Raw genomic sequence first — 1,091,945 nt, forward strand, 5'->3', positions numbered from 1 at the left:
CCGCACCGGGCCCCCGCACCGGGGCAGCCCCGCGCCCGCAGAGTCGCCCCCGCCACCGGGCCCCCGGTTCCCCGTCGGGCGGCGCGGAACTACCGCGGGCGCGGACGGGTGCGGCGCCGCTTTCTGCTGCGTTTCAGGTGGAAGGCAGAGCGCTGGGGGAGCGCTCCCGAGGGACGGGGGAAGCCGGGAGAGGCGCGGACACCCGAGAAAAGGGGGGAGAGGAAGGAAAAAAAAAAAAAACCAACCCCGAACGACCCACCACCAACCCAGCCCAGGCAGCCCCAACCCCACCCCACGGAGCGGTGCCGGCGAGCCCCCAGGACCTGCCCGTCACCCCCGGGAGCGAAGGTAGAGAGAGCCCAGGCAGAGCCGCTTTGAAGAAAGGAGCGAAGTGTAAATAGCCCGATGATTGATGTGCTGTCTTTGACTGCGGAGAAAGCACTATTTTAATTCAAGTGGCCAGGTCAGATGGTCACGGAAGAAGGTTGAAAGGTAGGATTTAATGAGATTAATATGGGGGGGTGGCGGTGGGGGGAGGGAGAGCGAAAGCGCGCGCCTTCATAAACATTCAATAAAATAATCGGGTTAGGGAGAGCGCGCTGCTTTGCGCCCGAGGTGCTAACCCAGAGCGGGGCTCCGCCAGCAGCACAAGCAGGAGCCCCGCTCACCGAAGGGCACTGCAAAAACAAAGCAAAACTTCTGTGGGTGCGTCAGGTCTCTGCTGGAAGCCATTCTGCCAGCTGCACTTTTGCCCTGCAGGTGGAACTGGGGAGGAGGGGGGGAATATTCTTGCTAATTACCGGTTTTCCCCTCCTCAATAAACTCTTTAATTGCAAATGGGAGCAGGGCCCTTTCAGACGCTACCTAGGAGCCAGCGTTAAAGGGAAAGGTGGTGGAGCAGGAGTCCAAATAAAATAAATACGTTTGAAGGGAACTTGAAGCCACGTGTCGCCTAAAATGTTGAAATGGTGCCTGTGAATTCCTTCCTCGAGGACGCGGCAGCGCACAGGTACCGCTTCACGGCACGGCCGGCACCCCGAGGGTGGAAAAACAAGCTCGCCTGAGCTTCACCGGTGAAACAGGAGCTCCAATGTTTCCAATCCATTGAAATATTCCTTCCAACGGCCTCGGACGCTAGCTGTCTCCCGCATCCCCCCCCACCGGGTGCTCCCGGGACAGACAGATTTCGGTTTCAAAACGCCGTCCAGGGTTGTTTCTCCCTGTTATTCCAGCCGTCCTGGGGCACAAGGCGCTGGCAGCGCCCGGGACGCGCTCAGCCCCCGACCCGGAGCGGAGCCCTGGAACCGGCGGGGGGTGCCCCGGCGGCCGCGGCCGCCCTGCCCGGGAGCACAAAGGGCACGGGGGGCCGGGGCGGTGGGCACGGCTACCCGGCGCTTCCCCCGCCGCCCCGCTCCGGCACAAGCCCGCCTGTTGTTTTCTTGCCAAAATCTCCTGCTTCCCCAGCATTCAGAATAGCTCCTACGGTAAACAAGCACGTACTAGCGGACCCGCTCGCAGACATGTGGGAGACGCAAAACGCTTTCGGGGGGCATACGGGGAAAAGGGGGGAAGTTTCCTCCACGCTTCAGCTGATGCTTCTGCAAACGAAGCCACGGAGAAGCGATCGAAAAGTCGCCGTGCGAGCCGAGGGCTGTGGGTGCCCTCCGTTCGCCTCGGCGATCAGTTTTGTTTTCCTGCTTTTTCTCGCTCGCTCCGGCCGCTCCGCTCCCGGGCCGAGGCGAAGGGCGAGCGGGCTGGAGCCGGGCTCTCTTCGCGGCCGCGGGACGGCGGCACCCGGGCTGCGCTGCGCCTTCGTCGGGCCGGGAGCAGCGCGGGGAAGCGGGGGAGAAAGAAGAAGAAGAAAAAGAGAATCAAAAAGGAAACAAATTTAAGAACGAGTTTTTAACCGAGAGTGCCGGGCTGTGCTGGCGGCGACCCGCTGCCATCCCCGCCACGAGCGGGGCCGCTTCCAGCAGCGGGCACGGGCAGGCGGCTACGGTTCGGCAGCCCCCCGCCCCCGGGAACGGGCCCCGCTTTAAGCCCCCCAAATGTTGTAGAGGCGACAGGCGGCTGGCATCGCGGGCAGGAGGGGCTGCGGGGGCACAGCGTGTCCCCCCGGGGCACGCTCGTCCCTCCGGCTGAGATCTACATCGCAGCCGGACCCCCGGGGGAAAGAGCGGGGCGCCTGGGGGCTGAGGGCAGGCAAAGCTTCAGAGCAAAGTGCGCGGTTCGGGGCCGGGAACAGACCCGCAGCCGCCCCCGGGCTCCGCCGGCCGGGCGAGCATCCTGCGGCCGCCGGCTGCTCCTCCGGCTTGCACCTGTCTGAGTGCGTGTCGCTTCCACGGAGAGCGGCAAATTAATTAGCGTGGCTGAAAGGAGAGGGGCCAAGAAGCTTCTCGGCTCCCCCCCGGGTCAGCCCAGGTGGCGGCCAAGGACCTGGCAGGGGGAGCGGGCGGCCGCGGTACCCACGCACCCCGAGACACGAGCCTGCAGGGACCTCGGCCCCAGGGCCGGCTCGGGGGCCCTCGGAGGGGGCTGAAGGGGGACACGACCCCCGGGAAGGCGGCCGCTTTTCCACCAGAGGCTTAATGACCGTCACCTCCAGGGCAAGGAGGCGCCTGTCCCCTTCCCAGCACAGCCGTGCCAGCCGAGGGGGACCGGCCGAGCCAGGGAGCACGGGCAAGCCGGGGAGAGCGAAATGCGCCTGTTTCGGAGTTTATATCATCCGCCCTTGCTCCTGTTTGCACCTTCATCTCTGCTTCCTCGCCCAGCTAATATACATTTCAACACACCGGCTCCGCGGCGTGCCACATGCGCTGCAATGGAGATGCACGGCAGCTCCTGGAGGGGGGCGCGGGAGCGGCTGTAATTTACGGGTGGGTTGCCCGGCATTTTCACTACAAAGCCCTTGCTTCCCCAGGTATTTGATGAAGCCAGCTTTGAAACTACGCTCCAGGTGAAACTCTGTGTGCGAGCCTCCCCGAGCGATTTTGTTCCAAACCAGATGGCACCCCGTCTCCCCCCGACATCGTCCCGGGCTGAACGCTCGGTGCTGGCACCCGTTCGAGGGTCGGAGGAGGGCAAAGACGCTCGGCGAGTTGTTATGCACAAGTATTTTTAAGCGGTAAAGAAGATTAAAATGGTTGAGATAGTCTGGCTTGTCCGGGAGCTGCCGCACATAGGAGTAACCCCTTTCCCTTCCCAAGGATTTTCGCATAAATTACTTATTGTTTCTGCGCAACGTCGCGGGGAGATTAGACCAAGAATTAATATTCTAAACTACGCAAGATCCCCGTGGCATACGGCGGGGCTGCTCTCCGTCGGGGTCAGCGAGCCCCGGACAGATTAGGCAGTAAAAATGTCACACGCTTCCCTAGAGATTTTTCCTTTCTAATCTGCCATTAATAAGCGGAGGAAGCACACACACAACCGCCACATTGTAATTAGGCTCTGCCTTAAATCCACGCAATCAAAGAGCAGCTTGCCTTTCATCCCCGCCGGTGCCAAGGAATTTCAACACCTTTCGGACGCGGTTTCAAGCCCCGCTTCCCTGCGTGCTGCGGGCGCAAGGGGGCAGTTAAGGACAGCCGGGAGCCCGGGACGCGGCCCCGGTGGCGGCAGGGTCAGCGGCGCCGGGACCCCCGCCGGGGCGGGTGGGCTGCACCCCTGCCGCCGAGCCCTCGGCCCCGCGCCGGGCCGGCCTTGCTCTGCTCTCCCGGCGGTAGCTCCGCCGCCTTCCCCGGCGAGGGGGGATCCAAAATAATAATAATAAAAATACAGCTCCAAGGCTGGCTGCAGCCTCCCCGCGGTTCCGAGGCCAGGCAGCCCCCGAGAGCGACCCGAGCCGGGCTCACCCCCCGCCGGGCCGGGGCTCGCGGTGTCCCCTAGCAGGTGAGCGCGGGTCGGGCGAGGGCATCGGCCGCCCGCAGACCCCAGCCGCTCCGGTCCCGAAGGAAATCATTTGCATGCTCATTGATTTAAAACCATTTTTTACCCGAAAACCTTCGAGAAGCTCTAGAACAAGCATCAGTGAGAACGACAGAAATACCTGCATTCTGTACAGAAAAAAAACCTAAGAAATTAGTCACTGTTGCTGGTCCTCTTAGCAGTGAAATACACGGGGGGGATGTTAATGTCACCGCAAAACCTGTGTATGCACGGTACTGTCCTGCAGCTCACTTTCCCGATACTTAAGCTGCACTGAAATCAGTCTTTGCATCAAAATGCATTTATCAGACTTCCCCCCCCTCCTCCTTATTTCTAGAAGAAAACACTGGCTTCTCTGGCCATGAAAAAATACCGTGTAAATTGCCATTTAAGATTTTTCAAAAAACATGTTCAGCTATAAGAATTCCTTCGAATTCGTTACACTCTACTACGCAAGGCTACGCCTTGCTGGTCCAGGGTAAGGTAAAAATGCATGTCCTAAAATAAGAAGTCGTAAAAAGAAAAGCAACATTTACATTTGAATATCTAACTTGAACAGTATTATAATTACAATCGTAAAAGATCGTGCACTGCTGCCTTTAAAACGCCAGCCTATGAACAAACAGTTTTCGGAGGATGTAAACACAGCAGTTTTAATCATGACGGTCTCTTGGAATGAAGGGAAATTAAAGAGTTATAGCAATTTTTTTAGACGTTGGATCAAAATATTTTTGCCCGGAGAATGCTTGCCAAATGAAAGCAAAATGGAAATGATGGGCGCTGTAATTCGGCAAGCAGTTCTGTAATGGAAGGAGCCCAAGTCCCCAGTCGCTCAGGGCAGAGGGCTCTCCTGCCCCCGGGATTTTTGGAAGGGTCCTCTCCTGCGGAGATGGCATCGGCAAATAGCTATCGGGCAAGTCATTTTCGATCCAACGTTTTTTTCCACGGAAACACGGTGTTTTGAAGACACTAAAACGATCTCTATCGCCTTTCTGCTGGGATTCCGCAGACCTGCCCCTGCTTAAGGACGCGGAGGTGCGGCGGGTGCTGCGGGCTGGCGGCGGCCCCTCAGCATCGCCCCGCACCCGGGAGGAAGGAGCGTGCTCTTTCTCCGCCGGCCCTGGGGCACGGCCCGAGGAGAGAGTTAACGTACTTAAGTTTTACAGGGGGAAAAAAAAAGGCGAACGAACAGAAAACCGCCCGCATTTCATTTGCCGGCCCTTCCCTGCCCCGCAGCAGTCACCAGCGCCGGGGGCGACCCTGCGAGCCCCGACGTGCCCCCCTGCTCCCCGTCCCGCCGCTGCCGGGGCTGCTGGGGGGGAGGGGGCAGGCCCCCAAGCGCAGCGCGATGCCGCCGGGACGACGACACAGGGCGGCCCCACTGCTCCCCCCGCACGGCCGCGCTGCGGGGCCCCGCACGCTCCGCGCCCACTTCGCTTGCGCTTCCCCCGCTAACGACGGCTGCAGCGGAGCTGGCTGTATAATTATTAGCTATTAATTGAGTTCAAGACCTTTTATGGCTATGGGAAATGAGGAGTCCGACCACTAATCCCAAGGAGGGTCTGCGCACAGCCAAGAGCTATGAAAGCCATCCAGGGCTGGCTGGGCCCGGCCTGACACAATGCCCCCGGGGGCGGGGAAAGCAGTAACGAAAAAAATTCATTAGGTGAAAATTATAGAAACTTTAAACCGATGGATTTATTTACGAGAGCCCTTCGGGGGCTGCCACTCGGCAGCGGGGGGAAGAAGGGGGCAGAGGTGCGAGGGGCCCGCGGCGATGCCCGGCTCGGGGGCTGCCCCCGGGGCTTCTCTCCGCTGGCTCCGCCCGTACCAGCAAAGGTGAGGAGCGGGGTGGGGGCTGCTCCGGGGTCCCCCCTGGCCGACTCTGCAGCCCGCCCCCCCCCCCCCCCCCCCGAGCCCGGCGAGCAGCGGGGCTCCTCTCACCGATTCGCTTCCCATATAGCCTTATCTTTACACGCTTCCACCTTCCAATTAAACTTCCCCAAATTGCCAAAAGCCTTATTTGCATGCAAGGAACTCTGTTCAAAGATGCTAACTTATTGTCTCCTCGCAGAACTTAACATTTCTCTCTTCAGTTCCCACTTGAAAGAAGTTTTAGAACAGTATTCAAAGACTGTCCAAACGAACAAAACCTTCCCCTTCGCTAGGGAGAGAAATCCGGTGTATTCAATAAGAGGGCATATTCTCAGAAGTTTGCAGATTTGGTTTTAAAAGCTGTATTGTTCGTGCCTTTTTCCTGAAAGTTTTTTTTTCAGAGAACGGCTCACATGCCTGCAAAGGATTATTAAAATAAAACATCATAGAAGGGGGGGGGAAGCTCTTTTTTTCCGCTGTTTAGAATTACTTTTCTGGAAGAGCTTTCTAAGCATCCTCCTCACTCCCCAAGTCATAATTAAGAACACTTTTTTCCTCCTAGCAAGCAGGAAAAGTGAAGAATCGAACCTTTTCCCAAATGCCCCTTTTTCTTTAAAGACGGGCAGAGTTCCACACTTTGAACATATTTATCCGTTACAATACACCTGAAAATATTCTGGGTGCTAAATAGACGGCGTTCATCTGCAGCACACCAAATTAAAGCCGTTAGACTTTCACACCGGGCAGAGCCAGCAGCATCCCTACAAGGGATAAACACAAGCTACAATTCTTACTGGGGTTTCAAAAGCTGGTTAGGAGATGCCAGGATCCCTGCTTCCAAACCCCAGCCCCCCCGCCCCGCATTTTTCTTTTGAAGATTAAAAGAAGATGATCCAATGAGCTGAGGATATAGAACCACTTTTGGGAATGTGATAAACTGCAAAAACCCAGTGGCAACTCATTTATGATTAACTCCTTTTTATAAAGGTGCATAATGGAAGCAAACAGGGATCCGACGGGACAGGAACATATTTTATTCATTTAATACAAAGCAGCTTTAAAAAAAGCCTTTAAAAAAAACGCAGTTCAGAGCATAACTCAAGGGCCGGGGGGAGAGAAAAAAAAATCCACAACAACTTATGGGGTGTGATGTGATTTCGCCGTGATGCCTCGCTCTCCAGCAAGGGTGCGCAATGCACCGCGGAGAGCGGGAGGGGGGCGCACCCTCCGCAGGGGGGGCGCCCCCGGCCCACCTGCCCGCTGCGGTCAGCGCCCCCCCCCAGCCCCTCGGGGGGACACCAGCACGGCGAGCCTTTTCCCCGCTAACCGGGACAGCGGTAGGAACGCTCCCATGGAATAATGGAAGCGTGCACGGAGCACAAAGAGCTCCTGTCCTCGGGGCTGGAGATCATACCCAGGGATGGGAAAGTATTTAACAGCACCCTTTAAGTGACCGGTGCTGCCTCCGTACATCCCAGCCCAAGGGAGAGCCATCAGTACTACAAATTTTTGAGCCATAGGGAAACCAAGAGTTCATTTAGATTTACAAATTAATGAAGACTTACTGTAGAAAGTAACTGTAATAGATGTGTTCAAAAGCAACAGCAAGAATGTCATCGATTTCCATGAGAGGTGGATTGTATCCAGGAAGAATGAGTCAACTTCATTCCTTGAGTAAAACTCACTGAGCTGAACTCAGTGAATTCCAGGCGTGAATCTGGATCATCTCATTGTGTGTGGCTCCCCCCCAGGTATTGCTCTCCAGCACATTATCTCTTCAGTGTTGTTACAGGTTACAGCTAGGTGGGAATTTGTAGAAAATGCTTTTCATCACCAGAAAACAATGATTTGACAAATTCGCCCCGCCCCATATCACATCAGTTGCAAGTAATTACTCAGCCAAACAGTCACACACACAAGACAGCACGATCCAGTGCAGGAAAGAACAGCTTTGCTGTTAGGGCACAGAGAGGGAGAAATTAGGTCTTCTATGTATCACCAAAACACCTGCATTCCTGGCTGGGTGTCCTGCTGCTAATTCTTGTTTCTCCTTCACCCACATTTAGCCTTAAACTTTGCAAGGTTTTGGTTTTATTTCCATGGAGGAGATGAAAACTCTTGAAGCCACCAAAATGTTTCCTAACCAGCTCTATTCTCATGCTACAGAGGGATGCTTTTCACTTCAGAAGAAAAAGCACCATGTCTAAGTAATTGATAGAGAAATCTTTCTCCAATCACATGCACATCCACTGCTGCAACAGTCTTATTCACAGGTGGAAGAATAAATGACTTAGATTTGGGTTGAAATCTCAGAATACAGTGAGGGGAGCAACAGTGACATTCATGGTAACGTACTGTCAGAGTCTGGGTCTTTGAAACTCTGGGTTTCTGAATGCACACAGACCCTTCCACACCTCTATTAACACACGAAGAGCATATCAAACATCTAGAAGCAAGGTCATTAGGCTTTTCAACCTTACTGTCAGGTTTTAGCTCAAACACCGGCTACAGGACAACCTGTGGCAATCTCTCAGGAGGTTCAGCAGTTTTGCTGTTAGAAAAACAAGGCACAGCTAGTGATAAGCTAATTGATAAATAGCAAAAAGCCAAGCTCTTTTTTAAAAGTTAGAAAATGAAATGCAAATATATACAAAATATCCAATGGTTTCTATGAATATAAGTGTCTGTCTACCTTGTGACTGGTGTTTTCCAGCCAGCTTTCCAACCAGTGCAGCCTTTGCACTTCAGTATCTACAATTGTACCATTTATAAGCCAGGAGCCCACCTTTCCCATATGCTTGTTCCCAGAGTGACTCATATTCCATTGGGTTTATTCCTGTGAAGAATTGCGTTAAAACAGAGGAAAGAGCAGAAGCTTTGGGAAGGAACATTGCATTTTGGAAAGCACAAGATGTACTCACTATTCCCTGTCAAAAAATGAAAGTGCTGATTTATATCTTGCATAGGAGAAAGGCTTACAATTGGTGTAGCATTAAAAGTAAAACATTAATTTGATACCCGTTTCAAGCAAAAGTCTTGCTGAATAATAGCATTTACTCAACACCTTAAAAATAGTCTTCCTGGAGGAATACACCCAGGGAGGAAAAACCTCAAATTATCCAGCCAAGGCACAGCAAATGAAGAAACCTTACTTTCATATTATCAATCTATTGAAGCCCCTCCAATCAAACTTCCCCCAAAAATGCTTACCACCACTGCTTTCTGGTAGCATTTGCTGAATTCAAGAAGGAAATAAGTACCCAAGACTATCTCCCAGTCTTAGCTCCCAAGTAACAAACTGCAAGCCAATCTGTATACCTAGGCTGGCTGCTACCAGTCCCCAAGTTCTGCAGGGGAATTTCTTTCTGACCTTCACAATTAAAAAGCAACAGCTGCCCAAGAGCTCAATCTGCCACAGCTCCCCACACCAGCTGTGCAATTTGGGATGTGCAAGGGAGGCACAGTCAAGCCTCTTGCTTTGCTGATTCCATCTGTCTGATGGCACATATCATTTAACAGCCACAAAATGCCTGTATTGGCAGAGTCCTGCAAGTACAACTCCACCCAAATTGTAAAGACAGTCAGAAATCAAGGTTAGAATTTAGTTGCTCTTAATATTAAGCAGAAAAAACAAGGAGAAGGAGGTTTCTTGGGTATTAGCCGGTCTGACAAGTTGCAACTCCAGGATCCAAAAGTTCACAGGGCTAGCTCCAACTCATGATTTCTATACAACAAATTGTGACACCTCCCATTAAAGGTGAGCAAGATACCTTCCAGCCAGAGCATGTATTTCTAAACAATTGACCAGAGCAACTGCCTCGTAAGGCATCATCCATCCTGACTGCTGTCCTTCTCTGCTTTGTCATGTCACCTGCCCTATCAGGCATTTCACAGGGGACAAACCCAAAACTCCGCTGCTGCCAGAAAGGTAAGTTGCTCCTGAGACCACCTGTTGGTGGGATGCTCCACGGGACAAGTGCTGCAAAACCAAACCAAAGACCTGAACATGGCATTTAAAGGTTCCCAAGACAGAAAAGATGCTGTCCATTCTCATTTTCTTGTGGAATTAAGGCCCATTGCCTTGATCTGCCTGATAAGGGAGTCTCATTTCCTACTTTTCCCTAGCAGGTTGGCAGATGAAGCTTTTGAGTGAAGGCAGAGGTCTCATGAAATTGCTACCAGTAAAGAAAAAAAGTGTCACAAAAAGTTCCCCAAAAGGGATGAAGTAACCTGTTTGATAGAAAGCCCCATCTCATTTTTGCAGACCTTTTTTTGTTAGAATCTTGTTTTATTCATTTACTCTACTGAAGTTGTCCACTCTACTGCTGTAAGAGTTGCTTCCAGACTCACCAGTGAAAGAATATAGGAGCAAAACTGTGTTATGGTAAGATACTTAAGTCCTCTAGGCAATAACAAAGCCATGCAGGACACTCAAAGAGCTCCCAAAACAAACAGTTTTTGAAGTTGCCGTGTAAACAACAGCAAAGAGCCAAAGCAGCAGGCAAGCACACTGCACCAAAAAAATTCAGCAGCAAATATTCTGGCTCAGAGTCCTGCGGTCAGGCTGCACTGTCTGATGTTACACAGGGTATTCTCAAAGACTGGAGTTCCTGCAGAGAAGCTTTGCACAACACCATTGTACACTGCTTTTTGGCTTGAAAAAACCAAGCTTATTTCTTAGCTACAACCTCACAACAGCACCAGCAGTGCCCTTTCCTGACATACACCTGAAGACTTCTCATTTTCACTCCAGATTCTTCCAGTACCCTGGAAACAGATCCATCACAAGTTGTCTGACTACCATTCAGCTGCAGTTTTGTTCCTTCAGTATAAATGAGTTGGGGAAATAGTTTTATTTCTCTGAAGTATAAAGTTAAATAGAGTGAACTGAGAAGGTTCTTCAAAAATAATGGAGTGAGATCACCCATACAGTGATTTTAAATGGCTCAAATAAGAGCAGTCCTTGCATTTAGCAAGTACATCCTGAGGAGCAGGAGGCTTTCTCAGTTTCAGCCACTTGGGTGCATTACAAGGGGGACAGTTCTCTTTCATAATGGGAACATTTTCTATAAAATTATTACTAACAGCTTTCTAACCCCACTCTTAAGCACCCCTGCACGTGATCACAAAAAGACTTGACGTTTCCAAGGGAATTTGAGTCTTAATACATTTTGTCACACAGCTCAGCTGGATGAGCCAGCTAGGCAGTGAAATGCTTTATTCCCAAGTATACCGGCTGCTAAGCCTGGGCTGGAAGAGCACAGCAAGGGGGTAAAGAATGACTGTGACATAGTAAAACCCAGTGAAGCTGCAGCAGGAGAAGTAGTGACCAGTGTCTCCCAACTTCTTTTCAAAAGAATTAAAAGCTGCTGCTTTTTTTTTTTTTGAGACCAACACTCAGCTTTGCAAAAGCTCTGCCAGCAGAGCAGGTCAGCATTTCTGCATTGCAGTCACATCAGCCTTTAATTTTTACAGCTGGACCTGTTTATTACAGCCTAACTTTCACTAGAAGAGAAAAAACAGTCACTTTGAACAAAGCCATTCAAAACGCAGCATCTTACTATAAATAAATCACAGAAAAAAGATTTATGTCCCCAATGTTGTCATTCACCTAGACACTGCTGGTTTTCTGAGCAAACCACATTTAGTATTACACACCCCCCCCCCTTAAACACCATGAACTAACACTAAGATTGTTTGCTTAGTCATGCACGTTGCTGGAAAGTAATTTCTGAGTGTTTCACCATTTAGCCATTTTCTCACAATATATGCTCATAAAAGCATATATTTCACAATGAAATTTTGGATGCTTCTATATTAACAACACCTCAAAATTTATCATACACATGGTACAGACCTGGAAGATACTCCGACACCTTTAGGCATATAAGCTGTCACAAACTCACAGGAGTAAGACACTGTTAACGAATAATCAACCCCCAGAATACATCATCCAAGAACAGAACCACAATTTTCAGGACTGCCTAGTTGGTGGGTAAATGCAACATTTTTGTCACTCAAGTGGCTGCATCTTCGCAAAAAAATCACAACAAACAGATTTTATTCTGGAAGGATGAGGAAAAAATGTTAAACATTTTTTTATGGGAGAAACAGAGATACAGAGCTAGCTTGAAAACTGAAAATCTCTCATGCCCTGATCTATAAATAAAACTAGCTGGGCTTTTCTTTTGTACTAAATTTAAAGGAAAGCCTTTTCCATGGAGAGTTTTCTTTAAAACACATATGCCCCAGAAGGACTTTAAATGATGGGGTTTCCAACAAGCAGCATGAATGAACTAAACAATAAATGCAGTAAGAAAGCAGCTGCATTTTTCTTTACTAGAAGCAGATGAACACACAGTTCAGACGTGGCTGTGCTCTCAGAGGGAAGACGACAACTCCCGACAGTTCTCATCCAGATTGCAACAACAGTTTTCCTTCACCACATACTCCAGACCTTGGCTCAGGTGCCATTTGCCCTCTAGCATCATGAAAACCTCCAAGGTTAGCTCTGGTGACCATCAAGCAGAAATCCCAAGCTCCATTGCATACACAGTACCAAATCATTCAGCTCTCCTGTATGTTATCCACAGGCTAGGCAGGGGAAGGGGGAGAAAAGATACTTGGGTCTCCTTGATAGAGTCAGGTCAGGTCTATTACCACCCTGTAGCAATCAGAGCCTAACTGCTCATCTTTACTATTTCTTCCCTTTGGAGATAAACTCCAAGGTCTCCTGTAATTCCTCGGCCCAGAAGTCACCAAGGTCTTCCTCTTCTATTCACAAAAAAACCCTCACAGTATCCTACTAGGAGCCAGAAGTTTCAAAATAACCGATTCAGAGAGACACCAGAGCAGTCTCCAGCAATTTACCTGAACATAGATGAAACACCACAACCAATGCGAGCACAGGAGCCATGCTGGCACCGTAGGAGACCCTGCTATACTTTTCAAGAGCAACAGTGTTTGCTTGCTAGCCTAGCAACAGCCACTAATTATTTTCATTTGATGTTTCAAATAGACACCATCACCTTCACTTCCTGACCAAAGCTGTTACTCAGAATTGCTGGATGTGCACCACATTCCACCCCAGAAACACTTCAGTCAGAGCAGAGGCCCCTGCAGTAATGCAGGATCCCCACATCACTTTCTCTTAGCTCTTAATTTCCACTTTTCCTTTTATTTGCTTCAGCCTTGATGCTTCCTATGCTTCAGGTTTTCTAGAAAGGAAGTTTTTTCTCCTACTTACAAGGTCTGCATCTGCTGTTTTCTTCTTCCTCTGCAGTGAGGAGATTGCTCTTGATACATAGGAACTGGACATCCATACCAGTAACATCAGAACCCACCAAATCTGTAGTTAACGTCACACTGTTATGTTGAAGCAAACAGCTTATTTCCTTCAGCAGAGCTGCTTCCCCAAGGTCCCACTGCAGCCCAACCTGGGCCATAGCAGGGTAGGGACCCTAAAACCCACAAGGCAGCAGAGTTTGCTCTTTACACCACAAGGAGGCTACAAACATTGCAAAGGCTCCTGCTAGAACCACAGGTTGCCCAACCCCTTGCTGATGCACATCACCCATAGGCAACTTTTCAGCCTAGAGTTTACAGATACATACACCATACAGATGCACCAAAGAATATAAAGCAGCTTGCATTTTGCTGTTACAGGTCTTTCCTGAATCTTTTCTGATCCTCTTTCCTACAGCTGCAAACCAGCCTTCGATTCACTACCCCAAACCAGCTGAAGAACATACCTGGAAAAGGTTGCAGAGCCTCTTGTCTCACAAGTTAGGACAGAGAGGGCTCCAACACAGCAAGCCTCCCTCCAACAGAATACTGACCCTTCTGGCCTCAGAGATGCTTATATAGAGTTAATCACCTTGCTGAAGGAGCCTGGTTAAGGTGGTGGAGCCAGGTGAATTCAGTTCAGCTCATCAGGCCGTGGGCTGGGTCTTGTTAGGGTCCGGAGCACAGCTGGTGATGGAGAGCGGGGTGCAGAGCTGCAAGTGCTGGCGCAACCCTATTGCTCCTAGCTGCTCCCAGGGCAGCAACGATCACGGTGTCTGTTACACCCGAGATGGCACCTTTGCACATGCAGTGCATTTCTGCATGGATGTGTCAGTGGTTCAGCATGAGCTAAAATTGTTGCTGTGGATGCGTTCTCCAAGCATCCTGACCACCCGGCTAGGTTCCCATAGCGCATTCTAAGAGATGGAGATTTATTATGTTACAAAGAGAGAGAAAACACACATGCTGAAGCAGCTCATCAAGTCTGAAGATGGGCACTTAACGAGTTTTAGGTGGGCTGTCAATAAGTCCCAGTGGTATGTAAAGCTTATCTTGTGTTGCTCAAGTAACAGTCCCCCCCTCCCGCCCCGCCCCGCCCTGCCCCTCACATGCTTATAGCTGCAGCACCGGCAAATGTGGGGCAGATTTTATCTCACAGATGAGTCAGCTGTTGGGCATCCCAAAGGGTCTGCATTTAATAGCCATCACATTTCCAATGCTTAGACTCTTTTATTTATACTGACTGTATGTTTCATAAGTATAAAGACCGAACTTCCTCATACATGCCGTGGAAACATGTAAAACACAACTCAGTGTCATTTGACCCACTGATATTTCTATTTCCAGAGGAGAGCAGGAACACTGAAAGAAAAAACCCAAGTCTTCCCCAACAAATTCTGATGTATAGGAGGTGACATAATGGTGCAAAAACTTCTGGCAAACCCAGGGATTTTAAATTGCTTTGCTCTGTTGTGCTGTGGTGGGAGGTTTTTTTTTTTTTTGCATTTTTTTTTTTTTTTTGCCTAGCGCTGACACAAGAGAGCAGACAGTCACCTCGAGTGCGTAATGGGGAAGAACCCGAAACCATTTTGCAGACAAAAATATATTGAGTTCAGCACACTAGTTATAGGTTACAGCAAACAGAAGCGTTTGATTTAATGGATGCTTTCTGGCTACACGGGAACCTTTTGAGGGCCCGCATGCAGGAGGGGGGTGGCGGTGATGGGGTGGCAGGTACATGCTATGGGGGGGTGAAAGGGGACAGAACTGTGTTTCGCTTTTTACAAAATAATTTGCTGAGCCCCCTGTGTTTCATGGGGTGTTGGCAGAATGGGGCAGATAACGGCACGCTGCAACACGAGCACGTCAGTCCACCTGTCCGCGGCTCTGTGAGGTGCTGAGCTCAGGTCCCAGCACCCTGCCCTCACAGATGGTGTTTTGGAAGGGTTTGCTCCTCTGACAGCAGCTGAATGGCCACGTGCAGGCTGTGGGCTGGGAAGGGGCCAGTGTGAAGACGATGCCCTCTTGCCATCCCTGTAAATAAAGCAGTGTCTTCTGGGGGGCGGCTCCACCTGCTCCCAGGCTGGGGCAGAAGGTGTTTCTCCATCAGAACAAATGACTTTCTCGGACGGCCCCTGTACAGCAATGTAACTTTCTTTGCTTTATTCCCCATGTGTCGACACAAAGAGGAGCTGCTCGTGTGATGGTTTGTATTTAAAGCGTCTCACCTGCGCGCCTTCATCCCTGCGTAGCCCCCGGCAGCCTGGCCTCCGCAGAGCCGTTCCAAAAGCCACGTGCCGTATGTCGCGGCTCTTGGGCTTTATTAGCTTACTCAGAGGTGTAGTTTGGAATGCAGTGGCTGTTGCCCATAATGGCAGAAGTGCACTGCAAAAGCCCTGTCCGTAAGTGTGAGCAGTGAGGGCATCCCGTGCATGCTGATGCTAACACTGCCCCTTGTACATTCTTTCTTTTTCTCTTCCCTCTCTTTCTATGAAATCTTTCCATATTATTGAATGGCTAGGGTGGATCTATAGCATGTGTTCCTTCCAGCATTTTCTTGTTTGCTGTAGTCTTCAAATTTTCCAGTTAATTTCCTATTTTCCCACTCTAAAACCCTTGCCACACACCCCCCCCCCCCCCGCCCCCGCAGCACACTTGGGTACTTGAACAGAAACCCCCCAGCATTTGAGAACAGACGTTTGATCCAGACTCTTGTAAATCAGTAGCAATTTTCCCCTCAAATGAGAGTCATTTTCATCAGTAGCTAACAGTTCCTCAAGGTGAGTTTTTATCTAATTAACTATGCAGACGCATTTCAATCACTAAAATGGGGAATGCTGTGTCATATAATTTATGTGAAATTAGTAGTCCAAGAGCATTCAGCCAAAATATAAAGGCTGGCCTTATGATAGGCTATTTAATCAGGTTCCTTTAGGAATTAAATGATTAGGAATGAAATAAATGAAATGGATTTATGCCTAGATTTTCTAAATGACACTAGCTCTCATAGCCAAAGAAGAAACAGGTACCCAAGAAAAAGTTCCTCGCTCGTGGACTGGAATATTAGAAACAAAAGTGGCTATGTAATCCCCCATGGAAGGAATTATTTTGGTTTCATATGTAATCCCTCACCAGAAAAACTGGAACATTACAAACTCCACTGATATTAAAGCTCAATGCATGATGGTGCCAATTGGAACAGGTTAGGAGTTAGGGAATTCCTTAGGACACTCAAGGAGAAAAAAATTCTGGAGTAATTTCATGGGTTATTGTTGTTTTTAATCTCTTCTGTGGCTTCTGAAAGAAAAGCCTCACCCATCTAGCTGCTCCTGACACAGACGCTTCCCGCTAAACATAAACTGGAAATAAAAGCAGTTGGACATCAGTCAGACTGGTGGAACTACTATTAAATGACTCAGGCAGCCTGACATGTGAGACCAGTTATGTCAGCATATAACACTGGTAATTTGGGGCTGAGCTAATTCTGTTCATGGGTGTGATCCACTGTTCCGTGCTTTAGGATAAAATGGCAGGTGGTTCTAATGGACCTTTTGCTCTGAACACCCCCCACCCTCCATTTGCTCTGCAGGGACAGGCTCCCTCAGCCGCAGGAACCCCCCATGCAGGCTGGAAAGCCACATCCCATGCTGCGGCAGCTCACAGCATCCCTTCCCTAGGGACTGTGTGGGATTCAAGCCAAAACAGAGGAGAACAATATAAGCCGGCACTCTGGCCAGGATTTTTTCCTTTGAATGCACCTGGGCACATCCGTGATTTTTCAGTCTTTCCCACCGTCTCTGATGGTGACACCGCCCCTGAGTGTTTGACCAGATGAAGCGGAGTGCCTGGGCGTTAGCAGATATTGCACAGCAGGAGAAGCTGCCTGAGGCAGGGCACAGCCCAGTCCTGACAGCAGCACCTCAAACAGAACTACTCTGGCTTCATCTATTTTTGCTTTTAAATAGCCTAGGTAATAATTTTGTTCATTCGTTTCTTCCAGCCTTCAGGTACAACTTTCTAATAACAAAAATAATCTCTCTCTGACCACATGTGCTCTAAATGTCTTTAATCTTCCCCACAGTATTTAAGTACCACACAACTCCAACTGATGCTCAGGAAGACAGCGGCCCAGATCCAGTTTCATTGATATGCATAAAGAAGACAATTACATGAGGAACCCAGTCCCAAAAGATTTTCTCTTCAGTAAATGGAGAGTGATAAAAGCCCAGCAGCTTGTAGGTAGTTGAAGTCTCTCCCTCTCTCTCTCTCTCTCATCTGTTTATCTTAACTGGAGTTTATATTTGCTTTAGTTGTAAAAAGTTAGATGGGACAAAGATCTTGGTGACTTGCCCTAGAAAATCTGTGACGGATCTGGAAAGAAAACCTCCAAGAGGGCAAGCTGCAAGTTATCCAGGCACACTGGGTATGCCGGGATCCATTCCTTCCCTTGTTACAGAATAATGATCTCACATCAGTTAAAAACCCCACAGTTTCAAAGTAAGTCCACTAAATACTGTGGGTTTAAAGCTGTGTAGCTGAAATCAGCATCTGGACTTTCGTCTTGGATACCTTAAAAATCCATGATTTCTTCCTCTAGGGGCATGTGCTTCTGGGAAATACATATTATTTTGGCTGAAAGGCAGTATGAATGTCTTCAGAGAATGTCATCAGACCACCAGCACCGTCTAATAGTTCTGTTGGGCTGTTCTGAGAAACGCTGCTTTCCGTAGGAATTTGGGAATGACCCATAGTAACAACTTTGGCAGCGCGTGTGTTTCCCTTTGGCTGTGTCAGGGCAGCAAAAAGGATCTGAAGAGCTGAGTCTGTCCAAATCTTCTCAGCTCATCTGCATTACAGGGACCAAGTGGCTCACCCGTGGTCCCTCGGCTGGTCCCGGCTCTGATGTGAGCAGGGTTACATTTGATCCAAGATATCCTGAGACCTGCACGGAGAGTAGTCTTCTACCATCCCCAAATTCCCCTCTCTCTTCTCAGGGAGAGAGATTCATTGCAAAACCAAGCAGTCAATTCTCCAAGGCTGCAAGAGCACGCGGCGCTGAGGGCCAGACAAATTAAGACAGATGCTGTGAATGAGATGGCCAGGCTGTGGTTTTGTGCGGCTGGCTGTGTGAAGGCTCTCAGAGCATCCTCCCTTCTCAGAGAGAAGAATGAAGCAGATAGCACCATGAGACATAATAAATCGAATCCCAGATGACTGTGGTGGGTGGGGTTGCAAACCTGCAGCCGTTCCTGGGGCTTGCAAAGAGAGTCCACTGCTCGGCTGACTTTCCCAGCTAGATTCATGCTGCTCAGCACATTCCCATTGCGCCACCTGGACAAATAGAAAGGCGGAAAGTACAGGCAAGTGTTTGAGAGACAGAAAGACGATTTGTCAGGAAGTCTTGCAAAAGAGGGAGATGTCTTATCATGTTACTCTTTGTCCCTGCACAGCCACAAAGAATACAGAAGGAACAAAGGGAGGAGCTCTCTGGAGGGAAGCCGAGCTCCCCAGAATGCCCAGTGAGCTGTGCCAGGCCAGCCCAGCAGTCAGCATCCTCAGGCAACCCTGTTGCTCCTCGCGCTGAAGCCTGCTTGCCTGGCTGCTGGGGATGGCTTGCAGAAGCTCTCAGCCACCCTTGCAAAGGTTCAGTCTCCATGCAGCCGTTCAGCAGTGGCCTCTCCTTCCCAGCTCCGTGCGCTCCCATAGCCCTTCGTGCCAGAGACACCTCCCGGCCATCCCCTGCCCTCCGGAGCTGCCTGGGAAGCCTCTCCCTGTAGCCCACCCATCCTCACCCCATGCTGACCACTGAGGCACCTTGCAAAGCTGAGGACTAGGGGGTCTGAGGTGTAGAACGGAGGAGGAAGAGGAGGAGGAGGAGAAGATCACCTTCCTGCGTAGCACAGCCCACAGCACTTCTGCCTTCCTGCCAGCATGTCCCAGCAGCAGGAGTCAGGACTGGGGTCTGGGCTTTTTTTCAAATTGCATGATATATCTCTTACATCCACGGTGAGTTAGTTTTATTTTCTTGATGTGAACAACATAGAAGCACAATTCTAGAGGAAGAATGACTTTTATCCAAAGCCTTTGGAAAACTAACAGGCAAAGGCAAATGAGAGTGATGCTCAAAGTCAGCAAAGATACTTAATTCTGCCCGTTCCCTTTTAGGGAACCCCGGTGCTGTGGCTCAGATTTGACACCCATTAAAAGTATATCTGGAGTGTGCAGTGAGAAAGAACTGTTTATATCACTTTTTTTCCACCAAGCAGAAAAATCTCAAACATGACTGACAGCTGTCACATCACAGCACATTTCATTACTTCCATACTGTCAGTCGTGGTCACAATTTTTCCAACATCAGATTTTTTGAGGTGTTTTTTTTTGTTTTGTTTTGTTTTGGTTTGGTTTTTTCCCCCCTGTTCTTCCATTTCCTCATATATAAATATCAGACTGTGGACACAGAACAAATCACCTTGGTGGGAACGGTCATTAAAGAGACGGGTAATATACATGCTTGTTGTCCCACATGCTTTTCCATTTAAAATATTTGGCCTGAGAACGTGGGAGGTAAAGAACTTACATTTTGAGGTCTTTATAACACATAGCTTACATCCCCTGATTTACACTCCTTGGGACTTGTTCTATGTAAAACATTTAACTAGCTGTACTTTAGATAAAGGAAACATCTGAAGCATTAGCTGTTTCAGAGTTTCTCATTCTTTTCTTCCATATATCTTCATAAAACATAAGTGCCAGGCACAATATTGTAAATCCAGAACCTTTCCTCTTGCTCCTGAGTTTTCTTTTCTTTAGCAACATGTATAACATCACTTTCACATTCTCCCCACTGCTGGGCTCTCAGGACCCACATAGCCCCTAGTTACTGTACCTACCAAAGCAGGGGATTGGTGTTTCAGTCCCAGTTTTGCCACTAAGGACACGAGACAACATGTGCCAGATGCCATTCGTGCAAAAGGAATGCCTGAAATAGCAGCTTCTGCTGGCCCCAGTGTCCGGGGCGGCGCAGTGGCAGAGCCCGGTGTGAGACCCTCGGCACACTGGTGCTTCAGCATCACCCTTCGCCAGGTGGCACAGCACGGCGTGGGGAAGATCTAACCCCAGGGTGATGTCAGGATGACACCCGTGCAGTCGTGCATCCTGTCGGCGCAGCATCGCAGGCTCCTTTGTGCGGTCCTTGCACCTTCCCCGCCATCTGCTGCACATGCACACGCTGGGGCAGTTGGGCCTGGCAGCTATAACACTAGATGGGGATGCTGAAAAATCTACATTTAATTCCTGGCTCCGCTACATGCCTCAGTCAGGGGCTGAGCCAGGTTATTTCCACCTGTCTCTGCTTCCCTTTGGTGAACCAGTGACCAGATGATTTCTTTTCTTCTGCCGTGCATGCAGATCTTCGCAGGCGGCTCTGCAGGGTGCAGAGCAGTGTGGTATGGGGACAGGGATGCCTCGGCTTGTTCAGAACTTGCTCCCTCTTCCACGGAGAGCTGCTCGGCCACCTTAACCATTGGCTGATTTGCTCATTTAAGAAATAGGAGTACCGAGGTGGTCCAAGCACCGTGCTAAAAGAGCTGTCCTGCTTGTTCAGAGCTGGCTTGTGTGTTCGTGCCCAGCGCGGCATTTCGGTGTACGGGTGCGCCGTCGGGAGCGGGACAGCCTTGCCATGCAGGCTGTGGGGTCTACGTGTTGGATGCTTTGAACAGCCACAGCTTCTACCAGCTATTACTGTAGCCCTAGATACGCTGCCCTTAGAGAAATCAGAATCAATTTAGGCACCTAATACTGGGATGTCTGTGAGTGAATTGGTTTTGAATTAATTGAGTAAAACATGGCAGTGGAAACCCATGTAACATGTTGGTCTGGAAACTGCTGCAGCCCTGGGGATGGAACAACAATGCATATTTTACCTCGTGAATTTTTTATTAAGGGCTGGTTTTTTTATTTTTTATTATTGAATATGAATATTTTACACGTCCGAGTTCAGAACAATGCTTTTTTTGGCTGCCTCTGCACTTTTCATGGTTGTGTACCCTTGCATTGCATAACTGAGAGAGATCCATTTACACACAGGGGGAAAGGGGACTAATGAATCTCAGCAAAGCTAACTTTACTGTGTGTGAAAAAAAGCACTCTGAAGTTTTCCAAATAAATATATATATATATATATACATACATAAAATACTTGCATGGAATGGCTTAATAAAATCAGTGTGTGTGTGTGTGCGCGCGTGCGTGTAGTTGTGGCTGCACGTGTTTGTGCATGTGCTCCTGGGGGTCCGTGTGTAATGACTACAGAGCCTCCCTCCCCCAGGCCTTCACCTGACTCCATGTAGCGACATCTCCACTGGGAAAAGCTCTGGAATGTTCTTACCTCCTTCACATCAAATCCCTCATATTCGGGTACTCACCTGGATGTTTCCAAATTGGAGAAATGGAGGTGGGCCTACCAGTTGCTCGGTAAGTGAACTGACGGAGCTGCCCACGCTGGATGGGTATTTACCTGCTGTTGGCAATGCCGTTACCCTCTCTGGCCTCTTGTGAATGCCCGCAGAGCTCGTTTGAACGCCCGCCTCTGCAGGATAGCCCTGCAGAGCCTGCCCGCTGCAGAGCCTGCCCGCTGCACCTCGCAGCTTTCCTGCCTGCACCAGATCTCCGCTGCCCTCAGAGATGGCTACTGCTCAGCACAGCCACGTTGCCCAGCATCTTTGATGACTGCCATGCTCCTGCAAGCAGCTGTCATGCCTGTCAGCGGCAGGCTGCATGCGCTGGCCTGCTGGCGTTGCTTCATTCTGACCACGGATGGGCAAGAAACACCTGATTGACCCGGATGATTTGGATGTGACCTTGCTTGCTAAGCCTGGCTGCCAATCCTGGTGTGGCAAGGCTGTGAGCACAGCGTTCCTGGGCTCTGGTAAGGTCAGGTCCCTCTGCACTGTGCCCTCAGCATCGCCCTGTCTGGGGTAACGAAGGGACTCGCTTCCCTGCTGTCCTCCATGCCCCGCTGCAGAGGCGTGCTCGGCACCTGCTACCCAGCCGCTCTCAGAACAACCCCCACACCCATCCCCATGCCCATGCCCATGCCCATGCCCATGCCCATGCCCATCCTCCTCGAGACCTGCAAGCTGCAAGGCAGGGGCGAGGGCACCTTCTCCAGCAGCGTGCTTACCCAGCACAGCATGGAGCAGGGCAGGGGACAGGAGCCTGGAAGAATAAAGATAATAATTATTTGGCTAGCGTATATTCAAAGCTAGCCTTTTTTATTGTGCATGTGATAAGAGGGAGGTGAGGGAGAAAGCAAGAGCTCTTGTACAGCTTTCTGAGAGCTCACAGCCAAAAGTGGGCAGGGTGACAAGAACCACATTGTTTGGGGTAATCAGTGTGCATTGTCCCAGGCTGACATTACTGCCTACCAATAAAACCTTTACATTCACAGGGAATGGGGAAAGTGCAAAATGATGACTTGTTTGACATTTAAAAGAAAATAAAGATCTGCTGAATTGAAACTTAAATGAGACTCAGGGAGGGAGCGCAGAAAATACCAAGCTGTGCTGGTTTTGGCTGGGATAGAGTTAATTTTCTTCACGGTAGCTGGTATGGGGCTATGGTTTGGATTTGTGCTGATAGTGCAGGGATGGTTTTGTCACTGCTGAGAGGTGTTTGCACAGAGCCAAAGCCTCTTCTGCCTCATGGACCACCCCATGGTGAGCAGGCTGGGGGCACAGGGAACTGGGAGTGGACAGCTGACCCCCACCGACCCAAGCGATATCCCAGACCATGGGATGGCACGCTCAGCATGTAAAGCTGGGGGAAGAAGAAGGAAGGGGGAGATGTTGGGAGCGATGGTGTTTGTCTCCCCAAGTCCCCGTCACATGTGCTGGAGCCCGGCTGGCCTGGGGATGGCTGAGCACCCACTGCCCGTGGGAAGCGGTGAAGGAATTCCTCGTTTGGCTTTGCTGGCACACGTAGCTTTTGCTTTACCTGTTAAACTGTCTTTATCTCAACCTACCAGTTTTCTCTCTTTTACTCTTCCCATTCTTTCCCCCATCCCACTGGGGGGGAGCGAGCAAGCGGCTGTGCGAGGCTGAGCTGCCAGCCGGGGTTAAACCCCGACACAGGAGCAGGTAGGGATTTTTATGTAATGCCAGTGCAGCCTGCACAAATAATTTTGGTGTTTGTGATCTTGTGACCCCGAAGTACCAGCTCTTTGCATTTTGCTCTTAAAGCAAGAGACAGCACTTACCCCAAACAGCTTGCAGGACAACTACAGGATGGAGCAAAAGAAGTGTGTTTGTAAGTAAGTGGGAACTGATGCCTGATGTGCCCAAGATGAAACAGTTCATTCCACAACTAATTGCTGGTAAATCTAGGAATTTAATCCTCCTCTTTAATCCCTGCAGCCAGTCCTGTATTCACCACACTAGCATTGCTTTCCTGAGGCCAGAAAGGTCCCAGGATTTTACAATTCCAATCCTCTATGTATCCGCAGGACAGGTAGAACATAGGTGGAAATACAGCAGAGGCAGGATTCCCGTGATCCATTTGCTATGGCACGAGGGCCAGGGGAATAAGGTCCCAAATGATTAAGACCTCAGACTTCTTCAAAGAAAAAACGAAATATAAATGAAGGAAGGAATTCCCAGTGCCCTGAGCAGTGATGAAAAAACAAAGTGACCAAGAGCCTGAAGAGGCTGAAATGAGGTCTAGTGTCACGGAACATGTGTCAGCTTCTGCTGTCCTGTTGTGTGCCCTTGAGTAAAGTCATGCCTACGAGGTAAATGGAAACAGCCAGGCCAAACCAGTACCGTGGGTGTCACATATCTGTAATAATGGTTTGTTGAATGATCTTCAGCTGGGCGGAGCTGAACCAGGTCCCTTGATGTAAAACAAGTTTGGCGTCAATGAATCCATCCGGGATTACATCAGGCAGTATCTTGTTCTGCAAGGGTGAAACCTCATTAAAAGCACACACAGAGCTCTGCTAGGTGTCACCCTCCAAATACGCTTTGTGTCTGCACCTGGCTTTGCAGAGTGACCAGGCTCTCTGCTTTTCTTTTCTCCGTCCTGACAATAACCTTGGGTTGCACTGTTCGCTTAGGTTCCCTCTGCTTTCCACCACACTCTTTTTTTGCATTTTTATTTGCATTAGATTATCGGAGCAGGAGCCTAAACACTTAAGTTACTGCAAATCCCTCCTCATATGGAAGTCAGTGAGCTGTAAAACATTTAAACTGTCTGCAGTTGTACCTCGTTTGTGTACACACTTCCAGTGGGCTGCTAAAAGGTAACATACCGTAATAGAAGAAAGATCCAAGATTGCTGATTCTGATTTCTTAACAGCTCTAAAAGTGCTCTGAGTACTTGCATTAACTTGATGGAGTAATAGATAGCTCCACTTTCTGAAGCCTTTGGGACCAAGTGGAGCAGGAGAGCTACCCGCTTTCCTCCAGACCCTTTGCTTCATGCTTTCACTCTGATCGTTGAGGAAAACGAGGTTAGGGGGCTTTTGCTGTAGTCACCCCCAAATCGTCCTCCCCTCCCCTGCTCATGCCCTTCGATGCTGGGTCTTTCTACAAACGTCTTGTAGAAAAGGAAAAGAGCCTTGTGCTTCTTCAAAGGGCAGCGAGAGGAGGTGATAGATGGCTGATCAGTCCCAAGGCAGCAGAGGGCATCAATGAGTTTGAAGATTCATCTCCGGAGCTGAATGAAAATAGCCAGACACTGTACTGAATAATTCACAAGACAGATTTCAGCTCTTTTCCTATTTTCGTGTTAGTCTTGAATGAATTCAAGAAGTTCTCAGGTATATCTTGAGGGTTTTTTTTCCAAATAATTTTTGAACAATGTATAAATCATAGTGCGAATCAGTTACACAAATTACAATGAGATTTCTATTACCTGGCTGGATGCCACGCATATATATGCAGGTGTGGATAAAGATGATCTCTATAAACACCTAATTTTCAAGTTGCTTATTTGAACACGAATTTCACTGCTGAAAATTCACACCTTTGTTATGAATTTTGTAGTTCACTCTGGAAATCCAATCAGTTGGCTGTTATATTTATGCTAGTTAAGCTTATGTGGTGGAATTATTTATAAAAGTTGAGCTTGGCAAAGCAGATTTGCTTAGTAATTCAAGCAAATATTTGCAGGATTATTTTGCCGTTTTCCCTGGCTCTTGGTGTGAGATGGATGAATAAGACTTTTCCTAACATATTCAGCTTTTCCCAAAAGAGAATCAGTGTCAGCTAGGGAGCAACGCGTGCACCTTCTCTTAGATGCCTGACATCAAAACATTTGTTCAGGAGCCAGCTAAGAATGAACCAAAACTAGATACCTTCCACCCTCTGCTTTCTGCTTAATTTACTAATTTTAATTAACGGACATGTAGCCCCACATAGTCCTAATGCTAGAATGTTAGTGAACTCCCGCAGCTGGGCAAATGGAGGCAATGTTTCACGTGATGTGACATAGCAAACCCCATGGCAAAGCCGCGAGTAGCGCAGCAATGTTCTAGGTCCAAGAGCTCTGCGCTAACGGCCAGCCCAATGCGTTTTCATTTTGGAAGCAAAACCAAATGTAGAAGCTCCGTCCCCGAGATCTCAGCTCCTCCACAGCTGCTACAGGAGATTTCCAGCGCTATGGCGAAGGGTCAGCAATACCCCTGAGCCCTCTATTTCTCCATCAGAGGTCTCTTTCCACTCTTTGGAAGTTTACGGGGAATGGCAAGGAGCCAGCCCCCACGGGCATGGGATGGAGGTGGCTTGTTCTCAAGTGTTTAAAAGTCTGACAAACTGTTTGCAGTTCTAGCAGGGATCAACACATTTCAAGAATTAAAACCAACATCTTGGAGAGGAAAAATGCTCTGAACAAGGACTCTTTCTTCAACCCAATGCACAAGGGACCTTTCTTTAGTAAGCTATAAAATCACTTACTATAAATCAATTATTTTTGTACTGATTTATTAACTGCTCTCCAGCTGTTCAGACTGGCACTTAAAACGAATTCCTGGATGGTCCTACTGAAACTTTCAAAAGTACTTTCTCTGGGCTACTGTTGGCCCAACCTCGGTACAGTCTGCCCTGGTAACCCACAGATTTCTAAACGTCCTTAAGCTGGCAGGGCTGGAAGAACCAACCCCTGCAGAGTACATCCGATCTTGTGGCGAAAAGGTCTTGCCATAAGTTGTGTCAGGAATTCCTGCCTGGAGCTCCTTCAGAAGCCTCTCCTTGAAACCTCAGAAAAGAGTCGATCTGCCTGATAACAGCATGTTCCTTAGGATGTTGGACTGGATATGCTCATGACGCTTGGCGATGCTCTGGAGGACCACCCTTCCAACCCCTGGCCCTGGGATTTCTGACTCTGTGGGCACAAAAAGGGTTTCAGGAGCTCAGAATAGCTGGGCTCCTGCCTCAGCAGCCCTTCCATCAGGGAGAATGGGCTCACATGTAAGTTCTTCAGGCTTTTCCTGCATATTTTGGCTAGGATCTAAGGCAACACAGCACAGCTTCTCCTTCATATCCCTGATAAGTTCCCTTTCTGCTGTGCTTACAAAGGAGCGCCTGGTTTTCCAGAGGAGCCTAGCAAGGTGTTTGGTTCCACCTCTGCCTGCAAAATTCAGCCTGGCAATGCCACATAGTGGCCTTTGTAGACAGGGATCATGGTGGTGACACCATGGCCACTGTCCAGCACTGGTCCAGTTGTGTGGGCACAGGCACACAGGGCCGGCACCTGGAAGTTTTTGAGCATCATCTCAGCCAGTTTTTCTCGATAGGACAAAGGATTGAGAAGGGTTTTGGTCAGCAGTGCTGGCCTCTCCCTCGGTTTCATTTTGAGTTCTTGTTCATAAAGGTATCTCCAGATCTTCTCCACGTTGCCCCAGGATGTAACTACCCCATTTTCCATTGGGTAAGTAAAAGATAAAATGCCCTTTTTGGACTGGGCTTCCTTCCTGATGTGGCAGTCCTTATGACTCGTCCCAAACATGACAAGTTTTAATTTGGGGTACCCCAGAGCAGTAGGAACAACCGAACAGGGTGCCTGTAGCCCTGACAGACCAGCCTTACGCTGTCCAGAGCCGATGTCAAAAATCCATGCGCAGGTCCCTGCCGTCACCGTGCCATCAGACACCCTGTGCAGGATGGTGCTGCCCCGGCAGTGGCTGCTGGCACAGATCATCGGTGAAATGTCCTGGATCCCCCGGTCACAAAGAGGCACCGCTCCGCCAAGCTCTCCATCCTCTGCAGCTGTGCCGGCAGCACCGCTCCCTCTGGGGAGCCGCTGGTCTGGAGCATTTTGATTCAGGGTTAGTACTTGGAAGTGAAACTGGGTGTTCTTACTTCCCAGATAAATTACAGCAGAGAATCAATGGATTTTTTCAGACCCTCAGGCACAGAGGAGGGTCAGTTACAGTAATTGCATTTGCATTGATTTATATTTGGATTCTGTTTGGGGTTTTGCTGGGTTTCTAAAGGAAATGTTTTTAATGAGGTCAAAAATAATGTGAGAGCTCATTTTAGAATACAAACCCCAGATATCTCAGAGACCTTAGAGGGAAGAATCTCCCAGCAGAGGAGGTATGCTACTCCCTGTATGACTCCAAGGCAGACTGCGAGTCAGTTAAGGAGTTACTGCATCCCTGTGATATGCGCACACCTGTAAACTCTGCAGGGGCAGGGAGATGATCAACAGTAAGATCCTCATTACCAACATTTTTAATGTTTTAGTTTCATCCAGGTTCTGCCAGCCAATAAATGCACAAACAGCTGTAGCACCTTTTAGGTCAGCCAGCTCCCAGCAGGGTTTCTCGCTCATGCGTTACAGCAAGCCACTCACTTGGTCTGATGTTCTCCTTAAAAGCATTTCTGATGAATGACAGCTGCCCCCAAACCCTTGTCACTGCTGGCGGTGACCCACGTTTGTTTGAAAGATGTCAGGCAGCTGAGGATGGAGGCTCCAGTCCACACACAGTATTTTCTCTCTGGAGGTGCAATGTTCCTCACAAACATGTCAGCAGCACTTGCAGCTTCATCTCCTTCAGCATCTGCTCCTCCAGGCCAGGGAAGAGTGTGGACCCACCTGGGAGCAGGATGTTGCCATAAAGATTCCTGTGCACATTGATGTCACTTCATGATGTTGTTGAAGATCATTTTGTGCACACCAGGAGCTCCAGTGTTTGCAGGCACACAAAGGTCTCTGGTGCACAAAAGAGCTGGTTGCCTGTCCGGGTGATATTGTTGTCAGGCAGTCTGTATTCTTTCATGATTTCTTCTGGCTTTGCTTTAGGTTCTTGGATGGGATCTAAAGTCTACGTAGCACAACTTCTCTTTGATAGCTCTCACGATTTCCCTTTCAGCAGTGCTAAAATATGTGTGCCCACTCTCCTAAAGAAGGAGATACAATCATAAAAAGATAAATATTCATAAAAGGAGACATATTCATAAAATATTTGATGAGATCCTGGCCAGCAATACCCAGCCTGCAGATGGCCTGGGGTAAGCAGATCCTTCAGATGTGGGGACAGTGTGGGTAGCACCATCCCCACTGCCCATCACTCTCCCAGTGGCACGGGCCGATGCACAGGGTGCCAGGGCTGTCTGACCTGCAACGTACGTAGCCGGCACCGTGAAGCCTTCGAACGTGATCACTGACATTGTGTCCCAGTTCTGCAGAGGACTGGGGGGGCTTCAGTCAGCAGCACTGGCCTTTCACTGGCTTTGATTCTTGGCTCATACTCATAGACATGCCTCCAGCTCCTTCCCGTATCATCCCAGCATGTAACTATGCCTAAGTGGCAAAACTGAAATTATGCCTAAGTTCTAACTGAATTACCAGTTTGCTTTTCTGAATACCATCTGCGTTGGGAGCAGAATTTTTTTCAACTGAATCCTTTCTGATTCTTTAGAACAAACTCCTAAAAACATTTTAAAACAGGTAGAACTATGTTTGATTATGCCATTCTGGAGTCTTTTTTTTCCTGTCATTACTTAAAGTTTATTTTTTTTGGTAAAATCACAAAAGTGAAATAATAATTTCTGCCTCTTGCTGCTTTAAAAAACCCTGACAACTTTAAACAATGTTTGTAATACCTTCAAGTGCAAAGAAACTCCATCCCCTAATGAATCTATATCCTCGGCTGCTGACAAGCTGACCTGCCTGCAAATAAACAGACATGCAGATGTCTTCCTTCCACACTTCCCTTTTCCGTTCAGCACTTTGCTGAGAACAACAAAGTAGTCTTTGGAAGTTTGTTCAGAAGCATTAAAAATACCCTAGATCTTCACAACTGACCCCCATTTCATATCTAATTGTTTTTTTTTAAAAAACCTTTAGCTTCAATAGAAGATTTCCCAGAGAAGGAAATTTCTGTAGCTTTGGATCTGATCAGCTCTGACAATCCAAATCTGTTTACAGAGAAAATTCCCTTAAAAAATAATAATAATAAAAAAATCACTATACAACTTCAGTTTGAATCCTTGGCTGCCAAAGTTTAATTGCTTCTCCTTGTGGCTCTAAATCTAGGCCAGCTTCAAAGCAAGGGTGGCTTCTATTAAATTTAATTACTTTTTCCTGCAGCTCGCATGGCAAAGGTGCTAGCTGCTAAATGAAGGTGGTTATGAATTAAGAGGCAGGTTCCAAACAAAGATATATATTAAACAGAAATTCTAAGTGTAAGCAAATGACCTCCTTGTACAGACACATTTATACCCCAGATGAACTACTAAAATAAATAAATAAATAAATAAAGCCACCTAACAAGGGATCAGCTCCGTGTATGTTATTTCCATTCTGCTCAGATTCCAGACATGTTTGTGTTAAATGCCACTCTATCCATTTTAGCAATTTCTCTAATCCTCTTAATATTTGTGTACATATATTTCAGTGTGTGGCACACTTGTTTTCATGCATGCTTCTATATTAATGTCAACAGGTGTCTGGATCGTTTAAGGGGTTGTTATATGCATCACACTAGAAGCCCCATTTAATCCCGCGTGGTCTGCATGCAGCTGACAGCGAGGCGCTCTGTTTTGAACGTGATGTTGAGTATTAAAACAAGGGAATATTGACTGTGATTATTAAATGGCAGTTGAACCTAGACGCAGGAATGCTCATCTGTTCCCTCACATCAGTTCTGTCATAAATCACCTTAAAAAGGGCATGTGTGAATTAGCTTTGTTACTTGTAATAGGCGAAACTGCTGTTTGTGTTGGGCTGAAGTACGGTAAATTGAACTCACGGAAGGATCATATGAGACATTGGAAATTTCTTGTGCTCACCTGGAGGTAAGCTTGCACCGATATCACCAGACCTCGTTCAGGAACGAAGAGACAGCTCATGACCTGAGAGCCGGTCCCTCTTTGGCCTTTGATGTTTTCCAGGGGCTGCCAGCTGCGGAGAGACACATCAGGACCTGGACTGAGACCAGCAAATCCATTCCAGCCGAGCTGCTAACTTCTTGACTAGACGGTACCCGCTGTTTGTCACCTCTGAGTGGGATGGAACGTGAACTGGAAGCTGAGAGGCACATTGGAAACAGAGTAATAACGTAATTGCCACAACGTACCAAACATAAATGAGCTCTGCCCCACAGACACTGCATTGTAAAAATTCACAGATAATTAAGCACATTGTTTATAGGCCGGTCTCACTTGCTTTATATAACGTCAGTGCTGCACACACATTTTTACTTACTGGCTTATACATGGTTTTTTGCTTTACTGACCGTGTCGCCTGCACAGCGATCCCTCCAGGCAAGCCAGGGCTGGTCCTTTCTCCATCGCCATCCTCTGTCCAGGTACTACTGGGGACAAAGACGCCACTCAGGGCAGATTCTGAGCGGGTCGGGCCAGGCTGGAAAGCACCTAGACAAGGGTGATGAGCTGTGGAAGGTCTGAGTTCACCTGGGGTAAAGCCAGAGGGAAAATGGTTGGCTAACTCAGTCTGTATGCCCACGTAAACCACAAGGTCCTGACTAACACGCAAGATCTGCAGCAGCAGGGATAAATGTCTCTCCACATCTAGAAAGTGTTACTGAAGAGAGAGGCAAGTGGGACCAGAGACTGAAGGAGAGATGCTTCTCTCTGTGCCTTTCTACAACAGAACATTTTGATACCTTCCCTGCTTTTCCTTTGCATTTCTGTGGGTCTTGCTGTCCTCAGCAGACTCTTTTCCAGATGTACCCTCATTCCCAGCAGGCACAGTGCAGGGCAGCAGCTGAGGCGATGTGATACACCACGTACAGGTGATACCCCAGAGATAATAATGCTTCATCTGAGAATCCCTTAAGGCAATCCATGGAATCATGATTTTTTCCTGTTTCACAGAGAAAGGGGAGGATCACAAAGAATTTGTTCATTTCCCAAACTCATTCCACTGCGAGTCTGTCTCAGTTTCCTACAGGCAACTGATGCTGCTGGCTAACACAGTCATTCAGAGGTCTCAGGCATATGGCTCCAAGGAAGACCTGCCTTATCCTTCATAAACCTGTCAGGCCCTTGATGAATTGGCATTAATTTCTCCATAAAAGAACTTAGCATTGGGGCACATCTCCTCTGGTCTACCCTAGTTCACCACACACCCCACCCCAAAATGCTGGTCACCTTCTTGGCTTAGTTTCCTCACCACTGCCTTTGGATGGGTTGGGCAGATGTCCCAGGAGAAAGCTCCATGACAGTGGCTCTGCCAGCAGGATGGCCAATGCAGCTTTCCATGTGGATTTTAATTAGGAACCTTTGATTGCTGTTAAATACATCAAGAAGAGGAAAATAAGGAAAATACAAGAGGCTGGCACATGGTGAACACAAGTCTGAAGGCAGTGAGTTGTGTGTACTGCCTTTTTACGTACAGTAGTAATTTAGCACTTTCTGGGATATCCCCAAAACAAACCAAAGGATTTATTAAAGTGTTAAAGCTTAAGTGTTAGAAGTCTGTGCTTTTACAGCTGAAAGATCGCAGTTATGGAACCATCTCCCTGGAGCATGCATATGATTTGTGTAACAAATAGGAGCGCATTCATGGAGTGAATCCAAGTGCATCAGGAATAAATACTACAAAAGAAAAAGCGAGGAAAAGAGGGTATATCAACCCTGTGGAAGTGTGAATGAGGAGGGACAAAAATCTTCTGTTCAGAACACCACCACTGCAACCCTATGTGGTGAAGACAGAACGGAGGCTGCTCAGCCTTCTCCATGTCCCAAAAACCTGGAGCGGCAGCTCACAGTGCATGGAAGAATCAAGGGCATCACATGCCGCGGCCAACGATAGTTGCCTTTACCAAGTCAGCCCAATAGCACTTGAGGACAACACTTGTTCTGTGCCATGGGTCATTTTGGTACAGATACAAACCAGATTTGCTGTTTATATAGAGACAGTGCCTGGAAATCAGTTGGGCTTTCCTCAGGACCGCAGAAACAAACAGCAAAGGGCAGGACTAGCGCAAAAAAATTTAGCCCAGGAAGTGGGACCTAACAGGTGGGTGAGATCAACAAGCCGGGCAGGGTGGAAGGCAAGGGAGATGGTGTGAAAGGAACTGGGGGCTGAGAGCAGCTCTTAGCCAGTAAGAAGCAATAATCACCATCACAGATGCTTAGCTCAAACAACTCGACAAGGTCCCTTTCTTCACATAGGAGCTCTCCTTGATTGCTCCCATACTTGTTTCCATCTAAACTCCCCGTTTTGCAACATCTTTGTGACACTCCAAACATCCACAAAGCTCTTTGAAGTTGAATTTTAATGTGTTTATTGACACCAGTTATGATATTTCAAAACACATGGGCTACAAATTGTTACCATGCACTCCTGGTGTTTACAGTAATCCCCATATTAAAACAAACTCAGCCTTTCCTGATGATTTTATATCTTCTTGCTGACTCACTTGCCTGTGTTTATTTAAACTCCTGTTGAGGGTTTTTTTAAAATATTCAACACTTTTGAAACATTTTGCAGATTTCATATACTTTTGAAACGTTTTGCATTCATTTTTTATGGGCACCACATGGCCCGAATCCTCCTTTCCAGCGTTCCTTGCCGTCTGCCTGGCCACACGGGCTTCCCACGCTCGAGCCCCACAGTTAACCCGACACACGTGGCTGGCCTTGGTGTTAGTACTGGTGCCACCACCCAGCCCGGCGATGGGTGGCTCAAGGAGCTCAGCCTGATGCAGCTGCTTGGCCCCAGGAGGTTTCCCTCGCATCTCCACGTGCTAGAGCTGGGCTAGGGAAGATGTCCAGAGGCAGCACCGTTGTCCGTTAGCAACGATTGGGATAGCCCTTCCTTCCCTTGGCCAGGGCCAGACTGCTGAGCTTGGGAGGCCTGTCCCACGCTATGAGGACACCTTGGCCGTGTGGTCCTGAGGAACGTGGAGCTGCCTGGTGGTTCAAGTTCAGGGCTGCAACAGGGCTTTGCCACCCTCAGGGGTCACGCTTAGTCAAGCAGGGCCAAATGGGCCACCTGTCTGGCTACCGAATGCAGCAGGCTAGCAGGCACGTGGAGGTGGATGCTGTCAAGGACCGTGTGTCCCGTCAACATCTGCGGCTCTGGGCCAGTTTCAGTGAGCAACTGGGAGCCAGGAAGGTTGGGCCCTCCACCACGCGGCGTGAAACAAAAACATTGTAAACCTCTATGTTTTAGCGTCTACCGTTGCAAGTGAACAGACTTATAAAAGCCCCTATAAAGCACGAGACGTGTCTGGAGTTCTCACCTAGGCTCCAAGACCCTTTCGACACCAAACCTCCTCGGTGGTGTCATGGGCAGCGGCGGCCACCACTGCCAGGGAGGGAGGAGCAGGACCCGCTCCTGTTAACGTCCCCAGACGGACCCTCAGGGAAGCAAAGCCAAAAAGACATGTTCACTTTGGCAGCTAACAAAAGCACTGGGGAAGGGAGTAAAATCAATGTTTGCTAAATAGAAAAAAAGGATCAAGACTGGATGGAAATACATTTATGTTGTAATTCCTAAAAGGTATTGGAGTGAGGGGAACTGAAATTGTAAACAAATTAGAAAATATAAAAAAACCCTTACAATGCATTGTCCTTTTAAAGGAAACTTAAATTACTGCATTGCTAAATTGGAACAGCTCTGGGGACTCGTTCATGGTCTTCTACTCTTTAGACTCACAAAGTCTAACCAGTTTCTCCAGGGGTGGCTGGATTTAATAGTATCATCTGAAATGTAATAAACCCTGCAAGTGATGAAAACCAGGAAGGTGCAGAACCCACTGGGATTCAGATTTAATTCAGATGATTTGAAATTCAGCATCTGAGAACTACTGAGAGTTCATGTTATTTTCTGTGTTGGAGGAAAGAAAATAACGTCTATACCTAGGAGATAATATAAATTGTGCATAAAGAAACAACTTGGTTGAAAATTCATATATTTAACATAACAGTCTTGATATTTGAAAACGAAGACAAGTCCAGGAAGACTTATTTATTGTCTGAACACTCTGAATTGGGGAAAACAATTTTACCAAGCTGAGCTCCGATCACTCATCCACAAACTAAACTTTCCTGGGGAAACGGCAGAACCGAGGCCTCACGGCTCCACACTCTCCAATAACTCCATCTCCCACCAGTTGCCCCAGAATACTAATAGGAAGAAGGCCAGTTGGGGGCTGAAGACACCAGAGCCTCCCAGCTCCTGCCTGGCGGCAGGCATGGCTCCCCAGGTCCGTGCTGCAGCCACCGGCTGAGCATCCTCCCGCATCCCAAGAGACAGGCAATTCCACCCTGCGCCTGGCGCCTTCCAGCGTAAGAGCAGCACAAAGACTAACACCTGACATGAAAACAAAAGTAAAGTGACACTTTTTATAATCCCGCAAGAGCATTCCCTGCTCAGGGCACTTCAGGGGGAGGGTACGATATGAAGCCCCACCACCGCTGGCCCCTGGCATCTGCAGCTCTCGGCTCCACGCCTGCTCAGGTAAGAGCCTTCGTAACAGAAATCAGAGTTGTGGGGGGTTCTGAGGCTGTACAATGGAAAAAAAAAAAGGAAAGCAGGGCTCTCTTACCCACGGAAAACTGTTAATTCAGCATTAAATACATAGTGAGCTGCTCTGGATTCTCATTGTTACTTTATATAGCCAAGTACCATTACCTCCAACTATTCCAATGGCTGTTGGACTTGGGTTTATGAACAAATTGTTAAAAGCTGTGTCTGAGGTATGAAAGCGACAAGTGGAAAGCATTCCCATGAAGTATGCAGGATCACTGGAAGCGGGCCAGCGGTTTAGGTCAAAATGCAGTCACATGTCCTGCTAGCTGGTCCGGAACATCCTTCAAATCCAGCTAAGCAAACAGCTCGGGGAGCCCTGTGCCAAGTGCCAGCTCCAGCTGGCATCCCAGTACATTTTATTCTACAGTTGGTGCAGTTTTGGAGGTTATGAAAAGTTTACTAATGAGAAACATTCCAGGACACTGTGCCAACAATTTAGGCTGAAGGAAGAGCTGTAATGACATGAGCATATATAACTTTGGTGGAAAGTCTGAAACATCGGTTCCACACCCTGAGAACTGCCTCTTTGTTTATAAATCCCAACAATTCTGTACTTCAAGAGAAATCTGTCTGCTTGCTCTTAAGATGTTTACATTGTGCTTTCTAAATATTTAAAACCATTGATGAAATTAAAGACAACTTTCATGTTGTTGTGGTCCTCAGTTGTTTTGTTCATTTTGGTTTGCAGGGCCAGTTCTTATTTTGTAAACAGGAATTTGATATAGCAAAAGGGGCGTGAGAGCACTGGGCAGCCAGGGATTCTCAGCAAACAATTTTGATGACCAAGAAAACCCTCTTCAAGTGATCTTACCAGATTTCTGCTGGGAAATAATACATTGTTTGGATTTCTAAGGAGGAAGCAGTTGCAAGCAACATGTTTTTGTCACTGGCACAGATGGGCAATCAGGCTTTCTAGTGATTAGTTCAACTCCAAGCATCCACTTTGATGCAGAAGCCCACCACCAAATCTTATTTGACAGAAGATAAAGCGGCAAATCCCAAGACAAGCTTCCTCTCCTTGTGGTTCGGATGAGAGCAATCCCAGCTAGCGCTGCCAGAAGTGCACACGCTTGAGCAGCGTGCTGTATGCCCACAGACGTTGCTTGCTTAGTCCGTTTTTTATGGCTGCAGATGCTCAGGTGCTCTGACATGCGGGAGATGGATTTTCAGCAGCTGATCTGGTAGTACCTATATAGTACCTATAAAGGCAAAATACTGCAAATGTGTTTCTCCTGGAATCCAGGCTTGGGGAAAACAAAAAGTCCCATATTAGAAGTGGATATCAGCAACTCAAATGGAAGAAAAAACAGACATACGAGATGCAGAAGACAGATGGGATGGGATGGGATGGGATGGGATGGGATGGGATGGGATGGGATGGGATGGGATGGGATGGGATGGGATGGAGAAGGTGCCTCTCAGGATTCTGGTATCAACTATAGGTGCAGAGCCCATGTAAGTGTTGTTCAGTGTCAGAGAAAAGGGACAGCAAGGAATCATTGCACTGGATTCTCACAACAAAACAATTTAAAGAACTTTCTCAGCTGCTGTGTTTCTCTCTTTCGTTTTCACAGTCCTCCTTTGGCTGGTGCTCCAGCTGGCATTCAACAGACAGAAAAAAAAATAAACCCATGGTTCCCAGAGGATTCCTAGCAGAGTATTCAACACACTAGAAGTGAAAGAAGAAATGCTGGAAGTGCAAGCAAAACCTATGTTCCCATCTTCTCTCAAAGACAGCGTTTGGGTGCAGTAGGAGTGCAGAGTGATGTTTGTCCATCTACCAGTGCTATTCATCACTAGGTTTACCATATTTTCCTTTTCTTTCCATAACTCCTGGCCTCGCTCATGTCTGGGTGTTTTCTAACCAGCCTTACGGCGATTAATCAAAGTTGTCAGCATTGGAAGAAAATTAATGTGAGAAGCTGTTCCAAAGGCCACCAGCGCTTTCCCTACTCCGTGTGCTGTGTTAATCCAGGATTCCTCAACATCTTTCAATGTTTTGTGATATTCACAAGGTTTTGAGGCTACAGATGCATTTTTTTGAAGGGTGGCTTTGCATTGTATCCCATGAGATACCAAATTCCTGGAGTTTCTTTAGATTTCCAAGAGAAGAGAGGGTGCTCAGCATGGGCCCCAGCCTGACCCCAGGCCATCTCCAGCCAAGTCACAAGCAAAACCCAGCTCCAGAGTTGGAACGCATCAGGCTTTGAATCTGGGTTGAACTTTTTGTGAAGAAAAAGGCCAAATGATTAAAACCCAATCCTGTTCCTATGCCCTGTGGTGATGATGCTGGTTGAATTATTCATTGCAAGTTATTTATCCAAAGAATGTGGCTGGCATTTATGCTGAATACATTACTTGCAAGTTTTGATTTCTTGTTTCATTACTCACTCGGTGCTGTACCACTCAGAAACTCCAACCTCTTAGTTTCTGAAAGTCTCTTTCCCGAGTCTGAGAAAAAGAACACTTGGGAAACAACCTTCGGCTGGTGCTGATCCGATACAGCAACAACCTCCCTGGGAAAGGACAGCCTGGCATTAAGGCATTTTCCTGGAACTCAGGCAAGCCATGTTCTTACCCTATTCAGCTGCAGATGAATCCTGTAACCCCGGGCAAATCGCTTGGTTCCCTACACCTCTGGCTGCACATTTATAAAACAGACACGGTATTTCTCTCTGTAAGATACTGTAAGGCTAGATGCGTTAAAAATGATGAATTGCCTAGTTACTATGGAAACTGGGAAAGCACCTAATGCAGATGGATGAGTTTAGAAACAGGTCCACCTGACTGAAAAATCATGAGCAATTGGGAACTTCGTTAGGTAAAACTCATCATGTTGTAATCAGAAGGATCATGGGAGCCACTCAAAGCTTCCTTTAATGGAAAGTACTGCTTATTAGGTTTGCCCCTGGATAGGCACCGAAGGTTTTCCCTTGCATATTTTCAAACTCTTGTGTTTAACGTGTTTGTTTAGATTTGTTTTTCTCCAATGGCTTGGGATGTTGAGGTAGCAACTAAAATTCTTGTCCTACCAAACAGAGATCATTAAAACCAGAACAGTGATTGCAAAAATCAGCCCAGAAGCCTGAAGACATACGGAGTAAGAAGTTTAATTTTAAAACTAAAATCCACTTAAAGAGAAAGCACCAAGCAACTGCTGAATGCAACTGTGGCGGTTTTTCCTCCACCAGGAGACTGCTGTTTTAATTTTAGCCTCACCAAACGCTGCCACGCTCTGCTCTTGGAGCAGACTTCACCTGCCAGCTGCTCAACCAGACATGGAGAGGTAGCTCAGCTGGAGTTTTGTCCAAGTACAAACTAAGCAAGGACTTCAAAACCCAGGCCAGTGTTTGTGCGTTAATCCCTGTTGCAGAGCCAACGGAGAGAACCCACTCGTTGTTCCTTCTGCCCGGGTCCTAAATAAGCACGGTATTTGCTTTCTTCGTTCCCAGAATCTGGCTGATGAATTGGTTTCTTAGAATGGTATTTAAAAATATGCAGGTTCCCCCCTCCTGCCACACATCCAATTACAATAATTTTGAGTTATTTCAAAACTTTAGACCTCAAACTCCTCCTCATTGTCCTACCAAATTATCCAGGTCTTTGACGTGAAAAGTCATTATTTGCAAAGCCTCCTGGCAGCAGCACTTACTGAAGTGAGGCTGTTCAGGTTTGGGAGTTTAAAAATGGGTTTGCCATTGCAAATGGCTCTTCGAGTTACAGTTGTGTCTCGGTAGGGTAAAGCACTCAAGGCTTTCAATTGCAGCAGGCCCTGCTGACTCAGGGAATGAAAGCTATGGAACCGCTGGCAAAGGAAATGCTAATAATTAAAGCAGTAATCGTGACTCTGGGGCAAGAAATAAATGCCTACAGGGTGACGAGAGATTGAATAAACAAAGCAAATAAGAGCCTCAGGCTGCACAATGGCACAGAGCAGTGATTACAGCTGGCAGCGTAGTCCCCCAGCCCCCTGCGCCAGCGCAGCGGGTATCGCTTGGTGAGGCTGGGGGACTGGAGTGCCCCCCCGCAGTGGGGCTGTGGGCAGCCTGCTGGGTGTGCCAGGCTGCTCAGCACGCAGCCCCACACCCAATGCTCGCCCATTGTTCCAGGCAGAGGAAAGGTTCCCACCTTGGAAAACCACCACCACACTCCGAGGGCTCGTGCTGGGCACCCCAAAGGGTCGTGTTCTTCCCGTGATGGGGAGCTCTCCTGTGTTCAGCTCAGTGGAGGATGCTCCCCCACCATAGCGGGCACAGCAGGTCCATGCTGATGTTAAAATTAAGCCCACTACTGACTTTTGTAGTTTCACGGCTAGAGATGGCCTCACTTGTGCCCTAAATTATTCTGGAGGTTTATTATTGAAACAGATACATGGATCATGAAATGTCGATGGCAGCCGCAGAAAGCAATAATGATAACCCCGACCTTGCATGCAGCATGTTACAACCTAGATCCTCAAAACACTTTCCAAACAACTACCTCCGCCTCTCAGTCCTCTTCTGAGAGGATTGTCAGCTGCTTAATTACAGTGGAAGGCAATGAATAATACAAATACTTTACCGATAATAATTTTCTACACAAGTCACTGGTGTCCCCACGGCACTAGCACATCATACACTTAAATAAAATGCTGTGCGCAACGGTGAACAAGAACACATCCAATTTGGCACGGTTTACCTGTTTAATTTCAAACTAGGCTAAGATCCCTGGAAACACCTGATTTCTAGAAGCAGTTTGCAGAGAGAAATCCTGCACCACCCATGGCAGGTGGAGCGCTCAGCGCCTTCAGGGAAGTGCAAGCATGAGGGCGAGCAGTGGCTGGTGTGGCTCTGCCCTGAAGGACGACATTAGGACGTGCCTCGGAGTAAAGTCCGGCGCATGTGTAACCTGGCGGCTGGGGAGTAACTCAATTGACTGTCATTCAGGTGTCAGGTTCCACTTCCTTGTTTATGAATGTAATAATATCTGCAGTATCTGGCTTGCACAAGGGACTAAGTGGAGTAATTTGACAGCAAAAACAAACAAATGAAAGGAGCCTTTAAATACATCAAAGGGAAAGTGTGCTACTATCTGCGGGACCATCATCACAAGTTGTACCGCTGGATCCTAGCTCTGAAGCAGAGATGAACTTCATGTTCCTGCCTCTCCAAGGCTGCAGGGGAAGAAACACTTTGCTCCTGCCTGTCCTGCTTGCTATATACTTGCTGTTTGTTATACTATATTTGCAATATTTAAAATTCATATGAGTTGCCTTTTCCCAGTCCAGAGATTGTCCTTCCCAAGGAATACATTCTAACCTTTATCCTAAGGCTTCAGATAGGTGGCTACTAAATTTGACCCAGGAAATCCTTGTCTGGAGGCACTTAATTTCCCGAATAAAGACAACTGGGGAGGAAACCTGCTCTGGGGGTGGAAAATAAAAATCTGCTGTTACACTGTCAGTAAAATACAGTGTTGCAAAGGAGACTTCTTACAGAAAGGACTAGGAATCCTTCATTAAATGCAGCTAAGAAAAAACTCAGTTGGTTATTTGGTTTTTTTCCCCACTTGTGGGTGTTTTTTTCTCTCTAACAAAACTGGCTTAATGATGGGAGTAATTAAATTATAATGCCTACACTATTGTTTGAATAAGGCAAACTCCCTCATATGCCATTACTGTACCACTGCCAACAGCAGCCAGGGAACAGCCTCAACAATAGAGAGGATTTTCCAGCTCACTGTGCGATTTGATCTCTATAAACCTCCCATAACATATACTGTACAGCAGTAAATAATTTATAACATTATTATCCGCCCATCTGGGATCAGAGTGCAACCACTAAGACAACGCAAGAAATCTGGGCTGCTTTCAGCGCTCTACGAAATGAACCTCGTTGGTAAGATTTCATTAATTCAGCAATTCAACAACTAGATCACGCTCCCTACAGGAGGGACTGTACTTTCCATTGGCTACCTTCCTAGCTTTTCCCATGGCTCTGGTATTTTTCTTCTCCAGGATTGTTGATACTTTCACTTGGATTTTGAAATGATTATTGCTCAAGTGTGGCTGGCTGGTGGCAGGCTGGTTCCTAGGGAAAGGGGGAAGTGGTTATGGAGAAAAAAAGGCCATGTTTTCCAAGTTAGTATCAGACTTTGTTCCCAGCTTAACTTTGGTGAAAAGCCTTCTGAAGCCCTTCTGACTTTGCTAGCTCAGAATTGGAGTAGGAAAAAAAACCCAATAAGAGTCAAAGGTCCCTCCAGCCTCTTCACTGTGAGGGTGTTGAGGTGCTGGCACCATTTGCCCAGAGAAGTTGTGGGTGCCCCATCCCTGGAAGTGCTCAAGGCCAGGTTGGACGGGACTTGGAGCAACCTGGTCTAGTGGATGGTGTCCCTGCCCATGGCAGGGGAGTTGGAACTGGATGATCTTGAAGGTCCCTTCCAACCCAAACCATTCCATCGTTCTATATGTGTGTGGAGGAAGCTGCAAGCATCTTGGTGCTCTTCTGAGGCACCTGCTCTGTCCTCTCCCTGCCCTCGTGTTGGCAGAGCTTTGCACGGGCTGGTGTGGAGCCAGCAGATACACCTCCTCTATCCCAGCCTCTCACATACTACAGACACCAGCAAAAAAGGGTTAAAATTCTTTCCCTTGGAGCTTTGCTGGACCTGCCATGGGCTGTATCTCACACAAATATCCCTGCTGCATGAATGTAAGCCCAACCGAAAACTCAGGGGTGGCACAAGACTGTGCGTCTCCCTTGCAGAATATCCACACATTTGCATCGAAGCCTGTAAAACACGCCAGCTGCCAGTTTTGCCGCACGGACAGAATTCCGAGCCGAAACCTCAAAGTGAATCTCAAGCCATAGGATGCTGCCTACAGGAAATCTTTGCATGACTTTCTGGGAACAACCTCAGCCAAATTCCACACCGATCAAATGCATGCATGTCCGAACATTAAGAAGTAATTAAACCAAAAGAGCACCACTTTGCTTGTTACCTACAGCCTGGAGCAAAGCCTGCTGCCCCCTGGTCTCACCAGCCCCTCCAGCAGCGCGTTTGCAGGTAGGGAGAGATGGTTGGTCTGTCCTGGGCTCACCCTGAGGGCAGCATGCCTTCGGGAAAGGGGAACGGATTGCAGGCGGTAGGGAAACCCTCCTGTCGCTGGCCATGGTATGAAGAACTCGTGAACGGGGTAGGACACAACTTTCCGTATGACTTCTCAGCATAAAGATCAGTAAATGGAAAGCTAAGGCGGTGACAGTGCCACCGTCAGCAAGCTGCTTATAATCAGATTCATACGAGCACTGAACCTGCAGCCTTTCCTGTGCACACCTCCAACAATATTAGCATTAAATAAAAATAACAGAGCTCACCAAATCTATTCAAAGCATCATTTACTTCAGAGCCTCTGAATAATTTTAGGTAGGCTTAATCGATTTTCATACGTATACCTTAATTTATCTAAACCAGTGACCTAAACCCAAGCCAGTTCTTTGGCTACAAGCTTGTAGTTTTTCACACGTGCTTCGGAATAAAAGGAGAAATTCACTGCTTTTGTATTGAGCTGCTTGTAATCCAAAAGAAGTGTGGCAAAAAAGAGACCGACTATCAAACAGCTACCCACTGCCCCTTAGTTATTTGCTGCAATTAATGTTTTTGTACCAGCTCCTTTAGTGAAGTTTCTTTTTTAATGTATCAAGCCCCAGGGCCGAATTTTCTTTGGGTAAACTTTAAAAGATAATATTAGAAAAAGCCCTCCCACAAAACCTACAGTCCTCTGGCTGTTGAGTAACAACAGCTAATACAAACCGTGCCATCCATGGGTTTGGGGGAATAAAACCCACCAGTCTGAGTAGAGAGGGAGAGAACTGTCCAGCCCACAGTGACGGCTGTTTAGATTGGAAACGCTGCTGCAGTACGAGGCGCGGTGTCCCTGCACCTTTGGCTGGCCCAGCACAATGCCCTTCATTCCTTTACAAAGCTGGGGATGACTGACAGGTCCTCCTTTTCCCAGTCCAGCTCCCTTTTGGGACGTCCCTCTTGAAACCCGGCCAAATCTTGTCCCTCCAGCCCTGCTCTGACCTGTCCTGCTGCGGTAGGTAGTGAGCAAAGCCTTTTTTTCATCAAGTCAATCCCCAGCCCTCCTCAAATGTCGTATCTTTTCAGCATGCCCGACGGGGCAAAACATGCCTTGGCTCCATCTGTGCCGAGGCTGAGCGATGAAATGGCTTTGCTGGAAGCTCCACAATAGCCGAGCGAGGCTGCAGGTGTGTTCTCTGGGGGACCTCAAGCCATGCCTGGATGGGTGGCTTTCCCTCTGCTTGTCACATCGGCAGCTCGGGCTCACTGGGGGTCTGTGCATCATCGATGTGATTCTGGCAGATGAATGGAGCAGCCTCCTCGCAGGTCAGCCAGCGCGGCCCTCGGTCCCAGCGCCTGAAACCCTAGTGTCCCAGCCCACCGGCGGCTCCCCCAGCCCAGCCTTGCCAGTGGTCCCCCCCTGCCTGCACCAAGCTGGCTGCGCACCGGTGCCACTGCTTGCGACACGCACGGGAGCATGGCTGTGCCGAGCACATGCGCTGGCCTAAGGGGTGTTGGTGGCAGTGGTGAGGGGAGAACGGTAAGATTGGAAGCGTTTAGTTACATCAGCTGCTTTGCTAGTTGTGCTCTGAATTGGCTGCGACTGTGGATGTCCCAGAGCATCCTAGTCCCCTTTCCAAGCTTGTTCTCTCCTATCATACCCGTGCCCTCAGCTGTACCTCACTAAGGCATCAGAGAACGGGCACCTGTGTCTAAAAAGTGACACATTCACTTGCAAAGCTAAATGATGCAAAGTTCTCAAAATAAAAAAAAGCAATACAAAAATACTAATTTGAAATGACGGGCCAGAACCATCTTCTATTCTTTTCTTGCTTGCAGCCTTTTTCCATTTTGACTGAAACAGCATCTTACCCTTGCAGCCAGTTTCAAATATCTATGTGTATACACACACCTATAAATATAAATATATACCAATTCTAAGCAGCACCTACTGAGGTAACCAAAAATGTTTGCAATAACAAACAGACAATAAACCACTCATAAGTGCCAGGTGTACCATAATAAATTTCTCCCTACTCTGAGTGGCTTTTGATATCCTTGCTACTATCAAATAGCTGACACATCCTACAGACAAAGCCAATTTGTTTCAGAGGGTCACAGAACATTTTAAAATTTAAATATTTAATATTTAAATATTTAAATATTTAAATAATCATATTCAGTTCAGAGCTTCCCCAGACCAAACGCTGCCATGAGAAAAAGTCCAGGCACCAGGAAGGCATGCTGGTCCCACTAAAGCCCATACCAAAAGCAAGTGGATCACGATCTAACAGACACGTACTTATCAGGCTTGTGGATTTATTTAGCCCAATCTAACCTGAATGCCAGCTTGTAATGTAAGTGAATACCTAAAGAGCCAGCTTGTAATGTAAGTGAATATCTCAAGAGATTATTAAATGTAACAGCAACAGCAATACAATATGAAAATCACTGGGATAATTTGAATTCTGGAAGAGAAGAAAGTGGAGAAGAGTGTTTCGGTAACGTGATCTGCCAAAATAGGACGGAAACTCTTTAACAGCACCTTGCCAGAAACAATGCATGGCAGAGTCTGTTTTAAACAAGATGATTTTTCAGAATATTGTTACTGACTTTTTGCATAGTGTTAGTGAGGTTTGTGTACACTAATAAAAAATGAAAGCTGCTATTAAAAACAAATCAATGGACTGTACCTGGTTTTGATCACACAAGGGCTGCCCATTTGCATCGGTATTTGCAGCATCTGTTCCAATTAAGACTTGTTTTCTAGTTTAAAGATATTAGTCCAATCACTAGTGTTCTGTTGAAAACATGAATAGAGCATTGTTCTGGCAGAATGTAGTTAAACAGACTCCACAGACTCTATTAAACAGCTTTGCTGCCCAATTAGAATGGGAAAGAGTCAGGCAGACATGACTGTACTGTGTACCCTCTGTTCCACATGTATTTTTATGGATTCATAGTCAATGAAAACAGTTAACGTGGAACATGTGTTAGGAAAACACAGACTGCGTGCTGTCTCAGAGCACGGCAACCGGCGCATCAAGCAATTTATCAGGGCTTAATGGACACCAAATTTAATTATTATAACGACTACGTGTAAAACAATGCACGGGGATGGTGAACCACGCTACTTCCACGTGACGAAAATAATTGTTTGAAGCTTGGCAGCAATCCTCAAAGTCTTAAAGCAGACAAGGACCACGTTGACCTTTGTTTGGGTGTTGCGTTGGGTAGCTTTAGACCTCGGGCTGAGGACCATGGTATGTGGTGGGGCTTTTCCAGGGTGTTCTGTGCTTATATATAAGGATATATATTGCAGGCAGCTTGAAGGCTGATGTGGGTGTGCAACAACCCTCAGCAGAGATGACGCGGTGTCAAACGGACCATATTGTGAGAGTGGAGATTAATAAGCAGTACATATTTAACCTCATTTAAGTGACTAGGGATAGAAAAAGGCTGCAAGAGTGAGATTTGTAAGACATTCTGCTAAGAAATAACTGTTGAGAGCGTGATATTTACTGATGGGCAGCATGAGAACAAGGTTTGTGTGTCTTAAGAGCTGCCCTGTTTTTGGAACATGTTTCCAACACCTGAGACACTGCTAATGTGGTAGTTCTCATTTTTATCAGGGGAAAAAATTGACATATCTGGTCCATCCTGGCACCAGGAGAAGACACATACAGGTTTCTTTGTTCCCTGCTTTTGGATCGTCACAAAAGTGCCTCATTCACTTCATCCACGTCACCTCTACAAATCCATCAGTTTTGCATATCTGGCAGTTTCTGCTGAGTCAGCTATCCTATGTTTTTGCCTTGCTGTCCGCTGCTGGATAATAAACCCAGAAAGCTCGCATACAGTCACTACTGTGGAACACCCAAGGGGAACAGTTCTACTCGCGCACAGACTGTTCTTCTGTGCTACTCAGCCTTGTGCCTCTGTGCCTCCAGAGGTATTTTTTTTTTGTAGTTGCCTATCATCTAGAGCTGGTTAAAGACGGGTTACTACAGTAGCAGCATGGTGGGCACCAAGGGCAGAAATCACACCACAGGCTTTGCATAAAAGAAGCCCCAATCCCACAAAACGAGCCATACTTCAAACAACGCAGCACTCCTGATATTCCTTCTTACCCCAGTGCCAGGCAGCAGCCCAAGCCAGGTAGGGGTAATGCTCCAGGGACTGCCCACAACATTTTGGGGGCTCAATCCCCAAGCCCTCAAGCTATCCTTCCATCAAAAGTCTTCATCCACCCTGGCCTCCACCCAATGTGTTTGCGCTCTGCCAGCGGGGAGTGGGACCTGTGTGGGGTCCCTGTGGGCTCCGTGGAGTGGCTGCCTGGGATTGCAGCTCTCTGCTGGCTGGACTCCAGGCGGGACCAGTGCCCGGGGAGGAGGCTACTGGGAGAAGGTCCTTGAGTGACTGTGTGAGTCAGGCCTCTAGCCCAAGGCAGTGCTGGCGAGCGCGGCGGGGACTGGACGCCTGGGCCTCCTGGGTAGCTTTAAGGCATATGCAGGGAAATGTACCTTGTATCCCCTGCTGCAATTTTATAAGGTATTACATACCCTACTGTGTATCAGAGCTGTTGCCGCTTTGACTCCAGCTAATTAGCTTTTGTAGCTTTGATGGATGGATTGATTCAGCAGTTAAACAGAGATAAATTAACTGTCTATCTAAACAGAGTTTCAGTGAGGAGGGAATTCCGATTAGAATGTTATTTCATGCAGTACTGCTCTTCTCTCCCAGCAAATGCTGAAAACCGCTCACCTCCCTTTCAGAGGAAGCCCCCGGAGCCAACTCCAGCCCAGACCTGCAGATCCCTCTGGGAATCCAGCCAGCCCACCAGCCCGGGAGGACGTATTTGGGTCGGGCTCTGCACTTGGTACAAACCAGTGATGCCGCAACGATTTCTACAGGTTGAAGAATTGGTCTATGGAATTTCATTTCCTAAGACTTTCAGGAACATCTGAGACGTCTTTTATTCCCAAATGCATTAGAATGCCCAAAATCCAGGAAACCCCCCTGACTTTTCTATTCACTCTAAAGGACTGCTATATTAAAATGCTTTTTTTGTCCTGAAGTGAGAAATACCTATAAATGTTTTTAAAAGGTGTAATTAGAGATTTAATATAAACATCTTTAGCATCCGTGATAAGCATTTAGAGAAAGATAGGTCTTGTTACAATCGCACACATCATTGCAGTACCTTAACATGAGAGTAGTTTACAAAAATAAATACAGCCACCACCTAAGTATGTTAAATAAACATGCATCAAGCTAGATGAATTTTAGATCATTTCAGGTAAATATTAACTTCTAAAGCTTTCCAACTGACAAAATTAAGGCAACAGAGAATGCCACTTTACTTGCATCCTCATACACTCAGCAGTCCTGGAATGGAACCAAGGGGGGGGGAAAGAAACAAAAACAAGCAAATGCAATGTGAAAAATAGTGCTTAATGTTTCTGTAGACATGGCCAACGAAAGCTGGCACGAGGATGAACTTCCCTGGATGCCTCACCTCTTCAGCAAGAGTAATGTGCTAGCACTGGAAAGGCTGGCCAACTCCTAACCCTGCCCTCAGCCAGCTTTGGTATCTCTTCACTCGGGCGCTAGAACATGCGTGCCCAATATTCAGGTCACCGAGCATGAAAAAGTGCCTTGTTTTACATCAAAAATGTAAAAAAGACTGATGAAGAAAGTAATCAAGCAGCCTCTAGGAAGAATAAAATAGAAGTTTTTCTGGTCCTTTCTGAAAATACTCTATTTTGAGCCAACCCATCTGAAAAATCTTCTTCCTCGACCTTTCTTGGCTTGAGTTGTCCCATTTCGCTCGTTCGCTGTTCTGTGGTGGTGGAGGAGTAAGATCTTCCCGCGGTCAGAAATGTGATTCACACCCTATAGGGCAGATGAAGGCGTCTCACACAGGCGGCGTTGAAGCATCACTTGCTGTGCTCCTGTCTTCAACCTGGCACCAAAGCCGCTTGCTCCAAGGGCCAGAGCGTGCCAAGCTGCCTGGCTTAGCCCGGCGAGTACGGGGTGCTCCTCTCCCCATAAATGCTGAAATGCACCGGGTGTAACGCATCACCCCATAAATCAGCCCGGCTTTGATGCACTTCACCGGTGTTCTGAGGGGAGGGCACGTGGGGGGACAAACGCCCCCCCTAAAGGGACAAGCAGGTAAAACGGAAAGGGACAGCTCTCTTTCGTACAAAGCACATTTCTTTTTATATGTGTTTTTGAAATTCAAGAACCTTAATGAGGCTTAGTCGCACCAAGGAGAGCCAAGGGTATGAGATTTTTCTTTTCTGTTGAAGAGGCTGTAGATACATTAAAACTAATTACTCCTCGTTTTATGCTCCAATAGGATGAGAAATTCTGTTTAAGTCCGGGTAGGAATTAACGCCAGCGCACCACTTCTTTTACTGTGTGAAAAGAACAAAGCAGGCAGCACTGGGGGCAGAGCTCCCGGGAGCGAGCCCCTCACTCCAACTTCAGCGTTGCTTCAACACGTCATCGCGTGCGGCCAGGGGTCCTGTCCCACCACAGGGAACATGTCCTCACTGCCAACGTGAGGGACGTGTCCTCGCTGCCACCGCAGCACCTGCCAGGCTCCTGAGAGCGAGCCAGGGGCGCGGGCAGCTTGCTGGCTGCCCCCCAGCCCACGCTTGGGAGGCCACGGTGGATGACAGCGTCTCCAGACCATTTTGTGCATCACCCGGCTGGACCAGCACCACACCTAAAAATGCAAATCCAAGCGGTTTGTAATAATCCACCCAATTCTTTCTCCACAGGAGCGGAGCTACCGGTGTCAGCCTTTGTTACAGAAACGGAGTATTCCATAAATATGCTGAAGCAGGTGAAATTCCGGCAAGTACATCTTCACCCTGGACACAATTTGTGTCCCCAGTGTAGCCCTGTGGGTTTATATCCTGGAAAACCCAAGAGCTGTGGGTGCGTCCTGCGCCCCCCTCCCCGCACAGGGTGGCCAGCCCGGCTGCGGGGAAACAGAGGCAGCACAGGGTCAGCCTGAGCTCCACGTGGGACCTGAGAGAGTCATCGTGAACCCACAGGCGCGTGGGGTGGGAGCCGGGCTGAGCTGAGCCAAGCTGGGCTGAGCTGAGCCAAACAGCTGCGCTGAGCTGAGTTGAGCTGAGCTGGACTGAACTGGGCTGAGCTGAGCCGAGCCGGGCTGAATCAGGCTGAGCTGAGCTGAGCCAGGCTGAGCTGGGCTGAGCTGAGCCATTCCAAGCCAGGCTGAACCCTGCTGATATGGGCTGAGCAGAGCAAGCCAAGCCAAGCCAAGCCAATCTGAGCCAGGCTGAGCTGAGCTCAGCTGGGCTGAATCAGGATGAGCTGAGTGGAGCCAGGCTGAGCCATGCTGGACTGAACCAGGCTGAACTGGGCTGAGCTGAGCAAGCCAAGCCAAGCCAGGCTGAGTCAGGGTGAGCTGAGCCCAGCCAAGCCAAACTGGGCTGAGCCGGGCCAAGCTGAAACGGGTTGAGCTAGGCCAAGTCAAGCTGAGCTAAGCTGAACGGGGCTGAGCTAAGCTGGGTTGAACCAGGCTAAGCTGAGCTGAGCCAAACCAAACTGGGCTGAGCTGAGCCGAGCCGAACCAGGCTGAGCTGAGCTGGGCTGCAGGAGCAGTGCCCCCTGCTGGCCGCCGGGCAGCACAGCCTCTGGGCGGGCAGAGCCAGCTCCAACCCGTCGAGGGTCCCTGGTGACAGTCCCTGGCACTTGGGGGCTTTCGGGGCACCCGGAGCTGTCAGTGTCTCAGTTCCCAGCAGCGCGCCCTTGGGTTGGCCATGGCTTGGGCAGAGCCTCGAAGAGGCGCGGTGCTGGCTTTGGTGTTATCTGCTCCCACAAGAGAAACCAGCACGGCGTTAATCATTCTGGCAGCGTCCTCGGCTGCGGCCCTTGGACAAAGACTGTCTGTTCCTCGCTGACTGGGGTTCAGGTGGAATTCCAGAGAGAGCTGGGTTAGCTCCGCCACACGGCCGGGCAGGTGGCCATGCAGCGCCCGCTGACCACAGCCACCACAGCGCCGGCGGGGCTCTATGGCGTGGCTAGCCCTGCCAAATGGAATCGCTTTCATTTGCAGGGAGGTTTGAAAGAGGCGTTTTGAGTTTGCAAAGTGCTTCCAAGTTCCGAGTGCAAATTATTATTATTAATAGGATATTTTAGCCCATCTGGGTAAACTGTGCAAACAGCAGCAATATTACCCAGGGCTTCTCATGTTTATGCACTTCAAGCGGATCACCTTACTCTCTGTAAGCAAGTAAGTATGTCTTCAGATCACATTTGACTTTTTTTGTCTTTCCAAAGCTGTTTAGCCTTTTGTTATTACTTTAACTGTTTATTTCTTTAACAGCTCATTATTTTCAGTGGGCTCCTGTGTCTCATTACACACATTTCAGTTTTAAGAGGAAATTTGTCCTTTATACAGGTTTATTTTGCCTAAAAACATAATCATAAGAATTTCCTACTTTGCTGATAGCCGTCTATATAAAGACTATTCTGTGCTTCGTGTTATAATCCTTTTATAGGAAACGTTTTACTTCCTTGAAGCGAACCAGAGAAAGTAACAAATATCTACAGAAAATATTCTTGATCTGCTCTAATTTAACCTACATGCAAGAATTTTCATTCAATCAGACTAGCTTGGGGACAAAAATTCTTTCATCGCTTATGTGGCTAGTGTTATTCCTACAGAACAGAAGAACTCTATCTGCATCACAAAATTTAATCACCTTCCCAGGTCTCAGGAGGCTCTGAGAGAAATGGCCATGGAATAAAAAGCAGAGCAGGTTAGTACAGATGGACAGCACGCAGCCAGAAGAGATCTGAAATTTCAGCTGCACATGGGCACCGCAGAAATCTTCTGGCATTTGCAAAATGATGCAAAAATGCTTGTGAAATCAGGCTTTTCTTGTGGCAGCTTCATTACTGCAGCATCCAGTCTGTCCCGAAATTCAGCAGGAACATACGTTATTTGGGTTCTTTCTCCTTTTTCTTTGGCCTAGACTAGAGACAGGCATTGCAAAGGTGCTCTCAGTGACTCCAGGGCCTTTTGATTCAGGAAGGCAAGTTTGGGGGGATCAGTTTTTCAGAACGTCTTCATCTCCTGCTGGTTCCTGCACTTCCCAAGGACTTACATCAGAGGTGCCCTTTGGTTACGTGTGGCATGAGATATCTGAATCATCTCTGTGCCCAGCCACAGGCAGTGTGCGACGGTACAAAGCCCCTCAGATCTAAGTCTCAGTGCAGTCCATGGGTATGTCCTGTGATCCATCTCTGCCTCAGTTTCTCTGTAAAACGGTGACGGAAGCTGCAAAGACAGCTGTACTCAAGGCACAGCCTCATGGAATGCACTCAGATGAAGGGATGCGATCTCACCGGTTCGGTAAATGCAGGCGATGTAGCACACAGTGAACCTATGCTGACACAGCGCCTCAGCCACCCCACAGTCAATAAAACTGTGAGAGAGGATCCTCACTTGTGCCGTGTGCCTGACGCTCTGCTTTCCTTCTAGGTGCCAGAAGATTGATGTCCCACCTGCACAGCCCCGGGAGGCACCTTTCCCGTGTGCCATCCCAAGGGCAGCACAGCTAGCATGGCAGCTCCACTCCTCGCACGCTCCACCAGCCCAGACCAAAGTCCTGGTGCAGAATTCAAATAACCTCCTGGCCTGAAGGTGACCGTGATGCCCACAGAGCCAAGGCAACGCCACACCAAACTGTACATCTCTTCAGACATCAATCATCCACGCGGTACGTCAGAGGAGAGATGCCAGGGCGCAGCGGGTGAGGCTAATATCGACCTACACAGCCACATGCAGAAGAATCCATCACCCTGCCTGTCTCTTGCACGTAAAGGTGTCACACTCATCCTCACCTTCCGTAGCTTGATGACTTCACTACACGCAGAGCTGCTCACAAGCACGAGCATTACACGTACTCATCTGTTTTAAGTTAGGAATATGCATAAAGACACTCACCTAAAGTGGAAGCGTCTGACAAATTTATGTATTGCATCACGGGGGTTTCTTTTTAGAACAAGTTATTAAAAAGCTAAAATTCACGGGCCGTTATTTCGTTGGCTCACTGTAACAAACCCCAAAGCTCTGAGGGTTCGTTTGCTACTGGAGTCGCTGGAACCAGGCTGCTGGTACAGGGCCTCGGTGCCTGGGATCGGCAGGTCAGTGTGCAGCAGCCTGTACCTTTCTCAGGGACCGCTAAGCGTGCAATAACCAGGGCACTGCTGGGAAGCTGGGGATCTGAGGGACTGAGAGGAGAAGCTAACCCCGTGCAGCGCTCCTGCTTGCAGAAACCACCAGTTGGTGGGAACTGGGTCTCTTCTGTTGAGCCCCTTTGACCCAGGGAAAGCAGAAGGATGGTTCCAGTTTTAGGGTATGTCTGAGTTTAAAAGCCCCATCAAATCCAGCAGTTTTTTGGAGGGAAGGGTGGCATTTGCTTCACAGAATAATGGGTTCTATTATTTTAGCTACCGGAGAGCCTGAGTAGACCATAGCGACCCTCAGACACCATCAGTGCTGGCTCATGGGCACCGGAGGACAGGATTTTCCCAACCTGTGCCTGTCCCCCAGCAGAGGAGGCAGTGTCTCTGAAAATCACCAGCTAGAGGTACCTCTTTTTTCTACAGCTGTGCCACCAAAGCCACGCTCAGCATCACATGGCGCTATCAGCAATGCGCCCTTTGCTTTCACCCATCTCTCCTCTTTCAGAGCAGTTCCCGCAGGTGCAGGCTGCTCTGTGCGCTACCGATGAAAAGAACAGCTCAACCAACACGCTCTTGCAAAAGAAAACCGGTTAAAAAAGAAAAATAGTACTCAAGGAATTTGGGAAGCTTATTTTCAGCCCAAACGAATTAGAAAGAGAAAGAGGGGCTGGGGAGGGCAAGAGGGAGGGAAGAAAAGCCGAGCTGTGGAACCACTGAATTACCCTTAATTCTAGGAGCCTGGCCAACACAGCATACGAATGATTGCACAGACAGTTCCAAAAATGACACATAGGCTCTCTCCCTGGCTCACCAGTGGCAAACCCACAGCAATGAGTTCTTTTTTTTTTTTTTTTTTTCTTCTTAAATGCCCTGGAATTCCCATGAAAGCAGCAAAAGGAGCCAAAGCCAGAGGAGCTAAGATGGTCAAACATTGCAGTAGCGCCCTATATTTAAACACTTCTACAAGCCCTTCAGTTACCAAATGTGATTCCAGCCAGAGGCAGCCCTTTGCCCAATACCTTCTTTCAAAATAGAAGCCCAGAAAAGGCAATGACCTGTCAGTCCCACTAACCCTTTTTTTTTTTTTTTTTTTTTTTAAATTTAACATACCTTTTCAGATATTCAGCCTCTTACAAAGGAGGTAAGTCTCTCTCTGGTGTTTTTTTGGAAGGAAAATGTGGCATGCACCTATTTTGTTTCATTCTGTGCCAGGACCTATAAAGTTACTGTGGGTTGCAACTCCTGCCAAGTTCTAAAGGTGACAGGGCAATGGGCACCCAAAGGACGCTTCTATCAATGCCCTTTTATTTCCCTCTCTTTCCCCTTCCACCAAACTTTTTTTTTCTAATAGAATTACTCTTATCTGCAAGTGATTTAAACTCTAAGGTTTACAGAAGATTTAAAGAGTGCGAACACAGTTGGAATGTTTTAAACTAACAGTACAAGTTGCATTTTAAGAAAATAATTAACTCCCAGGGGAGGTGCGGTTCTTGGAGTAATGACAGATTCAGGGCTGGCTTTCCCTATATGGAGTTTCCAAATAATAAAATATCTTCGGTTCCCTACTGGTGTCAGATGAGAACCTGTTAGTGTGCTAGTTGCTAGTGGACTGTCATGGGTTTGGGTTTTTTAGGGCTTTTTTTGGTTTGCTTTTTTTTTTTTTTTTCCAGTGGGCCCATTGGCGTCTTAAAGACACAGTACACAGTAGGTAATCTGGCATGCAAAGCCTTAGAACAAAACATTGTAAATGCACCGAGTTTATGTGTTCACAGCCTTTCCTCATCCCTTCTTGCTGGAAAAAAGAAAACGCTTTCCTCTTGCTTTGCAGTCCTGGCTTCTCGGGGTCTCTGTTCTGGCTGAGGGCTGATGACTGCAGCCCAGCCATCAGGAGATGGACGTGGGGCACCCAGCTCAGCCTGACCCCCCACCGCTCTCACGCTCAGCACTAGTGGTAACACAGCGCAGCCACCTGACAAGGTGCAAGGACCAATGCAAACCCGCCAGCTAAGCGTTTAGCTGCCAGCATTAGGAGTTTGGGCAAAGGAAGAGAGTTGCTTGACCAGTCACTAGATGTCTTTTTGTCCAAACCCCAAGGCTTTTGCCTTGGCATCATGGAAAACCCCCAAACCTTTGACTATTAAGGCAAAATAGAAGCATTGCTCCATGAATACCTAATAATGTCCTTTACCAAAACCTAATAATGTGCTTTACTCCTTTGACCATGCAAACCCCGGCATTTTGAATGGATAACGGTTGACTCAAGCTCTGGGGGCTTGATGAAGGGGAAGAACCTGCCAGTTCATGGGACCAGAACATATTGGAGGGCTGTGACCCACCCAGCAGGTATGGGGAAAAGAGGAATGGTTTCAGCACGTGTTGTATCTTTACTTGGTAGCTGTGGTACAGGTATCTTTCAAGCAGCTTGTTTAAAGGTGGGTCAGAAGAGGAATCTGAATGATGAACCCTGTGATGCAAAACACATTCAGCAAGATACACTCAGAAAAAGGGGCAAAATGGAAAGGCAGGCAGCGCTGCTGCTCTTGTTCTGTATGAGGTCCAGTACTGTGCATTAAAACTCTTTTATTTTTAAAGGTGACAGCTCATTATTGGAGGAAAACAGTAGTCAAGCTGATCATACTGTCTTTTGCTGATGTGGACAACAGAAATCACATCGATCTCAAATTCTCTTCCATCCAGGAGACAGAGCTGTCACCTCTTTCACCACTTGGGAATTATTCACATAACACAGAGCAGCTTCCCAGGCCTGATCCCATGCCAAAGCTATCTGAATCCCTGTACACATTTCCAGTGAGGCTGCGTGCTTGATGTACTACAGACCTTCACAGCCGGCGTAGGGGACACGTAGCACCCCTGCAACCAGGAAAGTGGAGACCTTCTTGTAGACTCAAATGATAACACAGTGTGCACCATCCCTGCCCTCCGAGCTGCCTTGGGGCCACTCTCTGGCTCTACTTTCTCTCCCAATATATCACCATGGACTTTCCAAGAGATGCCACATTCCCCCTCTGCCCTGAGATACCTGGTTCACAGCTCTCTGGGGATGAGCCACACTTGGCCAACACAGGCCACCAGCACCAGGTGAAGTCCCGATAAGACGCAAGATTGAGCAAAGAGTAACTCCTGGTTGAAGAAGCACTCAGCTACTTCAGTAGTGCCTCAACCAGCAGAGATCCTCTGTAGGACACTTCGCTGCCGCGGAGGGAAGACGTTGAATTGAAATGTTCAGGGCAACGGTAAAAAATTAAGAACATAACTGAGATTCCGTTAGCACAAACAGCTTTACCCAGGAGTTAGGGTCAGGCACTTTTGCCAGGTTAAACTGGATCACTGGAGTTTCCTCTGTCTTCAGTCACATGCTCAAACATCCCATCACAGGCAACTCTTTACACCCCTCCCCAGTCACCTCCAGCCCCTTTGCTACAGTCACCTCCCAGGACCCTTCCTATGGAACACCCTGTGCAACATAAGGGCTCAGCAGCACTAATCAGACCCCACCTAAGTGCCTCTCTGATTCATTAGAAATGTTACCAACCAAACAATTAACCAATAAGACCTGGGCTGCTGCTTGGCTTGTTCAGTACCCCCCCCTTTGTGGCACCTCTGTCGATTTTTTGGCCCCCTCTTTCTAATTCGTGCCTAATTAACCTCATGTAAGGCAGCATTTCAGAGTGGGCACCACAGATTTCATCACACATAGAAGAGGTGGTTCTGCATCAGTCAGAAACAGATGAATAATGCATAACCTTAGTAAAAGCAGCCCCCGACATAAAATAAAGTAAATAACTCTGATCTTCCAGGGTGTGAAAAACTGGGTTTGAGCCATTGGAAGAACTAGCTCTCTGGTGAGATTTCCACGGTCTTACCCTTTTACCAGGCACAAATGTCACAAATATCTTTACTGCAACCGGGATGCTCGCTCAAGGGTGGAAATGAAATTTTATGTATATTTAGTCTACTGACTTCTTTGTTTCATACTCCTAACAAAGCTGTGATCTGAGATGTTGGGTAAAACTGGAGGTTGCTTCTTATTTTATCTATGACACATCACCTATTCATTTGTGAAATGTGGTCATACAGGCACAATATTTTAATTGAAATACAACAGCCTATCAGATTACTGGCACAAAGGCTTAGATGAAGATGACAGTGACTTTATAAAAACTGGAATGGTTGAAAGTTAACAAGAATATTCACTATGACTTGTGCATGAATCCTAAAATTTTCTAAAAAATTACAAAGCTACATTTTAGGAATGCACTATAGCATATGCAGCGGTCCCTACCTTCTCTTTGCTGAGTGTGTGATATATGTACGCATACTTAATATCTAATATACACATAAGATTCTCAACGGGAATATATTAAACCTTTTTCTATGATGTATACAAATGATATCTCACATCACATATACTCACGCCATTCATTTTGCCCAACAAAAAAAAATCAGATGGCCATATTCTACGATTTAAACATGCATGCCATAGTTTCACAATATTTTGTTACTAAGTTCATAAAACACAACAGGAGTAGTATGAGTAACTCAAGAGTTAGGTTAAAAGAGCCGCCCAGACTGATGAGTATCAGCTCCGTTCACCTTGCGCGCAGCTAGCCTACTACAGTTTAAGACTCCTGCAACACACAGACACATGCCTGTTCTGAAATACGCTCTTCAGCCTCTCAGGGATAGCGCTTTCCGCAAATTTAATTACTTGCAAAACCTTTAGTCATTAACACCCAACCTAAATTCTATTACAGGTCACAGGCTATTAAAAAAATAAAGCATCCATGCTCCCTAAATAATGATTTGCTTAACCATAGCTTTGACTAAACCGGCAGCCGCAACACCATGGGAATCCTGCTGGTAACGTACCCACCCCGTTACTCTATCTGCTAGAAGCAGTTAATTGCCAGGTTTTTGTGTGACACTTCATGATGCTGTTAGCCATCCCTCAGGCCACTGAACCGCTCTGTGTGTGTATGTATGGGCCAAAACATCTCGTCACCAGGATGAAACACATCATCCCCCTGATGTGCTAAGGCCATGTGAAGCCCTAAGTGCACTGAGGATTGCCTTATTACTTTAAGAGAAGGTCCCCTACAGGTCTGCTGTATGAGGTGGGACTTCAGCCAGCCAGCACTAACCCCACTGAACACCAAGGCATTGAACAACATGAGCCACCTGACCGTTATTAATGATCAGCATCGCAGACCTTAGAAGGCACTGGTGCGCTCTGCCAGCCTGGCTGGAAGTTTGTGCACCAGCTGGTTACGAGAGTCCCTGTTGGAAAGGCTGGGGGTGCACAGCACAAGCCCCGGGGATGGAAGTAGATGTTCATTACCTCCTTTTACCCTGGTCTGGAACGGGCTCCATTAGGGACTCAGCACAGCTGCTGCTCCTATATATTTTCTACAGCTTCTTTGCATCATCTAGCTCAGGGCAACATAAGAGCAAGGTCTGGCTCTCCCGGCACGAAGCTGGCTGGAGAATGACACACAGCTAAATCTGAATGCACGTGCTCACAAAGGGAGAGCCCTCTCGGGCTGCCTGCAGTAGGGATATTTTATTGCTTTCATAATATTTTCTGGGTTTGGGAAATACAAACCACATGCTTAATATTTTTTCAAAATTTACACATTGCACTTGCTGGCTAGTGTTCATTCCAGCACCCATAGCCCCAGACCTTTCTCAAAAACAAAGAGAGAGAAGAGAAAGAAACACACCCGAACCTGCTGTCATTGCTCTTGGGCAGCCCTGCTACTGAGGTCCAGAATCACGGGGTGCACTCCTCACCTACTTGGATGTTACAGAGCGATAAAAAGTTAATTTGACTTATCTTGTCATCAAGGAAATCATTAACATCCAAACAAAGGATAGAAGCCTGACAGCTTGCTGAAGGTGGAAGGGGAGAAAGTATGAAGGTAGAAATGCTCTAAGCCAAGTGCACCTGGGGTGTAAACCCCTTAAAATTCATTCAGTTCCACCACAGAGGAGTTTGGCCCATGCAGGATAAACTGTGAACCTCCCGGAGCTCAGTTGTACCCGCTTGCCACAAAGCAAGAGTCCTTCTCTTGTATTCAGAAGAAGGGATTCAGAGTCAATAAGTAATTATTCGTTTCTGCTGGGGTAGCAAGAACTCATCTTCTCCCCTGTTGACATCCTATAGAATTCATATTACATCCTTACTATGTAAGGGCATTGGGGCTGACCTGCAGGTGGATCGCTATAGTATTCGACTCCAGCCCACCTTTAACTTCTTAAAGCTAATAACAAGTTAGCTCACTTGCTTTTTTGTGCTCAGCTTTCCTCGATCTCTGGGCCAGTCACTCCATTTCTTTTAAGCTGTAATTACTACGTCCCCTTCAGGACTTTCAGTTCGCCGGCGCATCCTATTTCATCACAGCACTCCCCTGCGAATCATCCCATCATTTGTATTTGGGAGACAGAAGAAAAGGTTATTTGGGGTTGATATTTTTTTTTTTTACCCATATCCAGGGTGAATAGTTAAGGTCTTACCTGCTTTGTTCCAGTTACTAAGCTGTTAATTATTCTGTGATGTAATGGTTTTAAGTTTCTGATCAGATTAGCCTAGGTGAGAGAGCTGGATACTCTTCAGATTCATTGCTAGCTCTTGCACGTGCAGCATTTATTACTTTGGGGAAAGAGACCACGTTCTAGCTAGCAGTGAGGGGCAAGGGCAGCTGTGCCCCCCGAGCAGACACCTCTCTTGCTTTCCCCTGTGAAGATATCCAAGCTGCTGGAATGCAAACCGGGGAATTTACAAAGCAGTTGGTGAATTCCTAGCTGCCATGACCACACAAAGCTGCTCTTGGCAGGCAGCTTACCCCATAAAAATCTTTAAAAGGGACATTTTCACAAAAGGTGAAATAATCATGAAGGTGGGTTATTTTCAGTTAATACAGCATTTCAGAGACACACCATAAGCGCTAAGCTCCTGGCCACCTAAGTGGCGTGGGGAGCACCGAACAGGCCAGGGCTCGGTGGACACGAAGATGCTGAGCAGAGCATTCAACACTGTCTGCCGCGTCTGGTGCTCCATGTCTTTGTCAGAGACCCTCTAGCAGATACCTGAGAAGTTATGGTCACACTCGTGCACTTATCCCACAAACTCGAGCTATCGATCACTTCAAAATAAAGCAGAGGCTAGAGGTAAGTGGGCAAACCATGCATCAGCACGGGAAGGTTTCTGTCCTGCTTTTCAGGGCTGTGGATGAGCTGGGATCTGCAATTGCTGTGCATGCAAAGCGTCAGTTTAATCACAGTGAGGACGCTCGCTGAAATACCACTACTCGTCTTTTGCAAAGAATTAACTTTTAACTAGAAATTTGAAAGTCGATGACAAAATACCTATTTTACTTATTTACAAGTTTAAGTGGCATTGGTATTTTTAGCAGCAGATAGAATCTGGGAGATAATAGACAAATCCTCTGTTTTCTACTCCTCAAAGGAAAGATTTCTCCAAAACCGAATCTTCTTCTACATTGCTACCAGCTCCTCTTAATGACTGAGGAGTTGAGGCAAGCCTTTAAACCTTTGAGCACTGCTTCAGAAAATAATGGGAAGATTCTCCAATTTTTAAAGCTATATCTAAAAACAAATGCAAGGGTTTTCAAAACCAGCCAGAAGCCTAGCTCTCCTTGGAGCCCCTTGTAGCATCCCTTCAGGAAAACTGCATTTACTGGATGTTACGGGTGTTGTAAAAACAGAGGAATTATTCCGTGCCTTGGGGACAATCACAGCCAATTGTGCTCATATTCACATCCAATTTGCTGCCAAGCAATTTACACATCAGTGGGATCTACACATGGAAGAACCTCTGTTTGTAAATCATGTCCCCATAAGCGAAGGCCAATTCCCTCATGTGAAATCAATGGGAATTAGACACCCAAGTGCTTTTGAAAATCCCGTTAAGTAGCTATCGCGTCTGTAGGTTCCCTTTAAAATCTATCACTCTCCACTTGAGTCTAATGGGTGTTGAATCAAGCCCTTGGTGCTTTCTGACTTCTCCCTCCCTTCTTCCATCTTGTGGGTACCTACATGTATCAGGATCCATGCTTCACACTCCAAAGAAAATAAAGACCCTTGCCATAGCAGTTGCGGTGCTTCCATGCGGAGCCACGGTGGGAATGCACCCAGAGCCTTGCACGCAGTGCGAGGAGCGCAGCGGGTACCCGAGCCCCTCCCTGCTGCCTTTTTGCTGGTGCTGAACACATCCATAAAGGATGCCGTATGTCCATTATAGAAAATGCTGATATTAGACTTTTAATCATCATACAAAGTATTGGGGAATTATGTCCATCATTACACGTTTTAATGAGCATGTTCTCGGCGAAGGAGCTCTGTGTCTGCCAGGCAAGATACGGCCCACACTGCGCTGTGTGCTGCTTTAACTAGGACTCATTTTAATGGAATAGCAGGTTAAAAATGCACGTAAAACTCACATAAAGGGCCTGCATTTGCGTCTCAGGGCTACTCTAACATGGCGCTTTCGCAGCTGCCTCTCTTCACTCTCATTCCCTTATGAGACAGAGGAGCTGGCACAGTTGTTCCAGCTCCTGCCACGTTGCAGTGTGGCCAGAACACTCCAGTTGCTGTCAGAGGCAAACTTAGGTCTCTGCAGGGTGAGAACTTTCCCTGACAGATGAACAGCATCATCTAGGGGCTGGAGATCAGCGCTAGGCATCACGTGCATGGCCAAGGGAACTCGTGGGGATCTGTAAAAAGATTTGCTCTTTGAGCATGACAGTCGGTCACACGAGAGGCCCGCTGCTTTATTCACACTTGAAGCAACACGCTGTGCAATGTCTTACAGCAAGAAAACAAAACGCAGTTGAGCCAGTTCGCTGTCACAAGTCGTCTTTCCTTCGGTGATTTTCCAGCGGGGTGCAATTAGCCCAGACCAAGGAGAGCAGCCCAGGGTGCCTTTGCCCCCTGAGCGGGAGGGATGCACAACAGCCTTGCTCAGAGGTTGCACAGTCACGATAACATCGTGACAGAACTGGCTTAAAAAGCCTCCAGAGATCTGGCTAACATGACTACAAGACACCCAAACAGGAGCTGGCTTAGGCCCTGCCCGCACAGCCCATCTAAACTGCCAAGCGAGGCACAGCCTAGGAGGAAAGGTACTTATGGTAGTAAATATAAACACACACCCTCCACACACACAGATGGAAATCAGTAGAAAAATTGCCCCCCCCCCCCCCCCGATGTCAGTAGTGTCAAATCTGGCTCAGCACACGAGGCAGAGCACATCATGGCCACCAGCCCTCGCAGCAGTGCAGCTACTACAAGCTTTCCCACTTAAATGGCTGTCTCCTGCAAGCTGTAGTTTGACTCTTAGATCAACAGATTCCTGTAAGGATGTAAAACATCTTTATAACAATGATGATTCTAAAACCACATTATGTCCAGAGGGAAGCGATATTCACTGGGTTAATGAAATTGTAAAAACAAATAAATAAATGATCCCATCCCCAGGGGACAATTACAGTCAATTGCTCTTGTACTCGCATCCAATCTGCTGCCAAGAAATTCAGACTATCAGGATTTACACATGGAAGAATCCCCGTCAGGCAAGAATGTCCTAAATGAAAGCCAATTTTCTTGTACGAAATTATGATTTGTAACTGAAATTCTCCGACTCGGGCTGTGCAGCAGGTATTGGTCACAAACCAAGACCTTTACGCAGACTCCTGATTCCAAACATCCCACTGTCATGGCTGTGGGACAACGTGAGCTGTTTGTTTGCTGTCATCAATTTAAGATGCGATATTAGTAAGTGCTTTTATCACAGTAATATAATGAAAAATGGGATTTCCTTGTCTGGCACCAGTAGGGACAAAGGAGCTATTCGCATTTCGCTGGGTAGATGAATGTTCACACTTTTGGAGAACAAAAGCCTAAAAAGGAACTTGGCACTCATTACGTCGGATACAGCTTTAAGTGCCAGGGGTAAAGACTAGAGCATGTTTAACATTTAACAGATGAAGTAGATGCGTATCCCACGTGGGTGCAGGACTCAAACAAGCCTGGTTAATTGATGTGTCATGTAATGTGGCTTCCAAAAAATACATAAACAGAGCTCCAAGCCAAACAAGGCTATTTCAATAGTTACTTCTAGGGACTTAAAAATAAGCACATTCCGCAAACTGTTGTCAGCTAGAAGCAAAAAGGCAAGAAACCACACAAAGAAGGGACCTGCACTGAAAGCCCAGCCTAAGTGTAAAGGCTGAACGGGAGTGAAGAGAAGCTGCTAGAACACGATGGCCACTGACAAGGGTCACTCTTGGCTACAGGTTTCCAACTTGCTTTGACTTGGCCGCTGCCTGGCTGAGGCGGGCACTTCAGCTGCTCCAGGAGGGCAACCCCAGACTAAAAAGACATACTGGCCCAAAGGCAAATGAGAGAGAAGGGCGTTTAACATCCATAAAGCCACCCCAGTAGAAACCAAATGACTGATGAAATAACGGAGGTCCCGACAGCCCACGTTCTGAAACGCGGAGTTTGGGGCAATCCCTGGCTATTATTTTCACAATACCTTGCATTCATTACTTTATTTAAAAATGGTGTACTGTGTCTGGAAAACAGGAAGTAAGCCATAAATCTCTAGTTTAAAAGCCATCTGAAGCCTGTGGACCAGATATGTTCTCAATCAGTAGTCAGGCAGTAAATAAACATTTATATACAGCAACTGCTCTCAACCAGCCTGACCTCCGGCTATTACAGGGCACATAAAGAGGAAATTTGTTTAGTCCCGTAAAAGCCCAGGCAATACATCAATATATTATTAAAAATGGAAACAATGTAGGCTAATGGATTATATTGATTTTAATAAACATAAGTATATGGGATTCAAAGATAAGAGTCAGATATGACATCCTTCCAAGCTCACCTTCAGGGATATCTCCTAAAATTAGCAAAACTACATCTGTCAAGAATATCAGTGGCTGCTATTTTTTTTCCTTTGCAAATTGACATATTTTTGGCTGAAGGACTTAAATTGGAGGGTTTGCATTTTTATTTCTGCTTGTGAACCATGAACACAGTCAAAAAATAAAACTTGGACATCTTTTAATGTCATTGCTGTACAGAAAAATAAATTCAAGCAATTGCAGGCTCTCCTCAGGCGTGCTGGCTGAAAGCACACAGATGCTGCTGGGTTTGGGGTTTTTTAGCAGGATTGCTTGCTCTTGCTGCAGCCACTATCAGTGGCAGGCACCGAAGCCTGAATCTCTTACATTTTGGAAGCCCCAGTGCAGTCCAACGACTTTCAAGCCTGAAACCAGCTCAGTACCTTTGTCCTTGCAGCAGTTCTGACAGTGCCAACAATCCTGCAAATCAGTCTGACTCTTCTAACACGTCATTATCTTTGAAACGGTTGGCGTGTGCCCTGAATATGTGGCTGGTTGTCAGAATCCTTGGGTACGTGTCCACTGCTAGAGTGTCCCTTTGCTCTGCTATTCTGCTGAGCCTCAGGCTTCCTTTGAAGAGATCTCTTCAATTTGCCCACCACAACTGCTCCCCTTTGATTTCACCTGGGAGTCCTGCAGACAGTCAGCATCATCTGGAAAAAACACTTTTGGTTTTAACTTTAGGAGAAGGTTTGTGGAAGAATGAAGTGTGTCAGTCAGGCATTCCCAGAGATGAGGGAAGAGAGAGGCTTCCCCAAAAAATAGGCAAAGGCAGCCCTGTACATCAAATTGCATGAGTAAGTGACTGCTGGTCCTGGGATGAAGGCAGCTAGGAAGTCTGTTAACGTACTCTAAAGGTCAGGGTAGGGAAACAGGGTGCTCTGTGTAATAATTGGGTCGATGTGATTACAAGTTTAATCTACCTCAGCGATTATAACCAGACTAAATTGAAGCAACCGTTGCTTGCTTTAATGGACAAAACCCTAAGCTGTTTTTCCACTTGGAGGAAAGGTTTTCCATCATCAGCAGCAAGGTGTAAGTGCACACGCCCTGAGTATTTAACAGTTCAGAAGACCTAAATTCACACTTCCCTTAAAGATCATACAAAGCAAACACAAGCCCCTAATTACAAACATCCTTAAAACTTGGAGTAACTCAGCTCTAACCCTTGTGGAAGGTTAGGACACCTTCCTAATTTATAGTGAGGATGTGTCATGTGTTTTATTGTATCAATCAAATGCTACTTGAAAGCAAATGAATGCAGGGCTAACCTCGACACTTTGGAGTTTGGATGTATACCCAGAAGTTGGATCCTTATGAGATAGCCATTTGAACCACCCAAGTTTGTAGACACCACAAAGTATAGTTATAAGAAATTATTTCTCTTGCTGCCTACTATAAAAAGATGGAAAATAAAGGAACAAGCCAAAACAGGTTCCTTTTGTTAAATTGATAGAGACGATCAGAAAGTTGTCCAAAGGACAGACACCAACCGCTGTCCTCCTCTGTGCATCACTTACTTTCCATTTCTTTCCATGCAAAAGGAGGGATTAAAAGCAGGAAAGCATCCATTTACTTGAAAGGTGTGGGTTCCCCTCACAAACAAAATTTAGTGTGATACTTGTTGAGTTGTGGGGTTTTTTGTTGTTTTTTGGAGTTTGGTTTTTTATTTTTCTGATCACAAATCAAAGGCTGAAGTCCTCATTTAGTGACAACAGTTTTCTAAAGAAGGATACAAGACTAAACTTACAGTAAATTTCAATCACTGTTCATTAGCTCCCAACGGTAGAAATAACACCCTTGCGAAATCCTGAATACCTCACAAATTACAGTAATCTGCAATTATAAACTACAGTGTTAATGAGGTTTGATTGCCTGTTATTTGTGATGCCACCTATAAATGCCACTTAGATTTTACAGCATATTGAAGTTAACAATCTGTTTTGAGAAGATCACTAATAGTCAAATGGACTTTTATGAACACCTTTTGTGATTTCAATTTGTTACCTAGAAACCCAACGTGGCCACAAAGCATTTATCTTCACCGCAGAGCTGCACCCGTTCGACTCCCCGCGCCACTACCATTCCCTTCCGTACTGATACTGGTCTTTATGCAAGAGGGCTGCTTTTCTTAATTAAGGAGAGTAGCATCTGAATTTTTATGCTTGACCTTTAATCAACAGTATTTTGGGAAGTCTCTAAGAGAACTAATTGTGTCATTCATATACTTAAAGGATAATGCGCCTTGCAGAGTGGTACAGAAGGCAATAAACAGCTTTTACAAGAGATTAAATGCCCAAGCACAGCTAAAGCATTTAGATAACTGCAAAAGCCATTTATTAACACTGCTCTGATGCCAAACCCCACTTGTCTTATACAGTTCTACTCATAAAAAAAAGCAGCAAAAAGCCCTCACAGCCATTGATTTTCTACCTAAGAGTTCTCTGTGGCTTTGTCCCAGGCGTATTTCTTAAAAAAGTCTAAGTGACTTTTGGGGTGGTTTGCTTAAGAAAGAAAACAAAAGAAAAGCTCTAAGGATTACCGAGGTGTGTTATTTTCAGACGGTGGACTCCATTTCCATAACCGTGGAAATCTTGGCCTGATTGACTTGAATCAAAGCTGGATTTGTGCTTCTTTCCTCAGTTGTAGCAGTGACACGACCCATCGGAAGGGACCTGGAATGTACATGCTAACAGGGGAAAGCAATATTTGGGGTGCTTGGGGAGCCAATAAACCAAGCTGTACAGGGATTTTTGGAGATGTAGTATTAAAGAAAATAGTTGGCAAAATATGAGGACAAGCTGTTGTAGAAAGGAGGAAATGAAAGACTAGAAAAATTGAAAGTCTAACTCAACTTCTATATTTCATCGTGCTTGACTCTCAGCAATTAAAATCCGATGGCTAAATGCAGCTCACTGCATCTAACAGCACGGGGGTCACAAATAACAGCCTAAATGTTGTAAGAAGCAGCTTCACAGCTGTGAATCCCTCAAACACTGTGCTTCCCCAGGCACCACCCAGCACTGCTGAGGCTGCAGAGAAGGTCAGTGCAGTCATTCAAACAGCTTGAGCATCTGTAGTATCACACAGGTGTGGAGGTGGGTACCTAAGACAACTAGTTCCTTTAGGGTGTCATGAACTAAGTCTAAAACAGACAGAGAAACCAAATTTTCTCCCTCTCCCAAGAGCTCTGAGCAAAAAATTCATTGTCTTTCCGCCCCCCCCCCCCCCATGTTTTTTCAATGCTTCTGAATTTCCAGTCAACAGACTTTAAAACTGACAATTAAACAATCTTTGGACAGCCCCAACAGCTCAGTATAAAATGTTACCGATGTCATTAAACTTCTGAAGTTATTTTCTAAATCAAAGGGAACTTTTCCTAGTTGGAAGTAGGAGAGCTAAGGCAGGAAAGGATGTTTGAAGCTAAGAGTGGAGAAATAAAAATAAACCCTTCATGCCAGTGTGTTACTGTCTCTCTCATTACAGACAACTCCCAGCAAACACTCAAAAAACACAAGCCCAAACCAAGCACTGCTTCTAGGTACCTTCAGCACTGGGGTGATTGCCAGAGATGTTCCAAACAGACTGTTTTGAGAAACTGGAGAAAAAATCAGGAACCAGTTTGTCCAGGTTTTAACCCCTTAATTCAGCCTGGTCTCTGCTTTCCCTGAGCCTGTTGCAAGCGTGATAGCAGCACACATGCGTGCCATGCTCTCACACCACCGCACGCCCCTCTGGCTCGATGAACACAGAGGGAGAAACACCATCATATTGCTGGTTCCTATAGAAGCAGTATCTCCTACAGCTCAGGGACAAGTTGCTGTTTTGTGATAACAAAGACAGTTTAGTGTTTGCTGGTGGCCCATGCAGGAGGTCACTTACAGAGTGCAAAAGACTAAGCAAGGGATACAATTTAGGGCCTCAGGTTAGTAGTAAAACACCTTGCCACAGCAGAGCTACAAAAGAAAAAGCATCTCTGGGCACTGCCAGCTGGCCAATGATGAGGAAGGAGGGTGTGCAAGCCTGTGGAGGTGGTACCTGCAGATGTGGTACCCATGGATGTGGTATCCCGTGGTCATGGTACCCCATGGATGTAGTACCCCATGGATGTGGTACCCTGTGTACGTGGTACCCCATGAACATGGTAACCTGTGGATGTGTTACCCCGTGGATGTGGTACCCCACAGACAAACCTAAGCTCATTCTGCTTCGCCTTCCAGACGGGTAGGTGCAAATGGGTCCTAGAGCTATACACTCAGGCCAGCTTGTGGCTGAGCGAAGACACTCCACCTTTTGGCATGGTGGAGGGCCCAGGACAGTGGCACACAGAGCAAAGATGCCCAAGACATGCCAGATCATGAATGTGCCCCGATACTAGGCACTTAACTCCCTACTACTCTACAGCATGCTCTGCATCATCCAGAACGCAGGCTGCACCTTGTCAGACAGACGAAGAAGCATGTTTGCTTCGTGAAGCAATTTCTCTTTTCTTAATTCAGTGCTTCCCAGGGGAACAAGTCAGTCCTGCACCGATGCTGCTGGTGTAAGGCTGCAGAAGGTGCAGGACTGTGCGTCTCCACCTGCTCTGCAGAGCCGCAGGCTCGTGCTTCCTGTGCCCTCGTCCCCTGCAGCATTCTCAGGCCCACACTGCTCGCCTCCGCTCCTACACATGGCCAAGGGAATATCTGAGAGGTGCTCACCTAAATGGCTTTCTTCATTTTTCTTCCACAAAGCATACCCACGTTCACCTTTCAGACCTCTGGGAAATCTGTACAGGTTCCTGCTAGCATGCCACATGCAGGAGAAGAGAATTAATGCATCCCCGGCACAAGTTAAGTACATAAACTGCCAGAAAATATTAACACAGATATGAAGCTATTAGAACAAACCCCACTCCATAAACAGACTTTAAATACGCGTAGCCAAGATAACAGTAAAATAAAAGGACACATTAAAGTTATATCCCTTTAAAAAATTAAACAAATCAGGTTTAGAGCGATAGGCACTTCAGAAAGTCTAAGGCCAGTCAATAAAGCATAGGTAATTGGAGAACAAATTGACATTCATAAGCTGGCATTTAAGACGACTATGGTAAACAAGGTAATAGACAGTTAATGCAGCGGACAAGGGCGGTGAACAGAAGCAATCCAGGTTGAATAATGGAAAAGGACCAATTGAGCAAATTCGAAGCGCAAACATTCTGACTCCAGCCTGCTTAGCAGGGACCGCTGACAAGCTTGCAGCTGTAATAGGCTTGTTTGGGTTGTTGTCTTTAAAGAATGAATGTGTCAACCAAAAAAAGAAAAGAAATCTACATAATGGCAGATGAATCCAGGTTACTAAGTGCACATAGTGATAAGGTTCAGGTGGGTAAACACTAATGGGTGCTTAGCACTGATAGATGTCTGAAATAACAGTAAGCAATCAGCGTGCAACTGGCCGCTTAATGGTGCATGACCTTAATATAAAAATTACAAGGAGTCAAAACCCAAAGGAGCCACTGGAGTTAAGCTCTTCCTTACACAGAGGCCTCTTGCTCTTAAAAGGTGTGCTGCTTTCTGTGGTATGAAGGCAAAGTAAATCCGGGAGGATCTGAGACCTCTTTCTCACATAGCCACAGGTATTAACACTGAAAGGCTCGTTAGGATCGTACCGTTTAATATTTTGCCAAATGCACATTCTGAACTCCTCTAATGCTTCCTGCATGCATCATTCCATTGGGATGAAGCAATGCGTAAGCCTCAGCATTGCATCCACACGGATGGGAAGATCTGTCATAGACCATGGGCTCACCGCAGCCCTTAGGTTATCCTCAACACCGCTATCGCACGGGCTAAACGGGCACAGCCTGGCCATGCCAAGTTCTTTAGGGCCTTCTCTTTAAAACTGATGGGAAGATTTGAGAACGTTGGATGGAACAAGCAGAGAAGTGGTATTTTCTTGCCTTTCACCTGATTGGTAGCACAGCTTTGGGTCTAGGAGGGGAGGAGCAAGGAGAACAAGAGATAGAAGTGAGGGAGAACCAAGGCTGGAGCTGTGGAGATGTGTTTAATTCTCTCACCCCAGGCCTTCAGATATAGAGGCTATGTTCATTCTAAGCAGTTATGAGTAAAACCAAAATTTTGGGAACCAGGAAGGTTTTGACTTCTCAGCCAGAGTCATCTCTACCACGTTTCACCAGAAACCACTCAGAAAGTCAAGGTCTGATTTCAGACGCAGAAGTGAAATTGTTTTTGTTACAATTTCAATCAAGTTTGATGTTTAAGAATATTTGACCAGCTTTTTGAGTTTGTGCTTTCTTTCCCAGCACAGTCCTACAAGGGGCTCTCTACCTACTTGTAAAGGTAATACTACCTGTACAGCCCGTCTCGTGCACCTTCCGTTCCAACCGCATCCAACAGCTTGCTTTCCAGCAGTATTCGGATAACAGCCAGGAGCTTCCCCCACCCCCAGAGGTGCTAGGATGTGTCGAAGGTCTTCACACAGCCCAGCCCAGCTGGAAGACCCAACAGCAGACCCCCGCCATGCAGGATGTGCATGATTTTTATCGTCTAGCATCTAATATCAGGTTACGACTTAGCCAGACTTCCTTATCCTATGCCCTTAAGTTAAGCAACCACCACTGCAACAGTTAATACTAACAATTTACATGGCGTCTCAGGCTTTTTGTCTAAAATTAATGAAGTCCAGCCATTACCAATTAAGATCATGCTCTTTGCTCCGCTCCTCTGAAATCGATTAATGTTACCCCAGCGCTTAAAGGCTTCCAGTCGCCTGCGCTGAGCCCCTTTGCCAGCCTACGGTTGGGATCAAAAAGACAGCGAATGCTTGCTGTAGAGCTTCAGACTTCTTTCTGGGCTGAGTGTGTGCCAGCAGAGAGAAGACCACTCTATGGAGGGTTGTTAATGGTCCCCATATGCCACCTGACAAAACCACGATCTCTGCTTCCATCCCCTCGATCTACCAGGTCCTCTCAATGCCCTTGGCCAAGAGGCTCTTGGAGCACTCAAGGAGCGATTTCTTTTGTTAGAGTCCCTGGCTTCGTTTCATTTATTGATTAATCTAGAGCTCAGTTTAGGGCTGCCCCCGATTTTCTGCAGACAGTTATCTGCTGTTGCCTTGTCCCACAGAGACATCTTTTGGAGCCCTTCTTGATCAACACGTTTCCTCTCAACTCTGAATTGTAGACCTATATATAACACAGATGACAAGCAACTTCGCTGTTAGATGTAAACCTTAGTATCTTTCTATATTTCAGATGTTAAGCCTGTTTTTGAATCCCATTACTCTGATTTCAATTACTTTACCATCTTCAGCAGTTTTCTCAGTTTCTCCCAGAATTGTTTTGTTTTGTTGCTTTTTAAAACCTGTCAAATAGCCTCGTTGCCCTCCCTGCTACAGCTTGTATAAAACTGTCTTCCCCCCAATGCCTTTGATTTTCAGAAACTTGGATCCCATCCAGTCCCAATTTAGCTCTTGAAGTTACTTAAATATACCAACCAACAAGATGCTTTTTTTTGTGTCAAAGAAATATTTTTGTGTTCAGACAGTCCTCAAAATAGATCTGGGAAGATTTTTAGATATGTCTATATTAGGGGTAACCAAACCGGAATGGATATAATAAGCAGCAGCTTTCTGCAACTGAATAAGCAGCATTTTCCCCGCTCCAAGCTATTGATAGCTGGATTTGGGACACACGATGAGCGGTGTGGAAGCTGCATCGCTGACAAGAAGAAAGGCTTTTGCAGAGCTGGGGACTGTTAGATGCGTTTTATCCGTGTCTACACATGAAAGAGCACGTGCAAGGAGGGATCTCCAGTACGGCATGCTTTCTAACAGACTCCACTGTAGGTTAATGATAACCTCATTTATTTTTGCCAGTATACAATATGCTTGTAAGGCTAATATTGATAGCTGTCTGAGTCTCTTAAAGCCTGCAAATAAATTGACTACACATAACTAAATTATGGAAACACAGTTGTGAAGGATGCTTTCTCTAAAGCATTGATTCGTGTAATTGATGACAATAGTTTCCTTTTTAACTGGTTGCTGCTACGTATAGTGGGAGGCAGCACGAATTACATATCCTCTATTGCTAAGTGATGGCTAAGATTAAGCAGATGCTCACTAGGGTATTATCCCTTATGCAAACAAATAATAATTTCCTTCATAAGCGACCTGACTCATAAGGAATTGTGTGGGCTGTGCCATCTATTCTGAATTTCTTCCCCACCGGACAGGACACCCAGGGACTCTCGTTCACCTTGATACAACTCAAGAAGGACCTGGCTGAAGTTAAGGAGATGGTACCCGGCTAGAGGCCATAAGGGGAACAAGGGATGCAGTGCTGTCATGGGAAAAGCTGGAGACTTGCAATTAGAATATCTTGCTGGAAAGTCACAATCTTGTGAAAGGATGGCAGCGCCCACATGGCTTTTGCACGCTGAATACGCCATTCTTTGTCCACTAAGGGGAGGCAAGCTGGCCTGGAATAAGGACATAACAAGGACATGACAGGACGCCACCGCAAGCATAAACTTGCCTTGGTGAAGGTCACAGTCCTGCCCTGTTCCCACACCACAGCCTTCTTCAGCAGTGTGCGGCAAATTCCTCAGCCTGACTGTCGCATGCGCTGGAGCTGACGGCACACGTGCACGCCGCAGCTCGCGGCAGATTTCTCTTCTGTTTGCTTCCACTGCTATGGCTCTTACTGAGCTAAACCCTTCTGAGGGTTCAGACCTCAGCTGTAGCTGGCAAAGCGGAGCCCAAGAGCGCTCCTCTGTTCAACAGCTTGTGCCAGGTGTCAGGGCCTGCAGGATTTTCACGTGCTGATGCACCTCTGAAATCAGGTTGTGGTGTATTTTAGCTGGGAAGAGGACTGGCCCCAGTGTGGCAGCAGCATCTTTGAGAATTTTGGCATGTCAGCGTCCCAGAAGGCACCCGAAAACTACACAAATAACTTCGGAAAAGTTTCAGGAGGACCAGCACAGGCCACGTGGGAGCCCTCAGAACAATTAGGCTCATTAAAAATTGATATCAGAAACATTTGGTGAGACAGAGAACAGCACATCCATTAAGCCGCTGTTTACGTGGGTTTTATACGAGTCACTCCACCACCACAGCATTTTCCTAATGAGCAGCAAATATTTAAAGCTGAATAAAATACCCAGATCACAGAGTGCAGTTACAGGCTAAGTGGTATTTAGATGAGTTCATCTTTGAGGTGTAACACGTGGGTGTGAATAAACTTAAATCCAGGAAAATTTAGGTTTAATGATTTGAAGTTATAGAGAGTCTTCCTCGTAGGCAGTGCATTTCCAGAAGGTGAGATTATTTCTGTCTCTGCCCATTTGAATCCTGGTTTTGAGGACGACCTGCCAGGGTTGGGCCAGCCCCCCCTGCAAAGTGAGTTCAGGGTGCCCCAAAAGCTGGCACGACCGGCTTCTGGTGGCTCCCCTACCTGTTGGCTCAGCACCCCGCGGGAAGGAGATGCACCCTTGCAACGAAAGCTGTTTCCATTAGAATCAGTGGCTACAACCAGCCTACACTCTGTGGCAGAGCACCAGTGGAAGAGCAGCTTGATCCTGGAGGTTAATGGTGCTTTCCCAGTGGTGCCTGTCACCCACCACCTCAGCATCCCTCAGCCACACAGAGGAAAACATCGCGCTGAGGCCACGATGGCACCAACGCAGCTATGAAACCTTCCTTGCCTATGCATGGTTCCTTCATTGGCACCTTGGGCTGGGGGAAAAAATACTAAGACCCCAGCCTTATCAGCATGGGCAGGGAGCTTCTCGCTTCGGAGCCCGGCTGGCGCAGTGGCTCTGCTCCAGAACATGCATGTTGCTCCCAGCGCACGGTCTGCCCTGCTGCTCCCCCTGCTCCCCCAGCACACTGCAGCCACGTGGCACTGGCCGGGCAGGGGCAGCAGCCATGCCTCCCCGGGGGGCTCTCGTTGCCGCTGCCCCGCGGTGAACCGCGGTGATGGACCCGAGGGTGCCGTCCTTCGCCCGCTGTGCCGAACTGGGACGGGGTTCCCTGGCTGTGCTGCTGCCCCCGTGCCAAGGGATGGGCACCCCCCCAGCAGCACCGGCTGGGACAAAAGGCCTTTCCCCCAGTAATTTCCAATTTAGAAACACTCCAGACGGGCTCCTGCCTCCGCGCAGACACGCTGCCCCTGCTTTAGGCATTAACAAGTTTATAAAGACAGTCGCAGCACAACAGACATCGCACTTAATGAGAGACTGTTTGCTTAGGGGGCAAGCAGCAGAAAAGCAACTGTTAGTAAAGAAGTAAGTGTACGGGGATATAAAAGATCTTGAAGTTTATTTTACCCCGAGTTAAAGTAAGGACTGCATAGGGGTAGTTCATTGTTCTGTTTTCATAAAGTCATTTAAGTAGCAAATGGCCCCTGAAACTGATACTATGATTTGAGTCATGTTGGAAGACATATTGAATTAATGATGCAGGTGTGGGTTGTTGTTCCAAAAAACTTTTTTATAGCAACAGTGGGAGAGGAGAAGGGGAGGGGGGGTGGGGGGGGGAAGTTAAATGAAAAGATTTGGTCTATGTTATGTTTTTCTAATATTTGAATTTTAGCTAAGATTACTCTTTCTCCTCTCTTTAATATATTGTTTTAAATAAAAATTGCTAATAAATCTTGAGAGAAATATGTCATAGTGGAGTTTAAAAACTGTAGTGCAATATATAACAGTTCATAAAATATTCTATTCAAATAGCCAAAATTGTAGTGCATTTGGACCAGAAGTAGTTAACTGCAGGAACAGCATTTTATTAGCTACTAAAATTAAGAAAGAGAACTGCTGTTTCACAGCCAGATAATTAAGTACCGTTTTCTCTTTTTTAATACTATAAAATTAAACTTCCTGTTTAAATGGCCTGGTGGGGACTGTAGGCAAAGGGTCGTCTGATGAGCCCTCCGGGCAAATCCAGAAACACAACATAGCACTTATTCACACAAGACTTTAACAGGGTGGAAAACACTGATTGAGGAAAAAAAAAATGCTGCAGTAAGCGAAAAATTGCAGGTAATAAATCAGAGATCCATTTTTTCACATCATTTTGGCTAATCCATTAAATCTCAGTGCAAAGGAATCTATCAGAAACAGAAGCCACTACCCTCACTTCTCCGTCTCCAAATGTTATTAAAACTGTATAAGCAGTGAAAGAACTCAATTAAACCCAGCGCCCTGATGAGATGTTCCAGTCACGCCTGGCCCACCAGCTTCTCCTGGCTTCTCTTCTGGCAGGGACAGTTGCGCTAGTTCTGTTCTTTAGAAGGGATCCCACCCCAGAGCTTTGCCAGGGTGATCAGTTTGTTCGTCAGGGTGATCATACACTACAGAGCACGCTACTTCATGATGTGTTTTTTCCCCGCTCAGTCTCTCTCTCTCAACGTCTACCCACAATTAATTGTTAGTAGTGAAATGACGCCTATGTTAACAAACCTATGGTCACTGCGCCGCTTTTGCTCATAGCTCTTACCCCGCTGAGAAGCTCCGTGCTGTGAAAGCTGTTTCTCTTTTGACCGAGAAGCACAAACACTACAAAGCCAATTATCCCAACCTGGCAAATATGATCACAAATTCTGACGGTCTGTAATTAAACAGTGGACTTACACTACGTAGCACACCACTAAATGAAAGATTCCCATACAGAGCAGGCAGGAGGCTCACCACGAACTACCCAGCCTCTCTTTCTGTGAGTTATAGGGTTGGGTTTATTCACCTCTAACATGCAGCCCACAGATGCAGCGATGCCTCTTGCCGCCCGTGTACGGCTGAGCAGCATCTCCCCAGGCACAGACCCCTCCCCCACCAAGAAGGTCTCCACCAGCAGGTATTCCATCCCTCCAACCGGGAAGCTGATGCATCCATGCACAATGCAAGAGCCAACCTACTGTCAAGTTTACCCTTCAAGCTGCTGTTAAATACATATTATTTATATATTTATTTATATATATATAAAGCAAGAGGTTAAAATCACCCATGAAGGCTTACTAAGTAATAAAATACTGTCTTCAGCTTTACCAAACACTACAAGTGCAACTACTGTTGGGTCTGCTCAAGTATTTTATGTTTTTTCCAAACCCACATACTAATAAAATGCTTCCATATACCACAAAATTACCAAAAGAAATAACAATGTTATGGTTAAGGCACTTTAATAGGATCTGAGAGATCCAAGACTGTTCCTTCCTTTGCAGATGATGTCCTTTGGATCCTACACAAACCACTTCGTGGGAATTCATCCCCACCACACGTTAACTCCAGATAACCGAGTGGCTGGTCTAAACTACTTAAATCACTCCCCAGCCTATGGGAAAGTAGACAGGACAATTCACCGAAGCTTAAAAAAAAACACAAACCAAAGCAAACTCAAAATTCACGGTTGATCGCCCCTCAGTACGTGTCTACTTACGTGCATATTAATGCCATTATTTTTGCTCTAGAGCACACAGACCCTTGGAGCCATGACTCCGGGCACAGGCTGCTCAGGACCCCGTTCCACAAGAAGCCCACAAGTATGAGCTTGTGGTGGATTTGTATGAACCACAGATTCCCCCCAGGAGGAGAGCTGCTGCACCACAGCACCGGAGGGGAGATCGGGTCTGCGCAGGAGAGGGAGATCCGATTCATAAAGAATTCTGGGATTTTAAAATTCATGGGGTTTTAGCTGAAAGCAAAACTCCAAAACACCAAAATCAATTAAGTAGTTTAAAGCCTGAATTGACTGAAATATTTTATTACATCAAAACATTACTTCAGTTTCAAATTTCTAGCAGTACATGTTCGTTCTACAGAAAAAAAATTAGAAAAACTCACTGAAAATCCACAGTGACACTTGATAACAGTATGAACACGGTCTGCTTTCTTCTGCTACAGCTTTTTACTTACATTTTCCTTCTGAAACAAAAATTCAGGAAAATTTGACTCAGCTTTATGAAGCATTTGGCTGTAATGTGGTTTTGGCAACATTTCTGTCTAGCACCAAAGCATCACATCTTGTTTGCAAAAATCCCAGCAGAACTTGGGGTTTGCTTTGCTCAGCTTTCACCAGTGATTGGAAGTTCCCACTGGTTCCCTGGAAGTTCAACGCTGAAGAAGCCTTCAGAGCCTAAAGGAGTGGCTCGGGTGGCTTTGGGTTTTTCTCCCAGGAATATGGACAAAAAAGAACAGGAGATGGTTTGTGCCAATCTTTTTTGTTATGTTTCCTCATGGCTTCCTGAAAAATTGGTAACGCTCACCTGGCCTAGCATCACTTAATTCCCTCGTGAGATCCAACAGACAATTTTTACATCACCTCACTTGAGAGAAAGGGAAAATGACAAAAGCCACCCAGCATTCCGTCAGTTCTGCCGCAAGCACACCGGTTTGCTCCGCCAAACAGCCACATTTCAAACGCACGGAACCTCTCCTGCTGGCAAAGAGCTGTTCCTACCAGAAGGAATCCATCTGCAGCTTCACAAACAAACAAAGAAGGGATAACCGTTTTTCTGCTGCACCACCCACACCCTGAAAACAGCAGCGTTACACCCATGGTGAGGATGCTTCTCCGGGCTGGCCTGGAAAGAGCTAGCTAGCTCTCTCAAGTGTCATTGTCAGGGAACCTCTAGCAGAATTCCAATTTATTTTCCTGGTTTAACTGTAGATGTATGTTTTTAGCTGTTTGTGAGCATCCCACTTTGCCAGCCCCTACTGTCCATAGGATACAGTAGCTGTGAAACTTGATGGAAGGCTTTGCCTGCAAAATCCTTCTGTGCATTATGGTAACGTAACACCGCATTTTCATAGTGAAATACATGTCAAACCTTAAAAGAGAAAATAAAGTCTTTTATGTTGCTATTAAGTCTGAGTAAAGCCTGGTTATCAGATTTCATCCCTCTGTTCTTCTGGGGCCGCTGCATCAGATTGCTCTGCAGATAAGTCACTGGGGCTGCGGGATCCCCGGCATGCACCCCGTGCACGGCACGAAGGGAGCTCCCTGGGAGAGACTAAACACTTGAGCCACGCCGCAGCGAAGAAGTGCTTTGCATTATAGCAATAATAAACTACTTCGAGAACTGAAATCACACTGTGTAATGTTTAGTCTCATTTAATCTAATATTGGTTGCTAATGGGCTCTGATCTTGCTTGTATACGTAAGGAATTCATTCCATTGGGCCAAGTGGTGAGATTAGCCTTTGCATTTCATTTGGAGCACTCAGCATTTGATACCTGAGTAGGTCTGTACAAGCTACTTTTAAAATCAAATCTCCAAAGCTGAAAATACAAGTTATAAACGCATCCTCTAATATTTTTCCTGTTTATTTCCTAGTGAGTTTAATAGTGATAGCAAGCATACAAACAGATGGACAAGGACTCAGTATAAGGGGTAAATGCATGCAAAAAGGCATGCTTGAGTTCTTCTGGAATTTGTATTTATTGATTTGTTTTTAGGAAGTGTCAGAACACAGTGTAAGTATTAGCCCTACGTTAAGAAGGTCTGTGAGAGAAAGCCAGTAGCAGAATACCTTTCAGATTTTGTTTTGCTGAATTGCCAAGTTTTAGACAAGATTAAAAACGACTGCATTAGGGAAAAACAGATTATTTAGGTTTCTTGCTTGGGCTGCATGGAACACAATTGCTTTTATCCAGAGGAGCATCCTACCACCTCAGGTGCTAATGATATTGGTGAAGAAACCCGTCCCAGGCTTTACTCTTCCACAATTTTTTCATGCATTTGTTGCTCTCTACATTCAGATATTTTTTTTTCCCAATTTGCTTCTCGTGGTTCTCACCTGTATTTAACTTTGTCAAACTGCAATTGCAATGCTGCACACAGCATTGAAAATACAAGTCTGCAATATTCATCATGTGCATATATATATATAAAACAGCTTTTTGATACAGCGGGTCATGCAGCAATACGTTATGGCACCGGGAATGTAGTATTACGGAATTATAATTGAAATCGCCACAATAGATCACAGGCCAAAAATGTAATAGAAGTAGAATAAAGGGATTAAAAGGGATCATGGTTTATATCAGACTAATTTTGAATTAGATGATCTAGAACTGTGACCAGTCTGATTTAAACAACGGATTAACAGCAGAAGAAAATATCTATCTTGAGACTTAAGGTACACGACAAGTATTTTCGGTATCACATCTCTTCCTTTTCTCCTGTTTCTCATAGTGGTAAGTGATGCTATTTGCATGGGAGGGCTCCCCGAGACCCGTGTTCTCTCACCATTACCATGCAGAGCAGGTAGCACAGCAGAACGGCTTTCGAAGCGAAGACCCCAGCCCTCGGGGCCGCTCCCCCGCCGCCAGGTGGAGGTGAGGTTTGCTTAGCTGTTGAAAGCTCAGGCCAGCTGGACTGGAAGTTTCTTTTAAATACAGTGAGGGTTCAGACAGACTTTCAGTGAACCCAAGATGAATTTCAAGCCCCCAAACCACACAGGCACGCACGGGCTGGGTGCGTTTCAGCGTGGAATTTTAGGGTTCATTAGCACGGTGGAGGACCTGACAAATGGCAACTCACATGAAATCTGGCCCATCAAACCCTTTACCATCAAACGCTGCTCTGGCCGCTACCTGCCCAGGTGAAACCTATTTTTCATCTTTCTAAAATTCACGTTTATTGCACAGACACCCCACCCCTGGCCCCCCTTCAGCCACGTTCTTCCCCGAATGCCAGGCAAACGGAACCGTAATCACTGCATGAGACTCCCTAATTGGCAGCAGAGCACCGGCCCAGCCAACATCTGCAGCTGGTTTCGGTGATAATAAATCAGGGGTGGGGGGTTTCGGCATGGCAAGCTGCCAAGGAGCTTTCCTTCTCCCCCATTTCACCAAGCAACGGGAAGACAACAGGGAGGAGTGGGGCAGCTCGGGTGTGCAGAGGTGGTTAGAGCTGGGGGTGTGTGTGTGTGAAACCCAGCTGGGTGTATCTGCAGCCACCCACCCCGGCTTTGCTGCTTTCCAAGCAAGGAGCTGCACCGTGCCAGGCAGCCGACACCTCTCTTCCACCTCTTAGTAACTTGTCCCCTCAAAAATATCAAACGCTCCAACAAGAGCACAAATGCAGGAGCAATTGCTTCCCTGGAAGGAAGGGCTCCCAGCCCAGCCCTGCGAGGGCTGCCCGAGTCTGCGGTTGCTCTGTGATCACCGAACACTCACTGCAAACACTCCTGCAGGTACGTTTGCAATCATCAGATGGGATGTCCGGACCCAAACGCTGGATTTCTCCCCATGCCTCTAGGACCGACAGCTCGATGCGGTCCTTTGCTCAAAAGCCAGCGAAAAAAGCATGAACGTGAGGTCATCCTAACTCTATGTGGGGAAATGCGGGGAGGGAATAAAAAAAAAAACAAAACAAACAAAACCAAAATAAAAGTCGAAGTCTGAAAGAGTTGTCTGAAACAACTAAGAAACTGAAATTTATACCCAACAACAAACTGTTAATTGAAATCTGCGGAACCTTCCCTGCTGACCCTGCAGCGTGGTTTTGTACCAGGTTTGGGGCAGCGTTTTGAAATTGCATTACTTGGTGCCGAGCAGCGTGGAAGGAGCGGGCTGCAAAGGGCACCCAGCCCCGTTCCCTGCGCGTCCACGGCCACCCCCTGAGATATTCTTGTGGGGAGAAAAAAAACACTTTGGAGAGCACATTTTTAATTAAAACAATTTGGTCTCAGAGAGGCTGGATAACAAGCTACAGGTTCCATTTATTACAAGTGTGTAAGTACCCAGGCTGGTTCTTTCCTTTGTGCAGCACCCCCTGCCCTCCCCATACCGGGGGCTTCAGGAAGGAGCCCGGCACGGGCACGGCAGCACGTGTGACACAGTCCTGCTGTCCCCACCACAGTTTGTCACTCGTCCCCTCAGCCTGCCGGCAGGGGAAGAGAAACTGGAAAAGCAGCAGCGAGTGCTCTGCGCCCCCCCAGAGCGGCGTGAGCCTGGCAGCACAGGTCTGCATCTGGGTGACACCAGCTGATCTCCACCAAGTCCACCTGAAGCCCAGTGAGAGAGGGTTGTGCCACACTAGAGAAGAGCGGTTTGAGCTGCAGGTGACAGATCTCTAGATCACCATGTGGGGAAAACCACCCTCCCGTTTCTGAAGCCCTCTCCATTCAGAGCGCATACATTGCCGACGGCCTTTCAAGGTGCCTGGTGCTGTATCAGCTCGTTTTGCCAGGTGATTTCTACTGACACTCTTCCTGCTAACGTTTCCATCCCCAGCGCAAGCCAGACCCCCGACTCACAGGCTGCCCTCCCACCAGCCCCGACCTGCACTGGAACACCTGCTGCAGCCTTGGGTGCTCCAGGCACTTTGTCATCTTCATCCACAGTCCCACCCAGCACGTCTAGTTCACCCCAGCCCTTCCCTCAGCCTTAGTCCCTTGCCACCTCACACAGCTGTCCCCTGCTGCCCAAGGTCCCCTCCCAGCCGCCCCCCACCCAGCCCTGCACTGCTGCTGTATGTGTTGCTTTCCCTAGTAGACATCATCCACCTCATTGACGTCACCGTCGTTGTTAGTCCGAATGGAATTACACAAGCAACCCCCTGCCCCTCTGCAGTGCAAAACCACTGAAGAACACTGAAGACCACCTCGGTTATGCTGTAAGACCAGCAATAATCGTTAGCATGATTAAGAATGCATCTGCCGCTTACTGCAGTGCTACCTCTGACAACTGTAAACAGTCAGGTATCCCACTGCTTGGAAGCAGTGATTCACATTTGCAGAAATAATATCTGGCAGGAAGTATTTCTTGAGCTTATCTAAGCTTTATAAACCTATGGAAGGAGCTGTGCATGATATCCTGTTTGAAGGCATTTCTAATTGAAATTAATGGCCTGCAGGATATCTCAAGGCAATAATGATCTTATTGTACTAAATCCTGCAATAGCTGAAATGAATTATAAATTCCTCTAACTGATTTAGCGGTTAACATTCTGAATCACAGCAAACCCATGCAATGCTTTCTGAGTTCCAGCATCAGATTAGATGAAACTACAGAGGCTGTCTTCAACCCCGCTGGCTGGTTTGGAACAGTCAGTGAAAAATGTTCTCCTTCTGAGGCAGCGGAAAGCGGAGCAGCCCCGGAGGTGATAAACCTGGACTTCTGGGAAGGCAACCACATTTCAGCCAGGCACCTCATTTCCAACACCCAGCCCCACAGAAATGCTGGAGCATCCAAGAAGCTGAGGCATGGACCAGCGGACGCCAAGTAGGCACCAAGCTCCCCCATGAGAGGAGACCAGCTCCCCGTGGAGACAACTGGAGACTCGTCACTGACTGTACAAGACCCATGATGTGCCTAAACAAGAAACTCTTGAAAAATGACGCTGCACACACCATTTGCTAATAGTAAGGGTCGTTCTTGCTCTGGTGATGACTTGCACATTTGTAAGTCCATACGTCACATGTATACAGAGCACAGTAAAAAATAAGATGGATAAAGTTTCCCTTTGAAAGGGCAAAGAACCAAATTGCCCCTGAAAAAGTGTGCTTTCAGCACCTGGGAAAAGCAGCCTGCTATTTCACTTGTGAGCCAAACAGCACACGAAGCAATTGTATCCTTTTTTTTTTTTTCTTGACTTGCATTTTGCACTTCTTTGATAGACATCATTATGAGTATGCAGGTCTTCCTCACTCTATAATCCAAGGGATTTATGTATAGCTCAGAACAGCCTATTTTATACATCATCTGCATTTTCTCAAACTTTGCAATTTCTTATTCCATTCAAGCTGCCGTAAACAAAACGTTTACTGCAAACAAGGCTCTGCTTTAAGCCTTAAAAATATTCTTAGCATTAGGCTTTGTGCTCTGTTATGAACTCAAACGACATACCAAGCTGTACAATGTGACTTACTAAAAGTATTAGGAAATCCGTAATCCATTTCCAAGTGAAATCCCAACAGGTTTGTTGTTGCGGTACCTGACTGGGCAGAAGTCAGTGTTTTCACCTCTGTTTCCCTCTGAGCCGAGCAGGTTGGTTTGAACCCCTAATTCAAAACGCAGCTTTAACCTCCCTAGCCCACATGGCAAAACCCCCCCAAACCCACTGGTGTAAGTAAATCACCAGTATTTAATAATTAATTATGCACAACAACTTTGGAGAAGTGGAACTCCTGAGCTGCATGTATATCTGTATCTATATCTATATATCTGGCTACGGTCATCCTTGTGAGACATTTCAGCAGTGAGTAAGGAGCTCTCGGCACACCCCCGCATCCCAGCGCTGGCAGCGAGCGCGGGCACAGCGGCTACAACTGTTGCTGTTCTTCCACTGCTTTCCCTACTCGTGCCTAACAGCATACCTCAACATGGAATGACGGCAAGACTTAGGGACACCAGGATGCCACGTAGCAGCCGCACAACATAAAAATCCTCCCGCCTTGTAAACGGCTAATTTATTTCGCTTGTTCCTCTCCTTCCCAGTGTATACTTTATTATTTTAAGGCTCTTTTCTCAGGGACAAACGTTGCCTCCCATTATTTCTAACTTGTACCCAGTGTTGAAAGCCTGAAAAAAAATGATAAATTAAATGAGAAGGAAATGTTTAAGGGTTCCTATTCATAACAAAAATACTTAAGGCAGCTTGGGCCATGAATCTTCCACCAGCAAGTCGAGATACACATAAAGAACCTGATTCAGAAAAAGGAGTGTGGAGGACTTTCATGGATGCCTGCTGTTCCCTGGATTTATGGGGGTAGAAGTAGGTATGTGGGTAGAGTCCAGGCAAGTAATTAGTTCCTTGCAGAACTCCAATACAGACTTAGATTTTTCCAATTGTTCAAAGGCTTTCCCCCCAAATAGTGGGTTAGCAATAAGCAGGTCTGCTCTCGCATCGCCCGGTGCCTGCCTGTTCCGTGGCTCAGCACCGCACTGAACTAGTTGCCTCCTGTGTGTGAAGATTAATGAATGATCAAGTCCTGGTTTTTTGTCAGCAGGGACACGTGCATCTAATTAAAGGATTCAGAAATCTGGCAGAAAAGTCCCGTGGTGTTTTTCAAAGCCGCCCAAAGTTTTTGTTTGGTTTAATTTTCCAGTTATGCCCAGTTAATAGGGATTAACTTACAAACTTCATTTACCTTTTTCTATGTATGTCAGCTCTTGAGTTAACATAGTGGGGAAACTGCTAGATCCATAAATCCTGTGGATTTAAATCACGTGGTTACCCATGGATCAGGAACGGGCCTGGACTGTGGCAGAGAGGTGCCCCTGTCATCATGTCTCGCCCTGACACCGAGGACCACGTTTTGGGTCAGCGCCCCATCATCTCCTCCCAACTCTGAAGGTTTTCAATAAATGTCAATTCCTGCCAACAAACCAAGGCGCTGGGGTGCTTTTCCTTGAGTCCTGGCACCCACAAAGTGGACCAGGACCACCCACTCTGCATAAACAAAACCAAGCAGGAACTCTACAAGAGCCTGGCGGACACAAGCAGAGATGTTTAAGCTTCTCTTTGCAGGCCGGTGAGGATCTTGGCAGCTTCTTCCTCCAATGGAAGAGGAAGGTCCTTGCTCACAGCCCATCCCAAGACAAGCCCTGCCACGAAGGGAAGCCCCCTTCCCTTGGCACAAGGTGTCCTTCCACAATAAGGGAATAATAAGTGATTGTGTTAATAGTTTGCTCTGAGGCATTGCAAAGCCAAGCCTGAGAAGTCATCCTGCTGTCGGTGAGACAGCGGAGGGCAGGTGCTTGGCTCTGACAGCCTGGCTTTGCCAGATAACCAGACCTGGAAATAAAGCGAGCACATGTTAATCAGCCCACTCCTGGGTGGGGGAGGGGGGTTACAACAGTCGTTAAGCCTGCATAAAATGGTGAAACATATTCATCCTTAATCTGAACCACCTCAACGTTCAGCCATGCTGAGCACCAAGACCTTCATGTGTAATATCTCCTAACGTCCAAATTTGCCTGGACTTTCAATTATCCAGACAATAATGAAAACATGTTGGTGAGGCAAGCGTCAGGTTACAATCACAAATTCTTACTTCAATAACAGCCATAAAACAGAGACCTAAAGCATGGTTTTTTGCTTTTTTTCCAAACATTAGCAACTCATCTGATACTTAGTCCAAGGATCCAGTTTCCTGCAAGCTGATGACATGTGAGACCACAACCCTGAGGCTGATATTAAATTATACATATATACATATATATATATACAGAAAGAAAACCTGTGAAATTACAGACACAGATGTGTTATTGGTGTCATAATTTTTTTCCATTAAACACCGTATTAGGTTTATCCCCTTTCTATACTTGAAAATCTTCACATATAAAAGATGAATAGCAACTTCTCCAGGGGATCCTTGTGGTTTAACCTTGTTACAGGAGGTCAAATGCAACATACAAACTATATTGGTACAAAGATGACTGTAAAATGGAATTAGCCTTTTGCTCTCTGTTCAAATGGAAAGGAAGCAAACTTTCACATTTCTGAAGCACTCCTGCTTCAGAACCCCAAAAGGGGCTTGTGCACACTGGTCTCCGGGAAGCTCAAAGAGCACATTTTGCAGAGAACGAGCTAAATGTGACACCCAGACCCTGAGTGGCATGAAGTTGCACTTTTGAAATACCAAGCCATGACAATTTAGGTTTGAAGGAGTCCAGATTCCCCCACCCTCTCACTGCTGATCCCCAACTTTAGTAACCCGCTTCTCCTCCCACAGGTACATGACTAACCTGCTCGGCTAATGCGGGTGCAAGCTCCTCTGACAGTACTTTGGTCTTCTGTGTGGCAGGCAGATGGGACCCCTTTAAATTAGAAAAAAAATTAAAAAAATTTAAAAAAATTACCATAGTAAACAGAGGTGGCGAGAAGGGGTGTTGGAAAGGGAATTCAACTTTCTGTCCTTCCTTGGGCACTCTCTAGCCCCGCGTTCTCCCCACCCACGCTCCAGGAAGACAAATCTTTACTCATACCCATTGCAGTTGCTAAAACAAGCTCGCGCCCAGAGCCTGCATTCCAGCACCACCAGCTCATACAGACCTGTGATGGTCCTGTGATTTCATAAAAGGGGGCTTGAAGAACACAACAGAATAGAATTATCATTATTGTTACCCAGCAGCCAGGGTACTCTTTGCTTAACCCATACCCTCTTGACACTGTGGGGATTTGCTCCCATGTACCTGGCCAGAAGGGTTAGTTGCCACCCGCTTCTGGAGAGAAGCCTGTGCCCCAGAAGCGCCCATTTCCCAGCATAAGAACCATCTCATTTTCAAGCTTTCTTCTTGAAATAGCTGGGCTAAGGGCTTGGGAAGAGCAACAGCAGCTATACTACTGAAATAACGGTGAGACGGCGCAGCAACACCAGCGTCGGTCTGCGAGACAGGCAGGGTGCTAGCTCCTCACACGCTGTGTTTCACAGGGCTCTTGCACCCAGTCTAGAAGGGCACAGCCCAAGGTTCCCTCTCCTTTCCTACAGCTGCTTCACACTTCACACAGGCACCGCTTCTCCCACCTTCCTGTGACTCCCTGTGCAAAGGGCCGAGAGCCCATTGCATCGCAAAGCCGAGGTGTCCGCTTCCCAGCCCAACCCGCGGCTCCAGCTCACAAAGGTTCCTCCCCACACAAACCACCAGACACAGAAGCAAATCTCTGGCAATACCTCTTGCTACGGGGGACGACGACAGGGAGCCAAGTCCCAGAAGGTCGCTGGGTTCTCAGGGGCAGAGCCCAGCCATCCCAGTGCAGCAGCAGCAGCAGTGGAAGCATGGGCAACTTTCGTAGGTCTTACAGCACACTGCTCCCCCACAGCTGCCTCCCCAGCCAGCAAACAACCTGCAGCTCACCTGGGCCTCCTCCTGCTTAATTAGTAGAGAAGCTTAATTCTTCATCTGCTAGCTTAAATAACAATGCATAGTGCAGAACAGCAAGGCTCATGTTAAACCAACAGATCCCTTTCTCAGCTCTATTAAAACAACATTGGTAATACCCTAACTGGGAAGGAAGCATCGTTATTTAATTTGGGATATTACTGATACTCCAAAAACCTGGGGCCTCTTAGCCAAGCACACTTCAGGGCTTCTGTGCAATTAGGGCTGAGAGCCTGTGCCCTGGGTTTTAATTAGCTCTTCCCGGTAGTTTGTTGGCTGCTGTGAGATGCTGCACATAAGGGTGTTCCCTATAGAGCCAGAACATCTCACAGGTAGCCCAGCACAGAAATTAATCCCCATCACCCTAATTAATACCTCCAGAGAATTATGATGGAGACCCTACCAAGTGGCATCCAAAGAGAAACGTTGAATCATTGTTTCCTCATAGTGCCCTTGGCAGGTACCCATTGGGATTTCATAAGGAAAAGCTTCCTTCTCCTCCAGATGCTGAGCAGGCAAGACATCTGCAAGCCTTATGAATTTTACAGTCATAGGAACAGAAACACAAAGCATAAGAACTTCCAAAGGAAGACACCAGCAGCAACACAATAAAGATCTTCATTATTTCTCCTTGACATTTTCATGACAGAATTCATGTAGAACATAAAAAAAAAAGCATAAGGCATGTTTACTGGATGTTTTATAGTTCAATAAAACATAAATAAACAGCTTTTTAGATCAAAGCTACATAAATAAGGAAGCACTGTGGATTCTGAGACCAAACTAATATATCACATAATCTGAAGTTGAAAGAAGTATTCCTGGCACTCCAGCTTTACTCCGGAGGAATCCCATCATAAAGGGATGGTGCCTTTACATCCCACTTCTTCTTTTGTAACTGTTTTAACAAACAAGTGCAGCTGAGGCGTGTTGGGTTTTAGAGCACCACCATCTGTCTTGCAAAGCCTTTTGAGACTTTAGGTTCTATAAATACACGAACAAGAAAGGGAGCAAACAGTAGCATTTTCCACCATTCAAGCATTTCTAGAGCTCCGGGCTGATTTTCGGTGGGGATGAGGCACCTGAACACCCAGCGCATCACGGGGGGGGCAGTACCAGTGGGGGAGACCCAGCTTCTCTCCAAGGTGAGTGGAAGGGCTGCTAGTGGCACCGGCCGGCCTTGGATCAAGTCCTGGTCTTCCTGAGCAGCATCAGCCACTCTGAACACACACGTGAAGAAGAGTTCTCTCTACACTCTCCCCCTCCCCATGGATATTATGCCTTCCTACTCACCCTTTTCTTTCTGCTGGATGCAAACCTGAGCCTAGACCCAGGAGGATGACTGGACTCACAAGGTAGCCAGCTCACTGGTTTTACTCACACTGGTCTTGTTACATACACCTGAGTGTTTGCAGGGCTGCGATTGCAACGTGATCAACGTGATCAACTGCTGCAAATCTGACGTATGCAGACCAATGCCTGGCTCAGCTACGGATCCAAAGCCTAACGGGGTTTGGTCACCATCCTGGTAGAACCTTTTCTATGTCAGTTCAAAAGAACAGCACGTGATGTCAGACGTGGACTTTTTATTAGGGCCACGGTCTGGTTTGCGCCAGACCAAACTCAGTGCATACCTGCACACATATTCCAGAATCTTGTGTGGTTTGCTTTTCCATTCCTGCCAGAAACTGTGTGAATTATGACTTTTAAGCATTATTGATGATCATGCCTCGGTCTGTTTCCTGGTCTGCGTTTTATATTGTGTTCTTTGCATGGCCATAGGCTTTTGCAGTTACTTTGGTTCCATGTCTCCTAATATGGGGTAGTAAGAACTGGAAATACTACACGGAGTTCATCTTGCTATGCATTTGTTAATCTAATGCCAGGGTGCTGCTGGCCACTCCTAAAACTGGCCATATGCCCATTGCAACTAGGGCACCCCTTAAACAGAAAAAACCCGAAGCAAAACATTCCACGTAGGCACCTTCCCACAGGCATGTGCACACATACACGCACCTGCTGGCACCCACAAATAAAATATGTGGGTCCCTGCCTGCAGCGATGCCAGCGTCCCACTGGCAGCAGAAGCAAAGCCTCCTGCATGCCCAGGAGCTGTTGCAGGGCTGCATGTACCCGGGGGTGTGGGGGGCATGGGAGAGGCTTAGGGGACGGCTGCTGACCCTTTTGAGAACCCTTTTGCTCGTCCTTGCTGTGGAAAGGCATGGCCAGAGGAAAGCCATCCTCCAGCGGGGGTCTGCTGCGGGAAACCTGTCCTGGCCCTGGCGCCCTCCCCACCAAGGGAAGCAGCATGTGCCGGGGCAGTGGACCACAGAGCAGAAGCCTGGTCAATGCCGATATCTCGGCTTAATGGCATCAAGGAAGCCCCTCTGCTGAGCTGGGGGTTGGGGGGTGACCCTGGGTATGCTGGCAAACCTCCCAAGTGCTGTCAGAGACCCAGCGCCGTTTTACCAGGCTGGAAAACGTCACCTCTCTTTGCTCAGGATTCTCACCTGGGCTTGAAGTGCCACCGTGGGGTCAGCACAGCCTGTGGGGACACGAACCCCCTCCCCTGGCAGCTTCTCCGTGGTGCAAAGGCACCTACAGCCGTGCAGCGAAGCCCGCCAGGGGCCGGGGTCTGCTCCAGCCACCAGGATTCCCAGGTCACACTCGCTCAAGTCTACAGATGGAAACAGCGTTTTCCTGACCGCCTTTGTGGGGACTGTGCCCAGCACCTGAAGGCCAGGCTGGGCTTTTTCTGCCTCACACATCATCACCCGCCGCCTGAATGAACTGGCAAGACTGGTGATGATGCGTGAGGCCAAACAGAATCCAGCAAGAGCTGCCAGGGATGCCTTGGCTCTGCAGTGCTGACAGGGCTGGAAAAAACCTACCAGCAGATCTTAGAAAGTTGGAGCCTGAATCGGCCGAACGAGTGTGAGCTGCAGGGCCGTGCCCCTGCTATGCCCAGCGCCGTGGGCCGGGAGGCACAGGGTGGGCGATGCCGGCACCCCAGGGTGAGCTGAGGGGGCCTGAGGCGGCAGCACCCCTGGGTGCGAGGGGACAGCAGGTTCCCCACCTCTGCCAGCCCGCCCGCTGTGCTCTAGCAGAAAAAGCATGGCAGCCCTGAGCCCAGCCAGGGGACCCCCTCTGCATCGCTGTCCCACCACGCTGCCGACAGGCCAGGTTGTCCCTGCGCACGCTGGAGTGGGTAATTTTATACCAAATGTGCTTGTCTAAAAATATCTCACTCCTGTGTTTTTTGACCATATGCCCAGGATCATGAAAATTTTTCCGTAGGAAAAAAAGCTGAAAAAAACCCTTAAACCCATAACATCTTGGAATGATTTGACCACTTTCGTCTTAGGACATTCTCTCCTTTTTATAACATGATGGGGTTTCTCCTGAATTTAAAACATCAATTTGGCCCAACATGAGGAGAGCGTTCATTCTTCCAAACCATAAAGATCAGAGACTATAAACTGTTGTTTCTTAAATGTTTCATGGCAAAAGGCATTCAAAGCATAACATTAACACAAAGTTTTTCTGTAAAACAATCTGGGAAGTGTAATCTCTGTAAGAGGTTTTTTATGCACCGTGGCTAATTGTTCCTGACAGTATGATTTTACATCAGGAATTTTTTGTAAATTCAACACCATTCAAACTTTATGGCAGGTAATATTCCTTACAACTACTAAAATCTTGACCATGTCAGAATTACTGTTGCACAATGATTATTTTTTTTGGGGGGGTGGGGGGATCTTTTTGTTTTTTTAACTACAAAATATTGGGAGTACGTTCTCTCCTGTCTTGCAGCTCGTACGGCTGGAGATGACTTTGAGGTCCTTCTATAGCAGAGCTCCACACGGAGCTGGAAGGAGCTTTTCCCACCTTTCGTACACATCGAAGAACAAAGTGCATTGCGGTGGGTCAACAGCTCATGCTCTGCCGGGTGCTGCTGGAGTCACACGGTCACAAGAGGCTTGTGGTCACCTTTGCAGCAGAAAGGATGGAGGAGGACGGAGACATTTCCAGCCTCTGTGGCTGACTGTATGACTCCTTAAAATTCAAATTCCAAAACTTTTAAATGGCTATGTTTGAAATGTCACGGTTTTACAGAGCCTGATTCAGGATTACTTCATGCTTGCATTCACCTACACTAAGCTGAGGGCATCAATGGGAATCAGATGGTGGTTCTTCCCAGTGGTTCCCAGCACGCATTTGTCCTACAAAAAAAATGTGTATTTTATACAAGAACCTGAACCATGGAGTGGGGAGCTGAGAATGTGTGCACAGACTGATGAGTTTCTGCAGAGCTTTGCTCAAGCTCAGATTGTGCTACCAGCATCACGTGGTTCAATCTCTTGTCCCCAGATATAACTTCTAACTGCACAGCCTGCTGCGCTCTGGAGGAATTTCCCTCCCTTACTGCCCACAGAGGAGGATTCACCTCCCGAGCTAGGTGCCATGAACCAGGCAGGGTGACGTGCACCCTCAGCCTCCCACTCGGGAGTTCCTGAGCTTTGCCCTCATGTGTGCCTTGCGGCTGGAACTAATGCCCAGGTCTCAGAGGCCAAAAGCAATTAAAACAAGAGAATTGCATCCCTGCCCATGCTTTAAATCAGCACCACAAGTACCAGGTGGGCTGCTCTGAACAGTAAATTCAAGGTTCGTTTCTCTACTTGCAGTTTGCAGGCATTTCTAATCTGCATATTTGATTAAAAAAAAAAAAGTTAACCATCCAAATTACACATTGTGGAGCACATGAGATAAAATGATGCTTGAATGTTCTGTGCGCTCAGCATTCAATACAGGGACTTCAACATTCAGAGGCACGCCAAGTTGCAAAAGCTCTGAGTTTGTACTGCAGAAAATGTTCATTTGGAGGAAAAAAAGAGAAGCAAACCCTCCGCTGTTCTCTTTCATACCTCCCCAGCAGGGGCACATCGATATACCTACACCATACTTCATCATTACAGTAAGGTTTAAAAGCCTGGTACATAAGGAACAGTCTTTCTGAGTTATTTCTTACAAGAAATTCTTCAAACCCACAGAATGTGACCTGGAGAAGGCTGGTCCTTCGCCAGCAAAACCCTACTGCATCACTCGGGGACACGGTGGGTGTAACAGGGAGAGTTCCCTGAAAACGACAGGGGGTTTATGATGTCTCTCTACCCATTGCTGTAGTATTCCCCATAGACTTTCATCCACATCCAAGGGGTCAACTTGGGCAGAATTTGGGACTGTGGTGCAGCCTCCTCCGCCAGGCTGAATGACTTGTGTATTAGCTCTGATTCATCTGCGCTCACATACACATGAAAAAACTCCTTTCGTCCAACTCACTATACCTTATAAAATATGGGTTATAAAAACTTTATGGAGCCTGTTCCTCCGAGGGGCTCATTCCAAAGCACAGTACGCAAAACCCAGCTCTTTTATAGCATGGCAGAAAAAGGGCTCAGTCTATGCGGAGCGCCTCGTATGAATCAGAAACGGGATCGGGCTTCCAAATGGACCACACAGCCTTGACCGGGTTGCTTCAAGGGCAGCAAATGAATTTGTGTCTGCAGTAAATTGACAAGTCAGAAAACACTGGTCCTTTCTACTAGAAATTCCTCCTTGCCCCACCTACGCGCAGTTACACCACAGAGGTCAAAGAGAAGGTGCTGGGTAAAGCCTGGAGCTGGTGCAGTGAGCACCACCGGGGCATGGCGATTCCAGAAAATCATGGGCAGCCTCAAGCAGCCTTTGCCAGAGACAAAGACAAAGGTCTTCACCTGCAGCGACTGTGCTCTGATCTGATTCACCCGCAGCTGAGAAGAAAGGTCCCGAGCATCACCAGGAGTGAAGGGCCTGATCCCCTCCTCGAAGGCAGAATGAGGCTCCTGGCAAGTTGCACACCTGAGCATAGAAAGAGCAATAATAAATGTCCAGAGTGTGATATTTATGAAAATTAGTATGTAAATCAGGCTCAATACTGTGAACATATAAACATTTTATGTGGAGGCTCAGACCAAATCAAAACAGTTTCCACATTCTCTCTCCATCCATCCCCTACACACTTCTGGGGTTTCACCTTCTGCTGTACTGTCTGTACCTCCTCCTTGTGCTACCTGAAACCCACCTGCCGTGGCCCCTTCTAGCACCTTCCGAGGATGACCTTCATCAGTTGGGGAGATCAGGCTGCCCTCCCTGCTGTCCCGTTTGGGTACCAGCTTTGCTCTGGGCACTGAACCACCCTGCTCTTCTGAAGACAGAACGAACAGGACACAGCAGGTGTTTCTGCAGATGCAGCTGCTTCTCAAATGCCACCAATTGACTCTGAGATTCTTTTAAAATCCATAGTATTATTTGTACACTCTATTAGAGACCCATTACTGCTTACGTCTCAGGGTTATTCTGGGATAACCGAGGCATTTATTTCTTAAGAGGACAAACTTTGGTGTTATTTTGGAGGCAAACAAGCTCTAACTAGCAAAGCTCGCCTAGCATGTGATTTAATCTCACCATTTTCATGGGACTTCAGCTTATGCTTGACTTTGCTGAGGAAGGTTGCATGTAGGCACCCAGTATTTAAAACCGTGAACTGTGACAAAAATAAGAGGATGCCATCGACCTTCTTGAAGACCACCTTTCTATGGTGTCTATACGCACTAAGCGATCCCACGGTAAACTCTTCAGGCTAATAGTATGGACAAGTTACACAGAGTCACAAATGTTGCTGAATTCATGTGCTGTTCTAGTGACTTTTGCTCAATGTTTCTTTTTCTTGCACTGGAAGCCAATTTAAACCTAGCGTTTAAACCTCACCAACCCCACGGCTAGTGCTTTCCTCCGCTGGGTTTCTACAGGACCACTCACAATAGCAACATACTCAGGGTTCTTTGGCACTACTCTGTGGAGTAAGATTAATGATAACACAGAACACTACCAATCACAGCATTAGAGACTCTCCTGCTATACCTAGCTTTACTCTCATCAGTCCCAAACCAATTCTTAATTTAGGTGATCTGGGGTAGTTCACCCTCAGATTTATTTTACACTTGTTCAGCAAATCAGTTTCCTTGGTGCATAGTTGAATTATTCATTATACTTTTTTTTTTTTTCCTAGGTTCGAGAAGTTCCTAAAAGGTTTCTTTCTTGTATAAAGCATTTTCATGTTTGAGTATTAATTTTTAAAATCTCCTATAACTCCAGAGTACTTCAAAGTTGTTTGCCTAGCCGCTTTCAAATTTATCATTAAAGCTTGCGAGTGTGCGTGCACACGCATATATATATACACACACACACACACACAAACTTACACAAATAGATGCTTACATATTTAGTCCTTATCTTTGTATTCTGATTCTTGGTCCCCAGGCATAGTGTGTCAGCCTTCCAACAGATGTTTAGATCTGCCCTTGTTGAGAAAGACAACTGCAGGTCTGCTAAGCTGAGGGTGGACAAGAAGTCTCCATAATTTAAGCACTGAGCTCACGGTCAATGGAAGAAGTGGTGCTTTACAAGTCCAGAGGTCCCTCCTTCATCATTATCATCATCATCATCACTGGATGAACGCTCTTACACATCTCTGGGTCATCCCACACAGACACGAGTGTGTGGCGTGCCGAAAGAGGAAAGCTGGCAATGCCCACGCTGATGGGCACAAGCGCAGTGCACCCATTTATCTCGCCGGGCCGGTTTCCCTGGCACCTCATCAGTAAAGTGGCTAGCATCATTTCTGGCGGTGTAATAATAAGTACCATAAAATATAACATGACCATTGTGTGCGATACGAAGCCAATACTGGCTTCTTGGTCAGGGATCAGACAGGCTGTACAGCAGCCTGCAGATGTCCTATTTCTTCTATCTGCTCATTCTGCTTTGTGTGCCCACCTCTGCTGGGAAATGGAGTATTTTAAAAGTTTCAGCAGCTCCATGAGGTCACTGTAGCTACAGAAAGCTGTAAAAACTGCCTGGGTTGATGGTTCAAGCAGCCACAGTTCTTTTTCATTACAGAACAGATATAACCCTATGAAATTATTATAATAATAACATCATTTATTTCAACAGGGCTGAAGCAAAAAAGCTTTATGATGGTGTTTTATATGCAACATGTGCACTATAAATATTTCCATAAAAACATGCATTAAAATATAAAGTTGGCAAAAAGAAATCAAAAGTCAGGAGGAAAAAAAAGAATCCAGTTAAACAAGCATTAAACCATAAGCTATGGAATAGTGAATAATGAGCCCCTGCCAGTCATGGCAACAGGCCTTTCTTTCTCTGGTTTCAGCTACTTCCAAACACAAAGGTAGGAGCCAAGCTAGCCGCGGAGAAAGTCCCGATAAACTCACACGCCACACTTCCCTGGGCTGTCACCCTCCTTATGCCTGTGAAAATACTCTTTTCTTCCCGCAGCTGTCAGCACAGGCATCCCCCCCGTGCCCATCGGAAGGTCGCCAGCCCACATCAAGGCTTCTCCGCAGCCGGCACGGCGAACACCCACCCAAGGAACGGCTCTTGGCAAACGGGACCATGTTCCGAGGCTCCAGCCGCTCCCGGGAGCGGGGACAGGGCACCACGGCTGCCACCCGCCCGAAGGCGAAGGCAGAGCTCTGAGATCCACCACGGAGCCTGGGTGAGTCCGTTGGGGCTGCCCATCGCCTCTGGTCCTGCCACCAGGTTTGGGAGCCCAGTGAAGCGGGCGCTGCAGCACGGCAGCTGGGGGGATGCTGGAGGAAGGGCTTTGCCTCTACGGGCTGCTGCGGGCATGAATGCCTGCTGCCCAAGGCGCTCTCCTCTCAAAGCCAGTTTAAGGACTCACAGTTCCTGGTCCCTTCTGGCTCCAACTAGAATAAAGGTACGAAAAGCAGCCGCGTCCTCTTTCTCTGGCTGCACACAACGAGGCGCCCTCAGGTACCCAGCCCCCGGTCTGAGCAGTGCCACAGTAGCTGGCAGACTGGGCAGTCCGGCTGCCAAAGAGCAGCAGGCATTGTTTACACCAGCGAACACCCTCACAACACAATTCTGCTTCCCAGGCCAATTCTGTTGTAATACATCATCCCCCAGCTAACTTGTCAGATTGGTTTGTCTACAAATATGTTCACACTTGGAAATACCTCCCTTCTGTGAACGGCGACCCATTAAACATGCATCTCTCTCTTTTCCCCATCTTGCTTTCTGTACGTAAAATCAGTTCTCTTCTTTTGTCCTCAATAAATGCCTATTCCACATTTTTGCATGTTTTAAATATTCACGCATACGAAAGAAGCTGTAAAAACATTGCACGGCTTATTTATTATTTAGCGTAAACACTCTTTCCTGCAGAATACCAAAATAAAAAACATTTTAGTCATTTTTTTTTTCCATTTCCTTTGTATTTTACTTCCATTACTCCGCTCGTTAAAGTTTAAAAACTGCTTTGTTTCTTGACAGTTGGGATTTATATGTCTTTCTGTCAGGGAATATGTTTGTACCTGCCGATGTGATGGCAGAGGTGGGGGTGAGGTGGGAGCTTGTGGCTTGTCGTGCGAGGGGCCGGCATGCCCCTAGGAAGCTCAAGACATGCTAGCCTGGCTGCTCCAGGTGCTCGAGAATCCAGCTAAGAGCACGAACACATACTAACCCGAGACTTCAACAGAGCTCCAAGTTCAGGCACGAAGCCTACAGCTACGGAAGGATAAAGAGACATTTTCCTGCTGACAATAAAATCTCTGGAGCGAGTATTGCCACATGTCAATCCTTCCACAAGAGTCACCTGATCCATAGGTTTCGAGGGCAGCTCACAAAGATGACTCAGGACGACCTCTCAAACCAAGGGACGTCACGCAGTAATTTCTCCATCAAACCCTTCACAGCTGCTCGGGTTGTGGCAGGAGCCATCCATCTTGATGCAAAGTCTGCAAGAGATGGAGAGCTCAGCACGTCCCTCAGGACAGCAGCCCACTGCTAAATTCCCTCCACCCTCAGACAGGCACACCCGAGACTGTTGGTTTTGCACTGCCGCAACCCTCCACAAATCCCTCCCTCACTCCAGGAATTCCTTGGGCAGAAGAGCCCCGCGGGGTTGGAGCAGAACCCAGCACCCAACGGTGGACTTCACCTTTTCCAGTGTCCGCTCTCCAGCAGCAACCCCGCCACCCCCCGGCACTCCAAGCCGGAGCAGCGGCACTGCAGCGCTGCCGAAGGCATTTGGCACGTATGTGGCTGGCAGACAAAGCCACGCAGGCCACCTGGCACTACCGTCACTAGCCTGGACCTGAGAAGCCCACCCGTGGGAGTGCGGCATGGGCTCATGGCACGCTGACAGCTTGCCCGGTGGCTAACGGCCAGGTGGTCCGGGGCACCTTTCCAGCAGGAACTGGACTGAAACCAAGGGCTCTGTTCGTACAGGTCACTCCACAGACAGAACTACCAACCTGGTCTGGATTCAAACGACTGGCCCAGTATGAAACGAGCTGGGTCTTGTAACTGGAGCCATAAAAAAGGGACTAGATTTTTTTTTAAAAAAAGTTCATTGCTCCTGGCATCAGATGGTTGCGTGCATGTTCCATGTGACAAGCTTTAGTACTCCAATGATACATAGTGAGAGGCATTTCGGAAAGAGATAGGCAACCCAGCTAGTTTTTCAAGTATTTATATGCTATTTTATAGCACAGAAGTTAAACAGCACATTGTAAAGCACCTAGTACCTCATACGTGCTATGCAGCCACATTATTAGGTATTTGTAGAATACAAACTTGTCTTGCCAGGAAGCTGGACTGGGTAACTTAAATTAGACTTTATGTCATTTTATTCCAGGGTTTTTGCACCATCCACAGGATTTGAATACCCTTTCTGTGCCCGACTTCGAGGTGTGTGCACATGTAGCTGGCAACTGAAAATACTAAAACCCTGCCTACTCTCCCAGAAAGAAGCAAATTATTTTCACTCACCTTCCTGAAATAAGGGAATATTGTCATGTCAGTTGTAATGATATGGGACCGATCTGACTCAACCTCCCTAAGCTTACAGTGGGCCAAATCAGGACTTGACTGACTTGAGGAATGCCATTATTAAATCCATCGAGCTGAGCCTGAAATGAGGGAGAATTTTTCTTACGACCATGTCCTGTGTTCAAAGAACAGCAGGCATTTTCAGGGAGATATTCCTCACTTCTGACTTTCTAATTTACCTTGAGCTATTGGCTAGAGAAATTTTCAGGAGCCTTCACACTAACACATCATTCCCAAAGAGTGGCAGAATGCTTTACACTGTTAAATGTTAATGGTAACCATGTCACTGACGACCTATAATTATACATTGAATTGATGCATAGGGTTATTGGGAAGGTGGGATGTCAGGAGCTCTGGGCACTGTTGCCGCTGCCACCAGCGACCTCCGGTGTGTCCTTCAGGGAGCCGGACACCATTCCTGCTCCTCCACGCTCCCAGCCCCGGGTGGAAAGATGACGCTTCTTCCAGCAACCTTGGAACTGAAGTATTACACTGAAGCTGCACAGATCAAAGCACGTGTAAGTGACTGTGGCCCTCATCTAGAAGCTTCCCTTCAGCCCAAGGGTTATCAGTGAAGCAGCACAAATAAGCCTGCCACCCTGCTGCCTGCTATTTGGACCATAAAGTCAGGGACTGGGAGGCAGGGGTTGTTTTCTAATCATGAATTTGCAGTGGTCAAGTCAGTAAGTGTAAGGATAACTAAGTGCTTCCTAGTTCTCACTGCAAAAAGTGCTGAAATGCTGTTCTGTGCGTGCCTGGGTGTGCACGAGTGTGTGCACGTGAGTGTGCTTTGAGCATTAAATACTACCAAGGGAAAGAAGGCTAGGGTAATAGTGGAAGACAGAAAGAATAGAAAAACACAAAGAACAGGATTCTGGAACATTTCAGTATCCTGTTGACTTGTAAGATTGGAGCAGACAGGTACAGCCCAAAGACAGCATGATCTAAATGTGGGCCAAGCTCTAACACACAGCAGGAATGTCTAATTTTAGTCTGTCCAGTTTTGGCAATGTCACCTTTAATTGCATGGCTCATTTGAATTGTAAAACACCTTTAAAAGCTAACTAGTAAAAGGAAATAGGCCATATTTTCTAGACTAACAGTCATATTCAATTTTAACTGCAACAAAATTGGTTTTAAACAGTTAATGCACATCAGGACTTGAGTTACCGAAGAGAAAACATGGCCTGCAAACATACATGCCGATGTTTCAGCCCTCTAATTGAGACTGCATTCAGATCCCTTTGTGGCAATGCTTCTGCAAACTTTTTTTGTGACCCACGATTTACCAGGATGGATTTTTCCCAGCTAACAAGTTGCAGACTCCTACACTGTGTGCATTGCAGTGAGCTGCATTTCAGACTTGCTTTCACACACAGGACTTCGTGATGCTCTAATCAATTTGAGAAGCATGAGTGCCAGACCAGTTCCACCCGCTCCAGTGCCCAGCGAGTGAGGCTGGGTTTCCGAGGCATAAGATACATGAAATGGCTGCGTTGCAGCAAGTAGTGTCCTTTACTTTTGAAAATTGTCCCATTTTCAAAAAAGCACAGGCCTCAATAGGTACGCAAATACATTGTGCTGTCAAAAATCTGGATGCTAAGTAAAATCTATTTAGCGACCAGGTGGTTGTGCCAGTCTAGGATTTGAAAAGCAAAAGCCCCAAAACTTCCAGCAGAAGAGATTTTCTGAACGCCTGGGCTGAAGCTAACAAGCCGTTCTTCATCAGCTTCAGCGAAGCAGGATTTTCTCTCACATTGAGTACACGGTGCAATTTTCAAAATTTGTGATTTTGTGAATGAAGCCCAAGGAAGCACCCGGTGGAATCACTGAATACACATGAGGAGACATTCGTAGCCAACTGCTCGTGGTCAGCAGAGGAAGGGAAAATATTGGGAAGTGCATTTAAATAATACTCACATTTGTGAAATAATTAGCCACCATCCTGGAAGCACAGATGGGAGTACTGGACTACTTTGTTATGACTTGATGAGACAGAACCCAATTCAGAGCTGGTTTCCTCAAAGCACCCTCTGGTTCTGCACTAGAAGGGCTACAATCGGAGATCTGCAATTGCAGGAAAAGTGCTATGCGGCTTTTGCCAGAGCAAAATCCTGCTGAGCCAGTGATGGAGGTGAATATTTAAGGACTTTGCCACTAGCATAACCTGTGCTGCCACCTGAAACATACTTGACAAAGAGTGCTTTTTTGTTGCTGCTGATTGTGCTCTACACATAAACTATCGAATCTTCCTACAGGAATAGCTCTCTGCCTCCCTCTAGAGAGATTTGCCCGGTATTCACGAGTGTAAAACTTCGCTTTCTGCTTTTGTTAGCACGTAGTCAATGCTTTTAACTTCCTTTTTAGGTCTTCCTAAAATATTTCTGAGCCACCACCACTAACGGGGCTGCTAATGCGGCAGCGGAGCTCTGCCATCTCGTTCAGTGCCACCTACCCACACAGGTCATGAGAAGAGCCTCTTCTCACGGCACCATGGACAGACTTTGTGTGCTCACAGAGGGCCCAGCACCGCCAAGTCCCTGTTGCAAACCTGAAACGAATAATGATTGTCTGGTTAATATTAAGGATTTTAACTCCAGGGCTGCCTGTTATGAGACATCCCACTCTCTTAAATATATTTTGCTCTTCAGCACTATATTCTTGTTTTTCTCAGGTTTTGCTATTCATTGCTTTGCCACCTGAAACATGCTGTTCCTCCATCACCCCACACCCACGTCACCTTGTGCTCAGTGGGATGACCAGGACCAACGGATGAGCTGTCCCTCCCCACTGCTGAGGAACCACGTGAATAGCTTGAACATTAATATAAGTGCAAAAATCCTTTCCAAGTTGGACAGTGGAATGAAGAATCAAATTCCCTGCAAGGCCCTCCTGCAACGCTGAAAAAGTTTTCAATGGGAAAGCCTGTGGCAGCACTGTTACACGGGGAAAACGTGAAAGTCAGACATCTCCCCTCGGAATCATCCAAGACAAACAATAACAAGAAGTATTCCGCAGGCTGGGCTGAGGCTTGGCAAAGCCCTGGCCATAAACAAGCCGAGGAGGACGATGAGGCAATTGGAAAGGGGCTCGTCCCAACTTCCTAAACCCTCTTCTTGCTTTGACAGCACAGCCGTGCCAACTCAGTAAACACGGTGGAGAGGCTTGCTGAGCCTGCAGGACGAGGGCTTCGCTCTGCCTGCCACAGGCTTGTCAACAACTTTGTGCCAAAACTGAAATGCCCTAAAAAAAAAAAAAAAAAAAAAACAAAAATATGTCAATGATGGCCCATAGAAATCTGTGACCAATTTAAGAACTCTGTCAAACTAAAGCCAGAGAAAAAAATTCCCAGGTCAACACCCTGCCAAGATTTAAGCAGAAGCTTGTGCAATGATTTGGTATATGGGTGTTGTGGGGGTGCATGCAGGAGGGTGAATTGGCCACACGCTGCAAGCCAGGAAAAGCACCATGGCAGACACAATACATGTAGAAGAAAAGATTTCTAGGAGCACCTAGAAGAAACTGCTTTATACAGCTTGAATGTGTGGCTAGTACTTTACTCGGGGCTCGCATCTCTCCAGCAGCTAAAATAAAGGCAAGGATGTACCCCTGTGTGCCAGACGTAGGCATTTACACATTCAGAATGGAAAACCAATCCTGCAGTTACATCTGAAAAGGCATTTTTATGGGCCTCGTTTGCTTACACCGGTATCTTGGAGCCCGTTTCTGATAGCATGTGGCAGTGCTGGGATGGGCAGTGGATTCAGCACACTCAAAATGGCAAGTGTTGCCTTTCATCCCAGACCACAGACCCAGCAGGTGCCCTGTGAGGTGGCTGCCTGCCTACCCTCACATGCACTCAGTCAACACCTCGCTTTTGCAGGCACCAGACAGCAATGCCTGAAGCTCACAAAAAAATCTGCAACCAAAAATGTCACCTCTTGTTCTCTTTGGTCTTCGTTTCACAAGGTTTTTAGGGACATGTCTAAATTAAATCTTCAGAATTCTGAAATTATCCCAGTAGACCTATTTACACAGTAAAGGTTATGCGCATATCTGTATCTTACAAAAATTGTGTACATCTTGAATGTGTTTCTTATTAGAAATAATTGTTCAAATAATTTTAATACACAATGCCTGCTCTGGGGCTTTCTTACAAATTTTTATTTTGTTTTGCTTTGAATATCCTTAATACTTGAAATCTGAAGTCTTCTCTTGAGACATGCAAGTCACATTTTTCCTTCCTGTAATGTATCACTTCCCTTCTGAGGTGTCCAAAACTTGATGCAAGATCTTAGGTGGACTAAATTCTATTCTTTCCCCTTAAGCCTAACAAGTCATTAAAAAAGGCAAGTGGGAAATAGCATGGCAATTAAAAACAGAATATGGAGGAAAAAATTAAAGTAATGCATCCTTGGACTGTAATTTAGAGAATTTATTAGTCATAAAACCTTGATGAGTTATTCTTATGACAAAACCTGTAATAAGAAGGAAAAAAATGATAAAAATAATGAACACAATTATATGACAGCAATTGTAACAAGTATAGGGAATGACAGAACCCTCCTTCGGAAGGATTTAGCTTCGTAAGTACAATCATACAGATATCTTTTAATGCCATTGTTTCACTAATGTATCGTCAATTTTGTCTTGGAAGCTTTTCCACTGAAACTACTTGCATTTTATCTTTCAAAAATAAACATGTCTTTTGTCTTCTGTGAAGCAAACTTCTGGGAGTTGCACAAAAAAAGTTCCATAAGAAAACCAGAGAGTGATGAAATGAGTCTGCCAGTGGGTTTTGGAGCAATCCCTGCCTGTGGGTGGGGTCTGCAGCGGTCTACAAATGTGATTTATATGTTTGGGTGGGACTGCAAAATGAAGCAGTTTCATATATGCGGGAAGGACACTATAAGGGTGTCTAAACAAAAGCAGGCAGATGGCTGATATAAGTCACTATGAAAATAAATAATGGGGGTTCATCCAGCAAATGAAAACTCTCCTGTTCAATTACAGTCCCATGGGGAGCAGCAGGGGCTGCAGGATCAGACCTTTAAGTGCTGAAGACAGATTTACACATCAGCAACAAAGTCAGGCCTTCGGTCCGCCAATGCTATCTTGGTCCCCCAGTGCAAGCGTTAGCTGTCGGCACTGCGGGCGGGCTGCTGGAGCTGGGGCTCAAACACCCACCCCCTGTTTGCAGCAACGCAGCTGGCCACACTCCCAGCTTTGTTTCAGTTTCTTGGTGGTGGTACCCACCTAGGCTTAGGGCATTGTGGTTCAAGCCTGCACGAGAGAGGAGCGGGGACTGCCCCTCAGAAGGACTCGCCTTTCCCTTTGTACATTATCTGGGGTTACTTCATTTGAAATACTGCAGGAAGCAGGAAAAGAAAGATTTGAATTAGACCATGCAGATTGAATTTCAGAATTAGAAACTAGAGCCTCCTGAAATCCCACCTGCAAACAAACCCTAAGCACAGCCAGTTCTGGGACTAAGATTTAACGTACGGCTTCTACCTAACCCACTGTCCCTCCTGCGCTTCCTCCCCATTACATTTCTTTATGCATCTCCCCAGGAGATGGACTCGGTGTCTGATCCATGTTTCAACAGCGAACAGTCTGCGAGCAAACAAAATATAACACGCAATCAAGAGAGGGACCTGCAGCAGCATGTAGTCAATAATACATGCTGCTGCTTCCCCCAGCTAAGTGACAGTCTTTCTCCATTGCATGTGTCAAGGCTCATTTAATTTCCCAAGCAGCTAGTGTCCTGACAGGCGGGTGAGTAACACCTATGTGGTACTTGATGTATTTAATGGGTGTCTATGAGCTGGTGGGAAGCTGGGGTCCTCCTAGAACTGTATGATCTCTTCCAGAAATAAACATCAGTGGGAATGGAAGGGCTCTGATAGGCACAATCTGTTAGCAGCAAATTGAACTGTCACCCTTGTATGTCATGTTCATTTGGCTGATTAAGGAGATATTAATCTACTGTCATTGTTACAGTATCTGTCATCCTGGGGAAAAAAAAAACCCACAAGGATATGCTGACAGTTTTTCCGGATATATATATATACAGAGAGAGAGGAAAGCAGAGGTGTGCAGAATACAAATGAAACTCTAATCTGCTACAAATATTGAACCAACTACAATTGATTACAGATGCACGTGTAGAGCAAACAATGGGTCCTGCTTCAGGCAATGCTGAGGCTGGGTTTGGGCTAGTTTTGACCACCCCTCAAAGGCAGGAAGATGAATTCTGTGCAGTCATGCTTTGCCTCCTCAGAATACAAACACGTTTAACAATCTGTATAATGGGTAGAGTAAGGCATTACGATAAGGGATTTGTGACACCATGTTTCATTATTTCAGGAGGCAACGCCAAGTATCTTCATTGCTACCTTTGGTAAAGGAGTGTAGAGACACCAATAATTTTTGCTGAGTGGCTTCAAGGCAGGAAGCTCTTGAAATAGTGAACCAGCCTTGCATTAAAGTCTTTTTTGTTCCTCAGATACCAGGCCCTGTTTCTGAAATATGTGGCGCTGAACGCACATAAAACATAACCAGAGCAAACTTACCAGTTGTTCAGCAAAATTGCAAAATACAATCTCGGATCATCTGCCAGATGGTCTCTTCCTTTCTTCTACTTCTTTGTGCCTTTCTGGCTGGATTGTCTGTATTTCCCCTGCTGAAGTAACTCCTACATCCTCTTCTCAGCACCATCCTTTCCACCATTTTGTCTGAAAAGTGATCAACACCGAGCTAGGTTATTATTTTGAAAGTAAAGGCTAGACTGTACAAAATTTGAAGATGCCACATCTGCTACAGAATAAGTGTACTGAATGTGGTCTGAGGATTAAGCACAAAATGCCTCCAATTTAGGGTAATTAAGAAGACTGTTGACTTACAGCAGCACATAGTTAGTAAGAGTGAACACTGACTACAGATCTCAGAGAAAATGATAAAGGAACAAATTCAGTTCTAGGGCACATAGATATGACTCTTGGTGTCTGTCACTTGAAAACTCTGCTAAATAAATTTAAACTTCTGGGCAGTTTCAGACGGAGATAGTTCAGGATATCAAAGTCAGTGCTGGTTAGCAGAATTCATTAATGAGAGTCAGGCTGCCAGAATTTTATTTAAGAGCACAGCTGCCATTTAAACAGGATTTTAATGAATATGCACGCACAAAATCTTGTCTGCATAGGTTCTTACTCATTTTTTGTAGTAGGAACATTAATACAACCTGAAAAGCTCAAGAATACATCATTAAAAATAAGCTGCTAGTTTCACAGTTTCTTGGATGAGAAAACCTATGCCAAACCCCTCCAACCCCCCTTAGTTCCGCAACAGTCTTCATAGTTTATGTTTGAATCAATAACTATTTTAATATGGGGAGTTTAGAAAAGTTTGATTCAAATTCCTTTGACACAGTTCCATCAACATCCAGTTATAGAGCCATTCTGCATATGACTCATTAAATATTTAAAAGATTCCTATTATTGAATTAACTATTTATTGATTTATAATTTAAAAGATTTATGCTTGGCCATTAAAAAAATTCCAAGCTGACTTTCACTTAAAGAGATGTCAGGTGCCATTTGCTGCTAGTGAATGTCTAATGTACCCTTTTCACCCCTAGAGTGAAGAAAGGACAATTACTCAAGGACCTCTGGTTCAATATTCATACTGTTCAGATGCTGAGCTCTGTAGTTGCTTTTTTTTTCCTGCGGCATTAGGTCATGCTCAGCAGCGTCTATCCATCCCACAAAATCTCAGCCTCCATGGAAATGCACAGCTTGTAGTTTCTCTCCTGTTACATTTATTGATTTGCATCCCGGATGATTTTTGCACACCTTACGAGACTTCCTGATCATATTCTTGTGACAACGATATTTCTTGCTAAAGTCATAAATGCAAAAGGATAAACACACATAGATACATACAGGCAAGTTGATCCTTATCAATGCTCTTAAGGGGCCCGATTCAAAAAGCTTTTGGGACCCTTACCTGTGGAAAACAATGGGTCTTTCTAAGCATGGCTTTAAGAGCTCTGCTGAATTGGGACAACAGAAATTAAAATATACTCTGAGTACTGTAATGTCAACACCCAACTTTAAATCCAGCACTCATCAGGCTATTGCTTTGCTCATTCTGTAAGGAGCTGGATTAAAAAATATTAATATATTGCCTTTATTTAGCACCTTTAATCTGAGGCTCACAAACTGCTTTACCAACATTAATTATTTAAATCTGGAAGGGCCCCTGAGGGGTGTCTATTATTATAATACTCCTTTTACAAATGAGTAAACTGATGCACAGGAAGGTTAAGTGACTTGCTGAAGGCCACACAGAGTCCACGCCAGAGCCAGCTACAGCCATTCCAGAAGAAGAAAAAGGGGATAGAGCAGAATAAATGCACTGTCTGCCCTAACTGTACAAACTCAAGATATTCCCAAATACAGACAGAAATATTACTTGGATCTAAAGGAAAGAAAGAAACACAAAACATGGGAATGACTTTTCTCTGTACACAGCTAGTAAGGGTCTGCTTCAGATAATGATCTCTCACTGTTTGTTTTACTTTTGACTTTGGGGACCTAAGTTTTAGCGATACACATTTTTCTACAACCCATTCCTGGCTGTATATCAAAACCACACAGAGTAATTAGCACAGGTCGGTCAGACAAAACTATAGCAGAGCAATGCATTATACTGTAGAAATTGTCGCTCTAGTTTCTCCAATCCGTGAATTACAAATAAAAGATCTCTGTGACTTGAAAAGGCTGCTTGCTCTAAGTAGTAACTATTTCAACTCTGCCACACAGCTTTCCCAATGGTATTGCTGGGGGTTAGGGATTAACCCTAGAAAAATAATTTTTGGAATATCAGACACAAAACTGTAATAAACTGAGGTACAATTGATATAATAAGGAAAAAAGAGGGTATTACGGAGCCAGAGAAAATGAAGCTTACTTCAGTGTGAGATGGGACAATACTCAAATATATATATACACACACACGTGTATATATATGCTTGTCTTGTCTTTATTCCTCATGAACAAACATTGGAAAATAACACTTGAACTCTGCCAAAGATATAGAAAGTCAGCACAAATTAGAAAGAGAAAAGGAGAGGCTCAGACCAGTGAACAGCATACTTATTCATGATCCATGAAATCTAGATACGTTATTTCAGCTATAGTTGTTCCGATCAGCACTCCGGGATGCAAGCCCCCATACTCTATCTCCGCTCTGCTGCGGTATCCCTGCTGGCCACAGACAAGTCACTGGTGGAACAGACTGAGCCACCCAGATCCCCTTGGATTAGCCTTCAAGGTCCTCGCTGAATGCAGAAAAAGTCTGTGCAGATCTATCCTTGTCTTTCTCTGCTGCAATACGGGAATAGCAATTCCCACAGAGAAGTGCTGGATGACCTTGATCAGCTTAGAGACGTGCACGTTCTGTAAACGGAAAGAGCTATCTATGTCCAATATGCATCTGCATAAAATAGTTCACGACTGGCCACAACCGTCAGATTTTTGCTTCCATTTTTCTTTCATGGGCGATGGATGCAGAGCAATGCTGTCTGCTGTGGCATTTCTTTCCCAAGCAGTGGGTTAGAGCTGTTCACAACCAAGGTTTACAAGTCTTCTTCTGACCCACTGAGAAAATGATAGGCAGTGATTTATTTTAAGCACCGACACCCCCGCTTGCGAAGAGGTTTGTTCTAGAGCTGCTGTTGCCAGTGAAGTGCTAGGAAGGGTATGTGGGACAGGGCTGGGAAGCTGTGATCCAGTGCCCAGCATAGTTCCTCCTCACCTGCTGCCAAGCATGATCTGAAAAAGCATGAGCAGAGTGTTCTGGTACAAGTACTAGGAGGGATGAAGATTCGCCCCTCCAGGGACAAGGCTGACAGACAGGCTCTGTATTGGCTGTGTCACTTGTAATGGGCTGGAAACTGAAAAGCCCACGACAAGGAGTCAAAACGAGCATCTGCCTCTCCCTGCAACGCGGGGGCTCTCAGGCAGTCAAAGATAACCCTCCTGCCCTGCCAGCATGGATTAGCAGCTGCATGCTCGCTACTTGTTGGTTGTTTGAGGCAGAAGAACACGCAGCAAACTGATTCCCACTGGAATTTCCATAAACCCTTGGCCATTCAGTCCATACCACGGGCTGTTGCGGTACCTTGTCCTCCAGAGCTATACATCAAGCTGCCTGGCCAACAAATCCACCAACATGAGAGGTTTTTAGATGTGAATGATCCATATTCCAGAGCCAGTCCAGACCTATGTGCAGTTTAAATGTCCATACAAATTTCAGATCCTGCTCAGAACTTCCCTGACAAATCTGATCCGATCGGGAAATAGGCTCCTTCCCATCCTTTTCAGATGAACCTGTTCAAGCGTTCCTGAGCTGCAGGCATCTTATCAATGATGCTCAGGCAACTTCATTGCTGTCCATAACCCTCATGGAATGCCATCTCTGAAGGCAAGTGCCTCCTCCTGCTTGCAGGCTTTGCTTGACCTAGGATCCAGAAGTCACTGCCAAGGTAAAGGTAAGGTAAAATTGTAAGTAATCTGATCTCTGGCAAGATAGGTCATCGCAGAAAACTCACATCTGAACAACAAATAACCCAAAACACTTGTTCTGTAATTTATAGCCAGGCCAAAATGATTTGCCCTTATTTGCAAGTTTTTTTAATATTAATCCTAAATAGCCACCACAGCAGCAAATACAATGAGTCATGTTTCATCTTAAAATCAAATCCTGAATTTTATGGTACAGTATACAATGCTTACTTATACATATGCAGTCACACAGAACAGTCAGGAACATACGCAGGGAGTAGTAGCTATATTGCTTTGATATTTAAGTACCTGCGAATTACAACATTGCTATGTAAATACATGCATGCACAGAGACAGGCAGACTGGAAAGGATACATACATGAATAGGCTAATTCAAAATGAGTGGAGGCAAAATGAATTATTCACTCAAGGTTTTTTTTTTATCTGCATTATTCACAGGATGCATTGGAACACAATTATCTACTTGGTCAGTAGACCTCTGCCCAAAGTTTACTATGTTGGACTCGCTGAAGAGACAAAAAAGGTTATTTCACAAATTGAGGTTCAACCCAGCTCTGCATTTAACAGTAATCACTGCACACCAAGATTAATAGAACATCATTCACTGACTGAGAAAGCAAGTTATGATGAAGAAGCTGTTGAAACAGGAAACAGTTGATTTCCCAGGAGTCCCGTAAATCCACCTCTGATGTCCTTTCAAATTCTCCGTTATTGCTGCAAAAATTTTAAACACCAGTAAGAGGGTGAAACAGCTGACATACTCATTTACCACTAGAAGAATTGTGTTCTGGGCCTGCCTTTGCAAACTGGTTCAATGTGCTTAGCAGATACACCAAAAAAAGAGAGACCTCCTCAGCGGGGTTTTGGAATGTGTGATGGTACCCTGGGATCAGCTGCAGTTCAGCGTCTACCTGCCTTTGTTTGCCTCACCCTTACCACCTAGCACCCTCTTGCTCTCCCACCCCATTCTTCCCCTTCAGCACCTTGGTTTGCAGTCTCCAAACTTTCACGTGCCCATAACGTCGTGAGCCGGGAGGACCCAGGTAAAGGGCTCGCAGGGTACTTCGGTGCTGTACATTCCTTCCAACGTTCCAGCAACAGCATGCCATAAATCTTTGCTAGGCATGCAGCAATCCAGCCAAGAGAACTCTAATACCATAGGATTTATTTTATTTTATTCTGTTTATTTTAAGTCGACTAATTTTATACTAAATTAGGTCTGATGCTGTTCTGGGTATTTTGCCAACTTTTAAATTGAGCCACCCAAGAAGAGAAGGCCAGGTACCATCTCACAGTGAGATGCCAGCTTCATTTAGCTGCAAATCAGTTAAAGGCAGATCCAGAAACAGGAGATAATACTATGTAGAGGTATTTTTTTGTTTAAAAAAAAAATAATCTACTGATTCTCCACACGTTTTGCGATCCATAATTAAAAGCTGCTGCTGTCATCAGCACAGTAGCCCATCAAAACACTCCAGAAAATATGATTCTCACCACTCAGACCCTACGTTCCCTCAGTGTAGGGTATATGGGTTCAATTTTCAGCTCTGTTACAGATGCACCACCTTTCTGTAGACAGTCACTCTGTCTGTGCCTTAGCTCACCACTCGCCAGCAAGGTGGGCACAGCTTGCTTTGCCGGCCACGTAACCTAGTTAGACTGCCAGGTAACAACATGGCAGCTATTTTCCACAATAAGAATCCCTTGACATAAATGCCTCACCATGACATAAAAAATGACAGTGTTGAGAAACTGATAACCAGCATGTGATTCTTGAAGAGTCACAGAAAGCGGAGGTTACAGTGTCCACACATGGACTTTGTTTGCTATTGTGCTGAGAAATTAATTTTTCCATATCAAAACCTGCCTTTTCTTCATGTGTGTTGAAGCATTATTAATTTTTAACTGCATGCTCTATTTTTCACTAAACAAGGAAGAACAAAATACAGAATTAAATCCACAGTTGTCTCAACATTTTTGTTCACAGGCTTTCCTCCCTATACATCACTCCTATTGAAATATTTCTGTGCATGAAAAAAAGCGCAGTGTTCTGCTTTCCCTAACAGTATCAGCAAGTCAAAAGCCCTACTCATGGAGGAATGAACTCCCTTTCCACACATCAGACTAATATTCTTCCTCAGAGGACGACAAGCATCTACTGTATTACTGTGCTTGGGAAAGAGACACTTTTAAAACCGGTTTTCACAGCCAATGCTTTAGATTCAGTATATCTGAGTGAGCAAAAAAAATATTTTTTGCCCTTTCCATTTTATTGCCATTTGACAGAGATGCCATCAGTTCTCTGTATTCAGTGGTCCTTGAGTGCAGCATGAATTCTGTTCCTGGAGCCAGCTGCTTCTGCTGTTAAACACAGACAGTCTCCATCCTCATTGCTGGAGTTTAAGAACACAAAACACATTTTAACCAACAGGTCACATTTACCAAATCCTAGCCATGCATGACTTTACTATGTGAACAGCAGATTCTTATGTTTCTTCATCAAGGAGTTTTTCTTCCTGCTTTCTCAGCTGTACAGTGTCTCTGATTTTTTATTTTTTTTTTGGCTTGAGGTCTCTGCCTAATTATCTGTAACCTTCTGTTCGAAGATCGCTGTCCTGGCCTGATAAAAACCAGTAACTTTGAAAACAAACTGGGTCTTAATTTTCCTTGACAGCCCTTCTTTAAACATGTGGGCAAAGCCCTGGCTTAATTAAATGCACATTCGTATTCCAAACAAATTAAGTACAATTAAGGACTCTGAGTTATGGGTATCTATCACTCGGCGATGTTTTTGTAAAAATTACCACATTTAGATCAAACACAGAGGACCCTTTGCTTAATTGCTTCATTAGGGCCCGATGCAATAGGCTTCATAAATACAGGGTCTGATGTCTCTTTGGGAATTGCCCAAAAGACGGCTCTTAAAGTAATTGCTTCCACATTTCTCCCCGTGCAATGTTCATGTGCTCGCTGATGAAAATGGGATGGCTCTCAGACATGTAAGTGAACATGGGTCCCGTCTTGTCTTCCAGCATCGTGACTCCCACACAGCTCAGAGGCCGATGGATTTGGACCCCTGGCTGTTACCTGTCCAGTTTCTGTGAGGAGCCTGACAGATCAGACAGACAAGGGCTGTCTGCAGGATGCTGGTAGCACAGTGTTTTTCTCCTAGATCACCTATAGATCCCACAGCCTGCAGTAAACAGGATGCCTTGGGATTTATTTTTCCAGAAGTTGCTTTGAAACAATAACGAACTCGCAGAAAATGTTAGATAGATGTGTCTTCAGGTCTTTTACTAGTTTTTATCCCTTCAGTTCTTTCAAATGCAGTTATTATGACTCTCTAAAAAGAAAATCTGTTTACAATGATTTAGCTTTAGCCAAACACAGCCTACTTTTGATTAAATTAAACCTTCCTTCAAACACACCTAGAGTGAGGAATTCAGTTAGAGGGAGCCCAGATTCATGCCGTTCAGTGCATATGTATAATGTGGATGCAGAAACGGACCAGGGCACGGTTTTTTCTCATGAGATTTAGAAAGAGCAGCAAAAGAAGATACACCATTCTTCCCCTTTTTGCATTTGTTTCCTGGCTTACCTGACAAACTCAGGAATTCTGCATTTCACTGTGGAAGCCAAAATGACCAGTGTGAACCCAGAAGCAACGATAATGATTGCAGCAGAACCAAGAGGTAGCAGGAACTACCTTGACAGAACAATGAGAAACAGAGTGTCACTCTCAAATGAAATGTTTGCAGAATTTATGTATTTTTGTTCAAATATTCCTGTTCTTTACCAAGAAAAAAGTGTAAAAGGTTTTCGTCTCCAATTCTTTCTCTTCCAGCTCCCTTTGTAGTCATCCTCCTTTTTTCCCTCTTTTTTTATTTGCTCTTGAAAAGAGACAGGGAACAGAAAAATGGAAAGATATAAAAGGGAAAAGGAAATCCATCTTTCCCAAAGCAAATGCTTCCAAGTTTTTATCTCATGCTAAAAATACACAGAAAGACATTGTTTCTTTGATGAAATATTGTAGTTTCCAGAAAAGTGCATTCTTTTCATTGAGATCACCACTAGTTTCACAGAACTGCTAGCAATTTAAATCCATGCTAGTGAAAATGGTTGTACAGTGGTTGAGCAGTTTCATTTATGAATAAAATTTTAGCATGTTAATATAATTTCACCGTGGCCACACTGACAAGATCAGTGTTGACAAAACTGGAGACAGATGCAGCAGAGGTAGTAGAACAGAGGCAACAAAAATATTAGCCCTGCTGCTTGACGATAGGAGTTCCCCAAACATCAAGCCAAGATAAGGTACATCTCCTGCCCTGCTGAAAGTAATTTTAAATCATACAGAACAGTTTTCCATGGCCCATTCCCTCCAGCTGTCTCAACCAGCTGATGAACTTTTGGGCTGGAGCTTCCCCCCTCCCACAAAGAGGGCAGAGAGACCCTTCCCCCCAATGTTTCACTAAGCATCCTGAGGCTGGTAGCTCAGCTCTCTAACACCGCTGCCCCACTATCACTGACCAAACCGTCACGCAGTGTCTGACCATCAATCTGGTCTGAGCCACCTACGCCTCTATCAGCAGATTTGCAGATTTATCCTGCAGATAACGGCAGGATAAAGAACTTAGCAGTTGCAAAGAATGCGCTAACAGCTCTTCTGTAAAACAGAAGTCAGCCCTATTTCCACAAGTTATAAAAGTCCATCAACCTCCAGCGGCCAAGAAAACATAGCTGCTTATTTCCTGACTGCTTTATTCTCCAGACCAATTTCCCTCAATGCTCAGGCAAAAAAATGAACGGCAGATTGTCCAGTTCATGACTGGATGGCTGGCAACAGAAATCCTATTTCCAAACTGACCCCTGCTTTCCTGCATGGCATTCATTAATTCCACAGTCTCACATTTCTAGGAAGATGTCAGTCATGTATGTGATTTTTCTATCAGCTATTAATGCCAGATCACAAGGTGAGAAAGCAGGGTTTTAATCTCAAGACCCTCAGGAGATGGAGCTGCATACATTTGGTGTGAGCCATGTGTCTGGAAATGTCAAGGACAAATACTTTTAAAGTAAGGACTGTTCATATCCATGTGTAATCTGAAGTACTACAGAAGTGATCCAAAACATAGGCCTTTTCTCCTTGTTACAATTGTTTGGCTGTATCAAGCACACAGCTACTTCCCAGGAATGAAGTTTAGACCATCTAAGTAGGCATCTACACATTTAAAAATTTGCATATTTATACTGAGTGACATTTTAAGGCTCTCCTAAAGGCTTTCCCATGGCAGTGTTTAGTTTTCTATTTGCAGAAAGGAAAAGTTTTACTGTAGGAACACTAAAAGTTCCCTACCTGTCTCCAAAAATTGTTTATCCTTTCATTCTAAAGATGAGATTAGTTCCTGTATTTTTTGTCATTCCCCAATAACTTATTTTACTGTGGTCTGCAAAATCAGGTACTGAATTTATTACAATGCCCCTGATTTTATACTTAATTGCAGATTCCACCTTCTTAAGAAATGCACAAAATCCTCTTTTCTTTCTATCCTTAGCTCAATTAAAGATAACTTTGAGTCCCATTCTAGTCCAGGTGTGAGACAGCATACAAATATGCTACTACTGTGGAACAGAAGTAATTAATGAGAAATATACAGAAACCCTGTTAAGATCTCATTTGTGGACATATATTTCTAACATAACATACAAAGAACTAGCACTGTGCTTTACCTTTTCTCCTACAAGTTCCACTGAAAAATCTAACACTGTGAAATGTTCCCTCAAAACTGTGATGCCAGAAAAGTAGAAAAAAAGACCAAATTTCTCCAATTTTTTTGTAAATTACAAACTTGCTGGTTACCATTTCAAGAAATGCCACTGTCAAGGGTGGGAACAGAACAGAACCTTACCCTAGCAGATGAACTCTTGCCGGTTGGGTGTACTGATGCCCTCCCACTGATACCCTACTGATCCTGCCACAGGATGGCTATGAAGGTAGGCTGCAGTGTCACCACCCCTGTAAATCTTAGTGGGAACAGAAGTGAACTGGGAGAAACAACACTTATGTCCAACAACAGAAACCCCTCTGCCTCAACAGCCCATGGCATCATCAACAGTTGAAGAAAACATGCGCATGACACCTATTTCACATGCCATTGCCCATTGCTGCAACCAAGGAACGTTATTTAACTAACAAAGAGCATTGCAAATAGTTACTGATTTGCCCTTCGCATGCTGTCACCAATTTTCTTTCCACAGGCCTACTTAGAATCATTCAAGTTCAAGACTAAAGGGTGTAAAAATTGTCAGCCTTCCTATTGATGTTAACCAGGTGCATGCATTTGTGTGTTACCATGTAAGAAGTGAGAAAGGAAATCTCTGAAGAAACACTGATGGTGTGCACCCTTCTGAAATCTTTTCCTAGATAGCTGCTCTATTGCTTGAAATACAGACCTGAGTCTGCTTTTAGCTGCTAACTGCCATATAACATATTATCGTACTTACTGCATACAGTTACAAACATCTTGTATCTGGAAGCAACAAGGGAGAAGGCTCCTTTATCAAGTCAATCTCAAATCCCATTATGTTCCTCTACAACAGTTTCCGTAAACATTCAGCAATTTTCAGTGTCTGAGTTGCGTAGCTGAAGAGGTGCATAAACAGGCTCCACTGAAATGTGAAGATGACTGATAATGTACTAACATTGAGACCCCTTGCTGTGATTATTACCCCCTGAGTGCTCCTTACAGAATGTGCCTCTTATCTCACACTGACAACGCTAATAGAATATGCATAGCCCTATTAGCATACAAGATAATAGCACCCTGGAGGGGACAGAGCCATAAAACTTTAAGTAGAAATCAAAACAGAAGGAGGAAGAAAAAGGGAACATTGTCACAAGCCAAAAAGAAAAAAAAAAAAAGAAGGGAGCCTGAGGGCAAATTTTGCTGCAGAAAACACACATAGTCATAATTCTTGTGCTAGTCACCATGCAAATGGTAATAGTCTTTAGTCCCATGAATACTATCAGTGCCATGTTTGCTGTGAAACATTAATTGAGATAATGTGCCCCTTTCGGATGCAGCAGGGAGTCGTACGTCAAATTGTACCACAACAAAATTATGGCAACATCTGCAAGAAATATACAACAGCAGTTGGGGTACCTTGAACTGGGTAAGTCCAACTGGGTCTTCGCTTTTGCAGATGGAGCCCGTAGAAGAGCTAGAGCCTGCAAGGGGAGGCAAACAGCTGTTACTTCAGACGACATGTGCGTATACCTGTAGCTTACTACTTTTCAGCTGCTGCCCAGTTAAAAGCTTTGCAGGTTAGACATGTTATCTCTTGACCCTACTTCAGTCACTGGATTAAACCTCAAGCAGCTCTTTGAATGCCAGAGCCTTTCTTCAGTCACGTCTGCCCACTGCATTCACATTTGTTCCATGTAACCGTCCATTGTACCAGACCTTTCACTGCTCACCCATAGCTGGCAGCCAGCCATGCATTCATATGCTTTCCATCTTACAGCAATAGCCAAAGTAAATCTTTCAGTGCTTGGCACAAGAGTGTGAATTCAATAAAAAAAGGCTTCAAACAAGTTTGAGATGGCTTGTCTCTAAACAAACGAAGAACAGTGAGCTTTTTTAATGCTCATTGTGGTTCAGTTCCTGCCTACAGCTAAATCCAGATAACCCCCAGCAGCACTGACAACCCCGTCTGGTAAAATAGTCACCTGTCAAGTGGGCAAGAAAATATCCACACATCTAGGCTCAGAGGGGTTGGAGGGAAGTGACCTGCTTCTTACCAGGAGCTTCAACAGGGGCAATCAAAGGTCCTTGTTGTCTTCTTTGTGAGATCTGAAACTTTCCAATATTAGTGCTGAATGCAGAGGACCCCAGGGTAATCGCTCCACAGAGCGCTGTATGCTTTTTCCTTTACAGAAAGATGGTGTCAGGAGGTAACAAGCACGGGATCCCTGTGGTGTTTTGAAGCATCATGCAAAGTTTTCTGGGATTCCTCCTAGCATTCACTGTGGTTTCTATAGAGCTAAACTTTTTGTAAAGTGGCTTTGTGTTGCAAAGTTTTGCAGCTTGTGCGAGTCTGCCTCACTTCATTTTGGTTGATGGTACTTTATGCTGATGGTTTCACCAATTAGAACACAGTTGGAAAAGACTCTGGTAAAGAAAAAACAGCCATTTTGGAAAAGGAAAGTAGAGCGAAGATTAGAGGAATGATTCCTGAATGTACCTTCGTATGTGTCCATGTGTGCATGTATGTTTATGCATGCATACATCCTCTGCATCTATGTTACCACAGGCAAAACAGCTCATCTCAAAAACATAGATTTAGAGACTGCTGAAGTATTTTGTTTAATGTTCTGTGGTCAATACAAACTCTGGAATAACTTCTCTTTTGTTCCTGGGAAGATAACAAAACACCGGTGTATGTAATGTAGGAACTTAATGTCACCTCATGTGAGTCATTGATGTACAATTTCCATGGGTTATATCTCCACCTTAATTTTTCAGACTCTGACTACTCTTATCATCAGGAATAAACAAGGAAATGTTACTTCCACAAATAGGCATCCCAGCATTGGCTAAAGCTAATGAAATGAAACAGTGCTTTGTAAAACAGCTTCTAAATCTGGGTCCAAATGGAATCTCTGAGGCACGTCTCCAGGACGCTGGTGCCTATCACTCAAGCACAGCTAGGAAATCTCACTGAAAGTTGGTCAGTGCTTGGTGCATGTGGCAGGGATATTTTGTACATTGTGTGATTAGCAATTACCTGGTTTAAATAGCCTTCTGTACACACACACAAAAAATAATTAAAGATGCTAAAAAATTGGCAAAAAAACCCTTCAGAAGAGTTGAACTATGACAATGAGAACAGAGAAAATGTAGTGCACTTTAGACGAAAGCGAGTTACCTTTGCTGCAGGTTCTGCCTGTAACTTTTCACTACATAGCCCTTCATCTTTCTTTAGCGAGGCCCAGCCCCTGTACTTGCATCTTGCTGTGCTCACTTACTGAATCACGCCTCAGATCAGCAGGGCACCTAAACACAGACTTCCTTCTAAAAGTTTAGCTTACAAATATCAAGGTTTTGCTTGTGGACATTTCCCGGCTAGAACAGTAGACAACCTCCTAGTAGAAAAATTATCAGATGTGTATTACTTACACATTCATCCAGAGAAGTATAGGTGCTTCAACACAGCAAGGGTCTGGGCATGACAGAGAAAGGCAGAACATGTATGCACTGCAGGAAGACAAACAGGGAGAGACAGGATTATCACCCAGCTCATTTCAGCAGCAGCAACAGCAGTCATTTAATGCACAAGTAATTATTCCAGAATAAATAACTATCTATTTTCCCTATACTAAGGCATAACTTTTATTTAGCAGGCATTATCTCCGAGGTTCCTTAGCAGCCCAGGACACAGCAAAGTAATACAGTGCAGTCTGGATGTTGTTATGTATTTATTAAGTTGTATCAGGGCCCATTTAGCAGCAGCACTGCAGTTTATCACGTAAATATCGAATGCCAAATACAAAAGAGAAGAAAATAGCAACATAAAAAATTTATCTTTGGGGGGAGGAGAGGGAGAAAGGGAGAGAGAATGGTGCTGATAATGTGATTGTGCCTTCAGCAATAGTGGCTAATATCCTTTTGCAAGGGGCGCGGTGCAAAAATATTCCAGAGCTGGGGGAGGAGGAGTGAGGAGAGGGGAGCCTAGCTGTTGTTTGTTTGTTTTAAAGTATATTCTGGTTGCAGGCTAGGTCAGCGGGTGGCCAGACTGAGAAAATGAGTCCCCCGGGCTGTAATAATTGTAACTGTCAGGGAAAAAAAGTCAAGGTCTTAGATAGCAGTGGTCTGCTCTGACTTCTGACCATGGAGAAATATATATGAAAACTATTGCCTGGGGCACTATGGGAAGAAACCAAGAGGTTTTAACTCGTGGTGCCTTGTGCTTATGAATTGGAAAACTCATTTTGCACCTTGGTGGCTTGTATCTTTATGATTATTTTCATTTGCAGTACAAATGAAGCTAAAGGTATTCCTTTTCCTTATGCCCAAATTTGTGATGCAAGGAACACCTATTACTAGACTAGCTTTGCACTTCTGAGTCCCAAACAGCATGGAGGCTTATAACTGATCTTTTAACAGTGGATATTCACAAGGAAAGCCTGAATTTGATTATCTCTTGCAGTGCACTCATTTATCTAAGTGGTCCATAGCTGCCTTCAATGGATTAATCCAGAATTACACACAGGTGACTCCTCTGACTTTCTGACTTCAGAAATATTCCTAGTACAAAAGCAGTGCAAAAGAGAGGTAAAAGGTTGAAGGATGTAAACCACACAAGATTAAACCTTGCACATGAGGGTGTACGGGGGGGTGTGGGGGGGGGTAACAACACCAAAAAAAAGAAACCGTAATCCTGGTTGCTTTTTTTTCCTTTTTTTTTCATTATACAGCCATGGACTAGCTAGCTAGCTAACTGGTCAGGCTTTTTATGAATCATCAGTTTGCCCTTTTATTTAAGGAAGTATGTGAGCTCTAATGAAAAGTTTGCTAACAAACCTGAGCCCAAAGTGTAACATTTTGGTTGTCTGCTATGCAATATCAGGCTGGGAGTCTGGGTGCATCCTTCCTCTCTCATCTTGCATCTTTGCAACCCAAACCAAAAGGAGGAGACACAAAGCTTTGGGTGCAGATCTGCTGGTGAAAAAAACCCCGACATGCATTTCTTTGAATATTCCCTCTCTGCTTTGCTCTCAGCTTCCCATGCACCTTTGCTCCATTGGCCCTGACTTCCTATCATCCATGGGGACTAAGCAGGAAAGACATAGTCAAAAGCAAATGCTGGACAGGCAACCAGCTCATTTGGCAGGTATATGTACACAGCAGAGAGACATTTCTGAAAAGCATCTTTGTCTGCACATCTCATCATTCCTGAATGTGTTTGTTACATAACAAAGGAAAGACAACTGTCCACCGTGGAAATAAGTTATGCAGAATCAATTGTATTTGCTAATTAAACTGTAAGGTAGGTAAGAATGCAGCCCAGACACGTTCCTTCTTTTGGCAGGGGTCATCTGAGCACAAGAACATCTGGAAACCAATACTGTGACACAGCATTGCAGGTTTCGAGATCTTGGACTTTGTTTCTATTTGGATGGGGTGAAAACAAAACTATCTGAATAGCTGCAAAATTCGGTTGTGTCAGGTCATCTGTTCTGGAGCTTTCAGTGTCTCCCTTGGTCTTTGCCTGTTGAATACACTGATGCAGAGAAGCTTGCTCCTCAAAATCCATGTCCCTCTGCAAAAATGTTCTGGCTTCAATTTATTGTAATTTTTTTTTACTGTAAAATGTTCAAACACTTGAGCTTCTCTGACAGCCTTCTAATATGAATTAATTAGTAAATATATTTCCTTTAATATGAATTAATAAGGGGAATTGAAAACATTTATATATAGTTTATCTGGGTCTAACTAGGTATAAACAGCAAATAGCAATTAATCCCAGTTTGAGGGTGACAACAGCATGTAAGGTTTTGCTGGTAAAAGAGAGTAATTATTGCAGGAATGTGATTTACTTGTTGAAAGTCACTGTAATGGTGAGCTGGATAATATTTATGGGCCCCATCTGTACTTTACTCACCTTCCTTACAGCCTGTCTGTGTCTTGTGAAGAAAGTACAGCATGTGTAATGGAGAAAGAGAGAGCAGTAATATTACTAGTAAGGAATGAAGTCCAGTGGAGCAGATAGGCACACGTATGAAGAAAGAATATAATGAGAGTACTCGTGTTTCAGCGTTATATAAATAGCTCCCCTGCTTTGTCTCCCAGTAGCCCCAAATCTCAGTAATTCGCATTTCATTGTTCATCGCATTTTACAGAGAGGCAGCAGAAATACGAAACATGGCTTGTGGAAAAGAGGGACACTAATTCCGAACCCTCTTGTAAGTTCCCTTTCCTCTGTAACAAGGCAGTGCTGAGAAGTGTGGCAGAAGAGAGACTCAAATACCAAAAAGAAATGCCAGCTCCTCTGGCTTGACCAGAATAACAGAGGCCAGACACTTTCCTCCTCTTACCCTGCACTAAACCTAGTAAGTTACACTTGGAAAAAAAAAAAAGTATTTTCTACAGTGGCATCCAGTCTCCATTTGAAGGTTTCAGGCACAGAAAACCTACCACTCTCCATTCGATTGCTGTTCCAGCAGCTAAGGACTTCCAGTGATAAAAACAATTTACATTACCTGAATCGATCTTAGCAGTGATCTTGTTTTCTGCTAATGTGAAGGCCTCTTCAGGCCTTTGTCTTCTCTACCAGTGAAGATAGAGATACATGGTAACTGTACCGCTGCTGGATCTCCATTTTAGTGATAAAGATGGGTTTATATGAGCCCATCCCAAATCCTGGAATGAGGAATGAGGTCACTAAGCAAGCAAAATGCACTAGTGCAACTGAGCCTGCAGCACCTAAAGCTTCCGAGCAGGAAGCCAGAGTGGAAATCTCGGCTCCTGAGGGACTTCCATGGTTTTGAATCTTGTTTGCTTACTGAAGAGCTCACCCTGAGGACAGGTACAGGTGGGGCTCCCTTCTTCTGAGCTTTTCAGAAATGCTGGCTGGCTGCACTGCTACGTCTGCACGAAGGAGACAAAGGTCCGGCTGTCCTGCCCGTGCAGTGGGCTTTCCATGCCTGGGCCAGGGGCAGCGGCAGAGCTCACAGGGGCCCTACCTGTAGCTCACTAATGCAGCTTGTGCCCAGACAAGCAAATGATTGTTCAAGCTATTTTCTATTTTAAGGTGAAGGTGGTACATGCGGAAGATCTCAATGTCACTACAAAGCAGGGAGGGAGGCTGCAAGGAGGAGGAAGGCAGAAACCTTCACAACTAATGTCAATTTTCTGCATCAAATATTTTGATAATTAAACAAAGCTGATCAAGAGAGGAAAACAGCATGTCTCCAGAGCTCCGGAAGCAGAGGCCCATTAAATAGAAGAGTCAGAAAGTGCCAGAGGCGGCAGCCTCAGATTAATGGCACTCCAGTAATAGATTTTCCCAGGCACAGTCACACAGGAGACAACTACTGTGTAGCCAGAGCAGCGATGAGGCTGTTAAAGCAACAGTAACATTAAATCACCTGGTACCACGGGGTGAGGGGATGGATGGGAGCGCATCGGCTTCGGCACTGCAGAAGGTGTAAAGCTCAATATGCTTTCAGGCAAAGGGACTGGATCCCAGAGGTCATTTACAGCAGGGAAAACAGGCAGCTCAGATGTAAGACGCATATAAAACCAGATAAACAGTAGTTCCAGAAGGATGGCAAGCTGAGCACAAATATCTTTTCCTGAAATGGAGAAGCAGGCATTAAACATCATAGCATTTGGTTTTGCTCAGGCTGACCATGTCTGTTCATGTCTGACCGTGGTTCCGTTGCTGCTTTTAACCAAATTATCAAGTACTGGGTTTATGTCTAGTGTTTCTCCACTGACTTCCAGGATGTTAAAACATTATTTTGAATTTGTTTAAATGCAGCTAAGCTTCAGGAAAGGAATGGGAGGGATGGCAGCAGGGTGAGGAAGCAGCCCTGCTTTATTATTATCAAGTCAGTTTTATCTCAGCAGTGTTTGAGCTGATCCTCCTTGAAACATCCATCTTGTCTAAAGCATTTCTATCCATTTTTATAATACAATAACAACAGAAATGAGGGCTTCTTCCAAGCCAGGCTGGCATGGATTAGAGTCCACCACAAGAGTACTTCACTCCCAGCTGGGATGTATGGAAACCAGATGAAGCAGCTGAAAATCGGAAACAACTTTTAGACGTACTTGAATCCTGATACGATCACATCACAGGGATGGGTTAAATTTATGATCTTATCTAGGACTTTTGTCTATAATCAATCCCAGACCTACTGGCTATCACTCACTATAAGCTTATGATTTCCCGGTGCTAACAAGGAAAAGTTGGGACATCAAACTATGACAGAGCGAAGCCAAGCTATGATATTAGCAGATAGGATCAGAACTGGAATGCAACAACAACAAAACCAAACCAAACCCCAAAACTACAAAACAAAAGGAAAATGATAGCCTCCTGCAGCCTGTACATTTCAGCCTTTGTCTCTTTTGACCCATGCTCCATATATAAACTACTGTGTGTATGTAAACCCCCAGTTTCCAGGCAGAAAGATTTGGGGATAAAAGCTAACAAAACAGAAATTAAAACAGAATACCCTGAGATCAAAGTACAGCTTCAGCATGGAGTACAGTTGCTATCTTTAATTGTGCACATGCAGTGGGAAATACAGCAAAACGCACCAGTTTCCGAGGCTTCTCTCTCTGAGGTTACACTAATCTCATCATACAGTGCTACTTATTTTGCTGGATTGCCTACCACAGTTATCACGGCAAAGCTTGTACCTTCTGCAGGTGATGCAGACAGCTAGGGGTATCTATTGAGCAGATTTGACCCTGGTAGCTCTCTTTGCTTACTTGAATGCAATTAAAGAGAACTGCAAAGCAGAGGTGGAGCCCATGGCACAAGGATACAGCCAATTCTAGACAGCATGAGGCAGTTTTCACAATTCCAGCACCAGCATATGAATAGGGAAATTGAATATATTTGTGCATGATATTTCTTTGCATCTTCTCCTACTCCGATTCAAACAGAGGCTTGTTTTGATACAATATTGGAGCCAGTCTAAGTCAGGGCAGAAGAACTACTCTTTCATGATTACCACTCTATTTTTCAGGTTGAACACTGTGGACCAACATACTACAAAGCACTGGGTCTCTTGCATATTTGCCCACAGCAGATCAAACTTGCATTGTTTTGGGGGTTCCCTCATATTCAGTTGTGACAAAGACACACTGGAATTTGGACAATGTTTCAGTCTAATTATGTCATCAAAACTTGTTTGAATATGACCATTCAGATGGTAGGAAGGGCAGGGCACCAGGAGTAAATACCCAAGTGCATGTGTATTATTTAAACTTTCTCAGGTTTCCAGATCCATTAAGAGTTCTTTGCACATCTTTTCCTGGGGATCCTGGCACCAGTGGCACGTTCTGGTACTCCATTTATCTGTGATGGGTTGAAGAGAAACAAACTTAAAGGCCAGATACCTCTCAGAGGTTACATGTAGAAGTTAGAGTACATGCTCTACAACAGTTGTCTTGTGTAGATGCAGCAAATTTCCCTAACAGGTGACTTTTGAGCTGCAAGTAAACATCTCAAACAGTTAGAAGGCATCAGGAACATCCCTGCTCAGCATTCTGAACAGCCCTTCACACCCAAATCCACACCAAATTGCTTTCTTCTCAACTTTGCATGGATTAGCTAACAGTGCGACAAATCTGTTAATGTTTCAACAGGCAGGTCTTAATTTTATACATACCCTTCAGTCATTTTCCATATGGAGATGGAAACTTCCTTTTTTTTTCCCCACAGTCTGTCAATATTTTCAATATAGGCATAAAAATATTGCTCAGAATGAGAAAGTTACAACTGGAGGCAGACACTTTCAAAAAATCAGAATTCTTGAGCAGTACCTATGGGTTTTGTAAAAACACATATCTACTGTATAAATGGAATAGACAGGCATAGAGCAGAAGAGGTTTAGCAGCTTGCCTATGATCACTCCAAGATCAAATGTAACCTATGAATCCCAAGCTCCAAACCCAATCCAAAGGGGCTTCCTCATAACTACTAGAGCATATTCAACTCTGCATTTGATGATGAGCATCATCAAATGCAATGATGCTCATTTCATGAGCTCACAGTCAACCCTATGCAAGCAGCAGCCTACAGTATAATTAGTCCTCCAAAGCAAACAAAACTAACAGGGAAATAGGGCCAGGCTCTTTCATTGTGTATAAATCAAATCTATAAATCAGGAGCGACTCAGCTGAAGTTACGGGCGTTGCTCTCCTTTGGAATGAATGGAGCAGAATCTGGTCCACACATTTCACACATTTCTGAGAATCAACATTTGTAACTGTATCAGTAGCCTGGAATGTCTCCTAATTGGCACCAAATGTGAAACAGCTCATTACCTGGGTAAAGCAAATAGCAGGAGAGAGATGTCAGAAACCAAATGTAAAGTACAAGGAGAAACATAAAGGGCAAAGAAATTCCATGCACAGATAGGAATTGAGGTGTAATAAGCATTAAATAATAGCTATAAAATTTTATGAATGTACATGAATTACAATATTATTTCTCCCAAACTGATGCTCATGGTAAAGGTGTGTGATGTTTTCCTTTCTCTGTGATGTAAAAATGACTCCTAAAATTAGTATGTAACAGTATTTGTGTTGTGTAACTATCTTGCAAATTTGTACTAGTGTATATTGGTGACACTGAGATTTATGTGCATATAGAATCTTTTGAACCTACTTGACCGCAAATGGCTTACAAACCAGCTGTAGAAATATTGCAACTCCTGAGCTTAGTAACTCACTAATACAGGTGTACACTTCAGGGTCCATGTCCCTTGTGCTACCTAAGAAAAGATACAGGTTGGGATCTGTAAAGGAACTTGAGGAGTAGGACACCCACCACATGCTGAAATCGCAGAGTCAAGCAATCAGGTAGCTTGTTAATCTTCAAAAAAGAAAGTGCTTGAGGATCCTGATGTTTATTCAGGCAAACAAACTTAATAAATCCTGTTAAAGTGTTACTAGGAGTTTTGCTGCTCTATTTGAGATTTGTACCCTCAAGTCTGAATGCTGACTGAGGAAAGGAAGTACTATTAACTAATGCAGAAAATAAATCCTGCTTTATTTGCAACAAATGTTAACTCCTTGACATTCCTGACAACAGCAAACTCTAAGTTTGAATGATGCCATAACAACAAGGCCAGCACATAGATGGTCACTTTCTACAGGCAGAAGGCTCATTATTAAAAGCAGCAATTAAATGGTAAAAACTACCTGTCTACATCTTCCTTTCTGAATTAACCTAATCCCTAGAGGCATTTTGAAAAGCACATCCTGAGATTAATTACACGCCCAATAGCTGGTCTTTGCCTGATGCTCAAATTGTGGCGCTTCCTCTGCTGGATGTCCCGGATTCCACCGTTTTCTTCAACATCTCCTGTTTTCTCGCTCCTACCTTTTCTAAACTCAGGAATGGAAGCTGCCACTCTTCCTGGAAAGCGAAGGCACCCTCGTCTCAGAAATGGATCACGTGGAGGCAGCAAGAGCTGCAGTGCAGTCACAGACCTGAACAGCTCCCCCCCCACCCCAACCTTTAAGCCTAATTCCATGGGACGGGGGCAGGGGTGAAGTCGGTCACGGCAAAGAAAGATGTGATCAGGGGGTTTGTTTGCTGCCAGGAGGTAACCCCGGCAGCGTGCAATACAACAAGATCTACTTAAAACACAGGCAAGGTCAAAAGCTGACCTTTCCAAGCTGGTCAGCCATGCTGCCTCGCAATGGGCATTAGTACCACATCATTATGTCCTGATAAAACTCAGTTACTCTTCAGCAAAAACCCATAAATCACCAGGCTTCACCCAATCAGGGGTCTGTCACTGTAACTAAACAGTGACTCGGAAAACACTCTATTTCTATTGGCTGTGACAGGGGGATATAAATCTGCCCCTGGCCAATCCACTGCAGGCATCAGGGCATGTCAGGAAGGGTGACAGCCAATCGAGGGCTCGGCACAGGGGAGGTCGGGATCAGCCCTTCCACTTGATAAGGGGGAAACTCACAACACTTGTAGTAGTTGCTGAAGTGTCTCTAATTTTACAATATGGTGAACGGTTATTCTGGTTATCACTACTGAGAAAGGTCAATTTGCGCTTTGAAAGGTCGTGCATCACAGCGAACACATGCTGCGGGATGGATTTCCTCCCTGCCAGCCTCACAGGTACTGAAATCCTATGGATTTATTGGGAAATCTTAAAATGGGCATCGTTCTTTGTGCAGCGGCCCCTGCGTGTGGTCCTGCTGGATGGTTTAGGAGCAGCTGCACACTGGACCCCCTCGTCACCCCCTGCCCTGGGGTGTGTGAGCTGGCAGCCTCCCGAGCCTGGCTGCAGCGGCTCCCATCAGCTCGGCATGGGCACACCTGGACCCTGCCCAGGGGCACACACCGACGAGCTGTGGCTATGGCACGAGGCTGGCAACAAGGCCAGCTGAGGTCAAGTTCCCATGAGAGAAAGAGGCACTCAGGGCTGGATAAAGCTTTTCAAGCATAAGGTGTAACCTGGATTATGCTTTTCCCCCCGGTTTCAGCAGTGTGCGAGAAACTCATTCCTTGAGATAACCCCTAGTACACCGTCAAAATCGTGACATAACCTGAGCTTGGAAGTGACCACTGCTGAAAGATAATGGTTTGCCATGTGCTGCACAGAGCAATCCTCCGTAACGCACAAACACGTGCTTTCACTCTCGTCTAACACCACTGCAATTGCCAGGGATTTATACCATGCCAGTGGCTTGCTGTGCACTGTGAAAATAGCCACTGTGCCTCAAAGGGTCATGCTCTTGTTTGCTCACCTGTCTGTCAGATTTGAACCTGACAGAACATCAAGTCTTCTCAGCACACTGGTTCTCACCCCACTGCCTCCAGTGAGCTCTACCCAGAGAGAAGGGCGCTGCCTGGCCCCAGCTGCCCCCAGCCTCTCCCATTCCCCATGCCCTTGAAGGAATTTGAACTGCCACACAAAATCAAAGATTTTCTCTTCCCCTTTCACACTTTTTTTGAGCCTCCGTTTCCACCTCAGTGGAAAGGACCTGCCTTTCCCTCCCAGTGCATGGCAGCAGCTATGTGCAGCTCCCACCTGGGCAATTCAAGTCACCTCCCCTTCTTCTTAGGAAGGCAACTACTGGAACTCCAGATACTTAGGTTACCTCTCCTCCTCCCCAGCTTGTCATCCTTAACCCAGCTTTGTACCTCCACCACAGCTTACAGGAATTAGTTAGGAACGCCAGACTTCCCATTGCTAAGACAGCACTCGATCTCCTGAGCTTTTGTAGACAGGCAAACTGAAGCACAAAGAGAGGAGAACGATCCTTTCCCCTAAGGTAGTTCAAAAAGAGTGCAGAGAGTGGGCTCCCGAGATCGCATTCCCAACATCCCGTTTCTTCCTCTCAGGAAAACAGCTGGCTCAGGGTTTCTCTCCTGAAAGCTCTCGTGGAGAGATGATGCCTGAGAGGGAGTCTCCAAGATGAATAAGCTGCGCCCATCGAGAATCACTACTTACAAAGAGAGGGAAATGCTCTAACTAGGCATTTTGCCTCTGGAGATGGGCAGCTCTGCTACAAGGCGAAAACTACTCTGCGAATTGGCCCTAAAATTTAATTTGCTCTTTAAAAAAATCCCTGTGTTGGCATTTGAAGCAGGACCTTAGTGATTTACAACACAGAGTGACATTTCTAAAAAAGATAATGTGGGTGATGAATTATTTGCTGATCCATACAAACAATTGGACATACCTACTTTTCGTGGATTTAATCTTTGCCGAGGCGTTAGCTAGCAAGCATGAAATATCCCTTTTCGGAGGCATTCTGTTGCATTTATGCAGCATACAATTACATTAGGCAGCTTTATGACACATTGACTCGGTCGAGTGTGATGCAATGTAATACAACCAAAGTAATACGAGCTTTTAAATGCAACATGATGGCAAAAATCCATCTCAGATCTGATCTTTGTTTCATTTCAGATGCCAACTGTCATAATTCACAGAGAGTCAAATCCTTCTGGTTTTGCTCACGTGAGCAGGTCTATCAAAGCCAGTGGGATGTACCCATATCAGCGAGGAAGCAGCATTCGACCAAACAGGGGTTGAGAGCATGTGAATAAATCAGTTGCATTAGCTCGTACACATCCTTTAAACTGGAACCCAAAGAGCTATAGATTAGCTGCAATTCACACAGGGTTAGAAACTGGCACATTCAAAACTAGCGCAAATGGGTACAGTATTTCTGAATTCTACTCCATGAGCCGACAGTTTGCTCCTGTCACTGTCTTTTGCCTACATTGAGGCGGCAGTTGTGAATACAATGGCTTTTGCAAGGAACCCCATTGTCATTCCCTCAACTATTGATGTTCAAGAAGCTCCTAAGAGATGATTCTATCCAAATCTTGATAACAAGCAACATGTGATAATACATTTCAGTGATTTCCTCCAAGCAATGCCCTGTACTTGAATAAAAATACTCAAAGCAAACACAGACATTGGGCTAGGATATCAGCTTCTTTCTTTATCCTGTCTCTCTGCATTTGTTTTTCCCCTCGTGAGGCATTTCAGCTCTGCACTTCTGCATGACTGGACCACGCTGTCAGGATCGGACAGTAGACAGAAATGTGTCCATTTCAATTTTGATTCTGATCCTGGGATATTTCTAACTCTCTCCATATCCTTGATAGATAATGGTTTAATAAGCGATCTGTTTTTTATTTAAAGGGTCGGTAGTAAAACCCAGATCACATTTCTCACTTGGTGGGTTAAAAAACCGCTTACGCTCATTTCTGCAATGTAAAACGACACTATATCAAATCAAACATTTCCAGATGTGGCCAGCTTGTGTATGTAAGTGTAAGAGGAGTGCGCATTTATAGACAAGGTTTCCCAGTTGTTTTTTTTTTAACAGGATTGGAACCCCACCTACTGGCAAAGACTGTTATAGTAATGTCAACACAAGAACACACACAGTTCATTCCTTGACTAGAAACTACATGCCTACACTGAAGTTCCTAAACATGTACTCTGATTTCCATACAGGCTGAATATCACCGAAGCCAATATGGGCACCTCAGTGCTTGGCACTTATAAAAACATATCCTTAAGTATCCTAAATGTCAGATGCACTGACAGGCACAAGGAAAAGCACAAATATCACTTAAGAGCAAACCTGGGTTTCCAACACATATGGTACTTCAGGAAATTTCGGCTTTTATAAAGTGTATATTGGGTCCTAATTTTGAAAATGCAGGTCAAATCAGCCTTATGCAGCTCTTTTTTAGTTAATGATCCCAAAAGTTTGAAGTATCTTATTCTAGTAAGGCACAATGATGAAATAAGTGATATCCTTCATGTCATGCCACTTATGGCAGATGAAAAATTAAGACAGTTAAAATTAGACAGGATGGAAGACTATCATTCTAAATGCCCACACCCAAATTTGACAACTTTGAAAGGAAGAGTTCTTGTATTTCACTCAGAATTCACTAAAAAGCACCCTATGACTTCCTGGGTTACAGCTTTCCCATTAAAAAAAAATATAAATTAAGAAACCCATCTCAGAGACCATTTATGCAATCTTAGGTCTTGTTAAAATAATCCAATTAGCAATATAAAAATCTGAATTTGAACATGTTTCAAAGTCAGGTAAGTTCAAAAAAAAGACGACATTCACAGAAAGCAATTATCTAGCACTGGAAAACAATGCTTTAATATTCCCAAATGAGATACTTTCCACTTGCAGCCAGAACAACAGAGACCATTCCGAAGACAGAAAGCCTACACTTCGCACTGCTCCATCACTGCTATTTTATTAGCCTCAATGTCCCAGGTTTGAACTGACCGCAGAACAAAGAGCTGCAACATGTTCTCTCCGGGAATCACAGGCAAAGACTGAGGAGACAGCAAGAAGAGGGTGCTACAGAAAAACTTTCAGCCCATTTCCAAAGGGCCCCACAGCTTCAGGAAAAGCACACTGACTCTCCAGCAGCCACTGGACTAATCGGACTATTCCATTTTTTTTTTGAGCACAGCACAGCAGAAAGCTTTTAAGAGCTACAGGCATCCTTGGAGATGTGCACAGATCTGTGCAGAGACCAATACAATTTGCAACAATGGAGTGACAATGCCCTGAAGAAACGTCCTGGCGACAGAAGCAACTGGAGGTGGAGGCATGTCTGACGTGAATCTATTCAGAAATGTAAGCCCTTGGGGAGGAACTGTGCTGGTCCAATATGGGAATCTGCTGTTAGGGGGAAAAATCTGCTCTCCTGAAAAATACCACCTCCTCTACCACTGACATCCTTGCTATGGGCTTAAGCCTTGAAAAAGTTTCTGTAATGTTTGCCCTTAAATCCCCACTGCAAAACACAGAAGGTATCCCGTTCTGTAACAAGCTATGAAGCAGGACCAGCTCCCTGACAGTTTGTTCCTTTGCTCTTAACCCTTACACAGCAGAGAATCCCGGTCAAAGTCTACCACTGTAATGACACAGAAGCAAAAAGGCCAGATGCTGCATAATGGAGAAGAGAGACTGGGCTATTTGTGGTATCTGGCATATGCACCAGGCATGTCCAAATATGAAGGCGAAAAAAAACTCCCTATCCCGGGCAAAAGTATTAAAAAAAAAGTTTCCAGGATGCGAGTTAAAGCCCTGGAAGGATTTTTCTTGATGAACGCATGATAACAGAAGGGTAAGTTAAAGCATCAAGCTAGCTGTTTAGATAAGGCTGAGGTAGACATACGCTTCCCATCTATGAGAAAAGAAACAAGGCATGGAAACTCAGAGCGAAGCATTTTAACTTCCAAGAGCTTCTTCTGCACATGGAGAAAATAACCTTTTTTAAAGTTGCATTTCTAGCACACTTGGGCACTGGCACAAAACGCCAGAGGAACTGGCCAGAAAGAACTCAGAGGGTACCAGCTGCCACAGGGATACTGTATGTGTGGCTTTCCAGCCCTCCCCTGGCCCTTGCCCCCTATCCCTGCCACCTTCTGGGAGTCCAAGCAGCTGTACCGAGCTTATACAGAGGGGTTTTTTTGAGCAAAAAAGAAGTTTGCATCAGCATTGGGTTTGCTTGTTCTGCTATCTTCGGTGATCAAAGAATTGAAACAGCTGCATGTCTCAGCTCACTGGCAATAAAACCTACAGTTGATCAGCTTTGTCCTAACCCCACAGCTACAGGGAAAGTGTAACCACAGATTTAAAGAGGAAAAAAAACCCACCCTCGAACACCCAAGCTGTATTTAGCTACACTCTGCATCCTCCTAACCTGCAATCTCTTAAGTGCCACTTACTCAATTAATCCAAGCTCTTCCACTTTAAAAGCAAAGCTGTAACATATTTAAACAGCTTAGAAACTCTACCTAACAAGCCATGCTCCCTATCTTATTCATCAGCTGCAGTAGTGACTGTGCATTAACTAAGAAAGCACACGATTTGATTAACACTTCAGCTGCCACTTTTCTGCCGCTGTTAATTTCGTCTGAATTTCTACTAAGGCTGAAATTTCTCAGCTTTTTTTAGTAGGGTGGATCTCATCTCAGTAGGGACTGTCTTTTGGACCAGCTCCTAGAACATCCTTGCAGCAGCTATAGTAACTATTTTTATAGGCAAGTTTTATTAGGAAAGTATTTTAAATGGCCTTTGAATGCAATTTAGCAGCTGGAAATAAGGCAGTATGCCAGCATCATGTGATCAGACAATCTGTGGAGCACCAACAAGTGCTACCAGCGATCATCAGTACTCTATAGACTACGCATGAAAACTCACGATAGAATACGCCAGGGACATTCAACAAGCCAGAAGGTGCCCTTAAACAGCAAATGCCTGGAAGGCTGAGCTATGCTATTCCTGGATCCCTTGCTAGAAAAGGGCCCTACTTTCACAGACCTCAAGGACATGTTTAGAGCTAAAATAGGTATGGAAATGGCGTTTTTTATTACACGGTGGATGTCAGCTTATCATAAATACGTGTAAGGACATAAGTAGTACAGCTTGCATTCCTGTGGCGACTAGTGAGTGTGTAAAAGGAGTGCGAGTTAGATGCTTAAGGGGCTGGTCCTGTACAAACGGTCTAAGGTATAAAATTAAGTAGCCCAAACACACAGGAGCCAACACATTAATCTTCTGCCACATATCCAAATGAAGCAGGAACAGATCCGCTTGCTTCTCCATTTTGACTGGGGCTGAGTCTGATTCTGGACAAAGGCCTTTTTATCCTCCACCTCCATTCAACTATTCCTCTGAGCATGCACAGGACTATGTTGTCAGACCTAGTGAGATCTCCCTTTCCAAATGCTTTTCATGCTTTCTGTACAGCCAACATCTCCCCCAAGAACTAACACAGCACTCTGCAGTGATGCTTAGTGTAAGTAATGAAAGCTTGATGGACAGATTGGGAACCTGTCCCAGGAAGAAAGGGGATGACAGCCGAGAGTGCTCCCTGGTACAGCAGGCAGGCTTCAGCCCTGTGACATGGGAGAAGCAATTCCCCACTGCCTCTGTATGGAAGATACAGCTTCATTATCTGAGGAACTGAGGCAGATACCTCTACTAGATGGTTAGAAAACCCCTGACACATCAAGTTACCCATAGCCAAGAGTTGTCACAAGCTTCTTGCACTGCGGCACTTACTGTTTTTTTTAAGGATGTATATATCTCCCATTCCCACCACAGCACAGTATGCAACATTCAGTAACACAGATCTGGATTTTGAGAAGTGCTGAGCACGCACCAGATCCCGTTGCGCTGCAGCCAGATTCTTCCGCGTGGCTACAGCAAGTAACCTGATTGGCATCACTATAATCAATCAGATGACTAAGAAAGTAAAAACAAAGCTTGAAATAGCTGAAGACCCAATTCTAATCTCAAGCCATACTGGCAGAGTCACATCTGGAGTTGCTGTGGTTTAAACTCATGCAAATGAGAGTGGAAACTGGCCTCCAGTACAAGTGCATGCTGAGGGAAAAGACAGCTTTCCTTTTAGACATGACTCCAATTGTACAGTCTGAGATTCAATTAAATTTTGCTTTCCTGACATCTCCTTCCAAATAAAGGCTCAGTCTTTGTGCTAGGCATTTTTAAAAATAAAATAAAACAAAATCATACGTTTGGCAAAACCTGGGCATTCCTGCTACTAAATTGTTCTGTACTTTATGCAAAATTTCAATGTATTAAATAGAAGGGGAGTAGCCTCTTTGACCAGTGTCCAACTGTTTAGAACTGTTAAATATGAGTTTTTGCCCATGTTTACATGTGGAATGGAACACAGCCATTCAACCACAAAATGTTCCCAAAGCAAACATCCAAAACCTGGTTGCTGGCAAGGTCCGTTGACAGAATCGCCTGAAACCAGTCATTCACAGAATGCCAAAACAACAGATTACCATTGGTAAAAAGTACGCAAGGTTATTTTCTTACCTCCTGGGAAGAGGCCACTGCAAGTGACAGGAAACAGCGACTGGCAAAACAGAACGTGGGCTCAGGGTTTTTTTTCACTTGGAGGAAGAAAGAAGGTTGATGTTATTTCAGATGTGCAGAAACACATGCCATTAATACAATAAAGCTAGCACTGGTTGCCAACAGCATGTATGAACCACCTGAATGAAGGTATACATATCCTGCTAAGTCAAGACTACCTAAGCAATACAGAAAATAAAGCAGCAGAGGTAAAGGAAAACAGAGACAAAGTAACAGAAGCAGGACACAGCAGCTCCAGACATTTGTCAGAGGGTAAGGTGAGATCAGGAGGTGACCTGTGTTCCTTCAAACAGAGGCCTACTTTTTTTGTGACAGTCCATATTTTTCTAATCCTGGATTGTGTCACTGTAGTTCTATGCTTATTCATCAGATAAATGAAAATACATACTTGAAGCTGGTGTGCAACAGAAAGAACATAACAACATGCTGATATCACCCCTTGGGATGTTGCGAGAAGGGAGAAATATATGAAACAGGGCAAGAATTTACATCCCTGCAAAAAAATATAAGTAATAGCTCAGGCCACAGCTGGGAAGGATCCCTCCTAAGAAGCGTAAGTTTAGAGTGACTTCTAGAGAGTCCACTCCATTTTGCACAGTGCTAAGAGTATCTACTTCTCTCACATTTTCAAAGCTTTTTCCAGAGGCGACTATTCCTTGTCCTTCTGTCCTTTGGCAAGCAGACATGCCCATTATGCCCATTCACATCTCCTCCTCTGTCATGTCCTGTGAAAGCCAAGCTAGTGTCCATAGAATGGATCTGTTCTCCAGCATTTGCTTGCAACATTATTTGTACTCAGCAAAACACCATGTCCCAGAGGAGCCAGGGTCCCTGGCACATCTCCCATGGCAGCCACGTGTTGGCTCTGGCAGGGGAATTTGGGCATAGGGGTGAAAAGCTGGGCATTAGGCATTGCCCACCCCTGGTCGGTATGGGAGAGGCAGGCTTAGTTCCCAGGGAAAGCCTCCGCAAGGGAATGCACTTGGAAGGGAAGCTTCTGCTTCCTAGCTCTGCTCTGGCACAGCAAAGCACCCTCATGTTCAAAGCAGAGTCCATGGAACGCTATTAGCCAGCCGTGGTATGTTCCTGCAGGCTGGGCAGCAGTCCCCCCAAGCTTTTCAAGGAGAAGGAGCCTGGGACTCCAGTCCTCTCACCCACCTTGGGTCGGGTCTTGCAATTGTAACACCCTTTTAAAGAGCGCTTGCATTTAAACCTGGGTAACCTATGTGCAATGGCAGCCCTCTCCTGTTTCACTAAAGGAGGTCACGGCCACTTTCTGCCACCACCAACTTTACACCGCACCCATGCTATGCACCTCTGAGCTCTCCAAGTAGCAGCAGGAGCCGTAGGTGTACCATAACTTACCCACCTTGCCACGTTTAATTTCTGGCTCTGCTTCTCTCACATCTCTAAGAATTATGCAATTGCTAACTAACCAACAAATAACAATGTTTCACCATAATGTTTTCTTTTCTCCCACATGTTAACACCTCCCCACCAGCTGAGTGATCCCTGTACACACCAAATTCTTGTTATTATTCTGCCTGTGCATTGACACCTTGTTGTACGAGCAGTGTTGATCGATTGCAGGTGCCCCTCACTATGAAACTGGCCAACAACCCACTCACAAATTTGCTCCACTTGTTAATATTAAAATCATATGGCCAATGCCTTCCTAAATTGGTTCAGGCTTGAGGTACTGCTGCTTCACAGTAGGAAGGGCGTTGCAACAGACTTTCTGCAGGCCCTGCTATTTATGGTAAACACTCCACTTTGTTGAAATAACATAAAATTTTGAGATAAACCTATTCTAGCAAAGGAAATGTTAAAGTGCTACCACCTCTGCTTTATAGCATTAAAAAGTTGCATTGCAGCTGCCTTGCACGGTACATAGTTAAATGCACAGGGCTGTTGAAGACCGAGGACCACATTTGCTGCTTTGATGAAAATGGTAAGGAAAAGATTTGAAGTGCTACTGCCAGTTTGATTATCTTTGCTTTATGAGTACATAGTTCAGTTAAAATACAAGAACTTTTTTTTTTCCCCCCTCTTCCCTTTATCTGGTTACAAAGCTGTCTAGACAGTGTCAGGCCAGGGTTCTGCCTCTGACATCTGTGGCAATGTGAACTCTGCCAATCCAAGACTGCAAAGAGTGAAAATTTTACAAGGTAAAGACCTCGTAGGTTCTCAAAATTCACTGCTTACCAAACCTTAAAGGGTGCGTGAGAATATTTGCTGGTGCTCCTTCAATAACTAAGCAGAAGAGAGAGGGAAACCCTCAGTCACAAAACTTTGGGCTGATTTTTTTTTAGTATGGATTGGTTGAACAAAAAGTGAAGCTGGTTTTCACCTTCACGCACAACTTCTTTCATTCTGCAGCATTTGTTTGCAGGTCCTAATATGATCTCTTGGGAGTTCAGCCACCACCAAAATAAAATTAAAGCACTCGAAAAGCCTTCAAACATAACACATTATCCCAAATATTTATGATGTGCATGTACTCCTTTCATACTTTGTTGTCTGCAAAATATTTTAACAGGTGGATTGGCAATTGATGTCAAACAGCGATTTGAACCCATAACTTTATTGATATTTTGAGAGATAAGCACCAAGCTGCATTTCATTTGCCTGCAGTGACGCAGAGCACTGGAGCTGTTACAGAAACTAACACACTTGCCAGAGAACCAGGCAGGAAACATGGTTACCGCATGGTGCCAGAGCATCCAGCCAGACCTGAGGAATTTGCCTATTTTCTGCCAAATCCTCTCATCGAACAGAAAAACAAAGTAGCAGGAAACATGTCCCTCCGTGCTGGCACAGTCCTAGCATGAATCCCTTGCCAGCCAAGGCTCTTTCCTTTAAAAAAGGTGACCACCTTATTTGTTATCATTAAAACACATAGCTCTATTATATAGACTGATTAGCAGATTAGTTATTCCAGTTCTGCTCAGATGATGCAGGGACAAAGGTATTAAAGGACCATACAGAATGAGACCATTTTCTCCTGACATTTGTAATACATCGCCAAGCACAGTAGATTGGCTATCATAAATGATCCCATCTTGCTCTGACATTAAGCTTTTGAGTTAAACTGCTTAATGTAAGAAAGTTTGAGGTTGGACTGCAAGTAGAAATGGTGGAAATACCATTCCACCTAGCAATTCAAATGACCAAAGATCTACACAAATAACCTATGGAAGAGTGTTCAGCTGGCCAGCGAACACCATTTATGATCTGCCATGGCTACTGCAAATCCAGTTTGAGTAATTTAATGGCTGTGAATGCTAGTGAAAGACATCAGAAATCTATGAGATTTTCCTGGAAATCCTATTTACATGTCAAAAATAAGAGAAATTAGGAAAAGTGTGTGATTCTGCAACAGCTACTTTAAAAAGAGAAGTTTACACGCTACCACTATACTAGAAAAATTCCAGGGAATGGGTTTCAAAGAATGAGTGATACTGCAAGCTCCAAGATACCCTGTTAATCCTTCACAGAAAAAACTGTATCTTCCCTCCACAGATACATACTTCAAAGCTTTGATTGAGACTCCTTCCATCCACTTTGAAGGTATTCAGGTTACGAGCATATACTTTTAAGGGTTCTGAATTTACTCCTTGCAGGAACCAGAGTTAGGTACCTCAGGACAAATTCAGACCTGGATTCAGACAGCTATTTGAACTCTAGATGCCAGACAGAAAAGTAAAGGGAGAATTTGAGGAGGCATGCAGACACAGAATCATTATCAGAACAAATCAGTTGAATGCTGAGAACTGCTAACAACATCGTAAAACAAATCTATGCATCTTCCAGGGGGATTTTCCCAGAATAATTGCATGCTCTTGCCTAGTATTGCTCAAGAAGGCCACCCCAGAAGTTGATGGTTTACGGTAGTTGAAGTGGGATTAGCCTTCATGAAAGACTCAGGAATACTTTTTCTCAGTGAAAGTTTACAATAATATTTTAAAGACTCTCAACCAACACCCATACTTAAGCTTTGAAAACAGATAATGCATTTTTAATGGGATCGCACATCTGACAAGGAATTTGACTAAGTCCTCTGATAGCAGACAGCTTCCTCCCCATAATTCATCTCAAAAGGATCAAAAATCAAAACACTCCCTACCATCTTTGGAATGGCCCCCTCCGCCCCCAACCGCCTGGAAAGAATCAGATCAATTCCAGCAATTGAATGGCAAGAGAACAGAGTGACAGATACCTGACCTCCCCACAGTCTGTCCTACCAAAATAAGGGCTTGAGTCAAGAAGCGAAACAGGCAAAAGCCTTCGGGACAAGGGTCCATTGGGCTGCTGACACTGAGTCCATTGTTTCACAGATACATTTGACAACCAGTGTTTTAGCTATCTGAGCGTTAAGCACAGCAACCAAAATCTTCAAAGTTGTTGAGTCAGATAATGTCTTTGCTCTGGTGAACTAACAGTTGTGAAGCATTGGGAGGTGTCTTAAAAGGAAAAGCACAAGAGTTTTCATTAGCTTTTTAAATATTTGCCCTATGAGGATTTCCTACTCAATCGTATGTTTTGCCATACACTAAAGCCCTTCTCCAAAGGAGGAGGCAAGTCGGTACCCTCCAGAATCACATGGCTATGCCTTTAACACCACTAGCAGCATAATCCTTTGTAGATGATCCACAGCACAAAACCTAGCAAGGTCTGTCAAGGCATTTTTAGCATTTGTTCTGTTAAAAAACAAGAAAAAAACCCTGAGGTATTAGGGTGCACTAATCTTTAGAAAGGTTAATTTATTCATAGAGATTTTGACAGAGATGTATGGCTAGGCTAGAGTCCCAGGCACTTCTTCCCAAGGGGAACTGCTAGTGCAGAGACTGCTTTCCTGACATGAGAGGCTTCAGAAACAGACCCAAACTGCATTAACTTGGGGGCTGCCATCCATCTAGAGCACTTCTACTTTCTGTGACCAACAGCTGAAGCTTCCCCCGCTCCAACCAAACTTTAGCTGCCTGTTGATAAAGCAGGGAGGAGCCCTGTCATCCTAGTGACCACATCCCAGACAAACTGCAAACAGCAAAAGCATTGCTCTCTTACAAAAATAATAGGTAATGAACCTCTTGCCTCTTTCACACCAGGCACCCACCCTGTAAGCAACTTCAGAGCATGCTGCAAAACCATTTCAGAGTGGTTTAAGCTGATGTTGGCATAGGACGGACAGCACACGATGCTGTTTTGATGAAAAAGAGATCTGTTCTTTCAGATACATCTATTCAGGCAGACCATGCTTCTGTGATTCTTCAGAATAATGTTTTGGGTTTCAAGAAAACATCTTGGATACTTATTCTCAGCCAAAAGTTTAGTGAAACTAGATGAAATTTATTTTTCAGGATGTTTTGGAATCTCTTTTTCAAAATGCCAGAAGATAAACCAGTGGATGCTCCAACAGAAGACATCTGCTAAAATAAACCATATCTTTGAAATAAAGCACATTGGAAAGAAAGGGGGACACAATTTGAAGACATCTGATCATGTTCTATTTTTTCCACTGGGAACAGTGTCTACTGCATAACCACACAAAGATTGCTTACAGATTAGAATGTGGTTTACCTTTTTAAACTTAGGCAGAGAGGACGTGGCAGAAACCAGCTAAATCTTGTCTCTGCAGAGGCCCCTGGGACCTGTCAGGACACCATAGGAAGCCAGCCTGATAACTGATTTGGTTGCTTCTTTTTAATTTGCTTGGGGTCTGTGCAATTAAAACTAAAGTTTCCACCTGCTATAGAAGGATAGAGCTAATTTGTGACTGCCCTCCAATTTCTGCAGCAATTCTTCAATGTCAGGAATACCTGCACTGTTTCTTTCAAGCTCTTGACCCACAAAGCAACTTAATCCTGCTGGTAGTTAGGTGCACTATATCCCAAGGCTGTACTAGTAAAAATGCAGTCAGCAGGTCCAGGAAAACAATCCTTTCCCTCTACTCCTACTGCTCTGGAGCACTGTGACCAGTTTTAAGGCTCACCAGTTTAAGAAACACACTTGACAGCCTGGAGCAAGGCCAGCCACAAGCCACCAAAATCATAGGGGTGGGAGCCCATGACTTACAGGGAGAACCTGAGAGAGGAGAGTCTGTTCAGCATAAAGAAAAAGCAAAGGGGAGACCTCACTGCTGATTACAACTGCCTGGTCAGAGTGTCACAGCACTGGCAAACTAGTAGGCTGCAACAAGGCTTTTACCATCATATCCCAAGTTAACTTCGATAAGTAGTTAGCACACCCTGCTCTGGCACAGCCACTGATCCCCCACAAGGTTTCAACAGTCCATCTACCATTTGTGCTGTTTCTTCATCCTCTTCAGGCCAGTCCACCCTGTTTCTTGCCTCTGTTGCATCCTTCTCCTTGTCTCTCCTACATCCAGGACTCTCTCTCTCTCCCCTCCCTCTGCTTCCTCTAGGCCTCTCTCCATCCAGAACTCCTCTTCTATGCCCCTCAGAGCTATTTAACTATTTAGCAGGAACCAGCCACAGCTGCACCTTATCCACATCAGCCAACCCACCGCCCCTGAAGCCAGCCCACAGCTGTATATTATCAATGTTATTTAACCTGCCTTCATTCCTCTACAATTTCTCTACAGTCAGAGGCCATAAAAATAGGCCCAAGCTCTCCTTGGAGCTACATGGAAATAAGATGGGGGTAATAAACACAAGTTGAAAAATGGAAATTTCCAAATATATATATAAGAAAACCTTTCTTTACCATGAGGTTAGTCAAATACTAGAACAGGTTGCCCAGAGAGGTTCTGGAATCTCTGTCCTTGGAGGTGTTCAAGACTTAACTCCCTACGGCCCTGAGCAACCTCACCTAACTAGACCTGCCTTGAACAGCAAGTTGGAATGTCTACCTCTGGAGATCCATTCCAACCAGTGTTCTATGATTCTATAATTTCTTTCAGTGGCTGTCCAGACAAGAGAACGTCTGATGTGCTGGACACATGCTGCAAGAAATGACTCCTCACATAGCATTACGAGTTACAGCTGGGAGCTCTCCATATTTTCCTCATGCTGCAGAGAAGCAACAATTTGTTCCCGCAAAGAAAGAGGGTTTTGACTGAGCTGTCTGTCCACTGCTCTTGGCTGGACAAGGATCTCACACTACCGGAGCACAAACTACACCTGAATGAAGAGCTCACCTACTCTTAAAGAGTCCACCCGCCTCCTCTCGCAGCTGTACATGTGCAGACTAGTTTTTCCATCAGTATCTTACTTCCACTCGTAGCATTTCCTAACATCTCCCCCAGGGCTCAAATGAGAAATGGCTCATCTGCAGCCAGCCTTGTTTGGTCTCCTTGTTTTCACCCGCATCTCCAGCCCTGCAAAGGGACAAGGGACCAGCTTAGCTAGCACGAGCCAAAAGCAATAAGGCTCTGCTGACCATAGCTAGTTAACTGCTAGTTTAGATTATTAACCTCTTGCACTTAATGAGAGTCCTGAGGCTGCTCAAGCCACAAGACTAAATTTCTCCTAACCACAGACATGGAATCCTCATTAATATGAATCTGAGACACTTTCCCAGGAAGAAATAATTTGTAGAACGTAGAATCTACCCAGAAGCAAATGATGCTGGATTTAGAAGTATATTTGAAACTTCTGCAGTTCAGTTTAATTTGTCCCCAAGGAGAGGGAGGAAGGTCTGGATCAAGAAATGGATTTTTATTTTTAATTGCCAGGTGTCACCAGACCTTAACAAGAAAGTTTTCTGATGTTTTCCCCAACACCCCAAATACTTGTAATTATTTTCTGGGGAATTTTACTTGAAAAATGATCTATTTCTAACTGAATTTAAGCCTGTGTTATGCAAACAGTAAACCAGCTTGTTTGAAAGTAATCTGTACCCAAGGGCTAGCAGAGGAATAAAAATAAATAAAGTAGGAGAGGTTTTACAAAACCACAGACACCACCAGGTTTTCCAAGTCTGAAGGAAGAAAACCTCATTCTGCAGACTCTCTTTTATAGTTTTGTAAGTTAAATATTTTAAGATGCGTTACAATTGATATATGGATCAGGTTTCCCAACAATCAGCACCTGCTACCTCTGAAGGGGAATGTGGCAGTGTCTAGCAGCATATAGCAAACTAGTTGAGGACAGGAAGCAAAATTTATTGCATTTCTTTGAAACTGAAGAAGGTAAGGGTTTAGCAACACAACTACTCATTTTCAGCTCAGTTGTTGATCTTACCACTACCCCGCCCAAAGCCAATGTTCCAGAATTTCCTTAATGGCCACGAATGATCAAGACCCTTATGTTTACACTGGATCCCCAAAATGACACAGGTTATAATGCAGCTCCGGGTATGCTCTCTCATCTCGGGATCATCAGCCCCATTTATCTGGCACCTGAGCAGTGTTTTCCTTGCCAAACCCTGGCCAGACCCCTGTGAAGCAGTGTAGGACCCCAGCAGAGATTGACAGGTGGCACATCTCCTCTGTGAGGTGCTTTATTCTCAGCAGGGTGTTCTAACATGCAAGGGCTTTGAAGTAACAAGGGAGTCTTTCTCCCAGGTGGGATTATGCTGTAACAGAAAGAGGGGGTTGCTTTCCCAATTGTTCTGTCCGTTGTCTGAAATACAAATCCCCTGCCTCTAACCTCAAAGTGCAGCAGTGCTAGGTGAAACCTGAAGACTACAGGAAGGTGGAGGCATTTCTCTGAAGTAAGACTGGATCTTAACCTTGTACTGCCAAGATAACACGCTCTGGGAAGCTGTGGTTCAGAAACCTCACATCCTCTGATAGAAACAACCCACCACAACTGTATTAGAAGCAACATCCTGGAAAGCATCAGTGTGTAATGCATTATCCCCTGGTGTCTGAGCTACTGTGCTGGCAAAAGCTTTTCATAATGACAATCACATACCACCACCCACCCCCACACACACACTGGTTTGCATTACCGAAAACATGGTACAACAGAAGGCAAATTTCTCTGTGCTGCAATTGGGTTTGGACTAATTCCAAGCAGTCACTATCTAACAATCTCCTTCCAGGAGCTCCCACTCACTTCTTCTGTATCAATCTACTTTTATGTTGGTATCTTGTTTTAATCTTTTCTTTCACATGGATGCAAGTGCAATACCAAGAGCAGATGTGGCTTATTTATGTGTATAGCAAGTCTCAGTCATAATACATTTAAAAGAGCTTTCTCAGGTATGTTTGTTTGGCTTCTGTAACATGCACACAGTGTTTTTCATTAGACTTTTTTCTGGCAGGTTTGGCTGAAATTTGAAGGATCAGTGGGGCAATTTTTCCTCTCTAATTTAACATCCTTTTTTGCAGTTTTAGTAGCAAAGGGATATCTGTCAGGTATTCAACAGCCACGTGAAAACATATTTTTTCTGCAAGAAATGACTTTTTGACCAAAACAGGTTTTTTAATTTTGATTTTCAAAACAATTATTTCATTTTTGCTTGGCTTGGGGATGTGCTGAATTCCCCAAAATATAGGAAGACAACATTTCTGCCAGCTCTACCCACAGGGTCTGTCCTCTTCTCAGGTACAGCAGAGATGACCCCGCCAGGTCAGATCTGAGCCAAGGAAGGCACCAGGGCAGCATGTGCAACTGCCATCCACACTGCACTACCTGTTCTGCGCACATGCACAAAATGTTATTCTGCAGCGTGACAATAATAATAATGAGTATTCCACCAGCACAAAGTTCAATTCAAACCACACACCGTGCATCAGTGAATTTACACAAGAACCCATGACACAATGGCAAGTAATAATGGACTATGCAGGTTTCATTCCTGATGGTCATCACTAGCTCAAGTGACAAATAAATTCCACAGGCTTCCACCTCTTCCTGAAATACAAGAGCTTTCAGGGATCAGCAAGGATCAAGACGAGCCATCGAGCGCTGCCAAGGCATCTCAGCAATGGGAGCTGCTCAGCTTTCCTCCACTTCTGTGGACCACAAAGTGTCGTCACCCTTACAGCCAGTTCTCATTTAAACTGCTGCTGTATTTTCAAATGTCCTGCGGCAATTGTCATTTTAGCATAAGTTAACTTCTTATTGTGGAACTATATCAGACTTTCCCTCATTTATCAGATGGCAAAAGCTGCTTCATATGGTTCATTAAAATAAGTAGTTTTCACTAGCAAGGCATAAAACCCCCTTAGTGCAGCTCAGAATCTATGAATAGCTTAATATGCAAATAATCACAAGTACGGCACAAACTCCTTTCTGACCATTCATATATTAGAGGGCCCAAAGACTGATTTTTGCAACATTTTAACTTCCTTTTAACCTTCTCTTGCTGATGTATCTGATCGGTTACATCAGGAAAAGACTGTCTCCTATGGCCTCACAAACAGTTCCCTTTTATGAGCAGGAAACAACCGTTTCTTCCACAGGTTCCTTCTACCTGTGCATAGTATTGATTTTGGAGTTACCTGTTAAAGAGGCCCACATTGTGTAGAAGACAGATCAATGATACTTTTATTACTTTTAAAAATGTACACTAAACCTACAAAGAAACATCAGAGAAAGACCAAAGAGACAGCCTGCTGCACTATGCTCAGCAACTCCACATCTCACCGTCAGTCACCACTTCCTGCCGCAGATTACGGGGTATAAACAACCGCTACTCACAGCATTTAACAAATTCCACCCAACACCCTGTGGCCTGCCTCCCAGCGACATGGGCTCTCACACCACGGCTCTGATACCTTCTTCTGACCTTTTTTCTTCTCTGAATAGCACAATGATGGTGGAGGCTCATTTTGGCATACATGTCTGAATAACAATTCTGATACCTCTATGATTTTTGCTAGGTTCTCTTCTTTTTTTTTTCTTTTTTTTTTTTTTGACATTTTACACAGGACAGATGTTGTCACCAATGCCGCTTTTGTAAACAAGATATGGAGATGGTCTGGATTGGGTTACCTTGGTGAAATAGGTTAAAATAAATAAAAGGATGGTTGGTCTCTCTCGGACGAATTAGCTTGATTGGAACTGTCAGATTAAAAAGGCCTAAATAAACAGAGTTGTGCATCTACCCTTAATGGAGTTAAGGGCCCAGGACAAGTAGTAAAGATACACAAAATGAAAGCCTAGATGACAGGATTCATCCCTGCACAGACACAGCTGATATGTATGTAAGCATCTCCTAAACTCCAGTGTAAAGAGGATCTTGGATTACACGGACCGTGGATTTAGTTCACAATACTCACTAAAAGCTGTGCTGATTCTTTTTCCCTGCTAATAAATAATTTCACAGAAACATAAAAACATGAGTCAAGGCCATCTAGAGATCAGGAAGACCATCACCTCTTCCTGTAATTTTAGAGCTCCTGGCCCAAGGTAAGATGGGATGTTGCTCCGCAAACGGTGCTTTTTGGATCAGTTAATTTAAGTCCTTAAAAATCAAAGCTATTACACTACTCTATCTCCTTCCACAGGATTACCTACATTCTAGTGTATTTACAGTGCTCTTGCGCAGGCTCTCCCTTCCACTTCTGTGCCATAACGAATTCTTCACTGGCTGCTGTGAACTTCTCATCCAGTTTTGGTATCGTATAGCAGAGCAGCGCTGCCATGGAGGCGTATGAATGTCAGTGATGGATAAGTCCTCCTGTATAATAAAACTTTCTCATGATGTTGCATAGTCATTTCAGGATGACAGATATGTAAGTATAGATGTTTACAGCTTTTTGGAAGGAAATGTAGAATTCAAGAGCATTATCCTCCAACTCCTACTGGTACATTTAAAAGACCCATAGTAACTGTGTTATTGTGCCATAATAGCAAAACATTGATAACTAAAGGCTCCGATTCTTTTTACAGTAGTGCCCTTTTTTACATTTACCACCTTGAGCTGTTCAGACTGAAATTTTCAAAGTCTGTCTCAGACCCAGTTTTCCCTCCCCCAAAATAATCTAAAATAGCTCATCTGTGGGTTGGTTTGTTTGTACGCAAATAAAATGTAAAGAAAAGCATATTGTTTTTCCATGCTAAATATCATCTATAAATAGCATGGTCAAAAACATCTAGGAGGTTTAGATTTCAAGTTATTAGAAATTACTGGATACTGTGACTCTCTACCAGTTAACAGCTATGAATACAGCACAGAAACAGAGGTACCTACACAAAGAATTTGGCCCATAGCAAACATATATTATTGTAAAGTTGTCTAGAAAATAGATGCTGTTCAGACCAGAAATTACCTTAAATGACTGTTGAGTTGACTGGGTTACAATATTTTAAGGATCATAAAAATAAATATAGTTGTCCAAACAGTGAGATGCAGTGTATTGCCAAGTAAAACACCACTGCATGAAGGGGTGCTTACCCTGTGTAGCACTGGGCTGCCTGTAAACTACAAGAACCAGGATGAAGTGACTCTTTGTTCGGTCTGTGTGTTTAAAAATTGACGAGTGCTCCGTGGTATCAATCATGCCTGTCAGACAGCACAAGTGCAGATCTGTTACACTTAAAGGGTTGTCAAACGAGACATGATTTAATTTGTCATTTTTTTCTCTCTCTCTTAGTGCGGCATGCACGTGCTCTTCATTACTCTTCATCATCACGAAAATGAATACATTTTTTGTATAATTTTTTTTCTCTGAGAGGGTGGAGGGATGGTTGTTTACCAATGACCCAGCACTTGCGAAGAGATCATAAGCAGCTGTTCCGTACATGCCCTCACGATCCGAGAATTTAACTGAAGCCGTGGGAGGAGTGGGATAGGAGAAGGGGCTATTTGGTCCATTTTTTCAATAGACAAAGGCCCCAGTCCCACACAGCTCTGCAAAGAGCCTGCAGAAACAGACTGTGGAGCTTGTCCTGCATTCTAGTTTTTCATTGAATTTTCCTCTTCAAACTTCTCTAAAAATTTTAACGTGATATCTTCAACATCATATTTTTGGGAGCACAATTGTCAGGGACTTTTGCCCACTTCAGGACTGCAGGATTTAATTTAAAAACTTTCTGATTTCTGTAACTTTGTAAGCATGGTTTATTTTATTCTTGGGAGAAGCTGTCGTCATAAGCCAGGAAGTAAAGCAGATATACAAAATATCAATGTTGTGGAAAAAGATTAAATAATTTCTTTCAGAGTTCATGTGGGATTTTTTTTCCATTTACGATAAAGAATGAATGATAAAGGAGAAAAGAAAGAACATAAGGAGAAATATAATACAATAGGAGAAAGAGAAATATTACCTATTGATAAGTATACCTTTCAAATTGGTGGGGAAACTGAAGCTACATCCCCAAAAGAGCTTTTAGATACCTGTGAGTGCAGTTACACTTTCCCCCTTCAAAAACAAGTCTAAACTAATAAAAATGTTCTTAACTCTGGGCAGAATTCCAAATACTTCTTGAACCAGGTAAATCCCTGCTGCTCCCAGTGGAGCTGATGTCCCAGAATTGTCGAAGGATGCCACAGTTTGGCCTAATACATAATAATCCTTTCACAGCATAAAGCTTTATTTTATCCAAGTTGAGAACCTTCTAAAAAGCACTCAGCAGAACCAAGGCTGTGCAGCACTTGTCATCAGGCACTTCACAGAGATAGGTGTTTCCTCTGAGAGAAAACTAGAACATCTCTGGAATAAGTGAATATCACAGGTCATTTCTCCAACCTGTAAAATGGACTAAAACTGGAACAACAGCACCAAACAGAGTAAATAAATTTACTACAAGCGAGACTGGCTCATGCTGATCCCAGGTCATAAGCCATTGCCCAAGCTTGGGACTGCAGGAATCCAGGTGAGATCCAGCTGCACCTTTCAATTAACATTTCATTCATTGTGAGAAGCTGGATAGGAAAGTCTAAGAAACAGGTCTTTTTGCTTTTAATGACACCTCTCCTTGCCATAAACAATCTGTCTGCCTTCTGCAAACACGTTTCTCATACAGCCAGAACTAGGCCAGCTCAAAAGTAGATGTCATGAGAAACTCCTTCCAAACACAACAATGACAGTCCTGTCTTACACGAAGGAAAGTCCAAACTGAAGTTTTACTTATTCTAGCATTTCCTATGGAAAGATTTTACAGGTCCCCAGTGAAAGTGAGCTTGAATTAAGTACAGTGCTAAACTGGTAAATCTCTGCCATGTTCCATCATGGTATATCAGCAAGGTCATTTTCTGAAATGCTTCTAACATATGAACCTAGCGACACAACATTGGAAATTATAAAGCAGCAACTGTCAACATATTTTACCTGGTGCTCCTTAGGTAGCACTTAGGTCCACAAAGCAGTAGATGCCACCTGTAATTTAATTCAGGACTAGGGGACAGAAATTGCATAGGATCAGAGTGAGTCACCTAAACTTTACAGAATGCCCACGCACTGGTGTCTACTTTGAGTACCTGGAAGTTTTGAAGGACAGTCTTGGTTCAATGCCAGCCTTAGCGGCCATGAATGCTGTTAGGACAGAAACACTTGCAAGGATCAGGGTCAAAATCAGAGCTTTCAAGGTGGAAAGGTACCTTTTTGAATCCTGAGAAACAGTATCCAAATGCAGGGGCCTGGGCAGAATATGGTAAGTAGTTTGGCTAAAGCAAAAGAGGTAGAAGGAGGTAAAACATCAGCTGAACTAAAAGCATATGTACCATGTCAGAAGGGAACACTGCAAATACTGAGCTTCACTCTAATTTTCAAACCCAGAACTAAAAAACAGAATTCAAAATCCAGCGTCTTGAAACATGTTTTCAATTTCTTAAGAGCACAATTAAAAAATGAAGAAAATAGAAAATTTCAGGAACACTTTTTTTTTTTACATGAGAACATTTTCCCCATAGAAAATAAATGTAAGATTTTACCAAAAAAAAAACCCCAACACAAAACCACACCCAACCAAAAAAAAAAGGAATTTGAAAGTTTCAAGAAGGATGCTTTCAAGACTTCTTTGAAGGCCTCTGATCATTTTTGTCCTAATAACTGAAATGCAAAAGAAAAACCATTCTTAAAAAATAGTAGGAAGCACCTAAAAATATTAAAGGCTTTCTCTCCCAGTTCATTTGAAGAAAACAGCAAGGTCTGACAGATTTCCCATTCTGGCACAAGATGGGCTATTGGTCCTTTAAATATATTTAAGTTACTCCTTACTTCTCCTGAATGTATCACAAGGTGAACGCAAAGCTTTTAAAGACAGATGCCTAAATAACTACAATGAAACATAAGTTACTCATCCTCCTATGATTCTGAGTGATCTGAAGTGATGATTGTGCACAGTGAAAGAGGAATCCTTTCTGCAGAGCAAACAATTAACTTGTACATTTCTTTCCCTCTCCAAATAACTTTCATGTCAGAGACATCAGTAGATTTATTCAAGGATTAGGCATGTTCTGTAAGTCTTACATAGTTAGATTGTATTTCTGTTAGCAGTGCATTAAGGGTCTCAGATTCCTAATATCCAAGAAAGCCAGAGAGAGAGAAGATATTTTAATACCTGCATGATTTTGATATGATCCAAGGACTATTTAATACTGTAAGATAGCCAAAGTGTTTTCATACAAATATCCCACTTGGAAACCCGGTCAGAATCCTGGACCTTGAAGGATGGCAATAGGAGCAAGAGGTGAAGAGCTGCCTTACTGGATAGTAACATTGCTTTTCTTTCATTCTGTCTTAGTTGAGGCATAGATATTTCTCCACTACAGACCTTTGAGCATCTACCACAATGCTGTCTCAGACAGTTTTTCTGGACTGTATTTCAATATTGAAAACAAAATCTAACCAGGATGTGAGAGAACCAACTAAGACAATAATATCCCTCACTGAAATAAAACCTACATAACATACATTAAGCTCATGCAAGTCAAATAATAGCAATCCCAAGTCTTTTTCTATGCCACAAGCCACAGAGCAGTCCCCAGTGTCCAAAAACTTCCTTTAGAAGGACTAGTACTAGAAGAGAGAGCAGGAAAACCCAAGTAGACTGCTAACATCTGCAAACCCTACAAATAGCAGGGAATTCGTGGGATGACTGTTAGAAATGAGGTATCACCAGTCCATAGAGGAAGACAAAAACTAAATACAAGGGCAAGTCACTCAGCTGCAGCCTTAAATTTGGCCTGAGGACCCTTTCCAAGCATCCCATCTGCAGGAGACCAGATAGGCGACTCCACTAACTAACAACCTAATAAAGCATTTCAAGAATTGATATTCCTAAAGTAGCCAAGAGCAGCAGTGGGGAACCAAAAGGACAGTAGACCTTAGTGCATACTTGATGGTTTTTCTGAACAGAGTCCCAAATGCTGCTTTACCTATTAAAGTGAATAGCCCTATTGAATTCAATTGGACTGCTTATGGGAATATGGACAGAAAACTTTGGCTCTACTTTGGTAAACTAAACTTCACGAACAGTCTGAGTATACCATAACAAAGACCCTAAAGCCAGCAGGCATCATGAAAGGAGCTTATTTCATTACTAAATCAATTTGTAAGTATAAACATAAAGTTATCCGACTAAAATATGGATATTGCCTATTTGAAATACTGCACCTCAAACTTACTAAAAGTCACCAATAGGCATCCCTTAAGGAAGCAGGCAGCATGCTGCCTTTGGATGCCCCAACTATAAATCAAGACATTTCCTGAAGTCTGCCTGGAATAGTGGAGAGCAGCCAAAATTACATGAAGTGCTATTTGTGTGCTATTAGTTGTGGGGTGGGAGCAGGAGGAGTGTGGGAAGGAAAAAGGGGAAGAAGGAAAACCACTTTCTTAATAGTTCCTACAATGTTTGGAAAACATTCATTCATAGCATCCATTTATCAGGCTTCCATGTAGTAACTCCAGGCCAAAAAAAAAAAAAAAAAAAAAAAAGAAAAAAAAGCCGAAGGGAGGTAAGTGGGGAGAGGAAATCAGGGATACTAGGTTTTAACAGGGCAAAACTGGAATGTTGTCAATGTTTCCATTTAAAAGAAACATCGTAATTACAAAGTAATGTTTGTGTCTAGGTGCCATTCAGAGGTAGCAGATGATGTCAATTTGTTCTGCTCAGCGGTTTTATATCTGAACAATAGTCCAGTCTTAGACAGAACTTTTAAGATTTTACATTCAGTCAACTGCAGCCTCCCACACCCCAGATACATTCGTATTCACTTAAAAAGTGTCCACAGCATCCTTTCAATAGCTGGAAAAACCTGGCAGACACCAAGGGCTGGTCCTGTGGCAGCTGGGGCACAGCACAGCCCAGGACCCCCAGAGACACCTCCAAGCCACAGCTGCAGCATTGCAGGTTCTGTGCTAAGCAGTGCCCTTCTGAGAAAGGTATGCCATGCCATGTTGAGACACATAGTAAACAAGGGATGTTTATGAAAGAAAACAGTCACCACTGCAAACACCGTGTTCTACACAGTCTGAGTTCAAGCTTTTTAGGTTGTTCTGGCTAGTGCCTGAAACATTGCATAGTCATCTAGGGGCTGGAGGAGATCCTACAGTGGAGAGTTTCCATTTTCTAGCATGAAAAATGGAAAGGTACTGAGCAATTAGCCCCCGGTATCTAATTTCATTGTGAATTTGAAAAATGTAGCAGGAACCAAGAAATCGAAATGAAACAACGTGCATATGTGAAGCCAAAGACAGAGGATGGTAGCAAGCCATTATTAGAGCATTAGAGCTGTCATGAGTGACCTCCCCTGCTGAGTATTGATATTAGCTTAAATGCAAAAACTTTGCGTCAACTGCCATCTGCAAGAAAGACAGATCTCAATGCAGCTACAGCAGAAATTCTTTTTATCATATTTTAGCGGATCATGTTCATGGTTGTCTTTTGATGTTTCTAGCTGAGAGAACATTTTCATAAAACAAAACAAAACAAAAAAACCCTCTTTGGGAATCCCTGTTGGTGCGATGTTTTTGATTAGTGCTAATGTTTTTCTGGCCGGCTGTGAAAATGCATTTAACCATAATTGACTAGGCATTGTAATTCCAAAGTTTTATGAAACAAAAATCCACAGAGTGACAATCTGATACAGAAATCTGGCAAAAGATGATGTATCTTGCCCCTTGGAGACAGGTTTAATGGAATAAAAATATTGATCTAATATAGAAAGATTGGATATACATTTTCCTATAGCTTTCAGTATTATCAAGGGGGCAGGGGAGAAAATTCTTAACATGGAAGCCTGTTCATATTTGGAATAGTTTCCTCTTAAAGGAAATGGTGTAATTGTAATTTCAGCACTAACTACACTGAAAACCAGACAAAGCACTGAAGACTATACCACAGAGAGGAACTCTGCACTGGCTTACGACATGAGCCCACCTTCCCAAATTCTAATTTCTATGATTCCATTATTTCCTTTTTTACTGGGACTGGAAGCAGGGGAGAGAGAGGCGGGAGGAGAAAAGCAACAGAATTTCCTCACTAGGATCACAATTATACTAATGCTGTATTCAGCCAGAGATGGACTAAAATACCATTTGCCGTTTCCTGAAGAACACCTTTTTATGGTAGCCATAAGGAAACCATGTGTTTTCTCTACTTAACCTCAGAACTGGAAAATGCAAGCCTGGTTGATTCTCATACTGTACATTTCAGAAAGTACTTTTAAATAATGCTCTAAATTGGATCTTCTTGTGGGAAAAACAAATCTGTCAAGAGAACAGACCTTTTAATTTGTGAAACAAGGAGCTCAGCTGTACAGCAGTAACAATGACACCATCAATTTGTTTCTAATAGTTGATACTAAACTGGAAGGCGATCACAGAGATGGAACATAGCACTGACTACATGGCACCAGGTGACCATCTTCTGCTCTCCCTTCTGCTTCATTTTAACCACAGCAAAAATTGTGGATGATTTCTCCCTCTTCAGTTTCGAAAGTGGGGGGGAGTGAGGGGAAGACTGAAAAAAAGAACAACCCAAAAGAACACTGCGGATAAAGAAAAAAATCGCAGCATCGAATCAATTAATGCGAGTTCTTCCTAACTTCCATGCAAGCTTTGCCTTCAATTAGCATGATCTCACTGAACCCTCTTGTGTAGGCCTGGAGCAAAAGCAATGGAAACTTTCTCCCTTCTTGTTTTAATCTTTCACCAAGTCCTGACTTTCGCCTCCAGCCCGTCTAATTGAAACTAATCTTCGCGGGCGAGGCCTGTCTCTTTCCCTTAATCCCTCTCTAAGGAAGCTCACATGGTCCCAATTACAGCCACACCGGCCCCTTTTATTCCCCTCCTCGTCTCCTTCTGCCAGTTTCATTTTTTGAAAGTTTGCATTATTAACTCCATGCTTGCGAGTTCCTGTCTGTCACGGGGGCCTAGAGATGTTATCACTGGTTGCCGATGTATAAGGTTACCATGAAAGCATTTTATGGATTACATTTTGCAAAAAGGCGATAGAGGGCATGATAGCTAGCACAGTGGCGAGCTTTATAGGAGTTTATATCTGCAATAAATGAGAGGCCAAGGAAGTGTTTATCTTGGACTTAAGTGTATACCTGCTTAGTTATCTGGAGGCAGAGACAATAACAGCTAAGAAAGGATCGCTAACATTTACTACAAGGGTTTCACAGAGATGCTTATGAGATGGGCTGCTACCCTGGGAGGAAAGCAGGCCACAGAGACACAACCAAGGAGCCCAGCTGAAGAATGTGTTTAACATTACAGAGTTAATGAGGTTATATGAAGGCAAAGATAGCACTCGCTGGTTCCCAAGCTGGCTCCTAATCCCAAGTCAAAGCCTAGCCCACTAATACTGAAGCTCAAACAATTTATTAAAAATAGACAATTTTCTTTTTCTTCCTCTTTTATTTTTTTTATACTTCCTTCTCATAACTTGCTGAGTCCCAGGCAATAGCTTCTGTGTTCTTCCAGTGCCATGATTTATTGCTTGCTTATACAGTTTCTGGTTCAAAGCTTGGTGCATAAATCAATCACGGTGGTTGCTCCCCTGAATACATTCATTTGAACTCCTCTGCTGTAGCTCTGAGAATGGCTGCTCAGCACCACCACAGTGACCTCCCTCCTTTCCATCCCCAAAGCTCGCTCTGGATTTCTTTGAGCACTAGCACACGCATCCCAGAGTGACACTCCCAACTTCATTTTCCTTTTTAAGCAGCACAGCAGCACAAAAGTCTTCCTCCACTGCACTGGCGGTGCAGATGGCATCAGTACTGAGCTAGCTCATGACTGGCAAATGAAGGGAAGACAGGTGTGATCACATTAAACAGTAGCTATGGTCTTAATAATCATCAGTGGTTCTACAATTTAGGCTATAAGCAACCAAAACAACCAACTGCTGCCAGTAATCAGAAGCTGGAGAAGATACATCACCAAAACATAGCTCAACTCTGGAACCACAAACCTGCCCATTTCTCATTCAATGTGGATGGCAGTTGAAGTCTCACCTTTCTGTAGCGGAAGAACGCAGCACTGCATCTCAGATAATTCAGTTGCCTAAATAAATTAGTATTTTCTCAAAATGTTTCCTTTCCCTTTAGAGAGGAAGAAAAAGCAAGGGGAAGAATCACATGTGGCAGATGCAAATGACATCTCTTCACAGGAAGGCTATACCACAGCTTTAGGTACGCAGCTCACCTGTTTTAGCCCATACATCCCCCTGGGATTCTTCTACAGCTCACAGAAAAGAAAAAGTCCTTTTCCTTGATCTCAGCCATCTGAGTTAGGGCACATAAATTACAAAGTACTTTATATGGTCCTGGAAAGGGTGAATGCTGCAAGCTTTCTAGATTTTAGCTCCCCAATCCCCTGGCAAGAAAATATAAAAACACGGAAAACACTGATCCAACTAACTGTGCTAAAAACCAGAAATCTAGAAATTCCTGAAGTAAACACTTGAAAAATCCCTACTCTTCTGTCAAACAAAACGCCTTTTCTATATTTCAAGGCATTTCATTTTCGAACATTTTGAACATTTTTAAAAGTATCTTTACTTCAGTTCACTGAAGTTTGAAAGCAAAAAGACATTTAAATCAGAAAGATGACAATTGCATTTTTTAAAATGTCAAAATAACATATTTTGACAAACTCAAAGCATTTTTTGCATAACAATCCAAGTCAAGAATTTGTTGGAAACTTTTCCCACAAGGAAAACTGGCATTTTTAGGAAGAAATAATAACTAGCACATCTGGATAACGAATTCCTGGCCAACACTAACTCATGCACTGTGGTCTAGTTAGCAGCAATTCCACCTGTAGAACTGTAGCAGACTCATAGTTCGATCCTCAAGGAATCAGCCACAGAGTAGACACTATAGCTATTTCAGTTACTCTTGCGTGAATTCTGCTCACACTTTGGCTTTAAGTGCTCCTAATCTTTCTTTGTAATGAAAGTACAATATGTGCTTTTCTCCAGTGTTTTTTTCATGGAAATCTTCATGACTCATTTGTCATTACTTCAGTGTCTTTCACAAGACATTTCAATAAATGCCTAAAAATCTCACCCTTCATTAACAAAAATGTTTCTTCCTTCTACAGTTCAGAGTCAGGCTTGAAAATCCCTCCCCCTGTCCAAGTTTAGAATGATAAATTGATAAAATAATGAAATAATTGAGCTTGTTTTCAGTCTAGCTGCTAGAAATGCTGAGGTAGAAAAGTCTGGTGTGGTATTTTTAAAGTTTTTACTACTAATAGAGATTTTATAAAGAGAAAATATATCAATACACACTTACATATGTCTGCATGCATGTGATCCTTGCTGTCTCTCTACTTTCTCCTAGGAGATTATATGGTCTTTGAATATCATTTATGTCCACCTCCTTTTTGGCCTAGAAAGCATAGTCAGCAAGAAACTTCACATTGCAACCTCTGGTTTGCTGCTGAATTTTTCACATGTGAGCTGAGAAGTAAAAACTCATAGCACAACATCATACATTTTATGGCACAGCAAGAATAGGTCATTCTTTTCCTTTGCCTGTGATATTTATGAGGACTTAGAGAATGATTAACTGAAGGGGATGGTGGAAATGAATCCTTCTAAACAGTGAAGCTTTGGATTCTCCAACCAAATGAATGGCTTTTATTCCAGATTTATGATCTTCTCACAGGCTGGCTGTGATGAGTAATGACCTATCTTCACACTATTAAAGAATTTATTATGACTATTTATCACCAAAGTAACGTAACAAGATTTGAAGAGGTACAGAATAATGCTAGGAGAGCAGCCAACATTGTCTTGGCTGTTAACTTGCCCATACACCATATAGCTAAAGTGGGACTAGCAAAGGAGGGTATCTGCTTCTGAGCAGACGCTCAGAGGGGAAGTATTATGGGGTAGTGTGCGGCTGGGTAGGAGAAAGTCCAGAGTTCAAAGAGGTATGCATGCAAGGGGAATATCTCCAAGGGAAGGAGCGACAGAGAATATAATTGTGTGCGCATACACATCTGTTTTTCCCTCTGGTTTTTTTTTTCCAGGCTTAATGATGGGGAGGTAAATAGATCTACAAGATGATATCTAAGTATGTAGGCTAACGAAGCTGTTTCCAATGGAGAATGAACCCCTCCAATGGCTGAGTAAACAAGACCCTAGAGAGGTTGTCCAGAGCTGTAAGAACTTTCAGAAAACAAAAACAGTGATGCTGAGTGAATAGGGAGTACTCTGGGTCTGAGGATGTCCTAGGAGCCATGCAACCGTCTTCATACCACTAACTTTGAATTCTCCAGTTTTCAGTTGTAAAACTATCAGAATTACAGCTGCCTTCAAGAATTTGCAGGTTGGTAGTGTAGCTTGAGCTCAGCACAGAAGATAAAAATCCACAGCATTTCTGCCCCTTTGCTAGCTTTGAGCTAAGTGCTAACACCCTCACTGACCTCAGTGCCAGCTACCAGAGTCTCACAGAGAAGTTTCAAAATTCACTCCATCATATGAGCTAACTGCTGAAAACATCACTCCTGAAAGAAACACAGTCCAGCAGAACAAGTCATCTACCTACAAGAGACTACAGCCCCTCCTGTTAGATGAGTTTTCCTCTTTGCAGTGGGTTACATTCTGATGGCAACACTACCCACGGAATCAGGAGCAATAATGGATTGCCTCCAGAGTCTCAGCATGTAAGCGAGATCAGGCCGTTCCACTTTCGAAGCAGGCTGTCAGTACATGTCATATTTTATTTTGCTTCCAAAAGACAAATATGGCAACACACACTTTGTTAGCAGGCCAAAAGAATTATAACTGTATTTTGCTGAAAGCAATGTTGATTTGAATTTACCCTAACAGTGCTTGTAAAACCGAATTACATTGAATTTGTTCTAAACAGCTGTGACGTTAGGATTTTACACACACACTTACTCTGCTGGCTATAGTAAAACTGCAATTGATGCTCAGGGGAAAGGCAGCTCCCCTCAAAAGCACAGGAAATCTCTATCCACTCTATCCAGGCCCCAGGAGCCAGTGAAGTAAGCGAGAAGAGAGAATTCATAGGAGAGTCTGGCTTCCAGATCGCCATAGATGATCCAATACCAGGTCAATCACAGAGACAGGGAGTAGAACCTACATGGGTCCCTGGAATCTCATTCAGACTCTGGCCAACAGACCCCCAGGCCCCAGAACCAAAACATAACATTGAGTTTCCTAACACCTCCATTCCCCTGACACAAAAACTTAGTACTAACGGCCAACGGCCCACAGGCTTAGAGCACCTGACAAATTCTAGGCAATAAGTCTGTCTGAGGGTGCAAAGCCCAAAGACAGTGGGCACCACTGAAGCACATACAGTAGTTGGAATTTAAAGAGGAAATCAGCAGGGTTGGGCTAGACTCAAACATTGGTACCACTGGAGAGGCATCCACTTGCTAGAGGCTTACACATTTTCCTAATGAAGTGTTACTGAGCAGAATGGCAAAAGGCAGGTGCAAAATGTTTGCAAGATGCAAGACAATGCAGAAATGTTTGCATTGCACCCTTCTGCAATGGTATCACCGCAGTGCACCAGGGACAAAATTATACAGACAATTCTGGATTTACTGACTGGTAGTGAACTTCCTCCTGAGGCATCTCTTGTATGGATGCTCAGGTGTTTCTAACAACACAAAAGACTTTTTACATAGTTACTTTATATATATATATATATAAAAAAAATAGTAATTTATATAATTAGGACAAACAAAATAGCCACAGAAGAGGAAAAGATGTGTGCATGGCTATGCCTGTCCTCCAAAAAGTAAAGACCTCATAATGCTCACCACTTTTTGCTATACATACCAATATCACTGTTTTATCCTGTTTTCTTCAATTAAAATATAGAGCAATATGTGTATATACCTAACAAAACAGTTCCAAAATCATAACACTATTTCATACATTTTCTTTCCTAGAAAAAAAAATAAATTACAAACACCTGAAAGATGTTATTGCTGCTTCCTAAATGGACTACAAGAAAGCCCCCAGATTCCAGGGAGACAAGCAGATAAGCCCACAGAGCAGAGCAGAGCAGTGCCCTACCTACTTGAAATTCTACAGAGTGATGCCTGATTGCTGTACTATGGCACCCATGGCAGAAGCCACCTGACACATTCTGCTGTGCCTGGGTTTTCTGATGATCTGCAGAGACTGGACAGCTGGTGGAAAAGGAATGGGAGGCTTCCTCAACCAAAGGGGAAGGCTGCTCCCTTCCTCACTGGCAGGAAAGCTATGAGAAAGAGACCCTTGTCTTTCCCAGTGCTCCAAGTTATGATGTTTACTTCCTCTCTCCATAGAGAGCTGACGCAAAGGCAAGGAGTTTATACTTTAAGGGCTCAGTTCAAAGACTGTTGATAGCTCATGACATTCTGATGGAGTTTAGATCAGGTCTAACATCTCCGAAGCAGTGGTCCTCTCTTTCCACAATGTATTTTTGTTCCATAATACAGAGATCCAGGAAGCTTCGCAGGGTCAAGCCCTGGTCTGAGCCAGAGTCTACTTTCAGGCTAGGATCCTAACTCTGCCAGCTCTGGGCTTCCTTAGTCACAGTGTCTCAGCTGTTCTCACTAAGCTGCTGCATGGACCTCCAATACCTATTTTGTTAGGAAAATAAGCCTACTTACTAGGCAGAGCCTAGTTGTGGCAGCTAGTTCTAGTTTAAGCATGTAGGTGGATGACAGGGGTCACCAATAAAACAATGATGGCTTCTGTGTTCCCAGAACACAATCGCAAACCAAATATACCAATGCAAGGCTCCAAGTTCCCAAACCCCATCTGCAGCAATCATTAAATAAACTCTTAACGGTGTCTTCTGTAGCTTTTAATAGACTAGAGTACTTATACTGTCAGCTTTTACTGGGCAAGATGTAATTTTCCAATAAACACGACCTCTTCCAAAAAGCAGTACTTTCTGAACTTTTTCCAGAATCCAAACGTTTTGGCTGCAGCTGCAGCAATGGGAATCAAATTATAAAAACAAAATCCCTCCTTTCACTCCATGCTTTCAAATGTTTTTCCAGGGCTGAAATGAGAGGCGCACTCACTATTTGTTTCTGCTTCTGTTGGCTTTTAAAAGCACAAGAGGGTAAAGGAGCTGGATGGCTGTAACTTTCACAGCTTGCTTATGTACACAGTGCCATAACCTTTGTGTCTTGCTGTGAGCAGCTGCACTGCAATTGTATTAGTCTGACTGACTGTAAACTGTGTAGTAATATGTAAAACATATTGTGAGTGATGATGACTAATTGGAGAACATCTTGCGAGACACTCTAAACGTGTGTAAAATGTCATCCAGCTGTAAGCTGCATTTTGTCCTGATCGGCTATGTATTACTTATCAGGGCTTCAGGGCTCACCAGCAACTTTACAGATGAACAGCGTAAGAAGTACCCCTTGTTTCAACCTCCTCCACCTTTAGTGAATGATAATTAATCAGTGAAACTGCAGTATCAAGTTCTGGTTTCCTAGTAGTCATTTAGAGCACATTGGCTAGAGGAGCCTGTTTGTCAGTGGGGAACTTGGCTAAATCAGCCACCCTCTAAACAAAAATAAAGCAAACCCACAACCCCCCCCCTGCATCACGTTCTAAAATATTCTCCCTGTTTCTAGTGCTCTCATAGAGGGACTGATCTCTACAAGCAAACTGTCATACTCCTGGCATTGGCACTACTGCAAATGTGAGGGATAGAGGGTAATAACATCTGGTTCAAAAAGCTAGCAGATCCTACATTTAAAAGAGAGAAGTTACCTATTGGAAGGAGTATGTAAGATACCTATTACAGGAACCAAATTTGCAGTGGATGAAATATTACGTTTTCTCTGTTGTCAGACGATTAGCTAGTCATGCTGCTCTACCTAAAACATTCTCTCCCAGCTCACGTGGTGGGGAAGGTATTTCCCATCTCAGAAAGCAATTCAGTATGTATCTGTAGGAGCCTTTCCCTGCAGGTGAAGCCAATGAGATTTTGCAGGGGATTTCAAATGAAATCTTTAAAATTTCTTTAAAATTACAGATCTCATGCATACAGGACTAAATTGTATACAGCAGTGAAATGTATATTTTAATGGACATAGGAAGTGGATCAGCTCTTTTCTAAAAGACCATTACGCAATGTACTTAGGAAACAAGGAAGATCTTATAAAAGATTAACTAGACCAGCCCAGAACAACTTTGCCAGTTTTAGTAAGAAGTCTGTTTTCTAAAAGCATAGCTGTCCTACTGTGCTGTTACTGCTTGCCTATGGGATAGGTGAACAGCAATTGCCATGCTACATATCCATGGTTGGAGTACACAGTAGGTAAAGTATAACAGATTATGATCATTAAAGTGTTACAGCTTTTATCTAGTGAAGCCCCTAAAGCTAAAATCATGTAGGACTTATAGGAAATGGCAAGTCCTCATTAAAACAGAGCAATTTGTGTGTAAAGGAGACTCCGCAGGACTGTACAGTAATGTCTCCAGACAGTTACACTACAGATGCCCTATGCCTTCACAGCATAACATGCATTTAAAAGCCTTCAGCAACAGATCCCCAACAATGTCTCCCATTGTTCACTGCAGCTCACAGTGGACCAAAACAATAGGTTGGTTGTAGTCCCAATAAGCTGGAACATATCTGCTATCTGGTGTGCTAGCTACAGGGAGGTTAGCTAAGGGTAAAAATAATTCTGTCCTCCTTGGTGCTGAAAACCCTTTCATTTGTACTGATATTCAAGGCCCTAATTTAAACAGGGACCATCTCTTTCTGAACACATCTGACTGGCAGTGCAGGATAGAATTTCAGCTGCATGGTCTAGCTTGTCCATTATGCATTTAAACACTGTCAAGACGATGCTAACAAACCTTACCATGACCACTGCTCCCGAGGGACCAGAACTAGCTCCTCTGAAAGCCACAGAGTTTTTGGAGATGACCAATAATTAGCAGTGGAATTTGGTTTCCTGTACCAGACCATGGGCACAGGCAGGACCCAAGGGAGCCTTTGCAAGAGTTCCATGGGTTGCTGGCTCGCCCCTCGGCACGCACAGTGTGCCTCAGGTGGAGCACACAGACACTGAACACAGCAGCCTGCCAGTGACCTGGTATTCACCTCCACCACTGGTGCTTTAACAGAGCGGTTTTGTTCCTCCCTGTAGTGGAGGGCGTCCAAACAGCAAATGTTCAGTGAGGGCAGGAAGAGCGTTTGAAGCAAATTCTTGCAGAAATAAATGTGAATTTACTTAACTTACCATGTCTCCTGCTTTTCCCCTCAGCCCCCCTTTTCCTTCCTACTGCTGTTCCTCAATAGCATCCCTCTACTTTCCAAGTCATCCTTCACACTCACCACTGTGGACCTCTCTCCCTTTTGCCACCCACTGCCTGTTTCTTTATTTTCTTTTTCTAATTTCTTTCCCCTCCCTCCATCTCAGCACAGACTTCTTTCCAGGTGAGAATATTTTACTCAGTGATTCGATTAAAAAACATTATAAAAGAACTAACTTTCAGTGCTTTTAGCTCCTGAGAACACACTCACGTAAACCAGTCAAGCAAAAAGGCTGGGGCACCCGCAGAATCAAACCTGCACGGAAATATTTGTTTCCTGTGTTCTTTCCTCTAAGTGGATCTGAGGTTTTATGGCTTTGTCAGCCACACAGATTTTTTCATGAGTTTCAGCATTCTGCAGTAAGCTGGAGCTTTTGCACGCCTGTGTTTACATGTTAATTGAGTTTTCCTTTACAGCAGGTTTCTACCTCTCATGTTATGGACCACAGCTCGAACACCAGAATTATAAAGCTTCAAAATCCAAAATTTAAAACAATTACTTTCTACAATATTCTTGTGGTTTTAGGCCAACCTCATCATTTGTAAGGCTCCTTCTGGGTAATTATACTAATGTTTGACACTCCAATAGAACAGAATACTAAACTTTAAAAGCCAGATACCCGTATTTCCTAGACACAGTGAGTGAAACTCGATGGGTCAGTTCCTGCTTTAAAGGCTTAGGACAGAAAGGGGAAAAGTCAGTCAGGAACCAGCCCAGTGAAGGAAACGCTCTGGCCCTTGTGTTGAACACAGCTGAGGGCAGGCACTTTCTGTGCTAGGGGCTGTACAGTCTCCAGGAAGAACAAAGCACAAGACCATGAATATATACTCTCTGGAGAAGGGCAGGGAGATGCAGCACACAAGAAAGCTGGCAAAGTGCTTTTCTGTACTTCACAGAGCCCTGCATAGAGCATCCACGCTCCCACATATGCAGAGACACAACCCAGGTGGCAGTCAGGCTAAAAAGACCATTAACAACCATGCTCCTGCATGGGCCAAGAAAACAAACTTTCTTTCCTGTTTCTCCACTTATTTCTTTTTTGGAATGGTCTAACCTTCTTCACTCGTTCATCCTCCACCCTGCCCTGATTTAAACACATACACCTAAGTAACAGGCTTCCCTTCATAATGGTTTCACCCGCTCCACCTTGCTGGTCTAAATTTCCCCACTAGAATGGGTTCAGAAGAAACGTTTTCTAAAACAGAAGTGATCCCAGCAGACAAAGGAAGACAGCCTATTCCTTGCTTGCAACCTGCCAACACAACAAAAATGAAGTTTGCTCTATGTGGTAGCAATTAACACCAAATGCCTTTACTACCCACTGAGTGTCTGGGAAGAGTTAAATACTCTCCTGTTCAAGCTCACAGAGCTCTTCTGCAGGGCAGCTACGTTCAGAATAATATGCAGGCTGCCATTAAGTATGTTATATTAATACTTGGTATTAAATTTTAATATAGTGATTATAGAGGAGAAAAATTGTACTTCAGATTAGGAAGGTATTAAAGAGTTTGGGAAAAAAAATCTTTATTTTGAAAGAAGCATTTATCAAATAGTTCCTAGGACACGGTTTATTCTTCATAGCCCTTCAGCAGGATGTTTAGGATAGAGGTTGCCTCCCCATTAACAGGAATAGGAGATTCGGCAACATCCCCTCTTCACTTTTGTTCACCTCAACAATATGGACTGGAAGTATGTTTCCAAACCTAAAAAGGCACCTAATTTAAAGGGCCCGGTCATCCAGTCCTCCCAGTGTATTAACTATCAGTAAAGTACAGCAAATCTGTTGACTAGGGATTCTCTTTAACTAAACCCATCGATTCAGATACTGAAGAAAAATGAACAAACAAGCCAAAAAAAAAAAAATATCCCAGCAACATTCTTTTGGGAAACCCTTTTCAAACCCAACACAAGCCAGGGTTCAACTGGATCCCAGAGTTACAGCTCACTTGCCTCAATGGGGATTTTTATGGTGTCCAGTTCTCCTCCAGACTACCTGGAAGGCTTCATATTTTCCAAAGGGAGGAAAATGGTTGCGCTGGGACAGCATTGGAACTATTGATCCCAGAGGCCCAGATTCTCCAGCAGCAGAAGGAAACAAAGACGCTAGTGTTTTGTGGGAATGAGATGGAAGAAAAATAATTTTGGCTGAACCAGCACTTTCCAGTGAAAACCCTTTTTGTCAGAAAACTCCCAACTAAGTCTACTGATGGGAAAAATATAAATATCTTGTCCCATTGCTCTGAATCATCTTGACTGACTGCCCTGTCCTGACCCAAGACACAGCTGATCAAGGATTCTTACAGGGAAGTTCTTTCCCTTGAATGCCTCATGGCATCAGCAGCAGAACAATTTGTAAGAAGCAGCTCTTTTCAAGTAAAGTTAGTTACAGAAACATTTCTGAGAAACATTTCAATAGAAGCAGAAGAGAAGATTCCAATTTTCTTTTGAAATTACTTCTTTAGTTTTTTTATTACACAGTGTGAAAAAATAAAGATGAAACTGGAATGAAACAGATTTTTAGTTAACAGGATCACCAAAGACAGACATCTACAGATGGACTCAGAATAGGTTTTGTTTCATGGAAAGTTTTCACTGCCTTTTTCTTTACTCTGTTTTCAAATGAAAAGACTAAGCATTTCGTGAAGTGACAAGTCCAAGCCCTCCTCTGGCTTTCTTATATACACAGGCACTTATAAAAGGCAGAAAATAATGTTTAGTGTTAATTGCCAATAGCTGCCTTGCTGCCTTAACTTCTTGTTTCCTTCAGGTGCACATTGAAGACATATCAAACATAGAGCCAGCAGAGAGCCTGAATAAGCTAGTGTCTCTGGACTTTCATTAGCAGAAAAGCCACAGTTAATTTCCTAAAGAAAAAAAGGAAATTGAAGGGTTGGTTTTAATCTTGTCCCGGACTGAGTGAATCCAAGAGTTGGAGCAAATGGTATCCCCGTAAATCTAACGGCAGCCACAGTGAAACATTATCCCGTGCCTTTTTTAGGAAGTACTTAGTGTAAGAAGTAGCAGAAATGGTTAGTGGAAACAGACCCTTGCCTCAGTGCTGCAGCCATTCCTTGATGCTGTGACCCTACCAGATGTGTCCAGCACCAGGGCCAGATAAGCACCCTCGCCATGGAATTAATCAGTTCCCATTTTCTTAACCCCTCGTGTGCCTGCACAGGGGGACTGTGCAGGGCCTAAAGGTTTCTGGAGCCATTCAGGGATGAGAGACACAGCAAACCTTACTTATGTGCTGCATCCCTAGTAAGGAAGTAGAAATCCAACCAGCCCATGAGATGTTTGCAACTCTGTAAGGTGCCCTTGGAGCCTGGGCCCAGAAAAGTGCAGCCATGCACTTAAGGCTTGCATGTAGAACTGAAGGGCTTCATAATGACAGCAAAAGGAGAGCTCACTGCCCTGGCCGGCACTTTTCACCAGAGCAACAGATTTGCAAAGCACCAGCTGGAGCCCAGAGTCCCTGGCCCCTACTCTGACTGTGACTTCACACCCTCTGTCTGGGTACATGTCCTTAGACATACTTTAACTCCCACACTGCATCAAGAATAATTCCTGGAGTAGCTCTACATGTACGCCTCCAAGTTGAGTTTTATATCTGGCTTCTCTCAAACTCACATACAGTGACTTCTGGACTTTGGCAACAGACTCTAGCATCGTCCTAGGCAGGGTTAGTGCTCCAGTCAGTTCTCCATGCAACCTGCTCGCCTCCCACCTGTTCCTGCTGATCCTGGTAATCCAAATACCTGAACTAGCCAGGAATCATTTGGGATACAGGTGAGCACTGATATCTGACTGCTGTCATCCATGGAGGGAGAGGGGAAGTCTAACCCTGCAGGAAGTCACGCTTACATGGTTAATGTGGTGGATGACAAAACCGGGAAAACAAAGGTATGCCCTTGAAGTGGAAGGGAGGAAGCTGAAATGAAAGCTTGGGAAGGGCCCCAAGAGAGAAGAAATGCACCTTTTGGGGAGTAAAAGGAAGCACTAGTATCTGAACTCACTAATAACTAGCAGGAAAACTACTGTGCTCTTTCTGCCCACCTGTGCCTGAGCAACATTATTTCAAGCTTCCTCATGTTGTGTTTTTTATTTAATTTTCCAGCGAACACACTCTTTTATCATCCAGAACCGTGAAAGTAAATTAAGAAGAAATGGTTTTCTTTCAATTAGACTCACAGTTGCTTTGAGTAACTGCCTATAATTCTATTTAATGAAAAAATAAAATCATTATTCCAGTTCTCCCTGTGCCCTGTGACAAGCACACAGACGGGCCCCATTAGCAAGCACTGTAGATTTACTTAATTAGAAAAATATTTTGTTTTCTCCAATTTTTAAAAAAGGAGAGAGAGAAAAAAAGAAGCAAAGAGAAACCTCCAGGCACAATATTAATCTAACCTGTTACCTGGTGCTTAATAACTTATAAACTAAAGGCATCTATCAATCCATAATTTAGTTTTCCCTTTGATCTGTTACAGCATTTGGTTCACAGTCTACTCAGCAGGCTGGTGCTGTCTTACCCTTTCTGATTCGCTTCTAAGTACAAGGTCCTATATCCCTGCCTAAAGCATTAATGGTCTTTTTGGAGACGAGGCCCTGAGGCCGGTGGGTGTAGTAGAGCAGAGCTTACGCTTTGAGCTATGGGAAGCAGCAGATCAACAGAAGGAGCCAACTAGCAACCCCGGACCCCAGGTCAAGGCTGTCAGTGCCGAGCTTGAGGCCCGGCCTGCCTGCAGAAGCAAAGGCTGCTCAGCGTATGTGGCTCCAGCCACTTGTCTCAGACACCACCGCCAGTGCAAGCAGGTTAATGTCTGTGTTCAGACAGGTCCCAGTGAAGGGCCAGTTCACCTCAGGGAAATCATTGACAGACTCTACCAATTCCTATCCATTTCACCTCTGGCCCTAAGCATCCCACCCTCTGTCTCCTTCCTTTAGCTCCACGTGATGCTCTCCTATCCTATTCTTGGCTAGTATACAGGAGGCTAAGGACATGATCGGCAGTTGTGACTGCCTTGACAGTGAGTGTTTTCAGGATCCAGACTTAACAGTTTGACAATAGTTATCCTGCTCTTCAGTTTTTATGTTGACATCAGCAGTATCTCCATAGCAGAAGAGCAGAATGAAAAAGGGGCCATTAAATAGCATTGACCAGAAACGATCGCCTCATTGTGCCAAGCACTGTGTACTCTTCGCACAGTGACAGTTCAAATGAGGACACTCTCTGGCAAAGGAGACGAAACACCACATTTCTGACAATGACAGATCTTCTTATGGAGCTGCTACTGGACTGCTAGCAAAAGCAAGGAGAAAGTCCAGTGGAGATCCTTCAGCACAGCTACATGCTTGGCACTAGGTGTCAGAGTTTTCCTGGCATTTTTGGGTTACTTGAAACAATGTACTTTCATTTTATCTGCATCTTGCTTTTTTATGATGATTATTATTCTGCTGTAGCATGAATGCCTCCGAGAAGAGGAAGTTTCAATTAGGATGCCGAAACCCTAAGCTGTAGTTTTATGGCTTTCAATTAACATATAGAGATTCGCTCCAGGTACCGTAACAAAATCAACATCCAGCCATGCTATCTGATTACAGGAGCTGATAAAGAATTTATGGAACGTAGCACAGGAAGCTTTCTCTTTACTGGCTGCCATTCCGCAGGGCAGTGCCCCTTGCAAGGAAATGATGGGGGCCAGTGGCAGAGGAGATAAAACACACTAGGCTGGATCCTCAGCTGGTGTAAATCAGCCATGTTTCACTGACTGGGCCATTGCTTGAGCCATGCTGGGCTGTGGAGCTGGCTGGAGCACCCTAGACTTGTCTGCCACTCTTGATTCATGCAACAATTCAATCCTCTTTCGGATTTACTGCCTTTTCTTTGGTAAAATTACACAATGACCTACAAGGACTGTAGTTTCTCAGCTGTACCTTTCTACTACCATCATCATCTCAGCTGGTAAACTACCTGAACAGATGTCCTGTGTGTGCATTCATAAAGTATGTGACAAGTCTTCTCAAGGTATCTGAAGAAAAGGGACAAATTGCCAGCATCTGATCTCATCTGTCTATTAGATAAATCAACACACACTTAATGGAAGCTTCCCCCCTTTTCAGGTGAACACTGAACTGTATGGACTACTTCTAGTGGTAAGCCGCTAGCTCAGTCTCCAAATGCACTCAGCTCTGGGCTTTTGCAGACTGAAAGATGCAACAGGACTGACAAAGTGAGACTTGGATTATCTTTTTAGTTTATCAGGCAACTACTTCACAAGGTGAACAGTGTCTTTGGACTGCCATTCATCCAGGAACTGAACACCGTGACTTATTAAGGCATGGCCACAGTAGACTGTGGTTAGTGCTGGGACTACCACTTGCTAGGCAGAGCTCACTTTGGCTGGGTGCAAAGCTAGACAAACAAACTTTCGGAACCAAAAAGATGGTTATACCATAGTTAGTGGTCAAACTGACTTGAACAGGGTTGGAATACAGTGTTCAGCTCAGTTTCAGGGCTCAGCTTCATTTTTAGGAGGTAGGACAGTTGAAGACACAAAGCCTGAAGCATTCTGGAGGGCATTTCTCAGAGACATTATCCATTATTATAAATTACACAGGCTCTGAAGAAGAAAAAATGTTTGGCTGACTTCCTAGTCCTAGTTTGAAAGGAAGCTGCTCCCGCAGTGTAAGATCTCCCTCAACTATCATCCAGAGCCAGAAACACAACTTTCCTTAGCTCCACATAGTTCACCGAACTTCCTAACTTTCCAACATGGTAACTCAAAGCCTGCCTGTGCTGGGAACTTTCAGATTTTCACCCATCTTTATAAACTATCTTGAATTAATAAGGGACAGTGATGTGTCAGCAGATAAATTCAAAAGTCCAAAATCACAATCTTTCTGTCTGGTGGTGGGAGAAAAAGAAAAAAAGACGTTTGAGCCCCTCACCATCAACTCCTTTGTTCTGTAACAGTCAGAACTGTTATAGAACAGTTGTAACCATCAGGACTTTGCAGGCAGCCACTTGGGGCAAATTCTGTATGCTGAACTCGCATACACAAGGTAGCAGCTTCCTGCTTTTGTTAGCCCCAGTTAATCATACAAAATAAAAATAAATTTAAAAAAAAATTTTAAAAATTCCAATGACAATTTCTATCCTTACAAACAGTGCACTGGTACCCTCTACTGGTAATTGTTTGTCATGGCAGAAGGATGGGAATTGTATTACCGATGATGAGAGTTGCACTAAGGTTGTGACACCTTTTAAGTTTAATTTTGTGCAAGCATATATTTCTTTACACATGATAACAAAAAGCATCTTTACTATGATGGAGATAATCCCTAGATTCCTGTGGAATAAGGAAGCCAGCCTGAATTTGGATCAAACCCGCAGTGAAATGAGTTTTGTCAGATTCCAAATCTCCCAATCAAGCACCACGGATGTTCTGCAGCCACATCACAGAAAACTGTCTGGTTTCAGACTTTAGGTCTACCCTGCTATCCTGGAGCAGGATCAACAATACCCAAACCATCCCTTACAGATGTTTATCTAACCCATTCCTAAAATCTCTGGTGACAGACATTCCACAACCTCCTCGGACAATGCGTTCTCATGTTATGACAAAATTCCTATTGCCTTTCATCAAATGATTGATTCTTGATCAAATGAGAAGTGCTCTTGGCAAACTAATGTGGAATAATTCCCAGACTGATATTTTATCCATTGTATAAGCAACAGGGTGACCCTCATCTGGATAGCTTACCCATCAAGGATCTCAGTACATGCACAGAAATCCAAACCCCACACAGATCAGTGCCTGTTCACACTGCATGCCTGCCATCAGACATACTGGGCAATACCAGCTATAAACCACAGTTTGCATTTCTCCTTATTAAGATTTTCCTTCCTTTAATTGTTATGTTCTTTGTAGTAATAAGATGAGATTCCAGCTCTCCATTTAACTTCTGAAAGCAATAAAAAAGTCTTAAAAAAACAAAACACCGCCAAACACCTTCAAAATGCATGTGCACTACCTATTATTTACTGTAATGTATGTCACGCCATGGAATACCCTGCCAAAAAAACCCCACGAAAAAACCCCCGCCTCAAATTGTACCTAAAATTTTCCATTCAATCATCTGAAAGTTTCTGTCAAAAAGGAAACAAAAAGAAAAAGGGGGGGGGGGGGAAGCAAATTATTCTTTCTTATAAATTTCAGAAGTGTTCAAGACATTTACAATTAATGCTATTCTGAAAGACAAGCTCAGCCCTCGACTGTGAGCCTAGTCTAAAATGCAAAAGCCCTAAGTGGAGTAACAGCACCATCAGTGAGCCTGAATGCTTGTTCTTGAACACACACACGTGTAGTTGAAGCAGCACTGTCCACTAAGGCCACAGCGGTGACATCCACAGAGCCCAGGCGAGGGGGGCACTGTAATCAGGGTAACCCTGGTGTTTGAAATAGTGCCAACACAGCTTCGCTTGAAGCAGGGACTGGCTGACATGGCAGGGACAAGTGGAATCGAATCACAGCAAAAAGGGCCTAGAAACACCAGGATTAAATGAGGGTTGTTATCAAAACTAGCCTCATGGAGTTTTGGTTGATGATGCTGGAATTTTGGCTTTCCTAGTGTCAATTTAACATAACTATCCGGTACCAGACACAGAAAAGAAGGGCAGTTCCTCTCAGAACACTGACAGAGCCTTCTGCAGAAACAATGCCTGCTTGTAAAATGAAGCACAACCACCTGAAGCATGGGTGTATGCGTGTGTGTGTGCACACCTCTGGTATCCGCACTGCCCGAGTACAAGCACAGTGCTGCAGCAGGGAATAGTGCTGAAAAAACACGCTCATCTGACTTCATTAATCTAACTCTTGCTCATGTATCAAAGTGCAGCACGTTTTCTTGTAAAAATGATTAAGCTGCTAATTAAGCTGTTTATAACTTGTTTCCCTGGTTGCTAATGATAATTAACATGCAAATTAGCTGAGGGAAGAGAGGCACAGGGGTCCTCAGTTCATTACCAAGTTAATTACTGTTTGCATACTTAAACATAACAGTTATAAATGGTGGCATTTAATGTAATGGCCAAGATGATAATTACACCAACAACATTTTGAAAAGTCATTTCACTGTGTGCTATTTTTCTGGGTGATTAATGTTTCCATGGCTGGTTGCTAAACTTAGTTCAAACCAATATGAGTTGGAATCAGTGTAACCAAATAAGTTATCAACAACATTACCTTATCCTTGTTTGTTTGTAAAGTAAGGAAGGAATGAGAGGAAATAAAAGCAGTAAGTTTTAATATTAACAAGAGGAATAAAGTGGGCTGGTTAACACTGTCTGTTTAATTTGAGTTGGCAGTGAATCTGCTGAGATGATGTAACACTTTCCTTTTTTATACCTCATGGTTTGTTGTTCTTCATGTTACAGCAGTGCTAGGAGATCCCTTCTGAGATTCAGCCCATTGTGTTCACCATACCCAGCACTATCCTCGGCCTCAAAACCTTACATCCTAAACAGACATGGCAAATAACATATCAGAAAGAAGAAAATTGATAATGGCCATCTTGCACAGGGAAGAATGGAAGCAGCACATTTATTTCATTGGACTGCCACTTGCTTGTCATATTGAGGATTTTGTTCAAGCAAGCCTGTTCCATTGACTTCCTCACTGGACACAAAGGTGCTGAACTAGTTGAAAAATCATCCTGGCTCGCTAACTATCAGGGTGCAAGATATGTGAAATCTAGAATGTTGAAATGTTTTGCTATTCAGAGGCTAGTCTTGCTCCCCGATTATATGTGGCACAACTGCTATTGATTTCAGCAGTCTCCACATAGAAAATCTTATACTTGCAAAACTAGGCTACGAAATACTAGTGAAGTAACTCAAAGCAGAAATTTCTACCTGAAATTTCTACCTTTGAGCCTCTGTATCAGAGGATGTGGCATCAGAGGGGAAGACAGGTATTGACTCATGAATGTCAGAGAAACACGGATGGTATTTTGTTAAGGTGTACACTTGGTAAATGCAGTTTGGAAGCAGACCACTGGGCACAGTTGAACTGCTTTAAGGGAATTTTTCTTTCTTAGGTCTCAAACAATGCAATGTTTGGTTTGTACTCTTCAGTTAAGACAACTGTTTTTCAACAGAACACAAGCTTATTAAAAGGTAGTTACTGCTGAGGGTCATACACATCATACCTATGGGAGTAAACAAGGAAAACAGAAACCTCGCAGAAGGCTGAACCCCTCATAGATATTCAAGAGCTACATGCAGTTTCAGCAGCTAGGAAAGGCCATTACTTTAAAGTTACTTGGAAACACTTCATTCACACCACAGACCTTTTGTTCAAAATCAAACACACCCATCTGTCTGCAGCGTAAGCAGATCCACTTTACTACCTCATTCAGAGAGCTGCTTCAGGACTCCCAGCACAAGGACAACTGATTAAATTATGCAACTGCGCTGCTGAATCCCAAAGTTAAATCATAGACAGTAACTGAGACAGCAAAGTATGAGTGTGGTGACCTCTGGGTGTTTTCTGCTGTTGCTGCTTTAATCTCTGTAATATAAACAAAGGAATTATTTCTTTCTCTAATGGAGCAACAATGTTTTTCTTGTAATCTTGCTCAAGTGCATATTAATCCCACTCTTTATCAAGGATCCCTGCAATTCTTTGCATTATCATTCTCACTGGGGTGAACATAGATAAAAATAGTCCAGTGCATAAAGAGAACACTTTGGCTTTCTGTGCCTTTATACCTTTATGTACTCAGAGAGTACTAGGATGTTTAATGTATTAACACATTTATTTTCAAGACCGGCAAAGCCAAGTAAAAAGTTAAGATTGGCACTCAAGGCTTTACTGAGAAGCTTGAGCAAAGGGATACATTTTGTAATACTCAACCAGATCCAGAGTAATTGGGTTGGACTATAAAATGACAAGGCTACAACTTCTTCTCTGGCCTATGCCACTTTTCACCCACACATTTCAGAGCTCTTTACAAACACTGACTTAATCATCTTATACTTTTCCTAGGATGTGTTTGACCCAACAGCAGTCTATCATATTGTATAAAGAACAGCACATAAAAGGCTGAGAATTTGAACATTATGAAAACAAATGTTTCCTGTGTGCTTTCCAACCAGACAAGTAACCAGACAACGTTAGGAAGTAGATCTGTCAATAACAAAGCTTAGAGGTCTCCATTTGAAATCTGCTGTTCTAACCCAAAGAAATAGCAGCAGCTGTGGTCACGGGGATACAGCGCCAGGGGTGTAAATTTCCTTCACAGGAGAAGAATATCCTAACTCAGTTTGACAACAGAGTTACCAGCAGCCTAACTCTCCTGGCAGACTGTGGGCGGGGAACTAAATATGCCTAGGGATGAAATTTCATCATGTGGCTTAGCACATCACCAGAGCTTCTCGACTTCAGTGTTGTGGGCATTCAGTCACCCAGCCTGTATAATTTAGTACAAGCCATCTTCGTTCCCTAGCCCCCATGCTGACACCAGCCTAAGTGAGAGCAGAATTTGGTGTCTGCTCTCCAACTCAGGTACAGCTCAGAGCAAAGAATTTTAGTCAAATAAATCAAAAATATATTTAAGTTATTAACACCCCACCCCATTACACTCTTTTCTATCACATAAAAGTCTTTTTTTTTAAAAAAAAAAGTTTTCCTGTATTAAATGAACACGACTGGTTTTCCACCCTCAGTCGTAGCTACACCTAGCATTTAAAAGCCCCGCGGGCGGGGGGTGGGGGCCGGACACTTGTTACATGAACTGCAGGCACTGAGAGCTTTCAAAAGAATTAGGTCCAAGATTTCCCAGCCATGCCTCTTTGAAAAGGGTTATTACAGACGTCAGTGCATCTCCTGCTTTGCAAAGCCCTCTACTTGTTGCAATGTGTTTACTTCCCTCCCCACCCACCTCCCTTTAAAAATTTATCAGTAATCAGAGACATCATGAGGAGCTATTGTAGTATACTTAATATTTAATGAGTGTGTAGCATACTTAATATTAAATGTTACACACCTCCACACTTCCCACACACACCCCTTGAGTTTTTATGATCCTAGAAACAGGACTTGCCGTATCTACCCCACAGGACACACAGCAAATAGGCTGGTGGCTTGAGAAAAGTATTAGGAGCCTCCAAGTTACACTGCTGACTCCGCCACTTGTAACAATAGGGTTTCGCACTGGGCTGTAGTCATATACCTCAAGTATCATACCAGGCCACAGTCTTTTCCATCAGAAAAATATTTTAATTTTCCATCAGCATTGATTAGACACTGTTCCTCTTATTCCTTTAAGACCAAAGTTATTACTTTGTATATGTATATGTATAATATATATAATATATATTATATATATACATGTGTGTATATATAAAATGTACATAAATATACATTAATATAAGCTTAAGTTTGATTTACAACTTAAAATTGGCTATATTCATACCACCTGCTATAAAACCCTAAACCAACAAAATAATTTCTTCACATTGCTCCTGCCTTTCTGGCCAACCATACAGGTTGTAACAACATCTTCTAAACCATCCATTTACAGCAGTGAGCACACCGGATTCTTAACTAAACCAGGACTCTTTATGCTAGAAATGATGAATAGAGGATACTGGCATCCTCCATGTTCTTTGTATCTACAAGGCAAAATGTAGCTGGAAGCAACTTTCACACCACTCAGTCATGCAGCAAAGTCAAATGATGGGTAATGATTTTTGCAGCCTGGACCACAATCCGTTGAAGGCACCAGTCTCGGTTTTATTCCCACAAGCCGCATGAACCTCAGCGGAGGGGCAAAGAGGTACACACGTTTGATCAACCCGGCTCCTTTTAATGTGATTTCTATTTCAGAACTGTTTCTTTTTATCCCCTCCAGTCTTTCTTGGTAATATCACCTGTGGCCTAATGTGACAGCAATGCTAAATTATATCTTGATGGCTAATTAGGGTAATTAAAGTGAAAGTAATCAAATCAAAGTAATGGGCAAACTCTTAATGTCAAAAAATCACTATTCATCACAGGGTTTTTTTTCTCTTGTGAATGTCAAAGAATATGGATAAGGAAAAAGCCTGACTTCAGAAGTGACCGTGGCTTAAAGGAACATCATCCCTCTGAACACTCCGACAAACATCACTGTTTACAGCTAAAACCAGGTTTTATTATTAAAAAAACAAGGTTAAACAAGTAGGCTGCACCAAAGACAGTTTGTTGTTGCTTTGGCTGACTAACTCGCTTTACCTTAGTCCCACCAAGGGGTCAAGGGACCTGGCTGACTTTTCCTGAGGTAACAGTCTCTTCCCCGGCCCTCGCCCTCGCCGCCAGCGCCGTTCCCTCACGACCACCGCGAGCTGGGAAGCGCCAAGCCAGCCCAGCGCAGCGCGGCCCGCCAGCGCGACGCGAGGGGCTGCAGCGGGGCCGGGGCCTGCGGCCGGCAGCGGCCACCCCGGGGCCCAGAGGCGCGCTACGGGCGGCCGCAGGCCCGGCCGCCTCACTGTGCCGCCCCCGGCACGGCTCCCCGCCGCCTCACAGGGCCGCCCCCGGCACGGCTCCTCACAGGGCTGCCCCCCGGCCCGGCCGCCTCACCGGGCCGCCCCCGGCCCGGTTCCTCACCAGGCCGCCCCCGGCACGGCTCCCCGCCGCCGCCAGGGCCGCCCGCCCGGCCCCGCAGCCGGGGCAGTGTTTGCGGTCTCCAAGCAACAGGGCTCCTGGCTCCGGCCCCGCGCTGACGTCCCGCCGGCTGCCCGGCCGCGCCTCACCTCGCCTCAGCGCGCCCCGCCGCAGGAGCCCGGCGGGAACGGGCCGCGCGGGGCCCATCGCGGACGCCCGCGCTCAGGTATTTGCGCTCCCCAGGTTCCCTCACGGCCAGGGCCGGGCCCCGAGGCCGGCGGCGCAGCTCGGGGCCTTCCACTGGACCGCGCCGTTCCCGCCGCCCCCGGCAGGCAGGTGCCACTTTTCCGCCTCTCCAGGGCAAATGGGGGAAGGCGAGTGGTGGGCAAAGCGTCGAGGTGCTGCTGTGTCTCCTCATTGCCAGCCACCAGCACTGACATACTGTCCTGCGGATTAAAAATCCTTCAAATTATCAAATGGACATCTCGGCCAGGGAGGACGAAGCCCAGTAGGCCCCCCAGCCTGGCCAGGCAGTAGGGCAGGGAGCACTGCAAGGTTGTGTGGCAGTGGCCTGGCTCCGTGCCTTATGGGCTGAGAACCTCTGCAGTGTTTCTTCTCTTGGCTTTGCTTCCCAGTAAACCCAGTCAGTCAGTGACAAAACCCTGGCTTTTAACAGCATCTGGGCTTGCTTATGTCTGTCAGTTGGAAAGCTACCCCTCCACCAAGCAAAAAATTGTGTGTTCCACAGCCCCTCATGTTGCTGATTTTCTGTTTTACAGGTACTAGCCACGTTACGTGTGTGACACCGCTTGGTGAAGATACCAGCAGTAAAAATGTCACCTCAGGAGCTTGCTGCACTGGTCTGCAAAGAAGGGGACCACCATCTCGCCCAGCAGGAATTACCAACAGCCACTGCTTTCTACATGGCTGCCTTCAGCTGCAGTGCCCACACAGCAGTACAGAAAGTGAAGTCCTTAGACAAAGGGCTCTGGGAGAATGTGATAGCCACTCTGGAGATGTGGTGCAAAGGCAAGAATCAGATTCCCAAGATCCAGAGCAAGAACCTGGCCGTTGTTTCCCTCAGTGTGGGAATAGCTGCCATCTTTCTCTCTACTCTGAGTCCCAACAATGTGGTATCCTCGGTATATAAACTGGAGACCCTGCTTAGGCAAGGATGCCCAGAGGAGGTGCTGTGTAAATGCAATAGCCTGCTGAAGGCTAACCCAAAGTATTCAATGGAACTGCTGCTGCTGAGGGCATTGGCATGGGTGCTGTCAGGGACACAAGTTAGGAAGGCAGTTGCAGACTATATCCAAGCCTTTGTGAGACATCAGGCTGAGGCAGTGGCCTATGTGTGTACCAGGCAAAGGGAACACCTGCCACAGGTCATCCAGGCCTTCTCTAATTATCTCTCGACATATCAGAAAGAAAGCCCAGACTGCAGTTCCTTAGACCAGTGGCTGGGCAACTGCTACTACTTCCTGTCTGCTGTGGCACCAGATGATCTCTGGGTTTGCAGGGTGCATGCAGCTTATCTCTTTAAGAAAAGCCAATTTGAGGAGTGTGTGGCAGTTTGTAGCAAGGCCCTCAAGGGCTTCTCAGCTGATAATAATCTCAGAAATGAGAAAGCTTCAGGTCTGCTCTTAGAACGGGCTGCTGCATATTACTTCTTGGGTGGACGGATGGAGGAAATGACGCAGGATTTAGCAGAAGCCTTTGCAGCCACCCCTGCCCAGGCAATGAAACACTTTGAAGAGCTTTTCTTACCACATGACACTGAGAGGATAGAAGAGCAGGCTAGAACTGTCCTGGAGGTGAAGTTTGCAGCATACAGGGAAGCTGTGCGTACTCGGACCGAACTGAGAGGCAGTCATGGTACTGAACTGCTGCCTTCTGTCATCCAGACAGTCCAATTCCTTCTTCAGATCTCCCCACGGTCGAAACGTGAGCTCAGTGTTCGACTAGCAGACTGCCATCTCCTGCATGGACACATCAGAACTGCCCTGGATATCTGTGAACACCTCTTGGCAGCAGAGCAGAAAACTTACTATAATACTCTCTTAGCATTGCGAGGGTTCTGCTCCCTCCATGCTCATGACCATCTGCAAGCCCTGCAGGACTTCCAAAAGGTCATTGAGCATGATTCTCCACATCCTAACAGCTGTATTAAAGCCTTATGTGGGCGAGGACTTATCCGGATTTCTGGTGGCAGCCATTACTTGACAGCCCTGGATTATATCACAGCTTGCCAGTTAAAGCTGGAAGAAACCATCTTCACAATCAAGGCCTATGTGCCGTGGAACCAAAGAGGGCTGCTTCTAAAAGTTCTCCAAGAAGAAGGACAGAAGATGCTCCAGAAGAAGAGGTACCCAGGAGGCAGTTCTGCCTGTGGGCAGACAAATAAACAGGGCTGTGTGGATTCCTAACAAAAAGAGAGCAGCTTGAGTAGTAGAGTGATTACTTGCTTCAGATATATAAGAATAGAATATAGATCCGTTTAAAGTTCCTAATTAACATAATGGGTTGAAATAAAACTGCAGTGTGATTATTCCAGCAAAATGCTGTTCACTGGTATGTCACAATACAATAGGCTCCACATAGGCAAATCAGCTCAATCCTTCTATGGAAGTTAATCCATTATAAACCAATTGGCCTAAGCTAGGAGCGTGCACAACGCTAAAGGGAACATGACAGAGATTTCTCCTCTAAAGGAGTAGATACATCCATAATGGAACAGATTTGTTGGTGCTAGCTGGCACCTTGCAGCTCTGAACTGAAGGGTTTGTTGGGCCGTGAAGTACTAAGCCCCTAGAAAGTGTTCTTCCAAGACAGAGCTGAAGTGCTGCTGTCCATGTATTTGGTGCTGGCAATCCAAATTCTTTTTTCTGTGCTAACTGTATTAATGTCATATTTAAGGTGGCGAGATCTGAGACAGGAATGCCAAGCTATTCCAGCTAAATCCATTAAAAACTGAGTTTGAAGGTAGAACTAGGTTTAACAGAGGGACTCTGAGGTTTAATACTTAAACTCATCTTTCTAAAGATCAGAAATAATTGCTTATCAGAATAGTATCTTTATTAGGTTTTTGATTTCTTCCAACACAAAACAAGCTAGTATTTAAATCTAAAAGTTTCAGTGGTTCATTTTCAAAGTTTTTTCCAATACCACCCCAAGAAAAGTCTTCCATTTTCTCCAAAACTGAAGTTTTATATTACTTTCTCAGATTTCCCTTATGTGAAATACTAATATTTCAGGAGAAAAATTGAAAATTGAAGTGGGAAATAGCATGTGAAAGTTCATCTCAGGTGGCTGCTCTTTACGACTGATACCCACATTTATTTAGTCTCTTAATAATTGTTGTGCTATTATGGCCTTTTTCTGCAGTTGCATGATGCGCATTCCATATCCAGTACTTGGGGTCTGCACTCCGGTATCACTGAAGGACGGGACTAACTCATTCAGTGTTGCGCTGGCAGATCAGGACACAAACACAAGCCCCCTTAGACACAGGTCACTGTTTCTGGAACAAGAAGCTACCTATTAACACAGTTCTTCTGAGTCTGTACAAATTTTAACACACAGCTCTTCGTTAGAAATGGTGATTCATTTATTTTTTCACTGTTACTTTTTCCTTTTCTGATTGTGGTATGAACTGCAGGCACAGGTATGAATCATTACTTGTTAACCTTTCTTTAGAGCCTTAACTCCTTAAGAACATGTTGTTATAAAGAGGGATCATGACTATGGAATCAAGCAGCAGACATATCTATGCTGCTGGGTATAGTAAAATGTATTATCCATTTTGATACTGGACTGATAACCTGCTTTTAGCTTTCAGGTGAGACAAAGGTTGTGTTACTCTCATTAGCATTTTTTCCTTGAAGGTGGTCTTCCCCTTTTTTCTTCATTTTTTTTCTCCTCCAGAGATGCCCCTGGGGTTTACCAGCTAGCTTCTCTCTTGGTGGAGCTGGATGCTTCTGATGAAGCATCACGGATCCTTTGCGCTGATTCCCTGTACCAGATGGGCTGTGTAGAAGAAGCTCACAAGCTGCTCTTACTAGCACTCTCCAGAAATCCACAAAGGTCTCCCATCCTGGCTAGACTTGCGCTTCTGCAATTGAAGAAGGGTTTCATGTATGATGGCAACCAGGTAAGGAGCACCTGGCTGGCCAAAATGGGACAGTGATCAGTGATGGTATGGTGCAGAGGGTTGACAACCCTTTTGGCTGATACAGAAGATGCACAGTAGAACTTAAGAGGGACCACTTTAGAGACACAGGCTAGCCAGAGGGTGTACCAAGGGCTTTCAGTTTCCCAACACAGTGCTCTGCTTGTCTTCTGCTCCTCAGTGTTAGTGTGACAACTGTAAGGCTCCGGGTACAAGCTGCACTGTGAGGCCACCTCATTACATGGTGCAAAGGTGGAACCCTCCCCCGTCACACAACCTGTGATGGGTTTTCCAGTGGGGCTGCACCAACCCCAACCTATGCTTCAAGGCATTTCTCAAGAATGTTGGTAAACTGGACAAAGGTCTTTAAAAAAGACAGGAAATGCTAAGAAAATTTGGTGGCTTTCATAAAAAAATTAACCTCCCTGCTTGCAAGGTAATTTTAAAATTCAAACAAAAAATTGAATTTCAAATTCAGAGCACTGCAAAGTTTGATCGTCAAAGGGAACAGCCCTTTGACCTGACTTGATACTGCTTTTCCCCAGACTGCAATGAAATTACATTGTCATGCTCAGTGGTTTGTATGCTTTTCCATTTCACAAATAAACAGTTTGCTGTTAGAAGCTCCATGAATAGCAACAGTGAGTACTGTTGACACAGCAAAACTTGGAGCCTACATGAGGTTTAGGTAGTTCAACTGCTAACAGAACTTTTAAGATCCATAAGTAGGACTTTCTGTCTGTAGCACAGGCCACAGGACTCCTAGCTAAATACATCCCATTAATCACATGCTATTTAATGGCACTTTTAATCAGAGGCTTTAACTAGGCAGAGCATGACTGAGCATCCCGCCCCTGGTGACAATATTGATGGGACTGGTAATTTTCCCCTAGAGAAAAGAAGGCAGAACTACTACCTAACTGATTATCCTAATGAAGCATTGTAGAGGGGGGCGGGGAAAAAAACAAACCCAGAAGCTCAAATATCAGTCTGCAGTTTGCTTTCTTTAGTGGCTAATGACTTGTGCTTGAAACCATGAAAAGGGATTCCAACATGTTGATTCTCCTACCGAGGATTACGAAGCTGAATTACCAGGTTTTGCCGTCAGAGGGAACTATTGCATTTTTTAAATTCCCGTATAAATTGTTAGCCGTAAAGAGAAAGGTTTTATTGTCGCCACTTCACTACTCCCTATGAAGAATAAAAGTGTTGTATAATTTGCGGCTTTTGGGAAGGCTATTAATGAATGACATGACTTTATTACAATCCATATGTTGCCCTGGAAGTCGAATTCCTATCTGTAACTTCTGCTACAAGTTCTAGTTGGAACATACATGTCACCAAAAATTTCTCTTTGAAATGTTTTTGTCCCACCTGCCTGTCAGCACCCAGATATTTGTATCTATTAGTAAAAACAGAGAAAGTAATAAGTTCAATGGATATGTCTGGTACAAGATAACTTTGTTCTTGTCCTGGCTTCTCTGGCTCAGATTTAAATATTGAGTACTTGCTAAGCACATCTGCTTTGCTGGAGGAAACACCTTTTGATTCTTTTCCTTAGGAAATGTAGTAAAAAAGTGCTTGGTGATTTTCATTCTAGTGAATAGAGGCAAAGATACCGTATGTCAGGCAAGATTCTTATCCAGGAGGACAGTAGTTCGTGACTTCTATTTTTCCCAGATTCCCAATAGCAATACTAAAGGAAGGACACAGCACTTCACTGATTTTCCATTAATTCACTGGTTTCAGTTTTACAGTCAAAAGAGGTCACTGGAATGCTTCTGTTCCACAGAAACTTTCTTTATTTGGGGCAATCATCCTGTGGTTCAGCTGTGTTTATAAAAACAGTTAACTGCCAGTCTGAAATAGATGTACCCAAAGTAAGCAAGGCAGCATTATATATTTCTCCAGAATTGTTACCACAGCTGCAGTGGTGGTGAGAAAAGATAAGAATTAATGTTTTCTCCAACATGTATTTACACTGGGGCCAACTGAGGAGTTAAGTAAAATAGATTTGTGGTCCTTGGCTGGACCATGGCTGACTTAAGCCCTAGTGAAAAGTGGGGAAGCACTGGGTAAAAGCATACTTGTCTCACCAGACAGTAGTATTTCCAGCTTTAGCATGACTTCATTTATCTTTTCATGGTGATCTTTTCTCCTGCCTGTTTCTCTCACATTGTTAAGCTGCTAAAGAAAGTGATCAGAATTGGAGATACCTCCTGCCTCCTGCCCATCATGGACATTTTCAAAGATGAAGACCGGAAGCTGATGCAAACTCACTGCCATTTCAGAGCGCTGACCATCTTGAAGAACAAACAGGAGGATGCTGACATCAAAGAAGCCATTGCCTACCTTTCCTTTGCCATCATCGCTTCAGGTATGGTTATCAAGATGCTGATAAGAGATTTACTTCTGTGAGAAATCAGATCAGTGGGTAGGCAAGTCTCATCTGTCATTTCCCCAACAAGAAGACTGAAACAGTAGACTTCCAAAAACAGGTGAAGAGCAGGAAAAAAGTTGTTTAAAGTAGCAACACATCTGGACCATGAAAAAGTGCACTTAAACAGTGACTGCGGTTCTTACTGTCCCATAAGTAGCTTGTGAAGTCCTTGAAATGGGTTGCAAGTGTTCAGTTTAGTTCAGTTCTACAGGGACATCAGCTTTTAAATTGCACTGTTCATGTGCTAAAAGTTAAGTTCAGGCATAAACCACCCTAACTGGGTCATATCAACACAAAGAACCCCAAATTCCTTCATTATTTGGAAAAGACCTTTACCATTCTGAACCCATCTATTTCCAGCTGGTGGTTTGAAATTTCTGATCTAATCATTTCCCCATTTTTTCTGCTCCAGAAATACAATGTGCAGAGTGTACAGGAAACACAACGTATGTCTTCCTTACACTTTAGCCTTTTGTTGTGGTAGACCTGCTACTGAACATCAGGATGCAATTAGTGTTTAGTTGCTGTAGGTTGCTTCTGAGTAATTGGTCTGGAGAAACTGATTTGTAACCATGCTTATTTTCGTACATATGATCACAGATTTTCTCACAATTATAGCCGTGCTGTTGAACAAACCACATGTTTTAATGTTAGCAGTGCTACCTTCTCAGAGCCATTAGATTATTTTCTTTTTTGTGCCATGCTTTCCATCTTTACTGTGGTTTAAAAAAAGACCCTTTTAATATAAGCAGTGTAATTCTGTTCTTGCATTGGTAAAGGAAAAGCAGAATGGCAGGGGGATTCTTCTGTACTTAATGTAGGGAGGCTGTTATATTGCAGCAACAGATACATGCTCAAAATGTATCTGACAAGGAAAAGTCTCAAGGAAATCTTACAGAATTATCTGTCCTTCTATAAAACTTGATTTTTCAGTAACTGGTGACTGAGGTAAGCCTGGAGTCTGGTAATGTTGAGGGAAGCCAGGGCTTTTTGATCCTGTTGTCCAGCTGCTAGTTTACACAACTATATTTTTGGTAATGTTTCCCCAGAAAATTAAACTTGATCAGATGAATGAGAGAGATGAGAGCTGCTATGAAAATACAATATAATTGTTTCTTAAAGAGATCAAAGCCAAACTTGTGATAAATGAGAGGGAATCTGGTCCCTGTGAGCAGTTAGTGCTTGAATGAGAGGACACTTCACAGAATCATCGAGATGAAGGAAATCCCCCTTTCAGGAGAAAAAAACAGCATTCACCCTATTTGTTTTGCATAACTTTTAGAGGAGATGCTAGCTGATACATAATTTGGAAAAGCTACTGAAACTGAGACAGCTTCAGCCTGTTTTAGACAAGCAGTGCAGAAGTAGAAGGCTCCCCTATTTCAGCCTTGGTTTGTTACATTAGTTAATCCCCTGAAAACCTTCGCACCAATGATATTTACTTGGTACCTGTTTCATCAGAATGAACACATTGTAAATACAGTCATTGCAGCAAACAACCTGCCTTCTTGTTCCAACACACCAAAGAATGTGTAGTTCCAGTGCAAAAGAGTGAAAGCATCCACTTACATGCATCATTATCCTAGCTTTTCCTGAGGAGAGAGATCAGGCTAACGTGGAAGTGCTTCTGGCATGTTCCAAGTAAAACCATGTTTGTATGGAAATCTGCCTTTCACTCTGAGCAAATGTTATGACAGCATCATTGAGAAGAAGAGAGATCGGTTTATGAAAATGGAAAAAAACCCTGTTAATTGCTTTGAGATGGTTCCATTTCACAGCCCGTGCATTCCAGCTTATCAACTCCCCACCTGCTAGAACAGATGCTTGTTAAGAAATAGATATTGTCTTCATAGGAGCCAATTGGTAGAGCTTCAGAGCGATAACAACCTTTGGTACAGAAGTTCTGGAGCATATCAGGAGGCAGAAAAAGCCTCATTACTGTAAAAGAATTGCTTGGAGCCTGTCTGCTGGCTCATCTCTGCAGGCAGCTGTGCAAGACCCTGTGTTTGCTGACCTCCTTATGAAAAAATATTTACAGTGGCACCGATGATTTATCATCCCATATTGGGATGCCACAGTTACTGATTGCAAGCCTGAGCGTGTTAAGATCCTTATTGAAACTGACTTGAAAGGAAGAGGCATGTGGATGGCAGAAAGATACATGCTCTGCAACTAGTGAATGGATGGACCGTGATTTTCATTGTCACTATATGTGTTTATTTGGGCGGCACTTATGTGAAAGCAGAGAAAAAAGAACCTTAGTATCACAAATCTCAGTGCATATTAAGAGTGGCAGTAAATTAGTCAGTCCCTTCTGGATTACTGTTACCACTATATTAAAACAGCCAAATGGCCTTGTACCTCCATCCTCACGTATCTTCCTCTTAGACGTTTCTTCTCTCATTTCTGCTGCTCCTATTCCATTGTACTAAAATCTCCAAAGGTTCCTCCTAATGGACTGGATCCTAACGCAGCTCAGATCACATCATTGGTAGGTTGCCTCCATTTGTTGCATGTTAATGACGTCTTTGGAGAAAGGTGTGGTAAAGGGACAGGTATGGTGATATGAAGACATTCCTGTTTACAATAGCCTCGACCTCCTTTTTCTGCTTTTCAGAGCAGCATCACAGTGCTGTCTTTTGGATTTCCCCATGAAAATGCGTGGAAGACCTTAGGACAGAATAACTGCAAATAAGGGCAAAGCTTTCTAGACCTCAAAAATTTATAGAATTAGCTTCATGACAACTGGCAAACATGGAATTTCTCTATACTGTCAGCTGGCTGAATCTAGGTATCCCAGAGAAGGTAGGGGGAAAAAATTGCCTGCATGGGAAGGTTGAGTGCTTAGTAATTGCAGACCACTCCTTTTGCTTCCTTTGGCTGTTCCTGAGGAGACACACTTTTGCTGAGACCTTGAGGCAATCAGAAAAGCAGTCATGGATATTTGAGGAAAGACTGTTGATCGACATGTATATTTGTTTTTGGAAACCAGGAAGCTTTTGAACTAGTTGAGCAATGTGATTTTATGATTTTAATTCTGTTACCTTTTCCACTCATTCAATTTTTTATTACAATGTTCTTTTGGCATGTTTAACCAGACTGAAGAGTCTTTGAAGTGGGACCTGTGTTTTTGGCATGCCTGGCACAGTATGGTTCCTGTTCCTGTCTGGAAAGTTAGAGTTGAGTCACAGTAGGACTGTTACAGTTATAAATCAAATTGCAGCCATGCAACTATGCTCAGCAAAGTGCCCTTTCTTTCTGTATATCTAAAGCTATTAGAATTATTTTTTTTCTTCCCGTAAATATATACATACACCTTTTTAGCTATTTCCAGAACTGGTTCTTCTGCTTATAACATGCAGAATCTTTCTTTTTTGAAAAAGTCATCTTAGTAGCAAAATACATGCCCTGAAAAGGGATTTTTGCACATACTGCAGCCCAGACTTCTTTATTGGTCCAGGCTTGCCTGTCCTTTGATGGCCTACAGAGCAAGTAGAAAGATACAATGATTTCTGCTGTCAGCTATCCATAAGTGAGAAACATGGCTACTTTTATGTCACAGAGTGGAAGACCAGGTTCACATTCACATTTGTGGATAGGCTTGCTGGTTGTGTAGGAAAGCTTTTGGTATTAGACTAGCATAACACCCAAACTGCTCTGTCTCTATGTCCCATTAATGTTTCGCTGGCTTGCATCAAATATATAGACATTATCCCAACCAGCCATGAAAGATGCGTTTCCCAAGTTCAATGATGACATATGAAGAAACTGAGTGCTTTTTCTGATGTTAGATAGGAATTTTGAAGCAAAGCTAAACAATGAACTCCGGTCCTGAGCAGCAACACTGAATCACAACTCATCATTTCCCTGCAGAATGACATTGACATGTGCATCACAAGACCTAGAACATCACAATAGCCTTGTCTTTGTAATACATACCAGAAAACACTTTCAAGACTTCACCAGTGAAAATTCATTCTTTGAACAGAATTCTGCTAGCCTCAGCAGGACACTTAACTGATTCAGTGCTGTGTTTTGAAAACAAAGTGACAGATTCTTTTTTTTTTCCTTTCAAATCAGACCTGATAGCACACAATAGGAATTCCACTAGCAACAAAAATAAAGGAAGCTATGACTTAAGTACTGTCACTGTACTTCATCAGGTATGCTCAGGCAGCACTCTCCTATTCTTCTTCCAGTCACAACTGTGGATTGCAGTTCCTTATCATAACGCATTTACCTCTGTCCAGCACACCCCTCTTATTCCACCCTTGCCACAGCTCTGAATAAAGTGGTACGTACTTTTCATTCCTGCAGTCACTGTAACGCAACATGTAGGTCTACTGCATCATTTTCCCTTAGCTGCTTTGAAGCCCCTTGGTGGGGCTTAGTGGTTTGCACATACTGGGATTTACTGTACCTGCTTTAGAGCAGTAGACTTGAGACCTTTCAGCTAACAATGGCTGCATTTCTCTCCACCAGGTGGTTATGCTGAAGATTGCCTTCTCATCAGAGCTCAGTGTTATGGGCGCCTTGGTCAGAAGAAAACCGCTATTTTTGATTTTAATGCCATCCTAAAGGAGGACCCTAGGAATGTGCAAGCATTGAGTGGACGAGGACTCATTTACCTTGCTCTGAAGCAGCAGAAGGTATCACTGTATTGATTTGCTGATGATTTTTCTGACGGTATTAATCAATATTAGTGTAAGATACCACAGGTTTTGTCATGGATTCACTTAAAAGTTTTTCACAGAATTTGGGCAGTGAAAGGCTCTTGTTTTGGCTTGGTGTATAAGTAGTCGGCTTGATGTTACATGTTTGCTTTCCCAAGGCTAGAGAGAGAAAGTCTAAACCTTAATCACAGATCTTCTTCACTGTTGCTACCATGCATTGATTTGCAGTGCTGCAAACTCCCCTGCATTTGATCTCACATTTCCATGACAAGATTTTGTGTTAGATGAAATGTGGCAACAACAAGAGGAAAAAGAAAGAACAGTTTCAAGGTTTAGCGAGTCCCTCTCCATCATCTGTGAAAAGCTCATGTATGCAATTAGTGTTAGGGGGGACTTTTGAGATTGCAGTATATCATTGCCTGGAAGTCATGTCAGATGTTCACATGGTTTATATGCTTCTAATATGGGCAATAGCCTTACACTTTCCCTGCACATCATAGCAATCCTGCAGTGCATTTGAAATGGTGCATCCCTAATTGGGTGTGTGGTTTTGTGCTGGTTTGTCCTGACTGAGCCAAATCCTGCTTGCACTTACTTATTCACAGCATCTCTTTCTTGTTGCTGTAAGAATCTTGTTCAGTGATAATCTGGAGAGTTCAAAACAGTTTGCAAATAGTCATTCAAGCCTGTCTTTATGCTCTTATATCAGCTTTGCAACAGAAAAAGATGCAGCACAAGGACAGGAAAGAGCTTCCAAAGGTGTGCATGTGATCTGTGGGAAAGCAGAGAACTGAAGGCACCTGGAAGAACAAATTATCAATACATAATTACTACTACCATTTCATCATTTGGTCTTGTTTTTACATAGGAAGCAGTGCAAGATTTGATCTCAGCACTGAAGGTGGAGGCAGGAGTAGTGGTCCCAGCGATCCTGTCTTTAAAGCATGAAGCCCAAGGACTGATCACTCAATGGCTCCTTCAGCATGGCAGGACTGCATTAACTGAGGTCGTTGCTACTAAAGACCTTTCAAAAGAAGAAACCCTCAAGGATCTTCTCATGATTGCAAAAGCACTAGTCCAGATTTGCAAGGATGCGCAATATCACATCTTCTACACAGATGTTTTGGTTGCAAGTGGTAAGTTCCCATTCGTTTACATAGCTGATCAGACTAAGTGAATGAGCAGTAAATTAAAAGAAAGTGAATGTTAAATGGCAAGCATATTGTTGTGTTTTACTTCTCAAGACAAGCTTGCAAATGTTTTGGGAAAGGGTATGAACTAATTAATACCCTTAGATTTGGGCTATGGACAGGCTACCTAAATCCTGCTTTGGTAAGTTTTCTTAACGTCTCTTTCTCTACATGGAATGGGTTATATAGCTTATATTGGTGTTAACCAACAGGAAGGTATGAAGAGGCCCTTGATCACCTTCATGAAGCATTTGGCCACTCTCCTGATGACTTTGCTAATGCAAGACTAGCTGTGCTGCAGCTGAAGAAGAGGAGTGTGGCAGCAGCAGCTCACTTATTCAGCATCCTAGCTGAGAAAGATGAAAGGGAGTTGGAGTTTCTGCTGAACTTCGTAGACACTAAGCAACAGCAGAATCTCTCTCAGGTACAATCCTTTTTTTAATGCCGCATCCATTAATTCAGTGGGGAAAGAAATGGGAAACAAAATTAGGTTGCAGAGATTTTTTCTGCCTTGTCTTGAACAGCAATGTGCAGGAAGACCATTTATCAGATGAACAAGGAACAAATTAGCTTCTTCCTCCAGCCTTCCCTTCAGCCAGATTAGGGATCGAATCCAAACTTCTTTCATTGCAATGACCTTGCTTCAGTCTCTAATAATTCATCATTACCGCTTCTTACCACTTGAGGGAATTTTTTTGTTGGTCTCCCTAGCATGAGACCTGTTTAATGCCAATACTAAAATGAGGGGATGTGAGGGTCAGCAGCTAGAGATTTAATAAGATCAATGCTAGTATCACACTCTGTATGAGTTACATGGTGCTCTTGGGGGGGGGGGGAGGAATTAATGATTTGTTCGTTTTCTTGATGAAACGACACTGAAGGTTCTGATTCAGTCACATTAAATGCTTCAATCCTTTTTGTGTAACATTCAGGAATTTAAATATATTGATATTTTTATAAAATTACTAGCCTTTGAGGTTGGTATTGGTTTTCTTAGCTAAAACTGACACAGAAATAGCACGTTGCTCTAGTCTACCCAAGTACATATTTTTCAGTATTTTTTTAGAGTTTCTCCCCCAGGTACATGCAGCTCTGAGAAAGCATCTCCAATAGTAAGACAGGACAAGGTCAGATTGATGGTGAGGAGTTTTAACATTCACTCAAGCATCTGCAATTCTGATTACCCAGAAGCTCTGTGTTCTGAGAATCAGTTTGCTTCCTTTTATTCAATTTGTAGATTGTGTGCGCCCTGGTGAGAAGCTATATTGTTATGCTTTCTCCCAGGTTATAAAGCAAACAACATGCTGATGTACTTAATGCATCTTGAGAGGAGTACTTTGTATGTATTTTAGCAAAACAGCAGGAGGATATAAGTAAACAAGTATTAATTTACCAGTCCCTAGATATACCCCATTACAGAGAAAAGAGCCCCTTTCTTCTGAATAATGTAGAAAGTTCTGTCTTATGGGGAAGAGTTTGAAGATACTAGAGCCAATTTGCAGTCTTTCACCATATAAAGTTGACAAAAGTACAATCAAGTATGTGTCTATGGGGGGCTTAAGGAAGTGTCTATAAATGAAGATGTTTTACAGCTGAATTTCCCTTGCTGCCACATTACTTGTTCTGTGTGGAAGTCTCACAGCTAAGTCCATCCATGCTGCTTTGTGTCAATAAGAAAAACCAAACTTAATTCTTGTACAGTTTAAACTGCACTGTATTACGAAATTGCTGGTGCCACAGATTAGTGAAACCTTTAAAATGGGAGAGGCACTTCATGTCTGTGTTTTGGCAGCTGTGGAACAGGGTCTGGAATAAAACCCCTTACTGGTGGCTTGTTTATCATGAAAGATTTCTCTGCCACTTGGGAGAATAGGGGTGGCTGGACTGATTTCAAGACTGGAACTCAATACCAGTGCTGGAAGTAAAAGAGAGAAAAATTACAATTTTTTAAAATCATTAATCTATGGCTTTTTGTTCAACTGAGTAAACATTTGGACTCAAGCACCTGGGAGTCTTTGTATTTTCTAATCTTCAAAGATTACTGAGTGTGATTACTTTTTTTACTGATTAGCCCAGAATCACGAAACTTTTTATATGTATTTTGTGACAAGGGGATAAGTGAGGAAGGAATTGGTTAATTCACCTGCCTGGTGTCCCAAAGGATTTTCCAGTAGCACTTCCTTTTGCCTGCAAGGTTATTCCAGGTTGTGTGTGAAAGGAAGATCTCAGCTTACAGGCAAAATTAGTGCCAACCCCCCAAGTGATGGCCTTACTTTGTCATGGCTCCTAACTACGCTCGAGGTAGTACTCTTTCTGTTACCTCTATTTCACAAATGAGATGACTGAAGCAGAGAAGAGTTTAGTGGTTTATGCTCAGCCCTTAGTCTCAGCAGTCCACGCCACATTGTTTTAGAGCGTTTGGAGATTACAAGCATTATAGAAATGTGTCATCATTATCCTGGAGTCTGGTCTGAAAAGCTAAAAATAATTCTGCATAAGCTGAATAGGAAAGGGTGGAGGAAGGAGAGCTCCTTGATGTACTGCTTTTTTTCATGAAAAACAAAGCAATAAAATTCTTCCATTATTTATAGTCTAAGGGATCCCATGCTAAGAAATTTGTAAACAACTGGGAGAGCCCCAGGGGAATAGGAATCTGAAAGATTTATTAAACTGCAAAAGGTCAGAGGAAGGGAGTTTGCTTGCCGCTAGTGCAGCTTCAACCCTTCAGTTTCCTATGTCAAAGGTTAAATGCATGACTGATTGCTAGCTCCTTGTCCAGCTCTTCACAGCTGCACTTTCTGTTGGCTCTTGAAATGCCATAGGATATCCAGAGCTGACTCCTACAAAAATGGTCTCAAAAGCTATATGGTCTGTGTCAGAATTAGGCCCTCAGCCCAAGGTAGAAGAGCAAATGGGGACTGCAGGTAAAGAAGGAAAGGCTTCCTCCAAACTGCTCTGAAAACATCCAACCTTCTTCCAAAGATCAGCGCTTACCAGTCCATCTCCTAGTATTTTCTGCTCAGAGACTAACCCTTGACCATAATTCCACGTCCATTAAACTCCTCACTCATTTTCTTTCTAAGGAATTGAACCTTGGTCAATGTCAACATAAGATCAGTCACTAGGGACTGGAACCAAAAATGCAACAACAATACATATATTTTCAGTCCTTTATCACACAGTGAGGTAACTAGACGGTAGAAAGGGACGCAGAGACCTAATTCAGGAAGCAGTCCAATCACCAGTTACTTTTGGCCTGCCAAGCCCTTTCCAAGTGGCATCAGAATTATTTCAGTCTGGAAGCCATAATCAAATCTTTAGTGGTAGGTTTGAAGGTGGACTACATAGCCTGCTCTTGGCCTTCCAAAGGCACCTGTAATCAGGCTGATGGCAAGAGTGCTTCTCAAAAGCTACGTGCAGAGAGCAGCTGAACTCAGTTGTGCAATATCCTTCTGGCTTTCTACGCACTTCCTGTATCTTCTTTCCCTAAGTCTTCTTTTCATATTTATCTTGGATCAGAAGATGGTGTGCAAGTAAGCTGCTAATTAATCCATCTGTGTTACACACCAAGAATGGGTCCCAGCTCAGTTCCTTTAAGTCAGGCAGAGCCAAAAGAGAATCCAGCTGCCTAACACCCATGTTTACTCCATCAGTGAAGATAAGAGAGAATCATTTATTCGCAATGCACCTTTTTCCTCCACGTGTGGCAGGAAATGCAGAATCTTGCGGCTTGCTTACTTCAGGGACTGTCAGTGAAATGTGAAGAAGTCAAAGCAGTGGCTCAGCTAATAAGTGGCAATATTGTCTGTGGTGCAGAAAACCAAAATGATCCTGGTTAGCACACTAGTAGGTTCAGCATTAGATTAGTCATTCAGCAGAACAACAAAAATTACAGTTTTCTTCTGCCATTGAGACAACAAATGCACTTTAAAGGCTGAAAATTACAATTCAACTATACGAACGCAAGGTATTTTGAAGGACCACACTGTGCTCTTTAGAACAATGTGATCTAGAACTTTAGAATTTCGGGGGGGAACAACTTCTTTTGTCAGGATGTGCCTTACATGCAGATGCAATTCTGGCTTGATGCTCTGCTAAAATCATGCCACTGAGAAAACACTTGCATTAACTAGTTGACTTAAGAACACTTGAAAGGACAAACTAAATTTGCTACTTTTAAAATGTATACAAAACAATAATCTGAGATGGTTTTGGACAAGCTGCCTTACAATTTATGGCCAGAATTATTAAAGTCAGCAATTGACACCATTTGGGGAGAGGTCCTATCTCTATTTCTATGTAAGGAAGCTGAGAGCCTCTAATGAATACAACTGCATAAAGGATTTTACATTCCTTTACAACAAAATAACTGGGATAGAATTCTTTATAAACTGCTAGGAATGGCTAAACTATTTCATGCCACTGGTCTCAGATGAGGTGCTTGGACTTGGCCTGCAATATTGGTCCATTTCTGTTAAACAGCAAACAATTCTAATCCAAGTCACCAAAATAAAAGACCAAGACACACAAAGAGACAGGGAGACCTCAGCTGGCTGTCAGATGTGGCTACTGAGACAGCGGCTGGGCTAACTGAATTTTGGGGAGCCACAAGCATCCAAAGGCAACGTGTGATATCCCATGGAATGAGACAGATGAAAACATTTACCTTGTGTTTGGAGTCACAGCTTGTTTGGCTCAGCGTTCTGTAAGAGCTAAGCTGTTGGTGGCAGCCTTGTTTATAACTTAAATATTCACTCTGCTGCAGCATGTTAAAAGCTTTGTTTATTACCAATAAAGGGAAATAATGAGAAATCCATTTGAGGCAAATAGTTCTAATGGAGTTTTCTTTCTTGACCTTGATGAACCTAAACGCTATGTAGCTCTTTCTGCCTTCTCTATTTTCTTATTGTTTTTCCCTTCAGATAAGGGCAGATAGTCCACTGGCACTTGAGACTGATTTTTCCTGTAGCTTAGATAAACTTCAGTACAGACGAACCTTCATTATTAGCACATGCAAATATTTTTGGGACAGGACATGGGGCTAACTATCTATTGACCAGGAAATACAATTTCCATATACTCTCCTGTTGGAGTAGACCATGGCAGAAATTTAGTTTCATGAAGAGAACACTGCCTACTATTAGAGTTTGGTCCATTCAGTTTTCAGTTCACATATCATTTTTAAGGAATGTAAACTTTAGAAGAAATGAGAGACTTTTAGCAAAATATACAGAAACAAAGAAGAGTGGTTCAGAAATTCTTGAGATAAGAGCAAATGCCTAGTGATTCAAGATTTTTGTATCTGCATGCACAAAATATGCCAATTATATGTTTTCCAACCAGATGCAATTTCAACAGCTGAAAAAGTATTCAAAATTTCTTATGTCTCTATCTACCTGTGGCTGGTCCAGACTAGATACTTTACTCCTTTTGTTTTGTGTTTTGTTTTTTTTCCACACACACACTTTCTGTCCACAGGTAGCAGCCCACGAAGGAAATGTGCTGATTAAAGAATATTGCTATGAGAAGGCTCTTGGTTATTATACCCTGGCTGTCATGACAAGCAAGGATAATCCAAGGTACCTCCGGCAGAGGGCTGCCTGCCTTACACACCTGAAAAAATACGACAAAGCTTTAAAAGATATAGAGAAAGTCATCCAGAAGCATGGCTGTAACAGTCTTAAAACACGTGTTGAGGACCACTGCTCAAAAGGACACCTGCTATTGTCAATGGCTGAGGAAGAAGCAGCAGTTAAGCAGTATATTGAGGCACTGCAGTTAGATGAATCTATGGCATTGTGCAGCATCACGAATGGCCCTGGCAGTGAAATTGTAACGAAAACATTTCATAAGATTGCACAATGTAATTTTGAAATGCAGCATTATGAAGAGGCCTGGAAAATCACAGACTACGGTCTTAAAATTGATAAAAATACTGAACTTAAAAAGCTGAAAACAAGACTTAAGCGAGAGGCATCAAGCTGTAGCATACATTAATCTATCTGTTTCAGAATTTTCCAGTGTCTGCTTTCTAGTTTGTGAGGCTGCAAGAATAACAGAAAGATTAGAAGCTCATGATAAATATGCAGCAGACATGGCACTGAACAAGATCAGAAGTAGAAAGTTTCAGGTAGTGAAACAAAACTGACCAAGAGAGCTGTGAGAAAGGTAAATGGCAGTACTCTGTATTCTTTAAAAGTATTGTGGATGTATGTAAACTCCCCTTGTGAAGAAAGTGTTTTGTCTGGCTAAACTGAACTAATTCTAATGCATGGGTTCCAATCATAGTGAAGCAAAACATTCAAATAGCTAGCAGTTTATGAATAATAACCCTGTATTCCCTAGCTATTTATTTGATTAGCTTTAACACATACTGTTAAATTAAGTACCATTATTTTTATGGGCCAGTGAGAAGTAACTTTTGTAATGTATTTGTGAAGGACCAGATGTATTACACCACTTGGATGACCCGCTCCTGAACGGAAGGAACTGCCCTTGGCATAATCTGGTTGATTTGCAATGATCAGCACCAACATAGAGGAGTAGAGCCGTACAAATGCCAAGTAAACTGTTTTCCTGTTACAGGGGACATAGATAATATAAAGGGTGAGACTCAACAGAGATGAAACATCCAGTCTAGTGACTAATATGCTGTGATCTGGGACACACAGGCAGCTGTACTCCAGACTTCACCTTGGACTTCCAGATCCCTCTGTCTCAGTTTGCCAGTGCAGATAATGGAGATAATCTCTCAGTAGGGGTGTCTGCAAGAGCCTGCTGAATATCATCTTTCACACCCCTGGATATTCGTGCACAAAAGACAGCCCTGGAGCATGAACTAATCAAGAAGCGATCAATGTGCAAGTAGGAGGTCTGGGTTGGAGGCAACGGCCAAGATGGTAATGTGATTGCTCTGCAGCGATTCAGCACTCATTCTTCATCATCCATGCTGGACAGCATGGGAATCAACAACTCACATGCTCTGAAGGGTTTTGCTTGCTGTCATATATATAGCTCCACCACCTGTTAGGGACAGCTAGGCTTAGGGGGCAGCACAGAGATGGTGCCAACATACCCATGGTGTTTCATTTGTGCAATGGGAGTCTACAGATTCGTTTGGAAGCAGCATGCCTATGCTGTGCAGAAAGGAAACAATGAGGAGGGGCCCAAAACAACAGACTCATACGTTTGTTTTGACTGCTCCAAGTGAATTCTCCCAATATTTTTGGAGTGTGATAATACGACCATGGAGAAAAATAGAAACTACTATTGAAAACAAAGATGAAAGCAATACTAAGAACAGCTCTCCTGCTTTGATTAGGGTGGAAGGGGAAGGGAACATTTTCTTTTTTGTTACATTGTTTTCTGAAAGGCAACATTCCAGAGTGAAACTTCATTGAGCAGCCATGCAATCAACCCAATAGGCAATGATAACCATCTGTGCCCTTGCATCTTTTTAAATTCTCTGCATGCTCCTTTTTTTCTTCCCTAAGAGCACAGGTAAGACTGGGCTTCTTTCCTTTCAAATTCAAGAAAAGTTACTCGGATTTTAATCCTAGTGACACTGATGAATTCTTTTTGCTCCTAGTTGCCATCAAGATGCAACAGAATGGTTTGCAAGTTGAAAGAAATAACTTTGCTCATTTTTCTTCAAATAATAACCAATCGATAGGAATTTTCTGTGTGTCACGCTGAAATTTTTAAGCAGTTGTTCAGGGGGTTGGATTTTTGATTTTTTTTTCTTGATTTTTGTTTTGGGTTTTTGATTGAGTGGAATAATAAATCTCTTTACAGCTCCATGTTGCTATTCTGTTAGCATTGCTTCTTTTAGCTGCAGGTTTGGTTCAGTGTCAGTCAGCCAATAGCTTCTCTCTTTAGTAGTTTGATCCTTCTTTGGGTTTTAAAATAGAATAGTTCTGGCTGGAAGGGACCTCTGATGATTATCTAGTTGAGCTGCCTCACCACTTCAGGGATGACCAAAAGTTAAAGCGTATTATTAAGGGCATCATCCAGCTGCCTCTTAAACACTGACAGGCTTGGGGCATCAACCACCTCTAGGAAGCCTCTTCCAGTGTTTGACCACCCTCTTGGTAAAGAAACTTTCCTAATATATAGTCTGAGATGTCTGTGTCTATACAATGTGTTCATGTTGTACACAATTGAGACAGTGTATAGTCTCCTTTGCCATAATTAATATTGCTGAAGATGTTATATAAGCATTGAAATCTAGACACGCAAAGAACAGACACACATGCTCATCTGCACTCAAGTGAAATAACTTCATTACAGAGAGACCATGAATCCAGTTCTACTCCCACTTATCAATGCTGACAGGACTAATATCAGTACAAAAACTGTATGAAGAAAGAATCAGGGTTTAAATCAAAAAAAGAAGAAAACAGTCCATGTAGCCTACTGGATTAGTAGCCTCTCTGCTGAGAGCAGCAGTACCAACTTTCTGAATTTTGCTAAGTCATTTTTAGTGAACTGAGATTTTCCTAAAGCCCCACAGTCTTTCCATTATGTAAAAGTTGAGTATCCTGTTTTTCTCAGACTGCCTGATAGTCATTGAAAGTACTGGGAAGACAATCTAGTTGTCCTGTCTCCCAGGCTAATATTAATTCCACCCGTTGGCCTGGGCTGCCTCTTAGGAAGTTCGGGCATGTTTTGTTTTGTTGAGCAATCTATTATTCTTTGTTGCTCTGAATAGAGTGCATTTATTCCTCCTAAATAAATTTCCCTTTATAAATAGGGACTACATGCATCCCTGCAAGACTGCTATAGAGTTATGCTGAGGAAAACTTTGTTTTCAGTGCCTACAGCTGCCGTTCCTTTAAGCACCAGGAAGGCACATAACTTCTTATCTATTCCTCATGGTCTAGATTAATGGCTGCTTCTCTCAGCAGATCCTAACTGTTCTCATCAGCATTTTTGTTTATCTTCTCTGTCTTCTTTCTGTGCCCACTAAACTACTGTGATCAAAGTCCTTATCTTTGCCTGTGCCTAAGCTTCTGATTCGTTCTTTATTTTTCCATTATGTGCTTGCTCTTCCAACTAATTTCTTAGAATATCAAATAGATCTTCCTGATTAGTCACAGTGAGAGGGGTTTGATTAGCAGCGTCCCTGCATTATGCATGCCTAGGACAATTTCACACTCACCACAACCCATTCTGACACTCATTTCCTGGAGTCCTGGGGAGCAGACAGCATTAAATGTGACCCGTCTATTTCAACTACCGCCCAGCGCATGCACCTAATGGCCAAAATCATTGCTACACCTGCACACTCCCCTGCCTCCACCACTCTATTACACTATGCTTTGCCAGAAGATTGTGTCTTCCAAAAAAACAACATGCTGCATTTTGCAGGGAAGGAGTCCTTTCTGAGTACCTGGCATTTTTAATAGACAGTTACCATCACTGGCTTTGGTTAGAATTCAGGCTAATTGTGATCTTTCATTCAATGCTAGTTAAGGCCCTGAAGACCATTTAAGATGCCTTAGTAGGATGGCTGCACCTGAGCGTGGCTCCAGCCAGACTGCTGCTATGTTAAGCAAGCTATCACAGCTATCAGCAGAGAGGGCATTGTTCTCCCTAGGGAGCTACCTTTTGCTGCTTTCCTTTCAGCCTGGTCTCCCCCGCCAACAGAAGTTATGCACCAGAAATCTATCAGTATTTATCAACAAACATCTCCCTCCCTTCCAGGCTGATAAATCTCATTCCTACCTGCGGCCATACCCATATCAAGGTCAGGGACCACTCAGCTGAATCACCTACTTCATTATATACATGCCATTTTCTAACAGGATATTGTTTCCACTTCTTCCAGATTGAAGAATCTGGATAGAAAAAAACCCGCAGTGGTCATTTCTGTACGTTTCTTTAATGTTGAGCTGCAATTCATCAAGATGGTGGAGCTGTTTCCAACTGCTTTGAGACGCAGCCCTCATTCTGCGCGTGCAGCTGATGGTTGAAGTTACTAAGAAAAGCAACTCTGTTGTAACACCTGCTCCTTGAAAGCCTCTTGTGCAGTGTGCTTTAGGACACATTCCTATGGCATGCTGCTGTAAACGTTAGGTAACTGAAGAATTCAAGTATATTTATATGAATCAACACTAATGTAATCAAGAAGAGAATACGGTTTGATAACCTATGTGAACAGTGGAACTGGGTACCTGTTTATTTATAATCCAGCTTGAAGTTACATTCATCCCAAGGAAAGATTAAATATCTCTAGTTTATTCAACTCTGAGCTGTATATAGACATTACCAAATAGTTCCTTGCTTCCTATGAATTTTGTTCCTTTAAAGCACTCTGCAACCTTTAGTAACACACCAGTCACGCTGTAATAACTGCAAAAAACCCTACTTTGTTGCACATTGTCACCAGGTAGTGAATAATGAAAGAAAACTTTGAAATCATGATTGAGAACATTTCTAACACAAACCATTGCCTGCCAGTCTTGCCTCTATGAAGTATTCAACATTCCACACAAGAATATAAAAGGAAAATCAGAAGTGAGAATATTTGCATCACAAATACAGTTACACAAGTGAAGTTTCCTGACCTTACGCTCTGCAGTCCAGCAGATAAAGAACAGAAACAGCAGAAATGATGACAAATTGTTTGGAATTAAATAGTCAACTGAAAGTTTTTCCTGAGAGTTCAGACAGAGCTAAACTTCAAACTTTTGTGATCTTAAAAGGTCTTATTCCTTTCAAAATCATATCACTCCCATTTATTTTTCCTATTTTTTAGGTATGTGCTCCCAGGTACTAAAAATCTAAATACATGAGCTAACTTCAGCAACTGATCAAATGCATTTTTGAAGCTGACATATTGCCTGGGAAGTCATCTTCATGAATTTCAGTCTAATTCGTTGTGCTTCCCAGATGTAGATCATGGTGGAAATTTGGGTCTAGCTTACAAACCCAGTAACTTTAATGAGTTCCCGTGTGCATAGATGAGGACATTCCCCTTGACTTGCAGAGGCAGATGTTTTACTCTAATGACAGCTAATCTAAAAGCCATTTCTTTTACTATCATTTCCCTGCAGATTAACTGTGTTATCATTGTATTGCTTGTGCATCGAGCAATTTCTAATTTGCAAGGGCTCCAAGGAGTTGCTGTCACCATTAATTTAATGTGTTACATGAAATTATCACTGGCATTATAGTCTGCCTTTGGAGTCTTGGCTATTTCAATCGCATTTCACCCTAACTGGTCTGTGTTGAAATCTGTTGGTTCAGTCAGCCATTACTCAATGACAACTTATGAAAAGTGACTGATTACTTACAAGGCGCAGCACTCCAAAGCTGTGGGATTTGGAAGGCTCTTTCTCCTCCTACTCCTGCTCTGGGTTCCAGGAATGACTTTTTCATATTCATTTGTTCTGTAGGATGCCAAAGAACACTGCAGACCTGCACCTGTGTCACAGATGTGTATAACTCTGACATTCCAAGCACAGGACCTGTGATTTATTTGGTCACAAAAGTGCTCAGAGGGTAGAAGGCAAATCCAGGATGATACTGCTGTTTGTAGCATTCAGCAGTTGAGAACATATGAGGACAGGTGGGGAAGAAAATGCCATTCCAGATGGCAAGGTTAGAGAACACAAGCCAGTCCCAAAGATATGTCAGCAGAGAGTAGAAAAGAATCACGATCACAGTGATATCATTTTCAGTTTCTCACCAACAGGCTGGCAACAGGTGTGCAAGCAAAATACCATGGCTTCTGTTCTGGCCTGCTGCCATTGCTCAGTCCTGGCCTTCCCTTTTGTCATAGCCTGGTGCCACTCACCTCAATACAAATGTATAACCTGACATCTAAGACACATGCAACTATTTGATTTTCAATTGACTTATTTCCAAAGTTTATTTTGGGCATATGAAGCATAGCCAAAACCTCCTTGAGACCTTGACAAGTCTTCTCTGTGTCCCTGAGAACCACTGAGTACTTGTTCTGCACGTAATGCAAGACAGTTTAACCCGCCAGATTAGCTGTGGCTTTAGGTGTTTTACCATCCAACCTGATCGTTTTTGTATTTGTGCATGTCCTACACTATTCCAAAAAGTCAAGAGTTACAGAAAATAAACTAGCATAAGGATTTCCCCACAGACTGTAAAGGAAATTAAGAACAGTATCTGATAATAAGTCTGCATGTCTCATTCCTGAACTGCGTCACAGTAAATGAGAAAATTTAGCTGTAAAGCCAGAGGGGGAGTGTAGGAGGGAGCAGGAAACACAGGAGGATGTTAATGATTCCATTCCATTCCTGTTTTGCATTTTGTTACGCCCCTCAGTTGTACTTTCATCTCCAGGTCAGTGCTGCATACACCTAATGCAACCTAGCAAATACACTGCATGGGCATCACACAGCATGATGTGTAGGGATCAGAAGTCACAAGGGAGCCACAGTTTTAGATCCAGATCAGTAGCGGATGAAATGAAAAAATGACAGTGATTAGAATTTTCCCACTTAAAATGACCACTGCATGGAGCATCTTGATTGCTTAGAAACCTCAGGTGTCATATTAGAAGACATTCAAACACTGGTAATATGCTCAATATGTTCCTCAAAAGTCACATTAAAATCTTACAATATTAGGAACATCTCTGAGTGCTGGTAACAGTGTAGGATTTATTCTTTATACTTTGTATAGAGTTTTAACAATAGAAACATTTATACCTTGCCATTTTCTTTCTTTTTTTTTTTTGTAACCTCGCCACGAGTATTTTTTCAGTGCTGATTCCTTTCTTCTCATGCATCATTTGTCCATTCTTGGGCAATAAAATCTACTTACTGGAGAAAACAGGTAATTAGCCATCTACATAAATTGCCCTGTGTCTACATCATTAATGTGTTTGGATGTTTTAATTGATTGCATTCTCAACTGTTTTGGATGGCTTAAATGCCAGCTAATGCAATCCAATTAAGTCTCCTAATAAACCTGACTGATGAACTGCAATATAATCACACATCAAGTAGAGATGTAGAGGGAAATGCCACAGAACTGACAGTTTAGAATAGACTGTGTCATTTTGAAAGACCCAAATCACTTCTCAACAGGGAAACTTCTAATTGATCGTAACTGGTGGTGGATTTGGTATCCCAGACCTGATTCGACACACCTTTTAAGCACACACTTAAGCCAATTCCTAGCCACAAAACATTTTTCACAGAATCATAAAACAGCCCAGGTTGGAAGAGACCTCAAAAGATCATCTGAGCCAGCCTCTCACGGGGAAGGGAGGCAGACCAGATCAGCTAGCACCCTGTCCAGTCACACCTTGAAAACCTCTAGTGCTGGGGACTCTGTTGTGTCCCTGGGGAGGCTGTTCCACTGACTGGTTGTTCCCACTGTAAAAACAAACCAAAAAAAATTCTTTCTTACATGAAGATTAAACCTTTCCCAGTGCAACTTGCTACTGTTGCACCTTGTCTTCTCCACACAGCTCCTAGTAAGGAGAGAGCCTCCGTCCTTTTTGCAGCTGCCCTTTAAGTACTGGAGTACTGTGATGAGGTGCCCCCTGAGCTTTCCCTTCTACAGGGAGAAGGGACCTAACTCCTTCAGTCTTTCCTCATAGGGCAGGTTCTCCAGCCCTTCAATAATCATGGCCCTCCTCCAGACCTTTTCTAGTCTGTCTGCATAAATCTGACCGAGTTTCCTCCCAAGAGCTTCCCCTGTAACTGTCCTCTCCATTCCATAACATTTCCTAATAGTTAGTGCCGTTTCTGAAATTATTTATATTCTAGAATTTCCAAACTCATAGGGACATCAATTTACTCAATTCATAGGCATCTAATATTCAACAAATATGTGAAGTGATAAAAGTCCTAGAGGCAAGATTAGGAGGTTTACTTTAAGCTAAGCTGAACTAAGTTGTAATTTTACCACAAAACTGCCTTTCAGTAGTCTGTGATCAGTCACCTGATACCAACTGTAGAGTTAAGGTTTCTCAAGTTGATTGTATTGCTATTATTTTTGTTATATTACACACAAATAGTAATGCATGTAAGACATAATTAACGAAGGCTCTAGTTCTACAAACACTGGACCACACATATTTCCAAAGATTCTCATACTATAGATATTGCAATAGGGCCAAATTATTTTTTTGCATGCAGCAGAGAAATGAAACAGACAAAGTGGGAGAGAAGAAATTAACAGTAAATACTATACTTTCTAAAAATGATCTATTGTTCTTTTTAATTTTGAAAAGCCTAAGTCCTGTTATGTAAAAGAAAGAGTTAATAACATCTGTAGACTAAAGGAATAAAGAAATGCAGTGTTGTCAGTTTAGTAGCAACTTGATACTTATCTCTAGGTAGCAGAAATGCAAAGGAGATTTAGGCAATGTGGAGGCCTCTTAAATTACTCAAACAAAACTAGATGAGGCAGCTAGAAGTTAAATAAACTCATACTGGAATATGATGCGAACTTCCAACAGTGCCCTGCAAGCAACTTAAAATGGTGTAGTGTCCTTATGTCAGCTCTGAAGGCCTTTTCCTAAGTCCAAACAGAGGTTATAAATTTACTGGAGTAATCTGTATGAAATTTTCTGCTCTGTTCTGCCAGATGCAAGACAATACATAATAGATCCTCTGGCACTAATATCTGTTAATCTAATCTTGACTTTGATTCTCTGTGTGACTTTTTTTCATCTGTAAAATGGGGATAATGCTCTATTTCAGATGCTTGTCAGTATCTCAGTTCTAGCTGCAAAGTGCTTTGAAGATCACATTATTTTTACATTTTACATTATTGATAAAGAGCTACAGATTGTCATCAAACCCTTTCCCCAGTCAGCGATGCTGGTAAAGGTCACCCCTCTGTTCTGTGTCTGATAGCCACTTGTTTATTTGTACAACTGTCTCTGCACAAGTAAAGGCAGAGCCTCAGCCCTCAGTGGGAACAAGAAAGCATCCTGGGCATCCCACAGCATGCAGCCTGCCGGTACAGATTTTGTATTTACTTTGTTGACAATTGCAAGGGTTAAGAAACAATAAAAGCATTTAAATACCTTCCTATAGGCATGACACTGCCTAAGTTTTAGCCCCAGATTCTTTGTTGTACATTAGAATCCACATGCCACTTAGGCACCCTGTACTGCACGCAGAGTTGGCTGCTACTGGGAGCAAACCATATGCCAGCCAACTGGTACCTAATGGGAAACTCCAGCCAGAGATGCATCTTAGAATCCAAATCCTTTTCTAGTGATCAGTCACATACCTCTGCACCTCCAGAGCCAGGCTTCATTCCTAATGTAAGCCACCTCCAGCCGTTACTACCTGAAAGAACTCACCAGACCTCTCTACCTTCTTTTATCCTGCAGCTCCTTGTACCGCCACAAGTACTTTCCACACAACCACCAACTCTGCTCGTTCAGGATGCAAGTTCAATACATCTTTGGGCTGAATGATGCAAACCTAGCTTCCACAACAGTGTCCTAATTGTCAGGGGCAGGTGACAAAGAGGTAAGGTGGGGATGAAAAGGGGAAGTTTGCCAAAAGTTAAGCAGATTTTATAAACATTTTAGTAATTCGGGACTTCAGACCATGGACAGACTTGCTGAAACCAATAACAATTTATTGAAGAGGATCTTATGGTTTGGGCCTCTTATGTTCAATTAAATCATATATGCATGGTGTTTAAATGCATATGACTACTGGTCTGAATATCGTTTTTTGGAAAGTAGAACTATCTTCTGTCATTTGTAAGATATAAACAGTGCATTTAATGAATATTATAGCTGAATTTTATGTGCTCTGTAGCTGAAAATAATTTCAAGTAAAATATATTAAATTCATTTTATTTGTAATCCATCTTCCCATACAGCAATATAATGCAAGAATATACCTTTTGAGTCATACACATATAATTTTAAAATGTTGTGTCATTAAAAATGTAATTGCAATATTCATCACTGTACTGAAATTAAGTACATGGAAAATAAGACACTGGCTTCCAGAAGAAGGTTTCCTACCGTAGATACCTGAAAAATCTCTTGGGAAAGTAGTAAAGCTTATCATGTAAAATGAGAACTTTACTAAGAATTAATTACTGTAGCAGGAGAGACTTTTCTAAATGCTAACAAGCTAGGAAATCACCTTGTCCACTTAAGGACAGCATTGTTTGTGCCTACTGCACAATCTGTTTTCCAGTCTAGATATAAAATCAACTGATTTCAAATATGGTGGAAAGGGTTAATTCTCCCTGAGAAGTCTCTGAGCAGAGCATTTAATTCATTGGGCGTTCTAAGCCACCTGTGTGCGAAAGTGAACGTACAAGGGAAAGAGAAAGGGAGATTTAGGCACAGTATTTTGCAAGACCATTATCGGGGAGAGCCTGTTAAAGAGATCAGTGCTGAAAATACAAATAGGCATTTGTTTCTGACTGCCAGGGAACACAAACATTCCAATTACATCTCAGAAACTACACAAGCCACCTGACCTCTGCAGCTGAAAAACATTCTCCACAAGACAGAGGTAAGACAACTTCACATTTTTACTACTTCTCTGTGTAAAGTGCATGATGCATTTAGAAATTCGTTGCAGAAATCATTGCACACCTTTTATACATAATACCACTAATATCTGACATCTTTTTCTGATGATGATGTTCAAAAGATCACTATCTCTAAAGGGAGGGTTAGAGAAGAGTTTTGAAATATCATCTAAACTTCAGCGTTTTCCCAATTCTAATCTGTTTTGGGTGTGCATCTACTAGGACTTATTTATGCTACACACATCTGGTAACCAACCAGCTATAAGAAGATATTTGAGTACTGGGAGGGAGTTGATTAGTTTTTTCTTTTAATGCTTGTTGGCAGATGACAGGGTACACTGGCTCTCAAAGACAAACCCATTATTTTTGAGCACAATGAGTTACCCTCTGTAGTAGGCTACAATGAATCAAAGGGTAGCATCCAGCCATTGTCCTGGAGTCATTCATTGTGCTGATTTACTGTGGGCTAGGCTATTAGGCTATTTGATTGGTCGTTTTTTTTTAAAGTCACCCTATAGCTTCAGATTTTCTTCTGTATCTAAGGTAAACGTGTAAACTAGACTCATTTCTATCACATTTTCTTCAATACTGCTTTAACTCTTCAGAAAGCAACTGCTTAGACTGAAGAGACTGAGATTAATGAAGATATTTACTAACATTCGACAGTACTGGAATAGTGCATACTGTTGTGGTTACTACAACTAGTGATGTTGATAGTAAACAGGACAGTTTTAGACATGCATTATAACTCTTGGTTTAGGTGAGTTTTCCTATTTGGATTAATTCATATACACAGAAGAAAGTACATCTTTGTACCTCTGTAACCTGAACATTGAAACCGGGGTCACAACAGAGGTTAGCTATCTTTCCAGTCTCGTGGTTCTTTATTGTACTAGAGACAAAGAGGTAAGCCACAAAAGAGTTTTTAAGCAGTTTCTTCAAAGAGTTTGCAAGCAGCTCTCCATACCCATGCCTCACACACACACACACACAAATTTGTAATCCGCGTTAAAGAAGAAATGAGAAATATTTCACATGCAAGTGATTTCAGATCTGGTGTTGCACTTATACCGGGATATAGGGATAGATACAGTTGCCAAATTGTACATGGTGAATAAATCTGACTGAAAGGAAAAAAAATATGAAGATTTCACGTTTGAAAAAATCCACTCTTAAATGACCCATCTGTTCCGAGTGTGAAATCTTTGTTATCCATCAGTAGCAGAATCCAAAGCAATAGAATCAAAACGAAATGCAGAGCTACAATGCAAGATAGCATAAGCATGGGCTTTGCCTATTAACACATTCATTTACATTACTTACTGTGCCCCAGCTAGAATTAAGGTGTCCCCCAGTCCTAAAACTCTTACAAGTTAAAGAGAACACAATTATCTCGTGTTGCTGTATTTTACCCTATTGAAAGAGGAGAGGGCTCAGAAAGAAATCAGAAAGGAAAAAAGAAGACATGTGGGACAAAAACGTATGCAATTAATTGGTAAACTACTCATCTTTGGTTTGTCACCTATGGATGACTTTTCAAAACAAGCTGCTTTTGCTGTTTGTATCAGAGGCAAGGAATATTCCACAGAGCAATTCTTGTTGAATTACTATTGGAAGAAGACTGTCCATCCAATACACATTAGAGAGTTTTTGCTTGCTAGATTTTGCAGTGCCCTTCTTTTTGCATGAGAGAGTCAAAAATCCCTGTCTATGTATGGTGTTTGTATGTGTGCAAACATTATAGGATTGGGACATGAAACAGGGAAATTTTCCAGCTAATCAGTTCTAATGTCTAAAGCCAGAGTCAAAGCGTATGATCAACATATACTAAAGCAACACCCTTTCTGCAAGATTTGTGCTGATTTTTCAGAGACATTACTGCACAGTGAAGTGCAGGCAAGGTCCTTTCCAGTCCTTGCTTGGAAGCTGAATCTGCACTGTGTTGGTTTGACAATAGTGCTGCTGCATCAGAACAGAGATAGCTCTTCATACTTTGATGTGCCAGCAATAGCCAGAACAGAAGGTATTGGCCATTCCAGAGGAATAAATTCATAGAAAAGTTAGGCAACATACCACATCACACTCCACTAGGAGTTGCACTGATTCTCGTGGACCGTCGCCTTGCAAGTAGTTGCCAAGGCCAGCCCATCAGAGCCCTTCAAAAGCCTCGGTGTTAATCACCTTGTATGGAAGTGATGTCATGACAGATGTTGCATGCCCACATCACTCAAAAGGCTTTGGATGACTGCCTAAAATCAAGATTTATATGTGACTTTTTGCACAGGCAGAGTATTCATGGCAAAGTGCAAAACCCTGGCATCCATAGATATGTGATTTTCTCTCACATCTTAGTATGGATCAGTTTATAAGGACATTAAAAGTGTACAGGTAGAGATGGATACCTTGTTTCCATGGTAACAATACTTAAGACACACCATACCAAAGATTATGTCAGCATCATGTCCTGTTTGCTTTTGATTGCTTTAGAACACAGAGTTGTTTATACATTTGATGCAGATGTTTAATACCTGCAGGAGAACCCAGGGCACTGGCTGGGAAATAACTACCCTATTGTTCATGCAGCCCCTGATTTTCCTGGTGTATACAGAGAGCAGCAACCTTTAGAACATCTATTCAGATGACCCAGCACATTCAATTACATCAATACTAAACACAATAAACTTAGTGCAACCTGAATAAATTGTTGGAGAAGGTCATAGCACCGAGGAAAGACTGCAAAACCTCAGGATGGCAGGGAACTAAATTGGGTAATATATTCTCATATAATCCTAGCAGGCACAGGGGTTTTGAGGTACAACGATGGTAAAGCAAACATATGCAGAGAAAGGAAAAGTACAACCCTTCACAGTTTTTATCTTTAGAATCAATTCCATCTAAATGGAGAGTTGAAGGTTAATCTGACATTGTAGGCAACTAAGACATAGCAACTAAACTTCTGAGAAAGACAGTAGTATCCTTGAATACTATCTTCTCCCAGCGCAGTGCCCCAGGTATACCCATGGTTATTCCAGATTCTCCAAGGGAAATATGAAAGCAAAAATATTCACAGCCCTGATTCAAGTACGGTCTCCCAGGCAAGCGAGGCACCAGCTCAACTATTCGCTGTTCAGGGCAGGAGCTCTCTGACCATAAATTCCTCCCAGACTTGAGAAATTTTCCCAAGGAGAAAAGCGTATGCAAACTCCAGACCAGCTCCCCCTCTGTGCTGGAACTGCAGTACTTCTGTGCGGTTTGGGGTGCCTCATGCCTGAGGAGGCACCTCTTCAGTCATGCATGGGGTCTTAACGCTCACAGTAAGAACAGCCTAAAAGGAGGCAGTCAGCCAGATTGGCTACTCAAGCCCCACCTCTCCATGATCCAGGTGTAAAAATGTATGATTTGAGGCTTTTTTTCAACTTTAACCCTGCCTTCGCAAGCTCTTTACAAGTCCAGATTCCAGTAACAGAACTTCCTTTAGTTACAAAGCAAGCAAAAAGGAAAAAATCCTTCCAAAGTAGCCCAGTACATGCAGCAGATGCCTCGTTGCTTCATATGTTGGGCATCTACATTGCTCTGGGGAAAGAGCATGTTTTCTGGCAGCCCCTAGTGTTTGTTTCTGGGAGAAGAAACCCCCAGATCAGTGTTCACCTTCACGTTATCGAAAAAAGAGATTACACTTTTAAAGCTAATTTATAAAATCAGGGTCTAATGGATTATGAACTAGACCAGCGGATGAAAGGCCCATACGTGAAAATTTCTGCAGGCAGTAACTTCGACAAGCCACAACACTTTCCTGTGCCTCAGCTTCTGCATTAGGGTATAAAGGAACTGAACGTCCTCTAGCAATTTCTGGTTGAAATGCACTGCAGAAAACAAATTTTATAAACAATTCAGTTGAATGTGAGATTTAGGAAAAGAAAAAAAAAAAAAAAAAACCAAACCCAAAACAACTTCAACTTTGCATCATCAGATCTCCTTTGCCATAAAGGCTACAGGGTGATACTGGCTGTGTCAGAAACCAAAATAGGTCCTTCCCCTTCAGAGCAACAAACAGCACAGGGACCTCACCACACTAGTGGAGAACTGTCAAAATGACAGATTACTCTATTTCAGTGACCACACAAAGTTGCTCAAGACAATCAAAATTGATGATTCTGCAAATATGTCCTTTACAGTTGCTGGTGCTTCCCCTCATACAGAAGAGGGGCAGTTTGTTTTGTTTTTTTTTTAAACTCTCTGACAGCACAGCAATTTAAATACATCTTACCAGATTTCCCATCATAAAGAGAAATATCTAGTGAAAACAAGATAGAACATACTTAAATCAAAATCATGCTGTCTAGTGTTGCTATCTCTGTGTCTAACAATGTGTATTTTATAGCTCATGTCACCCCTCACAAGCTTCATCACAAACCAGAAATGTATCATGTCACCAGATCCTCTCACACCCATAAAAGTCCTTTGCAAAATATTTAAGTCTTCCCACCTTCAGCGTGCCTATACTGAGGTACTGAGGGCATAATTCTGCCCTCGCATGCATTATTACAGCTCCCTTGGCTGCCTTTAATATAAGCTCTGCTTGCCCCTCCTTAAGAGGGGAATTTGCTGATAGATGCATCAAGTAGAAAAAAAAAAATATATTTCCTTCAGAGTTAAAAGGTACAAAAGGATTCTTTTCAGGAACGTCTACATCCGTTTTCCCCAGTGTATTTTGTCAGCAAAAATACTCAGTTTATTTCACCAGTATCTTAAGAACAATGACCAATTCCAGCTTCTTTAGGTCCAGCACATGGGATATGATTATCTGCTGTCTGTATACTCTGTATAATTTAATCACTTGAAAGCACACACTTATAGGATGTTGCAACAGATGCTCCTAAGCCTACGGACTGTTGGGACTGTGTTCTGGGATTGTATTCGGAGCCTGTACTGGCTATGCCTTGCCGTCAAGCACATCCTGGTGGCTTTCAATTGACTTGGTTGTACTTGCCTGGAAAAGAAAATGTGTATCTACCCAAGACACTTAAATTATACGCTGTGTTTGCCAATCAATCCAAATTTGAATCTTAAGAGGATAAAACTAACTTTTCCCAACAGAAAATGGTATTAATAATCAGGGATTTCCTTTGCTTCTCTGCAGCTGCAGGCTTCTAGGTGACTGCTTTGGGTTATGCACTGCTATTGTTCACCCAGATGCTGACTTAGTGTAGAAGAACAGGTAAAAAAATAATTTAAAATAGGACCTGAAGGAACATGATAAACTTACTAATCCGTCTTCTGCCTTTTCTGACATTCTCTAATCCAAAACAGGCTCAGTAGTACCTACACCCTTTGTCACTAAAACCTGCCTGAGACCTGACAATGGAAGTATTTTCATTACAAATACTAAGCAGTTTATTTCAAAGTTGAACTGCAAAGGCAAAAGAAATACAAAATATTTGTCACTACTGATTTTCCAGGCTCACATTCAGATTGGTCTAACATAACCTTTAGAAAAGCAAGCCAATGCCATTGCTACACCCAAAAGTTCCTTGCACTTCCTAGTGGAAACAGTACACCTTTTCCTCAGCTCTACACGGAAGCAAAGCCATTAGAGATACAGGAAGAGATTCTTGATATAGTTCCCACTTCCTCCCAAAATTAAAACAAAACAAAAAAAGGAGGAAAAAAGTATTTTCTTTATGATTAGGTCAATTCTTTTTGAGGGAATCTATGAATTTTCTGGGGACGTAAGAGAGATGTACGTTCTTGGTGCTCATGTATAACCTCAAGTCACTTTGGGCCATTTTCAAAATATTTATTACAGATGTTATTTAGGATTTTGCAAGTCCTCTTATCCCTTGATTACATGGGGGGCTAGGGTCTGCACCCTGAGTAGCCAGCAGCGTGAATCACTCATAGCATTCCTAGCCTCAAAGACCACCTTAGTCACAATGGCTACAACTGGCACACACAGAAAGCAGTAGGAATAAATACTAGATTCTTGGCATCTTGATTCTCCACCTGTGAAATGGGAAAATAATGCCCTTCAGGATCTTATAGCCACATTACAGGAATAACTACATTAAATCCTGTGTAGTTGCTTGTCTGTTGCAGTATTGTGCACCTGAACTAGGTAGACCTTCCTCAGAGCCACCTACATCGTAAGGTAACAATAAAACTGTTCAGCAATAAGGAAATTAATACATACAAAGGAAACTAGTCTTTTGTTAGCTGTAGAGCTTCATACAAACAGAAATAAGAGATCGCTTAGCTCGTCATTAAATGTACAGCTTTGTCCTTAAAAGCAACCTTCCCTTCTGTAGCTAGTTTTCACATATGGACAGCCAGGATCTGCAAAGTGTATGCATTTCTTTCAGATCTTTGTGTTCTTATACTTCTCTTCAGATGGTGGGATGAGAATAGCAGCCTTCACACTTGACAGAAGCCTAAGATAACATGACTGAAGAAAAAAAAAAAAAAAAAAGGCAAATTCTCACAGGGGTTTTGAGGCAGAATACTGACTAGAAGAGGAGACTTAGACTCCTGGCAGAAGAAACTGGCATTCATTGTTTCCTACCCCATTCACGGAAACAGGTCTGCATTCACATTCTTGGAACACTCCGCGCGCGCGTTCCCGGTAAACAGGACTGCCACAAAGAAATCCCTGCTCTGCCCTCAGCACTTCATCCTGAACATGCACAAAAACTTGGGAGTGCTGCTGAAGCACTCAGGTCCAGAGAGGTACCGACCTTAAAATTTATAGAGTGTGAACTTTGGCAGTGAGTTACGCTAGTTCAATAAACCAGCCTGCAGGGAAGAAAGAAAACCCAACCTGCTTCTCTTTCATTCCAAAGTCAGTTCTGCAAAAGAATAAAATAAAACCCAAGGGAAATCACATGCCTATCCTGCCCTTTTACTGTGTTTCCCAGTTGTTACTGGACAGATTTCCAAGCAGTAGTGTAAAAGGATTCTGTGCATTGCCTGCAATGATCTATAAATCGGGTGTTTTCAAGCAAGAAGCTGTTCCATTGCACCCAAAAGCTGCCAGCACTCTCAGAGCCAGTGGGATTCAGCAGGTTTGCACCTCCCTGACTTCACACTCCTCCTGTGAGCACAGCGGCCAAATAACCCGGTGGGAGATTTCGGGAAAGCTGGAGGAAACTTGTGAGGAGCTGCAGCTTGTGCTGCTAGCAGGCTGAGAGTGCCCAGCCCTGCCTGCTGCTGCGATGCAACCCCTCCTCCCCCTGCTGCTCAGGAGCATTTGCCTGGAGCTGGGAACTGCAGACGGCTGAGCTCCCAAGTTTGAGCATGGCTCCGAGAAGACTGAGAAGCTGGAGGTCACACACTCCTGCGGACCTGGGAGCTGACACACGGTCTAGGCGCCTTCGACTTGCCAAACCCTTCATCTGCGCGAAGGACAGAGTGGACACAGCCCGAAGGCACTCGCACCTGGAAGGATCTCTTTTTGGATTCTGCTGCTGCTAACAGAGCTCTACAGACCTACTTGTATCCACAGAGGAAAAAAAGTGGAAATTTCTTTGAAACAGCAAGATACTTTTCAAAGTGGGGAGTGGAAGCAGGCAGTTTCTCCCCTCCTTCCCTGTTTGGGAGAAAGGAGTTGCCCAACCTGGTCATGAGACTTTTCCATACTTCCCAAAGCAGGCTCCTCAAGTTATGACGCTGCACCACTGAGAGCCCAGGGTAGTGTAGTCCAGAACAGCCCCCCAGCAGCGCACCCTGGGCACAGGCAGCCTGGTAGGCACAGGAGATGGAGCATGAGGGTGGCAAATCTGTGGACAATCAAATGGACAAATACATGTAATAATTTGGAAGTTTTCTTTATCAGTCTTTGCTTTTATTCTGCCTCCTTTTTCCTCTCTGATTTGTTATGCATTTGTATGGATTTATCTGTGCTGTTAATTCTTTCTTACTCTCCTCTCCTCAATCTAGAGTTACCATAATGGGGAAATCAGAAAGTCAAATGGATATTGTGGAAAAATCAACAAAATCTGGGAAGAAATCCTGGAGCTTTGTGGCAATCAGTCTGGCTGTCTTGCTGCTCCTCATGACTTGTGCAGTGGTCGCCCTGGTGATCCTGTATGCCAGCAGCAGAGGTAAGGAACCTGTGAATAATTCTCCTCTTCCCTCTGCAAACATACAAGTCTTTTTGCAGAGCTGAACAAAAACAAAAATACAGGGATTGCGCTCACCTCTGTGAGGGACTCTGCTATCTCTGCTTTGTTGCAAGCTCATGCACAGAGAGGATTATGTTGGATTTTATTTCTTTTTTAAATTATGTGATGTAAGATTCTATGTTTTTAATTAATTCTACGCGTTTTACTGAACTCTGCATTGTTTTGACAAAGGTAAAAAAAATGTTGCAGTATTTTAGAGGGGAAGGTATGTCTCTCTGCATCTGTATCTAAAGCTTGACAGTTCCTTATTTTATAGAAGCCTGAGTCAGGATTCATTATTGCCAGGAGTTATAAAGCAACAGCTGCTTAGAAGATCTAAAGAGCAGATTGCTTATGACAATATGAAACCTTTAAAAAAAACCACAACAAACAAAACAAACAACAACCCAGTGTGCTGCTGCAGAAAGGGAGACTATTTTCTTGTATTACATCAGGCAATGTTGATCTCTAGGTGAGATTTAGTCCAGTGACTTTCATGCAATGGCTTGCCAGGAACCTGACAATGAAGCGTATTACTTTGAGTTGCTTTACCTAAATATGTTTTCTGCAGAGCATGCTTACTCTCAAAACTAAGTTTTCCCACTGACACACCAAATGCAAAGTCCTATTTAAAAATTCTGTGAAGCAATTAACATGATTGGTAGCAGCACTGCCTCACGTTTGTCATTTCCATGAATGCCTCTTAGATTCAGAGTTTTGCTAAAACACTAGAGAATAAAACTAAGAAGTATAAATAGCAAAACTAAAGCAAGGCATTGCTTTGCTCCTTAACATTGTCTCTGCATCCCCTGCTTGCAGTGAACTGCTTGCTTCAGCACTTGTAAGTAAAACACTGCAGAATTCTGAGTAATAATTAATGAGAAAAGCCTTTTCATTGTTTACTTCTTTTGCTACCAGCAATTGAATGTTACCAGCATTTGTTCCAGTGTTAGATGAAATCTCTTGAGTGTTTTGTATTCATAATACTCATCAGAAAGTTTTTTCCATTAGCTCAGTTGACAGGATGAAAGAAAATCCCCAGAGCTAGGTGCAAGGGTAGGAGTTTCTGTATCAAAATATTGAGCTATGCAGAACTGCATTGCTTGCATGCATAAAGAATTTGAGAAATTTCTACATCTTGCTTCTTGGGTTCAAGCAAATCAGAATTCAGTTATTAATGACATTTGCTCGAATGTTGGTGTCTCATCCAAATCTATGGGAAGCATCTGTGTATGTAAAGCAAGTGGTAACTATTACATGTCTTTGATGGAAGGCTTATCGGTGAGAAAGCAGTTCCAAAATCTAAATATTTTGCAGTTTCATATCAGCAATTAAACTTTCATTGGAAATGTTTCCCGCATTCAGACATTCTTGAGCAAAATGTGAGTACAAGGTGATTGCTCGTCCTGTACAGCGTGCAGCTCCTCCCGGCTGTTTTCTTGTGCCTTAGAGGAGTTTTTTCAGCACTGCCCTGGAGTTAGTTTTCTGCCTTGCTGTTTCATTTGAGCATACATGGTTGAACTAGGGCAATAGGAGGCACTGATATATAGTTATACCCTAGAGCAGCCACGAGCTTTAGGTAATCTGCGGGTAGGAACTGAGCAGCAGGAACTTATGGCAACACCGTCTTTTCTTTAGATGCGTGTCTATATGCACTCTTCGGGTCTAAAACTGAGAAAGCAAGAGCTCTTCAGCGCAATCAGTGAGCGTTCCCACAGAACAGCTACATTTCTTGTCTTGAAAGGTTTTGTTCAAGTACCCCACTTGGTTCTGTTCTGATGTTAAATCCAAAGGCCCATACCCAATGCTCAATCAAAAGTCTGAAGTCTCTCTTAGACTTACCGAGTGAAAAGCACATATTGGTCAAAGCTGTGTAACAAACGCAAATCCTACACAGCAACAGGATAAAAATGTAGCTGAGCAGCATTCTTATGCTAGAACCAAGAATGTTATCCTTAGGATTCTTTTATTTCTAATTTCACTCAAATGTTAATTTTGAAATGTGTGTGTGGGATGCTGGATTGTTTACTCTGAGCAGATACATTATTTGCCACTTCATCTTTGTACATCCTTTATCAGAATGACACTACCCAGACAGGCTTCAAAAAAGTAATTCTGTTCAGCTAATGGAAAATTAAAAGGATTACCTGTCCTGCCTTATGTTCTCTCTTCTTTTAATATATGAATGTATATCTAGACTTCGTGGTTCAGGGAGTATATTTTTGTTCTGCTTTGTATAGCTTGCAGAAGAGCATGCACCACAGGTGTGTGAAACGGGCCTGTGGTTATAGCAGTAATGCCTCTAATACGTGTTAATACTGACTGTGATTTATATACCCAGCCAACAAAAACACTGAAGCTCTCACAGTGATGCAGTTAGATCATTTTAGAAGCAGTTGGGGCATTTTTGACATCCAAAGAAGTTTTCATACCCATAAAACCTCCTCTAAATAAGCTAAAAGAAAACATAGTAAGGACAGCAGAGTAATATTTGGGTAATCATAGAAAGGGAAGCAGACAGTAACTGAAGTAATTCGTTATTGAATCTGAATACACCATGCTCTCAATCTTTCCATCACACCCACACATATATCTTTGCAGCCTTTTCACAGCTCTTTCTCAGTTATGTTCTACAAATATTTACTAAACTCCAAATCTCATCACTTGTTGGAAACAGTCTGAAGAACATTTCAACACTTATTGTAGCTGACACATCAAGTCATAGCCAGTGACTTCTCCAGACAACTTAGTTACACATAACTTCCATTTTCACCTAATTGCTGGTCCTGAGGTTATTAATTGAATTGATATTTTATTCACTTTCTGACATCCAAGTTTGTAGGGTTTCTCAGAAATAAGATTTGCAGGTTTTATTTTTTTTGGTGTCTGCATCCTGCCAGGTTGTCATTATTCACAGCTGTTACACAGGCTGTTAGAAAGCGAGAAGGCGTGCTTACGGACCTATCCTCTGTCCTGTTACGCAGGCTACAAACAAAGATAAATACAACACTTGAACTAAGAACCTCCTTGTTCTAGGAGTGGATTTCAAAAAGCCATGTTACGCTCCTGCATTTCCTACGCTGTGAACGTGGTTAATGTGCACTTGAATAAGATAATTGCAAGAACCTGCTGACTAGGGGCAATATCTAAACTGGTCACTGGCACACTAAGAAAAGGTTGTGGCTGAGATCTGGCTTGTCTCCTAGACTGATGCCCAGTCATTCTTTGACTTCGTGAATGTTCATTAATGAGGCATCTATTCAAAGGAGATAGAGAACTTAAACAAGTGGCAGCTAACACAGAAGTCATGATGAAATGACATTTGGCTGGCAAGGCTCTTCTCAGTTGTAGTCAGGTGGAGCTACATGAACGTAAAGTGTGAGTGTGGAGTGACAGGCTGTACAGGGCTGCAAAAGTGGGCAAATACTCAGTTTACCAATTCTCACATGAAAATCTGTCTCCGCCATGCTTATAGATAGACTGTAGGTAAGAAATCTTAAGAAAGATGGAATAAAACCAAAAACACTTGTATTATGGAGCCCATTTGAAGACACTGACATGTGGTATAGACAGCCCTCAGAGGAAGAAAAGCTAAATTTGGCATTTACATTGTTGTAAACAATTCACTCTTATAGTAGCAACAAGTGCAGTCTGCAGCGCTGACAGCATTTCTGCAGCTGAGATCTGTATGTGGAATAAATAAGGTGCTGGAAGGTAAAGCTCACACTTGACTGCTTGATGACAACTGTGGATCTAATTGTTCAATGTGTACCATCCCCAGCCATCTGTGGTCGTCAAAACGCACAGTGGGAAAACACGAAACACAAACTGTGTGCTTCAGAGACTGTACAGAATTACTTGCTTCCTTTTGTTGTCTAGAAAGGAACTTCAGTAAGGCTGCGTAAAGCAACTTGTATGTTAAGAGCCTGTCATTCAAAAGATGAACTGCTGAAGAGGACCACAGGACACCAGACAACTCAGAAGTTATTCTTCTATCCTGCTGCTGACCAGTAATCTAATACTGTTTGGTGGCTTCTTGTAAAGTCAAATTAAGACAATAGAATTCTCTACAGTGAATCCAGTGGGGTCTGAGGCATGTCCCAGCTCTGCCATTTTTCAGTTGACCTCTGAAGGAGTGTCTGGAAGTGCTTATTTTCCCTCATTTTTTTCCATCTGGCATAGTGCCACAGCTGAGGTCATTTTATTTAGCCTCATTAAAGCTTACCTTCCCTTATCAATTCTCTGATGGTGCTCTGTCAGACAGAAATGAGGAAGGCCTTCAGTCTGCAGAGGGTTCAATGGCTGTTTTCAACTTACAAGACTATTGAAAGAGCAAGAGTACAACTTTTTTAATGAAGTAAATGCAGGGGTAACACTGCAGAGGTCCTGAAGTTTGAGAGCCATGAAGGAACTTACTACTGTACAGAGTAGTTCCAGTGATGAAGTCTTTCTGGCCCATTTCTGTTCTTTTGGCATCCTGCTCTGATAGTTTTAAAAGGTATACCCGAGGAAGGGTATCAGAAGAAAGAGGTGGGGAAACAGAGTGATTAATTTTAAAAGAGAAAAAACTGTAAGCAGCTAGATCCCAGGTGAACTTGACTGTAGGAGAAGTGGGAGTTAAGGTTTGATAGGAGAAGAGACAAGTATTGATTTCCCACAACCCCCTCCACTGATGAGTTCACATTTTATGCAGCAGGGGAACATGAGCTGAACAATCTGTACCAATTTCCTTCTGCTACAAATCACTATCTTCATGCCTTACTGTTAAACACGAACCCATGTCCCACTTAGGTTGCATTCAGAAATTTCCCCATCACATCCATCTAAATCCTGCTAGACACTTGTTTTCTTTCAGTTTTTAGGCTTAGTAGAACATTAACCCAAGTTGCCCCTCCCACATCTGTACTCTTTGTCCGTGGACATTGAAGCAGGAGTCTCGTAAGTCGGTGTAGCACAGCATGTCAGCAGTATTTAACCAGGGAGGAAAAATACAAAGAAATACCTATATTTATACTGAAAACCCCGGCAGTTTTTAGCAAAGTAGTTTGAGAAAGTGAACTGCATGGAGTCTAGCAGAGAGTTAGAAAGTGCATCTGATGTTTGTCCCTGGTTATGTGAAGTTCAAGAGGTGCCATAGACAGCAGCTCAGTCAAGTGAGCAAAGACTGCACAAACATATTTTGGTAGAACAGGCAGTGTTGGTCGTATCTCACACAGTCAGGTTGGCTCAGTTCTTTGTCAGGATTGGTACCGAGGCATAAAAGAGATAATTGACAGAAAAACAAAGGAGCCACTTTTAGAAGTAAACTGAGAGCCCCTCACCAGCCATTTTTAATCATCTGGTTTTGTGACAGTTTCAGAGCCCTGAGTGTGCGACCAAGGTTTCCAAACAGGTTTGGCATCCTTGCTTATACAGCTCAATTACACTTTCAGGATCACAAGCGCTTTTTGAATGTGGGGAGTTAGAATCTTGTTGAAAGCAGTTGGGTTCCAGGCACTGGAGTTAAACATTGTCAAGTTACATTAAATAGAAGCTTTGTTTGGGCTGGAAAAAAAAAAAAAAGTTAAAAAAAAGCTTCATTTAAGTCCAGTCCAGTCCCTGAGAAACAATGAGAAAAATACAGCATGCCTGTAGTACAGTTACCCCGTTCACACCTGGCCCATAGCTATTGCTCCTTTATGAAAAGTTTCCATATGCCTTTGAGCTACTAGCTTCATTTCCCCAAAAGGATTTTTTTGTCTTAGCAATATGCAGGCTTTTAGATGGGGTTTTGGTTGTTGGTGGGGTTTTTTTGGGTTTTTGGGTTTTTTTTTTAATTTTTATTGGAGAATTTAGGAAATGCCAGAAATTGGGCTTGCCTCCTCTGGTACAAGAAAAAGCTGAACCCCTCTGTGTGAAGCTTCACATTGTTCCACATTTTGCTCATCCCATGTTCAGATTGCTAGACACTAAGCTATAATAAGGCATGCCGTTATTCTAATGCAGATCTGCTCCCACGCAGCACGACGGCAGTCAGCTGAACCCTGAATGGTACATTCTCAATCACAGTGGGGGCTTTTTATGTTGCTTCCACGGATGAACTTCAAAGAAATAAAACAGTAGGGAAGAAAACAGGGCTATCTGAATTACTATAATCTTGTTTTCTCTCATGTAAAACACTTGCATTGGAAGGAATTTTTTTAGGAACTCTTCTGCAAACATCCTAGTGCAAGGATCAAAGAAAGTTTAAAAACATGGCTAATCTTATTGAAAAGTGAGGGTATCAAGTTTTTGTTCTCCAGTGTGGAACAAAGTAGTGGTGTATTTAACATAAGTAGATACTAAGACTGTCCAGTTTCACAAATGGGAAATTAAAACAACAAAATTAATTTTCTTTTGCCCAAAGCCACTCAGTCAGGCTGAGGTGCTTGGATACTTCCCATTCCAGTTGTGTAGCAAACAGCACACATGACTGACATGACCAGCATCACAAACATGTTCACTTTAGTACTCAGCATTAAAAAAAAGAAATAATAAAAAAAATGTTTTCATGTACAAAGGCTTCAGTGAAAGTCTGCAGCAGAACTTATGGCTGTGAATTCACATCAAGACCCTTGGTAGTCACTGCCATCAAACTCCTAGTACTTCTAGTGTAGAGCACCAAGCAATAAGGGCTGGGTACTGTTCCAGCTTCTGCTCACCACTGATGCATAAGAAGCATATAGGCTTTTTGTGGATCTTCTTCACAGGAAGAAGTTCACAAACCAAGACTAAGTGGTCAAAAAATAGAAAATTCATAATGAAGTTTAACACTTTGCAGCTTTTGCTGGAGTGAGCATGCAGACCCATTTCCCCGTGCATATTCTTCTGTTCAAGAAGTCATAGCAAAACGCTTCAGCTAAGGTTTCCTTGCCTGTGCTCCCTCTCAAATTCCTTGTCGCATCACTCCTTCACTGCAGGCTGGAGTCATGAAGGTCCCAGAATTTCTACATTTTGTTGCTTTCTGACTACTGAGGAAAGCAATCAACAGGACTGAGATAAGCTCTTAATGAAACAAGTCATATTTTATCAGAGAGGTGTGCTCATGTCACAACTGAAACAGCCGATACTAGTACACCCACTAGCTCTTTCGTTTGTATTGCTCTTGGATCTGCTCCTTGGAGTACCAAGATGCATTGAGATCACTGACAGTGACTTCACTGGACTTTTCCAGGCTCATCTCAAAAGCCAGAACACAGATTTGAACACAGGTCCCCAGTCTCCTTCATTATATGCCATGTCGTCAGCCCACAGCATTACTAATTAGGGAGCAACCGCTCTGCTGAACAGCCAGAAGTAGCTTTGAAGGGCATATCTGAAACTTCGACTGAACACAGGTCTGTTACCTGCTCACCACCACCACACATACACTTAGAGAAGTAAGAGTAACTTCTTTTTCTAAATTTGATCTTTGCATTTCAAAACAGCGTGAAAGCAGTAATCCAGCTATGAGCTTTTTACCCCATTTATACCTCTCAGTCACAGTGACTCTGAAGATCATGAAAGAGCTCAGATGCTCAAAGCATCATAGTAGATCATTTAGAAAGGGATCTCATAGTTTTAGTATGTGTCAGAAGGACTGTGAAGGCAGTTAGAAAGTAAAAAATCCTGGTCTTACTCTGCTCCCAGGAGAGTTAACTTACTGTCAAGACTGTTGTAATACCACTTCCAGTAAATTTTCCTCATAAATCTGCAGATTAGATTTCTTCACAGTCATCATTTGTTATCTTTTACTGGCACTAATATTCATTTGCTTGCTCTAAAACTAAACAGAGCTGTCGCTGAGGTTGCACTGCCGGTGAGTGACATCGGTAGCAATTTCTTTCCAAAACAACTAATTCCATCTGCTTTCTTATCCCTCTCCCTGCAGGCACTCACTACGGCAGCAATTCAGGCAACGTATGTACCACACCTGGATGTGTTACAGCAGGTAAGGATTGTTACCATGAATGATCATTGCAGAGGTGATGTTTTGCATGTTGTTAGTTCTGCTGAACCTGCATAAACAATAGTTCAGGCTTTAAGACTGAAGACGTTGGGAAGGAATGACATTTCCCCTTGGGCCAAATACACATTGCTAATACTGCCAAAGGCAGCAAGTAGAGTTCCATGTGTAAACACTGAGCAAAAAATCCTATTCTTACTTTGCCATGTTGTACTTTCTTTGTCACCAGGAATATCATTCATCAGGAATTAGTACAGGAAAATTGCCAGTGTGGTCAACAGTTCTCTGGCTCTGGCCTGAGCCACGAGGATGTGTGTTGACCAGCACAGTCTGTGTCTATGAAGTATAATAAGAATCCCCTTAGACCAAATTCTCTCTCAAGAGAGAATGCATTCTACACATGGTGCTATCCACCTTCTTATTGTTGGCATCTCTTTGTACACCTCAAGAGAGGTAAGACTCCAGCACAGATGTTCCCAATTTTCCCCTGGAAACCTGACTTTATAGGTGGGTACCTAAGCTGGGCGCCAGGTAGAGCACTGGGCAGAAGAGCAGAATGCTCCTGCTCAGGCACTGTGCTGTGGGAGAGCTACTCTGCCACTCAGAGGCTCCCTCTAACATGATACAATTACAGTGCAAAGGAAGCATCTGACAACATTTTAAGCAAAAAATTAGGATCCTTTGAGTGATAATACATGACAGTGAGTCTTATCAACTATAAGCAGCATAAGCAGGGTGCCTTCTTGCCAAGCAGCTGCTTGATAGTCTTTGGTAGTCCCAGAGATTACTGGGCAGTCTATGGAATTCACCTCTCCAATTTTGATACCTAGCTGCTAGAATAATTCAGAATATGGACCCAGCAGCTGATCCTTGCAAGGATTTCTACCAGTATGCCTGTGGGGGCTGGCTGAACCGGCATGTTATCCCAGAAACTAGCTCCAGGTACAGCATTTTCGACATTCTGAGAGATGAGCTGGAGATCATCCTAAAAGGTAGGAATGAGGCTACTCCATCCTTGGTTATGCACTTGTGTTTAGTTTCAAATGTTATTTACTACGCATTATACAGAGAAGTAAACTTCCAGAGAAGTGTTGATTGTAATTTTTTTTTTCCCTCTGGTCCTTTAATCTCTGCATCTCTTACTACACCCATTTTTGTGGTAACATCTTGCTCCCACTAAAAATTAGCCATAGGTGTTTTGGTACTAACTTCAAAAGGAGAAGGACAAGCTGCGTGCATGTCCTTCTTCCTGACACTTTTTCCCATTAATAGCTCCTTTAAAGAGCACTCTAGCTTCACAGTAATTGAAGCCTACAATAACAAGTATTTATCATAGCCCTGGATTGTCAGTGATTTCTATGAAAAGATCAAAGCTCTCCAGGGCAGAAATCTCACTGCAATGGTTCCTTCCCCAGGTGTGCTGGAGACTTCAGATCAAGGGGACAGAGAGGCATTTCAGAAAGCTAAAATACTTTACAAATCATGCATGAATGAAAGTGAGTCTTTTCTTGTTCCATTGTTTTTCTTCTTCAATACCAAATGCACAAAAGTACCAATGTACTGTTAAGCAAGAGTCCCAGCAATATCTATCTAATCTGCATGGCCTTGCCTGGAAAGCTAATCTTTAGATGAATGAAGGTGCCTTGGTACATCATTAAGGCACATTCTGGGATGTAGAAGGGATGGATACCTCTGGTATCAAAGCAAAGCCTTCCCTTCTGAACGCAGAAAGATGTCCCATGAATCAGTACTTACCAAACTGATTCAGTAAGAAAAAAAAAAATATCAGTACTGAAGTCAACAGAAGTGTTTTCATTCCTTTTCTGGACTACTGTAGGAGATACCGTTTCATGGTTATCTCCTTTTCTGCTATGACAAATGTAGTTCCAGATTTAAACCACTAGGCCTGTTACCTATTTTTCTTTTTCCTCTATGAAAACAATATAGTATTTGTTTTTCCTCTTTCAGGTCTCATAGAGCAACGAGATTCATTGCCTCTGCTAGAGGCCTTAACGATGGTTGGAGATTGGCCAGTGGCTTCTGCAGACTGGAATAAGACCAAAGGTAATGCTGTGCCTGAGAGAGTTCAGTGGTGTTAAGTCACAATTATTTACTGCACTAAGGAGACTACTGTTATTGAATTAGACGCTCCATTTTAACTTTTCCTTCGTGAAGAGAAGTCAGTGTATCATGCATACTTAGCACAGAGTGATCTGTGTAAATAAGATGGTATAAGTTTAATACCCATATCGTAAGATCTTATTCGTGAACAGGGTGCGTTAAGACAGTTAGGAAATGTAAAGAACCAACATAAGTAACACAACCAAAAGCAACATAACTAATACAGCTGTGTTCTAATGCTTGCATATTAATTAGGGCTTAGACCATAACTGCCTAACTAGGCAAGGTCATGATGATTTATACTATGCATAAGCAATTGCATATATATAAATAAATCATTTACTGATTACTTTGTATCACCAAGACAGATAAGGCCAGTAAGAACAGCCTAGCAATTTCTAGCTACTGTGAGAATGTGCTATACAAGTATTCTCACATCATGTCCAGCCTGGTTCTCAACAATTTGAGCAACAAGCTTGCAAACTATACAGCTTAATCAGTCCCGATACATACTGATAAGTTATGTATATATTCCCTTTTATCTCCCAGAGCCAAACTGGAGCATGGAAGAAAAACTCTCCATAATGAACTCCAGATTTAACAAACGTGTTCTCATTGACATGTTTGTATGGAATGATGACCGGGATTCCAGCAGACACATCATTTATGTAAGAAAAAAATTGCAGGGAATTATTTATATGCCAGAATCATAATGGATAGCTATTTACACTGTCTAGATTAGCTTGCCATAAGTCAGTGGGTATGCACAATACTGGCAAAATGTATGCAACAGTTCTGTACCCCAAGTGACAGAACTGTCTCAAAGTCATGCTGGGAGAAGTTTTATGGTAGCATAATTTATATGTCAGTTAAAGAAATAAAAATCAGTGGACCTTTGCTCATTTACAGCATTTAAGGGTTATAAATCCTTGTGACTTGCAAAATGATGGTGAGGTTTAATATGTAGCAGGAAAGCATGTTTCTAAAACATGCAAATAATTGTTCAGATTTTGTTCATATATGCTTACACGCAAAGCCTCACCCTCAAGTCAAGCAACTTCGTTTCTAAGTTGCTTAAATTTACTCTTAGAAGTCAGTGGTTACCGAAAGATTTTGCTTAATAACACACACCGAGTACCCATCCTGTTCTTATCTAGAAATCCAGAGACAAGAATTGTACCTTTCATCTCACCCCAGTTCCTAGACAGCTAAAGTTCGTTAACTGTTTGGTAGCAGTGTACTAATGTCATTCCAACACTGAAAGGATGGCATGTGCATCATTTCATGTTGCCTTTCAAGGATATGCTTGGACAACACCAGTTCCTGTTCATCACTAACTAAAGAAATGTACGATTTCCTTCAGATTGACCAGCCAAGTTTAGGAATGCCATCCAGGGATTACTACTTTAACGGGGGCAACTATCAAAGGGTAAGTGTTCCTTGTAATTGATTTACTGTGTGCTACTAAACAACTTTATTACTTATCTCTGTGTTTTGGAAGACTCAAATACATGAATCTTCATGTCCTGTAGCAACCAGAATTAAACTGTAACATTCATTGCTACCCTATTTTTTCCTAATTATGCCAAAATTTTGTAGAGTCTACAAAAGGACTGAACAACTGCATAAATAACAAGCCTCTCCAAAACTCGGCAGTTCATACAGATTGAGAAGGTTATGGGAAAATAAAAATCATAATGTTTTATAGCTTAAAACAGTCTCTAATTTTGAAGGATAGGTTCACGTTTTCAGTCCAGGTTATCTTGGATTCACTTATACCTTCTTCTACAGCCACTGGTTCTGGCTACTATTTTGCAAGGTACTGGAAAGATAGATTATAGATATGGGAGAAGAGTTGTCATACCGGATCGTATTTGAACATACAATGCCCCAAAATGTTTTGTTGAACACCAGAATACTCCAAATTTTTCATGTGTTCATTCAGGTGGAAAAAAAAAGTTTTAAACCCCATGTTTCAGGTGGAGCAGCAAAAGCTGTATTAATGGAACAGATACTCAGCTAGTAAGAATCTGCTGCCACTTACTCCCCGCCTTGACCCAAAGTTACATGAAAATTGTGAGAGATTTTTATTTTTATCTGCTTTTCTCTGGCAATGCTCAGAGCAAAAGTGTGACGGTTTCTGCAAATACATGGAAAGCTTTTGCAAATATAGCCAGATAATTGAGGAAATTAAGATGTACTAAAGCAGTAGTTTCATCCGGGAAACTGATAAATTATGTCATACTAACAAGGACTATTTGCAGCCTGACATCAAACTAATTTTCCTAACACGAATGGAAGGGAATACAGAGCGACAGCAATCAGCATTTTAGACTCTTTTGTCTAGTGGCTGTAAAGGCAGATGAAAACATCAGCGAGACTAGTTTTTGTCTTCCTCCAATGTATCTGACTATTCTCATTTATTATACAGTCTAAAATATGGTCCTGTGAAGGTTTTAGGAGATTGTTTCCACGCCTTCTGGACACCTTTATAAACTGCCAACTTCTGTTAATCTGTCTCATGATACAAAACAAGCCCCATGTAGTTGTGTTGGGAACTGCAGATAGCTGCTGGAACTAGGGTTCTATTCTGCAAGTTTCACCTATATAGTGGCAGTTACAATAGAAAGGAGGGATATTTATGCATCGTTGCATGAAAGTCAGACTTTGATTGACTTGTAGGAGGTAGAAAATGAGGTACAGTACATAGACAATCCTAAATTAGCAAAAGACAACCAGTACTGCTCAATACAGTTTTAATTTGAGGCTATAAAGAAGAAGGGCTAAGTCTGTGTTTTTAACCTTAATGAATAAGGAGGAGACACAACCCCTTTTTATTTGCTATTTAACAGCTCACTTCCCACAGACAATGAACCAAATTCTGATGACCCAAACTCCCCCTGTGCTTAGTCCAGCATCTTTTGGCAAAACTCCTACTGAGGTCTGTGGGAGTCTGGCCTGATTAAGGCCTCAGCATTCAGCCTAAAAAACACAAATCATCATCGTGTAAATGCCCAGACTCAATTTCACAACAGTTAGTGTATTTATCTGGTTTCCAAGGTCAGTGGAGGAAGAAAAGTATGCAAGAAGAGTCGGTAGTATTAAGCTTTCCTGTATTAGACATCAGTACTCCCTCAGCAGCCAAATACCTTTTCAATGTCTGTTCGGAGGCATAAATCAAAGCCGTAGCCTCCTATTAGAAATAAAGCAAAGGTATCACTGGGAACCATCTGAGACACAGCTTTTCTTTCAGACAGTAAAAACAGAGCTTAGAAGATTTATGGTATTACTTTCAGAGAACTTAAACCTTCTATGTTCACCCTGGTATTTTAGCTAGTAGGGATCACTATTCCCATAGTGTAACTCCAAGCACAGAGCTTTCTCTTTGCTCCAGTAGCAATTCTAACTTGGAATACCAGTAAGTTGGATTGCACAGGGAAGCAGGAATTGTTGCTTTCACTATGTGTTTTGAGACTGGCAACCATATCATAAGGTATTCCAGGATGAATGGAGGTCCTAGGTATTGCAGCAGTATCTATTATAGAAGGGAAGAAAAACCCCACAAAAAAAAACCCCAAACAAAAGGCAACAGGGTGAGGAGGGTTGCATTGGAGACAAGAGCAGACACTGGGAGCCCTGGACTCAACTTTTTCACAGTACACTGTGAAGTTAAAATAACAGAATGAATGATTTGCTGAATGAGAGATGATAGGCAGCAAATGTGCTCCGTCTCTTGTCTGCAGGTGAGAGAAGCTTACCTGCAGTTCATGATCACCATTGCCAAAATGATCCGAGAAGACAAGAACGTGTCTAAAGATGATTCCTTTGTCCAAGAGGAAATGGCAAAAGTTATGGAGCTTGAAACAGAGATTGCAAATGTGAGTACAGAAATGAGAACTTCCCAGGATGGGGCGCAGTGCAAGGGGCGAGAGGGAGAGTCTCTCGCTAGTTTGTGCGGCAGTTTTCAACACAGCAGAAAACCCATGGCCTAGAAGAAAGCAGGAGGAAGGAGACTTGTTGTGCTGTGAGCAGGTCAGAAATCAGAGCCTCTGCGTGTATAATTACATCTACTGCACACACTGCTACTGTGTGCACTCTAGTCCTAGCCATATATATTTTTTGAAGTCTCAAAGCAAGGTAATTATCTTCTGCGAAACACACACAATGGTAACACCAGGGCTAGCTCACACGCATTCTTAGAAGTCTACAGCACTCTAAAAATCTAAGGACTTAGTCTTCCATTCTAATGAAGACAGAGGAAACTGCTTGCCTCACCATTACTGAGGCGTTACTGAATAGGGAAGACCCAAGTTCCTGAGGTTTAGAAAGCAGCACTGGACACTGTCAAGTGAACTTTTCCAAATTAAACTTCTATTCATGTATTATTTAAGTGTATATATGTGCATTCATGTAATTACAGCCTTCGACACTTGTGTCAGTTGTTTCTAGTAATAACCTTGTGAATGTCTTCAGGCAACTACCCCAGCAGAAGAAAGGCACGATGTAACCTTGTTGTACAACAAAATGACCTTAAAGGAGCTACAGGAAAAGTTTGCATTGAACGTAAGTGTTTAATTAGCAGTCTAATACTTTCAGCCTCCTCTTATTACAGTGCCAGTTGGAAATGGCTTTGTGAATTTCAGGGGTGCAACAAAGAGACAGAAGTCATTCCCATTGTTAACCTTGTCTTCAGAGTCTCTTAAAAAGCATTTTTCTACTGAAAAACACTACAACTCCATACAATCCCATAGACTGTAGAAAATCCAGATGGTTACTCAGGTACTTAAACACCTGGCATTGGTATATGTCTTTCTGTTTGCTTAGGAATTTAACTGGACCTTCTTCATCCAAGGTGTCATGTCTTCAGTAAGTGTTCAGGTCGACCCAGAAGAGGAGGTTGTTGTATATGGCATGCCCTATCTGCAAGAGCTGAAAGCAATTATCTCAAAGTACTCAGCAAGGTAAAGAAACTGGAGAGTATCCAAGACAAAAAGTCACAGAAGTATTGTGGAAATGTAAATTATTGGGCCCACTTGCTAGTTCTGTCAGAGCTTCTGAGAAAAATTACACCAGTTCACTGTAAAATATGGGTAGTATCTTCTAAGGCCCTGGGGTCCCAAAGCACTGTGGTACTAGGTGTCTCACCTGCTCAGAAAAGGTTAAATGGGAAGAGAAAAATACTTCACAGGCTTAGCTCTCGTTACACTCTAGAAGGAAGAAAAAAAAAAATAAAAAGAGAAACTAATCCCTGAACAAACATGGTAGTACAGTCCTCAGTCTGGATGCCTCTACAGTTAGCCAACCTGTTAAATAAGAACAGTCACCTGTAGATGCTATGAAACTGATGACTGGCAGCAATCAGGCTTCTTATCTCCAATTGGTATTAAGATCCCCCTCCTGACTGTCTGCACCAGCGTTCCTTTTTACAAGGGATCAAACCTAGCTCTGCTTCCCCACACAGCACCATCCAGAACTACCTCATTTGGCGACTGGTGATTGATCGAGTCAGCAGCTTGAGTCGGCGTTTCAAGGATGCTCGGGCCAGCTACAGGAAGGTATTTTTTCTCTTCCTAAGGAGACTACAGAGCATAGCACTAGAAGAGAGTCCCGCCGCCACCACATCAAGCCCTTGTCAACACAGCAACATTATTATGTCATGTCATCAGCAAACAAATCTAAGTACAGCAATCACGACAACAGAAACCTTTGTCTTGGAGGGCAACCTCTTCCTTAGGCAATGATTTAGAAAGAGATGCAGAAGCAGAATTAATCCTGGGGTGGTTTATGTTGCAGGCACTATATGGGACAACACTGGAAGAAGCCCGCTGGAGGGAGTGTGTCAGTTACGTCAACAACAACATGGAGAACGCAGTAGGAGCAATGTATGTCAGGGAGGCATTTGCTGGTGAGAGCAAGCGGATGGTATGTAGCTTACCCTTCATACTACTGTACATCCACAGTGTCTACAGTGCCCACTCTCCTCCCTCTGATCTCCCAGCCTCTTTTGCCTGTTAAAGATATCAATCAGCCAGGAGTCAGAAGGCATAAGAACTCATTTATGACACTTTTAAATGCAGAGTACCACTGTTTAGAGCATAGAATCTGGGGACATCATCTTTCCATAGGAAGCTTTTCACCCCTCCTTAGCTGTGCCTATGAAAGCCAGCATGTTAATGATTAATTTCTTACTGCCTCTCTTTTAGGTCCGAGATTTAATAGAGAAGATTCGTGAAGTGTTCATCGAGACTTTAGATGAGTTACAGTGGATGGATGAGGCATCTAAAGAGAAGGCTCGTGAGAAGGTCAGAGACAGCGAGGAACTTCAGTATTCTGTCATGAATGTGAAATCTTTGGAATTCTGTAACATCACTATTCCCAGTTCCTCTACTAATGAGAAGAAAAAACATCTTTGATGTTCACTATCCTATTATCCATTATCCTATTAAATTGTCCTTTTATTTTTAGTTCACGTACATTTTTATTTGCTACGAGTCTTAATAAGTGTTATAAATAGCAAGATGGCAGCAAATGCATCAACTAGAATGACAACTGAATACAATGCAATCCCCCAAGAAAACTTTCCAAACTTTTCATTGACGTTAGGACCATCAGCACTGTTCCAATAGCAAGGGGGGGAAGGGGGGAGGCACTAAACGAGTGTTAAGCCCAATCCCTGCCAGGTAGTGCTGCAGGATCTGCAGTCTACCATGGTGGCTAGACATCCGGAGATGAGATGAAGACTGTATGCTCTGTACTGGTTAAAAAAAAATTTAAAAAAGTCTCACTAGGTAATAGGGTCCATTTGAACAAGGTCTTTAAATATTTGCATCCAGTTTCTCACAAACAGGTGGACAATAGCAATAAAAAATTTGAACTACGCTGTGTATTGAAATTTTTAAAAAACAAAACACACCAACAAAACCCACAACTAAGAGGAAACATTAAACCCTTCTCTTCTAGGCAATGGCAATTAAAGAACAAATTGGCTATCCAGATTATATTTTGGAAGATCAGAATGAAAAACTAGATCAGGAATATGCCAATGTAAGTATGCTGCACGTATCTCTGCATAAAAGCCTACACTTATTTTCTTGCCACTTGAAATACTTATACCTGTACAAGTGTAACTTCCAAGTGACTGGTCAGCATACAAGGTTAATTGTGTTGAACATGTTAATAAATAAATGCATGCAAAGAGCTAACTGCCAAGTGATACCTTGCAGTCAAAACTTTTTTTTTAGAAGATACATTCAGTGGTATGAGGAATTCTTCTTTCCACACAGCTTACTAATATACTTGCTTATCTGTTTCTTTAGTTAAGCTTCAGTGAAAACAGTTACTTTGAAAACATTCTGGAAAACCTGAGAGCTGGAGCCCAAAAGAGCTTGAAAAAACTTCGAGAGAGAGTTGACCAAGATATGTAAGTTTCCAGACTGCATGCTACAGACACCATCTAAATTCTGAAATAATAGTTCTTATATTTTAAGTCATATGCTGTGGGTAGCTGAGAAAACTGACAAGATCCCAGACATAAGCAATTTTCTGGAATTTAACAAGTAGTTCATTGCCTCTTGTGGTAGGAATTAATCCAGTTCTGTTAGAATCTCTCTAATCCTTCATCAAGCTGCTTTGCTTCCAGATATTACTTTGAAACTGCTTAACACAAAAGCAGCGACAGATCTTTCCAGCAAGTCAGCAAGGAGGAGATGGGATAAACAGTATCATTGAACTTCTGAAAATATATATTCAGGGTAAAAAAAGCTTAAAATATTCTAGCCAGAATTCAGTTGGAAATATGCCCAATCTTGGGGAAGTTGAGCACCAGATCTAGTTTATGTCCTTTTTCAGCCGATTACTTCACACTGCACCTACTAAAGTATAAATGTATTTTTCAGGAATTTCCTGTCTACGTGCAGGTTTGGCTGCTTCATGATCCCTTCTTTGACTCCATGAATGCATCCTCGGTCTTGGATCCCAGTCCCAGGTCTTAGCCTGTATTGCCCTAGCTGGTACCTCACAGTTCTCCTCTCTTAGGCACAGCCTCAGCTAGTGCTAGTCTTAAAACAACCAAATAAAAGTGGCACGTTCATAAATTGTTACTAAGTGCTCCAAGGCGAGCGGTTGGCATAGTTACCCAGTAAGCATTACTACACAACATCACCTGGACAACCCCTCCAGTCCTGAGTTCCTGCCAAATCCATGACATGGAGATGTCCCAGGAGTCCTGGGTTGCATGTTCAGCAACAAACGCCTTGGAATAGGACCCGATTTCCAGAGCTATGAGCTAGCCAATCTGAACTTTTAATAGTCCAGTCAGCTTCCTGAGTCGGGTGCTTCCGACGCAGCTATCTGGCAAAGCTGCTGCTCATACTTGGTCACAGACACGTGGGATGGAAGGCAAAAGCGAGGAAGCTGATGCCAGCCTGATGTGTTCTTCACTAGCAGGCTTCCAGCCAGAGCGATGCTGGAAGAGAATGTCTTGAGACAAAGTGAAATAGATACCAATAAGAATTTCAAACACCTCTCCACAGAAGATGAAAGAACACAGAGTTATTGAAAAGCGAGCAAACAAAAACTTCTCCGAAGGGAAGCGTTAGTCAAGTTAATTGTTGCAAAGCTGATTCATTTTATCTCTCCCTTTGCCTGTGAAGTGGTTTTAACTCAAGATGTGAGCACACACACAATGCAGGCACTTGGAAACCTCCAGCGAATTAGTGATGAATAATTCACCAAGAGAGTTTTCTGATCAGTCAGCTAAATAACAGCATTTTTTCCTCTTTCTTCATTTCTCAAGGAATCAGTCATGGTGCTCTTCATAGCAAAAAATTCTTGCACAACATTGGTGCTCTTAATCTACAAACTGTTAATGAATCACTGCTGCCTTTTTATAGCCTACAGAGGCAGACAGCAGCCATCAGGCCAAAGTTCCAGTGCCTCTGCTCATTCTAGGTGTGGTTTAAAGCACGTTTGTGGGAACCTTTTGATGGGTTCATGAATTAAGCTGCTTTTTCCTCGTAGTTTGACAGTATATGATTTCCCCCCCCACACTTTTTCCATGTAATGGAATACGTCTTTCTAGTGATGTCTCTCCAGTGGCTTGAAGGGTTTCCCCAAGGAGACGTAAGCCACTTATCACTCCAGATCACCATTTAATTAAACTGAAGGAGAGTATACAGCTAACATTGCTGATATTATTAGCTAATAATTGCAATTAAGAAAATTAACCACTATTCATAATCATAGCTTTCTTTGTGGAGGTGGTGTTTGTTACAAGCTACCTGGCCAGCTACAAATGTTTATGTCAGGCACCCAAGGAGAAATTTACGGACCAAGAACATGTTTTCAAAACAGACAGGCTTTCAGAGCAAATCTGTTTTGACAAATTCTCAAGTACCCCCATGAATTCAGGAAGAGATTCCTACTGCCTCTCTATGCACATGTTACACGCAGGTTAGTGGCAATATTGGCATAACTCACTTCTATCCCGTACGCCTGTTCGCAGGCTGTGGTGAGCAGTCCCCTCTATTCTGTTAGTCCAGACTAACCAGCTTGTCAAAAACCCTGAAAGCTGTGGACACATGCTCGATTTCTTAAGCAGGAAATTTGATTCCGTTCCACAGCAGCCCACAAGCAGTTATGTCAAAACGACAGCAGACACAGCACCTAGGGCATCACAAGGTACTATAAAGACAAGAGATGTGGGGGAGAAGAATCTTAGGCTGATGCTGCTGAATGCTTACCATGAGTTCATGGCTTCAGACCGTTACTGCATGGTTCACTAGAGCAGGCCGACTAGATGTGTATGTCCAGAGGTAGAAGAGAAAGGGAGGAGAAAGAAAAATACAAAGAATAAACAGTTATTGAAGTATTGGAGAGAGCTTCCAAAAGCAGCGTACTTAAAAATTACTCCTGAAAGTTAACACTTACCTGTGAAGTACTGCACTCCAAATGCAGACATTTAAAAATGAATAATCAGTCAGATACATAAGTTTTCAATAGACAAGTTTGGTCTTAACTTCTAGTTTCAGTAGCTGCCTTCTGCTGCTCAAAGTGTCCTCTAAATGCTGATTTTGTTTTAGATGTAACCCACTCATTTCTTCTCAAGCCCAGACAGCGTTAAGATGCGCTAGTAAACAGTTACCACATTCCACCTCAACGTGGCCATTCAACATTCAAGAACAAAAGCATTTCTCACTTTAACTCAGCGCTGTTTTGGATGAAAGGTGCCCATAAACAAGACACCAGTTATTTCCTGGTATTAGTATTTCTTTACAGCTGGGTTCAGTGGCACCCTTCTTCCCTACCTTGATCCCTTCCTTATATGCAGCCTGCATTTTTTAACAATAATAATTCAATAAAAAGACTGTCTAAAAAACCCCCCATCGTGACTAACTTTGTGTGCAACATTTATTTTTAGATGGATAATTGGAGCTGCAGTGGTCAACGCATTCTATTCCCCCAATCGGAACCAGATAGGTAGGTTTACAACAGTTTTAAACAGCTGCATGGATCTAACGAAATAATTTTTTGCCCCACAAGGATGCAAGTCCGCTCTCCAGAGGCAAACCTGCCTGTACCCTTATGGAAATTCTGGGCACCATGTTGTTCCCTTCAAGCAGTTGCTTTGTTGATGAATATTTAGCAACCCCCACCCCTCCTCGGCAGGCGCAGTTTCTATACTGTAACTGGAACAGCCTTATGTTTGAAAGCCTGAGACAGTAACTGCTACTACAGGAGTGCCAGCTTCGAGACCAGAGAACGTTCACAGTGTATCCTGGGCTGTTCGTACTCATGTTTCCACATTCCTGATAAACACATGGGCAACTCTCCAGTTTGCTGTCTGCACAGACAGTACTGGAACGGTAGTGATAAGAGGTGTACCAGACTAAAGAAACCAGCCTCTGCTTGCAGACTGTCAGATCTGCGAGTTTTTGCAGAGTTGCTAGGCTGACCTTTCTTGTTCTTGGCAGGGAAAAAGATTTTAAGATACAGTGAACCTGCCCGGTTCCCCATGCTCCCTGACCTCTGGTGCAGGCAGCCACAAGCTCAGGTTGAGCCTGCAGATGCTGTAGAGTCTTTGCTGAATTCTGAATGCCCCAAACAGGAGACAAACCAAATAATTTCTGCCAAGAAGTGCTTATTCAAATTCCCCAGACTGCCAGGAAGATCTGCTACCCAAGTACTGCCAAATACCGTAAGAGGAAAAAAACCTGTGTCTGTTTTTGGACCAGACAGCAACCATATCCTGCTTACAGGGCAAGAGCCAGAAACAGAAAACAACCCAACCAAGCATCACAAGGGAAAACTTCGGTAATTGCTAAAAGCAGAAACATCCAGAGGGCTCATAATTTAGCCCTCTGGCCTCATCACAAAGAGCTGATTTGCATTTGGGTAGCTCCCACTTTCCTCCACGTGTGGGTGCAGCGAGCACCGTGACCAGCCACAGCAGGGTACCCCCACTCACCAGCCCACCTTGTCCTGGGGCTGTACTGGTGGTCAGGCTCAGGCTCCCTGTTTATCCAGGTGGTTTATGCTGATGGTAATCAGCTGTGAGCTGCCTTTCCAGGCAGGGAACCCAAGTCTTAAAGGAGACTGGTTCCTCTGCAACTTTGCTTTTGTAAGTAATATTGAAGTAACTGGTTTAAGTAACTTTTGAAGATGAATATGCAAGCCCCAAACCCAAGCACAGCTACCCACAACAGTGATGCCAGTTAAATCCTGGTTCTTCCTGTCTCTAGTTTGAGGAAGATATTTTTCCATGCTCCTTTCAGTTTCCTGCTTCTGTCTTACTGCAGTCTGCCTCGTATATTTCTCCCCAGAATTATATGGATAAAACCTTCTACGTAATCAAAAAGGTTTTTGCCTCTAAATGAAAATTTGCTATAAGTTTCAGTATCTTAATTTAATAAGAAAGTATCTTATTAGAATGAACTGCTTGCAGTCTTAATGCCTCCAGAAGCATATATGCTTTTCGTCTCACATAGATGGGATGAAGGCTAAACCCCATTGATTCCGTACGAGGTTTTTGCCAGAGGACTGAAGGACAGACCTGCTGCACCCCCACGCCCCAGACTGGCACCCAGGTGCACTCGGTGGTCTGTAGGAATTACTGCTGCGCATGCTTTACGCACCGAGTTTTGTTGGCAATCAGTATATGATTACTAACCTCGGTTTAACAAAAATAAAGCAATAAAACTTCCATTACTTCCCCTATTAAGCGGCTCTAAACCACAAACTGTACCTGTCTCCAAAAGACAGTTACTAAATATTTTGTTCTTGACTTACTGCAGCATACGTTATGGACCTGCTGAGGCTAAAGGTGAAACGTAAATGGTGCTTAGTTCTCAAACAAGGAGATACTGTGGTGCAGATGTGCTAAAGTAAACCTTTATTAATTTGTCATTTTCCATTTTTCAAGACAGAAACAATTTCCCATGAGGAGACACGATGTTGTTTCTAATCATTTTATATTTTATGTTCCTTCCTAATCCTTAAACCAAGCAAACAATCTGTCTGCGAAGTATGCAAAAATACAGCTGCCTTAGAGGATCTCCCTCTCTCTTCCCCTCTTTGCAGTTTTTCCTGCTGGGATTCTACAGCCCCCCTTCTTCAGCAAACACCAACCGCAAGCCCTGAACTTTGGAGGGATTGGGATGGTTATTGGGCATGAAATTACTCATGGGTTTGATGACAATGGTGAGAAGATAACAGAAAGTATTAATTCTTTCAGTTGCACTCATTACTCCGTAAGAAATTAAAGCCACACGCTGCTGTGACTGACGTATCCACGCAGGCATGGTCAGGTACCCACTCACGCCGGGAGCAGTACAGGCACGCTGTTAACAGGCTGTTGAGCATTTTGCAGTGAGTGTTTTCATGAACTGAGCAGGTCGCACAAGAAGTAAGCAGCTGCTAAAAATAGGGTCAATGACAATTCTCAGGAAAAGCTGTTACTTTCACGGCATCCTCAGATGGGGAGTACGATGAGAGCAGAGATACTGGCTTCTAAAGTAAAATGAAATCGGAACTGCATTCTTGGGTAGAAGAGCTGCCAGTCGCATCTTAAATCACATGAGACTTTTTTTTCCACATGAACGTTTGAAATAAATTGACTTTCTTTCTAGAATGCTATGTAAAATAGTTCTGGGCAAAAATGCACTTCTGATACTGTAAGCCAGTAATACATGGGCTTTCTTCAATGCATTTTTTTTAATGTTAATTAACTTGTGCAGTTTACACATAAGCACACAATACAGCCTCAAAAACTTAGATCTGGAGCACAGAGAAAGCGTGTTGTAGCCAGAGAGCTGGGAAAGCAGCTCCAGCTTTCTCCTGCTGTGGCAACGCAAGTAATTCTCTGTGAATGGACACGCAGAATAAGCACCTTAGACATCTCAAAGTAGTGAAAAGTTTTGTTACGTGATGCCTGTATGATCCAATTTGAAATAAAACTGGGTCTCAGCGCTGTAACTGGAGTCAGGGATGCTGGCTGAACAGGAAATCCCGGAATAATAGAGAACTGAGATGAAAGAACCATGATTGATCTTGTCCATTCCCTTGTGCCAAAGCAGAATCAACTGTGCCAAAAGTATACAGATAAATATCATATAGATAATATGATAATTATATGATAATATATGAAATATGACCATATGATGGTTATAGATAAACAACATCTAGTTAAATCTCTGTAGCACAGACCATCTAAATCAAGGAGGAAAGAGGGCGGGAAGTGCAGCTGTAACATTAAAAAGAAAGAGGTGCTGGTGCTGCACTGGGAGACCAGTTGCTCTAACATATGTGCGCAACTTGCCTTGTTTCTTGGCTTTTCATGTAGGTAGGAATTTTGATAAAGATGGAAATATGTTTGACTGGTGGAGCAATTTCTCAGCGATGCATTTCAAGGAGCAGTCTCGTTGCATGGTGTACCAGTATGGGAACTACACGTGGGAGCTTGCTGGAGGACAAAATGTAAGTAAACCCGACCATTTCCACACCACTGGTTTTTAATACAGAAAAATTACTGTAAATGGAGAATCTCTGCAGATGATAAGCATAAAACCTCACATACTACAGCCTAATTGTTTTGGAATTAAGATCCAAGGGTTATTTCTTACGAACTGGGGATACTAGTTAGCCTAGAAAACCAGCAGTATCCGGGCGCAGTTGGGTTAATGGTGTGCGCTTTTGCTGCCAGGCCTTATGAGTGTTTTTGGAAAGGGGCATGTGTGGAAATCTGGTGTTTGCTTCTGTATTTTGCCAGTCCTGCTAGTATGTGTTCTGCCCAGCAGCCCATATTCTATTCATCTTATATTCATACACATTTTCTCTATTCTAATCTACAGCTTTTACCCTATGAGGTTTTTTTAGTATTTTAATTCTCTCCTTTATTTGCCCTAGCACAGTCACTGCTTCCTTCTGTTCCAGACGTGCCAGTCTATCTGTGATGTATGACTGTGCTTTAGCTGGTGGTTCTTAGGGTTCCTCGTGTTACTGACTACAGAGTAAATGAATGATGATTCTTTTACAGGTCAGTGGAATAAGCACATTAGGAGAAAATATTGCAGATAATGGAGGAGTCCGACAGGCTTATAAGGTAACTGAATTTCAAATACCCTGTGAGTTCGTTTTACCCCTGGGATTCAGCAATGGGGTTATCCATTCCGTTGTAAAAAGATTAACATGTTATTAGCATATCAAAAACTTAAAGCCCCACTTATAGATCTAGAAGCTTATGTCCCCGTAGATCCAGTCACAGTGTAGGACCGCTGGCGTTCCTGCACCCAGGAGAAGACCACCTAATTCTCCTCGCTGTACTTTGAGGTACTACAGCACTTGATGCTGCAGCTTTGGTAAACAAGGGCAGTGCCCACAGAGGCACAGTATTAGGTAGGAAAAAGGTAAACCACCCTCCATTTTCTAAAGCCCTTAGTCCTGAAAATGGCAGTTACAACTTCAAACAGCTTGTCCCATGGCAACAGAGCACTAATTTCTTGGCAACACGGTTTGGTGATAGGAAGCTGAGCAACTGTTTTTTCCAAGTTTATTTCACTCATGCTTTTCATCTTTGATCTCAAAAGTGACACGTCAGGTAGGACATGAAAAGAATGGATGGAAATGCCATCTCTTTCCCAAGAGGGCTACAGACCACATCTACCAAAACACCCGACTCTAAAAGCCTAGCTCCTTTTGTTGCTTGCTTGATGTGTTTTATAAGCTTTAGGAAAATAATACAACAAAGTCCCTTCTACCCAGCTGCTGTTTATGTTCCGTGCAGCTAGAAAGCAGGATAAAAATGCAAGGATTGGTAACCTCAGAACTGTGTGCCTCTTTCCAAGGCAAAAGCTCACTTCAGCCAGTCAGTTATTTTCCAAACAGGATAAATGCCACTGGTATTTCAGAGCACTACCTCCATGCTGTGGTTGAAAAGCTGTTCTGTTCAGCATGATTTTACCTGTTGTAAACACTACTGCATCTCACCTTATTTCTCCTGCTCTGCCAGGGGAAGGCAGCTTCCAGACCCAGGGAAGTCCACTATCTTTAATCCTCCAGGTTTACGAAGCATCGTTATGAATAGGAACAGTTATTAAGGAATAGTTATCAGCACAGAGGCTCTTTCCATGCGGACCTCAGGTGTGAGCATCGAATGTTCTTTTCCATGAATAATCCTAACATGTCACAGTACAGCTTCTTCCCTCTGGTGTTTTGAATACGGCAGCAGTTAGGGGTGTTTGTAGAAAAACCTCCTGAATTTCCAGAAAGCTAAACCGATGATTCTGACTCTGAGGGACGCTGTTCAGATTCATTGCTTCGTTAAAGTGAATATGTACTTGGTTCTAAAAGCTATTACGAACGTGGAAGAGGAGTGTGGGCTGACAGGAACTGCCTGCTTAGAGAATTCTCTGCGTTCTGTGGTGCTGGAGGTATTTTTACCCTCAGGTCTACCTTTTGTGTTTTGTGTTCTTTGGGATTATCTCAGCAACTAAGAGAATAAGGTAATAGAACGTTTGAAATTAACCAGCGTGAGGACACATTAACTTGTCTCCATTATATCAATATACCTAAAAAAAGAAAATTGGCCAATTAGTGTGTAACAATAACAGGTAATGGATTTAACATTGAACAAGGTTATTATCTGCTATTTTATGAGCAGTTACCTGAAGAGATCAAAATCATCACCATAGAACTGTGGAGAAGACTTAACACTTTATTTCCTACAGATTCCTGTAGAAAAAATCAGTGGAAGCTGATGATCTTACTTCCAGCTGCAGCCATGGGCATTCAGTCTCCATAGCAGTATTGATTTTATATATATATGTCATCAGCTGTGCTTAAACAGGGTATTAGCAGTTACACTTTGTCATGCTTCCTTGCTGGGACACAACAGCAAATGAACCCTCCGTGGGGACAGTGGCATTCCTTCCGCTAGAACGGTGTGTGCCACCTGGCCGAAGCGATTCACAACAGATCTCCAGGTGACTCCGTAAAGAACACGCATAGCTTCCTGCAGCGAGGGTCAACTGCCCAGCAATAACTACTACTCCAATACTCCACTTCCACATAAGAGTTTGGTACTTTTTCCTGTTTTATAGCAGTTTTCAGTTCAGAGATTACCATACTTAAGAAGCTGAATGCAAATTATCTTTGCATTTTGGGTTTTTTTTGCTAGAAAGGTCAACACAGGACTTATGACGATGGCTTTTTCATAGAATTAGCTGTACTATTTGTATTAGAAAGATAAACTACAAAAATACAGAAGGGAAGACATGTTGGGCTCACGTACGTTGTGATTAAAATCTCTCACCCCAAAATAACACGTGAAATGATTGTGTCTGAATAAGCCATCCTGCCGGTTCTCTCAAGTGAATCTGTGCTCACTTCTAGGCCTACTTAAAATGGCTGGAACGGGAAGGGAAGGAGCCAAAGCTGCCTGGCCTGAATCTGTCCCACAAACAGCTTTTCTTCCTCAACTTTGCCCAGGTAAGAACCCTCCAATGCAGCCACTACATCCTGCATCAAAGTATAAATTCGGTTACCTTAAAGGTTAGAGACACCAGTCCCAAGCTCCCCTGGGCCAGCGAGTCACCACCGCGCCCCTCAAAAGGTCCTCAAGGCAGACCTGAAAAAGATGGTTTAGTGATTAGCGGAAAGAATTTTCAGTAACTTCTCTGAGGGCACTACTGAAACCTCCTGGGGCGAGGATACAGAGAAACAGGGCATCTACCCACAAAAAGCCGTCAGACAACAACTGGTGGGGACAACGCCTTTCCAGAGCTTGCCATTTCAGGTCAGTATTGGTTCCACTAACATCTATGAGAAAACTGCTTTTGCTTTAGACACAGGCAGGGTTTCATCCGTTTTTAACATGTGCTGGAGAAAACAATGCCTCGGAAATACCAGGCCAGCAGCCCTGAAATAGGGATACGTATTCAGATCACAGATGTTGCCCCAGATTCCACTGATTTTCCTCTATACCACTTTATCACAATGCAGAAACAGTAAATTTGATGAACTGAATTTCACCCTTCAGCCTGGATGAAGGAACTGTGCCTCAGACTCTCGGAGTTTAGCTCATCTGTTTTAGGAAATACATGGAATCAAGCATCAGATCTTGATCCAAGAACTTGATAAAACAAAAACTAATGAGTAAATAATTGTATCTATTCAGTCTCCTCTACAAAACATACTCCAACTGTATTGTAACAAACTGGGATGGCTTTTAGGAAAAACTTTGAAAAAAACTGAGAAGCTCCCCAAACTGAATTCCCTTTAATACTCACACACTAATTATTAATCCCCCTTGTCTAGGTTTGGTGTGGTTCCTACAGACCAGAATACGCTAGCCAGTCAATTAAGACAGATGTTCACAGTCCTCTGAAATACAGGTGGGTTTTACTAACGGATTTACGAATTGGTAACTTACTTGGTTCGACCCATTGCACAAAAGGAGAGAGTGGTGCGTTGCTGGCAGATGCGTTCTAGGAGACGGGATGAACCCAGGCCAACCTTCGGCGGGTCTCCCATGGCTTGCAGGACACTGCTGAGGAGCGCGTGCCATTACCTGGTCTGGTGAATTTGCCCATCGGTAGAGGACGGACCAGAACCCAGACCCACTCTGTTTGTTCTGGCATTTCATTAGTCATATGAGCCATGTTTTTCTTGCATAAAGTATCCTGTGTTTTGAGACTGTATTTGAGTTACGCGACTCTAAATCACTTTATGGACATGGCTTTCTGTTTTCCAGAGCAAGACCCTCCAAGCAGTGTATCCATGTAAATAAGTTCCTTCTCTTTGTTTAGGGTGATGGGATCTTTGCAGAACTTTGAAGCATTCTCAGAGGTATTCCACTGTAAAAAAGGCACAGCCATGCATCCTGCAGAGAAGTGCAGAGTGTGGTAACCAAAAAGAACACCAGCGAGAATGACACAGACTGGTGACACAACAAACAGTTCTTGCCAGCGATGTGCCTGCTGTTCTCCCACTCAGTCACAGCCAAGGCTAACGGTGCAGCTACTGTAGTAACGATCAAGGGAGCTCCAGCACTCCAGCTCTTACAGTTCTGCTGGGAAGTACCCAGGTATCTCAGTGACTGACTGTGTCACTGTGCTGAAAGCCACCGTGCGCTCCACAACAGAAACGACTGTTTCAAATGACATCCTGACTGTTATTAAGACACTGCATCAGGGTTACAAAGACTTAATTCTTAAATAATAATAAAAAAAAACCAAAACAAAACCAACAACAACCATATCTCTATTTTTCAGAAAAGAACAATAATTTTAATATGTCTTACAACTACATCTTCTGAGACTCAGTGAACCTGTTGGAGCTGTTCTCAGTGAACTGTTTTCCAGTGTTCTGATTCAGTTTCTGGTGCATTCTTCCCCAATTCAGGTTAGAGCTAGCTTAAACTCTCATGCTGTCCGTATACTTGCACTTCGATTACTGCTTTTGTTGTAAGGAATTGCTATTTGTCTTGCTACGTTACCGAGTGAGCTGTACGTTAAGATGCCTGCCGGCTGCTAACTTCATGCCAAGCTGCGCTCTCCTATTGCACTCAAGTTCCTCCGCTCCAAAGAACAACTGTAACATGACCTTAAAGTGATGTATGACTAGATAGAAAGATCCCATATTTAGGACTACAAATTCTGTTGTTATGGTTAAAATTACAGCCCACCCGCACCACCCCACCCCACCCCTTCAGAGATATATTTAAAATTATGCTTATTCTTGTAGAAAGTGTATAAAATACTTTTTGTCAAAGAGCAAACATGTATCTATGGAAACAATTATGCTGTTTTTAATCCTGTGCCTTTTCATTTTGCCATAGGCTATTTTTCAGTATTTACACTTGAAAATGTAACAAGTATTAATTTTTAATTAAAAAAAGAAACAAAAACAAAACCCAACCAAACAAACCCAAAAACACGGTAGCCAATTCAGCACACATTTTACTATAGAGAGTTTTGGGTGGCTTCCCTCAGTAAGTATTCTAATACAGTGATAATATTTTAAACTGCCAACACTTAATAGTGAATTTTAAATACTCTTCCATCAAATGCTCCTCTTTCTAGCACAGAAATCACTGGAAAGCAAGACAGTAACGCCTAGTGCTTAGCTTACCAAGTGCCAAATCACACTATTCATTTGATTCACAGATTTCAGCACGCCACTAGCAAAAGGTTTGATTATCTAGAGAACGGGGAAGGAAATGAAAATCACTTGACAGAAGCAGCTTTGCCAGAAGAGATGACCCACGGAATTGCTCTGGCCATTTGACAGTAAGAGCTGGCTAAATCACGGAATGAAACCCTCCTGATTTTTGCATGAATTTTACCTGCTAAAGTGAAATCAGCCTGCAGGTGAATTGCCACTTTTACTGCAGCTGAGAATATATAGTTCAATTACATGTTATTTCCATCCTAAAAGTCATTTTGGAAGCTAACTTGCTCAGAGAATCGGTGCTGCCTCAGGGATCTACCACTCTTCTCTGCCCTTCAGAGTTTTGAGAGTTGAGTACAGAAGGGAAAGTACTAAGAGGGTTTAGTTGCAAGTTTATTTATTTAACATCTTTTCAAAAGACTAAGAACACTCTTCAGCACCTACCAGGAAGGTTGCTGTGCCTTAAAGTGAATACCATACTTATATACAAAAATAAAGTGAATAAACAAATATTACAGGAAGCACAGAATGTGGCTTTCAACACAGTTCATAGAAAAGGTGTTTCCCATCAGATTGTTTTCTGGGCAGTATCTCAGACGCCTGTGTATCCAGACCTCTGCCAGGGAATGCAGCCCCAGTTACGTTTTGGTTTTGTCTTTATTTCAGCTCTGTCTGTTACCTGCAGAGAATGGCACTCAACAACATTTAATTCTAACAAAGATCCTGATTTAAGGCAGATTAATTAGGAGAAAAGGATATTTTTTTTTCAGATGGGAATTGTTGGATTCACATATGCCTGAAAAACTTAGGATTGACCCACACTAAAAAAACAACAAAACCCGGTGAATAGGAGAGTGCACTACCAAGCTCCAAAAGCCCTTTAAAAAAAAAAAAAAAAGTTACAATATTCTACACTAGGATCAAGGTCCCGTTTAAGTGACTTAAAAGCTCTTAAAGGAAAACATGGAGGTAGGGAACCAGGCACATACGTGTCACGCTCATGCCTCCGCACAATTTGAAGTGCTTCAGCTGTTAAAACTTTTGGTTCTACGGAGACGTGTAAAGAGATGCTTATTCCCTGCTGGAGCGCGGGCTGAGGTGCTGTGTGTGCCTGCACATCACCCCAGAGCTGCGGTAGTTTAGAACACCCCCCACACACACACACAGAGCAGTATTGCTGCACTGGACACTTGTCTGTCTCGGGAAGTTCCGTTCTGATGCTGAACACCAACACCTTTTGAGTCAGGCTTAATAACGCTACTAAAACACAACAGAAGCAATTTCATCTGATATTGCAGTAAATTATCGATGCGACTTTAACAAGGAGGATTCAAGTTAAAGCTAGTTAGGAGGTAACATAGACTCTGTATAAAACACAGATGGACAGGAACTAATTTAGATGTTAATGAAGGTTCCACTCAAACTATGACTAACCATGAGCTTTTGGCTCCATCCAGGACTAGAACCATGTAGTTAGATTACAGATGTAGCAGCAGATCGGTGAGATTCGGATGTCCTGAAAGGCTTCATGCCTACTGTACTGCCTTCTGCCTACCATCATTAGAGGTAAAGGCCAACAGATCAGATCAAATGAGAATTACGAAGCCCAGGTTCTGCGTAGGAACAGTGCTTTAAGGTGTCTGCAACTGGATGTTGAAGCCAAGTCTAATTACATTTGCTTCTGGTTTTTATTCACTTGTAAGAGAGTTTTTGCTCTTGAATTAACCAAATGCTCATGTCCCATGCCTTGTTAAAACCGACTGTCATACCGACTAGGTTTGTATTTGCTCCTGGATCAGATCATACGTGTAATAGACCAGGGACTTTTAATTATCTAAATTGCTCTTTATAAAAAGTGACGTGATCTAGAACCTCCTTAGTACGAAATGCTGTGCAAGCTTTGTTGCAGCCATTAAGTTAGGTTCACCTTTCTCATCACATCTAAAACGGGTGTTCATAGAAAGACCATTTGACTACTGCTCCCTATTGGAAGGATTTTCATTTGTTTTAACATTGAATGACTGGCTACAAGACAGTCAAGTGCTCTGATAAATCAGCTTTTGTGATTTAATTATTCATGTATGGTGGCAGGCAAAATAAACTGTATTTAACTGCATTTTGTCCATCTTCACTTGCTCAGGTTTTCCATGCCAGATTACATGCGTACAGTAAAGCTAAATTCCATAGTCAGGTAATAAAAACTTTTTCCCCTGTGTGACCAATACTTTGATGTAGCACTTCCAGTCAGCAAAGGTGGCCAAAGCGCCTTTCTTTCCTCTGTCTTCACATGCCTTTACAAGCCAGGTGTTTACAGTGCCACAGACCCTCCAAGGAAAGCGTCCTGGCCTGACTTGTCTTTAATATTTGCCCCCTACATATCACAGTACCAGACACCTATTTTCTCAACTTGTTCTGAGAACAAGGAGTTACTCTAGGACTCCTCAGGGGAGTGAACATACAATTCCTTTTGCCAGCTTCTGCTCAGAGCCTCACCCTCACAGTTAGGTCTCGATTAGCCTGACGATCACAGATTTCACACATTCAGGCAGGTTTGTCTGCCATCGTGAAAATGTTTTTATGCTAGGGTCAATTAAGAAGAGAGTGACATTTTAAATACCTCACTGTTCAATAGTTTAACTTGTCTATTAAGCCAGCAGTAACAGTACCTCAGGGTAAATTCACCTGGAATTCTTCTTTAGGGACAGAAAAATTAGGTAGCCTACATCTTTCAGCATCAGAATATCAGAAAAAAGAAGCAAATTTGAGGAGGAACTTTTAAATGTAAAATCCAAGAGGCGATATATGAAGGGGAAAAAAAAGAAATACCACAAACTATTGATTGCTAATATGAACAGTATCACAAACCCAAGGCTAGAATCTGGCACGGTATCTTTTACACATAACACTTACTCAAAATTGCAGTGGTCCAGCTGTCACACAAGCCTACTAATGCAAAAAGGCGAGTTTACTGCAAATAGGGAGTAACAGAACAAAGACAGTCCTTGCCAGCTTCATTTGTGCTTAGATGTTTCACGCTCCTGTTGTTTGCTCTCCCATGTGGACCTCTTCATTGCACTGTAAGAAACACAGAGGTAATTACGGCTGGGGAGAGGGTACGGAGCCCAGCACGTTTCCAGCATGCTGGAAAGGTCCCTTGCTCGGGAGACAGGTCAGAGTTATGCACAAGAACAAAAGCAGGAGATTACAGAAGAGTCAACCAAAGCTGTGACCAGTAATACAGCGCGATTAACTGTTTTAATTGGTCTGTAACTACTACAGGTGTACTACAAATATTATGATAATATTAACTTAGCGTGTACGCTACAGATAACAGATCTGCGTATAATCCTTCTCTAAAAGTGCAAGTTATTGTTCTCGGTTACCATGCTCATAGGACAGTTTTGGCCTTGCGAATTGCATTCTTTTATATTTATTCACAGAAGTCTTAGTAAAGGGACTGTGAAGCTGTCTGATCCTAGATTGCCAGGCAGTCACTGCCTACCGTGAGGGTACTCAGCAAGGTGACAACAGCATATATATGCCAAGGGAAACAGCACACAACCATGCAGAGGTCAGGTGGAGGAGGTTCACATGGCTGACAGTTTAATAACTCTGCAAAATCATTAAGCTCTGGAGATGTGCCATTAGAAGTTCTGGCACATGCAACTGCTAAAGGGATAATTAAAATGTGCCTGGGAGGTTTTATTCCAAGTTATTATTACAGCACATGGAAGTTACTTCGTTTTTTCATGTAAGTTTATTACGCCTCCCACCTGCAGAAGACTCTTTCCATCTGTCGCTTTGCGTCTGTGCCAGCACAACGCAAGTGCATAAGCTGCAACCTCCCTTACGGTCCCACACATCCCATTTTACCCCTACTGCATTCACATCTCCCCTCGCCAGTTACAGCCCCCTACATCACACCGGCTACCAATGACCTTGACGGAGCAAGGACAGAGATCGGGGAGAGGCTCAGAACAACCAGGACGTGGCACTCCCTGTTAACCACCACGGTACTTTTCCATAATCGTACGCACAAGGGTCACAGCAGAAGCAATGCACTACCACAAGTAAGAAACAACTCAAGTTGAGGACAGAGGCAGCAGTGGAGTGTCACTGACCTTAGCCTATCAGTGAGTGAACACCTACAAAGAGATAAATGCAGAGGACTTTAAAATTAAGATCGTGGCTTTACAAGCAGGGTCTGTTACTGTGCGCTTGGCTTCTGTCTGTGCCACCTGTAAGCTCCCCTTCCATCCAGGTCTAACGCAACTGCCAATTCAAAGCTCAGAGCAGAGATGACAATACCTTTCCAGGAAGATCCAGGTCCTGACCAGACTGAGCTTCAAAAACCTTCAGCCTGTCAAGTAACATTTTCCAGCACAGCTTGTTAGCGTCGCGTGGTACAACCAGTCAGCCCACTGCCCGGCTGTTCTGCTGGGCTGCCCGGCAGCTGGCGTTACGCTGCCGGTGGCATCAGCCACACACTCAGTTTGTGAACACCGGTGGCAGTGACAGAACACAGCTTTACAAGCGTTCTCTGTTTGAGACCCAGTGTCTGTAGCAGGGGGACCATTTGCTGTGCTCCCAAGACACTGATTTTCATTTATCCCATGACCAGGTGAAGTTTAAACTACAACTGGTTGCCCCATTCCAAATCAGGATGGGAACTGCAGCTACAAGCAACCCCTGCCCCTACCTGAGGTTTTGTACTTTCTTCAGCACTTGTGATGACTTTTCAGCTATTTTCAAAGGAACAGAGTCACCTCGGGAGCCTGTACAAGCCCATCTTTTTCTCTACCTGCACAAGTGAGTGACGTATTTAGTGTTAGGTCAGAATGAAACCCTTTGTCCTCAAAGCAAGGTCAGTAAAAATTTTTTACAGGCATTCCCAATAATCCAGAGCTTTCACTACTGAAACAGGACACGCACTCCAAGAAGGAACAAGATGCATATTCATAATCTGCAGAGCTTTCAGACCTGACATATTCTCCACACACATACCGTCCTACTCGAAACAACACAGCTGTCAGACGGTGAGTCCTTTGCAGTTGCTTCCAGGCTAAGTTCTGTACCAGATGTTCACCTGTGTCAGTCAGAGACTCTGGCCAACAGCCTCCCTTTTAACCCCCTGCAACACCCCTCACCCCCAACCACAACAGAGCACCTTAATTGGTAACTAAGATAGTGGACAAATCCATGTAACGGGACAGAAGTCAGCAAGTCCTACAGAAAATACTTTAGCCTAGTGGAAAATTCTGTACCCAGAGATGTTTTGCTGCAGATCTGATTCCAGACTCGTAAGTAATTATGCATCAGAGCAGCTTTATTACGTACTTGGCAAAAGAAGGATTCAGATGTTTCCCAGAATGAGGAAAATGAAGTCTTTCCTTCTCCCATGCTGCCACCTGGTGACACATCAGTCTCCAACTTCAAAAACAGAGCAAAAGCCACATCTACACACTCACAGCTCCCTCTGCACCTTGTGCGAAACAGGCCTCTCACCCCGACACTGATGCTTTCACAGTACATCTCGGTATCTGCTCACTCCAGCAGCCCCAGCACCCCCTCCCAGCTGTCCCACTGCAAGCACCACATGCTTTCTCCATGCCTCTCTCCATCTTCTTCCACATCTCATTTTTTATACAGTTCTTCACCTCATTACTACCCTCACCAAATCCCTCCTCAAAAATCTACGTCCACCATGATGCTCTTTAAGAATAACACTTTTCGTCCAGATAATGCCAACAGCCAAGTAACTCAGTGTTTTCCCTTCCTCAGGCAAAGAAACTCCTTTTACAGAGAGAATGTATTTTCATTATTTTATTTCTAGACATAATGTCCCTGTAGGACCAGAACTTTCTTTGTTGTAACACATGATCAGAGATTAGAGCAGAGCAAAAGACGTGTGTGTGTGTCATTCACTAAATGCTACATGTTTCTTGCTGCACAAGATTCCCTTCCCTTCATTATTTTCTTTACTTATAAAAAGGAAAAATCTGTACAAAATGCATTTAGAAAATGTGTTATATATTAGTTATGCGGAATTTTTAAATTCATTTTTAAAATGAAACAAAGCTGTTTCTTTCCACCAACAAATATATCTTGGAAGAATGACATGCATACCAAGTGATAACTGTCCAAGCTGCTAAGAAAGAAACTCCAGGCATACCATACAGGCCACCACTCCATGAAGTGGGAATGTAAAAGGAAAGAGCTTTGCAGCCTTTGACGATACTGACCAACACCTCGATGACTCAGCTATTTTCAAACTTTGATGCTTCAGAAGATCCTCCTTTGCAGATCCTCCTTTTCATTTTCAAGCTGTCTTCTCCGTGAATACTTGGAAAAAATGTTGGGTTTTGTTTGTTAGGGTGGTTTGGGTTTGGGGTTTTTTTTTGTGGTTGGTTTTAGGAGCGGATATCCATTGTTTACAATAGTTCAAATAAAAACGGCTATTCAATACTGGTTTCTTCAGGCCCAGCACCAGTTTCCTGCACAGGAACAGTTGTTTGATCCGTATGCTCCACAGTTAGTATCAAAGCCTGACTCTGCTGTTCACTCTTTAAAACATGTCAAAGGAAAACAGAGAGTATGAAGAGTCAGTGTTTATTAGCAAATGCCTGCGATTTTCACTGCTAACAGCCAGACTTTGGCTTCTTCCTTAAGAGCAAGAGCTGCTGTAGGTCCCCTCTCCAATCAGAAGCACAAATTATACAGTCCATTCAATGTTTTTCCTATGAAATGCATCGCTGCCTGCACAGATACCAGATCTTGCACATCACTAACAGCAACTTTCAGGGGATACATAATACTGTAGGATGGAGAGATAAACACAGTTCCATAAGATGGACTCGTATTTTTTAGTGTAAGTCCATCTCCTAAAACCCCTTCAATATTCATTCTTAGACAATTTCAGGAGATAACAACAGCCCTGTGACTAGCTTCAAAGTCTCCTAATGAGAACTGCATAAAATGAGTTTACACTGCACAATCTTGGGGATTCTGGAACTCAGAGACACTCCCGCTATCGATGAGCTGCTCCAGTACGCACTCAGCCCATCAAACACACAGCATGTACAAACACCAAACAAAAAAACTTACTTCAGATTTCAACATATTACCAAAAAAAACCCCCAAAAACAAAAAACCCAAAACAAGAGAGAGAAAGAGACTCACCCTTGATTCCTGCACCGCTGCAAAGAAAAGGAAACAGTCCCATCAAAATGCAGTAAGGTGAACTTTATACTCACACATTTTTCTAACCACGTTACCATGTTCTTACACGTATGTAGGAGCGGTTCAGCAGTGAGCCTGCATAAGCACATCCCCTAAGGGAGGCACCATCACAACAGGTTAACTGTGGCATGCAAAAATGTAGACATTTCTGTGTGCCACAGTTAACCTGTTGTGATGATGATACAGTTCACATATCTAATTGGCTGTTAAGGTTTCAGCTCAACATCTAGTGAATCAAAGACCATTCTTCAGAATACTGTTACAAAACCACCCCTTTATACACATGCTACTTGTACTTACGTGGCACATAATTTTTCCTTTTCCTCCATTTCCAGATAGATGTAAGACCAACTGCAATAACTAGCACGGCAACGACAACAGAACAAACAATTACTGTAACGGAGGAAGCTGAGGAAGAATTCCCGTTCTCTCCTTGTACCCAGCCGTTCTTCTTAAGTCTGATGTGAGAAAAGAAATAATTGTGTTCTTAGAACCTGTCAGCAGACCTTGCAGGGGAACTGCTGTACTGTTTTTAACACCCCACCTCCGCACCCAGGGGCATTCACAAAGGTCTTTCTGACTCGGTGGGTAACCCAAGAAGGACCTGGACTTTCACCTCTTTTTTTTTTTAATGCTTGTAAATGCAAACTGATTCTCCTCAGAAGCAAACTCTCACCCATTCCACTATAGCTAAGGGATGTGTCAGCTGAAACCCTGGTACCCAGAGGAGCGCACTGCTCTTCATGGGTCTAGATCCAGCTCTGTTAGAGCTGTCTGAGAGTCTCCTGTGCAGTGGCAAGCTCGAACAAGAGGCTGAAGGCTAAATCTGTCATGTTAACGAGTTTATAAAGAAAGAAGTTATGCTGTTCCCAAGAAAGAGTGGGATGTAGGAACAGGATTCCATGCTCAGTGCCTTACTGGAAGCAGAAAACTGCTGCAAAATGCAGACCCAACAGTTAAAGAAAGCAGCCCCATGCCCAGTAAGAGCTGCTTACTTGGACCATGGTATACAACTGTGAGACATGTTGGCTGTTGAGGAGGTTCCAGGAGGACAGGCTTCACACACATTGTCAGTGGTCTTTGTGCCTGTAAGGGAGAAGACAACAGGATTTCTATCTGCACCTAAGGCTAAGGTTCAGTTCAATGTGTTCTTTGCAAATGACCAAGCGATTACTGCAGAGACTTCAATACAGACAACAGCTCACACACTTCTCTTTGCACACAGGAAAAAGGCTTCTTGGCTAATCAGCTACCTCAGCATCTAGGTCTTGAAGGATCCTGCAAGCTTTCAGCTGTGTCACAGTCAGTACAGCGGGCAAGTATACACCATACCTAGTATGTGCTGGCCCTATCCATTCACATTGTTCCTTCACTGATTTTTTTCTGGATGAACTGATAGCCAGACTCCTCAAAATCGAGCTCCAAAGGCATTTCCCATAAGAAAACTTTCCTCTTGGTGTTACCGATGCTGTGTTGGCTTACCCCTTTCTTTTACCATACTGCCAGGAAAGCAGACAGTGTAGCGCTGACAAAGTTCACAGTCTTCACTCCCCAAATAACTGCAGAAATACTCAGGCGGACAGCCACACACAGTATTCTTCGTATAGGTACATGCTACTTCTGGCACTAGGTTGGCTCCTAAGAGAAATTCACATGCGCAGCCACAGTATTTACATGGGTACAATCAACAGATACAAAACCAAAAGCAAACATTTAGCCTTGCCTCGATGCACTGGTGAAGAGCACCAGAACTAACAGGGTTAGTGAAGACGACTCCTTTTGTGATATATAAAGAGCCCAAATCCTTACAGACACAGCATCTTTACATCTGTCCTCAGCGTTGCATGGCAAAAGCAAAATACTCTCAACTCAGATGTTTTTAAATTAGCTCCACCAGGAGCTCATTCAGGTCTACCTTACCCCGATAGTCCAAGACAACTCTTTAGACATCATGCTGCGATCTAAAGGACCCTTTAAACATTAAGCGAGAGGCTGCAGACCAAACCTCTGGTGGTGCCAGCTGAAGATTGATCCAAGTTTCTCCCTTCCATCACCCAGGAGGTAGCATTCTGAGGTCTGCACAGTGACATAAGCCTCTCTGTTCATCCTCTTAACCAACTCATCAAGCAAATGAGGCAAGAAAGAAGGGGAGAATGTATCCACAAAAGGCATGAAAAATCCATTTAACCTGGTTCTTCAGCATCCTCCTTACCTTTATCACACAGTTTACATTTCCTGCAGTGTTCTAAACCATTGGGATGATCTGTGTACGTATCCTCAACACAAGGTACGCACATGGTGCTGGAATTTGCAGTGCAGTGCTTGAAAACCCGAAGTCCTAAAAACCAGAAACAACCCCCCAGAGAAGTGGCTCCGTTAGCAAAGCTTACGTGGCCGGGGCCTGACACTGGCATTAAACCAACAGTAACTACTAAACTACAAGGACCTCAGAAATATGCTAATAGCGGCTGCAGAGAGAACCCCGAAACAGAAACCGGGACCCAAAATGAAAGACCTTGGAAACTGTGACCCAAAATGAAAGACCTTGGAAACCGTGACCCAAAATGAAAGACCTTGGAAACCGTGAAGTTAGTGACTACCAGGGCAGAGAGATTCTGGTGGTTTTGGCTTCTACTCTGGAGGGTCCAAAGAAAGGGATGGGGCCCTGTGCTGCTGCAAGGGGGGTGTGGGGCTTGAGCCAGGGCCGCAAGAGGCCATTCAGGCATGATGCTCACAACTTGGTTAGTTGCAAGGCTGGTGTCAGGGTGCAGCGGGCTGCAGGAGGGAAGGCGGGTCACCCTCATGACCCGCTGCAGGAGGGAAGGAGCTTTCCTCTGCAGCTGACATGGAGAGCAAGCAGTCCAGTTACCTACCAGCAGCACACATGAGGCAGCACTCTGCACCTATGGGATATTCTCCCAGCCCACATTCTAAGGCTTCCACACAGTCCAGCTGCATGACGAGCACAACGGCAAAAACCTTGGGGCAATACAAGAAGGGATTTCTGCTGCACAGCCTGTTTACAGGACGCCGGCCGCTCGACACACCGCCGTCTCGCACAGGGGCTTCCGACGAGCGGCCCTCCCCGCAGGGCCGGGGCGGGGGGCGCTCCCCGGCCAGCCCGGCCCCGCCAGGCCGCCCCGGGCGGAGAAGCAGCGGGGAGCGGCCCGCACTCACCAGGCGCATGGTCCGCCGGGCAGGCTCCCGCAGCTGCGGGGCTCCGCGGCGCCTCAGCGGCCGCCCCGCGTTCGGCGCAGCCCGGGGCCGCTGCCCCATGCAGGGGGCCGGCCCGGGCCCACAGCGGCTGCCGGACCCGCGGCCGCGCCCGCCGCCGACACGAAAATGAAAGCGAAAGCCGCGCTGAGCGGGATCACCTCTGCCCCGGCAGGGAAGGGCGAGGAGGGGAAGCCGCGGCGGCAGCCCAGCGCTGGGCCTGCGCCCGACACAACGGCAGCGGCGGGGACGGAGGCCGAGCGCGGCCGGGGAGCCCGGCTGTGGGCCCTTGCTCAACAGAATGGCGGCGGGGGGCGAGGGCGAGCAGGGCTGGGGCTGCCCAGCCCCGCGCCGCTGCCCCACAAGTGGCGAGGGGGAAGAGAGGGCAAGCAGGGCCGGGGCAGCCCGGCGCAGGGCCCCTGCCCCACAACATGGCAGCCCGGGAGGCTGAGGGGGCCGGGAGCTCAGTGATCACCCCAGCCCCTGCCTGAGGGCCACCTTCCTTTCGCGAAAACGTGTCCGTAAGCACACGCAAAAGCAACCAGAAACAGCCAACTATTAAAAAAAAAAGATGCCGAGGCTGCCCAGCAGAGAAATTACTTGCCCAGGCAGGGAAGGGCGAGGAAGGGGAACCACCGCTGCGGCAGCCCGGCTCTGGGCCCCTGCCCCACAGAATGGCGGCGGGGGCAGAGGCTGGGTAGGGCTGGGGGCTGCCCGCCCTGCCCCACAAGATGGCGGCGGGGGGGGAGAGAGGCCGAGCAGGTTCAGGGCGGCCCGGCGCAGGGCCCCTGCCCCACAAGATGGCAGCCGAGGGGGCCTGGGGCTCAGTGATCACCCCAGCCCCTGCCTGGGGGCCACCCTTCCTTCATGAAAACGTGTCCGTAGGCACACACAAGAGCAAACAGAACAACCAACCGTTGGAGAAAGAAAAAAAAAAAGAGGCTGAGGATGCCCAGCAGAGAAATTATTTGACCAAAAAGCAAAATGCCCAAGTCCGCTGTTAGACTTAGCTCAGATTCCCCCTGTGCCAGCGGTATGGCTTTCCGCCACTGCGGCAGTTCTGGGTCTGGCTTTGAGTCGGCACCAGCCCCCAGCAGATGTTGGGATTAGCCAAAGCATTGGCAGTTTTAAAAAACAGCTGTTGTCACAAATACGTAACATGTTGAAATGGGTCATTGTTCCTCGAATACCACAGGGAAGCAGTTTACATAAATGCAGGTTTCCCCCTTTCTGTTTTTGAAGAAAAAAAGCTGGCAATGCTTTACTAGTTTCTGAAATGGGCAGGCAGCGTTTCTTGCAGCAGGGTGAGACGGTGCAGAGAGGAGCTGTTTGTTAAGGCCTTCACTGAGCTCAGAACCGCGATGAACCTTTGGCAAGTGGAAAGCAGACCAGCGAGACACGGGAGCCGCACGCCTGCTCCTCTGCCAGGATGCCCACCAGCTAGGGACAGCTCAACTGGAACGCGTCAGGGATCCTGTGTTCAGCCCACATCCGTTAAAAGTCAGTTTACATGCCTACGTAGCAAAGGCAGCTAAAGAGGGGTCCAGCTCTTGTTATTAGCGTTTCATAATTCTGCTGACAGCTAAACTTTTCAGGGCAAGCACACTGGGAGTCCCCAGCCGGTTTAACAGGCGCTGACGTGCAGCGCTGCTGGAAGAAGAGCTCCGTCTCCTTTCGGTCCCATTCCCCCCAACCCCACTACGAGCACCCATGAAGAAATGGCAGTTGGGAAGCGGCTGAGGCCAGAATTCATTCTGATGAGCAGGTGGAAGTCATGGATGGCGCTAGTTCCAGTTCTCCATGCCCCAGATTCTTGCAGGGAGGTGTTGGGGTTGGCGCTGCCACTGCTGCCCTGTGTCAGCGTGTGTATGCTGGCGTACAGCGACGGAGGGGGGTGGCTTGCCAAAGGCTGCGGCAGTGAGTCAGACAGAGGTAATGCCAGCGCTGACTTTGGAGATGCTGGGGATGGCTGGCTCTGGCACGCACACAGAGCGTGTGTGACAATCTGGGACACTAAGCACAAGCCTAGTGACACTGTGGCCCTGTCAGTCCTGCCTGTAACCTGCGTTGATGGTGCACCACGCCTGTAGTTCACTCAACATTTCCTCTTATTTTCAGGTGATAATGCTAACTTCTATAGCTATTTGGGATAGACAAGCTGAAAGTGAAAGCTCCCTCAGACACAAAAATAGGGAAGTATACTTGTGAAATATGGATGTCAAGCTTCCTTTTTCCATAGTGACAGAGATTGAGGGTTTCTAGACAGAGTTACTTTTCTCCCCTGGGAAGTGATCGCAGGTAGTCCCTTGACATGAACTGATTGTACCGTATGGCAGCTGCCTCAGTTTCCTACACATCACCGCTTCTTTTCCACTGCTCCAGGTTTCACTTGACACGGCAGATCACGCTTCTCTGGCAAAGGACAGCTGCTGTGCATGTGACAGGAAGGTCTGAGCTTGCCTCGCCTTGCCTCGGAATGCGTTTGACAAGTCGAAATTCATTGGTATTATCACATTTGCAATGGATTTTCCCTGTGAGAAACCTCTCGGGCTGTGGCCGGCATTCAGCACTAATACAGCACTAATTTTTCAGCCAAGAAATCAGTAGTGCTGGCTACCACTGTGACCTAGCAGTTGGGAAAACCAAGCAGCCATCCTACTTAAAAGTGTAGTTCATAGCTGGATGGGAAATATGTATTTAGCTCAGCAGTATTGCTGTAATCAGGTCATTCCTGACTTGCCTCCCTAACTGCAGGCCAAGGTTTGGGTTGGTTTTTTTTCCCCCCACGTCCCTATCACCATTTCAGAATACAAAAACCCTAAGCCAGGTGTAGATTCATACCAGCTTCCATCGGTCTCCCAACAGCCACAGATTGATTGTACCTCGTTCTTCACAAGCAAAGGGACTTTCCTGGTTGTTGAAGTACAGAAACTCCGCTCTGGACAGCTGAAGGACAGTAGCTATTGTCTTCAACTGATTTACTACTGATTTACAGGATGCAAGAAAGAGTAAGTCCTGAGAGAAGCCTTTTAGGACTATGAGGAGGGCAAAGACCTTCTCCCTGTCCTTCACACCACTATCCCGTCCTTCACACAGGTGCACACACTAGTGCATGAACCAGCATCCTTAGTCCAGAATTTATCTTTGCAGGTGCCTTGTATACAGGTAATGCTCAAAGGTATCCCACAGCTGTACGCCCTTCTGATTCCTTAGTTTTGTTATCTGTGGTAGAAGATCTAGGGAGCCTGGAAGTTAAGATAGAAGCAGTCTTCTCAGGTTTTCAGGTGGTTGTTGTTTTATTTTTTTAACTGCTTATAATTTTATCAGTCTGTTTGCTTTTTTGGACTGAAATATAGCAGCTGTGCTGTTTAAGTGCAAATATCTCTCTGGGGGGGGGGAAATCAATAGATGTAATGCAGCCCGTCTGAGAATGAAAAGAGGTATCTTTCCTATTGTGATCAAATATGCTTGTGAGCAGTGGAACTTCTAAGGACAAGTTTCCTGTAGCTTTATGTCTCGCGGACAAAATATTTTGTGCCTGGTAGGGTACAAGCTCTGATCAAAGCTTATCTGGTGGTGGGAAGACTTGTAACATTTCTGTCATCTCTGAATTCTTCAGTATACAGCCAGTACAGCAGCACAGAAAGAGCAGCGATGCCCTGGCCAGCTGCCAGCCCAGGTGCATTGCCACTGCTGTTATCAGAATGTGCCCAGGCACAGCAGAGTACGATGATAAGCAGTGCAGCGGTACAGCAAGCAGCAAAAGCAAAAAGCAGCCCCTAACGAGCACAAGATTTAATTTGCAGTAAGGAAAGCAAACCCCATGGCAAGCACAGGAGCCTGCCAATTAATAGCTGAACAGCAACGACAGCTATAAATTTGACCTAGCAAGTCCAGTCAAATCTGTCGTTATCTCGAACCCTTTGAGCTGCTTGCTCGCTCCCCCTTGGCAGGATGGGGGAGACAATCAGAAAGATAAAAGTGAGAAAACTCGTGGGTCGAGATAAAGACAGTTTAATAGGTAAAACAAAAGCTGCGTGTGCAAGCAGAGAAAAACAAGGAATTCATTCACCAGCTATAGAGACATTAACACAGACAACATCAAATTCTACCCCTTTTAAAAAAAACAAACCCCAAACCAAACAGCATTATAACATTATATAAATCCAACAGCATACTGGTTTATGGTCCAGTCATCCTGCACATTTTTCAAGCTCCATTCCCTATTTGTTTTGGTGGGGTTTTTGCCAGGGCTTTTTTTCTGCTGCAGTGTCTTGACAGACCCAAATAAGCCGCCTGGAACTTGTGGGCAGAATTAAAATTAATATTCCTTAGTACATGCAGTGAAATGAAATTACTCTGATTTAAGTGATATTGAAGGCATTGGCCAGAGAAAACTCGTTGTTCCTTCTAACTTTATTTCTAAAGCTTTAGCTTTAGGAAACATCAATAAAAAGAATATATAAGTGTGTGTCCGTAGTAAGTGGTGTCTTTTTAAAAGGACTATAGCTTGAAAATTTTAAGTAACATTTTGTGTGGGCAGAAGCATTCAGTGTAAATGGAAGCAACAGACCTGCAAGTCCCAAGTTTTACAGCTTTAAGGAATTGCTTAAATTATCCTTTATAGACACAGTTCATATAATACTAGTGAGAGAAGTGATAGAAAGCAGCTTTTGCACCAGATTCCACAACTAAATTTTAAAAAGAATTCTACTCCAGTACTGCTGGAAAAAACCCAAACCTCTCTACATCAATTTAACGCTTCATCAAGTTACCCTATTCATCTGTCCACATATAAACAATTACAATGTCATACACAGAAACTGAGAGGTGGAAAAGATTTATTAAGTCTCCAGCACTGACTGACATCTGATACCTGGCCATTAAAATGAAGCAAACAAAATCACATGAAGCATACACATGAAAAACCCTAAAATTCTGCTCAAACTGACGTTTTAGTCATCCAAGGGGACAGTGTTTTTACAGTAACTGTGACCCCTGGTGGCTAAAAAAAAAAAAAAAAAAAAAAAAAAAGAAAGTTTACAATGTCATTTGTAAACTTTGCAAGGGCTTTTCCTACTGCAATATTAAAAAAAGTTGTGTATCTAAAGATTTTTTTTCAGTAAGAACTTTTTAGTGTTCTAAATAGTTTGACAATCGTTTTGCATAATTCTAGAAGTTTATATGGCAAGTTCTCTGTATCGCAAGCCAATTCACTTGCTGGATAACAGTAGCAACATCATGTCATTACTAGTGTTACTATTTACATTATAGTAACATCTCAAATCCTCAAATGAAATTAAGGTATCGCTTTACAAAGTTACTGCCAAGAACTCCAGAGTAAAAGAGCATATAGGGACTCTGCCACTTAATGGCATCTCCTACCACAGACGCCACATTCCTTATTGCAGTAAAATGCGTATGTATGACAAATCGGTGATAAAATGTGGCAGAACAAATCATTCCTTGTCAAAACAAGAGACAAACAAAAACCTGCATAAGCAAGCAATGTGTGATCTCTGGCTAACAACATGGATTATGTCTCTAGCCAAAACATCCCGTAACTTTGTATGTAAGCCACAGAACTATCGTATTTTTTTCATCAGAGGATAACGTTTTTCACCCAAGGTTTATGCCTGCACAAACTTACGTTTATTATCACGATTGGTTTATTGTCATAGGAAGGGAAGCTCCCCCAGTCAGGGGCACACGTGGATGTTCCTGTTGTGATGGAGTACAGATGTTTGTTGTTTGGGTTTTTAAATCCCATATTGCTCTTTCGTAAGTGCTTATGTTCCACATGAAAGAAAGCAAGCTGTCCATGTGAGACATGCAGCCAAGAGGACCTTGGCTATTCCTGCTGACCAGTCTGAAGTTCCTGAAGAAATCATGCTTGAAATAACAGTTAAGAGACTTTTTAATATTAGGAACATAGAGTTTAGCAATTCAGTAATTACTATGAGGAAAGGCGGCTTTCCAGGAATCCTTTTTCTACTCTACAACTCTTTATTGCTGAGGGGAGAGATCAGCTCCCCCAGCTTGAGTCAAGGGCCTGGCTTTCAGGAGGGCCCAAACCAGCACGAAGCGTTACCGACGGCCACGCTGCTACCCAAGGCAGCAACGTAACAGCAAAACAAGCTGAGGGAAGCCAAGGCAGCCTAAGCGAGAGAGATTTCCTCCTTCTCCTCAAACTGCCTTTCTGATCTCAGGCCAGGTAAATATAGGAAGTGCAGCTCATTGCTCTACCTGCGCATCTGCTCCTTCTACACTGATACCCAAAGCAGTTTTAAACCAGCCACCTTTGGTAGGGAGCAAAAAGCTGAGCACAAACCAGCTGCCTCCGACCTGTTTTCCACCCATCCTTGCACGGACAAATACATGCTATACATATATGTACATATATAACTTACTGGGCTATAACTGGTGCAGACATGCCTCCCACAAACCCTGATGGGGGATGCTCACAGAATCCTCATTCAGGTAGGTGTAACAGCAGCAAAAGGCCTCACCCTGGTTTGTGTGTCCCTACCAGGGCAGCTCTGACCCACCCGACCTCCACAGCTCTCCCGCTGCTGCTCCACACCGCTGCAGTGCAGCTCTTCCCCGAGGCTTTGCAGGGCAGGACAGTTCATTTGCCCCTCTGAGCTCCCAGAGAAGAAACTGTGGCAAGGCATTAGAGGATGCACAGCACTGCAGTGATTCGGTTTGCTTCCTCTCAGTGTGAGGTGAAAAAATCACGTGAAAGGAAGACTACAGATTCCAGGTGCTGCCTGTTAGGGAGACCAGATGGCCAGGTTGGAGGCTTTACTACCCAGGTGAGAAGGTTTTGTGTGGATAGGAGGGGCAGTGACCAAGGAAAAGCTCACTACAATTCAGCTGAGAGAATCTGTGTGATGGTAGCACTTGCTTGCTTCTTGGGGTTAAGTGTGCAAGGTACTCACGTGATGGGAGCCATGAGACTATACAGAGTAGATGAGAACATGAGCTCCTTTTGCTTTACAAAAAATCCCACTTCTAACTTTCAAAGACTAACATATTGGTCTTTCTCAGGGGCGCGAGTGGCTGCCTATCGCTCAGAGGGAGAGAACCCAGACAGAAGTTGCACACAAATGCATTTTATTGCTCTCTACAAACACAGAGACGCATACACAGTATGCATGTAAGCCACAGGCCTGTCCCAGTAGTGGGAGAAACACTATCCATCATGAATTAAACCACTCAATGCAGACAAAAATCATTATTATAATGAAAATGCTAGAAAAAGCATAGCTTACACCCAAAATGTATAACATTGACAAATCAAGCCTTACACGTACTACCTTTTCTTTAACATAAAGCAGTAACATACTCTTTTTCTAAATTGAAAAAAGCAGCAAAATAGTAGAAATATTCCACATAGTTTCCTAGCTTCTGTTCATCCATCATGCTTTATATACTAGGACTATGAAAGGGCCATTGGGGAAAAATCCAAAACAAAACGAAAACCATCTCTGATGCTGTACAAGTTATAAGAAAACCAAGGGAAATTGATTCTAATCAAGTGTGCATGAACCAAAGGGTAGTAAATTTATCCTCTGGAGTGACTGAGCAACCAAGTGTTGCTAGTCAAGCCAGAGCAAAGCTGATGGCTCTTACAAGCAATATTAGAGAAATCTCTCCTACAGCAATTCTCGTCCATCACAACTGTAACATCTACAAAAACACCCTCCTTCATTTTGAAGACATTCGCCCCCTGACTGGGCAGCGTGCTGTGGACTGTTACCAGCAGTGTCTACACAGCTTCAGTACCACTCAGCAGAACGCCTGAACTTTTGCCAAAGGATCCCATAAAAGTCAAAAGTATGCCATTCTTTTCACTCATAAATAAAATATAGGGGAAACAAAATTCCCTACGGAAGAGAGGATCAGAGCTGGGCTATCAGGTGCACTCAGATCCTTCCTCTGGACCGTAAAAGGCAGAGGTCCATGAAGTAAGGACTCCCCTGACTACCACGGCCTCCAGAGAGTACTGGTGTCTTTTGGCGATGCTTGCTTCAGGGTGCTGGGGTTCCCAGGGGAATAGGCGACCTCTGCAGCAGCTGACTGGCTCTTCTGGAAGTGGCTTAAAAGTTTGGTCTGTGTTTCAGTTCGGACTTTATGAAGAGAGAGGAAATGAAAAGCTTCTTGCAAACATCTCGAATAGCCCTCTCTGAAGTCAAACTGAGAGTTTTTATGGAAGGATCCTGCAGCTAGAGAAGGGAAGAAAAGAGGTAGGGGAAAGAAAGAATAGTTTAGAGCAATTGCTCATGGCCAGAGATTCATAAAAGTGTCACAGATTTGCAATAAGCTAGAGAGTGACACAACATTCAGTACTCACCCTTCATCTGCAGCTGGCTCTGCTGCTTCAGGTAGCTGACAGTCATCTCCAGGATGTCGGCTTTCTCCAGCTTGGAGTTGGGCTGGTGCCTCTGAAACTCCTTCTCCAGGAGCAGTTTCAGCTGCTCGATGCTGCTGTTAATCCGGTCACGGCGCATTTTCTCCACCACCGGCTTCCTCAGCTGTAAAAAGCAAAGGAAAAGAGACCTACGTTAGAAGGATCTTCTCCCTGCCATCTCACAGGACTGCTTGCTGCCCATCACTGTTCCTAAACAATGTGGACCTGTTTCTCAGCTGGTGTAAGCTGTTATGAGAACAGCTGAGAGCGCGGCTCGAAGCTGCCTTGCTCTGCCTGGACTTACTTTGTTTTTCTCCTTTGGTGTCAGTAGGTTGTCGGGCTCCATGAAAACAGTGCTGGGAGCCATCTGTCCTGGGAAAGCAAGGAAGGTCTCAGAGTGGAAGTCCAGGAGAAACGTGTTGCTGGAAGCTGCCTCTGCGCGGTATTTATACTGTACAACCTCACTGAGAGTCTGTGGGTCTCCGGCTTGGTGGCGTTTCCCACACTCTACAGCCAATCAGGGAGATAGGCAGCACAATAGGAGAAGCATCTATTCTTGCATGCTCCATTGCCAGTGAATAGCCTGGGGATAATGACCTTCTCCCAGATGAGCAGGTGGGGAGTGTATGGTACGTGAAAGGCTGGGATCAGAGTTACGTGTCAGAAGCTGGGAAAGAGCGGGCCTTCAATGGGAAAAGGCTGCTGACTAATGCCGCGGATCAATAGCATTCCAGACGCAGCCTTGGGTTCACATGCGTGGAGGAAGGAGGAGGTCAGCTGCCGATGGCGGGAAGTAACTCCTGCGTGGGGCTGCGCTCCTCTCTGGGGACGCTTGGAGGCACACGCTTAAGCATGCACAAATGCACATGCACACACGAGCGGTTTCTGGCTTACTGAGATAAAGAGCAGAACTGCTTTAAAGCCACTCACCTTGTTTTCTCAGGAAGCCAGAGCCAGTTGTTCTCCCTCAGGTGACCGTGACGCCAGTTTTGCCCATGTGAAACAGAAAACAGCTTTTCCAGCTTGTCTTACTGCAAATAAGTACTTCTAATTGTAAGCACACAGTTATTGAAAACGTTTTCAGTTTTGATCTTTGTTCTCTTCCCTTGATATCTTATGTGCCTCTTTAGAATACTCTCAAGCCGTGCCACAAGCACTTCATGTTTCTGTTTGCAAATACCTGCAACGTAAATCCATGGGGAGAAGGATCTTGGAGTGTTTTGAGAGCAGTTTGTCTCACATAATGCTTTTTCACTTCCTCCGCAAAATGCATTTTAATAATAATTCTGGTTATTTTTATTTCATCTATGCACAAACGAAAATGGAGTGCAGAAGAAATTTATATAGCCCATACACTTATCAGAAATCAAATTCCTGATTCCTCATTATTCTCCACTGGGGCAGTTTCTGCATTGAGAGGCACAGCCTTTGCTCAATAGGTGCCTGCAGCTGGAAGAGTTAACCGTCTTCCTATTTGTATCCTATAAGCACACAGCCAGAGATTCATGACACAACACTTGAACCAGATCTGCCTGCATTTACCCTGCCTTCTGCCCGTGCAAGCACCGCTTCCTTTTACGAGCTCTAATGAAGAGCTGAAGAAGGACATGGCAGCTGGGTATCTTCTGCATCCTCTGGACATGCACCCTGGCCTGTGTGGAGCACGGCTGACAGCAATGTTGTCCTGTTACAAGACATGAAGGGCAAAGCAGGCAGGCAGCAGCATTAACTGCGTATCTAGAACCATGCGTTTTGGTCCCAGATTTACTCCAAATGTGCTGTGTGACCTCATCAGTTCGATATGCTTCTCTGTGAGCATCAGCATCTCCCTCTCCAAGACTCAATACAGGAATAATAATAATAATAATCAGATAAATTACTGCCAAGTAACGTTAGGGCTTATGGTGGGGGATCTCTTACTGTAGTAAGTAAATCCTGTTTGTGTTAACATTAATATATGTGTATGCGTGTTCATGTATATATTAATATATATATGTGTGGTCACGCATGACTTTTAATGTGAATCACATACACATGTACACATTTCTCTCTCACTCTGAAACTCATTATTTGTAAGACCAGGTAAGGTTTAAATGACCTCTTCCAGGATCTGCTTTTCCATCCCTATTGTACTGCTCCTGAATAGGCTCCTTCTTTTCGTACAGAGCAGCAGCTGTTGAGCTCTGAGCCTTTTATGTCAAGTTGTGGGAAAGCTTTTGTGACACCATTTCACATGTTCTCCTCAAAGCTTGTGGATTATCTTTGAGCCCATGTAACGCCACCTCTGAAACCAATCTTACGCTCTGTGCATCCCTCTTGGGGAGATTCTCTGAAACAGAAACTCCTGAGTAGTAACTCGTTTCTTGAGCTCATTAATCAAGCCGCGTGAAGAAGAAATGTGCCGATCCCGTGATCAGCAGAGTCAACTAGCAGTTCTGCTGGAGACGGTTTCTGTTCTCCCAATTAACTCACTAATAAACAGCTCTAGGAACAGCAATAATTCCCCCTTCCAGTACAAGTCACATAAACAGGCACTCCAGTTGGAGCCCAACAAGGCTGTTTAAAGTGTCAGACGCCTTCCCTGCAATTATCCACAGTACAGGACAAGAAACTAAGCCTGCTTCTCAGCAGCCTCTGCATTCCTGCATTCCTGCATCACAGGACTGTTACTCTGGGGGAGCACAAATTAACTTTCCGTGATAAAACTAGTCGAGCAGACGCAGACGTGTGATTGAGTGACTTGGGTCTTCCTTTGACTTGCTTCTCTCACCTGTGCAGGCTCTGGCCATTTCTGGGTTTGCCCAGCGGTTCTGAAGACGTGAAGGAGAGGGGCAGGAGCCTGGAACAGGTGCTGGTGCCTGCGCTGGGGCAGCTGGCTGCAGCCCCTCACCGACCCACATCAGGCTGAAGGTGTTGCCACCCACGTCTGCCACTGCTGACTCCACCTGGGATCTCTACAGCAGGATTTCACACATGAACCTCTATTTCTCCACTCAGTAGCCAGGGGATTATGAAGTTAACTCTGTGGGAACAGTCATGCACGCCTGAACCACCTTACCCTCCTTGGTCTTGGTAGAAATTTTGCGTAATTCATTATTACAAAATTTAGCTCAAGTTAAAAGAGAATGAAAAACTCTATCTCCTTTCTTTTTCCAAGAAAGTAACTTCCATGTACCTTCTTGAAGGAATGAATTGTATGGGATAAAAAATCCTGGATTTTCTTCCAGGATCCCAAGCATCATGTCCCATTTCGTATCTGTTTACTGTGTGCGCCTGAGATGTGGTGGACCTTTTTTTCTCCTGCTGTTTAGTAATTACATGGTTAGGCATTGTCACTGTAACCCACACCTTCAGAATTCTTGCCTTGAATCTGCCACTGACTCAGTGGAGCGTGAGAGCAGGTGAAGGCTCACCATGCTCCATGATCCAAGCCGCGTGGATGCGGCTAGCCCCTCAATGCCTGGACCCTCAGTTTAGCACCTGCATGCTGGGTTCAGAGCAATGTGAGCTCCAATCCCTCACAAAAAAACCATAGCCCAGCAAAGGCAGGATCAGCTTTCCTAGCAGGGATTCCAGAAGAGCTCCATTGCCTCACGTCTGGCCAGTCCACAGCCAAAGGGAAAGGTGTCAGAGACGGCTGTGCCAACACTGTGCCTGATGGTGCTGCGATAGCCGTGGTGTGGTTGGCACAATCAAGGGGTCAAGGCTCAATACTTCTCCATTAGGATCCAAACTGACCCAAAGACTGCTACAGAGCAGGCTGAACGCTAATAATCTCCTGTGGCCTCGAGAAATTCACTTAACTATAGGGGCTGGAGGCCCTACATACATACTCAGAACATGTGTGGTAAGAAAAATGATGCTATTCAATGTATTAATGTGAGGTGAATGTAGCAAAATCTCCCTGAGATGCTAAATCTACTGAGGTTCTTAATTCCTCATTTTGTGTAACACATTAATTTTAAAGCATCTAAAAAAGCCATATATTAAAAATAGCTTTTTATTTTCGTTGGTTTCACAGTCTATGAGGGGAAAAATTGGCCAATTACTGACCATCTTGGAAGTGTTACTCAAATTAAATGCTCGATTATGCAAAATAGATGCTCTGCTTCTGCTTTAGTTGGAAAACCTAAAGAAAAGTGATAAAGAAAATTCCTCCCTATTATAAAGTTAGCAGAGTCAGTGGACTTTGAGGATAATGAATTCTGAATTATATACCTTCTATGATGGTTCCAAACATACACATACGTATTGCATAGAAAACTTACGAGGATCCCAAGATACTGGACCTGGTTAACATGTTTGAAATACGGCATTAGCAAGAGCCTTCCCCCAGAATCTCTGCCAGATGTTAGCTCTTTAGGAAGACTCAAAGATGCTGCTCCTTTCTCAAGTCTTGCGAGATGCTCATTGCTCCCATTGCTTCTCTCCTGATACGTGTTGCCCAGATGGCCTTTTGGGAGCAGGGTTTCCCACTGAACACAATGCAGAGGCAAGCACCGTTGCTAATGTGGTTTGTAGTCAGGCACGCTTCCTTTGTGACAGGAATGAATATAGTTAAGAAATGGTGTGGGAAACTCAGAAGTACACAAACTTCCATAGCCTTATGTTAGCAAGTCATTTAGAAAGGTAAAACGCTTGGGAGCAGGGACAGAGCAGTGTTTCTGAATAGTGAACGGGTAAGACAGCAAAATGTAGGACACAATTAGCGCCAAGTCTTACAGACCATCCTGAGGTGAAAAATAAAAAGGGTCCGAACCTAAGAGCCTTACTTGGATCCTCACTGAAGTCAACAGAAACTTCAGACTCCATGAAGAGTGAAGCAGACCGCTAGATTTAGCCTGCAGCTTCTGTACCTCCAGAGCTATTTCCTGATCTCCGGTAAACTGGTGGAAATACAGATTACCTCTACACGTACAGTGGAATTTATCAAAATCCTAATCTGAAAAATTTGAGCCTGAATTTCCATCTGCCAAATACCAGTACCAGCATCCGGTCTATTGTTTCTCATTTCTTTTATCCAAGCAACACAGAATAGTTTAGAAGTATTAATGAAGAGAAAAGCTTCCCTGTAGCATTACTGGTATAAAATCCGATCTAATAATTACGATACCCTCATGGTCCACAGGAATCACCTTTCCCCTTTAGCACCGTGCAGCAAAGAGGCACAAAAATCCCATTGCAAAACTACAGTGATGGCTTCCCGAATGGGACCTGCACTGGCTGGGTTTCAGAGCTCGGCATCTCCCAGATTGCTCAAGGAAAGCACACCCACCAACACACGGAGCTAAGGAATCGATGCCCTGCTGTACCACTGGGGGGGATGTGCTGCAATGCTTGCCATCATATCTGGGCAGCCTTTGGTAAAGAGAATAGCAAGACAAAGGTACTGAGCAATCTGGAGCAGGGGCACCCTGACTGTCAAGTGACACCTGGTAGCTGAGTCTCTCGCTTTCTGTCAGTGACTCCATGGAGAGTCCTAGCAAAAAACCACGTTATTCGGGCAAAGCTGAACTGAGGCAATGCCTCGCCTACTGCAGACGATCTCCAAGCTGTGAGGAGGAAATCAGTCCTGTATTTAAATTACAGCAAACTGTAATTCAGATTAACATGCCAGGGCAATTCAGGATTGGAGTAGCTTCTGTATCTGTTTGCAACAGCTTGCAAAAGCTTACGAGCATCTTGACTAATACCAAGGCTCTGTGCTTCCTGGGACACACTAAAAAAATCTGGGGGCGTAAAGAGGCAAACAGAGTATGTGGCTCAGAAGTCTTAGCGTGGGCAAAACCCACCTCTGCCACCTTCAGCGGGACCATTTTCTTTGGCCTTACCAGTGGCTGAGCAAGATTCTGCTCCTGCAGCTCCTTTCCCTGTCATTTCCTTCCACTTTTCCTTGCTGTGCTGCTTGGCAGTCCCTTGTTTGAGTCTGGTGCAATTTCTGTTTCTCTGCATAGCTTCCTTCACTTTTTTTTCCCCCTTTTACTCAGGGTTTCTTTTCCCTTCATGCAGTTTTCATAATCTGATTTTTCGTTCTGTCACTCTTTTCCCCTCTGTCTGTCACAGGCAGATGTGGTTTGAGGACAGGAGTGTCTTACGGACCCGCGGACTGTGTGAGTTTGGAGTTCCTTCCAGTTTCCCACACTGCTCTCCTATTCACTGCATTCAGGCAGAGGATAAAGGAAGTGTGCCATGCTACAAGCTGAATTAGAAATGGTGTTTGACTTCCCTTTGTACTTCACAGAAACCTTGCTCTGGGCAGACCATCTGCATAGCACTCACTGTGGAGAAAACCATTGATCAAGGCCTGTCAGCCCAGCTGGGGGAACTTGGGAAAGTAATTCCCTGTGCCACTTCAGTTCTTTAGGGCTTAACATCTGGCTGGAGGGGGAGGCGACAGTTGATGGTTTAACAGTCGTGCTTCCTTTCAAGTTTGGGATGCTGTTTTGATCCCCGATAAGCCTTTCTGAAATCCTGATTTTAATAACATGGAAAGCATCCAGAAGACTAGGAATAATGCACTGGCTTTGCATTTTCAAAGTGCTTTACAAATACCAGCTAATGAATTCTCAGCAACCTTCTCTGTGAGATAAGGATGTATTATTAGTGATGTTTTACAAAGGAAGAAAAATGAGGCAGACAGGAGAAACCCAAAATTTCAATATTTCAAATAGCCAACTGGTTGCAGTGCTTCTATTGCCAAGTGGCTATTTGAGACATCTGGTTTACAAAGATGCTCAGCGCCCACTTCTGTTTCAATCAGCTTTGGCATCTCTGAAAAGGAGCAAACTTGAGAATTTGTATTCCCAGCCTGGACCACACTTGCACTTGCACCACCTAGATAAGTAGATGCAAGAGTTCTCCTTTCTACTCAAGTTCAGCAGTGGTTTCTGAAAATGTTATTCAGTATGATTTGTTGAAGGCCATGAAATGGCTGAAAAGGAAGATGCACTCAAATCCTTGGTCAGGAAATACTTAATGATCTATTCAACAGAAAGTAACTTGATCTCTCTAGAAAGTAAACGAAGTTTTAATTTGTTTATTCATGCTCCTGAAGAGCTACCAAAACCGCAGTCTTAAGATGCAGCTGTCCTTAGTCCTTGTGCAAATCTGTCTGTCAGCACCATTTCATTTTGACCAGCTGCCTCCCAGCGGTTGCGGTTATTCTGGGCTCGGAGCTCCCTGGAGGACAGGATGCAGTGTGCCCCAAATTACATGAACTCCCTGAGTTTATAAGGGAAGTTCAGGCCCTAGACTCGTGGCCTGGATAAAACCGGTGACTTAGAAATGAGAAAGGAGCTGTACTGCTTTAGTAAACAAGATCAGTGCTAGCTACAGCATTATGTGCTGATTGTTGGCCGCACGCAAAAGGTGCCTGCCCAGTCTGACGATGGCAGCTCTTGGGGACTTTGTGCCAGATGCCCAGTACCACACCACCGCAGGTGACTGTAGGGCCCAGTTTATACTACCAGCTACACTGAAGATGTTCTGGGGTCCTGGTCCTATTCTTAATGCCCTCTAGGCTGTTTCTGTAGAGTTTGGCTCTAGATTGCAATAGATCCCCCTGATCCTGACATGTGACAGCCTGCCTTGCCCTGTGGCATGGTGATGAGAGCCTCCAACTCTGCCTCGTACGTCTTGTGAGGACCACGGTCTGTCAGTCCTTGCATATGCCCCTCTGCTAGTCCTTTGCCTGGCTCAGAACTAGGTTATCTAGCTTTTGAAAAACCATTCTTGCCTGCAAGGTTGGCACCTGCTTTTATCTGACACGATCTCTTCTCGCTGCTGCCAGCTGAACATGGCAGAGATGTTCCTCAGTCCTCCAAAATCTACCTGCCTGGTGGGGCAGGACCTGACACTGAGCCCCAAGACGCTTTCACCAGACACCTGTCCATTGTGTTCCACAGTGTGGTGACTGACAGCCGCCAAACATGAGAACGTGGGTTCTGGTGGGAGCTTCCATCCCAAACCCAGGCTGAACTCAAGGGAAGGGAGAAATTCACTGGGGCATTCAGCTGCAGGTTACCAACTTGGTCCCAAGGTAGGGAACAATCAGATGAGGCTCAGGGGATGCCAGGGAAGTCTGTGACTATTATCTCCCCTCTCCACCGCTGCTCTAGCTAGAGATGAGGGATTAAATATTTGACAAGAGCAGATAGGATTAATTGCTGCTCTTATAAGGGGAGAGGTGACTGCCCTCCTGTCTCGCACAAACACACCACTCCTGTCTCGTCAATGACAGCAAGTGGTTGTTGGGGCCAGACCTCAGGAACTACACCCCCAATTCTCAACCTGGTCCTCTGAAATATTCTCTGCTTGCCAAAATGCTTGGCAGCACTACTTGGTAAGTCTTGCGATTTTTATAATGGGACTCATAATACTTATGGCCTTCACTAATATTTCACATCCGAGCCTTGTGCTTATATAAAGAGAGAAAATCAATGACATCAATCCAAAGTCCAAATGCTTAATAAAAAAAAAAGTTTTTTTAAAAATCCATCAGAATTATTTTAATTTTATTAGAAACATCAACATGTTTTTGTTGAATCCCTATGACTTTCAGCCCATTTCTTGGTTTCTTGAAGCCCAAATTTTGACATTCGAAATGTTGGCGGTAATGCCAGATCCTCAGAGATGCTCAGCCCATTGCAAGAACTGAATAGTCCCATCTTCCAAAAAACCCACCCAAAACAATGAAGGAAGTGCATGAACTCAGCAGCTTCTGTATTTGCTCCCTCCACTCTATTGTTAGTGACAGGCTTTTCTCCTTCCTTGGCCAGAGCTGGGACGTGACTGACTGGTGGGGTCTGTGTATTTCAGCGGACTTTTGGGGAGCACGCGCTCCCGCTGAAGTCAGCAGTATCGGGGGGGGCTTTAGAGCAAAACCCAAAACCATCTGGGGTGCTTTAGAGCAAAGCTCAAAACCATCTGGTAGCGTGTGTGAGAGAACTGCCGGGTCTCCGCGCTGTTGCTGAGCTGGGGAACACTTACATTACTGAGATCATAACTAACTTAGCACCGACCGGCGTTAATTGTAGAGCAAGGTGTAGCTGAGTCCCCTGGTAAAAGCAGAAGGACAGGATGTATTCTGTGGTTGGTTTATATGGGTTTTTGAAGGAGGAGGGTGGTAAACACATAACATGGTGGCTCCCGCAAAGCCTGCTCCCAGGGCAATGTGTTCCTTTGAGACATAATTGATTCCTGCCATCAGGCACCAGCCTGCTCTCCCCCAGGGTCAGCGCTTTCCCACATCCAACCCCATTATCCCACAGACCATGCCTTTTGTACAACACACTCCAGCTATTCATGTGCAAAGCAGCTGTAATCCCCAGACCTTTCAGAGTCAATATACCAGGAAATAATAAATCCCTCTTGTGCACTCTTGAATATGCTGAGAGGTGACTTGTGGGAATTTCAGCTGGGCAGAAAAATAATAAATTCTCCTTAATTTTTAATTATTTGTAATACTCACTGTAGAAAGACTATGTTATTGGTGCATGACTATTTCAGGGTCAACCACACAAGCAACTATAGAAATTGCTTTTGCCTCCAACAGCCCTGAAAATGCATATCAAATTGTCTTATATGTTTCTTAATGATCAAAGTCCACTTTCCTTCACTTACACACCTGGGAATGGCTGCATATTAAGCGTTCTGGATCTAAAGGAAAACTAATTAAAAAAGGTTAACCTGTGAAGAATGTACTTTACAGTAATAAAAGACCGCTTTTTGCCAGGGTTCTAATGTCTAATATCTAAAGGAGGCAAGATAATGCCATGCTAATGACATTTAATGGAATATTTTTTTACAATAGGTCTAATACAACATAACCTTTTCCCCTGAAAGAGGCAGATTGCACTACACTTCCACTCCATCAGTTCACATGGCAGAATTACGCTTGGCTTGTGAGAGCGAAAGAAGCCAATCCTGAATGGCAAGTTCTGCAGGACAGTATCTTTACATATTGCCTCCCATGACAAAGGTTTTTTTAAGCTATTTACTGTGTAGAATGTACTATCACTGAAATACCCTGAGCAGAATGTGGTAGACAGGGTTAGGTGTACCTAGAGGGCTGGGAGAAGTGATCTTTATCTGTGACACCAAAGCAAGCAGTGGCCCCTAAGTTAAAAACTGTAGAGGATCATTAGGGTTCACCTCAAATAGGCAGTACCCTGTCTTTTCAATCCTTACCCAGAAAACCTCCACAGAGCAAGTCGTACGGGTATGAGGATGATGAAGGGATGTGGTAATACTGCAGGGATCTGTAGTACTAAACCCCAGGAATCTTACACAGTAGGAGACATCCCTAATACCCAGTGGTAGTAAGGTATGAGTGTGGCACAACATACAGACCCAATAGTTTCATCAAACATTCAAAGGTAGTAATTTCCACACAGGTGTGTCAGCACAGGTCAGCTTGGGACCCTGGTAGGTGTTCTCATTGCTAGTCTTTCTCTGTGATGCTGCCACTAGCACATGGCCTGTGCAAGTGAGGTCAGAGCCAGCCTGGACCTAAAAAGCCTTCCATTTTAGCTGGGTAAGCAAGCCTTTCAGCAACACTAACCGCGGGCTGGCCCGAGGAAGAGAAAAGCCGACTAGAGATGGGACTGCACGCAGCACAGACCCCGCAGAGCCCTGCTCTCCAGGCAGCTGTGGTGACAAAGGGGTGTCCCAGGGAAGGAGCATCTCTACCAGGCTCCCAACAGATGGGGAGAGAAGAAACTCCTCTGTAAAACAGCAAGAAGAGGCCACCCTTAGCACTCCTGCAGAGGAGCAGAGCTGTGCCCACCGTCGCTCCTTCTCCGCTTGGCTCTCACAGGTGTTTGGCAGTACCCTGAAGTGGTGCCCAAAAACCGCAGGGGCCAAGTCAGCCCTGTCCCTATCTCCCACCACAGACACGGGCTCAGCTCCTGACGCCACGAGGGCTCTGTGAAGAGCTCGGCAGCACCACTCCCATTTCCCAGAAGGGCAAACTGAAGCACGGTGAAGCAAACTGTCGGCCCCCGGGACAGCCAGTGCTGCGGCTGAGCTGGGCATCCCTGCTGGCCACCCCCGTGTGTGCACCACTGCCTCTGCCCCCTTGCCCCATGTTGCCCCCTTCTCCTGGAAAACCCAGATCGCTGAGAAGCCCCTGCCTGCATGGCGGAACACGTGCTTTTCAGCCTTACTTGGTGAAAAAGGCGTGTGAGTTCATCGTGCCCTGACAGCAGCGCAGGCTCCACAAAGGAGTTACTGGCACCAGGCTGTGTGGGTTTGAATTTCTCGGCGTTTCCCATACTTTTCCCCTATTGATAACATTTCTTGTTGGGACAATAGAAGTGTGCCTTGCAGCTACTCATGACATTAGTGACGGTGCTTGAGTCTGAATGATTTAAAGGGGAAGAATCCAACTCCCAAAAGACCATCTGGCTATCAGTTATAATACAGCAATAAAGGTCAGAGCTGCTGCTCAGGAGTTGGGAAAAAGATGTTTTTTGACACTGAAGAGCCTCTTCAACCAGCTTGGTACATGCCTACCTGCCAGCTTCTAGCTTCTAGGCCTGCCACCATCGCTCTTTTGCTAGGAAAGGGATAACACAGGACACCAACTTCTGGAGGAAGGCCAGCCAAACAACACAGGAAAAAGGGCAACACCTTACTCTAGCCGGCAAGAGCTAGGGCATGGTCTCTGAGCTGTATCTTACTTTGTATCACAACCCTTTGACTACTTCAAACTGTTCATGAGATGTCTTGTCTCCTGGCTTTCCCACAACGCAGGGAATAAAGGGCTCCAAGGACAACATCTGCCCTTCACAAAGAGCTAAGCCCATTCAGGCCCATACAATGAAACCCACCAAGCTGGCCATTTCAGTGACGCCTCCCTCCTTCCTGACAACTGCCCATTAAACTCAGGCTTCACTTCAGGATTGCCAAGTACGAAATTGCCTTTGGCTTTCTTACTTCACCGCACACTTCCCTCCACCATCTCCAGATTCTCAGCCACGCTCCCGTGCACAAGCAGTGCACTGGGAGAAGATGAGCACACTTCTGCCTCGGGCACTCCAGGCTAGACCCCTCAGATGACAGGATGCAGCACAGCTTTTCTCAGGTAGGTTCTGGGTTATTTTCGGCGTTGCCTCAAGGACTGTATCCAGGCAGGGATTTTTCTCATAAGACAAAAACAGAACTAACCTAAAGTTCCACACATCTTCAATCTTTTTCTTGCCTTTAACACAAAAGAAATGTTTGCTTAATTTTTATTGAAATTTTCATGCAAATCCAAGCAAGCAGCACCACCCTCATTTTCCAGAAAAGAAAATGGAGCAGGGATGTCATGCTAAAGGTTATGCAGGGAAGCAAATACATGGTCTCTGAGATTTCATGTCCAGCAAACTGCAGCAGGTCCAGCCTGCAGTGGAGCAGTGTGATGCTTCTTGGTCAGACGAGAACAAACCACATCAGAAATCCCAGGCCAGAAGCAGAACTGACCTCCTTGCTGGGGTCCAAAGGTGGGCCTCAGCTACTAAATCCCATTCACAACTCACCTCTGACTTCCCAAGGCCTAGGGCTTCTGGGTTGAATCTGATGCTATTCTTTAGCCCAACATCCCATCATACCGACTGTCAGTTCTCCACTTAGAAAAGTCATGCAAACAAACCTGTTGTTTCACACTGGTAATGCTTTGGCTCACCCATTAGAAGTGTAATGACTGCACAGACGAGTGCAAATACACCCTCACTCTGGCAAATGGCACCTGGGATGCTGGCTGTGAAGTGCCCTCTCTAGAAAGAGTGGAGAGATGTCCTTGGTGCTTTTGATTTTAACCCTAACAGTGCTCCCCTTCTTCTCTTCCCCCCTTCCCCCAAAAGTGTGCCTCCTCCACGCTCACAAATGTGACTGGCACATGTAGGGACTCAGGAATGCAACTGATCCCAGACAACCAGCTGGAGGGTCAGTGTTTTCCCAGATCCCTGGGCAGCCCTGAAGAGCCACGCTGCACACTCCACCAGTCAGCGTGGGCAGAAGGTTATTCTCTCCAGGGCATTTGCAATCAACGTACCATGCGCTAATAGATGCTTCCTCTATTGTTCAGCTGTGTGCCTGGATTGGCTGAATGGCTGTGGGAAACACCAGCAATCCTGAGACTCACGTATCTGCTGAAGCTCCCTGATGTATAAATAGAGGCAGCCGGTAACTGCCAAAGCATAAGTCTTACGCTCAACACAGCAGCCCGGTGCGGGGGTCTGTGCCCAGGACTGAGAGCACTAAGAATGGCTCCCAGTAACACCCTCATGATCCACATGGAGGAGAAACTGCTGCCAAAAGAAAAGAATAAAGTAAGTAGAGCCCTTGACAGGACTGGGAAGGCTGGCCTGTGCTCTGTGCAACAGGCCACCTCTAACAAATAAAGACCACCTGGGAAAAGATAAGGGGGGAGAAAGTGGTCTGCGGGAAGGCAAATAGGTTGAAGAGAGAGAAGGGAGACTATTATATAGAGTTTTTAAAATTAAATTGAGTGGGGAACAGGCAGGCAGCATCGCAAAGCTCTCCTGCCAAAAGAGAGGGTCTTTGAACGCATGTGTATCAGGGCATCAGAAGGGGAAATCAGGCCAGGTCTTGGAAAATCCTTAACGATCTGCTCCATCTCTCTTACAGCTGAGGAAGCCGGTGGTGGAGAAAATGCGCCGTGACCGGATTAACAGCAGCATCGAGCAGCTGAAACTGCTCCTGGAGAAGGAGTTTCAGAGGCACCAGCCCAACTCCAAGCTGGAGAAAGCCGACATCCTGGAAGTGGCTGTCAGCTACCTGAAGCAGCAGAGCCAGCTGCAGGACCAAAGTGAGTGCAGAGCACGTATTGCACACGCGCGCAGCCCACTCCCACAGGCCTTTGCCCTCCCCTGCAGCCCCGGCCCCCAGAGCATGCAGGGTGTAACACACCAGCTCTAGCCACGTGAGCAGGGCTTGTGGACTCAGGCTCTTGAAAGAAACTTAATCCATGAATGGCAACTGTCCCATGTTTTGGTCATGATCTTAACCCACTGCATTTGCTTCTTTCTTTCTTTTCTAGCTTTCATTAACAAGAATCTAGAGCAGGACTTTAACAGTGGATACCTGCGGTGCCTCAAGGAAGCGATGCATTTTCTGTCCTACTACGAACCCAAGAAGGAAACTCAGGTGCAGCTAATCAAGCATTTCTGCAAAGCTCAGATGGGTGCAGATGTCATGTACTCGCCTGCTCTGCGGAGTTCCCCTCTGTCACCCTGCCTGTTTGCCAGAAAGCAACCTGCCCAGAAGACTGTGGCTGCTGCTCCTACCATCTGGAGACCCTGGTAGACCTGCAGAACGTTGCTTTATTCCTATGTTTTGCTACAAAAACTAGAGGGGCCTGTGATTTAACAGTTCCTCTTTAAAGTAGGAAACATTGCTTTCCAAAGGTGGGAGGGGGGCGGTTATTGTTTTTCTGTCACAAGAAATGAGGGTCGCTAAGTAGTTTCCCTTCATAGTGAAGGACTGTGTTTGTATCTTGCAGCAAATTTGCTGCTTTTATCAGTGGCTCGTAGCCAAAGAGAGGACGAAGTTCTGTGGTGATTTAGAGAGCCAAATGCCCTTCTGTTTTCATCACACCTTTGCTTCGCAAGGCTGTTGAGTCTGTGGCTGTCAGGGGAAATCTTTCTGCTAACTCCCTGGGTCACTGGTTCAAGTGCTCCATTGTCTCTAGATAATGTATTGACCTTCCTAAAGAAGGAGCACTTTCAAGAATGTATTTTGTATCGTAAAGAGGGCATTGAGGCTTTACTTTTTGAGTGAAAGACGTTAATAAGAAATGCTGATTCTTCTGAAGTTCCTACGCTATTTTTAGTATAACTTCTTACAGAAAGTTATGAGGATAACAGAAAGCTCTAGGGAAAATTCTCTTAATGTCAGTATGCCTACTCTCAGTTGAGGGACAATTGATGCCTTTTGTAAAGGAAATGCCTGGGATATACCTTAAGGAAAAGGGGGAGGAAGGGAGGCAATGACTACTTTATAATCATTCATTCTACATGCTAAAGAGCCTAAAGAGCTTTTATAAAGTTGCGATGTATTCATCCTGTGTGATGTTCAAGTTTGGTGTCTTCACTGTACAATACAATAAAAATGGTTTTAGTCATTAATTCTTTGGTTTGAAATTATTAAAATGGCTAATACTCCTGGACTAAGGGTTGCATGTCGACTCCTCCTGCAGTGGGGAAGCTATCAGGACACATCATATTTCTAAGCCCTTCATTCTAGCATGTAATTTATATTTGTGAAATTCATTTGGCAGAACAGGATTTCACACCGTGCAGAGAAACAACCCCTGGCAAAGTTATCAGAAATTAAAATGGAGATGAAATTGAAGTGAGATACTGAGAGGTGTAGACCCAGATAGTTAATAGCAACCTATTCAGACTTCAACAAATCACTAATTTCACAGCCAGTTTATTTCCTCCCATTCCCCACTAATTTGCCCACCAACCTCAGTTCAGTCTTACGCTTTCTGTCTGTTTAGGAGGTAGCAACATGCAAAACTCCTAATAACTTCCGAAGAGTTTGGCACCTGACTCTGCTTGGGGATCTTATTCTCCTCTTTGAAACTACCTGCAATGAGGTGAACTACTTTTTGTTGTCTTTCGATTTCAGCACCTTCTGTTACCTAAACACGAAGTCTGATAGGCAAAACCAGAATTGCGTGAAATATGCCTGTATATGGCTAAAAGTATACATAATTTGGTATCAGAGATTGGAAAAGCATTTCCTCTCCTAAATTACTTCCCATACTTTTCTTCAAACATTTTATTCTCTTTCTCTGACATCTACCTAAGGGTCCAAACCATGCCATGAATAGGGCCTGTGCCTCAGAGTTCAGAAACTGCCACGCTCCAGCAGGTTTCTGAGTTTTTTCTATTCAGCCTGCTGTAGGCATGGTGTCTCTGCCAAGTATCTTTCAAATGATCCTCCCTTGATTTTTTTCACCCCAATTCAGAAAACAAACCTAGCATATCCTCTTACACGGAGATTTACAACAACCTGCCTACCTGGCCTGCACCAGCTGAGTGACCCAAACTAAGCAGCCGGGTTTCCCACGAGTTGCAGAGAGCCACTGTAGCATCCACGTGCAGTCTCAGCTCAAGCCCCGTTAGACTGTTCTGCAATTCTCTATGCACAGGCCACGCGATTCCTGTCTCCTGAGGATTAAGTCAGCTGCACTCTGGGGATGTGGAAAAGATTAGCACCTGTTGTAAAGGATGTGCTTGTCCTTCTCCCGCACAGCTACACAGAGGGAATGGATGCAGTGAACAAGCAAAAAGGGGTTCAGAAGCCATTTGGGGAAGCAGAAAGGAAAGCACAAGAAAGGGGATCTTGAAGCCACTTCTGAGCACCTTCAGTATCAACAGTCTCTCCAAAACACAGCACCTTTCCCAATAACATTCACTCACTTTTCCTTAAATTTAAGTTCCCATTCATTGCTCAGTGGGGACTATTCACCTTTTATTTTCCCTTTTCTTCAAAGCAAAATAAATCTGCACAAATAGTCGGTTCACAATACTACTAGCTGACCACAGTAACACACTGATTTGGATGTATGACAGGGAACCCGTGCATTCTTCCAGAGGTATGGAAACAGCATGAAACACCACGGGTCAACAATTTCAACTCTCCTCAGGTTCTCTGGGAGAGATGCTTTTTTCCTTAAACGAAAGGAAACTTAGAATATCAGATCTTGTCAAATAGCTGCTTTGCTAAGCACAAAGCAAACTGAAGATCTGCTAAGCTGACAAGACTGAACTGCATTCAAACACTGCTAGCTGTTACCTGGCCGGGCCTCGCTTGATCCACAATTAAACCCTCTGTTATATGTATGGAAAGGACCAAAAAGCCAGCTAGCCAGGTCAAGAACATTCTACCTCATTACTGCTGGATGGATCATTTTGGTTATTATTTCACCCTGAATGCATGAGCTGGTTGAGTGCTCTTCATCTATCTGCCAGCGTAATACAAGGTGGGGGTTTGGTACAGTTCTGCAATTCATCAGGGGCTGATACTGATGCTGCAGTTAGATTTTTCTTCCCAATGAGCTACTAAATAATTCAGAAGAAATATTTTTAGATTTGGTGGTTGCTTAGCGATCTTGAAAAGTCACTTCACCTTGCTGTGCCCAACTCGTCTTTGTCAATTAGTACAAGCTTCTGAATCCCAGCAAAATTCAAGCTGTTCATCCATGTCTGTGCATTTTTAAATCAGGCCTAATTAAGGCAGTTTGCAGATAGGAAGTTTGGGGGAGTTCAGACTCAGCCAAAATGCAATGTGCCCCAAAGCATGCCACAACCCGACTGACTACGTACCGCAGGGACTGGGACTAGAGCCACGTGCGTGGCACGACGAAGCCTGCTGCTATGAGGTGGACAGGTATCTTCTGCAGCTAGTGTGTTACCACCCAAGTCAACCGCGCCGTGAATGTCACAGTTGGCAGCATTGCTGCAGTTTGTTTAAAACTGACAGCATAAACGGAGAGGAGAAAAGGAAACCAAAGAAGAGCTGCACAAACTGAAGACTGTTGGATTTGAACCCAGTCCCTCTAGTTCTAGGCTGACACAGGAACAGGCCGTAGAAATGACAACTGTGCAAAAACTCATGTGAGATCACAGCCAGACTTCTAAGCCCAGAACTCCTGCCACCCATACTGGCATAAATCTGGAGAGACATGGCTACTGTCATTCAAACCACAAGGTCTGACTCTCAAATTTACCCTGAGGTGGTATTACATTCCTCTGGCTCTGGTGGGGGAGTCGGTCACGCTGAGCTGAGATTCAGACCTACTGTTTGCAGAGCAGTGTAAGGGAGAGAAACAGTTCTGGGCAGGGGAAGAAACCGAACCCCACCAGAAAGCCTCCGCTTGCTCCAGGGAGTCAGATCCACAGCTGGTACGAGCGCATCGCTTCTGTTTGTCACCAGCCAAAGACCTGCCCCTTGGGACTTTAGTTTACCAGTTCCTTGAGAGCTAAAAGCCAGACCTCCAGTTTCACCAGGCTTAGCGCAGCGAAGGTTATGTTTACAATTTATTAATTATTATCACTTATAATAATTGAACGCAAAGCTTCTTATTGCTTCCCTATCCCCTGGGGTGACTCTCCCCTGCTCCAACACATTCCCACCCTCAGGGAAGATGTTGTTTATTATGCTGATCCCACAGCCCAGGAATACTCTCCTGACAAAGCCCCTATTAACCTCAGAGTGTGGGCCTGAGTTTCTCGGAGTTTCCCACACTTTCTTCCCCATTTATGACATTCAAAGGGACCACAAAGGAAGCGTGCCTCACAACAGCCCACATTAGTGACGCTTTTTGGCTCTGTATTGTGATGACCAGCAATTCCTGTCCCGATAGACCATCTGGAGAGCTATTTTCCCAAGGAGCACATTGATCGATCAGTATTATGCGAGAGTCCTTTTAAAACTTGGGAACATTATGCTCTTTGACACTAAATAGGTGTCTCGAGAGGGGTTGTCAGAAAGATTTTAAACCATTTAAGGAAGGCACAGAAAAAATAAAAATTGTAATTATTTCTTTATAAACGCCATCAATAGCATTTGTGAGACAGGCTGACATGAATGTAGGAAATGGTCTAAAATAAAAATGTTCTAAAAGTGATACAGAAAGGAATGCTTTAAGCCACCAAGTTGCATGCTCTAAGTACAGGCACAGATGTACAGGAGCACTGCTATTTAAATCTGCGTAACGTAGGCAATGAAATTCTGGTTTTCTGTACTCTTTTCTCATAGTCCACCTACCTCCAGACCTGTTGCTACCGTGCAATACACTGGGTTCCCCTCCACGGGGAGCGAAGTATCAGACGGGCTACGAAAGCTGCCAATTGGTATTACTAGTAGCAGCATCTTTTGTAAAAATAGTGTGTGTAGTAGCTCTGTGCCTGGGCTGAAATCACCACCTACAAACCAGAAGCAGAAAGCTCCATGGCCCAGTACCAATCTCCTAGGCTAGCGGTCCTCCAGCTGTTTTGATTTATGGACTGCAATAAACACAAGTCTACTGATGATGGTATTGGGCTGGCTTGGTTGGTTACCTTTCCTGGATCCTCTGCGGTTGTTCCTCAACTCAAAGCATCTATGGCGCACAGGTTGCACACCACCATTGCTCAGGGTCAAGTGGTGACCAACTACAGCTGGAGACAATTCACGTGGTGGGCCTTGCCTTAGGAAAAGCTAGGAGTCTTGCCCGACATGCAAGGTCTGTAAGTACAGCCAATGACAACTGCTTGCAGATTTCTGTTTCCCCTTACGCTCTTCAATATCTGTAACAAGTGAGAGTGGAGACACCTCCCTGTTTTCATGATGCAACTCATGACTGTGATGTGATATCCAGAGAAACAAGGCCACTAAGAAAGCAAGCCTCTTTGTCCACAGCATAGCTGGCAGCTCTCAAGAGCAGGTCCAGATTTCACATCATCCTCCAAAGAAGGGAGTTATTGTGTCACATTGTTTAGTCAGCTCCACATGTTTGGCAATTTTGGGGATTTGTTTTCTTTTAATCCTTCGTTCCAAAAACAGGGAAACCCCTGCTTCTGAGCCTCAGACAACCGATCTTTCATTCTGATGCTGCAGTGACAGTCAGAGAGGCACAAACTCCTCCCACAGATACGAAGCACAGTGACAAGGACTTGGATCACAAGTGTGTTTCAGTGGGACAGACTATTGCACCAACAGCTAAATATTTAAAAAGCCTAAACTGAGCAGGCTAGTTACAAACTTTTTAACAAAGAGCAACTGGACTGCCTACAGCACAAGATTTTTCTTTCCTTACCATAACCCTTGCAGAAAGTGCATACTGCACCCAGTTTCATAACCAATATGCCTAGGGACAGCCTTAGTCTAGACAATTTATTATTCTGAAGCATCATCTAGGAAATACCGTTGCCATCAAGTTTTCAGGCCTTAATAATTGAACCAAACAAGGTGGGGGTGGGGGATATTTGTTTCTCTTTTATCCATCAACAGTACACAGAAAGTTAGGTGAAGCAGGCAAGGGGGACACTGAAGATTTGCTGGTTTTTCAACTGACAGAGAGAGGGGGAGAAGCCAGGAGCTCGCGAGCCCAGAGGGCTGTTGTTCTGCATGCTCACTGCAAGGCAGCATGCCTGGTTCACCATTCACATCAGATGGTGCGAGTCCACAGTTCCAAGGATTTCCCACATTGCCCCATTCAGTGTGTTAAACTGTCAACAAAAGAAGTGTGCCTCTGTGGGTCCTGAGAAGAAAGCTAACGCCTGCTGCACCATCTGCCCAGCACTTAAAGGAAGGGATAATGCTTTAATCAGTGGGAGTTGGTTTAGCCCTTCGGAGTCCAGGGGCATTGTGCTGGGGATAGGATGGCATTATTTAAAACCACTCATTTCATATTTCTGGAACTGAAAATTGGGTCAAAGCTTCCCTCCTTTCTCACTGTGCCCGCTGCTGCTGCAAACATATTTCTTCCCATACGGTGCGTGGCAGGACCTGCTGTCCATTCCCTCTCCTGTGGTCCCCGAGAGAGATCCACAAAGCCCTGCGCTTCACTTCAGGCTCCACTAACGGCACAAGTACATGCAGCCAGAGACTGCCCTGGCTGCAAGTACTACTGCTGATTACAAGCTGAAAAAATAATTCAGGGAACTGGTTTTGAATAGGACTTATACTCCCTGTTCAATTACAGTTTTTTTCACAGCCATTTACAATTAAAATTGTTACACTCTAAGTGATCCATCCACATGTACAGTATCTTTGGGCTGGGAAGGGAGGACGGGCAGAATGGCTGATGTATGAAACTCACTGCCATGAGAAGCCAGGACGTTAGAAGGGGCTTTGTAAGCTTCAGGTTAACAACGAGTTACAGAATCATCCTTTGCAGGACCATGTCCTTTTATACAACACTATGTATGTTGGAACACGCTGCTATCTATGTACCCACAGACACAGGTTGTGGCCCCAGCTTATCGAGAACGATGCTGAGGGCAGGTGCGACAGGCTGACTGCAGCCAATAGCGAAATGAAAGGTTTCCTTTGTGGTTTTGAAAGGCAGACACAGGAAACAGGTAGGGTTTTCATTAATACTGTTGTAGTAAGAAACAGGTATTCAAAAACTAACATCCCCAACCTGGCTAGCCTATTAGTGACAATCTAGGTTTACTCCCTGTTCTGGCCTCTGACCACAGAACAGGCATTAAGGAAAATTATGCCCATGCACAACTTCCCTTAAATCCATAGAGCTCCACAAACTACAGCTGAAACACACACAGCATAAAGCATAACTGGGAATTTGTCAGTGAGGCCCCATGTGCCTCACTGACAGATCTGAAATGTGACCAGCTTTGTACAGGATTGTGCTTGGGGAGGCAATCCCCAACAGCCTGAAAAAAATAACTCAAAAAGGCAGCTATAATCCTGGATCCTATCTGGTCCTTTCCACTTCATTACCTGTGTTCAGTGTCATACCCGTGGCACATACACTGAGAAAGCGCAAGACTGAACATTCACAGGATATCCTGGCACCTGTATTTACATTCTACAAGTGGGGTAACACCAACAAAGCAATAGACAAGAAATTACTTTTCACTGCATCTCAGTTGTCTGCAAAGGGAAAATATATTTAGTTGCTTTATGTGGAGATTCAGGCCCAAGGGAACAGTGAGGCATTTACAAAGTGGCATGAAATTAAATAGGACATGTTTGGGAAAGGCACCATAATCATTACATGTCACGGGCAGCCGTAGGAAAGCCCAGATTACCCAAACAAAAGCAAGGAAGAGCTCTGAAAATAACTTATAGAGGGACTTGTAGTATCTAAACAATGGAGTTGAAAATATTTCAAGCTAACTGCTTAACACAAATTGTTTTAAAGGTTCTTCCCTTGATTTTAGTCTCTAGTTGCCTGAAAATTATCTGGTACTGTATTCATCTAAGCACGGTTTAATGTCAATGAAAGGGTTTAGTCCCTCTAATTCTGCATTTTTTCCTTTTCAACCTCTCTTTCGGTCATGGGCACAGAGCATTATCTCTTACTGGGATCAGTCTTCTGTGCTTAATTTCTCCACAGCCTGGGAAAAGGCAGCACATTGAGATGCTGACGTTCCCAACATCAGGCAGAAGTTTGATTATAATGACGGCAAACGCTTTCCCACGTTCCTACCCCAGCGCTGTAATGCCAAGCCCTTTTGTGTCACACACTCCCCAGCCCACCTGCTCCTTTGGGAGCAGGGTATTATACCCAGGCGATTCACAGTCAATTTGCCATGCTGTAATAGATGCTTTCTCTATTGTCCCAGGGTACGCATGGATTGGCTATCGACTGTGGGAAACTCAAAGTCGCTTAGGACCCATGCATTTGTATTCAGCCACTGCGTATAAATAGAGGAACGCCAAGCTCCCTTCTCCACCCGCTAACCAGCACGCCCTGAGCTGAAACCAGCACTTGGGATAATGGCACCCAGTGCTCTCTCCCTGGAAATCCTAACACCCAAAGAGAAGAGCAGAGTAAGTATCCACTGCCTCTGTGACCACAAGGGCAAAGAGCTGAGAAGGGCTGAACCCCTTTAGCAGCAGGTTATATAGAGATGGAAGGGGAACGTCTCGCTGCTAACTGTCCTCTCCCCATCGTGTGTTACAGCTCAGGAAACCCACTGTAGAGAAACTGTGTCGCGATCGGATTAACAGCAGCATCGAGCAGCTGAAACTGCTCCTGGAGAAGGAGTTTTGGAGACACCAGCCCAACTCCAAGGTGGAGAAAGCCAGCATCCAGGAGATGACTGACAGCTACCTGAAATACAGCCAAGGTGAGTACAACCCCCAGCCGTGCTTGCTGCCCTTGCTTTTAGGCAAAACTCAGCCCGAGTCTCGCTGTGTAACACTTCTCTCCCCTTCTGTCCTTCAGCTTTTGCAGCATCTGCCAAAAGCTGACAGCAGTATTATTGTGAAGGGTATGCCTGGTGCCTCAAAGCAGCTCTGCAATTCCTGTCTCTCCATTCAGCAAACACAGAAACCTGGATGAAGCTGATCTGCCATTTCCAGAGCTCACAAGCAGTGCCTAAGGACTCTGGTTCTTCTTCTACACCCACTTCCACCCACCAGCCCCCTGCAAAACAAGCTGCACTGAAACCCTCCTGCAGCCTGTGGAGGCCTTGGTAGGCCAAGAGCATGCTTATGTGTTTCCTGGACATTTTCCTGTATTCCAGAGGAGATCGTGACTTGCTATACAAGTCCCCCCACTCCTCTCATGAGTAGGGAAGAATGTTTTCCTTTTTCAGAGCATTACTATGCTTGGATGTCTGCTTCCCTTCTTCTAGAAGGACTAAAATGATCCCACCACGTGGAAAGTTATTCTTAAAGAATGTGAGATGTAATCCTCCTGCTAGGAGGACCAAGAGGAGTTGTTCAGAGAGGAACACCGACTGTTCTTAACCTCAGTGAGGCTGTATGTGTACATCTGTTGGGAAAGCTGTAATTTCTAAGACATTCAAGCTAGCATTTTCAAAAGTGTCCGTTCAGGAGGAGCCCTCTCTGCCTTGCCCTCCTTGAGACTCCTACGTCTCCTCGGCTATCCACACCTGCACTGCCCGGCTGCAGCTGTAGCCGCGGTGGCCCAAGGCATCCCAAGCAGAGCAGCTAGCCTAAGTGGACACATTTGAAAAAACTAGCTTTCCTACAGGTGCCATAATGGGTTCTACAATATTTGTAGACTGTACTGAGCATGCTCTGAAAATGGTTAAACCATAACTCAAACTACGTAGAGGAAATTCCTCAGGATGTCTTGCTCACAAAATCAGAGCTCTGTTTGTGAGGTTCAGGATATGTATGCCTTGTATAAAGGCAAAAGCTCATTTTTATATCCTTATAGGAAAGTAAGTTACGGCTGTGTTGTCGATTTTACAAGAAGTATTTATCAAAGTCTTTCATGAAAGGCAGATGTATAAATTATATTTATTCTTTGGTACCCCACCACCAGGGGAGAACATGAATTCATTACTGTCCTTGTAGGATGCTATGACGTGTTATGTGTGAGCTGCACCAATTGTATAACCTGTGCCAGAAATTATCTTCAACTCCAGAAGTTGCAGAAACTTTTAACAGTACAAAAATAAATAAAAATCTAGTTAATAAATCCAACAAGTTATTTTTTCTTGAGTAGTTTTCATAGCTGATTTCCCTGCGGTCCCTGGGGTTAAGGGGCATGAGAGAAAGATTTGAGTAAAAGCAAAGATATTCAGAATTGGCATTTAATTGCCTCACCAGCTTTGTGTCCGCTGGGAACCCCTGCAATGCTGTTTTGCACAGCAAAGAACAAAGCTCCAAAATAGCAAACCCTACCGTTCTCAGCATGAGACAAAAATAGAGGCATGCCTAACCAACAAATTCTTGGGGAATTTAGAGCCGAGAGACTTGTCAAGAAAGGTCACGGCAAGGGTGAGCTCAGGAAAATTTATGCCAGACTCCCAAAGGTAGAAAGTACTTTCAATTAATAGATAGTTTGACAAGGCGCTTCGTGTCCTTGTGGCATGTGGCCAAAGCAGCCTGAAATGTAGGGAATTAAAACCTACTTTTGTTTGTCTGCTTGTTTGAAGGGGAGACATGTACAGCTGCGCAGTGTATGTGTGTGCATGTATGTATGTATGTGGGAGGGGCGGGTCTACACGGCTGATGTCAAAGGCAGCGGCGCCCTTACCAGTTGCACGGGTGAGAGAAAGGGGATCTGCCAGGGGATCTGCCAGAGGATCTGGGACCTTGAACTCTCTGGTGGGCCGCGACGGGCTGACCGAGCACCAAAGCACCGAGCTGGGCCGCGGCTCTCGGCTGGCTCCACGAGCTCCCGCGTACCTCCGCGATGCCCTCACCCCGCGACCCGCCGGAGCTGCCCCGCTGACGCGCGCCGCCCGGGGCCACGGGGCCCGCCCCTCCCGCGCTTTCCGGCCCGCCCCCGGCCGCGCTTTGCGGCCCGCCCCCGGCCGCGCTTTGCGGCGCGCTCTGACACGCGCCCGCGCGTGCGAGCGGGAGGGGCGGTGGCTTTGTGCGCGCGCCAGCGCCTGCCTCATTCGCATAATCTATGCGCCGACCTCGTTAGCATGTAGATGTATGCGCATACATTTGCATACCGATGAGGCCAGGCGAGGAGTGGGTCGCGTTCAAAATGGCGGAGCGGGGCGGGCGAGGGAGCGGCGGTCACGGCAGTTTGGACAAGAGCATCACCCTCCCGCCCGATGAGATCTTCCGCAACCTGGAGAACGCCAAGCGCTTCGCAATAGACATCGGTAACCGGGCGGGCGCGGCGGGGGGCGGCGGGGAGGGGGCGCCGGGCCAGGACCGGGCGGCGGCTCCGGCCCGCTGAGGGGAGGCGCGGGGCCGGGCCGCCGGCGCGGGGCATGCCGGGAAGCGCAGTCCTGCGGGGCGGCCGGGCCGCCTTGGGGCGCGCGGGGCGCACTGCAGCTCCCGGCAGGCAGCGCGGCGGCGGGAGTGGCGCGGGGCACGCCGGGAGCGCGAGTCCCGGTCCGCGGCCCGGGCGAGGCGGCGGCGGCGGGCGGCACTACAAGCCCCGGCATGCCGGGCGCGGGGGGAGCGCCGGCGGAACGGCCCGGGCCGCCCTTGGCTCTGGGCGGCAGCCCCGGCGGGGGCAGCGGCCTGTCCTTCTCCAAGGGGAGCGCGGCCCGCGACCCCGGGCGAGAAGACGGTGGCCCGGGACCGGCCGCCCTGGGCCCGGCTGCTCTCGGCCCGGCTGGGGATCCCCCCCGCGACCGCCCCTCCGTGCCTCTGCAGCGGGCCTTGGAGGAGAAGGCGCGGCGGAAAGCTGCTGCTCCGCCCGCCCTGGCACAGCGGGTGGCTGCGGAGCTGAGGGGGCTCTTGGCAGGGTCTGGGGGCCTGCAGCAGCGGCTGGCCACGCTGGCTTCCACAGTCACCCAGAAACACCCCCGGCCCGCGCACAAGCCTGAGAACGTGACATTGCTGGGTGTTACACAAGGGCCGGACAGAGCAATGCACATCGAAGTGACACCGGAGCAGCCCGGCAGGGAGCTGTGCTGGCGTGGGCGGCTGTGCTGGGACACGGCACAGCTAGCCTGGGAGCAGTGGTTTCACCTGTACAGGTGTTCGCTGCTGTTCTGTGGAGATCTGCAAAGCCAAAAATGCTAGTTCACGCGTTTTGCTTCCGTTTTGCAGTTACTAGCTCAGCAGAACTATTTAGTAGGAAAGCCAGAAGAGTGTTCTTCAGCCACAGTACTGTGCAGTACTGCTGTGAGCCTCCATTAGTCCTCTGGTTAACCCTACTCTGGGTGGCATAGACTTCCTGTAGTGGGAAGAATATATGCACCATATTACACAATCTTGTCATATCACAAGTCTGCTTCACTCCTCCAGAAGCTACTTGTTTCATGCATGTTAAAATAACAGCTGGAATTGGTCCTTTCTGTGGGTCAGAGTGGAATTAGAGTTGTGGGATTAGTTATAAAGCCTAGTTACATGGCTCAGCTGGTGTTCTGAATGGATTTAAGCCTTTAAAAACGGGGAGAGGAAGGGGAGAATGTATAAAGCATAACGTTGCATACCATTTATCTGGTGATAAATTATTTGATGAAGCACCTATGTCATTATCAGTGTTGAACACACAGTATGATATTCCACCACAAGCTTCGTGATTCCTCTACTTAGAGATTTGAAAGGAAGCTTTTCCTCATAGCACAGAGCTACTGAGCTGTTTACAAAAAAAAAAAAAAAAGAGCTAAGAAAACCTCACCTTTAAGGAACGAACTAGCAGAACATTGTTTGGATTTTGTTTACCAGAAATGTTAAAGCATTGGCTGGTACACTGAAGATCTGAGGTCAGGAAAGCTTTGTTGCTTTTGTTGCTCTAAGTGTCTGTCAGTGATCACTAAGTTAAACTCACTTATGTTTTGCTGCAGAAAGCTGTCTTTCTCCTATAGCTTGCAAAAAATTTCCCTGCTTATTTGAGCACTATGGAGGACATAGAGTACTGTTATGAAGGCAAAGCTATAAGCACTCGCTGATTCTTTTTCACTTGCCCATGCTGCGTTTCTTGATTACACTTGTTTATAAGTTATTAGGGTATGGGGCCACTGAATTTAGCCATTATGTTATGATCTAACACTGCCAGGTTTTTATTTGCTGTTGAGACTAATTTTAACCCAGTAGTAAGTCTAATTCCTGTCTCATATCATATGCAGTATGTTATAAGAGATGAATGGTAAACTTGCTGAAAGGGGGAACACACCAAACCTTCGGCAAGAGGCGAGTAGTGCATGCAGATTAACATCAGCTAAACATTAGGCCTGTAGCACTGATGTGAACCTGTGCCCCGCGTTCCTGATCCGAGGGCATGGATGCAAAGTTAGAACTGACTTTCTGTACAAATGAGGGTGGTTATGGTCTGCAGTCCAGGGTACTTTTTATGCTGAGTTAAAATTAAGGGGTTTTCTCCAACAGCCAAAGCAGCTTAGAGGTTTATGAAGCAAACTGATACCTTAATCAGATCCTGATACTCGGGACTGGTTGAAGAGGCATTTCTCTTTTTGAAGGGGAAAAAAATTAAAGCTTCTTTTAACAAAAATAAACAGGCTTTGACAGCCTCCTACTTACAGGCTCAAATACCTTCTCGATTAAGATACCAGAGGTATCAGAAGCACCAGCAGGTACTGTTTTGTCCTAAGGAAAAATAGTTAGTGAAGTTATTCAGTCTAACTTCATAAATTCACTTTTGCAGGTCAGATGCAAAGACAGCACAGATAGGGCAAGTGATTAAGCTCTGTTTCAAGACGGGAGTTGGAAGTTTTATTGTCTTGATGTAAGCAGACTCAAGGCCTGAAGAGAAGAGGGTGGTCTGCTCAGGCTTGCATGTTGGTAGTATCACTAACTGGTATGCTTGAGGAACATCATTCTCAGTGTTCTTTACCCCAAAGCCAAGAATAATCTTGCAGAATCATTTATTGAGTAATCTTCTAACCAGCTATGAATTTGAAGCTTGCCCTTGGAAGCAGGTTAAGAATATTTACTGAAGTGTTCCTGATAAAACACTTTTTGATTGTGCATATGGCATGCATTGCTGAACTGTGACAAACCTGCTTACAAAAATAGTGTTTTAAGCAGCAGATCTGGGGGTTTCTGTAAAGTTTCCAAACAAGATAAACGATACATGTGCTAGCCCAGTGAATTAAGGACTTCCACTTATTTTTGCTCATGTTCAATCATTCCCACATCAGCTGGGTATAAGTTCAACTTGTGGAGCTCCCTCGCCCCACCCCATAAGTAGTTCATTTGGAGTTAACCATGCCAAATCAGTTTCTAGACAAGGGTTCTTTGGCATGCTGCATTATGCACTTAGCTTAACTATATCTGGTTTTAGCCAAGGAAGTCTTAAAACCCAAGAACTCAAAGGTACAGCATACATAAACATAAGTTAACATTGTTTGCTCTAAGGTGAGGCATTAATCATAACTTGCCATCTTTTTATTAACAGGTGGTTCATTAACCAAGTTGGCTTACTACTCAACCGTGCAGCATAAAGTGGCAAGAGTGAGATCCTTTGATCATTCTGGAAAGGTAAGACTTGTATCATTGATCAGTTGCATGCAGTTGACTCAGCGAAGCACTGGGCTGGCTTCTCATAGTAGAATAGAGATTTCATCTGAAAGCCATCTAGTAACTTGCTCTATAGAAACTATAGGAAAGTTCTAAATAAAGTTTTAAGTATGACCTTCTGTCATGTCTGTCTCTCTGAAGTAAGTAGTCACAACTTAAATTTTTTTTAACACACATTCTAGTGTGTGCTGACACTTAGAGCCATCCCTAAGTGTGTGTACTGCAGCTCAGATGAGTGTGTGGCTTCTGTTAATAACCCTTCACTATATTCCAGGGGAAGTTAGACATTAGCATGGGTCTGGCAATTATTTTTGCTTTACAAGCTTAATATAGCTCTAGATCTAAATTCATGTGATGATACATCATACTTGTTCTCTTTACTGAAAGACTGATTGCAGGGCTTCAGAGTTGTGCAGCCCATGCACTGACAAATTCAGTTAGATCCCTTGCCTTCTTGACAGCACTTGTATTGCCAGCTGGCGTTCAAAATAGTTATTTTCTAGACAGGTAAATGTGGTACTTCTGTAAAAAGCCCAGGCTCCCATATAAACATAACTTTTATCATACAGAGGTATTTCATGCATGTCTAACACATGGGAGAATTGACAATGTTCCCAGTTTAAGGAGAAATCAGATCTGTTGAAACTATATTCTTCTTTTAAAGTAGCTTGGGGCGTTATGTTTAGTAGCATTAACAGTTTCAAGGCAAAGGAAGCACAGGTATTGGTGTTCAATGGTTTAGCATATAACCTTGTTTCTCGAGGAAGGATTTTGAATGATCTGTAAGAAATTCTTTTCTCTTTTAAAGGACATAGAAAATGAACCTTTGTATGAAATATCAGTTCAGGAGGAGATTACAGCTCGACTTCACTTCATTAAATTTGAGAACACTTATATTGAAACCTGCCTAGATTTCATCAAAGACCATCTTGTCAATACAGAGACAAAAGTCATCAAAGCTACAGGTGGTGGTGCCTATAAATTCAAAGATCTTATTGAGAAGAAATTGGGGTTGAAGTAAGTGGAACTGTTTAAATTCAACTATAGGAGTGAACTTCTTTGATGAGATTTTTAATAGGCTAACTTTCCACTTTGCCCATCTGCCCTCAAAAGCCACCCATGCCACAAGAGTGAAGCAGTATAACATGTGTGTGCATCTTGATCAGACCAGGCTGAATTGACTCATTAGTCAACACAAGCTGCAAAAAGATAACTGTATCACTAATTGGCACAGTGGAGGTGCAGCAATCGAGCACAGGGCTCAGGAATAAGAGTAAAAAGAAGAAAGCAAGGCATGATCGCAGCTTTTTTTATATATATATATAAAGGATCTCATTTGCACCTACTCCACTTTTAAGTTAAACTAGTCTCATGATTATAAGAATGGTTTTTGCTTTTGACCCCTCAGCTAGCAGGATTTCAGTGATGGTATCCTAGCTATCAGTAGTATGCTTTGGACATACCATTGAACTCTACTGGAGTAGAGATCTGAATACACAAAACCCACAGTGATACATAATATGAAGTAATATTTGAAATAGAGTAGTTAGTACATTTATTAGTAACAGGAATTTTAATTAGGAACATTTGATGAGGTACTGTGATGAGGTGTGTTTAAGTGTCAGTCTTTCTATTTAAGGATGAAATCCACAAGGCAACTTTATTATTACAAGCCCAAATATTGCTGCCAAACACTTTTTTTCTTGGATGTACCTAATCTCTGTAGTTGCTTAGGCACTCAAGTTAGAGTTCCAAAAGCTTCTAACACTTTTCTGAGCATGCTTAGAAATTAATAATTAATATAATGTACTAACTTACTGTATAGCTCCTACCTAACACACATAGGCCTGCAGGAGACTAAAGGGCAGTTTCATGAGTTTACAGCCTCCTAAGTTTCAAACAACCTTATCAAACACTGTACAGTAAAATGCTTCCGTAAGTAGAGATAAAAATACCATTAATTTACACCAATATAAAACATTACCTGATGTTACTGGGGAGACCCTCAGGGCACCTCTCCCACTGCAGTTCTACACAATAAATTCTTCCCTTTCTGAGGGACTGTGTTCATCTCCTTTTATACTGCTTTTTCAGATTACTTTCTTCTTCTGATAGGTAGGATGCTGTTAACCTTTTTTTCAAACCAGCCTGCATCAGTACCTTATTGGCTGTAACCAGGCATCAATTAATCAAGACAAGGAGGCGGTTCCCCCCACTTTTCTCATGTGGTGCACCTGGATTTTGTTTCTTTGGTCATGACATACTTAATTGGTCAACAGGCTCAAAAAGCAGCACCTTCTCCATCCTGACAAACAGAAAGCATAACTGAGATGTGTATTTGTGCATGTGTTTCAACAAGGCTTATGATATTTCATCTAAGAAATTCAGTGTATTCCATCTAAGACATCTACCGTAAATCAGTAACAATACAAAAGATACAGAAGTTTGCAAAAGTCAGTAAGTGTTAGCTGACTTACAGAATTTAGATAAGATGACTGATGTAATTATCGTGTTCCCAGACTCCGTACTCAGGATACGTACTGTTTTGAATCCAATGTTCTCATGAGAAGCCTTTTTGTCCTGTCTTCAGTAATCCCGGTGGTAGGCTCCTCGCTGCCACTTTCATCTGTCACAAACAAGTGTTGAAATGTTCAGGGGGACCTTTTCCTTTATTGAGAAGGAAGGAGAAAATTACTCTGTGTTAGGAAATTGTTTTGTTAGGTTAATTTCCTGTTAAGTTTCCTGACCTACTTTATTGCATGGGTGCACATATGCTTGCGTTAGCCCCAGGGTGCTAAAGAGGCAGTGTAAACAGGCAAATAGGGGAGCAGGATTATTTGTAATGACAGCATGGTTAATATAAGATTAAAGTTACTGTAACTACAGCCTAACTTCAGATTGTGTGTTCTGGCATGGCAGATGAACATCAGAATGTACGCAGATGTAGGTCTCATAAGATGTCTGGACTTTTGCCATGTGGTGTGGGTTACTATCTCCTGTTTGTAAAGTCTTAAAAACAACTGTTCTAAAAGCGTACTTGCTTATCTGTGACATTTATGTAAGGATGTTTTTTTCTCCCCTTTCCCCTCAGAGTAGATAAAGAAGATGTAATGACCTGTCTAATTAAAGGATGCAACTTTGTGCTAAGGAACATACCCCATGAAGTGTTTGCATACCAGAAAGATTCAGATACAGAATTCCGATTTCAGATGAACCACCCAAATATTTTCCCTTATTTACTGGTGAATATTGGCTCTGGGGTTTCTATAGTGAAGGTGAGTAAAATGTGTTATTGTAGGATTTGATAAAGGTGATCTGGTTTAGACTTGTAGTTGTTTCTTCTTGGGTAATACAAAGTTTAGAAAGAAAATAAGGACTTTTTTTTATTTATTTCCATTTCTTACAGAGTTATGAATGCTTTTCCATTCACTAGCATAGTTTCTTTTTAATGACATTTGGTGTTTAGAGAAGTTGTTACATTAACTGATGAGGACAAAGACTGTCAGATCAAAGTGAATTTTAATATTTGTTGTTTGTTTTGGTGTGCTGTTGAGGGGACCAAATTTTATGTCTGTATTTAGGATTATTGGCCAAGAATTAAGTACAAACATTCCACAAACTGCTTGTGGTATAAGCCTGTGGAACATGCACTTCTCACCTGCTATGTAGACAGTTAAATAGTTCTGCCTACACTAATTCCACTGTTCAGAAAACCCCCACATGCTCTCATATCTGAGTCTTTATAGTTATAATAGGACTTTCTAGACAAATCTGCTGTGTTTTATTGACAGGTAGAAACAGAAGACAAATTTGAATGGATTGGAGGGAGCTCAATTGGAGGTGGAACCTTCTGGGGTCTTGGAGCACTGCTCACAAAAACAAAGGTATTGACGTGTCCTTTAATTCCGTTACACATTACGGTTTCAGGGGTTCCTCACTTAAATGTCAAGTTGGCCATCTGCCAGAATAAGGCTGGATTTAGTTCTGCTCTGCCTAACGCAGCTCTTAAATCGTGCTGGTTTTTGCTGTCTTGAAGATCCATGTGACATAAATAGGTGTCCCTAAATGTCAGCGGTGTAGAAAAAGCTAGAGTTACATATGCACCAAGTAAGAAAATGTCAAAGGGAAGACCCATACTGGCAATGTTTGTTTGATGCTTTAAAAAGAGAAATCTTAGAACATGAAAATGTCTGCTCTTAATTGTCTCTGATTTTGTAGAAGAAGTAGTCAGGGAAGAAATTAGGGTTAACAGACAAAATTGTATTGGGGTAATGCAGATTGCACACAAGTTTCATTTCAGGAACAGTAATGCATTTCTGCAACAGTAAAGGCAGTTTTTGGGGTTTTAAACATCTTTTTCTTACGCTTCAAGAAGGTCTAAGGGTGTTTGCTCTTAGTTACTGTGTTTCTGACTTTCCCAAGATAAGAGATGCATGAGGCTTCTGTTTTATATGTGCTGATCCATCTCTAGCTTTCAGGGGAAATTGAACAAATTATTTGCAGATAACTGAAGAGGATGGCTGTGCTTTTCATCATTAAAGGAGCTCCACTTAAGATCAGTCTGTTGGATGAGATACAGACTCTGGATAAGTCCTTGTAATTAGGAATAGTGTAGTTTTTGCTGGCAGGGTGGATTCGTAAGACAAGCCACCCCACCCTGTTTTGATTAGTAAAGCTGCTGCAGAGCTCCGGGTTTATGGGGAAGGTTCTCTGGCTGTCCAGGAAAGCTAAAGTAACTCTGCTTCTCATCCTCAGAAATTTGATGAATTGCTTCAACTTGCTTCAAAGGGCCAGCACACAAATGTAGACATGCTGGTGAAAGATGTGTATGGAGGCGCCTACCAGACCCTGGGGCTAAGTGGAAATCTGATAGCTAGCAGCTTCGGGAAATCTACTACCGCAGACAAAGGTATTGGTATATAAAAGATCTACCCAAGATTTGCTTTACCCAAGATAAGCTTTACCAAGTTAATGCTTTACATTGCCTGTCAGCGTGATTGGCTGCTTGTGCAGCTTCCTGTGAACACTTCAAGGGATGGAAAAATAGTTGCCAGCTTCATCAGCATAAACATATCTTGCCTTAGCCATTTCCCTGTGTCATGGGGGAGGGGGGACTTGGAGCACTGCTTGAGTTGCTCCAGTTATTTGGAGTTGTTGGCTGCATTTCTTCTCCTCATTCGTTTCAAACCTCTCTTCTGGCCCTTGGGAATCTAAGGTCTATAATGATCTTACAAGTAGAGCTGGAAAATAACCATCAGTTCTTTTCATGATCTTGCCTACATGTGTTTTGCCTGCATAATATTTTATTGATTAAAAATGTGACATAGTACTGCCTTACAAGCAGACATTCAGATTTTCAGTTTGGGATTGCAGAAGTCTAGGCAAACGACAAAAATAGCTGTCCAGGTAGTTAATATATTCCTGTGGGAAGTGTATGTGGCTTTCGTGGTCCAGAAAAGAACCTATGGCAGTGATTTACTGTAATTTGCAATTTGATTTGCAGTATTATAATAAAATGCTTGCAGTGCCTCTCGGGTCAAGATGGACAGATGAACCATCATCCGTGTTTCCTAGAGAGAAGAAATTGAGTTCTTGCCATTTGCTGTTGACCTTTCAAGCAGGTTTCTTTCAAGCAGTATTTCAGAGGCTTAGTGTGTTTTTCGTATCTTTAGTCAAATACACACTCCTTGCTATTTGAAGGACTTTCTTTATAAGAGATTTTTGGCGAAGGGGGGTGGAACACCTTTCTTCTACACACATAAAGAAACTGGTCAAACTCCGTAATTATTTCCCTCCAGCTGTAAGCTATCTGTTAGAAGAGTACAGTCCATTTGAGTATTCTTCAGCTGTGTTTAATTTTGTTTACTGTTTCTTTCCTTTAAGAATTTTCCAAAGAAGATATGGCAAAAAGTTTACTACATATGATCAGCAATGACATTGGTCAACTCGCCTGCCTCTATGCCAAACTCCATAACTTAGATAAAATATATTTTGGAGGATTCTTTATTCGGGGTCACCCTGTTACCATGCGCACAATAACCTACAGTATCAACTTCTTCTCCAAGGTAATGAAAACAGAAATTTTCCTAATAGCAAAGTCACGTGTTTAGTTAACTTTCTAGGTTGTTGGGAGATTTTAATAAATGAATTTGCCCATGAAATAAGCTCAGAGGGCGGCTGTTTAGGTAGGTAAGGCAGGGCTATAAAGATCTGTTGTGGGAGGGGTAAAATCACTGTGAAATGCCTGGGAGTCCTGCCTGGCCTCCCTTTCTCTCCCTCTCTCTCTCTTTATTATTATTTTTTGGTTGACAGTCTGTCTTGTAGCTGCCAAGTTATGAGTTTTCACTGTTTTCTTAGATAGCTTAGATATTGTTATTCAATTCCTCTTGCTGATTTGCGTCTATTTCTTTTCACATCCTAGGCTGTGCAAGGCGGGATTGTTCTGCCAAGATAGTTAGCAGTTAGTATCAGTGGGGGTTTTTTTGGGTTTTATATGTTGTTCAAAAAAAACAAACCAAAAAACCCACCCAAAAAACAACCAAGCTGTAGTTCTTTGCAGGTTTTGAGGCTGTGGAAAATAGTGAAGATTTCTCACTAGGAAACCAAAAGTCAAATCCAAAAGCTCACTTAATGGTTGTCACAGGTATATCAGTTCCTGCATTTTTGCAATTTTATAGAATAGGTGACACAAATATTTTTCTCATTTTGGTGCTTCAAGCAAGGGGCTCCCGTGTGCTGCTGTTTCCCCCCCTTTTATTTCACCGTTGCATTCCCTTTCTGTAAAACTTTGTTTGGTTTCAAGAAAACTATTGCAAAACTGCAGCTTTAGGTTCATGTAAGAATAGCTTTATCAGTGATTCAAATCCAAATTCGCTGTGAATTGCAGCTCATCTTTTACTGTAGCTTGTCAGTGTGAACTGTTCTTACAGTCGCGGCTGCAGACGTAGCTGATTTGCCTTTAGAGAAGGCAGCGTCTCACTGGGATGGAGGGTGTCCTTACCCTCTCTAGCATTCGTCTACTGCACTGACAAACTAATTTGATGGCGGAAATGCTTGCCTATGGATAGTATACAGTGTCTGTATGCTGTTGAGTGTTGAATAGCAGTGTAATGAAATAAAGATAATGAGCAATGTCTGGAATGTGTTGGATGCAGTGGCAAACACTTACGTTAGTGACCTAGAAATCAGATGACCTTACATTTCCAGCCCGTTCAAGCAAGAGGAGTTGAATATTCATGGAGTGATGCAATTGTCTTTTCTAGTGAAGGCACTGGCTTCCCTCTGCTTCTGTGGTTGTGCAGGCTTAGAATACACACCACTGTGCATGCCTTTCCCCCCCTCCCCCCCCAGCTGTTTAATAATTGTGGAATGATGTATGTAAGCAGTTCCTCCTGAAGCTGTGTTTCAGAAGCAGGATGAAAGTTACTGAATGTGTTAGAAAGTAGCACAAATGAATATTACCATCTTCTAGTTGTTTCTATTAAATATAAGTGTAAAACTAGTGACAAAGAAGTACATGTTAGCCATCAGGGACCATCCAATTGCAATGTTTCATATTGTGGCAGGGAGAGGTTCAGGCATTGTTCCTGAGACATGAAGGCTACCTGGGAGCCATTGGGGCATTTTTAAAAGGAGCTGAACAAGACAGTAAGTACAGCACTGCTATGTTCTGTATATGCTGTGTTCTGAAATGTCAGTGTAATGTCCAAGTGTCTCTTAAGAGGCTGCATGTAAAGCTGTTGCCTAAATAAATACATTTGGCACTAATAAACACAGATGCTGGGCTTTGGTTTTATATATTCTGGCAAGGACATCTTGATTTCTCATGGTTTTCCTGCTCACCTTTGAGAAGCCGGCAGGATTTGGCTCTTCTCTGCGTTTCTGCAAAGAGCAGTCGTAACTCTAAATCAAATTGGGGAAGTGTGGTCTCTGAGAGCTTTCCCCTTCTTTAAGAGGCCAGCTTTTGAATTCAGTTAATGTACTGAAGAAGACCAGCATCTCAGAAATGTGCTCATTTGAGAGTGAAAAGCCTCACAGACATATAAGAAGGATGAGACACTTCCGTCCAGCATTCTTTGGGTACAGGGTGCTTTGGTTGAATTCTGCCACTTTTCTTTCTTGTTGATGTGCTGGTAAGCTAGTCAGTATATTAGTTACAGTGGAGCAGATAGCGAGGTTGTTAACAGTACTTAAAAAATATTAAATGTACCGCAGAATAATGGATGTGGGATTCTTTTCATACCCGTTTTATAGATATGGCCAAGGAACCAGCTACTGAGGAATTAAAAGATGTTGCTTCTGCAGCATGTACTCTACATCTGAACTTGATTAAACTTTTCCTCAAAAACAAAAAGAAATTGAGAAGTAACTTTAGTGTTTATATGAAACTTACATTACACTTTGAAAATTTTGTAATTAGATTTTGTTAATAATGGATCTAGTTTAGAAATAAGTTATCTCTGTGTTCTATGATAGTGCTTTGAAGGCATGCTGGTTACAGCCCCTGATGACGAGGAAAGGGGATTAAAAAAAAAGGAATGATTTTAGAACTTTAATTCTTATGTCTCATTCAGGTTGAAGCTCTTTAGAGCGAGGTAATTCACTGAGTGGTTGAAACATTTCTTTTAGGGGTTAGAGGGAAAAATTGTGTTTACTGATAAAAACAAGGGAAGATGGCTTTTGTAGGGAAGCAGCTTCTCTGAGGGGGTGCTACTCTAGGCTCACTCACGGGAGTATTTTCAGTTTTATTTTCAGATTATGTGTGTCTCTGTCTTTCTCTTTTCTAGATCCAAATCAGTATAGCTGGGGAGAAAATTATGCTGGGAGTTCTGGTCTTATGAGCACATCACCTGATGTTTACCCCATGCAGAGAACAAGGAGTGGTACAGTATGTGGTTGTCTTTTCTAGAACTAAGTGCCTTCTCATAGTAATGGTGATTTGAAAATAGACGGTTATTCTGAAGCCCCTGGGACTCCCGCTTACCAAAAGAAGTGACTAATATGGTGTCTTGTCTGACGGTTTGATGTGATGTCTCCTAAAATCAGATTGCGGCTGCTACTTTGTCTTGTTCTCCTTCACCAAAGCAGGGGAGGGGAGCATTCATCTTTTACCCTTTCTCTGAAGTAGCTGGATTTTGCTACAGCTGAAATACTGTGCTTCAGAATGTTGAATCTGAAGTTCCACTGTCTTTAAGCAGCATTTACTTACTTCCTATGAGCAGAGAAATGTATAATTGGACAGAAGAGCATGAGCCCAGTCATCTCTTAAATACCCTGACAATACAGTAATTCCGATTTCACAGTGAAACTGGCATACAGTAAGCAATCAGGAAATACATTCAGGTTTTTAAAGTATCTAATGCTGCATCTACTGAAATGCTTTTGAAAAGAAGCTAGAATAGTGGAGCTCGTTGTGTTTTGCTGTCTCTTACCAGTCTGCAGGTCAGGGTTTTTTCATGTCAGGTTTTTTAAAATTTCTTCCATCGTTGATTTATCTCCTCCTGGTTTTCAGGACTTAGCTCCCGGTACTTGCTGTAGGGGCAGGGAGCAGAGGAGCTGGCTTTGGTTAGTGGCTTGGTCTTTTTAGGCCTGAAGATGAGGGGGAGAACTTTTACTGAATAGTAAGACCTTAATAGAAGTCCACTTTGATGGATTTTGTGGCTTGTGCCTAGATGTAAAAAATATATCTAATTTTAAGCCCTGCCATAACTGAATTTATTCTAGTGAAATTGTGGATTACAAGTATGACCAAAAAAAATAACATCGTGATTCTTCTTAATCATAAAATACATGACAGAATATTTAAAAGTATTTATGCAGATATAAATATCTCCTCTTTTTTTTCAACCCTTTAATCTGTGAAAAAATCTTTTTTTCTTTGTTTGTTTTGTTTTTTCATGCTGGCAGTGGTACAGGAGGGTCAAACCAGCTGTAATGCACTGTCCACAGCTGCTCCATTTTGAATTGTTCTATTGCTTGGCACTCACTTTGTTCACGTAAACTGAAATCTCTTTGCAACAATCACAGCTCAGAAATGTCCACTTCTCAGCAGTGAAATGAAAAGACAATTGTTCTATAGCAACCACTCCAGTTTACATACACAAAGTCTTACTACATTGTGGGCTTTAATCTTTACGTATCCTGAACATTTCTAGCCCATGCAGCGTTTGCATATGCAATGCTGTTTTGATAGTTGTATAAAATAAATGTGCACAGTTTTTTTTAGATGCAAGAAGCGAGGCACACTTTTTGTACAAAGCTGTGTAACTTTTTGGTTTGTATTTCGAAACTTCTGTAACATAAATACAACTTTGTGTGACATATTTCACATGAATTTAATCTCTATCCTTAGAAATTTGATCCCAAGCATTGTTTTCACAAGGCATAAGGAAAAGATTTGGAGATTTGATCAGAATTGTAAAATGAAGTTGTGACACAGCATAGCAGCATTCCTTTGCAAATAAGCCTACGCTGAGCTCTCTGTGCTTCTGTCTTTGGGCCTGATAACCCCACAGATTTGACAGTACTGGGGAGTAAGGGAAGGAGAATAAAATAGAGGGCCTATAGTAAGTTTTCAACATGAAACTTGATGATCTCTATCGATAGGGTGGGCATGGATAAATAGTTCATGCAGCGAAGTGGATCATTTATGATGATGTATGCTCTAATGTGGTTGTAAAGCTGTCGGTCTTAACCGTGGATGGACTTCTTTAGCCCTTGTGCTAGTTTAATTTGTAATGAATACATTTCTGGGTAAATCCTAATAAATTTTTCGTTTTTCACCTAGTTTGACATGCTTGAAATGGATAGGTTGGAGAGACCGCTTGTTAACCTACCACTGCTGAAAGACCCATCAACGTATATTCCAGACACCGTTGACCTCACAGACGATGCCATGGCCAGAAAATACTGGCTCACCTGCTTTGAGGAGGCACTGGATGGGGTAAATGTCACAAACAGTCATGTCTATGAATGACACAAATATTTAGCAAATAAATCTGTGGACCAACACATTTACCCTGCAAAATATACCTGCTGTGTGTAAGTACAGTTCCTCTTTCCCCTGATAACAGAGGCTCCTGACTTTGTCCCAGTCTCCTAAAGGAAGTGCTTGGTACCTTCACGGGCAGAAATATTGTTCTTCTGTGGTGCTTTTTCTTTTATTTTTTTAAGGCGTTTTCTTCCTTTAAAAGGCACCACCTCTTTATACAGAGCTGGCAAGCAGGATGGTTATACAGTCAAAGGTCAAAAAGGCAAAGGCTAAAGATAATTACTCGCATTGTGATTACTCATGGGAGCAGCCCTGCTGACTTACCGCCACTTCTGCATTCAAGGGCATGATTTAATCAAACAGGAGTTAATTTTTCTGCACTGCGAAACTGATTCAGTTAGTGCATGCTAGTACTTAAGAGCTATGTATACTTAGTAAGTAAATCCAAATCCAAGACTTCACGAGTGTGTGTCAGGAGGGAAAGGGCTGGGAAGAGCACAGGGGTAACACATTGACTTGACCTTACTGCAGTAAAGAAAAAAAGAACACAAGGGGTTGATGTGAACTGTTAAATTTCTGCCTGTTTCTCCTGTTGTGTGTGCACTTTTTTTATCTTTTTTCCCCTCCTGTAAGAAGTTAGAACTTGGGTTTCATTTCTGAAGGTACAGTCTTGGAAACAAACTTTACCTCCTTTCTTCTGCAAAGATTTATTTAAAATAATTCTTCAGTGGTTGGAGTAAGAGAAAGCTGGGAAGTGCTGTGTGGGAGGGACTGGATAGTACACAGGCAGTGAACCGTGTAGCAGGTGGAGGGGTTATTTTTCAGACTGAACTTCAGATCAGTTACATGGAGGAAGAGCTCATTTGGGAACTTCAGTCTTGCCTCATTCCTCTACCAGGTGGCAAAGCGTGCTGCAGCCAGCCAACCGGACTCTATTGATGCACTGGAGAGAGCTGAAAAGTTCCGACAGAAATACTGGAATAAGCTCCAGACACTCAGGCAGCAGCCTTTGTAAGTGTTTTTATCTTCCCTTTTCCGTCACGTGTTAGTTCTGTTGAGCAGAGCAAATTAAAAGCTAACTAAAAGCTAATTAGGTTATGAAGCAGGGCAAACTGAAAGCTAAGTAGGCTGAAGGCTATAGCAAGTTGATGTGCCAGATGTCAGGTCCTCTCACAGAACATTTGGCTCTCATGTATTGGAATTTAATGGGAAAATGATACATAGGCAGAATTTTTTTTTTATAAAAAAATGTTACATGATTATTAAAAATGACAGCATGTTAATTCAAGTATCTGGCTTTGCTCTGAACATTTTCCCTCTCCGTATTTAAATAAACCTTGTAGTAATTTAACCATTGAAAGACAGTGTTTAGCACATGTAGCATGTAAAGACAAGTGCTTGTGTGATGTGCTGTGACTTATGGGGGAAACAGAGGAGGAGAATGACTTTTTTCTGCTTGAAGTAGTTGATCTCTTTTCCCCCTCCCCGCCTCTTTTCCCTTTTTAAAGTGCATATGGTACCTTAACAGTTAGAAGTCTTTTGGATACAAGGGAACACTGTTTAAACGAGTTCAATTTTCCGGATCCCTATTCAAAGGTAAGTCGTTCTTGCTTTACAGGGTGGACAACATGTAAGTTCAAGACGCTTTTTCTATACTCTGAAACTTCATATAAGTAATGACTTACAGGGGAGCGATTAGTAACTGGCTGCCTTGCGGCAGTTTTAAGCAGGTGGTGGTTGTCACTGGGGAGAAACGCAGTGGGGCGTGGGGTATAAAGCCTTGGACCTCCGGCGTGCTCACGATGAGGCCACTGCTAACCAAAAATATGACCAGCTTCAGTTGTCTGATACTTCTGAGAACCAAACTGGTGGTGTCAGTCCTGTTCCTGATGAGCGCCTGGTGTCTGTCATCAGACGCTACGGTAACGTCCTACTTCCACGGGGAGGTGTCTCCCTCTGTTTGGAGCCGAGGAAGCTGCATGGAGAAGCCTGCACTTCTGATGGTGGAGTACCTCACGAGTCACCTGAGAATTTCAATTTTGAGGATAGTCAGTTTATTTGCCTTTATACTGAGGCTACTCCTGCAGTCTGGCAGGCTTCAGGGACTTTTCTATTTTTTCTCCTTATTCTCATAATTCTCTTCATGGTGTGGAAACCATTTTCAAAATTTAAGCTATCTGTAGCCGTATAAGGACTTTCCAATAAATGTGTAAATTGCCAAGTGGTAAAAGACACTTGACATCGTTGTGGTTTAGAGCAGTTAACGATCTCAGCAGCTCCATGCAAATGTCCCCTGTGCTACGAACTCACTGTGTTCCTTTCGCTGCCTTCAAATGCTCTTGCTTGTCTTTCCTCCCTCCACCACCTCCAAGGAAAGGAAAGGAAGGGGGGTGTTCATGAACCGATAGCCACCCTCCCCCACTGCCTCAGGGCCAAGAAAGGCCCAAGAACCCCCAGCTTCACACATTTCCTTACTTGCTGAGGCAACCTGCCCTTAACCACTGTGCTGCTTCCCCACATACTGCTGTACAAGGGTTCTGGATCACTCTTGTCATTTTTGAGATACTCAGTAGAGCTGGGCTGGAGGGTGGCCGAAGGCATAACCTCGAGCTCTTGCAAATCTTCGTTGCCATTGTGCAGCTGTTTACCCTTTGTATTTTACTCTGCAACATAATGTGGTTGGGGAGAGGACGTGAAGTCAGTATTTCTCAAAAGTCACTTTCTGTAGCTCTGATCCTCACCGCTTGTCTGTGCGGACGTAGAAATGACACAGTGCCAGTGTCTGGTTAGAGAGTTTTTTCTGACTATTGATGTATTTCTACAAAATACATAGAAGGTCCTCCCTGGCTGTATTGTCAGGTGTTAACTTCCACTCTAAGAAGGAAGTAAAAAAAAGTGAGGCGGCTTTTACTTATGTTTGATTTTTGGTAATTCAGACAAGATATTGCCAAGAAAAGATCTCGATGTGAGGATGGCACCCAGTATCACTTTCAAGTTTTTTAAGGTGACAGGCTATGTAACACTGATCTCACTGGAGACAGAAGCAGAGAAAAAAATTCAAGAGCTTCTAAGCATCTGGGATGATGAAACTCCTGATGCAAAACTAAAAAGTTTTTGTAAAACTGCTAGTGGTAACCCTTCTCATGGTAGTTACCTGGGTTTGACGGATCATGTTACTACTGAAAGGTTTTTTGGTGTGTCCGCTCTCTGTCCCTCCACCTGCTCAAGATCTATTGCACCTCTAACTTAGAAAAGTAATTCTGGGGCTACAGATCGTATCCTACACTAATGAAGCTTTTCTTAGAATCCCAGGAAACTTTTTTCTTGTTGATACTAAGCATGCCGATAACAGTAACTTGTCGGTCCATTAGAGGCCATGAACGTAGAGGAGAATGCTTGAACGTGGTCTTGGGACCGAGACAACCAATGATGGGTAAGAAATTTTTGTCTATAAATCCAATGTTTCATGTCTTTCTTACAGGTAAAGCAGAAAGAAAATGGCATAGCCTTAAAATGTTTTCAAAGCGTAATCGAATCTTTGGATTCATTAGGCTGGGAGGAGAGGCAGTTTGCTCTGGTGAAAGGACTTCTTGCGGGGAATGTCTTTGACTGGGGAGCAAAAGCAGTCTCAGAGTAGGTGTTAAATATTTTAAAAGCACCCTTTTAAGATACAGAATATCCAATTGTTCTTTTTTTTTTAAAAAAAAAAAGTGCAGCAATCTAACTTTAATTGCAGTTTGTATTTCACCTTAAGCAAATGTTCGTTGTTTATTACATTGCCAGGCTTTAAATCTGGCAGACGTGTCACTGTGAGTGCTTGTGTTTGAATTAAGTGATAAAGCGTTTAATGTTCCAGTCTGGCTGCTTTGCTTGTAGCACTGTTATTAGCACTGCTTTTGGATATGTGTTGTACTACATCCCTAGCACAGAAAATACACTATTTTTCTCCAACTTCCAGTTGTCCCGACAGCACAGTATATATTCAGCAGGCTGCAAGTTTAGGTTGGGTAGTCTCTTTTGACAGCCAAATACTAATTATTTTTGACCAACATGCGCTTCTGTTACCATTTGGAGAGCTTTTTTCCTTCTATCATGTCAGCAGCCATCAATTCATTTGAGGCTATTAATGCCAACAGTCTTGAAATATTTTTGATTTTTCCAATTCTAGAACTTTTTGTGGGGCTGATAATACAGATCTGAGAGCGTGGGAGGGGGATACTCTTTTACAGCTGACATTCAGCACTTCCTTCCCCTTCCTGCATCTTTGAGGAGTTCTCCCTCTGATTAAATCAAGTCCATTAAAAACAAGGTGATTCAAGGCTACGTGGGCATTCCTAGTCTTCTGGTACTTCTGGTGTTTCCCACAACCAGAAACTTGAGCTGACAGCAGTCAGAGCAGTTGGGCTACTTGCCACTCGTGTTAGCGTAGCTCTCATTCCCTTTAAGGAAGGAACTAAAATGTACAGACTGAGTTAAATATCACCTCGTACTAGATTCAAGGAACTCAGGAGACTGGACTGGCAAGCACTGCCCACATGGTGTCATATTTTAACTGACAGCTTAGAGTCTAGCCATCTCATTACATAAATCCTCACACGTACATGTTTGGGGCTACTTCACCATACATATAGCCAATAGCAGTAGCTTTTAAAACTTGTATCTGGTTATTTTAATTCCCTCTTTTCCCATGCAGGTACAATTTTAAAAAACTTTTGTAGACCAGTCTTCAAATTAGACTTTGTAAAGCACCGTTTTACCATGCAGATATTTTAAATCATGACTACATTTTGTGGTAGCCTACAAACTAAAAGATATCTTTTTTTTTTTTGCCTGTAGTCTAGTGCCTGCAAGCATTTGTATATTGCTGAAGCTTTTTTCTTTGAGCATAAGAACTCTTAACATACATCTGAACCTTTTGCTCTTAACATAAGCACAAAGTATCTGTTTCTCGATCATTGGACCTATCCACCCTGCCCACTACAACCCGTGCAGTAAAACTGCTGACCACCTGCTAAAGAAATGCTTGAATTGCATTTATGTGAGGTGAAGTTGCTTAACTGTACTCTTTATTTCTCTTCTGATACAGTGTTCTGGAATCTGAGCCACAATTTGGATTTGAAGAAGCCAAGTCAAAACTACAAGGTATAGGGAGCTCGGTGGTGGTGGTTGGAACTGGATATTGTGTTAATACGAGAGCAGAGGAGAGTGTGAACGTGTTTATGGTGGCCGTTCTGCTGCCCAGATGACAAGAAATCATAAGCGCTTGCTAGGGTTATCTGAAATCCAGGCTACAGAGTTTCGGTGGAATGTTCCTGTTTGTGTTCCAAGGAACTGAAATCTGAAAGCCTCTCTCCTTGAACAGAAGTCTCAGCTGCACAGATATTCAGAATGTCTTGCCCATGCTATTTTTTGTAACTGTTCAACCCTGTCAAGGAGACACATAGTGTCCTGGGAGGCACTACACCATCCCTGCTTGGATGGGTCCTTACGATAGCTGACTTGCATGACTTCATTGCTCTATTATGAAAATTCCATTTCAAAACTGCTGTAATTGAGCTGTTCCCATCATTAAGAGCTTAGGAGCTCTTTGAATCTATACATTTAACATTCAGAGCCTGAGCTCAAATGCTTTACTGCTTCAGCATCTGTAAAGAGACACCTCCTGCTTTTCATAGCATACAGAATTACCGTTTGCCAAAAAGAAATGCTAACGTGATTTTGTCTGTGACACAGAGCGTCCCTGGTTAGAAGATTCCTACAGTCAGTGGCTAGAGCGACTGAAGGTATGACTGTGATTGTTACTAACCATTGAGTAATCAAATGTGTTAATCATAAACCCCCTTATTAATCTTGGGTTTTAAACAGATTTAATGGAACTCTGTACAAACAACTCAAATTTGGTAACACAGTGCCAGTAATTCAGCAGCCTTACTGTAAAGGAAGGAATAGAAGGAATTAGCCAGACACGTCATTACTCACCAAGCTTCTTAGCTGAATTCCTTTGGAAGCCGCAGCGTTTGGCACCCGGCTGCTTTCAGAGCTGCCCCAGTAGCCATATCGTGTCCCTGCGTTCTAAGGGCACTTACTTCTATATAACCAGACCCATAATTTTGAAAACATGGGTCCAATTGTAACGTTTGGGTTGTTCCTCCATCTGAGTAGCCGGCCTAAACATTACATTCATTCAGGAGCTTGCTGAAAGTAAGCAAGCTGAAAGTGATTAACTTATCAGCAAAGCTTTCTTTGCCCTGTGTGATCTCTATTACTGTTTAATTAAGGTTAATTGAAAAAGTTTTGGTTGTTGCTTTGTGTAAATCTCTATGTGGGAAATGAGAGCCAAAAGGTTTGATACGACTACTGCAAATCATTACTTACTACAACTTAAACCAAAAGTAACAGCTAGTCTCGTGTAACAGTGATAACTGAGGAACTTCAAGCAGTGTCCTGACAACATAGTTATTAGGAATTAAGCATTGTTCACTGTCAGAAGTCTTCTGCTGGTATGAACTGGAGTGAACCAAGTTTCATAACGTCAGATTTAGAAGAAATTAAAAGGTTAATGGAGAATAGGAAATATCTTTTCCTTTTAGGATGTCACTGCCCCCAGCAGTCCATCCTGCCCTTTCCTGGCAGAAGGGAATCCTGTTCACCCTACACCATGCTAGCTTAAAACAGCCACCAAGGTAGGTTTACCCTGATAACCAACGCGTTCAGTAGGCAGCCGCTCCTGGTATTCTCCAGCCGCATGGCACGAGGCGCCGCTGGCCATGGCCCAGCCTCAGCAGCAGGGTTTCAGGCCCGGCTGCCCGCTGTCTGGAAGGCTCTGAAGCACGTTCCTGCGCAGAGCTGTGGCAGTCCGGCGTGCCTCTCGCTGGCAGAGGGTAGGTCTTACTGGTGCAGTTTGAAAGACCTCTCTCAAAGAAAGCAAAGTAACTAAAGGCTGTTTCAAATAACCGTGCCAAGACAACATGAGGGAAACCGATTTCTCCTAAGACCAAGGGTAGGTGTTGGTCTGATGAGTTATGCTGCTACTAGATAACCAAAATTGCCAGTCATTTAAAGGTATAAAATGTGGGCTCTTAAAGTGAGTAGTTGTAAAGAACACAAACTCTTCACTGAAATGAACTGTGAACTCAACCCTGAATACACCGGTTTTCTCTTACAGGAGGGTCCCCCTCATAAATGTGCCTTAATTTTCGCAGATAACAGTGGAATAGACATAATTTTAGGAGTCTTTCCTTTTGTCAGAGAGCTCCTGTCTAGAGGGACAGAGGTAAGTGGTTGTCGTGAATTCACTGTGTAACGGAGCTTTGGTAACTGGGGAGAGGTTTGTCACCCACCTGCCAGCAGTATGCATTACCAGGCTGGCTCCTAACATCTACAGTGGGAATAACCCAAATCCCTGGAACTCCAGCGTCCAACTTGGTAGGTTGTGGAAGGTCGCAAAGCAAAGCGAGCCTCTGTCCGAGCTAAGTCCGCTGAACAAGGGTCTGTAACGTCAAAAGACCTGAAATAATGTCTAATTAACCGAGGGAAAATGAGGACTGGGCCTCCAGCCTTTCTCTTCGCATTCCCTCTTTTGTAAAATAGGTCAGGCAAGGGTGATCTTAAACAAACGAGCAGCTCTGATGCCGTACGTGGACTGCATTAATCAGTGAACTCTTCTGCCACCCTTACCGCAGGTTATATTGGCTTGTAACTCTGGCCCTGCCCTGAATGATGTTACCTACAGCGAGTCCCTGATCGTCACTGAGCGGATAGCGGCGATGGATCCAGTTATTCAGTAAGCATCTAACCGGTCTGCGCTACATGCTGTACAGTACAGAGGAGGAAAAAGCAGGTTCCTTGTTACATACTTAGTTCATATTTATTTGTGTTTATTAGTGTCTGAAATCTGCAACCTGGAAGTAAGCTAAGGCAGATCATTTTCTTTCCTTAAGGTGAAAAACTGAGAAATCAGATCTTTCTTGAACATCTATAATTATATTTCTCGTCTGTGTCTTCCCTGATAAGCACTCAAGCTACTAAACCCATCTTCTTCCTACATTAAAATGAATAGAGGAAAAACAGGTGTTCCACATACGGAGCATCCCTGGTAGAGGATACGTGGCTGAAAATAATCCTTTTGCTCAAGGAAACATTATGTTTCTTGGTAAAATCCTGGCACGAGAAGAAGCCTTTGCACAGCAGACTTAAGATACTCATTGTCTGGCAGTTAGTGGATTCGCATGGCCCTGCTGAGGTAGCTGTTTAATGGTTTTGTCTTTTTTTTTTTTTTTTTTTGATAAAGATCTGCACTGAGGGAAGAGAAGCTGCTGTTGGTTCAGACAGGCTCGAGCTCGCCGTGTCTAGATCTCAGGTATATTGGCGAAGTCCCGGTTTGTTACTTGTCTCCATCAGCCACCGGCTGTTCAGAGGCTGCGCTCTGGAGACCTCAGCCACCTTCCCGACAGGAATCCCCTTCGCATGGCCTGTAATTGTTGCATAGTTTGGCTTCACAGACTCATACTCCTACTGCTGATCGAGCCTTACTGTAAGTTGTTGGACACCTTAGTGACTGGGTTTGCGTTCAGCAGTGACACGTGGCCAGTGTCACGAGCAGCTCTGTTACGGAGGATGTAAAATCCTGCCCGTGACCAAGAAATCCGCTTGACTGCAAGAAGCGTTTCAAGTTGTTAACCTGTTTACTTTTAATGAGTTTCTCTATTGGAGACAGAACTTAGCTGTGTCTTCTGGGAAACCCCAATTCTGCATGCAGTTAATGAAGCTTTCAAAACTCGGTTTTAATCTCATTTCCTTTGATTTAAAGTGCTCCTGTTTATGGACATCAGTAATTCCATCCAAAACGTTACATAAATGATAAAGCCCTTAGAATAGCCTGTCTCGTTCGTAGCACGTGTAAGGGCGACTGTTTCTAAACCAGACCTCTCGTTTCAGCCGTCTGGATAAAGGTTTGGCTGTGCTGGTCCGAGAGCGGAAGACAGACTTGGTTATCATTGAAGGCATGGGTCGTGCCATCCACACAAATTACTACGCGGCTTTGAAGTGCGAGAGCCTCAAGCTTGCCGTTATCAAAAACTCCTGGCTCGCTGATCGTCTCGGAGGGAAAATTTTCAGTGTCATTTTTAAGTATGAAGTGCCATGTAAATGATACGGCTCTGGTCAGCTGGGTGAACAGGAGCAGCGGAATGGACTTGCACTAGTTTTACTTTAACTGTAAAGAATGTATTTTTATTACAACAGGGAAAAGAGGTCACAGGAAATTCCGTATTTATATTGTGCTTTTGTGACTTAAAAAGCAACAATATGATTCACTCTATAGTATGCACACTCAAATATATATATGTATATCACTCATTGTTTATTTTGGTAAGTGTTTATTTTAATGCTGCAGTATTTGTGATGAAAAGACTTTATTTTTTTGTTCTGTGGGACATTCATATAGAAATATATTTAAATGTCAATGAAACCTTTTTTTATACATCTCTGCCTACTCTGCCAGCAATGACGTGGCACATACCAAACGGTTTTTCAAGTGCTAAGTGAATCCGACATTGCATTTTCCACATTGGCTTTTAAACTTACCTAAAATGTTTCATGCTCTTTGCAGTGAATTTGACTGAAGGACTGATCCACCTTCTAACCTCACAGACATCGCTTAAGCTGTATTTAAAATCCAAGTGTCGTGATCTGAGAGTGCGTAGCAGATAACCGAACAGCACTAGTTTACCAGCAGCGGGAAGAACTCGTAATTCCTCTTGCCCTCACTGTTTGTTCTTGCTAACAGCTGAGTGGGAGGGGGATTCTGCAACTATACTGAACTACTTAGCAGTAGTTGGAAGCTGAGTTTCACTAAGTTACCCTCAAAGCGAATGCATATTGCTTTATTTGGGAACACACAGCTGTTTTCCTGTGGCAGGCATGTTAGTTACTGTTGCCTTTGATTGTTTAATGCTGGGACTGGTAAGAATTAGTCTATTTGTTCATACAGTGCAGTTAAAGCCATTTCCAAGTAACTGAATTTGCTTTCCCCACTCCCCCTTCATCAAGCTGTGCAGTACATAAATGGTGTAGTTTAACCATGAGTTTGCAAACCACCATGTGCATGCCTCAGTCATTCCAGCTCTGACATGAAAAACAGCTTAATTAGAAAACTATTTAATACGCAGCTGAGAACTGTTCCCCATGAATTTCAAAGATTCTTCTCTGAGAGCAAGAGAACGATGCAAAATACCAATTGCTCACTGCCTCACCCTTGGCCTGGTGAACTCGTACTTTGCTCTAATTGACCGATTACCAAACTTCATGCTCTAGTACTGCTGGATTACAACTTCTTCCTAAATACTGCTCGATCCCGTTAACTAGGTCAAAACACCCTCTGTAGCTGAACAGCGGAACTTCTCCTGTGATGGGAAGCTGACAAAGGCCAAGTCCATGTCTTGCATTTCTGAAGTCTGGTAGTTCCTTAGTTGCACCGTCTCCTTTCTCGGATTCTAGGCCACCGCAGAGATGCAGTTCAGTCCTGCGTTTTTGGGGTTCCTGCAACGCCACCATTGTTTCTGATTCAGAAATGACCTTCACAGTGACCAGCGTCTTCTGCTTCAAAGAGGGGAGAGGACAGTCTATTTATAATTGAAATGTTTAAGAAGCAGTTGTTCTTGATTAGAACAGTCAGATGAGAGCTTTAATTTTTCAAGATTGTACCTCATAATGTAATTAGTAAGCAGAGGCTTCACGTTATCCTATCCCAAGTCACTTACTCCTACAGGTGTTCATGTACTTACATAGTAAACTTCTAAACTAAATATGGATCCACCATCTTAGCCATCTCAACTTCATTTTACCAAGTCGTTAACCTCCCTTATTTTCAACAGTTACACTACATCCCTTATCGATTTCAGTTCATCCAAGCCACTTGATTCTCTTCTGCATCCAGCTCCACCACCAATCCAGAAGTGCTCTCTGTGTGTGTTTGTGTTTAGAAAACTAACACTCTAGGCTTGCAGAAAAACATCTTTCTACATTGATGTAGTTCCTATAAAATATATATGGTATAAACCTAATACATGCCCATTCCTTAAGCAAAAAATTCTTAAGCATTAGCCCTCCCTGAAGTCTCCTGGCTTTGTCTTGTATTTTCTTTTATACGTAGACGAGCGCACATTTCTTCTGTGAAAACGGAGCAACAAGATTTCTGAAAAACAAAAGGGGAGGAAACAAGGGGTGAGTTGTTCTGTGTCATGGAATCCACCTTGTAAGTGTGCACACGCCATCCGTTGGAATGGATGGAGAACAGTGAGGTGCACATTCGGATACTAGTGCAGTTTCATTTACATGTGTTTTCCTGCTTGTCAAATGACTTAAGAACAGCCATACTTGAAAATAAACTTGTTATTGATGATCTCCTGGCCTCTGTCCACACTCAGCATATTGGAATGTGGTTTGGCTGTCTAGGAATTGCAGTTTCTACTTAGTACTGGGGGGTGGGGGTGGTGTGTTTTGTTATTGTTACCCCTCTTCAGGCTACAAAACTATCACGCAGTCCATGCTATGAAATTTCAGCATTTTAAGGAGTAAATGTGTAGCATGCCTTCCTCCCTTGCCACACCACATTGCTGTCCTTGGAAAAAGCAAGATCAGGGTGAAAATCCAGCCGTGTGCGGTGGAGCACTGGTGCCTGGCTTATCCACGCTGAACGGAAGGGATACAAGGAAGTAGGACAGGAGATAATAACCGTCACCTACCTTTGCATGTCCGGCAGCGTGTCGGCTCTTATTGGAGAGCTCCACCACCGCTGCGATCACCCCCAGCGCCAGGCCGATGGCGAGCGTCAGGAAGAGCCCACCCAGAGCCTGGGGCTGCAGCGGGCTCCATCTCTCTCTGCTCTTGTGAAGGCAGCTGCTCTCCCACCACTTGTTACGCAAGTAGTCGAGGTCGCCCAATTCACGCAGTTTGAGGACAGCAACGGAGAGCTTCTTAGTCCACTGGGATGCTGGCGGCAGTAGAATGGGAGAGAGAGAAGAGTATGGGAGATACCACAGCCACTAGTCACATTTTTAAGCAACCCGCTGCTACAGCACCAAGCGGGATTAGTTGGGGGCTGCTCCCCGGCTTTCGGCAGGTCATTCTGCAAACAGAAAGCACCACGCTGCGCCACAGGCTTTCCTTCGGTAGCACCTGCTCCTGCCCTGCCCATTGAGATACAATAGTACCTGCAGAGTAACGACTGAGTGAATAATACTGAGCGAAGGTACTTTGAGAAATAGAAGCAGACATGCTCCACGAGAGAGCAAACTGTCTACCCCAGCAGCTACATTAGGAGCTCTGTGTCACTGGGACCAAGGCAAAACCAAAAAAAACCCCACAGGAACCAGCGACACCCCTGAGATTTGGGATTTTTTGCATATTAGAGTTCAGAGTCAGCGAGCGTTAGTGATAAGTCATGGACAGAATGCAGTCACTGCAGAGCAGGGTTACTGAGTGGTTCACAGCAGGTAATGGCACTAATGCAGAAAACATGCAAGTGTCAGGACCTGGCCGTGCCAGGCTCCCTGTCAATCTGCTGCTTCAGAGCCATGAAATCAGAGTGGGGAAGCGGGACGGGAGCGGTGGGCGCACAGTGACTAACCCTGGGTAGTGGCAATGCCAAATCCTCTGGCTCCGATAACTTCAGGGGCCCTGATCAAGTTGCAGTGCCTGGCTGCTGCCAGGTCTTGCGAGATGGATTCACCGATGAAGGCGTAGTTCGAGTCCATCACACGTTGAATTGCTTCCTGGTAGGTTTTGACCAAAACGTGTTCTCGTCTTTTGTCCATATATTCATAGATCATCTGATGGATGGGATTCTTGGAGTTCTGCAGCCCAAAAATCCAAGTGTTAAACAAGCATAAAACAATCATAAAAAAAAATTATCTGCATATATGTGCAAGGCTTGCAAAACAGTTTGGAGGATAAGACACTTAAACCATTGCCCTTTGAGTTCTGCAAACTAACATAGAGCTAGCTCAGGATCCCTCTAGTGCGGGGGGGTGTTGCAGGGGTACGTGTCACAGGTGACCCCCAGCTGGGGGAGCGCTGCTGTGCCAGGGGCAGGGGGCTCTGCAGGGGGGCTGGGCAGGCCAGGCCGAGGGGCTGAGGCCACTGGTGTGAGGGTCACCCCGGCTCAGTGCTGGGCCCTGCCCGCGGGTCACAGCAGCCCCAGGAGCTGCGGGCTGGGGGCAGGGCCCTGGGGGGGTCGGCTGGCAGCCAGCTGAACATGAGCCCCCCGTGTGCCTGGGGTGGCCAGGGAGGCCATCCTGGCTTGTGTCCAACCTGGTGTGGCCAGCAGCACCAGGGCAGTGATTGTCCCCTGTGCTGGGCACTGGTGCAGCCGCCCCTGGAGCCCTGGGCTCAGGGCTGGGCCCCTTGGGGCAGGGGGGACGCAGAGGGGCTGGAGCGTGTCCAGAGCCGGGCAGGGGGCTGGGGCAGGGGCTGGGGCACAGGGATGATGAGGGGCAGCTGGGGGGGTCAGCCTGGAGAGGAGGGGGCTCAGGGGGGACCTGATAGCTCCCTACAGCTGCCTGACAGGGGCTGTAGTGAGGTGGGGTGGGTCTCCCAGATAAAAAAACGACAGGACAAGAGGGAACAGGCTCAAGTTGCACCAGGGGGGCTCAGATGGGATATGAGGGAAAATGTCTTCACCAAAAGGGTGGTGAAGCCCTGGCACAGGCTGCCCAGGGAGGTGGTGGAGTCACCATCCCTGGAAGCATTTAAGAAATGCAGAGATGTGGCACTTGGGGACATGGTTTGGTGGTGGATTTGGCAGTCCTGGGTTAATGGTTGGATTTGATCTTAAAGGTCTTTTCCAACCTAAACAATTCTATGGTTCTGTGCTTACATATTTCCCACCCACCCCGCAAAAAAACCCAAAACCTTTGCAGACATTCAGTTAACGCATCCAGAAATGACCTCCACCAGCCCTCACTTCCAAAGTACACAAGGAAAACCCCCGAAGACTAGCCCGGCTTTCTTAAAAGAGAACAAACTATAAAAACGGAGTCCTCTGCATGCTTTTCCCTCTGAGAAAAGGCGGAAGAAGAGATGAACAAACCAACAGATGCCAATCCACATTATTTGAAGTAATACAGGAGAAGTGATGGAGGCTACAGTGGTAGGTGCTACAGGACACAAGCTGGGTAGTTGGACAACTTGGGCCCGGCTTAGCAGTTGCACAGCAGGTGTGTATGTGCACAGTGAGACTCTCTGCACCTTGAAGAAGTAGAAAGTAGAGGAGCCGTCCAGTGTCCCAAACTCAAGCTTTCTTTGCTTCACAAGATCTTCAAAAGTCTGGATTGGGAGCTGCTCGCTGCCAGAGCTCAGCAGAGCGGTGAAGTTGGCGATGTAGGCGGCCAGCAAGGCGATGGTGAACAGCCACCAGACAGCAGCGATGACCCGCACAGAGAGCGCTTTGGGCCGAGGGGTGACACCTGCGTGACCAGAGGAGCCGGTAAAGTGTATGGGAGGTGATGTATGGTGAGAGAGAGAGCCAAAGGACCTCAGACCCCCAAGACTGAGTTAAAGACTTCCCTCCAAATAAAGGCCAAACTGCAAAACTTGCCCTGCAGCTGTGTAATGCATGAGCCTGAAAAGACCTACTGTGGTTGGTCTCAACCGCATCAATGCTGCCTGCAACGCAGTCGGAGCAATGCCAGCGGCCAAAAGCAACAGCAAAACCTCCACTCTACAAAGCACCAGTGCGACAGTTGGCGTGGCATTCCCTAGAGCAACTGCTACAGCAGAAACACATTCCTCAGTCGGAGCCAGCCATCTGTACAGTTCCAAGGAGTCTGTAATCAAAACGCCCCAAACTAGGAGTTCTAGTGCTGCCAGGCGTCCCTACTGGAACGCCTTTCCCCAGCCGGACACCACACCAGTGTCACAGACAGGCGAGGGCTGGATATACAACCAGCTCAGAACACCCTGTCCTGCGCCCAGAGCTTCTGTGCTGCAGCCCTCCCAGCTCACCTTGCAGGGCGAGCGCTCCTGCTCCAAACCAGAGGCTATTTAAGAAGGTAAAGTGGTTCTCTTCATTCTTTGGCTCGTTCCATTCACAGGGGCTCAGTCTGTGGGGAAAATGACAGGATAAAACCAGATGTTCAGGGAGAAAAAAAATGTAAATAACTCTGCAGTGTGACTGTAGCAGTGCAGATAGCCAGGAATGCCCTTTCCTTCCAGGGTAGCTCCTCCTTCACTGAAGTTTAACCAGTGAGAGGAATGGCTCAAGTGGTTTGCAGCAGTGATGGCTCAGGGGGTCCTGCCACAGGTTTGCCAGTCACTTTCTTCCCCAGCTATGGCACTGCCCGGTCTCCCTGGCACACCTGAGTGGCAATACTGGCTCTGTCCTGTAACAGCAGACTGGAGGCTGCTCGATGGAGCAAATCCTTACCTACAAAGATTGTGCATAAAACTAGAAAAGCAGCAATAGAGCTTCTGTTCTAGACTGCAGCTGCAGAGGGCACTAGTACAGCCTAATCAGGAAAGGGGGAGAAAGCTGAATCTGCTGGGAAGGGGGCGGAGCGGTGGCAGAGAGAATCTCTTCCACAAGTCAGTGCAGGATACAGTGCATAAAAATACACATACAAAACCGCCAAACCAACACCAAAACACGATAGACCTGCATGTAGGAACATGGTCATAGTTCAAAACAACGTCTGACAAAAGTGAGAAAGCAGAGCTGAAGCGCAAAGACACACACAGCCTTTTTAGCAGCCCTAGGTAATCCACATCAAGACCTACAGTGCTCTTCGCAGGGAGATCCTACCACTTAATACGCAGCCTGATGTGATGTAAGCTTTATTAGCCCTGGTTCTGGACCTCTACAGAAGGTTCCTCAAAGCAAAATGTACCCTGGTACTTTCTTTAAACTGAGATCTTTCCATAGCTGAGAAAGCATTTGACTTGAACAAAATCTGTGAAAGAAATTAATTTATACCTGGCAACAAGAAAGAGGCAGAAGCACGTCAGGACATAAGCGAATAAAAGGCCAGTCCAGGTCTCCTTACTGAAAGGAGCCAGGAAGTGGAAGAAGGACATCTCCTGAGAGGCCGTGTCTTTTCGAAGCAAGATTCCGATCCCAGTCTGCAGGAATGGTGTGGTGAAGGAGACCACCTCTTCCCTTGCTGACGTGACTGTCAACGGAGCCACTGCAATGTCTGCTTCCTGGAAGATGGAGATAAAAAATGATCAACCAGCCAACCCACCTGAAGATTTCTGCCACTCAAGCAGAATGCTTGCTGGGCTGAGTGGGCAGATATCTACACGGCAAATCACTTCTGTGTCAACAGACAGCTATCGTCCTAGGCTGCGAGCTCCAGGAAATAGGACAGTATTCCAGTTTGCATTGGTCATAGTGGGGTGCTGGTTGGTATCTGGTGGTTCTGCTTTCCTACTACAGCATCAGGCACGCAAGCTGAGGCTGTGCACCATGAACCACATCGGGTTTGTTTACCAAAACCAGAAGGCACGTTCCTTTCTGTTTCTGGCTGCGGATTCTACGTGACTGACAGCTGGACACAGTACTGACTTCAGAGGAGCAAAGAAGGTTTAATTCAAATGTTACCAACAGATGACAGAACGCTAGCCACAGGGCATGGCACATGATGGGGTAAGATGTGCATTCAAGCATCTCCTTGAAGAGTCTAAGGGATTACCATTCTGAAAGAGACAAGTTTCACCTAGTGGTTAAGTTCAAAGTAAGTTTTCCTCAAAGCCATTATCTTTGTGCTGTTAGTGAGCTAAGATGTCTGTACAGTCTCTCAGATTAAAGAAGCACTGGGTAACCTCTGAGACAAGACAAGCACTGTGCCAGGAGCGCCTTCGAACAACGATTTCCTGCTACGGCCATTGTCTCCTTGCTCCTTAGTTTCCATATTTGTAGCCCAAACCCAACTACAAGTCTTACTATTCATTAGATCTGCACCACAGGCAGGATGACTCCAAGTTGCTCAGTCCCTGAGCAAATTCTAATGAGGTCCAGGAGCTGCTAGCACTGTTCTTTCCTTCTAGAGCTGCAGTTTGTCGAAAATACAAATTGAAAATTACCTGTCTTAGAATTTCGCCAATCATTCCTGTCCAGTTCCCACTGGAAGAGATGGCACCATACTGCCCGTCGCCCACCACCTTCACCTTGTAGCTGAAGTGAAGCATTGCAGCAAGTGCTTTCAGCAAATCAATGCAGTATCCCTCCAGTTCTGCACTTCTCACCATGACGTAAGGATCTTCCTGCATATTGAGGGAAAAATACCCAGTTACACGCTCCCACAGTCTGCAATGCAACTGACTGTGAATTAAACCACTTTTTTGGCAATCCCCCCCCCCAAACCATGCCACCACCCCACCCCCACCCCCACCCCCCAAGACCTCTATCCACATTATCAAGGACAACATTTCCAAACTCGAAAGATATTCACTGGAGTCATGTGCCACCACTGGTCACAGACTACAGCTCCAGCAGGGCAGACACATTCAGCAAGCCACACGGACCACAGAAGTGACAATCTCTAAAAGCCCAAATACATTTCACTTGGCCCATCAAAGCATCAGACGAGGGGCACATGCTGGTGCAGGACCTGACACCAGAATCAGAAAATTTACTGCTGCAGCTTCTTATGAATAGTGCTGCTTGTCTGCTGCATGTGGTAATGCATCTTCTCTTTTTTTTTTAATGCCCTGTTTCTAATCCTCACACGTGTGATCTTCACATATTTCCACTGCAGGACAGAAACAACGTATAGGTAACATTGCAACTCTTAGATGTAGCTAAGTGTATGCCCTGTGCATTTTGTGGGTTGATTTTGATGGCCCTCCAATCCACCCACTGCAAACTACAGAGAGCTTCCACCTCTGCACCACCAAGCCAGCACTCCAAAACCCAGTCTGTGATGAACAGGGGTATCAGTGTCAAAGACAGCCCGAAAAACCACCTGCAAATATATGGGTGGGGAAAAAACAGAAAAAGGCAAAGTGTAATTCTAGCCATCTCCCAGCCACCACCAGCTCTGTGTCACTGCCTTACCAGGATTGTTGTGACAGTCAAAACTGGAAGACCCTCTCCAGGCCCCCTTGAGTCAGTGCCCTGCAAATCAAAAAATGAAGAAGGAAATAATTGGATTTTAAAGTCCCAGACATGGCCCCACTTCGCTAAGGTTTATACTATACCTCAGGAGGTGTGTGTGCATGTGTTAAACCAGCTATAGATCTGCCCCTGTAAGCTGCAGCAATTTCACCACCGTTGTTCCCTAACAGTAATTAATAAACCACAAGCATTTAACTTCATTGCATGTTGTCAGCACACTTTGTCAGAATAAAAATCCTTTTGAATATTGTCACAGTTCTTCAGCTACACAGGGCATACGGTCTTCCAAAGAGATCCGTTCCTGTTGCAGACAAAACAGTTATCGGCCAGTTATGGTCTCATCAGAGAGCAATTCCAGGAGACTCAGCACAGTAAGAAAGCTGAGAGGAGGAGGAAAGAAAACCTGGATTCACTTCTGCATGGAATGCTGAATTCAAGAGTACCTCTTCCCAGCTCACAGAGTCACACAGCCCCAGACGGTTTCTGATCAGTACTGCTGTGGAACAATTCAAGCTTTCGCCATTTGTAAAGCAGTCTTAATTCCATAAGATTTGTCGGTCTTCAATTTATCCCTTTATTCTAAGCTCACACAGTGATGTTTCTAGACAGAAGGAGAGAGCATATCTGTGCGTGTACACACACATGTGCAGTACGAGATCTGCAAAAGAAGCTCCAGCTCTTCCAGTTGTTGTTTCAATTGTCTCTTTGCAATGGAGGGATTCGAGGGATGAGCTTTGTCTTTGAAGCTGTGATCAGAAGTGACCTAATGCAGGGTGTTCTGGAAGCAATGCTATTGCCAGATAAGCTACAATTTGCTTTTAGGCAAAAGCAAAAAAGTCACATAGAAATGTGACTCTCAGGTCTGTTTAAAACATTTATGCCTACTGAACAAGAGAGCAAATAAAACAAATGACCAAAAAATCCTGGCCTATCCCTCTTCACTCAGCTTCACCCACTAGTTACGGAAGGTTTCAATGTGGTTCTTAAAAAAAAATATCTCAAGAGCATACTACCACTTGTGTAAATACACCAGAAGAGTATTTTACTGGGCAAGATTTGCGGGGTGTCGGTAGCAGCACGGGGGGAGGGGTGGCACAGGGGTGACTTCTGCAGGGGGTCAGGAATGGCCCAGTGCTGGACACAGCCATTTCAAGGTGTCTTAGATGTGAACAAAACAGAGCCACAGTGCACCAAAACTGAACGAATCAGACAAGTTTATGGTGCTGTGCAAAAAGGCCTTTAAAAAAGGGTGGTAAGTGCTGTTGTCCAGCAATGCTGGAGCAGGAGGGGACGCTAAAGACAATGCCAGGTCAGGAGAGTTGCCCAAGCAGGGGCAAAGGAGAAATAAGAAAGCTTATTTTGGGGGGGGAGCAGGAGGGACAGCAGGGTGGGAGAAAGGCCAGTGAAGAAGAGCTGCCCGAAGAGCAGAAGTGCAAGAGCTGCCCGAGGAGGGACAGAGGGGAGCTGCAGGAGGAGGCACAGCTCTAGCGGGGCTGCAGCCAGGGGAGGAACCTGCCCAGGAGCAAGCAGGAACCACAAAACACTGACCCCAATCTCCTGTGCCACCTTGTTGCCTCCCCAGAGGGACTGAGCGTAAAATGTGTGCAACAAGGGGACTGGAAGCCAGGGAGACAGGGCAAGAGAGGGGCTGAGATGTGTTCCTCTGGGTGTTTTTGTTTGCTTGTGCTTATTTCTCAATATGGAATCAACAACTAGAGGTCTATGCTAACTGAACCTGATTGAAATTCCATGACTTTCCCCAAAACTCTCTTTTTGACAGGCATCCAGCATCCTTCAAGCTTGAGAAATGAGCTGAGAGTCAAGTGATGCAAGTTCTGTCTCTGCCTATGCCATTTGGACAAATAATTGAATTTCCCAATGCTACCATAACCAACTCCCCCATCATTTTTGATTGGAAAGTCCTCAGGACAAATGCTGTCCTGCATTACATGAATATATACATGTTCTAGCTGGTTAGATTTCCAGTGGCCTTTGCCATCTTCCTTCTAAAGCCCGAGGAACTGCATCCCACACAGACCCTTTTTACGTAAAGGGCAAATGTTTGGAAGTAAACCACACACCTTAAAAACTAATAAAGGCATCTCTGCACGTTTATATGTGCCTGAATTTCCTTTGATGTTTAGAAATCTATAAAGATCATAAATGATGCAATAAAATTGAGGTTTAAATTCTACGGAGCAGGAAGACAGGGCTATAGGCAGATTCTTCCCTGGGGTATGACTGAGTTTTGAATCCTGGACAAAAGATTGAGTTAAAAAAAGAAGAGAAAAAAAAAGCATAGGCACACAGACAGACTTAGATATGGCCATCACTAGCCACGCAAAGTATATTTACAATAAAAACTCTTCCCAGATTAAAAGCATCGTACACTATAACCACATCTATCTCTGAATTTAAAATGCAAACTCTTTAGCACATATGCCTTCACTGGTAGCTGTGCACCGATGAACGCAAACATACCTTACTCACAGCATCATCACGCCTTGCAGTTCCTGAAAAAAATACAACAACAAAATCAAACTTCTTGCAGGGCTTATATTTACAGCTCCTTAAAAGGGACGTTTCCTACCCTCATTTCATATTGCACTTAAAGAAACAGAGTGACTACCCTTGACTCAGGCTCACAGTGCAGTTGGCCTGCAGCGATTTTGCCAAGTGTGTTTCCTCGTGCACAGCACAGCGTTAGTGTGAAACAAACAGAAGCAAAAATAGACACAGCCAGATTCAGGCTGGAGAAGCTTCTAATTGTAACTTAATGATTATGGCTGTCACTCACACCCTGAGGAACGGATTCTGCAGAATTAATTGCCTTATTTCCTTATTGCTCTCCCTGACAAGGTGAAAAGGCTGCTCTCCTGCTACTTCACGCAGCTAATATTTCCCGCTAACTCCTGCAAAACCTTGTTGATACCCCTAAGGAGAAGCCCTGTAAACAACCAAAAGTTCATCACCATGAGGTTCCAGGACAGAAGGCTTTCTTATTCTTCCCTTCCCCTCCTACTAATGTTAGGTCCCTACGGTCAAAGCAGCCCAGGGGGCTGCAGCCACTGGGTTTAGACATCTTGCTCCACCATGTCCTCCTCCACTTCCCCTTCACGTTATAAGCACCCTGACTTTTCATCCCTGTGAAAATTAAAACCTCCAAAGGGGCCATGACTAAAATCAGGAACCAACAGTGACAACGCTGAGGAAAGAGGGACTTGGAAGCCTGTCTTGTGCTGCCTGTTCCAGCAAGGAAAGGGAGGAAGGGAAGTACATACACCTGACAAAGAGTGCCAGTGCAATGAGAGCCGGTGCAACCCTGCAGACAGCATCGAGCGGATGTCAAATGTCAAATTGCCACATCTGCTACTGAGCTTTCCTGTATTACTTCTCCTTCCATTCCTCAGTTTCCCATTTGTAAAACCAAGGCAGTGATACTCCTCCCTCTTTGGTAAAATCACCAAGATCCACCCATAAAATTACCACCGCTGAGTTTTGCCATGCTTCTGGGTTCTACTCCCTGCTCTGCTGGGTGACTTTTAACAAGTCCTAATCATTTGATTAAATCATTTGATCCACAGCTTCCCTCTTTGTAATACTCGGGAGAATACGTCAAGCCCACCCCAGCTGCAAGAAAGCTAAACTACAATGATCGAGATGCCGAATTAAAACCACAATTTTGTCAATATATGACTCGTTAACTGCCCAGGATGTTTTTTCTGGAATATGCACAGCAGTGCTCCTTGGAAAAGCCAAAAATCCCTCAAGAGAAAATAAAAAAATTAGGGTGTTTTCACTCTTTCAGGCAAAAGCTGTGAGTTTTTCATTAAATATAACAACATATTCATTCATTATGTATTATTCATTCTTTGGTTTTGCATTTTCTGGCCTCGTGCTGAACTCCACATTATCGTAAAACAAAACCTGTTTTTTCCCTCTCCACTACAGTTCTCCATGGGAGCTGGAAATCCTCACAAAGGAGGTCTCTTGTCTCCCTTTAGAAACTCATTAAAGCCAGTAAAAGCTTTTGGAGGCTCCTTTTTGAAGACCTGCTAGGGTTTCTTGGAAGAAAACAGTCTGTACTGAGGGCTTCAGCTCCCCCACAGCGGCACTGGATGCAGCTGTTCAAAGCCCCATTCTAAGGGGTCCTGAAAGGACCATAAGTAATCAAGTTGCAGCACTAACTCAAAGTTCATTGCCGTGACACTTCGCAGAAGCCAAGTCCTCATTGTAAGGATCTTTTGTGAGAGTCTACAAAAACAGAAGACAAAGAAAGCAGCTCATCCCTCTGCTCTTGTTCCCGCCAGGCTGGTGGCTGCAGGGAATGATGGGGATTGCAAAAATCACCCTTCTCCTTGCCCCCTCTACTGAGCACACCCACCCTTCTGATGGGAGATGGCTCCTGCTTAACTTCTTGTGAAAAACCTTGTAGCACTGTTAAGAACTGGCCACCTCACCCCGGTTTTCTACCCTATCCTCCCTCTCTAAGCTAGCACCCTTGCTGTTGCATCCTTTACCAGCATTTCTCCTTTTGCAGCAGTGACCAGGAGACAGAGCTGACCTAAAAGAAGCGTGCTGGATGAGCTGGATAAGACTTTTGGAGTATGCTGGGACACCCAGGATGAGAAAATTCTCAGTGGGAGAGAATTTGACTATCGTCACAGAAGCAAAGGGCTGAATTATCTGTAATAGCTATGCAACTACCGACTCGGGGTGGCTAGGAGGTGGGTGTGCGAGGTGGACAGAGGAGACAGCAGAGCGAGTGAAGTTGCTCTCCCAACCCTCAAAATGGAGAACCAGTTTTGATGTCCCAGCAATTTTGTGAGGCCAAGCTGCTCCTTAGCCTGTGTCTGGACTGCGGCAGAGAACACCAAAAAGCCACAATAAGAGCGTAACAAGAGCACTTGCTGTTCAGTTGCAAAAGCAAGGTCCCTGGCTCCTCACACAGAGCAAGGTGTGATCTTATGGCTGGTGGCAGCACACAAGTCCCCGGCAGGGTCCCCTCACTATCCCTTAGGAACTTCAGGAGGAATGCAGTGTTACCCTTTTCCTACAGAAAGTCTGGGCACTCACAGAGCTGACAAGTTCTGTGCACTAAATCCCCTCTTCTTCCCCAAACAAGCCACGAGCAGAGGGGTAAACAAGTAACGTGGAACACACTACTCACAGCACAAGTTAATCAGCGCATCTTGCCACAATTCAGGGGACCAGAGATTAAAAAGAGTGCACAAGCACACTTTTAACCACAATCATGGTGTTCAAGGACACCTAACCACCCTTTCTCCAGCTTTTTCACCCTCCCTGATCTCTGTCATATGATTTACAGCTACAGCAGCAAAGACACTCAGTAACAGCAGACATAACGCGATCAGGTCGCAATCACGAGCTGTGACAAGGCAGACCCTGGCGATACCATGATAACCAACTGGAAAGCAAATTCTCAGATTATGACAAAAACCCCTAAACAAGAGCTGTTCAAGACTGAAAGAGCTAACACTGTGCAAAGAAGAACAAAACCAGATTTGGATGCAGCCAACATTTTTGGATCATCTCTCTCACCTGCCTGGCTTGATTCTCCCAGGAGCAGCAGTGCTGGAGTCACACAGAGCACGAAGTGAAGAGCTTTGTCCATTGGAGCAGAAATATCTACTGTCTAAAGGAAACTTCCTGCTAGAGATGAAAGGGAAGTGGTTAAAGCTGGTTTGACAGTTCCTCGTTGCTGGCTTAAAATCAGCGTGTCCTGGATTTACTGCACCTCATCCTGGAGAGCCCCCGATTCAAACAAACCTCTCCAGGTGTGAAAAGACAGTCGCTTCTGAGAGCAGCCAGAACAAACACTAAAAAAAAAAGTTTCTGGTGAACACTCCCCTGCAGCAAAAAGGCTGTGACCAACCTGTGAAGTGGGTTTACCCACCGGCTGTTGCACTGCACCTCTCCCAGCTGGCTCTGCACAAGGGGGAGGCGTGCGGACCAGGGGCGCACGCCCAGGGGTCGCAGGGCAAGGCCAGGGAGCCGCTGGAGCCTGCTGCTCCTGAGCACTGGGCCCTTACGCTCTGAGAAATGGGAAAGTGCTATTAAAAGACATCTTAGATTCGTTTTATAAAGTAATAATTAAAATCAGTTGCACTAATAGAGCAGCCTCCTCTAGGAGGTTCTCATTTGCAGGGGGCTTAAAAGCAAAACCTTAATTTCACTTTCCATTTGGGTTGCAGAAAACAAAGGTGTTTCTTTCACTGGGCACCAAAATGACCTGAAACAAAGCTGTTTCACCTGCATCAGGAGACACCAGACATTGTTTCTGAAGCCTCTTTTGGCTCAGCCTCCTGCTCTTAACTGACCAAGGAAGGAAAACGGGCTAGGGGTGAAAACCAGCATATTTTATTAACGATTTTCATTTCAAACTCTGCAACCTAATTTCTGCATGGCTTGAAATAATCGTACATTTGTCAGTAAAACAGCACCAGACCTATGAAAAACAATCAATGCCAGGTTATGTTCAGTCTCCAGCTGCTGCAATATTTTTGGTAGTATTTGTTGTCATAGCATCAAACAAGGCTCAGGGCACCGCTACCCCAGAAAGTATAAAAATTATTAAAAATGCCCAAGAAAACTTACAATTTAGGAGGCTATGTAGGCAAAAAAATCCTATGTATGGTAGTACTCGCTTCTGACTGATGCTCAGAAAACACTGGCTTCAGTTAATCTTACCTCATCAACTTTTATGAATTCTTTCCCAAAACTGCACTCCTGTGAAAACTCTTGACATTACAGCTCAGCAGCTTCCCTCACTCACTTTTTCTACATTTTTCACATAATAAGAGAGGTGAATAAAATTTACAGAGAAGATTCTTTCTGTGTGAAATTTAAATGGTGTCTTTTTTTTTTTTTTTTTTTGGTTTGTTTTGTAAAAAAGACTTCAAAACAGGACTATTTTGAACCTTGTGAAAGGATCAAAGGAGAGGACTGACATTTGAGTTATGGATCAGCCTACATTTTCTAAAAAGTAATTGCAGAATACAAAGTGGTAGTAGCTACTGGGAGCTGTTGCCAGAGCAGCACATGAACAGCTGAACCAGCCGCCAGGGCACACGAAGGGAAAGCAGCAGTAGTCTTCAGGTTGAGCCAGTGAGGCACTGCATTTATCCTGGTAGATTTAACCTGTCAATCAATGCTGCTTTTTCCTTACAATTTGGTACATGCTACAAAATGATCTTTATTTCAAGTGTCCTCCTTCAAAATAAACTAACCAGAGCTGGTAATATATTGTGTACATCTTGGAAAGAAAGAGCTGTTAACACACTGGCTGCTGACTGTCTAAAAGAACAAATAGTGTAAATATCTGAAAAAAAAAAAAAGAAATTTTGCAAAGGCTAATACACTTCCCTAGCTCTAATTCAGCACTCAAGTCATTTAAAGACAAAGAGAATCAGTCAGAGAGAGAATAAAGGGAGGGCAGAGGGGTTTAGTGCCTTCCAGTGTGCAGAGAGCTCCTTAGGTACTGCTCAAACTAACCATTGCAATACCCATCCATCATCTACCTGAGGAACTACTACAGTTTTCTCCTGCTGGCTTTACAGCAAAGCAAACCAAGGATTTAAAAAAGTTACTTTGCTAGAATTAGCTCTCGCTCCTTAGCAGGTTTTCAGTCTTTTCAAAACGCAAACTAAAAAGACATCATCACTCCTCAACCAGTCTTCTGCATGCAGAGCTGAAGGCAGGCATCGGCATTAAACCAGCAGCTGAAAAGATGAACAACCAGCAGCTAGGAAGGAGACAGCCTGTTGCACACAGGCTTTGATCCTTGTCATCTAGAACAAGAAGAGCAGTGACTGAAAGGCAGTATCTCACCTACAGCAATTCCTTTTGCCTCTCCTAGTCCGTTTGGCTGGCTGGGTACTAGCAGGAGCAACGCAAGGAACAGGCACAATGACACTGCTGGAGCACTGAAGGCTCGCAGGCTTCAATGCTGTTATAAAGGGGAGGGAGGGGCCAGGCTGAGGGGCTTCTGCAGAACGTGCCAGCTCCTACCACAGGCTCTGGGGGCACTTGGGTTTGGGGAAAGGGAGGAGCAGACGACACCCAGCAAAAAGACAGTGTTTGGAAGCAGTTAGTCCAGCAGCTGAACACTACATTGAGGCTCAGAAAATTACCAGCCTGCTGTGCGGTCTATACGAGTCCTCGCCATCCAGAACAGCGTCCGATCAAGATGTGCCCATCGCTCCTGTCTGGTGACAGGCGAAGCTGCTCAAGACTTTCTCCGCTCTGTGACTGTCTTGGGAGATCAGTCTTGGGGGACTCATGTACAACAGCAAAAAACCCCAACCCCCAAACTGTTACATCCATCTAGTATTGCCTTGCAATGCCTAGACAGCTGAAGGAAGGTCTGAGCTTCAAGGTAAACTATTAAATTCCCCTCTGGATTATACAGTTCTGTTTAATACATAGGCACAACAGTGAAATTCCTGTCCTCTTCACCCTTCCATTTACTAGTTTCACTTCAAAAGTGAGCTCAAGTACAACGCTGCCAAGTGGCTGATTCTGTTGGGCCAGGTCATTTATAAATACACACATCAGGGCACTGTAATAACAAAGAAGCGCCTTCACAGGCATTCAGCAGAGTAAACCAGTACAACTCATCTTGCAGGGGAGTTGGAACACATCCACGCTTAAGTAAGAAATGAAAATTTATGCCCTGCTTGACTTTAAAGCACTGTTCAAGATGGAAAACTCTCCAGCAGCTTGCAGGACTTGGCCTTCTTCCCTAAGCTGCTTCTATACATGCCACTGTGTAAATTAATTATTAAATGTCAACACAACTTGCCTTCTGCAGAGTCAACAACTGCTTACGTTTCAATAAAAAATGCTTAGAATACTGCATTTGGTGATGCTTGCCCTAACAGAGTTCAAGGGCTTGACTCAGCTCACTGCAATTAAGGGGAGCCCTTACATCCCTTCCAGTGCACTTCAGATCCCAGATGGTGTAAATCATTCCTGCAATATAAATCACGGCAAGGTGCTAAGATACGTTATAAATGATAATTACATCCCCACTATAGGACAAAACAGAAAAAGAATCCAGAAAGATCTACGCACCTTGGATTTCTCTCAGAGGCTTTGGCCTCTTTACAGGTTCATTTCCAGGTGCTGTCTTTGGCAGTTTGAATGTGATTTGTTGCTCACATTCTCACCTGATAGCCCTAGAGATTCTGGCAACAGGCTGCAGGTTGGGGGAAGTTAGCAAAAATCAGATAAGCTGAGGTTTCCAGCTGCTTTTCATGAATATTTTCTAGGCTTTAAAAAGATGCACATCATGGTGTGTGATTTTTCGCAGCTGACAGCTAATAAGGGCTGATAAGGTCAACTACAACCAGCTGAAAGCATCTCAGCACAGAGGAGTTTTCAAAGATACAATCAAATGTTCATCAGCAGTGCTGTTAAACACTGAATTGGAGGAATACAGACCATAAATCCCCAAGTCCAGCCATGTATAATACACTGCTTGTAATTTGGAAACTGGACTGCTGATCTTGCAATTTAATGAACTGAAAACCACATATGACCAGTTCGACGCCTCACAGGAAAAGCTCTGGACAAGAGAAGATACTTGTTGTCTCTACAAGCCAGCAGGAGTAGCTACAAAATGGGCTTTGTCCCGTTGTCCATGTGATTGATGGGTGAGGTATAGCAAGGATGTGCTCTCACAGAGCAGCAGAACCCCCTCCCCACGCTACCTTTCCCTCTCCATCCCTGTTCAGCAGCTCCACTGTCAGGTATCAGACAGCAGCTTTCCTGTCAGTCACTGACGTTCTAGAATGATTCCAGCTGCCTTTCTGCATTCCTTCAACCTGCAGCCAGGCGCTCGTCCCGTTGCACGCCACCCTGAACAGGGCGCACAAACGATCGTTGTGCTGCATTCGCAAGTGTCTCTGGCCTGGGTTTGGATGGCTCCTATGGATTCCCAAGTCTGTGGTACTACAGGCATGCAATTCCAGTAAAAACTTGCAGCTGCTATATGGCAAGCAGTGAAGTCATTACAACTGCAGAGTCATTAACGACGTTAGCAGAAGGCGTGCACTGACCACTGTGGTTTCATGCTCAACCTGCCTCTACGCTGCATCTGCCCACAATTTCACATGGCGGAGGAAGAATCTGCTCTTTCATCTTGATTATCATACGAATGGTAGAGCAGATCCTCTAGATACTAAGAGCAGTGAGGCATTCGTAAAATAATAATCAGCGCTGCTTGGAACCTCAGCTCCTGGCTCCCTCCACTATTACCAGATCTTCATTGCTCTCCTTACCATTTCTGACAGCACCCTGCCAGCTGAGAAGATCTGAATAAGCAATTTTCCTCTTCCCCGATGAAGGCTGGATGAATGAAGAGTAAAACTGCTCAGTAAGCTTCTGCCACTCAGCAGTGTAGGTACCATGAAATAAATACCTTTCAGAGGAATAAACGAACACATCATTAATGGTCTTACGTAGTGTAATAAAACAAGCTGCAAAGGTAGTTATTTGGAAGCAGAAGGGCAAAATTCATACGTACTCTCGTAAGTTAAATCCAGGCACTGTGTTTTTAAAAATATGAACAAAGATGAATGTTTTGAAGCCCTACATGATACAGCCTTCTGTGAGGTGCATTAATTTAAGAAGTATTGCTTAATCAATTAAAGAGAAAAGTAATTTGATTGTGAAACTTGGTCTTTGAAAAGACACAAACAGGCCTTTTAAACATTAACTTTCTAAAACTGAAGTTGCATGTACTTTCTTGCTTTAAAGATAAAAAAGCAGCAACTCCCTGCAGCTTTTCAGCCCCAAACTAAAGTATTACAGAGTGACTTTTCGTCTAGAGAATGTTAATGAAATTTGCTTTGTGTTAAAACACAATATGAGACTAATCTTGGTAGATCACATATTCTGCTGCTGATTTACCTTTTTTTCCTTCAGAGACTGCAATGACATTGTAGGGTCACTTCAGTGCATGTTCCAAACCTTTGTTGCACAAACCTCAAGGGCCTCTCATCCAAATTATGAAGACAAGCAATGAAGATCTGAGCCAGGATGGAAAACCAAGAGTATTTTTAGACAAAACATATTGAAGACCACTAGAAAAAGATTGATTCAGAGAATTTAACCCCCCCCAGCCCCTATCTCCATGTCACGATGATATAATTAGCTACAGTTAGCCTTACATTTTGGTATCTCAGAGTTTAAATGATACAAACGTTAGAAACCAAGAACACCTTTCTTGCCCTGCAATCCATGAGTTGATGACCGTTACCCAAGACAGTATAAACTGAGTTCACGCACTTTCACTGTGCACTTTACTGGGACAGGAAGAGAAGAGATTTTTGAATGGACAGGTAAAAAGCAAATTTTTGCTGTAGTATTTTGAGCCAGACCTTCAAGCACCTCAGTGACAAAACAGGACTATCTTACTTAGAGAGCTGTAACAGAATAGGTTAGGTCCTTGCATTACATCTGGCTACTAATTACATGAGTTCCCCTAGAGTCTTCATCTACACAGCCATCACTGGCTGCCAAACAAAGACATCGCTTTGAAACAAATGCCAGTCTCTACCAATACTTGGCATGTGTTTTCGTGGACCTGAGATAAATTGAGCTGGATCTGAAACAGCTACCACTCTGAAAAAAGAGTAAAATTAAATGTTATCCACTAAGGAATTTTTAAAACAAGGCAGACAGCATTATCCATTTTGTATCCCACAAACTTCTAGACAGCATGTGTTACAGCTGAAGAGTCAACAGCTGGAAGGTTAAATATGTTTATTTTAGTAGTGTAAGGTGGTTTTACAAACAAATATTTAGATTTTGCAATATACACAAAAGAGTCGTTACAAACAAAAGCAAAATATCTTCTCAATAATAGGGACTCTATGCAGCCTGAAATAAAATTAAACCTCTGCTTCTCTTTAAAATGCATCTCAGTAAACATTCTTCTCCATCACTGATAAAATGTACATCTATAATAAATGACATAACTGGGGGGGGGGGGGGGGCACAACGTCATTAAAAATAAAAAGTTTAAAAAAAGGGGAGGAAAAATTATTATTCTGCTTAGGTTGGTATTTAATTCTAAATATGTCTATCTAAAAAATTAAATATCTCTTTTGTTTTAAAACATATAATTGAAAATTTTGCATGGCAGTGCAATACAGAAATAGTAAAATTCATCCAAAAAGTGCTATGTACAGCAGCATTGTTAAAATACCAAGAAGAAGGGATGATGCTGTTTTCAAGAAAAGACTAGCATGCTTTTTAGCCATTTCTGAATTAAAATCAGAAGATATTTCCTGTCTATTTTTAGTAATTCCCTTCTCTCTCCTGTCTCATTCCCACAGATGATGTTTTGAGACAAGGAACAGTCACAGTTCAGTGTAAGTGTGTGCATGTGTACATATATGTGCAGACATATATTTGCGTACACACAGACATGTATATATATATATTTATATTTATAAACAAGCTTGGTTTAAAAAAGCATTGCTTTGGAACATAGTGAGAGCTCTTCTTCAAAGAGTGAGACAACATGGATCTTCACTGGAATAATCAGGTCCACGATGGAAGATGGACTTTATCTACTACATTATTAATTCATGAAACAATTACACTACAATTTTGAATATTTCCCACCCTCAGAGGCTTCAGACTCTTCCAACAAATAAAACGAAACAGAGATCATGACTTTAACTCCACCCTCTTTTCATGGATCCACAACCTGTAAGAGCAAAATGTACCTTAGCTGTCATTAACATCACACAGATGTTTACCTATTATAAAAAGGAATTACTGAAAGTAGTGAAGAACATGAGATTTGCAGAAAGCAAACTGCAAACGCAAGAAGTGGTCACACACAAAGAGGCCAAATTTGAGGCTGGGAAAAGTGTCATTTTAAAAAAAAAAAAAAAAAAAAAAAAGAGGTCAGATCCAGGACTGTAAAAATACAAGTCTGCAATTTCACTTGATTGTTCTATTTCCATAACTGCTGACAAATTTAGCACAGCTTTTCTGCTGGAGTCATGACATTAAGTACCCTTACAATCAAGGGAAGGCCAGGAAGCACTGAGCCACATGAGGACATGTGCCTCTCAGGTCACTACGTTTTGTTTTGACAGGAATGTAAACATTGCCTTATTCAGCGCTCCCCAGAATTACAGTTTCAGCATAAAGAAGACTTCTGTGTCAGTGTTATAATCAGTTTGGTTCTTAGGCTGGGATGTAAACACGGCAGGAGAAGCCATATCCATACAAACTGCTTTTGCAACGCTGCAGGCTCCCTCTGGATTTCCCCTCTCCTCAATGGGACTCCCATTGAGCTGGCCCAGGCTCTGCAGCCGCTGCCTCTCCTGAGCTTGCTTCGCCCTGTTGGCAATGTACCGCACCCTGCTCTGGCTGCGGGATGAAGACCTGCGAAGGAGTCCCAGGCTCTCCCCTTCCTCTTCAGATTCAGTTGGATCAAGACTGATGGGAGAAGTGATATCATTTTCCTGCTGAAAGGCTGTCAGCTTCTTCAGCTGCTCGGTCAGTTCATCCTGGGATTTGACTGAGGATCTCAGGCCTGGAGAGCGGCGCTGCTCCCGCATCGATCGAGTGACAAAACTCCTGCTGATGCTACGGTATTTGCTTTCAAAAGTGCACACAATATCATCAGAGGTAAGGTCTCCAAGACTCTTGGATTTTGCCTGGTTATTCCCAACCATATCATGTGCTTTGGATTTGTTAGAAGACTGTCTGAGACTTTCTATATACAGCCTGCTCCAGGTATGCCTTCTAGGAATGGATGAGAATGCATCTTGAGGGCTCCTGGCAAGAGGACGGGGGCACAACTCATCTGCTGGCAGCTGGCCAGACCTCAGGTTAGGATTGGATTTGCTCTTGCTCACCATTGGCATCTCATTACTGGACGTTGTAGCAGACCGTGGACGCATACCCTTTCTTATGGCAAGGGGCTCAAAATTTTCATGACGGATGCCAAGATCTGGGAGGCTTTTGCGAGCTAGGTTGGGTAGAGAGAGGTCTATCACAGTGTCGTTGGAGGACATGCTGGAAGAGGAAGACATGCTGTCACGATGATTGCTGCAATCTAGCTTGCTCCAGATCCGGTCATTAACAGTGGCATCAAAGTATATTTCTGCTGCTGGAGACAGGCTACTTGGAATTTTTATTAAGGCTGAGGAGTCTGACACCTTCAGTCCTTCACTCTTGGACCTTCTTACCAACATGTAAGAGCTGGTCTGGGAAACAGAAACAGGTACAGCCTGTGCAGCCTGGGCTTTCTGGAAAGTATCTGGAGGCGAAGTTGTCTGTGTGCTGTTAATCCCACTGTTTTGCTGCAGCAGAACACCTGCTGTGCCAGGTTTTGGCCCTTTGGATTCAATGGTGCTTTTCGTGTCTGGTAATACCTGACCTGGTCGGTCACTTCGCTTCTGGCAGTTTTCAACAGGTTGGCCAGCAGTCTTATCTGCTGCCACTTCCAGCCAGGCTCTTTGCGGATGCCCTGCCAATCCATACTCATCTCCAGCTTTCCCGCGTGCCTGTGTCCAACCATTTTCTTCTTCAAGACATCCTGCCATGCTCGTCCTCTCATCTTCTTGGACTACTAAGCTGGTGTCATCTGCTCTCGCGACTGCCTGCACTTGGTCTTCTGCAGCCAGATTTGTTCTTTGTTCTCTACTGAGTAGAGATTCTTGAGGTTGGTTGGATGTGCTGCTTGCTTCTGATCGAGATTCGGTGGAATGATCAGACACAGACCCTTCTTCAGAATCACTGTAAGGAGTAACGGGTAGAGGGAAGAAAAGGCTGGCATGATGGTTTTCATTGGCAATAACAGGCTCTTCAGTGATAGTTTCTAGGCTGCATAAAGAAGTGACTGACCTCTGTATTGAGAAATGGCAGACATCTACTTGGGAGACATGAAAAGACAGGAAAAACAAACAAGAAAAACAGAGATACAGGGTTAATTAGGTATTACAAATGGCAGTTTAGCTGAAGATTTATTCTTTATGTGTTATATTGTTTTTAAGGTAGTAGTTGCATATATTAATCACAATTTTTAAAATAACTTCAGATTTCAAATGTCTGGCTAAAGGCAGTAAAACTTTCTGCTTGTTCTGTTTTAGCTGCCCAAAAGCCCCGTCACTTTCAAAAAATCTCAGTTAATGCATAATAGCACTTTTTTGATTATCTTATTCAAACAACTATACCCATGAATTTCTTTGTGTCCCCTCTCATAAACTAACTTTTGTTCCTCCACCATCCAGCACCACTTGAACTGCTCTTTTCCTTCCTTCCAGCATTCAAACACGTCAGTAATGATCATAATCGGATCATGTACAACAATCAGAACCACCACTGCCCAACCAACAGGTATGATCCCAATGATCAATTACTCAGAACAGAAGCAGCATAGGACTTTTGGAGCAGATTACAAATCAAATTATCTGTATGCATACAACGGAATGTAGTCAATGTGCCTTTTAAAATCAGAACAAAAACTTTAAACAGACTCTGTTTTCCTAAAAAACTTTGTTATTTCTTTTCCAAAACACTATACAGACACATGGTTCACAAACATCAGGCTGACAGTACAATCCTGAAGAATCACTGCGGCCAACTACCTGCAGAAAATGCTCCGTCCATCTGCAATGTTTATAACCTGTACCCTAAGAGCAATGCATTCATGCCACAAACACATCTCCAAAACACAAGGCAAACATGCATTTGAGAACGAGCAAAGCACCTCTGAGCCAGACAACAACCTTAAGAATACAGGAGCAGGGAATTATAAGGCAGGAAACAACAAAAACCAGGGCTACAGGCAACAAGGTGCTTGAATCAGTGACACTCAGTAGACAGTTACCTTTGACTTGCTTGTCCTTTCAGTTCTTAACTAGAGAGAGAGAGTGTGCATGTAGAATAGGACAGAACAGAGGAAAAATCTAGTTAATGTAGGGAAGGCAGGTGCAGATAACAGGACAAATTAGTGCTGAGGGAGGGAAGGGAAACAGACAGAAATATTCACACATTTTTGTAGGATCCTAAGAATTTCTGACCAACCAGAGCACTCAATGGAATCCATAAAAGGACAGATAATATGTCCATTATTTTTTCATAGAAGAATGGAAAGCAATTTTTGCTACTGTTCAAGAAATGCACTCCATCGGTCCAGGGAATGGAAGCTAGCCTCCTCTCCTCCAAAGGCCTCTCCTAATGCTATGGGAAAAATCATCTGCATGACCAAAAAACGCCAAGGCAATACCGGGCCTCTCCTGCCAGCACCGGTACTGCCAACCCCACGTAGTGACACAGAGCTTAGCAACGGGGACAGCTGTTCAATGGCCTGTAGTACATTAGCTGGGAGTGATAAAAGGGAAGAAGGCACCTGTGCCCGTAAGCAAAATGCACCGTTTGCCACACAGCAGGCTCTTCGGTATCCGGAGGAGTATCGGAAGGAGTCCAGAGCTGATCAGACTAACGAGCTCTCCTTCCCCCCATCAGGCCAGGCCACCAGCATAGATTAAGGCACGCTTTCAAGGCAAAATACTGGAAACTGTAATGCTGTTGCCATAAAGGGGACAACTACAGACTATAGTTTCCTGTCTCATCCTTGTGGCACTTCCCATTAACAGAATGTTAATTATGAAATGCAGCCATATTAGGCTAACGTTATTGGTTTCCTTGGTTTCTTGGCCCAAGGCTCTAAAATAGCAGGCGGATGGGGGGAAAGCATGCTGTTTGTGCAAACATAGCGTTTGTCACTGGATCATCAGCATCCAGTCCAAGTGACTGTTTCACCATTTTAAAGGTTTGCTGATTCCATGCTTGAGAAGTCAGATGGATTTAATCAAATTTCAAGCATACCACAATATTTATTTAGCGACATGGGGGGCTGGTGGGGAAGCTGGCACTGATAATGGGAAATGGTTTCATATGTCACTCTACTCAGAGCTTATGAAAAGCCTAATGCCAATAATTTAGGCATAGAAAGAATTCTGCTGCTCTGGATTAATTTCAAGTCATGGGAACCGGCAAACTTCTCCCCTCCCCCTGCCATTGTCCTGGTATTTTCCTAAAAGCTCAAAGCAGATATTGGAAAAAATATGTTAAAAAAAAAAAAAAGAAAAAAAAAAGAAGAGAAATAAAGAAAAAATACATGTAGGCACCCAACCAGATTAAACTGATCAAATAAACAGAATATTTTAAATTTATGTATGAGGCTTTCAAAGAAGTCCACTATAGGGGGGCAGTTCAGAATCTATTACTAAAAAAATTATATCTGAATATATTTATTATATATCATATATATTATATATCCCAGATATAGGGATTATATCTGAAGAAGGACCAAAGTCACTTAACTGTTCCTGAAAATGAATGTAACCAGCAATGTCCAAATTCCTTGGACAATTAAAAGGGGAAGTGGGGGGATTTGAGGAGAAGCTCTTGTAGTCATAGACAAAAGCTGTATTTCCTTAATTCCTCTTCACAATTGAATGAAACAGAGAAAATCTCGTCAAAATCTCTTTCCTCCCATCCCTGCCAAATCAGGAGGGGAAAAAAAAGGCACTTTCCTTATTAATATGTATACCTTGATTGCCTCTATATTTCTATTTTCCATCTTTACAAACAAAAGTTCATGAGTAAAGATATGGTCACATGATCCCCGTGACCACACGCATATTTCTGGCCTGAAACGACTATAAAATGCTGCAGCTTAAGCAGCCTTCCTTTAAAAGGACCATTTTACTTTGCAGTTGGGAAATGCTAACAGTCCACCTAGCTTTGATGTCAGCTAACATCAGATCACATACCTTGCTTCTCTACATTATGCAACTGCACCCTCGGGTCACAGTCAAATCACTTACATAACATTAAGTACACCTATAAATGTTTGCATGCCGAGGATTTATACATTTAGGACCAGAATGGTCTGCTCTGTTCATAAAATGTGATCTCCTGAATAACCCAGACCAGAGAATTCCAGTAATCCCTGAACTAACGGCAGTGATTTTGCAAGTTCTTTGAGGAAGGAACTGGCTTTATTGTTAGCGGAGTGCACATTAGACATCATTTCTGTTGTAGTTATCCCTCAGTGAAACACAAATACCAATAATGGAAATATTGTTTGTTAATATGGGTTTCCCATATTCAATCTCTACTTGATGCTCTGGTTTGGATCTTAAAATTTACTTAGTATACCACACCACACTCACTAAAAAAAACAAAACCAAAACCAAGGAAACGAAAAGCCCTGAACAAACAATCCAAACATTCATGGACTACTGACAGTTTTACTACTGCAGATGGTTAGCTAGGCATGGAAAGGACTAATCTAAACCAGACACATCTAGTTAAAAAATAAAATAAAAATATTTATGCAGACTTTTTTTCTGTCATTGCCAAAAGTAAAGAAAACGAGCTCTTGGTAGCAAACAACATACAGGAGCTTCTAAGTAAAGATGCTATGCAGAAGCTGAGACAATGATGTGATCTAAGGTGCAGAAGGGTGAAGAAAATCTGGTCTTACCAGTAAAGAATATAGGGGATTTACTTCGAATTTCCTCCATTTTTTGAACGAACAAGGCATTCATTTCCCTCTGTAGGGTGCCCACTTGCCTTCGAGAAGTTTCAGACCAGCGACTGGGGAATTCTGGGCTTCCAAGGCTTTCTAGACTGCTGGAGTTGGAGGATATAGAGCCATTGCTGGCTGCAACCAAGTTGACAGTGCTTCCATACTTGCCACCTGATTGGCACTGCCACCGCTGCCGGGAATGAGCCTTTAGTCCGTGACATTTAGATTCAAGACTTTTCTTCCCTGGGGTCACAAAAGACTGAGTGCTCCTTGTTAGATCATCGGCAGTTCCAGGGCTGCTGCAAGACTGCAAATCTGCTTGCTGCCTGGGCTGACCTTTAACAGCCCAGGTTTTTAGCTCTAATCTCTCTTCTCCAGTTATACTGCTATACTGATCGTGGTGAAATATATCTTTAGCAATAGGCCTGGTAGGCTGGTCACTCCACTTGCATTCTAGATCTGGGCTTTCTTTGGAACCAATCATGCATTTCATGCAATTGGTGGCCACTCCAATCCTACCAGAACTGTTGATGGCACAGCGTGCAAAGACACTTTGCTTCTCACTCTGGTGCTCCTGAAGCCGGACCCTGTTAGACCTCTGTATGGGTTCACTGAAAGCAGCACCCCCTTGAGCACAACTCTGGCTTTTGGCTTTACGAGAACCATGGGCCTTACCTTTCAACCCCTTGCCGTGCACCTCCCCAGTGGCACCATCTCGGGGAGCTGGTGACAGACCAGCACTTTCTGGCTCTTGCTCAAAGCGAGGCTGTGAGGCATCTTCCACTTCACAGGCTTCACCGACACCTTCGCAGCTGTTGTCTTTTGTGTCAAAAGCGATTTCAGGAAAGCCCTTCTTGTTCTTCTTCTGGCTTTTGGTGGGTGCACTGGCTGTCCGTCTCAAGATGTGGCTGCTAAAGGAATGTTTGCGATGGAGCTGACCAGCAGCATGACTGTCCAGAGAGGCCTGCTTTGGATTTCTGAGAAACAGGCCTTTGAGACCTAGAGCTTGTTTGGCCTGGAAGATTAAAAAACAAAAACATAAGTCCTTAACAGAAAATGCCAATCTCTTCCCCTGGGCACAGGAACTCCTGTACAAATGATCAGTTCGCATATGCACGCACATACAGAGTCTCCCACCATGTTCCTACCGTCTCATGAGAACTAAACCAGAAATAGATTAAGAATAATAAAAAAAATCAGTAATGGCAACTTTGAAAAATTTCACATCTTTTTTTGCTCTACTACAGTTTTAGATGAAATTTTCCAAATAGGTTTATCCCCATATTTGTCATAATTTCCTTACTAGCTTATAGCTACTTACAACATGAGCGTGAGGATTAGAGATATTGAAAAGAAAAAGTAAAAAAAAGGAAATGCTTCAGTCTACAAGGATCTAATTCTGAAAGCTGAAGAGTTCTCAATGTGTGTTAAAGCCACAAAGCTTGAGGTATTCATAATGCCACACATTTCAGACTCTAAGACTAAAGTTAGATGCTTCCTTTTGAGCAATACAGCTTTCTGGGGGTTTGTTGTTTGTTTTTGTTCTCTTAGACACAAAGCTCTGAGAGGCACGGGCTGTTTTCCAACATAATGCACACGTTTAAAACAATTCTGTCCTGACGGTTTAATGACACAGCTATACTGCAGAACCTGGATGACGCATAGGAAATCAATTCACTGCAGGAATCCAAGCGTAAGTGGAGACTTACAAAACTTAAACCAGCCCCCAGCCTCCCCCTTAAGTAAAGATGCAAGTCTCCTAGATTCCCAAAGTCATCAGCCAGAACAGCAGTACTCCTCCCAGGGCAACACGGAGCAGGTAAAACAGATTCTGGCTCTGAACCACCTCTGAAAGGACCACCACTGGTACAGAGCGAGAGTACAGAGACCAGCTTTCTAACCCCGGCACCCAAAGCATACATATTTAATGTCTGTGGTGTAAATGCTTCCTCTGAATGGCCACAGAGGAATTAGTACAACAGCTTCTGCACTGTGAATTCACGTTTTAGCAGACCGTGCTCTAATAGGAAACCCTGAGCCAGGCTTCAGCATCACACCATAATAAAAAATTAAGCAACAAATGCCACAAGCTTATGTTATCTTAAAGGGTCGTAACTAGCTTTGTGGCCTTGCTCAAATGAAGTCCAGCTAGACTGCACTAGTTTAAAAAAAAAAACAAACAATCACCTGCAATTTTGTAGACTGGAACATGTTAGGACCGGCCCAATTAGAACTGCTGGTGATTTCCATTAAATTGGAAACATAGAGCTGAATTATCTGCCTTGTGCAGAACATTACACTTGGGCAGAACTGGACATCAAACGCTGTCAAACCTGATTTTTCTTGTCTCAAACAGGAGATAGTGACAAGTACTCATACATTAGACAAGAAATCTGTGGCATGGAACAGAGGTCCCAGCTCCAGAACAAAACTGAATGCTCTGAGTAAATGAGAAGAAGAAACTGGAAAAAAGCACCCAACAAAACAAGCTATAGAAATAGCAGTAATTTTTAAAAGTTACATCAAAATAATTCTAATTTTACTTGTCACGCACCATGAAGTGGTTACAGAATTTAGCTGATAGTGACCTCTTAAGCTAAAGAGCATTCTTGACTTAAAACAGGTAATAATAAATAGAATGTTTGAATGAAGATTTACATTCTTTAGGAACTGCTGGGAAAAAAACAGTGGATGTAAGAATATCGTATTTTTTCAGTATAAAGGGCATCTACACTTCAAGTTAATTGAGCACTGTCATGAATAGCAGTTGAACCATGTGCATAACAGATGATCATCAAAATTTTCAAAATTTCACTTTCTACCTGTGTGATTACATTTTGATAATTTCCTACCATACAACAGTTCTCCAAAGACACTCATGTATGTTTTCATCACTGAAGAAACACACTATAAACAAGTGAAGTTAGTCAGGGTGATAATACAGTACTTGATATACTTCAGTACTTATTTAAGCATTAAACATATATATTCACCATCATAAATCTCCCACCATCATACAACTGATTCACATTTCAACGAAACAGAGTTTCAGCATTCCTGTAAACATTCCAGGTGTACTTGCCAACTTTTAAAGCAATAGGCTGATGCCTGATAAATTGGGTTTGCTCTGTAGGTACAGTCTCATGCACATAAATGACTTAAAGCAGAGAAAGAGGCGTTTCCCTTCTAATCTACCCCTCCTTTGTTCCCTTTATTTCCCAGTTAGATCAGACTCTCTTTAGTAGCTGTAGCATAAAGAAAGAATGAATAGAAAGAGAGTACAGAAGCCTGTGATTGAAATGCATTGTAAGAAACCCACGATAAAATTTGATTTGCCTCCATGCTTGCTGGCACTCGCTGTCAGTTCAGTTTTTACCCTGTGATGTCATGTGAGGTCACATCTCTGCAGTGCCAAACAATAGCACAGAAATGTCTCATTTACATTACAATGGTCTATCTTTCACCCCAAAATATTTGAGTGCATGCTCATGCATTTCAAATTTTGCTTTGTAGGACTTTTGGATAGATATTACTGTACAGTAAGCCAGGGTTAAAAGCTGCTTTCATTCCTGAGCGTCCTGCACAATCTGGCATATGGGATCAAGGTTTATTTGTCTGACACAAAGCCCCGTGAAAGCATTCAGAATATTATTTTTATAATTGGCTCAAGTTCAGTTACCAATGCCAAGACCTAGTGTGAGGAGGAGATGCTTGAAAAGAGACCAAAAATGGCCTTTAAAAGTATATACAGGATGAGATGAAGAAGGTAGGGATTGATTTTTCCCATACAAGGCAAAGAAATATCATTTAAATAATAATAAACCTTCTGTGCTGGACTATTGAAAAATCTGCTTGGATCATTGTGGATTCACTTTCACTAGAAAGTTTCAAACCGACATTATGCATTTGGAAAAAGCATTCTTCTCCAATGGAGACAAGTTGGCAAGTACACTAATTTATTGCGATAAAAAATTCAGACAACACAAATATTTGCAACCCCCAGAAAAAAATCATCACACACACACACATACACACAAATAATACCCAACAAAAACAAAAGACTGATGGAATGGGTGACACGCAGTGCAGGGCCCCAGGTATCATTCTAGCTTCGGTGCATCTTTGTTAAGCTAGCCACTATTGCTTGAATCCATGGAGTGATTCAAGAACCCAAAGACAAATTTGGTTAACTTAGGTGGTAAAAAAAACTTTAAAAAAGGAAAAATAGAAGAGAGCCATTTTGACGGAGATCCAGAACATGTGCTTTCAGCTTCTAATCCAGTGTTTACAGGGCTGTTTCATTCCTTAAAGCAGACTTGGAAAACAGCATAAAAAGCTTTCCCACAATTTAGCAAACAATTCACTGTTAATGTTCTTTTCCATGTGAAAGAAGTGGTTTGAATTATAGCACACCAGAGAAAAGACGGCAGAGGTAGAGACTCACAAAAAGAGAGAAAAGGAGGGCACAGAAGAAGGACTTTTATCCTGGATCTGCTTCATATATGGAAGGCTCTCTGGCTGATCAATGACACAACAGAACTGACCAAGTCAAATGTTGCAATTCATGTTACATGAGTTGAAGAGCTTCAAAATGCTAATAAGGAAACATTGATGCTAACGAAGCAACTAGTTAGAGGCATGCAGGTGTGTGGTGGTGGTCACTACACCTCCCAGAGACAGGAGGGGGTACCTTCAAGGCGTCTAAAAATGCTCTGCTTCTAAAAGTAGACTTTTTTGACATAGAGAAGCCCACTGAAATCACAAACAGACAGAGTAAAAGCAAAATAACAGTGAGGGAGGATCTCAGAGATATGCACATCTAGAAAACCACAACAAATTCTGCAATACATGAATAGACTACAGAAGAGACAGAGACAAAGAAAAGTGTCTCCAGGAAACAGCACAACCTAAAAGAGATTTCAGTTAAACACAAATTAAAGTGGGAAAAAAAATAAATCTAAGACTATGCTTTAGTAATATCAAGCTACTGAGCAGGTGGAATATCTACATTTAGAAAAAAGCCCCAAAAGGTTAATGCTTGCATTTATCTGGATTAATAAAGGATGGGGAAAACCAGGCTGATAACTGTGCTGATTTTTCTGCCCATAATTAAGAGATGGGAAACAGAGAAATAATTCTAGTTTTAACATAACTCTATTAACTGAAGAATCAAAGCAGAACATGATTCAGAGAGACCAAACCAGAAAGGGCTGTGTAGTATTTGTTCCATATTTTCAGTGGTTTTTATTTAGAATCATATATAAATAAAAACCAACACATTCAAGCTTTCCTTCCAAACCCTTGTACTTTAATCACATCAGTGCACAGCACCAGCATCTTAACACCAGCAAATCCAAAGAAACTGTAATGATAATGAGAACCAACAAGGGACGTCCAATAGACTTACAACATGAAAAGGCAATGAAGCACTCAAAAAACAAATCAGTGCAGTAGATTGAAAGCTAGTGGATTAAGGACAGGGAGGAGAATCTGTGATACACAAGGGTCTTTCAGTTGTTGAAAAAACTTACCAAGAAAATCTAATGTCCTCAAAATAGCTGTCAAAGTTTAAATGGGCATGCCTAAATGACTCTGTATTGCCCTACGGCAAATTATAACTATCACCAGCTGGTTACTCATGAAGAAGCCAATAAGAACAAATAAATATGAAGGGCTAGGGGAAAAAATGGTTAAAAGACAGATAATGGCTTGCAATATTGACCAAGGTTTGAGGTGAAAACTCTGAAAACACTCACAAAGACTACGAACACTGGCTCTTTCATGAAACACTGCAATCTAGAGCAATGACTTCAAAGCTGATGAAGTTAACTAATCAGTGATTAAGGCAGGCAGACCCAGTTTGTCTTTTATTTAAAAATCCCATTTGCCAGCTGATACACTAAGCTACAGAAATTGACTTCCAGTGAAGGATGCTGAAATACGTGCTATCCTTGTAAAAGCAGGGAGACAGCAGCATAGAGGACATCACCTGAAAGTCACAAACAACTGCAGCATTGTGAAGCACACAACACTGGGAAAAGGAGCAGAATCTGCCTATTCTCCACCATTTTGATGGAGAACAGAACAGAAAAAAAATTACAAATAGGATGAGCAGGGCTGGCCAGGACAGTCACCTTCTCAGCTGGATGCGTACAGCAGACAGACACCTGTTTTTGTTAAATGACCTAGGTGAGGGACACAGTCACTAACCAGATCAATTCAGCCCCCACTGGCCTCACACCCAAGGCTGAGCTATCTAACTTTCTTGTCACAACCATGGAGAGTTTGATAGAACTAATCAATAAAAAGCAATAGATCTGAACACAGTAACTCCAAAGAAGTTCATGACAAAGTTTAAAGCTGTTCGAATCAGAGCCAACGCATGCATCCAGCAAGTGCCTCTAAGGTTACTGAGACAGCTGCATCCCTACCCACAGTCAAAACAGGCATGACTTAGTCCTACACGGTTCCTTTGAACCCCAAAAACATAGTCAGGTAAGATCTTAGCATTGAAATGTTCAGTATGCCATCAGTTTTCCCTGAATCCTGGGACTAAATGACCTTTTTACCACACCCTGGGTGCTAGCCTTTTATCTGTGACAGGCTTTACAGTCCAAAATTAAACACTGCTCACCTGTTCTGTCCTGCTCAGACCAACACCAGCCACCTCTCTTTCACATAAATATTCTAAAGTCTCTTGTTCAATGGAGCTAAACTCAAACAGGTTCATAATGCCATCACAGGGGATTTCAGGCAAGACTCCTAGCCCTGTCAGGATGAAGCCTTACCTGCCTAAAGGTTGTGTATTAGACATTAAGTAAAAAAAGCAGGAACAATGTGTATTAGACGTTAAGTAAAAAAAGCAGTAAAATGCCTAAAGAGACATTCTTTCCAGAAACAGCCCTTTTTCCTATAAATACAAAACCAAGATTTTCTGGGATTTATCTCTGTTTCATCTCACCAAAAAAAGGGATTAAAATTTAGCAGCTTAAAAAGCTGTTTTGGTTTTCAAGGATTGTTCCCATTCCTTCCAGGAACAGCCCCACAAAAGGCACTCCGGATTCCCAGCCTGTTCAATGCCTCCTCCTTCTGACACGATGCTGATATCACAGCTGCAGAAATCAGAGCCTATCGCTGCCAGTGGATATAAACTGGTTTTGAGATTCTCAGGGCACTGTAAGATACTCGGCTGCCTGAATTTCATTGAAATTAATACCATGGAAGGAACTAAATCCAGTGTACTCTGAGGACAGAAGCTATCTCATTTTCAGCTGACCTAGGAAAATTTTGAAATTAGGGCTTTCCTTTCAGCTTGGAGTTATCATGTGAATTTAGATATAGCACCCAGCTAGTTGTATTTTTCCTGCTATGGGAAGCAAACACAGTCTTAGTAACAGATAAGCAGTGAAAATAAGCCCAACAACTATTACAAGGATAATCTTTCCTCTGCATTTTAAGTGTTATTATGGAAAAAAATCCCAAAGGAAATAACGCTTAAGAATTTAATTAAATTTAAAATGCAAAAGCATCAGGTAGACAGAGCCTTTATAGAATAAGACAAGCACTCATGGTTCAGGAGTACAACCGTTTGTTCACCAAGGTGCACTCACTGTATTGGACACAACCATGCTTGCTGATATAAGTGTGTGCATGCTGCAATGAAATAACCTTCCCCTTGTAGCTCCCTCGAAAAGGCACTGCAACAATCTCTTTTTATAACTTTCCCAATGATTTGCCTTTATCTCCATGTATATTCAGAAAGATCTCAGGCTACTGTGACAATCACAGAGATAAAGTTTACTCCAGTTGAACAGATATCTTAGCTTGGACCTTCACCCAGGGGGGTCCCTAGCACGATACTAAATCCTGTCAGCTCATTTACATATGCAAGCTGTATGATACTACACCGAAGGCACTCACCTTACCACAGATATCATTAATAGCCACATGAACGAAGATGGATGCCTCTTCTATACCCTCCAGGTACACGTGTCGGTAACCTGAAACAGAGTGAACAAAGCTGACAAGGAGTGGAAACAGATGATGTGAAGAGTATCTAGAGACTTTCCTTTTGTAAACAGCAAAAGAAGTAGATCAATTTTTTCCCAGCTCCTCCCTGCAATAAGACCCCAGGCTTGTGCATCACCTAGCCATGCTCAGTTATCTAAGAGTCACACCACTTACAAATTTAACTGCCCCTTCTTCTTGTCTGTTTTATTTTATAGAAATGTCATGTCCTCTTGTTAGGGTTTTTTTCCCCAGTGTCTGTTATTGCTGCTGTCAGCAATATCCATGACTTAAATCCATGACTTAAACTTGACTACATTCTCTCTTGGGGACTTACAGTCCATTATTAACACTGCAAATATTTCAACCAAGTTCATTTTATTGGGAATGGATGTTTGTTTTCAATCTTAAACACACATTTCATTATTTATGGTAGTTTTCCAAGTCCACAATATTTAGCCATCCTGCTTAACAATCTTATCCATTTTTTGAAAATCTAGTCTCCTTAGAGTTAATTGATTTAGTCTTCATCATCAAGTTAGTAGTGGACCAAGGTAGAGAACTCAGGGTCCAGACTCCCAGTCTCTTGTTCTAACTAGAAACTTCTGTAGCAGTCACATGCACACACATTAATCCAGCACTTGCAGCTTCAGTTATCACAAAAAAACGTCCTAGCCAACTGAACCGGGATTTCACCATCTCTGTCTTACCTGGCATCATACTGCTGAAAGCTATTGTTCTCTGTCCAATAAAATCACGCCCAATTGGATCATGATCCCAAACAAGAAACCGAATCAGTGCGATCTCCGGCATGTGTACAGTGAACACCAACGTTTCCTCCCACATTGGGTTAAAACCTTGGAATGAAGGAATCGTCTTTTAGATATTTCATTCACAAAATGCAAGAATAAAGACGACTGCCCACATAAGGAAAGCATAAACAGCAATGTCATTCTAGTTTTCCTAATAGTTTAATCACTGTTCTTCAAAAATCCAGTACTTCATTCACTCCAGCAGGAGACACAACAGCACAAGAATTTGCAATAAACAGTTGGATCTTAACTTCTGCCCTGATTTCAGCAGGTGTTTGGACAATCTGACTTTCCTTTGACCACAGCAAGCTCAAAATACCCTTCTCTCATACACAATGAGAAGTCAGACAAACAATTTGTTTTACACAAAGATCTTCACAACGTTATACCAACTCAGTTGAACAATTTAAGACCCAAGTCTAATTAACATCAGGAATGCTTAAATCACTTTTTCAGTGCTTTGCCATAATAGGTATCAAATTTCATCTACTCATACCTTTATGAACACAAGTTGCTTGAAAGAGGAGGTTTCAGCCATAAAAAAAACCCTAAACCCCATATAATCTTACCATTATCATCAACTACTCTAGTTTGTTCTTTGAAGCAATCAACAGGTAAGCCTATAACTTCTACTTCAACAAATGGATCTATGATCTGGAAAACAAAAAGTAACATATTGAAAAGAAAGAGTGAAAAAGATGAAATTCAAGTGCATGGCTTTTACAGTGCAGGCATTGTACATTATTGTCTTTATTGGTTTTGGTTCTGAGATTTTCTGTAGTGGATTATTATGCTGATAAGAGATCTCTGGCTAAATCATCTAAAAGCGTAATTTAGAATAATCATGTTGTATGCATTTGTGATTCTTTGTCTTCATCTTTCTATTCTATTTCTCCATTGTAAAATGAACTTTAAACACCGGTCTGCATATGAATGTTTTCTAATTTAGTGTATATTTGAGTAAAAGCTTTAAAATACATTCAAAACAGACATTATGATAAATATGTTCTAAAGCAGCAACATTAAAAAAATCCCAACCAGAATCACCTGTCAAAAGCCTCAGTGTCATCACGGCACAATGGACAAGGCAATGGTCAAAAAAAAAGTGAGATATGAGTTCTACCTCTGGCCAGTTGGCAAACATCTGTTACTACCTTCCATTTCTGGAGGAAAGTCTGCTTAGAACGTAAGCTTCAAAACACCAGAGCAGCTAATGCAGAAGGTTGCTGTAATTACCTAAGACTAGGCAGCCTTTGACTCTCTTGAGACCTCTTTTAATTAAATGTGAGCCTTAACTGAATCACCTGAATTACAAGTTCCCTGAAGGCAACAGTGGGAAGGACATTCCGGGGATCACAGAGGACCACCATCCTGGCACAGGGTCTTTATATTCTACAGCCACAGAGATGTTCCTGTAACCAGCCTGAACCTCTACAGTTTTTAATTAGTGTATAAGTTTATTTTGTGTTGTCTGAAAGGATGACAGGTTTGATTGAGTTGAGTCTCAGGGTGACACCTCTGTCCCTATTGACAAGGAGTGGGAAAAAGCAGGTAGCTTTAAAAGGTTACTCTGTGTTCCATGCTGTGATGTGGCTCTCATAGAATTCTGTGCTGTCACTGAATTCAAATGACATTCAATTATATGTCATTTGAAACAGCAATCTGATACTCAAGTCCACCATCCATCGCCCAGGAAGTAATACTGAAGACAAGAGCACCTATAATCAACTCCTACATTTTTGGAAAGCTTGTTTCTGCTTTCAGGTAACAGGAATGTAACTAGTCAGTGTAATCTCAGAAAGAATGAAGAATCTTTTTGATGCTTAGAACACAAATGTTCCTGGTGCCAATGTCCCTATAGAATACTTTACCACTAAAGGAAAATCGGATGTGTTACATCTGTTTTTTGTTACTCTTTGAAAGACATCTCATTGACAGCAGGAAGACTACAGAATGTATTTCTCAAACATCTTTCTTTGTTTGCCTAGCTCTATCCTACAAAATCTTTTTCATAACACAGAGCGGTCACCACATTAAAGGTCTGATTTTCTCTGGTGCAATTATACGCAAAGGAAACATGGGATTTAAACACCGCCTAAGTTACTGTAGCTTTCAACAGGTCTTTTATTTCTGAGGGTAGGCTTACTTAGTGTAGATAACTGGCTTAGCTCAGGCACTGACAGCAATCACATCAGGGAGCACAGAAAATTGGGCAGGATGAGCCAGCCCACAAGTGCTTGGCAGGAGGTTAAACTCTTACTCAAGGTTAAACTAACTGCCAGTTTGCTATCTGGACAGACTGAGTGCAGATTGATTATTTGGGCATTTTATCTCAACAGTGTTAACTTTCCTATGTATTGTTGGCTCCTGACACAGGGAGTAAGTTCATACGTTTTGCAGGCACTTCTAGAGTAATCACTCAAAACTTGACTGCTAACAGTTGTAGGGAACTGGATTCATGGGCTCAGGTAGTTCTCTTCCAAGATTATGTTCTGCATGAGCTAATTCCCCTACTGTTCAGGGCAAAATGCAATTCCAACAGGTTATTCTTCATGTTCTGAAATATGAGTGCAATCTGAATTAGGACAAAATCCATGCTGTTGCATATGCAATATTAATAAAAATAGAAATAAAGAGAGAAATGTAAATTAATTAAAAAACAGGTAGGTTCTCTAAACCTTCAGTCTGACCCTACTGTGTTTGTTTTATAGGGAGTTTTACCTGGTTTGATGTAATCACCTAAAAACTTCTGTGGAGAAAGAGCACTTAGAAGCCAACCCCAACATTCATATAAAATTCAAGCATGTAAGAACTTGTTTGAGAGGTTTGATACTAATTGCAGGTGGCTAAAAGGAAATTTTAATTCTAACCAAACATCCTAGCATTCATTAAAGACCAATATTTAATAAAGTCAAGTGGATGATTGTGACACCAACAAACAGCATCAAGAAGAAAACCTCTTTTTAAAGTTGCTAAGAGGTTACAAATATGGTTCCTTTTAGTCTGATATTTCGTTAAGTGAAGCTGCCAGGAGTTTTGGGGAGCACCCCAAAAAATAAAAATTACACAACAGAAGCCAAAATGAAGGACAGAAAGAAAACATGTAATAATGCTGCTGCTAAATGGAGGATGGGAGCAGATTCAGGCGAGCAGAGGGAAGGGCTCCCAAGTAACTCTGCTTGCCTCGCCTGACTAGCTCAGCAGTTTTCTACATTTATTTTTTAAGAGACAGACAGACTTAGTTATACCTGCATGGCTGTTTTGGGGGAATGAGGACGTTTAGAGGACTATGGTGAGTAGAAACTCATCATGATGAGTTTATTGGCCCCTTTTTGCTTCTCCTGAAGGCACTGTATTGACAATTGGAGGAAAAACATCAAACCACCTCTGCGATGCTTAGAAGTGAAGGAAACTACCTTAAGATCTAGGATGCTAATGATCACATTTATTCATGTTCTATGTCTCCTGACAGATAACTGCAGGAAGTTAAATCCTCATCCTTAGCCCAGGCAAGATGGCAATAAACCTTGTGGAACACACAAGAACAATCACCGATTGTCCCATACCTCTCCTCTGTCTCCCAACATGGAATCACGTGGTTTTGGGAGTTGTTGGCCACTAATAATTCTTAGAACCAGCTGTTTCTTCAATTGACCAGGCAGTGGGTCTTCAGAATTTGGATTAAAGACACCTGTAAGAATGAGAAGTCACATAATGTGAAATAAGTCCAATTTTGGGGATTACTTTAGTTACAGATACCTCCTTGCTCATTTGTTTTTAGTATCAGAAAAGCATTTTAAATAAACTATAATAAGGATCCACACCCACTCTCCTCATGCAGTAAGCGATCCACTTATTTTGGTCCTTTTTCTTACCTTGACACATACAGTTTGGTTTGAGGACATAGCCACAATTCCCATTGGCACTAAATTTGGCCCGGTTCAGTTGCAGCATTCTCCCCTCTGACTGGTAGTTTAGTGCAACTATTTAAAAAAAAAAAAGTGCTATTACTTACTGAATACTTTAACAACATTCTTGTTTGTAGAACCAAGTTACAGGAAGGACAACTAAATACATTTTCACATTTGACTTCTTGGATGCAAAAACTCAAAATGTTTTACGAAAAAGAATTTTCTTGTATAACGCACATCACAGCTTCAGAAAGAGAAGCTCTCCAAAAAAGTCTGAACTCTGAAGTCCTCTTGCATTTGAGAAGTTCATTTATTTCCACTTATCAGACAATTACTTGCATGTAAGAAGCATGTTTGAGGCAAGGCACACATTTCAATTAATCTGTCTAGGTAACACATAGACAGCAACAATGAGGACTCAACTGTCAGTAAAGTTGGACGAGCAGAGAACTTAAGAGTATTTTAAGGGATGATTCCAGAGCTTCAGTTAAAACATCCCTCCCAAAATAAAACAAAAATAAACAAGTTTCTTTCTGCTCACCAAGTTGGCAGCCAGCATTCCAGAATGGCTGAGGATTGTAGTTGCTAGAGTCCACACGGTAAGATGATGGGTAGATGCGGGATAACTGGTGCTGGTTGAAACGTAGATACTGTGCTGGCTTTTGCTGCAGTATCTGGTGGGCTTTTGTTTCACTGAATGATGAAACCTGCCAGCTGGAAGAGACTACAACAAAGAAGACAGGAGATTAGAGGTAATCTCCTTATTTATTTATTAATAATCTAGATAAAGCATTTGAAACTGCATTGCACTAGTTCCTTATAACTATCAAGCATCATTTGCGTACAACCCACTCAGAGGGAACTATGCTTTTCTTACATTACAGCAAAATCATGCCGCTTATTGGAGAAGTTATGGTTGGGAAGATGAAGCACAATATAATGAATGACCTGAATCTTCATTAAGCTTAAAAAAAATTCTCTAAGATTTTTTTAATTTGGTCGAGGAAAGTATGTATCCTGGCAAGTAATTCACTCTTTCTGACACTCAACTAAAACTTGATTGTCAAAGTAAGATGTAGAAAACTTAGAAAGGGGACTGAAATATTCCAGAAATTTAATGCTGATATTTCATCAGATTTGACTTAAAAATCTAAACTTTAAGTTTTAAATGCTCTTCAGACCACTCTGCCCAAAAGCATTACCTAAGTCCTCTGTTACTTCCCAGGACGCAAGTGTTGTGTAGCAGCTTTTATACAAACTAGTGGAGACTACATGTGTACCACTTACTACCTGTAATGACTTTTTCTCCTTTACGGAAGCTGTCACACAACTCTAGACTCACTTTGTGGATTCAGAATGGCAAGTGATTAACTACTACAAAATAGTACAGCTTTATTGTGTGCAGCTCTTCTGTTAAAATCTTTGCACGGTGTGGGAGAACCAAATAGAAAACCAGCTTTTAATAAGAAGATGTGCCAGAACATAAACTTTTTGATTTCTTTGTATAGCAATTATTTTCAGCAGACTTAGTTCAACCTACTTTCAGTTTCAACATCGTGAATGCCAACAGACTTCGTGTATTTCACCAGGTCAGAGAGTGCTCTGGACAGCTTCATTGTTTTCTTCTGTCTGTTTATCCTGGAAAGATTAAACAAAATCATTTCCTATTAAGGGGTAAAGTTTATCTTTCATATTTTAAATAAATAAGAATGAATAAATGTAAGGTTTTCTTCTACCAAGGAGGTACTTAATAGTTTTATACCACAAAGAGTTTCATTGCCAAAGCACAGAGGTTGTGGAACCAACGGCATGAAAGTGTACAGGACAAGAAAGTCCTGTTCTTACATATTAACGGCAGTCGTAAGTATTCGCCTACTAAGATCTGGTGGGGAAGACTCTAAATTGCTTTGACTAAAGAGTGGAATATCTGTTCACATATATATTTACTTCTCAAGTCAAGTGCTAACAAAAAAACTTTAAATCCCAAAGAAATACTAAAAAATTAATTCTCTGATCCTCCTAATTTGTTTCAGGTTATGACTAACAGCACATCTACTAACTTCCCAAAGCAAGCTCCGAATTGTCCTAGAGAACAGCTTGATCTGATTTCTTACTTTTGAAGCTTGAAGCTTAAGCAACCATTCTGCAAAGGATCTTTGATGTCAGGATTTTTGAAGAGAAAATTTCAAAAGAAAAATCAAACTCATCACCTGAATGTTGACACAACTTCATTTGAAAAATTATGAAACAATACACAGAATCAGCTGGAGACTGGATACACTGCAAATCCACCTGAATGGATTCACTGGGCCACCACTCAAATGGCCTGTATGTCAGCTGGATGAGATGGTAAGAACTAAAAACACATACAAGGTCCACTGTACTTTGCTAATGAGTCTGAATGGCACCAAGAGCTCATTCTGATGATCCCATAGCAAACATCAGATCTACCCTTATCTGATTCCTGTCACGTGCCTGCAGCCTTCACAAATCGGCTTCCAGACCTGAAGAATATCTGTTTATTGGGTACATTTATGTATGAATCTTTTTAGAAACAAAATTGCCAAATCACTTGTTAACAAACCTGCTGCAATGTACAGAGCTCCTGGCTAAATTTCCTTGAGAATCCAAATCATCTTCACCCTCTTCCAGACTTGTTGCCTTTTTCAATTTGCTTCCTTTTTTCTGTGCCACAAGGAAATAAAACAATAATATCATGACTATCTGATCAACATTTGAGCAGCTGGATACAATTCTGCTTTTTTATGCCAATGGGTATGTTACTTACAGAAAATGGGAAATGACAGCTCTTGTAATAGTGCTGCAGAAGGATACTGCATGCACATGGGGAAGACTCAGCCCAATGTCAGAGCCTTTTTATAAAGGAATCACAAAGCCTCAGATAAAAGGTACAAATGACATTTTATGTTTTTCAGATTAGATCTTGGACACTTTCAGACACTGATGTAAATTGAAACTCTTATGCACAGTTCTAACCAGTTATCTAGCTTATCTGTTCAGCGAACAGTCTGATAGCAAGCCTCTGCCAGATAATGTAATTATGATATCCCCCTCCACCACTGTGTGCAAAGAAAAAAAACTATCCAAGAATACAATATCTAGTGCAGACCTCATCTATCGAGTGGCTCACCTTGCGTTTAGAAAAGCTGCCCATCAATGACCGGCCGTGCCTTTTACTGGTACTGAAGTCTTCCCCAGATTCCATGTCATCCTCAAGTTTATTCTAAAGCAACCAAACAAAATATAATGTATAAACAAAAAATATAATGTATAAACAAAAAATAATGTAGCAGACCAAACAGAGTGCTACAGACAGCATATTTAAACATCATCAGAAATAGTTTGGGAAGCAATTCTCCCTAAAGTGTCAACAGAACTGGACCAGACCAGTGCAGACTTTGGGGTTTTTTTATACACAAGCTGAATACAAAACATCTTGTATCCTGGCAGTAACTGCCATAATTTTTGTCCATGGGACCTTTCAGAGCAGACAAAAATCACACAAATACCTAACCTCAATTTTGTTTTCATCCAGGCAAAGTTTGAATGCCCTCATACCACATACATTCCTTGACACCAGACCAGTTTGCAGCTTAATATTTGAAATGCATAGTTTAACAGGACTTATTTCTGCCAATTACACAGTTTTACTAGGCTACTCTATGGTAAGAAAGAAAACTCTCATAATCCCTAAAAATCTATATACTTCATTGGTACCCCTGGTTTTTAATATGACCTTACAGTTTCATTGCTTCCTAGACTAATAAAACAAAGGTTAACACCTATGCAAAAGGATTCTTGAAGTGTTGGCCTTGTAGTTGATCTTACAAGAATAACTGATATATCATGTAAATCATTAGATTTAAAAGTACATACAAAACTCATAGCACAGAAAGTTTTGGGAAGCTGATTTTTAGCTCTCCTCTAGCTTTAATCCTTAGTTAGTGTACCTGTTTATTACTGGCAGATCTCCAATGCTTTTAATTTGCAGGCAACAATCTTTCTAAGCTTATTGTGTCTTATTACAAATTCTAAAATGTAAATGGCTCAACTTCACGAAGTGTAGTCTGTGGGCTGAGTACATTTTTACAAATAAGAATTATTACAAAATTAAAATACAAATGTAAATGCATAGAACATAGAGAACTGAGGGAAAAAATCCCAACTTTGATATGCACTTTTTATAATGGAAAAGAAAAATCTTTCTGTTGAAGTCGTTTCATGTGTACATTTCATGCTCCAATTGCTGTGTGGGCAAGAAAAAGAACCTTTGCATATCTGACTGTGATGTTCACCTGGCATCATCATTAAGTGAATGAATTCAGCTGTGAATCTGAAGTCGATAGTGTAGGATTTATTCAGTAAGCTAATAAAACACAATAAATGGAAAAGCTAAACACCTCTTTCTCTGAAGTCACTAGAGAAAGTCATTAGACCTTGGAGAAAGAGGTGGCTAGCATTTCAGTTTATATTTTGAAGGGCTGCCATACTTCATTATTCATCTGCAATAGCAGGCTATGCCTCTGCATCAAGCATAAAACTAGCTAAAATTAAAATCTAATTATCAGCAAAATAAAAAGAAGCTTCTACTAAATAGACACAAATGCAAAAAGTACTCTTCCTTATAATACAGCTTTTATATAAGCAACATGAGATATTAATAAGATGTCATGACAAAATGTTACAGAAAACATTACAGAAGAAGGGAATGTGGTTGCTTATATGTTGAATTAGCCAAATAAGTGGTCGGGGCAGTCATCCAAGAATGGAAAACATAGCTTCAAAATCTCAGTTCCACCTAAGTCTGACTGGGGACATGAACCTGGATCTGCGACCTCCCGGGTGAGTATTCTGGTATCTGGCTTTTCTTGAGTTGTGTTATCCTGGTTAACCTGGACAGGAGACGGGGCAAATAAACTCCACAAAATTCATTGTGTGTCTCGCTACTTGTTTTAAGGGAAGTGCTGAGTATTCTTTAGCTTCATTAGTACTATGATGGCTGCAGACACCTCAGGCAAATTGAGCTATATTTATACAGGAGTCTCAAAACAGATTTAAAAGCCCAACTTTAGACATTCACCTTTGAAAGAACAAGCATTATTGCTATGAAATGCTAGTATTATTTAGCTACAGAGACAAACAAAACAACAACCAGGTTGGGACTGGGGTGGGGGAATGTGTGTGTGTGTAAGTGAAGTACAATCAAACACGCTCACCTTCTTACTATCTGATTTTAGACCAGCCTTTCCTGATGATGGTAGAGCAGTAACTGCAAAATTGTTTGGATCTTCACAGTCACGGATTTTGGATTCTTTTATCAGCGAGTCAAGTTTCTTCTTTGCTATATTCTCCACTCTTTTCCTATTAGCAGATGCCTAGCAAAACAGAATCATTAAACTAGGTAGTGATGAAAAAGTCTTTGTAATTCCAGCCAGGATTATTGGAAATTAAAATGTTATATGCAGGAAGAAGTAGTAAAAAATAATAATAATAAAAAAGGTTGTTCATTTGCATAATGTGAAGTAGCTACCTGCAGCTCGGTTTCAGACTTTAAGATATGGAAGCATATGAGGCCCTGAAGTAGCTGAGCTGTTAGATCTACAGTGTAAACAGATTGTCTGAAGTGATGGGAGAGTCAAACTAATTACAGCAGTTCTAATTAAACCAAGACTGACCGTTAGCAGAGCTATTCAGATGCAGTATCTTTCACAAGCCAAGGATGTGCTAACATAGTTATTGCTGATGACTCCTCATACTGAACTGGATTAGCATATGCTATGTTTTGCAGTACATATTTAGTAAAAAATCAGATCTACTCCATTGTGCTGTCCAATAAGCCATTCTACACAAAAATTTAATAGTAATAGGTACATATCTGGAAACTGAGTATACAGCATCTCTCTCACACATTGGGGCTGATGGGCAGCATTCCCATGCTATGTCAAGGTTGACTCTGCAGCTACCATAGATGCAAGATTCTACTGGGTGGAATGGGAGAAGCTTGGGAATCTTGATTTCAGCAGTTCAAGGGCAAAATGTAAAACAGCTCCTGTTCCTTCCTTCCATGTACATCATAGCCCATGTGGGGGAAACAAAAAGAGAAATCCAGAGTTTTGTTTTTCATCCATGAGGCATAAACCCATAATCCCAGGTCTTTTAAGAGGTGACAGATTGTATTTTCTCAGTAGGCCTTAAGAATTCCCAGTTAAATTTGTCGTGAAACAAGCTATGATCTTCTGAGCTCTTCAAAATTTGGCTTAGAGAGCAAGCAAAATGTAGCAAATCTGGATTTAAAGCATCCGTAAACCTCACAGCAAAGTGAACTGTTTGTAACAAAGACAACAAGGTCAGCAAAGTAATGTCTACTGAGCCTTTAGTGAGAATGTTACACCCAGCCATAACATGTTATTACCTAATTTTGTTATGAAAGATGACACTTTTCTTATTAGCATTAATTTCTTGATCTATTTAATGGAAGAAAAACATTATTTGACATCTCTTTATAAATAGCATATGTGTGGGCTAAGTTGAAAAGAATCATGGCAAAGTAATTTCTAGCAATGAGACCTGCTAACATTTCTGCTTGTTCAAGTATCTGGACTAGGATCCTCTCAAAACAAACCATCTTTAAGTCTAGAAATTTTCTGGAAAACTTGGAAAATCAGGATCTTAAGTAACACAGTGCCTCTGATTTCAGCAGAGTGGTCAAATCACCTGTCTTTTTCCCTTTGGATATTGGAAACAGTCTGCCATACCTGGGACACAGGCAAAAGAACTTGAAAACACGGGAAAACAAGCCGAGTGACCTTCATTGATCACAGTGTCGTTTCAACAAATGTCCAATTCTCATTTTATTCAGTTTGCGTAGTTGTACTTTCCCTGTATGGTCACCTTCATAGGTAGCCCCTAAGTGGGTTGTAAAAGCTTTCGGTTTGGCTTTCAACTCATTTTCTCCCTGTTGAAAAGGGTTATGCCTTGATACCAGGTCTGACCTTACACAGGTGGAGAGCCTGCTGGACTCAACTGTATGAACACTGGCTTTGAACAGCTGCATAATTTAACAAGAAAGTGTCTAAAAACCATGAAGTATTAAAACATCACAGATCTCAGCTTTAAAATACTGAAAAGTGATAAGCTATAACACAATAATTTAAAAAACCCAAAGGAATTCTTTTTCCCTTTGGTAGACTTATTCATAAAGAAGTGTCTCTTTTGGTCTTAGATGAAAAGGATCAAATCCATAACACAAAATGAGGAAATAGCCTGAGGGAGACAGGATTGAAAATGCAATCTCTCTCCAAGGCAAGCTAGTTTATGTTATTAAATAGTTTTGCTGTGTATTTTACAGTGTTTCTATAAGATGCAATGTCAGTTGCCAGAAGATTAAAGTGACAAAAAAAATTAGCTTTTAGAAAGGATAAAGAAATAAGGGATTTTCAGACTGAAGCAAGTGGAGATTAAAATATTCTCCCTTTTTTTAATATCACCTTACAGTAAAAATCAACTAAACCCAGCATTCAGCAATCCAAAGGGAAGCTCCATAACAATGACCACAATTTGACATAAGCAGATTTTTTCTTTTCTTTTTTTGCATTTGAGGGGAAGAACACTACAATGCAATAAAGAATCATGAGATACCACTATTTAAAATATTAAAAGACACAAACCTCCAAACTTGAAACACAACCACTAGAACTGGTGCTGCTTAGCATGCACTTTTGTCAAATCTATCCCCATGAAGGTTTAGAACCTAGAAGACTTGTGACAAACCGCAAAGATTTGACCACATTCACAATCCGGAGAATTCATATAAGGTTTTTTCTCACTGGGATGGGAAAACTTAACATATATTTACATTCAAACGGACACATAACTTACATCTCCGTTCATCAGTTTACAGTCATCATCAATCTCATCAGCACTGTCCTCATCAGAAACTTCACCTTCCTCTGCATCGTCACTGATGTTGGCTGGAAGTTTCTTCCCCTAGAAGATAAAATGATTACACAGGCAGCTTACCATGCAGCTATTGCTATTACACATCTGAAAAAAAATAAAAGAAAAATTAATCAAACTGTGCAACAGGTTCTTGTTGATTGAGAAGGCAATCATCCTTGTTTAGGTTCTTAAAGACTTTCTGTAAAATTATTTAAGTTAGGGTAGAAGCAATAACCATGCAGAAATCATCATCATTACAAACAAAAAGACGGACAGAACAGATGAAGCAGATTTTACCTTAACCAGTATCTTTCCTTTAAGACTTGCTGGTGAAGGGAGCTTGGTAGAATCATCATTGTGCACAGAAGACAGATCCAGTTTGTCTCCCAGGATTTCTGTAAGGTACTGAGCCATCTTCTTCTGCTGAATGACACTGCAATGGTTCTCAATTGACAAGATGACAGGGTACCTGGCAGAGACATAAGCAAGTATCATCAACTGCAAATTTAGCTTTTATAGCATTAAAAGAATAAGGGTTATTACTGTCTCAGCCATTCCTGTAACAGACATCGCCACCAATGAAATCCACAGGGGTTAGATAAATCAGTGTGGGCACAGGATTGATGTCCCACTACTTACTCCAGACTGAATGGTCGATTTTTTGACTGCAACAGAATAATTAAAATTCTGCAATCTGATTTATGCATTTTCTTCCAGAGCACACTTTCCGCCTTCCTATACTACCCAGTCCTGGCCTCCACTTCCTAACACAGAGATCCTAGCAAGCCATCCATAAGGAAAACCTAAAACTTCCTTTCCCTTCTGTGCTTCAGCCCTTTTATACTCTGAGAGGGAAAGTAATGAAGGTACCAAGAGCCAAAAAGATCCCCAAAGGGGCTTTGTCTTTACCTTCCCAATTCCAACAGCCAAGTGATAAACTTGTGTTAGCTATTCCAGGAAAACTTTTCTAGCTAGTAACAGAGCAGTATCAAACTAACAAGCCTGCAGATAAAGTCTCTTCTACAAAGACAGTAAGTATTATTTTTAGATTTAGTTTTATTGTTGTCATTTATTGTTGATTCTCCAGGCCGAGGCCAAGAAATCACAATGCCTGGTGGCTTGAAAGGCATCAAGGTAAGATTTGTGAAACATCGATTCCAGTATGGTCTGTGCCATATAAAAGCACACTGAGGATGGATTTCTGTTTCGAGATGATGCACTTTTAGGATAAGCACAAAAGCCAGTATACAGTGCAGTTTTGTACAGCTGAAATATAAGGGATTCATTAATTAACACCCAGTTATGAATAAAAAGATGTTGATCCTGACATCTGGCCCTCATTGGCTCCTCATTAGGAAAAATGAGGCTTTCAGCCAGACAATGCCTGCAGGACAAAGCTTTCCAAGCTGATGACTACAGTTAAATTCCTGGCTTTGCCTGAAGCTAGCTCCTTAGCTGAATTTGCAGCCTACCGACAGCTATGCCTCAGCCTATCCTGGGAAAGAAAGCCCCTGCAAATCTAAAATATGCTTTGTTCAGTACTGAACTCTGACTGAGCATCGACACCTAGCAGGAAAAAAACCCACCCCAAATAAGTTGTAACATGTTCCCAGTTAACCTTTCTGTGAAGCTTTTAAGAACTGCAACAGTTTCATAAGCATTGCCATATATTCTGCTGGCCAGATTTCCTTTAATTTTTTTACCACGTCTTCAGGTAAATTCAAAAAATTTCAGGCTCACAGTAAGCTTACCTGGGCTGAAATTTCAGTGCAAGTTTAGCTCTATTAATGAAGGCAGATGACTGCTTTGGAGAAGCTACTGGAAAATTTTTACAGAGATATATTAATTTATCTTAAAAAAATAATAGGCTCACACATACATTTTGACTCTCAGGAGGAGGAATGTACTGCCAAGGTATATGAAACTTCCCATTGTATAATTCTCTGGTTTCCTGAGCAATGTACAGGTAGGGAAAATAAACTCTTTCTCCTGAACAGCCTGCTTTCTCCACAATTGAGCTACTGTCTCTGTGTATTCTTTTGCTGCCTGACTTGCTTCCTGACCCTGGAGCAACCAAGTGTAACTTTGGCATCACTGGAGTACACAGACATCCAGAGGGAGCGGGACACGTGGTGAAACTGCTAGCCATTCACTAAAAACAGTCACTGTCAAAACATGTTGATCCTCTGATCTTCTACAAATGGGATAGAGACAGCCCCACAACTGTGTGCAGAGTGCCCCTGCTCAGTCAGTTCGGCCTTGTTTTTTCTTTCTGAAGGCTTTGTCCCCACAGAAAACAACTCCAAATTCGTCTGGCATATGCAGGAACAGGTTAGATTTTCACTTAAGTGCCTTCATGAGGATGGCAGGGAACACCCCAGTTTATAGCCTGGAGACTCAAAAGTTGGCAGACTGTATACGTACTCATTCTTGATAAAGGCATATTTGTTGATAGTTTCAATCACATCTTTGAAGAGAATTTTGGAAGTCAAAGTGTATCCATGGTGGACAATTGGTTCACCGTCTGGCCCATCCCAGCAGTCAACTGTAGAACAGAAACAATGACACCCATCAGACAAGTACCACCTGGGGCCACCATCTGTGGAAGACTATGAAGCCCTGCAACTCCCTCAGCAACCCAGCCAGCCATGACCCAGCAAAGCAGGTACAAGTTCATTCCCACCCTTCATCTCTACCTCCCTCCTCACAGTGCTGAACATCCTTCCTCTGCAGAAACATCCTGGCCTTGACATCCCACTGTGTACAGATGACTGTTCCCACTGTTTGAGAAAGCCCCAACCAAAAAAGATGTCCTTTTAACGAGTGCTGAGGAGTATCGTGACAGGAGCATGGTACTGCTTTCATTATGCTACTGCTGAACTTGAAAGCAGAGAACCTCAGCTTTCTCACACTACAAGCAAAGCCAAGACCTAGACAGCTCTAGACCTTGGAATTTGCCTAACCTTATAATTGAACGTACATGAACGTTCACATACATGAAATGCATTATTCTTCTGAAGGATCCATTGGCATGTCCACAATCTAACCTGAGCAAACTAATATTGACCTTCTGGAAAATCGTGAAAACATGTTGATAGTCAGGATATTAAGGATGATTACAAAACAGGTAGTGTCTCAGAAAGACACTACAAACATCAGAAGGGACTTCACATAAGGACTTCCTGGTCACTGCAGAGACAGTCAACATTTCACATAACAGAACCCTACTTCCCCTATCAGAAATATCAGCTTTCCTCTTACGTGTAGCACATTTGCCAGTTTGGTTGCCATACACTTGGCTAGAAAGTAGATACACCATTCATTCTACTGAATGTTAGTATCCTCTCTACAAAAATAGTTTTACAATTTTTTTCCTCAGTACCAACAACACTGCTCTTCAAATGCCTGCCTTACTTCCATGCTCAAGAAAATTTGTCCATTATACAGCAACATTATTTTGTTGTTCTTTATGAAGGGAAGACACTGTTTTACTAGGCTTTTTCCTCTACCCAATTACCATGTCTTTTGCATTAGTCATGAGTCTTCCTTTACAGAGGAGAAACAAAACTACGGAGCCTACTGACGGTTCCTGTTTGATCTTTACCTTCTACGCACCGACAGCCAGATTGTAGCACCCATGCATACATGTCCACCCTAGACTGGGACATCAGCTGATCTCCCATGAGGTAGGTATTATGTGAAGAGGTAATGAAATAGTGACTCAAAGGATAACTCATGTCCTGATTCACTTGGTAGTGTTCTGGGTTGAATATGTCCCCTGATGGACTCCGCATGTAATTGGTGAAACCTGTAAACAAACAATACTATAAATAATTCAGTTCTGTCCTTTTTGTTGCTGTAGCCTTCCTAAAATCAGCCTAAAAATGCATCCCTACATTCACTAACACATTCATGAACATGTAAGAAAGATAAATAAATAAACAGCACCACTGCATCCCAACTGTCTCAATGACCAATTGTGATTATGGCTTTCAAGAAATTTCTTGCTGCTTTGTATGTCTTCCTGCTCTGTCTTTCCTAAAAAAAAAAAATCTGTTTAAATCAAACCTGACATTTTAAGCTTATAATCTCTCTCAAAAGACTTTGTTGGTCGCATGGCACACAAAAGCCTCCAGAGATCTGCGGTAATATCCTGGCATTGCTCCTCAGTGAAATGAGTTGAAAGATATACAGTATTGTACTGCCTAGAGACAGTTCCTAGTGACCCAACAGTTTGAAGCAAGGGAGATACTCTCCTCTATTTCTCCTGAAAATACCAGAAGAACATCAACACGCATTAGCTTGTACAAGCAACAGTCTCTAATTTTGATATGACCTCGCATGTGCAAGCATACTTGTGGATGGGAGAGACCTGCAGTACTGCATTACTGTCACTTTATGTGACTGAAGTTCACTCCAGGTTTGACACCAAAAAAATCAATTATCTGTAGTACTTTCAGTGATGCTACCAGAAGAATACATTTTCCAAAGTAATGGGATGCTTTCAAATCATGCAGACAGTTTCTGTATTGCAATCATCACTCTTGCTCAGAAGCAAAGTTTTAGCAAGTTGTATCTTTTATCTGTGTATGAACTTTCTGCTCTCAGATCACCAGTATACGTTTGTGCACATATACAGACACATTCACAAGGCAGACTAACATTAAAAACTGTAACTTCCATCTCGTCCCCTCAAAATTCTTTTCATTCAGCATGGATGAAAGACTAAGATTTCCATCCACATCCTGGCTTTAACAGCTGCTGACAGCAATGATGCCTTTATTCAAAAGGTCTCTACTTCAAGACTTTTAATTCTGCCATTTCACTCATTATTCCATAAATAAAACAGTGCCTGTATAAAAATACTGCCAAACTTCTAAAGGTCTTAATGCACTTTCTGTGACTGTTGCTGGTCTTTGTTTCTGGTGCTTTGTTTCACTAAAGCTACACAAAGCAAAATAACTCCAGTTCTCAAAATCAGTCTCAGAATATTGGTCTACAGAACACAGAAAAATTGAGCTTGAATAGAATTTAAGATAAATTGTCACCATTATGATGGTTCTTATAGGCTTTACATTTTGTGTTGATGGAAGTTTTATTAAAGGAAAAGAGATGATAAATACAAATAGCAGCCAAGACTTTCCAAACAATACACTAGGAAACAGTGCTAGGGAACATCAGTCTAGCCTAATATTTGAGTCTCTTGAAGCATATATCATGATCAACTAGCAAACAAGTAATACAGCTGAAGTTAAAAAAAAATAAAAAAAATTACTAACCAAGTCAGAGCAGATACCATGAAAAACTGATAGGGCACAGTATTTGACAGCAAACATGGAGCTAATCATTCCTGACAAGTTAATAATTTCTTCTTACTACAAACCAATCAGCTGCTACAACATTAATCCCACGCACCACTGTTAGGGCAGCCTCTGAAACAACGCTACTGTTTGCTTAAGCAACTTTAAGCAATTGTTAAAATATATTATCAAAATTGTTATAAGGACTTCACACTAACTGGATCAATCAGCCCTAGGATGAAGAAATACAACATAATCAAGATACTGTTGGCAGTGTGTACGGTAGATCTCCAGTATTTACACACTGGGGAAAAATGTACTGACACTGCGTTTTATTTTGATCAACAGAGGAAGGTAAGAGGGCAAGACTATGTTGGATGAGCTAAACATCAAGGGCCAGTCCAAGGTGCTTCATGAGAAAAGCCATCACAGCTGAGGACGTGAGGCAAGACAGACACATGAACAAATATGAGTGGGCAGAAAACATTGTACTACTATTTTACTACCACTGAAGGGCTTCGTAAGTGTGGGCAGGATGCTCTTGTCTGGGCTGTATCAATTTGACGAATAAACATACAGCTTCAGTTTCCATAGCTGTTGAACTTCAGTCTCTCTAGGCAACACTCCATTTATTTTCTGGAAGACAAGAGGGATCTAAAGTCTGAACTACACATAAAGACATTAAACGAGTAACTTCTCTGTGTGTGCATGTGCACAGAGATGTGCATACATGTATACGTATGCAGATAGACATCTATGTTTTCTAAGGAGGTCTTTTTTCTTTGTCAGTAGCCAAATCCAGCAGTGTGCCCCTTGTCAGCGCCTCAGTCACCTCTGCTCAGATGTTGTCATCAACATGCTCCAGGAATCTCCTGCATTAGTGAAGCTCTAGATTAGATATGTTCTGTTCGGCTGCACTTCTAGCAAGATACCAGAGAGGCTAAAGTCTCCCATAAGGAGCAGAGCCTGCTGACATGAAGATTTTTCCAGTTGTCTCAAAACAACCTCATCTCCTACTTCCTCCTGATCAGGAGATGTTGGACTGCACTCTAATCCTAACCCATAAACTCTCAACAGTTTTGTCATCCATTCTTAGGCAAAGCAATTCTATAGGTCAGGCTAGTTTTTTAAAAGTTTTTCTTTCCAGTATGGAAAACTACAGTTTGAAAAGCCTACTTACTTTTCTAGCTATGAGGAAAGCATGATAATGAACCTGATTATTCATTATTTATGTGACTGCCACTGACTATAAAGCACCAGAAAATAAAACCATGAATATGTCAACTGCTACATTCACTTGGCATCAGTATAAGCTTTAAAATTAATGGAAAATTTAGTCTGAAATTAGAACAGACCTGAATCCATCCTAAGAAACCATCATTTCTTGAAAAAAATAAAAAAAGAAACATATCCACCTTACACAATATATGAGAAACTACCTACTTCTCATGCAGTAAACCAAACTGAACTTATATTTTGCCACTTTTCACTATGACAACAAACCCACAGAAATGGACAAGACTGATTTTCAAAGGGTCCTGGATCTTTTGCACAGAATCTAATTCCTGAGGAATGTACTCTGTCCTTGGAGTCAATAAGATCTGGCAGAAGATTTACTGTTTAGGGGAAAGGATTTAGAATCAGTCCTCCCTCAAAGTAACAGCTGCCCTCATGATGGTACAAGCATCATTATATTCAGAGCGAAAGCTTTAGCAGCAGAGGTCAGGAAAGCATGCTTCTAGACAAATTTCATCTGTCATCCCACTTCACACATTTACTTCGGATGAGATCGCTCCTTTTATTAAAACTTAAAGGATTTCCAAAAATACCTGCAGGAATGATGCCACTAAATTCTACTGTATTTTCCAAAAGCACAAATAAAGATACATCCAGCTCCAGCTGACCTTCAATGACCACTGCTTCATCATGACATACACCTTTTAAAAAAAAAAATTTCCAAAGAGTAGCAATTTCCCTTTAGGTCCCTCAGCAAATAACAGATAATAAAATAACAATAATAAAAAAAAACAACAACAAAAGCAAACCCTACTGAACAGCATAATCCATACAACAAGACAATTCTATGACTATATACTGTGCAAACAAATGCAATATTCTCATAAACATTTAAACATTTGCCTCTTTCCTACATAAGCTACACCAGCCAGCTCACCATCAATCCCCAGAGCTCCCTCCTTCTTGTTCTCCAGGCATGGTTCAAACTTGCTGATGATTTCCAGGCAGTGTTCTTTAGTCACATTCGTCATCTGTAAAAGTAGCAAAAATGAAGTGTTACCTAGTAATCGCAGCCTCTCTTAGCTCTTTTCCCTGTGTACAGTTTAACAACTGGCCAGATTACCCATAATGGTACTAACGATTTCCAGTTACCCAACGAGATGATCACTCCTGTCAATCAGTGTCAGGTCTGATAAGAACTCAGTGCTTTGTGAAAAGTTTGCCCTATTGGCAGCTGCCGGATCACAGCCGATAGACCGAGCTCCGCTTTGTAGGTCAAATCTGGTTAGGGCGTTATTAGGCACACAGAGCATCCAAACAGAACAAGCTTTGTCACAAACCAATGAGATTTCTTCTCTTGTAGGATTAAAGGATTAGTTTGCATTATCAAAGGGTTTTTACTTTAAAATAAAACAAGAAAATGGCTCATCTTTATGCAGCAGACAGCAAAACCAATTAGTGGCAGGGTAACAGAGAATTAGGACATAATGCTCTCAGAACGTTCTTTAGGGAGTACAATGGGAAATACATGTTTGTAAAAGTTGTTGTTTATAAAAAAAGGGTCATTTATGACAAGCTGTAGCTTTTTTGACCTTGCAGTGTTTTCATAATTCAGTTTTAACACTATTATTTAATATTCCTGATGTTTACTGTTGATTTACCCTCTAATTATTATCCCTGCTATTATTTAATATTCCTGTCCTGTGTGGTCCTGGAAATCCTTTCCATTAGATGCTGCACACGACAGACGAAAATACAGCCCTTGTCACCACCACTGGGGACTGCCAGTAAAGCAAACCATGCTGACGACTGTTTTGGCAACATGGAATCTTTGCTCTGGAGGGAAATGAAACCACCAGCATATCTGCTACCAGATCAATGCCTTTTCTGGGTGTAATTTAAAACCTAATACATAAAAGTAAAATAGAAGGAAAGAAAAAAACCCTATCCCTTTATTTTCCCATACATTATAGGTTTGCTAGGTTCAAAAGATAAAGCTCTGGAGCAACAGAAGGTTTTTCTGGTACAGCTTCAAATGCACAGAACGAACATTTGTTTTCCCTGCATACTGTATGAGAAAGGGCAGCACTAGGCAAGGGAGAGAAGCCCCACAGGCATGAGTTGTCCATGTCAGTGATTAGCTGAGCTCATTTGTGTCCTGTGGCAAGTGTTCATTTTCCTCTCACCATCTGGAGGATCAATTGACCAATGAAATGGAAACATACCCCACTAAAAAGACAACTGCCAGAGAGGTGGCTTTTTGTGTTCATTCATTTCTTAGACAACATTTGAAACTGATGAAGAGGTATGACTTACAGGCATGGAGCTTCAAAAGAGATCATGAGAGGAAAAAGGCAAAGATGAGTCAACGCATTTGTTCCTGCATTGACTGCATCTTGCTATCCAACTATTTTCCCTCACTTCAGAATCTTCCACAAGTCTCTAAATGAAAGATCATAGGATCACTCAGGGACCTCGGGAAGTCATCCAGCCCAAAATCCTACTCATACAAGGTCACGTCAGTTAGCTTAGGGTGTTATCTACTCTGGTCCTTGAAATCTCCAAGGATGGAGGCTGCACCACCTCTCCAGGCAACTGTCCTCATAGTACAGATACTCGATGCCTTGCTGTTTTCTGGCCTGCCAAATTACCGTGTACCAGAAACACCCAAACTTGTTCTGAGCAAGAGCTATTTGGGATACGAGTAAAAGTGTTAGGCTTCCAGGCAGCTCGGTTACAAAGAGTCCTAATGCCATAAAGGTTCAAGTCAGTGACAGAGGAGGCAGAGCAGTGGGCATGTACATGGTGCATCATACACGCAGAGATAAAAAAGCTTTTCTCCTTCACCATTAGACAATAAGAATATATCAACACTAGTTTCCTTTTTTCATGAAAACGCATACGAACTGTCAGAAAGTGGACTTCTGTAACTTCAGTGTGCACAAGTGACTGATGGACAAAATTTCTAATGTGACTGATGTAGGCTAGCCCCGTTGTTAAATCCAGTAACACAAGTGGATAGCATGTACCGCAACTCAGCACATAGTTCGCTGGTATTTTGCTGAATGGGTCTAAACAACTATAAGCACAAGGTATAGGTGCACTTCAATACCTGTATGACAAAGCTTATAAAGCTATAAATTAACCTCTCTGAAGAGCTGTTTGTCTCAGATTCATAAGCAACATTAAGTATCATGCTCATCATTATCTTCTGACTCCTGCCACCACCACCCCTGCCCCATATTATTATACAGTGCATATAAACATTACCTGGCTTGACAGACAAAAATACTTCACCTGTTTCAGGTCAGCAAAATGGGAAAATAATCTTTTAACACCCACTTCAGCAACAGAGTTAAAGCACTAAGAAGCAACTTAATAAATATTTCTATACATCCTCACAATACTTTCTCAGACATTAATAATCCTCTCAACAGCTTTTCAGACATAATATTCCACTTTACAAACTGAGATAGTGTGACCAAGTAATTCAGTGTCTCATCAGGGACTATGGACTATGTGCTAAGTCAAAAGCAGAGACAGAAACACCACCTTTTTCACCAGCGTACTGAATACTGGGAAAATACAGATACTGATGGAATTGCCCTAAGACAGCACATAAAAAAGAAAGAAACTAGAGAGACTATATTTAGGGGCATAACAAAAGAGCCCACAGAAAAAAAGATGTAGTGAAAGCAAGAAGATTCCACAAATAGTCATGCCAGCCTACAATATGAAATTCACGTGGCATCTAATCATCTATTTTTCATACATATGACAACAAATTTCCCACCCCTTTCAAAAGGCAATGCATCCCCAGTGGCAAACAAAGGCATGCAGACTGGAAGTCTTTTCCTGGCTTGGACCTACCTTCTGTTCAATCTCCAGAAAGCGTCTCAGGTCATCTGTATCTAGGTAGTCTTTGTGGTTGCTGTACGTGAGCATTAGCAGGTACAAATCACGCCGTGTTGACATCATCTTATAGAATGCGCAGAACTCATCAAAGCCCAATGTGCCCTGGTTATCATCCGTGTCAGCCTCCTGCATTACACAGCAATAAAGCAATGAGATACCCAATTGCTCAGCAATAGCCTAAACAAACTTTATAAAAACAAACACCTGCATGAGAATAAAGCAGCACTGAAATTAAATGCAGGTTGATAGTGCCTGACGTGGCTACTGACTGTACAGCCTGCTAGAAAAGACTGATTTATCAGGCTGATGCTTGTCATGAATGCTCTGCACAACTTTCCCCTTTGAACCTCTTAAATGTATGCACTGGTGTGTGAGCCAAGAAACAACTTTTAAGGTCTTTATTATTCCACAGGGAACTCTGCTTGAAGCATTTCTTCTACCTATGGCAATGAAGTAAGACAGTCTACCCTGCAACATAGAACAGAACACGCATATGTCTGGCAGAATTACCCATTCATATTTTCTTGAGATCATTAGAAGCCAAGTAATCTTGAAATTAATTTTATATCCGGGATTTGGGAGGATAACTGTTAAATCCATGGCCATAAACTAGTAAGATCTGCAAGAATACTGTTTTGCAAGTAAAGAAAGAATCATCAGTAAATGCTACCATATTCTCTCGTATATCTGTCCCGTACGACCTGTATGTTTCTTGGTTCTTAACTTTTGAGGGTCAGGTGCTCCAGCCTGTGATCCAGACCACCCTCAGTTCTATCAGCAATACTACTTACTGTTTGCACACAGCGGAGACAGAATTTCTTCGAACAGATCTTGTGAGAGTCTGAACACAAAGGGATCCACCCAATGATAAAACTATTTGGAAATGAGATTATGGAATTACTTTGTTTCCTAAAAGCCTAGAAGCACGAAAAAATGAATGAGAAATTCTTGCCAGGGAAAAGTATGAAAAAGGAAAGCTACAATGTTTCCCAAACAGGGCCAACACTTGCACATTTTTACCAAAAAAAAAAAAGGCTTATCCAGCAGTTCCTACTTTGTTCTCAATAAAGCAGTTATCCAAATATTGCTTTGCTCACCTTCACTATAGACACGTTCAAGCACACTTTAGGCCACAAAAAAATCAAAACAATAAGTAAGCTGGCCATGTTTTTACCAGATCTTCATATTTTTCGCTGAATTTCCTCCACATACTGCCATATATGTGCAACTTCTATCTGATGAACAAAATGCTGATAGCAAGCTCTCCCCCCACGGACAGCAGCACTGAGCAGCCTTCACAAAACACTTCTGTCCTGGCAAGCCAACACCACGTCAGTCATCTGCCCAAGAACGTTACTGCCATAACTCACCATAATCCTGCAATTTATTCTAAAGAACCCACAGAGATTTTTAAGAACTTGCACAGCCTTCTCTTTCCTGATTCCCAAAGTACACCCTGCACTCGGTCCCTACACTCTTTCATCTTGATGGAGCTCACTATTTTGTCTCTTTTCCAGCCTCATGCTTCAGCCCTTTCAGAGCCTGTATCAGCTACAACACCGAAGCTGACAGTCCGATGGAGGAAGTGACTGGAAGAATGAGGAGTCATGAAGTCATAGATGCAGCTTCTTTAGAAATGAGCCCCAGGTGAAAATGTGAATGCGTTTGTGAGCAAAATATAGCTAATAAGAATGGCTTTCCCCATTGTAACTATGCCAAGATTTTTTTTCAACAACTCCCTACTTCTTTAACTAGAAACTAATATTCAAGGTAACTTTCTTCAAGACCTACACATAAACTACCCTATTATATCTTAAAATACTTGGTGTATTATAGCTATTTCATTAACCAAGAGATTTGATTTTTCATTTCAAGCCTGCTTAATAGTCTAATTTTAAGCTATCAAAGAGCAATTATATTTTCAGTTGAGACCAGCTCAGTTTCAATTATGCATTGCATGTGGAAGAAGCAAGCCTATTCTTTGTTAGTAGCATTTCTAAAGCACAATACACATAGTAGTTGTCACTGATTACAAGCAGTAAATCTGGAATGCAGCATACAATAAGAGTGAATTTTTTTTCCCACTGAAGTTTTACCCAGTCCCTTCCATTTGACTTGCATCAAACCTAATGGTTCACCCTGGAAAGAGAATCACTTTAATCTACTAATTTTAATGAGTTTTTCAATTAAGTTCTTCACTGAGCTACACTTGTAAGCCTAATTGTTTGCTGCTATGAAACAAAAAAACAAAAAAAAAAAGGGGGGGGGGAAGAAAAAAAAAAGTAATGGGCAACCCCCCTTGGTTTTCTCTGGCCCTACATGCATGATTCTCAAAGGCTTTTGAGCCTGGAATATGTCCCCAAAACAAATTATTGGAAATCTAGCAATCACTAAACTAGCATGACTTTGTAGTAAACATGAAGCGGAGCTCAAATAGCTGCTACTCCCAATGTGAGATTTTCAGGCACCTAGATATACATTATATTTCTAAAGGCACACATATACTCTGTCCAGACATTGCACCAGAAAAATTAAAATAGCTGAAAAGTCCTCACTTCCAGTGCTCCCCTAAGGGACAGCCTGCAGCTCAGAGGTAACCATTCTGTGCATGGAAGCAAACAGGACCTAGCAGATACTCTTGCAGAGATAGAACCACTCATCCCAATAGCCACTACTTTTGGAATTTAAAGAACTTTCAGTTGGCAGAAAATATCTGTTTTGCACAAACTGCTGTTTAATGCAATAGCCTCATGTGACATTGTTTCGGCTCAGAACCATACAGGTGTTAATCCACCAACTGGATAACTTATCACTGGCAGAAGTGAAAGACACAAACTGACTTTTTCTTCTTCCACAAACGAACAACAAAGGAGAGGGTATCTGCAAAATCCTGGTGACTAGAGTTTCACTCCACTTAAAACTACTTTTTTCTATTTGGAAATATCTATGGTGTTACAGCATGGACAAATCTACTTCCAAAATTCATTCTGGTCCACATAAATTTTATGCAACAGAAACAGAAAATAGTAATCAAAACGAGGGCTGGCATTGTAAGAGCAGCCCGACAGAAATGAGCACCCAGCTTCCTGGGGCATCTGTGTGCTGTAAACGTTTTATTTCTCTTTTACTAAGCAGCATACAGAAAAAACACTCATGTATTTCAATTCTATTTCTAAACTTCTGTTTACATTTCCCCCCTAGCTGCAAACTCTTTTTTTTTTGCAGGATTTTCTGCTTCTAAAGATCAACCCACCCAAATGATGGGTACAATATTAGCCTAGGATAACCTGTATCAGCTGATTACTGGAAACTCTCCAATAGCCTTTCCTTCCCTCCCCATAACCTTGAGTTGCTGTGCTTTGCAGAGTTACCCTGCTTTCCATGCTCCATTTGAGCGTATTTTACCATTTTGGGCCCACAAAAGAATTTACATTGCACATAAGATGCAACCAGTCAGGCTCCAGCATCAGCTGTCAGCAGGATGAAAGAAAGGGCAGAAAGAGATTTAAGTTAAAAATATTTTCAATCCAGAGGAATTAGAATAAGTACATACAGCCATGGAAGAGAAGGAAGGTTTCAAGGCACATTTTTTCCTCAAACTAGTTGTAAGATTTCCAAGTTACACTCTTCTTCCAAATTATTCTCTAACACTTTTTGGCTATAGTTAAGAGGCCATAAAGCGGGTCTATAAAGACTGACCACAGCAAAATGCAGCGGCTACATTTGTTTCTAACCGAGGAAAGAGATTATTTTGCCTTCCTTCCTTTTCTCAGGAATAAGTTATAAGAATGACAGCTTTGTGCCCAAACTGACTAGAAAATCACTCAGTTGTACACAGCCAACGGTTGTTCAGCTTCATGTTAAAATACTTGACTTATCAAAAGTCATGCTGCCTGCCACTGTCCTTAGCTTCTCCTTGGTCCCACACAAAGCTACCTGTACTGTGCAGGAAACCATGTCTCCATGAGGTCGGCACGTAAGACTCACTATATGAGCTATGTAACTTTATGGCAGTTTAATAAAGAAGAGCTGACATTCTAAAAATTATTTGCACAAGATTTATAAACTTTATCATAAAGCCTCAGTTGACTGCTTCTTTTTATTTTTTACTATTCTCTAGCAATGGAACAATTCTATAATTAGTGGCTGTCATCAGCGAAAGTACTTTTCATTCAAAAGGCTCTTAATACCTTCTAAACCTTGGAGCTTAGGGTTTACACTTCTCACCGTCCCTCTCTATGTGAATCAACTTCTCATACCAGTAGGTAATTGTCTAGGGAATGCTAATTTCAGAAGAATAGCATAGAGCCCTTCTAAATGATAAACAGAGCCTAATTTTTCCATCTTAGCAGAGACCATGTCAAAATGAGAGCAACAGTTCACTAGCATGATTCAGTAAAATGATTCCAAAGACTCAGATATGATTTCAGGTTTCTATTTCATAGGATTGAAGGTTTCTAATGTTCTTGTCCTAATGCACTGAAAGAAAGATTAAAAATGAGAGGAATGTTTATGCTTTGGCAATACCAAAAGAACTATTTGTTTCAAAGTGGTCTTCTAACCACACAGCTACAGGCAAAAAATATGTGTCCAGGCAGTTTCATTCTATAAGTACTTCATCAAACCAGGAAAAATGGCTCAAAACAAGAACAGCTTTGGAAAATGAAGACATGAACTTTAAGAAATCTTTAATCAGTCTTCAACTGAAGGTTGCTAACTGCCCAGGAGTTGTACAACCTCACTAAATACATAGAATAAAAGATGGCTCAGTCTTCAAGCACCAGAGAACAGAATTACTTTTCCTTGCCGCAGAACTTTGTGTGACCTTAGGCAATTCATTTATCCCACTTCAGGTTTCTGAAATTGGGCACAGAACATTTCTGTACCTTAAGTCAGGCAAAACTTAGGTATTCAGCTACACACAACGCCTTGGACAGATTTAGACTGTCTAGAAAGCCAGTAGTGGACAGGTATTTGATCCCTGTCAGTGCTACTGAAATCCCAGTATTTAGTTTTCTCTAAAACAGTCTCTCACAGCCTCTGCAAGAGAGCATTCCTTGAAATACCAGAGCTTGCTGGAAATTCATGCTGCCATGTCCCTGAGACAGTGTATTGCAAAAGTCACAGTAGTTCACTATGCTGAAAACTACTGATTCAACTCCTGCTTAGGTCCTTCATAGAAAAGACTTTTTTGATTACCAGTACGTAACACATCCCCACAGTTCAGTTGCTCAATAAACTGGGACAAGGTCAGTAGCGTGCAATGTCAAAACAAATAGCTCGTAGCAGTGCAAAACCCATGACAGACACATAAGTTTGTCTATTGGATATTATATTAGTACCAGTTATTGGAGGATACTGAATACTTTACCAGGGAATATTTATTAGGGAGAACATAATCAGAGGAGGAAGCATGGCTGAGCTTCAGATCAACAAGTACAGCAAATAAGCAAATTTTGTTCTGTGTGTCTTCATGTTACGTAACACCAGAAGGTACCTGGTATAATGACTTTTTCTATGAATAACAATTTCTCTATGATGTGTTTCTGGAGCTCTTTTCAATTTACCAAATGGACCGTGTAGTATCTCTCAGCAGAGTGGAAACAAACCAGCTGCTGAAGTATTTACAATCTCTCCGATTAGGTTTCATGTTCAATGTCCAGCAGCTCAATCCTTGTTCTTTTAGAAAAAAATACATTTTCATTTCTTACCTTAAACATCTGCTTGACTTTTTGTCGGGGTAGGTTCACATTCAGTTTGTGCATTAGCTGGAGCACTTCACTGATACTCAGACTGCCATCACCGTTTTTATCTGCTTCATCAAACGTCTGCTTCAACCACATTGAACAGGAGTTAAGGAACAGCACAGAATATCAAGGGATATTACTGAATGTTATGTATGATTTTTTTCATGTTAGGAAAGACTTACATGAGACTGGGGAAGAAAGTTCAAGGTAACAGATAACTCTACTCATGTTACTTCAGTAACAGTTTCTAGACTTGTTTTGCTCAAAAGGTAACACACACTATTTACCCGTCCTGCAGCACAGAAGAATGAACTTCTGAGCGAAATGCAATGTTGCATCACACTTTGTCCTGTATAAACAAATGAAATAGCTTTACACAGGGAGTAGAGATGAAAAAAATAAACCTGTATGTTGGTATTGGGGCTGGTGCCATTTAACGTCTTTGTTGGTAACACAGACAGTGGCATCACGTGCACCCTCAGCAAGTTTGATGACAACACCAAGCTGGGTGGTGCGGTTGATGTGCTGGAGGAAAGGGATGCTGCTCAACAGACAGACCTTGACAGGCTTGAGAGTGGGCCCCTGTGAACCTCATGAAGTTCAACAAGACCAAGTGCAAGGTCCTGCATGTGGGTTGGGGCAATCCCAAGCACAGATACAGGCTGGGTGGAGAACTGATTGAGAGCAGCCCTGAGGAGAAGGCCTGGGGGGCGCTGGTTGATGAGAAGCTCAACGAGATCAGGCAATGTGCACTTGCAGCCCAGAAAGCCAACCGTACCCTGGGCTGCATCAAAAATAGTGTGACCAGCAGGTTGAGAGAGGCGATTCCCTCCATCTGTTCCACTCTCATGAGACCCTACCTGGAGCGCTGTGTTCATCTCTGAGCCTCCCAATGTAAGAAAGACATGGACCTGTTGGAGCAAGTCCAGAGGAGGGCCATGAAGATGACCACAGGGCTGGAGCACCTCTCCTGTGAAGACAGGCTGGAAGAACTGGGGCTGTTCAGCCTGCAGAAGAGAAGGCTCCAGGAGGACCTTAGAGCAGCCTTCCAGTGCCTAAAGGGGCTGACAAGGAGAGGGACTTTTTACAAGGGCATATAGTGATAGGACAAGGGGGAATGGCTTTAAACCAAAAGAGGATAGATTTAGACCAGATGTTAAGAAATTCTTCCCTGTGAGGGTGGTGAGGCACTGGCACAGGTTGCCCAGAGCAGCTGTGGGTGCCCCACCCCTGGATGGGGAGTCCCTGGAGTTCAAGGCCAGGTTGGATGGGGCTTTGAGTGACCTGGTCTAGTGGAAGGTATCCCTGCCCATGGCAAGAGGGCTGGAACTAGATGACCTTTAAGGTCCCTTCCAAATCAAACCATTCTGTGATTCTACGTTTTTCAGTCCACTCTGGTCATTCATCTCCAAATCCTGCCCAGAACAATCCTCTCCAAGGACTCCCCTGTCTCTGGAAACAGGCAATACAATGGGAAACACTTTGAAGCTTTGAGGCTAGTGCTTACTTTTAGAAAAACAAATACTTAAAGGAATCCCTATGCTACTGATAGCTCTCCACCACCAGGAAATATTCTCAGATATTATAAAAAGGATATTGGTCTCTGGTCCTTTGGCGTTTTGAGAGGCTGTCTTCATCACTGATCCCTGCCATCAGATATTTTAGCCCTGTGATCCAGGTGCGTGCTTCCTCTCCACTGGAAGATACCAAGTCAAGAGATTCCATATGGTCCCCATAGTAGATGCTGAAGCAGCAGTTGGGATCAAAACTGCCATCGGCATAGCGCTGAAAGATCTCTGATTGCTTCCCCTCACAAACCTCCTGAATAGAGTCGATAGAAACTAGAATGACAAAAGCATGTAGTTCATTAACGACTTTGTGCAATGCCCTAAGCCAGACAGGATGCATTTATCCTGGTAGACAAAACCTGAAGAGAAAGGGCTGAAAACTCACATTGCAAGGTCCCCAGTTCACACAGGTTTATTTACAACGTACTACACCACTGCAACCGGCATAGCTAACAACAGCAACTTCATCTTCATAAAGTATTAACCACAAAATCATTTACTGTCCTTTAAATTCAAGTACAACATTCTTCTTGACCACCTGTGAATTAGTCAAATTCTTCACGCTTGTTTGTTTTAAGAGGGCAATACCCTAGGAGGAATTAGAAGAAAGGTTCTGTGGTTTACACTCACTTTTGGCTTTCTCATTCTTTCGAGAGGGTCTCCAGCGAATACATGACTTGTGCTCATCCAAGTAATAGAAGCGGACCAACCCTTTGGAGCTGCCACGGAGTTTGATCATTTGGGTACCAGTTTGCATGGAACTCATACATCTTTCCACTGAAGAGAGAAATAAAGTGATATCAGTAAGTCAGACTTTGCTCCCTTTAAAATTGCCTTCACAGGAAGAAAACATACCAAGGAGCTGCCAAATTAACAGTTCAAGTCAAAGGACAGGATTTCCTATACTGTCTAATATAAGAGATTGGGTTATATGATCAAAAAGTCAGAAAGATTCTTGGCAACTGTGGACTTACCTGTAAACGTGAAAGTTTTCATTCCCACATGAATAGGTATGAAAGATACATACGTTAGAATTGGCGCCAGGTATATACCCTTCTTAAGACCATCTCGAATGCTTAACTTGAGCTTCTACAACATGCAAAATTTGCGCTGGACACAGCATGAAATTTCACCTGGAAATTCAGATACTTGGCCAGCAAAACCTAGCACAGTTCCATCCATGTCAGTAAAGTTATTATGCGTGACTTTGCCTCTTAAACATACAGTAACGTTGTGGCCTAACTTCACCAAGTTTTTTTCACACTCCCCTGTAAATCCTGGAGTTCCTGTCAGTACTATCACCGCTTCCCATATAGCACTTTAGCTCAAATACTGTCTATACAGAGTCCAACTTAAAAAAAAAATAAAATTAATTACCCAACTTGGTCATCAAAAGTATTCTAGAACTCCAAAAATAATTCAAAGGCTTTTATGTACAAACGACCTAAGAGTTAAAACCATAAAATTAAAAGCAAGAAGGTGATTAGAATCCAATGTGTGACTGCAAAGATGAAGCCAGCTTCAAAGGCTACATTCTTACAAAGAGATCTACAGTTAGGGCCAACAGCAGAGTCATTTTCTGCTACACCAGTCAGGAAAACATATAACCAAATACAAATCCTAACAAGTAGGAAGGGTTTTGATTTGCCTTCTCTAATATAAATTGTATTCTGCAGCACTTAAAAAGATTCCAAAATTTTCTTCTTGGGAAGAAGCTGAAAGAACAATACTGAGCAGGTATTATTTGCACTAATTAATGTTTTGTGTAAGGTACCCAGACACTACAAGGATAAGTATGAATAAAAAACGATCCGTTTTGGTTTTTTTTTTTCTGTCCTATAACATATGAGTAAATCTACACATTTGCATTAAAGTGGATCCAAAATATCAGTTAAATATAGTTCTTTATGACTGAGTGAGAAAAAAAGATTGAAAGCTTTGTTAAGCATTTGTTAACTTTGTTAAGTTGGATTTGTAGCCCATAACCTGGTGCTATGGAAGACCTGTAATTTTCTCATAGCCACTGTAAGTTCAGCTCAGTTCTACAAATACTTACCCAGATAAGCTGCTCCCAGCATGTGAACAACCCTAGTAAGCAAACTCACACCTCTCCCTATTAAAGCAGTTACAAGATTAGGACCTAAAATGTCTAGTGGATCTATATAATTATATATTAGCGTTCAGTCCTAATTCATAAACATTTAGCCACTGTTTGCTGATACCCACAGACTGATGTAACACAAAGCACATTAAAAGCACACTAATAAGCAGACTACAATAGAACTACTAGCAGCACACTTATTTGGGGGGATTTAGCTGAACTAATAATATTCACTTCCTGATCACACTCTAAATCAAGCTACTTTCAAGTATCAGTTTCTAGAATAAGCACAAGGGAAATCAGACAATATCGTTAACTTGCTTGTTAATACCAAATACCAAGGTATCACAATATGCCTACAAAAGGAAACCAGATTTGCAAAGGAAATGTTTGATCTTTCACAAGAGAAAGTCTGAGGCAAAGCTAAGCTGAATTTATTAGCAATGTTATTTTGAAGCTCCTTTAGTAAAAATATGACATTTTTAGAGTGACAGAACAACACTAGGACTTCTGCAAACCACAAAAAAAGCTTTGGAGCCCAAGCATTTACTTCTGTCCAGAAACAAGGGTACCCATTTTCATCACAGAGGCATTGCACAGTCTGCTGTTTGCATCACACTTTTACTTGCCATCCAGGCCAAAGAAAACAGTAAACTCTGGAAATAGCAATTCTAGAAAGCTGAGATGGAGTATCACCTTTTCCTCCCATTGGTTCTATGGATTCAGCTACTGATGCTACAAAATTGCTTATGTAGCACAAACCTAACAGATTTTTCTTCTTCCAGATCAATTAAACCCACGTTCTCCTAGGAGGAGGCCTTTCACCTATGTTGTATGTTGTCTCTGGGCCCTTAAAACACGTTCCCCTCCTGGGATTTGGCAGCATTACAGACAGTGCAGCCAGTGGCCTTCAAAGAACAAGTCTTGGAAGAAGCTCCCTCAAAGAGCTCTGCTCCGTCTCCGCAGGGCTCTCCCCCTTCCCTTGGGAACTGCTGCTCAGCTGAGGCTCTGCCAGGCGAAGCCCCTGGGAGCAAGGCTGGGGCCATGCCTGTGCCTGCCTGGATCAGCGGCATGCTTTTGAAATCCGGCTGCTGCAAGGAACAAAGCTTGACAACATTAATGCAAACTGTTAGCAACTGGCTGTGTCCCAGGACTGAACGCAGACGCTCGTATTTTCTGCCAGGTCTCCCATTTATTTCCCATAATGACAGAGCATAGCCTGTGACTTAATTTTCCTGTGCCTTTTCTGCCTGGTCTGTTTAAGTAAAATTAAAACTATAACCATGTCCAATGGATTTATGTATTTTTCTTCAGACCTAGAGATAAGAAGTGTAAATTACTACTCAGATTCTGGATGGAACAATATAAACTAACACATATAACACATATTTTTATGAGTTCAGATTTATAAGTAAATACAAGAAAATTCTGAGGTCAGGCTCCTCTTTTATCAATCTGTGCATACAGATCGCAGATGAAACACTGTCCAAACTAAAACACTCATTTCATGTACTCCAAAATGCATCAAACCCAACACAATCCTTTGGGGTGATTCAAGTCTACCTCTCAGGCAAAAGTAAAAACATCCAAGAGAAGCAAGGCAGAGTAAAAAGAAATGGAAAAAAACCATGGACATTCCTGTGTTTTAGAGCTCATATTCAGACAAATTCAATTAATTTACTCAGGAAAACAAAAAAGGTTCAAGAAAATAGATTAATCTGAAAGCAGTTCACTAATAATAAAAGAAAGTTTAAATCTGAAGCCAAAATTCTGTATGTTTATATTAATAAAATATTTACAGAGAGAAGGTGTTAAATTAAGAACAGGATAATCCTTCAGGTAACATTTTATTTCTGAAAGCTGATCCCTTGGCTTCAATCACAGATGCCCTTAGATGAAATCAATGTGGTCAGAAGGTATTAGTCATAAAAGCAAATGCCATGCTACAACTCAAAAGCATTACTGGAGTTCACTACATCATCAGATCCAAAGCAGATTCAAACTCGGTTCGACTATTTCCCGGACACTGCAATCTTTTCAATATCTGCTTCCATTCCAATTCAGAAGAAAGATAAATTCTTCTCAAATTTACTGTGAGATAATAATTATGGAAAGCTTGAACTTATTTTAATTTCACAGGGTTCAGAGTTTTTTTGGAAAAAAAATCTGTTGGTCAAAATAGCTGAAAAAAAATTTTCTATTACCACTAATCACAGAGTTAAAATCACATGAAATTTCCAACTTCCTCTTTAGAAGCTACTGCAGTAAATAATTTTATTTGAAAAAATGAGAAGAGCAGAAATGGGAAGAAGTAGCAAAGACTGCACCTCCTACAAAGCAGAAAACAATAAAGAAGCACCAAAATGAAAGTGCACTTTATGCAACGCCCATGTACTTTGCTTTTATGTGAAATAAGAATATACTTCTTGGCTGTTGAAACTTAATAAGCATCCTTGGATTGCTTTTTTTAACGCCACCGTTCATTTCTGCAGGATTGCTCACGCAAACCTACCCAGAGTACACAGTACCTCAGCAGCCGCCCTGCTGCCAGTTCCAGCTCATCTGGACACTGGACTATTCTTCGGTGATTCAACACGACTGCAACTAAGGTTTACAGACACAAACCTGAGTTCAATTCTATCCAGTGTACCTGTTAATTTGAATGGTCAGACCATACCAAAAACTTCTTCTAAGTATCTGTCATTATCTCTTGGGGTTTGGTGACACGAGCAAAGGAAAGCACAAGAAACGCCTTCATTCTTGTGCCAGGAGAACAGCAGCAGCCTTTCTGGATCCTACCAACATGATGGGAAGGAAGATCCTTAAGGTCGTGCAGAGGTGTTAGCTAGGGCTAGCTAGACAAAGACCAGGAGACCAAGATCGAGAGGGGAAACTTCCACATCTCTCCATACGCATGTGCACTGAAGCATGCGCCCGTACCTGTCTGCGTGACTGAAAGTTCAGAGCACTAGACAGACTGGCAGAAAGGTTTGCAGGGGGAAAAAATGAACCGTAGTGGTACTTAGAGCAAACAAAAAAATCATTTTTCTGAAGTCTTTCACAGCATGTAAATGAGAATGGCACACTGATGAGAAGACAAGTATAACTGCTTCTCCTTACCATTGTTCAGATGCTTTCTTTAAGGATTCATTTCTATACTTCAAATAAAACCCCTCAGTCTTGCAATAAATCATTTCTCCGAAGAAATGGCTCCTAACTATCTTAATTAAGGCTCAAGTTTTCTTCTTGGTGAAATAATATTTTGCACTTCAATAGTACCTTTTTGCAGAATTCAGTTGAAGTTCAGTACTCTTTTGATCTAATGAGTTGCCTCAATTTGCATCGGAACAAAATACAGTCATGGAAAGAAGAAGGATCTCTGTACTGCGGCAAAAAGCAATGTCACAGCAGAGCAGGAAAGAAACACAGAACACTTAGTTCCATTCTTGTGTTCTTACAAAGTGACACTAGACTGATGCAGTGAGAAGCCTCAAAGTGATTTTTCATAGCTCATAGTAACGTTTATAGTTACTATCGAGAGTTTTAACAATAAATAACAAAACTACACAAATCAATTCCCTACAATTTGTTCTGATTAATTTTTTTTTTTTGCTTATTGTTAGAAAGATGTTCTAAAGACTGTTACTTAATTATTTATGGTTCAGTAGCATTGTTGTCTTTTAGGAGTTTCTGAGTTTGATGTAAATGTGTGAAGGAGTGGGAGTGTTTTAGCATGTGAGGATGAAAAGAAGTTAGAAGGATTGAGTCACTGAGTATTTTTGTACATGGATCAGCTTTGTCAAAAGATTCACATCCAAAGTTCAGTATGGCTCCAGGTTATGTCATACAGCTTTGGCCCTAGCCAGTCTCTTTAGAAAAGTCAGGAGGCAAGCATCACACCACTCAGCAGTTCTGCCCCGTTAACAGACTCTGACAAAACGCATCCTGATTGTATGCTTCAAAACAACCGCTCTTCTAAATACTATAAGGAGAGGAAAATAGATTTCAGAGGCTTATTTCTCTTCAGGGCCTCCAGAAGATGCAACATGTTTGTAAGCCTAGAGAAACCCCTCCAGTACATGCGCACTATTATAAGGGCAAGCTGTTACCTTGAAATATTATCAAACCAAAACAGCTTTCCCACATGCAAACAAGACTCCCACACTTGTCATACATTCAGCACTGCAAATCCATTGAAGAGGTAATAATTTCCAGGTTTTGTTAAAAGTCTCACTGGAAATGGTTTTGCAGCTATAACTGGCTCATCAATAGCTAAAGCAAAGAACTGACTGGCTCCAACTATTCCTGCTAAGAATATCAGTTTCAGTTTAGACAGGAGGCATGAAATCTTTTTTAAAATCAGTATAATAATATAAAAGCATATAAAATACATAATATATATAAAATATATCCGGTACAGTGCGCTGGGAATTCTGTTCAGCTGAAAAGTCTTGAAATCAGAAGGTATTTTGAAAAATTCTGCATATGAACTGTACAATTGATTTCTGCGAGCTTGAGGAATCTCCACGACAGTTCATCACACCACTCTCATAATAGAGGTCACCAGATTGTCACTTCTGACCCTGAAGATACTCGCTCAAGTAATGGTCTTATCACTGAAGCTTTAACATTAACTGTTGGCTACAGCAGCCTGGGTTTGCTCCTTATACAGGCACTTATGCTAATGGAATACATTAGTAGTAATTCCTACCTGACACACTGCCTTATGAATCAAATGAATCGCTATTAAAAATAACTTCTGTTACATAGAGATTTTAGTATCCTGTGGTTCATAACAGAGGCAAACCGCCTTTATTTATTTATTTATTTATAGTCTTCAAACTTTACTTATTGTATATTTATTTTTTCTTCGTTATTACATATTTAAAGTATATGAACTCATCGAGGGAGATTCTGATTCAGTTTCCTCTTACACAGAAACTGGACTGTTCTTACTGGGTGGATTTTACTTCACACAGCGAGAAAACCTCAAACCAAATAAAAAACCACAACCAACCAAAACCCAAACAAACAGAACCAAACCCCACAAAAAACAGAAAAGGAGACATTGCCATGCAGTTAGTGGCATGATCAAGAGTTAACCCAAGGTGTTTTCTGTCTACAATATTCATAGATCAGGTACAGCCGGCTGATTTGTATCATTATGCCAGGATCCAACTAAAAAACAGACCACATCCAACTCATTAATCTTCATTTGTTTCACTTTGCATTCCTACAGCCTTGTGAGCAGGTCCTTCTCACCTTTTAAACCAACCGTTTTATTATTAGTGCAAGAATTTGCTCCCCCTATTTTGCTCTCATTGACTCCAGCCTCACTAAATTTCTGGACTCTCTACTACTCTATTAATTGGCAAAAAAAAATCCTATAGCATCTTTGAAAAAGAAAATTTCTGTATAATTCTGCCAGCAATGTTTGGGACCGTGTTTGCTGCGTACAAGAGATAATGCAAGACTAAATCCATCCTTAAAGAGCACAGCCCCTAATAAATGAGATGTTAATGGGAAAAGAGATGCTCTTAATCCTGTGGAAATTAGGGTGCTTAATTCGAGGCCAGTCTGTCAGCTCTCCATCTCTAGTTGAGACTCAATCAGCCATCTGGATCCAGGGAAATGCAGAAGCAGAGTAGGATGGTATTTCTGGGCCTCTGCGAAAGCTCCCATTAGTTTCTAAGCTATCTATACCTCAGCCTGCCTGTTAAAAAAAAATGTACCTTTGATTGGTAAAGCTCACAGACGAGTATGACAAAAAAAGTGGTTCCAAAGCAACAGGTTGTTCTGGTCAAGGCCACTGCAGATTTCCTTACTGGACATGAATGGCTCAAGACAGCTGCTATTAAAATGCATTTACTAGACCAGGAAACGCCTAATTTCTCTAGCCATTTCCCACAAGGATTGCTGGTTTTATCACCTATTTAAAAGAAAGGCTGCTATGAGGCAAAAAGGGACCCTCCTCAGACAGCTAGTGAAGCTTAAGAATTTTGTCATGGTATATATCAGTATTCAGAAAACCACCTCCCAAGAGTCCAGTGACCTACTATGGAAGAAGATAACAGAGATGCTTCTAAATGCTCATTTCAAAGGCTTTTCTGAAAACTACAGATATTGCATGAAAAGCCAGTGTTAAGAGAGGTGTACAAACCGGCAGATAGCAAACCTATCTTACTGTGGGTATGCAGAGGGAGACAGATTCTATCCATGTCATAGAAAATTTCAAAGGGTCTGTACATTACAGAATGTAAAACTTTGCCATTCTAGAAGAATGTAGAGAAATCAGTAATGGAATTATAACTGAGCGATTGTTGAAGACTAAAAGAATTATTCTACCAACCAAGCAAAAAAACATAGGACTTGAGCTGTGTCTCAAGTTCTTCCTTCTTTTCTGCTCCCCCACACTACTGCTAGATAAAGTTGCCACTAAAGATTTAAACATGAAAGCTTTCACGATGATACCATGTTGTTCAATTAAGTGGCAGGTATTCACCCTGCATCTTACCAATATGGCCGATTTTCCATCTCGGAGAAGCTACGATGCTGCCACCAACCCAGAAAAAATCTTCAGCCAGACGGGCCACTGAGAACTTATTTTGAAGCAACAGAGGTTTTGAGGCATCCATATCTGAGACAAAGGGCAGCTTCAGCATGGAATATGAGCACTGACAGCCTGAGTAGGTATCAAAATCCTGTGGTACACATTTTCAATGTAATAGCATCAAAGTATTATCAGGAGAACAAAAAGGTAATCTGTGATTTCCAAAATCCAGTGGTATTTCTCAGGTTGTTACAGAGCAGTTTCACAGTAAATTCAGGCCTCCTTCCCGTCCAGAATTAGAAAATTACAATCCCAACAAAATCCTTTTTATTCTATGTGACGTACCTATGTGACAATTTTTGAGGCTTGACTGGGTTTCAGTTCAACATTTTAAAGAAGCCACATGATGGACATGGACAGGGCCATGAGGCAAAATGGCACGTAGATGAACCCATTTCTGGCCAGAAAGGCCTCCCGATGATACTCTCTTTCCTTTGCTACTTTACCAGCAGCTAAGCACCCACCGAGACATTACAGCAATTCAGTTGTTGGCTTTTCCATGCCGCTTCCTCCTTCCGACAGCAATTCCTACATAGAGCTACCCCCTTTATATATTTAGTAACTAACAGATTTGTGAGTTCCTCTCTTGCTGAGGGCTCTACTTGCTCTTCAAAACCAACCAACCACATCCATTGCAGTAAATAAGTGTAAAGTTAATAGTACAATCCATTCCCCTCTGCGCCCTCCTGAGCCACCCTTGCCTTTCACTGTGAATCTGTCCAGGTGCTTAAGCTCTTCAGTCTCTTTCCAGGTCTGAAAAAAAAAAGAATAATCACATTTTCTTCTCATACAGCTCTTCAAAATGTCATTGTACCAGTCTTCATCTTTCTCAGAAGGTTCTCCTCAGTGTTTTAACGGACATGCCTGACAAAAGAAAGAACATTTCTCTCTAGACAGTAAAAATGAGATACGATGGAAAGACAGCCACACATGTTTGCTTTCAAATCCTAAATCCATCATACGCACTAATCCTAAAGCTGTGGTTCTGCCCTATCCAGTCAAGGGATTTAGATGACACGTTACAGCTGTAGGAAAAAAAAAAAAAAGTTTTTTTAAAAAAGTGCTTTCTTCTTCTTCTTCTTTTCAGCCTATGTTAGCTGCAACTTTCCATCTCACAACCCATTTAGGAATGTCTTTGCAAATGACACAACCCCACAGAACATACTTGCCGAGGACACAAGCCAGGCAGCTACACTGTACAGAACAAATGCTGTACACAGAAACCAGGAACAGTGAGGTTGCTCGAAAACTGACAGAGATAAAAGCAGGTAAAGATTATTTTTTAAAAAGCACTAAGTCACTTCCTCATTCCTTTTGAAATGCATTCATTAAACTCCAAACACAAAAATCTGTCATTTATATTACCACAACCTCTTAATCTTCATTAAGTTTTAAGTACAATATACAGTTGCTCTTGCCATCTGTGATCTGTACAACAAGCCTAATATGCTTCTAGCTTGATGAGCTGAACATAAATTGCCCGTTTAAAAACACATTCATTAAGTGCTTCCTACTCCTTTCACAGTTTGAAAAAGCTTTAGAGTAGTTAATTCTAGAGATGATTCACTCTCAATTAGAAGTTGTTTATTTCACCACCTATGCCCAGAGCTCTTATATTGGGCTGGACTCAGTTTTTAACCACTGATTAATTCCAAAGAAAAAACAAACTGGATCTGTGCTAAGGATCAACAGCAGCAGTAATGCTACATACACTCTTGTCACATTCTGCTATTTATTCAAATGCTTCTGCAATAGCCTTCCATTCTCCTAAGGCATCTTCCAGGAGTAATTTAGTGAAATGACTGCAAACTAATTGTCATCGGAGCAGGAGCAACTTCTCTGGCAAAATGCTAAGAAGTATATATCCATACATTAGGCACCTGCTACACAGAAGGCAAGAACCCATAAGTATTGTTCTAAAGATCCTAATCCTTTTTTCAGATAGAGCAAGATCTAGCATGGGCCAGTATGAGACCTGAGAAATGTGAGCTTAAAATTACCTGCTCTACCACATGCTTCTCTGAATTTCTTAAATAAATCAGTAAACAATTTCTCAGTTAATTTCCATATTAATTTCCATAACATCTTAAATGGGGAGAATGACATCGCTGCACCTCACAAGGGAGGAGACATTTAGGCTCCTTTAAGGCTCCCAGTTATAAGGAGACAGAGTTAAGGTAAACTTTTGCAATAAATCAGAAGTATTCCAGTTGGTTAGCTCCTCCTTTTTTTTCCTCTTGCAGCACTAATGAGGATTCCTTGCAGTCTTCCAGGTTGTACATGCAACAAAATCCCATTAGCTGGTACTCTGTGTGCTAGGCAGCAAAAAGCACTCCTTTAAAATTCAAACATTAATTCTGCAAGGACATCCTAGATTCTGCATTAACCATTTATGTGTTATCAACCTGGGGACAAAGGGAAGGGAGAAAAAGAGTGAAATGTAACTCCTGTTGCAGCGCTGCCCAAGATAGTAGTTTCACAGTTCAGAGTTAGAATTCTGCACAAGCAGGACTTTGAATGTGCATTTGTTTTTATTAGAGTGCAGAGAAATGCCAGTGATTTATACCACCAGGATAGAAGAACTATTTCAATGCTCAAGTTAAAATTAGATTTGCAGTCCAAAGCACCCAGAGAAGGTTAATTTAAATCATTTTAGCTGGCACTATCAATCCATCCTTCAGGCCTCTTAAGAAAATGATCATGTAAACAGAGAAAAATAAAATTTTTGAAAAAGCCCCCCTATTTACTGATAAAGCTGGATCCTAGGTATCAGTGTGAGAAAGCAACAGGGAATAACAAAGGGTTAAATGTGACATAATCCCTCTCCCAACTCTTAAGCTACTGAGCTGAGTACTTAGGATATAAGCCTATTGAAATGGGTTTCTATTCTTGCCTCACTTGACATCCTCAGAAAAAATCTTGCTCACCTGACACAACATGCAGATTAAAGACTTCCTTCCATGGCACTTTAGAAACTTTTTATTCTCTGAGTGTAACAAAGGCTTTTCACTCCACAAAAAGATTTAAAAACCAACAATGTTTGAATCTGTGGCTTTGCTAAAAGTCGAACTGAGGACAATTGATGAACAATGCCAGAATGTCAGAAGACTTGCAAAAGAAGTAATCCACTTAAAGCAAGGCAGAAAAGCCAGACTGCATCATACAGAGGAAGAGCGTCTTACAGAAGGTCCAGGACTGCAACATCCATATGGTTTAGAAGATGGATAAAAGTGGGCAAAACAGAGATAATCCTGAGACAAATAAGTTTATCAATAATGCAGTCCATCAGGATGGATGGATTCCTTTCCTACTTGCATGCTTTACTGTTGAGGGAAGGATAGTGTTAAAATTTATTTAATGCATAGGGAAACAGTGGAGTAGAAAAGACAAAACCAATCCTTTCAATGTGCGAAATTTCAGCGTGTAGGCCAGACTCAGATGGCTTTTCTCCTCCGTACATCAGGAATCAAGCAGAAGACAAAACAAAGAAGCAACACAAGAGGTAAATTAGGCTCACAGCATAGCAAGAAGCTTGACTGTATCAGGGAACAACATGCAGGCACAATTTCTATGCTTCAGCTTGCTACCAGTTGAAGATGTCACAGAAAATACTTGAGGGGTACTTAATAAACGGATTTTCAAAGTTCAATATATTGACCACCACAGACATTACATATTACACACCTGATACTGCAACCGACCTGTAAATCCACAAGGATTAGACTTGTAACTTCACAGCTATGCACTCCATTTATCCTTGCATGAACACACTACAGACCCAGTTTACCAGATTAACAAACTAACCTCATCACAAGAGGCGAATTCCAAAATATGTAGAAACACATGGGCAGCAATTAGCGATACCTGTATTAACTTTAATACAGGTATCACTATTTCCCACTTCCCATCCAGGGAAATCTTGCTCCTAATGGCTGTAGAATAAGATGATAGCAAACCCACAACACAACTAATAAAATAAAGGGAGGAATATATTTTTTTAATCAATGTCATCTGACACACTGCCATTTCTCTGTATGCTTTCTCTCTCACATACTTTTACCTGCCCTTTACACTTTCAGCTGTAAACATCAGCCCAAAAGTCCTGGAAAACCTGCAGATTTTACAGTTACAGCTACATCTTAGATATCTCAGCCTAAGATCTTCATGTGAGTTAGATCCTAAGATCTTCATGTGAGTTAGTAGTTCTGTTACTGTCTTATGAAGTACTAAATGCCAAGATGTTTCTAAGGGAAATAACAAAAGCAAAGAAATGTCATTGACATATACATCATTAAATACAGTTTAGAAATACATCTGAATTACAGTAAAGGTTTAAAACCCAACATACATCAGCACGAACACAAAGAGCAGGAGCACAGAAAGGCTGACTTGATGAACCAAAGTCATGATGCTCAGGCACTGCTTCTAAACGTGTCATTTATGTTTCTTCCCTGCCCCCAGAAATGCTGCTTCCTAAAGGTTTAAAGCAGCATGACCTAGACAGCAAGACCAGTCAACTCAGTTTCAGTTTCTCCTCTGCTGGAGCCATTTGCCTTTGGGTTTCTGTGGTGCTCTATGGTCCTGCACTGCTATGTGTCTGCATGCAACAGCTGCCGATGTTTCTGCTACAGCCTCCTGCCAAGAGGAATATGGGGAGCATACACTGACGGGGCATAGACAACATCTGTTACATTTCCTGGTTTTGTCTGACAACTCTTCTGCATTACTTATATTAAGAATTCACTAAAACAAACACTTTCAGATGGTTTTGATAATCCAAGGAAGGCAACAATTCAGAAACATGGAGAGTTATAACCAAATTTCCTGCACTCGTTCAATTGCCCCTTCACAGGCTCAGAAAGGCCAGAGCACCGGTTGGGCCACAACATGATCCCAACTGTATATAAGCTGCCTTTTCCTTAATTCTAACATAACTCCACTCTACTGACCTTTGACACAGACAGAGCTATAGCCTACCACAGACTGCTAGACCATCTGGACAGCAACCCTAAGCGCAGTAATCCACACTCAAGATTAAAGCCACTCATCTTGCCCGTGGCAAGTGGAAGCCAGGTTCTTTCCTAGCTTCTGTTTCTCACCCACCATGCTCCAAAGCTTCATATTTTTGCACTGGCTCAGAATATACTCGTTATTTAGTTTGACTGAAATACATCTGTCATCAGTATGCATCAATTTACAAGGCTACTAATTCCACCGGGAGAAACAGCAATGGCTGTAACGTTGCACGTCCTGGTGCATCCTTTTAGCACTGGAATTCACAATGAGTAAGACAGCCCTGAGGCACCTGCCTTAGCTAAGCAACCACAAATATGAACGATTCCAGAGCTTTCCAAAACTGTTTAGAAAGTCGCATTATTAAAATGAACTGATCCTTAAATCCTTTAAACTACTTTATTCACAGGAAGGAATATTCATGGAACTGGGACCCATTAGCAACAGCAGCACTAACGTAACGACAACAATTAGTCTGTCTCCTTCCATGACATTTAGTCCTCTTGAGCTCATCTGGAAAAAATGATGCAATTATTTTAATTAAATGAGAATAGGCTTTGTGTTTTGAGCCTTTGAGTAGGTTTTGCGTTAAGGAAGACTTTCTTTAATAAACACATTAAGATTTTTGTGTCATGTTTTATCAATGAAACTGTAGAAATATTTTTAACCCTTTTCCACTAAAAGCATGCACCATCTTTGAGATATTTCTATATTTTTTGCCTTCGATGATTAACATATAATAACAACAATAGACTACTGCCAAACTCTACTGATAATTCTGATCCTGGTTTTGACAAAGGAAATTCAGTTTCCAAGATACCTTTAGTAAAAAGAATGTAAAGACTATTTGAAAATTTTTTCTTGCAAAGATATAATAATACAGTTTTGTTGATTGGCGAAAATAGTCAGCATAAAATATAAGATTTTAAGACTACAAATGTTGCACTAAGGTCACCTTGTTTGCAGCCTATGACTTGTATAGGAAAATGTCCCTACACACTTAATTGAAGTAAGATTGTAAACTCTTTACGTTTAAAGATCTTTTAGCACTTTACCATCTGTTCAGTGACATGGGTCATAAACACTGAGAAGGAGATTAGGGCGGGTTGGGAGGGAAGAAATCCATCAATATGATTGAACGCCTTCTATGAAGACACCTCTAAGAAATCACGGCTCCAAGGCAAAATTGGAACAGGAAAACAAGACAGATTGAAAGATTCAGAAAATACATCTACTAGTAAAGTGCATCACTATAAATTGATTTTAATTCACAAGCTTTGCTTCCATATTTAGGGTGAATTTGAATATATTCTACCTGTAAACTATTCAGAAAATAAACTATTTTTTCTTGTTTCTACCTTGTAAGGAAACACAAAGCTCAAGTTCACATCCCTTATTACCATTTTAATGGGCGACTGTTCATGAAACTGAAATGAATAGGTAAAGCAATAATTTTGTATTCTGAATCCATACCACAGATTACAACATGCAATCAGTGTGTTCCGAACAAAAGAGAGCATGAAGCACTGAACAATGAAGACAGAAATGTGATTTTAAAATGATGGAGGGCGCTGAAATTTCCAATAGCGCCTGTAACTGTAGTGTTTGACTACACAGACTGTGCAAGGGGTAGGTTAAAATGGAGCTGAATCTTCCATAGACTAAAATAGGGCAAATGTGCTTTCATGGGAGATCAATGCCTCAAGTTCCACTCCAAAGAAGTTGGAGGTTTTAATATTTGTGACAGAATTATTGAGAAAGCACTGCTACTCATCAACTTCTCATTTTCCTTTCAAAAATATATCACTCCACAGAAGCCAGCATCTGTAAATCTTTGACACCAACTGTAGGTCTTTTTGTAAGTTTGAAAGATGACCATAATTGTGGTTTTCTTCAAGCAGGAACCACCTGCTGTAACCTCTGAACGGGAAAGATTACAAAAAGTAAGCAGCACAGTGGCACAGTGAGTACAGGCTGCTGAGTAAGTCCACAACAAGGTCAGTGCTTGCAAGTCAGTACACCTTATTGCCCAACATTTTTTTAGTCTTGGATTCAGTACAGTTCAGGTAAACATACAGGAAGTAAAGTAATTGCTTCTGGGCTCTCAGAGAAAGTATTTCTATCTTTTGCTATGGTCTCCAATATCCGCCTGCGTTTGAAACAAAGCAGTCTGACAGATTCATGTCCCCCCAGGGTTTAGAACCAGAAGATAGTCAGGCATTTGAAGGCTGATGAAAGAGTCAGCTTGCTGGCTGAACTGTGAAAATGGGCTCTCCAGAAAATATATTAGAGATCCACACTGCACAGTGTTTCTGGACTTTGTTCAGTACTGGGCTGGTCCACATTCCTTCTGTGTCAGGCCAATTCACGCCATGAAATTTATGTTGTTCTCTGCCACATAACACCTTTAGACCTGCAGAGGTCAACACTAATTATCCCTCCTTCTGTAATTCCCTAAAAAGGGAAAGCTTTCCGTTTTAGCTGAACTGAATTCACATTCACCATACAAATGATTCTGTCCAGGGACAGAAGGAATATTAATCACAAGCATCTGCATGTAAGGTATCAGTTTAAGCTGCCCACTTCGCATTAACATGAAATCTTCTTTGCAATGTTTCTCTTCCTTTTTTTAAATCACACTGAAGATGAGGCATCAGTAAACCATCTATAATTGAGGTCAGAACAGCAAAGAAAGCATCTTAGTAACAAGGCAAAATCAGTAAATGTGATGCTGGAGAAATAGAGAACACCAAAGTATTGATTTTTCTTTGGTGACCTAAATTCCAAGAATAATCATCTTGATTGTATCAACTCCTTACCAGAAGAGTTTTAAAGAACCCTTGCAAATGGTGAAACAGAAATAATACCTAAGAAGGTGCATCATACCTGTGTAAATCAGTTCACAAGCCATGTTAGCATTGGGACCTTAAAAACAAATTCTGGTTCCTTTTTTCTGCTGTTTTCAATTCATCATAAAATTATCATTAACAGTGACAACAGGGAAAATAAAACCATTTTGCTAGAAAATCTCTAAAAACGTAACTGAAAAGCAAAACCATACTCATTCAAAAAATCAACAGACTTTATAATATGAACCTGTAACAAGCTGATACTCAGCCCAAAGAGTAGCAATTATTTTAAAATTAAGACCCTTTTTGAACTCAGACTGAAAGAGAAAGAACCATGGGTGCATATTTGAAGGAAATACCAGCTGCCACTTGCTGTATAGAAAAACCAGCATCCAATGCATTATCTCTTCTCCCTCACTTCTTGTATCACACCTGTGTCAAACTAGCGTAACACAATGGCAGATCAACAACTCTGATAAAAATGAGACAAGAACGGTGTCATTACTGATGCTTATGATCTTCACTTCAGAAATTCTGCACTTCTGCTACCTTATTGCTTCCCACCACCAACTTGCTGTGAGGTTTGGAGCAGCAATTGCTATGGGACAATAGAGCAATATTATTTTTCTTTTTAAAAAGGCATGCCAACATGGGAGTGAACATGAAAACAGCTGTTTGAGTGAATTAATTTGGCTAAGTTTTCTATGACTGCCAAAACAAAGGATCCATCTTGATTTATGTTTTATGTTGTCCACCATGAAGTTTGACCTGAGGAGAACTTGCAAGATGTAACAACTGCCAGATATAGACACTTAACTGAAATACATCAAGAAACAAAAAGCATATTATGCTTTAGGTTCCAAATCTATTCTCAGTAAGCCCCTCGTGGTAAGCACCTGGTCTTTCATCATCACACCATAACATGGGCTGCTCTTACTCTCTTACATCTTACTGAAGATAAAAACTGCTTTTTTGTTTATAATAAGGACAATAAAATTTCTCAACTGGGAAACCAATTCACAATCCTAAAATCAGACAAGGATTCACAACACTTAAGTGTACCTTTAAAGAAGCATTACATTCTTCCTCTTAGAAACTAGATAGTCATAATTTCCTTTAATTTGGTTAAGATCTCTGATTAGTTTAATTAAAAAAACTACCTAACCACAGCAAGAAAAACAGTTATACAGAGAATATTTTATGCTATTTTTCTCCTATTCAGTTCTGGTATTAACAGAATCCTGCAATGTAAATATACACATTCAACAGCAGTCCCACAAGAGATAATTTTGGTCATCAACAAGAGAATAAAGAAAATATTCCTTTAAACTTAATTTGTTGTGCAGTGTTCATTTCCATTGTGCACTTGTTTCTCTCACATACAGGTAAATGTTAATTAACAAATAGGAAAATTTAACCCTACATTCATGAAACCTTGTGCAGAATTTTCCAATTCAATTATCTATACTGAAAGTTCTTGGGTTTTCAGCGGACCAGAAATAAAAATGTAAATTTTTTTATCTGCTTAAAATTTCTAGAATTGCTATGGAATAAAATCTGAAAAGATATTTGCTTGATAAATTCAACTGAGAAACACAGCTGAGAACATTAGTTTGTGCTAAGAAATAGAGAAGCTATTTTAGAAGCATTATTTTTTGCAGGCTCCTTCCTCGGTTCAACTAAATGACAGACTGTAGCGTTTCAATCACCTTAAAAAAACTAACATTTGTCTATAAAAGGGTGATGGTTCTGAATAAGAAGCATTTCATTGCATCTGTTTTCTACTGGACTTCTTATCTGTCACTTTGTATAATAAATAATGCCTGATTTAATATCAAACAAGATGATGCCATAGGAAGAAATGCATTAAAACTACAAATTGGATAGCCTGTTGGAATCACTGTTCTTCCCACAGTGTCCGAATACATCAGGGAAATAGACAAAGCTCTTTCTTTGGATCAGAACAAAATTTCTGCCAGGAAAAAAGGACGTATGCGTGGTAGCCCAATTTTGTCCAGCGTACTGAATTTGAACTTTCACATTTTCGCTTAGTCTCACATATGCATTTTTTGTATTTATTAGAGCAATAAATACATTAAGAAAGTGTTTTTAAAAGGTTGAAAAGTGTAAATAATTTCTATTCCAGAGGCACATGAAGGGTCAAAAAAAAAAAGATAATGATTCCTTGTATGCTACCCAGGGACGTCACTACATGAGAAATACATCAGATCACTAAACTTTCAGTAATAAACCATGCTTTCTTCTTCCCAGCATTTAATAGCCTTAGACTCATGTTACTTTATACCATACTTTTTTTGGTAACAAACAGGTAGAATTGCATAAAGATACCAGAAGGTGCATTCCAGCAAACTTCAGATCTCTATTCCAAAGCATGGGGACATTTTATGTCATCATTTTCTGCTTGTGAAAAGTGGGTATGAGAATTACCTCCACTGATGCAAAGTGAGAACTGAGCTCTGGAAACATTTTTCCACTGCTTTTTATAAGTACAATTGACTGCACAAAGTGGAAGTCAGCAAGAAATCAGGCCTGAAGTGTTTTCTGAAGACAAAAATAAGCTTCTTTTTTTTTACCTTAATTAGTTCACTGATCCTTCTTTTGGATAACAGATGCATGATGCTCGTTGTTCATCTCACTCCACTGCACTCATGCAAGAAAAGCAAAGGTGGCTCAATATATTAGTTTCTTCAACAGAGTTGTGGTCACATTTCTGTTCTCCAGACCTAACTATAACCTAAAGCTCCCGATAAACCAATGAAAGAATAGCTGTTCCTCCTTCTCACAAACAGGGACACTACCAGAAAATAATTTCACTGGGAACTTTCCAGTATGATATAGTCACTCTTTAACACATGAGCTAATTTTAAAGTGAGTCCACACTATATTAACATGAAGCCCACAGTAATTAAGCACAGCCTTCGTAAATGAACTTATTTTCAATATAATTTGAAAGCAGCATCTCAGTTTTAGGATAAGGATCTGAACTTGGATGGTATTAAATTATTTTTCCAAAGTCACACAGGTATACTAAGTAATAGATAGGAACTGAGTTCAGTTCTAAGAATGACAGCAGTACTTTGCCTAAAAGATCATTCTTTTTCATATATTTACTGGTGGAAGACAATTGTCACATCTATCTTTACACCAGGATAAATGGGCTTCCAGACATAGGAAGGAGCTGAGGGCATGCAATTACACATCCATCAGAAAAGAAAATTTTACCCATTGAAGGAGTATTCATACATTTAAAATAATTTTCTTCTATTAAAGACCTGTCTGAAATCTCCGGGGCTATTTGAGATTCTATTTCTTGACTCAGGTTTCTGTAGTTTTTATTGATGATGCAAGAAAAGTAGTTCCATGAGCTTCAGCTCATGAAACCTCTGCTCTTTTAAGTTACCCCATTTGTTTTCAAGATGCTTCCACTAGCTAGCTTAGAACGACACCATCTGGCAGAAACACCGAGTTGGTGAACATCCTTAAATCTCAGTCAGCATTTGCTAACTGCAAACCAGGAATAAACCTGAATAACTGCCACATGAATGATTCTCCAGGGAGATCCTCAAGTGAGAGGCCCTCTCTCTCATACCGGTTTTCAGAAGTTGGAAGCTGAACCTAGTAGTAGAGAAGTCAAAAGGGCTTTGGGTGACAAAATTCCTGCTCCATCACACCTTCCTCAAGGACCTTGTCTGTTTACAAAAGAATCCACAATGGTAGATCAGGTTTCAGAGAACAGTAATTAGATGTGGAATACTCAGGAACACTCATGACATTTTCAAAACCAAAGTATTTTGGTTTTCAGTCCTGAAACACTTCTGTTAAAAAATGCAATCAATAAAAGTCTGTTAAATTAAAAAGTTTCAATCAAACTGTACCATTTAAATCAACTCAATCCAAAACTCTGGGATTTCTAGCTTAGGAAGATTTAAGAAAATCACTTCTTTCCTTGGAGCAAGAAAAATTCTTGCACATAGGAAACAGTTTCTCACCATTCTCGCTATTCAGCATCTTGTTAAATTAAAGCTTGCATGCTTCCAAACCTCTAGAGTCTATGCCAGCAATATGGCACAGGTACATAAACCCCTGTGCCAAGTTTTAAAATATGCTTCAAGTTTTTGCTATTTAAATAAATAGTATTTAAATAATAATTTATTTAAATAGCACATTTGCTATTTAAATAAATATTGACAATGTCTAAATGCATAACATCATCTCTGCTTCATTCTTAACAAATCTCGAAGGAAAATATTGGTTAATGTCTTCCTACTCTTCTGATGCAGACTGAGACTCATTATTTACCTGAATTATTTGCACAGTTCTCACAATCATTAAATCTGTCACAGACTAAAGTATATTTGGATTTCGTATTATTTTTATTAAAATAGAATATCATTACCAAAATGGTAATTTTAAAAAAACACCAAGAACAAAAAGAAAAAAAAATGGCTATTTCTATTTATAATAGAAGATTTTTCTATGATATGTTCTATGGACATCCTCTATTTTTAATTCCAGTTTTGCTCTATATGACTCTTCCAAGTCAATTTGCTTTAATTTTCACTCTCACATCCTTCTTCAGTTACTGGGATAGTATTTCCTGCAGTGTACCTGTGTAGTCACTAATCAGCCACACCTGTCTCCATTAACGTTTCTCATTTTCTGAATGAATAGCGTTGCTTTAGCTTATTTTTGATATGCTAATAATATGGACATGGAGGAGTCAAAACCAGAGTTACTGGATACCAGGTTCCAAAACCTAAACGTCAAGTTAGATCCAAGCATTTTTCCACTTTGGTAAAGTTTTAATTTAGATGTGCTTTTTTTCAGCCAATGTTATAAAAGAAAAACAAACTTTAATGAGTGTCTCCTTCAAAAGATATGGCAAGATATTAATAAATGTGCGACTAAGTATTCTTTTAGTTGAAAATACAAGGGAAGTCGGGCTACTGATCTGCCTTCCCAAAGATGTGAAGGTTTTAGAACAGTATCCAGTGCACACAGAGCAGCTCTTTTGAACACACAGAAGTCATGCTTCTTTACTTGTTGCATAACTATTGTAAAACCACATGCCTAACAGGCATAAAATACAAATTGTGTAGAGACAAGCAGCTAAGCATTTGATTCAATTTAAATATATCACAGGTAAGGGTTTCTTTATCTGGCTTTTACCAAATAAAACAACAGGAATATACAGCTTTTAAAAAATAAAACCTGGGCTTTTGAGAATTGGTCTTGAATTCATAGGATTTCTTAAGAAGCCATCAGTACAGCAGGTATGACCTCTAAGTTCAAACCTGCAGCACAGTTTTAACAGCTTGAGGCAAGTTCACAGAGAGGAGTGAATTCATCCCCAGTATAACTCCAGCAGGGACACTTTCAATCCAAACTGATTCTGTGCACTCTTCTTGTTTGATGGGTATAAAGAAACTATATCTAATTAGAATCAAATCACATATTTTTAAAAAATTAAAAACAATACAGCTGATTCACAATAGTACTGGCGTCTCTCTTGTCTCTTCTAATGTGGGTAGCAGAAGGTCTATGGTTAAAAATAGAAAGTCTGTCTTTACGGTGACAGCCAGCTACTTCAGCGAGCAGAAAAGGGACATGAATATACCTGGTGCACTCCTCCTTTGCACTCTTCATGCAGAAAGAAGCAGCCATTAGAGATGCAGGTATTATTTAAAGTTTGGTGGTAACAGGAGGCAAAGGTATGGTACAGCAAAGACTGCCTTGAGAAATTGCTATAGATTTATTTTAAGCATTTACATTTGAATAACAGAAAAGAAGTGTCCAAGAAAGCTCTGTAAACTATACTTTCTCTACAGTGAAACTAATTTCCCTCAAAAAGGTTGTTAAAATAACATTTCCCCTTACCTTCATCTGGGCTGAGGCATTTAATGGTGCTTGCATCATCCATATTCCAGTGAGAGAATCAAGTGAACAAAACACCAGAGGAAGCAGCAAAGACCATATGTACATCACTTATATTTCAAAACACTCTTTAAATAATGAGAAAAAACACACTGCACGTTGGTCTTTAATGTAATATCGGAAGGTTCCCAAGGATGCTTGCTGCTTCTGGTCTAAGCAAGCTCATCTTTTATTCCCTGTACAGGGGTATATCAGAGCTGCTGACAGGTAGAAACCAGCACAGGAGCTCAATGAATGTTACCCAGCCGTTCACTGCAACTCAAGTGTTCAGCCACCTGGGATAATCGTTTATTAACTCTTTGCTTCCCCCCCCTCAGATAGGATATATGGATGTATTTTGCTTCACTCCTTTGGTAAAGAACTGAAGGAAAAACTTGTGGATATTAGGAAATAAGTCAAAAAGATAACTCACTTTTAATTCCTCTGGGATGTATTTAATTCCTCTGGGATGTATTTAATTCAGTTGGCAACAAACATCAATGAGGTGCCACTTCATTTAAGAAGGAAAAAACCCCTCTTTTTTATTTTAATGTCTCTCCTGTGTCTGCACAGCATCCTATGTATTGTTAAGGTATGCTCCCATAGTTGCTTAAGTTGAAAAAGCAAGTCTATGGTTACTGATAAAAGCAGGCAAGCTGTTAGTTCTCTTTGGACTTCTGATTTCTTTTCTTGGCAAAGACCATGTATTTCCCTCCTTTTTAACTAGCAAGGCAATATTAATGCAGAACTAATGAAAAATTGCTAGCAAACAATGCACACTATTGTATGATATGTCTCAAAACACAACACACAAGAAGGCAGATGCAGACCTTTGAGGTCTGTCTAAATGCCAGAGAATTTCAGCATCTTTATATGATGATGCTGCCTAAAAGTTCCAACTAGGAATAGTTCCTGCTTGTCCTACATGCCACTGAAATACATAGGATAAGACAATTTGTGCCTCGGAGAACTTCAGATCTAAATAAACAGGACTGCTAAATGAAGGGAAAAATTATTCTCTCCTTTAGAAAAGGAAAACTGACGCAGGGAGCAGGATAACAAGGATAACAGCATCCTGCTCAAAAAACATGGCTTATCTGCAGTAGAACCCAGCAGGCGTTCACCCCCCAGATTTAGCGGGCATTGTTCTTGATCCTCTGCCCACTTCAACTGCTGTGACTCAAGGCAACCCATTTGTGCTGTTTGACATTCCTCCAGTGCCTTGTAGCACCTCGTTTCAATCTCAACATACTTAAGTATGTGAGGTGTGTGCAGAGCTTACAGTTACCCTTCTCCCACCCCATTCAGTCTTTCCAAACTGGAAATGTTGAGTCTCATTCATAGTTGCCTGTTGTTACAGTCGGATTGTCCTGCTGTTTTCATTCTGTATCATTTTTGCATTTTAGGTATCAGTCAGGATTCCAGACAGATCTGCAAGATCTGACAGAAACCGCTACAATTTTCATTTTGGCATTAATTCCATTGTCCTTCCCAACTAAGGAATGGTTCCAGAATTTGGCAAAAGTCTATTTTCAGCAAAACAACATCCTATTTGCTTTCTCATTTTCAACACTAGCTGTGTCCACTGAGATATCACCTCCTGAGCAACCCAGTTCAGGAGCAGTTGAGGAAAACTGACTCCAGGGGGTTTATCTTTTCCTTCCTCTGTATTGACTCCTACCTGTGTAAAACTATGCATATGTTGCCCTGGAACTTCAGAAAGAGAAGAAATTAGTAACAGACACAACAATGAAAGAGACCTCTTATTTTTACATCCAGACTACTGTTACCAAGAAAGCCTGTTTATAAAATGACTTTCCAGATTGCATTTTTGTCTATCCTGAAATAAATCTTGGACTCTCAGGGCCAACAAGCCCCTTCCCTTAACAGTGACAACTACATCAGGCAATGCATTTAAGAGAATGTTTCAGGTTTATCCTAAAAGTAACCAGCATTTCTGTGCCACTGTTAATTCCTGTAGGCAAGTACAGGTTACCAGCAAGTATCGCTGTCTTGCATTGTAAAGGGAGAAGCAGGGCAAGTGCAGAGGCCCAGGTGTCTCTTAAAGACAACAGGTCTGGGGAATACAGGGGCAGGAAACCTTCACACTACAGGCTAGGCTCAAAACACCGCCTAGGGCCAAATCTCCCATTCAACACTATCTATTCCTTACAACATTATCAAGAGACAGAGCAAATTAAAAGATAACAGCTACTATTGATCAGCTATCACTGATCAGCCAATCAAATTGATCAAAGCTTGTTGCTTTTTCAGGGTTTGCTTATTTAAAAAAAGGTTAGCTACTCACATCTGAGACTGATAGATTCAGAATCAGTATTTTGGTACAGTATCATACCAATTTCATGAAATATTTTATTTCTCTGGGAGTTTTTTGCTATGCAGTTAAAACAGGGTCACAGTACAAGCATCAGATAAACACTTGAATGCATTCACAATACATGCACGTTTTCTGAAGTAAAGAAAACAGATCGTGCTATCATAGACACCAAAGCATTTTACAACTAGAAGATGCTCTCGCTTGCAGTAAAACTTAGTCTAAATCAGAGAGGATTTCTACATGAAAAGCCAATCCACTGACTCTTGAAATCAATGACAGTTTTTTATCTGGCTTTCATGGACTCAGAATCACACCCAGAAGTGCATACGTGACAGGGAAAGGTCACTGGCACTCCAATTTGGAAAGCACAATGCTAGCATGGAACAAATCTACACCACTGTCAGTTCCACAATAGACAAAGCACAGCAGGCCCTAATTTCCTCATCCTCCATTCCCAGCTATCTAGTCCTACTAACCAGAGCAGAAGAGTGATTTGTGGTGTGGTGCTATCGCATCACAAAGATTTAAGTCCTAAGAGGGGACAAGAATTCTCTCAATTCCTACTTTTCCAACTATGCACAATGTAATGCTACTGACCAGCTAACACTTCTACTTGAAACAGCTAAACCATTATGTGACAAAGATCTGAACTTGCTTCTGTTCAGCCAAGGCTGAAGAGCACAGCATTCTGTCTGATGCACTACTGCTCTCACCTGTAAAACACAGCAACCTTTAATAGCATCCATAACCTTTGTTTGGATGCAACTTCATCACATGGTTGTGACTCACTGGCAACTACAGATCCCCAATCCACATAGGACACAAGTCTATCACAGATCTCTACTACACAGCCACAGCACTTCCACTCTGGCTACCATCCTGGCTAGCATTTGGGAAAGGAATCGAGCACTTCACGCTGTTGCTCTAGAACTACCTCAGCTTTAACTAACAACCAAGGCTTTCTCTTGTGACAGTGTTACACACTATATAAGGCTACATTATGGTTTGGTGATATATTCACCTGCACATGCATCCTTCATCCTGAGATTCCAGAGGTAATGCTGACACATACTATCACATCCTAAGCCCTATTTCTTGATAGAAATAACAGACATTACTGTCCAGCCCATGGAGGAGCTTTGTTTCGACTTCTGGAAATAAAGGCAACTGAGAAATGCAGCACAAGACTGTTATACTGCAGTTAAGACTAAATGAAGAATGTAATATCCACAATGCCAAGGACATTCTAAATAATTTATGAAAATGGAATACTTAGCTCTCACTGAAAGTCATCAAACTCCATGCCAGATAGTTCCGTATCTCACAATTCATGGCATCACTTCAAGACCTTCTATAAATCAACTTCAACACATGTGGGTGTCTGTTCTTAAGTTTTTGTTCCCATAGTTACCAATGTACTTTATCACAGGAGAAAACAGCAGGTGGCTAGACATAGAACAAAATCACCATTCTTTTAGCATAAGAGTTGGGAAATTTCAAATTAAGGTTTTATTGCCAAATGTTTTCAGACAGTTACCAAGACTAGCACAATCAGATCAGCAACTATAGGATCCTTCCATACATTTACTACTCAGTTGACAGCAAATTCAACAACATCCAGTAAAATGATAAATTTCCAGCCTGCATCTGATGATTCCATGGGGTTGCACAATCTAGTGCAGATACAGTTTCCTCTTTCTTTGTAATTGTAAACACTCCTCAGGTCCACTTGACGCCTTTACATGTGCTTTCTGCAGCGAGAAGGTAAAGAAGCCCAGGATGCTGTGTACAAGATAGATTTCTCACAATAAAACTACCTTTGTGGGATAAAACCAAACACCAACAGTCTGTTCAACCAAAACGACAATTTACTCGAAGGTTCCTATCAAAACTATCACAGCTTGCAAGGTAATACCTTTTCTGTTTTCAACTCGAGGGTAAAACGCACTGACATTTTTCTGGCATTGAATGTGCTACAAATAACAACATGATGCTTTGCATTAGTATGTTTTGTGATCTTTTGTATAATAAAATAAGATGTTGTAGTACTGTGTGCTGTCCATTATCTTTTCCTTTTTTTAAGGTAGATGAACAACGCTAATGTCATTCATTCACACGCCCAGTGCCTACAGGCTTACTTACTGTCATGTGTGTATGACAGCAGGACAGGAATTAGAACTTAACAGTTAATTTTTTGTGTCTGCTATAGAAATCCTCTGCAATTCTTTTCATTTCTCTGGGGCTCACCAGTCCATTTATAAAAATGGAGGTAAACAACTGCTTCTTTGGCTTCTGAGAGCCTTCTCTCCTACTCCAAATACACAAAAAGACTTTAAGCCTCTGCTCACCACAGCAACTCAGTCACTGACAGGCCACTGTCAGGATTCTTCCATTTTGTACCTTGATATATTATGTTAATTGCATGTTTAACATGCATTGAAACTTCAGAAAATAGATTTCTCTTTTGAACCTCAAATGCTGAAATAATAGTGATATTATAACTAACTTCTGGAAGCAGTAGGAAAGATGAAGGGAAAATTCCACAAACATGATATTTAACCGGAAAACAAAATTCACTTTGATTACGTTCAGTCCCTGCTATCTCTTTTCTGCAGATGCTTTCTACAGATGAGAAATAAAAAAATTAATCAAATTCCAGGCTACTCTCATTATACAGTGAATTAGATAACATTCTGAGAAGCACTCCAGCCTTAACTGCAGCATTTACAGAATCACAGAGTGGTCAGGGTTGGAAGGGACCTCTGGAGATCATCTGGTTCAAGCCCCTGTTAAAGTTGGTTCTCCTACAGCTGCTTGTAGAGTCACATCCAGGTGGATTTTTAATGTCTCCAGAGAAGGAGACTGCATAACCTCAGAGAATCACAGATTTAGTAGCTTAGGAAGCAGGAACTATGCTGTTCTACATATTTTTACCAGCTGTTCTGCCTTAGCACTCTCTCTGTAGTGTTCTGCTACACCCAGATCTAATGTGACATGTAAAAGTTTCATCAAACACCACTGAAAACTCCAAAGCCTTAGGAATGTTTCACAATTCTCTTTTTATAAACGGAGTAAGAAAGACCCACAAAGACTACATCTCTTGCCCAAAGATCCCTGAAGCCAACAGGATTTTCTGAGAATGGGCTCTGCTACAAGTTCTAAATGATTCATTTAGAATTGAGGGAGCAGAAAGTTGAATACGTATCTCCTCATTCCCATTTCATCACAGCAAACAAACCCTTCTTTCTCTTTTGCAGTTATAGCTTCCAGTTTATAGTGGCCTAAGTGAACTGTGCCTACTCAGCCTCCACTAGGCACAACAGCAGATTCTGTTATGGAATTCCACTAGCCTAGACACAAAGTATATTTACTGACTTTGACTTGTACCACCAACTTTTAAGGTGAAGCAACAATACTTTATGTCACCATAACAGCTGCAGTGGCTTTATGTCAACATTTTGGTATTTTGCAATCTACTTACAATTCTTTTTCTTCTAAGGTACAAGCATTCACTTGAAGCTGTTTGGGGTTTCCTGAGCTCCGGTATCTTTATTACTGAAGCGATTCTAATGTTTTAGACTCATTATGAGATGGGCTTGTAAGAAAATATGTATCAGCTCCTTGTTCTGCTGATCTGGGAACACAGCTTGCCCCTCTGTCAATTAAGACTGAATAAAAAGCAATTTTTAGCAATTCCTGCTGCAAGTGTATTTTCTTCATTATACTAGCTGATGTCAAAACTAATCTTTCTAAAACCCATGTTGTTTACTGCAGGCCACAAAGCAGCTTTTAAATTTAACTTTAGGTCACTAGTAAAATCCTGGATTATCAACCGGTTTCACTAGCAAAATGATACTGTTACAGCAAGCATTCAGTGTCCAGCAGCCTCCCGGAACCCCCACTGCTGGGCTGGCAACGGCAACCTGCGAAGGAATAGGAAACACAGAAAGCAAAAGACAGCATCGGCCAGGAGAGATCAGGTGCTGAGATGGGAAAGGAGAAGTATTATAAATGTGAGAAGCTAGCAGCATAGAAACCCTATGAGTAAAGGAGGTTTTCACAATAGAGAAAAAATAACCTCTAGCTTAGCGTTATTCTAATAATCGACATTAGATTGTAACCATCCACAACAGTGGAGTTTAGGTAGAAATACAGTTTACTGATGCAATATTCTGTGGGCTAGCAAATAGCTGTTGTTTCCAGACAAGAAAATGAACTACTAACTGAATGCACAATCTTCCCATAATTGATACTGACAGCAAAGCTCACTCCTTTCAACAGTAGCTATGGTGGGCTTACTGCTCTTTAAAATGTATTGTATTTCTACATTTCAAAGTCCAACAAGCAAAATTTCTGTTGAAGACTAGAAGGCAAGAGAACACTGAGAAAGCTGTTTTAACTGAGCTGGTTTAACCTGATCTTTTTCACCACAGCAACTCTGAATAAACAACATATACAACCTTTATTATTTCAGTCTTAACTCCTTTTCTAATTCAGAGACTGGAAGAACTTAAATGCTTTGTTGGCATATTTCCTTCAAAGACCCATAAATCATCTTGGCCATTCAAAGTTTTCAAGGAACCCATGTTTTCCCATGAAAATCTGTATTTAGCAAGGTTAGAAGATGCTTATGTCTAGCCAAGAAGGGGGAAAGGGGAAAGGCAATAAAGAAATAAGAGAAAGACAGTTTCAAATAGACCTTGGGGTCTTAGAAAGCCTTAAGAACTAAAGCTGAACCAAGTACCACACTGAACTAGTACTAGTAAATTCTCAACCACTTCAATGAGTGCTCCATAGAGTTACAACTCCAGCAACACATATATCATAAGACTTTATGCGGCGTTTCTATTTCCTGTGGCGTTTTACAAACAAGCTCCCAACACATTTTCAAACATCTGACTAAGAATCTGGAAATGAGAGAAAGACTATCATCTAGGCCACCTTGCTTAAGCAAAAACACTTTGGTAAGTAGCTTACATAGTCTGCAGGAGATAAAATCTACAGCTGCTCCAGTGACAGCTGCAGATCAACAGATACAAGGCTTAGGGTGTTTGCTGCTGGAATGCATGCTGCTTATTTTAAGATCATTAAAAGCAAAATATACAAATCCCTTGGCTTGCTGCTCCTATTTGTCACTTCAGGTTTTATAACTGAAAAGTCAAATGTTGTGTTTTATCTTGCTGTACAATTGCTCTCACTGTAATATCATTAAATATCTAACAAACTACAACCAACCCATATTCAACAGTAAAAAACAATCTTGAGAGTGACTATGTGGCTATGCAGATGCCTCGCCTCCAGCCATAGCTGTTTCCAAAATGTATTAAGTCTGTACAAAGAGAGTTCTCAGGCAAACATCTATCTGCCTTCAGGAATCAGACAGCTAAGGGAAGGCAGATCTTAAAGGTGTACTGAGAGGTTTGTGTTTGAAGTACAACCCTGCACTGTGATATTCATACAGTCTGTACTTATGGGGAAAAAAGGGAAGCTAAATATTTTTATTCACCCACAAAGAGGCAGTCCCTACCGAAGTTACATAGTCAAGCTGCAGTACACAAGCAGGAACACTCCCACTGTTAACACCTGTAAAGAATCACTAGTGCCCTCCTGACATCAAGTAGTATTTTATTAGAATGAATCAACCAGAGAGATTTTGACGCCTCTACTAGTTAAGATCAGAAGCCACCAAGCCTTTCTAAAAGTCATTCTTAGGATCTGGAGTTATATCGTCCCTCTTTGAAGAACCTTTTTGCCAGTGGGAGGAACGAGGGGAAGGGAAGAACATTTCTCAGTAACAAGATGTATATGCCGTTCATTCAGCTTCAACCTCAGACTTAGGAGAGATGGGTGGTCAAATTCTCGTTCTGTCACAGTCTTCCTGAGGAACATCATAAGCCGCTTAATTACTCTCTACCAGTTTTAAGAGATGTTTATGCCCATAGACACGTATGTAAGTACCTAATTTTCAGAACCAAAGAGGCATCTACTTCCCATTTACTTGAAGGATAGGACTGTATTCAATATCAAGTAGAAACCGCAGTCTCAGAAACAGTTCATGGAAAAATACATGTATCTGCAAGGACTGATCTTCCACACATTCTACTCTGCTGTGAAAGGGAGTGCGAGTATATATAGCACTGAACAGGACATCAGCCTTAATTCCTCATTCAGCTACCAACCTAAGGATCATTTCCCTTCTTGGTGACTGTTGTTCTACCTTCCAATACTCTCCCTGTCTTTTTCACTTAGTTTTTAAACTCCCCAAGCGAGGGGCTACATCTCAGCTACTAGAACACAGGCCTGGTTATTACAGATGCATCCAAGCAACAGAGACACAGCTCAGAGATTAACCCTAAATTACCTCAGATCCCTTTGTTTCTCCACAGAATCTTTTTTCTCCCCTTAAAAATAGAAATGCATTGAAATTCTTGCTCAAATGCAGCTCAACACAACTCCTTTCTTCCATTTTTCTTCTGTTGGTAGTTGAAGGGACGATGCTTACAGCTCCCTTCTGTGTTCGTTCGTGTTACTGCTTTTGCCATACTTTCTACCCTACAGCCTGTTGTCTGCAAAGCTTAGTTTCCTCTAAGAAGCTGGTGTCAGCACTATCAGAGCTGTGGATACAGGTGGAAAACAACCACAATCACAAGAGAATCGTGGCTGCCAGAGCTGCATGGATTGTCCTTATAAACAAGTAGTAACACACTTCATGATAAACTGCATCTTTGTTTTGTGCTGGGGACAAGATACCCAGACAGGAATGGAACAAAGAAACAAGTTAATCTTCTCATTTTTCAGAAAAGAGCAGACAGAGCATATATGACAAAACATGTGTAGTAAGTAGCATTTGGAGGTGAAACCTGTCCTGAACCTGTCTCTCCACAACATCAAAACTTGTAATTCAGTCACAACTCTAACTTGAACTTCTGAAGAAAGACAGTTTTCAGACAGTTGAGCCATGATGGGCTGAAAAATGCATAGTGAGGTGGTCTCAATTACTAATTAGTAATAGAAGACAACATATGTTTGCATATATAAAAAGCAGCTGTGTTGCACTCTGCTCCATTGTTCCAAATAAATTGAAAAAGTTAAATGTGCTGCTCTGTATAAGCATTAAGATGAGGCATTCATGCTTTGTTAAACTTTTCAGGCACTCCAGGGTGTTTGAAATTATGATGCATGTTAAATTTAAGCAGATTTATTATACACGTGTTCTGAATGTAATGAACACTTCACTGCCTCGCATTTCCTACTTTAAAAATAGCAAATTTTCTAAACAGAAAACACGTGCGTTTTGTGCAGGTCTAACAGAATACCTTTGGTCATGCAGATACTCTGAAGTAACAATGAATGCTTAATTTTAAACAATTTCCTACAGCCTTTTCATTTATGTACACAAAACTTCAAGTGCCCAAGGAGCAATTATGATGAAACAGAGTTCCAAAAGTGTTGGGCATTTGTAAGCCTAAAGGGAACTTGGGGTACTTTGCACTGAAAATTCTTAAATAAAAAGCTTCATCATGAAAATTCTAGCCAACACACCCAGGTCAGTCTACCTGCTACCAAAATGAGAACAAAACAGTTTGCACTATAAGGCCTTATATTTAGATAGTTGCACCGCTAACAGATTTGATTTTGGATAAACATTTTCCAAACTCTGTTTTTGCACACAAGATTGAAGCAGAGGATAAAGGTGCAGCTACACAAGGAAATCTGTACAGAGTGTGGAAATTATAGTTCACTAAACTGCACTAATTTGGACCCTGGATATTTACTAAGATGAAGTAACACATCTTTTTGCACAGTAAAAAGGCATTTCAAAACAGAAGTTATTCCAGTGTACTTCACGTTTCATAATATATATTAAATCCCTAAGGAGATACTATGGGGAGAAGAGTGCAATTCTCACTGTATAGATGAGCGCCCAAAATAAGATCTCCAAGTCCTACTTGAAAATTTAGGGCTTTTTTTGTTACTTCCAAGCACTCCTCTTATGCAACGGTTTAATTTAGACTATCCTGAGTACTGGTGCAGAATTAATCAGGTCAGTGAAAGGAGACTGCTAGCCCTGATTACTACACCTTTAAATACTTTCTCCTGTCAGTTCAACTGTTACTCTTCTATTTTTAAATTAGTTTCAAACTCTGGACCCACAAGGCAGGGGGGCAAGCCCTTCCCCCAAAAATGCCATTGACAAAGGCCAACACTGTCAGCTCTTGAGGTTATTCCCCTTTTTTCTACAGCTTGTTTACTGCATTGTTAAGCATTCTGGCAGCAAATGGAAGGGGGTGGGGAAGAAGACGAGCTGCCACATTTCTAAAATTAGCATCTTCTGTCTCTGAGAAGCCTGTGGAGATTTAAAAAATTAGGTTTCTCTGCAAGATGCAGAGAGATGTGGAATTTAAACTGTGTTACACAGCTGAAGTCTTAAGCTCTGTTTCATATCAGAAAGCTAGTTCACCTTCTCTTCCACCACCACCCCCCGGCTCCCAGCTGTCAGTCAGAGACTATTACCACAGAATACCAAGTCCATTTTATTATATAAAGTAATTGCATTCATTTGCCCTGTCATCCATAAGCAGCTCCATAACATCTTCCACATGAGCTTGTCTATGAAGTCACAGACTCATTCCTTTTTACAGGTCACTCCCGCCGTGCTGTCGGTATGGCATTATGAGGACTGCAATTCCCTATTCAGTGTGGTTTTCTACCCGCAGCTGTGGTTTTTTGGTCCTCAGGTACCAGGTAATGCCCTGCTCAGAGAATGTGTTGTCTCCTTCAGCCTTTAAAAGGCAAACATTCATGATAGAAGCTGCTGTACCACATAGGCAATGTGTACATTACTGTAGTAATTCTAATTCCAAAGTAGAATTACACAATGACATGTTTTTAACATACACGCACACTGTCACGAAAACACAATTAAGAGTGACAATATTTTGATCTTTCTTATTAATTAATAAAACCCAGCACTAGAGGAACCAGCTGTGCCTCAGCTCCTGTCAATCATACTCGTGCTACCAGTACTATTTGCTCTATACAAAAATATCAGAAGCAGAAATAGACCTGTGTTCCAAAAATCTTAACTCAGAATGTTGCTTTTTCACAGATGGGCTTTAAGTTAGAAATGGAAGAAACTCAGGAATGAAACTGAAGTTCCTTTCCAAGAACCAAGAAGTGTGCCAAAGTCATACCTCCTGAAAGGAACCAAAGACTCAGCCATGAAACAAATGCAGGCTAGCACAGACAGATTTAAAAAATATGGGACTGGAAGTTTTTGTTTCAAAACCCCCACCACCCCCCATTCTTTTTTAGCAATTATATTTATTCTACTCCTGTTAAAAGTCTCAGTTCATGTCTTGTAACAACTATCTTCGCTGAGATCATCTTGCACCACTTCTTTCAGATATCAGAAACATCAGTGGACAGTGTTTCAGCAGAGAACTCTAAAAAGAACTGGGAAGGTTTTCTTTCATGATTTCTATAAAGGGAAGTGCCCAAAATAATACATGTATTTTTGATCAAAATGTTTTGTTTCATCAAAATAGGTAGTGACTTAAAAAGCATGTGACATAGTAACTTACACTACACACGAAGTATATGTAATACATAGTGTATATATAAGTAATATATACACTATATAAACCTTAAATGAGATGAGAGGTTTCAAAACAACCAAGAAATCTGCACACTGTTCCAAAACTGAAGAAACAGGTTTATTTGAACAGTTTGTGAAATACTTTTGTATTTTTAATCTGACTAAAAAAAACGAACAAAAAAATCAATTTTACAAAATATTTCACATTTGGTGATACTCGATAGATCCCAAGTAAGTAATTTCATACAAGTTACAAATACAGAGCCATGTCTACTTTAGATGTTTACTATAAAATTCGTCTGGACCTGTTTTGAGTCTTGAAGTTAACAAAAGATGGCCTTCTCAAGTATTTCCTGACTGGAGACAGAACAGTCTACATAAGCCTGAACCAAAATCCAACAGAGCCAATAAGAGGGTTCAACAGATGGCAGTTTAGGTTTTGTCACATCCTAAGCATTAGGGCTGTCCTACAAATATCACAGAGATGCTGTAATTCATAGCTTAACACTGGAACTTGCAGCAAAATCTCTACATATCACTGCTAAATAAAAACCACTGTCACCCCTTTTAGCTATTTTCAACTAATTAAACGAAAGCCCAGAATTCTGTTTGTCTTACTAGGCAGCCTGAGCACCAAACAAAACACCCTGCATGCAGGAGCTTCCCTGTTCTCAGTGATACCCTGTATCCACTTCATGTATGTTTGCTCTGACCTGTCAGGTACAGCCCTTAAATTCCTGGGAGCAGCCTTTGCTACCTAAAGCTGAGCTTAAAAGTGACCAATGGCTCCAATGCATGAAAAAACCCTACTCTTTTGTTAAAGGAAATGCCTGCCCCCAAAACCCAGTGAATTTAGTCTGTCCTCACTGTCCACAGGCCACGGCTTGTTCATTCCTGGTAATAAATTATGAATGCCCCCCCATACACATCTGTTATTCAAATCATCAGCTAAGTAACGTATGAATAAATGAAGAGAGTCCTCTGAAGGGGGAGGACCATGGGGGACTAAACTTTTAGTCATGTGCTACAGCAGCAAGCATCAAAGCTTTACTATCAGGTTTGACCCCAGCTGGGTTTTATTTTTTAAAAGGGTTAGAACCAACCTCTTATGAACATGAATCACTAAGCAGCAGGGGCACGGCATGAAAGGTTGCCCAGAAATGCAAGGCAAGAATAAAGACTCAAATGAAAAACTTGCTGGAAGCACTCAGCTATCATAGGTCTTCACTCTCTTGTATCAGTCCGAACCGGGACAGAAGGTCGCAAACGAATTGACAGTTTTCACCAGAAATACATTAGCAGTTAATTCCCACTAAAAAAAGACAGTGTTCAGGTTCAAGAGAACTGATGTAATTTGAAAATACAAAGCCTGCAAATAAAACAAAAGGTGTAGGGCTGCTCAAGGAAGTTTCTAAGCTTATAATAAGCTTAGAATGACAGAAAATTAGAAAAAAAGACAAGTGACATGCCTTGATAGTATTCACCTAATCAAACCACAGCCACACAGCTACACCTAGTAAGATCTTTGTTACTCTTAGTTCATTATGAGGCAAATTTATGAACACATGTGCAAATAATTCATAGTTTGTCATGCAGAGACCATACTGCTGCTTCAGGCAAAAAGAATCTGCATCAAAATACATCTGCAAAACTGTATGTCAAAACAATACCTTTGAAAAGGGGAAAAAGGGAATTACCATGTTGCATTAGGCTGTACCTCCACATAAGACAACCAAGGTATGTTCCTGGAGCATCCAATTAAAGCTTGTTAGACCAAAGTTTTAATTAATTTTCAATAAACCAAAATATGCCTAAGATCAAAGGATGAAGGAAGCATCCCAGTGGCGTGAAAAGAAGGAAAGGGGAATTAGTTTCATCCTCAGATGCCTTATCTGATTACACTTTGTACCCAAGGAGTCAAAGTATCCAGTACTATCTGGAGGTACTTGTTTTAGACAATCTTAGATGCATTACTAAAGATAACTGATCATTAGCTGGCATGCTGAATTCCCTCCCAATATTGCATAGATAAGCAGTTTTTCCTTCTTCATCCATGTAAGTTGGTTGAGCTTGACAGCACTACTTTTAGTTTCATGCCATGGATGCATAAAAGCTTCATTATATGTATGGATGCAGCAAGTCAGTCTTTAAGTCCATTGACTGCAGTCATTATCTTAATATTCTGCCCTTTTCTTCAGATGCAGACAATCTCCTGATTTATACCAAGCAAGCTGAACATACCTTTTAAAAGTTTGTGACGACAAAACCAATGCACCACAATTCCAAACTCCTAACAGGTACAGATGGCCCTGGAGCAGGAAGAACGCATCCTCTCCAAAAACTTCATTGACAAAAGTTCCATAAGGGCCATTGATATAAAAATCCACATTTGACTATTTCATCTCAGAGTAGTTATTTCAACTTTTTCACCAGTCTTTCTCCATAAAATATGATGCAACAGAATAATGATTTGATTTAAGGACACTTCCACTGTAACATTTCCCATGTGCGTGTTGAGTCTGCTATACATTTTCAGCAGTCCCATGCCTTTAGCTTATTAGAGATCATTATATAATAAATTCACATCTCCCACGATGCTAGCATTCAAGATTTTTCCTTGTAAAATGCCTTCCTCTAAGAATCCTTAGAAAAGTTAACTTATCAAGCCTTACAGTCCACAGCAGAGGAAAGACTTCTACTGAAGGAATTGGTTTCCCTCCAAGAGAGACATGGGAATGCACTGAAGGGAGACTGCCTCCCACCTGTAAGCATCTTGTCAGACAAAAGCAAAACCAAAAAGGATCATGTTAAATCCTCTTCCTGAAGGTGCAATATATTAGCAGACAGGAGGGCTTACAAACCATGCACGTCTAGCATCAGTTCCAGAAGAAAACAAGGTAACCATGAAAGTTTCCATATTACTGCTGGGCCTGCCTGGTTTTGAAAATACGACCTTGACATGCTGAAAAAAACCCCAAACAAAACCAAATAAATCATGTTAAACCTGCTGGTGTGCCTTATTTAGCCACTGTATACAAATATTTGTAGAATAATAAAGCAAGCCTTACTACATCTCAAAGGGAAGGAAAAAACTGCTTTATACTATTATGTAACTGACAGAAACCAAAGCTGCAGATGGCTTCTCGATGGCACTGACAAGATGACCAGTTATTCTGAAATGCTTGCAGCATGATCCTATATATTAAAAAAAAAGTCTAGCTTGTGTTTTTTTGTTACAATTACATCAATGACATGTATACCTGATGCCCTAGCTCCTCAGCAACATATCTGTAAATTTCATAACGCAATTTCCTGAGACACGTTCTGGGAGCTGCATTTTCCCAGACTAGAGGGAAGAGCAAGGAAACTTGAGACACTATAGGTTGCATCTGTTGATAAAAATCACATCGCTTAGTAGAGATGTAGCAGAAAATCTGCTGAATAGCCACTACTCCTAATATAATTTAAAAACAAGAAGTCATAAAATAGAGGCATACTGGCAGGCTAAACATGAAAGCAGCTTCAGATTTGCATAAGGTTGCTCTGTACTTGCTCTGTTGACTTTTGAAAGTCTTCCAAAATGGAGATTCCACAGCCTCTTCAGGTAACTTGGTACAGTACTTTGTCTTAATCACAATCACTTAATCACACAACCACCCATCGTACCCACCCCTGCCATGTTCAAGTTTCCCTTGTGGCAACCTGTGACCTTTGCTTCTTGCCTTTTCACCGTATGCCTCTGAGGAGAGTCAGGATTCGCCCTCTAAGTCTCTATTAGCAACGGAAAACCATGATTACACACACACACACCTTTGCTTCTCTTCTCCAAGCTAGTCATGCCCAGTTCCCTCATCCTCTTGTACATCATATGCTCCAGACCCATAATATCTAATCAAGCACTGTCTGAGTCTCAAGTTGGAAACATCACCCATGTGTTGAGGAACCAAAACTGGAAACAGTGTTTGATGGGGCCTCAGAAGTGATGCTCAGGAGGAAATAATCGCCTCCCTCAACCACCTGGATACCCTGCGAAGGCTGGCAGAAGCGCCGTTACAGCGACACGCTGCTGACTCACACCTAACTTTACACCACAGGAAGAAAAGCTCTCACATCCAATTTGGCAGGCTTTGAATTAGCCCTGAAGAGTGCAGCCACTGTCAGGGGAGGAAAAGAAACAGAATGGCACATCTACAGGCTGTTCAAATCTTCGCTGAAACTGGAAATATACCTTTAACTATTTCACTGTGCAGAAGAGGACAAGAATTCAGTGCACAATCCACAAGTCTCAGACATAAAAAACTGTGCCAATGCAGGCTGTATTCCAGGTAATTGCCAAATCCTCCTTACTTTCTTGGTGCATCTCATCCGACAGCATAAACATCACCTGTTTGGGTGCTGAGGACAGGTATAATATTTATTTCTCCATTATAAAAATTAATGCAACAGTCTGTCACTGCATTGTCTCTTATCCCTAAAGTATCTAATTATGCTGCATGTTTCACAACAAAAATGTAGCATGGGACCTTCACAACTCCATCACACTTCTAACTTTTATTATTGCCTCAAACTTTGTTCTTATCAAAGTGAGAAACCTGCACAGCTTGGATGTTACTTGAAGTCAGCAACTTTTACTGAGAAGTAAACAGCAAACTGCACACAGCACAATTTCAGCCAAGTCACCTGAATTCATAGAAGGAAAGAAAATCATGTTCTAAACCAGACATAAAGAACCCAGCACACACTCTCTGGTGATGCTGGCAAATGATGATGGGCAAGTCACTCCAATATCAAAATTATATTTACAGGACATCATGGCCATGATATGCAGAGAATACAGACTTTATCCCTACCCTACCTGTCTGTAAGAAGCTTGAACCTAACATCTGGTACTTGCACTATTAAAAAAAAGCTCTTCCAGTGGAGGATTAAATCATAAGCATCTCAATAGTTCTGTGGCAACTGCATGCTAGAAGAGTGGGGAAGTTATATAAAGCCAAAGGAGAAAAGAAAAATGAAAGAATGTAACTGTTCCGCTGGAGGAATATCCTTAAGGTCACTGTTTCTGTGGGCACAGGAAAAACAAGCAGGTAGCGCTACACCCTGAAAGATAGTTAAGTGGCTGTTCAATAAAGCTTTGAATAAACTGTTATCTCCCCTTGTAAGATTTTCTGAGGACCTGGCTTGCGCAGCACCCAAATGCCTGCAGGTGCTTTTAATAGTTAGATTGCATTCCATGTGTTAGCTGTAATTTGCTTGTCAGTCATTTACTTGACTAATTATCTGCTCAAAATGGCTCATCACACAGGATACCTCAAGTGTTACAACCATTATTGAAGATGCGATAGCTTTATCCTCAAACAGAACAAAGATACATGTAACATCATCCTCTATACAAATATGCTTTGTCATAAAACATGCAACTGACATATGCAGATAAAGAACCACAGAACACACACAACACTGGAGAATAAATTTTGAGATCTGAACATGTTAATGGCTTTAATGAATTATGCACAACAACCAAAGAGTGACTGCACAATCAAAACCGATCAGCTTAATCTGCAAGAGAGAAGGCAGCTTATAATCACTGAGAGAATGCAGGAACATCAGAACTGTGTAGCAGTTAGCAGAGAGATGATTCTATTCCAGATATAAATGATTAATGACACTAAGAAATGATGTGTGAGTTTGGCACTGTGGTGTAGTCCCTCAAATAACCAGCCTTCATTTCCTCCATCAGTGAAGTTTGCAAGGTACACTGAAATGTAACGTCTACAGCTGAAACTGCTCTGAAGTAAACAAATTTGTCAGGGAACTATGAATTCCTCTATCTTCAGCATTACCATTTCCCTGAAGCAGTGCCTATTTCATTTACAGTAAGCGGAATGGATTTTCATTTACTTAACAGTCTTGTATTTATCTAGATACTATGGCCACAATTAATAAAACATGCTTGCTTACCGATAGAAAAGCTTTTGGAACGACAGTGCACTGATAAGGTCTAAAAAAATACTATCTTCTGAACAAACATGGTCAAACAGCTACATAAATATCTCTGAACAAGTGAGAAAAAAGGAAGAGTAATGTGATGTAATCAGCGTACTACTGAAAAAGAACTGTGCCCATAAGCATAAGTACAATTTATCCTCTAGCTAAATTCTAGCATATAGAGTAAAAAGAATAAAACCACCTACTGTGCTTCTGCGATGGGCTTCCTAAATCCATTGTCTTGTAGAAATAACAATTTTTTTTCAACTGTCTATGTTAGAATGAAAAAATACTCAGCATTTTCCCCTCCGTCTTGCTCCCTCTTCTGCAAGTCCCTCTTTCTGTTTGTGTGAGAAGGCAGTTTAAATTTCATCCCATTTATTAGCTCAGTCACTGAGGAATCACTGTCAGTTTTCTGATGGTACAAGCTCCTTTACTGTACACAACACCCAAGGAAGCGGGGGAGAAAAAAAAGAGGTAGGATTTTATCTAAACTACTTTTTGCTGGAACAATTAACTCTTCATTGACTGACACCTCCTTCCGGGTTCCAGTGTCAGTTGACACTGAAACGTCTGTTCCTCTAAGGCAACAGGGAATTCTTTATGACAGCTGTTTAATGCTCATGTTCCTTCTTTTAAGGTTTCCTCTGCTTTTCTCTTCCACTGCTTAACAAGGAACTGCAGTCAGACACTACCACAGCCATGATTTCTTGCTACCATATGAGGTGTCCCTTTTCAATCATGCCAAGTGATTAAGGATCACAAATCCTATGAACTTTAAGTTTGCTGTGATCCCCAGTCACTAACAGCTTCTAAAACTTCTAGAGATCTCTATTAGAGATTTATTCTCCACCCACTAATGCTTGCTTGTTCTTCAGGTAGAAGTATTTAAAACCTCTAACCCTGAACATCCAAAACAACAAACAAAATTATTTGCAAAGAACAAATTCACTATCTCTAGAAAAATAAGATGTGGATCCTTCACCCCTTCATCCCCAAACAAGTTTTCAAGGCAGCAGAACAGAATAATGTTTGTTTCTTTGCAGTGAATTTACAATCACGTAAGAACAGATGATCTTGCTCCACTTCTCTCAATCACCTGTTCTAATAAAGAAACACAATCTAGTAACACCACCCCACAGCCAGTGCAGTATAATCAACCAAGACTGCAAAGGTTTTCACAAGTTTAATGTTCTCCTGGGAGAACTATATGCTCTGTAGATATCTGCATCTCTAAAGCATAAGTTTTAACTTTTTTAGTCCCTGCCCACAGTCAAGCTTCTCCAATTCAAATGTTTACTTAGAGCTGCACGAGGAAAATGAGTCAAAAGACCTAGATTTTCCTAACCATTTTCCTCTGGAGGACAGCATCCTTGATTAAGCACAAACAAGTCTTCCCTCCCCTCCTTCAAACAGTACTTTGTTGTCCATCTATTCCTTATTTCTGCCAATAAATGGTAAGAACAAAACCTGTTCTACAATCATGGGTCTAAATGCCAGTGCTTCTAACAAATGATCATTTGGGGATTTCATTAAGCTCCATTTCTAGACTTTGAAGCTTGATCTTGAAAGCAACCCTGCTCCTGCATCTGCACTATTACAAAGATTTGTGTTGTGTGGAGGACACTTTCTTGGAACTATCTTCCTCTGACCTTCACTAATGGTCTTGCACATTCTAAACATCTGCATATGTAAGCACAAAGTTATTCACTGTGACACAAAGCTGAAGTTTTTTCTTCCTTAGATCCAATCACAAACCCTGCTAGCCTACTAGGAACCTACACACCCCTTCCGGATCGGTAAGGGATACACCAGCATTAAGGGGATTAAGATGGTCTCTAAACTGCTGCAAAATCATTTGTTGTCTTCTTTACTGAGCCAATTGTCTGGAGCCAGCATTTCAGGGAGGGAAAAAGATTATTACTTCAGGGAAATATCAGTGGTTCTGGCAAATGGTAGAGTATTGCATTAAATTATTTCATCCACCGACTATAGTTCCATGTCCTATGACTGGGGGGGGGGGGGGGGGGGGGGGGGGGGAATCAAACTATACCTTCTGAGTGGTTTACACAGTTTCAATTCTCCATTAAATTTTGGAATATTAGCCCTTCACATGGTTAAATGAGTATTATTCAGAGAACTGTTCTAATCAAATTGTTATGGAAATGGCCAAAATGAAATATAAACCCTCTAATTTATATCTATCTTATTGTTTCACAATTACATAGTGCAGTGCAATGTAGTACTTAACAACACTCAAATATTTAAAAGCACAAAGTGAAAAAAAGTTTTAAATACAAGGAAAAGGTACACAGGCAGATCAACATGATCACATCATACAAAACTCAGTAAAATGCCAAAACATGTTCTAATATATTCAGATCCTTGGTGAGCTTATTGTTTGAATCTTGATGCTATTTTCTCCCAGAGAAGCATCTCCCAAACTTCACTCAATATCAAAGGAAGTGAGGAACTTGTTATAGCAAATAGTATAGTAAAATGAAGTACAGGACTGCGGCTGTTAATGCTTCTGTATTTAAAATACATGCCAAGGAACACACATAGTAGGATAAAGGAAGCTTTATTTGTTACTTGAGACATGTAAAAAACCAAACAAACCAAACAAAAAACCCCAAACCACCACAAACATTCAAGACCTCACTAGAAAGGCCAAGCCAAGGGCTCTTACCACGCTGTTGCATGGCACTGTTCTTTCTCATCTGAGAGAATGCTATCCAGGCACTCTTCCAGGGATTAGATGAGAAAAAGGAATAAAAAAAGGAACATACATTTGCTAACAGAATTCTCTCATCATTAGAAGTAACACTCGGTTCTGTCAGCAACAGCATCCGCACCAGCTCAGAAGGGTATCTTTCTCAGAAAGATCTCTTTAACCAATTAAGATCTTTTTTGCCTAATTCTACTGAATCTCATTCAGTGAAGCAATATTGTTCGTCATCGCTGAAAGTATGATCCTTGAGACTCATTCTGATGACCACCTAAGGAGTCTGTCTCACACTGAGAAAAACAATCAACAAAACCTTAAAATACTGCCAAAAAAATATCTCATTCACTCTCTTCTATAAACCATTCACAGCTCTTATGCTGACAATGCTCTACAAAAAGAGAAGGTCCATAATAGAACAGCTTCCCTTCACATTGGTACACAGGTTGAACTCATGGTTTGTATCTCTGAGTTCATGAGTCCAAAAGCAGAGTATTCTCATTTTTGTACTATATAGCCAGTGACGCAGCTGAAGAATCCTGGATTTGCCTAGAAGATAGCAGCAGCCACACATAAAGAAGTTCTTCATAGTTAATGAACTGCAGGAAACCACTATGATTTGCTTCGTAAGACAAATGAAGTTATTTTTCTTTCAAGAAACAAAGCATTCCTCTCTGATGAATTATTTAACCTCAGATCGAACTGTCAGATAAGATTCTGATGTGAACAAAGATAAAAAGAAAACTGCTTGTAGATGAAGGACATTTAAATGTTTTGGGAGGTAAGCAGTATCTAAAGCCAGGCAGGTTTCAGAGTATCACACAGTCGGAGATGGCTTGGATTTTAAAAGCCGTATGCCAAACTCCACATGCAAATGAAAGCCAGGCAATAGTTCCTGCTGTAAGACACGATGGCCAAGAGCCACTTAGCTATAACTGCCTTCAGTGACTTTCAGGGAGATCAAGTTCACCAGAGCTATCAGCAGATACAAGTGATTTACTTGTGAGAAAATGTATGAGGGAGAGACTCAGCTTTTGGTTACAGTGCTTACAAGAACAGCATCCTTCTGAGTCGATTTGATTGACAGACTTATTCACAGCTAATGGCTATATCTTAAGAACTTCCCACAAATAGTGCCAATATAGTTGAACTTTTGTTAAAGAATACTGGATTTCCCATCCCCCTGCCATGTCTTTGACAAACATGCAGGCTAAGTGCCCACCTAAATGAATGAAAGGAACATATTTTTCCTCTCACAGTATTATAAAAACTTTTTTTTATTATTGTTCCGGCACTGGTTCAGTCAATCCAGAACTCACTTGACTACCTCTAAACATACGACAATATTATGACATTATTCTGAGTGAGCATTGGTTTTTATTTATTTCACTTGTTTCTAAGAATCAAACTATAAAGAAATTTAACTTCCCTGCTAGCAGATACTCACAGCTATCAAGAACGTGCAACTAGCAGCAGTTTTGAGGGAACACAGTGGTAACACCCCTAGGTAATCCACCATTCAAGTGATGCCAGTTACAAAAGCTCTAGAAACAACAGTACTCCGACAGAACTGGTTCCGAGGCAGAATGAAACCTTCCAAACCTGCATTCTAGAAATATGAAGTGAATGTTTGGAGGCTTTGTAAATATGAGCACATGTGCAGTGCAGTCTTCCATGATTTCTCTCTTTCACAGGAACCCTTCATAGTACTGGTCATATACAGTAGAAGAGCCATGTTTATGCATCATGGTTTTGGCACTGTACTATTCACAAAAACTGTTTAATAACCAAGGAAGATAGATAGATATAAATGTAAATTCTTGTTCCAAAGTCTCCTCTCTCCTTTCTGGTTTGTGCTCATGCCAGTTTAGCATTTGTGCATTCATCCAGTAGATGGCAATAGTGACACAGACAGACCATTGCATTAGCAATATTCTTGCCCTAGACTCTGGGATACGTGTGCAAACAGTATTATTTATTCTGCTTGAAGTGTCCTATTTCCCACTGCATACTTCTGAAATCTTTACAGGCAGCAACAGATACAGAACAGAAAGAGCATGAAAACTTGTGGGGGGAGATTTTGATGGAGGTGGTAGAAGAAACAAGTGACACAAAAAGAGATCCATTAAGATCATCACAGTGGTAGCGCAGATCAGACAACATTATGACATTGATAGCATATTACTTGGTTGTTGCAGTCCAAGCCTAAAGAGGGTCTTGCTCAGCCTCCTCTCCAAGACTGGTTACTTCTGTAAGGGCAATATAATTTGCTCACAGATTCTCTAGAGCACTTTAAATTGTCTTGGAGTAACATAATAATCCTTAGCTCCTCAAAAAAAGGCAGTCTGCTCATTAGAAAGCTTTAACCCATCAAACCTGCCATTTGTTACTTTCCTTTTCAAACTTTAAAGCGAAGGCCTGCTGATTTTAAGTTACACAAACAAAAATCTGAGATGCAGATTACTGCTATAAAACTAACATGGCTATACCCTACACGTGTAGTACGCTGCCTTTTTTTTTTTACCCCCGGTACACAAAAACCAAAGATTCTACAACATAGTTCACTCAGTATCTTTTATCTTGTTTTCACTAGTTAACTTCCACAGAAGACAGAGCTAGCATATAAATTGACAAGCCAAATAACTCTCCCCTTCTTTTTGTAGTTGTGTGACTTCAATGGCACACCACAACGAAAGGTGAGGCCAAACTGCAGTATTCCTATTGACAGTGGAGAAGGACCAACAAGTTAAACCTCTGTCTTCAGTACCTTAATGGTTCCCATTGCTAATTCTGACAGTTTCACAACCTTCCACACATTTATTCTAACAAAACTCCACTAAGATAAAGACAGGTAGTTACTATTATTTCATGATTCTAAACAAAAATCACTATCCAAAGTCAAACGATGTGTGAATTGGAGACAACAAACTGGATACCTCTCTGCTCCCTTGCAGGTGTCAATTCCAATAGTATTTAGGCTGCTAACTTCCACCAGACTTCAGTGGAACATCTGTGCCTAAACACCTTTAGGCATCTTGGCACAGCCTCCAAGAACTACATTACAATACACTGAACTAAAAAAAACACCAAACAAAAACTGCCAACCAAACAAAACCAAGGAAGCTTGATAGTTTTTCCTTGCCTGTTGAGTCTATTTGGGCTAAATGGCAAGGCTTAAAAAGCTTATTTGATCCAAACGAATATCCTTAAGAAAACAAATATACATTCCTCAGACAAGAAAAAGCAATAGACGAACCACATCAGCTGAAAGACAAGATACCAATGGTCAGCAAAGTCAGAATGAAATGCAAGATCCTCACACACTGCTTGGTCCAGACTTGCTATTGAGCTGTGCCTTGTATCATCATTTATCCTACAGAACGATGGTATTGTACAGCCACTCTGTAAGTTGGTAAAGGAAGGTAACAGCTGAGAAAGAGTCCAGGTTGTGGAGTGCTTGCATTAGTCTTTAACACAAGCTAGAATGTTTAGACATTTATGTTGCTTTTGTATCACGAGAGCACAGATCAAGATCATTAAACTAGACTGAAACATTTCCAATTTATTCTACTGCAATCTTGAAGTGCTTAGTCAGAAGAGCTTTCACGAGTTCATCATGAATGTTCGCAGCCTCAGGAAAGATTTTAATTCACTGCAGTACTCTGGAGTACTTTTGAACCCTATTGGACCCTAATGTTTCAGATATTTTTAAACAAATTATCTGAAATATAAATTAGCTGCTTTACATATATTTGATTATCTCAAAACAAAGAAACCTAAACCCAAGTGAATTACAATCAATCCAGACTTTCCATTTAGTTCAATTTTCCTAATGCTTTCACTAATTTCAACTATTACTTCCCCCCTCAGTGTGTTTTCTCATGCTGGTTTCCCAGCGATTTGATTGCTCAGTCATGTTTTATTCAGGCATCTTAATCTTCTCCTGTGCATCCTTCTCATGTGCACTTCAGCATCAGTTCAAGCCCTTTAATAATGACAATTGTTAATACAATGAGTATAAAAGTCAGCTACTATGATGTACAAAACCACACCAAGCACTTACAAAAATTTTGTTGTAAATCCTCAGATTAACATTTCTTAATCAGCCGCAAAGTAAGAATTGTGTGTATAGCTGCAAGATTTTTTTTTTTTAATCCAATGATTACATGGAAATACTAGGAATGCTTACATGGAATCACTAGTTGCAAAAACTGACAGTGTAACTAAGCACTGTCTTTATATGTTATCATCTGTATCTTACTCAAACTTCAAATGATTTTATAAATTTAATTTTTGGGGAGGTACACTTCAGCAAATAGTAAGTTCTAGGGTCTTCTCTCACTTTTTTTTATTTGAAGTGATTACTGAAATAATCTGCAAGAGAAATTGTAATGAGCCATCACAAAAATGACTGTTCAAGTTTCTGTTGAGCTGCCTTTTACAGCTGGAAACAAACCCTTTGAGGCCCTGTAACCTGGGCTGGAGGGGTTCAGGCTGGACTCAAGCCTGAGCCTCCTGCAGAGCCCTTTTCTAGTGGAGAGGCAGGTGCAAAGCAGGGACTGCATAAGGAACCGAATGTCTTCCTGGTATCTTCCATCATATGGTTCGTAAATCTCTGCCCTACATCACAAGTGTGTAAGGAACATGCATGTATGTAGTGTAACTCACGTATGGATAAAATTAAGAACACCGCTGCCCTCTGCTGTTAAATTACAGTCAAATATGGCCACCTGGATTGCAAACTAACCTGAGGAACAGAAGTTGCTCTTGTCATCAAGTAATTTATGATACTTTCTCCCTTACAATGCATACTACATTACCGAAATGGCACAATTTCTTACAATTTTGTTATCTCCTAATGGAGATAAAACTGCTAAGACTGAATTCTTTCAAAAAGTTTTTCAGTATTAAAGAATGCTACATGAGCATGGACAACAGTAAACTGCCTTTTTCAGAAACTGAATCAGTTTCACTGTTTCATCAGCCCTCACATCTACTCCAGATCACCTGAGATGAAATACATTAGTTCCTAATCTTTCAGGCAATTCACCACCTAAATATTTGGGTGCTTATTTGCATGTAATATGTCTGCAAATAAATCAAATCTTGTTTTAAACACTTGAAAGTCTGGCTAGAGATTGCCAGTCACCTTCTGAGTCTGCATTAGGAAGCAGTAAACTAAGCCTAAATTCAGAGAAATTCTAGGCTGAAATGGGCTCAAGCAATAACGTAGAAATACATCTCAATCTATTTAGCTCTACTGTTCCAGCTCTCAGGTACCAAGGTTCAGACAGAATGCTAAACTTCAGAGTTGCAGCTATGCATATCAGTTGCACCATACAACTAGTTGCAGTCTAACACGAATGTCTAAATGTTCACACCTCTTCTGCAAATTAAGTTAATACTATTAATTTGTTAGTCACCCAGAAGCCTCCATAGAAATCCATCCAATAAAGTACAGGCAGGAACACTTTCGAGCCCTCTATTTACAACCTCTTTTTTAAAAAAAAAAAAAAAAAAATTATTCTAGGAGAAATTCTGCCCCTAAAATACACACAAATTTACTTCTAAAGAAATCACCATCTTACAACCAAGGCACAGAAACAGAGATGTCAGATAGCAATTACAGAAGTCACACACACACAGAGCAGTCTGCGAGGGACCGCAGGGGAATTCTCTACCCAGACTAGGAAATGTCTAATCAGCTGGAGCAGGCACATACAGCTGACTGCTACACAGATACTCTCTTACTGCCCTCCATTTGAATCTTGGGAGGCACAGACCAAGGATTCAGCTCATCCTGGATAACTGAAAAAATCAAACAGCAGAATCTGGAAACTGCTGACGAACATCCTTGTATACAGTTCAGACAACAATTCAGTTGTTATATATTGAATAATACAATTCAGACACAGTTCAATCAACAATTCTCATAGTCCTACTCTATGTTTTTCTCAAATATTTTAAAATGTTAACCTAACAAAAGTAATTGCACCTTTTCCCTCCCAATTTTAGCATGCCAGTCTCCAGCAGATTTAGATTAAGCATCCCTAAATGGAACCAGCTGGTACCTAGAATACATAACAAGTGTGCTAAAAGAACATTTACCTTATACAACAGATGCTTCACTTATTAAACAGCCCTTCATCATAAAAGACATGCCTTTTTTTTTAATACAACAAAATTTAAATCTAATTTTTAAAAAATTCTGTATGTCGACCTGGGGTGGTTTGGGTTTTGTATGGGGTTTTTTTTTGGCAGGAAAGAGAATAAATAACATACCAAACTTACTCTCACCTAACCGAGTATTCTAGCTACACAAACCTTCTGGGGTTCAGACTCTTTTGGGATCTACAAATTGCATTTTGCAGGAAGTTCCCAAGCAGCTAATATTAGCACCCACAAGTGTCCCTCTCCAGAAGATCTTACCATAGTTATTTCATTTCTGATTTGTTTAGGTTGAACATCATTGTTATTTGTATTTCAGCAGGGGTAACAAAAAAAAACCAACCAAAAAAACCCAAAACAACCCCCAAAAAAAGGACTCAAGCATGACTGGGAAGTGTCTGTTGTGCAGGAATAGCAGTTCCCATTTATAATCAAAATAAGAAACAACAGGACAAAGCAAAGTTACAAAAACAATCAAACAAGTGAGTAACAGAATCAAAACTAGATTCTACTGAGTTGTCCAATATCATAGCCTTAGATTCATGCTTTATTACAACAGTCGGTGGACTCATGAACACTTTACCATAAGCTGACATTGCCAACAAAGGGAACAATGGTGCATTCTGCAAGCCTCACTCCTTCATTTCTGCCTCTGCAGCCAGGAGGAGGACAAACAGCAGTTTGCAACATTCCTTACACTATAGCCTTACTCTCCATTCAGGAAGGAGAAAAGGCGTTGAAAACATAATTCTGTAAGTTGAGACTAAACAAAAAAAGTTCAGGATTTGGTGCCAGAATTTTGTAGTATCCAAATCAAGGAGAATTACATGTTTAAGTTTAAACCTTGGGATAAACAGTGTGTCTTTTCAGACTGCATCAACAAAAACAAACCAGTATCCATTCTTCATTCACTCACTAATACATGCAGAACTAGTAGAACCACAACATCGTTTCACATTTTATTTTTAACTGACAGGCAGTTTCACAGAAATCTAGCTTTAATCCAAGTGACTTTCCAACTCATAATATCACTTGTGTGTCTGCTTTTCAGCTACATTTGTATCATAGAATGGTTTGGGTTGGAAGGGACCTTTAAAGATCACCTAGTCCAACCCCTCTGCCATGACAGAAGCACTGCTCATGTAGACAGGCAGCAAGTTAGAGCCACATGCTGAAAGCCATCTAAGTACTTCTCCAGGCTAATCTGATGTACTATATATCTAAGCAAACAGGATTTTGCATGTCTGTGCACAACACACTTTCATCAGATTATGAGGGAAAAGTGAGTCTAGACATGCCAGAACGTATTTGGAAAATAGAGAATTACTGAATTTGCCATATACTTCCTTGATTTTGGACCTTCCCAATGCTGCCATAATAATGTTTAATCACATTATAAAGCAAAATTATGTAGCAGTTAATTGCATTCCACTCAGATTTCCTTTTTACATAGCAATCTTACTCCTCATCCAGATACAGCCTACTCAGAAAAGTGGAGATTTTATTCCAAAAAAAGCAACAAGTTTTGAAAACTGTCTCAACTGATGAAACAAATCAGAAAACTGCAGAAGAGTGCTAAGAATTTCAAGCCATCTAAGATTAGTAAGTATGGTAGAGAAGTAGATTGTAGGTAGCTATGATACTATGAGGCCAAACAATCAATTGAGGAACACTTATTTAGCTGTATGGATTTATTCCAACTAGTGATTTAAGACTCTCGCTCCATCCTTTCCTAAGTTTTATTGCAGATATATTCACCCAAATAAAAAAGCTGAAGGGTTACATTTGACAGCATAGGCTTGATAAAGCTGAAATGTCAAATTGTAAAGCATAGGCTACCCAAGACAACAGCTCGACAGTATTATGATCAATTCTGTAGTTCGCTTAGCATTTATTACAATACAAATAAGGTAAGAGCTGTCACTGCACTGCAGAGCATTTATACTGAGTCATATAAAGAGTTAATTAGGGAGTTAAGAACAAACTCAAGTGGGTGTTCAGAAAAAGTCTGCAAAGGGATTCCTGAGCTGCAGACCAGCTTTTGTTTAGGTTCAGACCCACTTACATTGGAATGCTGGAAGTGCTGCACAGGCACAATGAAGACTTTCTCTCCCTCCAGCTATTCCTGCTGTCTCTTTGCACTCTGTCCTACGTTCGCACACTGATAAAGCTTTATGTATAGACATATATAATGGACAATTCTTATTCAGGAGGCATCAAATTACAATTCATCCTACAAATAAAAAGTAGATCCTTAAGAGTCAGTTTATATGATATAGCAATAACTGGAACATATCATCTTACTTCTGTAGTGCCGGAAAACACACAAATGATGGAATACACCTATTTCACCTCTAAATTTCTGCACTTCTCTTTTTCAAGCCCCTTGCAAACCAATTTATGAGACAGTACTAGGAAAAATAATTATCATTATTGCTGTGACACAGATGAGAGGCAGGAAACAATTTTTGTAAATATTTCTCTTTTATTATTAACACACTATAATAGTAGTATTGGGGCAACCTTCCCCAGAGCATATGAGCAAGCACATCTTCACATGATGAGGTCCCACAAGATATGAATCAACCAGCTTGCAGACTTCAGGACAGAAGGGCTCCAGGGATGTGCAAAGGCAAGAGAAGACTGTGGAATGCTAAAGATCCTAGTATGGGCCTTCAGTATTCAAAAGATTTGTCAGCTAAGAATAGTATCTCTTAGGAAAGGTCTCAGTTTAGCAAAGTACTTCAGCAGATGCTTCATTCCATTGCTAGTGATCATGACACTGAACGGAAGCTTCATTTAGCCAACTGCTTTGGGCATTTGCCTATGCTGCAACAACACAAACAAGACACTAACAGAGGCTCAACAGACTTTTAAAAGAATCAAAAGCAAAAAAAACCCTACAATGCTGCTGAAAAAAATGTATATGCATTTAACACATGCACCATAGTAAAACTTAGTTACTGTTTGCAGGACGCTAAAAAACTGTCCATTTCCTTTAGACTACCTTTCAATCAAGAATATACTTTATGGTTATTGAAAAAAATATAGTCTTTGGAATAATTTGTTAACAGAAGCTCCACTTACTTGCATAAATTTAAGAATAAATATAGAATATTTAAGTACTTACTGCATACAGCGAACCAAAGAAGCACATTTAGACTATGATCAAACATGATGGCTACTTCTACTAGGAAAAAATTGGTATCACTAAATATGTAAGATAAAGGTCAGAACTAGTGTAATGACAGTTAATTATGGATTATATTTTCACTGACAAACTTATTTTTAATACAACGACAACACAAATATATTCAGCCCTATTAATGCTAGTAAAAAAAAATATATACATTTCAGCCCAAATTGTAAGCCAGCAGAAGATAAGTTGATCTCACGGTTGCTGGAAATTTGGTCAAAATGATGAAATTAGTTCCTGTGAGAGCCAAGCCAAAACTTTTAGCCTTGTCTACTTGGGTTAAATCAACTTTTTTTTATTTTAAATGCAATAAATCAACTCCTCCTCCTTCAGATCTCTCATCTGCCACAGACATCAGTTACACAATTCCCTTCCTCCTACCCAATCTCCAGTCAACACCTGATGTGAAAAATCACTTCTGTAATCTCCAGAGCTTCCTAAGAAAAGAGCTCATTTTCCTCTGCAGAAGTTGTCAACACTCAAAAAAGCGCAACAGCTAACAATAGTTATTCTTTGAGCTTGGTATCTTTCTGCTCAATTCAGACAACTTCATGGCACAGAGCCATAACCTGAGGCAGTATAAATCCCAATCTTATCAACTTCAAGAAAGATTTTCCAGCAGCAGTTGAAAAAATGAAGGAAAAAAGCTGCAATCAGTTTTGACAGTCTCATCCTATGATACTCACTTAAAATTTTTACACTTGTGGCCCAAAATATTTTGCTTTGAGAAAGATGTTGGGTTTTCCTTGCTGCCCTTATGGCCTTTGTAGCTGCATTCTACTGCAATGATTCCTCCCAGTTTTCCCAGCATTTAGCATTCCCGCTGGAATATATTTGGTCAAGATTAAAGAAAAAAATATTTAGGAGCACTTGGTGCTGCTGAATAAAGGACCCTGGTTGAAAGCCAAAAAACCCCCCAGTTGATAGGCAATTGCACTAGAATCACCCACAAAACTCGTAATGCTCAGGGTACAGGGCTACCATTTGTTTCTTTAGTATGAAGTGCTTTGACAAGAAAAATAATCTTGTGTCTCACAAAAGTGTTCAGCATACCTCACTGCCTTCTTCAGAGAAATTGAGCAGACACAAACATTTGCTATAGCAAAGCTACCTATGCCAAATTCTGTAATTCTTATCAATTGTCCTTTCTCTTACAATCCTCCTTCCTCTCAAATCCACAGTTCTTAAGAACACTATTTCAGTCTAAAAACTTTCCTATTTTAGGATCAATGACCAGCACAAATGCTTCAGAGATCTATGGAAATAAAACTTGCAATGCCTTATCTGAAAATACCTATCTCTTTCCTCCTGCAAGATATAATCCTGACCTCTACTAGTTCCTAGATTAAATCCTAAAAATGAGGCTTAATTGAGATATGATTGCTTTTATTTAGTAAATGCCAGATATTATTTCTACCTACATTCAGAAGCAAGTTCTTATTGGCCATCTTCTGTCTTAACTATCCGGCAAAGAAGTGATACACATTCCTTTTAAATTCCAGTGTTTCCCTCTTAAACCACCAAGACTTTGAGACTACTATTCCTTTTCTCTCTCTCTCATCTGTGTTTGCATGTCTTGTCAGCTTCACTTTTTCATGCATTGTTTCCAGTTTACATTGCCAAAGGGAGCTACAAGCCACCGAAATACTATCCACTGAAGATATTCCAGCTAATTAATTCATCACTCAGAAAAAACATCTCTGCTAACCAGCATCGGGAGGCAGCTAAAAATGCAACAGTCAAATTTAAAAACAGGCAGGTTTGCATTCTTTCAGAAAAGTGTTAATTTTCATCAGCTTAATTTTCAGACTAAACCAGATACCCATTATCTGTTGGGGCCAAGAAGGGCTAAGAATAAGCAGTCTGGGTTCCCACTGCATTTCAACATGAGAATCTAGAAGCAGGAGTGCAGTTTCTGCGTACAGCTGCTTGGTTTTATATGTGAAAAACCTCCTTATGTTGGAAATACTTTACTTGTTGAACACACAGACCTTACATTCTCTCAGATACAACGCAAGACACGCAGCCAGGAACACAGCTGCATCTCTTGGTTTCTGTAAAGGCACCAATGTTACGATTCTTTGTTAACAAATCATGGATGATAGGCACATCATCTGTGGTTTCAAAAGCAGATAGGCGTGTATCTCCAAATAGGCTTTGAAAGATCTTTGAAAGACATTTTAAAATTCATATATTTAGCAAACCAACAACTGAAACATTCCCAGCCATGAGAGATTCTGTTGAAGACCAGAAGGGATCACAGGTCTTTTATGGGAAATGTGCATAAACCATTCAAGGCACAAGCCAGACAATGATTCAGAGCCAGTTTGTTACTGATGCAAACTTGCACTGTCTGAAGGTCTGGTAAATAAAGAGTACTCTTATATCATTCTTCCGATCTACCTATAAATTTTGCCATGTCCCAATTATTTGACTATACCATTTTTATTTATAACCACACAAGGCAACACATCAAGATTCTAATCAGCACATTAGGTGAGGGTACACTTTATATTTTTCCTTAACTGGGGAGTAGAAGTCAGTTTCCCCATCTATTTAAGCACATCTCCAGAACACGCCAGTCATTTATTCAAGTATGAATGTCACCAGTTACATGAAGATACTATGCTGTCCAGCATGTCTTGGAAAACAGTGGCAAGAGTCATAATCCTATGTTATCATGCAGCAAAACAGTTGCAATTTTACTGTACTTAATGAACACTGAAAAGAACAAGTAGTTCCTTCATGCAAAATAATTTATAAAACACATACATAAATTTCACCCTCCATTAAAATCACTAAGGAACTAATGGAGTAAAGAGATTGGGGTCAGGGGGTTAGTCTAGGTGTCAGTTTAAAACAGCCAAAACCAGGCTATGTTTTAATCATCTCTTCCTGCACATTAGAGGGTTTGCTACCAGTAGGTGAACACACCACAGCTAACTAACAAAAGCAGTTTAAACCTTCCTAAGGCTGCAAAGGTAAAGCTCGGCGTGCAAAGCCTCCAATCTAAAAATATGTGTTGAGAAAATTTCAGCGATTCTACTCAGAAAGGTCCCTTCCCATGACTCAAATGTCACAGACTGCATACAAGCAAGGCCATAAGAAAGATTGATTCAGAGATATCCTTAGCGTATAAGGCAATTTTCCATATCTTATTTAGACTTGCTACAATTTTTGCCTTCCAATACCACCTAATTTAACTCCTAGTCTGCATCAGACTTGTACATGCCACCAACTACTGGAACAGATCAAACACAGGCCAGAGTAGTGACACTTTCTTTGGGGGTGGGGTGGTGTTTTGGTTTTTTTGTGGGTTTGGGGGCTGCTGGTGGTGTGTTGGGCTTTTTTTATTTTTAAATACACTTCACCCAAACTCTAGTCATCATACCAACTACACAGGAAAAAAGGGACTGGGGAACATACAAGCACAATTCCCTCCAACAAATGTAAGGAAAACTAGAAGTCCCATATGAAATCTTAATACAATAAAAATAAATTGAGAGAAAAAGACAGTATTTTCAGTACCAACCTACTAGATGAATGGATGGTAACCTTCCACTTACCTATTGTGATGATGTTTGCAGAGAGGAAATGGAAACCGTTTCCATCATGGAGCATGAGTTTTCTTTGTGTCAAATCTCCTGCTACAGGTTTTGGAGAAGTCAAAGCCATCTCAAGCTTTCAGAGCAGCCTAGAAACAAGTGTTTGCTCCAAGTCAAACTATCTCAGAGCAGATGTCTGCAGAAATATTCAGCTGAGGAATAGAAGTATCTTAGTAAAACCCAGAATTTCAGGATGTTGCTGGCTTGCTTCAGAAGCCACGATGAGTGCCTTCTCTGGAATTCCACATTCAAGAGACTGTCCTGGCTTAATCCTGCTGACACATATTCCACACATTGACGAACAGGATTTATAGCATCAGTGTGGAGAAGGAACTACCACTGAGCTCAGTCTTGATGGCATGGATGCAATGGCCCTTCCAGGAGCAAAATAGTTACAAGTATTCAGTGTATCTTCCCAGGGTTTCTTGCATGTTGCGAACCTGGAGAAGACAATGTTTTTAAATAGTGGAAGTTGCTTTATCTGTTTATTATACAATACAGGAACATAGCTAGATTACAAACAAATGGGCTGACCTCAGCAGATTCTTTTACCCAGATAGCTCCTGGCATAACAGAAGGTCCCAACCCTTCCCTCACCCCAGTATTTTCTATAATCACAGAAAACTGTGCTCTTGCCAGCAGCAACTTCTCCAGGAACCAAACAACTCATGCTTAGATTTAATTCTTTTTAATTTTATATATGTGTGTATATACACACACACACACAGAGATAGATACACATAAGTGAATGTATCGGCTATGGTTCTCAAAGCTGTCCTTTGGGAACTATCTGTGGTGACATTGGCTTGTTCATTCAGTTCTGTCTCTTACCCTTTAAAGTTCTTTTCTTCTCTTACATGCTGTCAACTGTCTTCATGCTGTATCTCTTCACTGATGGCTGGCATTGACCCTGCCTTTTCTTACTTACCTCCTGCCCACTGGACACAGAAGGCTCACCTTTTCAAAGCTTTCATATGGAGACCTTCCTCTGAGAATGAAAGTTGAAGGCTCACTCCAAAACAGCAATCATACAAGACAGAAACCTGGGATCCTACCTTGTGCTGGTAACTGTTTGAATCTATGGGAGTCTCCTTCAGTTTGTAATTACAAGTTGAGCTCTGAAACATTGCCCTAACATGTTTTGTTGTGAAAGCACAGATCCAGTTTGACATTATTTTAAAAGAGAGAGGGCAATGAGGCATCACTATTAATTGACAGTGAGTAGAACTGGTGGGTTTGCAAGACATCAGTAGCAAAAAGTTACTGAGATGTTCCCTTTACAGCATCTCTCAGTCTGAATTCTCTCTGTCTTGGTTTTGGTCCCTCATTCAGCTTCTTTGGGAAGTCATTTCCTCTCTATGACTATCTTTTTACCAAGCCCCACCTTCTCCATTTCTATCTAGTCAAAATCTCCTGTGTTGAGACGGAGCATTTCAGTCAATGAAGCAATACCCACATGTGGAGCCAAATGCATAGCAATTTCATATATGGGAGAGCAGTGCTTAGCAATATTAATCCTGTAGAAATTCAGTATCACTAAAATCACTTGTCTCCAGATTTAAACAGGAAATATCTCAAATTGTAACCTGTGGCTCTGAAATAATTTTGAGTGTATCATGAGCAAAATTAATTTGGTGAAGAATATGTTCATTACAAAGCACAGCTAGGGTCACCAAAACTGTAAACTTAGGGCAGATTTCACAAACTGACTGGATTGAAAGGCAAGGGAGGTAAAAGGCTATTAAAAGATACTTCGTGGCCTGCCCTCCCCCCACCAAATATACACCCTTGTATGTGCTGTCATCTGTCTCTAACTGTATCCTTTCATCATTGTCTGACATATACATAATTAGCTAAAAGAAAACAGAGCAAACATTCTGCTTTAGACTGAACAAAAACAATTAATACATTCCCACATATTCATTTTGTACATCCCAAAATAAATGATTTTTCCTTTAAGTTAATCCTTGAATTAATACGAAAAATATACTTACACAGAGAGAGAGAGAGCTGACTTGCCAAGGCTCAATTAAGCTTGTCTATCCTGGATATACTTTTCACAAGACCCTCTACTGAGGCACATGTGTGATTCTGACACTTTTTGAAGTCCAGCCACAACTCTTCAGCTTATAGGATTACTTGCTCTTACACGTACGGTGTGTCTTCCGTGACACTAGAAAAAAGGTAAGCATTCATAACTCTTTCTTGGCAAGACACACTGCTTTAATACTGGAGCTGCACCTCTTGCTGCAGTTCATTTGGGGACATTCCGGTAAAACTAAAGTTGTTTCTTTCAGCTTTTATTGATCTGGTAAAAAGACATTATGACTGCTACTACATCTTCAATATTCTACCACGAGTATAACGTAAATGGCATAGCAGCCTGCTGAACTAATACCATGCATGTCAAGGAGGAGTAGGAACAAGGCACTTGAAGCAAGCAGGTGTCAAACACAGTAGACACTAGACTCAGTGGCAGCACACCTGAGTTACCTACCAACAGAATTTGGGGGCAGATACAGTGAGTTGTAGCAAAAAGTTGGTATGTGTAAGAAACACCTAACAAAAGGAAGTATTAATCCACAACTGTAGCCTGCTATCATGACCACGCTGTAAAAGCATGTTGATAGATCTCTTACCTCACTCCTACTTTCAGACGTAGCTGTCTACATGACAAGCCTTGGTTTGCTCCCTGGTTACCACTAACTGCTGTCTTACCAGCATTTATGGAGTTTGCAAACTGAACCTCACACCCTGGGTTAATTTCTCTATTCCATATAAGGCATCAATATGAGAAACTCATCCTACGGCTACTGGACAACTTGTGTCTCATAAGCTGTCTGCTAAATGCCGCTCTAACAGAAGGTTAACAGTGCCAAAATTCTCTTTTGAGTATATCGAGTCTATCTTTCTAGATACCATGGTTCTACTAGCCGTTTTAAAAAAATCAAGGACAAAAGAAACCCTGAAACCTTTTACCTGTATCCAATCCAATCCCCACACACATCTTACACCACATTCAACAGAAAATATCACCATCTAGCCATGGTGCTTTGCCCTCTCCTCTCTTCTCCCACCCAACTCTCAAACACAGAATTTTTGGAGGAATCTTGAATCCAAAGCAAATACTGAAGAGTTAGCCAAAGGAAAAAAAAAACCGACTTTTTTTGTGTGTCTGCCTTTCAGTGTGAAAGCTGTGGGGTAAAGTCGCTTCTGAAATTTAAGTATGCCTGTTTTAACTGTGAATGAACAGACACATCTGAAAATGGAAGAAAAACTTAAGTAATTTTTGTTTCTAGTTAGTACAGGTTCTTCTAATAATAACGTATCATGCATATCCCATTACCTTTATTTTTTTTAAATGAATTAAGGGTTCTCCCTTTCTGTTTGTATCCTCCACCTACCTATAAAATCCTACAGCTTAAACATAAGTCAGTTAGGAATAAGATAGTCTTGTTATCCCTATACACAGCACCTAGTACAAGTTTCCCTAAAAGGGTTCATGCAACTGAAATAATAGTAACATGTTAAAAAAAAATAATATAAACTTCAAAGGAATTATTCTAGTTTTTACACACAGAGCAACAGCATGGCAGCAAGGTGAAACCAAAGAAAACACCTACACAGCCAGGAAACAGTCATTGCACACACTAAAGTGTTTCTACATGTCAGTGACTAGAAGATATCTGCAAATATAGCTGCTGAAAATCAGTATTCAACTGTGCAAACAATTTACCAATAATCAGACTCCTCACCCAGAGGGAAAACCTGGTTTGCATTCAGTGTTGATCCTGCTTTGGGCAGCAGGTTGTACCAAACAACCTACTTTCTCAGGTCCCCTCAGACTTGAATTATTCTTGGAACTGAGACAAATTTATTACTTGAAGTACAAATTTTGTGATATTCATCAGGAGAATTAATGACCCTATAACCCACCAGGTCTTTAGTAAGTCCTTACATGGATGAAAACACAAGAGGAATCTTTTTTGTTAATGGCTTTAGTAGAGTTACCAGAGATGCCAAAGTTCACAAAAAGCTGAGAGACTCCTTTAATAGCATCTCCTTATCCAGTGGTGATGTCATGAAAACACACAAATGTTGTAACAGTAAAGCTATTGTTATCAGACCAAATAAGCAATATTTGCTTAAGACTAAACCTTTCTGTTATTACATTTGTTATGGCTGCTTTTCCCATATATTGTTTATACTTTTCATTTATGTAAACTTTTTCTGAAGACAAAATATTCTGAGACAGCATAGCTGAAGAAAAGTCTTAAAATACCATACTGCCTTGATTGCTTACCCCTGTACCTTCCAAAACCAAAGCCAGGTAACCAATCTTCCTTGTCTAACTTTTCCATCCTACTCAATAAGTATCTTTAAAATTTCCTGAGTGTGAACAAAAGTCAAGAAATTTAGATTGAATACAAACAAGAAATGAAGTAGCTAAACTTAGATAGATAAATGCACATTTGTTCAGTATATTTGCTTTCACTGCACCCGCCCCTGATTTACAGTGAATGAGAAGAGACTCCAGAAGGTTTGGGGTTTTTTAGAACTTTAGGACAGAACCAGAACTAGATGTTAGAAGGCATCTTGGGCGTTAAATCAATTGTCCACTGAAAAAGCCAAAAGCAAGAGCATTTCTGGAGCTAACCCATTGCATACTCTGAACAAGATACTTCTAGAGATGACTGGCACAGCTTCACAGCAGGTGAGTTATCTGTCTGCTTTGGTCATCTGGGCAACTTCTCTCCTCCTAACCACAATTTTATAGCCACTAGCCACAAAGCACCACTTCTGGTACATGCACATTAAACGATTAACCCTGAGATTAATCCAGGAAGACACAGCTCATAGAACAGATGAAACTGTTCTAACACTGAGACAAGATCTATCCACTTCCTTTTCAGAAAGTTGAACTCTTTGGTAGTTATTTTGCCAGGCACTCTTACTCTTTGCTTTAGGGGTTTTCTAAGAGGTCATTTCCTTTGTTGTAGGAAGTTCAATCACTGTGACTCACTATACACAAAAGAACACATCCATGAGTGAGGAAGACTGAATAGGCACAGATGTTCATGCTGGTATATACTGGCATCATTTCAGTGAAAGCAGATGAGCTGTAATACCTTACATTATATGAGGATATGGCTCCTTGAGGATTTTATTGTCTTGAGTCATGTAAAATTCACATTCTTTACTCTTTTTTTTCTGATCTGAAAGTGAAGCTGTTGCGACTCAGCTGATCTCTAAATATCTTGTTTTCATGCAAAAGATGTTCTTTCTACACTCAGTCCCACCTTTTAGACCTTCTCTACAGGTCCTCAGACTTACCTTTCTCCCCTCCTTCAGCATAGCCATATTGTTTTGGGGTAGCAGGGGTGTGGGGGAGTAGGCCAGCCCCTCTCCCTGAATCAGCAAGCTGAATGTCCCCCAAAATCCTAGGCAGCCAACAGAAAAGGCACACAATTAATCCTTAAAAAAACCAGCAGTATTCAAGCTGGTATCTCAGAGCAAGATTCAGGGGCCAGACTTCCTATTAAAGGAAAGAAACTCAGCTGGCTTTCCTGGAAAATTTCTTGTGAAGGTTGTATGATGAAAAACATCAGTTACATTCTCTGAAAATATTTCACCTGTGTTATCCTAGGAAACACTCTAGCCTCTGAGAACAGCACTACTCACTGACAAAAGTCACAAAACAGCCAGAACAGAGCAACTGTATCTGTTCAGACCACATGAACAAGATCTAAACTGACTGCTCAGGTTAAGAGCCCTACCTAAGAATTATTGTGTGAGGTGCTGTATTTCCTTAGAAAGCAAGGCTTAAAGCCCTAAAGGAAGGATAGTTATCACTTATGGACAAACAAAGCTGTGTACAGCATTAACAATCTTTTAGCCATTTTTACATCACTAGTATTAAAAAACCTAACTCCAGAAGACCTGCTTTCCCACCCCCTGCCCTGCCCCGTTCAGAGAGGTATTGTGTGGCACCCACCAGAACTTAGACAAGCTCGGATATCCTTCCAGAACAAATCACTGACTGTGGATGAAACATACAAAAACTAAGTCATCACTTAAAACTGAATAGTTTGATCAGAAAAAAAGATCAATAGGATAGAAGATCAAATAGAATAAAAGATCAAACCATTATCAAACGAGAGAAAAAATAGTTTAAAGTATTCGAATCTGAGACTTGGGATTTGCTTTTAAACTCTGCTGTGGTTCACTATGACATGCTGTTCATTTTAAAGAATGCAATCCATTCACTGGGCAATTCCATTTGAGATAACTTGCACGCCCAGGCATGTTACTTCATATCCAAAGCAACTGCAAAATGAAAGAAGTCTGTTTCAGTACTATGGAACAAGGGGGTAAGCCCACACCTTAGGGTGTGATATAAAATTCTTTTTCCCAAGGGACAGAGCATGCACAGAACCGGCATATGATAGAGAGTCCTCTGGCAACCAGTTCAGTTAAAAATATAAGAAGGAAGCAGAGAAAAAGGCAGTCAAGAAAAGAGGACATCAGAATATCTTTCTGGCAGCCTGATGCCTTCACCTTACACCCAGAATACAGTCATCCCACTTAAAAGGAACACTTAACATTTGTCAGCTTTTCCTCACCCGCCCCTTAACAGCTTGAACTAGAGCCGCAGATGCAGGAGAGCCCTGCATTTTTGCTGAATGATGTAACTGAGTATTCCTTATGCAAGTAGGAGACTTATTATTAAATCCAAATAATTTATTTCAGGCTTATATTGACTGTGTCATATGACTTTAGCATTTACTTTACTAAACAAATCCTGAAGTTTCCAACAATTTCTATACATAGGGAACAGACTTGTTTGCAATCCCCTTCCCTATTTATCCTGAGTTACCAAAAACCCTCTCAGTTTCATAATCATTATGTGTTACTAGCCAGTTCCCAGACCTATCTGAAATGACAATGGAAACACAGCACACAGCAGCCTCTTGCTTCTTAAGAACATTTGCATTTCTTATTAGCAATGGAGAACAAGACATTTTTATTAGAAGAGCAAAGGGAACTAATTAAGCAAGGCTCTAAATCTCATCCAATAGCTTGGTTCAAAAGTACTTTGAAAACACAAGTTTTGTACTATAGACCACGAAAAACAAAAAGTCTCGGAGAAGGAATGGGGAGAGGAAGGTCTCCTTGTTAGGAGACAGACAGGAAGTGACTACTGCTGGAAAAGCTACGCTTTTACTGCATATGGGAATTTGTGAGTCATGTTGAAGAGGAGACTGATTAGAGCCTCCAATGCCATTTGTAATCAAGAGATCTATAATATTAATAAAGTTAATACTCTCAATTATGTTAGCAGTCTTGGTCACTCTCTAGAAGCCCATCTTTTTTTAATTTTTTTCTTCAACCTCATCTAAAGAGGCAGGAATTTCTTTTAAGAATAAAGCCTATGACCTCTAATCAAGCTGCTTTACTTCTGTACAGAAGTTTATTGCTGCACTGATCAATCTCTTAGATATTAAGGAATAACATGCTGGGGGAGTTAGAAAGGAGGTGGCAACATGAGTCCTTTACCAGGTCAGTGGTACATGATCAGCTTTCTCCTGAGGATGCCTAGTAGGGCCAGATACAAAAGCCTAAGAAGAAAAAGGACAGTAAGAGATAATATGAAATAAAATTAATATATCTTGTTAGCTAAATGGTGAGGTCAAATAGTAACAATTGTTGCTAGTGAAATGAGGGTCTTGCCCTATTTAAAAGCAAAGGGTTTTTTTCCCCCATCAGCCTTTTTCCAGCACATATTTATTGTAGTTTTCTACCACTTCTATCATTACTAAGACAAAATGTTTATAGTAGAAATTTATATATATATATAACCTCAAATTGGAACAATACGAAAAGCTAATCAAGGTAGTTAAAACCTTTCAGATGCACAGAATAGATCCAGAGCACAGGTTTAACCACACTGATGACTACATTTTTCCAATATAACACGGCCAAAATTCCCAGCGAGGGAAGGCATGTATGTAATACAGCATCTTTGATCTGTATTCTGATTTCACTTCTCTAACCTACTCTGGATAACTGGAGAGGGATAAAGCTTTGCCTGTGTTTGACAACTGAAAGCCAATAAGCAGGCATCTTACCACTGGAGAATATCAAGCACATGCACACACACTAAGAAAACAGAGCTAATTACATGCAGCTTTGGGAGAAAATTACACAAGCCCATTCAATGAAAACTGCAAAAATAGCACAATCTAATACTTGCTTTCTGTAAATGGAAGTCAAGACTATTGTCTTTAACTACAGCATAGCTCCCTCTTTATAACATTGTGCAAATACTCCACAAATCTACACCACTTCCAAACATTTGACTATCTTGAAAGCTTTACACAAAGTAGAAGCCAGTCATGACAGACTTCAAAACAGATAATAGAAGGACACAGAAATAACGTAATGACCTTCAATGACAAGGAGAAAGGTGATGAGCAGAGGGTGCAATACCAATTCCAAGCACAAAAGAGAATGACAGACTTCAGAAGAATTGTAGGGTTTCAAAATCCATTACAAGAGGATCCTCTCCAGTTCTCTTACAACTTGGATTGCTTCAAAAATTTCACACCATAGATTTAAATAAGTGTAGATGCCCAAGTTCCTCTGCAATTTAAAGCAGCGTACATGCTCCTTTGAACATCTCAAATCTAATCTATTTGCACTGTCTTTCGGGTTACATGCTGCTTTTTATTAAGATTAATAACTGATCTACATTTAAGTGCCTTCTCTAAGAAACAGTTGAGCTGGGGGAGCATTGAATTCTCTTGGTTTGCAATTCACATTTAATTTACAACAAATACTCCTAGAAATGAGTTGGTGATAAAAATACTTTGTGTGCACTCTTCTAATGCCATTGTCTAAAAAGATCATCCTTCAGATGTTTTTCAAACCTCAGTAACTCATCATCTTGCACCTAAGGCTGGGCAAAGGTTTTCATCAGGATCTGCAAAGCTGGCAACATTTTAGTTTACCACAGAGTAAGGAACCTAAACAGAATCAAAAGCACAGGCGCTTTTCAAGTGCATCTTTCTTCACCCTACTGTAAGACAGAAAGAGAGTTGGTGGAAGTGGCGGCTACATGTATATACTGCAAACAAGAAAAACACACTTGGCAACTTAGAGAAGGCCATGTGTTGGTTTTTTTTTCCCAAACATCCAAACTGATTTCTTTAATGAATCTCCTTCTCCATTAGCAGGAAAGGGTCTGGGAACCACTCAACCCATTCTGATTTTGTCAAACAGAGGGCAGTGACATACACAAACACTAACTAGTGGACTTGCTACAAGGTAGCAAGTCTTTAGGGCCTAATACAGTAAATATCAAAGTGCAGCTCCACTTCCTTCACCACTTTACTGTGGACTTAGGACTTTGTTAGTCAATAAATAACATTACTTCAATAACCTCATCTCATTCCAAATCTGTCTAAACTCACAGGAGGGAAAGGAAAAGTGGAATAGGTCACTTTATACTCAGGAGACAAAAAAACCCTATTATGTTATTTAACGAAGGATGATCCAAAACCAAAATAATTGACTGCAATCTCATGATCTGAGGCATACAGCACCAAATGCACCAAGTGGTTTCTAAGTGTAAACAGCACACACACCTCCCAAATCCACACACCACAGGCCAGCTCTAAGTGTGCATTACAGCAACTGGTAAACCCAATCTTTATCAAAGACTTTTTAACACAAGTCTTTGGGGCAGTTTCAGCCACCTGACAACCTATCTCCAGCCCTACTCACAGCCAGCTACCTCTGTACAATCCCATGTGGTCACACGCTTGACACCAAATCAAACAGAATATATTCCCTTAGCTCTTGCAGCAATCCCACTAGACAATACCAGCACATAACACATCCCAAAGTTCTGTTTTTCACTTTCTCCTCTGCAGGCTATATAGCTTCTTCTAGGCACCTCTACTGCATGCTTCCATGGTTTCCTCAGGCTCCATTCCTTACTTCTTTTTTTATTTTTAAAGTAGAACACATATTACATGTTTTCAGTTAAAGGCAGAGAAAACTTCCAGAAAATACGTTCCAGCATCTAAGGGCACTAGGAAATCTGGAATAACAGGAATAATAAATGGGGGGCAGAGTCATCTTGAAGGGGAGAAGAGGCAGGGAAGAGCTTCTTTTAAGTTCTTTTATAGTAACTAGTCCTGCAAGAAGAGCTATGAAGAGACATCCTCTTAATATCAGATTCAACACAAAAAGCGGTATTGCAAGTTTTTGCATAACGGCCTTTGGCAAACAACACCTGGAGGGGATGGGAACTACATAGTTTTTGCAGCACTTTCAAATTCTCCCAGGAATGTTACCATGTAAAGCTCCTTCACCTTCCCACCTGATTTCCCTCCTAATTTCTGAGGCAATCCAGAGCTCCCTGACAACTATTAAGATGTCAGAAGATTCTCCAGGAGCCATTCCTTAATTAAATGGAAACAAGCAAGGCTGAAATAAAAAATGAAAAAGAGCAGGGCCAGATCAGAACCAGGTATACAAAATTCAATCTCTCAAGTTGCATGCTGTATTTCTGACTCAAATGGATCTGAAAACCTCACCCAGCTAATGCTTTCAGGTCCATGGATATGGAGAAACTGCACGTCTAGAATTATTAAAGTGTTTATTTTAATGTTTACCTCATGCTTGCTTGAAATCCAACCTCAGATAGATCAGTGAGGTCTAACAAATGAGATCCAAAGGCCTGCAGGCTAGCTTCAAGCAGCTAGAGGCTTAGGAACAAAATTCTTATATGGCTCTTCTCAACAATACAGCCTGACGCACTTGACTCAAAGAGTTTATTTTATTGTGGCCATTTTGCACCTGAGGAAGTTGTTCACAACATGTAACCTGAAACATCACCTCCCCATCCAGAGCCCTATCCTCTTCATTTTCTCATCTCTTAATTGAACACACTGAGATTTTTGTTCAATTACTATTTGAAAACCAAAGATTTTTTCAATTGTGAACTCCAGCTACCACTGTTCCTTTGTTAGCCATTAGGCCTCCTGCAGAACAACAGAAACCAAGCCTCTGAAGATACTGAAGCACTAGACCTGCCTGTTTTGATGTCTACACTCAACATTTCTATGGATAATGCACAAACTCACATGCAGCCTGCCAGATAGTAATGTACAGAAACACAACAGGAATGAAAGTCAGAACTTTGCCTAAGCATGTGCAAAGATTTGTCACAGCCTGCAGTTTTGCAGGTACCTATCCAATGACCTTACTGTGTACTTAACGTGTGCTGAAGGCAAGTGCTCCACTCCCACAAAATGGAGGCAGATTAAACAATGAATAAAAGGTTTGGAAATTCCCTATGGATTTAGTGTCTGTATTCTAAGCAGCAATGTGGAAGTCCAGAACTTCATAAAGACTTGAAGCAAATACTGAGGTGAAACGTCCTACAAAGTGGTTATGTATGTTATACTTAGTTCAGAGGCCAGGAAGGGAGACTAGCTGGCCCTGTGGAATAGGATATGGCTCATGTTAACATGCCTTTTCTTCACTATCATCTGATCCTGAATGCATGGTCTACACCTACCACTCATTTCACATATGCCATTAAGAATTATCCACAGTAAGTGATATACAGGAAGGTTTGCTGTCATTTAGCGAGGCTGGCAGTATCAATGCTCCGAATTGCTCTGAGGTTAACTCAGAAATAAGTCCAAGCCAGTGGAATTAAGTGAAAGAAAATTCAGGCGTAACACTGGAGAATATATTTCAATAGTAACATCTGATTAATTTAAGTCTACCATGGGAAGCAGTGGATCATTTTATAAGTAACTAATGCAGAACTGAGATATCTTCGTGCATGACAAACGTATTGCAGTAAATACAGATGATCCTTAGTAATTGAGAGAATCTCTACCAAAAAAATTCTTCAGCCTCATCCTATTACCCACTCAAATTCATTTATATAGTAATTTTTTCAGCTCTAAACAAATTAACAGGCCTAACAAGAACAAATTCCAGTGATATTCACAAATAAACTGGCTCCTGTGAATTATATTTACAAACTGAGTGTTCTGTACGTTCTATTTTAAAACCAAGTAAGGTTGTGGTATTCTGAAACTGTGAATAAAGAACTTTAGAAGAACCATACACTCTATAACTTTTATCCTTAACCAAGAGTAATGATTCTTTTACAAAAGAATTTCAGTCTTTTACATCTACAACTTTTTACAATACATGAATATTATCAACAAGCTCTCACAATGAGAAGGATTTCCTCCAGCACATTCACTTAGATGCTCTCGGACAGTTTAGGGTAAGTATGGAGTAGCTTTTAACTCAACATAAATTACAGAAATGTCAAATGCCACATAAGAAGAAAACAAAAGCCTTTTCAGGTAAATTAAGAGGAGCTTGGCCATAACTAGAAACTTGTTTTTGCAAAGCCAGAACACAAACAAACTAAAAGCAAGCAATGACTGAAGATTTTGCAGTGGTCTGTAGGGCACGATTTTAATAAGTTTCACAGATATTCACAGGGAGGACATTCCATTGCAAAGTCATTTACTTACCAATGACAAGGCAGGAGTTAACAAACAATCCATGTATCTGCAGCCCTAGAAGACTTGTGGATCTATAAGATGAGAATCTCCGTGAGTTGCAAGGACAATCAGAGGAAAAATTAACTTTCCAAGACTAACATAAGGATAAGACAAAGTAACAAAAAAACCCACTCAGATTAAAGTTCTCCTGGCTTTAGACAGGAAGCCACACCTTAAGCAGATGATCAGAATGATAGGTTCTCCAGGCTGAGAAGGATCAAAATATGACGCATTATAGGAGCTGACCTTCCCAACATAGTCTTTAAATAAAAGAATCAGCAACCCCTTAGTGCTTCAAGATTCAGTTATGCAGGTTTATATATTATACAAGTATATATGACAAAAGTAGATCTGACAAAATATTTTGCTTATTAAATAAAAAAGCCCACTGTTAACCAGTCTGCCATGTCAAATGTATCTGGTCACAGCCAGTGCCCAGAAGCAGACAATTAAAAACAAGTTGTCCACCTACCGAAGAGCTCAGAGGCAAGTTAGCATTTATTTATCCGTTCTTCACGCACTGGTACTGAGGTCATTAGAATGCAGTAACTATGACACCATGCAATCTTGCCCGCATTTAGGTAACTAGTACATTTCATCAGTAGTTGCTGACCTTCCCTCACAACCTCTGTCCTTCATTTGGACTAACAGTTCCTCCATACCTAATCTTACTAGGCAAAAAAGAATTCTCCCCAGTTACAGTTCCCCCCCCCCTCAGTAAAAACAGAAAAAGCTCCTTTAAAAGGCAAAACTTTGATCATTTTCTTTTGAACCATATACAACCAACTTAACTGAGAGCTAGATGCTGAAGACAGCATCAATTTCCTATCTCAAGCTTAACTCAGTCAGCAGTGAATCCTAGTCCTATTTTATTAACAGTTGAACCTACCTCTACCATGAAAGAAAAGCATGGTTCTAGAAATTATTACCCTTAGGATGTGGGGTAAGTTTAAGACCTTGAGCCTGAGGCACTGGAAGCATACACAGCACTAGGAATTCGTCCATCCTTATGTCTCTATCTCTGCAATCATAACCTACATTTTTATGCCAGGAAAGAACCGAAAATTCTTTCTCCACAGCCCAAAACAAAGACCTAAAGAAAAAGCCAAATAATGCACACCCTTTCAAAGGGTCATGTGTGTCTTTCCTTCCAAGTTAAGACTTATCAACTGTTCAGTCACAGAATCAGCCAGGTTGTATTATTTAGCTGGTATTTTATTTAAATATCTGAAGTTTATTTTACATTCAACTTCTCTTATCTAAGAGAGTTTTAGTTTTGGCTTAGTATACCTGTGAAACATCAAGGCTCAAGTTATCATTTCAGAATGAATGTGCTAGTCTCTCGCATTGAAGAAAGCAGTTGTCCAGTTAGAAATGCCTCAACTTAAATCACAAATGCAGTTTGCTTCATTCCCACAAGCTCTGAGAATCTGAAAACTTAGGACTAACAGAATTTCAAGGTTCCTGAACATTTTCATGAAACAGAAAGAGCATGACCAAAACCAAGCATCAGACAGCACGTTCTTTCCATTCTGTCTTCCTTAAAAAAGGCAAAAGCAGAAGTAGTAGCAAACTGTTACAGTCACAAAGCTATATATACGCCTGCATTAGCGTATTTTAGAAGTTAGCAACGAATTCTGTGAGTGAGAAAAAGTGTTAAAAGTACACCAAAATTATTTCTGAAATAGAAAGTAGCAAATTAAACAAAAATCCACATACCTTTGCCTCTTCCCTCTGGACAGTGCAGACAAGCTGTCCTGGCTTCTTTGCACGGTGCATCGGAACCTTCATAAGCGTGACAAAAAAAGAGGGGGGAGGGAACTCCGAAGTCTGAGAGCGAAGGCTCCACCCCTGCACTTTACATGTTAAGGGCTCTCAGCTCACTGATCACAAAGCAGCTCTTACAGTCCTTATTCAAACAGTCCAGCTCCAGGGTAACAAGTTCAAAGTGGGAGGAGGCAAAAGGAATCAGAGGGTGGTAACAATCCTGAGCAGACGTTTCGTTCCTTTTACATCTGCAGAACCTGTTCTTCAGGTTGGAAACTGAAACATCTGCTTATTGCCGTGTTTGAAAGCTGCACGCCAAACCTCTTTATACTAACAGGTCTGCAGAGGTAAAACCATATTTAATAATGCACAGACAAGCAACATGTGGGAGGAGAAGTTAATCATTACTGTGCACTGAGTTTGTTTTACATTTTGGACTTCCTTATGTTAACGTCAGTGAAGCAAGTCACTCCCTTAGCAGGTCTGTTATAAGGAAAAGTAGAGAAGCATACAATGGAAACAAATTCTGCACAGGAATTTGTCTTGCAAAAGCTTAAGTAAAAGACAGCAGCTAGATTTTAAGAGATATGGCACTTTTCTGCAGTTGCCAATATCAATCACAATACAAAGCAGAAGAAACAGATTTTCCTTGCAGATCGCTGTGTAACGTTAGCCTGGTCTTGCTGCATGTGACGAAGAGAACAACTAGCCAGGTTAATCCCAGGCTGTTTTACCATGTCACTTCCAGCATCAGCTGAACCATCACACTGGTAAAGGATCATGGTGGGACAAGAATCTATATAATAATTCTCATGATAGAGAGTATTCAAGAGACATTCATCAGGTTAGTAGGCAGTATTTGAAAGGTTCTAGAGCCTCAGGTCCTTGAGGTGTGTATGGCACTATGCTTTTTAAGCTTAATATGCTTAACTGCTTAGTGTTAGATTAGGAAAAAGTGCTGGTTTATTATTTTGGCAAATATAGCACATATTTCTTCTCCTTACAAAAAATGCACTACTTATACAGTCTGCATTCAGATCAGCCACTTCTCTCATTCTAAATCTTTTAATTCATTGTTTTGGTTTTGCCAGAGGATGGAATCTATGGGAGAAGCGGGTTTGGCCTGGATCTACAAAGAATAATCCCAGCCTATATGAAATAATCCTAACTGTAGAACTTCCCTCTACTGCTTCCCAGTCCAAGAAGTAATTTTGTTGGGAAGTTTTTCAAGGGGGTTGTCTGTCCCCACACAGGAATGAATACCTACTCTTATTTGGTGGATTATATATTCCCCATTGTATGAAACAGTGTTGCATATAAATGTTGCACTATTCATTAGCCCAAATTCTATGCATAGCAAATTCTGTGAATGAAACAGAAAAATCTCCATGTAAATCAACACAGGGGGCTATATGCAGAAGATCTAAACTTTCTACACAGCAGAAAGATTTAAGAAATATAACAAAAGGAAAAAACCCAACATTTGCAAATACAGACTGATAAAACTTTCTTCAAGTGAGAGGTAAATGCCAGCTACGCTAACACACACAAACACTGCGCAGCATTGGAACAGAAGCCATTTCATGTCACATTCATGTGACTGTCAAGAAAAGATTACTTACATATCCATTTTCACAGAACATTTCAAAACCATTATTCTCCAAAAAGGAGTATGCAGACTCATAGGGAAGTGAGAAAATAGAAGGAAGGAGAAGCAAGGCATAATTCACTGAATCCTCCACACATCACAAAACATTTGCCAATTCAGGTTTCCTCCCTCAGACTTTTAAGAATTGTCCAGTGCTCCTCACTTCCACATCATCACTGAACAATATCATCTTTAGCATGCATATATACAGAACCTGAACTCACTACCAATGAGTTTCAGCCCCACTTCTAATCAGCAATCACAAGTCACTGCTCAAAGTACCACTTACAGTCCTTTTGTTCAGTAATTCCAGGTCCACAAAATAAAAACGACAAGTGGTTTCCTGCAACTTTCTCAGAGAAAGGGAAATTACCTGAAATATGCAGAATGAGCACAAGTTTGAGTCTAGACTGACACCTGCAGCACAACACTGGCCCTCAACAGGCAGTGTTTTTTATTCCCTTAAAAAAACTAGTTTCAGGAGAAGAAATTTTATCATACAACATATGGCAGCACAACTACCAAGACACTAACAGGAAGAACAAGAAAAAAAGTGACAGAAAGAATAAGTAAGGCAAAAGTGGAAGGCAGATCAACAAAGACACAAATTCCCCCAAGAGTTGGCAGGATTGAATGTTTAATATTAAATTATTTCACTTTGTTATTTCACAACTAACAGTCCTACCTAATGCTTTGAATTTTCTGTTGTTTTCATTTGCCTGTTTTGTATTTTCCCCTGAATATTCACACTTCTTAACTGTTACTTGTTTACAGAGAGCAAAATCATAGACTAGAAAACATTCCCTTAAGAAAGAACTACTAAAAGGAAAAAAGTCTGTCCACTCTTCAACTATGCAGAAGAGCAACTTCTTATCAGTAGCAAGGCTTTGTCCTGCAATAACAGTTAACTGTCCAAAAGCATATCAGAGTAGCTGTAACATGTATAGAAATAGTTTCCTTTTTCCTGAGAGCATTCAGGAACTTGTTAGGTTTAAAAATAAATATATTCAGGTACTTCATTTTTCTTATAAACATATTGACATATACACATAAAACTCCAGAGCACTTAAAAATATAACCCAACGTTGCACGGGCAAAAAAGACCTGTTCCGGGAGGCAGAATGCTGAATTAAGCTTATTTCCAATGCATTACTTTCTAGGTGTCCCATCACTTCTTTGTTTCTCAATTTGTCCCATCTCCTAAGAAGAGATAATGATATTGATTTATTATGTATTTTAGTGAGTCAAGAAAAACGAAGTATGGAAATATCATGACTGTTATACACACGTGCCAATGGAACTTCTCATATAAAACACAGCAGCTGCCTAAAAATTCACAGTGCTAGAAATCAAGAAACAAAGGATGTTTTTCTTTACTACAGTGATCAGTTACCACACACAAGAGGTGGCAAGGGAGGTCTATCCCTCTCTTACTTGTAACTTTCAGTGCAAGCAAGCAGCTAACTAAAAGAGAGGACAATTCTCCTCAATGGTATATACATTAAAGCTGTCTACCCAAAATGGAAAGACTATTTGGCATGACGTCATCTCCTCAGCTCAAAAAAAAAAGTATTTTATTTTCTAGATTTTGACAACTCTCCTTCTTTTGAGAGAACATATGTTCATTGCCATACTCAACAAAATCCCCACCCTTCAAAACAGCATAAACCAATTTAACTTTTAGAGTATAACAAAATCCATTTAATTTGTCAAGAATGGTGACATACAGAGAAGTTAAACACATGCTTTAACATTTGTGGGAACAGTCTTGGCAGCCTGGAACCCTAGGTAATTACGAACAGTTAAAGGGTAAATTCAAAAACATCAGTAAATAATTAATCACTTGACCCTATAAAATATTAATGCCAAGAACAGACAATGCACACAAAACCAAAGCAATTACCATGCAGCACTGAAAACTGCTTACAATTTGGATTTTCAGCTGTTACTAAGGTCAGTTTCAGTTTTCTACTACAAAAAGAAGGAATAGACCCTACAGTCAGTTATGCAGACTTCTACTGGACCCTAAGAATTCATTACATCATTCTTCTTACAGCTTTTGGATACACTTTGACTGTGCTGTTAAAAACAACTAACTCTACTAAATAGAAAGAGTATTATTTACCATACAATCTCCCAAAAATCCCAAATTTTAAAGGAATGAAAATCTGACCTTCCGAAGCCTGAACTTATCTTCAGCTTTATAAATGGTTTCCAGTCTAATAATTAAGTGCTCATCAGCCAGCATTTCAGCTTTGCAAAAAAAGTCTCTCGAGCTCTTCTTTAGTTTCTTGACCTGTAAACTGAGAAAACCGTATTTTTGCCCTTCAATAAAATGGCAGCAAACATGTACCCTGCACACTTAATAAAATAGGTATCTCATACAGAGCACAGATGAGAAATTATACCTAGCACTCCAATCAATTTCTCTAACATTTGATCACAACCAAGCAAATATCATTCTAAGCGAAGTCAGCATCTCCAACAAAGTACCACCATTTGCTCCTAACTCCCCCATATTTCTTATATTCCAATTTTCTCAGGTGCAACTGATTTAAAAGATATGAACCTCTGGATTGCTGAAGGAAATCCTAGGGCACAAGACAATGGAAATCCTACCTATCAGAGTCAGTAGAAAAAATAAACTATGATTAGGATACGCTTGCTATGCTGCCTATGTAATGTTGAAATAGCAACCAATAGTTTTGTGGTGAGAAAGTTACCAAGTCCTCCAATTTTAACCATTCTTCCCTTGCTTTGTATTTTTCTCAGCAACTGAGCTGTTGGACACACGAAAGAATGTGGAAATCATAGCTCTCACTTTTAAAAAAATAAAAACATATGGGAGTACAAGGGGAGTTGGAATTCTGAACAAAATCACCCAAAGACTGGCCAATTTGGTTTAGTTTAATATTTTTTAAAAATGCTGTAATTTAGGCTAGCAGCTTCAAGTTTCTTAACTTGGGCCATATCAGATCACTATGATATGTCCGGGTTTAAGTAGGAAGGGAACACTAGACGTAAAAATGTCACATTCTGTAATCCCCATTTCTCACGGGTTGTTTCCTTATGCAGGTGCTCCCCCTACTGTTTTACTAAATAAAATGTTAAGCTTTTCCTTAATTGCATGGATTTTATAGCAACACATTCAACAATCTGCAATTTCATTTATGTTATACACCCTTGATACAGTAGCAAATAAAAATTTGAGTTGCACCTGGAGCAAGGAGGGAGGGAATATGAATGCATCACTTACATAAAGCTGTGATGAATCTCAGTTATAATTTACAACTTTTGGTACAGTTCAATTAGAACTTTGATGTCACAAGCAGTGTTGCTAATAACAGACTACTGAAAACGAAAGGACTACAAAGTTCCAGTTTAGTTGTGTTTATGTTTGTCAGTAGGTAGCCTTTCTGCGCTGAGAAGAAAAAAAACAAGTACAAGCTCCAGCTCCTGTCACGTTAATATTGCAGTAACTCACTTGAAAGTAGCCTGTAAACTCTTCTGGAAAACATCTATTTCAACCTACCCGAAAGTAGTTTTGTCAAATAAATCAGTTACATGGCAGAACTTCCCCTTTGCTTCAGCATGTTAAAAAACTGGATTTATAACTCCATGGCATTAAAATCTGCTAAGGAAATGAAAAAAAACCCTGTTTTGACAAAAAGAAAGAATGCATCAGACTTCAAGATGCATACAGGTAGAAAACGTTTTCAGAATGATGCTACCTTTGTTTAAAAGGCCATTTTGTAGGGAGCAGAGGAAAAAAATTGGCTTTTTAAATACTGGTCACACCTGCAACAGCCACCTAGCGAGTAATGGGATTCTGGCTGTCTCCATCGAGAGGCCAGTAAACCTTATGACAAGAATCACAAGTCTTTAATTCCCTAAATAAATTAGCAACTAGACACAACATCAAGAGCAATGTGTAAGAAGCGCTGTTGAGTAAGATCTTAAAGCTCACGTTCAGTCATCTTTCTCCTTCTCCAAACCCCGCCTTTTACCAGTGATTCAGCCACAGAAGGACACCACGCAGCCGGCCCGCCGCGGCAGACGGGCGCTGGGGACAGGCACTACCGTGGCCCGGGACCCCCCAGCCCACACAGCGGGGCACCTGGCGGCGAGGGGCGGCGAAGGGCAGGCATACCGCCCCGCCAAGCCTTCCCGGCGGTTCGCGCCTCCAGCAGAGCGGCTGCGGGGAGCCCGGCCTCCAGCCTTCGCCTGGCCTACGCGATTTACCTCAGCCGGGGCACTACAGCCACCCCTCAGGCCACGCTCTGCGGCCGCGTTAGGAAGCGCGCTGGGCGCCCGCCCCCCCAAGGCGGGAAGGCCGGCAGGCGGCGGCCGCCGCAGCGCTGTGGGGCGGAGGGAAGCGGCTCCCGCCTCCTCCTCAGCCGGGCTGTGCGTCACGACGCACCACGCCGCCGCCGCGCGGAACCCGCCCCCCCGCGGGCGCCATGGCGCTGGCGGCCGCGGGCGCGGCGCAGCTGGTGCGCTGCGGGCAGAAGGACGAGCTGTACCGCAGCGGGCTGCGCAGCGGGGCCGGCGCCGCGCTGCACGGGCTGGCGGGTAACCGCGGGCGGGGGGTGGGGTGTGTGTCTGTCTGTCTGTCTGTCTATCTGTCTCTCAGCCGGGGCCGGCGCTGTGGCGGGAGGGGCTGCGGGGACACAGCCCGTGCTCCCGCACCCGCCCGTCGCGCCCCGCTGGGTCAGCGGGAGTTTCACCTGACTGCGGCAATCCGCATCCCCCAGGTGCCAAGAAGTGGCTGGAGTGGAGGAGGGAGGTGGAACTGCTCTCTGATGTCGCCTACTTCGTCCTTACCACCCTGTCGGGTAAGGGGCGCCCACTTGTCTTCGATGGGGGGTGGGGGGTGGGTGTTGGTTGCATTGGATTCTCTATAAATGCCTTTTATTATATACACAACCACTAAAATGTCAGAAGTTTGAGTTCAAATGCGGCAGTTTGTCAGCCCAGATTCTTTTACAAGAATGTGTAAGCTCTTTTTGAAAGGAATGGGTGCATGACACTGAAAAGCTATCCCTGCTTTAAGCCTAAAACCATTGCAGATGCTGATGCTGCAGATACCAATGTAAATGCAACTCTCCCCTCATTCAACATAAAAAAAAATGCAGCTCTTTCAGAAACTCCAAAACCCGATGGGTTCTGACCTGAGCAGCCTGCCACTGCTGCTCCACCACACAGAGAACAACACTGCAATTGCTGTCTTGACCCTGCACGTTTTCTGTTGCACGCATTATTTAGGTTATCAGACTCTGGGTGAAGAGTATGTGAACATTGTTCAAGTTGATTCAACCAAGAAAAGGGTACCTTCTTTCCTTCGACGGGCCATCTTCGTTTCCCTTCATGCTGTAGTGCCCTATTGCTTAGAAAAGGGGTTACTGCACCTGGAACACGAGTTGCAGGCAGAAGCTGATGAGTCCAGAATCTCGCAGAGCAACCCAGCACTTGGCTTATCCAGTAGGACCTTGATACGAAACTGGGTACAGAAACAAGTTGGGGAGCTTACAGAACAGCAGAAGAAAACGGTCTTACAAATAGTATATCTTCTTAAACAATGCATACCTTTGCTTCATCGGCTACATCTGGCAGTATTCTACATACGTGGCACTTTTTACCACCTGTCTAAAAGAATCGCAGGAATCACATACGTAAGTGGGCATTATTTCTTGTTTGACATCCACTGCAGTATTTTGGCCTCTTCTGGGTAGCCACATGTGTAAAAGGGATATAGAATTTGGCTGTAACTGATCATAATATGGATTGTAATAGAGCAGACGGGGTGTGAGGGAACATTTCAGTATTATATAGAGGGCTTATGAGTCCCTGCAGTCAAAAGGTTATGGCTAATAAACGTGAATGCACTGGCAGGAGCGAATAACCTGTGTAACTTCAGAACACTATCTAGTCCAGTCTGTCTTCTACAAATACACAAAAAATTACAAGCAGCTTAATAAATCTATGGGAAATACTTAAATACTGATTTGAACAAAAATCAGTACACGTTTAGGTAGCATTTTTCCATATGAAGAGCTTAATTTCACATAGTCTTTTCAGTATCCGTCTCTCAAAATAAATAGCAGCCACTGGCCCAGAAATATGTATAGACACAACACTCCTCAACAATTCCCAGCATCAACGTGGAAAAAGAGGTGTCTGACTGTTTGCTCAGAGCTACACAACAAAACCAAACCGATGAAAGCACTAGTTTTGATGGACAGACAGACAGCTAGCTCAAGGCAACTGATCCTCACACAAACAGCAGTTAATTGTAGCCTGACTGAATGAGATGCATCCAGGACACATTACACCTCCCGAGAGACAGCTAAGGCCTAGAAACATGTCAGTTTTGGGGATTCTCATTTCTGTCCAAAGTCAAGTTTATTGATGGGTGGGGGAGCAGAGTTTCATAGAAACACAGTAACAAAACATCTGTTTCTGTGAATTTTGCAGCTGCGTTTTGGAGGACTGCAAGGAGACGATCAGAGTATTCGATCAAGTTACAAGTTTCTTGGAGTAATTTCACTCTTCCATCTCCTTCTAACAATTGGTGTTCAGGCATACAGCTTCAAACAGAAACAGAGAGCCAGGCAGGAATGGAAACTACACCGCAACCTAGCTCATCAGAAGTATGATCATTTTTACTTCCTAGGAAAGAGGTGGAAGCAATGGTGGGAAATGTAATAGCTTTCATGAACAGGGAGAACACTGGAGCGCTACTTGAAATTAGAACCTGATGTAACAAACATTTGATGCATTCCTCACTGTTTTGAGCATCTCAGATTTCATGTTTTCATGTTTTTTGAGATCTTCATAAAAAGGGTTAATACTTGAAGATGGGGTTTACTTTAGGATTATGTTATCAAATATTTCTTACAAGCAGGCTAAAATAAAATGAAGTAATATATAATTATGTTAATTAGAAATGTGACCAAGGAAAAAACTACTGGGCGCCACTCCCACTGCACTTTGTGTCTGGAAGAACGGAGACACACAACAGCCACACCCTGTGGCCACCTGTTCTGCTGGGAATGCATCACAGAGTGGTGTAACACCAGAGTAAGTATAGAAGGACAAACAGAGCTGGAAGGGGTAAACGAGGTTCCTACTTGAAAATATTTGTCAGCCTGGGATGTTGCAATATTACCCTTTCTCTCAGTAAGGCTCCCAAAATCCCTGCATGAGAATTTACCAGGACCTATGTATTTTATTAGAACAGAATGACTATAGATACATAGATAAGGTAAATAATGTGAGCAGTTTTCTGTCTTAACCATCGAAATGCAACTGGACTACTGTGGAAGTCAGACATGGAGGGAGTTCCTTCATCTACAGACTTGGGCTATAATTCTGACTGCAAAGAAACAACAAAAATAATGTTCTGAAGCCACCCTCACCTGCTTTCCAGTAAAAAGGAATAAATAAGTTACAACCGAACCAAGCTAACTCTTACGTTACTGGTATTTTAAACTTGGATTTTGCTCTGGATTAACGAAATCCAACAGAATTTTCACCTGTTCAGGATTTTATAGACATTGTGGAATAAGACGCTGTGCATTTTTTTTTCTCTAGACTGAAAACTGCTTGCCAGAAAAAAAAAAGAGGTCAAATCTTACTTAGAAATGATTGGCATGATTTACTTAACTTTTCCTACAGAGATACTAGTGTGGCTGTGGTGGAGCAGAATCAAGCAAATATAAATTGTCAGATAATTTCCCTAAGATCCAAAATCAATCTTGATGCTAAAACCAGTGTAGCCGAGACCTCTATTTAAATGCACCAAGATTATACCTATGCAAGCTGTTAAGTTCTACGATAGATACACCATTTGAAGACCCAAACTAGAATGCAGCTTTTGATGAGCTACTGCCTTCCTACCACAACCCTGCCACAAATCAGGAAATACCAAGAGACACATCAGATTCACTTGTAAAGAACTAGTTAATTTGCATCAGTCCTGCCTGCGTGCTGTCAGAAGCTGTGGTAGAAACTCATCTAGCAGCAGGGAAGGAGTGGTAATTACTGAATTACTCAGTTGTGTTTTCCAAGGTTGTGAAAAATAGGCGCTCCTCTTATTGGGTAATCAGATTCATTTAATCCTTTTTAAATAAGAGTAAAAAAAAAAAAAACAGTTTGCCTAATACAAATCACACTATGCACTCCTCCAGTTAGCATTTTTCAGCTTATCAGCTGTTTGTTTCTGAAAGAAAAAGGTAGTGGAGGCAGCAAACATTACGAAGTTTCAGCTGGACTTGCAAGTCCACCACACAGTGATGAAGAACTGAAAGTTACTGGGGGCTCCCTTCAGAGAAGGGTCTCGCTACCCTGGGAACGAGTGTAACTGAAGCAGGTACCTAAAGAGGGCCCCTTAAGCTGAAACTGTCCTGCTAGACTGTAACGGGGAGGGGCCAGAGCATTTTCTTAACCAGCAGCTATCAGGAGAAATGAGTGACTAGAGGAATAGTTCTTGTACGCAGATTTCCTACCACAGTGTTCAGAATATGATACTTGATGGAAAACAAATAATATTGCTGAATATCTGTAAGGCAATGATTAGCTCTTGAGTACTGCCACCTTATTAATCTGAAATTAAAAAGCAAAAAAACTTACTCCACTTTAAAATCAAGTACAGAAAAAAAAAATAAGAAAAAACCCACTGAAAGCTGGTAATTAGCAAGCAGATGCAAAATGGATTTATATCTACTGCTGAAAACTTCAGTTTGTTTTTTTATAGTTGCCAGCAGGAAGCTGCTGAAGCATCATGAACTGTTTGGTTAAAATAGTTTAGGTAAATGATCCTTTTGCAATGCAGCCTTATTCAAGCTTACTTGGTCCCTGATGTAGTTGGGCATCAATTTAAAAAAAATTGTTCTTGTAATTGAGAATGAAGATTAGTCCTCACTTCCTGTAACACCTCTGACTAGAAAATAAAGTAACATCAAATGAGTTGGCATAAGAAACTGCCTTGCTGACTCCTTGCTTAACATAACTTCAAATACCGTGGAGGCAATAGAAGTTTGAATGTGACAGCAGTAGAAGGCTACTGACAATTGCAGTTGCCAGTTTTCAATGCGAGTACTAGCTGACAACAGAGCTCTCTGTTAGAGGACATTTATTTTAGACCATTTTTTGCATTGCTGTCAACTCTAAAGCTGTACCAGACACACATACCTGTAGGTAGACTGTATTAAAAATGCTTACACAGTGGTATTTCAGATCTGAAAACATCCATTCACTATAACTGCATCTTTACCTTATTCTTTGCCTTAAAGGCTTGGTGGCTAATCTACTACTCAAAGGGTAGTTCAACGTCCATGGTGCAGGATTTTTTGTTTCAGATTCAGATACTTAAGCTTGTTTTTTCTTAACACTGACAACTGTTACTATTTTAGTCTTTTGGAGCATGCTGACCTAGTAGATCCTTTGACTCTCCTACTGGATTCACCAAGCAAAGATAGAGAAACTTAAAGAGAGTTCTGATTTAGAGAATTAAGAGTATCTTGTGACATGCATCAGTATCTTTAAATATTGCTTCTAGTGTACATGAATAAATGTTTCCTCACACTGGCTCTAATTGTAGCTTCTTCTGATTCTACCAGTTAGCAAAATTAACTGAAGTAGCAGTATTGCCACCAACATTAAAAAATAAACACACACCCCTCCCCACAAAAGAACTGTTAAGAATCCATCCAGTTTTTAGGCATCCCTATAACCTCAAATTGCTCTCTAAATTGGGCTAGCTTAGAGTATTTTGCGTGGTTAAGCTTGCATCACAAACTGGACTGAAAAAATAGGGTTTTAATTATGGATGCTAATTATTTTCTAGAAGTAGCTAAGCAGTTATATTTGGATTTTTTGAAACTTTTAAATAGAGCAATTCAGTATGTCTAATTTTTATTTTTTTTTTGTAGACAGAATGTCCACTGTGCAGAGAGAAGTTTCATCCTCAGAAACTGATCTACCTGCGTCACTATCAACTGTAAAGGAAAAGATCTATTCTCTTTCATGACAAGGACCTCAGCTCTCATACCCTTTATAAAGTTGTCACACAGCTTGAGTTAGTCCAAGAAAAAGACTTTATTATAAAACTGGTAACTGCCTGTGCAAGGTGAGGTGGTGCTTCATTCCTGTTTTACAGAATCTATTCCTGCCTCTACCCTTCTGTTTCTTCTAACATGGTTCTCAACCACAATAAAAATGTCTTTCTAAAAAAAAATCCTTAACACAAATGTAGTAGTTTTCTTCACTTTGGGCAATTAAAAATTTAAATCAGATTCTTATTCTCTAAATATGTGTAGGTAATGAGTCTTCCAACCTTTCACAGCATGCATAAGGTATCGGTAAAATTCTGCAATTTGTAAGACTCCCTTTCTCCTGTAACATAATAACAAGTCCATGCTGTAGACTTCAGGGGAAAAGGACAAAAACTACAAATCTGTGTACAGCTTAACTGCACTTGAAGTTGGGATGATAAACCTATGTTATGTACCACTGTTTTCGTAACAAGGTTAACAATAAAGCAGGTTTCCTTGATTTGACAAACTGAATTTCCCTTAGATCAACAGAAGCAACAAATGCAAACCCATAGTAATGCGGACTACTTTGCACACTGATCAATTAACATTCAGCTTCCAAACTCAAAACTCTTCTATCACTATTAGATATCAAGACTTTTCATCAAGTATTCTAGACATTTAGACTACAGCAACGTAACAAGCATTATTTCAAAAAAGCTCTAGTATGTATACTGATAAAACCTAAGCTCAACTTTAAAAAGTGTTAGTTTTATAACACAGCGTAAGTTTTACCTGTTTGACATTTTCTACAGTCTTAAGACAGATAGGGAAGAACCTGACTTCAGCCACAAGACCCCCTACACTCTTTATGGGAATAAGCGTTGTTTATAGTTAAGCCAATATTTTAAGAGTATAAAGGAGGAGGGATTCAGCAGCATCACCTCATCAAGGTTTATTCCCAGAAGTTATTATTACTTCAGTTATACGAGCATTTGGAGCAGCAGGGAAAAAGAAGGTTGTTAATTGTTAACATACCTTGTCATTCTTGCATGATAAAAAATGTACAAGATTAATTAATTCATATTATTTAAATACAGATGGGAAGAAAATGCCAGATGATCCACTCTGGGGATCATGAATTACAGTTTCAATAAATCTTTCACAAATGGCACTGAATATGGACTTGGGGTGGCAGTGGGGGGAGGTGTGCTACAGTAAGAGCACTTAAATTAAGATAGTTATTTGTACTGCAAAGATCCCGGTTGGTAGTTAACAATTACATCTTCAAGCATTATCATAAAAAGCCCAACAAAATTAGTTTTAACTTTTCATCGTATCTATGAATGGAGTAAAAAATAGTTGCTGGTAACTATGCAAACACTTCATCATTACAGTACAAAAGTGGTTTTCAGAACTGCAATACCATCCCTTTCTTATACCAGAAAACTTTCAGGCATCCCTCAGCTATTTAACAGTCAAGGCAACAGTGGAAGAAGAACGGTCCATGAATCAAACCATGACTACCTAAGGAAATCACTGTCTGATTCCTTACTAAGAAAACAGTAAGGAAAAACATTTAGTTGCATGTAAAAACAAACAGGAAGCAATCAATCACTGGGAAGTATCTGTGAAGTTGCCAAGTCAAGTTTTTCATGCATTCTACAGGGGTAATTTATTTTTAGCACTTGAAAGTGATAAAAATAGAGCAAAGTTTAACAAAATGCCATCAAACTTTTCTGGCCGTTGCACACCAAGAGTCAGCTAGGGAACTGTACTGGTGTCCCAACACCATCTACATTCCCTCTTGGAAAACTGGTAATCCCACTCAATGTGGAGCATCTATGCCTACCTAAGAATGAAAAAGCATTAATTTCAAGTTGCCACTAAAGTCTGAAATTAAAAGGAGGTAAAAATGCCTGATTTGCAGTGGACATTGTTAACACTCTCTTGTTTAGGAGTCATCCCAGCTGCTAGTTTTAATAAAAATAACTATTATAAACATGGTATTTGCCTCCCTGATTTGCATTCAGAAACTCCAGCAAACCTGAAGACAGCTTCTCCAAGTCAGAGCTTTCAGAATTTTACACAACAAAACTGCACGCATCCATGACTGGTACTTTTACAAGGCCTTTTCTGGACACTCTGTTTCCATAATTTAGAATTTGACATTACTAGTTTCCACACTTGCTAATAAAACAAACATGCAAACAAGCAAAAAACCAACAATTCAATGTGAACTAAAACTACCTGTCATCTTCCTAGGATTACTGGAGGCTGAATTCCAGAGCTCCATAATGACTTCATTTGACAAAATCAGATGAAAGGGTTCCTACATACATTTTCCAGTTAGGTGTTTGCTGAAGCTGCCACTATCCTCCATTCAGAATCTTCAAAGAGCTAATCTTTTCCTACTTTCTGCAACTGAATGCTCCCTGAAGAGTTGAAAAAGGCATTGCATGGAGATAAATCGAGGGTAACCATTACTGAAAAGGAGTCATAAATACTGTTAGATCAATGTATGTATATAAAGATAGAGAACAAGTAAAGGGGGACACTGTCTTTTAATAAACTTTGGAATTAAAAAGTCACTTAATAAAACTGCAGTTGTATCACATGAAAAACTTTACATGCAGGTCATTTATCTCTGATTTTTTTTTTTTATTATTTTTCCCCATAGAAAATGAAAAGTTGTGTTAAAACCCACACAGTTTCTCTGCTGTGGCCAGTTCGGGCATATTCTGAAAGGACTGCACATCTTAAATTAATAAAAAAAAACCCTTAATAATGAAGAAAGCTCCAACTAACAACAATTAAAATATATATTTTTATAATTTCAGGTCCTTAAAGGAAGTTGCGATAGAGTCTGAACAAAATTTTGAGTCATCATGAAAAAGCCCGATTTTAGCATCTGCTAGGAGATGTAATGGTGAAACTGGCATTAAAACCCAACACAAATGAGTAACTTTAGAAGCTATATGAGTATTTTTTCCCTAGTGCAAAACCCACAATTTAGTAGATTTCTTATTTCTATCTATATTTGTTTGGTTATAATTCAGTAATACCATGCATTTACGAAACTGGCTTAAGTTCTGCATCTATTTAGATCTACTGAATTTTTCTATGAAAATAGCACATGGCCATGAAGCAGAAAACAGCATCATGTGTGCCATCTGACATTTTTCCTCCACATACGTGCACAGCACTTCAGGGTGATACTGAGCAGGATAACCATGTAAAAATATCCAACTAAGCCATTAATCTCCCCAGTGCAATGGACCTTGAAAGAAATGCATAATCCCAAATCCATGGGATTATCCAAAGTTTCTCCAACTTCTTACAAAAGATAATAAACTCAATGCAATTTGGTTAGAATGCCAGTTTCTTCAAGAAACTGATATTTCAGATAAAAATAGCAAGATCCTCTTAAAATGAAAATTCAACTGCTTTGTCACCACTCTTGTTAATCGTTTTTATGAAGAAAAAAGGCATTGTTACAATGGCTCAAAAATCGTTCCTTTAGTTAGAAGTAGAATTGGTCAACAGGTTGATTGCATCTTCTAGCTAGCAAAGGTCTTTCCCACATCATCCTTCCCTTTGTATTTCCTCTTGCCATGTGTGAAGGGTATATATCTGTATTTTATCATGTGCTGTAAAGAGAAAAGATCCATTTTTGAGGCAAGAAACATAATATTTACAAGTGTTTTATAATACAGATTGTAAATTACAGAATCCTCTAGAAAGACAGTTCTTCAGTATTGTAAACGTAATGAAATACCTAATTATACATCAGTTTACATGTAAACAGGAGTATGCGCCCAATCTTACAAATCTCCAGTTTGGGTATACCCAACAACTTGCACAATACGGTGAAGATTACTGGTTGGGGGATCACAGGAAACCGGAGAGAGCATAGAGGTATTAATTCTTTACTACCCTCATATCTTTCATTTACAACTTTGAATAACAGTACTTATCCAAAATTCTGAAAGTCTGGGGAAAAAAAATTGGTTCTCTTTGTAAAATGCCAACAAGCCCTAAGTAATTTGTTAAAAATGGTCTGAATGACTTGGCTATGCTCTTCTTCCCCTTCTCTCCATCTACTTTCTCACACCAACTTGTCAGAACTTCCCTTTTCACCCATCAGAGATCCTACAAGACCTCTTCATTAAAAACAGCCATAGTTAAGAAAGGAAGTGGATGAGAAATTACAAGACTCATCCCTGCATAAAAACCAGCTATTGAATTCTAAGATCAAAACCTTTTGAAAGCAAGCATAAAATTTTGTGATGCAGTGTATGATGGCTTCTTCCGCCACCTATTTTTGTTTCCCACTGTCAATATTTGCTCAAATTTGTTCAAGAGTTGCAAATAAGCAACTCTTGAACTAATGTTCAAGTATTAGCTGTTCAAGATCCTCTAGTAAAAGAGCTGTGTGCAATATATTTAATACCTCTGAAGTGCTCAACCGGATGGCCAGTTTGGAACAATACTGTAAGTTCTGACATCAAAAATGCTACTGTCTGTTCTTGGCAACTTACCTTGATTTGCCTCTTCATAGTGATACAAAATAGCATAATGAAGTACATCACAAGGATTGGCCAAAAAACAGGAACGTTGAAAGCCTCAAAGAATGTACATGCCATAGCAACCAGGATTCCTTTAGTGGCAGAGTGCCTTAAAAATAATACTAAAAATTAATCCTTCAACCCCAGCTACCAATAATTTGATGCAGATATTTATATTTTTAAATATATAACAAATATATAAATATAAAATATATTTAAAAACAGAGCACAGGCTGACTGATCCACTCACCAGAATTTAAACTCTGGAAGCCTCCTAATGAAAGGCCGAAATTCTTCATTTTGCCTTGTAGGTAAGGAAGGACCATCATCTGAAAAAAAGAGGGGAAAAAAAAACCCAAACCACAAACCCCCTCACACTAATTTTCCACACTGTTTGGACTCCAAGGTTTTTTTTACTTTTTATCTTTAAAAAAAAAAAAAAAAAAAGGAAAACTTTTCACTGTTATACATAGATTCCAGTCACAGTGGCTGTTATATTATAACTTGACATTGATTTCCCAAGAGAAAATAGGTAACAGAAATGAATGCCAAGTTGCTTGAGTTACTATGAGGAGAACTTAAGTCACACGAACCTTTCAAAAACATATAAAACTAATACAATATGGAATGTGTTCCAAGTCCTGAAATAAAACCCAACAAATTTTATAGTAATTCCTGATGTCACATTGTAAAGATTTTTTGCAAGTCTAAAAATACAATGTCATGCTAAAATTGCACATCTTCACACTACTGTATCAGACAAAAAAACCCTGGAAGTTTAACCAAGTTCAAAATTATCACAAAATAAACTAGTCACCATACCTGAATCTTCCATTAAAGAGGGGTCTACCTTTGGCGACAAGAAAGCTATAAAGAGATTTAGATGGTAGATTCCCAAGGCATATGTCACAATGTACCAACCCTGAAGCAGAGAAGAAAAAAGAGCCAAGATTTAAGTCTTCTTGAAAACCATTTCAAGGTACTAATTTTTCAACAAGATTAAACCACCTTTTTGCTTCCTTGAGAAGTGCTCTTCTACATCCTCACATTAACATGAAAAGTTTTCTGGACTTGTTAAAAAAACACCACTAAAGATTCTTGCTGTATAAAATAAGCATTCTGACTCTATGAAAAGATGAAGTCACCTTTACTAATCTATTTATTTATGTACTGACAGATAACATGTAACAGTTCTCATTTAAAGCTACCTAATTACGGACTAAACTTACTGAAATACAAATAAGCAAGATGGAAAACATGTAGCTTGAAAAGGCTAATAGAGTTTAATTTTATTTTTTTTACGGTATCCTACTGTAAGCCTAATACATCAATCAAAACAAGCCTTAGAACACTACAGGAGCACAAATCTCTCATGTATTGATGGATTTAATATGAAAGCTTTTCTCAGGCATCCAGTCGGTATGTTCAAGGTCTCTACATATAAAAGCAGCATAAAGGTAGTAAACAATATAAAACCATCACTTTTTTCAGTCATCTTTGCAGGCTTCAGTCTGTTAAATGTTCCTACCACTACCACCTGTACAGCTTTCACATTCAATCTGTAACCTTAACCGTTCTTAACTGAAGACTGGCATGAACTAGAGACATCCGATTAGTGGAGAAACAGTCTGCTGCTGGCCTGCAGTGATAAAAATGCTGAAAAAGCAATTCATTATGTTTGCGTGACAGCAGGTAACCACTGGCTCCCAAAAATGCTGTTACACAGCTTTAGTATTAAAGTAAAAACCTAACTGCAACAGAACTTTGAATTCATTCATTCTCCATTCTGAAGCAGTAAGTTTAACACCAACAAGATGTGCTCTTTCTTCAGACTATCTTAATTTACCATCTACTGTGTGCTAAATGATACTGTATGAAATTCCAAAGTAATACCATACTTCAAAAACACTCTTACACAGAAAATGGAACAGTAATGATATCTAAAGCTACTTTAGCAGTAAATCCAGTTTTCTTACCTGCAGTAAATAAACTCTAATCATGTAGATAAAACTCAGACCCAAAGTTACGATCCATCGCACTGCAGTATATGGAGTAGATTTGTCTAACCAGGACTGGTAGATCTAGGAAGAAATATAAAGTGTACATCTGTAAAATACATGATGCACAATGAATAGTTTATTACAGGGTAGCATTAGAAATAGTAAGCATTTGTGAAGAGTATTTTGGGAAGGTGAGCAACGTGAAACATTTGTATTCTTTATTACAAATAAACTGATTTAAACAAACATACTTAAAAGCATTTGAAAAGTTCCGTATTTTTACAAAGGCAAAAAGAAATAATCTCCTAATGCCTGGGGCATCATAAAGCAATTTTATTTTTCAATATTCTACGTAAGTTTCCTTTCCTTCAGATGAATGACATGAAATCTGAAGTCACTCCTCATTTTTGACAATACCAACGTATTTTCACTTCCCAATGCCACATATATGTCTAATAAATATTCCATTAAGCTATGTATTATAACATGTTATCTATTTTTTAAAGGCTTCAAAAGAAATCTTTTGTACAGATTGTAGTATTTCAACAACTTATCAAAAAAGTAATGAGTTTAGGAAGTTGCACTGAGACCTATTTCTAATGGAGTCAGAAAAACCCTGCAGAAAACCAACCTGTCCGAGTCTTGAGAAAAATCTATAGACCACAGAAGGCTTTCCATGCACAGACTCACCAATACTGTCCCCTTCTGACATGGTTGCTGTGGAAACAAAATATGATACATAGGTAACATTTAAAACAAAAACCTAAGCTCAGAGAACCTTTACTGTACGTTATCTGAACCAGCATTTGGAGATGATACTCTTTTGGATAGCCCTGTTTGATCCAAATTATATTTAATCAAGTATTCTTAAAAAGAGGACATTTAATCCAAAATAAATTAATTTGTAACAGATACTGTCAAGAAAGCAAAGAACAGGATATTTTACAAAGGCAAGAGAAGATCCAATCAATTTTAGGGAGGGGAAAAAAAGTCTATACAAAAGTGCAGGAATAAGCCTTGTTAGATATCTTCACCTTGATAAGGCAGGAGCTGACTTATAACATCTAAGCATTGAGATATGAACTGCAGCACCACCCTCCTGTCACCTCAGTTTCTAAAGGCAAAGAACAAAGCCAAAATAAATCTTTTTTAAATACTAAGCAACTAGACAGTGAGGAAGTTTAAATTCAAAACTCGGTCCACCAGTGGTTACAGTCAAAAAACTCTACCGTAAGTACCTAAACTAAATCCCTGCCCACTACTAGAATTACTCATTGAGTTTATCTATCTCTTGAACACGAAGAGCAGTCACAGAAAAGTTTTGTGCATGAGCAAAACTGTACAGTAAGAGGGCCAATATCCTGAACTCAGTTAAAAAAATTAACCAAGGACATTATTTTCTAGTACATGATTCTGCTACCAATTTAAGATCTTTATTTTTCTTTTCAGTTAAGCTCAACTAAGTTTTACAGTTCACTTCAAGATATAAAACAAACAAAATAAAATGGATTCTAAACAGAAACATTTTTGCCACATCACCAGCAGCAATCCCTGACACTACTTCCTGGAGTCCTCATCTGTGGGTGGGACTACATAACCCTGGGATAGTGGGAGTACTTTCAGCCCCATATAAATATCTCAAGAGCCTCAGAGGATAATAAAGATATATGAAACATTTACTAAATCAGAAAAATGTAAATTCTCTTAGAAGGTGCAATACAGCGACTGCTGCAAAAAATAATTTGAGACCAAGGACAATCTAGGGAGGCACAGAACCTTAAAGTTGTGTATTTTTGCAGTAAATATCTGAAATTTAAATCTTCTGGAGTAATCAGCAAGTAGAAAAAAGGAGTCCTGTTAGACTTGAAAAGAGAAATGGAATCATTATGAGGCTTCAGGAGCTGCAGTCCACTTGAATTCAAGCTATAGCTAAAAAGAAAAAAAATGTAATAGAAATTCATACAATATAGCCTACTTCTTTACAGGCAAAAGGAAGAATTACTATTCTTCCCATTCACTGCACTGCAGAAGAAAGAAGTTACTCAGCATTATTAGCTGAGCATAACTTCATGCTTTGTTCCGAGTTGTTTTAAAATGTCCTGAAGTATAAAGTCATAACAAAAAGATAGCCATTCAGGTCAGAGAGCCATTCTATAAAGATCACAATCATAAAAACTCATATTCTCAAAATTAATTTTACAGATACATCTGTAGCAAATAGAAGCAATAAGCAGACCTAACCTTATAATCTTGTAAACGTGAGCCTATGCAGATCAAGTGAAGAATCATGTATGTAAAGCTACTGATGGCTTTATGATGGAGTAGGCATTTGTGATTATGTATGACTGTTATACACACAGTTCTTCCACAGCAGACCAAGAAATACAGCCAACACTGCTTTACTGAAAAAAACCCTCTCACTGGCTCTGTTTAAGTAGCATAGACTGATGTATAACACATGACATAGTTTAGAATTTAAGTTAATATTTCTTGTCACATTAAAACTTTTCTGAAAGAGCACCTGTAACTAGACAATTATCAAGAAAAGCAATCTTAGGCATTGCTTTGCAAATAGTTTACAGTGAAGACAAGTCAGATCTCACTAGCAATCCTTTCACAACATAATGTAAGGTTTTACTCTTCAGCACGAGTTATAACCCTTTAGCCACTTCAGTAAAGCCCATAATCAGAAAGATATACAAGGATTAACATAACAAACAACTGGTTTGCTACAAGCAGTATACAGACTGCTACTAAAACTCAACCATACCAAGCAGGCAAATGCATGACCTTCAACAATTATGCTTTGTACCACGACTGTTATGGTAATATCAGTGCAAATACCAGTGCACAGCTGGTTCTTAAAAATGACAGGACCTGGGGCAGCAAAGGCCTTTAACTCCTCCCTCCATCACCAGGTACGGAGAGGCACAGAGTTCTCAGACAACTCCCTGATCGTTCCATCACTAAATTAGAATCCAAATGAAGCAGATAACCAGCAAAAACACATTCCTGCTCATCCAAGTTGCCTTATCGTGTAGAGGAAACATCTTTGAAGAGAGAGCAACACACTCAAGTGATTTATTTGTAACGGTGCATGGACAACCACAGGAGAACAGCTCACTGGTTGTGCAAACTAGGGGGGTTTTAACGCTAAAAAAAAGGCTAAAAAATAAAGCAGCAGTTTTAATGTCCTGCGTTGCAGCAGCACCCTGGGCGTCAGAGGCTTACGGCAGCCCCACGGGCTGCGGGCCCGGCGCTGCCCGCCCTCACCCGGACAGGGGGTGCGCTGCGGCCGGGCCGGGCCCCCCGCGGCCCCGGAGCGCGCAAGGCCGGCGCGGAGCCTAGGAGCGCAGCCCGGGAGCGGCCCCCGCGGCGGCAGCGGGGCGCCCTGAGGTGAGGAGCGCCCGGGAGCGGCGCCGTGACGAGAGGGACGCGAGCCCCCGGCCGGCCGGCCCGGCGGCGGCACGGCCCGCAGCAGCGCCTAGGCCGCGGCGGTGGGCACCCAGCGCGCCGGAGCCCCCGCGCTGCCGGAGGGACCCCTCGCTCGGGGGAGCCTCCCGCCCCGGGGCTGACACCTGCTCCCACCCCTCCAGCCCCGGGCTCCGGCCGGGCCGCAGGCGCCGGCGCGGGGCAGCAGCTACTCACAGGCGGCCAAGCCGGGCCCTTCCTTCCGCTCCCCCTCCCCCCGCTTCCACAAACCCAATATGGCGCCACCGGCGGGGAGGGGGCGGGAGCCGCTTCTGCTTCCGGGCCGGGAGGGGCGGGGGGAGGCAGGCGGCGGTGCGTGTGAGGGCGGGCCGGGCAGCGCCGCGTCGCGCCGCGCCATGCCATGCCATGCCATGCCATGCCATGCCATGCCATGCCATGCCATACCATACCTTACCATGCCATACCATACCTTACCGTGCTCGGGGCGGGGGCAGGGGCAGGTGCGGCGGAGGGAGCGTTCCCTCAGGCCTGCCGGCGGCCTGCAGCCAGCGGGGACCTGCTCTGCGCGGCCGGTGGCGGGGCGGGGCGCGGCGGGTGGCGCAGGTGCAGCCTTGCTGCCGTGCAGCCGGTGGCGGCGGCCTAGGCCGTGAGGGGAATGGCGGGGGGGCGGCCAGGGCGGGCGGGCCCGGGCTCGGCGAGCTGGGCCCCTGCTGTGTTCCTTTCCCGCCTGGGCCCGCGGTGCGTGTGGCAGCGAGCCTCCCCCGCGGCCGCGCCGCCTCAGGCCGCCCCCCACCAGCGCCGAGCCCGCTCTCGTTAAGCTGAGGAGAGGCCGAGCCCGCGCTCCTGTGTTTAAGCCGATGTAAATACAAGCGCTTTTCCTCTTACGGGATTGCTTTATTTTCCATGCTAGCGTTTTCGTTTTACGCAAAGGTGGCCTGTCACAAACGCTTTGTTTTCTGGCTGTTTCTGTGTGGCCTGTAACACTTAAATGACCCGTAGATACTTAAAAGCCTGGGTTCCCGTTACAATGTAATGTGAATATAAACAGTAAGCACAGTAATACATTTATCTTCACATAAACGTTGTCTATACTGAAACTTTAAAATCGGTATCCTCATGTAAAATCAGCATTTTTGTATTTATTCGATATTTGATCTAGTCTTTTTGTATTGTTCAAATAATTTCCGTTGTCTTAATGCAATGGGCAGTGTGAGTGCAGCGGCCTCAGGCGGGTCTTGTCAGGGGAATTGGGACCTATTGGGGATATTCTGGGCCCTGAGCTGAGGAGCAGAAATGGATTTAGCTTGCAACAATCCTTTTAGGTTTGTTTTTTTTTGCTTGTGTGTTGTTTGGTTTTGGTTGGTGGTTGTTGGCTTTTTTTTAAATAGGCTCACTTGTAGTTTTTAAACCTTTTGCACGCTACAAGACAGAACAACAAGGCAAATAGATCCCCTCTTTTCACATCATACAGTGAATAATCATTACGTGTAGAACTTCCATAGCTATAGAACTTACAGACTGCTTGGATGTCAAATCCTTGACTTCAAAGGCTTTAATAGCTGTGATTCCAGTCTGTTCTATTAGAGCCAATAGGGAAAACCTTGATTTAATGGATTTAGGATTTCTGCCTGGTAAATACCTTCAGTTAGGGTAAATGTTTAGACAGAAAGATAGTAAGGCTTGAGAAGGGTCTGAAGCATGTGAAGGTGCTAACAATATAGATATAAATTTAATCATATAAAGGAGAAAACTTGAAAAAAGGGGGATGTTTGTTGAAACAGTTTGGAAGTATTGTTTTATTTTCTAGGACAGGACAAGCTGTTACTAAAGATGGAAGTTACTATGGGGGCAAGTTTGTCAAAGGAGAAATCATAGGGAATGGATTTCAATACTGGACATGAACAGGTGATCCTGTAACTATTACATTCCTTTAAAAAATAATATCCATATCCCCTTTTGATATATAAATACATATCATAAGCAGCCAGACTGGTTTAGTCCAAGTTGTCAGACTTCCATGATATTTATTGAAGAGTTATAGTTTTCATATTTTCTTGTTGCCCTCTCTGGGTTAACCTTCAGTCATCTCAGAAAGTTAATCAAATGCATTAATGGTAGAAACCAGAAACATGTATCACCAATTTTTTATAACAGTCTCAGTCCTTCAAAGATGCTCATATATGCAGAGTTGTGCTCATGTGAAGTGCTTCACAAGATCAAGCCAAAGATGTTAAAGGATTTAAAGAATTTGAATAAACAATCCCTTATGGAGAGGTGTCTCATGCATGATTTGCCAGGGGAACGTTTCAGTGAATTCACTCTCTTCTAACATCCTGAGCAGAAAGAAGTTCTTCGATTAAAGATCTGTCCCAGTAAGTTGCTCCAGAAAATAATTTTTCCTCTTTCTCTTTATTCCTGTACAGCTAAGTCAGTGACTTCACCTAAGCCCTTTAGTCAACAATCTGTAAGGCTGACAGAAAATAAAGAGTTACCACCTGAAATACAGTGTATCACAGAAAAAAGGGTAAATACTTGACAGAAAAATAGTTGTGTGTCATTCTAAGTTCACATACATCAGGACATTCACATTACAGTACTTCTGTAATTTTTTCTTCTGTAAGTTTTTCAGGCTTTGACACAGAAGATTTGAATGAGTACATGCCATCAAAAAGCTGTTAGGGTGACTACGAAATTCAAGTACTACCTCTGTATGTTCCTTAACCATAAAAGAACACAGAATAAATCTTTTCTTTTTAACAAATCACTGTCTTTTTAAAGACCAGGAGGATTATGATTCATTAGTTTTAAAATAAAGACTGAATGAGCACGTTTGTAGTCTTCAATAGACAGCAATAATAAAAAAGTAGTTGTTAATTACAAACTTACAGGCTTTAGAATGTCTTCGATTTGTGCTTTACAAGTGAAATACCACTTATTGGTGAACTTCAAATATGTTTATTTCTGTGTTTAACTTTCTCATCTATTTGGTTCAAGGGAACACTTATTTCTGGTCAGTTTGTGTTTGGAAAGCTCCACGCATGAAGTCTTGAAACATAAAGATGGTGGGAAATACAAAGGAGAGTTCTGTGGAATGAGAGAAGGTAAATTAGACTCTTTGAGTAAGCTCTGTTTAAAATTTGCTCTGTCAAGACTGAACAGGCCTGTTTAAGCTGCATAAATACAATTATTTAATGATTTCATTTTTCAAAGATGGCTTTGGTTTACTGAAAGCTGGGAAACTAAGCTCTTGTTCTCACTTTATGTTGACTTAATCTGTGAGAATTAGTTTCTGCTTCAAAAATAAGCTATAAAATGCTGAGTTATGTTTGAGTAAGTATTTAGAAATAGTAATGTTTAGTGAAATTTAGAGATGGGGAAAAAAACTGTTACTGGCTAGGCTATAATCTACAAACAAAAAGGCCATACTGATGTTAAGATGCAGAAAACAGCTGGCACTGCTGCGATTGTACGAATAGTTTAGTAACATAGCATGGGAAATGGAATGGTTGCCTTATTAGTTTTCAAACAGAATGAATTGTTAATCAGGAAACATTTTATGTCCAGCTTTCTTTACTTCTAGTCACTTTTTCATATTGAGGAAGTAAGTACATTTTAAATTATGCTTAAATGAAAAAGGGTACAGGTGAATTCTAGGACTCCCATACTTTGGCCAGATACAAATATGGTACGGCTTGGTTGACTGAATTTGTAACATTTGCATCATATGAGAATTTGATACTCTTAACAGCCTATGTGCATTGATTGGCTACAGCCTTGGAAACAACTGAAATGAGTTTTTGAGGGCTCCTGAATGTTGAAGTAATACTGTTCTGGTTTTCGTTCGGAGTCAGTCTAGCAGGACTGAAACAATTGGGATCTTGCATGTATTTATGACAGAGTTTAGGTACAGTTACTCAGGTTTGTAAAGAATTTCTTAATTGACTCAAATGTAACCAATGTAGTAGTATCCCTGTCAAGCTCCATGTTGTGGTATTTGCACTGGAGTCAGGTTACTCAGTGGTGCTAGTGCTTGCAGTAGCACTGAATAGTAAGATCTTTGGAGCACCAGTTTCATTGTGCATGCAGTCAGTTTCCTGTTCTGGTTTTACTGTAGACATTCATCCTGTATAAAAACTATGCGCATGGGGTTTGGTGGTATTATTTATTTGTTGATGTTTCCTCATGTTTGGAGTTTACTGTGCATAGTACCCATGACTCTGATTTTATTGAAGGTAGATAACATTCTGCTAACTTAAGCCATCTGTAATTTGGAAATAAATTCAGAAGGCTCTGACTGAAAAGTTGCTGAGTACTTACCAGAAATGGTCAGGCTCACAATGAATGAATGAATAAACAAGATTTTAATTTGCAGCTTGTTGCGGGGTCTATAATTCCCTTTCTCCCTGAGGAAGGGTTGGAATGCTGTTTTTAGAGAACTGAACTGTACCATTTCACTGGTCACTTAAAGTTCAGGGAAAGGACTGTAAGAGTGTGGAGAAGATTTGACTGCCACTGGTTATTGTTATTGGCTCACTTTCTCTGAAAGTCTGGTGTACCAGGTCACCAAATCTGTTTTCCTTTAAGAATTTCCTATTTGTTTTTCACTGTTTTAGGAATGAGGACAATTATGAAGGAGCCTGGATTCTAGACGAGTGTCAAGGTCATGGAATATTGCCTTGTGCTGCTGGAACAGTATATGAGGTATATTAAAAAAGACTCATGAGAAACTGTGCTGATTTGTTTGAATAAGCTCAAAGGATCGTGGTAGAGGATGCTTCAGGCAGATAAACGTGAAAGGCCTGTGTTTAGAACTAGTACTGTTAATTCATTTAACAAATTTAGTCCCCATTTTTAATTGAGTGACAGGAGATTTCAAATTTGATTTACTTAGGGTTTTTTTTACTACATTATAATAGTCTTTTATATAGTTGAACTTCAATTTCAGTTTGACTTTTCTTGGATATGTAGTCTTCCTGATAGTTTTATTGTGATTATTATTTGGAGTATTCCTTATTTGTAAAACAGGAGTAAACATAGTGATTTGGGGGTGGAGGGAAATGTATGTGTATGTATTTATAAGCACATACAAATACTCGTACTCACTGACACCTACTTCAAGGTAGCAAGATCAGGGAATGTATTTTCAGTATGAACTAAACAGCAGGATAAGATGTGGTGTAGATTATTTTCCAGTAATTCAGTGAGATGACCTTGAGGCCTGGGACATAAGGACCAAATGTTGTAGCGTGTAAATGAATTACTGCATTGCAAATCAAGAACAGGGTTCTGTCATTGCAGTCACAGTATTTGAGGGTTAAAAAAGAATATCTGAAACTTGTTACTGAAATTTTGAGTAACAAAGTCAGGTCTAATCTGTGCTTGTCTTGGGATTTTTTTTTATTTTTTAATTTTATTTGACATCGTTTCGCTGGTAAGTGTTTGGAGAGAGATATCCTTTGAAGAAGTGGCATTTTATGCTTTGGTAGTAACTTCAGAACTTGAAAACAGTAACTTTTAATTGTTGCATACATATTAAGAATTGGAACAGGCACTACATAAACTATTTCATTACCCAGGTATAACGAAGTTCAGAAATTTAATACTGGTTTAATTGTTTAAGTCTCTTTTGCTTTCTGACTTTGATCCTCATTCAGTTTACTTTGTTGTTGAAAAGAAGGGGTCTCCCTAGGTTTAGTGGAAATTCATGGTATGTTTTCAGGGAAGCTAAAAATTACAGGGAAGACTATTCAATATAACTTTACTACCTTTCTCTAGCCAACTGACATTTTTTCCTGTGGACATGAAATCACAACCAAAAGTCTACCGAATACTGTTTATGTAGTTAAAATAGATCATAAGGCACTTAGGTATCTTGTGGTTTGGTCTGCTATTGATATATACATAAGCAGATATGTTGGCTTTTCAGTTAAGGGTTTGGTTCTTATTTTGCACCTGTCAACACCCCCAGATTTCTTTTAAATATACGTTAAAAGATATTAGTTAAATCTGTTAATCTAAACTTAATTATTGAATACAGTTTAAAAATCTTTATGTATTGTTCCATGAATATAGGAAAGTTGGGAATTAAAATCAGTAGGACAAGATAATAAATACTTGTTAGATAAAGAAGCAGATGACAAAAATACGTACAAGTGCTGTTGTGCATTTGTTTTATTATAACCTATACACTGTTAAATACAAACGGTGTTGTTATAATAGCTTCTCACTTTGTGAGACATTGAAGACAGGGTATTTTATGCATATAGATGTGCGCATGGGTGCACACACAGTTTTGTGCCACTGGGTGTCTCTCTAGCATCTGTTTTGAGACTGAACTAGTAAATTCTTCAGGCTTACACTTCCTCAGTACCTCGTCTGCCTCTGTCTGGTTGTAAGCATTTAGTACTATATTTAAGTTTGCACTGGATATGTGCTCAAAAGTGAGGAGATACTTTGGCCAAAAAAACAATCTTGACAGTACTGACAACAGTATCTTGTCAATTGACTTAGTGTTTATATTATGCAGAAAATAGGACAACCACATAATGCAAGTGTTCACCCAGCATACTGCTTTCAAATTATATAACTTAACATGAAACAACAAAAGCATATAAATACATTTTTTTCAGGCGAAATGATAGGTAACAGTTCTTTAACTTGTTACCATAGAATTATGAAAGGGGTAACCAGCCTTCTGGAAAGGGTCTAAGTACCTGTGACCTCCACCTTACAGGTGAATGATTTAGTTGTGTGTTTCTGCAGTTTTAATCTCTCTGAGCATGCTGCTTGTGGAGCCATTCCCCTGAGCGGTGGTAGAATAAGTATTATTCTCCTTTCCATCTTTCTGCCCCAAACGCTGCCTCAGATCTTAAGTTTTCTGTGGCTCTGTCATTCTCTGTCAAAATTGATAGTGTGCCTGGTCACTTCTTCCATTTCAGATTTGAAAGCTGACAATAATATACTTTGAGAATAATAATCATGAACTGAATGGTTATAGAATTTTCAATACTGCTCGTTTTTTTCAGTAGCCAGTCCTGACGCAGTACAAGTAACTGGTGGAATCTACCACCTGCTTTAATGATCTGTTGTTGTCAATGAAGACTTGAAAAAACAATGTGATCCAGTTAACCACTGGGTTTCTGTGCACAGTATTCATTGTTTGTGCCAGTACGTTCCCAACAGATACGGTAGTAGATCAGTATACACTGAAGTCCAACAAAACTCAAGGCACAGTTCCAGCAAAACATGAGCCTACATAATATGGAAGTAAACAGGAAATATGTGAAAACTAATTAGAGGATTTATGTATGGGCAGCACAGGGGACAGGAACCCAGTCATAACACAAATGGTAAGAATTGGTTCAGTGCCCAAAAAAGGGCAAGCTACTAAGAAACTCAAATTAAGGATCTGGAAATTCTGTCACTTTGTCTACATTAACTTCTGCAGTTTTGGAGTTTGTTTTGGATAGGCAGATATCTCTGTGAATATCAAACTTTATTGCTGATCAGTTAGTGTGCCCATACCTTGTACAAATAGTTTTATGCTTGTAAACTGTGTGTAACTGTAGGGATTTTGAAAAAATCTGATACTTTTTTTTCCCCTTTACTGAAGAAGTACCTTGGACATACTGAAGTAATCTGCTAGAATAAAAAGAACATGGGCAAATATTTTGAGCTCTAGGGTATTCTAGCATTGCTTCTGTGTGGTATAGAATGGATTGAATAATGCTGAATTTGTCTGTTTTTCCTCTTTAGTTTTGATTGTAATGATGTCAGGGCTAGATTTTTAGATCAATCTTTTGTGAGTGATAAATTTTTAGTAAGTGGATGCTGTCAGTTAATAGCATATTGTAGTTCGTAACCCTTCAGAGATTCAGGTCGATTAAATGTCCAGTAAACAAGCAATAATTATAACTATATCAACAGAGGACTCCAATAATAACAAACAACTCTGATTTATCTACTGCTTAACTATAAAATTGGTTTCACATTGGGTAAAAATGTTGTCAAGAGATGCAAGATAGAAACTATAACTGAACACTAGGGAACGCATAACAAAACCAAGCCCCTGAAAGCTGCTGATTTTAAAAAAATTAAGTAAATAAGCCACCCAGTGAGCTATGGTGGCCTGTCTGGTTTTCCTGCATTTGTATGTGCACACATTTGAGAATGAAAGAAAACAACTACATGTACGTGAAAGGTTAATGAGGTAAAACATTCATTTTCTTCATGAAAGTGTTTCCTTTCTGTGATTTCTCATTTCTGGCAGCTGCGTAAGTCCCAGTAAGCAGATGCTGTGTTCCATTCTGTCCCTGTTGCTACTTCTTTGTGTGTTTTGGCTGTGTGTAGTTTGTCTTCTTTCCCAGAGGAAGGCCTGCTGTTTGATACACCTGTTAACCACACTAAACAGGTGGCAAGCCTTATGGGCTTTTTCACCTGCAGGCTTTTGTTCCCCTGCCCCCCCTCCCCCCGAATCCATTTGAGTTACCTCTTTGGAAAAGTCATAGTTTCAGTTCCGATGTAAATTATTTAAGGCACTGGAATTTCAGTTGCTCAGAATTATACTGCATACTAGTGGATAATATGAAATTCGAAGATACAATAAATCTTGATTATGATTATAATTACAATTACAGTAACCATATAAAAATATAAAACTATTGCTGATATAAAGGCCATGAAAAGCCTCCACACTAGAATGTTGAGTGCTCTTATTTTAATTGCTTGTGGATAGGACCACTAACTAATGCATCACTCATAGCTCTAGTAATTTTTAGAAGTTAGCTGAGTCCCAGTAGTGGCCTGGAAGTGGGCTGAACATGTTTCTGAGTGCATAATCTGTATAATTAATTGCTTTTTGAGTGTTTTTTAGTGATCTTTAGCTGGTACATAGTTCTAATGCTTGATAATAAGATGTGACAAGAAGAAAGTGGGAAGATGTAATTAGCAGTCTTCATGTAAGAATAAAGACCAGTAATGGGGGGCGGGGGGAGCAAAACAAAACCAAAACCCCACCAAACTACTATTTCTAGTTTATCTAGGTTTTTTCATAGTATACAGCACTTTACACTGAGGATTTGTTGAAAATCTTGTGTTCTGGTAGCCTACCTGTCTTGCTAAAGAGAAACATTGTTGAATGCTTTCTTGACTCCGCATAACAGAGAAATCATCAGGGCTTCCCTTGTTAACCTTCACTTTAGTAGACACGATAATGAAAGGCCTTCAGAGAAGGATAAAGTAAGGTTTTGATAAAAACTGTCAGACCAGAAATAAACCCATAAAAAACCTGATTGAGGAATCTTGAGTTTAAAATTGGTGCTAATGTACCTGCGGAATTTAAGGTTTTGGTCTTATTCTGAAGTTCATGCTGATTTGAGAATAAGGTGGTCTGTCAGATCACACACACTCCTATATAAAAACTGTCAGCAAGACATTATTCTCTAATATATCTTGATTTAAAATTATAATAATATTTTTATATTTATTTCTGTATTAAAGGATCAAAAGTATTGAAGAGTTGTCTTCTGTGTATATTAAGCCAGTGTATTTTCTTTTATTGAAACTATTTGAGTATCAATAACTTCTTGAAATGTTATGTATTTTGCATATATGTATGCTAAAACTTTTTGCAGTTTGAGGGGGAAATAAAACCTTGTGTATCTTTTGACATAAACTGATTTACATTTGAGGTTATAGTTCTTGGAACAGACATAGATTCTCCCAAGTTCCAAAACCAGGCCACGTAGCATGAACTATCTGAACATATTCAGCCAGGTAAGGAGTCCAGGATATGCTGGAGTAACTCCGTGTATTTAAATATAGATATGCTTTCTAAATTAATGTCAGGTGAGGCTGTATGCTATAATGCCAAAGATTTTTATAACGGAAAGCATTCAGTCATTATTCGAATCTGTTAAGTAGTTTTAACATGATGTTTAGGATCAGGTCCATGCAAATAAGTTTGATGAATAGTTGAAACCAAATAATGAAAATGATTGATAAAAGCCTGAATTAGAGCATGTGGTAATCATACACTGTTAAGAGGTAGGCAAGTTGAGTATAGAGGCAGGCAAGTTTGAATTTGAAATAAACAGAATTAATTGCAATGAAAAGTGCAATAGCCACTAATTGAAAAATGGAAACCTCATCAGTTAACTGAAAATTGCTTCCTGAAATTAAAAAAGAAGTGGTAAGTACTTATGACGCATTTACAACATCTTTTTCTATATTCATAAACAGATGTCTTTGAACACCTTGCCCTGCTACACAGTGTTGGGGGTAACTAACATTTAAAATGTTCATTCCTGAATAAAAATTGTCAAAATCTATATCCATCAAAATTAGTCTTTGAAGGTCTTGCTTAGAAAGAGACTACCCTAAGTAAAGCTACATGTGAATTTCTGTAGTTAATTTACTGCTGTTTAGTTGTTTTCTTAGAACTACTTGTTTCAAAGTTGTCACCCATGATGAATAAATTCCTAACATCTCAGGTTTTTTAAACACAGAATGAGTCATGCTAACCTATTTAAGTAGGCTATTGCAGAAATGAATTAATATGATAATATGACCTTGTGAAATTATTACTGTTCGTGTACTAAATGTTCTTATTTATTACCCGTAACATTTAATTGTGGTTTTAATAAATTCCATATAAACACATTTACTTTAGAATCAATCCACAACTACATTATGCAGTTACCAGAATAAATTCCTTATTGCTGATTCTTAGCATAGGAAGATTTGTGTGGCTGATACCTAGCTGATGATAAACAACTTTGCCTTCATCAGTTAGTGTTCTTAATGAACTTCTTTATTGCTGTTCTGGTCCCTGTTAGTAGACTGCAGCGTCTACTGCACTGTATGTCTCTGAATCACAGAAAATACAGGACCTTACTAAAACTCAAGGATTTTGTTTTGTTTAAAGCAGGATTTCTTGGTCTAGTTTAAAACCAAAATCAAACACAAACAAAAAAACGCCACAGCATAATACAAGCCATCACTGGAAGCTTGTAGCTTTTTCTTTTTCTCCATTTCCTGCTCCCCTTTGTTTGTGTACTAACTGGTAGCTCTTTTTCTGGAGGCCCCTATGTCACTCTGGTTGTTCACGCCTTTGTTTCTCTGCATAAATGTGTGATGTATAGATAGTGCTTATGTGGACGTCAGCATTTCCAAACCTTGCATGTGTTGCATTGCTAAGCAACTTTTAGCAACACTTATCTCTCGTCCTTATGCCATCTGGAAAAGAGGATTAGACAAGGAAATGTGCCAGGGAGAGACAAAGACACATCTAAGAAAGAGGTGGCTTAATTACTTAAGAGAATGAGTGACATTAATAGTAGGCAATCATCAAAATTGATTGAAGGCAAGTACAATGCCTTTACAGGTAGTGATAATGAACCACTGAGAAAGGTTGCATATTTTATATCCTCTGTCCTTTTTCCTTCCTTGGAGGAAGCAACACACAGCTGAATCCTATTGCATGTTTACGTACAACAGTGCAAGATGAAGGCCTTAATGATTTCAGTACATAATTTAGATACAATTCCAATTACGGTGAGTTTTTTCCAGTTATGTACATTCAGGAGCATTACTAGCTGACTACTATTTTAAAGGTCTTTTCCACTAGGCAGACAAGATTGTGAAAATGCCAGCGGAGCCTGAAGCTTGTGTACATTAGTTACCGAGAACAATGCTACGATTGGGATAACTGCCAAAGATAGCATCCTGTGCCTTAAAGTGATGGAAGGAATAGACCAACACAGGTAGTATCAGAAGCCTATTTCCAAAGAACGGCCTGTCTTCGCTTTTATCTTCTAGCTTGCATCTGTAATTGCTAAAGGTGTAAACAAAGTGCGAGAACTTCAGCTGCTAAATCCACCTGGAGTTTCAACTGGGTTTACACATATTTTAGAATTATAGTAGCACTTCATTTGGTACCTCTGCTGTTATCACACAAAAAGCCAGATACCCAACTTAACTGAAGAATTATCACTTTAGATTTGAAATATTCTTATTCTCTAGTTCCTTAAGTACTCTTAATATTGACAGAATGTTGTCCAGTACCTAAACAGGATTTAATATGGTGTAAAACAAGTGGTGTTTGTTGCTGAGTTATTTTACTTCCCATACCTGGACTTGTGACTATACTTTGACCATTGTCTGGTCATTTTCTTACCAGTTTCAACTCTAAACTTTTTCAATACAATGGGAAGAATTCAGACTTAACTTTCAGTGCCAGCTCTGTGCGTCAAGATGCTCTTTTACATGTATCTTGGAATAAATGTACATACTGCTATATACAATACTGTACTTTCTTGCGTCTGAAACTAAAACCAGTGTTCCCGATTGTGACCTTCCCAGTCCTGCCAGGAAATACTATGAAATGTCTGACAAATTTTCCTGTCCTCTAATACAGGACCACAAAGAGGTCTATCAACTTAGCTATTGGTTAACGTTAGTAAAATTCTGGCTGTGAACTAGTGATCTCAAGATTATGCTATATTGAGTAGGAAAGGGTACACTAGAAAAACTGCATGTTCATCATGACGTAATACTAAATTGCGTGATTACGTGTGCAAGTTTAACATAGCCAGGAACTTTAATTGGTTCATACCAAAGCTTCTGTGGTATTTGGCTTTGCAGCCTTAGGAATCTTTGAACTTTTATGTAAAGGGTATCTCTTGGGTGAAATGCAGTCCAGATTTAAATAACAAGCTTTTTGGAATTGAGTTTGGTACACTATTTCACTTTTCACAATCTTTAAAAAGCAAAATAATGTGTGATTCTGTATGTGACAAAGCAGTTATTCATTCTTGCCATGTAATTTAATGCGGTGTAATATATGAACTGAAAGACCTCACATAATAGTATCCCACAGTAACAAACCTTGGGCAAGAAATGTTTGATTCTCCCCCCTTTCCTCTTTAGAGGAATGCCACATAATCCTCGGTTGTTGTGTGGTCTCCTATTCAACTTTTCACACAAATGTTGGAAGGGTATTTATAAAAAGCCTTGAGGACCACCCACTTTGCTATTGAAAATTGGCTGAAATAATCCCTTCTTTATAATTTAGCTGTGGTGTTGTTGAAATTTAAAATCCGTGTGTATTTCTGTTTAAAGGGGCAGTGGAGAAATGACGTATTCAATGAACGGGGTGCTATAGTTAATTGTTCTGGTGACATCTGTGATGGACTGTGGATCAATGGCTACCCTGCTGGTACGTACATTCATTATGCTCTCCAGTTATTAACAAGTCTTTGACATAATGCTTTGCTTGTCCCTCTTTTGATTAATATGATCTGACTGTAATGTTTAGCATCCTCTGAGTACTCAGTTTTCCTAGAATGCATAGTTCTATGGAGTGAGGGGGATAGCTATTTGACTGAGACCTCTCCTGAAGGGAGAGAGCTGTTCATTCAAATTAAATGCAGAACTACAGTGAGGTATTGAATGTTCTTGTAATGGATTTTTATTCTTGCGATGAGGGAGAGTTTGGGGGGTTTAATAATGTGGATTTTTAATTTTAAAGTGAAAGTATTTTTGAATTAAAATGTTGGAAAGAGAGCAAAAGAAACAAACTGTGTGTGCATGCACGGTATGCGTGCATATAAGAGAGTAATCCCAGTTAGTTTAAATCATGTCATTAGAAATAGTAAAGAATTGCTCAGCAGGTTATAATTTGTTAAGCACAGAGCAGAAATGCATCCCATCATAATGCAAAGATATAGACCTAGTGGCTTAATAGAAAGCTTTTCTAATCCAATTGACTTCTGCATGAGGGGACTATTTACACAGAGCATAGTAATTCCAGCTTGAGTGCAGCTGGTCAAGAGATGCTCTTGAGTAAATTTTTGCAGTGCCTCACTCAGATATGAATGTATCGCCTCAAAGGAAATTATCCAAAAAACTTGAAATATAGCATATATGGATGTACTTTTGGTGTCAAGCAGCAAAGCATATGGAATGGAACTCAGAAGAACAGATCTGTGCAGCAGCCCATCTTAAGAATAGTTGCTTGTCAGAATCTCTGCTGTAGGCTGTTAACATTCAAAAAATGAAATATTTCATAAAAAAATCGGAATAATATAATTCACCTGACTGATTTATTTCTATCTTTAGTATTAGGCATACTTGTAACACTAGGTCAGATTTTCTGAATCCAGAATGAAAATGTTTATTTTTACAAGAGTTTCCTGTAAAGGAGTAAGTTTTTGTAGGTTTCATAAGTCTCACAGTAAAGTGCTTCTTTAATCCAGTCAAAGTTGATAGTAATCAAAATTCATAGCTGTGTTCAAACCCTATAAAATGTTGTGATGGTCTGTTTCATGATTAGTTAGCAGATGTTAACTTTAACAGGCCTTTTTTTCTGGCACTGTAAGCTGAACAATAACGAATTGAATAGGTCTTGAAGAAATCGCTACACAATCATGGAAGTATTCTCTTCAGATTACTATAAGGATATATTTGAAGAGAGGAAATTTGTTCCACTCCTGTTCATTGGGTGCTTAGAAGACTTAATTTTCCCTTTTCTCAGCAATGCAATCATTTACATTTTGTATTAAAGAAAGCATGATATTCCTGTTTATTGCTAAAACTTAATTGTGTTTTATATCTTTCTAAAATGCATTTTTGTTGAAGTCAAGGTTACTCACAGAACTTCAGTTTAAAGTAAATGTCTAGATAAGTATTTCAGGCAGAACGATAGCTTGGCTTTTATGAAGAAACAGCCTTCATTAAAAGGAATGAATATAGATCTTCTTTCTGTCCTTCTGGGAAGACAGGTTCAAGTTAATGTCATGATTGTCCAAGCCAAGTACAAATAATGTTGTCTGCTCTGTCTTTGTGAGACATTTACCTTCACAAGGATCAGAGACTCTGGATATCTTGGGCAGTGTTTTAACTGTACGTTTTTTGCTGGTTTTCTGTTGGAATTTTGCAATAAATTTATCTGCTGAAGCGTCAATGATTTTTATCTATATAACCAAACTGTGTAGTTGAGCTGCATTTGTATTACTATACCTTGAACAGATGATTGCTGCTGATTTTAGAGTAGCTATGTAAGGAGAGAGTCAAGATCATAATTATTTCCTTCCCTTTCTCCTGTTCCCTGGGAAAAAAAAAAAAAAGAGAGAATAATTTTTACAGGTGTTTAATGCCAGAACCTGTGTTCTGAGTCCGTTCTTAAATAAGCAGCATAAAGATAAAATTATGAGAAAAAAAGATTTATTCTTCATGGGTTTTTCACTCTGAATAATATTTTGACTGAAGTAACTTTTAATGCTGTATTAGGTTTACGTGGCAAGGTTTTGGTAATTGGGGAGCTGCTTGGGTGGCCCCTGTCAGAAGAGGCCAGGAGCTGCCCTGTGCTGGACACAGCTGGTTCCAGCTGGCTCTGCAGCAGACCCACTGCTGGCCAAAGCTATGCCCATCAGCAAAGCTTTTAAAAAAACATATTTAAGAAAGGATAAAACACTGCACAACAGTGAGAAGCTGGTGTGTGTGTGTGTATGTAGAAACAATCCTGTGGAGACTGAGGTGAGTGAAAGAGGAGCGGGGAGGAGGAGGAGGTTCACCAGGTGTTGAAACAGATATTTCTCTTGCAGCTTATGGAAGCTTTGGAAGAAGCCATGGTGGAGCAGGTGTTTGTGTGCAGCTCGTGAAGAGGACCACATCAGAACAGACATTTATGCTGCAGCCCATGGAAAGCCCAGGCAGAAGCAGGTGCTCCCGACAGGAGCTGTGCCTTGTGGAGGACCAGTACTTGAGCAGGGGAAAAATGTGAGGAGGAAGGAGCAGCAGAGAGGGACTGTTATGGACTGACTGCAACCCCTCCATTCTTCCTCCCTCTGCATCACTCAGGGGGAAGGTAGAGGAATTGAGAATGAAGGAGTGAGGCTGAGGCTGGGGAAAAAGAGCATAAGATGGGGGAGAAAGATACTGTTTTCATTTATCTTATATTCTCACTTTCCAGGCCTATCTTAATTTGCAATAAATAATTTTCCCTGAGGCCCATGGTAGTAATCAGTAAACAGTCTCCCTGTCTTAATCTTGATCCATGAACCATTTCATCTTACTTTCTTCCCACTGTCCTGTTGAGGAGAGGGAGCTAGAGTGTAGTTGGGTAGGCATCTGGCAGCCAGCCATGGTCAACCCACCACAAATGCTATGAAAGGTTAAGAAATAAAGCAGCAATGGATCATTCCATTCAATCAATTCTGATTTGATTGAGATTTTCTTTCAGCTGAGTCATAACTTTAATATTTCTTCTTAATTTAACCCTTAATTGTGGTCATCAGCCATTTACTTTCCTGCATTTAATGCTGCTGCCCAAAGCGGAGAGTTCTGTTCCCTTTTTGAGTAAAAGTACAGTAAGAGTGTTTTATACTGTGACTTAAATCTTTAGCTGAACTTGTAGCATTGCGACACAGTAACAGTAAAAGGTGGTGAATATATAGTTGTGACATGCTAACTATTTATTTATTGTTCTTTTGATGATCAGCTGTGAGTAGTCATGGTGTGGAGATCTGGGCTAGCATCAGAAACCACCAAATCCCATGAAATTCTGCTACCGACTTAGTTGAGGTAATTGAAGAAACAGAGGAAAACAGTTAACTGCCATGTACGTAGTGTGGGGAAGAGCCAATTTCATTATGTATTTCCCTTGATTAATATGTATATGGAGTAATCTAAAACTGTGTAGTTAGTTTGCCAGCTACGTAAATTACAGCAAATGTGCAAGTACTATACCCTAAAAAGCGTAACAAATACCTTTTTTAGATGCTGAGGTGTTTTTGTGGTAGTCAAATACACTTTTATAATGTAATAGTCAGCCTTTAAGAGTGCCAGTTGTTCACTGCCATTCCCTGCCTCCAGCTGGTGGCTTCTGACTATTCAAGGAAAGATTCTCTAATCAAGGAAATACACCAAACTCTGTCTTCAAAAATAGGACCATAAAAATCATCCTTCTAAATACAGATTTGCAGTCCTAAATTAATAATTGATTTCTGAAATTTTGATCAATCCACTGAAGTCTTTGGAAACTGCTGAATGTGTTAGTATGTCTAAGAAACCAAGAACCTTTAAATCTCACTGAAATTTGTTTCAAAAATCTCACCCAATATTTGGGTTCTCAATCTATTTTTATAGCAATGATTTTTTTCTTTTTTTCCCTGTCAAGAATAATACCTGATGTTGGATTTGTAAATACTCAACAAAAATTATTTGAGGTACAGTACCAGATGAAATAGAATCTACAGGGAAATATTTATTTGAAGCTGTACAACTCGATTCTTTTTTTATTAGGGAAGTCACTGCTTTAAGTTTGTGCAGCCTTTGACAGAACTTGGAAAACACAAGGAGCAACTAAATGAATTACACATCCCTATTTGTCAGCTGTATCTCCAGTTTGATGAAATCTAATAGACTTAAGTTGTTGGAGAGGTAGTTCTCAATATTATGTTTAATGTGTGTTTTCTGCTTTATACCCAGCTGTAAATTGAATATATTGAGTACCTAATGGCTGTCATGGTAAATTTATTCTTATATTTGGACTTAATTAAGATTTAAAAACCTATCAGCACAAACAAACAAAAATGTCCACACTATTTTCTTTCACTGGATTTGAGTGTATAAGCTATCTTTTGACATACATTGCATCTGGAAACTGGGAACTGAAATGTGCTGTTTCTGTCGTTAGCAATTCTGGATTTGCACTGGCTGATTTACCAATCCCTAAGGGAGATAGAGCCAGAATCTGGATTTGACACCCTATATGGAGCAGGAGATGCTTTGAGCAACCAGCATGGTAAGTAAAGATAATGGATTAGTTGACTGCTCAGCTTTTTAGTTAACTCAAAAATGAAAAAGTATCCTTGCATAGCAGTAAAATAACTTGAGTGTATAAGAAACTGCCTTAGCAATGCAAACAAGCAGTTCTTAACGGATTCTTTCTTAGCACAGTGCCAAATTTCTCACAATAAATAGAAACAAAATAATTTTGTGACATCGATTCCATTTTAGAAGAGAAGTTATCTCTTGCTGGATTTCTTTTCAATTATTTTAATCAGGCAAAACATACTGGTGTGCAATAAGATCAACAGAGTTCAAGTAATAATTTCTAGTCTTAATTAATTTACCAAGAATGAAATAGGGCCCAAAATTTTAATCTGTAGTCCATATATATATGGATATATAATATCCATATTATATCCTTCAGTAATGTTCAGAAATACTATGGTACTTCACATACTTGTAGTAACTGCTTTGACTGCATGTGAAACTGGTCCCATAAATACCACAGTTGCAGTATCTTCAGTTGTGGGAGTGCTAGTTTCAGGAAAAATCAGAAATATCCAGCCACGTAGGCTTTTACGTCCATGCAAGAGCCATTGTACGTTGATGTAAAATACTCAAGTATATGATGTGGACAGAAATTTGTGACGCTTTCCTGACTTAATAGTCTCCTGTTTCCTGTTGTGTCTGATTTGTAGTTCTTGGTGAATGAACAGCCAGCAAGTTTTAACATGCGTGAATTACTTGGATGCTGGAGTAACAAGTTCTGGTACTGCCAGTCCAAGCAGCAAGAGGTTAAGGGTCAAAAAACGTACTTCAGAAACACTCAAGACCTGATTTGACTTTTGTTTCTATTTGGCTTATTATATTCTATCTAAAGGTGGTAAATTTGAGTTTTGTTTGTTTATGTTGCAATATTTGAAACATTGGAATTGACAAAGCCTTACTCTGTATCCATAACACTAGCAGATCTAACGCTTTCTCTTGATCCCCGCATTGCAACAAAGAAGTTTTAAGAAAAAAACACAAAATACTCCTGGCCATGTAATAAAATCACACGTGTCTGTGACTGATTTGACTGTTCAAATTTGATGCTTCTGAGGAGGCTCTTCGTTGACCACTTGGTAGTTTGGACTACTTTGTAAAATTCGTGAAAAACAAGCAGTTGCTTTTGCAATCCATGTGCAAATCCTGTGTGTGACTCATGCAGTTTAATCAATTAGAAACAAAATATCTTGTGACTCTCTGGATGGGGTACCATATGTTGCAACAGAAAAAGAACACTTTGGAGGAGGCAGTTGAGATGGCATTGCAGAGAAAACGTAGATGTGTTTTGCTTTAAATATTAGGGCTTCAAAACAAAACCCAGTAATTCTTTAACAGTTCACTGAGCTAAAGATAGTTTTGGGGATTCAAGGCATCCTGTAATTACAGGCAGTCAACCTAGTTTTCTAGTCTTACAGTGTCCCTACTTGGGTATGCATGTTTGTGTGCGTGTGGACGTGTACTTGTGCTAGTTGATTCATTTTGCTGTGCCCTTTAGGAGGACAGTATAATATATGTACAAATGATTGCTTTATTTTCCACCATTTCAAAACATTCCTGTGTCCTGTAAAAAGATGGAACAACAAAGTGACCGTGCAACAGTAAGAGGTACGTTCATCCTAGCCATCCCTGTCTCCCGCTCCCACCCTTATTTTGGTTTACACTGGCATGCATAATTTGCAAAAGATTACTAGTTCACGCAGTTCTATTTTGTCCTTTTTTCAGTTGTTTTGTAGGCTCACCAAAAAAATGAAAAATTTAACACCTAAAAATATGAAAGGTATCCCAAATTTGCCAATATTAAACAAATACATCCTCTCCTTTCAGATGGCTTATTCCAAGGACATTTCATTACCAGATCTTGGGGTCACACATAAAAAATAATACTCTTCCTTTTGTGGGACAGTGGAACAGAGGACTGGCTGTAGAGTTCTTGCACGGTATTTCCAGATGTCATCCTTCCACAAAAATCCTAATCCAGATCAGGCAGATGCTTCATTCCTGTTGCGCTTTGTAAGTGAGAATAGTAGTAGTAGTATTACTCTATATTCTCTACTAAGGCAATGGAGATAAATTTCTGTGTGTTTTAAAACTTGAAATCTTTCATACAATTATATATTTAAGTAATCAGCCTTCTATTAAAGGGAGAAGGATTATAAACTGAGATGCTTTTGATCACATATGAGGTCAGAGGAAGCAAATGTGCACCTTTGGGACTTGGTATTTTTCATATTTTTTGACTTATTCACAGGTCAAGTTTGCCCAAAACAACGTGCCTGTTTGTGGAGGTCCCTTAATGTGACCATTCCTTCAGCAGGACTTCATGGCCTACAGAATTCCAGTCTTATTCTTGCATATCCCTTAACTACAATTGCTTTCTGTACTTCGGGTTCAGTGATTAGACAACATCAGCTGCAGCAGAGTATGAGGACCCCACTACTCTATTGTCTGAATTGTATTTAAGAGTACAGTGGTTTCATGCTGCTGGGATTTTGAAGAATTAGGCTTTTATTTTTGAATTTTTACATTGAGTTTCTAAGGGCTGTGTTGAGGTCGTGTCCAGAGTGATTTCTTCATAAGATAGCATTGTTTTTCTGAGTGTTCATGGCAGACAAATAGCGGGACTTTTCAGAGTTAACTAATGATCATTGATTTCAGTGAATGAGTTGTGTGTTTGGTCAGGGACATTGGAATAATTGGGACTGAAAGGCGAACTAGATGAAGTGAGGCAGGGGGGGTAGAAAGAGTGGGGAAAGATGCCTAGCAGACTAGAAGAAAGGTGGGAAGAAAGAAAAGGGGGGGGGGGGGGGAAAGAGGGAAACTAAGAACCCTTGATGAGCTATTGAAAGATTCTCTTCTTTGGCCATTGCTCTACTAACTTCTCTTCTGATTCTTCTTATCTCTGCTTTTGGAGAGAAATGTTGTCTAACTCGGTATCTTAGGAATAACTTCTGCTGATGGGTAAATGAGGAGATCCTTGAGGCTTTTGTGCATCTCTGCCTATAGTATGGATATAATCATGCACTGGTGGAGAGTTATCCAGTCTTTATTCAGTATGGATGAACTGTCAGTGAAAGAGTTCCAAGACGTTTTGTTGTTAAGTAATAATGTATGTGTAGCCATTGTTTAAATGTGGATGTTATTCCATATTTGAATACATGATAAGGTCCACGCCCATAAAAGGTGAATTACATGTAATTTGACTGGAAAGCCTCTTTAGTTGCTGTTTAGTAGCATACTTCTCATGCTTACAAATTAATTCCTAGTAGTCCCATGGTATTGGCCCAGCAAGTAAGCTTAGTATCAATGCAGCTCTTTGGGGTTTTTGTTTTGTTTTTTACTACTAGTGATGTATTTTTACAACATTTTTTGTTGTGGTATTTATTATTTTCCAAGACTCTTTTTAAAAAAGAGAATAATGACTACTTATAAGTAGGGTTAGATATATTACTAAATGGACTCAGAGTAGCAATGTTATCTCGGTTATTTCAGTTTGCTACACTAAAGCAATGCGTGCATGTTGAAGAATGTTCTCCATATCCTTGAAGTTATTACAAGACATCACAGTGTAATAAAGAAATTTCTAGGCACTGATATCAGTGACATAATGTTGCTAGTTGTCCAGATTGTTGTAATCCCTCTGTTTTACATTTGCTTTGTATCGTCACATTTCTGCTGCATCAGCTAAAGTATTTTTCATATTTCTGGATTGAAGAAATTTATTATACTACATGTCTTAAATTTAGGGGAATTTACAAGACTGAGTAACAAGCTTTCAATTGAAACCAGGGCTAGGAGTGTAGGAAGCTTTTGTATTAAGCCATCCCAAATGTATTGCTGGTTTGTTGTTTAGAAGATTGGAGCTGTAAAATGTTCAAGTTTTGGCTCCTATTGTTTTTAGGTCACAAGTACTTAGCCTTAAGTATTCTGACATCTAATTCAAGCTTGTCACTATTTGATACTTTTTCTTCCTTCACCCACTAGCTCCACTGTGTTCCACTAAAAGTGTATCCAATAATAAACTTTCAAAAAAATATCACAGTGGATGAATGGATTGCTGCCTTATTTTACCATTGTAAGTATTCAACTGATAACTTTGGATTTTAATAAGGAGCAAAACACTCTTAGGTGAAGTAGTAACTGATAATTGTAGTTGGTCATGTAAGCAGAAAGATCCAGTTCAGGTAGACGTACATTAAAATTACTGGCTAAGCAGTATACAAGACAAAGAAGACTAGATATCCGAGACTGGAGCTCACGGAATTGTAGGCAGTTTGTTTAATAAAAAAAAGTAATCAAGAACAGCTACTCTTCACATCATCATGACATAGCTCTGAGCTAACAAAAAGTTGACTGTATGTCTAAATTTAATCACATAATAAATGCTATAATGGATTAAAATGGTGTATGTAACTAAATAGTCTGAGGGGAAAAAATATTTTTTGACGCTCCATGTCTAAAATGTTTTGTTTATAATAGTACTGAAGTTTTCTTTATGGCCTTGATGATTCAGGTGAATACCTATTAATCTGTAACAGAAATAACTTGAGCATAAATATTTTGGGATTGTCCTTTTATTGGCAGTGCTCAATTTGATTAATTGGAGTTTTAGATTCATCAGTAGCGAGAAGGTTTATGTGATGAGAAAGTTTATCATTTACAGGAATTTATACATTGCAACTTCAAAAAAGGGGAGGGTAAACATGATGATTTATCTTTGGAGCATGCAGGAGGGCCAAGCCAAACCTGCATCTTTTCATATTTAGTTGGACATGTTATAATGTAAGGATTCAGAGTTTTATACCTGCTAAAGCAGGGTGCCTGGGAAGAATGTCCTGTTTTCTCCTCGCTATTTCTTAATGCAAGAAGCTCTTTTTAGACTATTTGACAAAAGTGAATGTGTAACTTAATTCAGGAACAACATCAGATGACACACAGGCTGTCATATGTTAGTTAAAAAAAATAATTGTTACCATAACAACTGACTCACTACTTGTATTTCCAAGAGAGAGTATCTTAAAAGAAAATGTAATAGGTCAGTCACATGCATGTGACTAGTGTTTTTGGTGATAAAAGCATGAACTATTTTTTCATGGGTGGCAAGAATGATTTGGCTTGGGTTTGTTTTTTTTCTTCTTCCTCAAGTAAGGAAGATCGTGTTTCTTAGATGTTCATGTCTCGGACTGGAAACAGCAGTGAGTAAGTATGTTTAAAAACAAAAGAAAAATTGCCAGCCATGAATACTCAAATTTCTAATCATATTGGGGAATACTCTGTTTGGACAGCTGACCAGACAGAATCTATATTAAACAATACAATAACAACGCTATTGTGTGCCATTATGGTGTTGGGTTTTTTTTGTAGACTTAGTGATGTGAGTTTTTTTAAACTTGAAGACTCAGAACAGTCTATATTTTGATTCATTGTTGAGGACCTGATTCCACTCGTGTTTGAAGTCAGTAGGAATTTTACCTTTGACATTTGTGTTTGCATGATCAAGCCTTAACATGATTCATTTTGTATTTTGTGTCAGCTTCTCTGAGCTAACTTCAAAGCCCGGTTCCCCATCCATGTTTCCTACTTCTCTGCTGAAGCCCTCAGTGCTAAAACTCTTGACATCATCAATAGAGGTAGCCTGAGGATCATCAAATACTTCTTTGAAGACTTGTTAGTAATTTCCACTACAGACAAATATTCTGCTGAAAAAAAGGTTTTGACTCTACCTCCTCTTTCCTGCAGGCAGTGATAAAGAATTTCTGCAAAATCAGATTATTTTTAATCTGGCATTTTGTATGTTCTCCTGGGTGGGGGCAAAGGGAAACTGCAGCTATAATTAGGTTTCTCCTATATTTTATTATTTAGTTTTACTCTTATTTGGCCTGTGTTTCAGCTAGCAGTTTCTGCTGCTTTTAAGTAATAGATATTTATTGTAATTTTGATAATTTTATCAGGAATTTTATGTGAACACATCACTCTAGTGATTACCATATTTCAAAAGTAAAGAAGCCTGACTTCACATATGACATGGGAAAAGTAATATTAGATTTTTGTACTCATACAAGTTAGTCATCTAAGGAGAAATAATTTTTCATTAGTAACAATATATAAATTTAGCATCTTGAACTGTCTACAGTAACTGTATTTTCTTAACAGTTTCTATTTAGCTGTCTTAAAGCCTGAAAAGACATTTATTTGTGTTTAGTAATGAGAACCTGTTAGAGCCCACAGTTGGGCATTTCTTTGATGTACGTGCAGCCTTTCCAGAGAATGACTGCTTCCCATTTATTTCTCAGCGCCATAAGGCAGTTGCTTGAAAGAACAAATTAGTCTTAGTGTATGTGAGTTCTGTGAATTTAAACGTACACGTTAATTCCCCTGAGACAAGCGTCAGGACAAGAGACCCAATATAATTACATAGCCAGAGCACACTGTCTCATGGTTGTTTGTGGTATCTCAAGAGATCTCTGTTGTACTTGATGGAACAAATGTGGTTATATAGTACTTCACTGTTAGTCTCATGAGATTTTGAAGTATTGCTAGTAACAGAATTGCAGCATCCGCTTTTTCCACCGCAGTTGCTTAAAGTGACACTGTTTAGGTTTATAAGTCCACAGATTGAGCAATCTTAATATTTTAAAAGTAATAGGGGAAGTCTGCATTCTAAATATCTACGTGCATTTTAAATCTACTGCTCAAATAATAATGAAAAGATTATTTTAAAGGATCTAAAAGAAAGATGTTGACTGTTTCTTCAGCTGCCTCTTTAGCAGCTGGAATAAAATGTTAATAATGCTCATCCCAGGTCTTTGTTGCATTGCCATGGTTTTATATGAACATTTTAAAAAAATATAAATTGGTATCAGAAGCACCGTTATAGGTACCTACAGAAATTGCTGTGTTTATTTTGAGTCTATTTGCTGTATATGCACAGTAATCTTTACAAATTTGAAGGATCCTTTACGTAAGAACAGTATGTACACATTTTTTAAAAAGTAATATTAGAAGGGAAAAGTTAGAGCATGTTTGACAAGAACAGGTATGAGGGTCCACTGACTTTGCTGCTGTATGTACATACAACTGTATGTAATCAGAGACTAGAACCAAGTTTCACGAGCCCCATACAGGTGTCTCTAATATCATCCCTTTCTTTTATGTATTGAGGATGTTTTGTAGCTTTTATTTGCTCTCTTTTCTCACTTCTCATGGACCTCTCCCTCTGCTGGAAGAACGTGTCATTTCCAGATGTTAAAACAATTATTGTGTATGTCCCTTAAAGTAGGAATAGATATAAAAACTATCACCACGACCCATTGTTATTTTTTGTCTATGAGGAGGAAAAAGACCAGTGAGTGAACCTGCTTTATTGACAGGTGACCTAACAGGTGATGAAAGGGAACAAAAAATACTGGGAACTTGAGTTGACCAACCTTGGGGAAAAAATCAGTTAAAAACAAACCCATGGTCACCTAAACTTTTTTTTTTATAAACCCATGTGAAACTTTAGAGTAATAATTTTGTCAAGGTTCCATAATTCCAAGATTTCAGTAAGTCATGTGAATGTGGGTTCATAAAATCTGATCTCAAAGACTGTCATCTGGCATGCAGGTACGTTTCTGTTGCTGTTTCAGTGCAACAGGGTGAGCTCTTTCACTGAATGTTAGATACACAGTCACAAAAGAGTGTCATTTGTGTTGTAGATTTTAGGTTTTTCTTGCTGGACCATCTTTACAATTTTTGCTGGACTGTGCCTCCTGCAGCATTTTCCAGTATTGAACAGAGTTCGCTGTGCAAGGATTGTATGTTTTTGAGGAATGAGTTACATTGCAGTCAAGCTCAGATGTATTGACTTCTCAATCTTGGTTTAGCAAAGCCTTTCATAAACCATCTAAGATGTTTTAAAGGCAATAAGATTTAAGCATATTTTTACACATTCTGCATCTGGTAGCTTGTGCATGAAGAACCAGTGCACGCAGTAGTTGAGGCATTCTGCATGAATACAGGAAGTTCAGGGTTCAGTGTAAGTTAACCTTTGCTGTAACACCTGAAGCTACTCTGATCACTATGGAGTACCTTAATTATTTCTGTCTCTAGCCATTTTTTCCATTGGTGGTAATGTCTGGATAATGACAGCTCGGGCACTGAGAGAGTTAGCACTTCTTTGCATTGCATGGTTCACCCTTACCCTCACACCTCCTCCCCAATCCCGCCCACTTTTCCATAACAATTTTGCGGTTCTCATCTGTGGTTTTTGTAATGTTAATATTAATGAAAATATTCATTAAAATAAATATGCTATAATATTAGGAAATCTTTGGGGGAAGGAAGAGAAGTCCCGTTTGTACTAGAATGTGTATAAATGTTGGTAACTTGGCTCACCTTTTAGACAAATGTTAGTATACTGGCAGCCTTACAGAAATATATATAAAAAGAAGTAATTATGAAAAATAGCTTACAGTACTGTTTTGAAATAGTAGCTAAATCAGTTTGTTAGATTCCTCTCTATAATCTCTAGTACATCTATAATCTCATTTCACAACAACAGGGCAACAAAGTGATGATTAACATGTTTGCTGATTTTGCAATTAGAAACCTTGGGCTAGTCCTAAACATGCTGATTCTATTAGGCTTGTAAGGAGTGCTGGAGATGTTGCACTAATTGTGCTAAAAGGGGTCCCAGCATGTGTCAAGCACATCCACGTTAACTCAATTTAATAAGGCATCGCTTTGGAGTTAAAATCTAACTGTACAAGTCTCTTACCGGCTTTGCTTTACTGCAACTTCTATAGCGTATGATATGTCTCCCAGGTAATTATGTTATATTGAGAGTTGTTAGTTATTTTTTTAAAAAAGATAAATTATTGAGTGGGAAAAGGAATTAAACTTCCATGTCAAAGTTCTTACTTTGTCAACAAAACCCACAAAGGACAACCTAAATAAAATTTTAGACTTACCAGGTTTTTATTTTTACTTGAAGATGCTTCTTGCTGATGTCTGTATTTCTATGTTCTCATAAAATACAACATTTTGTTTTAGTACTTTTAATGATCAGGATTTCTTTGCTTTCATCTGTTCTGCTTGTATATCCAGTCTAAATGAAACAAAGCTTTGGTCCCAAGCATTATGAAAAATATATATTTAAAAAAAAAAATAAAAAATTGTCCCCTGGTAGCTACACAGAAGTAGAAGCCACTTCTGAAAATATAGATGTGATGTAGTGATGACCTTTTAAGAAAACTGTCATTAGAGTTCAGTCGAGTCCAGAAACTTCTAGCATACTTTATTTTGACCACTCTAAATATTTACCTCTCTAAATCATGCAATAAAATAATTCCAGATTTTGAATTTGACCATATAGAAGGACCATTCTGAGCCCTAGTAAAAGTGATGTTCATTTCAGTTATAAGCTTAAGAAAATGTAAAAACAAACAAAAAAATTAATATAAAATGCTTTCCTTTCTTTGGGGCTTTGTTTTGTTTTGTTTTGAACTTTCAGATTGGCTGCTCGGCATTTTGCTTAAAAGACAAGCCAAGCTCACACATATGGAAGGTTGCCAGATACTCTAAACCCTATTTTGGTTAAATTACAGTACCCAGATTTTGGTAACAAAGCACATTGATTTTATATTCAAAAAGATTTTTATATTTAGTCTGTTAACCTTTTGTAATTCCCACCCACAGCTTTAAACTGTAGAACATTTTTATGCTAATTGTTGTCAGTAGGGTATCTGCCATGGCCCCTTGGTAATTTAAATCCATTGAATTGTAATGCAGGTGCCGATAATTGCAGAACTGTTATTGTCTGACTGGCTGCTGCATATATGTCTCAAACAATTCTTTTCAAAGTGGATATGAGAACACTTTTTAAAAAAATCCCATATTTGAAGATCACCTTACATCATATTTACAATGAAAAAAAAAAAAGGGAAGAATTTTTCCTCTCATTTCTAAGACAGTTTTGCCTACTTGCAGTTTTAAAACCAGTCTTCACTGTGGCAGATTTTAAGGTTCAACAGCTATTCTGTAGTTTTTAGAATGTCGGGTTTTAAAATGTCTGTTAGTCTCTTTTGCTTCCAAAATTGTAGGAATTTTTGTCTTGTAGTTTCTGAAAGTATGGTTCTTTGGTGGAATGTCTTAATCCAGTGAATATGACTTGGGAGTGGGAGGAAAAAAGGGTTAGTGTTCTGAGCCCAGATCATCTGATTGATACTGGACAGATTACTTCCTTCTAGTCTTGCTTTTCTCAGTATGAAATAATGACACTGCTTTACCTTTAAACATCTCAAAAAATTGCATCTAATCTGAACTGTTATAGCCAACAAAAATCTGTCCTGTAATCTTAATGAGCATGTGTGAATGTGTTTTCTATCCGTAAGAAAACTTAATATTCTTTATTTTAGTAAGATCTTCATTATATTCCTCATAAGATCTACGTAGTGCAGAGTTAATGATTATGCAATAGCACTTTGTTTGGAATACACAATATGCTAAAGTGCTGCCTGGGAAAATATTTTAAATACAGAGTAGTCATTACTCTTATTAAATGATTATAATTTTAGTGGGTTTGATGAACCCTCCCTCTGAGTGAAGTCTTTGTTTCCACAGAATGCTTTAATATGGATGAGAGTCATTCTCACGAGAAAAAAATCTTTGGTTGACTGAAGTTACTATACAGAGAAAGAAGGTAAATTTAGGGTAAAAAATAGAAGCTTTTTGTAGTCTTCACTCTAAGATGTTTTGGATTATTTTTTTTTAATTAAAAACATTTGAATTCAATATTAATGTCCAAAGATCAAATTAAAAAGGTGTTCTAACAGTTTAAAGGCGGTGACCAGTAGTAGTGAACAGTCATTGCTGGAAGCTGGAGTTGCAGTTCCTGACGGGAGCAAGGCTTTCACAGCAGAACGGGTTTCAGGATTCAGGATGGGCTGGCTGGTTTTGTCTCCCCTGTTGCTTGCTGTACAAGTTTGGTGGAGTTGTTGTTCTGTAGCTGTTGCAGCACCTAGTTGTGGTAATTGAGTAACTCCAGTGGGTCTGCATTAAGGTTGTCCTGGTTTCAGCTGGGATAGAGTTAATTTTCTTAGCAGTTAGTGCAGTGCTGTGTTTTGACTCTGACGTGAGAACAATGTTGATAGGACACTGATGTTTTTGGTTGTTGCTGTGTGGTGTTTATACTAAGTCAAGGACTTTTTGGTTTCTTGGGCCCTGCCAGTGAGAGGGCTGGGGGGGCACAGGACACTGGGAGGGGACACAGCCAGGACAGGTGACCCGAACTAGCCAAAGGGCTATTCCATACCGTATGGCGTCATGCTGAATATATAAACTGGGGGAAGAAGAAGGAAGGGGGGGACATTTGGCATTATGGCGTTTGTCTTCCTGAGTAACCGTTACGTGACGCAGCCCTGCTCTCCTGGGGATGGCTGAACACCTGCCTGGCCATGGGAAGCGGTGAATGAATCCCTTGCTTTGCTTTGCTTGCGTGCGCAGCTTTTGCTTTACCTATTAAATTGTTCTTATCTCAACCCTTGAGTTTTACATTCCTTCCCGACTCTCCTCCCGTCTCTCTGGGTGAGGCGGAGTGAGCGAGCGGCTGTGTGGTGCTTGGCTGCCGGCCAGGGTTAAACCATGACAAGGTAGAGAACGCGAGATTCACTCCTGCATCCTCATGCCTCTTTATTTGTCTGGACCTAGTTACTGAAGTTCTAGGCATCTGGACACTTTCTTTTTGCTTCACCCTGAAATAGTTAGTTTGCCTTATTTTGAAGCAAAATGAATTAATGTTGCAAATACAAGAAAAAAATTTCTGTGGAGGTTAGATTGCCTACAGTGTAATACTTCACATATCTTAGTGAATATTCAGATTTAATTGGCTAAAAACTTCAGCAATGAATAGCTAAATTGGAGTAGGGCTTCTGCTCTGCCTGGGAGTTAGTGCTCCTGCTGGGGAACAGTCCATTTAATTTTTTTCAGGTCCTGTTGAACATATATATAATAAATCTCTTCTTAAATGATTAAACTAAATTTTTCTGATGGTCTTTTGATCTGGAGAGGTTTTTGTACTTCTGGTGGATAGATTTATCTTTATCTCAGTTACATGAGAAAGATAGTAGTATGAGCCTGTTGGGATAAATGAGTGCAGCTTTTATTCATATAAACATACATTCTAACTCATGGTACTTTAAATCCCTTATGCATGTTGTCTGTGCATGAAAACTTAAAGGCATCCATTAGAAACATAATTTTGTGGAATAAACCCTAACTGGAGCTACATACTTAGAATTATTGTTGACTCAGCCACCCCGGTTCAGAATTTTTTTTATCTATAATTCAATTATACTGGTGCTAGTAACAGTTCTTTTTTAATTGCTTCTCTTAAGTGTTAACAATGCATGAGGATGCGGAATAAGTCCTTTACCCTGTGGCAGGGCAACTTGGGCGCAACAGTGTAAACTAAGAAAAATACAGAACCCTTAGCTCTTAAATGCTTTGGGGTTTGTCAAATTAACCTAAAACCTTGCTCTGACATACTGTTGGGGTTTTTGATAATTGAAGTTAGCTTTGCAAGATACTAACGGAACAGAATTTTCTCAGTTAAGAGTTGATTTCAGTCTCAGTGTCTTTGTGGTTTCATGTTTTTCAACCAGCAGTGAAAGCAAACTATTTGTTAGATATGTTGTCTGTGTTTTACATTAGGGAAGTTTGGGGCTTGCTATTGGAAATGTGAAATGTGTTTTCCTTATGGAAACTAGTGGTCTAGCTGTGTGTGGTTTATTTTTATTATAGGTAATTTGAACACCATTTTCTAACATTGGCTGTATTTTTAAAGCAGCACTAAGAGATAAATTCACCTCATAATTGTTTTACAGTGTGTGTGTGTTTAAAAAATGGGGGTTTGATATAATAGAATACCTGTTTTGGAATGTTAGTAGCTTCCCAGACAGGATTTATGATGGAAAAGAATGAAACTATTTAAGTGGTATCAACAGGCAACTGTACTGTGTTATAGTGCTACCTTTGCAGTTTACACCTGATGGAGTCCTTTCAAATGATGCAAATGGACACTGATTTAGCCACTAGATGTGCCAGCTGTAACTTTATTCTGCTGGCATCGTATTAGGTTGGTAGAAAGTGTTGTTTAGAAATAGGCTTGTCAATCTGAAGGTTGCACTAACACTTAGTCACCGAGTTTCAAACAGTTACCAGTCCCAAAGGTAATCTCCAGCTGAACTGAGACTGGGATTTTGTCATTTCAAAACGCTGGCAAAACATAGTATTCTTTTTAAAAAAGTTTTAACCCAATTGACAACAAGCTCTCCTGTGTTAGCAGCCAGGTGTAACCACAGATGTCGTTTAACTTTAGTTTAGGAAGGAATATTTTTGTAAAATACAAAAATGAACATATATTTATGTAATTGGCGATAATGACATAATTATATTACTGCATATGTTGCTATGTAGTTTTTAGCATAAGACCTATTGAAATGTAGCCCTAAGGAAAGATAAATTTTGAAACTGAATTAGGAGACCTAAAATATCACAAGTTGATACTTGCTGCTGTTGTAAGGAGAAAGAAATAAATTATTTGCTTAATTCTAACAGTCGTGATGTTTGCTGTGTAAATCGTTTCAGCATTCCTCAGTTTTACTGTGTTTTGCCTGTTTGCTGAGTATTGATAAATGGAATTTGGCAGCAGAGCTAAACTACTTCTTTGAAAGTGTCTGGCAATACATGTATTCCCAGTGACCAACAGAGGACATATCTTAGAGAAAAGTATACATATCAAAGCGATGTGACTATATCTACTTTTGTGTAATGCTCATGTGGTGTCTGACAGTCTAAGCTGAAGTTTCTGTATCCTACTTCATGCTGCTTCACCTCGAAAGGTCCAAAGTAGGTCATACAGGGTGCTGAGAACTCTGTTGTCCTGTAGTAGAAAGTGAAGGTGGCTGTCAACTTTTCTTGTCATATCACACAGAGAAGACAGTGTTGTTTGGTTGTTCTTAGGTGTTGATAATCCTGTAATGCGGTTTAATAATCTTTCATGGGTTTAACCTTTTATTTTATAGCAATGATTAGTTCCATAGCAACAGTTGATTCCATTTGCAGTCATAGTACTTAGCTTCATAAAATCCAGCCTGGATTTGTAATGTTAATAATAATGGCTAGGCACCAATATTTGTGTCATGGAGATACAGATTCCCAAATACTACTTCTTGTATTACTCTTATGTTGATTCCTACTGTGTACCAGATTCAAGAGGTTTGCCAGCAAAACCCATTTTGCAAGGAAATTCAGTTGGCACCAGAACTCTGTATGGGAAACGGACAGAAACATCAGAACACTAAGGCAGCAGAAAAAAACATTAAGTGTTGAATAGTCTTTTGGAATAGAAAGTACTGGTAACTGGCTGAGGTTACAGTACAGAACGTACAGACCTGTCTCAAAACAAGTATTAAATAGGAGAATGTCTGTTAATAGGGACACTCACAGAACAGACACTTGACCGATGTTGGTTACATTGCTTAGAATGCTGGGGAAGAATTTTTTAGTTACTGCAGCAGTGATTGTGGTGTAAGGTCCCATAGAGAATGAACTAGAAGGGAAATTTCAGTAGGATGTTCTTTCATACTTTAATGAGTCTGCAGGTGGAACAAACAGTGCTTTTCTTTCAGAATGCTTTTTGAAGAGCACTGAGCAAAGGCAAACCTGCCCTTTAGAAACAGCCCACTGTTAATGATACAGAATAGGGAGGGAAAAAATTCCACATTGGCTGCTCTCTTTTGCCATAGTATAATTTTTCTTAATTTGAATTTGCAGAGTTAACAGGTATTTTGTATGAACCTCCTCTTTGCAGAGCCCTGGGGAAGACTCAGAAGAGTTACATACTTAGCCCCTTTGAAACTTTCCTTGCACTCAAATGATACAGAACACCCTGAATATGAATGCCCTAAAATCCTGAGAGATCCTAACCCCCTAAAACTTACACACTGTGTTCTGTTCCTTGGATGCATAGTATATTTTTGGTTACAGAAATTAATCTGCAGTCCATAATGGGATTTTTTAGAGCCCTCCTTTTTTAGGAATGTAAGTGCTAATCACCTCTAGTATGCTTTCTGCAAAGAGATTTGAGGTGTCACCATAGCATAGGTATGTGTTCTAGCCTTAATCAGGGTGTATTAAAAAATACAGTAATGAAGATGATTCAGAGTAGGCTAATAAACTGCCAGTGCTCCTTGTAAATTCTTTCAACTTGCGCACAAGTCTTTCACTGCTATTGTTACCATACTGGCAAGGGAGACTAAAGTGTCGCGACAAAGACATTGTGAGTTACACTATGGCCATAGCGTGAGTTTTAGCATCCCAGCTCTGCTGTTAAGTGCTTAAGTTCTGCAACTGTGTTGTCAGAGTATTTTTTTTATACTTTGAGTTCTGTCCCTCAAGACTGCTGAAATGAGCAGTCTTGCCTTGCTGTTTCAGATATGGATCAGTTAACTTTTTTTTCAGATTCTGTAATCTATGCTAAACTAAATGGTGCAAGACTCATTTAACAGAAATTCTTGTGAGAAGACATCCTTTAACATACTCCTTTCTGCCATTTTACCTCATGAATGCTATAAATGAAATAGAATCAAAATTAGGTTTTGTTTGCATACACATTTTGCATATACTAATGTGTTCATACATGCACTCATACTTTTTCGAAGTTTGGCCTCTGTAGTGGTACTAACTTGACCATAAATTAATACAGTTTTCTTACATACTAATATGAGTGCATTCTTATAGGTATATTGCACTTGATAATTTTCTTTGGGATCATTATAGTAGTGAAATAGTCCTCAGTAACTTGAGTTAATATCAATTTATTTAGCAAAAGTTAAATATATTTTGCTTTCTACTGAATAGATCATCTCTCCTTTTTTTTTCTTTGCTTTTTTTTTTTTCTTCCTTAATGAACAAAGCTCTTCAGTGAATTGACTCTAACATTGAAGACTAATGCGGTGTGTCTGGTCACCTTTAAATGAAATGTCTATTACCCCTAGGACCAATAATTCTTTATTTTTAAAATAGTTCAGTTAAATGAGGATGATATTACAGCACTTAGTCTGCTCCACACAGATAATAACTATCTGCATGATGTTAACAAACATTACATCTGCAACTGTAGAGTTACTGTCTTGTCATCATTACCAAGGGGTTGTTCACCGCCAATATTTTTTCCTCCCTTTTCCCAACTACCCTACAGCTTCTAGCTTAATATCCTACGCAAGTGATTAGTGTGCTGTAATTGAATTGGCTGTAAAAAGATAATTAATTGATACTTCACTCCAGAGAGGTCAAGCTGCCCTATCTTGAATGGATGTTATGAAAGTAGTCATCCTGCTGGCACTTACCCCTTGAAGGTGGTACATAATCTTTGTCTAGCTGATAGTAATAGTTGTTATAATTAAAATTAACATGAAGGGAGTATTTAAGGAATGATTCTCTGATTTGGATGCTTTGGCCTCACTTTGAAAACATGTGAAACTGGAATTATAAAACTTATTGGGTCGTTCTCTGGGCAGTATGTTTTTAATGCCCAGAATAATCCTGTCTCACTTGCTGTCTAAACCTTTTTGCCATCTTACCAGTAATGTGGGACAACAGAAATATGATTATGGATGTGTAAGGTTTCTGAGATGACTGATGTGAAATCCTGTCAGGCACCTTGAAACCATTGATCTTAAACCTTTGAACAGTTGCTTATTTTGAGATTATTTCAGCTAAAGGTTGGCATGAAGAATTCTTTTAATAAATGGATTTTCTGAATGTAGGACTTTCACTGATGTTTAAGAGGCTCTTAAATAAACAATGTAGCAAAATTCTACAAGTGACTCTTGGAAAAGATGGGAAGACTATAAATGAATGTGGGAGTTAGGTTTTTAGTCCAGTAAATCTTCTGTAGGCATAACAGCTAGGGCACTTACCCTTTTTAAAGACTATTCACCTAGTGACAATCAAATAGTTCTGCCATTCTTAGGAAGCGAGGTATGTACTGTTACTTCCCAGTGCATCCGTGCAGGGCGACTTGCTGAAGGTTGTACAATGAATCAGGGTGCGAATTCAAGAGTTCTTTCCTTCTAGTGCTTCCTCAGATCACATGACTGTAGCAAATGGATCTTTACTTGTTACTGTAAGTATCTTAACAGTCACTGCGCTAATAAATACATATGGGCAAACCTCTTGAAGGCTTGTGTCAAACACGGAAACGTTTGCACTGGAAATACTCATCTCTTGTTTCCCACGGGGTCACTGATGTTCCTTCTGTGCACTGTTAAAGAAGAAAAGTTGAATGGGCTCCCTTATTTTTTGAACTTGATTTCCCATCCTTGATGACAGTTACATTAGCCTTGTGACTATGGTGCACTAACATCTTCCCAGTGCTAAACATTTCTTTTGAACCTGGGTGCCATAAAAGCTATCAATTAATAATAATAACTTTTAAAAAAGAAGAGGTTAAATTTAGTGACACAGGAACCTTTCTGAAACTCTTAGTGCGTAAAAACCTGGAGTTATTCTGTAAGCAGTGTTTCTCATTCATTGCCCAGAGAATAAATACTGCTACTACAGCAAAAGCTAATGGAGAGAAAGATGTTATTTACTGTCCTTGCAGAGGCAAAGAATTAACTCTTATCTTGCCATATAATGATAAAGTTATAGCACTGTGGAGATAACTGCAGCATTCACAACTAGAAATGTCTTATTTCAAGGTATTCTAGCTAGCATAAAGTATTACATGTAGAATATTATCTTTCTTTCACACCTCACCCCACAGAATTTGAGAGAAACACTACCATATTTAGATTTCTCCCTGAATTATTCAACAACAGCTTTCCAACACAAAATATTTCTGCCAGGGTGGGAAATTACCTACGAAAGCATTCTTCTGTCTTCTGGATTGTAATATAAAATGTTTCTTCAAGTTTCCATTCATTCAGAACATGACCAAAGCAGACTTCTTGCAGGTTTTTCAGGGAACAGAAGTCATTTAATTGTGAAATTTGAGTTCCTGCAGGGTGGGTTTGTATAAAATTATCATGAGTAATTGCAGTATTATGTAACTGTTTATGTTGGTTGTTACAAAAATCATACAAGATGGCATCAGTTGTTACACCTGAATGAAAAGGTGTAATTTTGTGTAATGCTGTCAGCATAACTTCTTGGGCTTTGCAGTACTTCTTACAGTGGGACCCTGAAGAATACTTCAGAAAAGGAAGAAAAGTAAAAGCTATTAAACTTCTGTCTATGCAACCTTAATGTAAAATACTGTATTTGCGTGGATCCAATACTTGTAAATGAAGAAAACAAGAGTGTAGGCATTTAAAAATTCCAGGAAATAGTCCAGAAAATAATTTTTTCTACTAACTGAAGGCTTGAAACTGTTCCGGGAAAATTATAGAGGAAAGCCTAGATCTAATCAAACTGAGAATGTGCCCATTCCGAAAGTTCAGGCGTACATAACTATTTATTTCACTCCCTGTAAGATTTTAGTTCTAAAAAAGAAAGAGCAGATAAGAGTTTCAGATCAGACAATTTGATATAACTTCTGGTTTCAAATTCTATTGACTGAGTTGTACATTCTGGATTTTACCTTTTTTTATCATTTGGCTTGAGTTACTATATAGGGGTTGCTAATATTTAGTGACCAGGATCCAGTTTTGTTTACAGAAATAAATAATAGGAAATCATGAAGAATCTTAATATATGTAAATCAAAATCTACCACATTCAAGTGCTGATGATTTTGCATTTGTTCTTAAGTTATGAATGCAAAGGAAAACACTAGCACATCATAAATTACACCACTTTTGGCACTTTCCTTAAGCACTACAGAAATTTTTTTTTTTTTCTCCTGTAGAAAGGAGGCAAAAAGCCAAGTGGCAGAATATCTGCTGAGAAAGCTGAGAAGATGACAGTCTCGCAGGAGAAAATGGAAGACAGCAGGTACGTGTGAATCAGTATTCCTTACTGCTCAGCTGGAGCATGTTGTCTGCTGAAAGAAGTTTTTGTCTCTTTGCAATACACCACTTCTAATAATTGATTTTATTCACTTGGACAAATGATCCTGTCTGTATCTTAGCTGACCACTGAAAAATAATACTGCCTTTCACATTTTATGCCGAAAACATATTTTACTGCTTTATAACCTGGGCTTGTGCTCACAAGAAACATGTTTCTCAGTCCTTCAGTTTGAGAGTGTTTGGTGTCGGGTCATTGAGCTGTTTGGGGTTGGTTTTTTTTAATATCTGGTCTTGGTTTTTTAGAGCTTTTCCCCCTTCTTTCAAATGAAGTAGGTGTGGGAGATTTCACTACACCTTTAAAATCGCCATCAAATCTGCAACCTGGTTTTTCAGCTGTTTTGCAGTCTGCTCTGATTTCTGTGTTCCTGTGATTTACACTGATTAATTACATCTAACCTTGCTAGTTTAAAATGGGTGTGTTTAAATGAACCTCCATAACTCCATTACACATGGTGTAGATAGTTAAAAAGGAAAAAAAAAATAAATAGGAAAGAAAAACTTCTCTGCTCACTAGGTTAGTCAAGTTTTTCGAGGGTGATTTGAACAAAGGTAGCAACATAAAAAATCTAGTTTATTTAAGCATGAAAATCCCTGCTCTCTGGGAAAAAAGCAAAACAAACAACTAAAACCCACTAGTTTGAGTTTACTGGAAGTCTAGAATGGAATTAGGTGAAGCAAATAGTATATTATGACCCTTTGTGGTGTTAATCTATCAGAAGTAAACTCCAGCTGTAGATTTTCAGTGCATGATCAGCATGCTTTCTGTCCTTTTACTGTTTGAAAACAACACCACCAGCATTGCATTCTTCTGCCTGATAGGAAAGAATTATCTTCCACTGTTTCATGATTACAGGCTCAGGAAGGTATAGGTGTTTTATTTTATGTATACTCTGTGGTTTCATATTACGTTCCGTGTTGAGATTTATAGACTCAGTATTTAATGAAAGTGGAAATACCAAAATTCTCTTTGAACATGTATCTTCAATTGTGGATGGAGAAATGGCAAATTCCGTCATGTGGGAACCAGCTAGAATTATCAATATCATAAAAAGGAATTAGGATGTAATCCAAAATCCCTCCTGAAGTTGCATCCTTATAGGTTAAAAAGAGAGAAGTTAGAAATAACTTCCATGAGTGCAATTAAATACAAATTGCAGACTGCCTAGAAATGGTTCTACTTTTACCTGTTGGAATTCAAATTAGCTGTTGAAAAGTTTCTGTGATTTGTTTCATAAAAACTTATGTGACATCTTTCAGGTAGCTTCCTGTTTCAACCCCTCAATAGTACTGACTTTGTACACTGACTTTAGGAAAGTGGTTGGTTGTTGTTTTTTTTTAATCAGGACAGTCTGTGTAAAATAATGGGGTTTAATGCTGCAAATAGAAGCTACACATCCATTTCTGACTCTGCAACTCAGAAACTTAACTGCAGTCTGTAAAATCTTGACTGTAAGCTTTCCTTGCCCAGTGTCAAGGAACTTTTAAATCCTCTTACCTTGTTGTAGGGAAGAATAAGACATCTGCAGAAGCCCAACTTGTGAAAAGTGTTAGGTCTTCTTTATCATACTGGAACACATAAAAAGTACAATTCTGGCTCTGGCTGATGGTCCATTTAGCTGTTAGTGGCAAACTTTCAGATCCTATTCCTTTAATTCCAATTGGAAAAAGAGAAGATGCTCCTGCAATTTTGCTAATGCAAAGGTATGGCAGGCAGTAAGTAATAGTACGAGGATTTTTTAAAAGTCAGGGTAGCTTTGAATAGCATGGAAGAGCAAGAGAAATCGTAAATGCTGGGATACTGATCTACTGAAACTCTAGCTTTCATCAAAGAGAACATGACTTCTACTGCTTTCATAGATTGAGGTGATCAATCCTGATACAGCAGATTTCTGGAGTTGCACCAAAGCCAAATTTGGCTCAGGGTGTGTAAATTGCTTCATATGTGTGTTAAAAAGATTAGAATAGTAGAAATATTTTTTTTGAACAGCATTATTTCCTCAAAACAAAAAGTAGTTTCTTTCTTTCACGATACTGCTTAGATGTGAGTTAAAAATGTATGTTTAGCTTTTGGATAACTTTATGGCTTTTCATTTTGGAGAGAATGCATGTGCAACTAGACCTCCTAGTCCTGCTTTTTATGTTCAGCATTCTCATACCAGATATTTTTGCTAGGTGACTAACTGGAAGAATTAACTGTCATTTCAAGTAGAGTGAATAAACCTTCCTTTTTGTAAGTACCATATGCGAACATAGTAAATAAAAACTCTGGTTTCTCATAACAATTTAATCGATATGCAGCTCTGAAAGCAACATTGAATCTTTTCCATGATCCAGCCACAGATGTGCTTGCATTAAGGCTGTAGTATGAGATGACAGTAAATGAAATTGCAGCTATAGCGGCAAGTATTAGGGGGAAATGAAAATTCCTGACTCAGAGGAGCAGGGCAATGACAGAAAGACTCCTCATTATAGATCTTTTCATATGGAGAAGAATGACTGGTAAATGAGGTTTCTGTGACACAAAGAGGATGGAAATACAGTTGGACGTTCATGCAGAAATTGTGCTCACTGTACAAAACAAATAGAAGAATAGGGGATATCTAATTTGCATTTCTTAACTGACAAAATGGGTGTAGAGATATCCTCTGAGACAGATGACTGTTGCAACGGTTAAGAAAACAGTATTGTTTAACTTTCCCATTATTTGGGTTGTGATTAAAGTGACTTTTACTATAGCCTGCTTATTGGTAACTTTTCCAGTGTTTGCTTTAATTTATTTACTGTGCAATAGGTTACAGGCTTTTTAAAATCCTGACTTGAGCAAATCTGCCATAATGACTAATTCTCCACCTTTTTCACTAGTTCAGCTAACAGCAAAGCATAAAGTAATTACAATGGGACTTGCTGACATGTGCAGGCATTGCAATTCCAGTGTCTAATCAGGTTGGTCCCACTGATTTGCAAGAGCTTCTCTGTAGCGGATGAGGCATTTTTTCATCTTTAACTACTACGAGAAGTCATGTTTATGTCAAAGTAGACAGGACAATGTGCAATGGCTAATAATAGAAATCAGAGGCACCTAACTATTTAAAGCACTACAAAAATGCTTCATTTACCACATGCAGCAACTGTCTCCCTCATTTTTGCAGTGTGACCAGGGAATTTAGTATAGACTGTTGGGTTTTTTGTTTTGTTGTGTTTTTCCTTAAATGGCTTTGCTTGGCTGCATTTCAACCCCTTAATCTGAACTTATTTTGCTTTATCCTAAGTGGCCTAGAGAGTTTTGAATTCCCAAATTCCCAGATCTACAATATCTGGAGATGCCTTCACATAGGATAGCATCTCTCTTCTGTGATCGGTCTTTGGGCATAAGATACCTTCAATTTCACTTTTTTCCCTTTTTTTTGGTGGTTTTTTTTGGTTGTTTTTTTTTTTACACTTGGAGAAATAAAAAAGAGGGAGAAGGCTGTCTTTCAGTCAAACTTGGCTGGACTTTTATACTGTGATGTGAAGGGTATGTACTTGTGTGCTGAGAAGGGAATCTACCTTTTCAGGTATTTGAGAGGTATGTGAAATGATTGACTTTATCTTAATATTTTATACAATCAAAGATCAGGAATAACCTAGATAATCAACATATGTAGAAAAAGACAATGCTGAAGTTTCAGGCAGGTCATTTAATGTACTTGCAGCTGTCTTGCACATCGATCTTCACCACTGTCTAGTAATTCCTTCAAACTACAGTAAGTCATACATTGAGTCATTAATTAGCTTCACCTAGAATTCAGTCTCTGCCTACAGTGGCAGCCACTCCATTATCATCTGGTGTATTTCAAACAATAGAAATGATTGAAACAGGAACTCCTACATTTCTATGAAGATTAAGAATGACACACCACCCTGTAATTTAGGTAGTTGTGCAAGTTTTCATTTGCATTAGCAGAATAGTGCAGATTGTGTTGAATTATTCCATTAAAATATCTTCAGGTTTTGAAAGATTTACTGTGCCATATGTATGTTGTTTATTTTGGAGTACTTTGGTTTGGTGATGATGGATTTTGCAATGGTTTTGAATATATGTGTCTTCAAATGAAGATGAAACTAATTGTCTAGAAGCCCAGAGTGGCACATTTGAGTCTCAATGCTGGTTTTAAGTCTTGAGAGTCACCTTAAAACTCTGAATTGCATTTATAGAATAGCTGAACTCAATTTTAAATCTTATCAGGTAATTCCATTTCCTTTATTAGTGAAATGAACTTCTTTCATGTGTGACAAAGACAGTTGCTGCAGAGTTTTGTTGTTGTGTATTTTTGTTTTCTTCAGTTATGTGGTAAGTAGGGTCAAGTTTGTGTTATAATTATTTTCTCCATCCATATTCTGAACATGATTTTTAGTCAATTTGGTACGTTTTAAAGCAACACATGGTATGTTCATGGGAGGATGTCAGTTTTCAGTGTCACTACAGAAATCTTTATCAGGATTGTTTCTCAGAATACTTATGTTTCGGAAAAAGAGGCAGAGAAACTTACTTAGTACTAAATCTGATTCCGTTATTTTAGAAGAACTGGAACTTACTTGGCACCTAATTCTGAAACTGTAACTCACATCAGTGCTGCCCATTTGAATTCAGAATTTTGAAGGAAAGAAATGTTTACAGAACTGGACATTTGTTGATAATAGTGACAGGACAATACCAACTTTTTGTCTCTGCATTAAGACATACTTAATTTCATTTAAAAAAATTGTTTTATACATAAGACAGTGTATTGTCATCTGGGATATGCAAAATTGTTGAAGCTAATGATATGGCAGACTTACTGTGGCTGCAATAAGATTTTTCTAGAAGTTTCAGGACAGCAGTCAGTAAACAAAATATTGTCTGTGTTACAATTTATTCTTTGGACTTCAGCATTTTATATGCAATATTTCATCAAAAAGTGTAGGTCCTATGTATGAGTTACATGCAAGTGGGAAGTTGGTTTATCTAATCTCAAGATGCACTTTTTTATTCCATTATTCAATTTAATACATTGTTTTAAGTGGATTAGTCTCAGCTGTTGAGGTAGAAGCAGCTTGTTATTTTTCCATAGCAAAGGTCACTATGCATAAGGGTAGTCAGGTGGCTGGCAAATAAACCTTAGAATAAGTTTTATACTGCCATCTTACTTTACTTGAAAAGGGTTCTTTTAATTGCCTGGTTGTTTTATTCATGCAGGAAAAATTCCTTGCATATTATAGAATTTCACTGTGTGACAGAGTTCTCTGTCAATTCATGAAGAATATTAAATAGCTGAGGAGGATGGGCTTGATTTAATGCATGAGATATGGGACTTCACCCAGCAATGTATGAAAGTTGTATATGAATCTTTGACTGGGTTGGCTGATGCGAGGATGGAAGAGGAAATGTCAGCTTCCTTTATTATTTATTCTGAGCAATATTAATTACCTGTTTTGTGGTTGGAAAAAAAGCAGCCACATGCAGAACCTAGCCAGGCACCAAGCCCTAATCCAATCAGTCTGATGTATGCAGAAAGTTTACAGAATGACCTTGTGCATAATTACTCATTTGATGGCTGTTAGTAAATGGCACAAATGGAATCTGACATACATTATAACACATTAATGATTGCCTTCCTCCCTCCATCCTCTTCTGTACAGAAAAATGATTTTAATTAAGACTTCCGTGATTAGTCATTTAATCAGTCATTAGGCCAATACAGATGGAGTCAATTAATTTTTTTTTACACTTGAATAGAGACTTGATGCTACTGCAAACTGTACAGTCTATTTTTTTTAACATTGTAACATAGGCAATTGCCTTGATGTCTGTCTAGTAAGTGTACATTACTCTTCCAAAAACTGGATAGCATTTACAGCACACCAGTATTATGGCAACTATAGGTATGTTTTATTACACGCTACCCAAATTTTAATGAATCGGTTCAGTTTTGAATTCAGACTGATGGTTGTTCTTGTTATGAAGTATCCTTCATTTTTTGAAGACTAGTGGGGCAAAGTTGCCTTTTAAAGCATCTCCTAATGTATTTTGTTATTACAAATAATAATACTTCATGTTTCAGTGCTAAATTTCTTGCAGGAATTGCAGATGTTTTATGAACTTCAGGTCCTGTTTCATTTTGTGTGGGAAGGCTTTCTATTGACTTGGCAGATTCAAAAAATTAGTTGTATATAGTTATGGAATTACTCACTAAAAATGATAAGAGTACTTGAGTGATCACCATGTTAGATCAATTATATTTGAAATTACTCACTGGCTGTATATCCAAGTCATTGGTCATTTAGAGGACAAGAAGAGAACAGAAGTCTTTTAGTTTTTTCAGTTTTCTAGAACTGTTTTAGAATAGGTCTTCACCTGCTGTTGTGGTTGACTGATAGATCTTCCCTTTGAACATTAGCACACCAAAACAGTATCAAAACTTGTTTTAAAATGACAAAGCAAGTTTCACTTCTATTCTATGAGCAATTAAATACAGAGAAAATTAACGAACTGATGGAAGTTCCATGATGGTTTTATTGACTGCTGTGAGTTGGCTCATAAAGCATCATTGGTTGTTTCTAGTGCTGTGTTTCTTAGGCGAGTCAGATAGTCTGGCTACTGTGGATATCTTCATCAACAGGTTGCAAAGAAGGGAAGCAGCAAACATCTCCCCCATAACAACTGAATGAATTACAAGCAAGATACGAGTTTGCTCCATCAAATAATAACCTTGTTGTGCTAGGTCAGGTATATGAGATGAGCAACTGCAAATGGGAAAGTGTTTGTGCAGTAGGTACAAGGTGGTCTGGTACATTTGGTTTGCACTTTAAATGTGATTGAATAATTACTGTTGAGCAGTTAATTAGAAAGACCCTAATGTAAGACTAGCCTGTGACATGAGAGAAGATTGCAAAAAGAATGACTTATGAGCCCCTGTCTGGAAAAATTACCGGATAAAAAAAAGGACGATAAAATTCTGAGGCAGTGTGATCTCCTAATAGAGAATAGGAAAGCAATTCAGCTGGACTGTCAACAAACAGGCTTTGTGGAACGTAGCTTGAAATAAGTAAAAGTGGAGATCCCGCTGCATAAAGTAGTATACGAATTAGTTAATTCACTGCCACCCAAATCTCTTGAGTCCATTTCCAAGATAAATTAAAAACAAGGCAATTGAAGTCTGTGGGAGTAAATGGGGTTAAGAGTCTATGCCAACAGCAAATTTTTGTAGTCACTGGTGTTTCTGTTTGGTTTCCCGATGTTGTCCCTGTGCTGGGAGGTGAGAGGGAGCTGTCCAGCCTCGGTACGGAGTGGCTTCCCGCTAGGTCACATCCTCACCCTGACAGCAGTTGGTTTTAATGTGGTCTTGGTGGGCTATGGCAGAGGCAAAAGGGAAGGGAATACATCGAGCTGTGTCTTCCTTAAGAAAGCTTTCAACGATTGCAAAATGATCCCTGTCTTGTCTAGCCCAGGAATAATAAATAAAAGCAGGTGTGAGGTGTTAGAATTGAAAACAGCTGGATATGACAGATGTGATCTGACTTCTCTAGAGCTTCAGTCTTTAATCCCTGTGGCTCAGTGTGAATATTTCCCTCCTGATGAAATGCAGAAATAATAAATAGAACACAGCATATGGAAGGGTTCCTAGACTGAGAAAGGAGGAGGGGACAAGTCACAGTTAACTCTATGCTCACTTCTCCTTGTATGTGTATATGTCAGCAACCTTTCTTAACGCATTCTACAAATCCTTATTGTCTGTTTCTTGGGAATTTGCTGCAAAGCATGTCTTGCTAAAAGAAAAAAAATCAGAAGCCTCTGGAAATTTGTGTTGCAACTGGAATTTACCTTAATTCAGAGCTATAATTTTGAATATGTATAATGATCCCCTCCCCATTTTTGATGTAGTTTTTGCACATAAATGCTTCTTCCCAACTAAAGTAAAAGCTGAACCATCACTATATATTGTAATGAAATGCCTCTCTGTACCATTAAAATGATCTGATATTCAGTTAAAGTATAGAGCCATCCATCCTTGTTCTGTAGCTTGAATCCTGTCAAATCCTGAGCCTTATAGTCTGCCAGAGGGTGGGTTTGTCCACTGGAAAAAGCCTGCCATCTAATTTAGAAAGTTCCATGCAAAGATTGAATAGGAAGAGCAATCCAGTTGGTTAGAGGTAACATGGTAATTGAGATGACATCAAATGATGCTTTACACTTGTCTGAGACAGAAGGATTCAAAAATAGTTGTAGTGCAATTCTATCCTACCCAGTAATGTGGTGTGTTTTTTTATTGAACCTGGGTTTAAAATGCTTTGTTGGAATGAATATTTGGGCGTGGATGTGAAGTAGTATGTAAAAGAAACAGAGAAACACCTGCTTAAGTAAATGAAATGTGGGTTCTTTCTTTCGTTCGTGTTTTCTATTCCAAGAGTAATGATAAGATTCATCAGGGTCACACTTGGAAGCTGTCTTGCAAAGTAGATCATTTAGAGAAACGCTTTGGCACCCTGCTGTTTTGTCATGTATTCCAAGCAGGTTGTGCCAAAAGAAAATTGTAGAAACTGCTGTCATGGAGTACAAAATCGTTGGATTTATAATAGGGAGCCAGTGGCAAGAATTCATTATACATTCACACCTGCAGATAAAGAGCATCTAAAATTGGAAGTTTTATTCCACTCAACTTTGATCCTGATATTATTAGATGATATTAGCATCATCCTACACTAGATTCTGGAATTGGAGCAGATATGAATTCCATCTATTAATTTTTTAATAGAAGTCATTACTTCTGTACAGTGACCGTACCCTGTATTTAGAGCAGTAGTTCTGGATACTGAGACTTTTGATTTCTGTTGTTATATTGCATGGTCCTAGTCTCCTATAAGTAATTTCACAGAATCATAGAATGGTTTGGGTTGGAAGGGACCTTGAAGAGCATCTAGTTCCAGTCTCCCTGCCATGGGCAGGGACATCTTTCATAGATCAGGTCACTCAAAGCCCCATCCAACCTGGCCTTGAGCACTGCCAGGGATGGGGCACCCACAGCTGCTCTGGGCAACCTGTGCTAGTGCCTCACCACCCTCACAGGGGAGAATTTCTTCTTAATATCTTGTCTAAATCTATCCTCTTTCAGTTTAAAGCCATTCCCCCTTGTCCTGTTACTACATGCCCTTGTAAAAAGTCCCTCTCCAGCTTTCTTGTTGGCCCCTTTAGGCACTGGAAGGCTGCTCTAAGGTCCTCCTGGAGCCTTCTCTTCTGCAGGCTGAACAACCCCAGCGCTCTCAGCCTGGCTTCACAGAATCTGCCATCTAGTTTGATTTATAAGTCTTCCTAGTTAATCTTCCCAGGTTGTACAAATCAGCACTTGAGATGGGAAAGAAAACAGGTATATTGCACCTGTATGAAGGCACTCCAACTTATGGTTGATTAGGAAGGGTCTCAAAAGGGAGATTTTCAATGAATTAACTCAGCCCAACTCTCAGCCTGTCATCTTTACCCTTCATAAACTAATAATATGAAAATCACTCAACTAAAATCGTTCCACTATCGTGAATAGAAACTTTCTTATACTTCTGAAGTATGTGGAATAATTTCATAAAGTTCTAGACGTCAAGTGCTATCCTTACATAGAACTTGCTCATTTAGGCTCTTTATTATATATTTGTAAATACATAGCTCTGTGCCAAAATATCACTTAAACAGTAACACATGCTAAGACTGGGAATTGTTCATCTCAACCTAACCTTGGGAGCCCAGATTCTCTGTTTCAGCTCAATAATTGTGGTTCTAGTATCCCAGTTCAGCTCTTCCAGCTCAGTTTTAGAGATTAAACCCCATATTCTACATGTGCTGGTTCCTTTCCTTACCCTGCAACGGATAAATTTTTAGTTTACACTTGTATGTGTTCATACAGAGCTATATCAAACAGAACTATAAAATTTGGGCCCAACTTGTGTCTTGTGTAAAATAGCCATAGTCATATTGAAATTACTTTTACTGATAGTTAACAGCTGAATATTTCACCAGTTGCATCTAGTTATAGATGAAATTTATTTGCTATGAAGAATGATCACAGCCAATTAAATCTGCATTTCTAGATGTTTGAGAGTAAAATCTTCAGAGCTTGTACAGGAATTTTTGCACAGCTCCTGTTCCCTGCATAATGGCTGGAGATGCACACTTAAGTGTTTCAGCAGCCATCATCTTTGGCAACTTGCATGGCCATAAAGAGCGTTTATAGCAAAGTAAAGATCTGCCACCTGAAGGTTTTGATTTGTACCTTGGGGAAACTTAAAACAGGAATGCAGATTTTTGTCTATTGTTTTAAGGGAATTGATAAGTTTAGTCAGATGAAGGCAATATTATCTAAAGCTTTACAGACAAATACTGTACAAACATTGTGGAAGCACTTAAATATGTAATACTAGTCCAATTAAGTTATTTTTATGACTAGATGATGAGTTACTGGTAGTTTATTTGTAGGCAGCAATTTAAGTAAATCCCAAAGGTTACATGCTGCACAGAAGAATCTAAAATAATTCGAGGTCCTGAAGACCTTTGTTGTAAATAATCATTTAGTTTGGATATTTGTTACCAGATAGGCTCTGTGTTCAGCTAAGAAATCAGCAGTGTGATGAATTTTTCTGATGTTAATTGATGGGGCAAGTTGAGTATGCTAATTATCCAGAATTAATTCCATGTGATACAAAAAGTCTACTTCCAAAAGAGTGTGTAGGAGTCGTCATCTTGTTATAAACAACTTTGATTAGATTTCTGTCTACAGGGGTATTAAAACACCTCTGTAGAAGAATGAGTCTGACTTGCAGTCTTTCCATAAAAGCCTTTGCTGTTGTATAAATTACTCCGTGGAGTGTTTGCTACTTTCTTGCTCTTCTATAGATGACAGTACTACTGTATGGGATCCATCTGAGTAAAAATCCAGCCTAAATTAGCGTTTAGTGACAGGCTTGGCAGTGTTAGCTTTGCAGTTAGACTTGATGATCTAAAGGTCTCTTCCAATCTAAATGATGCTGTGATTCTGTCACTGACTTGTGTAGCCTGCCTTTGTATTAGTTTGTAATTTTCACCCTGAAAACTTAGAGAAATTAAACCCTTTGTTGAATTACATGCCTTTCAAGTAGAGTATAAAATAAAACCAGTGGTGTGCCAGTAAGATTAGCAGCCAGAGCTGAAACTGGGTTAGCAGTTTGTTCACGCAAACTTACCATGGTCTTTGTTTCCCAAAGGTCATGATACTGGCAGAGCAGTAGAAGGAGTGGTAGAATGCCATCTGTAGATGTGTGGAGTGTGGAGATGGCCCTGTATTTCTGAGAGAGATTGTTAGGGAATCATGAATACAGTTTATAAAAATAAGGTAATTGACTTGATAGAGGGATTCACCTCTAATGGAGAATCAGACTGGCTATCCCTAGAACTAAGAGACACACTGTATGAAATGTAAAGTTTTCCAAATTTGTACAAAGAGAAAACAGAATTAAAATTAGGATTTTATAGGTCAACAGATTAAATCACTTGGCTTCAAAATTCTGTTCACCAACAAGGAATCCTCCTGGAATTTATAGAACAGCATGTTGTTCACAGTGTATCGGACACATTTATCATTTTGCTTATTACAAGTTTACTCTTTGCACTTTAATCTGCTTGCGGAATATGTTTTGGTAGACTGAGATTTATTTTTTCCACATACATTAGGTGACTGGCAAGATTCAGTCATTTCTACAGAATAAGTATGTGGAACAATTTTTGTTTGCCACTCTACTCCATGTGTAGAGATGGGCTTGAAGCAACAGTGACCCTGTGCCCTGAATGTCGGTCTTATGGCTGAGTCCACCAAGAAGCGCTCCCTTTTGAGACCTTTCCTAAGCACCAGTGAGTTGGAGTGCCTTCATACAGGTGCAATATACCTGTTTTCTTTCCTATCTCCGGTGCTCGTTTGTACAACTTTGAATGATTAACTAGGAAGACTTTTAAATCAAACTAGATGGCAGATTCTTCAACCCCTCCCATGATGTATTTGATCTGTGGCTGCTGAAGTTCTGACAAAGAAAAGAGAAAATGATACTCCATTTCTAATTAAAGAAGTAATTTTCCTTTGCAAATAGACTTTTTATCTCAGCTACAGTGTTAAGGATCAGTGGGTTGTCACATGTATGTCTTTTTAATAAATGCCAGCTGAGATGACATTAAAGTGATAGACTGATCACTGTAATCAATGCAATTCAAAATTGCTTTATGTCTTAAATGAACTTGGTTCCTTTCTGTGATTCTCCTACAGTTAACATTGTCTGAGCAATGAAGTACAAGGTTACATCTTCATTTGAAGTAGAAAGTGATGATGATATGGAATTAAAATTTTTTACACAGGTGCAGGTTTTTCAGTTTAACTCCTGTTTTTATGCAATTCAAAGGACCTCACTATATATTCTTATTGCAAAAAAACAGTAAAAACAGAAAATTAAATTTAAAGGAGAAGCAAATGATGTGAAGCTTCCCATTTCTTCCCCCCCACACCATAAAAAGAGTGAGTGGCCAAGGCTTACTTTTTATTTGCTTAATTGACTTGCCTTAAGCCATGAGTGTTGATGCCTTAAAACACAGATATTTCTCAACTCAGAGGCAATCAGAATTGGTATTTAAGCATGAACATGTGGTTCATCTTAACAGAATAACTGTGTGTCTGTTGTGCGGTGCCTGTGCATTTAATGCCATACGCAGGCTTATTTGTATTATTTAAAATGATACTGATATGTTTTGGTCTCCCCTAAGCACATCTTCCCTGGCTTCTGGCAAGGCAATGCATCTGAAAAAAGACAGCCCCGCTGATGATGCAGTTGGTGATGATACAGGAGGGCAAACACAACACCAGCTAACAGTCTAATTCTGAACTAAAGGAATCTTTCCATACCATTATTCTCACATTCTATTCAGTGTCTTTAAAATCTATTTATGCAGAATACTTCAGAACTCCTTTCTTGTTCTGGATTTATTTTCTCAAAACCCTAGAGGGTTCTGTAAAAACTCTCAGGATCCTTGTAAACCTTTTAATTTCTCTTAAAGTTGGCAGACTGACAGGCCTTAGTTACGCTTAGTGCTAAATTATTTATCTTCCTTTTCCCTCCTAGCCCTGACTTCTGAATCTTTAACCTGACTCCTGGGACATGTGGGGCTTTTCCCCGCCCCCCCCCCCCCCCCCCCCATTTGAAGCGAAGCCATTTTTATCTTTTGTTTTTAGTGTTTTACTGTGAAAGAATGTACATGTAAAATTTGGATCTATAAGTATGTGGTATCTGCTTTTCTTTTTTTAATTGTAATTCTAAGTGTAACAAGGTAACTAGATCATATGTTTTTATGTTTATATTTTATGTTTACTTGTATGTGATTCTTACTCATCTCCTGCATTCAAAAGTGGATCTCAAATTGATATTTTTTTTAATGCCATTCCTATACTATCTCCATATCATGTGTTACAGAACAGTTTTGAGGCTTTCTCCTCCAGAACCAAAAATTGCCAAGAGTTTTTCAATAATGATGTTGAAATGCTGGTAAAATAAAAAGTTAAGCACACAACCTCCTTTAATTCCATGGAGTGCAATGTAGTGTCACTAGATCAGTCCATTTTTGATGGGACATAAGCGCATAATTGAACACCTTCCTAAAAATCTCGTTGTTGTGCTTTATGTTATCTATGTCCTAATAGCTTTCAAGTAGGAAAGAAGTGAATAAATGATAAACAGAGAATGTTCTTCATTTTCATTGCTTATCAGGAGTGAAAAGTGTTTATCTTTACAAAATACAAGGATAACTATTTAAATACTAGCTTTTTTTCACTATGTTTTTAGCTTTCTTATATGCAAGAAGTTTCATACATAAAATGTCAACGTGTATAATATAAAACGTGAATAATATGTATGCTATTTTAATATAAGCATCTTTGTAAGCTACAGTGGTTCTGACTATGAATCATGTACTTGTTGGGCACTTAGATTTTTCGGAGTATAATTTTTTTTTAATCTCACAAGTAGGTTTACACCTTTTAAAATTGTTACATCAATAGGTAATACTTGGCTTATTTTGACAAATAAGACAATGTGGCTTCAGGATGCAGAATGCTTTTGAAATCCAGGCTAAAGGATCTGAAGCTTGTTATTATATTGTTTTGAAAGCGGCCAAGTATTTCACGTTAAAGTGAAAAGTACCAAACATTTCACTGGAGGAAGTGTCTTGAACTGTTGTATGAGCAAGCATGTAAGTACCCATTGTTATTGGTAGTAACAACGTATTTATTCTAATCTTTAGATCTCATGTGGCATCCTAGGAATACAAGCTACAGAAGGATCAGCACCTCATAAAGACTTCTAAGCCGTTGCAAGGTAAAGATCTTTTTTTCCCTGTCTGTACTATCATAGTCATCAACTGAAAAACTGTAGAAGCTGGTTTATAGTATAATTTCAGGACTGAATGTATTGATCATGAAGATTATGTCAATCCTTACATTGCTTCTAGGATTAGTAAAGCAAGCCAGTCAAATTTTCCTGCAACTTTTTATTTCAAAACATTTATCTTTAGAGTCTTGAGTAAATCTCTAATCTGTCACGTGTCTGATGATTTTGGGTGCTACTTTTAATCAGGATTCTGTTGTTTCTGATATTCTCTAAAACCACTGTATTTATCCTGTGTGTGGTTATAAACAAGATTGTGGGAGCCTTCAGTCTCCTCCTCTTATGACACTAAGCCCAAAGTCACATATGGAATTAAGCTTTCATTTAATTTTACGTTGAAAATAAATGTGTGGCAATAGCATGAGAAACTGTGAATAAATGCTTGTTCTTAAGGCTACAGAGGAGTAGGAGAAGCCATGCAATGTGCTATCCAGGGGTCCAGATCATCAGTTCACATCAAATAGCAAATCACAAAACTGGCAGTTACTGTCCAAGGGGACAATCCTCCTGATTGAAGGGGAAAGATTAAAGAAAACCCCTTTTATCCTTAAGATGGATGATGTGTACTTGGTTCTTGTGCTGTAGCAAGTTTTATTAGTAATTTTAAAAACCTGGATATTCGCCGTTTCTTTAAAAACATGACTGATGAAACCAAAGACCATTGTTACTGTAGGAGTTATGCTTCATTGATGTGTTGTTACTGTGAGCTTGAAGCATCCCATGCATGCAGCATAAGAGTAATGGAATGGAAGATCAGCTTTATTTGCTGTTGTCAAAATTCACATTCTTTCAATAACCTTTTTTGGAACATATTTCCAAGGGACATGATAAATTTCTCCATCACTTGGTGTCTGTAAGCCCTGATCCTAACTTTCCCTTCTAGCTTAAAGCTATGAATCTATGTACATGTGAAATTAAAATATGCAGTGAGTGTTCAAAATGCATCTTCTTCATCTTGAATATTCTGGTTTTGTCTGTCTTCATTCCACATTCTTGACAAGGTAGATTTCCTTATCTTGTTTTATTAGACTGTTCAAATTGCCATGCAGGATACTTGCTATAATACTTCAGTTTCATTTTTACTCACATTAGTATTAAACAGTAACTTTCTATTCTATTTTTGAAGTTGGTGACCTCTGAAGGATTTGGAACTCTGAAAGTTTCATTGGTGGAAAAATATCTGATATCATATTCTGGAAAGCCTCTGGCTCATTAACTTATGTCTATTAATGGCTGCAAAATTCATAAACCTTTACATAATGATTTTCTTTAACTGTAGTTCTATTAATTTTATGGTAATTTTACTGTTATTTATGATCGTCAAAAGAGTCTGTTGGAAAAAGAGATAATAGCACAGGGCTTCCAATTTGTGGATCCTCTATGCCTTATAGTAATTGTTGCAGGCTCTATTAAAGATTAAGGAGGTTACAAGCTTTGACTTTATAAGGTGAAACTAATTCTTTGAAGGGAAAGTTGTATTGTTAATAGTGACTGGAATTAATTACTCAAAGAGCTGTAGTAATTCATTCATGAGTTCCATTCAGTTTTACTCCTTTAAGGGTTTAAAAAGTTTCTGTTTAATCTGAGGGATCCTAACTCCTTTTTGTCTGTCTGCTTATGCATTACCAGGAGCTTTTCACACTCTTAAAAACCCACGAACAAACGAACAAACACTCAAGCAAACAAAAAAAACCCAACCAGCCTATAATTAGAAACAATTCACACTAAAAAATTAAATTACTATGTTATCTTTAAAAAATACTGGAAAAAAAACAATCTACATTCCTGTTTATCTCTCTGGAATATACTGAATATGTGGTAGTTCAAGATCTGTACTGTACATGGCAGACAGATATTTAAAAGTACTATCATCTGGTTAATTTAATATACCAGAAATAGAGAAGCTAGCAGATATTTTCCATAAGGTGCATAGTAAGTGCCCTATATTTTGATTAAATGCACAGAATAAACCAAAGAAACATGTAATACAGGCAGGAGATCTTGAGTTTTAGGATTTTAGGAGATGTTAGATTGGTTCACTTGCCATCCTAAAAATTCCTAAAGAAATGTCTCTTCTGTTCATAACTCAGAGCTAGAACTAAAAGCTGCAGCCTGAAGTCTCATTAAAGATTTGCATGTGAAGAGATTTCAAAGTCAGAGATTGATCAATGTGTAAGTTAGGTTTTTTTATTTTTTTTCTGGTGTCAATGCAACATATGTAGTATCTTAAAAATACTTCCTTCAGGTATGTTGCACTATTTCTCGTTTTTCAATTGCATTCAGGGGTGGGGTCGGGGAAGCAGTATTCCTTTAAAATTATTTCCATTGTGTAATCTACTTGGATTTTCAGACTTTCCATGGTTCTTTACTCAACCACTATGCATTTCTATTATTTGATTTTTGCCTTCCATCTGCTAAGGCAGAACAATGATTGTTGTCTTGTTGGTTTGTCAGTGTTTTGAAGGCTGTCATTATGTTCTAGAAGATTTGAACTCGTACATCTGGTATGCATGGACACTACAGATTCTAGGGCCATTTTCATAAGTCCTCAGTTGAACTTTCTCTGTTCACTACTTTTCTCATTATTACAAATCTTTTAGTGGATTGGTGGCCTGTTTATGTTAGCTTGTACAGTCATGGCAGCTTTTCATGTGAGTTTTATATGTATTGGTACTCATCCAATTTTACATATACAAATAGTCCCATAGGAGCTGTTAAATGCTGTTCATATGCATAAAGGAGAGTACATTTATACAGGCTTATAGGACTTGGCCTAATGTTTGTTACCTGAGCCTTTTTGATAGAAAGTATCCTACAGCTACACCAGCTAATGCTAAAATCCTATATTGTCGTAAATCACTGTTTAAATTACCATTGAGGCATCTTTTTAACTGTATATTGTCTTGGGAGATTATTTTATAGGCTAAGAAGTGATAGTCCTAACTGGTAGCACAAATTGTCATGCTGTCTACTCAGTGATTACAGGAGTCAGAGTCTGTGATTTAGCAGATATAACAGCATTTGGTGTTAGAATGGTATAATTTTTTTCATACTTTGTTTGAATATTTGTTATGGTTGTAAATTTCTGTCCTGTTGCCTCCCTGTTTGTGTACTGAAATCATTTTGTTTGGGGTAGGTTTTATTTTTTCCCCATTTGAAATATTTAATTCCCAACTTTCTGTTATCTTTTTCAGGCCAGTATGTGCTTATGGTCCATGAAGTGACCATGCCCCCATTCTTGGGCCATACTCTCCTACTTGCCTTCAAACTCTTGATTTTTTCCAGACAAAACCAAAACAAAGAGCAAAGATTCTTTCAAAGTCACCAGCAAGTAAAAAGGCTCAAACCCCACAGGCAGAGCTCTTATCCAAGGTACACTGAAGTGAGTGGAATTTTTCCCACTGAATGCAGTGGAAGTTGGATTCAGTCTTTGCATGCCAGTCCCCCTTGTAAGGCTTTTTCATGCAGGAATGAAATTTTGGGGCTTCAGTTTTGAAAATTATAGTCTTCTAATAGCCAAGAAAATAATTGACTTATTGATCCATGTCGTGGTCATCTTCTTACTAATAACATTTTAGAAGGAAAAAAAAAAAAAGATATTTTCTGTGTAGGTTTGAGATACAGATGAAAAATTTGTATCAGTTCTGGTTTTTTATGTTGAAGGCTCTATTTGTTTTAAAGTATTTTGATCAAAAAATATAGTAAATTAATCTTTGTGACAATTGTAATCACATCTCTAATAATATGTTGTGACTGTTTCATGCAATTCATGTTCACAAAGTACCTCTGTTGCATGAGGACAGCCAAGTAACTCTCCTCAAACTGACAGAGAGTCTATCAGTTTCAAACACCCAGTTCTCAAAATAATTATGTATCAAATTTAAGTCTTACTGATTTTTGTGCAAATTTATTTAATAATTGTAAGCAACAGAGGACATTTTCATTAGGAAAATTATGCTGATGAACTTCCCTGCTCATATACATCAATGTCCATGTATTCACTGTATGAAGAAATTTTCACTTGAAAAATTAGGTAGGAATCCTCTAAAAGTCTACTAATTGAAGTCCAGTGCCTTTGTGTGTGGACCAGAGGTTGACGATATCTGTAAAGGGGAGGGCTAGGGTTAATTCACATCACTGAATCCAAATCCATAACTAGGCCTTATCTTAAATGTCCATTGTTGAAGCAAATAGAAGAATTCAAAGTAAAAAGAGAGAAAGCACCTTAATCTAACTCAAAGTTCTCTCACAAGAGCCTCTTAGGGTAGAAATAAAATTTGGAAATGTGGAGGTGGCATTGCAAGGCATGCCTTTGATGTTCCATAACTTGTAATATCTTGACTTTTTAACCTTCAGAATACATCTGATTTCACTGTCATCATGTTTGTTCCTTCTTTGGTGATGAACTTTATTTCCTTCACGTTTTCTTACAATGCAATCATTTCGTTTAAGTAGCATTAGCATTTACCAATAACAGCAGTGTTTGGCACTTTCCCTCAGTCTTCATTCAAGAATCTCAGACCTTCTATTCCTTGAAGTTATGGCCAAAACTTCACACCAAGAGCCAGTAGTTCGTTGTGAAGTCCCAGGTTTGATGCAGCAGCATTATACACGACTTGGTTATCGTAGTGCCTCTGTTGGGTAATGAACTGAATGGAGGATAAATGAGGTCAGTTGAATTATGTAGCATTTTACCACCTGCTTAGTGCATACGTGGGAGCTTATGGTGAATTGGCTGAGATGATAACCAGTAAGTTCTTGATAACCCCATGATAACTCTCTGAAGTTGCTAACCCTTTAATCTCCTTGTAAGGTTAGGTTTTGTAGTTGGAGAAACAGAAATTTGGTTAAATACAAGGGATCGTAGCCCTTGGCAGTAGAACCCAGAAATCCTGACTTTGGTAGTCCTCTGCAATGCAACTGAATGACAGTTCTGTTATTTTGCACCTCATTTTCGCGAAGTCTTCATTGATTCTGAGCATTATTGCATGCCTTTTTTCAAATGTAAGAAAAAGCCCTCACAATGAAAAAAGTGATTTATCTGCAAGTATTGTAAATGAATGAGCTCCTTAGTATCATAGGTATCTTGCTGCTTTGTCCCCAGGTAAATACATAGCTGCCAACTTCTCTTTTTTATTAGCCAGAACTAAGCTGTATTGTGTCCTTTACCAAATACATTATCAATTGCTATGTATTGACCAAAAGATACATCAAATCCTGTAATCAAAAAGGTTTCATCCTTCTTTGGACTTTCCAGATTCTCTCTCTCAATTTTCCCTCTGAAATATGCTTTTTAATGAGCAGAAAGCCTGGAGGATGAAGTCTTTGTACCAGTGGACCTTGTTAACCAGCCATTTGTGAATTCTTTTTAGACTCCAGAACAATGAGCTACGTTTCCTATTGAAGCTTTTGCTATGTAGAAGCGCTCTTGTGCTTTCAGTTCACCTAAGTTTTAACAGCAGACTTTTTCCAGGGTAGCTGACTTTGAACAACTACATGCTGTAGCATTGTTTCTCTTGGGACGACAAGAACTACAAAAACTCTCTTGGAAAAGCAGGATTCTCCTTTTCTCAGGCTTTCAATGTAGAAGTCTGATTTTCCAATATGTTATTTAAGCCAGCTAGATCAGTCTCCCTTTCCCTGCTACTGTGCAGACACCAGCTCGGTAAAAAGAAAACAGAAATTCCTCATAATTCTTTCCCCAGTGACATTTGTTGGATTGTGTGTTAGGACTGGGGGACTGTGCGTAAAGGCCAAGATCTCAAAATGTAACAATAAATGAGATGGTTTGATATTTCATAGTATTTCTGTGTGGGTTTCCTCTTCATGGAATCTGCATACTGCTATGTGTGAAGTTTGAACTCTTAGTCTGAGGGTGTAGGGTGAGTAATGTTAAGTTCTGCAAGATGAGACTATTTAGTGGCTTGGTCTTTCCTGTACTAATTTACTATTGGTGCTCTGTAAAAACCCTTTTTTGAAAATTACTAACACAGACAATTTTAGCGACAAGATTTGGATTTAGTTTTCATGTAAAGCTTAGGCACTTTGCTTACGGTAACGCCCCAAGAGAGTCCCTGGTGAGAAGCAATTGCTAGCTGTTAGTCTGTATCAAAACAATTTTATAAATTTAAGTTTCTGAATCTCCTGCTGACTACCATCTTTCTTGAGACTGACAATACTTACAAGTTGCAAGACTCTCCTTAGTGTGGTAGATGTGCAGAATGGGTCATTATCGCTCAGTATGAAACAGGAGAAAGAACTCAAACAATATTGCTAGTGAAGATGCATAGGAGACACAGCTACATCACATTTTAAAATGTCCTTTAGAGCTTCGTAATGCAAGCAGACCATGTGTCTCAGCATCAGTATACATTTTTTTCTGTACAACTAAGTATTGTTTTTATTCCTCCTCCTTTGTTTAGTTTATTATAATCAAACACAAAGTTGGGGCTGGGGACATTATGCAACACATAATCTGTGATCTTTAAAAAATGAATGGTCTTCATATTTTGTAGTGATTTTATAGGATTACAGAACGTGCAGTTGAAGCCAAAAGCCTCCTTTCATGTACACACAGCAGTGGTGGCAAAATAACTGACCACAACTGGTGAGAGTATCAATTATTCTACTCTTGTTAAATACTCATGGGCTGTGGTGATCCAGAAATCGTAGGTCGTATTACCTGCATTTTTATACCTTTAAAAGAAAGTTTATTACATTGTCTAGTATATTTGATATAAATTCTCCAGACAGTGGGGGCTGTGTGTACTGTACTGCAGGTTTTTAGTTTATTAAAATGTACTGGGCCAAATCCTAATGTCAATGAAATCTGTTAAATTCCTCCCAGATATATTTTTTTAAATAGGGAATGTAAAACATCTGCTTTCTAAGTAATCTCTTTCTCATGTCAGTAATTATAGTTGTATAGACATAGGCAAAATCTTAAATATGCAGTCCTCAAGGAGCTAGCATATTTTTTAGAGACAACTTAAACGACCTTTCATGTCATTGTTTTTGCTTTTTGTTCATGTTGTCTTACTTAGTTCCCCACTTGGAACTCTGTATTTCTATATATAACTATGCTACTAAAAAAGGGATTTTCATTCTTAATTTGAGTCTCTAAATGCTACAATATTACAGTGTTTGACTGTGTTACTGTTTCTAACTTTTACTGGTTTTACCAACATGAATTGTACTCTTAATGTGAAGAGTGCTCTTCACCATACTTGAATATATCTCTGTTCCCATTCTATCCCACAAACACTCCTCACAGATGACTTTTGAAAGATTTTGAAGAGAATTGGTGATTTCAGTGTGCACTTGGAACAGATACTTATTGTGATAATTTTTTTTTAATTGTATGTTCTATATTGATCAAATATTGAAGTAGGCATAAGGAATTATGGTTTCAGAATGCACATGCTTCCTTGATTGATTAAACTGATAGAATTTTACTTAAGTTAATGACATTGTATGAAATCTTTTCTATTTGGAGCAAGGATTTGCCCCTTACTTACATGTAATAAGTTAGTAATATACAATATTCAGTGTAACTACAGCAATTTACATCTGCTGAGGATCTGACCTACCTATCTTAAATCTATGCAGCATCCATGTGCTTCAACTCAGATATGCTTTTTCAACCTCAGATGAAAAAATGAGCCAGGGAAGGTTAATAATTTTTTGATGGATAAAAATATAAAAATGGTAAAACTGAAACACATACCTATAAGGGTGCTTTGGGGGTTTATTTCTGCCATTTTCCACTTCTATTCCTAGAACTTTAAAATTTTTTTTTCTTTATCTTTTTTGTTCTTTTCAGTAGAGTTGAAATTGGCACTATTTTGTGCTGTTAGCCAAAGATTGTTCTGTTAAGCAAACAGAAAGGCAAGGAATTATGGCACAGTACTGGAAGTTACCCGAGCTAATCCATGCCAGATACTGGATATTTTTTCAATTCCAGCAAAGCTAGTACCAGTTCATTAATAGAAATACTCTGTGGGAGATGCAATAATCTATGTTTAGTCTTAAAGTAAATCGGTAACTAGCTGTATGTGTGTACTTTATGGCATTGCAATTTGGTTGTTCTGTCTGCTATTTTAAAGTATTAGGGAAATCAGTCACATCTAGGATAGTGTTTCTTTGTACTCTGTAATTTTTACTGGTAATTGTATAGAATTGCAACAGAAGAAGAAAGGGATTCTATCAGGAAATTGTAATGATGACAACCTTGAATTTGAATTCTTTCTGTATTTTTATTCTTTTATTATTATTATTAACTTTTAAATTATTTTATTATTTATCTTGCCCATGACTATGGGCCTCAGGAGTGGAGAAGAAAAGTGAAGGTAATAAGAAAGAAGCAGTTCTCTTTGTTTTCTTATGTACACATCTTGTAATGAAGGTGAACCCAGAAAGCTGTTTTTAATGTTTTCCTGGCTTCTTCCAGATGTTGATTTTTACTCTCTCAAACCAAACTTCCATGGAGGAATGTCCTTATTTCATTACAGATGTATACTTTTTACCCCCTACCTATCAGGTTGACCAATTCTAATATGTTTAGAATTCCAGTTGCTTGGATTCCACTTGATTCTTCAGCCTTTGAAAAGGCCAGCATGTAACATTGTTCAGGTTTTTTACAAGATTGTGATTTAAGGCTTTCTTAGTAGTTTAATGAAATACAGTTATTTTTCTTCCATAATAGAAATATATTCTGTAGCTAGTCTCTCCCTGATTGTAGGTCCCAGCAGGGACATTAGGAACAGATGACACTGTTTGGCTTGCCTGATAAATTGTGGCCAGGAGTCTGAAAATCACTAAATATAAAAGACCTCATTTGATCAGCAATCACCTAGTTTCAAAAGTAGTCTGTTGGCCTATAAATGGATTTACAATGGCCCAGTGTGGGTGCCGACTGGGGGATGATTCCATCTGTAGCTCTTCAGTCAATGACTGGAAATCTCAAATGAGTGAGTTGGGAAAGTAGGAGTTTAGGAGTGTGCAGGTACCTCTCTTTCCAAGCCATACGGGTGAGACACAGTGGCAATTCTAGATGGCACTTCAAGCCATCAGGTCAGAGGGGATACGGTTGACTAATATTTTTCATGAAAGAAGGGCAAATTAATAACTTTGAAAATCTTGATCAAGATAGGAGTCAGATGACAGTTAACACAGGAAATTAAGCCAATGAAAATCCATATCTGTACAGAAATGGCTTACAAGACAATAGGTCATTTTTTTCCTCTGGCAAAATCTTTCATTCAGTGATTTCCACAGTATTTCAATAAAACTTTTGCCTCTTTCCTCCACTTGGCAACCATAGACTACTGAGAATGTGATGCCATTGAGCAATTTATCTGCTACTTGGACACTTCTTTAAGGATAATTTAATAATCTTAATTTAAATGTCTCTTGAGAGGCATTCCCTTGATACTGCATCAGAGGTTTTCTGCACGTTGGTAACATATGGTCTCAGAAGCAATCCTCATTTTTTGACCAAAAAAACCCCTTAGGACCAGAAGAACCCCAGCTCCTTTCATTAGAATCCCAGAGCCAGAAGGAAGCGCATACAAGCCAAGAAATGACAGCATCTTTTCTATGAAGCTATTTTTTATCTCTGAATATCCATGCATCTTCCCTGTAGTCTCTGGGCCTGACACTGCCATCTCAGAATAAAATATTGTTTTATCAATGAGCTTCATGATGGTATTAAATCTGTAAAGGAGGGCTTAACTCTTTCTCAGTTTTCTTTAGTTCTACAGAATTTATTGAACACTGAGAGTCCTGCCATAGTATCTAGAAGACAGATTTCCATATATGACAAAGTGGTTGTTGATTTGAGACTTTTAGATTCCAGCAGGATGATGTATTAGACCATGATATAGCCCACAGTTTTTGAAGTAACTGACAGCATCTATGTACCCAGCCACAATATGCCAGTAATCCGGAAGCTAACAGAAGCATAGACGTAATAATTACTTCTTTATCCCTTTAAGGTACACAGGATTGGAAGAGATTTCTGAAGAGTTGGAGTGAAACCTTTAGCTAAGAAGTAGTACTGGTGCATTGCAGATGCAACTTGCAGAATAAGGTTTTGTGCAATGCTGTTGAATCATAGAATCATAGATAATATAATTATTGCTTAAGGCTCAGGAACCAGTATATTAAATCTGTTTGGTAATTTTGCTTTTTACAGACATAAATAAGTTAGGATGTTCTGTTTTGGTGGTACCTAAATGCTGGAGTCCTCCCTTGCTTAGAGATGAGCATGAATAGTTCTCCAGACATTAATACCTGTGGGAGATGCAGTATCTTAATCTGTTTTGGTGCTTGTAGAAGTGGTCAGACTCAAAGTGATTTTTTTAAATTAAATCCCAGTGATCTCAGTGGAGTAATAGAAAATAAAAATCAGGAGTGCATAGGTGGTAGTGATTGAATGGTACTAGCTAAAAGCAGTGTAGCTGGGGTTTGTTGTTTTATTAGGCACCCATTCATGAAACAGAATCTTTCAATTGAAACCGAGACTGTTCATCCTTAAATTTCTTATTGGCTGTAAAAGACAGCATTAGCGTGCTACTGTTCTACAGTAGTCTAAACTATGTTAATCAGATTAAATGTACAGAGAAGTTTTAGCATCCCATTTGAATATACAGCCAGGCACCACAAAGCTAAGAAGCAATAGGGAAACAAAGGTACAAGTGGAGCAGGACAAACAAAAGGGAGTTACCAGTGGACAACAGACATGTTCTCTGTCTCAGTTTTATCATTGAAGAGGACTTTGCAAAGTATTTAGATGCTGGATCTGCCAAGACACATAGTGGCAGGCTTGTCCCATTTTATTCCTCCCCTTTTGGTTGCAGTCAACAGTAGGACCATAGAAACTGGAGCAAAGTCTGGACATTTCTGATTGTGTTGATTTTGCTGCAAGGCTGTACTCTGCCCTAGAACAGCTTCTGTCTCACCAGCTCACAAGGCAAATCCCTGATGAGGAAACTGACAGATAACCTTGTTAATTGGTATTTGAAAATTATATAAAAGATTGGAATACTCTGGCTTACCAAATGGAAACCACCATCCCATCCTTTTGTGCTTCTATGAAGAAAATAAAAATAAAAGACAAATATGTCACAGAGAAAAGCAATAAGTAATGTTACATAATGATCAATGATGAGGAATATGTGCTTGGAAACTGGGAAACAAATCGTTCTGGAAGCATGATTTGACAGTGGTTAGTGCTTTTCTATAAGGCGATGCTTTTTGTCTCGGTGGTAGCACACGGCTGCTCTGGTTGCCATGGTAAGGTACATGTTTTGTTATGAATGCTATAAATAGTCACATCGTTGGCCAAAAGCGTAAGTGAAGGTCCTGCTCTGGTCATGTTTATTTTGAGTTTTGATCGTGGTCACAAAGGCTCATGTGATGATTTATGTGGTAAATTAAATGGGCAAAAAGTCAGTTGTCTCTGCGTGTTTCTGTGATGGAAGTTATCTGCCACATATGTAGTCATTCTCTCATAAATCATAAGTACTTCTGAACTTCTAGTTTGAGGTGATGGTGAATGAGGTTTTGGTATTGTCTTTCCAACATTCTGTCTCACAGACTGTATCCGTGACCTAAGGAGAATAGACTGCTGGGTAGACGTACACAGACCAGAACTAAAATGGAGAGTATATGACCTTTGTACTTGGATCTGCTGCAGACGTGCTGCTGTTCAGTAATTCTCTAGAGAAGCAAGAGCAGTAGAAAATGGTAAAATATCTCCTGTATTGAGATGGAGAAGCTTAAATCTTCAACGTTTCTGAGCATTTTGAGATCTTTGGGTGAAGGCAGCAAAACACCACTATGGCACTTCTTGACATTGTCCAGTTGGACTGTCCTTGTCATTGTGTACGAGTCAGGTTTTATAGTAGTATGGGTATAAGGGTTAAAACAGGATTTTTTCAAAGTTGTATGCAAGTTGAACTGCACTTTAAAAAGAACTGTTGTCAGAGTAATTCCAAATCCACTTGTGTTAACAAGTAGCACATAACACTGCAGTCTGACTGCACTAAGCAATGGCAGAACTGCAGAGTGAGCCTTTCACAGCACTGCTACATTGCCTTATGCTTATAGCCGCACTCCTCTGATGATTATAAAGGGTTGTATCAGTTTTCCTGTGTAATTCAGTCAATTTTTTTAAAATTTGGCATCATCTCAGCCTAGTGGGAGGAATTTTTCAGCAATGAAAAGGTATAATGATACAAAAAAAAAAAATTAAAACCCACTCCCATCCCAACCCCCCATTCCCCAGTTAGGGCTTTTACCATCGAAACTTTCCTATGTCATTTGGAAACGTAGCAGACCTGGATTTTCTGTCTGTTATGTCAGTGCTACAACATCTGTAGGAAATTCTATTAATGTTTGTTATGGAAACATTTGTCTAATCATCCCTGTAAATTTTTTTAAAAGCTAAGAAAACAGCCTGCCACTTGATGCATGACATGGCAATACAGACAGCCACACCAGAAGAGATATCCTGTTCTCAGTAATTGCATTTCTGTTACAAAACACATGCTTACTAGAAAACACACATAGAAAGATTATGTCCTCTTTGAGTCCTAGAGAACTTGGTGTAAAATTAACCCTTTGTGATGATTTGTGGGGTACTTCAGAAAACCCAGGGAAAAGAATTTCCTAAATACACAATCTTTTCTCAATTACACCACCTTCAATTCCAGAGTAACTCCATTGTCTGTCAGGCTGTCGTCTAGTATCAGAGAGCACAGTCCAGAGTAGTAAGAAATCTTTTACTGTAAAGTTGCATGTAAAATAATTCCCTGTGATTCAGCATAATAATTACTAAAAAATAAAAGCCCTCCTTGCAAACTGTCGGTTGCTGGATGCCCAAGTAGAGCTTGAGTGATAAGCTAAGGCTGAAGAGATCTCTGCATTCCTATAGGAACAGTAACTGCATAGTGTCTTGGCTGCCTTACTATTACAAAATAGAATATATGTACAAAGTTAAGGAAAAGGGAGCTATGTGTGATTCCTGGGAACCTTGCTGAAGGAAGAGAGTGAGATAATTAACAGCTAAATGAGAAAACCCTTGCTGAGGCCAAAGCAGCACAGGTTTTAAAAGGCTCTGAAGCGTTCATCAGCGCTCACTTTCTAGCCTAGTGAGTTTTTCTAGTGATATTTCTCATTCTGATATGCCATGCTGAAGATCTGCCTGTAGCGAGAGGAGTTTTTACACTTCATTAGAATGGTGGAGAGTTTACTAACTGAGAAAATAAGATGGATGGACAGATGAATTCCTGATAGAAATAGGCCCGTAGATCTGGCATTGTTAGCAGCTTCACAATCGTATGCCGTGGCAATAGTGTACCTAAGATAATGATCCCGGAGCAGTAGTCTTTCTCATTTATCTCTTTGGTGCTGTGTGTATCAATGAGGTAAGACTTTTTCTTACTTGTCAAAGTATTTGGTATTGTTTCCCACAGTATGTTCAGATTATTGTTTTACTAATTTTCTTGGCTTCCTTTCAATTTATTTCAAATTAAACCAACATCAAGTGTAACTTTTGATGTTTATAGCAGTGCAGAAAATGAATCAACACTTTTCAACTATATGGACTTGGCCTGAAAAAGCTGAAAGCACAGGAAACAATGTCAATACAAATGCACACATCTGGTCACAGTAACTGTCTTAATTGTTTATAGATTTGTAATTGCAGAGCAGAACATATGATGCATGCTCTCAGGTAATGCTGGAGTGACAGCTCTGGACACTGTTTTGTGAGATATTTCAAGAGCAGAAGCAGAATAAACTTGCCATTTCCACCTTGGAAAGTTCACTTTGCTTTTACTGTTGAGATTGCTAGCCAGACTGTTTACCAGTGCCAGTATGGTATAAACAGCTCTTAATTAGCAGCTGTGTTGAGTTTTCCAAATCATTGTAAACCATCCGCTGAATATCCAGCAGAAGCCAATCAGTTGCATTTGTTATGGGACCTCTTTGGTTAAGTAGCAGCAATACCCATTGTACAGTTCCTTTAGTCCTTTGGCTAGTGGCGTCTAAGTCAACCTTCTGTCTCCTCTAATTCTGTGGCTATCAGTAGCAGTCCCCTTTCTGACACAGGTGGAAGGAATGCATAGGAATTAGTTTTAGGAGCTTCATAATCTCGAAGCATCATCCTTCTTTTATTAGTTATCCATCCACAGTTATTACTCTGGCCCACGTCCCCCTTTTTCTGTCATACAGAAAGAGAGAGTGTATCGTGTAGACCAGGCTACAGCTGAAGGCTTTCTGGTTCAGAATGAGATTTATGTACCTCTTTTAATATTAAGCCAGGGAATGAAGAGGAGGATTGGGAAACATTAGAACTGTGGTACTAGTATTTTGAGAAGTGCAATGAAAGCTTTATCCATAACACTTCAACTATTGCCATTGTTAGTATATTCTGAGGGAGAGCTGAAGGCAAATAGAAAAAGTTTCTTGGGTGTACAGCAGTAGAAATGCTGTGTCTGTTTTTCATTCTTTGCAGACAGGACGAGCAGTTGCTAAAGCAGTTGCTTTAAAAAATCAGTGAACAGTCAGCCTATCTGGAATATATTTTTCAAAAGTTTGGAGTGTTTCCATTAGTATGTAAGTACCAAGAAATATACCATAAAAGCCAGTTGGCCTCACAAACTTTGAGTCTAATACCAGTTAATTGTATCAAGTTGCAGTTGGTTTAATGTTTTCTATGTAAGGGGTCAGAGTTCCAGCAAACATGTTTCTGGAGTTGTTGGCAGCTAAAAGAGAAAGGCAGCTTTATTGCTCTTTCATAACTGTTCTGATTTCTGTAGCCAAGAAAGCACCATTAGAGGTTTTACTATTTTCAATTTTAAAAATGCTTCAGAAAATATATTATACAGGGACACCTGCAGGAGCAGAAAAGTTCTGAAATTTTGAAAACTAATTCTGCTTTGGAAAGAGACATTTTCTTTTATATGCTAAAGAAAACAAAAAATTTCAAAACCTTTATTTGTTGCTTTGTAGCAGTATTAAAACTTCACTTAATAAGTCATATTTCTGCTTAATATCATCTGATCACATCTTCACTGTGCTTTTAAACCAACACCAATCTTTGCTTTCATTGCATCTTCATTCCCATTTACAGCTTTTAAGAAGTAGTATTAACCCAAATTTGATACACACCCTCAATTCCTAATACATATGTGATGTTTTTCCCTTAAATTTTTGATCTATTCCATGAGTAGAGTCAATAACTTTTGAGAGAGACTGCAGATGTAACTGTCAACTCCTCTGCTGCCATATCAAGATGGAATTACATGATCACAGAAATCAGAGAAGGAAAAAAAACCTATGAGGTCATCTTGTCCATCTCTTCTGCCAGTTCATAATGATTCCCTGCAGAATGTTCTGCAATGAGTTGTTTAGCTTAGTTCTGGACAGTTCTTTTGAAAGGACTGCATAGACTTTGCTATGATTCTCAGTAAGTATCTTTCACTTGTTTGGTTTTAGTCTTATATGACAGGACCAGATTGGGTAGATATTACTCCTGTAATGCAGCTATCAATAACAATAAAGGCAATTGGCATTTTTGTTGAATAAATTGTTTGGGTTTTAGGACCAAGGCTACATCTGGTTTTGGAAACTAGCTGAGGAAGTAAATGGCAGCTGAGAATTTCTGCAGGAAATTTCACCTGTTCCTGTACCTTCCACAAATAGTTCATGATTTCTGTGTATTTACTGGCAATTTGCTGAATTGTTTCTAGGAACAGTTCTTGGTCTGTGGTTCTTTCACAAGCAGCTTCGAGTGACCCACATCTGAAGTGACAATTGGTTTGGTTAAGTACCGAGCACGTGACATTTTATATGCTCTGATAGGTTAAAATTAACCCATTTTAAGTGACAAACATGGTAGCAGGGAAATAATGTGTCTGGCAACTAGTGCAGGAGGCAAGTCTCACTTTTAGCCCTGACCACAGTATTGAATCATAAGTAATTTCATCTCTTTGTGCCTCAGCTTGCAGTATGCAACTACTGTCAGAGGATGACAGCGAAGTTACCTTTCTCAGTAAGCCTTTGTGAAGGTGTAAGAGACTTGGAAATTCCTGGATAGATGGTGCTAAAGAACAGTGACCATCAGCGTTGTCTGTAAGAATTATTTAATAACTTAAACTCAATGGGATTTCAAAATTTGCTCTCCACATTCCACTCCACTGCTTAAGTGCCAGAGGAAAGATTTTTATAATAGGTTGCCTGAGTGCTGCTGCTCCCCAGACTGACAAGTGATAGTTGCCCATTATGCAAATGTTCCCTTGTACTGAACTGCCTCTCTGCCTTTCGTCGAGCAACACAACACGTTTGCGGTACTGTATTGTGTTGACTACGCAGAGGTCAGAGGGCAGAGTACAGAATTGCATAGTCCTTCCCATCCACTGGAAGGGAAAGCAAGAGTGTGAGAGGAGGCAAGCAAAGCACCGCTGTGCAAACGGCAGTGCAAACATCATTGTTAAGTCAGACTTTGCAATACTTGACAGCTCTCCATTCAAATATGTAGTACTGCACTCAAGAACTGATAAAATTTTGTGGAGCTTGGTTCCGGTGTAGCAATTGCCTATTAGTAACAAACAGACTGTGTGAGAAGACTTATGTAGCAGATTTCTGTAAGACATGGAGGAGTTGGGTTTTGTGACTTGGAGAAAACAGGCCTATGAATTCCCTTGTTTCAGTCTGCAGCCATATGTTAATTTTCACATATTCTGTGAGTAGGGCAGAAATGCCTTCTTCATAGGGTATGCTAATTTCCTTCCTGGGGATCTTTGTGCAGCACTTCTGTGAATGTGTAGGGCTCATCCTGTCAGAATTTTTCAGACAGGAAAAAAAATACAGCTTATGCTTTTCAGAGACAATGGACACAAACTGAAGTACTTTTTTCTTATGTTTAAGTAGAATTTCCTTTATTTTTACTGTGCGTCATTGAACAGTAGAACAGTTTGCCCAGAGAGCTTGCTTATGAAACCTCTGTCCTTGGAAATACTGAAAATACGATTGGACAAGGCCCTGCGCAACCTCCCCTCTTTGATCCTGCTTGGAGCAGGGAGGTCAGACTCCAGAGATTCTTTCCAACCACAATGTTCCTGTGATTTTGTGATTATCAGAAAGGCCACAAACTTGGAAAAATAAGGATTTTTCTCTTGGAAAGAGGCAGAATTATCTAGGTTTAAGACAGCTGACTTCATCTTTTGGATCTTCTGTAGCTGTCTTTCTGAAAAAAATATTCTGGCTAAGTCCCAGATTAAAATTTTGGGTTTCAAATAGAATGATACCCTCATTATGCTGTTTTTACTCTTCAGTCTCATTGTGAAACCTAGTCATTGTCACTCCTGATCTTGATTTCCTAAGTGTCCTTTAAATTTCTGGACAAAAGAGACAGGCACTGCCTGCACAGGGCTGCAGTGAACCTCAGTTGTGGCTGGATCAGCCACTCATTTTCAGGAAGACCCTCAGGATCACTGAGTAATTGTTGATTTACAGGAGCCTGCCCTCCTCTCTGCTGTCCAGCCAGTCATGAGAGACCAGAACTGGTGTTGCCTTTCTTTCCACGAAACCACATCTGCGTAGTAAGAAAGTGTGGGAGGAAGAAGGGCTCTGGTAAATCCAAACCCATGCTGCTGCTCAGAAGCAACGGCATTTTCATAAAGCTTATGCATCCGCTATGAGATACTTTAGCATCTTGCAGAATGCAAGGCAATATATAAGGTAAATACTTATTTCATTAAAAATCCTTTATGTTCTCATTAAGCAGTCATTTTGAAGTAATAAATTAACAGATTTAGAAGGTTTTGAGAGGCATTTCTATAATAATAATGTCATTACAGTCTTCATGGTCTGTTGGAAAGAGGAAAATTTCACATTTGTGGTGTTTGTTTTTTTTAAAAAAAAGAGCACCTCTCTGTTGTGAAATGATAGATAAGTAGGTGAGAGCTTGCCCCAGGAACCAGCTTCTGGTTAGGCTTAATATCAGAGCAATAGTCTTTGCCACAGGAAACAGGTTTTTCCCATAATAAACATTTTTCCAGTAGGAAGAAAATAAGACAGGTCTTACTTTAAAGTTTTGTTTTTCTCAGTCTTATGAACACAAGTAGAATTTTATGGCTGGAATGCTTTAATTTTTGTCCTTTTCCTTTCTTTTCGCTAAATATCTAATTTAAGTAGCATTATTCTGATAGGTAGGAAAGTACAAATGTGGTGAATAGAACAACTCTGCATGAGCACTGGTAGTTCACTCCCAGGGAAAGGAACAGCTGGTTTACTTTGGCCATTTTCCAAAACCTGCAAAGAGTTAAATCACATTAACTAACTTTACAAAGAGCTAAGACGTTTGTCTTCTGCAGTGTCTTTTCCAGAAGAACTTACTGGTGTAACCCTATCTATGCCTTTTGAGGTACCTCTGGATCTCAGTCAGGGGCACTACCCTGATAAAGAGGTAAGACATTGCCTGGGACTTGTGAAAGAAAACAGGTAGTTCTGCCTTTTCTTGCTGTAACTTTAATTCTGATTTATTTATATGTTTGCCTAATAGTGCAAATCAGAAAGGATACAAAGAATTGATGGGGTTAAACTGGAAACGCTCTAATTGCTGCCTGGAGGGGGAAAGAGAGTAGACTAGGATGAGTGTGTGTGAGCTTGCTTGGGGCTTGGCTGCATCCCAACTCGAGAGGGTACAAGGCTCTCCATGCCTTTCCTGCCCAGGGTGGGGTCACCTCACATGCCTTCTCTCTTTTCCACTTTCCTTTCTTTTTGAAATTGCTTTTGATTAACATCTGGAACTTTTATTTTTTCTAATCAACATCATTTCCTTAGCTAGACCAGAGCATTTTCATGATTGGGGAATTCCTAAGGTTGAGATCAGCCAGAAAAAAGTCGGAGAGGTTTTGGCTTCACTTCCCTCTCTCTGTTTTTTCTAACATGTGAAGAAGTGTGTCTGAAATTTGTGTAATGCCTAGTCTTACTCCACTGAAAAAATTAAAATTCCTTAAAAGAACTACAGCAAGTCCAAGGTTTTACTAGGAACCTGTGTTTACCTTTGGGACTCTAAAAGCTATTACACTCTTGGGGACACAGTAGCATAGTTTAGTGTCTGTAGCAGTTCAGATCTGAAAACAGAAAGCATGTTGTGAACTCCGCTTAGGAGTCACAATTCCTCTAGTAAAGTGTATGAGAGGTATGCAGGGATCATCCACCACTGCAGGGGAAGGCAAACGCTTTTTTTTTACCTCAAACACAAATGTTTAAAACAGAGAGTCTGTAGGCTTTGGAATTTCCATGGGAATGTAGGAAATGGAATATGTTTGTTACATTTGGAATTGAATACTGAGCTGGAAACTCAAATTTTTTCACCCTGTCACTTCTTTAAAAACATCAAGTGGTAATGAATTTTTTGTTCTTTGTAGCACCCAGAAGGAAGCCTTTCCTAACCTAAGTGCCTGTGAGTATGACATACCACAGAAAGAAAGAGCAGCCTCTATTTAATAATACCCCATCTTGTTCAGTCTAAACACACTTTTGGTGCCTTCTCTGCTAGATAGAAGCCAGTGTTCCATGAGTTGTGGCTACTCTTGTTATTTTCAGAGTGTAACATGCTGTACTCATTATTCATAACAATCTTTTTCATGCTACCTTTCAGTGCAGTCCTCAAGTTTATCTTCTTTCCACACAGAGAATTTCTGCCCCTCCAGACTCAACTTTGTTGCAATTTTGCCCTCTTTGTGGTCGGCATATAAATTTCTTGGAATGTAGATGGAACAGAACTCTGAATATTTCTAAAAATTATGTTTGGGGATTCTCAGCCATCATATATTCCTGGAAAGTGAGAATGATCTGAGGTATGTAATTGGGTTTCACTGATAAGGAAGGGATAGCCTTTTGGCTTATTGGAAATCTCTCAACTTGGAAATCTCTCAAGTAGAGACGAGACCTCAGCAACTGCTTATCTCCCACAAAACTCTATTTTAAAAGATGTCTTCACTCACCCAGTTTTCACTGTTATTTAGATAGTAATTTTTTTTGTGTGTTGTGCTGTTTGAAGTTCTGTAGTTATGAGATGCTGGGAAATATACACTGTTACTTGACTTATTCTGGGAGCAGAAGATGATAATCTCTTCAATTGCTTAATCAAAATCAGTTAAAATAGATACACAGCGATACTCCATCCCACAGTAACTTTTCTTCATCTTTGAGATAGCAGTTGTGCAGAAGTATTGAGATATAGACCTATTTTGTACAGGATCTGCTTTCTTATGTGAGCTTTTTTTGAAGTCATTGTATGTTTTTTAACTAATCTTGTCGCTAGTACCTTGAAAAATCTATTGCTCTCATGTTCTTCTTCATCTACTCGCACGTACACTTTTAAAACGTGGTGTTCACTTTTAACAGCCTACAAAAAGCAAGATGTATGTACGGTCAACATGGAAACAGAGTTAAATACCAGTAGGGAAATGCCCCCCATAGCATTCCACTCCAGACAAAATAATACTCAACCTTGAAGTTATGCTTCTTATCATTAGTGTGATATTGATACAGTAAGCTATTTGAGTCTATATTAAGGAGTATTATGTAGCTTTGATAAGCATGAAAGCAGCATGGGAGATGCAACATGGTACGTCCAAGGCCGCAGAGGGAGACAGTAGCAGAGCTGGTGCTGACGTTCAGAGATTATTTCAAATGTTAGGAACTTCAGCACAGATGTGCCAAATCATGCAAGGAGGGTGGGAGCGTCAGTCAGGCATTCCATTTTGGTGAGTTTTGTATAAAGAGTCTTGTGTCTTTGTGCTGTCTTTGAATAACACTAGCCGTAGTACCAACGGGAGTGCTAGTACACATGTTACTGTTTCTGAGTGACCCTATTCTGTTTGACAGAGTCTTGATACTGCTAGTACTTTGATGCTCTCTCTAAACCTTACAAGTAACTTGATAAATACCTGCATACTTCCAAAAGGAATTCAAATTCCTCTTCCTTCGGTGATCTGTTTCCTAAGAGTGAAATGATCTTAACATTTCTTTCCAAATGCTTTCTAGACTCTGTTCCTCCTTGGCTTTCCTTCGTTGTGAAAAGCTGTTTTCGGTTTCTTGGCCTGATTTTTCACTCACATAGTTAATCTTCCTCTGGCTTCTGATAAGCTGCCAAATGTTTAAAATCTGCTTTGGTATTCCCTTGTAAAAGAGGCTGGATTTACCAGAGTTCATCACTGTAAGCTATTTCTCAATTTTCAGTGTTTATTTTGTTATAAGATCTTTCTAGCAAACGAACGAAAAAACAAAACCCCCATTTTACTGGTTACTCATTGTCAGGAATATGAACTGTCATTGCGTTTCTAATGAATTCCATCCTTTCCTCTAGCACAAACATTGCTCTCCTCATTTATAATGATTTCGTCCAGACTCAGTGGGACTCCTGTCTCTGAGCTGTTGCAGCTATTGGCTGTTTTTGTAGCTCTTCAGATGTTCTTAGACAGGCTACATGCTTTATGTAGATCATTCTGGAAATACTTCAAATGGGCTTGCTTTGTATCTCAGTCAGCAAACTCTGCTCCTAACTTCAGACTAATATTCTGAATTTCTTCACTGGAAGGGGTGGTTTCTGCTTCTTTTGCTGTGCGCTTGCAGGACTCTTACATTGCAGACAAACACAGTTTACCCACTGTATGTTAATTAACACCTTGCCTTTTGCTGTAGTAAATGTGGCTCCGAAACTCAGATTTATAGATCTGTACTACAGGACACATTTATCATCATCTGGTCTGATTTTCTCCAAAGCACAGGCTGGAGATTTATACATAGGTACAGAATCAATTAGAAGGATACTTGATGAATGGGAATCTGGACAAGAAGGGTAGATCCTTTCATCAGATTTCATTAAAAAGCTGGTCATTTGTCACTTGTCTTTTTGCAGTAGTACTGATTTATAAGTGGAAAATACTGAAGTTGGCATGATAGATTTTTTGGGTGTTCTTTGCTGAATGATTAGACTTTTCTGAAGCATATTCTTCAGTATGCTTGGTGAATATAGAGTACTGTGAGAGTATCGATGTCCATAATACTGTCTGCATGTTTCTTACATAGGCTAAACGATTTGACTACCAAGTGAGGAACTGGTCATTCTTATCCTATACCTAAATATTGCTATGATCATCCCATTTCATTTTCTAGTTCTTTGTGAAAAGCTTTCTTCCTGTGTTCCGATGCATGGTCTTGCAGTTACAGAACAAGATCCTGTTGCTGTTGGTTAGCTTTTTCTTGCATCATGTATGGGTTTGGGCAAGTGGGAATTTGCTCAGCCTCTTTGTCTGCCAATGTAGCCCGCCTCCCGTGGCAGTGACCGTCTAACAAGCAGCAGCACACGTGCATGTGTAATTTGCCTGGACAGCAACCTGGCAATGCCAAGATAGTCCTTCTGGTATACCTACAAAATCTTTTATAGCTGGCATCGTGAAGTTGCAATTGGACTTGCAAAACACCTTTTTTATAATGATATGCTTCACTAGTTACTACTGAGCGGCTGTTTATTCTGTAGGCAAATTTGTTAGAATAAGTACACCATTTGGGGAATATTCAGAGTTTTGTGAAACCTCCAGGGTAATTTTTTTTCTAAGTGGCAAGCATTTGTAGACACTTTTAGTGTATTATTTCTAACTTCAGTTTAACTTCTTTAATCTGTGAAAGACTATTTTTTAGAAATCCAAATCTAATTGTTATAGAAGTCTGTACTATGCTACCAGTGAGATGTCTAGGTGGAATGCCACTGCTGGTTGTCTCCTAGGGAAGTCCTATGTTATGTGCAGCTAGCATATAGCAGGGAGGCTCCCAGGATGTCTTTAGTCACTGCAAATTGCACTTTGAAACCTGATACTTCACATTTCTTTCCAAATATTTTCAAAGGCTTTCTAAATCTATAGCCCATTAATTTACCTTTAAACTCTGCAGTAGTATTTTCTGTTTGAACATACTGTATGTTTCTATGTCTTTGCTGTCATGTTTTTTTATTACAACATATTTGACTTTTACCATCACAACAGGTCAGTGCTGCTGTGATAATGCACATGTAAATTGAAATTGTATAGGCAGAAATGGAGAACAGGCTCTGAAACAAAGGTCTGGGAACGACGTTCGGCATACAGTTATGAGCTGGGTGAGAAGTCGGCTAGAAATAGTGTTTCATTAGGAACAGTCCTGCTCATATGCAATTACCCATGTGAATAAAGGCTACTTAAATAAGTTTGCGTTTGAGTTTGGGCTTCATGATAACACAGGTTGGTCTGAATGGATAAGCTAGAAAAGCAAGGAGTTCCCCTCCACTGGTTAAGGAGCATATCTGTAGTAATCCTGCCCTGTTGGTAGTAGTTGGTAGACTTGGGAGGTCTTGCCTACTTACTGTCTGTGGCAATAAGCTGCCTGCCTTTGCCAAAGCAATTATGGTTCATGAGACGTTATTACTTTTCATTTTCTCTCCTCTTGGAATTACTTTCTATCAGATGATTTAAGGAAATGCACAGTCAGCCAGTCTAGTGCAGAATTCTTTTTTTTTTTTTTTTTTTGAGAATACCAAAGTTGAAATAAACCAAATAAAATTAAATGTCCTTCATGGCTCCAGAGGCATTGCTGCCTTCTCTAACAGTGAAGGTCTGACATGCAAGTTACCATGGGATAGACTATAAGTAAATTTGTGGGCAGTTATGATGGGTAGTAAACAAGTAAGCTCGAGTCTGATTAATTGAGGTTACTGATGCTAAGAACTGAAAACCAAAATGCCTGCACCAGAACTGGTGTAATTGGTTTCATTACAGCCTAGGACCCTGAGTGAGATCAGGACCCATTCTCATAGATGCTGGCAAATTGTACAATAAGAAAGAATTTTCGTGCATTTCTCCATGAACATAATACAAAGAACAAACCAGATACTGTACATCATGAAATGAGGTTTTGGTGAAGTAATATTCCCTTAGAGAAATGAATAAGTATTTGCAGAAAAATATAGGAGTAATGCACCTTTCCAGGCACTCCGTGTAAGTATCCTAGCTCCTTCAGCATATATCGTAAGACTTTTTCTTGCTTTTTTAGACTGAAGGCATTGTCCTCCTTAAGCTGTTGTGGATGTATAGTATTTGTGTGTGTGTGTGTGTATATAAGCCACGTATAGTATGTCTGACTCTTGCCATTAGTTATTTGCACACAATACAATCCTAACTTCCTTAAGCAGTTTCTAATCACTTACAAAAACTGAGAAAATATCAGCTCTGTCCTCAGCATTGTCCTTGTGCCGTACAGATACAGAGAAAGTGGGAAGCTTGCTTGCTCAATGCCTTGCTGATATCTTTTAACTTTTTGTTCTCAGGAAGACAGTCAGTCAGTTTCTGTCGTGTTTAAAATATCCCCACATTATTCCTGTACATAACTGTGATGACACATCCTCTGGTTTTCATTAACAACATATTCACTTACCAACTATTGTTTCTAATGTTTTGAAGTGGCCTAGATTGATGCTTATTATTAAAGCCTGCAAATATTGGTCAGCTCAATGCTATTCTTTGTTGCAAAAGAGGAGCAAGCATTTTCATTTGAGAGTTCAGATTTCATGCACCTTCAAAAGCCTGGTTTTGAAGGTTTGTGTTTGAGGAAGGGTTTTTTGTCTTTCATGGCCTGTTTCCTTTCCACTTTATTTAGAATATTAGCTTTATTGGAAAGCTGAAGTTTTTAAAGTGCCTTTTTGAACTGTCCGGGACCTAGTCATCAGCAACCAGTTACGGTTCTGGTTTAAAATGCCTTTTGCTTCTGGGCTGAGGGACTAAAAGAAAAAATAGTGGTATTCTCAGAGTTCATACTGCCAAAGCCAGCTGCTAGTGAAGTTTTGACATTCCTTGTTTGGTTCTGAAATGCACAGTCATCCAGTGTCTAAGATTCTTTTTACCTATTAGTTTCTCAAGTAGCATTTTGAATAGGCTTAGAGCAGAAATAAAGTTATTTGTAGGTAGAAAAAAAAATGCCCTCTGCTTGTAGCAAGATTTTAGGAACAGCCACCTAGCATTTCTTCTGTGTTGTTGATTTTTCAGTGTTCTTTATGTGAGTCTTTCCCATAGCAACAGGGTGATAAAAACATTTTTTACTAGGCAAAAGCAGATGTAAAACAATAAACTCCAGTTTCATCACCTGCTGCCAAATTAAAATATTTATTTTATTCAAATTTTCATACTGAAAAAACGTCAAATCAATATTGGACATTTTAATTTTGAAAATATTTAGCTGACATTGTTTGACTTTTGCACATATGGAAGTCATGTGGCCATAGAACCTAAAACTTAGTATCTTATGGCAAAGTATAATCCCGTTTCCAGCATGAGATAAAAACAAGAAATGCAGAAAATGACACTGAAGAAGGCAAGACATTCAGAAAATGAGAAACTTCAGGATCTCAGGATTTTCACTGTCGATGAAACCTGTAAGGCTTTTGAAGTTCATATAGCTATCATTATACTGCATACTTATGAGAACAGTTTCTGCCACTATCAAATGTTTTTACACCAAGTGCTTGATCCATAAGATATGTCCATTTTGCCATCTAACAAAAAATAAGTGTTTATTAAGGGAATCTGCAAGATCCACCAAATTACAGAAAAGTTTTAACTGATGCATAGTGTGTTGTGTTGATTCTTTATATAAATGTCAGATTCAATCCATGACCTCTTTTTATTACAGATAATCTGCATTGCTAATGGGAAAAATAGAACCCATGCAACAGTTTCCTCCTTTATTTATGATTTAAGAACAGTTTTATCAAATAGCCATGCCTCAGAATAAAAAACATCTGGTTGGCAAAAGTGCCCTGTCAGCAGACAGCAACAATTACACTGAGGCCAAACATCTTAATTAGTTACAAGGCAGGCCAACTGACAAAGAGGGGAGCTGTTCAAAGCTGAACAAATCTGTGGCTAAATTAATCCTTTTATTTAATGCATTCTCCACCCCCCCTCCTTTTTTTTTTTTCTCTGTAATTTAAATCTCAGACCAGAAGAGGTTTCACCAGAAGTGAAATCAAGGCAAAACTTTGACTAACAGAGTGGACTCCAATGGGAGTTGTTGACCTGTAGTAACGTTTGCTTCTAATTTATCTTGCCATAACATATGCAGTGAGCCCCAGCTATTTAAATTAATTTAGGTGAGGGGGACTGGTGGGATGACAAACAAGAGAGTATTTAAGCAAAAGGCTACTTTCTTAGCCTGACAATCTTTCCAGTTTTCCTTTACTGTCAGTACCTAGTATTTGTGGAAGAACTTTCAAGCTTGTTTGGTCTTTCTCCAACTTATTACCATCTACCACAGCTCTCTACATACAGTCAAACTGCTGTTGTGTCAGAATACTACTGTGTCTGAGATGGCTTTTTCCTTTGTCAGGTTCTTGTCAGGACTCCCCAGCTGGCTTTCACAAAGTCACTGAGGATCTCTGTGATGGAAATGTGTTTTCTGAACCACAAGCTAGCATGCAAACCCATGGACACTCCCCTCTTTTCATGGTGTGGTATCATCTCATCTTGTTATATATGTAATACCATATACGTGTCAAAGATGAAAAGACACAGAGGGGCTTGACACATTTGTAGCCATTGCCAGATTTCATTTTCAAAAAGGCCAATGGGATTATTGTAATAAACTGCAGACACAGCAAACAGTGGTTTGCCTGGCACTATGTCCCTCAAGTTGCTGATGCAGCGTTACAGATTTTATTTTTAGTATTGACTCCCTCTTTGGTTGTGCTTCATCTGTCAAGGGAGTCTTAAAAGCTGTGGGAGTTGCTTCTCCTCTGGGACTTGTAACATGTTCTGTATTTTCAATCAGTAATCAGGACCTATGTTGGCCAGATAGTGACTACAGTATTTTGTTCATGTTGATAAGGCCCATATTCTTATAATAATTCAGATATCTAATTCATAGATACTTCAATTCATATTAAGATATGAAAAGCATTAGAATTTTAGATCTGCATTCTCTTTATAACAAATACAGATGAAAACAACCTGCTATTAGATGGTTGTTATGAAGATAATAAAAGAAATCTAATGTTTGAGGTGATCAAATTAGCATCTCATTTTTAGAATAAAAATCAACATTTTATGTCATATCTTGTGTCATCTTACATACTTGTACAGCACCAAATAACATGGGCTTTGATTATTTTGTTTCAGCAGTGTTGCAACTGTAGACACAGTAATTTAGAACTTGAATTCCATGAGTATCCTGGAGTGCAGCATCTTTCTTCCAATCCTGAAGATGAAAGCAATGCCATTTATCTTATGCAGTGTATCCCCCCCCTCCTTTTTTCTTTCTTTCTTTTTTTTTTTTTTTTTTTTTAATGATGCAGGAAGGGCAAGGCTATAGCTTTTATTTTACATTTCAAAATGTACAGGAAAAAATGGATGGGTTGTAGATATAGAGAGCACTGTTGCGAAAATGAACTGCTGGATGTAAGGGAACTGCATTCTGTTTTTGATGCTGCTGCTGATTTCCTACCCTTACCAGTGCTTTTACCACACACTTGACCCATAACCACAGAAAGAGTCCTGATTTTCCCTTAATTCTGGAGAAAATTAGAAGTGATCCTGAAAAAATGAAACCTGGCTTGGTCAGATCTGTAGGGAAGGTATGGGGTCTTGTCAGACTCTCCCAACTCAAAGCCAAGGAACTGGGCACCTTACATCAGTGTCCTGATCCTGTTTTGCTTCATGGACAGTGAGGGCAAGAAGCAAACCCAGAAGGTGGAGTGAATTCAGAAGTACTTGATTTCTTCAGATTCACATATGGCTCAGCTCCTACAGGGACGTCTCTTTTCTGTCCATATTCTGCTAGTTTCATCCACCACTTTTATAAGACAGTGCACACACGGTCATAGGGAGGAAAGAGAAGCTGAGATTAAATACCGGATGACTCCTAGTGCAACTTCTATTCAGTTGTGCACTTTCTTCTGTGCACCACTTAAGTATTTGTAGAATCAAGACTTGGGTAAAACATGCCCTTCTTGACGAGAACATCATAGTACACTCTCTATTAACACACCCACCATCCTTCAGTAGAGTGCAGCCCAGTTATCTTATGAAGAAGAGTGAAGCTGACTCAGCCACTGGCATGTTGCCCAGTTTCTGAATTCCATTTCTGAGTCACTAACATTATGGATGGGGCAATGTTACACGGGTGCAAAGCAAGTGCGTTTCAGTTGCTTGAAGGTGCGTACCCCATGAGTAGGGAGCAGGGAGAGACATCAGAAGTTTGGTGACGAGGCTATGGAAAGCATGGGAGTCATCAGGAGATATTTGGCCATGTAACAAGTTTCAGTTTTTTACTTTTCCAAGCAGAAAACAAGTGCCATTTGAGGCTTTCTCTTTCTGAATGAATAAAAAAAGATTTCCCTCCTTTGATGTTTCTTTGGGGATTTCAGCTGAGGAAATCGTAGTGGGAGGAAGATTGAATGTAAGCCTGGATACACAAGCAAGCGTGAGCCATCAGCCAAGTGCTGAATCCTAAACTATTTACTATAATGAAGGTGTTACCCAGTAGGAAGGTCTGTCAGGCTCAAAGAGCAGGTAAAAGACTAGAGAAAGTAATGACCTATATTTCAGCATTCAGCTCAGGAGAGATGTGTATCTCTCTGGGTAAGAGGTAAGCTCCAACAGGTTTAATCCAAAAGCTTTGGATTTCAAACTTTGAATTTTTCTGGCTTCAGCTTAAAGCCATTGCTTCTTCCTAGGCTCAAGAGTCATCCAATGCCTAATCTTTTCTTCTTGCATGCTGTATTGAAGTCACCTGTCAATCTTCTTTTTGATATATATAAATAGCCTGCTTGGTGTCATAATTATCTTAGTACAAGCTATTTTCTCCAGACCTCAGATAATTTCATCCTGTGTTAGTCCTTTGTGTTGAATCTAATTTTTCAAATATGGTTATTAGAAAGTTTTATAAGATATGCTGGTATTACCAGTGCTCCCCACAAAGTGAAAATCATCCTTCTGCTGCCTATTGCCATCTTTACACGTGCAATAATCCCATTTGCTGTGCATGCTAATGTTTTGTTAGAGTAAAATAAGATGTGAGAAAGGACTGAAAAGGCAAGTGCAACAACCATTTTCCATTTAATCTTTATCTATGTGTCTTGAAAAATGAAATCTTAAATTTCATTTAAGACTTTTTGCAGGAAATATAACTTATAAGTCACCTTAATGTTAAACCTAGTAAGTCCCTGCTGTCTTCACTTGTCCATGCATGCAGTTAGATAGAATGCTTAAATGGCTTCACTGGACCTGCTAGCAGGGCAGACCTACAAACGGCTGGAATCTGGCTCATCGAGGGGCTCTGTAACTGTCTTCAGTCTCTGTAATGCAAAAATTATCAGAAGTGATATGTGGAAACCAAATCTGCTTTCTAATTCTGCTGATTCCAGCATATACGGAATGTGATACAGTGACAGTTAGAAAGCGTGTAGTCATGAGTTTGTTATGATAACATTGCATGCTAAAGGGAGCCCAGTTCTCTAATAACAATGTAAAGCATCACTCCCTGTAATACATACGTGTATCTGCTTGTGTTCCAAGTGTCGCTGGGTGGGGCCGTAAGGAAAACCACGAGCAGCTGTGGTGGTGAAACAGGGTGAATAAAAGTTTGAATTATTGTTAACATATGTACCGCTGTAATAAACCCCCAACTTGGTCACTTACGTGAACGCAGCATATTTCTGAATAAACCCCCAACTGGATATGTTTGTATTCCAAAACATGTCATAAGGAAAGATTAACAGTTTCGGAAAGGAATCTTTTCCTTGGGATGCAGATTTCATTTCCTTGCCTGGTACTGTTGGAAACCTTTCAAAAAGCTAAAAGCAAAATAACATTACAAAAAATCATAAGATGGTGTGTTAAAACCTGACCAATGTCTTGTTTAACTAGCATAGCAATCAAGCCCAAAGGAGCAAACTGCAAGCAAGGGATAAAGTTGTGGTCTTGGGAAGGCCATTTTTTTGCAGTGATTTAGGCTAAAAAAATGTAGGAGTTACTGCACTTTGGGAAGTTTGCAGTTTTGGAAAAAAAAAAAAAAAAGAAAAAAAAAAGCTTACGTCTTCCAAGAAAAAATTTCTCCTCTGCTATAAGGAAATGATCTAAAACAATTTTCTCCAAATAGTGAGATTTGTTTCTGTTATACAGGACTGAAAGAATTTCCCATCTGCCTCCTGCCCTTTTACTGCAATCAATCCCTAGAGAAAAGTTTAGGTCTTTCTGACTTCACTTCCCAGTAACACCCCACAGCCCAAATCCTACCCCAAGACTTAGACCTTGCAAGTCATGATGACAAATCTGCAACTGGTGACAATGGCCTGAATAATTTCGGGAAATGAATAAATGAGAACAGTTACAGCAGTGGGACTGAAGGGGATTTTTTTACACCAACTGAAAATTATGTTTAGTCAGTTTGTCAGAAGGATGTTTGAGACCCTGGTACAGCCTCGTCACTGAGCCATATTGCTCTCCAATTCTTCCTCACTTACAAATCAGGTAACCACCATCTCATGTACCTCGTTCTCACTAATGCTTAAGAAGAACAAAGATCAATTACTGTTGTGGCCTAGTTCTATAGAATGAACCATAGCCAAAGGAATAAACTGCGAAGTTAATTACTCTTACAGTCAAGCTGGTTTTCAAGAGCTCTTTTAAGTCTCCTATCAACCATAGGACAACCGTGAACAATTCAGGAGAGATGTTTTCTTGTGAGTGGGTTTGCTACAGCATGCTGTGTTTCAGATGTGTGACACAGTATTAAAAAAAAAAAATAGAGTGCTATGCTTAATTGCCATTAGAACTGATGTTGCATTAACCCTGATCCAGAACACAGTGAAGCTCAGCAGATTTTAGTGCAGCCTTTTGAATGATAAAGGCTGAAGAACGCACTAAATGGACCAGCAGAGAGGATTTGGGCAGGCATGCTTGAACGCTAGCACTATTTGTGTACGTAGCTCGTCCTATTTTCCAGTAATGATGCAGCTGCACTTTTGCTAGCAGCAGCATAGTTAGGCTAGCTACCTAGTAATTAATAGATATATGAATTTTAAGACCAGAAAAGACTGTTGTCATCATCTAATATGATTTGTTGTGTAATTTCTTTCTATTCATTCCTGCCTCAGATTAGGCAGTGGTGCTGGAAGTGGAATGTGGTATTGCATTAGGAGCTCATCTTCTGCTGTTTTTCATTGTTTCCAAATATATAAGCCTACACTTGAATACAATGAAAAGTATTTTTTCTGTATAAACCTTGCAGAGCAACTCGTGGTTTTTTTGTTATAGGTATTAAGAACTGTTCATTATTGTCCTTGTTTCCTTTTGTTCTCATTATAAATTCTCTGCACTTTCTAACTTTAATGTATAGTTGTAGCTATCAGTTTTTCTTATTTCGTCTATGCTTTCTGTAGAATTAGCTGTATGATTACTTTTGCATCCCTACTGTTTTATAAATTGTTTTACTTGGTTTTTACTAACTTAACATTCTTTATTGTTAGTGAGATTGCATTTTTTCCCAATAAGTAAATGCTCTTATATAGTTTGCAAATATTATGCACATTTTTCTATTGTTTCCTCTAGCTTTTTTGTCTTGGAATTGTTTTTCTCATGATGAAATCTTCCACTTTAAAGCAGCAAGTGTGTGTATTATTGATTCAGCCTTTATTTTCTCAAAACAATCAAATATTATTCCAACAGCACTAATTTTTTATTATTAAATGAATTTATTTCCACTTCTTGGAAATTCTATTATGTCAGATACAATAGTTTTTGAGGGAGAAAATGATTGGTATTATTTTTAAACAGGAATAATTTTTTATTTGTGTGTTTCTGGCAGCATGAAACCTTTACCACACAGTATAAAGATTGAAATCATTTACTGTAATACATTTTTCCTAACCATTTCTAACGAATGCTTAAGAAGTGGACATTTATCTCTCTGGTGTGAGGAACTGTGAGTTCTCTAGTATGGGGAAATACGATATATGGCGTAACAATTCAAATACATGATGACGGGAAGGCAATGCTAGAAGTCAGTGATGGGATCCTGTATAACAGCTCCTCCCTTGGGTCATAAACGGGATTGAGCTCTTGAGCTTCGGAGCTGAAAACCTAAATCCTTACCTCATGAATTAAAGAACTCTTGCCTCTGTTATCAGTAGCAAAATTTTACTCCTCATCAGTGAAGTAACAGTAGGTAACTACAGGATGCGTGTTGTACTAGAGCAGGTAGCATTTATACAAACAAGACACTTTTTTCAGGAGCATTATTTGAGAGCAGAAAACAGGAAACTGTTCAAAACATAACAGCAAATCAAAACTGAAATACAAAACTAAGAAACAAAAGAGGAGAAGGACAAAGGAACACAAAATGTGCATTATTTGTCATGTAAGTAACTACTCAGAGCAGGCATGGCTGCATAAACAGACTTACTCTTAGTTAAGTCCAAAGTGGGCAACAGAGGAAGCTGGGCGAAAAGCAGAGAAGCACCTCAGGGTGAGTCTGGGAGCTGGCCACTGCCATGGTGAAAGAAGGAAGACAGTATGGAAACGTGAGTTCAGAATTGGCGTGGCACTGGGTAAACCTTGAAATATGACTGGCTAGCTGTGGGCCATGTAATATTCTAAACAGAGAAAGCACATCAGTAGCTTCTGATTTTTGTCCAATATCCTTGGAAATACCATACAAGGAAAGAGTTGGCCATATGACATGTTTGGAACATGTCTTACTTGTTCATCACCTCACTGTCAAACACAGCTACTTCTAAAGGTGCCATCAGCATTCAGCTGGATAATTCCTGTTCGTTTCATTTATCGCTGCCCAGAATGATCTCAGTCAAGAACTGTTTGTATGTGGCTGTAGGCACAGTATGTCTTTTGTTTTCTGTATATCACAGCTGAATACTCTACTTGTGGATAATTGGTTCATTTCCATAACTTACTGTATGTTCTTACAAAAGAGAAACATATATGGTCACTCTCCTACAAAGTGCTACTGAGGTCTCCCTGGAGACTTTATGTCTACTTTATAGTCTTGATTTTTCTTAGTCTAAAATAAGATATTTTGAATAGAAAACTGTGTATTTTGGTTTTTGCTACGAAGGGAAGCAAGCGGTCCAGTTATAAAGGAGGAAATGGTCTCACAGGTTCTTTGAGTGGCTGTTGTATTTGCATATGGTACAGCAGAAATGCTCCCGTTTGTGGCCGTAAACCTCCTTCTCCTTGTGTACGCGCTACCATCACACCTGCAGCCCACAAGGCACCTTCCTGCCTGCTCCAGGGCCTGAGCCCAGGCAGGCAGGTCCTGAAGGAGCTCAGCAAAATCACAGCTCTGTCCTGCTGTACTGCCTACCCTGTTGTGCGGACATGACCTCGGGGGGCATGGTAGGCAAATAGGTGTCCAAAAGAAGGGGACTAAGGCATTCCCTGCTGGAGAGGCAGCTGCCAGCTAAAGCCATGGTGTTGCCCAGGATGGGAAATTTCTGTTCCATTTTCTCTTTGTTCCTCTGTTCATTTGAAATGGGGCTTAGCTGTTGGAGACAGGTGACTGTGATGAATAAAGAAGGAGCACACTGAAGACAGAATGTAAGCAGGAAATAGGAGACGAAAAGAGTAGCAAGAGGAACTGTGAGAATAAGGGTGAGATGAAGAGCAGTAGCAGAGGGTAACACATGGCTGATCTATAGGCTAGTCAAGCATGCATTATGTGCTGCTGCATAAGCACTGAACTGTCCCTGTACTTGGAAAGAGCTCAGTGTATCTAAAGGAGAAGAAGGAAAAGATACCATAGGCTGGCCAATCCTTGATAAAATGGTGTATGTATTGGTTTTGTACCATTCTGAAGAACAGTCTATATATTCTTGTGAAATAAAAAACAAACAACCTTTTTATTGACCATAGCTCTGTGTGAGCAGCAGCTCTTCCCCTGCACTTGGTTTTCTCAGAATAATTTATGCTACAGGCTGCAGTGAAGTGTAAACACTCAATGTACTTGTAAATAAGGGCGCTTAGGCATTGGAAGACATCTAGCCACATTACCACTCCGTTCCAAGTGGGTTAAATTTCCTAGCCTCTCAGTGCCCCACAACTCCACGCGTGCTGTCTGGCAGCATTGACCCACTCATAGGAATGAAATTCATCCATTTTCTGGTGCAGTGTATTTCCTAATCAGCAGCGCTGATGTCCTGGAATTAGAATAATTAGAAAGTTAAAATAGTGTTGGACCTCATCCGTTCTTAGATGGGAAAGCAGTCTTCAAGGGAAACTGCAGATATTGGTAACGGTGCTACTTTACCAGGTGATAGTCTTCCCTCCAAGGTTATAAAGTAGTGAATGTCCTAACAAATTTGGGGGGAGTCTGCGGCAGACCGGTACATAGTATAACCGAGTGCTGTTAAAAGCTTCTGCCCCAGAGGTGAGTAGATATCAGTAATTGGAGAAATGATACCTCAGGTTTATAAAACATGGAGTCTTCTTTTGGAATCAAACCAGCAGTGAAATTCAATGCTTTTTTTTTTGGTTTATTATTTCTTTTTATATTCTATTTTAATTCCATGTATACTCATCCCCCTTCTCTATCCACCTAAATTGTTAGTGAGCTATTTGTCTGTCTGTCTATATATCTTTCTGCAGGGTACCAAACGTTTAGAATCTCCTTTGCAACACTGACCTTTCTGAAGGGGCTGTGGATGTGTTACTAGGATTCTTTGAATCTGAACCTTGTGAGACGAGGAGGAGACAGGGAGCAGAAACCTTCATGTGTCTCACAGCTGCCTTCCTATCAGAGTCAAGATCTGATTTCATTCCTGAAAGGTCCTATTGTTTTTGGTAAGGACTGTGAAATAGTTACTTGTTGAGTGACAGTGAATGGAAGGGCAGCTGGGCAAGCAGGGATGGTTCTCCCTGAACAACTCACAGCTGTGCCCTAGGATGGCAGATGTAAGGATTTGACACCCCCTTTTCCCCCGGGACAGAGCATGGGAAGCTGCTGCTGGGAGCCTAGATGAGGCTCTGCATGGCAAATACCTTTCCAGATCTGAGTAACCTCCACTTTCTCAAAGAGACGGTCAGGTGCTCTTTTATACAAGTTCTTCCCAAAAGGAATATGTCAGATTTTTGATCCAGGTTATTGACTAAAAAGAGAAATTTTGTATAACATGGACAGAATAAGGCAGATGGTTGTGGCTGAGAACGTATGCACAAATCGGAGAGTTTTGATAAACAAAGGGCTGGTGGGACATGTAACTTCTACTTGTTTTTCTCAACACTAAGAACGACACTTAGCATCTTCAGCTTGTTTTTATGAAAGTAACTTCTGCACACAACTATACGATTTCTAGCATTTGTCCATAGTTATTCAAGTGACCAGTTCTTTGTCCTTCCTGATGGAACGCTTCTACTAGCTTCAAATACATTATTCCCAATAGTGATACTGAGATTTTATATTGCTTTGTTTCGTCTCATTGCTCCTGAATTTCTCCTGTTATATTTTCACTGAGCAATACCACTCCTTTTTTTTTTTAAGACATTACGCACTTAGTAAGTTTGTGTCTTAGTGTTTGTTTTCACATCTATCACATTATTTATTGGTTGGCTGAATACTGAGCCAAAAGTTAAAGTTTGGGGCTTTCTGAGATTAGGACTAGTTAGTCAGAGGGTAAATATGTTAATCCACAAAGTAAAAGAGGTTAAAATATCACTCAAAACTCCTGCTACAGATGAAGAATAAATTTGAATGGAACAGTTCAAAGTTCCAAGGTCTAATGATCAAAATTTAGAGACAGACAAGACAGAAATAGAAGAGAGACCAAAATTTATTTCACATCTGTTTCAGAAATAAGCAAAGTGGTGGACAGCTGAGAGCTTCCTTAAGTTGCACTTCATATTTTTCTGGAGTTAGAGTTTGTGGGAAAACAAGAGTTAGAAATTGAGCAGCTGCTAATGTTAACGAAGGACCTTTTGTCCTTGAGGGGTCTTGTGTTAGAAAAAGTGAGAGGCGAAAATTGCATGGCACGTTACGGAGCAGTCCTTCTCTTGTCCCCAAGTGAGTGGACATATCTCATGCAATGTGTGGCTACAGGAGCTTCACAATTCAGTGACCACACAGCTTGTTCTAGCCGTAAATAGGGGTACAGTTCCAGACTATGAGCAACCACAAGCTCCATACTTGAAGGAATCCTGATGGCTCTAGCTGTAAGTGTGGAGGCAGAGGCAGATCCTGGCACTTACATGATACTGCATTCTGGTTTGGACAGAGCTTCTCTGTCCCTTATAATTCAGGTGTACATACACGTACTGTAGGCAGTACAACATGTAATAACAATAGTGTTCTTGTGTAGCTTTTTTGAGTTCATGTATCTCCAAGTAGTAAACATTACATTGCACAAGGCTCTCTCCCACCACAGTAAATCCTTTCCCCTTTTGACAGCTGCAGAAATTTTGTTGAACAAAGATAAAATGGGGTTTGTGTGGTACAGCAGACATGACAGAATACTGATTCTCTGTACTTTACTACTACACTCTCTGCTCTGTACGCTGCCCTCTGCTAAGCAATGGAACCTACTATGGTTTCTGAGGCAAAGCTATTTTCTGGTAAACTTTCTCAGCTTAAACTGGTAAAAGCAAAAATAAGGCTATTGCAAAAGAATAGGTGTTTATAACAATAAGTTAAGCTGTGGGGCTCACGGTGGGAAGATCATCAAGTCTTTCTTTCCTGTAACGGCATGTTTTATACTTAAGCAATAGGATATTTGAGAAATGGTCTAAAGCAATAAACTCCAGCTGCTCCCTCCTAGACAGAGGAATGCTCCCGAAATACAGCCAGTGGGTGGCCCGGATTCTGTCACTTGCGGTACTGATGTTTTCAAGCAAGCAGGCTATGGCTAGCACCTACTGTGGTGACTCATATATTGCTAGGTATATAAAGACACCACAAATGGCAAGCAGCAGTTTCTAGACCTTGGGGGTTCAGAGAGAACTGGTAGGAGCAGCACAAGCTGTCATTTGGCTGAGAGCAGGAACAATTGCATAGCTGAAAGCCAGTCTCAGTTTTATAGGGAGGGAGTTCCTGTGGGGAATGAATGCCATTTGCATGCTACTTTACCCTGGCCATCAACAGCCCATGGTTATTTGAAGTCTATAAATAAAATAGGACAAAAGCAGCTACCTGCATGGAGTCTGTAAGTTCTTTGTGGAAGGAGAGTAATTTTTCCTTTAGGCAGACAGATCTAACATCAGTATTCATCACCCCACCCCTACTCCCAAAGCCCTTGAGTCCAATCATCCTCAGATTCTCTGCCATAGTCCCAAGAGAGTTCTTGAAATCAGAGGGTTTAGATTTAGAGAGACAGATAACATCAGGACCAGGCCTAGCTGTTCTTTTGAACCCAATCTGAACTGCTTCCTGGGCCTGCTGTAAGGGACATCAACTCCTGTGGCACAAGCAGCTGATTAGTTCAGCGGCAGAACTTGAAGATCAGGTGTATAATAGGTGTCCATCAAAAAGCTCAAACCCTCTTAAAGATACAGTTCTACATGTACACATGCATGCACACACTTCAAAATACTCGTCTCTACATAAAACTACATGCAGCTGTAATGTTAATTTTGCCCAAATAAAAACAAGTACAGATCTGTAAATGAACATACGCCAACACACACAGCACTGCATAACCACGTACCTGATTTCAGGCTCACAATCCACGTTTGCTTTTGGCAAAGCCACCTCCAGCACACAAATAACCACATCTCAAGCCGACACTCAAACACGTGTTCATATCAACAAAAGTACTTGCACAAGTAAGCTATATGGGCGCATTCATATATCGCAGTAAAAATGCTCTTCAGCATATTTACACATACAAAATCTTACTGCTCGCAGGAACCAAAAAACAAGCGGCGCATACATACACACACATACACAAAAGGCAGGAATCACTCAGCAGCTATAGTGTTTATGCTGGCAGGAGAATGTCAGTCACTGAGCAGCCTGCCTCCAAACAGATGTTTGATTGTTTTGGGGTTGTGGTTTAATTGTTGCATAGTGTTCCAGCACTCAGAGGGGATCGAAAATACTCCAGGTCTGCAGCTGCAGCAAATGCCAGCCTTAAAACAAGGCAGATTCTGAAATCATTGCTCGGGGGAAAACTGCTTGCACAGGAAACTTTAGCCAAGCTCTGCATTAATACTACTTTGAAGTCAGAAAATTAATCTCTGCTATTTAAAAAAGTTCTGTTTTTTCAGGGTCTTTTGTAAGTTTATCTAAGACAAGCCAATTCCTTCTGGGCAACTGTGACAGTTTATTGACTTGCCCAGGCTTAGAGACTTTATTTGGTCTCTCTTCATTTTCCGGAAAATCTTTCCTGGATTCTGTCCTGCACTTCAAGGCTCCTGGTGGAAGTGAGAAGCAACTTATTAGTTAGTCTCTTAGTTGCTAGTCAGTTTTGATTTCATTAAAAGACTTACTCAAGATAAGTGACCTTTGTCAAGAAGAGTAAGTATTGCAAGACTGCATCTCTACTTCCCCAGCACCATAAAGTAGCAGGTTGCATTACCTGGATGTGCCACTGGAAATAGGTGCTAGGGCCAATAGATTGGTGGTAGGTAAAGGAGTGTATGGGACAGATGCTCCACATTTACCTTAGGTTTGTGGGAGGAAATTAGAAGGGAGTGTATAACTGTTCTCCTGTGGACTCGAAATTACAGACATTGAGAAAGTCACTGATGGGTAAGGAGATACTCAGTGGATCCCCCAAAGAAAACTTTACTGGGTATAATCAAAGTAAAAATCACAGGTGTGCATTTGACCAACCATTTTGGATATGTTTAAAAGGATAGTTGCATCACTGACTCTGTTGACTTATAACATTCCCTGGGAGCAATTTCTTTGAATCAGGCAGCGCAGTGTTGGACCTGTTGTCAGGAGGGTTCTGGCATCCTTAAGAATATCCTACAATTGCCTGCTGCAAGAAAAGCAGGTGGGATCTGTATCCAGTAACTGCTATGTCTTGCAAGTGGCTTGGGATTTGGAATGTGGTATAAAATCTCTGCTATCTACAGTGCAAATTTAGAGCAGGTAGCTGTGGGTTCCTTTGGGATAAGACACACTATAAATACTTGCAAGTTCTTGTGACTATTGTAAATATGAATGAATACTCTGTGTGGCCTTTTAATAATATAAATGTTGTAGAATTAAATATTTTTTTCTCTAGTCTTTCGAAATTAAGAGGGATATTTCCTGCAAGACTGCAGAGGAAAAGTATAGGCCCAAGCCCAGAAACCAGTTTTCCTAGTTTCATCTGGCATTAAACAGTACATAGAGAGGACAGACAGTAAATTATTGCTTCGGTTCTCTAAACCTATCCTGGAGTATGCATAGAAAAAAATGTCCTGAAAAGACAGCCAAGAACAGAGCAAAGAGCTTCTGTGCAGGGTCTGTCTCATTCCAAAAATCCACATGGATTCTGTTAGTGTCCAGTGCAGTGCTACCTTGACAACTCCAGACTCAAAAGCTGTAGATTTAATAGGTGTCAGGAGCAAGGACTGGAGCAACAAACTAATTTAATGGCCCATCAGAGTAAAATATGACATCATGGAAGTTGCTTGGTCAGCCCTAGGTTAGGTAAGCCTCAGCACAGCTGTCTCAACTAGATTCTCCATTGCAGACTTCCTCAGCTCTGAAGTTTGGGCCCTGTGTGGTTTTTCTTCACTGACATTTTTCCATTTCCATTCCCCTCCTTCCCCTGGAAAAAAAGAATGACTTTAATTCCAATATTTGTTCCAGTTTCTGTAAACTACCACTCCTGCTGAACTGACCTGTCCAGATGGTGTTCCTTTCAGCTCACACACACTAGTCGGGAAAGTGAAGAATCTGAAGCTTAAACCTATTAAGAATCTGTACTGTACAATTTAGGGGGCAGATGAAAGCAGTGGTGGGCCTGCCTCAAAGCCATGTTATTTTCCTGCTGGATTTCTACTATAGCTTGTTTTATCTTCCTGTAGTCTGATATTAGATTATTGGGTTTTAATCTTTTCTGAGGTAAAACCAATTTTCTTACGTATGCGCACTATCAAATACAGTGATATATTCACTTCCAGGCTCCATTAGAATGCAAAATAAATATATTTTTAATCTCCTTCCAATTCATCCGACATTCTTTCCAGGCCTTGTGACTCTCCCAAATCTTATTCTTGACCTCTGTGTTAAATCCTTGTTCTCATTCTTTTCCCACAGCTTTTCAACTAGGTTACTAAGTTACTGTCTTCCTTATTAGCATCCATTTGCTACCTAACATCAGTTTCAAGATTTTCAGGAGAATGCTGAAGGCTCCTTGCTTGTTTCTCTCTTCTCAAACTGTTTTCCATGTTCTGTTAATTCTCTGCCTTTCCAAACCCCTTCTGGAAGTGTTCTACCATACTATTTAAAACAGTCTCCTAAATCTTACTCCTCTAAAAGTCACAATCTATGTAAATCTTCTAGTTTAAAAAAACCTAACTGTATTAATCCATAAAAAATATGTCACTGATTTAGTCTGTCTGTGATGAGCTACCCTGGCAATCACTGCAGTTGAGATGGCAGGCTTCTTGGAGCAGACTACAGTTTATTCACTGCATTGTGTTGAACAGAACCCCTAATACAGTATTACCTTGAACAAAAATGAAGTTTTGATGCATGTAATGTTGGATGGGTTTTGATCCAAGCTGAGTTCTACTCCTATTATGCAAATTGTGCCAACTTGATCAACACTGGAGGTTGCTTCAGTCTAAAAGCAAGAGTCTTCCAGTTTGTACTGAATGAAAAGGCACTCAGGCAAAAGGCTCTCACACACCCCAGTTTTCTGTGGTGAAATTCAAAGTACACATACATGTACTGATAACAGTGGTTACACTTACTTCAGACCATGACTAAGCTTTCTAATAAGAGCAATTATCTCTGTAGGTAGATGCAACTGCCAAAGAAAGATCTAAAGTAACAAAGGTGTAAAGCCAAACACACTTGAAGCAGTCAAGTTATCTTAGCACTCTTACTGGGGAACTTACGTAATGCAGAAATAGAAAGTCAGAAGAAAGATAATTGGTAACCCGGCAGAGTTAGTTCCCTGCATGCAACAACAGATACTTGCGAGCTTCATCAAAAATCAAAGAGCTTCTCTGAATCAAAAAGCTTTCCTATTCTGCAGGAAACCCCCAAACTACAGTCCAGGAAGCCAGTTTCTCAATTATTTTTAAGTTTACCCTTATAGTTTAAAGGTGCCAAAACCCAGCAACAGATAAAACTCAAAATGGAAAATTCCTGGCATAAGAAAAATAATTTATTATCTACTTCGTACATTTACTGAGAGGAGATTTCAAAACACAGATGAGCAGTGGAGGAAAGGCTAATCCTATTGCATTGTCCCTCCTTGTGGGAAGAATGGAACGGTTCACTAATCCAGGAGTCCAGCAGAACAGAAGTCAAGTGGGTCTCAGCCCTGTTATCAGTGTATTTTGTAATCAGCTGGAAAAATATTATCACTCCCTCTGTGGCTTTTCAGTCAGGTAGTGTCCAAATGCTGTGTCATAAAAGCCAAATATCTAGATAGGTAGCTGCGTAGGGTGAGGTTGAATGGTCTGCTAAGGCTGAGCTCCCCTTCTTCTCTTGTTCTTCCAGATGGAACTAGGTAGAAGGAACATGCTAATGCTCAGCCCGCTCCGCATTCAGAAGCTTCTGAAGGTTTCCAATCTGTCACTTGTAGCAAACTTTTAAAGCCTGTCTAATTATGAAAAAAGCTGAACGAATCAGTACAGTTTACCTAATGTAGGTCTGTTTCACCTCTCGACTGAGCTAAAACTGCTAAACCATGATCCTAATGTTGTTCAAGTCTTAGCTTTTGTTTACTTAAGTTCAATTGAGCTATAGTTCTTGAAAAAAACACCTTCTTCCTAATCTAGATGGAACCTAAGGGCTTTAAAAACCAGGCACAAAAGGACCAAGATAAGACAGGACCAAGTTAAGGCAGGACAGCTATGATTCAGACATAACTACCGTGCTTCCAACTGCCTTCCTTAGAGCATGCCTTAATAACAATGAAAAGAAGTCAAACAACATATGTGAGACTACTGCTCTTTGCCTTTTCATGTGGCTGATTGCTTTGTTAAGCCAGTCTTTGAAAGGAAAGGAAAAATAGAACTGCATTCTTTCCTGCACAAAGTCTCTACAGGTAGTTTTCCAGGAACATACACATTTTGTAAACAATTACTTCTAATCCTAGACTTGCTTTATGCTCTGAGAAGCCATTTGAGACATGACTCCCCACATAACCAGGATGATTCTCCCCACTCCCACTTTCTCCCTCCCTCCCCTCCACTACCTAGTTCAGCCGTGCAGCACTGTTCTTTCAAAGTTTTCTTGAGGGAGTATCCTGCATCATCTTGCCAAAGCGATGCTCTGCTGTGGTAACATGATGGAGCATTAATGTGATCTGCCGTTCGTGCCAAAGTCTCATCCAGAAGGGAGGTGTTGTGCATGTGCTGGCTGCAGGAGGGCTCAGGGAGGGGAAGAGCTGTATAATTTATGCCTTTTGCTTTACAGCCCTATCCGAGGCCCTTATAATTCTTTCCTGTTTGTTTTTCTCCCTCCTGTGGCAGCATTTAGTCATCTCCTCACAGTGTGTCTTCAAGAAGGGAAGGGAAAAGAAAGGAGGAATGGAAGGGAAATGGAGTGTTTTCCAGGAAGACATACCATCCTTCCCAAGGCAGGTTATACAAATTACAGTTTGAGCAGATCAGACCCATAGGTCTGGGCTAGCGAGAATCTTGCTTACAATGAATGCTGCTGTAAGGGAAGGGATAAAGTCAGAGCTAATTTCTCAGATGTTTTTCAGAAAATATAGTGTCAGCATATATAATTCTTTACTCCTTTGAGACATGTTTCCTTCATTTTATTTGAAATAGACTCGAGACAAAGCAGTAATGCACAGAAATTTGGAGAACTGAATTTAAACTGTAAAGAAAGGAGTAGGTATGAAGTAAACTTGGAACAGACTGGCAATTAATCCAAGCATTCATCCTGTCTATAAGGAAATTGCAGCCACCCAGGAATGGGTGCTATATACAATTCTTACTGGTAGTGACTTCTGCCAATAATATTAGGTCATATTCCTGCTGCATTGTAGGGTCTGATCCTCCTTCTACTGATATAAAAATTCCACTTGATATTTTAGTGTCCATGAGCTGAGGACTTCATCCGAACCTAATAAAAGAATAAGTGCAGATGCACTGGGATTCACTTTCCAGTTGCTTTTCTCCAACTCTTCTTATGCCATCCTTGCCAGAACACCCAGTGCTCCTAGCATCCACGATGGTTCAGACTTGCTTTAAAGCCACATAAGTAAAACACAGTCTTTAGGGGAGACGAGTAAAACATTTTGAAAAAGTAAAGAAGAAATGTTCTCACTGATCTAAGATATAATTAACTGTGTTTGCATTGATACAAACATTCTGTCAGATTTAAATGAATATAAATGGTTGTTCAAAAATAAAGGAAAGGATTCTTTTTTTAAAGAGCATAGTCTGCTCTAATGGGATCTAATAACTCTTAATAGTCCTCATAAAAGTAATAGTGTACTTAAATCTCCACTTGGCAATATTCTGGGGCAGAAAAAAGTGCATTTTAAAAATGGGAACAGCTCAAGTCTGCATGTTCCCAGCCAGCAACGACAAGCTGAAACAATACAAGGAATCCAGATAATGAAGCACATATGTCTTTCCAGTACCATGCGAGTCAACAGCTTCCTCATTTACGCAATCAAAAGGGGGAAAACAGTCCCCCATTAATCCCAGCACCTGAGGTGAAGGGGTGAGGACTGCAAAACTAAGTAAACCCTCGTATCAGTGTTGACTAAGGTTTACGTAAGTGAACTCACTTTGTGCTTTGATTTCTTTTCTTTTTCCTTCCTCTCTCTATCTTCCTGGTATATACATTTTCAAACCTAGGGACTCTGGGAAAGCAGATTAAAGCCAGCCCTAGAGGTTTATATAAACTAAATGAGGCATATGGCAAGATGCCTGGCATGAAACATAGGGCCCAATTCATAAAACAGTTCAAAAGCACATATATAAAGTTTAAAATGGGAGGGCGGGTTGTCTCTTGGCCATGGACTGTAGCAGGGTTTCTCAACTGAGCGCAGGCTGCTGTGCCTCTGCAAAGAGCCCTCGAGGCGTCCATTTACAAGGCAAATGTCACATTTTACGCAGCTGGAAACTGAGGCCTAAGTGACAGTGTACTATATTAAGCAATCAACGTAATGTGCCTAGAAAACAGAAGGAACCTGTGTCAGTGGATTTTTCAATACTTTGAAGTAACTCCCCTGTTGGTAGGGCCAGCTATGGGGCTCAGCGCTCTGGGCTGGCAGCGTTTGGCTGTAGCCATTGGCGTGTGATATATTGCACCAGTATAAAGGTTTGATCTTTGCCTACCGTCACAAACGGCTGCGAGATTGCATTTTCATTTCCTTGCTGTCTGCTACACTGCACAATACCTTTTCTAACCCTGGATAGAGAGGGGAGGGGTAAAAGCAGAAAAAAAAAAAAAAAAAAAGAGGAAAAAGAAAGGTATTTCTTTTCAGGATGTACCCAAATGAAAACCAGCACATTTTTTCATTTTGAGTTTTAAAGTTATGTCTCGTTTGTAATCAACTCAAAACACTCCCGAGTCTAGTAGTCTAAAACAAAAGTGGCAACTTGTAGCTGTATATTTATGAAAATGAACTCCGATAATTCAGAGTGCTTTTTTTTTTTTTTTTTTTTTTCTTCATAATGGGAGTAAGAAATCCCCCTAGACTGACTAATAGCAGATCCCATTAACTGCAAAGGCCAAAGGGGGAATTGACAAGTGAACGATTTGGCTATGAAATGAGGGGAACTAATTTGCAGAGGAATGAATATTTCTGAGCATCTGGTGGCTGGCCTGCCTATGATAGCATGGATAAACGGCACACAAAAATGAATATTTGGCTTGCTTGATAGTAGACGGCAGTGGCCCCAGAAGTCTCTAACGATTTGGAGCTTACAGAAATTGTCTGCATTACCAGAGATTATTTTTTTTTAAACTAAGCTCTTCTTTCCTACCCAATGTGTTCATAGCTCTGTTCAAAGCAGCAGTGAACAAAGAGTATTTAGGCACACGGTCACAGATGTTTCTCCCGTTTGTGCGATCTACATGAAGCAGACATTATTCCATGCCGTATTATCTCAGAGATGGATGATGGACAAGTTTCAAAAGGTTTGAAATTTGCAAATAATTGATTTGGAGGAACTCCCACAACAGTGAAGCTTCTTTGGATCGTATCAAAACTCTCTGTACATAGTGGATCTGTTCTAACAGCCAAAGATGACTGAAACAGCAAAGGGAGCCCTCAACCCTTTGCCAGAGCAGACGGGATGCAAGTTAGGCAAGCAGATAAAGACAAGGAAATCACTTCTATGACTTCTAGGGAGGGAAACTGTTTCAGAGAATTATGTTCTCTAGGAACATGTGCTCATTTTCCAGAATCAATTTGCTTCTGATTTAGTGAATAAAAATTTGCCATTTAATCTTTTTAACATTGTCATTCTCTTAGCTGAAGTGGTCTTGGGTGACCACTGGATTTTTCAGGCGAGTGACCTCACCAAAAAGTGAGAAAAATCTTTTTTCTTTTGAGAAGAGACAAGGAAATAGAGTGACATTTTTATTAAAAAATCCTTCTTTGAAAAACTTAACACTATTTTTCTTACCAGTCATTTTAAAGTAAGTATGTACAATACACCTGCTGAAGACCATTTCCTACTATCAGGGAATAAAACACATTTGAAAGTAGTAAAACCATATGAAAAGTGAAGTTTACACAGTGAGAAGTTTGTAGAGAAGTGAATTGTGCATGATTCTTGCATATTTTTTATTCAGTAAGTGCTTTGCATCATCGGCAGGGAAGCTGCCCTTTTAGTTTGTTTCTGTGTCAGGCTTGAGCCTCACAGAGAACACTAGTGAAGTCAGCAGCACTCCCTTTCTTCTTGCATGTTGACAGATCTTGCTTTTGAAACCTTTTGGAAGGGACCTTCCCTCCAAAAGAGGGAAATTATTTCCCTCTATTCTGTGAAAATATCTGCAGACCCTCCCCACTGCTGATCCCGTTACCCACAGCTAAAGCTCCTTTCAGCATTCTGTGAGAGCCGTCAGGGAGCACATACCTCTTTTTTGTAGCTCTACAACAGCTGAGTTGATGACAATCAACACAAAGAGTTGTTATGTGATGACTCAAGGACAAGTTGAGAGAGAATTGGGGATAAAGGCGCTGAGTGACTCTGTTTCTGTGACCATTACACAAGAGTTGGGCTTTGTATGAGTGAAGCCACAGCAACACTGAGATTGTTAGTTGCAAACAGGTTGATGGGAATGTGTCTTTCCAATTCTAAACAACTTTCCATACCCTGACCTATTATTTAGAGTACCTGCTAAATTCCAGTGTGAAAGCAAGGGCCGTTTCTCAAATAACACCTGGATATTCACTCTTTGTGCTCGTGGAGATTGTTCCTTGTAGGACTTTGAATAGATGTCTGGACTCAAGCAGGGGAGTGGAATTGTAACAGCAGAAGCTCTTCCAGAGGAGTCTTTTAGAGATGTCCCTTGAATTAACAAGGATGAGGACACAGAGCCTGCTAATTAGTTATACTGAAATGTTCTTCCTACATATTTTTGTTTTTGGAAAAGCAATGGAGTGGAATTATGAAATGTGTGGTCTTGTTTGCTAGAATCAGCTGCCTTCATTCTGAAAGCATTTTATGAGAGAAGGGTTGAAGAACATGAGAAATAACAGGCTTTACTCCGGGAGTGTTAATTGCCATTTCTCATTTGTTGCTATTCTCCTGCTAAATCAGCTTGCATACATAAAATCATAAAATCCACAATTTTAAAAGTTGTTGCCATTAACTTCTTGTTTTGTGGAGGTAGCTAAGGAAAAAGAATTCTGAGATAGCTGTTAAAAGAGAGAAGCAAGGGCTTTAAAGAGCACCATTTTTTACAAACCGAGTATTGCAATCAGAAGAAGCATCCAAGTGATTTGGTACAAGAGGATAGAGAACAGATTTGGTATTTGTATAAAATGGAAAAAAGGAGAGCCAGAGCAAGTTCTCAAAGTGTTGTAAAGCCGTAATAAACCTTTTGAGGCCAAGGAAGGTACAGCAAAATGGAGATGAGAACAAAGACCATAGCATGTTTTATGTCAGCCAGTCGGCTTCATTCATGATTACAGACTCTTATCTCTTCTTTCCATTAAAGCAGGCTGTTTTCTCTTGTCTTCCGTGATTGTAGAGGACACATTGCTGCTCAAACCTGGTTTTTTGCCTCCACTCTCCAGCGCTGTCCTGCTGTGTACTCTGTACAGTACTGGGCTGGGCTGCTGAAGAGTATCCTTGCTGTTGGAGTGCTCTAAGGTGTTTTTTCCCCTTCTCATTCTCAGTTGCAGTGTAAACTGCACTCTGGAACCATGGCAGGGAGAACAGCCGGCTACATAATTGTTTTCTCTTTTCACCAGTGAAACCATGCAACGCTCACTCTTACCTCAACCAAACCTTGTCTGCAACATCAGCATCTACCAGCCCCCATGCAAATCCTCCTTTTTCCTACAGCTAAGAATTGGGTTCTCCAGTTCACCGACCCAGCTTCATCCATCTCTTTGCAGGCAACTAGCTGGATGAAACGGTGGATCTTTCACTGCCAGCAAACTTGATTACTAGTGGACCAACAGGAAGAATGGGTTACACAATTGAAGATGCATTTCCAAAGACAAAATGTATTAGAAAAATGAGTTTGTTATTTTCAGCTGCTGTCATTGAAGGAAAGCACTGTGTAGGAGGACAGGCAATGTCTTTGAAAACTGTTCAGCCTATTTACAGCCCCTGTCAAAGTCAGATTAATGATTTTATATCAAAATGATACACAATTAATAATTTTCATTATCCTTGTAGTTTGGTTAGAAATAATAACCGTATCAAGCTCTGGGTTTGCATATCCTGGGGCCTTCGAAGGGAGTAGTTGCATCTCAGTGCCATGAGAGCTTTAGTAAAGCTTCATGGATTTAATCAAACGTTGTGTTATAATTTTACAGTGCATTTAAACTACTAAGTTTCACAAAAATTCAGACCTCTAATCCAACTAATCCAAAAATGAACTTTTTTTTATGGCATATCTTGTGTAGTCCTTTTCTTTAGTCAAATGAAATGCAAAATGCTACTTCTAATATGACTCCACATTTTTATTATTAATTTCTTATATCCCTTTTGTGCAATTGAAAATGATGAAACAAAGTGTATGGCTAAATACTGTGCAACCACATACTTATGCCAGCCCAGCAAAGCAGATCTGCTAATTTCACACAGCTTTAGTCTATAGTCAAAGCCCATGGAGAGCTATGCACAGTGAAGCATGCCCTGCTATGTCAGGCAGCCTCTCCCACATGAATAAAAGACTAGTGATACAAGCACAGTGATGCTCTGTCTCATCCGAGGAAGTTTCTGGATGTGTTTAAGAATCACCAGCGTGAGAACCCTACCACACAATTTTAACATAAATTTCAGTGGAAATAACAACTGCCTAAAAGCCCATTGTACTGCCAATAATGGCCTGAGTCCTGCAAGATCAGTGATCCTGGACTCCCACAGATCTGCTCAGATCCAAGGGAAAGAGCCACTCCTCTTGATGGCTTCACTCCTTGTGCTCTTGGCAGCAGCACTGTTCAGGAAATTGTTACAAACCAGAGACATAACATGGGCGTTGCAAGGAGAACTGTTTACATTCCTGTAAAGGAAGCTGCAGCAGAAACCATCAGGACCACTGAGTAAGATAATACATAGCTCCTACATTGACATTTCTGCTTGCCCATTGCATGCAGACATCAAATGCTCCTGTTGTGACACTTAGGTGCCCTCAGATCAGGCATCCTGAGTGATGCCTTTTCACTCTTAAAGTCTGGATACGTGCCAGACTTCTCAAGTTTTATGGGGCTCAGGTGTGTCCCTGGAGTTTAGATCGGTATCTTCTAGAAGTGGAGCTGACTAAACCAGGAAGAAAATTCCTGAGACAAAAGCTAATTGAGGTTGTGTCTGATGGTCATTATGTGATTTTACATGCTGTTACTTTTTCTATGTAGGAGAAGTTATATGTCGTCAGCTGTGCACATCTCAAAAGTCTGATGGGACTGTATCTTAGAAAAGAGTGTGAGTTATGTTTGTTATTTTATATCAAAGATGCTATTTTAAATGGGAATGGGAATTGTGAGAGTTCTACTTGCCATTCCCTATACCAAATACAACTGGTTGTTCAGTTTCAGAATTTTGTAGGGCCTAGGATTGCTTCAGAATCATCCAGGAAACGGTGTTAGGCGTTGTTGTGGTTTTTTAAGAGACAAATGTATGGGCTACAGAGCACAGTACAGAGAATTTTGAAAGAACTGTCATCCCGCAAGTCTTTTACTTGTCCATCTCGAGTACCTTGCAGAAGGTCTGGTGGGCCGTGGTTATACATGTTGCTTAGGCAAAAAATAGAGAGTTCTGTATTTTCAGCAGGGTTAAAGGTCCCTGTTCTCAGTGTAAAGTGGCTGGTGGCCCACTCTTAATAGTCCCTAGATCACATGGTTTCCAACTGTAGATATATGGGTACAGGTGCTACCGGTAGTGATTAGCGGCTATGCCATACCTCTTCGCCAAGTAAGCCGCTCGGTTACCCACACACAGGCAAGGACTGTTCTACAAACCATTCCCAGAGCTGTGAACAGCAGAAGTGGTGTGATGTGCATTTGATAACATCCTCGTCCTTCAGGTCCTGAGACTTTCCATAGGTCATCATGTGAGAGGGATGCATATGTTCATGCAGCCGGGCTACAGGTATGACATGTCATAGCTGCATCAACAGGCTACATCCAGCCAGGACTCTCTGAATGCAACTCCCCACTAGTCAGCACAATGTGAAATTGTTCCTCCGTTACACCACAGCATCCATCCTGCTCGACAAGCTCTCCTGCCAGGTGCAACTGGCCTTCAGGTTTAAGACAGGCAAAGTATTTGCCTCTGGTGAATGAGGTTACAGCAGGAGCCTGGTCATGGCACTGTCTTGCAGATGTAGGAAATACAGGTGCCCATAGCAGTGGGATGGATGTTGTGTAGAGGATGTATAATGTGTTTGTAATGTGTTTCAGTGGGTCTGACCGTGTCAGAGTGTGTACTGGAATGCTTTGATCTCATATTGATACAAATGCAATATAGAGGCCAGAACATCATCTGTTATTTGCCTGTGAAGCTTTGTTAAAATTCCACACAGTCTTCTCAATTTACAGCACCTGAGGATTTCATATTCTGTCCAGAAAATGGGTTCAGTTGTCCACAGTTGGAAACAAAAGCTTTAGGTCATGGTGCCAGTGGCACCAAATGAACTGCAACTTCTAAAAGTCAGTAGTTACAGTAGTAATACCACTAACCTGAAAGAAAATGGTATCTCTGAAGATCCATTTAGTGCCAAACAAAATCATTTTTTTAATTAATTTTTATTAATCCAGCTCAAATTCAAATGTTATTATCAATATATCACATTTTCATATTGACACAGTTGAGTTTTGTACTTTCTTTTCCTTCCTAGATTTCTTTATTTCCTGTAAATGTCACAAACTGAATGTAGATCTGAAGGCTTCCCATCCTCCATTGTATCAAAAACAGACAGAAGGGTTTTAATATATAAAATCATATTAGAATTTCTTTATAACTGAGATATAACAATTTGTGTGCTCATGGAAGTTCCCCTAAGCAGTCTCTGTGGGCGTTTTACCATAGATGTTAGTTGAAAAGGCTCAAAAATCAAACTCTGAAGACTTGAACCTTAATTTTGTATCAAAATTAATTCAGTTTTATATTTTTATTCAAATTATTGCAGTATCTGGAAGTTTAAACTGAGGAACAATTACTTTGAGGGGGTTTTTTTGAATTACAGCTATGGTTTAGATTTGCATAATGCCTGTCGAAAGGAGAGGTTCTACAGGTAGTTACAATACAAAGCATCACTTTCAACCGCTTTGTAATTTCTTTGTTTGCACTGTTAGATTCTACCTATTTATCCAAGATATGGTGGAGACAGTGAAGACACTAAGCTGGAATTGTAAGGAAATTCTGTCCTTGTTGCTGATGTCTGTACATCGCAAATAATCAGAGTAAAAATTTTAAAGCGCTAAAAATTACTAGCATATAACTTATAGACTGCACCAAGTCTGTAACCTTGTTGTACTTACACAAAGTAATTTCATTTTGATTGCCTATTGAATAAGTCTGATTATTCTTTAAGAGTCACTTTGGAATGAAGCCTGAAGGTACAATATAAAATAATTGAATAGAGCGTAAAGTTCCAGCTGGTAACCTTGCCAGTAATTTGAACAAAGATCTTGTATCTGTAATTTAGAGTGCTATAGATGTGAATGTGAAGTGGATTTTACTAATACTTACAAAATTTACCCTCTCCTTTTTCCCCCTGCCAGTGTAACTTCTTTTCTTACCAACAAGCTCAGTTTAATCAAATTAACATGCCAGTTGACGGCATCACACTGGAATTAGAACTGTATGGTTGGCTCAGACTTATTTCATGCTCTATCACAGTACGAACTTGAGGAATGATTTCCAGGAGACTAATTATCACATTATAGTGAACTGCACCATAACTACAATAAGTATTTTATCTTTTCTAAGCTATTGGTTGCAATTTTTGCACCCCTTAGTGAAACTTGAAAAAAGAGGAATCCTAGAGCTGTAGCCAAATGTTCTTTAAGAACTGAGAAAAAATACTGCCACTAAGGTCCTGGAGTAGAAAATCCAGACCCTCAGTACTGCTGAAAGTGGACTTGAATGTGTTTTTTGATAGCTGCTGTCCCTGGGCCAGATTCTGTGCTGCTCTGTAATAAAGGTGCAGTTATGAGGAATATAAGGCAGTGGACTTGTAAGACAGTTCAAGTTTATCTTGCCCATAAATACAGTTCAGGGGCTGTTCAACAGCTGGTGACACTAGCCCTTCAGACTGATCCTCACAGCACCCTCTCACTCTGCAGGTGGTATATGCAATCTGGACAAACTGGCCCCCAAGGATCTAGGCAGTTCAAGAGCTCTTCTATTTATTTAGGACAGCCTGTTTATTTCAAAGTGAAACTAAAGATGAAATCGCCCGGATGCTAACCGTTATCCAGTATTTTCTCACAGTTTTAGTTTGTGCATGAAGGAGAAATTTCTCTTGCAAATCCAAGCAGCTCCCTTTTCAAATTCTAGATTATTAGCAACTGCAATAGTTACCTCATGGAGAAAACAAAATACTGAGGAACTGAAACTTAATGCTATTTTAGGATACAGAAATCATGCAGAATTTGATTGGTGTTGGTTAATATCAGCATTTAGATAAGTTTATCAATCTTTTTTCAAAATTTAGGATGTACTTTTTTTTTTCACTGCAGAGGCAGTTTCCTTAGTTAGACAAATCCAAACATGGAAATCAACTTTTTGCATGCACAAGGATAAATGGTGTGTTACTATGGCATTTTGAATGCCTTCTTATTTAATAAGCTTTTTAGCCCTGTGTTGCTAAGATGCAAGGCTGATGCACAAAACAATAGGCCATCCTACTCTTCAGATAATAAGGTCAAAGTACAAAGACAGTAGGATGTAATTTTCCACACATGGAATGTGTTCTAATTAGAAAGATTTTATTTTTTAAGTAATTGCTTTCTGATCAAAATAAGGGGCTAGTTATTCCTAAAATCTAATTCACTACTTCGGTTTAATAACTGGTAAATTTGCTAACTTGAGACATGCTAAAAACAACCATGTATGTGTGTGTGTGTGTCTTTTGTACACTCCTTGGCCACCTGCCATGAGCCATAGCTCCTAACACCAACACCTTGATTTGCCATCTCTGAACAGCTATGTCTCATTTAATGAAATGCCTTAAAGAAATGGTGCCAACCATTCCATGATGCTGTTATACCTCCCTCCTCTTTTGATAGCTCCCTTCTTATGTCCCAGCTGGTATTCCTTGGAGCTTTGCCTTTGGTAGACTGCCATATATTCTTTGCAAATATGCCACAGCTATTCACTTTTCCTTCTACAAATGACTCGCATTATCTTCTATTGTTGTTGCATGTCAGTGAGAATATAGTTCCTTCAACTCACTAGCTGCTGTTATTTTTCTCTAGCTAAGATGCATTTCCTCCCAAATGTTATGAATTTTTTTTATTATTATTATTCAGTTTGTAAATCTTTTCCCAAAGATAAAGATCTCCCACAGGATTGACTATAGAGAATGTGAGAGGTGGTGGTTGTTGTTCTTTTCCATCTGCAATGCTTTTTCCGCACACACACACAAATACACACACACCTTAAATTTATGTATGTGCTTGCCCCGTCTTTATGGATACGTGACAGGAAGCAAAGGAGGGCCTAGGATAGATACAGACATGTTTGCAGAGAGAAGGGATAATTTTGGGAATATCTGTGGATAGTGCATTTTGGAGAAAGACCCGTCTGTGTATATGAGCAATGGGAGTGGGTAAAAAGTATGTGTGTACCCATTGATTCTGATCTATACCAGTCTGATTCTTATCCAAGTTAACACCTATACAGTCATACAGGTTTCAGTTAATTTACTTCGTGCTTTGCAACAATTCTTCTTTTTCTATGTTATTGTGGAATTCCAAATCTCCACCAAGACAGAGGTGTCTTTTCATCACTATGGGAGGACAAGTGTTCTCCGGGGACCTTGTTCAGTTTGGCATAGCATCTATACCTTTGGACTGTGATGCAAATTATTTAACCCCTTTAAGTGTGCAAAACTGGAAATCTTACCAAACAAAATTGTCTTAGAAGAGTCATACGTTTTCTTTTTATCAAAGTCCACAGATACATCTGTAAACTCATGTTTCTCAGAGGATTTAAACTCTTCTCTGTTAGCAAACAAACATAAGAAGGTGTGTCCCAGCCATTTCACAGTGTGAAAAATCAGGTAGCTTGGATCTGGGTCTTCTGTGCCCAGCTAGCTGCCCTCTCTTTGGGACTGATGTTCACTTTATGAGTGTTACCACTTAAAGAGGTTGGACACTACTAAATGAAGGCTAGAGCTCATAGGCCAACATCTGGGATACAATTTAGTGGAAGATCTGTTCGTATTGTCTCTGTCTAGCACTACTAAGAATTAGGGATAGTTGAAGTTAAAGAGTTACAAGTATTTTTTACAGTAAGTATTTTTCCCAGCTATAACTTTTTTTTTCTTTAACACTTTTCATAAATTACATTATAATGATGCAGAATTTTGTTGCTTTCTTTTTGTCAATAAACACGACTGAATAAAAATATATATTTTTTTTTTAGCTTGCCCCTTTTTATTTCTGTTGTGCCTGGACTTCTTTGAAGGAATTTGACTTGAGTATGGATTGCAGTACTGGTCCTGCAGCATTTATGCTGTACTTCTAAAATGCCATTTCAACTTCTACAAGTTTAGAATTTAGACCTTGGTTGCAAAACCAGAACAGGAGACAGTAGATATCAAATGGTACCACGTTACAGATAGATAGCTTCAGCACCGTAATAACCTGACCCTTCCTCTGGCATAGCAAAGCCCAAGAAGTCTTGGCATTGATCTCTTCCGTAGTATAAACAGACACACTGGGAATTTTTTCTTGAAGATTTGATTAAGAGTAATCCATCTAGTTCTACTAAAGATAAAAATTCCTTTGGAAGCAGTTGAAGAGGTGAGTTCCACGCAGTGAAGGACTCTCAGGATTTCTTTCAAGCTGTGGGAAATAGACGATAACTCCATTAAAGCTCAGGATTGTTTTCTGTACTGTGTGTGATCTGAGGTGTGCCAGCAGAGCTCTGATCCTCTGCTGATAACAGTAACACTGAAAACAAACCTCACACAAGAGTATGTCCTGAGGTAGGAGATCAAGTGGGACTTTTCAGAGATAACGTATCTGAAGGCCAACGATGGCATATGCCTTTCACCCTCATATGAATAAGCAAGGATATGACGTATATGCCGTAACTTGGGGATAGTTTGTTGCTTTTCACAAGGCTTATAAAAACATTTGGTTTTTGGAGGAAAGATAATTTTACAGAGTGTTTTGCTGGAACCTGGGAGCTCTTAGTTTCAACTTCAGTTCTGGCACATACTGTCTCCAGTACTGTATCAGTCTGCAGTAGCAATACAGCTTGTCTTTTGTATTTCATTCAAAGGAGAGGGAAGATAAGATGGAAATAGAAGAGTGGCTCTTGAAAGACTTTCACGCACTGATAGCAGAAACAGTGTGAAATCAGTATATCAAGTGAGATTTCTGCTATTCTGAGCCCCAAATTTTTTCATGTTGCTTCACAGCAAATCGCTGCTGGTTGAACACTAGCCCTCAGAAAGAGATGCTGTCACCAAAAGTAGCCTTTTTAGCATTGCCTTGGACAGAGAGCACAGGCAGTGCATTTGCGGCATATAAATTCTACTGCAGTTTTGGCTGCGTTGATTACTGGTGCGTGTGCTATGAGTCACCTAACTTTATGTTGTCGCAGCAGTATGTGTATTTTTAGGATGTGGGAAAAAATAATAAGAGCAAATATTTTATACAAATAGCATGATTTCAATTCCTGTCAAGTATTGGATCATTACATTGGTCAGGCAAGAGGTATTGTTATTGCAGCTGAACAGTAAGGATAAAGTAGACCTACTGGTAATGTAGCAAAAAAGATACGTTCTCTACTTAGATTAAGCAGGCACAAATTGGAAGGGAGGATGATGGAACGATTTTTCACATAACCATAATTGTGTGCTAATTATTTCATGGAATGAAAGCAATTGCCCAATTATAAGACAATGTATCACTCTATCACAGGCAGTGCTTTGAAGGTTTATGTACTTTAAATTACCGTGACATTCCCAAGGCTCCTCTGTTTACACATTTGTCTCAACATCTTCTACCAACAGCAGCAGTATGAACAAAGCCATTAATTATATATTCCCTGTGTCTCTGCAGAAGTTACAGCGTCCTGTTCAGAATGAATTTATGCAGTTTTGTAGAGTAGCTTAATTTTCCTCTTTACACTGCTAATGACCACTCTGGGTTTGATAACTGAGGGTGGATGAGGTAGGTTTTCTCCTCTACTCTCCCTCCAGAATTTTTTCTGCCAGTTATACTCTACACTGTACTGCTGAAGTTTTGTTCCTCTTTGAATGTTAGTATGATTGTATGCTGCCCCCCATGGCAGTAGATGCTGCAGTCATGGCATTATTACTTTCTTGATACCCAGAATGAGTGAGAGGAGAATCTTGACCAGTAAATCTATTTTCTTCTTTTTTTTTTTTTTTTTTTTTAACTATCAGTGGACAATGCATTGTATGTTGACCAGTATTACCATTTTATTTGCAGTTACTTATCAATAGGTGTTCATCAGGCAGGTAAAACTGTATTATAGACAAGTCCGTAACAGCATTAATCAAGCTAGACTGAGTAACAACCCCAGTGAGCATACAGTGACAGAGCTTCAGCGTGGTCTGTAAAAATCCGACAACTCCAAGCACGTGGTCAGACTGCTATACTGTACAGAAGCTTAAATGTTTACATCTCCCCAACTATTGTTGCTTATGCCTGCAAGATTAAACCTGATGTAAAACTACCTGTAAACCCACATAGGAGTCAAACCTTTATTTGCCATTAACCATTTATTCATTAAATGGACAATGAAAAGCTGTCCACAGAGCACCAGGATTTAGATTCTATTTTATCCTTACCATGAAAAGACTTCATCCTGGTCCATCACTTGAAATACATCCCACTGGCTAATTCATGTTGTGTCTGCTAATACACCTTTCCTGCGCAGAAACCTCTGAGCCCCAAAGCATCAAAAATCAGTGAGGGTACAGCCACACGGCATCCTCGTACGCTTTCATGCACCTTCTAATAACTAACTGTGTGGTGAGTCAAACCTTACTCATTGCAACATGCCTATTAGGTTATCTAATACCTGTTACTTTGGACCTGGGAAAGGATGGATCCTTCCAGGGAGTAGTCCCCCCATAGAGCACCCCTGTCTGTAGCAGCAGCATATGAAGAGACAGGATCTCTCGAGGAAATGGATGTAAGGGTTTTCTGCATACTATTGGTCAAAACCAAGTTGTCAAACCGCACATAAAAATCACTAGGCTGTCAGCATAGATCTCGGTGTGCTAGGAACCAGTTAATAAACAGGCTGCCTCGTTCTATACCAGCTTCAGTTCACAGATAGATTTAAGGTGCAGCCCCAAGTACAGCACGCTGCAATATGCCTTGCTGTCAAAGTAAAAACTGGGGAGTGTTGACTTATTCAGCAGTTTCACACAAGGACAGGCTTGACAGGTGGCACCAGAATGTGAGGTCTGTTTCAGATTCTTTCATTAATTTTTTGCAAACTTTAGTGGCTTTTGAAAGGAACCATATTGACAACACTAGAGGCTGCACTCTTCTATTTATCTGTAAAATAGAAGTGGGAAGGGATAGATCAAGCTTACCTGTTTGCTAGTTTTCCTCCTGAAAAGCATTAGCTCTTCTCTATGGTGTTTTGTGGGAGTGAGAACGCAGTTGTCTCCTTCATGAGGATATGTGTGCAGAGCCATGTGGGGCAAAATGACCTTTACCAGCCTGTGTTGCAGTGAGATATGGTGGGGGATGTGTCTCTTGTCGCTGACTGCCCTGCGAGGGAGCCAGGCAGGGCCAATATATTTTTTTTCATCTAGGAACTCTTCTGCACAGAGAAGTGGGATGACACTGAAAAAAGCTATTTCACAACCAGCAGGGACCACTGCTCATTATTTTTGGTAACTGAATAGCAACAGCCTTTGTTCCTCTTTACAGGGACAAAGAAACAAACTGAGACCTGGTGATCACTTCTCTCTGGAAACAACTGCCCAACAACTGCCCAAACACTTCAGAAACATTACAGTTAGAGGGTTGTGATTTGGTTAAGGACATTGGGATGCTCATCACAGTCAAATAGTCCCACAGTCTACAAAACTGTGTTAGAACACAAATGGAAGTTAGTCTTCACTGACTAGAAATCACAGAAGACAACTTCTCAGACTATTACAGCCATTACATGTCCAGAGCTCACAGAAGTCAACTGCATCAGTTGAAAAACTCCTGTGGACTTAAAAGGGTTAGAATCAAGCCCTGATATGGATTACCAGAAAATGCAGCGACAACTACAAAAGCACCAATTGACAGGACCAACACTTGTTCAAATTTCTGATATTCTCTTCAAATTATTTCCTCTGCTTAGAGGTTCATTAGGGGTTTCTGAGCTTTTTCCTCTTATTAAAATACAAAAGGAGACTCAGATGATAATATCTATCTTGGTCACTGGAACTGCTTGTCAAGTAGATGGCATCACTTTGTTCTGCTTTTTTTTCTTGTTTTATTTTTAAAGGTGGTTGTCTGGGTTTATAGTTATTTATTATGGATGTTTATCAAAACCTGTTGGTGTCTTGTCACTTTTGCCATTCTTTGGAAAATAAGTTTTATGGATCTTGGTACAGTATTAAATTAATGGCTGTCTGGATCACAAAAGTCACCATTCAAAGTGCTGGTAATTGGCACCTCAACATATATTCCCAGCAGAGGCCAAGGACCAGATAGTTTCAGGGATGGGATGGCCATCTGCCTCTTCTTGGTGGTTCCTCATGGTTGACTGAGCAATGTCAGGAAAGCTTTTCTGCTTTACCCTTCTTGGGGACAAGTCAAGGATTTCTCTACTATCCATCTGGTACTTGATCCTGGCATTAAATTCTTTATTATTTGTAAGGTAATTTGTCTTCCTCCCCGCTTTTTCCCATGGCAAAGCATTTTAACGCCCTGCCACTCTTTTTTTTTTTTTTTTTTTTTTAAGTGACGCCTTAGTCGATGGAGACAAATGTATGATGTGCTGTCCCCAATGTTTTCATTCCACAGGTGATGCTAGCGGATAGCCCAGTTCCCTGGTGCAGTACAGCCTAGGTGTCTGGCATCTCTAAGTACCCAAGAACTCGGTATCTTCCTTTCCTGCACTGTTCTGATATTAATGCTTTGGCACATAAAAAATGCCAACAGATGCCATCAAGTGTAAAGAGACAGGTGGTGTCAGTGCGTCAGAGGAGGGACTTCCTCCAGAAAGATTGCACTTGCTGAGTTATGTAGGCTGCCCATGCAAATCCTTACGCGTGTGACATCTATCTCCTTGTGAGACAGTCCTAATGTCCTTGTGAGCAGGCACAATGCCATTCACAGCCCATGAGTAGAAACGTGTTGTAGGTACTTTATAAAAAACAGATTTTACATGGTAGATTTGTAAATGATGTTTCATGCTGCATCTGTGTATCACACAGAAGTCAGTATGACACAGTGGACTGGGTAAAATTTGGCGAGCATGGTTTAGTCAGTTCAGTCAGTTTAGAGAGTTTAGTCTTTGTCGCTGCTGTATGCTTTTGGTAAAGTGGCTGCATCTTCAGGCTACCATCTGTAAAAGGTGGTGAGGCCAGATTTCATAAAGCCGTTGGTTTTTATATTATGCAGCTGTAGGGACACCATATTGTGTCAGAGAGAGCAAATAAGAGCACTGAAGTCTGTATGCGTACAAGTTTACTATTCTCCCACAATCTTTTTCACTCTTGCCTTCATGCCAGAGGTTTTCTGTATTTCCTCTTACATCTTGCATATTTTGCTCCATATTTCCAGTGATATAATGACTAGATGAGCTATGAGCCCAGACATTTTTTTTTGGCATCAAAATCCTTCCAGAGATAATAGGCTTAAATCTCTAATATGGACAGACAGCTTAATGAAATATCTAATCCCCAGACAATGAAAAAAATGGTTTGTCTGGTTTTTTATGTCACTACTGACCTTTTATATAACTCACCCTTATATCACTGTTCTCGTATGTTAGTTCAGGGTTCTGAAATCCAAGGTGGAAGGTATGGTTCTCTGTCTTTTGTCTCCCTTAGGGGTCAAGCAGCCCAAGTGGCATCCTTTTAACAAAGCAATGCAAATGTAGTTGACCATTTTTCCATTCTATTTCTCTAAGTTATTACTATATGGCTATATTCTGTCATCTAGAGACCTCTTTCAAGATCAGGATTGTATTATTGCAGACACAGAAACACCATCCTCGCTTCTGGAGAGGTCCCAGTCTAAAATATATGACCTACTGAAATGGCTTGGGAGAAGGCTAAAATCAAATAGCTTTACCTTTACACAGATATTTGCCTTTCTAAAAATACTTTAAGGTGCCACTAAGCTCACTGGTCCAAGTCGTGATTAATCTTCTGACAGGATCTATCAAGAGTGCCAGTGCTATGACCTGTGTGTAGATACGCTCTGCCAAATCAGCCTTTGCGTGCCCAGCTATGCCTGCCAGCTGAGACGCGTCTTTTCGTAGGGTGGAGGGCTCATGACTTTGATTCCAGATATCTGAGCTTCTAGGAGTACGACAGCAAAGGGCTGTGGTTTACTTTCCTGTTGTACTTCCCTTAAGAGGGCTGTCCTGCCAGACATTTAGATACCAGTGGGCTGGTATCTAAACAGAACAAATTATTTACACCCCACCGTAAGGGAGTGCTCAAATATGGAGCTGCATGTTCTGTTCAGAAGCCAGCCTGCTCACAATCCTTCCCTAACCCCACTTCGTCTTTTCTGAGTGCAGGGAGCAAACCCTGCGCTCAGTTTTTGCATTCTTTCTTTACAACTCCTGATTGTTCAAAGCTAAGGGGGGGTGGGGGGGGTGGGGGGCTTGCAGGAAATATAATTAAAAGCAGAACTTGCCTGCTGTAGCTTTTCAGGGAGATAAAGGGCACTCCTCCTCTCCAGAAGGTCTCTATTCCTTTCCCAGTGATGCTGTAATCTGTTGCTAAGGCAGTGGCTGTGCTGTAACATAGTGTTCTCTCCCTCATTGTGTTTATGAGCAGGTGGAGCAGAAATTGCTTGGTTTCTACACAAATAGCTATAGAACAAATGTACCAAAGGAAATGGGGGGTGGGTGGAGAAGATCCACAACATGATTAACATGAAAATAAAAGATGTGAGAACATGCCGTATGTGAATAGTAAATACATAAATAAAGTTAACCGCTGAGCACCTTCACAGTGTAAGGCAGTCCAATTCATAGAGGATCAGACTAAACATCAGGAAATCATAATTTTATTCTTAGCTCTTCCACTAGCCCACTGAATGGTTTTAGCCAAGGTATTTTCTGATTCTGTGCTTCAGTTTTTCCATCCTTACAGAGGGGTGCTGATTCTTTGTAAAGACATATGAAAGCTGGTGTAGAAAAAGACAGGTTGACATCTGGATTTTACAGTCACAAGAAGCAGGAATTTGGTGAAGTACCAGAAAGTACTCATCTATTGCTAAAGATGAGTTCAGAAGGACACTAGGAAATGAAAAAGACAAAAAGCATGCACCAAAACCAAAATGATTCAGTGAGGCGGCTGTTTGTATTCCTGTTTTGTATAATTTTACAAGGCCAAAGAAGTAGAATCCAAACCCTCTCAAGCCCGTTTACATCACTGTGCTGTATCTGCAGACATCGTTACCTTAACGTTAATGTATAACCATTCACAGTGCTGGCGTTAGCACAGCACATTTTGCCATGTATCAGACACATTGCACTGCAGAGGAAAACAAAGGCAGATGAAGTGAGAAGTGGGAGTCATGAATCATTTAAAAAGAAATAGCACACACAGAGCCCACTGTAAAACGAATGACAGCGTCACCATTCGGAGCTGTGCCAGCGGGTGAGAGTGCAGCCACCGCAGCCTGGGGCTGGGGGAGAGGGAAGGCACATGCTTTCTAAAGTTGAGACAGGCACCTTCTTTCACTAACCATCCTCGTGACTTGAAATTAGGATTTCTGTAGGTAATTCAACAGATATCTGCCCGCAGCCTTCACAGATGCTGAGTGTGTACCGGTACCCTTGCGCAGGCACACACAGACTTGGTAACGCTGTACTGCTGTGTGCCCTGTGCCAGAGCCACCCACGCATTGCTCCCAGGGGGCAGAGAGAATCCTCTTCGGTTCATGTTTTGTGTTTACTGTTCTCTGGAGGCCTGATTCCTGCTTCACTCAGGAGTTTTACACCGGTGTGACTTTGGAGATTTATGTGGTTGCAACTGTCCTTGTGAAAGGGGGATAAACTGTTTAAGGTAAGACATGGTGACGGGTGACATAGTTAGACGCACAGCTCTGAACCTCTTCCTTGTGCCCCCAGCAGCCCCTGACCAGCCTCCTCTGGGGTCTCCACCTGCACCCCTCCACCCGTGAGCCCAGAGGCCCCGTTCCAGCATGGGGCCAGGCAGCCTGTGCCTGAGCTGCAGCATAGAGCATCCTGGCTGTAGCTGTGTCGTAGGGCATCCTGGTTGTAGCTGTGTCGCAGCTACGCCTGGCTGTGGGCCCACACATGCCTTCATGTATCGTGACTCCACATTGACTGCAGAACCCCAGAGCTCCATCCCCGGCCCTGCCGTGCATCCCTGCTCACGCGCCCTGGCTGGTGGGGTCCTTGCCCTTGCAGGCTTGGGCTGTGCCTGGCTTACAAACCTGTTGGGAGCAGCAGACTCTCGCCGCTCTCTGGCTCTTTCATTTACCAGTAATGCCGGGTTAGTGTCCTTCAGCTCTATACTCTGCTTGCTCTTTCGAAGAATCGCTGTTGCCCCATATTGCTTTGGTTTTGAAGAAATAATCAAGTTTTTCTCCTGGAAACATAGTGGTGCAATTCACAGATGCACTAATGGCTTTAGGTGATGGTGTTGATAGATGAAAGCTAATTCTTTCATCCATCCTTAATGAAAGAATTTAAAGTTCTTGATAGCCTGGGTTTCTGAACTTTGGTTTTTGTTCTGAAGTATGTCCTGGTGTTCCTGTTCGAGGTCTGGTAGCCTATACAGGTGTCTTCTGGCTTTCTTCTTACGTAAATACCTCCTCCTGGATGCTGAGTTACTCAGACTTTCCAGGTGACTGTAAAGCATTTTTTCCTCTTTATTAGCAAGGTGTTAATTCCAGTTGCTAATTTTGAATAGTTGCTGCTTTTCTATTGTAGCCTATCTGGTATTTTCTCAGGTGCTGAACAAATTGTGAATATCATTAAATTCACACCATATTGACCTCTATAAAATTAATCATTTGGTACTGCCTGGGCCCACACAGGACACTTTCACCAGAAGTGATAAATGTTGAATCGAAATTAGGAACCAAATGCTGTTTTAGTTAGGAGCAGTCTGGCCCACCAGAGAAAGCAAGTTCAGTGGTTTTTAGAGGGTTTAGAGGCCATGAGCATAAAGTGAGTGTTCTTGCATCATACTGCAAAGCTTTAGTCATTTAATGACTGTAATGAGTGAAAAGGTAAATTGGTAAAATATTTAAAAGAACCTGACTTGAGTCATCACAGAGGACCCTTATCTCACAGACTAAAGTCTAGAGGAACCCTTAGCCTCAAATCTTTCGTTCTCGGTTAAGAAAACATTAAAAAAAGATACATCTATCTTGCTTTTGTTTTTAATACCACTTTAAAACAATTTACTATACTTTACCAGTGATGACTCTAAGTTTCAGCAAGAAACATTCTAAGTTTTGCAGAGTTTATATAGTTAAAATAAAATTATTTACTTAATTCATAGGTGAAGTGTTGAGTTTTATTTGAAGTGAAAGAAAAAAAGCAGGTTTGATTACTAAAATGATCCCGTTTCCTTGACATACTGTAGAAGCAAATAGAAAAAAAAATCAAGTCGCTTACTGCAAAAAAAAAAAAAACCCCAACAAAAAAAAAAAAAAAACAACTGCCAAGACAACATTTTTAACACTTACACCAGACAAACTGTTGGATTTCAAATTGGCAAACAGTCTGTTATGACAGTCCTTTGATGGAGCAATTCATAGAAAGAAAACTATCAGGAAAACTCCATTCTAAGCAAGTGGGGCTTCTAATCAAGAAGATGATGCCACTCAAATCTAGATCAAAAAAGAGTCACAGAAATAAAAGACTTGATTCCACAATGAAGTTTGTGTGGGTAGAACCGATTGCAGGGTAGAATCCTAAAGGTAGCTGTGATGGTGCAAAACAGCACTGAACCATGCTGTGTGTGCAGCCAGTTACAGTGTTACTGGGTCCTGGCTGATGCCTTTGAGCACCATGCAACTTCCAGTTAACCATGTGGGAACGCAGTTAACAATGGTGGGAACTCAGTTGTTTTAAGCAACCTTTATTTTCAACCAGAATGATCCATCCTGCATTCTAGAACCCTTGAATAGGGTTGAGTACCTGTGGGTAGCCTTGAGTAGATGTTTTACTTAAAGTAGCCCCCAGTAACAAGCGTCACACGGAACTGCTGAAAGCTTCTGCTGCTTCTTGGGGCTACTTCTATCCATCCCGACTTGTGAGAATCTGTAGCTTTATTCCTGGATCTATGTACAATGGGCTCTGTCGTGCGAGAATTAGGGGAAGGATCCTGTCACCCATTCCTTTCCAGCTTTCTTTGCTTAAAATACCTTCAGGTATTTCAGGATTTGGGCTTTTTTTAAGTTCAGTATTGCCAATCTTATACTAATAAAGGCATAAGCCTGTACTTCAAAATCATGAGTGGTATAATTATGACTTTAAAAATAGAACACTTTTTCATAAAGGCTGAGGTATTCAGATGACATTCAAGCAGCTGCATCTTCAAGAGAAATAGCACATATTATGGTATTGCTAATAAAATTGTAAGTACTGGCAACACAGTACTTCATGTAATCACAGTCTTCAGAATTTGTATTCGCTACTTGAATTACTTTGAACTGACACATCGCATTGCATGCAAGTACCTCTAACACTCAAAGTCTGGCTTGTGACCTGGTGGCCACCTAGTGACTATGACGCTAGGCTCCCGGTTAGATCTGGCTTTTCTTTTTGTCGCAGACTTTTGGTGTTCCCTTGAGGAAAATCAGCATTCAGCTTCAACTGCAGAACACACGTGTGCTGGGAGGTACATCGGGATTCTTCCATTAGAGCAGGGGTGTGGACAGAGTGTGCCGGATCTCCCACTACCGCCTGCTATGGGCATGGAGAAACTTTCCCAAATTGCCCAAAATTAAACAGATCCAGGTACTGTACTTCACAGCTGTGACTTTAAGATCGGAGTAACAGCGCTGCCTTGTATTGCAGAAATGTTCGGAAAATTAAAGACTTTGAAGCACTTTGAGATCTAATCAGAAATACTACAAAGTGTTGTTAATTATGATTAATTTGTTCTTTGACTGTACATAATTTTTAGCATGAGGTTCTCTGATACAATGATAATGAGGACTAAACGGGTATCTTAATATGATTCTCTGGGATTGTCAATATGAAATTCACTTGCTACGTACTTCCAGAAAAGTGTGCATAAAATTAACTACCACAGCAAAGAATATTCAACTAGACATGCTGGAACAAAAGCCTTAACTAATGCTTATAATCATGGTGTTTTCTTAATGAGTGACAGGTGCTCTTGTTTATGTGCCGTTCTCAGAAACCCTCCTTTTTCATTTGAGTAGGTTGATTCACAAAAACAAGCACTGTTTGTGTAATCAAAGAAGTGGTTTAAGAAAAAACAACTTTCCAAATTCCTATTGGGCTCTACTTTTCTCTTTCAACTTTTTTTTTGTTGCTGAACAGCAGCAAGATTGCTTAAACTTTAAATCACTTAAATGGATGTTACACCTACAGCTGAATGAATAATTCAGATCCTAGTCACTGTCTGAATTTGATAGGAAGAAAAGGGGAGGGTCCCTAAGGGTCTGAACGTGTGAGCAGAGGGGGAAGGGGAAGGCTAATTAATTACACATTTACAGTGGGGAATACTTAAAAAAAAATCCACTTAAGTACTGTTTTTTTGTTACATATTGCTGATCACAGCTGAGAGCATAATACCAAGGCAACCATATTCTTGAAAACTTAACTCTTGGAGGGCTGTTAACAACAGATTGAAATGAAGAAAAAAAAAAGCCCAATCCCAAGCACCAGGGTTATGTTTCATTAGATAAATGCCTCAACGAAAGAATGATTCATCACCTGCTGATGTCAGATTCATTACCAATGCAATTGCCATGTGAATTTCTTTTCTTCTCCATGTTATTTTCAGAGATTTTCTTTCTGAAAGCAGTGCTGAGCTGGCTGCATCTCCTGGAGCGTTAAGGCAACATGGTAGTATTACCATTGACACCAGGGATGCAAATTATTTTTCTCTTGGCACTAGGAAGATTTTTGCTGCCAAGAGAACTATCTCTAGATGAAGCTTTTTTTAAATACTGTAAACTATTTTGGTAGCGGCAAATTACTGTTACTTGGTGGTACGTGATCTCTGACTATTTTTAATGCCCCTGTGACAGAACTGCAACATGCTTTCCAGTGTACACGTACGGTCATTTTCTGAAGGAATCCAGGCCCCTTTGATAGCTAGATCATTTCCATTCTCTGCACAACAAACAAGAACTGCAATTGGAATTGATTTTTGCAAATAGCTCTGGAATTATCTCTCTCTAACAAAAAACTACCAATTCAGAAGCAATTTTTAATGACTGCTTTTGTTTCATATTCCCCTGTGGGTTGATTATTCTTTGCCATTTTCTTCTCTAAAAATTGAACAGACTTTGCGCCTCCATTGCTCTGCATCTTTAGTAAAGGAATGTGCTTTCTAAGAACCTGCTTTATTTCGTTCCAAAACTGGTTGTGACATAGTATGTGTTTGAGAAGATGGCGATTAGGGAACGTTTGTGCATTTTGAGGCATTCCTATATCCAGGAGGCAAAACCTGTTGGAAATCTACTGCCATAGGTCCACTTCCCTTACACCGTCGGTTGCTGTGGGTGTCTCCACAGCCAGCCCAGGGCAGCGCTGCCACCTAACCGAGGTGTGGGCTGCTGTGCCTGGTCCCTGTTAGTTCACGGGGGGAATTGTTCCCTTTCACAGTAAACGACAGAAGAAGACTGAAGTTTTGAAATACCAGAACTTACCACTACTGTCTGCTGCCTACAAATGGGGAGACGTGGTAGTTCTCATATCATTTCCCGTTCTGTCTCCCAGGGTGGGTCAGCAGTTTGTGAAATGTTTCAGAGTCCTTTGAGTGAAAGGTTTAAATATTTTGGCTTGGATCCTCCAGTTCATGATGCTTATTGTAGGCATCAGGGAGAAGGAAGAGTCTAGGCCTTTAAGCCTTGTAGGAAAAAAGTCCACCTAAAGCACATTAGCTGCCAAATATTTCTGTCCCCCTGAGACTTTTTTGTCATCTTTGTGGCGTATCACATTCCTGTTGTACTCTTCTTTTGGGGAAACTGTTCCCAGGCAAAGTGTGAGCAGCACAAAGCCTGGTACACCGCCTTTACAGCCCTCTTCAGGCAGCAGGGATCCCATGGAACTAAGTTACACTGGAAGGAAGACCTGCCTATTAAATACAACAAAGTTTAATAAACAATATTCAAAAAGGAAAACCACTTTTCCCAGTGAAAGACTCCTTGGAAATTAGAACTCTTCTGGAAGAAGTAGTGCTATGAGACCTTTCTAATTTAGCCTGAGTTCTAGCATTAGGGGAAGAAGGAAAAAAAAAAAAGGGGCATTATAAGCATTATCAGCACATTCCCTAAACTTGCTTATCAACTCCAGCAACAGGTGGAGCAGAACAGAACATGATGCTCTAGCATTAGTTGCTTCTGGAAGGAGATGGCATCTTGCTTGCAGATAGCTGTTTCATAAAAGGATGAGCTCTTTTTACCCCCAATATCTTCAAGATTTTCCACTCTGAATGGCAATCTTCAGCAACTCAGGAAAACTGTTGTTTAAAAACCAGGAAATTATTTCCACAGTTTTAGCAATCCCTCTTTTTGAAACATTTCAGGACTTTTCTACCTGTTAATTTTTGTATCAGACCTGAATACTGGAGTTTAATGGCTAACTTTTGGGAAGTGATAGGTCTTTTCAGACAGTGTATTCCTTTGCACTCTTTCTCCGGAGGACAAAGATATCTCAATTTAGCGTGGTTCTTCATTTAACTGTCCATCTCTTTTCATCCTCCATTATCAGTTGTATAATAATGCCAGGGAAACTGGTGAATGAAAAAATCTGATTTGGTGGCACATAACAGATGTATAACACCCGTTTCCATCTTCTGCCTTTGACTTTTTATGGAACACTGAAGAAAATCATTCCCCCTTCTGACTTGGTTTCCCCATTTTTTAAATGGAGATAATAGAATTTATTCAATACTGTTAACTTATTTTTAATTATCTGATATGATAGGATACTACTCTGCTGCAGTACAAAGTAATCAAAATTGAGGATAATTATGAACTGGAGAACCACATCTATGCACTGAATTAAAGGGTAGGGGTCTTTTTTGTTTCTCACATGCAATCTTTGCTAATTTAAAAAAAACATCCAAAAACTGGGAGAAAGTAGCTGTTTGCTTAATACAAAAGGCTGAGACTGAGGAAATCTGGAGTCTTCCTGATATTGACATGGACTCTGTGATCCTGGGCAAATCTTGGTGGATAATTATCCTTCTGGATGTTGTAACTTAAGTGAGAACAGTATTTTTTAGTAGTGTCAACTGAGGTTTTAGGAGATGCTGAAACATAAAAGTTTATAAGAATGTTCAGAGTAATTTAGTTCTGGATTAAAATACAGCTGGCAGGGGAGATGGGCAATTACCTACTCTTTAATATAGATAGGGGATGTATTCTTCCTCCCAGCTATTATTGTCTGTACCTATTATTTCAGAACTGCCGGACATGCTCGTGCCTTGCTGTGGCGCAGCTTCCACAGTGAGGTCACCTGCAGCTTGGAAGTACAGCTGTTTCCCTTGCCTTCATTTTTAATTCATCAGCTTGTTGTGGGTGTTGGGTTTTTTTATCTGCTGTTTATTCTGCAAGCCCCTTTTGGGCACATTGATGCCTCCAGCAAGCTTTGTATGCCAGGGAATTATGGGTCCAGAGATTCTGCAAATCTGCATCCCAGCCAAAGCTTTTGAAAGCTGCTTCTTTTGAATGCCATGCATTTGGCTCGCACCTCTCCTTTCCTCTCTGTCTCTCTCTCTCTCCCCCCACCCCCCTTTTGCCTCTCTTCACTCCCTTCCCTCCTCTTTCTCTCCCAATCTCCCTCTCTTACTCCTTCTCCTCCCCTTCTCCCTTCCCTCTCTCTCTCCCCTGCCCCCCTCCCCCTTTTTCCTCCTGCCCCCCCTTCTCTCCTCCTCCCCTTGCTCCTCTCCCTTCCCCTTTCTTTCCCCCCCTTTCTCACCTAGTGATCCCCTCAGTAATGATGGCAAACTGCACTGCATGGAGAACAACTTGACTGGGAGGAGTAAAAGGGTGCTTTTCATAAAAGATGAGCTAGAAACCTTTCTGCATAATGCTTGAGACTATTCATTGTAGGCTGTATGTGGACTAACGTCTGTAAGATTGCACGTGCTCCGCAAATTGCCCCCTGAGCACCCCCAGTGTGTCAGAGAGCTTGAGAAGGTGTTCTGACATCCAGCTCCTCCATCACAGCCCTGTGATGTCTGTCTCATTGCTCCATCAACAGGGATAACATCCTTTCCCTTCTAGTTCTTTTTTCCTGACTCTCTATTTTATTTTTAAATATTAAAGCTCTCTGGGTTTCCCTAGTATATCAGAGTGTGTGTGAGTGCTGGTTACTTGTAGCTGGAGGCTGTTTTCCCCCTCTGATGGACTGCGAGCATTTTTTCTAAAACCGTCTCTTCTTTCCATCACTCCTCCTGTCCCCTCCTCCCCCGCCCAAGCCTCAGCAAGCTCAGCTGCACATAATGACATCCAATCTGTTCAGGAAAAGAAAAAAACAGGAGGGGGAGAATATTTCCCTTTGATTTATACAGAAGCTGAGTTGGCAGAGAACTCGGCTCAGGGGTGGGTGGAAGGGGAACCAAAAAGCAAATTTGTGATGCATGGGCATACTCTCCCCTGGGGTGGTGCCAGTCAGCACAGCAGCCAAAGCCGACAGAGAAGCTTTGCAGGTTTCATGTGTGCGCCCAAGGCATCCTCCTTCCCAACGTATTACTATCACCATGCAAACACACACCCACAGTCTGGGGTTAATTTAATTTTAAAATGACATTAGAGATAACACAGGCCAGCTCATTAGCACTAGACAAAACACATAGATCCCTGTGTAAAGACAGACTCAGGAAGAGGGAGAGGTCAGCGACTCATTCCAGCAGTCAGTCTTTGAGCTGGGGTCGGTTGGTAAATGAGAAGGACGTGGCTAGGTTCGGGGTGAAAGAGTAATGAAAGAAAGGAAGGAGAGTCTTGTGCCGCAGTTCAGGCATTGGAGTGGGATCTTCTGGCAAAAATCATAATGTCAGGTCAATGAAATCATATTGATGTATATCATATCATAAAGGATGTTCCCTAGCATTTTATACCCACATTTTTCATCCACATAAGACAGCATACGAAAAGAAATCAAGAGAGGCCCTAGTTTTATATCTGATTGCTTTGGGAGTGATTATGAATGGAAAGGACAGCAAGAGGTAGGTGCAGGATATGTGGGCTGGTTCTGTCAAGTCCTAATCAAGTATGCAGAATCTCCTACCTCCATTTTGAGCTGCCACACATTTCTGAAACACTTCAGCTCTAGACTGTTAGATCCTTATTACTCCATTTAAAATCTGCCTTAAACTCATATATACAGAACTTCGTTAATGCACACAGTTTTTCACCTGCAGCAGTCCTGCACTCCCACACTTGTACACAGATGCTGCTATGGTTGCATCACGGATCTATCCATCTGCTTTTCCAGTATTTGTGCCCCTTCCTGGCCTTCCCATTGACCTAAGTCTTGTTGTCCAGGTGTTTTCAGCCTTGTTCTGGTTTCAGCTGGGATGGGGTTAACTTTCTTCTTCGTAGCTAGTACAGTGCTGTGCTTTGGATCTGATGTAAGAACAACCAGGACAAGCCTTCATCCCAGGTTGCAGGATTTCCTGCTGTTCTAGACTTTAGACCTCTTTTGGTCGAAACCTATTAGTTTCACTGAGATGTGGTGATTTCTGTTCTAGACGGTATTGTTATATGACAGTTAAGCACGGGGACCAAACCACAGAATTCACAGGTGCTTCCGAAACTAAATAACCTTAGTCCACCAGATAAACTGATATCTGTGCACCATTTCATTACAATACTGGACGTATCTCATGAACAGAACAGAAAAAACAAACACAGCAATAATTTGCCATGCATAACCCTAGTGAAACTAATACGGGCTTGTCATTTAGTTAAGATTTGCAAGAAGGTGGGATGTGTGGTACAGAGTGCAGCAGACCCCAGCTATGAATGAGAATGGGGTACTCTCCATCAGTTCTGACTGATGGAACACATTCCAGTTAAATGGTAATTCGGCCTCGTCTGAGGGCCATGGGGAGTGATAAACACTGGCAAGTGAACTTGATGTTGACAGCAGCATCCAGATTGCCACAGAAATTAACAGTGTGTGTCTGTTGTTATTAGAGATTTAACCAGGTGACCTGACGATAATTAATGGCGAGCTGAAATAAGAAGGTCTGTCTCCCTTTGGAGAACCATCCCTGAAACCTAGCTGTTCTCACTGAATATATGTATCCTGCACAGGAGAGAGCATTTGCACTTCTTCTATTTAATACTCAGACTGATGTGAGAACTTGGTGGGATGTGACTTCATGTCTGCCCAGAGATGGTCTCCAGGGAAAGAGCAGGGATGCAGCTGTTCCAGGAAACGATATGCATTGCAAGGTCATTTGTGACCAACTGTAAAGAGATAATGCCAGAACAGTCACATTGGCTGGGCTTTCCCTTGGCTCAGACCCACCTGCAGACACAAAGACAAGCAAAAGCCAGCTTGCAACAGGCTCATCTGTCCATAGTCACTGTTGAGTTTCCAGGTTAAAAGACTTTGTGCTGAGCTGATCAGCAGTGGCTGCTCTGGCACAGGAGCACAGTTCCTCTTGCATGCAGAATCCTGATGTTTCTGTTCTCAGCCTCTGCTCCAACGGACTCAGAAGATTCCACTGCATTTCAATAATTTAATTCCTAATCTTTAGAAAGATAGGTGAGCATTCTTATTCTCTAGATATCACCAAGGCATCCAAAGGTGACATGGTTTACCCAGGACATAAAAGACCCAGAGTATGGACTAGAAGCCATGTCTTCTAGTGGTGTTCGGAAATATCTATTCAATTCATTGTGATTTTAACGGCATTATTAGAGCTCTGGGTCAGGCCCAAGAACTTGGTGACTCAAACAGCCAAGCAGATGTTGTGTATTTAGTTCTGGACAGTTCTGGGCTTTAAATTCTGTTCTACTGCAAGGTGGGGCAGGAGATCACACATGACAGACATGAATCTATACACTTAGATAGAATAATTGAGTCAATCCCATTCTATAGGTTTCACTTAATTGTTAAAAATATTACAATATACACTGAGGATCTGAAAAAGTTAAAACTTCTGTGCTGGTAAGTGCTAAACACACAGCGAAAGGCAGTCCCAGCCTCAACAAATTTGCAGTCTAACTAAACGTGCAGTATAAGACAGAGGGTAGGAGGAGAACAGATGTTCAGAGCTCTGTCCCCAGGGAAATGGAACCAGGCTTCCCTGGGTCTCTAGCTAGTACCACATGGCTTCTCAGCTTCCCCTTAAAACCCTCCTTTTTGTTTGTCTCTTGTCTCTAGCACAGTTTTGTTGGATCAGAGGGTTTGGGGAATGAGCAGGTCTGTAAGCCTGGCTTGCTTTTGAGAGAAGAGTAGCCTGCGAGCCTAGTCCTTAGTCACAGTTGTTCAATTTCTGAATACCTCGGTTCCCATTTATGCCACGGTGGGTGATGCCTGTCCTGGGGACGCTTTATTTGTCATCAGCAATGTCCTGTGGGACTCAAGCCAATCACAGCCAGGTGGCCTGTGGCCAGAATTGCTGGAAAACTGAATCATGAAGACAATCCCCTTCTATTTTACTCCTCACAGCAGGTATCTGGTCTCAGCACCAATCTGGATGATAATTAAAACCCTAGTCCTAAACTCTCCCCTCTACTCTCTCACAGCTTTGCCCTCGAATTGAGTAAGGTTTCAGTCTTCAGCTGTCCCCTTCAGTTGCAGGGTGAGAACAAATTAATTTCCAATGTTCTCCATAGGTTTGTGTGTGTGTGTGTGCATCTGTAAATAAACAGACCAATATTCTGGTAACGGAATTGCTACCCTCCCCTTCCCTTGCCTCAGGAGCATCTTGTTCCCATCTCCCTCCAGCAGAACAGTGAGCCAGAATGAAATGCCTGATTCCTAGTAAGTACTGTCATCACAGCAGCTGGGGAGAAGAATATCTGAGGGAAATGCACAAGTGCACTGGCATTTATTTATTTCCTGGGGATATTTATATAGCGCAGACCTCAGAGCACAAGTGCACTTGATGCTTCTGTCAACTAAGGAGGGGAAATGAGACTGTAACACAGGCTGTACTGTGCATTTTTTGCTCACAGGGCCCCCATTAACTGCCATGGATGGACCCCCAAGGCTCTGAAGGCTACTATGAATCATCATGTCTGACTGCTGCTTGTGGGAGGCAAACAACCATGCAAGGCTGACACTGTAGAATGAGATTAACTGCGATCACTGATCTGATTATTGTGCTAGTTCTCAGGTCCATAACTCCTGAGGCCTACTTAGCTCATTGAGCCCTAATTCTATAACTGAGAAAAGATTAATAAGCAGCTTACCACAAATTACTACCCTTCCTCCTCTCTCCCTACCCTTTGAAGTTGACAAGCATGGGGGAAACAGTGTGATGTTCTAAGACAAGGACACTTGCTGTCTTGGCTCTGTTCAAAACTGCCACTGGGTCTTTTCATAGCCTTTAGTAAGTCACTTAGGGGCTTCAGCCTGCACCAGGCCTGCTTTAGGTGAAGTAATCAGCACTGAAAGACCTCTACCAAGGAAGAAGTCTACCAAGAAGCCCTTGTTTCCTTGTGCCTTTAACAGACTGTGTGTTATTGACACAAAATCCAATTCTGATAGAGGCTGAGGATCTCATAATCACCCTCTGAATGCCTCTCTGTAATTGGTTAGGGCCCTGCATTTTTTGGCCCGCTTGTATATCTGGACTTAATTTTCTTATGCTTGTACGGTGTTTCATATATTGGATCTAAACCAGAACCACGCAGTTGATGTCACTTCATATTCCTTTGATCTAGTGAATAAGATCTTCATCTGAACAGGCTTTTCTTTTATTCTGCAAAGTTTACAGCCGCTGGAGTTTTGCATGAAGTCAGCAGTGCAGTGTTACTCAGTCTGCTATGGATAGCTGGCTTGTCTGATGAAGGTTTAGCATGCTGGGATCACTCAGATATCTGCACCATCCTCCTGCTCCCCTGTTAGGATTATCAAAAGTTGCCAGTGCTAGTCCAGGAATACATATTAAAATCTGAATGTTGTTTAGCTCATTATATACAAATGGCAGGGACCCTGCCTGGTCGTTCTAACTGCTGGGTTTCTATGATGTTTCATCCTTAAGGAGTTAACGCACAACTCCTGGAAGAAGAGATTTGTGTTTCCACCATCAGATGCAAACACCAAAACAATGAAGCTTCTTTTGTTTACAGTGATGAAAAAAAAAAAAAAGTTTCACTGCTAGCTAATATGCAGAGGTGCATGTTAAGACACCTGACTTTTCATGGGGCCTTGGGGAAGTCATAGCACCTTGGTGCCTCAGTTTCTCTCTGCAAAATGCACAGTAATCTCTCGGGAGACATTGTTATTTACAGTGTGCCTTTCTCCTCTAAGAAAATTCCCTGCAAAAAGGTAGTGTAGCCGTTTGTCAGAGGTACAGTTTTTTCTTCTTTACTAAAGCAGATTTGCCTTGACTTCTCTGAGAAGTTTGCCTGAGCGAACAGTGAGCAAAGCCTAAATCAGGTTTTAATTGTCCGTTGATTAATTGCAGTTTCTGGGATTTCTGAGCTCATTCCTCCCTAAACACTAAACATGCCCATGCTCCCATTTCCTGTAAATTTTTCAGAGTTTCTCTTTCCACTCAAACTTCCCATGAGCTAAAGAATTAAAGGTCCAGTGTTCAGAACTGGTGCATGACAGCAGCATGGATCCCACTATTTCATGGCAGCTCCTTTTCCTGGACGGACACCCAGCCCTGCACTCATGGAACTAAGGACAACTGCTACCGTACAACATTTCTACAGGAAATGAGCACCTATGTCTGTCATCTTGCCTCATTCCTGTTTCACACAGAAACCAAGCCAAATCCTGCCGAGACCTCCCGACGGCTGCTGTCTGAGACACTGACTGCACTTATTTCCTGCCTGTGTGCACCTGGGCCCATGCACTCGGCATCTGTCTGCTGTGGGGGAAGAGGAAGAGGAAGGGCTGGGTTAGTGGTCATGCAAGAGGCTGGTTTGCTTCCCAACATGCTGCCTTCATCAAAGTGACATGCTGAGTAATTAACAGTCCCTTTCCACAGCTAGCAATACCAGACAGGGGAGATCTTTGTTCCTGTTTGAAGGGTGAGGGCTACAAGAGAAATTAGGAAACACAGAGATGAGAGCAATTTGGTATCGTTCCAGCAGTACACACTGTTTTATTAATCGGAGTGGCACATGTTTCTGAGCTGTGGGGCCAGCCAGGCACTGCAGCAGCAGCAGCAGCAAGCCGGGACTGTCTGCTTACTGCAGCCGTGCACTTAGCACCAGTGCACAAGGCAAGCCGATGCCCTGCTGTGAGGATGTAATGGAAGTGGAAAAGGAACAACAGTCATGAAGTTGTTCCAAGCTGGAATGGATTTACAAAGAACTGGTCTTTTCAGGTAGCTAAGGCTATACTGACTTCAGTGGAGTTCTAGGCAGGTGATTTCTCCCTGAGTTTGCATAGTTGTAGTTCAATCAGCTATTATTTCTACCAGTGAAATACATGGTCTCTATTGACTTTGAAGCTCCAGAACCAAAAGTATTAACTAATTGTGAAAAAGTTCTGATACGTGAAATTGGACTTCTCAGACTTTTTACGGCAAGCACATTCTCTCTAGTGGCATTGGTACGCAGAGTGCTGGACTCTGATAAACTACCATTTCTTCAGTACATGCTCACAAGCAAGTAACACTCCCAGCCGGTGTCAGGGCTTTCCTGATCCTCACCACTACAGTGCCTGACTGTCTCACAATCTATCATGTATTTGCCTGTTCCTTATCCTTGTTAAATAGGAGAGAATTGTTCTTTCAGCATTTTAGATAGGAATCTGACACCCTGCAAAGCTAAATCAGTTGGCAAAGCTCATACGGAAGATCTGTGTTGACAAAGGGGAGTGAATACAGCTCTCCCAGCTGCTGCATTAGTGTTGTAATCATTGCACCAGCCTTCACTCTGCTTTGCTAAGCAGCTCTCACACTTCAGCAGCAGAGATCCAAATTTTAAAAATATATTATGCTCTTTGAATGCTTCAGTTTGTCTGTACATCATTCTCCATAGGTGATAATTTACAGCAAATACAGCATCTATACATACTGTTCATTATTTATGTTTCAGTTACGTCAGCTTCTTTTTCACAAACAGGTTTCATTTATACCAGAGTTTTTTTCCCAGTAGGCTTTATTCTTCTGCCTTTAGGTAGGTATGCACGTAGCTGATCAATTGTTAAAATGAAGCGAGCTCATCATCCTTCATTTGTCTTTCTCCCTATTTCCTTTTAAGAAAAAGTTATGACAGGTAGGACTGCTACCAGTGTCCCTGTCTAATTTAGGTTAATTCTGTGCAATTTATGCATGCAGACAAGTTCAAAGGAGAAAAAGCCATCAGTAGTCCCCTTTATCTGGTAAGCTTTTTATGTTATTGGTTAGTAGAAAAAGCAGGGGCAGGGGCATCCCAATGTTATTAAATTGCTCAGTATTCCTTCTCTTTGGGAGCTGCTATTGTGGAAACAGCACTCCATATACTCTTGTGGGGTTTTTTTATAGCTGCTGTGCACCAAATTGTTTCTTTAACTGACATAATCTGTATTCTATTCTCATCAGATTGTTCCCACCTACAAATATTCTTCATAGGCCTTCATCCATGAAATGACCTGCTATAACACAAGCTGTCCCAGTGAGCCCACTGGAACTGGTGTGCACATGAGTAAGGCTTATAGCACTTGATCCCAAGCTATTTAGACTTGAGTCACTCAGTTACTGTCTCGTCCTACAGGAAGGCAGGATGACTGTGTACAATAGAACAAGCTAGGAACATTTGATTCACCATCGCAGATTCTTTTGCCCATGTCTGCCTATTTGATTTAAAAATATATACATGCCAAGGGGCTTGATATGTCTCTTGTGCCCCATTTAGCATCTGCTGAGCATCCCAGAGCAGCCTGGAGTGTAACACAAGTCACTGGAGGATAGATTTGATAGAGAGGAAAAAACAAAGCAATTGATACCCTCAGGCTCCAGAAGTCTTCCAGTTGATTCTTGCTGACTACAGGCAACAAAGCAATTTATGGCAACATGGTCGAAAGTTCCTTTTATTTCAAAGCTGCTAAACCCTCCCTGGCACTTAAAGTCATTTTTCATAAGGCAAACTCAGTGAGCTTGCTGGGTTCCCAAGATCTCAGCCCCTGGAAACTTTTAAGAGGAGTGAAAAGAGACATTAAGCACTGGGGAGGAATCAGGGAGACATAAAACAGAAATTAGGGTTTAACACAGGGCCGTGAGGAGCTCGGTAAAGAAGAGGCAATTTTTTCATGTGTTATTTCCTTTCCATGGCATTTCCCTGTCGGTCAGACCTTCAGTATAGCTTTTTCTGTGGAAGTGGCCCGCTTTGTCCAATGAATGAAGTGCACTCTGCAGATGGAAGCTGGGGTGTTTGGAAGCGGGTGTTTGGAAAGTGGTAGCCAGATTATTTTATTTTAAGGCTCTATTGCAGCAAAAGGCAGGAAAACAGACAGGGGGAGAGTAGTGAGTGGTTCACTGGCACTGATTGTCTACCACAGCAGGTTCAGCACTTAAATTTGAGTGACTTCTCTCTCCAGATGGTTGGTGGGAGCTGACTACCCAGATCTTTGCATAGCATGCTCCATAATGAAAAAGTATGGCATCACTTGCTATCTTTTAAAAGCTTTTTTCTTCAGCCCAAGTATAGCTCACTGTATTATGGATGTCTTCTTTGCCTGATGCAGAAAAAATGGGTATCTGTCATATGCCTAACCAGGGACTCTGAGCTAGGAGTTCCTTTATTTCAGGACAGACTAGCTCATGCTTTTACAACTGCATATTCCTACAATAATGTAAACGTAGTCTTCCTGTCCTTTTGATGCTGCCACTGCTGCTCTCTTCACTTCCACTTTAACTGAGGCTTGTTTCTCTCCTAAGTCATGTCATAAAATTATTCTGAAAAATGCAGAGGATTTACACTGATTAAAAGATCCGTTTTCTTAACATCCAGCTGTACTGCTTCTCAGGAAACAATAAACAAGGTAGGAAGATTTACTAATTAGAAGTACCCCCAAGAAAACCATATCACAGACAAATCAATAGAATGCCCTTAATTTTACATACTATGCTGTCAGTTTGCATGCTTTTCTCTGACCTAAATATTCAGTATAATGGGTGATTCATATACAGTCACTGATTCTATGAGAACTGAGAAATTCAAGTAATCTAAAGAATGTATCTTCGTATCCTCTCACAAAGCAACAGTTATTTTATGGAAGGTAAGCAGACTTAGAGAGGCGTCATCTTCAGCCATGCTGAATAGACGACATTCCCAGTTATTACAGGGTGCATACCAGTGTCTGGCTTTTCTCAAGTGCAGTACAGTGTTGCGTGCCCAATAGTACCCAGTGATTTTGCTTGAATGAGGAACAGACCTATATTCTTCTGAGTTCTGATGCCCAAACCAAGCTACCTCCCTCAATATTGTAAGACAGAGAAAAAAAGTCAAACAGGTTTTTCTCCAGTATAAACTACAAGCTGTAAATCATTGTAACTCGGGTTCAGATAAAATTACCATGTACACATCTTTATATGTATCAATTCTCAGTGATATCTTGGCTGCTATCTTTTTCGAAGCACCCAGGTTACTGGTCACTGAGCCCTGCCCATGTTTGATGTAAAACTGTTTCCACATTCTAGAGCTTCATTTTCTCTATGTGAAAACCCACAAATCTGCCTTCTCTAATATGCCCCAGAGTCTTTGGAGCAGTCCAGTGACCTTGTTTGTTTGGGGTTTTCGTTTCCAATGGTGTCAGAATTTTGCATCAAAATCATTAGCCAAACCTGGGTTAGTTTGGATTCTTCTGACTCCTTTCCAGGCAAAAGTAAGCCTAAGTTCCTCAACAGCCATTCTCACGCTCCACTTAACCTCAGCTTATGCATTACACATGATGTGGGTGACGCGCTGGATTCCCTTTGTTTCCCCCACTTTTTATTTTCCATCCGAGATGTGGCGTGAACTGGGAAATGCAATCAATGAGGATATACAGGAAATAGAAGCCATAAACAAAGCTGACTGGTTGAGTCTCAGTGAGGTCTGGAGTACAGTTGTTGAAACAAACCACTGGTGACCCAGAAAGATCTGAAGCTGAGCAGAATGCTTTCAAGATGGACATGTGGGACAAAGATGGCATAGATGAGTTGGTAAAGGTCTCATCTTTTCTTTTGTAGGCTCTATTCCAGATGTAGCTTTAAAATAATAGCAGCATGGTGGACCCACAAAAGGGCAAGCCTGAGAGCGAGGAAACCTTCGTCTGTTGTGAGACTGACATTGTGACCGTCTTTCTAAACCTGGAGAACTCTCTTATAAAAGATCCCAATAGTCAGAGCTGGAGACACATGACCAGAATAATTCGGCTTCCATGTCAGGACTGTAAATACATACCATTTCAGTCTATTTGTTGGACATATAAAGAGAAGAAAATGCCCCCTGCTAATGTATGAGATGTGCTACACAGGAGAGACTGTTCTTTCTAGCCTTACGGATCTATAAGCCTGTGTAAGTGTCTAGATATTCAGCAACCAGAAGCTTCAGGCCTTATCCATAAGCACAAGGTGAACAGGGAAATTGTATTATTCGCTCAAGAAATGGGGTATAATGAGGGGATATTATCTGGTGTTCTCAATGGGAGATACTTGGTTTTGAACTCTGGAAAATCTGGATGCTTCTCACATGTTAAAAAGAAAACACAGGCGTTTGGATTCTGATTTATGGTGTAGATGCTAAGCCAGCTTGAAAATTGTGGCATCGATTATCTCCTTTTTTAAATAAGGGCTAATGACATTTTCCCTCTTTTTTGAGGCTGAATACCGCTAGATGCCAAAGTTCACTACAATTAGTTAAATTAAAAGTTTGTTATTTAAACAATAAAGGCAACAAGTAGAAGACCCTTCCTTGTCTCATGCTGGCCTAACCACACAGGAAAAGTTATCGGGCAGGTGTTTGTAGCTTGCGGGTAGTTTGAAGCAGCCATACATCACAGCGAAGGTGTATTTTCTAGGGTGTCTGTGACAGGGCTCCTCGAATCTGTTCACAGTTCTGCCTTTCATTTTGCTGTTTTATCTTTGGCAAGTTATGTCGCTTTTCTGCCTCCATCTTCACAGCAGTGAAATGCAGAGTGTACGTTTGTATCTGTCAGGATATCTAGGATCTTTGAGGCCTAAAATTAAATCAGCAAAGGGCTCTGATGATTATGATAGTATTGCTATAGAGTAGGATGCTATATATAGGGACAGTGCCAAGTTTCAGTTGTTTTCTTTAAGTAATAGAAAGCATAATGGTAAAAATAATCCTGTTAAGATAAATCAGGATGGGTTGAAAACTGGCTGAATGGCAGAGCCTGGAGGATTCTGGTCAGCGGCACAAAGTTCAGCTGCAGCCAAATCAGTAGCCGTGTACCCCAGGGGTTGATACTGGGGCCAACAGCATTTAGCATCTTCATTAATAACCTGGATGATAGGGCACACGGCATGCTCAGTAACTGCGGGTGATGACAAGGAGTGACGGCACACCAGATGCTTGTGCTGCCATTCAAAGGGACCTGGACAGGCTGGAGAACTGGGCAAAGAAGAACCTCACGAAGCTCAGCAAAAGTAAATGCAAAGTCTTGCACCCAGGGAGGAGTAACCTCAGGCACCAGTACGTGCTGTGGGCCAGCTGGCTGGGAAGCAGCTTTGCAGAGAAGAATCTTGGGGTGCCAGTGGACAGCAAGCTGACCATGAGCCAGCAAGACATCCTCACAGGAAGGGTGGGCAACATACGTCACCCTGGGGTACATTAGGAGAAGCACTGCTGGCAGGTCAAGGAAGGTGATCCTTTCCCTCTCCTCAGCACTGGCGAGGCCACATCTGGAGTACTGTGGCCAGGTCTGGGCTCTCCAGTACAAGAAAGAAACAGACTTCTTGTGTTCAGTCTCAACACAAGAAAAAGCTTTTGACTGTGAGGGTGGTCAAACGCTGGAACAGGTTGTTCAGGCAGGTTGTGGAGTCTCCATCCTTGGATATATTCAAAATCCGACTGGGCATGGTGCTGAGCAAACTACTCTAGCTGACCCTGCTTGAGCAGCGTGGTTGGACTAGATGATCTCAACCTCAATCATTCTGTGATAAACTGCATCCTTGTTGTAGCATTATGAGGACTCATATATGACTCAAAAATCTTTCTGTTTTAAGAATTTGAGAGTCTTAACATTAATTTAAATGGGAGTGAGATCAGGTTCCAAGATGTCAGAATGGCAGAAAGCTCTTTATCTCATAAAGCTCCTGGGCACCTTTTACTGGAATTAACTCTGGGCTTTTTTCCTTTCAGATATTCTCCAGCCTTTGCAAAGGAAACTGCAGTAACAAATCAGATTCTGCAGTAACACATTTTAAGTCCTGAAGCAAAATTCAGCAGTTTTAGAGGGACAGCATGAAAGGGAATGGGGCGGGAGAAGTGGGGTGGGAAGTATTTATAATCCCTTTAATATTTTAAAATTTAATTATATCCAAATTGGGTTAGCGAGACTGACAAGAATACTGCATCTAAAGCATGGAGCCCAGAGGCAGCATTGGAAAATGAGAGGAGAAATTAATAATAAAAAAACCCCTATTGCTTCAAGGCAGCAGACTGGAACACTGACATTCCATTACTCCGTCTGTCTGCTGAATTCATTTAGCATCTGTGGCCTAAATAGGCTAGTTTTAAAGAGGCATGCTCCAGTTTTTATGTTGGAAGAGGGCGGGGGTTGTCAGAAGATTTTTCTTCATTGAAATCTGCCTCAAGAAGGCACATCAGATTGTAGTTAGTAGGGTAGAGAAATGCTAACCTCTTAGCACTTGTAGATAAAATAATATCTTGTAGTGTTTTGCCTTACAGATTGGGGTCTGCATCTAGCATTTGGGCCATTGCCGTTTGATTTCTGAGGGCAAAGCTGGAGCAATAATGTTGTGCATGTAATTGAAGCACTAGGTCTAAATCTGTAAAGGCACGACATGAGCCATCACTAAAGTACAGCCATTTCCAGCATCTCTGTACTGAAGGTATTAAAAGTGCAGATTGTCAAAACACTGTCCCTACCTCTTCTCTGAAAACCACAGTATTGTCCAGCAGCACAGCATTCCTTGACACAAACCGTTCTCTTTCAGGAGCACCAGCCCAGCCATCATTGCAGCAGCTGCTGCAACACACAGTGTCTCCCTCAGGATGTTCCTTTTCAACTGCTACCTCCCTTCACCTTTTCATGGCTTTTGTGAGATCTAAGATCAAAAGCCTGAGGCAGGCTGTCTGCGGTATTACGGAGAACTTACACGCAGGTACTGCAGGCTAGATAGACGGCTTGACAGGAGGCTGGAAGGGAAAGAGGAAAATGATTCTCCACTTTATTTCCTAGAAACCTACAAGTGTTTCACTTCTGGGTAGTTTCTTGAAACATCTGGATACCAGGAGGATAAAAGGTATCAGTGTAACCTCCCAGTAAGATCAATTGTTTAAAGCTTTCTGTGTATTTCCAGTCATCTTTGGCTTCCTTCCCAAGATTATAGAAACAGGGCTGTGAATTTCCTTGGAGTAGAATATAATATATTCTGTATAGCTCTGGGTTTTTTTCCGTTTCCATTTTATGCAAATAATCTTTGATTTCCTTTCTCCTAATTTGCCAACTTCAGGGTCTTTGTGTAGATGATACAGAAAGGAAGACCATGGATTTTATGGAAAGTCATATATAAGCTGTTAAAATTCGCCCTTTCTCCTCCTCCTCGTTGTTCTTTGTTCTCAGTGTAGATTTTATCAGAAGTTTTTGTCAAGTTTAATGGAGATTACCCAACAGACAGAAGGCATGATAAAAATTTTTACCAATGCAGTCTACCATGAAGCATGGCCATGCTTTTTGATTTCAAACATATAGGGTCTTATCCAGCAAGATTCTTAGAGCTACCTGCAGAGTCCAAGTCTTCAGCTCTCATTAGCTAAGTGAATCCCCATGGGGTCTTGGACCTCATTAACTGTCAGCTGGTGGAGAAGGACTTTGACCAGTCTTGAAGGAAAAAGGAAAGGCTTGACCCTCTGATTTCTTTAGGTGGCGTGCTGGGAGTAAGACCTCATGAACTTGCCCACAGTTGCTATCTGGTTTGCTGTCAAGGGGATACTGGTGATTTCTGAGAAAATTTAATCTGGCTAATGTTTTGGATCCGAAGAGAATCTTGCCTATTGTCATCCAGCCATAATAACACTTATGCAGGCACCCTCCAGCAAAGCAACTCCTGCCCTAAAAAAGTATTTACAGTTTTATTCATTTTTTTTTTCCATCACTGAATACCATCATTGTCTCCTCCCCTGGTCATCTTCTGCTTGATTCTGCAGACACTGAAGTCAGAGCTAATTGGTTTAAGAATGTAGTTGCGAAGTGTAAAGATTGCATCAATGCTTCATGGTATCATCCACTTACAGCCTCTACCTTGGCTGCTACTAAAACCGTGTACTCTGTAAATTCTGTTGCTTTGTCCCAAAGTAGTTACTTATGCTTCCAGAAGGGCTGTCTTCTTTTTTGCGTTTTAACAGAACTGAAAATAAATACCTGGCTTGTGTCTTCCCAAGCACATGTGCTGCAGGGAAGTCTTAAGTAAGGGGAGCCAGCCTCTGGAGAGTTGCTTTTAAAAAATTGTATTATTCCTTCTTTCTCCCATTAGGCAGCAGTCCGGCCAAATTTACCTTTGCTTTTACTTAAACATATTTCTTTTCTGTTCTTTTTATACAGCAACAGCCTGGCCTTAGGCGAATCTCCTGGGAGACTTGGTTAAAATGCACCTGTGCTACACAGGCAAACATATATTACAAAGTTGATGTTGCTCTCTCTTGGCTAAAACAGTAATATTTCACTATGGCTCACGTTCCTCCTCACAGTTCTTAAGGGATTCATCTCCATCACAAAGGAAATGTCCTGTAGTGTTGAAAGAGGACTTAATTTCAGTTATCATTATTTCATAGAATGAGAACTGTACAGTTATAAATCACCAGAGAATTTTCTGCACTTCCATTGAATTCTTTCTGCTTTGGGCTCACAACTATTTCTTCCAACTCGCAGCCTTTTCCACTAAGCTTCCTTCTTTCTTTAACCTCTCACCTCTGCCATTCCTTTCTTCTCCATGTAGATGATTAACTCCCAGTTAGACCCAGGTCCAAAATTATCCAAGGTTGCTTGCTATCTTCTTATTCCCTTTGCTTACCTACCTGAATGGCAGTGTCTGCCTTGTCTACATTAGTAACAAATCTATAATCATACCAAAACTAGCACAAGAAGACCTATTTTCGGTGAACATATACATATTACTGGTGGAGATCTGATTGTTACTCGTAATAATAAATCATTGGTTGCAGTGTTTCACTGACTTGTATTTAACTTGTATTTGACAGGTTCCATCTCTTTAAGAACTTTCCTTTAGGGAGTAGCTTAGTTCATTTTTCTGAAAAGAAGCAACGCCCTCCCCCAGGTTGTTTCTTGACTGAAGTAATTGCTGTGACTCCTCAGGTCCCAGACAACCAACAGATAATTAGTTCCAATTAAGTTCTCTCACAGGTGCTTATGAAATTGCCATTTGGAAGCAGCAGTTTCTCCTGAAAGGTGAGCTGAATAGTGGGGAAGGGAATGCCAAAGATCAGAGCGAGAGGAAAAACAGCAGCAGATCAGTCCTGTTATGGTTTTGGTTTTTTGTTGAAGCAGGAATGTGTATGAGGTATCTTTTTTTACTTTAAGAGATGTGACTGCTCAGTGTGGGTCCTTGTGGGGCTTTTCTTCCTGTTAAAAAGAAAAAAAAAAGTGGGTTTGGGGGAGTGGGGAAGCAAGAAGTAACTTTAGAGGAACCAATGTGTGTAAGTTATGCTGAAGAAAAGCCCAGCAAATATACAGCACTTCAGTTTTTCCATGAAGTAAGCCAGGCGGGATCAGTCCTAGTAGGTTACTGACCCCACCTGGTTCACCTCATGGTGAGTCTGAAGTGATGTGTTTTCTTTGCAGAGAGCTTGTGTGCATTAGGTAAGTTGAACTTGAGTTGCCTAAGAACTTCTATGTAAAGCATAAGGTCTGACCTTCCCTGGTGTTGGCTTCTTACTGGTGTAACTGTTGTCTTTGTCAAAGCTGCGTCTCATCCTTACCTGACGAGGAGAAGGATCATGTCTTTAACTAGCTTTAGCCTTTGCTTTATGAGGGAGGCAGGAGGGAGTTAGTAGAACCTGTATTTAAGGAGGAAAAGTATATCTATAAACTTGACATGCGACTAAAAAACACACACACAAAAAAAAAAAAGCTGCAGGTTTTAATCCTTTTCCCAATTGTTATTTCTGTTTGTCTGCCCTTAGTGGTGGTATTTGTTATGTTGTCTTTCTAATTATTTATGGGCAGGGGGTTTGGTTGGTTGGTGTTTGGGTTTGGTTGCGGGGTTTTTTTTACACAAAAACGCACTGTTTCAGATTTGCAGGTTGCAGTGGATGCTGCTCCATGCTTGCATCTAGTTACTGTAGAGCCTATTGCACTGAATTCCAGTTTGTGGCAGTAGTTTAAGCCAAAATGGTGCTTTTTATTGCAGACTGCAGAAAGGAAGTGTATGTAAAACACCAGTAATCTTAATCTTCACCTGCCATCATAGTTAAGCAATATGAACTCCTCCCTCCATATGGTTTACATGAAGGCTGGCTCATTTTCACTTACGCAGCTGGGAGGAGTAGCTACTTCAGTGGCAGTAATTACTGTGTGGAACTGCTTAATCTGGGTTATATAGGAAATAGGACCAAATGCCCTTGAAGGGGATGTTCTCTAGACTTGTCTATGAACCTGGAAGGCCTCTTCAAGCTCTCGTGGCTGCTGTAGCCACAGCACTCAGGTTGGGCTGTGCAAGTCTATGTATGCTGCGTTATGTCAGTGGATATCCTCTGGAAATATCAGAAAGCATCATGGCTGTGTATTGCATGGATTCAAGTATTCTTCTGCCTTCTTGTCTCTTGTATGCTTCATCACGCCTTCCATGGTAGCAGACACAAAAAGCAAAATTAAATACATTTTTTGAATTTTGAAGCCAGGGCAAGTTCTAACAGTGGTTTGTCTCCTGTTGCAATTGAAACCATGAACCCTACCAATATTCAACAAGTAACTCATGAAACCTCAGACAGCTATAATCTTCAAAGCATTAAACAACTTGTTTAAATATATTTCTACTTGGCAATTGCATGGGAATGGATTAAGTAAAAGGTATTAGATTCTTTTAGAAAAGCTGCTATATGTGGCGGGAGTTTTGAGATCACCCAGGATATTTTACTCTCCACTGATTTTGGTGGCAGGTGGGTACTATGTGCTTTTGAAAATCTAAGCATTATCTACAGGTGTAGGTACTTAAGCACTTCTAAAAGCTGTGCATTTAATCCTGTCCCACTCGCAGCATACTCTGCCTCATTAGAAGAGTGGAGGATAGGTGCAATTCAATCAGAATATTCTGATTTGCTTGAAAATTGGAATATTAAGATAGTGTTTATTTTGCTCCAGTTATTTATCCGTAACTTATTCTGCATTTATATTACATGCCTTCAAGGGTAGTGGCAAGTTAGCCCATGCAGTCAGTTTAACTCCATTTATTCATCTTTCCTATATACTTTCAAAGAAATGGCTTTGTGATCCATATGGAAATAACTTCATGGTACAGGGATCACGTATGTTGTCTTTGCAAAATAACATGCAGTGACATCTGTAACGTAACAGATTTCTCTGGTGGGAGAGGACTGAAATGCCACATATTCCAGTTGTTTGCAATATATGGTCTCTGGAAAGTGTTTATTTTTCTGAGGGAGCATTGGACGTCTCTTTTATCTAGATACCCAGCTGGTATGCAATTATGTTTTCTTGCTTATGAGATCTTTAGTTTATTGAAAAGAAAAAATAACACAACTTTCTTCTCAACTGCTAGTTTGTTCTTTTATTCTGCCTCAAATAGGCTACATTCCTTAAGACAGTCTACATGACATGGCTGAGATCAAGCAGGAACAGCAGAGAGGTTGTTAGGAAGGGTTGAAGCTAAACGTGAATCAGCTGAGTAGAGGGTAAGTTTGTTAGACCATGCAAGTAGGGGAAAAAAAAAAGACCTAATTTTACATGGCTATTTTTGAGGCAGCAAATTGTTACTAGAAATTATATTCTGTCACTCTTGTTCCTGTGTTGTGCTGCCTTCTCATATTGTATAATATCCAGTTATGAGAAGGAAGACATATGGAGAATGCAGATAGGCAATCTAACTCTTGGGTGAGGATTATACAACACTTTTTCCTGTTATTTGTATAATTAACTTGATAATACAGACTTGACTTTTATGATTTTTTTTCTGCTGACTTCTGGTGCTTTAATCACTTGGTGAGAGACACATTGAGAAAGTAAGTGTTTCAATTTACCGACTTTCTTAAAATTGTACTTTACTTTAAATTGTTCCTCCATCTCTGTGTTTGGCATGACAAAGAATAGCAAAGCCCAGGCAAAGACAGGTATATTTTCAATAGCATGCAACACTGTTCTTTTTTTTTTTTTTTTTTCCCTTAGAGAAACTAGAATTTTCTTAGAAATTTTCTTTATGCTACTTCCTGCAAAAAAGAAATTATGTTTTAATAACTGGAAGAATACTTACTAGCTTCCATCTTCTGTCTATAAATCTAGAAACTGGATTACTGGGAGTCTAAGTATGTGGGCTTTAGTGGCAAAGGAACAAATGTATATCACAATCTATAATTAGCTCAAAAGAAAACTGTGTAACCATGTTTTTCCTTTTTTTTTTTTTAAACCCCAGAAATATCTCTTTCTAGTGATAACTCAGCCACTTCTCATCCTGACTGTGTGTAGATCTTTAGGCCTTAAACCTATCACTTTTCTCAGATTGCAAAATTCCTAACTTTATTCACAAAATGGCACTGGCCTGAATACAAAGTGCCACACTTTATGTGGGAGGAAGAAGACAGGAAAAATGTTGTGGCAGGTGGCTTAAAATAAATAAGAATAAAACAAGCTCTGTTGGAAACTGCTTGGAGCTTTGGAATGTTTGAAGCAGTCTCTGCAAACCTGGGTCGCTTTGGAGAGCACTTGTGAGAAGGTCAGCTGCAATCATCATATGGTTCTGCAGGTTTTTTGCATGGGTATTTTTAAGAACGACGTGGTGTGTGTGCATTCGCATCCTAGGAGATACATAAACTAACCTCTAAATACCACACCAAGACCCTAATTATAAATCCAGATATAGGGTACATATCATGGATCTGTATGTTAAATATAATGCACCTGAGACCAGGGTTTGGCCTTAAAGCTATAGTTACTTCAGCTTTTCTCTGCCTGGATTATAATTTTAGTAATGTGAATACGAAACTGTGCAGATGCTAACCAGATGCTAATATCAAACTGTAGTTCAACATGTTTCCATGTAATAACTACAGTGTTACTATGGTGATAACAGATTCACTAGAGGTTTGATTTAATAAAGCAGGATTGCATGTTAGTATCTGTACAGTTGCCATAGTTTTAGCCAAACAATTGTGCTTCTTCTGACTGAATTGATGCTGTTGCCACTGAGCTTAGTGTCCCTTGTAAATCTATTTTTCAGGAATAAATTTGCTATGTAAGCGGGTTCTAGTGTATTGCTTTAATTAACCTCTTCTCTCCAATGGCAAAAAATAATAGTTTTGAATATGAACACAAAAGCAGTTATGCTTAGAGGTTTGATTGTCTTCCCCTCTCTCCTTTGCCCCCTAACTGCTGCATTTGGCTTCAACTTCAAAGATACTTGAGCCAACTGCCCAAGACTTCCCAAGAAAACCTAAGAATTTAGAATAAGCAAAGAATCTAAATTCACTTCCACATGAGACCACCTGTATCTGCAAGCGGCAGAAAAGGATGTCCAGTTTTATTGCCACCCATCCAAGAAACCGCATAATAGGGACTTGCACGTTGTTATTTTAAGCTGATAAACTGCAGTCTGCTAGATACAGCAGGATTCGGCCTTCAGTAAGTTCTGCCGTTATCAGTTCTGTTGGCGTGAACACACACCAGGACTGTGTATGCTGTTGTTCTTGTGCTTTGGTTCTGATCTTCCTTGCCTCGCGTCCTGCCTGGTCACCCACCGGTCTGCAGGGCAGCCACCAGCGCCCTCAGAAGAGAAAGCAATCGAGTTTCCCCTCGCAGTGCTCTCGTGAGGCACAGGAAAGCTGGGTCCAAATGAGTCGGTTCCTTCCCTGATCTCAGACCAAGTGCTATTCCTTTTGGAACAGGCGGAAAGCTTGGTGGGTTCTTAGGGTGCGGAATCTTCTTAACCCTCTGTAGCTCTGCTTACAGCGATACGATTGCACGAAATGGAGGGCACGTGTGGGTCAGAACCAGGAACTCATCTGTTTTCTAGGAGACCACGCAGAGCTTTTGGCTTCTTTTATATCTTAATAATAGAAGTAATAATAACAATAATTAATGACTATAATGATAGTGATAACCTTCCAGCTGAACATGTGCAATTTGTATTGCCTCAGCATTATTCCCAGGCAGAGCTTCATTGATATTCCGAGCGTTGCCGTGTCTGTCACTGCTCTATGCACTTTGGGTCTGGAATCCCTGGGGAGCCTTGCAGCTGTCAAATTGACTTCCATCATTTCTCTGTGAGCCGAGAGACAAATTATCCAGCTAGCCATCAGACCAGACTTTGCCATCCAACTTGCAATCTCTAAGTGATAAAACGCCGCCTGCCCGTTCCGGCAAACCCTTCGGCCTCGGAGCTGGGGGTGGGGGGGAGCCGGCACTACCCGTAAGGTTTGGGCTGCCGGTGTCCCCGCTTTTATACTTGACAAGCTGCGATTAGGCTGCTTATTTTTATTTTTTCCTATTTATTTTTTTTAAGAGGTATTCATGGTCTAGTGATTTGGCAGTCGCCTGGGTGAGTCAGTGACACGTGTGGGCCGGGCGCCCCCGGGACAAAACGCACCCCACGGGCCCGGGGCGGCGCGGGCAGCTAGGGGGGCTCCCCCGGCGTGAGGAGGGTTTGGGGAAGCGCGTTCTGGTTCCTCGGAAGCCGCTGGTGAAGCGCCCCGTCCCCCTGCAGACGGGCCGTGCCTGGCGCCGGCCGAGGGGCCCGACCCTCCCGGGCCGGGTGCTGCCGCCGGGGTCCGCGCGGTTTTCCTGAGGGGCAGAGCCCCGGGGGCGGGCCCGAGCGCCATGCAAGCCCCGGGGCCACGGCCGCTGGAACAGCGCGGGGCTCGCCGCTGCCGGCGGGGAGAGGGGCCCGGGCCCGGCGGCTCCGCCCCGCCGCGCTCCTCCCGCCGCCCGCGCCCCGGGAGCCGCCGCTGCCGCCCGGCCCAGGGTTCCGCCCGCCAGGGGGCGCCGCCGAGGCTCTTAAAGGGGCCGGCCCTGCGCGCCGCGGGTGAGGGGTGAGGGTCGGGGCCCCGCGCGCGCTCTCGGCGGGACGCCGCTCCCCGCCCGCCTGAGGCGCGGAGGGCCCTGCCCGGCTGTGCGCGCTGCATGGCCGCCTCCTCTTCCCCGGGGCTGGTGAGGGACGTTTCTCCTCTTAACGGGAGGAAGTGAATCCCCGAGGCGAGGGCTGACTGTAAGTACGCTGCTAGAACCTGCCTCGGGGTTGTTTTGGAGGCTGGCAGCGGGGTTTTACGCCTAGAGCAGAGGGCAGCTCGGCAGGCCTCCAGCTGCTTGCATTTTCCTCTATAACAGAGGTTACCCGTGTACATGAAGGTCAGACACCCCCTAAAGCATGTCATACCCTCTCAGTCTAACTTTTTAAAGTTAACTAAGTATGCAGATGTTCAGCCTTTTAAACAAGCTAACATCAGTCCCCTATGCCCCTAACCTCTCATCGTCCTAGGCCTTTCCTAGAGGTTTGGGTTCCAGAAAAACATCTCTGAATCCCCAGGAGCTTGCTGCTTGGGAAGGGAAGAAGACGTCTGGGTTTCTCAAGCAGTCCTGGGGACAACATTAGGTGCCACTAAGCAAGCTGCCTTTATCAGATTGTGCCTTTCTCTAGATCATGTCTGTGGGCAAGACTTGGCCTGGAATAAAAGTCTACGAGAAAGCAGTACTTAGCAGAGCTGTGATCTCCCTAATGATTTTCCTCTCCCAGTTCTCTGGAGATCTAGGTTAAAAACAAAATATCACAGCTCTTCTGAACAGCATTTCTCTCTAGCTTCTTGATTCGAAGTAGTTGATTTTAAGGGCTGTTTTCTGTTCCATTTAAGGATTCTTAACATGTGTTAAAGTTTAAAAAAAAACAAAAACCAAAACACAAGAATTGTTTTCTTAGTGTTACACTTCTATGTGATAAAGAAACAAAGTGTCAGATCATGTTTCCTTGTGGCCACATGACCATGGTACATCCACTGGCTGCACACAGGCTCCCAGATGGAGGTCGGTTTGACCTGTAAAGCCATCAGAGGTGGGGATCTATCTGCCTTATAGTAATCCAGCTTTTTTTTAATTATTCCATTACTGTTGTAATCAGCTGTGTTTGGGTGAAGCTGCAAGCAGGATCTGCAGGCAGGCAGTTTTCTGATGAGGATTTTCATCTGCTCTTGAGATATAGCCTGCTCCTTCAAAATAGCTCAAGTTTTGTGAAACTTAGAGATGCTCTTTCAGGTCTGTGTTTCCTGATGGTTTCATTGTTTCTTTGCTCACTTTGCAGTCAGGATTGATTGTGCTGTTCTACCTCTGGTGTAGTAATCATCGTATGACAATCTCTTGAAGATGCCCAGAGTTGATGATAAAATACTTCGCATTTAAAAGTGACATAAATATGCTGAAAGTTAAATAACAATCTCCAGTGTTTATTTTTCTCCAGTGTTATGAAGTCATTTAATAGTGGTACCGGGTCTAAAATGCACTTTCACTTTTTTCGCTTTCTTCTTTCCAGCACCACCATGTTTAATTGTGGCTGTCAAAGTACAAGCCAGACGTGGCATTTAGCAACCTGATTCTACCACCCTTCTTTCTTTCCATTTCCTTTCCTATAGGCGTCCACAAATGCCTATACCAGTGGGTACTCTGACATTTCCAAATTGCAGTTTGATAGTGTCAGAAAGGTTCATGAATTATTAAAATGTCTCAGCATCATAGAGGTTGGAAAATTATATATAATTTGACAAAACAAGCACACAGAAAAAGAAAACCCCACCCAGGCATTCCCAAATCAAGAGAGCACCTTTAAAACTTTCATTTGAATTTGCTTAGAAGGTTTGAATAGTAGGAGAGATGCATGAGTCATTCTCTCTCTGTCTCTCTCTAGAACAGGAAAGCTAGCAGAGGGTGGAGGCATGTCAGCACATAGTGTGGTACACTTTAAAATATCAGCTGAAATGACTAGGCTGAAGAAGTGGGAGGACTGATATTAGTCACACGCTATTACACAGTTCAGAAGACGAAGGCAGAAGGAATTACCGGACAGGCATATGTCACTTGGCCCAGCATTTTAAAACACATATCTTGACTTCAGATCTCTTCATTCTTTCTTCAGAATGCCTCTGTTTGCCATGCATTCTGAGTGAGATTCATTATCTTGGCCCTACAGTGAGCAGCTGACTGCTCTTAAGCTGAGATGTTAGAAAAAATGGTTGAGTTTACCACATAGGCAGTATCAGCAGCTTACATCCATGATCATTTTGCTCAAGCCTTTTGTTCCTCATCCCACTGGACAAGCACCAGAGCTGTTGCAATCTTCCAGCTCCATGAGCATTAGTAAGGAGGATGAGGATCTGTGTAGGAGACGCCAAGATCATGGAGAGATCTTTGATATGATTTCCTGCCCTGCTGCAAGCAATTCTGTGTTAGCTGTCTGCACAGTGAAGTAATATAGTCTCTGTTTCTTAGGCCCTGTACCTTCATCATTCTTGGCATTTACAACATCATGCAGCTGGCCTACCTTGCAGAGAAACAGACTGCATTTTTTTTGGTGACCACAATACACAGGCCAAGAACTTGGATGTAAGTTCCTCAGGCTTTGTCATTGCAGTAGTAACAGAAATTAATTTGGTTCAAGAAAAGGGAAAGTGTATCCTTTGGATGTGTGAACTTCCCAGTTATAATGGAAAAAAGCTCTTTAACACCAGAATTTTTCTAACGTGTTGAATGTTTACCTCGGTGTCTGTAGCTGAAGGATTTTGAAGAGGTGTGCAAACCTCAGCTCACCTCTGTGTGCTCATCTTGCTCTCCCAATGAATCTGAAGCTGTTACTTAAATGTACTTTATATGCAGAAATAAGGGTAAGTGACCAAAGAGATACTGCAAGGAAGAGCTGGTATCATAGCCACAAATTGAGCTCAGGAGTTACCTTTTCCCTTTTGTGCAAGCTGCTTGTCCATGTTAACCTTCCAATATATTACAAAAAAATCTTGAGGCCAAACAAATAATAAAAATTGCAGATTGTGTGGCATAAGATCTTGTCTTGTCCTGGGTTGAGCATGGATACTTCCAAATTTAACTACCAGGCTCTGTACGTCCTATCTTTCCCAAGCTATCTATTTTTGGGTAGTTTTTAAGTCTAGGCCACGTGCCTGGTGCAAGGCAATTAGTTGTGCTGAGTAGGTCTGGCAGACAGTCTTTCTTGAACTGAGTCATAAACTGCCCTTGGTGGTAAGGCAGGGGAGATGATCCTGTGTTTGCCCAGGTCTTAGTGTAGTATGTCCCTCTGCTTACCCGTTTTATCCAAAGATAGGAAGAGGTTTGTACTTAGGTGACCTTGTCGAGAAATACAAACAACAGTTTTCTGGGCAGACCCTCTGCTTGGGCCTGCAGAAGTTTGCAGGATACAGCCTTTTTATGTAGCTGAATTTTTAACAGAAGGTGTTTCATTAAATAGCCCAGATCTTGTCTCTGTTCTATACCGCTTTATCTCTCTGCAAGTACATCTGATAATCTTATATATCACGTTTCACCAAGCCAAAAATAAAACCTGCAACAGACCTTCCTAGTTGTCTGTGACTGTCTTGTGAAGTACTTCTATCAGCCATGTGAACCATTGTGGATTTGTTCTTACCCAGATTTCAGCCTGTTTGCCATGTGCAAACATTTCCTTAGTACCACTCAAGAAATATTTCAGGTGTCGCATATAATACCTTCTTTAGAAGAAAAAAAAAAAAAGTCATGATCACTTTCTCTAATTTTCTGACAAATTTTGAAATCAATTATTGGAATTGTACCATTCCTCTGCCCTAATTGGATAGCTGGTGTCTTAACAGCTGTCAAGAATTCTCAATTGAGTAAAATACAGTGCTAAAGCTTATGGAAGTTTTTATAAGTGAGCCATACTAGCTGATGTTATTAAATCATTTCATTAGGTAGAACATCCAGAGTAGTTTACCTTTCCCTCTGGTTAATGTGCTCTGTAGGCTTGGCCACAGCATTTTTAATGGCATATATTGAAATCTCCTTCCCAGAACCGTTATTTTAAAGATAATAAGGGCAATAGCAGGCAAGGAAAAAAGATTGTCTTGCCTTTCGTGGTGAAACTTGGCTTACTGTGTGCATTTGTTTGCTTTTCTGATTTATTTTCTTTTGATCAGAACCATCTGACCCTCGTGTTTAAAGGAATGTTTTTTTGGAGTTTTGAAGTCTGCCTGTTATAACATCAGTTCTGCAACCTGCAGCGAAAGGAGCAGGCAGATGCGTACTCAGCTGAAGCTTAACAAATCTGTCTTTGTTGACATGCAGAATCCACACCTGCAGCATGTGGATAGTATCCTCAGTCCCTATACGAGAGGTAAACATCCAGGCTGTGAAGTTACAGGTTCCCTCAATTTGTCAGAATTTTCTTAATGTTCAAAATGCTGTACGCGGTTTTCTCGTGTGAACCTTTCTCTCAGTGTTTGAAATGGCAGCTTTCTTGCTCAGTTTGAAATACATTTTCCTCTCCTCTGCACAAAAAATATTCCCAGCCTCTCCATTACGTATTCTGTTTTTAAAGGCAAAGCCAAAAATATTGGATGCTAAGAGAAGTGCGCCCAGCAGCATGAGAAAAATGTGCTAACAAGTCAGCCAGTATACACCCATTTCATGCACAGAACCAAGATCAATGCTTTAGCAGTGAGATCATGCAGGCTTCGGGCGGAAACAAAGAGCACTGAGATGGGGATTGCTGTGATATGTGGGTTCTGTGTTTTATGTTCCTAAGTTCTCCACTGTCAGAACAGAGCAGCAGACAGTTTGTGTTTAGTTTATTACAGAATGCTAGAGTAGAGAGAGTAGTTGTTCCTTTCATGGGGCCCTGGTTCTTTTCTTTGAGAGTGCAGTCTCATTTGTCAGTCGAACTGGTCTAGGTTGGCTTTGCCTCCACATTATATTGTCTTGCCCCTTTCCTTTTGCAGGCAGTCATGACTGTGCAGTCGGTCATTGAGATAAGGAGGCGGAAATCTAAAACGGTAGGTTTTTTCCTCCTTGCCATGTTTGCACCATGATCAGGCTGACTGCTGTGTTACAGCACGTGTGGTTCAAGAAAGGGACCAAGACGAGGAGATGGCAATTCTGCAGCTTTCGACAGCACAACAGGTTACTGGTTTTGTAGACTGTGAAACTATACATTCACTGCTAACTCCTGATTAGTATTGAAAGAGTCTGTTAATGCTTAAAGTTCTATCTGCTTTCCAAGTAGTAAGTTCTTATGAAAAACAAGTCATCGGAGTTGCAGAAAAAGTCAGAAAGCACTGTATTTCCTGTGTTGTGGCAAATGAGCTCTTCTCTTCTGTTGATGTGAAACCTCTTGATTTTGCCAAAATACCATTTTCCTATGGACCAAAAGAAATAGGAATACAGTTTCAGACTAGATATTGTCTGATGTGGTTTTGGCAATTAAGCTATCATTTAGGTACCTAATCTGGGAGTTGAGCTCACCTGGAAAATTTGTCTTAATTTTTTGGTAGTGAATCATGAAAATGTACCTTCTTCTTTGTGAAGGGCCTACTAGTCAGAAATAATAGAATTGTCCAAAAATTGCTGTTTCAGATTTTAAATTCCTGGCTCTTAATTCAGAATTTAACCTCCTCTGAAAATTTCAGAAATTTTTCAGACAGCCATTCACCAGTTATTTAATTGTATAAATACACCCCTGTTTTGATTTCCGGTTTAAATTGTTCTCATTAAGGATTACTTTTGACTTAGAGGAGTCTGATAGCATTTAGGAATGATAGGAAACTGACCCTCATAACATTTACCCTTGTGTGGTTTGTCTCTGATTATGTGTGCTTTCTGTATCTCTCACATAAATAAGTAACGTGTTAGAAGTGAGCATGGTTGTGCGTGTAGCAAGTTTCTAACACAAACTTGTGCAGGCAGTACTAGAGAGGGCTGTACTAACTACACAGAGGTTTTACTGCAGTCAGTGACCAGGTACTTCTCTGGAAACAATTCCTAACATCTTATTTCATTATCGGGCGTAAAATAGGTCACTTTGTGGCTTTGAATTCTGTAGTGAATCTGTTCAGGTGACCTCACAGCAGCATCCTACAATCTGGCGTGGTGGGTTGGAGCAGCAACAATTTCTTCACAGCATGAACCTGCCACTGCCCTTCCTGGTTTTTCTTTGAAGTAGGTCAAGTCTGTGAACTGCTAAGACTCTGTGGACCCCTCATTTATTTTACCAGTCTAGCTTCCAGAATGTGGAGTAGAAAGATCACCTGCTTCGTTCTGTCTGAGCAGTAGCAGCTTAGGCGCAGAAAACACAGACAGTGTGTGCTAAGCCTAAATCAGAAAGGCTTGCAGTAGTGTTGTACTTCAGCTTGAAGAGGATAATCTACAAAGGAAAGCTCTTACAGGACTGGTTTCTGTTCGGTTGTTTAGAAATGATTCACTTTGTCCCTTTTCTTTGGTTTTCTGGAAGTGGTAAGTTGCATAACCACATTTAAGGTTTTACTTTAGTAAAACAGCTCTCTCGGTCTGGACAGCTTCAGGAGAAACCCTTATATCCAGGAGAGTCATCTGGGACACCGTGCTCAGAGAGGGCCTGCTCGGAGCACAGAGGTGCCAGTGGCATCGTGTTGAGGGACAAGGAGGGCGAGAGACGGGGAGGCTATTCCAGTACATTTTGGTCATGGGTAGATCCTGTAAAGAGTTTAATAACTGAAAATATCTCTAGCTTCATCTGCATGTTTCTTCTGGGTTACAGGATGTCCACCGTCTTCTCACGGACCTGGATGTACTAGAGCTGCTTTGTAGTTGTCTCAATGTGGTCTCACTTGAACCTGAGGGGGTTAGAAATGAATTCCAATTGCCTAAACTCTCCTGATTTTTCCCCATAAATATCTAGCTTATATGTGCAGCAAACTTTCCATTCTGGACATCATACAGACATGGTTCTCATAAGTAAATTACTTTTAGTAAACAGCAGTATCATGATTTAATCCAATTAAACAAAACAATATGGATTCTTTTTTCCTTAGCAAGGCAGAGCTGTAGTATAATAACTTTATTAAATGTATTTGAGCAACCCACTTGAAATGATGAGGGTCCTTTGAACACGTCTCTATTTGTTATGTTTGTACAGCATCTAACACAATGACTTGTAAATTCTATGTCTTCTACCAGAACAAAGTAACGACTCCTAGATGGCCCTCTACCTGCCTTCCCCAAAAACTCACTAAAGCAAACTGTTACTCCTCAAGACCTCCTCCAGTTTTACCTATTGTGCAGTGAAAAGCTTGAGACCAGCTTTTGACATACTGGTTCCTTTAGTAAATTGTTGCCATTTGAGGAAGGTTGAATTTAAGCATTGATTTTTTTTTAAAATTTTTTTTTTATAAATTTGCACTTTAACTTTTTGCATTGCAATTTGTTGTCTGCATCTTGGGTGTTTAGTTTGATTAGTTTAGTAGTCTGGGTTCTGTCTAGATGGTGAGGATGGTCATCCCTGAGTGGAAACAATGGAGAGTCAAACTGTGTCCATAGTTACGATATGCTGTGCTCATTCTTATCCTTAGTTTCAATCAATTTTTGTATGAAGTTGTGCTTTCCAAATAATGGCTGTACATCTGTGAACCAGTAGTTACTCAGAACTTCAGACAATAAAATTGTAATACACTCTTCTCCTTTATAGATATCCCTAATTGGTTTCACTGCTGTCTTAAAACAATTCAAAATACAATATTTATTCCCCTTTCAGCTATGTAGTGGGGGATTGTTTTGATATTTTGTGGCAACAGTGGCCACAAGGGTGTAAAAATACATTTTTCTGCTCTATTTTTGAATCTTTCTCTAAAATTAAAGATGGGTAAATGTTCTTGATAGTACATCTTGATAAGACCAAAACCTTGTTTATTACTTTTAATTATGAATTAATCTTGGAGGACAGCACCCTTTCACTAACTAAGCCAATCAAATGACCCATGTGATTAAGTATTAGTAATAAAATGGTACGCTGTTGGTACTTCAGGAAAAACATTGCACTTTTCTTAGGAAAAAATTCAGTTATTTTGTTCCTATGTACGATGTTATAATTGGTTTATAATTCATTATGCTTGATCACCATCGAATAGTGCACTGTGTACACCTGAAAAATTCCTGCAGTTGCAGGAAGCCTGGCAGCAGCTGCTCTTGTCTTCTCCAAAAATTACTTCTGAACTTTTCCTGAAAAGTGCAAAACTTCTTTTTAGGAGTGTCTGTCTTGACTTGTTAATTTGTAGTTACAGACCATGTGGGAATGTGATCTAACCAGCTGAATAACACTTCAACCTTACTAGCATGAGCATGTTGTTTACTTTGATGCTCTGCTTATGCTAAGTGGTCAGATCCTCTAATCTGTGTCTCCTGTAGCTGTATTTAGCCTTTGGTAGATCAGTGATAGAATCATCTTTAGGTACCAAGAGGCTGAATGTATATGACAATCAGTTGCAGACAGACTAGAATTATAATGGAAATACATTTCATCTGTATGTTTTGGCATTTTTATTTTAAGTTAATAGAAGTTAATAAACCTTGGGTTTATATTGTGTACATGTGTGTATGCACAAGCTTTGATCTCAAGCGTATTGTTTGGGGAAATACAAGAACTTTCAGCAAAAATTGCTCAGATCCACTGCAAATAACGGACTGAATTTGAACTAGGACTCATGTTAGCGGTGATACTCGTCTCTTACTTACATGTGGCAGGCTCAGCCCTGAACCCTGACCCCACAACTATTTGTATGTGTATTTCTCATGTAGTGATCATCATCTTATATAACTATCTTCCATTGTTCTGACATGTATGGGTTCACACATAACCCAAGGCTTTAGTAGTATTATGTACAATTATTTGAAATCATTGCCCATGTGTCCAAAAGATGACTAGCAGAAATAAAAAGCAATGGTTCGGGTTTTTTTCTTTTTTTCAGTTTCCTTGATGTTTCATGGCTTGGCTAAGACCTTTCTATTTTTTGCTTTGAGTTGCTACCATCCAGTTTTTTATGTGGACCTCTTTGGAACTGTTCTTTGATGTCTAGGGTATTTAAGCCAAAATTCTGTTCATTTTTTCCTGGCGGCAGCTACTTCACAGTGAGTACATTAATTAAAATTTGTGCTTGTCAAAGATGGGATCTTCAGGTTTTTTGCCATAGCAGAATGAATCTTTTCTTTAGCCTAGCGAGACTATCACAGTACGGCCAATAGAGACAGACAGTATGGATTCTGAGATGTAAAGAACAAAGTATCACCCTGGCAGCATCAATTTAAGCCTTGTCATGCTTTTATACCCTTAACGGGCACCTGGTTTGTAATAGTGCTGTTCACCAGCATCTGCCATATTGAACAGATTTGAGAAAGTATTATTTTATACCCTAGATAGTGCAAATACAAATAGCTGTCAGAATTGTTCGAGTCATTTGCCATCAGTCTGATGCGTGAATTGAAAAGTTTTTCATGCTAAAAGGTAGTTGTGGTGGAAAGGTGGGGAACATGCTGCTGCCCTCATGTTGATGACTATTCTACCCCACTGCCAAACTTCTCAAAATCCTCATTTACCTTTTTTTAATCTTTTTTCTATACTGTTTCTTACCAAGATTGTTCTTAATATAAAATATCATTTCACTGCTTCAAGCGGGTGACTCAAGGAAATGTGCAAGCAGTCTGCAAAGTTACTTTTAGAGCAAAATCCAAATGATATTTAGTGTGTAAGTGTATCTAAGTCTTCTGGCCTTTCCTAGAGTGTCTGTTACTGAGTTCTGGGTTTTTTTTTTTTATTTCATTCTCAAATAAGGTTTTTCTTTTCACATTTTTGAGCTGGTAATGTTTTGTTTCATTTTTTTATTCATAGCAAGGGAAAGCAAAGTTTCCTGTTAGAACAGATATTCTCAAGTTTCAATCATAAGTATTGGATGAGAAAAGTAAAGCAAACGTAGAACTTCTATCATTGATATGGATGTGAATATGTCCCAAGATACTTAGCAGCTGTCTCCTCCTTTATTAATGATATTGCACAATTAGCTATTACACAGAGCTTTGTCACTAAATGCATTTCTAAGGTGAGTATATATAATTTTCCCCATTTTATTGACTGAGGAAATTAAGGCCTAGAGAAAGGAAGTGATTATTCACAGACCCTGGAGAAGAAATTGAGTCCAGAATTCTGTATAATGGACCATGTAGGCAATGTGACATGCCCTAGAATAACCATTGCATTTCAGATATGCCTGTGTTGCTCCGCATTCCAAAGAAATAAAATAGCTGTTGCTCTTCTTTTTAACCAACTGTTCCTCTCTCTTTCTCTTTTCCAGCTAGTGCCTTGCAGCCAGGATGTGAAAACATAGATGACTTGTGCCCAGCAAAATTTTTGGTAAGTCAATTAAATTTTAGTCTTGAAAAAAAGGAGTATGATTAGTGATGCTGCTGTAAGGCTTTGCTTACTAGCCAGTTAGTTGCAGTAGAGCAGGAAGCATACAGCTGTCAATTGGACATTGCGACTAACATGCTTGTGACAACAGGTGAAATTGTGGCTTTCAACAGGCTAGCAGGGAAGACTTTGTCCACTGCAAGGGAGGTGCAGAGGAGGAAACAGTGCCAGGAAAATGGTGTCAGTGGAGCCAAGAATACAGAAACCCCTTTATTTCCTCTGTGACTTCAGGTCTCAGCCCAGCTCTTTGAAACTGTGACTGTCAGTACTCAGCAGAAGAGTAATAATGTGTTGCCACAACAGCATTATTTGTCCCTGTTGATGTCCTTGTGCAAAACACAAATCTTAAAACAGCTTAGCTGAGAGCAGCTAAATGAATTCAACCTCCTCTGAAAGCTCTGTGGGGCCCTTACACAGCATGGAGACACTGAACCAGATGCTGACGGGTCTCTTGTTGCGCACAGTTTGTGCCTTTTTTGTTTATCTGCCATGAGTAAACTCAGTGGTCCTGATCTCATTCTCGTCAGACTAATCCTGTCTATGTTGGGTATTCTCTGAGGTCAAGGGGAGTTCCCTGTGTCTAGTGGCCTTCAAAGCTCAGTCCACTGAATGCAGGGAGGTCTTTGCCATTAACTATTCTGGAATCAGGAGCTACCGCCTGATCTTGTTTACTGCTGTAGTTAAGTCTTAGTAGGGAATCCCCCTATTCATTCATTCTTTCAGTCCATGGGTACTAAAGCAGGCAGCATCAGCTGCAGAGCATTGGTTAAAGAGGCAACTTCCCATTGGTTGTAAATCAGGATTGCTATGGTCAGTTAAAGTCAGAAAATGGGATGGATGGAGGAGCGGGGCAGAGGAGGAAGGCTTGTGGGGTCTTGCAGCTGTTTTCCCATCTTCTCTCAAATAAAATTTCTTCAGTTTGTAGCAAGGAATCTATGCAGGAAAACTTGGAAGAAATCAGGTTGCACAAATGCTCCTCCCTACCCCCCAGAGCTGCCATAAGCTGCATTACTGCATGTTACTTTATTCTGCTTTTTCCCTCTCTCTATGGAACTGCAAAAGTGACAGTGCTTTAAATGGAAAGATGTGCAGCAAGCCATCAGTCATTGTGCATGGAGGATATATCTCCTGGTTTAGTCTTGCTTGTGCTTCCATAAATCAGCATAGCTAAAATATTTGTGGTTGTCTGTAGGAGATTTATGCAGGTGGGAGATTAGAGTCAGTCTGTCATTTTTGTGGGGGAAGTGAGAGATGGAACGGGCTGGGGAATGCTGGCTTGCAGGAAGGAAGGATTTATAATGTTGGTGGATATTTAGGGGTTCCATAGAGACAATCAGCAAAAAAAATCTGTGCGTGTACATGTGTACACATCTCTCTGATTTGGAAACAGGCTGTTGTTTCCCTGCATCATTTTTTGGTTAATCTAGTCAGAGAGAGACGTTATATGGAAGCATTCCTTTGCTCGGATCTGTCTTCAGACCTGGGGGTTGATTTGGTTTTTTTCCCTTAGGTCCAAAGTGTTCTGTATGTGGGTTATGCCTTACTTTTGCTGGCATATGCGTATCTTGCAAATTGGCTGTATGAATAATTGTGTCAGGTTAAAAAGTTCTTATGGACTGCTTCTCGTCAGACAGTCACTGAATGTAAGCCTAGGTACTTTTCCTAGTAACTGTGACTGTGTAAGTTCATCTGAGCAGGGGACGAAGAGGAAAGAGGGACGTAGGAATACGTATTCTAATAGTGGCAGCAAAATCCAGCTCATGTTTTCAGTTGCTGTACCATTGTATGACTTCATTGACTCTAGTGTTTCGCTAGTTCTCATATCGGCTATGAATGTGACCCCTGACTTCAGTGGAGATATGCTGATTTACACCAGCTGATATTCTGACGCTTTATTTCTGTGCAACAGCAGTGGCCCACCAGGAGCACCAAGGGTGGAATAGCTGTAAGTGTCCTCCAGGCCTCTGCTAGTTAATCTCCCCTTTGCAGTCTGGGGGCAAAAGCCAGGGCTAAGCTGTGTGAAGGTCACTGCTGTAGCTTCTGTTTTGCCTCATTACTAATGAGCTCAGCCTTGTTCCCAAATGCTTGCTAGTTTAGGCAAAGCTCAGCACACAATGGGGGAGGCTGCACAGTCCCGAAACCTTGTAAACACATTTTGGAAAGCTTAAAAAAAAGTGTTGCGTAAAATATGCTCACAAGTTCTCTAGCCTTCTTTCTCCTTTTCCCGTGGGTTTCTGATTTTCCAGAGAACTCTGTTTTGCACCCTCTTGATTCTTCTCCCCCTGCGCCCCACTCCCACCCCCCCAGTTTTACTTCAGACTGAGCTGCAATGTGATACAACCGGTCAGCAGCAGGCAGCCAGCCTACGGAGCCCAGCCTAGGGAGTCCTGCGTAATTCCAGCGGGCAAGTCTGCTTAGTCCTGGCCTGAATACGGTTCTTCAGGATTTGAGGAAGGGGCAACTCCACCTAGAGGACTCCCAAAATCAACACACTGAGCCAGTGGTACCAGGACCTGACTAGGTGAAAAATTATCCCCTAGTTAATTAAGCCAAAATGAAAGTCTCCAGTGCTTTACTAATTGAGGAGGGATGCTTTGCCAGAACTAGCGGGGGGATCACAAAAAGAAGGATGAACAGCTTTCTTGAAATAGCATTGCTATCATGTGTTCTATTAAACTTAAGTAAAAATAATTTCCAGGGATGTGTATAATGTGAAGGGACAGAGATATTAGTCTTAAATCAGATTTATTTTTTTTTTCTGTTTGCCATCTTTGGCAAGTCCCTATAAATCTTTGCAGTTGTAGAGACAGCCTAAAAAACTGCTAACATTTTCAACTACAGAGCATAACACTGAATAAGGATAGTTGAAAAATTTCTGTCAAAACTGTGTTTAATGGAAAATAGAGTTTTGATAAAATAGCATTTTCACCAAAAATAGCTGCTTTCCATGGAGAATGTTAGTTTTTCACTGCAATATTTTGACAGAAATTTTCAAATCTTGGGCTGAAATATGTACAGCTGTTCAAGTCCGTCTAGTGCCACTCATATTTCTTCACCTCCTCAAATTTGAGGTATTTTGCCAACTCTTTGATTTTTAACATCGTGATACTTGGGAGTTTCTGTCAAGCCCACCTCTAGTCATAGGACTATTAGCTGCATGTTTAAAAAGCCGAGTTTCTATGGCTTTTGAAGTTGGAGAAAAGAAACTCTTGAAAATGCGATCCAAGTACATCAGGAATTAGAAATCAAGGGAAGCAAATGAAAATCTGAAAGTTGTTTGAAACAAGAAAAGAAAGGTTTTTAAGCCGTTTAAAAATATTTCTATGTAGAAAACGATTCATGGTCTGATTATTTTGAATGCATTACTCTGATAGTGCTTTTTTGCATAAGTTTCAAATGTATGATCTGTTAACCAAATTATGTAAGGAATGCTAAAAAGTACACAAGAGAAACGCAAAACCAAAACCACCTTAATTTTCTGCTGTGAAGTGAGTGATAATGATGTCTGCCTTACCAGGCTGTGGTAAAATTTATTGGAATCATGTAAACCATCATGTGATCTTAATATGTCTATGTATTAGCTGTGTTTTGTAGCACAGATAGCAAGCATCAGACAGCTGTGTCCCCTTAACAGCAGGGGTGGCACAGCAGGAATTCGCTTGCAGACCCATTGCGAGGGGGGCACAACACACTTGTTGGATATTTACTCTGTTTGGTAGGCTGTGAGAAAGCCTGTCATACCAGCTCCTTACCACTCTGTCTCCATGCTGGCTAAATTAAATCAACGTGAGAACAGATAATACAGTGTCAGGCAAAAGATTAGTCTAGCCTAATATCCTGCCTCAGAGAAATGCTCATGTCCTATGCCCAGGAGAGCAGAGCAAATGTATAGTGACACCTACCCAGTACAGACTCCCAGTCTCCATGGTTCAAGGTCTTGAGCCAAAATTGCTGCCTTTTTCTGTAGGGTTTGTTGATGTTTTCTTCTGTTTGTCGAATTGCTTTTTGAATTTTAGCGTCTGCAATGTGCTCTGGCAAGGAGTTGCAGTTTATGTAACTGCTGTGTGCATAGAAATTGGTCTTTACCTATCCTTTACTCCATTTTCTGTACCTTTTCCAGTTCTACTGTTTTCTTTTTTTTAAAACAGTGGTTGGGGTAGGGGGTGTGGGTGTGTGTGGCGGGAAGATGACAGTACTGGATCTGAATGTGGGCATACTCATGAATTTACCTAGTGATGTAGAAGTGCTATCTGTTTTGTTTTCCTTTTCTAGTGATTCCCCACATTCTGTTTACCTTTCTGAACATCATGGAGTAGTACATTGGTTTCATAGAACTTTTTGTTAACAACTCGATGATGTAGCTGCATGGCAGCTAGAATTCGTTGCTCTCCAGAAATGTTAAAATGACACCTTTGTTGTGCTGATCAAAAGGAACTAAGGGTGAAAGAGGTGAAAAGGAGGAAAAGGGACACCTCAGAGCCTTGTGGGCAGGAAGCATCATTTTGTTTGTGCTTTCACTAGCAGAGACACTTCTTAATGTTTCTCATTATAGCTGGTATTGATTGGTGCTTTGAGATCCCTTTTTTTCAATTCCAAAGTTAAGATCTTCTGCCAGTGTTGTTTGAACTGAATCTGCAAGCTATCTGTCCAAAGTACTGTTGTCATTGTTTGTTCCAGGACAACAGCAGAGCGAGGGTGTAGACTAAAGGTCTAATAAGCATACAGCTTTCTGGCAAGTGCTATGATGCTTGTAGGAAGTATTGTCAACTGTAATATTCATTTCTGCCCTAATAAATTCTTTTTTGTTTGGAGGGGTGGTTTTGTTTTTGTTTTGTTTTGCATGGGTTCTCTGTTCAGAAGATAGAGCCCAAGAAGCAAAACTTTATTCTAGTAAGCATCTGGAAATCTTAGGCTTTGTCCACACTAGTAAAATCAAGGATGCCTGGGAATGTTCCCAGGAATGTTCCTCAAATGTGGAACATGATACTGTACTATTGAAGTGCTGGAATGTTTCTTGGCAGAATTTTGGCCCATGCCAGCTAGTATTTTTCTAAACTGTTCCCAGGTATGGTTTGCAGTTAGAGACCATTCCCAATAAGTAGTTTATATGCAGTCACCCTGTTTCAGACTCGAGAGCTTTCTATTGTAGGCATGAGCCATTCTCTGTCAGCTGCCCTCAATGTTTGGGAACATTCCTATGCATGTTTAATTTACTAATGTAAGTATCTGTTACATGAAATTAAAATCTGTCTAAACACCACCCCCCCACACACCCCTTTTGCTTTTCATGTCGCCTTTACTTTTTAAAGAATGTGATAGTACCGCTGAACATACTTCAGGAGGTTGTTTACATGGCGTTTATTTTAAGTTATGCTCCAGCGGGTGTCATTGTAGCTGATTCTGTATTCAGTAATTTCCTTTGATCAGGCAGAAATACTTATGGGATTTGGAATGGTGTTCACGGGCATGAACTTTATGCAGCAGTGTGTGCGAATATGTAATAAACTTTTGAACATTATTAGTTATTATGTGATGTGCTAGCTATATAAAAGATCAAAGATGTACTTTTCTAGAGCTATGTTCATATGTAGTAGGAAGTTCCCACCCCAAAATAACTACAGTTTTGAACGCTAATCTATGAAAGATGTGTCTTAGGTTCACACTTTTGTTTATTTGAGGGTTTAGGAAATGCAGGGTCATGGCTAATGTAAAATTTAGGCACTTGTATGTTGTAAAAATGAGCACATGAAATCAGTATGGGTTCAATATAGAGATTGCAGGCATCTTTTTTTGTATATGTTCATCAGAAACTAACAGCTACTGTGGCTCTTCTGTTTAACTATTACCTTGATGATAAATAGCTGGATTTATAGATAATATAAGAGATATTTTTATATATAGCATATAATAAGATGATGATGATCAAGATTTTGTTAACACGTTCTGAATAATTTGAAAATTGATTTGCCAATGTGATTTAAAAATGAGCACTTCTGGCTTTGGGTTCTAGGGTGTGAATTTGGGGGCTGACTCTATGCTAGTTTCTGGTAGAATCTTAACCCAGTAACAAATAAGTGGTAGTAAATGGGCCTGAGTGATTCTGGCGAGAGCGTCTGGTGCATTTAGAGTAAACGATGTACCAGTAATAGGGCAAGGCTGGAAAGTGGAATGTGTAATTGAGACATGAAAAAAATAAATGCTTCAACGATGGGAGCTGTACGCTTGCAGATTTTCCTACCCGAGTGCAAAGCAGCTTCACAGCTCCTTTAAAACAAGACATCAAGCAGATGCCAGTTTACTGGTTTCCATGGTGACTGTTACTCTGATGTGCAAATGCTGTGACCTCAGTGATCACTTGAGGACTAATATAAATAAAGTTGGTAAAGAGTCAGGTCCGACACTGTTCCATGGAGACCTGTGCACCCTGTTCTCATCTGGCAGAAGGGAAGATGCTTTAGCCCCTGCAGAGTGGCTCGTATGATATTTCACGTAAAGTACCCCAGCCACTAACTCGGCTTCTGATCAGAGGGAGGATAGTCGTCCTCAGCCTCAGCTCATGGAATACCTTCCTGCTGAGTTGCTGGCAAAATGACAGAAATTAGCAAGTTGAAAATTTGGAGCCCACGAACATTAATGTGAGTCCTTCCAGTTCCTTCAGTGGGCTCTAAATCCAGCTCACGGAACAGAACTTTAAAAGCCCAAGCTTCCAGAACAAAATCACAGAGCTTGTAAAAGAAAATTTCCCAGACTTATTTAAAACCAAGTTTTTGCATTGTTTGAGGTGAAACGCTTATCACGGTTTACAAGCCTTCCCGGTAAATTTTACCGATGTGTTTGGGGGAATTCCCTGCAGGGGGTGGTGGTAAATGTTGAGGAAAGAGCTATAATGTAATTGTGAAAGCATGAGAAACCATAGAAGGTTTTTCAAATGAATTTTCAGGTTCGTTCACAGCTTGGCTGAAGAGCAGCTGTGGGAAACAAACCTCCTGAGAACTGAAACCACTGAGTCTAGCTCAGAGTTGCAATTTTTCTGTAAAGCAGGGAATTTAAGCATTTCGGTGCTGGGGAAATGAAACTGGCCAGTGCTCTTTTTCACTAGGTGAGAAGGCAGGCCTTTCTGTATGGGTTGGACTTCATTACAGAGACGTTTTCAAGATAAGGAAGAAGAAAGGTTATTTTATGTTTCCTTTAGCTCTGACATGTTTGAGAAAGGAAATATTTTAAAATTCCAGAACTAATCATCAGTCGCTTAATTTCAAGAGACACTGAGCATTATTTTTGAAAGCCTTGGGGTCCTTGTAGCTGCCACTGGTTCAGCTGGGGAGACACACAGGTGTTCATGGTATGAAGAATGAGCAAATGTGTCTTAATTGTTGTCCCACACCAAACTGAAGGGCTCATTTTTGGTGCTGGAATCCACCTGGGAACTGGTATTCTATCACAGAAGCACAAGGATGTGAAGACTTTTCATATCTGTCAGTGAAACTAGGGGGATATTGGGGTAGAAAAAAGCTGGAAATATGATCTGGAAAACAAAATTTAAATTGACCAAAGGATGTTTATAAAGCATTTTTGTGATGTTAAAGATGTTTATTAAATCCACTTTTTTTCTTTAACAAATGAGAGGAGGACTAGCCCTTTCTGTGCCTTTGCCCTGTTACACTAAGTTACACAGTGGTGTGAAACTGGAAATGTGTGTTATAAAATCTAAGTAAGATGTTTCTGTGCAGCATTCCACACAAAGTAGCATTGTAGAGCTGAACCTGCAGCTCCTGAACTCTGCTTCAATTTCTCTGATCATCCAGATAATTTCTAACAGAAGTCGAAGATAACTGAATTCTTCTCTTCTTTTAAAGCTCCTTGGGTAACCAAAGCTATCCTTGCATGGAGCAATGAAGTAGTGTAAGAATGCCAATGTGCTGCGTAATTATATATTTGCAGTTTGTTCTTGAGCCCGGCAGCTTGTGAGATTAGCTTTCTTCACTAACTCCTGCTCCAGCCTTGGACATTTGACAGTGCAGGGGTGCTTTCCCTGCATCACAGCTGAATTGCATCCCAGTAAATGGTCCATACGAGAAGCACTTGGAGAGATGGTCCTTTGGATGTTTTGTTAGAAGAAACAGAACTTCAGGCAGCTGCACAGCCATGCAGTGCCCCTTTTTCTCAGGTTGTACAGGATATTTTTTTCTAATGGCCCTCTTACCAGACTAGCCTGTGTTTTTGCTATGTATGCAGGCTCCCTGAGCACGTGTAAACAACCTCCTGAAGCGTGTCAGTGGCACTATCACGTTAAGGATTACAATATGTTTCTAGCTGTTTTCTCTGTGTGGGAGACAACATGAAATATGGAGCATGCTTCTCTTATGATTCTTCCCTTTATAATCTAAATTTGCAGATTCATTTGTTCCAACAATTCATGAAGAATTAATGTGGAACAGACAATTTTTTTAAAAAAAAGTATATTATAAATTTGATCACACTTTAAAATGAGTGCCATTAGGATCCAGATTTTCAGAGACTCCCAAGTGCTTTACTGTCCAATGATTTAAATTGGAATGAGATACCTCGACACCTTTTGAAGGTCTGCGGCTTTATCTTTTAATAGCCACTGTAATAAAGAGGTGGGGTTGTTGTGATAACCTCACAAAGCCTGCTTGTTGTGGTGATAACCTCATCTTGAAGTGTCCACCCTGCAAGACCTCCCCAGCTTTTATCTCTAAAGCACCAAGTTCTTCAAATGAATTTTCATTTGTTCTCAGCTAGATAAGCAGTATCCTCGTAATATCCACTTGCTACACTGTCTTCATTGACGCATATAGCCTGTGTGGTTAAGTCTTTATCAGATTAGTGCTTATCAGGCTGCACAAACGCAGCCTGGACACTCTTCTTGTATCTCCAGAGTTACGTTAAAGACTAGTCTGCCCTGTAGGTTAGCACAGTCTCCATTCAGGAAAGTGTTTAAACACATGCTTAAGCAAGTAAATAGTCCCATTTAGTGGTAATACAGTTACTCCTTTGCTTTGTTAAGAATATGCTTAAACATTTCCTTGGATTAGAGCTTGTGGTTGGCTGACTTATTGTGCAAGTATGCATCTGTATAGGAGCAGGAAGGATATAATTGTCAAGCTGGAACTAGGTTCTGATGTTGCATAGTTAAATGTGACAAGTATGCACCTATTGCAGGTGGCGTTATTGGAAGAGGAAGTACCAGTTTTCCCAGTAGTACCCAAGTGGTTTTGAAGAATGAAAAACATTCGCAGAGGAAAATGTTGTGCTGACTGTGTTGTAAACTCTTAACTAAATCGGATTTAATGCAAGAAGATCACTTATGTAATGGATAATTGAAATATGGCATAAGTGCATGTGATTTGAGTTCATGCTGAAGAAAAAAAAATACACCGAAAACCCCGATCAATTTGCCAGAACAAAGTGATGTTGCTTTTAAAGTAGAGAGACGTTTTATATTTCATGCATGGGCAGTTAGCAATCAAGGCATAAATTTCATGGAAGGGATAGTAGGTCACCTGTTCTCTTGCTCTCCAACCTGAACTGCTCAGTATTTCTGTAGTCACTGATGTAACTGGCATTGACAGCTAACCAACAACTGTGGAATTCTTCTGGAGTGTGTTCTTACAGAGGTGACAGACATTCAGCCCCGTGAGGGAAAAATTTTACTGTGGGATTTTCCCAATTTGTAATTGAGTTTCTTTGGGGAAGAGAAGAGGAAGAGAAAACATCCCATGAACATTGGCAATGGTGGTAGGTCGCGACCTGTGACAGTGAGTCAGAAACATGCCTTGGTGATTTCTGCCAGGTGGCTTAGGGCTTTGGTTCCCCAGAAGTTCAGCTGCTTGCAAGAGCAGGTCTTTGATGAGAAGGGAGAATTTTTTTTTCCAGAAAAATTTCCCTGGATAGGGTACCTTGCTTCATGGTTGATCAGAACACAAGTCTAGGAGGGATAAATAGCATTTCTAAAAAGAGATACATGTATCTGGTGTTGTACCCTGGCTTTAAAAGGTATCCTTCACAGCATTTGAGGTGTCTGAAACTACCCCTACTCAGCAGTTTGAGTTCACTTACAACTTTCTTACTCATCTCACTAAAAGTACCAAAGAAATAAAACTATTCCTTTGTATCCTTCCAAAGTGGTCAGGAAATACTCCCACACGTTCAAGAAAAGCACCAATAGTAACAGGATGCCTAAAATTCAGGGGACTTGAATATCCCTGCCTTTCTTCCATGAACTTCAGTGCAGTTATTTATATCTGTACAAATGAATGGTTAGCACCTGGTCACTTTGCTCACCCAAACTGTAGATAATGAAAAATCAGGACCGAACAATTAGATACATTCTTGAAGTAGCAACATTTTGGTTCATTCATTAAGGAGCTTTAGTTAACTTTCCAGTATGGGTCATAGTTTTGTGAATCCAGCCTGTGGTAAGCATGAGCCTGTCACAGCTTCTTGTTGGGAATCTTGGCTGTTTCTAACCTTAGATGTGTGGTTAATCTTTGAACTGCAGAGATCCTTGGACCAATCTCCAGTGTGGCAGCCAAGATAACAGCCATTATACATAGTAATGAATTATACCGAGTTTCAATTCATATACATTTTGTAAATGATTAATAGCTGCTTTAGCAAATAATTGTTAACCCTAGCATGTGTAGTGCCCTGACCTGTAAAATGTTTGTAACATCTGTGAATAGTTGATTGCCTACTTATAAACTGCTTATAAATGGAAAGTTAGTATGACATGTGACTAAGTGCAGGAACAGAGGAGAGGACAGGGCATTTGGCCTCTGTAAGATCCAGTGGATTCTCATGCCATGGCAGGGCTGTGAGACCCTATATAACTGTGAGCAGAGGCAGAAAATCGTCTCCCTTTGCACACGTGCTGTTTACTGTACATTACCTAGAATTTGTCAGAGCGCTTTCGTCTCTAATGCGTATGGGATTTATCTTGAGAATACAGATAAGAAGGTATTATGATGACTGGCAGCTGGGAAAAAATGGGGAAATGCTGCCTGTTTCAGTGCTAGAAGGCACTGGATGGCTCTCAGAGGAGATGTGTTGCATTTCCATTGTCAACTTCGGTGGTGCTGGAGGAGTCAGTTCCTTCCTTTCTCAATGCCTTTCTTTCTCCCACTGCTTTGTTTGCTGTATGTGTCTACATCACAAATCATTTGGGGCTGAGGCTGAATCTCATACTCAATTTGATCCTCCAAACTCTACCCAAGTATAAATAATCAACAATATACCAAAATACAAGTAACAAAACCCACAAGTATCTTTCAATATAATGGTGATAAACATGTTTTCCTTTATTTTCTCTTTAATCTTTCATTTAATGATTCTTTTCTGTCTGGCTTGAGTCACCCATGTTTCCTCTGTTTGGATTGGCTTCTGGTGTGAAGTTTAGCAGCTGTACCTTTTTTTTGTGTGTTCTCTCTCACTGCTGCAGTATGTGAAATTACAGCTTTTTGTATGACAGACAGTTTCGTACATGACTACATTAGCCAGAAAACACTGCAATATCGAATAGATGGAAATCTGTACTTTAGTACCTGGGGCTAGAAGAGCCTATGCCACCCTCTGCCCCATCCCTCCAAACCCCAAAGCTCTAAGGGAGCTCTGAGGATACTGCAGTGTTCAGTTAAATTGGAATTGACCCAAGTGTCCAGGCATTTGTGTTAACTTTTCATGGGCTCTTTTCCTTCCACAGGCCCGTTCATGGGGCTAAAATAACACAGATATAACATAAACATTAAAATAACACAGGATCTCTTCTTCTGATCCAGGCATCAGAAATGACATGAACATGTGATATGGTCATCTCAAGACCACATTAGTTTGGCCCTGCAGATGACTCTCTGAGGCATGTAAAGATGGCTATGGGAAAACATAAACACAAATATCATAGAATGTAAAGATCATCTAGTCCAAACTCTACATACATTTTTCTGTGTGTGTCCTACCCTAATCCAAGAGCCCGCATGTGGACTTTGGAGAGAGCAAGGTGATACCTCTGGTTTTGATTAGCATGTTAGAAAAGTGGGGAAATTTCTGATGTTGCAGGTTGTTACAGTTGTGATAGTTCCAAAAGCAAAGCAGACAGGCTCTAGTTTCCTGGTCCAAAGGTAAAACCTGATCAAAATGATCATGTGTTTGTGAAGGAACTGATGGATGAAATTCTGTAGTATTCACTCAGTTCTGATTTGTAGGTGAAACTCATTTTACAGTTAATCTCACATGACTCTGAAAAGAAGTACTCCTATTGATAACTTGCATGAGTAAGACCTATGCTACATGTGCCTGTTACGGGTGCTCTTCTGAGGGCTTCCCAAATGGGTTTTCTGTTTTTATGTTAATATATGTAACATACTTTGTGGTGTCTACTTTTGTTCTGACAAAATGGGGTCGGAGATCGGCTTGAAGTGAAAGGGCAGCCTCTCTGGAAAACTTGGAAGTTGGGGCCTGGATTGTTGAAGAGAGTGTACAAATTCCTAGGTTCTCAAGTGTTTCTAGAGGACTTCGGTACAAAGCTTTGTTGGGTTTAGTTTGGCTTGTTCTTCGATGTGTCCTCCTCCCGCCCCCCAGGCCATCTTCTCTATCTTTGAGTGTAAGTAACTTCTGGGAGCTCACATGGGTGGCTTGTGCTGCATCACATGCACGGCAGAATCCACGAGAAGCAGAGAGCTGCTGAAATGGTTTTGTATCTGTTTTTACCTGTTGGTTTATATTTGGTAAACACCTGGATTGTTGTGCTGCTGAGTCTTTGGAGAATGGAGACTAGGAAGGAGGGAAGGGTTATGAGCAATTCTGTGGTGGTTTTTTTTTTTTTTTTTTGTGGGTGCAGTTTATTTAGCACCTCTGCAAGATTCAACATGATAACTCTTCAAATCTTAGCACACTACTCAGAGAGGTAGAATGTCATAAAGGTGTCTGGTAAACAGATGTTCCCGTCTTTATAAGCTGCTGGGAAAGTGTGCATCATTCTGAATAAATATGGGAGCAGCTGCAGCTTTGGAAGCTTTAGTTTCCTGAATAAATACTTTGGACATCTATTCCACTTTGGCAGTCGTGGCTGTGGTGATCTAAAGGTATGAGTGAAGCACAGTTTATGGTAATAGACAACAGCATTTATTAAACCAATTGATAACATTAGAAAAATAGATTCTTTTTCAGGCAGTAAAGTCCTTCTTTGGATTTATTAATACTTCTTAAACTTTTGTACCTAGCTAATGAATGTAGAGGGAATCTTCTCTACTGTAAGCTTCTAACTGTTGAGTACATCTTGTGGCATTTTCTTCCTAGTTTAGCTCCTTTAAAACCATTATGATAAACAAGAGTAGAAGTCATCTTGGGAGGGTTTCATAAGTGTTGATGATACTGATTTTACTATAAGCTACTGGATTTTTTTTTATTTAACACATTGTGAAAACTTCCTGAAATTAGGTTAGTGAAAGTGAATGTGTATAAACCTCAATCTAATTTTTCTTTTTAGAAGGAAACCATTAGAACCTAGCAGTAATACATCAGGCTGGTTTGCTGTCAAGATTCTCTTTTTACTGGTAGTGAAGAGTTGTCATCTGCTTTAATGATAGTGATATAGATCTCATTGCTGCCAGACCACCAGAAGATACCTAGAAGTAAGATTGCAAGGCTTAAAACCAGAATAATTTGGCAAGATTACTCAAGGAAGATGTTTTGTTTAGGGTATTCACTTTTCTGGCTTGAGACACTTTTAGGCAGCTGGGTTTCAGGAAATTTGGGTGGCTGATGGTCTTACGTTGTTGGATAACCAAAATTAGCACCTGTCTTTAAAGAATTACTATTTTTTATTAAAACTTAAAATGGGCATTGTGCCCAAAATCATGCTAGAAGACTGCAAAATCCAAAACAGAACTTGAGACTTTTGCCTGAGCTCCCAAAACTGTTGTGAGATTTAAATGAAAAATATGCAGGGAGGAAATAAACGCCTTAACTGGATGAGTCTTATGACATGTTCTGTGCTGCAACACACAGGCTCAGTGGAGTGAGCTAAGTGGGGATTTCCACCATGAGTAGAACTCCTGCTCCTTGGAGGTGTAATTCAGACTTTTTCATTATCTGATCTCTGGTTTGGTTCATTCTTTCCATGTAGCTGGCTATCTATCATATTTGACGGAGAAATTGCTATGACAAAATGCTAAAAGCTCTTGCTCTAGGCTATTTTTAATCTACTGTAGGTGAAAGATCAGAACACATTTTTGGAAGATTTATGTGTCATACCCTTGTGCAGTGCTGGATAGGATAAATGGGAGCTGACAAACTACAGGACATGAGATTTAAACCATTGACCTCTGACACTGAGTCATCACAACTGTATGTTATCACATTTATGTTGAGGAGTTGAAGGCTTTGCTCTGAGGGAATCTCAGATGCTTAGCAGAGGTATAGAAACACAGAACTTATTAAGTCTGTAAGCTTTATTGTTGGTGATCAGTAGTTAAATCTCCTCTCAGGCCGTTGTGGATTTTAGTGCAGAATATTTGTAAGCAGTCTTTTAAGTCTTTGGGCTGTTTGTGCAGAACAACACATCTCTGTTTCTTGAAGAGGGCGTAGCTACTTAACAAGAGTTGCAGACTCATCGTTTTTTGCTGATCCTTTAATAGTCCAGTCTTTCAAACTGCTTGCCAACTGTAGGATCTCAGTTAACTGCGTCCATTTCTGAAACAAAAGCCCTGATAAAGCGAAAAGACTTTGAGATGCATGAAACACTGTTTTCAAGTCAAGTATATACTTCAGTGTTCTGCTGAACTAAGCCCCAAATTTCTGCAGTGCATCATAATGCAAGAGAATGCTAAGGGGAGGATGGATGCATGCAGCTGCTCCTCTGCTTGTGTGACAGATGTCATCTAAACCACTATCAAGCCTTTTTAGAAAACAGGGAGGAGAGGATTGAAGAGAGGGTAAAGCTGATGGAGTGAAAGATGAGTTAAAAAGTGATGGCTAAAGGGAAGGTCTGAGCTTCCTGCAAGCTGGAGCACAGCTTGTGATGGGCACCAGGCTGGAACCTGTCCCGGGTAGCAGATCACAGTGTTTCCTTGTCTTCAGTGCAGTCTTGAGATTTTTCAGGCATGTGCAGCTGACCAGCTGACCCTCCAGGTTGAGATATAGGCTGTATGCAATATTCAGTACTGTTCGTGGTGTGTGCTTCCTAAATTGTACATCATTATGAGGGGCACATAACCAATTAGTATATGGATTTGTTCTGCATGTGCAAATCTTTTCTTGGGCTGAGGAAGTGTCATACAGAGACTTGGCTGAAGAAAAAAAGAAAGCAGTTTAATCTTAACTTGTAATTGTCATCCTCTGACTAATGATAAGCAATATTATGGCCTGCATATCAGCTGTAATTAAGCAGTAAGACACAACAAGGTGTGTGTTACAGAGAGATAACAGGGTGCTTGAGAGCCAATGACCTGCAAAGCACATTATCTCCCAGGCACACAAGCCCTACAGAGTCAGTTTGTACATGTGTGGCAGCAAATCCACTGTCCCCTCTTCCCCCGCCTTCATTCTCCTTTTCAAGGTGCAAAAATTGGAGAGGATTTTCATGTTACTCGTTGTGTCATATGATTTTTTTAAAAGCTCCCTTTTTATATTAGTCAACTTCTGCACGTATAATAAGCTAGTAGGAAACATTCTAAGTTCTCGTTCAGTGGACTTCTGGGAAATTAGCATCACTTAAAATGAGGCCCTTCAGTGTTTTGTTAGACAAGTAGGTTTGGAGTACACGGGGAAGGATTCTCACTGATGATCTAAGCACCAAACTGACAGCAACACTTGATTTGCTCCAAGAAAGGTTTCATGTTGTTTTCAAAGAGAGCAGAGGGAGCTTTGAGCTGGAACATAGTGTTAGATGAAACTTGTTTCAAGGTAGAATTGATTTTTGGTTCAAATTAGAGTTTGGAAATGCGAAGCTTGTACTCTTCGTACTAAACATGAAAACCTTTCCTATCAGGCTGCTGTTGCCCATGTAAATGTCCTCAGCAGACTGGTCAAAATATGATGCTGCATGAGCGACTGCATTACACCCAGGGCTGACAGTGTGGCACAAGTGCTAAAAAATTGCACATCAAGAAAATTAAGCAGATTAAAGTGTCCGAGCCCTATTTCTCTGAGGGGAAGAAAGCATGGTTTCTGTTGTGTAGTGTAGGAATCCTAATGCAAACCTTGTGTTGGAAGAAGAAACCCTCGTGAATGAGACCTTACTAATAGTGACAAGAAAATACAGAGTGGGACCAGTTTTGCCCTGTTCAGTCCTATCAGGGGAGAAGGTCTGCCAAAGGAAAGAGAGGTGGTGATAGGGAGAGGCATGTGACCCTTCCTTGTGCGTTTGCCCCTCTGAAGAAGCTTCTGGAAAAAGGGCCAAGTGCAAATGTCTTTGCACCAAATATTAATGGAATATTTGTGGTGCAGGATGGATGTGTATTTATGATTGTAGGCAGATACTGTGGATGTTTAATTTTTGAACAGTCAGATATGTGTTTTGAGGCTTATTCCTTATGTTACTCCTAATTAAACTTTGCTGGGCAAAAAAACTGTTGCTGTTGATCAAATTTTCATTTTGAGCATCATGGACATGGATCTACTCTCCCTTGGTATGGGGCAGCTATGTACAAAATTAAGATAAAATACAGTAGATCAAATTGCTTAATTTTATTCCTGTGTAACAGTCTCTCTCATGCTTATTTACTCGTTTTTTCTCCCTCCAGCCATACAAATTGAATCCCAGATACCAAATTAGAATGTTGCTGTGATCCTTGTAAACAAACTACTAACAATTTAGTCTAGGCGGAGGAAGAAAAACAGCGGTAAGCTGAGGCAAGAAGTGTCTTATCTAATGTCTTTCAGCCAATAATTGCCAGAACAGAATATGTATTTTTTGATTTCCCAACTTTTTGGCAAAGTGACCCATTGAAATGGGTGGATACTCACTTGGCCAGGTGCAGGTTTTCAGCAGTATGGAAGGACAATCTTCTTGTGGCCTGAGTTGTACTATATAGACATCAGAATCAGAGATGGGTTCTTAGGGTTTGAGTGGCACTTAGCCCATCTGGACCCTGCTTTCAGTTGGATGTCCTAGATATTACTGTATTAAGCCTGAGTTCATGTATTTATATTTTTAGTATAAGACCAGAGAGACAAGGCAGAGGCAGCAGAGACAGCTGTCTCTTCCTCAGAGCCCTTCCACTGGGTGAGACTGTTTCTGATTACAGCTGTAGCACTGTAAATGCCTGCTAGATGTCTGGTGATAATCCATTCAAAGCAATTACAAGGCATCCGTCACCAGCAGGGTCTGAGCCACAGGCTTCTTATCTGGGAAAATTGATGGAAGAGAAGGGGGGGAGCGAGGGAAGAAATCAATGCCTTTCACCTATGTTACCTGCCAAATTGAATTAAACAGCATGGGATCCCTGCTTTACACACTGCGAGAGTCAGAGCTTAAAGAATCTGTTTATAGCAAGCTCAGTTCATGGGCAAGGCAGGTGGGGGAGCCACGCTTTACTTCTACTTGCTCGTAATTTTGTGCGCCTCCACTAACATCAGTGGGACCCATGTGTGCAGAAGGAGCTCAGAACTTATCTACAGAGCCTTGAACCTAACGGCACCAGCTCCAGTTGTGAACCTGGTGCCTGCTGCCAGTCTTAACGTATCGTTCAGTGTTCTTTTTCTTTTTTTGGTGTTGCCGAAGTATCTCATTGCTCACCATATCGCAGTATTTACTTGCAAAGTGTTGTAGAGAGATCAACTATGACATGAATGAAGATACAGTAACTGAATACTTCAGAGGCAGTACTAGTAAAATTCTACTACTTAAAAATGACGTATGTGTTGCATCTCTTGGCAATGCAGTTGCTGCATGGCATGCAATCCAGTACTGAGATCTACTGAAAGTTGCTGGGTCTTGAGTTCAGGGGCAGGTGCAATGCCTACGGAAGCTTTGGGTGTGGGTTGTTTTGTTTGTTTTGTTTTTTAATATGCAGGGAATTATAGCATATTGTGGTGGGTTTTGGTGTTTTGCTTTCATTAGTATATCTACTTCTCGCTTCCCTTATGGGCTGGAAAGGAAAAGGAAAGGAAACTTGACTTCTGCATGTCTGACTGGTTATTTGTTTTGCAAAGCAACGTTGAAATCCAGGAGCTAGGTTTAGGAGTGCTTAACAGTGTTACCCTCTCTAAAATGACACTTCCCCCTGGTAGGCCTGCAATGGACATTGCATTGGCCACCAGTACATCTGTGGAGATGATCGGTAGGTTCTTCCTACTTGATGAATGAACAAATAAGAATGTAGATCCATATAGCAGGGAGGTGGTCACTTGGGATACTACAAAAAAGAATCCATTTGTACCAGTCGAATCAGTTTCATCTGCGGGCTGCATGGCCAACGGCTTTAACATGTTGTATAGTACCTGGTTTTATACTTTGGCCACACAGAGGTGAAGGTTTAATGACGTTTTTTAACAGCTGGCCAATAAAGGAGTTTCTGCAGCTCAAGAATATCTAGTGTTTCAGGTCTTGGAATGTCAGCCATGCTGACAGCATGTGTAGCCACGCTTGTTTCATGAACTCAAAACATCGTGTGGGTAAACTGGGTTTATAAATGTCTGAATGTAAGCTTCATTCCCAAGACAGCGATGATCACTCAAGCTTATGGCCTTTATGGTGTTTACAGAAATGAGCAGATTTTGGAACAAACCTGACCTCCTTTGAAGCAGTTAAACCTCATTTTCCTTTGACCTGTGTAGGTTTCCTCTTGTCCTGCAGGGTTTTTGTCATAGGGTTCATACACGTGGGAGATACAAGGGTAGTCATTTGGGACAAGTGGTACTTCCACCGGAGGACTAGGATAGCTGGGCTGGAATAGGCTCTGGGGAAGTACTTAAAAGCATGAAATTCTCCAGGTTCCAGATTAAGGAGCTGACTCGGCAGAAAACAAATACAAAGGTAAATTCAAAAAGTTGAGCCAGAAAACCCGCAGATACTGTACAAAACAATTCCACTAAATCAGCTCAGTGCAGAGATCTGTGGAAACTTTTTTCCCTCCCAAATAAAAGCGTGTGGGAATTTGCATTGTAGTCAGGTACACTTAAAGTGCACATAAGCCATCTAATAAAAATTCCACTGGAGTGTACGTCACACAGCTGTGTTTTATTATATTTGTGCTCTCTTCCTCCTGACAGTGCCTTTATAACTGGATTACTCACATATCATCATTAACTCTGACACTCCTGGGTTTTTACTGCTTCCCTGGTTCCTATCATTTCCTGCAAGTTTTATCCCTTCCTCACAGATGTGCCAAGATGTATTTCTTTAATATCTTTTCAGCAAATGAACGTGGGAGCCTGTAAAAAGTACAGTTTGGATACCATGGGCAGTTACAAGGGCTCACATAATTTCTACTGACCCCCCCTACCAAACCCCTGTTTCTGCTACGTGTATGTTCAGTTTTCCCTTTGCCACATCTGTTGGGTATAAATAAGGGGTGCTGCCTGCAGTAACATGGAAAGGATCGAGGTGCAGTGCTGAGCTGTTGTTTAGTCCAAGGTTGGGTATTTTGCAGCCATTTCTTTTAGTTGTGCTCTGTACAGCGTTCTGATTTACTGTGTATACACCACGTGCAAAATGACCAGCTCTAAGAGCTTGTGGGGGGGGGGGGGGGGGCGTAGGTTTTTGGGTTTGGGTGGCTTGATTTTGTTTTATTTGGTTTCTTTTGTTTCCTGGTGCTGAATAATATAAGCTATTGACTAAGACATGAAATCTCTTTACTTCAGGTCAGGCCTCAGGAAATTTGATTTTTATGTCTGATCTCCAGCAGCCAGTTTGAGCTTGGGTCAGTTCAGCTCACTTTGCTATTGATTTTTCCCCGCCTTGTTCTTTCTTGTTCCAGTTTGAATGAAACTTCTTTGGGGTAGGGACTGTAGCTCGCTCGCATTGGTAGGGAGCTGAGCACAAAGCGGGCTGAGGCCTCTAACAAACTTTAACTCCTGCTTCATGAAACGAAGTTGAACTCCAGGGGTACTCCAGCATACCAAGTCCTGTGAGTCAGGTCTCTGTGGACGTTGCCAGCTTTAGCTGAACCCAGATTTATCAGTTGATCTCAAAGTATTTTTGTTGTGCTGGAGAAGAAGGGAACCCTGGATTTTTGGTTGCAGACTAGGCTGCAGCTCACAGAGCTGTGCTCATTCCCAAGCTGTTCAGATTCCTTGTGGGAGCTTGCCTGAGGTGTCCAACAGATCAGAGCTTTTTGCTTGGGAACACTGAGTTCTGCAGGAGCCCGCAAGCAAGCTTGGCGAGCTCTTGCTTCCATGTTGAATGGGGGTGCTGGCAGGTGGGTCGGGATGTGAAAATAGGGTTACAACCGATTGATTGACCGGTACTGTAAATACCTGTAGGACTTCTTGCAATATAGAAAATATATTGTCATTATAGCAACAACTTGGCAGCCAGTATATGCAAAAGCATTTCCTCCGGTGCTGTTCCCTTCCCACAGCTTACACTGAGAGTGTAGAAAGAGAAAATACTGTGTGATACTCAGTGAATCAGTGCAGTGACAATGTGACTGCCCTTTTGGTTTTGGAGGTACTCCAGAGCGTTCGACTGAGTAGGTTCACATCTGATTCCTAGTGGTTTGGTTCTTATATTAAGGAAACTAAAGTTATTTCGGCAGAATAACTAGAATTTTCAAAACCCAGTTACCTCCTTAATCATAAACACCAGACAGTTTGACTGGTCTTTCTTACCAGTAGTATGTGTTGCTGCACTCGGAGTTCCCTGGTGACAGAGTATGTTTTCAGCCTCTGCTATTAAGTCTTACCAATCTAAACCTGGTTTTATATCTTGTTTCTGCAACAGGAATAGCATGACAAGTCAGTCACTCTGAGAAGTAACACCAGGAGAGGTGGCTTATCTCTTCAATGCAAAGTTGTGCTCTGGACGTAGCCAGGTTCCTCAAATGGTCACAAGTGCTGTGTGACTTAACGTAACACATTAGGCAGTAAGAATTTCTATGGAACGAATCCTCAAAACAGACTAAACAATTCTTCATTAACTCTTTTTTAATCATTGAACGAGCAATGACAAACAATTTGCTTCATTTTCCCATTTTCCCTGTCTGTAATTTGCCCTATATTTTAAAGACCAGTCGTCTTGCTCCGATTCGTCTGTGCAAATGGGCATTTTGGGTGACACATTGATGGAGTTAAGAGGTGGTGATGACCTTTGCATGAACTGCAGCTGCATCTGTAGAGGCATGTTGCCAAAAGAAAGACTATAAAAATCCAGTAAAGGTGAGGGAAATGGAGTAAAAGAAAAGGTTTTAATGAGTGACCATGAGTGTTTCGGATGTCTCAATTTCTTGCTGCCCAGTAAGAAACTCTCTGACAGGCACCTGACTTCATGCCTTTGGAAAATGTGGCTCTTCCCAGTGTGTCCCCAGCTGTCTGTTCAGGCTCACAAACCACACCTGAACACCTCATTTACAATGTCAAAATAAACTGGTTTTTTTGGGTGTGATTTTTGGGTTTATATACCAGCCAGTTAACACAAAAGAATTGATAGTATTTTTGTGTGTCTTTTCAGGTTTTGCCAGAATTTACCTATAGCTCCGTGAGGATCTGTGACAGTCATCTAAAGTATACATCTTTTGTCAGAAAGACTTGCGTTCAGGACAGTGGAGGAGGCAAACGAAAGGTATGTTTGTGGTTTTTTTTCTTTTTATTTTTGTGTTTGTGCTTGTACTCTAGGTCAGTTAACTGAAAGCTCCTAGAATACAGAGGAGCCAGATAAATTTGGGATAGCTGAAAAGGGATAGTCCAAGAATAAGGAAGGTGTCCAATAGGACTGGATAGCTGGATTCATGCGTCAGAGATTTCCATATGTGAGGCCAAGCCCTATTTCCAAGTTAGCCTCAGCTGACTTTAGAAAGAAACTAAAACAAACAAGGTTTACTCGTAAATTCTTTTGAAAACTCTAGAAGTGCTGTGTCCTTCTTACCCGGCTTGGCAGCTGGCACTAACCCAGGGCTGATACAGATGCAGTTCTGTAATGGCAAATGTACAACAGGGGGAAAACAGGGGGAACAGGCATTCTTCTACGAGGAGGGGCTGCTTTTGTTCAAACCACTGGCCTACACCAGTGCTGGTTTAGAGCGAACCTGAAGCCGTTTTTGTGGTCTGGAAAGATTTGTATCTTGTCTTTGTCTTGTTGCATAACGACTGTGAAGTGTTCTTTTATCAGTGTAGGGGTAGTAGGATCTGTATCTATGTGAATTTGAGTTAATTTCCCGATCTGCTGCAGGATGGTAAGTGACCTTTCCTAAGTGAAGGAATTCTACTATGAAGGAAACAAGCTGGTGAATTCTTTAAAGGGCTAGAGTGTGACTCCTGCCCCTTGTGATATGAGAACATCTTCCTTTCTTTAAAGCCATTTTGCTCCAAAGTGAGGTATTTCCAAAGATACTAAAAATTTCAGAGAAAATGTCGATGTGATGTGCTGACAGAAACACAGCTGGTTTTCCTGAAAGTAACTGGCAATCTGGTCGCTTCAGACCTATTTTTTTGTGTACAAAATCTGCGGAACAACATTACGTGAAGTGTGTCACTTACGCATATCAGAAAACTGAAAAGATTTGTCAGCTGTATACTTTTTAACTACAAGAGATAATTGTCAATAGAGGAAAGTTATTTGAACTTTGTTGTTTAATTTTGGAAACCAAACTAATAGTAACAGATGTACAAGTGAAGGGACATGTATGTGGATTGCATATGGGGGCACAAGATCGTTTTACACATGAAGGATATGGACCTGTGTTTAGATTTAAAACCTTCCTGATTCCCCTGGGTACCAACAAAGGGTGAAAACACCTGTTTGCTGCTAGTCATTTGGGGGCAGAAGTTACTAATGCAGTTGTATTCCATTCTTTAAGGCTTTAGACAATGGCAAATGTGCAAGTGTAAGTTGACATCAAGCTGGAGAGCTTTAGTGTGCTCAGCTGGATGCGTGGGTTAGTGTTTGCAGACGCCAGCCTTCATCTCTGATCACTTATGACCACCAGGAATTGAATCTACGTTGGTTCTGAATTGTTGGAACTGTTAATGGGTCAATTCAGACAGAGTTCTTTGTATTCATTCAAATTAATTGTGTTGGAAGACATCACATGCAATGTGTATGAAGTTAATTGACAATGCTTTGTCATTACCTTATTACTATCTTTAATTTTTTCCAAGGTTAAATTTTTTGTTATCAAGCTATTATAGGAACCCTTTGCTCCAAAACCAAATCAGTCCCTCCGATGCTTCCTGAGTTGTAGTGGCTTGTACACATCTCCTTGTTTCTATCAAAGACACAGATCAATTTTTTTTTAATTATTATTATTTTTTTAATTTTCTCCCAATTGGGACCAAGAGGATGAATGATCCATTTGATTCCAAATACTCCTAAGTGTCCATTGAAGTCACAGACCTGCAGGAAGTGGTTTTGGTAACGAACTCTGCTTTCCCAGACAGTTCTGTGCTACCTGTTGGCAGAGGAATTAAGAGTCCAGCACTGGAGAAACCAATGCAGGTGCCAGAAACTCGTGGGCTGTAATTATGCTACAAAATGAGATTTTAGCAAGAGACACCATTTAGGATAGGAACAGGAGGCCCACAGCCGCAAAGAGAGAATCGAAGCCTTACTGTTTCAGCAGTTTTCTTTCGGGCTGTAGGGTTTTAAATCGACAGCTGAAGAGAGACAGAATGGAGGGTCTGATTTTTTTGTGGTGTTTTGAATTTACGTGGAATGGCACTGATGGGCTAATGGTGACCAGGAGTGGGTGCTTTGCTGCAGTTTGGCCCTTGGAAGAAAACTCATTTTTAATCTACAGTCACTCAACACAGTCAGAGGTAGTTCTAGCCAGACCAAGGGCAAGAGGGGCGTTGCTCTAACCCCCCATACAGAATGCAGTGTATACCATCGTTTATCCAAGAGTCCATCATCACACAGAAGGCTTTAGGCTCGGAGCCTGTAGCTCCAGCACCATCGCTCCCATGGCTTCAGTCACACAGCAGATAGCAAGGGTGGCTGGATGGCTTTGGAGGCTTTAATACTCAGGAAAAATGAGCTCACAGCTTTCTGCGTCTGTGCTCACTTTGTCGGGGTCAGGGGGAGAAGGAACAGCTGATAAACGAGTGATATTCTGGGCGAGCTGGAAGGACAGGGTGCAGGGCTGCTGCAGCGAGACAGGCCAGGGATGTGGGACACGTTTCACCTGCTGCAGAGAAAGACTCCCAGCTCAGCCTGGCTTTGCCCACTGTGAATAGCTGGGTGGTAGAAACGGGAAATAAGCTAACCCCTTAGAAAGCAAGGCTGCAAGGAGTCAGAAATACAAAGTAGTTTTGTTTTTTTTTTTAAGCTGTCCGCTCATTCTCTGGCTTTTCCACTGTTTTACAAGAGTATGTTAAGAAATGTACCAGAGCTGTGGAAATTCTGCAGCCGTTTCTCAGAAAACCATGAGAGAATTACTTTAACATACATTTCCATCTTCTGCTTTTTGCATTTTTCCCCTCTTGTATTTCTTTTTCTCTGACCTGGTACAAACTTTTATGCGCTTGCAATTATCATTGTTCAAAAGAAATTTAACTTCGGCATTAGACTTTCCCCACAAAGCTGTATATGTGTCGTTTCCAATTAAATTCCATTCTCCTTAGAATATTGTCACATGCAGCCCCGAAAGCAATTGTCCGTTTTGATGTTGCCTTAGGGAGCCTCAGCACTAGGCTGGCTGGGAAACTGTGTGAACAAGGTGCTGGTTCAACTCTCGGCCTCAGGTTGTTAGTGCACCTTGGTGCGCTCAAGGTGATAAGGCAGATTTTTTTGGTTTTGGCATGCCAGAAAAGATAAAACATGGCAGGAACCCTCCGATGTCAAAGGGAATTTAGTGCTACCGCTAACCTGTAGACAAAATGGGGTTTGTTGTTCGTGGGGTGCGTGTGTGTAGAGGACGAGCGTGTGGATAAGTGATATGAGCTCAGACCCAGGCATCGGCTTGCAGGCTACAACAGGTTAGCCACTTTATAAACAGGGCTTGGATATACACATATAGTAGTATTAGCATATAATAATCACTTCTCCCGTCATTAGACTTCTGAGGTGGCCCGTGCCATGAGGAGACATCGGACCAACGCCAGCCTTAAACTGTGTAAGCCCACGCCTGGTTAGCTCAGCCGTCATTACCAGGCTGCGGCAGGCTGAGCCACATCCCCTCTTCTTCAGCCCCTTCTCGAGGCGGCTCGACAGCGTCCCGGCGCCACCGGCACACAACCCCACGTTCAGCCACCAGGGCTCTTTGCCCAGGAACATCTTGTCAGAACATCTGGTTCTTGGAAGAAAATGCAGCTGGCACTGCCTTTCCTTCCCAGCGCTGAAGTAAAGGCGGCGGGTTTTATTATTATTGCCATTACCTCTGCTGGTGCTTTAGCTACGTACACATGTGCAACCTGGGAAATTAAGACGAGGCAAATGACAATTTCAAGCGGTTATGTGTGCGCGTGTGCGTCGCAGAGCTTCTCTAAGCCAGCTGCTGGCAGTGAACTAAAATTAAGAAGTCGTGACTTCCCGAGCAGCGGTACCCAGCGCTTTTTCAGGTAGACACCTGCGTGGTCGCTGAAGTTTGCTGGTGCTCAACAATGAGGCCACAGCTGCCAGTGCAGAAAAGTCAAAAAACGTACCATAGCTATTTATTTTTTTCTGGACAAACAATTTTATTTTAGGTAATGCGTCTATACACTGTACATTCAGTCACTGTGGTATATAAGCATAGCTATTTTCATACATAATCTCATAAAGTCCTTTATTTTACAATATTATCTGCTTCAAGGGGAAGGGATGTGGAAAAGGGGGTGGAAAAGGACTATCAAGGTACACAGCGAAATAGATAAATATGCCAAGCTTTTTTCTTATTTTTTTTTAAATCAGGCATTTATAAACAAGAAAGCATACATTACTTACATAAAAATAGTTCTAGAATAGTAGAGTAAGTCATAATATTGTCATTAGCAGCAGCATAGGAGAGACCAGGATAACAAAAATGTGCTGAAATGCTATTGGCTATTATAAATGTAAAGATTTATTTTTCTTCAATTGAAAAAATGTCATTTCTGTGAGTTCTTTTGATTTAAAAAACAAAACAACAACCAAACCAACACAAAACTTCTCTCTAAAACACATGGACTGATGAGAGTGCAGAATGGAAAGAAAATCAGCCTTTTGGTAATAAAATACTTTACAGTGAAAATAAGGACAAATAAAATGCAAATGATGGAGAAAGGTTAACCCACATTTAAAACTTGCAAAAAGATTTTGTTTTGTTTTTCCTAACAGACAGCAAAGTTTCTTCTCAGTTAAAAACACAACTCATAAAACAAGACAACTACCAGGTAAGAAAGAGTTTTGAAAAAGTAAACACCATATACACTTATAATACAACAGTGTAAAATGAAAAAAAGTATTTACATGTTGAATTTACTTTTAACTTTTTTTTTTTTACATTGGCTAGTTCTGTTTGAAAAGCAGAATATTATGTATACTAGTTAGCTGCTCCATAGATATGAATGTTATTGCTGTTGGTTTTTTTTTCCCTTCGTTAAGTCTTCTTTCAGTAATAGAAACAATGAGTAATTAAAGTGAATATACAAGTATTAAGTAATATATTTTTAAGTACAGGGAGAGTCAACAGCCTGTATGAAACACCTCTTCTCCCTTTTAACTTCTTAAAGGAAACTAAAGAGCAGATGAAATGAGAAGATGTGACTTTACAATCCCTACACTCACCAGTCGGAGTGCAAATGGAATGCAGCAGGGACTCAACAGTAAGTCAAAAGAAAAGCAGTTCCATCTGAACGGGCTACCAGGTGTGCTACCAACGTGCTGCAGACACAGAAATTACACACAGAACTCCCTTGCCTTAAACTCCTTCACAACCATATTTTTTTTTTTCCTCTGAAGATTCCCACCATCTTGACGGCCCTCTTCGAAAATTAGTGTCTCTGTGGCCGTCTTCTGACAGTTTTAAAAGAAAGCACGTGCCTGGGAATTCTCAAGTAGAAGTGAATGATATATTTGGCAGAAATATTTTATTGTTAAGACAAAATGTATTTAGGGAAAACAAAATTATTGAAGAGGCTCCTATCCTGTAAACCTCTTGTTGATTAACTGCTGGTGTAGAATGGTTGTTCCCAGACTTTTTGCACCTGATTCAATCTTGCTGATTTAAAACCTTAATTTACATAAGCATTTTTACTAGTAAGTTTTCACTCCCAGAGATCAAAATACTACTGAGTCTTAACCTCAAACATTGTGAGGTTCCTTTGTCAGACATTCTACTTTAAGAATTACCGTAATGCACGGCAGAAGAAACCACTGTTTCATAACAATAGCTGTATCTTCATTTTGGAGAATTGTCTTGCAAATCTTACCCCATTTGCATGGGAAGCATGAGTGATGCTGGTTCTGTGACAAGACTATTTACTGTTCTATTTTTTCCCTTGGAAAAGAATGCGGATTTTGTGAATGTTGGAGGATAAAAGCATCGTAGGCACCGCAGAAATTGTGCCCGTGAATCGGTGTGCTTCCCTAGACACACAAGAAAGAAAAACTAAGTCACACGCTGCAGGTAAGTGGGCGGCTTTTCTGGGGGCAAAGATGGAGCGAGACGGACATGCTGGCATTTTTTGTTGAGTCCTAAGGGGGGAGACACAAAGAGCAGGGGGAGAAACCCAAAGAAACAAACTTGAAGCAGTAAGGCTTCAAAGAAGCTGACAGTGGGGGTGGGAATACATTTGTTCTTTGTGTAATTTCGTAACATGGCAGTAAAGCGTAGCGTATGAGACTCTGAAATGCACAATGATCAACTAAAGCTAAAATGATTTAGTTTCCCTTGAAGAAATAAGTGAATAATACAGATCTGGAAAACATAAGGCTGAGAACATTTTTATGCATACTGCATAACAACATAAACCCTTTACATAAGACAGTAATAATGCCCATTAATGAATATACGTATGGCAGAGATTTTAATTCCATGCATATGATTTAATAATCGCAGAAAAAAACATACAAAGAAGAAAAAAAAACACATTAAAAAAAAAAACAATTTGCTTAAGCATAATCAAAATTCCTTTTGCATTGCACTTTAGAAGAGGAGATCGGCACCCAGGCTCGGTCTCCAGCATCCCAAACACACAAGGGCAAACCCCTGTATAAACGGACAGGTTCGTGTAATTTACTTGGTATAACTGTTTCTTGCTCCCAACAGTTTTACAACATCCCAGTAATTCTACTCCTTTCATATTTCTTCTTTTGTACCTAAAACATATATATGAACTTCTTTGTTAATGCTCACAGTTATTATAATGGTTATTATAATGGTTTCAAGCAAACAGCTCTTGTTTAAAAAAAAATTCTCTCTAATGTACTGTAAGTAAATACTATAATTTTAGGATTGGAAGCCGCTTTCTGTCTACGGGGAAATAATTTTGAAGCTTACATAGCTTGCATTAATGTCCAAAAGCAAATAAAGATTACTGGAAATACGTTTCTTCATTTAGAGTAACTTCTGTGTATGATGATGCATAGGGTTGTCTTTTTTTCCTATTTTTTGTCCTTTTTATTCTTTAAGGTAAAAAAAAAACGTGTCAGCAGTGCCTATATAAGATGCTGAGAGGAAAAATGAGCTGGAAGGCACGTCTGCAGCCCCAGATCAAATTTTCGCTTTATGCTGATAAGCTTGAGCGTATAAGAGGTGAGTGTTTGTGGGCGAAAAGAACCTTTCTCTTGTTCAATAAAGCACCAACCTTATTTGTTACGCACTTCGGGAGCATCTCTACTGCTTCCCAACTTCCGTTAGAGACAAAGCCACGCAAAACAGGTTAAAAACTCAACCAGTAGCACACTGGTTTGCCGATTTCGTATTTGGTAGCATTCTAGACCTGCTGAATCCTCACTTTGCATGAAGGTAAATGATGCCGAGGTGTCACAGGGTGGCAAAGGGGGTTGCTGATTTTCACATCTGTTAGGCAGGGTAGGATATAGAATGCTCAACTTGTAAACTTTAGAAATATGGAATAAAATGCAGAGTAAGAATCTGACAAAGTGCAGTTTTAAATAAAATTAAAAAAAAAAAAAAAAAAAAAAAAAAAAAAAAAAGGAAAAATAAACACCACCACTACCACAAGTAAGACAGAGTGATGGCATGCTGCATTTTTATTCCGGGGCTGCGGCTTGGATCCCAAAATTAAAGTAATTTCTCTTTTTAAAAACAAAAAAAAATTTTAAAAAGCTGTAGGCTTATTCACAGCAGCAAAAATGTTGGTTTTCTTTTCTGTAGTATCCGATAGTGCAATGTTGCACTCTCCTTGGGCACAGAAATCCTGACTGACAGTTCATAATAAAAGCAGGTGAATACTGAATTTATGGTAAGATGGTGCAACAAAGATGAGTTTTCCAGAAAATTGAAAGCTCTGAAGTAAAGATTTCAGAATGACTTCAAAACGCATAGGTCTTCTGCTTTATTTCTCAACCGACTTAACAGATCATCCATTTCCTCCCTTTTTTCCTTCTTTTCCTAAAGCTGAAGTGCTCTTGGATGAAGTGTCTTTTGAACACATCAATTAATGAAGATGTCTTTAGAAAAGATGGCATGATTTGCAAACACTGTAGTCTGTAAGGCTGGGCTTGTAATTCTAAAGCATATATCTCTTCCAGTCCCCCACCCCCCCTTTACAATCCTGCATCTTCCTTTCTTCTTGTGTTCAGGCCAGGAAATGAAGAGAATTCTTTCTAAGGAAAAAATCAACTTTGAAAAGCACTCTGAAATTCTCATACAACCACATGACGGGATTAAAAGTGTGATGGCTTCCTAGAAGGCTGGAAAACTGGTAATGAAATGGCATCATCACCAGAGGGCTTCTACGTTAAGAATCCCAAAGCCTATAACAAGTCATTAAAAATTGTGCATCGAAGGTTTTCTGGTTTTTTTGTTTTGCTTTTAAAGGTTCATTATAAAAATCTTGTTAATTTTTTAATACCAAGTCTGTGTAATGAATTACTTTAAATAGCTTATAAGAAAAGTTTGTTTTTAAATTCCAAAATGTTCCAACAGGCAGAAGGGCAGCATAAAAACACTGCCGTGCTTGCCGTGTACTCTGATTTTAGTTGGACGGTGCTGCTTGCTTGGAGTTTGCCAGTAGAAAATTTGCTGTGGACTTAAAAGTATTTTGTTTATAAACACTTTGTGTTTTATAGGCACAGTAAGATGTTGTGCTATATGGATTGGAAAAAAAAGAGGCGTAATTCAGTGCTTCTGTTATAGAGAGTAACATTTGCCTTCCAACTAATAAGAATCCATATTCATAGATCTGTGTGCCAAGACACAACTACTCACACATGCACTTACACACGTACCCCACACATCCTCCCTTACTGTGCATATAGGTCATTCTGTGTGTGTGTTAGATGACGTGGTGGTGGTGGTTTAGTTCTCGATGTTGCTCGTTGTGTTGTCACTGCTGGGTTGACTGCTTGATTTAGGCCACAGTTGTTCCTGAAGTTCCTTGACTACTTTTTCCAAGTGTTCTCGAGCCTCCCTTTCATGCATCAGGTCAGCTCGGAGCTGCTCCCTGTCAGCCTCTGCATGCTGAAGCTTAACCTGTAGGTCCTCAATCTAGAGAGAAGCATATCAAGAAACAGAATGAACCATTTTATTATTTTGGCTCCGTTGTGATTCTGCAGACTTCGACGCAGGCTAGTACCTTAGCACAAAGTGAGAAAAGCAAGAAAACCACGGACTTCCAGGCGTCAGACCGGCAAAGTCGAGGTGAGGAAGACATTCCCTTTCCCCTACTTTTTTCCATATGCTACTGTACAATTATGCAAGTGCACTGCAGGCACTGTTTAGCTTTGAAATTCTTAAATATTTCTGGTGGCTTAAGTTCCAGAAAGGAGGGTGAAAAACAGAGTAGTTAAGAGTGCCTTAGTGTGAAATGGAGCTCTGGTCACTGTACTTCTTAAACCATTACTGCTGTTTCTGTAGGCAGCCAGCAATTCAGCAAAGGAAACGACAAGCTAAGGCTGCGCAGGCGATTTACTTTCAGCTCTGTTACAATGTTTATTATTAATAGGAGAACCACAAAGACACGCAGTTGCCTAGGTGAAGGGCCTATGCCTCAGCTATACGTTAATGTCCAACAAAAGCGACTGTGGTATCCGCTTGTGCAAGAACCGTCCTGTCCTTTGTATTATACGCAAGGGACTGTCAGGAGGACAGGGAGGTAGCTGGCAGGGGGACTGTGAACATGGATGTGAGAAAGTCTGGGATGCAGGGAGCCCTCTGAAAGAGCAGAAACTCTCTAAGCAACAGTGAAAATGACCAACGTTTCAGCTCATAAACAAAAAGCTGGACTTCAGAGGGCAGGAGTGGGTCCCACTGGGTCCTAACGTGTACTGACTTTGCACAGAAACGGACTTAACAAAACACACATTGCGGCCAGCCTCTGGAGAGATCGCCTGCTGAGATTGAACAGTCTTTTCCCAACTTACAGCAAGACACGCAGATGGCCTTGGCCTCCCCAAAGGCCCCAGTGCTCAATCTTCCTATTTTTTGCTTACTGATAACAAAGGCAGAGAAAAGTCCCAGTATTCAAGGGTGCGGAAACATTAGAAAAACTGCAGCGGTTTGAAATATGCAACTATAGGATTAGCGGTTTTCAAAGATTGCCATTTAAGAAAGGAAAGGAAAACTTGTACGTTTGGGGCTAAAATGAATGCTAACCCACCAGCCCACCCATATTTGGATCTCAGTATCAAGGTAAGAAAAAAGAAAGGCATAAAGCACACATAGGTTTCAAGCCTCTAATACTTTAAGCTTACACAAAGACACTTACACCCCTGAATTTGTTGTCTTATTTCCTCTCATGCTTGCCTGTTTCTCTTAGACTAAGCCTGCCTAGAGAACTGCGGTTTCGTCTGAAATAATAAGTGATGAACGCAACGTGACAAACTTCCTGTGTGCATTCCAAATTAAAGGTAAAAGGATGTGTAAAGCTTTACTTTAGAACTTCTTATATGACCTAAGAACTTAAGTCATATTGACTGCTGGTAAAATGCAGACTTTGAAGTTACTTAAGGTATTTTTCTATTCAGGGCCGCGCAGAAACCTCTGAGGTACTTGCTGAGTAAAGCAGCTGTCCCAGCCCCCGAGACACCAGCTGCCACGCGGTCTGTTGCCCAAGCACAGCAGTACCGTGGCTGTACCACGTCTGCGGCTTCACCCCTGTCCTCGTGCTGCTGCGCTGCACCCTGCTGCTGCGACAGCAAGCCTAACTTAGGTACCACAGGACACCCCCGCTGATCCTGCGAATGTGCCATGAGTGTCTTTTCTAAAGACAAACTTGCAGAATATTCAGCTAATTGAATTCTTTTGAGGTGATTTTGTATCAGGAAACCTTATTTATTGCCTTCCAAGGAAGAAACGTATTAGGAGACTGAAACTCCACATTGTCAAAAGCTTTCATGCATGTCAAAGGTGAGGGAGGGGACACCTGCAGGTGTGCAGAGCTGTTGCGTATGGATGGCGTTTCCTTTTACCTGCACTTGCTGCTGCCTTGCTTTTTTGTGCCCGAGTGGAAGTGAACTGCTGGCAACGCCCAGAGCAGCAGGTCTCAATCTGGTTGTTTAGTCTGGACACCTCTTATCAGTGAGACATCCTGTGATGCTAGAGAGGAAGCCCACATCATTTCCTGCTTCTGGTCTCCTGGTTAGACATGTCTCATAGTGGTATGAGTGGACCACTCCCCTTCCCGTTATTGAGAGCCTGGGGTTAGAAGAATGTCTGACTGCTCTTGCCCTTTCTTTTCCTCTGCCCCCCCACCCCTTAAAGTGACCGCCCCAAATATCTGCAGTTTGCGCTTTAGGTGTGCCACCACCTTCATGGAGCATGTGTGTCTAACGACATCTGTGACAAAAAAAGCGGCTACAGTAACCGTGGTCTAGAGGAGTTTCCTTCACGTTAACTCAGCTACGTTTTAACACACAAACTAATCCTGCAAGTGTACGACACCTGTGTGGTTGCATGGTAAGTGATAAGTCTCTGCCATGGGAGTTTAAACTTTGGCAAGCGTGCCCCATTTTTCCAAGACCACCTGTTGCCAACACTTGCTGCACCCTGCCTTTTATTCCTGCATTTCTCAGCCTGGCTTTTAGCTTGGGAAGCAGTGATGGAGACAGTGGTTTGGCAGAGGAATGTTTAGGTGGGAGCAGGTCAGTGCACAGCTACAGGGGAGGCAGCTGTGGCAAGGAAAGGCATTGAGCTTTAAGGAGAGGGGCTGTTTGGGAGTCCCCCTCCATGGAGGGGGGAGTTGAGGGGGTTAACAGTGGGTGTGGGACCATGCCCTTTCATAGGAAAGGCATTACTGGGCAGCTGGGATTGTTTTACTGGAGGAAGGGGAAGGCAGGGCATGCAATGGATTCCTCTTCAGGGCTGTTTCTCATGGAAATCCAGGAGGCCGCCATCCTGCTCTCAGCTCAGCACATTACACAGGATCACTTCAGGGGGCTTGGAACAGTGGGTGGCCTTGCATGCTGCATGCCATGTGCCCCGCCACACCAAGATGCAACAAGGTGGCTTAAGGGTGTGCAGCCTCAGCTCTTAGTTCACTTGGCTTTGGGTGGTTTAAAGAAACTTCAAAATCCTTTTTTACAAGAGAATCTGATGCAGAGAGGGTGGGGAGGGAATTTTAGGACGAAAGCTTAGAGCATACATGTAGCTTGTAACAACATGTTCCTGCATTCCTAGAGCTTTCCCTGAGATCAAACTGGAAGGCTTTTCTCAGGCTTGACAGTTTGGTGCTCTTAGGCTTTACAGCTGTAAACAGCGCTTCCCCCCCAGCACTGTGGTGTGCTTATGGACGGGCCTTGGCCCCTTCTCTAGTCCTGAAGAGGTCCTGGAGGTCCAGGCTGATCTTCAAGGGAAAACACTAGCAGAGAAAGTGGCTCTGCCCAATATTTACAGTTCTGAAATGGATCCCTATGCATTGGCGGTGCCAACAGAGTATTTGTGGAACTGAAATAATGTCTAGCGTTTGTCTTCTCTGTAAATGGTCATTTTGAGCTGACAAATGTGCAGAGTTCTTGGCAGAACTGTGGGACTGACGGGGCGGTGGGAGCGCAGGCAGGTTGGTAACACCTTGTGTTAGGGCTGGGGTGGCCAACTGGCATCACAGGGCAGGGGCACTACACAGACAGGAGCTGGACTTGGATCAAATTCGACAAAACAAGGCCCCTGGCACTGGAGGGTGGACAGACACCTGACCTAACCCCGAGCACTGCGCACCACAGCGGTAGGAAGCTTGCTTCCCTGACAGCTTTCAGTGTTTGGGTCTTACCTGGGCTGAGTACTTGGCCCGGAGCCTGCCTGCTTCACAGCCCTTGTCGCACACCCGGATCTGCCTGGCTTGTTCCAGTTCCCTCTTCAGTCGTATCCGAGACTCATTGGCTTCCTTCATTTTCTTCTCATTCTCGGCTCTCAGACGTTCGATCTCTTTCCTTAAGTTGCGCTTCGCCTCTGTTGCTTCTCTCAGTTTTTCCTTCTTAGCCACTCTTAGGAACTCCAGCTCCTAGGATACAGAAGCAGTTAACTTGTGAGAACTGGGGAGCAGAGACTAGATTACACCAAGGAAACAGAACTGTAAAGGAAGCGATCCAGCTGGAATTCCCACCTTCTGCTGGTTATGACCAAGAAGGCTCACATCTAAACCTCATCCTGAACTTTGTACAAGCTCTTCTCCTTTAAATCAACATGTACGTTCAAGATACCCTGAATTCTTGGATAATAAAAAGCTATATGCTACAGCCGCGTTTTGCTTTGTCAAGCAAAATAGCTGTGACCATCTGTGACTGAATAAAGATGAACTGCAGTTGGAGAGAGCTACTAGCAATGTGCTCCACACTAGCTCAAAGTTTTAAACCAACCAACTGCAATGCCTGCACCGTAACGGAAGACGCTGCATATACACCATGTTATGACAAATGCCATTTGCAAATGCCCTTTGTGTACAGCAAAGCCGAACAAGGAACTTTCCTGCTCGCTGAAGAAATCAGTAAGGGGTTCCATTTTATCAAGCCTCCCCCCAAAAAACACTTAAGGCAAGTATGACAAAAGACAAATTGTGTATCTTCTTTCTAACTCTAGGCAATTTTGTTTTGCTACAGGTAACTGGTGTGTCGCATCTACGTCTCTTGGCAACCAGCCAACAGACTGCTCTGTCACAGTGTCTGGAAAACTCCAGGCTAAAACCTTAAGCTAAATCGAAGGCGTGCTTCGCTCTGGGAACGGCCACTCTCACTGTCCAGGTTCTTAATAGGAGCCACCACCCTGAGATCTCATAGCCCAGAGAGAGCCGTTGGCTGATGTGATAACGACAAGGAACCTAAAGGTACAAAGGAAGAATCTCCTAAGTTGTTAAGAAGCTGTTGTTAGAAAGACATGTTCCCCATAAGCACAAAACTGTGGCTCACTGAAGGTCTGTTCCTAAATGGTTAAATGAGAAACTAAAGTTGGACTTTTCCCCCCCCCCAGAAGCAGCACTTCCTCTGTCAGCGTCAAACCCTCACAGCAAAGAGTTTCTGTTAATAACACTGCAGCCGGGTCATGGGAAATGCGCTCTCTTGACAATCTCACTTCCCAGCCAGGCCATTGTTAGCTCAGCCTTGCCTCTGGGCGCCTGCACACATGCACCTTCTCTGTGTGTGGAACTGGAAACCCGCAGCTGCGCCAGTGGAAAAATGACGGCCAGGTACCCTGTTCCCTCTCTCTCTGCCACGTTGCTTGATGGAATGCCTCCACACTCCATTCTGCTTCAACTACTTCATGTGATTCCTGCTTTACGTTAAGTATGCACTGCGTATTTAGTGTAGGTATTTAAAAATTAACTTTGAATATGTACGGCTTGTAAATATTGTAAATACATAAAACAAGACACACATTTACTGAAACACAAAGGAAAGAAATTATTTGCCAAAGGTGCCAGTTGCAAAGACAGCTCTCAGCCTCCCTTCTCCGGGCCCTGGACCTGCAGCTAGTGTGGAACGAGCCACCTGCACCCGAGAGGTACACGGCACAGAGAGTGCCTCGCTATACTGCACCTCCTGCAGCCATTTGAGCTGGCAAACTTTTCTTAAAACTTTAATTGCCATCCTATTTATGCACTTGATACAATCTCTCTCTCACCTCCTCCTGCCTGCTAGGAGGAGTCAACTACTGGGGCTTTGGGTGTTTTTAAACTGAGCGGTCATACTGGACACAAATCACACCTGTGAGCTCTGTCCTTTCCCCAAAGAAACAAAATGCCTTGTGCCAGCTAACACAACTTGTATACCTGCTTTCGAGCAACAGCACAAGTCCTGCTTTTCCATCTCCCACGCTGGATGAACCAAGGCCTTTCTTTTACAGTCAGCACCCCAGCTGCAGCTAACGGATTGCACTTCTAGCTCCACATACAATATTCAGAGGACATGCAAATCTTCTACATCGGCTCTAGCTTTCATTTCTACGTACTACTTTTGTTCACCCGCTGTTCTGTCCAGCCACTGCGGTCTGCAGAGAAGTACTGGCCGTTAGCAGCCTTTGTCTGACCGCTCTGTCTTTGGTACGACCACTGTATCAAGCCCTTCCAGAAACAAGGAGCTTCTCCACTGAAGGAAGCAAGAACGATTCAGTGACGCGTGGCTAACGGAGTGCCTAACAAAGCGCTGGGGTTCAGCTCTTCACCAGAGCTTCTGCAAGTGCCTCTGCGTCCCAGGAATGCCCTCCCTCAGCTAGGCAACGGCAGGATTTCCACAGGTCTTTTAAAACTGCAGATAAAGCCTCCTAAGGGACAGACGAGTTTCTAGTTCAGCAAAATGAAAACAAAAAGTCGGTGCTGGACTTTTTCAGATTTTTTTCAGTATTGAAGAGATGTTGATTTCGGTAACCATGGATTTATACCCCAAGGCAAAAACAGGTGGCGAGCTTAAAAATGTCAGAACGGTTCCTGTACGCTTTGGTTTCCCGGCTGAATTTACAAACAGTACCCCAGTCAAGGCTGTTACTATTTGGGAAAGATGAGGCAATTCTTTTTTACATGAGACTACCTAATGGTTTCTACCTGGAAAAGTATTTGCAGACAGCGGTAGAGAAGGCGGTTTTGCAACATTACCTGGTGTAGACTGCGTTTCGCTTGCAAGGCAGCATTTAGCTTCTCTTCCTGCTTCACTCTCATTTTAACAACTTCATGGAGGAATTTTTCTTTGGCTTCTTTTGTATCTAGGCCACTGTCCAGGGCCTGCCTTAGGTGCTCCAGCTCAGCTTCCAACCCGCTGCTGTGAGAGTCAGAATGTGGTGCAACCTCATATGAACTGTTGACTGTGACTGGGGCTTGCATCCCAGGTGAGCTCATGTCCTTTGCAGAGCTGGATGAAGTAAAGGATGGGGACGAGAGCGAGGACAAGGAGGAGGTGACTGAAAAATAGAAACATCGAAGATTAATAAAATAGTGTCTAAAACTAATGTAGCTCAAAATATAGAGGCCCTTTTGTACAGAGGAGATAATACTCAATGAAAAAAAAACCAAACCAAAAGAAAGAAAATACTTGTTTTATACTTTGATACTTGAAATATAATGAAAATGCAAACCTGACAGACTGAAGGGACCAACTTACTATTTGCTTGAATTGGGACTTTGGAATTTATGTCACAAACAGTGTTCTCTCTGTGAGTGTGAAGAAACAGATTTCTTCAGGGAAACCTACGTGATCCTGCTCTTTTCAGTGGGTAAAATTTCTTCTTTTTGCATGACCTGCCTGCACTGAGTAAGGACTGAACACACTGAAGGCAGCGGCAGAATTACCTAAGTGACATTAATAAGGTGATGCCAGTGTCCTCATCTCTCACGAGCAGCCCAAGACCACAATACTGTTGAAGAGCATCCTGGCTCCTGATCTCTGCCTTCGGAATTCAGCTCTGCAGATGCGGCACTGAAACTGCATGGCCGTATTCTTTGTCTGACACAAAATTCCACGCTTGCACACACGTGTGCTCTGGAAGTTGTGCAGGCTATTTGTGTGCATCCCACAAAGGCTTTTATGGAAGGCTCTTGATAAGATAGCAAACCACCAGTTTTTATGTGACCACCACCTACATTCTGTCCTCTGCACAACGCTTACCTACGTCAATACAAAAATCCAGGTTAGTCGGAACCTGCAGTTCAGGTGCTGCTTTTTTGCTGATGCATGTTCCTCTCCCAGGAAAACACCCCCCCAGCTTATGGGCCATTCTTCATTTTTTTTGGTATTTTGACATCGCATTGAGGTATTAGACTTCCAGAATTACACTTAAACACAACCCCGGTCAAACAGCTAACTCCGGCGGATTGCTGAGGAAAATCCAGCACAAATAAAACAAAATAAAAGCAGATAAAACTGTCACTTACATTCTTCCCTGGTTTCTACTTCAATTTCTGCTTCTGATTCCTTATCCTCTTCAGTGGCAGTAACAGTGGCTGTGACAGCGGCTGCTGCCTCTGGGATTGCTGTGTTCTCTGCAGCAAGTTTTCTTTTCCGTGGCTGGACAGTGCTGCTCAGTGGCTCGCTGCTCCGTGATACTACCGTGGCACAGGGTGGGTTGCTCACAATTTTCTGTTGGGCTGGAGGTGCAAGTGCCACATTGGGGGCCACAGCATTCTCAAAGCTTTTGTAGGAGTAAAAACTGTTTTGGAGAGGGGGAAGCAAAAGGAAGGAGAAAACAGTCATATTCCTGGCTTTACAATGCTTCCCAATCCATGTGTTACACTGAAACTGCGAGACACTTACTGGAATGACAGGGAAGTTCCATTGATTTACACCAGCTAAGAATCTGCCTATGTATCTGCTTACTGTTTAGCACTCATTTAAACACGGGGATGATTTATACAGCTAATCTCCACCCAGTTCAGAAGGGATCATGTTCCAAGTGCCAGATATTCTACGAGCACCAAAGAGATGAGATCTTCCAGAGTCTAAAAATTATAAAGATCTTCACGCATTACTATTTTACTTAACTGCACACTTTTACTTCTGTCTATCCACAAATGTTTTGTAAACTTGGAAACGGCACTGCCTTAAGAAAGGCCACAGAATGCAAAAACCAGATTCTTGTGTATCTTTAATTTTTTGACACAGCATGCATCTGGGTGCACAGATGGAAAACCAGTTAAAAAACCCAACAAACTATGTTAAAGGACAGTAATACTGTAATGTCAAATACATAGAATTTTGCAAAAAACACAGCAAAGACTGTCTTTGCAACTTCCATTCAGCATCTACTACATGATGTTTCTTCAGTTATGTAGTAAAATTTCTCCTGAACCTGTTCAAGGTGGGTTTTTTTCCCCCACAAGACTTCAATTGGCCACATTTCTCACAGGGATAGCAAGGACATGCTCTTCCACCAGTATAGCCCTTCTCTCCCTACCTCATTTAACAGCCTGTTTAAAAGCAAGGATATGCTGGGAGGTTTCTTTTCCTTCCTTTTTTTTTTTTTCTAATGTCAATCCCCCCAGCTTCTAAGAAACTTGTTCATTAAGGCAGCAAAATATGTTCTCCATAACACTCCCTAAAAACACCTGGCCACGTTAGTCAAACCTTCCAAAGGAATCATTACCCTTAGGCAGAAACCTGGCAAAAAGGTTTTTCAGACCAAACAGTTCCAGTCTGGCGGAGGAACGTCTAATTGCCCTGACACTTTCTGAGCTGTGACACCAGCAGTCCCACCTCTTACAGGTGGAGACTCATTCTCGTACCAGTTTAATTATGTTGCTATCCAAGCACAGAACCTGGCCTAAAGCATCAGCATTCTGATGGGTGTTAGAAGCTGAGGAGCCTTCCACAGGCTCTCCTGCCCCGTGTGCGCTGCCGTTACCTGCCAGGACCACAGGCATCGGGAGGCTCCAGGGTAGCCTGCGCTGTCCAACCAGCCCTTCATCTTCCTGTGCTACTGGCAACAGGAGGGAGCACCCGGCTGTGCTGGCCACACTGACCCACCGGTGTGACGGAGCTGCTGCAGTTACCAGTGCCAGTTGCCTGGAAATAGCCGGCCAGTCCCTGAGCACCTGCCCTGGGAGAGTAACTCAGTCTTCCTTTAAACAGTGAAGCTCGAGAACTTCTTATGACTCTACCCCAAAATGATCATAAGTTCACAGAAGCAGCCTTCATTTCAGACTTTTATGGCACATTTCACCTAAGAAAACCTATTTAATGATTCAATATTTCATTTTATCAATACTTTTTTTTTATTTCTCTTGTGCAAATTAAAGCATCGTAGCTGCAAATGCTTTTTGGTCTAGTACTAGTGGACCGACTGAGTTACAAAGCCATCAGTTGACAGTGCAAGACGACAAACATAAAGCAAATAAAGCAACACCCGCTGTCAAACGAACCTCCGCAGCTGCTGACCCCACTCCCCCTTCAGCTTGTGCCCCCTTACCTGTCTCGGATCAATGCGGGAAGATGGGTTGAGAGCTCTTTCTCATTTGCCGATACAGCAGGGGACCAGGGCCGGAAAGCTGAGAGACGCTGACGGGGATGGACACAGCCAATACTCTGGGAAGGAGGGGAAAGAAAAACGAGTAAATACAAACAATCTTTTAAACGATAAATCAAAATGGAGTGCATCAGAGCGGTGATGCTTTTCAGTATGCATTCTGTGATCTCTGAAACCACCACCCCTGGCTAGGACCTACCTACTTAGTAGATTCCACTAGAAGAGGGGGACTGCACTAATGCAAAACCTCCCATGTTTTTTCTCTGCCAATAGGTTATATGTAGTTTGCAGAGACCGCAAAAGGCTCTCAAGTCTTGCAAATTCTTGTACCTCAAAGGCACGAAGGAATTGCTTATTTCATTGTCACAATGAAAGCCAGTGAACACTGGGAGACGGCAAGGAAACTGGGAGGACTGTATAGCTCAATGGTTACTAGCAGGAGGACTGAAATATTATTGATGTAGAAAACCCGGGCAAGTTCTTTTTCTCATTCTGGTTTCAGTAGAGCCATGCTACATGCTAATTTGATCTCTCTTTTGGTTACAAAATATTCAGCAATCACCTTATTAGATGAACTGGATAAGGACCGTAACCAACTGGACTGTTTTTCCTTCTCAGTAGAAGCTGGAGATTGGGAAGCAGAGTCATCTATTTTGGGCTTTTTGGAAGCAGGAGGATCTGAAGGGACCTGAAACAAAGACAGGCAGAAAAAATCAAAGACAGAATTACTCATTTTGCAATCAACTTAAAAACAGGTTATAAGGCAAAAGCAAATTCTGTATTTAAAAGAAAGAAACACTGGGATTTTTTTCTGATTTCTAAAACGTAAGGACAAACAAAGGAGTGAAAACAAGGGACAGACACAAACTGTGACGTGATGTGGCTTCATTCCTTCATTTCAAATACTCCAGTAAAATGTAGATGGTGCAGGAGCGATAGGCAGTAACGTAAGTGAGACATTCACACCATGTTGCAGAGAACTATCGGTCTTTTATTATTTCTGTATGCAGAAAGGTAAGGTTTAATGTGGTTGCTGAACTGGAAAGATTATTTTAAACGAGAACAGAACAGACTTTGTTATTCTGTTTGCAGTGGTTGTTATGCCGATGACTTCACTACCCCACAGCTGCAGTGGATTCTGGGGGTGCTGCCAAGAGCTGCTTTGCCTTTTCCACAAGTGGCTCAGCTTGGCCCATAAATCATCCTCAAGCATAAGAAAGCCCTTTGGCAAGCAAAACCCCTTTCCTTCAACACTGTGAAGGAATAAAATTCCTATAGTCCCAGCGTGGCTTGCAAAAAAATTGGTAACTACTGGTTTAACTGGTGCACTGGGGATACCAGCTTGAAGCCTTGCCAGTACAAACACATCTATCAGCAGGGAGGGAGAAGGTTCTGGACCTTATGCTGCATCACGACCAGAAATAATAAGAGAAACATACCACCTCAATTTCTATTCCTTTTTCTTTGTTCTCTTTCTTTTTGCCGTTCCGAACTCTCTACCCTTCCACATTCACCTTCAGCCCAGTTCTAAGGAAGGTGGCAGAACCATGCTGCAAGGGCTAGTAATCGCTCCTATTTGCATTAAATGTTTTCATCCTTACACCTCCACCGTGATTTTTGTGGGCAAACAAGTATTTATACAGGTGCGTCTGTAAAACACAGGCATGGCAACATTCTGAGAGCCTGAAACGCTTCAAAACCAGGTCTACTTGCCAGTGGAAGAAAGGATCCTATTTGCCAATGTCTTGTGTTCTGCAGATCAGTCCCCTTCAAGGCATCTTGAATTGGGAACTTGGAAACCGCCCCTCCAGATGGCTACTCAACCCTGAAAAGGGGGATCTAAAGGACTTCACGTGAGGAGTACACGGGGAACTGAAAAGCACTCCTCCAGATTCCCAGCTGACTTCCAGGCAAACCCAACAGCCCTGTAACCAGAGCAATGCCATCCCCTTTGCACACCTTAATTAGCAGGAAATTATGACCTCATGTCCATGAGCAGTCTACTACTTTCGTGGCAGCAGGGCAGCCGTGTGGAACCGTGGCTCAAGCCGGTGACTAGCTGGTGCCAGTTCATCTGGCAGCACACACCACTCTTGCCGCTTCCACAGCCCAGTGTGCATAGTAACATAATCAAACCAAGTCTGGAGGTTTTAGCAAAACATTCCCTGGCACTCCGGAGCTTGGGGCAGCCTTCCATATGTAGCAGATGAGGGAGAATGACAGGGGTGTGTATATGTGTAACCCCAAGTACAAAATTAGCCCGTGCCAGTGCCAAATGCCAGCTTCAATGGATTTGCAGCAGATTCTTTCAGCACAGCTTCAGGCTTCCCTGGGGTTGACTCTCGCAGTGGCTGTGGCATGGTCCCTCCCACCTAACGCAACTAAGGAAAGGCATTTCTAACTGCTTTTTGTAGAAAACGCAGGACAATGCATTGGAAAAGATTTGTTTTTGCTTTCAGAGATGCTGTCTGTGCAGAATTAGTGACAGCATTAGAAAGGCATTTGGCAAGTGACTACTGATCCCAACCCTATCCACTGGGGATGGTGAGCTGTGTGGGGAGGGGAACTTGGGGTGGAGGGTGGGGAGGAAGGGGGGCTTGGAATGAAAAAGGCAACAGGTGGCAAGACTCAGCATGGAAACCCATTCCTCCCCCCGACCATCCGCGCTCTGCTGTCTGCAGAACATTCTGTTCAGGCAGGCGTGGAGATGGCCACCTCGGCCAGTACGGCACCCCTCCGGTACCCTCCGCCGCACCGCTCGCAGCCCAGCGGCATCACGGTCCCGATAAGCAACTTTGGGAAAAGGAGAGCAAGTGTCAGGTTTTAGAAAGGTTTGAGGGGAGATATTTCAACAGAATGATCTCATTTGCATTTTTAAAGCAATCCTGTCTCATCTCCAGCCTTCCCCACTGTCCCTCGTCTTTCCCCTTTAAATCAAGGCTGACACCAACCATCAGGAGGGCTCGGAGCACACAGCAGTTCAGCAGACCTGGGACATGATGCTTAACCTTTTGCTGCCAGCAGCCAGTACTGATCTGAAATCATGAGCTGCTGCTAGAAACAAAAGCACTGAACAAGGTGTGTGCATGGGGGGAGAAACAGGCTTGCCTTCCCCACAGGGGTGGGAATGGGGTGCAAAAAAGGGGAGAGAAAAGCAGGTGCTAAGTGGGGTGCACAAATTTTTCTGACTTCAGGTCACCTTTGGCTAGACTCACAAAAGGGCTGCTGCTGGCCTAAGTTCTGAGCTGCCGTGATGACCCCCGCCAGTTTCCGTTCCATCCACCACCCCATTTCGTTTACCCGGATATCTGCTGGCTGAGGCAGGGATTGCCTCTCAGTGGAGGCTTTAAGAAACCCACCCCGTGTTTAGGTTCCATCTCAACAATGTAAAAATATAATAGTTCTGGTAGTTACCCAGCTGGTCTATGAAGTACTAGGCACTACATGTTGCTATTAGGCAAGGAACGGGGGGTCATCTCCAAGACTCACGAAACGGAAGGTTTCTGACTACAACCTGTAGTCATTTGATTAAATTTTTGCTCCTCTATATGTCTCTCTGCTTGGACATCCCACTGAAAGCACTCTGGTCCCCCTCCGCAGAAATACTGCGGCTGTGTCGCGAACTCATCAAAAATGCCACCTATAAACACCCAGAGCAGGTCAGGGACGTGCTGTGTGGCACAACTCTTGTTCTGCAGCCGTCCGACCCTGAAGAGGCAGAAACAACTTTGCTCACAACTATAGGAAGCTACTTAGATGCGCAACAAGACTAGATACTGAACACAAAATCTTCTCTCCGTATGACTCACCGATTACATCCCACTCTCGGACAGATTCCAGGCAACAATATACCCCACTCTGACACTTCCAACCCAGCCGCAGCAGCCAGCAAACCTAGGTATTGGCTCAAATATGGCTGATTTTATTTCATTTTCTCTCTTTGCCAAATAATGAAACATACAAAGTTGCAAAAGAAATACTGAAAATCTGATGTAACTTTTTTGCCACCTTCAGAAATGACTTAAAAAAACTTGAACTCAAACCCTAGAAGACGGAAATAAACATTTCCTTATTTGCTATTCGGTTTTTCTTCTGTTGTAGGCAACTTAATAATTTGTTGTCAAATGGGCTTTGCGCTGGGCAAAGTGATTTCTTAACCTACATTTGCTCCAGTCCACAGATGTAAGAAACTTCACGATACAAAGTGGGCCCAGAAATGCTACGTGAAACATTTACTTCAGCTTTTGGGCTGCTGTTTTCTGAAGCAACTGATTTTTGAGGAAAAACAGATACAAAAAGATTTATAAAGTTACTAAAAAAAGATTTCAAAAGTACATTCCAAAGGGAAATTTGGGCACGTGAACTGTCACGTCAGCCATTTTAAGGCAAACTGAAATGAAGCGGCCCAATTTGGCCGCTCGCCAACCAGGGCCACATTTGACATGTCACATCTAATTTTCTACTTCAGTTAAGTTTTACAGTAACAAACCATGAGACCAGTAAAAAGAATTTTTGACCCTCTCCTCCTCAAAAAGGCATGCCTTCTCCGGCGCTCCGTGCTACGAACACAAGCAGCAGACCAGGCAGTACCAGGTCAGCACAACACCCGAATGTTACTTCTCATTGCAACACAAAATGGAAAATGAGCGCAGAAAATATTCTTAAGATTTGGGAGTGCTCACGGATATGATTCTTGGTGCCTGGGGATCTACCAAAACACATTTGCTGAAGTAATTCACTTTCTTTTCCCTCATTTCCAACACTACGTAACTGGGCTGAGCAGCTGAGGGCTGTTCTCTCGCCCTTCGCTCCGCTGCCCCGTGACTGCTGTGCCTTTTCGAGACTCTGATGCGAGCAGCTATCTGCTAAGGGATAAGCTAAGACCATGACAAACAGGACAGCACGTCCTTGGGAAGGACCGAACGCCAGCACAGCCCAAATCCTGCAAAATGGCAACGGCACTGCAACCGGTCTTACGCAACCAACTGTCTAAGCCTACATGAAGGTGTGTATTGCCAAACGCGTGCATTTCTGCTTTGTGTAAAAAAACAACCGGCACCGCAAGCAGGGCGAACACTCAGTGCAGCTCCATGTTCACAAAACACCAAGGACCGTGTTAAAATCCTTCAAACTTCTGGGTGCTTGTCAGCCCAGGTTTTGCTGTGTTGTTCAGCTGATGATAGTGATGCATGTGGCAGTGAAAAATGGGCTGCTTTTGCCGCCTTAGGAATGGAAAAGAGGAGGTGAAATGAGCTGAAAATATTTAAGAGGCCTCCTCGCCTGTGGAACTTTTAGCTCAGAAATGGACCTTCAGAAAAGCAGGCCATGCTCCAAATTCTGATCTATCCTCTGCTGATAAAACCTTCCCATATCTGGGTCTAGGTTTGGCATCCAATTCCAAAACCTAATTGAAAACACAGATCTCTGTTAGAACAGGGTAACGGCATATGTTTATCTGTTTGTAACCTTTCCAGGCTAGGTGTGAATGCATTTCCACAACGTGTGGTGAAGGATATGAGTGAAAGAGTAAAAGCTCCAGGCTTCTCTGCTCTCCAAAGGCAGTGATGCAGTGCCAGCCTGGTGCTGGCGCAGCTACTGCAGCACTGGGAACATCTGAGGGGCTGGGGGCAGGTGCAGTGACCCACTGCACGGGGCTCTGTGCAGGAGCTGGACAGTTAAAGGGACAGAGGATGCTCAGTGCAGACTGATGAGGCTGGGGAGTCTGTGCCTTGGCCCAGGCCACTCCTTTTAAAGGTGGACTGGAAGCGCAGATACCACACCAGCAGAAATCACGGCATCCAATGTGGCATCTTTAGAAATTAAAGCTTTCATGTCCCCAAAAGCTTATCAAGCTATCCCAACGCATAGAAATCTATTTAGGTCTCTTTAAAAAAATAATTGGGAGGATACTGGGAGGCTGAAGAATTCAATTTCATATTCCTAACTCGGGTGCAAGTCAGAAACATCTCCACTGAAAACTGTGCAGCTAGAAAAGCACGTATAACCAGAGTAGGAAAAAAAAAGGGGGGGGAGCTGTATAGCTAAGGATAGGATACAGATACAATAATTTTGTTCAGGCTACTGTTTCGGCTGCTAGTTTATGCAAAGAGCTGAGTTCAGTTACACCATGAGAAAGGGTGGGGCTTCCTGTCTCATCTGATACTTTGGGTGTGAAAATTAAGCAGCTTTCTCATTAGGGGCACAAACCACAAGACCAGATGCCGGTCTGATACAAGCATGCTGAAACCCTGGAGAGAGACTCCTTGGGTTCAAAATGTGTCAGACATCAGAAGATAAAAATACACTGAAAGAGCAAAAGTCTGATAGTGAGCACGTTTTTACCACCAGCATCAAATGCCCACGTTGGTGTCGAGAGCTAAAGCTGCAGCCCAGTCTGTGCTGCTGCAGCGCGGCTCTGCTGGTCTGTACCTGAGGTTCACTTGGGGTCCACTGGGTGAGCCGGGTCTCCCCACGAACTTCGTGAGCCTTGCATTAAAAATTATTGTTTAATTGCTATTTAATGTTTTTTTCCTCTTAAAAATGATCATCTGACCATCTCAGCTCACATGTACTCACGGGCTCCAAAGGAATATGGAATTTAGGCAAACACCTAAAGCAACGACTGTCCTACTGAGAGCGGTAAAGGTGCGAGACCCTGTTGGCAACGCACGCTTCTGCACCACAGCCCATGGAAACTCTGAAAGCCTAGCCTGACACCTAGCCTCAATAAAACTTTCCTCCTTGGGTAAACTGGCTAGGAAAGATGATTTTTGTAGAGAACACAGGGGTGGAACACACAAACAGAAAAGGGCTTGTGACTCCAAGTTTTGCTACTGATTGATTTCTAAGATCCAAAGGAAATAATTTCCACTACCCTCCCCTAGGAAACTAACACCAACTCCGTTCTGCTTTAAAAGATGTGTCAAGAATAAACCCCTCTGACACTACAGATATACCAGTAAAAATGTTACCAAAGTGCCTGAAGATTTCCACCTATTTCAATTTATGGATACCAGGCGTTTTCCAGAGCAGCGGACAGCCATCTCTAGCAGGTTTGTGCCAGCCAAGCAACAGGCTTGTTTTTCTCAGCACTTCATGCAGACCCATCCATTAGGTCCTTGCTGGCTTACAAGGAGTGGACTGGGCGAGTACACATCTTACTGGGAAAACTCGGCATCGTTTTAACATACTCGGGGAAGGCAAGGACCAAGCGGAAGTTTCATCAACAGCCTTTTTTCTCACCCTTCTGAGGTGTTTCTCTGTGTCAGAATTCAGGCAGGATGGATGGCATTTTCAAAAGTTGCACCAGAGCAAAAGCACACTAGAAGCCAGGACAAGTCGCGCTACTGAGATGTTCTATTTATTCTCCAGGTTTTGCCAAGCGTATTTCACCAACACTAGCTTGCTCTTAAGAATAAGCTTATCTGATACCCCAAAAAACCCCTATACACAGCAAAAAAGATGGATTGAAACTACCTTTCCAGGCAACTGCACTGCATTCGGTTATGGCATCTGCAAGTGAAGCATGTGAGAACGCTGCTAGTGCTGCTTATTTGACTTGGGAACTTGCTGTTAAACATTACGGGGACAAAGTTTTCATATGTGATTTAACATTTCTGTGCAGGAAAGGCACATTTCACAAAAGGTGAAATGCTGGGAGTCTGAGCACAGCAAGGGAACAAAAAACTGTAGAGATCATTACCCTTGTCACCTGCACAACTATTCAATGAAATAAACAAGCATGAGAAGCTCTGAAAGCATCTTATTACAGGCACTGATGGCTTTTCACACTCAGTGACGAAAACAAATCTAAGCAACTACCCCAACCTCTGTATTTTATGCTACTCGTAATGCCTGGAGAGCCCTAGGAAAGTCTCCAGAAACTATCTGCATAGACTGTTGCTGAGAAGTCAGAGTATATGGGTTCTGTTCCTGCTCCCTGAAGAGCACACATTGAGTAACACAAGTGGGAACTGAAAGTCAGAACTTTTAGGTTCTATTCTAAATGGCTTTTCTTGTTCACTTGTGGGACCATGGACCACTTAAACTCAGCTGACCTGTAGATACAAAATGGGTGCTTTGAGGTTTATCCTCTACTTTTACTTGGAAGAAAAGGACGCAAAGTCTTATTTTAAGCACAATGAAGTCACGGCGCTGTGTGGTAACTCTTCCTCCAGTAGTGCCCAAGTAACTTTTTTCTGCAGAGCCCCAAGACTGGTTCAGGCTCCTGATGGCACGACCTTAGAAAATGGCATTTCAGAAGAAAAGTACCTTTTACCAGTGACAAGTATTCAAAGCTCCTTCTGGAGGTTACCAAGACCACGATTCCTGAACCTGGGAACTGAACTTACAATCCTCCACCTGGTGCTTTTATGAACCTCAGGCCTGAGTCTATCTAAAACCAGGCTGAACCACACAAAAAGGGAGTGCGCTGCTCTGTGCTTCTCTGGTTGTCTTAAGACTTCTTTCAAATTTCAAGTTAAAATCAAACTTAAAAAAAAATGCAAAATGAGAGGTATCTTCAATGTGGGAAAAAGGGCCCTTTATCTGCATCCTTTAAGCCCTCACAAGCACATCAACTGATGGGTAGAACACTTGCTTCCTAAAGCCTCTTTGTGACATAGTCCAGAAATGATTAATAAGGTATTAGAGGTCTTTATAAGGACTGCAATTTCATGTGGATTAAAAAAAATAAATATACTCAGGTACAGATTGAAAGAGCTATGAAGGGTTGTCTCGATAATAAAAAAAAAGCTAAAAATAATGCTGTTCTATGGAGCTGTAAGAAGATTTACTGCTTGTCTACTGTATATATTTAAAAGACAAAAAAAATACCACATTGCAGTGTCAGTTCTAGGGAGTGTATGTAGCATTTGTTTTATTTTTCTTTTTTACAATTTTGGTTTCATTGGGCAGGAGTCCAGACTTTCCATCTTCCCATTTTTCACTGCTCTGGTGGAAGCATAAGTACTCATTTTACCCTGTCATTTTGGGACGTGTGATTACGGGAAGTATTTGCTTTCTATTCTTGCCTTCACAGCACACATGCTGGCTGCCAGTGTGTCCCCCAAGTCTGACCTGTGGGGAATCTTCACAAACCACAGTTGAGAGCGCTTCGGAGAGCGCCTGCTATGCACAGCCATAAAAAGGAGCTGTGGGGAAAAAAAAAACAAAAAACATCTCACTGGAACTAACCTGCGCTCCCCTCCTATTGATGAGCCTACAAGGACTCACACCGTCTCTTCCTGAGAGGGGATCTTCTGCTTGTGCAAAAGCCTGATTTTACTTCACTGACAGTGATGTAAACTCAACCTCTCAGCTGGTCTAAGAGAAAATGCTATGTCAAGAGGTAACGTCTTAGTCATATGGTAGTATAGGAAGTTCATCTTAAAAAATTAGGAACTGAGCTTTTCTCACACCTGTGCAAAAATCCTTAATTTCTACAGAATCGCATCCAAAATTTACAACAGAAGAAGTGAAAAGGGACTGGACTATTTTATTTCAGACACTATCTCAGTTTAAGGCAAATTCCTACAACGTACCCTTTGATGAATTCATTTTGTAAAGGCAAATGTAAATTATTTTCTAGAACACTCTACATAGCCCCTGGCGTAAGTCATCATCCATTTTCAAAGCTTGGCTAGCATAAAAGAAAGAAAAAAAGGCTTCCTCTCCTGTCTCAACATTTCTTTCCTTTTATTCTTTTAGTATAAAAATTCAGCCAGATGACATCTGATGATTGCACTTATCCCAAGGAGCAGGCAGTAAGGCATTTCCAGTGAGCTGTGGTACAGCAACACCGGCCAAAACCTCCCAGGTAAACCCCAGATCCAGAGACTTGATTTTGAAATGGAGGGAGGAAATGCAAACATTCTCACCACTTTTCTATTTCACAAAGACTGGTAAGCCTTCTGGGATTCTTTTGGGACACTGGAGACTTTACTACAGCTTGTTAAGTTTCTCCTGAGTTCAGTATTACTGAAGCTTGGTTAGCATGAAGATGTGCTACCTGGAAACTTGCACGAGAAAAAATGCCTGGCCAGTTCAACTAGCTGTTTAATTCCTGATCTCAACAATTACTCCTTTATTTATCTGTTCTGCTCGTAAATCTATCATATAAAATTACTCGTTGATATAGATCTGATCCTATAAATCCTTAAAACTCTCCAAAGCTTCTACTAACATTGACTTTTTAATAGCCATTCTCCTAGTCTCAAAATGCTACCCATCTTTAGCAGCTGCTCAACAAAATCAGTATTTCCCATTCAAAGTGATTCTGCTTCTCTGCTTCTTCTCACTGAAATCCCGCTGCTGCGGGCACAAGAAGCACAAACCCATCATAGTATGATACCCACTGCACAGATGGGAAAGCTGAAATAAGCCAGAAACAAAGTAAAAGCTGTGTGTGAATGTGGCTGTCAGCTATCTCAATGTCAGTGTTAAATCCCTCAAATGAAGTGCCCTCTTGATTATTTTTCTTTTTTAAAAAAGCATCTGAAAAGAAAGCTGACTATTTGTTACACGATGTACTTGCGTTTTGGCTCTTGGCTGACACAACTGGAAGCCTCTTTTCCATTCCAAGAGTCTGTTTTGCCCTTCCAGTGGACACTAAAATTACAGCTCGAAAAGAATTCCCTGCCCTCTGGTTTAAAACAAAACAAAAGTACAACTCACACTTCCCACTGGTTGAGTAAAGCCAGTGATCGAGACCAGTATAAACCAGGTCAGAGGGGCTAAGAAGGAAGAATGGCCCCTTTTCCTCTGGCCGTTTTTATTGGCAACAGTTGCCTGGGAACTCGCTGATGCCCTGTCAATAGGCAGGGAAGGAGAGCGTGACTGACTGAGGACACAAATGAGCAGCCATATGTGCCGGCACACACACGCACGGGTGTTCCAGGGAAAGACAAAGCACGTTTGGCAGTTGGAAGGAACCAAGGGCTCGGCTCCTGCTGTAACTGAAGCTGAGGGAAGTTATGCCATCAGATTCATCAAGGAAAATCAAAGTTTCCTCTACGAACAGATTTGCTTTGCCCGATTTTTGCTGAATTGTTTGTGGGGTCACAGATCCGGTAATTAAAAAGATGTTTGTGGACACAATTTTCTCCTCACATTTTCTTTGAAATGAAACCAGGCTCTCTTGCTGTAACTGCACTTAAGTTGCAGCTTCAAACTCTCTCCAAGGCATCAGTTCCTGTGTTGTGGAGACATGTCCACTCCGCCAGCCAAGAATCTCATTTTAGCTTCAAACATTACATAAAAGGACAAGTATCCCCCTTGTGATTTCCACTAATACCAGCTCTCTACCAGGCACCGTGTATCTTCCCCAAGTACCAACTAAAGAATCATGAATTTCAGTTCATGAAGCCAGGAGAGGAGAGAGGAGGCTCTCAACTGATGGGACACAGATGGGCTTTCGGTGCTCCTTCATCAAAGTCCCCGGCGGGACCCGGGCGGGCAGCTGCCAAGCTCAAGGCTGCCCTGACTGGGTCCTTCCCCAGCTCCTCTGGTGCCTGCAGAGCTCCCTAGGGCACAGAACCTGCCCCTGCTTCAACACGGGGATGCAACTACAAAGCTACCAGCACCCTACCTTTCTTTTTTTCTTTCTTTTTCTTTTTTTTTTAAATTACAGAGACCTTTTTGCTCTTCAGAACTTCTTCCTCCTGGGTTCATCTGACCTTCACCTCTCTTACTTGGGCGTCTTTCCTGGGCACAAGCCCTACTCACAGGTTTCACAATTATTAGGATGACACATTATTTTACCACTGCAGTTACAAAGACCCATCCTGCTAGAACCTGGTGTCTTCACAGCACATCTATGACACACTTGCTTTCTCCCAGACAAGTCCAAGGACTGTGCATGTCTGAAGCCACAACACCTCCAGGGCAGTTAATTGCAGTGGTGAGCTCTCAGGGCAACTGTCTCCTATCTATAGTCTTCTGTGCCAAAACTTCATTACACAACTTGACATTAATCCAAAACCCTACCACACTCCTACAGCAGTGCACATCAGGCAAAAATACAATCAAGGTCATACGGATTAATTTTATGGATTGTTACCAGAACTATGTTTTTTTTAAATAATTTTGTCTATTTAACTGGCTGTGCATTTTTTAAAACAAAGCTCAAAGGTCTGTGTTTAGTTTTAGATCAGAACAATTATGGGAAGAAAAGAAAACAGCATATAAAATACCAAAGTCAATAAGCACTGTATATTTAACAATCTCTCACAATTCAGTCGAAAAATAAAGACTTCAGTCCTCCCCCCAACGTCCCTCTCAACACCTAATCAGAGATACGTGGCAGGTAGGTTTTCTTTCAAGACCTTTGCAAAAGCCGGGCACACGTGCGTAAGCATGTGACACCGAGGGGTGAGGGCAATGAAACAGCGTCTTTTGTCAGCCTAAGCCAGGGACAACAGTCTAAGGACATCATGATGAATTACTTCCAAGTCTGAAGAGCCAGCGGAGCATAGCAAATACAACCCCGCTTGTCTGCACCGCGATCCGTACTCACCTGCAGTTATTTATAGGGCTCCTTCTGACAACCTGCTCTGCCTCCCCACCCTTCTACCTCATCTGCTGCTACAATGCATTTGCGTTTAGTTTGGTTGCAGTACCATTTTGGCAATCAACAATACAATGGAATAAAAACTCTATGAAACAACTGTGATCCTCAAGGCTGAGAGAGGCAGCACTGCCCTAGGGCTGTGGTTTATTTTTCACTTGCACTTCATTTACTCGAGATGACTACAGGAAAGCTTACAACCATTCTGGAAGACACAGTCTATGTGTCTCATGACAGGACTGGGAGCCAGGCTCTTTGCTTTGAAGCCCAGGCACAACAAGGTGTAGGGAAACAATTGCAATTAGCACAAATATATTTGTGAAGTCACTGACTGAGTATAACACGTCACCAGTGAGTCTGAATTTTCTGTTCTAACCAATGGACAACGCAGATTTAAACCCAAAACTGCTTTAAATATATATCGGTGAAATATACCATCAATACATCACTCATGGACTGATAGTTACAAATCCTATTAAGGTTAAAAGACAGTGGAAATGGGAACCCCCTAGTCCTAGTGAAACAACATGGTGCAAGGCCGCAGTTATCTATCCCCTTCTAGTGGAAACTACCACCTCGAGTCTTTTTTATCAAAAGATGACTACCTTTTTGACTGAAGGAGAAGAGTAGTAACCATACAGTTACGGATATTGTAGGTGCCAAGAGCTTTAAGTAAGATACCGAGAAAATATCATTAAAGGAATTTGGTTTTCTTTCGTAACTTTTCAGCCAAGGCAGGCCATTTCTGTCACAGCACACTTCTTGAGGAGTAACTTCTTACTATCCATATATAAAGACAGGAAACCCCTAAATTCTTAACTTACAAAATGTTTTGAAAGCTACAGACAGGCAGATGCTTCCTTAACACCTGACAACTAATGTGCTCTACAATTCCAAGCGAGCCACAAGAAGCTCATCTACTTTAAGTAACAGTTATTACTTCTGAAACCTCCCCAGAGCTCCAAGGATAAAGGCAGACGACCAATTACAGTCTTAGACTTTCAAAGCTTATTTTACTGCCTTTAGAAATAAGCATCACATGCTCTTTCCACCAGATGCTGAGTTAAGGGCGGGGAGGGGGGGAAGGTGTGTTATGAGGGATAGAAGGAGGAGGAGGAATGAAGAGAGGAGGGGACCCTGTAGTTTACTCCTTCCAGCAAATCCATGCAGCAAATCAGTCCTCCTCTGCCAGAAAGGGTTTGCTTTGGAGGAACCTTTTATGTTCAGTGAGCGATTTGTCCAAATAGAACTCATTTTAGCTGGGACATTTACCATGCAGGAGCGATACACTTCGAAAAGGACTTCTGTCCTGCAAAAGGGCTAGTAACATGGAGTAAAGAGAAACATTTGCAACGGTTACAAAAAAAACAACAGCAAAATACTACCCCCTACACTGGGAGGATCAACACAAACACTAATACTAAAGCAGCAGCCTTCAGCAAATTCTCTCATTCAATATACATACTTTTGACAAAAAGCCCGCCTATTTTTTCTTTTTTTTCCAACATAAACTTGCCTTCTGACTACAGGTGAGAGAATACCCATAGAATGTATGTAAATATCTATGTAGAGAGATACACAATGTGTTTAAAAAAAAAAACATTTTGCATAACATCAAGTGAGGCAGCAAAAGATAATGTGAAGAGAAAAATGGAAGGGGAAGGGGGTGGACAGGAGAGGGAAATCTGGGACACTACGAGAAGGCTTTCAGTTCTTGTATAACGTGACAGATTTTAAGCCTTTAGGGGGAGAAGTGGCTAAGCAATATTACAGTGCAGCGTGACTGCGCAGCCACATGGGTTGTGTCTGCTACAACTCTATTAATAGGGGAGAAGATTAGAGAGGTTTGACTCCATTCGGTCTACATCTCCGGATGTAATTCCTGCTTTCTCTCCCTGCTGCGTTGCTGCTCACTGCCACAGAGGCTCCTAGGGACGTTAGAATGCCAACAGCACCCTGAAAGGGCCAACGGGAGCAAACTGCCACGCGAGACTGGACCTTACTCAGCTGAGGAACCCCCTCCAGGGCTCTGCTGGCCCCAATTCATCCTGCCTGTCTGACACAGCATTCAAACTTTTGTTTACATCTATTCAACATTAATAGGCTTTAAACACAGATTTAACTTATAGTACTTAAGTGAACTGCAGAATTGAGCCCTCAGTGAGTATATGTATAACGAGTTACGTTTGTCGTGCCCAAATAATAAATACGAACACCCACCGGCCATGACACATAGTGGTTTTTTGCTCTCACTTCTCACTTTCCTGCTACAATGCGAGTTCTATTCCACATCTCCATTCTGTGTGTGTAATGTGCCTGACCCCTATAAAGATGGTCAAATAAATATCTGGTGACCTCACAAGTATGAAAATAAGCTTATTTGAAAGAAAAAGTATATCTTCAGGGGGTTTGGCAGTAACTTTCAATTATTTTTAATTGCCTGGAAAATTAAAGTAAGAAAATAGTGTGGTATAAATGTTAGGGCACACTATTAAGCCGTTTTCATAATATCTTAGCCATAAGCTTAATAGACAAAAAGGGTTTTTTTAAGCCTCGGTCATCTGTTCAATATGAATGGACTGTCTGTTCCCATACTTCCTCAAGGGGTAACTGAACTGAAATATTCCATGATAGAAACCAGATTCAGTTTGACCTCATAGGCAACGAGAACTCCACAGAACCTTCAAAATTTGGGTTTAATTACAAACCACCATGGAGCCTGGACTGCAGCCTGAGATCAGAAATACAAAGAAAGGAGTTGAGAGAAAGTTTGGAGCTATAAACACCAACTCCCCTTCCCCCACTTTCCTTTCCTTAGACCATGGGATGCATTTTTTAGTTCTCATTGTCAACACAAAGGACTTACAAACTGCATAGTAAGCAAGATTTCCAAGGTAACAGTCTAAGTCTGCCTTCCTTTCTTCTTGTGGAATTATGCTATCACAACATTGATGCTGCATCAAACGCATCACGGGAATCCACACAGAATTGGAATTCAGCCCCGGTATCATGACGGCTTCAAAGTCTCATATTTTGTTTTCTTCTTTTGTCTGAAACTTTGAAGCCTGAAAACAAGTTGCAAGTTGAACTTTTCTAGGGAAGCCCTGTAAGGCAGTGATGGAAACACGCAAGACTTTGAGAAGTGCTGTATGTTTAAAACCATCACGAGCTTCCCAGCCAAAAGGAAGCAAGCAAAACCTTACATAAGCGTAGGTTTGTGGCCTTCCAGTAGAACTGCGCTGTATTTTTGCCAAAGCTGTGGTGTAAATTAGCAGTGAATGCCTGATGTAAAAGCCTTGGGCCAAGGAAAAGACTGAATCAGGCCCTCGCTCCATGAAAGCAAACACCATAACATCAGTTTCAGTGGAAGAAGATCAGACCTGTGTGGAGGGAACGCAACTGCTCAGGAACACAAACACTTTCACAGGGTCTGCATTTCAATGCTGTTTTCGTACCTCCAGTATGCAACACATGGAAAAAAAAAACACACCCAAACAAACAAAAAAAAAAGGGGGGGAGGTGGGGAAAGAGGTGGTGTGTATCCACCCAGAACAGGGACAGGAAATCTCTGTCTGGTGACAGAAGCTGAAGTGAGGGTGGATCATGCACAGAAGGGAATTTAATAACCATAGGCTGAGCCTGTACAGGAAATTGTGATAACATAGATGAAGGGCTCAGATCTGTGGGGTGGCATGAGAAATGTCAAACATCTGCATTCAGACACATGCTCCCTTGCTTCTGAAAGGAAGGAAGGAAGAGGAGAACTACCGGTCATTTCCAAGAGGACAGATTTGGGCATGAGGTCCTGCGCTGCTGTCTTTGCAGCACGGTGGTGCATTCCTGGACAATCTAGTAGATATGTGCGCCACATACACCAGACTAAGGCGTTCAGTTAGATGCCTGCACTTGCTGCATACACACTTACTGCGACTACAGAGAGACCAGGATGAAGGCCAGGAAGATGACTGTGGAAAAATGGCCTGACATCTTCCAAAAAGGACCAAAACCATTTTGCTTCTTGCAAAGAAATTCCTTCTCATTTGTAGCTCTGGAAGACAATCTTCATTCTCTCTACAATGTTGCCATGAACACACACCTCCAAGGAAACAAATCTATAAAAGACTACTTGCTGTGTAACCTTCACCTGCTGCATTAAAGTCAGATTCATAACAGATTAATAATGCAAATCCAAGCAAACAATCTCTCCCAGTGTCACCCACCGTGCCAGCACAATCAAACCACAATGCAGTCCTTCGGTACTGGAAGATGGGGAGTCCTATGGTTTGCTTTGATGTTTGAAGTTCCCCATAAGGGTAACTTAACCAACCTTACAATGCCAGAGCTAAAGGATATATAAAAGAAAACACAAAACTGTGAGAATAACCTGGCATAAGGACTTTTAATATTTGCAAACCACCATACACTGAATTGTCTTGTTGCACTGAAACACCAAAAGAAAAAAGTGCACAATTGCAGCATGGCCTGAGCACCCACCTATTCGCTTGTGCAACCCAACATAAAATGCAGAGCCTGGATAGACAAAGTCATGGTTCAGATGTTACTGTTAGAAGGCGGCATTAGAGGTGAAGAAATGTTCCAGCTAATGCTTTTTATTTATTTTAGTCCCTGCTTAACCATGAGATTATATGTCACCACCTCAAATCCCTGAATTGTATTTTTATTAATACCTATCCTCTATTAAAAGATCTCTCTGTTCCATTTTCCCAACATTGGACATAAAAAACCCCAGTTAACTTGAAGGAGAGGCCCAACCCCTGCACTGGAAATAGAGCAATGAAACACCGCCGTGGTCACCACCTCAGCTGGGCAAGGTGTGTAGCTGGCTGAAAATCCTTCGTCTCTGTGCAAGGCATCAACCTGGCAGAAGGAGGCCTGAGAAGGTGACGTACCATGCAGAAATCAAGCAGAAGTGGACAGGATGGGTTGGATAGAGGCATGACTCCAGACAGGGCAGATTTTTATCTCCCCACGGAAAAAAAACAACCAGCCTGCTGGTATAAATGCACCATACTGACTATGGTGTAAATTTTGCTTAGAAAGCGTGAATCAGAAGGAAGTTGACATTTCACCTAAAGAAACACTACCAAGGCTGAGAAAAATAAAAGTTCATCTTGAGGAGAACCTTGCCAGCCAACAATGGGAACAAAAACTATCACCTTTAGGTAGAAATAAAACTAGGCGTACCTGGGTACAACGGCCAAAAGCTTCAAAGGCCTCAAACACATTAAGGCAAAAATCTTTTGTGGTCATCTACGTTCCTCCATGCATGTGGCCTGTGGATTATTTTTCAAAAAATTTGGGCAGCTTCTCCCAACCATGATAGCAAGACTTCTGCTTAAGAGCACAAAAACCTGAACTATGCTGCACCTCTGCTAAACTCTCTCCAACAAACTTGCAACCCTGTTCTTGACAAAGCCAAGTTTAGTCAACTTCCACAAGAAACAGGCTGAGCCATCGTTGCACAGAAGCAAAAATTCTGCAAATGGAACACAGAATGGAGATAAAGTAGCAAATTTCAGGAGCAGGGAAGGAAAAACTATTTGAAATACCAAATAGAATCCCAAACCTTTCTAAAAGAATACAAATTAATTTTGTGAGAGAGACGTTTATCATTTCAACTGCTGCTGAAGTGGGAGGAAGGAACTGCGGGAAACCAGGCAAATAATGCCTGGCTCAGCTGTTCAGGGTAGCAGCTGTCCTGAAATCCTCATTGGAGGGAACAAGCCAGGAGGTCATGGAAGTCATGATTATTTGGAATGAAGAGGGGAAACAATAGGTTGGGGCCCTCGGTCTTCTTGCCTTTCTCATGTCTTTTGTTCGCTGTTGCCTTCCCAGAATAGCTGGCTGGCTGTATTCTAGGCAGATCTGGGTCTGGTTTTGTACAAGCCTTTTCTCCCCTGCAGGTTTATAATTAAAAAAAAAAAAAAATAGGAACCTCCACCTCCCCTGTATTTATGTGTCTGACTGCATGCACCCCTTGTAACTACCTTCTGTTGACCAAGGACGCAGTTGGAGGCTTTATGTTCTTCAACAAGGGGTAGTGTAACTCAGCCCAAAACCGAGACAGTTCCTTGAAATTTAGTCTTCTCAGATCCCCTCCTCTGTTAAGCCTCCCTCCTAGGGCAAAGCTAATGCCATGCTGCAGGAGGCATGACAACTAACAAACCTGTCAAAATCACTGCCTTGCCTGCAGGCAGGAATACTGCTGTTGCTCTAGTCGTCACTAAGAAACTTTACGAAGAGGGGAAAAGATTAGTGGAGACACACGTTCTGCTTGTGTACTTGTGTGCTTGTATAACTGCGCCTGAAGCATCCTGAGGGCTAACAGGGCCTGTTAACAGTTCACAAAGTTTAGTGAATAGACATGGCTAAAAGTTGGTTAAGATTTTTGGACACTGTGGTAAAACATGATTCTTGTCCTGCCTCTCACCCTGCAGACTTGCATGACCTTGGGCAAGTCACTTAACCCTGATCAAACTCATGCTTATGTCACCCAGGAATGCTGTGAAGCTGATTACTTTGCAGAAGAGCTTTAAAATGGCAATCCTTACATAATGGTATAGTCTAACTGTTCTGGCTTAGTAGAGCTGAAGTGAGAGTGTAAACAAGGTCTTAACTGCAAAACACTGCTTCCTTAGAATTTCAGATAAAGACGCAGGCAGAAAAGACTGACTTTTCTTGCAGAATTGTTATAACCAAGACTTGCATATCCTGATTCCTACTTCATGTGAATTTGGACAGAAAAAACTCAATTTTTGCTCTAGGATGAAACTGTTGTAGTCCTGCTGACTCAAAAGATCAGGTGAAACAATGTAAAAAAGTGTAGTAACTTTAATTTGGGATTAGCAGTCAGTGGTAGACTCTCCTTGCCTATTACTACTAAGGATGAACAAAGAGCCTGCTGAAAGCCACACTGCGAGTAATATTAGGGTAAATCCAAGATGAGGGAAAAAACATTTCTCATTTTAAATAAGCGGGGTTCCTCCCCCCCTTTTTTTCCTCCATACAGCTTTAATATTGATCCAGATATTAAGGACTTTTGTTGGGTGCCATCAGAATTGTTTAATGGGATACTTCTTGTGTTATAATCTTAAGAGACTCATGTATGGATTTGAGTAACAATCTTGAAAAAAGACTGAGCGCAGTAAGAAGGCAGGCAGATTGAAAAAATATTAAATCTTTGTTTGATCCCTAACTCCCGGGCAAAGAACCGTAACTCCTCCCCTTTCTCCATCCTACACATACCTGATTCCTGACACCATATTAAGAGGCAGAAGGCACAAGAATAAAAACCCAACAAAATCCAGAAGGTTTCGTTTTATGTTTGGGACAGATATAATGTGTCTGCAGAGGAGATGAAACCACAGTATAGTTGGGTGATTTTCATTTTGGATATCCACCATCAGTAGACTCGAAACATCCTGTTGTAAAGCAATGCTATGTGATTTACAACGTCCCCATACAATTTGTGAGTGCTAAAGCTTTTATTTTTTTCTAATGGTATTTGGCTTGGCTTCATTTTCTAAACTGCTGTTGCTCTCGGGTTCAACAGGAGACATGTTTCTCTAAGCTGATTTCTCTGTGGCTGAGGATTTAATCAGATCAAAGTAGCGATTAAAACATGGACTATAACCACAATCCTTAAAGGGATAGCTGCAACATTAAGCCCTCCCCCCTTCCCCTTTAAAAGCAGAAGTGAAGCAGTATCTCTCTCTGGCAAATGTACACTTTAAATTAGAGTATCTTGAAATTTGCTACCTCCTGCATCACCTTTCCTCTAGACAGGGTGCAAAGCTATGGGTAAGTACCAAGCAACTAAGATATGCAAATGAATTAAGGGCTGCACTTAATGTGAATGCATTAACACCATCAAGACATCCTTGAAGGTGGGTTTTCTGACACTTGCTGTACTCCAACACATACGCTGTAAATTTCCAGCACTGCTACCTCAGACCCTGTCAGTGCTCTTGACATTCTTTCCTACATTTTCCACTTGCTACTTTGTAGGTCTGTGGATCTTTTCATCCATCCAAAGACAGCACGATAGCATGTTTAGAATGGTGAGAAACAGGAGTATAAAAAATGTAAATGGAGCAGCATTTACACAGCTCTGCACAATGAACCAAACACTAAGGCCAAAAAAGCTTTTTTAGTGACGATTAATTTCAGAAATTAGGCCTAATTTTACAGCAGCTTCAGTCATGACCTGTATGAAAAGCCAACAAGCTGTGCCATCAGATGCATGAGCCCTGTTCCCATCCTCATACTGCACAACAAAAGCAGGCCAAGTGACTCACTCCAGCGAATGCCAGAGCTAAAGATAAAGGCTGCTGGATTCTGGCTCCTGATCTCCCGATTCTCCGAACACCAGAAATCACTGGCAGTTGTGATGGGTATTATTTTCAAAGATGTAGTACAAGAACAGCTTCCCCTGAAGTTTGCGGAAGCTCTACACTGGGAGTGCCAAGGGGTATTTTCAATTAATGAAAGCGCATGTTCCATTGGAAGTCGGTATTTATTTGGTAAGCCCACTTGGCAGTTTAGTCCTCTCCTCACTTCCATCACTGTGACACCTTTGAGATACCAGCTCCTTGGTATGTGGGATAACATCTTCTTCCAAGCTATTCTTGACACTCTACTCCTACTCCTCTTCTATGCGTTTAACCATTTTAAAGCTGATTTGGGTCATGACTAATAGGATTAGATACTAAAATCATGTGCTGTTAGCAGTAATTATTGTAGAGCTAACAAGACCCATGTGGAATGCAAGTTAGAGTAGCTTTCAGATGGGTGGGAAAGCATTCATGTTAATGTGTTCTTTCTTCCCCTTTTTCATTATAATTAATATTAAATCTGGACAAAAATCCCAGGAAAACCCCCAAACTTCAAGATCACTCTTTTTATAGTCAATTTTTTTTGTCTGCATTATCACTCTAAACCCCAAAATTCCTAACATGGGGTGACAAAGTGGTCTTCAAGCACTGCTAGGAGGGAGTTGGGACACTGAATAAATAAATGTCAACAGCCTGATTTTAAGATCCACTGAATTAAACCAGGCACACTTTTTTTTTTAAATCCAGGGTCACAGACCTACGTTTTGTGCAAAACTCACTGGTTCTAGCTACCTGCATCTCACCGTAGCTAATGTGAAGGGCACATGCTCTTCTCATGAATACTTCCAATAACTGTTTCTTGTTTTCACAGGAAAAATATTAAAACAGAAGAACACCCCCCTCCTCCCCCTTCTGACATTTGGAGAATGAACTGTTTATCTGCTTTAGGGAAAGAGTAATTGTTACAAAGGCCTGAAGGTCAGGATTACCGTATTTTATTCCTGGCTCAGCTACTGATGTTATTTGAATGGCTTTATGTAAATCAAATAACGCATATGTTTCATTAAACTATGTTAGTGTAAACAGTATCAGAATTTCTACAGGAGTTTGTGATTTTCAAATAAAAGGCACTACAGAAACGAGACTAATGTTTTCATAAAAAACAAAATCCAAAGAATCTAATTTTCCTAATTCTTTAATAGGGTTAAGCACCATTAATTCCAGCTGGGAAACAATTCAAGATGGAGCTCATGAGTTTTGTCTTCCTCATGTTGAACATTCAGTTTTCCAACCTTTCTCTGCAACCTCCAAATAACTGCAGAAAACTATTGCAGGATATAGTTGTGGAAATGCCCAACAACTCCGGATGTCTCAGCTTATCGTTCTGGAGAAGAGCATGCAGTTCACTTACAAGTAAGACCGAAGTCAGCCTACAGGAATGGTCTCCAAACTGGACATTCCACAAGAGTTGCTCTTTTTTTGCTCCTTTTCCTGACACGTCACCATCAGATGCTGTACCAGACCTACCCGTAGTCTGCTCCAGTACGACCAATCTTTTTTTTCACTCTGTTCTCAGACAGTAAGTTTATGTGCCAAGTTCTAACCTAAGTACCTACATGCGGCATATGGCTATTTAAAATCGGGTTCACCATAGGTGAGATATCATCTGCTTTTAGATGTTTACAACAAGTTGTCTACATTTGAAATAGCTGTCTAGATTCCCCTTCAGTCAACAGAAAGGCACTTTTAGACTGCAATTTGTCCTAAAGCGGGTGCTTTAAAACATACCAAATAATCTATCAGTCGGCACAGACTTAGACACCTGCACTGTAGGCAACCAGTAACTCTCCTAAGTTTATACAGGTTCAGGTACAAGACTTCCACAGAGAGAAACAAGTGTCTAAATACCCTCAAAAACGTGGTTGCAACCCTCTACAAGACTGGTCACTGTTATAAGGGGCTATGCTTAAGCATCTTTTCTTCCCAGCTCACTTATGTCAGCAGACCAAGATTTGTTAACACCTTAAACAACACTTTTATGCCTCACACGTAACTCAGATTTATTTTTGTGGTGTCTTCTTCTCCACACGAAACAATAAGGCTAGAGAACTATTTTAATGAACGGCTCTTTTTTAATAATTACATTTTTCAGTAGGATAAAAGTCATTTTCTGGTTCAGAATGGCAAAGGAACCGATGCACATTTCTCCTAATATACAGGAACCCCTTGGGGTAGTAAGCTGACAGTGAAAGGTAACTCCTTCCTGTGGGCAAAGATGTTTCACCTGTAAATGCCTGAAACTGCACCCAAAATGCAGATCACGAATAAACCAAGCTATCTTTGTGTAAAAGTGGTTTAGCCATCATACACAAATTACACAGTTCTGAAGGTTTTTACCACTGCGTCTGCATGCCTGAATCATTTTTTCCTGCTATAGCTGTGATTTTACCCACTCTGATGGGTTTATTTACAGCATTATTAAGAAGAGGTTACAATTCTGCAGGAATCATCAACAGCCTGACTAACGCCACCTTTGTACACACAGTCCTAGCAGGACACTGTGCAACTGAGCTACACATACTCACTCCCTTGTTGTTTTCTTTTTCCCTAGAAAGGATTCTACAAATTGGTCTGCGGGAGAGAAAGAGGACACAAATATCTTCTAGTAAGTCACGGTGCTTCTAATGTAGTGCTGCGGTTGCAGTTTTTCTCCGTCCTCTACTTCCACCTTCTCTTATGTCAGGTAACATTAAAGTAACAATCAATTTTTCTGTCTGGCCCTTTCCCGCACAGTGGAAGTACCACCTCTCTTCCATCCCCTCCATCCGTGCCGGATCCCCTAGAGGCTAGAGAAAACTTGGCTTACAGCCCATGGCTCATCAATAAGCCAGCGATATGGCTGGTGGAATAACCTGGCAGCAGTTTTGTCTTCTTTCTTCTTTTTTTTTTTTTGGCTTATATTCAAGCCTCATGCCTAGCAAGTATGATTACTACAAAGATTAAAATTTGCCAGGGTGCAACATAAAACTGTGGAAACACATCCTGGGCAAGGACATAGCTGTCTTACCAGCCAAGGTTTCACCTGAGTGACTGAACAATATTAACTACTTCTTACCCTCCCGGCACTATACTTGATATTAAATAAAAATGCTTCAAATGGTCAAATGGGCACTGCACAGAACTGTCAGCTGAGTATTCCAGCCCAAGTACAATATCAGCTATACACTACCGAATTCTAATGTTCATTAAAAGTTTGAGCAAAATCCAGTTTTTACATCTCCAAGCATGCAGAGATGAATCTTTAAGGAATAACACTTTCTTTGCACTTTTTACTTTACCACAGGTGTGCCAGGTTCTTGGGCAGAAATATTAGATTAGTATTTAAAAATCCACCTCTCTGAGCCTGCGTCTTGACTTGACAATTGTGTGAACTATAAAGTCTTGATTCTACCCTCAATTTATGCCAGATTCTAACAGGAAAGTTCCAAGCGCTAGCACTACCCAGGCATAGCCAAGTTACAGGGAGTTTCAATCCTGAGCTCTCCCACCACCCTGCTTGCTCAGAAAGGACATCGTTAGCATCAGGTATGTGGGAAGAATCAGTGCAACTGAGAAAGGGGCTGCATCTGGAAGACTAGGTCTCCAAAAGTTGTGCTTGCAGTGTTTTCCCAGTATTGTAAACACTGAATGTACATTGAGAAGAAGGAAAATACAAAGATCACCTGGAATGATGTACACGCTCCCACTGGGTCCGCGTGAAACCCAGGAGGTATGGCAGGTACAGTCTAGGTGACCATAATAGCTAGAACAAATATGCACAAAAGGTCCCGACTGTGCAAAATACACTGAAGCAGCACAGGTAAAATTGTTGCATGAAGAATACAGAATAATCCCTGGAAACCAGTAACAACAAAAACTCTTGAATGCAAACGACCGTGCCCAACGCACCCTGGTTTCCCCTGAAAATGGCTGAAGTGTTACTTTGCGCAGTTTACATACTTTGTGTCTACCAATACTAATTCATAGAAATGCACCACTTTTCCAAATATGCTGTAAATCTGTAATTTTAAACAAAAGCTATTCAACATCTAGACTGGGTAGGAATTCTTGTAAAGAAAAAAAAAAAGTAATGAATTGAAATTTTCACTGTTACCGCTGCACTGACAAAAATATGTTTACTACGTGCTTAAGGAAAATAAGTAACCCCATTTTCAGCCTCGACTTTTCAACTCAGAATAACAAACACATTTCCCATGGCCACACATTCTCTATCCATCGCTTACCTACAGACAGGTATCCCCAATAGATCTGCTCTGCCTGAATAATTTCATCAGTGCTGCCAGCCTTGTGCCTTAATACCGTTAACAGTCAATTTTGAAAGAGAATACGGGGCTCAACAGGATTATTTCCCACTACCAAAATGGATTTTAGATCAGAGGAAAAGCACTAGACTCCCTGCTCTATAAACTAAAAGCCACTCTATCTATAAAACTAATGCTCCAGTAGCGCAAGTGCCATACAAAATACCCTTCGCTACTCTTCTCCGAGCAAAAGAGGAAATCCATTTCCAGGGCTCATTTGGTCTTGGTCTCTCTCCTAAGCCTGCTCGCAAGGCACACAGGTACCTAGAAGAGAGGGAAACCCAGTGTCTCCAAGCTTTCCTGATGGACCAAAGCTGATTATTTTAGTTTTTGCCAGAAGCTCACAAGATTTTAGGGGACGAGCGCAGCAGTGCAGGTGCCTGTGAAAATAAAGAGAAACCACCAAGTCTCCTGGGAGGATGGACTGAGAGGAGGAGGGGAATTATTGTGGTTTAGAAAAGGGAAGGGGCTGGTTGAGAGAAATGCTATAAAAGCACCATGACGACAGAACAGGGTGATGGAAAGGTCAGTCCCTTTCAATAATGCTCTTTTTTTTCTTGTCCAAATGAAACACTTGGCCACGTCCATCGCCAGAGTTCAGTTGGAGGTAAATGACTAGACAGGGGGGCCATAAACTGTCTAGAGATGCGATGCTGTCCTGCGATGGGTGGGCCTGCCCTTCCAGTCCTTTTCCCCATTCTTCTGCCAAGGCAATTTCCACAGCAAAAGACTCCAAAACTGCACCAGACCAACTGTGCTCTCGTGCACCTCACAGGCACAGGGTTGGACTCTGCCTCCTCTTTACCTCAACCAAACATCTTCTGATGCCTAGAACCTACCATGATGGATTGCAGGAGTGAAAAAGAAGGTATTTGCAATAATGAAATAGTGATTAATCCTGATCGGCATGCAGCCCTTAGAATTACTTTTCAGCTGCTAGTGGTAGGTGGTCAAATTATACCTTTCCATCACATTTCCCACTATACTGCACATCTCCTCAGTACATTTTCCCATGAAACACTGTAAGGATTCAAAACAATTAAATCTAACCACTGAGTAATTTCCACTCCTTTTTTCCCCCCTAATATGAAATCATTCTTCCTAGTGCTTTAGGAAAATAAATGTAAGCTCTAGAGCTCCAGCTCAGTATTCATGTACAAAAGTGGTGCATTATAACAAGAGGTGCAATACAAAGATTTGTTGTTCCACAGTAACAGGTGCTATGGCCAGTTGAACAGTCAATGAAGTTTTCACCTATGCATGACAGGTGGAAAAGCTTTCAGGGAAGGCAAAAAAGAGAAAAGGATCATTGTACAGTGAATGTTTTTGATATTATACAAATACGGACATTTCCTGCCTATCACAACTTTCCTTAAGACTGGGAGTTCTTCTCTTTGTTATCTATTCATTGACAACTGATCCTTCTAATTTATTTCTTAGCACAGCAGTGTGGCACATAAGCAAATATACAAGTCGCTGAGCTCCTCTACAGCCACAGACATGTATTCCTGTAAAGCCAGAGTAAAATTTGGGTAGCTTTCCATTCAGTGACACAGCTTTCCCTTCACCACTAAAGGGCGAGCTACCATGTATTTCCAGAAGCTAAAAGTCTTTTACCAAAGCAGCTGGTGAATGGCAAGTTCAAACCCCAGCTTACCTGCAGCAATGTTTGTATGCCTGCTAGTCCTTCAGTAGATCTGCTGACTGGATCTACTGACTGATTTTACATACCACTCTTCATTTTTAAATCCCTCTAATGCAACACAAAATGTTTATTTGCTTTAAAAAAAGGAGATGGGGCAGAACAATGTGATCATTTCTTAATTCCACTAAGTTGTTTTCTATTTTATTTATCACTTGTTTTTAATGCTGTCCCCTTCACACACTTCTTCGGAATAATAAAATGGAGGAGTTCCTTCCGTTCCAAGTTAAGTATGAATAAGCACGACATGAGAATCTAAAAAGAATATGCAAAAAGTCATATCCCCCCCCCGCCCCCCGAGATACTAAAACTTCAGCTCTAGCAAATTCTCCATCATACTTTTCCCTAGCAATATCAGTTCTCTTTTCACGGTCACTAACAAAATCTGGCATTTCATCTAGATGACTGGGCTGAGCTAGAGTACTGGAGGGAACTAAGGGATGCTTGGTTCAGGACTCTGCTGTCATTAAGGATCAATAATAGCAAAAGATTTAACTTTTCCATCAAGAACTAGAAGAAGGATTAAACAAAAATGAAACACAGGGTGTTGTGGTTATTTTGCTTAGAAAATGTATTTTCTAGAAATCCGAGTTAAATCAAACAGGAATGTTTTACATGAATCTTAAGTTGTATGGCTATGTTTACAGTTCCTTAGTTTACAACCTGTTCTTCAGCTCTTCTGAGTTTTGCCATTAAAAAGGCTTTATGAAATGGCTGACAGTTTTGCATCCCTTTATTTTTCATACGCTATCAGAGAGTGCATTTTCATGCATATTTTTCATCAATACAATTTTGTAATCCAGTCTACAACCTCTGCAGAAGGAGCAGCGAGGCTCTAGAAATATTTAAAGAGCAGAATTAAAATGGGATGTTTGGATGTGCCAAGCATTAAAAAAGGGAGGGGGAAAAAAAAAAAAAGCAGGGAATGAGCAGAACACCACAGGCAGTAATTATAACAATACCTTGCTGCCTTTCTAAGTGTTTCAGAGCATGACTCATTAGATCCTAACAATGCCTGTAAGATAGGAAGTGTCATTATCACTGTTTAATAAGTGGGGGAAACTGAGGTAGAAAAATGGGAAAGTACTTGTCCAAGGTCACATGCCAAACTTGTACCAGAACAAACAGCATCGTATCTTCTAACCCCCAGCTTTGCACCTTCCTCTGAAGCGGTTACCCTTTCCTTGACAAATTGCTAATGTTGAGTAAGTTGATGATACCTTTTTAGTAGCATCCACTCTGTTACGACTTCGTGAAGAGATCACCAGAATGGAAAAGAATTTGAGCTGTTAAATTACATAAGTGTGTAGTCACCACCTAGCAATGGAGAAAAAAAGGCTGGATATTTTCAGTTACAACTAGATTTTCTAACCAGATGGCCAGAAGAACTGACGTCACTCACATTCCAAATTATAGAGCTGCTTGAAAGCTGCTCCAGCATTAAGGATGCAACCAGGCCTGCATTCTAAGTCATTTTTCCAAACCTCATTCTGCAAAGATATCAGGAGGGTTTTTTGCCATCATTTTTGCTGTGCTGTTGAAAATCTGCTTCTTCTAGGACACACCTGTCCCAAACTCCCTCAGGGATGTTCACATCTCTTTTTCCTGGAATGAGGTCCCAGTTCAGGCTTAGCATTGAACACAAGCTTCAGAATACAGCTTAACAGCTTCCTCAGAAATCCTTAACTTGGAATTTTTTCTAACTTCATAGACATAATTGTCCACTAACACTGACTGCTCATATTTATATCACCTGATCAACTAGCGTTGCACTGCAGAAGAAAACCCCAGTAACCACACAGGAATCCAGGTGGTGCAACAAGACAATGGGAAAAAGGAAGAAAGTGGAAACCTACCTGTTCTGAAGTTTTACATTTTCAGCTTCAACACAGAATTAACTGAAATATTTCAGGTTTGCTGTACTTTTTGATGCTTTCCCCCCCCCTCTCTCTCTTCTTTATAAATTTAAGAGCAAAAAGTCAGTAAGAAGCCAGCAGGAGCTTTGCAGCACAGGGAATGCTGGATCAGATTCAAATGTAAGAACCCTCTCCATCCCAGCTAAGTAAAATGTCTGAACAAGTTCCAAAAAAACATCAATCACTGGCTGGACATTTTCCCACCTTCAATGAAATGAAATACATAAGGGGCCTGCAAAACATTTTTAAACCAAGCCATTTCAGAGTTATGGGAGACCAACAGAGAAAACCAGAAAGATCTGAAATCACAGTATGTTGTGGTTTATGCTACAGCACCTTAAGAATCAGAAAAGTAACATTACATATTTTAAAATGCTATTCCTCCTGAGATCTGATATTACTATACTTCAGGACAGCTGGCCACATTTTCATGGAATGCTAATACTGACAGGTTGTAGAGTATATACAGATGCACCACATCCAACTGTGACAGGACTAACATTTCTGTCTTAAGAAGCTATTCACCAGAGTAAGAGGACAACTTCTGGCTAGTATACAATCATAGTTGAAGTCTGTACTATCAACAGGGCTTAAAAATGAGAGCAGAGTCATGCACTGGGTGGTATTACCATTATTTTTCTGTTCATTGCAGTAACATTCTAAGACCACCCATCAGGAGTCTGTAATTAACACATATTTGCAAAATGTTCTGAGATCCATAGATAGAATTGCAAAGCACTATCGCTATTTGCACACGCAGAAAAAAAGAGCAACGGGAAAGAGCACTTTCCACTGGCTATTATCTTTAAAGACACAGCAGAGGAATGTTAGTAAAAGTAATCTGTTGCAAAATACACAATTTTGAAGGTGGTAAAGGAGAAGGAGTAACAAGAAGAAAATAAGTTCTAGTATTTCTAGCAAGAGGTATGTTACTTTAAATCACCCCCTTGTGCAAAATAAGCCCAGTATTAGTTGTGTCTGGAAGCTGGCACATGAAAGTCTGCCAAGTTTCCATGCAAAATAAAACCTTTTATTTGTTCAGATTTTTCTCTCTCTCCTTCCCCCCACCCCACCCCCCATGCAAAAGATTCATGGTTTGGCACAGAATGATGATTTATACATTATATTTTAATTACGATGAAATAGGCTAAGGAGGGATCAAAACTGGGGGGAAAGAAGGGAGAGAACGTTAGGTAAAGAAGAAAAGAAAAAGGAACTCGAGGAACTTTTGGAAAGCTGAGAAAAGGGTAGGACGTGCTACTGCTCGCAGTTTTACAAGAAAAGCAAAATAAAACAGAATAAGGAATGAAAGATTTCAAAGAGGTATAATACTGCCCCTCAGTCAGAGACATCAAAATGCATCCACAGCCTTGCTCACCCTACAGGCTACTGCATATTTGACAGGGAGAAATCCCATACAGTTCATTTGGGAGCATGTGCATCCCCTAGGAAAGCAGCTGTGGTAACTTCATGATCAAACCAGAGTTTGCAAATGTAACTTACCTGCTGTGGGAGACTAAACCCCAATTATAATATTCCATTATTTCCTTTCCCATAGCGTTTGCTGTAAAAGGTCACTGAAATGAAAGGCATGTGCCTCAACTATAAAAGTTTTGATCTAACCATGCAAAAAGAGATTAAGAAACACCTGGCAGTAGTCACTATAGTCATTATGGCACTGAATGTTCTTCTCAACATGGACACTATGTGACATAACTGCCACTACACCAATTACCCAGGGCACGGAGAGTGTGCAGGGTGGTTGATTTCTTCCTCCAACAAACTCCTGCAATGATTCCCCTCCACAGATCTACTGCTTAGCTGCCGGTTTTTAACTATCTCATTTTCCAAAATGTTAAGTATCAGAAACCACAGACAGCACACACAGAGAAACTTCTCAAGAAGGTGTTATGGCTCTGTCGTATTCCACTGAAGTGTTGTTTTGCCTACTTCACCCCCCAGAAAGAACAAAGAATACAGCAGTAAAGAGGCAAACTCACTTTTCTACAGGTTGTCTCAAAATGGTTTAGTGCTTTTGTTCAAACCGAGTTTTACCTAAACACCAGATCAATTCATATAACAGTTCATGTAATGAGAAACACTAACAGCAGCTGTCAGTTCACAAGTTCTACAGGTGACGAGGGAGGGGGGTGTGCCACTGGAGCACTAGAAAAGCATTGCTTACACTGTTATTATCGACTACTATACATGTACACACACTTCCATTATTCATTACCCAAGTCCCATGCCGCCTGACTTAGAATATTTGCCTACAATAATGCTTCATGAGTGCCCCAGTCTCGAAAAGGTCAAGTCTCATTACTGATCGCTCTTAACGCTCGCTGCTTACATTGGCTCCAGCGCTCCGAGTCCCAAAAGTAAATACGTAGTAGACACCTCTCCTTGTGCTCCAGCAACCAGACCTAACTGCAGCCTGCAGAACCATCAATCACTACCACAGCATTACCAAGAACGTTTGGTCTAAGTACTTGTCAGAAGTAAAACACAAACCAAAGTAATGCATTTACACTGAAAGTAAGTAGGAAAACACGTAAGCAACTGACCAGCTTTGTGGTGGAAAGCACACACAACATACAGTTCTGCAATTTTCCCAAAAGCTCCCAAAGTCCCACAGCTGACTGTAGAAAAACTCCATAAAGTGACAAACCAACCCACTAACTTAATGTATTTCAAATGTTACTTAATAAATGGCCTGTATCAGGTAGTCTGCAGTCTTTCAAATTATTATTCTTGCTAATAAGGAAAACTAATACTTTGAATAAGGTCATACAATTTCAAGACTGCACTCCTAAAAAAGAAAGTACCTTTTGCTCACCTCTGCTCCATCTCCACCAATGCAACAGTGTGTACACTACAGACCCCAGGAACTCCAGGGCAAAACCACTAGCCTTCTTTATAAACACAAGATGCCACACACACATCTAAATTTACTAGTTGTGTTAAAAAGCAATACTTCAATCACTTTATAAATACTTCCAATCAGTGAAAACCAGCTATTAATTGCAAACCTAATGTATTGTAGCCTGAGACACTTCTATAAACTCAGAACTCTCCAAGGAACATACTGGGATTAAATAATAGTCTTATAGTCATTAAAGGCTCTTTGCTTCTCCACGCATTGGGTTTTCTTGCACTAACTGGTATTTTATTACACATCAGTTGTCCGAGACCATTGATTATCTATCGTGATCAAGGGAGGTGAAGAAGGGTTGTTTGACTACAGCTATTAAAGATCCATAGGATTTGTTAAAAAGGGAATAATTACACCATTGCTTTTTTAGTTTCTCTTCACTCTCCCTTCCTTGGTTATAAGAAAGACCATTTTTGTCAGGGATCACAGGCACACGGCAGGATCTCCTCCAGCTTACTTCACCGCCTGAGGTGAGGCCAGACTGAGCTCTCCAAGAACAACCACCCCACTCCCACTAAGCTGGTTGCTTTGCCAGCCTTGGGAGCTATCTTTACTTACAATCAATATGTCAATTATGAAACAAAAAACATACTACTATTAATGTAAGATTTATTTAAACCAAAAAAAACCAAAACAAAACCCACACACAATAAACCTCACCTCTTTTATTACCAGGCAATACAAACTCAACTGAGAAACTGCAGCTGATGCACTTGAAAGGATCCCCGTGACATGCAGCTGGCACGACATCAAGGCTAGCCCAAAAACTGCGGCTACCTGGACTGGTGGCTTGATACATAACTTTTGCAAGTGCTCTTCCTGCAAAGACATAGATAGATTCTAGATGCTAAACTAATTTCCCCATGTGTACTATGGGTAAAGGGTTCAAGAACAATACAAAAGTCAAATATTTACCTCTGTTCCATGTAAGCACTAGTTCCCGGTATTTGCATTGTATATGGAATTTACTTATTAGCACGAAAACAGACTAAATTATGTGGAAAATAAATTCAGAGTAGGCAAAATGTTCTACGAATCCTGTTTGCAGAGAGTTAACGCAGTATAAATTCATCAAGCAATAGGAAAAATCATCCTGTGACAGTCTTGAAGAAAGGACTTCACAGCTTTCCTATGCAAGATCTGCCACCGTGAACTTTGAAACCCATGTTTTAAGTGCTCAGTAAAATGCCTGAGTTCCTCCATTACTGACACCATGGTTTATTTATTCAATGACAAAGACAATCTTAGCTTGGCAAAGCATGCTCAGTTCATTATTTTGCCAAATTTGGGCTTTATTTAAGAAATTCAGGCCCAGAAGACATAATAATGTAAGAATTAACTACAGGCATCTTAGTCTCCAGAAAAGGGAAATAATTCACTGTGAGCAGAATAATAGCACTTTCTAATCCACAGATCTCAAGCCGTTACGCTAACAGGTAATTATTATCAGCACTACCATTTTACACATGCGGCATGTAGATGGGGGAAGCAACCTGCCACGTTGCAGAGCCAGGAATAGAAGAATAGTGCTTGCAACCAAGCTTGGTAATATCATCTTCAAGGTTTTAACAAACACACAACCCATTCCTCTCTAAATCATGTGCGGTCTGTGGAGTTGAGTCAAGTCCTTGAAACAGTGAATTTTCCAGACATACAGACAAAATAAACAGCCTTACAACCCAAACATCCAGCACAATTAGACTAAATTGTTGATCATTCCAACAGCCTGAAAAGAATAGATGATGAAGAAACATCTGTGTAAATTAAAAGGATACTTACAGCCAGAGGAGCCTTACTTGACATTTCAGGACGCACTATAAACACTCAAAGCAGTACTCCTATAGTTTGTGCTAACTTTGAGACAGCTGTTACGCATTTTATATTTTGTCAATATAGTTTACCGTTGCTAGTCAGACTTACAGTAAGGTAGCAAATGCTTTGAGTATAAACAATCTTTTTGAGAAGCAAATGTTTTTGCCCAAAGTCAATGTGAACAAGCTGGAATGATGGAATGCACAGATAACAAGGGAAGTGAAAGAGGGCAAAGTAGGTATTATTTTTACTACATAGCTGAGGTGCTTTGGAATTCATCTTTAAAACAAACAGCAGCAAAAATCCAAACTCCAAAAACTCTGATTCTCTCATCACTTCTGTTCTTTCCCAGATATGAATAATTTTATTTCCCGAAGTGTCTATTATAGAAAACACTTGGGACACAATCATCCAACCATCCAAACACATCCATCCCATCCAGCCAAAGTGGAAGGATCTCTGCAGAAGAATACAGACCGGTATGTGCACACACATGTTGCACGGACATGCCATTTGCATGCAAGAGCGTTCTTTTGATGGAATTCTCCTGCTTGAGTTTATCCACAAAAACTCTACAGTCTTCTATTTAGAACACTCTTCTGCTCTCATACCTAATATGATTTCAGGTAAACTGAAAGACTGTACTGGGTGAAGGGAGTTGATGTGGTTTACATATATATGCACACACACACACATATATGTGTATATGTATTTAGTATTGTGAGCAAACAATCAGGTTGCACAATAGCTATCCTGATTACTGCTACACCTACTCGTTACCTTTGTCCTCTTTTGAAAAGTCTTACTCATTTGCTTCATTTTCTGCTAAATTAGATTTCAAGAATTAAGGAAGTAAAGGCCTCTGTGCATTTATAGAGCAGTAAACGCAGAAGGTCATGATTCTGGTTTCCAGCCTCTACTACAGTATGAATAATAATGAACCCAGTCTTGGTATTACTGTGAAATGGAGCCTATAATCACAGCTTACAATCAGAAAGGGACATACTACTAATAGCATCGAAAGAAAAAAATGTCAACAAATGAATGCCAAGATGTCGTCAATGGAGCCATTCCAGATTTACAGAACTGTCATAGAAAATAAAATCTGAAACTTGGGGGGGGGGGGGGAAATCAGACCATTCACTTGCACAGATTATTCTCTTTCACCACAAATACTCAGAAGTGGGAGAGGATTCAAAATAAATTCAGTTCTTTCAATTGTCTATCCAACGTCCCAGTTTGACATAAACCTGGAGTAATTCCAAATTGTTGTTGGGAAGAAAGAGGGGGGGGAAAAATTAAACTGACTAGCTGAAACTCTTAAAAGTAACAAATTAATGCAACAGGAACACATTTCTTCTCTCAGGTCTTTACAGAATGAAGCTTAATCTGGATGACAAACTGCTTAAACTTAAGCTAAAATTCTGGAATTATTTTTTTTTCCTGAGGTCAAAACTGTCTATTTAACAAGGTCTCTCTGTTAATTATATATGCACATGCAGTTTACAAACTGAGGCAAGAGAGACATTTTGTGCCATTTTTGATAACAGTTCAGCAAAGCCTTAAAACACCTATTTAGCACTCAATCTATGAGTCAACACTTCAGCAACTGACTCTCTAAACTGCTGTTTTTCTCCTATGGCAACCACCATAATCACTTACATGAAAACATTCTAAAAAAAAAGAAAAGGGGGAATGGGATTAAATCTTTGCCAGCTCAGTTTCTTCTATGATAAAATTAAAAGTAAAAAATAATATGTACTAGATGGTGCAGTTGTCTGCAGATTCTTCTACAGGCCATACAGAAATGCATGGAGAGGAAGGAAGAGACAGGAGGCTGGAAAAGGGCAAAATATAGTTCAATTTACGTTCTCTATAATCTCTTCTTTTTTCATACCAGCGGTGGCTCAGAATGCTGATGCATGTGTCTTTTGAAAGTTAACATTTAACAGAGATTTCAGGTCTACCGAATTCCAAGAAATAAAAATAAACTCTTGCCCTGCTTTAGCTGCCAGCTGAGGCCAATGTTTACTGAGGGGACTGCTAGGAACCAAGGAAATTTTAGGGTGGATGAGTTCCAGCAGACGTGCTGGCCTGTGCCCCCCTCCCACAAACACAATTTCCAAGCAAGCAGCTTGGACTCACTGCTGCTTTTCTCTGCACACGCATGCCACCTTATCAAACTTTTTCAGCTACATATAATTACCAGAGTTACTACAAATGATCATATTTACTGTGATCATACACGAGGGTAAGCTGAATAACATCCCTAGTGTGTTCGGCACTGCTCAGATCTAACAGCTCAGCCCCAAAGACACCACCACCGAGGCACAGCCCTCAGTGTGCAACAGCACAAGATGATTACGCTTTCCTCTACTAGTCCAGGTCTAGGCTGTCGAAATAAGGCGGATTACAACAGAAATGCCTCACCCTCCAGACCATGTTGCAATTAAGATATCTGAAACCACCTTGCTGCAGTCAGCGTCTGAAGTGTCAAAATGCAAGGAGCAAATGTGGTTAAGTTGACTAAGTGTTCTGGGCTTTGTTCTAAAACCAACTACTATGTGGAGAAAATCCTCGTTTGCTAGGCTCTTCTCAATGCTGACCTTCAGTCTGCAGCTAAAATGCTCTTCAGATTTACACTGTTCAAAAATGTCAGGATATCCTACAGGACATCAGGACTTCCAAGAGGAATCGTTAGATTTTGAATAAGATACAGATGAACAATTCAAAACAATATTAGCGATAATAAAATCCCATGTGAGATACTCCATCTTTTTCTTAGTACAAAACCATGTTCTATTGTCAGCCAGACGGATGATGACCCACTGTGTATGTCTGTACCTCGTCCTGTACTTTCACCTGTCTTATCCCCAAGAAAAATACCAGCAAACAAGATGCAGATGCAACACTGTTTGAAAAGAACATCATCTCTATTTAGTAAAAAAATAAAAGATACACTGGACTGCCTGAAGTAAGCACACATTTATCTTGAGATTGTCTTTAATGTTAAAGATTCTGATGAGTTTCTTTTTTAAAAAAAACCAATCTTTTCTCTGTAAAAACAATATATAAAATACAGCATGCTTTTTGAATATTTCTGAGAATATTATCTACCTGTAAAAGCAATTATACCAAGCCCTAAGGTGCAAATAATTATGCCCACAGAGTACAGAATTTGTTCCTTGATTTGTCTTGATTTCTAATGTGAAATGTGGAAGCAAGAAGAACCCAAAAATGTGACACTTTTATCAGCACAGGAAAGTTTACACAACCCAGAATTAATGATTTCTTTTAAAAGCAAAGATACCAAAGTTCTGTGACTCAGCATTTCTGAGAGAGGTACTTTTTGGTTTTAAAGAAGAGGGAATATTCCTCAGAATGAGGAACAACTGAGTATTCTACCGTGAGAACCTGCACCGATGGGGTATTTACTTCGGGTATATAGGTCCATATATGTCCTTTGACTATTTCTGAAGGCAGTAAAACGGGGGGGGGGGGGGGGGGGGGCGCGGGGGCGCGGGGGCGCTGGGAAGGAACCCACAGAAAGAAATTCTGTCTGGTTTCTACACAAAACCATAAATTGCTCCCAGCTTCCCTGAAACCCAGTTCCAGGTCTGGTCAGAAAACAAGTTTCCAAATCCCACCGACCTCCGTTCAAGTTTGAATTATTATACTGACACCTGAAGACCCTCAAACTTCCTTCTAGTCTGAGGTCTGGGACTCCACAGAGGGTGAACACCAGCTCTTGTTTAGAACTGCTTCAGTTTCTGTCATGGGTGAAATCAACATGGGGGTCTCACCTCTAGTTATACAGCAGCCCAAAGCTACAAAACGGAGGATCAAATCCTGCAAGACTGCAGGATTCCCATTGAATACAGAAAACATGGAAAGGGTTTGCAAGGACAGGTTAGTATCAATGGCTGGCTGGAGTTGTTCTGTCTTAATAAGACTAGAGATGCAAGCAGTTTTGGAAATCATAAAAAAAACCAAACCAGCTAAGAAGTGATATATTTTTAAATCGATATCTCACAAAAGGATGGACACTAGAGTATTAACCTGACGGCACATAATTTCTTCTTGATTTGTTTTGGTTCCTTCTGCATCCCGATCAGAACACATAATGACTCGCCACTTTACAGGAAGCTGCAAGAACTCCCTAGAGGCAGGATCTTAAGAGACGTCTTCTATACCAGGCAGACAGAAAGCAAGATGATAAAACCCATTCACTTCCATTAACAGAAAAGTTGCAGGGGCTTTTATCTGATGCCAGACGTTGCTATTGGAACACTGGAAACACACCTACTGCAATGTAACTTGCGATGTACGTGGAAAGAGAGGGGTAGCACTTCGAAACTACTCCTGAAAGAGCAGAGCACAGAGCTTGCCGAGATTGATTTAACAATCTAAGGAAGGCAAGGGAGAGTTTGGAACCACTTGCGTGAAACAACTGCTCCATTAATCTCTAATTCTGCAAATCATCCAGGGGCCTTGATAGAAATACAACCCAAAGCACCTCTGATCTACCACGGGTGAACCCTAATCTGTTTCCCACACCACTAGACAAACCAGTTGGGTTCAGTTATCAACTAAATTGGCTTCGGGGTCAGAAACCACCCCTGCTGAAAGCACACCTCTGTTGAAGGCACACATATTTCACCCTGGCTTTGCAAGCCTGGGAAGTCAAAACCCACCCCATCCAATTCAAAAATGGGGGGAGCGCGGTGAAATCAAGATTTCACCTTCAGAGCACACGAGGATCACATTTCTCCTCCACCCCATACTCCCCTCACCACCCTCCCCCCACTTCCTCCTTCTCCTTTTTTAATACTCTTCCAGGTCTGGCAACCCGTATGTTTTTTTTTTTCCTCCATAGAAACCGACATAACAGCAAGTTTGAGCCAGCCTCCAGCTCCACAAACACAGCCTGGCCCAAGGCAGACTCAAGAGAAACACAGAGACATGGAAAGAAATGTCCAGGATACCCACAGGCTGCCAAGCACATCTGATCCTTCAAGGTATTGTTCTCAGCTGCTCGGGATAAAGGCAACAGTCCCATCCATCTAGGACCGAGAGGCCTATCCAGGAGAGCAACAGATGTTGTGCCCTCTGCTCCACAGCACAGATACAATTTTACAGCAACAAAAGACCTGCTCACTTCTTGCTTTTTATCTGCCTGCATATTTTGTCTCCAGCAGTTAGCAGGAGAATGAACACTTACAAAAGGAGAGGGACCAGGCATCCCCACCTGGACTGGACCAGACTCAGAGGGTTTTCTAGAATACTAACCAGACAGCATAATCCTAAGACCTTTGAAAAAGCCAAACAGCTCACTCACATTTCTTTGCAAATAGTATTTGCACAAAAAATGGACCTACATACATTTTGCTTCCTATTAAAAAGACACCTGTGACATGGGATAAATACAAAGACAACTCTCAAAAAGGTTACGCTGGTTTCCAAAGATAAATACAACTAGTGGCAATGGAGACCAGCAAAGATTTCCAGTCTAAAGCTGGTCTAAAAGAAGTTAACGTTCCTTCACTCAAACTCTATTCCACACCACAAACCTTCTGAGTAACCACTAATTCACAGGTGTTATCCGACACATGGGCTAAGGCGACCAAACCAAAATCACCATTGCCCTGAGGGAGTACCTACACAGATCCACCCATCCATCCATCCATGAGCCACGTCTTCAGTCCTCTGGAGTTCTGTGTCTTCCCATCTAAGAGCAACAAAGCCCATGTTTCTGGAAAGGGATTACCAATGCCAGCAGCTCCGGAATGCTGTTTTGTACCATGGTGGGCTAGTACTGTTACTTTAATTTTGCTTCCTCTCTGACAGGGCAGGGCTGCCTGAATGCAATGGCCTTGAGAAGCCCTCGAAACTTCCCTAGAACAGGCTGACTTCCTCCACGATGTGAAAAACTTACTGTTCATCCAGTTATGTTCACGTAAGACTCTTGACATGCTTGCTCTTGTAACTGGGACACTTCTTTGGAGGGTTTTGTACTAACAAGTGATGAAAGAGGCCTGCTGCTGACTGGCACTGCCCTTGCTCTGGGAGATGCTTACACAGCTCTGAAGGTTCTATCCGGACTCCAGTTGCACTGTGGGCCAACCCAAACATGGTACATATTTATCTCTTATAGTAAATATTACATTTCCCTTTCTTGATTTCCCTTAAGAGGATGGAGGTGAACCTAATGACAGAAGTCAAAGGTTTTACTGTGTATTGTACTCCACTGACCCAAGTACATTATCTTTATTTTGGAACTTCCAGTGCCTCAAGTCATTTTGACATTCAGTCAGTTTTGCAATTAAAAGAGTTGTTTCATCACCTTTCACATAATCATACACTTTTGCTGTTGTTCTTCATCAATCTCCATGTGCCAATAAAAATAACAGCTCACCTCAAAAATGAGGCAACATAGAAGAAAACTGAAACCAGAAACTGGCAATCTGCTGCTCCATTTTTGCTTTTCAGTGCTCACTGGCCCATGGCGAATTTCACAGCATATCCCACTAGACATCAGCACTCCGCTGCCTTTGAAGCATTGCTGAAGCACCACTGTCAGAGCCTGTACACAGCACGACACATGCTGCCCAGCCTTTCACAAATCTCTTTAAGTCAAGTATCAAAAAAGACACTGTAAATCACCAACTGACCTTAAATTGTTGTTTTATTTGTGTCACATCCTTCTCATACGGCTTATAGTAAGTCAATGGTCACAGCTAACAAATAGTAATAGAAAAGGGGACACAGAAGACTTAACACCTTAAATACAAAATTTTATGAGCAGAAACCAAGGATGCTCAGAAGGACACGTGAAATGGGCCACTGTCTTCAGGCTAGTACACAATACTGTGAAGCAGGACTTGAGTTCTTTTTCTTTTTCCACCCTGATGTACGAGGACAGATCCTTAAACCTATCTAGCACGTTCTCATGCATATACAAAACAAGATTAACAGTATTACGAAATGGTACCTATCACAGATCATTAAGGACAAATGCAAACACAACAAAAAAATAACGTGCACAGAATCACACTAAATAAGCAGCAGTTTCTCATGACAGTTAACAATATTGCAGTATGTCATTCGTATATGACTTTGCAGACATCCAAATGCAGACAAATAAACCAGACATTTTTAACTGACTTCCTGCACTTGGAGAAACAGACATTAGAGAATACAGTAATTTGCCACAAAAAGCCAGTACAACTAAGAACAAAACCCAATTCTTCTAAAATTCTGTTCTGCACCCTAACCCACCTTACAGAATAAGAACAGCTCAGCTATGTGTCAAAAGCCACACGTAGCTATTAGACAGTTCTCCTTCATCTAAACAAAAAGGATTTATGCTTATGAGAGCAGAAGACTGTTTATAATGTTAAAATGAAGTTCTGAGTGGAGAGACTGCGAGAAAGTACCTTGCTGGATACTGAGTGGCTCCATTACTGTACAGCACTTCACTCAAAAAATCTTCCTACAACAAACTGACGCAAGAGAGGAGAACAACGAAGAAGTAATAAATGGAAGAAATGATTTATCACAGTTTAGGGGTTTCTGTAGTACTTCTTGTTTGCCTTTCAACACAAGAAGCCTCAAACCTTTGAAGAAAAAGATTTCCAAAAGGTCAGAGTAAGTGAACTCCCAGCCTTGCAGTATTACAACTATTCTTTCACAATGTTAGGTAAGAAAACCAGCATAGCTACAGAGTATGGAAATGCCGAGTGAAAATGATTGCTGCTATCAAGAAGAGGGAGGCTCAAAGCTCCCTTGCTGCTCTTTCCCTCCCAACCTGCAGGAAACACTAGCCTCCCTTGCGCACTCACTGGCCTCCCTTGTGCACTCAGAAAGCAGTAAGGGGCAACAGAACAGGGCACAGAAGGCTTACGAGTAGAAAGCTAAAGGAATCCAGCTTTTTGGAGAGGAGAAGAAAAAGGGCAGAGACCGCTCACAGCATGCATTACCCTGCAGGCTGCGAAGACAGCATGTGCTGGACAAGTCTGGTGACTCCTGCTTTTGTGGGGATCCTCAGGGCAAATGGTGATTCAAAGCTGGAAAGAAGGAAGTTCCAACACTCCCTCCCCTCTTCTTCCTCTCTTTAAGGATAGAGACAGAAGGCTGTAGAGCACCACCAGAGAAGCTGGCATTATACTAGACCCCATCTGCTCCTCCATGCTGTCAGAGAAAGAATATAGTTATGTGGTAAATGCAGCAACTACAGATTTGGGGTGAAAAAGCCTTGGGAGGAACAGCTGGATTCTATGAGATGCTACACACCTTGCCTGTAACTTAGCCAGGCCTGCAGCGCACCGTGAGAACACGATGCGTGCTTCTGGTGGCAGGCAGAGCGCACACACGCATGAAGAAGATGCTTATGCAGGTGACCAATTCAACCTCCCTGTTGGTGGTGACCTGAAACTTTGTGCCAGGGCATTAACCATGATCCACTGTATAAAGCAGAGAGATGCAGACTCACTCAAATGCAGAGAATTAAAAGACTGAACTCTCCACCCCCCCACCCCCCACACCCCCCTCCCTCAGGACATTCTGCTACCTCTGCACACTTCCTTTAACCTTAACAAATGCAGAGAGTAGAAGAATCAAACAACTTTTGGGTTTCAGTGAAGTCATATTGGAGTTTCCCATCAATGTATTGCCATGTGACTTACAGAAAGTCATCTTTGATTTACCCTAGCTCAAGAGCAATTGGGATCAATCCAGCTGAGCTAAACTCCAGCTCTCATTCTGTAACACCAGTAGATCATCTCAGCATTACGAGAGATCTCCACCAGCACCCTCGTCATCCTGCTCCCATTTTTCCCTTTGCCTGCTGCAGTTCCTCTGTGACCCTCGCACAGCCACGCATTTGGTTTGAGTCCAGAATGCAATCACACTAGCAATAAACAACTTTTCTCAGAATTTCATTCCCACCCCACCCCCCCTTATGTATTTTGTCTGAGGCTGTGGTTCAAAACACCGAGACAGAATTATTGCAACCCATCTTTTTTACACACTGTGCAGACTGTCTCCTCAGCATGATGCATTTTTAATAGGTTTTCTAAATGCAGACAACCAGGCTGCTAATAACAAGCTTTTTTTTTCCCCTCCTTTCTTTCCTCCTCCTTTTAATTTTTTTTTCCACAAGGTGAAGCTGCTGCAGAGCTTTGATGTCTCACTGCACCTTACTCAAAGGAACACAGTTTATATGGCAAACAATTGCAAAATACACAGCACTCAAACTGTTAAAGACTGTAACATTCACCATCAGAAAGATTCTAGGGCTTGCTTGCCGCTTCTATTAGGTCCACCACAAATTTTACTCTCACAAGCCACAAAACGAATACTATTTGAACATGAACTGAACAAAAGATCTCGTGATGCTGGGCACTCAACCAAGGAGAGAGATAAACTCCAAATTTAGCATGCCACAGGCGAAGCCCATCTCCTCCTGCAACACTTAGAGAATGTGGGGAGAACTCCTCCTTCTTGTTGGACTGAGATGAAGAAAAGAAATCATGCTGTCTGGTTAGAAACACCTTTCATCTCCTGTCCTATCTACATCTCTCCCATTTCTTTACCTTGCAACTAACCCCTTTGCTTCCTTGGCACCTCATAAATTGCAAGGCTATCCTTATTCTGATCAATTCAGTTACTTGAAAAAGGGCTGATCCTGCATTGCAACATATTGCTTTAATGTATGCCCCAGGTGTGACAGGCAAGTTACTAAATAATAACACCGAGAAGAAGGATGGAAGGCAGTAAGCAGGAGGTTCCGGCACTGCACGTGGGTGGGTAGGTGGGTGGATGGATGGATAAACAAAAGATGGATAGGCAGGCAGACACTCCTTGCTATGAAAGAAAAAGGCATCACCTTTCTAAAGCTTTCCTAAACCGACTGCACTTTCAACCTCTAAAAGCAAAGCTACAAATTAGCTTCACTTTTGCTGAAAAAAATATGCATATAAATAAAAACCAGGAGCACTGATGTCACTAACTTCTTTTCCCCCCGCTTTTCCAAAAACGGAACTTTAAAAATGGGCCAAAATTCAGGAGAAAAGGCTCTACTGTCTCCAGAGCTAAAATGTACCAGTTTGACTTGGCAGCTGAACAACTTTCCACTGATTTGATGCTTTCCCCCTCCTCGAATTCTCCCATCCAAATGCAGCTGGAAATGTCGTTAGAGAAAAGAAGAGGCATTTCCTGTGCGGTTCCCCCTTCCCCCACCGCATTCTTGGCACAAAAGGCAAGAGAAAAGCTAGAGAGACAGAGTGTGCATAAGAGGGAGAAAAGAGAGGCAGTGTGCAGGGATTTCTGGCTGCTCCCCAGAAAACGTACAACAGGAATTGCACAACTCAAAAGAGACAATTTACCCCCTTTCTCCAAGGCTCCAAAACCAAGTGGATGAAGCACTTGGTTCAGTATGTCACTGGTCAGAGACATAAGCATGGCACTACATCCTGGAAAGGATACTCTCCAGATTCCGTGGAGTCCCTAGAGGAGAGATCAAGGATACTTCCCATAACCAGCCACACACAGCCTAGCTATTTACACCTGAAATCCAGCTGCAGCAAATCTTTCAGTGCTCCAAAAGTACACAAAATGCAGGGGGAGGGCAGACAACGGACCTACGAGGGGGGGGGGAAGGGACAGGATGGGGACACATGACACAGAGAAAAAGTCTTGTTTTAATGCTACGGCCTTTGACCACATTTGATTGACTTCTTTAATACTATTGGTTTGACATTTGAAAAACTGACCAAAGAGCACACATTTTGAAAAAGGCAATAACCAAGGCTTTTCATATGACAAGCTTCCAGAGTCCTGTTTTTCAGAATGTGTGTATTCAGCACTTTGTGAAAGTTAAATCCCTCTTAAGGTACCCAAATCCAAGCACTCAAAGGGGCTGGCACTTAGAAAAACAGCCTGAAGAACCCCAAATGTTTTGTGACACTGCTGCCCAGTTATTTTGCGCTGTTGTGCACGGCAAAAAGCAGCCATTGTCCCAGCTCCAGAATTCATGATGCCACTCCCAAACTGCTTGTAACATTCAGTGTTCTTTGTGAAAATGATCCCACAGCAAAAGCTGTAAGCTGGGGTATCGCAGGCTGACTTCCCCTGGTTTCACTTAGTCACTCTCCTCCAGAATGGATCAAAGCCTCCACAAAGGTTGAGTCAATTTAAACATTCAGTTTGCTGCTTGAGCTGTGAATTAAATGCATTCTTTGGTGGCTGGGTAGGGATGAGTGACTCAGTCTGTATAAACATTAATCGACTCTAAAGCTAATGGAAAAAAGAAATATGGAAAGACGAAAAACAGAATCATACGTAACTTCTTGTTTCAGCTGGCAGCAAACCCAGATTGGGTTGGTGCACAACAGCTTCCATGGACTCTGTACCATTTAATCTGGGTTTTTTCTAGGTAGTAAGTACACCCTTACCTTTAACATTCTTTAAGTCTTAGTCCGAAATTCACATCCGTGCAGGGGAAGGGAACATATAAAGGGTGTGGCCTAATTACTTCCTCCTTTGTTCTGCAATCAAATAACAGTACCAGGCTACTATACCCTTGCTTCCTCCTTGGCAGAGGGGATGAATTCTCAGTTCACTGACAAGACTTTGCTCTCTGTAAAAAACTTTCAATTGATCCAATTCTTCCGGTACGAACATTGCAAAAGTTTTTACGTCTCTCACACGAGAGCAGAGTGCTACAAATACATGCATACACAAGCAATTCCTATCCCAAAGAGTTTACAATCCAAAGACGAGGAGAAGAAAGGCCCCTTTTTACAGATCTGGATTAACGTGATTTGGATCATGCTTACAGAGGATTTATCTGGCAAAGGAATTAAATTTACATATCCTTATTCCCGGCTCCCACTGGAGCAACTGCAAGACTCTTCACTACACTATCACATGCACCACACTGAAAACTGTATGTAGATACCAACAAGAGACACACGCGATACAAGTCCTGTGTACAGGCCACCTGTAACACTCAAGATGTGCTGCCTGGCTGCCTGGCTCTGCCTGTTCAGAATACCAGGCGTTCTACCTGGAGCAGGACTGTTCCTTAAATATGCAATAAAGGCAAAGAAACAGATACTGTATTGACTTGCTAAATTGGTACCGACACCTCTGTAGACACTATCCCACTCCTGTGAGGGCATTAGCCTTTTCTTATCTGTAAATGGCTGCGCTACTCAAGAGACGCAATGATAATGTGCACTTGGCAGGCGGCATCAGGAACTGTTTAATGCTGTTTGACTTCAAGATGATTTAGAGGGTCAGTTCCTGCCGTTCTATTCTGCTACTGCATTTCACTATCATCTCTGTGTTCCATTAGAGTGGGGGAGAGGTGGTCCTCAGGAAATCAGCTACACTCGAAAACAGCTGTTAATTTTCCCATTTGTGTGCTTGGAAGCTGGTGACGGACTGTGCAGTGCATTCTAAATTGCATTAAAACCTCTTTACAGCAGCGTAAAGGAGCCTCAAAGTAAACAAAAAGGCCCTGCAAGAATAGATTTCATACGCATTATTTCTGTAACGGTGCAAGTTCTGCTTCAGCCCAACCACAGGTGTAACAATGCACTGTGTTTGTGTTTGCACACTTCAGGGTATGTCTAGACCCAGAAATAATATAACAGAGCAGTCCTGAGGCTGCTTTAAAGTTCTAATTGACTGAGAAAGACAGCTTACCTTGGAATGACTACTAAGGATACTGCTTGTGGATGCCCGCTCCTCCACATATGCAGTCATCTGAGCCCTCACATCCATCATCTTCTGAATACTTACAATGTTTTAAAATAAATTCAGAACTGAGGGGTGAGAGGCAAAAGCTACGAGGAAGAGCTAAACAAGGGTCATGTTGGCCTCTTCCTTCCTCCACTAAATCCAACAACATCCCAGACACTAGCAACTGGGCACTGCACCTGAAGAACACTGCACATACTCCTTCACATAAGCAGCACGCACTATAGGAAAGCTCAGTAAGGTCTGCTTCCTGCATTTTTCTGGCATCTCATGTAGACAGACACTAAAGAAAATTCAAAGCCTCCCAGAATAAAAGGTAAAAGACAATTTCATATAATGTGCTATCTATCAAAATAACCATTAGACTCTTATACATAGAAAAGGAACGTTCTGGAACCAAAGCAAAAGCAATTAATTCTCGTTAAACTGAGGTGGGTTTCTTATCTCTCCCTTTCACAGACTGTCCCCGCTGCTGCAGCATAGCTCCACTTCTAAAAGCATGCACGTGGGGCATACAGGCAATAAGAACAGCATTTATCTTCAGTTTGCTATTTTTCTAGAAAAGGAAGTGAAAATGCAGCAACATAGAAAGAAGCTTAAATTAATGCTGCAAATCGGCAAGAGCTACATCACGCTGTCTGGATGTCTCTTGTGGCTCCAGCATGCAGTATTACAAAACAAATTCTTTGCAGACCGTCTCAGCCATGCCAAGATCATGTAAGCAACTTTCTTTCCTCTGGATGTCCTTCTCCTCCCTTTCCTTGCATGCTGAGAAGGTGTTCATCCACTAACCACCAGACAGGTGCTGAAATGAAATCCAGAGCTCCATTGCACAACAGAAGAAAAATGCTACAATGGAAAAAGGCTCCCCTGAGCTAATTAAGAACCATCTTCTATCATGTGTCAGCGAAATTCTGGTCTTCCAGAACTTAAAGTAGTTTAGACCTGCATATTTTCAGTGGCAGAAAATGATGGAGAACACTTCAGAAAGCTGCTGTGGGACAGTAAGGAACTGTAGGCCTCAATCAGAACAGGAAAGCTTGCTCACTTCACAGCACAATACCAATGTGAATCCTGACTTTATCAAGAATTAATTTGAGCCATACCAGCTGCACCTGTAACTCAGGGCCCATCTGCATAAAAAGTCCTTATTTCAAGCATTCTGAGCCTTTACCTCCAGCTAGCTGTCCAGTGCAGATGTGCAAAAGAGAGAGAAGTGATCTGTAAAGACACAACTGCAGGAACAGATTGCTCTACAAACAGTGCTCTAGGAGTGAGGGGACCTTCCCTGTGCGTCAATTCAGTGAAAGACCTTGAGGTGTTCCCCTCTCTGCCTCAGCTTCCCCAGCAGAGAAACAGCAATAATAGCGACCTGCCATTATGAAACACTGATTTGTGCAAATATATAAGGCTTCACGATTATTACTAACAACTTAATTTTTTTACTTGTTTCAGAGTGACTGACATTCCACAATCTATAAAGTCACTTTTGAGTAATGAAGCACATGGGCACTGCTCACAACCTGCCCCAATGTGCGTGTGGTGTAAGCACTTCAAACAAGTGCTCAGCTCACAAAACAGATGCACACAGGTTCATTGTATTACTACCGCTTTTTCCTTCCGAAGTTGCTAGTCTTTACCACGGCTACCAGTGTGGTTAGATTAAGTTAAGAAACCGTGGTTAAATATTTGTGGTCTTACTAAGCAAGTTAAAAAAGGTGGCTGAACTCAGTAAAGGTGGGACTGAACACAGACAAGGAGGAAGTAAATCTGTTAAGTAGCAGCTTCTCAAACCTCCTTTACATGAGCAGCCATGCTCACTTTGTTCTGGGAAAAATGAGGCGAAACACCCTCCTTTTTAGTGGCAAATCTCAGTGGCAATAACCAGATGTGTTGGAATTTACCAAGCAGTGACATCCACATGCAAATAAACACTCCGTTTTTGTCAGGATGTTTATCCCTGGTGTGCGGATATTACTGCCAACTACACTTGGATATTCCCAGCTGTTATCACCATTATTCTGTGCTACAAAACTAGAAGGATGAAAACTTGTGAACTGCTAGTCCAGCGTCAAATGGCAACAGATCTTTCTTCAGAACAAGTCTTACAAGGAGCGGCTGAGGCACTGGGGGTGTTCGGCTGCGAGAGGAGGCGGCTCGGGGGGGACCTGATTGCTCCCTACAACTACCTGAAAATAGACAGTAGTGAGGTGGGGGTCAGTCTCTTCTCCCAAGTAACAAGCGATAGAATGGGAGTAAACTGCCTCAAGTTGCACCAGGGGAGGTTTAGATTGGATATCAGGAAAAAATTTGTCACTGAAAGGGTTGTTAAGTATTGGCACAGGCTGTCCAGGGAGGCAGCTGAGTCACCACCCCTGGAAGTACTTAAAACATGTGCAGATGTGGCACTTAAGGACATGGTTTAGTGGTAGACTTCGCAGTGCTGGGTTAACAGTTGGACTCAGTGACCTTAAAGGTAGTTTCCAACCTAAATGATTCTATGACTCTAAATGTGAAGTGCCACACAGTTTATACCCAGTTACTGAGATTACTGGCCCAGGTGGACAAGAAGCTATACTGTGTCTTCCCACGAAGTGAGAGGCTACGATACTTTGGCCAGTCACCACCCCTTGATGACAGACAAGCCTGATACGAACCAGCCTGGCTTCTATCTGAGCTGCTCTTTCGAAGTCCCTTTTGTTTCCCCACAACACTTTGCATACTCACTGTCTGTCTCCACTTCCTCCTGCTTACCCTGCGGTCGGTGTGGGGAGCCAAGGGACGAGGGCCAATTAAATGTGGGAGCAGGTGGCAGCCAGGTGGAATTATGGGAAGGAGAGATGAAATTTCCTCTATTCTCGAGGATCTGCTCTCTCTGCACTGAGATCATACTTACAAAACAGGTGCTGCTACACCATATGTCTCGGAGAAAGTCACACTAAGCAAATTCTATCTTGCAACAGAAGAAAACACCACCACCACCCTTTTTTTTTTTTTTTTTTTAATTTATTTAATCCCTCAGGTATAAAAACCCTCTGGGGGGGAGACTGTGGGTTGCTTACATAAAAGGTGCCAGGAGCATAGTATGTACTGCTGAAGCTTCCAGTTGAATTTACGTGTCATGACATTTAGTCCATTACTCCCTTTCTGTATAAAAAAGATCAAAAGAACTTGGACACTGTTGTAGCATCTTATCAAGACAGTGCAGACACATGTAGAGATCTTCTGATTTTGACTGCTTCTTTTTCATACCTGTTAGTGAATGAGTAAAAAAGCTGTCCAAACAAACCCTCTCAGACATAGTGATGTTACACTTTATTAGGAAGCCATTAAAGAATTATTGGGGTTGTCAGAAAGGCTTAATAGAAACACTTAAGTCATCTGCCTACTGTCCTCTCTTTCACCCCTATTCTTGGCCCTTCCTTTGCAGATGAGTATCTTGCACAAACAAAATTACCTTTGATTGCAACAGCTGAACTTTTGAGAGCAATGAAAAGAAGCTTGCTGACTACAGGGAGTGGGCTGCCACAGACATAAACACAGGAGAGCAGGCAAGAAAAACAAGTTTTAATTAAAGCCACTTCTAGATAATCCATTTTCCCTTTTGTATCATGAAGTTCTAATATATGTCTGAAGAGTGTGATACAACTGACATGTTGCATGAGCTGATTCAGTGATTGAGAGCAAGGTGGCAACGTGTGAAAAGCATGATCCTGCAAAGTGCTGAACACCTTCGAATCCAAGAGACTGCACAATGCAGCTACAGCAAGAATATCTCTTACAATACCAGACAGAGCAGCAAGAGTATTTCTGTATTACTTTCAAAGCTCTAGGTGAAAATGCATGAGTGATAATACTGCTACCGCAGCACTTCCAGAGGCCCCAGAAAGGGTTCAGGGGATGCCTATGCTGACATTGGTCATGCTCATCCTTCCCAGAAAAGCTTACTATTTCACTTAATACTGCTGATAGAAGGTGGAGGAGTCAAGGTGGTTTCTTCAACACCACACAGCTGGTCAGAGGCAAAATTATGTGTGGCTCCCTAGCCCAATGATTTCTACAGCCTGCATCACAGCATCCCAGAAGAACCAGTAATTCTTAAACAAAATTTAACAGCCCAACCTTTTATATCAAATGTTCTAAGCTTAATTGATGTAATTTGAGAGAAGAATTTGGGGTTATTTTTAGCTAGTGGCTGCTGCTGCTTTTGATGTATATATACTAAGTAGACAGCCATTACCAGTATCATTTTACATTACGTTCATGTGTAACTGGATGTATGAACATTTTTATGCATTCATATATGCACACACACTCTCTCCCTATATTTTAATATAAGCCAGATATATGTGTAATACGTATATGTTATTTTTTTACATATATGCCAGAGAAGAATGTGCAGTGAACCTAAGTATATAGTGCATCATCCTGCCACTAGGTTAAACTACTTCCTTTAAACCAGTTACATTCATCTTTAGACACTTACAATTTGTCATACCGTCAGAAGAAATTAATGTATAGCATTGTAAAAAAGAGCATGCACAATAAAAGGGAATTAGCAATTCATGGGGTCGCTGATTTTCATGTGGGGGGTGAGGCTGACAGGGGAAGCTGATGAGATTTCGTTTTTAAACCGCAGGGCCCCACGCGCCCCCTCCCCAGCTCCCTACTGACACCCCCCCAGCCCTTCTTCCAAGTGCACAGTGCCTGTAAAAATTCCTGCGCGCTATTTGCAGGCAAGGTCACTGTGAAAGGGCATGGCTGGGAGCCAGTGTGTTTTTCAGCTGAGCTGCAGGGAGGGGAGGGGAGGCTCAGGAACTCAATTATAAGTTTCTCCAGTCTAGCCAGGAGGCTGGGAGCCCAGACTGCGGCTGTTCCGTCCTGCGAGCGCACGCCCCGTCTGCCCGGCTGGCCGCCGCGCCAGCACTGACGCATTTCGCAGGCATTCTCGAAGCCGCAGCAGGGAGGCCCGGGAAAGAGCCTGTTTTCCCTTGATGGCCTGGTAAATCCGTATGTGGTTTTCCGGCATGTCATACCGGTATGCAAGATGCATGTCGCATGTCCTTTAATAGGCATTTGCGCTACATGCGGTGGACGCCAATACTGCTCTGCGTACATGTACCTGTAGGCACGTTTAAGTAAATTCAATCTTTGATGGCAAGCCCGCTCAGAAATCTGCAAACCTGACTGTGCATCTGACAGCAGAGTCCTGCGCTGACGGCACTCACCCAGCCTGCAGACATAAGCCACTCCTTTGTCATTCAGAGACAAGCAGGGTCATCCCCAGCGAACAGCTCATTAATTCTCTGAAGCCTTATTTGTCTCAAGGCAGAGGAGTAACGCACACAGGCTCAGTAACACACACAGTATATTTGAAATACTGTCGAATGTCACCCAAGGGGAACCTTTGCCCTAAAATTGTCACACAATTTCCCCGGCTGGGACTATGTCCAAAGCAAATCCATTCACCAGCACCGCATGACTTCCCCTTATGCCTCCAGGACAGGCAACCCCCTACCAGTGGATTAAAGACGCATTCACATGGAAGAGGCTTGCTGCTTTCTGTATTTCTGTGTATGCAAGTGCACAGGTCCACGTGTTCCACCCTAAACGTTACCAAGAGCTTCTTTCAGGTTTCTGACCTGAATTCTCAGCCTACAAACTAGCAGCAAAGGCTGTTAGACAGATAGCAAGGTTCTAGCACTAAAAACTGCCACCACAGAGCCTGGGAACAGAATATTCCAAAAAGAGTGTTTGGATCCCATACACATAGTGCCTGCTACTTTTCAAAACGCCATGGACATATACTCCACATGGTAAGGTTACTCACACCCCCTATACTATAAATCCTCCTTCCCCCATGTTGGTTTTCTAGTTACATGTTCTAATTGGAATCGATTTGGCACATCACCTGGGAAATGAAATGGCATCTTTAACGATCTACGGAGTATTTCCTATACAGACCTTTTGAATATTCACCCATACACCGACATTTACATCCTCCTAAGTATTCACTTTGCTTGCTGAAATACAATGAGTTTAAAACTTCAAAACCAACAGGGTTAATGGACCCAGCAGGGCCTTTCTCTTGCCTGAAAACTGGGCAGCAACTCCACAATTCTGTAATTGTACAAAGAATCCTCCACTACCAGACACACATGGTATTTCAGAAAATCCAGAAGCCTGAATTTGCTCTACAATGCAAGGGGCTTTTCTTGTGGACAGATTCCAATCTCAGGGAGGCTCGTATTGCTCCCCTGAAGCCAATGCATACCAGCGTATCTGAAATTGGAATCCATTTTCTGAAGGTTTTAAGGTCACTTCACCTTAGATTTTTTTGATAAAGGCTGAGTCGTTGCCTAAGAATAAATTCAGGCAGTCCTTAGAGGCGTTGTTGCATGTCAACTGGAGGAAGTGATTAAAAATTAATGCAAGCTAGGAGATAGAGAAACCTGAAAGGGTGTGCCTGTAAAATACACTTTCAATCTGTCTCGTCAGCAAAAGAGAAAAGAAATCAGATTCTTATAATACCAGACTCTTGGGAAGTGGTTGGGGCATGAACTCTGTGTTCTTTTACAGATTCACCTCAAACAGTTAAGAACGAGAAGCTCCGCATTTCCACAAAGATGTTTCTTTCTTACTTTCCAGGTGGGGATGCTGGAAAGAGGGGGGAAGGGAGCGTGGGGGTGTGGAGGTACAGCTGTGGGTGGCAATTACACTGCTGGGACGTGTAATCTCACTAATTCTATAACATATGGGAGTGAACTGTCCTTGTACTATTCACTTCTGGCTGTTTGGGGGGGGTTTATTATTTATTTATTTATTGTTATTATCATCATTGTTATTTAAGATACATCATTAAACAAACTTGAAGGAATACAGAATCTGTTTCACAAGACTTCTCTGAGTTGCTAGGGCACAGAAAGTAGAATAGCATAGCAGGAAAAGGAAAGACAAACTTAAGAGCTTTTCAGGAAGTTGAAGTCAGGGGTAATCTTGTTGTTGTACACCACCTTCATGCATGAACCCATGTTACTTCACTTGGCAGGTAACAAAGATCTGATATAACCAGCAAAGGAGCAAAACCTTCCATTGTCCATTAAAGGAGCATTTGTCCTCAAACTGGAAATGTACTAATCCTCCCCAGAGTAAGCAATCCTGTTTAGAAGTTTCATGGCTATTTCAATTTTAGTAATTTAATTAGCAGATATGTTTTCTTCTTCGGTTTCCAGAAAACAGCAGGATTCAGTCTTATTCTCCTAAACAGACTGAACAGTTTATCTGGAAAAATTTGTTGTTTGGAAAAAAATGAGGTAGGAGAAGGTATCCAGTTCATTGGATTAGCAGCAATATTCACAGCTAAGCTTTGTGAGACTTCACAGAAAGCTTGGGCTGCTGTTCTTTCCCAGTCTCCTCACTTTCTCTACCCAATACTAAAAATCCCAGCCATTTCATTAACAAGTTCAGACTGCTTCTGTTCTTCCCAGTAAAGGGTCTTAACCTGTGACCTTTGCCATTTTCAAGCCCTCTTGACTCCTCCACGCACCATCATCTACCCCTGGGACTTCCATTTTTTTTACTGCTCCCTCTCCATTACTGGTAGTATAATGAAAGATGGAAATGAAGCATAAAAAGGGATAATACTAAATGCACGGCCTTTATGCTATGACAGAGGCTCGTATGTTGCGACAGGAGTACCTTGCGATTGATACATCACTGACTGGAAGGCCTTGGAAGGAGGCTAGCATCGGCTTCTTGAGTCAAGACCTTAACTAGCAGACCCACATGACAGCACTGCAGTTATTTAACAAACTAACTAGATGCAGCAATATCACCACATTATAAAACAACTCAGTGATAAAATGTTAAGGTCTCTAACAAACCTGCCATTGACCACAGCGAGAGTACTAGCACTGCAAAAAAAAAAATAAAAAAATCAAAAGCAAACCAACCCAAAAAACCCAAACCCAAACAACAGTAAATGTTATGGGAGGGGTGGAAATGAATCGGGAAATGGTCCCTTCATTGTTTCTTCTCTTGAGCATAGAGCACACACTACTTTTCTTAATTATTCCTGATGTTCATTGTAGGTTGCATCATTTTGGAACACCGACGGTATCATTTTTAAAACTCTGGTTGCCATGGCAGCACAGAATGTGGCTCTTAAATGTACTCTGCTTGCACATTCCTCTGATGAGAGGCTGCTTTTCTTTTTTCTTTTCTTTTTTTTTAAAGAAAAAATAAAAAAGCATCTCCACTGAGAAACATGATATAATGACCAAAAAAACCCTAGAGAACAAGCATTGGAAGAAAATGGTGGCTTAAAAAAAAAAGAAAGGGGGGGGGGGGGGGGGGGAAGCGGCAGAAACTGGGCTGAAAAATATAGCCAAGAGGATACTTTTGTTTTAAGGGCAGAATCTAAGTAGTGCATTTTGGATTGTCTCAGGAAGGTTGTAAATTCAGACAAACCAAGCCACTTCCTTAGTGACAGCATTTACAGCACTGTATTCAGCCATTGTTTCCCTTTGTAAGGTCCTATGCTGGACTGATTACTCAAACCCAGAACTTTAAACCTTGAGCAACCTTTCAAAGAAGTGGTGGTAGGTGATAAGGGACAGGTTTCTGTGCAACTAAGCAGACACTCCCTTACCTCACCTGCTACCCCTTTCTAACCCTCAGCTGTCTGGAGAACTCCTAAGGGCACAGCAGGAAGCAGGCAGGGGGCAAAGTAGCCACTGGGGCAACACAGCCACTTGTAAAGCAGCCTTTATCCACATCCCTACAGCATCGAAACTATGAACATCGATTCCAGTGTGGCATGGGAGTCTTCTCTGAACTACATAACGTGCAGAGATCATGAATAGTGAACCTTTGCCCTCACCACCAAGTCTGGCACTAAACAGAAGCTGGTATTAATAATAATGATCTCTTAAGCATAATTTTCCACCTGAAAATAAAAAGTTTTGCCATCACTGCCCTATACACTTTAAAGGTACCGTATAGTTCAGAGTCCTAAGGGTACTTTTTCTGGTCTTGTCTCCACTTCGAAGTCAGATCCCTTCATCAGGATCTTTCTAAGGAAGAGCCTTAGCTCAAATTAGCAGGATGCTGAGCAGCTCCTATTTGAAAGGGAATGGCAGAACAGAGTATTTTTTGCACCTTATAGGACTGTGTCCTTCAACACTAGTAGTATGGTTTGAAACTTAGTTTAAATAAATGCAGCCTTGTCAGTGATCCTCCAACCTTATTCATTAAAAACATGGATTGCATCTCTTTCATGGGAATTGCTGCTCTTCCTGCTTTCCATGAGCCCTAAACGAAAAAAAGCTTGTGAGACTTGCTTTTTGAAGTACTTCTTCCCTTCTGCCTTTCACTAGCAGCAAGAGTGAAAATTCAAATTAAAATAAATTTCTCCAAATGTTCAGTGCAGTCTAGTTTTGGCACAAGCACTCAAGCCATTTTATCCTTCCCTAACAAGCAGTCTATCAAAAAAGATAACCCTCTAAGTGCTTCACATAAGTCTATACGCAGCATTATCTCCATTTTTTACAGATAGGTTAACAAAGGCAAGGATTTCGAGTCCATCACTCAGCAACAGACAGAAATAGAAACCAATTGCTCTGACCTTCACGCCCATGACCAGTTCTTAAGAACAAAATATACTCTGACTGTAAGAAAATAAATGATGCCCTAGGTCAGAAAACCAGCTGGAATGATGTATAAAGGAAAGCTATTGAGTAAATGAGATTTGGAATGACATAGCAAGCTCCTGATTTTAATGAAGTCATGAGACGTTGCTTCATCAGGTGGAATGTCCAAGTAACAGTTTGTTCTGCCTGTAGTACTGGTTTAAAATTTTAAGAACAAATTATGGTTTTACATGCCTTCATTTCTGGGGGACCAGAGTGAAGTTCAACTAAAATCAGGTCCTAAAATCAAGATAGAACTGATTTTCAACAGCTGCGCAGTCATCACTGTCTTAAAAACCAAGGCTCACAGGCTGTCTTAGGTAGTCCACCCAAATTCACAAGCAACTTTTGGAAAAAAAATGTAAATTTATGGATTTAAACTTTATGTAATTTCATTTTTTTCTTGCAGATTTTCAAATAGCTAGTAATTTCACATTTGAAATACCCCAGGGTTCACTCTCTGACCATTACAATCAAGATATAACTATGACCCAAGAAAATATCTCAATCTACTTAAGTGTTACAATCGCAAACCGTTTTTTCTATGTTCTATAATCTCCCCAAAGAGGTTTTCCTCCCATAAAATACTTAAGACTAGCAATCAGTCTTGTTCATATGTTTAAAGAATCAAAGGCTGGTGGCTGAGAAAACAAGACTCACACAAACCTACTCATTCTCATGTTTTTCTACATGGGCAACTTCTTCAGAACTTCACCGAGGGGTGAAGTTCAGAGGAGGCAACCAAAACAATCACGGAAAGGAAAGCATGTTAACATGCAAACTAAATAATAGGCCTCTGCTGATAAAATATTGGACTTGGAGTAATGTCCAAGTCAGGTTTTTACCATTTTTAAATGGAAATATTTCCAAATGAAAGCATAGCAGCAGCAATCGATGCCTCTCTTCCTCCCTCTTCCTTGCTTGCACAGGAGCAGGTAGCTTCTATTTGCTGCTTTTCCATGGCTGCACAACACAGTCACTGTCAGAGCTCCGAATGACATCAGAAGTGCTTCTGGGGACACTTCCATTGATTAGCTATTTCACCAGGCTATTTTGCTACCTTTGACAAACTGCTGCTGGCTAAAGTAAAATGCATTCCTCAGTCACATTAAGCACAAACATTAAGGTTTTTTTAAAAAAAAAAGAAAAAAGGCTACCTGATTCTCTTCATGTAATTCTTAATGCAAGTGGTCATCTGCAACACTGCAAATGCTGAGCTATACAGGAACAGAAATGGGCAAGAGGGAGTGGTGGTGGTGTCAGAGCATTGTCTAATGAAAAAAAATAAACAAACAAAATCAACTCCCCTGCAAGAAGGTTAAGTTTCATGAGACGGAATAGACTATGCAACCTCAGAAGAACACTTCTATTTTTATTTTTTTTTTAACACTAGTGCTTTATGTATTTCAAAGCTCAAGAATAGCACGATACACCTTCTTTGCCCTCTTCTCAGGTGTAATAGCCTACTTTCTTTATTTGAACAACTTACACAGGAGGAGTAGTGTCCTGACTCAGTCAGACAGCTGATGCTGCTTTTATTGGTGGAGATTAAGGTATAAACTGGATTGTGCCCCGAGTTCAGAGTTCAGCCTTATCTACTGAATCCTTCCCCTCTTTACACATTCCAAGGGTTCTTACAACTTCAAGTCACTCAAGCCTGTAATATTAACCCCTACACAAGCTTTCACAGGACTGTTTGAAGTAAAAGCAGGTTTGGAATTTTTTTGACAACGTATTTTTAAATGCACCGGTTTGCAGAAACAAAAACAATTTTCACTTCCTTCAAAACAATCCATATGCCCATTTTTATGTCTATGCTATCTAATGCAAATCATTCTGCTTTCAAGTTGTATACAAACACAGACCAGGCACTGGTTATGTCAAAAAAGCAAATAATCTTGTAACTTAGTTACGCAGCCACCAGGACACCTTCCTGTCACCCCTACCTTTTTCAGATTTCCTCTGAAAGTGCAGCTAGGAATCGGATCTATTCCATATTCAAACCGTGACAGGAGATTTTATGTGATCTGAATGCTGCAGTATCATTATTTCCTGGGACACAATGCCCATGTGTTCACAATGGCATTTCTGCTTTTTGCAGTTTGTAAATTGCTCTAGCCTGGTAATCAAGCAAATTGAAACAGGCAAGTTATTTTTGGTTGTTTTTATGACACATGTATCGCTGCATATTGGGAAGTTAGGTGAAGGAAGAAAACCTACCTACTGCATCCAATTAGTTTCTTTGGGCTTAAGCACTAAACTTCTCAGGAGAGGGAACATTTATTCTGTCCTCAGTACCTCCAGTTTCTACCACAAAACAAATAAACTGTGCCTAAAAATATGTGCAACAATTGAATAACATTTTGTGGAACACTGTATGACATATCTACAAACCTACAAAAGTGCTCATTGCTTCCCAGAAATCAAACCCTTTTGAGGTGGTTTTGGTTTGGACAACCAAAAATAAATATTCACTTCCTCACTTTCAACATTTTGTGACAAAAAGGGGAAAGTTCACTAGCAGCCAAGATGCTGAACTTTGATTGTGGACTGCTAAGCAAAGACGGCGACTCATGCCACTCTAACACTACCAAAAGCAGCTTGGAAGTTCTAGGACAAGTCTAGGGCTGACGTCTCAGCTCTGGGCTGACAGGTTATCAGCCTACAAATGAAAGGAAGACTTAAGGAGGAAAGTCAAGACCTGACAAACTTTAAGTTGCCCTTATTTATCATTAGGGGAAAAAATGGCATACTTTAAATACTTCTGATTTAGTATCTTTAAAACAAGAAATTCAAGCATACAGAATGCAAAGCCTTCATCTGGTAGTGGTAAGCCCCAGAAAACCCTGTATTACAATCCCTGTGGCCTGAAGTCAACCGAGTTCAAAACATGTTCCTCAAGTAAACAGGTTACAACGAAAAACCGAAATACCACAACACTAACGCTGTATGGACTAAGATAGTATGTGCCTCTCTCCTCTCTTGGACACCGCTTTTTAAACAGCATCTCAGCAAAACCTTTTTATTTCAATGCCATCTGCAAAGCACAACTTCACTGAAAAAGAAAGCCAACATTACTAATCAAGAGAACTGAGGCTTCCCCGGAAGTATCAGAAGAAAAAGCAAAAATCAAAATGGGAACAGCAGTATAATCCCTCTGATTCTCCTGTGGAGATCTTTATCTTAATTTCACACATCTTCATCTTTCTGCCTGTTCATAGCCTTGATTTTTTCACAACATGATGAGCAAATGTTTCTTTTTAGGTCTTGTATTTTTTCATTTTTAAGGAAAAAAACCACTATTCCAAAACATTAGCCTGTTTTTGAAGTAGCACATGAAACTTAAAGACCTATTTCGATCTTTAGGCTATTTTCCGTTATGTATTTAGTTAGGCTACCTCAGCAAAAGACCAGATCTCCTTCTACTAACTTTTCAAGAGTTTTCTCGGAGGGTGACTGTGGTGGATTAGAAAAGATATCAGTGAATTATGAAAGCTAACAGGCAATGGGAGAACACTCACTTCTCAAACAGTCCACCTGGATAAAGTACTCGGTGCTCTTAGATACTTCTCTAAAGATACATACAAATGCTGTAATAGAGAACAGCAGCTTTGCCCTACTTTTGTAGAAAAATGCCCTGTTACTGTCTCCTATCAACAAAGCCCTAGAGGAATCAATTTGGAAAATATTATCCTATACTGTTTACAAGGAAATTAAAAGGTAATTTGATTACAATGCATAGGAATAGGAATGGTAAGACGTGTCTTCTAACAAGAAAGAATAACACATAGCTCTGGTGTTCAAGTGCTTTACTGATCATTTGTGCTTGTTTTAAATAAATCGGGAGGGGCACAACTAAACTACTTCTATTACAAAATAAAAGTCCCAAAACCATAAGGAATCCCCCATGAAACAGCAGATATGCTCTACCTTTTGAAGGTCACGGTAAAGACAAAACACATCTCCCATCTCCCAGTCAGAAAGCAAGGCATTTATCTGGAAAGAATCTTCCAAAGCTAACATCACAATTTAAATACAAGGCACAAAATATGCATAACTTCCCTATTCCACCATCCAGTACAGGCAGAGCAACAAAAGGGGTGGTGGGGGAGGCAGACAGTGTGGTTCTTGCTTCTTCTCCCCAAGCCTGTTCATGCCTCACCAGAATTTAGATGTATTTTCTTTGCACCTCTTGTCATAGCAAGTCACATGTCCTAGAACTAAATTTTACATTTTCACAGGGAAAAAAAATACGGTGAGGGCCTTTGAAAGGGTTTATGAATGTACTGGACATCAGGAAGCAGTAGTACACGAGTCCTTCACCAGGTAAAGGAAGGATTCCTGTTGTTAGAAAAGAGAGGCAAAAATGATGCATAGCTGTTTCTCCCCTAATTTCAATCCCACTATTTCTCCTACACTTAGGCTGTTATTCTAGGCAGCTGTGAAGTCTCACAACTGCTTTGGGTTTTGAAGTTTTTGTCTTATTTTAAAATTAAGGTAAACACTCAGCTTCTCTTAAAGAATAAAAATGTTCCAAACATTGATAGCCAATGTTATTTCTAGAACTTTCAAATGAACTTGTAAGGAAGAGAAAGAATGACTACTTCTCAAAACAAAACAAAACAAAAAAAAAACCAAAACCCAAGAAACCACCATCCAAAAGTCATAAAGAGATAACACCCCTGACCTGCCTCATGCCCTGGCCAGGACTGACGATGGTCATGAAATGGGACTCTTGAGAACTAAACGGAAGGCAATAAACACACACACGCACAAGAGCTATGACCTTTTGAGCTTTGGCTCTACACAAAGGTACTAGACATGACAGTTCTGAGGTGGGGAAGATACAGGGTAGTTGCAGTGGCTGTATCTCCTTACTCCTAGTGCTTGCAAGCCTTTTAAGAGAAGCTTAGTTTTGAACCAACGAGCAAGGTAGGCAGAAAACCCAGCAGCTCTGGACAGCTAGGTGACAAAGTACTGTTATCTTAATAAATTATATGCAATTTAAATGTCAAGTTGGATGCCAAGACAATCAAAAGAGGCAGGCATACACTAAAATGAACAGCCTGCAAACAAATGAATTAGCAAGAAGGAGAAATTCAGACTCAAGTCAATTATCCCCGACATTATCTAAGTAGGATGCTAGTGGATTATTTTTGATATGTTATATGAAGTATCACCTGCATTCCTCTGCTGCCCTATACTATCATCCTATCAGTAACAGCTATGCCAGCAGAGTTTGTAAGCAAGCAGATGGTCCCTGATGGTCCCTACAGCAATCAAGGAGGAACGGTTTCTTCCTGACCGCTTTCACACTCACTCCCAAGTGACAGGCACTAAATTCTGACATAAATCACTCACGCCTGCTTCATCTACCCACCTATGGCAGTTCCTCAATGCAAAATGTAGATGTGTCAGCCTATTTCCTACAGAACCACCCTTCTAGGCTCATATTTTACAAGAAATCATGTGTCCTGTGCTTTTTAACATGCTTTAATGAACATTCAGACCAGCCTTTCATGCTCAGCAGTTGATTGAAAGCAATTAGTTGGCACTGACAAGGATATTGCTTGATGTGACAGACCAACAAAACACACCAATTTGTGCCAAGAAAATGTGTTCAAAAAAGGTGGTACATCTAAAGCTCTAACAGGGCTCCTGCAATAATGAAAAAAAAATTAAATATAATGAGTAAGTTCAGCATAAATAAAGGGAGAGTAGCCCTCACTGCATGGATGTATATGGATTTAACAAACTCTACAAACTACTGTGACAGGACAAGGGTATATTTTTTTTTTTCCCCCCAAATTGTCACTGTAATAAGAGTATCTGGGCAAAATTCAGTTTTATGCTAGGAAGGCAATTTCATATTGCCTTATTTTTAGCTTTGCACCTAACACCACTTTCAGCTAGGCCAAGTCATTCAATTCAAGTGATTTTTATATGCCAATAGTGTTGTTAAATAGCCGGCAGAAAAAGACACAGTTCAATTGTCATGCATGTCAGGAGTCTGGCATACACTCAGTTGGAGATTTAAACTTCCTCTTTAAAGGAGAGCAATTAAACTGTGCATGAGGAAAGGAATATCAACATCATTTCTACACTGCAAAGCTGCACTAGTTTTTAACTAAACTGGTGTCAACAGCAATGGACTCGTATTTTGTGTTGGTTACACTTAATTTTAAGATGTTCCTAACTGACAAATCTACACAAAAAGACCATTCTTACCAGGTCTGTTTCACACACACCAAGTACAGCTGCACTGACTTAGCTCTAGGACTTCAAATTCACCCATTAGGTTAAATATTATGCAGATTTTCCATGTGGACACAACATGTTGTGGATCCCAGACGTGTAAAATCTTAGGACCTGATTCTGCAAACAGCTCACCACTTTATATATATCCAGAGGCCACTGTGAGCTCCGGTGTCAGCTGGGATGCTTAATAATAATACTATTTTCTCTTCTTGGGTTAAAAAAAAATAAAATTAAAAAAATAATCCAAACCCTTATTTAAGGTAGGCTTCACAGAAGTTCTTGTTATCACAAGCTGTTACACTAAACAGCACACAACGTATTTTCTTCTCCTTGCTTGCACTTCTTACACCCCACAGAAGAATTAAAATTAATAAGTTGAAATATTTCAACCACCACTCTAAAAAAACATTGCAGAACAGCTTTTACAAGCACAATACGCAAGGGCCTGTAAATGCTACTTTTTGAAGAAAAAAACCCATTCCATTTCTTCTAGCCAGTCTGGACAAGAACTAAGTTTTCCTTCATCTGCACGCAAAGATGCCCCTATTGTGATATGAAGGAAGCAGCAGTGGGAGAAGATGAACTACCTGGATAGCCTCTCTATCCATCAAAGTCTTTGCTTCTCTATGTAACAGCATTTTAAAACAAACTAAAATGAAACAATTTATGCCAGAGCAAGATACAAACTTGCACACATTCTGTAACAGCTCCGAGATCTCCTACAGGACACACTGGGTAAGAGGAGAAAGTACACTGTACAAAGACAGGCAGAACTGCTGGACAGGAAAAAAACACTTGGCCAACAAAGTATGTTGTGACTGGGTGTCCACGTAGATTCAGGCAGGTTTCTGTGGTTTTCCGGTAGACAGTTGTGACTGACACAACACTATGAAATCAGCCCTCCTTCTTCCCCTTTCTGTCTTACGACCTTTGGTGCCACTTGTTACGGTTTAGTCTATGTAAGAATTTGTGAGGCATGCTTTTAGCTGGAAATGCAAAATAACCTCCTTAGCTGAAGAGTCTTAGTTCTTGAAAAAAGTTGTGTTTCCCTGATCTACCAAGAGTACCAATTCTTCTAACTCTTGCAGAATGATAACAAAAGTAGTATAGTGTTCTGCCAATATTTATTTCTAACTCTGTACTGCTTAGACACCTCCCCAGTATGTCTACACGAAAGTGTTGTCTGTGAGAATTTTCACAGATATTTATTAACCCAAATTTCACTGAGCCAAAGCTCTGGATTTGCAGTAACACTTTTAGAATCAAGTTCTGGAAAGCATTGCTAGTCAGGTCAGATCAGTATTCTAATGTGAAGCATCTTTAAAGCACATGGTAAATCTTAATCATTTTAAATCCCTAAGAGAATTATCCTAAGCAACTTCTAAAATTATGTCCTGAGAACTGGGATTTCAAAGTAAGCATTTCTAATCTTCCATGCACCATTAGAAACCCTTCAGCCCTCAAAACTAACCCCTGCCATGCTCCCCTTGGCTACTATACATTTTGGTTTAATTCCCCACTTTTAGACTAGAGGTCCATCAGGAGTACTAGCTTAGCCTACATTGTGATATTTTAATTTCCACGTCATTCAGACCTGCTGCAGCATTCAGGCAAAATGCTGGCTGTAATTCCAGCTTCCTTAGCAATCCACTATAACAGGCAAGGCTGTCAAGATGGCAGCAACAACTGGTTATTCCACAAAGGAAAGTGTTAGTATAGACAAAATCTCAGACAGCATTCACCCCTCACCTAGTACGCTGGTTACCCTCAGCCCCTGGAACTTTAACAGTGGGAGTGAAGCTGTGCATAGATTTTCATGGTATTCTGAGCTCCTCAGCAGGACACTATATTGAGCATAAACTGGCCGTTTTAATAAAAATTGCTTGGCAACAGGGGTTTTGTATAATACAAACATTTCTACATAAAAATCTAAGGTAGCTTTCTCCATGTGATTACAGCCAGGTCCACAGTAATGCAGACCAGATGTGCACACTGCATTCCAGCATATTTGTTAATCTGGAGGTTCTGTGTTGGGGGGGGGGGGGAACAGTTTACAGAATGATTCACATTAGTCAGGTATGGCTGTTCTAAAATGGTCTTTATTATTCAGAAAAAGAAATTAATCAAGTTCTTTTGTTTAGAAAAAGCTCATCTACCACCTGAAAAATGTTCCATATTCACAGTTCAACCTCACTCATATTTTATACTTGCTCCTGGTTTCAGACATTTCTCTCTGAATTTGGTTGTTGTTGTTGTAATACTTTAAGCCTCATTCTGCCTGCCCACTGATTCTGCAGTGGGTGTAGCTACATGCATTGATGCAGTTACTCATGCTCCTTATTTTCATTATGAGAAGGAGAATCAGGCTGAATGGTTATGGCATTCGTTTAATGCACAAAGCATATCTGTCAGATGTTGCTCCTGTCACATCTGGTAAACTGGAATTTTCACCCTTAAAGTGAGGGTGGCTACAGCACTGGATAAGTGGCTGAGTGGGAGGAGCTATAATCATATAAAACATGCAAGTTAGCAGAAAAGAAAGCCTCATATAGTTATTCCAACTTCTACTTTCCTGTGGTATAATTCAAAGAAAGATCTGCTGAATTATCGACCTGCTCTCCTCTTTAATGTCATCTGCTTCCGTGACAGTACTGCCCAGAAGCACTCCACTGACAATGCACCATCTCTTTCGAAAACATTTTGCGTGCTACTCTAAGCAGCGGTCTCTGAAATCTTCATCTTCTTGTTTTCCTCCAAGGTCTTGTACAGCAGCACAACAACCTTTTATAAGCTACTAATTGTGTTCAGGGAAAAAAAAGTAACCAAAAAGCCTGAACTTGCCAGTTCATTGTTTGGGAGGCTGCCTGGCCGCTTCATCTAACTACAGCATTTTCCAAAGTTCAAGCTGTGTTTAATTTCTCTGTTCTCCAAGTGCTCCAGCAACCCGAGCCTGCGTTGCCCAGCCTCCACCCACAACACAGGCAGCAACATACGGGAGAAGGAAAGAAAGGGGTAGGAGGGGCTAGCGAGGACAAGCCATTTTACAGTCTCTCGGCATTCCAGTCCCCTGCCTAATTCCCATCTTTGGAAGCAAAAAGCAGGGGGAGAGGACAGCCTGAACTTTTGACCTGCTGCGCAGACACCAACCAGAACAGAGAAGAGCCATAAAGGTGTCTGTGCGGGGCCGCGATCTCAGGACAATCGTCTGCAGCTTGTTTCCTCGCCATCCTCCTCAAAAAAATGTTGATTACTTGTTTTATGATTGCCAGATGGTGGACTCTACTGGGAACCTTCTTCCATCCCCAGTGACTGCCTGACCCCACATAAAACTGGAAGGGGCCGAACCTTTCTCTACCCACCCCACCACGGGAGGATGCAGAGCCCTTCGAACCTTTATGAAGCTGATCCCGTCTGTACCAATGTAGTTTCAATTCTGTGCGAGGAATTCATGCCCAGATTGAGAAGCAGCAGCAAGTTAGCTATTCATGAAGTATGTATGTTATACTGGAAGTATGGAACACGTTTAAGAAGCAAACACAAGATGAGGTTCTCCTTGCCCTTAGAAGCAGCTTTAACCTTTGATACTGCCATGTAAACGGGGCCTAGAGATGCTCTGTCGCCGGGAGCATTTTGTGACTATTTCTCTTGATTGGTGCTCAATAAGTGAACACGATCACCACAGGTAAAGCAAACCTGCCATTATAAAGATACCGGCTTGTGGACACACAAAAAATTGCAACACCTATTCCAGAATGGCTCCTGTGTGGATACAGTATTCTAGAACAAAAGGCATTTTATGCCATAGTGACTAGAAAGCTTCCACAGCAGAGCTCTGGAATACTGTCATTTTTATTATAGAACAGAAAGCCCAGGCAGGGAGCTGCTGTGGAAGATAACACCGGACTCTTAACTTTTCTTTCCACTGCACTGCTTCCCCGCATGGAAGGCTCCGGACTTCCAACCACACCTGCCTGCGCTAAGACGAAGCAGTACTGCAGAGCCCAGGGCAGGGAGGGAAGATAACTCCTGTTTCTGCTTCAGCTGCACTCAACTTTTCTATCTTGTTTTGCCATAACTGTCCCACAAATCCTTTTTTCCCCTCTTCCTCTAACCCACTGCCATAACCATTTAACTTGTGAATACACTACAAGCATCAGTTTCATCTCTCCCAAGCAGACACCAAAGAATTTGGAACACCCCCCCACCAAACCCCCAAAAATCTCACAGACTCATTTGCCAAAGTAGGAATTGCCATTACTTTGCAATTGGAGGCAGCAGGTCCATCTGTGACTCCATATTAACAAATCTGGTTACGGATACATCCTAACCACGTTCCTCTGGACACTTCCTTGCCTAAATAGTGTCATATGCTGCTTCTACTTCAAGGGCTGTTGCAAATCAGCACAGCTTCTTTCAATTAATGCAGCTGCATAAATCTTTATTGCTGAAAAAGCATGGACACCAAAGGTTCTTCCTACAGGGATAGACAGGATTATGAAACTAAAGAAACTACTATCACCAATTAATCTGCATTGAAGTGGGTGGGTACACCACCATCCCACTGCAAGCGCTATGAGGGTGACACAAACAAATCTGTTTTGTTTAAGATCCACTTATAACAAGCTGGGACTACGTATATCCACTTGCTTATCACAGCTCAGCTGATGATGAGGTATGGCAATTCAAATGCCTGTGACTGTTTGTATGTAACTTGACTTTTCCAGTACTCAAATCAGAACTAGCTTTCCACTGGAGACAACAACAGTGATAAAATGGAGTCCTGACAAACTCAAGGAAGGAAAGTCCCTTAAGGCTATTAAAGACAAAGACATAACTTCCAACTCAGGAAACCCTGAAGTCACACATGACTAGAGTTTATATTGGGGAAAGTATCTCTGTATGCTTAGCTTAGTCTCTTTCCTTCAGCATTTACTGTTGTCCGCTTTGCGGAGACAGGATACTGGGTTAGATGGACATGCAGAAGGGTTACTCTTACATACCCCCGTTAATAAAGTATTTTTCCCCTTCTAACTCCAGTCCACAAGCAGTTCACACTCAGAGCTGAGTCATTTGGTCTTATTCTGTTAATTTCATTCCTTCCTTCTGCCATTACTCCCTCTGCCATTTTAACTAAAACCCCAAAGTTCACAACCTCACTGTCCTAGGATTCCCCTCAGATTTAGTATCCTCCCCCGTATCAGTGATAAATAAGATTTACAGGGATGCTGACTGCATCATCCTCCAATCTCCCACACACACATACCAACAAGCCATAAAGTTTAGTGTGACCCCCTTTCTGTTGTTGTTTACAATACCATCCTGCTTTAGCTTCTGTCTTGAATAGCTATCACGAAGGTCAGTTGGACCTAATTGCTCTGGGTGCCTCCTAATGACCACAAATAGCACCTTGTTAATGAGCAGAGAAGGGGGAGAAAGAAAGAAAACGAAAAAGAAAAGAATTCAGCCTTTCAAATCCAGAGAAAGCCTCAACTCCAAGCTTCTCTCAATTACGAACATCTTTAACTTCTTATGAACTTTACCAGGAAATGCACAGACAGGACCTCAGAAGGTATCTTAACTTTTACCACCTAGATTTAATTAGGGGATTGATTCTTCTCTCACACACTTCAGTTGGATTTTACTGCTCCTTCTTCTCCCTTAGGTGTTCTCTTTACTCGGTGTGGTACAATACACAATTGTAACACAGCAGCACAGATTCACCAGTGCTAGCAAGAAGCCCCACAGTCACAAATGCAAAACGAGCACCTATGGTTGATTTAGGTAAAACATCTTATCTACATGCAGATCTAATCAGGTTCAATCCTCACTTAAGTGTTATTGTTCTTGCATGGATTCGTCCTGCTCTGATGTGATTTTCTAGACAAGACACAGTCCCAGAAGACTTCGCAGTACTTCTCATTTCCTTGTGATCCCGATCTTACTCTTGCTAAATAAGAAGCAGGCACCCTCAAGATAACACATCAGAGTCCTTCACAGAACAAAACAAAACCAAAATAAATCTATACAGGTGCACAGTATGATCGATTAGACAACTTCAAACAAATTTCTGTAGGTTTGATACAACAGAACTAAGACACCAAATAACTCATGCGTGAGTTCCCAGAAGAAATCAGTTTAATAGCCAGTGTAGTCCAGCATTCAGTAATGACCAGAACCAAAGATTATGAACAGTTTCCCAATTGTTTCACTTGGGGATGAATACGCTTTGCCAATTTCTTCTCTCAGAAGTATACATAATTCTAGAAGGGAAAATTCCTTTGCCTTAAAAATGAGCCTTGAGTTCTTTGGGAAATTCAGCTTCATCTTTGTTGGCTCTTCCCCTGCTTCCAGAAAAACGGAAGCATTTCTAATTCTGTTCCCATTACAGAGCTCTCCTTATGCACTCTTAAACAAAAATAAGGGGGTTTGGCCATACCGAGTTCTCTTGCTATTTGTTGTAAAACCTACATACAGTTGAAAAGTAAATTCTTAGCACACCTTTTTTCTGCCATTTTTAGTTTAGGATTTTTTAGTTTGTTTTTCTTTTCCTCTAACATCTGGTCAGCAGAAGGACTGATACATCCCTCTTATTTACTGCATGCATGTAACTTACATCCCGACACTAAACAAAGACCATATGAAACCTTCCAATACTGCCAAAGAGTCTGATACTTTTAAAATACTTATAAAAATGCAGGAAGTTATTTACTGAATTTAACATGCCCTTTGCCTATAAATAAGTTAACACTGGGGGAAGAGGAGGGGGTTTTATTAATTAACACTGCTGGGAAACATTTCGAGAAAGGGGTATGTGGAACGTAGATACCTTTTATAGTGGCGCCTGAACAGAACTGGACTCATTGTCTTAAAAAATATATAATTAAGAATGTACATGTACCCCCCTAATTTTTGCTTAACAAAGTGACAGATCATCCAGGAACCAGTCCAGCCTAGAATGAACATAAGCCGGTCAAACCATGTACAACTAGAGGAAAGAAACATGAATTCAAGGCTTAATAAAAAGCAAGATATGGAAAGTGTCAGTTTATTTACAGTCAATTCTTCCTATAATTAAGAGGTGCAGGTAAACAGTTAAGTATCTCGTTCAGCATCTTCTCTCTAAAGTAACATACCATAAGCATCTTTCATTAAAATAAATACTAGTTTGCAGTGTGTTTCTGCAGAAAGATCTTATAACATACAATGCCATATAGATACTTTTCCCACACAAATGTGGAATACAGTTTTGGGGAAAAAACAGAGCTAAACACAATCCCTGTCTTACGAAGAAACACTGTATACAGGAGAGAGTACTATGACGTGTCCATCTAGTGCTGTTTAACTCCCCCTCCCCTCTTGTACAATTTACGCCCGTAAGAAACTCTGCTTTGAATGCAGCTCAAGGCATTTTGATAGTCATCCAAACTTTTATCTTTTTTTCTCCTACACTGAGGTTGGTTTCTGGGTTTTCTGCTTCTTCAAAGAGGCACCATGTTACCGAACAGGATCCTGCTTAATTTTTTTGTGTGTGTACGAAGTGCAACAACAGGTCTTTCCAAGATCTCACCAGGCCAAAGGCAGTATATGGATTTTCTTCAAGGTATGTCCTTCTTCTCTACTTACTAAAAGCTCCACCCAAGCAGCTTGTAACCCCTTCTTCCAGCTATCTGCTGAAGTGTTGGGGAAAGGAAAATTCTGAATATTACTTTTGCTATCTCACCTGTAAAGACAGTACAACATTGCCAACATCCATATACATCCATTCACATTGGTAGAGGAAAAGCAAACTACCACCAAGAGCAGCACACAACTCAGGCACTTAACAGGAAAACCAAAGCAGGCTCAGAATCAAGGCATCAAACGTGCCACAGAGGGAAAGAAATGATCGCCTGACACAAAACCAGAACTGTACATTTCCTGAAACTGACCAGATACACATTAACTGTTCGTAATTTTTTGTTCATGATGTTCATGAAATTCTGGATTTCTGGAGAATTTTGCTACCTGGTTAATAGTTTAGTGGTTATAGCTGTATGTCAGCCAGTGCAAAGGCATACTAAGGGAGCACATGGAGCAATACAGGCCTGAAGATTAAACTTTCCTAACTGTGACCTAGGTGTTCCTGGAGTTGTATTAATGGAATCAGGTATTAAAAAAACCAAACCCAACATTTGACCTGGAACCCCAACTGACATCAGTTGGACTTTCATGTGCCAATTATATGACAAGGAACCACAGAAAGGCTCACAGAGCAAAGTTCTTACACTGTTCGCATATAACCTGAAATTATATATGCATGGTATTTCATCCTAACTTTTGACCAGCCCCAATAGCCTTTTAAGGAAGAGCAGTAACTTAAAGTTTATGGCCCATTAAGAGAAAAACCTGCATCCCAACAGAGGAGATCTCAGACACAAAGCTTCCTTTGTATCCTTGTTAATTGAGATCTCCAAAATGAAATGGCATAACATCTATTTTTATCCCTGAGAAATGACAGGGAGGAAGAAAGGAAGGAACAAGACTAAAGGGATTAGATAAATTGCATCTAGTTGCGTACTACAAAACCCATTTCTTAAAAGTACCTGTTCTTTTCTTCCCCTGTCTTGTAAATTTCAATAAAGCATGTATTATCTAAAACAATGTAAATACTACACCTTACCTCAGGTTCTCTTAGTGAATCTCTAAAGTGTTTGTGTTTCATTTTCTACCAAAACTGTAGAATCCATAGCACACAGAAATTAAGATGCAATTTTAAATTATTTAGTTATCAAAAATGGCAGTATATACACATGAAGATGAGTTGAAAGTAACACTGCCTCCAACACAGAATCTCATCAAAAGCATGGAAATTATTTTTAAAAGAAAAGCTTTTTGACATAAGCCCAGTATCAGTTTCTTTCTCATCTGCTTAAGTGTCTCATCATCCCCCTAACCACAGTGATGACTGCTGTATAGCTGACTGCCCTAATCCATACCTTTAATGATATTCCTCACACCATGCAGTCTTTCTCCAGTTAGCTACCACATTCATTAAGGTTCGCCTGGGACATTCAATACAGGTGGCAAGACCACACAATACCATCAACATGCTTATTTTCATTATATCTGATAATTTTCCAGGCATGCAAAGAGCATGTAACAATTGCCTGATAGGAAAACCTAAGCGGGCTGAATGTAAAATAACTTCAGAAATAAAGCAGACTTCCTAAAATGATGAGTGATTTTTGGGAACCTCTATGTTTGGATATTCTCCTTGGGATATTTTAGTAGGCTTCTATTTTCACACTGCAGTGCACGCGTCTTCTGAAAATCAGACCCCAAGGAAGTATCCACAAGCCAAATATCCAGAAATTGAAAAGGGCAAGGGGGAAGGAGAGTGTCTGTACTTACCTCAAGCAGCACTGATCAGAACAATCCAAAAAGTTCTAGCAGTGCCTAGGGAGGGAATCAAGTCGCAGGGCAGCTACCAAGTCTACACTCAGTTAAAGGCTGCACTAGTTCAACAGGAGCTGGCAAGTCAACCTCCTCATTGACTACACAGTTTCCTCTGGGCACTCACACTGCAGCTTGCTGCTTAAAACAACTGGTCGTCATGACACCCAGCTTTTATTTTCAGGTCTGGAGATACAATAGGTAGGTCAGAACACCACACTGGAGGTGAAGACTCGCTGGTCCTAGGCTGCATGCCAGGAGGAAAAGCTTATCAAGCCATCAGAGCGCAGCAGAGCCTGGACTCCAGGGTTCTAATTGCAGGTCCACCAGATAACTTCTTGTGTGGCCACAGACAAGCCATCAGGTCATTCTCTATCTCAGTTTACTCCTCGAAGGAGCAGATAAAATAAAACTCTGTCACAGGGTCACACAGTGGCTGTTTAACATATGTAAATGATCTAACAGTCTCAGGCAAACTAAGCAGGAAAGGTAAAACGCTGCTGGTGGTACCGCTGTAACTGCAGTCCTGACAGTGTGTGATGTCACTGGGGCAGCAAATATGAATGCTGAGCACACAGAAGTTTCTTTAAATGCAAAAGCAAAGCACTGTGAGAGGATTGTACTCCTAATCACGCCTCCTGTCACAGCCCTGGCTTCCATTTGCCCTTAAATCCCAGTGCGGCATCGCCACATTCGTGTGTGAAAGTGCATGCATGCCTGGCGTCTCCTTTTGAAAAAAAGGATCCAACAAATCCTTCCAGACAGCATTAGAGAGGAGACACTACCAGCTCAAAACGGCCACCTGAAGTGACCCCTCTTCTGCTTCAGAGACCGTTACATAAGCTTCGTTCAGAGTGGGAACCAACAGGAATGTGGCACAACAGAATGAGAAAGTGCTGGTGCCAACAGGTTCCTTTCAGCCGCTTACAGGCAGGTACTTCTCCAGCACTCCGAGGTAACGGGCCTGCCCTTCAAAAGCAACACTGAATTATCAGCTGGCCACCCTGCTCCAAAGAAGCGGCATCAGAAATGTAAGAAGGGACACATTTCACAGAGAAGTAAAGTACAGCCTCTTCTGTACATTAGACCTGAGAAGTTACACCATAATGGCCAGATAAGTGCCCAGAGCAGCTGTGGATGCCACATCCCTGGGAGTGTTCAAGGCCAGGCTGGATGGGGCCTCCAGCATCCTGGGCTAGTGGAAGGTGTCCCTGCCCACAGCAGGGGGGTTGGAACCAAATGATCTTTAAAGGTCCCTTCCAACCTAAACCATTCTAGGATCCTATGATTAAATGTTCAGACACATAGACACATCAGAAGTATCCCTCATCATTCACAGTCACCAGGAAACCCTCAGACAGAAAAAAAAAAATATCAAATACCACAGCATGTTTACTCCTGCTTGGCCCAGCTCCTTTGCCTAAGTACAGCGTGTAAGAAATGCTGTCTGAGGGACTGAGATATACACTGAAGTTCTGTGGCTGATTAAGCAAGCATATGCTCCTGACTAGGGGAGTAAAAGAGCTATCTATCTGGAAAAACTGTATGCCAGGATCAAAATAAACTGGGGGGTGGGGGGGGGTGGGGGGTGGGCAACGACCAACACTTTTTGAACTCATCTGTGTGAGTAAAAATGAACAGGCTGGACTAGGATTTACCAAGAGTTTTGGTTTATTCATTTGGTTTTCTGAGTATCTCCACAGACTTAACGGAAAGTGGCAAAGGGCATTCTGAAGATCTTAAACACTCTTTATCCCGTAGCGACTGAAAATAGCATCTTGTGATGTACTTGTGAAATTCTAAAGAAGCCGCACAAAAGCCTAGAAGCCACATGCAGTGGAAAATGGAGCACAGCAATGCAACTTATGATCACACAGACCACAGGAACATACGTAAGAGAAAAGACAGACATTCATTCTCTAAATGAGTAGTGAATGGGAGCCTGGGAACTGCATGTTTGGGAGGGGAGACTTTTAAAGAAGGGGTACAGGCTTTCCCAGCACTGACCCGCCACCAGTAAATCACTGAGTGTGCTGGCTTTTTACTACTACTAGTATCACCCTGTTTAAGAGCCTCACCAGTTTTCATCAATATCTGACTTTAATTGCAAGCTGCTCCCAAAAGATACTAGGGCACAGATGAAAGAGTGCTAAACACTTTTAAAGGCTTTAGCCAGGGACTTGTGCTGTGGGTAATTTAATTAATAGTTCAGCATCCAACACATGACTGCAGCCAACTCTGATACTGCCAAGTCTTCAGTCACTTGGAGAATGACCTATGAATGTTCCAGAAGTAAGAATACATCTCCACTTGCTTTCTGATCATTCCTAGACAAGGTCACTAAGTGGAATACCACTGTGCTTCCTCTTCTCATTCTTACATTAGAAGTTTTTCCTTTATTACATGAAGGAAGTGTCCTCTCCCCAAAGACATTCCTCAGAGGGCTGACAGCAATGCTGTACCACTGCTCACCCAGCTGCAGCCACCCAGTCTCTGGGATGGTAAATTAATACTTGATGTTACTCAGAGTGGCCCTGAAATATGGTTTAGAACATCACAGTGCTTCCAGAAATGTTCTAAAAGTTACTGCTGAACCAAGAGTGCTTACAGGAATGGACCACGGAGTATTTCTCCATTTTTTCAAGTAGATTTCACTAGAACCTGCTGACCTCTCCTCTTAAAGAGGAAAGAGCAAAATATGCCAATAAAAGAGAGGGAGGAGAGATACTATCTTGCTAAATCCTTTTTAAGCAAAAGCAGAACTGGCTTTTTGGATCAGCATTCAGATATTTCTGCTTTGCTCAGTTTAAATGGGAAACCAACAGAAAGAGAGAGACACAAACAATATGAACAGCCTCTGTGGCTCCACAGAAGAGCCACCTACCAAGCTCCTTCAGATATCCTTAGATGAGCACCATGGATTTGGGCTCATTTAAAGCAAGAGAGAATATGTTGCTGAATATTTTGCTTTATCTCAAGACAGTAGCAGAAGGCTGTATTGTCTGAGAACCATGGAACAGAAGAAAGTTGCCTAGTCTTCTCCAACTGGCATGCTTTTTTTTTTTTTTTTTTTTTTTTGCCTTTTTTTCTTTTTTTTCCTTTCTTTTTCTTTTCCATGATTTCTGCACAGAACCACTGTGACAGCTCCCTGATTCTCCTGGTCACACAGCTACTGACTTTCCAGAGGCTTGGTGATTTACGATTTCCAGTCTTGTATGGCAAGAAAGAGATGAAACGGAACAGATTTTTCTTCAGAGGCACTACTAATGTGAAATTACTTTCACCATATCAAATTTTGGCATCAAGTGCAAAGAGATATCTAAAACTTCAACGGCATCGACATGCACAAGTGGAGTTGGAAGCTTCGTTTCACCATCATCTTATTCAAAGAGATGATGCCTTACCCCATCAGAGCCATTTCAAAGAACAAAGTAATCCTGTAAAAAGAGGCTGAAAAACTTGGTGGACCTTGCTCTGTGCTTAGCTATCCGTAAGCACGTACATTCACATCAGCAGAACTAAAAGGTGCCAGAGAGGACAGATTTGGGCTGTTATTCTTTCCAGCTGCATGCTGCATCTAGAAACAATTCTAAAGTTTTGAGAAAGTTACTTGTATCTTTCAATACGGGTAATTTTGAAACATGTGCATTCGGTACTTCCTGAAAAGCAGGCCAATACCAGGCATGTCCAGATGTACACACAAACTCACTAGGGTCTTTTGAACATCATACGCAATGAGCAAATTATGCTCTAGTTATGTCAGTGTACATCCCAAATCAGTGGAGGCTTTTCACTGAGAGCAGTCTCTGCCCTATTTACTGTATCAACCACACACAAAGCACAACTGACATCTCACTGGCAACAAGCTGAATGAGAACATGCCTATCATAGTTAGCACGTAACACTATAGATACATGTGAATATGTATTTCAGAGTTACTATTGTTTTCTTTTCCCTCTCAAGGGAAGAGATTCCCCATCCCCCACCCCTCTGCAACCCTCTCCACCTCATTTCCATCTGGCTGACACTGCATTAATGCTAAACCTCCAGCTGGATCTCACAGCATTGTCTTGAACATTTTGTTCCAGCAGAGCTGAACTCTAGGAGACTCCGGCTCTAAACACAAATCACAAGGCTTTATGTACATACAAGTGCAGCCTCTCAACAACAGACTGTGCCCCTGGTACCATGGCGGACAGGCTGGAAATAAGGCTAGTTCATGGAAGGAAGCCAGTTGTTGTGCTATGGGGTTTTTTGTTTTGGTTTTTAGACACTGCCTCTTCTCACATAAAGCAGACAAACAGGGGAGACTCACTCTCTCTCTCCCTAATGAGAGGGGTTTTACTCTGTAACTCCTAAAGCCTTCCCAGACTGTGGGTTGAGGGTGGGAGCCACCCTCAAACAGTGTTACGGTAAGGCAGTGTTTTTAAAGCAGGATTGATTGAATAGGTAAGTTAACTGAAAGAGCCCAGAACACTCAAACCACAGTTCCATATATTAGCATTTTTCCTTTCCTCCAGTGAAATACATGACAGCCTCTGGCCACAACAGAAGCCAGAGACACTGGGCTAACTTGGAAAGGCTTGACCTCCACATCTCGGGCCCAGGTCAGACACATATCAGTAAAGATCAACTGGACCAGGCTCCCAGTCAGTTACCAGAAAACATCTTTAACGGGCAGTACCTTGCATTTATGAGGGCAGGTAGCTTCCTCATGAATACTGCAGGCAGAAAGCATAACACCTTGCAGTAAGAGTTAACAGGACTGGGCTGTTCTAATACTTCACCCTCATCAAACATGGTAAGAGGCCTCCCATGCTGGAAACTCCTATGACCCAGTTAAAAAGGACAGTGACCCAATTCTGTTATGACAGGAATGAAACCCTTCTAATTTTCTCAAACAAGCACCATTTCAACTAAACAATTCAATTCCATTAGAATCAGCCCTCTCACAGAACAGAAATTTGCAAAATCCCTTTTTTATTGCCACAGACTTACCCTTTCATAGCACCATTCAGGCCAGTGCACCTTCAAGTCCTTCACAGATTAAGAAAGCACATTTAATATAGAATAATTGCCCATATTCAAAATCCACTCTTGCTTTTAAAGGTAAAAATTCAAACCTTAAACCAGAGTGAGGCCCTTCCAGTAACCATCTGTACTGAGTGGTGCTGTCAAGGCAGTATTACTCCTAGTAAGAAACGTACAAACTGCTTCTCCTTTACACTGAACTCTCTTTGTCACTCGAGTAGAGACCTAACGCAAAAGTGCCATGAAATGCATATGAAGCGTATTGGAAAGTGTCTTTTGTACTTCACAAAAAGATACTTCTGATGAAAGCTGTCTGACGAGACCTTTCCATAGGAGAATCAGGTGCGAAGTGACATAAGCATCTCCATGCAAGTACAAATGTGACAACGTGAACAGCCAGCTACAAATACAGAGAGGAAGTGCTAATCAGTGCATTTGTGTTTAAAACAAGGAAACAAAGCATCTCCTTTATGTGAAACTTTTTTATTATCATGGAAAGTTCTGGTTTACACAAATGCTCAACCTGAAGTCTACTGATGATGCAATTTTAAAATTAATTAAGGACATAAAGACTTTTCAAATCTATCCTTACAATATAAAGCAGAGAATGAGTTGGGGCAGGAGCAGGGGGAGGACAAAGGAACTTTCTTACTCCTTTAAAGTCACCACCAGCTATGTAACATCTGGCTGTTTAGTACAGGTCACCCCACTGTGATCACACGACCCTTACAGGATCAGGGTTGCATCAGGGGTAAGAGCACACAGAGCCATGACAAACAACAAAAACCTCCCAAATCTTTAAAATTATCTTTAAAATGAAGATAATTCAGCCAGCAACCTCTAACTCTAGTGAAAAACAGTCAGACTTTTCTCTTTTGAATGTAGCACATTGCTTACATTCTGGGAAAGGTATGTTCTTGTACCCAAGAAAGAGAGATCTATTTCCCTCAAAACAACAATTAACAAAAGATTTGAATTTCATTTCATCTTCCACCACCGAAAAGATCTTTCCTTTCTCCAAACAATAATCTGAATATGGGGTCAAAACTCCAAATAATGAGTTACATAAATATTTTTTTTATAATTCACAAACCATTGGTACTAGCATGTTCATTCACTTAAAAGGTAAGGCATATTAATTTTAAACCAAATACAGAACTTTGTAAGAACGTAAACACTTACAAAAGCTCCACCCCTGCAAATGTTACCACACACAAAACTTAGAAACTCCAGGTAAAATCTGCAAATACGCTTATACTGCTTATATCCGCTTAAAAGTCACATGAATAGAGTGAAAATACCATTGTCTTCTTCAAAGATTTCAACAAGACAAATACAGCTTGAAGAAAAAGAAACCTAAGGGACCAAGTAGACAAGGGATGGCCCTCCACATGAGGCAATCGCTGCAAGAGATGCTAGCCAGGAATGTTTCAGGGGATTCATTTGCAGACCAGACACCATCTGATCATATGAAGCATTTCTAGTTTACAGCTTCTGTGATTAAGTTAAAAAACAAAAGTGTTTCTGCAACCAAACTGAACACACACACACACACACCAGCAGCCTTTATTGTAAGCCTGGACCAAAAAAACCTTGAGTGCACAGAAGTCCTCCAGAAAGTCTCAGCTGAGTTTGAGCTGAAAAACAGCTGCAAGAATAAGTCCAGAAAAGGGACAGGGAGCTGGGTAGCCACACGTGCCTGAGTATTTCCAGCTAGCATAAAAAATCCACTCATGTAGGGGTTTCAGGAGTTCTTTGGGTGGAAGAGTGAGCATTAAATGTTTTATTAGTGTAATTAAACCCAATTATTTTACCACAGAACTCCCCTAAAATGTGTGAAAATCCATTGCATCTCTTGATCCATTCAACTTTATAGACTTGTGGAAGAGACAGGGCTATAGCACTCTAGAAATTTCTAACAAACTGATAAGAACAACAGTGATACTTAATCCATTCTACACCAGTTTATGTTTCTTCATGTCCCAAGTTCACTTTTTAATTCATTATACCCACAATGTGTGCACTGAATACGGTAAGATTTTAGAAGTGAGTGTTAACACCCTGACCACGAAGTGCAAACTGAAAGACGTCAGAATAGGAGAAAGTAGTTTGTTCAGATCAGAGCTTTTGACAGGTTTCTATCTGACCTAAACTTGCCTTGCCAGCACAGTAGACTAAAATATAAGATTGCTGGCTCCAAGCAGGGACAGAAGATGTTATCTGATAGCTGTCATTATACAAGTGACTCATGTCACCTGAGAAGACCTAGAAACTACAAGGCTAGAACATTTATTATAAAGCATTTGGTACTCACATACGTCTGTCTTTCAACAAACTTCAACCCAAACATGAAGTCCTATGACAACTCAATGCAAAAAGGCTGCTTTTTTTTAAATAGACAGGACAACTGCAACAGAACAAAATACTGGCAGAGCTCAGGAGTAACATCCGTCAAACCCTAAAAAAAATTTCATTAGTTCTTCACATGGCATCTGGGAACGCATGAGAAAATAACCAGTATTTAGCTGTATGGACACCAGCACCACTACAAATCAGTGCAGTAGTTCAAACTAAGGTCATGGCTATATCAAGTCACTCTGAGCCACATTTCCATCCTCAGCACTTTTTAGTTTGCAGGGAAAGCATGCAAGGCAAGCTTATGGCTGCGTTTTTCCGTTTCTGCCAAAGAAAATTCTCCCTCAACAACACAGGTCTGCCATGGTCTCCTTCACAACGTTCCTGCCCTTCTTCCACTCTGTGTAAAGGATCAAATGAGATGAGGATCACATCCTTCTTTCCTTTACAAACTGGAAACCCTCCCAGCTATGACCACTCAAAGCAGCACAGCTGCACTGTGGTATTGATTAAAAGAGGAAGTTTTCCTTAACACCACAAGAGTGACACCCTGGAGACAGTGCTTGTGCAACCTTCTCATGGGTCTCTGTGCTGTTGATTCCCCTGTCAAAACTCAGTTGTCAGGATTCAAAAATAAAACCATAGCACAATGTTTCATCATTATTTCTTCCCTTCTCCCTCAGCAATAAGAGCTGTAGTGTAGGATCTCACAAAAAAAGTCTACAGAAAAATAATACATACTCATTTTGGCAGAAGCCTTCCTAGACCCCATCCCCAAAACACTACCAAAATGACTACACATTCAGAATAAATCCGTTTTTCTCTTTTAACACAGTGCTAATTAGACAGGGAGAAACTGGGTTTGCCACTTTCTCTTCTGAGGATGTCAACAGCTCCTGAGGACAACGCTCCTTGTCTCTTCTACTACCTAAATTCAGATCAACCACAAGTCTGTAATGAGTTGCATGTGAAGGCCAAGGTCAGGTAACGTCTTAGCACCTTTCATACAAATTCATAAATAACAATTCTCAGCAATAATACAAACCTGTATATATGTAAAATGCTTCACAAAAATCCTCTTCAGAACCCTGTTGGGCAGGGAGGTAAACATTGTTAGTCCTGTTTCACAGAGGAGTGAAGGAACTTGCCCAAGGTCACCCAGTTAAATGGTATCAAGAGCTGCGACTATAAGAAGTTCTCCTCCACTCAATCTTCTGCCCTACCCACTAAAGCAGTATTACCTCCCTGCACCTTTGGTAATAACAATAACACCACCCATGAACAAGTTATACCTAGCAAACACCAAGTAATTTCAGAGGAGGAATGAATGAACTCCTATGTAGTTAATTCCAGGAGCTGATCCAGTCCAGGCCTGCCCACAAACAGAAGGAAATTCTTTCACATACACAGGAAGAAGACAGACAGAAAGAAGAGTAAGAAAGACAAAAGTGAATTGCTACATATAGAGTAAAGCTTTGTAATCTCTAAATAGGAGATAAAACAGATTGACTACCCCAAGAACTGAGCTGCCTGAATAGGGATGCAATTATTTAAAGTAGATAAATTTCTTGCTAACCTGACTTACCCTGCAGAGCCTCCAAGGTGTGCTTGCGGCTTTAAATATTTTCCTGTTGCTGCTTTGAAGGCAAGAACAGGCATGATCTCCAAAGCATCCACTGATATGCAGTTGGGGGGGGGGGGGGGGGGGGGAAGAGGAGGAGGTGAATACTGTAGCTAGCTGAGAACTGTCAGATTGTGTTTGCCATCAAGGAATGCCATTTCCCAATGCCTGAGTTTAACTCTGGAATGAAATGCATGCTGCTGCTGACCCCTCTGCTGACATTCTATAGACTCCCTTATCTCATCAGCCCCTGAGCATCCCATCCTCACTCCTCCGCGTTCATGTTCCCAAACTGTCAATCTCTCCGCAATGACTCACAAGGTTCTGAACCCACCATTCGCCTCTATGCGTCTTACTATTTTTTCATACATGTCCTTCTGGTTTAGATTGAGAGGCGTCTTATTCTTCTTAAATGTTAAAAACAAAATTAAAAAGAATCACTGAAAGCAATATGCCCTCAGCACAACAGCCTCCATGAGAGCACTGCATACTTCAAAGAGAAACACAAGAATCTAATTCTGCTCTCCAGTTGGAGTGCTGTAAATTAGGAATAATTCTACTTAAGTCAATCAAGACACAATCGTTGTAACAACCACTGTGAGCAAAAGCAAAGCGGGGCCTGCCTGTGGGCAGATTTCAGGAATGACAATGGATTAGAAAATATATCGCAAGGGTGTATTAGAAGTTTAGGTCAGCTTTACAGATTCTGTACCTACTCCCTTTACAACACACTTAAAACCAGAGCTCTCTTTACCTACATTATAATCCTCATCATTATCTCTGACAGTTGAATTGTTTATGCAGTTACTAGATTAGATATTCAGAAGCAGTGGTGCAACCACCACCTGTGCATTACTAACACAATTCTGAGCAAGGTGGAGTGGTTCAAGATGGATGCCAACCAAAATTCCAACATAGGCTTCATCTGTCATACCTACATGGCATGGATGTGTCATCCATCATGGCTGGCTTCAGTTCTTTACCTTCTTTCTGTCACTTCACAATTCTGATTATCGCATATTAAACCAAAGGCTCGCTTAAGATGGCTTTTTCAAAACTGGTAGGGTTCAGCAACTGAAAATGGAACTGTTTTAATGCCTTCTTATCCAATCCCGCTGCACAGAGCAGGAAGAAAAGAATGGAATAAAGAAAGATGGATCTCCCCAACACATACATTTAGATATTTTTGTTATTTGATATTCCTTAAGCTACTGAGTAACCTGACCAAAATGGAAAGGGTTAAAGAAAACCTTGCATTCTTACTTTTCAGAGAGCATAGAACCAAACACAAATATGCACATCCATACATTATTGGATTTGCTGGTTTAATCAGCAAGTACCAGTGACTCAATTAGCCTCTTAGCAGTGCCTAAATGCCACTAATTCAGCCCGCTGGCTGCTGCAGCATACATACACAGGCTTGTCCCTTTAGATTTAGCGGTAACAGCACCACTATTCTTCTCATGACAGCACTAGGGGCCCAGACAGTCTCCTCTCTCTCTCTGTTCTGCCAACCACACAGAAAGAAAAGACCCCAGGGCTGACTGTGTGTGAGCGTTGAGTAGGAGGAAAAAGGAAGAGGGAGACACTATTTCTATTCATTTTACAGCTTCATCCATCAAAAGCCTTTCTAAAAAAAAAAGGAAGGAAAAAAAAAAGAAAAATGCATTCCCAGAAGCTCATGGTTTAGAGCAACAGCCTAATAAGGTGTTAAAGAAAAGATACTGACCTAATCTTTAGCAGCCACATCTACTACATGAAAGTTTAACAAATTACAGAAGCTAGGGCTGAAGAAGTGCTACTTGATTCTATCTAATTCACACGCCCACCATTGCTAGTCTGTTCCTGATATTGTTTGGTTTTAGGATAAAGGATAAAGCACCAACACGTAAACCATACTTAGTTAACTGAAACTTTCATACCTTTGGCAATCTCAAATAACAATACGTAACACCAGTGAATAAGCCAACAAACCAACCCCAACTTCTTTTTCTGTACACCAACAGCACATTTGTTCAGTTAATTTTTGTGACTCTCCCTTATATAATGACTAATTTTCAGGCAGATTGATTCCCTGGTGAGTTGTTGCACATCGTGCAGCCATAAAAGCACTAGTGACAGTTAAAGAAGGTGACAGGAACAGTAGGCTGGTGTTAGGGCAGAAGCCAAAAGGAGTTTTGGCAGCAACTAGGTGTATGCCAGATTAAAGTGACCAAGCAACTACGGCTTCAAAAGTATTGACTCAGTATGAACAAAATGTGCTGTCAAAACACAACGTGTCAGAACTAAGCCCATCAGATCTATTTTACTCGATGACTATACATAGAATTACAGGTCAGAAGAAACACAGGAGATCCCAGAGGAGGAAAAAAAACTTTGCTAATTAACTTACAAGGTGGAAAGCAGAGTATTCTTACCCAGAAAACAGAGCAAGAGACACATGAGATCTTCTCTCTCTTCCTCATGATCCTTCTCATCACTTCAAAATGAAGGCTCATTAAAAAATAGTCAAAGGTGGATTCACTCTACATTTGCAAGCCACGACATTTGCAAAAGAGGCAATATTACTTTAAATCCCTCCCAGCTTCCCAGCTGACAATCACTTGGCATCCAAAGGCTAGGTAGGAACCTGGCAACCACACAGGATTTCTACAACAATATTTGCAACATAAAATGAAACAAACAAACAAACAAGAATAGCCCTTTCAAGTACTAGACAGTAAACAGGCCTTGCACTCCCACTCCCCTTTCCTCATTAATATTCAACAGTTTAAAATAAAGATGTACCAAAAAAACACCAGGGAATTCAGGGAATTCATTAAGTCTTCAGTATTTCAGTTCACCAGTCTCTGATTTCCAATCAGCTGAAACTGGAAAGTCATTACTTCAGCTGCAGTCCAGGTCAGAGGAAAGACTAATCCCAAACTCACAAAGCTGCCAGATTTCAGGTTCAGGACGAATACAGGGTGGTTTTGGAATTACAAGGGTTAGTTAAGGAGAATGCAGTATCTTAATTAAGAAAAGCCAAACAACCTCTCTGCAACAAGCAAGGAAGGACATATACTCAGCACAAATCAGTGTTTCTTTGTAGAAGCCACACAATATGAAAACTGTGTAATGCACAGCAAAAAAAAAAAAAAGTGAGCAAGTTTCCTATTCTTGTAGGTATACTTCAACTTGATACCTCATTTAGAGAGATGATCAATGTATAAATTTTCTCATCCTTCGCATCTACCAACCCGAAAATAATCATGAATATACCTAGCTATTGTCTCAATACAGACAGACACTGCCAAGATTGTTCCAGAAGCAACACTAGCACAGTTCATGCTACAGAGCTCTTCCCCTGCACAAAAGCCCACATCATCTTTCCTCCACAAAGTGAAAGGAAATTGTTGCCACTTAGGGGAACTCCATGGGAAGAGTGTGCAGAGACAATATCCTGCTTGGTGAATCCTAGGAGCAAAGCACAGCTTCTAAAAATGGTCACAGATTTGCACAGCAACTCCGCCTGTATTGCTGTATCCACTGACCATATCCATGCTCCTTTCACTGCCTAATAAATCCCTTTATACACTCATAAAGCCAGCTGCGCCCAGAGCACGCCATCTACCAGAAACTGCTGCTCCTCTTGCAACTCTGGCTTTACAAAAACAGCCAAACTAGACAAGCAGATTTTTGCAGGGTGTTTTTGTTGTTTTTGTTTGTAAGTAAACTTCAACATGCCACAGGAATTAGAAATTGCAGCCTGATGTTCAGGAAAAGCTGCGTTTCCCCCAATACTGTAGTGAGCAGGCCAAACGGAAGTTCTATCCCAATGAAGAGAGATCACAATTGCGTAAAATGAAACTGAAGACTGTTCAAAAATGTTATCTTGAGGAGGTGATGTTACTGCAGCTTATGGACATTTTGTCTTCCCTTGTCAGAAAAGCTGGCTTGCTAATTTATGGGCAGAGTGGGAAAAGCAGAGGGATACAGACAGACACAGAATACTTAAAACAGGACTCAGAATGGAGACAAAGCTCCCCTTTCACCTCCTGCTGCTATTTACCATCTGGGATCCTGAAAAGGGGGTGATGGGTAGTTTTGTGATAGGTTTGGCAAGGGGCAGGACATTTAGGGTTTTCTATGTGTAACGAGGTCATGTGTCAGCGCCTTCGCAGCACATGGGAACACTATCCAAAAGAAGGTTCAACAAAAGGGTTGCCCTGGCTGAACTGGAAAGAAATTCTATAAAGAAATATCCTGGAACCAATGCATGATCTTAATAAGATTAATAATAATAAATTTGATGAAAGCGCCTCTAGAACATAGCTTGGAAAAGCACAGAAAAAATGCAGGAATGAACACATCCAATTAAAACATGTATGTTATTTATTATTACACTTTTAGAAGTGGTATGATATTTAAAAGTAAAATGTGAGTTCTGAATCACAGCATTTACATTTCTATTTGGAAACCAAACAGGTCCGTTCACTCCATGGTTTTTCTTCATTTTTGCTTTCTTAAGCCCCTTCCATTGCGATTAGGAAGCAAGACCTCCACAGGCTTATATAAAATGTACTGCAACTCTGTGGAAATGGAGATGTACTTTATATTACAGAATTCTTTGACATTTCCACTAATATTAGGGGTTGGGGTGGTGGAGATACAAGCAAGGACTGAAATCCTAAGTGTAAGAAGTGTAGTACTTTTTTCTTTCTTTCTAACATATCTTTGTTTCAAAGAAGCAATTTATGAAAAGCAGTTATACAAAATGAGGAGTTCTGGTTTAGAAATGTTTCATCTGTTTTCATAAAAAGAATTATTAATAGGGTGAATTTCCCATCATATGGTGCTACAGTAAATCTTTAAACAGGATCCTTTAATCAAAGGACCTGAAGGAAAGATGAGCATCCTAGCCTTTTGCCTAGACTGGATGTCTGCTGACTAAAGTGATTCGAACAACACTGCTACTGCAGACAGTAATCTGTGCTTTAAATTATTTAAAATCTATACTCTACAAGATGCATAGATGTAAGAACTAGTCACTAGAACTAATGCAGTACTTTCTTATGCATGTCTCAAACTCCTGGTTGGTAGAAACTCCATTTTCAAATCTAAAAGCTTTAAACTGAGGATGTCTCTACTACACCATCAATTATACAGTGAAGTTAAAGGCCGTTTGTGTGTTGTGGAAGAAAAATGAGCAAAATTTCTAGCTGTACTGATGGAAAAATCAAAAGGTTATGTCAGATTCTACAGAACAAATCCTTTAAAACAATCGCTGGATAATACCTGTAAATCTGTGGTGCAGTGGACAGTAAGTGAAAATGTTGTTCTTGTTCCTCCCCAGCCTTTCCTCCATGCATGTAGATGTACCGATCCAAAACAGCAGCCAACAGGCAGTAAAAGCAATCACTATCAGCATATTGCTATGAGACACAAACAGATGGACACTTTGAGTCCATCAGAGAAAGGCTCTTCAACATATCACAGTTCACAATGGCTCAGTCCTACAGCAATGGAGTCAGGCTGCAATAAAAACCCTTCTACCATAAAAGCCATACTACCTATCATTTTAAGAAACTACTGATGAAGCCATATAGTACCAGATGCGCTCCTGAATGTTCATTTAAGCAAACCTTGCCCAACACTCTTCTTCCCTGACTTCGAGTATTCCTATTGTGTTGTCTTCAAGTTGGAGAAATAAGCGGTGACTGACTAATTAGAATGGGGTCCTTTAACAAACCATGGGATCACTGACTGCATACTACTACAGCTGGTCCAAGAAGCTTCATTTCCACTTATTAATGGCAGATTTGCATACATGTCAGCATAAAGCATTAGAAGACTGTCCCAGCTCTTAAACCCCTTCACTTACCACCTGACTGCTGCCTAGAGATACTTTTAAAGACAGCCGTTTCTCTGAATTTTTATGAAGTGCAACGTTTACAATAATGCAGCTGGGAGGTCAGGGGAAGCTCTGTACCAAAACAGCACCTTCCAAACCAAATGCTGCATTATAGCATGGTGCTTCATGGCTAAATATCCTGCAGACCTTTCATGAGTTCTCACTCCTATTCGTTTGTATGCATTTATAGTGGCATCCTGGTATTTGGCAACTGCAGGAGAGGAGGTAGGGGGCGAGGAAGAGAGAAATACCTACAGGCTAAGCGTATGGAAGTTAGCCAGGTTCTTCTCTAAAGCCAGTACGCCTGAATGACAACAGATGACAAACTTTGCTTTGCAATTCATATCTGGCTTTGATATATCTGCTGTCATAGGGATAAATACTATTTGTTGACGAAAATGGGTATCAAAACAGCAGAACTGCACCCAATTACACTAAAAATTGCAATGTGCCAGGAATCTTAGTAGCTAGACCATCTGCTGTGCTGAGCCAAAGGAAGGGAGAGTCACATACTTGTATCTGTCCTGGGATACATTCAAATGTGATTTGGGGTTATTAAGGGAGAAGATAATAGAAATTAATCTTGTTTCCTCTGTCTCCTAGGTTTTTACCTTAATTCTACCATTCCCAGAGATTCTAACACTGGGGGCTGGAAGAGAGCTGAATTAAAGACAGAAAGGGAGGAAGAGAAGAACCACCACCTAGCTGGGAGTCTAGATGTTTTAAATCAGATAATCCTGGACCAGACTATGGAGCAATCCACATGAACTCCAGGTATTTTTCTTGTGATTCCCCAGTCTAAAACACATACTCGGCCTTTGGAACAAAGCACTTCCTCAAAAATAGTCCTCTTGCTTTGGTTATCAGTTCCAGAATATAAAGCAACTGTCAATATAAAACCGAGAAGTAATAAAATATGAAGCTACAGCAATCTGTAACCTGTCTTACAGTCTTGATGTATATGTAAGTCATATGAGTGGTGATACAGTAAGTAATGGGTGATACCACATCATTCCATAGCACATTTTCCCACCCTCAATGTATTAAGAAACCAAACACAAGGCTGCAAACAGCACCATCCTGATACATAAATCAGAATGGCAGGGATGGCCTTCTGAGTATCACCAAATTAAATGGTGCCATTCTCACGTGCTCAAATAATCCAAATGAGAAGATGTGAAACAAAAAAATGCCACCTTCTACACCAGCACAGTATTCTTGTTTGCACTAATATAGAGTTACTTGCATCACTGCAACCGCACTGACACAGCAACGCACTTATATTCTGCAGTAATGCAACTTGTCCAGACAGAATGTGAACCAAAAGCAACCATTTGATATAATGCATGACAACCATATTAGGCCATTACTCAGATACTACTATAATGATGTCATCTAGCTATAAAGAACAACAAATAGATGGCCTTTCAGTCCGAATTTTAAGCACAAAAATCCTTAATTTTTCTTTTTTTAAATGTATTGTTCTACTCTGAGACAATAAACATAGTTTTGCTTTGTCCCCACAGCTTTGAAAAGAGCTTTATAAATACAGGGATGCACATATACAGAAGCAGTACAAAGGTCAAATGCACTGGGCAATACTCAGTATTTGAAAATGTTACCAAGAAAAAGGAAAGGGCGGGGGGGGGGGGGGGCGGGGGGAATATCACAGTTTTGATAGTTCTGTGGGAAAAAAAAAACTTAGCAAATTTGCAACAAAACTGTTAAGTAATTAAGGCAAGACACTTCACACATGAACTTAAACTGCTAATTAAATCCCCCCTGCTTAATTGACTAGATTTGCATATCATTCAGTGAGGAATGGGAATGGCTTGGGCATTACACAAGCACTTCCTTGTGCGGAAGGCAGCTAAGTAAAATAAACTAAGGGTAATAAGCAGAAACAATGGCAGCTTCTGAATGAAACAGAAATTTTCAACTGAGACTTTCAACATTTTTTATTAAACATTAGAACATAACTGATTCCAATCAGTCACTATTCCAATAGTAATATTCAGAACAACAGCAAATGTTTTATATCCAAGCTAACTATTCCCCTACTTTAACCTGTGATCACTATTGTCTGCTCATACATACAGCTCTCAGTTACTCTCAAAGAAGGAGTTATGTCCAAGAGAATCCATTTCTGCTTAAAAACCCCAAATAGTTTCATTTCAATAACTGCAGGAGGAAAAGTATCAACATCTGCCCCTCCTTGCCACTAAACATGAATTTAAAGAAAGGTTTGAGAAAACTTTCAGACCTGTAGCATGAAAAAAACCCTTTGACACTAAGATCAACTAGAGTTGCAATTATCTGCAAGCTACATTGCTCGTAAATGACCCAAAGTGCGCAGGATGAAACCACTCTGTCAAAAGCCCTGCTCCAAGGATGTCAGATTATTACTTTTTTATTTAAGTGGATAAGGATTCAGAGTCAGGAACACAACCTCCCCACAACATAAAAATGGGACTCATTGTTTCAGGCCAGTCAACAGGCACAGGCAAACACTACAGCAAAAGTTAATACCTGCTCACATTTGGAAGGCTACCACTGCAGAAGTGATGCTAACACACTTCCCTTTCTAAAAGGTGAGATTCTACAGCATTTGAAAATGTGCAAGAAAATGGGTTCAGCTTACAAACCAGAAATCTGCTAGGGCTGCAGTACAGCACTTCCTTCTGTCTTTTTATGTTGTACTTTTGTGACAGAGATACTTCCACAGTTGAAAAGTGTTATTATTACATTACCAACTTCTATAATTTTTGATCTTATAAATCAGAAAAATAAAAACAATACAAAAGACACTTAGCTTGCTTATCTCCAGAGAAAAGGATTTTATACAGCCACTGATACAAACATCAGAACATGTCTCTGATGCCTGGAGTTGCACCATTACTGAAGTAGGACTATGTGAGATAGCCATCAAGTTTACTACTTGTAAAAAACCCTGGAAAAAAAAGAGACCAGTTCTATGAGTTGTTCCTTTTAATAGCCTGCTTTTTCAAGTGAGGCTTCTTATATCAGTAACCCAAGAACCAACTTTTTAATCAAATAGCAGCCCCCATTTATTCCAGAAATTGAAACAATCACATCTTATAATACATACAATCTTACAAACAGCAACAGGAATGACCACAGCATCAGCCTCATACTGTTTGTGCCAAGAACACAGATGATGCTGATACCACTTCCATGCTACCACCACCTACAACAGAGACACTGCAGCCTTAAGCCAGTATAATAATCTGCATTAGTATTTGCTTTGACAAGACTGAGTAACGAAAAGGTACAAGCTGGGGGGGTGCACCTGCACTATACATTAAACAGGGTTTAACACTAATTATTATTATGGTATCTTTAGTAAGACAAATACATGCAAAGGTTTGGGGTTTCTACCTTTAACTTTTTTTTTTCTTAATTGATCTTCTGCTGATCTGACCAGGAAGGGGAGAGTGAGAACTGCAGACAACTGAGTAAAGTATAGCTGCCCTCCATACTTCTTGAGCATTATGGAAACTTTCCCATCTAATTCCAGATTAACAATCACTGATTAAAAAAAAGAAAAAAATTCAGCACAGGGCTCCTTATTTGTTGCACAATTTTACTGCTCCCAGCTGAAATAACATTATGTTAATACTGGAAAAGCTACTTTTTCCTTTTGCTAGATCACTTATTAGGCCAAGCAGGAGAAACTTAACTGCAATCAAATTACATGCAGCTAATACTGATGTGAGCAAGTGAAGAATCAGGGCCATTTTTACATTCAAATCGCAGAAAGAAGAGAGTAGATCATAACAACATATCTCACTGAGCTCCTGACTGTTGTGGAAGTTGGTATCCCATCAGTTGATAGCATGTTCCATTCACAGATATTGGTAAGGAGATTATTTTTTTTTATCTCAGCTGGTATCTTAAAAATAAAAAAATTAATTCCCTTCTTTATCTCATTTTTTAAAGGTTCTGTAAGTCTTTGAAACATGAATATTCCCCCTAACAAAGCCAGCAGCTGCTCTGCCAGTCTGTGACATGGATGGTTTTGTTAAAAGGTTTTCATGTGGGGGTTTTTTTGTTGTTGTTGTGGGTTTTTTTTTCAGTTCAGTGTGCTTTGCATGTGAAACAGGACATTTCCCCACCCTCCACCCCCATTCCCTCCTAATCCAGAAGGGACCTTACTTCCTCCCTCCCAAACAAGCAGCTCATTCAGCAAAAGGGAAATCCCAAGATGCACTCGGGCAAGAAGCCTACAGAAGGAGCCTGGAAAAAAAACACAACAGAACCAACAAACCAAAACACAAAAACACCACCACCACACAAAAAAAAAAAAAAAAGCTACCAGTATGTCCAAAACAGCAGGAAGATGAGCAATGGAGCTGGTAATTATGAACCTACTTCTGCAAACTACTACTTTAGGACACGGATCTGTGATGCCAATCATTTAAAAAGTTTTTCCAGGGTAGCAGTTCAGTTTTGGCCCTACAGTAATATAACCCACAGAACTGTAGTTCTCCCCTGCCAAAACAGAAATTACAGAAAGCCAGTTTGGAGAATCTTTTACATGATTACTGAGGTAGATTTGGTGGGGTGAATTTGGAGCAACTCAATTGTTACTTTGCAATTATAATCTCAAGCAACATTTTGTTTCTATTTTTAAAATGAAAACAAAAATCAAGCAACCTTTTCTTAGTTAAGAGATTTGTTTGAAACAGGATCCATGTGTCTCCATGCTTCCCTTCCCTGAGACATAATGCTCACTTTGTGACATCCAAACTGTCTACAGCAATTAATTCTGATGTCACAGGGGATTATGATTTTGACTCAGGGACTAAAAAAGTTCAAAAGAGAGGGGGGTCTAATTAATAAAAGAGATTTTTTTTCACGAAAACACCCACACACAACAAACTTAAGGGGTTTCACATCTGTCAAGATGGGATCCAGCTGCTCTTTAAGGAGAACATGAATGAACGTCCCTTTTAGATACAAAAAAATAGCTAGTTTAGTGTGAATCTACCGAAATCAAATCAAGTTTGAAGAAGAGAAAACAGCACCAATAAATTAGTCCAGCTAATGAGGGCAAATTTGATACAATTTTTAGAAACTTAAATTATAAATTTACATGTACATTTTTAAGAGTAGAATTTAAATGCAGACTTCCGTAAAGAAAACCTCCATGAAATCCCATGAATTACTCAAATTTTCACTTGAAAAATCTCAGCAGAATTCGACCCTCAAATTACAGCCAGTGAGAAAAACAGGCTATATTCAGAAACCACGATAAGTGATTTCCACTCTAAAATACATTTTGATAAACTTGGACCAAGTCCATTGCCTTCACAGGAGTCAAACCACAGAACAAAATGTTGCCTCAACGACCTTCCCTGAATTAAAGCAAGGCATTAGGTCCAATTAAGACTATACTTCAGGGTCTTTGCAATGAAACTCCTATTTCTTCCATTTACTCAAATCAGTTCCTGGCATGGTTTGCATGACAGCACAACTACACTGATTTCAAGTGGATCATTCTCACTGCATACACTGATTAAAGACCCTCAAGGTCTAGACCACAGAGTTATTTAAAATATTACCTCTTTTCTATAATGGTAGAAATTAAATCTCATCTATGCATCTATAAATACATCAATATAACTCTACACACTAAAGCAATTCAGTAATGTAACACAAGCGATGGTTGTTTACCCAATACTCAGCAATGATACGGGTAAGATACTCCTGCTGTTAACTTACACACACACTGTCCCCTCCCTCTGTGTTACTATAGCTTCTCCTATAGCTACACTTCAACTGATGAAGCTCTACAAACTAAGCCAAATTCAAGTGAGACAAAGAGAACACTGCAATTCTTTCTCAGCAATTTCTGTCTCATTGATTCATTTGGATTTTTAAAGAGTGGACCATCCTCTGGTTCACAGCATTAGAAGGTGCTGTCAAAAGCAAACTGAGTCAGCTGTGCACCACAGCATGGAAACTACAGGTGGGGCAATAATCCACAGGCCACTATTACTAGTAATCTTCTCGAAATGTGAAACCACAGCTCATACTCCAGCTCCTTCCTACTCTCTTCCAGTGTAGTATGCATGTGTCGTGTAACTGGGAAAAAGATATGTAACATTTTTCATCCCGAGCACTGAACTGCTAAACTCAAAATAAAGCGAAGCGTGACAATCTGTACAAATGCAAATGTCCCAAATGCCAAGACTAACATTTCTAAAACCTAATTCAACTCTTTCATTTCTTAGCTGCAGGCCGTTTACTGCCACTCCTTTTTTCCACCCAAACAAAAGACGAAAGGGATGACTCAAAGCCACTTGAATTTCAAGCTGAAGCCACAAAGCACTGAATGCCTGATCTTTAATATTAAACAGGTGTGCAGATGATATTCATTCAAGCCTCATCACGGCTAGGTTAATTGTTAAAAAAACCGCAAAAAGACCAAATTTACTTAAAAGGCACATGGGTAAGTTAAACAATGCTATAAATAATGATGCAAGTCATATGGTAAAAACAACTAAATAGTAAGTATAGCACTGCCAACTCCTTCTGCCCCTCTCTCCCTCCCGATCACTTTTTTTTCCCTTTGTATTCACACAAATCTATGTAATAAGATTCCAAAATAATTTAAAATATAAAATTATATAATAATGAAAATATAATTTAATTTTTTCCTTCAAAATTTAGCAGTGTTACACCTGGAATCAACAGGGCTAAAGAAGGATCAATGAATCCATTATAAAATCTGTTTTCACATAAATATGGTTCTAGAAATTAATTTTTTTAGAAAAGGAACTATAAATTGCTATCCTGTGAGGGCCAAGGCCTTTGAACAGTAGTTCTGCATATCCGCTGAACAGTGTAATAGAGTGCTTTACACCATTTCGCCAATTACATCATTACCTACTGCCGAATATGGTCCAAAGATTATTTGGCTTCACCAGTTTTGCAAAAAACTACACTGTTGTGGCAGAAAAAGAAAAAGGCAAAAAGCCAAACAAAACTAACTCTTTGGATATATCAGTGCAAGGACTCATTGTATGGCATGTTTCTTATTAGTGAATGAATGGGAACAAAGAAGTATCAATAATGGACCTAATGCTGCAGTTTGTACTCTTTTGAATCTAATTTACTTCATACAGCAGCTCTGCACTATTCTAAATACCTTTATTTCAAAGGAGTATTTCTAAATCATATCAGAATGGGTGAGATAATTCACACCCACTGAATAAACTGAAACTGCTAGTGGGGAGTTAAGAATGGCAAATTCTTTTTCTTTTTTCTTGAATGACACTCCATTATCTTTCAACTCAGGTAAGTTTCTCAACTGTGGAATGATGGTACCTTGGAAAAGCATGCTTAACATACAATTTAATGAGAAATTCTTAATAACAGAAGTGTAAACCTGAAATCCATTACATCAATAAAGGTTACTGAAATCAGACCACATTATAATCTTAATATTGTCTATTTTCTGCCTTTCTAGCCCATAACTCTGTATAAAAGCTATAAAACTTCTTTTACTGCTATAAATATGTAAACCTGAACGATACTGAGAACTTTTGGTTTGCTTTTTTTAAAGGTGTGTCAAAAATTTAGGACCAGGAGAAATTTAATACTTACAAAGGGGTTTTAATTATTTAAAGTAATTCATTGCTTCCAATTGGTACTACTACAATCTGTTTTAGTAAGCAGCATGATCCCTGGATAACCTGTATTTTCTAATACTCAGCAGAATTAATTTTGTTAGCTAGATCCTGAAAACAGCACCTACAAGCATTATGTATGCGGTCCAAGATACCCAGCACTCCAGTATTACATGATAAAAGAAAGGAAATTACTACCATGATCCTATTTCTGCCATCTGAACTGTATGGACAGCCCTTCAGATCTGTGCAGCTCCCCCAGGGAAACTGATAAGGGTTGTGTGCATAGGTCAGCTGCCAGATTTCGGACTGCAGGATACAGTCACACAAATAGCCTCATGCAGGAGTTCGCATTTAAGCAAGAAGTTACTTCGGCCTCTTCAAGTTCAACAAATGCACTTGACTGCAGTAGCTTTCTCCTGTGGCAAGTGACACAAAGCAGTTTAATTCTGGTGAAAAGTAGCAGGAAAGTTTTTACTAAATAGTCAAAGATTATGAAGAGCAACATCACAGAAGCATTTTAGACTCTTTCTTCACTGACAGGATTGGGAAGCCTCACCAGCATTATCTTCTGTTTAATGCTAATAAAGGTAACAACTTCTTATAAAAGGAGAAAAATCCAAAGACTGAAAGAAAACAGGTAGTATTACTGCTAATTTTAACAGCAGCACTGGCACATAACACCAGTGCAGATAGGCATTAAAAATTCTGCAGACTTTTCCCCAGAAGAGCGTCCAACTTGAGTACCTCGCTGATTCTACTTGGGCACGAAGAATCAGAGCCTGTAACACAGGTAATGTAGACTTCGAAGTGGAGGGGGTAGGGGACTTCATAAAAATGCAGGATATGACAGTGAAAACATATGAAATGTTTTTTCTTCCAACCCTAACAGATGTTGTCCAATTAAGGATGCAAATAAATCACCCTCTGCATTGCGAGTCAGAAAACACACACATAAAAGCTTTCTAAATACATTTCAGTTTAAACTTGCATAATTCTCCCAGTGGAGAAATCATCTTCAACTTATGTAATCCTTAGAAAGAGACATTATTACATATAATTCTGTGCCACTAAGAAACAAGGAAGACGCATCTCTAGAAAAGAGGTGCACCCACACACAATTAATTATATGGGTGTGGAGGGAACAGAGGGGAAAAGCTGCAGCAGGGATGCAAAGACCAGTCTGCTGTTTCCACAGAGACTGATCTGTAACCGAGCTCAAGGGGCTGCTCCCCTTTCACCAGCCAGAACTGTCTGTTATACTTAACCCAGACTTCCGAACACTTGATATCCTGTCTGCTATTTCAATGCCCTTACTCAATGTTTCAGACAGACATTACACAAACTGGCTGGTGAAAAGGGTTGAGAAACCAAGAAGCAATCCAAGTCAATGACCTTATTCTATAAAACGATACCATTGACTGAACAGAGGATGAAGACAAAGCACAGGGGTAGGTCTTCTCAATGTATCGCTGAAATCTTCTGTAGGAAAAGACAAGCACTAGAGCTGTATCTTATTTTGTTTATGTTGTTACTGTCTTTTAATCTTTAAAGCCTAAGCAATTCTTGTGCTTCCAATGCAACTGATTCTCATACAAAAACAGAAACTGCTTCAGTTAAAAAAAAAAACAAAACCCAACAAAAATACAAACAACCAAACCACAAAAAAACAGAAAACCAAACATAAAATTCATATTTTCTAAAAAGCACGTGCAAAGGTAATGGTCCATCAATCAATAAACAACAAAGCCAGAAACCACGCTATTGATTAGCTCCTTTGCCGCTTATCTCCAGTATACAGAATGATGCTGCAGTTTTTACATACACACAGAATCTCTGTCCTCATGTACATTTTCCCTGACTTCTTAATAAGACTGTTAAAATAAGTAAAGGCTACTTAACTTGAGAAAGTGTAGCAGCACCTGTTTCATTTAACGGAACATATGACTATGCAGCTTATCAGGTGGTTCTAACATGCATCCACTGCTTGGAGAAGCTCAGCTTTATGTGATAGCAACCAAACCGTAGATGGAGCCAACGATAATAGCTCCACATATGGGAATTCCCATTGGCTTCCAGAAGAGCTCTGTCCATGAAACTCTGACAGAATCAGAGCTTGGTGGTTTTGTTACCTCATCCAACCAAAAGTCAAATCAAAATAATTAGCTCAGCGCAGAGAGGCCAACCTCTATCAGCCAGCAGGCTTGCCCAATACCAACAAAATGAGCACACTCAAAGAACTAACTGCACCTGCACCAGATACAATTTTGAGGCCAAGTCTATGGTCCTTGAATTTGCATCTGAAAAAAAGACTGGCCCTCATCCCAACTTTAGACATACTTCCTCATCAGAAAAAAAAAAAAATCCCACCCTAAAAAAACCAAACCAAAACAAAAAAAAAACCCTGACCAAAACCCACAAATCCTAAATATAGGAACAAAAAAATCCCACCCAGTTAGATATCTGCCACAGCCTTAAAACCCAATGTTGCTTGTAGCAACCAGCAGACAAAATCCTTTCAGTCTGAAGCTAGCTCCCAGCTGCAGAAACCATTGCCCCATTCAGTAAGATCTGTCAGGATCAGAGCACCATCAAACATGTATGAAACCAAAACCTCGCTAATGAGCAATATGAAAATACTGCAGTAGCAGAACTACAGGTTCTGCACTCAGCTTTAGCACAGTCCTGTAAATGCCAGGTAAGACCACAAACTCAGTGAAGTTACTTTGTCTCAACATTGCTATATTCTGATTCAGAATCTGTCCCTCCATTCTATGACTGCAAGTACTACCAGTCAACACACAGGAAGAAGTCTGATATAAATATATATATATAAGTCTTCCGTGGTTTGTGGGTGAACTGGTTCCAATTACTACGCCAGCTGATTGCTTGAGTGAGAACTGCAGAACTAGCCTCAAAGCCCCAAACCTTCATGTTAACCTTGTATGTTCCAGAAGATATGGGAACAGGTGATTTTCACAATAATCTGAGCTTGAACTCTACACTGATAATGAAATGTAAGAGACACAGAAGACTACACAAGGTGTAAATGAGGAAGGTAAGGGAACCAGAGCACATCTCTGCAAAGCAAACTTGCTTCTCTGTAATTACTTTTCAAGAATACATACTGACTGTAGTAGAGACTGAGAAAGCAGAATAATATTTAAAAAAAAGGTGCAGATTTATTAATGTGTATTACTCAGATTCAGAAAACACATGCAAAAACATTAGATATGATCTAATAAAGCGTATCATTAACACACATACTACAATTGACAAATTTTAAACAAAACCATGCTATATTACTACATTTTAAAGTAATGCTTCCTGGATGTGAAGATCAATTTGAATTAAGTGCTCTATGGCCACTCAGCTAAAATAAATTAGCCTACCAATTGACAGTATTCTATCAATACATTCTCTACAATTCAATCTAAGTTACTTTTGTCTAAGCTCCAATTTCTTTCCAAGAACCCCCTGCTGGATTTAGCGTCACTGTTCCATGACAGTTCCCTCTAAATAAGAATTACAGCATCAAGTTCAAAGTTTGCTTTTTAAAACAAAAAAAAACATGTGAGAATCAAAAAAATTTCCGGGTCTAAGTACTGCACACATTGAGACACAATGGCAAAGCAGTCTGGCCAGCTAAGCCAGCAATGTGAGTTCCAATCATCAGTTATCACCAGTTACAGCCAGCCAGCCCACTCCTTACTGTAGTCAGTACCATTCAAACCCCTTAACTTTGGCAAAATAACTTTGCTAATAGACAAAAAAACCATGAGTTTTCAATTACAACGGACAATGCATCCCTTTAGATACCCAAATCTTGCTTGGGCTCAACCACCTCAACGTAGCCCCAAAGTTCCCCCTGATCCAGCAGCACTGAGACTCAAGGAAGGTGTAGATAAGGTACAAGTGGCTGCCAGAATTTTAACCGCTGCATTGTCTAGACACGCTCGGAGCAGCCTCATACGGACGCCTCCAGATGCTTTTACAACACTGATCTGAACGCGCCTCTCAGCAAGTGCAAACACACCCTCATTGGTCAGTCAGCTCGAGCTAGTGATAACCACGTTCATATCCTGGCACGGAGACCAGGTGTTAGGCTCCTAACACATCCAAAAAATAAACTGTGTTTACATGCATCTTCAAAGCATGCTACTGTTTGGGCAGAACATACGCCCAAGCCAGAAACCACAGAAATGGAGAGGCAAGTGAGACAGCCCAGACAATGGAGAAGCAGATGTTTAAATAATTTAGGCAGTGATTTTCAAAAGATGAGATTGCATGTAACTCCCTAACTCAAGGCAACCGAATTCAGGAACTTAAAAACTATTCTGGGGCAACACAGCGCCATAGTTGACTCAACACCATTAGATCACTATTTGCAGTATATTCTTTGTCTAACACACATGCACGTACCTGCTTCTTTGTTCTCGATCTACAACATCTGTAAAACTGTTTGCACGCTTGGGAAAAAATTGCTGATGTCTGCTTAAACATTGACATCTCAGGTACACAGCATTTTGTTTAAGCATAGTTATCGTTTTTGAAGTCCAACTTTTAAGCTGAAAAAGGATTCTGAAGCAAACTACTGCCTCAAGACTTCAACATTTTTGTTTTAGCGACTTCAAAATTTTTACTGGAGAATCTCTAATATAATTCTTGAGCATCAGGTAAGAGAACAAATTACTTCATGGTTCCATGGAAAAACTGAACCCTCAGTTCTTAGGCAAATTTTCCCAAGAGTATTCATTCAAGCCAGTTTGTACCAAAAAGAAGAAATCCATCCAGCAGCCTGAACCCTACTGCCTGTGAATAAAATCACAATCTCTCTGCTACACCTACCATAAGATATATACTACTAACAAATAAAAACATTACTACTGCCAGGAGGCAGGACTTCAGGATAGACATGCATTCTAGCTCTTAACTGCTGCAGCATTTCAGGTGGCCATAAAGCACAGCACAGCAACCACTGTGTAGCACCTAAAAAGTCCACAGCTACCCTAGAACTCAGTACTGCACTATTTCACTTTCAGCAATTTTTGTTCTGTGATTTGGCTGCACACTTGACCTGGCTAAACCTTACTCCAGCTGAGAAAGCTGCATGTTGTGGCAGCACTGGGTTGGTAGGCATTGTGAAATAAAGTGGGAGGCCTTGTGTGCTCATTTGTGTGTCAGTACCCAGAATGCTGCTTCTAGCTGCAAGCTACTTCATAGAAGTGCTGCTGGGACTTGAACCGTGGGAACACTGCAGTGGTAGCGTGTGTGGGTGTGTTCACACGTGTGCAAGGAAAGCTCTCTTATCCTTCTTGGTGTCTGATCACATACAGTTTTGCTGAAAGTACAGATGTCTGGCACACAGGTAGGAAATATGAAAGCACTGTCAAACGTGGCTCGGTTCAATATTTAAAAAAGAAAAAAAAAAGGGTTCAGAAGAAACAGAGTCAAACCCACCCTCCTGTACTGGAAATAGCAACCAACAAAGCCTTCAGGCCTGCTTTTTGAACTAATTCAATCACAGTGGAGGCATACTGATGTTAAGAAAGCAGAGCGCTGTCTGTCACAGAAGTGGAAAGAGAGTGAGAGACACACCAAGGCCGTATCTATACCAGCAAGTGAATGCTCAACATGCACCAGCTGCTGAGCCTCAGAAAAAGGCTTTGGCACTGATGACGGATTTCTAGGACCCTGTTTTGCAACCCTGTTGAGTTATTCCCATTTTAAATTTCTAGAAATACCCCAGAATGTAGCAGTTGTGCTCCATGCCAGTAATGGTGGATGAAATGAGACACAGGTAGGGAAACAAGACACTCACTCAAGTAAAAGCCATGTTGGTACACGGAGACTCTGAGAGACCAGAGAGGGGAAAAAAAAAAAAAAAAAAAAAAAAAAAAGCAGGGGAAAAAAAACACTGCATGAGCATGTGAGAAGGTGGAAAACCCAGTGAAGGATACCAACAAAGGAAAATGGAGAAGTTATCATATGGTTCAAGACAAGAGAGAGCTTTGGGACGTGGCAGGAAGGTGAAGGAGCTTATGGGAGGTCAATTGCTTATCCAAGGCTGAACAGGGAGGATATAAAAAAATCAAAATTTTAGAAGAGGGCAAGGGAAGAAGCTGAGGCCTTTATGGTTCCTGCTTTAGTGGGGGTTTCAGCTGTCACAAATCCCCCCAGTTTTTGGTTAAGACCCTTTGCTGATTTCATGCAGATCTAGGCAAAAGCTTCTGCCAAGTGGCAAGACTAGACAACATGCACCTTGTTCAACCAACCAGGCTAACTGAGAGACAATGTATCTGCATCTATGTATCCATCTCTCGATACAGACTGATAAGAGAAGCACAAGGGATACTTGATGCATACAAAAAGGTCAGTTGAGTATGAGGTATCTAGGTAAAGCTATGCCTTGCAGCAATGCTTTAAAACCACACCAAGGAAAAAAAGGGAAGGGGGGTGGGACAGGAAAAAAAGGCAGTTTTGCCAGTACGCTGAATCTGCAACAGGGGCTTGTGCCAACCCAGCTCCTCCATTTAAATCAAACCCTTAAAAGGCAGAGCTGTGCTGGCACAAATCTACATACCTCATCACATAAACCTCATGAAGACACACAAAAAGGTCAAAAATCTCACTGCTGCTTAAACAGCCACAGAAATGGTCACATGCATCCCATGCTACCAACATACTAGCAGAGCCCCAGGAAAAACACAACATGCAGAGCAATGTGTACATACACATACATAAATAAATAAATTGGGAAACTGATAAAAAGTCCACTCTTGAAAGTAGAAGACCAAATATCTGACACAGCAGATTATGGCACACAACACACACAAACACCTCTGTATAATATAGAACAAAGCAATGCGGAGATCTACATCAAAAAGGAAGACCACCACAAAGACACATATGCTTCACCCTTTCATCCACAGAGACAGACAGACACACAAAACCCACACAGACTGACAGTAATTAACACAAACACCCAGCAGCAGACATGGGACCAACCTCTCATTCCCTTACTAAGCATCTCAACTTTACACCAATGTTACTTGCCCCTGGCCACAGCCTACCAATCTTAGAGCCTGATTAAATCTCTCCATAATTATCTGCACACACTGCTACAACACAAATGACCTTAGCATATGATATCTGTTGGCTAAGCCCAATGGAAAAAGACTTCAGAAAAAGGAAGGATAAGTGTACAAAACACTGCCAGCATTGTCAAGGTCTCATCGAGACTGCCCCACATTAATAGAGAGACCTGGAGACAGCTCAAAAGCCTTGAAACCTAAGCCCAGTTCTGCATAGGACATACAAAAAAGCATTCTTTTTCCTTCAGCCCATCATCTGAGCACACACCACTGTTCCTCCCCATCAAACTCCTTGCCAATTCCCAAATGAACTTACGCAGGAGACTTAACGTTTTATGATGACAGATTTTTGGCAAAATTTTCTGAGAAACAGATCACCACGATTTCCTTACATAATTTTTGGTGTCCTCTATTAGGTATCTTGAATTCACTCTGCAAGAAGCGCTGCATGAAAATTTTGGAGGGTGGGGGGGAAAGTGTCTGCTGTGTTCTGAACTAGGACCTATTAAAGGGTCCCCAAAAAACTCAGACAAAGCCAAAATGTAGTACTCTCTTCTTATTCTCCACCTGCAACCTCACCTGGGGTGCTGGATAAATCATACAATTCAACAGAATGCTGTAAAAGCCTTTTCTTACAAGGAAAGCACATCTCTACTAACAGTCATTTTAGTTAAATTCTGGAAATGACTGAGCTAGGAACAGAGTACTTTTCTAGAGCAAGAACGTGGAGATTTCTTAAATTTGCTTCCCAAACGAAGTATGCCCTAGAAAATTCATTTCCTGACATGAGAAATGCCTCCACTTTCAGAGCCCTATTCTCCTCTCACAGACATTCGTATACATCTATCCCACCATTCCATCTTAGCACATGACTGACAGAGAATAGACAAGCCATTAAAAACACATCCACCTCCAACCACGGAGATAATGTGGCTCATTACAGCCTAGCTTTGTCACAGCGGTTCTGACACTCAAGCGGGAGGAAAAGGAGGGGTGAGGACATGGACTGAAACGGGGGCTCAGCACAAGACCAGGACAGAAACTGGAACTTGAGTGAGACTCTGTTCCTTAATCAAAAACCGTGGAGGCCGATCAAATGGGTAAACTAGGCCTCTTAAGCTAGCTGTAGCAATTACTGCATTGTTTGCGGAGGGTATTTTAAAAACCCTGGGTTTTGTTTGGGTATTTTTGAGACTTTTTTAGAAATAAAAGCTGTATTTAAGTCTCAGTGTGTGTCCGCCCCTTTAAACAGGTATTTGGTAATTTAATTAAGAATTTTACTGAACATTCTCAGTGCTTTAAACGTTGCTTCTCTTTTTGAGGCTTGTGTCATTGCCTTCCACTCCAAACACATAAAACCAAAGAAAAGTGTGGAAATCGTTAACAAATGAGGCAGAATGCAATCAACAAACTTGCAGTTTAAAACTCAGTAGGCAAGAGTTTGCTTTAACCTTATATTGGGGCAAGGGGGGGGGGGGGCGGGAGCGGGCAGGGAAATTGCTCATCCCACAGCCAGTTGCACCATCGCCAGCTAGCCAGACATCCCGGTGTCTGTCAGCAAGTCCTCAAGGCCTTGTGGCACTGCTGCCCATTGCTCAGGACTGGTGCCAGATGCCAAGGCGGCCTCCCACCCACACACCAAGGATTCTGGGATCTACAGGCAGCTCAGACTGAAAGAAAAACAAAACACACCTAAAAAAAAAACGTGCTTTAGCTGTCTGCCTCAGCACAGCATGGCATACCTTAAGAAGCTGCTGCAGCTGGCCCTAGACAGATTCTTTTACTGAATGTATACATAATCCAATACACAAAAGCCTGTCTGGTGGGGAGATTCAGACTCCACAGGGATACTCTAAAAGCAAAGACTTATCCATTCACGCTCCTCACACTTAACCTGAACACCAGCAACCTGCATTACTGTCAGAATTTTTTCTTCGCAGCCACATTTTAATTCAAGACAAGCACTGAGACAATTTAGCCCCCACCTCCACCCGTGGCGGCATGCAGTTTATCGTTTGTATTTGCGCCTGGGGCGATCAGTAACTGTTACTTGTTTTCTGGCTTCTTCCTTGTCTCGACCCCTAACTGAAGCTCTTAGGACCCGAAATCACATACTTCCTGCTGAAGTCTGGGGTAGTGCGATAGGTTTCAAAGATCAGGTTCCATGTACAGTAAGATATGCAAACACACACGTATGATTTAAACTCCAACTACCGTGTTCAGAACACAACCAGAGGAAAAAAGGTGCCATCTCAAAACACTGCTCGTCTACATTAACACACACGTGGTGAGAATTAAGAACACGATTAGATTGCTAAATGGCCCAAAGGAAAAGCAGCTGGTAACAAATTGGGTATATCAACGGATGTTACCGAAATTACATAAAATTTCTTTCTCCCCACCTCCTCACCCCCTTTAAAATTAAAGGCATCACTTACCCTGGGGGCTTTCCTCTTGTATTTGTTGTTATAGTCAAATTTTTCTTTCATTTCGTCTAAGAGCTGGCCCAGTCTAGCTTTCTCCTCTTTCCCAGTGTAATCCTGGCTGAGGAGAATATAGGATCTCCAGTTTGCAGAGTCAAAGCCCCAGTGGCAAGTCCTGTTTTCCAGCGATTTGTGAGAGTGGACCACAAATTTGTGAGGTGGGTACATAAGCCTGCAGTCCAAGCACTGGATGCAGGCTGCGCTGGGGTTACTGTAAAGCTCTGGCACCAAGAGTCCCTTACACTTCCCAAAGCACTCATGATACACCTTGAAGCTCTTCTCTGTAAGCTCCAGCTCAATTGTGCTAGAGAATTCCTTCTTGCAGTGGGGAGGATAGGTGCCACCATAAAGCAAGGCGTTACAAAGCCTCTCAGCATCAGTTTTAGTGATGAGCCCGCAGGAAGGAGCAGAGAAGGGCAGGATGCCCATGACTTTGAGGATTTCCAGCTGGTCAGCAGTGCATCTGGAGCAGTAAATATGTAGCTCATCACACACCGAATTAATCTGCTGCAGGGAGAAGTCCCTGAGCACCGAGTTCAGGATCTGGGGCAAGCAAAGCCGCTTTTCTCCACCCACCACGAAGCAGGAGATGGTTTCCCCTTCCAGGATGGTCTCGCACCTCTCTGTGGATCTGTCCGAGGGCATGAAGAAGGGACCAGGCATTACCGGAGGAGGCTGGATAGGGGGCAGATGCAGTACAGGTTCTGCTGGGTCTTTGCCATTGTCTTTCTTGTACATCTCCTGTGCCCATCGTGCTGAGAAAGCAGCAGGGCCACCCAGGGAGCTCATAGAGCTCAGATGAAACTGTTCCAAGGTCTTCTGCAGTCCTGGATGAGGCTGGAAGCTGCTTCTACTTACAGTCTCCATTTTTTAGTTTCTATTCCCAAAATAAACAACAAAAATCCCCAGTTATCTTCCACCCTGGTACAAATCCACTTAAGGGATTATTATTTTTTTTTAAGAAAAAAATTATGAACAAAATAAAACAACCCACCCCTGGTTTTTTTCCTTCTTCCCACTCAGGTTTAACAATCCACTAACGAATAGGAAATAAATCCTTTTGTATGCGTGTCTCTCTCTTCTTTCTTTTCTCTTGGTTCGTTACAATTTCAAAACCTCCAAGTCTCCAAGCTGCCCCGATGGAGCAGAGAGTCACAGCAAAAAGAGGTCTTCATCCGAGCACTCACCCCCTCAGCCAACCCCCCAGGCAAACCAATCCCGCCTCCCACACCTCCACCACACACACTCACTCACTCTCTCTCTCACTCACACACACACACACACACACGCCACCCACAGAAATACAAAAAGTCTGTGCCACGCTCCGAGCACCAGGGGTTCAAATATGTTCTGGCGGCTGCTGCTTCTCTGCAGTAATCACCCTTCTGTCCATATCCACCGAAAGGAAGGCGCGGGGGAGTAAAGTAAAAAGCAGGAGGAGGAAGAAAGCTTGGTCTGTGGAAGGGAACAACGCAGAAGAAAAGGAAAAGGCCCAAATCTCTGGCACTTCCAAAACGGCGCGGGGGCTTTGGACGGGCAAAAGCAGGCTCCCTTCCCCCTCGTGGTCCCTCAGCTTGATCTGGGAGGACTCCTCGTCTCTCGGTTCGCCTTTCTTCCCTTATTTCTCTCGGTCTTCTCGGCGTGCCGTGGGGAGCCGCGGTAACAGAGCGTACATCCTCCCAGCTCCTCTTTCCAGCAGAGACTGAGAGTGCCTGAGAGCTGAGCTAATGCAGGCTGGCTCAGCCTCCCTCACTCCTCCTCCCCCCCTCTGTTTGTTGGTGTCTGCCTCAGTCATTGAATCCCAGCCAAGAATGTGACCAACTCCCCAGGCCGGGCTCTTCCAGGAACAGCGGCCGCCTCCCCCCTCCGCTCTGCGCCGAGCTCCTGCACAGGCAGGCGCGCAGCGCGGCCCCGGGCGGCAGCGCCGGGGAGGGAGGGTAAACTGCTGGGTTCACAGACAGCCGCGCCGCGAAGAAGGGGCGGTAGGGCGAGGGCTTTTCCCTTTCGCCGCTCGCTTTCTGGACAGCGGTGAAAAGGGAACAAGCGAGAACGCTTCTGCCGCCCGCTCACTGAGCGCAGGCACGCCGCAGAAACGCCGTCCGTCGCAAAACCTGCTCTCAACGCCCAAGTTCAACTTCGAGCACACGCCCCTCTCCACGAACCGAAATCGCAGGCGTGCAAACGCGATGTACGGCCGAAAACAGCACGCCCCGGCAGCGCATTCTGGGGTGCGCAGCGTGGCCAGCCGCACACCGGCTGCACCCGGCGCGACGTGCACACGCGGTCCCTGCTCTCGACACACGTCACACGCGACGCCTGTGCGCGCTTCACAAGTGGCAGGAGCGTGAGGCACACAGCAACACAGGTGTGCAGGGGGGCAGGTGAGCTGCCCAAGTCCCCGCCGAGGCGGGGCCGGGGAGCAACAAACACACTGCTCGCAAACGCGGGCAGGTCGGTACCGCTACGGCCGCACACGGCGGCGGGGCATGTGCGGGGCCGGCGGGCACGCCACACCGCCCGCCCGCGCCGCAGGCCCAGGGGCGAGCGCCCCCTGCCGAGCGCCGCCGGCCGAGGGTCCCCCGCCACCGGCCCCGAACGCCGCGGGCAAAGCACTGCCGCCCCGGGCGCTGCCACGCCGCTGGCGGCGATGCTGCTCTGGTCGGGAATGAGGTGCTCGCTAGTCTCTGTTAATTTCACATTTCAAAGCACAAAATCTGGCTTCTCCCTTTTTTTCCATGGGCTGCATAACTGGAATCCTAAGAAAATAACTGCGCCCAGCGCTGAGGGCAAAGGTAAGAACCAAGCTTGAAAGGTTACGTCTGGTATCTCCCCAACTCTGTCAGGCTGCCTGTGCCAAAAAAAAGGCCGGAGAGCAATTCCACTCCAATACAGTTGTTAAAACACTACTTGTCATGCAATGGTGGCTTTAAGCACTCCTCGTTGCATGGAGTCTTGCTATGCTTGCTGCCTGCGTGGTGCAGAAGTTGAGCACTCAGTCTCCTCCAAAAGACTTTACATTACAAAAGCAGAAAAAACAGGTAGATCGGGACAAAAGAGGAGGAATGGACAGACAAATACCCAAACACTCTTTTAAAAAGCAAGCAGAAAACAAAAATACCTCGATTTACTCAGAATCAATGCAATGGGACAGGGAACACAGCAAGCTCTCATATTTCAGTTGTATTTTTTTATTCTGAAATCCCATTCTGAGTAAAGGAGAGAGGTGTCACAGACTGGCAAAAGCACTTTGATCTTGCAACTAAATCAGCATTCCTCCAGAGAGGAACCTGCTCAGCATCCAGCCCAGACATCGAGCCTTCAGCTACTAAAGGGGAGTTCAGAGAAGGCAAGAACCAAACACATTGGTCCAAGCCATCAGTCACATCTTCGTGCGTGGAGAGAAGACACTTAGAGAAGCTTTACCAAATTATTATAGAAAACCATTAGCGGCAAGTAGTACCCTTTACGTTTCTGTTTATATAATGCATCACACATGGATTTACTGATCCACAAGGGGAATTTTTAGCTATTACCACAATACTGAGGCCTGAAGACATGATCTAACAATGCAGGCCATACAGCCTTTGTTGATTCCTGATGCTAAAGAGGTTACCACAGTAAGAGAAAGCAGGGCTAGGAATATTCTTCACTGAGTAACAGGGGTACCTAAAAAGGTTTTAGTTAAGAATAACTTTCAGTAATACCATTCATAAACTATGTATGGCACCTTTTGATAATATGAAAGACATCTATGACATTCCATCATTTCCAAACCAAAGGGTGTGCCTTATTAGAAAGAAACTCCCTCCCACCGCCCAGCCTCATCTTAGCAAAGTTCTTACAGTGGCGAGGGAGAAGCACCGCATACAGAATGAAGTCCATTAGGGATCAGGCAGACAGACTGACTGCCATTGAAGGTACTCAGACACAATGGAGAACAGCAGCAGAATAATTCCCTAGATGGATTTAGTCCAGTTTCAGTCATCTTTCTTGTTTTTTTTCAACTCACTAAAATATAAATGGCCAAATATACTCAAACATCACACATGGAGTTCCCGACTCTTTTAAAGAACAAAATGAATGCTTGTGGGAAGCCTGGGTAGCAATGAAGAAGCTTCTTAGCTTCTTAGCTCTGGAAGCTGGTTTTGTTGCCCTCCCCCTCCTTTACCCCCCTAAAAAGGACGGACAGCAGTAACTGCAGTTCATTTTAAGGGAGGTGCCATTTTCCCTTCCAAATGACTCTTTCCTGCAAGTAAATCACAGGATCATGCATCAGATTGTTTATGGGTGGAATTCATAAACAGAATTCCTGAAGCAGAGGGGGCTACCAAGAAGACAGGAAGGATGGTCTTGTGGTTAAGATGGAAAACTCAGGACATCTGGGGTCTATTCCCAGATCTCCCACAGACTTCCTGTTGCCTTGGGCAAGTTGTTTAGTCTCTCTGTGCCTCAGTTTCTGTATCTGCAATATCCAGATGGTGACCAATTAGAGTGGCAGCTTCTGAATGTAAAATCATGACAGGAGAGAACCAAGTTTTCAACTCCTGCAGTAACAATACAGGAAAACTTCCATTTTTTTATGTCCCACAGACTGCAGAATTTAACAGCAGCAGGGCAGGAGAAGGGCGAGCGATGAGAGCTGTTGTTTGGGATTAAGGTGGCAGTGGCTGCCGAAGTCTCTGCCTCTCTGCCTCCCCTGATGACAGACTGAGAGCACTGCGCATCTTAAAAGCATATTAATCTTTCCCCCAGTAACTGTTTGTCTTGCTCCAGTTCCAAAGCCCTCTAGCTGGAGAAAGGAGAGGGGAAAAATATCTCCAAGGAAGGGCCCTAACACCACAGTGTTTTTCTCACTCTCTCCCTCATCTCCTCCCCCTCTCCATTGGCTTCAAGGCCAACAGCTCCTGGAACACAAACACTCTTGTAAACTTCTGAACCACACAGCCCTATGGTGGGTGGGTGTTTGCTCCCTGCCTGCCAGTTCCAATCCACCCACAGATTCCAAAGGCCCAGAACAAAAAGCAGACTCCATTTTCCATATTTAACAGGCAATTCGTTTCCCTCCCCATCGCCTTCATTTGCAGAACTTGGTGCCTCTCACAAGTATCGCGCCCCACCTTTTACACGTTCCCCAAGTGGAGGGTATCATGTTTATGCATATGTTTATATAGGCATATGAGAAGTATATTCTAAACAAATTCACGCCCGGTCCCCCTCTGGTTTTATCAAGGACCATGCTGCATATTGCAGCTATTTGACAAAACATTTGGGAAGGGCCTATTGTGAAGATTGTGAAGAAGGAAGGTCAGTGAAAAATAAAAGCATAGGGGCAAATGTGACACATCAAAATTCCTCCTGTAACTCACGTAAGACAGTAAATTCTTCACGGCAGCAAACTCCTAACCTCTCCATGTTTGCATTGTATATATTAATTTCTAACTGTGACATTCCAGTACTGAAGTAAAACACTTTCTGCACGACCAGGGTACTTCTTCCCTCCTTTCCTTTAGAGACTATCCATTAAAGTTCATCATTTTCATTGATCATTTCCCTTACAGTGAAACTGGGGAATGCCAAACTATCCAGAACCTGCAGAGTAAGGTTTCAAACTCTCTGTTGAAAAAGATATCTGAAAGTCATATGGTCTTTTTCCATCAAATATTTCAGTTTTTCCTCAACACACAGATTCCACTTACAGAAAATTATTTCACAAATGTGTATTCACTTCATATCTTCTTGGCTAAAACAAATTTTGAAACTTTTCTTTTTAAAGAGACCACAACTTTTTGTACATATTTCTTAGATATGTACTGAATTAAGGGAATTTAAAAACATCTAAAAAGCCACAAGAAAAAAAAAAAACCATTATTCAGTCACATTTAAGATGAGCCAAAGAAAAAATTTCACTGTCTGAGAAGGTCAGCAATGGATCCATGTCAACAAAAAAGTTCTCTTCGTTTAATTAATGGAAAAATCAACTATTTACACAATGCCTTTCAGGTCAAAGAGCTTAGTGAGGGGGGTAAGACTTCTATGGTATTTATCACCTATCAAGTCCCACCATTTTCTAGGTGAGCTTTGCAACGCTGCACAGCCTTGAAAATCTACCCCGTATACTACACTTCACACAGACTGGTTACAGGTTTGATTTACATACTAATAGCTTTTTTACACAGTTATTTTAGGCGTTTACTGTGCTCCAAGCAGTGGCAAGATCTATTCTGGGAGCAGTAAAACCAAAATTGTTAATTGTGAGATTGTAAGTGGGGAGGTGGGATATAGGTAGATGTAAAACTTTCTGAAATTGCTGTTACACGAGTTGGCAGTTGGTGAAGATTTCTTAAGGTGACTTTGGATAAGCAGGAGGTCATTCCAGTGGGGAATTCCATTCTCAAAAAAGCACATGGGAAGCAGAGCTGGAACTGATCTGGGTTTTTCTGGCATTCTCAGGGCACCCTCTGTGAAACTTACTGCAGTATTCTGGCTATAGGGAAAATCAGTCATCACTATTTGGATCAATAAGTCAACAAGCTCAGGGCTTAGTGGTCACTTTCTCTTCATGAAGCTGTTCAGCATTTAGAAAGTCACTAACAGGTAAACGAGGAGAACAGCAGCACATTTCACCTACTGTCTCTAGCCCAGTTCAAACAGCAGCAAAAACAAGTAGAATTTTTTCCACTTGTCTGATGGCACAGAGCAATATGCACTTCACCTTGCTGTTCTACTCTCCAGCCCTCTCCACCACAAGCTGAAGAAACAGACACCTTATCATTTACTGGACGTAATTCTTTCTCTTTTCAAGAGAAAGTATGGATGATTCTAGTTTCCAGAATCCACCTGTGGAAGTCTGATCACCTTCTAAGGCACATATGCTGTCTCAGTGCTATTGCAAGGAGTTTCTGAGAAATGCAAGAAATGGAGGGTTGTTTTTTTCTTTCAGGGAGCCCTAAAGTTTTGCCCTCTACACGTGCCTGAAAAATCTTTTTTTTTTTATTTATTTTGAAGATCATAATACTGCCTTTATGGCAATAAAGGCCAGACCTAAGCTCTTAACATTAAGCATCCAAACAATGATCTTGATTTTCAGTTAGGACATGCAACCAAATCTCTTAGTAATTAAGAGTCAAAAATAGCTAGGCCTTGCCATTCATTCCTCTCAGACAATTTTTGAAGGTGTTACCATTCAAAAGGATAATCCAATGCACAAAGCAAGATTGTAATCATGCAGCATCTCTACCTTCAGTTGCCCAGTAGCTTATAGGGTCCAAACCACAGGAAGACTGAGAAGGTAAGTCCAGAGCGAGGACAGAAAAGCAAAGCTCCCCTTTCACAGATTATTCCCAATCCAGCCATGCTTTGTGCTTCCAATGAAAATACCCAAGTTGTATATTTTGAACAGCAAAGGCTAAGGAGCTACAGGGCTGACCTCTACCTCCTGGAAGCCAGAGCCAGCTTGGCTGTACCACATAAAAATCTTCTACCATTTGAGAGAAACTCAAGACCAAGGAATAAACTGAAGAGAAAAAAAATCACAGTGACAGAATTTGGGAATGCTGGAAACAGACTCTGAGGCAATGCACAAAGCAGGCATACGTAAAACAGAAGAGATCTTACCTTCTTCCCTTTTAGCATCTGTGACCTGGGCATACATGGTAAAGCAAACTCTGACTAGAATGCTGCTCCTCTCCAGGGTCTTGCCTCTCCTTTCTCTGCCAAACAGATTGGTTTAATATCTGATCTTTTCAGTGGTGGCAGCTAGCTATGCTGTATTTTATGGGTTTGGTTCATTTAAATGATTATATTTTACCAGCTTCTGCCACCACTAAGGAGAGAATCCCAGGGATTCAGAAGTCATCGTTATTTTCTTAACTCCATGCACAATTCTTGGTTCCTGTCCAGCTCAGCTTCATAGCCTATCTCCTATATCTTTTACTTCTTTCCAAAGTACAGGACCTCTTGATCAATATACATCTTGTATTCCTCTCTATTCCATCCTCAGAGGATAATCATCTAGGATAAAATTTGGCCTTTAAGCTCAGGTTACAGCAACCGACGCTTTTTGCTCCAGAAGTCCTTAGTGCTGGCCAGCATAGCAGCTATCACGCTAACATAATTCAGCAGGCTATTCAGAACAAAAGCTGCCTGACTCTACTGAACTTAAGAACTGGCTTGAAATATCACAGAGTATGACTAATAGGCATACATCCATGATTAATGTATGTAATGAACACACAACCTGCTTAAAACATGACTTGGTCTCACACCTAAAATTCACATTTAAATTGCAAGAAAGCACCAGGCATCCTAGGAAATATAGGAGGTGAGGGGTTGTTAAAAGCACATGAAAGAGCTCTCCATCTTTTAGAATTTTTTCGTCCCAAGTTGCCTGGTATGTTGCTCAGGGCTGCCCCTCCCACCCACACACTCTGTACCTACATGCCCCAGTGGACGCTGCCAAACACCTCATTAAAAAAAAAAAGACATGCTTGCTACCGCCAATAAAAAAATTAATTTACTGGAAAAAGTGTGAGTTAGAGAAGGGAATACAAGCTGGAACTCTTGGGATTCCCAAAGGAGCTTACAGAATAGTCCTGTTAGGTGACTCAGGGCTGCACAGACTTTGTCATTTATATTAAAATAGGATCTTTCTTTTCTCAGCTTATCCAGCAATAAGCAAACAAGGCATAGCATACACATCCAACAGAGGAAGGGATAAGAATACACAGACAAAGCCCTGTCCCTGTAAAAAGAGCAGCTGAACTGTTACTATCTACCCTCAGCATTTCCTCCTAGTATGGTTCTTACTCAGGCTATTACCAAATAGTCACTATCACCATCTTAGGGAATTAAAATCAACACATTTAAGTTAAACCTAAGACTTAAGCAAAGTAGCTCCTATAGCTTAGGGCTTATAGATGTCTAGTGTATCCCAAAGCAATCAGTATCAAAGGAAATGAGTGGGCCAACCTTGCGCTACAGGAGTTACTGATTAGCAAAACCTCAGCTTTGAGCTTCACCAAAACAAAGTGGGTTAACTCCCCTCCCTTGCCCTCCCACACACACTCTATCATGCAGAGAAGCTGTGGGAATACTGATTTGATCTGCTGCAGCTGCTGTGGTGAGTAAAAGGGCAACAGTGCTGGGCTCTACAGCTATCATGTATCAACTTGCGTGATGGTACGATTAATAGTGCCTCATTTCCATTTCACCTGAAACCCATGTGCAAGTTTAAGGCCAAACCTTCCCTTCCTCAATAGCTTCTCAGAGACTCCATGGAATTCACATCTCTCTTCTGTAATCTCTTCCATCTTTGAGATAGTTTCTCATCAACACAATATCCATATTTTGCAAATAATATTGATATGCTTAAGTGCACCTTTGCTAGAAAGACTGTGTAAGACCTTATTATCTGCTAGCTGGGTTATCACTAAGGCTTCTGAATCTAGTCCCTTTTCTCATGTTCTTTGGAACATACTTTACAACAGTTCAAGATCCAAAATCATGGCAGGGAATGTGCCCCACAGTCTGCCCGAAATTTAGGATATCTACCCCTTGTTGTAAAGTGATCGTCTATCTGCTGGTCTGACATGTGAACCTGCAATTTATTTTAAAGGCCTGCGTCTCCTATAAATAACCCACAGAGCACTAGGCACTCTATGGAGATTAAGTGCTTGCATCATCACTTCAGTAATTCAGAATGTGCTGTCCTAAAAATGTGGAATTTCTACTCCTTTCTCACAAATTCTTATGGGTTGATCTCATATTTATTTTATTTATGGGCTTTCTGAATGAACCTGTGATTAAAGCATATGCACACCTCATTAGCATAATGAGATTTTTCTTACAAGCATGTAATGAAAAAGAAACAAATTCATACTGTCATTTTACAGATGTGGAACTGAGGAACAGAGAGGATATACAACTGGCTTAAGGCCACACTGAAGGTCTTTATCAGAAACTAAATCTTTTACCAAGTTAAAATCAACTGCTTTAACTTAATATTTTTTTCTAACAAAACTCCACTGGTATTCCTAGAACTATTCCCCAATAAAATTTGTGTGAGAAGAGAATCCAGCACTAAAAGACAGAAGGGGTTTGGGGTTGGTTTGTTTGGTTTTGTCCATAAGACCTCATTCATACTCCAGTGGGCAAGACAGGCTGCTTTCTGAATCAGACACTTCAGACACCCTCAGTGTGGTAGAATCAGGTAATGAAAGTTCTCCACAAAACTGGCATTCACTGAAATGCCTGTGACTTTACATTGCCCCATTTTTTTTTTCAGGAAAAGACACCATTTCAGTTTCTAGACAGCTTAGATTGTCAGATTAGTTTTTACATAAAGCATTTTCATTTCAAGTTTCTTCAATTTTTAATTAGCCATGCCAGAAAAGAGGAGTGCAAAAGCTAGCAACAAGCAATGTTAAGGCAGCAGGTTCTCAATATCACAACCCTTGTGTCACAGCAGAAGGACATTTCAGCAGCCTACTCTCTTCTAGCTATACAGAGCAGAAAGGCAATGTTTCAGCATGACTTGCATGGGTACTGCTCAAATAAGCTTACACCACAGACTTCCAGTGAGTTTCACTTCTGTTTCCAACAGTCCTACACTTTCAGTATTCCCTATGTCTATATGCATAGTACTTATGTAGATTATACCCACTTCACTTGTCCTGTGTGGCACTCTGACAAAAAAATGGTCTCCAGAACAATTAGAGTTTAATATTATTTTAAGCAAGTGAGGAACTCATATTCATAAGCTTTACAGAATCCATAGGTATAGCATTTGTATTTAAAACAAAACAAATCAGTGACTGTGAGAGGAAGGATGGCAGGAAAGTCTGGCCCTGCTTAGATTCCCCTTTTTTCATCTCCACCCTTCAAAAACTTCTAGCAGATTTCTTTTGTGCATGTGGCAGGCCTGAGAATGGTACTCTCCCTCCCATCTTCCTACTATCCATCATGTAATGGAAAGCCCATCTTGAAGCAATGATCATGTCTGTACTGTGCATACTGCAGCATTACCACTAGGACCCAAGATCCATCAGCTAACATGCCAGCTGGCACCTTTCCCTCCCCTCTGCTTTCTTTCCCTGAGCAGGAGAAACCATTCATTGCCTTCTGGGGCTAGCACTGGACCCACACTGTTCTTAGTAATGAATGCAACCTGTTCTAACGAATGTGAAGCTTATTTGTGAGTGTGGAGCTGCACTCAATTGCCTGACATTTCACATTTCTCACCATAAATCTGGGTAACACTTTATTTTAATTACTGGGACATTTTCTAACTTTTATTGTTTCTGGCAAACACAGGCAAAATGAGCTCATTCATTATATAAGGTATGTGAGCTATTTCTTCAGGGGAAATTGTGTTCTATATTATCCTTGCCATCCAACAAGATGCCATTCACCTCTCTTCTAGATGTCATTAAGTATCACACAGACTGAGAATAATTAACTAATCTTTTCCTGAATGACAGAGACCTTGGAACATGATCCATCCATCCATCCATCCATCTTTCTGCATTTCTAACACACCCATTAATGTTAGTAACTAAGGGGCAATACATCTCATGCCTTTTTCACATCTCCACTCTAAAATGGGTGTAGATACTACCTTGAGATGATACAAAAAACTGCAAATTTCAGACCCTGATTTGATTTCACCAGGGCAATTTTGATCTATATGTGTTACATAGACCAACACAAGAAACAGCAAGCTGACAAAACTGATGAGCACTGCACTCCTCAGGAAGATGCTGTGTATTGAGGACTAGGTGTCAGAGACTGCAGTCAGGGCCCTGGAGAGAACTGAAGGATTTTACAAGTGCCTTGAAGCCATGATGTAAAAATTCCTTTATATTCCCCCTGGCCCCCAGCAAAATTCTGTAACTTCATTAAGATGAACTCTACAATAGACTGGAGAGCTTGAACTCCTTGCTCTTCAAGGTCAAATCAGTAGACCTGCTGCAGAAAAATCACACTCAGCATCTCCAGATCTTATTTGTCACACAGCAATCAGTGCCAAATCTCAAATGGAGTCCAAACAAAAATTAAGTTTAGGTTCTCTGTCACCATAATGATAATTTAGGGCCAAGACGCAGTAGGTGCTGAACACTTTGTAGGCAATATAACCTGTCACTTGTAAAACCAGGCCATTACTTTTCAACTAGTGAATTCAGACCGGACTGGAGAAATCATAACTCAGGCCACCTCTTTTGACAATTGTTTAAGCTTTAGAAATTGACTCCTGCCCTTGGGCTGTGGAGCAACACCTCTCCCCTTGTCTGTGCATTACATCCTCTCCTCAGACTGTACCTTCCTTGTTCATACTGCTGAGCCTGAGATGATGGAATTGGCCATTTGCCCAGGTGGAGTTAAAAAAAAAAAAAAAAAAAAAAAAGCAGTTACTGTAATGGAATGGCTTTCTGACTTTTCTGAATACAGTAAGTGAAAATCCCATGCAGATAGTGCATAGCATGTTTAATGACTCACGCTCCGCATTTTCACCAGGGAAAAATTTCAGGCCTGCACTCAGTTAAAAGATGGAAATTTTTATAAAACTTCCATTGTGATATGGTACCATCTGTTCAGAAATTAACAAAAACAAAATTGAAGTGAATTGGTTGATTTTCTTTCTTTCTTTTTCTTGTAGTAAGAGCTTTCTGTTTTATAGATGAGATGTGAATCTTCAGGGGGGGAGGGATGTGAGCATATGCAAATCAGTAAAAACCAAAAAAAATAGAAACCAATCTAGCTGCTTGCTAGCTGTGGGCAAATTTGAGTCCTGAAAAGTAAACTATTCTATACACTACGGCCATTTTCTCATCCAGTGGTCAGTAGTGTTTTGTATCAGTCAGGGAGTGAGAGAATTTTGTGTCTGTAAGCATTAGCATGTGCTCAGCCCAAAAAAACCCTTTAATTTGAACAGCCTCCAAGGTCTTCTGATGAGACGACGTTACTGAAAAAGCATGCTCTCTCTAGGGAACCAAGCCACTGAGGATTTGGATGAAATGTGTATAATAACACAAAATTTCAAGGTTTGGTTGGAGGGGAAAAAAAATGCAGTCAGCAAATTTTGCCCCTTTCTCCTTCATTCTTTCTAATGCTTCATAAAAAAACATAACTTTTTCCTCCTGTTTTTAAGCAAGAACATATATTTCTTTCTTTTCAGAGAGCTGAATTCTTGGAACTCATACCATTTTCATTTAGCTATTTTTACCCGCCCTGCTCCTTCCTGTATCCATGGAGTTTCATCAAAACATTGAATTCCAGTCTCTAATGACATAACCTTCCCCTTCCCTTCCTGTTCTCATGTCACCTCTCATTTTCTCATCAGCTCCGTAGCCTTCTCTGATTTTTAGACTTTTTCTACTCTAGACTTCTTTCTCTATGTACTTTGCAACAGCACTGGCCTCTTTCTGACAGTGTGGAATATTAAGAAGTCACAAACTTCTGCATAAACAAGCGAACAAAAAATCCCCCACCAGCTGCCTCAGCTAAGGAGAACACCTTCTCTTCTTCACTAGTCTAGGGAAAATTCTGACTTCAGAGATCCAGTTTTGTCTTACATCAGCATCAAACTGGAATGATTTCACTGTAATCACTCTATGAGAGCCTTATCTGCCATGTTCGGTATAAATCAGCTATAGGACAGGTATAGTGAAAAAACCAGAATGATTGTCATGTGACATTGAGACAAAAGGATGGTGACATAAATCTAACAACTTCACTGATTGTATTTAACAATTAAACATGAGATAAAAGTGCTGTTTGATGCACGTCTGAAGTTATTTCATGGATTAGCACTAGAAAATACATGTCATAGCCTGGCCCTACGAGATCTTTCCACATGCATACTATACTTTGCTACAGCTGTGTATTTCTGCAACACGGAGTTCCCATGGTGTGTGAGTTTTAAGGGTAAAGGTAGGAACAGCAATCTGGCATAAACATTCCTTGTCTTAGAAAAAAATTGAACTGCAAATGGAATTAATTTGCTGATTTGCAAGAACAATGAAGCCAAGCAACAAAACTTAGCAAACCATATTGAAAAGCATCTTCACAAGTATTTTTGCAGGAGACAAAGGTGTTTATGAACCAAAAAAAAGAGGTGTATAAGTTACAATTGCCCTAGGGCAAATTTTAACTGGTTTCCTTTCCTTATTAGATTTCTCATTCATAAAAAATTGCTAGCTGACTTAGCAGTCACTGCACCACATGGGATTTTAGGTGCTTCTAACCATCTGTATGTATTTTTTCCATTTGTCTAACTAATCTTCCATTTTCAATTAATTTGTCTTAATTTTATCTCTTTGTCTATATAATTAGTTATCTGGAACATCAAGACAAGTCTTTATCTCAGCAGGAGTATGGATAGCATATTTGCTCAGAAGAAAAGAATATAAGCTCTAGGCTATCACAAACTCCATTGCCATTCTTAGCTGGCAATACTAAAGAAAATTCTTGATGCTATAAATCATGTTTGATCCTGACACTTTCTCCTAATCTGGATCCTGAAGATTCAGAGTCCTTCCAACAGGTGTCACTGAAGTTTCCAGTCAGACTTGGTCCCAGAACACAACATACTCAAATTCAGAGTAACAGCACTAAGTTAATCAATTTGAGCTCTACACTGACAATCTGTCAGAAATCGAAAGCCTATATATAAAACTGAATCCTGTAAGGTGTCAGACACCCAAAATTTTCACCAAATTCAATGCCTCTGAATGGGATTCAGGGATTAGAACATTAACTTGTACAGAGTTACAACTATCCATAACTTCCCTATGGGAATGCAGTGCAGGAAGATTACAAGACTAAGTCAGCAATTTCTCAGTCCTACTCTCTTATCTCTTGGTGCCCAGCTAAGTCTTTTATCAAGAAAAAACAGCTGGAAAGCTTTATACAAAAAGTTATGATCCTGCAAGATTCAGAGTATTATTTGCACGATAAGATGAGAAATCAGGTTTGAAGTCTGTCCTGTGTTTAAGCCTAAAAAGAAAAGCTTAGTAAGATACAGAAATGCCAATTTTAGTCGTTTTACACATAGAAAATTAAGTCTGTTTAGATCAATGCAGATTATTTTGTGCTGGCCTACAGAAGCTCCATGGGGAGCACATCCAGGTTAAAGAAAGCATGCAAAACCCAAGTATACGATACAGATTTATATTGCCTTTAATTTTCTGTTCACACCTAGAAGAGCTCAATGACTAACAATTATCAATAATAATGCTTTCTTTGAAATGTTCAGTCTTACCCACATTGGAGTTGTATATGTTCAGGATTCACCTGCGGTTTATCCATATTTAATCTTTCTCATGCCTCCCTTCCGTATTTACTATTCCCGGATCACTGACATTTTTATCAGCTGCAAACAATTACAAAGACACGTGGCTTGATGGACTTAAGAGACTTCAGAACTGAATCTCTGATTCTTCCCCAGGTCGGCAAGGCCATCTTCAGCAAGTCAATTCTCCCTTCCTTCTTCCATGAAGTGGAAACACATAATATGCCTTCCCTTATTAAAGCTTTACATGTGGCCACGTAAAGAGCTGTGTATTACAAGATGAACCAGTCTACCGGATCATGTTTAGCACTAGAAATAAGAGGACAGCTTTGTCATGATCTACTGCATTACCTATGCTAAACAAGTTTTTGCACCATGTTTTTAGTCCTCACCCCCACCATCAAAAAGAGCTACCCATTCAAATTGCCTCTGCACAGACTCTTCTCACTCAGCAGCAGAAACAATGAGGTCGTTAGAAGACCGGCTAGAAAATCTCACCAAGTTCACATAGATACTTGGCCATTTTTGCCCATTACCCAATGCTTTTCATTTTATAATTGATGAATAAAGTCCCTGAAATTCCTCTGGAGATGTGCCAGGCCACAGATCCTGTTCTTATTTTATTTTAGTTCTAGGAAAAGCAAGCAAGAAAAAATTGCTTCTAAAAAGTTTCAGCTACCATTCCTGACAATTTGTTCCCACAGACATCTATCAATAACTGAGTAACTAGAAGGTCTGGTTGCCTTGTTTTCAGTGGTGGGTGATGAGTTGAGTTTGTTTGCACTGGTCTCAGTCACCTGAGTGAACAGCCATTCAGATTTTTTTTAATGGATTTTGTTGCTACACAGTTCCAGCAAATAGGAATATGCACTCTGTGCATTTTCAAAATTTTATTTGAAAGCACTTCATGTGCACTACAAACTCTTCCTTACACATCCATGTTTCCCTTCCTTATTAAAGGCACCTGAAGCATCTGTGAACTTGTGTAAACAAATACATGGGCAGGTAATCTGAACCAGAGCATTCCTATATGTTGAATCTCTCCAAAGCTGACATTTGGTAATGACCATCACCTCCTAAAGTGCAGACTGCACCTCTAACTGAGGACAGTGCCAAGCATATTCTGATTTTCATTTGCAATATTTAACTTGGAAAGGCTCGGTGATAACTGCAGAGTACAAGTTAATAGCCAGTTAGAATCACTACTAGCATGCCCGAAGGAGGGGGCAGGGAGGGAAATAAAACCAAATTAGCTGTGGTTTGTGAGCAAGGGAGGTCATCTCTGAAAAAAATAACATGATCCCAGTAGGATAAACAGTACAGGAGGCAAGTCAGTAACTGGGCCAGTCACGAAATACAGGATCTGCAAATATTTCACAGAGCAATGGAAGGGGAACTAAGGAGCTGGTTAGCTAGAACCTACTCAGAGGGAGCGTATAGTCTCTAGAAACCTGACACTGGCACAGGGTTGCTGGTCAACTGACTCCAAGGGATTGCCAAACTGGACCCAAATCGTGCAATGAAAGATAGCTCACACAAAGTCACGCTTCAAATTTGAGTTGTCAGTGACTGAGCACAAAGGCCTCTGCACCTCAGCAGAGGAGATTGTATAGCTGATGCTCTACACTGGGTGAAATGTTGTCTGCTTTACCTTGTGAAGCTGAATTTTGTGCTCACTAAACCCATCCTAATTGTCTTTACTAACATTTGGATTTTTAAGATGATTCACAGACATTGGATTTGGTATAACAAGTTATGCTGTTTGACAGTCATAAAGACTTGCCTCAGATGTTCTCAACAGTTACTTAGTGCTCCCAGGTATCACTCACTAGAAATCTAAAGTGCAGAAAGAAATCCAGAAGGTCTACATAATCTGTAAGATTCTGAAAACTTTCTTTAAAAAGTAAAAGAACCTTGAAAACAGCACACACGCAAGCATATAAAGGAATCATTTTCAATACACTTTCCATTACACTAAAAAGATTCAAAGACTCTTTCCTTCTTCTTTATTTTCTTCACCAAAAAATGAGTCAGAGAACAGATAAAACCAGTGCATTTTCATCATGAAGAGCTTCTCTGACCTCTAGTTTCTATTAAATGACTGAAGGAATAAAGGGGGAAATTTCCTAAAAACATAAGAAAGCAGTAACTGTTAAGTTCACTATAAATACGTGATCAGTTTAGTATTTAAAAAAATCTAGAAATATTTAGAACACGGGCTTCAATATACAACTTTTCATAAATGGGATCATACAATCAATATAAGCTACCTATTTTCCCCCCTATATTTCAGATACCCTGCACAGATCTGTATTACTAATTTAAACAAGTCTGAGCTTGTTCTGTGTGAGTGTTTCATGCCATGTGGCCACAATACATGTCCACAACATGAAGTTACCCACGTCTAAACCAGGATGACTGAACGCAAAATGCCTTGTATGAACGGGCTTTGGGTCATAACAGGTCTCGAACCAAAATCAGAAACTGAGAAAGTGCTAGCTGGTCCAGCCAAAATCGTGGAAAAGCTCTTTCAATAATATATCCATGTACAATAAAGTTCCAGAGTCCAGAAACCTTTCCCTGAACTGGTAATTCACCAGCATACCTATAGCCTCTGATTTCTTTCTGTACTGCTTGCAGAAGTTTTAAGTTTAGGAGCCACTTTATGCATATTGGCCATTTCCTGTTGACACAAGTAGTCAGAAGAGGGGAAACATCTGTAGATGTTGCTGTAAATTAAAAGCTATTGCTGCAGAGCCTGGAAAGACAGAACTGTTTCTCATGCACTCTAACTCAAGGGAAACCCCTGGTGCCCACCTGCTTGATGTGGCTTAGCTCAAAGTGGAGGACTAAGTCTGAACTGTCACAGACATTGTACAACATTCCACAAAATCTTTAAACAAGTACTGAAAATGGGTAAACTACCAATTTGCTGAAAGAACAGTGAAGTGGGATCCATGATCAAAAGGCAAGATAGAATATTTCCACTTCCACTGAGGCTCTTTACCAGCACCTGGTAGAATGTAACGTGTAACTTCCATTTAAGGAACTCAACAAGTCCTCCATCAGGGTTTCAAAACACTTACAGAAGTTACACTGTACTGACAGACTAAGGCAAAGGAAAGAAACAAAGTAATTCTCTCCAAAAACAGGATGTCTGGATAGAAGCACCAATTTTGTGTGCTTTTAACCAGTCTTGAGTGCACTGCCCCATCAAGCCCATGCATGTGATGGAAACTCATCAGAATCAAGGATTGTTATGCAAGAAAGAAGACACAAGAATGGTAAGACACATTCATCCAGCAACTCACTTAAGCCAAAACTCAGAACAGGAAGTTTCAGAGTCAGACTTTCAATTCCCACATCAAGTTAAATCAATCTAAATCAAATACATTTAAAAGAAAAAGCCCTGAATGGAAAAAAACAGTCTCTTTATGCCACCCACTACCAGAAAGATTATTGTTCTTGCTTCAAAACTATTTCTTTTTTAAAAGCTACTCAAATTTAGAAATCCAAGGCTTGGATTATTTTTGCTCCATTTGAATTTCTACACAGGAAAACTAAGTAATTTGTACAGTTAGCTAAGCCAAAAAAAAAAAAAAACCCCAAAAAAAACCAACCAAAAAAAACCCCCCAAGAAAAAAGGAGGATGGCCACTACTGGATTAAAATAAACTTATGCTCATAGTAACACTGTCAAAAAATCCCCCAGGAACAAGCATTTTTAAGTCTTAAAGCAAGTCTTAGATTTCTCTCCCTCCACAAAGTTTACTTCTCTGATCCACAATAATTCTGGGACCAAGCCTTTGTGTCTTGACATCAAAAGTTGTTGGTGATATTTTCAGCACAGGAATTGCTGGAATGTATCACATATAGTCTCCACTATCCTTCTGATGACATTGGCCATGACTAGCTGCCTCACAGGAAAGTTTAAGACTCTTCAAGAGGCACCAGTCCAAAAAATAAGTCCCTCCTTCACCACCAAGAGTTAAAAGGGTTCTCTTGTTTCCTCTCTGATGTTGTTGTATTTTGTTTTAAAGATCATTACTGTAATAAATTTGGGTGTTCTTTCTAGCAATACAAACATTCCATCATTTCTGAATACTTTCACACTCTCAACGGTATAACCAGCAGCATGCAGTTAAAAAAAAAAAAAAAGTATTTGTGCTTCATGGTACATGTTATAAGCTCAAGTCTGTGCCTCCATATAGAAAGGGAGCTGAAGCAGGGTCTGCTTCTGCACTCTTTGCCTTTTTTTCTGTGCATTTATTACCAATGAAGGATATCAGACATGACAGCCCTGAAGACTGAAGTCCTTTGTCTACACAAAAGGTCCAGTTCTGTCAGCCAGAGGGTGGGACTTCACTTTTACACTATTTCAACAGTATGTTTCAATCAACAATGCCTTGAGAAACTTCCAAGAACCACCAGCAAAAGTCAAAGGAATGAGCAATTTTAAGACTAACTAGTCAAGGTTCTCTCTGAAAACTCTTTCTGAGAACTACCAAGGAAACCAATTAAGACCAATTGCATTTGTCATTTAGGCTGGAACACATCTGAGACCATGTAACTGTTTATTTATGGGTCACTTAAAATAACCCTATAGAAAAGAGCCATTAAGTTGCTACTAGCACATACTGGATTTGAAACAGCAATTAAAGTTTCTCATTTCATTAGCAAAGCAGTTTGTTAGCAAAGCACACCAGTCCTGACCAAAAGCAAGCTCACAAAATCTAGGGTAGGAAAAGGGTTACCAACATACATGTTAAAATGTCAACAAAATATGCTGTGCACTCTGTTCCCTGGAGTGATTTTATTATTATTTTTCCACTAGCAGCAATTCCACAAGTACACAGGAGTCAGAAAAAGAAATGGAAGCAGTTGTGAAATTGTCCCATCTACTTTTACCATCCACATGGAAAAACACACAAAAAGAATAACAGGCATACACTGGGGGAAAAAACCCCTAGATTAAGTCCCTAAACTTTTTTTTTCATAGTTTTAAAGGAGATAGAGTACATTCTGGATGTGTGAGTTCTCCAGAAGCACTGTCTCTTTAAAGTTGGAATGTGGCTTCTTTTTACCCACAAGAAAAAGTGCAGTTTCCCAGGTTCTTACTGGAAAGTTTTCTTGGGAAAATATTAATTTCCAAAGCGTTGTTTTTACACTTTCGGTTCACTGGTTGTATGATTCTTGTAATCTTTGATAGTGTTTTTATTCCATGAATGTTTGTAATAACTCAATCCATCCAATTTCCTACATTATCTCCTTTTAGGGATAATTATATCAATATGCTTCTGACATTTTGTAATCCAAATATTTTTTTTTTCTAGATTTTGTTCTCAGTTGGGTGATTCAAAACAAGACTTAATTGTATGTTTCTGGCCCTCACAATCTTCTGAAAAAGCTGCTGCATAATAGAACTCAATAAATAACTCAAAAAACATTGGGAACACAGATAATTCTACATAGCATTTTGTTAAATTCTTATTAGAAAAGAAAGCTGTGAGAGAGTTCAAGATTAGCTACAATCTGCTGCATTTTCCAAGACAAAAACCTCATGCATGTATTTTGTAGACACCTGTCCTAAGAAAGCTTTCTTTGGGTTTGTTTGGTTTGGATTTTTCCTTAAAAAAAAACCAACCCTGCAATGGGATGTGCTCTGTGAGAGGCTAAAAATACATACCCATTATTAAATCCTATTTCATATGGCATTTAATAAAGACTCTAACAGTATCTATTTACAACAATAAACCTTCCAAGACCATCACCAGATTGAACAGGCTTCCAGAAGTCTTTTTCAGAAGCTGCATGTTGTCTTCTGCAGAGGAGATACATTGTTCAATTCAGTTCTTCGCAAACTTCTGTGCTATTTTGCCACAGTCAAGCCTCAAATCTTCACAGATTACTGGACTTTAGGAATTAATATACTTTATGGTTCCACAGACTGGGTTTGGGAACTACTAGTTTATCACTTCAGCATTTAGCTCCTCTTATCTAGGCTATGGCCTCCTCTGCTGCCTTTTCTGATACTCCATTTATAATAAAAGCTAGCAAAATAGCTTTACCATGTCTGTTGTACTTGATTCTTCTTTAGAAAATTCTGACTGTAAGTTTCTGTAAATTATTGAATTTAATGACAGTGATACCTAATAATATAAAACAGGATATGGGTCTTTTTTGTGTAAGGTACATCACTGGCAGCAAGCAGTCCTTCCGCGGATGAGTTTGTAAAATATGTGGTGATATGAAGTATGAAGTATAAAGTGATGTAGAGATGAAATGACGCAAACGGAGTTAGTCAAAAGGCCAGCTTCAGGACTAGTGACAAAAGCAGGTTTCTCAAAGCAAAGATCAGACTCCATTGTACTTTCCTGCCTCCACATCAAATTAAGACAACATTGCAGACTAACTAGAAACATCTGGCTTTAACACAGTATTAGCTTTTATTGCTACTTAGACTAGAGACACATTCTTAAGACAGTCAAAGAGAATTTTGGTAGGCCTAACAGCTATTGTCCTCTCAAAGGTCCTTCTCTTAATACTGAGAAAGAGAAGTGCTAAAGCTGCTTCTTAGCTGTTTATAAAGGAAACTAGAAGATCCTTTGATAAGATGCTATCTTCTTTCCTTCCTTTCACTATATTCATTGTGCAACAGGGGAATTTTAGCCTTGTCTTCCCTGTCCTACACAGCAATCAAACCTCTAAAGGGGACCTCGCTAGCACACCAGATCAGACTATTACCCATTAAGTCTCTTGTTCTTTGTAACATTAGAGATACTTCTATAACACACCCAATACGTATCTGGTGAAAATTGTTACCAGAGTGTTTCAATCTCAAGCTCCCTCTCTCTGTAAATAAGTTACAGAGAGAAGCCAACTGACAGCACTTGGCAACATGAAGCATGGTGCCAGAATGCAAACCAATAAAGTTTCTTCTTCTTGAATGCGACAAAATGCTTATTTTAAGCATACTGAGACAATAAAGTGCTGATTAACAAGCAGCATGTTCTTCAATGAAACTTATGAGTCTGTAGCCTTGCGCTAAATCAAGAAGATGCTGAAGGTATGCAATCACAAGTACAAGAACAGCTCCACAGAAATGTATCTAAAGTTAGCTTTAAACTAACTCACATTAATACCAGTAACAGATTATCTTCAGCTACATGGCGTATTGACCCAGCATTATGGATAGGCTTTTCTGAATTCATTAAGTATAAATACATGTGTAAGGTTTACCTCTCAACTAGCTAGCTTATAGCTGTCTCAGACCTATCTACGTTGCCTGTAGTCATGTCTGCTACCTTACCCTGGTGCAAACGGGTATATGGAGTCTTCAGGGATTGCTAGCGAGTGATTACTTTAGCTTTAGCTAGAAATGATGATACTCTGTTCGTAGATAGCCTAATCACACATTAACACTGTGTTCTGCAGAAATTAATATAGACAAAGCTGAAAATAATACTCACCCACGGAGTCTAAAAATAAGCACCAAAATTTCCCCTCCTCGTTTCTTTCCGATTTTTGTTTCCCCTCAGGTGATGACACCATTCTCCTTTCCAGCTCTCCTGAAATGCATCATATGCTCTGGGTCACAGACTGTTCTGGGGAACCTTTCCTTATTTTAATGTGAGTTTATATTTTTGGGATGTACTGCGTGAGGCAAATCAAGAGTTTATTAGGCCAGAAGACGCTGGTTTAACATGGCCTCTGAGAATCAAATACCTAGAAACATACTTAGGTATATATAAATAAGATAGGAAGCATAGGCACAAGGGTGATATGCACTAACTACAGCAAATGTGGTGTGTTTAGCTGCACTACCATGAAGAAATATACTCCTTCAGAGTATTTTTGGTATGACAGACTCTGTTTAGTTTAGCCCTGCAGCTCAGCCCATTTCAGACTTACAAAACCAAGCCAATTAAAACACTAGAAGCTTATAGAATATTGATTGCTTTAGACCATGCAATTTAATGCAGCCTTGTTTCATGCAAACACAGAAATTTTGAGAGCACAAGAACCTTAAAAATCAGTAAGAAGGGTAATAATTTAACAGAAGCTCTGCAGAAAATACTTGCAGTTCCTGCCAAGAAAACAAGCTTTCCAGCAAGAGGACAAATGGAGAGGAGTCCCAATGAAACTACCTGACAATGAGGAGTAACGATCCTAGTTTTGGGGCAGTTTGATATGTCTTTCTGTAGTGTTGATATGTCCTCATACATATACTTTATGAACTAATATATTCTCCAAAAACATCTTATGAGGCAAGAAAAATCAGTTTCCATCTCCCAGAGGAAAAAAGTGAGGTCAGTAGGTGTGAACACAGATGGAGCTGGTTCTAGAGGTGGGATGAAAAAAATGGACTTCTGGGATTATGCTTCATACTTGCTACTTCTGTGGTATTTAATTTAGAGAATTTGGTGAAGGGAAGGGAGAAGAATCAGTTTTTCATTACACATTATGTATATAGGCATGCAATCCCTGACATAATGTGTCCCCAACCTGGTCTAAGACCTACCTCAGTGCGCAGAAATCCATGGTGGCGATTCTCTGCATGGAGGGCATGCTGCACACCATAGGAATAATGTCATGCTGCCAGATGCATGCTCCATTACATTCTTCTAGTCCTGAAGGAAAAACACTTTAAATTCAGTAATATATAATATTCCTGTTAATGTGAGACAGGAGACTGGCAACATGCCACTAACAGAGCCAAGCAATGGAAAAAACAGAGAACTAGTACAGTCTCACAATCTGAAGCAGACAGACCTATTGTAAGCTGTCTCCATCCTTGGGGCTGGATGGTCCAGGCTGATTTATGAGTACAATATTTACAACTAACACACATGAAATACATTATGAGTAGAAATAAATCTCCTAACATGCACAGAGAACAGCAAAGATAAAAGAATGCATATGGTAAACTAGGTGAATGTTTGTCATTAGAAGTGTGGTACTAAAGCCAGAGCATGTCTCTGGGGCAAAGGAGACTGTCTATTTGCACTTATGTTTATCAATACTTTGGAAGACATGAGCTGTTAGGCAAAGACTTTCAGAAGATGTCCCATCTTTTTTTTTTCCCTCTAGTGAATTCAAAGCTGATGAAAGACACTGTGTTGAAAGCCCTTGGGAGTAAAACACTGCTTGATGGGAAGATTAGTCTTATGCCTGTGCGAAGACCCAGTAAACAACAGGCCAGAGTTCAGTTCGCGGGTCTTGCATTATCTTAGGCAATATCTTTAATTTTTGTGCACCTGTGTTCCATCTCATAAACAGGTAGAAGTATGAAGTAAGATAAGAAAGGGCTACTTTAAGGCCAGAAGGTAATTAAGTATTCTGACTTATACATCTCACTACAGACAGTAGAAATCCCCTGAATTAGTTCCTAAATTAAATCATCACTGAACAGATAAATTCTTCAGAAAAACTATCATCCCTTACTAAACAATGTGACTAGCAAATGGGGATGTCAATTCTAGTTTCTCTGTAATTGCAAAAACCAAAACCCACTCCCAAAAGAACTGATGACAATTTCCTACTGATTACTCCTGTCTTTTGAACTTTGTACAGTAGACTACATCAAGCAGGCTTCTCTAAATCTCATTTGGTTTTCTAGGGAATAAGAGGCAGCTATCACTTAAATGCATCTATATTTGACATTTCTGCCTACAAAGCTGCATTGGTCATAGACTGTATCTCATCATGTCTGGCCAATTCAATTAGCCCAAAACAGCTTCTTGTAAGAACTGGATTCATGTCTTCCTTTGACACTAAGGTTTAACAGTGCCAATTCTTTCACAGCACTTTGTGATGTTGCCTCTTGCCCAGTGGGATCTGGATAGAAGCTGTTATGCAGGGTACAGAACAGCCACAGAGAACTGTGCTGCTGCTACCCTTCCTCACCATCTTCTGATAAAACATCTGATTCCAGTATGGTAGGGCATACTAATGAAAAATAGGCTAATAACGCAACCAGTCTGTGGTACAAAACAGAGTAACTACTTTAGCTAACTAAACATACTTCCCATCCTAACCCAGCATCACAACATGTTGTTTCAGCTACTACACATCTCTTTCAGAGTGTTTTCCACTGATTAACAGAGAGCAATCACATTTCTATGAGAGCAGCACAGATCTGAAGAACACAGATTTGAAGGAATGGCAAAGTGGATGTGGGGAACAGAAGAGCTCAGCTGGGGAAAATACTCCAAAATCAGCCCAATTTTAAAATCACTTACGAAAGGAACAGTAGCATGAAGTTATCATTCGAGAGCAGTACTGTTTGGATGTGGCAAGAAGGCATCAGCTTTTTTTTTCTTTTCCTTGAAGTAGTCTAAACGGATTTGATTTACAGATGCTGGGAGCTACAAAGTGACAGCAAAGGCAGGCAAACACCTACTTTAATATCTCTAACTAGGTGTTGCAGTTTGGTCATAACAAGATATATTCCAGGCAGAATAACCTTTTGGATTGAGAATGTCACAAGCCAGTTTCAGTTCAACGGGTATAAGACAAGGTAAATAAACCAAACTCAGCCTACGTCTGATACAATTAAATAAATGACATCCGGGAAAAAAGAAACTATAGCTCTACTGTATTTTACTGTCAAGTCTTCTAAGTCCCATTTTTTGTTTCTTTCATCAAGTTAAGCACTAATGACAGACAGAGAGAGAATGAATATGAAAAAGGAAAGAGTTTAGGACGGGTAGTAGGGACATACTGCCTATTTCCAAGACATTTTCGTAATGCAATAAAATTACACCAGGCTGCAACTCAAGTGCCCTCAGTGAAAAGTGAAAAGATTTAGACTTGCATCCACAGCTTTGGTTATACCTTCCGATTTACTAGATTTTCTTTCTAAAACACTAGCTAGTCCTTAAAAAACCTGCAAAACTAACTAAACCTACTATCTTTTGTTGAAGAAATAAGCAAACACTAATCTGTTGAATTACATTCTATTTTAAGTTGATTTTATATACCATTCTAGTTATGGATAATACCACAACACATTAATTAGTATTGGTAATTTTGCCACACTGTTTTGTGGTTTCATGCCCACAAACAAGACAGGTGATATTCTGTAATTACTACAGGTATTATTTATGGATTTTTTTTTTTGGTGGAGCCCTTTAGTATGCTTATTTCAAATGGAGGAACGATACACAGCGAACGGGAGTAACTCAAAATGCTATAGGCTGCAATACTGTGAGACACACTTCAAAAAAAAAAAGAAACCCAAACCAAACCCCCAAAAAACAAAACTCAACAAAAAAACACCAAGAAAGCAAGCAAGAAATATGAAAACCTCAAGCCATATTTGATCCTAAATTCAAAGCTGAAATTCTTTAAAGTATGAGGAGATTATACAACTCCCTCAGCAGAATTCTAGGCTGGGCCACAGAACCCACGGCTTCATGCCATCAAACCTAATCTTTGTTTGAGATCTGAAACATTCTCTCCAACAGTTTTCAGTCACATTGCAAAATTGTGAGGGGAAGATGAAAGGCAAATTCTCCCGGCTTCTCTTACACTAACCTCAGGGCCTAGAAACATCAGGACTCAATTTAACTACACACTGGGCCAGAAAAATGATGAGTGATACCAGGACTTGACTGGCACACATCTGATTCATGGTTTTCCAATACAACCATTGGATCACCTCAGATGCTTGAGCAGATTGTGCCCAAATTAGACAGCCAGCCAAAAAGCATCCTCTCACTGGCCAAAATGACAGCAAAGTTAGCAGCCTCCATCGGTCAAAATGCTTCCTCACTGGGGAAAAGCACACACGTTACCAAATAAACAGCAACTTCACAGCTTCAAACAGGCAACATCTTCAAGAAACTGAGGCCCTGGGGTCTTCTTCCTATAAGACAACTTATCTTTGCAGAGCTGCTACTAACAAAAAGGCCTCTGGACCTTCCTTCTTAGTCAACAGAACTCCTCTCCACTGCGTCTCTCTCCCAAAAAATTTACTGTCTCAGTCTGTACCACATAAAGGCTGGACACCAAGCTAAATCTGCTGGCTCCCAAACAGGCTTCTTAAGCCTCTAGCAAATCAAGAGTAGGGTATTTGTTTCTAAATCTCCAAAGGAGGATTAGGCAGGAAGATTATAATTCTAACCAGCTTCATACCTGCCACTCATCCTTAGTGAAGAGGAGATGCATTTTAATATCTGGAAATGACTAGTAGATGAACCTCTTAGTCCAGGGTAGGATATCATAGATTACAGTTGCTAGCTCCCTCGTTTCTTGGCTGCATAGGAAAAAAGTTTTCTTTCTGTGAAATAAAGAGTCGATATAATTGTTCATTTTAGTTCCAGTGTCACTGTTCCCTTCCTTTGTCATTCTTTTTTTCTCAGTACCATCTTTCAATGAGTCTGATCTGAGGAAGAACTAGAGCAGTTGGGCTATCTTCTGAAAACTTCTCCCTTCATCTCCCTCTATTTCCACTCCCCCCTTCCCCTCCTCCCAAGTTAGGTCAGTGAGAGTTTTTCATCTGTGCTATCCAACCTGCTTTAAGCAAAAACTCTTTGCATGTTACACAACGTTTACATGTATAGCCCAATTGTAATGACGTCAGAGCCTCCAAGTTTTTCATCTGTGCTATCCAACCTGCTTTAAGCAAAAACTCTTTGCATGTTACACAACGTTTACATGTATAGCCCAATTGTAATGACGTCAGAGCCTCCAAGTTTTTCATCTGTGCTATCCAACCTGCTTTAAGCAAAAACTCTTTGCATGTTACACAACGTTTACATGTATAGCCCAATTGTAATGACGTCAGAGCCTCCAAGTTTTTCATCTGTGCTATCCAACCTGCTTTAAGCAAAAACTCTTTGCATGTTACACAACGTTTACATGTATAGCCCAATTGTAATGACGTCAGAGCCTCCAAATACATTTTTAGCACAATTGAAGTACCATTCAGAGAATCATTCATATTTATCCTGTAGGAGTTTCAGCAGTGCTGCTGTTAGTTTTGAGGGGGAATTGTACAAGCCTCTTGTCAATTGGTTTAGGTTGCCTAAATGAAGCCAAATTGCCCTTTCCATCTCCAGCTGCTGCTGCTGACTACACGTACCACTTTCTCTACGTTTACTTTAATCCATCAGCCAAGAGCAAAACAATCTTCCTTTGGTGCACCTCCTACAAATAGGGTATGGGGAGGGGAAAAAACCAAAAACCCACCCCACATCACTAGCAGCATCTTTACATGTAATAGTAACAGTCTCTTGGTGCCATCATCAGCCATGGCATTTCATTCACACAGAACGCTTGTGGGCACATCACATATGCTTTTCCATTCAATGTATTTTTAAATGTTTCCCAGGCAACTGTTTCAATACAATATGCCTCCTTGGCAACCTGGTACCCACAAATGCCACGCTAGTCTCCCTAGTCCTCTTTTTAGGTCTTCTCATCTTGGCATATAAATGTCACAAGGCTTGATTTTCAATATACAGCCACACAGGTACTGATCTGTCCTTATGCTTGAAAAGGAAAGGCTGAATTGAAAAGATGAGATGTGCACTGGACGCTGCACATTAACAAATTCAGGTTCTCATAAGTTACCAGAGGAAGCAGGTTTCCAAGGTAGTGACTCTTCATTGAAAAGACTATGTCACCTACAACTAAAATTAGGGAGAACCTACAAAACTGTCTTCACTGAACTGACTTTCTCTGGAAGCAGCAACAAGCCTGCACTTCTCAATTTGAAACTGCATGTCATCCTTATTTTCCTGACTACGCTAAAGGAAGTCTTACACAGCTTTCATAATTTTGTGGCTTGAATTGTAATACATCGTGTTGATGAAAATAGTCAGACTTTCCCATTTCACTACAGACAGTGATTAGCACTGTACTGAGTGAGCCAACATGATTGAGTTGCTCTTTCCAGTGCTACATTTGCTGCCACCAGGCTTTAGAGGAGATACACCGTAAAGTCCATTTGCTGCAGCAGCTTTCACTGATGCTCCACTATACATACTTCAGTCTCCTGTGGCATCTTTGGGGACATTTTCCTTTACGGCATTTAACAGAATGGACACATTAATCCTTGAGTGAAGTCACAGACTATTTGACAAGGACAAAAACTTATCAACATATCCTCCTAAACCAAGCACCGATTAAATAATTAAAATGTAGCAATAATGATTCCATTTTCTAGCTAGGCACAATTTATTCTGAACATTTTTATCTGATACAGGAGCCAGCACCACATAACCAAAGATTTTTCAGAAGGATAAAACTATCTGCAAACATCAGTCAGCACATAAAAAAATAATAAAATTAATAAACACTGCATGTGCTTTAGCCTCAGAGTGGTACATTAAGAAAAATAATAGCTATGCATGCAATTACATCAGGCTATGAGAGAAACCTAGCAGAAACTATGGCATCTCTTTTTCATTGATTACTCCATAACAACAGCTGAAAATTACAATTTTTCCAGGCTATAAAATGCCTCGCACTCCAAATTCTACACCGGCAGCAAAAATCTCCTCCCTGTCTGTGAGCTGTTGTATCTGTAATAGAGACCCTGCATTACCAGGCTTCCTAATTCTTCCCAAATGCAGAAGCTCTCATTCAATGTTGCAGCTGTTGGGTAGGAAATCAGAAATAGCAGAAGGCGGATTAGTTGATAATGTACCAGTTCTTCCCCAGCAAATGCTGGCACCTGCGTTTTACACTCTCCTCTTTCCTTCAAGCCCAGGAAAAGATCACTTGGTTTGTTTGGCAGGCAATTTATAGACTTTAGTGATTGTGGAATTGCAAAAGGATTAGAATTTGTTATAATAGCCCCTTCTTCCTGAGAGCAAAAGTTAAAACTGAGGCCCACTTTACAGCAAGAATCAGGGACCATGTAAGTAAAGATTAAGTGTGTGCAGCTTGATGAGACTCTACAGGGAATAGATAACTACACATGCTGGCACTCCATTTACAAGGAAATCCCTAAAGATAATCTGCAGAAGCATTCTAGCTTCCAAAAGCTCAAATCCCTTGACCACTGGCTCAAATCCAGTCAAGGCTGATGATGATAAAGACTACTCTTTGCATTTCTATGAGAACTTTTTTCTAAGATCACAAAACATTCTAATTATTAATTATGCAAGATCCAAAGTCAAGCAGGAAGTAATAGGATTTCCGTGTCAGCGGAGGAAACAGTAGACATGATGTTGTGCAACACAGCAGAACCAAGAACAGGTCCTATTCTACACTTCACCTTCAAGCTATAAGTACACTATTAATTCTGGAAAGATGCAGATGAAAAATACTGAGTACACATAACAGACAAAGATTTCTGGAATCCTAGTTGCACATCTACAGGCAGTTACAGAAACAGACAGAGCAGGAATGAAAACATTACTGACGCCTGCCTCCATAAGTTTTAATGGGTATGCATTAAGCAGATAACAATGGGGGAAAAAAACTTACAGCATCAAGTTTTAAGTTAAATCTACATACTACAAAACCACCTGCAAGCTACAGTTGCTACAGAAGCAAGGTTTTTCCCTTTTGCTTTTTACAATCAGCTGTTGAAGTCATAATTTTCACTATTCTTATTATATTCTTTCATTTGTGGCCCTTACTGCACAATAACTATTTTTTATGCTTACCCATAATAAAGCTTTTGCAAATGCTATAATGCACAACTCACAGTCCTAACAGCACCACACAGCAACACCTTCAGCATGAAAAACAGACTACATTGCTGATTGCTGTTTCAGGAGATGTCTATCAAAATAAATCTGTTGGTACGATGCATGAATTAAGAGCAAAGGATTATCAAAGTAGTATCCAAGGGGTCATAAGACATATAAAACACTAACCCAAACATCCCAGGAACAAAAGAAGAAACGCTGTGGCATAAACAATAATTAACATAGATACAGCTAGAAATATGTACAGAGGGCTGCAGACATAAACTCAATCTGATAGCTTTCACTACCCCTCAGGTAATTTTAAAGCAAGATTTTTATATTGTTTGCTGCCGCCAAGTGGCGATAATCAGTCCTGTGTCTTATAATTCATTAAAGTTGACAAGTAAAAAACCCCAAATTTTTGGTTTGTCTTCTTCAATTAGCATCAGCAGTTGTGGAATCAAATTTTTACCCCTTCTTGGTTATCTCATTTTCAACCACTTACATGGCTGATCCCCTTTCAATCTACACTTTTGCTTTATTTATATACAGTCCCTCTTGCTATTCTTTGCTCTGTGTCTGCTGCCATCACCATCTTTCTTTCCACAGTGGGCCTAAAATCTTCAGATTCAAATTCACCCCTTGCCTCTGTTCAGCTTACCTTGTTCCACCTGGAACTTTTGGGAGAATGCCTTTCCTGCCAAAGAGGGAAAGGAGGAGGACTTATTGCCTGGAATCTCATTTCACCTCACTGGGAAGCAGCTTCTAAATGGCAACAAAAATGAAAGGCAGAACACTGCAACTGTCCCGGTATTTCTTGGGTACTGCGGTAGCTGTAAACAAATATTAATATGGGAAAATGTTAGTCTGCATTACAGTAATTGGCTTTTCCATTCTCTTTTCTTTCTTCCTGAACTTCATTCTCATTCTAGTCTGCTTATCACATAGCAGAAATGCTAGCACTCTAGTATGCTTACTGGTTTTTATTTTTCAGCAGGGCTATCTACTGTAGCAACTTACACAGCTCCCATTAGTAACCAAACACTTCACACTTCTGAGTTTCATCCTCACTCTTATGTGAAAAGGAAACCCATTAACACTCTTCTAATCACTTATTACAGAGAATGAAAGACATGACCTCACTATAGATGCAGACTCACAGAAATACAAAGTACCTGAGTTAACATAGGAAAGCTGTAAGCTGGTCTGAGCCTCTCAGATCTGTGGTTACACTCTAACTAAATCATCTTCAGCCTGTAACACATTTGGAGGCAGCTGGCTGGCTGTACCTGTCACTTCTCAGGTTCAATCTACCTATCTATTTCAAATGTGAATCTATGAACTCTGGTATCGGAAAGCCACTTTCCTATTTCAGATCCTTTCAAGACATGTAGAAACTCAGATCAGCTGTTACTTAATGCATTTTTGGTGGTCTGTATGCCCAACACAGTAATTCACAGGCATAACTTTGAATGCAGTGCTGCATCATCAGTACTCATACCTCCCTTTTTAGCCTCAAGAATGCAAGGATGAAACAGTCCACAGGACATTTAGCACTGTGTAAAGGTAGTTACAGAAAAGAAGCATGAACTTGGATTCATCTTGTACCAATAATATACCACTAGTTTTATGAAAAAGAGCGCTCTGTACCCACTCTCCTTCATAAGCACCTGTTGTCAGGCAGAATTTATTTCCTTCTACAATTATTCTCATATCAATTGTGAAGAATTTAATCAGCTATTACTTTCTGATCCTTTTATCTGCAGTTGGAGAATTATGAAGAGTCTGTCATCACTTCTCTGTTACATCTGCATTCGGAAAGGCCACAGCCTGGTTAGCGCCTCCATCCATGTCAAAAACTACCCGTGCTGGTGCCACTCTTAAGTGCTTTATTTCAAGTCACCCGGTGATGTTCCTGCCAAAAAAGACAAACTGAATCACTTCAACAGACTCTTTCCTGAAAGAAATTAGATGAGGGGCACGATCTCAATCTACTGCAGGGATAAAGGACCTTTGGCCGGCACCGCGGCCATGGCAGAGCTGGGCCCACCGCCATCATATGCAGCCCCCGCGCCCGGACAACGCCGCCTGCACCGGCCGGCCCAGCCCCGGCACCGGGCCCCGCAAGCCGCCGTGGCCCTACGCGAACAGGCCACACTGCATTGCCACGACGGCCGCTCCACGTCCAACCCCGTGTACACTCAAACGCTACACATAAATAAAGCTGACGGAGTAAAGGTAACGCGGAAAGGATGGCTTTCGAGGCTGCCAAGCACCTCGCAGCTGAGGTACTACAGGCCCCATCGAGCTCTGCGCGGCGCTGCGCAGGGGCTAGAGACGGGCGGGCTTCCCCTCAGGAAAAAGGCGGGCTTCCCTTCAGGAAAAAGGCGGGCCGGGGCTGGCGGGTGGCCGCTGCCGTGCAGTCGGGGCGACTCCGAGGGCGGGACAGGAGGTGGGGGCGCCGCGGCCGAGCGGGAGGAGGAGGAGGAAGAGGAAGATCCCGCGGCCGGGCCGCTCTCCGCGGCCGCCAGCGCCGTCCGCCGGCGAGGCGAGGGGGGGGGGAGCGGTGAGACAGCGGCTGCAGGAGGCGGCCGCGCGGGCCCTGCACCTCAGCCATGTCCGAGGAAGCAGCCGCCAAGCTGCGCCTCAGGCCCCGGAAGGCGCCGGCAGCTGGCAGCCGGGAGCCCAGCCCCGGCCGGGAGCCCCCGCGGCGGCGCCAGTGAGTCCGGGAGGAGGGAACGTCGCTCCCGGAGGGGCCGGGGCCCGGGCGGGGAAGGGCCGCAGCTGCCGCCGCCGGTGCCGGGCGCCTGGGGCAGGGGCCGCCCGACCCTCCGCGACGGCGGGGGCGGCTCGGGGCCCTCGGGCCCACCTGCGGCGCTGGTGTGTTAATGCAATTTCATAAACCAGCGCCTGCAAAAATCCCAGAAGCCGGTTGCAAAATCCCGTGCACCGGCCCTGCGCCTTCTGCCTGCTCTGTGGTGCAGAACAGAGGCCCATGAGAAATACTAACGTATGAAAATTAAGTTTTCCTTCTTTACAGTAGGGCTCGCAGGACATCAGAGAGAATTCCCGTTTTTTTGCAGCCCTCGGGTAGGGGAGGATTGAAGAAAGGTGGGGTGAAGTGGCTGTGAGCAGTTCGGTTCTTGCCTCGGCCTGTTGGGATGAGCAAGCAGGCCGTCATGCCCCTTCCAACAACAGACTCGGGACAGCAGATTGCTCCCTTTCTGAGGGCTTGTAAGGCTTTGCTCTAGTTTCTTCACAGTGCAGCATCATTCCTGGACAGTGACCCAAGAAAAAGCATTAGTAAGAAGCGGGAACGCTGAACTAGTATTCTGACATTAACAAGCCATCCTTCTCTTGAAACTGTCTTTATACAGCATTACTAGTATAAAAACCTTTTAATGGTTACTTTGTAGTTAAACCTTCCTGATGCCATCCTAAGCATGTAGATCAAGTTGTTTTGAAAGGTAATCAGGAATTTCAGACGGCAGGATGGGAATGGTCGAGCATATGTGGGGTCAATGCGACTGTCATCCTCGATGCAAACATTTCAGTGGTTTCTGTGCTCAGCAGGCGCCAACTTCAGTGTCCGAGAGGGAAAAAAACCCTTTCACTTGGAAGTGAAGACAGTAATAAATACCTGCATCTCATCTGTTACAAGTAGAAAGCAAGGCTTTAAGACTTTTTTTAAAAAAAACTTCAGTAATTTTTTTTGACAGCTGTACAAGTTATGTAAGTCATGGTAAACTGTAAAAATTAGTTTATAGGTTAAATAATGCCTCTGTTGCAGAAGAATCTTGCTGTAGGCTAGACGGGTGTTCCTTTGGTAAAAAACCAATATTATAAACAGCTAAATCTTTTTTTTTTGCCTCCACAGGCAGCCATCTTGCTTCTCTTTTAAAAACTCCAAAATCTGCATTTGCATACTTGCACCTACTGACACATGCTTTTTATGTGCCTCTTTGTGGTTTGAAATGGCAAAGTTATCAAATATTACTTTTGGTTTAGCACATAATAGTGCTACTTGATCAAAAGAAAATGGGTAAGAATGGAGTTTTATGTTGTACAAATGGGAAAGTTACACACTTTTCAATCACATCCCTACCTTCTGCTTAGCCATTAACAAAAAGAAAGCAGTCACCACACATAGCCATTGAACTGGGCTGAAAGAGGCTGATGCACTGTCAGCTACTGGAAGTTAATTTAAAAATTTCTACTTTTTTTAAACATCAGCATTACAGGAGGGATAAATCAAGTTGATTAAAAGGCAAACTAAAAGCAATGCAGAATACTTTCTTCTCTTTCTCCCACTCTCAAACTATGGGACTGTCTGTCTTTACAGGACATTGGCTGACAGATGTTCATGGTTTGAAGAAGACGACTTAAATGAGTGTGAGAAAACATGGATTTTGTTACTGAAAAACATCAGTCAAGATTTACAATGCACGGACTGGCAAACAGTGCCCAGTTTTCCAGAGTTCTCTGCACAGGTAGTGTGGTGTATCCTTTTTGTCTGCACTTTGTGTACTGCTTACAACAGTGATGCTCTGAACGATGATGTTAACAGGAGAAACAATCTGAAAATAGCTTTTAAATACATGTTGGCTTTCAGCTCCCTAGTCTCTACATACAGTGGTGTGACAGCATTGCGTGGCAGGTAGTGTAAGGACAACTATAGGGGCCTTTTTTGCGCTATGGCAAATTCTTTACAACATTTTGCTGAAGGTAACCTGTGTAAGTATACTGACTGGTCATAAGCACTAGCATCTCCCTAATGGAATTACACTGGAAAAGGCAAACTGTAACAGAGGTGAATTACACAGAAACAATTATTACATTGCACCAATAGTGTTAGGCAATATTTTAACAAGGAAAACACCATCCTTCTAAAGTAGAATTATTTTTCTGAACAGCACCAGGTTGTTGTTTTCATCCATACTCTCTATGGAACACATTAAGAGAGTACCCTCTTGTATCAATTTAGAAATGTTAAAGGAAGACACATAATGCATAAACTCTTGATTGCTTTACAAGTGCTGGAGATAGAAGTAAATAAAATGTTCTTTTATTCAGTGTAGTTTAGTTTTCTCAGTATGTATAGTATGTTCAGCCTTGGGTTTATGTATCAATTGAACTGCATTTGTTTGAAGACTGTGTATGAGTGTATGTGTCTGTGTGTCACAGAGTTCCAAGGAAGAGAGTCTACAAGAACAAGAAGTCTTTACAATTGGAATGAGAGACTTTCAGTGGGTATCATTCCCATCTTTTTGCAAAGAAGAACATCTAAACCCAAAGGATCTTAGCTCCCATCAGCTAACACAGAGCCAGATCGACCATTCACAGAAAGGATGGGACCAAGCAGATAAACTGAGAAGTTTACCTTCTACAGCTGAGAAAACATCCTCTGTAACTATTACAGATCAAGCCAAAAATATGGTTGGGGAAGACACAGAAGATATTTCAAAACTGGATTCAAGTCCCAAGTCATATCAACTCACACAGCACAGAAGTTCTGCACACCACTTGGCATTGTCACAAAGCTCTGCAAAAGCTTTTAGCTTTAAAAAGCCCTGCACAGGGACTGTACAGAGCAGCAGGGAAAACAGAAAAGAAAATGACAGGAAAGAGCTTCAAACAGAAACACAGCAAGGGAATGTGTCATTTGGTGAGGCCAGATATGTGCCTGCAGAGAAGCAGCCTCCTCTTGTGAGTGGACCTGGAACTGAAAGCTGCGAGGAGAAGACAGAAAATCAGAGTGAAGGATCCTCAACTCTTGACAGTTGTCCAATGTGTCTGGTTAATTTTAGTGGAACGTAAGTATTTTTTTTTTTTTTAATAACTTCACAGTATACAAAACTCCAAATGGTTCTGGATACATTCTGTATATACAAAATAATGAAAATAGACAAAACTTCTAAGAAGCAAAGTACTTTTTAACTGTCAGAATTGCCTACTTCTAATTAGTTTACAAGTTCATGATTAGTAGATTATACTGCTTCAGAAAGCAAGCTAATTTTGACCTCTCTCCTAAACCTTGCTAGTATATGCAGAATTAGCATTTTTAAATACTTGAGTATGAAAAGATGTTTTGGTGAAATTTGTATCATAATCCACAAACCATTCCAGCATGGCATTCTTAATAGTTAAAAAACTTAACTTTAGAGTTAGATGGGTTAATTTCACACCTGTCACTATCTTTTCAAGATCTAGACATCATTGTTACAGCTGTACTGGTACCTGTTCACCTGAATGCCTTTGGCTGAGCAGCTGTGCTTTTAAATTTGGATTTAGCTTTCAAGGTCTGGACAAGACGGAAGTGAATTTTTCTTATGCAAGCTCCAGTAGTAGAGCTAAATGAGACTTCAGCCCTCCGTTGCTGTTGAGCTACCTTTACACATAGATGTATCTCAATATAAAATAATCCTCCCTCCCAGCAACTGGATGTCTACTCTACAATAAGAATTACATCCTCTCTTGAAATTAACACCACTTAGTAGTATTTAGGCTGCCATAGTTGTTGAAAACGTGCTTTTCAACAGGTTCTCCAACACCACAAGATGTATTGGCTGCAACTTTTTCTTCCTTTTGGAGGCTGAACAAGGAGACAGAAGGATGGCTTCATTAATGTTTATAAGATTGTGGTCATTATATTGAGGTTTAGACAGAAAGGTTAAACATACACCAGTTCCGTGCTACTGGTAACTCTGCTGATGAGGATTAGTTTCAACTTTTTTAGGATCTGCCTTACAAAAAGTTGTTGTAATATGGGCAGCAGGGAGGGTGACAATCACAATTGCAAAAATAGCCTGCCAAAAAAGGAAAAGGAAAGCAGACATGGGCAAGCATCCTTTCTCTATCAGAAATGGCATCTCCTGTATCATCAGGTTGGAGTGGGATGTGGAGTAAGGCAATAGTTTTCCACCCTGTATCAATAGCATGATATTACCAAGGATAGTGTTACTTGTCTAGAGAATACAGAACGTGAGCATTGGCTTCTAGTAAATGACAAACTAGCTAGCAGGAGGTGATAGCAGCTACACAAGGGTGGCTGATAGCAATGCTGAGCATAGGAACGACTATGCTGAGCATAGGAACACTTCTGCGATTGCTGAGGAAATGAGGGAGCAAAGGTGAATTGTGTAAATAAAAGGATTTGACTTTCTCACTGAAAAAATTCTCTGTATTTGCAGACTGTCACAACTGGATATTGATGGCCATCTTGCTCGGTGCTTGTCTGAAAGCGCAGATGATGTAACGTGGTAAATCCAGAATGACAAGCAAAGGAACAAGGCCAAGGATGAACCTTTCTCAAAGGAAAAGGAAAAATGTGTCGAGGCAGCACATCCTTGGCTCAGACTTGCTTTAGCATCACAAACCAGTAACTCAATAGAAGGTCAAGCACCACCTTGCCTCTTTGGTGTCTTTTTATTTTAAATCCTCTCACATGCATATAAACTAGTTCTAGTTCTGAAAATGGTGCTATAGGATGTCCCAGAGAACCCCTGGGAAATCAGTCTTGATACTCCCTGAATCTGGGTACTTCTGGAAAAGCGTCCTGTTGCAGTCCCCGAAGAACCTGTTTTGGCTGATACACCACAGTTGTTCTGAGTCTCTTAACTGTGGACGAAAGCAGCTGAACAAGAGAACTATTATTTTAATCCCAAAGTTTACTAACTTCCTTCTTTCTGAATAGGTAACCTGTGAAAATAAGCTTAATTAAAAAGTCATTGAAGCTTAGCATTTTTCATTATTTTAATATCTAAGTAAGAACTTATGATTGTACAGTTGATTCTGCAAGTATATCTATGTTAAAAGAAAACATAAGCCCACACCAGATAAAGGGTATGGTTGTGGGGTTTTTTCTCTTTCTGAAGGAACACAGCTAAATTCATAACCTTACTTTGTAGCTTTTGCAGTCAGTATCCACTTGATAAACATGACCAGCCTAAACTGGTCAGGCTCCACAGAGAACACTTCTACCCGTGTCACAGTACTGAAATGCAAAGAAAGATTTAATATACCCAGTCAGCCAAACCAGCTGCTTTTTGTATCAGTTCCACTCCCCCCGCCCCCACAGTGATGGAGAATAAAGACAACCTGAGAGTCTGTTTCAGCTAGAAGGTATTCAGAAGACTCAGCTAGTGTTTTGCTAACTTAACAGTAGCAGGTAAATGTTTTGTAAGCTTGAGAAAAACAGCCTTTCCCATGAATGACAATAAATGAAGTTTAGCGATAGTTGAGTAACAAACAGAAGGGATGAAATAAACTGGAGTAGGTTGTTCATTTCTCCCCAGCACAGTTAATTGTTTACAGAACAGGGTCTCTTATTCAGGCAGCACACACTCTCCAGTCACAGCCTCAAGTTCAAACTGGTTTCCTGCCGAAGGGCTGTGTGCTGGAGTAGCACAATTCTGCCCAGTTTGGCTGTTTTGATCACCAGTGCCTTCACATCCAGCAGAGAAGAGCACAGCTCATGTTAAACTTCAGTACCTGAACCGTTTTCTATCCCAACAAATCTGGACCTCCCTACACTTCAGGTGCGACCCAAGGATACAGAATAAACACAGAATACAGTATCAAAATACAGGAAGAATCCTATATATTTTAATTTACAATGGGGTCTCTTGAAAAAGTGCAAGTTGGACATAGCCCAGTTTACTGATAAATAATAACAGTCTATTAACTTTTTCATTAAAGTCTTTAATAGATGTGCAAGAATATAAATGATCTTAGCTGTTATGGATTAGTATACCATCTTCTGCACAATTAAAACTGGTCAGCAAAGATCCCAACTAATTAATTATACAAAACTACAAGAACATATTTACTGTTTTACAATCATTAAATTAGCTAGAATTTTCATTTACTATTTCAAATAAGACAACTATATATCATTACCAGATCCATTTGTAATATATTAGGATTTTTTTTCCAAACCACACATTTAATTACATCCTTCATTTTCTTTTATTTATAAAACAAGTACTTTATATAAAAAATTTCCCCTTCATCATGAACAGAACATTATTCAAACACTTGCACATGAGCAACCAAACTTGTATCCAGCAAACTATTTGGCAACACAGCAACATTGTAAATGCCTGTAAATTTTTAAATAAAATCAAGTAGTCTTTACAATGTTTGTTTAGCAAATGTGTCTTTCTGTTCTTCCTTCCCTCCCTCTGAAAATGTTCTGAAACCTAGAAAAATGGTTAAAAAAAACCAACCCCAACCCACGTTTCTAATATTTCCAAGTTCTTTGCCCTGGCATGTCAAAGGACAGCTTAATCTGTCGTATTTCCATTCATGAGCTGCCTGCAGTCACTCTGATAACTATTGATTAGTTTTATTACCAGGGGAGCTGAAAACACGGAAAGAAAAGTTATTCAGGGTAAATAAAGCAATTGCCAGTGAAAAGGCAGAAAAGGAGTAATTAAAAAAAGGTCAGATGACATTTAAAAGGTAAATGTTTTCTTTAGTAGATAATAAAATATCAGAAGTCCAGGCATTTGAGGCAAGTACTTCTTACTGGTTAAATTATTTAGTGCTGATTAGAACACATTTTGCTTAATATGAAATGCTACAGTCCAACAGAGAGAAACCCACAACTGAAATCTGAATGGGATTAATATAACTAAGTAACCACAGGTCTGCATAATTGTGGCTAATGAGGGGATACAAAATGTAGATCGTTAATCAATGATTAATTGAAAATTTTTAAACAATGTTTTGGCAGTCTCGTCCTAGCACCTCATGACCTGGATATGAATCCGAAAGATGTCATGTTCAGCACCTAACGCAATGCTGTACCCTGAGAAAACCATATGTTAATGTAAAGAAAGTTAAAGTGTTGCAATTTATCCTGCATTTTACACCAAATTAGGTGAGATGTCATGGCACAGGGTTTCTCATTTTTTTTCCTTCCCCAAAATTTTTTTCTCCCCCTATCTCTACAACCCACACAATATAGTCAATCCAAAACCTAGCAAAAAGGAACACTGCCTTGGCTGTTGTTCCTTACGGAGGCAGGTAAATCTTCACAGCACCTCAAGTTTCAGATGGCAATGCACACTTCATAATCCTCACATGTAGCAACAGGAGCTTTTCCAAGCTGATAAATTATTAACTTTTGTGATGTAATACACCCTTTCCGTGCCCCCCCCGCCCCCGCCGCCCCCCCACCCCCAGTTTCCACAAGAAGCAATTTGATAGTTCTTTTGCTTTATCCAATTTCTTAGGTATTAATTTTTCTTCCATTAAAAAAATTTACTACTTTGATGCAAATCATTTTACCAAAACATCCCATTCTCTTCTGTAGAATGATTAGTTATTAATATACACTGAGTAACTGTAAGCAGACAGTTTATCATAAGTAGGAGGTGTGCTTTATCAGGAAAGTGTATTTTATATTATGGTTATTCTAGATTTACTCTTTAAACTTTAAGGCTATGCTTTATTATACTTTTGCTCTATTTCTGAATACTTGTATTGTTGATAAAAATACTTTTCAAAAATCTAATATACAACACAACATCATTGTAGGTGTAGGCACTGCTTAAGTATCTTCAGTAATCCTTTGTGTGCAAATTTGGTTTTCTTCAATCCATACATTTTGGTAAATTTGGAGTTTAAGACAACAGATTTTGAAATTGATCCTGTAAATTCTAATTTGGAATTAATATTGCTGAGTCACTCTGCATTTCCAATTCTAAAAAGATGCAAATGAACATTAGGCTGCAGCTGTGAACTGTATGTTTCATATGTAAATGGTTACTTAATATCAACAAGCAGAACTTACCAGGTTTAAGAACGTTCCAAATATGTAATAATTCTTCAATGCAGTTTATCCATTTAGGCACTTAAATCTTGTACCCAAATTTATGTTTTGATTGCTAATAAAACACAACTCCTTTTAAATATATCTGAGACGTTTAGACAGGTACCACTTGTGAAAAAAGGCATCAAAAATAAGCTTCAACACCACCGTAATATATTTTATTCTTCAGGATGTTACACTGTCATGTTCTTCAACTGGTAGCTCATTGCATCAAATGTTTGTAGAAAGTGTGTGGATCTCAAAAGTTCTTCAGAATCTCCTTTTCCAGGGATGCAATGAACGTTTCAATCCTTCATGAAACAGGCACAAAATGCAAATTCCTTCATTAATGAAGCCAGTTGTGTCAGTGCCCAGAACTTAAGAATCACTAAGTGGCAGAAGACACCCACCAAAATCATTATTTTCTTCTTTGATTTTCAGCAGCAATTTTTTTTTTTTTTTTGTTAAATCATTGGTCTCCGTCCAAAATCTTACAGTTCCCCAGCCTCGCATGCATAACTGTAGTTAAGGATAAATTTAAAGGTCATTCACACTGTCCACAATGAAGATGTCATCCCTTCATACTGATTCTTCTGTTGACAGCAATAATGGATTAATATATTCAAATCCTTCAAATTCTGACTGATCTATTCGTTTTATTATATCTCTGAAAAACAAACAAAAGCACTGATATAGTTTTATCAATTGCAATTACTACTGTTGTTGCTGTACTTTTTCCTCAAGGGGTAACAAAATACCTTACAGAAATGTATATTTATGAAGTTGTACAGAAGCAACAATAAATGGGGAAAAAAAGCAAGTCTCTGAACATACAGATTCGTAATGCTAATTTTTTTATGCCAGTATCTAAAGTAATATGACTGGAAATTTTGAAATATCTGATAAAAAGTTTCTGTTGCCCTCCCAGTTAGGTAACATCCATACTTGTAAGGCCCCAAAAGAAGCATATAATAGATGGCTGCTGTTCTGTAACACCAGTTTACAGATAATAAACAGATATTTTGCTGTCAGCAAGGTCTGCTAATGTTACATATAAGATAAATACTATGAAAGAGTCAAGCACAAAGCTAATACTTTTAAAAAAATACATACTGTATGCACAGGAAATCCAAGAAAAGACATAAATTTATGTATATACAAAGGGAGAATTTCTTTAAAGATTTAATGTTCACAAAACTTCCCACTGTAAGTGCACATACACTTGGTATTTGTAATTTTGTTGCCAGCTAGAACCTGTAAAGCATGAATATGCCTTGCAATTCTCTGGTGTCACAGAAACAGTAACTGAAGCCCTTCACACTTTGGTTTCCTTTCAGTTACTCCCTTCCTACATGCTGAACTCCTGAGAAAGAGAGAACAGGTTGTGAACTATGTGGATCCATGATACATAGGTAATTTTCACAAAAATCCAGCTTGAGCACCCGGACACCCAAATATCCACAATGAAATCTCCAAATGCACAATTACTTCAGGATGAGAAGCTGTCACCCAAGAACACAGCAAGGGAAAGACCCTGCAACAGCGAATTTATCACCACCGGAGCAGCCTCAATGCTCAAACACTGCTTACAGTGTTCATCTTTACAATGACAAATGTAATCAACAGAACATGTATTTGTACAAATAAAAATTCCCTGACCTAATGCTGGGGGTTGACCTAGGATTAGCAGGCACTTTATGAAAAAGGTTTTGAAATGGTCTTGTCTTTCTTTCAGAGCAGTTTAGCTTTGTTGTGTAGCAACAGAGAAGAGGGAAAACTAATAGAAGCACATGGGCTGCAATGTGACAATCTTGTGCCTCGCGGTATGACAGCCTGTGCACAGTATGCAACGGCCTCTGCCAGCGGGGCATCCCACTGCATGCGGTACTTCAGAGGGTATCTAAGCAAGTAGGAATCATAAATCCATTACTAAAATCCCATTTCCAAAAGCAAGATTTTAGAGTCAGCTTTATGAAACATCTGACGAGACCCACATACTCATTCTAGAACACCATCAGTTGCTCTACAAACTTCAGTTAGAAATCGTAAAGAATGCAAAGCACTGGAAATTTAACAAACAGGTTTGCTTCAAACATGAAACTGGTGAACAGGACAACAGGCTGAAAACATCTGGAAAAAAAGAGTGCATTGTAGTCTTCAGCAGAAGGCACCTAGTCCCATAAGGAAATCCAAACTTAAATCAATGAAATATACTGTGAAAGTGTAAGTGTAAAACGTGCAATGCAAGTCTTTACTGTTCCCTGACAGTAAAGCTCATCTAGAAATCCCAGCTGCACAGATTTTGGGATTCCAAGTCTTAGATTTTCAACAAATCCCATTTCTCCTTTGATTCATTTTACTTCTGCAACAAAACGTCAAACAAGCAGCAGAAAGTTTCATTGTATTTTTGGTAGAATAGCACAAAAATTTCAAAAGAAAACATGCACCATACTGCTCGTCAATGAGAAACAGTATTTTAGAGTTCTTTAAAAGGTGTATTTAAGTGCCATCTGGCATCAGTGTTGCACACTCAAGCCTTGAAAGAAAAACATGCTTTAGAAGAAAAAGAATGGACTTCCCCCAACTATTGTGTTCCTCAGCAATCAGATACTCCGTTTTTTCCACTGTTGGCATTCGCCCCCCCTTAGCTCTGATAATACATGTACCATGAGACATATGCCAAGAAGTCCACAAGACTCTTTTTCTCTCCAACATTTTCCCACATTGCATTTCCAAAGGGAGTTCAAGTACCAATTTTAAATGTAACACTTCTGTAAACCCTGAAAACTGTGAACAATTACTCTCTTTAGCACTTTGGGCAAGTTGTCTCCCATCCAGCTACCAAAACTAGAGCCTGTCTTCTTATATGCCACCTTGTATCTGAAGGAACTTCTGCCTTCGCGTACAGCAGTCACTCCTCAGCTTTTACATTCCCTTATGAACACATACTTTTTCTTCCTGCATTTTTTTTCCATAGTGCTTTTAACTAGCAGCTTTCTGGAAGATTCTCCTGCTATCTCAACGTTATTCCGAGACCCAAGGAGCTGTGCCTCAATTTTTTCTCCCGAGTACGGAACTACAAGCTGCCTGGGTCAGGAACCAAATTCCCATCTCTACTTCCAGTGCCAAGCATGTGCTCAACAGCAAATCAATACTGTACTCTGGACACAGAACACTAGGCAGTCCTAAGAAGTTTGAAGGATGTAAGAAGTATGGAGAAGTTACCAAGATATTTAACTTGACCATGTTCTAATGCTAAGTACGCAGCTTCTTCGTGATTTTCAAGGAGTTTATACATTAATTTCTTATCATGCAACTGTATTTGGAGAAAAAGAAAAACATACTCATCGTCTGGGGTTAGCTGCACAGGTTCGCTGGTGAACTGTGTATCAAAGTTATCCAAACCGTAATCGTCTGTGATCTGAGGCTGAAATGGAGGGGTTGTTTGCTTCTTTTCCAGCTAAGAAGAAGATATAATGGGACAGGGGAAAAATTAGAATATTGAATATTTACAAAATCCCCCAAGAGTATCAACATACATCGGCTCTAGAGTACACACACAGAAAAGTCACTATAGTTGACTACAATATTGGTGGAATATATAAATACGTTAAATACAGTCTGACATTAAGTTTTAGACTAGTAGATTTTGACACTAAATGATATATGCTCATCCTGTTTATCCTACTGCTGTATTTTAAACACAAAAGCTTCAAAAAATAGCAGAACTTAAAAAAATTAAGACTAAAAAAAAAATGTTTCCCAAGCCTTCTGCCTTACCTATTAAGAAGAAATACTGTTGCTATATACATCTGGCTCCAGAGTTTTCAAGCTGAGAACATATTCCCGAAGCTTTCCGTTCAAGGCAAGATGCTTTCCCAGTTCATAACTAATTTTTCCCTTTTATAAGCTCCTCTAAAGTTGCCTCTTGTAAAGGCAGCCTCTTAGATCACATCAAATCAACATAACCAGGCTTATTTGTTAGCGTTAATTCCAGCAGAGAATGAAAAAGTAAGCAATATTTATGTCCCAATCAATCACTAACCACAGGTAAGCAATCACTAAAAGCACGTAGTGCTCATCAACAGAGCAGCTAAAGCAGCCCAGAATTTTATTCTGCAATTAAAATTTAACCACGAATACATTTACATGCAATATTTCTTGCTACAGGAGCTGAAACCCCTTATCTACCTACCTCATCAGGGATAGTCGATAAAACATGGGGAATTTTTTTTTTACTTAAATAATGCTGGTTGTAGTCATTAAGAACCTCTTCTCATTTGCTATACTAGCAGCATGTTCCATAGTATCTATAGTTTTCTGATTTAAGCCAAATCCCTACTATCCTCCAGAGTTATTAGATCTCTTTTATACCAGGTCCGAGTGATACAGGAGCTGATGACAGATTAAATGTTATTTGTATAAATCACTATCCATGAAGAAGATTTCCACCTTTTTAAGCTTATTTTCAAGTTGTCATAGTTCCAGACCCACTGGAAAATCATAGGTAAGAATTTTCACATGTGGAAGCCTGAGCAACTACTCCAGCTGATATACTGGAAACCAGTATGTCACACCAGTTGATAATCAGTTTGTCATCTTGCACAGCCAGCTCAGTTCTTAACAGCTAAATCACTTTTTACCACAGATGACAAGTAATACTACTATGTTATCTACATGTTACATCTATCATATTACTGAGCCTCCTAGCTCAAGCATCTCAAGTCACAACAAACCAGTGGAGCTCTTGTAGACTTGACTATGAATTATTCAAATGTGTTGATACGTCTCACGTTTTTCCTGAAGTTATTAGTGATACGCTACTCACTTTTATGAAGAGAATCCTCTAATTGCAACTTCAAACTGCACCCTAACATAAAGACTGTTTAAGAAACCCAAGAAAACTCTCTTCTGCTTCATAACAAGAGGGAAGAAAAAGGAATTATTAAACTCACTGGTTGCAGATCAGCATTACCTGCCTCTCTCCCATCCCTACAGTCTGGGGAATATTCAAATTATTCTTTTACACTAAGCAGTCCACGGAACAGCCAAGCGATAGCTATCGCTCAGTTCCTTCTCACAAGCAAATGCGCCAGTTCAAAGCGTCTCATTCTGGTACACAATCCTGTTTAACACCAAAGACAGGAACTCAAACACATTGGTAACACACGACGACAGCTAATTTTTCAAACACTTTTAAATCTAACTAGAAATTCACAGCATTCCAGAGACATTACACTGCTTAATAGGGTGTGATTTTAGTTAAGGCTGTTCTATGAACACCTGTGCGCTTTGTGGAAAGGTGACTGACCTTTGGTCAGCATCCCCAGCTGTTGATATGCTGAGGTAATGCCTTATACCAAAAATGCGTAATTCAGGGATGGAGCGCAACAAAGGTGACAAGGAGTGCATTAACGCTAGAGAAGAATTATATTTGAAAAAGCGTAAAATTTTAGAAAGTATAAACTGTACCTCTGCCTTTCTAATTAGAAATAGTAGGAAAATCAAAATGTCTGTGTGCTGCAGCAATCAATGACAGAAAAAGAGTAGAACTAAATAAAACCAGTTAATAGTATCTTTCATCCTAAATACAAGACCCTCACATGCACACATTAATGAGAGGTATGGCGAGACTCTTTATGGGCAAACTGGCTATGAAGAAATCTTATTAGCCCAGTAAGTAAATTACCGTATTCACTAAGCATTAAATAAGAAAATGTCATACACTGAAGTCTAAAACTAGCTCACAAATTGACATTAAAAATTCATATAACCATGGAGTATCTCAAGTTGGAACGGACCCGTAAGGACCACACAGCCCAAAATTACAAGCTACTTATTCAGTTTTCCTGGATACTCTAGATTTACTTGATCCTGCATGGCATTGTGTCTGAGAACACCTATTGCTTTCAAGAAGCTGCTTCAATGACTCTGGACGCTCACCTGGATTGGACTGTAATTAGTAATTTAGAAATAAGCAACTCTGACTTCTGGCTTTAGCTTTCCCAGATCCCATGCAATACTGACCACAATACTTGCAGAGTTCTCACACCCAGCATCCTGCATCTCCCCTGCCTCCTCGTCCATGACCACATGTCCACCTCTGCTCCCCCTGCCCCGCCCCAGCTTCACTACAAACTGATGCAAGTGTTCCGATTAGAGAGCTGCTTTTGAGGACAGAACACATAAAAGCTCAATTCCTCTGTCTTCCCCCACTAGGGAACTAAAGTGATCCCATCTACCAAGATGCTCATTTTCACATAAAACAAAACAGAATATCTTTGAGATCTACCAGCCTTCAAATTAAGCAAGGACTGATGAAACAGCTCAAAACTCATAAGGCGAATGAACGGTACAATGTGGAAGTCCCTCTTCCTTCACAATTACATCAAAAACACTATTGCTGTAGTATAAGCATTTGAAGGGAGTTACATTAAACCTTTCAAATGGAGGCTCCACCTGATTTAATGGAATCAAGACTAGGTTTAACCTATACAAAGTCATAAGAAACTCGATTTTGCTTCCACAATCTATAAGCTTTCTTTTATAGCTCAATACGTAATACTCAGAAGGTATCACTGGAAGTTTAGTTTCCAAACCATATACAACTACATCATATGTTTCAAACAGTAAAACATATGCCATTAGTACAGTACAAGGCAGGAAGATATATCAGATGTTTTCAACTTGCCATGCAAAAGGTTTAAGAATTTTAAATGGCTACATTCTACAAACAAACTGCCTTATATATTTCCTTTCACATCAGCAAACTCCTAGGTGTAAATACAAAGTCTTAGGAATTTGGAGGATCAGGCAAAATTGCAACAACATTGACCTTGGGAGTACTGTGAGAAACATTTAAGATTACCCAGAAAATTTGCCCTTCTCTCCAAAATGTCAATGCTTCTTATTTCTTTTTTAATATTTGATTGAATCTCCTGATTTTTCTACTCAAAACTTCTGCCAGTGAGTCTCATGCTCCAAAATTACTTTAGGACCAGATTGTGACACTTCTTGTTAGCCACACAGACTCAGAAAACATAGTTTCGTTAGAAACCAAACTTTAAAAGTATAACCAGCGTGCCAGTTACAGAGCAAGGACATGGCAAAAGATTAAATTGGCAATTAAATATACTAACCCAATGAAGACGCTAGTATATACTGCCTCATAAAATGCGCTTTTTAATCAACTGTAGTTTTACCTTTTTGTAACTATTTATAGATGCTAATAAGTTTTGTATATTTTGTAAAAAGAACGTAATCCCTGCAGCAACACTTGAAGAGTCGTTACTGTCCATCAGAGAATGAAAATTTTAATTTGGCCCCAGATTGCCAATTTAGAAATTTTTATACGCATGACTGGATTATACGTAATAGATAACCACATTTTTTTCACAATTATTCTATATATGACCATCTAAAATGCCAATTCTGCCAAATGTTTACTTAATTGGTAAGGAGGCACTGACTACATACGCCAATCTTGAACCTACAAATGGATTCAAGTCATCACTTTGCCTGTAGAAGAAAATGATGAAGTGAGATAAGAAAAAAAAATAAATTGTGGGAATCCTGTTTTTCAGCATTGGCACATATATCTCAACATCCTTTCTGAATAATGCTTGTAATGCATTTGTCAGCATTGCTATTTTCAGAGTGGAGGCTTCAAGCTACACTCCTTGCTTCCACAGCTGTTTGAAATGCTCTTAGAAAATACTAAGGATTTCTTATGTGTGATAGAGTTAGGAATCTGGTTTTCCTATTTAACATTAGTGAATCAGACATTAATTAGAAGAACAAAGGAAAATATAAAGTAAATAAATCCATGCTTCTAATACTAAAGAGTGTGCCTGTCACCAGTGCATGTCTTTTTTGTTCAGTGGGTCACCTAAGCAGAATTTACAGGAGGATCAGCATCTCACTGTTACAGGCTTTGTAAAGAAGAATCTCACAAAGCTTTATTGGAACAGAGGTACAAAACTTCTCCCACGTATACCCTGGTAATAGAGGGGGCACGCTGGGGCAGAATTGAAGGTGCTGCAGCAAACAGAAGGAAGGCTAGCTGTAAATTCTGGGTTGCAGAATCACTGAGGCATCTGTGAACACACTGAATAATTTATGACAGGGGACGTTCCTGTTCCTGCTGGAGAGAACCCTTTGGTCAGATCATAAAAGGACAAAGATGTCATAGCAATTTCATTTTTCTCCACTCCCTTAGAAAAAAAAAAATATCAGTGAAGCTTAAAGATATGAATACAGAATCTCAACCAGAATAGTTGCGCAACAGAGTTTACACTGTAATATTAACAATACTTAAAACCTCCAGGCAGGCCACAGACCATTTCACAAATACATTGCCTCTGCAAAAACTGAAGCTTAGTCTTCCCTGATAACAGCGAGTCAGACCATGTAATTACTAAGCTTGTTAAACTTGAAGATCCTTAAGAAATTCCCGGAAAATTCTACATAAAACTAAAATTCTACCTAGTGCAAAACTGTGTTTCTATGTATGGGCAGAAAAAATGTTTTCAGGGAGAGTGAGGATAAGGTTTTAAATTATGTTATATATCTCACCACTAATAATTTTCTTTTTGGTAATGATATCAATAGACACACCATTGCTTAAAAAATAAATTGCTCTTTATTTCAGAATGAAATTCTGGTTAAATGAATTCTTCTTGCTTTCTCTCAATTGTGGAGATAGGTTTTGTTTTAAACCTAGGAAGTATAATCCACTTAAACTCCTTAACGTAACAGGGAATGTATCACCACAGAAGTTTGTACTTAAAAAGACTGTGGCTAAAATAAGAGAATGTTACAGCATTTTCTGATCAGTATTTTTGAGCTATACATCTACACCATCTACATCAACACTCATGCCACAGGGCATAAAATTGACTGTTATATGGATCAGAAGGAAGTTAGTTATCCGTATGAGAAACATTGTAGGCTAGGAGCATTTGGAACCATTTTTACCTTCCTCTGAAGCTGCTGGTATTGGCTTTGATAGACAGGCTACCAGACTTGATCATTATTCTGATCTGGTTTGGCCTACGTGGTATATACAGTTTGGGTTAGCCTTGCTGGCCACTGGAGGTCACCGCTCCTCTAGAGAAACATCAGATAGAAAATCAACATTCAAAACTCCCTCTGGAAGAGACCTCATGACACCAACGGAAAACTGACAAATCACAATTTGTTTTCATGCAACACATCCTCAGCGATAACAGCATTAAATGACAAAGCTACAAGCCTCTTAACATGTGGGTTTGTATGGAGATTGAAATGCCTTACAGAGTTTTGTTTTCATCATTTTAATTTAAAAATTAAAATACACATTAATGAGGCTATTAGCCAACCATGACATGCCTTTGGCTGGGAAAGAAGCAGATCGTCTTCCTTTCTGTTTCACAGTCTTATGAAATACTAGATGCAAGAGAGTATTTAGTATCAGTTGTAATTCTTAATTTTTTGAAATGCTTTTTTTGGTATCTGCTCATGCAAAAGCAAAGCCCAACTTTCTGTTAATGTTAATTACTGTGAAGTTGCCAGTTGGGTGAGATCGATTTTAAAGACGTGGTAGCTCTGCAGTTCGCACTGTCTGCATTCTCTCCTGCTGGTTAAAGCCACACTGCCCCATCAGCCATGCTGTACCTAAGTTGTTCTTCTAAGATTTAAACAACTCACCACATTGTTTAGGTTTTCATGCACTTTCTACACTACTATTTCCAGCAATCTACGAGCAGCTTCCAGATTTTTTCTACTTTTGAGCCATATAAGGCAAGCTAAACCACCCTAACAATAAAGTAATAATAAAAAAAATATATTCTCCTATGGATATACATCCCCACCTCCCCATCCCCTTCTTTTTTTAATACATTAGTGAATTTCCAACACAGATTCAGGTTTAAAATTCCCATTTGGACATCTGTCTCACCAAGTTACAGTATGTACTTTGGTTTACAGAAAGTACTAACTTTTCTGCAGTGAGAAATTTATTATTTTCATGCTGACATATTTAGCCGCCTTTGGTCCCAGTAAGACAGTAACAGAACTCAACAAATGAGATGGAATGGTCTGTCCAGAGTACAGGATGTGCGATAACAAACACAGAGACCATGAGGGTCACCTGGTATCACTGAGAATTAACAAGTTATGCAGCCAGGTCATCTGATAATCTCTCTTCTGAGATGGAAAAAGAAATGTACATACTACCTGCAATTCAGACCACCACGCTATTTAAATAAAACTTTCATTATGCCTTCTCCTTTTAAAGTATATACCTATGTTGCTACAAGACTGATTCATCTGTCCAAGGATGTTTTTGTGCAGGGATATGTGCTTTGTTATTCAAGGTGTCTAGGGAGAATGAAAACTCTTTAAGGAATCTAGCCCTTTAATCTGTAGGGAGGTAACAGGTATTTTCCTGGATAAACTTCAGAAAAGGCTGAACTTGTGTACTCCCTTTATTTCAGCTGTTATTTCCAATAGATCCAAACCCTAGTCCTGCTTCCTTTCAAGAAATGCTATCTGCTTTGGTGTGGCTGAAGAAATTTGGAACTTGTACGAAAACATTTCCAGAACACAATGAGGCAGCCAAGCAGTGTTTATTCACTGCAGAAATAAGAGAGCTGCTGACAAGAAGATGGAGCAATTTCATACTTCTCTGCAGAGGATAGAAAACTAGCCTATTTTCCTATCATTACTTAAAAAAGTACTATCACAGGCAAAAATCAACCCGTTTATATGATTTTACAGTTGTAAAAAGGCATTCAGTAAAATGTATACAAGCTATACAGCTTGCATAAATTTTACCCATAATTAAATTAAAGATAGCTCCAAAACCTTTTGACAAGCCACCTTAATCAGAGATCTTTTTAGTTCTGTCTCCCTTCATTCTTGACTTAAAGTCCATCCTTACAGTATTCACATGTGGATCACATTCATCATATCCTATTTGCAATTACAACAAGTTCAGTAAAATACATTTTTACAGTAACTGACGGCACGTAAACTTGAACCATTTGCTTAACTGCAGTTCAGTGTTTTATTGTCCATTAAACCAAGAGATAGATTAAAATGATGTTAACTTCAGTAAAAAGTCAAAGTTAATATGGCAACTAAATTCCAAAATATAGTAACATAGAGCAACAGTACATACACTTCAAAAGCCTTCAAAGCTGTAAGAAAACGTCATGTTTATGATGAGTAAATGTAAACAATTCTTTTAATTTTTTTTTTTCTACAACAAGAGTCAGGTATGCTTTGTCAGAATTCCTGTAGAAAGAACTGAATGACCACTTTTCTTTCTGCTCCCTTATCACAGACCCTGATGGGTCACTGCACAAGATTAGAGTCAACTGTGACTTCTTGGGTTCCCTAGTCAGTGTGCTGCTGGTATGCTTTTGAAGGCTTATCATGTTAAGAGTAAAAAAGGCTGAAAATAATTAAAAAATAGGAAAATTCATTTTGATCATGAACAAAATATAATTTTTAAGATTTGTTTGGAAAGATCTCTATGATCTTTGAATTTGATAAAGTGATCCAAAAACTGCTTCCCTCTCCTCACCCCCTAAGTGCAAGTAAAGATTATTTTACTCTTGACCAGATATCGTTCTTCCTGTGAATTCTCGTGCTGCGCTCAGTCAGCTTTCCCCCTGGCTCCAACTTCTTTGCAGGTCTGGATGGAACACTGAAGAGAGGGATCTTCGCCACCAAGATCTGCAAATTCTCTTTAAAGGTCTTGCAAATCCCTCACACTCCTATCTAACACTAAACAGTATTCAAGCTCATTAATATTCTTTTGACACCTTCTTCTGAAGAAGGTTCTCCAGCTGCAAAGAGGAATGCATTACACCTGGCATGCCTGTATGTTATGAAGTTCAACTGCATTTTGCAGAGGTCTCAGTGTTGCTGCATGTCAGTAACAGCAACATGCTTAAGCTATGAAGTCCATATGTCATTCACATGTATCTCCCCAGAACGTGCCAAGTAAAACAGGCAAGTTGCACATGTCCCAGGGAAGTCCCTTCGCCACCATTCAATGTCAAATTTTTCTTAATATTCCTGGTCATTCTTATGGGCTATATATAAATTATTGCCACTTTTGAGATAAATTATTCAAAATGTAGAACAGTAGATTTCTTACATTTAAAACAGAAGTTTATACAAACTGTATTGGTTTGATATAATATACAGATCAGTTTCATAAGAAAAAAGGGAAGGCTTCTGTGTGTTTCAAAACAACACTAACAACAAAAGCCAAATATACACAAATTTGCACTCCAACCAGAAATAAGTTACTATAGTAATACTGCCTGTAATAATTAACAAACTCTACAAATTCAACTACATTAAATGTTATTGGAGAGAAATGTCAAAATACTTAAGTAATACACATTAAAAGCCAGGCAACAGACACCAATATAATTAGAGTTCTGCATTCAAAAATAGAATTCCATAAATAATTCAGCTATGTAAGTTTTCTCTAACTTGGTAGATGACACTCAGGACTGAAAATTTCCCACACAGATGCTTACTGCTGCAATACAAGAGTTAGCATAATATATTTACTTTTCTTCCTGAGGAACAGCATTGCTGTGCAATTAGGGGGGACCTACTTCTGATATATCATAGGTCATACATAAAAATTGCAATTGTTAATCTCAAGACTCAGATTTCTAGTTTAAGGTCTACAGAGACACAGAGGACATAAGACTGTAGTAAGTAAAACTGACAATTTAGGAATATAAGCATACAAATATGGAAAAGCTACTGATTGTATTTATCAGGAAGGGAAACCTCTGCCAGATTAGCTGCAACACATTTACACAGAGTAAGTAACTTGCTTGAATTAGCCTTTAACCTGAAACTCTTACCACCACAGCAGTGGGGAGAAAAAAAATAATCTGTCGTCTAGTCAAATCTGTAGTAACACAGATACCAACATTCTAATTCTAAAATTTATACTCAGTTAAACCCCCCCCAAAGCTACAATCTGCATCATCTAACTTAAAAAAGCCAACCAGGTAAGCATTACATAAGTGAAAAGTAGTTACCACTGACCAAAAGGATTATTTGTATTTTCAACATGGGTAGGAAACCTGGTTTTAGGGCCAGGATGTCTCATCATGCTCACCACAGTGTGAGCAACAAAAATGTGATCAATCGCAGAAAAATCTTGCCTTCCAGGTTTAAGACAAGAGCACAGAAGATACAAGGAAATCAGGAAACTTTCTGGGCAGTGAATCTCAATATAACAACATCCCATCAGGTATCAGGTCTTAGAAAGCATCATGAAATAAAGTTGTAAGGAAGACAAAATTATCTCCTGCCAAACAAGAACGGCAGTATGAAAAAAAAAAGCAAAATGAATATTTAAAAATTGAAGTAAGGTAGAAAGATTGTCATCATGAGTCAGTTGTAGCTGACATTTTGACAGCAAGGCATTCAAGTGGTTGTTAAACATCAGGCTGCCTCTTCTACGTTATACTCAGTAAAGCATTAAAGCACTCTTTAAAAAAAACATACAGTGACCTTGCAGCCTTTAACTTGACAAAATGAATAAAAAAATGTTGGTACAGCTCTAGAAAAAAGGTTACTGCTTCTGTACACAGCTAACACTAGCAATGGCTTTGTTGTTTTCTTCAGCCTACAATGGATAAATACCATAAAACCAGGCACCAGGGTAAGAACAGACTTCATGCACTTAATTAAAAAAAGGTTGTGTTGGTACCTCCCTGAATGCTGTTAAGCCATCCTGTGTGCAGAGTGAGTAATCTGAAATGTTCTTAGCTGTGCCACGCACAACTCGGATGACTAACGCTAGGAAAAAAAGTGTTTATGGTATATGTGTTCACTTTACTGTTATTTACTTTTCCATTTAACTCAAGCTTCACACAAAAAATAATTTAGTCAGCATTAGACTAAGTTCCTTGCCTTTCAACTTGAAAAGATTTGAGAAAGCTTTGAAGTCTAAATCTTTTCTATTCATCACTTGCATTGCAAAGAAAATTCAAATAACTAAAAAACCTTTCCAAACTTTTTCCATTCTCTCCTGAATACACTTCCCAACACTCTTATTAGAAATTTAGCTTAAAATTTATCAGTTTTGATCCTCTTGAGCAGCACAGTCCTAATCATATTGCAAAACAGATCACCTAAATATTCCCATTAGGTTTGTTTTTTAAAATGGATATTTAATATCAAAGCTTTCAGCCAAAAAAGTAGGTAAAAAATTATTCAGAATTCAAATCAGCACAAATGGTGACCAAAAATTACCAACTGCAATTAAGAGTTTCTTCTAGAAGTAAGAAAAAAAATCAAATCCAGTCTTCTCTCTCTCCCTCTCTCCCAAAAAAATCTCTGCAAAACCAAACAGAAACCTTGCAGCACATGATGCTTATGCTTTACCACAAACTCAAGCAAGGTGCATTATCGCACCACTCAGTAGCTAACATAACAAAACAACACGTAGGCTTAAGGGAGAATACAAAACAAGGGATGTCTGACAAAATTAGGGACTGCCTTCATTACATGAATAATTTTGTAAACACCAGGTATTTTAAAACACTGGCTCCTTATGTAGTGAATCTCTTCTCTGAAGAATGTTAACAATGAAGGTCTGAACAGCAGGCTTCAAAGCAGAAATTTCATCAAGGTGTTTTCTCTCCTCCTCTGAACCACTCTCATGTTATTACAGGCACTGCCGCCTGCCTGTTTCTACACTTCCAGCAGACTTCCTAGGCCTATGGAACTACTGCACACATATTTTTTCACTGTTCAACTAGGTATTAAAAAAAGAAAATTAATGCTGATAAGGCAGTGTTCCAAATTGTTTTATTGCTCAAGCGTTAATAAACATAATAAATGTAATTTCTGTGATGTTTTTCTATGATCAAGACAGAAGCAAGCACAATTACCCAGTAACAGAAACTTCTAAAAAACAATTTCAATAAAATTGTATGCTTCCAAAACCACTGAAATGCAAGTCATCTACTCCATCATGAACTAAAAACTTCCCTCGCACCAGCAGTAATAAAGAAAACCTGAAAGTAATCATCAGAGAATCATTTTTAATAACCACACAGCTTTCAAGCCACATCCTTAAAAAAAAAGGACCTGGTTGTACTCATGCCTACTCATGTTACTAAACCCTGTTACCTACCTGAATAAACCTACTGATTTTAAAAACTACAATTTGTAAATTCAGGTTGGGTTTTTTTTTCCTTTTTAACGTATTATAAGTAGTTTGCAAATGCTTTATGTAACCGAAGCACCTCATCTCCCATGGCTGTATCCAAACTGGTTTCATGACACTCTACCCAGTCTACTGGCTGAGTTAATCAACCACTAACCTTCCTGTCAAGGCAGAAAAGGTTTCTAATCACAGCAAGAGAGATGAAGTACCGGGATAGCATTCCAGCGGGCTGTCTTTGCTAGGCCACACTTCCTCATTCAGTGGAGGCTGCAATGTTTACTCATCGGACGATATGAAATGAGAACCCAGAAGAGTAAGGCACTGAACTCTGACACTGGAAATCTGTGCAGTCCTTCACTCTACAATTGCAGGCACCTTGCGTGTATGATGAATGATGAATAAATTTTATAGCAGCAGAACCCAGTGCATCAGTTTGCAGACTCTCCAAATAGAAACCAAGGAATAAATTATTCCACCAATGCTTTAGTATTTTTTTTTAAATTTTTTTAAAAATTTAAAAATTCATCATCTTAAACACAATACCCTCAAGTTGTAACCATTCTTAGAGTTTGGAAGCAAGCCAGATTTTTGGTCATGAAATAAAGCTCATTTCCTTTATGATCATGAAAGAAAGCTTGTTTCTCCATCACCTGGAGAAAGCAAAATAGCTTTTGAATTTATGGAATTGAATTTCACTGTTTGTAAAGGGGTTGTAATATATGCACACAATTAATAAACTAAAAGAATCTATTCCTTTTGAACACATATAAAACAGAAGTAATTATTTTTACCAGATCCCAGTCTATGCTGCGGAAAAACGTATGAGACTTGATATCAGAAAATCCTGTCTGTGGCTGACAACCAAGCCTCTCTTTGGGATCCTGCAGAAAACACAGAAACTCGTATTACATACTCTGCAGCAGTTACAGTCTGTGTTTGTCAAAAGCCCACATACGCGACTCCAGCATTCCCCATTACTATGCAAACTGCTGCTAAGATAAACATATTATGGCTATCAAGGGATCTTCATTCTTTTTTTTAAAAATGAAGTTTGCTTGAAATTTCATTTTAAAATGATATTTTACAACCTAAAAAACCCCATTTATTTAATAATGTATAATTCATATCCTTCTTTTCTCCATTTAAAATTATAATGGTTCTATGGATTTCAATCAGCTCAATAAAAGAAACAGTTAAGTATTACAGAAGAGTTTATAAAGAAACCTATAGTTATTTTTCCCAACTAGCTGCAGGCTTTTAAGTCAAGTATGTGCTATGGAAGTCCCTCAGTAAACTAGCAACTGAGAAGTGGGTTTCTTTAACATACAGGATACCAAGGTTTTATAGACTTTCCTAGGAGTAAGCAGATTAACTTCTTAACTGTATTGCTTTCAAGAGGAAGCTCTGACTACCAGATCTTAGATGCTAAAAATAAGAGACTGTTACTTACCTTGTTTAAAAATCCTTTTAATACATGGGAAGCCTTGACAGAAAGGAACCTTGGAATCCGGATTGGCTTCTCAAGAATAACTGTTAAAGGTTTAAAAACAGCAATAAAAGGTTTTTGTTTTAACATTGCCCAGGATTTCAATACAAACATTTTATTAGTTAAGAACATTACCATTTGGAAAATGGGAAGATACAGTAATTGTTTAAAATAATGCAAGCAAAAGCAGCTACAGTAATTCAAGGCACTGTTATACGGACATGTCCTAAAAAAACCCAACCATTAAGCTTCATTACCTTTTTCTATTGTTTGTAGTATAAATAGGGAAGAAAAACTTTTGCAGCATCCTCAGTATATGGAAAAGCATGATTTTAAGCAGGAATTGATTTAACATTAGGCTTGTCAAGACGTCCATGGCAGTTTCTGTCACATAATTGTAGTAACTAGTTTAAAGAATGGTTCTACATATTAGGGAGGAGAAAGCAATTTCGCTATTCCCCAAACTGTTACTGTTTCTGTTGTAATAAATATGGCAAGTATTACTGCTTTTTTTAAGAGCAATTCAAACATCACTAATCCTGAGGGGCAAAACAGTTAAGAAAAAATTGTATTAATCACAAGTTAAAAAAAAAAATATCAAATTTTCTGGAACAAAACTATAAGTTGATATACTATTGTCAAGAAAGATCCTCCTATGCTCTCACTGTGCTTTAAAATTCATTCCTGGCCTGTGGACTCCCTTCTAACGAAAACACCTTTCTACACAATTTCTGTCCATTATTTCCAAAATGCGGTCATTTTAAAGAAATATTTTATTGTCTGAAAAAGGCTTCCTAATTCCAGAGCATTTTATCTGACTCCAACAAAATCAATTCCTGGGATGAAGAACTGATAATACTGGGGCCCTTTATCTACAGTAGATCTAGAGGCAGCTATAGGATAACAACGCAGAAGGAAAACCTAACTGTCCTGGAACTACTAGTTTTAATTATTTCTCCCCCAAGAACAAACAAAAAAATAACATTAAAATGACTATACCTTGGAAGAGGTAATCTTCAGTGTTCATGTCTGGATTGTCAGTAATAATATCAAAAGGAGACCTTCCTGCCATCATTTCAAACATCAACACACCGAGAGCCCACCAGTCCACACTGAACCCTGTAAGTATTTGCAGAGCAGATTTTCAGGCAGGACTCCTTGAACTTAGGTGTTTTCTCTCATAAATGATGATTAATCGCCTGGTTCTATAAACTACTGAAATTCTCTACTTTCACTGAAGCCACAGGCATCACGATTTACACCGTCACTGGGTGACATTTGAGAGACCTTTCTGAACTGGGATTACAAATGTAATCCGTATAGGTGTAATCTGTATAGTCTGCCAGACACCAACGCTTCAATGAAAATTCAGTGTATTTAAGCTGAGAAGTTCCAGATTTTTATTTATGCTGAACATTTTAATTTTAGTATCTTATAACTAAAAGACAGATTCAACCTATTGAGCAGATCAGTTCACAAATAACAATACTGGTTAAAAACATCATTATACTTTTGACTTCTGCATGAGCAGTAACTTTGCTATAGCATTCTATAGCCTTGCCTGGTGGATAACAGTAGCTGGGCTGTCAAGTTCTTCAAGGAAAGGACTTTGTTTTGCTACAGTATCATTTAATAGTCATTTTTCAGGCAACATATGATTTAAAAAGAAGCTGAAATGAGCGACTGCAAGAAGAAAACAAATATAACCTTATCATTTCAGAAAAAATTAAAACTGTACAATATACATTCAATTGTCTCAACATAAAACAGCACAAGAACGTGGAAATTAAGAATAAATGTGTTTCAAGCAACCTAGAACTAGAACTTTTCTTTGTGATTTGTTATAATTACAAATCGTTTAGTCACAGCTTACCATATTCTTCTCCTCTGAGGATCTCTGGTGCAATATAATTTGGTGTCCCACAGAAAGTGCTTGTAGTGTCACCAGGGCCCAAACCTTCCTACGTGCATAAATCATTTCATAGATTAAAAGCTGACCTCCTTTTCTGGGAATTTCCCTTTATTAGACTTACAAAGCCAAGTTACTTAGGGAGTCTAAAGACCTTCCTTTCAAAAAAGGCAATGATAGAGCAAAATAAATACTCGTGGTGCACAAAGCCAGCTTATGACTTTACAGCTTACCTTCAGCCAATTAATTGATAAAAACTGAATCACAAACACATTTGTAACAACATTTTGCTTACTGTTTACAGATACACTTTAGTTCAATTCAAATCAAAGTTACACAATTTAGATCAAAACCAACATGGAAGTCCTTTTCAAACAGATGTTGGGGAAAACCTTCACTTTTTAGGAATGAAGAACTCAAACTTTTACATAACTGCTGCATTCCAAGTGAAGCCCCACAACCTGTGCACTTTGACAGTGGTGAATCATTCTAGTCCAGCATTCCTAGAAACTGGTGCAATATCTATTCTGTGGAGGGAGTGAGACGAGCTTTCCTCATTATGTCACCATAACATGCCTTAACCACGTTCTGAAATAAGCTAAGTAAAAATTAGTATTATACACTCAATCCCTGGACTTGTAAAAATCAACATAATACCAGATACAATTTTAGCTTCAGAAACTTAATTCTCACACACAAACAGACCAGACTTTAATGTCATTTCACAAACTAGCCAGAAACAGTGTAGTAAGAACAAGGAGACTTGAGGTCAAATCAACAGCTCTAAGGGGACAGCAGAATTCTGGTCAGATTAGAAACACTTCAGTCACATCTGGCATTCCAACTTTACACATCTAATTTTTAAAATTTAGTTTTTTCTATTGACGTTTTCTTGCTTTCCCCTGCATCACATTACGTACATGCCACACTTTACCAGGTGCTTTGAAAATAATGCTCTCTAAATCGCCTCTCAGCACCAAAGATTGCAGCCTAAGAACAGCGATACTGGACAGCCCCTGTTGGTTCATAATGTCCAGTCCAGCCCAGAGAACGATGAATGCAATTCATACTCACAGGAGCACACGCCATAAAAAGATGGAAAAGACCCTTTCAAAAACATACTTGTCTTAAAGATAGATTTTCCGCTTGGGTCACGCAGGAAAAACAGATAAAAGAAATGAGCGACCCACATAACTTGAAATACACAAAGGAAAAAAAAAAAAAAAAAAAATCACAAAAGTGGTTCTATCCTTCAACAGCCATTTTTCAGAATAAAGTTCCCATTCCACAACCAAATTCTGGGTTCAGCAACATGAGCATTAAAAGAGATATACTACTGAATGTCAAAGTGACAAAAGAAAGGTAAGAAAAATCCTACCTTGCACATGCCATAATCTGTTAATTTGATATGGCCCTCTGCATCTAAAAGAACATTGTCTAGTTTTAAATCTCTGTAGATTATGCCTCTTTCATGTAGGAAGTTTAGAGCAATACAAATTTCAGCAGCATAAAACCTGAAATTACAAAGGAAAAAATTCATATTAGCATTAAGATTGTATAAAATCTGGTACAGTTAAAAAAATCTGTTCTTAAAATACAAGTTTACGGTCAGCTTTTATCTGTCATTTGGTATACCGAAACCAAGCTACATTTACTCGTAAGGACACTGACCTCATATATTGTAAAGTCACGCCTTAAAGTAATATGGGAAATTAGATATTTTCTTAATTAGTAAAGTGAAAAAAAATTTCTTTATCCTGCAGATTTTTTCCTGAAAATTCCACGTATGACACAGAAGCCCTGTGTTTTCAGCTTACTAAGAGTTACACTGAGACTTTGTGTAGTGCAAAGCCATGCAGAACAGATTTTTTGTCTTCTCCTACCAACACCATATTAATTCAACCTAAGATGAAAGTAAGCAGTTACATCTTCTATCAACAGATCAAAGAAACGTTACCTAAATATGAAGCAATAAACAGAAGTAAATAGGACTAACTGTTACTACTTATCAAATGCTTGCTTTTTTTAAAAAAAATGCATTCAAAATAATAAAAGTAACATATCTTCCCAGGGCAGAACCTTCTAAAATTAAGAATAAACCTTTTGTTCTTTCTTTGCTATTCATCTTCTTTTATGGAATAAAGTTTGGAAAGCATTTCATACAACATTAAAAAACTACAACCAAAACAATCACCATAACTGCGTTAGTAAAATACCTTGCATGTTCCTCGGGAAGTTTCCTTTGCCGTTGCATGTGAAACATAAGATCACCCCCGTTTACATACTCTATGACAAGAAACAATCTGAAAGTATATAATACAATTAATGGATTCCAAGGAAAATCTCAAGAAGAAAACCTATTCTTATCCTTCCAATTTGAGCGATTTTCACTTCCGCTCTTGATTCAGAGTTCTAGGTTTCTATAGTTACAGAAACTACTTCAGAGAAAAAAAGAGAATGCTTATTTGATCCATATTATGTAGGATCACATCCTTTATTTAAATGCCAGACTAACTGGAGAGGAAAGGCAGCTGCATACAACAGACTACTACTTGGTGTGAAATCTGCAGAACTACTTAAACAGTACAGAAGACAACAGCATTTGCCCAATATAATAAGGTACTCTGCAATAGATGTAAAAAACCCGCCAACCCTAAGCATATAATGATAGCGATTTCTTTAAAAATTACTTAGAAATAATAACAAAATCACAGAAGTATGCTAAAAGATGACACATGGCAAAAATGAAAGTTTATCCAAAAAAGGTAAAATTGCCACTCCTTTGAAAAAAAATGTAAGAACAACATAGTTATGCAATTATCTCTTCTTCAAAGATGTTGATTCTTTTGAGTTTTACGGAATAAAACTCCACAATATAAGATTTGCTCAGTGAGTGCACTGCTTTGACTAACAACACCTGAAAAAAATAAGCCTGCCTGAAACAATGCTGACCATTTAAAATAAGTTTTAAGATAAAAAAACCCCAAACTTTAAAAGATGCAATTTAAATGCAAACCTTTCTTACTCAGTGTTACTCTGCTTGACTAAGTCCTTTTTTAATAGCCAAGCTGCAGCATTACATCTGAAAAGCTTTGCAGACGAGGTGCAGTTCATATACACCTAAGTCACCAAGGTTTCCACATGGGCAAAATCTGAAAAATCTCATTTGTGTTTCTGATACAGTTTTGCCACTAAAAGGTCACCATCTTTTAAAAATTACTTCATTAACAGTAAGTAATGAATATCTGGCAATATTACAGAGATCAATATGTTTTGTAGGATTTGTGATAGCAATTAAATATGTAACTATGAAGCTTGCTGTTTGTGCTGGTTCAGTCCCTGAAAAGCTCAGATTTATTGAAAGCAAGATGACGTAAGACTCACTTAGAAAAACGTAACCCAAATTTACTTTAAATAAAAAAGTTTTATCTGAATAGCATATGACACAATCTTTTTTCCATTTAAAGTTACATGATCTAGCATATTATTAATATACACATACAAAATTATTTCTGTTAAGACTATGAGCATCACTGAACTCTTCCTGACACACTGTTAAGAAACATACTGTCTTTCCTGGAACAAAAAATTTGTGTTCCGTTTGCATAGATAGACTGAGACTACAGAATTTGAGGACTGAGAGAATCAATTCACTTATGTCTATTATTTATCAGAGACTAAAACTAAATTTGGTGAGCTAGCAGGAGGGATAATGAAATCCCACCCTGCCTTGACTTTGCCAAGACCTTTAGCTGTAGAAAAATGTGAATTAAAAGAAAGCGTGATGGACCCACTTGTGTTACTCTCTACACAGCATATCCACTAAATGGAAGGTCTGGACACAGAAAGGTTGCAGTCTCAAGACCTACTAGATGCTCTGTAGAACAAGTTTTTGAATAGTCTTCTCAAAACAAACAAGAGAAAAGTCAGTAGGGGAAAGAAATACAGGTGGAATCAGCCATATAAAAAGACTTCTATTACAGTTCGCAGGAAAGGTTTCATCCTTGGGAAAAGATGATCCAGGCAATGCTGCCAAGGTCAGAGACACCTACAGGATAGAAACGTGCTGAGTGAGAGTTTCTTACGAAGGCTGCGGCTATCCCAGGAGGCACTATTTCCTTATACACTTCATTTTCCATGAGTTGAAAACTCCTTTCCATATATCCACACACTGGAAAACATTACATTTGGAAAACACATGCTCCAGTCTCTCAGATCATTCTAACTGGTAACAATTAAAGAAGATTTTTATTTTCTTTGAAAAAGATTCTTCACTTGAAACACTGGCATTCAGTGTTAAAAACTGAAAAGGTAAACCAGGAAAAATTATTGGATACAACCCAGCTTGCAAGTCTTTCATTGGCCTCACCAGAAGAATATAAGCACTAATTTAAAATTAGATAAACAATAAATAGCTAATGCTTTTTTAAGCATTTATAAAAAAAATTGTATTTTATTACAGCATTCCTGGTATTTTTGCTTCCAACTTTCCTATCCTATTTAGGAGCTTCCAATGTTTATCCCCATTCAGAACCTGCAGTTTAAAGCTCCCTGTGTTAAGTTACAATCAAGCACCTAAGTGTGCGAAGACTGGCAGTCCTTGCTGGTTTTAGAATGATTTACTCAAACACCAATGGTTTCGCTGGACGGAGGTTTCAGATTGTTGCCACCTTGGAAGAGACTTATCTGGAAATTCAGGGCAAGCCCAAGGCACGTATTTTATTACAGTAATAAACAAACATCACTAGTATCTGAAACAATGTAAACAGCTACATTTAGCATCAATTACCACCTTTAAGGACACATTTCTTTTATCTTAAAAATTTATTTAAAATTATACTTAAGAGAAAAAACATGTTCTTTTCCAACATTTCCTCCCCTATTAATACACTTATACACAAAATGTTCTTGTAATACAGCTTTTTTCTTTGGGCCAGTTAACACAATCTCATGTTGATGAGTTTATTCACTTGAAATCAGTTTCGTGCTTCTCTGTTCCTGTAATGAGGTCAGAATCGTGATTTTATAACATCACAGCTACAAACAAATTGTGTATTCATGTCATCATGACTATATCCACGGCAAATGGCTGAAGTTATAAGCAAAAACCTAGTTTCACCACAAGGAGAAGCTAGGCTGGAAAAACAGACTCCTAAAGATACAACAGGAATACAGAAAGCTTTGACTACATTCAGCATATATTTTTTTCTATTTCTGCTCCTTGAGTATGTCAGAGTAACTACCAAACTGGCATGCAAAGAAACTTCATAGTGCTGATTTTGGTCTTTTTCTTGTTTGCGTTATTTATAAGAAGCCTCCCTCTCAATACTTCACCCTGCCTGACCACTTGAATTTTTGTATTTTGTGTTAGTGTAAATGACTAGATAATCCATGAAAACTTCCTAAATTGTTTGCACTCTACACAGAATGCCACTCAAGTAAGCTGGATAGAATGACTTTCATCTCCTGATTATGATACATATGGCACCAGGCATTATAAAAGGTTAACAGTAATCAGGTGCCTGTAAAAACAAGAATACCCAAACCACAAAACCCCCACATATCCAAACAGCCCAGTGACATACATGAACACGGGCATGAAAGTTCTTCATGATTTTCCTCATATTCCAATTGCAAAATAAGAAGCAAATTGTCCCCTTTGGATTTTGCACACCAGGGCAAAATAAAATAAATTTCAATGTATCTAAGTATCTTATTAAGCACTGTTTCAATTAAAATCACATCATTGATCAGTATGTGCTAAGGGCTCATAAGCCTCACAGGTAAAACATACTTCATACACATGTAGGTTTAAAGTTATTATTGAAAACTATGATTACTGAGCAGCCCAACTCTTATGCTGTTTTGAAGAACAGAGAACTACAGTTCAGACTTCTGAGAAGTGATTCGGCTCTCCTCAATAGAATCAAATATTATAAGCTCTGTTTTACCCCGCTACTATCCTCCTATTCCTGAAGTCACACAGCCGGTGGTGCTCAGGAAGACAGCGCACAGCTCCTCCTCCTCATTTCCCTTCTCCCTTTGGATCATGACCTGGAAAAGCCTGCCTTTTTCTCTACACGACACTGGCTAATGATACTAATGCTTCCTTCCAAAAATTACTACGTGATGGCAGTGGTTACGTTTGCTTTATGAGAAGCAGTTAGTACAATGATCAAGATTTTCAAAACAAAATAATTTCAGATCTTTCTTACCGACTTGTTGTTTGAAAGCATGAATGTAAACCAACTAGGAATGGGTTACTGGATGCCTGTTCAAACACATGTTTCTCTGTCTGTACCCAATCAATATCCTGAAATAGAGTAATTGAACAATCAGAACTCCTGCTGGATAACCACTGTGGGTATTCCCAGAAAAGAAATTGTGAACATCTATGCTCCCTTACATATACCGTCATTGTTACATATGTTCTTCAGAAAGACAACCCCCCCTAAAATCTGGAGGAAGTTAGAAAACATTTTAATTAAATTACATATTCAGGAATTTCTTAACCATGTAGAAAGGTCTGCACAAAATTTAAGCCATTTAAAAATATCATACATCTGCAATATTTGCTACACTGCTCATACTGCTTCATAGAAATAAATTGTCTGAGCTAAATGATCCCAAGGCTGCTGAAGCAACTCATGCTAGTTACACAAGCAATGTGACTCTCCAGTTTTTAAAAGGTTCAAACAAACTGAACTTTGTTTTCTCATCTGAAACTCAAAATTAATTCAATGAAACTACCAAAACCCGATTAGTTTGTACAACCAAACCCATTCTTAAAATTATCAGACTACCTTTAATACTTCAAGAGGGAGAAGTCCTGAATACCCAGTGCAATACCATATAATAAACATCTATCAAAATTTGAAGGATGTTAGCATAGTACTTCAAAGTTCAGATCCGAAATAACAAAGCAATTCATTTTTCATATAACCGTACCAAATGTAAACCTTAAGTACAACTGATTTTAGCAGTAGATATTTACTCCTCATGCAATACACCGATCATGTTCCACCCTGCAAACACTCAGTACACTGCCATGTTACATTACTGGAAATGTAACTGTTCTAAAAATTCTCCATTTCCAACAGATATTCCAGCTTTCCAACCTATCTGGAGACAAAAAACACAGAAATTGAGAAACCAGGCCTTCCCTTCAAGGATAATTAGGCAAACTAAAGTCTCAGATGAAATCAAGAAACATCACCATCAGATCAAATAAATCTGTTAGGTTTTATACTCACACCCTCCTGAAGACCTAACACGTTGGAAGGTTAAACCTGGGTCCAAACATGAGCCAAACATCCAGTTTTGAGTAAAACAATAAACATGTCCACTTCTTTTTGTTTTTACTGAATGAGCTTCTCTTTAACAGTCTGGAAAACTCATTGATTATTGCGCTTGTGTACTAGTACATCAGTACTACACTAGTGCACTACTGCTAACAAGATTAGAAAAATGTTCATAGCAGAAGCCCAGGTATTTGATTTGCTTCAGTTTCCTTTAGAAAAGAATGCTTACCACTCCCCAGCAACAATTCCATTACCTGGAAAGCACCAGCCCGTTTAAACATACTTTCTATGTAATTAATTGTCTTTCTCCATGAAAGACTTATTAGGTGAAATTTCCATTACTTGCAACGTCTCATGCTTTCACAGAATTCAGTGAATTTCCTATCAATTCCCAGAATTTCATTATACAGCCTACCTCATAGAAAAGAAAAAACAAATAGCTCTATCTTCTATGCAGTTATCTATGAGAGCCACTATTCAAGACAGACTTCTCATCTACCTCCGATTCTCAGGAAAAACTGCGTAACCCATTAATACTTCTCCTTAGTTTCTACCTTCTTGGAAAAGCATGTGTTAAAGAAAATAGTAAATAAACCACACAACAATCTAATCTTTGGTCAGAAAAAAACCCCACCAAGCACGTGAGCAAGGCAAAGTATTTCAGAAGAGCTTGACAACTTTACTGTCCTAACCCTAGCCTCTGGAATAATGACAAAAATGGCAGCAAAAGAAACTGATTGAAAGTACCAACAGAAGTAGTACTTAAAACAATGTGGTTTGGGTTTTTTTCCAACATCCTACTTCCAAGAAATCCAGCCTTCCTAACAGTATAAAATACAACATCGTCAGCTTAAAAATTGTGTTCTGTTTGAAAAATTCACTTTCTATTGTAACAATAGCTATATAAGAAATTCCCTATGAGGTGAGACTGATTGTCCATCTCTTTTTTTATTTTATTAAGAGCCTGGGATTCCACCCGCAAGGATGACACAGTACTTCTTTATTCATCAACTCTTTACTGGTGTCATACTTTCTGTACCCCATCATACACGCTACCACTCCTGCACGAGCATGTCACGCTGCAGCACTCCAATAAAGCTGGCAGCCTGACAATGCTTCTTGTCGTTCCATCAGGTGTCTCAGTAGTTTCATCAGAGCTGTGGTCTGACCACGTGCATTCCAGTTACCCCATCCCCTGTTCTATTACCGAACACAGCAGGTTCCAGTCTAACAGCATTGTAGGTGGTTCAGATCTACCTTCCTTGCTTGTTGTGATTGGTTCATCACATTTATGAAAAAAATAGGATGGATATGAAATCCATACCTTTCAAGAAGCATGACAATTACAGGAAAAAGATGAAGGGTTGGTTGGTGGCTTTTTTTTCCCCTGAAACTTGTGCATTTGAGATCTTGCGTTAAAAAAAATTTCAACAGGATTTTGGAAATAATCAAGAAATGCAGCACTGATTTCTGTGGCAGACAAGTATTTTTTACAAGGCAGTTAAAACATAGTGACCTCAAAGGGCAGTAGCATAATTTTTTTTAACCCATGGAAAAAAAAAATATTCCAGAGTACTGTGTCACTTGCACGTAAGTCCTATAATTCTGACTATAAGAACACAATTTCAGCCCCTATTTGAATTACAGATAATACTTTGCAGGTACGTTCATTCACCTTGGAAAACATCTTTGCTTTCTTTCAAAATTAGGTGCCCAAATTCGACCCTATTTATCTCACCATTTACAGATTAGCACATTCAGGTTGGAATACTTTTCACGTGCATTCTACTAGGACTATTGAAAATTGTTAATTGTTATTAAAATAAGGGACATTTCTCTCAGATTTAGTCTGGTGCTTCATGCAGACAGTTGATGACAAACGAGTTCAAAAGTCATAAAACTTCTACATGGAACTGCTGTCTAAAACCTTAGCTGCTTTCTTAATGGAATGTTTTTTGTTAAAGCATACTAACTTTTTACAATATGTAACAATGCAATTAATACAGACTTTTACCTCATCATCATGGACCAATTCTTTTTTCACTACTTTCATAGCATAAATTTGATCATTCTTTTTTAACCGAACTAAAAGAACTTTGGCATAACTTCCACGTCCGATAACTCTGATTAAATCAAAGTCCTGTAGTCCAAGCCCCTGAGAAATCTTAATTCCATCCATTCCGTCAATGACTGGTTTGATATCCTGTATAAAAAGAAACAGATGCTAGAAATAGAAGACATTTTCATAACAAGTAAGTATTAAAGCAAAGAGGTCTTCAGCCACTGGACAGAATTTGCTGAGTTTGCTGGCCATTGTCAGTGGCACACAGATCTGAATGGCTGATTGTAACACATCTGTTTAGAAATGATCGGTTGGTATTGGTTTTGCTCTTACTGAAAGTTGCTGTGTTTTTCAAGGTAGTAGTTTGTTCAATGAATCATTTACATATTCCCTACTTGAAAATGGAACGCAATGCCTTCAGAAATTAGGCTTTATTTAAATTCTTGAACTGCAGGCATTGTAGAAGAGTGTATTTCATATTCTGACAGATATTGTAGTACAAATTAATAAAGGCTCTCTAAAAAAAAAAAAGAGCTGATAAGGAAGCAGTAATTTGCTAATTAATGTACCTGTCTGTTTCAGTTTAGGCAAGAGCTGTCTGTAATAAGTTCACTACAGTTTTAATGAAAATGAAAATTTCTAATAGGTGCCTGGGAACATACAGCAGCAGATACCAATTTCTCAAATGCAACAATCTGCAGGAAATACGCCAATATTAAGAATGTTATTTTGAAATTAATTAGTTAAAAATATAAATTTTATCTTGACTCCGCTGAAATTAGATGTGAACATGTGAGACTGAAAATCAGGCTGTTGAACTAGACAAATGCAGCATGTACTCTGACATTTCATGCCTCACCAATATATACAATGCTTTAACATACTTCCACGGCCTATTTTTACCTGACCTCATAATACTGTACTTGTAGGCAGATCAGCATTCTGCTGAACTATGGAAAGTATTTATATAAAGAATCTTGATCTAGGATTGACTGCTATTAGAAGAGATTGCTCAGAGCTTAAAGATTCTAGTCAACAAAGCTCCCAGAATGCCACATCCTCTCTGTAGGATACCTTAAATTATTTCAGTAAAGCTCAAAAGCAAGGTGGGAAAATCAGAGCAGCACAATTCAGAACAGGTGAGCAAACAGCACCTAGCAATAATTAAACACAAACAGCATCTACCTGAGCACTAACTATATCTCAGCAATTCTAGATAGCAATTAAAATTATCTGTGGTGTTTCAAATTTATACCCTTCCAACTCTGAATCTGAGATAAAATCTAGACATATGTCTGAAAGTAAGGCAGTCGCTTACCCAAGAGCAGGAACTACTCAAGTGTAAAATAATGGTAGTGACAAGTATTGTCGTGAAGGCAGAGGTAAAAAAAGGTGAAGGCTTGTTAAAAGCAGGGTATCAAACTAACTGCTAGCGTTCTGCCGGGTGCATCCTATTTATTTGAAATATGCCAGAAGCCTTTTTAAAAATAATGTCTTAAAGCTCTTTAGAATTAAAATGGATTGAGATTTTTCAAACTGCTTTAAGGGAGTAACGTTCTTGGTATGGAGAGATTGTATCAGACCGACTACAAAAGAGCTGAAAAACAGAGTTTAAGTGTATGTTATTCCACTTGTATTTCCACAAGAGCTGTCTATAAATTATTAGGTATTATTTATACGAAATATTTCAGAGAGCTCTATAGTTAATGTATTATCAGACTGAAGCAACTTTCACAATGATAGCTGGTAGAAGTAGCCTGGGGGTGATAAAGGCTGTACATCCATTAGAGAGAACAGACAAGACAATGTCAAAGCCACCATTGTTGCAAAGACCAATAAAGTCAAACCCTCTACTAAATCACTGTTGCCCCAACATGAACGGAGGGGGAAAAAAAAAAAAGAACAAAGTCTCTCCCGCATCATAACTGGGATAGAAAGAGCTGTAAATAGAAGAAATATCAAAAATCTATCAAAAATGCTTAAAAAAAAATAATCAGTTTTCACAAAGAAAACCCAGACTTCTTTTTTCAAAGGTAGCCGAAGAAATAGGACAAGTAATTACCTATTTTATAAAGAGCTGTATGATTGAGGGTGTGCAAACATGAATTACAAAAACATTTCTAAAACATACCTCAGAGTCATCTTTAATGTTGTCATGTTTCCGGTTTGAAGGAATGTAGGGAACTGGAAAAGGAATCAAACAAGTTGGTCATTATTAAAGACCTTAATCAGAAATAATTTAAAAAGTTGATAAATGGAAGGTTGGTTTAGTAGCTTAGGGCCAGAAGTTCACTTCAGATACCAAGGGACAGCTGACCAAATTTTTTCCACTTTATTCTTGTAATTCTGACAGCAGATCCTAAGGGCGCTGTAGAAACAACCAACTCTGAGACAGTAAGAAATCCAACGATAAACCTCTGAGCTCCTAACAGTATCTGACAAAGGCCAGAATAATTTTGGAGAACGGGTATGATAAATGGGCCCTTAAAACAAGACAGGTTAAACCATCAAAAAATATTAATCTAGAAAGAACACTCCAAATTACACAAAATTAAATACTTAAAAGTCTGAGGGTGCACTTATATTAGCATCACAGCTTGGATCTGAAGTGGAGGGGGTTTGTTTGTTCTAAAAACTAAATCCATTGTTGCCAGTTGCTCTGTGCTTTATTTCACATTCTGGAATGGTTTTGGAGCATACGAATTTAGGTTGAAATCAAACCAGAAGATATGCTTCAGAAGTACATCTACTGTAACAGAGTCCCTAACGAGCATTTAGTCCATGGGACTAAACTAGAGATAACCCAAAGTAAACTTCAAAAAAAACCAAACAGGAAGAGTTGAAACTGGGCCTCCAAACGGGGAAACGTATGAATTCCAATTAAACAACAAAGTACTCACTTCCATCAGTTTCTTCTGAAGGGAGGTCAACTTCATCATTTTTATCATCTAACTGAGGTTCCTGGGAAGGCATGACCGAATCCTTGCAAAACACAGAAGTTACATAGGAAAAAACCGTTGGTTTATGCAGTTCCTTTTTAAGTATGTCGTGCCACATAACTACAATATAATGAGAAGCTTATATTTGCATCTTCCAGAATGGAAATTGGATTTGGCAGAAAATATTTCCTGATATTAACCTTTTGTAATGCATTATAAAACCCGCCTACCAAAAGCCTAAATGCCATGTCAACCATTCTCAGCAACTGCAACAGATATTTAGCTGTTTTCTAGAAGTAAGATTAGTATATTTTATTGTAAAGTTCAAACTTTAATTCTATTTAAGACTCCTGAGTCCATTTCATATGGAACTGCAACTAAGGTAACACTCCAGCATGATGTTACACACTCAATTTAGAGCACTGGCATATTCCATAATTCCATAAATCTGTAAAGATCACAATACCAAATAGTTTTACAGTATGTTTGGACGCTGCTCTCATTCCCAACTCATTATGAGACATGTAGGACTATTCCAGTAGGTATAGCAACACGCATAAAAAAATTGGCAAAGGATCTAGTCATGTCAAGGCACGTCACATGCAATACCAATAAAGAAAAATACTGGTTAAAATTTTGAGTTAGAAAAAACGTGAGGCAACCACCTGTGAGACACTGGTTATAGTCTGCAATGAGTATGGGGAAGGGCTAATATTCAGGGATACAGACGCACGTTTATAGCCAAGGAAAGACACTAGCATTGCCACTGGAATGAGGGAAATGGAGAGGATGAGGAAGTACCGGAGAAACCACGAAGGCAAGACCATGAAAGCAACAAGCCTTTTTACAAGCAGTAGCGCAAAACCCATGCAAGCACTTTAGTTCTTAAAACATTCCCATAGGCTAGAAGGAACCAATGCCAAGACTGTCAGTGACAACTCTTTTATCCATATATAAAATGCAATATGTCTACTGTAGAAGTCAAACTCAAGCTTGCTCACACTTAAATCGTATCACAAGTTTCCTTTTCTCACTTTTCCCAGACTGCTCACAATCCAAAGGCTTGCCCTCCATAGTCATTTCAGGAACTGAAAACCAAATACCACCGTGTGTCATAGATCTACAGCCATACACAGCATTTAAATACTCAGGATGCACATCTACAAACAACAACACGGGACACAATGAAACATCTTAGCTTTATACAGAACACAAACTTACCATATGCCTTTTGCAGGTCAGTGGAACAAGTATATGACAACGTTTATGGACCAACAATTTGCAGTTGATACACTTGTAGCCTTGCCTTCCGAGACCCCATATCCTTTCACCGCACTGGCCACAATATGCTCTCTGAAAGGCAGAATGCATATTATCAATTCAGTTATCAATTATTTTCTGTAGATGAGTAGTTATCTAACAAGAATCCACCCAACAAGAACCTATCCTGGTCACCTCCTAACAGATGTTCAATAATAATTCTTTTTAGAATATCCAGGGTTTCCCTGCTAGCTGAAGGTTACACTTTATACTTAAGAATTCAGCTAAATGCAGTCCTTTTTTAATGGATGTTAAGAAAACAAGTATCTCCAGCATATGGAACACATTACAGCCTAACATTAGCAAATTATTCTTAGAGAATAAATATATTTTGAGTTTCAGATTCTGACAGAGGTTACCTAAACAAAACTGACAGGACTTGCACTACATAATTATGCATGAAAAACACCCAAACTGGAGAACACTGGCACAAAGTGTTAAAAAAGACAAGTTAAAAGTATGAAGAATGTTCAATATCTGCACCTATATACTTTAACAGTGGTAAAACGTCAGTAAAACTCATCTAACAAGTCTGATGTAAAACCTCCCTATGTTGCACTATTTAATATAAAAAAAAATATGGCCTTTTTTATACATGCAACAAAATGGCATCTGAATAAATTAAATAAAAATGAGGACAAATTAAGAAGCCAGACATTCTACTGCTGACTTTAACAGGGCAGATCTTTAAATAATTTTTCCAGTGGATGTGCGCTGTGGTCATTTTATCCACTTCACCCAAAATGCCAAATAGCAATCTAAGATTCTTCCATGCCAAGAAGTCACCTAGTCTCAGCCATCCCTCCACACAGCACACAGGTTACCAACAGAAGACTTAGTCACTATTCCCTACCTGCAAATTTTCTACAGTAATTACCGTAACAACCTAAGACACGGCCTATCATTTTGCAAGCTGCAGATGAAGTCCTGCACTCATCCTCCACTTCAGGCTTAGACAGAACTCTGCAACTGTCCCAAAGCCACAAAACAGTGGAACTCTGTTCCTCCTAGCAAACGGCAAGTTAGAGTGCGGTTATTCAGATCCTCAGACTAATGAATCACACACGGTGTCCCGCCCAAAAGTGTTAAGCTACTATAAATACTTACTAGTAGTATTAGAAAACATTAAAAAATAATAGAATAATGATTAAAGAATGGATAATTTTTAAGAACTATTTTCTGTATTGCCCTTCTCATATTTTGACAGTTGTAGAAAACAAAACTTAACTACATCCCATTCATCTGTACAGCCAGTCCTCCTTGATTAGGAGAAACCCAGACTGCACTGCTCAGGAAAAAAAAGCCAGCCAAAACCCATACTGCCTAATAAGAGAGGAAGCCTTGGACATCTATCTATAGCCACTTCTTTCAAAATTCCTGGTCCATCAGACTTCCTTCAGTATTCTTGTACAGGTTTGGCAGCACTAATATTAAAATTAAATAAATGTCTTAGGCCCTGGAAATGACATGCAAGAAAATAATCTCATTTATTTCAGTCAGATGCACGGAAGCAAGGGAGGGAAGGAAAAAAAAGAAAAAAGAAAGATGTAGTGTCAGGTCCCAAATTCTTTCAGTAATACAGGCACCCCTCTCATGCCTCTCCAAAACGCTTACAAACACAGCCATAAGAAAGAGTTAACCTTTACAGTATGTTCAACAAGTTTAGATTTTGCATGTGTTTGCTCACCAGAATTATCTGAAAAAGTTTTAAAAGGTTATTTTGAAAGAGGAATGAATTCATAAGGATTAAAATCCAGTCAAAATTTTAATTTGGTATCTAATTCAGTAATACATATATGACCATAATTTATTATTAATTTATACTTTTTAATGTCACATTTTACAGTTCATATCAACTTTATTACTAACTTCAGTTGGATGTGCTTTGTGTTCCAGCTTTATAGTATTTCATTTGTATACAGATAGTTATAACAAAGTAGTCTTGTTAAGGATTGTTGACAAATGAGCATGCTAATGAGGTTTCAAAATCTTTATGCGTATATTCACTATTTGCCTAATTTCAGTTAAAACGTCACTATGACATGGATTATTAACATGGCAGGTATGCACTCACAGTGTTTCAAAGAAACATGTTTTAACCATGTAGCAAATATGCACATTGAAGCTTCATACTATAAATTAAAAAACATTACTTCACACATCACATTATACAAATGCATGTTATAATTCAGACACATGACATATTTTTCACCTAAGTATGTGATATGATACTGAGTTTTAAGGGGCTTTTCCTTCCTTCAATGCAGTTTTGGGGTAGGGAGCATTAGGGAAAAAAAGAGCTAATTTCATAATTAAAAAAAAAAAAAAAGTTACTGTTGAATCAAAAAGCTAAACTCACCTCACTGTACTCAGTTTTGTATGGAATTCCCAAAAGCATATACTACATTTGTATATATGCTGCAATACTTAGGCATAATGGGATAAGTGAAGGAGGTGTCTCAGCCTTAAAGCGACATTCACTTGCTTATTTGGATTAAGTCATATTGTCAACACAGTTGTATTTTAGCTCAATAAAACAGGGGGGGTTGTTCTTAATTAGACTATGTAATACCTCAGACTGAAAACAGTTAAAGCTAACATCAAGAGCTCTAATCTTTAAAAGTGACAAAAAGTACTAAAGGTAAAAGATTCAACAAGCAATCGAAATCAAGTAAAGAGCAGAAAGGAGGTAAGAAGTGCTCAAAATATATATCAGTTTAAATAGTCACAAAAATAAATTTTTAGAGACTTTAAAAATAATTTATTTTCACCAATCCTATATTATTAACTCCATCCTAGATTCAAAGACTTCCAAGTTTTTCCTGATTGTTATGACCTGAATAACACTGCATAGACTGAGAAGTCACATGAATAAGCATCTTGCTTTTCCTTTCTTTTCAACACTCAAATATAGAAAAAGCACAGACTGAGAAAACAATTACCACAGAACATTACCAAAACCCAACATTTTATGCAACAGTACTCACTCTGTTAAAACGTTTGGCTTGGAACAAATGCCCATTCACTCGGTACAGCTTCCTCCATCTTCTGGCTCCACGTCGGTAGATTGATTCTAAGAAAGAAATGAAAAAGGTGTAAAGCAGCAGCATGCTAGCCCAGCAATACAGACACACTATGGGAAGCAAGTTGTGACTCAAAACAATCTTGCTTTTCTAAATATCAACGCACAGCTAAAATCCCTGCGATTTTTTTTTTTTTTAAAGGCAGCCGTAAATGACAGCTTCTGCAGGATGTGCTTTCACCACTGCCTCTCCCTTTTCTCTATCCCTGTCTCTTTTTCCTCACATGATCATAATCTTGTTACAGTTTCTTGGCTGCTTGCTGTTCAAGCTCAGGTGAGAGCAACAGATAACCGTTAAAGAAACAGCTTCCTCTGGTAAAATTACGATGCTGATCTCACCTTCATATGTAAACACGTAAAGGGTGTCTGGTGCTATTAGATATGCAATATTAAAGATGTTACAAGTCTTGAGAGTTACATTATTTGACCTCATTTGTATCTTGTGATTAAACGTTACCCAAAAATATTTCCTTCTGTTAAGCAAACAGTTCAAGCGTAGGTCTCCAATTATTTCCGATATATTCTAAACATAACAACAAATCATTTAATCTGTTCAAGCCAGACTTTTCAAGAGGACAGCATCTAGCACCTACTCCAAATTTCTTTTGTTGTCACTTTTCACATGCATGTGTGCAATTGTAGTGTGACTGGCTGATTAAGAGAATTTGCTACAAAGTCTTGAAAACCCTGTTGGGCAACACCAGCCCTACTCAGAGCTGTACAAAGCTGTGAAGGGGACACAGCCAACCCCTGCCACAAACCAGGACCACCAGCTCTCCCCAGCAGGCAATGCAAGTGGGTACTGGGTGCAGTGGGGAGCACACAGGGCAAAACAGAAGAGGGTGGCGAGGCAAGCAGAAAATTCAGTAGTGATGTTAAAAGCAACAACATACTCCTGCTACCAAGAGGCTAAAAAGCTTTAAAAAAAGATTTGGCAAGTTTTTCATTGCTGAATAATTTGTTTTAATCACACTGATGAAGAAATTCTAATTTAGGAGTTCTCAAAAGTTTCCTGTAATATTTAAAAGTTAACAAGCATATTTTAGGCAGTGAGAAGAGTCTGACATCCTCTCAAACATTTCCAGGAAAAGTATTTTACAGTGTTTTAATGGGTGTTATAATATCCTCTTACTTGGGAAAAAAATGTGAACAACTAGAATAATTCTCATTTCAACAGCATTGTTTTAAAGCTGTCTTCAGTAACATGATGAGTAAGATTTTTCCAATACAAAGTTTTAACTGGTATGCCTTTTAAAAAACAAATTATTTATACCAGTTATAATGCAACTTAACACAGTTGGCAGCTTGTACAAAATTATTTCATGTACTTTGAACAGGAAAAATATTAAGTACAGCAGTTTCATGGGGAAAGGAAAACTAAAGAGCATAGGAATCATAAATAACTCCATCTGAGAAGACAACAGTAAAACATACGTGTTTATGATACCTTGTGCATGGCTCCATATATGCTGTATTTCATACCTAGGTACACTGGTTCTGCCAGCCAAAACAACTCAGTTTTGTAGCAAGCAATTGCATTTGGTCACTATAACATTGATCCTCGCTTCTTCCCTGTCACCTTAACAGGGTCTATCATATTGCTTTATTTTTCTTCTTAAAAAATTGCAACTTCTCCACCAGACTCAGTCAGGAAGTTGAACAGAGGAGGGGGGTGGGTGGGTTTTTTTTGTTTCTTTGCTTTTAAACAGAGTTCAATATTATGTTAGTGTTAAAGCTGTCCTTTTCTCAGTCTAATACAAGTGAAAAATCCGTAATGACCAATACTGTATGTAGAAAAATACTTTTGTGTTAACTAAAATGCCCCAGACAATGCAGCAAAGAATATTTCATTTAAAAACATCGATAAGACTTGATTGATAAGCATTGCTACATTCTGACAAGGTATTAAAACTGTAAATTTATAATCCTCAGAAGTTAATCCAAAAACATCTTAAATTCTCATCTTTCAAGTTTTAAACAGCTAAGTTTTAAATATCCACAGCTTATAGATGAAGTTTAGGGTTTTTTAAAATAAAAAAAAATCCAAACATTTTCCCTGTCAAAAGACAATGCAAATAGCGAACAGTTTGTTGAAAATTATTTTAACTTAATATCGAGCAAGCCAAAATCACAGCCTACTGACATACAATGTGTGAACACTGCTTGTAATACTGGGTCTGATTTTAGATACTCTATTTTTGTCCTTCAAAAGCAAGGCACACGAAAGTACTGAAGTTTCTGTGACTCCACACATCTACAGTGCCAAATCCACAAACATTCATATGTTACTCTATTTGCATGTGCAAATGTTTACTTTCCAGCATTTGAAACAGACATTGCACTACTAAATCAATTGTTAACAATTTGGAAAAAAACCAAATTCTTAAAGGAGCTGAAAGACTGCATGCCACAGAAGTGGCAAAGATACAGTGACTAGAATAGAGGTGTATCACTGGCTATGTTTATTTAACCCTAATAGCTCTTCAAAATCTGCTAATACAAACTTTAAAGCAAACAAAAAACACTGCTTTTCCTAAGTGCCTAGAAAATATACACGAGAACCTAGCAAAACTATTGCAAAGGTTTTGCCTAAAAATATACTCAAACACAAACATCAATGAAAAACCATTCCACCATTTGCAGGATGACTTTTCACCACGAGAAAAAAGAAACTCCAGGATTTTTTCCAAAATAGCTAATTGATTCATTAGACAAAGCACCATATGGAGGCAACCTAATACATCTGTGCGCTGAACATTAGCTTATCACTGACACGAGGAATATTAAGTGAATGATAAGTTAACGAGCAGCTTGTGCTGATGAAGTCTGTAAATAAAGGAACAAGTCACTTCCCTAATTACTGGTAAATATTAAATCAAAGTCAGGGGTTTATATCATATACTTGTGAGGCAGCAGTCCAACAAAACCTGAATATAGTGTAGCATGAAGAAGTAGGAACCAGTAGTTTACCACTACAGCTGCCGCTGATTCAGCGCAGGGTCCAAGGCAAACCCATTCCCCAACTCTAAAAGGGACGAAGGTTAAAAAAGGAGAAAACAGCAATGCTTGTAAGACACACCTTTATATATCACAAATTCTGTTATTATTATTATTGCACAGTATGATTATATGACAGAATAATATGTTCTTGGTATTACCAATAATAGTATTCATTTTTGTAATCCATATTCAGCCAGTGGCACAAAGTCTAATTGGAATACCATGAGCATCAGCGTACCCCAGGGGACAACACTGATTCCAATCTGTTCAGCATCCTCACCAGTGATCTGGATGGGGCAGAGCACACCCTCAGCAGCTTCACCGATGATACAAAATTGGGACTGACACGGTCGTGCTGCCAAAGAGAACTCAACCCCTGGAGAACTGAGCAGGGAGGGAGCTCCTGAAGCTCAAAGGGAAGCGTGAAGTCCTGCACACAGGGAGGTATGACCTCACACACCAGTACATGCCAGGGGCCCAATAGCTGGAAAGCAGCTTGGAAGAAAAGGACCTGGTGGTGGTGGTGGGCACCAAGTTGAACACAAGCCCGCAATGTGCTCTTGTGGCAAAGGCAGCTGTGTCCTGGGCTGTGTCAGGAAGGAACAATGCCAGAAGGTCAAGGATGTTGATCCTTCCCCTCAGCACTGGAGAGGCCACACCTGCAGTGCCATATCCACCAGCTCTCCCCAGTACAAGAGAGGCATGGCGCTATTAGAGAGAATCCAAAGAAGGGCCACAGAGATGACCAAAGCACTGGAGCATCTCTCATATGAGGAAAGGCTGAGAGAGCTGGGGCTGTTCAGCCTAGAAAAGAGAAGGTTCAGAGACATCCCATCTATGTACACAAACACCTGGAGGGAAGGGATCCGTAAGACCGAGTCAGGCTATTTTCTGTGCTGCCCAGTGACAAGACCAGAGGCAATGAGCACAAACACACACAGGAGGTCCCTTCTGACCATCACAGAGCACCGCCTCACTACAAGGGTGACTGAGCACTGGGACAGGTTGACCAGAGAGGTTGTAGAGATATTCAAAAGCCATCTGGCCATGACCCTGGGGAACCTGCTTAGAATAACCTATAGAACTGGACTAAAACATATATTCTGTGTATCTAGTAATGCACCCATGAAAGAGGACACCCTAAAGATTCACTTAAGAATAACAGGAAATTATAAGAAGGAGTTGGGTTTTTAATATTATTTTGAAGCAGTCAGCTTCAAAAATCCTAACCAGAGCTAAACTAGATGAAAGGAACCATCCTGACCAATAAAAAGGTTCTTAAAATGGCAGCAAGTATGTATCTTGAGGTAAGAAACAAAGAACTTATTGTCAATGGTCTATGATGTGTGAACAAATGCTTTCAGTATGCATTTCACCCCTACACTTCATATGGGAAAAAGGTACTTCTGAACATGAAACAAAATGTTTTGGTAGATGTTTCCAGAACACTTTAGCATTAAGTAAGGGATTCCATGAAACTTGCAAGTTTTTAGAGTCATGATTGATCCCAGAAAAAGGAATTCCATCACAACAGCAGAAGTATTTTATTACTGCGTTTAATGGAAAAGGCTAGGTTTTCCATTTATTTTTATAGTACACATCACTTAACTCATCAAGGACTTTGAGTCAGCTGCTGGGAAGCTGAAGGAGATATCATATCCCTAATTGAAATAATCTTTCTGATGGATATTGAAGACAAGCCTTTGCGTAACAAAATAAAAAGAAGTATTTTTCAATATTCATTTTGTATGTGAACAAGTCCAGAGGAAAACTCAAAAGATATTTTAAGCTGCTAACAGGTGTAACAATTTTTTATTAAGGAACACAAATACATATTCTAATTACAATGAATGTACTGAACTTTATCTACTTCCAAGTTTGGGAAATCGGGAAAAAAAAAAAAAGAGACTGTTTTTCAAGTTAATATTACAAGGGAAATAAAAATACTCAAACTGAAACAAAATTAACCAGCTGTCTCTACGTAAAAAGCAGTGTGAGACAACTGACTGTTGCCGTTGTGCAATTCTTCCCTCTGTTGTCAAGCTGTGCAACTACATCACTAACAGTAATGCACAATGAACCTTGTAAATATATTTAAGATTGTTTTTTTGAAAGACATTCCCTAGGGTTGGGTTTTTTCCATCTTTAAAGAAAAACACCCACTTTTAGGGAAAAAAATAAATACACAAAAAATGTAATTATGGATATAAATGGATCAGCCACTTGTCTGTTATTCAGTGTTCATTCCAAATTAACTCATCTACAGATTACAGACACCCACCCCCCCCCCGCCCAGTAGTGGCCTCCTCAGAACTCAGCAGAAAGGATGTGAACCTTACCTTTGAAAATGTAACTTGGTAAAGGATGGAGAAATAGAAGAAGTCAGAATTGTTTTTTCAAGTGAGAACGTATTTTCCCAGTACTGAAGAGACAACTGGAGAGACAGGCCCAACCTGCCCTGAAGCCCAAAATATTATTTTTCCATCTGAAAGTTTAGAAATGCTTGGGTTTTTTTAAGTATGTAAAAGAACTAAGCAGCTGCCTGAGAAGTGTGGTTTACATCAATGAATGGCAGTAAGATGGCCACAAAATTTTCTTCTTCTGCATTTGGATTTACAAATGCAATTCCAAAGTCTACTTTTATGTGATCAAACTATAATAAAATCTTTTACTATACTAAGCACAGAGATAATTTGCTATTGCTGCAAATCACTTCTCAGAGATTAATGCAACTTGTTTACAGGCCAATTACATGGCCTGCCAGCTGGACAGTATGAGAATGCCCAGTTTTTGTTTTGTTCTTTTAATGTTTTGCTGAGCAGACAAATGAGCATTCTTTCAAAACCAACTCATGAATTACAAGTAGGAAATTGATATTTGTATTTCAGATAAGACTGAATTAGATGAAAAGGTAACATATGGAAATAATTACATATAAAGATAGAACAAGTTTGGGGAAAGTAAATTTTAAAGAACTTTGATAGTACATTGTTTCACATATCTGTTATTTAATATGTCCCAAACAGTTAAATTGAAACAATAGAACTGCTTTCTGAAGCACGTAACAGACACACATTGTATGGGATGTTAACTGGCCCTTCTTTTTATTATGAATAAGCTGCTATGTACAAGTGCCATTCCTTTCCAGAAGTCAGGAAAAGTGTATCCTTAACAATATTAAGGTATTAAGCACTTCCACCTCTTGCAGTGATGAAAATGGTCAGAAGACAGCATTTTTTATTTAATTTAAAACTGATTAGCAGTTGGGGAACCACATATCCCCATCCTTCTTTTCTTTTTGAACACCCACTAAAATTAACTACAAAGTCAGATCAACCTCTATTAAAAAAATTTTAAAAAATCAAGCACAATTAAGATGGCAATAATGACAAAGGAAGTGTACTACATATAGCATCAGCAGAGAACCAATGAGGAAATAGAACTCTCACAACAGGAATGCTTACCCAGCATTTACTGCAACACAGCTAGAATACTGCTTGAATATTCTGTTCCCCACTGACTTCAAAGGGGGTCAACTGACTCCCATTTCAGGACTGCTAGGTGGAAAACCTGTCGGCCGTACACGCTGTTTTCTCATGCATGGTCTCCTGGTTGCTTATATTCATATCCTTCTGTTAAAATGGCTCCATGCCATTGCAAGGTGATAAGTCACACTTACAAAAACAACGCCCCCCAATACAAATGGAGGTAACAACTCAATTTCAAGAAGTCTGCTGCACTGGTGCTGTATGCCTCTTTAGATCAATCACACCTGTTAATGCCTTACGCTTTCTTGGTCCCCAAGTTAAAATGCTCACTATGAATGGTGATTAGAAAATGTAGATTGCCTTGTCATTAAAAACACCGATTGCATGAAAAAATTAAGAAACAAAGGGATCTAAAAACAATTTTTAAAAATAGAGGCTTTAGCTTTCAAACAAAAAACAATACCACCTTACATTCACAAGAATACAAAAAATAAAACATGTAGACTATAGGTAAGTTGTCCTTAAAAGTTCCCTTTACTTGTGATCAGAGGGACTGATGAACTGAAAAATACTGTCGATGAGGCCTCAGAGGTGCCACTCACATCCAGTGTGAAAGATGCTACATCCTACCAGAATAACAAACAAAATAGTTACTTTAGCTATCAAACAAACAGGAGACATCCACGGATTTGACCTACTATCTCTTAAGCAAAAGATAATAATCAACTGATACTTTAAAAAAGCTATCTAGACATTTAACAGCAAACACAGTTTACAAAATTATTTCTTGAAAATGGTAACGGAAATGTAACCCTCCAACAATCATAGCAAGCAAATGCATGAGATACTTGGCAAGTTTCTGGCAAACAACAAAAAATCTTTTAAAAAATCTTACAATAAGATATAGCAAACCCCACATTTTTAATTGATCCAGATTACCTTAACATCACATATAAGAACTGGGATTGTTTTGGTTAGGCTGCTGAGTACAGTAAGTCCCATGGCTAAACTGACCATCTGTCTGGCTTGTATATACGTTGCACAATGCACAGGAACAGTTATAACTTGAACCTCATGCAAAACTGAACCTCACCTTCGGCAAAGAAAGACTGACAATTTAACACAGCTACATCGCGGTCAACAATTGGTTTCTTTTCATTAAAGACTACTGTGCATTTAAGTTGAACAGCTGAATACAGTTGCAGTGTTACCAAGATAGATAAATCTGGTACCAAACTAGGTTAAGAGGAGGATTCTCCCAGCCACCTGGTGGAGAAACTGTAGGAAGTTCGGGCAATCCACTTCCATACCAAATCCTAGAACTCCAACTGTGAAGTCATTTGCAGAATTTGAATTCTCTTTTTGCTTTTGAGACTAACCATTTATTAACTCATCACTATGAACTGTTAAGAATACAAATCAGTGACTATGGCCCAGAGTTTACTCATTATCTAGTCAAAGCAAAAACATTTGTCAATTTATTGAAAACAGATTTGGTATTTATGTATCAAGACGGTTGTTTGCCGAGAAGTGTTGATTTGTTTTAAACATACAACACCACATTGACCTGTATGCAGGGTCTACAGAAGTTTGTATAATCTTTCCAGCATACACTAATGAAATTAAACTTGCACTTTCTTTGAAAGGAGGGTAATTATTTTGGAACTAATCGCCAAAATATAATAGCATTACATGACAAAATAATACAAGAGAGCATTCTTTTACTAGCATTATTTAAAATTCTTTCTTTAACCAAAACCCCCAAGAATTTAATATGGCAGATATACAGGAAAAATATTATAGCTTAAAATATTTTGAAGTGGCTAAAGGAATTTATGCTTTCAGTGTCCAAAATCGCACTTCATTGCTTCACAAGACTTTTTCTTGCCTTGTGTAACTCAGAACTCAAAATATTTTTCTATGCAAGGGTCATGGCTTTTCTATAAAGTTATTTCATTAGTTTTATAGTTTCTATAGTTCCTCTTCTAAAAAGTTCTCATAACCAGACATCAGAATTTTATGATTTTACATGAAATTTATCAGATGTGCTTGAAAATAACAAAGCAAAGTACACAAAGTGTTACTCAAGAAGTCCTCATTAAATCCGGTTACTGGATGCTATTCTACATCTGCATCCACTTTACAGGCCACTTTTGTTTTTTAATAAACTTCTGTGTCTTAGCACATATATGAAGCACTACTTTCAATTATAAATAAAAGCTTTCTGAAAACAGAAAGCCTCTGTCTTCTATATAATTTGGAATTACTGAAGAAGGCATACAAAGAAGTGAGAAGCAACCCAATGAAGTTTCCTGCAAGAATTTGTTTCTACTGTGCATTATCAGTAGCCTGCATGATTTAAGACTTGCTGGGGATCTTAATCTAGACTTGACACCACACATTTTCTAGAAAAAGTTAATCCTTTGAGTACACGACTCATACCTGTTGGTAGCTGAAAGGGGTGAGTGAATCCCAGTTCTTTCTGCAACTGAGCTATATAGCAATTGGAAGGAACTGAATCCAGTTTATGGAAGTGTGATCAATTAAAACTTGGTCAGATCAAACTTTCACTTGGTCTCACAGGTATACGAGACATAGGCACCAACACCTATTTCATTACATCATCAGTAAAAATACAAAACTGTTTAAAAAACCCACCAGCTATTCAAAATGGATTTAATATTTTAAATTCATAAAGCTTTTCTAAGTGGCCTTCACAATGCCCTTGAAACCATTATTTGTTTCTTACAGTCTCAGGGTTAGGACACATTTTCTGAGTCAGGCTGTTTTCCTTCACAGCATGGTTCCATTACTTCAGCTTATGATCCACTCTAAAACAGTTCCATTTCCCTTCCCAATATTTACATTTCTCCAGTATTAGCAGAATGACAGAAACTCATTTTAGTTATTACTTCATAAAGGTGTACTTCATCTTTCCGAAGACATCAGACCCTTGAGCCTATTTCTCTGAACTCTTTCCAATTTAATCAGTCATCTGCTAATACTATACCCAGAAAACCCAACTATGCAATACGTCAGTATGACAGAGGACACTGTTACCTTGCAGCAGGACTAACTCTGCAGACCTATCGCTTTTCAGTCTGACTGTTTTGACACATCTGTACCTCACAGCACCTTCTTCTGCTCATATTTGGAGGAAAGCAAGCTAAAATTAAGTGTGTGTAATGACCATTCTGATGATGTCACAACCTGAGTTCTATGAACTACGCTTAGTTTTTATCATTCAATAAATAAATCAAATCTCCGAGAGATTCTCCCATTTGTACTTTTACCCCATCTGAGCTTCCTCATATACTATACAGATACAGCATTTATACATTTCACAAGTACAAAAGAAGCAGATTTTGCAGGAATATAAACCACTACTAAACTTACTATTTAGTGACAGTAGCCAAATAAAAAAATCTGAACAGCTTCAGGAGTTACTCATCACATCTGTTATATTCTGAATTAAATGACTGTCCTGGTTTTAGCTGAGAGTGTGTTAATTTTCTTCCTAGTAGCTGGTACAGTGTTGTGTTTCGGATTTAGGATGAGAATAATGCTGATAATACAGAGATGTTTTAGCTACTGCTGAGCAGTGCTTACCGAGTCTAGGACTTTTCAGCCCCACCAGTGACAGGGCTGGGGGGCACAAGAAGCTGGGAGGAGATGCAGCCAGGACAGCTGGCCCAAACTGCCCAAAGGGATATTCCATACCATATGACCTCATGCCCAGTACATAAACTAGGGGGAAAGTTGGCCAGGGGCCACTGCTCCAGAACTGGCTGGGCATCAGTCAGTATTGTGCACTGTGTTTCGTACACTCTAGTTCTTTTACCATCATCATTCCTTATTATTTTTCCCTTCCTTTTCTGTCCTATTAAATTGTCTGTTTCTCAAACCATAAATTTAATTCTTTTTCCAATTCTCTCCCCCATTCTATAGGGGATGGGGGGGAAGGATGTGTGCGCATGAGACTCCATGTGGTATTTAGCTGCCTACTGGGTTAAGCCACAACAATTATACACTAATTCTAATAGCAAACCAAGGAAGTCTTCCAGTTTGCTTAATTCTTTTATAACACAGAGAATTAATCTCCCAAGAAAGCAACATTCCATCCAACAGCTTCTCATCTTTATGGAGGAAAAAAGTTGCATATGATACAGTCTTACATATCTGCCCTTTCATCCGGTCTGTTAATGGAAAGCTATACTGTTTAACACGTTAAAGAAAGCATGTTTAAATCTTTCAAATGAACATTTCAGCTTCTGGAAGGGGGTTTTCAATTCACACCACAGAGCAAAGGAATAGTTATAACAAACGTGCAAAGTTTACGCACTGCTTCCACCTAAAACCCTTTTGATTTTTAGCATGCTCTCCATTATCAGTGGGTAAGATGAGATCCACTGTGTAAAATCATTATTATGATACCTATTCCTTCTAACAAAATTCAGTAGTGCTATTGCTAAAAACAGTGACTGCACCTTGAAATTAATAGATCAGTTCCAACACCAGATCTATTGTTTCAGGCCCTACAATATCAAACTTACCACTCTGCCTGCCTGAGGCTTTCCTCTCTTTGCAATCCCTATGGGTAAGAATAGTTTTTATCAGAGTTGACAATCTAAAAACCAGGGAGTCCTACACCAGTCACAGGGCACCTGTGCCTGCTTTATTGAAGAACACAGTAGATAACCTAAATTATTGGAAAAAGTATATTACAGCATTATAATTATTACTATTATAATTAGAATGAGTACGTTATTGTAAAAGTAAAGAGGACCATAATGAAATCTTTGAAGTTTTACTTTCAAACAGTTTCTGGTTTCCTTTTAAATATTTCCCCAGGTACTAATACAAGGACAAGCACTTACAGATACAGAAGAATTAGTAATGGAAGTTCAGAATTACAGATTAGGTGCTTCCTAGTCAATACTGAGAATATCAGTTTTTCATTTCTCCACTACCCAAGTCACTACCTTCCCCCTGTGGTTTAAGGACAGAACTGCAGAGTCTGTTCAACGCTTAACTCTTGCACTGACAGTGATGATTAGGACTCACATGCCTCTTCTGAAAACAACCCTTTCAGCATGCCTGAAGTTAGACGCTTCTAGCTTTTTTTACTTCAGAGGATTTATTTACCCTCCAGATTTGTACTGACAGCAAGTATTCAGTGGCTAGCCAAATGCTATCACTGCTTAGTCTTACAAGGCTTCACTCCTGAAGTGCTCTCCGTTTCAAAACAGCAGCACCTGAAATCTCTCACAAAATCCTGTTTTTCACACAGCAACTCAAAAATCCAAGAGATAGGTGTTGAAGAGCTCATTTACCTGCCCTGCAGGCCTCCATTGCTATTTCTGTGGCTCAGCTAAACATTAAAAAACATAATTTGCATAGAGCAACCAGTTTTAAAAATATTACACAGAATCCCAAGCATAATAATATATAATTAACCTTGACCACATCATTTAAGAGGTTAGTCATTAAATAGCTCTTTCAAGCTACTGAAACAGACAGGCCTAACAGGCTCACAGATGTCCATTAATTCCAACAAATAACAGCAAAATTTAGTTACCCCAAATGCCTGTACATCAAAAGTGGATTTACCAACTTATGACAAGTATATAGACTGGAAGTATGAGAGAGAACACACAGGGATTAAGCTAGACATTACATGCAAGAGAAGTTTTCTAAAACCAGGTGACATGTTTCCTGCACGATTACACTACATTCTGAGCAATAGCTAAGACAAGGGTGTGAAATTAAAAAGATAGCAAAAAAGAATGCAGGTTGTTGGTGATGACACCTTAAAAACTAGTCCAAGCATTCCTTATTCCACTGTATTTTTAGTTTATAGTTTACAAATTGGTGTACAAATATCTGTTAAGACATCCAGCATCTTAAAGTAAGGGAAGATATCAAACCCCACAATCAGATGCTTTGTAATTTCACACTTCAATTATCAAAAGGGAGGCCTAGCTCTTTACTCTTTATTGGTTGTTTCATAGCCAAGAAAAACATTTAGATTTTATAACTAAAAACATTAAATGATTATAAGCAAAACAGACCTTTAACTACAATTCTGTTTTCAGTAACTTACACCATCTCAAAATGTGTATTTTTCAAATATGCCACATATGAAAAAAATGTGGTACACTGTTAAGACTGGCAAAGAGATTTCAGATATTCTTCAGAAACTATGACACAGCTATTTTCAATTCCTAAGCAACAATATATCTTACATCAAAAATAGTCCAATTTTCTCCTCTGTCAGTTCAATTACTAAAAACCAGGAGAGGGTTACTAGCAGTTTCAAAATTGCCTAATTATCCAGTGCAATCCAATCTATGTCTTCAGAATAGTCTCTATGGTCGCAATAGTTCCTTTCTTCATTGGGGGATGAAATTGGTTCACGTGCTCTGAATAACCTAATCACTGCTGCCAATACAGTAACAAATGAAGGGAAAAACCTGCCTTATGAGCTAGAAAAATATTTACAGGCCACACTACCATAGCAAGAAGCCTTACAGAGCTATTTTGTAGTATCAGACAGAACATAAAGCAAAACAAAACATCTATGCCTGAAATAAAATAGCTCAGAACAATAATTAGGTTAGTCTGATACCTTTACACAATCCTACAATGAAATTTTCAAGAAAGATGGCTTGGGGAAAAATCAAGTCCAAACACCTAATTCTAAAATACCAAGCAGATAAACAAAGAGCGTAAGAGACATCCACAACACAGTGTAATCGTTACCAAAAAAAAGGCAGCAAAATCAGCCAGAAATATTAGATAATAAAATCATTAGTCTATTACCACACTAATGCCGTAAGTACTTCTACATTAAAAGCATATTCATTCTCTTTTGTGAAATTAAAGGTTTCCTAGCCTGCATTCTTCTATTTAATGAAACCAATAGCAAAACAACCCTAAAATTTGTTAAGCACTACCTCCCCAAATCCAAGATTATTTTTAACATTGAATACACATATCTACTTGTTCAGATGTAAAAATGCAGAAGTAATAAACTAGCACAGTTTATTCTGACCATATCAGAAACTAAACCTTAATTCAAAACAATTATTTCACAATTAAAAAACACCCATCTAAGACAATCTACTAAACACAATTCAACAAAAAGGCCCTAGAACATGATGCTTCCAAATTGTTAATCTTTACATCAGCAATCTTACAATAAACAGGCCCTGAACACATACCGTCAGGGTTTTTTGGATACATTTCCTTCATCAGTCTCCAATATTAGCAGCAGCATCACCACGCACTTTTCTGTTCTTTTCCTCCTAAAATACATTCCCCAAGAGTCCTTTCAATGCAATTTTATCAGCATTTCTGAGAGGTCTCTCAGCCACATCCCTACGCACAAGAGGCAGCCGGAATCTCCGCATTTGTAACAATCTATGGCTGCAAAGGAGGGTGGTAGGCAAAGCAACTGTATCATAACCGAAATGCTGAGTTCTATTATCTACTGCACCACACGTACACACATACTGCATCAATGGCCTCAATTCTTAACAGCAACCACAATGATGATACATAAAATCTATAGAAAAAGCATGCATTACTCACTGGGTTTTATTCTTTAGCTTCTTCAGCATGTAATTCTTTATGCTTTACAATGTAGGAGGTATGAAATGAAACATTTTCCCTTTATTCCACTGATGCCGCTGTTTGAATACCATTAGATAGCAAGGACAATAGGCAGGATCAGCTCGAACATTAAGAGCAAATATTTAATGGAAGACTGGTTACCCCCGTCTCTCCCTTTCACATCTCTGCCTCATGTATCCAGGCACGGGTGGTACTGGCTCCCTTGAGAGGCTGTAGCTAGCAGCTGAGGCACAAACTAAAACATGGCATGGATGTCAAGGAGCTGATGTCACAAAAACAAGTATTTCTCTGATAAAACCGGCAATTCCATTAGGGAAGTCCTACAAATCGATAGAAATTGTTCAGCTGAACATGCTTTGTTATACAATGCACTGCAGCACCAAGAGCGATAAATCAGATTGAGGTCTGTCAGTGTAAATAAGCTGAGACTACAATAACTAAGTTATAAAACTGCCAATCAGACACCATGCTTTGTATCAGGGTATCACGAAGGCTATCATGAGCACAGAAGAGAAATACACACCTAAACATGTCAGAAACAACCTTGTTTAATACCAATTCCAAAAGAATAGCTGATCTACTAAAAAAAGTAAAAATATTTTTAAATACAAAAGACTGGCCTAAGTCTGCCATCTTTATCAGGAAACACTGTGATAAAGTATCCACGGCTCCAGTCCAGCAGATGCTAGAAACGCCTGTGAGAGGTCACATTCAGTATCTGGGAAGAGATGCAAGACGTTTCAGGAATCCTGCCACCTCACCCACGTAGCAGCACTGCCATTCCAGTGTGTGGGGATGGGTTAACTGTCTTGCTGAAGGTAAAAGGTACTGTTCATACAGCAGCCATACATTTATAGTGTGAGCTGGGTCTAGGCAGGGGAAAAAAAAAAAAAAAAGAAAAAAGAAAAAGAAAGAAAGGAGCACAAAAATTCAGGAGCAAAAGGAATAGAGACAATACACAATGCTGGAGACTGTACAAATTCTATCTTACAGACAGCATCGCATCAATATGAAGGTAGGTTCTTCAAGCATGAAAATAACTTTTCTTAAGGCACGCAAATAGAATTGAAATATTAGTCACATAGTTTATTCCGTTCATGGATTATGTGCATTTATTTCAAGCTTTGCTGGCTGGTACAATCTTGAAACAATTTAAAAAGGTCCAGGACAGCTAGCAACTATATTACTACATTTCAACATAAATGCAGAACATTCAGCAAGTATTTCTGCACTCTTCTTCCAAAGAATTGTTCTGAAGTAACTGGAGAGAAAAACCTACAACTCTACAGAAGTTCACTGCAAAATATTTGCGATTCAGAAGATTACATACTATTAGAAATAGTCACTCCGTGACCCAATATGAACAAGTCTGAGCAACATATTGCAAATGAAATAATTTAGCATTCAAATAGTTTTGTTTAAAAATTCCATTTCAAGCTGTCTGCAGTTCTGTAACAAACTAAAAGTCCACACTTAGACTGCTAATTTAAGTGGAAGCCCATTTTGGATAGAGCGACAACTACAACTGTTTATTCATCTCTGGAAATAACTTGAGGCAAACTCATAAGCTCCTTTATAGTGTAAACATAATGCTCTAGAAAACTGCGTGTGTAATATCCTCATTTTTTAAAAGGATTTCCTATGAAGATAACTACAATGATAAAGCCACATAAAACAAGTATGTGAAAAACACCGAGTATTTTACAAAGGACTATATTTTAGTCCTGTCAAAATAAATAGTCCTTTAAATAAACTAGATCACCAATATCAATAACTTTTCCATACAGTCTAAATGCAATGCACATTTTTGTTGTATGCCTTTAGCTAACAATGAACAACACTTGAATGCATTAGTTGATGCTAAATTAGTACTGATACAATTTAATAGGTCTGCTGTAAAACCATTTGAAAAGAGTTACAACTAGGCCACAATACCAGATTTCCATGTAGGCCCCATGGATGCAAAGAAGCAAAATGCAACGAATTCATTAAATTACAAGAAATCTGACCACAAATCACCTACCGAGCACATCCTACTAAGCAGGCTTTTTAAAGAATCAAAGCATCATTCAACGTGACCTGTAAAACCATGTGGGGAGAAATACCCTACAGACAGAATAACCAGGTCATCTGAGCCACACTAACCTATGTGCTTCTGTAGCTCATCTCATGGCTTGAGAGAACAAAAACATCTAACAAATTAACACAAAAAACTTTTGCACTAAAATATCTACACTTTTAATGAGATCATTAAATTGCAGTGAACTTTATTATGCCATATAATTTGCACAGATAACCCTTTAAGCAACATCCTTGTCTCTCCTCCAGTTAGCTTACATTTCTTGACAGCACGTCCCATTTATTTGCTCTGGGTTTTCACAAATAAGGGCAAATAATTCTATTAGGGAGTAGCACCAGTCCAGGTTGGCACAACTCAAGTACTTCCTCCTTCCCTCTTCAAACAGCTACAGGAATGGAAGCACAGCTAGAGCCAGCTGGTTCTTTCAGTTCTTATACTGGGAAAGCAGAGTGGCACAGACACCCATATGAGCTCACTTCCTACAATTTTCATCCAACAAGTTAGAAGCAAGTTATAGAGACTTGGTCGTTCCATTCTTAACTGCAGAACTAAGGTGGGAGGCCCCCCAAAGTTAGAAATGTAAATAAAATCAACCTTTCTGTCTTCACTGAAAGACACAGTTGCACAGAACACAGTCTGAAGACTTATGAATGCTTAAATCTACCTTCAGCACCAAAGTCTGCCATGACAGAGCATGACAAGCATCCTAAGGCTAGCTAATCCCCCAATTCATCACTTGTACTGTAAGTCTCACAAACGCCAAAGGCACACAAGACACTGAGCTAACCCCAAACATCCTAAGATATCATTAACAAAGTAAGATTTGAGAAAAGTAACAAGGCACAACAACTGTTACTGTTGCTAACAGTATTCACAGAGGTTCAATTTTTGCCTGCCAAAGCAAACCTGACCCCTTTCCAGGGAAAGGGTTCAGTTTAGGATGTAACACCTTCTGTAACTCAGGTTCCAGAATAAAGCAGCATTCCTGGTATACAAATCACATCAAGAACACATTTAGACCTAGAGAACTAAGACCACTCTGTCCAGAATGATCATGGAACGTGAGCCTGAAAATATTTTCCCACAGGTATTTTCAACCTGTTAAGCTCAATCAGAAAGTGACATCATAGTAAAACCCATACACTTTCAAAAGATTAAATTATAACCAGACAGTCCTCACCTGAATTTTAACTCATGGACAAACAAGTACTGAAATTAAGTCTTATTCGCTTACACATGCAGTAAAGTACATTATGTGCTATAGCAAGATGGACTGGTTATCCATTTCCTTGTTGGAAACTTGAACAAAATTAATAAGAAACCCACCAAGCTACTATTCTGATAGATACAAGAAAGTACACAAACAAGAACATTAAACCAGGCATGAAAAAACTCAGATATATGGAAAATAGTATACTGGAAACAGCTATACCAAAGTTTGATTGGCTCCCCCTAAAAGCCAACTGGGAACACCACACAGATACCATCTTTTTCCTTCTGGAAAAAAAATGAGGTGTCTCAAGGAAAATAATCTGTTTTGCACTTCTAATCTGCGTAGAAAACAGCTTATTTTCTCTAACTGGCTGAACAAGGACAGCAGAGAGTGTTGCACATTTACTTTTTTTTCTTTCTCTAAGACAACTTCAATAACCTATCCACAACATGAAAACTGCTTTTTACATGTAACCATTTACTGTAGTTGAAATGTAAAAAAATCATATTTAAACTATAATATTTCGGTATTTATTCCATCTCACTCCATCTTTTAAATTTCAGTAAAAGTTCTCAATAGAGCAACTATTAGTATAATAGTATTATTTCTCTAATTAAAAATCTTCTTCACGACTACTGACCACTGCACTACACATTTTAGCCAGTCTTCAATTGTCTTCTAGTATGCATTACTTGCTTTTATCAGCAATTAATTTTATCTGCTCTTGTATCTTCCTAAGAAAAGAGCAAAGGTCCTTCAATTCTTCAGTTAGCATTTGTACAACTGTGACTAGCCAAGCATCACCTGTTAACTCTGTCACTCAATTATTCACATGCTTTTCATTAACATTTACAGACATATGAACTAACATACTGATGACACACCCCTTCATAACAAAAAAGTGACTATACAGCTATTTTAATCCTTTTATCCCTGTGCAGTTAAGTTACTCTAATACAAGTACACCATTATGAATCATGTATCTTCCCTCTGGAGGTTTATGTACCTTTCACAAGATTTTTTAAGATATTAATACAGAAAAAATTTAGAGATTAATAACAAACTAGTTTTTATAGAAAAAGCTCTATTTCCCTCTTCTTCAGTACATCACTTCTTCTCCCTGCAAGTTAAGAAACCAAGAAGACCACAAAAGCAAAGGACCACATTCAAATGCACATCTAAAATCCTGACATTTCCTCCCAATACTGGAAAATGAATATTAATCCTCAAATATTAACACAGTACTACAATGCTGATTTATATAATTTCTCTGTTGATAAAATACCAAGCACTTCACATTCTATTAAGAAACCACACAGCAGATACACGTGAAAGATTATGAAAATCTTTAAATATATTTCTCTTTCACGTGACTGAAAAAAGCTAAAACTGGGTAACATTTTAGTACTCACTATCTTCTCCTGGACAAGGCATGCCGGGTTTCTCTGGAATACTTGGGAAAACTAAAACAAAAAGATTAGATTTTTAAGTGAAAAGATTCTCAGCAGTACTTTTTCCTTGATTCTTGAATATGTTTACACAAAGACAGTTTCTGGAAGCCTTTAAGTAATTCTACGTGAGAAGTGACATTATCAAAATTTGGTTCCATACTAGCAAGGTCTTATATTTGACCACAGCATTCATAAATCTGTGCATTTCAGAACCTGAAGCCCCCTCAAAGCCTACTGTATGGTTTCAACTTTGTGCTCCACACCCAAAACAACACTTCCTTCTTACAACATCAAATTATAGGGCACCAGCTAAATATAGAACAACATTATCTGACACGCAAAGGAGTTGTTCCAATCTCAGATTTAAAATTATACTAGGATTATCAACAAATGCATACAGGTTCTTGAATAGTGTAATACTTGCCGTGAATAATCAGCCCTTCATCTCTGTTTTGACAGTACAAACGGAAGGCTTCTTCCAGTTCCATCTGAGATGAGATGGTACATGGGTCACCTAACAAAAAAGCAACATACAACTCTTCAGTCACGGATTTGCTTAAGTGGGGAATTTCAATTAGTAAGAAACACACGAGCCTCCAGGACTGCTTTTCTTTCAATCATTTGATATTAAGCTGGCATTTTGAACAAAGCCAAAAGATATCAACACCTTTTTTTTTCTTTTCTTTGAATTTCATCAAAACTCAGTAGACATAAATATACTATGTTGGTTTGCAAGGGGACAACAAAATGCAAAAGTGAATAGATGTACTTAAAGATCTTTTAACACACAGCAGAAAAAAAACCAAGATCACTTCCTAGTAACCTGAAAGTTTAATTCAAAATTAATTTACCCTTTGTTAAAAGGCCCATTAGCTTACCATCTTAACTTTGCTGACTGCAGAATCATGATACATTAACTTAAAAGTTATGAAGGTACACATAGATTTTAGTTGAGTCCCTCTTGCTAGACTGACAGAAAAGCAATCTATGATTACCACGGGTAAGAAATGAGATACACAGATTAAAGTTACGGATGGGATACCAACATGGCAACACAGATGTAAATACGTAAGTAACGCAAAATTAATTTCTCTAAAAGCTTCTAAAATTTTCAAGGTTTGCTTATGTTTTGAGGAAAACAGGTTCACATTTTTTCTTTTAACTTAGGTTTAGAAGTAGAAAAAAGGAAACTGAAGGAAAAAGATTCATAAAACCTGCCTAGCCAGAAACAACCCTCTCTTTCAGAAACAGATCAAGCCGTAGTTTCTATGACTTTGTCTTCCATACCCGCATTCTTTAGTAGCGGATTCAACAAACAGAGCTTTCACGAGTTCTTAAAAAGGCAACATGCCAGCCACGATTTCAAGAGTACTCTAAAAAGCCTAACTATTAAAATAGATAAACCAGAAAAACACACATATCCCAAACTATGAGATATCATTCAGGATGAAATTCACAGGGAAAAGACTAAAACTGAGACAGAATCATTACAGCACACTAAGGCCTGGTCTCAAATACCACGCTTGATCCACAGTTTACTCCATTTCTCTGACATGTACTATTAGCTTTATATTAAGAAAATACAGGAATGCAACTATCGAGTCAGACAATATCCCCAAGGTATAAATCCTAATCAGTTTAAGTGAGGACATTTTCCCTTAATGTTAAACATCTGAATTGGAACGTAATAGCAGAATACCTCTCTGGTAGGCAGAAATACCATTTTAACAGCCCATGACAACCTCTGGATTGCTGGTCTCCAAACTTTTTCAGCAGCACAACCCATCATTAAAATTTTCTGAGCACAAAACCCCAATATCTACATTATAAAAAAATACACCAAGATAAAAATTTCTAAAGGATGAGATAAATTTTAAAATCAAAATGTTTTTATTAATGGCACAAAAACTTAGCTCAAATTATTAAAAATTTAAATATTTTTAGTAAGATTATGTGTTTGAACTGGCTTCATGACTTTTGAAAAATCTTTGTTTAACATTTTATGACATAGTGATTCAAAGGTCTGGTTCTAAGCTCAGTTTATTTCAATACTTGGTTTTAATGGTATCATAGCTTCAAAAAAGAAACCTCAAAATAATAGATGTAGATCCAAATGAAAGCAGCACATCATTGGCTATGCTTACTAAATTTTAACACTCCTTCAATCCCATCCACCATTTATGCAAAGGTTTTGCTGCCATTCAGTTAGTAAATTTTCATCTTCCCTCATGTCAATCAGCTGTTCTTGCAAACTAATCTGAAAGTGTTGCATTTTTAACTAATAGGTTCAAAATTCACTGAAACTGTTTAGAAGACTTAACAAGTTAGAAGATTCTATTTCCAAGTTTAAGTCCAATGGAACAATAGAAATATCTCCAAACCGATTTTCGAAATGCTGTCTCCATGTAGCACAAGTTCCTTTTGAAAAGCAGTTATTTTCTCAGTCATTGTGATCAAGTGTTTTTTGGGTTTTTTTTGTTGTTTTTTTTTTTTTTCAAAAACTGCTAGATAGCATACTACTGACAGCCACTTGTCATCACAGATAATGTCTGCGTATTTGGAACATTTATTTTTTTTTAAAAGAAAAATACGTAACATCTTTAAGGTTAAGAACTCTAAGTACTTTGCTGCAAGATAATCAGCTAACCTCTGAGGTACAACAGTTTCCTGGTCACTTCTCAACATCACCAAGCATTGTAAATATTGTGCTATCTGAAATTTTTGGTTTTATAAAATTAATCACACTGATGACTTCCCGTAGCACTCTGTGCACTCCTAGCTCCAACTCCTTTGCTGCAACAGCTTGCCTGTGAACAATGCAGTGGATGAATTTCACGTGTGGTGCTCTTTGCAACCTTACTCCAGAATCTTAGACACACACACCCAGTCAAATCAGCCTCTCCATCAGTGGAGACTTACAGTTTTTCCAAAACACACTGTTTTTATTGAAGTCATTTACTCTTAAGATCATATCTTTTCCAGTACATCTTTTTTCCTTCAGTGACTCTCAAAAAACTACATCTCCACACACCCTCACTATTTAAACAGAATCTAGCAAATACCATCAGCTGAGGCATATTAGAAATATCTGTACTTTCATCCAACCGTACCGCAAGCTTCCCACACTGCATACTTTGTTTTAATACTTGTTTCTTCAAACTTTCAGCAGTACCTTCCATGCATCTTCCAAGCATATTTTCTGACAAATGAATGCATTTCAGTTGGTCCCCATCTTCTTTTCTATGTATTATTCCAGTCACTTTTACCATGACAGGAAGAACAAGTGTTTCCCCAAAGGTATGTGGCTTTTTGTCTTCTGCTATTAAGTAAGAAGCCTCAAAACTGGCTTCTAAAATTTTAACTTCACATTTAGTGAAGTTTTGTCAAGTACAAAACTGAGCATCACCAGGCTTATAAAAAGCTAGAAACTTCCCTTACTCTAGATACTTAGTTTTTATATGCCTTGCTAACCATGACAGCTTCATACTATCATTATCCATTTTCTCAGAATACTACATACACTTAAGGTGAGGTTCATCATTAAAAACAGTGGATGTAAATACATATTTCAAATACCATTCCTGACAACTCCAAATCTTTGTGGCCGACCTCCTGTCACATCTGATTATAGTCATTGTTTTTACCTTGCAGTGTGGCTGACAGTTCATAGTTAAGAGTAGAAGCGTCAGCTCCACCATTTTCTTGTTGCTTGCCTGTGCTCACATTATTAGCATCACCTTGTGCGGGTTATTTTAGTTAAAACTAGGTAATTAATCCATAAATCCACTTAACCAGGCACACGTAAACTGCAGTGCGTCACAACACACTAAAAGCAAGCAAATGAGCGAAGGTGTCACTCTCAACTCCTGAAACTTTGTGGAACACCCACTCTCCCCGCAGCACACCTTGTGTCACATATGGTGGACATGACCATACGACATATGGATCAAGTGGTGTCACCGTCGACCCACATATTAAATGAAGCTCATTTTTAAAAATTAAGAATATTTTTTTCAAAGATAAAAGATACCACTCTTTGAAAGCCACTGTTCCTGATAATCTATAAATACTGCAATAATGCAACATGAACGACAAAAGAATTATTTGTATTGTAAATCAAAAATCCACATTCCTTACATGTTTGTGGGATTTTATTGTGACTGAGTTAGTAGTTCAGACATTTTGGATGTTGTCAAAAACAGAGAAACATTAAAAAAGCCCAACAGAAAATTCATTTTCTTCAGCTTTTTGGTATTTTTCTTTATTCATTAAGCCTCAGCAACTGTGTGCTTTAACATAGTTCAAAGAGAACATCTGTTCGTGCTATCAGTCAAATGGACTTAAATTACATGTGGCAATACGTACAAACATTCACTCATATGCAGAAATAGGATAACTCCTAAAACCTGTGAGGACTGAGGGCAGCCAAAACAGCAGGTTGGTTGAAACCGGAAAACTTAGATTCAGGAATTAGAAAAAGGGTCGTACAGGTATGTATTTAACCAAGACTAGAAGAAAACTTAATAGAACTGCAACTACAAAAAAAAAGAGAAAGAAATCCATTATTTTTAAGTAAAACTCAAAAAGCTAATGCAACAGATAGCCAAAGCAAGAATAGTTAACAGGAATCACGTCTTAAAATCCTCCCAGTCAAAACCCATGAGATTTTTTTCTGTCCTACAAGAATCTTCCTTTTATTGGCAGTCATGCAGTTCTGATAGCTAAACACATGCAATGTATTTGTTCTCTGTGCATCTCTGAGCAGGTTATTTTGTATTAGACTGCCATGAAACTGAGGGGTAGGAAACTGAAGTTCCTAGTTGCCTTTGTCTTTCTTGGTAATCAGAAGATAAACAGTAAATTTTAAAAATAATTGATACCACTCCTTGATATTTTAAGAGGGCTGAATCTTCTTTGACTACAGGTTACCTCCTTCCTCAACCATTATTTTGAAATTCCATTCGACCACCAAACGATGTGACTCTGCTAAGAGAGCAGTGTAGGCCATCATTCAAAAAAACAAAACACAAACTACAAACTAGTATTTTTTCATCTTTCGGCATTCGGTTCTAGGAGTTCTGCTGCAGACCGTGGCTTTGGCAAAGTGCAAGAAGAAAATTACCAAGCACCTGTGCAGCTGTATAATTGCACCGTAGCTGTTTTCAACATACTAGGTCAGGAGTTCTGCCCACTATGAGTTACAGATGCATTACACTTCTGTTAAATCACAAGCAGACACATAAATTCCAAAAGGAAGCAAAATAAAGTAGCAAAGGCACTCAGCATCAAGTATCCCCATGTCACTACTACTCACAACAACCAGAAGGCTCTAACTTAAGGCTGCAGAGAACTGCCACATTTTACAGCAGAAAAAAATATGCAAACCCATCTCACACCACGCCGATATTTCAGAGCCTATAGGAAAGGTAAAGAAAAGGTAAGTTTCTCTCACATACAACTATTTGTGGAAGAATAATGATAAACTGCTTTACACCTGAAAATAACTTAGAACAATGAGATCTGGCATCACCAACCTTTCCTGTGGAACCGCATAGGAAAAATACTTCAATAACAAATAATTTTTACGTGATTTTATCAACTCCACTTTCCACAAAAGTAAAACTTTACACTATTTTCCCCACATATGAACACCCTCCACCATGACCACCTCCAATTTCTTTTTCTGGACATAACGTACTTTAAATATACTGGGCATTTTTCCTCACCACAATGGGGAAAAAACTTATTTCTGATTAAGTTTTTACTTAATATCCATTATCTTTGAAAAATGGTACACTGAAGTATCAGTCGAGTGAAAAAAACCCACAACATGAAATAAAGGTGACTAGAATTTGATTGGTCATTGTAGCTTACATCAGCACTATATTAACAATCAATTTAGTAGAACACTCCTTTAAATATAAACATCTACCCTCTGATTCTTGAAGAGGGTATGTTTATAATCAACACGACCATCAGTGACAATCATGCAGTTGCCAGGAACAACCACCATAAAAAGAGAAAACCAATTATTGTCACTGGAATTCTTAGCACCTACCTTCCATAAAACATAAAAATCCTCAAAGAGGTAAAGCCAGCCTTCTGGAATTACAATTGCATTGCTTCTCAGAAACACTTGTTTAAAAGAGAAATCACAATTCAGGAAACACAAATACCTATGTCATTCTGAAAGCTGACAGGGTTAAAAACATCAAAAAGTGATCTCGCCAAGAATACAAAATTGAGAATTTTGGGGGGTACAGCATTAGGTCTATGAAAGTGTGAAATTGAAACAAAGTTTGCATTCAGCATAGAAGTATGGAATAGCAAAATACTGAAGTTCTACGAAGACTTCACTTCTACAGAATTGAATTCAAGGGCTACCACAATCAACCATGATGCTTTGCAGCTCTTTCTTCTAGCTCCCTGCTGCTTTATAAGGCAGGTTTACATACCCTGGTGTTTAGGAACAAAAAGTAACTCCACAATATAAAACTTGTGTAAACAAGTTTCCTCAATGCCCCTTCTTTGTATCACAATGAACAATAAACCCAAGAATGCCCAAGTAGTATTTCAGTACAATACCTTCATCATCGATCCACTTGAGGGTAATTGGCTGCTCCTGTTGTAAATTACACATCTCATGCACTTCATCACAAAGTTCATCATAGCTCATTGATGCATCCAAGTTTGTTATCAGGATGTCCCTGCATGAGATGAAAACATAAGCTTTAACCAGAAAGTATCTGCATTAGCCTGCATATTCCAACAATTCCATCTATGGACACTAAGCTGCAAAGTCATACTTACAGAATCAGGATTCCTCATATGAATACTCCCACTAACATAAATTAGTTGCCAGAAGTCAACAGGATTACATCTTACCATGTTTAACTTTTTTAAAAAATACTTCAGGATGGAAGAAATAACTGTGTTAGTGATCTATTTTTAATGCATGTTTACTTGGGTAAGTCAAGCTCCCTTATTGTAACTATCAAGGTTTGAAGTGGTGTAAAACGATCCCAAGACTCAGTAAGAATTAAATTTTATCCGGGTACTTCTCCCATCGGGACAGAAGAAAAATACCAATTATGGTAAAATCCTTTTAAAATGTAGGTTTCTCCTCACATCCACTATATTGTTAGAGAGAAAGCTTTGGTTAGGTAAATTCTCAAAAGATATCATTACAAGAAAACTCGGATAAAATCTTACTCAAATTCTGCATCTTCTGCTCTACCTTCATGGTGTTTTGAGAACATGAACCCAATACTGAACTCCACTAACATCAACCACACAGTACGCTCAGGCATTTGTGAGAACAACTCTTGATTATATCAAGCCCACACAGTACTGTCAAAGTAGGACAAAGATTAAAAAAAAAAAACCAAACAGATTATGCAAACCTAAATATGAGGATACAAACTGGACTTTCTCCTGTTTTCTAAATAGGCTTCAAATGACAAGGAAAGGAACTAATTAAGTACAGGAAGAAAGAGGAGATGTACTCAAGTCATCTCAGCGCTTTCAAAACCTAGGGGATAGTTAGGAAAAGTTTTATATTTAATGGCTACTGGCACATGTAATTCTTTCCCCTCTTAGTTTAACACAGTAAGTTTACCAGAAGCTTCCCAACATGACTGAGATTTTCCTATTTTCATACCATGTGTCAAGTCATTTTAGAAAACATGTTATATTACATATTTTTCCTAGTCTCATCTTTCAACCAGAAGCCAAAAGGTACTACACGGAACTAGGAATCTTAAGTCCTATGACATAGACATATGACTTCTATGACATTTTAAATTATATGCACTAATAACTTTGTATTTTGCCTTTGCCAAGAAAAATTACAAGAAAAGCTCTAAGACAATAACTTAACTAAAGTTATTAAGAACTGAACTAAGTTTCAAATTCAGATTAAAAGTACTGCTGTCTTTTCAAGTGTACCTTTAATCTACAATTTGTTAAGTTCTCGAAGAACAGCAACTTAGTAATTCTTCAGAATAACAATGGGAAAAGAAACAGGCATGCTAACTGCCAACTGGTAAATCCACGTTATTGTACGATACTGAGAGCTGTCAGGTGAGGTTAAGAACATCTCCCTGTCAGAAAAAGTCTATTTTATGCACTTATGAAAGGAAGAGACCAAACCAGCTCTCAAAGGAGTGTCTGAGGTCTGGCACAACACCTTTCACCAAGACAAGGTCACCAACAAATGCAGCTCATTACTTAATGCCCTGCCACCACAAGCTACTCATGGAATGAAATAGCTAGATCTGTGGTAACTCTGGTCAATCACACTTTCACAAGTATCTAAATACTACTCAAAAACTGAAATTATGCAGGAAGACAATACTCCACTATGCACGCTACAAACTCCAAGCTGACAAAATGATTAGTATCAACCTTAAATTGTTAAAATTATTATAAACAGATGGCACTGCCATTCTACTAAGTTAATAAACTTGATATTGGACAAAACACAGGTGGACTATGCTAAATAGCACCTACTGCAGACACAAACATTAATAATATTTATTCAAGTTATTCTTATATCTCAATGATGTCCATGTTCTTTTGAAATTTACTGTGTTTCATCTTAATGTCTGTACAGCCACATTAGGCAATCAGGGCACAGATAAATGAAAATCTTTCATTCTTTTAATACTGATAAACCCCACAGGACACTTTTCTTTGTCAGATACCTGAAGTGGGACACTACAAAGTAATATGAAGTTATGTGTAAGTGGTTATAGCAAGAGAATCATTCACAGTGATAGATTAAGTGAGTCACCCTTTAGAACCAAGTTAACATACATCAAACTATACAGCATCACTGCTCTAAATGAAGTGATTTCAAGTAACCAGGTGTAAAACAGATAAACTAATTAACTGACATAATGAAATAAGAATTACACAAGTTAACTGCATAAGTAGATTACAAAACAAAGTTATTTATGCTATGCGAAGAACTCTGTCACACCCAGAAGCATGAATACCTGAGATACTAGGACTCCACAGACAGACTCAACAGTCATGTGCTTTAGAACTTCCTCCTGCTTATATTTTTAACTGGGATTTCAAAATGATATATTGTACTATTATTTTAATTTTTTAGCAGCTACCTGAATGAGCTCGTCCTTACTTCTGAAGTTGTCCAGCATCAATGACTTCCTGCAGTTTGTCAAATTTGTTCAAAAGACAAGTACTTTAATACTGAGATTTAAATGAATACTTTAATGGAGACACTGAGATAATCAGTTATACAGTCTACAATGCCAAAAGTCAGCTCTTATTCACAGAATTTGATCAGTACAACAAAACCAAAATTCACTGAGCTTAGAACTCGTTTTGTAAACTGACTTTTAGACTTCACAGTTTACGGAAATTACTGAATATAGCATTACAGAAACTACAGTAGTAGTTTATTGTAAAACATCATAATAATTATACATGAATTCTAATTGTGACACAAGTATCACCTCCTCCACTTCTGCAGACAAGCTCTACAGACACACTTGTTTTATATCAACACTATCTGCCAGCAAGTTATCCCAAACCGTTTACACTAAGTTCTATTTGTGTTTATAGTGCCTTCCCTTACAGAGCTAAGGCAGCTGGCCAACAGCAGTTTCAGAGAAGCGTGCACATCCATGCACCTCAGAAGTGCATCACACAATTACTTGAAGTTCGTCTGTTCCTTTCAACTTAAGCCTATCTATGACATGATTCAGAGGTGCAGGATAAAACTATGGAGCAGAAAATAATTACTAGTAACAGCAAATATATCTTTCACTCAGAGTTCAAGAAGCAGTTTACATGCATCTATTAAATAACCAAAACAAAACCATGGTGCAGATTAGTGATAACAAAACCCAGCTGATCTGCATTAACTATTGTGAACACATTTCAGAAATTACTGAGCAACAGTTAACAATGAACCACAGCATACAGTCCCATTTGCTTTCATAAATTGATTTCTTCTAAATTCTATTTCAACTAGCAAATTTCTGTACTTTGATGACTGGAGATTGTGTCAATATTTTGTTATATTTTGACATGACTTCTGACCACTAAAAGCTTACCTATGTTTTAACTAAGCAAATTTTCATATGAAAATTTAACCTATACATAAGCGAACTCTAAATCAACAGATTCTGCTAGACTTTCAATTGACAGGTGGCAAACCGAAGAAGTAAAAAGCCAAATGAGTAGGCATAAGGGAAAGAAGTCAGTAGCACAGCTAGAAATTGAAGCCAGCTAAAGTAAAATCAAACACATTTTCACACTAATTTATAAGAAAACTGGCATTTACCAAATTAGTACCACTGCTCTAAATTTCTAAACTCAGGACCTCAAACTACTCCATGCTGACTCGGTGGATAAGCTTAGCAAGAAAGCATTTTGTTTTCAATAAAATTTGGTGAGGTGACTTTTATACACGTTTAATGCAACATGGCATTTTTCTACACAATAGAAGATCTGCCACAGCAGTAGCAACATTAACTTATTTAGCAGTAAAACATCAGAAAAGATGACTCAGGACACCTAGCCAGTAAGGTTAGTTTAAATACTTCAAATCAAGTCTAAGGATTTAATTAAGCTAAATATTTAACTCCTCAAATGACTTAAACTTAGGTCTTGGAGGAAGACAGGAGAGACCAAAGCAACATGAGATTAAACATGTCTGAAAACCCAAATTTCACACTGAAGTAATAAAAATTCTTCCTGACTGCTGATGACTGAAGTGATAAAGGACCTTGACTTCTTCTTTATTGTCTTAAATCAGAGCTACAAAAACAAGCATTGTGAAAATAACTGAAGCAACCATGTTAACATCTCATTGCCCTTCAAAATGCATTAGTCAAATTACGGGGAGGGGAGCAGGGGAATCGGCCATCAAAAATTAAAGGGCAAACTATACAAGAGTTTACTTTTAGTATTTATTCACAGCAGGAAAACAAAGATTGTGTGTTTATTTGTTTTAAATCAATTAAAACTGAGTCTTCAACCAGCCTGCATAGGTTCATCTAAGTTTACTGATAACTTGCTATCTAAGCAAAATCCCCTCATTTCTCATATTTATTAAGTATTAATGGAAGTAATTCCAATAATACCTTCTAAAATTTCTGTAAGACAAACAAAAAAGGACAAACCCAATGGCACTCACTTATTACTTCAACACTTACTCTAATTTTCCAAGACAAAAAGTGCTGCAAGTTAAAATAGTATCTAAAAATCCCCACTAGAAAAGGACTCGTATTCAACTTCACATGTTTTGTCCCAAGGAGCACAGAGTCACAAATAGACATTTGTAAGTGCAAACGTGTAAGCCATAGTTCCTCCTAATTCCCGAGTAACCTGTAGAGTTCATTATGTAAGATTTGTCGTACCTTTATTACAAAGTAGACACAATGAAATGCAGTAACCGCATCTGGATGCAAGAGATGGATTTATACCTGTCCGTGACCACAAACGCTTGTAACAAAAGAGAAATCAATAACCCATCAGCCCAGCGTAACTGCATGCCAGTTTTGGGCATTTCCTCTTGTTTCAAGAGAAGAACAAACTACCAACTCTTTTCCACAACGAGCATGCTGCAGGAGTCCAGGTGGTATTTTAATAGCCCAGAAGTTTACATACCTGATCTGACATTAATAACAAATCTACCAACACCGTGGTTACTCTATCACTAGGTCAGACTATGAACTCTGCCTGATACACTTCAAAATTAGACAGGGCACAATATAGAGGAGAGAATACGCTGACTTACCCACTATAGTGTGCTTTCACTCTGATGAAGTCTTTGTTCAAATCAATTTTTGAGCCCATTCTGCTAGGCATGGTCTGTATTTAGCAGTCTAAATGAGATTTTAAATATATAGAAATAAGTTCATTCAAAACAGGTTAAGTCTTATTTCTGAACACCTTCACATGTGAAATACGCATTCCTCCTCCAGATGATTTTCAATCCAGCTGCACAGAAAGAAAACCAGAATATAGCTGAATGTACACACACTCTACTAAATGCATCAGTTGTGTCAAATTTTACGAACAGAAGTAGCTTTAAGTAGAACAGCAAGAAATCAAAAGGAAAATACACAAACCCATTGACCCGCACAGAAACTAAATGACATCAGTTAAAAACACCCTGTACAATTCAGTTTTACATAAACATCCCAAGCATTTAAGGATGCTTTTTAATAAAACATCCAACAGTTCCCTCTTGGGCAAAAATACTCCAAAGAAATGTTTACTTATTCATCAGTGCGGCTTCTGGCTCTTTTCTTCCACAGAGTAGCGTATTTTAAGTCAAAACAGTTTTTATATACATGGAAGCCCATTACCAATTAATGTTGGTTACAAATCTAACGCAAGAAAAGCAGAGGAGGAACTCACAGGGGTAATTTAAGTTACTTTGATGACTGGAGATTGACAAACACCTTGTTTATTCAAACTCACCACCCCCTTCCCTTACATATATAAACACACGTATACATATATACACATACAGGCAGCTCGCTAACCCCGGCCCGGGAAGGCAGGGCCGTGGGGACCAGGGAGGGACCCCGGCGGACGGCCACCCCCTCCGCCCCTCCCGGGCCGGGCCGCCCCCTCAGCGCGGGGCCTGCCGGACATACGGCGCGGGCGGCAGCGGCCGGAAGGCGACACTGTCGCCCGGGACGATCGCGCCAGGCTCCCCCCAGCCTCCGGGACCAGCCCTGCCTCCTACCTGCTCCGGCAGAGCTGGGTCCCACCTCAAGGAGCGGGAACCCAGGGGCCCGCTGCCCGCCCGCTCCACGAAGCCGGTGACAGCGGAGGGCGCTCTCCGCCTCGGGGGAGGGGGGGGCCGCGGCTCCGCGTCGCCGGGGCCCGCCTACACCTTCGCGGCCTCAAGTTGCTCAAAGTCCCGCGAGGAAGTTTCAGGACCGGACTTTGGCTCCCCGCAGCCCTCCGGTACCGGCAGGGCCCCGGGACGGGCCGGCGGCAGCGCGCGGCGGAGCAGGCAGCGCGCGGCGGGAAAAGCACCCGGTCCCCCCCTCAGCCGCCTCCCGCCTCCCCGCCCCGCGCCCGCTCCCGCGGCAACAGCACCACCGCGCCGAACATGGCGGACTAAGAAGGTTAGCGCCCACAGCCAATAGAACACCTCCTACGCTACCTGTCAACCAATAGCAAGCTACGACTCACCTGGAGCCAATCCCCAAAAGGATCCCGCCCACCTACGACCAATCATAGGCCGGGAACCGTTACCTGGCGAGTTAGGAGCGTTCACGACCAATCAAAAACGAGTGGGGGAGCGGTAATAGAACACCTGCATCCAATAGGAGAAGCCAGCAGCAGGCGCGGGGGGCAGATGCGGGCCGTCCGCCGCCGGTCATGCTCCGCCGTGGCGCTCCGGAGCCCTGCCGTGCCCGCGCCGCTGTGGCGCTGTGGTGGAAGGAGGCCCTAGGCCTGAGGGAAGAGGCGGCTGCGACCGCTACAGCGCTGCGGGGGCAGCGAGTTGGCGCCTCTGCCCGTTTTTTGCAGCCCTCGGGAGAGGTAGAGGCTTGTCACCGCGGGGCTGTGGCTTCCTGAGGTGGCTTCCTCCCGGCGGGAGGAGCGGGGTGGCTCGGGCGGCAGCGGCGGGCACCCCCGCGGGCGGGCGGCTGGGGGGCCGCCTCAGGGCTGGCCCAGGGCGGTGCTGAGGCGAGGGGCGGAGCGCGGGCGCCGCCCGGGGTCCCGCGGGGTGATCTGGCGGCGGCGGGGGTTCCTCCCGTGGGGTCCCGCAGGCCCAGCCCGCTCTGGGTCTCCAGAACACCTCAGGCGAAACAAACGCGCCCCCCCCCCCCCCCCAATAAACCCCCTGCCAGCTCCACCCAGGGCCCGGCCACCTCACCGCGGGGAGCAGCGTTGCCCCAGGGGACGCCGGTTTCCTGCCACGGGAGCATAAATCTCTCTAACGAGTGTAAACATCAAGCTGGGCCTGGAGAGGTGCATTCCGAAGTGTTAAACCAGGAAAACCGCGGGCAAGATAATAAAGAGGAAATAAGATAACAAAAATAATATTAGATTTCTGAGCGGCCAGAGCAGAGGGGAGAGGGGACAACAACTGATTACATTGTATTAGTGTTGTTGAATTAACCACAGTTTCACAAAGAGCAAGTCTGTGAAATGGTTTGTGCCTTTAGCTCTGTAAAGTTGGTTTGGTTGGTGGTTTGGGGTTTTTTTCCCCTGATAATACTTTGATCTTTTGATTTCAGCCTGTGGACCAGCTGTGGCTGAAGCAAAGCCCTCCACTGGGTACAGCAGGTGGGGGCTTTGCCCCTTCCTCACGTGAAGGTGCAGGACATTGAACTCGGGGAGGCCCCCGGTGGTAATGTTGTTTGTCCTGGCCAGGTAGTTCTTTCCCTTGTCTCCTCAAACCATTTCCCAAGCCAATGCGCTATCCAAGCAAAAGGTTTGCTTTGGGACTTTTGTTGATCTACTTATATCTGCCATTGGGCAACAGTAACCCACCAAATTTGAAAAACCAAACCAAGGTGTCACAAATGTTAGATATTTTTTTTTTTCATTACCTGGAGTTGAGCAGCCATAATCTGTATTTTGAAAATGGAGAAGAAAAAACCCACAACACCTTAGTCTCCTGCTATTACCTGTGTACACCACTTGCATCAAGGTCTTTTTAGATACCATTTAGCACTTTCGCATTGTCTCTGGGGGGGTTTGCATGTGCATATGTGTTGGTGAGTTTGCATCAGTGTAGCCCTGAGCCACCTTTTGGTGTCTCATTAATCTTCCAAAATACAAATAAATAACAGTTAATACTGGTTTATGTAGCAGTATGCTCATCAGTCTAGATGTTTTCTCTGATACCAAGGAAGTGCACCAAATGGTTTCATTTATCAGTTTTTAATCTGGATTATTCGTGTATCCACTGTTGATTTTATCTTAGTGGGAGCTGTCAATACAGTTTCCAAATGGGCTCTTAAATCTTCATGTGTTCCAGATTTCCTCTGCTTAAAATGGAGAACATTATGTAAGCTTGTCTACAAACATAATTCTTTCAGGGCAAGTTAGACTTTGATCTCTGTCATGTCAATTAGACGACTTCAGGTCCTTGAGTTGTTGGATTGAAAGATAAAAGGTAGTACAGTTCTTCAGAACTGTGATTTGAGATTTTCTGTGTCTTATTGTTGTTATTTTTTCCTACTGCAACTTATTGAGGACCAAAGGTCAGGTACGTTTTCAGTGCTTGAAGAAAATCACAACAATAGTATTTTTTACTTCTTGCAGAGATATTTTGTGGTTGATCACTTATTACTAACGCTGTTATTTTAGAAGTCTTACTTTGAGTTGGTTTATATTTTTTTATATTACAAGACTGTTTAAGCACTTGAATTTCTTACTAGATGCTTCCCACTTCTGGGCAGATGGCATTTTTTGGAGAGGATGTCAGCTTTGCTCTGTGCATTAGCTAACAAGGTTGTAACTGGTTTGAAAACGCAACATATTGTATGATCATTGTTTCTGGCATATTGTATTTGAAGCATAATCAACTTCTGTTGTCCTGGAGCTGCAAATCCCGAGTGTATTCCTGAGCTTTGCTTTTTTTTTTTTAAATTTTATTTTCCCCCAGATGGCACAGTATTGCACTTTTTGTCTTCTACTAAACCATCCTCGCCTGATGAAAAGTTGTAATATTGCTGTCCACTACAGCTAGGTTTGAAGAGCTGACAGGCTTCTAATTTTATTTTATTTTATCCCAGGTTTAAATAAGATATTTATTGCATCTAAAATTTTAGTTCTTTTTAAAATTATTATTATTACCTCTTGATATCATAACTCTTAGTCTGAAGAGCAGTCTATGAACTGGTTTGTTTAAAAAAGAGAAAGCTTAAAACCAGTTTTTTTCAAGTATTTCAGTTCTGTTTCGAAAATCAGTGTTACGATATCCAGCCCAACAAAATGGGAGTTTCCAATTCTTGCTTCCCTTTGTTTATATGATGAGCTTTGGCAAATCATAAATCTGTCATATGGTCTAAAAGGGTTGTTTTTTTTTTTTAAGAGGTGGGATAATTGATTTCCTTACCAGTATCAGTATTTCAGTTCTATGAGAAAGGAGTTCCCTCCTGCAAGAGAAATACTCATGAAGATTTGCCTTCTATTTTATTTTCCTGAAAGTCAGTGTGGCTTATTAGCAACCAGGGTGAATAGCAGCCAGTACTCCCCAGGAGCTGCTGAGGTCCAGTGTAAGTTACCTTCAGGAGGACATACTTAATTTCCAGAGCGTTCTTAGTGAAATGTGTCAGGATCTCAGGCTCTATGTTAGCTTGTGTTATGATCCCATCACCTCATCTACAGTGGAGCTGCTCCTGTTTTATACAGGTATGGCCATTGTGATCATCCTTCTCCACACATGTAATACTACATTCAACCTTAGGGCCCCGTTGTGCCACGGATTTACGCTGGCATCAGAGAGCAAGGATTTGCTAAGGCATCTGATGTTGGTATTTCAACTGCTGCAGCTTATATAGTCTGAAGTTACCTCATTATTAATTGTCTTTTTGACTAAAAGTTATGAACATCCAGAGTGTTGGTTTCCAAACTTAATGTCTCCCTCATCATTTCATTTTTGTCTTTGACAGTGACCTGGAAGCCTCTATTTAAGCATGTGTATCTGTGCAGTTCCAGCAGATGGCACAATATTCCTAGGCAACTGTCTGGGAAACAGTTGTATATACAGTGCTAATAAGTGCTAGTTCTTTATTTTAATGCTACAGGCTGTTGAGGACTGTTCTTTACAAATTAAAGGGAAAAAAATGATTTGGGGTCAATGATAGCATCAATCTAACGTACTGCTTCAGGTGTCAGATATTTGTATTAATGTCTGTTAATATCACTCCAGTGCAAGGTTTTTGTAGCTGTATTTTCCTTTTTAAAATTCTAGAAAACATTTGTTACTTAATGGGTCTGGAAACTCTTAGACTATGAAGTACAACTGCTTTAGCGCCTGTAACAAGAATGTAGTAATCTTCCTTACCTCCTTTTTCAGTTGGTGTCTTGAAAGAAACAGGCTGTGGTTGCATAGGAAAACTGGGCTGTAGGGGTATACATTCCTTGCTGTCATGAGCCATTATTCACAGAATAATTTGTCCTGCATGCTTAAAAACATGAAGCACTTAAATACCTCGCTGAATCCACAGAATGAAACCAAATAATTTATTCCAGGCTTCATGTGAAGAAAGTAGTGTCTTTTGACCTTTTCAGTGAAAGGAATCGTATGCCAAAATCTCTCAGAGCATTTTCTCTACATGCACCGCTCAAAAGAAACAACTAATTGTCAAATACAATTTTATACACTACAGTTAGGAAGAGATGAGAATATTTCTGGATTTAAAAGTTATCTAGCTTGGTGAATAGTGTAAAAATAATTTGGTATCACAGGTTTAGTACCTGTAACTAGTGTTTTGGCACAAATATCTACAAAACCAGGAGAAAAACCTAACAATATACAATTTTTTCCTGTTTGGTTTTAGGTCACAGGAACCATTTTCTCTTCAAGCTGGACTTCAGCATAACCAAGAGACAGAAACAAATTTTACCTTGTCATCTTTACTCATCCTGCTTAAAATCTGTAAGTAATGCATGGTTTTGGAAGGTACCTACTGCATCTGAAACTGATTGTGTGTATTGAATTTTATTATATTTTAACCCTTGTGCCTATTGTTTCCTCTGTGCATTTGCCTCTTTCTGATCTACTGATAGATGCATTTGTCTGATGGAAGAGCATTGTAACTTTTCCAAATAGCTCCAACCTCTCTTTACAAATAATCTCAGCAGTTCTTTTTTTACATTTTGATGTACAGATCTGTTCAAGTGCTTGTGCTTTATATTAACCTATTGTTATTCTGCCAGCAACAGCTGCTGTGCAAAGAAAGAAAAAAAAAAGGAGTAACCTAATGCTTACCCATTCATACTATGTGCTTCCACTTGTACAAGTTGGTATTGTAAAGATGAGTATAGATCCAGAAAAAGTAAGTCTGTGAATCCAGGCTACAAATGATGGAGAGAGATTTAAAGATGGTGCTATGCTTTTAAAACAAAGATCAGAGGATGCATATTGGTTATGGTTCATTTTGTTTCACAGGTGAGGAATTCAGCAGAGATGAAGACTCTGTCCTTGTAGTTTGGGAGCTATAGTTGCTATATTGATGTTTACATCTCCCCTTTCCACTGGTGTAAGAAACAGGGAGGAAAAGCTCTGTGTTTTAATTTTGGTAGTTCAATGAACACATCAAGTTGTTTGCGTTGCAAACACATTTGGTTGCGTAGAAGAAAGCTTAGCTAATTTATTGCTGTTAAAAAAATATTTTTGATTAGTAGAATGCAGTACACCATGTTATGTATTTCAGCATATGATGTTCATGCAGTTGGGTTAGTAAAACGATATGGTGGCTTATTCTTCTGAACGATACCTTTGGTTAAAATAAGTTAAGTCACAAGTGGGGCAACTATTGAAATATGTACGAAGCACTTAGGCAACGCCAGCATTGGGATATTTACCATATTGAAATGTTCATTTAATGGAGAAGGGGTTATAAAATCAGATGAAGAATGGTCTGAAACAAGACATCACATAAACTGTAAATAGAGAATCGTCACAGAAAAGATTTATTGACTAGCAACGTTTATTTTTTCTATAGCTCAGATCACAAATTTGTTTTTGACTGATACTCTGAATGCCAAGGTTTGAAAAAGCAAAAGATCTTGACTGAAAGGGATACTCACACACATGAAGGAACCATTATGGGAATAAGATTTTTTCAAGGAAATTTATTTATACACATAAAAATCTGCTAGAATGTCTTAAGTTTAAAGTTAGTTTTGCCAATGTATCATTAGACAATCAGTGTTTGACTAAAACAGGCATGCTCATAGATTGCTCATTGTTTCGAGATTTTCATGTTGAAGTGCTTTGTCTTCATCTTTATGACCTAATTATACATCAGTTTAGAAAGTCTGCCTGATAACGGTTATCACCATGTATCCCAGATCCTAAAGGGAAAAAGCTCTGTTATTTAACCCAGTGAGGACTGCTGAGTTTAATGTTTAAGGTGCTATTGCTTAACACCCTTTCCAGCAGTATGAGAATTGCAGATCACCAAGAGAAACACTCCAGGTCTGCTGTTAAGATGTGAGTGGGAGGCAAAGGTGCTACTGGACTGAAAGCATAACATGTGTTATCAGTCATAGCTAGGAGGGTCTTAGCTCACTGTCACTACCAGTTGATCCATCTCATCTCCAGAGCACTATCTCTGGCTTACAAAAGGCTTTTCTTTGAAAGAAATACACCTCTTTAGAAACAAAGATCGGAGGATACATATTGGTTATGGTTCATTTTATTTCACAGGTGAGGAATTCAGCAGAGATGAAGACTCTGTCCTTGTAGTTTGGGAGCTATAGTTGCTATATTGATGTTTACATCTCCCCTTTCCACGGGTGTAAGAAACAGGGAGGAAAAGCTCTGTGTTTAAATTTTGGTAGTTCAATGAACACATCAAGTTGTGTAATTAATTAGCAAGTAGCTCAGCTAGGACCTTCATTGCTTAAATGACTAAAACTATTGGGATTGTTCCTACTACTGAAGGTTGCTGAAGAATCATTGCACTCACTATATGAACTCCTCACAGAATAGATTATGTACAGAGATATTTTGCAAATTTAGACAGAAAGTTACAGAGTTGTAAGTTCTTAAACTTATGACTGGGTGGCAGGACTTGCGGATTTTTCTACCCTTTCTGTGCTGAAATTACTTTTTATTTTTTTTAACTGCTCTATCCACAAAGTACTTGTATGTTTTCGACAAAGTTGACCAAAAAAAAAAATCCTTCTCATTTTCTCCCTCCTAAATGCTTCAATTAAAACATCATTAGGACAACTAGTTTTTAAAGACAATTGTTGCAAAACCAGGGGCAGTCAATTCTAGTTTTGCCTCAGTAGAAGACGATGGGTATCCTGTTACTACTTGAATTAGTGACTTCAGATTTTCAGCTACATTAGGACCTTTCCAAGGTCCTTTAAAAACTTTTCAAGGTTTTAAAGATTTAATAGGGATTAGAATGATGATTTCAGACTATGAACAAAAAAACAGATAAATTGAGAGAGACGGATACTATCTTCCAATATATGTGAAATGTGAGTAACCAGTTCTGTGTCGTTCTAGAACGAAAATGTGTTCCCACAGAATGTCATCTTAAGCAGAACAAACCAGCAATGTGCAGACATGCAGGCTGCTTTTCAGACTTTTTACTCTTTTTGCCAAGCAAGAGACAAACTATTGTTTCTATTTCAATCAATGGCAGTGAAGTTATTAAGTCCAATGGGAATGAATCTGGGCCAAATGCCATTAAGCTTGGATAAAAATTATAAGGCAGAGCATTAACGTATTTTAAGATAAACTGGACTAAAGCATATATCCTACATAACATCAGAAATCACCATGGTAATTCTTTGCAGATTTTCTTGCTGGATTGAATATTAGTGTTTTTCTAGCCCATGTTAAAATAGACAAAATGAATAATGTTTCAAGACTATTTTAAGTCAACACCTCCCTTACTTGTCTTCCTTATATAAGACAGAAGCACCCAGAAGCTAACTCACTTTTATTGACAACATGTTAGCCAGAAGGATAAAGAATTCTATGGGTAGCCCAAGATATGTATGTTTAAAAGCAAATAAAACCAAACCTGTATGCTGCTGTATTCATTTTTTCAGTATATTTAAACAATCTGTCTCTGTAGAAACACAAATTTTCCCCACTTCCCTTTTGTTATATGTTCACCAGCACATAGTACGCTATAAATCACAGAGGCTTCTTTCTTCTTGCTGCATAACATGGTCCTAATCCTTTAGAAAGCAACAATCCCTCTTATAAAAGATAGCAGTGAAAGAAACTATGCAAGAAAGAAAATGACTGCTTCTACCATGGAAGACATGCAATTGTCATTTCAGAGGGTGGAAGAAAATGATGAAAATTTTAAACAAAAAAGACTTAACCCTGAGGATCAAGTTTTCACCTTGGATCCTCAAGAATCCTCTTTCTATTGCTTTCTCTGAATCAGGCTTAATGGTGCTGCCCTAACTTCTCATTATTGGTCCAGCCAGCATTCAGTTTGATGGAAAGACAGGCATTCTTAGTTCAAAATATTCCAAATCCAAGAAGTGCCTGCTGGGTTCTTCAATAAGCCTGCACAGAACCACCATTTTAGGCAATCTGAAAATAATCATAGCTGACATATTAAATGTTTCTTCTTTATAAAGTACAGGTTCAATTTTAAAATACTATATGCACTATGATTTATAAATAACAAATAGAATCCTCCTGTCTTTTATATCTATGCATGTACGAGCTTGTATGTGTGAAAGTTGCACACACAGCCTGGAAAGATAAGGGTAGGATAATTCTAAATATAGATACAACAACACAGTAAGTTTAAGATGTATAGAAATAGATCTTTTGTGTTTCTCTAAATCTGAAAGAAATGTAGCAATAAAGGAAGAACAGTCTGGATGGAGTCCTATACCAGATGTTTTACAGATTACTCTGTATTTCATCAATCTGTATTTAATCTTAAGACTGTAGTAATACTGGAATAGCTCAATGGCCTATATATTATTTTGCTACTTCCATTTATACCTGTTCCACATACCTACCTTTTAAAGCTGGCCAATTATTTATTACTGTGTAAAGAAAAATGTCCTCCCTAGCCCATGCGGTAACCCAATGCATGAAAATTGAGAGTTTTGTGATATTTGTGCTGGCAAAGGTAACTCCCAGTGCTCTTGTTCAGATTACTTTGTAAGCAGCTGATGCAAACGTGTATTTGTTAGTAACTTGTTACCCAGTGACTATGTTAAAGGTGTTTGGGCCAAAATCACAGGGTTGAGTTTCTTGCCTTTTATGTAATACTCATTGGAAGGTACAGAGGTTTGTAAACTGCGACTTTTAGTCTCACTGTTTTTCATACCTGTGTGATGAGATTGTATTGGTTTTGCCTAATATGTTATGCCAAAGAGAAAGAAAATTTCCTTTTTCCAAAGGATGAAATACTTTTCAAGTGAAACAAAGGGAAAGACAACTGAGTATCAGGTGAAATAGAAGTATTGCAGGAGTTAAAGCAAGGAATAAGTTTCCAAAGGTTGGATTCCTTTCACAGGAATTTATACATAAATTTCCAAAGCTACTCCGGATTCAACTCCCTCTGACCAACTTGCTAGACTGTCTCTTCCTTAATTACACAGAAAGCTTATACAAATTATTTTTGCTACTTCTTTTCCAGTTGAGTTTTTAAACTTGTTGGGGTAAGTATCTCTCAGATATATCTTTAAAATCCCAGTAAGCTAGGAGCTGTAATACTAGTTGGGACATTTTGTAATAAATAATTGTATTGTGTATTATTAATTGCATGGTAGGAGCCTGATCCCACTGGCTTTTTAAATGCCAGGCTTTCTGCTGAAGTTGTTAATGGATCCTGTGAACACAAACATTTGAGCTTGTGACTCTCAGGTTTCCCTTACCTTTACTTCTTCCTACATCAAGTAGTTAAAAAAAAAACAAACCACAACCAAACAGGAAACAAAAAAACTACCCCCTCCCATCTATTTGCAATAAAGTAAACTAAGCCAACAAATTAAGGAATATAACTCCAGAGCAAAAGAGGTACAGAAGGCAATATTTTGTTTATGAACGTTCCCAAGGAGCACAAACTGTATGAGAAATCTTACCTTAACCAGAAGATAATTGTTCTCTGTTGCTTAATGTTTTATGGTTACTATAGGAATATAAAAACTGTTTAAAAGCAAGCACGAAATAAAGAATGTACAGTCTATTTCATAAATATTTTTTTTTTACATCCCTTATCCCTTAATACATCTGTAGGACACTATCAGAAATCCTCTTCTTCTCAGGTGAAACCTGCACTAGTTTGCAGGGCTAATTATTGTTGAACAACTTAGGTAACAAGTATTTTTCAGGCTTTGAAACTATTTCAAATATTCTTTGTTTTCCTGAGCACCCATCTCCTTACTGTCTTAAACTATTTCAATTAAGCATTTAAACAGTTCTGAAAAGTTAAAATATTTTTGGTAAATCCCCTCACGGAAATTTCATAAGCTTTGCCTGAAAAAGGAAGTTCTACCATTAGTTTGGGTGCTCTTCTCTGCGTGAGCTGAAACGACAGCCCTGACAAAAGGAGCTTGTGAAACTAATTTGGTTAAATCAGTACAACTTTGTGTGTGTGTGTGTGTGTGTGTGTAGATGAGACCTGCAAGTATAAAAGCACTTTTCTTTGGTTTCTAATGTTGTCTGTCTTTGCCCTACTTGAGAATACAAAGAGCAATGCTTGTAACTGCTGAGCATTACCGAGCTCAGTAAAAGACGCACATCAGCAGCTCCATGACAGACTATACTAAAAGGTGGAGATTGGACACTGGCCTGCAGGGATCTTTCATTCAGTGGAATTAGTCCTGAGTATTGGTTGGTCTTAAATCTAGAGTGATCTAAAGAGGTTTCAGATGTTTCAAAAATTAGGGATATTTGGATTTCTTTTTTTGGATTTGTTTTTGTGGAACAGTGAAGTCCCAATAACATCTGATTAGTTCTGTTGGTGCTATATTTTCTGACAGCCTGGACTTAACTGTCTTCTCAAATTTGTTTTACTGTGCAGGACTTAGTAAAAGGAATAGCCACGACATAAAGCTGGTATAAGGAGAGAACAGATCCCTAATGCATTATGTAATGATGGGCTTAGATCCTCAAATTCATTTCATTTAAGACACAAGCTATAAAGGCAGAAGTACAGTCTTTCTCATTTTCAGCAAATCCATCCAAATAAGACATGTTTATTGCCAATTTTTTGTTCAGTTTTCATTAAGAGGAATTAGCTATCTGTGTTTGTAACATATATTGCACACAGCGTTATTATAACATCAAACAGCTTTCAACCATTGCAAGTGTTTTAAGCTGCTGTAATAAAGAGGGCATGAGGGAGTTGCTTCAGATTTTTTTTTTAATTAAAATATTTTCAGATGCTGTCAATAAGTTTTTTTGTTACCTATTCTGCTTCACAGACAAATATGCAGGGGTGCTGTTTTCCTCCTGATGTGAAGTGCTTTCTTAGGTTAATGACACTGAGTATTTAAAATCAGAGCAATCGTATTAAGTGTTTTGTTGTACCAACAGTAGAAGCCTCATTGAGTTAAATTGGTTTCGCTACGTTATCTATTGGATTAGAAAACCAGTTAAGAGCTGATGCGAGAGCTTTTACTTTAACTTGGATAAATGCTTTCATTTTTACCCAGAAGGAGGACAGTCATTTCTGTATATTAACCTCTTAATACTGCTGTCACTGCCAGCATTACTTCCAGACAAATCATGCGGTATCTTGCTCTTCTTCATCTTGTGCCTTCTGATCCTTCTCAATCTCTTGAGGCAGCAACAGCAATTTTTTAACATAAATAAAGTCGTCTGCATAAGTGCCCCACAGAAAGCCCTCATGAATACAGAATGGTACTTTCTCTTCTGTTGTCAAGGCCAAAGTAGAGTTTTACAAGCCCCTGGGCACTGAATAGGCAGGATTTCATTATGGGATGAAATCTCTGAGGTTATTTTGATTTTCCTTCTAATGCATTTTATCTTCCAGTTCAATAGTTGGAATGTCTATTTTGTCTGTTTATAGAAGCTCCAGTTTCTGTATATCTACATTTTATTAACACTTCACATTTAGAATGATTACATTAACACATATCCCACTCTTTCTCACAGACACGCCAGTCCATAGAGCAGTATTCTAAATTGCTGGAAGGAATACAAATGCTTTCAGGTACAGCACAGAAAAAGTGCCTTCTTATCTGTCACACACTTTTTTTCTCCCCCCCCTCCTTGGCACTAGTAGAACCCATCCAAAGTCAGCATTCAACTGACATCAAATTCTGTTTATTAAGGGCATAATGAAATTAGAGTTGAATAGGTCATTGTCTTTAGGTGTTAATATGTCTAGCATACTAATGTTTGATGATTTTTAAGTATGATGATTTCAAATAATAAAAAAATACAAATAAAGCACAGGCAAAAATACAGAAGATTCAAATTTATGCAAAACTCCAGTCATTACACCATACTCTTGTACTGAAGTTTCTCCTTGAAAGAGTTTGAATGGCATCTGACTTTTCTATTTCTGGCTCTGGAAACAGATTTAAGAAAATCCCACTCTTGATGATGGAGGTGTTTTGTCTTGTGCTACTCATGCAAGTGCAGTAACAGTAGCTGAAACACCTGTTCTCCCCTCTGAGTCACCTTGTTCCTGAAATGGACACAATTGCCATATGTATGCTCACAGTGCACATTTCTGAGTGCCTGCAATGTCTTCCCCTTTATTTATGCTTCTGTCTCCAACATTGTGATAGTCTAGCATTCTGGCTGGGGTATTTTTGTGAGGAAAAGATTTCTATCACCTTTGCTTTGATTAGTCACAACTGAGCTGTGCACCTTGAAGATCAGCAGTCAAACTAGAGAACAAATTCACTGAATAAACCTTTTGAAGAAGTCAGCAGGGCACGCAGCCCATGACTGTCTCCCAGATGGAGAAGCAACTAATTTTGTCCAATAACCCCATGTGATTACTCAGTTGGCTTCAATGTAAGGAGTTATGTCAGGTGCACAATTACAAACTATTACTGCTGAAATAATTAGATTAGACATTGCCTTCATAATATTTGCCTCCTCCTTCTTGCTAAGTACTCCAAATAACCAGCCAGTGCACACTAGTGGGACTGGGTCAATGCTTTGTTCTCTGCTCTTTAACAACTTTAATTCCGAAATCATGAATTATTTTCTTATGATTTATACTCCATAGGAACTTGCTGCGAGTATTTCTTCAGCTGAATTTAGTCAATAATTTCAGTAGATACTGAAGTAGTAGATACTATCAGTAGTAGATACTGACCCTGACAGGCAATGTAATAAACTAATAGCTAGAGAAACAAGCAGGATACAAAAAAGTTAGATTCTACTTTCTGCAGCAGTAGTTAATCTACTGATTTTAAACCGAAGATTATTTCTGATTTATGTAAATGTAACAGAAAAGAATAAGGCACTATGGCCTTTCTAAAGGGTGTAATATTGTTGTGGTGATACTGTTCAAAGTGCTGAGCAGAGTATTTCAGACTTGCTACAATCTCACCTTGCCTATAGAAGTGCATCATCCAAGAGTTAAATTTAAACTTCTGAGGCATCCAAGGCTAGACAAGAATCAGGTCAGCCGTAAACTGAAAAAAAGTTTGGTTTTAAGCTGAAAGGAGAGGTAGAAAGGGAACTTAAGATACGTCAAGGACCTGACCCAGGACCATGGAAAAAGCAACAACGTAGTAAGGAAAACACATTGTAAAGTCATGCTTGTGCTCGTTTTATTCCACTCTGCACTTAATCATTATATAAAACAGCAAGAATGATTCAGAAGAGAGCAGGAGAGGTTGAACTTCCTTGGGGAGAAAGTGATTATGACCAAAAACACACTTAGAAAAAAATTGTGTATTTCTGTAATGTAGAATTTCATCAACATCAGGAACAAACACAAGAAAAATATAGGAAGAGGAGAAGCAGGAGGAAAAAGAAGCCTGATTACCTGCGTAATATGGAAGGAGATGCAGAATTTCATGAGCTTTCTGGATGAGGTGAATTAAATTAATATTTTGCTTTAATTCAGAAACTATGGCAAATAGCATCATAAGTACTAGTTGGATGCACTTACCTAGTTGGAGGGTAAGAGTTTCTGTCTCTCCTGAAGGGTTTTTCTTCTGTAAAACTCAAAGATATAGGAAAGAAATCAGTATCATTGTATCAATTTTGCAGATGATGCAGTGAAATGAATTAACTGAGATTCCCCGAAGTCAGTGGCAAGATCTTGGAGCAAAATTTGGGTGTCTCAGTCCAGGGCTAGACTGGTGAGAACGTTGTGGAACAATTACAGTTCGATGTTAGTTTGTGCTTTCAAGCACACTCTCGGCAGATAGTTTTTCTGTTATAACAGAAGCTAAAGACTGAGGTGAACCTAAGTCTGAAATACCACGGGAGCTTATTTTCTGTTATAGCTCAGTTCAGCATCATTATTTTTTCTTCAAAGCATTCTCTTACTTCAGTGATACTGAACAAATTTTAAGTTATGAATCTGTGTTAAAATGCTCTATCTTTCAGTGCTGGTCATATGAAATCAAACCATATGTCACAGAGAAGTAAGGCAGGAGGAATGTGCCCACACTCCACTGTGATCAGATGCTTGTTTCATCCTTATTGCAATTCAACTATTAATCATTAGCCACTATGTTCGAGATCCCCATCTTCAAATCCCAGTGCAGCTCTTCTCTTACGTACAGTTTTTAGCTTGTTCAACCTTGCACCTCCCCATGCTCCCTTCCATCATACCTTTCAACCACTTTCTTTGCTTTAGTCTTTCCCTCCCTCTCTCTTTTCATATTTTCTTTTATGTCAGCCTCTATATTTAAAACCACCTCTCACTCTCAAGGCAACAAAATCCTCAAAAAAACAATTTCCCTTTTGAAGTGCCTGACATTGGTTTCCTATACTAACAGTGTTTCAGTTGTTTTAATCCATACCCCAATATATTTACTGTGGAGTTTTTTAAAGATTAATTGTGAAACTTATGTTTGTTGTGAATACTGTTGTGAATTCATTTGCTGAGCTCACTGGAATTATTTACAGAACAGTGTTATTTTGCATGAGTTGGGTGAGAGAATCTAGTCCTGAATTAGGCAGCAAATACCCACAAATTTCAAATAATGGAAGTGAAGAGACCTAACATATTAAATCAGCCTCTGAATAAAAATGGCAAGAATATCCAAAGCAACCAAGTAACTTAAAGCCAGTTACGACATTTTTTTACTTCACTCGGCTATTTAGGGACAGATGCAAAAAGGATATTTTCAGAGGCACACATGGTAGACATTCACTAAAAATTAACAGAATGAATTCTAAAGTCTTTCCTGAAAATGGAATCTGAGTTATTTCATTATCAAGCACCTTTAAAATTTTTCCCAATCCAACATAGGAAGCCTGAGCTTTCCCTGTGTTTCTAAATAATTTCATCTATTTTGGGGCCTATTAAACTAATAAACATTAATGTGTTTAAGTGTTTAAACTTTCATTAGCTTAGATCTGAAATGTAATACAGTCATTATTAACAATTCAGTAGAATTTTACGTAGTATATTTTATTTCATGCTGTGACTAAGAGCATTGAAATGTTTTCAATAATTTATCCAAGACAAATAATTTAAGAAAAAGTCTCCACTCTCCTGTATTCTCTTTTACTTTGTTCATGAGATTTTTATGATTAAAAACTCCAACTTCAGCACTCCTGTTAAACCTAGACCATCCCACAGAAGGCCAGATGCAGAAAATCAGTCATGTGGAAGTAAGGAATTAGCTCTTCCATTACAAAAAAAGAAATTATCTGAGTGTGAAAAGCCAAATCTTCATTACTGATCAACCTTTAAAGTGAAGGAAAAACATGGTAATTTAAGATTTAAACTTTTGCTGCAGTATGTACATATGTAAAACTGTCTTATGGTAATACAGGAAATAAGGAGCTGGGATTGTTTGGCAGAGTACAGCTATTATTGTATCAAATCAGACCAGTAATAAATTGCTGCTTTTAGTAGGAATTGGTAGCAGGACTCTCTTGACTTTAGAAGTGTCTCAAGCTTGTTGGAAAATATTTTGAGAAGACATGTATCAATACAGTTACAGCAAGGGCTTTTTAGTCCAAAGCTATTGTTCATTTTGTAGCTCTCCACATGAATTTTCTTTCTTTCTTTTTTTTTTTTTTTTTTTTTTTTCACATCGTGTACGCAACCCAGTATATAACATTGACTGCTGCAAATGCTGCTGGGAACACGGCTCTGGCATATATATCAATGGTATCAGCATCAATGGGCTTAAAGAGGGACTTCAGACCACTCTTTTTATCCAGTTTCATTATGTGCTGCTGTTTTGTCTCTCCAGTTTCTATTTCTATTGTGCCATATGATCCAGGCAGGCTTCTGGGAATTCGGTGCTGCCTATTGGAAATGGCCAGTTCCTGGTTCACACCAGCTATGGAAAGGGAAAACAGAACGATGGCATTCTTCACGTTTATCTGCAAAGGAAAGAGGAGAGCCTATAAGAGCAATTTCTAGGGCATAGGTATGTACTTCATCCAAGCTAGCCTGACCATGATACTGACATGAAGAAATACCTGTGAGACTCATAAATGCTGAATGGTACTTATTACTTGCTTATCACATCTAAATTCTGGTTATAATTTTACATGCTCTGAATTACTGAAGCACCATTGAGACAGCATGCTTAGGCCCTCCTGACTGAAGATAATTGACTGGCTATAATACATATATATTTTATATATAGATATATAAAAAAATATATGAAGGAGACAGTTATCACATTGTGTGGCCAATAGGCAGTTCTCAGGCTCTTGTCAAAGCTGAGAGAATGTGGAGGTGGGACAGAAAATGAACATGGATCAATCATATTCGCTACGGCTTAATAAAACCTTAATGAATTCACCGTGCTCCATCACTAACACACATATATGTACATGAAGAAAGCAGGAAAGTGCATCTGGAGTTCATGGAAGAAAATTCACCTACGTACTCCTTTGTTTTCACTGGGCTTCCTACCTATGTAACCAGGCTAATTATATCTGTATTTACCATAGGCAGCTTGGGCATAAAAATGTGGTCTCCAGAGGACAACACTGAAGACTACAGGCCTGATTTTCGGTTTGCTGACAGCATTTTATTAGGCTGTAGCAGAGCTAAGAGTCTTAGCAGAACTAGCTACTGAAGAACACCTCCTAAAAAAAGGCCTTTCTCCCCCATCTCCTGTAATACTGTTGTAATGAGTTTGCCCTGACCCTACAGGAGCAACTCAAAGTTACTGTATCTTACACTGAGGACTGGACAAATATCAAAGGGTCTAAATATACTCTCAAAGTGTAAGATGTACAAATTTGGCTCAAGACATGCTTTGCCTCTCTTCTTATTCATTCTCTCTTTTTCTGCATTTCCCATCTTAAATACAGCAGCAAACCATGTAAGAATATGTTGTCTTTAGTGCTAACCATGCTCAAAGGCAAATTAGCAGTTGCATTTGGTTGCTTGTCATATTAATGTGACGAATGAATCAGGATATTTTTTTCTTTCAAAAGAAGTAGAAGAATTTGCTTCCATAGGAGAAAAAGATCATGATGCAGGGTGATTGCTTTTGCAAAGTTATTCACAGTATTACACTTACTGACCTCTCCGCTCTGCCTTCTCGCCTTTATCTTACTGACCTCTCCACTCTGCCTTCTCGCCTTTATCTTGTTCTTCTGCTTTTTCATGTAGTCAGCATTGAAATGTGCAAATGCATATTCTACCAGTGCAGCGAAGACAAACACATAGCAAATCCAGAAGTAAACATCAAGCGCCTTGATGGCAGATGCTCGTGGAAGCGAAGATCGGGCGCTGACCATCAGTGTAGTCATAGTAAGAACGGTAGTTATACCTGCAGTGTAGCATGAGAAATTTTACTTTAGGTTTCACAGTATACACCACAATAAGTGTACTTACTAAGCTGAAGCTGAGGAATATTTTCACAGTAGAAGCCTCCTAATTTTATGCCTTCTGATTTTCAGAACAGGAGAGCTTGTAAAAAACTGTGCATTTGTATGAATGACTAAGGAAGCTTTGAACATGTTATCCTTGGTTCTGTTCTAGATCAGCACAGACAAAACCAGAAGACTTAACCCTCGAAAACGTTGGCATCTAGACTTGCAACCCTTACTCAGGCAAGCAGATCCACAAGCTCTAGGAACATTTTTTTGTCACTGTCCCAGTTCCTTCAAATCAATTCTTTCATACATCTGCCTCATATTCACTGTTGCTTTTAACCCTGGTTATTTTCTGTTCTTTACTGAGGCAGCTGCTCTGATAGCATGACAGAAATTAAAACATGAGGGAAATCTTTTAAAGGATCATCCCTTCTGCAGATGTAAACATAGTATATTCATAAATGCACCTTCACAGAAAATGAGAATTATTAGAGAGCATAATTACAGCATCAGCATACCCCTCCCCTGTTAGTTCCCCTAACTATCTGTTTTACCTAATGACACTCTGGCAGGCACAGCTGACTGACTGATCCAGAAGGATACCCACGACATGGCCACTAGTAAGATAGAAGGAACATAAGACTGAATGATGTAAACTCCTCGATTTCGTCGAAGATGAAAGTGGAGACTGAGCCTGGGAAACTGACCTGCTGGAAAAAAGAGCAGACAGAGAAGGACTCTGACTGTGAGAATTGCAGTTAAACTGATATTCAAAATAACATTTCATATAATGACACAGATCGACATTCTTAAACATATTTCGGACAAGATCACAAAAAGCTTTTTTGAATGTTCAATTAGTCTTCGTAAACCCTGCACAAATACCACAGTTCTCATCAGCTAAGAATAGGTCAAATTATTTGTCTCAGGTCATATCAATGCCAGATCTGAAAATAAAATCATGAGTCTTCTCAAATAACAGTATTGCTTCAAAATGTGTACTGTCTTATCATCTGCTGTAGAAAGTCCTCCAGATACTAAATTTAGATTTTTTAAAAGGCCAAGTTAATTTCAAACTCAAAAAAGAGCTTAGAGGAGATGTGCAGCATAAATGAGAATCTGAATACATGAAAGAGGATGAAAAATCAGCAGGAAAGAAATTACTCCAGTCTTTTACAAACATTGCAATAAACCCAATGCTACGCATATACACCGCTGACTTCTACTGGATAGAATTAGAATGGTCTGACTGTACGTCATAAGCCACGTAACATCAGGGTCAATGGAAATTTTTCTTTAGCTGCAAATTTAGTTGCAAATTAGGTCAAGAAATGTGAGCTATACCTCAAATGTTTTTTATCAGGTGCTGTCTGGCTATTCCACGCAGTATTTTGTCAAGCATACCAAGCTAAAGGGCATAATATGCTACAGTGGCTACCTGAAGGCTCAGCGAAGGCTGGCATTTTTTACAAGTGTAAGCTTAAGAAAACTCTTATCAGAAACCTGACAGGTTCTTAAATTACTTAAGAAGAAGGATTTTCTATTATAGATATAGGAGGTTTCCCTATGCAAGGAAAAGTCAGATACTGTCCCTGAATTGAAGAGAGATCCTGTTACCAGATTTGAAGTTCATAATTTCTGTTGTGAAGCGGTAGTTGGTAATCGTGAATTGAGCAAGCTGCAGCTTATCTAGCCCATGGATCTCCTCCTGGTTTTCTGACCAGTGGTAGACAATGTCCTCTGAAGAGTAGCCATCTGCCAAAAGAAAGCTGAATAAGCACAAAGTTTGAGGAAGAAACAACTTGGGGGACTCAACAGTGGAATTCCTCTAATTCCTCTGCTACGCTAGTTGTGATCAGTCCCATTGCAAACATGCTGTGACTCAGTCTGGATAATTCATTGTCCTGGCAACATCAGCGTTGCCAGTGTCACATTGGGGTAGCTTTCCTGCAGGGAGAATAATCTAAGCCAATTCACACTGACTGGCAATATGTGATATGTGGTATGGCACAATGCACTTCAGTGTCATGAGAAATATTCAGATTATCTCTTAAAAAGCTCATTTGCATACTGAAAAGTAACAGTTACTGTAGCACTCAAACTAGCCTACTTACCCCTGCACTGTGCTTGGATCTCAAGAGTCACAGAAATTTCTGCTGGTAAAAGAAAATAATTACCACACCTAATCTGTCTATGCCGATCCTAGTGAAAACAGATCAGAGAGTAATTCTGGACTGCAAGTCTATTGCCAAGTTCTCACATCGATTTTTATGAGATAGGTACTCTGTACCAGTCAGGCAGCGTCAAGGAAACAGGTTTCCTTGTCAGGGATTCTCCTGGTGTCCTCAAAAAATGTGTCCAGTTGGCTCTGTCTCTCCCCTTCCAAGCCCTACAGGGCTTTTTCAAATGGACACTGCATGAAAGTAAAGTATGCTGCTGAATTGTTCATACGAATCCCCACTCATGGAAACAACTGTCAGCACCACCCCCACCCCCCAGCCTTAAAGCAGTTCAATAAGAAAACAAGATCTATGCAAACTGCTTATGCATTGTTTTTCTCTCAGTTCTCCTCCTAACAGCTTTTGAACCTCTTTAATATTTTCAGACCAAAATGACAAAAAGGTAAAGGTTCCAAATTCTTGATTTCCTGATTCTTGAAATTCTAGATTCTTGGAAGTTTTGTATGGCATGATGTGTAGAGAACAGAAAATCAAACTTGTGCATGCGATTAGAGAACAGCTGTATAACCCAGACCCATGTCCATTCTGACATGCACCAGCTAGCTCGATAATCACGTGTACATCGGCCTATTAAAAATCAGACTGCAGTTTGGCATGCAGTATAAAATCAGACTGCAGTTTGGCATGGGTGCCAGCTGGAAGGTAACACCTAGGAGAGGTGCAGGGCACCAGGGACATGAGAGAAGGGGGGAAACACGTATGAAGAAATGTATGTAATATGCAAATCCATAGGAAATCGATCTTTGCTAGTTTTGCTGTTAATGGACAGCTTACTACTAAATCATTCACTTGTTTAATGAGCTTTATTTCTGCATGTTTGTTTCACTGAAATCAAACCCGTCAAATTCAATTAAAAAATTCAACCACCACCAAAATTCCCTAGAGAACTTGCTGGGAGAGAGAACCGATTGCTGGTTCACTGTCTGCTGCCTCTGCATTTGGTGATAACGTAAGTAAAACTGTAGATTGCTATTTTTGACAAGATAAAATGGTATTGTGGTTAATTGCCTATAAAACAAAGTCAGTGCTAAAAAAAAATATATATATATACATATATATATATATATATATATATATATAAAAACTTGCATTAATAGGCCAGGGATCTGTTCAGAAGCTGCTATTCACAAAACTCTGGAACCCTCGGGACCTGTCGACTCCTTGACATAAAACCCACAAAAGGCCGGATTCATTGCCATTGATGGGGTGGCCCCTGCTTGTGTCAGTGGTGAATTTCATTCAAAAGTATTAAGTCTCATGGGAATTACATGCTGATTGTACGTAAAATACAGGTTGGACAAAATACAAACTTATTCTTCACCCTCCTTTGTGAGTACAAATTAATTTAAGCCCATCCATGCAGTATTCTGATTGGTTTCTGTGTAACAGATACAGGAATGCCTAGGCAAGTTAAACAGCTATGTAAGTGTTAGTCACAATGACATTCATTAAAAGCAGGGAGTTCTTTCTTTTTCCTGTTTTCTCATGAAGAAAAAATAGCACATCAGATTTTGCCTGTGGGCTTCTCTACTAGTTCTCACTGGATTTGATGCAAACCTCAGTAATGCTAGTGACTGTCCCAATTGCACTAGTTTTATGTCAGGCACAAAGTTCCAGACATTTGTCAGCAAGGCTGTAGGTTGTTCATCTTCACTAAATTAAATCTATAGTTTTGAATTGGATCACAGCTGAACTGCTATTGAAAAGTCCCTAGCCTAGTGTCCAACACAGAGAATTAAGAGGTTCATGTTTGTAGCCTTTATTTCTAATTCCTAAGGCACCACTTACATTTCATTGACTAAAGCAGAAGCACCCCAGCAAACTTCAGCAAGCTAAATACCATATGTGCAGGCTTTAAACAAAATATAGGTTATATGAAACACTGTACTCAGCCCTTACAGCTCTCCAAATCCAACATGCATTCTTGCTCATCCATGGGATACTTGGAAAGGTCCATGTCACAGGCCACTGTTGAGGTAATCCTGTTCCAAGCAAGTGAACACCAGTTAGTTACATTCTGATCGAGCCTTTTCCTCAGAACGTGAAAGACTAAATCAAAGACTTTGAAACCTTAATACTAGTACAGGAAACGTTTTCAAAATCCTCATGGCTATTGCCTTTACTAAGTCTGTGGGAAACCCAAAGGTGGGGGGAAATCGCAGAAAGAACAAATGACTTGTCTAATGTCAGAGGAGGCTTCAGCTACTTCTGATGATAAAAAGGACTTTTCTGAGTCAAATCCACTTCCTTCCACTGTCCCCAAGATCACTACCAGTACCTTAAGGGTGACTTTGGACTTACAATTTCAAAGATACACACTTGTTATTTTTTCAAACATTACACAATTAACTGTAAATATAGTTACTGAGTTCTAACAAGAACACTCTTCCAAAGGGAGGAAATACTACTTTCTCTGTTTGAAAGACGGGGAAGTTGAGGATAAATCAGGCTTATAGTTCCCTTGGAAAATAGTGAGAGAGTAGAGAACAGAATCTTTACTCTGTATTCAGCATCTCCTCGCCCGGTGACTGAATAGTTGTAAGATACTTATCTCCACATTCTGAAAGTGATCAGTGGTTATGCAGTGGAAAATGCATATGTTTCCAAAGATACCCTCCTGGCAGTGCAATCTTTGTGAAGCAAAGGGATCTCTGATAGGAGTCACTACTACTTCCATTTTAAATGAATAATTATTTTAGGAAGTCACCCTAGGAAAACTGAGTGATTCCTTTATAGTGTGTTCAAAAAGTTAATACATAATAGATTACACTTGCACTCTTTTTCACTCACCTGATGCTGTATAAAATGACTCCATCTGGCTGCAGCCTGATAAGTTTGTTTTCCACAGTCACATCATGGAACCAAGCAGACTTGGCATTTACTATGAAAGTATCTGGCAACCAGAGCTTGTCCACAAACCGGCTGTCTAAGCCCAAAGTTTCATTGGTGTGGTTGTAAGACAGACGGTCATCTCGCCAGCTCTGGTGCAAAAATACTGTCATGGTATATTCCTATGACAAGAGAAATCCCAATTAAAAAGTGATGCTAAACAAATACAACAATCATGTCTTGGGAGTTGGTCAGAAATCATTGTGTTAGCCTAGAAACATATTAACTGCTTCCAGTGCAAATAAGTATTTTTATATTCAGTCAACCGTAGAGCTGCCCAAGCATTTTGATTTCTGTCATATGTTTCTACCATGGATAAAACCAAGATATGAAAAAGTGATTCAATGCCAGTGTTGTATATAACATGTTGCAAGAGTTGCATATGTCTTAATGAAGAAAATCAGTTTATATAGCTCCACAAGTACAGCTTTTGGTTTGGAAGGTTTTTTTTAAAGCAAAACTAAAAAAATGAGTGAATTTACTCACTGTCATGAAAGGAAAGGATAGAGAGAAAGCTAAAGTTTATGTTTTGAAATTAAATCTATTGTGTTTCAGAGATGCAGTTAATCCATGCCTACACATGTTTATGTGATTTGTAAGTTGTTAATACTCCACTGCTTTATGGGAAAGTGTTTACTTAAAAGTGAGGAGCACCTCACAACAATCGTTCCCTTCACTTCTTTTTGGAAGTATCTGTGGTGAAAGGGAATTTGAAGTTGGTGTTCATGTTTAAAATGAGGCTTTTTGTTAGTAAGCACTGCACAGATCCAATTTTGCTAACTGTACTAAGAAATCTTAGTGACTTACACATGTCCAGATTCTTGTAATTGCCAGTGTCTGTCAGAATGGACTCTGCCCATGTCTTAAAATACAGTGTTTGTTCTTTTCAGTCTCTTCTTGTGGCAATTTCTTCACTCCGAACATGCTGGGGATCAACTATCTCTCTATTGAATGTTTTCTACACTTCCTGTCATTGCAGTACATACATTCACAACTTGGTAGGTGTAACTGATAACGTACCATGTTCACTTCTGAGATGTGGTCAATGCTGGCTACTTCAATTGCGAGAGCAACATTAACAGGAGGACCTGAGGAAAAATGTTTGAATGGGGTAATTTACATCATCATAGTACCTATAAAAATATAGATGACCCAAGTCTGTTAATTCTTTCATACAGAGCGAATTCATGAAAGTGTTTCCCATGATAAAGTATGCTTTCCATCTACCTTAAAGCAAAAGATTTAAGTCTTTTACAGATTGCATCCTCAATTTCCAACAGAACACCTCGCTTCACTATAAAGGACATGAGATCTAATCACAGCTACTGAAAATTATGGAATCCTTTCTGGAAACCACATCATCTAATTTAAGACAGCATGACTTCAAGCAAAGAGAAATTATTGCCATTTAATGTAATCCAACATTCCTTCAATTTAGGTATCAGTGATTTAAGAACTGTATAAGCACGAAAACTGCATTGCAAATTCTGTTGTACAGTCTGTCTTTTTTCAAATTCAAGCAAATTTTTGATTCGTATTATTTCAAGTATTCAAGTAATAGATAATCGCAACCTTTTAATCCTGTAGAGGATGAAGTTCACATAAACATCAGAGGGTAGAGGGACTGTAAGAAACAAAAGAGACATTATTCTGAAAGTCTCACCTCCAATCCCAGGCCTGAAATTACGTGCATACCCTTTCATCAAATCATCCAGGTTGGGTAACCAGGATATTTCGATGTTGGAACCTATGTAATCTCCGATGTCACTCATAGCTCTAGGTGAAGAGAACAAGTATCTTTTAAAACTTGGCCATGTTTACAAACAGAAGAATAACAGAAAACGGAAGATATATTGACTTCTTTTACACCAGAGACCACCTACAATATAATCAGTTACTGGTAATTTAGTGAAAAAATACCGTATATAGATAGGAAAACCATTTCAGATATTGCTGTTTAAATCAAAACATATTTCAGGCAAGACTATGCTCTCTTCCTAAAATACAAGTGTGTACTTTTTTAAGGTTTTTTCTTTTAAAAAAAAGAAGTAGCAAAAAAAAGACTAAGAAATATGAAGAAAGCATGAGAGAAACCAGGATACTTTGTATACTGCATAAAATGCAGCTGTGGATGCTGAAATGCAGCTATCTGGGTAGCAGGACACAGCAGCTGTGACGGCTCCTAGTACCACTATGGAACAGCTGAGATCAAGAAGGCTGGTACATTGTCAAATCTGATGGGAAAACAGTAAAAATTATACAGCTGGAATTTGAATTTAACATCTTCAATACCGTGAAAAGTACCATTGAGCCTTGGAAATGTGAAAAGCAATGCTAACAGAAGGTGTATAAATACATGAAAACTGCAAAGATAGGGTCAAAAAGGGGATCTTGCTTAAAAAGTGACCAGCTGAAAGCACAGGAGCACTGAGGGGCATGTGCCCGAGCCAGCACAGAGCTGCCCACGGTTGGACCCGAACGTGGGGTGCAGCAGCAGTGGTGGGAGCTCAGGAGGTGCTGTCCACAGGTCCCCAAAGTCCCAGGGGTTCCCCTGCATTCTGAGCCAAAGAGGTGGCTGCCTGTGGTCCAGGGGACTCAGGAGCCTCCCGAGACCTCAAGAGGGGCTCATGGCTCTGCAGTGTGAGGAGCTGCCCATAGTGGTGAGCCTGAAGGCTTTGGCCATTGTCCTGGGACCTGAGGTGTGCTCCATGGATCCTAGGAATGCAGGGGCAAGTCCTGACTATGGGTCTGGATTTGGGGCCATTCCTGTCCGTGGTCTTGAGCACTGAGTGAGGTATCCATAGCACTGAAATGTCGCGGTCCCACTCCACCTTCCCACAGGTGCCCCAGAGTTTTGGGCATCTATGGATGGTTCCATCATGCTGGGAGGGCCCCAGCTCACCTGCTTGTGCTGTTTTGTGCTTGCCAGCATCAGGCAGTGTGGGTGTTTGGCCATCTGTCCTCAGGTTAGGAGTGTGGGATGCCGTAATGCACGCGTCCTTTTGTAGTCACTCTTGGACCTGAGTGAGCCAGCAAACAGGTGGTAGGTTTTGTTTGGGAGGTAACGTGTGGCTGTTGGATTTGTGCAGCACACCACAGCCCCCCTCCCAGGAATAAGGCTCCATCTCTCAGGTGCTAGGCATATGCTTCTTTCTGATCCAGTGATGCTCCCTGAAGACATTAGCACAGTTTCTTGTTGCCATTTTCCACCACCTGGCAGATGACAGCCCTTCAACCTTCCTGGTACAAGCAATTATGTGGATATTCCATAATCTTTTCTAAACAAAGTCAAGCTTATATTATCTTCATTAACTGTTTAAACTGAGCTGGCAGGCTTCATTTGAAGAAGATCTGTGCCTGTTCACATAATTCCTTTTGCCAGCATTGTGAGTGACACGACAGGAATAGATAAATGAAGGACTGTGACAATGTCTACCACAACTATTTGCTAAGAGACAAGTTGCCAGCGGTTTGAAAGGGCCTGGATCTAAATGCAAGTACTATATCGAAACTGTCTGAGCACTATTTTAGCATCTTCCACCGAGTCCAGCAATAAATATGGCATTTGAGAGATATATATCACTAGTAACAGAAGAGAAACTAGTTAAACATCGATGAAAGGCTGCAGAGTGATATACCATAAACATATTCTGCCTTAGCACTTACATAACTTTTCTTAGAGTGTTCATGTGACATTGACCCACATAAAGCACATGTTTTTTCTCTCCAAAATATGCCAGTCTGGGCATTCAGCTCAGCACATGCCGTTATGGCTAGCACTGTAGCAGAGTATCCTACAGTAACCAACTCTTCTTCACACAGGGGACTGAAAAAAAAATCTTTGATCAACCTGGTCATAAAATTCTTGCCCCACATGCATGGAGGCAATTATATAAGGAAGGATTTCTGGGACTATGATGGAATATAAATTCTGAGCAGTAGAGACACTGAAAACTTGCATTAGTGGAGTTGTCAAAAGCTTAAGTGACCTTAAATCACAGCAGCACTGCTCCGAAGTGAAACTTCATTAATTCACCACAAAATGTTAAAATTGGGGATATATATTAAATTGCCTTTATAATGTTTCCTTGCCGTGAGCCCAGTGCTGTATGTACATCTTAAACTACTATCTCAGGTATTTCTCAGGTTCCTGTATCTCTTCTGATTAAGGATCTTGGAAGACTCCGAGCCATGTTTTCAGCTACTTAAATCGGAATAACGTAATTGATTTAGACAACAGCTTTGAAGATCTATAACAGATGTTGACCGAGCTTTTTCCTTCTTTATTGGGCCTCATCAACTATATAAACACTTCTATCAGACTGCTGTTTCCTATGTGCTGGTCTTTCAATCATCTGACTGTCAGTATTTACTTAAATGAAATTATATTTTCGGATGGTAAGGTATGGCTTTGTTCTCATACCATCAAACATTGCAGTTCAGGAACACTTTCATTTATTTTCTTTTACATTCACTACCCTATTTCTGGAAATACTAAGGCTATCAGCTAATACAGAAAACAAATACTTTTTTACATTAAGACCTGGGGCAGATGAGAGAATACATGACTGTGTTGAAAGTATTTTGTTTAAAAATGTACTTTATTGTAACTTGTCTCAGCCGTAGATAGGTAATGGTATTCGTAATCAGCAAAATGCCTGAACTCCTTTTATAGGTAAAGAATGATACTTTATGTCTTTTCCTGATTAGAGAGAATAACTACAATACACTTGAATGACTGTATGTGCTTAAAATCTCTTTGCCTTTTCAGTAGAAGGTGGTGCTCTTTGATTCCTGTTGCTAAAACTGCAGCCAAGTTCTGCAAAGTGTTTTGAAAACTATACTCAAGTCCAAAGGTGACTGTACTGTAGGGACCTATCTTGTGTGCCTGATCTGTGAGGGTGGAAGAATCTAGCTTATGCTTCCTACGTACACAGTAGTATGAAAGTGCTAGGTACAAGTTGTTGTAAAACCAGAATACCATGTATATTTATGAGTACCCAACCCGAGAAAAAATAATAAAAACAAATTCTGCTGCTCCTCTTTCACAATAGTTATTGCTACTTGCATGCATCAAGAACTCATCCGCAGATAACTGACTTACAATCAGCCACTTGCTATAAAAGAAATACTGTCATTGTAAGAACTGCCAGGAGCCTCATCTTTTTGAAAAAGCATTTACAGTGTGCAGCAGTTATCCTGTGTCGTATTCTATTTTCATGGCATTAAGGAGAGCCATAGAGCTAAAAGGAAGTTAAAATAACGAGAGAGTTGGGTTAAAAACTGTGGGCTGTAGTTTGCTGTGTGTTTTAAGCAGATTACAATCTAGAGGGAGTTTTGCTTAAATATCCATGACACAATTAAAAAGAATCTTGTTTCTATTATTAATAAAGCCTTAGGGTCAGATCATCAGTGTAACAAATGTGTTGAAGTTAGTAGAGCTATATGCACTTAATACTAGTGGGAGGGTTTATTACAGTGTTACAGTATTACAGCTGAAATAATTTTACGGCTAGATTTACTTTTTTGATGTTTATACTACTGGTTTATTTTAAAAAATTTTTGAAATAGGCAACAAAATTACTCAGTTATTGCCATTCTCACACACTAGCATGGTGCTCACAGAAAAGCTTCTAGATACTCAAAGAGAATACGTGAATCAGAATAACCTACAGTTTCATTTACAAACAGTTATCGCTGAGTTAACAAAAGCTTCTGCTAATATTAGATTTTTTTTCATGCAGATGATTAAGGGACTAGAGCATCTCTGTGGAAAAATGAGGAAGAACTGAGAGAGCTGGGCTGTTTAGCGGGGAGGAGAGAAGGTTCGGGGGGATCTTGTCCGGGTACACAGATACGTGCAGGGAGGGTGTTCTGGCAGCAGAGCCAGGCTCTTTGCAGTGGTGCCCAGTGACAGGACCAGAGGAACACAGGAGGTTCTGCGTGAGCATCAGGGAACACTTTTCCACTGGGAGGGTGACTGAGCACTGGGAGAGGCGGCCGAGAGGTTGTGGTCTCCCTCCTCGACGGTATTTAAATGCTGTCTGAACGTGGTCCTGGGCAGCTGGTGCTGGGTGGCCCTGCTTGAGCAGGGGGTTGGAGCAGAGGTCCTTGCCAACCTCAGCCATTCTGTGAACCTATATTTTACCTTTAAACTACCCAGACTGACACGGAGGCTGACAGAGCAAGGGAAATAACACAGACCAAAGAACTAATGCAGCAGGGGCTGTATGCTTGGGTGTATAATTCAGCAGGGCGTAAATGTGCCCAGGTTCCCCTTGTGTCAATCTGACATGTGCTCTTTAGGTCTGAAGTCATCCCAGGTCCTCCAGCATAGTAGAAATCTCCCATTCCCCTCTCTTGTCCCTCAAGATGATTGAGGGAGAAGAGAAATAACACACTCAAGAATATTATTCTGCCTATAATATTTTCATTTCTTTTTTATCTGTTGAAGATAAAAGTGTGAATATTAGCAGGTAATATAGCAGTCCTCAGTCAAAAATGACAACTTTGCGAAGCAGACCTTTGTTTTCATGGCACGTTACAGACCAGTTGTTGTAACTCCTTTGAGCCATTCCTCTAGACTTCTCTACATCAGATCCAGTGCTTTAGAGTTACATGAAGAATGGTGGGAGAATTTCACTCATCCTTGATAAGCAGTTGGGATTATATATGACCTAAAATATTATTCTTTTATTGTACCTGAAAAAAGAAGAGCGGCATAGAAAAGACACGTTGGAAGGGATTAACTTTTTATAGTGTAAGCAATAAAGATGAAAAAGAAAGGAAACTACTATTAGTTGATTCAGCAACTTCACTTCCTGATGTAAGCTGCTGTAAAGCTTGTTCTAGTGAGAAAAGGACTTTGTAAAATTAAGCGATGGATTTTTAAAATTCAAAGGGCATAACAGCTCATAAAAAAGCTTATCTTATCTTTGCACCAGACCAGAGTGGCATGCCTAGCTGACAGAATGGCAACATAGTCATGAGTACTAATATCACTCTGGAAGTCATTCCCAGATCTAAAGCTGAAGAAGATGCTTTTTCATCCACACTCTGACTCTGTGCACATGTCATTTCAAGCCTATATTTTGGAGAATATGTTTAAATCTGCCCATACCTGGAGTTTAAGCATTGCAAGCACTTCCACAGAGCTTGTTGTGAGCAGCAGAAAACAGATTACTGCTGTTTAAACTGTGAAAAGAACAGTTAGTTCTCTTGTGCACTTGACAAAGGGGAAAGGAAGTCACCACTGATAAACTGGCCAAAACTATGATTGCTGAACAATTCTTCTTTGCTGAACAAAACTGTCCTTGACATGGATTAGGGAAAGCAACTGCAAGCAATGAATCTCCAATGACAGAGCAAGGAAATGCACCTCTTTCAGCAGCTGTAGAATACGAAGCACATGTATCTCCAAATCCTTTCTATCTTTCTCCCAGCTGCTGCAGAACAGTTGCGTTCTACTAATGTGGAGTGATCTGGAGGAGAAGGATCAATCAGCTTGGACAGCACATCTTTAAAGTGTTTGTCAGGCAAGTGAGGTATTAGCCTGCGTTCAATATACTCCAGAACGCTGCTTGAAAATGTTCGCTAGAAATTTATCAACATTTCTAGTAAATATCTGGTATTTAAATTAGGCCAAGGAAAGAGACAGTCTTTATGTCCTGTGTGAATGTGTGCACTACAGCAGCTGAACAAGAGATAACATTGGCAATATTATTTTGGCACAGCAGTGCCACAAGCTGTAGCAGCAATGCAAAAAGCTCAGCAGCATCTTTACGTCAGTGGCCAATGAGATACTGACTTTAGGTCACACTTGTAGGGAGAGCGCACTAACCTTCTGACAAGCATGTATAGCAGTAAGCTGTGGAAAATCACTTTTTGCATCTTCGGTTTCTTCTTTAAATCGCTAACCTGATTTTATGCAGGACTGTGACATAGTTGTTATATGAATCTTAACCTGGTAGATGGAAATACCAGTTTGACTGATGCTGAGGGATGGGATGGATACATTTCATTTTCTTTGAGATAATCTTTTGGGGGCAAATGTCCCAGATGTCACTGCCACTGAAGAAAACTTCTTGTTGGGAAAAAGACAAGGAATATCCTACAAGGTCAGTGAACAATCTGGCTTCTGTCAAACTCCAGGATTATCCAGAGCAGTATGTGTATCCTTCCCATCTGCCATTCCTGACTCTAAGTGAAGCTCACTGTAAATGTGTTTTCTATTTTGAAATGTAATTGAAAAAGCATTAGGCTTAATTCATGGCAACCTTTTGAACATCAAAGCCCTTATTTCCTCTCTGTGAGTTTTAAGCTACAGAAAATGGACCACCCTGCATACATTCACATGTTAAAGCTGTTCTGTTTCCATGAATAGAAGTAAAAGGCTGAGGGAGACACACAACAGAAGGACAATTATATGCAATTATCTAACCGTCACAGAATCTTATATAAAAGATACACCTATTTTTAATAAGAGAATTAGAATCTCCTTCAGTAAAGAATTACAAAGTACAGACATACACCCCAAAACTCCTATCAATAGTGCTCTTTACCCACATAAATGAAGAAATATTTCACTAAGTGTATTTCAGCAGATGATCTCATTCACTGTGGCACATTTATTATTGCAGCATCCACAGCATATCAAACTCTGATAAAATAGTGGAAGCTACAGTCTTTGCCCCAGACAGCTGTCAATCATATAAATGCCCAATTTCCTGCCACTAGTCACTGTCTCAAAGGGACCAAAAATTACTACTTTTTAAAAATGTTTATTTGAAAAAAGCACTGGCATGAGAAGGATGTGCTGACTGAGGCTGAATTTGATTCACTCACTTCAGCCAAATAGCACACATGACAGAGAACTTGCTTCAAATACAGCTCTCTAAAGCACCCTGGAAGGATATTCAAAAGTGCTGTGAGGAAGCAGGCTACACGTATTCCCCACTTCCCTCCTCTGCCAAACCTTAACATTATTTTAATAGGTAGTTTTGCCTTTGGGAAGTCTTACGTCATACCACTGAGTTCAGAACTCACTGAAATATTCTTCCTTTTTTTGACTATCTTTTTGCTTACACCTGTCAATATACAGTCCATAGAACTCGCAAGCAGAGAATTTAGTGGGTTTGTATGGCCTCTGACATCATAACCATGAACCACATTACGTTTAGAAAACAAAATTAGAGCAATAAAATGTACCTATTGGCAGTTTTACCCATTATTATAAAACCAAAGTATTAATAAAATGCGGCTTTTCATAAAAGCATCCTTTACCAGAAATAATTATATGTAATAACATATTACAGAGCTCCAAGGAAGAATGATAAGGACATTAATGTGCTTCTTGGGCCCTTGCAGGAGGAATTATTTCATAGGTCATCTGTGTGTGAGTGATTTTACTGATGCAAGGATAAAATTTTGGTTTAGTTCTGTTTAACTCAACAAAAGTACACATATAAGCAAGGTTACTCACTTTTTACAAGATTAACAATTCTGCCATAGCCCCACTAAATCCTGAATCTTCAGAAAATTTGTACTAAACAGAGCAGCTCTCTTTGACCACTGAATGTCTTACACTTTGACATATTTGGAAAAGTAATACAAACCAAACAGTTGGAATTTCACAAGCTAGGATTTGCCTTGCCGTACTCTCTGCCATGAGTATATGTATTTCCAACAAACAACTCATCACTATTGTCTAACTGGAGGAAGAAAGGCAAGTAACTAGGTAATTAATCCAGATATAAAATACTGCATCCAACAATTTATAGGTTGCACGTATCCTGGCTGTTGCTGTGCCTAGGAACAGACCTTGAAGACAGAGGCTGAGAAGGCTGACTCGTGTTTAGATTTTTTTTCCCCTCTTCTTTTATACTCAAACAGTCCTTTTCAACCAAAATACTGAATCCTAGCCCAGGTGCAGATAGAGAAACAGGATCATTGAAATGATAGGCAAGATCTTGATGCCCTTAAGTCATAAGCAGTGTTTTCTCTGCCTTCACTGTAATACTGGATTGCTTCAGAGCATGAGGGTGTCAGGATCTGACCCTGGATAACAGATTCAAGGTCACAGGATAAATCAGTATGTCAGTCCTGAATAACAGCAGTTGACTTGACACTTCCTCTAATGCAAGATGCTTTTCCTTCCCAGTGAAAAAATCAGTTCTAATTAATTCCAGAAACTATAACAGCAATGTTATGTCTTACTATAATTATCACTGCTTCTTATACTCCTCTGAAGCTATTAATAATGTTTGTAGAGTAGAAGTAGGAAGACCCCTTTAATACCACAGCCATCTCTGCTGTGGGTGATGTAGGCATGTTTTTACATGCAGCAAGTTCTTTTTTACTCCCCCTTCTCTTTTCATTGCATAATCATGGCAAGCTTTCTCCACATACAGCCTCCAGATCTGTAGGAGAATATACAGAGAACGTAGCTGGTTGCCTAGCTAACACCTTCTGAATAAATGTGACTGAGAATTGCAAACATATATCTTTACAATTTATTATTTTAAGAAATGGTTGGCGTTCTTCAAACGTTTTTTCTAAGATTTCTGCTAGTCTCTCTTGTCTCAAGTTCAGGACAACTTAATGAACCCATTAGAAAGGAATGTCTGTATTTTGGGGGGTTTAATTGCAGCTATGGAGGCCCCAAGCGATGATGCTCAGTCAGTACCCCACTGGCTGTGCTGGGTTTATGGAGGAGTTTCACGCTGGAACAGGCCCCCTACAGAGCTGTTTGGGGGGATGAGCCCACCGGGATGTGCGGTGCCATCACAAGAAGTAACTGGCCCCGATTTAAAGTAAGTGCCCTCGGGAAAAGGCTTCTGCAGGCACCCCGTTAAAAACAGCCCCCTCGATTAACCCAAGGAACTGCTGCTCCTGAGGAAACTTCCGTCAAGACCCCTTTGTCTACTGAACACTCCCTGGAAGCAGTGGCAGCCCCGACATGGGGGCACCCCCGGGCAAGGCTGGGGGCTCCCCCCAGAGCTGGCGTTTCTCACCCCAGCCGCACCGAGAGAGTAGCTGTCAAAGGCCAGTCTAAAAAGAACGATAAGAGGTTTTCTTACCTGATACACCTGTGCTGCTGGGTGCACAGTAGAACCAAGGCAGGAAAAACCCAGGTAAGAAATTCCATTTTACTCCCATTTATTAGACAGTGACAAACAGAACCCAGGTTCCCCGGCTCCCTTGGCAGCTCCAGAGCTCCAGTAGTGTTGCCATCCTGGCTTGCTGTGAGAAGTTGAGTTTAAAGCACTGTATTGTTGCTCAGCAGCAGCCCCCACAGTCTCTACAGTGCCCGGGAGCCATGCAGGCAACCCGCGCCGGGCAGCGGGTGGCCCCGGCAGCGCTCCCCCGCCGCCCTCCGCCGCTCGCCCAGCCCGCCCGGCTGCTTGCCCAAAATAACCTCCGAGAGGCCAGCCGAGTCCCGCGGAGCGCTCCGGGGGCACTAGCCGCGTCCTGTGCGAATCATCGCGGCGAGAAGGAGGAGGAGGAGGGAGATGCCGCAAAGGGCAAAGGCGGTTTGGCCACGGGCAGTCCGGCGGGATGGAGAGCAGGTCCACCGGCGGGCGAGCGGGGCCCCGGGCGCCGTGTGTGCCGGAGAGCGCTGCCGCCGCCCCCGCCCGCCCCCCGCCAAGCCCGGCTGCACCGCTCCGGGGCGAGCGCAGCTGCAGCCCGGCCCCGAGCAGCGCGCCGGGGGGAGAGGGCGTATAAATATGGGGGGGGGACCCTGCCGGGGGCACGCTGCCACCTCCTCGCTGCGGAAAGCCGGCCCCGGCTGGCGGCAGGAAAGGGAACGAGGCAGCCCCGAGGTGTTACAAACTTCTGCCTCGTCGCGCTCGGCTGGCTAAGGGGCTCCTCTGAAGTGACACGCTTCAGGTGACTGCGGGGAGCAGGCAGCGCTGCACCCCACGGCTGCAACCCGCGGCTGCTGGGGGGCCGGCAGCGCTGCACCCCACGGCTGCACCCCACGGCTGCTCGGAGGTCCAGCATCGCTGCACCCCGCGGCTGCTGGGGGCCGGCAGCTCTGCACCCCGCGGCTGCTGGGGGGCTGGCATCACTGCACCCCACGGCTGCACCCCACGGCTGCTGGGGGGCCGGCAGCACTGCACGCCGCGGCTGCACCCCACGGCTGCTCGGAGGTCCAGCATCGCTGCACCCCGCGGCTGCTGGGGGCCGGCAGCGCTGCACCCCGCGGCCGCACCCCACGGCTGCTGGGGGCCAGGCATCGCGGCACCCCACGGCTGCTGGGGTGCTGGCATCACTGCACCCCACGGCTACTGCGGGGCTGGCATCACTGCACGCCACGGCTGCTGGGGGCCGGCAGCGCTGCACCCCACGGCAGCACCCCACGGCTGCTGCGGGGCTGGCATCACTGCACGCCACGGCTGCTGGGGGCCGGCAGCGCTGCACCCCACGGCTGCTGCGGGGCTGGCATCACTGCACGCCACGGCTGCTGGGGGCCGGCAGCGCTGCACCCCACGGCAGCACCCCACGGCTGCTGCGGGGCTGGCATCACTGCACGCCACGGCTGCTGGGGGCCGGCAGCGCTGGCGCCCGGTACCGCCGTGCCCCCGCCCCGGCGGTGCCTTCCCCCTCTCGGGGACGCGGCTCGCCCCTCCGGAACGGGACCCATCGCACAGGGTCCGCAGGGAAGCCGGCCGTTCGGGCTGGCCGGGAGTTCGGTTTCATCTTTACTTGCAGGTCAAACTCGATTTTCTCCTCCATATTCGCTCTTTTCTTCTCTCCTCCTCCGCCTTCTCTGCTTTTTGGTACTGTTCAATCTAGAATGACAATTTTTAAAACCAACCCACAAAGGACACACTGCGAAGGAGGCATTTTAAAGAAATTAAAAGCAAAAATGAATGTATAGATACCTTAAGCAAACTAAAGGATGCACCTGTGATAAAGTGCTCGATTTATCTTTTCCTAGGCTTATTTTTCTATTGTCATTTAATACCAATATTTCAAATGGCAACTAAGGGGCGGTGGGTGAGGGGAATGACAGCCCCATGGGATCCAGGAGGAGAACAGACGTACACAATACATACACAAACATACCTCCACAGACACATAAGATCTTATGTCACAAACGTCTTAAGAACGACGTGGGGGGGTATTTTCTTTCTGATCTTTTCCTTCCTTGCACATTTCAATGGTCATGCCTGCAGCTAACGCATGCTGAGAAGGAAAAGACCTAAATTTAAACTCAAGAAGTTGGTTTGTTACATGAAAACTGTTTGGGGTTTTTTTTGGAGGAGGGAAGCCAAAAGGTTTTTAATGGCATTTACAGGATGACATACAGAACAGAATGATTTTGTCTCTCTGTATAATAGAACAGTTTTACACCTTCCAGGATATTCTCAGGTGACATTTTTTCACGTTTTTCCTATTCTCAGAGATGGTGTTCCAATGAGCTATGTACCTATTCTGAGAATCCCTTAGTATTGTTTTTCTCTGGCTAGACAGCCGTCATCTAATTTACTAGTAAAAAAGAACAGTTTTCCGTGTCATCAGCAGACACCTGTAAAAATAGCAAAAATCAGCCGAGGCAATTTGTACATTTAGAATGAGTGTGTGTATATGTGTATTTTATATGTGTATAACGCATATATATGTTTATAACACATAACATATGGAAGTGTCTGAGTGTGTGTATTTGTGTGTTGGTAGATGTACATCAGGGCAACATATGCTCTGAAGAGGTAGATGTTGCTACACGTTTGGCCATTAAAACAAATGAAAATACAATGGCAATCCCCTAAAAGAATTGTATTTCTACGACTAAACTTTCAGCACTTACTTTGATCCCATGAAAAAGTTCTTTGCTGTCAATGGTTCTGATACTGCAAAAAAGAACAGGAAAAGTATCACCTACATATTTTCTCTAAATTCATTAAGCTAGTTCTCTTTCTTACTTCTCCTTCAACCACTATACTCCTTTTTCAGGAGCTCTACAGCCAAAAGCCCACAAATTCTTCAATGCAGTCATGATGGGAATAGGTTTAGCTTCAGGATTTTAATACTTTTCTCTGAAAAAATCTGGTAATCAAGGTGTATATTACCAGCGTTCTGATTATCCCTGGAAAAAAAATAACCGTCACATTCATTTCACTGGGCATTGCATAGGGATATTTATCGAATTGCTGAAATCATCTCGAATGATCAAGGTTTTATACTAGAGATGTGGATTAATACTGTCATCATGAATGGAAGAAACATATACAGGGAGTTTTCCATCACCACCACAATAGTGCCTGGGTTTAACAAAATCTCAGGTTATTTTCACAGGACTGATTTAGCTACCACTTTGTGTCTGTACTTCAGAAAAGGAGATGTTCTAAGATGCATTCCCACACAATCTGAAAATATGTAAGTTCTCTCAGATAAATACGTTACATTCGATGTATATGGGCCCTAATTATAACCTCTGTATTATATAGAAGAAGGATAAACACTAGGTCTTTCAGCCTTGGTTTTAGTTGACTTTGCATACAAATACATAGTTAAGCAAAATGGGCTTTTACATGCTAGATTAACAGTTGGACTCAATGATCTTAAATGTCTTTTCCACCCTAAATGATTCTGTGATTCTATATATATACACACACATATATATGTACACCCCCATGCAAAATTAATAATTCCTATTAGCCAAAGGGAAGAAAAGGGATAAAATTATAATGATCAACAATGTATTTAATTTCCTACAATTCTAGCAGAATATCCCAAACTCTTTACAGTCAATGACAGATTAAAATTTCTCAAGAGATAGATTAAAAAACAATTAAAATTACTATTAAAACATCAAAACAAAACAATTTAAATAAGCTCCCCAAATCTTTCCCATCTAATCCTCTTGAAAATAATTAAAGCTTTCCTTTAGCTACTGGCTTGGAACTGTCAAATATACTTAAAAATATGGCCCATGATATTAAATGTTTCTTAAGCCTTTTTGTCACTCTACTAAATTACTACGTCTCCTCAATGCATGTGGCTGCAGGCACTAGCTCTTATGGAAATACCCATCCTATAGGCTGACCTCGCATATGGAGCCCAGCTGGATCATCAGAGACCGCATGGGATCAAACCGTGCTCCAACATGGCCAGGTTGTCAGGTCAGAGTTACACAGTTCAGAACAAAATTCCATCTCTGCTCTTGTACACGTAAACCGAGAGCAGATCTGGCAAGGTGGTGTAATGATGACCACGGTGATACCCAGGTCGGTATTTCTGTATTAGCTGACTATGTGAGTCTGTCGAAAGTTGATGGGCTCTGCCCACATCTGGACAACTTCACAAGTAGATATCGTTTATAAACTTTACTATTTATTAAACCATTAGTTATTATTACTATATTAACAATTAGTAATATTTGAAGCATTTACCCTTTCTCAACTAGTAGCAAAGGTCACAACTTTGAAGTAGTATTTTGCTATACTTAAAGCCAGAAACCCACATTTCAAAACCTGTCAAGTATTTTTCTTCTGGAAAATGTAACCAGCGTGATTTTTTCCTGATCATAGTCACTCATACTTTTGTAACTGCTATGGTAAAATAATGTATTTAACTTGTGGTAAGAAATTTTATTGGAGGGCATGACTCAATGGGATTGCAGAGAAATATGCTCAGTGATTTGGGTCAAAGAACAAGTGTTCATAGTCCTTTCTTACCTCAGGATTCTGAGAGCATTTCAAAAGGACATTATTAAAATTCATTTTACAGTTGCACTGCTTTACCTGATATTCTTAATGGATAATTTTCTAAACAGGATAGATGGTTTTACTGCCAGAAAAGTAAAGATGTCATATTGTCACATAAAATTTTTAGAGGCAAAAAATGTACCACATAGATAATTAGTTTCACTGTCCCATGATTCGACTTAAAAGCTAGTGAAAGACTGTTGTGGCAACGTCGCCAAATGTCTCTAGATATATAAATTACACACATATGCCTATTTTTATAAATGAGGTTTCAGAATTTCAGTAGCAATCTCATGGTGGGAATATTTAGCTCATTTCAGAGGCTGTACTGTGCTTGCACTGTATGCATGTCCCGTGGCCCCAACACAAATGTGTCTGTATTTAGTAAAGATCAGTCTAACCACAACTTGTCTTCTCACCTAAAGCACTGGCTGAGAAATCCAGTTTTTACCTGTTTCCAAACGTTCTGAAGAACATGCAGTTCCTCCCTTAGTCTGCATAGATTTTATTTTTTTTTAAATCAAGAAGTGCAGTGTGGCCAGACACTTTGCCCTCTTTTTCTTTTCTCCGCGCAACAGATTTGGGATGAAATTCCCCACTTTGTCACTGAGCCAGGGCTAGTTCCAGGACTGGAGATGATTGCCTTACTCCAGACGTGTTGCTCTCAATGGTGCACTCACAGCTGATGTCACCCTGGGTCCTTCCTTGATGGACTGCTCTGGTAGCAAACTCCCCTCTCGCTCTTTCTTACTACATCTGTAAGGGTGACTCACTGGTAAGAGGCTTATCAACATTGTGCCATTGTTTACAGTTGTTTGCTGTTGTTAAAGTTATCTGTATCATAGAATAGGGTCAGAGAAGTTGTTTTATGTAATCTGCTATGAACCATGCTGCAAAAACTAAGATTCCATTATTGGCATGTCTTCCTGCCTAAAAGCTAGAAAGCTCCGTATATGAGCTACTGTCACCTTGGAAACGTTCAGAAAAGAAATACCAACTGCCGGCAGAAGCACGGCGTGTAGCCATATAACAAACCAAACCATCCAGTTCTACCAAGTTTCCAGTCTATCATGGGGTGGTACTAAGGTAACTCCATTGAAATGCCTCTAAATTTAACTTCACCTCAAGAAAACAGCAGGGTATTAGTTTATACATGCTTACTACATTACCCAGTTTCTCTGAGGTGTATCACTGGTGGTCAGGGCCTACGAAGTCTAGAAAAGTAGCATCACCCAGTGCCTTTTTGTGCATCTCTTGAAGCTTAAAGCTGGAATAGATTCACTTACTTTAATTTGGCAGGGCTAAGTTGTGGATCGGGAGGTAAGAACTTGCCTGGGGAGCTGTAACTTAGCATCTTCAGAGGAACTGCAGGTATCTTCTCTCTTCTTGCATCTATATGGGAGATAAAAATCTAGATTGCCTTTCCCTCGTGTCAAATTAATCACCCGATGCAAAATCATGACCAGTGGCCAGGAAATCACACAGTCAGGCGTAACTGGTAGTGAGCACTCTGAGCTGACTGGTGCTGATGGGAAGGGGGCTATTGTAAAACCTCAGTAACAAAACAGCTGGCATTTCTGTATTAAGTTGGATTAGCAATTTGAACTTTGTCCAGTTCAGAGTGAATATTATGTCAACATTTTCTACAGAATGACAATTCAATTCCTAATCATGTCTGAATGCTATGTCTCTGGCTGCAGCAGTGGTAATAATCCATTCTGGTTTACAGCAAAGACACAAATCAGCTATTCTTTTTTGACTCAGGTGTTGGTTAGGGTTTTAGGAACCTTAGAGGTTAAACTCATATTTATTTATTGCTAAAACTACGTTTGGTTTTTTTTGTTGTTGTTATGAAAATCATCCACACAGTTGTAAACTGGGACTAAATAAATATCCTGGATAAAAATATCACAAGAAACTGAAAATCAGTGACATTACCAGGTGTTCTTACAAGTGTTTTCTTGAGGGGAAAAAAATGTCCTTGGATCTTTTGTGTCCTGACTAAAGGAGTGTGAGAACTGGCAGGTTCAGAGTTAACAACAGTTATATCTATTCTAGATCTGCAGAGAGAGCTATACAGTTAATCACTGCATATTTTTAGCCTACATCTTGTAGCTTTAATCCTGCAAATGTCTGTATGTAATTTGTTTTATGTAATATGAATAGATGCCATAAAATCAAGATTCTACCATCTATAGAGCTCAGAATGTCCATATATTTCTAAAGAATGAGGACGTAGCATAAGTGTAGGACAATTAATGGGCTGCTGTGAATAATATATGCTCTATGCTGTGGGTGCCAGTGGAAATAAATATTTAGATTAGCAGCGTGTGCTTACATGCATGGTATCAAAAAACCAGACCTTGCTTCTCATAGCAACTGTAAAAAATTACAGAAATACTGCTAACAATTGGGGAACATTTTCAATTCAATAAATCCGAGAATGCTTTCTGTCTCTATGTATAGATCAGTGTGTATTTTGGTATGGAGCTCCGCTTAAAGAACGATGCCCCAATATTTTAATAACTGAATCACTTTGAATCTTTGCATAGCTGAATTTCTCTAGCATGTCATTTAGGCCCCGCGCCAAGAATAAGGGGACAAGGATCTGCTTTTCTGTGAATGGAACTGCACTGTTCCTTAACTTTGTCAAGGCAATACCTGGAACAGAATAGAAAGGAAACCCAGTTAATTACCAGTTCAGAGCTAAAACCTGGCAACTGATCACATGGTAGCAAACACGCAGGTTCAGAAGATACCGCTGAAGAGCAGAGTATTCCAATGGAGACACATCCTCTGAATACAGACACATTAGCTTTACTGTGTCAATTACTGAAATACCATCTAAACACTTGTTCATCTAGTGATTCTGGGCATGCTTGTAATGACCATTATTTACCAGGAACCTCAAGACCTGTGGTTTCTGCTGAAGCTGGAGGAAGCATTCAGAACGTGACGTTACAGATGGGCGGTGTGATCAGTACACAGGATTTTTTCTGTAATAACCTTTAATTAGTAACTAATGGTGAAATCCTATTGTCAGAATAGCACAGGCTTATTTCTGAAAAGCCATTTAAGACAGCTTTATGCTGGATTGAAACTGGGAAATCTTCAATATTCTAAAATGTGCCTATTCCGACCTTCAAATCTACAGGACTTCTGCATGGCGGAACGTCACGTCAATTGACTAAAAAGATTTTTTTTCCATCATAATGCCACCAACTTGCTGAAAGTGTAGACGTGTGTGTAGAGTAAATAGTAAGCTGAAAGTTGGAAATTTCTGGGATTTCAGGTACCTGAAGCCAGCCGAGCTCAACACCCAAGCGTGGCTGGAGAGGTGCCACGGCCCTGCAGCCACATGGGCGTCACGGGGCAGTGAGGGGCACACGGCCATGCCACTCGTCCTCACATGTATCTTAGTGCACGTGCCAAAAGCTCCCCAAGATGTGACAGCCCTTGCCAATCACAGCCGGAAAGCCGTCGCGTTGCAGACCAGTTCATCTTTTAACCTCCGCTACTAAAAATAAAAGAACCGTCGAGGCGGGAACAGCCACAACGCGCCGCCCCGGCGCTCAGCTGTGCCACCCGCTGGCCGGGGCAGGCCCGCGGCCCCCCCCGCGCCGCCCCTCGGCCCGCCCGCGGCATTGCCAGCACGGCGGCGCTCGGCGCGCACCACTGCGCGGGCGGGGAGCCCCGCACGGTCGGCTGGGTGTGGTTTGCCGCGTTGCCGTGGCAGCGGAGCCAACGGCCGCAGCCGCGCTGAGGCGGCGGTGAGGCGCGGGGCCCGGGGCGGCCTGCTCGGCCCTGCCCGCCGCCGCGCCAGCTGTGGGCCCCCAGGAGGACGTCTCGGCCCAGCGGCGGGCAGCGCGGGGCTCTCCGGGCTGCCCTGGGGCGGCGGGGCGCGGAGGGCCGCCGGGGCGGGGGGGGGGTAGAGGCGCAGCCGCGGGCCCTGGGCGGGCTCCTGGCGGCTGGCGCGGGCCGCGGCCTGCAGGCGGTGAGGCGCTGAGGGGTGGCGGCCCGGTGGAAGGCCCTCGGGCCCTCTGCCGCCGGTAGGGCTCGGCCTGGTGTCCCCGGGGCGGTGCTGCGGGCGGCTGGAGCTGCGGGAAGCTTTGGGGCAGCTGGAGCTGTGGAAACCTTTGGGGCGGCTGGAGCTGCAGAAGGCTATGGGGTGGCTGTGGGCTCGTCTTGTGTTTGTGTGACTTCCCAGTGCCGCCAACATCCCTAAGTCAGTCACAGCCCAGTGTGGAAATTCTGGCTTGGTTTTAAGGTGGTTCTTATGATTTGGTTGGTCTGCACCATACTTACATGAAGTATTTTCTCTGTTCCTTACCTGGAGAAAATAGATAACTCTCTTCTAGTTTATGTTTCTGAGTTCCTGAGAAGGATTGATAAATGCACCCAAAGCTGAGCCACCACCTTCACTAATACTCATCATGTGTACAACTCTCTGTATGAGTAAGATCTTGTTGAGATGCTCAGGCATGTGGTGATAACTCATTCCAGATGACATATAGAATTTACTGAATTCTAATTAATGGTGTCAGCATTTGAGATGAGAACTGTTTACTTAACATTCGGTAACTGCATAGGACACAAAAGCAAGTAGTGTTTGTTGGAGTTGTTCCCTAATCATCCTGAGTAAAGTGATTGCCTAAGTAGATAAAATACATTCACAAGGTTTGTTTAATTATTGAACTGATTGCTATTAAAAAAAATAATGGTAGTGGCCTTTCTTTTCTAGAAGACATTTATTAAAGTTGATACTTAAAGTGTTTGACTAGTACAAAGGTGTGTGATTGTATCCAGTTATTTCACAAGCATTAAGTATTTACTGAATGCTATTAATTAATCTCAAGATATAGTCACCACTATTGCAAGTTCTTGGAGATTATATATATATATATATATGTAAATCCTATGCTCTTCTCTTTCTTAGCCTGGTCATTTTGAAAGAACTATCAGTATGGAAGATTATGAGATCAATTATAGTAAGGAAGAAGAGCAAAAATATCTTCCACCATTTCTGGAAGAAAACGAAGAGGAAGCTGGTCAGTTCTCTGATGTGGAAGAACACTGGGAGGGTGAAAATTATGTATTGTTTGGATAACTCACAAAAAACTAACATTAATGTGTCTTCTAACATAGTAGATGGGAACAGTACGGTTCTAGGGTTGAATGACATTCCAAGTAAATGCAATGATTCCAGTAGGTATTCTCTAGCATTATGCTACACAGCTGTAACTAACCCAAATCAAACTCATCTTTTCTGTAGCAGTAAATTCTCTACTTTTTACCTCTGTAAGGCATTTTGGTTCAGATTTATTGATGGTAAAAATCTAATACTTGACTGTAAGGACTTGATTGATTTGCTCATACATCAGCATCTAGTGCTACTTGAAGTGCTCTAGACTGTCATCTGGCTCCAGAATGGCATAGGTCTTCTAGATTCAACTTTGTGGAGATGTTGGATACCCTGAGACATCTAAACTGGATGTCTCACAGATACCACCAGATACCTCTTAGTTGGCAGCCAGTTTCTCTACTTGTGTCCAGAAGTATGTTTCAGTCTAGTATGTGAGGCAACATATCTACCACAATCTACAGATTATCGTGGTGTAGTGCTGAATATTGATCTTTACGTTAAAAAGAGTTCTTGGGTTGCTCTTTTCTCATTGTAATTTTCTTGATTACAAGAATTCTTATAAAAATTTTTGATCTTCACAGTATAGTAGGATAAGGTAATGTCAGATAAACATACTAGGCTGTTGGCCAAAACCTGTCAATAATTAGCCTCCCCCCTGCCCCTCTCCCTGTTTTTGTTTGGGTTTTTTTCCACCTGCATTGGATTGTTGGTGACACTTCCATAGTGAAGGCAGAGGGTATTTTCCTGTTTGGGTTTGCAGGTGTACCATAGTAGTCCCGCGTGTCTTGTTATACAATTTTTTTTTTTAATATACACTGAAGTAATGCTATAAAATGTTGTCTCTGATTGTCCATGTTTTGACTTGATAGGAAGTATACCTAGAGCTTTGAGTTTTAGAGTTTAAAATCTCTTTATTAAACTGTTGTTTTAATATCTATTAGAATACCAGCTTGAAGAAGAGTTGGCTTGTGGTGTCAAAATGGGAAATGAGGACACTGCTGAACGAGCTGGAGACAAACCTGATTCTAGCATGTAAATCACTTCTTACCAGTCCTAACAGTAATTTTCTTTATAGTAATTTCCTTTAAACATTTTCAAGAGAAGGTTTGGTTAATTCAACTATGCATTCTTTTGTCAAATTAGTCATAGGCAATATAGACTTCTACAAAAAATTAATCGGTTGCTACTGTTAAAACAATGAGCTGGGTAAGATAAAGACAGACTGAACACTTTTTAATCTGAAGCCATTGTAGGTGTGCACATATAACACAATGATTGCACCACATTAATGTGGGCGATTTGGCTCTTCTCAAACCAATTTACACTTCTTCTAAAACTCAGTCAACTCTTTGTAATAATATGTAGTGTTGTGTTTCTATCCCTCTGTACTTCTAGAACATCAGGAGCAGTTGGAAAAAGAGAAGTTTGTCTGCCAAAGAATACCAGTGTTGGATTGTAAGTTTTTTCACGTGTACAGGGTTTCATACCACTGTGTAAAGTGGTATGGTGATAGACCAGATATTGGTATGATGGTAGATTTGTACTCATTGATTTTACAAGTAGGTGGTACAGTGGACTTACTCCTGAAGAAATAAGTTTACATGTAACAGAGGTCATGCCTGGAAAGGAATTTAGTGGTCTGAATGTGGCCTTAAGTAGCTATTGCTCTCGTCAAAGATCAATGCATGGTTTGGCTTACTTTGAGGAGGCTGTTAATCTCTGCCCTGGAATGACTTGGTGCAGGGTTATAAGGCACGATGAAAAGCTCAAATAACATCTGTTAACATATGTATGTGGGAGGTTGCATTGCACATATACCTACCACCAATACATGCTGGCAGTGTTACCATTATCAACAGATAAACTCAAAATACACCAAAATGATTTAGAAAAACAAACAAAACCCCCCAGACCTTCAGACCTTTTCTTGCTATGTGTTTAAGCAGACCAAAATGATAAGAGAGATTAGCGCATCAACAAACCGGTCTGCTGTATATAATATGTTTTAAACTAGTATGGAATGTTCCCTTTAAAGTTTTAGACCGTTGTTCAGGAAAATTTGAATGTGCAAACCCGAGGTATAATCACCCACAGGCATTTCAGAACAAAGACCCATAATTCATGCATTAAATGTTGGTGTAAATGTTCAACATCAGATATGCATGTCTAAAAATCTTGGCTTAAATGCATGTGTGTGTAAACTTCTGTACAGATTATGTTAGTTTGTTTCCTTATTTATACTGGTCATATCTGTAACAGTTCTGCTAGACTAAGAACAAAACTGAAACAACCCACAAATGCAGAAGTGGATGATGTACAAACTTCACGTAATTTCTCATTATGGTTTCATTGTTAATCGTGTTTAAATTCAAAGGAAAAGCTTGGAACACTATGTGGACTACATTAATAAAACTCAGGCTATGAAGTATACAGATAAAGCTTGTGTATTAACCTTACAGAGGAACCTAAAAGAGCTCAGTGACATGGTCAAAGAAAAGGAACTTGTGGCCCAAAAAGCCAGGTTTAGTATTTAAGCGAACATGATCCGATGGCCTAAGTCATCATCAAATACTGGGATACTGTATCTGTAACAAATACTAGAGTTTATAGAATTCTTTTTTTGAAAGTTATGTGATGGCAACACTTTTTTAATAGAATATTTTCATTATATCCCCAAACTCTTGTAAAGAATTAAGGATCAAGAATAAGAATTAATTACATACTTGAAAAAATTAAATGCAATAATGAATGTTAAAGAAGAGATGTTTCGTCTGGGAGAACTAGATGCTAATTCCTTTCAATGATGTCTGCACAATCATGATAGTTCAATAGTCAGTTGGAAAGATCAAATGGAAAATTAATTGGAAACATTTTCTTAACTGTGATGGATATGGTACATTAGAATCAGTGGAGTTGCTCACATAACTCAAGAGAAGCACCTTCTATGAGTGTTTTGATGTGTTAAGGTCACAAAGATGTCCCTTAGCAGCAACTGTTTCTGAAGAAAGCTAATGTACAAAGATGCTGTTTATGCTGTTGTCATTTTTGATGCCTGAACTATGGATGATGTCAGAATACACTTGTCACATTTTCCTGGATCTTTGGAGAAAATGTTTGAAATTAACCAGGGCTTCTGAAGAACCTCATAGTAAGATCTTAAAAGAAAAAGTGAGATGGTGGTGGGGAACTGGGAGAGCTGAAGGAATCCTAGCTGTGACTCTTGCCCACAAAAGGAAAAATTTCTTCAGAAAGAGTGAAGAACTTGCAAAATATAAATAATCTGTTTGTTTCTTGCAGAGATGATCTGAGTACCTGTCAACGGCGGATCAAGGTGCTAGCAGAGCAGCTGGATTATTTAGACTTTGAAATAGAGAGAGAGGAGGAGGCTGGCAATGTGTAGGTAGAGAGTTTCTGGATGCCAAAGATTACAGGCATCCACTGTGTTTATCTGTGTGTAATTAATGAGATAAACTTTCTTGGTTTCATCTCTCCATATTGTTGAACAGTTGATAGAATTCTTAAGCACATATGTTAAAGACATGAACAGACCAGTGATGAAACCCGTTGTCATGCTCAGGTTAAGCTGTAACCGCATTAGCTTGGAAGGCTGTTCTGGTACAAGGCTGCTGCACTTTCAGCTGTTGAGCAGAGCAATGCTTTCACTCCCCTGTCGCTGAAGGCATGTGGCTAATACTGCAGTCACTTTCCGGCTGAATGTATTTTCAACAATAATTCCTCCTTTTGAAATAGACTAATGGTGGATTGGCTTGGGAATCATTGACCTCTATGCTTTCTGGTCTAGGGGTAATATTCTGTTAGGTAAATCAGTGCAGAAAGAGGTGGAAACTTAAGAATGGATAGGAAAGATATTTTAAAATATAACAGCAACAGGTTATTTTATCAGCCTAGCCCATTACTGTCAATTATGTTTATCAGGGTCTCAATCACTTCTGTTCAGTATGATGAACCAACCCAATGTGCTATGGCAGTTTTAGAGGTCATGAGTTTGCTTCTGTTAACTGTTACAATCAGGATTTTTTCATATATATATATATATATATATATGTATGTATATATATGCCATTTCTTTTTTTGTTTATTTTATGTTGTGAAATGCATGAATGCCTTTCGGGAGTAGTTCTGCATCCAGGAGCTGTTCTGTAACGCTTCTGCTATAAAGTGGGAGGCAATTTACTGTACTCTTCACATTTGGTTTAAATAGAAAGAAGTGGGTGGGTTGTGTACCAGGAACCAGTGTATTGTGAACAAACTTTGCAGCTGCATTTTATGACCTGTGTTAATCTTCAAGTTAGTGTGTTGATGAATGGTGCAATGATAAAGGTAGGTTAACTGCCAAAATGGAATATCTGCTTAAACAGAAATGATGAGTTGAATGCTAATGAGACCCCTGTGATGGGTGCTAGTACTCCCTGTTCAGGATCTCAGACAGTTTTAGTAACAAAACCCAACAAAGACAGAAAAGCTCTGTGGAAGTTTTTATGCTTATCAATTCTTGCAATCTATTATAGTTAACAAGTTAATAATAGAATAAAAAACTTGATAAATGTCTGGTTTATGAAGCTCAGAGGTATTGTATTTTAGCAGTAATGAAAATACTAGCTGACATTAACATTACTGATGCCCAATACAAAAATTCTGAAATAAGAGTAGTAGGTTCAGGTAGAAGATCCATTTCCAATTTTCATTTTGGGGAAGGGAGTCTATGTTGAGTATAGTCAGTTCGTGGTTGATTCTGCATACTTTCTGTTAGTCTTCCTGGGTAGAGAAGACCAAGGAAAATAACTGTCTGGCAATGCTGCCATTGTAGACGAAGTATATGGAATATTGTAATGCCATTTTAAAAGCAAAATCAGTCTAGGTTCGCTTAAACTAATTTTTATCAGTAATACTACTTTTATCAGCTTGAGAAATGAACAGTCTCATTAAACTTTACTGGTCAATGGCTTTGGTTGAAACTTAGAGGAGTATTTCAGTGTGTAGTAGTTTAAAGAAAGCTATGCCTTTGAATGAAGAATGGATACTGAGAAGGCTAAATAAGAGAGTGCATAAACTAGTGGAGTTCTAAAACATAAATCTCAGCCTCAAACCTACTTTTTATCACTGCTGATCTTGGAGGTGGGGGTCAGATTATATTTTTTAACCTTTATTAGTTCCAGTTTCTTCCTGATTGTTTCTTTTTAATGTTAACAGTGAAGCCTTGTCCCGCCTTCAGGCACTGCGCAATCAATTGTGCACTGAACTGGAGGAAGAGGAGGATTTTGAGTTGAAAGTTGCTGTGACACTACAAGAAAACATGTAAGTGAGGGAATGAGAAACAGTCTGATGGGAATCAATCTTTATTGTGTTCTTCATATACTGTTTAATGGATTCAAAAGTTAATCTCTATGGAAGTTGCTTGTAAATACTGAACTACATCGTTTGAGGTCATGTGAGGTTGACTGCAAAGCAGAGGATCTCAAGAGCAACTTTTAGCCTGAACAGTTCATTGCTTAGGAAACTGCTTGCTTGTGGCTCAGTCCTTGAGTTAGTTTTGCACACATAAATGAAGTTTTAGTTTTAGTTGAGTTGTCCATAAATTGTGGACCTAAACAGGTCTTATTTTAAATGGGAAATAAGCTGGATGAAAGTAAATCTGTCTGTGACATTGATCTCTGAATGAGCATAAATGCTTCTAATATATGCTTCTTAGTGTTTTTTTTTTAGGGCATAAAGAAAAAGATTTAAATTGAGAATGGAGACATTGTGGTATTTTTATGCTAGGCTAGTATTGCTGTTTGTAATTGATTGTTCACACATACTAAATTACTTATATAAGACAGAATAAAACTGTTCTGTGGAAGGCAATGGGAGCGTGTGTTTATATTTTAGCACCAGAGGTACAACTACTAATGCCACTGCATCAAAGGAAGAACACAAGCATGAGCTTATGGATGTGGTTAACCACTTGGTTAACCAGGATACAGAGTGTTCTGCTGCAGTGTTGTATAATAGCTTATAAAGGCTTGACTCATTTATTGTGTGATTAGCAATAACTATTAATCGGTTCATACGTAAACCTATCATATCTAAATTCCTTCAACAAAGCATAGAAGAATAAAAGCTATGGCCTGTCCCTGAAGTTATTTACTCTTGAAGAAAAAGCTATTTTTCTAATTTTTCTTGTTGTCTTATTTTTTCTGGGTGAATGTAAATTTGAGAAAGAGAGCCTTGAGCCTTAATTTGTTTTTACTTTTTTGCTTACTGATATTTTTGATGTCTTTAAAATGAGATATGCTGTTAGATATGAGCCTTAGTCTGAAAGGTACAATACCTGTGTCAGTAACAAGGTATGATTTACAATATAATTTAAAGAAATAAATTAAAACATGGATATATTTTCGATTTTATTTTTTATTTTATTTATTTTATGTAGAGCCTTAGCTACTCGATAGTCTCAAGTAAGTGAAAGAATGTCAGTATTTCAGTGAAAGCAGCTCATGCTTTGTTTTAAAGGCTTGAGATGTGGCAGATAGAAACTGAGCAGGGAAAATATGAAATCCTCCATGAACAACTTAAAAAAGATGAGGAGGAGCTAGAGATGCAATACCAAGAACGAGCAAAGGTGCGGATTTGGAAGGAAGAAATAGCAGCACTGCAAGCAGAAGAAAATCGGCGGGCTAGAGCAAAGTAAGCATCTATAAGCCTCTGCTTCCTTTCTCCAAATTACTTTTAGCCAGCTCACTATTTCAGGTGTTGAAAAGATAAGCTAATTTAAATAATATCCAAAAATAGTGATATTGTGTTTCTTAGCTGCATGTTGCTTCAGAAGCATGAGGAAACATAATTAAAGTAAAAATTGCCCACAGTCTTGCAGTTCTGCAGGCAAAGATTTCTGATCTATGAAAATAAACTTGCTAAACACAAAAACTGTGAATGCTTTTTGTCTAAGGAAATGAAGCTGCTGGATCAGACTAACTGCATGTGTCTGCATTGTTGTTGGCCACCAGCACCTTCTGAACCTATGGTGAGGTTCATCGAGATTTCTTGGAGAGAAAGCGAACACTAGTTTAGAAATTTGTCTAAAATGTCTAAAAAAATTTGTCTACATATGAAACCACTTGGTTTTGTGAAAACAGGAGGGGAGGGGGAGGGGGGGAAGTTGGCGGAGATTAGTCTCCTTGTTTCAGCACATATTAATAATCTCCCCACCCCCACCCTTAGATGTCATTGTGTTGGAATTAAGGTTTCCTTAGTCCTGCTGCAATTGTTGGTTTGCTTGTGTTTTTGTAGAAAAGAAGAGGAAGCCCAGAAAAAATATCAAGAAAGGCATAAAAAAATACTTGAAGATGCCAAAAGGAACCATGAAAAAGCAGTCCGTTTCCTCAGAGAAAGCATAGCAAGGTTATTGTTTATTCCTTTTCTGTTATTGTATACATTCTCTGGTGTGCAATAGTTTATCCTTCAGTCTTTGAAATATAGTCATTTCTCTGCTAGGTGTGTCTTCCGTTCCACTTGGAAATCTTCTGCCATGAAGCATTCACTTAGTGGCAGTGAAGCAATCAAATTTTGCATGGCACAAAAGGACTTGGAAAGCTGACGATCCACTTAGTGCACTAGTGTAGTCTTCAGGGTCCCTGTAGCTGAAGGGACAGCCTTTTTGATGAGATGCAGAGGGGTCTGACTGCTTGCAGGCATTAATAACGATTTGAAACATTTCATATATATTTATGTCATTAACTGAACTGTTTCTGAAGTAGTATAACTAAATTCCAGGTTTCAAACCTGCTCTCTGCTGTTGTATATTCCCTCTGAAATGTGGTAAAAAAGCTTTCTTGCAGCCTGGTGAAATTGGTTGATAGGCCATTTCTTTGTGCTCCTGTTCTTTTCTGGTTGATGGTTGTTGTGGTTTAACCTCAGCCGGCAGCCAAGCACTACGCAGGTGCTCACTCACTCCCCCTCGCCCAGAGGGACGGGGGGAGAATAAGAAAGGAACATAAAGCTCGAGGGTTGAGATAGGAACAATTTAATAGGTAAAGCAAAAGCTGCACACACAAGCAAAGCAAAAGAAGGAATTCATTCCCCACTTCCCATGGGCAGGTGGGTGTTCAGCCATCCCCAGGAGAGCAGGGCTCCATCACGTGTACCAGTTACTCAGGAAGACGAATGCCATAATGCCTGATGTCCCTCCCGTCCTCCTTCTTCCCCCAGTTTATATATTCAGCATGACGCCATATGATATGGAATAGCCCTTTGGCTAGTTCGGGTCACCTGTCCTGGCTGTGTCCCCTCCCCATGTCCTGTCCTGTGCCCCTCCAGCCCTCTCGCTGGCAGGGCCCATGAAACTGAAAAGTCCTTGACTTAGTATAAGCATTACCCTGCAACAGCTAAAAACATCAGTGTGCTACCAGCATTGTTCTCATACCACATCCAAAAGGCAGCGCTGCACCAGCTACTAAGAAGAAAATTAACTCTACCCCAGCTGAACCCAGGACAATGGTAAATTGAATGTTCTCCTCATGGGTTTATGTTTATATAATTACTGCGCTGTTGAATTATTTTGCTACTAAAGAAACTGTGAAGCTTTTTTACTTACTTTTACTTGTATGCTAGCACTTCATTGAAAAAGGTGATGTAAATAATTGTACTGTTTCTGTGATGGTTTATTTTTCATTAGATGGCATGTGAGACTTAATAATTGAAAACAAACAACCAAATAGAAACAAACCATTTTTTTTTCCCTGGGTAATGTATCAAATATATTGATCTTACTAGGTTTTTTTCTAGTTTACCTGGAATACTCTCAGGCTTGATTCATGCCCACATATTTCTAGCTTTTGGAGTTCCTAGGGTTTATTTTTAACGTGGATACAAGTGGTTGGCTCATATAAAGTTCACTATGTAATTGTTTAGATAATGGTTATATGAGCAACACCTGAATTCTTACTTTATTTTAGCAACTAGACATATGTCATAATGTGGAACACATTCTTCATATTCAAAATTTAAAAAAAAAAAAAAAAAAGTTGTTGAGCAAACTAGTTGAAAGCCTGTTGGCACTTGCGACTTGAGCGGTACCGTATATAGAAGAGTCTTCCAACTGTTCCGCTGTACCCACACCCAGTATCATAGTAAACACAGAGGCTTACAGGAAGAATGTTTGGTGACATCGACAATTACTACTTGTCAGGTTAAACATTCTAATACTAAAAGCTTTCCAGGATATGAGCCTGAAAGATTTTACTTTGCTTACAGAATTCATGAAAAAAATGCAAAGGAAGAAGTGAAAACTCAGGAGCATATGGAGAGAAGGATACAAGCTGTGCTTTCCCTGAAAAACAGCCTAACTTCCAACAGGGTACTGCTGCTGTGGCTTGCATGGGGAGTGAAGGAACTGGCTTGTTAGACTGCTAGGTTTTAATGCAAGTAATTTGAGTTTTTGTTGCAGAATTGTGTGATGCTGTCAGATCACTGACCAAATCCCTTGAAACTGGGGAGAATTTAACTATAGGAGTAATGGTGCTAGATTTGTATGTGCAGATTTTGACACTTCTACTTAGAGAGCTGATTCTGTCAACAATCTAGCTCTTCTGGTAGGGTGACTCTTCAAAATAATGCAAACTACAACTTCTCTGAAACCCAGCGAGAAGCATTTCTAGTTATTTGAATCCCAGTGCAACTATGCTTCATACAGAAGAAAACCAGTTACTTAAGAATTTAAATAATGTAAACTAAGAATTTCTGAGCTGTGCTACTTTGCTTTTCTACTTACGTTCTGTAAAATCTGAAGGAATTACATTCATTTAATACTGGTTTGTTTAGAACTGTATCTTTCCGCATTGCTTCATGGAGTAGCATTTCAGAGGCAGGCTAGGAGCGTAAAGAAGTAGCCCTGACCTAGGCAGAGCTTTCTGCATCTCAGCACACCATGAGCACCATGTGTATTAAAGACAGGAAGTTCTACTTCAGGGAAATCTACCATGAATTCATACTTAGATAAGGAGACCAACACTAGATTCTGGTTTATATTCTTTAATATATGAATCAAATACTAAACTGGTTTGTGTGGCTTCATAGGAAAAACTCCAAACTCTCCAGGCTTGGAACAAAGCAATGGCCTTTGAGGCAAAGAAGCAGGAGATGGAAATGAGGGAAGCTGTCCTAGCAGAAGGAGGCAATGTTGCCAAGGAAATTTTCCTCCATAAACGACAGCTACAGCATGAAAAAGAGAAACAGTAAGTATTCCTATCTATCTCAAACTCTCAGCTGCTTACTGACGCTCATGCAGGAATATATTTGAGCTCTTAATCAGATTCTGAAAACATAAGATTTACGATACTGTCTCAAGGGAGTGAACTCATGCTTATACTCTGGATGTGTGATATTTGTATAGTCTGTTCTAAGCGACTTGAACTTCTAGCTTAGGTGTGTTATTCAGAGAACCAAAGTTAGGAGCCCATGTTCTGTCAGTAGTGCAAAGAAGATAAACTGCTTCAGGAGGGGAATTCAGTGAATCTAAACTGGATGCCCGAAGTAACTGTACTTCTGCATTTCCTGAACGCTGTCCCTACAGAAACTGAATAGCTTTCAGAGGCTTTTAGAGACAGTCTCTGGAAGATTGCACTGCAGTAGAAGCAAGGTAGTCTTCATGCTTTTTCTGATTGAAAGTACTCGTCTGCCTGTGTAACAAAGTTGATAGGAATGTGCCTGTACGTCATCTGCTCCGGTAAAAAGCATAATTATTGTTTTTAACCACTCATGAAGATGAATTTGAGCTAAGATACCAAACAGAGGATGGCCGAGATACGCATTTCTGCATGCTGGCTTTGCTACAAGGGCAGTAAACTGTAGCAAATGTTAGAGGTTTAATAAAGGTCCAGTAAGTCCTAAGTTTTGATTAAATAAAGCTTCAGTTTTGACAGCTGCGTAACACCACCTCTGCTATCCCTAAATATGTTCTAAAAAGCATATTAATAAAATAATCGTATGAGTTTGTAGAGATCTGCTGGAAATACCCAACTCTTAAGTTTAATCCTTTTCACCTTGCTTTCTGCCTTTCACTGTTTCCCTTTGCAGGCCAAGGGAGATCACAGTTTGCTAGTCTTAACGTTAGCTGTGTCGTGTTCCTCATAGCAGTTCTCTTCTAATTTCAGCTACTATCCTCCTAATCTGCTGAAGAACTGCTTAGTTATTTCTCCCAGGGCTCTGCCATTCTCCTCTCCTGTGACGGGATGTTCTCAGTTTTCTCCGAGTAGATTTCAGCCTGAACATATATTTCTGAATTATCTGCAAAAGAAAATAATTCTTTAGTCATTAAAACCATTATGCCATTAATTTGTATATCACCTACAAAAAGATTTGTAAAGCCAAGAACTGATAGGAAGAGTGGATGGCTTTTTACTTAAGGCAGTTAGCACTGGGAGTCAGTATACTGCTCCTATGTCTTTGTATCCGTGATTTAACTTCCTTGTACTGCGATTTTGCAAAAATACATTACAAATAGGATGCCATTTATCTGCTGCAATGGGACATTATGAGGCTACATTCAGGCATTAAAGTGCTTCAGTAGCCAGTAGCCTGTATTTAAATGAGAGGTGATATTTTCTTTGCTCCTGTTTAGAATCAGTAATTATTTATATGGATTACTTGAAGAGGTGAAGGTCTATATTAAAACTGATCATTAGTGTGGGTAATATTTGTTGCAGAAAATTGTGTACTAAACTGCTGGTATTAAAACTGAGATTAAATTATCTACTGTCACTTTTGTCATGCTACGCAGTGTGTCATGGAATTTGTAGTTGTACATAGCTTTGAATTCATATCTTACAAGTTCAGTATTTATGTCCTATCTTAAAAAATTCTTCCTTCCTTTATTAAATCCACTGGATTTCAGATAGGCAGTTTTCTTTAAATAGCTGACAAGGTTAGGAAAAGTATTTAAACCCTTTGTTTTTCAGTAGCGGTGACTGGTATGCTTTGTCAACTCCTCAACTTCTAAAACACTGTAATTGAGTATATTTAGTCTGCAAAAATGTATAAATAGCCTCTAAATCACCTGTTGTCTTCGCACAAATTACCAATGCACCCAATTTAAAGACTTGCTCTTTAGCTTAAAGGCTCAAAAGAAACTGGACTGCAGCGAATATTATTAATAGCAACCATAGTGGGTTTAATATTTCTTACAACATTACAGAGCTTTTAGAAAACGGCAAAAGTCAAGAAAAATTGAGATTGTTTCTCGAATTTTGCAAGAAGAAGCTTCTATTTGCAAGCAGAAAAGAAGTCAGTCCTGTACTAAGGCAATTAAGGGTGGTGGTAAACTTGAGGATTCTTCACTGTGGAGAACGCAAACGTGGCGATATATCGAGACGACCTGCAAACACTCAGCTGGAGCAGTATCACAGGTAAACAAAGGCCTAAGAATTACCTGTCTTTAGGTGTACTTTTTGTCAGAGGTGCAGGTCAGTGAATTCTTTTGTCTCTGAATAGCAGAGCCTACAACCAAACAGAACAAGTACAGAACAAGTGGGTGGTCATTTCTCCCCTAGATCTCTTAATGACCGTTAGTCTCCCTTGTCTTGCTTGTTGATGCTTATATGAATAAAGACACTGTCTTGCTTGGTGTGGGGAGGTTTGTAAGAAGACGTGAATTTTCAGACACATGAATCGCAAGAGGCATCAAAAGCCATGCAGAGTACCATCACTTCCTATTTAATTACCTTCATCCCTGAGTAAGGATTCAGATGAGTTTGTGAGCACACGAGAAATGTTTCAACTGTATTACAAAGGAGACCAGGGTTCTCTCTAGACATAAGCGGTCTGGATAGTTCGTTGGTTTTTATCTTCGCAGTATTCCAGGGAGTACTGGCTTGGAAAATGAAGGTGAATGGAGGTGAAATGATGGAATTTAATTCCCTAATGAAACTAGTGGCCTCATGCAATCTTTAGGTATTTAAAAGAAAAGAGGTGGGGAGGGAGGTGTTGGTAGAAATAGTCATACTACAACAAAACAACAAAGCCCTTTGTTATCACGTGATATGCAAAACATTCAAAAACTGCAGTGTTCTCATGCCTGGGGACTGGTTTCTAGCCTCCTACAGTATACAGTTAACAGCGTACAGATGCTTTTAACGTAAGATTTGGTTTGTATTCGGTGTTTTAAGAAAGGATTGACCTAAGTTGTCATCCTTGGCCTCTGAGCTCTATACACCTGTCATTTTTGTGTTAAAAGAGCTCATAAACTGTTAACTGTTGAAGTAACTGTCCTTTAGTAATTTTTAACTGTATCTTCAAAACTTACGGTCTTTCACAGAAGTCATGGCACTCTCCGCTAGCTTGTTCCTCAGCGGGTGAGAGAACTGCTTCTGTAGGAGAGAATTCTGAAGAAATACCCCATGACGTGCTCTGTGAAAGTGATGACGATGAGAAAGAGAGGGACAAAACCCTACTAGAACCTGAGTTCCCAGGACTTTGGGATCAGGAATGTGACTTGCACAAGGTAAATGTTGTGATATCTCGTACTAGAAATAATAACAGGCAAAGAAAAGCATACCTTCTAGCAAAGTAGTAGTATTCTATACTCTAAACAGAAGTAAATAATATACTTAATACTCTTATAAAGTGGAGTATAATATAAAATAATATAAAATACTCTTATACAGTGGAACTGTGAAGTTAAAATCCTAAATGTGATTCAAAGGTATACTTGCATGTACTGCTTTTTCTGAGATGTAGAAGACATTTAAGAGCAGACTTTGTAATCAATCAAAAAGAAATAATGTCAGTACATACTTTCATGGAAGAAGTGCTGGACCATAACTGAAATTATAACCACAGAATCATTTAGGTTGGGAAAGATCTTTGAGATCATCAAGTCTAACCATTACCCCAGCACTGCCAAGCCCACCGCTTAACCATGTCCCTGAGCACCACATCTACGCATTTTGTTTTAACAACTCCAGGGATGGTGATTCCGCCACCTCCCTGGGCAGCCTGTGCCAGTGCTTTACCACCCTTTCAATTGAAAAAAAAATTGCTAATATCCGATCTAACCCTCCCCTGGTGCAACTTGAGGCTGTTTCCTATTGTCCTGTCACTTGTTATCTGGGGGAAGAGACTGACCCCCAGGTAGTTGTAGAGAGCAATAACGCCCCCCCTGCGTCTCCTCTTCTCCAGGCTAAGCAACCCCAGTTCTCTCAGCTGCTTCTCATAGGACTTATGCTCCAGAACCTTCACCAGCTTAGCTGCCATGTTGCAGTGAAGTTAGCTGATTTTTTCTGAATGAGTATTTGTTTAAGAAGTTGAGGGAGAAAAAAATCCTTTAAGTGCACAAGATCTAATGCTGCCTTTAAAAACACTATGTCATAGTGTTGGATGATAAGCTACAGAACAGACAGCTGAGAGTAAAATTCTTCATATGAAAGCTGGGAGGCTGAATTTGATCTGGAGAGAAACAGATAAAGGCTGGCCAGATCCTAAAAGATTCCATTCTGCAGACTTTTCTACTTGGAGCTACAGATTCTGTGATCACACTTACAGTCATGGTGTTTTTTATCGATGTTCCTTATTAGATATCCAAAGAAGAAATGGTTCCAAAGCAGCTGGCTACAAGTGTAGTGAAAGAAGAACTTTTTGACAAAAAAAGGGAGAAATTCCAAACTGGAGTTTTTCACAAGCAAATAGTGTCTGGTCGTGAACGTAAGGGATGTACTTTCTATAGTAAACCAAGCTGCATTCATTTTAAGGTTAGTGACCGTTCTGCGTAGGATCTATAAAGGTGATGTATGTGTCTACTGTACGTACATAGCAATGTCTTGATCAAAAGTCTGTTGCATGGGAAGGAAAAGAAAATATAATACTTCTTGTCTTTGATAGGTCTTTAGTCAAACCTGAGACAGTATTTGCCTTTTTATCTAGCAATCTCTTTAAGTTACAATCAGGTTAAATAAACTACTTAGTTTCACTACTTAGTTCTAAATTATAAAATACTTCCTTTACTTAGGGGAATTTAAATACTGCCAGAAAGATGAGCAAATAATGAAACAGCTTGTTAGGCTGTGTTCTGTTGTTGTTTGGTTGGGTTTTTTTTAAGCGCAGCCTAACTGTTACTTAGGTATTGTTTGTATATACATTATGACTATAAAAAAATGCCCTTGAAGTCATGACTATGACCCAGTCAAGATTTCAGTTTGCAAGCCACCATCATATCGTACTGGTCATGAGGAAAGTGAGCTGCAGTATATCTGTATTGTAATTAACAAGTGTACTGTGAGAAAGTATAACACTCTGCCTAGTCCTCTGTACTTGAAAAGGTTGCTAGTATGGCACATCAGACAAACCTTTTGTGTCAGAGAAACGTGCTGCCAGGCAGCCCACGAGACTCATCTACGTGTTAGTGGATGTGCCCAGCTGTACAGCTTTCCTGGCGTTCTGGTTTGATGAGGTTTGATGAGCTGGGAACCTGTGCCTTGCACAGAAACAGCAGACCTCTGTCAGAAGACGGTGACACCCAGCTCTGTGTTTCAGAAATCTGTGTTGCCTTTGCTACACACAGTCTTAAATTGTTAACTTGGTTAGTCCACACATGTGACTTGACATCTTTGACGTTCACTGCAGGAAAAGACAGAGCAGCTTGGTGTGTTAGCTGTGCACCAACGCAAGTGATGTGCCCCAGCCATGAAGCGTGAGTTCCTGGTTCTGTAGGCTGTGTGTTTTACAAGGGTTTGTTTGGAGCCAGGCAGGGCTTGATGGGTTTAGATAATACTTTGCACACAGGCCAAGGATCCCAGTAGGGACTGTGGGCACAGCTGTGGTGAAAGCAGTTGGTTTTGTCATGATGTGTGTAAACGCTACTTCCTGTAACTCACACCACCTGATATGTTTGGTGTTCCAAGGATTTTGATGTTGGTCAAATCTACAAAAAGAAGATGGCTTTGATAAACGCATCCTACAGTGTCAATTCCTGCAGACTAGTGGGAATCAGTGAATGGCTCAAGGACTTCATCAGTATTCAGTAAGTAAAATTAACTGTAGACTAGTTGCTTCTTTTACCTTTGTACCACAGCAGATGTAAGCAAATTCTGTAGCATATTAAATAATTTCAGTAGACACATCTAAATTACTAGATTCCATTCTTGTGTGATGAGGAAAGAAACTGTGTCTCCAAGCTGAGGAGCAAGAGGCTTACTGAGCCTCAGCTGCATGTCGTTGGTTTCTGTAGCGGTGATAGGAAGGGACCAGCCCCTAGTCTGTGGAAAGCAATAGAGACCTGTGGCAGCTACCAGCCCTGAACAAGTAGAAAGCTTTTTTCAAAAATGTCAGAACATTTTAAAAAGGGGAAAAGGACCTCTTCATTGGTACAAAGAAGTAAAGGAGGACCCAAGCTTCTTTCTAGGCCACCGCAAGGGCCTTTAAACCCAGGCAAACCTCTCACCAGCTGCCATCCTTCAGTGCGTGATTCACATGAATTTCTAGATGACTGCTGAAGTTTGTGCGTAAGGAAGCTGATGAAATCAAGGAAGCAATCTGTGGGCAAAGAGCACTTAATTTCAAATCCTGTGGTCTTGGGAAAGAACATTCATATAATCCTGATGACAGGTTATATAACGAAGTACTCCATCCAGTTGGGAGAGGTTGCAAATTAATCTCAGTTTAACTATATAAATGATTTTATTTGGCTGTTAATAAATAAATAAAAGGAAATATCCACAAAATATTGCTTTCTAAGAATAATTCAGGCACTAGCTTTCTCTGGAGATACTCCAAGTCTTCAACAATGTAAAGTATTACTTTCCACAACTTGTCTTTACCTGAAAAGTGAGTCAAGAAAATAAAATATTTACTTGGAACTCTGTGAAATGAAAAGAAAGAAAGATTTTAGTCTAGCCTAAAAATGAAAAACTGCCAAAGCTCTTGTTTGTGTGTAAGTGAACCTTATTGACAAATAGGAGACATCAGAGTGAATTAATTTGGCTTACATAAAAAGTTAACTTTACATAAAGACTTCAATTCTTATCGCTGACTGACCTGAAGAAACCAATTCTGTTTAATTATATCCCGGTGAAATAATAAGTTGTCTTACCCCAGTAACTGATTTCATACTCCAGGGATCATTTTCCAGCTCACTACCCACTGCCACTTTGTAGTGCTAGATTGCACTTGGAATTTCCAGCTTGCTCGATGAGAAAAATTACAGTGCTGTTGCCTGCCCTCTTAGTCCCTGTAAGAGTACACTGGGATGTGAAGATGCTACAGTTCTTGACTGAAGGGAATCACTGGAGAGCTGTAAGGTCTGAATCCAGCTGCTGTAGGAGATCTTGGTAGAGATGGTTAGCACTTCAGTCACAGGCTAATGGAGGTGCGTAATTGACCACAATACAGCAGAGCACTTAAGCTTTTAAACTTGCTCTGGTCCTTGGCCGAGTATGAATGTAGTTTTTTTCTCCTTTTGAAATCAGGTATGTAGGTTTAATTTGGACTGACTTACAATAAATTTAATTTCTATTACAAAGCCTGAAGCTAACTAATCTTCTGACAAAATGAGAGGGGTTTCAGGCTCTCAAAGACCGATTTATTAGGTGATTTTCTTCTCATTTAGTGTGTTGGACAATTCAATATTTTAAATCTGCACCTTGGATTTGTGACCAAAAATGAAAGAACTCTTTCTGGAAGGCCTAGGTCTTTCCTTGATATAATTGCCTTTCAAAGTACTCTCCAAAGACAAATGAAACTCTATGTATTGTGAATAGAAAGAGTCAATGATTCTTCAATGTCTGAGGGATGAATTCATGTGTTTTCAAGTAAATTGGACATCCATACATTTGTCAGATAGATAGATAGCAAAAATAACATATAGATCTTATTAACCTTTGTCATATTATTAATAATTTGAAGAGCACAGATCAGATTTGCAGACACTGTCCTTACACTGTATAATGATTATCTTTTCTCGGGTAGAACCATACATAAATTGTTTGTCACAAAACAGTTTTACCAAGCTTTTTGAAAATGCTCAGTACATCTAAGCTGCCATGGTATCAGTTGTCCTCTGTATCATTTGCACAGGTAGTTGTAGACTTACTGCTTGAGAACTGTTTAGTGACAGATGTTACATTTGCTAATAAAAGACTATATTCTAATGGTTAAAATGAGCATTATTACATCCTCATGCAATGAGGGTCTATTCTTAGCATAGTGGTTCTCTGTGTGTTTGTGTGTTTGGCAGCCTGTGCTCTAAATCATAAATATTTATCAAGGTAACGTTTGAAATAAAGGAGCTATTCCTTAGAGTCTTTCTCAGGGGAAACTGCTAGTGACCTGTTCTGAAGGTCACTATACAGATGCTTATTTCCCTGTTCACATTTTAAGCTCCTGAACTCTGAACAGCATTTCCCCGTTCTGTTTAAAAATGTTTCATCTTGCTTTTGTTTTGGTTTTCATTTTGTTTTGCTAAAATTGTTTCAGTGTTTCACTTTGATTAGGTATACCCACGGCTAACAACTTTTTATCTATTTTGTCTTATCTTCCTTTCTGTTTCCGTCAGGCAGAACAGGTCTGTAGTCATGCCTTGATAATTTCATTTAGAGTGCAGCTGTGAGATTTTTTGTCTTCTGATGGGCATTTTGCTTGCATCACAGAGACCGTGAAATGAGGCATTGAAATGAGTGACAGTTTCTATTCAAGATAATTTTGATACAGTTTGCAGTGAGCAGCACATTCTCTAATCGTTTGCAGCTACCTTCTGGGTTTTTTTCCCCACTTAATTTCCTGTTTGGACAGGGGAGATGTTACAGAGCAACGCTCAATGGGTGACAGGAGAAGCTTCCTCGCTGTTTGAATAGGCGATTGGGCCACCCTGTTCTTGGTGATATTACCAAGCCTCAGCTTCACCTGTTTGCCTACAGGCTCTTTGTCTGTAGCACGAAGGCAGTAATTCTTGCCTTTTAAAAGCACTTGTAAGGCTTTCTGAGTAAAGCCTCGATAAAGAGTCAGCCTTTGTAGTCTTACAATTGCAGCAGGGTTCTATAGCTTTTCATTAATCTGTCGCTCATTCTGACTTTTCCAAGTAATTAATCCAAGTGGGGGGAAAAAACCAGATCTGCTATTGTTACCAGAGTAGGAGCTGGATGTTTCATACATAGCTTTAATTTGGAGTTTTATGTTAATTATCTCCACAGTTTTGACCCACCCGGCAAAATGTCTGCTGGAATGTCCTGTGAATTAGTGGTAACATTTAAGCCAATGGTAAGTGTACCAGAGTGCTAAGTTACACAATTATGAGAATCCTAGTATAATCCAGAAGTCTGATTAAAAGTATCATTAATTTAATTTCTTAACTGTTAACAAGGAAACGACATTCCTAGGCAAGGCAGTGTTGTAATGGACGACTGCGTGCATGTTCCAGCTCTGTTAAATTGTCGTAAGGCATATTCTGAGCACACGTTTTAGAATGCCTGCCACTAAGTATTCTTGGACTATGTTTTGAAACGTGCTCCAAACAAAAAGATCTATAATACCGCCTAGCTAAACTTAGCCAGGCAGTTACCAAAACTATTTTAAAGCAGAAATGTAGAATCTGTAGAGATAGGTATGTTACTCAGAATGAGTGAAAATATTTTTCACCAGGCTACGCAGGCTGAATCATTCAAGATTACTTGGTTGAGTTGGTTGGTTTGTTTTTTTTGTTGTTTTCCAGATAAATGAAACCCTGGAAGGAGAAGTCATGTTTATGGCACAGACAGGTTCTTTTTCTGTTCCACTGAAATGTACACCCAAGAGATGCATTGTAAGTGACTTCAAGTATGTTCAGAGTCAGTATAACAACAGTAATAGAAAATGTGTGATAGCATAAACATAATTGAAAATATTTAGCAAGAAATATTTAAATTTCTTTCTTTTTTATTTTCTAAATGGAGAGTCTCTTTCCAGAAAATGATTCGTTCCTTAGCTTCCCAGATTACAGTGAGCCTTATACAAAATTACCTTAATGGGTTTACTTAACCATGAACTGTAGCTTTAACTTCAGGTTGGGGTTGACTGCAGTAGTTCTGTTCAGAAGTGGATGACATGGTATTACACTGGGAAGAGAAACGCTGGCTGGAAATGAACTATCTTTTTTTCATTGGAATTTTTGGAAATTCCATCCCAGACCTGCAGTAGTTTATTCTATAGTTTTCTATGTAGACAAAAACCACATACTATCTTTCTGTCTTTTCTGGCATTTGTCAAAAGCATGTATCATTTCCTTTCAGCATCTCAAAATCTTTTGAGAAGTCTATACTGAATTTTAGGTGAAGAAGGTAATATGTTTACTCTTAAGAGATGGAAATACAGCCTGCACTAACTGTTTTTAGATACCCTAACTTCCTATGAGCTAATTTGAATAAAGTATTTGATAAAAGCAACAGCTTTGTTTTTAAATTACTTCCTTCACAGCTAAGAGTAGCTTTATAGGCCAAAAGAAACTATAGATGAGTATATACAATGCTAGAGGGAAAAGATTATGCAAGGAGACACCCAGTATCAGAATAAGACTAGAAATACAAAATCTGGGGCATGCTGGGAGCATACGTAATAATAACAAATAATTTTTAAAAGGTGTTTAGACATATGAGTGTCTTCCTGGAATTTGTGATTGTTAGATTTTAGTAAATTGAATGAATAGGATTGCATGTAAAGTTTCTTTACCGGACAACATGTTGAAAATTTTGTGCACAGGGAAATGAATCAAGAACAATCTGTTACACAGAAAATAGAAGAGGGGAAGTAACTGAAAGTTAGTGCGCTATAATTATTATATTAGCATTCTTGCAAAATATTTAAGGATGTGCTTCATTTTAAGCACTTGCGATATCATTCTAGCTTCCTACAGCAATATGTGATATCTTAAGTCTGAGTATGTGTATAGGACTCTGTTGGTTTCCAGTTAGAAGACCCTGAAGATGAGTCTGCACAATGCAGCTGCAAGCCAGCACGTTTAGCTTTGGTCAGAGGAGTAGTTTTCTTCATCTAGAGAGTTCATACCAGCGTGGGGCACTGATTACACCCAGGAACTCCTGTTCTTTATGCCCTGAAAGTGGGAAGAGTTCAGCTGTAAGCAGGATACTAACAAGCAACCAAGTTGCCTTTGTCTTTTTGATGCTTGAACTTGAATAACAAACCTTTTGTTATCAAAATCATTAAAAATTCTTTATGAAGCAGCATATTACTTCATAAACTCCTTGTAAACCACGATAGCTCAAAGAAACAAGGCAGAATGTGTTACAAACTGATACATAGTCACTATATGATGTTAAATGCTGCTTGCTTCTCAGCTTGATGCTAGGACAACCGTTTTTCTGCAATACAAGAGTATCAGTGCTGAATTGGTACATAAATATTACCTATTTCCAGAGTAATGACCTAAAGGCTTATGCAAGCTGTTACTATGAGCAGAATTTAGCCTGTTTTTCCCCTTGCAGACTGCGATGGAAGGGGCTCAGTTTAACATGACATTGTTTTAATGAGTTGGCTGCTGCAAGAAGGCAGAAGGATACCCGCAGTTCATGTCACTATTTGATATGGTCTTTGAAATGATAATAAGAAATGTAAAGTCTTATTCTTGAAAAGGTGGATGCTCATTTAATTGACATTACTGACTATCTAGGACAGTAGTAATTAATGGTTTATCTTCTTACAGCTGGCACTAGATAAAGAGCTCATTGACTTCGGCAGCCATGTGGTGGGAGAGACAATTTCACGGACCATCAACCTGACAAACAGTGGAGCTTTGGGAACAAGATTCAAAGTTCAGATGTCAGCAGGTGACAGTAGTACATGCAGAGCAACAGAAAAATCTTCTCCTGGAAGAATGGTAGGTTCAAAAGGATTTCCCTAAATCAACAGAAACATTCTGCTTTGCAAAGTGTGGTAGAATCATAGCTCAGGTTGGAGGGGGCTTTGGAAGATCATCTGCTCCAACCTTTAGTAGTTTGTTTATGTTTGAGCTGGCCTGTCTTGATACGATCTGTTAGATCCCCAAATACCAGAAGAGAAATTTAAATTTAAATAATTTAAAATTATTTAGGGGGTAGGGGGGAAACTAACAGTGATAATTTTTTGTAACATTTCAATCATTTATGTAATGATTTCTATCTTCTCCACATCCATGAAAATTAGGAAAAAGTACTTTGGTTAAGAGGAGATTCTGGCAGAGTCACTTAAAGTCCCAACTCCTGGACTTAAGAGAAATGCTAACAGTTGCAAAACTAGCAATGGAGTAACGACAAATGGGAGCACTAGCCTGTGATTTTCCCTTGCTGCCCAAAGAAGGACAGCCACAGTTACTGACAGCTGTTGTTAGAAGGGAAGGAGCTGTCGTCGTTTGACTAATAATCCCATTGAGGGCTGTTGCCTGAAAACAACAATAATAAATAGTGTGAAAAAAATTGAAGGAGGATCTCTCCAATCAATAGTGGAATGAATGCAAATGATTGTAATACTGTGTCCTGTGGAATGTCCTGGGTGGGAATGAAGCAGAGACTGGAGAAATGTACCAAGACTCAGACACTTGGTGCAGAGCTGACAAAATGTGTGGTGTTAGACCTGATGGTTGCTCCTACAGCATGCCAGTTTCAAAGCTGACAGAAAACGGAGGAATCCTAACAGTTGTACTCCTCCATGTAGCAGATAGTTTTAAGTGAAAGACACAAGAAAGCATGCATACAATTGTCTTTGCATGTCAGCACCGTGGGCCGGATTTTTGAGTAGTCTGAACAACTTAACTCTGAAGATGTACTAAATAAGTTGTAGAGCTCATTCTTAAAGTGGGGAAACTTTCAGATTTTAAAAAAACCCAAGCAAACAAAAAAAAACCCAACAGCAATGAACCACTCACTGTGGTAGGAGCTTGTGTTTTGTAATTCCTGTGTTGATGAATATCACTATCATAAATGTTCCTTTTTCCTCAAGTGTTGCCTGGGTAGTACACATAAACAGATAGATTTCACAGGTCCTTGACCAGAGAGAATAGCACTACTAGGCTGTGTATCTTTTATGAAGTGCCTGTATGTTCTTGTAAGCTCAGTGCAGAGTCTTTATCCTTTTTCCATCAGTGCAGTCTTTTAATTTCTTTGATTGCTGAAGAACAATTGGCTCAGATGGTTTTCAAAATTCTCTGCTTGATAATCTAGCAAATTTTTAAGTTCCAAGAAAAGACATGACCTCTCATTTGAAACATTACATTAAATAATATGTACAGTGAAACTGCTGAGCTATTTGCCACAGTTTTCAACTCATATATTATCCTTACATTAAAAGCATGGTTCAAATAAAAGAATTTGTGAAATAACACCGTCTGTATCCATGGTTTCCCTTCTGTATTCTGTCCTTTGTAGGTGTGTAATAAACGGAAGTCTAGTTTTAGCAGACCTAATTTTGACATAGAACTGCCTGTGTTTCCACGAGAAGAATGTTAGTTCTGTTAATTGTAAAATAACTGACACTGTATTGCTCCTGTTGTATTATTTACCTGTTTTGGGCAGCCAGCAAAAATTAAATCTGCTCGTTCATAAAGGTCTAGTAGAATGTGTAGTTTTTAGAAAGTGCAGCACGCTTCTCCATTTAAAATGTGGAACAGTTGCAAGAAAACACAAGTTTGATTTGCAACTGCTTGATAAAATTGGAGCTGGTGCAAGCTAGATGAGCAGACACGGTTGAAAATACTTTTTTCTTTGTTTTCTAATAGGTTACTGAACACTTCAGTGACGATGTCCCTGTAAAGAAAAACAGCGATAGTCCTGTGACAGCTGCAGTTGAGAAGAAGGAACAAGTTTGTCCTGAGGGTAGTAAGGAAGTGACCTGCTGTGCTGCCCAGGTGGAGCAGCAGAGAGCTGAGACAAGCCGGAGCAGTAGTTCCGCAGGTAAGCTGACTACCTTAGAAAATAGCCAGTGCAGTTTTCCAGGCCAAGCATTATCCATTTGTAGGGTTTCCTGTAATGAACTGTGGAATTCAGTTTGCAAAGTTACTCAGTAAATTAAGGAGTTCATTACTCTAGTAGTAATGTTAGAGTTCTTTGTATGCTGCCTCACAAAAAAATGACTAAAAATAATGTACTGACACCATTATATCAAAAGCAGCAGAGAATCTCACTTCTCATTAGCGATCAACAATTCAGTCTCAGAAGAATACAAAACCCAACTGGCTTACAGAAACTACAAAATTGTTATCATTCTTGTCTCAGCAACTGAATACCCACTTCTCAGAATAGAAATCCACATGACAGGTTTATTTTTATAGTCTGTGGTTCTAGGAACAAGGAAGCAGAAAGATGAACCTCCTCAGACATTTTCCGTCTCATTCCTGATGTTTACCAGGTGCTTAATAAAATCCAGTCTTGTAGAAGAAAGACTTTCTTGATTTCTTTATTATCTGTATGCTTTAACATTATGTCTCGATGTTGATCTTTCCAATTGCAGGAAACTAAAAGTTCCATGAAAAGGTAGTGGGTGGCTTGCTTTTTTTAAATCTGGGATCTGTATTGTGAAATGGAGCGATTCCATAAATCACAGTAGCTGTCTCCAAAGAACACGTAAAGATGTTTTCAGACCTTAAAAAAAAAAAAATCCACTGCTTTGGCACATTAACATACCTTGTGACACTCTGATCTTTTTCCTGGTTAACGTGAAGGATATGGTTTGCATTTGAGTACTGCCATGGAGTCCAGCGTGAGCTTCGTCTCTCTCGTGGTGCGTTAGTTTAAGGCACTTTGAAGCCCTAGTGGGAGACTGTTTATTTAAAAGGTGCTTATTATTGCAGTTATTTTGAGCATAAAGTGAAGCAGCACTTTCACTTGTGTTGCGAGTCCTCCAGACTGCCTTGCTTTGTCCCACTGAAATTGCTCTTAAGGCCCAGCTCTCGCTTTCAGCTGAATTTGCGTTCCTTGATGTTAACAACCTCCGGTATACGCTTTGTCCTACTGAAACATCAATATTGGTGTTCTGTAGTGGAAGGCTCAGGTGCCTGAGGTAGGCTTCTAGGCTAGGGCAAAGTTGTATGGCCAAACAGAAATCGCCTTCTAGACATTTATGTTTCCCCATCACTGGCATACGTTACTTGATTTGCAATATTGACCAAAATCAATGTACTTCTGCCCGGTTTGTTATTTTTGATAAGTGACTAGATGCACACATCCAGCATTCTGTGGGATTTTGTTTGTGGTTTGGTTTTTTTTCTTCCCCAGAACAACTTGGTCAAGATATATCACATTCCAGATCAGATCTAGACACAGACAACGCACATAATGTAGTGGAACTTTCTCCTGAAGAAACACCAGTCGAAATCATGCTTGGAAAGGTAATGAATACCCTGAGATACGGATCCAAGGTTTTCACTAGTCTAAGCCTACATTAAATACATTGCTTTGGCTCTGGTGGGAAATGGTTAGGTGCATGATCGGTTTCAAGCCCGCTGGACTTCACTATATCACAATTAATTCTTTAAATGAAATCACATGACACATTTGCCCTTTCTTTTGATCTTATTTGACTTATTTGAGCTGACAGATTCTGTATAAATTTACGTTTTCCATAATTTAACTCTGTGTGTATGTGTGTATGTGAAACTTTTTTCTGCTGTGTTGTTCTGTAGTTACACAAAGTCTGGTGACAACACAAAAGATGGGGCAGGAAGAGCGTCTGGGAAGTGTCAGACTTGAGCCATATTACAAAATCTGGGTATGAGAGCACAGATCCTGGCTGGTACTAGCATTTATGGCTTCCTCTTATGCATACGAAAGGCAGGTGGACTCAATGCTGCAATCAGCAGAGCAGATCTTTGAATGGCTGCAGAAGGCTGCTTCTCCATGTTTTAGTTACACATTCCCCAATACATGATGGAAACACTTTGGTAAACCACATTATTTAGCTGTCATACAGACTCCTGCAGTAACAGGGGAGACTCAGATTCGTTGCAAAACCGTGTGTCATGCCAAGTCTTTTCCCCACAATATACCTCCTAGGGAGCTACTAATAATGATTTATTTATTTTTTCTCTTGCATAGTGTGTTCAATCTAGTTACAAGCTAGGTGTAGTAGAGTGTTTGTATAGTATGAGTATATAGTGCTTCTTTATTTCAATACAATTTATAGCCAACTACAGTAATACAGTATTTTCATTAAAAACATGTTACTTCTTGTTTAGGTTACTGAAGGTGAAATTGGACCCCGCAGCTCAGTCAAACTTCAGATTATATTTGTCCCAGCTATCCCTGGAGATGTGCGGGCAGAGTTTGTGATCATGTTTGACAACTCAGACTGCAAACCAGTGAGTGATTTTGTGCAAGACTTGCTTCAAAACACTGTAGAAAAAGAGTTTAGAGTCCTCCTACTTCTGCTTTTCCCAAGAATTAAGAGCGCTCAAAAATCCTATATTACAAACAGGAGAAGGAGTTAGAGGACAGATATGTTTTATGAACATTCTAAGTAATAACAATGAGGTACCATGTGATCAAGTATTATGTGCTCTGGTGGGAGGTAACTGTAAATCACGGTCCTTCTTTCTGATGCAGTATGGTTGTTAAACTTGTTGGTTCCCTTAAATTTCTGTGCAAATAATCCTGATATTCCCATTTTATCAGACATCATACTGGAAAACATCTAATTCCCCTCTATTCCCAACCCACGTAGTTTATTTTCTTTCTGATATATCAGAATTGGAATTATTTAGCATGCAGTAGTGAAACTGATGTGTGAAAGCTGGAAGAGATGACAACTTTAGTTACCACTTCAGCATATTTTGATTCTACACTTCATTGGAAGCCAAATTCTGCCTGGGAACAGTTCACAGAAGCTTGCCAAAAAAATAAAGAAAAATTTCCAAGAAGCTCAGTAGGCCAGTCTTGGCTCTCTCCACGGTCTACAGATGGAGTAGTCTACAAAAGGAGCTGCAGATGCGTACCGAAGGCTCCTGTGGGCACCCTCTCCTGCTCCTGCAGGGTCATTTTGTCCAAGTCTGAGCTATGTGGTCACTGCTGTCAGACCTGAGGTCATTACAGCAAGTGCAGCACTGCTGCTGTTACAGCATTGCTCTGCTGGCTAAACAAGCTGCAGTCTCTCAAGTTTGTGAATTACGGCATATTCACTTAAGCTAGATGCACTTTAAATATTTCTTTTCAATATCAGGGGCAGCATGCAATTCCTTCATGTTCCCTATCAAAGAATTGAAATCAAAGTACAATTTTTTTTCCTGCTGGGACACCATAACACCTAGGTTTTATTTTATGAATGATTTGCCTAATTAAAGAACCTGTTGCAATATGAATACTAGAATATTTTATTCAGCTCTAGTTTATAGCAGAAAGTCTTGTTCTGTCTAGATCAGTAAGAATTTGAGACTAACAAAAATAATTGCACTCTTGATTTATGTATTAACAGCTATGCTTTAGTGCCGTTGGGGTTTCTGTTGATGTGCCGGTTTGGGTGCCCAATCCCAACGTTGATTTAAAGATCTGTATGTATGACCGACTCTATCAGGATTGCGTTGTCATTCAAAGCAGGTGAGCTACCCTTTAATTCGCAGCTGCCTTGCTATGGCTAAATAATGAGATCTTCAGCTACTAGATGATGTCTTGAGATTCTGTTGTGCCAGACCCATCTTGTCACAGGAAGCTGAAGAACAGTTTGGGTTTTTCTCTGGTGTTCCAGGAGGACATCCTGAAAGCCCTCCAAGTTCCACGCTGCTGTGGAAATTGGAATTGGGTACCCTATGCTCCCAGATTCCCAAGACTAGCCGTAGCTATGAAGTATCTGGGTTAATACATGCTCCTGCAAGATTCCCTGTGTTGTACCTGTTCTATGGTAGAACTGTCAAGTTCCTCGGGAGCAGCAGCCCCACCAAGTTCCATCGTGTGGGATTTGCACACTGAGCATTAGGGAGATAAATGAGTCTAGACTTAAGTGCACATTGGGTATAATCGCTTCAGCCAGGAAAATTTAGGAAAGAGTATTTTGTTGTTTCTCAGCTATTTTACCTTTAATTAAAGTCCATGGGAGACTTACAGTCTGGAAGCCAGCTGCATGCCAACTGTTCTTTATTGAGAAGGTCAGTCACCAGTATTTCCAGATTTGGAGTACAATGCTGGATAACTCGTGTCAGTCCTTTTGCGTTTACCATAAAATGGGAAGGATACAACTTTTCCTAACCCATACAGGCCTTAGCACTGCACTGGAGTGACAGATACCTTGTGAGTACACAGCTAGTGACCAAATAGCAATGTGCAGGGGATAAAATATCTGGGTGTTTCTGTAGTCCAAGTCAGTGATGTCCGGAGACTGGTTCTGTTTGCACTCTAATATAAAGATAATATTTCAGCTGATTGGCTGCCAGAGATTTTGTGCTGTTAGAGGGTAGTTGTATGATCTTTTACTCAGTTGTCTTCAGGTGCTGGGTGTCTTCTCTCCACCTAATGCAGTCACTATTGAGCGCTTATTTTAACAATTTGCATTTCTTAGATTCTTTTTAAATAGGGTTGGGGTGGGTTTGTGGGAGGGTGGGGGAGAGATTGGTTCTGTAGAAGGCATCCATTCTAAACCTCTTACCAGAATTACAGACTGCAGAGATTCTTCACAGTTGGAAAGAAATGAGTAAAGCTGTTATCTCAGAAATTCAGCTTACAGATATGACAAGCACAAGTTGTTATATAAGTGATTTTACTTGGTCTAGATAACCCAGGGATAAAACTTGCAAGTATAGAAGCAGAATAACTCTCCTAATGAAAATTTAAGATTTCAAGGGGATCCCAAAGATAGAAGCTGTCAAATTGCTTAGGGCAAAACTTCTCAACTGAGGGAAAAATCCTGCTGATCCTTTGCCAAGTTTCACTAAATTAAGAGCACTTAATACGCAGTATACTGGCCTTCGTACCTTGGCAAATCAAGTCTTTGATTTATCACCCAATTTTCCACAGTTAGGAAAATTTTCTTTGTTACCCAGTCATTTGGGCTGAAATTAAAAGCATTTAGTGTGCAGGAACATCACGTCTCTCAACATTTTATCCTGCAAAAGTAGATACATTTTGTCATTCAGACATGATGCCTGAGAAGTTTTTTCCTCTAGTAGCTACTGAAAATATTATGTAGCGTGTATCAAAGAGGATTCCTCATTGTTACACGGTACATGTCAAACCACTTCTCAAACAGAATGAATTTAAACTGCTGAAAATAGCTATAAACTACTATCAGTCAAGAAAAATTTCTTAAGTTAGAGTAGTAAGTTGCTGCATTTTCATTGTGATAGTGAAAAACTGGGGAAAGGTCCTCTCGCTAGGGTCTGTGGTCTGGAGCTACACACAGACCCAGGATCCCGAGCCCAGGACATTTATCAGGGAAGCAAAGAAGCGCCCAAACTGCTGTCAGGATACAACCAAAGGTAACGGGTTGTTACAATGGCTGCACATGGGAACTGTGTGTCAGCTAGAGTTACTACAGCTCTGTCTGAGCTAACACTGGGAGCAGCCACTCACTTGAGGGAGCCCAAAGGTAAACTTGCCGCAGCCCAGCTGAAAAGGCTGCTTGTCTGACAACTGCTGAAATGCCTTCGCTAGTGAGAACTGAAGTTTGAAGCCAGTAGATGTGAAATCTTATTGGCATAACTTCCAGAACGCAGGTACTTTAATTAAGTGTTAATGAGATACTTAAATAATGCTGCTCTTCAGGAGTATTCTTACAAATTTCTGCTCCAATCCTAACTAGTTATAGCAAAAAAACCAAGAACCAACAACAAACAAACAAAAAACAATCAGAAAAACCCCAAACAACCTTGAAACTCATAGTGAGATAATTCTTCAGATTTTTGGGGCAAAATCTGACCCCAACCCAAGGGAGATGATGGGTTAGAATAGCATTTTGTCCAGCACCAGTAGACACAAACATCTGACAGCAGAGCATAAAGAACTTGCCTATATCTTATTGCTGCAGCAATCGATGACACTGTAGTCTACAGCATAAATAGCAGATCAAATTTTCAAGTGCTCTGGCACTTAAGTGCCCCAGCAAGCTCAGTAGAATCGCAGAATGTTAGTTAATACTGGGTTGGTTTGGGGTTTTGGGCTTTTTTTCTGGTCACATAGAATACGGTGATCAGAAAGCGTAAAGCAGCAGCAGAAAGGGTGGAAGTATCTTCTTATCAGAATCCTGTCCAGTATAAATCGCTTTGAAAAGTAATTTCTTTGGCAGGTTATAATCTGCACTGATTTAATGAAGTAGTATATAGCTCTTTTAGATTGTCAACAGTCAGAAATCATTGCAGGCTCCCGGTACCACATGCTATAGCTGTTGATTTAGAGCAGACCATCTGGACTGGCAGCTTGTAAACCAGTCCAAGAGAAGGAAAATGACAAGCTGAAATATTTGTAAATTGCTTGGCAATTTTGCACTTAGACATACAATTCCAGGGCAAGGTATGGTCTGTGGCTATCGCTGCATTATAATATGGCCAGAATTCAGCGAACAGGGAGATGTTTCTAACTTCCAAGATGCCATTCATAGGGCAGATTGATCACACGTTTTAGCAGAGGAACTGGCAGTCTCAGCTTAGCCACGCTATGACTTCTAGCCCTGCAGGATCTCTGCTGTTAGAGGGAAAGTTACAAGAGCGCTGTGAATTCACATCTGTTTAAAAAAGTCACCACAGTTTTGGGGAGAAAGACCAACAGCAGCAGTGTTCTCAGTGCATTTATGGGATAAGACAGGCCTGCCTCCCCCCTGCCCCTGAGTCTGAGGGTTCTTTTCCTGCCTGTACAGGCTTAATTTTTGGTATTGAAATTTTGAGATAATTATGACAAAGAGGATGAATGGAATTCACAAACCGGGTACGTGTTGATGTTTCAGGTGTGTTTTGCACTTCCAGGTTCATTGTTTTGATTCTTCTGACTACAGGCTGGGACTTCAAGTGCTTGTTAGCCTCTTAAGCAGCATCTAGGTACCCTTGGCCCCACTTGGGGGTCGCTGGTCTTCATTTTTCTGTTTCTTAGACAGAATAACAGGTTTTTATTTGTTACGTCCTACCCACCAGCAATTGTTACATAACCTAGATCCAGCATGACAAGACTACTCTGAGTCTTGAGTGGGTTCTCTGCTGCAGCTAGGATCAATTAGGTGTCTCAAACATTACGTGAGTCATTCCTATTGATTCAGTCAGAGGAAATTATGCTCGGAGCAAATAATTATCTGATATTTCACAATAATTTGGCTTTGACTTTCCCCTGATCTGACTTACTGCTGTGCTGCACTTATGTTCCAATCAGCTGTGTATATTTCTTGAAATACAGCTAGGTGTACCTACAATTGTTATAATGGTAATGTAGAGCAGAGGTGCGAGGGTGCGGGTGGGAGGAAACCAAACTCCAAGAGCAAATGTTGCTGAGGTGGCTGTGCAGGCGGCCTCACAGCCACCTCGGCATGTCTGATCTGTCTGCAGAGCAAAAGCCACGCTGCGTTTGAAGTTTGAAGTATGCAAAGGATTGAGTAAGCACATGGAGCTGCTTCCAAAAACAGGTTACATTCAAGCTCAGTCATCCTTCAGTGTGCGACTTAAGTTTCTGCCCAGGTAATCTAACGACACTAATCTTTTCAGTATTTAAGACAATATCTGTAGGAAGCTGTCAGTGGAAAACCAGAGCAGAGTTGGGTTTTTTTTTCCTTCACACCGTAGCAGGCTGGACTTCACGCTGCTGGTGTCAAGGCAGGCCTCCGCTCCCCCCTGCTCTCCCCCTTAAAAGTTGCCAGATGCTCAAGGAGGAAATTAACTTGGATCACATACCTGTGAGGAAATGCTTCTCCTGTGGTGACAGCAGTAGTGTGAAAATCTTAGCAGTCGCATGGTAGGCTGCTCCCATTTCTGTGGGGAAGCTATTCTCATATGAGAGAGAGGTTATCTAGGCAGGTGGCTACTTCACGGATCACTGATTAAATAATTTCTGGACAAGAACTCCTGTGCTTGCTAATTAAGGTAAGAATGGTTGGGCTTCCTGTTCCTCTCTCTCCTGCCCGTGTACATTTTTCTTCAAAATATGGATGTATTGGTCTTGAATTTCATGTGGCAATTTATATGACGTCTTCTAAGATGCTAAAAGCCTTATCCCAGCAAGTTTCTCCCTTTCATGGCACATCGACATATACAAACATAACTCAGTTACTGGAAACGAAGAGTTCTGGTTTTTAAAAATTTAAATACAAGAGCCTCTGTTGATCACTGTTAGTTTTATTTACCTCATCATTGCCATCCTAAAGAATTTAACAGGACATTTCTTTTCAAATATAAATTAAATGATATAAAACCTAATTCTGGTATAGAGCCAAGTACTTCAGTAGCTTCTGCGTTGATTGCTGCTGCAAACCTGCTGCTATTTTCATATAGGTTATGTAGTCCCTTTGATGTAAGTGTATATTTGGGTCTTCTCTGACGTGCTCAGTGTCTCTGGATTCTAAACTGAGAGGCAATCACTGATTTTGAAATTTTCACCAGGTTAGTTTTCAAAGAACTGGAAGTATTTACAGTGCTTCCAACATCTCAAATCCGATCAGATTACAACAACAGTAACCATTATCGTGACATTTTTCAGTTCCTAAACTTCGGATGCTGTAAAGCACTGTGCTGCGTACTGAGTGGATAGAAGCATAGCTTGGATTTAGAACATTAATCTTCCTTTGAAAAATGGGGAAGCTTCAGAAAGGAGATTTGATGAGATTAAGGCATTTCTGATACAGAAATAAGTATTTGGCTGTTTCAGTATACGGATCAGTTTTAAAAGACCCAGCGCACAGGGGAGGTGCATATGTGACAGGGAAGCTGAGCTTGCTACAAGCTGGTGGGAAGTCCTGAGTGAGTGATACATTTCTGTAAGTGCCTCCTCACTGCCTCAGTGCTATAAGCTGTAGTAATAGAAAAGCTATATTGCAGGTAACACAAAAGTAAAAAGAAACACTCGTTCAGCGATACCAAGGGAACAGATAGATGCCTGGAGGCTTGGGAAGTTCTCCCGAGTATTCTGTGCACACTGAAATGCTTGATCAGATGTTACAACACTCATAACTTTCTGGGTGTTTGAAGCAGACGTTCTCTGTTTACTTGTTCTCTAATCTGCTGACTCTCAGAATTCCCAAATACCACGTCTTTTAGGTTTTCTGCATTTGGAGCTAGTCCTGCAGATGCTGGCAGTCTAAATCTGATTTGTCTTTTATGCTTCTCTTTAATTGCTTTTAAGCATGAAGATGCCATTTTCAGGGAACTGTCTGAAGGATTTCAGTGTCTTTTCCCCAAGGCATTAACAGCTAATTTAGAGTCCATCACTGTGTACGTACAGTTAACAGTTATATTTACCGCCTCTGAATTATTTTGTAACAGATTAATTTCTTCTGCTATTCTAATGTCCTGTGACAAAGTGAAAGCTGGTACTTTATTCCTACCTTCCTGTCTTTAAATAAGTTAGCAACACCTTTGAAAATCACCTTCTAAAGTCACATTTCAGACTTGCAAAATAGCAGCCATCGGGATTTTGGATCACCATGGTGACTGAGTGGGTGCTGTCTGGTCATTAACTAGTCTTTAACAATACATTTAAAAATTGCATGTAATTCCAGTAGTAGTAGTAGGAACATGATCACTGTGGAGACCTAAGAACATGAAGCAATTCACTCGGATGCTGTAAGACACTATAAATAGAGCAGTAAAGCTAAAAATGCTGGAGCTTTTGTATTGTCTTGGCTTGAAGCTCTGAAATTGAGCTTATGATGGCAAGATGCTTCAGCTACAGAAGCCCCACGTATTTCTTATAAATTACGAATCTGGTATATAATCAGTCACTATTGGTCTCCCAAGTTTGTTTCACTTTATTTAGGTCTCTGTGCTATGCGATACAATTGGTTCTGCCGCAGACTGGCTGGTAATTAACTAACATCAGTGTCAAAAGGAAACGATTGCCTGGGTTGGGTAGGGTTGGGTTGGGTATGTGCTGTGGTTGCAGCAAAGACGCAGGCGGCTTATATTCCAATTATAAAGTAAGCCGTGAATTTTTCAGAATGTTAAATGACTGGATGGCATTTGAAAGGAAGATAAATGGATGCAGGCCTCTGTGAGTAACTGCCCTGAGCTGCTCTGTGTGCGAGATCCTGTCTTTAAAAATAAAAAAATCTAGCATTAACACGCAAGCTCCATTGCTCTACCTTCCTTGCTAGACACCCTTGCAAGCCGTGCGTACCTGCCCAGGGCAGGTTGGCTGAAGGTATGCCGTTGTGTAGGAAATCTGGGACAAGTCCGTAATATTTCTGATCTGACTGCATCTTCTTTTTCTTGGTCAGAAGGTGGAACTTCATACGTCACTAATTTTTGATTGGCTTTTTCTTCCACCATTTTCCCTAGTATTCGCATACAAGGTTTTAGTTAAGCATTGGAGTTGACGCTTATCCAGTTATACGTGAGAATGCTCCTATTTGAGCACAAATACTGTGTTAAGAATAAAAGCTGTGAATAATAAAACCTTTAGACCTTAAGTATCTGGTTTGATTTTTTACTTTTTGTTCAGAAATACATCCATCAAAACTTTATCATTCCCCTTAGCTAAAAAGCAGTAAGAATATTTTTATGAAACAATGTATTTTTGATTTTCAGGCACTCTCTTCCTGAAGATGCAGGGAGCTATTTTAATGAGGAAACAAGAATTCTGGAAGTCCCAGTGACAATACTGATTGCAGATAAAGTTAGTGATTTTAATTATGCTGGTTATCAGACTGAAAATAGATGAAATAATTTTAGTGAATATTCATTTAGTGATACCTAATCTTAGATTACTTCTTTACTATTATCGTAGGACTTCAACAAGCGAAAGGTGCTTAAAGTGATAATACAGGTTTGGTGGTTTCTTCTGGTCAGCATGTTTACAGTGTAGAAAGGTACATCCTTTCTCATTAGCGCTCATCTATTCCCCAGTAGCTTATTTCGTACCAGAGAGTGATTAGATACCATAGCACAATCTTTGTATTCTGATGTGTACTGCAGGTGCAGCATATTCTTACAGTTTACATTTTCCTGAAGATGCAGGTGTGATTCCATTCTAGCGTGTGGAATTTGAGATACAGATTTATTTATTTTTTTAATTTTACTTATCAAAGAGATGTTTCCTACTGCTTATTTTTGGAAAACAAGGAGGCCTAGATAGATATTTACATTTGTTATGTAGACATGTTACACATGTTATTGTCAAGGACTAGAGTAGAATAACTTTTTGCTGTTATCTTTTCAGATGACAATTCACTTAAATCCTGCCCTTACAGATGGATTTTTTTATCCTGTGCTCTTGCATTTGTTTCAGGCTAAAAAAGTTAATTTTACTGTCCATGCAATTGTTACTACTTCTGATTTGGAAATCAGTCCATCACAAATAAATTTTGGATTCTGTACGATCCATGAAGCTGTGCAGGCAAATGTCAGGATAACAAACAAATCTATATTGCCGCAAGAGTTTGGATTTGTGGGGCTTCCAGAGGTACGTAGTTATCCCACACACACCTCTTCTTGTATCCAAATACATGTAATTGTTATGAAACCGTGTTTCAATGTGAATGTAAATAAATCACCATTGGTTCTTGCAAACCCATGGAAATACCTCTGCCTCAGCACTGTGGAAGCACGCAGACTAGTTCTGGTACTGCTTTGTGTAAATTTCATCTTACTATACCCTAAGCATTTTCCAAGCAGTATGAACACCTTTGAGGAGCCATTACAGTTCTCACCTACGTAACGTCATTAGGCTGACTTTATCCTATTAGGATACCTGGTCTTTCCAACAATACCTGGTGCACTTGTCTTTCAGACTCACAGGTCACTTACACTACTAAATACACCAGGCTTAGGGATGTCGCTGTGGCTGAGGCTGAGGAATATCGCACAATTTGCATCCAAGCACCTAAGCACTTTGTAAAGCAGGATGGCCATGGCCAAACTGTGTGTTGGGAGCCATCCCCTGACCCAAGCCTAGGTGTTTCTGACTTTTTTTACTGTAAATTGACATGGAAGCTAAATTAATCGCAGGAGCTGCCAGTTTCGTGTGGGCTAGGTCTACTGATGTTTTAGATTTTTTTCCCCCAAAAGTTAGCTGTTCAAGCTTCATAACAGCATGATGATTGCAGTGTGAAATGGTTTGGCATATTGGAATCAGAGCTAGAGGAACCTGACATTTAATTAAGCGTTCTCCCTCTCTCTGCCATTTTAGGGATTAAAATCAAGGAGATAGCTAAAAGAAATGTATATCTTCAGCTTCATTAAATCTTTACTTCACAGTATGTCTTTCATGATTAGCTTAAAATGTGATGGGGAGACATTCGTGAATGATCATCAACTCAAACACAAACCAGTGTACATTTGTAGATATTGAACTGGTACTTGTTGCTGTGGTATCTGCACACCATAGAGGAATCAGCTCTTCAAAGACACAGGGAGAACTGTTGAGATTTTCATCATATTTCATTCATTTGGCTATGAAGAGTAAATAAACATCATTAGGGAATGGTGATTACCATAGATGGTAAGAAACTGGAGAAGAGATTCCGCTGAAGCCTGAGTTAATGGATTTAATGCCTTTCAAGTTACGTTGAGATGAGAAATCTGCACGTCAGTCAGACGCTAGTCACTAACTCAGATGAAAGCTTCGCACTAGAAGGTTTCTGTTCCTCTGACATTTGTAGATTTAATAACAACATTTTCTTACCTTGCCAGTAATGTCTTGTTTTAATTTATTAACGATTTGATAATTTAGCTAATAATTTCTTATTTTACCCACAATAATTTCTGATCCTGCCATTCTGAAGTTTGTTGAAATTCAGCCCAGTGATGGATTTGGAATACTTCTTCCCCTTGAAAGCCTGACGTTGGACATAATCTTTAAAGCTAACAAGGCCAAAGAGTACAGCTTTGAACTAACCTGCAAGTCAGAGATTAATAGGTATGTTAAGAAACCGGTAGGTAATCTAGAAGTCTAAATCACACTGGATTTCCACTGGTAAGCTAGTTCCGAAATTAAATCCCTGCCTGCTTTGAAGAGGAAAGGCTAGGATAAAAATGTGAGGCAGGTAAGGATTCTCCAGTTGACAAGAGTTGCTCAGTGCTTCTTAGTTTCATCCTTTGTTTACATCTGTCTTTACTGAGATGGCTTTTCCTGAAATTTATCCTTGTCACTTATCCAAGCTGCAGGCTTGCCCCAGGTCACTTCACTTGCTGTGCCCTGCTTGCTTTTTCAGCTGAATTGCCGAAGGAATCTTTTTTGTAAAAATGTTTCATACGTTAAGCTAATGCTACTAAAATAATGATGGCATAAACTTTGATTTGACTGGATGTATTTCCAGAAGTTCACAGAGGAAGAATTCAAGCAGGGACTCTAGCCAATTGTGCATTAAAAATAGATAGTATTATTGTTCATCTTTAGGCAAAATTCCCATTGCAAGCTTGAAATTCTGCTTAAATAGGGACTACAGGATTAGTTCCCTATTTTCCGGGCTGATTAAGAGACTATTTTATGCTGAGACAATTTATCATGTGTTTATTTTTAGACAATTCAAGCTGTCATGCAAAGCAGTTGGAGTCCACCCACCTCTTGAATTGTCTCATTCCTTAGTTCGCTTTGCTGCAACAGCTTTAAATGGTGTGTCTACAGCAACACTGTATGTGATGAACTCCCGTGTGAGCGTCAACCCCTTTACTCATGCTGTCCCCAGAACTGGCAACGGGGAAGTTGCCCCGGTTGGACCCGCTTCATTTGAATTCTGTGTGCCAGAAGACTGTCCAGTGACAATTGCACCTTCTGTTGGAACTGTGTTGCCTGGGAAGGTAAATTCACTTTAAACCTCGAGGGTTCTGCCAAATCTTTTGATCATCTACATCCTCACAAATGCTGTCACTTGTAAATGAAGCTGAAAACAGAAATTATTATTAGAGTAGATGGAATATTTTGTAATTTTGATAATTTAGCTAATACTTTCTTATTTTACCCGCAATAATTTCTGATCCTGCCATTTTGAAGTTTGTTGAAATTCAACCCAATGGTGGATTTGGAATACTTCTTCCCCTTGAAAGTCTGACGTTGGACATAATCTTTTAAGCTAACAAGGCAAAAGACAATTTTTACAATATTTTGTAATGTTTGAACCAATGTTTTAAATCAAACACGTGAGGGGTTAACCATCACACCTGGCTAATGCTTTATGGGAATTTTCACCCTGAATGTTCTTTCCCCACTGTTGTCATTGTGATTTATTTGAAGAGTGTTTAAATATCAAAAACACTGGTCGTGTAAAACCAGCGCACTGTAACATAGCAGAGTTCCAAAAAAGCTCCAACTGACCTTGGGATCGTCTTACTCACTTGGCAAAACAATTGTATTTTATTCGTTAATTTTTTTGCTCTCATGTGTCTGCTGCTATTGAGCTTTGTAGGTGTCATGCAAGTATGAGGGCTGAATTTTTGCCTATCGCTCTTGTGTATGCTCTCGCACTCCCAGAAAAGCTTGATTCAAGTGTCCTTCAGACCAACATTGTCAGATCAGCTAATCAGAGAAGAGGCAGTTCGGAGGCTTTGCAGAGCAGCTGCGATGGGGGCAGAAATACAAGTAAGGAATGCTAAGAACTAGCACATGCTGTTGGTCTGTTACTTCCAGATATTTGTTTCTCTGGATGGTATTTTTATCATAAAATTATTTGCATATTAATGAGGCCCAAACTCATGATCCCTGTAAGACCTGCCTATAAAAGACAAGAGTATGAAGGTACTGTTGTGCTTAATGTGTAGTCTCCTTGCTGAACAATAATTTAATTTCTTGCTAACAATTTCAAAAGGATCCCTAGCAGATTTTCTTGCAAATGCTAACTGCAGGTACTCTTAAAAAAAAGAAAAGTTCCTACACCTCATGCCAATTTACAGCATACGTGAACTTTATATGCAGAGCTGTGGGTCAGTTAATTTATGTGAGCACTTACGGGTGTCTTTAATTATGAGATAAATAGGTACATTTCCTATAAGAGATACAGTCTTTTACTCATGTGCTTCAGTAGTGGAACTCTTAAGGTGGGGTAAATATGTCCATTTCAACTTAATTTTACATTATTAGAAATATATGTAATAACTACTGTTGTCTGTGGCTTGTAACCATAATTGTACTGCTGTTACCTTGTTTTGTGCACTCCATAAACTCTTAGGATCTGTTTCCTTGGGCCAGGGCCTGTGTATTTGTAAATTGATGTCTTGATTGGATTACACCCTCAGTGTATAATGCCTCTCTGTGTGTATTTGCAGAAAAGGAAGAAAGATGAAAAGAAAGAGGGGAAGAAATTAAGCATTTCCATTACCCGGCGGCAGTCTTCCAGACAGCTTGTAAGGGATGAGGGCAGTAAATACCTGACTTCTCTAAACAGTTCTGAACAGCCAAAATCTGAAGAGTTAAAGCCTGAGTAAGTCGACAAACGCACCTTGTACTATGTGGACAACATTCTCTTTATAAGTAGTTCGATAAATCTACTAAAACCTATAGGCAGACGAGCAAGCACACTGTAGAGAAGAAATAGCTTTCGCTGTATTGCAAAGGCTGTTTCCAAAATTAGGACTGCTTTTAAGCCACACAGCTGTACCCTCTCATGTAAGGCACAGAATCCCTTTATGCATCAGACGGATTGAAGACTTCAAAGAATATATCAGAAAGCCTGAGATGTGGCTCTGTGGGTATGTGGCTGAGCAAACAAGGGTATTATTTTGAAGGGCAACTAGAAAGCTCAACTCAGTTACCAAAGGGGATTACTACGCATACACCTTGTCTGAAGAGGTCTAGCAGAGCTGAATCATGCCAGACAGAAGCCATCTGATGGCCCATATCAGTGGGTGTGGGTTGATATTTTTTTCCCTTTTTTGAGGGCTTATGCAGTCTGTCAATATTAGTCATGGTCATCTTCAGTCCTGGAAATGTGCATTTTAAATAGTCCTTTTACAGGACGTGTACCTCAGTGAGAACTAACATTGGTAGCATGTGCAGTCTACAGATTTAGATACTTAGATGCAAAATCTGATACTTGAGGTCCCACATTTAGCATATAATTCAACTTTTTAGAACCATGCTTCTGCCTTATCTGAGGAATTTAGAAGTGTTTGGAAGTAAATATATGTTTAAACATCAGGCATTTGGCTGTACTGGATGCTAGATATTTTTTAACTAAAATCCCAAGTTCACTGCAATCCATTAATTTTAATTTTTAAATACTTCCAGTACATGTCATAAAAATAAAATTTATATTTTAAAACTCCCATTATGAAGTGTTGCTTGGCATATTGCATTAGAGAAATGTGATCATGTCTTCACACATCATTGAAATGATGTAGAAGTACGGGAAGACACTGGAATACCTAATGTATTCAACATAAGGAAATCGTATTGAGGATTTTGCAGTGTTTCATATAACTTCTATTATCTGGATTTATTATTTTTATTCTCTTTTGGTGAGAAAATCAGACTACTTAGTAGGGTGAGTCCATGACTGTGCACCAAGACAGTCACTTAGTTTCACTGTTCCATCTTGAATGTGTGCCTAAGAAACAGTAAACACAAATAGCTCAGTAGATATTTATTTGCCTTTTTTTCTTTTCTTGCTCTCTCACTTACTGAGATGATTCTTATTCCTGGATTTTCTAGTTCTGATGCTTATATGGCAGCCCAGGCCTCCCTGATGAGGAATTTCAGTGGGAAGTTTGAAAAATACATCATACCGTGCTTTGTTGCAAGTGGACGTATCGATGAAACGAAAGGCCCTGAAAACTTAAGCTGCAGGTATTTGCAATTCATGATAGTTCAGAAATTTGAGGGGGAAATGGTGGGCATGTTAATTTAGTCATTTGGGGAGGAAAATGTTTTTTTGATCTTAATTATTTCGTAGGTCACTGGTAGAAACTCATGCTTACAACCCACTAGTTGGATAAGAATCAAACACGTTAATATCAAAGCAGCCTGAAGAGTAATTTTATGAAAAACTTAAGCCAGATGTAGTTCATCTTTCTGCTTGGGCATACAGAACGTCAAGTCAGCCATCAGAAGTTACTTATTGTTTTGTAATACCAATGTATTGATACCCTGTGATACAGAGTAAGAACAGATTTCTGACAATAGTTTTTATTTTTGTATGATCCAAGAGCAAATATCCTTTTACTATCTCTCTAGCCCTTACAACACTTTGTATTTGGAGTTGCACTGTCCAGCTGTAGCGCCATCTGTTGTGGTCACTTCAGATAATGGAAAAAACCCAGTCAATTTTGGTGATGTTGCAGTAGGTATGAAATTTTAATTCAAGCTTTGATTTCTTTTGTCTGATGTTAATTTCTTCTCAGCACAGATTTGTGTGTTTGCTTTTACATTGTTCAGTTGATTTGCAAATGCCAGTATAGAAATTAGTCCTGGGACAGGTACTTAGGTGGAAAATTAGGAGCCTGTCTGGCCAGCTGAGGCATGTAAAAAAGCAGACTTGGTTCCAAAACATGGCATCGGAAGCTCTACAAGTGACTGTCCAAATCTGAAAGTATTTTGGAGGGTGTTGACTAGAGTACTAGCCATGGAAATGGGGTGAATGTTTGGCCCAGGTAGAAGCATAGGTAAAAAGGAGGAAAGGTAGTGCATGAGTGAGCATCATCACTTTTTGAAATGTTTTTATTCTTGTCAGGCCACCGAACATTTAAGCGAATTACAATACAAAATATCTCCCCAGAGAAGCTGGAAGTATCCTTGTTTGGAACATGTAAGTTCATTTGCCATTCATCTTCTGTTTAATTGGACTCTCTTATCTGTAGGAGGAACTGTTTGACACTAAAATAAGTAGGAGGCAGCACACTTCAGACTTAACACACATCTTTCAGAGTGAGGCAGCAGGTGACATGAAGAATATATTGGACGAGCCCAGGTGACCTACTGGAAAGCTAATTCCATTCCACCCTTTTCACTGGAAATAATTCTGCTTAGAGCCAAACTTGAGAAGCACTTAACCACTCTCTAAAGAGTGCCAGGTACTGATGGCAAAGCTGTAGCTTCAAAACAGGATGATGTACATGTGAAGCAGCACAACTCCTCTTTTTTGCACACTGAATCTCTGAATTCCTGAATACCTTGTAAGAAGAGGCTGCTACGCTGGCTTGTCTGGGTTAAACTGGGGGGGATAATGTAGGAAAAGGCATGTCCCTGGCTCTTAGGGTGTTAATGAGCCGGTCCAGGCAAAACCTGAAAATAAAATTATGTGGCGATCTTATTAGCTGGAAAAGAGTCTTGCAACTATATAAATTCTGTGGGGAAAAAAAAAAAATTAGTTCTTCTTTTCTCTGAGTTAGGTGTTGATCTCTGAAAAAGCTTATAGATGGTTAGTTTATACATATTTGGTCTGAACAATACTTAAAACCTGTCCTTATATCTCTTTCCCCAGTCTTTGTTTATAAACTCTTTTTTCCTTAAGCTGCACTATTTTAGCTGGGATTCTCAGTTCTGAATCCCAATGGTCCCTTCCTGTTGGTCAGACCAGTTGAGATGCTTGAGCCAGGTGAAAATAAGGCCCTCATCATCTCTTTTTGTCCAAATGAGAGTAAATGGGTGAGTAAGAGATACAACATTAATGGGGAAAAAGAAGAGGGACAGAGAGATGTAACGGGCTGTGCAATAGACACCTGTTGCTGACTGGGATGAGGCTGTAGAATAGCAAGAGAAGCTTGGTTGCCTGTGCATAGCCTTTCCCGATGTTTGGATCTTTGTGCACTAAATCCAGAAGTTCTGTAGTGTCACCCCGTTGGTGTGAGGGGGGTGGGTGGAGGGTGGGGGCTGTTTTCCTTCCGCAGAAGGGCTGACACAGGAATCCCCTTGGCAGTTTTTTGAAACGCTGGATGTCGGGACGACAAAAACCAATCTAACCCTCGGTATCACGGGTCATGGGGTGATGCCATCGACGGTTTGCTCTGTGGAAGAAGTACTCCATATGGGCTATGTCGTAGCCAGAGAGAAGGTGACTTCCACATTCAAGGTAAATCCCTCGATGCTGACCCAGGAAGCCCATTTTTGTAAGGAAGTTCTGTAGTTTCTAGTCCAGCAGAATGTAAGGCTGGGTGGCAAACTGCAGGCAAAAGAACGTCGCTTCAAAAGCGTGTGGTGCCGAGAGGGTTTCAGGCCAAAGGTAACAAAGCTGTGCCGGGAGGATCTTGTTGGCTACTTCTGTCCTGCCTGCAGCCTCTATAGAAAAACAGAGATCTGGCACCTTTGTAATGGAAAATGAGAGATGCTCGGTGTGGTGATCTCCACAGATCTAGTCAGTATGAAAGGGGTGTGAAGTCAGACATGGCTTTGCTTTTACCACGGTTAGAAACATTTGCCCTCTTTCTTTATTCTGCCCGTGACTGCTGTCACAGCTGAGGCTGCGCAGCATGCACACAAAGCAGTGACAAAGGTACCTGGGTGAAATGCAGAACTGCTGCTACAAAGAGCACGTGAGGGTCTGCCGTGGTCCGGTCTGGGGCAGTTTAACTCCAATTCACTCATTCAGGTACTGCACATTCCCCCAGACTTGGAAACAGGTCAAGATCTAAGCATAATTTTTCTCCTCTCAGATTTTGGCTTTAAGTATGTCAGTAACCAAAATACATTACATGATGCAAGATTTTTAAAAGGAGTCTGGTCCCTGTTGCTGGGGGCCGGGGGCTGACAGGGCATGTTGTGGGTGGCAATAGCGCATGCTTTCAGTGGCATCTGGGTACATAGTGCAGCAATGCAGCAAAATCAATTCAGCCAGTTCACAAACCATGGATCCTACAGGCTTGAGAATCGTTTTTCTTAATGAAAATGACGTTGTGTGAATGAATGTCATCAGATACAGAACACTTCCACGCTGAGCCTGCGATACTCCATACAACTGGATTCGCTCTCATCAACGAGGGACAAAGATCAGCAGAGCCTTCCATCCTTTATCACGTCCTCTTTGCAAAGAACAGAGTTTGTTGGTAAACTTTTTTTTTTCTTTTTTTCTTTTGTTTAAGACTTAGGAAGTATAAAGCAGAATTACTTTGTCCTGTTAGAGCTACACAGTTGCCAAAACCTGGGGTATCACATCACTGAAATTTAAGATTTTGTTTCCCTGGTAGGAGCCATACCGATTCTTTCAATATGACTAGCTGTAAATTTATGCAGCCTCAGCAAATATCCACCAGCAAGGAGATACTAGTATTTGAATCTGAATAAGCCCACACAGTAATAGCATATTAAAGATGAAATTTAGGGATGTCCACCTCTGTAAAAACATATTAGAATATAGGAGGGGTTTGGTGATGCTTCCTCAGTTCCTCTAGAGGTGAATGCATTAAACCGATAGATGGATTTCTCTGATGTTTCTAAACCCCTGTTTTGCTGCAGAACCAGGTATCGGGTCTTATTTACTTGCTGCTTCACCAAAAATTAAATGGGTTTAAATACATGAGGAAGTAAAACAGACCTGTCCTCCTTTCTTATTTGTATCCTCATTTTTATTTACCAGGAACACAGAACTATAATGGCTTAAGTGTGTTCAGCATCTTTCCAACAGAAGGAGAAATTGTTTCTGGGAAGAGTCAGGATTTTACAGTTACTTTCAGTCCTGATCATGAAAGTCTGTACTATTCTGACCGTCTCAAGGTTGTGCTCTTTGGCAAGGTGAGACGTCAAGATACCTGGATTATGAAACCAAAGTCTAAGAATGACTTATAGTAACTTTTATCAGCATGGGTCTTGGTAGGAGTTTCGAATAATTATATCTAGTGGACAGCATTTGTAGGCAGAAATACTACCTGTATTAGATTAACTGAGGTAGGCAGGAGATGGCAGGTTCACTTTCTTTTTTCAGGTTTTAAATATTCAGTTATTAATTCATAACAGTAGCGACTTGGGATTCAGTCCGCGTCCTGCCCAGCTGTCCGCACGGTGTCAGTGGGAGGTGATGGGAGCTGCCACGTACCGAGCACAGCTCCGGCTGGGTTCTCTGCAGGTAGCATTTAATGGCAGCGGAGAGCAGAGCTATCCCTGCACAATGCAAACTGACAGGTGCACTGAGTACCAGGCGCTGCTTCTGCGGTCACTCAGCATGAGGAAAGTGGTTTCCATCTGCAGAGCAGCAGTTGAGCTTAGATGGAGCCCAAGTCAGGATACGCAGGCTGGCAGCGCAGCAGGGGCTTCGTGCCCTGTTCCAAAGGAGACCCAGCAAAGGTTAATGAAGAGTGCCAGCTAATGACCATCAGCAGGCACTGCAAAGGCGGAGCAGAGACTGGTAGGGAGCAAATAAGAACCGTTTCTCTCCTTGCAAGCTTTGTCTCCCCAGTTATCTTTGGAACTGGGGTTAAGAATGCAAATGGGAATACACTGAAGAGGAATGGAAACTGGTCCTGGTTCACAGACTTTAGCTGAGTTCGGCGGCAGATAATTTTACCTCTTTTAGGGGCTTTAGTATAAATTGTCCAGTCCCCTCCCTGCCCAAGAACAAAAGGTTGTTTCATACAGAAGTGCCTGTGGGTGGGCAAGGGGCAGGTGCGGGATTTTGGCAGTAGAGTACAGGGCCTCTCGGCAAGAGGCGGGAGATGTAATAGTTTCTATGCGATGGATGCTGTTGTGTCGGTACCCCAGTTACACCGGGACTTAAGCTGTAACCTGCATTTGAAGCGTTTGTCTCACACAGGAAACAGCCCATGTGATCCAGCTAAAGGGCGCAGCAAGAGAGCATCCCATGTTTGTGGAGGGGGGGGTTCCACTAGATGTGCCCGTGGAGTCCTTGGCTGTAGTGTCACCTGTGTCATCGCAGGAAGCGCTAAAAGGAGGTAATATGTTACCACCTGCACCCTCCTACAAAGCAGTGGGTGATAAGACACAGGCCTGTTCCTCATCCTTTAAGAAAAAGTAAATTAAAGATTACTTTTCCAGAATCGGAACAAATAATAGCATGGCATAGCCTGTATCTGTAACACACAAAAAATGCAGGAAGCTTTATCTTTATGGAAAGGTTTTCTCTTAATTGTAATGCAGTTCTATCTTAATGACGATCTTCTGTCTTTGCAATGTACCTTGCAAGAAATGGTTGTGATTTAATATTGCTACAAGGTATGAAGAGGTGTTTGCTTTCTGCCACTTCTCTGACTTGTACTGAATGTTTATAGAATTATGTCATATATAATAACACATCCTGGACTCTCCTGATTGTGCTGTTACGAAACAGACACGATTTGGGGGGCTTGAGTTTATTCTCCCTTAACTTTCTTGGACTTGATCTGTTTTCAGAGACCATATATAAACAACTCCTAGCTCCTGAGCTATAAATAAATCCAAGCATGTACCACACACAAGTAGAAGTGTAATACACACAATGTATGTGCCATGGGGCTAGAAAACAAACATGAAACTTGATAAACAATTAACAATTGCAGTTTGCAACTGCAAATTATGCAAAACCTCCTCTTGCTTAATTCTTCACTAACTCTTTAAGGAGGATCTCCTTATCTATGCCAGCTGATGACTTTGCCACAACATCATTTTGTTTTGAACCATCCTGGTGTGATTTATGCTTGTTCCAAACTGGTAACCGCTCAGTTTTGACTGTCTCAAAGTTTACTTGATTCATATTTGTTTAGAGCCAAAGGAACCAGTGAAGTCCATTCTCCTCATTCTGGAGTACATTGAGGGAGAGAGTCCTCCGGTGCCAGCAAGGGCAGAACTGAAAGTTGGAGCTATACAGACAGCTCGGTTTGCATCTAAGAAGGTAAAGAAAATAAAAAGGGTGGTTTTATGTCAGGTGCCGTAAGGAATACTGACAGTGTACAAATGGTTACTGGTTCTTTCTTTCAAAAAATCAGTCTATAAATGAAAAAATACAGTTTTCAGGATTTCTGATAAACTTTACATTATAAAAGCACCGATGTTTGAAAAGAAAAGATTATTTTTTCAGGAGCTAATACGAGGATTTTGCATTATCATATGAAGTCAGCAACAAAATTAATTTAGCAGTTTGCTTCCCTAATTCTGAAATCTGGGCGTTTGAGCACAGGACTGAATTACAGGTCTGCCCCTGTTATTTCAGTACAGTATTTCGTCCCAACTTGACAGAGCAAACAGGATGGCCCCTTGCAGTTTCAAAGGGCAGAAGCGATTTGGCAAGCGACGGGCCCACATACAGCATCTGGGCAAGGCAGTGAGGAACAGTCATTGTGCTGCAGGAGCAGACCGGGCTGTAACGAGGGGTTTGTGTGTCTCTCGCAGCCCGTGGAGTTCAGTTTGGACAGCCTGCCTCTCCTGCAGCAGCAGGGGTTCACCCTCGGCGCTGGGAAGGGAACGGTTGAGCGCGGACAAGTAAAATGCATCGATGTTTCTTGGGTGCCACCTGCCGACTTCGAGGTAAGTCACAGTCGCTACAGCACTTTGCAGCTGAAACCGGGAGCGTGTGGCAGCTGCTTGCACCGACTGGTAGGAGCGGTACAAAAGCTGATCTCTACCGTGTCAGCCACATGTAGCTACCAAAGGGAGGGGTATAGGCTGGTATAAACACCGGTGGGAGAATAAAAGCCAGAAACGGTATGTTTGATTTGGAGGCTTGCTACACCTCACCATTCGTCTGCGTGATGAAAAGAACAAGAATTTCGCTCGCATCTTACAGAACGTAGAATGACTTCTGACAGGTCATGGCATTATATAGCACCAAAAAGCCAAAGTGCTGCTGCTGGTAACTAAAATAACACTGATTTTTTTAATGTCCCCAGTGCAAGAAAGCCCGCAGTCCTGCTGACACAGAACTAAGTTTACAGGGTTCATTTTGCCACAGTGTTCACATTTCTTTCAGCTGTGGGCTGCCTTTCCATTGGTGTGTTCCTGGAAGTCAGTGGGGCGTTTTTGATTTTCCACTTCATGAACGGCTTTATGAACCCTGTTTCCCTGGCTACTTCTGCCTTTTTGTATTGCACAGTCTAGGTGGGAGGTCCAAACATCTCTACAGGGCTGTGATTGCCCTTCCTGATTCATCTTCTTGGGCATTCATGGAGACTGAAAGAATTTACTCCCCTGCTTTTTGTTGTGAGCTGTGTGTGGGATGGTGGAATGAGTAGCTTGTTCCAGAATTAAAAGATTGCTGCTGTCATGTGCAGAAAGAAGGCAGTAGAGTTCCTGGGATGATTTCTCAGGTTGCCATCGTGCCTCTTGGTAACCACTGGTTGTTACACAAGATTTAACACTAACTGATGGCTAACAGGATCCACTTCTTCCCCAACCCTCACTGCAGCGCACTCCACTGCTGCTGTACCCAGCTGTCATGGTTGTGATGTGGTGACGATATCTATAGCACTCTAGGGATAGAATGCTTAGTCATTGTTACTTTACTTACTGCAGTATGAGCCTTGCATGGAAATACAGAGCCAACACAGTGGGAAGAGAGGTAATCTATAGCCGTAACTGGTCTGTCTTACAACAGAGACATAAAATACATAATTTAGAACTTGATCAACTAACTTGTTCTATGTACACAAAAAAAAGGTTGGTTTTACGTGTGCGTTTTCTTGTAGGCCGATGACCCTCTGCTTGTGACAGCCCTCCTGACCTTGAAAGGTGACGTTAAGGAATCTTACCGGATCCTCTTGATGGCAAAAGTTTTGTCTGCATATGCTCCCACTAAGTGAGGGAACCAGGCTACACGGAAAGATTAGGCTTGTGTTACTGGGAGATCACTGGTTCTCGGTTGAAACACATAAATATTTTGAAGTTGTTGCAAATATGCGAGGGGAGCAGGTAACATGTAATATTTCTGGGGGTTCCCCCACAAAATTCTATGTAAACTCTGGTTCCACTAGTTTCATTTTCAAGCGGACTCTGTGGCAGTAATCTTGTGGTGGAAGAATTAATGAGGGGCCCAAGTAGATCCATCTGGTTAATCACAGTGTCTCCCGAAGGTGGGCATTCCCTCAGCATGAATATCTTTTTTACATCTACATGGGTGAGTTTCAAACAATGTACCTGTCTCCAATTTGAGATGCATTTTCATGGATTCAGAAGATCCTTAACTTTTCCCCTCTGAGGACCAGAATAAAGCTTCTTATTCTAGTTTCCTCCAAAACGTTTGGGCGGTTGTTTTTACAACACACTATGAAATCTTCCTGATGACGCATGGTCAAGGAGGAAATAGTGATCATGCTGTCCACTGCATGGCTGGATAGAGTTAAACATTTGCCTTATGTCATGGCTGTACAGGAACTTTGTATCTCTACATTTGCTTTCCTCTCAGTTCTGACTAAAAGTACATTTCTTCCTGTTACCGGGGTGGCTGGAGCGCCCTGCAGGTGTAACTTTTGCCAGGAAGGAGTAACTAGTTCAGGGAAAAGTCCAGAGGAACTACACTGTGGAGAGCCAAGGGACCAGGAAGTAAGCAGACATCTAAGAACATAGCTAACCTTTTAAATATTGTATCACACTCTGTCTGTGGCAAAACTCCCTCACCACCACTCCGAAGGTGTGTTGCTGTTTGCCCCTGTGTAGCTGTTAAAATGGCTTATTTAGATTGTGTAGTGGGAAGATAGAAACAGACCATTTGGAAGTATCCCTAAGGTAAAAATGTGACAAGCTACTGCAGGAAAAAGGAGTAAGGCAACTGTCACAAGAAATACTTTAACTAGTATCCCCCTTTTATAGAGGAAGCTTGTATAACAGATGGAGTGGAGTTCCTTGTTTTCCCAAAGGCAGTGTGTTTGATTCGTTCTCATTGAATAACACCGGGTCGAGTGGCTGCGGTTACTGAACCCTTCAGTCTAAAGACCTACAGATACTGAAGCAATGAACAAGTCACCATGGGAGGAGGCAGGAGCTGGGGGGGAGGTGGCAGTGCTAGCCAGAGACAGCTCTGCCTCCCTAAGAGAGGCGCCGAGTATTTCTGCTGGCACAGCTGGGGTGGTCGGGTTGAGGTTGAGGACAATGAGGTTTGTGTGCTGATTCTCTTACAGTCCTTGCAGCCCTAAAAGGGAGATGAAATATCGCTACATAATAGGAAACCTGCAAATAGTACTGCACAGCTGACAGTCACCTCATGATAGGGAAGCTTGCAGAAAGCAGGGAAGGGCACGGCACGTTGGAGTGGAAGGTTTATTTCAGGCAGTTAATTTGAGGGCACCCATTATGTGAGGGTCCCTTGGATTTCACTCTTGAAAACTGAAAAGTAATGGCTGAGAGCAAATTAGTCTCCAGACTCTCATAACCATATAATATGCTGAAAATAAGTGTAAAATTGTCTACCAGGAAACAACACCCCTGTCTTAGGGATTTTCCACTTCATAGAGGTCAGGTACTGTGAAAAAGCATCCAAAGGATTAAAAAAGGTAAAGAAGTTTAAAGAATACATGTAAAGAATGTGACAATGTTGAAAAAATGCAGAGGTTGCTTCCAAGAGCAAGAAGGCAGTTTAGTAAGTGGGAAGAAGGTGTATATATGCAAGGACCGGCTGGTCCAGCCGAGAGTAACGCTGGCTCTGACGGACTCGTAACAGCATTAGAGAGCTCTGGATGTGCCCGCTCAGGTGTAGAAGCTGGAGGGTCAAGCACACAGCATCATATTGGCGTGTTCAGGGAGTTAAGCTGGTTATAAAGATCAGCCGCCATTGACCGCCTGAAGTCATTGTCTGCACCGAATGGTTTCAAAGGCAGGCAAAGGGTGGAACCCGTCGTTAACTGCATTCTTTGGACTTGATCTTGACAATCTATAGGAATGATTTCACAGACTTGAAGTAAGTGTAAGGTTCTGGGTGTCACAGTTCAAAGTTTCTATACTCCAAGCTAGACATGTGTTCATTCTCTCCAAGGGGAGTGTGGAACCATGATAGTAAGAAGAGGCTGTTGTTTCTGGGGTACTGAAAATAAAGAAAACTATGCCTGCACTATAGCAGCTGACGTTCGGTAAAGCACTTGCAGAAATCTGAATGTTTTTTACTCTTTTTCATAAGAGGAAAGCCTGTTACTTTATCTCAGGCCTCAAAACTAATCATATCTGACTCCTTGGGGGCATAATGGCTGATCCGTGCAGGACTGGGTTTTCCTTTCTTATGGGATTGGATTGGTTCCTTTGGCACACATAGTTCAGCATGCCCAGCTCTTGCGTGAAGCAATACTTGGGCAATGAGAGAGACAAGCTGATGTGAAAGGGAAAATTATCTGATGTGGGAAAGCAGATCCATTGTAAAACTTAACACAGACGTGCAGGCTATGCTTCTTCACCTGGAACACAACTACAACTTGAAAAGTGGAAGTACGGTTACTTTTTCTGCAGAATGTAGCCCTTGGATGTTCCAGGGTCATTCGAATGAGAATTGCCCCATTTCACCAAGGGCAGATAGAAAGCAGTGGGATCTTTTCCAGAAAGAAACAATGAATCCTCTTACCTATTTGCTGTGATTCTTGGGCTTGATCTAGCATTTAATTTAAGTTTGCCAGTCTATAGCAGAGTGAAGTAAACAAGTTTCCCTTAATAGATACCGGACAGAGCTTGTTTCTTTGATATAAGCTGACTAAAGTGGAAAAGTCAGTGCCTAAACCCTGTGACAGTTGTATTCCATTTCACCACTGCGACTCTCCACTTGCCTAAAACCTCTTGCTTGTGTGTGTGTATGATGAGTGAGCAGCCAAGGATACCCTAAGAGATCTGACTTCTGAAACAGAAATAACTAAAATAATTTCATGCAATTAACATACTTGCTTTTGCTATATTTTTAATTGGTGCCGAGCCTCTTTAGAATCTTCACAATGCAAATTTGCAGGGATCCGAGGTGCACACTGTCAGTCTACTGAAAATTTAGGAGTTCTACGGGGATGCTCCTACCTAAACAATTCTTATGTATGACATATACAAAAATAGCTTCTTGATCTTTCCCAGTACAGGAAACAGAAAATTGACTGGGATGACTGACTACTGGAAACAATTCTCCTGCTAATTTAGACACACCAAGATAAACTAGAAATAGTGTGTTTGTAGGTAATTCCTCGAGGACAGACCTGAGCGCGCTATTGCATATTCTACTTGCATGGCTTAAGTTCACAACTACCAGAAGAAGCTCAACACAGCAGCTATAGCCTTCATGCAAGTTAATCTCTCGAAAAAGCAAAAAATCCTGTTCAATACTGTGCTTCCAAAGCAGGTTATCCACAATCACAGCACATGTGGTATGGAAATTGCCAGGAGATTCTAAACATGTAATCTGATAGTTCTGTTCCCATATTACAGGACTCCAGAAGGGATGGAGGCCATATTGTGAGGATAATATGAACAATGTAACCCCAAAAGTATATCCAAGTTTCCCAGAAGCTAGTTTTCTGTTCCTGTAACTGCGCTTCTGAACAGTGTGCTTTCAGACTGCGTTTTGCAACTGCAGTCACTGGGGTTGCTGGACAGAAACTCTTGTGCTTTCAGATTTGGAGCTAAATGCAAACGTACACTTGGCTTTGATCCGGTTCTAGTTTAATAAGAAAGCAACTCATATCTGTGTATGCTCTTTTTATCCTTAAAAGCTATATCTAGCTCATTTCTAAAACAGAAAGGAAATGAGACAATAAGTACTAGTGTCATACACATCTTGTTAATATACGTTCTGCTTATTTAGTGACTTCAGAGATTGCTTCACACTTAACAACTGCGGCTTTTCCTAAATGAGCAATGGTCCCATGACCCTGAGCAGTCCTGTAGGAAAATACTTTAGTCAGTATGCCACATGCCACTACGGAGCCTGGCGGAGCAAAAGGAACAAATGCCATCTATCGAACCCGGTACTTCCCAGCTGTCCGTCATTGCTCCCAATGGCGTGATGGCCCCCATGTTGTGGGGATGGGACCCTGGCTGGATGCCAGGTGCCCACCAAAGCTGCTCAATCCCTCCCCTCCTCAGTTGGGCAGGGGAGAGAAAATGTAATGAAAGGCTTGTGGGTCGAGATAAGGACCAGGAAATCACTTTGTAATTACCATCACAGGCAAAACAGGCTCAATTTGGGGAAAAAATAATGTATTGCCAATCAAATTGGAATAGGATAATGAAAAATAAACCCAAAATTCTAAAAGACCTTTCCCCAACACCTCCTTTCTTCCCAGGCTTAACTTTACTCCTGAGAGAGGTGCAGGGGGACAGGGCGTGGGGGTTGCAGTCTGTTCGTCACACATTGTCTTCCTGCTCCTTCCTCCTCATGCTCTTCCCCTGCCCCAGCCTGGGGTCCCTCTCACAGGAGATAGTTCTCCATGAACTTCTCCAGCTGAGCCCTTCCCATGGGCTGCAGTTCTTCATGCGCTGCCCCAGCGAGGGTCCCTCCCATGGGGTGCAGCCCCTCAGGCACAGCCGGCTCCAGCCTGGGTCCTCACGGGGTCCCCAGCCCTGCCCCAGCCCAGGCTCCTCTCCCCACAGGGCCACAGGTCCTGCCAGGTGCTGCTCCAGCACAGGCTGCCCACGGGTCACAGCCGCCTTCGGGCATGCCCTGCCCCAGCACGGGGTCCTCCATGGGACGCACATGGGGATCTGCTCCACCATTAAGCCCCATGGGCTGAGGGGCACAGCCTGCCTCACCATGGTCTTCATCACAGGCTGCCGGAGAATCTCTGCTCCGGTGCCTGGAGCATCTCCTGCCCTCTGCACTGACCCGGGGGGCTGCAGGGCGGTTCCTCTCACATACCCTCACTCCCTTTGGCGCACTTGTACAGGGTTTTTTCCCCCTTGAATAAGTTATCCCAGAGGCGCTACCACCGTCACTGTTGGGCTTGGCCTTGGCCCGCGGCGGGTCCATCTCGGAGCCAGCTGGCGCTGGCCCTGCCAGACATGGGGGGAGCTTCTAGCAGTTTCTCACAGAGGCCACCCCTGTAGCCCCCCACTTCCACAACCTTGCCACGCAAACCCAACTGGAACTTATCCATGCTTCTTATAGATGAAACCTCTAACAACACAAGTCCAAATATGCTCTCTTGTGTTGCCTTAAAATCTAAAAAAAAAACCCCACCCCAAGCATCCTTGTATTTTGTCCCATTCTCATTACTAGAGCGGCTTTTATAGATGCACCCCCATATGCACCTCTGAGTCTATCGGGGACATCAGCCGGTACCTCAAAATGCCATTTCTTTAGTTGATCTTCGCCTTTCTTCTCCAGTTGAAATCTCACTAATCCATTAATTAGCTCCCCTGCTGTGCAGCCCTAGATACCTGTCTGTTGCTCACCCAGCATCATGATCACCCAGCTATCATCATCTCTTAACACCTTTCTTTGCCACCTAACTGACCTCTGCCATGTCAGTCCTTCCTTGAAGGCACCTTCTGCTCTGAAGCAGGACTAGTCCTCGCCCCTTCGCAGGGTGGGTCGGGCTGACCTCTGGCACACGGCTTGTTCTTCAACTGGTAGTGAGTCCCAACTACTGAGAGGGCTTGGAGCTTCTCGGCACCAGGGGCTATATGCAATCCCGTTAAATAGCCAGGCGTCCCCTGGGAAGCTGCCACGTAGGGCTGGGCGGGATCGCTGTAACAGCCAGTATAACCACAGCCATGGGACTTCTCTCCCTGGAGTTTCTAGCGAAGAGCATCAGCACCAGGGTTTGAGGTAACCGTAGAGCAACGTGCAGGTATTTTAACCGAATTTCTGAATTTGAAATGTGGGATGGAGTTAAATTATTTTGGAGCAATGTGATCTCCAGAGAGCACTCAATGCCTTCGCAGTCACATTTCACGCGTTTTAACAGGACTATTTTTAAAAAGGGAAACGATCCGCTTTTCCAAACCTTTGTCTCGGCTGTTTTGCATCCCTGGTTTCTCACTCCTTTCACATCCCCCCCTCAAACCCCGAGGCTGCACGGGCGCAGGGTGCGCGGCCGCGGCTGCCAGAGGTCACGCCAGGCAGGGCCCGCGGAGAGCCGCACTCCCGCCGGCGAGCCGAGCCGAGCCGAGCCGAGCCGAGCCGAGCCGAGCTCAGCCGAGCCGAGCCGAACCGAATCCAGCGGAGCCGAGCCGAGCCGAGCCGAGCCGAGCTCAGCCTAGCCGAGCCGAATCCAGCCGAGCCCAGCCGAATCCAGCCGAGCCGAGCCGAGCCGAGCCCCCGCTGGGCGGTGCCTCCCGGAGCGCCGCCCGCGCGCGGCGGGACGGTATTTACGGAGCCCCCCGCAGCACTGGGCTCAGCTGGGCGGACGCGCCGGCTGGAGCCGCAGCTCCTTGTTCGGCTGCCTGCTGACAGATCTTTTATTGGTTGTTCTTTTCCTTCTTGCCTAGGTATCGCTCTGCTCTTCTGAGAGTAACTGCAGGAGCCCTGATCAGTGAGTAACCCACGATTCCACGGGCGGGGACGAGGGCTGGTGGCCGCCCTCCCTTACCGCTGCGCTGTTGATCTCCGTGCCAAGTCCCAGGCCTGGCTCGGTCGCCCCGCTCCGTGGGCGAGGGTGGGTGGCTCAGTTTCAAAATGACTTTGAAGTGCCACCTTTGGAAAAGTCCCTGTGCAGAGTTTTCCGTGGCCCAGGGCAACGGCTGTGCGATGCTGCTGTGGCAGCTGAAATGCAATAGAAGCTGTTCCCTTTGTACTGTAAGTAGATCAGGAAAAAAAACCCAAACCCAACCAAAAAAACAACATTTCAGGTTGCATTGGAGCTATGAAAAAGTAATTAAAAAATAACTGGGGCCAGTAGGCAGTTGTCTTAGGCTGGGTCTAAGGTACTAGGTACCTCAGATCAGTTAACCTTAAAGAACATTTTGATTCATTTTTTGAGAATCCAGCATGTGTAGTTCTCTCTCCTAAGCAATAGTAAAGTACTAGTTTGTAAAAACATTGACTTGGAAGCCAGCTTTTACAGTGGGATTATTTGCAAGTTCTCAGCTGCAGTAATTTAACAACTACTAAGAACAGTCCTCTGAAACTAAATCTAAAGGGGTTTTGTTCCGTGTTCTTACTGATTGCTTTCCCTTTTTCACCTCGGAGATCAAGTGAAATTCATTCCCTGTCATACATTCTGTGTTTGACTGCAGGTATTTAAATCGGTGAATCATCTGCCTTCTTTCACAGATGCCCTTAGAACATGCCTAATTGGACAAGTCTGTGGTATGTCTGGTAAGTCTACTATTAATCTTACTAGCCCAGAATAATTTGGAAGTTATTATGACCAGTAATTGTAGTAAAGCGATGGAAACGCTTTTCTCTTAGACAGGGTGGAGGCAAGGGCTTCTCCTGGGTTTTATGAAAGCTACCAGCAGAATATGTTCCAGCAGAGAGCACGGGGGAGATAAGGTGTCAGGCAGGGTTCAGCATTCGTCTGGGGATGTGTCATCTTTCCTTTCTGAGTACGCGACAGTTTAACTGAGGGGCTTGTTTGCTCGTTCTGCATAGCCAGCTTTGCCAAACCCAACGGCAGCTATGCAGCAAGGACGTGTCGGAGCCCGGTGCCGCACTGCCCAGCACACAGCCTCGGCGCTCAGGGGACGAGGGACTGGTAGCTCAGTGTTGCATTTTCATCCTGAACTCAAGCTCTCTACAAACCTGTTTACTGGCTGTTTGAATGAAAGAGGGAAAACAGCCACAAGTAAAAGGGTAAACTCTTCTCAGAAGTGGATTTTTGTTTCTTGCCTAGCGTGCATTATAGGTGTCCTAGCATTATTTTTTTATAGTTTGCATTCCATCAATATATTAATTTCAATGGTAGCACACAAAGTGAGTTGGTTACTTTAGCTGTCATTCAGTCTGGACTAATTTTGGTTGATATTCTTCGCTTTCTTAGAACTTGTTGATACATAGAACTGTTTAAAAATATGTGGTTAGGTAAAATATTGGAAGAAGGCTTCTGGAATTAGGCAGCGTTGAAATAATGAAAGCTAATGAGCTAGTGCTGAGATGTATACTGAGATCTACTATGCTGAGATGTCTTTACCTGGGTGATTTCTGCCTTCATCGGGGGCAGCAGCATAAAGGCAGGATGATTTCAGGGAACACACCAGCATGCAGCTGGTGGGGTGTTAGGAAATACTGATGGGCTGGCAGTGAGGTAAGAACTCCTTGTGCTGGAAGAATGTTTCAATGCAAAGTTCCAGTGGGGCAGCTTATTTTTCTCACACAGGGTTTTAAGTTGCCTGCAAGCATTTTTCTAAAACAATTTGCAAAAAAATGAACAAAACTTGTGGAAGTCTGAAGCCCTCAAATCCAGCCTTTATACTGAGTGTTTGTGATCCAACTTTCTAATTCAGGATCCAGTACCAATTCAGAACTAAACCTAGGAGGTTTGACCTTTCACCTGTTTAAAGTGAAAATATATTCAGCTCTGGAAGAAGTAAAATCTAAGCGATGAAATGATGCAATTCTCCCTCCTTCTCTAAGGCTAATCTTGCTGACTGTGTTCCTGCTCCTGCTCTGTGGGATCACAGCAAGCTGCATCAGATTCTGCTGCCAGAAGAAGAGGCTTCCAGTTGAGACCTGCCCTAGGCACCCTGATGATCTGACAGTTATTGCTATTGACAGTGACAGCACTGCCCACAGCACCGTGACCTGTAAGTATCCTCTGGGTGTCAACTATTCAACAGGGCTTTGCTATTGAACAAGTGCCTGGAATGCTGTGTCTAAGCCTTGCAGTAACCGGGACTTTCTGATGTACTCCCAGAACAACTTTCAGCCCCGTAGGGTGGGCAAGAGAGAGAAAGGAAGGTTATCAGGGCAACACAGTGAGTGACTGCAGAAGACCAGTAGGATGTAATGCTAGAGAGGTTAAAATAAAGCCCATGGTGGGTTAGCATCTTACACGTAGTCTCCCACATCTGTTCTTATCGCCATTCCCACATTTTTTAACTTTTCTGCCCATCTCACTGTCCAGCTATTCCAGCCAAAGTTACCTCTAATGTGAGGAACTGTTCAGTTGTTCATGTACAAACCCAACTGAAACTACCTGTGTTACCTGATGTAGTACATGTATGTTGTATTTCACAATAACAACTGGATGGTGACATGCAGAGGCATTTTCTCTTCTGACTGCTTTCTTTTGGAGAATGTTTAGATTCCATCATGAGTGAGTATAACTGATAGCTTTTAGTATATAGTGCATATGTTCTGACACCACAAAAATGAGTCCATAATTTCTTGGAGAAAAGCAGGATTATAGCTTTATATATCAGCGTTCCATGCAGGTGACTAATTTTGTTTTCTAATTCCTTTTTCTTCACAGCATATAGCTCGTTTCAGTACCCTCTGAGGGTCCCTATTCCTTCGCTATTTGTAGATATGGATAAGACCACTGTGTCCCCTCCAGCTTACAGTCTCTATGCGATGGAGTTGCCACCTTCTTACGATGAAGTTGTCCAAATGGGTAAACAGTACACTGAAGTAGCACAGATAAGCCAGAAACTCAATGACACCCCTGGACAGGTGACACCAGGTGGGCTGAATCCCATCCAGTATTCACCTGATACAATCAACAGAGATCCAGCAACACAGGCAGATTCAGAAAAATCAGAAGATGCAACACAAGAACAGCTGCAGCTCTGACTCATTTCAGATGGGGAGTAAAGGAAGGGAAGCACAGTAAGAGTTAAAGAAGACATGAAGAGTTTGGTTTTATAAGTAGGTTATGATGGAAAGATGTTTCCTCTCATGCCCTTGTAATGATCTGACAGTTAGAAGAAATGTTTTCTGTGACGGCTGTGATCTGGTAAAGCTCCTTCAAGGATATGAAATGAAGTAAAAGGGCAGAAGTTTAAAAATGCCTGTAAAAGTGGGACATGAATGCTTTCCATCTTCAGATTAAAAAATATTTATATATTCCTTGTGTCCAGCATATGGCAACAAAAAAGGTCAGGGGAATTTTGCCATCTTGGGAACGAACACAAGGAGTCAGAACAGTACAAAGAGCAAGCTGTTGTTCCAGAACAGAAGCTTCCCAAACTGGAGTTGAAAGGGGAATCCTAGCAAGTCACGCTGAATAGCCTCTTTTCAGAACATTAACTGTCCAGGAAATTGCTGGAGTGCAAATTGCTACATAATGGCACATGTTCATTAAACTGCAGGAAGATGGCAAAGAAGGACAGGAAAGTGTGTGGAGGGAAATGCATGATGTTATGTTTCACAGCTAGAGACAAGGAATGAGACAGATGAGAAAAGATACTTTTTTGTTGGTCATGAGACCTGAAGGGATTGTTTTTGAGTTGGGTTGTGGTTTTTTTAGTATCTTTAAACTTATATTTTCAGGATGAGCTGGCTTGAGTGGGATCCTTTTACTACTTATTTTTGCCAGTTAAAATACAAACTAGTCTCAAAGAGACACTTGCACACATGGTTAAGTATTACTAATGGGTTTCAAATAGTCATCAGATATTTCAAAGGTGCTTATACTTAATCTGCTCAGGTGTCAGGGCGTCTCTTCAGTACAGAAAAGAAAAAAAATATTGAAGTTTCTTGGCCGCTTTCACCAGTTCAGTATGGAGATCAGCTCAGTACTGTGCAGGATGATACAAAGCATATTCTAGCTGTGCCACCTAGAATCGGTTACAAATACTAAATGTCATTGCATGGGATGGGCAATAGCCCAGGAAAATTACTCTTTTAGGAATGTTTCTTTGTGAAATAGTGATAGCAAGGGTAACTGCTGTGCATTATTTTAAGGCTGGGGCTTGGAGTCTATTAGAGTGGTCTCAGCCCAGACAAAAATATGGGCTATGAGAGCTCTTTTTTTAAATGACAGCTTTCCCTTTCTTGTCCCTCCCATATTCCAAACAGTATGGATTTTGTCCACTCCTGAGTAGTGATTTTTTTTTTAATACACTTTAACAAGGTGCTAATTTGGCTACCTTTATGAACATGAGCAATCTACAGGATGGTTCATTGCTATGGGATTATCTACAGCATAAAAGAGGGAAAGAAAGCACGAGCACTAGGTGCTGTTAACAAATGTAACTTGAAGTGTGAAGTGCTAGGTCAGAGTTACTGTTGACTGGCCTTCTAACAAGAATGTGACTGGTGGTCTGCATTTCTGCTGAAGTTGCTTTGGTAGCTGTGAGAAAGGGCTACCTTCCACAAATCCTAGGTGTCTGTCATTAATAAGCAGTAGAAGTGGTGGGCACAAAATCTTGTATGGCCTTTAGAAGCCTATCCTCTGACAACCATTGCTGCAAAAACTACCCTGGGAATGAGCGCTAATGATTTAAAAATTAAGATCTCTCTGCCAGCCGACAGGACTGGGACTAAATCTCTGCCACACGTTCATGGTGTGTGAGCTGTTAGAGTCCGGCTCCCTAGGGAAGTGTTGATTCTATATTTAACTTGCATGTAGCTTACTATGAGTGTTGCAGGGAAAGGCTGGTTTAACAGATCTGCTTCTTTTCTATCTCTTCTCTCTCATTCTTAGTTATACTTCTGGCTTATTCTCTCCTCTGCTTTTTTCTGTGCCAGGATGGAGGCTAGGCATAACGCAATGTAACTATTTAGATGTCTCTAGCTGAAAGAGCGACGTACGCCCAGTTCTGGGTGTCCCCATGTCACAAATACAGCAGATGTATTTTTATTTATTGAGCTTTCCCATCAGGATAGTACTCAGGAACCAATTCTATGTCTTTCCAAAGAAGAAATATCTGTTGGGGGGAAATGGCTGAGCACTCACTCACTAATAGAAACAGGAACATAAAACCAGGCAACTGAAAAAATGGTGAGTGACACAAGAGGGCAGTCCTTCCCTTCTCAGTATATTGCATTACCTCCCCCGGGGAAGAGCTTCCCCAGAGCCGAGCTGTTGCAGACTCGAGGGTGCCCCTAAGGCCTGGTTTTGCTTCGTCGCTCAGAGGTTGCTCTGCAGTGCAAGGACTGAGCTTGCCTGGGGAGGATGGAGGAATCGGCACAACGGTTTGACTTCCCTTCATGCTTTTACTTACACAACGCTTCAGTCTTGTGAGTTGTCAGCTGGACCTGGCAGACTAATCTACCAAACCACAGGGAGATCTGTCTCCATCTCGTTATGGAGGATGATAGTTCTACCTGCAAGACCCTGGTCTAAACCCTAAGTGCCTGTGGAGTGCTCACAAATCAGATCTGACTCCGTTACCACCTGCATTAATAGAAAAGCCTGTCTCACTCTGGGGCACCTCTGTTGCCAGTCTAGCCTAGCTGGAATTGCCCTCCAGTAATCTATCACTCCCATCCTTAATTCCATACTTCCGCAAGTCATTATCCAGAGTAAAAGAAAACAACTGGACTTGCCTCTGCTTTACAAAAGAACAGAGTAGGGAAAGAGTAACGCTGCAGGGATGGAGTTTCTGTGTGTGCATGTTGGAAGCAAGTGTTGTTTGACACAGCACAGTGAATAAAGCACTTAGTTTTTTCCCTGACTTCCTAGGAAGAAGGGCATCACCTGGTGTTTCCTTTCTAACACCTAAGGAAAAGTCTTGTGTCTTGCCCAGGTCCCTTGCCTTATATTTGAATTAATGAACCATGTTATAAACTATTTGTTAACATAAACTGCTGACCTAATCAGCCTGCAGAGACACAGAATTTTCTTCGTACATCAAAAGCAGCTCAGTTTGCTCCTGACAATGTTTTCAATAGTGATGTCTCAGCCCTTTATCAAAATTGTCTGACTCCTTACAGAAAGCCGACAATCAAAGCTGTCCCTGGCCCTATGTCTTTGAGGATGCAAATTGCCCCCACAACTGTTCGTTATTTACATCTCCACTTAACAGGTTTCTTCAGTTCAATAGCATTGCAGAAGTTACATCCCTCCAGACAGAAAGATGGTGACTAGGGGATTTACAAATTCCATTTAAATTCCTGCAGCAAACAAAGAGCTGTCTTCCCATCTTCAGAACAGTTTATATTTGTACAGAAAGTCCAGTTCATCAATTAGAATCACTGTTGTGTGCGGGCATACAGTGAGAGAAAATGACCCCTTAACCAACTCATGTCAGAAAAAAGCATTAAAAGAGTGGTCTCCTGAATCCTGGCCTACACAAGCAAGAGCTTGAAAATGTCGCTCCCATGTGCTCTACCTAATGCTAAAGAGCAGGAAGGAGAGTGGGAAATAGTCTCACCTGATCACCTGTGTCCTTTCTGTTTAATTGGGCAAGTTGGAGAAAGACAGATTTTCCTGTTGCTGATGTCTATAAAAATAGGCTTAGTTGCCAGCTTCTGCTCAAGATGCATCTTTGTAATATGACCAGGAAGAGGACACTATAAGCTCCTAATCCTACTGTACGGTAAGAAAAAATTAACTTTGTTTTAACTGATGTTTTAAAACTCACGAAGTAAATCCAGACATGTGGAATGGAGATTAATGCTCTGTCTTGATTTCAATTGCTGTTTTCAGCTGTTTCTCATTTGACTTTTGCTTTGTGTTCTGCAAAGCTCTGTTTACCTCTCAGTGTGGGATCTGATCTTACAGTCCTAGAAAACTTTGTTTTGTTGTTGATGCTCTTAATGAGGTTCAAACAGCCTCAAAAGTGGGATACTTTCAAAAGCTCACAGCCTAGACAGACATAGTGTTCCTTTGTGTTTATTCTACTGAGCATGTAAAAGGGAAAGGAGGGATAGGACTATTCTTAAACTTTTCTTATTCTTGCCGGGTATGATGACTGGGTCCCTGGTTTTCTCAGTGATAAGTATTTGGAATGTAAATGTTTGCCTTTAGATTTGGATTCTGCACTATTGAAGTCAGAGGACACAAAATGAGATCCTGCTGCAGAAAAAGAGATTACGTTCGGTTTTATTCCTTTTAGCCACATATACATTCCCTCCTGTAATTCCAAACAGGTATGATGTCTCAGTTTCTGGTCAGAAACCTTGCACAGTGTTGCCGTAGGCTCTTAAAGAGCCATCAAACAGCATCTAGACATGGGTGTATATTAGTGAGAAATGAAGTGTTCTCTATGGGTATTTCTTATAGCCAGTTTTTAATGTGCTTTGAAATTTCAAAACAAGACACTATAACTGATGCTATTTATTAGTGCTATAGTCATCTAAACTGTGAATGTGTAGACCAGAAGCCTTTCACGAGAAATGTGCTGTCTCTGGTGGTAGTATAGAACAGTCTCTCGGGAAGATCCAGTATCAGTATATCTCCATTCATAAAGAAATAACCTATAAATTATGCCCGCTCAAAAATGCTTTAATAATTAAACAGTTTTTTTTTAAAAAAAAAGTTTTCTAGAACAGAGAAGTGAATTTAAATGGGCAGATTAAAAAAATTCATTTACTTTCTAATAAGCTAGTCATTCATGCATATCTAAATGATTTTAAGTTAGGCATTTAACCAAACAGGACTCCACTCATAGTTAGATCTGCTCAGGGTTACTCTGAAATCATTTGTTTTTGATAAGTGTGTATCACAACACTTTTTTCATACAAGTCTCATGCTATGTGTGTAAAAAATGGAATATTACAGGCACATAGAGAAGCTGCAGGTGTTAGCGTGGTACAGCAAAGAAAGGCAATATATGTGTCGTGTTCTCAGTACCTTTGAAGAATGCTCAGATAGAAAATCACTAATCTATGTGAAGTGCTGGCCCTAAATGGAAAATGAACTCTCCCTTTCATATTGCAGAAGACGGCTAGGCAGTTAGTCATCTAGAGACAGGGTTTCTTGAACACCCCTTATGGCTTCAAGAGCTTGAGACTGAGAGCCCTATTTTTGGAAGACTTGCCTCTGAGTATCTGCTTAAGATTGGAGCTCACAGCCAAGCTCTACGTGTCTAACATGTCCAAAGGACACTTCTTCTGAAACCATATATTTTAAAAGATAAGAATTATAGATATACTTGCTAGGAATTTCAGAAAAGACAATTAAGAGAAAACATTTGATAGATATTTCCTTTCCTTTAACCTTTTGAGTAATAACAAATAATCAATCCATGGCACTGGTTGTTCCCTGGTACTCAGCTGGTGCCAAAAATACTTACACCACTTGCAGAGATAAGAAAAGGTCTGTTGTGACAACATACCAAAGATTAATCTGGTTTATGCTGAAGAAATCTACAAACTCTTCTCAGGATTGCTTACACTAAATGGGCTTTAATGGTCCTGGCAGTACTGGAAGCTATAACCTAGACAGGTTCTTGATGACCACAATTAACTTGGTGATTTTTAAATGCAGCATCTTTCTTACCCAGAGCTACATTGACAGGATATTGATGCAAGTGCTCACATTTTACGATGCCACTATTGAAATGATTTCCCTTTCTAACGACGAAGGCTTCTACTCCCTGGCTTGTGGGGAAATCTGCTTGCAGCTGCCCATGCATGTGCTGCTGAGATGTGTTCTGTTTAGAAGTCTGTTAGGTGACCTCTATCGAGTAGTTTCTCTTATGTTTCTGTTTCTTTTCCCAGCCTGTCAGTCTGGAGTTTAAGACTTCTGTTCTCTGGTGCAGGAAATTCTCCCACAGTGCCTACTATAGTGGGAATCTGGTCATAGAGACATATTCTTCATATTCAAATAATACCAACAGCTGGGGATTTGTGGGAGACAGACACCACAAACCCAAAACCCACAAAGAAACCCTCAAAAAAAACCAAAACCCAAACCTCTGAATTCCTTGAGCAGTGGAAGTAATGCAGTCTGGTTTTCTAGGTGCCTAAATCTTATGACAAAGTTCCCTAACATTGAAGAAGGTGTAACCTGCACTAGCAGCTTTCCTTACAGTTAGGGCATGCATAAGCTTTTTCTTGTCTGCACCCTCCAGTGCCTAAGAAGGGTGAGCTCAGGCCCGAGTCTTTCTTGCAATGGTGGTGTTAAAAGATCCCCTTTCTCTATGCAGCTCCTGTTTTCATGAAACATTTGGAAGCTTCCTGTCTTTGAAACCTCCCGTTCCCTATCACCGTGCTTGAAACTGGTCAGTGGATTCAGGAATTATTATCTGGGTGTGGAGAGTGGGAAGAGGGGAGACGAGACACGGATTTGACTGTGATTACAAAGCCTCGCTTCTATAAGAAATCAGGTTTAAAAAGAACATAAAGTAGGAGGGTTAATCCCACAGCAGAGGGAGGAGCTGATGGAGGAGCTAAGAATTCTGATTTCAGTCTAGTGTTTTTTCACCATCACGAGATCCACTCAAGTCCGATTATATCCACACAAGCTTTGTGACATCTCTAAAGGAAAAGCCCCTCTCTGTAATTACCCAAAGTGCATTTCTAATTGTGATTTGAATTTGGTGCTCATTTGGCACTGTTCAGCATGCAATTTTTCTTCTCTCATTTGTCCAAAATGATTGTTTTGCTGGTTATTTTCTGTTGCTATTTGCTGGCTGTGTGAAAGAGCCTATGACAGGGAGATGTACTGCTGGAGAAGCTGGTGCTTACATCACTGCCAGCAGCTTGCAGTCTTGTCTTTCCACTCTCGCACACACATGCACTCATCATGAGCACTTGTGCTCAAAAAGAAAATGCAGACTTGGAAGTAAATTGCCTCAATAATTCATAGGCTTTATAGCCCAGAGCAAATTATACCTTGGCTCTGTCATGCAATTCAGGTTGCAAATCCCTTTATAGCCAAGCTCATTAACAATATAAGTGGTACATCTATAATGGCTTTTATAATCGATGCATTATCATCTTCGGAGGGTATTAAGTGGTAAACCTGCAGCATCCAAAGTGAAGCATCAATAGGGTCTAGATATAGTAAGAGTCAGAGAAAAAACATTTCTTCTTCTGCCTTGCAGTTGCCTTTGTCTGCCTTGCTGCCCCACCTCCCTCCCCCTTGCAAAGTTTAGAAGGTTTGGTTGGTTTCTTTTCTAACTGCATTTCAACTTTATCAGGTGCAGGTTTTGAGGGAAAAGATTCACTGCTATTGCCAGTACTGGTGAGTGGGACACTTGGAGACGTACAAAATCTACTCGCTTACAGAATAAAATAGCTCTCACAGAATCACTTTCCCGATTGTTGCTCTCACCTGTCTCCTGGCTCTGATTCTAATCGTCTTTACCTGTTGGAACTATTTTTGCTTAGGGAGATATCTACTAATTTTGCTGCAAGTAGCAGAGGTTCTTTCCTCTACCCACAACTGAAATGCAAACCATGAGAAAAGCCTTTGAATTGTATTCAGAGCAGACTATGAAAACAAAGTATCATAGGGAAATTGTGCTTTACAAAAATGGAGACCATAAATGTTTTATGAAATATTACATCCTAAGGTTAAATCCAATGCACAAAAAAGCTTAGGTGCAAAACCACATTACTGGGGAAACATTCTGTTCTGGTCAGTTGAAACGCAGAATATAAAATACCAGAGCTCTTTTTATCTTACTGGGGGGAAGAAGGGGGCTGTGGAAAAGAATGCATACTTTTAAAGATATTTCACATCTTCTTAGAATAATAAAGCTTGCTCTGGACACCTGGAGAAAGGAGAAAATAAATTTCTATCTCAAATGTAGAAATGCCTGAATCTTCATTGAACTGCTTAATTTTTACTCACTTTTTTACCCTGTTTTCCCAAATAGTTCAAAAAGGAAGCAAACAAAGAAGTGCCTGATGTTGAACTCTGTGTGCATTGTTTTTTCTCTTTCCATGCTAACAGTTTACAGCATAAGCTACTTCCTTCTCACAAGTAAGGAAGCATAGTCCCAAGGTCAAAGTATTGGCCTGGGAAACCCAGCTCAGCTGCTGGTTCTGCCACAGGCTTCCCATATGACACGGGCCTGTAAAACAGAGGCTGCAGCATTATCTTATCTTGCAAAGAATTTTGAGGATGAATACATTGAGCGTGGGCTGCACTGTCATAATGAAATACAGATAACACCGTCAGAGCATGATGAACTTTGTGTGGGACATGAAGCTCAGGAAAAAAAAATTCCCTGCTCCCTCCCCCTCTGGAGGGGGGTGGAATCTAGAGAAGGAACTCGGGGGAAAATGAACAGTGTGAAATTTAGAAACAGCCTCTGGTCTTCAGGTGCCTAATCCAGTCATCATTACAACATTCCTAACTGGAGGAAGAAGCTGAGGAGAGAGAAATTTCCGTGATGGGCCCAGGATCAGTGCAAGATTGCCTAACAAGTTGATGGTAGGCGTCTTGTGACAGTAGTTTATCTTGCCAGATTGCTGACCTGTTGGGGATCAAATGTCCTGAGAGACAGCACCTTGGATGTAAACATGAAAAAGAATGCTACTTCTTTGTCAGTTTGTACAAGCATTTAATTTTTATAACTTTGATTTCTCTCTTGCTGAGACTCAGTCTTTGATCTGTAATCTATAATCTTTTGGTCTAGTTCAGAAGTCTCTGTAGTCTGCCTTCCATCCTCTCCACACTTTCCAGATCAGACTAGGCAAGCAGCTTTGTTCAGCTCCGTGGGGCGAGACATGCCAGCCTTTTTACCCCCAAACAACATTTGCCAAGTGGCTGCATCCCTTGTCAAAAGGCAGTTGTCAGAGACACACCAGTCTTCTGTGAAGAAGATAGAAAGAAGCTGTTCTGCACTGCACATAGGGTCACTTCAGCTCTTTTTTAAAGGCAATTTAATTGTGATTAGCTAGCTAACCAGAAGGCCATAAAAATAAACAAACCACGTGTGTTTGGAGAACTTGTCTTCACATCTGTCATGCTGGCTAGATTGCCTTCTTCCACAAGATGGCACAAGGAGCCTAAGTGGCCTATGTGAATGTCCATTTTTCATACACGGTGCTGGAAGTCGACACCTATGAAGTCAATTAAATTTTGTGAGAAGATTATTTGGAGGAAAAACTGTTACACGATTTTCTTTCTTACTTCAAAATTGCATATATAGAGTAGACTTCTTTTTTTTTTCCATCTTGATAGAATGCCCCCCATATCTGCTGTAAAACACTGGAATTCAACTGACTTGGGCCATGTGGGAAGTAAAAAAAAAAGTTCCGTTATGTTTCACTTTAATACTACAGAAAAATTCTTTGATAATGGGTAGGGCTATCTTTCAATCAAGAAACATCCTGGAGCGTGACAGGCTCCAGCTTTACCACGGATATCCTGGGCATCTATACAACATATCAATTCCAACGTCTTCCCCTGCATTTTCCATTGGTGAACAATTATCGAGCCACAGAGGCTGGAAGGGACCTTCGGACACCACCCTCTTGCTCATGGCCCTGTCCACCCTGGCTTTGAACTCTCCAAGCGTGGAGGTGCCCCTGCCTCTCTAGGCAGCCTGCTCTAGTGTCTGACCACCCTTAGAGTAGAAGTAATTTTTTGAATGTTGAAGTGGAGTTTCCTGCATTTCAGGTTGTACCCGCTGCTTCTCACCCTGTCAGCTGGTGCCCATTGAGAAAAGTCTGTCTGTCATCTTTATGCCCTTCCATCAGGTATTTCTATGCATTGATAAGATCCCTCCTCAACCATCTCTCCTTGAGGCCATAGAATCCCAGCTTGCTCATCCTCTCTTTATGTCAGATACTTCATTTCCTTAATCATCAAAATATTTCATCTCATCCTTTGTCCAGCTTGTCTAAATCATTCATGAATTTCACCTGAATTTAAGTGTGATATTTAGTATATTTCTACTGAATGTGAGCCTAGAATAAACAGCTGCATAAAGCAGACCATGGGAAATATCATGTAAGCCGGATACCTGATCACTCTGTTTACCTCCTCATACTGTGCTGGCAGGCTGTAAGCTTTGCTGATGCTACCTATGCAATGGTTTTTATTGCACTACTCAGACTGACATTGCATCATCTCATACAGTGAGAGTTCAACACAAGCTTGTAATTACAGCGGTCAGCTCAGTATGCTGCTGATTTGTGTCCCAACGGTAAGAAAATTGGCAAGATGAAATCAGACAAAGAGCAGAGGAGAGAGAGGAGATGCATCTGCATGAACTGCTTAATCAGAAATGGATAAACTGCTTGAAAGCAGGAAAAAGAAATGCAATCTTCCTACTGCTTTGCATGGTGCTTTTGGGTAGAAGATGCTATATAAAGACCCCTCCTGTGGGAGATCATGCTTTAGAAATACAGGAAACTGCCTGGATTAAAAAAAGAACATAAGGAATAATGGTCTTCCAGGCCAGAAAAGGAAGAGATATTTCCTTTGCTTTATCTAGTTTATCTCATTGTCACCAACAAAAAAAAAGTATTTCATCATAGCATGCCCTTGCTGCTACAGGTTTCAATCAAAATGATCAGTTATTGACAAGAAATACTTGTCTTTGTTTTCTGATGTGAATTGTAGCTAGTGATACTGTAAACCCACTGCTCAGTACTATGCTATAAGAATAATAATAAAGAAAAATCAATTCCTACCTCTTTATTTGCTAACACATCCCACTATTTTAGGTACAGAACTTATACCCCCAAATATCTAAGATTTAATCCTTTAACTGATGTGCAAGATGCTAGGTAACACACGCTAACATAATTAAACAACGGAAAAAGAATCAGAATAAGGATAATTTGAGCATCTGTGGGATTAGTTTGGCGACTTAATCTGTTTGTAATTGTAGAACATAAAACTGCAAGTGTTTGTGTGTGTCTAATCAGTTGATAGTTCCATTAGATACAGCCCTTCTTCCTTCTCACCTCCCCTGTTTGCTTGCTTAGACCTTGTCCTTTTAGATGGCCATTCGGTGTGTGTTTCTTTTGTGTGTCACTTTGTGCAGTCACTTACCCGTGGTTAACCCAGATGCCCAAACTGGCTGCTTCACAACTCTGAAACAACATTCGGAGAAATGAAACCAAAAAAAAGAGGGAGTTTGTTATCAGCTTGGAGATGGGGTGGGGGGTGAAAGAGGCAACCGCTAGGTCTAAAAATTAGCCAGCTTGTTCTTTATGAATTTCCAGAAACACATGAATCCCTAAATCACAGGTCTGCATGCAGAAGGGTCTTTCTTCAAATCCTGCGTATGTCTGCAGTTCTAGTGATTCATATCTTAAACTGTTGCTACATTGTCTTGAATTCAGGGAAGGTTCCAGTATGAAATCTCTGGCACAGGAAGTTCAGCTTCCTCTCCAGATTTCCTTCCTCCACCTCTTTATATGCAGAATAGCAGGGAACATATTTAAGCCTTGCCTGCACAGAGTGAAAACCCTTAAGACTGTAGAGCAGTTTGTGTTGATAACCAATTCCTTCAGCTGAAGTGTTCAAGACAGGCAGCACAGAAGACAGTGGTTCTTAATGATGAGACTTAATCCCTAAAATATCCTGAACTGTTGAGCTGCATTTTGTAACTGCGCACAAAGCTGCACCTAGTCCCTAAAGCAAATGTGATCAAAATGGGTGATAAAGGTATCTCTTACTGACATGCAATCCCATTTCCACAGCAAATTAGGCAAGACCCTAATTGATGACAGTGAGAAATTTAGCCATAGTGTAAATTTGCAACAATTTCAGAGTAAGAAAGACTGTGGAAAACCAAGTCTGGAGCAAGTCAACACCTAAGCTATCACTAATTTTAATAGGCTAATTTAACTTCCTAGATTTTTGTCTAGGCTTCAGTGTCCCTTAAAAACAATTTGCTAGGCTCCAGGCTGAGGGCCAGTCTGCCCACTTGTCCAGTTTGAGCCTCAAGCTGAAATACATCAAAAAACCCACACTTCCAGAGCCTAGTTATAATGTAGTTTGCATGTTAAATATGCTAGGAAAATGACGATGTTTTAAGAGTGACACAATGTTAAAGACCTCTGAGTTAGGTCTGTAGAAACTGGCACTACTCTGTGGTATATATGTATACATGCAAAGATCCTTGCTAGGATCACAAAACCAATACAGCCAGGGTAGCGAAGCACTGTACACCAGGGCTAAATTGAGGTGTGGCAATACACTGACATAGCTTATGATGCTTTCAGTTCTGATATTTGCCTGTTGAGCTATCTCTGGGATGTGTGGCTATGCTACTAATGCTTTAGTGTATGGCGTATCCATTCCCTGCAAGAATGCTCTCTTGGTATAACAAAACCAGCATGCTGTATTTGCAGAGCATGTATGACTAAGCTCTACCAAGCATAGTTTATTCCATCACCAACCTATCTCCAGAACAGAACATGCTATACTAGGGAAAAGAACAGTAGCAGCACCTGCTTCAGTACCTTTCACCAGCATAGCTAGAATAGGCACCCGTACAGCTGCAATACAACAGGGAGAGAGAGGCCTGCACAGCTAATCACTCTTGTGATCCACAATGCAGGCTATTTTGAGTAGTTGTACTAGGAAGAGGACAGGCAGAGAGCTATAGCTCTTTCAGTTCCCCTGGACTGAATCTTTGTGTTCCCAAGATCTCTTCTCGCTTCTCTGATGGCTATACGTATGGTGGCAGAAGTAAGTACAGAGATCTGGTTTTAGCTGTAGCACAGGCTGAGCAAGCACATTGTTGAAAATAAACTAATGCAATCCATAGACAGAGCAGAGCACTGCTCTTGAATAATAATTGACAGCTTTCTTATGAGACACGTGTTACTAACAGGCAGCCTACCCCAAGGCTGGCAGAAAGTCAAAACGTGAAAGCATAAAAAGGGGGGTCACCTCAGTGTCAAATGCAATTGCTTGCTTTGGGAAGCAGTGAGTGTTTAAAATCCATACCATGTCACCCGCTTATTCATACAAGAAAAAAGAATACAAAAAGAACCACTGAGTTTTGGTTACATTTGGGTGCTTAGAGTAAGAGATCAATAAACAGGAGTACTGTCAATAAGAAATGCTGAAGGGTGATGCTGTACCTAGACTCCTATCTGCTGACTAGTGCATATTAGTAAACCACATAGTAGTGCTTTTCTCTTTGACGCCAATGTTAATTTTGGCAGTGGAAAGAGGTTTTATTAGAAGTACTGAAAATGTCATTCATCTTTACTTGTATTACATCAGTTGTGAGGATTTAAACCCCAATACAGAACTATGGGGAGATGCAAAAATTGACTAATCTGATCATAAAACTAAAGGAAACTCAAAACAGAAGCTTACATTTAAAAGTACATTCACTTCTTGCATTTCTAATACTATAAAGGTGTTACTAATAGGACTTGTTTTTCAAGGTCTGTTTCTCCTCTAACATGTTCTTTTTAAATCCATTGCAAGCTAAATTATCTGTAGGTACGTTATGATGGCAGCCTACAATCCATAGGACTGAAAAAATTTAAAAAAAGGTAGGAACATGGAGAAATGAAACTATTTGATTACTTTTTGGAAATATTCTATTTGAAGGAAACAAAACTATTCTTTAAAGTACTATCCAGTAATCTAAGATGTTCAAAATACTGCAGTAAGCTCACATATTTGAAACTGTCATAAAGGTTTTTTGTATTTAAGTGGTGAGTAGCATATTGATATGTCTTCCTTCATAATGCTGAATCTTTTCTAGGATGTTCTAAAGCTTTCAGGAGTCACTGGAGTTAGTGGGTAATTTTACTTACTTGCAGGCTAGGATCCATAACCTCAAAATAGGACGCATCAACAATTCTCTAGATTGTTCTGCTGCTGTTATATTACCAATGCAAATCTCTACTGGTACCAGTGTGGTAGAAGTCACAAAAGATACAATGGTCTTTATGTTTTATTGGATTAGCATAATACACATCAGTAATATAACAGCATAACTCAGCCTAAACACACATGGGCAATGTTGCAGCTCTGTTACTGAGCTTTTGTAGGTAAGAAATTTGCCAGCATGTTGCTCACATTATAATTTAAAACCTAGTTTCCAGCTGTTACAGTTCTCAAGTAAAAATTTCTTTAATGAAGTATCAAAACTCATAATGCAATAATCACCTATGAATAGTTTATTATCAGTTCTGAAAATAGTTTGTTCAGTTAATTAAAAGTTAAAGGCTTTTGGAGAATACTGGGGGTTTTGTGGGTTTTCTTCCTAGTTTTGTGTGTGTTCATGGAGACCTGTTACCATTGAGGAAAATGGGTAGTTTATGTTACTTTGATTATCTATTTTTTGAATGTGTTCCTTGACCCTTTAGAACGACTTAGTCCAAATCTGTTTGTGTTTTAAGGTTTATCAAAATATTTCCCATCAAAATTATTTTTTCAATAAATATTTTGGCTTGACTAAGCAAAAATATACATGTAGAGGGGCTTATTTTTTTTCCATTACGTGTAATTGTCTTTGTATAAAAACTCAGTTTTGCTTGCTGTTTATTTACTAAAGCGTTAATTCTTCCCAAGAGAGAAACTTCCTACTGGCTCAAACACACACAGATATTTCCACATGCAAATATTGCAAAATACAGGAGAAGGATTGTAACTTTTCTCATCCCGTATCCCTGCCAATGAATTTTTGAATCCTATTTCCAGAGCTGAGAAACACTGAATTCAGTAACAGCAGCAACAATAGTTACAATTTCTTCATTTTTTTCCAATCCAAGAATCTCAAAGTACTTTGAAAGCATTACTGGATTAAGTCTTGCAATACTACTATTGTGCATTGCTATGTCCATTCCCCATTGGTACATATAAAGGAAAGGAGCTAAATAATTCATTCAAAATCAGCCTCCACAGCCAAGCCAAGAATAAATCTGAAAAGATTAGAGTCCCACTCTGGAATTTCAAGCCCATCTTCTTGAAGAAGCCATAACCCATTTGTTTTGTGCTATATGGGGCAACTAGCAACAAGACTGTTCTGCAGGCAGGATAAACTGCAAGTGGATTTTTCTTTAAAAGGATAACCAAGACAGCAAACCATGTATTGACACCCCTGGAGGGAGCTGAAGAGTTATATAGATAGTGGAAGCATGGATAAGAAGAAAACAGAAGTTAGATTTCCTTTAAAGTAAATGACAACATTCATAAACAATAGTTAGCACCAAGGAGACGCTAAGATACGGTATTTGAAACACACAGGACTGAAAAGTCTTTACTTCATATAAAAAAACTGTACAGCCCACATCTTATTTTCAGTGTTGCCCATGGGAGTTATTTCCCTAAGAAATACAAGCCAGCACCTAAAAAACCAAAATAATTTCAACACAGAGTTTTGTATCAAGCCAATCTGTGGATATTGGGGGAAAAGATGGAATGAAACGAGAAAGTTACATTATGGCTTTATAAATCTTTTAAATAAAGATGTAAGAAACTATGCATGTTCCTCTTTATCCAGTGCTGAGTAATTGAAGCTGCCCAGCTCATTGGAAGTAAGGCTGGAGTGTATGCTTACCTCTCTGTTCATGACAGTATTTGTTCATGTTTTTTCTTTCTTTTTTTTTTTATAACTAACTTAAGCATTCAAGCATGCACAATGAAATTCTGGCTGTTACGAGGGGGTAAAACTCCTGCATATCATGTGTTCATGTAACATAAATCTCAGAACTCTTGGAATCGTACTGCTCAGCCTCTGAAAATCTAGTACTATAGGTGACTGTCTCTGTCAGTTCCCTTGGGTAGTGGCTTAAGAGCTGTTTCACTTCATGTATGTTTTGTTTTGTTGCTTGGAAACATGAATTTTGTAAGCACATTTTTTTCTAACAGGTGCTCACAAGAAAAGGTTTTGCAGAATTGGTATCTTTGCTGACAAGTGGTTTGAGATTTGGGATGTTTACTGTAACAGAAACCCGGAGCTTGCAAGTTCTCTTTCTGTAAATTAGAAGACTCACCCCATCCTCTTGTATATCTGAAAATTCATGTCCTTTGAATGAGAAGTGTAGACCCGTGCAAGTTCTTTCATCCTTAGCAACTGAACAGCAAGGTAGACAGGGGTCCTGAATACTCCCACTTTGATTCTGCTTGGGTTTTTGCAACTCAATTCTGTAAAGAAATTTCATCCCTTCTGCTCCTCACATGATCTTCATTAATTTCTCATACTAATTCCTTCCGCTCTGGTGAATAAGGAAAAGCAATATGCAGGTCTTTCTCGGAATCACTGTATTGTTTGGCCTGCTCAGGTTGTGGCTTAATGTACCATTAGAACCAATATTCTCTTCTAGGTTTTCTGCACAGTGCTTTCCTGTCCAAGACCAGCACAGCAGGGAGTACACATAACCAAACGCACACAACTCGGGACCTGATGACCAGTGACTCTCACTGCTTCTCTCACAACTTCGTGCCCAGTCATGTCATTTAACCATTTTGTATCTTCAGTCTGGAAAGCTCTTAGGGCTGCTTAAGCAACAGCCTCCATTGTCATACAGTCTATGAATAACCCCTACACACCTTATATAACATTCACACTGATTTTTCTGGAGCTGCTTCTGAGATAATAAGATTAGCATGCATTTTTTTTGTTCTTTTGAGTTCTCTTCCACTGCAGGAACAGAGTGATTGGGCTGAATTCAGCTGCCGATTTTCTTAATATGGATGACAGAAGTCTACCCGTTTTTCAGACTGTCTTTCATCATTGTATTTTGCTCAGTCCCAGTACACTGTCCCAAATAAATAGATACTTTTGAAGTACAGGATATAACCATTATTTAATCAACTCATTATATTATATATTCTGATGAAATTAATGACTGTTTAACACTCTAAGCATGCCTTATCCCTTTCCTGTATCACAAACAGGCTTTGTTTGACTAAACATACATTCTCCAAGGACAGTAGTAAAAGTCCCCTGACTCCAAATATTTTTGCTTTATGAATGCAGTTTTTGTCTTCTGGATTGTGGAATCAAAGCTCTCCTTCAACTGCAGCAATAAAATAAGGTAAGGCTCTTTGAAAGAACAGTGCTCTCATCAGTAACACCAATGTTTGGTAGGAGCTTCATTAGGACACACACCTGTGCCCACTTTCCAAAACTGCTTTGTCAAGAATGGAAGAATGTTCTGTGGGAATCTGACACATAGCTAGGTAAGCAAATTCTTTCTTGTATTTGGAGGTACTTCTCGCAGGCAAAATATGCTGCAGGTCTGATGAGTCTGACATCATGGAAAGTCAAGTAGCTAGGCTGAATTCTCAATGTGGATTCTAAATTCTCAGCATCTCCAAGGTACCAGTTGTTTTTCTGTTAGTTGACCAATAAGACAATGATCCCCTTGAGGAAAGTCCGTTTAAATGGGAAATATTTGGCTTTAAGCTTTTACTCAAACTGTTTAAGCAGTATTCATGCAATGGAAATGTTACTTAAAAGATTGATTACTTCAAGGAAGATATAGAAGTGTGTAGCTGGATGTGTGTATATGTGTACACACCCCCACCCCCACCCATAGAATCTGATTTCTAAGATTATTGGAACAATGCCCTTTGTTGCTATTATATCTGCAGGATGGGTGTCCAGACAGGAAAACATATTTCCATTTACTTGCTTCTAAATATTTGTGCACTTACTCCTTCAGTTCTACCCCAGCTCTGAATGACCTACACTCCATACAGGATATGAGATTTTGAAAAAGATGTTCATACCTTATTTTATATTATCCCTTGTTTCTAGCAATGTTTTCTGTGATTCAAGCCACTGCAAAGCCAGCTATGCTTGTTCCATTTCACTAAGGGACTTCATCGTGTTGAAAAAATAACCATTGGCCCAGGTAGGGCAGCCTCTTTGTCAGGAGTACCAAAGGAATTTAAAAAGCCAAGCTACAGCTTGCCAAGTTTAAAGGTACAGTGAAAAAAGTAAACTAGTAATACACATCTGAATATGAAGCAAAACCAGAACAAAACCTTGTACAATCCCCAGCACATGGAAAAGAGCTCGGACACAATTCTGATTGTAGGAAAAGAGCACCAAAACCCTATTTTTCTGGTGCTCTCAATATGGGTTTCTATAAATAGAAGGAAAAAAAACAGATAAAGTGGTTCTTAAGTGTACAAACAGGCTTGGACCAATGTTAAGACATCCATATACTTCAGGGTTGGCAGATGAACATATAGATTACAAAATTACATATTTGTATTGCACTATATGGTTGTATCACAGTATAAAATTATGGCACTGACTGCAAGGAATATTAGGTCCAGGTTCAAGCAACCCTAACACTTCATCTTGCTTCTTTCCATAAACTGCTCGGTGGTAGCGGCTAAGTAATTTCACATCATTATGCATCAATTTCCTATGTCTAAGACGACAGTAGTGATATTTTTTTGGCTTTGGAAAGTGCTTCAAGGTATGCTAAACATAACAATCACACTCAGGAACTAGGCAACAAATTTTTATGATTGTTTTTATGATTAAGTCAGAGATGCTTATGAGCATTGATTTAAAAATGGAGCACAAGGCAATAGGAATGAGGTTTTCCCCTGGAAATAAAACTACCTCAGCCAGACTTTATGAGAAAACAAGACTACATATAACGCCCTTTAGGACATATGTAGACCAGTGTATACTGTTCCCATGTAGTTTATTCTGCCTCCGTCAAGAATGAGATATTCAAAGACAGTTATGTAACAGATATGCTTACGACTCTCACAGTAACATATACGTACATCAATGCAACAGAATGAAATCTATAGGAAAGCTGTGGACCTTCACAACTCTCTTCTACTTTGCTTACACACAACAATGGAATTTTTTTCAAAGGATTTTGAAACAACTTGCAAAGTCTCTCAACAATTCTGAATCAACTGTTCTTGATCCATTTCAGAGATAAGCTACTCTAATCCATACCATAAGAAGTTTAGTATCATCTTCCAAGACTGTATTAGTCAGAAAACTCAGGTATATGGATATTCCTGCCTTTTTGTCCTAAATTAAATGAAGACTCTCAAAACTAGCTCCTTCTACCTCAAAATCTTGTCAATTATATTCTCTTCAGACTAAAACAGTTTCTCTAATTTTATACTTTAGTTATCAGAATTCATTTAAAATAACTCTTTTGTTCCATTGTAATAGGCAAACTGAAAGAAACTGTAAGAATGCAGAATGTAACTAAGGAAACTGAGTTACCCCTCCTTTTTGCTCTGCTTGGCCTCACTGAGTATTTCTATTCAGTATGCTTTTACTTATTTATTTTCTCTAATGAACGTTCTTGATACTTTGCTACCTGGGTCCTTTCTCAGAAAGCAGCAGCCATGATTTTCTTTCAATTGTTGAAGAACTGGCAAATAACAGCAGGTTGGAACAGTTCTGAATCAGGGTTTGTTTTTTTTTTTTTAAGAAAAAAACCAAAACCAAACCCACAACAAAAAAACCCTGATCCTCTAAATAGACTTGGGACTGAAGCATAGGTATAAGCTTCATTTAATTTGGGTGGAAAGGCAGGAGGAACAAGGGCTCTGCATTGCATTTGAGACCAAATGGAGCAAGAACTTAAGGTCAGAATCACATTAACATCTCTATGAATCTCTGCAGTTTTAATGGAATGCACACTATAACAATCAAAGGATACAAAGGCAGACAAAATATTCTGGAATGGGAAATAGTGCTGGTGTGATTCTGGAATATGAGGTGGTGCTTTAACTTACTGTTTTGGGTAAGTCCATCAGAAATGCTCACCTGAGAAGTCACAGATATGTAGGCAAAACATAACTGTTTATTAATTCTGTAGTATTTTTATACCATGTGAGGAGCTATGCAATTTTGAGAAGTGCTGATTTTCCACCCTTCCTTTAGAAAGCATAACATAGCTGTGTGGTGGTAGTTACTCTTTAAAGGAGCATCTTCAATTGTTATAAGAATCACGCAGTATATTTACTCAAATAACAGTATGTAAATTTTGATTATAGAAATGCTATTTTTGTATGCAAAAATTAATTACTTTCTAAGAAATTACAAAAATCCTGACAAAACATTCCATGAAACATGAATATAGCATATTTCTAAACAACATGCAATGGCAATTTCACTTGCAAATAAAACCCATACTCATTAATACATTGGGGACCTAGTTAAATCCTTGCTCTTCTTGTTGAAAAAGAACACCTCCTCTCAGGACAATGCAGTATCTGTCCTTATGTCTTGTTGCTTTTGAACAAGAGTTCCTGCTCCTGCAGCCTAAGAAAAGCAGCTGTTGCGTTTTTTAACCGTTATGCTTACAAAGACCTGATATGAATGCCTCCAGAAGTACTGCAGTATGCATTACAGCATCATTAAATGAGTGAATGTCACTGTTTCTAAACAATGCAATAAGGCTTTGAGAGGCAAATTGCCTTACAAGTGGATTAGCAAAGGGAAAAAACAAACAAACTAATCTTAAGGTGAAGTTTCCACAGCTTTCAAGGAATATCACATGGCATGGCTACTTGTCATATTAGCTACTAGACTCAAAAATTCAACTGCACCCTCCAGGTCTGCATTTTTAATTGGCTTACGGTTAAAGATACAGCCATGTATCTGACAGAAAATGTAGTTGGGATTCCTGAAGCAGTTCATTAACCTAACCTGTCTAGTCCACATGTTCGACTGAGGGTTATTGCCTTTGAATAGGCGGGGATGTTTGAATAGGCCACACGTGGCTGTGAGACCAGGATGTAGGAAACATTCCAGTACTTCCACTCCCTGGAAGTACTCCCCCTCTCTCATACAGTGCAAGACCTTTGCAGATGAGGGAAGAAAAATGGCATTTTTTGTTCTTAAGATTCCTAAGTCTGTATTTCACAAATATTCTAAAGCCTCTCAGTAGCCTTCATTTTTACCTGTTGATGGCAGCCACACACAAGCAAGAGCAAAAGCAGAGCCTGGAGGCTGAGAGCTACAAAGCAATTTTTCACATGTATGCAATCATTGGCTCTGTTTAAGCAGATGCCCTATTAATCAGGAGTTGGTAAAAGTATAAAACTATGTGTGGCATAATTCTTCACCATTAGCAATACAGAGACAGCCATTTTTTCATTTTAACAACCAATTCCTTTGTATTCCACAAAAGGCTTGAAACAATGTTATTTTAGTCTCGCCACCAGTGTGCTATAGCTGTGTTGTAACACGCAGGTTTTGAATGGCAGAACAGCCTGCAAAAACAGGTGTTCTAGCAGCACACCAGGTATGACAAAGTCCGGGTAGTTTTATCATCATGTTTGAAACAAATGAACAAACACACAAACCAGTGAAACTGCCTAAAGGTTCATCTAATTCAGTATGCACTATATAAAGGGGTTAATATCAGCTGATTGAGAAAAAGGTACAAGAAATTTTGCAACTGAGAACTATGGAGCAACCTGATTACAGGAGAGGTTTTCTTTATATCTAAACCAAGCTTCAGAAGAAAAACTTCTATTTTTGCTTCAGTTGACCTAGTCCTAGCATATGTGGAAGCTGCAGCTTAGAGGTTTCACTGTTTTGTGAAACTGTGAGAGTTACATTTCCCATCTATTTCAGATATTTTAATTTGTTTGGCCTATACTAGGTACTTTGAAGGGGACCAATAAAGATTTGGTTTTGTTAATTATATATATTAGAACTTCAGGTATTAGCAGATATTTTAGTTATATTTTCAGTTACAACCAATATTTTTGTAATGTACAGAATCATAAACTCATACATCGAGTAAGTCCACTTATTTCTGGTGATCTGCACGCTCCTCCACTGAATGCTACAATCTAGGACAGTTTCTGTATGTATCTTTACGCACATACAAAAAAAAAAAAAGATTAAAAATCAAAAAGAAATTTTAAAAATAAAGATAATGCATATATAGTAGTTTCCAGTACAGGACTATATGAAGGCATCAGAATTAAACATTGTGTTGCACACAGTAATGTGTGATTCCTCTGACATTTTAAAATGCAGCAAAACTGATTTGCCCATTTGAGATTTACAAAACAAAACCACCCCACCCACCCCAGCCGAAACCAACCCTCTGCTCTGTTAAACAACCACTTCCAATCTTTGTAATCCCTCTTCATGCTAGTAGTATAACTATGTATCAATCAAATTTTTCAGTGGAAAATAAGATACAATTACATCACTGGATCAGAAACAGGAACTACTGTAACACTTGTATTTTTACAAAAGAACGGGTGTGGTGAGCGCATTAGTTATGTGTATATGTGGTTATATTCAGCATGTTTGAACACATTCGGCCAGTTTGATTTCCTTACCCAAATTCCGTGGAATTAAAGACATGGCAGAGCACAGACCTGTGGACAGAAATTCCCTTCAGTTCTCATAGAAGAGAGAAAGCATCAAAATCAGAATGCAAGAAAAATTAGAGATTCCTAGGAGAAGATAAGATCTGAACATGTATTTCATTAAAAAAAAAACAAACACCAAACCAAGACAAAATGTTTAGGTACTATAATTATCCCATTACTAAAAGCATGAAAGAGGATTATAAGGAAGAAAAGCAGTAAGTATTTGTATGATAAGGCATGTGCAATGGGAAAGAAGCATGCATTAGTTTGTTGTGTGAATTAGCTGTATCTTAATAATTCTTCTAGTCTGGTAGCAAAATCTCAATGCCACTCATCTCTTGAAGAAACAAAATGTGATTTACTATTTATTATGAACATCAGAACATTATTTTTGTTCATTACACAGATTTCTTCTGTATGATCCAGTGTTAGCTGAAAATTTTCCACAAAGTCTCGTAGGACTTATGAATTTTCCTTAGCAAATCATTTTTTTTTTTAATCCTTTATGTATCATACTTTTTTTCCCCTCACAATGTAGGCCATTCTTTTCTACACAAATGGTGGTGTATCCCCAAAAGGGCATTTTAATGTCTGCTATGCATAAAAGCAATTCCTAGCACACAGACATACACAAAATTGTGAAACTTATCTACTATAAATCTCCCTGAGACTTCTTGACTTAAATATTGCAATAATGTGTATAACTGATATTGAAATCTCTAGAAAACTTTACAAATTTCTAATAAACTTGTGGTGTTTCTTAAGCACTTACATTAATTGGTATTTTGCAGATGGGAATGCTAGATGAATGTCCAGCCCCAGCCTCAAGAACATCAACATACATCCTCATCTGCATACAAGTGGCTCCACAGATTTTAATGGGTCAGCTCCTGTCCACAATGCACATGCATGCGTATTTCTTTCGGGGTGGAACAGGAATTATTTCCACATGGTTACTGAGCAGAATATAAGCAATTTGGGACTATGTATCAAAAATCCTTTATTCTGAGTTCAGTAAATTTCTTATTTTTTTACTTGTGAATCTCAGGGCAAAGAATTAAAGCTTTAGCACAGCATACAGGTTATTTAAAAACAAGCATTTGGTTATTATAAAACAAAGACTTAACCACACCAGGATCTAATAGCTGTTAGTAACAGACAACCTGAATAATAGCCAACCCACTTTCCTACAATTTAATTGGCAAACCTATTCTTTCTCTTACTAATTAGAGGTAACCACGCCTACCTTCCCAGAAAGCATGGCGGTAGTAACAGTTTGTTTTAAATTCTGGAGAAGCAAGCAACTACTAAGGGGAGAATTTGCAGAACTACTGTTCTCCCTAACCTTTTTTTTTTTTTGGTTGTGAGGTTTTTTTTATTTTTACATGTTCTTTCTGGATAGGTTTTTTTAATTCAAAATTTGCTATGATGCTGTGGTTTGGTTTTTTTTTTTACTTTTTATTGTAACCCTAGTTTGGTAGCAAGGTAATTTCACCTCTTAGAAAAGTATAAACAAATATGGGAACACTCCCCCACGCCTCCCAGATTTAGACCTAATGGTAGAACAAGAAGTGATACAATATTTTATGTATACTTACTTGTTATTAAGTAACAATGTTTTAGTGTGTGAGTGCTGGTGTGAACTGATTCCATCCTGGAACATCTATCCTGCCTGACTTACTTGAGGCCCAGTCTGTAAAACAGAAATGGCATGGTTTTATGTTCCCTAATCTTTTCTTTGATTTGCCCTTGCCTGCAGTGCCTTCCTGAGCAGCGATGGACACTCATGCTGTGAGAAGAATATGAAAAGAAGGCTCTGGAAACTTTAGCCGTGCTAGTACCCTTATAAGCGACATTAGAAAAAAGAAGTTCTGAGGATACTGAGTTGCCGCTCGCTGTCGAGTTCCTGAGGGAAAGATGGTGAGACAAAGGTGTTTGCTGCTCGCCAGCACTCTTGGAAGTGGTATTTGAAGACCTGTGCCCCTCACTGGTGCTCAGCAGCCCGAGGCGCCTACCTCAGCACTGCCTTACGCCGCTGAAGGGGCGCCGGCCTCTCCTCGGGGCCCTGCTCTCTCGGGGCGACTCTACGTACATAACGTCGTTTGTGGGACTGTTTCCGGGCTTGTTTTTCTTTTGTTCGCGGCCAGGCTTTTACACGCTTGTTTGCGGCCTGGGCGCGGCGGGGCAGGAGCGAGCCCACCTCCCCTCCCCCTCGCCTCCTCCCCCGGCCTTTGTTCGCGCTGGGGGAGGAAGCGGCGGGAGCGGGGCCGACCCAGCCCGCCATGGGCGGGGGACGGGCAGCCGCGCGCTCCCCGCTTCCCGCCCGCCCGCCTGACTGGAAGGGCGTTGCCCCCCGCGCGCGCGCGGCGGGGGCCCGGGAGCGCGCACCGTGGCCCCGCCGGCCGCGCTGGCGGGTCCCCCGTCCCGTCCCCCACCCCCTTTCTCCGGGCGAGGCGCCGAGGCCTCCGGCGAGGCCGGGCCTGCGCTTGCCGTCGGCGGCGCCGCCTGGCAGGGCGGGGCGGTGCCGGGGGCCGGCGGCGGGGCGTGGAGCCGAGCCGAGCCGGGGTTTCCCGGCCGGGCAGCACGGGCGGGGCGGAGGGGGGAGGTTAACCGCGCCCAGGCTCTCGCTTCCCGATGGCTGCGGGGAGCTGAGCGGGCGCCCGGCGTGCGAGGAGGAGTCGAGACCCAGCGACACCCCCCTCCCCCGCCGCGCTCTCCTTCCGACTCGACTCCCCCGGCCGGCGCGGCCGCCTCCCCGGGACCCAGCCGGGCAGAGCGCGGGCGGCTCCCCTCCTCCTCCGCCCCCTCCTCCTCCTCCTCCTCCGCCCCCCTTCCCCTCCCCAGGCCGGCGGGACGCGGGCAGGAGCCGCGGGCGACGGACGTCCCGGCCCGGTTAATGAGCAGCGGCCGGAAGGGCAGGTAACCGTCTGAGGGGAGCGAAAGCGGGGTGGGTGGGTGGGGGGGAGCGCACAACAGCCTCGTCGCCTTCCCGCCGCCGCCCGCCTCGCCGAGCCCCCCGGCCCCACCCCGGGGCCATCTTCCCGCCGGCGGCCCTGGCTCCCCCTCAGCGCCGGCTCCTTCCTCCCCTGCGCGGCTGCGCCCCGCTCCCCTCCCCCGCCGCCGCACTTCTCCTTTCCCCCAGCCCCCCCCCCCCCCCCCCCCCCCCCCGCCGCTCCCTCGGCTCTCGCCTCGCCGGGGCCCCGGGCCGGCCCCCGCCGCCTCGCCCACCCGTTCTCCGCGGCCCCCGCCGGAGAGGAGGAAGGGCGGCTGATGGTTTGTCCACCTCTTAGTATGGCGGGGTTGGAAATAGACCCCCTCCCCCGCGCTTCCCCACCTCCTCGGTGCTCCAGCTTCCCCTAAAAAAGAAGTGTGTTTGTAGCTGGAGGAGGAGGAGAGAAAGGTGGGGGTGGGACTGATTCTCTCTTGAAGGCTTTAAGGCGAAAAGGGAGGAGACCTTGGATCTTGCGGGGTTCCATTTTTAATTATAATTACGCCGTAGTGGTCTCTGCTAGACGGGTTTGAGGTGTTTTCTTGCACTCGTTAAGGCGCAAAAGGCGAGTTTCCCGAGCCATCCAGCCGGCAGAGGGGATATTTGGAGAGAGATTCAAGAAAAAGCTATGGTGGTGCCGGCTGTAATGGTGGAATACTGATTGAGAGGAGACGGGGGTGAGACGCCCAGGGTAAGACGGCTTCCAGCAGCCCCCGGCCCGGCGGGGGGCGCGCAGGCTGGCCCCGGCTGCTTGTGCCTGGGAGGGGGGGGGCTGGGGAAGGGGCTTCTTCCCTTCAAAAGCCGAGCCTCGGGGGGATTTAGACCGTGTATTTGTCGTCCCCCCATGTATCACGGTGCTGCATGTTTCTGTGTGCCCGTAGCAGCGATAACGAAGATCATGGAGGGTGTTTGCTACAATAGAAAAATGGAGTTTGCTCCTCGGAAATGCTCTTAAAGATATCGTTTCGCTTCCCCGCTTCTTATTGAAAGCATTTCAGTATTTGTTTATTTTTTATCCATACCAAGGATATTGAAGGAGCAGGGTTTTTAAATCTATAGCTTTGTAGGAAATGAAGAGGTGTAAAGTCTTGTATGTAAATATGAAAGAGACGAGGCGTTCTATTAAAAAAAATAATCTTGTCCAGAAGGAAATCAGAATGATATAGAGGTTGTTGTAAGTAAGACATCAATTTATCATTCCTGAAAATGAACTGAAATTTTAACGAATGTGATATTTCATTATTCTCCAACAAAGTCTTGCTTGAGACTCGTTATTTTAAATAAGGCATTCTTCCTAGGATGCCGGCTGCCACGTTATTATGTATTGTCTCCACAGGAGAAAATAGGAGGAAAGGACTGTAAATGTAAGCCTTAAGTGATTATTGAAACAGCCTTTGAGAATAGTTGGCTCAACTTGGAGAGGTGATTTAAGACTGAAAAATTAAACGTTTTGCTGCTGTAAAATATCCGCACCTAATCGCGGGAGATTTATCCCATATTTTAAGCTGATCGCTAAACACAAGGATGTAAATCAAGACAAAATGCTGTCGATGTGTGTGTGAAATACATGTGAGGAAACGAACATGTTAATATCTAAACTTGCTCTAAATGTAATATTTATCGAAGGTTTTGTTTCGTTTTGGTTTTTTTTTTTTTTTCTTCTCCTCCTTCCATGCCTTAGGAAAGGAGAAAGAGAAGGGGTGATAATAGTGTAGTTGTTTTGGTGGCTGCAGATTAGCCAGGGTGTGTGTTTGATTTTCTTTTTGCTGTGAATGAATGGATCTTTCTGTGCCTGGGCCCAATAGCTGCGACAAGATGGCGTTTGCAGCAAGGCAGCTCTCATTTTTCAACTCCTCCTCACCACAGCTTTGCCAAACTAGATCTTATTTCGTAATTGTATTTTAGATTTACTTTCTCATTTTTTTGCTTTCTTCTTTTTTTGGGGGGGGGTGGGGGTAGGAGGAGCATTTGGAAGATTGCTGCAAGAAATCTGTGGGGCTTTTTTCTTAATTTTTGTGAGCTTCTCCAGATAGGAACTAGGTGGGAGGAGTAAATAGTTTTATTGAAATGTTCACATAGGCTCTTACTGGATAAAGGGGTGACATGATTTTCTTTTTTACCTTGCAGTGCCTGCTTAATACCATCAAAATGTTCTTGGCTTTTATTAAGCCTGTTGCTGAAAAACAGTATTTTAAACCTAGACCACAGGTACGCAAAGGCTCTGCTGGGGCTGTGTACTGTTGCTGGTTCTCTACTAGCCAGGTAATCATCAGACCCCGTGCAGACAGTTATCTTTCTCTAATACAAGAGAGTCTTCCATCTGCTTCAGAATGCTAACAATTTGCGAAGGCCCATTAAAACTGCTTTTGACCCAGATTTATTGTCATACTCTAGGTAACTAATTCCTATGGGAAAGAATAAGAAAGGTTTTGGGGCTATTAAAACAGGTCTGTCTCTGATGTATTTAAAATGACATTATACATTTCTAAAGCCTTTTATGTGTGTTTTTTAGCATCTTTTAAGGAAAATGGACTTTCAGATTGTAACTTTTGTGATCTTTCACTATGGTGCCAAGCTTCCTAACTTTGGTAGCCCAAACAAAATAGCTTGGTTAATATTTGATATACTGGACTCAGGCTTAAAATAATACACTTCCCAGCATGAAAAATAATAAATGCTTGTTATGTCTCCTGTATTTAAATGACCTCCAAATCTTTGGTAATATCAACCTTTTTAGTACTAGTTATCTATGGCTTAATGTATAATCAGTTGTTTGTTAGTTTATTGTAATAGCCCAGCTGTAGTTCATACACAAGGAAGCTAGGAAGCCGAAGAGCTGATTTGCAATTGAGGCTTGCATTGTTGGTTTGTTTTTTTTTTAAGGGGGGGGGGGGGGGGGGAAACCCAAAACAAACCTGAAATTAGCTAAATGCCTTTTACTTATCTGGTATGTTAAGAACAATTTTTAAATCAAGAATACTTGTCCAATAAACTGTTAATTCCATTTGATGGTACTTGTAATGTCCTGTTGAGCTTGAAACTAGTTGTGCAGGTTTTTTGGTACTACTACTTGGGCCTTTCAGTACAGGATCAGAAAGGAGTAGGGTGATGTGGGATTTTGTATTGGGTAAGATAAATTACATTTATCCTTGTTTAGTCCTTGCCAGCTGCTAAGTCAGTATGTAGCAAGCATTCTACCGTGAAAGCTTTGGCAACATGTAAGTTAGAATTCCATAGTAAATCTTAGCAGAACAGTTTTTAAATCATCTCCATACCTCATGGAATCTGAGAATGTTGTTTTTATACTTAATGAGGATTCTTCTTGTGTAAATAACCAATAAAGTGTTGTCTAATTAGGAAGTGTGTAGAATTTTGTATAGTATTAGTATCATCCAAGAATGAACAGTCTATACAGCTATAAAAAAATTTAAATTAGAACAATTAAAACAATAGAAAAAGAAATACCTTAAATTAATGCAATTACTTTCAGGATCCTTTAATTATAGTAGAAATATATATCTTTTGCATTTGTAGGATGCCTTTTCCTGAAATTAAGCAAGATGTTGGCTGTAGTGTGTAATAACTTCCTGGTGCTTTGGAGGCTTCAATTTGGTCATGTGGAAAACGACTCTAACTGTTTCCTCTTAGTTACTTAGTTTTTATGTTTCTATCCATGTGAAACGATGCCAGTTCATCTGAAACTTGCCTTGCTTCTGCAGATTCTTGTGATGCCTATTGCTGTACTTAGGAATGTTAAGGAAATGTTGGGTTTAGCTAGCTTTGTAGTTATTGTGATTTAAAAAAAAAAAAGTTGCTTGCTTTCTGTGAAGCCAGCAATAGATTTGTCTTATGTACATCGGGCTCAGCTCATGTTGTAGTCAGTGAATTGGATTAAATTCTTACTGTCCATGGATTTTGGCTCTCGGCATTAGTGGATTGGTAATTGATATTCTCAATTTTAATATCCAGTTTTAGCCATATGGCATACCATATTGTTTCAAAAATTGCATTTGGTGCTAGTGTGTTGCTAGCAAGTTGAATGAGAAATCGTGCAATCATGTGGTTGAATTATACTTAGGTGAGTTGTCTTTGGAGTCTTTAATGCCTATGTTCATGACATTATTTTGGGTATTATTCCCCCCCTCCCCCCCCTAGTATTTTACTGATTATGTTGGGGGGAAAAATATCTATAATCTTGAAAACTCACTCATGTTAATGGAATGTTTCTTAAACATATGATTGAAGATAAAGTGGAGAAAAAATTAAGGGAGTCTCTTGATTGCTTGAAGTGCAGACTCAAAATGAAAAAAATACATATTCCATTCAAAATGTTTTTTTTTCTCCCACTGATAATGTTGGAACTAGTATTAGCCAAGGTCATGATAAAAAACAAAAATACCCCCAAGCCCTATGTTCTATTTAACATAGTATCTCAATTTATTATTTCTTCACAGGGTGTCTAGTATGCTGGGGATTTTGTGTGCATGGATTTGGTTTTTCACCAAACAGAAATGTATGCAGAATCCATAGATACTTGAGCCAACTGGTAGTTCAGCAGAACATGAAGAGGTTTTTAAAAGCTCTGAGCTGGCCATGAACAGTACCTTTACTTCAGATGCCAAAATAATCAATGTAAATTACTGTGGAAGGCTTTCTTCCACAGTACAAAAATATGGACACTCCAAAATAGGTTTTGAAGCAGAATACTGCATTTTTAAAGCACTAGCAGGGTTCTAAGTAGAGCGAAAGGAGATGGTTAGTTAGCCTTTGAACAAAAATATGCATTTAGAAGTATTTTTGGGAACATAAAGATCAGATGTTCTTGGCCTGTTTTTTAAACAGCTGACCTTCTAAAATGTGTTCTTCACAATTAATAGCTCGTAAGACTATATTCACTTGTATTAGATGTCCATTCAATTTATTAGAGTGATACAATGTGTTAGCCTCTTGAAATATAATAAAATATTTCTGTTTGTCTGGAAGACTGGTTGGAACCTTGAGTGTAATTGTTATTAGGGGGCAATGCTTGCCTTGCCCGGTATATTTTTAGACATCCAGGAATCTTCTTTCTTGAACCCAGCTAGAGAGTAATGACACAACAATATTCATGCATGCCATCTGGAAATGGTGAAGATAAGGTGTCAGCCTTCTGTGCATATCTTACCTGTGCATATCTTATGCTCAGTGTTACTGGGGATGCTGTAATTAGATGCCTACATGGTAATTTGTATGTGTAAGCCAAAAAATTTTTTTGGAGACATCATGGAAGCATAATTTGTAGGGAATCTTGGAAATTATAACTTTAAATTCTGTCTAGGGTTTCCAGCACTGGCCTGAACACTCAGTTGTTTGGTTCTCAAAATTTTTAAGTGCCAGAAAATAAGGATCCCATAGTAAATGTTACACGTTGACCTGGTTATTGGTATTTTAGGTCATTGGGGCGAGGGGCATGGGATGACAGACACAGGAATAACTGCTTGAGAAAGCAGTTACTAAGCAAATAATTCAGTTGTTTAAATGTTGCTGGATGTAAACCTTGTTGAAATCCAATACAAATAACTATAGCACGTTTAAAATGGGAATGCTTTAGATGTTGCAGATGTTCAGAAGACCTGTCTTTGGATTAATGGTTGCCCTCTGTCAGCTATTCCGTGGTAATTATCCGTGCCTGCGCTCTTAAGATAAGTGCAAGGTTATTCAAATAAGCATAGACCTTTTTCAGGGGGGACCAAATTAATCCCAATATCTCAAACTCAACGTAAGCCTAAAGGGTGCATAGAGATGACTTTTGTGGGTCAGCTGATGTTGGAAACTTGCTCATGAGTCTGAGCCCTGTTTGGCTGGTGAACAAGCAGAATATGTAGGTTAATACCAAGATCTCTGAGATTTCTTACTGGCTTGAATACTCAGGTAGACCTTGTTTTAAAATTATTTTTTCCAAATTTCTTTGACTTAGGAATTGTTGAAAACAATTTTGAAGAGAAAAGGTTATTGTTGTCACTTGTCACAGACTTATGAAGATAAGAGCTATAGTTATTTTTTTATTTTGTGAGGCTGAAGGGTTAAAACTTGATTTTCCTGTGCCGTGTCTGTTTTGGAATCCTAATAATGCAGAAGTGAAAATGAAGCTGAAGACCTGAAAAAGGTGATCTGAGGGAACTTAAAGGAGACAAGATAGAAGGTAGCTCTGTAATTGACGGTTGTAAAGACGGCTAAATCTTCTAAATACTATTGATAAAAATAATTTGAACTTGATCGGGGGAAAATCAGTAGCAGGATAACACAGTGAAGAGAAAGAGTGATTGAAGATCTAGTTGCCATTTTAATATGAAATGTAGTTCATTTCTGTAAGTAGTTTGCATGAAACCGCTTCATTAAAAATATGGGGGATTTATTTAAGTAGAATTTCAGTCTGTCAGATTACTACAATTTCTAAGGGTCCTATGTATAGAAAAGAAACACCTTCTATATGTTAGAAGGATGAATTGAATTGTAAATAGCTAAATACTCTTTTTTTGTATGTTCCTATATTGATCTGAGGACGGTTTGCCTAAAATTTCTTGCCAGTTATGTTTATCATGTTTTTCTCGGATGAGAATATTTTTGATGTCGTCTTGAAAACTGCAGTAATGCCTGTCAGCACTCCCAAAAAAGAAAATATTAATTATCTGTGATAGATTAGATTGGGTTTTTTTGAAGCTTTATGTAATGCAGGCCTATATTAAAAACAATGTAAAGATTTTTCTCACTATATTCATGTCTGTCTTTTTCACCCCCTAGGGAAAGGGGCCGGGGTGTGTGTGTGTGTGGGGGGGGGAAGAGTAAAACCAAAATACTTCTCTCTGGAAACTCCTGCATGCTGTCTGTCAAAGTAGTTGTGAGATTTTTACCAGCTCAGGTATCAGTGATGATATTGCTCATCTTTTTTACAAAATCAAATTGTATTGAGTACAGGGGACTAAATAAGAAATTCCGCAAAGCTTTCTGTATGACTTTCACAAAGATGAACACCCACAAAGTTGACATCACTGACAGGAAAGCAATGTCTTACCTCTGTGGCTTGATTTTTCTTCTATTATGGTAGACTTTAGAGTAGCTGATGCTAGTTATTTCTTTTTTTTGTAAGAAAGACAAAGAATATCTGCTTAACTACTGCAGGTGAGCTGTTAATTCTGTACACTTTTGTTTTCTTACTGCTTTTCTGGCTGCCTGGCCTATCTTGGCCTGGATGTAAGGAACCATCTTAGAAAGTCTGTTCAGTAACATGTGCTTTGTGTTCATCCTGACATTTTAGGATTTATTGAAATCTGTCAATAAATAGAGGTTATCTAAGATTATTTGCAAAACCATGGAGCTATTCCAGAAGCCGGATTGGTTTTGTTTTATTTCTGTGAAATGCCAAAACAAATCTCCAACACTGCTCTGACAGAAAAATTGCTATTTGTGCACTTCAAAAATTGCAGTTGAACTCTCGCAGAAAATGAAATATGTGCCCAGTATTAATGCTGTGTGCTTTACTTTATTGTAACGAGAACTTTCTCGTTGGGACTTAGGGTATATTTTACTAGACTGTTTACCTACTGAGCAGGCTGTTCAGCTTACAAACGTTTTTGGAGGTTATCTGGTATGCTTGTATCTGTCCAGATGTTGTGCCTTGTAAGCTGTTGCCTGAGGTGTTGCTCCCCTGTAATTGGTGGGGTATGTGGCTTGCTTCTGGAATTAGAGAAATTGAACTGCTCTGGTGTACTCTTTTAAATTTGGAACACTTTGTATTCAGTTCAGCTGTTTGACTTCTGTAGGTATTTGAGAGATTTGCCAGAAAATTGAAGGATAGGAGGTGGGTCAAAGCTCCGAGGTTAAAAGCATACAGACAATGGTAGGAACATGCCTTTTTTTGTTAACGCAGAGATCTTAAAACTTAATGCTTAGTTATCTTTGCTACTGAAAGACCAGGCAGAAATGTTCAGTTAGTAAGCAGCATTGACCAGATATCCCCAAACTTAGTTTGATATGTGTGCAAAACAAATATTTTCTAGTGAGATCTTTGTGGTGAAAACTAGTGCAGTCAATCTGTTTTTGCCATATATGTAAAGTTCTGTCAATTTTTTTAAATTGTTGAGCTGATCCATGTTAGTTAACACCAAGTGGTTCAAGGTATGTGTTGAACATAGCAACGTTTGAATCTCAAAATTAAAAAAAACAAACACCATGAGTTATAACTGCATAATACAAAACTTAATGTAGTTTTGTTTCCAGTAAATGAAGTGACAGCGTGCACCAAAGCAGGCCTACATGTGCTTCAAGATGCTGAGAAGAAATCTCTTAATGGGCCTTTTGGATTTTTCAAGTTTAGTTCCCAAAACTGTTTTCTTCAGATAGCCTAGCAAATGTGTTTGGAGGGTGGTGTGGTAATTTTTTTTCTGTTTGTCTAGAAAAACAAAGTCGATGTGATAGTCTGCTGAAACCTTTGGTACTCGGAATAAGATTTTACGGTACTAATTAAGGAGTTCTCTTTGTTAGAACATATGTTTGATATTCCTGTTGCACATTCTTTGTGAAGTGGTAAAATACTGGAGATACACTGCTGCTTGTTTAACAAAGGTGTTGTCTGTACAGAGGTCAAGGATGGTTCACTTGATGCATGTGGCAATTTAATTGTGCTTCAGGTTACTAAGTCCTGGATTTCACTACAGGTTGTCAGATATTATCTGGCTAGTGCCTGTCAACTTGCTGTAGAAGTCAATATACAGCATTTTGGTTAAAAGATGGTATAATATTTAAAGAAAATGAAATAATACTGAACAGCAACAATTTAACAGATTTAAAGTCTTGACAAAGTGTGTCTTTAATAGATGCTTGAGAAGTTGGGGAAGTGCATTTTCATGTATGAAAACTTGAATATCGTAGAAACTGCACAGTGAAGTCATGGGTTAGCTCAACTTTACTGTCTTCCTTTTTTCTTGTGCCTATAGACAATAGGTGAAGCTTCAGCATTTCAGGAAATACTTTGATTTGTCCTACACAAAGATTCATTGCTGGTATGTGGGGAAGGCAGAACTTGTGCAGAACCTGTGTTTGCAGTTTTAATACCTGGGCAAGTAGTTCACAGGTGTGAGTAGTTACGTATCTGATTATTCAAAGTCTTACCAGTCTTTTTTGACATCCTGTAAATTCAGGAGATCCGAGGTTAAATCATGGAATTTTTCAAAAAGAAAAAACTGTATCCTTTAAAAGCAGAGTAGAGTATCTGGAAGGCAAGGAGGAAACATATTATAAACACTATAAACTCAGGAACTTTGAAAACAGAATGAAGTTCTTAGAAAAATTATGGAAATCTTAGTCAATTCCTTAGATGTGAGAAGATGCCCGGTTATCTTCATGTTTGTTTCTAGTCTGACTCTTCTCTATTCCCTTTAACTCTTATCAGAAGATGGAACTCATACTAAATCAAGCTGCTCTGTGTTTGCTACCCTGGGGATCAAATATATAAAGCTTTTGAACATATTTTCTTGAGATAAGATGGGATGTGAAGCTGTGTCACCTAGCTAGCAGTGCCTACCGGTTCACCTGGATACATCCTGTGGAGATTTCAGGTTTAATTCATTTGTTTTTGATTTCTCAGTCAAATTTATCCTGTAGTAATTTTTCTGTTCCATATCCTTGCTGTTGTGAATTAAACTTAAAAGGGCTCACTCTGGGGAAGTCAGTTATTGCTGCCCTCTGTCACAAAAGGTGGCATAGACATCTGCTGTTCAGCAGCTGCCTTGCCAGTTCACAAATTGGCATTTGAGGAAACCAAGATGGGCAAACAGTTTATCATCATACCCTGTGCTGCAAAACTGTGATAGTTTGGCTTTTAGATAATGAGCAGCTTGGCTCTCACAAAAGATGGAGGAACCTATAAAAGCAAGCTTTTCTAAGTGGAAGCTGGAGTTGGAAGCAACAGTAACTGTTTTTCCCAAGTCAGAATCTGTAATACTCTGTATAAGGTGGTAGTGGCCAGTCTTCAAAGCTTTCTCCCCTTCTGTTTTTAAAGGACCAAGCTGATACATTGTCTACTGCAGTTTAGTGCGTTTTCTGTTTGAAAAACAAAAGCAAAACCACTCTCCCTTCAAAAACCCACATAGTTTTGCACTACAATAGTGTCCAGGGGCTCCAAATAACCATGAAGCAGCGCTTGTATGAAGGGGTGTGTGCAGACAGTTAGGGAAATCAGTGAAAAACCTCGAGTAACAGATTTCAACTAACTATACTGGTGGCTGGCTTTGTTTAAAGCAGACTGTGCTTTTTTGAATTCACTTTGCATGTATTCCCCCCCCCCCCCCCCCAAAAAAAAAAAAAAAAAAAAAGAAGGGATTGTTTTCTGATGTTTTAAGTTTTGTCTGTCTTAATTTCCACTCTGGCTCCAAACCCTAGTAGTACTCGTTTTCTTTTTATCAATTTTTCCTCGATTTTGATCAGTTAACTGGATGCGTAACACCTAGAGGAGTACAACTGCTACTTAAAGACTAATGCCAGAAATTTTAAGAGGGTTAATGCAGTATTATGGAAAGAAGAACACCCAGGTGTGAAAGCAAATGTTTCCTGTTGTACCTTTGTGCTTTCTGTTGTGATTCCGTCTCTGGGCTGTGTTGTTGCATTGTGTCTGTTCCTAAACAACAGTTCTCAGTCTAATGGCTTCAAGGTCTCCTGTGTTACTCTACTTTCCAGTCTGTCGACCTTGCTTTTCTTGTTCCTGTTCTTCTGTACCTTAACTTACCGTGTATCTACAGTACATATCAAAATACAGCCACTGTGCTGGGAGAAATTGGTGAGCTACTGGGGGTATAAATCATTGCTACCAAATCCAGTGGAACTGCTTGCACTTTGATTACAGATGGGTTATGCTGATTGCAGAGCTAAAGAACAAAGTATTGCTCTGTCTAATCTGGGGGGGAAAGATCAGAGAAGTCATGCCATATTTTAATCTCTACTGAGTATTCTTTTATCTGCTCGATGTATATAATACATTTTAAGTTTTAAGGTCCACTGAAATAAATACTTTTTATCTTCAGACTGGTGCTGAGAAGTGGTTATTTCATGGTGTAGCTTAACTTCTTTCTAACAGTGGTTTGTTAATCTCTTACTGAAGAACAGTGTGCAGTTTGAACACCTAAATTCTTATTTCAATGAAATAAATGTGTTCTTTTTATTAATTAGCTGAAGCTTGGATAAGATCTTTAACATGGTTGTAAAGAATGAATATTTTTCTCTTAGATGATCTCTGAGGCTGTCTTGTACAGTCTCTGTAGCAGACGCACAAAGAGAGCAGATGGTTTGTTCAAATGTCTTAACTACCATATTTTTATTGAGGGAGGATGTGATTGTAGTTACAGTGAGAAGGTAGTTATTAAGGCTTGTCCAGGCTGTCTCTAAGATGCAGTGCCCTTGTTGATGCTATTGGATTTTTTTATTAGTAGTCTTTTTATTTTTTATAAAAACTTAATAGGGTAAAGCTTGCTTACTCTCTTACAAGTCTTTCTAAGTCAGAGCAGAAAGAAGAATCCATGTTATTGAAGTACTCTTTCAGGATTCGATCCTACAGTGAAAGGCATTTTGGGCAGAACTCTCGATCTGTGTGGTAAAGCACAGTTTAGAATTGATAGAATATAAATTATCTTGCTGCTCCTGGAAACATAATATGTTTTTCATTAGTGTTTTGAGGTCCTTAGCGCAGTGAGACATTTAAACATGTGAGTATCTCAATTAAAGTCTGTTTCTACATGTGTGGATGAGGGGAATGCTCTTCAGAAGCAAAATTCTCCATAAAAGACCATGTTATATCTGTAAATGTCTCCCTTAGCTCAGGGATAAGGGTATGTTGATTTGATAGGCTATTTCTTCTAATTTCAAATGGTTTGACTTTTAAGGATGTACAAAATAGTACTGCTAAAAGTAGCATTCTGGAAGTTATATTTTTTTAAAGGGTGTAAATAGGAAGCAGCTGATTCTCCTTTGACTCAGTTGACTCTTTACTAGCTGGCATATGTAGAATGAAACGGATGATTCAGCTTCTGTTGATAAAATAGTTGAGCTGAAATTTTTGGAAATACAAAATACAATAATAGGAATTTCTACTAATGTTCTGTGCTTATGCATGTACACAGTCTTACTGATATTGTTTTGTGTCTAATTTTGCTATTTTTGTTTCTGGCTTTTGTATTGTAAATAAGTGATCACATACACACAGCGCATTTCCTCCTTTAATGTAATAAATATTGTAGTGAAGATCTTAACGTACCTACTGATGTCACCATAATGGTAATATCTAAAACAATACATGATTTTTAACAAGGTTGAGAAGATGATGCTGATACAGATGTCTTGGCAAGCAGAGCTGAGGAATATCATTCAGGCTTTTGGAAAATACTTGTTCTTCTCATACCTCTAACCCCCAGACAGTGGCAGTTGATCCACCTGATGGATTTTACTGTAATATTTGGGATTTTGGTGGCAGGATGTGGTGTAAGCACTCACCTCTGTGCCAGGTTTTGTATCTAGCCATTCATCTGCTTGTGAATTCAGTGCAACATGTTCCAGTCACATGCTGTGCTCTCCTCAGCACTACTGTGAAATATCTGGGGAGAGCTTGAGCAGAGAGCATCATCGTGAGAGAGAAATATATCACTCTTCATGAGGACTTCTTGAACGTATTTAAATTGTAGAAAATGACCTGAATACTTACTGGAAAACTGGTATACCCAAAAGTGACTTTTGAAAAACAGTGTTTGGAAACTTAATGAGAATTGGCAAGAATTATGTTTCTTAATAGGATTGCATTTTAGTATAGTCATGTTCTTAAATTGTGGATTACAAACTTGGTTTGTTACCTTAATAAATATATTTCTAATGTTGACTTTTACTAAAAAGAAGCAAGTATATATATTCAGGTGTGTAATGTGTTGTCATTTGTTATTTTGCAATTCTGTCACTGATTTGTTACACTGGGATGATGTGTGAACTGGTCCTACAGCAGTATGCTTCCATTTCCAACTTCTAGAAGAAAATGTACTGTGTAGCTTGCATTTGGAACTGCCCTAAACCCACCACCTGTAGATTCAGCTGATCTTTATGAGAAATTACACATTTTCTGAAAAGGTAATGTCCTGATACTGTGGCATTACTTTAGTTCCTCTGGAGAAGAAATAATGGATTTCTTGTTATGTTTTGTGGGGGTGTGGGTGTATGAGAGTGCATTATTTTGCTCACCTCTGCAAACACGTTGTTGGTGACATTTCACACTGGGCAGCCTTGCTATATTTGATGGATTTGTGCTAAAGTTTTACCCTTGGCTTTTTCCCCTTTTGCTTCCTTAACACTTAAAATCCAAACTACGAAACTGGTATTATTACTAGCAGCTTTCCAGATAACTCCTGCTATGTATGTGGGGTTTTTTTTCCCCTCTTAAGTAAAGGTTTTAAGCATTCCTGATGCTAAAGGGCTCATGTAAAAAAACCCCTTATTTCCTAAAAAAATTATGAAATAACTTTATCACAATTCCAAGGGGATATAAATAGTTACTGTGATTAAAAAAAATATTGGAAGGAACAATACTATCTGGAGAAATGGCACAAAGCCTAGTGGATTCATATTAGTGGGCCTGAGGAAGTAACTAAAACCTTTTTGATTTGTCTCTTGCAGTTGAAGTGCAGAGTGGTTTGTGGTGGGGTTTTTTTGGTGGTGTTTTTTTTTTTTTTTTTTTTTTTTAGCCAGTAAGACTTAGGTTTTGATTCTGCAGCTCATAAATAGTTGTATGTTATGAGAAGAGTTTGGATCCAACAACCTTTAGTTACACGTTTTACTTTTGTAGCTACTTTTGTAGCTACTTATGTAGCTATTAGTTTTAAGTAGTGAGAAATATGGTGTGTGTCAGTAGTCTGAAGTAGGACTGCGATATCCCTGTTGTGCATGTGCTCTGCCCTGTTTAGGTAAACAGAGATTGTCATCAGTTTACAAATGAAGTGAAAATGCCAGTACAAAACTGGGGGTTAATGATAAGAACTGAAGGAAGCAATGAAAGATGACAGTTGAAGTAAGAAACAACTGTTCAGTTGCTGTAAAGCTCTGCAGATAGAAGCATCTAGTAATAAATGCTTAGTCATTTCTGTGTTGGTTAATTAATAGTAATATATTCTCCTTCAATGCTGCCTCAGTTGTGTTTTCCTGTCTAAAGGGTTATGTCTAGTATGAGGCAACCAAATTGTTTGGTTTTGGATAAGGGGATACTTGACTATAAAGTGACAATTTTCAGTAATTTATTTTTCTGATAAATGTAGATAGAATTTATGCACAAGCAGGTTCTAAGTTTTCCTGACTTACTGTTTGTTTTTTTTTTTTTGTTTCTTTAATTGTAAGATCAGGGAAGATGACAGCCAAAACCATCACTGGCCACTTTGATAAAATTGATGCAGTTTATTGGTAGGTGTGTTGCTCTTCAGAAGGAGTAATAACTAGAGATGATTTTGAACAAAGGAATAAAACCCAAAGTATTGGCATTTGGCATTCTTAATAAATAACTGTTGAAAACTTATACTACATATCACTAATTTTTGTTCTTAAAATAAGCAAGCTTCCTATGCCTGCCACTTATCAGGGAGTGTTAGAATGCTCTTAAATGTGAATTTCTTTCATGCAAGGCAGAAAGAAGAGATGTAGTTAGGAATTCTTGAATTGGGTTGCTAAAATAGCAACACTTACTACTGTTTGTGAGCTACTTCAGAGAATCTCCTAAGACCCCTCTTTTTTTAAATTCTTGATTATTTTTTTAAAGCATTTAGATTTAGTCATTTGTTAAACTTGTCATCATCAGTTCTTTTTTTTTTTTACATAAATTCTCTGCTGTACCTAGAATTAAGATTTTTATTTTAATAATGCACATAGCTTGCAGATACATTTAGAAAGGATTAATGAAGTGACCTATTACAGTCCAGATTTTTATGCTTAGATACTGCATCAGTATGATTTTTTTTTTAAAAAAAAAATGTAGGTCATGGGATTAGCATCAGGAAATATATTTTGGCAGCATTGGGATGCTGTCTTGCATGAAGACAGGTTGAGTTTGTTCACTGTTGGTGGCAGAAGGAGATGGTCCACTTCACTGCAAAGCTGTTTATTGCAAGCATATGTGCCTGCCATGATCTTAAGCATTGTTGTCTGCTGTTTAGTATTCTATTCTGCAGAAGTGGGTAATGATCCAAAAGGTTTATTTTTGAATACTTGTTGAGAATAGGGAGAGATGAGTTGTCAGGTGTTAGAAAATTTGGCCATGCAAGTGAAAGCTGATGCATGTATAGCTAGTTTGGTGATTTTCAGTAGACGCTGTGCTGCTTTACCTTGGTAATATTACAGAGGTAATAACCTCATGCACATAAAGTTAACTTTTTCGTGAATTATTCTTATTCTGTAACACTTTTGGAAGAGACAACAATGCAGTGTTTCACTGAGACAGTAATTCAAATTTGAGACTTTGAATGTGAAGCTGTCTCATTGAATTGGGGCTTTTCAGGGTCTTGCAAGGTTTCCAGATTCGTTAATATCTGGTTTCTCCCTTGAATTTTCTGAAACGAAAGCTTAATTTTTTTATTTTTCTTTTTTTCTGAGTACTAGCAGTTATTAATGGTGGATGGGTTTTGCTGTCTTTGGTTGGTTTTTGTTTTGTTTGTGAGATTCTGAAGTCCTAAAATTCCTGTCCTTGCTACTTAGCTGAAGGCAGTTTGATGGAAGGTCATGCTGACTGGTCAGAAGCTGTTCAATGTAAATCTGTTATGCCTGGATTTTCCTGTTGTATGTACTGTCTTTTGTGAATAACATTACAGGATGAAGGAGTGTAGCCAGAACTTTGGTAGGACCCTAGAACTGACCTTTATTCTTTAGGCAGCAATTTTGCTGTGTCTATGCAGCTATGAGAAATTATTTTTTTACCCTTATGCAGTCTTCTAGACATGTGACGCAGAGTATGTACAAATTTTGTACAAATTGTACAAAAATGTACAAATTTCTTCAGGAGGAAAGCATTTCTAGATTTCTGCTACTGGAAATGGGGTGGGGTGGGAAGGACATGTCATTTGTAGTCATAAAGATCATAGCTCCTAATAGAGCTGCAGCTTTATACTGTTAAGTTATGAGTGGAGCTTGGAATGTATTTTCCTCCAAATCTTGTGCATGGGGAAACAAGCAAAGAATTTAATTTACCAGAAAATCCTAACTTTGGACAGAGCAGATGCAACAAAACTAGTTTTTCAGAATCTTGCATTACCGGGTATTCTGCAGGGGGTTTATGCACAAAATCTCTTTAAAGTATTATCATCATTGACCCACCTAGAAAGCTGGGTAGTTAAATGAAGACCTGTAATTCAAGAATTAATGGAAATTTGTTAGGTCTTTAACCAGCTAATGTAACTGTTGCATAATGACCATTAACACTTGTCGACCTGATATTAGCGTGTTTTGTGTGTACTTCACACTAATATATGGAAAAATGTCTACTGAGCACAATAACTGCTTCAGCTGGAAACTTGGCAATTCTTCCACACAAGAAGCAGCCAATACCTCCCACAGAAATGGTCCAGCCACGCTAGCCTTTGACTACAGAAGTGTTTTCACTAAGTTTTCAAAGGAGTTATACAATCTGGCATTGTCCCTACTAGGGCAGTCTGTTTTGCAAACCTGTTAGTAAGGTATTGCTTGCTTTTCAAAGCTTGTGTGCTTGGAAATTATAGACGCAGCAGATGATTCCCACAAAGAAGGCTTCAAATAAATGAGAAGAGGTTGTATCCATTCACTTGAGCATATTTAGATTTATGAATTTGTAATTATTATCTTATACTTCCACAGGCTGTCCTTCAAAGCTGCTCATGTAGGAGGTGACAGCAAAGACTAAGCTTTCTGCAATACAGATCTGTACTCCACAAGAAAAGTCTGAACAAGAATTAACTCTTGGAGAAGCACATACGCATGCAGATAGCAAAACGTCCTTCAAGTTTCTAGCTGTCTGATGGAACTGTTTATATCGATATGTAGGACCAAGTCATCAAACTGAGGATAGGTCTTCTCTTTTTTTATTTATACAGAACAGTCTTGAAGCATAGCTTTAAATTTCAGCCTTCTAATTACTGTTGCCTGATGGCGTAATGGGAATTTCATGTTGTTGCAGTGATTTGGAAAGGTGGTGTCATCTCTTGGGCATCAAGATACTGTTCTGTGACAATAGTAATCTATGTAGACTATAAGAAATAATTTTAATAAACTAACTTGCAGTTCTTGGTCTCACAGACATCTCTGCCATGTAGTTGATAATGTTATAGTGGTGATAAGTGTTGCGTACCTCAACAGAAGCATCTGCACGCAAAATTAATAACTGCCTGCCTACATACAGCCATCCTTGCTGGGTATAGGATGCATCCTGTTTGATGGGTGCATGCTGATAAGGAAGATACACCAGCATAGCAAAGTAACTTCATTTGAAATTGTTTTTTTATCTAAATAATAATATTGATGTTTGCTAGTAGGTTTTTGTTTTTTCCCCCTCCAATCGAATCATATCTGGTTGAATGCCTTGGGTAAAACAACCTTATGTGCCACTCTTGCAGGAGGATGTGGTGTGCAAGAAATTTTTAAGATTCAAGTGGTGTAACGGTTATGGAAGCTAGTTTTTACTAGTGTTGGTTGAGATCTGTTTTAAACTATGTTGACAAAGCCACTCAAAGTACATGTGTATATAGAAGACTGAAAACGCTGATAAACCCCCTCTCTGAGCCTTCTTCAGGCTGAATGTATTTTTCAGCCTCTCCTCGTGAGAGATGCTCCAGTTGCTTAATCATCTTCGAGGCCCTTTGCTGAACTCTGTCCAGTAGCTCTATGTCTCTCATGTACTGGGGAGCCCAGAACTGGACACGGTACTGCAGATGTGGCCTCACCGGTGCTGAGCAGAGGGGAAGGATCGCCTCCCTTGACCCACAATGTTCTTCCTGATGCAGCGCTGGGTGCTGTTGGTTGTCTTTGCCAGAAGGGAGCATTGTTAACTTGTGTTCAGCTTGCAGTCAGCCAGGGCCCCCAAAATGTGGTATACCTCTCTTGGGGACTGGTTTGGGGTGGGATCCCTCCTGCAGCTATGCTGGAGATCTCCCTGCTAAAGAGGAATTGGTGTTGCCTGTGCTCTGTCTGCATCCCCACACTAGAGGCAGCTGCTTACAAAGCCTGGTCAAACCTTGTCCTAGGGGCTGAGCCAAACGGTGGGCAAGTGTCTTGTCTGATGTGCCTGGCCTCACGTCAGCCTATGTATATTAATTGATGGTGTGTTTTGAGCAGCTAGAATGCTTTTGCTGCAGTTCAGATATTGGCCTTAGCATCTAGTCAGACTGTAAAGTGGTCTTAAGGTGATGTGCAGGTAGAGTTAATGTCCAGAATATTGGGGGTTTATGTCTCACTGAATCCATAGGCCAATAAGAAAAATGTGTTTACACAGTGAATGGCTTTGGAGGGGGCTACAGTTAATGTATTTAATCTTCTTAGAAAGTTGTTTGAGTTTTGGAGGGTTGTTCAGATTTGCTATGATGTTAAAGTAAAATATTTCTAAATGCTTTCTTTCCCTACTCTTCAGAGTCCCTTTTCTTGCTTTCTTCCCTCTTTTCTTCCCTGCTTTCCCCAACCTCGTGGAAAAAGTTGTAGTCTGCTCTGCAGAAGAGTTGTCTTCACATGAAAATTTGTATTCTGGTGGATGCTGGAGTTAACTTTTTAGGCTGGGTTGTCACCTCAGTATAGCTACTTTAGTATCTTTAAAGGAAAAAAGATTATTAGGCTGACAGCAGTTAGCAAGTACCTGTAGTAGGGAAACTTTACCCAGAAATGATGATGCTTTTGCCTCCTGGAGCTACCCAACTGTTTTTAGTCCAAACTGCTGTGCTGCTTTGCTTTGAGCAGAAGGCTGTGGGCACGTGGGGACACTGGGGACGCTAGCCATGGGTTGGGCTGGCTGACCTTCAGATGCTTTGGTACTTGAACCATGCTTGAAGTTTGTTCTTTTCTGTTTTAGAAACCCCAGTTCTTGATGTTGAGAACCTCAATCTCTCAGCTAAGCAGGGTTTAAAGGCTGGTTAAGGCAGAGTATGTGAAGCTTGTTACAAGAACTCCCTTTCCTGAACCAGTACTGTGGTGTGGTGAACAAGTTGGCCTGTAATTTTCATGTTGCTTTTGCCAGGCTACATTTTAACTAAAAATGGAAGCTTGTGCAATGCAGACCTTCTTTTCCTAAGTAGCCTGTCTACTTTTGTTCTTGAATGAGCTGTCTTTAATGTAGAATTGAAAATACCTCAAGTTGCCAGGATTGCATTCTGCAGGCATCACAGGATGCTTTCAGCATACCTAACTGAAAACTTAACCTGGTTTAAGAAATTAAACTTTGTGGAAAAGTTTGCTGTTATGCTTCCTTACTCTTCTTGCAGGCTGGTTAAAGTAGCTTTTTTGTTTTGTTTTTGTTTTTCTTTTTTGCAGAAGGCATATGAAATCTGCAACACCTCTCCTGCATTAATGAGGGTGCAGCACAGGACAATAATGGTGTGTGTTTTGGCCTTTGCTATTGTGTATTCTGTGTGCTGTTAGTGTTCCAGCATAATTTTACTTGTTTACATTTCAGGTAATTCTTTAAGAATTTAATTAGATTTCATTATCTCTGCAGTGTGGGCAATTTTTTTCCTATCTTCTGAAAGTTGAATATAGCTGATCTTTTTTCAGAACTTAAAAATGGTCATGTCATGTGTTTGTGTCTTTGAGGGGGGGAGGGTGGAGCTTGGCCTCTAAGTGTGAGTTACTGTTTTATGTCTAAAAGTGTGTTGTTCTGGCAGTAACAAACAAAACTGCTTACACTGTGATGGTTTCATAATCACAGTATTAAACTGTTCATCTGTAAATGAGCTTGGATGAGGATGATCCATATCCTAAGTAGCTTAACCTCCATACCAGACACTGAAGTGGTTTGTAAATTTTCCAGCTTATAGTGAACTGTAAAATCAGAAAGACACATTTACATGTAAGCATTTCAGTTTAAAGTATATGAAGTTGTTGACTGGCTTTCTGATTTAAGATTATTTTGCTTCAGTACATTCTTGCTTTGCGCTTAGAATAATCTTCCGCTGTCCTGATGCAGTGGCTCTGACTATGTACGTTCGGGTGTCTATTGACATCACCTATAGCCCTTGTCTTCCTGTGTGTTAGTGACAGACTGCAGGTGTTCTGAAGGTATAAGCGGTTGTCTAATGTTTCAGATCTTGGGGTGAACTATAATTATTACTTTGTGCTGCCAGAGTAAAAAAAAATGTTCCAAAATCTCTTACAAGAAGCTTTTTCACCTTGCTACAAAGCCAGTTTGTATGTTAAATTATTACAGTTTTCCAGACTGCAAGTGTGTGAGTTACTTAATATGACAATTTTTACTACTTAGTATCTTTAGTGATTTGAAGTCGTAACTCTTCTAGAAGAGTGTTGTGCTCTCGCTTGAGCTTCTTAGTAGGAGGTTTATATAACTTCTTTTGATAAAATAGGTAGCTTGATATTAACTGTGCTTGCAAAGCAAGCATATGTCAGGAATGGTATTGAGCAGAAAAAATTTCAATGCTTTGTAAATGCAGTTGGGGGGGCACTTTGTAGTGCAGTGAAAATAAGTCTTCTATGAGTGAGACAATGTTTTGTTACAATCCTAAACTCTCTAATAGTAGGGACTTCTGTTGTCACTAGAGGAGATTTGATGATGTGAGGATTGCAGGAGTTTTCTTGGAAAAAGAATGTTAAAAGTTCTTGACATGAGCAAGTCTTTCGGTTATGTTAGTATTATTAAAGCAGTGCCCATTTTCCTTCATGAAGACAAGCCAGCTGTTTAAGTTAGCTAACAAAAATTAGTCTGTGCTTTGATGGTATTTTGATTTGTTAGGTTGGTTTTTTTTTAGAAACTGGTATTATTTCTTGATAATTGTACTAATTCTGGTTTTGGTTTTTTTTTCCAGAATTTACATGTTTGACAGCAGAAGTTGGCTTTCTACTGTAGTGAGAGAAAATGTAAGTAGAGAAATCAGATAATTTCTTTTTCCTAGTGCTTGAGAAAGTCACACTATTTTTAAAGAGTGTCTAACTTGAGGTTTCTGGCTGTTAATCTGTGCAAGTCTATACTTTGGCATGTGTATTCTTATGTCAACAGGAAGAATTTTTAAATGGCCAGGAAACCTGGTAAATAATAGATGTTAGTGCCTGCCGCCTTTCAGAAATGGAACTGACAAAGCAGAGGGAGACCATAGATGAAACTGTTTCATCTCAGTGGGGCAGGGAACTGTAATAAATAAAATTATGAGAACAGTTATTCTCTCATGAATGAAAAATTACTTATCTGCCATGTTTGACAAAAGAAGGCCAAATTTCTTTTGAGCAAAGTGGTTCTTGTCAGAATGTTCTTTTCAGTGTGTCAGTATTATTTAAACAGAACCTGAAAGTTCCAGAGTTTATGTTCTATGTGATCATAATTATTACTAATAGTCTTGGAACAGTGAAATATTCATTACCTTCCAGACTATAACATCAAATGTTTCCCTGTTGTAAAGCCCTTTATTCTGTGAGGAACATTACTAGTTAGTCATGTGTTGTGTAGAAAGGATTTGCTCAGTTAAACATGTTACTATCAATTACTAGTTATTTACATGGTTTTCAAAAAGCAAGCAGCAGGCTAGCCCCTGTCTCTTTCTCTAAATCTGTCTTCTGAGATGTTCTCTACTTGGTTACCTTGGTCAACCCTAGACACCTCCAGTGTTCTTTTTTGGAGAAGCAGAAACTGAAACGGAATACAGTGTTCCCAGTGTAGACAAACCATTGCTTTTACTCAAAGGCATTATGCTGTTTTCAGTATTTTCTGTCCTATTTCCTGTGTAATCTTTTGTTTTAACCAGTGCTGGTTATTAAGCCAATGTCTTTGAGGTATTCAGTGCGTGTTCTACAGGGTTTTTTCCCCCCATTCAAATAAAGTTTGTCTCTCAGAAGCTTGTGTGATTCCGTAGATTTCTTATGTTGTCTTCCTGTATACCTTTTCTATGATTTTTAACTTCTGAAACTATGGACCCCTTTTTTGGTGATCACTGTATCTGGAGGTATGTATACTTTAGGATCAGAAGGCAGCCCCGAATTTTTTCATCTTCTATTTTGGATCATATAAATGGGGGAGAGAACACCTCAAATTTATTCCACAAGCAATTCTGATCTTACTGTGTTTTCTATTGAATAAAGGTCAAATAGGGATCAATATATACTTCCGATTAAATAGCAAAAAACCTCTCAGCTTTTCAAAGCCAATATGGTGTCAAAACATTGGAACTAATGGTGGATTGTTTATAATTCCTCTGTCATTGTGAAAATGTACAAGCTGCTGTGCATGTTGCTAATAGGATTTATGGTATCTACTAGATTAGTGCAGCTTCATTTAATCAGATGACCTGCTATGTGACTGTCTGGTAGGCATAACATGAGCTTATTATTAAGGTTGTGAAGTTTTGGGTCTGTTTTTGGAAATTATGTGTTTTGCTTTCCTTCTAGCTGTTTTGTATCTATTGGAGTGATGCATATTAGCAGGAAAGATGCTGAGGGAACAAGTATTGGACAGCCTATTCATTTGGGAGAAGGTGGTTTGGCTAACCTTCTAATGAAATTATTGTTAGAGTATTATTACCCAAGTACAATATAACATTAAACCTTTTGCGTTACCAAAGTTTGCATCAACAGTGGCTTGGTAGGGTTACTTTACTTTTTGGTAGTAGCAATGTATAGTTAAAATACCTTGTTGCAAACAAGGTTTGGCTATCAGGGGATAGAAGATCTAAATATTTGATTTAATGATAGCTGTGATTTAAAATTGTGTTCTCTCCTTGAATCTGTAGAGATAATTCACAGGACAGGCTGTTTCGGGGAGGATGGAAGACTCTGTCCTTCTTTACTTTTTTTTTAAATAGGAATGGTGTGAGAAAATTAAAATACAAAGTGGTTAGTAAGAGTTGCCTCATTGCTATTACCAGGTGGTTTTTCGGAGGAATCATATTTAGTTTTTGGATGAGTTGTATTCAACTCTTCCCATTTCTCTTATAATGTAGGCAAACAGTCTACATATAAATGTGATGATATTAATGATACCTTGGTTTCAGTAACTGGACTTAATTGCATAAACAGCTTGAGCTCTGGAAAGGACACTAGAGTTGTAACAATGAAATGAGTGATTTTGAGTTCTTCCTTAGTCTTTTAATTGTTCTGTCACTGTTTTCTGAGTAGTGAGCTTTGCCTTTAAATTAGAATTATTATACTGGGGTCCTAAGTATATCTCTATTTGCAGGAAGTATGTGGAAGTTTTGTAGATTTCATAAGGCTTTCCATTCAGTTCAAAGATTCTGTGTGAAGTTGTTCAACATATACATCCACTGGGCAGACAGTCAATTATATAACTTTCCTTTTGCATAGGAATATAGCTCATGTAGCTTAGAGGAAAAACAAACCCCGAAGTTGTTACTTTGAGGTGAGTGACACAAATCGTTTTGACATAGTTGAATTGTGAAGTTTTATCATAAATGGAAAGTAATAAATTAGGTGAAGTCAATATGTGATTTTCCTGTGTGGGGAACAAAGTGACTTTTCTATGGGTAACTTGTAAGAAGAGATTAGAGACTTGGGTCATTTGGAGTAGTGAAGACTAGTAAACTGACTTTGCAAGTATGCATATTGTTGTCCCTAGCAAGAAGAGAATTATCTACAAGGTATACTTGTCAACAAGATTAGGGGGAATTAGGCTTAGAGCAGAGACACTTAAGCATTTCAGCCTCTGGAAAGGTCTTGAATGAGTTCAGCAAAGTGAATGTGTTATTCTTGAGAAGACTGCCTTCAAGAACACAGTAACATATTCAAAAGAAAGTGAGGTAAGCATGGGTTTGGCTGCCATCTATTTCCTTACAGCTATGGTGATGATTTGGAAAAAAAGTGTGTGGAACATGAGTAGTTATTTTTTGCATGAGGTTTGCTTGATTTGGAAATTTTGTAATGTCTTTCAAACCCCCAGAAATACAAGCATCATCCAGTTCAAGCTTACAGTTTCTCCTAGAAACCGTCCTTTAAAATGGGGGTGAAATGCCTTTTAGAACATGCAAAGAAACAAAAATACATTATTTCCTGATATTCAATTGTGCTAGTTTGTGATGAGCATATATCATATGTTGAACAGTCTCTGCTTGGTAGTTCTGCATATAATACGAATAAATGTGTATAAAAATGTCCCATGTATCAAGAGTGAAAACAGGTAAAAATATTTTGTTTTCCTATACATTTTCCTGACTTTACCTGTTCTTGCTCTTTTAAAGATTTGGGTGTGTTTTTCAAATGTTAGACACTAGTAAATTCTGCTGATTTACAGTATAGCTGAAAGGTACACGAGAGGATGGAACCCTTTTTCCCCCACGGATCTCATGTTTCTGCCGTAAATTTAATTGCCTAAGACTTAGTGTAAAAGAAATAGAGGAATCACCAAGCTGGTTGTCCCATAAATTTTACAGTCTGCTTCAGGGAACTGCTATATTTTAATGCCCTTGGCTTCATTAGGATTTTTGTTTCCTGAGTGTTAGTGAGTTGGCAGGAATTAGAACTTCCTGTTGACGTTGAAGCAACAAAAACTACAAAGGGGATGTGGAAATCTGGTTTAATTAATTCCTATGGATGCTGTCAGAAATGCAGTCCAGAGTTTGGAGTTGCTGGGAATGTGCGGGGGCTAATTTATGACTCAAAAAGTGTATCTAACTTCGAGATAGGGACTTGCTCGGAGATACGATGTTGGAGGTGGGAAAGACATGAAGGGTCCTATGCATTCGGCTACTAATTGTCATGCAGCAAGTAATGAAACCTAAGTCCCACCTAGCAAGTGGCCGAAGGTCAAGATCCATAAAGCTGCTTCAACAATAGTAGTTAAGTTCCCTGAACAACTTGCTGCCTCGTGATAATGGAGACAGTGTCTTATATGTAGGTGTGAAGGTTTCTGCAGCGATGGTAAACCATTTTGAAGTTGTTCATTAAAAAGAAGCTTTCCTTAAAACGTTAGTGAGCAGCTGTCTTGATGTGGAGCTCACAAATAAAGCATTTTAGGAGGTTAGCTGCGCAATAGGTAGGGCAGGTTACGTATATGCATGTTGGACTTCCCTGTGTGGCAAAGAACATTTATGAAATGACTCCGAAGGTTGAATTCCATCAGTGTGTTTAGTAAATCCTTACAGATTGTGAAGTTTGGGTTGTTCTGCCCCTGCCTAAGTGGGACTTGGAAGAGAATGGAGGCAAAGTGCTGCGGCAGAGTATTGTCTTGAATTTGGTCTGACAGTCTCTTTTGTAACAAAAGTACCCGTACAGTTACTGTGCTAGGCCTGTCAGAGTGTAATGGAGGTTTTATTGGTGTGAAGACACACACGTACATGCTGGTTAAGCTATGATATCCCACCACCCAGAGAATGCGATTTACGTCCCTTCAGCTTCTCATGTGGCTGTATCAGTGTTACTGCTTCTGTGTTACTGCAGAAGACACTCGATATTATTGGGCTGCTTCATCTGGCTTTACGTTTGCAGTAGTACCCTTCAGTGCGTGCTATGTTAAGCATTAAGGCACAAGCCATGAAATAAGCTTGTATGATTTGTTTTAAATTGCAGGGTTCAGTTTCTGTGAAGTAAACTTTCTCAGTATGACTTTATTCCTAGGATTAATGTTCATCTCTGTGGGCCTCTTCCTGTTCGATATGAAGAAGCTTTGTTTCATTTAATTACGGGAGAATTCTGTTGCATAGCGCACACATTCTCTAGTAACATACAACTTAAAATAGCGCCAATTTTTGTATCTGCTTTGACTGACATTAGATTATTCATCCTATTATATTTAAATAAAGCTGCATGTAAATTTTCAGTGTAGTTACCTGTAACTGTGCAGCTGGAATTCTAGTGTCCTAAATCTTTACCTTAATCCTGTCCTTGAGTTGCTGTGACCTTGAGCAAAGCTTACGTTTTGGGTCGCTACTTCTTTCTCTGAAACAGGAATGATACCATCTCTAAATTCTTTGTATTCTGCCTGGAGAAGTTAGTATTTGCTTAGTGCAAAATGGGCTTATATATGAACTTGGAGAATGGCAGAAAGAGAACTGGATATCAAAAAGCTAAAAGATCTGAAAATTTGCAGTTTATTCTTAAGAACAGCCTTTAGAGTTTAATTTCCTTATGGCAAGAGTAGTGCATACTGTTCCACAATGTGTGTGAATACACAGGAGCTATGGACAGTGATGACTGCATGTTAAAAGCTGTAGGGACACCCAACCACAGAGTGTTTTGTCTTAATTGTAGAATGAACAAAATGTCTTGAGAAACAGAAGAGCATTTGAAACAAAAGGTGGTTATAGGATAATAAACCACTCTAGATAGGTTTTGTCTTAACTGGATTTTGGACTCTGCTGAACAAGCAGTCTTAAAGGGACTTACAGATGACCCTGGGACCAGAAGAGAGGGAGACCTAGTTTCACAATACAGTGAAAGGGCTTTGAAGTTGTGTGAATGGAGGTTTTGAGACAAGCTAGCTACAATGACATTTCTAAAATATGTTGGGTTTCAGAGAGGAGCATAAATTTGTAAATGATGATACAACAAGATGTGACATTTGTTCCTTGAGGTCCTTGCCTTGGAATTCAGGCCACTATGAAGAGAACTCTGAGATATGTCTGGTGATGTGGGATAGCAACATTTAAGGAATGTTAAACTCTTAATAACTCTTTTGAGGCTTCTTGTCTTTTGACAGTGATGTTTGCTCCGCTGCTTTAGTTTGCCTCCACAGTATATTCTCTGTTACTTTGGTAAAAATTTGGAATTTATCCTCATCTTTCTCCTTGGGAAGGGCTTTAGGGGAAAAAAAAACAAACACAACCAACACACGCATGCTTGCAAAGATAAATAAGCTGATTAAATCTTAACAGAATAATATGTAAAGCTGCTAGCAAAGCATTTGCTTTGTTTAATAATAAAGGGTCAGTTCTGGCTAATAAATGTTCAAAAACCATGCTACTAGTGTTTACTTATAAACTCCAGGTGATCTGTGTAGCATTTGAAAATGGAACAGATTATCTTGTTCTGCAATGAAAGATAAAACTTCATCAGCATGTTTCCTCAGCATCTCATATTGGTATCAAGCTGCAGAGATTTTAAAACAAAGTTCAAGAACAGCTGAAGTTTAGGTATGGAATGCTAGGGAAAACATCAACACTATCTTTCTGGAACAGTGGCTTTTAAATTTAAGTTCTATGCTTAAATATCTAGATGGTTGTTATTTCGGAAAACAGTCCCATAGTTCAGGGACTGTATAGGTAGTAGTTGAGAGTTTTCAGTGATCATTATGATTTATTGAGCCTCTATCTTGCTGGCTGCGGAGTACAGCAGGCAGAGGGATACGTGTTAGTAATTTGGTGCTTATTGATGCTAGGAAAATAGAGTCTTAGAGGGGGAAAATGTTTGGCAGCAGTTTCTCAAACTCCTCCCTTCATCCTTACATTCAAAAAATAATAGTTTTATCCTGACAACATGTTAGAATCTATTCTGGATATCTCAGGGAGACAATTTAGCAATTGTCTTTACAAAAAAGTAAAATCCTGAACAACATTTGTGAGCAATCTCATTTTATTCCGGTATTGGAACACTTCTCATAACTGCTGTGTTGCAGATAGCATTCATAATAGGTCTTTTCTACAGCATTTTGCAAGTGCTTGTGTCAGTCTGTAAATGCTTAAGGTGCTTATTCTTTGGTAGAAGGATTTCTTACTCTATTCTTAAAACCTACAGAGCAGTTCTGATTTTCTTGTCTAACATTAGGGTATCTGCTGGTTCCCTTCTGAGAAATTTGAGTTTATACAAAACCGAATCAGAAAAACACTAATTTAAAAAAAAATTTGCAAAAATGAGACCTGGAGGAAAGGAGTAAGTCCAAGTAGTATTTTAGTTACTGTGGCTGGAAAAAAGTGAAGTATATTCATGTGTGGTAACACCTTATTCTGAAGAGATTTCAGAGAAGTATTTTCATGTGTGTTCCAATACTTATAAACCAGTCTGCCTTTTTTCAAGTGGTGTTTGAGGTGGCTGGAAGGACTTTTCTACTCCAGTAACTTCAGGCTATGACTGCTACTGATTCTCATTATTATCACCTGTCTTTCAGATTTCTGGTTGTTTCAGAGGTGGCAGTGAAGCACACCTTTAGCACAGGAAAATGAGTGAGCTTGACCAGTTACGCCAGGAGGCTGAGCAACTGAAAAACCAAATCAGAGTACGTATTGTATCCGTGGATCCTGAAGCACCAGTACAGATGAACTGTCATTTGTGTGTATTGAGGAGAAGAGAGATGGACAGAAACGATGTGTTGAGTTAAATAGTTTCACAACGTCAGAGTTAATGTTGTGGATATTTAGAAAGGGCAAGTGCCTGTAAAGGCTTTAGGAAATTATTTTTTGGTCTTAAATATTACTTAGAAAATAATAGTTATGCAAATAATGCACAGAATGCATTTAATCAAAATAAATGTTTACTGAAGTCTTTCTGAGGCAGACCATAACCAATGTTAAGCAATGATCTGCTTGAGTGAGGCCAGCTTATTCAGGCCTTTGTCCAGTTAGGTCTTGAAAACCTCCAAGAATGGAGACTGAACAGCCTGTCTGGGCCAGCAGTTCCATTGCTTGACTGTCTTCATGGTGAAAATTGTTACCTTTCTTTCAAAAGAAGAAGAAAATTTCTGAGTTATAAATGATCAATATGCTCAATGTGTTCTGACAGCAGACAGCATATTATGTTTGTGCTGCAGTTAGGCTGGGTCCTCTCTGGTTGACAAGCAGAAATGCTTTCTGAATTTTGTTTTGAGTGTGCTTGATCAATTTGACAAAACAGAGAGAGAGAGCATAAAGAAATGTACAGAACTTTCTCCGATTTCTCCAATTTTCTCCCATTGCAGGATGCTAGGAAAGCATGTGCGGATGCCACCCTGGCTCAGGTAAGCATTTAAGAGTTTAACATGAATTATGAAAATTTGTCTCCTTTACGAAAAGAAAATATGGTATAAGAAGGTAAGTGCAAGTGAGTATTTTTTGCCTCCTTTTTATTAGTTTTTTCATTTTGCCTTCAGGTGGTTTCTTCCAGAAATAAGTACGCTGTTTACATTTGTCCAGTTTTTGAGAGCAGTAGCCTTGAGCAGTAGCTTCTTAAAGAAGTGACTCGGGGCACATCTCAATGGAAAATAATGCAGGGGAGCCTCTGTGTTCTGCTGCAGATACGGTGATAGTGCAGTTGCGTTACCGTGGCAGTCTGAACCATAAGACCTGCTGAGGTTAACCTACTTATTTCCTCATGATGCTGCACTTATGTCTGAACTGCTTCTGAACTCGGGCTAATACCTTTGCATCTTGCTGTACTATCACATTTCCATCCTATTGGCGTGGCTTCAGCCAGCATGAACTTGGGGAAAGGAAAATTTGTACTCTGGAGATACAGCTCTGGAGATGTATCTCATGGAGGTACAGTAGCATTTTTTTCTAGAAATCTGGTAGGAATTTAAACTGAAGCAGCTTATTATGGCATTGGAACAGGTGGCAAGTCTTTGTTTTTTTTCTAGATACATCATGAATCAATTTACTCTTGTCACCTATTTCACTATATTTGCTTGAATGCTGACTATTAATCCTGTGTGTCTGATTTAAGATAGCTGGTACAAAAGTGATTGATGTCAGCTTATTAATTTAAAATGTCACTAAAGTATCAAGTAATAAAGGTATGATCAGTATTTATTTAAGTGTACATACATATCTTGTGATCTCATTTTATATGAGGCATGATGTAGAGTATTTTCCAGGATGAAAGTTTGGAAAAAGAGAAAAGGAAAAAAAAAAAGCTTCATTATTAGTTAATATGAAAGATGTCCACCATGAAAGGAGTTTATTTCAGGAAAGCTTTCTTAGCTGTTCATCTGACTCCTAAGCTGTGTTGATAGCCTTTGAAGAGAAGCAGAGATCTCTACTCAAATGCACTGGCTAAAGAATTTTGTAACACAGACATGAGAAATATGCAGACATTATCCATAAAATAAATTTAGAAACTCTTGGATTTGTTGTGGAGTCTACTACTTAAGGAAGTGTTGTACTGTTTTGGCGTTTTTTTTTGGGTGGTTGTTGGTTCTTTCCAGACTGGAGAACTTAATTAATTTAACAGCATAATGACAGCTAAACTTCCTCACTTTGCTATTCACTTATTCTAGAGGCTACTTTTATGTTCAAGAAGTTACATCAGGAGTACTATGAATTTGATAATCATATACTTGGAAGGGAAAGCCATTTGGAGCCGAAAGCAAGTTATTAATTCATTCTTTAAAGGTGGAGACATGTTTAAAGCCTGATATACCTCCCCACACCCATCTTTCTAGAAAAAAAATGTTAATCTAGTGCTTTTATCTGTACAGGAGTAGAAAACTCAGATCAAAGGTCTGAAATCCTAGAAGTCTGAGACGATATAACCGAAACAAAGTGATTTCTGAGACTCTATAAATGCAATAGAGAGGCTGTTTTCTTCATTCAATAAAGATACAGCACATAAAATGATGTAACTTTTGATTAGGCAACTTGTAAAAACTCGGTCAGTGTTGAAAATGTTGGACTTTACACTGCATTGAAATGCTCATTTAAATGTAATTGGGTATGATGTGTTACTTCTGGAACTCTGAAGTGAAAAATTCAGTGTGTGACACCATTCCTGTTTCAGATCACAGCCAATATTGACCCAGTGGGGAGAATTCAAATGCGCACTAGAAGAACACTCCGGGGACACCTGGCTAAAATTTATGCAATGCACTGGGGGACTGATTCCAGGTGGGTGCTAGTGATAACAAAATTGCATCACTGGCTTCACTGTTCTTTGGAAGTTGGATGCCGAGGTTGCTGTTATTTTTCCGTTTCTTGACCATTAGGAACTGCTAATTCCAAGAGAACTCAGACAGCCAAGAGAATTCAGAAACAGTTAATATCACTTTTTCACTCCTAATGTCTGTGTTTTTGCAATTCAAATCTAAGTTTGATGGCACAATACCTGTCTTTGTTTGCTTGCCTGAAAAATGTAGTTGCAGTAGCACATGAATTTTGAGGAGCTGTGGAGATAGAGTAGGTTTCATTATCAGTTGTCTTTTTTTCCCCTAAATGCTTCCTCTTAACTACTGATACTTGGTTAGAGAGAAACTAAATGACAGTAGCGTTAGCTACTTTCATTCTTTTTTCTTTACAAGAATTTTAAGGCACACTAATGGCAGCAAATTTTCAGACTTCAGTTCAAAGAATACGTTGCTGCTTCCTTGCAGGAACAGATTAAAAAAAATCAGTTTCCCCTTAAGAATTCTGAAGTTGCAGCTAAGGTGTTTGTAAGTTACAGGTAGCCTCTGCTGGAAGCTTGATACTGAACTTACAGTCTTAGCACATTTGTGTAAATAAGCTGTGCCTTATGGAAGAATTGCATGAACTCTTGTGTGTATCCATACAGTAAATACACTAAAGCAACAAGCCAAGTGCTTAAGAAAGATGACAGTATGCATCATGAAGGTGCATACTTAAACTTTTAGTTTCCGAATTGCTTAGTACTTAAAAATCACAATGAACACAATTGTTACGTTGAGTTAAACTCGGTGTTTTGCACCTCAGTTTTCTATGACTGTGAAGGAAGCTAATTTCCACAGATAGGTAGAGTTCATTGCTTCAGGCTTCTCTTCAGCATACAGCTTATTTAAAAGATGGGGATTCAATTTGTTTGGCAAATTGTTTCAAGATTGCTCTAAAATATAACCTAGAGAGAAAAAAAAAAAAAATGCAGAGAGACTGGAGTACTGTGATTGCCCGGTATTGTTCAGCTTGAAAATGGTTGGAAGAAGATGCACAGAACAAATTTGAATACCATATTGGAGTATTTTATCCACAGTGACTTAGAAAATGTGGAGACTATACAGACTTCTCATGTCAGTATATCTGATCTATCAAACGCATTCAAAGCAAGTAAGAGAGCTCTGAACAATGAATTAGGTGCGTCACATTTCAAATGTGATCGCTGGGTGGGGGACTGAGGTGGTGCCAATTTAGAGTAAAAATCTTCTAATACTACCCTTCCATTAGCAAAATCTTTGCTGCGTTTTGTTTCCATTGTATTTCAGTGCTGACATTCATTCAGGGGTTTTGGATGTTTTGTAACTTAAATTCCTGTTGTAAATGTAGGAAAAAGGAAAACATATTGATAGCGTAGATTGCCAAACTCCAAGAATCTGAAGGCTGCATGCAGAACACAGAAACATTGATTCTGTGCAGGATTTCTCCATCAGTTTTCAAGATTGAGATGTTACTTATATGGCTACAGTTTTCCTGAAGTCAGAATGTGTTAACATGCAGGTGTTCTATCACATGGTTCTGTAAAATTTAGCATTGAAATTGGGTACTTGCAAAATTACTTTTATAGTGCTAATACTTGAATTGAGTAATGCCGCACTGTATTTAAATGGTTTCAAGTACCTTGGCCTTGATAGTTGAGGCAAATGTCTTTACAAAAATGATCCTTCTTTTTTCGTGCAATAATTGTGTTTTCCTCCTGTCTCTTCTCTAGGCTTCTAGTTAGTGCCTCCCAGGATGGCAAACTTATAATTTGGGACAGCTATACTACAAACAAGGTAAGACTTGATGGGTGTGTTGCGATGTAATTCAATTGCAAATACAAAGGAAGGAAATGTTGCCTGTCGTGATGATGGCCGCGTTAGTTCAATGGTCCTAAGACCAAATTATGAATTGTCTAAAAGAATAAAGTTTGCATTTAAAGAATATAGCAGTATCTTAAGCACATTGTGTATAGAAATGTGCACCACAAATGGAAAACAGTGGAATACTTAATTCTAGAGAAGGCTTTGATTTGTTTTGGTACTGCGGAGAAACTGGTCAACAGAGGGCAAGAAGTAATTGGCAGGTTGCACCAGAAAGGTCAGAGAATCAAGCATAGCTGTAGTAATTTGGTGTCTGCAGTTAAGTATTGAACGACTTGGTGTATAGATAATGGGTCATCACTTTCTGGCTGCAGTCACGTGATGCAGTTCAGGATTACTTTTGCTTTCGTATGACAGTGATTGGTATTTTCTGATTATGGTTACTGCATCAGGGCTATCAACAATTCACACATTGCCCCTTTAAGTTGGGTTGACAGACCTGTTCAAGTCTGTTGTGCATGTCCAGGAGCATGGAACTGACTTTATTTGAAATAAATTTTCATGGCTCAGCTAGTCATAGCCTTAAAAGCAGTTTTGCCAATGTGCTGGAGCAAATGGCACGCTACAGAGGAGAAAGAAGCAAAAACAAACAATTGCAGCATCAACCTCAAAAGCTAGGATTATTGTTGAATCCCAGTTGTGAAATTAATGAATCCATAACTTCTCTGAAGAGTAATAATACTGCTTGTAAAAAAAAAAACAAACCCCAAAAATAAAAAATAAAAACCTTCTGGTTTTGCCTTCATCCTTCTCCTTTGACCCCAGCCTGCAGGAAAATGTGACCTAATTACTGTAACAGGTGAAAGATAAGCTAGTAAAATAATCGCTGTATACCATGATTTCTGTATTAGTACCTTCAGTTCTTACATGAATACCAAGTAATCCATGGCAGCATCAAGAGGCAGAAGGCAGCTTTCTTAACTGGGGGGAATGGAATCGGAGGTTGTTATTAGACTGGTAAAATTTTTACTAGAATCGGAAATAGAGCTGTTCAGCTGCAAAAATGTCCTCCCCCCATACCTCTTGGCAGTATTGATTCAGTGAAATAGCGATTGGGATGAAAACAAAAAAACACCCACCCCAGAAGAAGTGAAAAACCCCAAACAAAAAACACCTCCCCCCCCCAAAAAAAAAAAAAAACAAAACACCAAAACCCGAAAAAAACCACAAAACCAACCAAACCACCAACCCTCTGGAATGATAGGTAGCCAACAGCTTGGTGTTGAAATGGTATTAAACTTTGATAGGTAGCCAACAGCTTGGTGTTGAAATGGTATTAAACTTGACCAGGTAGCACCTGGAAGCCACTAATGCAAAAATACTTGAATGATAGTCTGTGGATGTTCTTTTGGCAGTAACGCAGTTGTCAGAAATATCAGCTTTTCCTGATGATAAAATAAAATGATTCAAGTTTATTATTCTGATAGTTCTTTGGTAGAAGGCTTCCAAAAACGAGCTGGTTCTGGTTTTAGTGCAGTGTGGTGGTGGTGGTTTAACTACTGATTGCTGTAGGTTCACTGATTACTGTATATTCCTCTGCTACTACAGTAATCTTTACTGTTTACTTAAATGCCAGAAGATTGTTAATATTGCATGAAATCTCACAATATCTATAAGGATATGATCACTTTCTTAAAGATGTTATGAACAAATTTGAAGGATGAATGCAATGAGTTTACAAGATAGAACAGGTTTAGCTTCGATAATTTTTTTTAGTAAGTTCTTTGAGCACAGCATGACAAGGAAACATGGGGTAGTTATTTAAATGTGAAGCTTGATTGCTTGCAGTGGGTTTCCAAAGAAGGATTTAAATGGCAGTGAAAGCGATTTCCTTACTTGTTCATTCATAGCATAGCATCTAAGCCTGGAATTTGCAGTTCTGCTGACTGTACTTGGACGTCAATATTTTCCTGAATCTATAATAAACCAATAGTAATCAGAGCACTGAAATGAAATAATTTTGTTTTTACAAAAATTGCTGATTAAACTGAACGCAGGAAAGGCAAATGTGAGGTATTAATTACGTCATTACAAGTAATGATGTGCCTGGTGAGCTATATATGCAAATTACCCTCAAAATAGTTTGATACTTGAACAGCCAAAGACTTTTCACGGTTTTCTTCTTGTCCTTTTGACAAAAAGATGATGTATGTCCTGAGAGAAGTGAAAAACTTCCTGCTAATAAATTACTGAACCAGTTGTTTTGCAGATGAAATACATTAATGTATTGGTTTCAGGTGCATGCTATTCCCCTGCGTTCATCCTGGGTCATGACCTGTGCATATGCTCCTTCTGGAAATTATGTGGCTTGTGGTGGTCTTGATAACATCTGTTCCATTTATAACTTGAAAACTCGTGAAGGGAATGTACGTGTCAGCCGTGAACTAGCTGGTCACACAGGTGAGTGCCTGTTCAGAATGATCTAAGTTACTTAAGCACATGGTGGAGATTTGCAAAAAACCAACAACAAAACAAAACAAAAAAACCCCAACAAACCACAACCTTTTAAATATAATTTCCTAATTAAAGAGAGAAACTTCATTGTTCACCTCTGTTTCTCAGGTGGGACCGTAGCTGCGTGCTACCTGTTTTTAAATGGCTTTTTCTCCCTCCTTTTTAAAAACTTTTTTTTAAGGATGATACTCTTTGAACAAAAGAAGTATAATGAGAATGTGTTTTAACTTTTCATAAGCAAGACAGCTGCCTTCTGGTGGAGCTGTTTTTTAGTTGCAGAGATGTGGTGTTGCTTCCTCTTCTGTTTTTACTTCCCTCCCTTCTTCCCAAAATAAATAGACTAATTTTTGCCTTCGGTTTCTAAGGTGGGCTTCCTTGTTGTTGATGAGAGGGGTAGACTTGTAGGCTTTACTTGGTGAATTAGGTTGTAAACTGTAGCTGCAAAGTTGTCCTAGTGACAGGTGAAGCAACATTTATCTTGTTAGGTAAGAAGGATTGTAGAAACGCAGGTGTTAATTTTTGAAGCAAGAAAATCCCTCAAGGTGCTTAAAAGCTACTGTTTTAAGTATTGGGGATAAGTTGAAAGTTTTTGTTTCTGAACAAACCAAGAGACCCAGTGTCACAAAGTACCTACTAAAGCAAATTCAGTGGCTGAAGAGGTTCTCACTTCCCGAAGAATGTACAGTTAACAGAGATGAGCACCATATAAGCAGCAGTAACATGAAAAATGTGAGCTGCTTTTGTATATTGTCTGACAATGGACAGGTTGTATTTTTATTCTTCTGTGAATGGGCTTGGAAAATTTTTCAGAGGAAAGCCGTGTGGGTTGTTTCTTGAACTCTGCTGAAAATGAAAACACTGGCTATTTATTAGGCACTTGGGCATCTTGTAAAGTTCTCACATAGTACTGAGCCTGCCGCATACATCGGTAGTCTTCTGCATTCTTGTGGAATCAGTAATACCTCCAGCAACCTGAGTGAAGGAATGAACTGTAATTAGGCATTTCTCCTAAAGCTGCAGCTCTGAAGCTGCGTGTCATCTTTATGGTCTTTTTGTTTCCACAAGGACTAATCCAAAACAAAGGTAGGTTGCTCTAAAGGCTGTTAGCTTGGCTCCAGAGAAAGCCTCTAACAGTTCTTCAGACAAAATGTCAGGTGGGCTCTGTGCCTTGCTGGTTTTCTGGCTATTCAGAGTAAAGAAAATGGTATAGACTGCTCACTGAAGCAAATAAGGTTACTCAGAAATAAACAGTTATACGTTAATGAATTTTTATGCAGAAAGTTAAATGTGAATTAAAGTATACTTAATGTTACTTAATTTTCTTTCAGCTGTTTTTCTTGCAAAGCATGTTTTATTGATTTAGAGGAATTCTGTACCCTGTGGATGGTGTTAAGGGTGTGAGAATGCAGTGCTGATTTGACCTTCCAGATAGTGGCTGTGATATGACCAGTAAAGTGATTTCCAGGAAGGTGCTCTTCTCTTCTCCCCCTGCCTCCTGCCCGCCCTTCAGGACACAGGGAAGTTCGGAGTGATGTTTGGACACAGGGAGTTTTAGGTTGCAGTGTGTGGCCATGTATATATCAAAATACTGAAAAATATTTTAGCAATAAAAGGGCATTATTTCTATTGATATATAGCTTCTTAATGGTCTTTATAGTTATAAACTATATCACTGGGGAAACGGTTTACTTAACATGAGAAGCGGGATTTTGCTGTAATACAAGGAATGTCAAAGGAGTACATTTGAGGCCTGATCAGTTTGTGTGGAATCTTCTTGAAGAATGAGCTGCATTTCTGTTCCAGAATTGAACAAAGCCTATAGCTGGAAGCTGATGTTTACAGGTTTCATATTTTGCTGTAGTTTGGATTTTCAGAAGATGTTTGTCTGAAACAGAGGCGGCTGGCAGGACAGACATATTTTGTAATCAGTTGTTAGCTTGATAGTTTGGCTTGTGGTACCTCAGTACCAAGATGCTTTAGAGCTTTCAGATGAAATTTTCTTTGATGCCACTGTTGGGAAACATCTGACGTATAGTCTCTGTTCTCTGTACTGACCAAGAATGCAGTTTATTTTTTCTCAGTAGTTGCATGACACTGTGGAGGTCATAAGCATTTGTTGTTCCTGGATGCAGTGACATTACAGATCCACTTTTAAAGAAAGTTTAGTGTATACAGTGCAGGGTTACCTATACTTCTCGCCAGGTTGGCCAGTGGATTCCATGCTTCTGCCTCGCTACACCCTCTTTCTCTTCTTCCTCCTAATCTTCCTACTCTACCAACAGAAAAATTGGCAAGGTGTCTCCAAAAGTTTCTACCCTCTTTGGGTAAGCTGCTTAAGTTTTTCTTCTGTGTCACAGATAACTTTGTTTAGGCTGACTTGCTGTGATGCCAGTGTATCACTGTGCTAGCGTGGCGGTTGAATTGGGCATGGTCTGTAAAGAGCCAAACATTTTTGTTTGTCCAAAACATTGGAAGTTCCTATATAAAGATTGTCTGCGTTTGTATTTTAAGCTTATATAGTAGTTCTTGCTGCATCTTCAGGAGAGGAAGAAGCAACATAAGCAAGCCAGTATGCAATGTGAAGAGTAATCTCTGGTCTTATTCATCAACTTTTTATTTTGTTTTCAGGATACTTGTCATGCTGTCGTTTCTTGGATGATAATCAAATCGTTACCAGCTCTGGTGACACCACTTGGTAAGCAGTAGGATGTTGACGTGATTGTTAGTAATGACTTTTCACAGTTATACTCTATTATTGAAGGAAACTTTATTCTTCGTAAACCTAATCGTCACCCAGAAACTAAATGTGATTGATTATTGTTCATAGGTCATGTTTTATTAGTAATGGAACAGGTGGACTTTGAAATTTTGTGAACTTTGGCTGTTTAGTTATGCCCATGTTCCAAAGACTCTGGCCTAATTCTTTGTGTTAAGATGGTATGGGAAGGTTTGTTTTTTTTTTACTGTAACTATTTGGCTTTCAGAAATAAGTGTATTAGACTAATCAGTTTTCTCAAACTTGTTTAGTATTCAGTATGTATTATTTGTAAAGTCATTTTTAGCTTTTTCTAACACAGAATTTAGTTTAAGTTGTTATTCAGAAGAGCTCTTAGAAAATATTCTACAGTGACAGTAGTTGGTTTTTTTGAGGAGAATGTAGGTGTATGTCTTAAGCACTAGCTTCTGAACAAAGAAAGACCTCAATCTTCTTTCATGGAATTTTCTATTATATCTAATTTCTAAAAGCATTACAGTTCTCTGACCCAGCAGTTCTTCTAGCAAAGGTTGTGCAATAAATACCTTTCCTACACAACGTCAGTCTCTTTGAATGCCCACCTATTAGTCCACCGATTCTGAGTAGCTATTGAATATATATGTTTGGTTTTTTACACAAGAATGTTTCTAAATATGTTGGTGGCTTTTTTTTTTTAAAAAAAAACCAAACAAACCAACTGCAAACAGGGTTTGTTAAAATTATGCTCTTTATAAAAAATACAGCCGCTTCAGCTGTAGTAACTGTACAGTTGTCTGGTTGACAGTTCATCCTTAACATCGGTTCAGCAGGGCTTCAAAGTACAGTATCAAAGTATTTGCCTAGTGCAAATCTGCCACCATTCTGATTACAGAAATTAAAAATCTTCCTTAACCGTTTGGACCTCTTGTTAGGGAGGTGATGGTGTTCTTTCATCCTTTTATACTCTTAGATTATCACTGTAGTAGTGATCTTGCTGTGATTTTGCTGGGCAAGTGGTGCAGCTTTGAGATGGCAGACATACTGAGGATGTGTAACTTCGTGATTTAAGTTTTTAAAAGGAGAAAAGCTGGCTCAGCTTTTGCTATAGCCTTAACACTGCTGCTTTAAATCAGCCTTGTAGTAGTACTGGGCAATAGTCATTGGCATGTCATAAGAACTTTGTGTATAAACAGCCATGAGTATTAGTAGTTAGGTTTTATGCACTGTTTCAATTTAAATCTCTCAATATTTTAAAATTTAGGATAGCTTTTAAAATATTCTGTGTGCAGTTATCCTGTAACATAACCAAATAGTTCAACAAAGAATGTTTGTTACTGCTACTCATATATTTCTTAATACTTCATGGAGTTTTCCTTCTTAGCAGTGATGTAAATGAACAGATTTAGGCAAGAATTGCAGTCTAGACCTTCTAATGGAGTGCAAATATGTTGATTTTTGCCTTTTTAATTATTCCTTCAAGCGCTCTCTGGGACATAGAAACTGGTCAGCAGACAACGACATTTACTGGGCACACTGGAGATGTCATGAGTTTGTCTCTTGCTCCTGATGCCCGGTGTTTTGTTTCTGGTGCCTGTGATGCCTCTGCCAAACTGTGGGATGTTAGAGAAGGAATGTGTCGGCAAACCTTCACTGGCCATGAGTCAGACATCAATGCCATCTGTGTACGTATTAACTTGAACAAAAGACATGGGATTTATAAATTTCTATTTCTCTGGTCTTTGCTTTTGAGCATGTGCTGTATGAGGTAGTATTATGGCATATTTTCTTTAATAGCTTTTGTAGCTGGGGAAAGTACCTGAAGTTTGTACAACTTCAGATCCATTGTGGTAAATGGAAACAGTGGCAGTTCTTTGCATGCTCTTAATCACTTCACTGGTTTTTCCCCTGTCTCAGTAGTGGAGAGGTGTATACTCTTCTTTGCTGCTTTCTCTTTCCACTCGGTCTGTACAAAACGGTATATTCAATGGGACGGAGGAATAGTCTGAAATAAGTGTCTTTTTTTCTTTCTTCTCCTCCCCTGTTAAAGTTCTTCCCAAATGGCAACGCATTTGCCACAGGCTCGGATGATGCTACATGCAGGCTTTTTGATCTTCGGGCTGATCAAGAACTTATGGTTTATTCACACGATAACATCATCTGTGGCATCACCTCTGTAGCATTTTCCAAGAGCGGACGTCTCCTCCTAGCTGGTTATGATGACTTCAACTGCAATGTCTGGGACACACTGAAAGCCGATAGGGCAGGTAAATGGTTTGGGTTTTAAAAATTATAAACAGTGTGGCGTACTGAATGTGTAAGTTGTCGTATAGATGGACATGGTAGCATTCCCTGTCTCTTTAAAACTCTGTGATAACCTGTTTTAGGATGACGGGTGATGAAAGTAGCTTAATGGTGTTAATAAATAAATTGGAATACTGCTAAAAAATAGGAGGGAATAATGGATGCTTGAGAATAGGAAGATTGCTATTAAAGACAAGGGTTTGGAAGTGGAGGGCTTTTTTTTTTAGACTTTATGGCATTTTTTATATATGAACTGTTCAAAAATTAAACCTTAATGTTGCTATTTATATAAATTATTTTTTTTATTTGTAGCAGTAGCTGTAGAGAAAGCAGTGAAACAGCAAACACTGGAGATTATCTTTTGAGGAGATGAGTATGAAATTTATGGTTCAAAGATAATTTAACTTCGGTTCTTTAAAGTGAAACCTTGTATTAGAAAAAAGAAGAAAAGGTATAAATTAGGCTGCAAATGTTTTGTTACCTGTATCAGAATAGAGAGGAGAGCAAGCACCTACTCTTACCAAGTAAAGTAGTCTAGGGCTTTTAAAATTATCATAGGTGGGTTTTAAAAGCAAACAAAAACCACCAGACAAGCAGAATATTCTTCCACGTGCATTTGTGAGTAAGTTATCTGGTGCAGACTGACTCCTTGCTTTGAGGGGAGCACATACTGCAGGTTGAAAAAAATGTCAACAATCATGTAATCTTGGACTATACCAAGATAGTTTCCGCTGGGTTTGTTAATTTCTGTTTCTAGCAACTTTGTTTTACCACTCAGATTTTATTCTTTCTTCCTTCCAGTATTCATGATAGTTTTTATCAGTGCTGAGAAGCTGCAGCTGTGGATACTTTGTTCATATATTGTACAATAGCATTTGGTTCTGTTTGCAAGTTGGTGATGCCGAACACAATTATTTTGGTACTGAAATGCATTTTATGAATCAGCCTTGTCTGTGTGTTGAGATGTACAACTCGAGTTTCTTGTACTTCTGATTGAGACCATAATTGGGTGTAGAAGCTTGCATGGAGATGAATTGAGATAATTCCCTTGATTTGTGTTTAGGTTAGTTTACAGTTGGCTGTATGTAAGTACTGTGAAAACAATTACATGGTTTTCCCTGTTTTTTTCTCTTTGAAAGACCTTCATTAAGAAAAAGAATAGGAGGTGGTGGTGATATTGCTTACCTGTAGGAATGAGAGACAATTCCTTATACTGATCTGGGTTTATGGCCACGTACCCATGAAGTCTGATTCTTTATTTCCAAGTTCTAGAACTGATTTCAACAAGTACTTTGTCAAATGTTCTGCTTATTTGAGATATTCTGAGACTTAAGATTGCTGAGCAGATTTGACACCTCTATTATGCCTGATTCTACATTAAACGCCTTGGTTATTTATTCAATTCAAATGTAGACTGCCTGGCATGCTCTTTTACCAAATTGCAGCGCATAACTAATGTGATAGTAGACCACATCTTGATATACTGATGCTATCCACAGTACACCCTAGGTAACCCCATGGTATTTCTCTTAGCTCTGGCAGCAGTGTTCGGTATCGCACTGAATTTCTGAACATGGTATTGTCTGCTCCATCACGATTTGGTTTCTGCTGCAGGAGGGCACAATTCTGTGCTGAGGCTTAGACGCTTGTATGGGTTTAAAAGGATCTGGAGATTAATGGTGTTACTCGCACAGTGTTACTGCTTTTACAGAGTAGATCAGAAATGTTACTTGTCCAAACATCAGGAATCCTTGTATATCAAGTAGTCATTGTTACACAGACTTTTAGCAGCTAAAAATACTAATTTTGAAACATTAGTTTGTGTAAGAACTAAAACTGACTGAATTAATGTTCTGTATTGGAGAATAGTAAATGGAGGGGGAAAACCCAAAATATGAATGAGGAGAATCCTATGAGCAGTGTAATTGATGCTGGGAGATTAGTTTTAAGACTGTCAAGAATATCTTAGCTCAGTGCTGTGGACGAGAAAGAGCTTGAACATAATTCAGTTTTCTTTTTACTTGCTGCAAATCCTTAAATTAAAGGGGATAGAGGAAAACATTGACTCCCTTAATTTTTCTGTTTGATGTGCCGATTCTGGGTTTTTTAATACTGAATTGAATACCAGATACAATCTATTTGTCAATATGCGTATGTAGGAGTTTGTCTTGTAAGTGCTTGTGAATGTAGTAAGATAAAATTAGATAAAAAATGCTTTAGTGTTCATAACATAATTCAGCCTAACTTCTGATTGTGCACATAAAAAATTTTGTAAAAATCTAACTGATCTTTATCACTGTGGAGAGGAAATACTATGAGCTGTGCAGTGTGTGGTTATGATTGCTATGACATTGTCAGCAGAATTTTCAGGGTGGTGACTTGACAACTCATGAGAAACCAGTAAAGGTCATAATGTGGGGAATACACAAGGAAAATTTTGGAGTAATGCATTTACTCTATTACCCCCTTGCAAACTCATCCAATTATATCTATGTTTGTGCTTATAAAACCAAAAGCATTTAAAAATTCCAGCTATGTTTGTTCAAGATCTTTGATTGGATATGTTGACTAATCCAAATGTGCGTGTCTCTGTTACTGGAACTGAAATACGAAATCATGAAGGTAATGTGTTTGTTACATGTTCTTATTTATAGGTGTCCTTGCCGGTCATGATAACCGTGTCAGTTGCTTAGGTGTGACTGATGATGGTATGGCAGTGGCAACAGGATCATGGGACAGCTTCCTCAAGATCTGGAACTGAAGCAGGTAGGTAGCCAGTTAATTAAGACTCATTGTTTGGAATTCAGAATGCTTTTTTCCAGGCCCAAACAGTGCTGTTTTACTCATGCTGCAAGCTTATAGTTCAGATTAGGAAAGTCACTGCAGAAAAAACATGTTTGTGTTCTTAAAAGGCTATTTGTTTAATATATGCAAGGACATTTTTGTGATGAACTATTTTTGGCATATTTTATTTTCCTGTTTGGGATGACCGTATGGTCTTCTGAGTCTGGGTTGGTAAATAAATGGCATTCTTGACAGTGGTGAGGTAATGGCCGAATGTGTCAGTGGGTAGCGAGAGCAAACTTGAAACTTGATTGTGGTTTATCAAAGTGCAACTGTTAACAAATCTTTCTATGTGTCAGAAGAGCAGCGGACTCCATGACTGGAAGAAGTTTCCAACGGTTGAAAATTAAAAATGATAGCATATCCAATCCAACCATACTAACTTGGACCCCCATCCTCCCCAACTTCAAAGGGCAAGATCTTTTCCGTCTCCTGTTGCTGAAATGAAGAGCACAATTACCTTTCCAAGAAGAATTTCTGTGTTGTAAGCAAAATGAAATTGTGCATTCCTTTTGGGACCATTTTTTTTTGTCTTGAGAATTTAAAAATGAAACACTATCATAAAAGCATGACCAGAAAATAAACTTGAGCATAATTGTGAAACAGTTAGCTTTCACTGTAGTTTCCAAGTTGAAGTTAAGGACTTTATCTCACACACTTGCAAATTTTAAAGTCATGTTTGTAGCAGGATTTTTTTCAAGTTTCCTTTTTAAATACATTTCTTTATGTATTTAATTGAGCAAAACAAGGGAGTCCTAGCCCAGAGCATCTGGGGGTTGTTAACGCTGTAAATTTAGTCCCTAATTTTTTTATTTTATTTTTTAGTATCACAGATAATTGTTGCACAAAACTTGGCATATATAGGATAATGTTAAGCAGTAAGGTAACCAAGCACATGCTGTAAAAGGTAATGAATGCTTGTTTAAAGAATCCTTTCACCTTTTATGGATAACAAATGCAATCCTTGGTCCCTCCTGCCCCCCCCTTTTTCACCACACTGATTTTTTTAATCTGTTTTGGTTTTGTCCACTTGAAAGGGCAGTTTATATATCCTAACACTATCCTATAAGTCTCAACAACCAGGAATCTCTGTTTTCAAAAGAGACCTATCCTACACTTGGGTATTGAGTCAATTCTTTGTGTATGAAATGATGTACAAATCAATGTTTTGAAAATAATGATCTTGAACTTTCTAAGTTAAACAAAAAAAAAAACCTTTTTTGATTGTTTGCCATATTGGGTGGGTTTACTCTTAGAATCGCATGCTGTAGAAATGCTAAAAAGTGCATATTGGACTAAGTCCTTAGATGTTTTTTCTTTGAAGAAATAACCTGTTTAAAAACTGTAACCATTGTCGCTGTATTCATTTATTGTTGCTACTCTGTGCATAAATCTATGAAGAACTCGAGTACAAAGCTATGCACGTTTTGGAGTAGCGTGATAAGTCACTTTTTTTTTTTAAAGAAACAGCCTGTTCAAACAATCGCTGTCAAAGATTCTGGGGTGTGGGAGGAGGGAACCTAGACCATCTTCTTTATAAATCAGTTCCTCACAGCCAGTTCCTCTTGTAGGATGAGTCCTTTGCATCTGATCAGAGTCATTTTTGTAATGAGCAGGTTTTCCTGGCTTTCTTTTCAAATAAAATGTTAAAAGCAGCAGTGTTTGGACAGCAGATTGTTCTGTTAAACTTTCCTATCTTCTCACTGTATCCAGAAATGCTCCTTCCTAGCAGCAGTAGTAGCTTTTCTCCATTTTGTTTTTTCTGCAACATTCTGTACAAAAATGTGCTGTAATTGTGCGTTAGGCCTGGATTTGGCATAAAAGATGAATTCCCTCTTACTCTCTCTCATGAAACTACTCTGTAGAGCTTTCTCCACGCCCTGTATCCCTCTTCACCTTTTGTATTTAATTTTAAAGTCAGTGTACTTCAAGAAAGCTGGATGCAAGATAGATACTATATTAAAATGTAATGTTATTTAAGATGTAATAAAGCAGTTTGACATGAGTTTTGACTGATCTGTTTTGCAGCTTATTGTTCAACTCCCAAAACTGTTTCCGGCAGGATTTGAGTTATGAAATAAACATGAGGCACATGTATGCTGCCCCACAACAAATTGGTCAGCATTTTAAAACAGCTTGGATTTTTAATGATTGATTGGGCAGGGTGTGCAGTATGTTAGGAGGTGTGTATTCATGTGCAGAGATGTGGGTTTCGTTTTAAAGCAAAACGGAGCTGCGAGATGAACTAAAAGGCTCATGGGTTTTGTTATTGGAAAGTGTCACCGGGATGTGTATGTGTAAATATGCAATATGTGCTAAGGCTGAATGCCAGGGATGTGGAGGAGCTTAGTGGCTGCAGGCGTTTTGCTTCCTCCATTCGGAACAATGCAAGACGGACGTTTCTTGGTTTGATTGCTAGAGCTGCTCAAAAGCTTAATCAAAAACTGCTGGTAGCTCTCTTAGCTCAACCTCCAAATGAAAGTCGCTAGTATGATTCGTGTGGTATACATCACAAAAATGCTTTGTGGAATATAAAAGTGTAACACCTGAAATAGGAAATCTGCAAAATGTTCAGTAACTTCTTTTAAAACTTTTATGTCCTTGAATAGGAAAAGAATTGAGCGGGACATCTTGTGTTATTGCCATTTGAGGATCTGACCAAATAAGCTCTGTTGTCCTTGTTAGCTGTCCTTACTGTAGGGATTGAGAAAGGTAAGTAGTTGTCATTTTAATGCTTGGTAAGAGCAAAGTCTCCACAAGGCGGAACTGTATCTAGGAAAAAAAAAAAAGGATTTCATACCCACAGAAGCAAATTCCTGAAACGAGGTATTGAAAGCATTTGGTTTAACAGCTTGGTATCGGTCCACTTGAGGGTTTTGTTTTGTATTTTTAGTCGGTAAAGTCTCTTCTCTTGTTCTGACCTAAACAAAAGTGGTTTTCCCTCATTTTGCATCAATCGAGAGGAATTCCAATGCCATGGCTTGGTTTCATACCAAACATGGAAATTCTCAGCCTCAATAGAGAAGTTTTTAAAAGCTGTGAGTATGGAAAATATGATGGTGACATTACTTTAGCTAGCAGCCGGTAACTGCAAGCTTTGGGTTTTTGGACTGCAGAGTACTGGTAAGTAGCTCGTGGCTGGAAATGCTTAAATCTGGGAATTCAGATTTAGTCTTTTCCAATTCCAAATGGTATAGCTGTTTTTTCTGCTCATGTGGTACATTTTTATTCCAACGGGTGTTTCATCTGTGACTTTGTCTAGTCTATAATAAAATCAATGCAGACATGATCTGTCTTACCTTCCTTAATCTCTATCCATATGTTAAATTACTGCTTCTTGCCTGTGCTGAGAATGCCTTTGCTGGCAATAAAATCCCTGCCAAGATAGTAACCTCTTGTGTCAAGGGGCTAATGTGCAGCATGATTTATTTGAAATGCAAACAGTTGCAAATGCCTCTTATTACAGACAGTGCTGTTAAATGTGAAGCTTTAAACTATATTATTTAAATATCTGTCTGTGTGCTTAGTTATTCAGAGAGCTGTAACTGAAGAAAAACGGGTGTGCAAAGTGAGAAGCTCTGAACTCTTGCGTCTTTCTTTGGGCCAAGTCTTTGAGTTTCAAATGCCTTTAGCTTTAGGGTGGGCTTGGATCAGGAGCCAAACCAAAACGGCTTATGTGATCTTACCTATAGCAATCGTAGTGACACAGGAGCTCCTGTAGGCTTTGAAGAGACTCTGACTTACAGATAATTCTGGGATGTGTTTCCAAAAGAGCAGCTTTGCCTAGCTGCTGGTAAATTTCTAGAGCAAGGTTTCATGAACTGAGAACACCAATATGTGAGAATGCTTTGTCTCTGCTTGGTCTTAGTGGCAGCGCTTGCAGTTTCTTACTCATGGGCTCCCGAGTAGATACTAGATACGTGAAGCATTGAGGAGTGGTGTCTTTGCAAAGGAGGATGGAATAGAAGTTTGCATGTTTATGAAGCATGTTAGATGGCAAAGGTGGACAAGACCGATGGATCTGAGGTACTTGGATAATGGGTGGGTGTGGAGGTGGGAAAAGAAGCAGTTGTCTGGTCCTGGGTTGGAAGGTGTGTCCCAGTAATAGGAGGGACTTCATAGGGTTGGAATCTTCTCGTGCAGCTGAGGGGAAGGAGTCAAGTGAAGGAAGAGATAACAGATTTCTCAAATTCGGTATCTGAGTTAAGACTTTTAATTACAATGTTTTCTGTGACACTCAAGGCCCTTAACTTTTTAACAAATTTAATGTATTGGAAGGGATCTGAGGTTCTACTAGCCAAGAGTGGAGTTGGCCATTCTGACTGTTGATCATTGTGACCTGGAGTGTATGTTTTAAATCATCTGGGAAACATACTTGAATTACTGATTGAATCGTGCCTTGTAAGAGCTAAAAATAGAATGATCTGGTTTCTGGGAAGTGGCAAAGTAAACAATAAAACCTGCCACCCTTGCTGAGTTCTGTGTAACTTGGTCTGAAACAGATCAGTGTTAGGAGTAGCACTGTTTTTAGTGTAGGTGTAACCATGAATTCAGATTTGGGGAAAAGAATAAAAAAAATAATAAATGAACAAGTTATAACAGCAGTTGACTATTTTTGCATAGTCATACACTGTTTTTATTTTTATAAAGTCTTTAGAAATTCTGCTTCTGTTTTAAACACCAGGTAGCTCAATGGATCTGAGTTGAATTGCTCACTATCTGTATTGCATTCCAACGTGTAATAATTCTCCTAAAGCACATGAGAATTTTTTCTGTTTCAGGGTTTTACTAGAAAGGGAGAAAGAAGTACTGGAGAAAGTTTTGAAGGAATAAACAGTAGATTTCAGTTGCACTGTTGTAGAACAGGGATGCTTAGCCTGTTCCCTTGGGAGCCCTGATGTGGATGGCCCTGTCACGGGAAAATTCCCTGTCTGCTCAGCGATGGGAGCAGACATCTTATGTCTGAATGGCAGCTGCTTGTGTCCTGTCACATGGCTTTTTTTTTGTTAGCAGTGTTATCTGCTGAGGTAGACATCATTACTTTGGTCTAGTGTACCTGAAGATTTAAAAAGTTCCTGCTCTGTCTCCTTTTCTTACTGTTGTTGTGAAACCTGCTGGTAAATCAAAATCCAGGGGTTGGCTCTGTCATCACTTGGGACTGAGAAAATGAGGGTTTTGGTTCTGCTGTGGCTGGTTGTTGTTGCAGGCTGAACTGGTCGTGTTAAACTCTTTCTGCAGGGAATGCTGCTCAGACAAGCTGCAGTTCCTGTTCCCTGGTGTGCGACTGGCAGGTTTCTGGCTGCCTGACCACAGGGCTGCACATCTGGGGCTGGCCAGGGCTGCACATCTGGGGCTGGACGCTGCTGCTGCTAGTTTGTCTCCTGTGCATATTTCAGAGCGTTGAAATGCAGACCAGGGAGACGTTTCCTCATGTAGCACTTGCTTTATGGCTTAAATCAGTTCAGCAGAAGTAGGAAAGCTTGAGCTCCTGCTTGCCATGGCCATTCCTCAACTGTTGTCAAATACGGACAGCTTGTGGCTCTGCCAGACGAGGAGCCAGCACTGCAGAGCGCTTCCCCGATGATCTGGGCCTGCTCAAAGTATGTTCATTAAAGGAAGGCAAAGTTGAATCCTTCTGAAACAGGCTACTCACCTTTTTCTTCAAATGTCAATACTAAGAAGTCTCCAAGGAGCATTTTGAAAAGCATGGATGGGATAGTAACACAGACTGTGTTTGTGAAATTACCCACTATGTCACGTAGAAAACTGAAGCCATAGAAATGTGAATAAAAGCTGGGTGAGCCCCATTGCTCAGGGAGCTGGCTGCTACAAACTCACCCTTTAGAAACACAGGCCCCGCAAAATACTCATTCAAGTAATTCCAGGCTTAAACCAAGTCAATTTTGTCATAAAATAGAACAAAGAGAATCTTGTTTCCTTCTTTAATTATTCATAAGCCATTTGCTCTAGATGAGTGTGGTGAGATGGGATTGACCCTGAGAGGTAATCATCTGTGGAGCTGGAAGTGAAAATGAAAAGTTGATTTGACATAACAGATTTTTAAATGGCAAAATAGATAAGCGAGGAAAGAGTCTGGTAAAAAGGATGAACTCTTCAAGATGGTTAAATGCTGAGGTTTCATGAAAATCACATGTGGAAGTACAAACAGTGCAGCTCCATCTGGTGGTATCAAACATGACGAGATGGGTGGTCAGTACGGAGAAAGCGTGTGTGACATAAAAGCCTGTGCTGAATCTGCCTGCAGTATGTGTTCCTAGTATGTGAAACGCCTCCTTCGTGTAGCCTTAGAGTCCATTGAAGAGGCTCGGATTTTTTTCCCAAAACAAAATGAGCTTTTCCTAACTTTTAGAGGGATTTTCTTTTCTAATTTTTAACGTAAAAACTTCAGATGGCAGAGGTGGAGAGGTTAAAATGAGCCAGTGTTAACTAGAGCAGGGTCTCTTTGCTTTAAATCCAAGTCTTATTTAGAATATACTAAGGCTTGTTTCATGACCTCCATCCATTAATTCTCTGGTCTTCTCTGAGTCTCCCCCACCCCCAGTATATCTGAACTCCCGCTCAACATTTTTAACATGCTGTGTCACAGCTCTGATCCCAAGTGCTTGCTCTTTTCAGCTTTCTTCCTCTGCTTTAAGTAGGAATCGGCATCTGGAGTTTATAGTGAAGCTACTTTGATTGACAAGGTATTCACGTTAAGGTCAGACTGCTGTTTGCTTCTATCTAGCAGTGTAGTGAAGCACCTTTGTACAGTGGGAATGAGTATGGCTGTGATAGATACTATTCTTGTATCTGACAGAACCATCACATAAATTCCAAGTCCTTGTTTACAAAAGCAAACTTATTTTAAGATCTGTAAAATTCTAATAATCGGGTTTTGTCTCTCGCAAAATAAGGATCCGTGTTGAGTGAAGAGCAGCAAGTAGGCAGCAGCAGATCCTCTTCTACACTGGCTCATGCTTGACAGAGTGAGTCATGCTGTAATCATATGTAAATGCATATATTTACTTAAACTCTCATTGATGTTTTTTCACCATAGTTCCTTGTCTTTTTTTTTTTTTAGCGTTTTACTTTACTGTGCTACTATAAACAAAAGTGAAACAAGGTCTAATGGGAATAATTGTGTTTGATCCTTGGCTCCCTGAAGCTGGTGCTTAATCCAGTGGGAAGAACAAGAATCAGAGTGGTAGACAACATCTGGCACTTAAAGTTACTCAAGCTTTAGAACTGCAAGGTTTTTTGCACTGTGTTCTTTCTCACTGAAGGTGCTCAGAATACTGTGGTAGTAACCAGAGGGCGTTAAATAGTACATGAGATGGTCTAGGTACAGTTTGTAGTTCACTTAATGGAAGGTTATTTCAGTCTCCTCTTCACACCAAGCAAAACTATTTGGAATTTGCTTTCATGGTTTTTTGAGTCTTTTTCCGTGAACCAGCTTGTGTGCTTTGCTGTAAGATGGTCTGCAGACCTACACGAGTTTTACAAACCCATGATGTGAAATTAGAACTACAACTGAGCTCCCGCGTTTCTAACCCATGTGATGATATCATGGTTAAATTACCTTGAAGTCTGGCTGTTGGAGTCTTACCTAACGTTGCTGCTGCGGCTGTCCATCAGTGCGTCAGAAAGCAGATCACTAGAGACCTTTCTAGATTTTCAGAACCACCCACAGGAGTCCCTCTCTTGCAGCCAAGTAGGGGAATACCTTTATTTAATTCTGTGCTTAGTGGCACCGACTGTGTTTAAATCAAATAATACAAGAAGCTGTGAGAGTTTCTAAACAATTCTGTTTTGGAAAAGTAGAGAACATCAGCATCTGTACCACCTGTGACACGGGCTGTGCTTTGCAGGTAATACAGAGAAACACGCAGGTTTGTTACATCTCCCTTAGCCTGTAGGTACATATATATACTGCAGACTACCAGAAATGTTTCTAAGAGGTTCTAACTCACAGAGCAATTAAAAATCTTGCTAATCACAAACAAGAAGTGTCTTACATATTGATAAACACCTCTGCTCCTGTGGCATTAATAGTTCTATGCCTGCGTTTGCCAGGGAACTCTTGCCTGTGGACCCGTCTTTGTGAAAGTGTGAATGTCATTGGATACTCCATTTCCATCCCCTAGGTCGGGATGTATTACCTCTGCTTCTTCAGCTGCAACAGGAGGGGCAGGATATAGTTTGCTTAGTTTATTTTGTTGTAAGTATGATTTATAGTCTGAGACCATAAATCATGAATGCATTCACTGTTGGCATCATCAAGCAAAGAAAGCCTGGGGATAAAAACCTCTTCAAATAGTATCTTTCACCTCAACTTATTTTCTTCAGGAGGGCTTGGGAAGACACCTTCTGGCAATAGAAAAATAAAAATGACAAGCTGATGGTATTTGCTGGAGCTGAAGTCCATCCATCTTCTTGAGTCAATGAAAACTCCACCTTATTTTTCAGTGTTTAAGCATTTTAACAGTTCCTTTCACCCTGGTTTCTTCTTTCTGAAAGCAACAAAAAAATAGGTGAAGGGAGGAATCATCGGGATTTCCACTTAGGAGTACCAGTTCCACCTTTCCTCTGGCCCCTCCAGGCCCCTCCCAAGTTTTCTTACAGAGGTAGGAGCTGTTTAACTGTTCAACAGCTGCTGTTCTTTGCCTAGTGGGGATCTGAGCTCTTGAATGAACAATTAAGTATTCGAGGAGTGATAGCTCAGGGCGTGATGGACACCAGTTTGCACTAATGAGGGAGCTGGGAGCTTTTCCAACTATGACTGCATCACTTAATTGAACAATTCTATATTTCATGTGCTACTTGCATCAGATCTGTGTTTAACCCGCTGCATTCTGAAAAGCTTGTCAAATCTTGTCCCGAGTTCCCACTGTCAAGCAATGTGAGAGTTGCCCGGGGTATGAGGTATTAACCTGCATTATAAAGGAAGGCTAAAAAGTGAAGAACATTCAGTGTGGAGGAAAATGAGATGCATTGCCCAGGCTGGTGTCAGTGGCAGCTCTAAAAAGTGATGTTGGAATTAAAAAATGATCCTGTTGAGTAGTTTTATCTTTCTCCTCCCATGGCTTATTTCAATCAGGTGATAGCATCAGATGTGGTGGCAGGAAATGGAGCAGTTACAGATAGACTTCCAAGGAACAGCTTATCAGAACTGAAGGTTAAACTTTCATAAGCAAGAGCATCATTCTTGTTCTTTGAAGCTTGTCACAGTTCTCTACGCCAAGAGTAACTTAACCAGAAATACCACATGTGAGCCAGGCTGTCTTCTGACCTCAGCTCTGATCCTGGTAAAAGTGAAAGTTCCTCACCAAATTGTAGAGCTTAAATTAACAGGGCTAGCTTCTGGTTCTCTACTAAAAACATAAATTAAACTTCTTGGACCTGTTTTACAGTGTGGCAGCTGTATTGTACTCACCCTTAGTTTCTAAACTATTCTTGTCAGTTCTTTGTAGTTCAACCAGCATCATCAATTAAAACTTGTGGTGCGCGCTGGTTGGAAAATGTGCAGTTAACGTTAGTAGTGCAGCTGCTAAGAGCTTCAAAACCTTTCTGTCCTCATGTTGGGTCTGAAGAGTTTTAACTATTTCTAATGCTTTACTGTTTACATTTTGAATGGCAAGAAGCAGTGCTACAATAGCAGGCTGTTTAGTTTTCTTTCACCAGCTATATTGCAGCAGCAAGATGTTTGCAAAGAAGCCTTTTTATCTGAACCATTTCCAATTTATTTTTTTTTTTTACAAAATCTCTTGCCAAACCTGCATGTGCCCTTCTGAACTGCTGTGTCAACTTGGTAACACAATGCCTGCATGTGTCTCCAGCTAAAAAGGCAAAAACCTCTCAGCAGATTTCATTGTACTCCCATGAGGAGGGAGTTTCCTCCATTTTGTATACAGGGATCCTGTGGCGTGGAGATGCTTGCGATTTACCCTCGTCGTGTAATGGCTGAGTAGGAAAACGGGCTTGCTCCCCGGCCTGCGGTTCTGTGTTTGGCGAGAAGAGTGTTCCTTCAAGTTTGCTTTTCCTGCCTGACATCCGCTTGCTCAGGCTGATGAATCTTGGCAGTTGCCATCATTTTCCGCCATGCAGAATCACTCTAGTGAGCAGCAAAAGATGATGGCAACAGGATCAGGGTGGGATTAGCATGACATTCTGGTATTGTTGGAGGAAATGTGCTGTAACACATTTGGGTGTAAGCCAGGTAAAGCACGAATAGTCTTTAATTTTACAGTTTATTCTAGTAGAGAGAATCTTAGGAGTTGCATTTGGCTGAGTTTTTCACAGGACATCCTCTGCAGTTATATCAAAGGGGATTTATGAACCTGTTCTCCCTACTCGGGTGACAGCCCTGGTTTTGTTGGTAGTGAGAGGCTTTAATGCTTTGCAGTATGGAAATTCAGCTCTGTGGAGGAAGACCAGACCGTAAAATAATTGTCTGGGCTCTTTGAAAAATTACTTAACTGGGCAGCTGCATCACATCTGAAAGTTACTTGGATCTTTCCTTCCCCTCCTTTTCCGTGTCATAAAGCCAGCAACTTTCATTCTTAGTCCAGAGCTTCTGAGGATCGTTGGTGAAACAGCCTGCAAGTGATTCTGATGTGTATCCTACCCTTTTCAGAGGGGCTACCTGCACTATTGCTGGCTGAAATAAAAGACTTGCGATCCTGATGGAAAGCATTAAGAACTAATTCCTAGTAGTGCCATACGTCATTTAGGAGCTTTGCTCGCATGAGTGGTCGGGTATAGGTGAAGGTTATACCATATGTGAACATCAAATACTGCTTTTTCCTAGACTTGCGTGACATTTGGGGTCTGGCTTCTGACCCTGTAGTCATAACCGTATAGCGAACTATTATGTTAATTAGATCGAAGTAGTTTTATTTCTGGTCACTTACGTTGAGATTTGAAATTCTGGTTCCAGAGTGATGTTTGACAGAATGTGCATGAATTTCCCAGCGTATTTTATGAAAGGAAACAAATATAAGATGTAAGGGAACAAGACCCTAAAGTTCATCAGAAGCTTTTTAGCTGTGGGATTTGATTCCTGTTGCTTCATAGGCAGAACCCAGTACAAGTAAATCTTGACCCCCGCCTGCAACTTCACACTGCTAATGTAATTGCCAAAGCAAGGAGCATTTATAGATGCTGTCTTGCCATAGGTGAAGGGTAGTGGAGGGTATTTCTTAATTTTATGGACGTATTAAAATAGAGCTGAAACTTCAGCCCATCTACAAAAAATATTATGCCTTTGTGATTTAATATCATACAATTGAGCATGTTAGGAGAGTGTGTTTAAAATGTGGAGAAAATAGCAGCTGGGATATGAGTAACGTGAGGCTCTCATTTCTGCAAGTCGCTCGGTGAGGTAAGGTATCCCTATAGAGACCTATGGACGGGCACGCTTCCATGTGCACACAGCATAGAGTGGGGCATGACCTTGCAAATTGATAGAACTGATGTCTGCCTCCATATGCTCTTTTACAAGATACCATCCCACGGTGAGCATGAGACCCTCACCGAGTCCGCTGTGTCTGGGGTGCTGTGCCATGAAACAAAATTTGACTTTGCTTTGAACCCAGTGTGCCTCACTGGCTTGGAGGTGCCAGGCTGCAGCTGCCACCTGCTGCTGATGCCCCGTTTAGCCTGGGCACTTGTCCTGGAGTGATCCATAAGGATTTGCAAGAGTAGAGGTCTTTCTCAATGTCAAGGTGTGGCTCAAGGGCAATCGAGGTACCAAAAGCTAGGAATGGCAGCTGCCATGCCCTCAGTACAGCTGGCTGTGCTGCTGCTGCCAGAGTTGCCACGTAGCGGCTCTGGATTATTCTAAATGCCACAGCATGGTCTTCCTTGTTGCATTAACCCTGTGAGAACACTCATCATATCTTCTAATGATATGCAAAGATAAGCCCTTACGATGAGGCAAGCTCATCATGTTTTATATGCCCTAGCCCTGTTGTGGTGGAAATGCACCTAAAATGGAAATGCATCTAATACAGCACTAAAGAGCCTGCAGCGTAAGGTAGCTGGGATTTTTTGGTACCTGTTACTGTGGTTCATCCCTGGAGAAAGCCTAACTTTTGTTCTTCTGCTCCACTTTACGGGTTATGTGAATGTTGTTCCAAAGGGGGTATGATATGTTCTCCTCAAAACCTCTCCTTCAGTCTGTTGATGTGAGTGAAGGAAGCTCAACAGGGTGAAGTTCATTGAAGTGTGGGGCTTTTTCCATTCTCTGGTCTACTTATCCAGTAGGGCAAAGCTTTTCTAGAGACCACCTATTAATTTCCCAAGCCTTTCACAGGCTCATGAATATTGTTTGAACCTCCTGCATTGCTCTTTCTTATTCTAACCTGGATCCCCTGTCCTTGTCAGCTTTTTTTTCACTCTTATTTTTCCTGCTAGGGTCTGATTTATGTAGACCCATACCTCCCTGGAGAGAGGTGGACCCTCTTCTTACACAACAGGCTCTTCCTGTCAATGTTAAGCATCAGAGGGGCTGACAGCTTCCAAGAGGATCCCACAAAAACGTTGCAAACATGACAAAGTACTAACACACAAAAAGGTAAACAGACTTATATTTCAGTGTAGTATGTTGTTAAGGGTCTTCATATTGTTGAAGATCATCTATATTTTTATTATATTACTTCAATGGGTTGTGATTACATTCTGAGTAGGGAAATAAAATAAATAACAAAACCCTACGAACAAAGTCTTAAATTTTGTGACAGATTTATACTCCACAATAGGAGTGCCAGCAATTATACAAAACCTATTAGTAATTTACTGGTCGCTAATGACTTTGTGGTGTGTGTAGTAGGTTGAAGTGCGTGTAAGATGCTGCGTTGATGAAAGATGGTAAGCAAATGCTCAGGCCAGCATAATTTTTTCAATACATGTTTTATATCAGGAAATATGCCCTACTGCGTGTTTCCAGAGACTCTTGTATTTAGTGGTTTGGGAATATACAACTGCTATTGTTAGGGAATACTGTTAGAAACAATACTCCTTTGTGAAACCTACAATACAAAGTCTTACTGCATCCTTCTGTCCCTCTTAGATGCCATGGCAAAACATGCTGTTTTCCTGAATCTTCTGCATTGATTTATAAATATAAAGCATGATGAGGAGATACTACTTCTTCTCTACTCTCAATCTTTACACAGCCTATGTGCAAAGGAATAGCAAAGCCAACCTCTTGCGTGTTCCAAACTGGGTGGACTTAAAAGTTGTAGGGAACCATGTGGGAAAGACAGAAAAACGCGTTGCATCTGGCTGACGGCCAGTCTGCTGTCACAGAGATGGTGTAGGTGGTATTACTGAGCTTAGTTACAAAGCTGACCTTTTGTGCTTCAACCCATAGACTTCTTGCCCTTAATTAACTAAGCTCAGTTAAGAACTTTGCACCATCTCCTAAACGCCAGAGGGCGCTGCTGCAGTTTTTACAGCAGCTCTTCCCTGGTTTCCAGGATTTCCTGCTCCCTGCCCACCTCTGTGCAGGTTTTGGGGGAAGGTGCAGTGGTGCGATAGGAGCAGCGGCAATTCTGCCACTCCCTGTGGCACAGACTTGTTTGGGTACCCCTGCCCTGGGGGCACACACTCCTGCTGCTCCTGTCCTGAGGGGACAGCAGTCCCACACCATGAAGAGCAGGGCATACACCTTTGTTTGAGCCTGAAATACCTGTGAAATACCTGACAAGCCCTGAGAGGTGATTGTAGGCTGTAGGAATTCCAATTCTGGAAGCTACAGGGAAACTCCAGAACACGTAAAGAATGAGAATTGGTGCCAAGCAAATGTGTGCAGGGTTACATACACGGTTATAGCACTCTGTGTTTGTTCACACATACAAGCTCGGTGTAAGGGGAAGCAGTTAGAGCCATACTCATAAGCTGAGAGAATTGCATTTGCTCTGCCAACATGTATACGTTCTGCTGTGGTCATTGCAACTGCCACAATTTTTGTACCCAAGAAGGTTTTGTGTGACAAGTCAAACTGGCTAAAAGCTGTCACTCCAAGTATCTGAAAAGCCAAGTATTTACTTCAGAATTTCTCATGTATTTCAAGTACTTTCACATTTTAAGTCTTGTAGCAATTAAATGTTTTTTAAAAAAATCAGTTGCTTTAAAATTAAACTTGCAAAAGATGTGAGGAAAACCTTTATCATTTACTCTGCTTTGAGTAGATAATGTGAGAATGAATGGGACTACAAATACATTGGAGAACAGTGACCTCTGTGGTGATTAGGTCAGTTAGAGAAGTTGTCCAGAAAAAATAGGTAACAATCAGTAGGAAAAAGTACTGCCTCGTGTAGGAGAAGTAAGAAAATGCAAAAATACAAATGGGAAGGCAAAGATCAGCAGCAGTGCTTTGGACAAGGATCACACAATTTAAACAGATCCTCAGCTAAATGTCAATCAACAACAACATGCCACTGCAGAGAAGGCTAACGTTATCCTAGGTTGTACAAATGGAATTATCCTTGTGAGCCTTGTAAAGTAACTTTTCTGATGCAGTGGTAGTTTCAAGCAGTGTAATGGTTGCAATGTCAGGTCGTGTTCTGTAAGAAAAACATGGATAAGCTGGAAAATGTCCAGAAGACAACAATGAAAATATCAGAGATGTAGATATCATACTGTGTAAGAACTGTTTAAGACAGCAGAGGCATTTCAATCTTAAAAAAAAAAAAAAAAAAAGACTAAGAAGAAACAGAAGTTTCTGTGTAAAAGGCTGCTGGAATTAATGGATTATTTTTTTTTCCCTTGTCCCTGATGAATTAATTTGAGTTCAGAATGTATCAAGGATGTACGGAGTATCAGAATGTAGCACTAGAAAAAGCTTAGTAATGCAATGGTTACAACACTGAAATATGTAGCCTTGGGTTGCTATAGTGTTTCTACCATTAGCAAACGTTAAGAACAGTTTTGGTAAATTTTTGCTATAGACATGACATGGATAGAATTGATCCCTGCCTTGGGGCAAAGAAATGTGTGACCTCTTGAGGTATCACCAAGCCCTGTTTCCCTCTGTTTAGGAGTTGTTCAATAATAGGCTTATAAACATTACGTTGCTGACCTGGTTACTGAAATGTTTTCTGACTAACTTTGCTGCCATCTCACACCAGGGGAATACTTGGGAGACAAACAGGAAGCGAAAGCATGATTCAGGATCAGCCATGCTTGCTGGAAAGCTTTGAGGGTTAGCAGGGAACACTGCCAGAACTGGAAATGCTCGAAAGTTTGTTCTCCAGCAGCAGAGGAAGAAATCAGCGAATGCAGGAAACTGAAGGTTATCTGTTAGGTTTAAAAAGAAACGTTGTCTTTAAGGAAGAAATAGTTAACTGGGGGAATGAGGTGGAGACATAGGTCTGATGGGAGATGGCAATATGCATGGATGTTATTGTTGGATGATGTTTTGGTAATTTATTTTTTTTAAATAGCTGCCTGACCACTAATTAGGAAAATCATCTGGAATGAAGAGGAAAGGTAAATTGGTGCCTAACTGTAGCTTATTATGAATCATGGGAACAAGTCAGTCTTACAAGAACAGACCAGTGCTTCTTTCTGGCACTTTTTCTAGTGCAAATGTCTTATGGAAAAGAGAGGTTTCACTGGGATCCACAGTCACTCACCCTCCTGTCTGAGGGAGCAGGACCAGTAATTTTACCCAAGCTGTTGTAAATGCAGGTGCAGACCTCTTGTGTGTCATTCTTTTATCTGAAAAAATTACCTTGCTCTTTTCTGTGAAGAAAAGGATCATTTAACTATAGTGCAGGCGGTTCTTTTAGTATAAGCTATTTCGTAGGTATATTTCCTTTTGTGGAAAAGAAAAGGATATCTTCATCACCTTTCTGTGGCTTTCTGAGAACTAGAACGAAGGTTTTGAATGGGAAGGTTTTCAAATGCATCTGTGATCTGAGCATCTGCAAAATACAAGGGAACTGAATACATGAAAAGAAGAATGTTAATAATGCTGGTGTATAGATAATTGTAATGCAAATGCACCAGTAGCTGGCAGAGACTAGTCTCTCCTCAGTTCTGTTTTTGACAGTTAGAAGGGTGTGATTTAAGGCTTCTATTCAGAATTAATCTTATCTTACACTGAAGCTTTTGGATTCCAAATTTGTTTGCTCTGCATTTGTGTTGTACTGATCACATCAACTGTTTTTACATGTTTTTGTTTTCAGAATTATTTTTAAGTTTTCCCTTTGCATAGGTTTTTCCAAGCATTATTTCTGTCTCAAGTCCATGTTGTGTTGGCATTGGCCTTATTTTGGCTCACCTCTGCGTGAAAAGCAAGCCGACTCCATAAAACTCTCATCAGCAAATCGCAATCCAGACACTCACTTATGAAGGTCTTTCAGCAAGATTTTAAGTTTATTAAAAATAAATAAATAAAAAATAAGAGTGCCGTGGTAATACCAAGACACTGGTTAGATTTCTTTCATGTGCTATCATGCACATCTAGCTAGTAATTTGGACAGCACAAACCTAAAAGTCAAAGGAACAAAGAGCCTCAGTTACAAGAAAAAAATAACAGAGGAAGAGTAATTTGGTAATCCAGGAACTGTTGGCTTTTTTAAGTGTTTAATACAAGAGTACAGTCTGTCTGATAAACCAGCCACTGCAAAGGAGTGCTTACTTCCAATGACTTTAGAGCCATATAGTAAGAAGACGTCAATAATTTTGCCAGCTGAGGACAACAAAGCTCTTGGACTTAGAACTGTAGTGTCTTAGGGCTGCAAGGAAATTTTTGTTCGTGACCAAGCTGCAAGTGGGCTCGCTACTGACTTTCAAAGCAGAAATTTAAGTGTTAACTCATAATGAGCTAGCAAGCATCAGCCACACTGTAGTAGTGAATGTGCATGTTTGCAGCACATTGTATGACTACTTGGTACAGACTGTAGTCAGCTGGTATGTGTTAAGGTTTTATTGTGGTAACCTAGATGTAAGAATGACTCTTCTGTCTACATTCTCTTTGGAACAAGAACATAGTATTTTATACTTGACAGCTCTTAGACAAGAAAAGCCTGCAGTGGTAATTCTTTTGCTTGCTAATCCTTGCTAGTAACAACAACAGGGTTTGGCCATTTTACTTTTCACGTCACCTGTTGAGCTTGTGCCTGTTGCTACTTAAAATCATTCCATAGCTGCATAACAGTCTCCAGATGTCAACGTGACTGATAATGCATGACAACAAAGAGGAATTGAATGTAAAGGAACCATCTTACTCAGTTTCTTTGGTGCTGCTTGTTAGACTGTTCTTGAAGTTTGGGCAGTTATGAAAGCTTGTGACCCAACTTCCTCCATTATTACACTAGCATGTTTATCTTACTTGCTTGACTTGAGTGGCTTCTGGCAAGTAAAGAACCTAGAACAACCAGCTGCCTGTGCTATCAAGAGCCAGCTGGTAGCTGAAGTTGCAATTTCACTCTTCTAGCTGTTTGTTACAGTGATGGGGTGTGTTCCAATGACAGCCAAGGTGACACAAAGAGGACAGTTTCCTTGAAATATTGAGAAAGTGCTAGAATTCCCTAAGGCTGGATTCTGACATATCTCCTATATTTGTATCGTAAGTGTTGGTTGGAGGCACTGGTGGCTTGGGGTTGATAGCAACTGCAATCACCCAGATCTCCCCAAACAGTCAGGGTTGAAGGTATTTAATAGAAAACCAAGAGTTTTTCTCTAGGGTTCCCTTTAGTCTCTCCACTTGGAATTGTGGACAATGTTGGCTTTGTCAATCTGAAAGTTTAGCCTAGTAAAGGCTTAAGAGATGTTTGACTTTAGAGTGATCCTACGGAAAAGAGAATTAATTCTTCTGGACTGCACATCTAGCTAGTAATTTGGCTTGAAATTCAGTGCTGCAGCAGTGTGCTTGCCTATCAAACACCTTATTCTGTCTTCTCCAGGGAAACTGAAGCAACTAGAAGCTTTTAAATTTTCTAATTAATCAGGCTGCTTTCCTAAAATGAATCAAGATCTCCCGTGAATCAAGGTCTTTCCTAAAAAGAATCACCAGGTTTCCTGTGAACATGGTGTAGTAAGTAAACCTTGTTTTTAATTCTTATTTGTGTTAGGGTAGCAACTGGAAATCCATAAAGCATGGACTGTGTGCTTCTCAGGCGCGTGCAAAGAGGCATTTCCTGTATCAATGAGGTTACAGTCTTGACAAATTGATAAAGAGGGAAGTAACTGTCTTTATCTGTTCTGAAGGCAGAAAAACAGACTCCAGTAGTCACGCAGGGAGAGACAGGGCCACCTCCCAAAACTCCCCAAGCTGTACCCCAAGCCATTCTCCATAGGTCTCTTCTCCACATCCTGCCACGAGATAGGAGGCAAGTCCTGGGTGCTTGTTTGGTACTGCCCTTGACCTGTTTGATTTCCCCAGAATCTCTCTGCTCCTTACTACCTAGGTTTTCTTTACTGTCTAACAGCTCTCAATCCTATCCTGACGTTATCCAACACGATCTGTATTGTCAGGTGGATTGAGTGTGGGGCTACAAGCCAACATTCCCAGTTGCTTATCTCAGCTTTGCCACAGATTTATTAACCCTTGTGCAAGTCAGTTAATCTAGTTCAGTCTTTAAAATTGGGATAATGACATTTACGTAAGGATTGGAGGTGTTTGTAATCAGTCTGAATAACGAATGCAATGCTGTGGCATACATTTCTTTGTCTTTATGTCAGTGGCTTTGTAGTTTGTGACCATTGATAAATACCTTACTTGTCACACTCACATGCCACCATTTTCTTCAGAATTTAAACTTTGTGGTACATTTTTATTTCTCATGATTCCTGAGGAATTTTGAGTCATCAGAGACTGGAATTAAGTTTGGGAGGTAAGAACTATGTTTTTCAACCCTGATAGGTGTTAATAGAGACAATTTGTTAATTGTTTCCTGTTCAGTGGAAGTCCTTTCTACCGCTGAAGGTAGGTTTGGGCTGTAGATGGAGATTGAACAGAGCTTCTCTGTATCAGGCACCAGTCTTCTGTGCAATTAGTCAAACAAGCAATAACATTTTTGTTAAATTATCTTTTTTGTTAATTCAAAGCCAAATTATATTTCACAGAACTGAGACCCTTAGTAGAAAAAAGCAGCATGTTTTCATGCTTATTTCTCAATGTTACTGACAACGTTTCCCCTTATTTTTTCCCAGTGTCTTCCCTGGGAGAAAGGAAGGACAATCTGGGTTAGAGTGCTGAGCTACACGGTTCTGATCGTGATGGTAGGGAGGACATGCTCAAAAGGGACATAAGACTCTTCTATTTCTCATGGCACTTCAGTTTGTAGAGGAGGGAAGAGGTGTTACCAGTCCGACTGTTATATTCATCCAGACCAGCAAGCAGAGTTTCCAAGGTCGCTGCTGAACCTGGGCAGCTCAGAGCTGCTGTTGTAACTGTAGCTCTTTTATAAATAGGATAGGCTCAGCTGATTACCAGTCTTATCTCCACCAATTAATGAGGATAAGCGTTCATCATGTCGAAGAGTTCATGCCTCTTGCGAAATGTTGAGCAACTGCATGAAGTTACTGTGTGGGAAATAACCCTGCCACTTTGAAAAGTTTAACAGCCAATATGTGTTCTTGTGGAAAATGGCTCTAGCAGTGATTTAGCACTTTCATCTTAATGAATTTGGAAAAAAACACACAAAGAGCCAACTCCAATGTAAATTTACTACTTGGTTAGCTTTTGTAGTCAGTAATTGGTATGGACAGGCATGGCTGACAAAGGCACCGTGTCTGAGTGTGGTTCCTCTCTGCTGGAAAGTGTTGTTTTACTGATGAATTCTTTGACTCTGTAAAACTTAGTGCTATATTCCATCCTAGCGTCACGCTGTGTTATCACTTTACAGTTTGAATGGATCTTTCAGCACCTGAAGGACATTTGAGTTACATTAAAGATACCATTAACTTCATACAAGTCTGTTATTTCCTTAATTCCTTGCAGACTGGGCTCTTAACATTGCCCAGGAGGAGGATCAAAGAGAAATTGGGACTCAAAATACTGCACTTTCTAAAAAGCAATGTGATGTTGCCTGTATTTCTCCAAATGTAGCAATTGCTTCCGCTTTTTCAAGTTTGTCTCATCACTCACTGACTGTCACTTCTTTGCAGCTCCCCCATTTCCTGAAAAAATACATTTCTTCATAAAGGAAGAAGGCAAAAAAAAAAAAAAATCCCAAACTGTTACATTCTCAAATGGCTTAACTTGTTCTCACTTTGTGGATTTCTCCTGATAATACAATCCAATGAGCTACACGGATGAGTCTGTGACCTTTTTAAAGTAGTAGTGGTCGAAAATGCTATTTAGAAATTAGAAAACCTGATTGGTTTTGGTAACTGCGAAGGACTGTTTTCTTGTTGTCATTGATATAGGGGCTTGATCCTACCTCGGCTGAAGTTTGTGACAAAATTCCTGATGATTTCAGGATGGCATGGACACTGAAACCAAATGCTTTGTGGTTTTGTTTCACCCTTGCTCAAAATTTGGTTTCCGATCAAGGACAGACTGGAAAATGATTTCTTGCACTTCAGGAGCTTCTGTTTGTAGTTGAAACTAAGTGCGGGTCTGATATGGGAAGGTGGCACACATTCTCAAACAGGAGTTTTTTATCAGAAAGTGTACTTAACTGATGATCTAAGGGAAAAGATTAAGGTAAAAGTTCATGATAGTTATTGTAGGAGAGAGGGGTGTGTGTGAGGTGTGTGCAAACAACTCTAGCCACAGCTAAAGTATTAAAAGGTGTGGCATGAATTAAAGGGTAGAAAGCGGATGAAGCCAACTGAATGTACAAATCAGTGTCTGTTCTTGGATCACACTACAGGTGAGATTATGTGTTACAGGTGAGATTACACACCTGGCACCTTCTAAAACGTGCTGTAATTGAGTGTCATTTGAAGTGTCCAGTCCCTTACTTGCGAGGGGCCACCTGAGAGATGGCGGCCAAAGTGACAGTGTTGAGAACAGACCAACCCCTCAGCAGCGCCAAGGCCTGGGCTCGAGCAGGTGGTGACGGTGTGAGGTGCCCATCACCATTTCTCCTCAGCAGGACCCCACTTGCTCTAGGCCCTGCCGCGGGTTACTGCTGCGGGTGTTGAAGGGTTGTGCCCCTTCCTTACTCTTCCCTTTTTTCGCAGCCTTCTACCGGGTGCTAACTCCAGCTCCAGGTCCTGAGCTGGAAGGAAGAAGCGAGGCGCCTCCTCCGCCCTCCCCTAGGGCCGCACGCCGGCCCCGCCCGGCTGTGCCGCGTAGGGGCGGGGCGCCCAGCCCGGGGCCGTGCCGCTGCGCCTGCGCGCTGCCCCGCCGCCGGCCCGACGCTCCTGAGGAGGCGGGGAGAGGACGATGGAGGCGCGCAGGGTCCGCCGGCCCCGCTCACTGCCTGGGAGCACCCGCGGCCGCCGCCACCACCACCGTCGGGCTCGACGTGCCGGCCTCTGAAGGGGCAGGGGGGGGGGACGCTCCGCCGGGCGGGGCGCGGTGAGTCGGGGGCGCGCGGCCGGGCTGAGGGGAGCCCACTGGAGGAGCGCGGCCGGGCTGAGGGGGGGCCCCAGTCCGGGACGCGCGGCCGGGTGGGGGGGACCCTCACCCGCCTCCGGAGATGCGCGGCCGGTCTGAGGGGAGCCCTCCGGAGAAGCGCGGCCGGGCCAGGCGGCTTCCCGCGGGGCGGCCGGTGCGTGTCCCCCCGGGGGGCTGCGCGGCGACCCCGCCGTGGAGCCGTGGCCGCTTGGGCTCCCGTCCCTGTCCCTGTCGCCGGCGCGGGGCGGGCGGGAGCCGCGGCGGCCAGTCCCGGGGCCGGCCCGGACCGGAGGCGCTCCTTTCCCGCGGCGGGCGGCGCTGGGGGAGCTGTGGCTGCCGGTGCCGCCGCGGGCTGCCACGGAGCGGCTGCACGGCCGGGAGGACTTCTCTGCGGGAGGCGCCGTCAGTGCGCTGCGGGAAGGAGCCCGGAGGGAGGAGAGTTTCCCGAAAGGATAACTAGTAAACCCGCTTAATTTGGCCCGCGATCGCCTGGTCACACATCAACTGTGTGCGATCCCCCTCCTCGTTTGTTTTAACATCTGCGTTTCTGACCGAAGGGATGGCGGTGAGTTTTAGGTTACGAACGCCCGTGCTTTGGTGTTGTAGGTGAGCGTGTTGGTGGTTCCGAAGTGGAAGGGTTAACAAATGGGCTCGTTTTCCCTGGGTATTTAACACGTGATAGTCATACTATCTGGTTTTTAGTAGAAATAGCACTAGAGTACGTAATCAAAAAACATACTACTAATTTTCAGCTGTTGACTGCTAACTTTAATATGGAATATTATTTCGTGGTGGGTTATTTATTTTTTTTTAATTCAGCCACACCAGAATGTGAAGTTCTAAAGGAAAACATAAAAAGGAAGTTTTGTCTACCCGATAGGGTTGTTTCTTCTTTTTTGGGTGAGAAGAGGTTTAGTGCCTTAGGGATGGAGTCATATGCATGTAATCTTTATTGGAATGTTTTCTTCAGTAAAATACAATAATAAAACCCAGTTCTCTACGTAATTAAGTGATTAAGCAAACAACGGTCTGTAGCAAGAGGGCAAGTGATAGTTTTTGGATATGGCATTGTTCTGTTATGCCCTAATACAGGGTTGATGATAAAGTACAAAATGAGGAGTTTTGAACAGCTGATGCAATTTTTAAAAAATTAGTAGAAATATTGCAGTCTTGAAGGTGTGTTAAAAGTAGCATGAGTGTTTAGTCAGGATGGACCCTACACTAATCCTCTGATCGGGATGATTTAGGGCGAGGCATTTGGCAGGAAAAGTTTGTTACAAAATAACAGCTTACAAGTATGTTGTTAAAAAAAATTGACTTGATGATTTGCAGCCTTGAGCTCCTTGTGTAGCTGCTTGCATCAAAAGATCATGTGCCTTTGTTCTGTGCAATCGAACAGCAGAGAAGATGGCTTTTTAAGATGTGAGTGTTCGTAACTCTTACTTGGCCACCTGGATGTGGATTTTGTATATATTTATATATGTGAAAGCTTAGTAGAATTCTTTTAGATATCTTTTGTAACTAGGATTGTTACAGTCGACCCAGGGGTATAATTCCTTAATAATAATTGAACAGTGTAGTAAAGCTTTAGGGATGATGCTATGGTGTTGTGTCCTTCTATATAAAGATGGTTTGATGAAACCTTTGTGAAGTTCTGGGTCGTGGGAGCATTTATTTATAATGATAGAGAAGTTGAAGGTGGGAACCTATAGTAAAAGTTTGGATACATGTGAGAGGTGGCTCAACTGGCTATTTTGTCCCCGTCACAGAAACGTGATGTTAAGTGTTTGCACTTTCTCAATTGTCTTGCATTCTGTAGCACTGAATATCTAAATGTCTTTTTTTTTTTTTTTTTTTAATAAATTTTGGACATGACTTAGACCAGAGCAACCTTTTTACTAGGACATGTGCTTAAAGTTTTTAGATCCAATCCTGGAAGCTGTTCAGTGATAGTTTTGTCCTTGTGTCAAGTCTGCTTATTTAATAAAGGTCTTGTGAGGGAATGTTAATTAAATAGTACATGGGGTAAGCTGTAGTTAAAACATCCTGAATTGGAAAGTATTACTTGGAAGGAATATCAAGTCTTAGGCTGTATTTAGTAGGTCTGTACACCGTCTTACTTCCAGTTTTATGCTAATCTGATTTTCTTTACTGGCAGCATCTGTCAGATGAAGATACTTCAGACAGAGTCACTTGGAAACACACTTTATTGCTTACTGTGTAAATTAGTTCTCTGCACCTCTTTCGTCAAGGAAGGTGTGGAATAGGATGCATATGTATCAGCTGTTAATTTACTGAGAGCTAGTTCTCCATAAACTGTTTTCACAGATGTTGCATTTCCATATGCTTTGTTAACTGTTACAGTAATTTTATTTTCCTAGGCCCAGAGCAAGTTTGCAGTGTTTGGATAAAAAGGAATGAAGAGCTGGTAATCTGTGTAAGGGGGAAGCAAAGGAAAATGATGTACTGTTAACTGCCTGGGCTTGTCAAATTTTTGTGTGTGCCCATTTTGCAGTACAAATTTTTGAGAAATAATTACTTATAATTCTGACTTTTGAGACAGGATGCATAGTGCAGATATGCGTACATGCATATATGAATATCTTTGTGAAATAGCTGTTGGGGATAGATAAGAGGAGATGAGAGACTGCTCACTATTGATTTTTACTCTCAATACTTCTGAAGTAGTTCAGTAGCAGTCCATACTGAGAGCTAATTAATGATATATATAAAAACGACTATTTTGTATAATTTCCTAGGGTAATTTTGTGAGGACAGGGTTTCTTTTGGAAATACCCGGTGTCTAAATTTGATAATAAAACACAGTTGCAGTGGTTCAGTGCCTGCTTTTTGTCTTCCACCAGTTCCAATGTGTTTTTTTATCTGTCTCGTTTATTCTTAAGGAGCTGATCTCCATCGATGAATAATTATCTCCATTTTTATTGGCTAATTCTGCAAAGTGGAATGTATTCATGTATGCTAAATATTAAACTTGTCTCACTATAATAATTTTTGTTGCTATTAGCTAAGAGCATGATACTCAGTAAAGATAAAGTCAGATCTGTAATTCTTTAAAAATCAGAGAGGTGCTAAAGTATGTGGAAGTCTAGGTGTATAAAGATGCTAGAGAAGCCTTTTCAGACCCTCTGATACCAGACACTAGAATGATTTCAGGTTGTAAGGAATAATCCTTAGATTTACAACTGAAAATTAAGGTATGAGATTTTTTTTTAACATATGTTGATTGATAGACCTTTAAGTGCATCACAAGTGTGAGTAGCTACAAAGAGAGGGTAAATGAGTGTCTAGTTTTCTCACTTCTTCTATGGCTTTTTTAAAAATTGTTTTAAAATCTATTGATAAAGTCCTCTGTTAAAAAACAGAACTTAAAATCTTGAATTCTTTCTGTATTTGACAAGAAAGACTGCTAATTCAGAATCCAGTTTGTGTGAGGGAAGCTGGGGGGGGAATCCATCAGAAATGTTTGTTCAAGTCTATCTGGAATCTCTGAAGTAAAAACTTCAGAGTGGGCTAGTTTAGACTATAATTTGAAGAACAGACCATGTAAAAACTTTCCTCATGCACACACAGATGCTAAAAGACCCTTTTCAGTCAGATACCTGAGTTTCAGAAAAGAAGTGACTTTAAAATGAGATGTTCAGTATCTAAATTACTTGTTTTCTGTAGCTGGTTCAGAAACAACCAGCCAGACATGCATTCCCCAAAGCTTAACAAGGTTGTGATAAAAGGTAATACAAATTATAATCCATTAAAAATAATTTATGTTGTTTCAGTCAGATTTTACAGTCTGTTTACATATGTGCTTGCACAATGAGAGTAATTATGTGCATAAATCAACTAACTGGAACAAAATTTAAGCTTAAAGTTGTCTAAAAATGGAGCTATTTCAGCATATTTGTAATTTTTTTTATGACTGTTTCCCAAGTCATGGTCACAGGTGATACTAAGTAATGAGTAACCAACAACTAAACACTGATACCTTTATATGTACAGGATCTCGTAAATTATTAAAGGCTGACAGTAATTGTACCTCTTTATAGTGGTATTCTCTTAGGGTAAGCCTTATCTACAGTAGGAGCAAAAGTATTTTCTAATTTGATTAGGTGGTGGTTCTGTCTAAATTAGTAATGAGCCAGTGCTCATTCTAAAATTACAACTTCGTTTTCTTGATACTTTTGTTATCTAGAAGTTGGGATGCTGTGGAACACAGTACTTGTCATTGTCTGGTAACTTTGCAGCCACATATTGTTTTGTGCGTATTTGCCAGAGCCATAGTCCATTTTAATGGCTACAGTACTGTTATGGTCCATTCTCTACATCATACATTGGGAAGTTCATCCGAAGTGATGTAACTGCTTTTAAAACATCTGCAGATTTTTGTTGAACAAACTTTTTCCCTGTTGAAATCAACAAATCAGCTCACTCGAGGATGTACTGTTCCTCTGAACAGCATTATCTTAGATACTATTTGGTTACAATTTAGTGTTTATTCATACGCTGAAAGTTGCTTTCTATTTATATTCTGGTAAGGCTTCTTCTATTTGGTTCAGATAATGATGAGAACTTACAGGATTTCTAGTGCTTTTGGGGACAGATGGTTCTTTAAAGTTTGGGGATTGGTTTGGCTGGGTTTTACTTCTGCAAAATTGCTGTCTGCTCAGCTGTTTATCTTTTTTATTTGTGCAGAGTATTTGTGGAAGTTGAAATATGTGACATTTGTCCTTACTGCATCTTGTTTGTTTTGGACCATCTCCCCAGTTTGTCACAAATCATTTAAGAACTTAGGTATCATTCTCCAGCTTGTTTTGGTCTCCTAGCTTGATATGAATCTCATTTTTTGTGAAGAACTAAAGTTTATTTAAGCTTACCTATAGCATTATTTGTTTTGCTTGCTTTGACAGATTTTTTCCTGCTATAGCTTAGAGTATTCTAGTTTTATTTGTTCAGTGTAGCTATCACTTAATAGGAGACTTTATAGTTTTCCTGAGTCTTCATTCTTTGGGAATATTTAAAGCTTTTCTTCCTCTTCAGTATCGAAAATAAATTTATTTTATCATTGTTGTATTGAGCCTCTTCTAAATCTGGGAACAGGAGTGTTATAATTCTGTCTGGTTTTCCTTCCGGTGTCTTCTGATTACCTTGAAGAACTTGTCAATTGCCCAGATGCTTTTAAGAAGTATTTATCAAAGTGTGTAAACTCAGTATTTAATACTACGTTAATACTTTGCTAATACTGACATTTTTCTTCTCTCTCCTCCCTATCCCCTCTCTCCTGATGTTTTTCCACAGGAATTAAATTTCTCTCTCACTGAGGTTCCTTCGCTTCCAGTATGGAGATGAATCGAGAAAAACTGTGTACCAGTAAGGCTGATGTGAGCTCAGATTCTGCTTATCATTGCTCAACATGTCATGATGATGAGGAGTGGAGCAATACTAGCCGGGGACGAGCTAAGTCACGAAGTTTGTCTGCTTCACCAGCCCTAGGAAGCACCAAAGAATTCCGGTATGGTTCTTAGTTCTTACTACCTTGAAGAAAAAAGAAAATAAATAAATAAATAATAAAAAAAAAATGTTCAGATTATAATTTTTGCTCCTGTGTTTATATAACCATAGTCTTGCAGCTGTGACAAGTGATAATGACCGGAAATAAAAATAGTGGTTTGTGGCACTAAATAGAGAGGGAGAACCACCCTATTGTGGTCCATGCTGTGAAAAGAACTTGATTTTCTCAAGTAGCCACATAGGTGGTCATCTCTAAACTGACATTCATGTAAGCAGCTTCTGGCTGGTTGTGAGGCCTGCCTTCTGTTCCAGTGCTTCTTGGGAGATCTGAAACTGCTTTTCATAGGTATTTCAGCAACGTTCTATATGTGTGTATACAGCTTCAGCAAAACAACACGTTACTCGTTTACTTTGGATATGCCATTTAAATGCTGTCTGAAGTGAGCTTGTTGGAGCCTGGATTCAATGACGTGTTTGCGTTTAGAAATGGCTGTGTGAAATGTAATAGATCCTTTTTTTGAAGGCAGACTGCACATGAAACTACTATCTGTAGTGTCATGTATTGAAATTACTTCTTAGTAAGGAAGTTTTTTAAGAAAGTATGGGTATATTTCCAGTTAGGAGAAGTTCTTAAAGTGTAAAATTTATGAAGGTTATTGTTTGTAAGCAGATAAACACAAAATACCAAAATACTAATTTTCAAATTTGAGGAACTCATTGTGCCCAAGTACTTCTAGGGTTTTGGAGTAGATTTGAGCTTTGGATACTATGATACTTGTCATATTTCAGCCTAGCTTCAGAAGTTTTAAGTACCTTCCAGAAATAAAATAGAAATGCATCTGTACTGAGCTATGTAAATTCACAGCTTGATAGTAGCTCAGGTGACAAGAAAGGAACAATTTTGTGCTTGGTTCCAGATCTTTAATCAGTAGGCAGAACTTCACCTTTTGCTCAACAAGTTACTTTTAAGGGGTTCTTAAAATGTACTTCAAAAGGTTGTTAGCCCAAATGGAAGGCAGGAGGGGGGATGGACTAAGAGCAGACCTGTAATCAAAATGGCGTGGCTGTCAAAACAGGTATCTGCAGAGTTCATAGTCTCAAAAAAGAATCAAAAGTAGAGAAACTTCTGCAAATTTTTGCAAATGCTCAAGCTAGAGCTGTAGTGCTGTGTGTTACAAACCTGTATGAGTACTTAGGTTATACGGTAACATGAGGCAGCACAAAGTATGCTTGTGCTTGTGGATTGTTTCACAGCAATGAGAAACGCCCATTTTTTTCTCTGAGCCAAATTTCTAATCTAGTTGCAAGGCTCTTGTCATGTGGACAGCTTGGACAGAACTCTTGATTTTTGTGATCTTTGGACCCATTGTAAATATTGAATGACATGCAGTGGTGGTAGCAGTGTGTCTTGATCTTGTGGGAAGCGTAGCAGAACTTTACCTTACTTACATTGTGACCCTCTATAAAAGCATGGACAGAATCATGGAGAAGTTTCTCAACAGATGACATTTTCGTCCAGAGTTACTGCTTTGCTGGTAGGAATGTTCTCGCAAGGCAGAGCATGTATGGGTGAGGCCGAAGATCGCAGGGGGAAGGTTTATGGTGAAGGGAAGCTTAATAAAAGCCTTTATCTGAAGAGTCTAAAAGGTTAGGAAAATACTTGTTTTTCATATGTAGTTCAGAAAGTCAGTGTACTTTAAGGCTTTTGGAAAATGTTGACAAGTGCCTGTGCTCTGTCTAGTCTAGCTGTACTGTTGTGTGTGTCATAGTTAATTCATAAGACTTTACGTTGCAAGTGTGCTGTTTAACTGTAAAACTGGTGGTTTTTTCACTTCTCCACTTAAAGAACGTAGGCTTCAGTCAACCTCTGTAAAAGACCATGTGGTCTAAATTTTTCTGTATTATTATTTCCTAGCTAAATAACTACTTTTTTAGACTAGAATTGATCTTTTTAGACCCTACCTGTTGTGGGTTTGATTTAGGGTTATTGTTTACGAGGATTTTTGGTTTGTGTTTTTTCCATGAACAGGTTCTTAATTCATTCACTGGCTGTCTTCAGTTCAGTGCAAAATTGTCACAAGGCATGTTGCAGAATGTCAGAAAGTGATTTCAGGCTTGTTGTGTAGCATTCAGGTTGTAGTAGCTGCCTGTCTGCTTTGAACTGCCAAGTACATTTTCTAAGAGATTATGTCTAATTTCCAGTGCATCACTGTTCATTCTTAGCAGACAGTCTTATTACAAACATTTTTAAATTCTGTTCACTGAAATATTTTACCTGCATAGATTGAGTACTAATAAACCCAAATAAAATCTCAATGAAAATGTATACCAATTATTAATTGCAGCTTGCAGAGAAAACTTTGTTTGAATCTCATGAAGGTCAGATGTGGCTATTTAATGCCTGTTGTAGGAACAGAGTTCAGCCAGTTACTGGGAGTTTCATGGAATAATGGCCTGTGTTAAAGAAGGCAAAAAGACAGTTATTTGGGAGAAAATGAGTGGAGCAAAAAGTGGAAGTGATGTTGTCAGGGTGTTCTTTCACTATCCCAGTTTCAAGTGTAATTGTTCACAAGTAGATACACACTTACCATTCCTTTACCCATATTGGTACACACATTAATCTCGAAGTAATCAGTCCTTGCTCATTTTTCTGTTTTAATATAAATAAGGTAAACTTTATAAAAACAGTACTAATCTTATGTGTCTGGATTAGTCGAGCCTGGACTTACAAATAGGAAAAAATACTTGAAAAACAAGTATCACTTCTATATGTTAGATGTAGAAAATTCAATACTCATTTTCATTATTGGAATTCAAATCTTATACATGTATATCTTATTAGACATGGAATAAATAAGATGTTGCTTTTATTCCTTAACTGTATCTTCTTAACCTGTCATCTGGTTTTGATTTTTACAGATCTCTGAGGAGTTTTTTTAGGGCTAAGAGTGAGTCATCAGGCTGGTCTGAGCTACTTTGATATAGACAATAGAAGGCAGTGCAGTAATGATTTGTTATTGCCAAGCAATAGGTTGGTTAGCAGTTCCTGCATTAATTGAATTAAGCACAGGAAAAGCATATGTCCCCCTTCTTTTTGATGGAATAATTCTAATAGCATTTACATAATCTTTCAACAGTTTGGTAACTTGGGTAAGTTTTACTCCCCTTTAAAGATTTGCTGAAGGAGGTGGGAGGGAAGTAGTGCAGGACAGTTCTGACTTGCTCCAGATAATCTCGTGCTAGAGCCTAGGAGTAATCTTGTGTTTTGGGTGGGATTTAAATTTGAAGATAAATGACATTTCAGAGCTCCCCTTTATTTGAAGAGAAAGATCATATTAGCTCTTATTAGATATATAAATGGAAAAAAATAACTTTTTTTTCCCTATCTCTTCAAAACTAATGCCAGGTGCTGCAGATATGTATCTCCATATAACTTAGAATTGAATGATTTTCATTTTATTAATTTAAGGATGATTTAAACAGCAAAAAATTGTGTTTAAATGTTCGTGACACTATTACTGTGACTTTACCATGGCAAAACAATCTGAAAGTGTTGCCTTGGTGTTGGAGATTTCATCGTAAATGCTTGTCCAGATTTACACTGGGAAACCTATTATATATATGTTACCGTATGGAGATGAAGAGCACTGATTAAGCTATTTCATGCATGTTTATACCAGATGTAATCATTCTGCATGTCCTGTTCTAAAATTGTGTGCTCTTAGATAAGATGTAGTACTTCAAGAAATACAGAAGAGAAAGTATTGTGGTCGTTGTGTCTGCAGCAGTAAAGCTCATGTCACTTAAGAATTGATGCAGACTAATCCTTTACACACACTAATGACACAAAACTTAACATTGTAGTTTTGGGGTTTTTTTGCTGAGAACATGGCCTGAAAACAACAGTCTTGGGCGTAATTTTTCATGTGCCTAGTTGTTTGCTTGCTCAGTCAGCAGAAATGAATGCATGCCAAAATATTACAGAAGAGAAAGTGCTTATACTATATAAACCAAAGCTCTGTCTTATGTTTTGTATTTTGATTGATTAGGCCCACTTGTTAAGTGAAGGTTGTGAGACTGCTGAATTACATAACAAAAACTGAAATGCTGGTACTCGGCATACTAGTTTGCTCAGCTAGTGTTATTACGGAAGTATTTTGAGTGTCTTTGGAATGTTGCCACAAGCCTCTCATTTGACATTTTCTCAATGTTATTTAATAACTTCCTACAGAATCTGAAATGTTCAGTCAGTTACTACTCAAGTATCTGGTTGAGTGCTCAGTGTTAAATACTTGTTTATGCTATCATGTTGACTATTATTTGGGATTACAACAAACTGAGGAGTTTCAGAATGTGTCAATTCTTTCTTGTTCTAGCTTAAAAAAAAAACCAACCCCAAACCAAAGCTTTTTTAATATGTAAGAATTACATACCTAATTCTGAAACAGGAATTATCTGTGCTTTGTTTCTTAAACACAGGAATTTTCCTTTTCACAGTAGTGAGACCTTGAAGATGGATTATGTTTTCATAGCTTGGAATTTATCCCCATTTTTTTGGTCTGAGAGACACATGGTACTGTTCTGTATTGTAGTGCCCAAAAGAGTTGAGACTAAATAGAATCTTTGAAGACCTTGATATGAATTCACAGAACCAACTTGAGAAAACTTGAGCACATCTTCTTTGTGGCTGTGGTGCTTCCTTTGTGCAAAGTGAAGATGAAATGAATACAAGAAGAACATGTGCATGGTACTAATATTTAGGCAGTGATTCCTTACTATGTGGAGGGGATAAAACTGTGAGTGAGGCTTCAATTAAAATTGCTTTCAAGGAGTAGGGACAGGAGTTAAGTTTTAGATTCGAAATGTAAGAGTTAGTACATGTAAAATTACGTTGGCTGGTCAACCACAAATGGCTTTTTTGTTGGTTGGGGAGCTAATTATACCCGGGTTGACTTCACATTTCTTTTCCTTATGAATTAATTTAATTTTTATATATATGTATTTTTTTTCTTTTTTTTTAGGAGAACACGCTCCTTGCATGGACCATGCCCAGTGACCACATTTGGACCAAAGGCCTGTATGCTGCAAAATCCTAAAACGATTATGTAAGTACTTGTCAAATGAATGGTATTATGCTTATTTTATGTGAAAGGAAGAAGTTCACTTTTCCACTATTCAGCCCCTAATCGACATCGTACTTGACCTGGTATTTAGAGATTTGCATGTTGCTTGATTGCCAGTTGGGGTCTGCATTTAAAAAGTCAGTCTGAGAGGAGAATGGATAGCACTGCTAAACTGTATTCTCAAGTAAAACCCCACTAGATGTGCATTAGCTTGATCTGCATGTTGAAAACTGTAATATGGGTTTGAATGTCATGGTGTTTTTTTTTCTCCCAAGTGATGATAGGACATAATCAGTATTTCTCTATATGGATATATAGTGGTTTGCCAGCTGGAATACTTCCTGCAGGATAATGGACATAAAAGGAAATTAATTTTACTGGTTTTACATTACTACTGCTTGTGGTATTCTTAGGCCTACTATCTACTACTGATACCGAGAGAATTTTACCAGTGTGCTTAACTATAAATGTTATAACTGATGTATCCATGGCATTGCCAAGCAGTGCAACACTGTATTATGTAGTTTAGCTACTAGTAGAACGCTGCATTGTATAGTTTAGCTACTAAGTAGATAAGAACCAGTCCGAAGCAGAGACATGATCCCAGAGTGCTGAAGCAGGGCCAGGAGAAGAGAAGGTCATGAAAAGGATGAGAAGATGACAAGAGGATGAAGAAAGGATGAAGGTGTCCTAAAGGACCACCAGAGGACCCCTGACCCATTAGGCCACACATGTGTAGTAAGAGTGCAGATATGATAAGTAGTTCATGGAACTGTAAGGAATATGCCAATAGTTTCTCAGAAACGTCATTAATACATATAGATTGGCCATCTAAAGATAAGCAATGAACAAAGTTGGGGTGCACGTTGCGTGGCACTTATTCCCTGTGCATCCAGCACCAAAACTAAAGAATTTCTGCTTTCTAATGCTCCAAACCGGGTATCGGAGAGTTTTGTCTCCGATTTTTCAGTATTGCTACCTAAACTATTCAGAGTTTTTTCACAGCTCAGTAGATGTGTTTTGGAAAAAAAAATAATCAACCATTTCACATAAAAATACAGCAGGACATGTAAACAGTATTAAGTGCTGAAGTTTTGTTTAGACATGTTTTGCATAATCTGCAATCCATAGTTTAATGTCAACAATGACAACTATAATAAACACTTTCCAACATAATTGACAGTAAACTTGCTATGCGTATTAAACAGCCTTTTAGCAATCTAATTATGATATGGAAAAGTTATTGGTAGCATTTTGTTTATCCCGTCAACTTGAGATACATAAAGAGTGGTGTTTCTGAATGATAGAGGAACAAAAAGTTTTATGGACAACACAAGGGAAGGAGGAGAAACTGTTCTGTGTACTGTGAAATCTGAGGGAAGCCTTCTCCATCTCGGTATTATGTGTTTGAGCTAGTAGTTTGTGGTTTTGTATTTGATCTATGGCACCTTCAAGTGTATGAATATCATTAAGGCACGTTTGCTTTTAGACTTGGCTGATAAATTTAGTGTGAAAATAAGGATTGGTTTCTGCTTGGCAGGCATATAAATGTTTTAATTGTGTAGGTTGCGTGGTAGAAAAGTGTTGCTTTTTACACCGTGTATTATATACTTAATAAATGGTGTCTTGACTTGGTCAAATGAGGAATGTCAGGGTTTTACAGATTAAATAAGTTAGTGGTCCCTATTTTTTTCCTTGAAAAAGTTTTTTTTCATTGCTCTTTCAGTTAAATGTAAGGTATTTGAGCTAAATATTTATTTCTGTAAATCTCTAGCTATATACTAGTAGTCTTTCTCAAACCAGGGTGGTGGTATCCTAACTTTTTCTACAAAGGTGTGACGATAATCTTGCAGTGTACAGAAACTCTTAGCTTGCTCATTCTTTCTGTGTGTCCCAAAGTTGGTGATTTGATGTGCTGCCTGAAAACCCAGCTTGCTGCTTATATTCACCCACCTGACTGTGGTGAAGGTGCTCCTCCCCCTGGGCTGGGCCAGCATGGTGCAATATAATGAGTGTCCAGGTCGGCAGAGTACAGAGGCTGCAGGCAATACTGAAGGCACATGCTACCTGCGAGGGAGAAGACTCTTTATGCCGTGTTCGGAATAGCTGGGGAGTAAGGAGTGCTCTCAGGTCACTGAAGGAAGGGACTATTTGAAGACCAAATTGTAAATGTTTTTGTTGTGGCTTCTGAAAACAAGCAAAAGCTTTTTGTTTGTGTTGTTCTTCTCTATGGTCAGTAATATTGTTAAGCTCTCTTCACTGGAGAGGATTTAACAGAAAATTGTAGCGTTTATATACAGGCATAAGTTAGTGAAGGTATTGATGTCTCTTTAAGTGCTAGTGTTGATGATTGTAATGAAAAACCTGTTTTCTGAAGAGTTTTTTTAAGATGACCAGGTTAATTGAATGACTATTCAGTGAAAAAAGTGCTTGTGTTGTTGAGGAGAGGTCAGGTCAGATACCTCTTGATAAACTCTTGCTTGAAATGAGATGTTTTCTTATGAAATCTTGCCTCTGAAGATCTGTAATAAACGTTTTATACAGGATTTTTCTGTAAAGCCTGACAACTTTTTGTTGAGGCTGATTGTAATACTTAACTGGGGAAAAAGTTTTCAGAGAAAAATTTGATTTTGAGGTAGCAGTTTATTAATGAGTGATAAAAGCCTCAGCCTTTTCTCTTTTTTTGGAGCTATTGCATTTGCCTGATTCTTGGAAAGAAACATGAAGGTCTTAAAGCATGTCATGAATAATCTTTCATTTAGTAGAACTACGTGGAATTGGTGAGTACAGCTGAAATAGACTGTCTTTCATTTGAATGAAGTCTGTAGTAGTTCTAGGTTTATTAAATGAAAAGCAGTACTGTAATCTTTAGTTCTTCGCCAGCTTTAGGAGAAAGCTTAATCATCTTGAAATGGTTTTGGGGGTGGTTGTATTTTTTACTTTTTAACAGTATCAAGTTTCAGGGAATTTAATTTTGCAAAATGAACTTTTGTATGGGAAACACCATATAAGACTTCAGCTTCAGTTCCTTTGCAAGTGTTTGGCAGCAACATTAATGCAATTCCTTTTTTTATTATTATTTTATTTTATTTTCAGTTTAGCTATTGGTTGGTTAGTCAAGTCAGAAAAAGCCTTCCAAATTCTTAGTCATCTCAGATTCATGGCGATATATGAGAACCAAGTACGGTATCTACAGGACACCCTTACGCTGAGCCGGGGGATTGGACTAGACTCTCTGCAGAGGTGCCTTCCAATCTCTGCCATTCTGTGGTTTCTTGACTGAAAAACACAATGAGATGAAACATAATGTAATGTTGAAACTTGTATGTGATACTGCTTGTAACTGCATATTGTAGTCTTCTGTGTTATGTAATAATTTAGAGAGAGAGGGGGCACTGTTTCTTACTAAACATTTATTGGTATTACACCGCTTCATTAAGCTATAGTTTCTGCTTTATTTATAAGCAGAATGTAGGCATTTGGTTATTCCACCACCTGCATCATAATCTGTTTTATTTTAACCCTTGAAGTGCTAAATCTAAATATCTTTGTAAATTTGACTTGTTCAGCATTAATACTAATCTGCTTTGCTTTATGGATTACACCTGCACTGTATGGAGGAGGATGGGATGCTTGTTATATGTGAAATACAACTGTGAAGTCATGTAGCTTAGAAGTAGGTTTAAAAGAAGGGGGAAAATACAGCTGGGTATTTCTAAATCAACTAATTGTATCGTAGAGCAACATGAGGGTTCTGTTACTGAACCCTCTTGAAAGCTGCAAAATTATTTGTGTACATATATTTAGTTCTTGAGGTTCTCAAGGCTTAGAATGCTGTCCTGACAATAGGCAGGAAGTAGTTTAAAAATATTTTTAAAAGATTGTTTTGGGTTTTTAAATTTATTTTTTTTTAAGTAGTAGTTGTGCTGCTTTAAGCAGATAAACTTGCTTTGGGTTCAACACTAAAGTAAAATTAATATCTAGATTAGAGTTTTAAAGAAATGTTGCACAAAAGTTATGTATGCTTACATATCTGTAATGTTTGCATGGAACAGAAGTGTACAGGCATCTGTTCCTATTTAAGCTCTTTTTATAAGGCTTTATGATAGGAAATATAAGAGTTGCAAATGTAGACTTCCCAGAATAGAGTGTATGTACTAAAGTTTTTTCATAGTTAAGGCTTATCTTGAGGATTTAGTACAGGTGACCCTGTGCATCGTAATTACTTGCTCTTCTCTTGGGATAGTGTTGTTTTGTGTTAGTAGAAAGACTGTAGAATTTTTGTCTGCATCTACAGGCTTCAAACTGTATTGAGAAATCTGTGACTGTATACTGGTATAAGTGAAAAAATGCTGAAGGAAATACTGCTAAAAAGAAAAAAAATCTGGGTTGGAACTATTGCACTGTTTTTTAAATTTACGTTGACTTAAGCTGTTTGACTTACAGGATTGGATGGGAATACATTTTATGCCGTTTTTATTTCTGCTTTTCTAATTGGATGTTTTTTCCTTATTTTGAATCAGCTTAAGAGGAGAGAGCACTAAAACAAGATAGAGGAAAGCATTATGGCTGGAAGCATCAGGGAAGACCTCAGTTAGTTCAAGAACTTGATCCAAGAGCTTTTGTAGTGCTTCTGTTAAAGCCCGTGTTTGCACGTTATGAGCATGGTAACAGTGACAAGAATGGACACCTTACTACTGTGTTACCATCTTAATACAGTAAAGCATTGACTGGTTTCATAGGGGAATAAGCATCATTGCAAAACAAACTATTGCATTCTTCTTTCTGTTGCTCTAGGACTGTGTGCAGTTATACGTAAGGATATATTCTTAACACACCAGAATGTTGTCAAAGCAAAATGTAGTGACATTGTCTTTTTTTCTCTTCTCCAGGCACATTCAGGATCCAGCAAGCCAGCGGCTGACATGGAACAAACCTCCCAAGAGTGTCCTTGTTATTAAAAAGATACGTGATGCCAGTCTGCTACAACCTTTTAAAGAGCTTTGTGTGTATCTTACTGAGGTAATGAAACATAAATTCTCTTTTTTTATCATAATGAAAAATTTTACATCTAAACTGTCTTCAGTTACTGGTTCTGCTGAATGTGGAATGTGCAGCATTGTATAGTGCAAATAAATCGCACCCATTGCCACTGGAAGTAGTAAAATTTGTTTCAGAGCTTAAGATCAGTAGTTAAGTACTTTAAGTACAGAGCTTTTTTTTTTTTTTTTAAAAAAAAAAAGTTAAAGTAAAAACTTTCCTTTATTTTGCAGTTTTAAATTACAGGGAATGGAATATAAAAAGCTGAACCATTTAAGCCTTGAACAAACATAGTGATGTTACTGCATCGTGTAGTCTATATTCCAAAGTTTATTTTCATTCATTAGGTGGTCTGTGCATGCTGCAAAATACTCCTTAGAATTAGACCACACATTAAAAATAAATCCCACAACCACCAGATGCAGACCACTTCTGTAATATATTATTTAGATGTTTTAAATGAATGCAAATTATGGGGAGAGTCAAATATTTTGTTTTTTTAAGAGGTTATTAACAAGCTTATCTTACTTCTCTTAAGGAGAACAATATGATAGTGTATGTAGAGAAAAAAGTATTGGAAGACCCCGCTATAGCCAATGATGATAATTTTGGACCAGTGAAGAAGAAATTTTGCACCTTCAGAGAAGGTATGGTAGCGACTTCTTGAAAGCAAAGCTGAAGTATATTGCTTATTTGTCTCGGTATTTCCTTAGTCATTGGGTCAATAGTGTTAAATTAAAGTGTCTTTTGGAAACAGCTGTTGTTACATCTTCGTTGTGGTTTTTTTATATTTGTAAGTGAATGTTGCTGCACTTAATTTATGTTAAGAAATTAAGCCTGTTGATAAAACTTAATTCAAAACTTGTATTTCAATGTTGCTTATAGATTATGATGATATCTCCAATCAGATAGACTTTATCATATGCCTGGGAGGAGATGGGACCTTACTTTACGCTTCTTCGCTTTTCCAGGTTGGTCTTTCTGGGAAATAGACTTAAAGACATCTTTTCTTTTTGAAGTAATTGAAGACGGTTGGGTGTTTGTTTTTTTTTTTCCTTTGTTACTGAGTTTGGCATTTGTCCTTTGCTGTTCATGCCTTTTTTTATTAAGTCTGTTTAATCCTATACCTGCTGCAAATAATGTATGTGATGTGTTGTTTTTATTATGCACAGCTGAAGTTACATCAATAGTCAAAATATTTACAGGCAATTAGTTGAAGTATGAATTGTTTTTATTCAGTAGCTTTTAAATTCTTTTCTTTATTGATAGGGTAGTGTACCTCCAGTTATGGCTTTTCATCTGGGATCCCTTGGATTTCTTACTCCATTTAATTTTGAGAATTTTCAGTCCCAAGTCACTCAGGTTATAGAAGGTAAATTTCAGGGGACAAGGTGTGGTGTTTCTGTTTGTTACATTTTCTGTAGCTTTTTCCAAGACTAGTAATTTCCTTAACCAACTCCTGTAGGTTGTCCCATAAGATTGAGTCTCAAGAAATGTATGCTAAACTAACAAAAGCATTTTATTGTATTGGCCCATTCAGTGCTGCTTCCCGTACTATTGTGTAAAGGAAAATGGCTAAGAAATAACTTTGTCCTGGGTGGAGTAAACAAGTATAAGATGATGCAGAACTTCAATTAAATAACATTTAAGTGTAGCTCTGAAGTATGTGGTAGTCTCTTTCTCTAAGCAGTGCAGTACCTAAATACTGAGAAATCAGGCAAGTAAAATATTTGAGGAAAGAAACACTTTGCTTCTTCAATGTGGGGTTATTTGATTTGCATCCAAAGTAGATTCCTGAAAAAAAATGTATAAAATTCTCAAATTGCTAGAATGTTGTCTTTTAATAGGTGTTTCTAATACACTAATTTTCTTTAAGCTTAGCTATTGTCTTAGTGAAGATCACATGAGCCTAACAGTGTTTTCCAATCTTGATCACATCCATATAAAACTTAAATTTTCTTTTTACATGATGAGGAAAGGTAGGAAGGACTGGGTTCCAATTTGACTTTAATTTTGCTCATTACTAGTAAAAATTAGTTTTGAGCTTTAACCAAGCGTAGACAATTGTCATATGAATGAAATTGGGAACTTTGAAAGCACGGGCAATAGATGGATGGTATTTCATACAGTTTGCTAGTCATTACAGGATTTTATTTACTGTACTAGCATATCATTTTTGTGTACTTTCTCCTATATTTAAATTCTAGGCAATGCAGCGCTTGTTCTACGAAGCAGGCTGAAGGTGAAAGTAGTAAAAGAGCATAGAGAGAAAATGACAGTACAAAACGGTATAGAAGAAAATGGAGTAGTGTCTACAAATATGGAGAAAGAAGTGGGCAAGCAAATTATGCAATATCAGGTCAGAGGTCAACATAAGCATAAGAACAAATATGCTGTTTGTAAATTGCTTTGTACTACTTTTATTATAACCTTCCCCTTTTCAGTATTTTACTTACATTAGCCCAATAGTGTGAAACTGATGCATACATGCACTAAATAATAAGGAAATGGTGTAAATCATTATTTTCTGCAATCGTAAGTGCTAATACTGTACTTTCCTGTAGTAATATTTTCCTTCTATTTTGAAAACAAAGTAGTAGTTCTAAAATGGGGTAACCCAAAGATTTTTATAAGTGAATAGAAAACCCTTGCACCTTGTTAGTAACCAGCTTCTGGAAATAATTCTTAACATCTAAAAACTTCAGCTGGCACTTGATGAAGAAGTGTAAAGAGAGTCTAATGTGGCAGGTACTAAATCAGCATGAATTTTTCAAAGGTCTGAAAACCATGTTTGAGCTTGTTATTTATTACATTGCCAAGTCAGCAATAGCAGTGTAATATTTGATGTCCTGACAGGTCCTAAATGAAGTTGTAGTGGATCGTGGTCCTTCCTCTTACCTTTCCAACGTAGATGTCTTTCTAGATGGACACCTGATAACAACAGTGCAAGGAGATGGTGAGTCTGCTTCTTGAGTTAAATTGCTTATCTGTTTGTGTGTAGATTGTTGCTGGTTTCCTGGAGGATACTCTCACATGGAAACAAAATCTCAAGCTTCAGTTTACTGGTGACAGAAAATACTAATGTGCGAAGAATAGGTATGTTTATGCGTTGGTAACTAATGTGTTCCACAACGAAGCATTGAAGTGTTGCAAGCTTTGTTTGTGGACTTGTGAAGGCAAGTGGCGTTTTCTTTAGGCATAGTATGTTAGGGCTAAGGGCAAGAAATAGCTCAGAAAAGATTTGCTTGGATATCTGGAATTTGCTGAAGGCCTACAATCTCAACTCATGAAATACAGCAGTTCATCTTCAAAGCTCTTATCCTTAAAATTATGAATGGCACTGTTAGAAAGTTGTGTAACCTCAGATCTAGAAGTTTATGCAACTTACAAGAAGCTGTAGAACAAACGTGCTGTGCCAGCATTAGTAGAGAGTTTCTGACTTTTTGTGTATTAGACCGCAGTTCTCCTGCGAAATACAAGTTGATACATTCTTTGCTTCATTTTCATAACAGTGCTGTTTCTTAGGCTTCCAAAATAACACATTGATTGTAATGCTAATGTAAGTGAAATTTTTGTCTCCTTTCACAGGAGTCATTGTCTCCACGCCGACTGGTAGCACTGCATATGCAGCTGCAGCAGGAGCTTCTATGATTCATCCAAATGTTCCTGCAATAATGATCACCCCCATCTGCCCTCACTCATTGTCTTTCAGACCTATTGTTGTTCCTGCTGGAGTGGAACTCAAGGTTAGCTTCTGTTATGTTAGTTCTCTTTCTAAGTTAAAAACTTCTGTAGTAACCTTGTGAACTTGACCAAAGCAGAAGAGGTTAGCAAATGCTATGTATCTCCTGCATTCCTTCAGTTGTGGGAGGGCTGGATCAAGTCTGGTTGAAGAATGCATCTTTGTTTAAAGTAATATACCCACTAGCGGAATACTTTACACTGCTTGTTCTGCAAAATGTGAATACATACATTTGCATTCTGACTAATGAAATTTTATATATTTTTGACTGAAGTGCTTATATATCAGTGGTGTTTAAGGGGATAAAAAAATTCTACTTTCATGGCTAAAACAAATTGCTGATTTTGAATATATTGTAGTTATCTGCAATTCACAAATTATTTTTTGTTAACTCTGTCTTGCAGAAAAAAAGGTAATACCTGAGTATAAAATGGACTTAGTTAATGTGTGTTTTTAACAAATACCCACGAGTAAGGATGAACCCCTTTGTGCTTCTTCTGTCTGTTACAAGCCCCTAGTCTGCTCAAGTTGGAAGAGAGCTAGCATGTTTAGAAGGGCTCTTCTAGGGGTGTTAAAAGATTAGCATTAAGAAGTAAATGTACACTGGGGTTTCTGTTCCTATTTTCCAACGCAGATCAAATGTTTATTCACAGCACTGTTCTCGGTCTACAACTACTTTCATGTCAGCTGGTCTAACTGGCCAATGGTAGTCAACTCTTTACTAACAGGAGCGTATGTTAAATATGAGCAGAACTTCCTAAATTTGGCAGCTTTAGATTCATTTTGTATTAAAATCTATTTTTCTGGGTTAACTGGACTGATTTTCTTGAAAGAGATACTATGTCAGTTCACGTAACTGAATTAAAGTCTGTACTAGCTGTAGCTGGAAAGTCTGTCTGGTTTATGACCTTGTAGTTATTAGGAGGGGGTTTATTGCATGTAGAAAAATATATGTATTTATAGCAGACATGAAGTGAAGGTTTGGAACTTGTGTGCCATGCTACTGCATTGTTGTTATGGACATATTACAAATTTCCATGCAACTGTAAAGTTGAGATGAGTCAGTTCTGTACTTGGAGGGAAGATGGAGAAGGTGCTAGTTCCTTGCTCTTGAAAAATAGATTTTGGACCTGAAGTTTAATTCTTTTCTCATTTTCAGATTATGCTTTCCCCAGATGCCAGGAATACAGCATGGGTTTCATTTGATGGAAGGAAGAGGCAGGAAATATGCCATGGAGACAGGTCAAGCCTTTTTTTCATTGTTGCATCTCTCTATAAGTATAGAAAATCTGGTTCTTATTCTCTTAATCTGCCAGAATGGTTGCTTGCAGTGAGGAAACAAGCTTTTATAAACACTCTTAACAGCACAAACTGCGCTAAAACCATTTAATTTCTAGCTTGAGTCTTTTAGATCTTCCTATGAAAGCAAGTGAAATGTTAGGACAAAAGCATGTAAACATTGCATGCTTGGCAAGGAAGATGGACATGTCTTTAGAAAATTCTCTAAATTTAACTTAAAGGTAAACCTTAGGAGTTTGAGAAGCTGTAAACCAACAGGAGTTGCATTGGCTCTAAATAATGCCATATGGTTTAAACTGTGTTAACTTAGTGAATGGTTGTGGTCACTTGCAATGCTATTGCCTTGAGTGAGCAGAACGCAGCATGTGAAGTTTGCTAAGGTTTTATGTGCAAAATGTGGTGGCTTATCCTCCTGGGAATAGGATAGTGATTTAAAGTAACTGTGTGATACGTGACTGGTAGACTTGCAATTCAGGCTGACTTTGGTGTTTTTTTCTCTTGGTCCATACAAGTTCCCAGAAATGGAAAATGTATAGCTGGCACGACATTCCCGTCCTGAACTGTTTGTATTTCCTCTGAGATTGAAAGATCTATAGAATAGATCAGGATACTAGTAAGGGTTCAAACGGGAGATTTGGCCCTTTGTGAGATTGTAGACTTCTTAGCACTGTTGCGTATAGTTAAAACTTGAAACTTAAAGGCCAATGTGGTGATTTCCGTTTTCAGTTGTCCCTGTGTTGTTGATGTGAAGGCAAGGAGATTCTGCCTGCAGGATGTCATGGAGTGGTTCGGTATTCTCACTGTTTCAGTGTGCTGTCCACAGCACATCCGTTAGCAATTTTAAGCCCTGCGTTCACACTGTTTAGATGAGCCTGCAGACTTGGTTATCGCTTGATTATGGAAATTCGCTGTTTTACCAAATTGTCTGAACAATAGCACTATATTAGGTAGTGAAGAGAAAATATTATTATTTTTTTTTCAATTGCTATTCATTGCCCTTGACTGACTGGGGTATTCCTGTGTTGTTGCAGTATTAGCATCACTACCTCTTGCTATCCCCTTCCTTCGATCTGTTTCCGAGATCCTGTGAGCGACTGGTTTGAAAGCTTGGCTGAGTGTTTACACTGGAATGTTCGGAAGAAGCAAAATAACTTTGCTGTTGAAGAAGAAGAATTTTGAGTGTCTACATCTAACAAGACTCATGGGAATGGAAAGTGGCAGTATCCCTTCTATATGCTTGGATTTTTAAGTTTTTGGCTAACAAGTGTGGTCACCATCTCAGACATGTATAAGGATTATAGTTTATATCTGTCTGATCTGCTGATGGCTGGAAATTATTGTGCTACTTCCTGTCCACCAAGGGTAGAAATGGAAGGAATTAGGCTCTGATTGTTGTGATCCAGTGTGAATTTCCTGCAAATGAGCGATCTGAAAATGGTTTATTTCTGATTGGCATTGACAACCGCATCTGTAGATTTGATTGTAACCTATAACTTAACGATAATATGGTAGACTGAATGTAGATACATAATAGAAAAGTGGCAGTAGAAAAGTGGCATTCAAATATTCTATTTAATTTGGTGTATTTGTAATTCCATTTAAGACTGCTATGCATATAAAGTCTCAAAGAAATTTTCTTTCTTAAAAAAAAAAAAGAAGCTTCTCTTTGTTAGCTTAAGTCTTGCCCAGAACGGCTCCCCATCAAGGACAATGCTTAAAATACTTTCTCCTTACTTGCAAATGTGACACACTGTGAAGAAACGCCCATGAAGAATGTTTTTTATTAATTGGTGGAACTAGTAAAAAAAAGATTTTTTTTTTATATATCTGTCTTACGCCTGTTAGAGCAGTGTTTGACCTTTGGCTGTCATCACTGTGTAAACATCCACAAATAGCATGGGCGAGCATTAGTGTGGGCTTAGCTGGTTATGACAATGATCTCTGTTTTTGTAGCTGAGCTAGTGCATAGCTCTGCAGCTCCTGTTGGTGGGAATCATCAGTGTGTTGGTTTTTCTTATTATTTCTGTTTGATTCTCTGGAATAAATGGTAGTATTAGAGACTACAAAGTGAAAAAAAAAAAAAAGTGTTCAAGTAGAATCTGGACTTCAATTACTATTACATTGTCTAGTTCCACCATTGTCTTGAAGAAAAGAATATTCTATACTACGCCCTGAATGCCCTCAACTTCCACAGATACCTTCCAACTCTTGGTGCTGAGTAATACAGAGAGGGATACTGCGTCATAGGTAGGCTGAAAAATGAGAGGACACATTCCCAGTAGAGTAGCAATGGTGCCTTCAGCACACTCAAGATATTCTAAGTCTCATATTTACTTTTTTAAGATGCTTTCAAATGTTTCTAACTTCTTTATGTACATATTTTATTGTATGTGCTTTTATGAAAGAAAAAAAAAAACAACAAAAAAACTAGTTGGGGGGAAAAAAGGGTTTGTACTATACTTTAACTGAAAAGTATCAAACCCAAGTATAATGTTTACATTTATGTTCTCTGTGGTGCAGTCTCATGATCATACTATTCAAACAGCATTTTCAAAGTCTTGCTGCATTGGTCATGAAAGGAATGGACATCATGTGTTAAATTTAAGCCTATGGCATAATATTGTGGAGGAATTAATTTACTGATTAAGATGGGATTTCCTTGAAAGTGGAGTGAGAAGCTTTGTTGAACTTTTCATGATTGTCTTATGTTGTTTATGTGGTCCAAAGTGGTAATGGGAAATGTATAAATTTCTGAACTCTGCCTAACCTGCTGTCCTCTGATGGTTTAAACAATGTCTGTTCCATTTTGGATACAGCCCTAGTCTGTCTAATTTTATTAAATCCAGGTGAGAGCACTTTTCCATGAAATAGTAGTAAACTCTTGGTCAATGATACAAATCACACTGAAAATGTGTTAATATAAATTAATACACAATTTGTAAATTTTGTAAAATAGAGTATTGGTTTAATTTGGTCTAAATAGACAAATTTTGTGATTTCCTGGAGAAAATCCAGATAGCTTTTGGGATTTGTTTTTCACTTGAACCTGCAGTAATTGTTTTATCACTGTTTTGAAGCTACTTACGGGTTTTCTAGGTGGAGTATTCAGTTATTTAATAACTATTTACTTTTTGAACTATAGAAGTGTCAGACTTTTAGCTTTGAAACTTATTTTATTTAAACATGCAATAATTGAGAAAAGGAACAGGGTATAGTGGCTATATAAATGTTTTGTTAAGCGGAAAACAAGCAGAATACTAGGCATGCTAGGAAGTGGAAATCATTTTGCAGAGGTGAGGTGAAATGGTTAATGAGCCTTATCTAGTATTTTTTTAAAGATAAAACTATATTCAGCACTTTTTATTTATGCTTTTTATAATAGTAAAGCTATTATTGATTAAATTGCTGAACTTTAATTTTCAGAGTGCATAGTTCATGATATCTGTTATCAAAATTTACCTAACTAGTTTCTTCAGATTAGATCTAGATTAGGAGTTGTCTTTGAATTTATCACGCACTGCAATTGCATTACTGGCTTTGAGGCTTTTGCAGTTTTGCTTGTACAACTGTTGCCGCTTGATAACAATCTTACTTGGATCACTGATCAGCCAAGTAGAGCGCTGCAGTCACTGACTGAAGGAAAGAAAGTCACATGATGACTTTAGTTTTTGCTTTTTCTTCAAAAAGCTGCATTGATTATAATTGTCCTAGCTGCTTTATATCAAAACACAACCCAAATTGTGTTAATACATGACAAATTTATCTAACTGTACGAAGTCCATTTTCAAGGCCTTTAGTCCGCAAACCAGCGATTCACAAGCAGGCTAGTGAGGTTTAAATGGCAGTTAAGTTTTGCATATTTAACTGCTTAAAGTGTGGGCAGCTTCTGTTCAAACCACAGCTGAAGCAGAGAAAAGCTGTAATGCACACTTGGTTATATTGGCAATACAAGCTCATTTTGCTGATGTAGCTTACTCAAAGTAACTTGTTTAAACTGTACTAGTAAAATAGGTTTTTGCTGATTAAGAGCAGTGTGTCTAATATAAGGGTTTGTAAATATCACTGCACCCACAAATCCTTTCCAGTCTGCAAAGGGCCAAGATGGAAGCCTGGAAATTAATAATTATTTTTTTTTTTAAGTTATTCTCTAGTAGAGAATTTAAGAAGTTATTAACATGTAGTATGGCATAAAGCAGTGTACTGAAATTTGAAGAGAGGAAAAATCCTGTTACATATTGTTAATGCTTTGAAAACTTGTTTTAAATATTGTTGAAAACAAATATTTTTCAATCCTTTCAATAAAAGCTTTTTGTAAAGTTGGATTTGTAAAGCAGCACTTTGACTGTTAAGAATATAAAATTAGGTACACACGATTACTTGCTTGGAAGGCAAATACCCAGTGTGGGGTTTTAATCCACTGTCTCATGGGACAGTAGCATCTGCTTTCTGGAAACATACCCAAGGCTCTTTTGAATGTATATGTCTGATACCAATCTTTTCTCAAAAGTTTCAAAATAAAAGCTGGATTTGCTGTGCAAGTTGAAACAAATTTTCTATACAGCTAGATGTGCTACATGAATTATGCTTTTGAAGGCCCAAGAGGAGAAAAATGAGGAAAGAAATAAGATAAGGGCAATAATCTGAGATAATCTTGATTGCTCACATAGGCATCGGGTGGCAGGATGGATTACAGCCGTCTCGGGAAGTACAAAAAAAACCCCCCTTATCCCGGATGTGAAGATCAACCCAGCTTGTACTTGCTGCTGTTCCCTGTTTAATTTAATCTGGGTCTTCCTTCTTCTGCAGCAGTCCTACCTGTCTTGATGATGGTGTCGTGCTCCTTGTGCAACTGTGAGATGACTTTATTGCACTGCTAATGAAAGGAGTGGCAGAGAAGCATATAGCATTTACAGTGGCATTAGGATTTGTTTACGTAAAAATGTGATTATGTTCTAAAGACAACTTGAACTAGCCATACCAATTAATTACCTGTTACCGTGGGGCAGTGGATTGCAAGGCCTAAATGTTCTCCCTTACTTTGTCAAATTATTTTGTCTTTCTGTGCTGTGTTCTTTTAACTTTTCTGGAATTCAGGTTAGTTTCAGCTGTTGCACATGTGCACAGCACCCTGAAGCCCTTTTTAAGGGGAGTCTCGTGTATTGTCCTCAAACAGAAAAGCAGGAAACTACACCCAGAGAAATGCAATTAAAGCTACCAGTGCTTTGTATTGATGGGAAGATTAGTGAGTTTATTCATTTTTTCAGTAATGCACAGTGAAAAATGGAGCTCAAAGGCTAAAACACAGAACAGGTAGAAAGAGAATCATGCAAAAATGAAGCGTGTGAGTGGTTTGGATTTTTTTCTTCCTGTTGGGTGCTCTTACTTTATTGTATATGAAAAAGTAGCCTCTCTACATGCCAGTTTTGAGATATTTCTCATCTAGGAAAGGAAGATTGATCAAAGAAGGGGAAATGCTTGTGTATTTATCAGGCGTTATGTAAAGAATTAACGCAAACTACCTAAAACTCAAATCTCCTTTTACGTATTGCTCTGGGTAAAGCTTGCTAAATGCTTTTGGCAGGGGAAGTTCTTGATAATGTGCAGAGCAGTAGCTTCTGTCTATTTGGTATAGTGTGATTTGTTCCTGTTGCTTTTCTATTGGCAAAAACCAATAAAAAATGTCATGAGTAATTTTGGATTTATCCAAAGTTAACTTTGGATTTGGCTGGATTAATCTCCTGCTTTTATAAGAGAAAATGTGGAGTTGGTTGTCTGAACCAGTTGGTTTAATGGTTGTCTACTTCCAGGATTAGAGTGGCTGGGCAAAAAATGAAGTGGTTGAATTTAGAGTAGGCCAAAGATACCGTCTGTAGATTGTCACAGGATTCTGCACGGGGAAACT

At 41.0% G+C, this 1,091,945-nt stretch overlaps 20 protein-coding genes, 2 long non-coding RNA genes and 1 pseudogene across 55 annotated transcripts; 12 read left to right on the forward strand and 11 right to left on the reverse strand.

The window, feature by feature from the left end:
* Positions 1-26,491: 26,491 nt before the first annotated feature.
* LOC129735627 (uncharacterized) lies at positions 26,492-27,087 on the reverse strand (annotated as a pseudogene).
* Positions 27,088-27,953: 866 nt separating this feature from the next.
* On the reverse strand, positions 27,954-30,884 carry ACTRT2 (actin related protein T2). The gene is given in 9 exon segments (XM_027803229.1): positions 27,954-28,129; positions 28,132-28,226; positions 28,228-28,294; positions 28,297-28,402; positions 28,404-28,479; positions 28,535-28,604; positions 28,607-28,780; positions 28,783-28,887; positions 30,824-30,884. Coding segments are annotated over 9 exon segments (930 nt in total).
* Positions 30,885-175,044: 144,160 nt separating this feature from the next.
* TTC34 (tetratricopeptide repeat domain 34) lies at positions 175,045-192,679 on the forward strand. The gene is made up of 7 exons (XM_027803227.2): positions 175,045-176,623; positions 178,138-178,361; positions 180,564-180,756; positions 185,302-185,468; positions 186,361-186,632; positions 186,899-187,106; positions 192,161-192,679. Exons 1-7 carry the CDS (start codon positions 175,045-175,047, stop codon positions 192,677-192,679), a joined length of 3,162 nt encoding a protein of 1,053 aa, XP_027659028.2.
* A 10,350-nt stretch (positions 192,680-203,029) lies between these two features.
* On the forward strand, positions 203,030-243,209 carry MMEL1 (membrane metalloendopeptidase like 1). 3 transcript variants are annotated; one of them, XM_014278794.3, is made up of 23 exons: positions 203,030-203,172; positions 211,124-211,287; positions 219,236-219,295; positions 220,141-220,302; positions 220,726-220,806; positions 221,279-221,374; positions 221,981-222,099; positions 222,795-222,860; positions 225,175-225,309; positions 225,905-225,994; positions 226,256-226,392; positions 226,893-226,986; positions 227,225-227,353; positions 227,635-227,733; positions 228,392-228,475; positions 228,748-228,851; positions 231,849-231,907; positions 234,008-234,127; positions 235,269-235,402; positions 235,962-236,027; positions 238,316-238,411; positions 239,240-239,316; positions 239,731-243,209. In XM_014278794.3, exons 2-23 carry the CDS (start codon positions 211,134-211,136, stop codon positions 239,828-239,830), a joined length of 2,262 nt encoding a protein of 753 aa, XP_014134269.2. In that variant the 5' UTR covers positions 203,030-203,172; positions 211,124-211,133; the 3' UTR covers positions 239,831-243,209. The 3 variants fall into 3 exon arrangements, with proteins under 3 accessions (XP_014134269.2, XP_027659057.2, XP_027659058.2); XM_027803256.2 differs by lacking the exon at positions 203,030-203,172 and adding an exon at positions 210,369-210,991; XM_027803257.2 differs by lacking the exon at positions 203,030-203,172 and adding an exon at positions 210,369-210,928.
* Positions 243,210-246,901: 3,692 nt separating this feature from the next.
* On the reverse strand, positions 246,902-251,690 carry TNFRSF14 (TNF receptor superfamily member 14). Its single transcript, XM_055703803.1, has 8 exons — positions 251,510-251,690; positions 251,206-251,311; positions 250,545-250,670; positions 249,815-249,970; positions 249,328-249,418; positions 248,633-248,790; positions 248,273-248,289; positions 246,902-247,656 (listed from the first exon to the last, which is right to left on the reverse strand). Exons 1-8 carry the CDS (start codon positions 251,606-251,608, stop codon positions 247,549-247,551), a joined length of 861 nt encoding a protein of 286 aa, XP_055559778.1. The 5' UTR covers positions 251,609-251,690; the 3' UTR covers positions 246,902-247,548.
* A 6,954-nt stretch (positions 251,691-258,644) lies between these two features.
* On the reverse strand, positions 258,645-264,717 carry LOC102058545 (transcription factor HES-5-like). Its single transcript, XM_027803258.2, has 4 exons — positions 260,889-264,717; positions 260,263-260,325; positions 259,902-260,082; positions 258,645-259,773 (listed from the first exon to the last, which is right to left on the reverse strand). Exons 2-4 carry the CDS (start codon positions 260,323-260,325, stop codon positions 259,532-259,534), a joined length of 486 nt encoding a protein of 161 aa, XP_027659059.1. The 5' UTR covers positions 260,889-264,717; the 3' UTR covers positions 258,645-259,531.
* Positions 264,718-272,749: 8,032 nt separating this feature from the next.
* LOC102058372 (transcription factor HES-5) lies at positions 272,750-275,089 on the forward strand. The gene is made up of 3 exons (XM_027803259.2): positions 272,750-273,271; positions 273,591-273,771; positions 274,003-275,089. Exons 1-3 carry the CDS (start codon positions 273,206-273,208, stop codon positions 274,266-274,268), a joined length of 513 nt encoding a protein of 170 aa, XP_027659060.2. The 5' UTR covers positions 272,750-273,205; the 3' UTR covers positions 274,269-275,089.
* A 353-nt stretch (positions 275,090-275,442) lies between these two features.
* Positions 275,443-284,881, forward strand: LOC114015478 (transcription factor HES-5-like). The gene is given in 3 exon segments (XM_027803260.2): positions 275,443-282,479; positions 282,613-282,778; positions 282,877-284,881. Coding segments are annotated over 3 exon segments (474 nt in total). The 5' UTR covers positions 275,443-282,425; the 3' UTR covers positions 283,131-284,881.
* Positions 284,882-285,093: 212 nt separating this feature from the next.
* Positions 285,094-310,972, forward strand: PANK4 (pantothenate kinase 4 (inactive)). 4 transcript variants are annotated; one of them, XM_055703798.1, is made up of 19 exons: positions 285,094-285,247; positions 288,460-288,542; positions 289,390-289,598; positions 291,673-291,856; positions 292,373-292,465; positions 293,337-293,490; positions 294,465-294,646; positions 296,147-296,228; positions 297,368-297,468; positions 299,368-299,523; positions 300,470-300,582; positions 301,080-301,167; positions 303,053-303,204; positions 304,658-304,713; positions 305,305-305,354; positions 306,737-306,844; positions 307,254-307,354; positions 307,862-307,930; positions 308,509-310,972. In XM_055703798.1, exons 1-19 carry the CDS (start codon positions 285,094-285,096, stop codon positions 308,720-308,722), a joined length of 2,349 nt encoding a protein of 782 aa, XP_055559773.1. In that variant the 3' UTR covers positions 308,723-310,972. The 4 variants fall into 4 exon arrangements, 3 of the variants coding, with proteins under 3 accessions (XP_055559773.1, XP_055559775.1, XP_055559774.1); XR_008731206.1 differs by lacking the exons at positions 307,862-307,930; positions 308,509-310,972 and having other exon boundaries at positions 306,162-306,844; positions 307,254-307,294; XM_055703800.1 differs by lacking the exons at positions 307,254-307,354; positions 307,862-307,930; positions 308,509-310,972 and adding an exon at positions 306,162-306,254.
* On the reverse strand, positions 310,640-329,348 carry LOC102058206 (probable glutamate receptor). 2 transcript variants are annotated; one of them, XM_027803248.2, is made up of 11 exons: positions 325,535-329,348; positions 323,246-323,353; positions 320,165-320,196; positions 317,624-317,683; positions 316,651-316,830; positions 315,542-315,768; positions 314,575-314,672; positions 313,819-314,036; positions 312,200-312,425; positions 311,316-311,563; positions 310,640-310,765 (listed from the first exon to the last, which is right to left on the reverse strand). In XM_027803248.2, exons 2-11 carry the CDS (start codon positions 323,316-323,318, stop codon positions 310,664-310,666), a joined length of 1,464 nt encoding a protein of 487 aa, XP_027659049.1. In that variant the 5' UTR covers positions 323,319-323,353; positions 325,535-329,348; the 3' UTR covers positions 310,640-310,663. The 2 variants fall into 2 exon arrangements, with proteins under 2 accessions (XP_027659049.1, XP_005437768.1); XM_005437711.4 differs by having other exon boundaries at positions 323,246-329,348.
* A 108-nt stretch (positions 329,349-329,456) lies between these two features.
* Positions 329,457-451,260, reverse strand: PLCH2 (phospholipase C eta 2). Its single transcript, XM_055703797.1, has 28 exons — positions 451,121-451,260; positions 449,052-449,181; positions 445,183-448,078; positions 443,434-443,495; positions 436,193-436,299; positions 432,853-433,031; positions 430,820-431,298; positions 375,364-375,510; positions 374,763-375,006; positions 373,130-373,259; positions 367,374-367,544; positions 364,441-364,534; positions 360,572-360,775; positions 359,392-359,512; positions 357,265-357,436; positions 356,908-357,015; positions 354,246-354,404; positions 352,160-352,252; positions 351,593-351,693; positions 350,549-350,646; positions 349,550-349,732; positions 348,973-349,080; positions 348,664-348,788; positions 345,667-345,751; positions 344,996-345,142; positions 344,199-344,278; positions 336,234-337,293; positions 329,457-332,606 (listed from the first exon to the last, which is right to left on the reverse strand). Exons 7-28 carry the CDS (start codon positions 430,926-430,928, stop codon positions 330,859-330,861), a joined length of 5,487 nt encoding a protein of 1,828 aa, XP_055559772.1. The 5' UTR covers positions 430,929-431,298; positions 432,853-433,031; positions 436,193-436,299; positions 443,434-443,495; positions 445,183-448,078; positions 449,052-449,181; positions 451,121-451,260; the 3' UTR covers positions 329,457-330,858.
* A 36-nt stretch (positions 451,261-451,296) lies between these two features.
* Positions 451,297-457,173, forward strand: PEX10 (peroxisomal biogenesis factor 10). Its single transcript, XM_055703802.1, has 6 exons — positions 451,297-451,450; positions 451,633-451,713; positions 452,144-452,550; positions 453,353-453,528; positions 453,823-453,958; positions 456,811-457,173. Exons 1-6 carry the CDS (start codon positions 451,339-451,341, stop codon positions 456,880-456,882), a joined length of 984 nt encoding a protein of 327 aa, XP_055559777.1. The 5' UTR covers positions 451,297-451,338; the 3' UTR covers positions 456,883-457,173.
* Positions 457,174-459,457: 2,284 nt separating this feature from the next.
* Positions 459,458-467,277, reverse strand: RER1 (retention in endoplasmic reticulum sorting receptor 1). Of its 2 annotated transcripts, XM_055703805.1 has the most exons (8): positions 467,129-467,206; positions 464,515-464,594; positions 464,112-464,197; positions 463,457-463,561; positions 462,303-462,402; positions 461,731-461,809; positions 461,454-461,589; positions 459,458-460,562 (listed from the first exon to the last, which is right to left on the reverse strand). In XM_055703805.1, the coding sequence occupies exons 3-8, from the start codon at positions 464,190-464,192 to the stop codon at positions 460,473-460,475; spliced, it is 591 nt and encodes a 196-aa protein (XP_055559780.1). In that variant the 5' UTR covers positions 464,193-464,197; positions 464,515-464,594; positions 467,129-467,206; the 3' UTR covers positions 459,458-460,472. The 2 variants fall into 2 exon arrangements, with proteins under 2 accessions (XP_055559780.1, XP_055559779.1); XM_055703804.1 differs by lacking the exon at positions 464,515-464,594 and having other exon boundaries at positions 467,129-467,277.
* Positions 467,278-467,392: 115 nt separating this feature from the next.
* On the forward strand, positions 467,393-656,939 carry LOC106631071 (uncharacterized). Of its 7 annotated transcripts, XR_008731631.1 has the most exons (17): positions 467,393-469,284; positions 469,907-470,013; positions 471,526-471,613; positions 480,032-480,128; positions 482,515-484,715; positions 503,639-503,724; positions 518,113-518,186; positions 619,555-619,613; positions 641,299-641,409; positions 646,078-646,133; positions 646,473-646,565; positions 647,250-647,368; positions 648,374-648,496; positions 649,510-649,631; positions 650,421-650,569; positions 651,687-652,825; positions 654,961-656,939. It is a non-coding gene; the product is annotated as an uncharacterized LOC106631071 (long non-coding RNA). The 7 variants fall into 7 exon arrangements; XR_008731630.1 differs by lacking the exons at positions 650,421-650,569; positions 651,687-652,825; positions 654,961-656,939 and adding an exon at positions 478,525-478,674; XR_008731632.1 differs by lacking the exons at positions 650,421-650,569; positions 651,687-652,825; positions 654,961-656,939 and having other exon boundaries at positions 482,515-483,493; positions 484,608-484,715.
* Positions 648,890-766,452, reverse strand: SKI (SKI proto-oncogene). Of its 2 annotated transcripts, XM_027803224.2 has the most exons (8): positions 765,217-766,452; positions 764,178-765,099; positions 660,867-660,992; positions 660,248-660,363; positions 658,218-658,492; positions 656,946-657,247; positions 654,135-654,365; positions 648,890-650,416 (listed from the first exon to the last, which is right to left on the reverse strand). In XM_027803224.2, exons 2-8 carry the CDS (start codon positions 765,087-765,089, stop codon positions 650,228-650,230), a joined length of 2,151 nt encoding a protein of 716 aa, XP_027659025.2. In that variant the 5' UTR covers positions 765,090-765,099; positions 765,217-766,452; the 3' UTR covers positions 648,890-650,227. The 2 variants fall into 2 exon arrangements, with proteins under 2 accessions (XP_027659025.2, XP_005437765.2); XM_005437708.4 differs by having other exon boundaries at positions 764,178-766,452.
* Positions 766,453-797,391: 30,939 nt separating this feature from the next.
* Positions 797,392-804,292, forward strand: FAAP20 (FA core complex associated protein 20). Of its 2 annotated transcripts, none has more exons than XM_055704518.1 (4): positions 797,392-797,720; positions 799,497-799,644; positions 800,339-800,967; positions 802,345-804,292. In XM_055704518.1, the coding sequence occupies exons 1-4, from the start codon at positions 797,407-797,409 to the stop codon at positions 802,415-802,417; spliced, it is 1,164 nt and encodes a 387-aa protein (XP_055560493.1). In that variant the 5' UTR covers positions 797,392-797,406; the 3' UTR covers positions 802,418-804,292. The 2 variants fall into 2 exon arrangements, with proteins under 2 accessions (XP_055560493.1, XP_055560494.1); XM_055704519.1 differs by having other exon boundaries at positions 797,603-797,873.
* Positions 804,293-806,122: 1,830 nt separating this feature from the next.
* On the reverse strand, positions 806,123-873,521 carry PRKCZ (protein kinase C zeta). Of its 3 annotated transcripts, none has more exons than XM_027803372.2 (19): positions 873,387-873,521; positions 871,909-872,111; positions 866,721-866,842; positions 860,560-860,649; positions 860,097-860,147; positions 841,174-841,259; positions 838,088-838,219; positions 836,828-836,909; positions 836,059-836,111; positions 833,880-834,068; positions 830,780-830,877; positions 826,781-826,867; positions 825,943-826,078; positions 824,529-824,616; positions 823,655-823,774; positions 822,620-822,699; positions 821,961-822,050; positions 809,315-809,430; positions 806,123-806,637 (listed from the first exon to the last, which is right to left on the reverse strand). In XM_027803372.2, the coding sequence occupies exons 2-19, from the start codon at positions 871,977-871,979 to the stop codon at positions 806,550-806,552; spliced, it is 1,779 nt and encodes a 592-aa protein (XP_027659173.1). In that variant the 5' UTR covers positions 871,980-872,111; positions 873,387-873,521; the 3' UTR covers positions 806,123-806,549. The 3 variants fall into 3 exon arrangements, with proteins under 3 accessions (XP_027659173.1, XP_055560491.1, XP_027659174.1); XM_055704516.1 differs by lacking the exon at positions 873,387-873,521 and adding an exon at positions 872,869-873,232; XM_027803373.2 differs by lacking the exons at positions 860,097-860,147; positions 860,560-860,649; positions 866,721-866,842; positions 871,909-872,111; positions 873,387-873,521 and adding an exon at positions 854,980-855,016.
* A 38-nt stretch (positions 873,522-873,559) lies between these two features.
* CFAP74 (cilia and flagella associated protein 74) lies at positions 873,560-965,891 on the forward strand. 2 transcript variants are annotated; one of them, XM_055704514.1, is made up of 41 exons: positions 873,560-873,674; positions 874,376-874,511; positions 877,652-877,749; positions 916,557-916,668; positions 917,705-917,795; positions 918,159-918,218; positions 920,061-920,159; positions 921,975-922,079; positions 923,277-923,450; positions 924,054-924,164; positions 926,016-926,118; positions 926,838-926,995; positions 928,954-929,164; positions 930,073-930,258; positions 931,331-931,504; positions 932,654-932,772; positions 935,936-936,002; positions 936,454-936,543; positions 938,437-938,610; positions 940,483-940,657; positions 941,978-942,090; positions 942,937-943,059; positions 944,169-944,290; positions 948,211-948,339; positions 951,400-951,487; positions 952,100-952,273; positions 953,595-953,728; positions 954,333-954,609; positions 955,280-955,387; positions 956,071-956,225; positions 957,455-957,589; positions 957,977-958,086; positions 958,473-958,528; positions 959,267-959,386; positions 959,658-959,810; positions 960,651-960,780; positions 961,311-961,465; positions 962,481-962,619; positions 963,427-963,554; positions 964,052-964,186; positions 965,344-965,891. In XM_055704514.1, the coding sequence occupies exons 4-41, from the start codon at positions 916,584-916,586 to the stop codon at positions 965,455-965,457; spliced, it is 4,980 nt and encodes a 1,659-aa protein (XP_055560489.1). In that variant the 5' UTR covers positions 873,560-873,674; positions 874,376-874,511; positions 877,652-877,749; positions 916,557-916,583; the 3' UTR covers positions 965,458-965,891. The 2 variants fall into 2 exon arrangements, with proteins under 2 accessions (XP_055560489.1, XP_055560490.1); XM_055704515.1 differs by lacking the exons at positions 873,560-873,674; positions 874,376-874,511; positions 877,652-877,749 and adding an exon at positions 915,557-915,887.
* On the reverse strand, positions 885,011-907,711 carry GABRD (gamma-aminobutyric acid type A receptor subunit delta). Of its 3 annotated transcripts, none has more exons than XM_005437810.3 (9): positions 906,986-907,711; positions 897,571-897,683; positions 896,928-896,995; positions 895,809-896,029; positions 894,918-895,000; positions 892,396-892,533; positions 891,333-891,488; positions 890,521-890,732; positions 885,011-889,323 (listed from the first exon to the last, which is right to left on the reverse strand). In XM_005437810.3, exons 1-9 carry the CDS (start codon positions 907,051-907,053, stop codon positions 889,024-889,026), a joined length of 1,359 nt encoding a protein of 452 aa, XP_005437867.1. In that variant the 5' UTR covers positions 907,054-907,711; the 3' UTR covers positions 885,011-889,023. The 3 variants fall into 3 exon arrangements, with proteins under 3 accessions (XP_005437867.1, XP_027659177.1, XP_027659178.1); XM_027803376.2 differs by having other exon boundaries at positions 890,485-890,732; positions 906,986-907,705; XM_027803377.2 differs by having other exon boundaries at positions 890,485-890,732; positions 891,333-891,485; positions 906,986-907,704.
* Positions 965,892-971,928: 6,037 nt separating the features above from the next.
* On the forward strand, positions 971,929-983,595 carry TMEM52 (transmembrane protein 52). Of its 2 annotated transcripts, none has more exons than XM_027803388.2 (4): positions 971,929-972,207; positions 972,788-972,869; positions 974,127-974,296; positions 974,965-983,595. In XM_027803388.2, exons 2-4 carry the CDS (start codon positions 972,838-972,840, stop codon positions 975,282-975,284), a joined length of 522 nt encoding a protein of 173 aa, XP_027659189.1. In that variant the 5' UTR covers positions 971,929-972,207; positions 972,788-972,837; the 3' UTR covers positions 975,285-983,595. The 2 variants fall into 2 exon arrangements, with proteins under 2 accessions (XP_027659189.1, XP_005437866.1); XM_005437809.4 differs by having other exon boundaries at positions 971,929-972,084.
* An 11,451-nt stretch (positions 983,596-995,046) lies between these two features.
* LOC114015497 (uncharacterized) lies at positions 995,047-1,001,141 on the reverse strand. The gene is made up of 3 exons (XR_008731317.1): positions 1,000,831-1,001,141; positions 999,201-999,295; positions 995,047-997,608 (listed from the first exon to the last, which is right to left on the reverse strand). It is a non-coding gene; the product is annotated as an uncharacterized LOC114015497 (long non-coding RNA).
* Positions 1,000,163-1,045,798, forward strand: GNB1 (G protein subunit beta 1). Of its 8 annotated transcripts, none has more exons than XM_055704525.1 (13): positions 1,000,163-1,000,521; positions 1,020,119-1,020,181; positions 1,021,624-1,021,675; positions 1,028,856-1,028,963; positions 1,029,642-1,029,680; positions 1,031,438-1,031,544; positions 1,033,310-1,033,373; positions 1,035,698-1,035,860; positions 1,038,543-1,038,609; positions 1,040,129-1,040,330; positions 1,040,696-1,040,912; positions 1,043,604-1,043,715; positions 1,044,096-1,045,798. In XM_055704525.1, the coding sequence occupies exons 4-12, from the start codon at positions 1,028,907-1,028,909 to the stop codon at positions 1,043,708-1,043,710; spliced, it is 1,023 nt and encodes a 340-aa protein (XP_055560500.1). In that variant the 5' UTR covers positions 1,000,163-1,000,521; positions 1,020,119-1,020,181; positions 1,021,624-1,021,675; positions 1,028,856-1,028,906; the 3' UTR covers positions 1,043,711-1,043,715; positions 1,044,096-1,045,798. The 8 variants fall into 8 exon arrangements, with proteins under 8 accessions (XP_055560500.1, XP_055560499.1, XP_055560497.1 ...); XM_055704522.1 differs by having other exon boundaries at positions 1,000,165-1,000,521; positions 1,020,119-1,020,260; positions 1,044,093-1,045,798; XM_055704520.1 differs by having other exon boundaries at positions 1,000,165-1,000,521; positions 1,044,093-1,045,798.
* Positions 1,045,799-1,065,118: 19,320 nt separating this feature from the next.
* Positions 1,065,119-1,090,365, forward strand: NADK (NAD kinase). 6 transcript variants are annotated; one of them, XM_055704926.1, is made up of 12 exons: positions 1,065,119-1,065,277; positions 1,070,627-1,070,840; positions 1,075,861-1,075,944; positions 1,080,855-1,080,984; positions 1,081,541-1,081,649; positions 1,081,888-1,081,973; positions 1,082,272-1,082,374; positions 1,083,210-1,083,361; positions 1,083,859-1,083,958; positions 1,084,591-1,084,748; positions 1,085,904-1,085,986; positions 1,087,075-1,090,365. In XM_055704926.1, exons 2-12 carry the CDS (start codon positions 1,070,668-1,070,670, stop codon positions 1,087,220-1,087,222), a joined length of 1,326 nt encoding a protein of 441 aa, XP_055560901.1. In that variant the 5' UTR covers positions 1,065,119-1,065,277; positions 1,070,627-1,070,667; the 3' UTR covers positions 1,087,223-1,090,365. The 6 variants fall into 6 exon arrangements, with proteins under 6 accessions (XP_055560901.1, XP_027659166.1, XP_014134306.1 ...); XM_027803365.2 differs by lacking the exon at positions 1,065,119-1,065,277 and adding an exon at positions 1,065,648-1,065,881; XM_014278831.3 differs by lacking the exon at positions 1,065,119-1,065,277 and adding an exon at positions 1,069,044-1,069,065.
* Positions 1,090,366-1,091,945: the final 1,580 nt, after the last annotated feature.

The sequence above is a fragment of the Falco cherrug genome, chromosome 3, assembly GCF_023634085.1.
Source record: "Falco cherrug isolate bFalChe1 chromosome 3, bFalChe1.pri, whole genome shotgun sequence".
In the NCBI taxonomy this organism is placed as follows: domain Eukaryota; kingdom Metazoa; phylum Chordata; class Aves; order Falconiformes; family Falconidae; genus Falco; species Falco cherrug.

Bases quoted from the DNA above. Each gene is read 5' to 3' on its own strand.
- TMEM52 (XM_027803388.2), top strand. From the start codon at position 972,838: ATGCCTAATTGGACAAGTCTGTGGTATGTCTG. The intron at 972,870-974,126 runs GTAAGTCTACTA...TCCTTCTCTAAG, and splicing joins ACAAGTCTGTGGTATGTCTG to GCTAATCTTGCTGACTGTGT. The intron at 974,297-974,964 runs GTAAGTATCCTC...TTTTCTTCACAG, and splicing joins TGCCCACAGCACCGTGACCT to CATATAGCTCGTTTCAGTAC.
- LOC102058206 (XM_027803248.2), bottom strand. From the start codon at position 323,318: ATGGACAAAGCTCTTCACTTCGTGCTCTGTGTGACTCCAGCACTGCTG. The intron at 317,684-320,164 runs GTATGTTTGCGT...TTTGATTTGCAG, and splicing joins GTGATGATGCTGTGAGTAAG to GGCACTGACTCAAGGGGGCC. The intron at 314,037-314,574 runs GTGAGCTGGGAG...CTGGTCACGCAG, and splicing joins AGGAGCGCTCGCCCTGCAAG to GTGTCACCCCTCGGCCCAAA.
- PANK4 (XM_055703798.1), top strand. From the start codon at position 285,094: ATGAGGCCAGGCGAGGAGTGGGTCGCGTTCAAAATGGCGGAGCGGGGC. The intron at 285,248-288,459 runs GTAACCGGGCGG...TTTTATTAACAG, and splicing joins GCGCTTCGCAATAGACATCG to GTGGTTCATTAACCAAGTTG. The intron at 307,931-308,508 runs GTATATTGGCGA...CTCTCGTTTCAG, and splicing joins TCGCCGTGTCTAGATCTCAG to CCGTCTGGATAAAGGTTTGG.
- TNFRSF14 (XM_055703803.1), bottom strand. From the start codon at position 251,608: ATGGGGCAGCGGCCCCGGGCTGCGCCGAACGCGGGGCGGCCGCTGAGG. The intron at 249,971-250,544 runs GTAAGGAGGATG...AATTTCTCTTAG, and splicing joins ATGTAAACTGTGTGATAAAG to GAGCCAACCTAGTGCCAGAA. The intron at 249,419-249,814 runs GTAAGCCAACAC...TCTCCCTTACAG, and splicing joins CAGTATGGTAAAAGAAAGGG to GCACAAAGACCACTGACAAT.
- NADK (XM_055704926.1), top strand. From the start codon at position 1,070,668: ATGGAGATGAATCGAGAAAAACTGTGTACCAGTAAGGCTGATGTGAGC. The intron at 1,083,362-1,083,858 runs GTCAGAGGTCAA...ATGTCCTGACAG, and splicing joins AGCAAATTATGCAATATCAG to GTCCTAAATGAAGTTGTAGT. The intron at 1,085,987-1,087,074 runs GTCAAGCCTTTT...GTGTTGTTGCAG, and splicing joins GAAATATGCCATGGAGACAG to TATTAGCATCACTACCTCTT.
- LOC102058372 (XM_027803259.2), top strand. From the start codon at position 273,206: ATGGCTCCCAGTAACACCCTCATGATCCACATGGAGGAGAAACTGCTG. The intron at 273,272-273,590 runs GTAAGTAGAGCC...TCTCTCTTACAG, and splicing joins TGCCAAAAGAAAAGAATAAA to CTGAGGAAGCCGGTGGTGGA. The intron at 273,772-274,002 runs GTGAGTGCAGAG...TTTCTTTTCTAG, and splicing joins GAGCCAGCTGCAGGACCAAA to CTTTCATTAACAAGAATCTA.
- SKI (XM_027803224.2), bottom strand. From the start codon at position 765,089: ATGGAGACTGTAAGTAGAAGCAGCTTCCAGCCTCATCCAGGACTGCAG. The intron at 654,366-656,945 runs GTAATGTTGCAA...TCTGTATCCTAG, and splicing joins CGAAACGCAGTCTACACCAG to GAGCTGGAGTTCCTAAGAGT. The intron at 650,417-654,134 runs GTAAGACCCAAA...GCTTCTCTCTAG, and splicing joins GGGCCAAGTACTCAGCCCAG to ATTGAGGACCTACAGGTTAA.
- LOC102058545 (XM_027803258.2), bottom strand. From the start codon at position 260,325: ATGGCTCCCAGCACTGTTTTCATGGAGCCCGACAACCTACTGACACCA. The intron at 260,083-260,262 runs GTAAGTCCAGGC...TGCTTTTTACAG, and splicing joins CACCAAAGGAGAAAAACAAA to CTGAGGAAGCCGGTGGTGGA. The intron at 259,774-259,901 runs GTGAGTACTGAA...TCCCTTCTCTAG, and splicing joins GAGCCAGCTGCAGATGAAGG to CTGCAGGATCCTTCCATAAA.
- PEX10 (XM_055703802.1), top strand. From the start codon at position 451,339: ATGGCGCTGGCGGCCGCGGGCGCGGCGCAGCTGGTGCGCTGCGGGCAG. The intron at 451,451-451,632 runs GTAACCGCGGGC...CGCATCCCCCAG, and splicing joins CGCGCTGCACGGGCTGGCGG to GTGCCAAGAAGTGGCTGGAG. The intron at 452,551-453,352 runs GTAAGTGGGCAT...TGAATTTTGCAG, and splicing joins GAATCGCAGGAATCACATAC to CTGCGTTTTGGAGGACTGCA.
- RER1 (XM_055703804.1), bottom strand. From the start codon at position 464,192: ATGTCAGAAGGGGACAGTATTGGTGAGTCTGTGCATGGAAAGCCTTCT. The intron at 463,562-464,111 runs GTTGGTTTTCTG...ATTTCTTCCTAG, and splicing joins TTTTCTCAAGACTCGGACAG to ATCTACCAGTCCTGGTTAGA. The intron at 460,563-461,453 runs GTAAGTTGCCAA...TTCTCTTTACAG, and splicing joins CTATGAAGAGGCAAATCAAG to CACATGATAAAATACAGATA.
- MMEL1 (XM_027803256.2), top strand. From the start codon at position 210,942: ATGGAGCATGAGGGTGGCAAATCTGTGGACAATCAAATGGACAAATAC. The intron at 221,375-221,980 runs GTAATGCTGTGC...TTTATCTCCCAG, and splicing joins AGACTGGAATAAGACCAAAG to AGCCAAACTGGAGCATGGAA. The intron at 225,310-225,904 runs GTGAGTACAGAA...GAATGTCTTCAG, and splicing joins TTGAAACAGAGATTGCAAAT to GCAACTACCCCAGCAGAAGA.
- GABRD (XM_027803376.2), bottom strand. From the start codon at position 907,053: ATGGAATTTCTTACCTGGGTTTTTCCTGCCTTGGTTCTACTGTGCACC. The intron at 897,684-906,985 runs GTAAGAAAACCT...CTCTTCACCTAG, and splicing joins CAGCAGCACAGGTGTATCAG to AGCTATGAGTGACATCGGAG. The intron at 895,001-895,808 runs GTGAGTGAAAAA...TGCTTGGAACAG, and splicing joins GTCATTTTATACAGCATCAG to GATTACCTCAACAGTGGCCT.
- TTC34 (XM_027803227.2), top strand. From the start codon at position 175,045: ATGTCACCTCAGGAGCTTGCTGCACTGGTCTGCAAAGAAGGGGACCAC. The intron at 180,757-185,301 runs GTATGGTTATCA...TCTCTCCACCAG, and splicing joins CTTTGCCATCATCGCTTCAG to GTGGTTATGCTGAAGATTGC. The intron at 185,469-186,360 runs GTATCACTGTAT...GTTTTTACATAG, and splicing joins TTGCTCTGAAGCAGCAGAAG to GAAGCAGTGCAAGATTTGAT.
- PRKCZ (XM_027803372.2), bottom strand. From the start codon at position 871,979: ATGCCTAGCAGAATGGGCTCAAAAATTGATTTGAACAAAGACTTCATC. The intron at 841,260-860,096 runs GTGAGTACTAAA...TTTCTTTCTTAG, and splicing joins GCCTTGTCCAGGAGAAGATA to AATCAATCTACCGACGTGGA. The intron at 826,079-826,780 runs GTATTTTACTAA...TTGTAATTTCAG, and splicing joins CTTCCCGAGGAACATGCAAG to GTTTTATGCTGCTGAAATTT.
- PLCH2 (XM_055703797.1), bottom strand. From the start codon at position 430,928: ATGGCTTTGACTTCTCCAAAACCTGTAGCAGGAGATTTGACACAAAGA. The intron at 375,511-430,819 runs GTAAGTGGAAGG...TTCTCTCTTCAG, and splicing joins TGCAAACATCATCACAATAG to TGGAAAGATGTATGAGTTCC. The intron at 337,294-344,198 runs GTGAGTGCCTTC...TTAATCTTCCAG, and splicing joins TTAATGATATCTGTGGTAAG to GCCAAACAAGCTCTAGGTCT.
- GNB1 (XM_055704525.1), top strand. From the start codon at position 1,028,907: ATGAGTGAGCTTGACCAGTTACGCCAGGAGGCTGAGCAACTGAAAAAC. The intron at 1,029,681-1,031,437 runs GTAAGCATTTAA...TTCCTGTTTCAG, and splicing joins CGGATGCCACCCTGGCTCAG to ATCACAGCCAATATTGACCC. The intron at 1,038,610-1,040,128 runs GTAAGCAGTAGG...TATTCCTTCAAG, and splicing joins AGCTCTGGTGACACCACTTG to CGCTCTCTGGGACATAGAAA.
- CFAP74 (XM_055704514.1), top strand. From the start codon at position 916,584: ATGGAAGATTATGAGATCAATTATAGTAAGGAAGAAGAGCAAAAATAT. The intron at 923,451-924,053 runs GTAAGCATCTAT...GTGTTTTTGTAG, and splicing joins AATCGGCGGGCTAGAGCAAA to AAAAGAAGAGGAAGCCCAGA. The intron at 940,658-941,977 runs GTAAGCTGACTA...TTTCTTCCCCAG, and splicing joins CCGGAGCAGTAGTTCCGCAG to AACAACTTGGTCAAGATATA.
- FAAP20 (XM_055704518.1), top strand. From the start codon at position 797,407: ATGGCTTTCGAGGCTGCCAAGCACCTCGCAGCTGAGGTACTACAGGCC. The intron at 797,721-799,496 runs GTGAGACAGCGG...CTGTCTTTACAG, and splicing joins AGGCGAGGGGGGGGGGAGCG to GACATTGGCTGACAGATGTT. The intron at 800,968-802,344 runs GTAAGTATTTTT...CTGTATTTGCAG, and splicing joins CTGGTTAATTTTAGTGGAAC to ACTGTCACAACTGGATATTG.